General features: G+C 46.5%; 45 protein-coding genes, 2 long non-coding RNA genes and 10 other non-coding genes across 130 annotated transcripts; 28 read left to right on the plus strand and 29 right to left on the minus strand.

Moving 5' to 3' along the window:
* Window positions 1-4,500: 4,500 nt before the first annotated feature.
* On the plus strand, window positions 4,501-162,768 carry RNF220 (ring finger protein 220). 6 transcript variants are annotated; one of them, XM_085231162.1, is made up of 15 exons: window positions 4,501-5,208; window positions 62,357-62,431; window positions 91,644-91,773; window positions 101,535-101,580; window positions 108,603-108,698; window positions 111,541-111,583; window positions 117,940-118,061; window positions 119,085-119,217; window positions 134,285-134,381; window positions 135,422-135,508; window positions 137,181-137,236; window positions 138,926-139,004; window positions 152,614-152,722; window positions 153,917-153,991; window positions 155,241-155,644. In XM_085231162.1, the coding sequence occupies exons 1-15, from the start codon at window positions 4,584-4,586 to the stop codon at window positions 155,301-155,303; spliced, it is 1,836 nt and encodes a 611-aa protein (XP_085087288.1). In that variant the 5' UTR covers window positions 4,501-4,583; the 3' UTR covers window positions 155,304-155,644. The 6 variants fall into 6 exon arrangements, with proteins under 6 accessions (XP_085087288.1, XP_085087290.1, XP_085087291.1 ...); XM_085231164.1 differs by lacking the exon at window positions 155,241-155,644 and adding an exon at window positions 160,316-162,768 and having other exon boundaries at window positions 4,506-5,208; window positions 117,940-117,983; XM_085231160.1 differs by lacking the exon at window positions 155,241-155,644 and adding an exon at window positions 160,316-162,768 and having other exon boundaries at window positions 4,516-5,208.
* Window positions 162,769-164,421: 1,653 nt separating this feature from the next.
* On the minus strand, window positions 164,422-167,641 carry TMEM53 (transmembrane protein 53). The gene is made up of 3 exons (XM_085231167.1): window positions 167,502-167,641; window positions 167,074-167,186; window positions 164,422-165,656 (listed from the first exon to the last, which is right to left on the minus strand). The coding sequence occupies exons 1-3, from the start codon at window positions 167,578-167,580 to the stop codon at window positions 164,994-164,996; spliced, it is 855 nt and encodes a 284-aa protein (XP_085087293.1). The 5' UTR covers window positions 167,581-167,641; the 3' UTR covers window positions 164,422-164,993.
* Window positions 167,642-167,761: 120 nt separating this feature from the next.
* ARMH1 (armadillo like helical domain containing 1) lies at window positions 167,762-193,955 on the plus strand. 10 transcript variants are annotated; one of them, XR_014885359.1, is made up of 14 exons: window positions 167,822-167,855; window positions 167,979-168,194; window positions 169,519-169,736; window positions 170,103-170,171; window positions 170,562-170,728; window positions 171,309-171,505; window positions 171,677-171,761; window positions 172,900-173,004; window positions 173,133-173,202; window positions 174,494-174,623; window positions 175,331-175,408; window positions 176,006-176,114; window positions 189,519-193,060; window positions 193,328-193,955. XR_014885359.1 is itself a non-coding variant. In XM_085232318.1 (13 exons), exons 2-13 carry the CDS (start codon window positions 168,117-168,119, stop codon window positions 189,698-189,700), a joined length of 1,488 nt encoding a protein of 495 aa, XP_085088444.1. In that variant the 5' UTR covers window positions 167,822-167,855; window positions 167,979-168,116; the 3' UTR covers window positions 189,701-193,955. The 10 variants fall into 10 exon arrangements, 9 of the variants coding, with proteins under 9 accessions (XP_085088449.1, XP_085088444.1, XP_085088447.1 ...); XM_085232318.1 differs by having other exon boundaries at window positions 189,519-193,955; XM_085232321.1 differs by lacking the exons at window positions 189,519-193,060; window positions 193,328-193,955 and adding an exon at window positions 189,284-189,488.
* LOC116217008 (U5 spliceosomal RNA) lies at window positions 172,064-172,178 on the plus strand. Its single transcript, XR_004160845.1, has one exon. It is a non-coding gene; the product is annotated as a U5 spliceosomal RNA (small nuclear RNA).
* LOC116217019 (U5 spliceosomal RNA) lies at window positions 172,690-172,804 on the plus strand. Its single transcript, XR_004160856.2, has one exon. It is a non-coding gene; the product is annotated as a U5 spliceosomal RNA (small nuclear RNA).
* KIF2C (kinesin family member 2C) lies at window positions 176,773-191,803 on the minus strand. 6 transcript variants are annotated; one of them, XM_019618811.3, is made up of 22 exons: window positions 191,665-191,803; window positions 191,477-191,571; window positions 190,548-190,652; window positions 190,278-190,326; window positions 188,600-188,647; window positions 187,505-187,624; window positions 186,667-186,783; window positions 186,285-186,385; window positions 186,059-186,154; window positions 184,827-184,881; window positions 184,578-184,740; window positions 184,224-184,314; window positions 183,687-183,750; window positions 182,831-182,922; window positions 182,487-182,629; window positions 180,975-181,179; window positions 180,409-180,519; window positions 179,909-179,976; window positions 178,417-178,510; window positions 178,222-178,338; window positions 177,728-177,854; window positions 176,773-177,465 (listed from the first exon to the last, which is right to left on the minus strand). In XM_019618811.3, exons 1-22 carry the CDS (start codon window positions 191,726-191,728, stop codon window positions 177,386-177,388), a joined length of 2,205 nt encoding a protein of 734 aa, XP_019474356.1. In that variant the 5' UTR covers window positions 191,729-191,803; the 3' UTR covers window positions 176,773-177,385. The 6 variants fall into 6 exon arrangements, with proteins under 6 accessions (XP_019474356.1, XP_019474353.1, XP_085088443.1 ...); XM_019618808.3 differs by having other exon boundaries at window positions 186,607-186,783; XM_085232317.1 differs by lacking the exon at window positions 188,600-188,647.
* LOC116217025 (U5 spliceosomal RNA) lies at window positions 192,752-192,866 on the minus strand. Its single transcript, XR_004160862.1, has one exon. It is a non-coding gene; the product is annotated as a U5 spliceosomal RNA (small nuclear RNA).
* A 940-nt stretch (window positions 193,956-194,895) lies between the features above and the next one.
* On the minus strand, window positions 194,896-195,010 carry LOC146543727 (U5 spliceosomal RNA). The gene has a single exon (XR_014885364.1). It is a non-coding gene; the product is annotated as a U5 spliceosomal RNA (small nuclear RNA).
* Window positions 195,011-195,903: 893 nt separating this feature from the next.
* Window positions 195,904-196,018, minus strand: LOC146543728 (U5 spliceosomal RNA). The gene has a single exon (XR_014885367.1). It is a non-coding gene; the product is annotated as a U5 spliceosomal RNA (small nuclear RNA).
* Window positions 196,019-196,281: 263 nt separating this feature from the next.
* Window positions 196,282-200,807, plus strand: RPS8 (ribosomal protein S8). Its single transcript, XM_010716198.2, has 6 exons — window positions 196,282-196,421; window positions 197,197-197,303; window positions 197,561-197,660; window positions 198,705-198,880; window positions 199,804-199,933; window positions 200,644-200,807. Exons 1-6 carry the CDS (start codon window positions 196,418-196,420, stop codon window positions 200,751-200,753), a joined length of 627 nt encoding a protein of 208 aa, XP_010714500.2. The 5' UTR covers window positions 196,282-196,417; the 3' UTR covers window positions 200,754-200,807.
* On the plus strand, window positions 197,045-197,129 carry LOC116217010 (small nucleolar RNA SNORD55/SNORD39). Its single transcript, XR_004160847.1, has one exon. It is a non-coding gene; the product is annotated as a small nucleolar RNA SNORD55/SNORD39 (small nucleolar RNA).
* Window positions 197,372-197,475, plus strand: LOC116217013 (small nucleolar RNA SNORD46). Its single transcript, XR_004160850.1, has one exon. It is a non-coding gene; the product is annotated as a small nucleolar RNA SNORD46 (small nucleolar RNA).
* On the plus strand, window positions 199,105-199,176 carry LOC116217011 (small nucleolar RNA SNORD38). The gene has a single exon (XR_004160848.1). It is a non-coding gene; the product is annotated as a small nucleolar RNA SNORD38 (small nucleolar RNA).
* LOC116217012 (small nucleolar RNA SNORD38) lies at window positions 200,371-200,442 on the plus strand. The gene has a single exon (XR_004160849.1). It is a non-coding gene; the product is annotated as a small nucleolar RNA SNORD38 (small nucleolar RNA).
* A 691-nt stretch (window positions 200,808-201,498) lies between the features above and the next one.
* On the plus strand, window positions 201,499-201,627 carry LOC116217022 (small nucleolar RNA SNORA35). The gene has a single exon (XR_004160859.1). It is a non-coding gene; the product is annotated as a small nucleolar RNA SNORA35 (small nucleolar RNA).
* A 1,564-nt stretch (window positions 201,628-203,191) lies between these two features.
* On the minus strand, window positions 203,192-207,440 carry BEST4 (bestrophin 4). Its single transcript, XM_003208793.4, has 9 exons — window positions 206,465-207,440; window positions 206,141-206,235; window positions 205,478-205,711; window positions 205,012-205,166; window positions 204,858-204,935; window positions 204,606-204,758; window positions 204,191-204,271; window positions 203,947-204,101; window positions 203,192-203,827 (listed from the first exon to the last, which is right to left on the minus strand). The coding sequence occupies exons 1-9, from the start codon at window positions 206,614-206,616 to the stop codon at window positions 203,464-203,466; spliced, it is 1,467 nt and encodes a 488-aa protein (XP_003208841.1). The 5' UTR covers window positions 206,617-207,440; the 3' UTR covers window positions 203,192-203,463.
* A 134-nt stretch (window positions 207,441-207,574) lies between these two features.
* On the minus strand, window positions 207,575-209,640 carry LOC146543729 (uncharacterized). Its single transcript, XM_085232328.1, has 2 exons — window positions 209,449-209,640; window positions 207,575-209,289 (listed from the first exon to the last, which is right to left on the minus strand). The coding sequence occupies exons 1-2, from the start codon at window positions 209,465-209,467 to the stop codon at window positions 208,145-208,147; spliced, it is 1,164 nt and encodes a 387-aa protein (XP_085088454.1). The 5' UTR covers window positions 209,468-209,640; the 3' UTR covers window positions 207,575-208,144.
* Window positions 209,641-212,056: 2,416 nt separating this feature from the next.
* PLK3 (polo like kinase 3) lies at window positions 212,057-218,221 on the plus strand. Of its 3 annotated transcripts, none has more exons than XM_019618807.3 (15): window positions 212,057-212,319; window positions 212,910-213,017; window positions 213,096-213,212; window positions 213,526-213,655; window positions 213,736-213,823; window positions 214,210-214,305; window positions 214,832-215,027; window positions 215,359-215,485; window positions 215,841-215,950; window positions 216,026-216,143; window positions 216,241-216,324; window positions 216,443-216,602; window positions 216,703-216,832; window positions 217,017-217,127; window positions 217,430-218,221. In XM_019618807.3, exons 1-15 carry the CDS (start codon window positions 212,158-212,160, stop codon window positions 217,622-217,624), a joined length of 1,932 nt encoding a protein of 643 aa, XP_019474352.1. In that variant the 5' UTR covers window positions 212,057-212,157; the 3' UTR covers window positions 217,625-218,221. The 3 variants fall into 3 exon arrangements, with proteins under 3 accessions (XP_019474352.1, XP_085088463.1, XP_003208842.2); XM_003208794.5 differs by having other exon boundaries at window positions 212,058-212,319; window positions 216,440-216,602; XM_085232337.1 differs by lacking the exon at window positions 214,210-214,305 and having other exon boundaries at window positions 216,440-216,602.
* Window positions 218,222-218,223: 2 nt separating this feature from the next.
* Window positions 218,224-226,523, plus strand: BTBD19 (BTB domain containing 19). 7 transcript variants are annotated; one of them, XM_085232346.1, is made up of 12 exons: window positions 218,224-218,333; window positions 219,879-220,034; window positions 220,286-220,337; window positions 220,558-220,719; window positions 221,718-221,943; window positions 222,505-222,558; window positions 223,794-223,853; window positions 225,098-225,166; window positions 225,387-225,518; window positions 225,603-225,724; window positions 225,809-225,939; window positions 226,044-226,523. In XM_085232346.1, exons 4-12 carry the CDS (start codon window positions 220,631-220,633, stop codon window positions 226,046-226,048), a joined length of 888 nt encoding a protein of 295 aa, XP_085088472.1. In that variant the 5' UTR covers window positions 218,224-218,333; window positions 219,879-220,034; window positions 220,286-220,337; window positions 220,558-220,630; the 3' UTR covers window positions 226,049-226,523. The 7 variants fall into 7 exon arrangements, with proteins under 7 accessions (XP_085088472.1, XP_085088469.1, XP_085088470.1 ...); XM_085232345.1 differs by having other exon boundaries at window positions 218,244-218,333; window positions 225,599-225,724; XM_085232343.1 differs by having other exon boundaries at window positions 225,809-226,523.
* On the minus strand, window positions 218,881-219,888 carry DYNLT4 (dynein light chain Tctex-type 4). Its single transcript, XM_085232349.1, has 2 exons — window positions 219,746-219,888; window positions 218,881-219,638 (listed from the first exon to the last, which is right to left on the minus strand). Exon 2 carries the CDS (start codon window positions 219,627-219,629, stop codon window positions 218,952-218,954), a length of 678 nt encoding a protein of 225 aa, XP_085088475.1. The 5' UTR covers window positions 219,630-219,638; window positions 219,746-219,888; the 3' UTR covers window positions 218,881-218,951.
* PTCH2 (patched 2) lies at window positions 226,416-252,051 on the minus strand. 6 transcript variants are annotated; one of them, XM_085232332.1, is made up of 24 exons: window positions 251,913-252,051; window positions 250,283-250,406; window positions 235,741-235,930; window positions 235,563-235,632; window positions 235,232-235,323; window positions 233,689-233,884; window positions 233,478-233,599; window positions 233,118-233,265; window positions 232,834-232,965; window positions 232,597-232,752; window positions 232,420-232,512; window positions 232,216-232,341; window positions 232,011-232,132; window positions 231,497-231,902; window positions 231,105-231,417; window positions 230,810-230,952; window positions 230,517-230,697; window positions 229,758-230,041; window positions 229,245-229,382; window positions 228,988-229,130; window positions 228,794-228,893; window positions 228,295-228,540; window positions 227,777-228,178; window positions 226,416-227,617 (listed from the first exon to the last, which is right to left on the minus strand). In XM_085232332.1, the coding sequence occupies exons 3-23, from the start codon at window positions 235,854-235,856 to the stop codon at window positions 227,777-227,779; spliced, it is 3,729 nt and encodes a 1,242-aa protein (XP_085088458.1). In that variant the 5' UTR covers window positions 235,857-235,930; window positions 250,283-250,406; window positions 251,913-252,051; the 3' UTR covers window positions 226,416-227,617. The 6 variants fall into 6 exon arrangements, with proteins under 6 accessions (XP_085088458.1, XP_085088457.1, XP_085088456.1 ...); XM_085232331.1 differs by lacking the exons at window positions 250,283-250,406; window positions 251,913-252,051 and adding exons at window positions 242,504-242,684; window positions 242,763-243,083 and having other exon boundaries at window positions 232,014-232,132; XM_085232330.1 differs by lacking the exons at window positions 250,283-250,406; window positions 251,913-252,051 and adding exons at window positions 242,504-242,684; window positions 242,763-243,083.
* A 97-nt stretch (window positions 252,052-252,148) lies between these two features.
* On the minus strand, window positions 252,149-345,228 carry EIF2B3 (eukaryotic translation initiation factor 2B subunit gamma). 2 transcript variants are annotated; one of them, XM_010716194.4, is made up of 12 exons: window positions 345,069-345,228; window positions 344,752-344,899; window positions 342,853-342,992; window positions 326,660-326,819; window positions 321,399-321,510; window positions 298,695-298,784; window positions 280,426-280,556; window positions 279,644-279,837; window positions 275,263-275,340; window positions 274,669-274,817; window positions 263,239-263,342; window positions 252,149-252,364 (listed from the first exon to the last, which is right to left on the minus strand). In XM_010716194.4, the coding sequence occupies exons 1-12, from the start codon at window positions 345,135-345,137 to the stop codon at window positions 252,312-252,314; spliced, it is 1,428 nt and encodes a 475-aa protein (XP_010714496.2). In that variant the 5' UTR covers window positions 345,138-345,228; the 3' UTR covers window positions 252,149-252,311. The 2 variants fall into 2 exon arrangements, with proteins under 2 accessions (XP_010714496.2, XP_085088464.1); XM_085232338.1 differs by lacking the exon at window positions 252,149-252,364 and having other exon boundaries at window positions 263,231-263,342.
* Window positions 345,229-345,574: 346 nt separating this feature from the next.
* Window positions 345,575-352,105, minus strand: LOC100546305 (E3 ubiquitin-protein ligase HECTD3-like). Its single transcript, XM_010716323.3, has 21 exons — window positions 351,634-352,105; window positions 351,381-351,541; window positions 351,042-351,134; window positions 350,571-350,706; window positions 350,226-350,341; window positions 349,915-350,028; window positions 348,943-349,025; window positions 348,658-348,823; window positions 348,358-348,439; window positions 347,906-348,088; window positions 347,766-347,818; window positions 347,598-347,662; window positions 347,340-347,443; window positions 347,138-347,257; window positions 346,906-346,995; window positions 346,617-346,823; window positions 346,363-346,492; window positions 346,131-346,199; window positions 345,921-346,002; window positions 345,778-345,849; window positions 345,575-345,684 (listed from the first exon to the last, which is right to left on the minus strand). The coding sequence occupies exons 1-21, from the start codon at window positions 351,943-351,945 to the stop codon at window positions 345,603-345,605; spliced, it is 2,520 nt and encodes an 839-aa protein (XP_010714625.2). The 5' UTR covers window positions 351,946-352,105; the 3' UTR covers window positions 345,575-345,602.
* Window positions 352,106-352,713: 608 nt separating this feature from the next.
* On the minus strand, window positions 352,714-365,914 carry LOC100546458 (E3 ubiquitin-protein ligase HECTD3). The gene is made up of 21 exons (XM_085232336.1): window positions 365,594-365,914; window positions 364,808-364,968; window positions 364,061-364,153; window positions 363,624-363,759; window positions 363,040-363,155; window positions 362,640-362,753; window positions 362,086-362,168; window positions 361,568-361,733; window positions 360,999-361,080; window positions 359,898-360,080; window positions 359,181-359,233; window positions 358,792-358,856; window positions 358,275-358,378; window positions 357,840-357,959; window positions 357,398-357,487; window positions 356,833-357,039; window positions 356,373-356,502; window positions 356,052-356,126; window positions 355,752-355,833; window positions 355,564-355,635; window positions 352,714-355,313 (listed from the first exon to the last, which is right to left on the minus strand). Exons 1-21 carry the CDS (start codon window positions 365,912-365,914, stop codon window positions 355,229-355,231), a joined length of 2,538 nt encoding a protein of 845 aa, XP_085088462.1. The 3' UTR covers window positions 352,714-355,228.
* A 105-nt stretch (window positions 365,915-366,019) lies between these two features.
* On the plus strand, window positions 366,020-369,477 carry UROD (uroporphyrinogen decarboxylase). 3 transcript variants are annotated; one of them, XM_019618806.3, is made up of 10 exons: window positions 366,078-366,244; window positions 366,924-367,036; window positions 367,123-367,202; window positions 367,473-367,535; window positions 367,631-367,828; window positions 368,050-368,211; window positions 368,351-368,488; window positions 368,687-368,787; window positions 369,002-369,068; window positions 369,205-369,477. In XM_019618806.3, exons 1-10 carry the CDS (start codon window positions 366,093-366,095, stop codon window positions 369,367-369,369), a joined length of 1,239 nt encoding a protein of 412 aa, XP_019474351.2. In that variant the 5' UTR covers window positions 366,078-366,092; the 3' UTR covers window positions 369,370-369,477. The 3 variants fall into 3 exon arrangements, with proteins under 3 accessions (XP_085088466.1, XP_019474351.2, XP_085088465.1); XM_085232339.1 differs by having other exon boundaries at window positions 366,112-366,155; window positions 368,875-369,068; XM_085232340.1 differs by lacking the exon at window positions 368,050-368,211 and having other exon boundaries at window positions 366,020-366,155; window positions 368,875-369,068.
* Window positions 369,478-370,382: 905 nt separating this feature from the next.
* ZSWIM5 (zinc finger SWIM-type containing 5) lies at window positions 370,383-453,039 on the minus strand. Its single transcript, XM_085232335.1, has 14 exons — window positions 452,043-453,039; window positions 392,269-392,625; window positions 385,770-385,918; window positions 385,163-385,313; window positions 381,326-381,505; window positions 379,015-379,191; window positions 377,359-377,505; window positions 376,429-376,566; window positions 375,778-376,038; window positions 375,539-375,674; window positions 374,718-374,875; window positions 373,403-373,566; window positions 373,004-373,085; window positions 370,383-372,890 (listed from the first exon to the last, which is right to left on the minus strand). The coding sequence occupies exons 1-14, from the start codon at window positions 453,037-453,039 to the stop codon at window positions 372,028-372,030; spliced, it is 3,960 nt and encodes a 1,319-aa protein (XP_085088461.1). The 3' UTR covers window positions 370,383-372,027.
* Window positions 453,040-455,420: 2,381 nt separating this feature from the next.
* On the minus strand, window positions 455,421-457,691 carry LOC100546913 (selenoprotein Pb). 2 transcript variants are annotated; one of them, XM_010716185.3, is made up of 5 exons: window positions 457,540-457,691; window positions 456,930-457,150; window positions 456,638-456,850; window positions 456,377-456,512; window positions 455,421-456,250 (listed from the first exon to the last, which is right to left on the minus strand). In XM_010716185.3, exons 2-5 carry the CDS (start codon window positions 457,130-457,132, stop codon window positions 456,011-456,013), a joined length of 792 nt encoding a protein of 263 aa, XP_010714487.2. In that variant the 5' UTR covers window positions 457,133-457,150; window positions 457,540-457,691; the 3' UTR covers window positions 455,421-456,010. The 2 variants fall into 2 exon arrangements, with proteins under 2 accessions (XP_010714487.2, XP_019474349.1); XM_019618804.3 differs by having other exon boundaries at window positions 457,545-457,677.
* Window positions 457,692-458,185: 494 nt separating this feature from the next.
* On the plus strand, window positions 458,186-460,487 carry HPDL (4-hydroxyphenylpyruvate dioxygenase like). 2 transcript variants are annotated; one of them, XM_085232313.1, is made up of 2 exons: window positions 458,186-458,335; window positions 458,879-460,487. In XM_085232313.1, the coding sequence occupies exon 2, from the start codon at window positions 458,890-458,892 to the stop codon at window positions 460,051-460,053; it is 1,164 nt and encodes a 387-aa protein (XP_085088439.1). In that variant the 5' UTR covers window positions 458,186-458,335; window positions 458,879-458,889; the 3' UTR covers window positions 460,054-460,487. The 2 variants fall into 2 exon arrangements, with proteins under 2 accessions (XP_085088439.1, XP_010714486.1); XM_010716184.3 differs by having other exon boundaries at window positions 458,316-458,454.
* Window positions 460,488-460,816: 329 nt separating this feature from the next.
* Window positions 460,817-464,938, minus strand: MUTYH (mutY DNA glycosylase). 4 transcript variants are annotated; one of them, XM_085232307.1, is made up of 16 exons: window positions 464,745-464,938; window positions 464,534-464,655; window positions 464,404-464,458; window positions 464,033-464,106; window positions 463,866-463,907; window positions 463,720-463,791; window positions 463,443-463,556; window positions 463,249-463,346; window positions 462,894-463,038; window positions 462,606-462,681; window positions 462,346-462,531; window positions 462,057-462,202; window positions 461,768-461,920; window positions 461,585-461,635; window positions 461,223-461,368; window positions 460,817-461,146 (listed from the first exon to the last, which is right to left on the minus strand). In XM_085232307.1, exons 1-15 carry the CDS (start codon window positions 464,854-464,856, stop codon window positions 461,264-461,266), a joined length of 1,551 nt encoding a protein of 516 aa, XP_085088433.1. In that variant the 5' UTR covers window positions 464,857-464,938; the 3' UTR covers window positions 460,817-461,146; window positions 461,223-461,263. The 4 variants fall into 4 exon arrangements, 3 of the variants coding, with proteins under 3 accessions (XP_085088433.1, XP_010714623.2, XP_085088434.1); XM_010716321.3 differs by having other exon boundaries at window positions 460,817-461,368; window positions 464,404-464,443; XM_085232308.1 differs by having other exon boundaries at window positions 460,817-461,368; window positions 464,745-464,871.
* Window positions 464,939-465,228: 290 nt separating this feature from the next.
* Window positions 465,229-470,231, plus strand: TOE1 (target of EGR1, exonuclease). Its single transcript, XM_085232311.1, has 7 exons — window positions 465,229-465,455; window positions 465,524-465,564; window positions 465,690-465,786; window positions 465,865-466,023; window positions 466,347-466,606; window positions 467,926-468,097; window positions 469,208-470,231. The coding sequence occupies exons 1-7, from the start codon at window positions 465,345-465,347 to the stop codon at window positions 469,970-469,972; spliced, it is 1,605 nt and encodes a 534-aa protein (XP_085088437.1). The 5' UTR covers window positions 465,229-465,344; the 3' UTR covers window positions 469,973-470,231.
* Window positions 470,232-471,284: 1,053 nt separating this feature from the next.
* TESK2 (testis associated actin remodelling kinase 2) lies at window positions 471,285-540,434 on the minus strand. Its single transcript, XM_085232306.1, has 11 exons — window positions 540,183-540,434; window positions 532,593-532,896; window positions 518,374-518,495; window positions 512,545-512,593; window positions 494,946-495,092; window positions 485,436-485,518; window positions 483,973-484,048; window positions 482,678-482,761; window positions 481,448-481,534; window positions 478,262-478,397; window positions 471,285-476,211 (listed from the first exon to the last, which is right to left on the minus strand). Exons 2-11 carry the CDS (start codon window positions 532,812-532,814, stop codon window positions 475,205-475,207), a joined length of 2,013 nt encoding a protein of 670 aa, XP_085088432.1. The 5' UTR covers window positions 532,815-532,896; window positions 540,183-540,434; the 3' UTR covers window positions 471,285-475,204.
* On the plus strand, window positions 519,405-525,070 carry LOC146543730 (uncharacterized). Its single transcript, XR_014885232.1, has 3 exons — window positions 519,405-519,522; window positions 523,650-523,751; window positions 524,615-525,070. It is a non-coding gene; the product is annotated as an uncharacterized LOC146543730 (long non-coding RNA).
* A 4,453-nt stretch (window positions 540,435-544,887) lies between the features above and the next one.
* LOC146543731 (uncharacterized) lies at window positions 544,888-556,449 on the plus strand. Of its 2 annotated transcripts, none has more exons than XM_085232309.1 (5): window positions 544,888-545,033; window positions 552,060-552,524; window positions 552,979-553,290; window positions 553,419-553,576; window positions 554,275-556,449. In XM_085232309.1, exons 1-5 carry the CDS (start codon window positions 544,967-544,969, stop codon window positions 554,317-554,319), a joined length of 1,047 nt encoding a protein of 348 aa, XP_085088435.1. In that variant the 5' UTR covers window positions 544,888-544,966; the 3' UTR covers window positions 554,320-556,449. The 2 variants fall into 2 exon arrangements, with proteins under 2 accessions (XP_085088435.1, XP_085088436.1); XM_085232310.1 differs by having other exon boundaries at window positions 552,060-552,344.
* An 8,478-nt stretch (window positions 556,450-564,927) lies between these two features.
* Window positions 564,928-570,489, plus strand: MMACHC (metabolism of cobalamin associated C). Of its 2 annotated transcripts, none has more exons than XM_003208800.5 (4): window positions 564,928-565,062; window positions 566,941-567,135; window positions 567,470-567,622; window positions 568,130-570,489. In XM_003208800.5, the coding sequence occupies exons 1-4, from the start codon at window positions 564,991-564,993 to the stop codon at window positions 568,424-568,426; spliced, it is 717 nt and encodes a 238-aa protein (XP_003208848.2). In that variant the 5' UTR covers window positions 564,928-564,990; the 3' UTR covers window positions 568,427-570,489. The 2 variants fall into 2 exon arrangements, with proteins under 2 accessions (XP_003208848.2, XP_010714483.2); XM_010716181.4 differs by having other exon boundaries at window positions 564,976-565,176.
* Window positions 570,490-575,770: 5,281 nt separating this feature from the next.
* PRDX1 (peroxiredoxin 1) lies at window positions 575,771-582,099 on the minus strand. The gene is made up of 6 exons (XM_010716180.4): window positions 581,942-582,099; window positions 579,220-579,336; window positions 578,578-578,731; window positions 578,194-578,316; window positions 577,283-577,413; window positions 575,771-576,154 (listed from the first exon to the last, which is right to left on the minus strand). The coding sequence occupies exons 2-6, from the start codon at window positions 579,323-579,325 to the stop codon at window positions 576,069-576,071; spliced, it is 600 nt and encodes a 199-aa protein (XP_010714482.1). The 5' UTR covers window positions 579,326-579,336; window positions 581,942-582,099; the 3' UTR covers window positions 575,771-576,068.
* A 1,979-nt stretch (window positions 582,100-584,078) lies between these two features.
* Window positions 584,079-602,890, plus strand: AKR1A1 (aldo-keto reductase family 1 member A1). Of its 2 annotated transcripts, none has more exons than XM_085232050.1 (9): window positions 584,079-584,230; window positions 587,098-587,192; window positions 592,378-592,497; window positions 594,019-594,170; window positions 596,327-596,522; window positions 597,131-597,330; window positions 598,158-598,230; window positions 599,337-599,423; window positions 601,968-602,890. In XM_085232050.1, the coding sequence occupies exons 2-9, from the start codon at window positions 587,103-587,105 to the stop codon at window positions 602,031-602,033; spliced, it is 984 nt and encodes a 327-aa protein (XP_085088176.1). In that variant the 5' UTR covers window positions 584,079-584,230; window positions 587,098-587,102; the 3' UTR covers window positions 602,034-602,890. The 2 variants fall into 2 exon arrangements, with proteins under 2 accessions (XP_085088176.1, XP_003208849.2); XM_003208801.3 differs by lacking the exon at window positions 584,079-584,230 and adding an exon at window positions 586,069-586,174.
* A 628-nt stretch (window positions 602,891-603,518) lies between these two features.
* Window positions 603,519-613,666, plus strand: NASP (nuclear autoantigenic sperm protein). 2 transcript variants are annotated; one of them, XM_085232038.1, is made up of 15 exons: window positions 603,522-603,691; window positions 604,278-604,328; window positions 604,463-604,573; window positions 605,062-605,142; window positions 605,664-605,761; window positions 606,457-607,317; window positions 609,079-609,161; window positions 609,914-609,990; window positions 610,110-610,183; window positions 610,741-610,929; window positions 611,160-611,326; window positions 611,711-611,764; window positions 611,858-611,929; window positions 612,851-612,982; window positions 613,500-613,666. In XM_085232038.1, the coding sequence occupies exons 1-15, from the start codon at window positions 603,636-603,638 to the stop codon at window positions 613,551-613,553; spliced, it is 2,160 nt and encodes a 719-aa protein (XP_085088164.1). In that variant the 5' UTR covers window positions 603,522-603,635; the 3' UTR covers window positions 613,554-613,666. The 2 variants fall into 2 exon arrangements, with proteins under 2 accessions (XP_085088165.1, XP_085088164.1); XM_085232039.1 differs by lacking the exon at window positions 612,851-612,982 and having other exon boundaries at window positions 603,519-603,691.
* Window positions 613,667-613,849: 183 nt separating this feature from the next.
* Window positions 613,850-616,544, minus strand: CCDC17 (coiled-coil domain containing 17). 9 transcript variants are annotated; one of them, XM_085232042.1, is made up of 9 exons: window positions 616,277-616,544; window positions 615,596-615,814; window positions 615,379-615,493; window positions 615,208-615,310; window positions 615,074-615,133; window positions 614,725-615,002; window positions 614,465-614,646; window positions 614,147-614,286; window positions 613,850-613,993 (listed from the first exon to the last, which is right to left on the minus strand). In XM_085232042.1, exons 1-9 carry the CDS (start codon window positions 616,409-616,411, stop codon window positions 613,972-613,974), a joined length of 1,254 nt encoding a protein of 417 aa, XP_085088168.1. In that variant the 5' UTR covers window positions 616,412-616,544; the 3' UTR covers window positions 613,850-613,971. The 9 variants fall into 9 exon arrangements, with proteins under 9 accessions (XP_085088168.1, XP_085088171.1, XP_085088170.1 ...); XM_085232045.1 differs by having other exon boundaries at window positions 615,596-615,781; window positions 616,277-616,542; XM_085232044.1 differs by having other exon boundaries at window positions 615,596-615,781; window positions 615,933-616,418.
* A 433-nt stretch (window positions 616,545-616,977) lies between these two features.
* GPBP1L1 (GC-rich promoter binding protein 1 like 1) lies at window positions 616,978-648,998 on the minus strand. Its single transcript, XM_085232040.1, has 12 exons — window positions 648,860-648,998; window positions 633,754-634,667; window positions 632,325-632,439; window positions 631,428-631,557; window positions 630,795-631,078; window positions 628,214-628,286; window positions 627,546-627,739; window positions 624,137-624,277; window positions 620,434-620,592; window positions 619,598-619,722; window positions 618,608-618,710; window positions 616,978-618,378 (listed from the first exon to the last, which is right to left on the minus strand). Exons 3-12 carry the CDS (start codon window positions 632,382-632,384, stop codon window positions 618,232-618,234), a joined length of 1,416 nt encoding a protein of 471 aa, XP_085088166.1. The 5' UTR covers window positions 632,385-632,439; window positions 633,754-634,667; window positions 648,860-648,998; the 3' UTR covers window positions 616,978-618,231.
* A 454-nt stretch (window positions 648,999-649,452) lies between these two features.
* TMEM69 (transmembrane protein 69) lies at window positions 649,453-651,193 on the plus strand. Its single transcript, XM_010716174.4, has 2 exons — window positions 649,453-649,749; window positions 650,375-651,193. Exons 1-2 carry the CDS (start codon window positions 649,705-649,707, stop codon window positions 651,101-651,103), a joined length of 774 nt encoding a protein of 257 aa, XP_010714476.1. The 5' UTR covers window positions 649,453-649,704; the 3' UTR covers window positions 651,104-651,193.
* Window positions 651,194-653,201: 2,008 nt separating this feature from the next.
* IPP (intracisternal A particle-promoted polypeptide) lies at window positions 653,202-660,874 on the minus strand. Its single transcript, XM_003208815.5, has 8 exons — window positions 660,491-660,874; window positions 659,854-660,285; window positions 659,608-659,763; window positions 658,664-658,831; window positions 657,209-657,346; window positions 656,794-656,916; window positions 655,902-656,122; window positions 653,202-654,960 (listed from the first exon to the last, which is right to left on the minus strand). The coding sequence occupies exons 1-8, from the start codon at window positions 660,843-660,845 to the stop codon at window positions 654,736-654,738; spliced, it is 1,818 nt and encodes a 605-aa protein (XP_003208863.4). The 5' UTR covers window positions 660,846-660,874; the 3' UTR covers window positions 653,202-654,735.
* An 8,973-nt stretch (window positions 660,875-669,847) lies between these two features.
* On the minus strand, window positions 669,848-679,997 carry LOC100547944 (riboflavin-binding protein). The gene is made up of 5 exons (XM_003208804.4): window positions 679,859-679,997; window positions 678,944-679,043; window positions 677,691-677,819; window positions 674,084-674,195; window positions 669,848-670,206 (listed from the first exon to the last, which is right to left on the minus strand). Exons 1-5 carry the CDS (start codon window positions 679,995-679,997, stop codon window positions 669,970-669,972), a joined length of 717 nt encoding a protein of 238 aa, XP_003208852.2. The 3' UTR covers window positions 669,848-669,969.
* An 8,725-nt stretch (window positions 679,998-688,722) lies between these two features.
* MAST2 (microtubule associated serine/threonine kinase 2) lies at window positions 688,723-852,886 on the plus strand. Of its 15 annotated transcripts, none has more exons than XM_085232021.1 (31): window positions 688,723-689,152; window positions 703,079-703,226; window positions 706,839-706,981; window positions 759,243-759,274; window positions 768,131-768,337; window positions 793,436-793,527; window positions 799,843-799,918; window positions 802,383-802,403; window positions 804,690-804,768; window positions 810,163-810,317; window positions 816,971-817,046; window positions 818,483-818,692; window positions 822,828-822,929; window positions 823,828-823,960; window positions 826,049-826,110; window positions 826,745-826,830; window positions 828,541-828,749; window positions 829,443-829,581; window positions 830,005-830,137; window positions 831,175-831,340; window positions 832,061-832,162; window positions 833,864-833,986; window positions 835,306-835,415; window positions 837,845-837,999; window positions 839,065-839,357; window positions 841,705-841,920; window positions 843,694-843,920; window positions 845,321-845,443; window positions 846,448-846,584; window positions 846,689-846,876; window positions 847,529-852,886. In XM_085232021.1, the coding sequence occupies exons 1-31, from the start codon at window positions 688,967-688,969 to the stop codon at window positions 849,589-849,591; spliced, it is 6,192 nt and encodes a 2,063-aa protein (XP_085088147.1). In that variant the 5' UTR covers window positions 688,723-688,966; the 3' UTR covers window positions 849,592-852,886. The 15 variants fall into 15 exon arrangements, with proteins under 15 accessions (XP_085088147.1, XP_085088148.1, XP_085088149.1 ...); XM_085232022.1 differs by having other exon boundaries at window positions 810,181-810,317; XM_085232023.1 differs by lacking the exon at window positions 802,383-802,403.
* A 4,102-nt stretch (window positions 852,887-856,988) lies between these two features.
* Window positions 856,989-914,486, minus strand: PIK3R3 (phosphoinositide-3-kinase regulatory subunit 3). Of its 2 annotated transcripts, XM_085232037.1 has the most exons (15): window positions 913,955-914,486; window positions 911,190-911,285; window positions 910,892-910,969; window positions 905,330-905,461; window positions 904,391-904,592; window positions 903,908-903,993; window positions 872,796-872,907; window positions 870,489-870,587; window positions 868,889-869,069; window positions 868,054-868,179; window positions 867,144-867,286; window positions 866,298-866,474; window positions 865,884-865,958; window positions 865,341-865,511; window positions 856,989-863,900 (listed from the first exon to the last, which is right to left on the minus strand). In XM_085232037.1, the coding sequence occupies exons 1-15, from the start codon at window positions 914,274-914,276 to the stop codon at window positions 863,699-863,701; spliced, it is 2,202 nt and encodes a 733-aa protein (XP_085088163.1). In that variant the 5' UTR covers window positions 914,277-914,486; the 3' UTR covers window positions 856,989-863,698. The 2 variants fall into 2 exon arrangements, with proteins under 2 accessions (XP_085088163.1, XP_010714473.1); XM_010716171.4 differs by lacking the exons at window positions 903,908-903,993; window positions 904,391-904,592; window positions 905,330-905,461; ... (1 more) ...; window positions 911,190-911,285; window positions 913,955-914,486 and adding an exon at window positions 888,352-889,238.
* A 2,794-nt stretch (window positions 914,487-917,280) lies between these two features.
* TSPAN1 (tetraspanin 1) lies at window positions 917,281-921,287 on the plus strand. The gene is made up of 8 exons (XM_085231736.1): window positions 917,281-917,418; window positions 917,580-917,644; window positions 918,258-918,464; window positions 918,743-918,817; window positions 919,437-919,535; window positions 919,859-919,999; window positions 920,376-920,459; window positions 920,674-921,287. The coding sequence occupies exons 2-8, from the start codon at window positions 917,588-917,590 to the stop codon at window positions 920,725-920,727; spliced, it is 717 nt and encodes a 238-aa protein (XP_085087862.1). The 5' UTR covers window positions 917,281-917,418; window positions 917,580-917,587; the 3' UTR covers window positions 920,728-921,287.
* Window positions 921,288-925,840: 4,553 nt separating this feature from the next.
* On the minus strand, window positions 925,841-940,139 carry POMGNT1 (protein O-linked mannose N-acetylglucosaminyltransferase 1 (beta 1,2-)). Of its 2 annotated transcripts, none has more exons than XM_019618800.3 (22): window positions 939,983-940,139; window positions 939,320-939,499; window positions 936,932-937,040; window positions 936,429-936,544; window positions 936,052-936,117; window positions 935,456-935,569; window positions 934,672-934,789; window positions 934,255-934,353; window positions 933,611-933,738; window positions 933,403-933,473; window positions 933,027-933,102; window positions 931,942-932,025; window positions 931,752-931,793; window positions 931,496-931,554; window positions 931,173-931,245; window positions 930,762-930,890; window positions 930,315-930,440; window positions 930,086-930,150; window positions 929,435-929,479; window positions 929,180-929,315; window positions 928,571-928,680; window positions 925,841-928,410 (listed from the first exon to the last, which is right to left on the minus strand). In XM_019618800.3, the coding sequence occupies exons 2-22, from the start codon at window positions 939,428-939,430 to the stop codon at window positions 928,308-928,310; spliced, it is 1,980 nt and encodes a 659-aa protein (XP_019474345.2). In that variant the 5' UTR covers window positions 939,431-939,499; window positions 939,983-940,139; the 3' UTR covers window positions 925,841-928,307. The 2 variants fall into 2 exon arrangements, with proteins under 2 accessions (XP_019474345.2, XP_010714471.2); XM_010716169.3 differs by having other exon boundaries at window positions 939,934-940,115.
* Window positions 940,140-940,209: 70 nt separating this feature from the next.
* On the plus strand, window positions 940,210-944,704 carry LURAP1 (leucine rich adaptor protein 1). Its single transcript, XM_085231339.1, has 2 exons — window positions 940,210-940,484; window positions 943,015-944,704. Exons 1-2 carry the CDS (start codon window positions 940,290-940,292, stop codon window positions 943,654-943,656), a joined length of 837 nt encoding a protein of 278 aa, XP_085087465.1. The 5' UTR covers window positions 940,210-940,289; the 3' UTR covers window positions 943,657-944,704.
* Window positions 944,705-948,627: 3,923 nt separating this feature from the next.
* On the minus strand, window positions 948,628-956,412 carry LOC104912462 (uncharacterized). The gene is made up of 3 exons (XM_085231340.1): window positions 955,989-956,412; window positions 954,855-955,861; window positions 948,628-949,096 (listed from the first exon to the last, which is right to left on the minus strand). Exons 2-3 carry the CDS (start codon window positions 955,330-955,332, stop codon window positions 948,921-948,923), a joined length of 654 nt encoding a protein of 217 aa, XP_085087466.1. The 5' UTR covers window positions 955,333-955,861; window positions 955,989-956,412; the 3' UTR covers window positions 948,628-948,920.
* A 44,658-nt stretch (window positions 956,413-1,001,070) lies between these two features.
* Window positions 1,001,071-1,019,254, plus strand: RAD54L (RAD54 like). The gene is made up of 18 exons (XM_085232299.1): window positions 1,001,071-1,001,210; window positions 1,001,297-1,001,377; window positions 1,001,575-1,001,694; window positions 1,002,372-1,002,432; window positions 1,004,205-1,004,340; window positions 1,005,151-1,005,220; window positions 1,007,519-1,007,807; window positions 1,008,289-1,008,413; window positions 1,010,059-1,010,209; window positions 1,012,095-1,012,221; window positions 1,014,302-1,014,376; window positions 1,014,806-1,014,936; window positions 1,015,039-1,015,149; window positions 1,015,293-1,015,416; window positions 1,015,730-1,015,808; window positions 1,015,916-1,016,095; window positions 1,017,084-1,017,247; window positions 1,018,390-1,019,254. Exons 1-18 carry the CDS (start codon window positions 1,001,208-1,001,210, stop codon window positions 1,018,589-1,018,591), a joined length of 2,229 nt encoding a protein of 742 aa, XP_085088425.1. The 5' UTR covers window positions 1,001,071-1,001,207; the 3' UTR covers window positions 1,018,592-1,019,254.
* Window positions 1,019,255-1,019,257: 3 nt separating this feature from the next.
* Window positions 1,019,258-1,028,737, minus strand: LRRC41 (leucine rich repeat containing 41). The gene is made up of 10 exons (XM_085232298.1): window positions 1,028,572-1,028,737; window positions 1,028,400-1,028,486; window positions 1,027,932-1,028,002; window positions 1,025,937-1,027,098; window positions 1,024,302-1,024,547; window positions 1,023,707-1,023,871; window positions 1,023,008-1,023,106; window positions 1,022,396-1,022,518; window positions 1,021,441-1,021,516; window positions 1,019,258-1,020,192 (listed from the first exon to the last, which is right to left on the minus strand). The coding sequence occupies exons 1-10, from the start codon at window positions 1,028,678-1,028,680 to the stop codon at window positions 1,019,958-1,019,960; spliced, it is 2,373 nt and encodes a 790-aa protein (XP_085088424.1). The 5' UTR covers window positions 1,028,681-1,028,737; the 3' UTR covers window positions 1,019,258-1,019,957.
* A 239-nt stretch (window positions 1,028,738-1,028,976) lies between these two features.
* On the plus strand, window positions 1,028,977-1,030,446 carry UQCRH (ubiquinol-cytochrome c reductase hinge protein). 2 transcript variants are annotated; one of them, XM_085232304.1, is made up of 5 exons: window positions 1,028,977-1,029,115; window positions 1,029,220-1,029,243; window positions 1,029,388-1,029,549; window positions 1,029,714-1,029,794; window positions 1,030,184-1,030,446. In XM_085232304.1, the coding sequence occupies exons 1-4, from the start codon at window positions 1,029,074-1,029,076 to the stop codon at window positions 1,029,756-1,029,758; spliced, it is 273 nt and encodes a 90-aa protein (XP_085088430.1). In that variant the 5' UTR covers window positions 1,028,977-1,029,073; the 3' UTR covers window positions 1,029,759-1,029,794; window positions 1,030,184-1,030,446. The 2 variants fall into 2 exon arrangements, with proteins under 2 accessions (XP_085088430.1, XP_003208853.1); XM_003208805.5 differs by lacking the exon at window positions 1,029,714-1,029,794 and having other exon boundaries at window positions 1,028,982-1,029,115.
* Window positions 1,030,447-1,031,369: 923 nt separating this feature from the next.
* Window positions 1,031,370-1,034,814, plus strand: NSUN4 (NOP2/Sun RNA methyltransferase 4). 3 transcript variants are annotated; one of them, XM_010716160.4, is made up of 6 exons: window positions 1,031,370-1,031,521; window positions 1,031,827-1,032,233; window positions 1,032,990-1,033,144; window positions 1,033,321-1,033,475; window positions 1,033,966-1,034,090; window positions 1,034,287-1,034,814. In XM_010716160.4, the coding sequence occupies exons 1-6, from the start codon at window positions 1,031,423-1,031,425 to the stop codon at window positions 1,034,558-1,034,560; spliced, it is 1,215 nt and encodes a 404-aa protein (XP_010714462.1). In that variant the 5' UTR covers window positions 1,031,370-1,031,422; the 3' UTR covers window positions 1,034,561-1,034,814. The 3 variants fall into 3 exon arrangements, with proteins under 3 accessions (XP_010714462.1, XP_019474344.1, XP_085088429.1); XM_019618799.3 differs by having other exon boundaries at window positions 1,031,380-1,031,517; window positions 1,031,892-1,032,233; XM_085232303.1 differs by having other exon boundaries at window positions 1,031,395-1,031,521; window positions 1,031,892-1,032,233.
* Window positions 1,034,815-1,034,881: 67 nt separating this feature from the next.
* Window positions 1,034,882-1,047,074, minus strand: LOC100550655 (vitamin D3 hydroxylase-associated protein-like). Its single transcript, XM_010716158.4, has 15 exons — window positions 1,042,753-1,047,074; window positions 1,041,805-1,041,918; window positions 1,041,326-1,041,469; window positions 1,040,434-1,040,567; window positions 1,039,851-1,040,057; window positions 1,039,412-1,039,452; window positions 1,038,950-1,039,074; window positions 1,038,684-1,038,809; window positions 1,038,418-1,038,515; window positions 1,038,175-1,038,274; window positions 1,037,643-1,037,686; window positions 1,037,182-1,037,221; window positions 1,036,555-1,036,663; window positions 1,036,219-1,036,364; window positions 1,034,882-1,036,122 (listed from the first exon to the last, which is right to left on the minus strand). The coding sequence occupies exons 1-15, from the start codon at window positions 1,042,945-1,042,947 to the stop codon at window positions 1,035,997-1,035,999; spliced, it is 1,749 nt and encodes a 582-aa protein (XP_010714460.2). The 5' UTR covers window positions 1,042,948-1,047,074; the 3' UTR covers window positions 1,034,882-1,035,996.
* Window positions 1,047,075-1,047,754: 680 nt separating this feature from the next.
* Window positions 1,047,755-1,059,879, minus strand: LOC100550809 (vitamin D3 hydroxylase-associated protein). Of its 3 annotated transcripts, none has more exons than XM_085232302.1 (16): window positions 1,059,390-1,059,879; window positions 1,057,495-1,057,585; window positions 1,056,477-1,056,590; window positions 1,056,003-1,056,146; window positions 1,055,636-1,055,769; window positions 1,055,090-1,055,296; window positions 1,054,715-1,054,755; window positions 1,054,275-1,054,399; window positions 1,053,595-1,053,720; window positions 1,052,962-1,053,059; window positions 1,052,185-1,052,284; window positions 1,051,404-1,051,447; window positions 1,050,791-1,050,830; window positions 1,049,139-1,049,247; window positions 1,048,221-1,048,366; window positions 1,047,755-1,048,042 (listed from the first exon to the last, which is right to left on the minus strand). In XM_085232302.1, the coding sequence occupies exons 2-16, from the start codon at window positions 1,057,567-1,057,569 to the stop codon at window positions 1,047,914-1,047,916; spliced, it is 1,632 nt and encodes a 543-aa protein (XP_085088428.1). In that variant the 5' UTR covers window positions 1,057,570-1,057,585; window positions 1,059,390-1,059,879; the 3' UTR covers window positions 1,047,755-1,047,913. The 3 variants fall into 3 exon arrangements, with proteins under 3 accessions (XP_085088428.1, XP_085088426.1, XP_010714458.2); XM_085232300.1 differs by having other exon boundaries at window positions 1,057,495-1,057,622; XM_010716156.4 differs by having other exon boundaries at window positions 1,057,495-1,059,879.
* A 138-nt stretch (window positions 1,059,880-1,060,017) lies between these two features.
* Window positions 1,060,018-1,069,286, minus strand: LOC100550962 (fatty-acid amide hydrolase 1). Its single transcript, XM_031554926.2, has 15 exons — window positions 1,068,928-1,069,286; window positions 1,067,769-1,067,882; window positions 1,067,356-1,067,499; window positions 1,066,929-1,067,062; window positions 1,066,066-1,066,272; window positions 1,065,566-1,065,606; window positions 1,064,918-1,065,042; window positions 1,064,596-1,064,721; window positions 1,063,774-1,063,871; window positions 1,063,312-1,063,411; window positions 1,062,983-1,063,023; window positions 1,062,474-1,062,513; window positions 1,060,862-1,060,970; window positions 1,060,405-1,060,550; window positions 1,060,018-1,060,315 (listed from the first exon to the last, which is right to left on the minus strand). The coding sequence occupies exons 1-15, from the start codon at window positions 1,069,102-1,069,104 to the stop codon at window positions 1,060,187-1,060,189; spliced, it is 1,731 nt and encodes a 576-aa protein (XP_031410786.2). The 5' UTR covers window positions 1,069,105-1,069,286; the 3' UTR covers window positions 1,060,018-1,060,186.
* A 151-nt stretch (window positions 1,069,287-1,069,437) lies between these two features.
* LOC146543732 (uncharacterized) lies at window positions 1,069,438-1,074,200 on the plus strand. The gene is made up of 2 exons (XR_014885190.1): window positions 1,069,438-1,070,853; window positions 1,073,886-1,074,200. It is a non-coding gene; the product is annotated as an uncharacterized LOC146543732 (long non-coding RNA).
* A 17,008-nt stretch (window positions 1,074,201-1,091,208) lies between these two features.
* Window positions 1,091,209-1,113,914, minus strand: DMBX1 (diencephalon/mesencephalon homeobox 1). The gene is made up of 5 exons (XM_085231771.1): window positions 1,113,724-1,113,914; window positions 1,102,498-1,102,663; window positions 1,098,962-1,099,140; window positions 1,097,170-1,097,524; window positions 1,091,209-1,096,710 (listed from the first exon to the last, which is right to left on the minus strand). The coding sequence occupies exons 1-5, from the start codon at window positions 1,113,880-1,113,882 to the stop codon at window positions 1,096,310-1,096,312; spliced, it is 1,260 nt and encodes a 419-aa protein (XP_085087897.1). The 5' UTR covers window positions 1,113,883-1,113,914; the 3' UTR covers window positions 1,091,209-1,096,309.
* Window positions 1,113,915-1,130,715: the final 16,801 nt, after the last annotated feature.

Raw genomic sequence — 1,130,715 nt, forward strand, 5'->3', positions numbered from 1 at the left:
CGTGCGGGGCTGTGCCGAGCTGAGCCGTGCCGTACCGAGCTGAGCCGTGCCGTACCGGGTCGGGTCGGGCAGTGCCGTCCGTGCGGGGCTGTGCCGTACCGAGCCGTGCCGAACCGTGCCGGGCCGGACCGTGCCACCAAACACCTGTTTAATTTACCGCCGCCCACATCGGACCCGCGGGGCAATCTCTAGTCTGCAACGTGGGCATCGCCCCTTTTGATTTTATTTTATTTCCTTGTATTGAAAACCTCTCCGAGGGGCAGCGAATACTGAAGCGGGAGGAGTGGGGCCGGCGGCAGAGTGGGGCCGCTCCGGGCCGCCCGCTCCGCGCTCCCCCCGCGGGCGCCGGTGTCGTTCCGGCTGCGGGACGGGGGGGCCGCGCCGCGCAGGGCCGTAGGTAGGTGGTTGGTTGCTTTTTTTCCCCCCCTTTTCCCTCCTTTTATTCTTTTACAAAACCCCAGGCGCTTCCTCCCCGCAGCCCGCCGCAGGGTATCCCCTCTCCGCCCGGGGGCTTCTTTTTTTGTTGTTTTTTTTTCCTTTTTCTTTCTTTTTGGTTTTCTTTCTTTCATTTCTTTCTTTCCTCCTTTCTTTTCTTTCCTCTTTTTTTTTTCTTCCTTTTTTTTTTTTTTTTTTTTTTTTTTTTTTTTTTGTCCTCGAAGAACTTTGCAACCAAACAAACCCCACGGAGTGGCAGAGGCCGCGCCGCCCTCCCAGCCGGTGCCGCTCGGGGCCGGGACCAGCGCTGCCCGCTCCGCTCCGCCCGGCCCCTTTGCTCCGCTCTTTCTATTTTTTTTAAATTTAATTTAATTTAATTTTATTTTATTTTATTTTTCTTCCCCTCCTCCTCCCCCCAAACCGATATTCACAGCAGTTGCCATATCTTATGCGTTGGAAAAAATTAACTGTTTTTCTTTTGTATCTTAATCCAGTGATGAGAGCTCTCCTTTGTTGCCTTTCGAGCTTGCATTTGTTTTATTTATTATAAGGAAATCCAGTTCGGTTCAAATATATAATCCATTTGAGCACTTAAATCCCCAAACAGCTGGCATTATTTTGTTTTATAATCTTTGGCTTTTCTGCACAGAGCATATTTCTAAATTCCTACTTGACATTTATGGGGAAAAAACTTTTTAATGTAAATGGATATTGTGATTTTTTTCTGGGTCTCTCCTCATTTAAATGCACCATCAATTTTCCCGTGTTTCCTTTTGTTTTTATGTTTCTTCCCACCCACCCACCCCCCTTCCCCCTGTAACTTGTTAATTAATTTTTTCCCCCCTATGAAAACTTTGTTTCTGGAGGTAGAAAAATGTTAATTCGCCCCATTATTTGTATCTCTGACATTTGGAAATGGTTGAGAGACCACAAAAATGCAACCTGTTGTAGGAACCCAGGGCGGTGCGTTGTGTGTATTTTAATCGATAGCAGAGCAGTGATTTAGGAAGAGGAACTCTGAGTGGCATTTTAGAGTAAGCTTTGCAAAGGTGGTGGCTGTGTATGCGACGTGCATGTGCCTGCATTTGTGCTCACCGAGGGGGTTATGCTTGCAAGCAGCTCTCCCTCCTCATTTCCTCACTCGCTGGGGTGATGCCTGCGAATTCCGGCTCTGTGCCTTCTCCTACTTTTATCAGACTTAACTAATTCAGAGCGGTGTTACAATCTCCACGCACAGAGGAACCAAAACCGAGGCGGAGAGAACTGATTACAACTCGTTCCTTGCTGGGAGATTTTATTTTTATGGTTCAGAGCCATTCAATTTGTCTTGGTGGTGGAGTGTTATTAGCAACACACACAATTACACAGGTAATTTGTGTACACCTTAACCAGGGCGGCTTTAAAAACCCATAACTATGCAGATAGGTATCCATTAAAATTTTATATATTTATATATATGTGTGTGTTTTCATAACCTTGGTACTTGGTGGGCAGTTCATGCAGCTCCATAGATTGATCTCCACCCCCCTCCCTCCGCTCCTTGTTTAGTTAATTCAACAAAGACTTTTCGCAATCTGTTTGGAGTTTGTCTGATGCCGTGGAAAAGTAGCTGCTGATTTATTTGGTTGCTTTTCGATTTCTGTCTGCAGCCCGTCTTTTCTCCTCCTTTCAGCGGGGATGTCAGCTGTTATTACTTCCTATTGATCCCTTTGCAAAGTGAGAAGTGAACTAAAATTAATGTCAATTCCACTGCTTGGATCAATAGCCGGAGTTATTTTAATCTGGATTTGCGCGAGGTGCTAAATTAAAAAAAATCAGCATAGAGGCAGAAAAGCAGCAGTCCCTCCCTGTGCCCACTGCCTGCCCGCCACCCCGCGCTGCAGCCGACCCATCATCCCGCCATCCAGATTTTCTTAATTAAGGAGGTCGGTTAGTTTTCTTCTTTTGGGTTCTGTATTTAAACCGATGACATTTTGACATCGGGAGTGTATTAACGAGAGATTTTCATAATGACCGCTCCGCCGTGCTCTGATCTGCACACGTTGCTGGGAGGGGGGGGGTTGGAGAGAGGCACTGGGAAAAGAGAACGAAAAAGGAAGTGGGGGCTGGAAAAAAAAAAAAAAGAAAGAAAAAGAAATTTGGCCGGGTGAGATACGGTAACATGTTGATTTATTCCTGGCATAATGAAGTTTGCAAACGAATAAGCGGCCGCGGTGATTCACAGTATCCTACAGGAGTGTCAAGTGTTGCAGCCAGATTACTAATTTATGAAATACGTTTAACGTAGCGGGGTGGTGGCACAAGTAAAAATAGAAAAGGAGGCAGAGGTGGCTGCTTTGCTTTGTTGTTGTTTCTCTCTTTCTGACTGACTTTTTTTTTTTTTTTTCCTGGAAATCCATATTTTCCGTGATCGCTCAGTTTCACTTCCACTGTTTATTTCTGAGGGTGGCGGTTCCTTTGCAAGCGTCCCTTTAGATACAGCTCTGTGCTTACACGTGTGCACCTACAGGGCCCTGTGAGCCTCCAGCTATGCCAAATTTCCCAGCGGAGGTGGTTTCCTGGCCACGAGCTTCCAGGAGTGCTGCATGAGGCGGCAGAGCAGAGGGCTCAGCGCTGAGCTGGGTGCCCTGGCACCGCTCTCCCCGTGCTCTCGGTGGCAATGCCTGGATGAGAAACTTATTTAAAATCTGGAAGAGAGCAGCTTCACTTGTGCAAGATCCGTAATCCGGTCATTCAACACTGATGTCTGCAACGAAGGAGTGCCAAGGAGATACGATGCCCACTTGTTTTCGCCATCGATACCCATCGCTGGGTGCAGGATGGGGGAGAAGGAGCAGCATTGCTGTGCTGTGCTGAAGGCACGGCCGGCCTCCATGTGCTGTGTTAACCCAGGCTCTCTCATTCACACAGCACAAAAGGCACTCCATTAGGGAGACACTCTTTCAGTAAGTTTTATTTGAGATGTTTGACCCGCTGGATTTAAGAGGTACAATTTGTAACAGCTTTTTATTATTATATGATTTTTCTGGCCCTTTGAGCTCCAGCAGCCGGGATATTGTTTCGGAGTTATGGTCCTTGTGTTTTGAGCCGGGCTGTGGGGCCTGAATGGCAGGCAGCGGAAACTTGAAAGAAAGACACTAGATTGATTGGGGGAGAAAATAACAAAGCAAAAAGCCCGAGTGAACTCAGGGGGACGCGGAGAGGAGCAGCTCTTCCTGGGAGGCTCGACGAGATGCAAGTCAGAAATTTGGTTAACATTTTCCTCTAAATGTTAATGGCACATCCAGGGCAGTTTACAAATCTACTTAAGAGTGAGTGCATTAGGAACTAAAATTACTGATCCATTCTCTCTCGTCCCTGACCCGAAAGGCAGACGTTTGCGGAGATCAGATGGCAGAAGCGCCCATTATGATTTTAAATATTGTCAGAGACGCCAGGCATTTTATTGGCGAAGTCTCTTCTTTTACTAACAGGGAGAGTGCCTGCGCGTGTTTGTGATGATGGATCACACACATGCACCCATACAGCCTCATTCATACATCCCAGGGCCATGCATCGTAGGATCCTACGGGTGCGAGTATGACCTGCAGTGTATGCTGTCAGAGTGGGGGAAAACACACAGCTGCTGGGTATGGCAGTGGGTATGGCATAAACACGGCTTGTGGTGATACGGGTAACGGTGCACGATAAGTACTTCTATGTAGTTACACACACACACAAGCAAATGAGGGCTGTGTGTACGTGTGGGCATTCTTGAGTGGATGCAGTTAGATGTACACGCCACTTTTCCCGTATCAAATTCCATTTATCATTTGGAGTTACCATCCTAATTTGAGACCGAAGCTTGTTTATTAGCGGGTGATTAAATCTGCATGCTGCTCTCCCTGCTTTGCCTTTCATCTGCCTGCACTGGATGGCACCCTTAACCTGGAAGGCCAGAGCTGCTCCCGGCAGCGTGAGAAGTTCTCTACTGATTTCCTTGAGCGAGCGCAGTGGTGGGACCCACACCTAACCCATCATCTTCTCTCTTCTGTTTCCTTGCAGCGTCCGGAGGGTGATGACGCTCCAGTAGGTTTTCCAGCCCTCGCTTTGCTTTCCCTCCAGGGAAGGTCGTTCCGCACACGATCCCGCTGAGGAAAGACACTCCGATGGACTTACACCGGGCCGCCTTCAAGATGGAGAACTCGCCCTACCTCCCCAACCCGCTGGCCTCCCCGGCTCTGATGGTCCTCGCCTCCACTGCCGAAGCCAGCCGCGACGCCTCCATCCCGTGCCAACAGCCGAGGCCTTTCGGGGTCCCAGTCTCAGCAGACAAGGACGTGCACATCCCCTTTACCAATGGCTCCTACACCTTCGCCTCCATGTACCACCGGCAAGGCGGTGTGCCGGGCGCCTTCGCCAACCGTGACTTTCCTCCCTCTTTACTTCACCTCCACCCCCAGTTTGCACCCCCCAACCTGGACTGTACCCCGATCAGCATGCTGAACCACAGCGGGGTCGGGGCCTTCCGCCCCTTCGCCTCCAGTGAGGACCGGGAGAGCTACCAGTCGGCCTTCACGCCGGCCAAGCGCCTGAAGAACTGCCATGACACCGACTCGCCCCACCTGCGCTTCTCGGATGCCGACGGGAAGGAGTACGAGTTTGGCACCCAGCTCCCCTCCAGCTCCCCTGGTTCGCTCAAAGTTGACGAGACGGGGAAGAAGATCTTTGCAGTGTCGGGCCTCATTTCAGACCGGGAGACCTCGTCCAGTCCTGAAGACCGAAGTGACAGATGTAAGTACCCCCGTTGGCTTGTTGGCGTTCCTCTCGTTGTGCGCGGTTGAGATACCCAGCAGGCGGCTGTCCTTGTGCTGAAGGAGGGGACGAGCAGCCTTTGCTCCCTGCCGCCCCGCAGCATTGCCACGTTTCTTATAAATGGACCGTGACAGGTTGCAAGGGGAGGTGCTCTGGAAAGAAACCTGCCTTTCAGGCAATGCTGACCTGTTGTTATGTGTGAAAAAGAGTCTGAGCCCCAGAGGAGGGATATGGGTGCTATACATCAATGTGTGTGAGCAAGGCTTCAGCTGGAGACTTCCCTAGAGCTTGCAGGATATGCACCTCGAGCTTTGGGGCTTTTATCCTGATCTTTTCTTTATGCACACTGTTCTCGTAGCAAATGCATCACCCCAGGATTTGTGCCTCAGGTGGGGACACTGAGCATATTCCTGGTCAGCAAGATCCCTCTTCAAAGCATAACCCAAGTCTGTTCTTTCAGGTCAAAAAACTGCATCCCAAATAGGTTGTGTGTGTTTCCCACATTGGTGGCTTGGAAGGTGAAGCTCTATGGCTGTAGCTCCTCAGTTACCCCTCATCATTCCCTGCTAGCACAGGGACAGTGTTCCAGGGATGGCTCCAGCGCTTTGAACAGGGCAGGTACCCCAAAAAAAGCACTGAGTTATGGTCAGTTTGCCTCTAAGAAGCAGTGAGTTTGCTGCTACGCATATGCTCCTTTGTTCTACTGAATTTTGTTCCTAGAAAATAGTTCTTTTTCTGTTGTTGTTGCTATGATTACTATATTTTTTTGTGATGAAACTCTGCTGCCCTGCTTCCCCCTCTCCCTTTCAGGCACGATTTTTCCTCTCCCCTTTATGATGCCGAGGAGGTAATAGAGACGTTGTGGCTCTGCCTCTCCTGTCGGCGCTGCTTCCCCAGCCTGTCTCCTTGCATTAGGCACCGCGCTAACTTACCGCCGCTAAAAGGCATCTGCCTAAACCCCGCGTACCTTTTCAATAAAAGTCATCATAAAATCAACCTGCCTTGTAAATCCATCGCTCTTTGCTTTTGAAATATGCCGCCAGTGTGTCTTTTATGTCCGCGTTCGCAGGGTGATTCCTGCTGAAGGCAGAAGCTCTGTGTTCCGTGCATTATTCTGCATTGGGAAGGCAGGTGGGATCTCAACGGGGACTTTTTATGTCTGCTGCATGGCAGAGCAGAGCAGAGGCGACATCCCCAGTGTTCCACCGACATTAAAATTCTCGCGTAACTACTGGGACAGTTTACACTAAACATGTCTGTTGGCTCTGTATCGTATTTCCGTCATATATAGATGCTGCACCATGGAAACTCAGCTCCATTAGCACCGCAGGTTTATCTGGCGCCCGATATGCGGGATGGGAGTGTTTGCTGTAGTGCCATTTACACATGCATGTGGTTGGCCTTGCTCTCTAGGTATATACCTGGGGATTGTAGACTCCGCTTGTTGGGCCATGAGGACCTGGGTGTGCCTGTTTGATGCGGCCGTGTGTCAGAGCAGGTAGGCGACTGTAGCAAGATGCAATAGGGCTCCTACCAGAGATTGCAACTGTTGAACATTGTCTTCAACCAGCATCACCTTGTTCAGGTTTGCAGGCTCAAATTTTCAGTTGTATTTTTCAGATTCATGAAAGCATTTGTGTTACGTGGGTGGTGAGCTACTATAGTTGCACTGCAGAGTCTTCTGTAGCACTGCGTAGGAACCTTTTTTGGATAGCTCATTAAAATGTTTATTTTACTTCATAGCCTAAAGGGTGATTTTTTTAAAAAGGAATTTATTGCACTGTTTTAATATTTCTGAAAAATAACTTCATGCTTGAGATACTTTGAAACACAACAAGAATCCAAAGCCAGGCATTTCCATCTTAGAATGATGAAGTGGCTCTCTTTAGTCCCGTGCATTGTCTGATATACTTGTATTGAAGTGAGAACTCATGCAGCAGCACTGGACCAGAGCTCATGTCCATGGGATGCTCTGAGTGCATTGAGGTGAGGTGGTGTTCCTCATCATTCAGCAAACCAGCAGAAGTCGGTCTTCTCAGACGCAGTGCTGTGAAATGCGGACACTGAGGGCACCTAAATGATGCACAAAAGCAGAGACTTCCCAGGGAGCAGCGGCTGCACCGTGTTCTGAATGGGGCCCTTCTGCTGGGTGCTGCTGAGAAACGTGATGCTGTTTGTTGGAGTTTGGGGGCTTCTTGTAAAAAATGTGTTAAAGACACCGGGAGACGTATTTTATGGGTTTCCTTTAATAAACCCACGACAGCCGAGATTCCTAGAAGGAGTGGAAATTAATGGTGTGTTTCTTTCTGCAAAAGAGATCTATAGCCCCATTTTAGAATCAGAAGAAAAAAAAAAAAAAACAAAACACAATAAAAAGACCCTTGGCTTTACTCTTTGCTCCTAATAAAACCCGTCCCAATGGCCTTCTGCATGAAGCCACCACCACGTCACCTTCCCACGAGGTGATGGGCAGAAGCCCATAGCCTTCCCATTGCTTTTTCCCACTTGCTCTTCATCTTGCATTGGCCACGACCTGCTGGTATGTCAAAGACTTGTAACCTCTCGGCCACAGCTTCCATCCCATCAAAACCTGCTCCTCCGGTCTCGGCTGCTGATGTTGGCTCTCACGCAGCTCCAGAAGGGGAGCTCTGTGGTGGCATGCCTTGCTGGGACCTCAAATCCTCACCCCAAATCCCAACTCCAAATCCTGACCCACTGCAGCACAGGGATGGCATCAGCTGCTCCATAGGTTTTGACAGAAGGCGCTGCGCAAGGGCAAAGTATGAGCATTATTAATACAGTACAGTTAGTAGAATATTATGAACTGTTATAAATCATTACCGCTAAACTACAGTTATTAAAGGAAATGACCAAAGTGCACTTTCTGAGCCAGGATCTCCGACAGTTAAAGCGTTATTTTATTATTTCACTTGCTAACTTGCAAAATTCAGGAGGCAGCGTTTCCTGGTTGGGCTGTGATGGTTGCACGAGGGATTGGGAGACGGAGGAGTGGGCATGCACAGCAGGAAGCAATCACGGGATTTTGTCATTGCTTTTCTCTTTCTTTGATAGCCTATGGGTTTTGAAGGAAGGATCCTCATGCAGGTGCCTTAGGCCCACCAAGGCCACCGAGGTCTTTCTGGAGTTCCTATAGAAAACTCAAGCGTGAAGGTGCTTTGGAATTGTCAGCAGTTGTTATCTGTGTGGTATCATTTAGACAAGTCCCATTAAATGCTAGCAGCAGTTCCATTCTCTCCTCTTTGTTTGCCTTCCAAGGAGCAGAAAACAGACATAATTATATTTTACGTGAGACTCTAAGATTTCCTCTCATCTCCTCCTCTGCTTAATATCTGCAGCTATAAAATAAATTCCATTTGTGCATACATGGTGTTAGACAGAGGTAAATAACTGTCATTCGAAATCTGCCTAACCTTAATCTGTACTGGGAGCACTATAGAGCACCGTATCCATTTGTATAATATTAGGCTTTATTTTTATTATGGATTTCTAATGCAAATTCATAGCGGGGACAAAGTTGTTTTCTGCTAATGCTGCATTCCAAGGAAAGTGGCTGCTACGAGTGAATGGTGACAATCTCTATCCAACAGTTTGTGGTCCTCAATCACATCAGTATACGTGGGGGGCATTTTTCATCCTTGCTCTTCAGGATTAAAAAGCAGATTTGAGGACTTTTGAGGACATTTTTTGTTTTGGCTATGCAAAGCGACGGGGACCAACAGTTGGTGGGACTGGTGTGGCACTGGGTTACACACGTGAAGCTTCCCTGGAAGCCTGCCTGGAGTCAGAGTGCTCTGATTGAACACTGACAGTGACATTTGGTACAATCTGTGGCTGTGATCTTGTTTTTTGTCTTTCCTTTGGAAAACATAGATGGTGGCAGTGATAAACCAAGCGTCCTTTGGCCACCAGCATTGCTTTCTCCTTCAGCCCCTTGCTGGCATCTTGAATTGTAGCAGAAGAGAAGAGAAAGCAAAGCTGGTAAGTTTGAGCCGAGGTCTACTTTCTCACCACTATTTCAGGGAAGAATGTGTTTTGTACTTTTCCTTGTCAGTGCTGGGCTCGTGGTGCACAGCTGTTTGCAGTGGGAAAAGGAAGGCGCTGCGTGCCTCTGCATCGCCGTAAGAGGAAGAGCTGGAATCCGTGTCCTTGTTTCCCGCAGCAGCATGGATTCTGGGTAACTGGCTCCAGGCAGAGTGACACAGCCCAGCTTTTAATTCAGAAAACACAAGAGCTTTGATGCATTTTGCTGGTGCAGTCCTGCACACCTGCTTGTGCCCTGTGCCCTTTTGCAGGGCCAAAAGTGCATCTCAGGTCTGCCACAGTGAGCCCACGTCGCTCTGTTGGGATTTTCAGGAAAAATCACTTTGCTTCTAATTAAGATAGTTTAAATTTTATAAGTCTCAACCTTTTCATCTGATTTTGGTGTTGTTTCCCTATAGGAAGCAACTTGCAAAGCCATTTAGTATGTGCGACTGTCTGTCCTGTAGCATCCCTCACTATAAGGGAACATAGGATAGCAATCCCTCATCCCAGGCAGCCTGCTCTGACACTGGGAAAGCATACAGAAGGCTTTGCACCAAAACACAGCTCTGCCTTCTCCTCTGGCCTTGCTTCCAGTATGAGAAATGTTATGGGGAGCTTCCCCCTAGGGCTTTAGGGGAGGCTCTGCAGAGTGCTGGAGTCCCAGTTCCTCCTCTATGCCCAGGGCAGGGGTTCACTGGGGCTGAATGCCATCCTGGTGTCTGGAAGTCTCTCGTGGGCTGGAGGGCATCTTGTCCCAGTGTCACTGTTGGCAATGTGGATGGCTTGGGACAAGGTGGACAGCAGGTGAGCAGGATGCGGTATCACTGCCAAGGGGCCTCAGTGCCCTGCACAGAATCCACTTCCTTGTTGGGTTCTTGCAAACCAGTTTCACTTCCCACTACCGACCATCGGTTGGAGGTGAGCCTCCAGTACAGCCCTCACCCAGGATGGCAGCTTTCCCCCCGAGTACTTCTCTTAAGGAAGGAAGGAGTTTGACCACTGCTCTTTTTTTTTTTTTTTGGCTGGAGGATGAAGAAGAAGTTGGGTCTGTTAGTGGCTGAGCACTGGTGCCAGCATGAAGTGGGAAGCATGCTGGAAGTCTGGGATGAGGCACAGCAGGATGCAAGCAGTCCGCACACCAGGAGTTAAACATCCTCAAGCTCTGCAGAGGGAATGTGAAATATAAAGGGGTTACAAGTTATTTCTGTCCTAATTTGGCCCAACACTGAAATAAGTGTGATGGCAGTTGGATCAGGACTGGAATATACTGGAAAAATGGAGCAGTGAGAGTGTGCAGATCTCTGTCTCCATCAGCCAGAAGCAGTGTTCCCACTGTCTCATTATGTTCCCTCTTAAAAACGAAAACGCCTTGACTGTGGAAAGAGAGGGAGATGGTGTCAGAGCGAGGCAGGGTGGGGAGAAGGGCTGTGAGTTGGTCTCACTTGGATGTGCCTGAGATGTTGCCACTGCCTGGGGAGCTGTACAGGGTGCAGCCTGGATCAAGCCTCGGTTTATGGCGTATTTCAAGGAAGAAGGGGCCTTAAACTGGGGAAATGCTTCCCTTTGGGTCCTCTCTTCAGGAGCACCACAGGGACAGACCATCTTCCCAGGAGTGGGGGTGCTTTGGTGGGGCTGGAGAAGGTCACGGTGTCAGTGAACACCATCTGGGGCTGTTGTGTCCGGATGGAACTGCACCTGGGCAAAGAGACGAGGGAAGTCCCAGTGTGGTGTGATGGGCTCTGCAGGCAGGGAGGGCGGGAGGGGGCTGTTAGAAGGCACTTGCAGGCAGTCGCTGTGTACTCAGGTGGCTCAGTGATGTTCGGGTGGTCCCAGAGCCACACTGTTTGCAGCTGAGGAAATGTGCTGCAAGCTGTTCATATGCAGATTGTTTTACTTCTGTTGCTTGATGTTGGGATATGGAACGCAAAGGGCACAGCCGTGCCTCCTTCTCCGTGCCCCACGGAGAAGGAAAAGGGAAGGGCCGTCTGGGCACTTCAGCTTGGGCTCCATTGACCTTGGACAACAGAGCCATTCCTCATGGACACTGTGAACGCAGGGGTTGCCACGTTCCCGTACACTGAAGTTGGTGGCATTCCCATCTCAGAGGTGCTCAGAGCTGCCTGTGTTGCTGCACCAGCACTGGAGGGATGGAGCCTTGTTCAATAAACACATCCCTGGCATTTCTTCTGAAGAAATTTTTGCCGGACATATAGATGTCTTTTTCATGAAATTTGGATGAACAGCTGAAAACAGTGGCTAGGAGCAGCAGAGAAAGAAACGGGAAAAATTTGGAGTAAGGTAGATAAAAGTGAGAGATAAAAGAAATAATGCAGGGAAGGATGAGTAATCGACATTCTTGGAGTCGAAGCACAGGCTCTGGCTTCCTTCCTGAGCAGTAAAATAAAATTAAAAAAAAAAAAAAAAAAGTCTTTAGAACAACAAAACTCTGGACGCGCTGGTTTCCTTCCTGACGGGCCCAGCCTCGTGGTGTTTCGATGAGTCCTCATTGGCAACCAGGGCTGATCTAAAGGCCAAAGGCAGAGAGATTGGGGGGGAAGGGAGAAGGGTTTAACTCTTTGAGCTCTGCTGCCAGAGATTTGTGGTGTGTGGGTACTGGTGCATGAGCAATGCTGCTGCCATTGGGCAGCTGATATCAGCTGGCACATCAGCCCAGTGGGCAGTGGGGATGTGTGAGGAGCAGGTCGGGTGCTTTGGGCAACTCGTGTTTTGCTGTGAGCTCTCTGAGGCTCGCTGCTCTCCGCAGGGTTCCCCTCTCTGAAAGGTCGAAGCTACTTCTTAATTCCCAGCAGCTGACAAAATATTTATTTTCAGGTACTTAAAATATTATAATTTGAAGTGGAGTCCAGGGCCCTGGCTGGAGCTGAGCTTTTGTACTAACAGCCCCAGCGAAATGACTTTTTCCTCCTACGACTTGCCAACAAACGCTTGGAAAATAATTGTGGGACAGTCATCCCTTTAGTGAGCAGATCAAGAAGATTTGAGACTTGCCAGAGCCTTTCAAAGGGCAGGCCAAAGGTTCAAGTTGCTGCCAGTTCTATTTGTCTTAGCCTTTATACTTACTTTTGTGTCATTAATTTCATCAAATGCCTGAGGGTAAAAGGCACCCAGCGGGCTGCTGCTTGTGCCGAGTTCTTTGGGTGTGCTTGGACACCTCTTGGGAAATAAGGCTGGCTTTTTGTGCAGAGTGAGATTAAAGCCAGTGCAGACTTAGGAGAACCTCACTTACCCCAAACCAAAGTTGTTTCCTTTCTAAGTCCCTTTCAGAGCAGATTGTGCGGGGAGAAGTATATATGAACGACGCTCTGTGCCTACAGGACCTATAGGGATCTTCAGAAATAAAGCATTGCAATAAGATTTTGTCAAACCACTCAAATGAGGGCTGAGCAAGGAGAGGTGAGTAGAGCATCTCGGGGCTGTTGGCCTGACTTCCCATCGCTGTCTGCATCCCAACAGCTGCTTTCCAACCCTTTCTGCCCCAGCGCAGCCAGCCAAGCACGTTAATTTCTCAGCAGAAGTGTTGTAATCATTAGGCAGCTCGTCGGAGGGATCGGCAGATGTGAAAGACGCAGCCCAGGGTCCCCGTTCCCTCACTGGGTTGCAGCCAGCTGCCTCACTGTGCCTGCTAGGGTGCCTGGAGGGGCTGCAGGAGGTGCCTAAGGCCAGACTGGATGGGGCCCTGGACAGCTTGATCTGGTGGGGGACAGGGGTTGGAATGGATGGGTGTTAAGGTCCCTTCCAACCCAATCCATTCAGCAATTCTGTGACCTTGGGCTGAGTCATCCTGACAATTCTTATATATAGTAAACTTTTATAAATACACACTTGCAGAGCGTGTTACGCTTAAAAAAAATCCATATACAAGTTATAGGTTACAGAGAGAAAAAACATATTAAATCAGCAAGACAGAGGGAGCAGACGAGATTTAAAAGTGATACCGTGTTACGCTGAAAATCCCAATGCATCTTTTGTGTGTGTGTGTGTGTGTGTAAATGGTAAATTCTTCTCTGAGTTCTGTGTTTGTTTCTTAATGTGCATCACGTAGCAGAATAGCAGTGTGGACACAGTTGCAAATACGGTATGTGTTTTATTGTGAGCATTATACTGCATAGCAGAGTGCGGGCGCTGAATACCGCAGCCGGTTATATACAGCTGTAAATGGAGCTACCCGCTGTTCTGCATACAGCAAGCTGCATATTTATGAGTAAATACCAGCCTAGGTAAAATAACAACAAAACAGGAAGTTGCATTAAAGACTTCAATGTTTTGAACCAGTTTGCTCAAAGCTCCCGGGACTGCGCTGCAGGGAACAGCCCTGCATTTTTTGGCATTAAGTCTTTTTCATCTGATTTTTCTCATTCTGAGAGTTTAAGAGCCTTTGCTTAACTCTGCTGCTCATCAGTGTGTAGGGTAATTCAGATGTGTTTGCAGGCAGGGTGAGAGCAGGGCTTTGGATGAGGGAAATACACACGGACTCCTGCCTCGGTGCAGCTTTGGGGTAACGTGTGGGGACACGAGTGCAATCCCTGCGGTGCCACAACCGGAGCTACAGGCACCGGGGCAGAGCGAGAGCTCCAAAATGAGCGATGCCTTCTGAAATACCGGCGTGTTTAACCTAGAGGGAGCTCTCCTACATGAAGAACGCGGCTTTGCCCGAGCAGTTTCACCGTGCGCACCCTCAGCGAGCTGCTCCGAGCTCACCTGGGTACCACGCTGATGTGGAGTGACCCACGGGCCACTGCTGCTCTACTGGTAGAAACTGATGGAGATTTCTCCTAGTGATCACACTTCACCTCTTTTTCCTGCTCCCCGTGACACAGATGAGGCAGGGCTGTGATGTTTTGAGGGTTAGGTGAGCTGGTGTTTCCTTTCCTGGAGGCTGGGTGATGCTCAAGGTGACCAGGGTGGATGATGTGGCCATACAAGTTCTTCAGCCCTCGTGGGTCCTGTTCCCAGAAGACACAGGAGTGCAGAGTGAGGATTGGCAGTGTTTGAGGTGCTGGAAATGAGGGCTTGAGAGAGGCAAAGCTGGAAGAGATCATGGAATCATAATTGAGTAGGAAGGGACCTTTAAAGGCTGTCTAGTCCAACTCCAATGAACTGGGACATCTAAATCCCCATCAGGTGCTTAAAGCCCCATTCAATCTGACCTTGAATGTCTACAGAGACAGAGCATTCACCACCTCTCTGAGCAACCTGTTCCAGCATCTCACCATTTTATTGTAAAAAACTTCCTTATATCCAATCTAAATCTCTCCTCTTTCAGTTTGGAACCATTTCCCCTTGTCCTATGTCAAGGATGGGTGCTTTTCTGTGTGTTGTTTTTTGATGAATCTGGGGAAGGAAAGGACATGCATGAGCTGAATGAAAAAGTTAGTTGGAAAGAACTAAAGCACATTATTCATCTGATTCTTAAACAAAGTTAAAGAAATGCTTTGCACTAACTTTGTGCATGGCTTCAGTTTGTAGTATGCTCTTCATTTTTCCATAGAGAGCCAGAAGAAGTGACATGGGTTTAGTGGGCATAATGATGATGGGTTGCTGGTTGGACTCAGTGATCTTAGTGGTCTTTTCCAATCTCAATGCTTCTATGATTCTAAGTGGGAGCAGCAGAGGCAGGAGAAGTGACTTAGACCCAAACCCCTTACTTGATTAAAAAAAAAAAAAAAAAAAAAGAAAAGCAAAGGAACTGAGATTGGAATAAACACCTTCCCTGAGGACTTGTGCTTTTCTCCATGTTTTGGATGACACCATGACACCCATTCCACCTCTCCATCTTGCTGCCTTTGCTGTGTGTAACGCTATAACGTGATAGAAAGTACAGCAATAATAGCAGGGTGGCAAAGTCTTTGGCTTCAGCAAATATAGATGAGCTCAAATGCAGCAGCCACAGATGGAGAGGAGAGACAGCTAGCTTACCTTTGGAAGACCTCAGGTAGGCAGGGACCTCCAGTAAGGTACCATTGCCTCCACTCCCAATGCTTAAATGAGGTCTGGGAAGGAAGGGGTGGACCCTGGCTCCAACCCTTCCAGTCACTCAGGTACATTGCATGCACCTGGGCTCTCCTGGTTTGGCCCTGCCTTTCCCCCAGGTGCTCAATCACCATTTCAGGCCATGACTTAGCATTTCCACTGCACTGTTCTACTCGAGACATCACACCTGATCTCCCTGTCCATCCATGTGCTGTCCTCCAGTATTGCTTCTCAATAGTAGAGTGGCACAGAAGACTTTGCAAATCCTGCATCCCGCTAGATGCCCAAATCATGTATTTAGAAATGATGCAGTGCTGGTTTGATGTGTGTCCTGTGACCACGGATGGTCACAGCCATTGACTGAAGGTGACAATGCATGGCATGAGGGTATGGGTGTGAGCACAACTCTGCTGCCCAGGTGTGCTGCCGCTTAGAGCGCTGCTCCTCCACCGTTGTATCCACATCCTGCTTTCCTGAGATGGGTTGTACCTTATGTGAGCATCCTCTTCCTCACTCCCATTCCCTCAGTGTTAGTGCTGTGGGTGTACAAAAAGGCTGATCTGTGTTAAAGGAATTTGTGCAATGGCAGACCTCCGAAGGAGCCTGTAACAGGCAATTAAGGCATAAAAAATATTTCCATCGAGTGAGCCCTAAATAAATGCTTGTCACCGCTGATCAGAGTTGGTTTATTTCCATGTGTGTTTTCCTTCTTTCTTTTTTTGTATAACTTACAGCCCTGTAAATGCTCAGCAGCTGTTAATATGATTCTGTCGATACGTTTACCATGGTGATTTGGCTATATTTGGCGAGCGTGTGAAGAAATCACTCACCGGTGAGAAGGAGGAAAGACAAGCTGTCGATAGCGAGGGAGAAATGCTAATAACCCGGTGACAAATCATTCCTGGGAATCTCGAAGGGTTAAAAAAAAGGGGCCTTGAGGAGTGAAGGTGACTCATCGGGAGCTGCAGACACCAGCTGTCATCTCCAGCTCCTCCTGCGCTTCATCACTTCACTTTTATAAAGAAATATTTTGTTCTAATTCAAACAGACCCGGGCTTGTTTGTTTTTTATGAATTATTTACTGGGGAGGAGAACCTCTCGAGGTATCCATCTTCTCTCAGGAATAAGTGGACGTTCAGTGCTTTAAAGTGCTCCATCCCTTCATGGTGAGTCTTTTTCATTCAACACCTACTTCCATGCAGAATAAATGCCAGAAGGCCAACTCCAGCGTTGGGTGTGCAATGGAGGAGCCCAGCAGACATTGGCCTCATCCAACTGATCTCGTGCCATGGGACTGGGACACCCCAGGGAACTCTTGTGCCATGGAGACGTGATGGTTCCCTGCCCCTGAGCTGCTGCTTGGCGTGTTCCTGCAGCTCAGTGTGCCCAGATGTGCTCAGTGCACACCAATAACTCTTCCAGTGGCTACAGGAGCTCGTCTGATATTTTGCAGTCCCAAAAGGTCTGATCCAGCGGCCGTGGAAGTAAATAAATGGAAGAATGTGTGCTACTTGGACTGGGTATCCGATTAGTCCCTAAATGTTAGTTGATCTGCTTTGGGGTTATGACAGACAAATATTGCCCCAAGGTTACTGCTACAGGAATAATCGATCTACCTGTCTCAGCCACATCCAGGCTGCCTGTCATCGCTGCAATAACCAGTTGCACGTTACATCCTGGGAACATCGTGCCTGACCAGACAAGTTGCTTTTTCTTTCTGTGGTCTGAAGCCAGACAGTACCATTTTCAGCATATTTAAGATCATTTCTACTTGACACTTATCTGCTCCACAGGATATTGCTACTTGACTGCAATGTCTTCGTTACGACTACTTAGGTTTAATTTGTAATTTTTATTTATTTATTTATTTTTATGGAATAAATAATGCGGCCTGCCAATAAATGGCTTGGTCCTCCAAACAATTTAGACAGACAAAGTGCTTTGAGTGTGATTTAGCTTGAGTGGTGTAAGTCGCACGCTTCTACAAGCTTCAAAATGACAGGAGAGATAATCCCATCAGGCAGTCTGTAAAACAGAACAAGTCTGGAGAGTGGTTTTCTTGTATACAATTACACTTAGAGACACAGAATTAGATGGAAGGAGATTCGGGACCTTGGGAGGCTGAGGAAGGCTGGGTCCTATGTGCTGATACTACAGTGGCACAAGGCACAATGACTTAGGCACACTTCTTCCCTTCATTCTTCTGCAAAATTTCCTGACTCGGTGTTGATTTTCTTGAGATGGTGTTTATTTAAATCAAGATAATAATCTTCCAAATATACCCTAAAATTATATGGCCTTATAAATCCTGCCATAATATATTCAGTAAAACTGTCAGGTGATCATTCTTAATGTAAGATGAGACCTTTTCATTTCCATCCAGTCAGTTAGCACTAAATTAACTCCTTGGAACAGGCTCAGAGTCATTCATTTGAGTAAATACCCCCGTTATTTATTGAATATACAGAATTGCTGTCTGTGATGGGGCTTGGAATGAGGGGTCCTCTTCCCGTCCCAGCTTTGGTGCTGGTCAGCAGGCAGCTTGGACCCAGTTGCCTAACTTGTATGTGTGGAGCTAGAACAGGATTCTGCTATGGGATTGCTGGATCATAACTCAACATGCATGAAAACTTCACCCATAAAAACAGAGTTTTTATTTGAGTTGGAAGTGACCCTTAAAGGCCAGCTGGTCCAACTGCCCTGCAGTGAGCAGGGTCATCCACAACTCGGGTGGGTGCTCAGAGCCTGGTCCAGCTTAATCTTGGATGCTTCTGGGGATGGAGCAACCAGCGCCTCTCTGGGCAACCTGTGTCAGTGCTTCACTACATGTGTTTTGCTCTGAAGTTTGGTGCAGCTGTGATTTGGCTCACAATGATCTGTTCCAACCATAGGCAGGGCTGCAAGCACCATTCCTAACCCACTGCCTCAGCAGTGACCCAAGAGTGGGGATTGCTCAAGAGCTCATGGACATTCAGACCTAATATCCTGTATGGAGTGCCATATTCAGCTTACCCAACAGGAGAGCCAAATAAAAATAAATGAATTAATGAATCAAATCCTGATGGTCCGGATCCAGGCCGTAAGGAGACACACTCATCCTGCACTTCTGGGAGATCAAATTCACTGCGCAGATCAAAGAAAGAAGAGGAAAAGCTCTTCAAAAGTCAGGAAACAAAATCACCTTCACCTTCCTTTAAAGGAGGAAAGTTACTGGACTGCAGCCTGAAAGACCCAGAACAGCAAGCATTAAAAGGAAGCGCTCAGTCGGACAGGGCTCTGTCAAAGGTGAGGTGCAAAGTGTTGGCAGTTCCACGTGGGAGTCTGGAGCTCAGAGCACAGCTCCCAGAGAGCCATCTCTTACCCTACCACAGGAGCTCTGTGTCCCCATCCTCTAGAAAAAAATTAAGAATCATAGAATCGTTTGAGTTGGATGGGATCCTTAAAGGTCATCTAGTCCAACTCCCCTGCAATAAACAGGGACACCTGCAACTCCATCAGGTGCTTCATCCAGCTTGATCTTGAATGGTCAACTGGAAGAAGAGAGAAAGCAGCTCCCCACCTAGAAGAAAGAGAAAGAAGTGACATGGGGTCTGTAGGAACATGGGGTCACTTGCACAGGGCACACAAAGCCAACTGTGCATGGGGACCCAGATGGCAGCAGGACACCAGGGCTTAGCACAGAGTGCTCAGCTCTGTCTTTGCAGTCCAGTTGACCTGGGGCTGTTTTGGTGCCTACCAGGGATTTCGTGTAGTTTGTTTTATTTTAGTCTGACATTGTTTAGTGTTTAAAGGTTACCTGGGTTAGGAATTTTACTGTTGTATTGATTGACTGGTTTCTTCTGTCGTGTGACTGGAGATGAGAAGGAATTGAGAAAAATGCTCCCGATTCACTCACCAAACATGAGAACTCCACAGACTTTCTCCTTCTCTGCTCTTTTGTCATTTGTGAGCAGGCACACAGGGCTTCCTCCCTCTGCTGCCAGGTGCTGTATGGGGACCAGTGCTGCAGACAGAGCTGGCTGAGACACCTGGTGACTCCAGAGCTCGCGGCACAGGCTCTGCCACTCACCTCTCGCCCCGTCAGCAGAGCTCTGGAAAGCACAAATTCTGCTGAGATTACTTCATAATTTAAGGCAGTGAACATGTGCTCTGCTGGCAGCTATAAAGATTCATATCATAAAGTTTTACAGTGGAACGGTTTCTGTAAAAGCATCGTTAGAAAGGGGGAATCGTGCCTTTAATTCTTACAATGTATGGGGCTGCCTGGCTTGATTTGGTTTTAGCGGTGCTTGGTGTGACCTGAGGTGGGGTCCCAACCCTATGCTGCCATTAAAAACCTGTCTTTCCTGCCTTCCTTGGGGCTCTGATTCTTCAATGCCTGAGGAAGAACTGGAGATGCTGAAGAGCTTTTGTGTCCTCCCAGTGATGGGTGAGGTTATGGGTCCTACAGGAGTTAACAGAACCCATCATATCATGATGTCCGTGCTATCTATTTGGGGTTGCATGGACCTCAGCTCTGGATGGTGGGACTCTTTCAGCTTTCTTGGCTATCAGGGAGAAAGATGTCTTGGTGTGTGCCCTTTGGGTATCACAGAATATAATCACAGAATCATGGAATCATTAAGGTTGGAAAAGACCACTAAGTTCACCCATTCACCCCAACCCACCCCACTATGCCACAAAGCTGGATTGGCTTCATTCTTTCAGAACACGACACCGTGTTCTGTCCCATAATGACAGTTGTGTCCAAAAGGAAACATCACCACAAGTTGTTTTGGGTTCCAGCACCGTGTGCGTCCATTAATACAATGGCATTGCTCAGGATTTGTGTGGGAACCCTTCACCAACCTGAGTTTGGGCTGATACAGCCGGTGAGAATCTGCAGCTGCTGCACGAAAGGGGAATGAATTAAACATAATATGAATAATACAGTCAATAGAGCAGCCACGAGTTGTTTATTTTTATGTTAAATTCAATGCATTTTTGTCGCCCTCATATTTTGAGTGATCAATAGGAAAAAGATTTTCATATTAACAATACTCAGCTGTATTGTGGAAGCAGGGGGAAGTGGGAGGTTTTGGCAGCTGGGCCGATGTGCAAGGTTTTTATCATCTCTATGGGATGTGCAGCGAGCACTTTGAGATTATGACTAAGCATCACAGGTATATGCATTTGCCGAAAGATCAGCAGTGAAATTGTTTCCAGTATTCCCATTCCGATGGTTATCTCCAGCCCTAGCAGTTAGCACCCCACTGGGGAACGGGGTTGCAGCAGAGCTCTCTGTGCTGGTGTTTGCGGTGTTGCAGGAGGAATGCACCGCAAGAACTCCTGGTTCGTCTTTCAGTTTTATTTATAAACCAAGCACAGTGCAAACTTAGTGCAAACAAAGAGCCACAGTGCAGAAGGCATGGCATTGTGGGCTTTGATCTGAGATGGAGGGCTGTGTTCTGTTGAGTTTTTCAGCTGCGTGGTTGAAACCAAGAGAGGAATTCAGAAATAGGGGAATGTTCCAGCCCCAAGTGAGGCTCTGTGAGATATTGGCAATGAGCTCGAGTAGGGTATGGGGAAATCCTTTCAGTATCTAGAGAGGGGCTGAAAGAAAGAAGTGGTCAGATTCTTTATCAGGGTCTGTTGTGACAGGACAAGGGGAAATGGTTTCAAATTAAGAGAGATTTAGATTCAGTATAAAGAAGAAGTTTTTTACAATGTGGTGAGACAATGGAACAGGTTGCCCAGTTCTTTGAGACATTCAAGGTCAGGCTGGACAGGTGTCTGAGCACCTGGTGGAGCTATAGGTGTTTCTGCTCATTGCAGGGGAGTTGGATCAGACCCTTAGGGGTCCCTTCCAATTCAAATGATTCTATGGTTCTATGCAATAGGACCCTCTTGGCCTTTATCTGCAAATGGAGGGACAGACCAGGGTCCTACTAGTGCTCTGGAAGAGGGCACTCCATGTGCTGTGATGCATGCTGCAAGCAGCTTTTAGCTCTCCCTGGCCAAATTGCTTTGGAGCCCTATGGTTGGGTTTTGACTGGGACATGATGGCCAAGTCTTGTGATGCCAAACCCTGCCCTCGGTGAGTGCGTAGATGAGCAGGATAGGGGCACAGCACTGCTGAACTGTGCATATGCATTGGTCCAGGTCTGCAGGGCTCAGCACCAGGCAGCCCCAGCCCTGCTGGCTCGGAGGAGCAGATCGATAGCAGAGGCGAGTGATAGATGAGGAGAGTTAGGGATGGATAATCTGCTGAATTTACATGACCCAGGGTGGTCCGGGAAGGCTGTGAGACTTTCAATAGGAGACAGAAGTTGCCTTAGTTTCCAGCTGCTGACTGCATTTTAAAAACATTGCGGGGTCTGTTTGGGTGGGTGGAGGAAGCTGCCAATTGTGAGCAGAAAATGAAAAGAGGCATGTTTGCTGCCGCGCTCCCGAGGAGGCTGGGGGCTGCCCCCCCTTGTGCAGGGCTCCGACTTCCCTTTGCTCGTGCGTTGGGAAATGCTGGCAGGACTGGTAGTGCTTTGGGATTTTGCGTAGATGGGTGTCATGCAGAGGTGTGAGCTTGCTCCATAGGAAGCATAGGGTCTCAATCCAAAAATCTCTTCATTTTCAGCACTGAAATTAGCAAGGATGTTGTGAAAGCATGCACTAGCAGGTAATAAGGAAAGATGAAAAGCTGCACTTTTAAATTAAAAATAAATAAATAAATAAAACATTTTCCAGTCCCACTGATACAGGAGAGTGGAATTTTAGGGCTTAATCCCGTAAAACATTGCTAAGTGCCTTCTGCCAACAGAACAGAGCATATGCCAGCAACAGGGCTCTGTGAGGAAACTTCCCCTGAATTGAGGCCACCCTCTGACTGTTTACAGTGGTGTCTTCCCTTTGTCTTTTGTCGTTTGATCTCTCCCAGAAGCATCTGGCCTGGTTTTGCTGGAGACACCACGCTGGGTGTGTTGAGCAGAAAGGTTTTTCTGCCCCATGCAATGCCGCAGGGCTCACTGAGGTGCCCCAGACTGCCCTGCTGGACAGGGCACTGTATTGAAGCAGAGATGCTTTGGAACTGTTTGCAGGTGCCCAGCACTGACCTTTCCACAGTTAAAATAGTCGCCATCCGATGTGTGCAAGCAATGCAGGCAGCATGATCCCATTGCTACTGTCATTACTGCCACAAGCTGATCCTGCCCCACAAGCTTGGTGTTTCCTTGTTACCAACAGTTCTGGGCAGCAGTGGAGATGCCCAGTTGTGCACTGACATATCCATGTGCAAGCACAGCATGCATGACATCCGTAAAGACATCAGCAGACAGATATCTGGGCACACACGTCGCTAGGCTGGGCTCTTTGTACACTGGTGTTTACTGAATGGGCTTAACACAGGGCAAAGTTCCCTTTGCTTTCTATTTCCTGACATTTCCGGGAGCAAAATGCCCTGCTGGAGCCTCACTGGAATAGCCAGGTGGATAGCTTACAGGGAAAAAACCCCAACCTTGCAGCACTGCTCCAGTTAAGGAATTAGCTCCTCTCCCTCTCTCGCTGTCAGTTTGGTGGCACCCTCCATGCTCTGCGTTTTAATTCCAGTCTCTAATCTCAGCCGCTTCTGTGATAAATTAATTGTAATGATAGAGGCCCCAGTTACGAGGTCTGCACCGTTTGCTTGTAATCTGAGCGACAGGTTTAGGGCCTGCTTTATTTAAGATGCAAGGGTAATTACATGGGAGTTAGCATATGCAGGCAGGGAGATATGATTCATTCTCCCAGCGACGGCCATGACACAGCTGTTTGTCGGATAAAATAGAGGAACCGTGTTGTTACAAAATGTTCCCCTTATTATACCTCATTAAAAACAAGGCTGCGATAAGTCAGACCTGGCAATGAATAAAATGTATTGCCCCCTGTAAAAGCTGATAGGAGAGGAAGAGGGGCTTCCAAGCAGCCTCGGGTCATTTATTTATTTTCTGTTCACTTTCACTCTCTGTGTTCTTTCTTTTCCTTCATATTCCTGCCTGGGAAAAAAAAAAAAAAAGAAAAGAGAAGAAAAGAAAAGAAAGAAGAACATTCCTTTTCTTCCTTTCTTTCTCTCTTTCTTTCTTTCTTTTTTTTTCCTTTCTCTTTTTCTTTGAACCTGCCCCAGCCCTCCCCTCCTGGGAGCAATAGCAGATAAGGCAGCGAGCGGCCAACGGCAATTAGCAGAGAACAAAAGCGGAGATTTGTTCCCATCGTCCAAACGCTGCCTCTTCACCTTGCCCCAACGCAACAGGCTGGAGGATGGCAAAGAGGGCGTTAAAAAAGATAAATTCACCCAAAATTTGACATACGTCAGACGTTGTGGGTTGCAGGCGTTGCTCCTGGTTTATTGAATGTTTTGACTTCAGTTTTAATTTTTCTTTTAGAGTAATTTTGAGTTGGTGTCAACAGCGATCGCTGCTGGTGCTCTGCGGGGCTCTCCTTGGGGCAAAGTCACTGACTTCAGCAGAACTGCAGCCCGGCAGCTGTGGCCTTTTGGAGCTGTTTGTATGGGCTGCATTAAACCAAATGACGTGTGTCTTGTTTTCTCTCCCAATTTTTTTCTTTTTTTGTTGAAATCTGATCAATACGTTCAGCTGCCTCTTCTCAGCCCACTTGCCTCTCTTTTGCGTATGCTGCTTTTTTCCTTCCCACAATGGCTGGGGTGAATGAATAAGGCTGATTGATAGATTGGCCAGTTTATTTTTAACTTAAGCTATTAAAGGAGATTTATAAAAGCATCGTAATCCTCTCTGGATGGACATCTAAGTTATAAACACCATAATGCTGGACTAACAAGACATTGAGATGTTTTTGAAAATTTGACTCACAGTCTTAGAAGTAACTTTCTAAAGTCGCAGGCAGCAAATGAGCTACTGGTGCCCAATGAGATCCCAGTGTGTACACAGGATCATGTCCCGTTGCCACACCAACCCAAATTGGTACTGGTGCTGCCAGGTGGTGCCTATTCTGGGGGCAGTTTTTCAGTGTGAAAGTGACTGCTGGGCTAGGGGCAAGCCCAACGTGTGGCAGTAATGGTAGGAGCAGTGGGGTCATGGAGCTAGCGCCGCTTGCATTGCTTGCACACATTGGATGGCCACTGTTTTTGGCCCTCGTGCAAGAGTCTATAGAGTTGTCACGGATGTCAGTGGTGCCGCGAGTATTGGGATGAGACCAGCACATTTTGAAGGCTAAAGGGAGGAGTAGCGTGCAGCGCAGAAGCTCTTGGACAGCTTTTCCCGAGTTTAACACAGTTTTGGAATAATTAAAGGATTTTAAAAATACATATTTTTACCTGAATTTGGGTTAACCACACGTTCTCAGTCTGCCTGAATTGTCTTCTAACCTCTCTTTCCCTGCATTGATCCTCTCTACAGTTCTCCAATCCTGAGTAGATTTTGTTTCCAGAGATGTGATGAAGTGTCCTATTTCCAAATAAAATCCCAAACAAACAGGAGTAACAGTTCACAGAATAAACCTGTTCCTCCTTGTAATTTACTAAAATTAAAACTCAGTCAAGCCGGGCTCACTCTGGACTAGGGCATGTCATTGCTAAGGGATGCGACTATGTTTTGCAGTCATATCTCCATAGAACACACCACGGAGCACTTAGTGTTGCTTTGGGACCATGGAGTCATGGTACTGGTTCATTACTTGCTGCAAGGATGAGGGCTCCTTTGCTTTACCATCTCCCCTTCCTAATATCTCCCTTACCAGAGCCTGCTGACGGGCTGGGAGGAAAGCTTTGTCCCCATGGTGACTTGGAATTTTTTTCTTATTCCATATCAGCTGGACACAGGGGGACCTCTTCAGGGATAGCTCATGTGTATCAACAGCGTGAGGCCTTGAAGCCCAGCAAGAACATCACTGCTTTTGAGAGATGCTGCCTTGGCTGGAAGGGGTGGGTGGAGGTATCTACCTACAGAACATGAGAAAGACTCGTGAATAGTACACAGGATCATAGAATTGTTTGTGTTGGAAGGGACTCTTGAAGGCCATCTAGTCCAACTCCCCTGCAACGAACAGGAATGCCTACAGTGCCATCAGATGCTCAGATCATGATTCAGTCTGTCCGTGAACGTCTCCAGGGATGGGGAATCCATCTTTGGGCAACCTGTTCCAGTGCTTCACCGATCTTCTTCCTGCCAGAGGAATGCAAGGACCAGGGATGGCTTTGAGTGGGAATTGGCAACCATTGAGCCAGAGAGGGTCTGTTTGCACAGAAAGGGGCTCACCACAGCGGGAGGACCCTGACATGTCCCCTCCGAGGAAAGGCAGCTGGGAGTTCTGTAGGGTGGGAGGGGTTAGAGATCACCCACAAGCTGGCTTGCATAGAAATTCAGGGCAGGGGGCTCTCAGAGAGGCAGGTGAGTAAATCACGCGCCCTTGCTCCATCCTCTCCGGGCCCTTCTTTGTGAGAGGCACAAAGGCTGGGAGTGTTTTAGTTTTGGTGCGTGCGGGAGTGTTTTGGCGTGCGGATGCCCCCCGGCCCAGGGGGAGCAGGGCCCCCGTAGGGCTGGTGCCCCTTGTCGCAGCCTCCAGCAGACAATGCGGGGGGTGGGCGGGGGGAGGCCTTTGTCTCCCTGTTTTATACACTCTCTTTTCAAGGTGGGGAGGAGGGAGAGGGGCTGAAAAGTTTTTGAATTTCAATCAGGTTTGGCTTTGAAAGCCTTTGGCTTTTGTTGCGGGGAGAGGAGGGGAGGTTTACATTTCAGCTGAGCCTGGTGGATGGGCGCTGGGGAGGGGACAGTCGTTTTAATGACATCAGTTTGGCTTTGGGGCTAGTCAGCCAAAAAAAAGTGTCATCTCAGCACTGGGAGAGCACACCAACATGGGGGAATGATGGGATGTTGCTTTCTCAGGAGCTCCGAGAGGGGTACATCCATCTGAAGTGCTGGGTGTGAAGCTGAATGTTGCGTCCCCGTGTGTCCCCGGCCACCCGTCCCCCCCTCGGTGGCAGCTTTGACTTGCGTAAGCTGGTGAAGAATGGACCCACCCATGCCTAGAAATCCGCCTCCTCCCTCCCTCCCCACCCCTTCTCCCCTTTTCTGAGAGGTGAAATGAAGCAGATCCCACGGGGAGCAGCTGCCGCCTGCCCCGTGCTGTAACCTGGGATGCCCGATGCCCTCACACTGCATAGCCAGGTTCTGCTGTTCCCAAGGAGGGAGCAGACCTTGGAGCAGGCTTTGGGAAGTCTCAGTTGGCCAAACACCCTGGTTGGTGCCATGAGATTGGAGATATTATGGCACCGTGATGGAATGATTCCCATCAGCCAGCTCACACCATTGACATCCCCTTCCTAGCATGGGGTTACCTCATTATGATCAGCCTTGTCCAGGGGGAGGTCTGGGCAAGAAGAACTCAGTGTGCTGCAGCTTGACATCACCGTGCCATCTCCTTGCCTTCCTGCCCATGGCAAAGCCACATCCCATGTCTGCCCGGCACCAGGGCTGACCCATACCAGAAACTTGGCTGCATGAGATGGTGCAGATGGCCCTTCCCTTTTGTGTGCGACTACCCTTGGCTCCCTATTCAGCTGCAGAAGAGCTCATTCTTCTTTGTTTTGAGTAGACTTGTTTAAGAAAAATGCAGTTGTGCACTTCCAAGAGCAGACCTCTGTTCTCCTAAGGCAGGCTGTTTGGATGCGCACCTCCAATATTAAAAATCAAACGCTGCTCTCTTCTCCTGACTGGATTGACCAGCTCATGGAAAGGAGAAAAAATGGTTTCATGCAATTATTTTCCATATTTGATAGAAATTCTTAATTTTAGATCATCCACCCCAATTCACAGTTCCCATAGAGTGAGACACCCCCTGTTTTAAAGAAAACAGAACTGGCAACCCTAACTTTTGGATGAGAAGTGTGACGTGTTCCAAAGATGCATGGGCAGCCCACGCATGATGTGAGACCAATGTGCCCATGGCAGAAAAATACATTATTTCCCTTCAGCATCCTCAGCAGCCACAGAGCAATAGGAAGAGAGGGTGCCAGGGGCATGCTCACCCTTCCCCTCACAGCCCCAAGTCCTCCTGACCAGTATTCAGAGGGCTCAGGTCTCAGAAAGGGAGGGGGAGAAAAAAAGCAAAAAAGAGAAAGCACAATGGTCAGAAAATTCTCCATTTGACCATGTCTTATACATAGTGCCAATACAGAGGACATGTGAGCCTCTTACAAGCGGAGATGTCTGATACTATAAAAATGTTAAGATCCCATCTCTGTTCCTGAAATGTCAGAAGACCCACAGCTTCAGCCCTGCCCCAGGACCTCTTCTGAGCCTTATTTCTATAATTTGGGAGGAACTTCCACAATACAAGGAATGGTTTGAAATGAATGGCGTTTCATCCAGATTTTTTCTTTCGAAGTTATTTGAGTCTCTTCACAAATTGGGCAGCTGAAGGAGATCCCAGCAGGGAAGTCAGGCAAGCTTCCCAGCAGCCCCAGCATTGCCAACGACCAATTGGGTCAGTACAACCTGTATGGGGACAGGTCTTCTGCTGCCTTTCCATGCCATCTTTGAGCATTTCTAGGAGTACTTCTGCTTTTCCCTCAAACAGTACTTAGTGCACAACATAAATCATATTTTTTTAGAGTAGTCATGTGATATTGCTACTTGGAATGGAGTTTACTTGGAATGGAGTTTACTTGGTTCTTAAAACTATCAAAATTCATACTGAGAAATAAAGTGGCTTCTTGGTGTTGTGATGGTTGTTACAGAGGAGATGATCAAGTTTTTCCTTATTTCAGTCTCTGATGAAAGCTGAACAGCTAAGCTGGTGCTTGGTATGGAAGCATCCACGTCCACCATGCCCATACTGAGCCAAAACAGTGTGGTTTAGGAATCAGTCAGAAGACAGTGCTGGTGGGCAGGGAGGACTGGCTGTCCCTTCCAGGAACCCCTCTGTAGCCCAGGGGCACACCTGCAGAGAAAACAGCTTGCTCCTGCCTTGGGCAGTGGTGGACCATGAGCAACTTTGGTATTGATTGGAGATTCTTGGGAAGATAGCATGAGGCGTCCAGTTTCCAACTCCATCAGGGGGAGAGAGCAACAGATTTGGGATGAAGCAGCCCAACTATGGAAACATGTATCAGCATTTAGAACCAGAGCTTTGGGGCCAATATTGGCTCCCACTGGAGCTGTTTGGGCATAGTGGTGAGAGGCAGAGGAGGATGTGTTCTCCTTGCTCACAAACCTGAGCCATGGCAACTTCTGCCACCATATTCATGTTCCTGTTGGGTTTTCTGTCTATTTACGTCTCAATTTAAGAGAGGTGCCAGAGGATGAGATCCCACTTCTGGCCCCATTATACTCCCAGCTCCCACAGTGTCACACTGTAGGATCACAGGATCTGGCCCCTGCCACCGTACTCCTTCTCATAGGGACTTTGTGCTATAGGGATTGTCCATGATCCCATGCAACTCCGTGCTGCTTTTCTCTTCTTTCTTAAAGCCCATCTAATTTTTCACTCTCCAACCAATCCCAATCCCAGAGGTGCCACCCAAAAATAAAAACACATCCTCCTTTCCTCCAGCAAAGTTGTTTTGCTATGCACAGGTTAAGGCAGTGCCAGCTCCAGGCTCGGGAGATCCCCCTGCAACCCCCTCTTGCCTCGCTCCGTCGCCGGCAGCTTTTTCATTATTTATTTAATGTCTTGTACCGTAAATAATGGTGACTTTATGGTTATTAGGAACGGGTTAAGGTACATGCGGGCAGCACCAGGCTGCCTTCAAAAGGAACAGGCCCGGCATAAAATGTTGCGATAATTGCTTTACTGCTGAGTGCTTGGTCTTTATTTTGTGTCCGATTTGTCTCTTAAGCCAGCGTAACATTCTCCCCGCTGCAGGAGAATGCAGAGAGCAAATTGAAGGTCTGAGCGTGAACAATGCAACATGGTGCACTGCTGGGTTTTTCTTTTCTCTCCTCTTTCTTCGTTCCTCTCCCGACCTCCCTCCCGTCATCCCTGCTCCCCTCCCCCTCACTCTCCTCTCCCTTGCAGCCCTTCCAGCTCTGGGCCTTCCCGTGCCCCACAGGTGAGATCCGGGGGACAAGTTACCACATCTTCTGCTAAAGCACAGCATTATATACAAATAAATGCAGATAGATATAAAATGTTGAAAAGTCCCGTAACAGCAGCTGAGGATACTCCTGGGTGCTAAGAAGGAAGCAGCAAGAAAGAGGCTGTGGAGGCAGGTGTGCTCTTTAAAGAGGTGATGGGGTGTGGTTAGGGCTTGTGTCACCTGCTATATCTGGTAATTACCTCATTAAGAGTAATTAGATGTGGATATGTAACTATATTGAGGTGGAGCTTCCCTTTCCTTCCACTTAGCCAGATCAGGCAGCTGCAGTCATAACACAGGCGATGGGATGATCCTGTGTTGGGTGTATCTCACATCCCACAGATGCACCCACCAGACTTTTCCCACCTACGCATGGAGTCACCTGGATCACTCTCTCATGAGGTTTATTTTTGGTAGTATCCACATTCTACTGCACTTCAGTTCTACAGCCCATAAAATGGCCCCATTGCCCCCATCGGCCCAGCACTGAGTCCCCACTTCACAAATACTCATGCAGCACCAGAGGGACAGATCTGCCTGTCATAGAATCATAGACTTGTGAAGGTTGGAAAAGACCACTAAGATCATCCACTTCAACCATCAACCCATCCCCACCGTGCCCGCTAAGCAATGTCACTCTGGATCACTCTGTCCCCTCCCTAGAAGCTGCAGTTTCTCATCTCATCTCTGCGTGTAGAAAAATTGTTGTTCATTGACGTGATCTCATGGATCCTCCTGGCTCTGCTTCCTGGGGGTGAAACCTCTGCTTGTGGGGACAGCAGTGTCCTGGGACAGGGTGATGGGCACTGGTGATAGATGGCACTCTGCCACTCATTGCTAGCTGTTTGGGGCCAAGGCAATATTTATTTTACGAGAGGAAACAGGGCAAGGGAGGCTGAATGCAAAGGAGCCCACAGCCTCTTCCAGACAGCAGTTCTCTGAGATAGGCTAAATATCTTTTATTTGAGCTCAGACCTTTCTGTTCTGGCTTTGCTACCTGCCTGGTGCATAAAATACAGCCCAAAACACCTCCCAGAGATGTGTCACCTTTGAAGAAGCTTTGGTTTGACTTTTGCTCAGGAGTTAAGGTTTGGCCATTGTGCCCAGTGCTAGCAGGCTGAGAAGTTGGTGTGTGCAAAAATGGAACTTCTTGCTCTGCTGCTCTTCCTGCTTTAGCTAGAGGCAATGTGCTTACTGGGAATTAAACAGTTTTGCCTTCCCTGGGCCTCTGCAAAATAGCTTGATTAGTAGAACAAATTATTACACAAAGGAAGGGTTTGCTGGTTGTTTTTTTTTTTTTTTTTCTTTGCAAGGAGAAAGGAGTTATTTTAATCAGAAAGTGCTAATCATCAATTTGAGCTTGGGAATCAATGGGTTGTAGCCCTGGCAAAAAAGAAATCAATGCTGAAAATCTGACCCGTAGACGGGCTCGGGCCCCTTTCTCACACTCCCACCTGCCTCCACCCCCCCCCAGCAGCACTGGGTAATTAATAAGGCATAAGGGGAAATATGAATGAATTGGGTTGAGCGAGAGAAGGACGAGCAGGAGGAAGGATTTGCTCCGTGTATCTGAACGGCTTTAATTAGCGGTGCCTTAGTCCCTTTAGCAGGGCTAGCCATCGGGGTAATCCAGTTAAAGAGGTGCCTTTCATCTCAACCGGGCTCCGAGGGATGGGCACAGGGCATGGGGAGCCAGGGCAGCACCGAACCCCAAACACGATTGTTCCTACAGCCTGCTGCCTTTAGAAACGACCAACCCAGCCCAGCTCCGGCGCAGACCTCTCGCTAGCCGCGAAGTCAGCGGTAAAATGGCCAATGTGCTTCTCCAGGCTTAATGTGTCCTGTTTTCTGACCCCGAAACGTTTTCTTTATGAAAGGATCAAGTTGGGAGCATTGTCCCAGCGCCTTGAAAAGAGCTGCACAGAATGCTCTTTTGTGTTAAGTTGCCTTTTTTTTTTTTTTTTTTTTTTTTGAGCCACTGCCTGCTGTGTTTTTTTCCTCCCCCTCCCTTCTGCGTGGTGGGGGGAGAGGCTGGGATGGACAGTGATACAGACAGAGACTGTCTTGATGAACCATCTGTGCCACAGTGTAATCCAGTGGAGCTGAAAAATTAAACAGCATTTTCAATTAACTTTCTCACTCTGGCTCTTTTTTTTTTTTTTTTTTTTTTTTTTTCCTTCTTCTTCTTCTTGGGTACAAGTTGTACTTTAACCCCTTGGAAGCCATGGGATGGGGAGGGCAGCAATGAGGGGCAGCTGGGGCAGGGCACATGTGGAAACTCACACCTGGAATGAAAAGAAGGGGGTCTGCAAAACACAGTGTCCTGCCCAGGTGGAAGGGTGGTGCAGAAAGGCTGTGATCCGGGAATAAATGGGCCACAGGGAATTCCTTGCTTGGTTAAAGGAGTGCGTATTCCTTTAAAAAATGACAATGGCTCTTTTGCTCACTCTTGTTGATGTAAGCAAGGATGTTTTCATCATCCTGTTTAAATGTTTTTTTTCCTTCGAGTGTGGTGAGGAGTCTCAGGGGTTAACTCTACACCATCTATAACTATTACCTTTTCTATCAGTTTTAACTTTTTATTCTATTCATCTTCATTTCATTGCCTCCCACCGAGAAGGAGTTATTTTCTTAAAGCTGCTCCAAATCTGCTTCATGTCCCTCACGACCGTTTTTGTTTGTCCTCTACTAAAAACGCATCAAGGTGTGGTTGGGGATGGTGGGGGTCCTCCACGTGAGCACTCCTGTTTGCTGCCTGATTGGCACGGGACACCGTGTCCCTGCTGTAGGGACATGCATGCTTGATTAATATTGACCCCAAATCTGTTTGCTCCCTCCAACACCCATTGCTTTGCTGCTCAAAGCTGCTCACAGAATCATAGAATCACTATGGTTGGAGATGACCTCTAGGATCATCCAGTCCAACTGTCCACCTACCACCAATATTACCCACTGACCACATCCCTTAGTGCTACATCTCCATGGGACTTGGACACCTCCATGGACGGTGACCCCACCATCTCCCTGGGCAGCCTGTGCCAGCACATCACCTCACCATGCCTCATGATGACTTCTCCCAGCTTGCTCGGATGCCTCTCAAATATTTCAGTGGGCTTTTGGAGAGCAGCTCACTTTCAGCCTCCTGCTGTGACTACGGCTGATCCCATGCCTTTGTCAGTGGCAGTCACAAAGTCCTGGTAACTTACTGACCAGCCCTTGAGCCACCATTTCGCTGGGGCACTGGGGCAATTCCAATGAGGAAGAGAGCGCTTGCCTTTGCAGGAGGTGCTCCCTGCTGGTGCAGCAGGGCTTTGCTCACAGGTAGCACCCCACTGCCTGTATTTTACCCTCAGACCTCTGGGTTAGTGATTGCAATGATCCATACACTGCCTGTCTCCTATCTGCCACTTTATGCAGCTGTGTGGCTGAAGCAGCCCTTGATTTGATTGAAACAAAAACAAAAGGGGGCTTGGAGGAACGCGAGGCTGTTGGCAGACGCAGGCCCTCCTCTGTGCTGCGCACACAGGATCACATAAGTGACAGCTCAGTGGGCTGCTGTGGGGTGCTTTCATGGCTCTGGCTGAGCCTTTCGCTAGGGAAAGCCAAAGTGTCCGTCACTGCCCTCCCAGCAAGCCCCCCCACGCCTTTTCTTTTGCTTTCCCCTTTCTTTCTCTCCCTCCCTCCGCAGAGAAATGGGCGAGACCTTTGCATTCAAAGGGAGGATGGCTCTGTGAGGTCTTACTGAGGGTGGAAATCACTTTAGCAGAGATGATGTTTCTTTGTTTAGGGGCAAATCGCGCCCCTTCGCTGCCACTGTGGAGCTGCCAGATGCTGTCATCTGCAGGGGGTCCCTGGAGAGGGGTGCAGGCGGCACAAGGGAAGCAGGAGGTCTGGGGATGGGAGGGAGCTGCTGCGTAAATGGGATACAAAAGGGATGTAAAGGGAAATAGGAAAAGGTTTGGGAGATTTGTGGTTGGTGCCTGGGGAACTGCGGATGAACAAGGGCCTGGGGAAGAAGTGCAGGCAGGAGGATGAAACATGAGCTTCTTCCTTGCGTCTCTGCATCATTGAGGAGAGTTGGCTTTCCCTGGGTGTTTTGGTCCCAGTTTCTGCTTTTAGGTGATGCTCTGTCACACTCTCATGCTGCTTCCACATCCAGTCTTGGCAAAAGTGGAGCCTTAAGATTGAGTTAAGTGGTACCCGGGGAGCTGGGTTGGGTATGGCAATTCAGTGTCTCTGCTCACTTGTTTCACTGGAGCTACTCTGACCATATTCATAGAATCAGAGAATCATGTAACCATTAAGGTTGGAAAAGACCTCTCAGATCACCCCACCCCAGCATGCCCAATAACCACGTCCCTCAGTGCCACATCCCCATGGTTTCTGGATCATCTCCAGGGGTGGTGACTCCCACCACCTCCCTGGGCAGCTGTGCCAGTGCATCACCGCTGTTTCTGAGAAGTTTTTCCTGATATCCAATCTGAATCTCCCCTGGCACAGCTTAAGGCCATCACCTCTTGTTCTGTGTGATAGGGTTAGGTCTGGGTGACACACAGAGTCCTCCCTACACTCTGGCTGGGCTGAGTGCATCTTCTCTGTCCTTTTGGCAACCTCACAGTTAAAAACTTTACCAGTTTCTTTCTCTCTCTTTTTCGCTTCCTTCCTTTTCAGAGTTGACAGGGGCAAAATAAAGGCTTTATTTTTTTTTAAACAATTTTGTTCCTTCTGGGAGTGATGGAGCGAGAGTGAGTGAAGATTATAGCTCTGTGTGCCGAAGACCTTCATAATGGGGGGAGAAGCAGTGACATAATGGGAACCTAATGGCAGTAATTGGCCCTGGTTTTGACAGGGCCTATATCACGGCTCAGGAAAAAAAGAGATGTTTAAAGTAAAAATTTACACAAAATTATACGGTTTGGGGGGTGAAAACGGCTGTTTGGTTTTTATCTCTCATTTTTTTCCCATTCCTCTGGGGACGCTGCCTCGTGCTGTGTTTGTGTCTGTGTGTGTTTTCATGTCCATCACTTAATCAAAGTCAGAATGTGGGTCCCTGGACAAGAGCTGAGTGTGCAAAGCATGGGGTTGGGCAGTGCTGCTGCTGCACTTCCTGCACTACACTGGAACACAGGGAACACACGGAGACTGATCCCAGGCTCAGAAAGCATGTGCTTGTCCTGGTGTAAGTGTGCGTGGAGTCACAGAATTGTAGACTCGTGAAGGTTGGAAAAGACCACCAAGATCATCCAGTCCAACTACCATCCATGCTTATCTCATGCATGGTGCCAACTGCCCATGACAAATGGTGTGTTGCTTCATCTGGGTCACAAAGCTCTTCTAAAAGATATTTAGATGTTTCCAGCATGCTCCAACTTCTGACTTTCTCTGCCTTCAAGCTGCTGGGTTTGGCACAAAGGGCTGGTGAAAGTTTGGATGCATGTCCACATGTTGGCCTGTTGTTTGAAGAGGTCTTGATTATCCCTATTTGGAGCAGTATAGTCAGACAACAAGCTTAGTCCAGGATCAGGGCAAGCACGCCTGGGGTCTGCTGTTACACCTCTCTGGGAAGGGATCAATACTCATTTGGATAGCTCAGAGAAGTGGCTGATGTCAGAAGATGCCATTCCAGCATGGCTGGGTGAGAAGCCACGTGCTTCGTGCTGTGTGTCATCTGGGTGCTCAGCAAGAGCAGGTCGTGGGTGGCCCACTCAGATGTGATGCTTTAGGAACAAATCAGTGCGTCTTTTCTAAGCTATGAGCAGCTGTCAGTTCTTCAAACCAAGCAGCTGGAGAGCAGTGACAGAGGTTCTGTGCCTGCCTGTGGAGCCCATGCAGCTGTTTGCTATTTCAACCCAAAGACAGAGCGATGATGCATCGCCCATTGCTGAGGTCTGCGTTTTGCAGCCCTCTGTGCCCCCACATCTCCCTGAGGAGGAGAACATACTGAGCTCTGGGCTGGAGGTGGGAAGCAAAGTCCCAACACCTGAAGTGCCGAGCCTGAAGGCTGAGAGCTGTCATAACCTTTCCCTGCGCTCACTGTGCCTCCCTGTGCACCCCACCATCAAGCTCATGTGTGTGTGTATGCACAGGCACCTGACCGACCTTAAGCAAGTGTGCAAAACTCGTTTGCCTTCCCGGCTCAAATACAGCAGAGCTGCTGGAGACCTCGGGGGCAGGGGGAACGCAACATCTGTTCAAACCCAAACAGTGCCTCCTGCTAAATGGGCTAGAAAGCTCCTGCGAGCGGGGTCCTGGGTGGAGGCTCCAACGCTGGGAATGTTTTGTCTGGAGGAGCTGGGATCGGAGGTGAGTGTCCATGGGGGCTCCCACATCCTGCGAGCAAACCACATCTGGGGAAGTCATTTGGCTGGTGCTGATGGTTCCCCAAGCGCTCCTGGCTTTAATGACTCGTGATGCCGCAAGAAGTGGCCCTGTAATGGCCATTCCATGCTTGGCCAAGGAGCATGTGTGCTGGCCCCACACTGGAGTGTTTTCTCATTCCCATTGGGGACCAGCACCTTCCGATCCCCCACCGCCCCAGGGCAGGGCCACCTGGAGACCTCAGTTCCTTCAGGAATGTCCTGGGGGGTCTGCAGGTTGTGGTGAGGTGTGTTGCTGGTGGAGCCAGGCACTTGTTCTGCTTCTGCTGTACCCATTATCAGCACAGAGGCAGAGATGCAGTGTGTACTCTGCAGTCGGTGTTTTAGGGCAATTCCCCTCCAGCCCTTCCCCCACTCACTAATAAGCTTGGGTTTAAATCCTGTCTACCATGGCAGATGTATGCCAGAACTGCTGGACTGAACGTTGTCTCCTGCTGCCTGGTGGTGCCCAGTAGCCGTGGTGCTCACGTGGCTTTTCAGTCCAAGTAGCATCAATATGCGTGAGAGGGTTTTGTGGGCCTCAACCCAGTTTCTAATGGCATATGTGCACAGCGATGAGTCTCTGCTCTCCCTGTGTTGTCAGCTTTGGCACAGAGACTGAAGCCCAGAATGGACTAAGGAGAATGAAGTTGGCACCATGCAGAGGGTGCGTCCTTCAGCCCTGGGGACTGCTGCTGTCCCGCAGGTATGCTGGGCTGTCCTACTGTGTTGCTTCAGTCTCTTAACACTAAATAGCAGAGCACAGTGGCTGAGCACCCAAAGTCACGCTCTGTGCAGACACCATGTTCTCCAGGCTCCAGTTGCAAGGAACAGGATAGAGATGGGGTCATTGATATGCTCCTCTGGTGCTTCCATGGAGCTTCTTCTTGGCTGTGCTGGTTTAGGGTCTGCAGCAACATGTTCCCACCCTTGCTGTGGTGACAGTGGCCAGATGCATGTAAGACAGAAGGGATCAGAGTACGTTTGTATTTCTGGTGCGCAGATCCAGCACTACTGTTCTCATCTTCCTCTCCTCCTGCTCCCTGTGCAGACCCTGCCTCTTCACTGGTTTCTCTTGGTGCTCTCCCACTTCTCATCCAGACCCCAAGAAGAAGGGTCTGCATTTCACACTCAACCCAACCCGACCCAACCCAACAAAACACAATCCAACTCAACACAACCCAAAGCCCATCACCGCGACTGCAACAGGCTCACAGCCAGGACAGTTGCTGCTCAGCTCTGGGTCGTGGCATCCGGTACCTGGTGCTGGCACAGTCTGTCCGCAGTGCCGGGGGGAGCAGGGAATGCCTCCCCCAGCCCCTTCTCAGCGAGCGCTCATAAAGCCGCAGGTGTGGGATGTTTGTTATTTAGTCTACAGCCTGGTATGTGACAGTTTCTTTTCTACTCAGAGTGGTTTCAGATAATTAGTACATTACGATTCCCCCACCTTGAGTGGGGGAGAGGGGAGGGGGCAGCCCACCCTCAGACTACTTGTAATTTCACATCCTGTGTTTTATGGACCCGAACTGTTCGGGGCGGGGAGTTGTATGGGGGGGATCAGAGAGCAAGCAGAGAGTCCTTCCCCCGCCATCACCAAACCCTGGGGTTGTTAGGATAGCCAAATGTTATTTGGCACTGTTGCAACCAACTTCATTCAGCGATGTTTGTTTTCTTTTTTTTCTTTTTTTTTTCTTTTTTCTTTTTCTTCTTCTTTTAAGCATCGGATGCCTTAGAAAGGGAAGAATGAAAAACAAGATGCTCTTTCTCCCAGCCTGTCCATGCTCCCCTCTCTCCCTTTTTATTACACGCTTATCGCTTCTTTCCCTCCTGCTTTTGAAATTGATTTCCTTTCCTTTCTCCCCTATTCAGGGCCTAAACGCTGAATGTTCGATATTTCATTTGAGGCCGCTAATCGCATTACCACCCTTGACGTTTTACAGATATCATATTATGGGCGCAAATTTGGCAAATTATTAGCGTTGTAATGTATAGCTTGTCAAAGGTATTTAAGACACTAAGAGCCCTGGGCTTATCGGGGTTAGCAGAGAGCTCTCGTTGAGCTTTTGAAATGCAGAGAGCCGGTTATAAAACACACTGTGACTCTCTTTTCAGCTTGTAAAAAAAAAAAAAAAAAGAGTGCGAGAGAGAGAGAAAGGAGGGGGAAAAATATCATCCGTCTATCAGGGGCTTCCAGGGCTGATAACAAGCAAAATTCTTCTCTGTGGGTTTCACTGGAAATGTGAGAAGCTTTTAAAACATTTCACGAGCTGTCTGGGCAAGAGGAAAAAATCTTTATTGAAAGGATGTAGCAATCTTTTTACTGAGGTCTATTTATCTCCTGGGAACAAGCTGTAAGTTGGATTTCCCCTCTCGGTCACCAGAGGGGTTTGAGAAGAGGGAGGTGGAGTGGGGTCCCCTGGTTGTTGTCCCATTCCCTGCGCTGGGGCACCGGGAACAGTGGGAACAGCGGGGTCTGGGAGTGGGTCCCCATCCCTCCTTCACCCCGCTTGGCCGGGATGTTCGCCCTGTGTTCACCCAAGAACATCAGTGCGTGATGGCTGAGGAGGAGATGGGACGCTGGGTGCTGCACTGGAGAAGTGGCTCTCTTCCCAGATGAGCTGTTTCCTCTCCAATCAGTTTATTAACATGATTCAAAGTCCCTTGAAAGCCCAGTGGGGGATCTGCGCATTCCCTCCCGTATGTGTGTGCGCGCTTCTCCCTCTCCTTTTCAGCCCGGGGAGGAGGGGGCATGGCAGCGCTGGGTCACAGTTTGCTCCCAATATTGTGATGCTAACAAGCTGCGGAGTTCGTCAAGGCGAAGCAAGGCTCTGGCAGTTCGGGGAGGGGGTGCCAGGGCTGATTCACACCCCGCTGGCAGCAGAATGGATCTCATGCGTCTTGTGATGGAGGGAGACAGGCAGAGCCCCACCACCGAGAGCTGTCATTCCTGCCTCCTCTTGACAAAAACAAGCCATAAATAAGCAAACGCTTCACAGCGAGGGGTTGTGTGTGTGTGTGCGTGTGTGTGTGAGAGAGAGGGCGGGAGAAAGGCTGCGTGTGAAACACCCCTGTTGGTAACCCCAGCTCGCAAGAGGGAAAATCTGCGTGATTTATGCCGCTGAGCCTCCATGCAGGGAACGTGTGCCTCCCTCTTGCCTGCTCCGAGTGCTGGGAAGCACGGCCAGTGTGTGCTGGGCAGTGCCTGCACAGGGCTGTGTAAGGGCAGGGTGGGATGCTGAGGTTGGCAAAGCTTTAAAAGTGACTGATACGTATGCCTGACTGCATAAAGATGTGCTGGGAATGTACAGCACATCAGTGGATGATCCCAACCCTGTGCCTCTGCACATGCCCTGGGATGGATGTGTCATGGATTTGTCATCCACCACTGCTGAGCTGAAGCGTGGGTCACTGTGATGTGTGCAGCCCTTTGGCATCCTCCTGGCAGCTTTCAGTCTCCTCTTGTTTTGTGGCACTGTGGTGCAGAGCCAGCACGCAGAGCACTGGCTGATCCTATTTGCTTTTTTCTTCTCGAGTTCCAGCGTAGCTGAGAAGTAAGATGGGTTGCACATCATTGCCTTCCACCTTTCTCAGACCAGGGGTTTTGTAAGTGTGCCTGTTGGAGAGCAGGATGTAGTGTTCTTCCTCTGGACAGGTAGAGCAGTGAACTACTAGGATTTGGTAATTGCACTGCATTGCAGAGCTGCTCAGCCCCCCTATGCCATGCACAAGTTTGGGTGATTGGAGAGGCAAAAACATGAGCCTTGGGGCCAGCAGCACTGGGAGGTGCTGGGCTCCTCAGCGTGGGATGCTCGATTGCCAGCAGTGCTGGGGAGGAGTTGCAGCAGGTTTGGGTAGGGCTCTGGGCTGGGTTTGGGTAGGACTGTGGGCTGGCTTTGTCTCTTCTGACAGCTTTGCTTCATTGCGGGTACACGTGCCAGGCAGCCCTTTCTACATCAAAATGGAGCTGCTCTTCTATCTGATATGACTGGTTCCACCTTAGGAGTGCTAGGATAAAGGTGCTGTCTTGTGCTCGGGTGTAATCTTCTGGATGGAAGTCCATCCTGTCATTGGGTCTAAGGCTATGGGAGATTCCTTTTGGCTCCTAGGATTCACTGAAAAGTAATTGTTCATATGTATCCATCTACTGGGAAATGAGGGCTTCTCCCAAGCATCTGCACCACTAGGAAGGAGAGGGAAGAGGTGATGTTGGCATGCAGATAGAGGTGAGAGCCTCAGACGGGTTTTAGGAAGGGGCTACTGGATTATGTGCTCTACGCTGTGGTCCTGTCCCAGTGGGGTTGCTCTGGATTTCTCCCACTCCAACTGACAGGAGGAACTTGCTGGTGCTGGAGGGCTCTGTGCCTGTCTCCCTGATGGGCAGAAGTTTCTTTGATTTGAGCATGGAGCCCCGGGCTCCCTTTTCCTCTCAGCCTCCCGAGGATGCAGCATTCTCCCTCTCTCTCATATGAAATGGCGCATCGGTAAGTGCTACTTAAGAAAACACATGTTCTCCCCCTTGAAAGCAGCCCCTTCACTCCCCCCTCACACCAACACCTTTCTTTATTCGACCCAAACCTCACCAAGGGGAATTTGCAACAACTGCGGTGATAAATCCGCCCGCAGATAATTGGCAAGAAAACAACACTTGTGCAGTATATAACGTTTTATGGTTGTTTCATGTACTTTATTATAATACTAATGAGCAGTTATATATCAGGAGCTAACTGCACGCCGGATTAGCTTGTTAGCATGATATGAAACGGCAGAGCAAATAGTCCAGTCCCCCTCACCCGCACGCCCTCCCCCTACCTCTCGTTCCCATTTGCACTGAGTAATTAGTATGCAAATTAGACCCCGGGACCACACAAGTTCTAGTATATTACAAGGGCTTTATTATGCTCTTGTGAGTAGATGATGGAAGCGGCCCATGACAGTGTTTATCTCACTACCTCTCTCTCTTTTTCTCTCTCACATACATTGGCAGAGAGTAAACACACACTGAGCTGGGCCCCGTACCATTATGATTCCCTGAAGATGCCACCAGCTTGCCTTTATCCCGACGACAGGAGTTAAGAGCCTTCTCTGGAAGCACCATAACAATGATGTTAATAATAATAATAACCCTGATGATGATGGTGGTGGTGCTAAGGACAGCCTTGGCTCTGGCAGTCATGGTGATGATTGCAGCAGCAAGAAGGATCAGACTGAGCCAGAATGAGCTCTTCATCACCTGGGTTGTGCTGTGGAGTGAGAGGTGGCCTCATCTCCCACCCCCATGGGGATATTCAGCCTTCCTGTAAAACATTTTAGGATATGGTGTGCTCACCGTGTGATACTCAGATTGAAGCATCCTCCAAATCTTTGGTGGCCTCCATGCTGTTGAGAGAATAGATCTCAGCTGAATTTTGCGTTGGGGTTCCTTTCCTTTTCTCTTTTCTATATATCTTGTTTTTTGTTCCACTTTCTCTTCTTCCCAGTACTTTTCATTGATATGGTCTCTGTCTTCATAGAATCATAGAATCATTAAGGTTGAAAAATACCTCTAAGGTCATCCAGCACAACCCCAGCGCAGCCCGCCATGCCCATTGAACACAACACTGCACCTCTGCTTTTTCAGAGAAGAAATTTTTCCTAATAACCAACCTAAGCCTCCTCTCTTCCAACCATATATCTGATGGACAGACAGACCACCTTGGAGACGGGAGCTGCCCATTTAAATAAGGGTGCATTATACCAGCAGCACCCCTGGTCCGCTCTGCCCGCATGACTCAGACATAAACAGACTGAAGTCATTCTATGAGTACTGTGCTGGGGAACACGGTGCTGAACCCACCAGTTGGGTGCCCAGCATTCTGTTGAGCCAGCAACCAGTGGTCATTTCTGGTTTTCGTAATCGTAGCCAATGCCAATCTGGTCACTTGCATGTGAATGCGTAGTAGGATTGTGTTTCTATCCCTGTTCTCTTCTCCCCACATCTGAGATTTCCTGACATTCAGATAGCCCTTTGGGTTGAAGCAGTGAGCTCAATCAGCTGGGGTGAGTAAATGGAGGAGACCTCGGTGTAACCTCAATCTACTGCTCGGGCCAGGCATCTCCATAGGCTTACTGAGATCCAGCTCCAAACTCCTGCCTCCTTCCAGCCTTCCTCTCCAGAGGAAAGAGATCCCCAAATCCCAGAGCAAAAAAATTGGCTGCATTTGTCCTGAGCGTAAGCAAGAAGGGGAAAGTCAGTAGAAGCGGCGGTTTTTGTAAAGCGCTGAAGTGCCCCACACATCACGCCCTGACAGGCCCTGATGTTAGCTCCCGGAATGGATCACAAGAGACTCATTAGAAAAAACAAATATTATCACACGCTGAAATGATTTATGGAGAAAAATGAAAAATTTCGTGTTGTTGCGTCCTCGCTCTCCCGCTCCCCTCTGCTTTCGCTCAGGGAAGTTATTTATGGCAGCGGGCCCTTAACAAGAGAAAGGCGAAGCGCTGAGCCGCTCGCTCCTGCAAACTGCCTGCATTTGATTTTTATTAGCGAGTTAAAACTTCCTTCTTTTCACCTCCCCCCTTCCCCTCGCTCTCCTTTATTATCCCGGACTAACTGAAATGCATTTTAATGCCTACTACTTGTGCTTTTAATAGCGATCCCATCACCACCCCAGCAGCAAATAAAGTGACATTGACAGGGAGAGGAAGGCCTGACAGACAGCCCGGCAGACAGGAAGGAGTTACTGGAGTTACGGGTCTGCACGGCGCCTACCTTCCAGTAACCCGAGAGGAGGTTCATTGTCTGCAGAGCGAACACAGAAGGAACCCGGGCTCCCCGCTATTGGCAGCCGGTGGGCCTGGGGATGGCCGTGTCCCTTCTCCTGGGAGAAGGGTGCAAAGGGGTTCTTGGATGCTCTTAGGGTGCTCAGGGCACCCCACGTGGTTCTTCAAGTTTGTATGATTGGATTTACACAGCGGCGATGGGGATGCGTCCCTGCTCCTGCTCTCGTGGTCTTGAGTCTCCAGTGCTTTTGTCTCTCGTGGCTTTTGCACAGATTCAGGGCACTGTGCTGCATTCCCTTTGAACTCTTGGGCTCAGCATCTGGAGACCCTGTCCCAGCCATGCAGAGCAGGTTTGTGATGGCTTGGTGAGCACGGTGTTCTGCTCTCTTTGCATCTTATTTCCTCACCTCACAGACAGGAGGAGATGCTGCCCTGCCGCTGGTGCTCCCTGAAATCCCATCTCTCTCCAGTGGGCTCATGCCTGGAGGTCAGTGCCTATCTGAGGGAGGGAGAGCCACAGAAGGGGCCAGCAGTGCAGGTACAGCACATGTCTGGGAGCTTTCTCCAGGCTCCAGGAGCATCCCTGGGCAAGAGCTCCTGTACCCACCTGGTACAGCTTCCTAAGGGGACCTGGAGCTTGAGGCTCACCATGCTGCCTTCCAGCCTTCCTTTTTGGGTTCAGACGGTATACAGTCACCTGCTCAGTCCCACCCCTGCCTTTCTCCTCCTGGCCACATCAGTTTCTGAGCCTTTTTTCCCTCAAGCCAACCCACTCACCTCACCGCTGCAGAGATCTGCTGAGCACTCCCAGTGTCCGAGCCGGGAGGCAGCCTCCCATCCCATACCCGCGTTGCTAAGTGTCCCTGGGGCCGCATCGGCTATGCCCCCCCCCAGAGACTCTCTGGGTGGCTGGACAGCCCATTCTTCCCCTGGCTGCTCCCCGACTAAGAGTCCCCAAAGCAGTGCAATAAGCTTTCCGGAGCGATGGTTATCGCTTGGCCTTTTCCTCTGCTTCCTCTTTGTGCACAGCCTTCCACGTGCGTCAAGCCCAAGGGACCCCCCAGCCCCGGCGTCCCTCCCCAGTGGGGCCCTTTCAATGGGGCTGGGAGCGAGGCACGGGTTAATGCCCGCTGACACCTGCAGCTCGGCTGGTGCTGCTGGCTGGAGGGGGAACGCGGGGGGAGAGGGGATCGTTGGTGGCTTTATTATGAAGAGCTCAGCGGGCCTGGGGCCTTCCATTGTCCAAGTGGCAAATAAATAAATAGAAGAAAGCAAGTCTTCCCTATGGCTCGGCAACGGGAGGTTAACAGCTGGACATGACATGACAAATTGGGCGGGTTTTTTTTTCTTTTTTTTTTTCTTCTGCGGGGGCCGATCGCAACAGCTCTGTATGGGGAGGGGGAGGGATGGGACAGGAGGATTGCAGGGTGAGGGTCTGCGCAGCCCCCAGAGGGGCCTCGTTTGGGGCTGGCTGCTGACCAGGGGTCCCTCACCTGTGGGTATGAGAGGGTTATACTCCAGGAGAGCATCACCAGCACACCTGATCCCTGCATTACCCTACATCCAGCCCCCGTCCCCCCGGTGCTGCTCGGCTGCTGACAGCCCCACTCTGAAATCAGCCCTTTAACGGCCGATAAAACTGGGAATTCTCCAGCAGGAAAAGCAGGGAAATTAATCAAATTGTGGATCTGCTGTGAATTACATACTCACCTCCCATCTGCCCATTGAGCTGGCTCACCTTTCCCTCCCTGCCTGCATCCCCTTCGGCTTGCGGCAGGAGGGAGCCTTTATGGCTACGCCTGGAGCCCTCACCATTTGTCGTGGGCTTAATAGAAAATGTGTTAAACATACAGGAAATGGCCCAAATGTTACCAACGGGTCTAGTTTGCTTGATTTGTTTCTCCTTTTTGGGAGTGGTGGGAGGTGATTGGTTTGGTTTCAAGACTGTGGGACGTAATGGCAGCCACCTTGTCCCAGAGGTGGATCTTCACCTGATAGAAAGGGGCTCATGAGTCCTGTGTCTCTGATGAGACAATACCTGTGGCTGAGCATGCTGCTAGTGGCCTCTGTGGATTTCATCCCCACTCGGAGCCCCCAGGAGCTGCCAGAGCATCTCCCACCAGTTGGTGTTCCCAGGAGGGACTATCGCAGTGCTGGAGGAACTCCTTGTGCAAGCAGTGTGCAACCCAGAGCTGCTCTGCAGCCCTTTCTGGGGTATCTCTGTGGGGCCATCATTTGCTGAAGGCTTTAGGTGGGCAGAAGTTTGCTGGGTGTGGTTCAAGGACTCACTCTCACTGGGGCTCAGGTTGCACTGAGCTCCAATGAGTGTGGCCATGGAGAAGCCACTCACTCTCTTCCATCCCATCTCTGCTCTTGGTATCAGAGGAAGGCCCTCTAAAGCAGCAAGCATCGCCCAGCAGATGTAGTCTGGACAGCGATGGAGCCATCACCATGACTGTGATATAGAGAGGCCCTAAGGAGCTGGTGCCATGGTGGGTGGTCAGGAGGGAGACTCTACAAACCCCATCAATCTCCTCCTCCAGCTCCCATGCATCTGCTTGCAAAGGGAGGAGGAGGCAATAACCTGGCCATCCGCTCCCCATTGGTGCCGTGGGAGGCAGGAGGGGGAGGAAAGGGGGAAACGCCAGCCCCGATCCCTTGGCAACTGCAGACTGAAATATTAACTGGAAGAATGCACCCAAGCCTTGGCCCCCAGGCTGGCCTGCTCCTGTGCTGCCTCCTGGGGGGTGCGGCGAGGGGGCAGCCTATTTGCACAGCCCAAGTGTCAACTAATTAATAGGACTTCATAAGAACATTTCCCGGGCTGCTGCCTCAGAGGGGCTGGGGAAGTGCCCCACGTTTCCTGAATCCCCAGCTCTCTTCCCCCTGTGTCAAGGGGACCATAGATTGCTTTAGTTTGCACTGGGAGCAAAGCAGTGCCCCCAGCCTCTCCCAGGGACCTCTCCATCATGGAGATATACTGTTATTCCCAGAGCTTTGAAGGCCCATTGTACTTGATGATGCATGTCCCACACCCATTCCCTGAACATCAGCACTCTGCTGAATTTTTGCAACCTGTTCTTTGTCCTCTGAGGCATAGTTGAGGATAAGTAGCTCCCATCCTGTGGTTACCTCAGATAATGGGGAAGATGTTCCCAGGGAAATGAATGTACTTCCAATGCATATCTGCTGGATAGAACCCTCCCAGCATATGCATGGTTTCCAATAGAGTTGACATCCAATGGTGCAGCCATTAGTGAGAGGTCTTGCTCATGCATCCCTCCTTGTGTTCTTTAGGGTCATCTTCTCTCCTGTCAGTCACAGAATCATAAAATCATTAAGGTTGGAAAGGACCACTAAGATCATCCAGTCCAACCATCAACCCATCACTACCAGCTCACCGCAGTGTTGGCAGAAGGCATCTCTCTGAGGCAGCCCCAGGATCACGAAGGGCTTCACGGAGAAGGGGCTGGAGACCCTTGCTCTGAGTATCTGGGCCTACCTGGCTGTGATCTTTGAACAAGCCAAAAAATGAAGTGTAATAACCAAAGCAGTGATTGTTTTCCTCGCAGTAGCAGTGGAAATCTCTCCCCAGGGAGCACAGAGCTTCCAGCCTCAGGTTTTAGATCACAGTCCCACTAACCTTCCTGTCCCCTGGGCAATAGTTTACCACTGCTGCCCTCGGAGCTAGGCACTATTTATTATATATACTGGCCTCTGTGTGTGGCAGTGTGTTCGTAAAGGCTGATTGAGCTGTAAGGGAAAGTACACTCGAGGGGAAGGAAGAGACAAATGCCTGATGTGGCCTGCCCTAAATACAGCTGATAGCCTCCGTGGGTGCTGCCAGAGGGTGCGAGGCGGTCATCCGGACATGGTCCCAGTGACACAGAGCTCATAGTGACATAGCATCACACACATTATAGCTAACCCTAATACCTCAAGTTGGAAGGAATCCCCAGGGATCATTAGGTGGCTCCACACAGCAGCATTCAAACCCAAACCCTATGACTGAGAGTGTTTTCCAAACACTTTTTGAACTCTGGCAAGTGAGGCCATGGCCACTGCCCTGGGCAAAATGGTTGGCACAGATGTAGTTGTTCTTTGCTGGGGCAAGGGAGTGCTACAAGATCTTTCATTTTCCAGGAATCTGCTCCCTCCCCCTACGTTTTGCTTTCCTATATAATATTCCATGCTGTAGCCTATAAATGCTGCTCTGAGCCCACAGCCTGATTGAATTTGGAAGCCTTTGTTTACAGATGTCTGGCTGTACAGGGGTATTTATTGAATTTTCCATGAAATGTTGCTCCTCTAATGCTGTAAAGCACAAGCTGCCCACATCAGAGGATCTGCGTGTTAACGGATTGGGTTACGCAGAGATGCATTGCCCTGTTTCCCTGTGAGGAGAGGAAGGTGGGCTCTGGAGCCCATGTGGGATGGACGCTGTGGTCAGAGGGGTTCTGGGGGGACCCCTGGACCTTGAGAAGAGGAGGACTAGCTGTCCTGCACCACTGCCTGCAGCTAGGGGCCGGGATGTGCACTCAGTCCTACGAGCAGAGTGATGTCCCAAAAGTCCCAATAGGCAGAGCAGCCCATTGTAGGTGATGATCTGCTGCTGGTCTGATGCCAGGTGTGCTGGTGGGGCTGGAGGTGGTTCAACGTTGGGCTGTTGGAAATGCTGTGAATGGTTCAGAAGACGGATATCTTCAGAAGTTTTTTGTGCCTTTGTTTGAGGATTGCAACATTGGGGCACAGCCAAAAGAGTGGATAATCTTGTAACATGCCCCTCTGGTTGCTATGTAACCATGCTCCACATTTCCTTGCTCATCTGATCTATCCATCCGATTGACCCCACAAGCGGAGGACTGACATCAGCAAAAGAAATGGGATTTTTTTTCTTGCAACATTTTGAAGGAGCCCCTCAGAGCATCCTCTGACCTCAGTGCATCACATATAACCTCTGTCCTGGAAGGGAAGTGAGGGAGAGTGTGGTCTGTGGAGGACGTGTCTGGGACCTTGCAGCAGTAGCTGGAGGAATGTGTCTTCCTTCCTCATGGGGAAGAGTACAAAACCATCTTGCAAGACGCTGGGTCAAGAGCCCCAGGATCTCTGATGTAAAATAAATGGTTCTCGGGAGAGAGCATGTGTTCACCATGTTAGAAAAACAAGCCCCCTGCAAACAGCACATACCAAACTGTGCCCGGAGGAAGAGACTTCAAGGGTGGACAGAGGGAGCAGTCCGAGCATCAGAGCCCAGCCTGCCCCCCTATCCTTGCTGGACTTGCACACAGCCCGGGAAGGAGGCAGGAGGCTCAGGGGCTTGTTTTCTCAGATTTGATTGGTTTATTTATCCTTGGTCCAGACTCCCATCTGGTCCGACTTCAAACAGGAGTTGCCGCAAAGTATGGAAGCCACCAAGAGAGACTCTGCAAACAACGGTTGTGCAAAGTATATAAATATTTCTGGACATAAAAATGACTCTGTCTGAGCAGGGGTGGTTTTGGGCTGGGATGAAGGTTCCACGTCCTGAGGAATGACTAGAGGCAAGAAGTACACGGTTATCGCGGGTTGGTGTATGCAAGGGCAGAACTGAGTGCCACTGCTACCCAGTGCTGCAGGGAGAAAAGAGAACAGTAGGGAACTCTGTATGTCTAATTTGTATTTCATAGTGTGCATAAGTGTGCACTGATTTGGGGTGCTAGACCAGGATTTGGGGTCTGTAACTCACCAGAAAATCCAGCATGGCCCATCTCACAAGGAACCTCCAGAACATAGCTGCTGTGTTTGGAAAGTTTGATGCAGCTGCTGGACGTGAGCTTTAAACTGGAGATACAGGGAAGAGGCAGCAGCCTGTTGCACAGCTTTAGCAGCAGTAGGTGTGAGGGCCAGGAACCCTGAGCATTGTGGAGCTGCACCGCTGGTGGCTTCAGAACCGATTGATGATTTGTTAATCAGATCACAGTTTGATGGCATCCCTTCAGGGAAGAGATGAAAGGGAGAAATGCCACCAGGGTGGTTGCTATCAGGTCGGATAAAGAAGAAGCCCAAAGCAGGTGTTTCTTGGGTTGGGTCCCATTCAGGCTGAATCCTATGGGAACAGACCGATAGATTCAAGTCCAGATGGCTGGCAGCCCCACGGATGATTTAACCTCCAGCATGGAGATGTCGTGCCCCCCATGCCGAAGCTCCCCAAAACAGTTGACCCGGAGGGCAAGGGGAAGTTCACTGGGAAGATCCCCCAGGGTCAATCTCATCTGTTTGGGATGGAGAAAGGCTGAAAAACACCCTGCTTGCACGCAGCCCTCTGCAGCTCCCAGCAGCAGCTCCGCAGCAGCCCTCAGTTAAACCTGATCCCTCGCTTTAAGGGCCTGCCTGGCACTTAGTGGAGACCATAAATAGCGATTTATAAACGATCTTCACGCCGATGCCTCTGCCGCTGCTCAGACATCAAAGTCTATAATTCACGCCCTCCCGCGTCCCGAGCCTCGCAAAAGCAGTGCCTTTGATGTCCCCCCCCTTGGCTACCTGCACGGGGCTGGGCTGCGGGCATCTGCGCGGCTTGCGGCCAGGCGCCAGGCGTGCTCTGCGAGGCATTTTATAAGGTGTCTGCTGTCATTCAGCCTGTTCCTGAGCCTGTTCTCCCCTTCGGCAGGACAGCTGCGGAACAATAGGGGCTGGCTGGGGGGAGCTCGCTGGGGGCAGCGGGCAGAAAGCACCTGGCTTCTCCTTCCCCCTTCCCCCCAGCACCTGCAAATTAATGGAAACTTCTTCCAGTCGTGCTGCCTGTGCTGTTTAACAAGGCTGAGGGAGCAGGGCCAGCCTCACTTCCAGCAATGGAGAGGGACCCTACATCGGGCCTGCTCCTGAGGCAGGGTGCTGGTGTAGCCTATCTCCAGTGCTGCAGTGCATCCTGTGCTGCTCCAGTTCAGCAGCGCTCCTCCTGAAGCCTGAAGCTAGCTGTCCACATGCTTGCTGCGAGAAGGGCACTTCTCTCTTCCCACTACTTGTGAAACTGCAAAATAAAGGATCCGCATTAATCACTGAGGTCTGCACAGTGCAGGTGTCCGTGGGGGCATTGTCCTTGGGGCAAGTGTCCCTGAGCACATCTCACCAACTTCACAAGGTCCTCCTCTTTCTCCTGCCTCTTCTTCTTTGACCCGGTGGTTGTGGGAGGTACTTTCAAGATGTGAAACCAATGCATGTGCAGGTCTGGGACAGTGTCTGGGAACCACTCACCAAGGGTGCATGATGGTGGTATCAAACCACCGTGAGAGGCTGCCACCTTCATAGAATCATAGGATCATGGAATCATTGAGGTGCGAAAAGACTTCTAAGATCACCCATTCCAACCGCATTCCACCCCACCATGCCCACTGCCCACGTCCCTCAGTGCCACATCTCCACATTCCTTGAGCACCTCCAGGGATGGTGACCCCACCACCTCCCTGGGCAGCCTGTGCCACTGCATCGCCGCTGTTTTTGAGAAGATTTTTTTCCTAATATCCCTTCTACTTCAGGCCCTCATTCTCCCAGCAAGGGCAGCAGGTCAGGCACCAGAGCTGGACATACGCTGTGTGTAAAGCACAAAGTAAACTGTCCATAATAAAAGCTGCTTGGTGTGGTGCAAAATATGATGTCTTACAAGCCAGACATTGAAAAATTGTTAGAGGCATTTGGGGCGTTGGGAGGATTTCAGAGAATTTTGCAGGGGGGATAGTTGGTTGTTCTTTTTTTTTTAAGGGAATGTCCGTAGAAATATATTGAGAGAGTCTTGCAGGTGCTATGGGCTGTGAGTGGTGAAGGAGCATGAATCATGTCACCTGGCTCTGTATTTAATCATATCAAACTGGTTTGGTTCTCCAACAAGTCAACATATATTATCAGTGTAAAAAAAGGCATTTTACAGGGCTGGGAGTCTAAATATCATTTATAAATATTTAATTCTACAAGTGATCTTTGCAAAAGAAGGATAGCTCTTCATTATCATACCTGTGTCTATTGAAATATCACCATTATTTATCATCTGCTGTTGGTGCAGCGTCCTGCCTGGGACCTGAGGAGTTACTTGGTACTGGAGGCCACCATGGGACATGGTGCCAGCAGTTGTCCCCTGCCCTGATGCCTGGTGACAGGAGCTCCTGGGAACCTTGTGCCTGAGCTGGGGGCAGCCTCATGCCACCAGGCTCTTTCTCTTTACCTAAGCCACCAAATCACCAAAATCCTCTCTGCTGGAGAGTTTGGTGGAGCACACATCACCCACTGTACTGCAAAGGTGTCCCATAATCCATGTCCTGCTACAGCTGCAAAGTGACCTGTGAAAAGCAGTGGCTGCCTCCCATCCCTGTCCCCATCCCTGTGGCTTTCTGCCTGTTTAATCTCTCTGACATTCAGCCCAGCTTTGCCCTGCTCTGTTTTGACTCCTGACAAGCCTTTCAATTTGCTCTCCCCTCTGAAGAGCTGAGAAGCCATTGATAGCTCTCCCCTTGAATTATTGAATCTCAGAGTCAGGTTTCAGGCCCGGGGGAGCAGCCCCACACTCACAGGGCTTGGAGGTTGGCCATCGATCGGCAGAGCTCAGCAGCAGCCGGCTGATGGCACACGCCCAGTCCTGGGTCCCTGGGTCCCAAAGCTGATGGCTGTGCAGTCGGAAGCATCCTTGGACCTTGCTCTTCTGCAACATCCCCAGAGGTGTTCAAGAAGCATGGAAATGTGGCATTGAGGTTCATGGTCAGTGAGCATGGTGGGGTGGGGTGGGGTTGGATTTGGTGATCTTAGATGTCTTTTCAAGCTTAATGATTCTATGATCCTATGATTCTTGGAGAAACAACTTTGGGCCCCCTGGAAAAGATGCAGTGATGGATAGTGTCCCATATAAATCCTGCTGGCACTTTGTCTCTGATGCCAGGACTTTCCTTTAGTCACCATTACATGGGCTGATTATAGAAGAGATACCCATTTGCACTGCAAGTAGCCTTGGTGTTTTCAGATGTGGATGAACTTTTTTCCTTCCCATTTGTCACTGCCATCCCACATACCGTGAAAGGGAGCAGAGATCCCTCATACACCAACCCCAGCTCTTGACCTCAGGAGAGGCTGGATGATTTCTCCATCCCTTCCTTTCCCACTTAGGGCATTTATCCCTCTGTGGTACTTCCTAAGAGGCCAGCAGGATGCAAGGGCATGACAAGAGCTGGCCTGAGAGCCAGAGTGCAAATGCGTTTTGGAGCCACGTGGGGGGAAGAGGAAGGGCAAGTGTGGATTTTATTAAGTGATAACACATCTTCAAATGAGATTATGGGAAATTTTCGGGGGCACCGCAGCACTGATTGGCTGGGCAGAGCAGGAGAGGCTATATGGGAGCATGGTGGAGCACGTGCAACCGGATCCCTTCCATTAGTGTGATCAATAAGCCACCGTGTGGGGGTGGCGGGGGTGTTGGCAAAACTGCATAAATACATATGCGAGAAATCACATTACAGCCAAGAGATCTGAGCACAACACGGGTAACCCTTTCACCCCAGCACCCAGGGTGCAGGGAGCATTAACCCTTTTGGGGCAGGACATTGAACGGGGTGCTGAAGTGGTGCTTGTGGCTTGGCACAGCAGGAGGAACCACTTCCCCACACTCAGCTTCTTGCAGGCTAGATGTTTCTTTACCTGCAAGGTCTCCACCCCATGGTGATGGGAGTAGTGGCAGAGGCTGCCCAGGGATGTGGTGGGATCACTGTTCTGGAGGTGTTCCAGAACTGTGGGAATGTGGCACTGAGCAGAACATGGTCAGTGGGCGTGGTGGGTGGGTTGGTGTTGGACTGGCTGGTGTAAGTGGTCTTTTTCAACCTTAATGATTCTATATTTCTATGATTCTATCTCTTCTGCTCTTGCAAGTTCTTGAGAGAGATGCTCTCTGGTCCAGAAATATGTCCTCACCTTCACATCCCACATTCAGCACCACTGGGCAAAAAATATGCCAGCTGAAGCTCAAGCAGGACCATAGTCCATTTGCCTGTAGCGTGGTCCCGAGCCCCAGGATCTAGTATCTCTCTCTCTGCCCAGCCCCTCTTATCATATTTCCAGCCCCCACCCCCGTCACCCTCAGCCCTTACAGTCCTGTTTTGACACTTCTAATTAGAGGACATTTAACACCTTGTTTTGCTTGGGCCCTTCTTTCGGCTAGACAACACATTGATGGCCTCTGACTTCTCCCCTGACCCCAGCTAACCTGGCAGCTCAGTGCTCTGACACCACTCTGAAGCCATCCATCCATCCCACCCATCCCATACATCCACTGAGCTCCCCCCCACCCACTGCCCACCCCTGGGGCCTGGGGTGCAGCAGGGCCAGGATGTGGCATTTCCCTTGGTAAGCGCTTTCCTGGATGTGATTTAGAGCAATGAAGCCAGAAGAGAGAGGGAAAAAAAAAATACCCTGTAATAAAGTCAGCACTCTGCTTATTAAGGGGAAAAGGCTGTGCTTTACTTATACTAACATTAATTAGACAGATATATAGGGAGCAAGGAGGCCTCCAGGAGATTTATACTGAGCTTCTGAAGATGGATGTGAGGACTGACAGATGGACAGACGGCAGTTCCTGGAGAGTGCCAGCAGTGGGATTTAGGAGAAGTGGCGACAGGGAGCCAAAGGGACAGGTGGTATAGGAGATGCAGCAAAAGGCAGGAGGGGATGTTGGAGTTGCCCAAACCATCTGGGGGTGGCAGAAAGCTGGAAGGAGGAGCAGATGGGGAGGAGGTTTCTAAGAGCATCCTCACAGAGGTACATCCCTGGGGAGGAGCCTGTCTCCCTGCCCTGCTCCTGGCTGCAGTGGCAGCAGAGGTCTTAGAGCAAGAGGCTGTCCTTCACAGTCCTGACACATATCATCACCTGCATGCCATTATCTAATTGAGGAGACACTTGAAGCTGCTTATTTTTACTAGGAGACTTTTCCCCATTCCCTTCCTCACTGTGTCAGTGCAATATTTTCCCCCCTCCCCCAGCACCAGTCAGAGAGAAGTCACCCTGGGTTTCATTACCCCAGACCAAAAGGTCTCTTTGTTAACATCTGATCAGAGCTCCATCAGAACTCTTAGGCTGGGTCTGTGGCAGGGAGACATCCATGGGCTGCATCCAGCTCCTTGTGCCCTCCCTGTGCCCATGAACTGCATCCAGCAGCCCCTCAGCACCTCATCCTGCTGATGCTTCCTGGTTTGGATTTCTTCATCCTGCGCAGGCAGGGCCCCCTCCGGCCTCCTCCTCCCAACCTTGGTTAAATACAGCAGCTGACTTTGTAGGTGATTAGTAATAAAATTTTAACAAGCATCCATATGAACGTCTTTTTGTCACTTTTATGAGGCCATTTACAGCAGGGAGATATAAGAGCACCTTAACTCTCCCCCTAACGGCAAGGGTCATGTTAGGGGGCGACACAGCAGAAGGCCTGGCGTGTCCCATGCCCACTAGTGCAGGAGATTCTCCTTGTGCCTACAACAGGACAAGTGGCTTCTGGTTGTTCTCTTGGCTGAGTGGGGCTGCCCATCTCCTTCTGGGGCAGGAAGAGCAAATGGGATGCTCAGGCTGCAGCACAGAAGAGGGATGGGCAGGGCAGCAAGAGGGCAGCTCCAGTCCTGCAGTGGATGATGATCAGACAGTGGGAACAAAAGACAGGGAGAAGTGCCCCAGGTCCCACGCTGGCTTGGTGGCACTGCCCAGAATAGAACCCTGCTGTCCCCACGGCCACCAAACCACACTGCTACACAGATGCTCTGTGACAGCCCTTTTGTGTGGGCTCTGCTTCCTGTGCCGGGAGGGCTGTGACGAGCACAACCTCACTGAGGCTTTTGATATTAAGAAAAAACCTGCAGCTTGCAGTCTGAGATCTGGGCAGAAGTTTGGGTTTGTTCCTTTTTTTAGTTTTGGTTCTTCAAAGAGAAAAAGAAACACACCTTTGTGTGGTGAAATTGAAAAACAAGGAAGCAAGATGGGTTTCCTCTGTGTTCAAAATGAGTTCTTGTTTGCTGGGAGCAGTGCCTGGTCCTTGCTGAGCAGCCCCTTCCCAGGCAGCACAAGAGCTGCAGGAAGAGCCACTTTGACATAAACAGTTGACATCATCACCAACATGCACTGCAGCAAGCATCACCAATATGCATGGCCACGAGCAGTACCAATGTGCATGTGTTGTGGCACTGAGCTTGCAGGCATTCAGGAAGGGTTTGGACAATGCCCTCAGTCACATGGTCTGATTTTTGGTGGTCCTGTGTGGAGCCAGGATGATCCTTGGGGGCCTCTTCCAGCTCAGGATGTTGCATGATTCTATGATACTATGAGCTCCGAGGGTGGCCAACGAGAAAGGGAGCAGGATGGTGCCCAGGCCCTGTGCCATACCGGTATTTGTGTGCCTGCATCCCTCTGCACATGGCTGCAAGTTGCAGTGTGCTATGGGACAGCCTTAGTACCCAGGTGCTGGAGCAGGGCAGCAGGGACACAGGGGCAGCCCCGCTCTGGGGTTTGAGCCTGCTCTGGCAGGAGGTCAAAAAGGCAAAGTTTCCTGGGAGGTGAATTATCAGTGGGAGCAATATCGGCAGGTCAAGCACATCGGTGCTGGGGTAATACAGTTAAGGTGCAGAGCCTTGAAGGGAGCCCGGTCGAGGAGTGCAGCATTAAAGCAATGAGCCCAGCTTAATCTGCCCCAAGTGAGGGCAGTGGGGTCTTTAATATTGTGTCAGGCTTGCAGGCCCTTGTTGGCGGGTTATTCTTCACGGCAGCTAATGCCACCGGGCTAACTGAATTAGCCCCTCCTTCCGCGGGGTGAGCATGGGGTTGCCGGGAGGGCGATCGTGCCTCGCAGCTGCAGGGAGAGCGAGTGATGGCCTGGAAATTCAATCAGGTGAGGAGCTGCTGCCATCCCCAAAGGACAGGGAGCAGCCGGACTGGGGAGGAGAGCCCGGGATGGGGACACTGGTGACCAACTCCATGCTGTGCCCAGGCAGGGGGTCCTCCAGGAGCCGGTCCTCACTCCGGGCAGCATCACGCCTTGCTCGGCGATGGCTGAGCACCATTGGGTACTGACACCCACGGGCTGTCTCGGTCAAGGTGGGTGTTCAGGTTCCACTCTCGGCACACTCTCGGTATCTCTGTGTGGTTGGAATGATCACCAAGAGACTGGCTGGCCTGAGGAAATGACAAGTAGAACTTGGTCCTGGCTTTGCTGTTGGGTCAAGCCACCAGGAGCCTGCACTGCCCTCTCTGAAAAGTCCTGTGGGACCATCAAATCATAGAACATCCCAAACTGGAAGGGACCCATAAGGATGAACAGGCAGAAGGACTGCTAAGGGGTTGGGGTGCATCAACAGCTACGCCAACACTCCCAGGAGCTATTTGCTGTCCTTTACACTAAGAAAGCAAAATCAAAACTTTTCAGGCATTTGAATAGCATGGCATAGCATAGCATAGCGTAGCATAGCATAGAATAGAATTATTAAGGTTGGAAAAGAAGACTAAGAACAGTTCAATTGCCAACCCATCATCACTTGATTGTTGTCTCCAAACCTCTCACCTGGGTGCCAGGGCTGGGGACCATCCCGCACTGCAGAGCTGGGGTGCTCAGGAGCCCCCCATGGGCACAACCCATCTGCCCTGGTGCTGGAGGTGCTATCCCTTCATCCTCACTGGTCCCCATTCCTCTCCCAGGTGCTCCTTTGATCTTCAAACCTGCCCCAGCTCCCTCACCCCCCTCCCTCGCGTTGTTATAAATGGAGGCCTTGGCTGTCTTTAAATAGTTACATCTATCAGACAAGCTCATGTCAGACATAAATCCTGCAGTAATGATGATTTTCTAAGTGGGTCGACTGGAGCTATTTCCGCTTCAGCCTCAAGTTACCGCGCATGTCCCCCCTGCCCCCCCAGGGCCTGGCAGCCTCATTTGTTGTCCCCCTAATTGTCATTTCTCCCATGGACACTGGAAAGGAAAAGGGCTGGGGGACCCCTCTGCCCCCCTGTGTCCCTGCCGTGGAGGGGGCTTCAGAGAAAGGCTTTTAGGGGGGAAGATGGGAGATGGAAGATGGGGGAATGGTTGCAGCAGCTCACCATATGGATGTCCTTATGCCATGCCCCCCGCCACCCCTTCCCCAGCTGCACCCAATGTGTGAAAGCTGTAATTGCAGATAATCCCCCCACGTGGTGCATGGTTTGAATTTGGCGACAACAGGAATGTTGAAGGGAGAAGGGGTGCTGTGCAGGGCCAACATCTGTGTGAGCCATCAAGGCACATCTGGATGCAGCTGCCTGTGCTTGGAAGCCCCACTTGGCCCAAGGGGTCTGAATGCTGCCCCCACTAAGGGCAAGGTATGGGCATCCCTTAGGCTGATACTGCTGCAAATCCTTGCTGCTGGTGAGCTGTGAGGGGAGGGGTTGCTCTAAGCAGCGTCACATCTTGTTCTAAACGTGCCTGGTGCCTGCTTGGGACTGACTTAGCAGCATAAACATCCTCTGCCCAGTGACCGACACTATCCCCAGCCCTAGGACAACACCTATGACACCCACAATGCCCCAGCAGAGCATCCCGACCTCTCTCAGATGCAGCCACCCGCCCAAGACTTCAGCTAACCCTGTGGCTTCCCAAGGGCAGTGCAGGTGTCATAGGCATTGTCTCTTTGAAAATTAATTTTCCTGTCGATTTCCTTATTTCTCCTAATTGATGAGGGCCAGGCATTCGGCGCGTTGCCAGCGGCACCAGCCACAGCCTTCCGTAGGCATCGGTGGAGCCAACGGCACGAGCACGGAGGGCTGGGGAGTGTAATGAACTCTCAGAGGACTCATTGCAGCTCAGCCCGCGCTCTAGATTAGCTGAGGAATCATCTGGCCCAGCTATTAACTGTCCCATTTAACATCATAAATTATTAACTTAATTTTGAGGAGGGTCGGTAACGGATTGCGTTGATTTTTTCAGCCTCTCCATGCGGGTGACGCCTCTGGCAGGGCCTGGGGCAGTGTCCGTGGGAGGGTATAGGTGGAGGCAGAGCATCCTCGCTGGGGAATGAGCAGCTCTGCCTCAGCTCCCAGCCCAGCAGAGGGGATGGGAACAGTCAGGGCAGGACAGTGAGAACGCCAGTGTGAGATATGTCCCTTGGGGAAGAACCCAAGGAGGGAGAAATGTGGATTTCTTGGGTAGAAAAGTTTCAAACCACTCATGGCCTTTTTCCAGATAATTGGGCAACGGAAAATTTTAGGATGTCATCTTTTCTTCCCCTTTCTTTAAAAAGAGAGATGTTTGCAGAGCGTGGCAGCAAAGGAGCGCCCTCCAACCAACATCCTTTTTTTTAACAACATGGAAAAAATTCCAAGCCGTTTGGCTTGTCACAAACCGTACAGCCCTCAAGGAGAGCAAGCTCTGAAAACCCTTGTAAAACACCTCTTTCATTCCGGCTTTTTGGAATGAAAAAAGACCAAAAAAAAGGACTTTTTGTTTCCCTGGCGAGCAGCTGTGCCACTCAGCACCTCCTGTCCCTCCGTCCCAACGTGTCCCAAAAGTGCCCCAAACTCACAGCACCACTGCAATTTGAAGTGCCCAGCAGTGCATCCCTGCAGCATCGCTGCTCCCATCACATCCCTGTGCTGAGCCATTCCCCATATGCAGAAGCTGCTCTCGCCAGCGGCCGCGCGTTGCCCGATGCACAGATATAAAATACAGCGCCCTGCCATAAAACATGCACTGCTAGTCTATATATTTTGCAATCCCTTTAAAGGTTTTTTTTCTTTAAACCCCTCACCCCAGCCCCCTCCCTGTCCTCCCCCCAAAAAATTATTATAAAGAATTATTGCCATTAGTACGTCTTTCCCAGTGAAAGGAGAAAATCGCCTCATTCATAATTTATACCCTCAATTACTATTAATAAAGAAATATTTCAGCAGAAAATCGCCTGGGAAAATTACACGTAACATTGCATTAACATTCTATTTGAACATTTTCATCACATTTGTTATAGAGTTAATAAGAGGGATATGCTCCCCTGACTTCTTCATGAAATTATGGGCTGCCTATGATAGTTTAATCTTTTAGACTTTATATAATATATTCACTTTACTAATTGAGCTATCCAAGGAGCAGTTAGGGATGTTCTTAAACGTGGAAGACAAAGTAATCAGGGCCGTGACTTCCTGACTAGTGGATCTTCTTCCGGAGATGAGGAGCGCGCGTGAGGAGCACACTCAGGCCTGTGTGTGATGTGCAGCTCCACGGCCCTTCCCATGTCATAGAATCATAGAATCGTTTGAGACGGAAGGTACCCTTAAAGGTCATCTGGCCCAACTCCGTTGCAATGAACAGGGGTGCTTACATCACCTCGCCTGAGCTTGGAACGAATGCGAGTGAAAGATGGAGGTGGCTTTCAGGCTGGTAAAGTGTTCCCCAAAAGCCCTGTTTGCGTTTTGGAGCAAGAGTGGGCTTGGCAGACATGCCCAAGCTCTTCTTTCACAATGAGAAGTGCCTGACACGTTAGGTTTCTCTGGAGAAATACTTCCTATGGACAAACTTTAGGGTTAAATTCACCCCACCCACAGCCATGCTCAGACTTTATCCAGATACAGAGCAGGGATGGGGTGCACAAACCCTCTGCTCCCTGGAAGCTCCTGCCATGCATCGTGTGAGTTGGACTCGATGGTCCTTCTGGGTCCCTTCCAACTTGGGATACTCTATCATTCTATGATCTCAGTGTGAGCTCACCTCAAATCTGCTCGTGTGACTCCCAGCCCATGTCAACAGCAAGCCAAATAGTTGATGGAAAGCTTTCATGCATTGGGATTCATTAGCTGGGGCTCATTGAGCAGCAAACAGAGGATGTTGCCAAGTGAGCCCTGCTGAAGGCGTTGTGGGGTGAGGCAGACTGGGAGAGCAGAGTGGGTTGATGAGTTGGTCATTGGGTGAGAGGCTGAGCTCCTGAGAGCCTGGGTGAGCCATTGGTGTCAGGAATGGGCGTGGGACATCCTGAGCCCTATACTAGGGAAGGAAATGTGGTGTCCCCTTGCACCATCACTGAGCCGTGGTGGGCAGGCAGCAGCTGGCATGCCACTTCTCCCCATAGCCCCCAGTGGGCTGCTGTTTGGGGCTGCAGGGCTCTGCCCAAGGATGGGAAGCACAGGCTGTTGGGCTCAGAGTGAGCAGGATGGGCCACGCTGTAAACAGGACAAGGCTTGTAAACAGCTCCAGCTGGGATAAATTTAGCCTATTGGGGCTGCAGCCCCGGTGCAGCAGGACACAGTGTCAGGGCATTGTTGAGGAGAGAACGGGAGAAAGAAGCTGAATAAACAAACACAGCTTGCCTTTTCTTTTTTTTTTTTCTTTTTTTTTATTTGTGTGTCTCTGCATTGTTATTTCAGCCAGACAATTGCCCTGCAGATCGAGGGAACAGACTGGAGTTCAAGCAAGCTTGGCTCCCAGTGACTCCCTTCTCACTCTGTGCTTTCATCCTTGTGTCAGTGTATCCCGTACCGGTGTGCACCAGCATAAAGATGCTCCATGTACCTCCTGGTGCTGTCTCATAGGGGCCTATAGGGTGAGATCCCCTAGCCTGACTTTGGCAGTTGTGCAAAGTTTTGCTTCCCCTGCATGCACAGCCCAGCCTAGCACCAATGGGTATCAAGAGGCATGGCATACTCTGTTCACATTTGTGCATGCCTCCATGAGCAGCTTTGGAGGTGTGCTCCTGTGCATAGGGGATGCTGCAGAAGTGGATGTCTCTGCAAAACTTGAGAAATGGGGATCAGGACATTTCCCTGACAATATCACTCATGGCCTCAGGAGCAAGGGGCACGATTGGCTCTGCCAGTGCTGCCCTGCCAAGACTCAAGTCTTCTCTAAAAACCGTATTTAGAGGCAGCCTAATTTTCACATCTTGATTTTATTTTTCTCACATCTCTCCCTGACACACACACACACATACACACAACGCACTCCTATTGGAAAAACGATTTTAATACCCATGGTGCATTGTCCTGGTGTGATATAAAATCCAATGACATGTGGCATTTGGAAAAGGTCACTTCCCCCATCAGGATTCATTATCCTGCCTCAGCCTGGGAAGCCATGGGGTTGCCCCCGCCTCTGCAGACCCCTTGCCCCCTCCCCAGCTGGAGGGTGTGCAGAATGAGGGGATGGCAGGGCAGCCCCTGGGCTCTGCTCACTGCCGTCCCCAGAGCAGGAGCAGCTCTTGCAGTGCCCTCGCTGCACACGGTTGCAGAAGAGAAACGTTCTCCTTCCTTGTTTCACTTGTTCAATTTTGGAGCGGGTGGGTTTGAGGAGTGCCCCGCTGCTCGGGGCTCACCACCAGTGAGGCAGAACTGAGAAGAGAAAGTGAAGCAGCCCGTCAAAGCCCAGCTCCTTGTTCACACCAGCCAGTTCCACGCTGTCTCACCAGTGCTTGCACTCCCAAGAAAGGTGTCACCTCTGCCCAGGCTGTGGGATCTTTGCCCTCTCTCTTAAGTCACTGCTTAAATATCGTTCCTGGTGAAGGCTACAGGGGATGCAGGGCTGGGGATGCTCACAGTGCTGTCCCATGGTATTCTCAGTCTTTCCTCTTTCTTGGGCTCATTTCTACTTCCCCATCCTCATCCAGTATACAGCCACCTCCACGGCCCATTCCCATCCCAGCCCAAAGCAACTCCCTGGGAAGGACATGGGAAGGACAAGCGTGGCGATGCCTGGTGGACACAGCCCTTTGCAAGGGACAAGGCATCCCATGGGGCAGACAGGAGGACTGGGACTTCGCACCTCCCGTGAGCTCCCTGGGGCCAGACTGTCTCCTCCGTCTTCCCATTCCCACCCGCAAGAGAGAGGGGGCTGCAAAAGGGCAGAGGCTGGGGCAGGAGCAGGATTTTGTCCAGGGTTTGTGTGCTTTTTGCAGCAGGGAGCAGAGCTTGATGCCTGCTGAAGATGACTTTTCAGAGTGCTGAGGGTGATGGTAAGTGTAGCCCCTTCCACCATATAAACACCAATGAGTTATGGGTACCCCAGCCTCTAATTATGCAGTCAGCCCCAAATAGGCTGTGTCTAACGAGGCTGACAGACTAATATCTCAAGAGCCCTTAATGCGTTATCATCTCTTGCTGTATGACCTCATATTTATAACTGCTCTGGTGGGAGGTTGAGAAATGTCCTTCTCTCCCCCCAGCTCCCTCCCCAACTTTCCTCCCCCCCGGAGCAGCAGCTCTTCAGCCTCATCTGTTAGGATCAGGAGGAGAGAGGCGACTTCCCTCCATCCATCATGGGCTGAGTTCGTGCTATTAGATGATTAAAGGCATTTTTTATAATATTTGGAAGAGGCTTTGAAACATCTCTCAAACAGGGTGATGAATGCCCGCTTAACCCTTTCCTGGCCAGCGGAGGGGCGGTTGGGCAGCACAGTGACAAGGTGTGATTCATGGGCACCTGCAGGAAGCAGGGAGGACGTGGTGGTTTCTGAGGCTGCAACGGCTCCAGCAAGAGGAAGCAGTGCCTGTCCTCTCCCTGGTGCTTACACAAGAGGCCCCGGGGGGGCTGTGCACACGTGGCAGAGCCCCCTGTCCCATTTTGCACCAGTGCAGCTGTTCCCTTGTCTCCTTCTCTCCACGCCCAATCCCAGTATCTTGCTCCCATCTGCCAAGTCCCACTCCCATAAGAAATCAGAGGCATCGAGATCCATTGCTAGGATGCATCCCTTCCAACCTGGGGTATTCTATGATTCTATGATGTTGTGGCCTTGCTTGGAGTTGGTCAGAAAGACGTATGGGGACGATGGCCATGGGTGACCTAAAGCCTATCCAACACCAGATGGGTGACATTAGCCATGCTGTGTCCCGGTGGGAGTGGAGGTGTCACACACTGGGGAAGGAATCCCCTCCTTTGCTCACAGGCACAATATTTCATAATCCCCATTTCTTGTCGATTGATTGCCAGATAGAAGCGACAGCCAAAGAGGGCCCCAGGCGTCTGCAACTGCCACTCATCGTATGATTTTAACTCTCCCCCTCTGTAAGTTTGCATTCTTTTCTTGTTGTCGTTGTTACCTAAATAAGTCTTTTCCTCCTGTCTCCCCCAGAAATAGTGCTGAGAAATCCCACCGTCCTCCTCAATTTGATGTTGAATGTATGAGTAGCTGAGAAGGGTTAATGCATGATTAAGAGACGTTTTATTAAAATGGTTAATCTGTCATTAGAGAGTCCAAGAGATCAATAGATTTCTTATAGCCACAGCCTACAATCATCTTTAGCACCACTGACTGCGGGCTTAAGACCCCAAGCAGCATGCTTAGGGGACCCAGTCACCTCCTGCCACCTCTGTGTGCCCGTCTGTGGTCCCATTATCCCAAAGAGAAGCAGTTTGGTCACCTCTCAGCCCCTGTCCCAAAGTGCTGATCCAATGGATGTTGCTGGTGATCACAGCCCCGTGTCCCCTTTGGGATGCTCTCCCCCTCCATGCACCCATTCTGCCCCTGAGGGTGCCTGCTCTGAGCCGTGCTCTGCAGATTCCATGACAATTCCCAGAGCCACCAGGATGCTGACCCCAGCCTCGCTGTTTAGACGGGCTGACAGCAGCACAGCTGAGCCAGAGCAGGCAGGAGGGCATGGGACAGCATCCCAGGATCTGGGAAGCAATGGGTCCTGTTGGGGCCACCACTATAACTCAGTGAGTCCCGTGCTGGGGGATTTGGGGGTGTTGGTTGCTCTGCTCCCTGGGGACAAGATGGTACATGTGAAATGATGTAAGTTCATCCTGTTATTTTCTGCTTCTCTTTCCTGTGCTCATCCCGTTGCCTCGAATAACCCAGTCATAAATCCTAGTGCTCCTGCCTGCCCTATGTGTGCATGCCCAGTGCTCATCCCTCCCACGTGCTTGCCATGGGACTAGGGGGAGATATTCCAGACCCTCTGGGTCCAGCCCTCTCCTTCCTTGCCTCAGTGCTTATTTCTGGGCCATTATGTTCGACAGGGAGAATTTGTTTCTGTCCAGAGCAGATGCCCGGACAGTCTCAAACCTCTGAGGATTTATCATCCTGAGCTTTTGTTTGTAGGTCTGTGGGACCCCTCTGCCCCATAGCCAAGCCCAGATAGCTTTGCTGTCTCCTCCAGGAGACTCTTGATGAGTGGTGAGGTATTGGTGCAGGCTGCCCAGGGAGGTGGTGGGGTCACTGTCCGTGGAGGGGTTCAAGGGATGTGGCACAGAAGTTTAATGGGCATTGGTGGTGATGGGATGGTGGTTGGATTTAATGGTAGGACTTGATGGTCTTAAAGATTCTATGATTCTATGAGTCGGCATGGTGGGGATGGGTTGGGGTTGGACTGGATGACCTTAGTGATTTTTTCCAATCTCTGATTCTATGATTCTATGAAAGCAGGGCAGTATAAACTGTATGGGGATGTCCATTGCATGAACTGTCTGTGCGATTACACGGGGGTGGTGATGGTGAGGACTGGGGCTCTCCTCCTGCCCTACTGCCCTACAGCCACCAGGATGAGGTGCAGCATTGCTCTGGGGGCCATCAGAGAAAAGCAAAGGTGTGCAGGGTTGCTCCACCACTGCCCCACTGCCCCTTCCCCTCCCAGCCACCCACATTCCTCCGCAGCGCCGATGAGGGAGCCAACCTTTGGCACCTTTATTGACACTCCCTGAGTTCATACTGCGACTCTACAATCTTTCCCTGAGATTATTAAGAATTAATTGATCGCTTTTATATTCCCCCCAGTACCCAGTGCTGCTCTGCGACAGGCGGTGAGAGGAGGCAGGGAGCAGGGAGGAGGGCGGGGTGTGTGTAAAAAACACACTGATAAATGTTAATTACTCTTTTACAGCCCTTGTCAAATTCCAAAGCAAGTCGTAAATTCATTAAACTCTAACGGATTAAGCACATGCAGCTTATTTAGTTGCCATAAACAAGATCATTTGGATGTTGATTTTCCCCTTTTTATTGCTCCAGCAGAAAAGGGGGAAAATCAGATCAGGGAAGCAGTTGGTGGTTACCAGGGAGTCAGAAAAGTTTGGGTTTATGTAATATCTTGTGTTGTTGTGTTGTTGCTCTGTGGCAGCTCTCAGTATCTCCCAGTCCTCAGGCTGTGCCCCATTTGGCCAAGCCTGCATGGGCAAGGCAGGGAGCACAGAACAGAATCACAGAATCATTAAGGTTGGAAAAGAGCTCTAAGATCATCCAGTCCAGCCTTCCACCTACCAACAATGCTGCGCACTGACCACATCCCTCAGTGCCACATCCCCATGGCTCTGGAACACCTCCACAGATAGTGACCCCACCACCTCCCTGGGCAGCCTGTGTCACTGCATCACCACTCTTTCTGAGAAGAATGTATTCTTAATATCCAACCTGAACCTCCCTGGTGCAACTTGAGGCCATCCTCTCTCATCCTACTGAAGGGCTGCCCCTGAGTGGGATCAGGCAGGGCAGAGATGGGTGCTGTCCCACGGTGGGGTTGTGCTGGGCTGCCTTGTTGGCACAACCTAGTGCCAGATCTCCAGCAGTGGGATGTTCCCAGCTGATCCCAGCAGCAGGCACTTGGGGAGTGACACTTGCTTCCACCAGCAACGCGAGGGGAGCCAGACACCCACTGCTCTGAACATGGGGACGGGACCCAAGGTCTGAGCCCTACATTGCTGCCAACCCACTCTGCACGCTCGCCATCCTGCACTTGCACTTGTTAATAATGCAGGCTGACCTCCTGAGCGGTGAGAGCAGGGAAAGGAGAATGAGAGGAGGGTCACGGAGATTAATTAATACTCAGGGCTCTAATTATGAGTTTCTTCAACACCGGGCATCTAATGAGGAGCAGGCACTGAGACAGCTCCGCATCCCGCTGCCCCGCTGCCGGCCCCGCCAAGACGTCTCCAGCATCCCAGCAGCACTGGGGGGGATGCAGCCAGCCCCGGCCACCCCCAGCACATTGTGGGAACAGGGGCAGGAGGTGGCCCAGAGGGACCCTTGCAGCCCTGCAATGTGCAGGTTAGGATGCTCCAGGACCTGGCAGCCCCCAGTGATGCTGCAGGGCAGATGTGAGCTGCAGGCAGCAGAGGGAACTCTACACCCCTCTCTGAGTGCTCTCTAAGCAGTAGCTAACAACCACTAGCTAATAACTTTATGGCTTCAAAGTAGCTCATTTATCATGCTGAAGTTTGTTTATGCACTAGTTATATGGCGCATTATAGCAGATCTGTGTTTGGCTGATAAATTCCCAATGACAAGCAAGGCTACCAAACAGGACCCACTGAGTCCAAAAGACCAGTAGCTTTTTCCTGAACTCTGCTTTCTGAGATAAGGATGAGTTTTCCCTCTTTTGTTTCACAAGGAGAAGAGGGGAAAAAAAAAAAAAAAAAAAGACAACTTGTAAACTCAAAAAAAAAAAAAAAAAAAAAAAAAAAAAAAAGAATTCTTTGTTCCAAATCGAAATTCTTGTTTCAGTATAAGTTTCCCAGTGCTGTGGTTCGTGTTGCCTGTCAGAGGAGGAAGAAGGATGCCTGGGGAGGATGGGGAAAGTGATACACACAAGCCCATACCTGGAGATTTGGGTATGTGCAGAGGGAGCATTGACAGGCTGCTACAAAATCTGGATCACAGAATCATAGAAGCCCAGAGTCGGAAGGACCTATGGACATCACTGAGCTCCTGGCTGTCCAAATGTCCCATGGATGTCCCTGGGAATGGCATAGCTCAGTCCCTTCTGCCTTCAGGAAGCATGTTTTGGGGGCAGTTTGGCAGCTTGCTGGTCTTATAATGTTTGCCATTATTTTTTCATTGTTTTTCATTGTTTTTTATTGTATTTGTCAATACTTTGAGGTTGTGTGTGTTTTGTTGCTGAGCACAGCACAGCTGCTCACCTGTACTGGGTTAATCACTTGAATCCTGCTAATAATAATGACCTTCACATTCTGGCTGGCTCTATCACAGGAGCCAAACCCACTTTACAAACAGTGCTGAGCTCGGTCTCCCAACTCCATGCAAACAGGATGGGTCGGGATTAGTGCTGCTGCAGCAGTGGGGAAACTGAGGCAAAAAGCAGCGAGCGCGTTAGGCTCTGCTCAACCTTTGCTTTGACCACCAGGTCTCACCCCGCTCCAGTTCCCATGGCAGCTTACCTGGGATGCCTCTGTGAGGGATAAATCCAGGACATCCCAGCCTGCAGCATCCCTCCGCCTCTCGGCCGCTACCTGTCGCACCCCATACCTGCGCCTGTCCCAACCACACAGCTGCATCTGTTGCTGCATGTCCCGGTCCCGCAGGCTGTAAATACTGCCAGTGTGTCGGGGAGGTTGAGCGGTTTATGGCTCAAGGTCAGGCCCATGAATCATAAAAAGGTGTCGGAAGGAGCATTAACTCCTAGCCTTCGCTCAGCCGCTGTGTGGTTTCAGGCGGGGCCCCGGAGGCAGTGATTAAAGGGTGCACCTTCCCCTTTCTGTTTTACGGTAAAAGGAAAGCAGTAAATTAGAAGCCCACAGGCTGCGGCAGGCCAAGTCCCAGCAGTGCAGTGCCTACGCAAGGATCAACCCTGAGAGCCCGTGGCTGCCCCATGGCACAGCCCTGGGCAGGACCCGGCCCCTCCACGTGCCCAGTGGCTCATCCTCAGCTCATCTCTGTCCCACTCATGGAATCACAGAATCGTTAAGGTTGGAAAAGATCTCTAAGATCGCCCAGCCCAACGTCAACCCACCCCACCATGCCCACGACCACATCCCTCAGTGCCACATCTCCACTATTCCTGAACACCTCCAGGGATGGTGACCCCACCACCTCCCTGGCTGGCTGTACCACTGCATCACCGCTCTCTCTGTGATAAAATTGTTCCAAATACCCAACCTGAACCTCCTCTGGTGCAACTTAAATGTCCCTGCCCGTGGCAAGGGTTAGAACTAGATGATTTTTAAGGAGCCTTCCAACCCAAACCATTTAATGATACCATGGTGGGATTCCTGTTCAGGTCCGGACCATGGGGTGTGCGGGGCTGGGGGGACCTGGGTGACACTCAGCACTGCAGATCCACCCTGCATAACCATGGCAGGGAGAGCGAACGTAAGCCTGCCCCCAGATGCTGCCATTTTCTATAGCTCATCCACGGCATCCTCCACAACATCTCTGTGTTGTGTCCCAGTTGGGGTTGCCACCGGTGTGCAGTGGCGTCCTCAGCGCCCGAAGGCTGCGGGGACCCAGCCGGCCTCGGGTAGGGCTGCCACCGCCTGCCTGCTGCCGGTAATAGCAGCGGCCGCAGGGACGCGGCGGGGCCGTGCCTGCCCTCGGAGCTTGGAGCGGAGCTGGAGGTGGACTGAGCTGCAGGAGAAGCTCCGTGTCCAAAGCTGGGGCTAGGCATCGTTTGTCTTTGCGGAGGGATAGAGGGAAACTAGGAACTTGCGAGGAGAGAAAGTGCTTCTCCCTGCCCTAAAGAACTCAGCGTGCTGTTTCCCCCTGGGGAATGGCATGACGGAGGCCTGGAATTGACGGTGCTGCCAGCACTGATGGATGGCGCAACGGAGGGAGCAAAGCGGGTCAGCAGAGCAGAAAGGAGCGCAGACAAAGAGGCAGCGTCCCCGGCTCCCAGCCGAGGCGGTGACACCCAGTGCCGGCGCGGTGCCCACAACAGCCCCGGCTCTGTTGCACGACGTGCTGGCACAGCTGGGGTACCTGGGTGCACCCTGTGCCGCTGCGCTCGCCCCAACAACGGCGGCTTTTCTTCAGCCCCTGCACAAGCTGCCATTGTTCAGACGCTTCCCTGAGGTCCTGCTGCTCCCAGGGGGTTTTCAGCATCTCGGAGCTGCTGGAGCTCCACTCGTGTTGATAAAATGGCCAGCTTTGTTTTCTTCAGGCAGTTCCACAGCAGGACACCTGGTTCCTCCCAGCGGTGCTGCTGTGCCAGCCCACAGCCACCCCTGCCTCAGTTTCCCCACTGGTGGCTGAGGTCCCTCTGTGGATGTGCTGTGCATCCGGAGATGTCAGAGAGCCCTACTCTCCAAAGCCCCACTGCTGAGCGTGTTGCCCTGCTGCTCACTGCTCCCGCAGCCACGAGGAGGAGTGTGGGGAAGGGGCTCAGCTTCAAATCGATGTTGAGTGCTTTGATATGAATCTCTTATCACTGTTGTCATTGTAATGGCTGGGACCAAAATGCTGGGCTGAGCGGGAGCCAGATCTCAGTGTGGCTGGGGGTGAGGAGGAGATGGGCACAGCAGGAGATGGAGTCCCAGCCTTTGGACTGCCCCAGGTCCTTCCCAGCTCCTTATGAGTAAAAAAGCTCCTGATGGCAAGGGTGGCAGCAGAAATACAGGAATAAAGGAATAGGTCCTGCATGCCCAGGCCATGCTCAGGATGGAGGCACATGCAGAAGGGCAACCCAGAGGGCTGACAGAGCTCACAAGGGACAGGGGAAGCTTCCTGCTCCCACCTCCACAGCCTCTGCTGTCTCCCATCTCCCCCAGCTGTTCAGAAACAACTTGGGCATGCAGTTCTCATAGCTGTGCTGGCATCTGGAGATACAGGAGCAAATGGGCTCTGGACCAGAACTAGGGCCTTTGTTCCCATCAGAGCCCAAAAGCAGCTTTTCCAATGGATAAGGCAAAGGGTGCAGGCAGCAGCAGCATCCCAGTGCCCTGATGGATGCGCTGAGCTGCAGTGCCATTCCCACCGAGCCAGCATACATGCTTCGCATTTAACCCCTCATTATTTGTCCCCTATGTTTTATTAACAACTGTTGATTGGGATCCCAAGGTCATCCGTCCATGCAGAGACACAGATAAAATCTAACAGTGCTGCAATCCCCTACATCTCCAGGCCCACCAATCTCTCATCTATCTGCAATCTGTCTTCCACCACACTTCTTTCCAGCTGCTGGGCAGCTCTGAAGCTGTGGTTCTGGATGCAGGTTGCACGGTTGATCAGTGTCGGAGAGCGGATGGTTGGGGTGCTGCCCCACAGAGATGCCTCAGGGTTTTGGCCATTTAATTCCAGGAAGAGCACCCTGTCAGGGCGAGTGAAATTGGCCTGATGCAGGATTTATTAGTGCTTCTCTCCCTCTGCCTCCTGCTGGGTGCTGTGCTAAGATCCCATGCCACACAGTCATCTCGCTAAAGCTAAGGGGAGCTTAGTGCTTAAATGGTTTTCTTGCTGCTGCGGAGTTTAGTGCTTGCCAACAAGCTGAGACTCGACTGAAGTGACAAACAGGGCAGAGGGAGGTGGGAAGGCAGTGCTGGGCAGTGGGGAGCCCACGGGTGTCCCATGCACCATGTGTGATGCATATGGCATGTGGGCAATGCACTGGGGGGTGTCACATACCCCTATCCATGGCATGGAGACTAACTCAGCTCCGGTGAGAGGTGCATCTGTCCCAGCTCTAAGTTTAAATCTCTTGGAAATGCTTTCATTAAACAGAACTAATGTGAAATATCAGAGCTTGCCCGTATTTTTAGCCCTTGCTCTTCTGGCTCTGCCAACGGTAGATCTGCACACATGAACACACTTTGGGCTCACATTAAGCTGACCGCTCCGGCTGTACGTGCTGTTGGGACACTGCTGCAGTAACCAGCCGGCTCTGCAGATGGGGATAGCGGAGCTGGGAAACCAGCCCGGCTCCAGATGGCACCTCGGGAGGAGGCTCTGCGGCAGGAGGGCACCTCGCACCCCAGCACACCGCAGTGATAGCAGCCAGGGCTGCCCCAGGGATCCCATGGGTCGCATGAGTCAAGCGTTCCAGCAGAATCCGGGGGAGAGCAGGGTGGTTTTATGGGTAGTGATGGCATTTACAGCCCCGCAGGCTGAGGCACTGATCTCCAGCTAATTGCCTCGCGATCCTGAGGGCAGCGCTGGCCCCATCCTGTCTTTGCAGCAGTCCTGCCTGACCAGCGTCCCATGAATTTGGGGAGGCTCAGCATTCCCTTGCTGGCAAGGTCTTCAGCGGGTGTCACTGTGGATTGAGACTTCCCTTCGTGGGAAGGGCCAGAGATTGTCCCCTTGCCCCGCTCCTTTCTTTGTCCCCCCACTGCAGTATCACAGGCAGCCCTGCAGCACACCCCGCATTTTTTTCCCATCACCTGCCACAGGCCCCGCATGTTTCCATTTAGCCAACATAGTGGAAAGCTGTAAAACATGTGTCTGCTTCCCAAGGAGGGAGAAAAAATGACTTCAACAGCTTGGTCCAGTTAACAGCTCGGGCTCTCGCCTCCACTGTTGGCTTGGCAGGGACTTTGCTGCATGCCCTGCACTAGTTGGACCAAGGTGTGCGTCTGGAGGGAAAGACGGATGGAGAAGGATATTTTGGGGATGGGCTGCCCCAGGGAGCGGTCAGCAGCAGTACTTTCCACCCCAGTCTCCACGGGCTCCTCCCAGCACAGCTCCCCATCCATCCCATACATTTACCTAACGCTAATGAGACGTATTGATTGGAATGATGGGATTTGTAAAGGTCGCAGGGTTAAAGTACATAAAACCAGCCTTTCTGGAGCTGCAATATCAGGGCCGATGGGTCTGGTGGGAGAGATTAAAGGCCTCGTGCTGCAAGAATGGAGAGAGCTGACAGCAATTACATTTCAGATGTGTGCATAGTTATAACTCCTTCCCACAAGACAGGCGGCTGCGTCCCCACACTGCAGAGGGTCTGCAGCCCCCAGCTCCCTTCCAAAGGGGAGATTTTGATAGAGCAGGTCAGGGAATGAAAGGGGGAAAAGAGAGGCTGGCATTCTCTTTGTAGAGGTGATACCCTGCCCCATCCCTGTGGCTGGGCTTGGGTGCCTGTTTCGGTATTCCTAGCTAAGATAGCATAGGATGCTATAACAAAGTCGCATCAGTGACATCTCAACTCCTAAAACACTGCAGTCCCTTTTGTGAGAGCAGGACTCCCACTACTGGTAACGAGCTGGCAGCTCATTAGAGACACATCTGTCCCTTGGGAAGGGCGCTCCATCCCCAGCAGCTCCTGCATAAAGGCTGGGATGTGCACAGCCCCTCGCCCCAAACACTGCAGGAGAATGGAATTGGTTGGAGGTCTGCCCCACGTTTGGGTCAGGTGCTTGGGGAGCTCAGTCCCTCATGTTCAGCCCCAGGCTGCTCCCACCAAAGGGACCTAGCTGCTGGGGACCCCCACTCAGCCCATTATTCCTCTACAGCAGAAGGAACACCCATCTCCATATAGTTCAGGCATCCCCAAGCTTGCTCTGCCTTTATTTATCCCTCCCACGCACTCTCCTTCGCTCTCTCAGATGGTAATGAGTGGTTTTCACTGGGAACTAAATGAAGTTGATTGCCCACTGGTGTCTGCCATTAGTGGTAATTAGTTAAAACATCAGAGTATAAACAGTAAATTGGCTCTAATAATTAATACTAGCACTCAAGCATATGAGAGACACAGAGACTGGGAGAGAAGCAGCGGCAAGCTTGTAAAATCAGCTGGGGCTGTTTTAATTAAAAAAGAAGGAATGTAAGTAACACAGTATTGGAAAAAGGACAAAAGCCATCAGGATCTCACTTGTTAGGAGCATGGTGGTGTATCTCTGGGAGCTGAGCTTGGATGAGGGCGATGCAGGAGCTGCTTTGCTCTCCAGTGTTGGCTTTGACCTCTGGGTTCCTTTGGGAAGGAGGAGCATGGTGCTGCCAGGGTGCGCAGATCCCACAGAGAAAGGTTGGGTTTTCACTTAGAATAATAAGTTTTCTCCCTGTTTTTCCAATGTTTGAGTGCGTCTGCCCTTCTAGTTGGGGCTTCCAAAAACGGTACTTTGAGAGAAAGCTGACTGCCCACCCCAAAGTGACGAAACATTAGCAGTAATGTTGGGGCTGGTGCTGAGCCCCAGGATGGCAGCAAGGGGCAGAAGTGTGGGGCAGAGCTCAGGGAGGAGGGGGGCTGTGTGCATATGGCTATTAATCATCCCTGCGTGCGTTAACCATGCTAATGTCGTAAGTGACAATAACCCATCTTGGCTCTTGATTTAGGGTCTGTGAACGGAAGCCGGGCTCCTGGGAGTAAATGCGTGAATCCTCCGCTGATACTAAACCTTCTAATAAATCTCACGCGCACCAAAAAGCCCTGGGCACTAAATCCCAGAATCCGGTAATTGAAACCCTTACAGCTCTCAGAAAAAAATTTAACCGGTGAGTGGAAGCGAGTGGATGTTTGTACAGAATATCCATCCTATCTGCACCTGATTATCTCTGGAGGAGACAAAGGAAACCCCGTGCTCCCTCGTCATGCACTTCATTCCCTGGGCTTAAATAATCCTTTGGGAAATGGTAGTGTCGGTGTTTGGGGATGCTGGCTGTGTCCCATCACCACCAAAAGCCACCGGGGTCCGGTTTGCATCCCTGAAGGTGTTCAAGCACTGTGGAGATGTGGCACTGAGGGACGTAGTCTAGAGCAGTCACAGGCATAGGCTGATAACTGGATTAGATGATTTTTAGTGATCTTTCCAACCTTAATGATTATCTGATTTGCGTTGGGGTCTTGAGGAATTCTGCATTGTTGCCATGGCCTGCGTAGTTCTACATATATATGATGGAGTTAGGGTTTGTTGGTTTTTTTTTTTTTTTTTCTTAAAAAAATATTGTGTTGGTGTTTTATTCTGGTTTTAATCTCTGTCACAGACCATGCTTCAATGCTTTGGCAGGGGACTTAATAAATACAGTCATTTGGATAATGAATGGTGATGATCCAGGTGGGACTCAGGGAGGTCATAGGGAAGGGATGCAGGGGGGGCACATGGCTGCCCCTCGGAGGCAGAGGAATGCATCTGCCATAGGATTGTCCCCACTGGGGTGCAGGGGCTGCCCAGCCCTCTCACCAGTGAGCATCCTGCATTGTGGGAAGGAGCCCAACACACCAGGGGTCCTTTTATGAATTATCATCAGAGATCACCTCTGCTGTCCCCTTACCATCCAGTTGCTCTCCTAAGCCTCAGCAGCATCCCTCCCCACCGCTGTGCACTCTGCATGCCACAAACCCATCACAGCCCTTTTTGGGTGACCCTGTGCCAAGCTGTGAAAGACATAGAGCGCGGCCACCCATGTGCCACATCTCCCAACCTATGATGGGGCCAAACACTGGGATCGCAGGATTCCCATCACCTCCCTCCTCTGTAGCCCTTCCAAACCTGGAGGGAACCCAAGCACCCTCGTTTCTCAGGTCACCGCTTGGCTAATGGTCTATTAATTTGTTCAATTGTCCCCTGTGAGACAAACTCAATTTCTGCCCGAGATTCCTCCCTGCCTGTCGACGTGGTGATGGATAGGATGAGCGGCTGTCACTGCTGGCCCCAACACCCGCTCAGCTCTCTGGGATCTGCGTCGCCTTACGCCCACAGATCCATCCTCAGCAATGAAAAATGGCAGAAATATTTAAGGACAAATAAGGTTTACAAACCCAATTTAAAATTATTACGGGAGGCCCCGGCTGCAGATAGGCCCGAGCCGATTCACGGCAGCAATCAAATCGAATTTCCTTATCGTTGTATTATTTTAGGGTGTTATCTGGCCCCATAATGCAGTTATAAATTCAATTTCATCTGCGAGCGTTCATTGTTTACTGTCGCCTGTTTGCTGGGGAAAATGTAAACACTTGGCGGCCCTCGGCTGCAAAATTAATTTCTGGCTGAAAAGAGGAAAAGGGAGAAAAAGTGGAAACTGAGAGGAAAAATAAAAAAAGAAGAAAACAACAGATCTGGATGTGGGATGGACAGACGGACATGGACAGATGGACATGGACAGCCATCCCCTCAGCTGCAAAAGGAGGAAAAATACGCAGTGACCTGCTGGGGCTGCCAAGGGAAAGTTGAAGGTCTCCCATTAATTCCAGACTAAAAATGACAAATTCATCTTCTACGACAATTAAATGAAGTCAGTAATTGATGCTAATTGATCTTCAGCCGAGAGGGCTCTTACTGCCTGGCCGTGCTCTCCCACGCTCCAGCCCCTTCCCATCCCCTCCCTGCTGGGCGCTGTCCCCACTCTGTGGCTGTGGATCGCCATTGGGGACATCCCCAACATGCAGTGGCTGTTCCCACCCAACAGCCCTGCACATCCCTAGCTTCAGGGCTTTGCCTTTCACTTTTTCTTTTTGAAGGCAGGTACCAGGCCTGGCTGCCTTAGCGACAAAGGATTTATAGCCTACAGCTGTGTAGGTTTCCACTTAATTTTTATAAGCCCAGCATAAGAGCCAGCGGGGGGTAAAGCACACTTGGATTTTCTCTACTTAAAATATTACAATGTTAGCACTTTTGCTTGAGCCCTGAAAAAGGGGCAGTGGGGGGGCTGGATGCGTGCGTGTGTTTGGGTTTTTTGGTGTTTTTTTTCTTTTTTTTTCTTCTTTTTTTTTATGAGAGCCCTTTAATCTCAAGCCAATATGTCAAAATCAAATTAAGCCTTGGAAGGGGAACGAGCTCAGCGTGCCAAGCGCGGCTCGCTTGGTTGTAAATGTACAATTGTTTCTGGGAGCTGTTATGAAAGCACCGAGGCTGCTGCCCATTAAGGGAGTGTGATGTCATGTCCTCCTGGGTAGCAGGGGATGGACCTGCTGTATCCCTGCTTAGGGACAGTGGCACCCATGTGGATGGGCTTTGTTGCAAGCCAAGCAATGATAGCACCATGAATGTCACTGATCTTCACTCTAGCCCATATGGGATGATGATATAGAGCACAATGGGGATTCTGCATGCCTGCTGCAGGCTGCTTTTCCAATCTCCTTTGTGGCAGTGGTACCAGGCAGTGCCCCATGGCTCTGGGCACAGGTGAGTGGCATTGGGTGGAACTGGCATGCAGGAGTTGCTGGAGAGCAACGGCGCTATTCATTCTGTTCTGTGGTCTTTATGGGTCCCACAAAATCCTTTGTAACCTACTGTAAATAACATTTATAGCTGGAATGGGTGTTTTACAGGGGCAAAGCAAAGTCCAGCTGCAGAGATGCAAACAAATCTCTGTGTGCTGAGGGGAAGTGGCCACAGAGCCCTGATAAGCCCCCAGTTTTGGGGTAGGAGCATGGCTCTGGTCTCTTCTTTCTCTTCCTGGCACCAATGCCTCTGTGTACAGTAATGGTTACAAACAGATCCCTGCATCTCCTCCCCATTAGTGCATTAGTCCATTTTCAAAAAGCAAATAAATGGCTTTCTACACATCGTGCAGGGGTCAGCATTGAGGGCACAGGTTAGTGATACATGCAGGGAAGCTGAGGCAAAGAGCCTTGCTTCAGAGCAGGGTACCAATGCGCCAGCAGAGCCAGGAGAAAGCGCTGTGTCTGTTGTGGTGCTGGACACAGCAGGCAGGGACCTGTTCATGTGGATGGGAAAGCCCAGAGGTACCAGAGCATCCCCAGTGTCATAGAGTCATGAAGATTGGAAAAGATCTCTAAGCTCACCCAGTCCAGCCCCAACTCATCCCTACCATGCCCACTGACCACGTCCCTCAGTGCCCTCAGTCCACAGTTCATGAATACCTCCAGGGACAGCGACCCCACCATCTCCCTGGGCAGCCTGTTCCATGTACTGCTACTGCATCCCACTAGTGCATCCCAGTATCAAATCCCAAGAACTGCATCCCAGTACCGCATCACAACACCACATCCTTCCCCATATCCCTGCAGCCACCCTTGGCAGGGCTGTGCATGACAATGGTCCAGGCTGCCCAGCAATTCCCAGATGTGCTGTGCTTGCTGTTTTCCGGGAACCAAGAGGCCTGAGCAGAGATAAATAAGTGATACAGACATCTCTGCACTAAACACACATGACGCTCTCCCTCCGGCTCCCCCCCCACCCACACAGTTCTATTAATCCTGACAAATTATGACGTACAGACGTGTAATGCAAACTGATTCATCATACATTCAAATCTGCTGTGCAGGAGCAGCGGGAGGGCAGAGGCAGACAAGTGTATTACACGGATAATGTATTTGACGTATTAATAAAACCAGCCGCATTGCTCAATCTGGAGAGAGGGGGGGATGCCGATACATCATGACAGATCACATATTGATGGAATCCAGATGTTGGGAATCATAGTCTTGGGGCCTTTCTTATATTGACTAAAGGTAAAAAATGCGGGCTGTCAGCACATTAAATCTCTGCTCGGCGCGCGGAGGCGGGGGCAGCGTTATTTATTCCTGGAGCACGAGGACGCTGCTGCCTGCATCCCATATCCCTGCCTGGGGCACAATGAGGCAGCAAGCAGCCTGAGCCCTCCTGGCCCCTAGTTTTTGGATGGTGTTGGCATGATGGAGACCCACCGGTGCAGTTTCAGCGCAGTGTTAGCAGTGATGCTGCTGCTTCCCATGTTTTGCTCCCTTTGGACAGTGATGCTGCTCAGCTTCATCCCTCTTTTAATGCTCAGTCTGAGCCAATCATGAGTGGTTTGGGTGGATGCTACTGGGGAATGCAAGCATTACACATCTACTTACACGTAAGGGTGTATCCCTGTGATATTTTTAGAATTTTTCAGAGAAACATATTGTTACTCTTGCTTTCATGGGTAAAGGTCACCATGCCAGTAATATCTTCAACTTTTGTTTTACCTCACAATATCCTTTTAAGATGAAATCATCTCATTTCTAGCCTGTTTGGATTGGATTCTTTAACGGCCACTTGCATTCTTGAAGGCTGACTGACTTCAACATGTATGCAGCCAAGTCCAACTGAGTGCACATCTACAACACCCACTGTTCATGCTGAGGAAGGCACAGCTATGCGAGCCTTTGGGTGGTGCCCTCTGGCTCTATGGCACCTTGCTGCAGTGGATAGGGAAGGATGTCTGACCATGATGAGAGATGAAATGATCCAAAATTCATAGAATCATGAAATCATTATGGTTGGGAAAAACCATTAAGATTGTCAGGTCTGACCATATACCTGTCACCGCCATGAGTTCAGATGTGTAGAAGGCCATGCAACTACTTGCATGGTATTTCCCCCCTATCAGAATTAATCAAAAAGCAGGAAGTGAGTAATTTAGGGAAATACAAAGCAGATGTTGATACATTGATGTCTGCCTGAGGGAAGAAAGCCTCAGCTTCCCCGTGTGGAGACAGCAAAGATCTAAGGTGAGCAGTGGCTCTACTAAGAGAAAGGCTTGATCCTCCCACAGGAGTCATTCCAACAGCACAGCTCTGGGACAGGACCCAGCAAGGTCGTTTTCGAGATGGAGAAAGGCAGCTTAGAAGAAATATAAATTGCAATGAGTGAGCAGGACGTGAAAGCAGGGAGGGCTCCTCAGATGGGGAGCTGAGGAGAATGATGGAAGGAACGTAAGAATGACAAAGCATGTCGTTCCAGTGGAGTGCAAGGCGATTTGCTTTAGCTCATTAAATACTGCAATAAAATATTAATAGTTATTGTCCCTCTATTTTTTGTAATTATCCTTGCAAAGAAGGATCTGCTGCGAGTCACTAATGTATTCCCAGCAGCGGGTTGCTTTTTAATACGGTGATGGCAGTCAGGGGTGAGGAGGGGGTGGAGTGGAAGCGTTTATGTGTGGCCAGCAAATAGTTGTATGATTGGGGTCATTAGAGAACGGTGCTGTCTGCAGCAGAAAGGGGCAGAGGGGCTGTGGGATGGGACGGGGGCCTGGGGACACATCCACGTGGTCTTGAGGCCATGCTGCGGGTGGTGCTGAGGACAGCTCCAGGTTCCCCCCATCTCATGGCCGCCTCAACCTCCAGTGCCATGCCATGATGGCAGCAATCTGTCCCAGCCATCTGCCTGTCTGTCTGCCCAGGCTGGCGATCTCCAACACCAATGGTGTTGGTGCCCATGCATTCCACACCCGTCAGCCGGCCCTGGGGAGGGAAGTGGTGCTGACAGGTATCTAAGCGAGGCAGAATTAAGGGAAATGATAATAAATGTAGATGGTCAGGCAGGGGAATGAAATGATCCATCTTTTGCATGTTAGCAGAGAGGTGTTGGCGGCCCCCCCGCCCCACTCCTGTTCAATCAGGGCCTGTCAGACCTCCAGCGTGCTGGCATTTTTGTGAAGAATCTCTCAGCTAAAAATTGTTGTCATTCCTATTTCCTTGTTATCAGTCGGCAGCACCTCGGCAGAGCCCTGAGATTAACGCGGAATCACCGGCCGAGCATCCATTCCCGAGGAGCCCTATCCATTACGCCGAGCTCGGCGGGTCCCTCCCGCCTCACCTCCCACATTCATCATCTTTAACGCTGACAGCCCAGCGCAGGCCTTTCAAATTTATCTCGCCGCGTCCCGGGCAGGGTCTATCCGTCAAACTGCACGAGAGGGAGCGAGCCGAGCACAGGCTCTTTTCCCCGGTTTGTCGGGGAGGGAGAGGGGGGGACCAACCTGCCCGTATGAGGGACTCGGTAAAAGATTGGTCCGAGATACACAATTAATCATGGCTCGCATCAATTTGCTTGATTTACTCCCCGGAGGGAGAAGGGGCGTAAACACGGCGTGTGCAGAGGCAGTGTGGAAACATAATGTGTCTGTCTATAGGAAAAACATTAACACATCATCCCCGTTGTGGGTGATTGATGGGGGAATGGGAGAGGGACAGCCTGGAGCTGGCAGGGTGACAGAAAGCTGGGAGCTCACTGGGGGGACGGGGGAACCATGGGACCGTGCCCAGTGCCTGGCTCACCCTGGGCCACAGCTCCAAGTGAGGATGGGCAGAGCATCTCATCCTCATGGTAATGCAGAATCCAAAGCAAAACTGCTGTTGTACACCAAAATCTCCGTACACACTTGATACTCTCAATGGTGTCCCAACCATCGCTTGGCTCCTTGGGATTGGGGCTTCATGAGGAACTTTTCCTCCTCACCTGAAAGCCAGAGAATCATAGACTCATAGAATGGTTTCAGTTGGAAGTGACTGTTCAAGGTCATCTGGACCAACTACAGTGAGCAGGGACACATAGCAGTGTGTCTTGGGAAGATCCATCCATATGCAGCTCATCCACATTACCCTTTGGTAGCCATGGAAGTTCCTTAACGTTCAGCCTCAAGCACCGCGCTGTGCCCTCCTGGATGGCTCAAGCAGAGAGAAGAGGTTGAGTTTTATACTGAAAGTTACAGCTGCATTTACTATCCAAACATCCTTGTGAGCAGCTGCAGGGCAGAGAAGGAAATGCGGAGAGGGGGGGATGATTTGATGTGTCCTTCCCTCCCTCATGCCTTGCAACTAAGGAGCTTTCTCCTTCCCTGCGTGCGGAGAGCTGGGTCCTTGCACCAAAGCCCACCCCATGGGTCTCGAGTTAACCATGGTCAGAACATGGGAGCAGGACCGTGGAGTCTCAGCCCCGTATCCTCCATGGGGAAGGCTCTGTTGGCATAAGAGACGCCCACGTGGATGCCATCTGCAGTGCATGGGGTGGTGTGTCCAATGAGGTTTTGTTGTTTCCTCTCATCTTGTGGAAATTACCCATAATTTTGTGATGGCTGTTTAATATATATATATATATATGTATGTATATGCTGGGTTTTACAGCCCATTTTTATCACCTTTTTATTATCTCGGGTCAAAAGCTTTACTGGGTTGCATTCAGGGAATTATGCAAACTAAGAGAAAATACCATAGCAAAACTATAGATTTTCTCATTAAACTCTGCTTGGACATGTAGTTATTGTAGTAAAACTCTAGTAACTATTACAGGCCCTAATATAAAATTATAGTTTGACACCTCAGTGCAATTGGCCTTGCACTGCAGTTAATTTAACCCCTTCCATCCCACGCTAGAGCCTTTTGCTGTCAGTAGGCAAGACAGTTTGGGGACAGGGAGAGACAAAGGGGTGCCAACCAGCATCACAGCCCTGGGAGGTTTTATTACCAACTCTATGAAATCCATGGCTTTTTCTTCCCCACAGCTCCCTCAACCTCTGCAAATGTCTGGGGATATGGAAGTGCTCAGGTGTGGGCAGGATCCCACAGCCCCAGGTGGACAAAGCCAAGCAGGAACATGCCATGGGGTCTTGGTGCCCAGTGGAGCAGCCTGCCTGCTTTGCCCGTAAATTGCTCTGTTCCTACCGACTGTGTTATTCCCCCAGTCCTGCTCTGTGAGCAGTGGATTTAAGGAGCGGTAAGCATATTCAGCAACTTAATTATCTCCGACCAGATTTTATTCTCAATTACACTCAAGTAAATCTTGAACGATTTCATTCAAGTGGAGGGCGTTCATCCGCCCTTGTAAGAGATAAAATTGGGGGAAGCATCACCCGTGCACGTCAGCAAATCTCTGCTGCTCGCTCTGCAGCAACAGTGGGAGCTTTTTGGCACAACGATGGGAGCGCAGCATCGCGCTTCCTGCCAGCGCTGTGGTGAGCACAGCAAAGCCTCGATGGTAATAACCTGGGGTAGTGTGACACTCCTGCAACTTCATTCGAGGGAAACACTTAATCATATTTATTATGTAAACACAGCTTGCCATGCCCCCATTAAATTATTAATAGTACCATTAACATATTTACATATAAATCTTATAGCAATTGATGGAAACAGCTTCAAGAACCTCGCACTAGTTCTCCTTTTATAATGGATTCTCTCCTGCAAATACCCATTTATTAAAGAGACAAAATATTAATTTTTTGTTCAATGTTCATGTCAGAAATGTCACCTTATCCTTTTTGCAAATTGCCATTTACACAGACCCTACTGACTTCGTATTTTCCCGTCTTAAAGAATGGCCTGTTTAAACAGGAGCAATTAAAGAGGATCAGGGTACAGATATTTCAGTCATCTCAGTTTTTTTTGGTTAGTGATCAAGCTGATGGGTTCTGCTACTCATTCTTCTGCAAACTCTTTGTCTTTCCCAAGCAGCCCGTCCCACACGAGCTCTCCCCATTAAGCTGTACTCTGTAATTCCTTAATGCCTTCCAGGTAGTGGTATTCCAGGGTGGTTCACTCTCAGCACTGCCAATTTTCACAAGTTTATCACAAGGCTCTCAGGGTTTTTTTCTCCTAAAGTTTCAGCCTCTGCAGTCAAGCAGTGATACAAGAATCTCGGCTTTCGTTTAAATAAATAGGAAAGGCATGCTTCACGCCTGCAGGCAGGGCAGAGAGCTGATGTGTGCTGGGAGCAGAACCCTCAAAGTGCAGAAAACAGAAGGCAGTGAGGGAGACGATCGGAGAGTTGAGGAGCCACGAGATAATTGAGGTTGAAAGGGAGACCTCGGGAGGTCATTTTGGCACCGAACCTCCCTTCCTTCCCAAGTATTTCACCATCAGCCCTTCTTATGGTGATATTGAAGCCAAGGAAGGAGGAAAGATGCAAAAAATAGAGCTTTTTTCTTTCCTCGTTAAATGAGTGTTCCCCTAACTCATTGCAACCAGCCCTCGTGTGTGCTGTTACAATTGTCTCTACAAACTCCCTCTGATTTTTCAAGCAATTTCTCACGAAACAGGCACTTTCAGAAAAATCATAAGAAAGCAATCATTTCAAATTGGTCATTTGGGACTCAAATTACTAATCTAATACATTTTTTATTGAGGGTTCCTGAAAGGTTCCATAAAACACCATCGGCAGAGCTGCCCAAACTTGCCAGCCTCTGAGTTTGACAAATCGAACCCAACAATCCACTTTGCAGCTCAGCTTTAGGGCCCACGGAGCCACTGCTGCGTTTATATTTCTACATCAATAGTGCCTATTTGGTCAGAGTTTTAAATTCCCTGGGGTGGCGTATTTTGATATATTTATTTATTTATTTATTTATTTTGCTTGGGCTTGGGCCGGGTTTTTATCTGGGGAGGACGGGAGAGGAGGCTCAGGGGTGTTCTGGAAGAGACACCACCGCTGCTCTCTGCCCCTGGCCCTTCCCTGGGCTGCTCTCACCTCTCGGTGTCCCTGCGTGGTGTTGTCTTTGCCCCCAGGACACGTCTGGCTGGCTGTTTGCTTTAGTCAGGGGCCGGCAGCATGCCAACATGTCTCCGGTCTTGGATGCGGTGAGGCACGATGGTGCCAAAGGCTGGGCTGGCCAGCACACCGTTCACGTACCCAAACAGAATGGGAGCACAGCCTGAGGTGTTGGGGCCATCATAAACATCCACTGCTGAGCACTGAATGAGGGTCGGGGAACAGGGAGAACAGTGGAATGCTTGAGTCATCACGGGGAAATGGGATGGCTACAGTGATTACCATGAAACCAATGGGGGTAGGTCCCCGTCTGTGGCTGAGGGACATTTTCCCCTGACAGCCCCAACTCCTGCACGTGGGAAATGCCATTTCCCAGCCTCACACTGTGCACCACTCCCCAGGGAGGGGACACTCTCAGGGTGAATGTCACCTCATGCAGAAGGGTCGGCACAAGGCTCACAGACTACTTCAATCCCACTTAAGCACTGAGCACTGGGGTGAAATTAACTCCCTCTGCAGGAAAAGCTGAGCTGAAATCCACACTGGGCCACTTCTATTAGCAACTAAAAAAATATTTTCTATCCTCAGAGTTAAATGAGCCAATAGTTCAATCACAGAGCAAAAAGCAGCAATAGAGATGGGAATGTGAGTGCCTTAGTCGGGCATTGACAGTCTATGCAAGGAATTGCAATAAGTGGGCTCGCCTGTTTTCCATGTTCAGCAGCAATGTTATTCAACAACCTATTTGCAAATGCCATCTTCCAAAGTCCCTTTTTCCCCTCGTTAAATTTGCAGCGATAATAGGGCGATTACAGTGCAATAAGCTAAGCGCAATCCATTAGTAGCATCATGGCCATTTTTAGATCTTAAAAAAAAACAACACCAAAGCTGTTTAAGTTTTCTTATTATGCACATTAAAGGCAGTGGTTCAGTCTGATCAAAGACAACACCACCCCTGTGCTCCCCCCGGCCTCCAGTCCCGCATCTTGTTCCCTCTCTATTCATTAGTGGCCACAGCTGTGCAGGCGGCCAATTACTTGGGAATAATAAGTACATTTTGCAGTAAATTAAATATTAATTAGTCCTTGGCAAGTTGTTCTTTGTTGTTGTTTTCTTTTTTTCTCCTTATTTCCTTCCCTCCACCTGAAAATAGTAGAAGGGATGTGACAGTGCCATAGCCTGCATTGGCATGTGGGTGACAGTGGGGAAGAGCTGTGGTGTGATGGAACCTTGATCCCCTGGCCAAGAGCTCAGAGGACAGATTGACTTGTTCATTGGAAGGAGACAGAATTTTGGGCATCACAAGGAGCCCAGAGCCAGATGGGGTGGTTTTGGTGTCCACTTGTCATCATGAGTCAAGGTTTAAAGAGCTGAGAGCTGCAGAGGTTGGGCAGAGTTTGGCACACAAGGGAGGGGAGAAGATGCTCTGGTTGCTCACTGATCCCTGCCACTTTGGTCCACTTGCCCAGCTCTGGTATTCCCGCTTTGCTCACAGCTCCGTGGGCTGTCTCGTGATGCACTGTGCACCATTTCACCCGTTGATGCTCTCAAGTGCCATTAAGTGTTGTTGTTTTTTAAATGCAGTTTGACAATATGCAGGTTAGGTTTGTGTTTTATTTACAGCTTTTACTCAGGGACCAATAAAACCACAGCTGGCTAATGTGAGATCTAAAAACTTGCATCTCACTCTTTGCCTGGGATATCTTTTATATGGTAAACTATTTATTTGTGTTTCATCTTGTACAAACTCCCCTTTCCATGCTGAGAAGCTGAGAGCTCCAGGGGCTCTTTGAAGACTATTTGCTATAGGATAGCAACTGGAATTCTCTTTAAACATATGCGCCGGCTTTGTCCTACACACGGCCTCTCAGTGTCAGCACGCGGCTTGGTGCACGTTTCCTGTGCAAAGACAACATTTGCACGCTCCCCTGGCAATTGCGCTCACAGATCCCTCTTGTTCAAGCGTATCCCATCATTTATTCCTGCAAGCAAGCGTGAGCAGTGGCCGCTCCACGTGCCAAATTAGAGGCAGCATCAAAGCCTCTTTAGAGCTGTGGATTAGGGATGATGTGCTCAGGTACAGGGAGTGCAATGCGTGGCATCAGAACGGTGTTCTCCTGATCTCTGAGCCCTCAGGTTCTCAGCACACAGTTAAAACACAACAAACTCTTCCTGGAAAGGGTTATTCGGCAGCAGGATGAGATGAATGCATGCAAAACCCCAATGCATTTCAATGTCATGCCATTAGACATCTCCATCTATGAGCATCCCCTGGACGCCGACCCCAGTGCCAAGGGTGAGGTGGCATCGGGCGGGTGACACAAATCACACTAAAAAACCAGCAAGCTGCCTCCAAGCATCTGCAACCCTAGGGTCGTGCTCTTGCCATAAAAAGGAAGATGAACCCCGGTGAGATGGAAGCGATGTTCCCAAGGATGCCTCTGGGAGGGAAAGATCAAGAAGCGCTGCTGCTAATGGCCTCAGCTGCTCAAACAGTCAAAATAATGATGGGGTGGGAGGGTGCTGGGGGTATGAATAGGAGTCGTGCAATGGGTGCCATCTCCTTGCAGCCAGGGCATGTGGCTATTCTCCAAATCCCAGTGGCAATGCTTTTTGTATGGGTGGGACAAGCTCTAGGATGACAGAGGGAAAACATTTTCATTCTCTCTGGAGCTTTTTTCCTGCTCTCTCCATTTGCATCCTCCCTCCTCCAGTGCCTCTATCTACTCACCAGGCTCTTGCTCAAGGTGAATGGAGGGCTTAGGGCAGCAGTGCCGGTGGGGAGGGCTGAGCCAGGAGGGGGCTGCACAACAAGGTGGCCTGATCTAGTGATTAAACAAAGGGATTCAGCCAACATGTGTAAAATTAAGTGATCAAGAGTTGATTACAGAGTGCATTGATTGTGTACTGATGGATTAAACAGAGTCGTGCTTGGGATGCGATTTTCCGAGCCGGGCACGGAGAGTGCAGGCAATTGACACGTTGGCTAGAAGGACCCGCTTCTCCCAAGCCCTGGCTTTTATACATTCTCCGGATAAATCTGCAGAGAGGCCCGTGGAATTATAATCGATTATCCATTTCTCAAAGTCACTTAAGGGCCCTGAGCTACAAGCTAAAGTGCCGGTGCTGCGAAGAGGCATTGGGTATGCGCCGGCATGTGCAGGTGCTGGCGCGAGGGGAAAATGTGGCAATGACCCTGCGTGCTGCAAGCTGATGAATCTATTTTCTTGTAGGAAATAGTTTTGACAGTTCAATATCTGTGTTTTCGATGTGTGCCCCACACACCCCCGAGGGAGGAGAGGAGCTGCAAGCTAAGGGGAGGGAGTGGGTGGGAGGCAGGGAAAAGCTCTGCCCCATCGTTGTCTCTTCAAATTGCGGGCATATTGGCGTATCCCCAGCCAACTGGCTGCCCTCCAAGCCAAGGGCATGGGAGCTGCATGTGCTGCGGGTATAATTGAGCTAGGTGCTGCATGTCACCAAGAGGCTGGGGCTGTCCCAGGGCTCCTCTGTCACTGCCAACAGTGAGGGTCCCATTCGCAGACTTCTGCTGTCCCTTGGGGTGCTCCCAGCTTCTTTACTGAGGACACAGAGGTGCTCCTGCTCATGGTTGTGCTCTGATTTTGGTACATCGGAAGCAGTCAGGGCATGGAGCAGACCCCAAACAGTGCCTTGGACAGCAGTTCTCTGAGACAGCAGATCATCTGTGGGCTCCCAGCCATACACTGGGATGTTCCTGCAAAACTCCCACCTTTTCCATTTCCCGGCATCACTTTTTGTCAGCAGAAGATGGCTCTTTGCTCCAGGTTTTTCCGTCCCAAGAACCACTGCAGAAGATTATTGAGGCACATTTGGCAATGCAGTGGAACACCTCCTCCTCTTCATCTCATCCCACCGAACCAGCAGCCACCCCAGTTCAGTGTCTGAGGGACAATAAGTGCCCCTTGTACCAAATGGCCAGCAGGATGTCACCAGCCTGCCACAAGGGATGGCATCACCCATCAGGGTTTCTGGTGTGCAGAAGGGACCAACCCTCTGCTGCTGCTCCCCATTGCCCTCATTCCATCCATCTCCAGAGTAACGGGGCCGTCCCCAGCCCTCCTCTTCCTCTCACCCTCTTGGGTCCCTGTCACAATCTCCCTTCCAGCTCGAGGTGGCCTGCACTCCTCTCATCGAGGATTCATTGTCTTGTCAGCCTCTAGTTAGCCAGCATGCGTGTGAATCATAAATTACCCCGCCCGGGCCTCTGCTATGCTTCAGCACAGACAAAAAAATTGCACTCCATCACCGTGTCTCCCGGCTTTTAGTGGTATTGATCAATGCTGCTCCCTTCCCGCCCCCCCCCGCTTTTCATTTTAACCGAGCCGGTTAAGTGCAGTATCTTATTTTGTGCTGGGACAAATGAAAAGAATATTAGCAAGGGCTGAAATATATCTCTTTTTTATCTCTCTGCTACTTTTTTATTGAATCTTTCTGAGTAGGTGGCTTTCCGCAGGATGACAGCCTCATGACAGGCTCCTCATTAGAGCTGAGACAGTAATTGTGATGCATTTCCCTGCGCGGCCTTTTCACTTCTCCCCCCCCTCCTTCCTTTCCTCCTCTCTCCTTTTCCCCTGATTTGTAAAGTGATTGGATGTACAGACTCACTCAGTTTCTTAAATTATTGCCCGGCTCCATCCATCTTTCTCCATCCCGCGGTGGGCAGCCACGATCCCTGCAGACGGAGCACCCAGGAGGGAGGTGGCTTTTGGGGTGGGATTCTGGGATTTTGGGGATGTCCCCAGGAGCCCCCCAGAAGCACGGTGCCCACGAGGACAGGGCTGTGCTTCCCTTCCAAGGGCCATCCCTGCGGTGTCACATGGAACAGCTCCCACCAGGTGCCTGGCAGCAGCGCCGTGCAGCGTTGCAGTGTCCAGCTCACAGCTGCATGAGCCTCTCTTTTCTTCGGAAGGAAATCAATATTTCAGCAAGTTTTCAGCCTTGGATCCTGCCTTAGATTTTTGTTTAGCCTCAGGAGAGGCAGGTGTATTTGCTAAGCTGCTCGGCTGCCCAGCCCCTTACCAGGGATCAGACCCTTCGGTGGCATGCAGAGGCTCTGTTTGGCTCTATGCTGCACCCCATTTACTCATGGGTTCTCTCTGTCCATCTGTGATCTCCCATCTCCTCTGCACAAACCCCTGTCCCTCTCTCTAGAGCTCATGGTAGGAATGGTCCCATGCCATGTACTGTCCAAAAAACCCAGGTACCTGGTGTGGCACGGAGAAGCGACTCCTGTGTGGCAAGGAGATGGGACAGCAATGCGCAGTTCTCCCCATGCTCCCTCCCTATATGACCAAGTCATTTTTCCTCCCAAAGCCACTCTGTTGCTGTCACCGGATGCTCTTTGCTGACCCAAGCCACCCCCACCTTCATCACCACTGCTGTCATCTTCCCCTTCACCGCCACTTGCTGTCACACCATTGGATGCCATGCAGGCTCGGCGGAGCAGGCTTTTGGCTATTTCCAAGCTAATATAGGGCTTTCTTTGAATTATTGTTTTTTGAGCTGGAAGGAAAGGAAGCTTGTCACACGAGATATCTGCTATCAGTACACAAATAACAGCTGGCCCATCATGGAATGGAAAATAATCGCCATGGAAGCTGAGCAGAGAGGGAGCCAGGAGGGATTATTATAGCAGTGGTGCTGTCAAGGAGCCTGTGTCAGCACTTCCATTACCACCCACCTGGCTCCTACACAGCCCCAGAGCAGTATGCAGGGCCCCGGCGCGGGGTCATTGCTATTCAGGAGGGTTTCAGATCAACCAGCTGTGATGGGTGTTAAATGATGGAGTGGTTAAGAGGGAGAGAGAAAATGGGAGGATGAAATGGAGGGAGGCGTCTCCAAGGAAGGAGAGCTGTGGACTCAGACAAGTGGAAAACAGTCTGAGATATTGGGAAATGAAGAGTTGGGAGGACAGGTCTGGTGCTCCTGGGGGCAAGGCAGGGAAAGGGAGAGTTTTGGATGCCCATGAGGAAGGACACCGCAGTGAGAAGATGCTGAGGGACGTGGGCAGGTGGTCTAGGGAAGGGCCTTAGTGGAAGACAAAGCATATCCTCACCAGTGAGTGCATCCCCATGAGCCTCTCCTGACCTGGGGTCTGTTCGTCCCCTGTCAAGGCTGGGAGCTATTCACACAGAGATGCCCTCTGACAGAACCCATGGAGAAATTCCTCCACGCAGGGGTGCGTCTGCACGTCGGGCGTTCGGCTTTAGGAGCAGGAAATATTTGGTTTCAACACTTGGAGTTCAACATTTCCACGGAGCCCAGGAGACTGTGCAAGCAGCAGGAGCTGCAGATCTGCCTTTTCATCTCTCTGGCACTGGCAAGCAGGGGCTTGGCAGGGGGGAGTGCAGCAGAGCCGGGGAGGGTAAACATGTGGAACCAGGGAGTGGTGGGGAGAGAGAGGGGCAGGAAAACAAAAACACAGCTGCCAAAAAGAGAAGCCTGAAAAGAGCCATTCAGGGTCTCCCAGGAGCAGTCTTGGCACAGGGCAGGGCAGGGAGCACTTGCTGCTGGAGTAGGCAGCTCGGGGCCTGCATCTTTTGTTTCACCCTGGTCAGATGTCCTCTGGTCCAGCTGCACGCACAACACAGTGTCCTTGGCTGTTCCTGAATATCAGGATGCCCAGCACTGGAGAGTGATACAGAGAGTGTTCACATCTCCCTCTATCTCTGCACTGACAACTGAAACCTGAACACTCCAGATTGCCATCTCACCACCCAGCACCACCGGCATGGAGCTGGGTGCCATGGGATGGGCAGCATGAGCGAGTGTGGGGCCATGGGGCAGAGCTGAGATGGGTTGTGTGGGTGTCCCACTGGCATGGAGCCATTCCCTCCCCTCTGCTGTCACAGTTACTCAGCCTAGCGCCTGCTAACGTGCGGCTGTCAGCCCTTCAGCCAGGAGCCAGGGCACCTCTGTCTCCTGTTTTAAGCACGAGTGTGGCAGGCTGTGTGTCAGGGTCTTGGCTGCATGACCAGAGCCCAGATCTCCTGCCCCTCTTGAAGCTCTTCCTGTAGCCTGAGCCCCAGCCTCCCACACTTGCTGGAGTCAGAGAACCTTGCTCTGCTGTCACACCTTCAGAGCAGATGCAGGGTGACAGCTGACATGACACAGAGCCGTTGCAGTATCATTCGTGTAGGGGTAGAGAAGGCCATCGATGCTTATTTCTCCTGTAGTGGAATGCAGCAGGGGTCCTTCGAATGGTCTGAGATACCCCCCAGTTACCCCAGATGTTGAAATCTGAAATAATCTCTGCTTAGGAACACTTGCCCACCAAAGATCCCTAAGCAGTAAGCAGGAGACCAGCAGCAGGTTCCTAAGTGGGACCCTGGCTGCACATCTCTATCCAAGGCTCCTCCTACCACTGCCACTGTGCTCCAGGACTGTCCACCATCTCACAGCAATCACGCGAGAGAATACCACAAACACCTGCAGGTCAAACTCTAAGAGCATCCCCATCCCACCAGTGCAAACTGTGGGTGGCAGGGAAGGATGGGAGGGCCCTGTGGTGGTGGCTGGGACAGGGATTGTGGATTCAGGGTGGGAGGACAGAGGGCAGCCACTTCCCCATCCATCTGCACACCCCACAGCGGGAATCCAGCAGGATTTCCCGTCCACTCAAAGGCTGCCTGTTTATTTTGGGAAGGAGGCTCAGACAGCTCCATTGTTTTGCTGTGAAGTTGGGGTTATAAATAGCAGGTGGTCGGGGACGCTCCTGGGCTATTTCAGCCCCTGCTACACAAAAGTGGAAAAGCTCCAGCAGGAAAGTGGAATTACTGAAATGCCGACCTTTCCCGCAAGGGTCAGCAGGAGCTGCTTGTTTGGGTTCAGTGATTTCTGGGCATTATAGAAGAGAGGGAGATGCAGCAGCTGCACAGCAGCATGTTTCATCCTCCCTTCTCCAGCAGGCAGTAGGGATGCAGAGCCAAGGGATGTGCCTCGGGAGCAACTCAAGTCCAACTTGGGCTTTCCTCTTGGGCCTGCCTATGGGAGAGCTCCCAATGGACGGAGATGCTGGAGAGGCAGGGGAAGGCCCGTATCACTGAGCTCTGCTCCGTGCCTCAGTTTCCCTCATCTTCTGTAGGGAAGCCAAAGGAGAGGGCTCTGCCAGGCACGTGCACTATGTCCTGCTGGAAGGCAAGGATGAGCCAAGGTGACTCCAACTCATCTCACACTCTTCCTCTCGTTAAATGCCTGCACCAGGCACTTACAGAGAGCAGCAGGGCCCCAGTAAAGCTGCTTACACCAATGTTTTATACTTCAAGAAGGTCTATTCCTTTAATGGGGATTCATTTAACTGGGCTCTGCCATCGTTAGGAGCCATAAAATGGCACCTTTTGGCTCCTGATTGGAAGGCCACGCTGCACGTAGCCCCTCACATCTAGCGCTGGCTGCTTTATTGTGCATTACTGCCTCTCACTCGGATTTAACCAATTTGATCCATGTCTAATACATAAATAAATAATCCAGCAGGAGGGTCGGCGTTGGATGACAACAGGCAGCTATAAAGCATGTTCCTCCGCCGCAGCTGAGCCGGGCTCCGCACGCCCTCTCATGAGCAGAGTTGCTAATACAGCTGGGAGAGGGGCGCGGGCACCCCTGGGCTTTCCCCTTTTATTGAAACTTCATTGTTTGCTTTAGAGTTTTATTTTATGTTAAATAGGTGCTGTATATTCCTTACAGAGGGGGTAATAAAGTTTCCAAGCTAGAGGAAATTGGCTATGGAGTGGGGAAACCTGGCAGGACTGGAGACGAGGAGGGTGGTGGTTGGGGATGAGAAAGGGGACAGCTGTGCCTGCATCTGGGGGCGAACAGCTCTGCTCTTCAGGGTCCTGACCCCCAGCTTCAGGGATATCACAGAGAATTTAAATACTTCTTCTAAATTAGTTAAGAACAGAGAGAAATAGTGTGGCATTTGGCTCTGAGCTGCGTTGTCTGCTCTGGAAGCAGGGGAAGCCAAGGTTACAGAGAAGCAGCCCAGAAATGGGGCTGTTCATAGAATCATAGAATCACAAAGTCATTAGGGTTGGAAAAGACTGCTAAGGTCACCTAACCCAACTGCTGACCCATCACCACTATGCCCACAAACCACATCCCTCAATTCTAGTTCCTTCCCCTGCTAAGTCACCGGGATGCCCTCATGCCCATCTGCAGGACAGAGCTAGTAACTACCTCAAGGAGCACGATTACTGGGGAGAAAAGGAGGTACTCCAGAAGAAAACTGGATTCCAGACCACACCAGTCCCCTCTGTGTCTGCTGCTTAGGAGCAGAAGAGATGATAAAATCTGACCTAAAGCTGTGCCCAAACCAAATGGGGCTCAGAGCAGGAAATGCTGCTTTTGGCCACTGCTCCAGGACTGAGGCTGCACAGGAGCTAAAGCTTTATCCCCTTTTCCTTCCCTACAGGCAAAAAGAAAGCGACATTGTTTGACAGCCAGGCTCCCATCTGCCCCATCTGCCAGGTCCTCCTGCGCCCTGGAGAGCTGCAGGAGCACATGGAGCAGGAGCTGGAGAAGCTCACCCAACTCAACATCAGGTAAGCAGCCCGTGATCATAGAATCATAGAATGGCTTAGGTTGGAAGAGACCTTAAATATCATCTTGTTCCAAACTCCCTGCCACGGGTAGGATTGCCAACCACTAGAACAGGCTGCCCAGAGCCCCATCCAGCCATAGCAGAGGAGACGGCGACATGCAAAGCAAAGCAAAACAGCAAGAGCTGGTACTTGCAGCGTGGCCCCATATTGGCTGCATGGGTTGCTTTGACATCTGGGATGCATCCTGCGGTGGAGCAGGGTGGGAGCTGCCTTCTGCTCCTGATGCTTTCCCCAGAATGGCCAAGTTTTCCTTTTATTAAAAATAATAATAATAATAATAATTGCATTTTAACTGCTAGCAGTCATTTAGGAAATGGCCGCAGCCAAGGGTTGTCAGATCCCTGCCCCTGCCTTAATAAAACTCAGCAGCCTTGGAAAAGAGCGTGTTTATTTCAATTATTAATGAATTCCCCGGTCATTAAAAGGTGAGGAAAGGGATCGTACCACCAGTGAAAAGCTGCGTTACGTCACCAGGTGGTAGGAGAGAAGGGAGGGCTCCCAAGCCAGTGTGTGTGTGCACACCAGGGCAGGGGGCTTCCCACGGCTATGGAGAGTGTGGAGGAACCAGATCCATCCCTGTTCCTGCTTGGCTGGGCTGTGCCTTGCAGCAAGCCAGAAATGCTCAGAAGGGGGAGAAGCAGAGAGGTCCGAGGGAGCACCCACGCAGCATCGTGTTGGATCCTGGCACCGCACAGGGAAAGAGGGGGCAGGGAAGAGCCCATTTATCCCCCGCGCCACCCGCTCCCCTCGCGAGCGTAATTTATGGCGTCATTTGGGCCGCATCCAACTTAATAAAGGGCCACTGCAAATTAGTGAACAGGTTTAAATGAACAGAAGCAATTAGCGCTCCGAGGAGCCCATCAAAGAAGTTGGGCCAATATCAGAGCGAAACTGAAAGCGCGAGCCAGGCGCAGAGGACGGCTGGCGCGAGGCAGTGATGGGAAGGTGGCGTTTAATGGGAAAGGAAAGGAAACCCTAAATCATAAAGCGTGACAAGGGCCATTGTGGGCCAGCTGACAAATGAAAAAGAATGGCATTATTCCTTTAAATAACAGCAGCAGTTAGAGAGAAGACAGCTCTCCCCAGCTTGCCCTCGCTTCTCTCGCCCGCTCCGCTCGGCCATGCAGGCGGCGGCGAAGAATCAGAGGTCTTGATTAATTATTAAATAACGACTCTCCGTGCTTCGTGATAGATAAGGCTCAATCCAGGCTGCGGGCCGTGACTCAGCACAGGGATAGGCTGCCCACTGCAGCAGTGGGCAGGATGCAGGTGGTGGGATGCTGGGCTCCGTCCCTCAGGTGGCCCCTTCTCCTGCTGCCCCAGCTCTTGCCAGGAGCGAGAACACATCAACAAGAGGAGAGAGAAACTAATAATGATCTCAAATAACCCAATAAACATAAAAATAAAATGTAGGCCTATAAACGTGACGGGCACCGGCAGCCCTGGCCGCTCCCTGCCAATGCTGACTCGTTACCGAAATGGCTGAGCAGCTGTTACTTATCAGTCTGATGGGGAGAAGCAAACCAAGGGGCTGCTTTCCAAGGGCCCTTTTTTTTTAGATTTAAAGAGGATGTAGCCAATCGTGGTGCACGCTGTTAAGTTTTAATAAACCTTAATGATTTGCAACCAAATCATAAATTTCCAGCTCTAGGGGTTAGGAAGGCAGATTCCCTCCTACCTGCTGAGCCTGTAGCACTGAGGACTCAGCAGCTCCAGGGATGCTGCACAGAGCGGCATCCCCCAAGGCAGAATGGCCATTGGATTGCATTGGGTGCAAGCAAGCTGCAAGGCTGCCTTGGGGCCAGATGGAAAGAGAAAAGGCTGGTAGCAAAGCAGTTTGAGGGCTGCCTTGCGCTGTTGCCTCCATTTTGGAGGCTTCAGGGACATTGCTGGAGCACAGAGTTCCATGCAATGGTGGTGGAAGAGAAGGAAGGGGATTCCTCCAGGCTGGAGCTGCAATAGGAGAGAAGTGAAGAGCCACCCAAGCACTGCCCATCCACCCACCCTAAGTGCCCTACATCAAGCTGCAGGAATGCTTTTGCTGTCCCCAGGACACAGGGACAGCCCTTGGCATGGGCAGCACCAGCACTGCGGGCACCACCCGGCTGAGTCCCACACGGCTCGGCCAGGCTCTCTGAATGCAAATTTCATTTCTGAGCCACTGGCGCTGTTTCAAGAGCCGGCAGCCTCCGAGCCCTTCTCGGTGTTACATATGTAACAGCCTCATTGAACTTGACATGTCAAATTCAGGCCATTTGTGCAAAATCTCCCTTTAATAATACCGTTTCATTTCGCTCAAATGAGACTTGAATGCATGTAAAATGGAAAAGGATATTTAAGCGCTAACATTAGGCAGATGTCTTGCCAGAGGCCGATTGAATATATGAGATTTTGAAGTGCTTAACACGTTTTCGGTGCTCCCTCTTAGAATATGTCACCTGGCTTTCTTTTTTCTCCCCCTTCTCCCTCTTACCCCCCTCCCCATTCTTTAAGTGAAGGGTATAAATTGAAAGAAAACAAAACTACAAGCCTCGGTTTTATGGGGTTTAACTCTTGCGGAGCGAGACTGTTGGTATTCCTCCTCCTAAGAGGAATTACCTCCTGGCTCACCTTGGTGGAGCACAAGCATAGCACAGCAGGGAAGCGGCGGTGGGAGGGATGCAGTGAACAGAGGGACGCTCTGCTCACTGCATCCATGCAATGGGAAGAGCAGAGCTGTTGGTCCCTAACTGAGCAGCTAAGTAACACCAAGCTAAAAAATAAGAAATAATGACAGCAACTCTCTGCACACATCACCCCAAATATGTGAATACTCATGTGCATGAAGCCTGGATGCAGATCTTCTTGATTCATATCCACCTGTTTTATTCCTCATGCAAGCACCTATAGGTGGAGAAGAGAGGCAGCTTTGGGGCTATGATTTGGGTTTGAGGTGGGAGGACCACTGGGGATTCAAAAAGCCTAAGTCACATTACAGATATTACAGTTGCTGAGTCAACCGCTGGAAGATTGGGAAATGTGCCTTTGGGTGCATTCTTTTTTAGTAGCATGATGTGCTGTTCTTGAAAATGCAGTGCTCTTTTAAAAATGTATTTGGCAGGGGGATTTTTATTTCCCTGCATGACAACTAGCAGGTTCCTCCTTGCATGGCCAGCAGCAAAGCTGTTCTTCAGATCTGTGATTTCCCCTACCCATTTCCACCACTTATCAGCCACTGGCAGCTTTCCTTGCACCTTGCCACCATACTGGACCCACAGGTGACACCCCTGTGCACACCTCAGGAGCTGCTGGTTCCTCTGGTGAATTTTCTGCATGCCCAGAAGTAATTTCTCTTCTGATTCTCTTGAAAGAGCCAAATGTGATCCCAGGCTATGGGACCTTGGGAGGCGGACAGGTCAACCCGCTTCCACACAAGCCATGGTCAGTGTCTCTGCGAGATGTCTCCGAGCACTAGGAGACGCAGCCTGGATTTCACAAAAGTTTGGTGGCCTTTTTGATAAAAGTCACCCTATGCCAACACCTGAGGGCGTATGTGACCACATGCCAGCAGCTTTCAGTGTTCCTCCTGGGCAGGTGGGATGCACCCAAGCAGTTCTCACTGGCTCTTGACCCTTCTCCTGCACAAGGAGGCTTAAGTTCTGCTTGTCTAGATGCGCTGAGCACCGTGCCACCCAACAGGGCCTTCCCCAGACGGCAAGGGGAGGGATGAGCAGCCATGCTGCCAGGCCCAGCAGGATGAATAGAGAGCATAAAACCCGAATTAGCTCTGTTGCCATGTGTCACAGCAGGGTCATGGCTCTCGCCCCAGGTCTCCTCGATTTATGCTGGAGACTTTAACCTGACAGCCAGGTATCTTGTTCAGTGAGCACTGCAGATCCACCAGTGTCTGAATGTGGAAGATGGGATGCACTTTGTGCTGAGAGGCACTTCTTTCCCAAAGCCCCGTTGAACTGCATACTGCATCCCTTCCTTACATCCAGCAGTCACCTGGGAGCACCGGGCCAAGAGAGATGGCACCTAGGAAAAAGCATGATGAGCCCACGGGCATTTCCCTCCCACTCCTCAACTTCTGCTGCTGTTCCTGTTTTTCCCCTCTTCTTTTTCCACCTCCTCCTTCTCCTTTCCCTCCTGCTCCCCCTCTGCGTCCCCCTCCCTCTCTCCCCACCCCCCGGTATCAAGGCGACATCTCCAAGCCAAGTACTTTTAATTTCGCCCGTGGCCCTTGCTGACACGGTGGATATGCACAGCAAGTTAAATTCCCGCCTGATCAATAAAGCAGAAGCAGTGTGTCCGACTGGTCGATATTTTTTTATCTGTCTTCAGCCCAGTCCTGCTGATGACAGCCCCCTGCGCTTCAGCAAAGGCACTCAAGGGCATCGGGCTTTGGCAACACAGCTCTTTTTTTTTTTTTTTTTCCTTTTTTTTTTTTTTAATTTAAATGAAGGGGAAAAAAAAAAAGCAAAAACTAGATGCCTACCAAAAAAAAAAAAAAAAAAAAAGTTCACAGAGTTTGGCCTTTCCTTAATAACGTTTTATGATTTATCTTAATTTTTAATTGAAAAAAATTTGCGAATTAATTGATTTCTGGGACTTGCCAATTAACATTGTAATTGGGTGCATGATAAATTTCGAGGGAGCGCCATTTTTCTCCCTCTCCCCCTTGTCACCCAGGAGGGGAATCGCCAGGGCAGCGCTTCCTCCCCGTGCACCCCCCTTTTCCCCGTCACTGCCCTCCTCCCCCTGTGCTCCTGTATCTTAAAGAAGGAACAAGAAAGCTAATAAAGTCATGTTATTAGAGTCTCACCAGAGGTGACCCCTGGAGGCATAAATCCACGCTTGGAGATGCTGGGGACAGGTGCTATTAAGTGCCTGGCCATACCCTGTGCAGCAGGATGGTGCCTCCGGGCTCCTTATCCCCCAGCAAATCACACTGCTGGGATGGGGTCAGTCCATACAGCATGGAAGATTTGCCTCATCCCCATACAGAGTGTGCCATGCTGCCTAGCAGAGATGCTCCGTGTCAGAGCACAGTTCAGGGGTCTGGTAGCCAAATTTGGGATGTAGGCATGTCTGTAGGTGCCCAGGAGCAACAGCTGGTGAGTGACACTTGGACTTGGAGTCAAGAGTCATCTGTCATTTTCTGCTGTGGTGTGAGGCATTTTGTCACCCACCAAATATCCTGTAAGCACCACCTAAATCCCACGTGCTTGGATGGAGTTTGGCATGTTATCTACTCACCCCATGGTTGTCCTTCCTTCCTCACCCTGTGTGTACAGGAGGAAGGATGCCCACCCAGACCCATCTTTTCTGCACCAGAAAAGCTCAGATAATCCTAGGTCCACACCTACCACTGTCACTGGTGGAGAACCATGGGAAAAAGGAGGGAATTTATGAGGAGAGAAGGCTGTTTATTAACTAGTGAATGTGTGCTGTTGATGTAGTGGATTTATCTTCTTTCTCCTCCCTCTGATTTGTGTCTCTGCCCCTTGCTGGGGCAAATTGATCACAGGCAGGAGGGGCAGGTGCCTGTCCTGGTCCTGCTTTGAGTTCCCCATCCCAGCACATCCCTTAAGGATGCAGAGCAGCCCCATGACCTGGTGTGAATGCATTTCCATTCTTGTGGGCCAAACATCTCCTCATCCAAGCAGCACTCGTAAGGCATTCTGAGTGCCCCTGGCCGTGCTGCAGGCTGGCAGCACCCAAAGCCCATGCCCTAACCCCAGGGTCTGTGGGACCCATGGGGAGGAGGAGGAGGCAGAGGGGTGCAGCACTTGACAGGGGGCCCAGCACTGGGGGCTATACACAGAAACCAGAAGTGAGAAATAAATCCTTGGCCGGTGATTTTCCCTTGAGCGATGCATGCCTTCTGCAGAACCTCTTCTGAACTGCTATGTGAGCTGGGAATAATTAAACACTCATTACAGCCATGGTAGCAAAGAGCCCCCCGGATCAATCTCGCGCATGACCTTTCCCTCCAACTTCTCTCTTTCCAGCCACCTCCTTTTCAAATAGTGAAATGTTTCTCCATCCAACCCTCACTCTGCACCACCCAGAACCTGCTGAACCCCACAGCAGGGACAGGGCAGGCAGAGGGGTATCATGTGCTGGGGTCCCCTGCTCAGGGCAGTTTGTGTTCCTGTTGCAGTCCTGCCGCAGTGTCACCTCCCAGCTGGACACTGGGGCTCACAAATATCGACTGGGAGAGCACTCCAGGGGCTTTGGCTGTTTTTTCCATCGCTCAGCCCCTTTCCCCATTGGATGCAGAGGATGTTTAAATCAGTATTTGGAGCAGGTTAAACACCACGGTGCGTTCCCCCTGACAGCACAGATCACATGCGGCGGCTCCGGGGAGCTGTCACCCGCGGCTGGGTGAGGGTTTGGCCTCGTGTAGTTTAAAAAAATGTATAATCAAACCCTCATTTCCTTATTTAGGCTTCAAGTGACACTTCCACTTATTTAAACTGGCGTCCACAAAAATCCAATTCCCTCTCTGCCCGGCTGCTGCTGATTCCCTGCCGGCATCTGTTCTGCACAGCTCTGCTGCTGCTGTTCCGTCCCGAGGCTGGGAGCTCGAGCTGCTGGAAATAAATTGTGTCCACTGGATTGTTTGTACAGAAATACATCAACTGGCCGCAGCGTGCTCCTGGCTTTGTGGGATGCCACATGTGAGCTGGCCACGCTCCAGCTGGGGCTGTCACATCCTGGGGGCTGGTGAGGGTGTTTCGGGGATGAGATGCAGGGATGGGAAATAGCAGGTGCGTGCTGGCCTCTATGCAGCGTTGTGAGGCATGAGCACAAGCATCCCTGCAAAGCCACCAAGCATCTGCATGCATGGCATCACAGAATTATAGAATCACCAAGGTTGGAAAAGGCCTCTAAGATTATCCCATCCAACCCCACCCCAACATGCCCACTGATCATGTCCCTCAGTGCCACGTCCCCACGTTCCTTGAGCACCTCCAGGGACAGTGACCCCACCACCACCCTGGGCAGCTGTGCCAGTGCATCACTGCTCTTTCTGAGAAGCTTTTCCTCATGTGCAGGAACATAGGGCAGGAACATGGGCTCCCAGCTGGAGATGCAAAGCCATCAGGGCAGAGCCGGGCTGGTCGAAGTACTGCCTCTTCCCAGGATGTTGCCTTTCTTATTTGGTAGTTTGGGGGGTGAGGGTCCCTAAAAGGCAAAGAAGTTGTTTTGCTGTAATGAACTAGACAAACAATTCCCCAAATAGATTAAAACTAACTGTAACTTATAAAAGTGGGTAGTAATTATATTTTATTAGCTAGCAAAACACCATTTTTTTATTTCGTAGGATAATTCTGTGTAAATCACCTTAATTAGAAGTGTCAGACGAGCCTGTGAATATCGTACTTAGTAACTAATTTCCTATGTACAGGTTATAATTTAAAACACATGGATCACTCGCTGAGTGGAAATATGCTAGCCATGAAATAATGTGGGGAGTGTTGGGGTTATTACTATGTAAATGTGTAATCATTTCAGACCACTGCAGCCTGGCTGGGTGATTAAAGAGAATCCCGAGGTCTCCAAAGATTGTGCTCTCTGCGAGAGCCTAGAGCGAAAAACTTTAAAAGGCACCGAAAGGTGTTTGAACTTTAAAGGTCTTGATTTCCCTTTTACTATTTTTAATTTGTCCGCCGTGTTTATGGACGGGAAGGTTTCTCTTTGCTGACGGCCCTTCCACTTGCAGCCCCTTCCCAGCACTGCTGTAGAGCAGATCTAAAAGTGGTTGTCGGCATTGGTCCTCCCAGTGAAGAACAATACAAACAGAGCCCTCCCCCGTTGGTCCCAATGGCAGCCCGTTGGCTGGCCAAACAATCTCTTCCTGGGAGTTCTGCTTTTCTGGCACTACAGCCATTGCTGGGAGGAATTAATGAGGTTCTTCCTCTCACCCTTGGAAAGGAATAATTTTAAACACCTTTAACAAGAAAAGGGAGGAAATGAGTTGTTGTTGTGGGTTGTTGGGTTTTTGTTGTTGTTGTTTTTTGTTTTTTTCTTTAACCCAATGATTGGTTTATAAAAGAAAAAAAGCACTGTTTCATACTTTGGGCAATTCATAAAGTGAAAACATCGTGGGAGGTGGAGGATTTTAAGCTCAATTTTGTCCATCATCAAGGCAGAACAAGTTCTATCTGACATGAAGGCAAGAGGGAGCTGAAGGTGGCATTTATGTCCCAATAGAAGTCCCAGTTGCTCGTGTTAGGAACGGAGATGGGAGAGGGCAGCAGGGCTGTGGGACCAGACATGGCCAGGCTGTGGGATGGGATCAGCAGCACGCCGTAGGCAGCAGCCACATCAGATGATGCTTGTGATGTCTTCCAAACACGCAGCACTTGTTCATACTGAGCATCAACTCTGGGTATACTCATGCAAAAGCAGCACCTCACTGACCTCAGGGCCTGGAGCAGTGCTCTGCCATTTGGGGCAATTCAGTGGGGAGAGATCACCGCAGGTGTCACCTCACTGTGGGGCAGTGGCACTGGGAGAGGAGGGGACCGTAGCCCCGGGAGGAAACACCTTCCTCCATCCCTTCTCATTTCATAACACCCAGCCATCTGCCAAATCAAGGCAGATTAAAGCCAGCCAAATTCAATTTCTCCCCGCTGCCACTGCAGCTCGGCATCTGGGGCTAAAGTGTCCCCGACAAAGCGAACATGACAGGCACATTGCTTTTTTGTCACATCTAGTACCATGTTGATCTTCTAAAAGTCTCATAAAAATTTATTGATGTCTCCCATATTGCTGTGATTGAGAAGAAAGGAGCGTGTGTGTGCGGCACGGCGCGTGCACGGGGGGGGGCACGTGCGTGTATTAATGCTCCTGAAGTAGATCTGATTTGATATGTCTTGTTCTATTGTCAGCATCTGTTTAGCGAGGCTTTTTAATACTTTCTGGCTGCCGATCACTCATCCTTAGCCTGGGATGCAGGCTTGCATACAAATTTTGTTATTAAACACAATTCCATCCTCCCCTTCCCAGCCCCCCCCCCACCCACCCATCCATCCATCACCTCCCCAGGCTCAGGGCATCCAGCCTGCGCCGTGAGCACCGGCACTGGGGCTGGCAGCATATTTCAAGCTCCTTTTGCCTGCTGCAGGTGCTTTGCATTGACAAATCGAATCACGGGGAAATCATTTATTTCCTAATGCTGTTTGCAGCATGTTAGTGGGAGAATTTACATGAGAGAGATTACTTTAATAACCAAAAAATTACAGCGCGGGCCTCCCCGCCATGTCGGCTTTGATATGTAATTGTTTCAAGTTTAACCTGTCTGGAGGGGGGAAGGTGTTATTAAATCTGCAGCATCTCCCGCTGGCGAGGGCAGGCAAGGAGGAGCGCTGCTCCGGGGACCTCCTTCCCTGCTAAAAGGGGAGCAGACTGGCTTCACAAATCACTCCAGCCTGCGGCAGCAGCGGCAGCAGTGGGGATCTTCGTTCCCTTGCTCTTTACGCTGATTTATTCCCCCTCGGCTTCCCATCCTCCTGTTTTATTGTGCCCAGCCCCATGCAGTGCTCACCACCTTCTCTGTGGCTGTCATCCCATTGCCCCTACAGGCTCACTCCCCATTTTTCCCCAGGGTGGAAGAGCTCTTTGCTGTTGGAGATCCTTTCCAAGAGCTCCCCACGCTGCCCACTGCAGTGCTTTCATGGCTCTGACCCCATTCTCTTCTCTCTTGGCAGTAAGAACTCCATCCTGAAGGATGCTATGGCAGCAGGCACCCCCAAGGTAAGTGAGTACCTCTTGAAATGTTTTTCCCTGAAGTGATGCTCTTTATTTCCCATCACCTTCCCATCCCACTCCACTCTATGTTCCCTGGGGGTGAGACCATACCAGGAGCCAGACTAGCACAGGAGATGCTATTCCTGTTCCTGATCCCTACCACATCCCGTGCAGCTGAGGGACGCTGGAGTTGAAGGACCCAGAAGGCTCCAGGTTTCCAGATTGTGTCTAATGACAGCTAATGAGAGCTGATCACACGCGTACTGAGCTCAGACTGTGAAATCATGCACGGGAGCTATGGGGCCAGAGCCATATGCCAGCTCTGGCAGAGGGGAGCGGGGCCACCTCTAGGGGAGGTGCACACCCAAATCACTAAAAGACCCTTTCTCAGATGGATTCCCCTCCCAGAACCCTCCTGCCATCCCTCAGCTCAGCAAGCCCTGCTTGCCAGGAGCAAAATGCATCATTGCATCACTGCAAAGGGCATCATCTGTTAATTAGCCGCCCTTAAGATGATGCAGCAGCAGGAAGCATCAGTGCTTGTGCAGGCAAGTGGCTGACAAGGAGCTCCAGGCCCTGCTTGCCTATTTTTTTTAGAATGCTTTGGGTATCTTTTGGAGCAGCTGGAATGCAACGTGGGGGCCAGTGCCTTGCCAAGCACATAAACACCCTGCAACCCCCCGGGCCAGGGGCTGGGGGACAGTGTGCTCCTGGGATACCTCCCAGGCAAACTCAAACCCAAAGAGAAAATAAACACTCACAGGGAGTGTGGCTGCTTTTGGGCATCCTGAAGGAGTGAGAGGCACCGGCAAAATAACGTCTGTGAGGGAGAGGGACGGGAGGGAAGACAGATGAGCTGTTTGGAGGGATACGCACCACATGAGTGGCAGCCAGCAGATAAAGAAGAAGGTCCATCTCTTAGCAGGGCCGGGCTTTTGAAGTTTCCATTGACAAAGAATCCCATTTGCCTTGAGCGAGGGGATTAAACTGGGACTGGAGAGTCGTTCTATGTAAAGGAGATCAATCGTCCCCTGTCACCACATGGATCTTTTCCCTTTGCCCGTCACGTCTGGGCCTAAGAACATTAACTTCAAGAAGCCACGAGAGCAGGGAGGGAGATGGTGAAATCAGGAAATCTTTCATTCTTTTCTCAGAGAGCTTGAAAGCCTCTCAGCCCAGGAGAATTCATTATTTCTAGGTGGCTTTTGCTTGGAGACAAGTCCTGTGTGGCACGGACAGGTGATGTGCTGACCACTGGGCGAGCTCAGTGTTAAAGTCCTCTTTGTCACCACACAGGGCTCAGAGGACGAGGTGCGACCAAGGTTGCTCCTTCCCTTGTGCCCCCGAGCCGCTGAGATGCAAATTCCCTCTGAGAAAGCCCATTCCTTCTCCATAGCTACCCCAGCAAATGTCTCTCCCTGCTGGTAGCAGTAAGCACACATCCCTGGCTCCCTGCTCTCCTGCCCCTCAAGAGCTGTCACTCACTGTGCTGGGTCAATTTTCATGGCAATATGTCAAAGAAAATCCAATCACTCAACATGGGATGCGATGAATGCAGGATTATTGTATCAAGTTCTTCTATTATCAGGGCTGACTGAGGCACTGAAGGCCAAACAAGGGCTGCAAGACGGGGACTGCAGACAATGTGTCTGCCAATGCAGCAGCAAACTGGGTAGTTCCAAAGTGGTGCCTTCGTCCTCCTGTTGTTGAGAGCCCAGATAGCTCCCACAAGCATGTCTGAGCTTTGCAGAAGGCAGAGGTGCAAAAAAAGTGCTAAAAACCCACCTGCTTTGCTGTAGGAGAGGTCTTCCCCATGCATAGGAATTAGAGGAGAGCCCTGGCTTCCCCGTGGCACTCATCTCTAATGACAAGCCTGAGACATCAGGATGGATGGGAAAAGAAATCCTATTTCCCAACACAAGCTGGGTGTTGGTCAGTAGCCTTTCACATAATTTTGGGTCCTCATGTGGAAGTCCAACAGCAGAGCCACTCGGGAGGACATGTCCTGGAGATGTGTCCCACTCAGCCATGCTTTCCAAGCCCAGAGTGTCCATGCAGGACTTCCCCAAAGGCTGACTGTTCTGGCTTGTCCTTGAGAGGCAATGCTGAGAGTGTTGCACCCCTATGTGCTCCCAGGTACCTGAGAATACTTTTTGCCACTGTCTGGCTATGACTCTGCCTTCGTGGGTATAGAATCATAGAATTGTTGAAGAGACCCTTAAAGGCCATCTAGTCCAACTCCTCTGCAATGAACAGGGACACCTATAGTCTATCGGGTGTTCAGAGTCTTGTCCAGCCTGATTTTGGATGTCTCCGGGGATGAGGCATCCATTACCACTCTGGTCAACCTGTTCCATCATCTCGGTGGGACATTCCCTTCCCAGGGAGGTGAGATCTCTCTCTCTAAATTTCAGCGACTTCCTCTTGGTCATACATGACTGCAGACTGCCTTTCCCACCAAAGCCCAGCTCATGTGCCAGCTCCCACCACCAACAAACACTCTGGGTGCTCCCGGACCTCCGCTGCGATCCCCCACCCACCCTGCAGTTTTACAGCTTGGCTGAGCAGTTTGAGAGAGAATTACAGCGCCTAGAGGGAAATTTGACCACTAAAGCCCTCCAAGGAGAAAGAGCTTTGAAACAAGCAAGATTTGGAGCCTGAAACCCTGACAGAACGGCTGTGCTAAGCCCTTGCCAGCTGCCTGGCTGGAGATGAAATTTCTAGCACAATCATTTAACTTCTCCATATCATGTCTGGTGGTAGGGGCAGGGGCCACTGCTGGGGCCCCGGGGCTTTGACTCCTTCTCTTGTGTCATGAGCTCGCTGGAGGGGCTCGGGAACGTCATGCTCCTCCCTGTGCAACACCGATTTACGAGGAAAGATTAAAAAGCCAAATCTGAATGCTGTGGCAAGGCTGCAGCCAAGGTGGGGACATGGGAACAGCCTGCAGATCTGTGAAGGAGGGGAAATTACCTCGGGTGCGTGCCAGCTGCCAGCTCAGGGTGACGAATACCAGAGCTACTCCAACACAAACCTCCAAGAGGTTATGTGCCATAACACAAATCAGCGCTGAACAAAGCCCCTTGCTTTGCTTGGGCTGAACATCTGTGCTGGAGACACAGCATTGGGCAGGAGGAGCACACATGGACTTGGTCCAGGGGTTGTGTCCCAGCTCCAGACCACAGCTCTGTCTCCTCCATCCTGGCTGTACCCACTGGTGGCTCAGTGTGAAGGGGTCCCCTATCCTGTGCAGTCACATCACCGAAATAAATCAGCAGCTCCCTGCTGACACTCTTATTTCTGCTCACTATTCACATCCTTCCCATGTTGAAGCTTTCTATCCCCAGTTCCATCCCACCCAGATAAAAGCCACCACATAATTTCGCCTTTCACTTGCCTGGCAGCAAACGTGGACCCTCCAAAAGCTTCTAGGAAAGTCAGCTTTAATAGTAGCATCTTTTTGTCAGGGATCCTCCAGCAGCAGCATAACAAATGGTGAGCAGAGTGAAGGGGGGAAATCGCAGCCAGGCCTGGTATCACTCATTGCTTTCGGGTTACAGTTCCCAAGTGATAACAGCTATTAGCAACACTTTGACGGCTTCCCTACCGTGGAGGGGAGGGCAGGAGACAGAAAACATGTCAAGCCATCACCTCCATGTTAAGTGATAAGTACCTATTTAGACGGCAGAGTTAAAGCTGAATGCATCAAGCAGGGAACACTTTGTGCCAAAATAAAAAAAAATAAAAATAAAAATAAAAAAAAGGTTATAGATACATAAAAAGCAGGGTTAGGGTATTTGTTCTGCTGACAGCAGCAGTGATGGATTGTTTAAGAAAAATAGACTCCCCGTGTTTTCCTAGGGCTGTCAGAAAGCGAGAGCCCAGCCCTTTAATACCCTCGAATGACCAGACTTGAAAGGGAGCGGGATGTCGGCTGGGTTGGGTCCAGCTTCCATCCCTTCCTGCGTGATGGAGGTAATGCCACGCACCTTTGGTTGGTGCCAAACCTGTCCAACACCAAACGAGGAGAGGCACAGCAGGAGGGGCCGCAGGAAGGAGCGAGCGCATGGCTTGGACAAGATTGATGGCCTCGTTGCCATTAAGAAAAAAATTAGCCGGTGGCGGCTATCATATTAAAGGGTGAAGAAGCCGTGAATTATTTTCTTAAAGATCTTATCACTTACAATGATAATTTTACCTTCCAAAAGGCCACTTTTAATGAGGCGAGCCAGGCAAAAAGTCATGATTTAATGCCAGATTTTTTTTCCCAAACACATTTTACTGCTTTTTTGTCCATGTTTAAAAAGCGCCGGTGACCTTTTTTTATTTAGCTTGCCCCAGGTGTAATGCTCAGGCTGATCCTCTCAGGGTTTATAACCTCCGCAGAGAGTGCCTTTACCCAATAGAGAGATGATTTAAAGGGGAGGGAGAAATATGAGGCTGCACAGCCGCTCACACATGTGTCCTCAACGCAGGGAGCTGTGGTTTGCCAGGGAAGGGGCAGCACGAGATGAGGATGCTCTCTCCCAGTAGCTCCAATCCTACATTGGCACCCAAGGCAGCAAGCAGCCTCAGTTTTGGGGTGAAAAGTTGGAAGAGGGCTGGGAAAAATGCAAAGCTGCCTTCACCTCTACAACTGTCTTCCCAGATGGTGGTAATGAGATGGAGCAGGGCTCTATCACTGCCTCTACGCTGCTCACTGGTACCAGCTTGGCCACAGCCACTGGGAAACAGCCCCAGTGCAATAGCCTCGGGGGAAAGAGGCCAAAATCAGGAGAGCAGAGAACCTGGCCAACTGCATCAGTGGACTAGATGCCCTTTAAGGTCCCTTCCAACTTGAACAATTCTGTGATTCTATGAAGCCACCCTTTCCTCCAGCACCTTTCTCAGTGCCAAAGCCCTTAGGACTGCCTCTCCCCTGCCCCACACTGTCCCACCGGCATGGGCCAAAAGGCAGAGTGTGCCACATCGCCAGGAAACGAGAAAAACAAATGAAGTCAAGCTTCCTAACAGCAAAGGGGAAGTGTGACTTGGCATCACTAACGCCGTGTTTAACATGCCGGCGAGGTATTTAGAATTGAAGTGCTTGCACACAATTTAAAAATAGACAGTTTATTAATCTAAACTGCAAGTGTATGTAGAAGAGGCCCCAAGATTGACATCTTTGGGATTAGTTTAGCCCTGCGTTTTTCCAGAGGTCATCGCCATGGTGCTCAGGAGGTTTGTGGAATAAATGGGGCCGGCGTTCTTCCCGGGACCACACGCTAAAAACTAATACATAACGTTTAATTTACTGTCTCCATAGCTAGCCCAACCATTTTTCACATAATAATATTGGATTAGAGCTACCAGGAGGCTGAGGGGGGAGAGGGAGGTGGGGAGGATCTGTCTGTCTGTCGCCAAAGAATGGGGAGGTGGGTGGTTTTTCCCCTTCTCTTGAATACATTGGAAGACAAAATGTATTTAACCCTCTCAGCTCCGCATGCTTGGTTTACTAGTGGGGAAAGGGCAGCAACACTGCTACAATTGGGACATTGTTCTGGAGCCCTCAATGCCCACATCGCCCTGCTCTCCCCTCCAGGAGGGCTGTCGGAGTCCAGGGATTGCCTCCTGCTGACCAAATGGATTTGTATGCTGAGTCATCCTTCCACTTGCTCGTATCTTTCCAAAAAAATGCACATTTTTTCATGTTTCATTTCAGCCCAGAGGCAAATGTTGCTGGAAAGCTTGCCTTTCTCCAAGGTATTATGCTTTTTAATAATGTTGTCACCACACTTGACCTGTCCAATTCAGATGATATCTACACTTCCCTTCGCAAACATACACATCTCTGAGCAGTCATTTATTGTTGGATCTTGCCAGCTGATTCCTGGAAACAAACATCTGGAGAGCCAAGCTTACAGTGTATATCTTTTACAACGTATTGTGCTACACTTAACCTAGTTTAGTTAATTTAGATTTCAAATTAGAATTTTAAATTGGATTTCCCCCTCCAATTCTTCCAATAATAAACTTGACTCACAACTCAGCATACATTTTTTTAAATGCTGTCAAACTCCTGCAGCAATTTCTGCTCTCAAGTTCACTCCATGTAGAATTTGGACTTAGCTACTGTTGACTCTAAGTTTATCAGTGATTTCTTAGGTCTCAAATATCACTGATCTTTTTAACCTTCTAAAAGGCCTTTTCTTTTTTTTTCATGTGCTACTTATTAAAATAAATAGCATCGTTACAGAATGAAGGGTAGCTGTGCTGCTGAGGTGCTGAGAGCTTTAATGCAAAGCTGCTGAGAGATTTAATGCAACTTGCAGAGGCAGATGAGCACACGCTGGCACTGCTCCATGCCAGCACATGCTGCATTGCCATATGGTTTTTGTGGGTTTCTGGGGTGGTTTTTTTAATCAGGGGGCTCTGCTGGATCACCCATGGTATCTGCAGGGCAGTGCATGGCTGTGCAGTGCTCTGACACTGCATATGCAAGATGCTCTCCAGCACAGGAGGGGCACACGTTGAGCAGCCTTCACTGGTGTGGCTATTTCATTGCCCACATGGGCTGGGCAACCTCTGTCGTCCAGAGATGCATTCTTGTAGCTCATCTGTTAGATGGGGCAGGGAATGGTTGATAGGAGAGAAAGCAAATTTAAGGCAGTTCTCATCCACTGAATCACTTTAAATTGCACATCCTGGCTCAGCTGGCTGTCCCCTTTGGGCTGTGCTTCTAAAACCAGCAGTGCATGTTGCAAATAGCATCAGCTCGACCCTGTTGCTCAGCCAGCAGACCCACTGGCCTCTTCCAATGGGATCACTCATCACTGTCTGAGAACAGTTGTCCTTTTGTTGCCTAATGTCACTGCACTGGGCAGTAGCAGGCCACAGCCCCGCAGCCCACCCCCAGGCAGGGCAGGCGATGCACAGCATGAGAGGCACAAGGCCAGCCTCACACTGCTCCCCATGCCCTTGAGGGCAGCTTAGTCAGGGGCAGAGCATTGGATGATGCTCACAGCATGAATTTCTCCTTTCTCTCGCAGTCAATTTTGTTGTCGGCTTCAATCAAGCGGGAAGGAGATTCTCCAACAGCATCACCCCACTCCTCGGATGACATCCATCACTCAGACAGATACCAGGTAAGTAGGCAGGCATCGTCCTTGCTCTCCGCTGTATGTGGGAGCCAGCAGCTCTCCATCCACTCCGCATGCCTATAGAGCACCTTGTCCCTCACATGGCCATGCAGGCGTGCTTTTGTCTGCAGAGTCCTCCCAGTGCTGGCTTTCAATCACAGCTTTAAATCTTCGTAGAGCTTTCTGTTGCGTTACGTTCATCATCTCTGCCGTTGCCATGGCTGTGTTTGTCATTACTTACCCCGTGCCTCTGTGAAACTTTCAGAGAAGTGATTTTTTTGGAAAGCAGTGAATGATGTCAGCCTGCAGCAGGCCAGAACTCTCTATTTCACTGGTGTACTGCTGCCCAGCAAACGGACTTGTGATTCCCACTTAAATTTTGGAAGAGCCATGCCACCATGTTTTATAACCCTGCAGGTTGTATTTAAAAAACCAAATAAATAAATAAATCATCCTCTACCCAGAGAAGTAGCAGGTTTAGACCTACTCTGACACACTGAGTAAAAGCTTAGGGAGACAGAGCAAGAGCAAGAAAGGAAGAAGAAGGCAGCAGCCAGAGTGCAGCTCAGCTTGTTGGGGATCTGTCTGTGGTTTGGGGGCAGGCTGGCACACTTGACTCCTGCTCAAGACACATCCACGTTGTTTGGCTGCAAGCCTGTGCTCAGCCACTGGCTTCAACAAAGCTCTGAAAGGCAACAGAAAAAATAATGGTAGTCTTTAGCACAGCGCTGAGCATGCCTTCAGCTACCATGGGGAGAGGCTGGGTGGGCTATGGCTATATTTGTGTCAGGCATAAATCCACGACCCTATGTGCCATTCTACCCCTATATCCTGTCCTATTTCCATGGCCCAGTGTCCCTCACAGTGATGTCCTGCGCCCAAGGTCAAGCAGTTCTACATCAGCCACTTGACACCTGCCCAGTCTGCATTAGGATCAGCAGAAAGAGAGCTGATGACCGTTCTGTGGGCCCAGCCCAGCAGCCCCAACTAAAGCTTGTGCTCTAGAAGATAGGTCCTATTAATAGCAGCAAAAAATGTGCGCTTATTGCCCATTATTCTGTCCTCTGAACTATTTATTGGTTATATTACCAAATAAAGACAGATCCTCCATTGTTTGCTACATACTCTAAGGTACCTTTCAGTTCTAATGTTGTGTCATATCACAGTCGCTTCACCCTCATATGAGACCTGGTACAAAGTAAGAGCAGCAAACCCCACAGAAGATACAGAAATGCCTAATTCAGGCATTCCCGTTCTCTTCCTTGCTTGCTTTTTAAGGCTAATAAATAAATAATGTTCTTTCCAAAAGGGTGTGCAATTGCCTTTTGCAATGTCCCCTTTGCTCAGGAGCACCCCTCCCACCCCATTTTTGCAGATTTCAGTCTCTGTGAACTTGGCGGTCCCTTGCAGTCCTCTGTTCCTATAAATTTTTATTATGTCATACTTGAGGACAAATATTCTCAGCAAAAGCCCCTCTATGTGCTGAGTCTAGTGAGTCTCTAATGTGTTTTAAGTTTGTGAGTATATTTTATGGAGGGTTGCAGCCCTTAATGCAAATGTGTAATGGGAGCTGTAAGTCTGCACTGCAGGGAGAAAAGACCTCTGGGGCCTGATTTTCATTTATGCCTATGCTGGCTGCTTTATGCTCCTCAGGCAATGTAAAGGGACCTCAGAGTGGGTGCCAGGATTGTGTAAAACCTCAGCCTATCCTTAATAAAGCCACAACATGAATGAGAATTCATTCTTCCTGGCTTACCAAGCGAAACATTCAGGAAGCAGAGCAGAAGACTCTCATAGTGACTTTAAAGCTGCAAAATTTAGCTTTCCGTATGCAGAGGTGTGCTAGTCTTATGAATGCCTCTTGTGGGGATTTAATAATAGCAAATATTCATTGTATTAGTAGCATGCTAAGACGGGAATAATTGGAGTATACATTTTCAGAATCCCTATGGCTTGGTTTTCTTAGTCCTCATGCTTATTTACCACGGGGACACTTAGGGAAGAAGGAGATCTGTGAGTAGGAGCGCTGCAGGAATGCTGGATTGCTCAGTGCCTTCCTCCACCAAAGCCTCAGTGGTGAGCGTGCCTCCTGAAAGACAGCTTAATTAATTAAAAGGGTAGAACAAACAATCAGCAGCTTTGATTTTGTAAGTAAGCGCCCTATTGGGTAAGGACCCCTTGAGTCCAGTTGCTCCTGGGCTCTTATTGGCCATATAGCACAGGGTGCCAATTGCCCCTGGGTTCTGATTGGCCATCTGCCCTCGGGGTTCTACTTGCACCCGATCTCTGATTGGCCACGCATGCCGGAGTCCCACTTGCCCTGATCTCTAATTGGCCAAACCTCCCTAGCTTCCAACTGCTGCTGAGCTCTGATTGGTCGGGGCTCGCCGAACCTTGCTGCCGCCTGTCGGTTGCCATGGGAACTTCCTCTCCTCTGCCTGCCGCTTTCCCGGTGAACTTTCACCCGCTCGGCGGCGGGTCACATGACCGGGGCCAACATGGCGGCGGCCGCCGGGGGCTGATCGGCGGCGCCTGCCGGGCCGCGCCGTATCCGCCCGCATCCCGGGCCGCGCGGGGGGAGCCGCCCCGGGGCCGCCGCCTCGTCGCCCCGCCGGCCGCCCGCGGCTATGCAGAGCGGCAGGAGGGGGCCCGGCGGCGGAGGCCGGGAAGAGGTGGGTGCTGGAGTTGGGCCGGGGGGGGGGGTGCGGGCCCGGGGCCGGTGCGTCGTCCCGACGATGTGCGGGGCGGGGGGACCGGGCCTTATTTACGAGGCGGGGGCGGGCGTTTACATCCGGCGGCCGCGGGCCGGGGGCGCTGACACGTGTCCGCTCTTGTCTCCCCTCTGCAGACCTTCCTGCGGGTGCGAGCGAACCGGCAGACCCGGCTGAACGGTGAGTGCGGGCCCTCCTCCATCCTCCCGGAGCGGCCCGGCCCCGCTTTCCGCTGCTGGGGTCCCCGCACGAACCCGCGGCATCCCTGTGCGCCCAGGCTCCTGTGGCACTGCCCGGGTCCTGAGGAAACTTTCCAAGTTGCGGTGTGAGCGTTGCTGTATCTGACGTCACCTTGCGTGGTTTTGGGTTCTTGTGCTCTCAGGCACAGCTGGTGCGTTACTTTTATGCTCGAGTTTCTGGGTGTTGATAACAGCAAGTAGACAAGGGTATCTAGTGAAAAGTGCTTTAGTGTTTAGAAGTATTTAAAAAAAACTTTATTTAGGCTGAAGCTGAAACGCTTCTCCCAGATTTGGAGGAATTGGAACTTACCGTGTACCAAGTAGCAATAATCGGTCATCTGATTTTCTATGGCCCGTGTATGACCCGTGTATTCTGTATGGCCTGTAACCAACCCAAATTGCAGCGCTCAGATGCCATTCAGGTGCGTCAGCTGCCAGGAGACACATTAATATTGAGCTTCCTGCTGTGGTTGTGTAGGACAGAGTGGGTGACGTCATGCTGATGCAGCTTAGTTTTAAAAAAAAAACTTAAAAAAAAAAAAACTTCATCTTAACCAAGTAACAAAAAGCTTTAGATTGTACCAGTACTGGAATAGTTTGCTTACATTTGAAGTACTGCTTCTTGTATAATCTTAAACAAGTTGAAGTTTTATTATGTTACTGACCCGATGCCTTTGATAAGAAATACTGAACTGAATTCAGAGGTGGCTTGGAGAGTTTCAAATAAGCACCCTGAGGGCCAGAAGCTCTTGAAGGTCTGTCAAGTCATACAACAAAGAGATGAGTTGTCTTGTATCAATATCACATAATTGTTAGCATGTGTGCTCACATCTGCACTGCTAGATGAGCACAGTGAGCTGCCTGTTTGCAGGCAGTCAGTCCCCTTTCCTGACACAGACTTCAGATAACTGAAACACACTCAGGTGTTACTCTGCAATGACTTGTTTTGTGTGACAAAGGTCTCTGGAGTCAGTGATGTCAAACTGTTTCTTTATCATTTCTGGATAGTTCGGTCTAAGCTCACACCTTCTGCCTTTTTTTCTGGCCAATAATTTTATTTAACAAAAAAAGTGTGAACCAGGCTTGTGAGGTTCTTGGCGTTGTGAGTCCTCCAGGATGAATGAAAGCTCTTGATGACAGCATGCTCTGCTGAACCAGCTCAGCAGTGCTTTCTGCTTTTGACTTTAGCCTGAAGCAGGACTGCAACACAGTCAGTATGCGCTGCAGTTTGGGACCTGCTTTGGGTTGTTTTTGTGAACTGAAGGGGCTTGTCAGCTGAAGGGAGGCTGCTACTTCTGCACAGCATTTGCATACTCTCGCTGAACCTTCTACTCTTTTTAGGGGTACAGTGAACAAAACTAACAGTCATCATCCACATGAGGGCATTTGATTAAATAATACACTTATAATAACTATGATTGTTCTCTTGTGTACCTTAGCAGGACTAGGTCCAGAAGCTAGGGAGCTAGATGCAGAAATATTAGCTGAAGTGCTTTGGTCAAGATGGATCAGAGTTGGCTCCTCCTCACCTTATCTTTCTATGACTCTTGATTATTACTATTCCCAGAATGTGCCCATAGTGATACCTGGCTCAGTCCTGAGCAGTTAGATGAGCATCCAGCTGGGTGGCTGGATAGAGTATCCAGCTGCTTTCAGTGCTTATTATCACTGAACTCTGCCTGCTTTCTCATTTGCTCCTCCACATTTGTACCAAAATAACTTGTATTCATAAGCTTCACCATGTTATTGTTAAATAGTTAGTTAGCCAATATCATTCCAGATGGAGAATGCTTGAGTGCTTTGGGGGGAAAAAAAAAAAAGCTTATTTATCTACATCTTGTGTTTTAACAAGCTTCTTATCAATCACACAATTTTATAGCTTGTTCTGTGAGAATTTTTTCCTTATCCCTGTTGGTTTGCATGGACAAAAAATGTGTAGGATTGTCCAAGACATCTGGCGTTCTGCTTCACGTTCTTATTGACACATAGCATATAGAAAATGCAAACTTATGTTAAAGAAAAGCCTACTACTTCACTTGTTTCTATTATATTTTAAAGGTTCTTCTCAATGTTACCTGCTTTGTCTGGCTGTCTCTGTAAAGTTTCTTATCAGCTGAGCTTCAGGATCACTTTTGGAAACTCCCCTTGTAAAAAGGGACGTGCAGTGTTTGCTGTTCTCCCACATAGTCCTTGACTCAGATCTCAGCTGCCCTGCTCTTTGTGTCTGAGTGGCCTCTCAGATTTTCTGGACATGTTTCATCCCACTGTGGTCACTTTGGTCACTTGAGACAGAACAGGAGCTAAGGAAAGAGAAAGTAGAGAAAGGAATGTCTTCTGTGAGCCTGGATGCAGTGTAAATAAGACTTTATGTGATTCACATACACTTGGTCCAGAATTCTGATTTTGTAAGTCAAATCTTTAACTTACCTTGAACTGTACATAAGGTAAACTTGTAAGCTCTGGAGCAGCAGATTAATGTTGTCTGTAAGACACTCTGTCGAGTGTTTATATCTGAAGTTCCCTGTCAGCCTCAGTAAGTTAATCCAGCACCTTTCACCTGTGCTAAACTCACTTAACGGGGTTGTGTCCTTGTGGACTCAGGCATGTGAGGTGCTGATTCCGGAGGTACCTATATGTTAAAGAAGGCATTTTGTTCATTTGCCTTTTTTCCCATTTTGCTGAAGTCAAAACTTGAAGCCGCTCTGTAAATTGATGCTGAAGGAGTTAAATGCCGCAGGTCTGCTTAGAGGCACAAAGTTATGATTAGTGTACCAGAGCATGGATTCAGCAGGTCAAGTCTGTGCCATCCTCGGAGAACAGCATCAGATGGAAGATTGCTGAAAATTATCTGTGTCGTTGAGACCCTTCTGTGAATTTGGCCTTTAATGTTCTCTCTCAGGCAGATGAGCAGCGAATTATACACAAGGTCTGAAACAGATTTATTCTTGACCATCTGTTTTCCTGTTTTAGCTTTTTCTTGAGGTGGCTTTTTGTACTCTGTCATAGCTGTCTTTTCTCCCTTGGATCAGATGCTCTTGGGTAAGTCGATCAGCCACAGAAGCCTTTTGTGAAGAGTCCAACAAAGTGTAAACGCTCCTCAAGACTCTTCTAGTAGATCTGTGGAGAGCAGGTGCTACCTCTCATGCCTGAATATCTCTGATTCACATTTAGGAGTATTTGCAAAGTTGGCATTCTCAGTAGAGCTGCAGAATGGGTCCTTACAAAGATCCCTTTGCAGCTGCTGGGGAAGGCAGGGAAACCAGTACCTGAGTGGGTGCTGACACTGAGCCTGCATCTCCGTGTGGAGGTGGTCACCCGTGGTTTGTTGCTGTACTCGATTCACCACCAGCACACCAAGTGCTCTGGTAGCTGGTGATGGGTGGGGGAGGGACAAAGCTAGGTGATTTTCACTGGAAAGGAGACCAAAATGTTTCCATTTAATTTGATTGGCCTGCCATTGCAGGAGCTGCTAATGATGTCTGCATGGGACTCGGGGGACCACTCAAACTGGTGGAGGGAATCATAAGAGATATTGCGAGTAACTTAATCATCTCCTTGGATGCTGCAGGAGAGGTTTGTCTCGTGTCCACTGCTGGATGCACTGGAAGAGCACTCTGGGCGTAATTAGACAGCCCCGTCCTGAGGGTGGATTTCTGTTTACTGGGAAGCGTGGCAGTGAAAACTAAAACCCATTAGCTTTCCTTCCAGGAAATTTCTCTGAGCCGGAGCATAACCTAATCCTCAAGCATTAATAATTCTTAAGCCTAGTTGGGAAGAGCTGTGAGAAAGACACTCGGTCCCTTCCACCTGCGGAGGGTGGCCTGGCTCCCTCTCTCCCCTCCTGTGGGAAAGCAGCAGAGATTTGGAAGCCCAGACTGCTTTCTGCCTGTGTTCTTATCTTGCTGAATTACAAGAGGGAATCATGGGTTTTTTTCTCCTTTCTTCTCCCAAGCCCCTGCGACAGGAGTGTGGGGGAGAGGGATTAGTGAGCTAATTAGAAATGATCGCATCTATCAACACTAATTAAGAATCCTGTGGTCTCACTTGCGTGTTCTTTTGAGCGGTTCCCCTTCGGGACAGCACCACAATCACCCCCTGCCTTTGGGGCTGCTCTGTCTCTGCCGTGCTGATTGGAAGTGATGGCAGGGCTGCGTGTCGGGTATGGAAAATGTGGCTTGGGATGGGCTTTCGAGGCTGCAGCAGTCTCTTTGGTTTTCTGCTGTCAGCCAGGGGCTCACCAGGCCTCTGTGGGTGCCACTAATGACCACAGAATGAAAATGGCAGGGGATTTGGTTTCAACACCTCTTCCGTCCAGTGGCTTTTTCACTTGTGACTCTGGAACTACGAGGGCTGCTTCGCCAAGGAGCCACCTGCTGAGCCCTACCAGAATATTTTAATGCTCCTTCCCTCCATTTTCCTGTTTAAAAACAGAGTGAGCTGAGGGGCAGGTGTCTGTCACTAGGATAGAGAAAGCTTGCTTTCTGTCTTCCTGCATTTTATTTTTTTCTGGTCAGGTGGGCGTTTACCAGAGTACGATTGAGTCAGTTTCCAGCCTGCTCTCCTATTTGGTGCCTGTTCTGCAGAGCTAGCAAGGCAGAGGTGCATCTGAAACACAGAGGGAGGAGCCCTGCTAGGGTGTGTAGGTACTCCCTGACTCAGAGCTTCAGAAAGCTCTCATGAATTGAAGTACAAACCAGGCAGAGTATGGTTAAACACTATCCCTGGTAGTAGGACTGTGCCAGCTCGGAAGGGTTGGTTTGGGGGCTTCCACATGGGGAGATAAAACAGAAGACTTTAGGGGTCATTGTTTTAATTAGAAGTGGAGTGGAATTCATTTGGGCACGCTGAGATCTGAAATAACACTTATTGTTTGCTTTTGTGTTGACTGGAAGTCATGCAGTTTACTTCAGGTGTAAAAGCTGACACTGCAGGTAAAATAACTGGCTTAAGCAAACAAAGTAGAAGGGAACCTACCAAAACATCTTACCAGAAATACTGAAGTACAGACTGTGGAACTCCAACACCAGTTGAAAGCAGTGTGCATTTACTCAAGAGAGCTGCTGTTGTTCAAAGAACTGGGTCTCTAAAACGCTTCTGCTCTGGCTGGAGTTGCCTGTTATTGTAGGAGAGTTGTGTTTGCAGAATCCTTTTTATGATGCCAGGAACACAGGTTTGATTTGGAGGAATGGTTTTTTTTTGTTTGTTTGCTTGTTTTGGCAAATCTGCTTGCTTTCAGTGAGGAAAAGCAGTGCTCTGTATAGTGCGAGGCATTCTTAATACTGGAGCTTCAGAGCATAGGGGAAGGTGAATATTCCTAATTCTGAGTGGTGGGAAAGCACATCCAAACCCAGAGATTCCTGTGTCCAGCAAAGCCAACAAGAAAGCCCTGTTTCAAGGCTGTGGTGGTGTGTTCAGCTCCAGCTTCATAAATCACACGATGTTGTGAATGCATGAATCTGATGTGCTATAGGGGACAGTTGACACAAACTTTCCTGTACCCTGGTGTGGTCCTGGCATTCCAGCACCTTTCTCGTTGTCTCTGGCTGCAGAGAGCTGTTATCTCACAGGTTTCATGGACAAAGGCTTTCAGAGCACGCTGCAGCACTCACCATGTCAGGAATGATTTCTGCAGCTTTTTGGTGGTGTCATCTCTCATTATCACACGGGCTTTCCTTGGGCTTTTCCTTGTCTCTCATTCAGAATTTTGACCTTCCATATTAATTAAATAGGAACTTTCCTGCAGCCAGTGATTGAGTTATTCAGTAATACCTGCCTAAAGCCATCATAATAAAGGACAGAAGTTCTATTTAATGCAAATGATTTGGTTCCAGATGTTTTGATCACATTAAACGATGGCTCAAATTAACCAGAGATCATATTAAGCAACAGGCTACCTTGGCTGCTTTTTCTAATCAGCGTGATTCCTAACATGTTTGTTTCCCAGAACGTGCCCTCAAGAAGGCAGTTTCTCTATACATTAGAATAGTGAAATAAAAATAACAGGGAGAGACAGAAGCTATCTAGGGTGGGTGCTGTGTTTTTCACAGCAGGGATCTTTCCATAAATGCTACCTGCTACTAAGATCTGCTTGTGACAGTTTGGGAGGGAATCATTTAGGGCGTGCGGGAGACACTCCTGAAAGTGGCTGTCTTACATAATTTGTCCGAGGCTTTTTGGGCACTGCAGTGGCTTTCTGTGGTCAGAGCAAGTTTCTATGTAAGGAATGGATGAATCTACAAACTTGACGTGTCTTCCTTTTTCTTTTTTTTTTTTTCTTTCCTTGCTTTGTCCATGCAGCTCGGATTGGAAAAATGAAACGGAGGAAGCAAGACGAAGGGCAGGTATGTCCCCTCTGCAACCGACCTCTGTCAGGATCCGAGGAGGAGATGAGTAGGCATGTGGAACAATGCCTTGCAAAGGTAGAGGCGCAGCAGGATCGCCAGCTGCCATTCCCTTCTCTCTACTCTCAGCTTTGTCTGACCTAACATGGGGCAAACACTAACACTGTTGAGCTTGCAGGCAATGCTAACTATGTCTCCCTGAGGTCTGTAGTCACTTCCTTTGTCTTGGAAGATGGGTTCTTCTGGATTTTCTCCTGTTTTGTATTAGTGACTCTTTTTATTTCCTGCACTCTTTCACTATTGCTGAAGTCTAAGCTGTAGACAGTAAGTGCAGAGCTGTTGAGTGTGTGAAGCCTTTTATAGTGCTGTACGCTTCCTATGCAGCACAGCAAAAAGAGTTCTTTCTGCACGGCGACAGCATTGGAATTACTTTTGTTGGATTCTTTTGTAACAGGCTGGCACTTGTAAATGTTTCATGACCACCTTACTCCAAAACTGTGTTTAAGCAGAACTGTTCTCTTGCTGTTTTTTCCAAAGTCAGCAAGGAATAAGGAGGAAAAAGCTCCAGGAATGAGAGAATTGTCATAGGGCTTTCTGTGCTTGTTTTGCAGGGAAAGCCCATAACAAATGGGGGATAACAAATTCATTCATTCTTGTCATCTCAAGAAGTGCGTGGTGTAAAGACAGGTGTCTTTTGATCATTGTGCCTCAATAATGCTCTAGGAGAGTATTCCTTGTCAGTTCCTGTAGCCTGGGAGCTTTTCTGTGCTGGGAATCAAAGGAATCTGTTGTTTACATGATAAATAGGGAAACTATGCTCCAAGTCCGGGAACACATAGAAATACACACCAGTGTCATAGGAACCAGAGCTGAATTTTGCTTGTGAAAAGGTGATGACCCCATGCCACTTCTTTTGACCTTAAGATTGTCATGTTCTTCTAGTTCCCATTTACTTCTGAGCTCAGATCGCTGGGAATGGGGAGGGGAGCAAATCCTGCCCTGGAACAGTCCAGCTTTCCTTCTCTATCTCACCCTGAGTTGTTAACCCTGTATTGCTATTTCATGCATCTCAACACTCTGTCCCTGCTTTCCCCTGTGCAGAGAGAAGGTTCGTGCATGACTGAGGATGACTCTGTAGACATCGAGAACGAGAATGGCAACCGCTTTGAAGAATACGAATGGTGTGGGCAGAAGAGGATACGGGCCACTACTCTCCTGGAGGGAGGATTTCGAGGTGAGCCGATGTTTTGAGTCCCTTGTAAATCATTCTGCTGTGGTAGGTGACTGTTGCTTGTTGTTAAAGGGAGGGACGTGGAAGTTCTCTCACAAAGAATGGGACCTTAACCCTTTGTAAGAATGTAAAGTAATTTCAGCTTTCTGCCCCTCTGGAATGATAAGATTCAAAAATAGTGCAAGTCCTGAGCAAACGCGTGGTATTATTTCTTGCTCGAGAAGTGTGGCTAAAGAGGGAAACGGGTAGAATGGGGAGATCATTTGGGGAAAATAGATTCTTATATGTTACACCCAGTAAGATATACGTGGAAATATGTGAAGAGACGGAAATAGAAATGAAATTGTAAAAATTCCCAGCCTGGAGTGACGAAAGCTGGTGTACCAGCCTCTGGTGATGTATTGAGGGTGACAGCTAAGTCGCTTTAGCACCTGCATAAAATATTAAAGGCCCGGTTGTGCATTTATCACTCCATCCCTTTTAAGGTTGATAAATGAGAATCCAGAAACCTGCTCTGCACCTCCAGCACTGCAAGCCCTTAGGGCTCCCAGACAAACACATTTTATTTTTCCTCCTTCTTCTACTCCTTCCCCAGTGACGGGGAAATCAGCTACTGAGGAGAGAGTGAGTTATGGCAAAATTTGACCTCTCATGAGCTTTATTGGTGAATGTAATTTTAGCTAGAAACCTGGCCCCTCTCTTACACTCAGCCTTTTGGCCTCAAGGAGGAGGATTTACTAAACTGTTCTTTGGCACAAACCTCAGGCACTAAGGAGAGTCTCACAAGCAATCCACGTAGTGCATACCTAATGAGAGGAGGAATGCTGGCTCCCTCCGTTCAATAAAGAGGGGTGGGATGTAATCTCTTCCTATATCAGCTTGGATTTTAATTTAAAATATCTCAAGAGGAAAGGCTGCTAAGTAAGGGACTTGGTCTTAAAAGCCAGTCGTGTGCTCAGTGGCAACCTGGTGCTCCTGATCTGCTCTTACCTTCCTCTGAAATTATATCATATTAGAGCAGGTATCAGGAGCACAGAGGTGAAGGAGCAGCTTCTACAGATTTTAAAGGCTACCCATCGAAGCTCATGTTGTTTGCTTTCTGTGTCTGTGGCCTTCATTTTTGTTAAGACTGGGTAGCAGTCTGATGAGACCATGCAGGGCCTTAGGCTTGTTTTTAGTACCGTTATTACAATCGGTAGCAGAGAAGCACGGGATGCCTGTGTGCTTTTGTCTCTACTAGTCCTGATTAGACAGGATACTCAGTTGATTCCTGACACAGCATGCACATACAGAGTGTACTCATGCACTCTGTGCACCGAACAGCTGAGTTTTGGAAGAGGGCGCAATCTTCCACTTCTTTGGCTGAAGCACTGTGCTGTCTTCACCTGGATACTATCTCCAGTTGTGTCTGAATTAATTCACTGAAGTGTGGACTGAAGTTTTCACACTGTTTCAGTCAGGGTGTTCTTCATAGGAGGCTCCAGGTTGACAAAGTGTGTGTAATTGATAGGGTTAGGCTGTATAAATGCCAGAGGGTTTTCTCCTGGATACTTTTTATTTAAACTGGAATTCTCAAGTGTGTTAGTTTGCATTAAATAAATCAACTACTTTCCTCCACCACCAGAGATTAAACAGATTGTAACAGCAGTCATGGCTGCAACTTTCTCTTCTAGCTGGCTGTATGTGAATCTCTGAATCTGATGTACAGAAGTAACTTTGCTTCCATTGAGAATTATGAGGTCTGTCTCTTCTTTCCTTGCTGAGATCTGCATGGCACTGTCAACAGTGTTTAGTTATGTGGACCGATCCAGTAAGGTATCAGCAAACTGGAAGAGGTGAGCACAGGTAAAACCTCTGTGGGGAGGACTTTTAGATTAGACTCCTGCTCTTTGTGCAGGATACTGTGCTCTAGGCAGAATGCTATTTAACACCAACTTTCTGCCTAATGTTTTGGGATGGCTAGATGATATCTGCAGAGTACCTGCCTACCCTTCCATAAAATGTGGGAAGCCAAAGCAAAGCTGAAAGCTCCCCTAGTTAGCTGATTGAATTTCTTTTTAAGGAATATTTTTCCATGCTCCCTTTAGTGATTCTCCTGTTTTCTCTGGTCTTTATTGGTCAGACCTGCTTCGTGCACTCTCAGGTAAAGCTAAGCTGACTTTCCTTTTCCTTCCTCAGCCAGTGTTGGTTCTTCCCTTGTTCTAGGGACAGAGTCCCTATTGTACAGCCTTGAAGCACAACATAGTGTTCTAGAGATGCTCTCCAGTGCCTTAAACCTGCTTTGTCTAAAGTTGGTAAGGCCCTCATTAACCCTTGTCACCCGAGGCTTCACGTTTGGTTCTGTTCCCTTTGCTGAAAAGTAGCAGCGATGTGGAAATCAAAGGCCTCTTATAATGCCAGACAGCTTTTGCCAGGCTGCAGGGATGTCAGGGACATCTAAAGAGTTGACATGGGAAATACATAAAACCAGAGGGGAGAATAGACATCCATGTGTCTCATCAGTTTTGGTTTTAATAGTGTGTTGCTGGGAGGAGATGTCACAGCTGGGCAATGAGTGGAGCAGGATGCTGTGGCCAGCATGTATTGCACGAGTTGACTCAGACTGTGGGCAGCGTTACAGAAGCAGCTCAAACTTAGCACAGGTTCCTGGCTGCCTGTTCTTATCATCTTTGGTTAATGGGCATGTTTATGTGCCTCTCAAGGTCAGGAAAGCTTTGCTGAAAGATCTTGTCAGTTTTTTCAGGAGAGGGAAGCTGGGACTTTTTTTTTTCTTTTTTCCATGAAAGCAGGTCAGGGACAGTAACAGCCCAGCTCAGATTTTCTGGAAGATGGTCTAATACTTGAGAGCAATCACAGGCTGAAAGCCTCACTTGTGTGGTTCCCAGGATGAAGCTTTCTTGCTCCCAAAGCTGTTGCAGGGAAGATTTGCTCCTCTCACCTGAGGGGGTGTCTTAGGAAGTCCAGCAGAGCTGAAGTACTCCTTGCTTGCCATGGTTCAGCGTACTTGACACAGCAGTTGGAAAGAAAAGGAGATAGTAGCAACTAGGAATACAGCCTAGGTGAGAAGTGCTGAGATTAGTATGTTGTCTCTTAAGCAGTTGGGCTTGGTGAAGGCATGCAGTCAGGAGTTATTTAGTACTTCTAGAGGTTCTTCTGGCTTCGCAAAGCATCGTCTGCTGTTGCTTCATGTGCTTATCTCAGACTGGATCCATGCAGGGTATAAATGAAGATTGTTGGCAGTTGGATAGGATTTGGAATGGTTTTGTTTCAGCAGAGGTTCTGTTTGAAGCAGGAATTCATAGTTGAAGATGAGTGCAGAAGGCTACCAGCATGAAATACCTACTGCTATTTTAATCAAGCTCTTGCTTCAAAATGTGAAGCCATACATTTTTCTATCTCACAACTGTCACAAGACTGAAATTTCTTTTGAAATTCCTGAACCATCTGTCCCCGTGTCCCTGGATCATCCCTTTCTGATGGTCTTTGTTACAGGAGATTATTTCATGCAATCTTTGTCTAATGAGTTTCTCTGTTTAGGAAGCCAACGAGGCTTCACCAGTGAAAGCATCAAGTGGCTCCCTCTCTGATATTTTTTTTTTTTTTTTTTTTTTACCACTCAACATATTTGTAGCAATTCTTCTGTTCCTCTCCAGAATGGATGCACGTTACCCTCAGTGTTTACACTGTAAGGTTATCCCTTTAAAGATTTCCTGAGGGAAGTTCAAAAGGGTTTTTTTTCTTTGAAAGATTCACTGTCTCTTTTTGTGTGTATGTCTCTTACTTGAAAGAAGGAAAAAGGAGGGGGGGAGTGAAAAAAGTGCTTTATCTGAAAAGAATCGCATCAGCTTCGCGCTGATAGAAGCTGCTGTCATCTCTTAAACGGCTTAGCACAGTCAAAAGGCAAGAGGACTTAAAACAGTGTCTTACACAGGGATCGATGGGTGGAACACATAACTCGTAACTGCAAAAAAAAAAAAAAAAAAAAAAACACGGGGAGGGGGGGAGAGATAACGGTAATGATTGCAGTGAGGGAAGCTTGAGGGAGGCTTGTTCTTTGTACCACAGCTTCAAAGGTGTCTGGGCCGGTGCCTGAGCAAAGTGTCCTGTGAAGTCGTGCCTGTGTAGGGCTGGGAGCAGGGGGTGCTTGCACCCTTCTGTTCCCCAGCAAATGGGACAAAGTAGATGAGTAAACACCAGGTTAGCGGCTCCCTTCTGCTGCCTCGTGCCCACAAGGGGTTCTTCCCACTCCGTCTCCGGCCGCTCTCTCTGGGAAGGGCCGTCCGGGAGGGAGCGGCTGGGGCTGGCGGGGGGACAGGATGTCAGTTTATCGATCGCACCTCAGTCAGGAGAGCTGCAGGCGCAGCGCTCTGAGCACGAGCGGCAGCGTGCTTAATGTGATTGAAAGGCAGTTAAAATGGCGGTGACCTTTTCAGGGGGAATTAGATTGCCTGCCAAGAGTGGTTAGAGGGAGTGATAACGCCAGCTTGAGGAAGCTGTCCAGTCTGCTTCAAAGGGAGGGAGACAGCGACAGGGAACGCAAGCTAGTAGCAAGTACCATTTAAAGCACGAACCACGCGGTCTGATAGAACAGAGATTGCTGTCCTCTTTAGATATGAAAAGATTGAAGAATTGTAGCTAAGTTCTCTCCACCTGCACCGTCCTGCTCTCTTCCATCTTCCCTCAGGCAAAGCTTTCCCCTGGACATGGAAGCAAGATAGTCACCATTGCCTTTGGGGGTTTCTTCAGCAGGCTAGTTTCCTTGAAAATAACACAGAAGAGAGAGAGACTTTGAAGGTGTTGATGGTAAACAGGGAATTTTCAGGCACGGATGCCTTCTAAGAAAGATCGCCATGATGACAACTGATGGATTGTGAATGCTTCTGAAGATGAATTGAGGATTGCTCGACTCAAGCTTATCTTTCACAGAATCATTAAGTTTGGAAAAGACCTCGAAGATCATCTAGTCCAACTGTCTCCATACTGCTCTGTTCCTAGGCTAGCAAAGGGCTTGTTATCTGTTTGTTAATGTCTTAAGCAAGAGAAAAGAGCAGCATCAGTTAATGCATAAGAAGAGAGACTTGGTAAGGCTTTATAAGCCATAACCAAATGTAGTTATCCCAGGGTACTCATTTACATTGAATCTCATGTCGTGTACAATTAGGGCAGCTGCGTAGAAAGTGAGACTATATTAAAATGTGTGAAAGTTTACAGCAGATGGCTGCAGTCCCACAGCCAGCTTTATCTCTGCAGAATCAGATGTGCATTGGTCTGAGTAGCAAATGGTGTTAGACTGGCCTTCTTCCTCCATAAGTTAGTTGTCCAAGCACGCTCTATGACAATAGTTACATGTTCCTCCATTTGTTTTCTTTCTAAAGACCTGTAACATTAGAAGCACATTCACAAGGGTAAAGTCCTGTCCTCAGAATATAAGTAGATGCTCTTCAGTTTTCCTGCCACAACAAAAGGTTTTGGTGAGCACAGTGACCTACCTTTGTCTGGTAACTACCAGGGCAGAAAGCTCCAAATAAAAGAGGAAAACTCAGCCGTGCTGCTCAGTGCAATGTAACAATCATCAAACTCTTCCAACAAAATACTGCCTCTTTCTTACGCGTACAGGGAAACTGAAGCATGAGGAAACAACTTCTCTAATGCTGTAAAGATAGTGGCAGAAGAGATTGACACAGCTAAAACCCCTTAGTAGCCAGATATGCCTTCTTTTTCAGATAAGACATAATGGGGCATGCAGGAAAGCTTCTATAGAGGGGGGATTTTCCATTTTTCTATGTGATGAGCTTCACACAGCATTTAAGGTTATACCAATAAGAAGATATAAACTGATATACTCAAATTCAGCAAAGGAATTTGAGCTGAAATGTGCAGCTTCTCCTACAAGACTATGTGGGAAATAAAATGTCATTGATGTACTTAGGCCTTTTTGGAAGACTGATTGAGTAACCAGAATCATCTTCCCCATTTGTATGGGATGAGTCAGAATTCATTCATTTTGCCCTGTCATTCTAAAGCAGACTTCAACTTGGATGCAGAGGGGTCTGTGGTGAGAATAGGGGGAGTCTTTGCCATAATGAAATTCTTAATCTTCCTCCTTCTTAGCAAAATCTCAGTTCATTGCCTTTCTCTGTCACATTTCCAGCAGAGCTTTCTTCATGGCTTCGTCTGTAAGGTGAATACAGTACTGCATCTACACATCTGAATGTCCTTCCCACCTCCTCCTTGTTGGCAATTTTGCTTTCCTATGTTCGGCTTTCTACCTTCTGCTGGCCACTTCTACCTGTTGTAAGCTTTGAAGTGGGTGAGATGTGTAAATCTAATGTTTCTCAAGTGCTTATTTTATACCTTAACCTCTCTTTAGAGGGCTGCTTGGTCCCAGAACGCTTGTATGCCTTACTTTAGCCCTAGTGTAAAATGGTGGTAATCCTGGTAATCCTCTCGTTGCTGAAGGACGGCACTTTGTACTTGTCTGATGGAGTAGCCCAAGCATTTCTTCATGTTGGCATCTCCCTTTTGAGAGGAAATACTTCTCTGTAAGGTAATACTTGAGCTAAAAATGCTACAAATCTGTTTGTGTAGTCCTGTAGCTCATGTGATTCCTATATATACCTGACTATTTCACCATAGCTTGTAATGATGTGTAGAATTTGTGGGATTCTGTGACCAATAAATGTCTCTTAGGCACTGTGTTGTATATTGATGTCGGGCTGACTTTAGTCAGTATAACAAACAGGTGAGAATAATCTGATTTGAAATTTAAAAAAAATATCCTACCTTACCTAGAAAAACCATCACGAGCCACCACATAAGTGTTGCTCAATATTGTGTATGTTTAAAGTTCACATAATGCTTCAAGCAGTTGGTTTCATCATTTTGGAACACCATGTGATTAATAGGACTCAGCAAAGTAAAAATCACATTAACTTAGAAAAAAAAGAAAAAAGAAATTAGTGCTTATAGACACTAAAAGTCGTGATTGTTGATACTGATTTTCATTAACTTTAACGCATGCAAAAACCTGAGAACCTAATTTTTGTGCTCAAACTGCCAGAACACATTAGCTGAGAGGAGCACAATCAACTAAATCTCTTGCTGTTTGATTTATGTAACAGCAACAGTCATCCTGACCAGAAAAAGAGTTGCTGTGGGAAGAAGGGGGATTCTCTCCATTTGACGGCATTATGTGTATTACTTGAGGGGGGGAGGGGATGTCTGTAACCCAGCAAAAGAGAAAGGAGGAAAAAATTAATTAAAAAGAAAACAGGAAAAGCAGTTGTAAACCCCTGAAAATTAGCAGGGGGAGTAAGGGAGCAGGTAGAACACCTGAAACAACTCCATTTTTTGAAATTGACTGGATTTCAAGTTGACAGCATCCCCTTAAACTTCAATTTTCCTAGTTTCAGACATGCGGTGTAAGACCTTCCAGTCCCATCTGCTGCTCTTGCTTAGCTGCTCTCTCCAATCCATTTTTCTAGTGGTCTGTCTGCTTTGGATTTGAAAGTCCTAGGCTTGAAGACAGTCATTTGATAATTTTTATGTTTTCTCCCCAAGCGTCTGCAGTTTTGCCAGAACGGCAACCTTCTTCTGGGAGCCTCGGGTCAAACTTCAGCCCTGAGCACCGCACAGCTGATTGACGTGATTTTAATAGCATTTTAGAATACAGTTGTTAAGTCAGGGGCAGTGAGATTTTTCTAAAGGAAAAAAGGAGCACGGGTCTCAATGGCTTTAAACAGCTCCTGTCTCCACATGTCTCTTCTTACACTCGGTGGTGAAACGCATTATCGAGTAGTGCCCGGAAAGTGGCTAACTGCGTTTGACACACGCCAACTCCCTGCCTCCACACTGGATAATTGCATTGTCAACTGTTCAGCAAAGTGGCAGGTGACACTGCAGCCGGATTGATTGTCCTAGCATGGAGGCTCCGAAGACTGTCAGCTACCCAATCGATAGAGTTTACACAAGGCACCGTGACTGCATCTGTAACTAATTTCAGTTTGGAACTGGCGGGGTGCGGCGGGCCCTGTTTCCTGGCCGGTTGCACTCGTTTGCTCACGTCCTGGAAAGTTGCTTTCCCGCTGAAAGCACAGCTTTATTTCTTGTTTTGGAGCTGGAAGCGAAGAAATCGATGGCGTGTTTTGTGGTTTCAGAGTTGAGGGCATTGCAGCACACGGCTAACTAGCAGCTCCAGTTTTCCGATCAATAGGCTGATCAATTGATTAAATTAACACTGATTTTTCTTTCTTCTTTCCAGCCTGGAAAAGAATTAGTTTGGGGGAAGAGCGCGTGGGCTCGGCCTGTGAAATTTTGTTCCTTTCCCCATCTTTCCCAGGCAGGTGGAATCTCTGTGCTCATCGTTATTTGAAACAAACTGCAGTGAGCTGGCAGGGCCCGCTGTAAGCCGGGGTGCTGCTCCAGCTGCGCGCCAGCCTTGCCGCTTCATGCTCGGCTGCCTTAGAAAAGTCATCCCGCGAGCTCTGCCGTGCTGCTGTGTTATTGGCAAAGTTGCGACATTCCTGTGATCCCTGTCAGTGGTGCTTATTGATCCGGCGATGTGAATCTGCTTAGCGATTCAAGATTACTTTAATTCTCCCTCTTCCTTTTTTGTTTGTTTCCACCCTCTCCCCGGGGGAACAAAAGCTTTCAGATCCACCTTTCTCCGGCTTTGAAAAACGAGTGGCTGCAAAGGCTGTGGCTGCTGCTGCCGCTTTTGTGCTTCAGCTGTGGGTTTTGAAGAGCAGCCTTTGAGATCGACGTGAGATTGTTCTCACCTTTGAGATTCGTGCTGGTGCAGTGCTCAGGGAGGCAGCTTTGCAGGAGGTGCCACACCAGATCAGATCTTTGCATCCCCATCTATAGCCACGATCTGTACCTGGGAGGTATAGAAGAAACCTACCCCTAGACAGCTCCCCAGTGCCTCTTCCCCGAGCTCGCAGCAGCTGGCTCTTACCCTTACCCACAGAGCTTGCCTGCCCTTTGTTCAGCGCATTGCTGCAAAATGATGTTAATGGTCATAAAATTATATGGCCCTTTCTTTAAAGGCAGCTGTTCCTCTGATCTGTGAGCAAAAACTGCTGTAAGCATCCGCGGTGCTGCTGAGCCGCTGGCTCTCTGGCAGCTTGTTTGTGCTGCCGTGGGAGCTAACAGACGGCCTCCGATTGATGCATCTGCTATTTCAGGTGCACGCTGTAATCACACAGGCGAGTGTCAGTTTTTCAGGTAAATCATCGTTTTGCTTGAAATGGATTTCGCTCCTGAGAAATGAAACCCTTGTCTTCAAGCAGCTTTTCATGGCTTCCAAATGTCATTTTTCCTGCAACAGGCTGTGAAAGTCACTAGGAGAAGTGTTCTGTCCCTGTTTGTGTTAGGAAAGATGGGGGAACGATTTGACTGTCCAAAAATATGGCTGAGGAAGTGATACGAATGTGGAGAAGGGCTGAGGTTGGCCTCATTCTCCATCTCGCTCTTGCTTTCGAGAACCCCTGATGGCTTTTTCTTTCTTCCCAAACGCCTTTTAAAACAAAACAGCATCCGTGCCACCTTGTCCTCTTAGTGCTAGTTTGGGATACTTCAGCAGCTGATGAAATAAACCCGGTTTAGAGCCATTCTTGGGAAGTGTGTGTGAGGCCTGGCCGTGTGTCTGCATAAACTACTTTTATTGCCCTCATTGTTTTTACTCTGCAAGAAGCCAACGAGTGACATTTCGTTAAGAAAATAGAGTGAACGTGCTGGAAGGGGAGGTTGTGCAGAAAGGGGTTACTGCAAGGAGTATAATTAGCGAGGGCTGCAGTTCTGAGATTTATGGGAGACTTTTTCTCTTTCCTGAACATGTGCAAATTACCTGTGAGCAGAATGAATGTCTCTTCCCAGCCAGTACAGGCCCCAGTAGAGCTGCATGCTGAGATGGATTTCGATTTAGACCCGCTTACAGAAATTTTTCTTTAAATCTGGAATTTTGTGCGTTACCGATACTGATAGGAAGTTTTCATTCCTGAGCCAAGCCCAGGTTATTCTTATGAGTTTAATCTTCAGCATGAGCAGCATCAAGTAGCTGCTGTCACAACAGCGGTGTGGCTAATACTACTACTAACACTTTAATTTTGTTCCTTGGCTGTGTTTGATGTGATGGCATTGGGGACCAGCTGTTCTCTGTGCATTTATTGACCATTCTGCCCCGGTAGGAGCTAAGGAGCACAGTAGGCCTGTGTTTTCCCTGCTGTGTTGATGAAATTTGGCTGAGAGATCTGGGTCTACACTGGTCTGGTTGTCCCACCTTTCTGTTCCCTTGTCCGCCAGTCTCCATGTGAGCATGAGAGACAGCAGTGCCAACACCTGAAGCAGCATATGTTGTCACTGCAACCATCTGCTGCCGAGCGTGATGGAGAAAAGGAGAGACTTGAATGTGAGGCCCTTTTATCTGCTCTGTTCTGTGAATCTGTTTATATATATCATGTTAATGACTCCCTATCTGAGCCAGAGCTGCCATTCAGTGAAGATATGTTGAGATGACCTGTCATCGGGGGGATTGCACAAAGGAGCTGCAATCTCAGGAGTGGTGCAGAGGTCAGGGAGGATGCTTAGGCATAGGGGGACAGCTTAGGAAAAAACAAAGTGCTCTGAAAACTTAGAGAAGGGGAAAAAAAAAGATTTCTGATGAGATTTATCGCCAGCCATTATTAATTTGTACGTGGAAGGAAGTGGGAAGTGTTTCCCTGTCTTCTTCAAGCTCAGCTGATTCCTATAGCCTGTCAGTGCCTGCAGCCTGGCAGTGGTGAAGAGGCATGTGAGTATGTCCTGCTTTTCAGTGCTCGGCCTCTGTATTTCAGAAACATTTTTGCTTCTGTAGATCACCTAAAATTTTCAGAAACCGACTTGAATTGGAGCTCGGCTGGATTGCTCCAAGGCCAGCCCAAGCAAAGCTGTGTACATAGTGCTGGAGGGCAGCAGGCGCTCTAGGTAAGTGATCTTGATAGGTACACTCTGATTGATGGGGGAGTTTGTCTCCCAAACTGTCACAGGGTTTATAGAGGTGCCACTCAATACCACTGCTGGAATTGCTTGTCAGAGCACCTGGCTGCAAGAGCAATGGGGATTGGAGACAGAGCTGTAACTTTGTTTTTTCTCTGCTTAATGGCCCCAGCGCCTGACCTGCCTGCTCACTCCTGTTTGTCTGGACCTTAAGGAGGCAGCAGGGATTAAGACTGTCAGAGCATTGTGGTGCTTTCGCATCAGGAGGCTAATTGTGTCGGGGATGGCAGCACATGACTAGTGGTTGCCTCCTGCCAAGTGCACAGCAAGAACAAAAAAATTCTTCAACAAGATGTAAGAGAGTTTGTGCTTTGGTTTAATCTGTAAGTAGCATTTTCAAATTCACACGTGGAATTATGTGCTTGAGACTTTAGGTGACCCTCTGTGTAAGATTCGCAGCTGTTCCTATGAATAACAGCCTCAGGATCACATCTCCTGTGAATTCCCAGGTCAGGCGTACAACTTAACATTCAGTTGTCGGATTTCACTTTATTAACACATTGGGATAAAGTTCTGGTCTTGAGCATTGACCTCTGGATAGGGGCATTGGCTTTAGCAGTGCGCTCTAGGCAGCTCTGCGGATGCAGTGAATTACTGCGTGTCCTTCGGTAGCAAAGCCCTGCCGAGGAACCAGGGGCACGCTGCTGGATTGCATATCACCCAGCTGTGGTGGCTGGGGGTCTTCTGGAAGCTCCCCATCTCCTCCTTTGGGTCTGAAAGAGAGCTGTTACAGAGCTGGTTTGTTCTGCTCAGTGCTCTCTGTGCTCCGTTTCGCGTTTTCCTCATTTCTGGATGGTACTGTGGAGCTGTCAGCATGAGCTAAAGTTCTGAGCCCTCTTTACACTTGGGCTGAGTTACTGAGAAGCAGGTGTGATCCTATCAGGCCTTCCTTGCAGTTTAGTGGCCCTCTTAATCCATTTATAACAGCACTTGTCCAGAAATCTGTTTTGAATGAGCCTGAGATGAATGAATAATGTCAAGCAGTTCAGACGTCAAATATTTGAACAGCTGTGTGGGTGTTTTCACTGGCTTTGTGCATGGAAGCAACCTCAGGAAGTTAGGCAAGGAGAGTCGGGTTGAAGATGTGGCACCAAACCCCAACCCATCAGAACTGGCCTCAGGATCCATCCCTGCTGCAGGTGAAGGCATCAGAATGAGCAGCCTGCCACCAGCCCTCCTGCAGGGGATGCTGGACCGAGCTTGGCATCCTCCTCTTTCACATTCTCACGTGCAGTGGTAGTACTGGGATTTATAGACTTCTAGATTTGCACTGGAATCATATTTTGTCATTTCCCTGCCCCCCCCCCCCCTTTTTTTTTTTTTAAGACAACCTTTGAAGTCTTAACTGATAGCATGACTACATTGAAAATCTTTCCTTGGTACAGAGCATATTTTGTTTAGTGTACAGTTTCTGAATTAGTTTGTTGGGTTTATTTTTATCATGTTGCAATGAATTACACTTATTTTAAAAAAAAAAAAAACTTTAAAAAATAGTCCATATTTGGTGTAGAGCTCAGAGTTGGATCACTTTATTGTGACTTCTTTTAGGCATTGGTTTGGGAGTCCTTGTTCTATCAGAAGGCAAAATTTGCCCTATTCCTACAGCTCAGCTTAATCTGTGAACTGCTCTGTTATGTTCTTCTCCCAGTATGCATCTGTTATCTTAACATGTCTCGTCCAAACCCTTCCCCTATATGTTCCCGTATACAGTAGGAAAGAAAGCACCCTGTTGGGAATGCAGTCATGTCTACTGTAGAGCTAGATTTAGCAAAAGATCTGTGGAGTATTACCATTACAGACTTAAAAGGGATTTTCTTAAGTGCAAAGGTTTTGAGAGCAAGGACACTGGGATTCTGAAGTCAAGGTGCCTTCATATTTGTAAATTGTTTCACAGTAAGCAGATCTTCTTTTCTTAAGCTCTAACCATAAACCACTAGTCAGCTTAAGTCACTTGGGAACAAAATTGATAGAAAGATGCACGATTTCTGAGTGCTTGGCATTCTTTGAGAGAGAGACATGCAGGGAGTAGTCCCTCTTAGATTCACTCTTTTGGACCCCTTTCCCTCCCAGCAGGCTCCAAGTATTAGTTATCTGGCTAACATTCAGATCACCTCTGGGACAGGCCAAGTCACAGCTCTAGCTCTACATGATTTGTGTTTCCCACAGCTACAAAAGAAAAATGAAGACCTGTATGTCCGAAGTTTATGGCCTTTGAGAAGTGATGGGCTAAAGCAATGCCAGGTGCAGGGGATGGTGTTACTGCAGGTTAAATGCCATGCCTGTAAATTACTGCCCCATCACCCCCTGCGACTTCTCAGGCAGCTTTGAAAGACTATCCAGCTTCTTTGACAGGTCTCTCTTAGTACTCTAAATCTTCTCCCAAACATTGTGATGAACTGAAGGTTTCAAGATTTACTAGATGAGCCATTGCAGCAATAGGAGGCAGCTCATGACATATGTTGGCTGGCAGTGTGTGGCCACTACACTTATAAAGGTTCTGATGGAAGGAGGCTGACCTGGTGTCACTGCAGAGCTGACCTACGAGCACCCCTTGCACTACCTGACACACAGGGTGGATGTGCATTGTCGATGCTAGTAGCATTGCTTCTGCTGGAAATTAAGGCTGGCAATTACTTTCAAGTAAAAGGTAGTTTATGCTTCTAGGAAAGGTTAGTCTTAAAATCGTTGTCGTGCTACGGTTATCCCTCGTTAAGGACCTTCTTTATATTCAGGGAAGAGAAATATCAAATCCATATAAACAAATTTTATTGGGGGCTTAATGAATCAGTGAAAGCATCCATTCCTAGAGAGCGACAGTAAAGGGCTCTGTCTGCATGGTGTCCTTGGAAATGAGACCTTCGCCTTGCCCTGTTCTCTGCACAGATGCAGACTTAAGAATACAGCTCACTCCTCTCAGCTGGGAAACTACAAGTCTGCTGCTGATCGTGTGAGATTGTGGGAGCCCAACTCAAGCCATCGTATCACTCAAAAAGCTGACTTAGGTTCTGATAACATCATCTTTCTTCAGAGATGCACCTCATGTTCACAATTCCTACATTAATGATAGCCTGTCTTTTGCACTTAGAACTAGATTGGCAATGCAGAAATCTACCACCTTTGGGACATTCATGCAAAGCCAAGGCCACCTCTACCTTTCTTGTTGGCTGTCAGCAGGCAGGATGTGCTTGAAGGCCTGGTCACAGACTTGGGTCAGCACCCATCTGTTTGTGCTCCATCCTTTGCCTTCCGCCTAGTGCCTACCTGTGTCCCAGGAAAGTGGGATGGTAAGTGAAGGAGCGTGCTGGAGGCAGCCAGAGTGAGCAGAATTAGGTCTGTATAATTTATGTCCCGAGACAACTTAACTTAAATCTGCTGTAGAATTGAATGCAGATAAGGGCCTTGCACTCCCCTAGTAGCAGATCTTTGTTTAATTTTTCAATTGCGTAGGAGAGAGCATGTTCAGTGTTAGATCACATAGAGGGTAAATATAAGGGTTTCCCTCCTATTACTAAACTTCAGGTAGTAAATAGGAAGTGAAGATCCATCCTCTGTAGGTGCTTGCATTCAGTTAAAAGAAACCTGATTACAACCAGCTGTAACACAGTCAACAAAATGCTTTGGAACCAAAATGAATCTATATTAACTGCTAGAAAGGGGTACTTCTTGCACAGCTGGAACCGTTTCCTCTTGCTTGGGATGGGCACGTGCCTGATCAACTCTTGTTAGAAGTACAGGACTCCTGTTGACTTGTACTAGAACTTGCTCACGTAGGAAGTGTTCATAAGGGGCTGCTAATGCCTGAAGCCTTATATTTTCTTAGAAGCAGGTTTGCTTTTCTTAAACATTTTAAATAATTAAAAAAAAAACCTGAATGCATTGTTTGCTTGTTTGTTTTAAATGGTGATACCCTTTGTGAGCCTGTTCAGATTAAAGGATGACCTGCAGGCTGGTGCTGTCCCCCTGTCCTTAGAAGATCTCCTTTGCTTGGTCTCCACTTCAAATGCTCACCAGCACATTCTGTTGTTTTATTTTCCAGGTTCTGGGTTCATCATGTGCAGCGGCAAAGAGAATCCAGACAGCGATGCTGACCTGGATGTGGATGGGGACGACACACTTGAATACGGGAAACCACAGTATCGTTTTTGAAAGGCTTATAACTAAGAGGGAACCTAGAAATAATCCATCTTCAGCTAGTGCTTATATAGTACTGCTCTGGGTAGTGTTGGACAGTGTGTCCAGCTGTACTAGAAAGGGCACCACCTTCCCCAGTTACCTCATTATTTGAGCTAGTAGGGATTCTCAGTTTCCTCTCTTTGAGGTCCTTGTATACTTGCTAAACTATTTCAGATTTTGTTAGTGAAGTCTGTATGAGATGTTGAAGGAGATCAAAACTACTGTTTCTCCAATCTGTATTTCATAAGTGATACCAACTGTAATACTTTTGTCTCTGTCCAGGCATCTTCCATAAAGGTAGCTTTTCCTGCTTTGTGGTTAGAAATGTAGTTTATTTTCCACAAGATGTTTGTTTGATTTCAGGGGTTTTGTGCAGTGAATATTTCAAGCAGAATTACCTGCAGCTGTAACTGCGAGAATAAGTTTTTATTCCTTTTGTTAGACACTTCATTAAGGGCAGTTTTCTGGAACACCAGCTGGGAGCCAGACTCTTCAGACACAGCTCCAGAACTTCTGCCCTACAGCAGCTGTGCAGCCATCAAGGAGGACTTCCCACAAGGGTATTAGGCAGACATTGACATAGCTCTGTTGAGAGGGAATACAAATCTATAGAATTAGATTGTGTTCAGATCTGCACTGGTCTTTAACACCAAAGCATCTAGCTTTAGCTGGTTGATCTCTGTACTTCAAACAGAAATAGTAAGAGTTGTGCAAATTTCACTTTTAGAAGTTAAGGAATTGGTTTTCCTCTTCTGAAAAGCTGTGGAGTCTGGAGTCTTGTTGCTGTCTAAGGACTTGTCTGTATCTTTCCACCTAAAACAAAACTGTTATCCAGAATCTAAAAGCAAGCCTCTCCATGGATATCACCTGCTGTTCCTTTGAGGTTTTTGTTTCTGGTTGATGTGAGTTTGTTGTGTATCCCAGATAGCGTCCCAACCACCTCAGAATTCTTTCCATTGTCTGCAGCAAGGCCGTACGTTTCTTAACTCCTTGCGCTCAGGTACACAGAGGCAGACGTTATCCCTTGCACTGGAGAAGAGCCAGGTGAAGCCAAAGAGAGGGAGGCGCTCCGAGGTGCTGTTTTAAAGTAAGTGCTGTGCCTTTCTGATTTGCTTTTGTTTCTTCTGGGGAATCTCAACTTGTGGAAGGCATCTGTTTGTTTGACCAAGGGACCACAATAAGGGAGTCTTACAAAGAACCACTGTGTAACAGATGGGTCTCTCTTTCTATCTGTGCAGCCTCATAAAGCTTCTCTGCACACGCTCTCCCACCTTAACCACTGCACTGCCCAGCCAATGCTATCTTCTCCCTGAGCAGTGCTGGACAAAGGGTGGATTCTGGCCATGGGGAACCTGTGCTGTGTCAGGGCTTTGTGCACATCTTGCCATGTATACAAGATCGGAAACTTGTTCAGTGTATTAGGAGACTGGCACCTAAGGTATGATTTCATTGCATCGTATTTGTGTAGCAGGGTATACCAATTAATCCTGCATGCAGGTCTGGGCAGAATGTGTGCTATGCCCACAAGCATATGTCAAGAATGTAGGCAGACAGCGTTCAGGGCACTTGGGGAAGCATTTCAGGCAAGTAAAATGAGTCTTAACAGAGAGCTAGGATTGCTTTCTAAGCCCTCTGCCCTGCATAAAGCAGGGCTTAAATTACCCCTCTGTCTCTTTTGCAGAGTGATCCTGTGAGGTCAAGGTTGAAGTGATTGATAGAGCAGTGAAATGAAGTTTTCTTACTGCTTAGTCTGTCACAAACACTAGTTCAAAATTAGGTTCCATTCCATAGAAGTGTGTATTTGCCACACTGGATCCAAACCATTGATCCATTCAATACTTTGCAAACTGTGCTAGACCACAGACGTGCCTCAAAGATGCTAAAGCTCCTTCACAGCTAAGAAAAAGAAGCACTGTAACAAGAAGGTATCAGAGTGTCCCTTATTAGTGGCTATGAACATTTAATGCTTAAGTGAGACCACTGAGGATGTGAGATGTGGAAACCTAGTTCCTTCATGTGACTTGCACCTAAGTTGTTTTGCTGTTTGCGTGAAGTCTTTCTACATCTCTCTGTAAAGCAGAAGAGATAACGTTGCTCGTAAAAGCACTTTGAAATTTGGGCAACTTTCTGTAGTAATGCAGTAAATTAGCTGATGCCCTGAAGCATAAGCCTGTGTTACTTTTTGAGCACAGCTGTCACAGCTCATAGAGCTGAAATGTTATACAGCCACAAGTATACAGGCTCCTGGGAAGATTCCTTTCTCTTACTGCCTCTGTTACTGACTTGCAAGTGAATGGATGGGGCCAGGAGTGGTCTGCACTTCAATGCTGTCGTTCTTCAAATGGGAAAATGGGAAGGATGGGGCTTGTGATGGCATACAGTTAGTTCTAAGGCAAGAAGCTATTGCAGCATGGAGGATTTCTGTTCACTGGTAGGGTTTTCATCTTTGAAGCTGGGTATTTGAGAACGAGCTTTAGGTCACAGGTGCTATTTGATACCCAAGCCTTCAGTCAGCATCACAACGCTCGTGCGATTCAGCAGAGGTCTCAGCTAGAAGAGCAGGTTGGGAGTTCACTGGTGGAGATGTGGGCTAACACAAAAACACCTGCTGCAGCAAGCCAGCAGCTCACATTTGATGCTTAGACTGATAGAAGTGTTGGGAGAGATGTATGTGGATTGGTGGGCGGAAGGACTGGCTTTTGCCAAGCAGCAAAATCTTCCACATTCAACCTTTAACATTCTGCCCTTCTCTCTTTTAGTGGTGGCACACCAAGTACTCGAATAACACCGGAGTTTTCTAAATGGGCCAGCGACGGTGAGTGTTAAGCATGCCAATAATTCATCTGTTAGCTACAGGAGGGCAGATAGATATTCCATATCTTCCGATTGCCAGTAATTAGGAAAATGACAGGTACAGGTGCTCTTGCGCAGTACCAGCAGATGTGTGCAATCTATTATGTTATCTTTTTTTTTTTTTTTTTAATTTATATCACAGTGAACTGTAGTCAGTGAATTTGGGGAAGTTCCCAAAAATGGAACTGTAACTGGTATGGTTATAGAGACAGGGTTGGATTGACTTGCTGTCTTGTCGCTAAAAGACAAACTACTATATCATAGAGGGAGCCATCAGAGCTTGACTGTAATGTTGTTCAGCTGTTAGGAGTTTAAACTATATAGGCACCTGTTGCTTTTTTTCCCTCAGCTGCTTATCATCTTTGCATCTTTAAAGGGGTATGCTGGAGGTTCTGGGATCTATGCTACCTTGCGACTTGTTGTGGAGACTCCAGAGCAAACGAGTGAATGTGAAATTTTAATTCACATAATTAGTAATTCAAATTATTTGGAAACTCATATGATTAATTGAGGGGTGGAGGGTTAAACCTATTCAGCTGTTGCTTTGTTTTATTTAATGCCAGCAGCACTGGAAGTGTAAGCAGCAACCCAGTGGAAATATGAGAATAATAAAACCTGGCGCTTTCCAGCTGTAGATGCCAAATCCATTTCCAGAGCTGGGCAGTGCTATTCTAGCTCCCTTAGGAAGGGAGCTGAAGCTCAGCGACCTGAAGAGACTTGTCCCAATGATTCTGTTTCCTGTTGTTACAGCAATGCTTTGGGCTTTTGATTCCCAGCCTTTAAAGTACCTACAAGACATAACAGACTGTCAGTGGAGGAGGGGGTTGGGTAGGAGCAGTTTTGCCAAAGGCATGATGATTAAATGAAGAACATAAGATATCTATCGCAGGCATTTGCTTCTGTGGGTTAGGCAATCACATCTGGTTTTTTTTGATGTAGGCGCACTCGCTCGTAGGTGCGTTCAGCTTCAGTAACTGCAGCCACAGCAGTGATGAGGAAGCAGCTCTGATGGTGCTTGCTATGAGCTCTGTTTTCTTCATACCTTTTACATGAGGCAGTGGTGCTGAACCTGCAGCCCAGGGACTGGCCCCAGGATGGTTCATCTGGCTTGTTTCTGACTGTTAGCTTTCCTGGAGGCTCACACCCCTCCAGTGTTGGGAGGAGCCGTGGGACTGCTGGTAGAGAAGAGAGCCACAATCAGACTGTTCTATCATACTACTTACTGACATATATTTTTTTCCTGTCTGTGTCTGAAGGGTCTTGGAAAAAGGGAGAAGTTGAGAGCAGAGTCTGGGCTAGATAAGTTTGCTCCATAGTCACCTTTCTGGAAGTACTTTTTGGTACAACGGCTGCATCAAACCTTTCTCAATTAAATTCTGGCTTAAACAGCTGGCACATCTACAAGGGTAGTCAGTTTGTAGTGAAAAGAAGGTACGTATTGTACTTTCAGCCTAACTTGTGGAACTGTGCTGTGCAGGGAGAGGGCCTCCCTGCCAGGCAGGGATATATGGTATTGGTCTCCTCTCTTGAAAAATTGATATGAAAATGTCTCACCGGAGTCCTCTGCTTCTGAAACTGTAACTCAGACTATTTCATCTCCGTGATAAAATGTCCTGTTCTGTTACTAATTTGTCTGTTCTTCCCTCAACAGAAATGCCCTCAACGAGTAATGGTGAAAGCAGTAAACAGGAAACCATGCAGAAGACCTGTAAGAACAGTGACATTGAAAAGTGAGTGTAAAGTGGATAGCTTTTATTTTTCTTGGTTTAAGAACTATGGAGTCCGTTGACTGTCATTTATCTCTATTTTTGAGGACATTCCATTGTCTCTGTTCTGTCTTTTCTAATGTACTTGCATGTACCACCCTCCATCTTTCCAACGAGGGGGATCCCAGCAGTCCCATGACTTGGCAGGAGACTTACTGAAAGAATTAAGATCCAGATTATATCTCTGTATGGTTACTAACAAAAATATTTCTCAGTCTCTATGTTTATCCTATGTTTATTCTACCAACCCTTCCAGTCTAATCAGAAATTTGACTCTCAGTGTTTGAATGTTCAATAATGCAGGTGCCCCAATCATCTCCTTTTCTTTCCCTCTCTGCTAGCTGGATATCCTCCAGCATAGGAGAGAAAAAAATGCTTTTTTTTCTGCACTTTGTGATTAACAACCTCCCTCTTCAGCTTACTCCCACAAGCTGCTCAGGAGGTGTCCTGCTTAGGCAGCATTTGGCAGTCCAAGCATACAACTGCAGGCCATCCACTGTTGCTATAGGCTGTTAATTATGGGATTTTTTGAGTTGGTAATTCCCTGAAATAAAACGTCCCAAGATCAAGTGAGAGGCAAAGCAGCTTGAATGAAATGGAAGACATGAGAAAAGGCAGGTTTTAAGAAGGGAATATTTACATTTTGGGGCTAGATATATTGATAATTTAGGATGGGGAAAAAACCTGATGTTGAAATGAAGACTTTAAAGAAAGTTATTCTTTAATGTAGTTAATTAACTTCTTGCCCTGGTCCTGATGCAAAAACTTGTGTCACTTGCACATTGTGGGGTGTCTCATAGTTCAGGCAGCCTGGCAAAGCTTTTGTTCACAATCAGGAGTTATAGTTTAGGAAGTTCCCTGCTGCAGAGGAAGCTTTAACACTGCTTTGCAGTCTCGGCACTTTACTTTTTGCAAGACGATTTTTTGGCATATCCCAAACATGGGCTGTGTGCAGTTTGATGCTTCTTGGTGAGCAGACTTGGGCCAAAGACCACAGAACAGGAGAGCTCACAGGTCAGTACTGAAACAGTGTTGCCCTTAGAGCAAGCCTGGCTATTGTATATGTTCTGGTAGCCAGGACTCAAGAATACACACATCCCATTTGCCCTGATCTGTCAGCCTCTGTCTCAGACACTGCTCCAGGCCTCCTGCCTGTCAGACTAGCAGCCCTCCACCCTCCCAGATCTACTTCTATTGAAAATCTTTAAACTGCAGGAGCTGAAAGGATTTGACATTTTCCAGAACACTTGAGCTCAAGTGATAAAATTGACATAGCTTTAATAATCTGATCAAAGAGGCTTTAGCTAGCACCTTTTGAAGGATCCCAGAATCCTTTCCAAACAACACTTGTGCCAGCTCTGCTGTGAAGTGGAGGGTTGAGTGCGAGTGTGTGTGTGTGTGTGTGTGTTTGCATGCACATGTGTGTGTGTGTGTATATATGCACACAATGCCTTGTTCCACAATAACCTTGTCCTGCTGATGCTTCAATGCTGCAGGTGTGAAAGGTCGGCAAAACCCAATAGAAATTACAGGAAGGACCTCTGTGTCTTGCTCTTTCCTATAATGCTGATTTTTAAAGAAGCAGGGGAGGGCTTTTTATTTAAGGCCCTTTATTTCACTGGGGTTCAGAAAGCAAGATGATGTTTCAAGTGGAGAATTCCTAACTGCTGGGTTTTGTTGTTGTTTTGTTGGGTTTTTGTTGTTTTTTTTTTTTTCTTTCTCCTTTGAGATTTGTGTGTGATAAATAGTTTCTGTCCTGCCATTTAAGAAGTCTGAATGCTCTGTGTGCTTGTCTATGTAGAGGGGTTCTGTTAAATTAATTGATAACGGGGATCAGAGCTAGAAGCCTGCAGAAGGGGGGGCAGGGTTTCATACTGTCTGTCTGTTTCCCACTCCACTGCTGAGCCATGATATATGGCGACCCAACCCAACAGGCTAAATTGATTCATCTCTAGTTCCTGTTTCTTAATCTGGACCTAAATTGGTTTCATTTTTCTTGTATTGGGTGGCACTTGCAGGAAGTTTTCGGCAGCATTGCTTTACACTGTTGCTTGTAACTTTAATTTTTGCTTTTAGACCTGAACATTGCTGATAGGCACATTAAGTACTGTGTAGCATCTGATGAGCATTTTTTAAAGCATTGGGAAGCGCATGGCTTACCACCTGTGTCAGCCATGCCCTCCGTTGAGGCAGTGGTAAATAGAATTATCAGTGATCTGCATATTGATCCTTCCTTCTTACAGGTGATGTTCCTTCCCCCTCCCCTCTTCCAAAAATACATCTAGGCGGGGAGAGCAGTGTTTCTCTGAAAGGTCAGCACTGAGAAATGGACTTCATCTGCGTTAGCTCTGAACTTTGACTGGCAGCCGTGTGCTGGCACTCTCCTTCCCAGCACTGCAGGCCCAGATAATCTCATCTCTATGCCGATGGAAGGTGTCTGGACAGCACCACTGGGTGCTTTGTGCCGAAGGCTCCTGGGCACAAACAGGCCATGTGGGCCCTCAGCAGATGGGCCGAGCTCAGCTGGCATGAGATGCGGCTCCTGTCAGCAAAGCGGTCCCTAATTGCCCAAAAGCCCACCCCACATCTCTGCAAGAGACAAACAAGTGCTTTTCCCCACAGAAGTATTCCTCCTCCTCCGCCCTGGAGCTGCCCGCAGCGGCCTGGCGCCATTTTGGGGCCGAGGTTCCCTGGGGTTAAAAGCCAGCATCTTAATTCAGAGTGCCAATGTTCAATTTTGCTTTCTGCCACCAGACTAGATTGCAGGCCAGCAAGAGAGTCTGGGTTAGTGGCCCACTGGGTCACCTCCCATTTGTTTTCCTCAATTTTGTGTTGTCATAAATTCATTCCAGCCCGTTGTGGTTGATCAGTTTATCTCCGCCGGGGCAGGGAGCGCTGCGAGCATGATGTATGGCACGGAGCATTGTAGCCAGCCTCTCCATGAATCACTCCAGCTGGTTGGTGTCAGCCCCAAAGCAAACAGGCCCTGGCCGCTGAGCGTTGACTACGATGAGCTCAGTATGGGAAGAGACATGACGTATGAATGTTTATTTAATAATTCTCTAATATTTCCAGCGGAGTGTGGCTGTGCCTTCTGGGAGGAGGGAGGGAGGTTGAAGAGGGAAACTCTAATCTGTTGGGGTGGGTCATAAATCAGGAAGACAACATCATTAATCAGGGATGGGACTGAACTGGAAGGAGGTGGGACTGGAGCTGCCATCCTCAGTGGGAAGGGGGCTGTGCTCTTTTTCTTTTTTTTTTTTCTTTTTTTTTTTCTTTTTTTAAATCTTTTTTCTGATTTCACTTGGCCCCAGCAGTGCTGCCCACATAATAGCAAGCCTGGACACACGGCTGTTTAAGTGAGTATGCTACCTCCATCATAAACCTTGCGATGCAAGCCTGCCAAGCATTAAATCCCTTTATAATTATCTTCTTTATATAACACTTCATGCTCATCATGCTTCATTGGATGAGATGCTCGTTGCGTTAAAAAGAGGGTCTGGGAGAAAAAAACAATTGTATTCTATTTTTCTGGTCTCCTCTTTCTTCCCCTTCCCCCTCACTTTCCAGAGCAGCTGTTCAGAAAGCATTGGCTCTAATGCTGGCTGCTGCAGGAGCATGGGGGAGAGAATTAGTTAAAATTGAAGTGTAGGGTGGATTCCATGTGCAAAGAGCAGTATGTGAGACAGCAGCGTCTGGGTCTCAGGGCCTCTGCTCCTGGGGAGACGGGTTGAGACTGGAGCCTCTGCTCCAGCGTGCAGCCAGAGGATTAACTCAGGCCTCAAAGGCAAGGAGCCACGCTTAAGCCACTGTGTCACAGGGAAGCAGAAGCTGTCGTGCATTCGCACTGGAGGATAAGCACTCCCCAGCCCTTCTCTGTAATGTCACACCATTAATAGGCTTTGGTGGTAGACAAGAAAATCCTGTAGCAAGGATAAATTTTTTTAAAATTACCTCAAGCCATTAATGACCTTGCCCTTTGTGCTCAGGGGGGAGCATGGGGCTGAGGATCTGCAGCAGGAGGCTCCAGGCTGAGACCAGCCCACACAGACTGGAGATGAGGTTTGGGAAGCACAGGGTTGAAGCTGGGCTGAGTGCTGCCTGTGTCTCAGGGCTCTTGTCCAGATCTGTTATTTATTTTTTAAGCTTTAGTTCTTCCTGTCAGTAATTTAATAGAATATAATATGTGCTGGTGGTCAGAGTTGGAAAGGTGCATGGGCAGATGTTGGGCTTTTTTTATGAAGTGAGACATTCACATTACTTCATCCTCTAGATTGGGTGTTCAGGCTCTGGTAGTGAACAGAGTGCTGGGTTTTCTGCTCCCTCCTTTAACTGTTTGGTAGAACCTAGATGTGCCAGTGATGATCTCAGATGTGATTACCACTGTGCCAACTGAAATTCTGTCAGTGTCATGGTTCTTCTCAGGGTAGCAATTAACAAATTGGATCAGCCTGCCAGTTAACTAGTGACAGGATGAGAGGGAATGGCCTTAAATTGCACCAGGGGAGATTCAGGTTGGACGTTAGGAAGAGCTTCTCTGAAAATAGTGGTCTGGCACTGGCACAGGCTGTCCAGGGAGGTGTTAGAATCACCATCCCTGAAGGTGCTCACGAAACGTGGGGATGTGGCACTGAGAGATGTGATTTAGTGGGTGATATTGGTTGTAGGTGGACAGTTGGATTGGATGATCTTTGAGGTCTTTTCCAACCTTAATGATTCTGTGATTCTACAAAGCTCAGCAAGGTAGGCTAACAGGAAGAGCTCGGATCTGATGTGACAGTGGTATCCATTCAACAGTTGTATCCAGAGATAGGGTCTAATACTCATACTTTGGAGACAGTTCTTGCAGACGTGTTGGACATCTTCCTGCAGTGAAAGAGGTGCTTTTGTCTGTTACATTTTAGAGCTGAAGTGTCTGCAAAGCCAGAGTGGCTGTCAGCTCTTGTGCCACAAGCATCCTCATCCCACCATGAGCTCAAACCCCAGGAAAGAATTTTCTTCCTATCTTGCAGGTGCTGTTGAGGCATCTTGCCTTTCATGTCTCTTTGCCCTCCTCTTTCTTTTCTTTTTTTTCTTTTCTTTTTTTCTTAGTTTCAGAAATGCTGTTAACTTTAATTTGTGGAGTTGCTTCCTGGGAGTGAAAAATCGATGGGGGGCTATCGCAGTGTGAAATTCGACTGTCACTATTGAGCTATAGAGTTAGCAAGATGTCTCAGAAGGTAAAAAATAAATCGTGGCCCAGCAAGTGCTCAGCTGTGCTATTTCAAAGGGGATATGAGGCTGATGGTCCGTTAGAGGGTACTTCAGTTAGATGGATGATGATTCCCTGTGAAATATTGGAGTTATTCCATAGGTAAGAGAAACTTTAGCTTATAAAACACAACCAGCTGCCTTCTAGCAGACGGATTCTGCCCCGAGATGTGTGAGCAGTTTGTCAGAGAGAGGACTCATCCCTAAAATTAGCCTGTCGTGTTTAACGGTGTCTCTGATGGAGCATTTTAGATCCTACTGTGTCCCTTCTGAAAATACTTTGAGGATGTGACTGTTTATTCACATCCCTTACCTACGCTGTAAGAATTGACAGTCAGGGACTGGGTTTTCTTGTTCTTTTTTTAGGAAATGTTTGCATGGTGCTCAAGAGAAAAGTAAGAATTATTTTTAATGTAGGCTATGTTCTTTGTTTGGACGGGAATGTTCCCTTGAAGAGTAGAAGAGGGACCATGTTGTGCCCCTTCCACTGCCAGTTTGCTGTCTCTCCTGTGCATCTGTTGGAGGGCAGCCCTGGCTGCACAGCTTCTCTGTGTGCTGGCATTAATAGGACTACTGCTTTCTTTGGCGCTTACTGGCTATTACAGCAGGACTCAGTAAGTGTTTGTGCTCTGCCAGCTGCTGTGTGACAACAGGATGATTGGGATTATGGTTCTTGGTAGTTTATGCATTTCTTAGGCTATAGTTAGTAAATATGAAGTAGTACCAAAAAAAAAAAAAAAACCTGTTTGTATTACTTCCCAGCTAAACTGTGTCTGGGACACTGTAGAGTGTGTAATTATTTATCTTACACTTGCATGCACATTTGTGATACAACAGGGGGAAGCTTACTGCTGCAAGAGGCGGTTTTAAACTGTATTTTAGGTTGGTGAAGATCTTCCCAAAAAATGTAACTGGTGTTACACAAGCAATGTAATACCAAGTAATGTAATTAACATTTGAAAACCATGTTGGTTTTTGCCTTCACTTCAGTGTTGATGCTTGTCTTTCCCCACTGCCACCGCTGTGGCCACTTTATCTTATTTACCCATTTGCTTCTCCTTCTTTATTTCTGACGGTTTCTATCCCTCCAAAGCTCTGTGTCCCACTCAGTTGTGTAAGCATTCCTGCCCTTCCCTTGGACAGCCAGCTCATGACCTGTCCTTCATCTCCACTGCTGATTTCCTTTTCCAGCTCTGGGACCACAGTTGGTTATGCGATACTAAAGTGCAATGGCCTGATGTTTCTTTTTGAAGGCGCATTTACCTTAAATGATGCTAATTCTGATCCTTTCCCCATGAAAGGAAACAGTCGCGGTGTAAAAGTTCTAGGCCAGGCAGCACAAGTTGTAGGAAGTTGTCTGGAGGATGTGTTATCACGCTGCCCTTGTGCACCTCCAATCAGTGCTCATGAATGGCTTTCTGGAAAGCATATCACCTCGGCAGTAAAGCCCTTAAAAGGCTGCAGATGAATCCAAGTGGTGCTGTAGTAGCATAGATATTTCCTGTTTATTTTGGCCATTTGGAGGCAGGCCATGGGAGTAGAAGGCATTTCGTTGTGCATAGGCTCGGCCTAGGAGTCTGCTATTCCCCTTCCACTTCAGGGATATTTTACAATTTTAATGCTCTGATTATCCAGCCAAAGCTACCAATAATCCCAGACTAACCCCAGACTGCAGTTGGATGCTGGGTTACAGCAGACCTAAGTCCTTCAGTAGAGAAATAGGCCTGCCTAGCTGTATGTGGAGCTTGGTTGTAATCCAGACTTGTTTGCTTGTGGATCAAGCAGTCTCAGTAGGCTGGAACCTGCAACCTGTGTTCTTCATTGGGGAGCAGAGCTGCACTTCCCATCTTCACCACCTGCCTTCCCTGGCCCCGATTTGTATTGAGACAGCACAGTGAACCTTCACAGATCTATTAGGAATGCATTTCTGATCCACTAGGATGAGGGATGCGTTTGAAAAGTGAATTGGCATATCGCTGCACAGGATGTGCAATAATTTATATTCAGGAATTTTGCTCAGAGAATTGTTTTCAATTCAGCCGGTGCTGCCCCAGTAAAACCTGCAGCAGAATGCTCTTTCGTAGCGTGGCTTTTTCCTTTATCGCCAAAGCTGCTCCAGTAAAGCGATGGGATTGCATTTATTTCCTCTTTGAAACAGGGGACATCGTCTCTAAATCGAGATCAGAATGACCCATGCATTCTTTCTCCCAGCTTTCATGTCGAACCATAATTGCTCAAATGGCACAGTTAAAATTTTGGCGCAAGCTCAGTCTTTCACTCGCTGCCTTTTTAAATCAGTCCCAGTGGCCGGCAGATACCGTGTAGCCCTACAAATGCATCTAAACACACTGACTCCGAGGCTCCTTCCATTCTGAATGATCAGCGGTGCCATCTGTCTCTGTTTTGATTGGGGCTGGGCACATGTGTCCTGGCAAAACCTGGGCCAAAAAGAGAGAGAGAGAGAGAGAAAGAGCCAGCCCTGAATTTACTTCCTGCTTCTGTGGAGGCATTGTTGGGTCTGCGTTGTAGAGGCGGAGGAGGAGATGGGAAAGCATAACGAATTCTTCTGTCGTGAAATTCTTTGGGGAATCTTTACCCAAGTCCCAGCTAAATGCAGCTTAAAATGCAGCGGTAAGCTCCCCTCAGTGGTATTGCGGCGGTGCGTGCAAGTGTAAGAGAAATAATTCTTCTGTGGGGAGAAAAAGAGACAACATTGTTGGTTCGCATCAAGATGAAATTAGTCAGAATCAAACTTGAACTTGGCAAGCAGCTGCCAGCATTAACAAGTTGTGCAAGCAAGTATAAAATAGAGGCACTGCTGGTGGAGGGGGCTCAGCACTGTGTGTGTGTGTGTGTGTGCGCGCCCTTGCATGCACCCCGCTCCAAATTCACTACTTAGAACACGGAAATTAGAACGGGGAACATTGCATTATTCATAGCTTGGCAACCAGAAGCCAGGGCGCTTTGCCAAAATAAACTATTCTCTATAATTACAGGTGAAGCAGCATTCTTTAATATCTTACAATACAAAAACATACATTAATCAAGGAAAGAGGGCTTTTTTTTTTCCTAGAGGACAATAAATTAGCATCCTTGCCAATTTCCTCAATACACGTGACAATGTTTTACAGGATTATAAGTCAGCCTTTTTAAAAGAGGTTAGTCTGAAAACAAATAAACCCGATAAATGAGATTTTTAGCTAAATAAAGGGGAAGCCAGCTCCTAAAGTGTTGATGTCTTGCCAGCTGATTTGCTTTTAGTGCTGGCATTCTCATGGACAGAGGGTCTAAACTTTTCTTGGTATGATTTGACACGGCCCTACTGATAGCAGCCTTGCTGGGCCATTTGCTGCTGCGAGGGGTCTGGCCCTGTGGCTGTGTATCCCCCAGCAGAACTCTCACACATCTGCCCCAGTGAACCCCCCATCATTTTAGCAATAGCATGTGCTGCAGGTAGTGCTTGCTAACTTGAAAGGGAGGATGGATTCTTTCACCAGAGTGAAGACAAAAAGCATCCTTGTCCTGGATGACAGGTAGTGATTGTGCACTGGTGCTTTAGAGATCATTTGGTTTGAGCAATTTCAGACATGAGTGCAGACTGGGAGAACTCACTGAGGATAAGAATTTTAGAATCCTCGTGGAAAAAAGGTGATACCAGGACAGGCACTGGTACAACTGCACAAAGAGCTCTGGGTGTCCCATCCCTGGAGATGCCCAAGGTCAGGTTGGATGGGGCCCTGGGCAGCCTGATCTGGTGCGGGCAACCAGCCCGCAGCAGAGGGTTGGAGCTGGATGTGCTTTGAGGTTCCTTCCAGGTCAACTCAATTCTGTGATTTTATCAGATCTTAAAATTCTGTGCCCCACAAGGTGAGTTGTGCATATTAGGCTTTCTCTTCTGCAGTGAAGTAGTGATTATGATAACCATCATCTGGAAGCGTGGTTGGATATGGCCAGAAGCAATTTCTTTGCTCCTAGGAATCTCACTTTAGCTTTACACTGCCATTAAAGCATCAACCAGTCTGTTTCTAATATTTACGATATGTAAGCTGGTGCGGCCTGACCTCTGCCCCTGGTGCAGGGAAATGGCAGGTATGCTCTGCTGGGATCAGGTTCTCCACCTTGGACAAGGGGAAGTAAGGTCTTTCTTTAAAAATAAAGCCATCACTCCCAGGTTTGTTACTGCCGCTCTGTGTTTACGGACATACCAAAACAAAAATAAAGGTACGAGGACAAGAGAGGAAGGTCAGAATACCAAGTGTCAGAAGAAGCCCATGAAATCTTTTTGGTGGTGTGTTTAATCAGCACTAAGCATTTTTTTTACAAGGTACACACAAATAGTGGAACTGTAAAAAATAAATGGAATGCTGTGTATAGTGTGACCGTTTATGAAGAAATTAACATTTATATCCATTAGAAGGAAACCAAAGGGGAATGTTTAATGCTCCCAGTAGCGGGGAGCTTCAAATGAGACCTGGTTAAGGGGTGGATGGAGTTATTCACATGGGTCAAATAGACAGGATTCCAGATGCAGTGATGTATTTCTTGTTTGTCTGTTTGTTTTTGTATGATGGAAAGGAAACAGAGGTGAATAGCTGTTGCTGCTATCTGGTATGAAGCTTTTGCTCTTGGGCCCATTCCAGTCAAACAGTTTTTTTCAGCAGCCCTTAATATCCATCTGGGAAGTGTTAACTGAAGCCAATCACTTTGACATCGGTATCTTTTTGTTTCCTTTTTGGTCCAGTATTTTGTTGATGATAAAGCACAGACTTAGTCAATTGAGAGATTCCAGAGCTGCAGAATCAGAGATAATTTAATTAACGGAATTGCTTGTGATTGCCCACTGGGACAGCGGGTAGGAATTGCTCGATTTAATTTGGAGAAACAAAGATCACATGCATGCTAATGTTTGACAAATAACCAGAGTTTGGGTTAAAGTTCTTTGCAAGGGGGAGGCAACCTGTTCCCAGGGGAGATTTCCCAACAGGTGCTTGCTGAGTAACAGATCAAAGGTACAGATAGGTCCTTCTTCTCTTACATGGCACTTTTGTGCCCTTCTCCTGGCCTTTTACGTGAACAAAAGCAAGGATTTGCTCAAAGAAAGTAAGTTTGTTCTTTTTTTTTTCTGTACTGACAAGAGGAAGAATATGTTTTGAACAATAGAAAAACGTGCGTTGGGCACGAGGACTGGAAAGTGCTGTCTTCCCAGTCTCCCAGTAGACTTGCTCCGTGATACGCAGCATCCCCAGCTGTGACTGCCAAGTTTTGGGAGTCCACAGGGAAGTGCAGGACCAAGCTTATTCTCTGAAGAGCCCTTCCTTCACGTTTTTGTTCTGGTGTAAAGTTTGTGCTGGGGCTCCCGTATCTGTGGTGGAGGTAAGTGTAGCTTCCCAGTAAGAATGGGACATGCCTTCTTGAGGCGTCCTCTACCACAGAGGAGTCGGTGAGGCTGCTCTGCTCCCTCCGTCCTGGTTGGAGAAGCAGCAGCCCAGGGCTGGATGCATAGCTCCTTGCAGCAGTTGTGCTCAGCAGCTCTGTCCTGAGGCTGATGAATGACGTTATCCAGACACGTCAAATCAGAGCACTGAGGCACAAAATTGCTAAAATGGTTCTCCCTCATCCAGCCGTGAGGTCAAAGCAAGGAGTAGGGCTCTGGAGCCAAATTCCTTCTTTGTTGCCATTCCTTCAGCCTCTCTTGGCATGGTGGCTTGTGGAGTTTGCTTCACTCTGGCCTTGCTCAGCCCTTATAAAACTCAGCACAAGCCGCTCCCGGCTGTCTCCAGGCGAACTCGCATGAGGTGTGCATGCAAGAGGGAAGCCTCAGGGAATTCCTGAGATTGCTGCTGCAGGAAGAGTTGCTCTGAAGTGATACTTATCTTTAGGATACAAGCAGCAGGTTGACGGTAAAATGTCACTAAATGGAATGGTATGTGTCCCAAGTGTGCTGGCCACCACGGGAGCCAGACACATGGGAAGTGACTCTCATCTTTATTCCATCCCTGGAGGTAGTTCCAGTTTCCTTTATTTACTAATGTTCTCCCTATTTCCCTTGACCTCATTTCCTCTGGCTTTTCGGAAGCAACCATGCAATTATCGCTTGCTTTGGGTTGACCCTTGGCCCCCATGTCCTTTGTTGCCGCTGCTCCAGGAGGCTTTTCTGAAAGCTCAAGTGCAAAATACTCACTCGTGGCCAAAAACCTCCCTCTTGAGAGCTAGGAGCTGTACTTTGGGCACAGGATTTGTCCTGAGAGCACACTTAGCAACAAGAACATGGAGTTTAAAGTCTGTCACAGCCAAGCTTTGATCAGCGCTGGGAGATACTGCTGTGGCTAAAGCTCCCTCTCTTACCAACGCACCCCAGTCTTGTTAATAAATGTATATTTAACAATGTCTGGAGCGTATGAAGTGATAATAACTAAATCAATACCTCCCACATTGATTGTCCAGGATCCCTACAGCGTGACGCACGCAGCGGTGCGGTAATTTTCCAGCTAACTAGCACCCTGATCTACAGCCCTCCTATTGATTGGCCATTGTATCAGGCAGCCTCTGAGCATTATTTCTTATACCTCTATTCAGCCTCCTTTTCTGATTCATTCATTTATTAGTGGACAGGTGCGATTATCTCAGAGACTTTCCAAAATTGGCTGATGGGGTCAGCCATTTAGGCCTCTATAAACAAGCCATTTTGTATCTCCTCTAGTTGTTGCAGTGGCAAATTCTTCCTTTTCAAGCTTTGACCATTATTGGGCTAGGTCTGGAGATGAATCGGCTTTAGCTTGGATCTGCTCAAGTATTCCTCTTTTCCCTCTCCTTACTGAGTCACTTGCTCTTCAAAGGAGAAAGGACAGTTCCATGGATGGTAGGGAATTTAGCAAGGGTTGAAGTTCCTGCTTGCTCTGTGCTTTGGGCAGGAACCTTGCTTGCTGCCTTCCTTGCATGCAGGAAGGGAGAAACGGATTCCAGAAAGTCAAATTCAGCTGCAGCCTTCATCTAGCATCAGCTTTTTGACAGGGCAGGCTGGAAGGGAAATGATTTTCTCATCCCACAGTAATCTTTAAGTTATAAATAAATAATCCTATTCCTCCCTCAGACAAAACTAACAGCTTTCTACACTTTCTTTGAAAATACTGACAACTCTCCCTCGAGGGTGAGAGCCCAAACTGGGATATGATAATAATTTATACCAACAAGCAAGAGCAAGTGGATGTTTCACAGCAGGGAGCTCTGTTTCCTACTAAAGCTCTTTCATTTTGCTCCAAAGAATATTTGTTGATACCGAGGCTTGAATGCACGGTGTCCCTGTCTCCACGTGGTTGCCATCCACTGAGCTACTGTGGGACCTGTGTTTCTTTCCCTTTTTCCCAGTTTATGAATTTCTGCTATTTTTTAATAACTCATTTGCGATGAATCTCCTTCTGAAGAGAGCAAGAGCCTTAATGTCAGTGCAATACCCTGCAAACCTTTGCTGGGGAATGCTGGAGGGCCCATCCCTGTATCTGCACTGTGCAGAAATCTGATTTTGCAGCATGCTGGAGTGACACATCCTTGTCTGTAATGCTCCCTGCATCTCATTTGCTAAGCATTACTGCCTGCCCTTGCTTTTAGGTTGGCAAGTTGCTTTTTTTCACCAGCCTTGCAGAGCCATGAAAATACACTTGCCTGCCCTCAGCACAGTGCCTCTGTGACAAAAGAGATAATGCTGCCCATCAAAAATGACCCTAGGAAATGGGAAAGCAGTGGTTGTAAAGCTGCTTTTATAGCCTCCCTGTTGGCACAATGTCTGTTGCTTTTGGTTTCTCCTTTTCAGTATTAGAAACCAACAAGCTAGAGCACGGCTTAATGTAAAAGCACTGTGTGGATCCTCTGTAATGCAGATCTTGTGTTTCAAAAGTTTGATGGTCAACAGAGGCCTCCATTCTTTAAGGGGAAGAGCAGCTCCTGTTGCCCACACAAAGTTAGCTCACCAGCTTGGAGGAGCGCCCAGAACCTCGTCCAGTGTGTTTGGTCCCATGGAATCGCTCACAGGAGACAGGAAAAAAAAACCTAACAAAATCTATTATTTAAGTGTTCACATCTTGCAGACATTTGCTTTCTATGCAGTTGGCAACACTAATCCTGTTGTGCTGTCATGATGTGTTTGGAACTGCTTAGTAGCAGACCTCCAAAAATTCACACTGGGTTTTTTCAGGAACTCTTTCTCAATGCAAGTTTGAATGTTGCTCACTTTTTCCTCTCTTGCTGGCCTGTTGTGAGATCCTTTTCCCCCTGAACTCTTAACAATTTTGTGTGCTCAGTGATGCTCACTCTCCATCATCTTTTGCAGAATTACAGAAGACTCTGCAGTGACAACATTTGAAGCACTAAAGGCTCGTGTCCGTGAGTTAGAAAGGCAGCTTTCCCGTGGGGACCGCTATAAATGTCTCATTTGCATGGTGAGTAGCACTCCACTTGTGGTAATGAATCAGAAATGCCTTGGTGTCTTTGCCTTATCTTTGCTAAGGAGGGAAGAAGGTTTTCTCCTTTTTCCTTTTTTTTTGGAGGGGAGAACTCACCCTCATCCCTGTACACTATGAAGAATCTCTTTCCTTTTGAATGTAAGTGCTAGGTTGTTTTAGAAATTGGAATTTCTGTGTCCATTAGATTGCTCCACTGACTTTTATAGCCAAGAAAACCCCACTTTGGAAGGCTTTCAGGCTCACCAGAGAGAATTCCCAGATACCAGTGTTCTCTTCTCTTTATATACATAAAAGGGTACATTCCATGATCTGAGACCCACCCTGTGATTTGAGAACAAGAATGTTGCCTGTTTAAAAGTTGTCCTGCTTCCTCTGTGGTGATGCTGTGCCTCCCTAAAGAAAGGCAGCAGCTCCCTCTGATGGTCTGAGCTTGCAAAGCTTTTCATCTCCTTGTTAGGTCTTCGTTCTGCTGATAGCAGGAGAAAAATCTGCTTGGTAGAGGGCTCCCTCTGCAACTTGAGCTTGATGCATGGTGCTGTCTCTCCCACCCGTGACTTGTAGGTATGGGGATAGCAGTTCCCCTGCCTTGTCCCATGAAAGGCACAAGAGTTCACTGCTGATTTTCAGGGGCTTATTAGCAATCATGGAAAGCACTTGAGCACATCTGCTGAAGTAGCAGCAGTGTTATTGGGATATAGTTAAGCTGTTGCTGTAGAGTAGAGAGTTGTGATAAGGGTTAATCTTACCCTGTTGCTGTTTTTTATATGATCTGGTGACCCTTCTGATGGGAATAACGGCAGGTGGCCACAGCAACTTCAGATGCTCTTGCGATAACTGTGCTGAGCCAGGTCACCACTTGAGTGGATTATGGGCTTCCAGCAGTTCTGAGAAGCCAGAGACTTTCTACCTCTGCTGTACAAACATTGCTATCTCTGCTCAGTTCTTAAGTGGAAAGCAGAAGTTTGTTAACATGAGACCCTCTTAATTCTGCTTTGTTTTTCCTTTGCCTCACGCCTCATGATAGATCAAGATCAGACCTCTCTTGCTTTGCTAATGGATCATCTGTAGTCTGATGCCATGCCTACAAAGAAGAGTGTTGCAATGGGATTGGGAATGAAGAATCAGTAGACTCCTGCTGTGGAAATAACCTATTTGCTTCTTCTCATTCAGGACTCCTACACAATGCCCCTGACTTCCATTCAGTGCTGGCATGTGCACTGTGAAGAATGCTGGCTGCGGACTCTGGTGAGGCTCTTTGCTACTTTCTTATTGACTAACAGACTTTTCCCTCTCTTTTGGGATACTTCATTTTAAATCACCATGGGGAGAGATGCTTTTTAGCTTTATTTTAAACAACCTAAGTGCTGTGCATGCAGGCTTTGAGATCTTTGCCACTTTACACCTCACTCTAGCTTTGATTTCGGTGAGCTTTGTTTGAGTCATCGTTACCAAAGCACAATCCTGCTCACTGCTTGCTCTTCTGTGGCTATGGGGGCAGCCTTGCCTTCCAGCAGTGCCCTGTGTGGCACCCATACAGAGGGAAAGCTGTGGGAATGGAGGCCAAATCCACTGAGATTGCAAGGAATGGGTAGCTTCTGGGAAACATAATGTTCACCTGAAACAAAGCAAATTGTCTTCAGGATAGACAGTAGAGACAGAGGCTTTTATGAATATGAATCCGTGGGTTTTGGATTATTTGAAATAGCGCTGTGCAGTTTTCAACCTTATACCATTCTGTTTGGAAGATTGGGGATTACCTTGAACACTGAGTAGGTGACCCTACGCAGTGGTAATTTATACATGTGCTGAAGGACATCAGGTTGAAATTTAAGGTGTTATTAAATATAGTGTTTTCCTTTCCTTTGTTAAAACTGGGGGCTTTATAATCAGCTTTTCATTTCCCCTGTGCAGCTGATTTTCAGGCTTTCATTTCACTCAGTCAGTTGTGCTTTCTAGTTCTCTTGTTAGCAAGATGATAAGGCGTTGGGCTGCAACAAATGTAAGGGAATGCCACTCCTAAAAAGTGTTCCTGTAAGGCATTACAAAATCTACTTTATAGAACATGTTGTGTTCTTGGAGTTACGATTAGCCAATCTTGCTCCTTTAAATCCTGCCTTTTAAAAATCTTGTCCAAGAAAAGTTACCAGGATGGTGAAGTGCCTGTGGGCTTCAGTACTAATAGCAACTCAATAACTTGGCTATCCCTTGGGCTGTATTTTATAGCTCTTCAGCTACACCCCGTCACTACTTAGATTATACAAGCTTTTGTAAACATTTTAGCAGCGTGTTATAAAAGACACATATGTGGCCACGTAGCTGTGAGGTGTTTGGATGAATGTGCGCTCTGCCACCTTTGCTGAGTGAGGACCAACCTTGTTCCTCCGCGGTGCTTCAAGCAGAGGATAAAACACTAATTTCTTTTTACTCAAGTCTCTGCTGTCTCTTCTTCCCAGCAGCCGTAAGTGATGTTTTAAATCTGTCACACCAATTTCAGATTGTTCTTAGGCTCGGCAACTTCAGTCGGGTCCCTTTGTTTCATGGTCACCGCTGCTCATAAGAACTGGAAAACCTCACTCCGGGTGCTGAGGGGCTGGCGTGTCTGGGTACCTGTGGGGGAGCACACAGCTCTTCTGCCGAGCAGGCAGGATGGGAACAGTCCAGCAGGACAGCACATTAGGGCTTGGCACTTGCATAGGGGAAGCAATTAATAAGTGGCTACTCATGTGTTCCCCAGCCCTAGCCTCTCCCTGCAGCCCCCGATTTATTACACCAGGCCTTTTCACAAGGCATGCTTGCGCTCTTTCCCGTCTCAAAAAAATCTCCCAGCCTGTGTTCGCATGTTTCTAATGTAACCATTAAAATGTAGCCCGAAGACAGCAATAAAAACCCTGGAACGCCTTGGTGCTTTTGTGTCTTGATCAAAGTCAATGTGTGTAATCTCGTTAAGACTGCCCTCCTTCCCCCCTCCTTTTTTATGAATTTAATGGCATGCAGCAGCTGGGCTCAGTGTTTAATGCTCACCAACCTGCATTGTTCTAATTAAGGTATCTCCTTTTATTTCGGGCACAAAAGAGACTCTTGTTTTTTTTAACAAGCGAGGAGCTGTGGGATAGTGTGTGTAATAATCGCCACTGTTACCTTTCCCTGGGAATAAAGCTGGCTCCCCAGCAGGGCAGGAGGGGGATCGGAGGGAGCCTGCGCGTGTAGCACACATGGAAAGACTTGGTAGGGGGAGAGGGGCAGCGTTTTTCTTCTATTGTGCAATAAACAATTCGTTGGAGTTCATGGGAGCTGGGCCTGCTGGGTTGTGCAGGGCTTCCAACATTCTGGAGAGCAGCCATTCCTGCTGCTCAGACAGACCGTCCTTCGTGTGCCTCTGTTCTGTGCACTGACAAAATTTGGTACTGAGTTAGAGTGTGAGGTTTGAGTGAAAGAGGAGAGTGGTGTGTTGAGTGTGGCCTGGGAAATGGAGGCTCCACGTGCCTTGGAGCACTTGTTAACCTGAGTGAGTTGTTGAGGATGGCGTAAAATCTGGTGCTGACATTTGTCACGGAGCAAGGGAGAGAAAACTGATTTTCAGAGTTTGGGGTTTTGTTATTTTCTAGGATACAGTACTAGAAGAATCTGAGCATCTCTGATATCTTCAGATTGCTGTCGTGTCTAAGGGCACTGGTGAGGATTAGGTCTGTAGAGCACTTTAGGTTCCTGAAAACAATTCTTGGACTTCAAGTTCTTGAAATCCAATTCCAGATTGTTACTGTTCTCTCGCTGGTGGAGAGGGGGAGGCGTTTGTAAACACTGCACATGGCTGCTGGGTTCCTCAGCTCAGGTACTGGAGCTCAGTGCACCAGACTGGCTCCAAGTCCTGGCAACGAAGCATCCACCAGAGCTGGTTCCTTCTCTCCATCCTGCTGCTCTGGAGGTGCTGCATAGCAGAAAGGGGCCCTGAAGATGAGTTAGGGGAACAGAGATGGATGGTGGTGCTGGTCAAGTCAGCCAGTATGTCAGTACCAGTGGATGTTTGCAGACAGCTCTCCTCTCGTGTGGCCTTTGAGGGAGTGAGGATCTGTCTCTCCACCCAGCACCAGGAGTAGAGGAATAAGGAGTTTGCTCTCCTTCCTGAGGGCTGCGGTGTGGAGCAAACAGGCGTGGGGTGTGCCATGCATACCACATGCACTGAGCAGCAAGCCACAACAGTCTGGTTGTGGCTTGGTCCCTGCTGGTCCCTGCTTGCTGGTTGTCTGTGGCACCTGACATCATGGTGTTTTTCACTCATGTACAGCACTGGGAGCAGACGGAGGGGTAGTGATAGCATCAGGTAGCACAGAAGCTGGGACGTGAGTCTTGAGCTCGCTCGCTGCCATCCCTTGTGGGAGGTGGGTGCCTGCTCTCAGCTGGCTGTTGGACTGCTTCCACGTGTGTGGGATGAATCTCCCTTTGGAAGATGTTTGGCTGCCCCTTCTCTATCCTTTCCCATTAACTGAGAGGCCCCCTGCAGCTATTCGGGGGTGAGTCTATTTTCTTTCTCCTGGGATGAATCCTCTGACAGGAGAGATGGGTGATCTGCTGCACTGCTTTTCTGGGGAGGTTTGGAGCCACTGTCCGTGGTGGTTTGGGAGAGCAAGTTTGATGTGCGTCTGTCAAAAGTAATTCAGGTTGAGGTGATCTTCCCAGGGGAATAGATTCTTGAGTTCTTGAAGGCCCTCTGAGCTGCAGTTCTGTCATCTCCCAAACCCTGGTATCCTTCCTTAGGAAATAAATGGAATTAAGAGTGAAGTCAGGCTGCTTTTGTCCAAGCTCGGAGCTGCTGTGGGTGTGACATGAAGGGCTGAAAGGGGAGGTTAATTGGAGCAGGTGCACTTTGCTGAGTTTCCCTCTGGCCTGTGCAGCCAGAGCCAGCATTTCCCGTGTGCACCCACTGGTCCCAGGCTTGTACTTGCCTGTCTCAGGCTTATTTGAAAATGACGACTGCAAGAGCAGGAAAAAATCACTTTTAGAAAGCCTTCTTCATCGCAGAATGTGCTTTCAGGGGATCCATCAATAGATGCGTATTCTCTGCAGCTGACACATTTATATCTTTGGTAGATGACACCGCTGCGTTCTGAGCCTTTCAGCGTTTTGCAGGCTATAACACTGCGCGTCCCACGCGGGCTTGGAGTATTTGTCTAAGTGCAGATAAAGAGCGGTCCTTCAGGGCCTTCACGGGGCCTTCCTGAGCCAGCAGCTGCACGGAGGGTGCTGTGCTCCATCCCCTGTGGTGCCCATACTGCTGCCTGGTTTCTTACCATGTATTTCAGGTTTGGCCTTCAGCGCCCTATGGCAGCGAGCTCCGTGCTTTGGGGAGGCTCTGTGAGAAAGGACGCCGTGCCGATGGCCTTAGCCCTGCACCTGCACGTGTGTGAGAGGCAGAGGGGCCCCGGCTGGATGCGTCACCCCAGGGCTCAGCTGCCCTCCTGGCAGAAGCTGGCTCTTGGCTCCCATCAGCTCTGTTTCTCCTTCCTATAAAGCGTAGAGCTTTGAGCCCAGGCTTAATGATGGCACTGCGTAGGCGAGGTGGCTGTGTGCACTTCTTTCTTCTCTGTGCCTGTTGGCATATTCTGTTTGGAAACAGCCCCACAGGACAGCGGGAGGTGCCTGAGCCCTTCGCTTTCAGTTTTGTTCCCTTAGTCAATTTACAGCAGACATCACGCAATTATTTTTTTTTTATTTTTAAGAGCAACTTTAGGACAAAATACTCCAATCCTTCCTGGCACCGCGTGAGCCCTAACGACTTCTCAACATCTCAGCTCTCGTTAATGTATTTTTCAAACTGCTACCCCAAGTGATTAGCCCGTATTGTGGATCAATCACTTGCCAAATTTTAATTAAGAAAGGAGGAGAAAAAATAAACTCCCTCCCCATTCCAACCCTTTTGCTTTGCTCTGTAACAGCCCCGGAGCAAACTTCTTGCAGCAGAGTTTTATAAACCCCTCCAAAGTGGGGTTTATAATGGAAAAGCTGAGGTGGCCTTTACTCCAGCGCACGCAGCTATAACACATCAAGGCTTTTCCATGAAGCGATGATGAAAGGAGCAGAAGGACCTGGAAAAAAAAAAAAAAAAAAAAAAGACCGAAAGAAATGGCCGACAGGTGGGACTTATTACTGCACAGTGTTTTTATTTCAAGGGAAAAGTTTAGTAACCCCAGCTGGCAGGTGAGCAGTGGGGGAGCACACTCATTTTCATTGTGCCTCTGTGTGTGTGTGTGTGTGTGTGTGTCAGTACAAGTTGGTGTGTCTGTCTGCAAGATGGAAGAGCTGAAATGCTGGTGGCAATAAGTGTTGTGCACTGACATCAAAAGTCAGGTGTAAGGAATGGGGTTCTAAATGATTTCAGTCTCAAAAGGAGTAATCGAGACTCAGTTCTGAATTTAACACACGTGCTGCTATGGGGAGAGGATGATAGCTTTGTCTATATGAAAAAGGGTTCCTCCTGGGTACAAAGTCTGTGTTTTTGCTCAAGCTGTTGAATGCCAGAGACCCAGGGACTGTGCCTCAGGTGTCCAGGAAGAGCCCTCCCTGTGTGCAGGTGAAAAGCATCCATTGCTCTGTGGTCGGGTCAGGTGTTGCAGAATAACCAAACTGGATCAGTCTGTGTGTTGCTGGGTCCTGCCTTCTGGTGTGGTTGAAAACGTGGGTCTGAAAGCCCACCTGCAGCTCTCACGTGGGGAGAGTGGAACCCCAGAGCCATCAGCATGTAGTGCAGAAGGGGCTGAAGTCCTGGGGTCTGGCAGGATAAGTCCACCCATCTTCTCTTTCCCTGGGGTGTGAAGGAATTGCAGATGTGACCTTGCTTTGCTGCTGAAGAGAGACCTGGACAGGGCATCTTTCCTTCCAAAATGTCCTGTGTTGAGCTGCTTCAGCCCGCACAAGGGAGGCTGCCTGGGCACCAGGATCACACACCTCTGCCTGCGGCTCTTCCAGTCCTTCTCCAGATCCCAGAATGGAGCAGCGTGGTCCTGTGCAGCACGAGGGGGCATGGGGCAGTGCTCAGCCCTGGAAGTCAGGGCAGCCCCATTTCCTGCACTGCTGGTGCTGGAGATGGGCACAGCCTCACAGCAGCTCACTCTGTCATTTTTCCTATCAGCTGGCTGTCACATCTGCCAATCTAAGGCTGACCCCGGTTCTTGTTAACACCCCATTGCTGTCAGGCTCGGTGACAGGCAGCACACCCGCTATGGTGCACATCATGTACTGCTTGTGTCAGCCTCCCGCTGCCCGGCCCCACTTGGAGGTCACTGCTTGCAGCTCCACCTGGGCAGAGCAGGCCAAGCCTCGGCCCCCTGTTGTGCACAGCATTGGGGGAGCAGGGCAGGGATTCCTTGGGGCCGGCAGCCCCACCTGAACCACTTTGGTCACCCGACAGCTGTGCTGCTGGTCTGTGTTCTGCCTGCTCAGCCCAGCTGGGGGGTCAGGGGGAGGCTGTGCTGCCTCTGCTGCCTCTGCTCTGCTGTCTGAGGCTGAGGGTGAGGTTGTTGGTGCCGTTCCCACAGTGCATCGTGCTCATGCTGTTGTCCCATCTGCTGCTTGCAGGGTGCCAAGAAGCTGTGTCCCCAGTGCAACACCATCACATCCCCCGGAGACCTTCGGCGCATCTACTTATGAAGGACGCAGCAGGAGGGCGGCTCTCGGCTCAGCTCAGCGCACCCACGGGGAGAGGAAAAAAAAAAAGGAAAAACAAACAAACAAACAAACAAAAAGACGTTTTAAAAACGTAAGGAAACAAAACCAGAGACTCCAGACATGGACTCGAGGACGCGGGAGCAGCGAGAGCCCCGGCTCCCACCTGCAGAGACCCTCTGCAGCGGGCGAGGCCGACCCCGTTGTTGTGCAACCCCTTTTTTACAGCAGTGTTCCCCACCCACCACGGCTCGGAGCCCTCCTCCTTCAGACTGTGTTGTGACCCCTCTGCCCCAGGATGCTGGGGAAGGGACCCTTGGCAGCAATGTTAAATAACCTGTAACTTGTGTCCTTCGTTCGGTTTTCGTTGGGTTGGTTTTTTGGTTTGGTTCTGTTCCGTTTGGGTTTGGCTTTTTTTTTTTTATTGGTTTATTTTTTATTTTTGTGGTGTTCTAGTGATTAAAAAAAAAAAAGGTTTAAAGGAAAAAAAAAAACCCACACCCAGGCAGAAATGAAGCACATGTAATATAGATTATATATGTTTACAATGTTGTGTATAAATGGGATAGACTCAAACATTACATACTAATAAGTTTCCCTTTTTTTTCTTTTTTGGGTTGTATTTTTTTTAAAGAAGAAGAAAGAAAAAAAAATGAGCAGAGAACATTAAACCCATATTTTTCTTGGTTCAGCAAAGTTTTGGCATTAAAGTCATTAGTTTAAAAAAAGTATATATATACATATATATAATATAAATGGTTTAATGTTCTGTGGTGTATATTTCCTCATTCAGATATGAAGTTAACAGCTTTTAGTAATGGCTGTAGCATTGCCCATAACTTACAGAACTTATGGGGAGTAGAGGAGGTGGATTTTTGTCATTAGTTGTAGCTAATGGGGCTATTTATAATAGAATCGTTATCCCCGGAACCACGCGGCTCTCAGCTCCCCAGTGGGGGCCGGGGCAGGGCGAGGGGCCCAGCAGGGCGGCCCCATAGAGCTCCGCCCCAGGCTCTGCTGTACCCCTTCCTCCCCCCGGGGCGCAGGGTTGGCTGGGCTTGGCTTTGCTCTCCTTCCTTCCAGGTCACGTTTTCTGGCTGGAGCTGCAGGGCTGTGCCAGCCTGAGGTCGTGGGTCCCACAGCCCCAGCTTCTTCCATGCCGTCCCTCATGTTCGTCCCCATCACCCGTACCCTCAGCCGTAACCAAAGCTGCCATCTGGCCTCTTCTGTTGTTCCTTTTCATCTTCAGGACCCAAGAAGCAGCTGTTGATCCATTTCCCAAGGTGAATGTGCGCTCCCTGCCTCGGCTTTCCTCTCACCGTGGGGTCTGCTGGGGGCCAAGCTCCCCACTGGGGATGCTCCTCTCCCCATACCTGAGGCATCACTCTGGGCACAGCCTTGTGCTGGCAGCACAGCCATGCACTCTTGGTTCTGGGAAGCATCTTGGCTGTGGCTGGTAAAGGGGAGCTGGGACCCCATGGGGTCACTGGAAGAGCAGGCTCACCTTGGTCACAGCATGTCCTGTGAGGGCACAGCATGTCCTGTGGGGCACAGCGTGTCCTCAGGGACCCACTGCCACCTGCATGCCATGAGCCTGGTGCTTTTTTGCAGAGCTGTTTTCCTCAATGCCTCTTGCAGTGCTTTCAGAAGGATCCCACTGCATCCCCCCCAAACCAGGATCTGTGTTAAGTATCCAGCCCACGGTGTCCAGCTTTCTGTGCTCTCAGTAGCCTTTGCCATGGAGGATTTGCAGCTTTCCCTGCTAGGAAGGGTGATGGGGGGGGACCTGCTTTTTCAGGGGGCATCAAGGACTGGGATTTGGGGGATTCCAACAGAAAACTGAGCTGAGGGCACAGCTGGGATCACGACCAAGTTGGGGTGCAGTGGGCTGGAAGGCAGATTCCTCCCTCCTGCCCTTCCTTGGAGCCGGGGTTCCCGGTGGGTGTTGCGGACCAGCTCTGTGTACCAATGTGTAAAACCATATGTAACCCATCCTTGTTCCTTCATCGGGGTTCTTTTCTGTTTGGTTTGGTTCTTTTTGGTTTTATGTTTTTATTGTAAAGCCATCCCCTATTTTCAAGGAGGGAGGGATGAGAGGAGAGGATGGGGGGGGGAGGCACTGCCTCTCCTGTAATGATTTTAATCCATTTAAAAAGAAGAAGGAAAAAAAAAAAAAAAAAAGAAATGAAAAAGGAAAAAAAAAAATAAAAGCCCGGAGTTACCTATCTCTGCCCAAAGAACCCAGTTGCACAAAGCGATATTGCGGTGTGTCGATGATTGTGTGTCGGTGTATATTATACAAAGAGGTACTTGTCACTCCCGTTTGTAAACTACATTTGACATTAATTAAACACGTATAAATCTTCGGGGCGCGCCGCCCTGCTCTCTCTGTCTCTCCTTTCGGGGGTTGGGGGGGTGTTGGGGTGGCATCTACCTGCAGTGCTGCATCCCTGCCCCAGCACGGTTGGGACCCCCAGCAGAGAACACATCCCGGGGGGCTTCCCCTCGTAGGCATCCACATCCTTGGGCACTCTGCTGGGAGGCCCCCAGCCCCAACAGATCCATAGTGCCGCATTTGGGGTCACGGTGCGGGGTTACAGCAGCAGCTGGGGGTGCGGGGGGGGCTGGCGCCGGTGCTGTCGGTGTACAAACATCGCGCAGACGGATCGATGGCTGCGTCCCGCGGGACGGGGTCCCCAAGGCCGGGGGGGGGGGGGGAGGTGGGGTGTTCTCCTCCCATCTGCTCCGGCCCAGAGGGCGCAGTGAGGGGTGGGAGTGCTCCTACACACCGCGCCGCACACCCAGCCCTCCGCCCTCACCGATATTGTATTTGAAATCTCTTTGGGAAGCGGAGGGCGGTGATGTATCGGAGGTGTTATTGAGAAAATGCAAATGGGTAATAGCGGGCGGCGGGGGCCTCGTCCATCACCCTTCTGGGGGATCCATATCTAATTAACGGTAATGAATGAGGGAGCCCACCTAATGACAGCCCGCCGCTTTGTGATGGAAATGAGGCAATCCCATTAGGCAAAACACTTAATTAAACAAACCGCTCGGAGCGCGGCACGGGGCAGGGCCGGCCCTCGGGGTACCGCACGTGGGGACCCCCCCTGGGGCTCTCCTTTCCCAGCGCGGATCCCGACGGGACGCGCGTCCTCTGCTCCAGCTCCACCGCCACCGAAGCAGGCAGGGCTCGAGGTTAATTCCTTATCAATAGCCCATCGGCAGCTCATCCATCACCGGGAGGGCGGGGCTGGGAGGACCGCGGAGTGCCGCTCCCCGCACACCGCACCGAGAGCCGCTGCTGCCCCCTGGCGGTCCGCGCTCCGCCGCCAGCCGGGGCAGCTCCGAGCAACGAGCGCCGACAGCCCGCTTGGCATCCTGGGAAGGCAGCCCTCAGCGCCCTCGGCCAGCTCACGTACCCCATACACCCTTGAAAACCACAAGTTTCAACTCCAAGACCCCTTCCTGCCCATCTCGGGGCGGGGATCGAGAGCTGGCCGCGATGAGCACACGGTGCTGACACGGGGTAACATCTCACCCAACAGCTGTTCTCTGCCTTTATCCTCCTTCGCTCCCCCCAGGAAACTCCCAAAGCCAAACGTGGCTGAAGCGCAGTGCAAGGAGCTTCCTCCTCGCTACGGGGACGGCATTTGTGCTTTATATCACCAATACACAGACAGCAAAGACTGATCGTCCAAAGAGAACATTATGGGGAAAAGCATTGAATTTCACGGTCAGCTGCGGGCTAGCTCCCACAGGAAGTGATTTAAGGAACACCCAGTACCAACCACAGCTCCAGAAGACAGTTTCGTTTTTCTCTGTAGCTCCACCTTTCAGTTTCTGGGATCTTTTGGATTACGGCTGTGCTGTTTCCCTGCACTTCCAGACCGTAAAATCACCAAGGTTGGATGCACAATCCAGGTTGCTCAAAGACAATCAGTAATAAACGCTCCCCAGGAAAGCAAAAGTACTGAGAACAACACACAACAAGACAGAGAAGAAACAAGACACATCCATAAGGTTAACAAATTTTTTTTTTTTGGTTCAAGAACACAAAAGTTACCACAAACATTTGAGGTCTGCTCCAGGGCGAGGGAATCAGTGCTTTGGCTGCTCTCAGAGCTTTGATGGAACCAGACAATGCCAAGAGATGAGGGAAATCTTGTAGATCTACTTCTGTTTGCTCGATGCAAAATGAAAGAAACAGCAGAGAGGGGAAAAAAACAAAGACACTGCAGAGCTGTATTGTAGAATCAGTACAAGGCCACAGAACATGCACATTGGACAAGGACACACAGACATGGAGAACACCACAAGACAGGAGGAAACAAGCAACACTCCATGTGAAACTGTGGTCCGTAACACCTCAGGGCTCAGACTGCAGCACTTTCAGTTCTTTAAATTACTCCAGATCTACTTTTTGCTATGTTGTGGCTGGCTCAAGGAGGCTTTCAGACTTGTAACTGATGGGGAAAAAAAAAGCACAAAGTCTCTGCTTTCCTCCCTTCAATGACATAAAGGCAAAGGGGATGGCATTCCCCACAGAATCTGAGCAAAGCAGAGGCAAATAAGGGAGGCCGTTACACCACTAACGAGGCAAAGCCCTGACGCAGTCAGACAGGAAAGTCGTACAGAGGGTGCTGTAGTAGGTGGGATACACCCGCAGGTGGCTGACGTGAGCTGAATCTGTGAAGTCTACGGCCTTCACGGAGACACCGAGCTGCTGCCGTGCGTCAGCCATGTGCTTAACATCACTGGCATTGATGATGGCATCTGCCTGGGAGTAGAGGTAAAGCTCAGGCCACCGGGAGGGTGCCTTCAGCAGGGCATCGTAGTGGCTCTCGTGGATGAAGCGAGTCAGTGGGTACAGCAGGATCCGCAGCACGACAACTGTAGTAGCAAAAGTGAGCATAAGGAGATACCTGAGCAGCATGTTCGTGGATGCTAGGACAGTTGCCAAGGCACGAAGGGCTCCTCTCAAATTCCTTCTGCCAGGGGCGCTATCAAAAACAGTGCCTGCGACTTTGAGGTTCTTAAAGGGCTGCTGAGTGTGAAGTGCCTCAATGATGTAACGGTAGAGCATGGCACCACCATTGCTAAAGACGTGGAAAAGCACCGGCCTGTTCTCAATGCTGTAGTCAAAGAGCAGCTCCAGGAGTCTCTTGGCTGGGGTGTGGAGGGATTTGAAGCCAAAGCTCTCAGCGAAGAATATCGTCCTCCATGGAGCTGTGTAGCGGATGACAGTGCACCCCTAAACAGAACAGAAAGAGAACCCACGCATATTTGGTTTGGGCTGTAAATTATACGGAGCAGGCGAGCTGCTGTACCATGAACTAACATTTGGAACAGATTTCCAACAGAAATCATGGGGCCAAGAGACTCTTTAGTGTTATTAGCAATGCATCAGCATGAAAGGAGTTGGACTCGATGATCCTCGTGGTTCCCTTCCAACTCAGAATATTCTAAACTCTATGAATAGGATTATATTAATCACAACAGTACAAAGACTTATCAAAAGCTTTCTACAACAGCAGCAGGCTTGAATGATGTTCCAGATCCTTTCCAATCTTCTGTTGTCACCTAAATTCAGCGGCATTATGCACTGACAAACACAAGACAAAGGCACCAAGGCAGCCCTCCCTCCCAGGGCTCCTTTGTCACTGAATTAAGCAGAAGAGAAGATATCAAGTTCTTCAAATCAAGCTCTCTATACTGCCTTGCCATGGTTGCAGCCACTTCCTCATTAAGGCTCTAAGAAAAGCTTTCCTATCCTTTCTCAATATCAGCAACTTTCCTGACAGAAAAGTATTTCCACAGCAGTTGGCATGCTGCCACATAACGTGAACCTCACCCAGTCAGCAGCATCTCTTAGTCGCAATAATTGCTTAACAATTAATTCTTCATCAGAACCAGCCAATTTGTGACTCTCACACTGGATTACACATTAACAATACACTTGTTTATGTACAAATTTAACCACCTGTAGTTGAAACAAGTTTGGATAAATACAAGATTCTTGTATGCTGACCAAAATAATCAAATAGGTCCCAATACCACAAGCTGGGGACATTCCAGTCAGATAAACTATTAGAAACGAAGATACCATAATTTAAAGAACCACTATCTAGACAGACCTCTAGTTCAAGTTGCTAAGCAGGTATTTCTGTCACAAGGCACCTGTTTCAGACAAGTTACAACAAATTTGAATGAACATTTATATGAACTATCAACAGAGAAAGGAAAAGCTGGAAGAGCAAATGCTGCTGATACATCTGTCATGCCCCAGCCTGGCCTTGCAGTCTATGCTGCTGCCCATCAGCAAGCAGTAGATGCATTGCCTTTCCCAACATATTTGCCTGTTTGGACAGCTAATGCAGTTAACTTTAAAAGCCCCAGAACACTCCAATGATTCACATAACCACAGAAGACTTCTCCAAGGCAGTATTTTTATCTCAGCTGCATGCACAAAGATGACATCAGCAGCTGTTAGGTAACACTGCTGCTGGACACAAGGAGCTTCCAAGGACAAGAGCTCACCACCTAATGACTTCAGACACAGAGGGTTTAGAGCGATTTCACCAACATGCAGCACAAAGACAGCGTAGAACAGGGACAGCGTCCCCAAGAGCTGTACGACAGTGCCATGAAAGCAGAAGCAAGCTGCTCACCTTCTGACTGTACATTGCGCTGTACTTGGCCAGATGCCTGTCCTGGCAGCCTACCCAGCCCAGAAGGATCACCACGGGCTGCCCATCTGCGTGCCCTGTCTCCGTGCTGCTCTCTGAAACGATTTTAAATTAATTAGCCTCAAGTCTGCTAGGATCTGAAGGTGACAGCAATTTGCCTGGTGACAAAGCCGAACGTTAACGGCTAACAGGCGGCTCTCCAGCCCGCTGCGAGCAGCTCACGGCGCCTGTTCGGGCGAGCGCAGCACTCTCAGGAGCACCACAGGCCTCGCTCCCCCTCCGTATCCCCAAATAGCCCTACGGACCTTCTAACCCCGGTCCCACGCCCCCCCACCCCCAATAACCCCACGGGCTCAGCCTTCTCCGCCCCCGAGCCCCCCCCAAATCTCCTCTCCATCCCGGTCCCGCACCGCGGGCCGCCCCCGGCGCCAGCTCCACCGTTGCCTCCAGCCCGCGAGCCCCCATCGCCGCCCGCTGCCCGCCTCGCATCCACCGCTGCTTCCGCTCTCCCCACCGGAAGCTCCGCCCCCTCACGGCTCGCAGCCAATAGGAAGGAAAAGCACCTCCCTCGCGTCATCCTTCTTCCCCTCCCCTCCCCGCCTCCGACTTCCGTAGCAACGCGCCCTTAGCAACAGCGGTGGGTCGGGCGCCCCGCCTACCGGGCGAGAAGTCTCCCTCCTATTGGTCCGATAGGAGGCCGCGGCGTGCGAGGATTGGCCGGACTGGTGTCGGTTATTCGGCGGGTGTCCGCCCATCGCGGGAAGGTGAGGGCCTCGGGGCCGGGCGGGTCGTGAGGGGCTGTAGGGCGGGCGGGCCGTGGGGCGGCGATCGTTAAATTATTTTCAGGACACGTTGTAGCATCGAATGAACGAGTATTATGTCAGCAGGGGCTGTTACGACAGCAGCCAGGGACTGATGGAGCACTGCATCCCCAGCAGACCGGTGCCGTCCTTTCTGAGCTCGTTTTCCTTTGCCGTGGATTGGCGGGCAGCCCTTCGTGCCACCACCGCCCTCACGTCCTCAGCATGGTGCTGCTATTTCTGAATAGCGGCTGTGAGCGCGGCTTTCGAATAGGACAGCGTTATACCGGCGGCTTCTCCAACGTAAATATAGAAGCCTTAATTTAGAATCAATTTGGGGACGTTTCAGGCTGTAAAGTTCTCTTAACAAGATCTCTGCCGAGGACAGAGCAGCTCTTTATGGGACTGTAAATTTTGTGCAGACGGTCCCTGTGAAATGCAGGCTCCCTCTGCTCGCTGGCTGTTCTCTCCGTATCAATCATGTGCCTTGCAAGTAACGTTTCACAAATATTCTGTAAATCACAGGAAAATGCTTGCAATAATGTGAAATATGACTTTCACTTGACTGTTTCACCAGAGGCCCCTAGCAGGCCATTCTCCTGTCAGCACTAACATTTGTTATGGCTAATAACACTTTCAATCACAACTATTTTGGGCAAATGGATTTATTTTCAACCTGCTTCCCCGCAAAGGAGATCCTGAGAACGCCCTGCCAAGGACACGGGCTCTTTGCAGAGCACAGGCCGTTAATTCCCAAATGAAATTTCATCTCATCGTCATTCTCAGTCCTCTTAGCCAACTTTCTGAAGTCTTTGTTTGTTTGTTTGTTCCCCACGGCCGAGATGCATTTCCACCTCTCGGGTTTTCAGGCAGCTTCTGGTAACAGCAGTAGAAAGTTATTTTGGGGTGCGTGTCGTGGGGATGTCAGCCCCCGCTGAGTGCACGCTCACGTTGGTCAGGGTGGGTTGGGGGGATTTCAGACTGAAATAAAAGTGTGGCAAAGTAATTCAGTAAAGTGCGGATTGCTTTATGGGACTGGAGGCAGTGCAGACAAGGGGTGTTTCTGGATCTCCTGCTTTCTTCCACAAAGCTCTTATTATTTCAGATATTCATAGCTTTTTCATGATGCACTATTGAAAACTCAGAATGAGCACACAGAAATTAGACGACAGCAAAACAGAGCTAAAGTCCACCGTGCCAAAGGTCCCCAGGCACTCTCCCTTTGCCAAGGCCAAACATGTCCTGCTGGAGTGGATTTAGGCCCAGTTCAAACGGCTCAGTGCACTCACAGGAGAGCCACGCTGCACTACTAGGCATTGACCATTGACCCTGTCACTCCCCATGAATCCACACCTATCTGTGCCCTCATGTCACCCTACTTACTTTTGGGTAGGTCAGATATGAGAGGTAATGTTCTTGTTGTGAGGCTAGCAAGAAACCAAAGAGAGGAGAATTAGTAACATCAAAATGACTGTATTAACACAGCAGAATAGAGTATAAAGGAAAATGAGATACAATTAATGGCTAGAATTCCAGAGGTCTTCAATATGATGGTAGTTCCTTAATATGGATTTTTTTTTCCCTACTTTTAAGGCCTTTATTAAACTTCTTTCTCACTTTTCTCCAGGCAGAAGAGATCATGACATCTGTCAAAGAGCAGGAGGCCATCAGGAAGCTCATGATTTTCCTGCAAGAATGGGACAATGCTCACAAAGCTGCTCGAAGCCACATCCTAGACAACTTCATTAGAAGCAATAATGGCAAGACAGAACCAGAGCTGGAGCTGGAGTTCTCCCAGGGAGCTAGCTTGTTTCTGGCTCGCCTGGCAGCATGGCTGAGGATGACGTATCTGTTTCCTTGGAAAGCCAAAGGTGGCACATGGTAGTGGGATGGAAAGGAAGGGAAAGGTCTCTACCAAAAAAAAAAAAAAAAAACCTGTGTAAAGAATAAGCTTCTGTATAAAAATCCAGCTGCAGGGGAGAAACAAACAAACAAACAAAAAAACAGCATCTGAAAATGGAACTGAATATAGCCTGTCTCTCAGGGACCTAGAATTAGAAGCCTGGAATCAGGAACCCCTGCATGCCTTTGAAAGGAAGGTCCATGCTCCCTCTAACAAAGAGAGTACCCAGGTTCAGACCCCCACATTGCCAGAGTTGCCTGGGGAACACTGAGACAGTCTGTAATTCGCTCCTTAGCCTTATCAAACAGCTACATGTACAGCACGTGCATCAACAAGCTGCTCAAGTCCATTGGCGTCTTCTTATCTGCTGCAAGCGGGTGAGTACAGAATGTCACTGCCTGAGAGGTACTATGGGGAAGGAGCATGCAGGCAATGGGGTTGTGGCTTGCTATAAGATACTCTCAAATCCAAATCCACAGCTTGCCCATATCCAGAACCACTGGGTTGGCACAGTGTGGAAAGAGCATGCTGGAAGCCTGAGTGCAGAGATGGGGTTTTCTGTGCCTGTGGTTTAAGATCTGAAACGAGCACGGGGTAAAGCTGTAGGTGGTGACACACTGGCAGTAAAACTCTGTCCCAGCTGAGCCTCAGGTGCCTCGTGTTTCAGTGTCCAGGTGCCATTGCACTGCTACAGCAAGGTGTGTTCGCTCAGGAAGATGTGCTCCAAAGCAGGTGACGTTTTTGGCTTTGTTCCTCCATCCATGCAGACGCAGATACATTATTGAATTTCTGGAGATTGGAGGTGTCTTGATGCTCCTGGAAATACTAGGGCTGAACCACCTGAAAGAAGAGGACAAAAGAGAGTCTGTAAAGCTGCTTCAGCTCATTGCAGATGCTGGCAGGAAGTACAAGGAGCTCATTTGTGAAAGCTACGGTAGGCAGCGTGTCTACCTGTGCTTTTTCCTAATTCAGGTGAGGCTGTTCTCCCTGACCTCTGGCCCCAGGGCTTGCAGCACCGAGCCACTCCTTCCTCTGCTGCCAGACAGCAGAGCTGCAGCTGTTGGGCTGGCTGGAGGGAGCTCAGAGCTCAGCTATTGTTGAGCAGTCACATTTCATCTGCTCGCTCCGTTTTTAATGAGCTCACTTTCTTTACAGTCATTTCTTTTGATGCACTATTGCTGTCCCACTGCTCACAACTGCTACAGCAAAAAATCACACAACAGTTTCTATTCTTACCTGCAGCTGCCTACTGCAAACCTTCCCAGCCTTCCCCGTTGGAGGCTGAGGCTTTTGTGGCACATATCTTTTGAAAGAGCAGTAGAATATTTTTTCCTGTTCTTTTTTTTTCTCCTGTATGGTAGAAGCCAAACACCATTTATTGCTCTGTAGTTGGGATTATGCCTCACGTTGCAGGTGATACCTGCTGTCATAGCTTTCTCCAAGAGAGGTGGAGCAGTAGAGGGATCCTTAGCAGTGCTGCTGGCATGCAACTTAGCACCTTTTTCTTCATGCAGGTGTGCGATCCCTTGCTGAGCTGCTGGCCACCTGCAGCTCAGCAGAGGCTCAGGAGGAGGTGCAGATCCTGCTGGCCTCTCTGGGCCGCGGCAACCCCAAGTACCAGAACCAAGTGTACAGCGGGCTGCTGGCAGTGTTGCCACACGGTTCTCCTCATGCCCAGCAGCTGGCTCTGCAGACACTGCACAGCATGCAGGTGAGTGATGGGGGCAAAGGGTGCCTCCCTTGTGCCCCCGGGAGTTGGAAAACCAGTTATGCCAGAGAGAAAGGCCTGGCCCCATTCCCAGCACTAGCTGGGGCTGCCCCCTACCCATAGGGGGACAGCGGGGAGCACTGCACGCACCCGCAATCCTCCCTCGTCCCACAGGAGCTGCTGGGAGAGACTCCCTCGGCTGTAGTGGCGCCGCTACTGGCGGTGCTGGGCTCGGCGCACCCCGAGGTGCAGTACGAAGGTACGAGCCGTCCCGCTGCCTGGGGGCAGGGCAGGTCCGCGCGGGGCTCCGTGGGCGGTCGTTAGCCCGCGACTCGTTAACATGCGTCCGATTTGCATACCCAGCGTGCACCGCGGTGGAGTGTCTGGATCGCACAGTGCTGCGCCGCCGCTCCCCCGGGGCAACGCGGGGCTTTGCGGAGCCGGGGGCAGTGCGGGGCAGTGCGGGGCCGGGAGAAGAGGGGGGAGCGGAACGGGCGGAGATCGCCGTGCGCTGAGAGAGGCGGGCGGGCAGGGGGATGAGGGCCGAGAAAAGAATGGGTTATACTCTGGTTTCTCTTCAGATCGTATAAATCTTTCGCCTTTTACTAAAGATTTCCGTGGAGAGGAACAAGCACGAGTGTCGTGAAATTTTTTGAGGCTCCGTTTCGGCGGAGCTATCCCTGTTGTGGTTAATGACAGAGTGAGGTTCTCTATTATGCCGCTTCAGCGTTTGTCGGTACTGGGACATTCCGATTTCTTTTCGCTTTCTGCTTCTCGGCCTCGTTAGCGCAGTTCTGTGCTGCCTGTCCCGCCCTCCGGCACAGCCCGAGTCCCGCCCGCGCCGCACTGTGGGTCCGCCCCCGCCGTTCCGTTCGGCGGCGCGAGGCACCGTCCTCATCTGAGCGTGGGGGGAGTGGCGCATTGTCATTAGCATGCGGCTCATTAGCATGCGGCTCATTAGCATACCCAGCGTGCAGCGCGCGGTCCCGCGCGTCTCGCCGGGCTCCGGCAGGCCCCACGCGTGAGCGTCCGCCGGGAACTGACGGGGCGGTGCGGTGCCGTGCCATGCCGTGCCGGGTCGGGCTGTGCAGCACCGAACTGCGCCGCGTGGGGAGGAGCAGGGCGGGTCGCCGTGTCCTAAGGGAGGCGGGCGGACAGTGGGTACGGGGCCGTGACGGGCAGGGGTTATACTCTGGTTTCTCTTCAGATCGTATAAATCTTTCGCCTTTTACTAAAGATTTCCGTGGAGAGGAACAAGCACGAGTGTCGTGGAATTTTTTGAGGCTCCGCTTCGGCGGAGCTATCCCTGTGGTGGTTAATAATAGAGCGAAGCCGGGAGCGGTGTTAGGCGCTCACGTCTCTCAACGATGGCGCTTACAGCCGCCCTTGTTCCCCAGCCGCCCAGCTGCTGCACGCCCTTGCGGCCCGCCGCGCCCCGCCCGCCCTGCTGCCCGGCCTGGTGGCCCTGCTGACCCCGCCCGGGAGCAAAGCTCGTGCCGAAGGTAAAAGCCGCGCTCCGGCAGGCTGCAGCGACCCGCGCAGTGTGCGCTGTGCCTGTGGCACCGTACGGCCTCGCGTCTTACAAATGTGTCAAAGCATCGTTCTCGCGTTCCTCGTATTCCTCCTGCAGACCCAACGCTGCACCCGAGGGAGCCGATGCCGGCCCACGTTCAGCAGGCAGCTGCTGCTAAAGCCGTGGGGTAAGGAAACCTGGAGTAAAACCCACGGGAGCATGCGGGGGGTGGGGGAGGCAGAGAAACATCTTCCTTTGAGTTGGAAGCATATAGCGGGATCAAATGCACCCTCAGCAGAATCTGATGACACCAGGCTGAGTGGTGCAGTTGACACAATAGAAGGGAGGGAAGTCACCCAGAGGGAGCTGGACAGACTCGAACAGCGGGCACGTGAGAGCCTGATGAGGTTCAGCAATGCCAGGTGCAGGGTGTTGTACTTGGGTCGGGGCAATCCCATATACACGTGCAGACTCCTTGAGAGCAGCCCTGCAGAGAAGGGCTTGGGGGTCCTGCTGGACAGGAAGCAGGACATGAGCCAGCACTGCGCTCCTGCATCCTGGAAGGCCAGCTGTACCCTGGGCTGCATCAACAGCGGTGGCAGCAGGAAGAAGGAGGGGACCATCCCCCTCTGCTCTGCCCTTGTGAGGCCCCATCTGGAGCACCAGGCCTGGGGCCCCCAGCACAGGAGGGATGTGGAGCTGTTGGAGTGGGTCTAGAGGAGGCCACAAAGATGGAGCACCTCTTTTAAGAAGAAAGGTTGAGGGAGCTGGGCTTGTTTACCCTGGAGGCTCCAGGGACACCTAATCACAGCCTTCCACTGCTTGAAGGGAGCTTACAAGTAGGAGGAGGACCAACTTTTTACACAGTGTGATAGTGATAGAACAAGGAGGAATGGCTTTAAGCTAAAAGAGAGGGGATTTAGGTAAGATTTTAAGAAAAAAAAATTAATTGGAGGCAGTGAGTCTCTGGCACAGAGCACAGAGACCTCAGCCACCCAATGGAAGAATGAGTACCTGTGATTGACCACAGAATCCTTACATTTGGCTGCTTGTGCTAAAGTTTGTGCATTTATTATGAATTTCCTGCAGCGTCCACAAGATAGTGCTATGAGAACATTTCTAAAAAGCAGATGAGTTTAGTGGAACAGGGACATAGTCTCAAAAGCAATGATATTGGTAGTGGTTCCACTTGGAGCCCTGGGTTCCTCACATTCATGCAGGAAGCTTTCTAGAATTTATAATGCACCAGGAAGCTCCTACCAATAATTAAATAACTGTTTCTCAGCCAAAAACAAACAAACAAACCAACCACTAAGTGATTGACAATCCATAGTCAGTCAAATGTTTGAGATTCTGTCTTTTGTCCGTTGATGCCTCCATGGGGATCACACCAGATCTGTACCAAGAGGGCTAGGCTCAATTTATTATGTGCCCCTTCCCCTGCACAGGATAGAAGTTGATGGCCTGTCTTATTGCAGCATATTAGCCAAGGAGTCAGCAGAAGTGGCTGAAGAGCTGATCCAGCTAAAAGTGGTGCATGGCCTGATGGTTGCGGTGGGGAACCTGGATTATCCACTCAGCCAGAGAAATGCCAGCATCTCCCTGGAGGTGAGTGTGATGGTATACAATGGATGACATCATAGCATGCGGTCTCTTTCCAGAACGCTTGAACAGAAATGCTCCATGCACTGTTTTAGTGAGGTTTTTGTTTCTGAGCACAGCAGACAGACTTCACAAAGGCAGGAGTGGCTCTTCATTCTGGAAATAGCTGTACTACTTGTTCTGTTTGCCTTCCTCCTGCCAGCCACCACAAAGAGGGTACTGGGAAGCCAATGTTCACCCTCACACACCTGTTCTACTCCGCAGCTTGCCCTGGGGGCTGGCACAGACAGAGTTGAGTGGTTAACCAAGGTAGTTTCCCTGAATCTAGACACTAGTACAGAATTATAAGCAGGTTACTTTGTCCTGCTGGTGCTGCCTAAAGAGCTCTGGCTGCCTCAGCACAGATCTGTGATGACTAAGAAGAGGAAGGACCATACTGTGAGCAGTGGGAAAGGCACAGAATGAGGGATGGCTGAGAATCAGGCTACTCAGAGTGACCTATCTGGTAAAGCAGAGGATCGGTATACTGTCCACTTGATAAGACAGACAGCACCCTTCCTCCTCTTATCAGTGAGCTGGCAATGGGGGACAGCAGAGTGGAATAAGGTAGAGCTTAGAGCAAGGACCAACAAGTTCTGTAGATAAAGTTCTACCTCCATACACATGCATGCACACCCCTTATCCCCATACACTCACTCTCTGTTCTGTTGCAGTATTTTGTCCGCACATACCCCTTTGTGGAGGAGCATGTAAGGAAGGCAGTAGGACACATGCTGTTCCAGCTCTTTAAGGTAAGCATGCCTCCCTAACAGAGTTTATCAGTTGCACTAGAAGAACTTGATCTGTTTTGCAGAGGTGTAGGGACTGTACTCCTCTTAGAGAAAAAATCCTGTCTTGAGTAAGAGCCCAGAAATGAACCAAGCCCCCTTTGGAGTTTTCGCCTTCAGGCCGTGCTCAAAAAGATCATTTCTCTGGTTCAAACCCTGAAGAGTGCAAGGATGGATCTCAGACACCTGCTACTTCTGCAACAGCAGGATCTCTGTCAGAATGTGACAAGAGGTGACTCAAGTTCCTGCAAAGCCAGGACCCTCCTGCCTCTAGCTCCTAGAGTGGTGATACAGAGCACTAAGCCATATTGGGTCCAAAGAAGGGCAGAGACAGCACTTTTTTCATTACATCCAGATCCCTCTTGTTTTACCACAAGCTACCTCTGTTCAAAACTAGACATAGCCAGGAGTAGTAACACCAGAAACAGCAGGACTAAGGGACTTGTGCTTTAATTTAAGCTCAGTAGGGCCCAACAGCCCTTTCGCACTCACTGTGCTGCTGTCTTAGTATCCTGCACCAGGTACTGCAAGATAACCTAATTCTATTGCTGCCTCTTCCAGGACTGTCCTGAGACCTGGTACACAAAAATAGATCCAGTCCAGGCTGAAGAACTGGTCTCCAATCTAGTGGACAGCTCCAAAGACATGACAAAGATGCAATCTGCAGAAGGTAGGCATAGAACTGGACTCAGTCACTTAAGAGTCCCAGTTGTTTTGGACTAGTATCTCCCACAAAATTAAAGGGAATAGTCTGTGGTAGAAGGCAGCCCAGGAGACCAGGGCTGGGGTCTAGGGCAAGAGTGAGTAATGATAGATTGGTCTTTGTGTGCTCTGGTATTTGTATGTCTACACACTGGAACTGGAGTTCATGGGATAATTTTGTCCTTCTGGAGATAATCCCTACAGGGAATTGAACAAATAAGAGGCACCCACCAGCATCACCTATCTCCTATTTGTTTGTCCTCCTCCAGAGAATAAGCTGTGTGGGGCTATCTGGACCAGGCCACACACAAAGGTCATGGATCCCAACTTGCTACAGCTGAGCCAGTAGCAGCTTTACTCTTCTGCTCTCAACTACAGGTTCTGATAGACTGCTGAACATGGCTTTTTATGCAGCATGTTGACTAGTACATGAATTAACATTCTGGGCCACTGCTGAAGCCCTACTAAACTACTTAGGTGGGAGGGAGTGACAGAGTCTTACCTGCCTTCTGCTAAAAAGAGCTGATTCACTCACTGAAACGTATTAATCTTTACAGAAGTAGGAGGCGGCGTGTTTAGAGTGTCCCTTTTTCCCCCTTGCTTGGGAAGTTCTACACCACAAGATCTCAATTAAAAGAGAACATTTATTTTAAATTATTTTTATGCAAACATTACAAGTGTAAAGACTTCAAAAATAAATCTACTCCAAGAAGTCAGGGTATCTCTACAGCACTAGACAGTCTTCAGGGACTGTTAAGACTTTAGCAAAAACCAGCAAGAAATATGTTTTAAAGTTGAAGTTAATTAAATACAGGAACATTTATTTAATTGAAAAAACTTTGTAAAATACTGTGTTTTTTTTTTTTTTTAAAAACAATTACATATAGTCCATTTTCTTCCTAGAAAAGTTTTGCAGTGTTTTCAAGCACATCTGGAATCAAAAATTACATGTACATTAGAAAGTTATGTGTATCTACTTCTCTAATAGAAGTCCATTGTCATTAATAAAGGACCAGATATGAAACATCTAGCAGACTCTTAGCCCTCCTCCCCCCAGGCCTTGAAGGGGAGGTTTCTAGCAGAGTCTCTACAGAGTACCCTGGTACAAGACATGAAGAGAGATAGGCTGCAATGTGTTCTTCTCTCAGGCACCCTACTGCATTTAATAGTAGTTACACAAACCACTGACAAATGTTCAAGACATACAGAAGATTGCTTGCAAACCAGGTTTTGCTGTATTTACTGATGCCTCTGCTTTCTTATCTTCTTGCTGGCTTGCTCCTCTAGTTGCATGGCTACTTCCAGAGCATCCAGTGTTTCTGTGAAGGAAGAGAGGGTTATTGATCTGAAAACTGAATTCCATGGCCCAACTGTTCCACTTAGCAGTTCAGCTGATGCCCTTTCTACTCTGAAAAATGCAGACAATAGGACTAGTGCAGCCTGGTGATTGTGTAGGAGAGTGAGCAGAGGTATAAGATATGCTGGTGTTACTTCTTAAAAAAAAAAATAAATAAATCAGTGAAAGTGCAGGTTGAAGACACACCTCCTGAGTAGACACTATCTCAAAAAGTATTAACATACCTCTGGCACTAAGAAAGTTTCTTGAGCTCTCTTCTATGAAGTACTTAGCTCTGCTCACAAATATCTCAAGGTCATAGTCTGGTTGTTCTGTGATTCCCAGGAGGTAGTCAAGTTCAGTTGTCATTTTCTGTATTTACAAGAATGAACATAGTAAGAAACTGATTTTCTAGAAATTCGAGTTTCAATGTATCTGGCACACCAAAGCAACCGAGCTGAGCTTCCACAGACAACTTTATCAGTCTATGCTCATTAGCAGCAGATGGAAGTTGCTAGGTGGAAGAGACAGGGACTGGCTGGCCACAAGCACCAGAATTCCCCAGTTTGACCTGTTGGGCAAGAAATCACAGGAGGAAAAAAAAAGAACAAAACACAGCAATAAGGGAAATGTAATACCATTTAATTACAACCCATGGCCTACCCAGTAGCACTAGGTTCAGACAAAGCAAGCTGCTGTCAACATGTCAAGGCATCTTGAGCTGGGCTTCCCTCTTTACCTGTCTCAGTTCTCGAAGCTGTTCTACAACCTTCTCCTCCCGTTCACCAATTTGAGTCATAGCTTCACGGAAAGTAAAAAGGTGGGGAGAAAGATCTTCCTCCTCATCCTTGGACAGCTGCAAGAAAACAACTTAAGTAAGAACAGCAAGTTGTTTCCAGCTTTGAGATCTTTTCAGCCCACTGCACATACATACACTGTGTCGAAGACCTGAGCTCATTCCTGTTTCCTCAATCTCCATTTGATTCTGTGTTTCACCACCTCCATTATGAGGACTGAGCTCTTTCACCCTGCAACAAGAATATTTGCCACTTAATATCTTTCAGCAATTTCAGGGCTATAATATCACAAAGCAGCCGCTGTAATTCATCAGTGTTCAGCAAGAAGCATTTGGCTTTATTAAAAGAAATTCCAAACATTATCACACCTGGAGCAAGCTCACATAGAAACAAAGGGCTGTGAGAAAGAAAGATGAAAGATGTTTGTTTCCACATCCAGTCTAGCCATATCAAACTAGGACCTCTCCTGGAGAGAAGTGCTGAAGTACACAATACTAACTGCCAGTAAAGCCTTTCACAGAGACACAGCAGCTTGGTCTGTCACAATCAACTAAGAGGACTTTGTATAGAAAGAAAAGGAGTAAGGTGGTTTCCTTCTCTGCCTCAAAAAAAAAAAAAACTCTCCATGCTAGAATAGGCCTGTAATAAGGACAAAAGTCATGGCTGATGACATGGAGCTAGGAGTAGATGTCAAGCATCAGCTAGGCGCTTCATCCCACTTACTGTCGTCAGCTTCATACTTTCAGTGAGTTTTAGCCTACATATTCCCTTTCCAGTGGCCTGAACTTGCCTTGTGCACCAGCAGTGAAGCCAATGGGAGCAAGCGAAGCACAGTGCAAGTCAGATGCTTCATTTTGTCTTGTGCTTTCAGGTGATCAGGAATGACTGTCCATCAAAAAAAAGCCAAGAGGCCTTTTATGACATAAATGAAAGAAAGCTACCAAGGCTGAAATATGCAAGTTTTGTCTTGTTAACATAGGACAAAAGTCGCAGACTCTGCAGCCACCATACAGAGCCACGCAACACAGCATCAGCAAGGAAATACCACTGATCCTAGTGAAAGAGGGAAGGCTTTAGCTGTTTCTTTAGCTGTTGTGATGAGATTCAAAATACAAACTGCTTTCCCTGCAACCAGAGTCTGCCTATCTTTTTTCACTCATCATTTCACCAGAGAGATGTAAATGCTGCTCTTCACAGGTATTCCAGAGTTCAGCAAGACCCCCAGGGAACTCTAGAGATCTGTTCCTGCAAATGTGTCTTACAGATGCCCAAGACCAACCATGGAGCATTCAAATCCACACTCCCATCATTTGCTACCAAGCACCTGAGTTCTCTAGACTTCATTCAAGTGGTATCATACCCTACTAGCTCATATTAAAGTCCACAGTAAACACCTAGTGTTGTTCTGCATGATCTGTAGGGTTATGTCAGGGAATGTAATACAGCAGCCATATTCTTAGTGCGCACTATGGATGGAGGTCACCATTCAGGGCACTGCCGACAGGGTACACTTTCTACAAAAAACAGGGCAGTTTGAAGTCTAACATGAGATACTCTTCCTTTGAAGACAGACAGACAGTCAAAACATATTCTGCAATAACAGTAGAACCCCAAGTCAGAAAGTCATACCTGTCAGCATATCTCAATGTGTTTAAGGTGTACTCGCATGAACTCATGCCTGGAGAAATCATTGCTATCTGCAAACAGAAAGCCACAGTGAGTTCCACATCTGCCTTTCGCTCAAGCTATTGGCCCTGCAGATCTCATTAGGCAGCTGGGACATGTTAAGGAAAAGGGCCAGAGTTAAGATATGGCCACATCTGTTTTTCTATATGGCTCCTATGGAGCATGCCAGTGGCTGTATCCAGTTTTCCACTGACTTTTTGTGCACCTGTGGTGCTGCACCTTCCCAGGAAGTAAGTGTGCTTTGAGAGCACACTATACACTACTGTAGATCCACTGTATGAAAATGACTTGTGCTGCCTTATTCCTACTGAGACTGGAACACAGTTCACTCAAGATTTAATACTAAAATCCCATCCTTCTAGAAGAGGAGCATGCAGCTATCTGGTCAAATTGCAACACTCGCCAACAGTGAGTGGGTTTAACTGTTTCACAAACATACTTACCATACAGGTCCTTGAGTTTGTTCCTATGAAAGAGTCCCTTAGCACCTGGGTCAACTTGCTTTCACGGAAAGGAGTATGAGATTTGTTCTGGCCTAAAGCTCTGATACATTCCTAAGAAAAGACAAGTCGTGTGAGTGTAGTATCTGCATCTCTTCTTTAAGCAGCTCTGCAAGCTACAGCCACCAGCAGGCTGGAGAAGAATCATCTCTATCGATCTGTACACGCTTCCTAGCCTTTTGAGTACACTCCACATATCTGATTGTCACAAGATACCCAATATCCATCATGTGTAGAAAACAACAGAAACACAAACAAGACAACTTGAATGAAGCTTAAAATGGCTGTGACAGGGTTAGACTTGACGAGACTGTGAACTATACTGATTTCCTAGAAACATACTAAGAGAAAATAAAATACGTATCATTTTCAGGGTTATTAAAATACAAAACTAAGATCCTTTTGCCTGTTCTTTTCCCTTGCACTGGAAAGAAACAGAGTAGATTACCTCAAAGTTAAACAAAATCCTGTGTTGACTAGCACCATTTGCTCTCTGAGCTATAGCTCACCTTTAAAGCCAGCAAGCTTTTATTGATTTCTGCACCTTCCATTCGTGTCTGTCGATCAGCACTAGATGTGTCTGCACCTCTCTCATTTCCTGCCAAATCCACCAAGGAAAATTTGCCAACCAGTTTCCCTCTCTGCCGTAGTATGATTTGGAAGCAGGCATGTGACCGCGAAGAGCTAGCATTTGCAAAAGTCTGCCCAGATGTCCTACAGCAAAGATGCAAACAAGTGTCAGAACTGCATCACTGGAGATTCAAAGGTCCCAACAGCATTAAAGAAGACCTGCAGCCATTTAATTAAGTTCTTTAACCCGCACAGCAGTACCTCAGGTTTGCATGAATTATGGCATCACTTCTGTTATCATGCTGCCCAGCTCAACTCAGCCTACATAAGAATAACTTTCTGACTGCTAATACCTCATACACATTTAGAGCTGGAAGAAATACCTTCAGCCCAGCATTTTCTTGCCACTAAACATTAGCTGTGCTAGCACACTGCAGTCATTGTAAATCCCTTTCTTCAGCCAAGCAGACTTGCTGCTTAGCCTCTGCTGTGCAACTGTTCCTGCCTTTCACTGCTAGGGATTGAGTCTGCCATACCATAAACCTCACTGTGACTTTCACACTACCATTTGTTCCCTAAGAGGGCTGGCAGGCTTGTAGTCCCACCCACATCCCTCTCCCAGGTGAAGAGAGAAGGGGGTTGCCTGAAATACTGTTGAGAGAGGCAGGAGCTTGAAACATTCAACAGTTCCTGGCTGAAACATCATCCAAAAGAGGATGCACAGCAGAGCATTAGTGGAACTTTCAGGATGCACATATCTGTATATGCAATGTAATACAGTAGCCAAGTTCTTCTTGGCCAAGTAATATTTCCATAGTAGGTATATCTTATTAGACAGCTAAGACTTGTTAATACAGAACCTAGCCCCTGATTAAAAGACATACCAGTGCAATGGTAGAGACGCTCCAATCACAGTTTACAGCCAGGCCTGCCAAACTGAGCAGCCAAGACCACAGCAACTCCTCTCAAGGATTCCTTAGAGATCTTCAAATGACATGTAGCCTTTTTGCTGCTATCAGAACAGCTTATCTGGCCTGCAGTTAATCCTAAGTACTTTCGCAACTACAGCTTGATGCCAGCTGCTCTTCCTTGATCTCACACACTTTCAGGGAGCAACTTATGCTCCAGTATACTAGCTGATACTTCTAAAGCGCAGTCTGCCTGCTTCCTAGATGTGACCATAAGGGAAAGGCTGCTCTGATGCAAATATTTCCTCTCTTCTGGAGATGCGTGAAGATGTGGCCACTATGGAAGAAAGACTAAATCCATGCCTGCTAGTCTTTCATTCTGTAATCCCCTTGTTTTCATGCAGAGGTGCAGATCAGTGCCTGTCTGCTACTGGGAACTATAGGCTCCCTGTTTGAAATCCAAACACCAGCTACAAGAATCACTTTTTGCAGACACAGAGGTACAAGACACAAATGCTTTCTTTTTGTTTTAAGGCATCAAACCTGCAAGCACTGCCCATCTCAATCATTCTGATGACATCTTCAGCACAGTTTACTTGTTTTTCTTGCAGACCAACAACCTGAACCTGCTGCTTGCCATCCTCCAGGACTCGAAGCTTTGCCTTCTTATTCAAGAGATCAAACACCTATATTCAGGCAATAAGATTGAGGCAAATTTGAACAAAGACTCCTTGCAGGTAGCCTGTACTGGCTTTACAGAAAGCTGTACAGGAACATCACATTTAACAGAGGCTTAACAGACTACAAAAAAAGTATGTTTAATTCAGCTACGTGTAAAATACACAGCCAGAACCAGGCCAGGATTAAAAGAAAACAAGAAGTCTTACCTTTCCATTATATATTTCAAAGAAAGTCACATAGACTTCCAGGTCCTGACTCCTGTACCTGGGCTGGCTTAGAAGGAAGAAGACATCTTGTGCTGGTGAAGGAAGACAGGAACTTAATTAACTAGTTTAAAACATGTCCTAGTTGCTATTGAACTACTGCTGATTATCACTTGCCATTAAGCAGTGACTAGCAGCTTAATGACAGTCATCCTAAGCAAATTCTAATGAAACAGTTAGTGACATGCTACCATCTGGAAACCAGTTTCAGCAGCACTGTCATCCAGGAACTGAAAACAGGAATATGGATGCTTCTACTGCTAATATTACCTGCAGACAGCAACTCTTGCTGACCTAATAAGATCAGCGTAAGTAAAAACTGCACACACATCCCCCTGACGTGGGGAACATCAGGATCTGTTATTGCTTTGGACAGGCCTGCAAAAGCCAAGTATTTGTTTGAAATGCTTCCTGCAGAGAACCTAGACAGCACTTCCATGCTGCTGGAGATGATATACCAAAACAGTTGACCCTTTGATTGAACTTCAACTGACTTGCTGCACCAACAGTTTTACAATATGCCTTTCTATAAGAAAAGTAGAATAGAGAACAGTTTGCGATACTTTCTAGGCATTACATCAAGGAGGGGCTTATAAGCACCTGCTTCCTGTGAACATTTTGTGTGCTTTTTTTTTATTTTTGCATCTCCTGCTGTAAACAGCCCCGCTTATTAATCAGAACTTAAGTACTCTATGCATCTTTTATCAGAAACATTTTAAGTAATCCTATAAAAACAAAGCATATCTATTTGAGAAAAGCATGCACAAATTTGATTTTCATATCTTAAGAATCAACTTACATGCAAAAGCATATATGCCTTTTGAGGCATTCTGTGCTCTCCCAGAGAAGTCTCCACCCATAGTCTATTAAAAGAAAAGGCCATCAGAAGTAAAGTGCAGCTCAAAAGCAAGGCAGGCAATCCGATTTTAATCCCAAGAACAACTAGGAAGTTATCATGTATACGGTCTGATGTGAATGAGATGATTACAGCAATACAGTTAAGTTATTTGCTGTTTCCCTGTCAGTTTAGAGATGAGATTTAGACCATGCAAAGTGTCAGTTAAATGCCTGTAAGGCTCCAGAGTGCTGGCTATTCCATTAGAGTTCAAAGGAGCTGTTCCTCCAAGAGGAAGAAGACATGGTTTTCTTCACAACTTCAGAAGAAATACTTAAAGCTACAGAAAAGGAGGATTAACAACTAAAACTATTAACAGTTTAATGACAAAACCCTCAAGATCCAAGCTCCTTGTATAATCCTATAACAAAGAACTTCAACATACTTTATCTAAACCTATAAAATCTGATTCTTCGGAGGAAAAAAAAAAAAACAACTTACATGCGTCTTGCCACTGCCCGTCTGACCATATGCAAAACATGTTGCTTTTCCACCCTCAAAGATTGTCTGTACAAGAGGCCTAGCAGTGAACCTGGATATTCAGAAGATAAGAGACTGTTAAGGCAAGCATTTCACATCCTACTTTATCAGTTTTCCTACAGAAGCAAATAAAAGCAAATCCTTAGATAATTTAGCAAGGCCATGCAAAAACTGTGTTAGACATTTTAGTTGTTTGGTTTCCTCCAGAAAGGAATTTTATATTTGTTTCAGGTAGCAGTTTAAGCCAGGCTGTCACCGAGCTGTAGCTCAATGCTTTTTATCTTGAAGGTCATTCCAGTGAAAAGAAAGCATTACCTGTACACCATTTCATTAGAAGCACATTCATCAAATGAAAAGTCAAATCTAAATGTTTGGGTTTCAAGGTATTTTGTTAGGTCCACTTTCTGCTTTGGCTCGTGCACCAGAAGGACACACTTGCTTGGAACAGTAATCACATCACATTCCTTTTTGTTTATTTCTGTTGACAGAAAAGAGACTCAGTTTTAACATGAATAAGCCACATCAAACTGCTGACAGAGCAGCCCTGATCTGGAGCACACTCACCTTGTTTATTCAGAGGGCGCTTCCTAACACACACACAAATTCTATGTTCTTCTATCTAAGAAAAATTAGGAAAACAAGTAATTACATTCCTGTTTCACCTACTTAGAATTACAGAGGAAAAATTTCATGCTTCCTCACATCAACTTTTATATGCACCGATTAATTTCTGAGAGGTGCTAAGGAAGAGTACAACTCATGCAGTAAGGTCAGTCTTGAAGTCCATCAAACACAGAAGGAACACTATGAGCAGTTTGCCTTTGAGTAGCGTACTCAGCATATCATGCAGAAGTGCTCCTATGCTAAAGTATCCCAAACATACTGTAGTGGGATCAATAACATATTCAATTGCTGGCCAGCTGTCCAGCAAGACCTGATATTACTGCTGCAGCCAGGCTCAGGTAAAAACTGTTATTTTAATTTACCTCTGGATGTATTTTAAGATCAGAAGTTCTTCACTGATGTAATAAGTTTATCTACATAGGCAGTACAGCTGCACATTAGTTGAGTCTGGAAAAGTGCCTACCACACTGATGGAAGCAGAAAGTAGAAAATGACAAGTTCATCTTCTGTCACGCAGCAATATTTGGTTTTCAGCTTTGTCAGATGCAGGTACAGAAACCACGCAGTGTTCTACAGTCATCAGCACCTACTTGTTTGGACCTAACGCTGTCATTTCTCACTGACTATAGCAAGGCTTTAGCTAGGCAAAGACTGCTGCTTCTCAAGTATTAAACAACACCACCTCCAAGTTTGCTGAAGATCTCTGCTGAGCTTGCTTTTTGTAATTTGACCTTAACTTCTGCTATCTTACTTTATGACCTAGTTTAAAGTCACTCACTGTACAACTTATATATGATAACAGTATGTTACAGGGTAATAGTCTGTTTTATTTATTCATACCTATATATAAAGTAAATCAAACTACTATGTCTGCCATTTACAAGCTCTAAAAAAAAAAAACACACACTGATGTTACACACAAAACATTGCATGATAATCTTCAAAGGGCAATCTCTCTGACATTACCCTATGCAAACTAATGCAAGGCAGCTTATCCTAAATTGGACAGGTTAATGACCTCACATTTACTACCAGGTGCCTCAGGATCACAGTATGCTCAGGATTTCCCAGGAGCTGTGATGCACTAATGTGCTCATATGCTACAACCCTCGATATAAAATAAATAAGCCAAATAATCTGTGCTGCAGTCAGTGGCCTCAATATTTCCTTACTGGGTCAGATAGAGATACTGGCTGGCAGTCTAAAGTTGCTCTGAATTCCCTGATCATCCGTGCAAACTCCCAGTTTGGACAACTGCTGTCAATTTCCTGCATGTAAAAAAAAAAAAACAAAATCAAAGGTAGTTAGCCCATTATAGCAATATATATAAATACATTTTGGTTTTAACTACCACAGTATGCTGTCCTATAGTATCTCCTTACTGGTATAGTACTACACCTGTGCACGTTTTGTCCTGATTTCAGTAAGTTGAGCTCTCTTTTCTTCTCTCTTGTTTTTCATCTTCTCCATCTCTTTTACGATGTTAGATTTTCTTCGAACTAGATAAAAACAAAAGCATCTCCTTTAGTTAAATTTTCACCCTATGTTTTAAACACATTTTACACCACCCTGTCACTCTAAGGGCGGAATTTCTAAGGAGATACCACTATGATAGAATTACACATTTATCATAAAAATACTTAAGACATCCAGTCTTACTGCCAAAGCCACCTTTTCAAAGTGCTAGTTTAAGAGCATACAAAGTAGCACAGTGACGCACCACTGACTGGTGAATCAGTTCTTAGCCACTGCTCCCTGGTACCCCGCTGCTCCCTGGTACCTGGGCTCTGTGAAGAGCTTATTCTAGCAGAAGGCAGATTATCCTCTGTAATGCCATTTCCATTTGGAAGCACAATTTCTGGAACACAGCGCAGCCTACTAGCCCTGGTTCGGCCAGCTGCAGAAAGAAGCCAGACCAAAGACAATAAGTGGAACCCAAAGATTAAGAACTGTTTGTTATTTGTGAAGTCTTACAGATCTCAGGTATTCCTCTGCTCCAATTCTGGATTGGTTCAGAGAATAAGCTAAAGCTTGCATGCAAATAATTGTTTTTAAATCCAGATTTTATTCAAAGCTACAAATCAATGCCACATCAGCTAGATAGGAAGTTAATATCAAACCTCTTGTTTGAATGTCTTCAGAAAACTTAATTCATGAGGCATATGCACAGCTGTTCATGCAGAAGGTCTGGTCAAGATAGATAACTGCAGTTTCACAGTAATTCAAGCAGGCTCAAGTTCTTGCTTCACTCAACCAGCATATGTAGGACTACTGCCAGTGTAGTCAGAGCCTGTTGTGAGCAGTACCAAGGCACTTTGCTTCCTGCTTGCCCTGTGAATGCTACTCGATGCTGTTAAGCAGGTACCACATTAACCCACAAGACCTGCTGCAGCTGCCTGGTTAAGGAAGTACGCTGTTCTTCAACAACACTGTTTCCCATGTCCTTCAATAATTCCTTCAAGCAGAAGCCCCAAATATTTACACAGCATGGGACCTCCCCCTTGCTTTATATGTGAAGGGCTAGGGGCTGCTCCTATTCCTAGATAGGTAGTTTACTTAAATACATGGAAAGCATATTGCTTCGTATCAGCAATTCTCTAGGTGCTTTCTCCACTCACCAGGAACTGCCAAGTTGTTTCTTATTTGTGTAGAAGTACAGGGATCCACCCCCATCTCATTTTCCTGGAGGTTGTGCTGAGATTCTGTGATGACAGACATCCTAGAACGGCCCCGCACAGCTTTGGAAACAGAAATTCAAGGTCAGCATTGCGTATCAGAGACTCAGGCATTTGAAAATAATTATGTATTCAGATGTGCAGGCTGTGATTAAAAGGACCGTTTCCAAATTTGAAACATTAGCAAAGTCTGCGATAAAGCAATGCTGGAAAGGTAGGTGGGTGAGAAGTGACCACCACAGAAAAACAAATATTTCATTCCAGATTTGCAGCTTCAGTGAATTTCTTTTCAGATATCACTAGGGATTCACTGATATGGCTGTTCCAAATCTTAAGACCTAGGAAGGAGGTAGTTACATCACAGACAAATGGAAAAATCCTCTGAAGCTTCACACCTGCAGGCTACAAACTAACTGATGGTGACAGCAGAATTGCAATCTGGCAGCTGCTTAAAATGAATTTATCCAAGGCTATACCACTATTTTGCTTTTCGGACTTCAGATTGAGTTATCTATATCTAGGAAGGGCAAGCCAAAAATCATTTCTTCCACATCCAAAGATAAAACTGGTCAAGGGCTGGATACACCTATCACAAACCCAAGCCCAATACAGAGAGAGCATGGGGTGCCACAGCGGAGTGGCAGCTTAATGACACTAGTTTCAGCTCTCAGCTCTAAGGACTCTACACAATCACAATATGAAATCTTCACAAAGTGCCTTTTTGAAGCATGTGGCAATGGAGACTACCTAAGGTTTTGTTCTCTCACTGAGAACAAACCACTTGCAGAGCTTCCTAGGGAAAGGATAGGAACATACACCTCAACAGAACATAAAGAAAGCAAATCTGGTATGAAAAATAGAAGTGTGCTATGAAAACCAGAACTAACCTCCAGGAGTCACAAGAATTTATCCAGAATTAATCACTATGATTTCAAAGGAAATTATACTTAATGTGAAATAAATCTCAACTTCAATTCTGGATCAAATTCCTTACAATTGTGCCCATGAAATTCAGTGCTCATGTGTTAAAATTTTTACCTGCAATCTTCTGCTCAGGTGCAGAGACATTAGATGTCACTGCTGCAACTTTAAGAACAAAAAGAATCAGTTTCATTATACTCAGATGGTATGTTATTCCATTTCCTTTTGTCAAACATGCCCAGACCTGATGTCATCACAACTCAGCACTTTTCATAGTGCTCCTAGACAGACACACATGCCAGAGGATTTGCTCCACTTCAGTGGTTTGGATTCAAGTCATTTCTGTACAGAGAATATACAGCATCTTCTAAAATTCTTACTGCTTCACAGAACTTAGACATCATCTGTTTTCAAGTTCATCCTAAAAGCACTGCTTCTCTCATTTCCTTTAATGAGGAGACAGACACCTTCTGATCTTTGATTTGTTTAGTCTAAGGACTGACTCCTGAAGTCAACATTAGCTTCCTAATTGGTGCAGTACACAGTTTGCTATGAGAATTGCTTCCTGACACTCACGTTGTGCAACTATAATATAGATAATATTTGATGACTGATAAATGGCTTCCCTCCAGCACTCTGAGCAGGTCATCAGGGACAAGACTGTGCCAGAAGCAAAGGCAACACACACTTCAAATTTGTAATTAGATTTTATACATCAGGAAAGCAGCAACCTCTGTGAGGACATTCCCTCCCCACCCCCCATCAGTCAATGTCTGAATTAAAACATCTTTATTTTTCCAGCTGGCTGTCCATTAACTGATTTGTCTAGAGATCATCACTACTTTACCACATCATTTTTCCTGCCAATTCACAAGATCTATGGAGAATTCTCTGCATTTGAGAAAGATCAGCATGCTCTAGTACAGAACAACTTTTGACATATTGAGTTTCTTGGACTACTCCTCTCTCTCAGGTACAAGGGGATTTGTACTGCTGATTTCCAATATTAATTTCCCTTCTCTTGCATTGTATACAGCAAGAAGGCCAGACAAATGCAGCCATTCACAATTCATAGAAAAGCAAAAGTTTTGGCCAGCTATGACATTAATCTGCAGTCAGCTGACATCAGCATCACTCAACTGTATTATAAATAGACCTGTAACACTGTCACTTGCAACTCAAGAACAACAGCTATCTAAAAAGATGAAAAACACATGAATCTCCTAACTCCCACACCTCAAGAAAAACAATTCCTTAAAAGCCCTGCACTTTTACTTTTTCTCATCTGTCTTTGCTCAGAACACTGTACAGACAAAAATCACCGAGCTAAGGCACACCAGCTAGCACTTCAGCTGCCTAGTCTGAATTGTCTCCAGGAACAGTTGCTGCCCACGGGGACCATTTGAAGAGGAGATGCCATTTGATGCTGCTATTTCTTTCTTGCACTTTCTGTTGTCATTTTGACACTTTTTTGGCATAATAACTGTCGCTTAACTTCTCCCGTTTGCAAAGCTACATCCAAAACTTTAAACCTCACAGCAGCAGGAACTTCCTAGCAACATTTAAAGCCATGTCAAAGAATAACTACAACAGCGCTGCAGAAAAGGGCAACATAACGAAAAATCCCAGCTCACAGGAACAGGAGAGCAATTGGCTGGCAAAGGTTCTGCACTCAGGAGCGTGAAGCGTTGGTACAAACTGGTATGCTGTCTTTAGCACTGCCTAAAATGGAATACCATGGCCACAATGGAAGACCACTGTTTCACAGGGATGTAACTGAACAACATTTTCTCACCTTCCCGTGGAGCAGGGATTTTTGAAAGAGTTGATCTACGCTTCTGTTTCTGGAAAACAATGAGAGCTATTAATAATAAGAATAAGCCATGAACACAAAGGACAGCACTACAGAACAGCATTAACGCAGCAAGGATTTCTGATTAAAGTCTGCGAGACAGAACACAAAGTCAGATGTCTCCAACTTGTAAGACCAACAGCATTATTTATAACAAGACCTGGTTTTAAGTGTGCCGCGGTCACATTACTGCGGGGAGACTAAAGCACTTACCTGCACCGTTACATTCTCTTGCAAAGGAAGGTTCTCTTTCACTTCTGCAGTGGGTAGTTCTTCTGCTAACTCAGGATTTAATGTTATCACATCATCAATCTCAATCTGCAAGAGCAAAGAGAAGATCTGACATTTTCTTTTTTTAATGTTGACTTTCAGGACAGGCAAATAAACCTGAACCAAACACTAAAATTGCCCTTAAGGGCAAGACAACAGTTAAAATTCTATTTGAGTAGCCTACATCCAGGCGTGCTAGAATAAACACGCTAGTTATGCCATTTACCCTCATCTGCCAAACACCACGCAGCTCTGCAGGTGCCATAGAAGAGCTCTGCGAGCACAAAAGATAGGCAAAGCACATCAAGTGCTTTTAATCTCTTACGGCTAATCTTAGTAAATCTCAGTGACTTCTGTGCTAGCAGAGCATTAAGAGGTGACTGTGACTGCGCTTACTGAAATAAACTTCAAAGAGCTACTTAGACCCGGGGAAAGGAAGGGTTCAGCATTTAATCCACAAGCCAACGCACCTGCATTCTCATTGACAGCCACAAGTGAGTCCATGCAGGTCCAGCTGCGCCTCCCGCCCGCCCCACCCAGCAAAGTCACAGTCCGCCAGCCCGCACAGATCCCGCCCGTCCCATCACAATGCGCAGCATTCCACAGCGACCGGGGCAGCGCCGAGGGTCCCGGCCCTCTCGTTTCAGTCGCTCCACGCCCGAAGGGCTCTCGTGCAAAAACAGCAGCGCTTTCACAGCCGCCGGCACGGAACGCAACCAGCTGAGCAGCAGCGCGCGGGGAGCAGCGCACCGCGGCGTGCAGGATGCCCTGCAGGCAGGCCGTGCCCAGCAGCCGCCCGGCGACGCGGGGCCGAGAGCAGCGCCGCGTGCTGCAAACCCGCGGACAACGCCAGCAGGAGCGCCAGCCCTCACCTCCTTGCCCTTGACGACGCCCGCCTCGCACCACTCCACCGACACGGAGCGCTGCTGCGCGTCCACCGCCTTCACCGTCGCTTTGTGGATCAGACCTGAAAGGAGGAAAGTCGGAAGGAGCTGCGAACGCCGCCGCCCGACCCCGCGGCAAAGACCCCGCCGCCCCGAAGCCTCGCCCTGCTGCTCACCGTTGCTGCGCTGGACGTTGACGACGCGCCCGGGACAAACGTGGCGGTAAAGCCGCGGATCCATGGCGCGGCGCTCCGTCCCAGCAGCGGCACGCGCAGACGGGCAACGGCCGCTCGTTTAAACGCCGCGCGCCGCGGGGGCTACCGGGAGAACGCGGGGGGGGACCACGAGTCCCAGAGTGCCTTGCGCGTGGGGGGGCCGGCAGTCACAGCGAGGGAGGAGGGGTCTCGGCAGCGCGGTGCGGGCCGGGAAGTGCGGTTCGGAGCGAAAGGGCGGCAGCGCGCATGCGCAAACGCCGCCACTGGGACCGAGGGGAAAGTCGTCTGCAGTGTGAGTCTGTGCTGCGCCGGGCGGGCGGGGAGCGCTGTAGAGAGCGAGGAGCATAACGGTTTTTTTTGGTTCTCTTACTGACCAGCAGAGGGATCGCGCCGCCAAACCGGCGCCTCAGATTATTCCACGACACTCAGAATTTCCCAAGACATTCGTGCTTGATCTGCTTTTCACCTGCAGTGGTGAAAAGGCTCCACCGAAACAACGATGAAAGGCTCCAGAGAAGCGAAGCCTCCAAAATTTCACGACACTCAAATGATCTCACGACATTCGTGCTTGTTCTGCTTTTTACCTGCAATAGTGAAAAGGCTCCATCGAAGCAATGGTGAAAGGCACCACCAAAATTCCACGACACTCAAAACATCCCACGACACTCGTGCTTATTCTGTTATTAATCACAGTAAAGATAGCTCCGGTGAAGGGAAGCTTCAAAAATTCCACGACACTCAGAGATTCTCACGACATTCGTGCTTGTTCTGCTTTTCACCTGCAATGGTGAAAAGGCTCCACTGAAGCAACGGTGAGAGGCACCACAGAAGGGAAGCCTCTGAAATTCCACGACACTCAAAAGGTTCCATGACTTTCCTGCTTGTTCTACTTTTCCCCAGAAACGGTGAGAGGCTCCACAGAAGGGAAGCCTCCAATGATCCCACGACACTCCGCTCATTCTGCGCTTAACCAGCAGCTCAGTCTAAGCAGACATTGCAGGACTTCCACGACACTCGGGCTTGTTCTATCATTAACCACCACAGGGATAGCTCCGCCGAAGCGGAGCCTCAAAAAATTCCACGACACTCGTGCTTGTTCCTCTCCACGGAAATCTTTAGTAAAAGGCGAAAGATTTATACGATCTGAAGAGAAACCAGAGTATAGCCCCACCCCTTCCCGGCCCCGTGCCCCCTGCCGGCCCGCCGCCCCCAGCACACGGCGTCCTGCCCTCCTCCGCTCCTCCCGGCTCAGCCCGGCTCTGCACCGCCCCGTCCCGCCCCGTCCGATCCCGGCGGCCGCTCACTCGCGGATCGGCGGAGCCCGGCGAGGCGCGCGTGTCCGCGGGCTGCACGCGGGGTATGCTAATAAGTTGCATGCTAATTTGCCCTATGCTAATGAGGAGGCGCCATCGCCCCCGCGCTCAGGTTGGGGCGGTGCCGCGCGGCGCCGAATGGAACGGAACGGAATGGCGGGGGCGGGAGCGGGGCGGGGCGGGGCGCGGCTGCTTGGGGAGCGATGTGCGGGGCTGTGCTATGGGGGCTGGGCTGCTGAAACTGAGTGAACTCGGGACGTTCCGTTATCGGCAAACAGCACAGCCGAAACGCTCGCTCTGTTATTAAGCAGCAGTGAGATCGCTCCGCCGAAGAGAAGCCTCAACAATTCCACGACACTCAGAGATTCCCACGACATTCGTGCTTGTTCTGATTTTCACCTGCAGCAGTGAAAAGGCTCCACCGAAACAACGGTGGGAGGCTCCACAGAAGGGAAGCCTCCAAATACTTCACGACACTCAAAAACCCCACGACATTCTGCTTGTTGTATTTAAGCAGCAGTGGGATAGCTCTCCAGAAGAGAAGCCTGCAAAATCCCACATCACTCGTGCTCGTTCTACAGCTCGATCTAAGTAGAGATTCCCGAAGTTCCGTGACACTCGTGCTTGTTCTGCTATTCACCAGCAATGGTAAAAAGGCTCCACCAAAGCAGTGGTGAGAGGCTCCACAGAAGGGAAGCCTCTGAAATTCCATGACATTCAAAAATTCTCATGATATCTGTGCTTGTTCTGCTTTTCGCCTACAGTGGTGAAAAAGCTCCACCGGAGGGAAGCCTCCAAAAATCCCACGACACTCAGAAATGCCACGACACTCGTGCTTGTTTTATCTAAGCAGCAGTGGGATAGCTCTGCAAAATGGAAGCCTCAATCCTATGGCACTCATGCTCGTTCTATAGCTCGGTCTAAGTGGAGATTTCAAAAGATCCATGACACTCGTGCTCGTTCTGTTATTAATCACAATAAGGATAGCTCTGCCAAAGGGAAGCCTCAAAAATTCCACGACACTCAGAATTTCCCATGACATTCGTGCTTGTTCTGCTTTTCACCTGCACTGGTGATAAGGCCCCACTGAAGCAATGGTGAGAGGCTCCACAGAGGGGAAGCCACCAAAATTCCACGACACTCAAAAGATCCCAAGACATTCGTGCTTGTTCTCCTTTTCACCAGCATTGGTGAGAGGCTCCTCCGAAGGGAAGCCTGAAAGATTCCACGACACTCAAAAATTCCCACGACGTTCATGTTAGTTCTGCTTTTCACCTACACTGGTGAAAAGGCTCCACCGAAGCAATGGTGAGAGGCTCCACAGAAGGGAAGCCTCCAAAAATTCCACGACACTCAGAAATGCCACGACATTCTGCTTGTTGTATCTAAGCAGCAGTGGGATAGCTCTGCAGAAGGGAAGCCGCAATTCCATGGCTCTTGTGCTCGTTCTATAGCTCGATCTAAGTGGAGATTCCAAGAGATCCACGACACTCATGCTCATTCTGTTATTAATCACAGTAAAGATAGCTCCGGTGAAGGGAAGCTTCAAAAATTCCACGACACTCAGATTCTCACGACATTCGTGCTTGTTCTGCTTTTCACCTGCAATGGTGAAAAGGCTCCACTGAAGCAACGGTGAGAGGCACCACAGAAGGGAAGCCTCTGAAATTCCATGACACTCAAAAAATTCCATGACTTTCCTGCTTGTTCTACTTTTCCCCAGAAACGGTGAGAGGCTCCACAGAAGGGAAGCCTCCAATGATCCCACGACGCTCCGCTCGTTCTGCGCTTAACCAGCAGCTCAGTAGCTCAGTCTAAGCAAATATTGCAAGACTTCCACGACACTCGGGCTTGTTCTGTTATTAACCACCACAGGGATAGCTCCGCCGAAGCGGAGCCTCAAAAAATTCCACGACACTCGTGCTTGTTCCTCTCCACGGAAATCTTTAGTAAAAGGCGAAAGATTTATACGATCTGAAGAGAAACCAGAGTATAGCCCCACCCCTTCCCGGCCCCGTGCCCCCTGCCGGCCCGCCGCCCCCAGCACACGGCGTCCTGCCCTCCTCCGCTCCTCCCGGCTCAGCCCGGCTCTGCACCGCCCCGTCCCGCCCCGTCCGATCCCGGCGGCCGCTCACTCGCGGATCGGCGGAGCCCGGCGAGGCGCGCGTGTCCGCGGGCTGCACGCGGGGTATGCTAATAAGTTGCATGCTAATTTGCCCTATGCTAATGAGGAGGCGCCATCGCCCCCGCGCTCAGGTTGGGGCGGTGCCGCGCGGCGCCGAATGGAACGGAACGGAATGGCGGGGGCGGGAGCGGGGCGGGGCGGGGCGCGGCTGCTTGGGGAGCGATGTGCGGGGCTGTGCTATGGGGGCTGGGCTGCTGAAACTGAGTGAACTCGGGACGTTCCGTTATCGGCAAACAGCACAGCCGAAACGCTCGCTCTGTTATTAAGCAGCAGTGAGGTCGCTCCGCCGAAGAGAAGCCTCAACAATTCCACGACACTCAGAGATTCCCACGACATTCGTGCTTGTTCTGATTTTCACCTGCAGCAGTGAAAAGGTTCCACCGAAACAACGGTGGGAGGCTCCACAGAAGAGAAGCCTCTGAAATTCCACGACACTCAAAAGATCCCAAAACACTCGTGCTTGATCTGCTCTCCACCAGCAACGATGAGAGGCTCCATAGAAGGGAAGTCTCCAAGTACTTCACGACACTCAGATTCCCACAGCACATGTAGTGCTTGACGTATCTGAGCAACAGAAGAGAAGCCTCCACTAATCCCACGACACTCCGCTCGTTCTGCGCTTAACCAGCAGCTCAGTCTAAGCAGACATTGCAAGACTTCCACGACACTCGGGCTTGTTCTATCATTAACCACCACAGGGATAGCTCCGCCGAAGCGGAGCCTCAAAAAATTTCACGACACTCGTGCTTGTTCCTCTCCACGGAAATCTTTAGTAAAAGGCGAAAGATTTATACGATCTGAAGAGAAACCAGAGTATAACCCATTCTTTTCTCGGCCCTCATCCCCCTGTTCGCCCGCCTCTCTGAGCGCACGGCGATCTCCGCCCCTCCCGCTCCCTCTTCCTCTCCCGACCCCCGACTTTCTCCCCCCGCTCCTGGCCCCGCACAACCCGCGCCGTCCCGGGGAACGGCGGCACAGCGCAGTCCTGTTGGGGTCGCGCCGCCGCTGTGCACGCTGGGTATGCAAATTAATGAGCCGTATGGTAATGACGGCCGCCGACAGGCAAATCAGCTTCAGGGTTCTTGTCGCTGCAATATCTCTTAGCAACGGCGCCCACTCACGGTGGCAGCGTGATGATGTCACGGCCTCGCGAGAGTTCGCGGCGGCAAACGGCCCCGTGATCCTTTGCGCCGCCTCTTTGCGGCGGTGCTGCGCCATGGGTGAGTGGGGGTTGCTGTCGGGCCTGGTCGCCATCCGCCGCCATCCGTTCGCAGCGCTGCCGCTTCCTGTCGCTGTTCTTTACTAAGCGGCGGCTGGGGGTGCCGCCATCCCCCGCTGCTTTCTTTTGGGACAGGCCGCGGCAGCGCTGAGTAGCTGGTGGGGGAAGATTGCTTAGGCTCAACATGGCGTTGGGGGGTGGGCGGCCTCGTCAGGCCTCAGCGCCGGGCTCCTTTATAGCGATGTGTTTGCGGGGTGCTTCGGGTCTTTCTCCATCCCCCAGGAGATGGGATGGATGTGCAGGGTGGTGGGGTTAAAGCTGAGTGCCTGTAGGACACTCTGCAGCGTGGCTGGGAGGAGGATGGGTTGAGGTGCCTCGTTTCCTATAGGGTGTTGCAGTTTGGTGGCGTGGAGGTTTTTTTCCTAGCATGCTGTGCCAGATTCAGTCGGTGTTTTAAAGCCTCTGTTGTTGCGGACTTAATTGCTTGATACGAGATGCTTCTTGCCGGGGCTTGTAAGGTAAGTTGGGGGGCTGCAATCCAAAGAGAAGTAGGGAACCCTGCAAACGTGCTGGATAGAAGCAGCCTGCTCTGTGCAGCTGTGCTGGAAGTGATCAAAGTTCCTCTGAGTCTCAATGATGAAGCTTCTCTGACTGCTGCATAAAGCTGAGTGTGCTGTGCGGATGCCAACCTTGGAGAGCTGAGGACTCAGAGCTGTACCCCGTTGTAGGCAGGTGGGATCTGTGCATGCTCTGACCACGCTGCTCCCTACATCCAGGTATCTCCAGGGACAACTGGCATAAGCGTCGCAAGACTGGGGGCAAGAGGAAGCCCTACCACAAGAAGAGGAAGTATGAGCTGGGTCGGCCTCCTGCCAACACTAAGGTGGGTGATTGGTGGAGGACAGTCAGTCGTTTTTCAGGCATGGTTTGCTGGTTTTAGCAATAAGAGGCAATAGGAGTGATGAAACTTTCACCTTAGGCAGATGCAACAGACCGTTTTGGTCATTTACTGTATCTGCCGATGCTGGGGTTTGTCATAGTTACACTGACCACTGCCTTCCAGCTGAGGACTTGACTGGGCTCCTCATGTACTGTGCTGCTTACTGACACCAGCAGTGCTGATTATTTTTCTGTCTGTAGATTGGTCCACGCCGAATTCATACGGTGAGGGTTCGTGGTGGTAATAAGAAATACCGTGCCCTTCGATTGGATGTTGGCAACTTCTCTTGGGGCTCTGAATGTAAGTACATCATCAGTGTGATGTGATTTAAATGCATTTTTACAGCTGTGGCAGTCTCCAGTACTGCTAATGGAGTAGAGGGGTGATGAAGCAAGCGTAGATTTTTAGGCTGGATTTGAATGCATTGCATTTTGCAGAGTTGGCTTTGAAGCAGTACGCATGGTGATGATAACTTTGACCTTATGTGGCCTTAGGAGACTTGGATGTCTGCTGGGTTCACAATGATTGGAGTGTCATAGTTACACTGAGGGGCGTGCTTGTGTTGTCTGCTTATTGGGGTGGGGGGATTACCCTGGGGCAAAAAAAGAGAATGCCTACGTATCTTCATCAATGCAGCTTGCATCCTGACCAGACTATTGACAAGGGAGCACACGGTTTCTTAGTGATGGCAGAGCACTAAAATGAAAAGTGCTGTCATTTTTAGACAGTATTGCAGTAATGAGGGGACTGAGCTCACCTTGCAGAACAAGTATGAGGTATGTGAGTGAAGAGAGGGAAACCTGTTTTTTTTTACCTGTCCTTTGTGTGACAGCTGCTAAATGCAGTAACTGAATGCTGAGCACTTCACATGGGCCATGAAGAGTGAAAGCCTCAGCTCCCAGTTTATTCCAAACCTCTTCTCCTGTAAAAATGGCTCCCATTCCATGCGTTCAGCTCAGTTTATTTGGTAATTGTGTAGGAAGCTGTACAGGATTGAGCCCTCTGTGTGGTGTTGATTGGCATCTGCTAAGGTATCTTCCACTCCAGAAATCTGCTGTGCAGCATTATTTAGTCATCTTAGAGATGAGTTCCTTCAGCGCCACAAGTTTCAGTTTCTCATTTAGGATGGATCTTTTTCCACATACAGACTTGTGTTGTAGGACCAGATTTGGATTGATGGAATAAAAAAGATAAATGTCGGCTAAATTAAAGTCAGCGTCAGGGGGCTGGAGAACATTTGAGGGGGTTATGTGTACTGACTTTAGGGTATGCCTTAGATGCTGTGGAGTGTGTTCTCAGCTGTCTGATTCCTATAGGTTTGAATTCATGCTCTTCTTTTGAAAGGCTGCACTCGCAAGACCAGAATCATTGATGTTGTCTACAATGCTTCCAACAACGAGCTGGTGCGGACGAAGACCCTGGTGAAGAACTGCATCGTTCTCGTTGACAGCACACCGTACCGACAGTGGTATGAAGCCCACTATGCCTTGCCCCTTGGACGCAAGAAGGGGGCCAAGCTGGTACGTATGCCTGGGATTGCTCAGTTTCTTGGCAGCTAGCTGTTGTGAATGAACAGCACTAGCCAGCATTGATAGAGTTCCTGACAGTGATAGCACTGGTCTTGTGGGCTACATTCCCATCAATTCCCAGAATAAGTCAGATTCTGTTAATGGAGCATTCGGGACCACAGAGTTCTCAGAGACATCGCGCTTGGTTGTGCGCAAGGGCCTGCCTGTAGATCTGTCTTCTAATGATGATACTTCTGTCCAGTTCTGCTACTGAAGGGAGAGCGATGACACTTGTGATGCTGAGGAAGACTTTGCAGTCAGGTCCTTGTGCTGAGGAATTGCTGTCCTCTGATTTAAAAGCTCGTGGATTACTAACTTGCTTTTAAGCATTTTAAAGTGTCTTTATCCAGATTTATTGCCTCAAATTTCAACACCCAAACCCCAGATAGTTAAAAGTTTTTTGAACACTTGTGTAGTATTTAGCTTGAGGTAGTCTTGTGTTAAAAATAAAGCTCTCGTTTGCTCACCCACTGTGTGGTTCAAAGCACGGAGAAAGCTTGTAACTTGTCTGCCAGGAATTGCACCACACCTGAGTGCTCTCATGTCTGGAGAAGGAGAGTATTCACTTTCTTTGGGGGATAGCTAATTGAAGAAGCCTTTGCAGTTTCATCTGTCAGGGGAGTTTCCTCCTGAGGGCATTGTTCTTTGTTGTCAGCAGTGACTCCAGTCAGTAATGTTTCATTTCGTGACCTCAAAAGTGAAAAACAGCACTTATTCTGTGAAGTATTTGTGCATTGAGAAGATGTGATTTGGGACGTAACTACTTAAAGAAAATCCTTCTATTTTCAGTGAAGATCTCTTGCAAGAAATAATCATGTACTTAAACTTGTCTTCAGTTTATGCTGACCTTGTCTTTACAATGGGCTTAATTTTAGACACCTGAGGAAGAAGAAATCTTGAACAAGAAGCGTTCAAAGAAGATCCAGAAGAAATATGACGAGCGAAAGAAGAATGCCAAGATAGCCAGTATTCTTGAGGAGCAGTTCCAGCAAGGAAAGCTACTGGGTGAGTCCCTGGGAGCATTAGTGTGGGTGAGGATGAGGGAGTCAGTCAGCAGTGCCAGAACAGATGCTGTTCTTGCTCCTGGGATCTTGTCAAGCTGTGTCTGCAAGCTGTGATAAAGTTAACTGCAAGGTGAAGGCAGTGGGAGAGTTCTCCCTATCTGTCTGCAGGTGTTCTTCTGGATGTTAAGAGTAACTGTTCTTGTACTTTCTCTGGAGATAGCCCAGTCCTGGCAGGAATGTAAAATATTTCTGCAGCTTGAAGCACTGGGAGTGACAGCTAGCAAATCTGCCTTTTTAGCCTTGAGGGAAGTGATGGGGCTTGAGACCTGCAAAATGGGTGAAGACATGGGTGTACTGTGTTTCAGGAAAAGCTCAGCATGTACGTTAACAGTTTTAGCAGTTTCAAGTTTTGCTGTGAATAGTTTAGTGTTTTGAAGTCTTCTGGTGATGAGTCCTATGTCCAGTTCTGCTACTGAATTTGAGGGATGACTGTTTGGAGATCTGAAGAGGACTTCATTGTGGGTGTAGTCCTGCAGAGCAGGTTCACAGCACGGTATCTCAGGGGAGGTACTTAAGCCAGCACATAAGCTGGTATGTTACTGGTCCTTGCTCATTTGTGCTTTTGTAGAGAGACTGCAAGTAATGTTTCCTTTGATTTGTGTGTATTCTATAGAGAATTATTTAACTTAACTGAATGAGTTCTCCTTGCAGCCTGCATTGCCTCCAGACCTGGACAGTGTGGCCGAGCCGATGGTTATGTGTTGGAAGGCAAGGAATTAGAGTTCTACCTGAGGAAGATCAAGGCCAGAAAAGGCAAATGAAAATCAACGATTTTCCTGAAAGAGCCAATAAACGCACGAGTCTCCTATAATAAACGGGTCGTGTGCTTATTTGTGTGCAGAGGGGGCCTTGAGTAGCTCCTTATGAAACATGAAACAAGAAGGCTCCCTGGGCATCACCAGGTGCTTTTCTGTCTTGAGGTAAACTCCGACCCTGCTTGCTGTTGATAAACATCTCGCTGGGTTCTACAGCGGTGACTTAGTGAACCAAGTGGATGTGGAAGAGTCGTCAGCAGGAATCAACGTTGACAACTTCGGGAGTTTTTTGGTTTTTAATTATTATTGCTGCACAGATATTTGAAAAAGACATGGAATGAAGCTCAAACGGCATATTACCAATACTAAAAAAAAACGCAGAGGGAGGGTGTAGATGTTCATTCCTGCTGGAGTTTGGCTTACTGGGAATAGAGTGGGTCTGGCAGGGCATGTGTTCCCTTCACCCTCTGGTACCTTGGGTAAGCACTGACTGCACTGGGGCCCTTTGCCAAGATGAATTGAGAGGAAGGTGCCCACTTAGCAGCTTCAGAGCTGCAGCACTGAACATTTGTTAGACTGCATCTGTCTGAAAGCAGGTGTCACAGCCCTGGCCCCTGCAGCTGGTACCTCCTGCCTTTTCTCTGTCCTCTGGTTGGCGCCAGCAGTCCTATTTGCTGTGGCCTGGTGCTTCTGCCCGCCTGCACGCTCACCTTCGAGGTTCAGTATCATGTTTAAACCAGCTGTTGGCTAACTGCACTGGTCAGTGACTAGCTGGTCTTTCCCTGATCTCCTGGTCTCATTCCAGTGCAAGAGAAATACCTTCTAGCAGAAGGGTCAGGCTCTCTTTGTGGCCTGCCCCTTTCGAAAGCTGGGTACAAGCTCCAGCTTTTTACATTGTCGCTTAGAGCAGGATTAGGAAGCTGTGATGAGTTTTTCCCCTTGTTTGGGAGCATCTGGTGACTAGTAACTTTACAAAGTAACTTTACAACTTTACAATTGTAACATCAGGCTTCTAGTTCCCCAGTGCTCTGGGCAGGCTGAATGTTCACACACCTGGTGCCTGCTGAGTGCGTGTTCTGCATACCTCACCTACTTGTACATTCTTACAAAAGCTTCATTTGTTCGTGGGAATGTTCTGATGAGATGGAAACTGGCTGTGGCCCAAACCTTGCACTTAACTCTCGGCTGGAGGAGTTTGTGATCAGCTTGCCCCCAGCAGAGCTGTAGTGAGTAAAATGCAAGCCGGTTGTGGTTCCTCTTTCCGTCGGGCAGCCATTAGTGAAGCTCACTAAGGGTCCTTTGCTGTGTAAGGTGCTGAGCTCCAGCACTTCAGCGAGGACCTCCTGCCCCACAAATAACGCTGTTTTACAGGTTTTCCTGTGGTGTTCTACCATGGCAGCAGACAGCAGGAGGTGCTAATGGGCACAGATGAGCTGAGCTGCAGGGATTCATCCTGCTTTGCTGGCAGGTGCTGGGGGTGGATAGAAACATCAACCCTCAGCCAGTGATGCCATTGCCCTGCAGCCCAGGTCTGTGCTCACTACGGGGGTGAAACGGGCACTTGGGAGTCTCAGTGCAGGGCCTGGCTGGGCGTGATGTTTGCACAAGCACATTCTTTCTCCATAGTGATCCCATGTAAACTTTCCCTGCTTTCTAGCAACGCATTTTGCAGAGAGGTGCGGCGGCTGCGATAAAGGGCATTCGGGATGGATGCGTCACGGCAGCTTCCTCCGCATTTGCCTCGCGCTGCTCACCCTCTGCAGAGAGCAAACAGGATTCAGGGAGTTCCTGGGGGACTTTGGACAGAGGGAGAAGCTGAGATGAATGTTAGGGTATGGGCAGGTGCTGTAAACCTTGCCACGATGGGCAGGATTATGACTGATCCATCAATGGTCAGCATTGCTATCACTGCTGCCAAGGGTGACAGCCCATGGGAACGGAGCCGGCACCCATTGCTGTGCTGCAGGGACATGGGAACAGGGCAGGATGGCAGATAGCCGGGGTGTGTGGCACCGCCAGTTCCTGTGGTGACACGGGCACAAGGCCTTGTGCAGCTGGGAAGTAGGAGGCATTGCTCCTGGCGTGCTGTGTGCAGTGATTTACAGCAAGCATGCAATGTGCTGAGCCAGATAGGCGCTGGGTTATACTGCTTGAACTTGGATAGGGTCATGAATGCCAGTACCTTTGTCAGGCCTGGATTAACTCTGAGTAGAGTCTTTAGAAAGGGGATTTTTAGCAGCTCTGCTGTTATACTCATGGAGAACATGAGTCTGGATGGGGGAATCCATCTGCAGAGGCTGAAAGCACTTTTTGCTTTGTAGCATGCAGCTGTGTAACCTGGTCTGAAGCCCCACAGACATTGCAGTGTGAGCCCATGGGATGGAATTCACCCACTTTTAGGATGCGATTGATGTTCCTGCCCCTCACTGCTGGGGTGACAACAAAGATCCTCAAAGCCAAGGCTGGCAAGAACTTTATTAACATTGAGGGTACATGCCAGCACAGTGCTGAACACATTTGCTCTATCCTGGCTCAGTGCTTGGGCTGTCCCCTTGGCAGCAGGCAGCGTGCCTGGCCAGCTGCGAGTGGTGGCATCACCCCGACCCATCAGCACCTCCCCACCACCCTGGGGACAAACCCTGGTTCACGACTGCTGAGGCCCTGCTTCTGACCAGGGTGTGCCAGGGGTGCATTGGAACAGGGCTCTCCTACCTCCTCATGGCTCCCCAGCCCCTGGCTGCTCGGTTTCAATGCTCTCTCTGGACGGTGCCTCCACCTGGATCAGTGGCAGCTTCTGCTTATCGGAGGCCTTTGGGGAGCAGGGGCTGCCCCTCTGGCTCTCCTCATCCTCCGTCTCCTCCTCCTCGATGCGGCTGACAGCCTCGGGGTCCTCGCAGTGGGCAGTGCTGTCCCCCCGGGCACGCCGCAGGTGAGGGGTGGCTCGGCCACCTCGACCAAAATTTTTGATGCTGATGGCAGGGGATGCGGCGGCGAGGAAGCGGCTGAGCAGCGGGGTCTGCGTGCGGGCCATGTTCGGCGAGGCCTCCACCGTCTGGCTCTGCTCCATGTCCTCGGTCATGCTGAGTGGCACGGAGGGGTGATTAGGATGGTCACGTGTCCCCCAAGGTCCCCACTGAGCCTGCCAGGTTGGTGGTAGGGACTCCCTCCATGTTCCAATTGGGATGTCCTGTGCACTCACCGCATGTCAAAGGTGGAGCCCAGGAAGGAGGGCTTCAGGGTCTCGGCGGCAGTGGCTATGGTGTAGGGGGGCTGAGCCGTAGATTCATTCCAGTACTTGTCCTTGGTGGCTGGTGGCAGGTTCTGGTACATGTCATCCACCGACAGCAGGGACACCTAGGCATGGCAGGGACAGAGGACAGCTCCCATTGGCACCTTGCTGAGTGTCCCCACCCAACCCGATGACAGCCCAGGGCAGGACCCACCTGCAGGTTTCTGTCTATCAATTTATTGGTCTCAAAGTCATCATCGTCTTCCCCAAAAGGGTTAATGATCTGCTCTGCAACCTGGGGAGGGAGGGAACAGGTGACACAAGGACACAGGGACAATGACAGAGACACCTTCCTACAGGGCTCTCCATCCTTCAGTCCACGTAGAATCATAGAACATAATCATAGAATCATTCAGGTTGCAAAAGACCACTAAGATCATCCAGTCCAACCACTGACCCATCACCACCATGTCCACCAAACCATGAAACATGAAACAGACTGGTGTTCCATGTCCCATCTACCCAGTGCCCTGCTGTGACACGTCCCCAAGGGCCGCAGGCAATGCTGGTGCCGTGCCCTGTTCCAGGAACCCCTTAAAGCACATCCCAGCCATGCGGTCGCATCTCACCTTCAGCCAGCCAGCGTAGAAGAAGAACTGCAGGAGGGTAGAGAGGGGGATGTACATATCCAGGTCCCCCTCCTGCCCTGGCTCCAGCGGCTCCAGGAACTGCCGCCCAATGAGGCAGAAGGCAAAGAAGGAGTACACAGCAATGGTAACCACCTGCATCGGAAACATGGGGACAGAAGGTGACAGTGAACGGAGGCGATCCCAGCAGTGCCCCATGCTCCAACACATTGCTGTTGGGCTGGGGTCACTCACCTGTGTGTACACCAGTGGGATGCTGATCCAGTCGTAGTGGAACAGCATGCTGCACTTGGCCCGGAACAGGTTCAGCTCCTAGCAGGGAGGCACGGGTGGGTTTTTCCCTATCCCCCATAGTTCTCAGCCCCTTGCACACCTGATGCTGACTCACATCCATCAGCAGACGCAGGGCAACGTCATCACGGATGCGGCCATCGCGCCGCGCCTGGGCTGCCAGGTTGGTGAACCAGACGCAGGGGATCCAGTACTTGTTGAAGTCGGAGTACAGGCTCTCAAACTGCTTGCGTTCATCCTGCGTCATGAAGCCTGCAGCAATGCAGAGGATCAGCACCATGGATCTCATGATGAAGGGAAAAGGACCTTTTGGGGGACATGATTTTGGGGACGGTCCCAATGGGAATCTGGTTCTGTACGGAACCTACAGCCATGGAGGACGTTGGTGAGCAGAGAAGAGATGAATGCCTATGTTGAAAAATAAGCTCTCCACACCATGGTTGGGTACAACACCCAAGGGGCTGCGTATTAGCGGGGCATCCCTACTGCAAACTCCCCCAGAGTGACACTTCCAAGGTCCCCACCTCTCCCACCCCATCATCCTGGGGTCTGTCACCCCTCACCAGCTTCCACCACATGATCCATGGTGGGGAAGCGTTTGAGCACCCTGGTGCTGACGGAGCGCAGGATGAGGACGGCCGACAGGTTGGCGTAGCGCACCAGGGTGCGCCGCAGGATCCGACCCCGCTCGTCCTTGCCGTGGACGTTGCTGGAGATGACACACATGAGCTGGTCAGGCAGTGGGATGCTGGTGTACTGTGCCCACCACCGATTCACAATCAGGGTGACATAAAAACCTGCAGAGAGACGTTCCATTGGGAGCTCTGAGTGGTTGGGTCCAGGTGAAAATGAACCAGTTCCCGTTGAATTTCTGGGGTTACTGTTCTCAGGGATGGAGATGGGGATACCCCTGACTCTTTCAGGTTGGTTATCAGGAAAAATTTCTTCTCCAAAAGAGTGGTCGGGCACTGGCACAGACTGATTAGGGAGTTGGTAGTGTCACCACCCCTGGAGGTGTTCAGGAACCAAGGAGATGTAGCACTGAGGGACTTGGTAAGTGGCCATGGTGGGGTGGGTTGGGGTTGGTGGATGATCATTCCATTGGTATCCCCAAGGACAAGAGTGGCTCCAGGAGCTGAGTGACACTCCCAGGACTCCTCCAACCCCCAGCCAGGATGGGCAGTGGGGGCAGCCCCACAGCTGGGAAGCAGGAGAGGGACCCATACCTAGGACAAAGGACATGGGGATGAGGTCCGTGGAGCGGTTGCAGTACTGAGCCACTTTGGTGTAGAGACGCTTCTGCTCCTCGGTCAGCAGCCGCCTGCAGCAGGCATAGAGCAGGGTGAAGGGTGAGCACTGGGGCTACCCCAGAACCCCACAAAAAGCCATTGTCTGTGCCCTCTTCTCCTTGTGGGGTCCCACCCCAACCCTCCTGGGGGAGTCTTGAGGACTAGTGGACCATGATTGATGGACCCCTACACATCCCCACCTCCAGACGTGGTCCCTCACAGGTGACACTGAGGGCATAGAGAGCAACACAACCCACTCACCGGTAGACGATGCTGAGCAGCGCGTATAGCACCACGAAGACGATGAACTCCTTGTAGAGCAGCTTGTAGATGCTGCCCTTCCAGCGGAAAAGCAGCTTGGAGAAGCCCCCAAAACGGGAGTTGGCGACTTTCAGTGTGTAGGAGACTGTCATGGCAGCACAGCCCCACTCTTTGGGGCAGGAGCACCTTTATCTCACTGCCTGGGGAGGAGCAGGGTCCCTGCTGCTGGCCAGGACATGCACTCAGCCCCACACCAAGCACTGGTGCCCATCAGCCAGATCACTCTGCAACCTCTGCCCATCCCTACTCATGTCCGTGACTTCCCCTAAATACCCCAGTGTGGACCCATCAGCCCTGCAGTGATGGATTGGGGCTGTCACAGCCAAGGAACAGGGAACTGAGGCTCAGCCACACCTCGCTGTGACCGGAGATGTCAGTGGGAGCTGCTGGTGCCAGTGCTGGGAAGCACGGTGCTGGGAAGCACAGTGCCCAGTGGGGTGCTTTGGGAAGTTCCCCTTAAAGGGAGAAAGGACGGCTGGAGACAGGGAGCTGGAAAGGCAAATCTTACTGGGACAAAAACCACTGGGAACCATATGCAGGGAGTAACAGGACGTGCAGTGAGACCACCCCATCCTCATCCTCATCCCCTATCTATCTGCACTGGTACCGGTGCTCCCAGCCCAGCACCTTCAGGGTCGGCAGCTCCGTCCCATTGTGGGCTGTGCTGGGCAGGAAACGCCGCTTCCTTTACAGCCATAACGCCGTGTCCCGCCCTGCCCGGCTCCCTTCCTGCCCGGCACAGCGCCCAGCTCAGCCTGCGTCGGCTCCAACCATGGAGCTGGGGGCTTCCAGTGCAAGAAATGCCCCTCATACATCCCCCTGTACTTCTTGACTTTCTCATGATGCTGAGGCACAGGTATAGGACACGGGGCTGCAGCAGGGCTGGGACACCCATGGGTGGAGATAATGGAGATAATTTACAGCCCCCCACCAACCCTTCCTGACCCGAACACTGTGCCCACAGCTTCTATCAGTGTGCCATAAATCACAGGTTTAGTCACACAGGTTGGCACCCGCTGCCCCGAATCAAGAGACAGGGTGCAGCCACACTGCCAGGAGTACAATGATTTATTTTGCGTTGGCTGCTCCAGGCAGGGAAGGCTGCACCCCATGAGCATTTTGCTAACATGACCCCAGTTGAGCCCACCTGTGCTCAGTGCTCACACATGCATGTGTGCACATGTACAATGCAGAGGGCACAACAGGGTGTGCTGGTGGAGCAGGCAGGGCCGTTCAGCCCATGTGGGACTCTGTAAGCAGATCTCATTTATTGTCCCTGGGCCCCTTTATCTGTGGGCTGGGAAGCAGCAGAGCAGAGCAGGACAGAGGTCCTGCTCAGAGAGTCTGGTGCACACAGTGCTGTTGTACAGAAGGGACAGCCCCACCTCCTCTCCCTGGGTGCCTTGTGTCCCTGTACACCATCAGCCCACAGAAAACCCCCTGTGCCCTGCCCAGGGCAAGCATGGGGCACACGTAGGGGAATGCAGCAGGAGGGGCGGCAATTTAGAAGTGCAGCTCTGCAAACAGCCAGTGCAAGAAATGACAGATTGGTCTGTGCATCCCCCATCCACAGCCACCAGTATGTTCCAGCCAGATCCCAAATCCCAGCCCAGCTACCCGTCAGTGTAGCTCAATGTTCTCATACTCCAGGTTGTCCGAGTCCTCCAGCTCGATGCCAGGCACCAGGTTGTAATAGTCGGTCGATTGGTTCATGTAGATCTTCTCCCGGTCAGCGGAGTCCTTCAGCACATCGGTGACACTCACTGTGTCCCCCTCCGTCTCAGGGCTGTCCCGCTGCTCATCGTAGGTTGGAACATGGGATCCCACCTGGATCTCCACCTCCTCATAGAGGTCCCTGCTGCTCTCCTCGGGGGGCTGCAGCAGCACCCGGCTGCCCCGCAGCACCTTCCCCTCGCTCTTGGAGGGGGCACTGGTTGGCTCATAGGGGACGTAGCGGTGCGGCTCGGGGCACACGGGCACGTTGCCCCTCTCTGTTGGGGCGGTGTGGCTGCTCCCAAAGCTGTAGTTGGTTTTCCTCTTCCTCCTGCAGAAGCAGCAGGTGATGGCTGCAAGGATGAGGAGGGGAGGCAGGCAGATGAAGAGGGCGGTGAGGCTGTGGTGCTGCTGGCACAGCTCGTCCCGTGGGATGCTCTGCAGCTCTGCACCGCGGTGCCGCTCCGGTGTATGGCAGGTGAGCTGGGCGGGCAGGCTGGGGGTGCCCTGCAGGGCATCCAGCAAAGCACAGCTGCACTCCCAGCTGTTGTTGGAGAGCTGCAGCTGCAGCAGGGATGGATGAAGAAGGGTGGGGGGGAGGGAGGTCAGTGCGTTGAACCCCAGGTGGAGTTCCTGGAGCTGTGTGGAGGCTTTTAGGAAGGATGCAGGCAGCTCCTGGAGCTGGTTCCCATCCAGATAGAGGACCTTCAAATTAGGGGCATCTTCCAGAAAGCCTCTGGGAAGGCTCTCCAACTGGTTGTGACTTAAGTGCAAGACCTCCAAGGCCGGGGGGACTCCCTGGGCGTTGCTGATGGCTGTGATGCTGCAGTGTGAGAGGTAGAGCTGGCGCAGCCCTCGCACCACCACCAGCTCTCCCCAGTCCAGGTGGGTGACATTGGATCCAGTGAAGTTGAGGCAGCAGCTCTCGGCGAGCGGAGCTGTGCGGAACGCCTGGAAGTCCACGGGATGGGTGCAGTTGCAACTCTGCGGTGCCGGCTCTAGGGCGAGGCTGGCAGCGAGCAGGAGGCCGCCCCATAATAGGGGCACGGTGCCTGTGGGAGGGCACAGGAGACGGGCACCCCACTGCGGGATCAGCGGGGAGCGGTCCCCCCGCCCGCAACCGCGTTCTGTCCCCGCACCCCCCGTCCCTGCCCCGTCGCGCTGCTCCCTCCCGGTTCTCGGTCCCCCCGCCCCGCAGCCGCCGCCCTCACCTGCCGCCGCCCGCCCCATGCTCCCGGGGCCGCTCCGCGCTCCCCGACGCCGCACCGCCACCGCCCGGCTCCGCCTCGCCGCGGGGGTGGCCCCGCCGGAACCCGGCCGCCCCCGGGCCCGGCCCAGCAGTGCTCGGCCTTCGGTCCCTCTGCTCCGTCCCTTCTCTCCGGGCTCCTACACGCTGCGAGCCCTCCGGTAGCGCCGTGCTTCCCCCCCGCCCCTTACATCCCATCCACTCTCCCGCCCACCCCAAAAATCCCATACTCAAACACCTCTCCCCATCCACCCCCCCTGCGGAACCCTTTCCAACTTCCCCCCATCCCCACAGGCTGTGTGCTCCACCAGCCCCTTCCGTACCCTCGATTCCTGCGAGACTCTGGGCTCTGCCTAATCGCTTTCTCCCAGGGAGGGGGACAGGACCCGTCTCGTCCTGTGTGTGGGGTGCAGCCCCCAGTCCTGCCGTGGGTGGACATGTTCGTGCGATAGGGACCAAAGGGACACCCTTCCAGGTCCTTACGATTTTCTTCCACCCCTCACAGCTTCCCAGGCGGGAAGGAGGTGCCAGGCTTGGACACAGCAGCATAACCCACAGGAAAAGCAGTGCTGGAGAGGGAATTCCATCCCCTCCACACGTTTTGTGTGTGTGTGCTCAGAACCCCGAGGAGCTGGGGAAACTGAGGCACGTGGCAAACACCGCTGAAGCCTGAGGGGAAGGAGGGTTCTGCTCCTCTGCCCAGTTTGGGCCACACGTTGCACACCCCAAATCCAAGTGCTTCCTTAATTCAGCAGGATCTAGGTCCTTTTACGTCTCTTTGTAGGAAGGATTTGCGGCTTGCCTCTGCACACTCCCAGCAGCTCACCCTGCTTCCTTCCCCCTCTCAATCACCTCCCCTTCCTCCTCAGCAGCTGCAGCCCCATGATCTGTACGGTGAGAGGGACAACGGAGGGGGAAGACCCTACTCCTGAGAAGGTCACAAACCCTAGGCAGCTCCCCTCTTCCAGGGTCCTTCCTACGCCCTGGTGCACTGTGCATCAGCCACATATTTTTGCTTCCCAGCTCCTGCTGCTACTGAGCATCATCAGAGGGGTCCTTGGGGAGGGGGTGGAGGGAGGGGAAACCTTTCTAAAGAGGTTCTGTTCTCCCTATATCTCCAACCAAAAAGCTGCAGGCAGGAGAACGGTGGCCTCAGAGTTCCCATTCTCCAGGCTGCTGCCATTGCACCATGCTCTCTTTCTACCCACATGGCAGAACATCCATCTGTGGTGCTCTCTTGCCCTCAAGCACCACAGAGGGCTGAGCTGCAAGTGGAGGAGGAGCAGATCCTGAGGTTCGTCCATCCCATGGTGGAGGTGTGGGGGGATATGGGGGAATGTGGGCACCCACTCAAGTCCCTGAGCCCACCTGGAGTTGTTGCTCTCAGCAGGAGGCCACACAATCAATCCTTGCAGGGCTTTGGGGCTTCCCTGCACCCTCGGGTGCTCCCGCCCCCACGTTGCCACCAAAGGCTCTGCCTGGGGAGCCCCGTGTTGGGGCCTCCGTCGGAAAACCAGAGGTGCCCCATTACGCCACCGCACACAGGGAGCCCTGTGGCCCTGGTGGAAACCATGGAAACCATCTGTTTCCCCAGAGGGAGAACCCGTGTTTACTGCCAGGCAGAGCGTGGGCACGTGTTTCCTCTGCAAAAGATTGAAACCTGAGAAAAAAAGCAAGCAGATTCAGATCACTTCAACTCTCCCAAAACAGGTTTACTCGACCTACCTGCAGCACCCTGAAGGATGTAGGGCGCTGGTTGTACAGAAGTGATCGTGTCAAATCTTCAGCATGCTTGGGAGCACAACAAGCATCAGTGAGTGGAGCTCTGAGCTGCCTCAAGGTAGCACAGGGGAAACTGAGGCACAGAACAAGGGACATGCACACGGTCCCCTAGAGCAGGGAGAGGGCAGCAGGATCTGCTTTACAGGGGGTTTTGCAACACTGCTGACCCAGGATGGAGGGTACACAGGTTTCTGGCCACTCCTGCTGCCCCACATTCCTCCTTGGCCTATTCTGGATTACACAGGGATGTGTCCTCCTTAGGGTCATTACAGAATAACACCTTGGTGACACACTGCCCTGGCAGTCACCAGTATGCATGGGGTCAGTACTGCCAAACTCGGACCCATGGTGCCCACGACCTGGGGGATCAGGATGGGTGCCCCCAATCCTGAACTGGACATTGTGCGCAGTCACAGGGGACAGAGTGAAGACCACTGGGGCACAGGGCTGTGCACAGGCCAGGCCAAAGCATACCAAAAGGTGTCTGCCCAAAGGACAGCGTGGCTGCACAGCCCACCTCTTCCTTCCACAGTCCCATGTCACCAGTGCCCTACCTTGGGTGGGCTGTGACCCACCGCATCCAGCGTGAGGGGGCTCTGGGGCCTACGTCCAAGAAGTCAAGACCCGTAGCCAACATACGGCTCTGTAATCCCACCCGGATGCACATGAGGAGGGGGCTCCGCGCTCCCCGCGATAGCCACGCACCGCCCACCTCGTTGCGTGCCGCTGCCCCTTTAAGAGCAATTTGGGGGCGTGGCGGAGTGGGCGTGGCCGTGCGGGTGACATCATCGCGCCATTGATAAAGCCGGGCGGGATCCCCGGCGCGGCAACGACAGCGCGCGGTGGCGGCGGGGCCACGTGTACGGGGCGCGGCGGTGGCGGAGGAGCAGCCATGGAGCACGCCGCCCTCTTCCCCCCGCTCCTCGCCACCTGCCTCCCCGCACAGCCCGCTCCCACACCGGCACCGCCGTCGGCCCGGCCGGCCGAGCCCACCCGCATCATCACAGACCCGCTCTCCGGCCGCTCCTACTGCAAGGGCCGCCTGCTGGGAAAGGTACCGATCGGGGAGGAGGGGGTCGTGGGGGGATGTGCCGTGATTCGGAGGGAGAGGGCTGAGCGAGGCCCCTCCGTTTCAGAGCTCTGGGAGCGGTGGATCGGCCGGGCCGGGCCGGCCCCCGCATATCTATCGCAGAGCACATCGGTTTCGGGTCGCCCCGCGGGGCCGTGCGTGGGCCGCCAGTTCCCACCCCGCTTCTCAGGGCCGCTGCGGCACACGCAACTTTTCCTCCCGCTGAGAGCCGTGTGTGGGAGGCGGCTGCTTGTTCCCGGCCCGACCCGGCAGCTGAGTGTGCAGATTCGGGGCTGACATCACGGCAGGAAAAACCTGTCTCCGGCGTGCCGCTCTCGGTAGCCTCTGCTCCCCCCCTGCCCTGCGTAGGGCTTTCCGGGTGAGCCGTCATCGGGAAAGATTCCGGAGTTCGGTGATGGTGGGAGCACAAACACGGTGGAGGCTTAACAGGAACTGAGTTGAGAAAAATCCCTATTTATTTGAGAGCATCACAGTTCAGATCTTAGTGGGTGAGCCGGCAGTGAGGAGGAGGAAGGCTGCCTCTCACCCGTCCTTGCGTGCCTTTCCTCTTGTAGGGCGGCTTTGCACGATGCTATGAGATGACGGACCTCTCCAGCAACAAAACCTATGCCGTGAAGGTCATCCCTCACAGCCGGGTGGCTAAACCCCACCAACGGGAGAAGGTGGGTGTTGGCCCCAGTGGAGAGCTGGGGTTGTGTGAGCAATGCAGGGCAACCTCAACATCTGCTGCTCCTTTCCAGATCACCAATGAGATTGAGCTGCACCGTGACCTGCACCACAAGCACATCGTCAAGTTCTCCCACTATTTTGAGGATGCGGAGAGCATCTACATCTTCTTGGAATACTGCAGTCGGAAGGTGAGGGCTGTGGCAGTCCCTATGTTCTGGGTCCTGAGGTGCCATGTTAGTGCTCTGCTTCTTTAACACTCCATCACCCACCTGAGCCAACCCCACCCGGTTGCACTGCGTGTTACTCTATGGCACTGGGAGCCCCAGTGTGGTCCCCATAAATCCAGGAGTTCCCCTGGTGGTGCTGAGCAGCATCAACCTTGCAAAGAGCTCAGTGATCCTAACACAGTGACTCTGTGCAATTCCTGGAAGAACTGCCCCTACCTCTTCCTTGTGGTCCCCCCACCCCCCATCACCATGCTGACTTCTTTTCTCTCTGCAGTCACTGGCCCACATCTGGAAGGCCCGCCACACTCTGCTGGAGCCTGAAGTGCGCTATTACCTCAAACAAATCATCTCAGGCCTCAAATATCTCCACCTCAAGGGCATCCTGCACCGGGACCTCAAGTTGGGTGAGTGGCACAGCTGGGATGGAATAGTTCAGGGCTGCCCTGAAGGGGACAGCAGCAATACATTGCCCTTTGTCTCGCAGGCAACTTCTTCATCAATGAAAACATGGAGCTGAAAGTGGGGGACTTTGGTCTGGCTGCGTACCAGGATGCCTCTGACCAAAAGAAGAAGTAAGTCTGGGGTTTCTGTTGTCTTCCTATCAGACCCTGGGCTATGGGGTAGGGGCAGCCTCAGGGCCCCAGCTGCAGACAAGGAGAGGGGGCTGGGGGCTTTGTGGCTTCTCCAGAGCGTGCCTGCAGCCTGCAGGGAGAACAATGCGCTCGCTATGGCCATTGTGCTGGCCGGGTGCATAGGCTGGGACACAAAGGCCCTGTTCCGTGCTGTGTCTAGGACAAGTTATTCCCCGCAGCTTGCTAGGAGCAGCTGCTGCTGAGCCCCGGGAGCTGGGGGGAGCTCAAAGTCAGGGGTGGGGGTTGGAAACAGGCTGCCAGCTGGATCTCCTACTCAAGGAAGCGGGAAGATAGGAGCATGCTCTTGACCCAGTGTCTGCCCACAGGACAATATGTGGGACCCCCAACTACCTGGCCCCTGAGGTGCTGTTGCGGCAGGGGCACGGCCCCGAATCGGATGTGTGGTCACTGGGCTGTGTCATGTAAGTGCATGGGGAAGGGGCAGGCAGGGCTCTGGGGTGCCCCAAGGAGGAGGTCCCAGGGCATTTTTGCCTCCTGGCAAAAGGCAAGAGGGAGGAGAGGACCCTGCTTTGTGACAGTGCTTGAGGGGTGAGAGCTGCAGGCAGCAGGCTGTGCTGAGCTCTGCTGCAGGGTGTTCGTCACACTCTGAGTGTTGTAAACAACGGAAAGTATTGGTGGTTGGTGGCAGCTGCTGGCTTGTTTGTATGGGGAACGATCACCTCAGTGATTCGAGCTCTTTGCAGCCCGCAAGCTTCCTGCACAGCTTCCCGCAGCGGGGCAGGGCAGCAGAGCTGTGCCCAGCTCCCATGTTCCCCGCCTGTTGCCCCCAAACAGTCGCTAGGAGGGAGCGTGGCCGGATGTGCTCAGGCTGGAAGTGGTGTTCCCAGCCAGGTGTGGCAACTGAACGCCAGTAATTTCTTTGCTCTGAGTGCTGCTGAGTCACAAACCCAGAGGGAGGATGACAGTGGCACGTGTGTCCCCTCCCAGGTACACTTTGCTGTGTGGGAACCCTCCCTTTGAGACCCTGGACCTGAAGGAGACCTATAGGTACATCAAGCAAGTGGACTACATCCTGCCCACCTTCCTCTCGCTGCCTGCCAGGCACCTCATTGCCGGCATCCTCAAGCGCAACCCTCAGGACCGCCTCACCCTCGATGAGATTTTGGACCATGAGTTCTTCAAGGTGAGTATGAAGGATTCCTGCTGTGACCCTGGGATGAGGCTTTGGGGCTGGGCTGCTGCTGGCATGGAGTTTGGGGTGATGTCCTTGAGTGCCTTTTTAAAAAAGAGAGCAACCGCTGTGCTGCACAAATGCCAGCAGAGGATTCAAGGGATCTGCTGTGCTCCCTGCTGCCCTATCCCACAGGATATCCCATAGAGCTGATACCCAATGCCAGGCCCAGAGCCAAGGCTGGTCAGAAATGCAAGCTGCTGTCAGGAGGGCTGCGGTCAGCCCAGGGCAGTTGCCTCACGTGGGTTATGGAAATCAACCCTCTGCTATGACCTCCCTGCAGGGTTACACACCCGAGAAGCTCCCTCCCAGCAGCTGTGTGATGGCTCCAGAGCTGTGTGCCCCCAACCCAGCCAAGACTCTGTTTGCTAAAGTCACCAAGACGCTCTTTAGGAAGAAGAAACCTAAGGGTGAGTGTATGCAGAAGCCTCCAGATGACCCTTTTACCCTTGGAGATGTATGTCCTGTTCTCTAGAGAGACTCTGGATGGGTCTCTATGTCCCCCTACCTGGGGTCAGCACCTGCTGGCTTGTCCCTGCCCTTCCGGTGCTGGTGGCCTGCTGGGGTGTGCACCCAGTGAGCAGATAATGTGCTGCAACCCATGGGGCAGTTCTTCCTGGGCAGCCTGTGCCCCATGAGAATTGGGAAGTGAAAGTGGGAGATAGCAGCCTGACACTATCCTCGCCCCATGGGCTGTGCTATGGGGAGGGGTGGCCCAGATGTCCCTGTTCCTTGTGAAACACTCATGGTGTGCTCTCTCCTCAGCCAAGAAGGGCTCTCTGGAAGACAAGGATGATATCTCCAAGCTGGTCACTGGGCTGGTGAAGACATCCATCTGCCGGCAGATGAGCTGCAAGGCAGTGGAGGGGAATGAGGTGAGAGCAGCCCTGGGTTCCTTCACACTCCTGGAGGGGGTCAGCAGCATGGTGCTAACATTGGGTTTCCCCCAGGCCACCCCTGTGTCCTGCCGTAGTGCTGGCTCCAGCCCTGTGGAGACACTGGTGGAGGAGACGTCCCACAAGTCCACGTCCCCCTCTGTCCGTGGGACCATGGCCAGCAGCTGTGAGGGTGAGCAGCTCCTCCCTGTCCCAGCACGGGCCTCCTGCCCTGCCCTGACTGATAGCGGGGCCAGCTGACTCACAGCCTGTCATCTTCCATTCTGTAGCCTTTGAAGACTGCATCACCACCTCTGCCATCATTGAGTCTGCCGTGCAGCTCCTGCGCACCTGCCTCTCCTGCATGCCTCCAGGTAAACCTGCTGAGCTGGTGGGATGCAGGCATGGGTGCTGCTTTGGGTGCCTGACCCTAAGGCAAGGAGCTGGGGAAGGGTTGCCTGCTCTGCTCACTCTGTTCTTCTCTACCAGCAGAGAGAAACCCGGCTTCCCTGGCCCGACATGAACAGTTTGTCTGGGTGAGCAAGTGGGTGGACTACTCCAACAAGTATGGCTTTGGCTACCAGCTCTCCAACCACAGCATTGGTGTCCTCTTCAACAATGGCACGCACATGATGCTGTCCCCCAACCACAAGTAAGCGGTGCCCTTGTGGGTAGGAGGGGATGGGGGAAGGCTGTGCCTAGGGTGGTTTGGTGCTAGGTGCCCCTGAAACTCATGTTCTGCTCTCCACCAGGACAGTGCATTACAACCCAACCAACAGCAAGCACTTTGCATTCCCTGTGTCCGCTGTCCCTGAGCAGCTGCGTGGACAGATGAGTGTCTTGCGCTATTTTGCATCCTATATGGAGCAGCATCTCATGAAGGTGAGTGCTGAGATGCTGGGTTGGACACTGGGGCATGACTGTGCCATGTGAGTATGGCCAGGCAGGCTCCCACAGGACTGTGTCCTGCTGGCAGAGACCCCAGTGGGTGTTTGCTGTCATTTGGTTATGCACACCCCTGGTGACACTGTGGGACCAATGGCTTATGCAGATGTTTCTCTCTAAGGGAGGTGACTTGCCTAGCATAGATGACCTTGGACAGCCAGCCCTGCTTCTCCTGCAGTGGGTGAAGACTGACCAGGCCTTGCTCATGCTTTTTAGCAATGGCACCCTACAGGTATGTGCAGCGGGGATGCTCCAGCCAGCTGGGAACTCCTACACTGGGTTAGATCTTGACTCCCACAGCCTGAATACAGAGATCTATCTGGGTGTGAGATGCTCTGGTGTCACAGCCCATCCAGTCCCCTGGGAGGCATGACACTTTGGTCAGGTGCCCCAGCCCCAGTGCATTCCTGATGTGGGACTGCTCCTGGGTAGGTTGGGGAGGAGGAGCAGGTTGAGGCAGGAAGTGTGGTGGGAGCTGGGATGGAGCTGTGCTGCAGGAGGCGTGAGCTAAACCGAGCCCAACCTGTCTCCCAGGTGAACTTCTACAATGACCACACCAAGGTGATCATCAGCAAGCCTGACCATTCATGCCTTGTCACCTACATCAACCGGGAGCGTAACTCCTACACCTACAAGCTGTGCAGCATTCAAGAGCTGGGCTGTTCGCCTGAGCTCCAGCGCTGCCTCCGATACATCCTCAAGCTCCTCCAGGAGTGGGCTGATGCCTAGCATGGGGTTTTGGAGACCTCCTCAGGACGTAGAGGGTCTCTTCTTGCCCTCCCATGGGATGGGAGGTGTTGTGGTGCTCAGCTGGACTCTGATCTAAGACATGTGGATGTGGCCCTGGCAGCGGGTCTGAACATCTATGCTGCTCCCTGGCTGTAGGCAATCACTGTCTTTCTCTCTGCATGGCCATGAGCTCAAGGCTTGGTGCTGCAGGGTAGAGCAGATGCGCTCCAAGGGACCGACGGGTGTAGGGCAATGCCTGCCCTGCCAGGGCTGCATGGATTGACTTGTGCCATTCCACAACCCCTCCCCTAGGGAGGGGGCTGAGCTGGGCTCCAGCTGCCCCCCAGTTCTGAATTGTCTGGTACAACTTGAGGTTTGGTAGAGGGCAGGGGGAAGGGATCTGTGGACTTGCCTCGAGAAGCCCTTGTATGGCTGTAAGCTAAGGGCGGGTTTCCTGTTTCAAGGCAGTCTCTGCCAGGTGGGATTATTTATGCGTCTTATTTATATGGAATTTATTTATTTTTCTTCTTGGTCTGTCCATGTGCAGCTCCCCTGTCCCTGACTTACCTCATTAAAACCTTATTTGTGTAAAGGCAATCTGTTCTCATATTGTTTGGTGTTGGGTTTTAGGTCATAAAATGTTTGTGGCTTCTCAAGGCTGTGGAGCAGAGCATCCAGGGCTGCTTCTGGTGAACCTAGTGCTGTCAAGGTGAGGGAACTGGGGGTGGGAAAAGGAGGGGGAGGGGGGCAAGGTGATGGGATCTGGTAGAGTGTCTGGATGCTGAGGTAGGGACTGGAAGAAAGACTACCTCTTGCTGATACGTGATCCCCCAGTGTATCAGTTCTGGGGAAAGCAGGGGGAGTGACTCCCAGCTGAGGGCTGTGGGATGTTCTGCACTGCCTGATGCAATGGGATGTGAGCTGGGAGTGAAGCCAGGAAAGAGGAGGGACTTAATCCTGCTCTGCAGCCTTGCTTTGAACATGATCTGTCACCTCCTGCCCTGCTGCCATCTCTTCCTGGGAGCAGCCTGCAGTGTGGGAAAAGGTATGGGCTGCTCTGTGTCCTCTCTGTCCAGTCCTGGGCTGCTGCCTGCACTGACCTCTGGGAAAAAGAAACAGAATCCGAATTTGGAGTTGTTTTCTGTGGTTTGGGTCTTGAAAACTATGATGAAGGCTGCAGTGTGCCTACCAAACCCTGGGGCACCAAAGCATCTCTGTCTGTGCCATCATTGGATCTATGCAGTAAAAGTCAGGCCTGATGCAAAGTTATTTATTTGCACTAGCACTGTAGGGCTGCAGGTTGAGCACAGGTCAGGGCAGGTGACCTCTACTCAAAGTAAACCCCATGCACTGTGGCAACAGCAAAGAGTGAGGCATTGCAGAAAGAAGCAGAGGCAAAGCTATCACTTTCAGGGTCCCAAAGTGCCTGGCTGGCCACCAGCATGCTCTGCTGGCTGTGCTGGCCCAGCAGTACATGGCACACCAGCTTGTAGCGGGGTGGCACCACCTCCTTCACCTGGCCCCGCAGCAGCTCAGCCAGGCTCTGCACCAGCACTGTGCTGCCCTGGGGGCTGTAAGCTGTGCCCCCCAGCACCCTGGCTAGGGCTCTCTCCAGCACCCGCTGCACCCGCCCTGCGTTGAACCTGCACCCTTCCTCTGGCCGCATCCTGTAGGTGTTTTCCAGGTGGGTTTCTGGAATGGGTTGGAAAAGTGGGAGCCCTGAGAAACTCACACGGCTGTGGAGGAGCCAGGGCCCCACAGAGGGCCTCTTTCCCCCTGGGGCTGCCCCCAGAGAGCTGCGGCGGCTGCCTGGGGGGCCTGGCAGGATGCTGAGCATGGAGCTGCGGCGGGAGAGCAGCTGTGGGGCTTTGCCTTCCTCTGGGCCCCGGGCTGGGGCTGTGGGGTGGGAGCCACGGGGGATGGTTCGGGGATGAGGGGCTTCAGTGCCATCTGCAGCCGTCACCCGCATGGATGGTGCCAGTTCTGGGGATGGCTGCTCAGCCATATACGCGGTCTGGAGGGGAGAAGAATTTCTGAGACCTTTGCCCTGGGCAAGCAGCCTCTCTTCCAACCCCCCCGAATCCTCTATTCCCACTTGCCCCTCAGCTGCCCAGAACCCACCTTTCCTCTGGGTTGCAGCTTGTTGAGCTCCTGGAGCGAGAAGGGTTGCTATGTGACGCTGAAACTCCCCATGGCACCGTAACTCTTTGTTTCCTGCTGCCTGCATAGCCCCATTGTCCCATTTCCCCCACAGCTCGCTGCCAGCTGCAGCCTGGACTGCAGCCAGACTAAGGACACAGTGCCCTGTGATATAGGCTTCTCCTCCTGGACACCCCAAAAAACACCTTGTGAGCATCCACTGCAATGGATGGAGAAAAGCTGTGTGAACTCTGCTGGGAGCTGCACAAAGGTTTGATGTTTTTCTCCCAGATATCATCCCCAAGCCCCACTTCTTCTGGGACTCCCAGGCCTGGGCACCCACTGAGCACAACAGTGGAGCAGCCAAGCCCCATGTTGTGCTGGGGGTCCTGCTGCACCCGTGCCCCAAGTTGGAACAGCTCTGCCTGGAACCCAAGTGGAGTTTTCTCCCTGCATGGAGTCTAGCCCTGCTGGTACGCCCTGGCTGCCCCATCAATGTGCCTTTGTCTGCCCCGACTGCAGATCTATTTGGGGAAAGTGGAAACGGCCTTTGTGTATCTATCTGCTGCTGAAGGTATTTATAGCTTGCTGCTGGCTCGTGCTGTCAAGCATGCCGGCAGCTGGCCTCTGCTCCTTGGGGTCTGGCTGTCCTTTCCTTCCACCCGCATCCACCGCTTTCCTATGCAGATCCAAGGGTTGCAGAGCAGCTCAAGGGTGGGCTTCCCTGCTTGCCTCCCCTTTACTCGGCCCCAATGCCTCTCCCAGCCCAACTGCCCGCCTGCCTGTTTCCCTAGCAATGGGCCGTGACGCTGCGGCCTCCTCCCCAGGCCTGCCTCTTCCCCGCCTTCCTCCTCTGCCGTCCTCCCCATGGCCCGCTCCTGCTCGGCCCGGCTGCATGGTGAGGCGGCCGCGTTCACCGCTGCCCTCCGCTCCCTGGTCAACAACCCCCAGTTCAGGTGGGTGGGAAGGCCGGTGCCCTCCATCTTTCCCTCCGGCATGCCGAGACCTTCCCCTGGGAAGCTCGTGGCAGCCTACGGCATGTGCGTGACTTCCGCATGGCTTTTGTGCCGTTCCTCCCTCCTGTATCTGCTCCTTCTCTCCATCTTGGCTTCAGCCGTGCTTCCTCTCGCTCTCTCTGCTGACACCTCATGGCCATGGAGCAGGGGACAGCCCCACAGGGGCCCTGGCAGTGATCCTGCCAGGAGTGGAGCTGGGTGGTCAACTTGTGTGGTCCCCTTTGCCCATCTCATGCCAAAGCCTGGCAGAAACATCAGTGTTATCACAGGAAATCCTGTGTTGGCCACCCAGAAGAGAAATCCCAGTGAAAATCCCACAAACTCCAGTGCCAGGGAAGTTGCTGTGGGGGTCTGGCCATCCCTAGATCACATCCTCCAGCTTTCGTACTGTGAAATTTGCACTCTGCATCTACCAGCGTTCCTTCTGCATCTTGCAACCAAAAATCTGCACCCTGTATCTGCCAACCTTCTTCCTGCACACCTCATCCTGCGACCCAAAATCTGCACCCAGATCTTGCACTCTGTGGCTTGTAACCTCTGTCCCACAGCTCATAGTCTACACCCCACGTTCCATTTCCTCTTCCTTGCCCCATAGACTGCAACCATGGAGAAGTTTTATTCAGTCTACTTTGCTCTTGAATTTATGGAGGACTCATAGGGCTCTGCTCACATCTCCAGACCTGGGATGGGCCAGGTGTCCTCACCTGCAGTGGCTCACCACGAGGCACGGGTTTGCTGCTCTACTGGGACTGGAAAAGAGCAAAACAGTGGATGAGGAGATAACAGGACTGTAGCCAGCACAACTGCACAAAGACCGTGGGGCTGGGGGAACCAGGGAGGCAGGACCCTATGCCCTACAATAAACCCACCACCCTGTACCCTGTGGCAGCCCTGGGGTTGTGTCCTCCCTGTCCTTCACGATCCCTTCTCCCCAGCAGTGATGTGACATTCGTGGTGGGCCAGGAGAAGCAGCAGGTATTTGCACATCGCTGTGTGCTGGCATGCCGCTGCCAGGCGTTTCGGGGGATGCTGACGAGCGACGAGGATCCCCTCAGCAGTGTCCCACCCCAGGGACCCTTCATCCTGGGCAATGTGCAGCCAGAAGTCTTTCTAGCCGTCATTGAGTTCCTCTACACTAACAGTGTCACCCTCAACAGCCATACTGTGAGTGGGGATGGGGGAACGCATGAGGAAATTAATGGGTGGAGGGCAGCTTTGTTGCTCCTAAGGATGGGATGGCCATCTGTGCAATGAGTGTGTGGAGCCTCAGCACAGCACTGTGAGGTGTCAAGAGTACCATGCCCCCAGGTGCCTTGGGACAACCATGAGTGTGGGACAGGGATATCAGAGAGGGAGAACTCCATTTTTGTTCTATCTTGCAGCAGCTCCTCTCCCATACATTCCTAGCCCAGAACTTTCATAGAGAAAGGGGATGCATCCCTGTGGTCCCTGAGCTGCTATGCCCAGCATGTATATATATATATAAATTTTACACACATATATGTGTTGGTGTATGTATAAAACATTCTGCAACAGAGGGCAATGGGCATAGAACAGGCTCCCCATGGCAGTGGTCATGGCTCTATGCTGCCAGAGTTCAAGCGACATCTGGACAGTGCTCTCAGACACAGAATTTGAGTGGTCTGCTGTGGAGCCAGGAGATGGCTTCTGATCCTTGTGAGTACCTTCCAGCTTGGGATATTCTGTGATTTTGTGATCCTATAGGTGCTAGAGGTGCTGACATCATCGGTGGAGTATGGCCTGCAGGACTTGTGCAAGGTATGACCCTGCTTAGACCTGGAGTAGTGAGTCCTCTATGCCCCTATGCTGAGGAGCACCCCAGTACAGGCAGAGCTGGGGAAATCCCATGGTAGGACACAAGACCACATGTCTCCCACCCCACGAAGGGCAGTAGGAAAGCCCCAGTGTCCTCGGGTGCCTTCTGGATGTGTCAGGAGGATGCTGTTGGGAAAGTCCCACTCTGGGGAGCACTGGGCACCCTTCGGGGCTGCTGTGGGCTGGGAGGCCTTGGGGAGGCAGCAGAAAGCAAAATGGAGTGGTGGGAGCTGGTGGGCACCATTAGGGATGCAGTCAGGCAAATGGACGGGAAGTGGGACAAGGGGAGGGAGCTCTTTGGGCAGCTGGGACACGTCACCAGAGCCATTCCTGAATTACAGCTGGGCCTATCGTGTGACCTGCACCTCATGCCCGGACTTCCCCTCCGTCAGCAGCGCAGTGGGGAAGGAGCTTGTTGAGGATGTGAGAGCTGCCAGAGCAGCCCCAAGTCTCATAAGGACATGCTCAGCAAGATCCCAGCCATGGCACCAGGTGGACAGAAGTGTGAGGTGTAGAGCTGGGGGGTTTGCAATCATCCAGCAAGGGCGTCCACAGAGCAATTCCTTCATCAGTAGATGTGTGTGAAGGTGGGGATCAAGTGACAGCTGGGGAAGCCCTTGGCTCTGTCCCCAGCTGCAGGGTGACTCAGGGCCCTTCTGCTCCAGCAGATGCTCCTCCCCACAGATCACATCACTTTGGGTTTCCAACGGCCCTGCCCTACCTCTGTCCCCACATGGCTTATGTCCTTATGTGGGAGGCATCTGGGGTGGGCAGGAGGGAGTCCCTCTGGCTGTGTCCCAGCTGCATTCGGACTGCAGCCACAGATGCTCCTCTCCAAGCAGGGAGAGCTGGGGTCACCCAGTATTCACAACTGGGGACATCGACAGTGTCCTCATGGCAGTACTGGATCACAGCCAGAGATGGGTGACCTTCCCCAGGATATGCAGTTGGCCTGGGTTTGATCATCGTAGGCTCTCGCCATAGCTGAAACTCTGCTCACTTGCTCTGCCACAAACCCTCTCCCCTCATCCCATCCGGTACGTTACAGAACCCTGTGGGGCTCCTCCACTCCCTGTCAAATGTTCTGCGTCCAGGGGGGCTGAGGGGATGCTGAACATCATGGGGATGGTGGGGGGATCCCCTGCTCTGGCCACCACTCTCTCCTATTCACCTTGCAGCTCTGTGTGGAGTTCATTAAGGACACACTGAATGTGGAGCAGGTCTGCGAGGCCCTGCAGGTAAGTGGCACCTGGCTCTGATGTGGCCAGCAGGGATGGTACTCAGGTCCCCCGTGTGGGCAATGGGCCACTTGCAGGGTGAGGATCAGCCTGGGGTGCTGGGGAAAAACCAGTGACAACTTCCCAAGGAGCGTCACAGAGAGTAAAAATAACTCTGCTATTTTGGGGTCTGAGTTGGCTAGTGGGGCCGGATTTTCCTCCCTTCCCACTCAGCAGCTGTCCTGTCCCTTGAGGACGTCACACTGGTGTGGGCCACCACAGCCCCAGGACTGTGCTCCTCTCCACAGGGCCAGATAGAATTCCCCAGGATGGATTTTTGGGCCATTTCCCAAAACTCTTGGGCCACTCAGAAGTAGTTGGGAGGCCCCGTGACTGTTTGGTGGGACTGCTGCCTCATGCTCCTACGGCAAGGATGGGAGATGATATATATACCCCATGCATCCAGGACTGACCCTACAGCCATGACCAAAGTGATGCCCCTGGGTGAGATGAGATGGTGGCCCTGGTGAGCAGAAGCTCTCATCCCACGTGGTACCTGACCACCATGGCGTAAACAGAGCTAAATTGGGCTCAGAGGAAAGAATCAGAAAACCCCAAAACCCCAAAACAAAACAAACCTGAAGTAAACATCTCGCTCTGCCCTACTGGCTTGCATTAGCTCCAGTCCCAGTCAAAGCCATGGGGGAGATGATACTGTAAGATCCCTTGTACCCCACATGCACAACCTGTCTCTGCAAGGGGATGAGGGCATGTTGTGATGACCTGAGAAGGGTACAACAATGGGCAGAGCCAGCCTGGGGGTAAGTTTTGCTCTGGGAGAGGATAAAAGACCCCCCAGATTCCTTTTGCAGCAGGGAATGGTGACAACAGGGCAGGCTGCACATGGGGTACACCTCAAAGGGCTGCATGCCAACCTTGTGTCTAGGTGAGAAAAGACGACAGTGGCTGGACATGAGAAAAGACTCATGTCCACCCAGAGCCTGGTGATGTCCCTGAGTGGCTGTGGGAGCTTGGGTGTTTCTCCTTATAACTGGGGCTGGCTGGAGCCACCAAACCCTTTGCCACGGGCTGGCTAAGAGTTGGTGTCCTGCCCCATGTACTGGCACCATGCACGGGACTGCTCTTCTTACCTGGGTCCCTGAGAGCACTTCAGGGCTGGCAGCATGAGGTGAACTCTCAATAGGGCTTTGGGAGGGGTCCCTCCTGCACTGGGGGCCCTCACGGGCGTCTCTGATGTTCCACAGGCTGCAGTGACCTACGGGCAGGCAGATCTCCAGAAGCACTGCCTGGCATTCATTGAGAGCTACACCATGGTATGGCTGCGGGGGGGAAACAGGGAGCAAATAGGGACACGGTGTGGGGCAAGGGAGTGGGGCCACGAGAATGGTGTGTCTGGAACGGGGGAGGAAATGGTTTTTCTGGGAAAAGGTGCTGGAAGCCAGGCTGGGGATGGCCTGAGGGAGGTCCTGAGGCTCCAGGCAGGGTTGGTGTGAGGGCTGTAGGTGGGTGCTGGTTTAAGCAGTGCACTCGCAGGCAGTGGTGCAGACACGGGGCTTCCACGAGCTCTCTGACACGGTGCTGGCACGGGTGCTGCGCAGCGACCACCTGGCTGCAGATGAGCTGGACCTGGTGCAAGCTGTGCGGGAGTGGGCGCACGTCAGTTCGGTGAGTGCGGCATGAGGGGGTGGTGCCCTCCCAAAACCCCCCAGTGTCTGTTCCATCTATCCATCCCTAATATCCCACAGGCAGTCCTGGGGCGCCCGGTGCCTGAGGTGGCTGCTCTGCCCGTGCAGGAGCTGCGCCTGCCCTTGCTGGCACCCAGCGAGCTGGCAATGCTGGAGAGCCAAAATCAGCGCGACCTGCTCATCCCAGTGAGTTGTGGGGTGCCCCGTTGCTTCTTGGGGACATCATGGGGCTGGTTTGTGGTACCCACACTGTTGTCCCCGTCTGGGCAGGTCGATAGCATCGCAGCAGCCTGGCGGTCCCATGCACTGCGGTGTGGAAGCGGGGTGCCCTCCCACCTCTGTCGACCCCGGCACGGCACGCGGCCCCGCAACCATCACCGCCACCTGGACCCACACAGCAAGTAGGGGCTGTGCCTCCCTCCTGCCCCCCTGGAGCAGCAGTGCCCCCTGCTAGGTGCTGAGCACTCCTGGAGCAGCAATAAAGCGCTTTTTCCCCACTTGACAGATTAGGAGCAGGATAGCAGGATCATCCCGGTGCGGAGCTCCGGGGCATTCGAAGGATGGGATGGGGGCACAGGATGAGCCCCCATTCAACCCTATCCCAGCCAGGTCCTATCCTTCTCCGGGGCGGTGCTGCCCTCCGCTGGCAGTAGGGCTGTGCTACAGGAGCGCACCACGGCCCCCGCATGGCAGAGATGAAGAAGGAGCGCAGCTTGGCATGAGGCACCTCCCAGACTCAAGCCCAGCACTGCCGGGGCTGCAAAATCCCCATCACCACCCCCGCCCCTCTTTGCACAGCCCATTGCACGCACAGCTGTGTATATCTCATCCACCCCCGGAGTTGTGCCCCCCAGGAGACAGGGTCAGACACAGCAGATAATTTATATATAATATATATATTTACTCTTTAAAAATAAACCTTCAGTTCCCACTACCGCCTGTACAAACTACAAAAATAAACCTTTGCTCTCTTTGATATAAATAACTTAGATGGCGTGGTTGGGGGGGGGGGGGGCTGCCCACCATGCCCACGCCTGGCACGGGGACGAGGACCCCAGGGCCACCCCAGCACAGCAGCAGTGTCAGGGGGCCAGGGCAGTGGGCACAGCAACACCGCTGGAGTTAAAGTGCTGGGTAACGGCGTGGACGGTGCCCAGGATGAGGAGGGGGGGTGGCAGGGGGAGACGGCCCCAGTGCATGGACATGGGGCAAGAAAGTTGCTTTCCCAGCTGGATGAGCCCAGTGGCAGTGTGGGTGCCCTACACAGGGCAGAGCTGTGACTGTGGGGCATCGCAGGGGCTTGGCTCAGCGAGGAGCACCCCAAGGACTCCTTCTTCCCTCCCCCCCCACCAAAATGCCTGTGTGCTGGCAGCAATAGGGTCCCCAGCACATCCCCCAGCTCCATCCCTCCTGTGCTCACTGGTAGGGAAACTGAGGCACAGAGAGGATGGGGGAACATGGGGTAGCCCCTCGCTACCCCACCCCAGGCAGCCTGACAAGGCCCTTGGCTGAGAAATAAATCTTTTAAAATAAGCTTAAAAATATATATCTCTCTATAGATAGTTTCCCTTTGCAAATAAATAAAGGTGGGGGATGCCTACCCTGGGCCTTGCCCACGGCTCTGGGGTACCTGCCGTATCAGACAGGGGGGCACCAGGGAAAGGCAGCCCAGCAGGTGGCCGGGTGGGGTCCCAGGAGGAGGTGACGGGGAGCAGGCAGTGGCCCCATGAAGGGAGGTGACAGGGCAGAGGGCTGGGCTCTGCGCCTCTGTGCCAGCAGCTCCAGAAACAGAGGGGGAGTTAGTGCTTCCATTTCTGGGGGGCACAGGTGCAGAGTGACCCCAAGGCACATGGGGAGACACGGCCCTGTTGACACAGCGTGGCCTGCACACAGCTTGCATAGGAATGCCAGCCTGCCCTGTCAAGCCTGGGTGTGGGGCTGTGGGGGGGCCGATCCTTCGGCTGAGATCGGAGCATCGCCGCTGGGGCGATTAGCAGCACAACACGGGCGAGCCCGCTCTGCACCTTCTGTTCCACGATGGGAGTTGCCAGCCTGGGTTCCATCCATGGAGCTGGTGACCTGTGGGGAGACAACGGGGGTTCAGCTGGGTCCCCAGAACCCAAACTGTATCCTTATGCTATGCAACAGCACCTGCACCCAGTAGCGCTTCTGCAGCAGGCCACGGGCAGCTGGCACCACGGACAAGGGGGGGACATGGGCATCGTGCCCCCAGCTCACCTAGCGCCGGGTGCCTGCCCCGTGGCGTCCCAGGCTTTGCATCTCAAAGGAGTCAGGCATGGTGCTGGGCTCCTCCACACTGTCCGTTTCAGTGCCAAAGCTGGGGTAGGAGCCAGGCAGCGTGGGGTGCAGGGCCACCGTCACCGAAGCAGTGGCTGTGACTGTGGTGTAGCTGCCGGCGGGGCCCTGCAGGTGGGTGCTGTAGGCTGGCAGGGGGGCCCGAGTGGCCGGCCAGGCGCTGGAGGAGCAGGGCTGACCCGGCCGAGGCAGTGCCGTGGGCTGTGGGTAGTCTCTGGACAGTGCGGGGCACGGCTCCCCAAAAGACAATGAAGCTGCAGGCTGGGGGACAGGCTGCTCCTTCTTCCCCTGGACCTCTGGGCTGTCCTTGTAGGGCTTCAGCACCTAAGGAGGAGCAAGGTGGGGGTGGCTGAGCATCCCTCTGACACCACTCTGCCAACCCCCACGTCCCTGCCCCTCAGCTCCATCTGACCACCACACAGACACATGGAGACACTCACAGTGATGCGGGGGAAGCTGGGGTCCTTGCCAGCCTCCAGCAGAATGTGTGCTGGGGCAGGGGGCACAATGAAGGGTCCCTGGGGGCTGCCTGGCCCCACACCGTCGCCATAGCACTCTGTGTCTGAGGTATCAGTGAAGGCAGCTGGCCAGGCTGGGGCACGGCGGATGTACAGACCCCCAGGGCCTAGGCACGGGGGCACCGGCTCTGTAGGGGGCAGGCGGGGGCCATTATCCACAGGAGATGCCTGGGAAGAAAGGAGATAGTGTAAGGGGTGTCAGAGACACACAGAGATGGGATCAAGCAGGGATGGGACAACTGGATATGGGGCAAAGAAGGAATAGGATAAAGCAAGAGTGATGGCTTAGGTGAGGGGAAGGCTGAGGTGGGTGGGTGTCGGATGACAGCAGGACTGGGCAAGGCAGAGATGGATATAGAGTAAAGGTAGGGCACAGAGCAATGGGGTATAAAGACAGGTGGGCATGGGATGGGAGTCATACCTCGGAGGGTGGCCCGATGACTGACAGCAGGACAGGCAGCAGCACCAGCCCGTTGAGCAGCCCCAGGAGTGTCAGGATGGTGAGTACCGCGAAGAAGTACCTGCAGGTAGGGTAGGCATTGGGCTGGGTGGGCTCACTGCCCCCACCAGCCCCACTGTGACCCAGCACTGCCGGATGGGGTGCCCAGCCCTCACCTCATGATGAAGTCGAACTCAGAGCTGGCCAACATGAGGACGCCCAGAAGGGTAGAAACGGCACCGTCCATCACAGGGGCAAAGGTGTGCTCCAAGGCAGCAGCTGAGCGCACGTTTCTGCTTCCAACTGCCGTAAGGAAGCCCTGCGGAAGGTGGGAGGATTACGGAGGGCTCATCCCCATGGGGTGAGGAGGTCACTGGGTCCAGGGGTGGAATTAGGATGCCCCATAGGCAGGCAGGGGTCTACTATTGCTCACCAGGGCCACGTGGACAGTGAACTCCACGCCGATGCCAACTGAAGCAATGAGGATGACCACAGGGATGGCACTCAGCTTGATGCCCATCAGCCCCATAATGCCGAACAGTTCCACAGCCATCATGGCCAGGATGGAGACCTGGGAGCAGAGGGGTCAGTGAGGGGGGGCTCCAGTGCACGCCATGCCCAATCCAAACCATAATAGGATGATTGTATCCTCAACCTATTGTCCCTTCCTGCTCTGTTTGGGGTGTCTCTTTTTCCATCTATTGGCCGATGCTCTCCATCCCCTTCATAAGGAATACCCTTACAAATCAGGGTAGATGTGGCACTGAGTAGGCATGGTGGGGATGGGTTGATAGTTGGACTAGATGATCTTAGCGGTCTTTTCCTACCTCAGTGATTCTATGATTTTATTCCCGATTCCCACTACAGGTGTCCTCCACCCACCTCCACCTCCACCTCCATATGGGCATCCATCCCCAAGAAGCAGGTACCCAGGGCACACACTCACGATGATACCGGCCGTCCAGGGGTTGAGCAGCAGCAGGGCGCAGACGAGAAAGGTGCAGGCCAGCAGGATGCTGATGGCCAACAGGAACCAGTGGCGCAGGCCGATGTATTGCTCCCAGAAGAGGAAGGGGTAGCCGCTGGGGTAGCTCAGCACACCATGGCGCTGGGCCGCCTCCTGGCAGATGGCCCGCACGCTCTCAATTGCCTCGACGAAGTCGGCTGTGCGACGCAGCCCGCTCAGGTAGAAGGGGAACTGGGCGAACTCCAGCGGCTGGGCTGCTGGGACTGAAGAGGAGAGCATAGGGTAGCATGGAGGAAATCAACTCCACGTGAGTGCAGTCAAGATATGTGCCTGGGCACACCTCGAGTAGCTGGGCATTGCCCAGGGAGGTGGTGGGGTCACTGCCCCTGCATGTGTTCAAGAATCACAGAGATGTGGCACTGAGGGACATGGTCAGTGGGCAATACTGGTGGTAGGTGGACAGTTGGACTGAATGATCTTAGAGGTCTTTTCCAACCGTAATGATTCCACTCTATGATTCTATGAGTATCACAAGGCTAGGGACAGGGAGCTGGGGATACAGAGTGATGCTTGGGGTGTAGGGCACAGAGAGGGCAGAGCAAGAAGGTGCAGGGTACATCTCCATCAAGGGATGCCCATGGGATGAGGGATGCTGGGGGTTTCCCAAGGGGCAGGGAGCAGCGTCCCCATGCCAAGGGATGCTCGGGGCCATGGAGATCCCACTAGGCGCTCACTCACTTCGCAGGTTCTCGCCCGTAGTGTCGTACTTGTCATGGATCCACTCAGGCGGCGGTGGGTAGAAGTTGGCCTGGGAGGCAGCGAAGCCCAGGGGGTCGTTGCTGGCCCACACCGTCAGGCAGATGTAGAAGGTGTCTGGGGGGATGATGCCATTTTCATCCACCAACCGCCGTGTGGTCAGCTATGGGGGCGGCAGGGATGGTGGTTAGAAGAGTGGCGGGCACAGCTCAGGTACAGCCCCATTGCTCCATCCCCAGCCCCGCTGCTCCATCCCCAGCCCTATCCCCAAGCACCTGGTTGAAGTTGAATGGCTCCTTCTTGTTGCCAGTCTGGATGAGGAGCTTGTAGGCCAGTGCCCCGTCCTCAGAGCCATTGCGATAACTATCATGGGTGATGCGGCCGGCTTGCCAGTCCCTGTCGAAGGTGGCCTGGAGCCCTGGGGACAAAGCATGGGGTGAGCATCCCTGGGGGCACCATGGGGACACCATGGGATCCTACCACCCATTGGGGCTCCAGAGGATGCAATGCACTTGGGAAGGTATCTCTTGGCATAAAAGTTGGGGTGGAAGCCCTGGGGATGCCCCTTACCTCGCAGCCAGTCCTGGAAGTAGTGGAGCCACATCTTGGGCAGGTCATGGTTACCCTCACGCACCACGTACTTGACAGTGCTGAAGGCTTGGTGCAGGCTGAGCAGGGCAGCCTGAGCGCCCGGGTAGTGGAAGCCACCCTTGGTGACGATGAACATGTTGTAGAAAGAGAAGTACTTGAACTGGGCTGAGATGAAGGCGTGAGCCTTGGTGTCCCGTGGCACAATGTCTGTCAGGTAGAGCCCGTCATGCACCATGGTGGTGCCGTAGAGGCTCAGTCCCAACAGCGCCAAGAAGAGGACCACCACCACCACCTGCAGGGACAACAGGTCAATCAACGTCTCACGCCACCGTGCTGCATCACACAACCTCACATCCCCCACCCAACTTCACCTTGGTCTGGGTCCGCAGCAGGAGTGGGGCATACTTCTCACGGGCAAAGTCGGAGAGGCTCCAGCGGCACAAGGGCAGTGGCACACACTCACGCCCGCCCTTAGCCTCGTCCAGCTGGGCCAGCAGGTCCCGCGTGGAGCTGGAGGGGGTGAAGACCTGCGAGCCCAACGGGTCAGCAGGCGGCAGAAGCACGGCGGGCGAGGTGCACACCTGGGAGGTGGGTGGCAGGACAGTGACGATGTGGTGGCCCGAGGGGTCGCACTGGGTGAAGGCCTGCACGGTGGTGGTGATCTGAGTGCTGGTGGCCACGCCGGGGTGGCCGTAAGGGGATGGGTGGGAGGCATGGTTGTCGTTGGCATCGGCCAACTCCTGGGGTTGGATCTGGATGACCCGTGAGGAGCAAGGGCTGCGGGAAGAGGAAGGAGGAGGTGGTGAGGAAATGAGCAGGACTGCCCATGGGACTGTTTCGGGTGGGACATGAGGGTCCTGTTTGCCGTCCCTGGCGGATATCTGCTACCTGTAGAAGCAGCAGAGGATGTCGAGGCGGCGCTTCTCCCGCCGATACAGGTCCAGGCTCAGTATGGCAGGGAAGATGAACAGCACCATGGCGAAGTTGAACACCACCACCACTGCTGCCTGCGGGCAGAGGGACGTGTCAGAACCAGGCTCTTCCCACCCCACAACATGGGTAACCACTCCCCAGTGGGTGCTGGGCATACCTGGAGTGAGAAGGCACGCAGAGCGGGGATGGGCACCAGGGCAGCCATGAAGAAGGCAATCATATTGCTGACAGAGGTGAGAGCCACGCTGGTCCCTGTGCGCCGTAGGCACTCTCCGGTCCGCTCCTGCAGGACACAGAGGGACACAGTGACAAGGGACCGTGGGGAACAGTGGGGCATCCCAGGGCTGGGCTGAGTGCTCACCTTGAAGGGGATGTGCTGGCTGGTCTCAGTGAAGGCATGAGCCAGGAGGAACATGTCATCCACACCAATGCCGAGCGCCAGAAAGGGCAACACCTGTCAGAGAGCAGCCAGTATCAGCATGGGGATACAGCCACCACTAGGGACAAGGGGACCCACAGCTCTTCCCCCAGCATCTACCTGTGTGGTGGCTGCATTGAAGGAGATACCAAGCAGTGAGCAGAGCCCTAAGCCAGAGGCCACAGAAAGGGCCACCAGCAGGACCCCGGCCAGGCCCACAGCGCCCTGCGACTTGGAGCAGTCCCAGCGCAGCATGGTGACACAGGCGTAGGCCAGCTGGAGGAGCACAGCAGTTAGCAAGGAGGCAGTGGGCAGGGAGGGATGGAGCAGGAGAGGGACAGAGGGGAGTATACACACCATGAGGAGATATCCCCCAGCCACCCGGATGGCACTGACATCGGAGAAGGACTTCATGATGTCGTTGAGTGTGGTGGTGGAGAAGGCATGGATGTTCTGTGTGGCATTGGGTGGGATGGAGTCCTGCGCCAGCTGCAGGGCATACATCCCATTAGACAGAGCATGACACGTCACCCCATAACAGGACACAGAGGGTGAGCATTGCCTGGGGACCCGTTGGACCACAAGCATGGCGCTGGCACCCATGACCATGTGAGACTCAGGCAGCTGTCCCTGGTGCCCACCTCCACGAATTTCCTCTGCCAGGCCTCCAGGATAGCACCTGCCTTCTCCTCACTCCAGCTGATGTCATGGATCTCGTAGTCATCCTTGAAGTGCTCAAACAGCTGTCGAGGGCTCATGAGAAGGAACATTGTCTGCAGGGCCTCGGCACTGAGGAGACACACACACATACTGCTGAGATCAGGGCTGCAGCACCTGTGTCTTGGGTCCCTCCAGAATTCCACAGAATCTGTCCCTCTTATCCCCAGCCTTACTCCAAAGCACTGTCCCTCTTGCCAAAGTGTTCCCTTGGGTGCTGAAAGAGAACACCACCACTACAGGACCCCACGCTGTGCCCAGTGATCCTGCTCTGCAGCCTTTACCTTAGCAGCTTGCCCTGGGAGTCTTTGGTTGTGCCGCCCAAAATCAGCTCCTCCTGCCAGCGCATGAACTTCCTGGAGAAGCCATGGCAGCCCCCAGAGAGCTCCGCTGGGATATCGGGGCTCTGCCGGAGGAAGGAAGGCAGTGTCAGATGCGGGTAGAGGATGGTGAGCCCTCCTGGTTCCACCCCAATCCCCATGGGCTGTCACCCACCTGCTGGCTCTGCTTGTTGGGGGCGCTGGCGGGGCACTGGGGGTCATGGGGGTCCAGGCAGGGTCGCTCCATGTAAGCCTGCCCCACCTCAGCCTTATCCAGCAGCTCCTTGAAGCCTTCTAGGGATGTGAACTGTCCCAGCTCCTCCATCAGCTGCAGAGGGTCCAAATTGCTCCACTGGATATCAGGACGACCCCTGCGGAGAAAGCGGCACGGGGTGATGCTGAAACCCCCCACCCCATACCTCACTGCATGGGGTCAGCACCCCGACATCCCTGACGGCAGGGCTACGGGGGAAGCATCGGTCCTTGATGCATCCCGCAGCGTCCCTGAGCTCCGGCGCAGCGGGCCGTGCCCTGAGTCAAGCAGCGTGCCTGATCCTGTTAGGCTGGGACAAAGGGGGGCAGGCGGCCCCGCGCGCCCCGCTCCCTGCAAGCAGTCAGCGCGATTACTGCCCGCGGGATAACGTCTTGATAGAGGGAGTGGGGAGGGGATGTTGGGCCCATTCTGCTTTCAGGTTTTGGGGTCTGCTATAGGGTCAGGGTAGGGAGCGAGGATGGGAGCTCAGGAAATGGGGCTTTTCTGCTGCCTATGTAGGATGCTCTGCTTCAGACTCCACCTCTGTCCCAGCCCCAGCAGTTCTTTGAGAGAGGACAGACTAAAAGAAGCCAACTAACCCAGTCCAGAGCTGCAAAAAGGGAAAGAGAAAGCCCAGAGCAAGTGCGGGCTCTGGAGAGAAGTGCAGCCCAATGATTCATGAAGGCTGGCTGGGCCGGAGCCGGGCGCTCCAGATTCCCACATACCAACTGGAGCCGCTGCCACTTCCAAAGAGAGCCCCTTTTATCTGCTCTGCTTGCTTCACTGAGCCAGGGCAAATCCTTTTGTCTTTCCACAGATTGCCACGCTTTGTTCTCCCAGCTCCCGCCCTGCTCACCCCTCAGAGCCTTAAAAGGGGACAGAGTCCCGGGGCTGCCCCATGGGTACCTCTGTGGGGAGGTGCCCTGCTGCCACCCCTTGTCCAAATCCAGATCCTCAAGAATCCCTGATTTGTCCTCAAGCGTGGGGACGATGCCAGTCCCACGGCAGACAGTGCCACTGGTGCAATGCTTGCTGCTGGGCAGGCTGGGATGCACAATCCCAGGGTCTAAGGGGGGGCCAAACAGTCCCCCCCCCCTTTCCCCCCCCCGTGCTGGCTGGGCACGCCAAGGCCCCTTCCCCCTCCTCCCATCCCTGAATAAGGCCACTATTTCATCTGGTTGGCAACGGGCAGCTTTCAGAACAGCATTAGCATGAGAAAGCGCGGGGCTGCGTTTGCTGACAATGCACAAGGCTGCCCGGGCTCTCCCGGACAAACACGGCTGTAAACAGAAGGAATGCAGGGGGCCTCCCCAGGCCCCACCAAAAGGCACCCAGGGCAGGGAGACGAGCATGGAGTGAGCAGCCCTATGCACCTGCACCTCACTGTCCCCACATCCCCATTCCAGGGCTGGGGGTGACGGGGATGTGCCACCAGGGCCCCCACTGGTGTCCCCCAGACACTCACGGGAGGTAGGCTGAGCCTCCCTGCAGCTTGGCCCCTTCCCAGAAGCAGTCCAGCGGTGTCAGGATCACGCAGGGGAACAGCTTCTCGATCATCTGCAGGAGGAAGAGTGGCAGTGGGTTGGAGGGATGCACCGTGCCACCGCCCTGTACGCCTGCCACCACCTCCCATCCCGGCCCCAATCTGAGTGCCCTACGTGGAGCTGGAGGGCTGCACACTCCCAGCAGATTGGTTTTTACCACTGCTCCGTTCTCAGTGGGCAGATGGCCAGGGGTGGGAGTCTCATGGCACCAGTGCCCCCACTGACCCACTCAATGCCACGCTCAGGACTCACCCTCTCAATCATTCCATTTTCAATGATGGGGACGCCTGACTTGTAGCAGATCTTGTTCAAATCCCACGATCTGCAACAGGAGGAGAATCTGAGGATGGGTTCTGTGCCACAGAAGGGTGAGAGGGGGACGCAGGGCACGGCGGGAGTCCCTGACCCCCCCATCTGGAGCAGGACTCACTTTCCGTACAGCGAGACTTGCACTTTGCTAGCAGCCAACGCCGCCTCGAGGTGGAGCTGCAGGGCCTCCTGCGTCAGGATGTTCTCTCCCTCCCGTTTCGGGGTCTGGATCAGCATCTGGGACGTGTAGACGGACTCCTCGCCCAGCTTCTCCTTCGTGTAGCGGAGCTCCTGGCTGACTCGGCTGCCTGCTGTGGGATAGAGGAGACCATGACACTGAGGCCACCGACACTCTGTCTCAGCACTGCACCCACCGAGCGACACCTGGGGATGTGAACAGTCCCCAAGTGCAACCAAACCCGGGGGACGTCTTGCCACGGGCGGTCTCCCAACTGCTCTGACCTCCATGTGCTCGCACCCCAAAAGCACACATTCATCCCGTATGTCCTGCCAGCTCATTGGCTTTGCCTTTCCTGGAAAATCCCCGTGGGCAGCAGAAAGGGGACGTTACACATCCCCTCCACTCCCACCTGGAGCAGACGACTGACCCACAGAGCTGCTCTGAGAGACAGAAGGGCACCAGGAGCCCTTTTGGCACCTCCAAGGCACAGGAAGCCATCCTTAAATGCTATACAAGAGTTTCGGCAACCACCTTTCCCAGCAGAACACGCCGACTTTATTTCCAGCCATATACTGCAGATCCCACAGCACCCAGCTCCCAACTCATGGGGTACCCAAGATGAAGCCCCCACCCTGGTGCCACCCTCTGAGGACACCACACATCCTGGTGCCGGGACGCAGTTCTCATCCATGCGGGGATGAGGACACTCCCTGGGCACAAAGCCGGAGCCCGGCAGGCCTGGCCCCTGGCCAGCACTGAGGAGGCCAGAGCAAGACCACAAATAAGCAGCAGAATCTTCCCCTTTTAATGACTTATTATATGGGTTGACTTTTTTGTTGTTGTTGTTTGTTATATTTTCCTTGTTTTTTGGGCGGGGGGTGCCTTTATTGTTCCTGGCCTGGCTGAGGAGCAGCTGGTGTCCATCAGATGCCATTTGCGATGGAGGTTGTGCCAGGGCTGGGGGAGCGATGGGAGGAGGGGGTGGGGGGGGCACGGCTGTGGCCTTTGTGTGCGTGTGACAGAGGGGACGTCGGCGCCCAGGGCTGGGGACATGGGGAGGGAGGGTGCCGCGGGGGGAAGCATCCCTTCCCAGCAGGGTGGGAGGTCGGGGCGAGGGGGGTGCACTGCTGCTCTGATCTCAGTTGCGCCACCCACATGGATGGGGCGGATGGTGCTGGAGGGGGGGCATGGGGTCCCAGGAGGGGAAAATAGAGGATGCCCCCTCCTCTCTTCCACAAAAATAAATAAATAAATAAATAAAATTGAGAGAAAATAAAAAGCCGTCCCTTGTAATTAGTGTTAATTTGGAACAGGGCACTGCGAGCCGTCAGCAAGCTTCAAAGGCAGTGAGGAAGCCTCAAATTCCAACACCCTAATTAAGCAAAGAGCAACATGAAAAGACACGGCAGCGTGTGCCGGGCTGCCAGGGACACTTCAAACGGGCACACGGCCGTCCCCGGGCTGGGAACAGAGCAGGACACCCCGCACCGAGCACAGGGGGCCAGAACGCCATGACAGCAACAATGAGCGTGGCTACGGGGAACTGGATGTAAATTTTGGAGGGTTTTGTTGTTGTTGTTGTTTTTAAAAAACTCCAATTAACAAAGGGAGCCCTCAGCTTGTTCATGCAAAGGGCCCTCTGGTTCCAGTCAGACACCCGGCACTGCGATGAGCATCCCACCCTACTCCCCAAAGGGATGGATGTCTCCTGGGGCACGCCGCATCCTCTGTGCAACGGATTAAGTTTGGGTACCACGGGATGGAGACGCAGACCGGGGGTGATGGCACACGGGGGGGGAACACGGTAGCCAAGTGGGTGCCCAGAGGGGTCCCAGCACTGCGGGAGGCCGTGCGTATGGGCCATGCTGTGGGAGCCCTCCCATAATTATGGCATCCGCTGCTAGATTATAGGGCAGGGCAGGAACCTCCCTGCCTCCTCCCTGGCCACCCTGCCTGAACCACCCACCCTCCGAGCTCCCCACAGCCCGGCAGTGGTTCACCCACAGCTGGAGGCACCAGTTTGTGCCCCAGGGGGTGACCAGACAGGAAACAGGAACCCAAAGAGCCACCCTGAGTGGTGGCTTCCCCCAAACCATGGTGAGCCACAGGTCCAAGCACTCGTCTTAGACACCAGTTGGAGGGTCTGGGGGCAACAGACCCCATGCCAAGGCCTCACACAGGCACATCAGCATGGGAACACAGTCCCACTCTGAACTGCCACAGCCAAATGGGAGAAAAGTGAGGAAGATGACGGAAAGCACTGCAGAAAGGCAGCGATCCCTCAAGAGATGCACTGCTACAGAGTCCATGCTGTGTCCCCAAGGGGGGGTGGACACCAGCAGTGCCACCGCGTTGCAGATGGGCACTGCCAGAAGCTGTCACTGCTCAGGTGAGCAGGGTAGCAAGCAGCAAGCACGTTCTCGCTCAGTCCCAGAAGAAAGGCCCAGGGCTGTGTGGCACAGCTCTGCCCCAGCTGCAGCCATACCCCCAGCAAAGGGATCCCTTTTGGGGCACATCCTGTAGAGCAGAGCTAGAGAGCAGCATTCGTATGAAGAATATCACACCGAGACCCTCCTCCAGCAACAGCTACCCCTCTCCCCAACAGCATCCCCATATCCACACCCCCCTCTATGCAACCAGAGGCACTCACACTGCCATCACCACAGTACGGGCACAACACATCACCGCTCCGGATCCATACACGAAACCCCTTCCAAAAAAAGAGGGCAAGGGGTACGGGATCCCCCCACCCTGAGCGCTGCCCCACATAACCCCACGGCCGGGGGTCCCGCAGCACGCAGGGAAGGGACGCGCCATCCCCGTGCCGCCAGGCACGCAGCAGCCAGAGGCCACCTTGGGAGTGTTGTGGGGCGGATTAGCTGGATTAGGGAGCTGTGAAAGGACCCATGCTGCTCTGGAGGAAGTCTCGCTCAGGGCGTGCTGAAAGAGCCATTTTTACCTGTCCCGGCCTCCCGAGGAGCCCCGCGGCCCCGTCCTGTCACAACACGGCCCCGTGCCCCCGCGGGGTGGCAGCCCCACTCCGACCCCATAGGGGCGCTCCCGAAGTAAACGCAGCAAAGGAGAGGGTTCTGCTACCAAAACCCAGCACAGGGGATGCAAAAATTGAAAGAAAAAAAAAAAGATTCAGGAGCAAAGGGCCGGTTTGAGGCCACGGATGGGGAGCCGGCTTTGTTTATGGCACAGCCAAATTAATGTCTTTATTACCCCCAAATCCGTTCCCAGCGCGGCCGGGACCGAGGGGACAGCGCGACCCTCGAAAAGGGGGAGCGGGGATTGAGGCGGGGACCATTCAGCGCTCAGACTCCTGTCAGCATTGACATAAATTTCCACTGGTGTTGGCATTTAGGCATTTGCCATTTCCATATGTATGGGGCTGCCTGTACTAATTATGCTAATCACCCCCTCTGTTGGCTGCTGTGAAAAATGGCCACATTAGGCACTCCACTGCTTGCTAATGTCACTTAATGTGTGGTTGAAACATACATTCATCCCGCGCTGAATGGTGAAATTTTTCCACATTGCTGGCTTCATTCAGGCAAGAAATGAATTTTTTGAACTCGGACCACTTTTCCAGGCCCGAGGGAGAGGCAGAGAATAAAACCCTCTTCTGGGTCCCTCGCGCCGCCCCCTCCCCAACAGGGCAGAGTCCCCTCCGAGCGCCGCGGATACGGACGAGTTTAAAGGAAAAGCCCCCAAACCATCCAGGGCAACAGAAACGTATAAGTGGAGAAGCAAAGCGAAATGAACGCACGCAGATAACCGCAGCCATCCGAGGTCTCCGGGACTTTTTGGTTAATTAGCAAAAGTTTCCAGCCCCCCCAAAAAAGCTGAGCGCACCGACAAGGAAGGGGAAGGCAAAGGGAGTTCCCAGCAGGGTCCCAAAGGGAAACACACAGAGGCAGCTCCTGCTCAACCCCGAGAACAGCAAGTCCCCGGGAACCGTGCTTGTAGGGCTGGCTCAGAGCGAGCACACAGAGCCCACTGCTGGATTTTAGGACAGCGGGAGCACCGACCCAGCGCCCCACAGCAGCAGCGTGCAGGTCCGAACCCCCAGGGATGGGGTCCCAAGGATGCATCCTAACCTCATGCCCAGATGGGGTACAGGGTCCCAGACGCAGACAGAATGCAGGAGGGACTGCACAGCTGCAATGGGGACCTCTTCTCACCCCACACACTGACACCAGTGCCACCACCCGGGCACGGAGCAGGGATGTGGGCACCTCTTGCCCCCCAAACCCACCCGGCAGCAGCAGGACCACCCACCTCTCTCCATGCCCACCCAGGCACCACAAAGCCCCCCTCCCTACCCCCCCCCGGGTCCCGCAGCAGCGTGGGAAGCGGGGCTGCAGGCACAGCTCTCTCTGCCGTAGGGCACAGAAGGGTGGGGATGGCCTTTCATCCCCACTCTCAGCTTTTATTGTGGCTTTCCGCTGCCTGGAGCCATCCCCCCTCCTTCCGTGGGTGCCATCTCCCTGGGTGCTGGGGGTGGGGGGGGATAGCACCCTGTGCCAAACCCTATGATAGAGGTCAGGAAAGGACGGAAGCCACCAGGGAAGGCTAGGGGGAAAAAAAAAAAAGTATATATAATAATCATTGTATCTATGTGGAAACAGGGAGGGAAATGCCTCTCACCCCTGTTCCACACATCCACCTCCATCCCTCAGCCCTGCAACACATTTAGGGTATCCCTGACCCCTCTGGGAAAGGAATGGGGTCTGCTCCGGTGCTGTGGGAGCGCGGGGCTGTTCCGGTTAGGAATTAACCCGGCCTTCCTTTGAACCAGCCCTCAGCCCCATAAATCAGGCAGCGCCATTCACCACCCAGTGCTCTGCCTCCCCGGCCCCACAGCGCCCTGGGAGAGCCGGGAACAGCTGCCAGGTGTCTCGAGGTAACCCAACACTCGCCGCGAGACGGGGATTCAAAGCCTGCGAGCGGCTAATTGCTTCGGAGGAACCTAATTGAACATTTCCACAGCAGAGTCCAATTTATGGGGTGACACACGGCCTTTTCCCATCTCCCAAGTTGAGATGTGGAGCATGCAGCAACCCTGCGAGCACCACCAGCATCCCCCAGCCCACAGGGCTGAGACAGCCCTAAGCCAGGATAAGGGACCCCACAACGGCCAGGGTTGCACTCAGGCTGCAAAATTCCCCTATGGGGGGCACAGCCCCCCCAGCCCCAAAGGGCTGCCCCATCCATCTCTCTGTGGGGACAGTGATAGTGTCCCCACTGGTCACAGCTCCATCCACATCCTCCTGCAGCAGGAACAGTCCAACCTGGGCCTCGCCCAGGAGCATCACCGTGCTGCAACCCACCACCTATCCATAATGGGGCAGGTGAGAAGGAACCGAGCAGCTCCCGAAGGGCATTGGTCCTCAGCTACCTTACTTCCGAGTTGGGGCATCAGCAAGGGGATCGGGACTCCCCACACACACCCCCTGCCCCTTCAGTGCTGCGCAGAATGGGAAGACTGTGTCCCTGCAGACATCTCTGCACAGGACCCAGCTCCCAGCATCCCACACCTCCGGCCGCTTTGGGGTCACACCTCTCCGCCAGCCCCACGCTGCCCACACCAATCCGGCAGCACAGCAACAAGCGCACCCGCCCCGCATAACGACCGGGGAAGAGGCAGCAGAGAAATCCCAGAAGCAGTCCAAGAAAAAAAAAAAGAAAAAAAAAGAAAAAGAAAAAAAAAGAAAAGCTCAGGACGCAACGGAGCAGTGTGCCTTCCTGCACCTGTGACACGCAGCCCACCTGTGACACGCAGCCCACGGCCTCGGGACAGGGATGGCTGCGGACACACGGGGCGGTGACGGATGGCGAGCCGACACGCGGGGCTGCGGGGAGCTTCCACGCACCGAACCGCTCCGAGCCCGCACCGACGGCACCGGGACGCGCTCCACCGCAAGGAACGAACGCAGCGCCGTCGCCACCCCGGCTCGTTCCCCATCCCAACACGCTCCGAGCTCCGCTCCCCCACGACAGCGGAGAGCCCTCCCCCGGCTGCAGCCTCAGAGAAGCACGAAGACCCCCGCGACCCCAGTGGGAACAGCGGGAGCGCTCCGGGCACCGCCGCACCGCGCACGCAGCGAAGGGGCGATGGATGGAGCGGTGCGAGAGGAGCGCCACGCGGGTGCGGGGAGCAGGTGGGGGCTGTGCGGGAGAGCTGAGCGCCGAGGAAGGGGAAAAAAAAAAAAAAAAAAAAAAAAAGGAAAAAAAAAAGGGGGTGGGAGAGCAAAGTTGCTTCTATTGTTGAACCGAATCCAAGAGGAGCCGAGGACCACACAGGGAGCGGGGCGTGGGGGAGGAGGCAGCTCCGCGCTAAGATGGCTGACACCCTCCGCTCGGCAACATCTGCCCCGGCGCTGCGCCCGCGGGGCCCCCCCGGTGGGACGGGAGCGGGCCGGGCGCCGCGGGGGGCACAAAGGGATGGGAGCGGGGATGTGCTCCGGGCTGAGCCTCCCGCAGCGCTCCGCGCCTCGTACCCGACGGCGGGACGTGGGATGCTCCGCGAGAAAGAGGGGAAAATAGCGAAAGAAAAAAAAAAAAAAACAAAAACCAAAAACCAACCAACCGAGAAAGCAAACAGACAAACACGCGTGGGAGCGCGCTCCACTCCCGGCACACGTGCGCGGATCCCACGCGGGTTCAGCCCCACGCACCGCCCCGCACGGCCGCTTACCTTCCACCCAGAGGTGCTCGATGTCCGTCTCGACGGAGGCCACCCGCAGCCCCACGGCCAGCGCCCCGAACAGCAGCAGCCCCACGAACAGCACCTTCCCGCAGTGCCGCTGGATCCGGCAGCCCAGCGCGAAGAGCAGCGCCTGGAAGCGGGCCCGCAGCCACAGCGGGGCCCCGCGGCCCTGCGGGGAGCGGCGGCGCTCAGCGGGGGGACCCGCACGGCACGGTGCGGGGCGGAGCGGGCGATGCTCGCCGCTTACCTCGGGCAACGCTTTGCGGAGGGCGGCGGCGGCGGCTCGCGGAGGAGCGGAGCGGGGGGGCTCGGCCGGCATGGCGGGGCGGCTGTGCGGGGCGCGCAGCCCCGTTATGTGGGGCCGAGCGAGGCGGCGTCGGCCCCCATGGGCGCGGAGGGCGCGGGTGTGCGGCGGAGCGGCGGTGCCGGTGCGGAGGGCTCTGGGCCGGCGGCCGCCCGCCGCGCCTCTAAAGGGGAGGGCGGGGGCGGGGGGCGCCGGGGCCGCGCCGCCGCCGCCGCTCCCATTGGCCGCCGCCGCCGCGGCAGCGCCCATCGCCGCTGCTAAGCAACGGCAGCGCCCGCCGCCGGCGGCCACACACGGCGGAACCCCCCCGCCGGGTTCTTCCCCCCCCCTCCCCCTTCCTCCCCCCGCCTCCCCCTCCCATCGCACTCCCCCCCCCATCACCGCAACGCACCGCCCGGCCCCGCCGCGGGGAGAGAGGGGAGCGGAGCGGAGCGGCACGGGGTGGGCATCCCCACAGCCGGCCCCACAGCATCGCCCTACGGCAGCCGCCTCTAAGGAGGCGTACGTAGCCCGCGGCTGCCCCCCGCCAAGGGTAGGCGGCCTCCGCATGGGTGCCCCGCGGGATGGGCGTCCCAATAGCGAACCTGACGGCGTCGCCCTATGGCTGCCGTCTCCAAGGATGGGCACGGCCCCCAGAGGTAGCCCCTGCAAGGATGGGTACGCACACCCCATAGAGGGTATTGGCAGCCCCCCGTGGGTGCCTCAAGGGATGAGCATTCTCCTCAGGGGCTGTTTATCCCCCCAGTAGCTGCCTTCCAGCCTCTCCCCCATAGCCGCCTATGGGCTGTGCACCTTCTCATAACCTCTCCGCAAGAATGGGTGCAGGGGGGACCCCATACCCACTGCCCACCTCTGAGGGGCTGCGTGCCCTTCATGTGCACCTAAAGGGTGGGCATTCCCACTGACACCCCACAAGGGCTGGGTGCTCTGCCATGGGGGGACAGGGGATACTCTGCTTTTTGGGGTTGCCCAAGAGCTGCCCCATCCCCAGCTGTGCACATCTGACCTCAACGGCCCTGGGCTGGAAGCAGGGGGATGCAGATCGCCCCCTATCAGGGGGCACGGGGGAAGGGTAAATGCCAGCAGTGATTTGTGGGGCAATAGGGATTTGCACCAGCTTTATGGGAGCTCTGCTCATTTTGCACCCTCCTGGGGTCTCTGTTGGACAGAGTCAGTGTTGCTCCCACTGGGAACCTGCAGAGCTGTTGGGAGCAAACCCACACAAAACATCATCCCATAAGGGCTGCGGCGTTCCCAACATCTGGGCTCCTCCAGGCATCCCTTTAGTGGCCCAAAATGGGAGGAAATCCCAGCAATAACTCAGGAAAACTGTAACTCCAGGTTCTGGGGCAACCTACTGCAGCCACAGAGCTGTGCTGGGCACCAGGAGCACAGAAGGGGTTTCTCCCACGTCCTGCGATAGGCCTGTAGCATCTGGCGGTCCCCCAAATACAGAAGGGAAACAGCTATTCAGCACTTCTTGTGCCTGATTGCTATTAACAGCTCCACCATTCCTATTCCTCGGTGGACCGGTACTACCGCCGGGCAGCTGCTTCTTTTTAGAAAGTAAAACAGAGTTCCACTGTTTGGTGTGGCACTACGGTGTCCTCTGATCCCCGTTCTCCACCACCTATTTGTCACTGGTTATTTCTACCTGGGACCGTACTGATGTATGGCATAGATGTGGTCGGTAAACCCTTGGGATGGCCACTGAGCCCGTCAGGGATGGCATCCTCAGCCTCATCCAGGCTGGCCCACAGCAGCACTGAGGTGCCAAAGCTGAACGGTACAGTGGCATGGATCTGAGCATTGTGGCCTGGGTCCTCTTAGAGCATCTCAAACCCCATAAAGGGATTGAACCCAACTGGAAAATGCCTGCAGGCAGGACTGTGCCCTGACGCCACAGCAATGGTCTCTGGCAGCTCTGGGTCTGCTCAGTGCCACGAGCTCTGTGTCACCCTTGTGTCCCCCAGAGCCACCCAGAGGGGACGTGGGCTGTGTCCTGAGCCCCATGGGCCACCGGCCTCGGGGGAGAGGCTCATGCACGGGGAGGCTACGCCTGCCGCTTCATGCTGACCGGCTGTTTTATATCAAGGCGGGAGGGGGGATTTGCTGTTCTAGATGGTATTTTAATGGGCAGCCAGGCAGCTGGAGCCTGGGAGAAGCCTGCTTTACATTGTTTGGGGTTGTAACAAATAAATTCAATTAAAGGCAAATGGCTCCGCACAGCCCCCACCCTGCGCTGAGGCTCTGCAGCACGGATGGCTGCGGGAGCCCAGCCCTGGGTGTGAGGCAGGGGCCCAGGACTCTGTCCCCACACTGGGGACACCCTGGAGCCATGCCCCAGTGAGACACTGGGATGCAGTGGGAGGCTGAGCAGGGATGGGAGCGGGGACGTCCGGAGAGGGGGTGTCTCCATATGGCTGCTCCACTCTATGGTGCAAATGGGATGGGGGAATCCCAAGGACACCCCAGCAGGCAGCCTGGGGATGCGGCACAAAGGGGCCTGGGGAGAGGGATGTAGGGAAGGGACAGGGACATGGAGCCGGGGGCAAAGCAGAGGGGACTTAGTGGGGCCATGCCAGAACCTCAGAGCTATAAACAGCCACAGCAGCAACTCCTCTGCTGGGAGCCAGAGCCGGGCGTTTGTTAGTTGGAAACCAGATGGTGCTCTGCAAAGCCAGCCCAGCCCGCCCGGCTGTGGGCCCCTACTCAATGCGGGCTCCCAGGGGCCATGGTGGAATGAAGGAGGTGTTGGGGTGTCCTGTGCAACAGTGAGGGCTGGGAGGAGGTGTCCCCAGGGTGCTGTGTCCCCCAGGGATGCTGTGTGCCCAGAGGAATGGTGTGACCCAAAGGGATACTGTTGGAGGGCAGGATGAGAGGGGTGGAATCCATAGCCTCCAGCCTCCCGGGCACCTCTGTGTGCTGCACTGTGCCTCAGTTTTCCAACAGCTCCCTGGCAGCAGGGAGGTCTCTGGGGTGGAGGGGGTTCCCAGGCCAGAGGATGACAGGTCCATCCAAACGGGGGGGTGGTGCCAGTGGGGAAGGGATGGAGCCCCGTCCCTGAATCCAGGGAAAGCCCTGAGGTGATGCCATAGGATGTGGTGATGGGGCCAGGGCCAGCAGGATCCCAGCCCCTTTCTCCAGTACCTGGCTGTCCCGGGACAGCAGCACCAATGTGACACAGCCATATCCCTCTCAGCCCCCATGTTTGTGGGGAGCACAGCATGCAGGCAGACAGCCCTGACTGGGGAGGGGACAGAGGGAGCACTGTATCCCCGTGGGGGTCCCATGGTGTTTACAGAGCTTAAGAACCCCCTAAGTCCCACCAGGCCACGGGGTACAATAGCGTGTGGATGTGGTGACACCGGCCGTCCCCACACCACCTTGGAAGACAGAGGGCCCTGCCACCCACCGCCAGCACCGGGATTAATTATGATAATGTAGTTCTTTCCCCCTTTGTCACCCTAATGAATGGGCCCCTTTAGGATTTTAAGGCCTTTGTTTGGTGCCTCTTTACTGCGGTATTGTAGGATGGGGACTAGCAGGTGGCAGGTCCCCAAACAGCCCCTTTTGTCTCCTTTGGGGGCTGTTTGGTGGTGGGGATGGGAGGGGGTGCAGGGGGGTTGCAGGGGGGCTCCGGGAGGGACCGGGCCCCGTGCCCCACACTGTGCCGCCATGTCGGGGCCTGCAGGCTCGGCCGGGCCCACACGGCGGGCAGAAGCCGGGAGCCACCGCCTGAGCACCGGCCTTGATCTTTTACTGCCTGGGCAAATCAATTACCCGGCAGAAAAGTCCCTAAATCCCACCATAAAACCCGTTTAGCGGCTGATGTGGCGCGGTGGCCGCTGGTAGTGCTGGCTGGGCCCTGGGCAAAGCCTCAGCTCACGGCCACGGGGCGAGGGCAGGGTGGCCGCCGGGGACACTGGGGACAACCAGGCACAGTGCTCTGGGATGTGAATCCTGGGGGTCCTGGTCATGCTCAGCCCCCCAAAGGCCCACAGCACCTTCCCCTCCGCTCTCGTCCTGGGAAATGCCTTCGGGACACCCAGGAGCACTGTGACAAGGGACGCCTCTTCCTGGGGCACTGGGCACTGTAGATCCCTGTACCTGCTGTACTTTCCCACTCCCCACAGGACCCCAAGTGTCCCCGTCCCATGGTGTACAGGGCAAACTGGGGTGCAGGGAGGCAGATCCTGGCCGGGCACCACAAACAGTGGTGAGCAGCAGGGTGGTAAAACAGTGACAAGTAATTGGTGTCCCGGCCGGTCCTTTCATGCCGACGCCGTTTTATGGGTGAGGAAATTGCTTGTGAGTCAGGAACACAGGAGACAAATTTAGGAAGTGCTCTCTGAATGTGCTGGGGTCAGGCGCCGAGGCCGAGCGCTTGAAACCTGGGTGGCCTCGGCGCTCGCCCCGCGCCCCCCCGGCCTCTCGGCATGGGAACGCGGACCTTTTATCTTATCACTGCTCTTCCGCCCGCCCCAGCCTCCCCTCGGCCCCCTCCCAGCACAGCCGCTTGTGCCGCAGACACAATGCCACCCTCCGGGAGCCAGCATGGGGGCTGCCCCCACTGTCCCAACCCACCATGGGGTTCCCAAGGTAGACCCCAATGAGCTGCCGTGGGGCGAGGGGTCCCCCCATTGCGGTGCTGCCCGATGTGGCAATGGGGAAGCACTGGGGTGAGGTGCTGAGTGGCCCCATGGCTGGGCACTGTCCTCAGGTACGAGCCAGTTGGCCCCCAGCGCTGGCTTCCAGAGCCCCCCAGGAGGAAGGGAGCAGGTTCTCCCATTTGTTTGCTATGGTTTTAACTGGAAGGAAAGGCCACGGCCCCATTAACGCGTGCTCGAACACGGCTGAGGGTACCTTGGGAGCACAGCCCCTTCCCTGACCACCTCGAACGCACCGAACCAGGCGGGTTGGATGTATTTTTCTTGATCACTGGCCAAGCGCTCTCTCCTGCAAAGCAGCATGTTTCTCATTTTCTGTAGGTTTAACTCCAAATTAATTTGTAAGTGATCTAGGTTTCTTGTTCCCCGAAAGATACCTAATAGCGCAGGGGAGTTCCTGCCAACCGAAACGTCGCAGCAGGGCGAAGGAAAAGCAGTAAAAAGAAACCCAGGAACTGTGACCCCTGGTGGGTATTTAACAAGGTGTCAGGTCGAGGGATTTTCAGAGCCCTCTAAGTGGATGTGACACCAGCCCCACTGCTCGGGTTGGGCCGCAGGAGGGTCCCGCTGTGGGGATGCTCTGCTGTGGCTGCTCGGTCCCATCCTGATGCAGCGAAGGAAGGTGCTGGGTGAGCAGAGAAGGATGGGTTGGGGTCCCAAGACCAGCGCCCCACTGCATGGGAAGCAGGCATGGTTTAATGGGGCCAGCTGCTGGCAGGAGGACACAGGAGCTTTTGTCTATGCTCTCGCTCCCAGCACTGGCTGGGGCTGCCAGGGCCTGGAGGGGTTCAGCCACCAAGAGCCGAGCTCGCCATGGGGGCTAGCGGCCAAACCCACCTAACAACCCTGCTGCCTCATTTATGCCGGGGCAGCCTGCAGCAGCAGCAGTGAGACTCCTGCTTTGCTGCTGGCTGTGGAGCAGAGGCAGCAGGATCCCTTCTTGCAGGCACCCAGCACCAAACGTCATCTGCAGAAGGGCCAGAGCAGGGAGGAGACGCTGCTGTTCCTCAATGACCCTGCAAGGGCCCCGGCCCTGGCTCCGTCCCATTGCCACTGGCAATGGCTGAGCGACATGGCCACCAAGCTGTCCCACGCTCTGCGGGCAGCATTGCAGCATCGAGGACATCCCACGGACAACACAACCCAGCCACCATCAGCCCATTCGCTCTCCCTAGCCACTGCCAGGGGGTCCCAGCTTTCTCTGCCTGATAACATGGCAGGGAACCATTTTTGGGGATCCTGGAGTTGAAGTGAAACTGACGCAATGAGCTGCTGGGGTCTTTGCAAGGCAGATGGCTGTGTTGCACCAGCTGGCCATCCCAAACATGCCCATCGCACCACCACCAGCCACCCCATCCCCATCCCAACATCACCACTCGCTCCTTTCTCCTCATCCTCTCCAGCTCCCCAGGAGCTGCACCCCGCTCCCAGGTGCCAGCCCTGGAGATGGTGCTGGTTGTGGTCTCTGCCACCAGCCCCCCTGCCCCACCGCAGGATTAAACCCCCCAACCAAATGACGGAGGAAGATAGGAAAAACAATCACAAGAATTTGTTTCATGCTGCCTGGATCCCTCCTCGCACGCAGCAGTGTTTTTGGACGGCCAATTTATAATCAGCAGTGTGGAATGTTGTAAATTAAATATTTTTAAACAACTTTGCTCTCTCTCTGGTTAAACATTTCAGAGATCGCTCTTTCTTGTCTGTCTCTTGCTGGGTGGTCCCTCCATTCGCCCGTACATCTTCCTCAAACACAATTAACCATTTAGATGTTGCACAAAGGAATAGCTTATGCATACAACACCAGTCGCTTGCTGCTCTGGTGGTGGGGGAGGGAGGCAAATAAGAAGGCAGCTTCTTTTATTTTCCACTAAAAACAAAAACAAGAAAATCCCTTTTTCCTTCCCAAACTATCCCATTTTCCTTGAATTGTAAAGGCACTGATCCAAGCTCATCAGCTGTCTCGGTGTTTGGTCCAGGAACCCCCTTGCTTTTCCCCCTCTCCTGAAATTCAACATTAGCATTTTAAAAGCCTTAAACATACAAGTTTATTTAGACCCCAGCTCTCTCAAGCTCTCGCTTTCCATATTTATATATACATGCATTTTATCGTATATAAAATGTCTGTCTATTGGGCCTGGGAGGAAGTTCTCGTCTGCCGGCCCGTCTGGGCAGCACGGTGTGTCTGTGGACCTTGGCTCCTGGGGCACAGAGTGAAAATGGATGCTGCCCTAAAGCAGCCACCGTGCCGGGACCCAGAGAACCTCAGATGCCGTGCAGCTCTGGGGCAGGCATGCTGGACCTCTTGGACTCCCCTCCAAACTTCCAAGCCCTTGACACCCAAAGCTAGCGAGAAGGAGGGGATAAATCCACAAGGGCTGGGGCTAGGCTGGCAGCAACCCGCAGTAGGACAAACAGGAGATATGAGGCCACCACCTTCCCCTGCAGATCTTCCAGGGAGGTCGATGAACCAGGCAGGACAAACCACCAAGCCGGCCACGCTGACCCAAGCAAGACTCAGCACAGCTGTGCCTAAATCAGCACGTGCCAGCTCCCCCAGACAGAAATGTCCCAGCAGCAGAGGACGGGCAGGGACTGGAGCCAGCCATCAGCCCTCAATGCACAACCTTCTCATATCCACCCAGTTGCACATTTGCCAGGAGGCTTCAGGAGAAGCCTGTCCAGAAAGCACCACCACCTACAAAGCTGGGAAGCTCCATCTTTTCAGAAACAGTGCCCGCCACGCACTGCCCTGCTGCTAATACCACCGTGATGGGCATGGGCTGCAGAGCTCACCTGCTGGGACCTGACTGAGCGAAGCAAGGAGACAAACTGCTCCTCAAAGCTGGAAAGCAGCAGCGCAAGTCCGACCTCCATGAATGCCTGCATGACTTGGGACCAAAGCTGCACCCCAAACAACCTGGGAACAGAAATGCATTTCTGAGGTCGCCTCTCCATTTCCCTTGAAGACTGTTATATTTCTCACACAGTCTGTACACATTCCTATATCACAGAATCCTTGAGGTTGGAAAAGCCCTCTAAGATCACCCAGTCCGATCCCACCCCACCACACCCGCTGACCACGTCCTTCAGTGCCACATCCCCATGGTTCTTGAACACCTCCAGGGACGGTGACCCCACCGCCTCCCTGTGCAGCCTATGCCAGTGCATCACTGCTTTTTCTGAGGAGGAATTGTTCCTAATATTCAACCCATCCTCTCCTCATCTGATGATGGCAGCAGCCCGGAGACCAGGTGAGATGAGGAAGGGTTAACCTGGTGCCCATCTCGGGATTCTTGAAGGCCCTATTATCCCGAATTATTTTTCATAATTACTGCCACACACGTAGACTACATCAAGAGTGAATCTTCACTTTGATAATTTGTGCTGTGAAATCTCACTTTGGGATCTACTTTTATCTCACACCAAACACCTGCAGGTCGTAAAAGGCAAAAAGGAAAAGAAAATGCCTCAAATCCCGGCCAGGTTTTCAAGTGTCAGGGAACACTAAATTAATGCTAAATTCTAACCAACACAGTAATGAGCCCCCCACCCTGTGTTTAAATTACCTAAACAAAAGGATTCGAGTGAGACGTTACCTTATAATTAAGACACAAGGAGTAAAGCTGCAGCTGCTAAAGAAGAGGACACTGACATTTCAGAAGTTAAGATGGATCTTAGAAACCAGAAAATAGAATACTTTCTATTCCCATCCAGCCCTTTAGAGTTCAGTTTTTGTTTATGAAACGCTGGGAATGTCTGGATTATAATCTCTCTTCTGTCAAATTAGCTAAGAAACAGTAATTTTTCTCAGGGGATGCTGGTGCCCATGAAGCACACATTTAAAATTTATCACTTCAGTTAATGAAATCTCATTCCAGCCAGTTGCTGTAAGCACCTCTGGATGCCAAACTGCCAGGCTCAGATAAATGTCCCGTTGAATCCTACCAGATTCCAATAAACAGCTTTTAGGTAGGAACTTGTGTCCAATTTACAAATGTTAAAGAACAGCTTGTGTTTCAATCCCCTCCAGGTGCTTTACAATCCTGGCACAACCCCTGACCACAAGGCTGTGCGTTTCACATTAGCGCTCTCGACCCATCTCGCATACATACAGCCTGGACATGGGGATGGACCTCCTGTCTGGGGTTGGGAACGGCAAAGGAACCGTGAAAATAAAGCAGATGGTACCCACTGCTTATGCCCTACTTTCCCTCCAGCCCCATCGCATTGCTTTTGGGCAGCATTTCCAAGTAACGGACCACACTCAGCCCTGGAACAAACGGGTGCCGAACTCCTCAGCTACATCGCAGAGGAGCAGAGGTGCAGCTTAAATGCTTTTGTGCTATGGGGCAGCATTGCAAGAGAGGGGAGAAGGCTGGTGAAGGGCTACACAGAGCAGCCCACACTGTGTTTTGCTGCCCACCTGCTGCATTGAGGACGTGCAGGCAGCATCCCGAGTGGTTTCTGCTGGTATCCGGGGCTCGGCCTGTGTCGCAGCGGGGTCGGCAAAGTCATTCTTTCGAGTAGGCACAGTCTGTGTGGTCCCAGCTCTCCCTTCTGCTGGAAAAGTACAGTGCGTTCGCCGGGGCAGGGAGCGATATCACCCGGCACAAACCCCGTGCATCCCAATGAGGGGGGAAGGGCTGGCGGACACACGGCTCTGTAAATACTTCTTTATTAAGACATAAATACAAAGCTGAACAGGAAAGGAGCAGTGACAGGGTAAACCATGCCAGTACTGATCTGCGCGGATGATCTTACGATGCTGAACATCTGGTTCTGCTGCCGGCTTCCATAAAATCATCTTTAAAACCTACTTGGGTTATATCTCCATCAGCTGTTCAGTGCCCACAATGACTTCATTAACATGTTTGGCTGAAAAGAGAGAGAGAGGGAGGAAAAGAAGAGGAATTGAGTTTTGTAGCAGTGTTTCAGACCTTGCATTTTTAAAATCTGCATCTTTAAAACAAATGAGAAAAGCAGATTCTAGGGAACTTGAGCGCAGATTTGCTGCCCTTTTTTGGTCTCCAGCATCTCTCAGACAGCATCCCACACACATGGCAAAAGCCTAAACAACTGACTAAACATTAGGTTTCTCTAATGAGAGTTTTCACATGTACGTGTCACTACCAAACAACAGAAGCCGGACGGAAGTCACAGCTGCTGTTGACAGGTGTACCTCTAGGCCCATGCAAAGAACCATCCACATCCAGTGTGGAGCTGCACAGAACTACAAGGTCACTCCTCTGCCTATTCCCAGCCTTGGCGGACACATTAATGTGCCAGTCCCTGCCCCAGCGCTGTTCATGCACTGTACTAAAAGAGCCTTCCATTTAAAATGCAAAAAGCAGCCTGTCAGGGAAAGACTACAAATAAGGGATCTAGAGCCAAAATAATAAAAACACAAAACTGAAAGCCTAAAAATCCAAGCATGTGGCCTCAGAGCGTGACACAATGCCTGTGTGCTCCAAGTGGGTGTCCTCGGGCTATGGCCAGAGTTGGTGAATCTGAACCACTCCCTGGGAGTTGGACACCCATTCAAGCGAAGTTCAGGTGCTTTGAACCGTGCCCCAAGGCTCTCCATCCCCCTTTTCCACTTCTGTACATTCAGAATAACAATTGGCTCTGGTATCCAGGGTGCCTGGGGTGAATCATCCGGGCCTGCAAGGTGCTCAGGCACACCAGTGTTGTCTCCAACACCTTACACAGTAGTGGGGGTAGATGGCCAAGGATGAAGGAAATAACCAGTTGTTTTATTTACCCACCTAAAACGCCTCCCCTGAGGGGAGCAGATTTTGCAAGAGTGCTGCAAAACAACAGCTACCCTGCCCTCAGCTGCATAAAGCAATTACTGGCAGTTCCCAAACTGGCCGAGCTAACATGATGCTTCCCGTGGTTTAGAACTCAAGACATTATCTTTGCACCATGCAAGCCGTCACTCCAGAAGTGGTTTGATTAAAAACTGCTCTGTAAACTTCAAGGAGTTATTTGGACTGCACGAGATAACTTCCTGCTATGGCCCTGACCCCACCACCATGCTGATCCTGCTGTCTGCTCTGCTTGCAGGACAGAGTTGGGTTAGCCACAAGACTGCCTTCCAGAGATCCTTCGTGAAAATAACAACAAAATAAGAACAAAAAGATGCTTCTTACTTTCAGCATCAGATTGTGTAATTTATTCCTGTGCTCGGGGCATTCAGTGACAACTGATAATTAATCCTGGAGCCTCACGGAAACATCCTGGGTCTCAAAACTGGAGCTGGAAGTTGGAGCCTGGGCTCTAGCACTGGGCATGATGAACAGAGGTGGATGCAGCTTGGGAAAATGAGGGACTGACTGTAAGCATGCCAGGTGCAGGCGTGATGTAGGTAGCACCACACAATCTCCCTAGCACAGCTCTGCCAATAGCCCCAAGTCCAGCCCTCAGCTCCTCTCTCCTCCCGTCCTGGACCCCACACAGTTCTGCCAAGGTACCTCAAATCCAACCTGCAGCACTTCTTGCTGTAACATTCCTCACCCCCAACAACTTTCCCAATATATCTCAAACAGGCCCTGTAGCAACTTCTGTGACTCCATTCCTGAACCTCCTCCAAGCAGACTACCTATCATGTTGATTTCTGTGATGTGAATAAGACTCTGGCTAGCATCCAGCGAGAGTAATTACGTTATGCCTCTGCAGATTAAACATGCCTTCACCTAAGCTCGTGAAGAACCATGTCAATTTATGGTTCAATATATGAGTTATCTGTAGCAATACCTTTTAATAGGGAACTTTCTGCTTCGTTTTAGACAGCATCCTGCACTGAACGTGCAGATCTGGGATGGGCCCCGTCACATACTTTTTTGCAGAGGTGGCACCGACTATTTGTATTTTGCACCAACATGCTTATGGCCTTCTTCTGGTATCTTGCATTTTCCATCTGATTAACTCATGATGCTTTTCAAAAGCGGGTGAGTAAGAGCATTCCGATTTTACAGGTGGGGAAACTGAGGCAGCAGCAAGCTTACTGAGCTGATGCAGCACGCGTTCCCTGATCTCCCATCCTGTCCTTCCCTGATCCACATGGCCCAGATTCTGGCACATGCAGCGTATCACTGCTACCACCAAACTCATTTCTCCTTGCACGGGCTAAAAGGAAACACATGAATGTGCCTGCCTCAAATCCACGAGAAAGTTTCTAAGTGATAAAGGGAATGGTTTTGCTAGAAACAAAGCCTGATTCCGCACCCCAGGGGGATGTGATAGGCAGATAAGGATTCACCCTGCTTCCCTCTTCCCTTCCCAAAGCCCTGCTTACAGAGGAAAGGGAATTTAGACTCCACCGTGTGTGCCAAGGAGCAGAGCTGTGGATAGCGTTTCATTATCAGCCCTGGCTGCCAGTTGCCAGTGGCTCTGGCTGGTATCAGCAAGCTCAGTTCGTGCAGAAACTCTGCCTGAAACTCAGGGGGGAGGAGGCAGAAGTACCTCCCATGCTCTGCTGTTCAGCTCCCTTCTCCTTCCCCAGCTCCCCATTAGGGATTTCTTACCAGGCTGCCTTTTATCTGACACTGGCAGGGTTACAGATGTATTCAGCCCGTAGAGAAAGAAGAGGGATTAGAGAAAGGACTTTCAGAAAGCCTTCAAGTTGGACTCTGCAACCTTAAATCATGTTCAACTAGATCTTCTCAGATTGGGAGCATCTGGTGCTAAGCAAATCCAGAGCTGATCAACACATTCAACCTCCTGATTAGCACTTTGATTCAACTTGCTGACGCAGCCCAGCCCCAAGTCAGCCTGGGTGCTTGAACCCAGCGTCCACGGAGATTTTACTGAGCGTAAATCAAAAACCTGTCACTCGTTATAGATGCATTCCTGCTTAGGAAGACTTGTGTTTACACATACTGTATGCTGAGCCCCTTGAAAACATACGCACAACACGAGGAGAGCTGGGGAGCAGCAGAGCCTTTGGTGCTTGGCTAAAAACAAATTGTAATGCAAATAAACAAAGGGGCGGAAATGACTGCAGAGCCCAGCACAAACCCCACCACCGGGACGGGGGCTGCAGCCCAACGCTGCCCTCCCCTGCACGGCACAGCCTTCCTGGCAGGTTCCTGCGAAGCTGCTTACAGAAAGGGGATGCCGGAGCATTCCTTTAAAAGCCATGTGAAAGCATCTCCTTGCTGTTTGCTCAATTAGCCCCAGACAGATTGCTGCTGCTGCTGCTGGTGGCAACGCTGGGTTGTAAAGGAGGAGGGGAAGGAGGGGAAAGGCAGGGGGAAAAAAAAAAAAGAGGAAGAAAAAAAAAGGTTAGGGCCTAGGCCCAGGACCACCACGAAGTTCCAGCCCTCAGGGGCTCCAGAAAACGTTCAGTTTACTCACTCAATTACATACACTGTTTTATAAACCCTTTAAAATAAAATAGAAAACAGTCCCTGGCACAGAATTACTGCTCTATTATACAGCAGTGATGAAAGCCACTGCTGTGTATTTGCTCTCTTTAAAGCAAGAGATAGTTTAACTTAAAAACCGGGCAGGGGGAGGGGTGCCTGCAGAAACGCATGCATGAAAACACACCGTGGGTGGCTCCTACCACATTCACCCAGGACAGAAAGGATCAGAGAGTGGGAGAGAGGAGTAACTTGTCTCTGCAGCGATGGTTGGCCCTGGAAAGGCAGACAGGTTGGTGGGGGGAGAGGAACTAAAGGGGCTTAAGGGGATGGGAAGCAGCTGAAGCTTGACTCTGGGAGGCTGGAGGGTGTTTTAAATTACATGGAGAGATAAAGAAGGGAAGCAGGTGATGGAGGCTGATTTGTTTGTGTTTATGGAGCACCGGGGCTTTCCAGTCAAGGCCTGCTCTCTTCCCAGCTACGCCACATACTTACATGACCGCTGGTGATCGGGGTGACTGTACTGTGGCCCCAAAGGCCAGGAGTGTCCCACAGATTGCAAGTGTTGCATGAGCCTCACGCTGAGGCAGATGGCTGTGCTTGAGGGGCTCCGGAGTGATGCTCCTTGTAAGCATCCCAGGGAGGGATGTGCAACTCTGCCCAGGGCACTGGGAATGGGACTGGTGAGAGCTTCAGGCACATCAGCTCTGGTGAGCAGCTGGGGGCCCAACCCAGGCTCCAGGCAGAGAAACAGATGGAGATCCGCTCTTGGAGATCCCACCCTTGTTGTACACCGCTCCCAGCAAACACCCATGTGCAGTGCCTGTGCTCACCTGGGGCAGCTGAGGCTTCTCTCACCAGTACTGTACACAGAATGGCTTGGGCTGGAAGGGACCTTCAAAGATCATCCAGTCCAATCCCTGGCCACGAGCAGGGCCATCTTGCACTAGATCAGGAATTAACCCCTTTTCCCTCATATCCACCCAGAGAAACGGGTACATCTTGGGATGTAAAGTAAAGGCAACAATGAATTCAGTGTTTGAAGAAAGAAGAGTTTGCTGCGGCTTTGAGCAGATGGACAGGGTAGGGTGAAGGAATTGGGAAAAGTGATTGCTTGAGGTATGGGAATGTGACTGCTCAAGGTGTTAGGAGAAAGAGAAAAGTGAGACTAAGGACTAGAGACGTGCACAACAGTGAGCTCCTTGGGGACAGGAACACACTCACAGCCCCAGCACTGTGTCCTAACAACCATTGAAGAAGGGGACTGGGTTACACTGCTGGATGTGCTCCCACAGGGGCATCACTCCCTCACAGCAAACACTAGCAGGGATCTCAGAATTGTCAATCTGAAGGCCTCTGTCCACACTTCCCACTAGGATGGCAGCAGTGCCACATCTGCTTAGAGACAGCTACCCACTGTGCTGGACACAAGGTCCCCTTCCTCTCTCAGGCATCCATTGGGGTGTCCTTCCTGGCTCTTTCATGTGGCTGAGTTCTAGCAGAGCACAAGAGGTTATTTTCTCTGCATGGAGCACGTACAAATATTTCTACAAGGTTACAAACTGCTGCCTTATGGGTAGACATTACAATCAACACGCTGTGAATACAGCAGTTCCCTTAACCTGTTCACGCAGGAAGCCTGAACTTCCCTGGCTGGGAATGACACAGTGCTTGAGTGACAGTGTGACAGTCCCCAGCAGCAGAGGGAAGGACAAAACATCACTAATGGGTTATTCTAGAGGAGTTTTATGCCGCCACTAAGACCAGAACTCACAAACTGTTTTTATACAGCTTGAAAAGTGGGCTTGTTAGGATCACCTAGAAATTGTCACTGACAAAGGCGACTTTTTAAGAGATGCCTATTTGAACTGCCAACTGATATCTTTGTCAGAAACAATCAGCAGTTAAACCACTCTAGGGAACAAGTCACATGGACCTCAAAATTTCCCTCTGAATTTACACCATTCCTCCTTTCCAGATCATCCTGCACCTCTGTGCACGACATACATGTGTGTGCTGTTTAGTCTGTGTCTGTTCTTTGTGAGCTTTCGTAACTCTCATCTGCACTGCAGCACGCTTTCTGGTTCCAAACTCGTGTCATGCTAAGTATTTTCAGTTCCCCAAGATTTCACCAGGAGGTACCCAGCATCTTGCAACAGCAGACACAGCTCTACTCGAATGCAGCAAGAACATCAGAAAGCCAATCAATCCCTTCCTGTCCCTATCTTGCTCAATCTTGGCTGGAGTGAGGCATCCTAACAAGCAGTCATCCATTCATAGTAGAGGCTCTATAAACTGTACCTGCCTGCACACGATGGCATTAGAGAAAAATGTGCTCTTTGGCCCTCATTAAAATAAAACAATCTTACTCTGTTTCATTGAGAAGTCCTAGGACTGCAAGCTTGGAACAAGACTTGAAAAATGATCTGAAAACAGGAGCCAGTCCCTACTGGATATGTGCCTTTTTCTGTTCTTGTGAGAAACCACACACTTTTGGCTATGTGATAAGCCTCTGGAAAAAATTTCTGTTTGCACATGTTCTCAGGAGGGCAGCTAAAAGCTCCAGAGACTGCTTCTCCTGAATGCTCTCAACCAGGGAAGTGAGGATCGATGCAGGACCTCCCCCAGCTTGTGTCCCAGCTCTGGGACCAGCACTCAACACAGAACTGCTTCCCTCCAGTGCCCAGAATGATCCCACCTGGGCACAACAGCAGCACAGAAAGAGATCAAAGCAGTTGGGGATGGAGTGCCAGATGGGAAATGGAGCATGGGACTGCTAGGCAGGGGAACTGGAAACAGCATCTACAATGAGAGCAGAGGAGACAGGTGTGTGGCTAAGCATAACAAAGTAAGAGAAAAAAACAAAGACTAGAGGAAGAATCAAAGACTGGGGATGAGATGAGACTGGTTCTGGGACAAAGCCATAGCGAGGAGCAGTGAGACAGGAGTCAGGATCAGATAGGAAACAGGTGATGTGGTTGGAGCCCAAAGGATGATGCTGCAGGCAGGAGCAATAAAGCCTACGTTAACTACAGCCTCCTCCCCCTGCACCAGGAGTGAATCTCCAGGCTGCTGACACCCATGGGCATCTGTGAAATTTCCTGGCAAAGTTCCTCTTGCCTCACTCCAAATCCAGCTCCCCTTAAGGAGGATGACCCACTACTGTCAGTTTCCATCAGCTGGAACAGCAGAAGCTCTATAATGGAGTTTTAGTTCCTGGAGCTGCTAACGACCCATGCACAGGCCAACATGATCGCATAAAAAAACTTCTCTTTTTTCTTTTTTTTTTCCTCAGTAGACTGAGCCCTCCATCCCAATATTTACAAAGAAAATGCTATGGCTAAAATGTAATTGTTAGGAAATGCTACATGTAACATGCTGCTTCAGCACTTAAGCTGGGCAGTCAGAATGAATGGGCCCACAAACAGCAACTCTGAGTCTCAGGCCTTTCTAAAATAGGAGGAAAAATCAGCCATGTTCACGCTGAGGAGGTAAAAATGAGCTTGTTAACAGCTGTGAAGCACTAAGATGACAAATGTTGCAGAAAGGCCACAGAAAGGATCTTGTTTCTTGCATAGTGTACAGTAATTAAGATTTCAGACTCAAGCTGAAAGAAGGCAGGAATCAGGGCTATGGAACAACCTTGCATTCAGCACACACTCGGCAGCACTTTCTGGGTGCTGACTACATCGAGGCACCAAGGAAAATAAAAATATATGGTTGCATTGAAAATGCACCAGAATAAGCACAGTGAAGTCTTAGCCTACATCTTGGTCAGGGAGATAATGCTACTAAGTACGCACTGGGATGCCAAGCTAAGATTACATCAGCATCCTGAATGCTGATACTTTTTCCCTTTCTGCAAATACACTTTGTGGCAATAACACTGCTGTAATACACTTTCTGGGTGTACAATGACTCAAGCTGTCCCTAAATGACACTGGCTCCTGCACAGTCAATGAACACAAAACATGCCTGCCCGGGGACACCAGAGATGAAAGTGAGGGCTAAGGTGGTGAGTTTTGTATCCGTTTTGCTAGTTTTATCCTATGAGTGTCTCTCTATTATCTCTGTTCTCTATTTTGCTTTGAAGAAAGCAGGTTCATCAAAAAGGCTGGAGTGCAATTGTAGTAACTGTCTTAGAAACAGTGCCTGAATGCTTTGTGCAATTAAGCCCTTTCAGAACTGCTGCCTACCATTTCCTATCCCTTTAATAATTGCCTCCTTTTTCCTAGGTACCAACATGTTTTTCAAACTGCTATGTGAGTGAGGTCGCCTGTCTGTTAATTCTCCACTAGCAAATTTCTTAAAGTATCAAAGAGGAAGGGAAGTGGATGCTTCCTAAGCATGGTAATAAAAGCAGTAGGAAGAGAATAGCATGACTCTCAAGAGGCATGGCTTGCAAATCCAGAAGTTTAATAAAACTCCACATCATGACTTTAACAGAGGCACTTAAAAAGCACCGTGTCTGGCCAGAGCTGTGATGGGGCCTGTAGTCATTGCTGACAGCTACCTGCCCCCCCCTTGTCTCTAACTCGCTTTTTAGCTTGAAATTAATAGGCTGCATCTGATCTATCCCAAAAACCAGTGGTGGAGCACTCCCTCTATTTAGGTGTCCAGAGCTTTGCCAAGCCTATTATTAAGTGATGAGGTCTCCCACCACGTCCCCAGGGAGATTATCCCACAGCCGACCAGACCACATCATTAGGAAAATGTTTCAGATATCCAACCTAAATTGTGTTTAATTCAATCCCATTACTCCCAGCTGTGCCATTTAGACCACCCTAAATATGCCCCTGCCTCTTCCTTAGAAGGAAAAGGACGAGAGCTGGTTTGAGTTACTTTTGCCTATCATTTGTGGTATCTGTTCTTCTGCCATCCTGCTTCCATGGTTCAGGTTATGAAAGGAGGTCAGTGGCTCAAAGAGCTCTTGTACCCTGAGCTGCCTGGGCAGCGAGACCAGGGCTTGTATAGCAGAACTGGGAGCACACAGCCAGTTCCGCAGCAAAGTCAACTGTGGGATTTGCTTGGGGGTGTGCAGGATGATGCGGGGATCTTTGTACCTTTGATGAATCCTGGCTGATGCTTTGGAATAAGGAACTGCTGTTTTTTCTTCTTTTTCTTTAATGTTTCTGGGAAGGTGTATGCAGCTTTGCTGAGGTTTCTAGCATGTAATTCCCAGACTGGGGTCAACAGCCAGCTGCTACTGCTTACGTCTGCTGAGGTGCGATCAGCTTGCAACAAAAGGTGGCTGTGACCCAACAGAACCAGTTTTTCGTAACCTGGCTGTGAAGGCTAGAGTCTGAAGAAGGAAAAGTTACCAAACAGAACAACATAGCCAAAGTCTTGATGAAAGTGGGAATATGGAAACAGACTTACAGGGCCACACCAAAAGCTTGGCACCAGATACAGGAAGTCTTGGGCAGGGGAAAGGAAGTCATGGCATGCTTTCACAGTGAAAAAGAGAAGGCCCAGTTTACTGTGGGACCAGGCAAGGTCAGAAGAAACATGCTGGGCTGGAAAGACTCTGCAGTTCAGGAAATAAGTCATGAACTTCACAGACAGATCCCAGACCACCAAGGAGAACCTGACCCCCAGCCCAAATAAATTCCAAAACGGTTAGGAAACTGAGGCAGGGAAATGAACTGAGGCTTTGTTATTATTTTTTCTTGCTTGGCATAATGGCATATTTGTCATTCATAATCTACCTGAGTGTCTTTGCTAACATCAGTCATATGTTCCTGAATAGTTTAATTGGAAGGCCACAGACTCACTGAGAAGTGCTCTGGAGAGGTGAGCACGTGGCCCTAGAAAGAATGGGTAAATGAACCGCAGGTTCCAGCTCTGTTCTTCTTCTTCTTCCTAATATGTTATCATAGAATCACAGAATTATGCTGACAGATCCTGAAAAATGTTCAGATAAAGATGACAAGGACAATAATGAAGAAAGAATGGTTTCCATACCAAGATCAACCAGACCTACATTGTGGAAGAGACTACTGAAAAAGACATGAGTGAGGGCAAAGCGTGATATTTCTGTTTGAAATGATCTGCTGAAGAAATTGAGCGTAGTAAATTAGCTAAATCTACATCCTCATAGTTTCCTCATAGTTCAAATTTTAGATTAATAAACAAACATGACCTGACTTAGCTCTCCTAGTGATTCATGCTCAGAAGAAGGCACAAGCAGAGCACCATGAACAGTATGTATCTTCAGGGATAAGAGGGCAGTGAACCCACAAGGGTTGATGATTACAACTGATGTGATGGACAAAGCCATGGGTAAGCAGAAACTGTGGAATACAAGGACCAAGACCACAGTGCACATAATGCTGACTGGGTGTTTCCTGCAGCATCTGAGACTTGCAATTGTAGGATCAACACTTTGTTTTCATGAGTCTCTTGCTTCTAGTTTCAAATTAAAAGAAAAATTTTGCGTATGCATAGCTGGCAATAGGTTATACCATACCACAGTAAGTGCAAACTCTGCTCTTTATCAGGACACTCACAATTGGGAAACCACCCATATACTATAAAGACAAAATAAGCAAACAAATCCTGATCTGACTAAATAACTTCACATGGAGCCTGAAAAGGAACTCACTGTTGTCCTCAGTCCACACCCTAGAGCAGGGATCTGCCAAACCCCAACCATAAATATTCATTAAAAAGCCCTCTGCTTGGGATGCAGTCACTGAGACAGCCATTTCCTGCCCATTATCTCTTAGGGCAGGAAATCAACAGTTCCACTTAGGCGGTTACTGAGCCCTCACCACTCACAGCTTGATTGGATGGCCTAACTTTGCCCAAACTGGGACCGCATAGCTGTAACTTCTCTGAAACCCCAAAAAGCATTTCGTTTCAGTAAGACAGATCTGAATGCCCTTGTATTTACTACTAAGCACAGCAGCTTCCAGTATGACATTCCATCTTGAGCTCCTGCACGGAGCAGGGTGGATGGGAACACGCTGGCACCTGTGGCTGCTAGCATTCACAAAAAGAAGGATGTCTGGGCCATCACTTATTTGACTGCATCACCCCTAACACTGACAAAAACTACTTGTCAAAATGACAGTTCCTTCTGCTGAGGACAACTCCAAGCTGACCTAATTGTGGCCTCTGGGAAAAGACTGTCTCAGCACCCAATCTTGTTCTTTATAGTAACAACGAAGTTTTTCTGCCAACTTCTGAAGAGCAAGTCCCTGAACTATTCTCATGCCAGCAAGCTGCACTTTCCATGAAAAACAAATCTTAATCTTAAGGGACACCACACTGTAAAACAGCCACTGTTTACTGGCTCTTGAAGAAACAGGAGGAAAATCTTGAGGAGGAAATTCTGAAAATTAATTACAAATGCATCATAAAAACAGCTTTTCTACTTACCTTTGGTTTCCAGTCTCTGATCACTTCCAATCAAACAGTCTTTGATGTCTGCACCCTTCTCTATCACAGCGTTATTACAAATAACACTGCCCTGAAGACAACACCTATAACACAAGCACAAGGTAGAACAAGAAAACGATTAAAATGATAGGTACAAAACAAAGGTATCCACTGGGATAGCTAATAAACCTCTGACATGATTTGATCATCCAGTTAGGAAAGAATTTCAGAGTCCAGATGTTGGCTGCATAACTCCTCTACAAAGATATTGAGAGATCTGAGTGAGTTATTGCACCGGTCGTTGCCTCTCCAGGCAGTAAAACTGTAATTGTGCATCTTAACTAAGATCCGTGATGTGTGCTCACTCAGCACCATCAGTAATGTTAAAGAGTACAAATAATTTATTGCAAAGCTATGGAGAAAAAACAGCAATGCTGCAAATTATTTGTTTCCTCACGTTTACATGTACAAAGATGGGTAGAAAACATTGAAGGACAGAGAATCTGAAGGCATTCGGCTAACAAGTGCCTAAAAGTAGTAAACTTGAAATCAGTTGGTGGAGAGAAAGCTGTAAGTGAGATGCATAACAGAGATGGAGGTATCTGTCCCATTTCATATTTCCTCCCCAGCACTTCTGCTAATGTATATTACAACAGTTGTGGATATTTGTGCTACCCTCAGTCAAATAGCTGATCTCTTTCTGAAGTTTTTGGCTTCAGTGACTTTCTGCATTGAGCCCTGCAGTTCAATCCCTCCTGTGACACCCGCAGCCATGGCCACGGGTCTCACCGCTGCTTACTGCATCAGCAAAACGCTGCTGTGCTGCACCACCAGGCTGGCTCATCAACAGAAGAGCTATTTTGGAGTTTGAACTAATAGCACAGAGGGCTTTTGGTTCCGAGAGCCCCCCGAGCCTCAATTCTGTATTGAGCAGAGCCAGCTGTGCTCCTCAGGAGCAAAGAGGAGGTCAGTCCTCACTCCAGACTGCCAATCCTAACATTAATTCCTAGCTCTTTTCCTACTCACACGTTGCCACTATCTGGTACACAGAATTTGCCATTAAATATATAACAATTCTGTTGCTCATGTGAGTCAGAGCAGAAACCACCTGCATCACAAACACGGCATTAATTCCGCAGGAGTAAAAGCAATAAAACCGGACCTCAGCCACGGTGGTTAGCAGTTATGACTTCCCTTGAGCAGACTGTCCCCTCTGAACAATCATTCTTTTAACTCGCTTCAACTCCCCCTCCTCTGACCTATAAGGAGGCAATATGAGCAATTATGCTCCAAGTAACCAGCTCAGGTTGCCTTGGCAAGGTTTTTACTAACATATTAATAAGATAAAAAGCGGCAAAGATACACAGCAGACCCCTGTCTGCCTTTGCTCTCACACTGTCACCAGCTGCTTCTTTCCAACAGCTCCATGTACTCCAGCCATCATCCCGTGTAACAGCATTTACTGGGAGAACACTCAGCGTTGACAATCAGGCTGGAAAATGAACTGGTAGGGGGAGGACTGCCCATCACTGCTGCCATCCTGTGCTGGTGCCATCCAAGCCAAGGTGACAGGAGAGATTACCCACTGCCCACTGAAAGTGTCCCTATCCAAAAAGTATGCTCCAAAGTGCCTTCTCTTTGATCGCTTAGAGCCACCTCCCTGCGATTTGTAGATTCTCACCATCTATCACTGCTTCCAAGCACAACAACCGTGGAGACGTGGCAGTAGTGACATGGTTTGAGTGGGCACGGTAGGGATGGGGTGGCGGATGGACAAAATGATCTTAGTGGTCTTTTCCAATCTGAATGATTCTATGATTCTAAGAAGAGCCTTGGGTGTGCTAAGATCTCCGACTTTAAGCTGTTTTCTGGAGCTCAGGCTGGAGCACGTTGTACATCCCAAGCCTTCTTGGGATCATTTTTCAATTCTTGGGGAAAGAATAGCATTGTAACCAAGAAAGTGCTGATGACATTAACATCAAAGATAAGGGGCTTTCCTGCCAAACCATTTGTTGGAAGGACAGCCCAGGGAACCAAGGCAAACGTGGCTGTGCCAGGTGCTTGCAAACCTACCCTTCCCCAGTGCCAGCGTCAAGCAAAAACAAAAGACTCCGCCACCCCAGGAGTTTCTTCAAACTTATAAACACAACCAAATGCACAAGTTTTAGAGCCATGCTCAGCGCTAGGATTACCCCAGTCGCACACACCAGCAGTGAATCTGGCTTTTATTGCTCAAGTGGAACAAAACTTCATGAGATAAAAACACAATTTGTGGGTGTTCCCTTTACCCGCTGACAGATGTAACACAGCCATTTTGAAACCACTTGTAAATGCTTTTTTTTCCCCCGAAAAAGTATGTTATAAAGTCTGCCAAGATAAGTATTTTGTGTGTTTATTTAATTTTTACTATTTTTTTTTTTTAAATTGAAGAGTAAGGGATAAACTTTTATTCTCTTGGAGGATAAATATCGCATCTCAAGATAATCTTCCGCATCCTCCTTGGATAAATAGCCACCGTGTTTCCTGCCTCGCTTAACAATTAGGTGCTATTAGTCCTCAAAGGTGTTCTGACAGCATTCAACTTCACTGACCACGTTGTGTGTGCGCATACGCACATATTTGATGTACTGCTTTATAATGCAAACCATATTTATTTCTTTTCCTAAAACGTAGTATATTTTTAAACTTTTCAGCACCGTGAAAACGGATATCTTCTGACCTTAAAATCCAAAGAGCATGTTCAAACCCACAAGAGGAACTAATTTGGGGCATTTGATTTATGGCTGAAATTTCAATTTGAATTTGTTTTAAGTGCAATCACAAGCTGAAAGTCTGGCAGCTGAGCGTTTTTCAGAAAATAAATAAAAATATTCGGTGTGTGTGTCTGCATTCTAGAGAGAGCATTTTACAAGCCCAGTCCTGTAGTGGTAACAGATGTAGATGTCGGCTAGCTGAGACATTAATTTGTTATACAGGTACAACGTGCGAATGGAAGCATATGAGAGTGAGTGTGTGTGTATGGCTGTGCATGTGCGTATGTTATGCACAGCCTGCATCTGAGAGACAGAGAGGCTGACTTGGGTTCGGGGTTTTTTTTCTTTTTTTTCTGAAAGTGAGAGAACAAGAGCAAAAGGAGTAGTGGCCAAGGAGGCATGGGGGGATTACAAGGATTTAGGTCTTTAAACTGCAGACCACCTAACAAGATCACTCTGAAATGCCACTAATTTCAGTTAAGGCCACAGACCTCCCTTCCTCTGCCCTCCCTCTCTCTCCCATTGTAAACAACTAATCCCAGCAGAAAACAACAGAGAGCAAAATATACACACATTCTGCAACATTCCAGGTCCTTCTTTATCTTCTATTTATTTTTCTAAAAGGTCAGAGTATGTATGGAGGGAGGGGGGAGGGGAAGAAAGCCAAAAAAACCTCAAGTCCATCTCTTGTGTGGGCTTGAAGGAAGCTGGGAGAAAGCAAAGTCCAAGAGCATACAATATGGAGCTTTTATAGCATAGCAATTCCTGGACCGGGCTTACTTTCCCCTCCCTCTATTTGTGGCAAAGTCACATAGCTTTAAACCAAAGGACAGGGTGGTCGATTACATCTGAAAGAAATGTAAAGAATTGAGAAAGAATTCCATCTCCTGTCGAAATTATAAATAAGGAAGTATTAGTCCCAGAGACAGGCTGATTTATGCAGTCCTGGAGCTGCTGACTTTCAGCCCGAGTATCAGTCTATAAATCTAACTCTTAAATCAAATGTGTCAATCGCTGCAGAACTGAGACACTTAAGAAAAGAAAGGCACCTACCACTGAAAGCAGGAAGGCTGCCAGGGGACGGAGGTACTGTACCCTTCTTAATTTTCTGAAGTGTAAATCTGAGATCAAACATCCTTTGGGGAAACGGGAAATCAAAATCCGCAGTGCTCAGCACACCGGGAGCAGGCTGCAGGAGTCCAGGACACAACCCCTAATTACAGGCTACCCACTGATTATTTAGGACTCTGTGATTAAAGTGATGAACGCTCCTGGGAGAAAGGGGCTTAAGTAACTGAGGTCAGGACCTCAACTGCAGCTCTCGCCCTGGTTGTGCAAGCTTAGGAAGGTACAAATGTCACAGGTTTGCCTTACAGCAAATCTCCTGAAATGCCAATGGAAGCTATCCAGGTCTGCTAGTTTAATCCAATTGTGCCAAAAAAACGACATAATCTCTGTTGGGCAGCAAAGCAAATGAGGTGTCTAAAATGCAACACTTAAAGCCACAGGCTGGAGAGGAAGAAAGAGCTTGGAGCAGAGAGTTTAGGGCAGCCGTGGGTAACGCAGCGCCATGCCAAGCAGTCAGGAGTCCTGCTCCTCCGGATGAGCTAGGAAGCAGAGATGGGATGAGGAGTTAAAAGCCAAGGGTGACATGCCTCAGCAGCTACTCTGCTGACTGAGGGGTAACAGCTGTGGATTCCCCTGGGAGCAACATCCCATTCCGCCTTGACCAAGGAAATAACAGCACAGCAGGCAGCTCAGTAAGTGTGGGAGTTGGCAAGGGGGGAGCTCCAAACCCTACCAGCAGGCCCTCAAAGAAGCCCTCTATAGGTGATGGCTGGGACACATGGTCACAGGATGAGGCACAAAGCCAGGGGAAAACAGAGAAGAGGCAACACCACTATTAGGAAACTTGAGAATCTGCAATGTTGCCTTCACCAACATTTATTTTTACACACTAACAAGCCAACTCCGGGGACTGTGAATTCACAGTATACACTCAAGTAAATACCAAAGACTACAATAGATGCCAGCAGTACGTGCTATAATTTATAGATACATTTCAAAGAAAGCATTCTTAAGTGAATTCGGGCTTTGATCTCCTGTTTTTCCCCTTGGGGGTAACAAAAACATTCTACCAATCCCCTAAATTCTTAACCCATCTCCCAGGGTGTTTTCGCTGAGGAACTTGTTTCAAGTCTCTTTGCTAGCCAAGCTCATCACTGTGGTATGGCTCCTTTACACTTCTTCCCCACACCCTAAACATTTTGCATTACATATTGCATATACTTGCCAGCACTCGTATTTTCCAGTGAAAGTTCAAGTGACCTTAAAGGATTGCCTCAAACCTTCCTTAACTTGTTTTATTAAGTGAAATGTAGGCTGCCAGGGGAGGTCGCCTGGAAGGTTGTGCCTCACCTCTGAAACTTCAGATAAATCCAGCTGATCTTGGAACAAACCAATTGGTGGCCTTTCATTTAGCTGGAAGTCTGGTTTTGCACACTTCAGCAAAAGCACACGATGAAACGAGTCTTACGTCAGGAAACCCTTACGCGTGAGAAAGCTGACCTCCTTCTGGATTCTCACTCTCCATTAGACATTATTAGTTAAAACACTTGCTATATGGGCTAGATGTACAAGGAAAAGAGGATTTTCTAAATGCCATCCTTAAAAACAGAGACTGGTTTTCTGGAGCTAAGTTGAACTTGTTCAACCCCAGAGTCCCCTTAGAAACTCAGAGGAGCAATTCTGAAACAACACGAGAATTTCGTCCTTTTACTTACCCAGGCTGGGGAAGATTTTCAGGAGCGCCAATGGTACTTACACACAGACTCCCATCAAAACCTGACAGAAATCAGTTGCTTTTGAAAATTTGCATACACCTCTTCGATTAGGCCCATGTGGCTAGCAGGAGGTAGAAGCTTATTTATAGCTCTAACTCTGTCCACCTGAAGAAGCAGATCAGCAGAACAAGAGGAGATGTTTTAAAACGCCACATTTCAGAGCTGACCTGTGCTTTAACTTCAACATTTGATGTACAAGATGTTTGGAAAATTGGGAAGAGCTCCCTGCACTACCAGGAAAACATATGTATCTGAGTATAAAGAACAGGTGATTTATTCAAGATGGATTGATGTACCAGGAAGCTAGCCAGAAGAAAGCGTTCTTTGAGGAGCTGCAAGTAATAATGGTTCAAAGATTCACAAGATAACAGTTACTATATGAGAAGTATACTAAATACAACAGATATAGCAGAATTCAAATGCCCAACCACGAACCAGCTCAGCTACTTTCTGCTCATTGTTTTCCAGGTTTGTCCTCTCTTCCTCAGTTTACCTTCCTGAAAGCAAACTCTGTCGAGAAATAAGAGCTCTTGTTACAGGCAAGCACTATACCTAGCTTTATTCATATGTTCATGCTTATCCATATCCACAATATACTTTATGCTTACATATACACACTACATATGCTTCTTCTGAATTAAGCTCTCGCTTTTCATGCGCTTTCTGCAATGCCTATTCTAAACTTGTTATTCTTTCCAAGGTTAGCATAGGGCAGGGGTGCAACTGGCATCACGAGACAGCATCCAGAAGACAAGACCCATCTTAAAAATTGGTTCAAGATACAAAGCATTTGGAAATCCCAGCACAAGCAAAACTTTTACTTCCAGCTTTGTAAGCTATGGTGCTGGAAACAACTTCATCTCTCCTCATTCTTTCTCATGAAGGAATGTGCTGTAAAATATATTTTACAATTTCAACAAATGTTGCTTTGGCAATAGGATCACTCCTATGTACTGCTCTTATCCAACAGGAAAAAGACCACTTATGTGCTGAACCCCTATAAATGCTCAATTCCATCCTGGTTTTAATTAGAATTTTTTCAAACCGCTCCCTGTTTCTACATCAGGTGCTGATTTGGCACTATTGAGGAAACAACCAATAAACTTCACAATCAATCTGCACTTAGTAGCCAATCCAGCTCAGCTTGCTTGTTGTTTTCTTCCTTTGTACATTTTCTCATAGAAAGTAGCAATAAATTGGAGACATGTGGTAAACTAGAGTAGTGTTTAACTGGTCGCACGTGGTCTCACTACAGTCCACTGAGTAACAGTACGGTGTCTGCACCATTGATGTTACACTGGTAGCAAGGACATCATCAACAAAACCCTACACACAACTTACTGTCTTTGTCATTGACTCTGCATGTAATGCCTAAAATTTTCTGGTTGGTGCCATGCAGATTGCCAGAGATTCCATTTATCTTTTCCATCCTAAAAAATGATCATCCTCAATAAGCCCTTTTTTCTGCTAAAACTATAGGTGACACAAGTCAAGCTTCCTTAGTTGTTCTGTGAAGACCTAATGCTTCCTAGCTGTGGAACTGAGATCTTGATGCTAATCACGGCAGCTGTGTCTTGCTGCCATCCTGTCTGATAACCACAGTGTTGTATTAACGGCTTCCATAAGAACAGCCACCACATGGTAGTGACGGGTGCTGATTGGACTAGACAATCTTGGAGGTCTTTTCCAACCTTCATGATTCTACCACCACTGGAAGCATATTGCTTTGCAATATCTCCTTGAATAAAGAAAAGGAGCAAAATACTTTGTTTAAGAGACTAAATCTGCCACAGAGCTCCTAGGGTACTGGCTACCAGCATGCTGAAAGGCTATTTTCAGAGCATGGCTTTCCATGGACCTTTCATCTTGATATTTATCTGAGCTTTTCATGCTTGCCTCCTCAAACACCAGTAAGTCCAAAGTAAGTAATCCAAAGATCAGTTTGTTTTATTTTGCTTTTTTGTTTTTTCTATTATATTCCCATCTCTTCAATCTTTCCCAGAGAAACATTCTGCTCCCACAACCAAGGCACAAGGATACACTGTGCACATGACATGGCAAAGATCCTTTCGTTAAGTATATACACTCACAAAGTTTTATTAACAAACAGGAGATTTCAAAATCTTTATCTGCTAGCATGGAATAAAGGATTTAGCACAGTTTTCCTGTTAATATTATCTACAATGCTCAGAGCACTTCAGCACAGAGTCTTGTATGAATTCCTCCATCAATATCTAGATCTCATTTCAAGGAAGATAAGTGTGCCTAATCCGAACTTAGGGACCCTGTTGTACTGCACGACTCATAATGCAAACAGAACTAACAAGGGTCATCCCCAAGACACAACAGAGACTGTGGGCACGTACAGCTACTGCAGAAGCATTCAGATGCACAAAATTTTCAAGTGATCTACAATTTCAGCTCGATTAGTAGGTTTTCTCCAAGTATGTAAGTCAGTGCAGTCATTTGTCACTGAGCTCAAGGGAGCAGTGCAGAGAGAAATAAGAACTATTTCCCGCTGCAGCCTGTCACCTGGATAGTCAGCATCTCTCAGCACTTGCACTGTTGTATAAATTACATCCCTCCCAGCTTGGTCAAGTATGTCCATCACTCTGCACATATGTAATCTTCGCTATTTTATTATCTCATTGATGGAAGAATTAGCTCACAGTGGGAAACACATTAAAAGAGGACTGCCAATTATTCTGCCTATGTTACTAACTTCTTTAATCCCCTGTAATCTCATCTAAGGGGGATTCATATCTACTCAAATCACTTCACAAGAGACACGTATAGCATAACAGAAGCCCTACATACCAGGGCTGGAAAAACCGAAAACTCTGCTACTGGTCCTCCGGAATATCAAACACAGCCATCACTGGAGAATGGGTCTTAACTTGGAAACAGGATGAAATGGCACTATCCAAGTGAAACCCAGGTCCTTGATCCTTGGTTCAGGAATGAACCAACCACAGCCTAACAATAAGAACCTCGTTTTGTAATAAATCCCTCGTGGTTTTTGGTTTTCCCCTCTGCCCAGAAACAATCTGTTTATCCATTTTAGAAGCTCGCATCAAATGTTGCAAGGTTCTTTGAAACCTTTTCTGGTTTGGAGATGTAATTTGTGGGTCCTCAAGCCAAAACATGGCAGGTCCAACAGCATCCTCAATTCACATTACAGGACATCAAAAGACAAAACAATTTTCACGCTTTCCTTTGTACTGACACATGAGCATTTATCCGGTTAAGATGTAGAAAAAAAACAAAGACAGCGAGATTCAAACCAGAGAAATTAGAGGTGATTACCAGGGCAGTGGCATGCATAATCACAACTCTTGATAAATGAACTTAGAATGCTGAGCATTTTTGCACTTAGTTGTTCCCAGCCTTCCGACTTTCAGAAATGATTTACCTGATCTTTCTTTCTTCCCTGGGTTACCAAAAAGCTTTGTCTTCTCCAAAGTGTGCCCTATAGCAGCCCTTCCAGCCTACTTCTTCAGGCTGGTGTTGCTGCAATGAATAGTGCTGTGCCCAGCCTGCAGTTATCACTCACATGTGACTACTGCACAACACAGTAGTCCATTAGTTGGGTGGAGCTTCACGTCAACATTACAATGTATGTTAATTAGATGACACCTTTTATCTGCTCCTCAGCGCAATCCCACAAGTTTCTCATGTGCAAGACCTCAGATGATGTTAAAACTGGCTCATGTTTGAAAACATTTGCAATGCAAGACAAAAAAAAGATAAATTAGATCTGCTAAGGCATTTTTTATTATGATCATTTTGACTCAGACCAGCCAACATATGCTGACTTTCTAACTAAAGTGGAAGACACTTTCTGAAGTTGGTGATTAGGTAAAGTCTGAGTTACTCAGACATGCTTGGGAGAAGAGCTGTTTGGAAAGCAAAGCTGTCCACTGTGGGCATTTTAAAGAAAAATCACATATAATTTATTCACCTGTTGCAAATGGATCCATCAGCGTGTTTCAGAATCATTAACATTATAACAAAAAACTATCAGATTTAATCAAATGCACGAAAGAAGGTCAAAATACACAGAAACTGCTTTTACTAAGTTATAAGCAAGACTTCTTTCAACAAAACTTAGCAGTTGGATATTCCTGTACCTCATCACCTGTGTATGCATGACTTCACATCTCTCTAATCTTAAGGATTATGGTGATGCAATAAGTAACACTTTATCAATACAGTATCTGTGCAGATCCATGCAACATTAATTACGGTATGTTTTTAAGTAAAGCTTAATGTATGTAAGATTAATTGGGACTGGAGAGGAAAGATTACAAATTTTACTGCAGTGCATCAGTGTGCAATGTCTACGGAGCAGCTAAGGGTGAAACTCTGAGGAGTGCAAGATTTATCACTTATTGGTGACGACACTGTTTTCACTGACTGTGAGCAGTGATGAAACTGGTTTCCAGAAATTCACGAAATAGTACCCAAAAAGTTATTTTTATTATCTTAACATCTTTATAATGGCTGTGGAATTTTGCGGTATGTTTGATTTAGGATTTGGAAAACAGCACTACGTAACAGTGCAGACAAACACAAGCTAATTTGGGGCTCTTCATAAGAACACCACTATTTATACACTTAGCTGCCTCCGTGGTAGAGCTGCTCACCTCGTATGCAAAACCATACTATTATGACTGCGGCATCAATTCATTAATCAAAATGACAGAGCGTCTCATGATCAAACGAGAGAGGTTCTGGTACTTCTTATGACAGTAGCACTTGTGATACAGCCATACTGGATCCATTTGCAACTGAACTGGAAACCAGCTATTTTCTATACTCAAAAGAATTCTGATTTATGATGTGCTTGAAATTACTGCGGATTTCTATTAAAGACCAACACTTGGCAGTAAGGTACCATACTTACCTGTAATTTAGTTATGTAACAGTAGTATTCTCCATAGACCCCACATCCTTTGGGGTTTTTTGTTTTTCAGATATGCAACTTTTAGAGCCAACTTGGCATTTTTTTTTAATTTTTTTATTTGTATTTTTTTAAGATTTTGGCCTTTTTCCTGAGGCCCTAAGCAAACCTCAAGCCATGAAAGAGCAGGGAATTTATACAGGCCTGCACAGACTCAATCAGCAGTTTCCTTTCCACTGACATCCACAGGAAGCTAGATTGTATGGAAAGATGGGGGCATGCAGACATCAACAATTACAGATAGGCCACTTTTCCCACATTTGGAAATGAACAGTTCAAGGCTACCTATTTAGTTAGTGTCTTTAATGCGTGGGAAACCTCTACTAGCTGGCGGATTTTTTCTTTGAAAAGTTTACTATTGATTCTATTACTAAGCATAAGGCAATAATAAAGTAAAGATGCAAGATGACAAAAATGAACAAAAGAAAATCACATTTTAGGGAAAGTTATTTAAAGGTGATAGCATCTGTAGTTAGTAAGAGTACCACTTTCAAATATATGTCCTGACTCAAATATTTTAGGTATACTCACAGACCCAGCCACTAAAACAGAATTTGGAAAGATGACACACAAGCTCATACAGACATATATCTGCTTAACTGAATTCCACATTCTGAAGAGGCTACAATCTCCTCTAAGAAGAAGAAATTATATTTCAATTTTGCAGTACCCTCATTAAACCATTTCACTTGCATTTGTAGCCTGTTTATTTGTTTATAGAGACATTTCTGATTTGGTCCTTAGAAACACCTTCCTAGCAATCAACAGTTCTGACTGAGGATCAGTTACAAGACAAATATTACATGCTAAGAATCTATCTGGAAAAGGAAACAGCAAATTTAGAGGTCCAAAATACAAAGAGATGACATACCCTTCCTCAATTGTGACAGAATTCATGATGATGCAGTTTGTTATCTTAACTTTGTCTTTTATGGTACATGCGCTGCCAATGATGGAGTGTTTAATGGATGTCTTCTCCCCAATTTGTGTGGATGACCCAATGATGCTGTCTGATCCAACCTAAGGAGGAAAAGAATGGAAACTGAAATAGCACCTGGAACTCTGATACGCATTCTCCATACATGTGCTCCAAACAGCATGTCTCAAGCATTCCTCCACAAAGCACACTCTACTCTACCCTTGGGCAATCTTGGCAGAGCAAAGATCTTTGGGAGGAAAACTTCTCAAATATTACAAATTGCCAATAGGGAACAAGAGACTGCAGTGTTTGATTTGAGGATAAGGTAGAATTTTTTACCAAATATGTTTAAAGATAGAGACTGAAAGGCAGGAACATGGGAGAATTTGCAAGCAGACTTTTGGCTGTATCATTCACCTTGTAATTCTATACCTCAGCACTCAGTTTCACATACAGCAGTGGGACGGAATTTTAAGAAGCAGTTCTTGAGGTAAAGGGCATGCAGACTGCATTAGAAGAGCAGAGATGGGGAAAGGAAACACCTACCATGCCTCTGTCAGTAATCTGTGCAGTCCCATGGACCAGTGGTTCTTCCAGACCCAGATTAAGGAATAGTTTGGGAACCTGGATGGAAGAACCGACATCACAAGTTAACAGGACAGTGCTATATCTGTATGTTACATAAACATGGGTGGCTATGATTTCTATTGTGCTTGTATCATAAACTCATTAACTTATAGAAGACTGTAAGTTCTCACATTTTAAATCTGCAACTGGTTCATCACCTTCCCATTTTGTAAAGGAGCTAGGTATACTTCCACGTGTGCTGCATGTCTCCCTCTCAAGTCAGTTTCCCACCAGTGGAGAAGCAATGGATCATCATCAGCAAGCAGATCGGTTCCAGCAGGACACAGTGACATCCCATATACTACCTTACAGGCTTATCCATCATCTGCCATTTTAAATGCAACTCAAAATGTTCTGTATTATTCAGTAATGCAAGAGAGAAGGAAGTAGCATCAAATATAAACTGGCATAAAATGACACCTACGTTCAGCCCACTCTCTAAGGCAGTGTGCTGAGATACAGGCAACGAAAAAGTCTTTCAGATGTTTCAGAAGAAATAATCTGAAGTTGATTGAGTAGCTATTCCAGATGGTAGAAAGCTGCAGAAGAAAAGGCTCTTAACAGGGAGAAGACAGGTGTTAGATAAGCAGACAAAGCAGCAATGGTAATAGAGAGACTCGTGGTCCATGAGATAGCCAAAAACGAGTCCACAGAGAGAAATTCTGAGCCGGCTCTTGAAAGAATGGGGAGCCACTGCTGTCAGAGGATGGGATATCACTTTATAATTCCCCGTTTTCTGGGTGAAGGAACAGCCTGAGGCATTCTGCATCTCCTGGCGTCAGGCCGGGGCCAAGGTCACACACCGCAGAGAAGGTGATGACAGCCCAGATGACGATACAAGGCGAGGCAGAAGGTTCACAGCACAGCACTACAGTGCTGCGTGGACTCACAGAGCAGTGATGCAGCGTACGGTGCAGCTCAGTATGACAGAGGCAGCAGGCAAAGAAACACAGAAGATATGGAAGGTGACAAGTTGACTTGCGAGTGCCAAAAAGTCTGCGTCATGGCAGACTGTGTGCCTGAGTGAGAAGCAGGGCATGCTGGAGCTGCTGTAGAGCTCTGCACATGCTGTTTGGACAGCCAGGATGAGAGTGATGTCCATACAGGAGGGCAGCATGGTGGTGGTACAACTGGGATCACCCAAAGGGAGAGGAAAGACCACTCATTAAGTCTCTCTTTTCTCACCTAGGCACCTATTTTGACAAAACTCTTTGGAAAACTCTATTTTGGAGATCTCTACTGCTGTATAATTTGGCTGAGAGTTGGTAATAATTTCCACACTTGCTTCTAAGGAACTGCCATCTAGTATGGCTGTGTAAAATGGTTTCCTTGGGATAACAAGAGCTGATAGCTATGAAGTGACCCTCCAGAAGCAGATCCCATAAATCTGAAGAAGTTGGGATCAGATCAGAAAAATATATCGGAAGATCTCAAAATGAGATGATACTTCAGGAAACTGCTCATGTTATGATACTCGTAACATGACCAACCCATTTCCCTTCCAGCATGTAAGGATGGGTAAATAGTGCTGTTTTCATATGATAAGAATTTTCACAGTTCATTTGGATGAGTGTGATGAGCTCAGATGAGCTCACACCTCCCAGCTACCTTTTCAAGTTGCCTGCTGTCCCCAGCAGACATTATCATAGTATCAATAAAGTTGGAAAAGACCACTAAGATCATCCAGTCCAACCCTAATCCACCCCACCATGCCCACTGACTGTGTCCCTCGGTGCCACATCTCCAGGGATGGTGACTCCATCATTTCCCTGGGCAGCCTGTTCCAATGCAAAACCACTCTTTCTGAGAAGAAATTAATTCTAAAATCTAACTTGAACATTCTACCCGTGTAACTCTTCACATCTTGGAGATGGTTCTTCCCACTAGATTTGTTTTTGTTTCTTTCTTTCTTTCTTTTTAAACAAAGCAGGTTAAATCCTTTGGTCCAAGATGCAGATGCTACAGAAAACCACCAGCTTACCAAAATACAACACTCTAGGCCAACCCAGTTGGATTACACATTGGCTTGGTGAAGGGACACTGACCTCACCTGACACACAGCAGTGTTACCACAACAGATAGAGCTGAGAGAGGAGTTCACACCAAGTCATATCTATAGTGCAGGCTGGAAAGATTCCTACTGTCTAGTGTTACCTTGTGGGAAGGGAAAGGAACAAGGAAAGGCTCCTGCCCTTCTCAGTAGAAAGGTGGTGTGGTGAAATAAATAAAATATTTTACTGGCCAGAGCAGAACTCTTATTAGAATCAGTCAGTGGTAGTGCAGCCTGAGGGGTGAACCAAGAAAGCTACCAGCTCAAGCATTTAACTCTGAAAAGGAAGGTTAGATAGGGGGCAGGAGTCAGAGGGAGTGCCTGGGTCAAGGGAAGGTTTAAGATGTGTTTGGATTTAATTCATCTTACAAAGAAACTATTTCCTGCTATTGAAGATAACTCCCTCCTGAACCCACCTGCCCACACACAGGCTGCAGGCATCCAGAAACCCAGCTGGAAGTGAAATGATGTGAGTAAAGTGTTTCCTCACCAGAAGGGCAATGGGTTAGGATGCCATTCCTTCCCACGGCTACTGGACTGGACTGCTACTGCTCTGGGAGCCTGTCCTCTTGGACAGCAGAATTACAGGTCCAGGCTTTGCAGCCAGTGAATCAAAATCTGGTCTGTGAGGACCAAGAGCCAGTAAGACACCAAAAGTCTTTGTTAAAGACCAATAAAACAAGAAGATGAAAAAAAAAAAAAAAGAACCTAAAAAGAAATGCTTATATTTTATCAGAATTAACAAGAGAAGCAAAATACAGTGGCACCGAAAAAAAGAACGCCTTTCTCACAACCTCTCATTAAGCTCTGTTTTATGCTTTACTTCCACAGTTTCCTTAGAAATTTTACCATTCTGGATAAGTTATAAATTTAAAGAAAATCTTATCCAATGTTGAAGGCCCCAGTATGATTTCAAAACACTAATTCTATGTACCACCCAGGAGCAAACACATTTCCTGAACTGACCAAAATGTAGAATATTTAGGTTAAGAAAAAAAAAAAAAAAAAAAGAACAACAAAAAAAAACCCACATGGAGTCTGACTGGCTCAACTCAATAACTTTTTACTGAAGTGGCTGCTGCCAAATGTACACGCACACTTCCCCTAGCAAGTGATATTCTCTCTTAACCCTTTGGGCACACTGATGTTCCTGAGGAAATTTTTCCCTTTCTGACAGCAGTGTTGCTGCCCCTTTCACTTTCTCACATCCTTAAGTGCAAACAACAAACAAAAAAAAACCAAATCACTTTATTTCTGTGCTCACCTACAGGAACCAAGGATAAAGAGCTCCAGTGTGTGAATTCATTCTGCCACACTGCAATTTAAGTTTGCATAAATTCATTCACTAATTTTAGTAAAAAAGAAACCAACTCAAGTAAAGGCAAGGAGGTGACCACCTCCATGGCTCCCAGTACAACTACACTGTTCTACCAGCACTGCTTCCAGAAATCCTGAGCCTTACCCTACTACACTCCCTGTCAGTTTTTCAGAACTAGAGGAAACTGTGCACATCTCATAGCACAAAGCTCATCACTTTGAGAGCGAAAATAGAACTTCTAAGTTGCATCAGCAGTGCAGTAAAAAAAATTCTCATACTAGAAATAAAAGCTATCAATCATCAGCTTGTTAGCTATGATTTTTCTATGCTTCTCTTTGATCTTTTATATTATAAATTCTCAGTAATTCGACAGTAACTGAAGGCTGCAACAGATCAACATTTCACCTCTACGTTTACCTGGAGTGCAACTGTAGAGAAGCCTGTTCACAAAATAATTTGTTCATAATAGAAAGCATTAGGCAATCTGAATGTATGGGTAGTTTTCAGACTTCCTGCAAAACACTAAAAACCTTTGCCATTATCACTTAGATAAACATCTGCTAGGAAGAGTCCAGCCAGAACTGATCTTGCCTTCAGGACACGGATGACGCTGACTACATGAACTACCGAAGCTACTTCCAACCTTATTTTCCACACTTCTTGGCTCTTTGGCTGCAAGTTTTGTCACTCCCCAAAATCAGCAGAATATCTATGGTAGTTTTCTTGGCTAAATCAAAGCTGTGGAGGAAATTAGTGACAGAACTGCTTCCTTGTCTCACGTCCCTGTGCAGCAATCAGGAGGGTGATGCACCTAGATAACACGGCACCGATTCAATTCCCACACACTGCTCAGCAGTACCACAGGGAGCCACTCCTGGAGATTAAAACATCCCATAAACTGCTGTATTCCCATGACAGTTCACTGTTCTCACCTGTCGATTAGCTTCAATATACAACCCAAGTGTATTCACTCGGCAGCACAGCCCCTCTTTCATTATATGGACGTAGCAGCGCACTTTTCCTTCATGGAGAGTTTCGTTCATATCTCCTCTATGATCATTCCAACAGGAGTTATCTGGAGCAGGTTTCAGCAAGCTATTATCTTCCTTTATGAAACTATAAATGTCTGGAGAACACACACATGCATGAAGTTAGACAGGATTTAATGAAATGCTTTCTGAAGAGGAGTACTATTAAAATACTGTTGGTGAAGGGAGATCTTTGCCCCACATCACCTGAATGGTTAGATACTGAGCAATCATTAACAGATTTTATCACAGGCAGTGAGTAAGTGTTATTTTTATTCTGCAGGTGGGAATCAAGGGATTGGGACAGATGCAATCTTTCGCCCAAGGTCACACAAGGAGGCTGTGGAAATGCTAAAAATAAATTTCAAGATCTGAGATCTCATCAAGCTCCTGGTTACGGCTTTGTCTGTTACTCTACACAACAGAACTTCCTCCTAAAGTTACATTTTCAAAAGTGCATTTACATATACTGTATTTTGGAAAAATAAATACAGAGCACCTGGTTGACTGATGCTTGATTTACACTGAAAATATTTATTAAACACACAATACCATCTGAAAAGGAAAATTACTAGAACCTTTGCCATCAAGTACAAGAAAGAAAAATGATTAATATTTCTATACAGTAATTCATTTGCAGCATAGGTGATTTAAGCGTTCACCAAATTTTTGATACTCATACTGACCTAGAGATGCTTGTTCTTTTTTCTTTCGGCCCTCTTCTTTGTTGTCTAGTCCCTGCTGCAACGATGTAGGAGCAGAGAACTGCTTCCTAACCAGATGTGGGATCAGCTCACTCCGGAGAGATGTGATTGTCCTGGGGAAGGAGATGCACTTATGAAGTCCACAAACACTACAACTTTTTTTTTTTTTTTTGCATAACAATAACAGATACTTGGCATGTTTTTCACGAGGACAGATAAAAATGCCTGGTAGCTCAGCATATGTGGCAGTAAGGCAATGTTCATTACTCACATGCTTCCTAAATGCATTAAATTGTAAAGGGAGACTGCAAATAAGGAAAAAGTTTCATCTTCAGAAGTAATTCCCCTGTATCTTAACAGAGATGCCTATAATTTAATAAGGCATCACTCTGCAATTCGTGCTTGTGTGCAGCTGGAATGTAGAACAGTGCCAATATCGTAATGGCCACAACTGCAATCCATTTTATGTGGCTTAAAAATGGCATCTGTTTACAGGAAAAGAGAGAATAAAGTGCCTATAGGGAAAAACCCACAGAAGCTCATTTTGTTTATGATCAAAACGTGGAAATGCTCAAAGATATCTGAAATATCTGATTCTTAAACGAAGATCTTTATGGTACAGACATTAATGATGTCCTCCTGCTCACACAAAACGTGAAGAATATTTTAAAGACTCAGTCTTTAAGCAAACAAAATCAACACATTTTATTAAGTCCCAAGAGTTTCACGCTCTTTAGGTGGCCCGATCCAAAATACATCATAATCAATAGAAAAGACTCCCAGTACCTCAGCTGGCTCGTTTTCCTTGTGTACATACTTCGGTTTTTACTATATTCATTCCGACACCCCAATACCAAGGTCGGGGAAATCATCAGAGGTTTGTGATCAAGGAGGAACTTCAACCCAAGCCACCTATGCATCACAATAAATCAAGAAAAACCACCCCCAACAGACAAATATCAGTGTAGAAAGTCTATAGTACAATAGGATTATAACTTTTGTAATTTAATTTTGACTATTAGAAGGTAGTTTTATTCTTCAATAAAGTATTTGGAAAAAAACCCACAACAAATGAATAGTTTTTACAGTTGCAGTGCATGAGCTGCAGTCTTAAAAGAGTTTTATTGTTGTTCCATTATTTTAACAATCTGCATTTGTTAGTGGATTGTGGATTATTGAAAGTAGTGCTTGGGAAAATCATGCGGAAAATAAACTCAAACTTGGCACATATAACAGGAAGTGCTAAACTTCAGAGGAGGGACTGGGAGAACTAAACAGAGAGCTTGGCTACATAACTCATCAAAAGATAATGTGTAAAAAGAGGAGCTATTTACAATGGAAATAGCAAAAATAGGCACAAATAACAGGTTAATTTAAAAGAGGAAAGTGCTAAAATGAGCTTCCTGAAGAGATTTAAGTTGGCAAAAACTCCAGCAAAGTGGAAGTTTAAACAGTTCACTCTTTGAGGAACACAGCTCACCCCCTCTCAGGTCCCTGCTCAGGTGAACGACAGTGAAACAGAACTAAAGACTGAGACAATATTTGCTGTCTGTAACTTTGAGAGGAAGATCCAGATGTGATCGCTGGTTCAGGACTAAGAAGAAACACAATATTTTCCTTCTTCTCTACAAACAGTGGAGTTCAGTCCTTCACTGTAGGCTGTCGCATCCTCCAGCTGGCAACAGGATCATCTGAGCCACCCTGGATCTGTAATTCTTCTCTAGTCTACAATCTCCCTTCCTCCTTTCAAATCTTACAGTCATCGTCAGACAGCAGCATTTCAGGAACTAACGAAGCAGAACCCCATTTGTTAATCACAATATCTCCCAGCACCAACCACTAGCAGCCGTACACCACGGCTGTCCCAACACACGTGTGGCTGTGCAGATGGGCAGTTTACTAGCCTGAAATGTTTGTCTGCAGCTGTGCCATTCAGCAATGATTTCCTGCTCAGGTTTTATACTCCATCCAAAACCGACAATCCCGTGTTTCCCTCAGAGGCAGGCCATGGCATTTATAAGATATATTACCTATAAAATATCCAAGTATTTGGCAGTCTCAAATAGTCTGATGCAGAGGACAACACAACACGGTAGGAAATGAAAGCAGTGGAAAGGGGGAAAGACAAAGTTTTGACTGTTTTTGGATGTTTTACTCTTTCCTGGCTGAATACCTAAAGTGTTCCTGCAATTCTCTGAAGTGTTAACCACATTCCTGCAGCAAAGGTAGAGAAAATCTCTGGGTCACCCATAAGATGTGGCTCAGGAACACACTCTCCTTACTGGAAAACTGGGAACGTTTGCCTTTGCTTGCTTTTTGAACAGAATATATTTGCAACGTTAAAGGAATTTGCCTTTGGAAAGAATTAAAACATTTACAGAAAGGCTCTTAGTGACAAAAATCCAAGATTTTTTTGTGACAGATCTTGCAATCGTGGAAATATGAAGTGATAGCGTGAGAATATTATCTGTCAACAACCGGGCAAAGCAAACATCTGGCTGGGACTAGGAAAGGAATTCAAATCAAAGCAGGAATAGCACTGAAGAAATTTCGTCAAAGAAAAATTATCGAGACTTTGGAAGAACCAGCTTGCCTGTAATCTAGGCTAAGGAGAAAACAAACCAAAAAGGATCCTGAGTGCTAAAATCTCTCCTAATAAAATCATCAACTACACATGCATATATTGAGAAGTGAGAGACTGCACGTTCCGAAGAAAGCAATCTTTTTTATTCTCTTCAAACTGCAAAACTTGGCATCACAGCAGTTTCTGAGGTTGTTTTCTTCCGTCTTCTGACCAAGAAGTAGGAATGAAATACCCTATAAAGAGAAATCTGACCATATCCAGGAGAAAGAAAGTGAACGGACGGGTAGAGCAGAGGAGGGCATACAAAATTTTGGCAGGAGCCCAACAATAAGCCAAACGTGAGTAAGCATGGTCTGACACCTCAGAGGCAAATCCAGACGGTGGAGACGACAAAAATGAACCTGCTTTTGAGAAACATCTGCCAAAACAAACATGCTTTCATAAACTCAGCCAAAGCGACAAGCCTTTTTTGTGGTCCTTCATTCCCTAACATTTTATTTTTGAAGTGACATCTGTCTGCTTTCACCTCAGCAAAAAGTAGCAGGTTTTCAATTTTCAAATGCCAAAGACTGACAGTGCCAATAAACTGTTTCTTGTAAAGGAAGGGTACTAACTTTGCAGCACCTGGGGGACTTCAGAACAATGGGAGATGGGCAGCAGTTTTGGAAGGGGTCAATTCGAAAAACATTTTAAGCATATGAAAGAGATAACTATAGGATGGAATCTTCTGTTCAAGTAATAGGTCACAACAAAATGGGAAATTAGCATCAAGTGACAGTGTGTACACAGGGGAAATGAAGACAGCGTGGCAGATGAACTCATACACAAGAAACAGCTGGAAGTCCAAGAGATTGAAAAAAAAAAAACGACCAAAAAACAAAGAAATCCCGGTAAAAGCCTATATCTAATGTTAGCTCAGAGTACACATCATCCATTTACACTCAGCTGTCCTGCACTGACCTGGTAACTCTCCTCAGAATGAAGAATTACAAACCTAGAATATACAAAGTTAACCTTATTTAAAATGTAAAACATCAAGATACTTGGTCAAACTACTGTAACTTTACTAAGTACTATTGCCATGGGAGAAAGAAGTGCCATGCTTTTAGAACCCCTTCATGTCTGGTCCCTGTGCACTGTATCTTCCTGGTATTCCTGGCATTGCTGTATGACAGAAAAGGCAGAGTTCAGCTTTGTGCTGAAGTCAGAATTTTAACTCGTTAAGAACATTAGGTGAAAATATCCTATCTCCTTTAATTTCATATTTAAACACAGCTACGCAGAATTTTTCGCTGAGTTTCAATCACAAACAGAACAGTCTGTGATACAGCAGAATTAAGGTTCTTCGGATGCTTGAAGCTCATACCTCTCTGCACTGCATACATTACATTACATCCATTATGGCCCACACAGAGTCAGATTAAACTTGCTGCTGAAATGCAGCTGCCTCTGGGATGCAGGCAAGTTTATTGAAACTTCTGTGAGAAATGAAGAATAATGAAGCCAATTGAACCAAGCAAACAAACAAACACAAAAGATGTAAAAAAAAAAAACAAAACACACACACACACACAAAAAAACCAACAACAATAAACCAGAGGTATATCACAATTATGTTTCAATGAGCTGTTATTTCTGCTCTTGGTGTTCATATTGCTGAAGACTGTCTTTCAGATGACACAGAGAATAACAGCCCTCTGGCCAATGCTGGTAAAGAAAAATTCTCAACAAGTGCTTTATAGCAATAAAACAGTCTACCTAAGCCTAAATGTAAGTTATCTCGCAGAAATCTCAGTACTAGGAGATGCTGCTTGGCATGACTCAATGCAGAAATGGGGAACACACAGCTTTTATTTCCTGCAGCTATTTCTTACAGCCCTGAACAGGACTGTCAGTTCCATTTACCAGCTGTCATTCATTTTCATTTTCCATGTTTCACGTTAAACCCATAAAAGAGTATTAATGAGTATTAGCATTTTAATATCCTCCCTTTCTTATTAATCTGTGACGAAGCGTGAAAACTACCATTGCTGTCAGCACCCACCTGTGAAATCCACCGTTCCCCTCCCTAGGCTGCTTCCAGGGGGTCTCACTTGCTGTCATTATTAGCACAACCACTATTACTCCAGGTGCAGATAGTGCTTGTGGTTGTGGATCACAAACAAGCAGAACATGAGCTCTTTTGATACCTAGTTTTGTCTCTTTTATTTTTTAATAGTCCAATGTTAGCCCTGGACTATTCTGCAAGCATACAGTGCATCGGGTTCTAATTGTAGCTCCGTGTCTTTCCATAAAGATTCTTCAGATCACATCAAAAGGAGAACGTGAGTCTGTATTTCAGACTGGTGCTCATAATTAATGTTAAAAACGTATGCATAAATACAACTAAACAAATCCTAAGGCACTCACAGTTATGGCCAAAAAAGTTGCGCGTTTACTCAAAACAATAAAGATGTAAGAAAAAGGGAGAGAGAAAGGGGGAAAAAAAAAAAGAGGGTGTATTGGAAGAAAGAGAAAAGTTAATTCTGAACGCTGTAGGTACATAGTTCATGGTTCTCATCGCTTAAAGGATAAAGCCAAATAACAGTTAAAAATTCCATGTAAGCTGGGAGCTCTCTTGTTGAATCTCCACGTTATTTTCTCCTGATCCTTTGATGGAGATTAAAAATTTCCATGTGAATACAAAGAAAGAAACAACAGTTACTCTGAGATTTTTTCCCCAGCATTTAATGCTCCAAACTAGAGCAGCCAGCCACCATTCCCATCTCCTCCCCCCTCCTTATGAAAAAAAAAAGTCAACTCACTTTGAAGAAAAGACAAAACAGGGTCAGGGCAAGGGGGATTAGGGAAATGATATTTGTATCATGGACCAAATTAAAATGTCAATGCAAGAGGCAGGCAAACATCCCTTGCCACGTATATACACCAGGCATGTTTCCTCAAGGAAACAGGAAAGAGATTTGAAAAGAGTTAATGCAGTCCTGAGTTAATAGCACCTGCCTCAGACTCAACACCACTTAAAAGACAGTGTTTGGGTCCATTTCCCACAATGTGGTTTTAACAAGCACAATGGAAAAAGCAATTACAGGCCTTTTCCCCTTCTTCTCACTGATTCACTACTAAAAACGCTGGAATTTCTGAGACATGCTAAGAATGCGGAGAAAGCCGACAAGGACTGTATACAAAAGGAAGAAATATCAAATGATAAATTTATTGGGTGTGCCACATCCTTGCAGAAGGCAAATTCTCCTCCTGTATCTTCCAATAATCTTTTGGCCTTTTTTTGGTATTCCCCAGGTTAATTATAACAAAGGAAATCTCCAAGGTAACCAGGCAAGCCAATAAACCACCAAGCGGTTCCTCCTGCCCGATTCAAAAACCTCCAGCACCACTCGTAGCATCAAACAGATGTTATTTCTTGCTGTGTTGTCCTGTTCTACTCTCAAAATTTCTACTACAAAAAGACTAAATCACTTTCACACCCTTCCAAAATTTTGTATTCATTAGAACTTTTCTCAGTGTCTTATTATTTTTGAAGCTACAGTGAACACAAGGAAACTTTGAGATATGTTCTACTAGAAAGCAATCCCACACGACTGCATTTGTGCTTCATTTGTCTTTCCATATTATTTTCTGAATCAAACTTTCAATTCTGACCCATTCCTGCACCGTTAGCAGCCATTGCAGAGTGAGCCCATATAACCACACAGATTATGAATGACTTCCTAAAGCAACAGAATCACCAGCGGAATCCTTGCACTCTGGATGATGGAGGGAAAGCAGATGGCAGCACACCAGTGCCAGTCAGAGACACCATAATGCAGAGAGGATCGAGATCAAAGTGAGGAAGGGATGGTATGGATGCAAACCACATACATAAAAGCTGCTCCCAAGTTCCACCAAGTCTGGATGCACTTGAAGGAGAAGGGATCGACTTCCACTTCTGCCAAAAAACCCTTTGGGAAACTAGACAGCGTTTTCAAAAACTGACCACAGAAGGTAAAACCCCTCAACTACATAGTTAAATCCTTTGAAAACATGCACACAATTAGTTCAGATCATCCGTGTAACCTTAACTCTGCCCACTCCCAAAACAGCCTGGAACACCACACAGCTCCAGACTAATGCATCTTTTGCATGGGAATGCCAGCAAGCTTAGACATTTTTAGAAATCTCTGACCAAAGATTGAGGCTGTCGGAGGCCACCCAGGGTGTCTGGAAGGTTGCACGAGCTGCTGAGGAATGGCTCTCATTCATTCCCAGACAGCATCCCATTCTTCTCAAACAAGCGCACCTGCACCCAATGTGTTTCCTTGCCAGAACTCATCTCTCCCCATTCTCTCCCACCTCCGCCTTTACGGCCATCTGTGTCTGAGTTACCAGTTCTTTTCTAAATGCCTTTGAAATCAGGCTCCCTTCCTGAAAAGCGCATCAAACAGAAGCTTTCTGATAACGTGCCTAAATAAACACATGCATATGATGCATTAGTCAAGTTGACATGTATCCATAAAACTGAAACTATGTAAACTTCAGCTGTATACGTTTAGATAGATTTAAGCACTTCATCACTTGCCTATATAAAGCACTTCAGTACCAAAAAATGTAGATGCATCTGCATCTTCACGTGGGTAAGATCTTTCACCTTGCTCCACTGTGGCCGCGCTAAAGGCACTGAAGATTTCCACATCACTTTGCCCTTTTTCTCCATGCAGATGCTATGCTTGCTGTTCTGCACTCACATGGATGCGCTCTTGACCAGTCTTAACAACATGCCCAGCCTTCCAGTGGTCTGGGAGAACACGTGGAAGCTCTGGTGCTTCATTCTTTCAGTCTTGCTATCACCTGCACAATTCCCATTTCCCATTGTTTGCCTGAACAAACATTCTACCTTAATTCCCACCCTCATTATCGATGATTAATCCTTGCTCCACCCCTCCCTGTAGGACAATTCTGTTTTCTTTATTAGGGCATGTGCAATGTGTTCTACTCTCCCATGAAAAGACTAAAATACTTTTTGCTTCTGTGTCAATTTTCACTTTATCCTTTCCTGAAGAACTTCAGTTTGAAGTTTTTGGCCGATGAATTCCATCCCTGTTCAAAATGCTATATATATACATATATATATACACACACACACATACACACACACACTCACACATATATATATACATATATATATTCATACATATACACACATATATATTTAATTTCTTACTCTTTACTGTAAATGAGGCATTTTGTGGTTGCTCTGTTTTAATTAATGATAATATGCTTTGATCAGTCCTTACTGCATACTCTAGCATCACATTCAAACTGGAACTCAAAAAAAAAAAAATCACCTGCAGATAATTCACTGCCTGCTAAAGACACCTCTGTTCAGACATGTGGGCTCTATCAGCATTAGCAGCACATATTCTCCCTCCCATATGCAGGAAGTTAAAGTCTCCAACCATGATGATTCAATGAAATAATGGAATCAGCAACAGTGCTATAGGCATCGTTATTATTGCTCACATTTCATTTGCCTTGGTTGAGGCACAGTAAAATTCGATGTGGAACTAACACCTAGAATGCAATAACTCTGAGAAGTAAAATGGCAGGGAAACAATTACTATCTGCTCTCTTTTCCAAAAATTCAAGTCTTGAGTAGAAGCTTAGCATTTCAGAAAGTGGTATGGAAGAGATTTAGAAACAAACCAGAACAGGAGATGTGAAAACATTACTTTGAAAATTCTTTAAAGCTGCAAAATCATGGGGAGGAGTTCAGGTCATGTGAACAGAAAATATAAGAGAACTATGCCTTCGACCACAAGTGAAATATGCCATGACATCACACGGAAGGACTGTATCCTCACAGGAAAACATCTAACAAAACAAGATAATCTGTTCACCTCAAGTATTAGCTTACATGCAAGTATTGCTTTGTGGAAGAGAATGTACTGCACTGATGAAAGAATGCTTAGGATAACACTGTCCAAGCGGTGATGACTTACAAATAAACAAACAAACAAAAACGACTCAGAAGCAGATGAAAGAATTATCATTCACCAGCAATTCAAATCCCTGCTCTCATACAAAGACAAAAGTCAGACTGAGTGAAGGCTATACCCAAGGAATCCACAACTGCGTGGAACAGTGGAAAAAATAGTTAATTTTTAATGTTTATTATCAGATCAGAGCAAGCCCAGCTGAGGCCACCAAGAGGGCCAGGAGCACATGATGCACGAGGAGAAGCTGGGGGAGTGGGGTTTGTGCATCCTGGAGAAGAAAAGGCTGCGGAGAAATCTGATCAGAGTTTTCCACTACCAGAAGTCAATTAACGTAGAAGACTACCAGACTTTTCTCAGAGCTGCACAATAAAATGGCAAGAGGCAACAGATACAAGCTGCAACACTGGAAATTCCAGTTGGGATGTAAGGAAAACAAAATTTCCAGTGAGTGGTACAGTCCTGGGACAAGGCCCAGACTCCATCCTTCAGATTTTCTAAACAACTGCAAAAAGCCCTGAGCAACAGAGAAATCAGCTCTCTTTTGAGCAGAAGGATGGATTAGAGAACTGCAAGAAGTCCCTCAGAACCTACATCTTTCTGTAACGCTTGCATTGCCATTTGAACAGCCTTTTGCATGTCTTTCACGTATTTACTTTTCACAGGGAACTCAAAGGGTCACTATCTGATGCTGTAAGTCATGCTTGGAGGACAAATTAACAGATTTTAACACTTACTTTACAAAAACTTGCATTAGGAGCTGCCTGCACGACCAGACTGTAACTCAGGAGGCTTCGGCATGTGGCCAGTAAGGCATATTGTGGTCTCAAAGACAAACCTACAGTTATTCATGAAGATAATCAGCTCCAATTCGCGCATCCAAAGATATGCCTGCTCCCAAGTAGTTCACTAACAGGAAGAAAAATTGTATTTATTACAGAAATGGTTTGCTGAAAAATCCTAATTTGTTTAAATCTACTGTGAATCATTAGGCTTTTTTTCCCCCTGAGGTTACAGGAGTGAGCACAAGGGGTATCAAGGGAAGGTGATAAAAGCAATGATACTCTGCAAGGAGATGACAACATCAACAAATTCAATTCCTGGCATTTCGAGTAAGAAACAGAGAAAGCTCCAACAGCTGGATGTGTTTGACAAGGAAAGGAAATGGAAAAGATAAATTGCTATTTCACATTCTAATAGATTAAATGCACTAAGGAGGAGCTTGTTTTCTTCTTTTTGGTTTTTTTTTCCCCTCTTCTTTTCCTTGTTTGGAGAGCTACAATCTATTTGCCCTGTCTGTACACAGCATACTTCCTGTAGGAGCTATTTGTTTATTTACCCATTTTAATCACAAGGAAAGTATTCATTATAAAATCTCCCTTTTCAGCAAAGGAGAAACCTTCCAGCCACACGGCTGACACATGTTAACTCGCAGGTATTCACAGAGCAGGTTCTGTTTTAAGCCATCTTTCAGGCAGCCACACAAAGACCACCAAGCTGGGTGTTCAGCTCTGCCAGACCTCCCCCAGCCAGCAGTCCTTGCCAGGAAACACAGGTGACAGCCTGAATGATAAAAAGGCATTTCGAGAAGGAAAAGAAAAAATGTACTGGTTTAGTCTGGGCAGCACCTTAACGTAAACCTGCAGGGGCCTTTGTGTACAGCATAGCACACAGCCATCGAAGCAGGAGCTTCAGCACAAGTCACTCGCACCTCCAGCATTCAGAGATCCTCTGCTTTCCTCATACCACCCTTATCATTTACTGGGGAGAAGGGATGCCATCCAAAGGGCATACTCACATCGTCCCAGATGTGAGTATGGACTGGGAGCAGAACTCCTTGAGAGAAGCCCTGAGGAGAACTTGGGGGTCCTGCTGGACAGGAAGCAGGACATGAGCCAGCACTGCGCTCCTGCATCCTGGAAGGCCAGCTGTACCCTGGGCTGCATCAACAGCGGTGGCAGCAGGAAGAAGGAGGGGACCATCCCCCTCTGCTCTGCCCTTGTGAGGCCCCATCTGGAGCACCGTGTCCAGGCCAGGGGCCCCCAGCACAGGAGGGATGCAGAGCTGTTGGATTGAGTCCAGAGGAGGACACAAAGGTGCTCAGAGGGCTAGAGCACCCCTCCTATGAAGAAAAGTTGAGGTAGATGGGCTTGTTCAGTTTGAAGAAGAGAACCCACTGAGAGAATCAGTGCAGCCTTTCAGTATTTAAAGGGAGCTTATAAACCAGATAGAGACCGAGCTTTTACACGGTCTGATAGTGATAGGACAAGGGGGAACTGTTTTAAGCTGAAAGAGGGGAGATTCAGGTTAGGTGGCAGGAGGAAATTCTTTACTCAGATGGTGGTAAGGCTTTGGCACAGGCTGCCCTGAGAGCTGTGGGTGCCCCATCCCTGGAGGTGTTCAAGGCCAGGTTGGATAGGATTCTGGGCAGCCTGGTCTGGAGGGCAGCAAATGACTAGTGGATTGGAACTGGATGAGCTTTAAGGTCCCTTCCAACCCAAGCCATTCTGTGACTCCACTTCAGCTCTTCCCACAGCCACAGATGTGAGAACACTGAGCACAGACAGCAAGCCTTCCTCTCCCTTTCCAGCGGAGGCTTTCAGGACAGGGCAGAGGGGAGCAGAGAAGAGCAGCCTGCTCTGGGATCACAGCTGAAGCAGCTTGGAAAGACAGAGCAAAATGACCTCACGCGATTTGTTCTTATGTATTTCAGCAGTTCAGAAAAACAGCGTTTGACTTTGCAAACAAGTCATGCTGACTTTGGCTATAAAGTTTACTGCAAATTTGTCATGTTGAGAAAAGAGCTTCTCTACCAGCACATCCTGGCAGGCAGCACTTCTGTCGTTTCGCAGCACAGAGCTGCCTCGCTCCCTCAGCTCCAGCACCCCACAAGACAGGAGACCCAGGAACAGTGCATTTCCCAGGGGCTCGACATCTGCACTCAGCATGGCCAGGACCAGGCACTGCGAATGCTTACTCGGAGCTTTCAAAGCAACTGCAGGACCACTGTTTATCATTCTTGCCCTTCCAGCAACATACATCATTCCTCCTGGCCGCAAACAGAGCTGCCCAGTTCCCAAGTGACTCTGCACTCGAACCAGGTTCTTCTGCACTCAGAATCTCCTTACGTTAGAAAACTCAATTGCCACCCATGTGCACGATGGAGAAGCTCTAACATCTGAGCAAACAAAAAAACGGCATCTGCTTTTAGAAAAAAAACAACAAAACACAAGACGAATAGCTTTTGGAGTTGTACAACCTGGGTGCCTATAGATGAATTGCCTATCATTTCCTATTAGAAGTTTCTGTTCTCATCTGTTTATAAACTCTGCCAAAATTTAACTGTTTTGGCTGAAATTACCCATGCCAGGTGTTTGCCTCAAGCTGATTTTTGTTGGATAGCTTCATCAAAAATGTCTCCGCTATTTCCAAGAACAAAATTATGGAAAAATACTTTGTTTTGTCCATGCTAAAAATATTTCAGCTACTCTGCTGAAAAGCTCTTGCACTTTCATGCTTGCAATTTGGCACAGTCATCTTTTTGTCAGGGTGTTACATTCATAAACATAAAAAGTGCCCATACTACATCAAACTCAGTCTGAAAAACCACTGTACGCACACACTTGGAAAATACCTCTTTTGCAGCTAAATTTTCTTAGTCCTTCTACGTTGGGCACACTCGTTCTTTGAGTCTCATCCTACAAGGTAACTGGGCTGCTTTATGCACTGCTCCTCAGAGTAACAGAGCACACTCCAGGCCAAGGTCACAAAGGCTGAGCTAGATAAATTCAGAGCATCACATCTCGTTCTGCTGGCTGACCTGACAGGTGATAAATCTGTGCCGCTAACAGCTACTCCACTAGCAGGAGTCACAGTAGCCTCACTGAAGATACATATGAATCACTTTCTTAGAACTGATACATGTATCTTACATATACCTATACACGCAGGCACACACTTAAACAGAATTTTAAATGAACATCAGGGTAACAGTTTGGGCACACAAATTAAGAAAATCCAGATCTATGTTGCTTATACAACCCTAATTAAGACCTTGCGTGAACACACGATACAAGCCTTAAAAACGTATTCACCTACTTCTCTCTCCCCGGTCTCCATTTCTTCTTCACCCAGTGTAAAGATGGACTATGCCCTGGGGATAAATGAAGGTTGTGTAATGAGGCAGAAGAATGCCTGCCTCATTTGTTAGAACATGTGTGTTAAATATACAAGGCAGAGAGCTGCGGGAGAACTGCTAATATTTAAAGCAAATGAATGATGCCTGAAAAACTATTTTTTTTAATTCCCTTCTGTCAGAGGAGTCTACAGAAGCTGCTGAATGCAGATCACAAATCTAACTTCTGCAGGTTGCTACTGGTTAAGTGCTTTTGATTTGCTCAGCATCACCTTGCAACAACTATCATCAATAGAAAAGATTCTTCCAGCATTTCAAGAACTCTGTATAATAGTAAGGTCTGAAAAACAGCATACTGAAGATATAGAGGCTTCAAACTTCAACTGATGTGTGCCTTAGCTTCCCCCCTTCATTATGGAGAAAGAGTGACTTCTCTAACAGAAGTGCTGGAAAGACAGTTAATTAAATGCATACAGAGCATTCGAGTAGCAGCAATGAACATCTGAATCTGTAAGGAAAGCATTTACCCTATCCTCAGAACACATTTAAACAATGAGAAGAAAGAAAGGCTGGCAGCCTTCATCTTAACTACAGAAATTAAACATAATATTAAACAGTATCTCCTTCACTGAACATCTCAGGTGTCCAATGATGCAATGTGACAGAGGAAAAGAAAAAAGAACAGAGCTATGTAATTGGAAACTGGACTGTAATGCATGGCACATACAGAATCACAATGCTGCACGGGAATCCTCAGCTGTGGCACTTCCTAACTGCCAGGAGTTTGACTTGTGAAGTAAGCATTTAATAACAATGACTCGCAGAGGTAACTTAAGAAGTATGACCCCATATTTCCTTGTTTTAAGCAGCCTCAATCTGGCCTCTGATTTTCTGGTATCCCTCAGTAAGAGGTGGAAATGGCAGACTGCACACGGCTACTGCTTTCAGCTGTGAGCAAGATGAGATCTGAACACATGTAACAGATGTGCACATACAGGTAACAACTGACTGGGTACAATATCACTTACGTACACGTGTATCAAAAGCATATTGCGTATCTACTTCTAAACATCTAGGCAAGATAGAAAGAGAGATTCACCTTTAATACTTAAATTTTCAAAACAAAGGGTTGCTTTACTTTTACCCTTCCTTCCCCAAATCAGGTACATTATTTCACCAGGCTACAGCTTTAGAAATAACCTAAAAAACAGAATGCAAACAACAAGACAACTTCACTTTTCCTTTGCTAGTAGCTCTGATGGGATTGTTAGCAAGCAAACTGCCAGCACGTAGTAAAGAAGTCTCGGTGCATGTCTGTGCAACACTCTGGGTTCACAAAGCCAGAATCTGCCCTCCACTACAGATGAAGTTCACAAGGAAAAAAAGAATAAGGACTCTCTTCTTCCATCTGCCCTGAGTGCAGCAACAAGGCAGGATTCCAACCTAGCACTCAGGAGAGTGCCAAAAAGGGGACTGGCTACTGTGCTGGCTGCCACCCCAGGGCCCCAGGGGTGTGAGGCCCGCCAGCTGTGGGGTGGAGCCATGCCCCCAGCCAGCTACAGCCTTGCTGCTGTCTTGCCTGCTGGCTGGGCCTGCCTAAAGATCTTTTTAAGAAAAGCAATATTGTGCAGTTCATCATGCGGTGCAGGTGTTCACCTTCAGCTGTCGCTGCCCTGTGCTGGCAGGGTAGCTCCAGCAGCCAGCACTTGTCCGCCTTCCCCACTGCACGCAGAGCAGCACCTACGGCCAAATGAAAGCATCCAAGGCCAGCTTTCTTCTGAAAAATGAGATGTTTAGGAAAGAAGAGCTCTTGCCCGAGTGCAGGGAGAACAGATTTTTAACTGTGCAAAGCCGTGGTGCAGTTGAGCAGAGCAGAGCTCTTACAGCAAGGAGGATGAGGGAGGATCGGTCCACCCTGGTGGTGCAGTGGAGCAGAGAGAGAGGAAGGAGTCAATTCCAGCTGCAAGGACGGACAAACTGCTTGGGGCACTAATTTCTTCGTCTGTTCCCCAGGTCACTGTGGAACCACTGGTGTTTCACTTTGGCAGATTAAGGCAGGTAGGACTGTCACATGCCTGAAGACTCAATTTCACAACAATGCATATTAAACTGGAGGCTGAGAGATAAATGGAGATGGAGATATTAACAACCAAACTCCATTTTTTCCTCCTCGACAAGGAAAGAAAAAGTAGTTTATTTCCCAGGTTTAAACCCTGTTAGGGCTGTGATGTCTTTTATTTTTGTCAGGATGTACAGATTTGAGGGGTTTCTAATAGACAGCCCATTTCCTCTGACTTTCATTCAAAGGCACTACAGATTTCTGTTATTTCTGTTTTTAGAACTCAGCAACTTGTATGGTTTCCTAAAGCGCAATAAGACTTCAGGCAAGAGAATCTGTTATTTAGGCCTTTTAAAATAGTTCATAAAAATGTATTAAAGGACTACGAACTGAATTACCAACTCCTGAACAGTGTTCCGACCTCTCCAAGCATCCCCCAAGGTACAAGCCGAGTGTTGCCAAACACACACTGATTATTCTCTAAACAATCCCACACAGAAGATGAAACAAGTGCACAGACACATGAAGGGGTTTGTCCAGCAACACAAAGACAGTGGCCGTGCTGATAATAAAACCTCTGTATAATGCTCCATTTGGGATCTGAACAATAAATGGAGCCTTTTTCTATGGGTGTCATATTACAGAGTTGTCCCAAATCCTATCAGACTCACGTACTTGGACAAAACAAGATCTCAGCCAGTTCACCCCCCCCCACCCCCATTTTCCTAATAGTTGCTAGCGATTTCTGACTTTACATACAACGCATATATTAACCTGATCAAAGCAGAGGAATGCAATTTACTCTTACAGGTGCAGCTATATGCAAACTACATTCTCGGTGGGAGAGCTAGTTGCCATTTTAACCACATCTCTGCAGCTAAACTCGGAGTACACTGGGCTTTTATCCCACTTGGAGCAACAGATCCCACACACACAACCACATTAGTTTTCATGCAATTCTTTGACCTGGAAGTAATCATAACTTTCCTCTGCAGAATGGTGAGCAGTGACCAGTTGTAGGACTTGATATTTTTGCTGCTGGGCAGCATTTTTTCTGCTCTTGTATGTCAAAATAAAATTTGACTTAAACAAAAAAAAAAAAAAAAAAAAAAAAGCAAATGCTTTCCTAAGCTACAAACAATGAAAAAAGGTGTTCTGCCTGCCATCAAGCCCCGCTGTTAAAATATTAACACAATGTAAATATTGTAATATTGAGGAAGTACGCTGTGTCAGTACTTCCTGGCACCACACAAGAGCTTCACTGTTCACTTCAATCCCTGCTGTTAGTTTTAAATACGCACAACTTAAACAAGGCATCTGAGCTTCTCCAGTCCTGGGGCAAAATTGCAGAGAGGCGAAGTCTTACTGTACGCTTTCTCTAGACTAAAACCCAAAGTATTAAAAAGATTCCCTAAACCCAAACAATTATGTCGATGTCAGTACTTTTGAGGGAAAAATATTCTGCAGGGTCTTTCAAAAGCCCTGGCACATTGCTGCCAAACAAGGAAAGATCTCTGGGTATGCACTGTCCTCCCCTTCCTTAGCAAAGAAAAACAAGCTGCAAATGCCCCCGATGCCAGAAGCCTGAAAGCCCAACTTATTCATCATGGCAAAAGGCCCATTCTCCAGATCTGCCAGTTAGACACATTACTAGCAATTGATTCTCTCCCTCTCAATTCAGAAGACTAGCAGCATATATGTAATGAAGAGAACGAGGCAGCTACCTGCTGTTTAAGTAAGGCAAATGTGGCAGTCAGACCTGAGGAACAGAGGATCATAGCAGGTAGGCAGTATCTGTACTGAAGGCTTATGTAAAACAAAGACAATTTCATAAAACAACATAGACAAAATGATCTCTGGAAAAGAAATAGCCCTGACAAACCTGCAAAAATCCAGAAGACTTGATCTGGAGGCAACTTGAGGAATGCAAAGCAGAATTTCACTCTGCTGGCTTTGGTTAATACAATGTAGGCAAAATCATGCCACTCATAAAAGCAAAGATTTTGCCAGCTTGAATGGAAACCGCATAAAGCCTTGAAATCTGAAATGACCAATGTTTATGTTTAGGGGCCTCATTGTGTCATGCACTGTGACATGTCAGACAAAGACTGTCCTTGTTCCCCAAACATAACGATCCAAATTCAAAAGAAATGAAGTATACCAAGGAAAAAACTGAACGTGTGAAATGTTTCCACATATTCAAGCAATGCCTAATCCCAACAAAACTACGTGGCTGAGATTTCCAGATATTAACTCTACATGTTGTATTATGACAAAAGAGATGCATACACACTGCCTCATGCTTCCACGGAATCCACAGAGTCCAAGATGTCAGTGACTTTTTAAAATACAGGTAATAAAAGGCTTATTCCAGATTTAAAATCCTTCTCCTGAAGCCTTCTCACCTTTCAGGCATTCTCATACACCAACGGGATCTAAAATGACTTGCACAATGCTCCCACGTGCCAGTCACAGCAGCAGATAAGCTTTATTCTTATGCATGGTAAGAAATTGCCCTGAGGGTTAACACAGATTTTCCACTTAATTTTAGCTCACTCCCAGAACCTTATTCAAAGAGCTCCTTTGAACACATACACAACTGCATCACCGGATTTGTATATGGTCAAGGCTACCACAAATCCCCTTACTTACCCACCCACAATGTTTTCTCACATCAGTTTATCTACTAAGAAAAGCACTAGGAACACAACACTTACTCACCCCCTTTATCTTTCATCTTACTTAAAAGGGAGAAAAAGTCTTGAGAACTCAGTGAGCATTCAATATATGTAATGTACATGATGAGAGAGCTACAAAAATTCTAGGAAGAGGACATCAATTCCAAAACCAAACTACTTACTGTGAGGAGAGTTGTTCATTTGTTTGTTTTTTTAAAGATAAACAAGGGTGTTTTTTTTTTTTTGTCCATTTCATGAAATATTATAGCTAAGATCCTTCTCCACTTCCATAAATGGATGTTTTTCTTGCTCTCAGTGGGTGGTCTCAGAGTTTTGACAGAGGAACATCACAAGCTAAAAACATAGGATGCTGCAGAGATAGCCCACCTGCAGCGGTGGTGGATGTGAGGGGGGAGAGGAAAGGTGATTTCAAAGGCCAAAACAGACTGTGGTGGGGGAAACCAAAGGTCAGAAATGTATTCACAGCCCTAACAATGGGGGAGCCCTGGCAAAGTGAGCAGCCAAGAAACACAGCTACATTAGGATAACAAGAGATGCAGAACGAAGCAAAAATTTTAGCTTTTATTTTTGCCATTACTAGATTAAAAGAAAAGCCTGAGCAAGAAAGTCAGGCATAATGCTTAGCATTGCTTTTCATGACATTAAAGTTGTTTGTTTTTAATTAGCTTATTTTCCATTTCCATTGTCAGCCAATTTAATGAAGCAAATCTTCCTTTAAAAGCTCCAGTCTGAAGTACCTGTCAGTGCAAACACCTGCTGTGACTTTACATTGTGTTTGGTTTCTTACCTGTTTTCTACAAGGAAGTCTACCACATATTTCTTCAGACAGTAGAGATGGGCGTCCATCAGCCCTGTTCTGATGTGCATCCTGGGGTGCCTAGAAGAGGGGGAAAAAAAATAAAATCATGGAACTTCGCATGGCTGTTTGCAAGAGTTTGTCTTTGCAATGAAGTCAGTGGATTGTGAGAGGTTTGCAAAGGAAGATCTGCTTCTTTCTTCCCACTGCTGGTTTATCAGACAGGAAAATAGTGCAGGCTGCCATTACTGGACTCTGTCTGCAAACTTACACCTGCTGGCCCTGGGCTGATTTGCTGTGAAAGAAAACACCTCCTCCAAGGAGTCATTACTCCTGCTACATCTTCTTATGTAAGTGGAAATTGCACATTACTGGGCAGGAAGCCAAAGTAATGGGCCCAGAGTGCTAAAAGTTACAGTGGGTAATGTCAGGGTACAATAATTCAAAGCTTCTGGCTAAGTGCCTGCCTTAATATGCAAGGCTGTGCATGTTCCACTAGCAAACACAACACTACTATGTTTTTTTCCAGCTCTTCCTGGAGGCAAACAGGGGAAGGAGATGGGGTCTGCCCACCTTCTCAGCACTACACATTACAAATGACTGCCACAGCTTGATTACTAAGCATTTGCACCCCCAGTCCAATAAGATGGAAAACGTCAGGAGAACTCCCTCTCATCATCAGCCAAACAATGGCAAACAGGGAATTCTTACTTTTCAAATCAGGGGCACATTAGCATCTCAGTAGCTCAGAAGTCTCTATCAGATCCACTGTTTCAAGAACAAAGCCATCAACAGTCCAACGACAGTGGAATCATTCAAGATGTCTGTAACTGGACTCGGTCCTGGGCCTATAAAGGAAGGAAATTGCAACCTATACCTGAAAGGACCTATATTTTCATTTTTTCTCCTTTGATGCCCAGATTTTGTAATGAAGTCTAAATGAATACATCTTACCAGCATCTTCCAGCCAACTTTGTTCTCTTATTCCAGGTCACGCCAAAGTCAGATGTTTGCGATCAAGATCATTTTTACTCATTAGCTAAGTAAAGGGATCACTTAACTTAGGCTAGTACATGGATAAGTAAACCAATACTAACACACTCAATGCTTACTAATATCAAAGTTGTCTAGTATACCAAAGCGTTCTAGTAAGCCATTTTTGCAGAGCATATCTTGATTAACACTGAACAACTAAAGGCCTTAAGATTTTATGAATTCAGATGGCATTTCTCAAGCACGTCACTCAAATCAAACCAAGGGTATTATTAACTAGTGATACGTTCTGCAAGGCCTGCTTGTAAGGAAAAGTTCCTGTATGAGTTGTATGGCACTTTGGAGTAAGTATATGGTACTAAGAAGTGATAGATATACCTCCAGTTGGTTACTTCATTAACAAAACATGAGCTCACCTAGCAGTGCTCCAGTACTGATGTTATCAGTGTCCCCGATGTTGCTGTGGAAGTCAGCCCAAATAGCAATGTTCTTTATGCAAGGAAAGGGAATCTACTGAGTTTAATGAAGCCTTGCATTTGCAAATTTGCAAACTTGCTACTGCTCTGCATCCAGAGGATGGTTTCCTCATTGTGGATTTATGGGATGGAGAATTTTTCCATCTTCCCTGAGAAAAAAAGATCTCTTGTATTTATAAAATGAATATATTAATAAATATATTTATATTGAGACAGAACAGGAAAAAAACAATTCTCAATTTGAAGACGACACAGCTTCAGCGCCAGTATGCCATTTTTTTTTTCTCTCTATTCAAGCTTCCTTTAAATACACGGCAGGAGAAGGTAACAAGGCTATAAGCAGAACAGTGTAAACCAGGAATTCCTCTGTAAGTGCCAGTTCTGCTGCCAGTGTCTGAGCAGCTTTCACACATCCAGTCTCCCCACCTGCAAACTGGAATGACACTGTTTAGCACCGTGCACTGAGGATATGTAACTACATGCAAATATTAAACCAAATCAGCTAAGCAACTTTACAACAGAGTTTCTTAAAATCTGTGTAAGTAGACAGAGCAGCACAGTGCTGTCCTTTCAGCAGCTTCATCACACCTTGAGCGATGAAAATCCAGCCAGATCACAAGAAATACTGGAGCACCACTCTAAGCTGGCTTTCAATGTAGAACACATGAGCAATAATGGAATGTCATGCTGAACAAGAGGGAGGTCCCACAATGAAAATCCTCTGAAACACAGACCACCTAAGAGATGTGCAACAGAATAGTCCCATAGATTAATATTATAATCACAGTCTCAGAGGTCAAACAGGCAAGTTTGGGCATACGCATAAACAAAACTGTGATTTCTGTAAACCAGACTCGAGGAGAAAATAGCCACGCTGACCCAGGCTGATAAGAGCACTGTCTTATAACAAGCCACTAAAGATGATACCAATTTTCATGGACTAACACTTAAACCAGTTCATCTTCAGGTAAAAGAACAGGAGTCAAATAATCTAATAGATAACAGCAAACTCCATCACCATTTCAAATGAGCATCTGGTTACTAATATGGAAAGCCACACTCCCTCCCCGTGCCTCTGATCTCCCCCTCCATCAGCTAATCTTTACAACATATGAAAAATGAGCCAGTCAGAAGAACAGCTGATACAGAGAGAATCGAATAACAAACAATGCAGGAGCTGAGAGCTGGCGCACCTACACTTATCGCTCGGAAGGAGATAATGCACAGTGCTTTTAATTATATCATCAAAGCAGTGGAGAAGGTAGTGGGAGGGGCTGGCTGCAGATGGGTACGTGTTAATGCATGCAGGGCTGGGTAGTTTATCAAAAGAGAAAGGCTGGATATATATCTGAGAGGGTCACCGTAGAGATGAAAGTTGCAACAGCCATTGTTGGAGCTTTTTAATGAGCGAGGAACGTCAAATGTGAAGCCCCTAGGAATCACACCAATTACTACAGGAACTTCAGTTCAATCTAGCAAATGTAATCAAGCACGAGTCATTAAAATACATGGTAAAACTCCCATTGGCGCTGCCACTATAGCATCTATTATGGGCTGTGCTCCCATGCAAGGGAGGGGGCTGCTCCCCGTTGTAAGCGCTGTGTGTTATGTTAAGTGATGGCAGATTTCAGCCCTAATGATGCGGCACAGAGGGCTCCCTGGCAGAAAGCTGACAATGAGGAAGCTCACAGAGATCTGTTGAGAAGTGAGGAAAAGATCGGCAACTAAAAGAGCAGTTTCAAAGAATGCAATTTAATGTGTAAAATTAGCTTTTATCAGCACCTAATTCCACAAAATCCTGACTCGGGATGAGAGCGCATAAAGGTCTGCAAGAGGCCTTAAAAAGGCCTGTGCCCGTCATTCCTCACGCGCCATTGTGAAATAATAAGCAGTACTAACAGGATTGATGCATGCTTCGTACATGGCATTGCTTTGAAAGCGGAGCCCAGAGCTTTTTTCTCCCTGATAACCTCACTTGGGATTTCCTCCCTCGGGGAAGTCAAGCACTGATAGAGCAACCTTCTCTTGTTAAAGGCAAAAAGACGGACAATTGTTTCAACTGTAAACTAATTAAGAGCGATTACCACCGAGAGCTGGAGGTTCCAAGCAGCCCCGCACTCCCACTGACAGTGTGATAATGCCAGGCTGGGGTCAAAATCATAAATCTGAAGGGAGCGCACACAATGCTTAAAGCCAAAAAGCCTCTCTTACTAAGCATGGGATATTGCCACATTAACCTCAGCACCTCACAAATAAACTAGCTGAGAAAGAGAAATCCCATGGCCTCCTTTCCTTTAACTTCATACAGCTGTTGGTGGAAAATATGAAGGCCTTTAAATAATCTCAAGGACCCGGGGCTATCTGTACTCCAACACTAATCCGAGCAGTGACACAATAAGAAGGCAATCACAGCTACTATTAACCTGGCTTCCGAGCTGATATGTGAATTACATCTACCGTGGGCTTATGGAGCATTAGTTCATCTGCCTGCTATCCCTCAAGGAAAAAGAAATAAATTAAAAGCACTCTAAGTGAAAATGATGGATTCTATGCATTTATTTTGTAAGTAAGTGCGAGTAGCTCACACAGTCTGCGCAGCCAAAGTGGATCCCTTCTTTCCCCTCCCACAAGCACACTGCAAGAAGTGCACCATCCACTTCCATCACACCGGGCTGACCCTGCCTGTCGGCACTGGAGGTGGTGCTCTCCTGTTGACACAAAACCGGTGTACAGACTCACACTAAGAGAAGCCTTACAGCAAAAGCTGCCAGACCACCTTTAATGTCTCAATTCCTACTTTTGAAGGGAAAAAAAAAATCCCTAAAATGCATTGCTCATTTACGGGACAGCTCTTGGCTGTAAACTCGCTAATAATAAAAGACCACTGTTACACTGGCTCTTCAAAAATCCCAGACACCTTATGACCTTAATTTTACACAGTGCTTTTGGCCAAAAGGATCCCAAAGCACTTAGCAAAATGAATGTCCCCACTGTACAGCAGGCCTGCGTTGCCCACCAGTGAAATGCTGCCATCTCTGGGCTGAACAGCAGCAGCTGTGGTGCACGGCTCTGCTCCCTGTCCTGGGTTGTCCTGCAAAACTGGGCCGGGCCACCCGCCTTCCCGCTCTGCAGGAAGGCTGAGCAAGGTTTAATTAGAGGAATCACATCATCTATCATAGAATGGCTTTGGCTGGCAATATGCTGTTTCTCAGGTGGAAGAACTGGTTCAGCTGTGTTCTGAGGAACACCTGGGTGATGTAAGGCAGCTGGCACAGCGAGGAGCAGGGCACAGCCTGGCAGAAATACCGTCACCAAGCCTGGATTTAAAGGTGGCACGGATTGCTGCTGCCTGTCTTATGGCCCCCCCAGTGACCCTGCCTCCCAAGCTCAGTCACCCCAAGTTCTCGGTATTGCTCTTATGTCAATTTTCCAACAACCTTATTTACAAAAACAAGAGGGCATCATACAACACTCTTTGGTCCCTTGAGGGCCTAGCAGGGAAGGATGTGGCATGTTCACAGCACAGCTCTCCCATCAGACACCCCAGCACCTGCCTGCAGACAGCATGCAGACACCCAGGAACGTAACACTTCATCCTCACAAAGCTGCTTCTGCAGAGGCCCTGCACCAGGAGTGGCAAGTAGTTCAAAATCCAAATGTTTTATTGATCTAGTGACCTAGAGTTGCTTGAAAGCCTTCCGAATAATAAATATTTTTCATATATAACCTTCATCATGTGCCATTTTTCTTTGCTATATTATATTATTAATATGCTCGTGAGACTCTAATACAAATTATGAACCTACTTCTGACAAGATGATGTTGAAAACTTTTTGGTAAAGAAACGTGCTTTCATTGAAAGCCAAAGATTAAGTCATTTTCTCTAGAATAAAGAGTATAGGTTAGCAGGCAGAGCTCAGGATTAATATTTGTTCAAGGTCAGTAATGGTTCACAATAAGCCAGCATGACCTTCCATACACAAAGACTCGTTATCTTGGCACCAACGCCACAACTGAACATTTACATCTCTCTGACCTCAGCGCTGAGCAGTGAGGGTGCTGACGGCTGCAGGGCCAACTCATCATACAGCCCTGCACAGAATGTTTTTCCTCACCCTGCTCCAGCTTCCTCTTAGGAAAGTGAGAACAGCAGCAATTCCTCGCCCACCCCAAGAGGAGGAAAGCTTCCTGGGTGCATGAGCATCCCCTAGGAGCACGCCGACACAGCTGCTGGGGTCGGCAGTTTCCCTAAGCTTGGTTCAAGGGGCTGCTCTGCCACACTGAGTGCTAACAGCTGTAAGGAACAACGCGAAGGCTGGGGCTCCCCACAGTCTCCCTACCCCCTTTCTCCTTTCCCTGCCCTCAACTGAAATTGAGGCCGTGCGCATCTTTTACACGAGGTGCTTTTCTATTAGGTGCTGGTCTGCTAGAACACCCACGTGCTTCACTTGGAAAGCAAAAGAGGGACCAACACGATAATAAGGACGGAGTTTGGTATGAAGAGAGGAGAATACCCTGCCCTGAAGGAGGGCAGGGACTGCCAGAGACATTATTAATACGTTCTACCCTTGAGCTCCAGTAGCTACTTGTTCTGCACACAGAGAAAAAGGATTAATCAAGCCTTGCATGTAAAGTTTCTTTCTCTGGTGTGCCAAAATATTTAAAGCAGTACATACAAAGTGAAAGCCTTTTTATTATACACATTCAATGTAATAATCTTATGCTACAGTTAAGGCTGGGATTACAATGAAGTAGATTACTGTGCACTATAACCAATTCAATTCCAACACAACGGGACATGGCTTAGTCATTTCGCTCAGATTTGGTATTTGAGCTTATTTTTCTTATGCTGAGCTAAACTGTGATTTAAGAGATTTAATCAAGCTTTGGGAAATGCTTTCTTTGCTAAAGGAGGAGAAAGAACTAAAAGTCTGCACCTGGCAACCCTAATGATTTCCAATTTTCAGCTCATTTTGCTTCCTGCTTAGTGGAAATTCACCTTAGCAAATAATTGTTCCTTAAGATCACCAGGGCTGAAAGGATGACAACACATAAGAGGAACAAGTTTTAAGCAAACAAGCGAAGCCGGAGGATTGAGTAGAGGCTACTGAAGAACAGCAGTTCCTGCTGATCCCTCCTACATCAGTCCCCAAAGGGCTGAGTAGCAGACATATGATATATTTTCTTAAATCAAATAATTACAGTAAATGCATGGGAAACAGTGAAACTGAATACTGGGTCAAAGCTGTAGGTCACTAGCAATATATAGCTTAAACACAGGAAGGTTGCCACAGTTTCTTTATGTCACTGCCCTAGACTCAAAGGCAAACAGAACCAGACCCAGCAAGGCACCTCGCCCAACAGTGCTCCTGAGGGCTCCAAGGGTGTTCTGTGCCTCTCGGTGCAGAGGGGCATTTTCCTCACAGCTAGAACTTACAGTGTAGGATCTGCAAAATGCAGGTACCTCATGAGAGCCTTCTTCACTATCAGTTGCTTACAATTAAAAATCTCTTTTGGAATCTGTTACTGTGCACAGGCCACACCTGATCACTCACTTTCCTTTGACAGTACAGCTACTGGGACAAATTCTGCCTCCCTGGAGGAAAACAGAGCTCAAGTTATGACTCAGTCCCTGCACTGAGGTACTCCCTCAGACACACGGCAGCCTGGAGGTAGGGCAACATCAGTTTTGGGTCATGAGATCTCAGGGCACTGAAAGCCAACAGGGCTCAGGACAGCATCAGCATTCAAATACTGCCTGGCTTTGCAGAGAATACAGCAAATGGTATAAATTCCACACAAGTAAAAGAGATACTTCCATACTTTGCCATTTTGAAAGACACTACGGTATTTGTCAGCAAATATTTTAGAAGTGTCTAATATGCAGTCGTTAAAACAAAGCCTTAAAGATAGAGAAAGCATCATTCTTTGTGCAGAGTGACAACAGAATTTAAAACCAAAAGAGAGTTAAAGTCCCTCTGAAGCCAACTGCAGCCTCCTCTTCCTTTTCCAACCAAAAGTAACTCTATGAGTAATTCTTCTAATACGTAACTTGCATTTTACAAAACATCATCAGAAACACCAGGGGATGATGAACATAAAGATCAGGGAGAAAAAAAATGACACAGGAACATTTGCTACCACAAGAAGAGTTTAACATCCACCCAAAGTCCAAGTATGCATTTTTTAAACAAGTAATTACAGCACTTAGAACCACACTGCTTTAGTTTCTGATTAGACCAGATTACTCATAACTTAAAACTTCCAGATTTGTTAATGGCCATAACAGAAGTTACTGCAGCACGTTACTGTAAGATCCTGAGCTTACACATAAATGCTTTCAGGAGGACACTGAGGTTGGAGTGCTACAGCATAAAGACCCACTGAACATAAACATACACTGCACTGAGGACAGAGTGCAATTTCCAGCATTTTTCCTCATCTTTCACCCATTGCTAGGACCTGAATAACAGCTTAAGATTCAGCAGGGGACATTTCACGCCTTTTACACGATGATAATATGGCTGTTAGAAAACTGCAGTGGACAAGAGAAAATCTTGGCCAATTCAATGCACTGAAATGATATTTTTGAGCTGTAAGTTAACTTCAGCCCTTGGATAATTACTGCTGAATTAGAAACCTCACACAAACAAGAGCTCTGTACAGCTCAGCATGTGCTAACTCAATACAGCAGGTGGGAACTACCTTTAATTAGAAGATATGGGCAGTATTCACTTTAAAAAAGTCTCGAAGGAAAAATTATCTTGACACTTATTAAGACACTGCTCAGTGTATTTTCACAGTCTAAATACTGATATAATTTGGCATTTTTTTGCAGATGTCATTACAAAGTCCAGTTCCAGGCCAAAATTAGCAAGCATTTTATCACTGTGATGCAGGACAATGGCACACCTGTAGTCTTGAGACACCTTGACTTCAGTAATTAAACAGATAGGAGAAAAGTCATTGACCTAGATTCAGCGGTCCCTAAGGATGAAAGCAGTAATACAGAGCCATTTTCACCACTGATCACAAGCCCAGGCTGAAAAGCAAAAGGAGAAAGACAGCAGCTGAACCCTCTGCTATCTGCGGCAGTTATTCAAACCATGCAGACTTGAGGCAATGAGACGTCTGTGGTGGGTAAGAGCATTTAGATGTCTCCATAATTTGCTCTTCAAATACTTCTCTGTACCAAGTCCAGAGAGGCAACAAATGCAGTCCTTCTCCTTTTCAAGGCTAAACCCACAGCAGGGCAATCTCCTCATCTTGAAACACTTAGCTTCACAAAAAGAAAAAGAAAACACATAGTAGATGACCTGAAGATTATCATTTACAGTTTTATGGCAACCTCAAATACTATTAAAATGAAACAACTTCTATTCCCTTCTTGCTTGGAAGAGACTGGGACCATTCCATCTGTGGTTGTGGACTACTTCAGTATTATCCAACTGCATAAACGAAACTAGTGTCAAAATTAAGTTTTAAATGGCTTGAGGTTTATAGGAATTAAAGAAGGAAAAATTAAATTTGAAACTCTGCTTGTTTACTAGCACTAATTAAATATGCCAGATTTCTGGGCAAGCTTCCGAGCCTGTGGCTACTACGTTACTGGCTTGTAAAACAGTCAACAAGTACACGAGTACAAAGCACAAATACAATAACAGATTTCGTGTGCAGTCCTGCCCATAGTTTGTAAAGAAAAAATGTATTGGAAACAATCTGTAACTATAAAGACCTGTGCTAAGCCCCTAGACTCTATTAGTAACATAAAAAAGGGAGCAAGTCTACAAAGGCTGCTTTTGCAGAGAGGAGTATTTAAAAAAAAAAAAATCAGAGAGAGGTAAGAAAAGCAGTAAGCACAACCAAAATGAACAGGAAGCTTTAAAAGATGTGTTACGTTTCCTTCTTCCAATGTGAGCTGCTGGGCTCCGTTCTGGAAGTATTTTGCTATTAAAAATAAAAGGGAGGCTTTGTACTTAACAGAAGCAGTGGGTCTGATTATTCACACTAACGAATATAAACTCCTCACAAACGGTAGATTTTGTGATTACATTGGAATTTATTAAAAATATGTGTATAATAAAAAGCCCCAAATTCACATCTGACGCATGGCAAGGACAGTATCACACCAGAATGTCTTTTTAGATTATAAACTCTTAAGGCAGGTACTACCTTTGCACTAGTCCATTTAAAATGTAGAAAACCAGGAGCTCACAGCCTATAAGCAAACTGTAAAGCTATTAAGAAGGAACAAACTAAAGCCAACTTCAGCTGAAAGGCAGGCTCTGGCAGCTGCTCAGTCAGGCATGCAGGTGAAACGAAGCAGAACAGAACGTAAGGTACCTGTCCAGCCACAGGTGGGGCAGGAGATGGGGGGACAGAAGATCCGTGGCCAATAAGCTGTTCTTTGCACATCCTTCTTTCAGGAAACGCTTCCAATTTATTTTCAGGATCTCCAGAGAAGTGGCAAACAACTTTTAATGAGGAAACACTGGAGAACGATTTGCTGCCTCAACAGCTTCAAACTGAACAGCCTTGTACAGTGACTCGAGTTAATGTATGTTCCCACTGTACAGTAGCCTTGCTCAACTGCAAGGAAACCAGGAATTATGCTTCAATAAAAACTCAGCCACACAAATATTCTGCTATAAAAGCAAGGCATAAACATACAACTCTCCAACTTCCAGAATCACATACATGAGGCAGAGGGAAATGATATAAAAGTAACCAGGTTTTTGTTTATATCTTGGATTTACAAGAGGAATTCCAGAAACGAAGTTCTTCCACAGAGGCACTGATTTAATTAGCCTACAGGGCTCACTTTATTTGTATTTGGATCTCTGACGTACATTGATTAAAAAACCAAAAACAACAACTACACAACGGATACACAGAAGACCATTTGCTAAGCCTTCTCTACGCCCAGGTGCAGCTTAAAAACTTTCAAATACACTCTCCCGGGCTCCTCTTTACATACAAATGATACTTCATAGTATACACAAAGTATGTGTGTTTTCAATTTAAAACATGACCAGATCGACTGGATCATACAATCTTGCAAACAGCCAAAATCAAATACAAACTGAAGCCTCAAAGCAATTTCTGGAAGTATAAACTGTACAGCGTAGCAGTTCTATTTCTGGTGAGAAGAATCACCTCTCCTTTCATAGCGCCTCTGGAAGTGACGGCAGTGCTTAAAAACACATCGTCAGTTCAGCAGGGAAACAGTTCCATTAATAAAATACACTCCAAAATCATTCAGAAATGTTCTCTGGGGAAGGTCTTGGCTTATCAAGTCAGCATTTAATGATCGTGTCACAGGAGAACACTTGCTTCTTACCGTTTGAAACTTTTAATCTCAATTTTGGGCCCTCCTCAACTAACTGGCTGACATAATTAATTCCTCAGAGGTGTGAATGCAGGATTGATTCCGATCACAACGAACAGTAACCGTGAGGGAGATGTTGCTTAGGGTCATGAACAAGATTACTAAGAACTGTTTCTCATACACCTTTTTCCTGCACCACATTTTGATTCACATCAGTCCAAATTGTCTCTGGTTGTCCTTCGTCTCATTAGATTGAAACCCTGGAGTACTCGAGAATTTTGAGCTTTCTGTACTTTGTCATTTTAAGATTTTTGCTTAGGATTCAACACCTTTCTCAGAGATGCACGAATCCATATCCTTGTATCAAACTACCAACGCTTGCAAGGCGGTAAAATGATCTTTCATGACTTCAAAAATAGAAATGAGGAAATGGATAAAGTGACAAACTTGTTTGCAGCAGGTTACTCACCTGCTATTCAGCCCTGACGTCTGGCATTTCTGCTGTTCACTGCATTCTTGCCTTACATTAGAATTATGAATCATTTAAGTTGGAAAAAACATCCAAGATCACCAAGTCCAACCATCAACCTGACATACAGTGTCCCATTCCTTAGTGCCACATCTGCACGTCTCTGAAATACTGCCAAGGTTGGGGATTCACCACTTCCAGAGCAGCCCATTCCAACACCTGACCACTCCCTCTGAGAAGAAATTCCTCCTGACATCCAATCTAAATCTCTTCTGGAACAACTGGAGACCGCTTCCTCACGTTCTACATACTCATTTATGATCTTTGAGGTCAGTATTTAACTGAGCAGTATCACCTTTTATATCACCACAATCCATGGTTCAGAAACAATCAAGTCTTCATACATAAAGTATTCATTCAGAACTGAATAAGCAGATCCACCCCAAAAGCATTTTTTAAAGCAGATCACCCATACAAAATTTTAAAAACATCCAGACAAAATGAAAAGCAACTAGTTTTTGGAGTGATAGCCTTCTGGAGGGCATTACTTTTCTAATAAAGAAAGTAAGCTATGTCTGAAGAACTGTAAAAGACTAAGTGTTGGATATTTGCATTTTGGTGGAGCCTCAAAGTGATGACCAAGGCTGTAAATGTGGATAGAAAAAGGCAATTGTTATCTTGGAATTATGAAGCTGCTATCAGATGGCCAAACTGGAAGTGGCCATCAGCAAAGCAAACTCAGGAATTGACAAACAAAAGCATCATCTTTCCTCCTTTATCCGGGGTAATACAGAGCTGAGGAAGCCCTGGCAGTACTACTGCTCTGGCTCCAAGGCTGGCTCCCACCGAGTGCCCCCAGCTCCTCCTTGTGTGGGAGCTGCACCAACGCCCACTACACGCTGCCAGCCGGCCCTGGCAGCAGCACAGATGCTTGTATGTTAGCTCAGGTGCAGTGCCAGACTCAAGGCAGTATTTGTAAAACCAGGTCACATGCAGGCGAGGAACCACCTATCTGCAAATTTCACAGCATGCACTCAGGAATAGTGGCTTGTTAAGAGGAAACAAATGGCATTTCATTTTTCACTCTGTGTCCAATGCTTTCCTATGAAGAACTGGAGAACGAGTAGTATTATACACAATAATACATTTGAGTATTACTGGGATCTGAGGGATGAAACAACGTGAGTGCTGAAACTGAAAATCTAAGGATAAACAGGATCTGTAGCTCACGCTGCATGCAGTGTTACACCAGCTGCTTCCTGCAGATTGTTTTAGCAAGTACTAAATGCAGGAAAGGCAACAGTTCATACCTCATACCCAGAGTAGCATTTTACATTTACATTACTGACATAAACATTCATGATTATGCCTGTATGAGGCTGGAGACGTAATATTGTGTTTATTTTAAAAAGTGAAGAAATTATGAGAGACAAATATGAAGCAGACTTCTTGAGGCCACAAAGGCAAGTAGAAGTGAGATCTCTTTGTACATTATTTACAAGATATTCTTAATGCAAACAGGTGATAGCACGTCAATTGACATGGTATCTTTCAACCTTTCCAGCATCGGATCACCAAGAAGAGAACTATACTGTTGTGAACAGAAAGTAGCTCATTTCAGCGGTTTTCTACAACTATCAAACTTCAACGTTTTAATATTTTACTTTTTTTTTCTTTTTTACCCCAAATTCAAGTGTACATCACTGAGAAGTAAGGTCAGACAACATTTCTGCAAACCCTTCAGGTCAACAGATGTCCAGAATGTGAGAAGTCATTTTAAACCCCAGGCACAAGGTTACACCTGACACACATGAAGGCCCATCATCTATATAACAACTCCAGTATCATAACCCCTTCCTCGGACAAATGCTAAGAAAAAAATGCTGAAGTTTAGGGTTCTTTTGTTTTTGCTGTTTGTTTTTCCAGGTTGTTTCCTTCACATAACAACACAAATCAGAACACACACAGAATCCTGCATTCTAGAGCTATACTACTATGGCACAGATCTAAAACAAACACAGTCAGTGGATGTATTCCTTAAATCTTAAACACATACTGTTTTCCCAAATGGTAGGATATAGAAAAACAAAACAGCAAGTATTAATTTGGCTCAGTGATCCACTCCCTCAATAACCAGAGGCTACCTTTAACCACATCGATTTAACAAAGGAATCTAAATTGTATAAATCTACATCTCAATTAACATTTTGTTTAGGAAGAGTTATGGAACAGAAAGAGAATGTAACCATTTGCTAGCACAGTGGCTCCAGAGGTCTGGGAGGGAGCTCATGAAGAATGAAACTGAATGTGGGAATGGTCCATTATTCTTTCAATAGCGTCTGGTGCTGCAAATTGTGTGTGTGCATACTTTCCTACTTGAAAAGCTTAAGTCTTCAGGAGCTTCTTGGTCTGGGAAAATGGCAGGCACCCAAATGCTAACACAGGGATCTAGGAAAGAAATCTACCTGAAGAACAATATTTTTCAAGTGGCTTTAGAAGTGAAAAATGGTCATAAAGAGAAGTCTCACACTCAAGGGATTTTATTCCTACTGTCTGGCTGCTGTTAGTCAGGTGCCATTCCCTGCATACATCCCCAGCACATTCTAATGCAAGAATGGAGAGGGCCTCTCTGAAAATAATCACACTTGCTGAAAGACCTGCCCTGCATAAATATCTCTAACAACAGTACAAACAGAAATCAGCCTTCTTACCCAATACTTCAGTTGAAATTTATGGCACCGCTGGCCATGATTCTGTTATTGCTGTTCTACCTGGCGAAGGCTCAAAGTCACAGAACTGGGAATTTCAGAGGTATTTTCAGCAATGCAGTACTCATTTGGGGAAAAAAAAAAAACAACAAAAATTACATACCTAGTTCTATAAATGCTGTACCAATGTGTGAGTGAACAAAGCTATATAATACACGTATCTGCAGATATGTGTTTACACACACCATAGAGACAGGACAGAGAGAAGTTAGGGACAGGCATGGCCTCTGAAATGATATTTAATGCTACAGCTTGGGAATAATAAAGCAAGAAAAAAAAAATCAAAGGGAATACTGAAAAACAGTCTCTTGTGCTCTTGCAAATACCACCAGCTGCTGGAAGATTTATATGCAGAAAAACTAGAAGTTCAGCTTTAACTTGAATTTCCCTCGGTTTCTTACTGATTTGCTTCCAGGCCTTGGAGTTTAATTAAAGTTCATCAGCCAATTTTTTTTTTTTTTCCCTCCGTTTGAAGGCCACAAATTATTCCTTTTAAAATCCTATTCATATTGATTGACTCAGATTTGAAAAATACAGATTTTGAATATTCCCCAGGATCCCCCTCTTTAAAAAGAAAAAAAACCACCAAAAATGAGATAAAAGATTTCAATATCATCCACTAAAGCAGAACAAATAGTTACTACTGGCCAATGCATAGGTATGCAGCTACATGCAAGTTACACTTAAATTGAGTAACTGTGCCACATATAGCATTCTGCATTGATGGTTTGCATATCAAGGACCAATTGCCCTTTCTCATAATTCCTGACATGACAAGCGTACATTTGAGGACTGAGGAAGCAGAGGGTCTTATAAGAAATCTCCAAGACAACTGGCTAAGAAGTTTTACTGCTTGTAAAAGGGATCTCTATCTAATCTTCTTTAGCTGGAGAAATGGTGCAATAAATTCGCTGAAGAGAAAAGAAGGATTTAAAGCCAGAGAAAATTAGGATTTTTCAAAGCTGAAATGTAGAGGACATGGTGCCCTTAGGAACAGATCTCTGCTATTTACTCGATCTACTGGAAGAACTCCCGTGGAGCATGTCTTAGCAAGAGAAAGGAAAGTTTGCTATGCTCTTCATTTCCTGTGTAATTCCAGAAACTGCCAGCACAATGCTGTTTGGGGAGAACACACAACGGCTATTCAAGAGGGAATTCAGCATTGTATTCTGAATGAATGGAAACATTTTGAAAGATATATACTTGCTGCAAGTAAAGTAAGAAGGCAAACCCAGGAAAGATCCCGGGCACACATACACCTCCAACTAGTTCGTTGCATATCCTCACTCTTTCCGCTGCGACTTCCACAACATTCTTAGAATTGCTAATTGCCATAAATCATCCAAGCTAGAGTTCACAGGAGCTATGAGTATATGTAATAAAACAGCATTAAAAAAAAAAATTATGCAACTACAGTTCGACTGACACCAAGCATAGCCATTTGCACGGAGAGATGATCATTTGTATAACCAGAATGAAGGGAAGGCTCTTCAAAGCCCGGGCTTTTTCACATGATCTAGATGAATAGCTCCTTATGAAATTTCTAAGGGTATTTGCCTCCAGCCCACTGCAGAAATCTTCTGCTAAGCATGACAACGTAAAGGATTAAAATGCAGACAAAAAAGAAAAAACCAGCAATGCAGTATGGTAAGCAAACCACAACCATAAGCACTGGTTGAGCTCAGGAATCAAGGCCTCAGCCCCAAGCAGAATCAGATCTTTTAACTGAAGAGGAACAGTCACATGCCTCATTTCACCCTTACTTTGCTTTAAACTAGGCTGTTTCCTCCCCCCAGTATTCCACATTGGCTGATAAATTCCCCAACGGCGGGTGTTAACTAACTCCGCATTCCAGTCTGCTCTGCGTCATGGAGTTCCACATCCCGCTGATGAGGAACACATGGCTGACATGTGGTGGGGAGAGCCTGACAGCACTCACACAAGTAGGGATAACTCCTCTGACCTTTGGCTTTTCTTCTCTGTACCATCCCAGCCACACAATAAGGAGTCTGTGCCCCTCTGTGGCTTCCTGGTCATTCTGGGGATGTTGGACACAAGGTGAAATCCTAAGATTTCAACAAGCAGCTACACAGTGCCTCTCCAAATATACACTGTGGCTGAAAACATATGTCGAGAGCAAAACATGGATCGTTCTGTGCCTCTCCTCTAACCAGACCATTCATAGGAACTTCTACAACATACAGATAACATCTAGATCAATGGGGGTAAATACGCCACTGAAACAACCAGCAATGGCTACATTTCCTGCCTTTGAGCACTGCACTGCTAAAGTTGCATAGTTGCAACTGTATTGAAATATTAAAGTTTTTGGTTTTTTTTTTTTTCTCCTTTTTAAATGAACAGAATATTTGTCATCTTTTCAAGATCCAAGCCTCCTTCAGAGTAACAGTGAGATGCAACCTCAGTATTATCCAACCTGATGACTCACACAAAGCACTACATTTACAGTCACACGCACTCTACAGCGTCCAAACAACACGGTCATCTCTTCCTCCTTTGAAACCTTCAAAAAGTAAAACTGAGTCATGAGCTAAATGCTGGTCCGAGACCTCAGCATCAGACAGATGACTAATGACAAGCCACACAACATGCATTTACTGACATTTAGAAACCAAATGCTGAGCCTCGTGCTCTCTGCTTTTAGTCCTACACTTAGTGTAAAGCTGGCAAGGATCTTGCAGTAAAATTTAACCCACTGCCAATAACTCTTCCTATAGCTAAATTCAACAAAGTCCTCGCTAATATTTCCAGATTCCAAAGATCCGTGACCTCTTACCTGTACAAGTTGTCAAGACATGTTATGATCTTTCTTTTACAAACAAGATCTGGGTATATTACACATCTCTTCTGTCTCTCACTGAATGAATAAAATAATATGGCAGCAGCAAAACACAATACAGTCCAGTGGAAGCAATTGTATTAAGATCAGTTATAGCAGCATGTTATTTAAAACGTAGGGGTCAATGTCTTGTGAACTGAATTTAATAGAATATTCCTGTTTGTATAACAAGCATTAGCAAATAAAAGGACCAAATCAAATGTTTTCCTTGTACTTGGATAAATCCATTATAGAAACAATGCATAATTTCAAAAATACTTGGTTCCTGAAAGGCTATACTCATCCCCAACATACTTGCAGAAAAAGCAGAGCAAGCTGGCCAAAGTTTAAATGCATAGTAATAAAGGCCAACTTTCTATGAAAATGAATGCCTTTTAGGTTACAACAGTTACTTTTAGTGACCAGATAAACTTTTCAACAGGCAAGCAGGACCTCTAAGGGCATCTTTTGAACATCTACTCCCAACTCATGTCTCAGAAACTCAAGGGCCAATATTTTTTCCGAAGCATTCAGCAAAGTCTTCTTTCATAAAGAAGTATGATTGAAGGTACACCATTTTTTAAAGCACAGTTATAGTCTGAGAAGTTAGTGTGTAAAAATCACACTCTCTTATTCAATAGAGTTAGTTCTGCTGTTTTGAGTCAGAGTCAGATCTGCTTGCTTTACTGGCGAAAATAACTTTTTACAACTTTTAAAATTCCTACTAGTACTGTGAAACCAATTCAGTTCTGAAAAGGAGAGTCAGATTCTAATCTGGCTTGTGCATCTGCAGGAGGACGATCACCCAAATGTACACATGCAATTCCTGTTTCTGTGTTGGAGGAGCCAAAAACAAACCCGACTTATTTTCTGATTATTAGCATTAATCAGAAAAAAAATATTATTTATGAAAAGAGCAGATCTGAAATAAATGCAAAAAATAGACTTAGATTAACAGCAAAGACATTAAGATCCACACATCACTTTCAGAAAGTCACATTTCAGACAAAAGAGAAATATCCAACATTTTTCCACAGCGTTCCTTAAAACATCAGTTGAATGCAGAGAAAACCTTAAAGTTTTCTACTAGTGAAAGCTATCTTTTTTTTTCCCCAGCACAGGAGCAACACCAAAGCTACCATACACATCATAATCTCGTAGACAGCCAAGCCCAGCTAAGAGTTATTGCTCCCTGCTCTGCCCTGACTTGCTCCTCTGGGTTTCCCTACTGAGCTGGTTAATCATCGCCCTCCTTTCAGATCTGCCAGAGGTACTGTTTGTGGGACCGCTCCCAAAAGCGCAACGCAGAACGGACCAGGTTATCAAAGCCTTGCTTTTCCATCGATTAGAAGTAATCCACCTCATTCTGACAGGTGACTAGTGAAGTACTCTATCTAGAAGAACATCTGCCCACGATCTTGTCTAGGATGCTTTACACAATGGAAAATCAGCCTCTATCTGTGTCATTCCCGTCCTTTCTCATGGAGCTATATTTTACAAGAGAAAAACAAATGAGCCACCACAAGGGCAGCACAGCATTTCAGAGATGTCATTTTCCCAAAGAGGGCAGCTGCAGAACAGAAAATCTTAGGAAGCTGCTGAGTTTATGTATGATCTGCTTATTTAAGGCAAATTATCAGCAGAAAAGGAGGCAATATCCCAAGGCAACTGAAAGGAAATCAAGTGTATCAAAGCTATTTCGGAACTCCCATTACCTACACACTCGGCAATGCAGGCATTCAGTGTTATACCACACTGTTCATTTTTAGTCTCCTGACACAAGGGGAAGGGGAAGAAAAGACTCTCTCCCATCTTACCCTCTCTCCCCCCTTTTTACTAAAATATCTTAAAAACAGATCTGCATTGTTACTTCAAGGTTACTAATGTGAGTACTATATATATTTATAGATGAGGTATTCCTTTCTGTCTGAAGCGCATGAGGTAATAAGTAGCTGGAATTGTCACGGTGATTTATTAACATATTCTCTAGGAGAAGCCCTGCACCTGCGTCTGTGCAGATGGAACACCCACGAAGACTGAACTCACCCTTACACAGCCCACAATATCTTAAAAGGAAATGCTCCAAATTTAGACCTGCTCCAACAGGTGTCTTTTACTGTCTTGCTTTGCACCCCCATAAATATCAGAGGTGGAGCAAAAAGTTCCCGTCCATTGTAACCGTGCTTTGAAAACAAATACTTTTGCCCCATCTCTCTCTGAAAACAAAAAAGGCAGCTATGGAATTCTCATCATTTCCTCACTCCTTCATTCTGCCAAGCCCTAAGTCAGAGATGTCACTGGCAACACCGGGCTCCAGGGATGAGCACACAGCTTTCTTTTTTCCTCTTCAAAGAGCCCTCAACTGGCTCTGAAACCTCCCCATACTGTATTTCTTTCACTCTCATCTTGCAGCTATTTGCCCGAGTGAATGACATGCACAGGCTGTTCAGGGCTTTTTATAAGCTCCCATTACCCAAACAGGAACCATTTCCTTCAAAAAGCCTTCCCCAGCAGCGTTAGTCTCTCTCGGCACTATCAATAAATGTGTCTCTCAGCCCATCCTAATGGACACCAAAATGTGCCTGAATGCACGTATCTGATGCTGCTTTGCACTTGGATACCACAGGACGGATGCTACCTGTAGGACCTGTCATCAAGATGATGGTAAGAATGGAGAAAAAAAATAAGTAAATGATAAACAGAAAGCTTCTGCCAAATTTTCTCTGACAATCAAAGGAGGAAAAAAAAAAAAAAAAAAAATCAAACCTCCTTTCTCTGCAATAACAATAAGAATCATTTCCCAAAACCAAAGCTGCTATCCACAACTCACAAAAAAACCCAAACAAATAAACAAAAAAAAAACAACAAACGAAACCAAAGCAACAAATCCTGAAAAGAAATTCTAATCAAATTGAGAAACAGAGTCACAATTACACCCTGAACTCAGAAATCCTATTGTTTCCTTCTGTAACACTTTTTATTATTATAAGAATGCCCAAGTCAAGAGCAAATAAATATTTTATACTCAACAGGTACTCAAGAGAATGTGTATTTTCCCCTGTCCCTCCTCACCAGCTGCTCTTTTATGGCAGGAAAGTGAAGAGCGTGAAATCCAATGATAGGAAGAAGGCAAAGGTCAGGAAAAAGGTTTTTCTTCAAGGATTTAAATTAGTGTTCTACAGCTTTGGATGTTTTGTCAACAGGACTTCCCTCCTGTGAGAAGGGGAAGCCAAAGGTCCTTTGAACCACTTCTGTATGGGATCTAGATCTTCACCAGTAACAAGAGTCTTAGCTTTAAAGAAAATCTCATCCTCTCTCTTCCCAATCCTTCCGCCACTCCTCTCCCTGCTCCTAAAAGCAAAGAGGGGTGGAAGAGAAAAAAAACAAAATGAAAAGGATCTGAACGGCAAACCAAGCACTGAAGGAGTTCTAGAGTTCATGTAACAAGACCACCATAACCCTTCAAAGAGACCATTAAAAGCAAAATAAACAAAAGCAATACCCTCAAGATGTCTATTGTATTTTACAGAGGAATGAATTGAGTGCACTGGAAATTCTCCCATCTTGCCACAACGTCTGTTATTTCATTAAAACAAAGTCCAGAGATCAAGAAACGGCCAACATGGTAGCTGAAAGCCAGTCACATCAAGTGATCCATGAAGACAAACGAGATCGGGCTTGCTCTTTTTTTTTTTTCTCCTTGCTTTACTATGATGTTTAAAAAAAGACTTCAAAGATAGTTTTAAGCATTTTAAAAAAGCATTACAGCTTTTGTTTCTCACACGAGAAAGCCAGAGCTTGAGCAGGTCTAGACAACACGGTGGTTAAAACTTCATTATCTGCCAACACTTTGTCCTCCTAAAGCTCCCACAGTTGCTGCTACCCTGGAATTGCCTCACTAGGCAATAGCTGAGGATATCCATATAGTACTTTTCTTCCCTCAGAACTTCTCCAAGACGGCAGCTGTAGAACAGAGCACACGCTAGCACCCACAGCACAGCATCCACAACAGGCAGTTTCAGAGGGCAGCAACATGAGAGGCTCCGCCAAGTATGTCCTGGCCCAAAGCTTTCAAACTACCAGGTTGTTTGAGATGTTATCCTTTGAATCTTAACACAAAATCAAGGTTCTTGGCTACCTACTTCACCTGAGAATTTTCACAGTATGTGCCTGTATTTTATTTTTATTTAACTTTTTTCTAAACTTACCACATCTCTCCTTGTGCTTCTGGACTATCATCTGTGAATTTCACCTGGAGGATGGTTAACACTTTGCATTATATTTACATATGCACAGCTATCAAAGCTAACTAAGATAGAGATACAGATTTTATCACATCCACTTATCACTAACATTACATTTACCAGATCCCAAACTGCCACACTGAAGAAGGTCTGCTAAAGACAACGTAACTGAACAGGTGTTCCTGAAGGCAAAGTTTGGCTTGCAAGATAAAGCCTGATTAATTTAGCTTTAGGGTAACAGGAATGAAAAACCTCGGCTGAGATGAACCTGTAAAATCAGAGGTCAGCTAAGCTGACATGTGTTACAGCAATTTCTGGGTTGCTGTACTACAGGCACCCGCTTCTGCTAGAAAGCCATAAAGAAAAGCCTAAGTAGATAAAACATTCCTCCCTAGCTCAGAACAGACCCATGAGTGTTTGTTTATTCAAAACCACAGAATGCAACAGTGTTGAATTTCCTGCACTGTGCAGATAACTGCCATGTATGAGCAGAACACACACCTGCAGCTCAATCCTTGTCATGTCCAAGAAAAAAAAATAAAATAGGAGAGAGACAGTGAGGAATCCTGGGACAGACTCTTTCCATCACAGCAGTTAACGTGGCTCACTCTTGGCCACCGTCATGAAGGGTAATCCTTCAATTTTGGCAGAAGAGGAGTCATTTTTCCATGGGCACATAGCATACCCCTCGCATCTGGTAGCAGGATGTTAAAGGAAAGATTACACCTAGCAGTGAATTGTTAAAGCCCAAATATTTCACATGGCCTACAGCGTACACCAGAGGCACTTTCACAGAAGAGATTATCTGGGAGCAGACCCCAGATGTCTGCATCCTTGACTTACAAAGTCCACATGGACGAATTTTCTGCTCTTAGATGGCTGCCCCACAGGTGTCTAATCTCAGAGGTGAAAGCCCAACTGTCAGCCTGGGACAGACTACAAAGGCTGGCCTCTGAAGGAGCCAGCAGAGCTTTCCACAGAAGATGTCAGACAGTATGCATCTTAGAGAACTAAAGTTGTGGTATAGAAGAGCATAGAGAGCAACAAACCATCCTTCATTTTTCTAATAATGGATATGAATTATACTGCACAGGAACATCAATTAAATCTGACACGTTTAATAAATTTATCCCAATCCTCAGTGCATTCAATGCTAGATATAACACAGATTTTCTAATGAATCTTTTTAGGCCTGGAAATGCAGCTGAGATTTTGTGCCTTATATGCAGAAAGAGTTTCATGAAATCCTGATAGCCTTTCTCAGATTCTCTGATGTTACTAAGTTTCATTTATGGACTTAGGTCTATCACTTCTGAATATCAGAATCTAAATTGCACCTGAGCTGTATCACAACACTGGATTCATTTCACGGAAAGTTGCTTCTTCATCCATACTGCTTACCCTGGGATTTTCCAAAACAAAAGTCTTGGACAAGCTTATTAACTGGTTGTAATGTTCTAACAAGTAACAAGGTATTGTTCACTCCCTATTCCAAAAGGTTGTCTTCCTCCTCCCACTTTAACCTTTCCTTAAGAGTGAAGTAGGAACATTCCAACTTCTGTTTCTATTACAGCTTACTTCTGCAGGATGGATCTTTTAATGACAAGTTCTTCATCTAGGTCAGCTTCATTAGCCATGAAGAGCAATCTTTTTCCCGTGTCATCCACTCCAATGAAGTCCCGCTGCTCCACTGAAGTTAAAATAAACAAACAAACAAACAATAATTATTTAACCCTGTCTTAATGTAGGCTGGAAAGACAAATGGATCACCAACCACCCTTGAAATATAAAACGCTAGGTTTCAGATTGACCCAGTAAATCAGTGAATGCACAATAAATGTTAAAAAATTATTATTATTTTACTTCTTTTTAGACAGGGTAGCTGATATACATCTGTTATGACATTGGAAACACTTTCCTTTCTGCATCTTATGGAGGTGCCAAATACAGGTCTGACATGCAACACTCTATATTGAGTGGAAGGAACTGTGCTTTCCTTCTCTTTCTCTCTTTAAATTACTACCTGAATTTACACAACCAGCCCACAGGAATCAGAGAGCTCTTCAAAACCCAACTTCTTCCTACTCATCATAAATCACACCAGATCAGAATTAAGTAATCTGGAGTATGATTTCAGGTAAGATGTAACTACTTTGCAACTGATCTGCAACTTAAGATTTCTATTTCTGTCTGTATTCATCTGAAATCACGCACACAAATGTAAAGGTAGATTTTGAAACTTGTGTTTCCAAGAAGTTTATAAAATGGCCAAGCAAGAGACTACTGAATTGTTACCTGCACTCCCAGGGCAATTCCCATCAGCTGCAATCAGTGACAGCACATCAACAGTGACTTATTTTTGAATGGTTTTCTACAACTTCTGAGTAACAGTGGTGGAGCTTATTCTCACCTGCACCTCACAGTAGCTGCCTCAGCTGGCAGCACCCATATGCTGCTCCATACTAACTAGAATTCCAGTATTCTAAATGAATACTGGAATGCCATGCTATAGTTCTAACAAAAACTTCTCCCCAAATACTATTATTTTGGGCCAAACTGGCAAACACAAAAATCTCTAACGTTCTAAGCCATCAACCACACACAAGTAACAGCTCTTCAATTCTTCATGATCTTTCCTCAGCCAAACTGCATTTTTAACTCCATTTTCCCCAGTTCAACCCTGTCCCTTGTTTTCTTATTTACTCCTTCAGAGTTACCACAGTAATAACCACTATCAAAATAAAGTCAAATTGACACAGATGTTGAAAGCTGTCTTACTGGTAGCCTTTGATCCAAGTGATCAAGCAAGCCCTCTTCTCAGAAGTTAATCATACAGCAAAGAAGTTCAAAAATAGGCCTGAGCACGCAACACCGACAAATCAAGTACCATCGGGATAAAACTCATTTGATGCAGAACATCAGAAATAAGCCTTCAAAGCAGTCCTCATTTTAAGGAGAGCAATGAAGTTAGAGAGTAAGGGTAGCACTGCTACAAGTGTTTAGCAACACTTGTACTTTAGAAAAGACAACTATTTATTTTATTACTTTATTACTAAGATCTGTTAGCTAGAGATAGAAGAGCCCTTCACACTGGCATTGCTCAGTAAGGAAAGACAAAGGGAAGAATGAATACATAACTAGCTTACTGAATCCCTGGGAGGGAAGAATGAGAAAAATGTTAAACCTGCAGTGACATTAACTAAAAACATGGTTTAAAGTATAAAAAAAAAGAATACAGGAGGTGTTTTGCTTCTTCCTGGTAGTTAAATAAGGATTTGACACAGTATTCCAATTTGTTAATTACGCTAAAAATTAGATCCCATCAATTTTGAGGGCTTTAATGACCTAATGAAATCACAATATCACAAGAGAATAGAAGTGGAGTAATTCAGTAAAGAGCAGAAAGTTTTCAGTCTGGTTTTCTAAAGCGCTTTTTAATCACATAATTAATTGAGATTTGGGAAAAATACACCTTTGTTAAAGGTTCAGAATCTCCACCCTTTCAATTAAGGGAAGAGAATTCACACGACGCAGCCTGCAAGACCACCAAGAGGTCTTCTGGCAAACACAGAGAATACCAGTGATGACATGCCTGCTGCTTTCAAGACAAGAAAAACAAGCAGGAGAGTCACCATCCCCATCTCTTCTGCCTTGCTTTATACACAGGAAAGTTCACTCTCTTTTTCCCCCACCCCCCAAACCCTTGCATATCACCTTTAAGGACATGGCTCCATTCCAGGTGCAAGAGCTCCTGACACATTTTGTTTATTTGGGTTAGCACCGTTCCCTAGCATTCTACTTTTTTTTTTTTTTTCCATGCCTCTTATTAATCAATTTTAAAAGCCAATGAGACAATTATAATCAACAGATGATCCTCTTAGTGTGCAGAAGCCAACAAACTTCTTCCTGTAACGTGCACCTGAATTACATCAAGCACTGCAGAAAACTATCAGTATGAACTTGTGACTGATTAATACTGTGATTCCTGATAATTTAAAAACTGCTCCTTATATCACACATCTTCCATGGCTAATAATATCCTAAAAGCAAGGACTTGGCATCAGGTTCTATGATACATGGCTCCTTCTCAAAAGTTTAATGAATTTGTAGGAAAAGAAACAATAAATAAAGTCAGAAATATATTTAGTGGCTTGTCAGGACGAAGGGTCAATTTCCCAATAATAACACTTCACAGTACAGTACAAGTACACATAACTGTGTATGTGCCATGAATCAGAGAAGAAGCTAACAGTGCCACATCCTATGAAAGACTGCCTGCCATGTTCCAGCCTTCAGCTGCCTATGAACTTTCTTAAATGTTAATTGTTTGGTATAAAACTTCTAACATCAGGTGCCTGCCTGCAGAGCAGCAATTGGAAAGCTTCAGTGAAAACACAGCTCATCTGCTTCTAATGTTAAATTAAAAAAAAAAGAAAAAAAAAGTGGTTAACCTAAGCTTAAACAGTTGGGTGGCAATTGTCTTGAGAAGTTCTGGTATTCCAGCTCTTCAGGAAGAAATACAACATTCCTAAGTGCTGCTGATTTGTGTCTCAAGAGTGCACCTTCTACCATCTCACTCCACTATAAATCTTTGAAAAAAATGCAGTTTCACACACTTTTTCAAGTCTTCTAATTTTTTTTTTTTTTTTTTGCAAAAAAAAATTCCATATACTTTATTCTTAAGGAAAAGCTGTTTTGAAGGGTCAGTTCCTAGACCTGATCAAATATCAGGTGCCACCTGAGGTCTTCTGTACCACCAAGAGGCACACAAGCCACAGGAGGCTCCACAGCCATGCTTGATCTGTTGTGATTTTGCAACCTATTTTTTTGATATATAAAAAAATAATAATGTAAAAAGCTCACAGGGGGGAGGGAAAAGAAAAGCATAGAAAAAGGGACTCTACAAGTTAGGCTAGAAGGAGGAGAAAGCAGCTCCTGAGCACTAGTGGAGATAGGAACTGGGAAAGAGCACCAGACCACAGAGGCAGGAATAAAAAAAAAAGAAAAGGGAAAAAAATGACCATGGGCAGATAAACGAAGGACGCTGATGGGAGAAGTCAGAAGAGAAGTAAGGGGATGGGACAATTGGTGAAAGGAGATGAGAGTAAGATATGAGAAAGAGAAGCTGGACTCTTGACAAGGATCCTGAAGGGCAAGACTAAGCAAAGAGACTGACTAGGATAAGCAGGGCAGGTAGGCAGTGGCAAGAAGCCAGCATGGAAAGGCAGGGAAAAGCTGGGACAATACTGACGGCAATAGGATTCACTCAGTCAAATAAGAATGAAAGGCAGGAGGGTTCTGTACTCCCTAAAATATACTGTCCCTATCTAGAGACTAGAGAAGAAACCAAAATTTCCCAGTCTCACCACTCCCCTACTGCTAGAAAAAGACTGGAAAAGGCTTACTAGGGTCTGTGTCTCATCTGAGGCAGTTCACACACAGAGAAAACAACTTACTAGTGTTATCCATGACAGCTCAAGTAGAGTAGCTGTGAGTGGGAGACCTTTACATCTAGCTCCCACAGATAAACACTGTGGTGTTAAAATGCTTCCACATGATGGAATTTCAGTGTTTTCAAGTTCAGCCTTTTACAAGACCTGAGAAATCATACACAACATTTAACAGTCATGCAGGAGGAGTAATGCTATAAAGTCAAACACACAGACATGCAAAAATAAGTAAATTAAGAAAGCATGTGCGACTCAGAGTGTTTATATTTGCTAAGTCTTCAGAGGATCTTGTTTATCCTCATATACCTCATCACCCCTGCCCTGCATGCTCAGCTTAGCTTCCTGGGCTAATGATGTTTAACCGTAGATCCATACATTCATATCTTCTGAACACTCAGCTTCTCAATTGTAGTAATTTTCTTGACAATGTTTTATGTGCCATTATCACTACGACTGCCTTTAAAAGACAAGGGCATTTAGAGCTGTGTAAGAGTCCAAGTCCAAAATGCTCTCAGCTTTGTTATCCTTGTATTTTGCTCCAAAAAATCTTTGTCTAAGCAGCTTTCTTTTAAAAACACATTTTCTCCACTTTCAGACACACACGTAGTCCAACTGCTGGCTTGCGTTTCACTCCTCTCAAACAGTTTGAAGCTGTGCTTTCTTATTTGTATTACTGTAATGCCTCTGAGCTTTAATCACAGACCAGGGCACACTAACCTGGCAATAATCAAGCTTCAGCAATTTAGCAGATATCATTAAAAGCAAATGAGAGGTACAGTATGGGAACAACCATATGGTATTTAGTACTTTTAGCACATAAGTAAAACAGGGATAATAACCCTACCCTTCCTTACAGCACTGTTGTGAGAATAGATACATTAAAGATTACATGAGATATTATGGTAAGAGGGACCAGATAATGATCTAACCAAATCCTTGAAATCACTGGGAGTTTTGCCTACTGAAAGGCTCCTGGATGTGATCTCAGAATAATTCGCTACATACGACGAGAGTGGAGAATTTCTAGAAGTATTTGCAATCCATCTAACACTGGTCCCAGCTCCAACCTGACTGACGTAGAGTGCTCTTGAAGAATTGGTTTTAATGTTCATATGTAGCAAAAATTTACGGTTTGATCCAAAACTCACTGAAGTCACCTGGAGCTTTTCCCTTAGCTCTTGTGAGCTTTGGACCACAGCCTGCAGTATTACACGAGTGTAATACTTAGTTCTGAGCTGGAAAAAAATAAGTCACACCCCCACCTGGGAATCTGAGGAAAACCAGGGTATCTGTACCTTTTTATTTCTTTCACTTTCTGATTGATATGTACATATGTACCAAAAGATAGTGGTCTCACTATTATTACTCTATATACCCTTATCTACATACCGGGTTTTTTTTTCCCTTTCTGTCCTGGGGCCACTTCTGTGGGTTCATAAGCTTTCTTCATCAACATGGAGAGAGTAGCATCATGCGTCCGAAACAGATCCACAACTTTATATAAATCGACATCTGTGATCAGATCGCAGCTCAATACCAAAACGTCAGTCTGTCAAGGAAGAAAAAAAGAAAACCTTCAGAAATACAAATGACCACATACGGATTAGCATTTGATGACTTGGCTCCAGGTTGTAGAGAATGTGATCATGAAAATTGCTATTATGAGCCCCTAGCAGGAGAAACTGGGAAACAGTACCCACGGATTTCAAGACTGCCATGAAAATCTGCTGCATTTACGATCACTACTTCCAGTTGCATAATGATGTAGAAAAGAAAGCTTCCTGAAGAAATCTTTTTAGCTGACTTTGCATCTGGCTACAAATCACTGGAAAAGATATTTAAACTATGTTATTTTATCAGGAAAAAAAAATCAAAGACCATCTAGGATGTGATTTACTCGGTAATTGCAGTGTGATGGGTGGGCTCAGTTTAGAAACACATTTCCTAAAAGCAGCAATATCCCATATAAAAAACAACAAGGAAGCTTGGTTCTATTTAATAACAGGCTCGTATTTAATTTTGATCTCAAAGGATTCCAAAGTGCCTTACAAAGTAATTAAGGGAAGTGCTGCACATATCACAGAAATGCAGTCACACAGTAGTGAGACATACCAGCTTCATTAACCACGCAGGCTGTCAAGGCACTCTGACTAAAATCCCTCACTTCAAAAAAATTTTCTGCATTTCCCATGGGCTGCAGAACATCCTGCCAAAAATCTACTAGTTTGGCAATTATCTTCATTTAAATTAATCCTAATACAACATCTCAGCAGTACGACCTACAAATAACTAGCAAGTTTCTGCTTTGTTTTTTGTTAATGAATAACCTTTTTTGTTAATGACAGTGTTTCTCTCTTGACATTACTGTTTTCGCTTTGAGTGCTACCATTCACTATGGTAAGACTTCTTGCTAGGGAGAACATGGCTTCCTAGTTTCATCTTTTATAAAGGGCATTAGCAAAGACTTGATGCAATTACAGTTGCTCTCTTCATAAAGGATCAAGTTCTGCCTTACAAACTATCTAATATTAGCACATTCCGCACGGGAGGTGAAGATAAGGGAGGTCTGGTATTTCCATTATTAGACAGGTTCTCCTACAAATGCTAGGCAGCTTCACGTGTTTACCAATAAGTCATTGGAATCCGGTGTGTCACAAACTATGGGAGCTGCTGATTTGGCATGCTGCACAGAAGGTCAGGCTCTTTGGTTTTCATTTGCTTTCTTCCATCTTTACTCAATAACACCTGGATGCTTTACAGGAAGCAATAATATTCAGGTTAAGAAACTTTACACATCCAAAACCTAACTTGTATCTCCCCTTTTAATATATTTGCAAAATATGTATTTTATATTATGGTTTTGCCCAAGAGAAGTGTTTTAATTATCACTTCTCTAAAACAAGCAACACACACACATTGGAACAAAATCCAACCAACCACAAATGCAAGCTGCCTAGCACCCTGGAAACAGACCTGCACTGACATCCCTGGGTGTACACAGAAAGGAAAATAGATGTGACTTGTAGAAGGATATCTTCCATTTTATACCTGAACATTGTGAAGAAGCATATATTGAACACTCCGAAAAATCCTACAAAAATGTTCAGATGTTGCATTTTTACACAAGCACGAATGAGTTACAAAACTTTCAGAAGAGGTCAAAATGTATGTGAGACCCATTGAAAGAGACCCACGCTTTTCAAACTCAGTTTGCAGAGGGAATAGCTCTCTGCCTTCAGATCTAAATGCACGCACTCATGGTGTAAAAAAGGAATAATAATACGAGACGGTCAGAGGCACGTCAATGGATTTACTTTAAGGAGTTGGACTTGTATGGCAAATTTTGTAATTATTTCACAATCTACTAAATGCTTGAATCTGTCACTGCAGCAAAATCCCAACAAGCGCTTCATAGCTGCGAACAGGCTCCTGTTTTTTTTCCCTCCTCACTATAGGACAAGCTTTTTGCAAAAACTGAATGCAAGACCCCTGAGGAGCATACGGGAACAGAACCACCAAATGTCTGGTTGCCATCTGTTCTACCCATTTACTCTCCCAATATGTAAATAAACGTCAGTGAGCACAGGGACCAGTGAAACACACAGTTGCTCTGTAAAGCCCACATTTCTGCCTCTCCTCCTGATGAGCAGAGCAGCGGCCTCAGAAGCATGCTGAGAATACACCATGAAAGGCTCTTTTGGGACTTGACAGCCTCCCCCTTGAAACACCACCACCCTCATAAATAAAGCCCTCACTGTCTAATGGATGCACTTTTTTCCAGTGTACAACTCCTGAACGAATAAACTAATGGCTGAATGAAAAAATAAACTATCCTAGAACCCTAGCAGAAGCGTGTGTTTTTCTTTACTTTCTTTCTTCTACGCCCACCCTGAAAAAATAAACGGTGGAGCTTGTGGTTTTTTTTAAGTATCGACTTCTATCCATACCATCTAACTACGGTGCACCTTCCCAATGCACTGCTGATACAAAGAGGTATGTGCTCACCGCATGTTCTCCTGCGCTAACAAAGGGGGATGTGAACATACTTGACTTCATGAATTATGCAAACACCTAAGTACACACATACACACATCTCCTAATGAAATACATCTCACGATGATTACATCAACCCTAAACTATTATACAAACAGACGATAAGAATCAACATGAGCTGATTAAAAAAAGCAGCAAGTCCACACCCCGAGCAGAACCACTGCAAAGGAAGAATAACACGCACAGATCTTCACCAGCAGTGCTCTCACCGCCGTTACAACCTGGGGGAGGACAAAGCGGCGCTCTTAAGTCAGGAAGGACCATCTGACGGACGGGGCGTGAAAGCAATGCTTGAAATTTCTGTCATTTGTCAGATCTGCCAACGTCGATAGGTAACCTCTTGTTTACGACTGATTTATTCGGGTTTGCACTTTATGCAGTCAAGGTCGGGATTCAGACTTGGCATCCAATCAATGGAGAGAAACGAGCTCCTTCAGGGGTCATTCCATCCCACCCACGACGTGAGCTGCGAGGAGCTGCTTTACCACCCACCCCTGGTAGGAACCCTGGGCCCAGCTCAGCCCACACTGCACACTCTGCTCAGTCAGTAAGCAACCTGGAGCTCAGCTCTGCCTTCTTAACGCTGGGTAACAGCACAGCACTGTCAGGAGTGCCCCAGAACGCGAGGTGAGATAACTTACATACTCGGCCTAACATAAAACATCAAGAGAGTCACATAAAACAGAGCAAAGCTGTGCAGAGAAAGAACTCGGAGCCAACGTGTCAACAATTATACAAAGCCCAGCACAATATGGAACATCGACACAAAAACAAAACCAAAAGGCAGAATGTTTCAAGAGCTCAGTTCAAGATGACCGATTTAAAAATAGAAAACATGCTTTCAATGGAGCTAATTCATACCACAGATCAAAAGATGGATGCAATTATATGCTGTAATATACAGCACAAATAAAAAGCTTTGGACTTTCTCACACCCTGCATATAAAGGCAGCATGAAAAACGTTTATATTCAGTTGTGATTGCTGGACCCCTTCTGTTCAAACAGGAGATATCAGGGTTACCACAGCTAGCTGGCAGCAAATGCTGACTTTTTAAATGGTATTTACTATGCCTTTTCTGTCAAGTATAGACAAGGGCAGGACCTTGTAGCCTCAACTGCTGAGGCCTCAAAAACTGCAGACTAGAAAAATGAGGAAACATGTGTTGCAAGGAAATCTCTAATTTGAACAAAATCAGCCTCAAGAAAAAGAGGAAAACAAATGTCAGATTGCATTATAAACAGAAAAGAAGCAAAGTATCCACAAAGCAGTGGAACCACATCCTAACAGAACCAAACACGGACAAAGCACTGAACTCAAATGCTAGCAGCTTCCAATTGCACAGTATTACATGTCAAAGTTTTGACAGGAGAAGAAGAAAATAAAGAGATTAGATAGACTTTGTGCTTGCGCTCAGCCTAAGTTAACACACGCACAGAGAACTCTGCATCATTTCCTGTGGTGTTCACCATACAGCAAGCGGGAGAGGAATGAGTTATAATTACTGCTGGAATCGAGACTGAGAATTCTCAACACAATAGCCTGGAACTTCACCCATATGTTGCATTAACAGTGGGGTTTGTGTGTAATGCTTTTATTATTCTAAAGACTGGAAAGGGAAAGAACAGTTTGGCTGTGGGCAAACATTTTGATTGCTAGTTAGCACGCTCTCAGGCAAAGCCAGGGGTACCTCGGAGCAATTGCATTACTCACCGCTCTTCAGATCAGAAAATGTACATCCAAGGCTTTAGAGAATCCCTTTTTATCTCAGCCTCCATTAAGAGTCCTCCAATTTCCACACCTGTGACCTCTTTGAAGCTCTTTGGCTGCTCCTGTAACTGGAGCAGGGAACCTCTTTTCTTTTTTTTTTTTTTATTTGGATGTCTGTAGGATCTTGTTAACCACCAACAGAAATGACCGCCTTTGGCTGGGAATTCCCACTCTGCTTTTGTAATGTCCTTGATAGCAAGATTCAGAAGAAAAGCATGATTTAGTGCTTTCTTAACAGACACGAAGCGTTTCCCTTCAGCACACTCACCCTACAACAGCAAGCTTGCTGCAGGCTAGCACCTTCCTAACTCTGCTAAAGACATGGAGCAGGGGAGGCACAGCATCCTTCAGTCCAGCAGTAATCTCTCCTCAGAAAAAGAAGGAACAAAGCTTTTTTTTTTTTTCTTTGAAAGATGGTGGTAAGGTGGAAGAGGTTTTAAAGAGGAAAAAACAACAACAAACAAACAAACAAACAAAAAACAAGCCACACCAAAACCAAAAATAAACATAAAATAAAAACCAACTTGGGAGCCAAGGGAGTCTCTTCTTGTTTCTTGGATAGCCCTGAATTCATCAGGTGAGGATATCTTAAGGCAATGTGAATGCCTTCATACACACAATCTGTCAGCATCACTGTTTATCTTCTCAAAGAAAGCTGGAAGAAAGATGCCAGGAGCTGGGGAGGAGACTTAACCCCAGTCCTATCACATGGCTCATCCTGTGCATTATATCAGATGGGATCTTACAACAAAAACACCCATTTTGTGTTATCTCTGCATCTCAAGAGCTACCATCCAAAATCAATATTTTTTAATTTACATATATATAAGGTAGGAACAGGAAAGATATTCAAGCCCTCGAGGCATCCTGTCTCCTCCCAGGAGGAAGTCTCCTTCCCTATTGCTGAAACTGACACGTGGGGTGGAAAAGGGTAATTTACAGTTATCAGCAACCAAAAGCAGAAGTTTAGAGATGAACGCAAGTTCATGAGCTTATTAAGAATGTTTTCAAAGCAGGACTTTGATACTGTGATGCTTACTGAACACCACACCTTCTGGTCTAGGTGCAAGCTTTGCAATCTATCTTTCCTTCGGTTCCATCCAGTGCAGTTTTGAGTAGAGTAGTCAAAAAATCATTTTCCCCACTTCTTCCTCCAACCACGTTACCTTTCTTCACTGGTTCCCCTTTTCTGTCACACCAAGCAAAAATTGTTTGCCTTTTTTTTTTTTTCTTCTAAATAACTTCGTCCTTCCATCACCAGTCATTTACCAAGCGTACTTCTGCCTTAGATCAACAGAGGATGCCAGCTCTACTATCTGCATTCTCCAAAGGAGGAGATTTTATGCTCAGCACAGCTGTCCATTACACCTCAGACACACACTACATTCACCTGCAGGCTAACACAGTATTTGTCATGAAAATCTTTTGTTAGAAGTCTGCTGTCATTGTACCTGCAGAGATCTAGCCATCATCAGATCAGTGTGCACGACTGACACAAAATTTGAGCTCTTCATTTGCTGGAGGCCAGGTATCCTCTCCCGTGTCTATGTCCAAAATCCAAGCATGCACAGAGAAGATTGGTTTTCCCCATCTAAAACAAGGCATCCACAACGTGTGCACGGTAACTCATGAGAACCACGTGCTGAAGCTCGGGGAAACATCCCATAAGCCAGGCCCTGAATTCACCAGTTCACAGAGGGTGAGCCTGGCAAGCCGACTTCTCCCCTGGCTCAGCGTATTGCACTAACAGATCCCTTCTTCCCAGGCAGGAGCACTCCAGAAAGAAATGGCACTCTCCTCATCGCTCGCGTTCCTGGAAGGAAGGTTTCCAGGACTACCTGGCCGGCAGCACGACCAGACCTGCTGTGCGGCTGCTCTTGGACTCTGCCTCCCACAGACAGAAAGGAGAACGCCGCAGCCGGGCTCCGATCTCAGCGGCGCAGCAGGCTTGCTGCCAAAGCCCAGAGCTCAAGCCCAGGCTTAACACTTAATGCAAGCAGAGCCTTAGGCAGTCAGGTGCTGTAGTCATACAAACAATAATAATAAAAAGTAGTCCTAATGGAGCTCAACTGGCTCAAGTTATTGAAGAGAAAGATGGCCTTTGTCCACAGCCCGCAGTTACCCACACAGCAGATTGCTCAGCACCACGACAAAAAGCAGAAATGGCAGGCATCGGTGGCTCAAATGCAGAAATAAAAAGAAAGGTATTTTAAGTATCACCTGGAATAAGTGACCAACTGGTATAACAGACTCATCGTCAGTGAGAATGCATGAATAAAGACTTGCCTTCTTCCGGAAACACAGCAAGTCATCCATAAGCTTTGGGTGACAGCTGAAACTACTGCGTGCAGAGCACCTTACAGACTATGGGATCACAATTTCTAGCAGTCTGCAACAAAGTAACACAAGAAAACCAAGCAAACACAGTACACGTCCTCAGGCATCGCCCTGCCATCCTGTAACTAGTAGCAGTGTGTCCTTAAATAAACAAAAAACGTGAAACAAGATTTCCAAGGTAAAGCCAAGACGTTACACAACACTCAGTTCCAGTTCTGTTCTAACAGAAAACCCGAGCATTACTCACTCTGCAAAATACAGCTCAGCAGAACCAGCCCTTTTGAAACACAGCTCAATGGCACTGCCGCTTCCTTGTAGCCTGCACGGAACCGAGTATCCACATACAGTCCAAATCTTACTCACCTTGTTCAAATGTGTTTTTTTTCCCCTCTGTAAAAACAAGCTACACTATGGTATCTAAAAATGCTGTTCTGAATCCTATATTTCTATAGGATCCCCTCTTCTATACTATTTTCTCCCCTTGCACCTACGCAATTTTTCCACTGATACTTGTTGTGCAGCAAGTGGCATAAAAAACATACAACGAAAACTCTGAGACCTCCTCTGCTTTTCCCAGCACTACCAATCTCCATCCAGAACATTAACCACCTTCCCAAAAGAGATGACAGAAGTTATATTACAGAATAATGTACAAATTTGCTTCAAGAAAATTTGAACATCATTATTTTTCCTTTTTCAGCACAAAACCAAAGAAAAACTACACAACCTATGTGGGTTTCCCAGTTAACATGGTAAGACAAAAATGCAAAATGAAGCTTTAGACATCCTGCAATCCACCAATCTTCACCATGGCTTTCAACAAACTGTAACAACAACAAAAAAAGCTTAGCATAGCAAAAGTGACCATCTCTGGGAAAGGAGGTGCTGTTCATGTTACCAAGATTACAGTACTGCACCAGGCTGCAAAAACAGACAGGGAAAAACCCTCTAAAAGTAATAACTCCATGGGTTGACATTTGGCATCTGTTCCCTCCCACACTTGCCAATAAGTAGAACATGCACTCAGATGAACACATGAATTTGTGTTTTATCTAAGCAATTTTATACTCTCTTCTGGAGGATGAATGCTCACTAATGAACATCACCTTCAGTAGAGAAATTGTGACCACTGTGCAGTCCACCCTTGCCAAGAGAAGACCCAAGCACTCACGAGGGAAGGGCTGTTCAGATCCTAGCCAAGAAGATTCCACACCAGTGGAAACCATCAAGGCTTGAAATAAAGGGGAAAGGTTGTAGAAACCAAGGAGGGAATGTTATTCCAGAAAGGTAAGAGGACATCTCCTTGGAAGTATCACCCTACCTGAAACCGGAGCTGCCTCTCTCACGAGGAAGGGCTGAGGAGATTGGGAACAACAATCAAAAATTACATCAGATCAGATGGCACCTTAACACTTAACACACACACAGCACAGGGCTGTCATCAGATAAAGCCCTAGCAACTCCTCCTTGCTCTGCTCCAGGGTGATACTGACAGCACCAAAGCCTTCGTGCCTCCAGCAAGCACAGGGGACATCTCACCTTCAAGGCTCAGACGTGGAGAGGTTCTGGCTTCTCCACTGACAGCACCAAGGGCAGGCAGCAGCTGAAGGAAGTCTGCAGACTTCCCACTTGCAATACTTCATTCTCTCTTTGGAAATCAAACACAAGATGCACAAGTTCATTTCTCATGGACTCATCGCTTCTTTGAGTATTCATCACAGAACAGCTTTTGAAAACTATAAACCTGAGTTTCACTTATCAGTGTAGAAGGCTTCCTATGCCTGATAAAGCAAGCTGATAATAAAGGACTTTAATAGGCACATCAATGCATATGAAAAGTGTTAAGTATAAAAAGTGCAAAATAGTGTTTTACCAGAATGCTTTTAAATTATTTCATTTATACACACGTGCAAAAAGGTTCCCATGTCTGCAACTAAAATATGTTCACTGTGCATAATTCATCAGAAACCACAGAGGGTCTAAATGAAAACATATACTGTAACACGGGAAAAATGCTGACAATGAATTTCCACAGGGAAATAAGAAATACTGGTCAACGTGATGAGCACGGGCCTAGAAGACAGGAGGAACAGTGAGAGATACCACAATGGAAACTGACAGGTATCTCAGGCTGGTCAGTGACTCCTGCTGCAAAACACGTAAGGTCTTCATGTCTTTTTGTCTGCCTCTGTATGTAACAGAAGGCATCCTCCTAGGCTGACAGTGCACATAAGAGCAAATACCCCAGTGACCACTCTTGAGCCTAAACTTCAGAGCTAATTGCCTCATTCAGACTTCTGGTGTTTTAAACCCTGTTCCACAGTAACCCTGGCAGCAAAATAATTAATTTAATTACCTACGTACTTCTCAACCTGAGTAACTTTAAAAAGAAAAGAAAAAGCCGAAAAAACCCCGACAACTGTTGAATCCTCTGCCTCTCATCCTGCCAGGAAAAACAAAGATCAGAACAAAGTCCCAAACACATCCATCAAGCACACAGTCAGGCAGCACTATATCATCCCCCAGCACCAGCGCCAGCCTGAGCACCTGCCAGTACAGCTGTTTTATTTTGTTTTTACTAAGACAATCAGCTGTGCTTTGGGAATGGGACTCGGGCGTGCAATCCATAATTAATTTTGCCCAGCACTTCGACGCTGGTAGCTTTCAATCACACTCATTGCCTGTGTCAGAGGTAAAGATGGAAACAAGATGCTGCATACTCTGTGAGCTGCCATCCGATTCAGCTGCTTTTCTCACGCAGTGCTAACACCATTGTAAAAGGCAGAATCAGAAAAGCATCGAGAGGACGGCTTTTATTTGCATTTCAGACAGTATTCTGAACAGTGAACAGTATTTTCTGTCAGGTCTGCTGAAAAAAAAAAAAAAAAAAAGAAATTCTTTTTACTACTTCAAAACAGATAAACAGAACATTCAGTTAAGTCTTGGGGAGAGAGAGATTATTATTTTATTTCCACTCACAGCACAAGAAGTACATAGCTATGTATTATGAGGACTGAGGTCTTTCTTTCCGTGCTCACCAAACTCTGCTCAGCTATACCAAAAGGATTCAGATTCCACCTTCCAGCCATTACAGCAAGCTTACTTACATCATGTGTTTGGAAAGGAGATTTTTCAACAGAGGAAGTGAAGCGCTGAGCCATGCCGTCCAAGACTACACGGATCAGTGACCCTCAACAGCAGACAGACCACCACCGTGACATCACACTTTCCACAACATGGCTCCCAAAGATGCACATACCAAGAGAATCTGGAGTTTCGATCTTTATTTGTTCAAAGAAAGTTGGTTTTTGCCTTCTTCACCTTGGTAGCTTTATAGAATTTGCTTTGTTTTTTAAGAGCTGTGTTACTTTCAAATCTTACTTTTTGAAACTAGGAAAACCAGGTGGACCACCTGAGATGAAACATTTCACATGCAAGCACTCACCAGTGATAGTAGTAGAAGACATGCTGATTAGCTCACAGCGTGTTAGTCAGGGCTTCCATTAACACAACCAAGAGCTCATCAAGGAAGGAAAATGTGAAATTGTTCCATTGCTGTCACTCTGCTGGAACGCCACAGTTTAATCACTGGCTGGAGTCTAGCTGAGTGACACGAGGAAGAGAAATGCTTAACAGAGAATGAAAATAATACAGATTCAGAGAAGACAAATGCACACCTCCCGCCTCAGCTGCAAGTGCAGATTCATGATTTAACCAGGTTTCCCAACCTGCTGCCTGGAGAGGCCCCTGCCCAAGAGGTGGTGCCAGGCAGCAGCTGTGGACGTCTGGAAAATCTGGCACAGAAATAAAAAGGCTAAATATTAAAGATGCCTAAAGAACGCATTTGTAAACTACACTGACACCCCCTTTGTCTTATTATTACTTTTTGTCAACAATAATCTGCAAGTCACAAAAGGGTCTGCAGTAGTCTGATGAATAGCACAAAGAGAAGGTCACAGAAACAGAGTTCTCAAAGAAATTTCCTGAGTCAGGGTATTGCCTCCTGCCATCCCAGGTGTCACATTACTTAGTTTAGTCAAGAACAAACAAACAAAGACTTCTCATATTAGTATAAAAGTAGGGGGGGGTGTCTCGATTATCCCTTCAGGCAAACTGTTCATAATTCTGTTCACCTCTGATTGATGAAAACTTTCCTGTAACTCTCAGCCTTCTCTCGTGGAAAATTTAAATACAATCACATTTCAGTTTGAATGTCTTGTCTCCTTTTCAAGTGTTTGCTCTATATTTGACACAGAAGTTCCACACCTGTGCAGTATTCCAGTCAAAAATCTTCCCACTGCCTTAAGCAATTAATTTCTCATTGCAACTGAAAAATACCTGACACATTCTACTCTTGCATTTACCTCCTCCAACACAGTAGCTGCCCACCATTATCTTAATTCAGCTAGCACATTCTGAGATGTCATAAGTGTACTCCTACTCAAATTTCTTGTTAATAATCCCCCAAATCCTGAGTTCTGTGTTACCAAGTTCTTGACACTGTTGCTGTGCTGTAACATGGCAGGCCATGGCACTTGTGCTTTGCATAGCGATGCTGTGAATCATCCAGAGGAGGTCTACTAAACTGTGAGAGAAGCCCTTCAAGAAGAGCAGTCGAAGCCAAATAAACAGAGACATAAAATTGGAATGAAGAAGTCACAGAGCAACGTTCTGGAGAGAATGATCCCAAGGAAAGCCTTGACAGACACAACAGAAGACTTCATATTACAACTTGGAAAAAAGCATGTTTACTGACACCAGCTACAGAGGAAAAGCCTTCCTAAGTGAGCTAGGGGATTGCATTACATACGATGTAATGAGACATCAAAAGAAGTTAACCTTTTTAACAGGCAGCCTACTGCCCCAGTTTCAAAAATAAAAATCATCACTGAGAGATAAAACAGCATCATTACCCACTGCACGCAGCAGACAGCACAAAGACACCTCTTCTAGCTAGGAAGTGTATCAGGTAATGTCACTGAAACAGGATTTCTTACTAATTTCCCTGCTGTTCAGACTGAACTCATCTGAACGTTCCAGCCAGTGCTGCTTACCAATCAAAACCAGAACCAAGGACTGGAGATAGTTACCGAGGGGAAAGCAATTATGCACGATTGAAAAAAGAAACAAAACAAAACCCACATTTCTTTATTTCTTACAGAGACACTCCCCACCTTCCACTCTGTCCCTGGCAGTCCACAAGCTTTGGATGCTTAATAGAAATAACAGGAACATGGAAGCTATCACGTTACACCTTTCCTCCTGCTGTCACATCTGCAACGCCATTCCTAGTTTGCAGCGGCGTGCTGAAAAGTTATACTGATTTACTAAACTTCATTACCATGGATCTCATTTAAAAACCCTTATTCATGAAACATCCTGAGTGAGGAAAGTTAAATTGAAATCTGTAGTAAGTTTGGTGTTTCCTCATCACTTGTAGAAGAGGTATTCTGTTATTCCTTAGCAAAGACTGTCAAGGCTGCACGCTTCCCATGCAGTGATGGATGAAACAGCAATTAACAGCCCGTGTGAGATGGAAGTAAGAAAGGTAACTAGGAGAGCAGAACCAGGAAGTGACAAAAGTAAGGGATGCGGAAAAGCTGATCTCCTGAAGGAGGGAGTTTGCTTTACATTTCACGTAAAAATAACTTATCACAAAGGATATTTTTTAATGCAAATAATCAATGAAGACAAGACTCCAACACAAGCAGAAGACAACACACTCCTTCCAGAGGCAGAGGAAAGTGCAGACACCGCCTAAAGACTTCAGAATCCACTTTTACTAATGAACACTGGATAAGATGGTATTTTACTTCATGCAGAATTCAGAGTGATTTGACTTTGTTACTGTATCCACAAAGATAATGTTCTGAAATTTCAAAATCATTGCTGATGCTGATTCTCAGAAAAAGACACGAACATACAGCAATATTTCCTTCACACAGCTTTTCAAAGCCAGATAGGCAGGCAGCATAAGACATCTATGGTAATGCCACCTTCTGCATCCTATAAGCCTTGCTGGACTTGTCTCACCTCCATGCTGTGGGTAAGGCAATAGTTCCCAAAGTAGTGAAGTTTTCACTAAATAAATTACTTCAGAATTACTCCAGTACACTTGCATGCACAAACAATTGAAAGAAAAACGGAAGTCAGAGGCACAGAAATCAGTGTTCCTGTCACTAATTTACAGGCAAACCCAAATCTTACGTATAATTATTCTATACACTATTCTTTTGCCAAGGCCCAATCCAGGGCAGCAGAGCTCCCTTCGCTCTTTGTGATCAAGCAAGGTCATCAATCTGTCACCCAAGCCCAGAAGCATGGAAAGTTGGTTTGTTTCTTTGTTTAACCTGTTCAGGCTCTCCCACCAGCACAGATTGTGAGCTGGCAGAGACCTGTAAACACCCCTATGGTAGTAAAACTGCAGTTTCAACACTAGCATTGTTATAATACCACCAAGTGAGTCTACACAGTCTGTGTTTTACCCTTCCCAACTCTCTATGTAAACAAGAAAATAATTAAGCCCTTACAGTCTCACCATCATCTCCATATTTTGAACAGCTACCCATTAACATTCTGGCAAAAGATTAGTAGAAAACTAGGAATTTAGAGAGCGCAAATGAATAAAAGTAACAATAATATGAAACATCTTAAAAAAGCCACAAAAGCGCGGACATTAAATGGCAGCCAAGGAAACTGTCACAATGTACAACTCCTGCAGGAGGATCCTGAAACTGAGGGCATCCTAAGGAAAGACTAAGATTGTCTACAGGGAAGCAACGGAAGGAACAGATGGATTGTTATCACAAAGATCTCACACAAACTGCTTCGTATCCTTACATAAAAGGACAATGCTGTGCGTTAATTCTCAAAGAAGCGACTTAAGGAATCAATTTCAGCATGTTATCTTTATTTTGGGAAGGATGCAAGAAAAGGATACATTCAGACTGATAAACAATATCAAATGCCTAATAAAGCCGGTACCTCATCCATCTGATATTGGCTGAGACAATCAAAAATAACAGGAGGAGTTCCAGAACAGCAAAGGGTACACATCTACTGTATCAGCTCTTGAAGTTAAGATCTGCACAGAGTAGGTGAACGGCAAAAAAAGCTTGATCAGTTTTCTTGTGATTTAACGCAATCACTGAACAACAGGAAAGAGTAAGACTGGTGCAGTCGGTTGCTTGCTTCCATGCACAGGGACAGTCTTACCCACCTCCCAGAATGCCAGCACCGAGAAAGCAAGAGAACAACGAAAACCACCTTCTCTGAGCCGTTACAGGCTTTGCACACATGCATTCTTTAGGTTACATCTGAATGCAATTCTAGAAATCTCATTTTGACAACTAAACTTCACAGCATCAAACCTTATTAGCGAAGGTGTAGCACAGCAAAAAGACTGGCTGCAGCAGGCACAGCAAGCAGCAACACTGCGTGGTGGAACTCAGTCCAAGGCCAGACAAGGCAGCACGTCATGAGACCTCATGCTTCAGAGTGGTCCGACGTTTCTGTGCACCTCGGGATTTGTTCAGCTAGCCCTAGGCATATTTCTCATAGTGCACTAATAATTTTGGCTTTACTCCACGTCACTCGCACTGCATACAGGCGAGTTGTCTATGTTGTGCCACGTTACCTCATTTTTATTGAGCATACTTGCTCTTCTGTCTGTGGGCAATTAACTCAATTTGCGACAAATAAAAGTTTCAGCAACCAGTTTAAACTCCTCATCAGGCTTTTGGCACGGGCTGCAAAAAGCCTGCCAGCAAACTATGGCCACAAGCAGCAGTTGTTTCCCTGGTAAAAACTAATTCTGCAGTCAGATCCCTCTCCTGCCACACCACAGACTACAGCTTTTCAGCTACCCCTGCCATGTAGTTCTCTCACCTCTGTTGCACAGGAGAGGGTATATCCTGTAAGAGGTAAACGACTGGTGTGTATTTACTTGAGGAATGACTCCAAAATACACAGTGCACCAATCTGCTCAAGAACTTAGTATAGATTTATTTCAAATAAGAGACCACTATGTCCTCTCTGGCCAATCAAGGGAAAAAAAGGGGAGAAGCAATTGCTGCCATTCACACACAGAAGTTTACTGAAGAAAATGGCTGGTTTTGAATGTTGCCTCTCTTCTTCTCTAATCCCCTAACACAACATTGCCTCCTCTAACAACACAGTCTATGTTCTCACCTCCGCACACTTTACTACTGTCTCTCAGATTTCCCCTAACAAAACTGCCTGCATTGCCAAACAGATGTGCACCCAGCCTGCTGGGCTGACCACTCTGATCAGGCAATAAAACTGTAAGGCCTGGGTCAAAATTTGCCATGTAGGGAGACTTCCTTACTGCATACACAAGTGAAAAAAATAGTACCTGAGTTATTATGGAGTGCAGCTCTCCACATGACAGAAATCCTCAGTTAAACTACAATTCTGTTAATTTTGTTTTACCTCTTTGTATCTCACTTGCACTTTGATTTGTTACAGTCTGTACATTGATACCTTACAAAACCTCTCTCACTGTGCCACCTGGACACCCACATTTGTCTGGAAAGTTTCTTCTTATCTTGATTGGAGTCTACCTTGAAAGTATACAGCCTGTTACACTGCAGTTTATTACCTTCAACAGAGCCTGAAGAAGACAAAAGACACCTCAGGACTTTAAATGGTCCATTGATGTTCTGTTGTAACCTTTGTTTAAATAGCCAATTTGGCTAAGGTGGCCTAAACAGACAGGGAACAAACCAGAAAATTAAGCATATGACAACCACATAAACAAAATTCCATCCCAATCCTGGTATGAGCTCCAAGTACCATTTCTGCCTTATACTGCAGCGTTTTTATTTGTGCAGTTAGAAATTAAAACTCAAGGAACAATCATTTTTATTAGGACAGCATCCAACTGCAGTAAGTAGCTCTTTATCACATTTGGGCACTGTTTATCTAAGAACTCATCACATGACCAAGCTACTACAAGCAGAAAACTGAAGCCTAATGGAAAGGACCAAGCCCAAGCTTCCTCACATATCAGTGTGTTGCCTAGGCTGACTGAACCTCTCCAGAAATGCTTTCCCAGGCACAAACTGGACAACAGCTAACATACATCATATAAAAAATGATATGAGCAAATACTACCTCTTAATTAACCTGCCAGAAAGCTAACAAGGACTAAATGGCATCGAGTGCCCAGCCTGATTTGCTCTGGCCTTCCTAGCTATCATTTCTACTCAAGTCCTTGTCTGGGTTCCCCTGTGAGGTGACCTACACAGCAGTCAGACCTTCCACAGATCGGGAAATTCAGCTACCTGCAATAGCATTACATGGTACAGCTCTCAGGGTATTAAAGTGTAATGGGGAAAAAAAAAAAAAGAGGTGAGTTTAAACAGATGTGTTCTAGTCAAGTTGAATAAAGTACAAAAATACCTTTATTTTCTGGTGAATATGCCTCAGCGAATCTGCTGTACCCATGTCCACGTTGTCGCTGATGTACACAAAATCCAGCTTCATTTTTGTGTCCAAGTTTAGCATTTTCTGGATTTCCTTCCTTGTAATCACAATGACCTCTAGAAGAGGAAAGTGGGATGAGATCAAGCAATAGCAACACTCTGGAGCTTTGCCTTTCACCCTACCCAATCCTGTATAGCTCTCTGGACACCACCACCAAGCACAGCATCGCAATGCATTGGTTAAACTAGTGCCAACACCAGCTTGGCAAAGAAGTGGAGTAGTTTGCGAACAACAAACTCATTCCACCTAGAAAAGAGAAGGTAAAAGTGTATTTGAGGAACATCAACGGTGGCATGACAGCACATTTTCAAAAATGAAGAATATGAGAACAGAAGCTTTGTAGGAAAAAAAATGAATGAGAAAACAAAAAAGCAAGAAATCTTTTCCCTGGGACACAAAGAAAAAGCAGCAGGCACACACTCAAGTTAAAAAGAAAATAAAAAAAATAAAAAAATCACCACCCATCCATTGCATTATCCACAGGATTTTAAACAAAGTACAGCAAACAGTACAGCCCTTTACCTAAGAAGTTCCTACCATACGATAAAAGCATGATAAGAATATATCTGCATGGGTCAAAAATGATGTCCTCCTGAAACTGTTAACAGAAAAGATGGAAATGTAAACAGGAGAGCTGTATGGGAGTTGTGTGGTAGTTTGGCACCAAAGCTACTGGAGGGCTCTCCTCTCACTCCCGTGCAGGATGCCAGCTAGAACTGGGGCAAAAAGTAACAGTGGAAAAGGAACTGGTGTCAGGTGGAGGCTGTAAGCCCACATTTCAGCATAAATTTGGTGAGGAGGACAAAGGCCTAAATATTAGGAAGGATGACGTGCTTGCAGTTGGGACAAAAGGGAAGTAGTGAATCAGACTGGGGAACACCTACTTGTTAACACAGTAATAAGAACCAAATTGTCACCTAGCAAATCATTAAAACTATGATCCAGGGAAGGAATCCATACTACTGCAGAATTTACACAAGAATGTACTGTTTGGTCAGGGAGCAGAAGCAAGAAAAGCAAGGAGGTAGTTAGTTGCTTACCGAAGCTGCACGTGTAACCTCACGTGGCCAAGTTTTCAAAGGACACATAAAGGTTCTCAAGCATTTCTTAACAAGACAAAATAAAGGCAAAAGGCCTACATTTATTTTTCCCTTTATTCCCAGACACCAAAACAGTAACAAGCTAACATGGATACATCATGTATGCTAACTGGTACATCTCCAAAGAAAAAAGCGTTAGTTTGGGAAAAAGTCACGTTCTCAACGCAGAGCACAGAACGTCGAAGAGATGCTCTGAGATGCAGTCACTGAAGAGAAACCAAAGAAGCAGCAAAAAAGCAAAGTACAAAAGCAAGCATTACAAGGCTGCCAGCTCCCCCTGTGCTGCTCTGCCTGAAGCCCTGCACTGAGCTGCCCTCTGCAGCAATGACTAAATGCCTCACACAGGGCAGATAACCCCGAACTTCAGGCCAAACTGGAACAACACACCAGGAGCCATCCAAGAGAGCTGACATGCAACTCACACCACTGTTATTAATGACTCACAGAAATAAATGCAGACAAGACCTCTGATTAACAGCATTGGCAAAAACGCCAAAGTTAGGAAAAGTGTATGGATGAGGAGAGCCTTGATGGGGGGCCTAGAGGAGGACGACAAAGGGTGAGAAGGGAGCACGCACAGGAACGTAGCTTGTAGCTGAAAGGCACGACGCTGGGAACAGTGGCTGCAGTCCCAGGTGGAAGAACGACTGACGGAGGTGGTGCCAGGAAGGCAGCAGGGCCGCCTGCCCTCTTCCCACCCCGGGCACCGCCTCACCTTCGAAGCCGGCGCGCTCCAGAAGGTTCAGCGGGTACCAGAGCAGGGGGCGGTTGCCCACCGGCAGCAGCGGTTTCGGGATGCTGGAGGTCAGGTCCGTCATGCGGGAGCCGCCTCCGGCCGCCATCACCACGGCCTGGAACTCCATCTGCCACACAGAAACGGCATCACTCACCCACGGCAGCACCGAGCCGAGCCGGGGTTACAGCGGTTCGCTTCAGCCCGGCCCGACTATAGCCCTCTCGGCTGCTCGGAAGCATGCGCGGCCTCCCCTTCTCTCCGGCAGCCGCACCGGTCCCGCCCGGCCCCGCCGTTACCTCCTCTCCACCGGCGCCCAGCACCTTTCTGACAGAACCACAATGGCGGCGCCGGCGCGCAGTGCGCATGCGCCCGGAGAGCCGAGCGCATCGATGTCGGAGAGCGGCGGGAAAGCGCCGATCGGATCGATCACCTCCCAGCCCGGCGGCCGGGTCAGCGAAAGAAGCGCCGAGGGGAGGAGCGCGGGATCACCGAGCCGTGGATTGCCGTTTGACTGCGGGGAGGCACAGCGCCTCCATGCGGCTTGGGGTGGAACTGCACCGTAGGGGGGGCTGCGGGATGCAACGTAGGGAGTAGTCTGTAGGGGGACAATTTCCGGAAGGAGAGGGGGGGTTATCTCCAGCCGGACAGCCGGAACCCACAACCTGGTTGCATTGAGATGGCAGGGAACCAGTGACCCCAAAGGTTCACGGGGATAAGAGGATAAGAATGGAGGTGCTCCCATGGCCGGGAAAAGGACAACACACACAGCTCCCACACGACGCTCACCACACTAAGGACACAATTGTGACCAATTAGTGGTTTTATTGCCACTAGTCCCAGGTGTTCTTGTCAGTGTCGATGGACATGCAGTTATACACAGCAAAGCGCAGCAGCTCCTCACACGTCTTGACCCTGGGGGCAAGACACTGGGTTAGGGCTGGGGCTGTCCCCAAACTGCCCCCCATGGTGGGGAGGCTGAGTGTCCTCATCCCCAGGCAGACTCACGAGGAGTATTTGGGCAAGAACAAGGAGCAGGAGCACGTGGAGGCCTCAGGCATCATGTCCAACCGCTCAGGGCTTGGGAGAAAGGAGAGATGGGTCAGGGGTCCGCATGGCAGGACCGCAGCCTGCAGGACAGCCAGACTCACATGGACCGGTCTGGGTAGATGGTGAGCTGAACCGGGAGGCGGCTGCGGCCGGTGATGAACTTGAGGAATCGGCTGAGGTCCTCTGAGAAAGGACAGAGAACAGAGCTGGGGTCACCTTCCGAGCTGGGAAAGCCAAGGGACACTCCCAGGGGAAAAAGTGACCCTGCAGGCCTGGCCCAGTGGGTGAAGACAAGGACAGTGGTTGCTCACCACTGGTGAAGTTCTTGAGGGCATCCCAGAATTGCTGGACGCGGGTGCTGTCAAAGTCCTCAAAGGTGACTGTATGAAGGAACACACAGGGGCTTTGTGAGAAGAGCTCCACAAAGGACATCAAGGTGGGGTGCCAGAGTGCAGGATGACTGCTTGTCTCCACACACAGGGCAGGAGCATGCGGAGGACGAGCAGCATCCATGAGTACAGATTAATGCTGCCCGCTACTTACTGAACTTCTTCAGCTCATCCACTGTCACCTCAGGGTTCCCACAGACCTTCCTCTCCAGCTGCTGCCAGGTGAGCAGGTCCAGCACAGCCTGAGGCACCACGCGGAGCAGCCCAGCACGAATAGCTGCCACCTGAGGAGAGCCATGTCACCGCAGCAGGCCCCTAACCCACTGTGGACAACCAGGCCAAACAGAGGGCACCTGGAGGACCTGACAAGTGATCGATCTGCTTGCATGGCCAGGACCGTGGTGTTACCTGCTCCTTGCTCTCCTCCAGCCGAGCCTTCTGCACCAGATGGATGAACTCTTTGCGGTCCTCAAAGCGCACCACGGTGCTGCTACCCTTTGGGATCAGCTCTACCACACGCTGGTCGCTCCGTACCGTTGTGTAGGTCAGCTCCTTGCCAAACATGAAGTTGAAGGCCTCCCTGTCCACTTCCTCCAGCATTTCCAGCAGCTTCACCTGACACCCAAAAGGACAGCGCTGTCACAGCAGAGCTGGAGGCAGCTATGGGAGCACAGGGCATGGTCCCAGCCCTGCTCACCAGCTCCACATCCACAGCAGCAAAGTCCTTGCTCCAGATGACCTCCTCCCCTGACAGCTGCTTCCACACCAGACTGGGCAGAGCCAGGACCTGCAGGGGGATTGGAGATGTGCCCTCCCCAGCACCAGCTGAGGATGGCCCAGCCAAGGGACTTGGTGGCAGGGGAACCGGTGGCATGGATTTGTCCCACGTCAAAACTGTTTGCCAGCCAGGCAGGAAGTGCAACACTCACCAGAATCTCCTTGCTCCTCAGGGCTGCTCCCATGAGCTGTCCAATCCACTCATACTTAGGGAAGTCCTTGCAGGAGGGGTTGGGGACGTACATGTCCCTGGTATCGCTGCTGCTGTTACCCTGTGAGTGGGAGACACCAAAATCTAATTCAGCCTCTGCCCAGAGTCTGGTTTGAGGATGCTGCTGTGCAGGGATGCCAAACCTGGTTGGATGTGCGCACAAAGAAGGGCAGGGGCATGGGGACATCACCAGAGCTGGGACACAGCTCCTCAGAGATATCTGTCAGGCAGTCCCGAAAACCACCACCTGCAAAGGAAGGCAGAGGTTGCAGTGTGGTACAAAGTGAGCCTGCAGGATTTGACCATCCACACCTCTACCCATGGGGCACTTGTGCAGAGCAGGGCACCATCGCAACAGAGACCCCCAAACTCTGCCTAGGGAGGGACAGGAGAGCTCTCACCATTATCGATGACACCCTCCGTGGTGAAGTCACACTCCCACCACTGGCTGTGGGTCTGAGGCCACCTGTGGGGAAGCAACAGCCCTGTGCAAACCTCCTCCGAGAAGAACAGCAGCACTGATCACCTGCATTCTGCTCCAGGGAGGTGACACGAAGCTGAAAACCCACCTGTAGTTTAGGAGATGATTGTTGGTTTTGGAAGGCTTCAGGTTTTCATACACCTGCAGAAGAACATGATGGAGGGGGATGGAGAGGCAGTGATGCTGAAAGATGCCAAATCATCAAGCGTCGATTTGATGCTGCTGTACCTGGGTGAAGACTGTGTTCCGGCCACTGGGGTCCAGCTCAGGGTGAGCCCGGTGCTCACGGGCCAGCTGCCGGTTGATGAGCAGCTTTGGCAGCATGCAAGGTGGCCTGCTCTCTGAGCTCTGCAGGCAATGGGTGACAAGGGTTTTGCCCAGCTTGCACAGCTGCAGGAACGGCTTCATGCCCTAATGGAGAATACGTAATGGAGTTAGAGGCCTGATCCTGCCCCACATGCCCTCTTTTGCCCTCCTCAGCATCACAGGGGATGCTCAGCTACTCCATGCCTCCAGCAACAGCTGAAGTACAAAACACCATAGTGAGCCCTGGTCTGTCTTCCTTGGCTCAAAGAAGAGTGCAGAGAAAATGTGGACATGTCCCAGGGCACCCAGCCCAGCCCAGCCCAGGATGCTATGGTCCTACCAACATATCTCAAAGGAGCCCAGAGAACGCTCACCCTGAGCACACTAAAGCTGCTGTCACTCTCATCGGAGATGGGGATCAGGTACCCCAGGACACTGTCCAGGAGCTGGATGAACCTGAAGACCAGGGAGGAGAAAGGGTGAGGATGCCGTGTAGGGTATCCAGGTCCCACAACAAGCACAGTGCCCCCCAGGCACTGAAAGCAGCTATGCTTGAATGGGGAACCACAAGGCAAAGTCTATACCACACACAGGAAAGGAGCCAGCAGGTTTTAAGCATGACACATGTTAGAGGCCAGAGCATTGTCCTTGCTGTTGCTGTCTCCATGCTGTACCTCTGGATAACTATGGCCCTGTGGTACAGTATATCCGTGTCCACTCCTTCCAGCAATGGGTAGCGCACCAGCTGGGCCGTCTGAAACATGTCTGCGTTGAGGCTCAGGTCCCTCTCCCAGAAGGACGTGAACTTAATCCCTCGCAGCCGGACATTGTACCCTTGTTCTGCCAGGGAAGGACAGCAATGCAGTAGATGCACGCTAGCTTTTCCTCCCATGGCCCCACAAAGCAGCTGTGGGGCAGGGAAAAAGCCAGAGGTGGCTGCACCCCATGCATGAGCTCACCTCGGCACTCCAAGATGCGGATCTCCAGTACCGGCATGTGGGTCTTCATGTCACGTAGGATGCATACATCCTGATAGCTATTCCTGCAGGCAGCATGGATTAATGGCAAAGCTGCAGGGCACAGCCCTGGTGAAGACAAAGCTGGGTTCCCATCAAGGTCATGCCAGCATCCTAAATCCTCAGTGGCGAAAGACCCCCAGCCTCACCAGGGCTGCAGCAGGAGGGGATGGAGCAGAGAAGAGTGGCTGCCCACAATATAGAGGACGTCCTGAAGGAGGTGAGAACCGCATCCAGAAAAGAGCCAGGAAAGAGCACAGAGTCAGCAAGGACAAAGCAGGGCAGGAAGGCAAAGTGGCCATGAGCGGCTGCTTCAGCACAGACGTTGGAGCAGAGCTGGCCACATAAATAAGAGTGAGGCACAGTGAGGGTGGTCCGTTTTTGGAGGAAGCAGTGATTTGAGAGGACGAGTGAGTCGGTATGTGATTCACTGGTGTTTCCGAAGCTTCTGCCAAGGTCCCTGCAAAGACCGACGGGTATGCAGGGAAAAACAACTGCAGCTGCCGGAATGCAGAGTGGAGACAGCTCCTGCTGCCAGGAAAGGGACCTCGATGGTCTCACAGGTGTTTCTTCAAACAGAAATCATCCAAAAAGTACAAACAGGCAAGTCATGGGGGAGGAGGAGGAGGAAATCTTCGCACTTCTGGGTGCCCATCTCAAGAAAGGCACTACGAGGATGCAGGGCAGACGGAGAGATAAAGCACTGCAGCTACAGCATGGCAGAGGTGCTCAGAAAGCACTCAGGCAGCAGCAGTGTTGCACCCCCCGAAGGCAAGAAAGAGGAGGAATGGCCTCCAAAATCCCTAGCTGGGAGGAAGCCACAGCTCAGCTGGCGCAGTATAGATGAAGCTCAGAAGCAGAAATGAAGGTTGGCAGATGGAGTTGGGCAGAGGCTGCTCCTCTCTCGTTACTCACTCGTTGATTAAGACGGTTCTCAGGTGCTGCAGCCTGTTGGCTGGCCCTCCATACACAGCCACCCGCCTGGGGACGTAGGAGTTGATGCATGCGTTGAGCATCAGCCACAGCTTCCTGGGGACAAGAGCATGATGCAGCATTGTCCTCCCCTCCCGAGATGCTCAGAGATGCCCCCAGAGGCGTCCCAGGGGCTATGTCCTCCTGGAGCCTCCACCTCGAGCTGCAGCCCAGGGAAAGCTGTGCTCAAGAGGAAGACTGTGCTCTGCCCCTGCCACAACCATCACCAGGGAAGGGACATCCTCAGATCTCACTTGATGACGCTGCCTTTCTTCATGTGGAGCCGCACCCAGTGCTGCCCAGGGGACCCGTTGCTCTCCCAGTAGGTGTCTCCCTGGTTGTCTGTCAGGTGGGTTACTTTGAAGTCATCCTGGAAGAGCGCAACGAGCAGAGGGAGGAAGCTGAGCACCTTTGGGCAAACCACAGCCATGCCCAGGATGGTTTCGCTGCAGATACCTATCTCCTGGCAGTTTTACTAAAACAGCAAAGACCACCACTGTCCCTTCCTCTCGTGGAGGTGATTCTCCCTGCAGCTGTGGGATGCCTGGGCACACTATGCCACAGCAGAGTGTAGGGGACAGAGGAGCCCCACAACGCACCAGCTGCGAGGAGACCTCTATGCTGTTGAGGTGGTCCTTAAAGCAGTCCTTGCAGTGTTGATCCCTCTCGGTGATGTCATACAGGAAGCGCCCTAGCTCCATGTCTTGCTCGTAGCTCCAATTTGGAGGCGTCGACCTATGGGGAATCCGTGCTAACAGAATGAGAAGACCACACTGTGCCCCAAACCCACCCATCAGTGCCGTGGCCCAAATCAAGGCAGCCCCAGCATCCTGCTATCAGCACACAGGAGGGCCCTGAGCAGCTACATCTCCACTACCACACCAGGTGTTTATGGCCACCCCAGCCCAGCAGGAATAGTGCTATGCAGTTGCTCCAACAGTCCCTGGAGCAAAGGCCGTCGCTGGGTGGCATTGATGCAGAAGGCATCAGCCAGCACCCACCCTCCCAGCCCTGCAGACATGGCCACCCCCCGGGCACCCTGGTACCACTCCACAAAGCTGTGTTTGTACCGAAGCTTCTGCACCACAGCCTCATCTGGCTCGACTGGCATGGGCCTCTCTCCCAACTGCATGGTGTACGTCAGGTCCACCACTTGTTCCCAGCTAAATGGAGGGGTCACATAATGGAAAATAAAGGGTCAGTGCTTGGTTTACCTAAATGATTCCTGCCTTAGCCTGGTGCCAGCAGTACCCAAGGGCTGTGGGAACAGCACTGAGAGGACTGGTGTCACTCTGTAGGCTAATAGGATAGCAGGGATGGCTGTCTGGGGGAAGCCAAGCGGTTGGAATGGTTGGGTCCCTCTCTAGGTCTCACTGCATGGCAGCGGGATGCAGCAGTGTGGGCCTTACCTAGCCACAGGTTTGTAATCCATTCCAAAGGTCTGGTGTTGCTGCTGGATCTTCTCTACCGGATCCACCGGTACCAACTTATCTCCCCCATCTCCGAACCGCTGCGCCAGGACCCAGCCCTCCTCCAGCTCATCACAGACCCCGTTCTCCTCCAGGTGCTCCTAAAGCACACCCGGCCCGAAGTGACACATCCCGCTCCCGAAGCGGGCACGGAACCGAACAGCGGTGCCCCCGGCCGCCGCCCCGCCGTTACCTTGCGGAGCTTCACCCACAGCCCCGCGCTGTTTCGGTACTCCTCGCCCGTAGCGCGGAGGCAGCCGCCCTTCCGCACCTCGATGGTGGCCCGCTTGGAGCCCCGCGCCGGCCCGGGGCCGTCCCAGACGCTGAGCAGGCTGCGGGACGAGGCGGCGGCCGCGGGGTCCTTGCAGATCTTGTACTGCACCTCGCGGGGCACGTAGCACAGCGCGGCGGGCAGCGGCCGGGCGCGGCGGAAGCACTCGCTGCACTGCAGCAGGAACCGCAGCCGGCCCAGCACCTGGTGCGTGGCCTCCTCGCCCGTCCGCATCGCGCTCCGCACCTTCGCGCTCCGCACCTCCGTGCCCCGCACCGCGCAGCTCCCGCACCGCAACGCCGCCTCCGCCCGGCCCCGGGAACCCCCGCCGCCGCCTCCGCCCGCTGCCGCCCTCGGCTCCGCCTCCGGTCCCCGGGGCCGCCGTCAGCGCCCCACCCGCGGCCGCCGTGCCGGGAAGCGGCTGAGTTCCTCCCATCGCCCCCGCACCGCCCGGCCCCGAGCCCTACAAGCAGGCCGGACGCCGGGAAAAGCTCCATCTCGTCGGGGAAGAGAGGCCGCTGGGGTCACGCTACAGGGAAAAGTAGCTCGGGGCTGGCGGGTGGGCACGGTGCTGCCCCCGGAGGCTCGTACCACAGAACCCTGCCCCGGGGCAGCTTTAACTCTGAACTCGGTCACATCGTGGTACAGGCGGTTGTCACATACCGGGGTGAGGTGGTGGGGAGCTATCAGCCCCACCCTGCGCTGCACGGAGCTCTCTGGGCTGGGCACGCAACATCTGCGCTCAGCAGAGGCTGGCAGAGCTCAAAGGTCTCCCCCTGAGCTGCCTACGCTCACAGCAGGGCATAGTCCAGCTCCATCCCTGCCTGCGATAACATCAGCCCTGCGGCGTTACCCAAAGCAGCTGCCCTAGGGCTGGGCTCTTCTGCCCACAGGACCACTTCCTGCTTCACTTCCAGCTCATGACATCCTTCTCCGGCACCGAAGAACACAACAGACAACTACACAGAACCCTCAGCAGATACATCAATACCACACCAGGGGTTGGTTAGTTCATTTTATTTTAGATCCTAGGTGAGCTAGGGACAGACAGCTCCCATCCGACTATTTATAGCTTGTTATACTTCAGGGTATTAGTGGAAGAACAAGAACAGCTAGTCTACATGTGCGTATTAATCATCTGAAGCTATCCTATGACAATTCAGCAAGCTGAAATCGGGGGAGAGAGTGGTTCCTCAGAGCTGTCACAGCACTGATCCCTCCCCTGCTCTTTCTTCCCTGCATACCCATACAGCCAGCTGCACACACGGCCTCCGCCCACTAACATCTCAGGATGTTCCCGGCCCAAACACTGACCTCAGCCAATTCCAGTCTCAGCAATGGAAGGGGAACGCACAGGCTCTGGCTCCTGCTCACAGCTCTCTGTGCTATTCATTAAAGTGCCCCTGCCCTGGCCATACACAGCAGGAGGCCACACCGCCATCTCGCAGGGTCTGTCCATCCCCACAGATGTCACCTCACTCTCTCTGCCAACTCCTTCAAAATAAAAACCAAGATGTGTCTGTCCATGCCCTGCAATAAAGCACTAGACTTTATCTTTCCTTCAAGTTCTGCGGGTAAATGACCTGCCCTCCTGCTGACCTCACTGTTAAGCAGGCAAAGTCAGAGAAAAGCAGCATCGATTCCACCCCATCAGCATCCAGAATGGACCTGGGATGGCCCACTTCAAACCCCATCTCACCCCACTGCTCTCTCAGTGTGATGCTGAAGATTTCTTCCCCAACACTCCTGCCTGCGGCCAAGGCAGCAGGTCAGAGCCTTTCCCCCAGCACACTCGTGATGACTGAAAAGCAAACAGGCTGGGCTGTGACTCAGCCACCAAAGCAGAAGGGTATCACACACTGCCCTGTTCCTGTGCATACTTTACTGCCGAAATCAGCTGCAAAGTCATAGAGCTCAGTTTTGAGATAACTCTAGGACTTACAAAAAACCCCTCCGGTAGACAGAGCTTAGCACCCAGTACATCATGTGTAGAAGGCTCTGCCGCAGGCCAGGGCTGCCAAAAGGGACTTTCCGACTCACCCTATGCTCTTTCCACCCACCGCAACACAAGAAGACCTCAAGCCTGTGCTCTGCTGATCCTACATTCCTTTCAGTGCAGCCCCTCAGCAGTTCAGGGAATAATGGCAGTTTCCAAGAAAACTGGTAAAGGGAATGACTTCATTTACAACCAGGAGCAATTTCTGAATGACAGATTCCAACAGAAGAGAGTAAGGCATGATGTGCTCAGACATGATAAATCTAACTCACAGCACTGGCCCCACTCCAGCACAAGTGACTCAGTGGCTCTCACTAGTGATGGACCAACAGCTCTCAGAGACTGAAGATGAAGCTGGGCTGTAAAAGCAGACTGTCATGGGTAGCTCACAGCGCTAGGCAAGCACTAACCCTGCCTAGGGCTGGAAAAATCCAAGAATGGTTTTGATGTAGTAAAGCTTTCGTTGCCCATTGCCTGGTCACATACTGACCTGCTCCAAACTCAGAAACACACAGAGCTTCTCTTCTTCTTCCTGGGGTGAAGGCTGTCCCCCTCAACACCTCCACCTTTTCTCCCACGGCAGAGAGGAGCAGAGACCAGTGCTGCTTTGCCTGTTACTGCTCTCACCTCTGCTGTCTGGAAGAGCTTGGCCCTGCCTGCACATCTCCATGAGAACCGTAACAGATTAATTGTAACAGGCTTTTAGGAGAAAACCAAGGCTCAAAGAGCCTGGGAGAACAGCTGCTAGGCTACCAGCATGCCCTGGGCAGAATGCAGAATCAGAAGACTACAGAGAGGGAGGAAAGCAAATTATTCCCACCTCCTGCAGGGGAGCAGCTCCCCCAGCAGTTGCTGCTGTGCAATGGTGCTGAGAACCACAGGTGGCCACAGGAACAGGGATTCTATGTGATGTAATAGCACCCCACAGCACCCACATTCTTACTGTGCAAGCCTGTTGTGACACCTGGTGGCCAAAGGCACCCCTGCAGCACCCATCACCGGTCTGCTTCACTTCTCAAACCTAGATGAACGATCTCATTTCCACGACCTCATGTGAAAGCAGGAACAAGGCAAAGGAATGCAGTCAGGACACTTGGGCTAGGGCACAGTGACCTCTGTACACCAAATGCTCTCAGATGCAGCTCACAGTTCTTTGTCCCGTACCATGACCTGCCATGCAACTCTGTAGCCCTACCCACTTCCGTTTGGAGCAGAGCACAGCCTGCAAAGAGCAAAAGTTATGGAGCTGCAATGGATACACCGGGAGAAGAAACTCATTGCAAAAGCCTACCCAGCCTTTCTGATGAGTGAGGGCTGGGAGCAGGGTTTCATTACTGCAATTACATTTACACTCCAAGTTCCAAATGTCTGTGTCCAAAGCGGTGCTGGTTACCGCTGCAGGAAGCCAGGCTTCAGACCTAGATATTTATTATATATACATAACCTGGGGGAACAAGGGAGCACTTCCCACTGTATGGTTTTGTCAAATGATTGTCCATGTTGCTTGGTCAGGCTGCAACATCACTCCTCCCACGGACTCATGTCTGTGTCAATGGCCACACAGTTATAGGCCGCATAGCGTAACTTCTCTTCACATACCTTGGCTCTAGGGAGGGATGAGAGGGGGAAAAAAAAAAAAAGAGAAGGAGTTGCCATTTCTGCATCTGAGATAACAAGATGAAGGCTATGCTTCAAAAGCTGCTTACAGAAAATAAAAAAACTTAAAAAAAAAAAAAAATCACAGTAGCCACATGATGTAGTTGTGTGGTAAAGTGATGGGGCTCTGTGGGTCAGGATAGAGGCTAAGAGAGCCCAGACATAGAATCCCCCAGTTGCAGAGAAGCTGCAACACTTACGTGGCATAGTTGGGCAAAAAGAGAGTACTGGAGCAGGTGGATGACTCTGGCAATGCATCTGTTGTCTCGGAGCTTGGGGAAAGGTGACAAACTGGTTAGAATGAGCAAACCAACAAGGAAGGAAAGAGCAGACTGCAGATTCGTTTGATCTGTTAGCCTTACAGTCTGTGAAAAAGAAACACACTCACCCTAGTTTGTCAGGATAGATGTAGATCCGTGCTGGGAGGCGGCTTCTGCCAGTAACAAACCTGAGGAAGCGACTGCGATCCTCTGTGAAGGAAGAACAAAGGCATCAACAGACGCCAGGGCAATACGAGATCAAGCACAGCCACTTGCAGGTATCTCCTTTGGCCCAGTAGCTTGCTCTGCTTGGCTCTCATCTGTTCCCCGGGCAGCAACGAGGGTGGTTTCAATCCCTCTATTCCCAGCCAGCACCTAGGGGTTGTCACAGCATGAGGAGATGTGCAGTGGCAGAGCAAATCACTCACCATTGGTGAAGTTGTTGAGTGCTTCCCAGAAGTACTGGACGCGGGTGTCCAGCGGCTCAAAGTCCTCAAACCGAGCTGCCAGAGGAAACAGAAAAGGAGTTTTAGAGATCTCAGCTCCTCCTGGACAAATTAAGAGCGTGACATCCCGTGCATATCCATGGACCCTTCCTGATCCTGTTAGCACTCAACTAAGGGCAAAAAGTGCAGAGGCCCCCTCTGTCATCATAATATAAGCTAATATATGCCTCCCACACCGGCATGGAAGGAAGACAGTCATTCTCCTTTCAGGGAAAGAGCTTTCAGCAGAGGGCCTTCACTTACTGAGTTTCTTCAGGGCATCAACTGTGACTTCAGGGTCTCCACAGACTTTCTTTTCCAGCTCCTGCCAAGTGAGGAGGTCAAGAACAGCTTGGGGTACTACCTTCAACAGCCCAGCTTGCATAGCCATGATCTGAAAAAGAGGCAAAGCAGGTGAGCAGTGTGTCTTGCCTACTTTCCTGGCTCAGGGTTGAGCCCGAGTACTATTGAACTGAAGCCAAGTGACTGCTCAGCAAATGCTCCATGGGACCTGCAGAAAGGAATAGGATCCCAGAGGAATATATTCCAGTTCAATTAGGAAGTGTGTATTGGAGCTGGGAATAAAATTCTGTTTCTCATGTTGCTATATGGCACCCCAAAGGACTGCCTACTATTGCATGAACGAGCACAGGGACATTAACTACTACACATACTGGACTTCTCTGGAAATTCAGTGGTGACTCACGCTATGGAAGAGCATTACCTGCTCCTTGCTCTCCTCCAGTCGAGCTTTCTGTACCAGACGGATGAACTCCTTACGGTCCTCATAGCGGACCACGGTGTTGCTGCCATTGGGAATCAGCTCCACCATGCGCTGGTCACTCAGCACTGTCGTGTAGGTCAGCTCATTCCCAAATTTGAACTCAAAAGTGTCTTTGTCCATCACTTCCATCACTTCCAGGAGTTTCACCTGCCCAGATGAGTGCTTGTTAGAGAGATGCCCAGTGGGCAAAAATATACTTGGTCCCTCATCTACTTTCCCAGACAGGGGCTAGAGCGACTGAGACAACAGTGCAGCATGAGATATGCTGCCCTACAGCTGCACTTGCTGTTTAGCAGACCTTGGGGCATTGCTGAAAGCGAGTCAGCACTGCTTTTGTCTGTATCAGTTGTGAGATGTATTAAATGCTAATAGTGCCCTCCCTGTGCATTTTTCATCGACGCGTCACTGGAAAATGCAAGTACAACACAGGAGCAAGTATACAAATCACAGTCTTGCAGAGCGTCACGAGGAATAGCATAGGCACAGCCTTCCACCAGCCTCTCACCAGCACTGAGTCCACCGCAGCGAAGTCTTTGCTCCAGCTGACCTCCTCCCCTGTTAATTGTTTCCATACAAAGCCAGGAAGAGCCAAGACCTGAAGGAAAACAGCAGTTCTGCTGAGTTTGTGAGAAAGGAGATAGCCCCAAGGATAGAGATGGGGTTCAACCACGGCGGAGGTTCCACCACATTCCCCATCTGCATGCAGGGCTCATCAGGTACCTTGGCCTACACAGAACTGAGCAGAGACCAGACACCCTCCCTCAGGGTCCCTGCAGCATCTCACGAAATTCAGGCTGTGAGCTCTCAGCCCCAAACCCTGACAAACACCTTTTGTCCCAATGCACGATCACAGGACCTTCCCGTGTTCCTGCTGGACAAGTGGCACAAGAGGACTAACAATTCCCTTTGCGGCAAACCTCCACACAGAGATGGGGTTAAAAACTCACCAGAAACTCCTTGCCCCTCAGAGCTGCTCCCATGATTTGCCCAATCCACTCATACTTTGGGAAGTCTTTACAGGAGGGGTTGGGGACATACATGTCCCTGGCTTCTCCAGTGCTGTTACCCTACAGGAGTAAAAGTCAACACTCAGTCCAGCATGAAGCACTACAAGCAGCTCTTGCAGTGACTCTGGGAATTTTCCACAGTGGAAGAGGGCTAAACCCCACAGCCTCCGTGGCAATGTTCCCAGTGAGGCACCTATGAACTTATCCTAAAACCAGATGTCACAAAGCACCATATTCAGTCCTTCATAGTTAATGAGAAAAGGCTTTGGACTAGCAAAGATATACATCTCAGGCATGAAGGGGGATACGAACAGTTCTGCTTTGTCAGGCACAATTTTGTGCACTTTCTGCCTCAAGAACCCCAATCCACAGCACCTGGTTAGATGTGCGCACAAAGAAGGGCAGGGGCACAGGAGTGTCTGCTGAGCTGGGACACAGCTCCTCCGACATGTCTGCCAGGCTGTCCCGAAAACCACCACCTGCAATCCCAGAAGAATGGCATTTTTAGTGATAAAATTGCTTGTGTGCTGACTCTCAGGAGCACAGAAGCAAGATTAGGGGTTTTTATCCAATGAAGTCCAGAGCTAAATAGCAGACTCCTGTCACAGCCCTAAGGCACCAGAGGAAACAAGACAATAGAAGTAACATCACTGCCTGGTCCATGTAGGACAGCCACTGTCAAAGCTGCTGCTAGTGACTAATGGAGGTCTGACACCAATGTCAGCACGCAGTTACTCCTTACTCACAACACTGCAGAGAGTGGCAAGACAAGGTGACCTGCCTTGCCTTTCTCCTCCAGCAGCAATAAGACTGTGAGTAAATGAGAACCCCTGCAGCAACAGGGTCACACCATCAACCTCCAAGTTTGCCCCTTTGCCCACACATCCCCTACCTTGGTCAATGATGCCCTCTGCGATGAATTTGCACTCCCACCACTGGTCGTAACGCAGCGGCCACCTGTAGAACACCAGGCACAACCTGAATTGCTGGGGGTGCTCAGTGCACCCAAATCCAAGGAGAAACTGAGGAGGCAGCAGGCAGAGTAGGGAAGCCAGAGGCCTAGGGCATAGCAGCCTGGGCTTAAGACGACCTCAGCCTCAAGTCAGCTGCAATCTCAGAAGGGAGGAAACACCTTGGGAGAACAGGCCCTCGTCCCATGTCTGAGCTGGCTCCTGACCTATCAAACCCTCTCCAGAGGGCACACAGGTGCTTGCCCTGCTGTGAGAGAGGACATAGCTCCCAGTACTGCATGATCCCCTCCCTACACCCAGTGTTGCTTACCTATAATCTAGAGGCTTTTCAAACTTATCAGAGGGCTTCAGGCCTTCATACACCTGCAACAAGTAGAGATCAAAGCTGGTATCCCCTCTCCAGAAGAAATGGTGCCAAGTGAAGACTGGAAATTGGAAGGAATCTCATTTGTTTCAAACCCTTAAATACTGACTGAAACTGATCCCTAAATGGCCTAGGGCCCTCCACTTTTGAAAACATGACATAATTACAGTATTTTACACCACTTGCAGCTTCCTAGCTTCAGAGGTACACTGGACACATAGGTACACTGAAAACTTGTTTCAGTCTAGGCTGTTTGTGCATACATTGAGCAGTAGATCTTCTGGAGATGGAGGAAGAATTACAATAGGAATATTAGAATTGCTGTAATACCACATGACAGTGTGCAGCTGCGTTATTGTTGTCACAGAAGTCTCTACTGTCCTTTCAGTGTAATAAGATCGTTATGTTCTGCATTAGCAACATGTCAATAACAAAGCCTAATACAGAACAAAAACATCAGCTCTGATATTCAGATATTCCTGGATAAGAGATCATCAGCACATGTAATTGTAGAGCTTAGGAGTCATGTAAAGAAGCCCTGAAGTCACCAGGTACCCCTAGCTCCCAAGCTCTTCCCTCCACCCACCTCCCTCTGGTTCATTTTGGTTTTAGGATGCTCCACTCTCCTCAAAGCAGTGGGGTCCTCCCCAGGAGGAGAAATACCTGAGTGAAGACAGCATTCTTGCAACTGGGATCCAAGGCAGGGTTGTCTCTGTGTTCCATAGCCAGACGCCGGTTAATATAGAGCCGTGGCATGAAGTTGGGCTTGCTTGTCTCTGAATCCTTCAGACACTGCGTAATGAGAGCTGTGCGCCTCTTGGACAGCAATAAGAACTGCTTGATATGCTGCCAACAGGTAAGTTCAAAATGTCAGAAGTGTCCAGCACCCAAAGCACATTACCTACTTCCTAGGTTCTCCCCAGAACCACAACCTCCCACACACAGCCACATTCTCCTCAACAGTATTTTCTCTAGCTGATCTTCTGTCTCCAAAGACTTTCCTTTCTGGCTTAACAAACAGACCGAGCCCAATTCTCCCTCCATCAGCAGTCATCTGATACTCACACTCTAATGTTGCTTGGACTCTCCCTCGCTTTCACCAGAACAAGAGTCTTACTATTCCTCCTACTTGTAATGAAACCAAGCTCTGCTAGACAAACAAGAATCCTTAAACACTCTGGGTTTAGGCTAAGCTGGCACAGGGATTACAGTGTTCTATAGCACTAGGCCTGGAAGCACACAGAGTTGGACTATCCTAGCAATGCCCAGCACATTCTGGGAGAAGATTTGAGGGAAACAGACCACTGGAAGGATGATTTAGACTTACGAGAAAGACCCGAATCAAAAGCCAGAAAGTAGTCACTGGTAAGAAGCCCTGCCATTTGGACACAGCCAAACGTTCAAAACTGCTGGCAGCAAGTGCAGGAACAGAGTGTGCTAGGCTGTGGTCTCCGAGGGGATGTATGCCCAGCTCACACACCCAGTGCAGCTACGGTTTGAGTCCTTTTTTGGGTGATATGCTCTCACCCCCAGAGCCTCGGTTTCATTCTTTTTACTGCATAGCTACAACATTTCCACATCAATGTTCTAGTAGGAAAACAGTCTCAAAACAATATCGCCTTTCACAGCTTTAACGAAAGGAGCTCAGCCAGGTATTTCCCTTGAGCTGCTTTAAAAGCAACAAGCGCTGACTGTCTCCCTTGCCACAGCTCAAGTGCAATCACTCTGCCTCATTGAGGCCCCACAAGACACAGAGGAACTCACCTTGAGTTTGCTGAATGTGCCTACAGTGTGGTCCCAGGCTGGCACCAAGTGATGCAAGACACTATCCAAGAGCTTGATGAACCTAAATCCCAAAGAAGAAGTTACTGCAACACCCTGAAGGGAAAGGAACCTGCATAAGCCTATTCCAGGCCAGGCACTCCAGACACAAACAGAAAAGTAGCAACTGATCCAAATACAAGACACTGTGATTTTTTAAATCACAGAGCCTGTAGCCCTAAATTCCCATTGCAGCAACTACACACCCCTTGCAGCAACTACACACCCCTTGCAAGGGACTCTGTGTGCATCTGCCCCCCTATTTCCTTCACAACACAGATATGCTGCACCTGCAACACACAAAATGTTGAACTTCAGCTGCAAGATTCCTCTTAAAAACGTATGGAAGCTACCCAAGAAAACCTCTGCTATTTTTTCCAAGGCCCAGGATGCCCATTCCAGGTGGAGTCACAGAGCTTTAGAGCTCCCAGCCATTACTTGGACTGCAGAGGGCACCAATCACTGCAGACAGTACCACCCCACTATGCGACCCCTACACTCCCATACAGTACCTCTGAATGAGCACTGCCCTCCGGTACAGCAGGTCAGGATCTGTCCCTTCCAGGCGGGGGTAGCGTACTAAATTGGCCAGCTGGAACATGTCAGCACTGAGCCCCAAGTCCCTCTGTCGGGAGGATTTGATTTTGATGCCACGAAGGCGAACATCAATCCCATCATCTGCCAAAGGAAGACCACAGGTAATACGCTAAGCCTACAAGAAAGTAAGCCTTCCAGCTGCAGCAGGTCAGTACCATCTCCAAGTAAAAGCACTAGGAGCATGACCAGCTTCACCAGCTCTGGCACTGAGAGTTTGAAAGACCTTTGTGCAGAAATGAGGAATTTAAAGAAGAGGAAAAAAAACAACAAAATCAGAGGTGAGGAAAAGAAAAACAGGCTGAAAGCACAAGGCTTGCAAATCCTCAAGTTGCCCTGGAGTACTTGGCCAAGAAGTACAAGCTGCAGAAATAAGCTCACTGTACAGCATCTCACAGGAGTGCATTATAGATGTGACCATAACACCTAGCCCTACCTCTGCACTCCACAATCCGGATCTCGATGACAGGCAGGTGTGTTGTCATGTCCTCAAGGACGCACACATCCCCAATGTAACTCCTGCAAGCACAGCACAGACAGAGGCTGCAGAGCTGTTCCCTTGCCAATCTGTCAAAATTCACTCGGCTGCTTGTAAGGAAAAAGCTGCATCCTTTAAAATGGGAGGCCGCAGGAGAAACCCAGACCCAGCTGCCCGCCTCCAGCAGTGCCACACAGCTCACACGAATATCCAAACCTCCTGTTACCTCAGGTCTAGGCAATGTCTTGTTCAATAAGACAGCACCGCTCCCTGAATTAACCCAGCCATGCTAGTTACTAACCATCAGCAAGACCCCCCATCTGAAAGGCCAGGACTGCAGGAACTGGGAATGGGGTTTCAAAGTGTTAGACTGAAGAGATGGAAAATGCCTCTCCCAAGGCCCTGAGCCACTAAAGTGAGGCTGCAGTTGGTGTGACAACCTATAGCTGGGATGCCCAGTGCCTCAAGCCTTTGGAAGGGCCACACTACACTTCCCACCTCCATCCACTCACTCATCAATGCCAACATCGTTTAGTTTCTTCAGATTGTCCCCCTCACCCCCGTACACGGCGACGCGCTTGGGCATGAAGTTCTCATCAGTAGTATCAACAGTCAGCAGGAGCTTCCTGCAAAAGGAAACAAGAAATGAAGAGACAGCTCTGCTTCTGAACAACTACCAATGCTCCTCTCTCATGGCCTGGCCACACCTGTACCAAGCACATGCAGATGGCACTGAGACTCCCAGGTACCTGTGACAACACTGGCTAAGAGCTGCTCAAACCCAAAGCCAGAGCAGGGGACAAGGAGCAGGGAGGGCACGGTAACCTAGGGCCATGACGGACTCATGCGCAGAGCAGGGGCTGCAGTGCCCATCCCAGCAGTGAGCCAGCACACAAGGGAGAGATGCCTCACTTGACAATGGTGCCTTTCTTCATGTTGAGCCGCACCCAGTGCTGGCCCTGGGACCCATCACTCTCCCAGTACGTGTCAGCATGGCTGTCCGTCAGACACGACACATTGAAGTCCTCCTGGAAAAGGACAGTGAACGAAGGGAAAGTCAGAGAGGGATAGGATTATTTCTCCTTAGTGGCTACTTTTGTCATGAATCATAGAGCCAGAGGGTATCAAACTGGCCCGTTCTTATTTGCTGGTCTCTGGGTAGACACAGTGAGCACAGACAGCACAGGATGCTGGGGCTGGCCTGCTAAGGTGCTATGATGTCACACACACAGAGTACGAAACTCTCCCTAAAATAGCTTAGCAGCTAGCATTAGCATTTACTTCTCAGATCATAGCTTGCACAGTTCATCCAGGGGCTGCATTACACAATGCTCTGCATGACACTCCCCTCCAAGACTGCACCTTACCCCCCACATCCACATAACACAGACCAGACCATCCCAGAGTAGGGCAGCACACCCACCACGCAAACACCCCAGCCCCATGGCACAGCAGGGTTGATGAAGCCCTGTCCCTTTACCCTACATACTACTCACCGTGTAGGATGAGACATCAATACTGTCCACATACTGCTTGACGCTGCCCAAGTTCTCATCCTCCTTCCCAATATGATCATACAAGAAATGCACCAGGTCTTCATCACATTCATAAGTCCACGTTGGAGGCACAAACCTACCAGGACAAAGAGGTTAACGGTCTTAAAGACCCAGGGACAGCAAGGCTGTACTAACCCCTGCCAGGTGAATGGGTCAGGACATGGGTAGGCCCAAACCTGCCTTGATCTTCATCTTGTTTTCTGGTTCATGCTGACTTATCTAGGACAAGACTGCGTTGAGCAGAGCTCAGCTTCCCCACTGCCTGTCTTGCTCCACACCCCAGTTTACAAGAGATGGCTGTCTGAGCAGCAAGGGAGAGACAGCAGCTTGTACCCACCCACAGCTTAAGTGTGCACACACCATGAAACAGCTCCTACCGAAGCTTTTCTACTGCAGCTTCATCCTGGTCCATGGGCTTGGGTTTTGCTCCCAGGCGCAGGGAGTAAGTCAGATCCACCACTTGCTCCCACCTGAAACAAGACGGAATGAGAGAATTCCAGGGGAAAAAAGCAGGTACTTGAGAAGTAGCTGGAAGGGGAAGATTTGGGTTTAAAGCCACACCACATTTCATCCTCCATCATATCCTTATCACATGCCTTTTCTGTTCAGACAATCTTTACTTCTTCCAGTCAATAGTCCTAGCTATTAGTGAAAATGACCAAGCAGAACTGAGTAACTCTATGTCTGGGATCCCTATTGTGTCACTTCAATAAAGAAATGCCCAAGCAGGCTAGGACTTTTCAGTCCAGAACACAAAGGACTGAGGGAAAATACATCAAAATCTCAAGCAGCACAACATAAGCAGATGAGAACTTCTCTGCTCTCATACATGCAAAGAAATGAGACGTCAAATAAAGAGAGCAGGCTCAGATTACAAACAAGCTCAAGGCTCTAAAATAGAGATCTCAGGTTTAAGGCTTCTCCAGCTTCTCTCTGTGGGCAGCAAACCTTGATTTCTTTTCTAACTCAGACTCTGGAGACAGATTTTGAAGTTTCCTGCATATTGCACCTTTCCCAGCTACAAGGAAAGCAAGATGCTAGACACATGCTTATAAAGCAGCCTGGGAACTATATCACTTTCCACAACCTACGTGGAAGGGAAGATGTGAGCCACAACCCCATACCTGATCACAGGTTTGTAATCAACCCCAAACAACTGCTGCTGCCTCTGGATCCTCTCTGTGGACTCAACCGGGACTAGCCTGTCCCCTCCTTCTGCATGCTTACACACCAGGACCCAGCCTTCCTCCAGATCACAGCCGCTCTTGTACTCTTCCAGCTGCTCCTGTGGGGGAAAATACATCCTGTAAGGATCCCCCGGATCTCTACAACTCCTTGAAGGAGGTTGTGGCAAGGCGGAGGTTGGGCTCTTCTGCCGGGTAACAGCAATAGGATGAAAGGCAGTAGCCTTAAGTCGCCCCAGGAAAGGTTCAGGCTGGATGTTAAGAACAATTTCTTCTCTTAAAGAGCGGTGATGCACCGGCACAGCTGCACATGGAGGTGGTGGGGTCAGCGTACCCAGAGGCGTTCCACAACCGTGGGGATGCGGCACCGCGGGATGCGCTCACTGGGCATGCTGGGTGGGGTCGGACTGGGCGATCTCAGAGATCTTTTCCATCCTTGATGACGGCACGATTCCACAGGCACCAACCCCGCACGCAGGGCCCCGGGCCTCACGTCGTCGCCAAGGCCTGCGCCCGGAAGGGTCGGGGGCACGGGGCGGCGATAGGAGTCATGAGGGAGGCGGCCAGAAGACAACCGGAGGCGGCGGGGGGGAGCGAGGCGCCGACAGGGACCGACCCTCCACCCCGGGGCCGGGCACCGGGCCCCTCCGCAGCCACCGCGGGCCCCGAGCCGCCCCCCGCCCCGCGTTCGGCCCGGCACCCCGCCACTCAGCGCGGGGCCGTTACCTTGCTGAGCTTCACCCACAGCCCCGCACTGTTGCAGTACTCCTCGCCCGTAGCGCGGAGGCAGCCGCCCTTCCGCACCTCGATGGTGGCCCGCGCCGCCCGCTTGGAGCCCCGCGCCGGCCCGGGGCCGTCCCAGACGCTGAGCAGGCTGCGGGACGAGGCGGCGGCCGCGGGGTCCTTGCAGATCTTGTACTGCACCTCGCGGGGCACGTAGCACAACGCGGCGGGCAGCGGCCGGGCGCGGCGGAAGCACTCGCTGCACTGCAGCAGGAACCGCAGCCGGCCCAGCACCTGGTGCGGAGCCTCTCCGCCCGCCCGCATCGCGCTCCGCACCTCCGAGCCGCGCACTGGCGTCGGGAGTAGGGAGAATTTGGTGGGGGGTGGTCGGTGCTCGCGGCTTTACGGCAAACCCCGCCCGCCGCCTAGGCAAGATGGCGGCGCCCGCGGGCAAGATGGCGGCACCCATCCATCACCATGGAAAAGCGGGGAGCAAAGCAAGATGGCGGCGCACGGAGGGGTGAGGGCGGGGCAAGATGGCGGCGCCCGGAGAGGCGGGGCTACGGTAAGATGGCGGCGGCCGCGGGGCGGGGCGAGGCGGGGACGAGGGCGGGGCGGGAAGCGACGCGGGATGGAGGGAGGCGAGCGGCTCCTGTGAGTAACCGGGCGCGGGGTTACCCCGTGGTGCCTGCGCGTGGGGCTCGGGCGGCTGTCACTGGGGTGGCCCCGGGGTTCCTCGCGCGGTCAGCGGTCGTTGCACCGCGATCCCGTGCTGTGGGCAGAGGGGTGGCACCGGGATCGTGCGCCGGGGGCAGCGCTGCGACCCTGAGCGCCGTGCTGCGGCACCGAGCTTCTGCTGGGGACACCGGGGCGGCCCTGAGGGCGCTGATCCCAGCACTGCTGCGGCCCCGCTCTGGAGGTTTTGGGGTCTGTCCCGTGGCTGCCTCCCATCGCGGCAGGGCTGAGCCCTGCACGGCCCCCACATGCGTCCCCTCCTTGGGGCCCAGCTCAGGAGCAGGGGGACATGTGGTGTGTGGGCCCAGATAGCGCCGGGCCCTGCAGGCCCCCAGCCTCCCCCTATGGGAGCAGCTGCTGCCAGTGATAACATAATCTCACAGAGCCCCGGGCCAGGCATTGCCTGTCCCCAAGCAGGGCCGTGCTGCCCCGGAACAGGCCCTGGGGGGTGACAGAGGCAGCGTTTGTCACCATGGTCCCAGCTTGGAGCAAATCTTTCCCTGCAGCCGTTGGCCAGGGAGCCACCGGCCCTGCCCCGGGGACCTGCTGGGGTGCCCAGCGCCCTTCATGATGATGAGCCCAGCTGTCCCTCCTGCAGCCCCAAGGGCTTCCCCAAGCTGAAGAATGACACGTTCCTGCGTGCGGCACGTGGCGAGGAGACGGAGCACACGCCGGTGTGGTGCATGCGGCAGGCAGGACGCTACCTGCCTGGTGAGTTGGGGGTGGTGTACAGGGCTGGGGACTGGGGGCAATGGAAGCCAGCACACCCCTTGTTCACTATGGCTGGTTCCTTGCAGAGTTTCGGGAGACCCGGGCTGCTCAGGATTTCTTTGACACTTGCCGGAGTCCCAAATTGTGCTGTGAGCTGACGCTGCAGGTGATTGTCCTCTGTGGGGGCTGTGTCCCATTTCCTCTCTTGGAATAGAGGTGGGAAGAAATTTTAGGCCTGGCCCTTACCCTCAAGTGACTCAGTAAGTTGTGCAGCCCAAAGCCTGGCTCAAGGTCCCCGAGTTCATCCACGAAGTGACCCCCCAGCATCAGACAGAGCCCTGCCCCACCCTGGGGATCCCACTGGACCCCACGTGTGTGTCCCAGCCCTCATAGGAAGAGGGACCCAAACTTACGTTTTTCTCTCCACTATCCACAGCCACTCAGACGATTCCCCCTGGATGCTGCTATCATTTTCTCTGACATCTTGGTGGTGCCCCAGGTGAGTCACGATCAGTGGTGGGGAGCAATGACTGGGTATGGGGCTAGATCCAGAACTGCCACATTCCTGCCTCTTCCATTCTACCCTGTCCCCAGGCACTGGGAATGGAGGTTGTCATGGTCCCTGGCAAAGGACCCACGTTTCCAGAGCCCCTGAAGGAGGTGGAGGATCTACTGAAACTACGGCAAAAAGTGGATGTGTCTGCAGAACTGGGTTACGTCTTCCAGGCTGTCACACTGACACGGCACAGCCTGGAGGGCAAGGTGCCCCTCATCGGCTTCTCCGGGGCACCTGTAAGTGATATGGGTCTGCAAAGTGGGATTTCCTGCTCTTCCCTCTGGGGTAGTGCTGGTCTTGGCACCTCCAGAGCTGCAGGGACCAGCTTGTACCCATCCTCTGTAGGCAGGGAACGTGTAGGGCTGCTCCTCCTCCACACAAGTCTGTTTTCAGCACCAATCCAACAACCACCCCCTCACATGCTTTCCATCTCACCCTGCTCCTCTCCTTCCTGCAGTGGACGCTTATGTCCTACATGGTTGAAGGGGGTGGCTCCGCTACAATGGCAAAGGCCAAAAGCTGGCTGTACCGTCACCCTGAAGCAAGCCACCGACTGCTACGGCTGCTGACTGATGTTGTCACTGACTACCTCGTGGGGCAGGTGGCTGCTGGAGCGCAGGTGTGTCCTGGGGCATGGGGACAGGTCCTAGCAGGAGAGCAGGGACTGGGGACAAGAAGCAGAGGGGTCCAGCCTGTGGGACGAGGGACGGAGGCACTGCATGGTACCTGCAGCTCATCAAGCCCTTTTTATCCAACAGGCACTCCAACTGTTTGAGTCCCATGCAGGGCATTTAGGCCCAGAACAATTTCAGGAGTTCGCCCTGCCATACATCCGAGACATCGCCCGGGATGTTAAGAGCAAGCTGAAAGCAGAGGCACTGCCACTGGTGCCCATGGTAAGTCCAAGCTGCCTGGGGTGTCCCTGTTTCCTGGGAGTGCATAGAGGATTATGGCTGAAGGGAAGGCTGGGAGAGGAAACAAAGGGCTGCTACCAGGGTAGCAGTGTGACAGTGTCTGTACCTGTGTCTCTTATTGTCCCTGGCATCTGGCACTCCATCCCTTGGAGTTACTCTGCCCATTTCCTCCTTCCCCAGATTGTCTTTGCGAAGGATGCACACTACGCGCTGCGTGATTTGGCACAAGCTGGCTATGAGGTTGTCGGTCTTGACTGGACCATCCAGCCTCAGGAAGCTCGGTAAGAGTCTGGCAGAGCACTCTTACCCTGACCCTTCCTTTGTCTGGCTACCCTGTTGCATCGCAGGCCTGGAATTTTCTGGTGCAGAGGAGGGGATGCCAGGCTCCAGTGCTGTGTAAAGCTCACAGCAGTCAGGAGCTGCACTAGGGGTCCTGCAGCTGCCCCTGATCTCTGCATCACACACAGCAACTCACCTGCTTCCTCCCTGCTCCAGTGCACAGGTAGGGAAAGGTATCACCCTGCAAGGAAACCTGGATCCCTGTGCTCTCTATGCACCCAAGGTGAGCCATAGGCCTCCTGCCTCCATTTCCCCTCTTGTGACCTTGGCTCATGTCCCAGGCTGATGGTAGCAGGATTGGTGGGGACAGGTGTATCAACCTGCTGAGGCTGATACGTGGTTTCCTGTGACATCTACAGGAGAAGATTGGCGAGCTGGTGAAGAAAATGCTGGAGAGCTTTGGAACCCAACGCTACATTGCCAACCTGGGTCACGGCCTCTACCCAGACATGAACCCTGAGCATGTGGGTGCCTTTGTGGAGGCTGTGCATGCTCATTCCCGCCACATCAATAAACATGGCTGAGCCTGGGGACAGGACTGCAGGTTGGGCACAACTACCCTGAATATGTTTTTGTCACAGGGTAGCTTGCTCCAGGTTGTGATGCAGCATTAAACTAGCACCTTCTCCACAGCACCTGCGTGGCTCTAGCTGGGGGTGGGGAATCGGCCTTGGAAAATATTAGCATGTGAGGTCAGGAAGACCCTGATCATCATCCTGCGGGTGAGGGGACACTGATGGGGAAGCAAGGACACCAGGGAAGCAGGGTCGCTGTTCCTTTGCAGTCTGTATGTTGTTATGCTATGTACCTGCAAGAGAGGATGCACTCAGAGTGCTCCTGGCAGTAGGGATGCATTCAGCCCTGCCAGAGGAGAAGGGGTACCTAAAGCTGGCACTTTCATGGGGAGCTCAGGGCTTACATCCCACTGCCACCCTGGGCTCAGCATGAGCACTGCAAAGCCCTCAACAACCAGTGCCACAGCCCTGCTCAGATGAAAATGGGCAGCATGACCCTGATCCAGGTTGTTATGGAGTTGGTGGTCCGCCTGGCAGGACTCACCTGGAGACAGCCAGCACCCTCCAGGCACCAGCACCACCAGATGCTGCCATGCTCTCTGCAATAGCAGCAGATAGCATAGTGTTAGCACAGCCATCACTGCCGTACTGCCTTTCTGGGAACATTCCCCAGCCACACATCTCATCTCCTCTGATCCCCACGAGCAGTTGTGCCTGGGGCTCAGCACCCCCTGCAAAAAGCAATGCTGGGTGTTGGCAGTACCTTGAGTCTGGGGATACAACAACACATCCCACACCACACCACACTCACTGCGCTCCAGGGCAGCCGTAGAATGGGCTGAGCACAGTGAGGAATCACATCCTGGATTGGGCACGATTCTCTGTGCCCCTTCTTGAGGTGCTGGGTACCACAAGGGGACTGAGATGCTGCATACGCCGGGGATGTGCCATGTTTGCATTGCATGCAACACTGCTGTCTGGAGATCCCTCTGGCTTCAGAGAAACACGGTACATACACATGGTAATGTTCATCCCTTTTATTATTAAACATCAGATGAAGAGGTCGCACACACACATACACACACGCACACAAACAAAACAAAACAAAAAAAAGAAGAAAAACAGACTGGTTGAAGAATGCTATTTCGGTGGCGACAGATACCGAGTACAATTGGTTTCCTGGCCGGAGCGCAGACAAAAGTCACTTTCCAAAAATTAAAGTCAAACCAGACAGCAGATAACTAGCCCATGTCCCTAACTACAAGTCACTGTCCAGACTGGCCCCGGCCCTCCCAGCCCTCCCAACCCGTCGGAAAAATAATGAAGCAAAACCTCAGAGCTGCCGGCCAGGGGCCGAAGGCTCCGCTGCGGGCTCAGGGCGAGCATCCATCCCTGCCTTCCCAGTGGGACGGGATCGGAGAGTCCAGCCGCCCCCAAGCAGCCCCATTCCCCCCCAAGATGAAGGCATGCACGCACCCACGCACCTCGCACTCACACATGGGCGCCCGTGGGGCACAGGCGAAGAGCTGGGTGATGTCCAGTGGGTGCCGCGTGGTTCCCGCGCCGTCCTCTGCCACTCGGGAGCCGGAGTCTGTGTACATCCCAGCAGAGTCCTTCATCCTTTCCTTCGCTGTCCTCAAGCGCTAGGCTGCTGCTCCTCCCTCTGTCCGTCCGTCTGTCCATCCCGGTGCTCCCAGCTGAGTGCGGACATCCGCCTCCCCCCACACCCTTCTTGCTGCCGACGATGCCGTGGAAACCTGAGAATGTTCGCGTGCCTCCTCCTCTTTTTGTCTGTGGTTGTGGTGGTTTTTGTTTGTTTGTTTTTAAATAATAGTTATAATAATAATAATAATAATAATAATAATAGCAATAATAAAAATAATCCCCCCAGCCCACGACAATTTCAAGTATCCCCCAAATAAAAGACAGAATTATAAATAATTATAACTTTACAATTTAATAATTGACACATATACTATAGTATTTACAGTATCATAAATGCTTTTTTTTTTTTTTTTTTTTTTTTGTGTTACTTTTAGTAAGCAATCCCTGAGAACAGTTACTTTAACTTGTTTTTATTGAAGTATCTTCACAAATAGAGGAGTTTGCATGTCTCGGGCGGGCGGGAGAAGCGCTCTGCAAAGCCATCGCTTTTGGTGACGCATGAGGTTCTAGTGTTGCAGGTTCCTTTGCTCTTTGTCTCTTTCTTCCTTCTCTTTCATTTTCTTTCCCTCTTTCTTTCTTTTCTTTCTTTTTTTTTTCCCCCTTCCTTTTTTTTTTTTTCATTTTTTTCCCCCAACATAATTATAAAGATTTTTGCACTTTGCAACCTTCCGATCCCTCCAGCGACCACTTCCTTCAGGAAAGAGGTATTAGATTTCCAGGTTAGCTTTTGGTATTGGCAAGGGAGGGCAGGGGCTGAGCAAACCATCCTTTTTCCTGTGGTTGCCTTTTGGTTTGTGCCCAAAGAATCTCTGGATCCTCTCAGCATGTGAAATGGTTAAATCCGAGAAAGAAAATAACATTAAAAAAAATAAAAAATAAAAAAGAAACAGAAGAACGGAACGGAGCAGCCTCTGCCGATGGGGGGGAAGGTCTTCTCCGCTCTCCTTCCTTCTTCTCTCCCGAGTCCCCGTGCTGCGGCCGGACCCTGCCCAAGCCACTGGCTCACCCAAACCGCTCCCGCACCAGCAGCATCAGTTTTTTCTTGCCTTTGTAGATTTGTTTGAGATTGTCAATGAACTGGGCGAACTGTATGTGCCCGTCCTGCGCCAGGAGGAAGGTCTCCCTGGCCTTGCTGAGGAACTCGATGAACTCCCCGTAGTGCCGCGGGCTGATGTGGGTGAGCCGCGAGTGGGTGGTGTTGATGTAGGCGCTTATCGTGGCGTCCAGCAGCTGCCGCAGGGGTGCTTTGTCGGTGGACATCAGCTTCCCCGAGTTCCTGCGGCCGGGGATGCCGGCCAGCCCTGGGGCCGTCATGGTGCAGCGGCGGAGGATGTCCGACAGCACCGTGGCACAGTGCACGCTCTTCACCACCAGTGGGATGATGGCCGCCAGCTCGTTTTTGCCCAGGGAGTGGCTCAAGGCGCAGGCCCAGAGCACGTCGTTGATGGCCGGGTGCGTGTCCTGGTTGTAGGCCAGGTTGAGGTGCGTCATGGCCAGCGAGGCCAGCTTGAAGGCCCGCAACGGGTAGCCTCGGTGCTCCATGTAGCGGGCGATGGTGAAGAGCTGGGTGTAGGTCATGCCAGTGGAGGCGGCGTCGATGACGATCTGGTAGGCGGTCTCGAAGGCAATGTGGTCCTTCTCACAGAGGGTGAGGGCAGACAGGGCGCAGTTCTGCGGGTCCTTCATGGCACACTGCAGGGCCAGGGTGCGGGCACAGCTGGCCAGCTCCTCCCGCTGCGGGTAGTCCAGGCTCAGGCGCAGGATGGTGTTGTGGGACATCACTGTGGCTGCCACGATGCTGGTGGCTTCCGTGGGGGTGAACAGCGAGTACCAGCTCTGCAGGATGCTCACCAGAGCTCTCACTCCTGCAGGAGACACAGGGGTCAGGAGAGCTCAGAAACTTAAACCCAGGGCCATAAGTGGCTTTAGGGATCCCTGTGCCCATTCTTCTTCCACCACATGTGGGCCAGACACTCACCCACTTCCGTAGCGCATGTCACCAGCCACCTCACCATCTCCCGCCGCCGCCAGTTGAGGGTGGACAGGGTCATGCGCATCACCTGTGAGACAAACAGGGTGACCCTCTACCCTATGGGGATCCACTGAGGCCACCTAACACCATGGTGCTCCCCCAAATTCTCCATGACCCCACTCACTATTGACTCCCTGTGAGGCTTTCAGGTGCTGCCTCACCCAAAACTTCCCCCAAACCTCAGCAGAGGCTGAGCTCTACCTCTCTAGGCTATGCAATGATGAATGTACCCCTTCCATGAGACCCCTGCATGCCATGGGCGGACCCTGTGCTTGGTAGAAGACCATCACCAGAGTTAGTAGGGTGGGTAGAAGGGCCACCAGCATCCCCCGTGCTATCCTATACCTGGAGCCCCAGCTCCAGCGCAACGTTGAGGAGTGTTGTGTCTGAGTTGCTGTCGGCTGGTGTGGCAATCTTGAATGCGTCCTGGGCCAGCTTGAAGATCAAGGAGGAGGAGTGGATGTTCTTCTGGATGGCTTCCAGCACTGTGCGCAGACGTAGCATGTCTCCTGGATGTAGGCAAGGATGGTCAGATGGCTCAGCCTTCCCCCAGTAACATGCAGCTTTACTATATCGCCCAGGATGTGCTGTCTATCCATGCCTTCGCTGGCCATAGCATCATGATGTTTTCCCTGGAAACTACTTGACCCCTGCACGGGTTCCTGACTTGACCCCAAGCCTGAACACCCAGCTCAGCCTTGTGGGGGACATCAGTCCCTCATGGACACAGGGTGGGGAGAGGGGCCTCTGGTGTGAGCACAGACCAGAGATGCTGACACGCCCCATCACCCTGTCTTGTTCCAGATTTGTGTTTCTACTCCCATAGTCACCAACAGAGCAGATGAACCTCATGCAAAGAAAACTGAAAAAAAACACACAGCAATGTGAAAACCCTAGAACTGCACCTGGGTACACACAGACATCTCAGATGACTAATAGCTAAATATATCGCCTGCCACCCACAGCAGCCGCTTGCACCACCACCAGCATCCAAATCTCCCAAAAATGGCTAGCGGGGGCGTGGGTGAGAAATGCTGTGAGGACACAGGATCGCACTGGGACATGGTGTGGCGGGGGAACACCCAGGGAAAGACACAGCGGGAGATGTAATCCACCAGCTCTACAGCCCCAGCATAAAGCTCTCATCCCCGCAAGGGGCTGAGATAAGTCACTTCCATCCAGGTACCTGCAAGGAGAGGCATGACGCTATCAGCCCCAGACAAGCAGAGAGGTGGAGGAGGACAGGATGGAGACAGTCATACAATGGGTTAGATTGGAAGAGACCTTAAAGCCCATCCATTCCAACCCTTGCCGTGGGCTTTGCCCCCCACCAGCTCAGGCTGCCCAGGTCCCATTCAATCTGGCCTTGGGCACTTCCAGTGATGGGGCAAGGAGGCTCTATGCTGCTGTCTGTCAGTACTTGAGCAAAAGGAAACTTCTCTCCAGTGAAATCCTTTCTGTGCAGCTACATCTCATCACTCACATCCTAGAAGATTAAAAAGGGCTTCCCACTTCTGGAGGGGCTGCTGGGTGCTCCCCACACCAAGCGCTCCAGCACTCTTAGACCCCCTCTCTATCACTCCTGCAATATTGCTCCCCACCAAATCCCTCCCCAGCCTCTGGGCAGCTACCCACCCATCACCCCTGGTCCCACACCAACCTTTGGCCGCCGTGAGCATGGTAGATGCCAGCTCGCACTGCTGTGACTCCAGATGCCCCAGGGTGAACCAGCGCGGGTACCTGCTGGGGACCACCGACACCAGGTGGTGGGGGTGAGTCACATCACCAGACGGTGCTGTGGTTTCCAGCACTGGCAACCTGAAGGACAAACAGAGGAGACAATGTCAGATCAGCCCCAGGACGTGGTGATGGGGAGCGAGGAGGGGGCTGTATCCTGCAGTGCCTCTGAAAGCCTCCTGCTGCCATGCACGTGCAGGGGCTGCCGGGCTGCGTGCACACCACATGGGCATGGGGATCAATCTCAGATCTACTTGAAAAGAGGAGAATGATCCGTGAAGTGATTTATAAACTTGGAAGGAAAAACACAAGCATCGGGGAAAAAAAAAAAAACAACAAAAAGGCAAGAAAAAAAGAAAAAGAGAAAGCCCTCCTCCCTCTGTGCTCCTTTCATGTCAAAGCGCCCAACAGCATTCCTGTCTGCATCATCTGGTTCTCCTTAAGATGCCCAGTTACGATCAGAAGCAGCAGTACATTTCCCCAGGGCCTCTGCAGTGGTTTTTGGTTACCTGCCTGAGTGATGATATTCCAAAGCCTGAAAATCTCAGGAAGTCAAGGGAAAGAGCAGGAGCCCAGCTTCACTTGCTGCAGTGGCAGAACCATGTCAGCCCTTCCACACTCCCATTTCCTGACCTGAGTGTCATCAATCCCAGAGCTTACAGAAAGGAAACGTCCCCATGGATAAAGGGAGCATCAGACATCTGTCTTCCCCACAACAAAAATCAGAACAAGTCATGCACCAACCTCATGGCCCGCAAAGCCAGCTTGTACGCTAGGTCAGCATCATGGGGCAGCAGGGCAGAGAACAGGTATTTGGCAAAGGTGTGCATAGGGACACTCTCACGGTGGATCACTTCTCCCAAGCCGCTGAAGGGGCCACCTACAAGCAAAGCCCATTGGCCATCATTATCCCTTATACATCACTAGCATTAGTACCTGGCTTCCCCAAAGCTGTCTTCGCTACCCCAAAGAGAAGCCCTCACCTTCCAGCAGCAGGATGCACTGCTTCCTCAGGGTCTGCACCAGCACTGGGTCCAGCTCCAGGTCCTGCAGACGGGCTATGATCTGCTCCTCGTTGCGGCACACCTTGTCCTGGGCATAGAGGCCTTCAGGCATCACTCTCTGCTGGCCCATCCCCATCAGAGCCACCTCCAAGGCCAGGGACAGGTAGGACTCGCCGCTGTCTTGGCTGCCGGTTGTGACGGGCACATGTTGGTAGACAGGGGGTTTGGTGTCCCCGGTGTCTGGAAGAAGGGGAGAGGTACAGAAGAATTAGAGGAGCCTCTTAGAGTTAGAGGGGTGAGAAAAAAGCCTTTCCAATTCAGAAGCAAGACCCAACACTTCCTTTGCTGCCTGCCTTTGGTTTCCCAAAGATGATGGAGATGTGAGGTTTCACCCTTCTCCTTGCTCTCGACTGTGAGACACAGGAGCTCTGAGACACATGCAAGAGGACACACAGCTGATAACAGAGCCTTTCCCAGATGGGCATATCTTGTCCCAGCTCTGCCAAGCAGCTGCCCTGCTCTGTTGCAAACCCCAGGGCTGGGGACAGGAAGTGTGGGGCTCAGGAGGCCAAGCACTGCACCCAGGACCAGCTGGAGCTGCCTGGCAGAGAGCGAGAGAGCACTCAGTACCTGAGATTTCAAGGCAATTTTCCTCTTCTAATCTACAAGCTTCGGTCAGTGTGAGAAAGAGGCAGCCGATGGGGTTCAGAGGGTGGCCTACCCAGCCCTCCAGGTTGGTGATGGTTGTTGCACCTCGCTGCAGCAGCTCTGAAGAAGAAGAGAGAAAAAAAAAAAAAACAAAAAGAAATTAACAGTGAGGACTTTATGATGGGTTCTCCACCTAGAGAGGTCTCCAAGACCAGAGGCTTTTTCTTACCCCATGGGCTAGGGACAAAGGTACCTTTAGGGGCCATGGGAAATTTCCAAGGGCCAGAAGCAGTTCAGAGCAGCCACCACAAGGGCACAAGGGCAACAGGAGGAGCAGGAAGCCACTACAAAAAGGTGCCCCAACAGGCTGGAGGAGATGCAGTGGCTCAACCTCAGTCCCCAGGAGCACACAGGAGTGTCCATAAAGCAGTGGTTGCCTGAATGATTTGGAAGGCACGCTCTCAAACTGGCTGAGCTAGCAAGGCCCAGAGGAGCTACCAACCACTATCAGCACTGCAGCAACCGGCCCCAACTCTCTGCCAACTGCAAATGCAAAATAAGCGACACTGGTCTGGTCTCCTGGTCCACGTTACTCAGCAAATGCAAATGCAGTGTGGAGGTAGCACCAGCAGCCAGCTACTGCAGTGCTGCAGGCAAGCAGCATCACCTGCTATCACCCGTGTGATCCATGCACGCAACCAGACAGCAGGAACAGCTTGTGTCCCTGGGCATCTCTGCATCCTTAATGTATGGGTACAGCGGCTCTTTGTCTCAAGCAATTGGACCAGGTGCACTGCATGCACGTAGTCCCATACAGTGCTCCCCCACCTCTGAGTTCTGAGAGTCTTCCCCACCACCTGGAACACCCCGGGCAGCACTTGCGGGCCCCTTCTCAAGCCCCTCTGCTCCTACCTTTCTTCTGATGCTTGTAAATTTCCAGCTGCCTCTGCTGCTGCAGTCGCAGGGTGTTGATGATGGCAACGGTTAAGCGCAGGGCCTCCCGGGGATAGCCATGGGAGCGCAGGGCATCCACCCGAGCGCAGGCTGTCGGGACGTGTTCTACAAGGCAAGGGCAGACACAGGGCAGGCTGAGCCAAGGGAGAGCAGAAATCCAGGGGATGATGGGGAAGAAAACCTGACAGAGCCAGGCTTCAGGGCATCTTCTTCTACTCATCTGCCCCATACCCCAGCTGCAAGCCTGTATGTCCTCACTCTCCCACTGCACCTGGCTGGGATGCCTGCTGGGAATATCATGGGACTTCTCCCCATGTCCAGCCTGCAGCAGCTCCTAAATCCTGACCCCCCACAAACCATATCTAGGGGAAGCAGTGGCAGAGTGTGTTCAGCTCTGTGCTGGGGACACTGACAGATTTGGGATGACATTCTGAACTGCTTCTGTGACTGCTGCATGGAGTGAGCTCCACAGAGACCTCATCTCTTCCACAGCCCTCCTACCTGGTGTTTTATTATTAGGAACAGTTGCGTGAAACCCCCAAGACTCAAAGTTGCTTAGAAATTCATCTGCTCCTGCTGCTCATTGCTCACCTGAAATCACAAGCAACTGTGGAGAGGATTATGACTGAGTGAGAAATTAGCAGGAGCAGATGACATGACATGCTGCATAACAAGCAGCAAAAATCCCATTTTCTTGCAGAATGTCCTACCAAGGGGAAAAAAAAAAAAAAAAGAAAAAAAAAGGCAAGCACAGAAGATCTAAAGTTATGGCAGAAGGATCATTTCTATTCCTGGAAAAGATCAGAGAGCTTTGGAAATGCAGACAGCCACCTCCACAAATGAGGTTTCCACATCCCAGAGGTCACTAGCAAGGAACATGAGGAAGAGGTTTAAGAACAAACACATCTATGAGAGAGCTTCATGTTGTTCACTCCTTTCATTTGCTAAATGGATGAAACATTCAGCTTCTCAATTAATTCATCATGCAAGTTGCTGACAAACCTCACTCCTGTCCCAGCACAAGTTCCCTGAAGGGGCACCAAGGAAGCGAAAGCAGTAAAGCCAAAATCAAGGTGATTACATCAACCAGCTGTGCCTAAGGGCTCACCAGAGTCTGTGCCACGGAAATGGAGATGTGTCCCTCACATCTACCCTCGATCCAGTCCACGGAAGCACCAGCCCCATGCCACCACCTCCAGCTGCTATGGGAAATCCATCCTAGAGTAGAAATGTCCTCTCCTGCTCTACCTATGCTAGCAAAGGACGGAGCAGTAGTGGGCTCTGGCCTTTCAATATCTATACATTCTCCTCTTTGCTGTGCAGATGAGGCATCTATACTCCCAGAAATGCAAGGGCTCACATCTTTTCTGGGGTCAGTCTGAGTAGTGACAGTTACAAGGAACACATAAGCCTCCTGTCTCACCTGCTCTCATCCTGGGACACTTAGTTACTGAAGTTTTAAAGTTTAGGTTGTCAAGATATTTTCTATTTACAATGCTGAAACTTGCAAGGATGCAGGGTAGCAAAATTCCTTTGATGCTTCAGGTGGTTCTTCTCATGAGCAAACCAACCCACCCACCCAGGCCACGTTGGAGCTGCTGTTTGGATGCTTACCGAGCCACAGCGGCTGCCCCTGGGAGTTGAAGAGCAGACTCTCGCCTTCCCGCTGGTAGGCAGGGGACACGTAGAAATCACTGCTGATGATGCGCTGCAGGTGGCTGTCCTGCCAGTGCAGGTCACAGCCCTCAATGGCACGGGTGAACACGGTTCGTCTGGGCCTGGCCAGTGAGTCTGGCAAAGAGAAAAACCGTCAGGGCCTTGGGGCAGCAGTGGGACCCTCCTGCACCTTATGGAATCATTAAGGTTGGAAAAGACCTCCAAGGTCATCAATTCAATCACCAACCCATCACACCATGCCCACCAAACCATGTCCCCTTGCTTGGCCCCAGGGTCACTCTGCACCTTGACGGGCTTGAAAGGAAGCCCTGAGCATGTCACTGGCATCGGGGCAAATTGGAGTGACCATCAGCCCCCCCCAGTAAACACCACAGTATCTGCAAGAAGACTGGGAAGGAAGGAGAGGGCATCCATTGTCTTGAACCCCACTGCTTCCCTGCAGCAATGGTTGTGCTCCTTCACACAGCTGCTCTGCAACCAAAATGTCATTTTCAAAGCTACTGAATGCTTGTATGCAACCCAAAACAATAAAGCTCGTTACGTATTAATGCATTAATGAGGCATGCTGTGTATTAATAGAAGAAAAAAAACAGAACAGCCTGCTTGCTAGACTTATGCCCATGCATGTGACCCCTCTCTACACAGAGGTTTGCCCATATAACGGGGCTGAGGCTTGCAACAAATCCAGCTGCTGCTTATTGCTCTCTGATGTATCTAGCAATTGCATGGTCTGGCTCTTCTAGCTGACATTTCTGCTGGGCTATTGTTCTCCTGTTGGGCTATTGTTTCTCGCAGACAGTGGGAGCAGGTAGCGCTCGCTTCCCGTCTGGGAGCTGCAGGGCAAGAGGAGGTTTTCACCCCATCCAGACAGAGCAGCCGGGCGCTTTGTTGGGCTGTCTGCAGCCCTCCTGCTATCGCCCAGCCACGTTGGAACAGCAGGGCAAAAAGCAGCCGTGCGTTGCAAAACAGGGAGCCTCGATCGCAGCGCAACGCGGAATGCGAGGTCCTGCAGATAGACGCGTCGGGGAGGGGAAAACAAAGGGCTCTGCTCAGTGCTGAGCCAGGAGGTTGGGTAAACATGCACTGGAAGCGATGGTAACAAGCAATTAGCTTGAATGCTGCAGGCACCCCGAGGTGGATAGAAATTAAACAGGTGTTCGTGCGTACAGCACCGACCCTTCGCCAGGTTGAGTTGGGCAGGAAGGATTTCGGCAATCAGCCGTTGCCTGACAGTAATAAAAGAGGCTGGCAGCAATTTACAGCGCTATTTGCATACCCGTAACCACCAGCCCTAGGATACATCCCAGCTCTGGTTTCATCCTAGGCACTTTGGAAACACCATGCGCACATCCCAGGATGTAACCTGCCCCAAAGAGTGGTGGAGCTGGGAGCACTAGGCAGCTCTGGCCATGTAGAGCTGGAGCGAGGCCAGCTGTAAGGCGAGCTGCTCCCGGCCTGCGATGTGCACATGGGATGCCCGGCGTGCGGCCAGGGACAGCAGCACGGTGCAGTTTGCTCCATGGCTATGTGTAACAAACCCACAGCCAATTCTCACGCAGCAGATGGAGGCACTGTGAGAGCAGTGAGTTTCAATTAATGTCTATCTTGGGCCAAAGGAAGGGGCTCTGCTCCACCTCGCTCCTTGCTTTCATAGAATCTCAGAGTCCATTAAGGGTGGAAAACACCACTAAGATCACCTAGTCCAAGCCATTGCCCACTAACCAGGTCCCTCAGTGCCACTTCCACCTTTTAGCATGGGCTTCAGAGTTCAGAACAATTGAAGCAGTGCCAGTGACCAGGAAAACTCAGGGTGCCAGTCTGCTCAGGGCTGACACCATCACAGGAAGCAGAACCAGGAGCCACGTGTATGCCCCCAAACCAGCTTCAGAATGGACGGCCCAGCTGATGGCCCCATAGCTCCCCAGAGCCCTGCACGGTGCTAGGATTTATTCTGGGGGACTGGGGAGGGATTTTTCAAAGCATTCATCACGGTCCAACTGCTCCCAGGGTGAGATTCCCATTGACGTCAGTGAGAGCAGCCCTGAGCCAGCACTCAGTGCCTGCTCAGCCCATGTGCCAGCACCCAGCAGCACGCCGAGTGGGGTCTCTATGAGCACAGCACCCAGCATGAGCTGTCCTCCTCCAAGCAGCACCACTCAGAACCTTGCGAGAAGCAAACTTCTGAAAACACAACCCCAATCCCCTCAAACCAAAGAAATGCACTTTTTTGGCAGATTCTTGAACTCACCTTGGCTGTGGCTGGAGCTCTGCGTGAGCGCATTGGTGATGTTGGGAAGCTCGTTGCCATAATTGCCATCTTCGAGGGGACACACGTCCATCTCGCCCCACTTGCGCAGCTGCCGAAGCCAGGAGGACTTCTCTTCCAGCTTGCAGTGAGGGTTCAGCACGACACACACCCACAGTGCCCCTAAACAAAGCCGAGAGGTGAGGGATGTGCTGTGCTTCCCAGCACTGCCCGGCCGCTGCCTTCCCACCGCCTGCAACGTTTCCTCAGCATCCATAAACACAGCAGCACAATGCACAGACCCAGGAGAGGGATTTAGACAGCTTTCAAATAAAAGTAAAACTCCTCTGTAATGAAGCTAAATTATAATCTCATGAGATGGGGGACAGTGGGGAGGAGGGAAGAGGAGACCGGCTGTGTATGAATTTGTGAGTGCTTCTGTCTGCCAGGACAAATCTACTGTTTGAACTACACATCAAAGCGTGCTTAAAAACATCCTGGCAAGCTGCAAAGTCTGTATCTCCAAAGACTAACCTGATTTTGATCCTACCCACGTTCCCAGCGCTTTCAAGCCCGCTCAGAATGCTATTTCATCTGCCATTGTTCTTCGGGCCATTTGCATTCAACTATTTATAAAGGAGATTTGGTGTATTTTCTTCCTTTCTCTCTCTTTTTTTCTTTTTCTTTTTTCTAAATCCCCAGCAGCCCCCAGACCACAGCAGAGGAACCCAGAGCTCAGTGCGATGCCTGGCAGCCAGAGATCTCCTTGGCACAAGCAAAGGTGCCCACTGATAGATCCACCACGGCACCACCAGGCTTTGGCCTTGGCAATGCCCTGCCTTGCGCCCTGGGCCACGCAGAGCTCTGGGGTACATGAGCAGTGGTACAGCATCTTACACAGCTGTCTCTCAGCTTGTTTCTCAGCCTGGGGAGGCAGTGAGGTTTGGTGACGGGGCTTGGTGACCCTGCTCTGCCGCAGCCAAGAACACGATGCGCCTGCTGAGTTTTGGCTCCTGTTGCTCCACCAGGACAATCCCCTATAGGGATCCTCATGTCTTCACAGGCTATTTTTGGGAACCCTCCAACGTATCCTTTGGCTGCCAAAACAGCGTGCCCCCAGGCTCTCCTGTAGAAAGGAAGATGGGGTGGGGACAAGCTGGGGAGCGGGATTCACATCTGTCTCAGGGGAGGAGCACTGAGGTAGCAGTCTGGGAAATGGAAAAGTTGGGTTTTTGGAGTCCTTTGGCCAAGTGACAGCATGACTGACTCCTGTCCCGAGCCGATATGCTGAGCTGGGTCAGACTTTGTGTCTGCTCACATGCTGCAGAAACCTTCATCTGAACTTTCCGACAGCAGAAGGTTAAGTGGGGAACAAAAAGGCAGATCACGATTAAGCTAAGCCTCTGAACAAAAATGCTTTTTGATTGCAGGGCTGGGTGGAAAGGGGGAGAGTCACAGGAGCCTTCCCACCCTAGCGTCCCTGCTGCCGGCCCCAGGGAGGGCAGGCACTCGGATCCTGCACTGAAGTTTCCAAACCATCAAAGAAATTCTCCCGTTTCCCACAGGGTCGCTCCCTGGCCTAATCTCCTGAAATTCCCCTCTGTAAACAAGTGGCTGAGATAAATAAACCCGTCTCCAGGCAGATTAAGGTCAGGCTGCACTTCAGCTGGTTTTTCGTCTATTTTTTGTAATTAGGCTTTAATCGTAAGTAGCAATGCGCCAGGGCAAATACTCCCACGCCGCACAGCTCCCTATCCAGCGGGTCTTTCCCTTGGCTCCCCAGCAGACGGGGCAATAGATGCTCAGTTGGCAGCACACACACATGCAAACGATGCCTTTTATTTCTTTTTTTAAAACTCTGAAATCCTGCAAAATCCTTTACATTTTACCCAGTATAAATCCACAATCTTCTTTACGGCTGATCTTCCAATCCCACACAAGTTGGTGATGCAGTCTTCGTTAAAATCGATGATTTGTTATTAAATGCTTGCCCAAAATAATGTCTGGGGCTGGATGCAGCATATGGCATAGGTTATCTCCCCTCCTGCCCTCTCCATTTGACAACATTGAGCAGTGCTGGTGCAGCTTTGGCATCCCTGACATGGAGTTGATCACTTGTCCCTGAGCACCGTGCTGACACCATCTCAATCATCTGCAGTTCTGGGCAAACTGCTGCATCCAGGCCTGCTTAGACACCCATACAACCACGTTTCACAGATGTGTTTGCTTTCCTCCATGTGGAAATTCTGGCGTGGTGGATTTGGCCACCTCTCTAGGATTCTTGAGTATCCAACCATTCCAAATCCTGGAAATATCTTTCTGGCAGGCAGGCCAGGATCAGCTCTGCAGAGCTCGTGTGTTTATTTCCATCCAGGGAACCGCAGGCAGGAGCAAGGCATCCCTCCTCGCCCAGCCCTTCGTCTGTGCCATTCCTGCACTGCTGCCGTGAGAAGGCTTCCAACCCCAGCCCACCACGCAGGCAGACTGTGCCAAGGACATTTTGAAAGCCAAAGCAGCCTGGCAGCCGACTGCCGGTTATCAACTATTTTGCAGACAAGACCATATAGGGCAGTGTGAATTTAGGGAGAGAATTCTTGAGCTACATCAGAAAAGCAATGGCTTCACCACGCTACTGCTCTGACAGCATGGCAACTGATGAACTCCAGAAGTTTCTGCTCCAGTGACTGAGACCTCCTACCTGGCTTCTTGTTTCCCACGACAGGGACAGGCATATAAGGAGAACCATAAGAGCAGGGCAAATTCCGAGAGATACTCCATTGTCCACCCTCCCACAATCTGTGACTCAAGAACTTCTTGAAAGAGAAGTGGCATCTATACTCAACAGCCCTTTTCTCTCCTTTTTTTCCAAATAATTTTCATCCTCCTCCAAGCTTTCAGCCTCAGAGATTCCCATCACATTAGCTTCACCATGCCATGAAGTCAATTTTTATCAAACTGATAAGAAACACCTTCTGTCTGATAAAAACACCTCCACTTGCCCTGTGCTTACCTCCTTGGCAATTTCATCAGCCATTCCTGATTTTACATGTGTAGTACACCTTCCCCAAGTCTCCTCTGCACACCGAAACACATTAACCCAGAGGTCTTCCTCATACAGGTGTGGCTCCAGACCACGGACCACCCTCATCCTTCTAGCTCTATAACATCTCTTTGGTCCCAGCCCATGAGCTGGTCCAGCCCTTTACACAGCATCTCCCACCACCAGGCAGCAGAACAGCTCAGACTCACAGTAAATCCATGGCACAAGTCAAACTATTCACCCATACGTCCAGGAGAGCCCATGACTGTTGGGTCGACTCCACCACACAACCATCCTCTCCGGGCTCACGTCATCTAAATGTTTTATTCTAATGATATTACATCATCAGCCAGCTGAGCTGGTGTCTAATGTGCTTAGCTAGAATTATCCAGAGTTGTATTTCTCTTAAAGCCAGGCTCTGCATTGCCCATCCTTCCCACTCACTCTGGAAACGATTTGTTAGCTAGGACAAGACTTCCTCTTTCTGAAGCACAGAAACACAAGGGGCTTCTTCTGGCACCAAGGCGTTGCCGTTTCCATGCCTTACCACAGCACATGCTTCAAGATGCTGCAAACATGGGACAAGCCACCCTGCAAACACATCAACCCTGGCTCCTTTGCAGGAGAGGAGCTGATTTGTTTAAGGTGCTGAAATGTGCAGTTTGGGCATGATCCAGCTGTCCCACAGGATTTGGCTGGGAAACTAGGGTGAGCTCTGGATGAGCTCCAAAATCTAATAGAACAAAGCGTGCAGTCTCAGCAGCCCCGCTCATCCTGCTGCTGCTCCTCGTGGCCCTTACCCAGCTCATCCCAGAGCTGCCGACATTTCTCTGTTATGCCCGTCCCCTGCTGCCTCCAGAGGGAGAGCCGAGGGTCGGCCATGAACTGCTCCGTTATCAGTGTCAGCATCCTGGCCCCGTTGGAGTCCCTCATGCGCAGCATCTCCCGGACCTGGAAAGGACAGAGAGAAAGCTCTTTGTGAGACAAGCCACGATCCCCTGGAGGTGTCTAAGACAGTCACAGAACATCCCAAGTTGGAAGGGACCCATAAGGATCATCAGGTCCAACTTCTGGACGAGGTCACCTGGATGCCAACTCCCTCACTCTAGCTGGATGGCCACGGTGGATTTCCCTCCACCATGCTAACAAAGAGATGGGGGGAAAGCGCTGATTCATGAAGAACCACTGTGTAGGAGGCAGGGACCTGCCTGGAGGAAGAGCAGGACAGCTCAAGCCTGACCCAAAGCCTGGATTACAACCGCCAGCTCAGCAGCCAGGAGAGAAGGCACTGGAGCAGAGATTCCCAGCTGTGATGGGCACCGTGCCAGGGCAGCCAGCGGGTTGCCTGCTACATGATGCGCCGTGCAGAGCGCAGCAGGAAAGGGAGCAGAGCTGGCTCCTCCTCACCTTGGCGAACATGGAGTTGAGCTGTTTCCCCGAGCCGTAGTACCCTCCCTGAGATAGGAACAGCTTCACCTGTTCTCGGACCTGCTCTTCATCCAGGTGCCAGCAGTTCTCATCGTCAATGCTGGCCCCAGCAGTAGGGTCAGGAGCGCCTGGGGGACAGGGAAAGAGGAAAAAGAGACAACGAGGTTTGTAGCAGCAGAGCTAGCAATCATGGAGAGCAAGAAATGGCCCACCTCTTTTATCAGCTCAAGTGAGAGCAAACCAACCCTCCCACCAACAACATCAGGCTCTCCTCCCATGCTGGTGGCAGCAGCAGCAATCATTAAGAGAGATCTTGAGTATAGCGTTAATGCCTACAACCCTCTAATGAGTCTAGGGTAGCACCAAGCAAGGTCTATACTGGCCCAGCTTTCACCACCAGTGAAAGACACACTGGATGATGCTTGGGAGGACAACAATGAAGGCCATTCTTCTCCTACTGCTATACCCCATGCTGAGGCACAGCAGCTGCACAGCCCCAAGTCTTCTGCATCTCCTGGGATTGCCTAGGGTTCTCTTCCTGCTCCACATTGTGGATTTGTTTCAGCATCCAGAAAGCTGATCCTGTAAACCTTTCCTATCTCTTGGAAGCAATTTCACAGAGGTACTCTTGGATGAAGAATGCAGAGACCTCATCTCATGGAGAGCACAAAAAGAAAAAGCCCACAAGATCTTAAATAACTGCATGGATCCTTCCTGAGCCTTCCTTGCCCCTTACAATTCCCATTTTTCCCAAGGGCTTTTCTACCCCCTAGCAACACCTTCAGCTTCATGAGCACAAGGGGCAGGCAGAAATACGGCTCCAGCAGGGGCCAGGAGCCCAGCCCAAAGTGCTAGAAGGACACTTCAGTGGGCCCCAGTTGGGGAGCAGCCATCTCTTCTTCCACCACTCGTTGCTGCTGCTTTGGGTACACACCCCAGCACTGGCTGAGAGATGCGGAGCCAAGAGCTGAAGTGCAGCTCATGGAAAGCCAGCTTCAGACTGCTCAGCGAGGCGACTGTCTCTTCTTGGCTTATAAATGAGAGGACATCAACCGGAGGGGTTTTGCTCCTCCGGCAAAGGCTGAGAGTACTCCTGACACAAAAAGATACAGCTATTTGTATTTAATGTCCTTTACAAAATTCCTTTAATTTCTGCTAATAATCGCTGCCTGAGAACTGTTCCAGCAAGCCCCAGGCGTTGCCCGTACCGTGCTGGAGGGAGAGGATGCTGCCGCTGCTCCCTCTGCAGAATAACTTATAGTTGACAGAACAACGTAATTGGGACAGGATCTGAAGCAGCAGAAAGGAAACCGCTTTCGCCCACAGCCCTGTGCTGGGAAGGAGGGAACCAGCTCCACACGTGACCCAGCCCTGCTCCCCGCTGTCATAAGGCAGCACAACAGCGCATCTCAGCTTTTCTGTGTCTCTTCTTTCCCTCCCCCAAGTCCATCCTTATCTTTGCTCCCCCTTGCAGATAAAGAGCAGACAAGCCAGTGATTATCCTGTATCAGGAACCGATGACTAATCTGTCTGCCACGAATGCTTATCCGGCCCACATCACCGGGGTTGCTGAGATGCTTGTGCTCTTAATATCCTCCTCCGAGCAGCCTGCCTGCTCCTCTCAGCTATCCAGATCAGCCAGGTCGCCTCATCAGCCTCTGTGGGGTCATCTGTCCACAGCTAAAGGGTGCAGACACCCAGAGACCCATGCACAAATGTTCAGCTCGCTCCTCATCAAGGGCACTGGGACAGCTCAAAGCAGAGGCTCAGTGAGACGCACAAAGAAGCTGTGTTTTTGCAGGGTTCCCAGGCTAACCCCAGTGTTAGCATGCAGCGGAAAGCGCAGACGGCACGGAAAGAAGCATGTAGCTAAATAAAATCTCCTCCCACACAACACATTGAGCACTTCTCACGTTTGGGTTCTGACCACAGCTAAATTAGCAACACAGCTCTCGCCACTCCAAATAAAACCCACGTTTACTCATAAATTTATTTTGCTCTCCCATAAAAGATTCATACAGAGGGTTGTAATATCAGATTCCCACACACGCCGCACAAACAGGCAGATAATGGGCTACCCAATTACACCGGGGAGCTGGATCAACATTTAAGAGCAAACAAGAGGATTTGCGTGGCGTTTAAATATTCATGGCAGGATTTGCCCACTTCCCATTGCCAACGTTTGCACCGTGGTGGCGTCCCCATGGCATGCCGTGACGTAGCCGATGAGCAATTCCATGTCTCTGCTCCAAACTAGCAGGGAACGGCATGTAACACAGCCCCCAGCCTGCGTAACACGTTTCTCATATAGCAGCATTCCTGCTCCAAAGAGCCTGTTTCAGATGCGCTTGATCTTTGTCCTGTGGGATTCAGATTTAAGGAAACACCAGCGTACATCCTGAGTGGAAAGAGTGTTTCACAAACCCATTTGCACTGGCTGTAGAAACACAGATAAAAATGTCATCAATCACAGCAGCTAGGACCTCTCCCTCGTCATGGGCTCAGCACTTAACTATTTGGCACCCAGGAGAGACCCAGCCAGAGGGGATGCGAAGAGTGGGAAATAAGGGCTGGAAAAAATCAATGGGGAGAAAGTGGAACAAAGCCAGACATGGAAAATCTAACACCTTGCTCAGAAATTAGCTGTGGAAGTTGAAGGAAAGCAAAGCTCCTGGAGGGGAGCATGTTTCCGGGGCTGAAGAAGCACTGGGATGCCCATGGCTCACACTGAAGTCTCCCAGGTCTGGGCAGAAGAGCCAAACGCACCCATCCTGGTCCTGGTGAGCTTCTGGACCATGGGGTGGTTCACAGAAGCCGTCTCATGACTGCACGTGGCGTTGCCAAAAGCCTGCAGGCTGCATCTCCAGCATTTGGATAGAAACCAGGAGTGAAGGAAGAGCCACCCAGAACGGAGAGGGAGCAGAGGGGGAGGATACGGACAAATAAACAAACAACAGAAACCTCAAAGAGAAAATAACCAGGCACCAGAAAGGAAATGAACTCTAACAAGGGGTAAAAATAGCGGCGAAGTGAGGGAGAAAGGAACCAAGCTCCACTGAGCCTCCCAAGCCTCCCGTTCCATTTTTAAGTGGAGGCAGATTGGATGGAGGCAGCCTGAAGAGGCAGAGACATCTGACAGCAATCGAGGGAGTAAAACCCCTCAGCTCCTGTGACCAAAGTAGCTGCCAGCAGTGGCACTGTGCCCATCACAGCTGTGGTCCCACTGTGGGCCACGGGGACGCAATGGCACGGCTCTGCAGACTTCTAATGCCCATCATTTTCATTGGAGTAAAGTCCTGAAGCTCCCTTGGAGATCCTGGTTAAACCTCCCAGCACCTCTGTATGGCTGCCATGCAACTCCCAGACCAAATCCAATTCATTCTGGAGTTTAACTCCTTGTTCTTCAGCTTTCCCCACACACCTCACCTGCAAGTGCACGACTGCGCCCAGGCAGGCAATGAGCTTTCACAACACTGCTGGTGGGAGCAATGAAAACAGGCTTGAGAGCACACTGCTAACTGTGGGGGTCTGGCTGCCCCTAGGAAAGGCCAGAGCATTTTGCTGGTGTAATGACAGCCTTCAGCCTTATGGCGAGCCAGAAAGCCACGCAGAAACAAGGGAGGAAGCAGCACTGAAAGCTACTGTGGTCTCATTTCGACCTGCCACTTCAGAGGCTGTGAGCGGAGGAGGGCGATACGTGAGACGCGCGCGCTGAGTGCACTGCCCTTTGCAGTGATCTGCCAGAACAGAAACGTGACCTACTTCAGCACGCAGAGGTCAAGTGGGAAGCAGACAGCCAGGCACACCTAGGCTTGCCGCTCCGACTGAGCCCTGAGAGAACGAGTGAGCACTCTGGCTGCGCTCCGAGGCTGCATGGTTACTGGATAGTTTGCATTTCCTTCTAGGAAAGCAGCCCAGGAGAGCAGCACGTGCGTGCACACTCTTGCAAGGAGCAAAGGTCTCACGCCTACTGCGAGCCTTGTGGGCGGCTGCCTGCAGCCTTCTGCGCTGCTTGGGCACTACAGAAGGAGCAAAGAGCACCTCTGAACAGAGAGGGCAGCACTGTTTCTGAAGCAGACACTCACGATACAACAGGGATGTTCATAGAAGCATTGAGGTTGGAAAGCCCTCTAAGATCACCCAGTCCAACCCCACCCCACCATGCCCACTGACCACATCCCTCAGTGCCACATCTCCGTGCTCCTTGAACTCCTACAGGGATGGTGAACCCACCACCTCCCTAGGCAGCCCGTGCCGCTGCGTCAGTGCTCTTTCTGAATAGAAATTTCTCATAATATCCAACCTGAACTTCCATAGATGCCCCTGTGCTGCAGCATCTGCTCCCCCACCCCTCATCCCAACCACCAACACAGCAGGAGCAGCCCTGTGTTCACCAGACTAAAACCCAACCCAAAACTAAAAGACCTTTCCTTAGAAGAAATGAAAGGTTAAAAATAATTATTTCTAGAGAGGTTGCTCTTGCTTCATGGTGCAGTAACCTCAGTCGCTGGGCACATGCTGGGTTAGTTCATGTTGCAGAGCTGCAGCCAAAAGCCACCCTGGCCTCAACCCAGAGGTGAACAAAGCTGTGACCCCAAGAGCCTGACCCAGTCATGACCAAGAAACATGCACGTAAGCACATAAAGCACTATTTAAAGCATCTAAAAGATTTCAAGTCCCAGGATCAGGGACCCTCACTGAATGCATGAACTGCAGCTAGGAAAGGCGAGATGTGGGGTAGGCTTGGATCCCTTCCAGTGGGAGCCCCAGCAGAGCTGCTGGATTGCTCTGACATCCAGAGCCCCATGCACAGCACTGCTCTGCCTCGTGGCTGGGCTTTATTGGCAGGACGGGGAGGGAAAAGCTGGCAAAGTCTGGAGTCAAGAGCCAAAGCCACACTCTGTACCTGAAGGTGGGGCTTTTTTGAGCCTTTTTTTCCAGGGGGTGGGACATCTGATGGACATGGCTTGATGGGCATGGTGCTGTTGCCTTGATGGTTGGACTAGATGACCATAGAGGCCTTTTCCACCCTTAATGGTTCGGTGATTCTATAATCTATTAGTTTTATATCACTCTAATGTGCATCTACCACATCCCTCCCCAGGGTGAGGTCAGGGTGCACTTCTGCTCACAGAGGAGCTGGCTTGCTGGTGGGGCTGCCACACAGCTGTCAGACTTTCCCCATAGGGTGAGGCGCATGCGGCTCTGTCGGTTCAAAACTGCATGCTGGAGGGCACGAAGCCACAGGAGTCTGAAAGGACAGAGAATTTTTGCTTTGTTTTTTAAAACCACTTGTAAAAACAAGAGGCAGATATTGAACCAGAGCCAACATCTGTATCTTTGTAAGGCCTTCAATCACCAGCCTTTTGCTGACTCTAGAGCAATAAATATTCAGGGTCTTAAAAGCTTTTCTTCGTTCTGCTTGGGAGAATGCAGCCTAAAAGTATGGCGGAGGCAGGATCTTGCCCAATCTCAGCTTCAGTGAGGGAATGGACCTCACCAGATTCTTGGTCTTCGTTCTTTTTTAACACCAAAAAATGAGGAAACGTCTCCAAACCATTAATTTCAGAGCGCAACCACACACAAAGCAGATGTGGCCCAGTGGAGGATACAAAAGCCTCTCCCAAGGTAAAAGCAAGAGGGAGGTGAGGGAAAACATTTGAGATCAGAGCTGCCATCACCAGGAGGATGGAAATGGACCCCTGGCCTCACTGCTACATGTGGATGCAACCAGTTCAGATCCTATTTTAGGCTGCATATGGGGCTTTTCATCTTCAGAGCAGCTAACAGGCATGTGTTAATCCCCACAACGCCCTTCCGTGGCAGATAAGTATTCATTATCTCCGCTTTACAGCTGGAGGGACAGGCGCTGTGCAGACCGGCTCATTGTTGGAGGCCCTGGGTAACTTCAGCTCCAGGGCTCCTCAGAAGGACACAGCAGGAGCACTGCCTTGTGCTGGCCAAGGGACCCCAGGGAGACTCACCATATCCTAGGCTGGGATGGACACCAACTCCTAGCTGGTGACTTCTAGAGGAGGAAGTTCAAAAGCACCCTTTAAACACAAAGCCCCAGGAAACATCCTTCATTGCCTTTGTGCAGTAGGTCAGGGCAGCAGCACTCATTTACTATGGGCAAATTAGCACCCATGGAGATTAAAGCTTTATCTCCCGCCAGCTCAGTCACATCTGACTTAGCAAGATGCAGGGCCAGGGTGACACAGAGTCACCATGTGCTGCAGGAGACATGTCCCTACTTTCCTCTTACTCCCCATCGCCCCGACAATTCATCCCCACAGAGGGCAGAAGAGACATGTGGCCAACACCAGAGTGGTACCACTGCCCACTTCTACCATCAGTTTGACACTGCCAGTAACAAACATGGCAAAACAACGGCCACCACCACCGCTGTAAGACCACCAGCCCCAGCTCCAAACAAGTGGATTCGTGCTGAGCCAGCAAGGAAAGAACAAGGAATTACCGTGCACTTGGTTGATTTCCGAGTTGGAGGACAGGATCTCATCAGCCAACTTCTGGGCAGTGGGCAACACCTCAGTGTGGTGTGCTGTGATCAAATACTGAACAAACTTCTGGAGCTGGTCCCTGTTCATCTGGAAAAGGGTCTCTGAGATGGGAAGACGGAGTTTGACCTGGTCCGGCTTGCGGATCCTGTACAGTGAAAGCGCCACGACGTGGGCGCAGTAAAAAATGTCCTTGTTCCCGCAGCCACATGTCACTGATGTGATTTTGCAGCGGTCGAAGCTGATGGCCACCTTGTAGGTCATCTCTGGTTCTGTCGCAGTCGCTGGCTCTGTCACCGTCCCACTGAGGTGGAAACCTGGAAAGGGAAAAGGAAAATAGGGAAAGGTGACTTAGCTTTGCTCTGACCACAACCACTCATGCAAGCTCTAGAAAGTGTGCACAGCCAGCGAAGGTCACTTCTGCATTGCTCTTTGAAGGAAAGCATCACCCAAGGATCCCTGCACCCTCCATCTGTCTTCTGGGAAAGAGAGGTCACCATCCACTCTGGCTCCTCTGTTCCCATGTATTACCTTGCATTTGCTGACTTCAGCCTAAATAAACCAAGCAGACATCCAAGTATGACCACTGACTGTGCAATGGACTTGTGAGCTGCACTGGCTTCACTACCATCCAGAACCCAGCTCACATACAAACACACTCCTGCACCAGCACGCGCATGCAGCCAGCCTCCTCGGTGAGTTTATTTAACAGCCAAACCACAGGGGAAGAGCAAAGCCGCTCGGTTCTCATTTGTTTAAGAGTCTCTCAGCCTCCTTCCCTCCTGGGAGCAATCCTCACCCGCACCTCCCCCTCACTGAATTCACACCACAACTCACGTGAGCAAGAGGGGGCAGAGAAAGGCCAGGTTTTCTTTTCTTTGATGAAGCAAACAACATAAAATTAAATACAATGCAGCTCCAGCTTCATTCCCTCGACCAGGCACAGAGCTCCAGGGCATGACCACATCTTTAAGTTCTTCCGCACAGTGAGAACAAAAAGCAGAGATGGGAGTGACCCCTGCAAACCCTCTCCTGACACGTGAGCTCTCTCCAAAATACAGCTGGCAGGGAGCTGCTTGTCAGCACGATCTATGCACTGGGCCCAGGGACTGCCCAAATTGTTGGCACAAATGTCATCGTCCTTCAGCCGTGCTCCTGACAGCCTCTGCCATGCTGCGAGGGGCTGCAGTGCCTTCAGGCACAAACTGTGAAAAATGTCCCGACAATTCTCCAAAGTGGATGAAGGGCGAGAAATAGGCTCAGATGGAAGGGAAAGTCCTCTGGGCCCAAAGAAGGTGGATGCACTGAACAAAAGAGGGTTAAAGTTGGAGAGAAAAGACTGAACGTCCACTGTTCTCATGCTGGAGCCAAGGCTGGGTGAATCACAGAATCATAAAGGTTGGAAAAGACCTCTCCGATCATCTGGTTCAACCATCCACCTACCACCAATATTGCCCACTAAGCCACATGCCTAAGACCCACAACTGCACGCTCCTTGAACACCTCCAGGAACTGTGACTCCACCACCTCCCCGGGCAGTGAAGACACTCCAGACCTTCCCAAGGAGCCTATCCCACAAGCATGCTACTGAGGAGGTCAAAGATCAACATTTCGCATCCATCTGCCCTCTTCCCTCTCCTGATGAGGATGAGGACAAGTGGGGTCAGTGGAGATACCTCTGTGTGGAGCCTTACGTGGTGCCCATGCAGCCTGGTCCTCCTCCTTGCAGAGGAAGTCCACTTTCCTCCATGCCCCTGGTACCTCATTTAGGCCACGTTTGAACAGAGGTTTCTGTGGAGCCTACCATCACCCTAAAAAAGGCAGCAGACAGCTGAGAGGCCCACAGTGAACGACAGACGAGAAGAAGGGGTGCGGGAGAGATTAAAATACATTAACTGCATCAAACCCTTGCGCGTTTGCCAGCTTGCACTAAAGCTTTCTGAGACAAATTCTACCAGAGGTTTTTAATAAACGGCATCAAAACTAGCTATTCACTGCCAGTCTCTTTAAAGCCACGCCAAAAACCACATTCAAATCTGATTAAGTGTCAAGGAGGTCTGCTTTCACTTTAGCACACGGGATGGGGGAAGCAGACCTGTTCTGCAGCCATTGACCAAAGCTCAGACTGTGCAGCCAACAGAGCATCCAACATGGTGGTGTTTAACCTTGGGAGGGCAGGGGTAGACGGACACACGGCCCCACACTGCCCTCTTGCTCGCACACTGCCAGCAGTAGAAGCGCTGCTGGGGAGGTGCAGCCCTCAGCAGCCACGCCGTGTAAATCTTGAGGATAAACTCCAAAGTGTTTATGTTTTACCACTTCTCTGGTCTGCAATGCTTGGCAGGCTGCACCGACTCGCTGCCAGTTTCTCCCTAGTTTGCTTTCTGAACGAGTTAAAAGGATTGGAAACAACGTTCCTGAGCAATAATGTATGGATACACATGCATGGACACCCATATGTACGTATATATAAAACCCTTCAAGACAAATTACAAGCCATAAACACTGCCTTAAAGAGTTACTCCACCAGGATTCTAAGCCAGACCCTACTTGAGGCTAACCAGGCTGGAGGAGCTCAGCTCTTACAACCAACCAACCTGCTTCGGACAGGTGTCAGCCTGAAAATCACAGAGTCACAGGATAACCTGAATTGCAAGGGACCCATGAAGATCATCGAGTCCAACTCCTGCATCAACTGTAGTCTGAAATCAAGAGGAAACCATAAGTGGACATTTGTCCAGAACCTTGACTCATGCTGCTCTGTGGCATGGACACAGTTCTGTCCAGCACCAGAGGCACACGACATTGTGGGACATCCCAAAAGCTGTACTCTCCCACAACTGGTCCTCACCATGTGTAGTCTGGGTTTTTGCACAGACCAGAGCCATTCAACACGCCTGTGATAGCCAAGTTCATCTGGCATTTGGGCCGTAAGTCCAGCCTCAGTTTAGATTTGAGCTGTCACAGCAGCAGGTCTAGTTAAGATAAACTAGAAACTCTACACAAAACATTTAACAAAAGCTTAGTCAGAACTTAAACATGGCAACGGGGGAGAGAGAGGAACCCGCAGGAACAACGGCATTGTTTGGGAATATTTACATTAACGTCAGGTCAGCTTATAGCTACCACACCCAGCCCTGCTCTGCAGCTCAGAGCTGATTCTGTGGTCCTCAGAAATCTCTGACACTACAGTCCCCAACAGGTGATGGCCACCTGCAGAAGGACAGCTGTCACCGTGCCACCAGCTCAAATCCCACAGAGCATATGGGGCCCTCCAGCAAAGTGGAACACAGCCCCATATACAGACACAGGGTCTGGATAGTGCTGAGAGCAAAAACAAACGCCCTGCCCTGTGTCCCCCCTGCTCAGTTCAATTTAAGAAGTTCCTACAGCCGAGTGCTTATCTAGGACTTCATCTTCTGTTCCTAGCACACAGTTAACATAAGCTAACTTGGTGTTTGATTTGCTGCCAGCAAAGTGACAGTGCCAGGGCTTGAATGCTATGAAAAAGAAATAATTAAGTATCATCTTGGTAACTACAGGCTCATTAAACCCCAGATTAGTCCCAAGAAAAAGGCTCAGGCTCCTCCCTCTACCCCAAAAGAACTCCCACCATGGATGCTTCCCAATAGATGCCCCTTTGATCCAGGGTGCAGGAGGAGCTGAGCATGGACAGCTGCCTCTGTGAGCTGCAGAGAGAGCGCTGCAAATCAGCATAAACACCACACTAAACACAGCCACACACTGCACCATTAGCACACTTCCTTCATAATTCCATTTATCCATCCAACGTGGACAAAACACCTGAGCAAAGACCTTTTCCCTGCCGTGGCACATTTGCCCCCAGAGTCCCCACTCTGATGTTGCATTAGCATTGCAGGATATTGTGCCTCTGCTTTAAATTAAAACAGCCCCTAGGGATGTATGCTGGGAGTTTGTGAGCTCCACACTGGTGTCACTTCTAAACTCATTAGCAGGGCAGCATTTTCCCTTTGGGGTGTATAAGCCCCACAGGCTGGGAGGAGCAGGATGCTCCAACCCTCCTGGGCTCTGAAAGCCCTATGAAGTCGACCAGCAGCTTCAGCACCCAGAGCTTTGCTGTTATGATAGGATCACCAAGGCCTCGACCAGAGTACCTTTAACCAAGATGAAAAACGCTTAGATCTTTAAATCTACTCAATCAAAAGGAGCTTTGCAAATTCTTCCAACTCTATCAGAGCAGTCAGAGCTATGTAGTTATAACTCAGGTGTCCATAAGCCACCTGCAAGGAGAGACTCCCAGACCCTTTGCCTGCACCTTGAGGGAACAGCTCAGCCCTCCTAGAGCAGAGATCATCTCTGAAAAAAAAGATGGGGAAGACAGTTTCTGCTTCAGAGAACAAAACTGCAGCAGACAAAGCCTCCTTGAAATGCACCCCTGGCCTTGGGTCCTGCAACAGACACCAGGAGTCTGCAGAGCCAGCACGCAAGCTGGTTACATCAAAGCACCTGTGGTTCAGAGTCAGGCAGGCCAGAGTCACTGCCATAACAGATTAACCAATTTTGCTCAGCCTTTCCAAAACAACATCACGTACAGATATAGTCATAGACCACAGACCCCAGAAACCAGCAAAACCCCAGCATGATCTGCTCCCTTCTTGTAACTGTGACTTCCAGACTGTTCAAGCACCACAAGGAGGATGAGGAGCATCCTGCAGCTATACCACCAGACAGGAACTCAGCTCTGCTTCCTCCAGCAGTTGCTGCTCGCAGCCATCCCCCAGATTTCACACCTCAGCTCAGGCAGAACTCACAGTTGTCATTCTCAGAGTTGCACCACTTAGAAAAAATGAGTTTGCTCATCCCAGGCATGGCATGTGCCCGCCTTGCACGGAGCTGGCAGAGTCCCCACACAGCCTTCTCATGGGACCAGACATCCCAGGAGTTAACCCTGGACCAGCAGAAACAACCTGAGTCAGCTGCACCAGCATTAACAGTGGTGATGCACTGGAAGAGGCTGCCCAAGAAGGTGGTGAAGTCCTGGAGGTGTTCAAGAATCATGAAGAACCATAAGAAGAACATGGTTCGGGGGCATGGTAGGGATCAGTTCAGTTGGAGGTCTTTCGAACCTTTATTTTACTATGATTGCTGCACAAGAGGACCAGGAGCAATCTTTTAACTCCTTTCACAGGCTCAAAGATCTTTGCCTAGAAGGAAGACCTTTCAAGAAGACCTACCATGAAGGAGGACAAGGAATGGCTCTACAGAGAGAACAAGGCAGCCACTCCGCTGAGGAAGCTGAGTACAACCAAACACTGGGCTCCATTAAGACCAGAAAGAGCTGCCAGGCACAGTGAGCCCTGATAGAACAGACAGGAAAGGCTACACAGATGTTTATGGGGCTCTGCAGATGTAGACAACATAAACCAAAATTTTCAGTGCAAGTCATATACACTAGGTTACCATGACCCAAATATTTTTAAAATTCCCAAACCACAGCGGAAAGGTATTTTAAACTAAAGCGATTCCAAGCCCTTCAGTGATTAAATGGACTGCAGCTCCAGCTTGTAGTGGAAAAACCATTTGTTTTTCCACTGTGTGAAAGCCATAACTAGCAATGAATAATAATTGCTGCGCCTAGTGTTATTTATAAGTCATTCTTGGTCACATTTCCGAGCCTAGAAACAGCAGCTTTCCAAACGTGAACTTAAAATCAGTCAATATTTGTAATGTAGACAACACCCATGGGAGGAAGGTGTCTGTGTGCTTACGCGGTAGGAAGCGGAGGTTAGTAAAATCTCCGCAAGCTTTCCAGCTAATAGATCAATTCCTCCAGCCGGCTGATCCTGACAATTGCTCAGTCTCTGACCTTGCAGTTGGAAAGGAGATGGGCTCATGAACTCATTTGCACATGACAATGCTCCGGCAAAGTGAATCATCTGCCTCTGATAGTAATGGAGAGTACTGCTCACTCCAGCCCTCCCAGGCTCCATTCAAATAGCGCAGGGCTGGCCTTTTGTGCTGTAAGTGCAAGAAAGACTCCGCTGAAGATGTGTGCAATTAAACCCACTTTTCTTGTTGCTCTTTTGATTCAGCGGAGCTCAATGAGAGGCACCCTAGGCAGGTGTTGTCACACACAGATAAAATGTGCCTTTTCAGAGCGCTCACAGACAAAAAGAAAGAGGTAAAGGCTGAATCAATTGCAATTTCTCCCTTGCAAAAGAGGCAATCCATGCTTCAAGCAATTCAATGAGGAGAGAGCTCATTCGGATTTACACGTCTGCCCCCTCTCCCCTCCACAAAGCAATTTCTTTTTGTGACAAATGGATGCCACACGCAAAGGTGCTGCCCTGCAGCCAGACCTCTGCGGGGCAGGGAACCTCTGCGGGGCAGGGAACGGGGAAGGACATAAATCTGAAGGGCTGGGGCCCTCCTCCCCACCCCTCCACACTGCTTTTCCCTTTCCCGGCCATACCACCCAAGAAAAGCAATGTGGTTTGGCAGAGCTAATGAGGACAATTAACAAACTGATGCCGTAACAAAGGGATGTGGCTGAGATGGGACAACCGTATCCTTCGGGAGTCAATGGACAGCCATGGGCAGAGGACGAGCTGCCATGCAAGTGCATGGTCAGACACTGGACATTGGCAACCAGAGGCCTGCCAGCAAAGCCATGTGTGTGGGTAGGCTGGGGAAGAAGCTGCAGCTTTAACAAGAGGGGATGCGAGTGCAGTTGTTTGTGTTGGAGGTAGCCGTAAGCTCCTCTGAGCAGCTGAGTAAGCTGGAGGGACGCTCTCGCTGCCATCTGCTCTGATCCCAGAACACCTCCTGCAAATGAAGAGTCAATCCGCTGGTTTCTATTCCTGTTAACCTCTAATCAGCCGCAAGGATCGGCCTCTGCTCTGCTCTTTATCTGAGCCAGCTAATGCGTGAAGTGCACCGCGCTCCCCATCTGTTCCAGCATTAGTAGAGTTAAAGGACAATGCCGTTTCCCTGTCCCAAGCATTCACTTACACAGATGCCCTTGTATTAACTCAATTTCCCAGTGATTTCCATTATTACCCTTACGAGATTTCTGCTGTTTGTTTATCCAAAAGCCTAACAGAGTTTTTTTTCCTCCCCCTGCCCAACTCCAGGGGTGGGCTCCAGCAGACTGCTTCTGCTCTGTGACATCTCCCCCCAGACACCCTAAATTGCTCCCATTCTCTCCCCAGGCTTCAAGCACTCTTTGTTACCTATTCAGACCCCAAACCCCATTCCCAGCCCCAATGCTGAGGACGCCCCTCCCCACACCACCTTCCACATCCTTCCGCTGCCTACCAGCAAATGGGTTTTTAATCTACCCAGATGCGCAACCCTTGCTCTGAAGTCATATGGTTTGGGGGAAGAAGGGGAAAAAAAAACCAACAACCCTCATTCTGAAGCTCTGACTGATTTCCTCTGCTAATTTGCAGCCCTGCAAGCTGAACGCCTGTGCTGGCAGCTCAGAGCTAATGCAAACGGGGCCGAATGGCGATTGTGCAGCAGCATAAACAATAGAGAGGGTTTGAAGAGAGGGAGAGTTCACCATGGCTCTGCTGACACATACTGCCTGCGTAATAACTGGTGGCAAATCGCTGTCCAGTCTCTTTGCTGCTCTTGTGTATCTCATGGCAAGCTTGAATATAAAGAACTTGCTTAAAACAAAGAGAAGGTTAGAAAGATGAGTGTGTGCACTAAATTAATGGACAGAAATGGTGAATGCAACACCTCCACATCAAGAGAGAAAGGAAACAACTGTGATGATCCCCAAAGTATTCATGTTTCTGCATTCATTAAGGGCTGTATCTAAATATACAGCAATGTTGCTCCTTGTCATAGCTGAGGTACCTTCTCAAAAAACTGTGGAATCACAGAATGGGTTGGGTTGGAAGGGAGCTTAAAGCCCCCCCAGCCCCACTCCCTGCCATGGGCTGGTTGCCCTCACCAGATCAGGCTGCCCAGGGCTCCATCCAGCCTGTCCCTGAATGCTTCCAAGGATGGGGTACCCACAGCTTCTCTGGGCAGCCCGACGCAGAATTATTTTCAAGCATGAAAGCAAATATCCATGAGGACCAAATTCCTTTTTTGTTGGAGTTTCTAAACCCAGGAGTTCCATCAACTCAGGCTGCCCCTGGAGCTAGCCTAGCCTGGAGCTGTGCCTTGAGGAAACCCACCTGAGATGCCAGAGCCTGCATGCAAGGCTGGATCACAAAATCAGCAACTAGGATAATCACTGGTTGTGATTAGAATAATTAGGATCCTCCTAGCTGGGCTCACCCAGATTTCCAACAACTGAGAATCACAGAATAGAATCATGGAATCATTAGAGTAGGAAAATACCACCTAGTCCAACCCCAAACCATCACCTAGGACGTAAAAGGGTTTTAGTGAGGAAATGTCTCTTGTCCAGCCATAGAAGAGCCACTGCGACGGAAGCACCGATTTCACTGCATGTAGAAAAGCTGAGCAGCGTCGTTGCCTCTACAGTCCTCTTTATGTGGTGATCCCTGCAAGCCCTCAGCCCCACAAACAAAACAATCCCTGCCATTTTCACAAAGTGTCGGCCGTGCCAGAACCCTTTTGTACTGCTATTGTTCGCATGGACGCGCCCCGCGAGCGGCGGCTCTGCTCCTTTGTTCCACCCTGCAAACCTGGGCTGTCCGGGATAGCAGGAATTTCCAATCCAGATCCAATTAGCACAGCGCTTTCACTTTATTCTCTATGGTAGAAAACAACTGAACCCAAAGCGGCTGTGCAGCTTGCACCTGCAGCGCGCAGACACAGCGCGTTGTGCTCGAGGTGCCCCAAAGCCAGCCTGCTCAGGTCTGCAGGGGAAAAGCCTTGGGGTCAGCAACTTGGCCTGAATAAAAATTGAGTTATGTCTGCCTAATCCTGTTAAATCGGTCAGAGTCTCCTTGTACCCATTGTTCTGGCTCCTGGTTTAAGCGCTCATCCCTGGGTACCTGCTGGCAGGGGATGAAGTTACTCCAGAGCCACAGGCATCCTTTTCTTTATCTGTTCCCATTGCTGTTCTGCTTTTCTAAGACACAGCCTCACTCCCGGGTTGGCAACTTATCCAAGCTTTGTTTTTTCTGAGATGGGAAGGAGGAGAAAGGCAGAACTCGTGATAGCAATGTGAGAAAGAGAGACCCACTACCTCTGAAACCCTCTAAGAAACAAGGAGATGCTCATCCTGCAGCTCCATTCATGCCATATTTTGCAACTGGAGCCACCTCTGAAGCGTACAACTAAAACCACGACCAAACAAAAAACAAACTCAACTGACCAATATTGAAAATCAGAAGCAAAACTGAGAGCCTCACAACTTGCTCTGCTCACAAGTCTCTGTTCCTTGGGACCAGCCAGGCCAGCAGCACCCCTGGCGAAGCACCAGCATCAAACCAGGGCAGCACGAAGCAATGGAGGGAAATGGCACACAGCCCTGATCCTCCCTGAGACATCAGACCTTAAAATAGCAGCTCGATGATTTCTAGGGAAGTTATTAGTTATAATTTTCCTGGCCCTCAAAAGCCTTCTGAGGGAATGAAGCAGCCTAGATTCAGTACAAGAACCTGCTCCAATTCTTCCAAAAAAGAAAGACACTTTTTCCATTAAAAACAGTTTTATACTGGGAGCATGAAGTCTGACTTTCTAAGTTGCTGGCAACGTTGTTAAATGAGCATCACATTTACGAAGTGTTTGTGGTAATGGCCTCAGTAACCATTTACTGAAAAGGTCAATTAACTTCCCTCACAAAACCTTGCTTTCAAGCAAAGAAAAGGGCTCTGTGTTCAAACTGCTCTTCAGAAGTGGAAAACTCTTTGCAATGTCACCGTTCCCCCATTCCTGCTCTCCACCACCCATCCCCCAGTCAGGCACAGCCCCCACAGCAGTGCTCCCAAAGACGCACAGTTCCATCCCCACCACTCTCACTCTTTCCCCTTCTTTTGTCCTTGCTGGACAACAAGGATCGTTAGGTCCTTTGGGGAGGTCACTCTGATGGCCAGACACACCATCCCCAAGGAAGCAGTCATCCCAACATGGAAACTCGTGCTCCTCGCATGCACCTGCAGCAGTTGGTTGCCAAGTGCCACAGCCCCAACTCATAACAAACCCATCCCTCTCTCTTTTTTCTTGCTATTGAATTTCATTGAGGAGACCACAGCCAAACATTTTTACATTGTAGAAATATTATTGTTCTTGAATGGCTTAGCGCACTTCAGTAGTTTCACTAAAAGTTAGTGGTTTCCACCTTTTTTCTAAACCAATAAAGCTTAAATTTTTGAGCCTATTAGGGCTGCTCCATATTGGGAAATTAACCAGTTATTGAAGAAGAAATTATTCAGCATTTGCTATTCCAGATCAGCTTCACCTTGTGAACTTTTTATTCCAGAATAATTTTGGAATACTTTGCGAGGGTATTAATTAATCCATGTGAACAGGACTTAATTCCAGGACAGGGAGTTGTTCAGATAACCACAAGTGCCCCACAGCAGCTGGACTGGTCGCTGACATCAACATAAAAGTGATGAACTTCTTCTGGTTATCTGTGTCATTAGCTTGGGCTGGGAAGACGGACACATTCCCAAGCAGAGCGATCACAGAAAAGGAGGTGGAGAAATGACAAACATGGCGGTCACAAAGGTCAACAGCATCGTGGCTTGCAACAGAAAGAGAAGCAGGACAAGAGTAACGGCCTCAAGTTGTGCCAGGAGATATTAGGAACAATTCCTTCTCCTAAGGAGCGGTGATGCAGTGGCACAGGCTGCCCAGGGAGCTTGGTGGGGTCACCATCCCTGGAGGTGTTCAAGGAACGTGGAGATGTGGCACTGAGGGACGTGGTCAGTGGACATGGTGAGGTGGGCTGGATGATCTGAGAGGCCTTCTGCAACAGTAATGATTGTATGAAAGAGTTTTTCCGATTTTCTTTTGATCCAAGAGCTGAAAATACAAGGTGAGAGGAGTGGTCTAATGAAAAGGTTGCAGGACATTGCATCATGAGATTAAATATGCACCACATAGCGCTGGGAAAAGCAGAAAATAGCTTCCGCCCTTGGGATCTCTGCAATGAGCCCAACTGGGAAAGGCCAGCACAGCTGCCTGGGGACATCCAGCAGCGTCCATGCATTCTGTGGCAGATCCAAACCCAACCAAACCATCTGCTGGAGAAATTTGCCACCTTGCCCACCAGGACCAGGATCTTGTTGGATGCCCTCCAGTTCCACCAACCTATAGATTGCACCCAAACAACAACTACAGAGTCAACTCCACAGGCTGTACCACAGCAGCTGGATTATGTGGCATCTCCTGGACAAGACAACCCCTCAGTGGCCCCAAGAAAGGTCTGTGTCGAACACTTCCTGCAAACCCCAGTGCATAACCAAAGGGCAGGAGCAGAGTGTCCAGGCAGTATTTCTAATGGGGATACAGAAACGCATAAGAGGGACAAGACCAATCAAAAGGACGTGACATACACATCTTCATATCTCGTTCTTGGCAAGCCCACACAGCCACATTTGGGGTTGTGCCTGACAATCACTCAAATTGTCTCATGCTGCACAATGAAAACCCCGTGCAGAGCAGTCATTGCACTTGAAATAAAGGAACATTTTTAAAAAGAAACGCTTTGATGGCATTGTTTTCACACGACCCTGCTGAAAAGTCAGGAAGGCAGCGGGAGGTCTGCAGAGTTAAGACTTCCCTTGCAGCCTCCCTTGCTTGAAAGGAAGGCGGTTGGGAGGCAGATGCCTGACAAAGATGCTCAGCTCCTCTACATCAGCAGTTTGCAACATCTTTAGGACACAGCTCCTCTCAGAAGCAGATTCCTGTGGGGTGACTTTAAAATCCTCAACAGCACGCTTGCTCATCGTGCATCCCCACAGCAGCTGTCCTGGTTACCCACCACATCTCCAGGGCTCCCCAAATCCACATCAGGAGCTTCGGGGAGCAGCCCAAAATGGAAAAGCTGCCCAAGAGAACCCAAAGCAGAGCATCCCCTATTTTCCAAACTCAAGATATCTCCACAGCTTAACAGCCTTTGGAAGCCCAAATGGCCACAAGCAGTGATAACAAGCGAAAGATGAGTCTACAACTCATGGTTCTGATTTAAAAACTTAACAGATCTCTTTTTGCAAGATCTCTTTGAAATACATTGTTATTCAATACACAGGCTAGACTGCAGGCTCCTTCGTTTGCTTTCGGAGCAGTGCAAACATCTAAAATGACACCGCATAATGACAAGATCTGTCATCAAGACGGCTGGTGCTACAATATACAGAAAGAAGGCGCAGACGCAAAAGGAAGGAAAGACCCATTCACTCTCTTTGGAATTGGTTAAAATTAAAACAAAAGGAAACCTACGCTGTGCAGTTAACACTAAGTACACAGAAGCAAAGGGAAAGAGGAAAATTGCAAAGCGAGGCATTTCACTGTGGTTTTCTGTCATCATGTGGCACGAAGCCCTCTCGGTGTCAGATGGAGAGCCTCCGACTCCCCTAACCACAGATGTATTTTAGTAATTAAGCCCCTCTGTGAAGGAAAAGGGGAAAAAAGAAAGGGGAAATCCTGCAGTATCCCAGCCAGCAACCTGCTGAAACCCAACACCAAAGCCAAGCAGCACCGAGCGCCTGCCCCACCTCCCACTCACAGCCACTGGGGCTGCCACGCGTGCTGCATGGCTATCAGCGAATTTATTTCCATTTGGAGCTGGAAGCAACCATAAGGCAGTGAGCTCAGCGTAACGGGACAAATGAAGGAAAAAGCAAAACCAGATGAGTGGTGCGGGAGCCTGCTTCTCTCTTCCCTTCGAACAGGAAAGGCGGTAATTTGAGACAGTGCCGTTTATAGTTTTACCCGCAATCTCAGCAAAGGTTTTTAGGAATTGTCCTGTATCAGCACATAATGTGAGCATTACATGGTGCCCACAGAGTAGAGAGGGAAATCTCCCACAGACCCTCAGAGAAGCGTTACAGGAATGCAAAAAGGGACGAACTTTAGGGAGAAGTGGGGAGGAATAACTGCAGATTGGGACAATGGGGACATTGGGGTCAGTTTTGCAGGAAGGGCTGCAATGGAAGGGGTACGGGAGCACCACCCTTGCCTGGGTCCCAACTGCACGTAGGTCTCTGCGGTCTCATCCCAATGCTGCTCCTCGGTTTTCCTGCAGTTGCTTAGCGACAAGGACAGCTCACTGCACTGCCGCGCCAAGCATTAAATACCCTTACACTTCGTTTTTGCAGATGAGGAGCAGCCAGGAGATAGAATGAAGAGGCCATTTTCTCCTCTGAGAGGCAGAGATGCCATCTCCTCACCTGGCAGAATGACTGCCACAGCACAAAGATGACCAAAGCACTTGAGGTGAAAAAAGCCCAACTCGCTCTCTATCAAAGCCAGAGCAGTGAAGATGCCACAGGCAAGCCATGGCTCCAGGCAGCTGCAAAGGGAGATGCTTCTGGATCAATGTGACAACCTATTGTCTTAAATCTCCAAGTTCCAGAGTTTTGTGACTGGCTGGCACAGGCACTTCAAGGAGCCAGGAGAATGAGCTTGAAATCACAAAGAAAGGTGGAGAAACGAAACTCAATTTCCTTTCCAAAGCTCCTAACCCTTTAAGCGGATCTGATGGTTCTTGACATGGCTTAAGGCTTCCCAGCACTTGAATTCAGCTGTTCTGTGATTTGCTAGAGAAGCTCACACTGTATTTTGCTACACCTGGAATCCGCCCAGCTCCAGGCAGCCTGCAAACCTGGCATGGCTCCAGCTCCAGCAGTGCTGGAAATGGGTTTCTGGTGTACAGGGAGGACTGAGACATGCCAGCACCATGCACCTGACAGTGATGCACCTCTGGAAGATACTCATCTAGACTTGCCTTGCCTAAGAGCCCTGAACCGCCTAGCTAAATGCCTCATTGTGCCAACAGCTATGAGCATTTTTGCTCAGAGACCTACTTGCAAGATTTCATACCACGTGCTTGCACATACAGGGACAGTCACGTTTTACTAGATGACATCTACAGACTCACCTGAACAAAGTCTCTGGTGCGCATGGGGCAGTGAGGTTAATTTCCTACTTTTGGAGCTTTTTCCATCTCAGTGAAAGCAAAGAAAGCCAGGGGCTGCAGTGAGCTGCTTCTTCTCCTCTCCTGTGCTCGTTCAGCCCTTGGATGTCTCTGGCATTTCCTCAGTATAGAGGACATCAGGACCAACCAGACTCATCTACTTGTATGGGTGCCTGTCCTTTCTGACCTGTACTGTCCCCTCCATCTCCCTCAGGGCCTTCTACTCAGTATAAGCAGCGCAGCTGCTGCAAAGCACTGCAAAACTTCCATCTGAGCAAAGCTTCCATCCCACGGCATGCCCAAGACAACAGGCAGACGTCAAATTAAAACGACTCCAGCCCTCAGCAGCCTCTCTCTCTAAAGAGCAATTGCTATTATTAATTTGCTTCCTCCAGATAAACAAGAAACGTATTAAAATCTGAAACAGATCAGGAGCACAGGGGGCAGCAGAGGGACAGGAGGTTGCCACTTGTCTTTAAAAAATAAATACTTCCATGCTGGATGACACTTCCCACTTGCTGGCTCCCCAGGAGCCAATTTCCGCACCGCGCGTTTCCTCTGCAGGAGATAGAAACGTCACTGCTGCTGTGGCAGCTCGAGGGCTCGTCCGTCTTTGAGGGGAGGATGTACCCAAGCTGGGACCTAATAGGTGAAATGCATCTAAAAATAGATATTTAGAATATAAAATTAAGTTCCTCTTAGCAAGGAACACAAGAAGCTTTTCCATTAAACCTAGAGACAATCTCATCATGGACAAAGAGACCAACACCTCACCCTCTCCATCTTCCCAGCAGGAAGGTGATGTTCGTGGAACCACCTCGCTGGTGGCATGAATCTCTTCAGCACTGCTTCCTCCATCCTCTGCAGCGAGAAGTGGTTTGAAGCACAACAAGCAGCAGAGTTCCCACTGCCCTCACAATGCACATTTGCAAAGGATCTTACAGCCACGCGACAGCTGTGCTTTCATAGATCCCCCCTTGTTTCTCCAGCCATAAAGAAAGGATTTAAATGGCTGTTGCTAGCACAATGCAAGTTATCAACCATATCAGTACATAGAGCCAAGGCAGCAGCAAATTACGTTCGCTGTACACTCAGCATTTGTGCAGGCAGGAGTGTTTGGGAGATAAGAGGAAAAGGAAACACACAGCAGACAATCAGGACACCTAAAATGCAAGCATTGAGTTCACAGTCACGGCTGCCTTTGGTCTGGGGGGTTTCCTATAGCTTGACCTTCTTCTTCAATGAGCAACAACAACTTTGGACATCTGTAACCCTTCTACTCTTCAGAAACCTCTCTAGGATGCAATAAAGCCTTTATCCCATCTTCTCCTCGATGAAGGTATGGGAATTGCAGCATGCTCATCACCTGCAATCACATAACCACTAAGTTCAATGTCGAGAGCTCTGGGCCATGAGGAGATTTTGCTAGATTTGGGCAGCGGTATGAAGCATGCTAGGGGCAACACCGTTAGGCTCATTAAACTGAGTAAACTACACTAAACTCAAAAGAAATTAAAACCAAAGACTGCTGCGAGCTGTGAGCTTTGCATCATCTCGAAGGCAGAGGTTGTTGAACTTCCACTTCAGACATGAATTAAACTCACCTTTAAATTTTCAGCAGCCCACATCTGCGCTGAGTGGATATTGAAGCCAGCCACCGACACTTTTGCACGTTCACTTTGTCTGATGCCAACAGATCCATCTGCCTCAAATACAGGAGATCTCTTTTTAACACTCAAAAGCTAATGAAAAAAATCCCCTCTGGTGAAAGGACAACACTGGATCAGAGAAGTTTTATTAGCCCTTAACCATGCAAAGTTGGATGGTTGTCCCCTGTTTAATTCTAATACTCTGACTCTGTTAAACATTAACTGTATAAATAATCAAATACTTCACATGACAGAGCCATACTTCCAATCTGGGGCTAATAACCCAGAGGGTAATGAAGGGTGTAGTCTTCTGGGCTCAAGTATTTCCAGCACTCTCCAAACACCAGAACAAAGGCTTTCCCTTCCCCCTCCACAGGCTTCAAAGCAAAAGCTTTGATTCACTCAGCGAGACCACATCAAGCCAGAGCACAGGCATGCGAATCTTATATATCTCATCGCACACCCTCTGCTCCAGAGACACATGTGAAACCACCAACCATTGTGTGGTCTGAGCTCTGTCAAATTGCCAGGCCCTCTCCAAATTAAAAAAAAAAAAACAAAACACCAAAAACCTACCTCCCCATCCCCAATTCAGTACAAGATGCTCAAGGACAGGGCCTCCTCCCACTGGTCCCATTCATCCATCCATCCATTCAACCCATATACACAGAGCAACTCCAACCACTGCGGACATGGTCTTCAACTCATGGTTCCACTGTTCCCTACTGCTCCTCCAAGACATTTTCCTGGTGAAATATTATGGGATGGATAAGAGAGGAGCACAGCTCCACGCTGTCAAAAACTGCAGTTTCCATTGCTTGTAATGAGGATTGCGGCTGCGTGGCACCTCTGAAACTAAGCTCTTGCCCTCCTTGGGCTTTGTTTTCCCCAAGTACAAGGTTGGGAGAATGCCCTTTCTGGGCCCCACATGGGTATTTTAAGACACAGGCTGGAATTGTTTGGCTTGTTAGGAAATGATTGGTGCCTTTACAAAGCAGAGGAATGCAAAACGCTACGGAAAGATCTATAAAGGAAAAAAAAAGAAAGGCCTGTTTGAAAGAAGTTAAAAATTAAAAGCTGCATTAAAAATATATGAATCTGATGCTGGCTGTCCCCTTCCTCCAAGGTCAAACTGAGACAATTTTTTGGAAAATGTAATCATCTAATGTCCAGGACTTCACTGTTTCAGATTGATGCTTTCCCTTTAATGCTGACTGAAAGGCTTAAAGTGATTTTTGACAATCAAAGTAGCAGGAGCCAAATGGAGAAACAGTCGACCCATAGCTCTGCCTAAAACTGTGCTTTCAATACTTCTGAGCTGACTTTGGAAAATTAGTATTGGCTTTGCCAGAACCCAGGAGAGCAATTGTGCATTAATTATCACTCTTGCGCTGCAGACAGACATACAAAACATAAAGACAACTGCAAGGCTTGTTCAGAACAGGGGATCCAGCACCGGCGCTCCGCACAAACATTTTCTCCTTCAAGTGTTATTCAACCACAGAGCTCCTGGAGAGAGCCCTGGGCTGTGCCAGGTAAAGCACAGACTCAGCACAGCCTACACCGCTGCTGTCCACATTGATGAATTCAGTTCAGCATGCAGCATCTGGGCCGGACAAAATGCATTCTGAGAACATGTTTCTCTGGTCAGTCCACCCTCTCTAGCTTCTTTGAGGGCAAATAAGAGAAGTAAATACACCCAATCTACGTTGCTGCAGCCATTATTGCCATTACTGGCAAATGTACCAAAACAGAGCAGTCCTCCAGCATGACAATAGGCCCAGGTGAAGGGATGGAGCTGCCACCACCCGTGCCCATAAAACACATACTCCAGCATCACCAGCAACACAAGGTCCAGACGTGGGAGGAAAAGCCAGGAACTGCAGGAGGAAAAGGGCAGAGCAAAGCCAGGAGAGCCAAGGAACCACCTCCAGAGTTCCCCTGTTCTGACTCGCATTTCCACATGCTACAGAAAACCCAAAGCTGATTTTATTCCTGACTTGCAGATTCTGGGGAAGAGGGAAAGAGAGAACACCGGCCATCTGCTCAGGTCCCCATAGCAGAGGAGAAGGCTGCACAAGGCGATTCTCCAAGAAAAGCCATGCTACAACACAGGGGGAGGCTTTCAGGTTGACTTGGCTGTTGGATTTCTTTAATGCAATTTTGGACCCAGATGTTTTATAACACACGCTACCGAGGGCGTACATGCGAGGAAAGTAACTCTGATTTGAATATCCCTTAGAGCACATTGCTCTTATTAAACACACTCTACAGAGCTATTGCTCCATGCAGTATTAGACAGTACAAGACGTTCTGGTAGACTACAAAAATTGGCCCATAAAAAATAAACACTTCTGCCTCACTGAGGGCATGTGGAATTGACCCAGAGAGCTTGTCTATTTTCATTGGTAGCATTTTCATGCAGCAGAATAAAAATTCGGTTCTGGATATATAGCAAACATTCTTCAAAGGCTTACAAGGAATCCTGCTCAAAGCCATCGGCAGGCATGCCAGCCACCTGACTCCCCAAGGGAGCACTGGAAGATTACTGTGCAGTCCCACTTTGCAGAGGCATTTATCTACAAACTCTCCTTCCTGGTCCCTCTGTTAATCGTATCTTCAAGGAACAAGGCACGTCCCACAGGACATAGGACCAACACGTTAAGGAAAAGACCACTATGATCACCCAGTCCAACTCCAACCCACCCCACCATACCCAATAACCACGTCCCTCAGTGCCACATCACCACGGTTCCTGAACACCTCCATGCACAGTGACCCCACCACCTCCCTGGACGTCCTGTGCCCATGAGTATGACTGGAAGCACAAGGCTTGCGCCCTTCAGAACGTCTTGGGTTGAAAGTGATCTTAAAAATCATCTAAACTAAGACATTCACTCTGCTGGAGAAGGGAACAAAAAGCCCTGACATCCATCAGTGACCAGGACCCAGATGAGCAGACAGGAATAAACAACAAAGTGACAGCATCATCTTGAACAACCTCTTGTCTGGAGCCGCACTGCTGGTGACTGGTTTCTTAGGGCTCTCCAAATTCCTGCTCCAAGCCAGGCAGAGCGGAAACAGGAACTGAGGGCTCCCCCATTCCCAGATCCTACCCAGGGACAGCTCTGCTGGCTGTCTGGCTCCTTCCTTCTCAACAAAACACTCCAAAAATGAACAAAAACAAACTATAGTTGTGACACTTTTCACAAGGCAGACTCCTGGCTCTGCAGCCGTGCCCAACTGCAGACGCTACCGAAGTATATTTATGTTAAAGTAACTATTTGAGCTGGAGCTTGAAAGAGGAATGATCCTTTTTCTAAGTGCTTGTGGTTGCTGTAAAAACAAGTTTTAGCAACAGCCACATTTCAGGCGCTCTTCAGAGAAACCCTGTGCCGACCTCTCAAACACGGCGCCAGCATCTCCATAGACCCACATAGCAATGGAGGAACAGCGGCCAGCAAAAGGCCAGTCCTTGAGGCATACACAGGAAATACTGGAGCAAGACAAACTGACTTGGTGCATTGGTGTTACACAGTGCCATTCTTTTTACCTGCCCTAGAAGGTTGTTCCTACTCTTCCTCTTCTGGTCACTGTCCAAACCCCTCCCCTTGTTCAGGTCACCTCCATTTTATCCGTGCTCCTTGCTAGTCCCACTCCCACTGGGACTGGGGACAAGCTCCCTGCTCCCCAGCAGCTATCTCAGAGCTGCACTGGTGGGCAGCCAGCCCCATAGTTGGATATGAGGAACAATTCCTTCTGATAAAGAGCAGTGATACGCTGACACAGCTGCCCAGGGAGGTGGTGGGGTCACCGCCCCTGGAGGTGTTCAAAAAACATGGAGATGTGGCACTGAGGGACGTGGTCAGCAGGCATGGTGGATTGGGGTTGGACTGGGTGATCATAGAGATCTTTTCCAACCTTAATGGATCCTGTGATTCTATAGCACATGGGGACAGCCAGCATCCAGCCTGGCCTCCCGAGAGAGCTGTGTGGGATGGAGCTGTATCCATTATGAAGCCGCTCTGGTAATCACCAGCTGCTGGAATCAAAAAGGCTCTGCTGAGCACATGCAAATTCCAACTTTTCATCGGTTTGGCCACATTTTCAGAGGGATGGCAGAGGCGGCTCACAAAGTGGGCACCCCCTCCCCCTTGCTCTTGCACTAAGCTTCGCTGCAAGCTCCAAGAAAAGCTCCCCAGACTTCTTGAGAAGGGCAAAACCAACATTTTTCTTTGTGCTTGCTCTCCAAAACAGCAGGACCATTTTACACTCGTCTTTCCCTAAAATAAAACAGTTTGAGGCAGACATCCAGCATGGAAATTGAGAGCATAGATGGTTAAAACCCCGACAAAATTACAAGCAAAACTGAAAACAGGGTCTTATCTTGAGAACTGTTGGGCAAACCTTAATAATAGATGGTGCCACCAGCCCTGCCTCCAGTAATCCTTATCCCCAGACAAAGTGCTTCCAGACCCCTGCTCAGCAGCACAACAGCACCCATCACAGCTCGCCCCTCGCCTGTGCAGACGCTGAAATTGGAACAGACTGACAGCAGGATAATTTAGGGGAAAGTTACATTTTCTATACAACTCTCCTACGTGACTATATTTAGCAGATGGAGAAACAAAGTACATGTATTCAGTAAATATATATTTTTATATCCGTAAAATTATAAACACATATGTATGCATGGAGTTTATTTTAAGATGCTCTTCAGATGTGGACCATTAAAGTCTGCATTATAGTTCCTTTACCATATTATAATAAATATGGAAAGTGAATAATCCCTTTCCAACTCTTGTAGGTCACGAGAGACCTAAAGATGATCTCCTTCACTTCTGGTTGCCCTCCTTAGTGCCGTTTCAGAGGTAAATTGGTTTCATATGTGGGCTGACTGTACCTCGCAGCACCATGTTGCCTGCAAATCCAATTTAGCGAGCTGCCGAAGCACTATAACATGGACAAGCTTCTTCAGTTCCAGCCCTCCAAAATCCATAGGGTCAACACTGGAAACAAACTGTCTGCATGATGGACTGCAAGCTTTGCAAGAAGGCAGAACCAGTGTCGTTCCACCTTTGGCATTCAGGAGGCAGTAATCACACTTCAGCTATTGGAATTTCTGATCCGAGCTGATTAATTTCCTCCCTGTGCCCATTTCAGGTCTGGGATGTGCCTCTGGGGAGGGATCCTCTTCCTGCTTCCCAAGTCAGGAAACACACCAACTTTCTCCACTACACTTCCTCTGACTTCTGTCCCTGGGGAGGGCATGAGGTTTTAATCAGCACCTGGCACCATATCTATCAGATATGCTAATGAGGCACCTCACCTTAACAAACACAAGTCAAGAGCAGACTCATCCATCTTAATTGGTAAACGCTTCATTAATAATGCAGCTGAGGAGTCTCAGAGCTAGTAGTATAAATAGCAAGTTCTGCTGCAAGGGCTTTTTTTGTTCTGCTGGGATGGATTGGGAAGGAGACAGAGGAGCCCTTTGCAGAGCGCACACAAAGCCCCTTTCTGCCCATCCCACCAGAAGGGAGCAGAGGCACGTGGGAAGGCTGGAAGGCACGGAGGAGCACAGGAACCCAAGAGGTCAGTATGACAAGGCTACCAGGAGCGTCGCTCCCAGCCCCGCTGATCGATTACAGGAAAAGCATTAAAACGCCTCTTTGGTTAAGTCACAAATTCCAGTCCCATGATTAACGCCGCTCTTAGCCAGGGAGCAAAGCAAAGGCTCCAACAGACGGCCCTTCTGCTTGCGATGAAGAAAAAGGTCTTGTGTGTCTGAGACGATGTATTCTGCGGCGAGATGACCCCAGGCCCACCATGCTAATCTCCAGCTTTCCATTCCAAAGACGTAGCCAAAACAAGACAGGGAAGCTCTGAAACCCAGCCCTCATGAATTCCAGGGGTGTCGAAATAGTAGGTTGGGTTCTCCTTTTTCTTATAAATTCATCCCGCAGACAAAAAGCCAGACAATTAGGGATTTTAGGCATTCTCAGTCCAGCTGGAGACTTGATCTTGCTGATCTCATCAGGTTTCTTGCAGCGATGGCCGTTACTTGTGCACAGGATCGTTTTTATCGCTCTTTTTGCAAGGCTCTGCCTATCAGCCCATATGGGCATGACGAGGGGGTTAAAACCAAACAGAAAAGGAGAAATTACTGGGGGGTTTGGAGAGTCTGGGTACAACCATTGTTGGTAAATACCTTCTGCCTAACAGCAGTATTTAAATAAGACAAGTGTCAGATCAAATCCCAGATAACTAATTTCTGGCAAAAAATTAAATATTGCAAGCAGGGAGGTTTCAGCCACTTTTCTCGGGGAAAAACTGCCAAATCAGTTTTGTTCCAGATTCCACTATCATGTCCACATCATCTTCTTATCTAAGCAATCCTTCGCTGACCCAACTCCAACAATTCACCAGACTCCTGCATTATTTATGGCATCTTCCCACAGCAACTGCTCTTCCCAACAGTCAGAGGTTTCTAAATGCGGTTCCATCACCAGGCTTAGAAAACAAGGCTTCTGGAAAAGTCCTGCTCTTACAAAACTGCAGTGTGACTTCAGGTCCCACAATTAGATCTCATTTGGAAATAGCTCCTGGGCACATGTGAAAGCTCCCAACTGGAGCAAAATGCCAGCCAGAGGTTATGGCCAAGGGATCAGAAAGAGTCCCACCTGGAAATACTGTTTTTTCCACAAGCTCTCTTTCAAACCTGATCAGTGCTTGTGAGAGGACAGCAGTAAACATTCATCAGGGTGCTCGCCAGAGGGAATAAGGTGCTTTTCTGCCCATGTCAGGCCAGCAACAGCAGAATGGGATTTTGCAAAGCAAAGCCAAGGGGTCTGCGTGAACAAGAGCAGAGGGGAGCACTCCACCTCCCACTGATGCCTCTGGCTGGAGTCGTCTCGTACCAGACAAATGCATCATTGTGCAGGAAGCCCTGCAGCGGGCCAGCCCGGCAGGACATCAAGGACATTGGAAACTGATTTCTCCGGCCAGCCCAAGCTCCCCAGACTGCCCCTTACCGCCTCCCGCCCCACTGATTAATGGCTCTCTGCAACAGTGGTTAATAGGATCCTCTTTGAAATCCAAATAACAAGCGTTAGTGACCTCAGCGCCCTGCCTGCTCTCTGGATGTACTGCCTGCTTTTAATTCTCTTTGTTTTCTCTAGCATCTCTTTTACCAAAGATAGCTTCCCCCCCTTCCCTCCCCACCATCCCACAACCCAGCACATCCCATTCATCACAGACCCCATATAGGGAAGGGCTCAGGTCAGCTGCAACAGCTCCATCCATGGCCATGGACTTCCTCACCCGGGCCAAGGACTCACAGCAAACACTCATTGCTATCAAGCCTGCCCCAGGGCTAATTCACAGCAGCCAACAGTTTAAAGCCAAAATTTATCAGGATCCCTTGCTGCTCCCATATCCAGCTCAGGAAAAGCCTGTCTGTAAGAGACTAACATTTAGGCAACCAGCTCTGACTACAGCAAATCTCCTTCTTCCTTTTTTTTTTTTTTTTTTTTTTTTTTTTTTTTTTTAAATCCATAACCACCAGCTTTAAAGCTTTAAATCAATATCCCCTCTTGCGATCTGCATTCAGTGAGGAATTATTCACATTGAGAGCTTTAAAAATTAAGCTAAACCCTGCAGGGTCCAGGCCAAACTTAAATCACAGCAAAGCTTTAAACACTGGATCAGGGGCACAGCGTGAGCCATGTCCTGGTCTTAGATGCAAACTAAATGTAGAAAACAAAGCCAGCGTTACTCTGTTGAAAGGAAAAGCCATAAACAGTCCACAGTGCAGCTTCTCCCGAGGACACAAGAGACGCAGGGCATCCTTCCACCAAGAGAGGTCAGCCAATTCCATCATGACTACTTGCAAAGGAAAGAAATTAATTGTCCCTGCAAGGGGAAGAGACTCACTGTAACCATTTGAAGAAGCAAACAGCATCTGATCCATCTATCCATTGAGAGAAATGATGGTGAGCAAAGCGGGGCCGCACTCTTGGGTGGAGGTGGCTCCCATATCCATGGGAACCTCAGCATCACATCAACACCCATTGCCAACCACTGCCAGCCCCATACCAGGCAGAGTGGGCCAGGCACCAAGCAGAGCCCACAGCATCCCCAGGAGTGCTGGTTATAGAGGTGTAAAAGCAAAGGGAGAAAACAACTCACAACCTGAAACAGCCCTTGAGGAACATCAAGGCAGGAAAGGATGGATGAAGGAGAAAGGTTCACTGGTAAGAGGAATTCCCTTCTTTCATGGGGTATAACTTGCTCAGCTACAAGGTGGAAACCCTCCTGCTCCTTCACCTCTCCTCTCACTGTAGGGTTGAATGAACCAGACTCCATATTAAGACCCTTCTCCCCCTTCTCCATCGCCCACGCAATGCTGGGATGATGGCAGGTCTACAGTACAAGAGGCAGAATAAAAACAGAGTCCAGGAAACATCAACTGGATTTCCACCCCCTCAGTGCTATCTAAATGCACGCTAAAAACTTTCACTCTCCCCTGCCTGAGAGACTGCACAGAGCATTCTCTACTCCACAGCTACTAGCCCAAAGACTCGACAAAGACTGTGCTGAAGGAACTGGAACAAGGCTGGGAAGTGGGTACAAAGTGGAGCAAGCCAAGAGGATTATCCTGCACCCAGATTCACAGAATCATTAAGGTTGGAAAGACCATCAAGATCACCCAGTCCAACCCCAACCCACCCCATCATGCCCACTGACCACATACCCCAGTGCCACATCCCCACGATTCTGGATCACCCCTACGGACAGTGACCCCACCACCTCCCTGGGCAGCTGTGCCAGTGTATCACCACTCTGAGAAGAATTTGCTCCTAATATCCAACCTGAACGTCCCCTAGCACAACTTAAAGCCATTACCTCTTGTTCTACAGATTCTCCCATTCTTCATGTGCCTTGGTAGGGATGAAGGCCTTAGGGAGCCTCAAAGCTTGAAACCACCCTAGCAGAGAGGTTATGTCCCATGTTCAACCTTTCCAGTGCCTGCACACAGCCACTTCTCCAGCTCTCAGTCACAAGGGTGAATGCCCAGGCCTTAATATTTGTAAAGTCCTTAGGAAATCCTTGGAGGGGAAGAACAGAGTATTATTATTTCATAATAGCTTTTTATTCTGCTCCATCTGAAAGCAGCGGTTCTTTGTTTGGCCCTGCGCTGTCTAAGCCAAGGGTTAAAACTTAACTTGCTCAGATGTAAGAAGGCTATCCCCTGCGGTGGGGGAGAGGCAAGCTTCTGAAGATCTGAAGAACAAGATGTCTTTCTAACCTGTTTCGACTCCAATAAGCAGCTTTAGATCTAACAATAGGGGGCTGAAAACCCAAATGCCCCAAGGCCTGGAGGCAATCAGCACTGTTTAAGCATCCACAACTGACATTTCTAACACCACCTGAAATGTGTATTTTCCTTTCTGTTTCAAAGCCTTATTTTCCAATCAGATTATGTGCAGGATAAATACCCTTATACGGTGACAGCAGGCACTGCACAAGAAAATTGGGGATAATGGTAAATGCAAAGATTTACAGATACTTATCTCAGCATCTGCAAGAAGTATTAGCTTTGAATGCGTTGTTCAAACACAATGTCAATCACCAGAACCCTGAGAAACTGCAAACGTGCTTAGTGGAAATCAGCCCTAAAATAAATAATAATAACAAAAATAAATAACAGAACTAGGTCTTCAGAGACCATCCCTTGACTGGGATGTAGCAGCTGCACACACAAAATGCCAGGCTGGTCTGGGCTGACAAAGCATGAGCACAGCTGAGCGACCAAGAGGAATGACCCTGGAGCACTGAGAGCACGCATGGAGGTGAGAGCTCCCATTGGGGACCATGAGGCGCTGAGCTGCCATGAGGAGTCCTACAATTGACCACCACCTAGAGGTGGATCCAGAAGGAACTAGTGTGTGATCAGGTCCCTAAACCCTAATGATCCACCTCTGGAAAAAATGCAACAGTCACCAGCTGAAAAATATACTAGCATTAGCAAGACCGATGGAGAGATGAGGATGCCTCAAGCTGGGCCAGAGGTAGTTCAAGTTGGATATTAGAAAAGATTTCTCTGAAAGAGGGGTCAGGCACTGTAACAGGCTGCCCAGGGAGGTGGTAGAGTCACCATTCCTAGAGGTGTTCAAGAAATGTGGAGACGTGGGACTTAGGGATGTGGTTTAGCAGGCAAGTTTAGCAGGTTGTGTGGTCAGTTGGACTAGATGACCTTAGAAGTGTTTTCCAACCTTAACAGTTCTACGATTCTATGTCCCTTCAACAGTCCAGAGCTTATCACCATTTTGGGTCCAACGCATACTGGTATCTCCAAAGGCATGGCTGGATCCAATTCAGTTGGTCAGCTGTGCCATGAAAGCATGGGAAGCTCTCGAACCCGCTGACCATCAGCTCCTTCCCATGCACTTGCTTTCAGCACTAAACATCCTTCACACCCCACATCTCAGCTGGGCGTACTGAGATCCTTACGATAAACAACCTGACGTCTAACAGCAAGAGTAGAGATACAGCCATAGATCATCAACAGAAAAAGCAAAGCTGTGATCTGAAATCTTATCTGGTCGCTGCAGAAACACAGCAGAGAAGGTCAGCTTTCCATCATTCAGCAAAGAGACTCAGCGCCAGCACAAAAAGAAACACTAAAAAATATCACTGTTAAGACAACTTTGGGGTTTCTGCTTTGCAGCCAAATATCACTCAGCGACCATTAAACAGATTTTTTAGCCATCAGTGGAACATTAGAAATTCCACGAATTTGAAGTTTATTATTTCCACGATACAGTTTATATTTTTTTTAGGATTTATACTCCTTGGCTTCACTCTTTCAGCTATAAATAAAGCCATTTGCTAAGTTGGCTGATACACCGCAGCCCATGACTGGCACATTTATGCAAGTTGGCTGAAAAACAAAACAGTTCAAGGAATCGCCAGAAACACTAAATCCAGTTATTTCAAATCCATTTTGAAACATCTAATAAATCTGCAGGGATCACTTGATATACAGAACTGGCTAAACTCAAGTAGTCGTGCTTCTGCTCAGCATCTCCAACGTTTATGGAGTGGCTGATGTGTGTTTTACAGCTTTCAATCTCAAGTCCTTCACAGTCCATCCCAAAAATATTTGTGCCTTTGAATAATGTTTGGAAAGGAAGCTAAGAGAAAGAAACAGCAAAAGATCCAGCAATGGAAAATGAAAAGGAGACCCACATGCATGGCTTCCCATTTGGGTAGAAACATCAGACAGGAATAGGATGGAGTACACTGGGGTCTTCACACTCTGACACAGCTCCAACATGGCTGGGCCGCCCCCAGCACTACCCAACTCATCCAGAGAGGCTGCTGTCTGCCAGCAATGTGCCACCAACCATCACAAAACACAGGCCAACCTCTTAACCTCTACCAAACTCCAATCAAAGCCAATGTTCCACTTCTCTGATCCAACCATGTCCTGGTTCTTAAGCAATGAATTCAGCAAGGGTTGCTTTATCTGCTCCCACATCAAGCATTCCAAGCAAGAAGATAGTCCCTGTAGCACTCAGGGTCTCCACTCCCTCACTGAAGACACTTTCATTGATAGAGAAGATCCAGGGAGAACACAGAAGTCTCTTTTGTCAGCTTTACCCCTACAATGAATTTATTTCACAGAGCTGTGTTGCACCCTGACTTGGTCACTTTTGTGCACTCAAGACATGTTCTCATTATATGTTACAGCAGCAATGAGTGGGTGCTAGGAGGGAAAAATAATCAAGAGGACTACAACTCTGGTCTCACTTGAGACCAATGGAAATGCAGGCTCATTGCAAGCAAAAAGCAGATCTGGAAGCTGCTCTGGTTCATCAATGAGCCTGCACACCTACTCTCACATCAAAGGGAGCTGGAAAGCATTAAGTCTCACACGGTTGTGCCAATGGCAAACACTGCCTTGGCCTGAAGTTGCACAGATTGTGAGGTAGACGGAAATTCTGAAGTTTGCCCAACTCTCAGAGCTTCAGGGTTAGTACGAGGCAAACGATGTAAGATCTGATCACAGAAAGCAAAAATAGAGGTATCTGACTTAATGTTTTGTTGGTTTTTTTTTTGTTTGTTTTTTTGTTTTGTTTTGTAATAGTACTCATAATTTGTGCCCTGGGAACTACTTGGCAACAGAAAGCATCTCTAGCCTCAGGATACATCAGCAGATCTTACAGCAGCACACCAGGGACTGACAGCAGATTTGCTTCTCCACTAAGATGAGCAAACCAAAGTAGAAGGCACTAAAGTCACCTCACGGGAAACCCTGAGCTGCAAAGATTGAATATTTAGCAGGAACTTCTGAATGCTTACTTTCTGAATAAAAGAACATGCAAAGCTGCTCAGACAGGTGGTGATCAGTATTGCAAAAGCAAGGCCCTCTGGGAACAAACTCAAGTTGTGTGGTGTGGCACCCTCAACTGCAGGAGAGCAAGTCGGATCCTTGGGGAACCTGCAAAAATTTGAGTCTTGATTAATCCAAGAGAGATGAGAGAGAATAAATGAGAGTACTAATACATCAGAGTCACAGTACATCAGAATGCTGCTACACCATTTCCTTCCCTGCTGCCACCAGCTCTTACAGGATAATGCTACAGACCAACATGGCCATGCACTGCACCCAGGGCCCCGCAAGCCAATACTACAAATATCTTTTATTTCTCTGCTCCTGCTGCTGGGAGCCAAAAAGCAATCATTTCCTGCTGCTCCCTGGTGCAATGGCTCAGAAACTGCTGAGTTCGACCTTACTTATCGCTGGATGTAATGCAGTTCTGCTTTCTAATCCCCTACATCTGCATTTCGTGCAGTCCTTTTCCAAGGCTCTTCAGATTTGTGTTACAGTTTATCACACTGCTCAGGCAAGATGACGCATCTTCAAACTTTCCACTCAAGATGCACAAAGGAATAAAACCATTCACAACCCAAGAAGTTGCCACAGAAAATGGTCCCCACCAAATTCGGACAGCAGAACAGTTCTAAGGCTTAAAGATAGATCATTTTTATGTTTTAGTGGGCATAGTGGTGATGGGTTGATAGTTGGGCTTGATCTCAGAAGTCTTTTCCAACCTTAATGATTCTAGGATTTTAAGTGGTGAGTTTCAAAAGTGAAAAAAACCACATTTCTGTTCACCTACCTGGAGAGAATAAAAACGCTTCCCAGCATGGATCCAACCAACAGACTCTTCTCCCCTGCTTTAGCCCAGGAAGTCCCCATCCAACTCCAATTTAGGCAACCCTAGTGCAGCCTAGATCCTACAGGCCCAGGCTGAAGTTCCCTCACCTATTGCATCCCAGCAGTCAGAAAGGATTTTTCACAGTCTCTAGAAGTTCAAATAGACTCCAGACTTCCAAATTGGAAGAAAACCAGTCTATCCTGGCAACTATTTTTGGTGCAGAAGCCCAAGGGGAGCTAGGCAACACGCAGTCCAAACAGAACAAGATCTAAGAGCCTCCAGTCCTCCTATGAGCTCAACCTTTATACTCTTTTCCCCTTTATAAAGCCCTCAGTGTCACATCCACTCATGGGTCCCTGGAGATCCCACCACACATGGGAGAGCATTTAGACTCTTACTGTCATTATGCTTGGAAAAGGCTTCTATGCTCATCCAGTCCAGCCCCAACCTATCCCACCATGCCACTGATTGTGTCCTTCAGTACCACATCTTCACATTCCTTAAACATCTCCAGGGACGGTGACCCCACCACTCCCCTGGGCAGCCTGTGCCAATGTATCACTACACTTTCTGAGGATAAATTGTTCATAACGTCCAACCTGAACCTCCTCTGGCACAGCTTGAGGACACTTCCTTTCTTCTTATCTGTGCCAATTTGTTCCAATTTGCCCAGGCTTTGAGGGGTCTTCAGAGTCCCCCTTAGCACACACATACCAACCCAAACAACAAGGATGAAAGAAACTTCATTCTGTCCTTCCATTGGAGCTGCCCTAATGTGCCAAGTCCTATTTTTGTGCATCGACACTGCCTTTTGAAACTTTGGCTTCTCTGCCAAATCTCACTGAAACTTGACATTGGCTTTAAAGTGGCTAGACAGAGGCAAAGAACCATTTCTACAGGTTCTTAAGCCACAGCCAGCTCTGCTCCTTTGCCCCCCAGGCTGCAGGAAGCCTCTGATCCCAGCCATCCCCTAAGCACCAACCCCATCGCCTCAAAGTTCAATGGGGGTTCTCCACAGGGGCCTGGGCTGAGTTTCAAAGACAAAGCATTGTCAGAACAGGAAAACCTTGGATAAAAAAAACAAAGGAGCAGCCCTACTGTCTCCATCAGGCCTGCAGGAAGCCGAGGATGCCTTCGAACACACAACTGACAGGGCCCCCCAGTAAGGGCACAAAGCCGGGAGCCACATGGCCTGACAATCCCGGAGAGCACAAGCTGTCTCCCACATCAGAGGGGCGCCTTGAAGGTCTACTGGGACATGAAGCTGTACTGAATTAAGGCAGAGATACTGCTGTGGCTCCCATTGGGAATATACACATGGCCACTCCTCATGATGGAAACAGCTTGACCAGCCAGGCTATCAACAGCACCAGGTTGCAGAATAGACACTGCATCATCAGGGCCATACCTTCAGTGGGAAGCTCTGGGACAGGCAGAAGAAGGGAAAGCAAAGTCTTGGTCCGCTAGCAGGCAGAGAGACAAGAGATGATGTCTTGGCCCAACAACCAACCAGTGTTCAGGAGAGAGCCCAATGCCTTGCTCTACCAAAGACCGGTCTTGTACAGACATAGAATCATTAAGATTGGAAAAAGACCTCTAAGGTCACAGAACCATAGAATCATATAAAGGTTTAGGCAGGAAGGGACCTTTAAGATCACCTAGTTCCAACCCTAGTGCTATAGGCAGGGACACCTCCCTCTAGACCAGGTTACTCAAAGCCCCATCCAGCCTGGCCTTGAACGTTTCCAGGAAGAGGGCATCCATGATGTCTCTGGACAACCTGTTCCACGTCTCACCACCCTCACAGGAAAGAATTTCTTCCTGAATATCTAGTCCAAATCTACCCTCTTCAAGTTTTAAGCCATTTCTCCTTGTCCAAATGCTACATCCAGTCCAATCCCAACCCACCCCACCATGCCCACTGACCATGTGTCTCAGGGCTGCATCTTCAAGTTCTGGTACACCTCCAGGGACAGTGACCCCACCACCTCCCTGGGCACCCTACTGCCAGTGTATCATCACTCTGTGAGAAGAAATTGTTCCTAATATCCAACCTGAACCTCTCCAGCGCATCTTAAGGCCATTCTCTCTCGTCCTATCACTGTTACCTGGAAAAAGAGGCCAATCCCCACCACACCAAAATGTCCTTTCAGGTGGTTACGGAGAACAATAACGTCTCCCCTGAGCCTTCTCTTCTCCAGATTGAACAATCGCAGTTTCTTCAGCAACTTTCCATAAGACTTGCGCTCTAGATCCTACACAACTCCACAGCCCATCTTTGGACATGCCTCTAAGGCCTCAAACGTCATTCTTTCGTGCAACTGGGCCTAACCTTTGCTCAGCCAGGATCAGAGAAAACACTGGCTAACCCAGGGGAATATCTGCCAGCCTTTTGTGCTTGGTTTATCATCTGGACAAGACAGGACCCTCCACAGTGCAGACAGATGCTACAATCACTCCGATTCCAGAAGGAAGCTTCTGCCACGACATGTGCAACCACTTTTGCACACTCCGCTCCAGTGATATTCTCACATTCAAGAGGAAAAAAAACGTTTCCTTTGTTTAGATTAAGTTAGTCATTTTTACTGTAAGAGCCAAGCTGAAAAGGCAGAAAAGCTCACGTTGGCATTGGCTTCCTCAGACCTGAATTTGTTGTCTTAAGATCTACATAGAGCACCATCAGCAATAACCAAACATAACACCAAGTTGCCTCAACTTCACACCAGTCCAGCTGCACTAGAGAAGGGACAGCCATTCCACTGCCGGGGTGAAACGCAATCAAACATATAAATGCTTATTTCTCCTCTAGGTCAGCCCTGCCTTCCTCTCGCCGGTGGCTACTAAGCAGCAAAGCGATCTCCTCACATTACCGTGACAACTCAAGGATGTGTTACAGAAGCAGCAAAGCTGCTGAATGGCGGAGTTTCAGTACTTGACATGCTACAATAGGATACGCTTGCCTTTTCTCAGAAACCAGAGGCTGACATTGTGAGGCAGTTAAAGCCAGACATCCAAGCGAGGCCATCGCCACACATGGGCTCAGAAGGCTTTGTCTGCTCTTCTAAGAGAAATTTCATAATATGCAAGTGTGAGCAGTCAGCAAAAGACTCGGATCTCTCTCCTTATAATCATCCACTGTTTCCTCACAACGGGCCTGAATGCATCTTTGATTGGTTATGTATTAGAGGAACTGTCCCCAGCGTGGTGCCAGACATATGCGACGCAGGCCTGGGTCAGACTCTTGAGCAGAAAGAAGAATTATATTCAGCAGCCAGGCTTGAAGAAAAATAATAATAATAACATAAAAATGCAGCAATTATTTCATCCCAAATGGTTTCAAGCTATTACTGCTTCAATAAAGGCTTGCCTGGAAATTAAAGGCTAGAGCACTTGGGTCGTTCCCCCCTGCAGCCGAGGCTAACAGTGAATTCCCAGGTTGTTCCTTCGACCAAGAGGGCATTTCCAGCCTCTGCTCTGCACCAAAGCACAGCCGGCCCCTCAGAGCCGCCCTGAGCATCCCGCCCAGAGCACGGCCATCTCGATGGGTAGGAGGATCCCAGCACGGGAGTGAGGAGGAGAGGGGGCTCAGATCTCCTCCGTGGCACAAGTGGCTCTGCTGTTGTTCTGCGCAAACAAAAGAAGAGCGAGCGGCACAGTGGGCCCCGAGAAGGGTGCCTTCCCTTTAATGAACGTGATTTCAATCCGAGTGAATATTCATAAAATTACCCCCGCTCTAATTTGTATAAAATGACAGCCTGCAAACCAGGGATGATTGAAGAGGACCAAAATCATTTTGTTTGATTACAATCTCCCCTCCCTCCCTCTCCCCCCCCCCCCCCTTCATTATCTTTTATGTCTATTTAAACTCTGGACACTGCATATTCATCTCAATTCTCCCTCCATCTCTCCTTCTGTTTGTGGGTTGCTGCTTTCCCCACCCCCTCCCATCTCTCTCTTTTCATTGTAATTTTCTTCTTGCTTCTGTTGTGCATTCAGGGATTTGAGGAGGTTTTCTGGGGGGTAGGGGTGGATTTAAAAAAAAAAAAAAAAAAAGTGTGTTGTCTGGATAGAAAATTACATTTGCATGCTTGAGGGGCCTGAGGGCTTCTCTGTGGGCTTGGCAGAGATCCTGCCTCAGGGGGGAGGGAGGTGGAAGATGCTGATTTGATTTCCTCCTCTTCCCACCCCTTCCCCCTTTGCTTTCCATATTATAAATGTCTGCCTGATTTTTCTTTTCTTTTTCTGCATGTGCAAACCACTTGAAGAACAATGGCACAGATTAGAGGCCTTCCTTAGGGCTGTTTATGAATGCAGTTGTGGAGTTCAGCAAAGCAGAAACATTACATACAGTAATTGGACATTTAATTACTAATGAAGCTAGCAACTGAGTTGTTGCTTTTTTTTCCAAGGGTCTGAAGCAATGTGACAGACCCTCCAACTGCAGGTTTAATTATGGCTGGAGATGGGCTTAATATTCAATCTTACACTCTATTACCCTCTTGAAAGCCCTTGTCCCTTTTATTTGTAATTTTTATGCCCCTGCCCCCTCCAAGAAGGGAAACATTGCAGCATTCAGGCCATTGGACACAATTACGTTTCCATTGCTTCTCTCAATCACCATAAAGCCACTCCCTTAGCTTCTTAAGGAGCCAGCTCTCCCAGTGGCAAGGAGGGAATTGATGCATTTTGGTGGCCCAAAAGATACAGAACAAAAACCTGAGTTGGACAAGGATCAACACAGAATCAACACAGAAGTTGAAAAAGAGCTCCAAGATCATCCAATCCAACCATCCACATGCCACTGATACTGTCCACTAAACCGTGTCCCTAAGAACCACACCTCTACAGTTCTTGAATACCTCCACAGATGGTGACTCCACCACCACACATCTCAGATGTAGGTTTATATCCTTCCTTTTAAGAGACCAGATACTCAGACGATTGGGCCATCTGATTTAATACCACCATATGACATCAAGATTGGACTGGAACAGGGTTAATAACCAAGTATGGACCTTTTTGATCCATTCATTCACTGTTGCTCCTATTTCTTTTTCAGGTGAAAGGAGAAGTGCCAGGCAATCCCACCTCCTTGTGCAGAGTGTTAAGCTCCAGGGAGCAGAACCTCCAGCTTCTGCTGATCAGAAACCTTCTAATTGATTACAGATGAACGCTGCGCAGCAAAATTGTTGGATTTTAAGAGCACAGAGAGCACTTTTGTAAAATGTCATATGCATATTGGGATTCTTCTTTCCTGGTTTTAATGACAAGTGCAAATTTTGGGGAGAAATGACAAGAAAGCAGAGTAACAGATGTTAGGAGATTAAAAAAACGTTCTCAAAGAGAAAGTCTCCATTTCTTTCTTCAAATTTTCCACCACATTCCTGTGCCCCTGTAAGACTGTATGCACTTGAGGCTCACTCATACTAATGCTCGTGTCTTGTACAGACCATATGATCAATTCATACATAGGAGCCATTGATGTAAATTGCCTACACAGTCCTTCTGCAACAGGGCCATCTCCTCTGGTCTCAGGATGCCAAACCAGTGGGAAGGGCTCCTGTCAACGGGAAGCTTATGCCAATACAGTTAAATCCATTGCAAAACAGAGTAGCTGGTTTCACACAACCCACTCACACAGTTGATGGTGGGATTCATCTCCTAACCACTGAGCATCTTAGCTGGTGAACAAGGCTCCTCTACCATCAAGTACAAGAAAATAACTCAAAGCATGCACCCCAGATTATTGGTTAGCATTGCTCCCAGGCAGCACTGCTTTCCCTACAATGACTAACAGAGATCTTGGAGGACCATATGAAAACAGACACCTAACTTTTAGCCAGCAGACAGCAAGCAAGAGCAATCCCTCTGAAAGAACGCTTGCTTGTGTAATAGATGCAATTTCCCCCCAGGATTTGCCTTCAAAGTGTGGGATTCAGCCAGTAAGGATATCAAAAGTTCACTGGCACCAGTTAGAAGCCCTGCTGTTCTGCCTCCGCCTTGGATCCCAGACAATTCGCCCCTGGATGTTTTCAGAAGCAGACACCATGCTCCCTGGATTAGGAACAAGAGTCTGCACTGAATCTCTTTCTAAACTTTGCCCAGTTCCTCAGGTATGACTAAATTCAAGATGGTTTTGGTGCATGGATGCACCCCAAGAATGCGATGGGTCTTGGGATGCTGTAGCCCTGCCAGTTATCACCAGGGGAGAGGCTGTAGGCAGCCTCCATGAGAATACTGCAGCAACCATAAACCCATCTGCAATTAGAGCAATTTGTCTGCCATGCTAAGAGGATGCATACTCTGTCTAAAGCATCTGGGGCTGAGGAACTGCTCTGCTGTGTTTGTGTCCCCCAATCAATCTCTTCCACCACCTTCTCACGTGAAAGTATCCAAACTAGAACGATTTCAATGACCTTTGAGATGATTTCCAGGCTGCCATCCACTCACTGATGGGCTCAACCACTGTTTCAATGACATAAGTCTTTCCAGATCCCTTTTTAATCAGGCTAAACAAGAGGGGACCACCACAAAGTAAGGCAGCTTGGGACAGGGGAGGACTACTTTCAGAAAGGACAAACAAGAGCCTGTCCATGCCTTCATGGATAATCCTGGTGTCAGGAATGCAGTCAGATCATCTGGTCTGTGCTCTGTCCTCTCTTCCTGCCACCTATTTTAGCACGACAGCCACCTTGCCCTTCAAAGGAACATGAGCCATCACCCAACGCCACTTCTGGGTGCAGCTTGAGCACCACCAGCTTGCTGGCAGCTGGCCCTGCCCTTGGGGAGCCAACCATTGCCTGTTGAGTGCTACAGAAATACACATGGCCAGACTCATCTGCTTCTCTGCATGCCAAAAAAACACAACCCATTGACACATATCAGTACTTTCACCTCAAAAAACTCCTGGAACTGAGAAATCCCCTCACAGTCACCGAGACCCAAACCTCCCATCAACTTCTATCACCATCAGCTCTATTTTAAAGCTACTTTAAAGCAGTAACAGTGAATGCAAATGCAACTTAAATACAGGTCAGATGACAGAGCTTAGTCCTGACAAGAGTTGCCTTTGGCCAGCACAGCTCCACGTAGTCTCAGCATAAGAAATATTTTGCCCAAACTCGCAAAACCACCTGAGAATTTTCAGATGGGACCCACTTTGAGAAAACTGCATGCCTCCCAATTCAGTCTGGGCCCCTTCAAGATGTCACAAGTCAGACATTCAAAGTTCAACTGCCTTGGAAGACCAAGGAGCCCCTCACCATTCTCCCTCCATGTGTTTATTTTCTGCAGAAGTCAGCTGCTGAGCTTGCAGGAGAAAGATCAAATAACAACAAAAAGAAGTTTTAAGTTGCACACCCGCTGCCACTTATCATATTTGAAACATCATTCCTTGTTAAGCCTTAAAAATACTTGTTTCCAGAACTCAGCCAGTCCATCCCCTACAAACACAGGTACAGTGCCCACCGGGGAAAATATAGGGGAAAAAAAAGTCAACAGATATGAAGAATCATTCTTCGGCCCAACACAGCCATCAACTCAGGGCAACTGTGCCAGAAGGAAAGCAGAGGGAAGTGATGATTCAGTCCTGCCCAGATTGGCTCTGAGGCTGGAAGAGAAAGGAAGGCAAGAGCCTACCCTGGCCTTCTGGCCATGTGTAAGGCTTCCGGTTGGGGACTTGGCCCCTCCAGCCATGTGGGTGCTCATTTAGGGTCCTGGTGCTGAAGTTGAGCTCACCCTGAGATCTCAGTGAGGTTTCGGGACCCTTCGCAGCTAGATAGACAAAGCAGCTGCCTTCAGAAGGAATTTTCCTTCTTTGAGGGCAAACATATCCTTCAAGGCACTTCAAAGAGGACACATGTGCCCAGTAATAGTTCCTTTTCCAGCTGTCCCATTGTCCAAACAATCCATCACCTTCCAACACAATGCCACACGCCTTAACAAGGATGCTCCAAACACTCCCCAGATCCCACCTGCAGACAGAGCGATGCTGGGCTGGCTGGCACATGTCACAGCCTCGCCATAAAACCACAGAATCATTAAGATTGGAAAAGACCTCTAAGATCATCCAATCCAACCCCAGCCCTCCCCACCACACCCACTGCCCACATCCCTCAGTGCCACATACCCATGGTTCTTGAACACCTATAAGGATGGTGACCCCACCATCTCCCTAAGCAGCTGTGCCACAGCATCACCATTCTTTTGGAGAAGATTTTCCTAATATCCAAAACTGAGCTGACACCAGCAGGGAGCCCTTATGTGAACAATCCTGCTGGCCTCCATGACCTCACAGCTCATTTCAGCCCTCTAAATCCGGAGGATAGAGGAAAAGCAGAGCTTAAGAACCCACGCCAAGGAGACCTGGTCTCCAGCAAACAGCAAGCACACAACACAGCGTTGCTTGACATGATCAGGCCGGAGGCAGAGGGGCCCTTCCTGTTATTGCTGCAAGCAGTACAGCTGGATACAACGCCAAGACCTGGGCCAGGGCTTGGAGTCATCTCCTCCTGAGGGTAATCATCCTGCACCAAACCACACTTGTAGGGCAGCAAGATGCCCCTTCCAGCCCCATTGAAGACCTACTTGGAGACATCTGCTGTTTGCCAATAGTGGACTGCCATGACAGAAGAGCACAAAGCACTGACATTGGACTCCATTTCAACATCCCTAACTTGCTACAGCTGCTGACTTCAACTCCTAAAAGCCAGTGTAAGCCGATTTGCAAAGAGCCTGTAGATGTAAACTGCACCTTTTCTCCAACATAAATAGTACAATTCTGGTTTATAATTTCATCAGCTTGATGTTTTCTTGGCCAAGAGCATGCCAAAGGAACTGGAGATGGAAACAGCTTTACAAAGCCCGGCCAACCACGCAACACAATCTGAAAAGGTCCCAAAAGGGATGGATCTCAACCACACGACCACATATGCTGGTGGTGCTAGCCTCGCCTGGATGAAGCGCAGACCTGGATTCAGGCAGAACCTATACCACACACTGCACCTCCTGAAGGACACAGGGATCTGCACACACCCCTCCACAGCAAGACTCTGTCATGCAGTCTGTGTGCTGTATGTAAAGTAGCCTTTCAATCCACGTACCCTGCTAAAGCGCTGCTTTTTCTCTGTTCCCTGGTGCAGAAAGCACCCTTTTGAGCTAACTAGATTTCAAAGCTCTCCAACTCCTCACTGCAGCCAGAGATAAATGCATTAGGATGCAAGGAATTAATAACTTAAGACAACAATTCTGAATTTAATAGAAAATGTTCCTCCTACCTCTCGCTCTGAAGAGGAGGATGGCTGTTAAACCTGTGCAAAACTTGCATTAATTCACCAACTGTTTCCATGGCAGAAACTGGTGATGCGGTGAAGTCAGTGACTTCATTTCCTGAGGACATCAGATCTTGCTCTACATCAAAAATATGGTTCTGTATTTTAAGGTCCATAAAAAGATGCTGGATTTTAAGCTTTTGGGGAAATCTTCTGGAAGGCACAGGAATCAGGAGACCAAACCCTTTACAGATGCCCCATCCCTGGAAGCACCCAAAGCCAGATTGGATGGGATTCTCAACAGAGTGATTGGGTGGGGGGCAACCAGCCCATAGCAGGGGTTTGGAATGAGATGATCTTTAAGGTCCCCTCCAACTTAAGCCAATCTATGACCTGCAGGATAGTTTTTCACCCTGCATCAACACCTAGCATGGTTTGCTGCTTGGAGACAGCCGCACAGAAGCAGTTTGTCAAGAAAACCATTCCTTGCTCCCCTCACTGCCTTTCAGAAGAAAATACAATGCCCACACTGACTGCTTTGATACAAAAGCAAGGAGATGCTAATACAGCTCGGAGAGATGAGCAGAAGTCTCAGAAGAGAAATCTGCCATACATGCAAAATGCCCATCTGTAAGAGGCAGAGGAGATGACAAGGGCGTTCAACACAACCGAGAAATTCACAGCTTTATTTACAGGGCAAACAGCAATGAGATGGAGTAGCCATTTCACACACCTGAGCTATTTCAGCAGCTGCTGACACTCACCTCCCTCCTCCCCCAGCCATACAATTTATTTTCATAGTTAATTACAAAGAGAGACTGACATCGACCTGCTGAAATCAGACAGCATCTTGGCTATTTTTGGAACAAAAAGCACAGAACAGAAAGTGATCTCCTTTGATGGGTAGAGACGATACCCAAAATAAATGATCTTGTATACTTCTCCATAATTTCTTTCCCTTTTGTTTTCATTTAGCATCTTTGATCATTTTTAAACAAGACCCACTCTCGTGAATCCTCTCCTAATTAAATGTTCTAATTAAAATGCACCACAGTCCATAAATTCACTCTGGTTTTAAAAGCTGGCTTTTAATCTAGAGGGCAAATAACTCTGATCTCAGCACTGAAAGAATAAATCAATCAGTCGATAAATGCATCCAACTGATCCAACAGTTCTAAAATACTGAAAAGCTCCCACAAGAACCAGCACGTAAATAGGAACGTTCGCCTCCACTGACACCGTGGAGGTGACACTGGAAGGCGACATCCGCTCTTCCTAAGTCTGTACATCACCTGGCATAATGGCAGGGTCTATCCTTAGACAAATATTTACACTGATTTCTACTTATGTAAATACCTGGCGGGCAAGGTGACGTTTACGGATCACTACGATCAATTTAACTGAGTCCTTTCTGCCCTGCTTGCCAGTAAACCTCCGCATACTCTTCAGGAAATACAGCATCACACACAGGCAGAGCCTCTCCCTCCACTGATTTTTCATTCCGGCACCTAAATTGGCTTGAGGATACGTCCTCACAGGAACCAAATCACCAGGAAAGAAGACATTAGCTGAGCGTTAGGACACATGATCTACATCTTTGCCGAACAGCATGCCTTCTCATAGCCTGAAATAGCTCAGAAATTGATTTTGTATGGATGGGCTTTAGAAGAAAATTATTTATACGCAACCAAGCCTGGCATATCTCATCCCAAAAAGTTCTTCTCTCCTCCCACCCCCAGGACATCATGGTCACATAACCCAGACATTACGAAGAGCGCTGATGGTGAGGTAGCTAGCGACTCAGTGGCAAATGAGCACTAGTAGTCTCTGCCTCCCAATAAAAAGTTGCTGCAAATGTTGCACCAATTCAGTGCTTCACCACAGCTTCACTATCAGATGAAAATGGGTTTTGAGGGAGAAAAAAAACCTTACTTTAATCACAGATCTTCAAGATGACAGCCACACTGCAAAAATGAAATGCATTCAAGAGGCCCCACAGGAAAGATCAATGGTTTTATGTTTCAGGGAGATTAGACTTTGTATTTTCAAAGTTCTCCAATATGAATTTGGTTTAGACAAAGAAAAAAGTGGAGGAGAAGTGTAATCTATAACACTTGTTCTTTCGGAGTTTGAAAGCCATTTATTATTTTGGAGACGTTTCTGCAGCACAATTCCCAAGTGACCGAGAACATGATTTTTACAGCAGAATTAACCCTTACAAGCAGAAAGCCAGGCTCCTTGCATCCTGAGAAAGAGAACAACCTGATGCCTGGAAACAAGGAGCCAGTATCTTCCACTTCATTCCCATAAAGGCTTTGCCACCTTCCTGAAGCAAGTGGCCACCACAGGCCCAACCCAACCTGTTGAGGCTACCCACGAGCCACCCCAGAGAACTCAGCTCCTTGTAGCCCCTCATCTCTGCTGGAGACCAGGAGAGGCATGTCTCACTGGCAATAGTCCCTTTTAGTGACATCAGGGCATTAAGCAACACGATGGAACTATGCCCTGCACGACCAAGCTTGATCTGACACCATGGTAAGCTCAAGAGATGAGAACACATCTTCAACCTCTTACTATCTGCAAACTTCTACACATTTTCCCAGTAGGAATGCAACCCTACAACCTGATCATAAGCTTCCTGACAACAGGCTGAATTTTCTTACCATGGCTAGTTTTGAGATGTGTTTGAGTAATCCTCTAAACCCAAGGCCCTTGGACCAGAGCCCAAAACCCACTGGTTCAGGAAGAAGTGTTTTAATCAGGGGCAGTGAGGCCCTGGCACAGCTGCCCAGAGAGCTGTGGGTGCCCCATCCATGGAGGTGCCCAAGGCCAGGATCTATGGAACCTGGGCAGCCCAATTTGATGGAGGCACCCAGGCCATGGCAGCAGGTTGGGACTGGATGATCTTTAAGGTCTCCTCCAGCCAAAGCCATTCTATGATTTTACAGAAGTGCAAATGAACATCCGCAAGATGTGCTTGCATTCCTCTGATATTCCATTCCTCAATGGTTGAGAAGCCAAGCTAATGGGTACTGCAGAGGGTTGATGTTGGAGGCATTTGCAACTCCTTGCCTTGAAATATTCCTGCTTGGTGCAGATTTTGCACAAATTAATGTGTCACAGCAAGGTTGCACAATTATAGGCAAGATCTCAAGAACAGCAAGAGACTAATACTTCATTTAGCAATTGTGTCAGCTCTTTCTTTATCGAACGGCGCAGGGCGTAATTCCAGAGTGAAACCCATTGATTATGGATTGTGGGGAACAGGCTGCCTCCTCATCCCATCTACTCACCAGACAGGGAAGAAAGCAGCTTGGACGCATACAAGGAGGCAATGCTCCGCCTGTGCAAAGAAAATTAATCCCTACAGCATAAACATCCAAATACCAGGGAGTAGAGCCCATTCCTTCCCCCCATTCTTTGGTTGCTGCAATTAATAATACACATTTCAACATCAAATGAGCATTAAATCAGAAAGGAGCCCATTTTCTACTGCACTCCAAGCCCTGATAACCCCCATTAATTTCAGCAAGATGCCCTCCCAGAGCAGCAGGGCACTGAGCTCCGCCATGCCCAGCAATTCATCCTGCACCACACTGCTAGCAGGAGATTCACTTGAGCAAAGAGGCAAGTGCTAAGGAAAGCAAATGGCCAGGTTCTGCCATTCCCTGAGCTCCCAGGATGCCAGGCAAGCAGGGACATCATCAAAACAGATCTCATTGCAACGAAGGGTCATGACAGCTACAGAGGCTCAGCGGGGAACCCAAAGACTGATGCCAAAGGGCAGGGAGTCAGAAGGACAAACATTCACAGAGCATTCCCAAACAGATCAAGTTGTTCAGAGATAGGCAGAAGGTTTAAAAGAAGAAGAAAAAAAAAGAGAGAGAGAGAGAGAGAGAGAGAGAGAGAAAGAGAACCCTTAGAATATGCAATTAGGGAAAACAGAGGACAGTTCTCCAAAGACAGTTCTCTAAAGAAAGCATTCCTCTCCCCTTCTCAAGCTTTAAGTGGGGCAGAGCACCTTGTCCTCCGCCTGAGTGCTGCAACAGCAAGAAAAGGAGCAAGGGTCCAGCTACAAATAGGCAGCATTCAGGCACCTCTCCCAAGGAAGTCAGTTCCAGGTTACCTCCCTGAGCACAGCAAGGGCCTCTCCTGATAGACAAAATGGAGAAGGGCTCATTTATTTTAGCTACTGTGGAATGTCTGGATGCTAAAGTTGTTTGGAGTAAGGAGGCATCTCAGCTAGTTAGTCTGCTACTCAGCAAGGGTAAAACATCAGCACTGCTTGGCCTCCTGGTAGTAAGCTGCCCAGGCACATCTAATAGTCACTCCAGTTTATGAGCTGAAGATTTGTGTTAAGATAACAGTGGATGAATTTTTGGCAGTGTGCTCAGAGCAGATGGAAGGCCCAGACCTAAAGAAAACTCATTCAATTCACCTTCCCTGTCTGAGGGGCCCTCCTGCCCACCAGCAGCAGGAGGTCTAGAGAAAAGGGATAGTACAGCAAGGAGCGTTATGGGTCCAAGCAGATAACCCAGCCCCAAAGATCAAAAGCCTGCTCTCTTTGAAATAAGTGCACTTGTTTAAAGTGCCAGACAGGCCTCACAGACTGATTTCTTCCCAAAGCAATAAAGGCTACCTCAGCATACTGTTAGGCTTAGCCTGGGGCAGATAGAAAAGTGAATGGTAAACCCATTCTACAGGAAGGAGATTCCTTAGCCTATCTAGAAACATCCTTATTGCACCCCAGACCACTGGTTCCAACTGAAGATCACAGGGTGCAGTCACTGAAAGGAGCTGAAATGGGTCCTTGACCTTGCATAGGTCATCCAGATGGAAACAGTCTTCTGTGTCCAACCACCTTGAGCCATCTCTGTTGGGATTCATCTTGTCCTTATTATCTGGATTAAAACACCACATATCTGCGTTCTAGCTGCTCACCCACTCTCCTTCCCCAGTCACAGGACCCCAATGTGCCCAACTGTTTTCCCAGCAAAGGGAAGGAGAACAGGGGCAGGTCTCCAGCCTGCTCATGAAATCCGCCATGAAAACAAGCATCCCCTTGCACAGCCACCCACTCACCCCCATCCTGCTGCCAAGTTCCTCCAGACCAGCACGTTCCAGGGCTCCTCCAGCTCACTGCCACCCCGTAGACCAGCCACAGTGTACGGCCGCTCTCCCCTACAGAAAGGCACTGAAGGGTCGCACAGGGTAAGGTTGCAAGCAAGAGAAACTTCTACTTTCACTACATTTGGAAACAGCAATGCCATCAAAGTTTAAAATTAGAAATCAAGCAAATCAGACTACAGCGTATCTGTGTTTTAGCTCAAATTAGACTTAAAAAGCAAATAAAACCTGTGCCTGTACAGTGCCCCAGCACCCCCACTCCATCCCAAACTTAGCAGGCATTTTTTTCCTACGTCACAAATTCCAAAGGCAGCTAATTAGCCAAGACTCAGCAAACTTAGGTTAAAAAAAGCAGCGGCTTCAGCTCCGTCAGGGAGGCAGATGGCAGCGGCGCGTTGCAGACGCGGCAGCCTGCATCAGCACTTTCCCCAGCCCATGTCTGAACAGCAGAGCACTGTGCTTCAGCTGCCAGCAGGCCACCAACAGGTGACTCCAGGGCAGGAAGAAGCCTTGCCATGGAGATGGAGAGCCAGCCAATGGAAGTTTTCACCCACTGCTGGTTGGACCTCGTACACCCAGGCTCTCTGTATGAGACTGGGAGCATCTCGTGGTTTTCAGCACGCAACACATTTCACCTTGCCTTTCCCCAGATCTGCTTTCCACCTCACTCATGAGGATGCAGGAAAAGACAGGAGCTACTGGCAATAATGGAAGAGTGAAAATGTATAATGGGAAAATCTACGCTAGATAGAAAAAGTAGCGAGATTGGTGCTTAGGTGGCCCAGCTGACTCTTCAGAATAATCCCTTACACCAGCAGGAACCCAGGCCAGGTAGACACAATCTAATTAAAATACGTCAGCCCAACACAGGAGTTGGAGGTACCTCTGGACACGGTACCCAGTGCTCAGATTGAGCAGAGATGAGGAAAGGTCAAACTTCCTTGGACTCCATCCATGCTTCTGCTTTTCTCTCCTCCTGTTTTTAAGTAGGTGTTGACTTTAGACACCCTTGCGTGTGCTCTTCCCAATGCCCTGAGCTCCTGCTAACACCTCAGTCATTAGGCTGCATAGGGAGCTGCAGGTCCTAATCAGCATTTCCTGTCCCATTTCACCAGGACCTCACATACAACTTAGCTGTTGGTGCAACTTAGCAGGTGCAACAGAAGTGTTTCTAACCTGCAGGATTGTCAGTGTGGATGCCATTTGTGAGCTCAGTGCTACTGAAACTCACAAATGTGAGTTGAAGTGCAGCAGCTTTAGAGACACGGAGGACACAACACAACCCACCAAATGGATGGCCAAAGCCCCATGAGAGTTGGACGGTCTCAGCACTGCTTTGTCCATTCTTCCTTACTGCTTTCCTTCCCCCCCTTTTATCAACTCCATCCTAACCTGACCACAGTGAAGGGACCCAAGACCCTCAAACAGAGGAGACAGACTGCCTTCATCTCTCCCTGAAACTGTTCAGCTCACGTTGCACTCTAACTACAAGGAATGGCAATCCAGTGGATTTGGGGCAGCCCCATCCCCTCGGTGTATGTCTGCTGCCCTCGGCTCCTGACTTGGGGGGTGGACTCCTTACCTGCGAGCTGCAAAGGACAGCAGGGGGCTGGCTGCCCTGTAAGCAATATTAAAGCCTCTTCAAAACATTCAGCCCATGCTCGGGGACTGATCGATAGCAATCAATTCTTTCGCATCAGCGGATTTTGCAAATGCCTAGCATGCTGCTGAATGAGGCCATTAGCACCTACAATCTCGAACTAATAGCCTGTAATGATGGGATTTTACCTATGTTAATAGCAGGCCAGATGATAAACAGCAATTTCACTATCAATGTTCATTGGGGTGAGTGGATCTTAATCTTGTCACGGCAGAGATGACAAGGCAAAGACTGCGGTGGCACACTGGGACACAGGTGATTTGAGGGACAGCAAAGGAGTGGGTGTTAGAACAGTCCAAGTGAAAGAAATAAGAAGAGGGGCCAGGAAAGACTTATACAAAGCTAAATGAGAAACATGGGCAGACTGTTACGCTCCAGCAGAAAGCACGGACTCACCAGGAACACACCAACCCCAATCCCATTGCCTGCATAAGCAGGTAGCTGGCAGCCCACAAGTCCCATCCCAAGGCCATGTGTCCTGCAGGAGTTAACCTCGTGCCGGATCCAGCTCCTTTCTCGTGGGCTTAATACACTCAGAGCTGTAGCAAGGGTGTTAAACTCCTACACTTGCAGTTCAAAGGCAGCTTTGCAGAGCTGAGCAGTCTTAAAATGCACAGCTTTTCCAAAGCGTGACCTTTTCACAAGGTTTCCAATTCAGCAGAGATTTGTTTCTTCCTTCTTCAAGCACATAACTAATGACAGTCATGAAACACCTCCTCCACCAGCAGCATGCTGGCCGGCCAGGCTCCCTGCCAAGCTGGGAACATCACAACCAGTTCCCTTTGGTTATGGAGATGATGTCTTTGCAAAATGTGGAATGCACTGACAGCCAGACATCCAGGCAGTGGGCGCTGGACGCAGACCCCCCCTCACCCTTGGTGTGATGTAGGACCAGCACTGACCCCAAGCAATACCTGCTACCTGCAGCAGAAATGCCTGGTGCTTTCAGAAAGCTGCTCAAATCCCTACCGGGCCCCCCACCAGTGCCACGCCTAGCCTAGTGATGTGATTCAAGGTCAGGTTGATGATGAATGTCTTTATCAGCATAAACAATTCTATGATTCTAATCATTGGCTATTTCCTGTCAATATTAGCCTGGGACATCTTTCCAGTTCTCTCAAAGGTCACATCCACTTTGCTCTTGCGTGCTTTGAGGGTTCTCGGGGGAAAAGAGGAGCATTTTAAAGCATTTGCGCCAATAAATTTTATAGCATTCTGATGAAGAAACACCAGTTTGTCTCAAAGCAAGTAGAACTCCCTTCTCATCCCATTCTCTTCCTTCCTTGCTCACACTCTAGGAAGCCTTTTCCCTTCCCTGCACCAACTGGGAGGTCTGCAGGGCACAGATCTGTTGCCACACACCCAGAAGTGCCATTATGTGCCACGCAGAATAAAACCATTCAATGGCAGCATATCAGACAACTCCCTTTCAGCTGTGTTTACGTGCTTGCCTTCGAGCTCAGGAGACTTGTGTTATTTTAAAGTACTCAGGAGCAGTCACGGCACACTCTCACCAGGAGGGTTTCAAGTAAGAACAGGTCTCATGGGAGCTGAGTGGAAGTCCAGCACGATGAGTGTCAGGAGTCCCCAGCACTGACATGCCAGGTATTTCATATTTCTAAGCCAGCTGATGGGATGCTCCATGGTTCCCATAGCTTACCAATTACCATCAACAATATAACTGATGTTAGCAAGGAACATGTGATTTCTACGTTGACAAAGCTTCCCCAAACACAGGGCACAACATCCCACAGAGTTTAGAGCCCAGGTTATGAACTTCCCAGAACAATTCTGGCCCAAATGAGGGGGAACTCCAGGCTTACGCACAGCTCCCAAACGAAACGGTGGCCAACCTTCCTTCAGGCATTTTCTCTTCCCGTTGTGTATTTACTGCATGGATTTGTTTGGATCTGTTCTGCTCATGACTTGTTCTTTGGAGAAACTCCAAATCTGCCTCCCTCTTAAGGTTTGCTACAATGTAGTCATTCAAACTGATTGCAAACATCAGAAGCTTTGTTTGATTTCTTTATGCTCACTAATTCTACACTAGGTCACCAAACTATTTTCATAGTTGTGTCAGCACTGTCTAGACAAACCATTAAAAACAGGATGCAACGATCATCAGAAATGCAACATCAAGTTTATGCCCAGAGATACTCCCCACGGGGAAAAAAAAAAAAAAAAAAAAAAAAAAAAAAAAGAAGGCCAAATCTGTCATTACGTGGCCCATTCACACAGCTTGGCCAGAGCTGGCTCTGCTGTCACTTCTTTTGTTCAAGAGGACTTTGCCAAAGCTCACCAGAAAAACGTGTATTTAACTTCAATTTTAAAAATATATATGCTGACATCAACAAGCCCAGAGCACAGCAGGATCTTTGGAAGGGTTTGTCCAAAAGCAGCAAGCCTACCCAAAGGCAGTTCCTTCGTGCTACTGGATACCCAGCACCAGATCCTCACCAGGGGGCAAGCAGCCATCTCACCATTAATGTCACCATCACTGTCACCAATGGGATGACCTGCAGCACAAGTCCCACCGCCCGCACCACCAAACCCGCAGCCTCGGCACTCACAGCACTGTGCATCAGAAGCACAGCTTCCCATTCCTTGCCACTTCTCAGCATGGAGCTCTTCCAAACTCCAAGAGCACGGACTGCAATCTTGGCAGAAAGGGACGCGCAGACAGAAATCAGCGCTCTGTCAAAACAGGGAAATAATGCAGGAGCTGATCTGTGCACATTAATCCGCTGCAGTCAATGAGGAGACAATTTCCCTGGAGAAAGTCATACATTAAAAGGAAAAAGGAAAAGAAAAAAAAAAAAAGAAAGAAAAAGAAAAGATTAATGTGACTTTGAAATATCACAAGCACCGTTTATCTTCCTCCTGCCACCCCAGGTTTTTGTCCTTTTTTTCTTTTTAAATACAAAGAGCACCTTAAAATTCACAGTGAATACGGCCCTTCTGCCTCAGATGTGCAAACACTGCTGCATCACAGTATACTAAAAATACAAATACAGTACCACCTGCCCTCTCGGTACCCAACCTTCACGTTTTTAATTAATTTAATAAAAAAAACCATAATTGCTTTTCAGTGGCATAACCTCCTCATTAGGCTCGGAGCAGACGTGTGCTCCTCGCAGCTCCTGGTTACGCCGGCAGTGCAGGCACACATTGAGCTCAGCCATCGGTGCTCCCAATATAAAACACAGCTCCCTGATGTACGTACATCGCAACCACCCAGCAGAGTTAACCACCTCACTCTGCAGAATACAAAGAAAGATGCACTTAAAGTTGAGGTGAACTGCGTGAACTCAGTTTTGGCAATTCTGGAACAAATGAGCTCATCACAGCGTTCATATCCCCATTTTCCTTCTGTGCGTATCCCGTAGATCATAAATATACATTAATAACTGTAACACTCAAAGTTTACACTCAGCTGTAACATTTAGGATCAATACTCTTCAAATGACCTTTAATAGTAATGAGCTACCATAACACTGTCTCGAGGACATTAAATTTTTATTAGAAATACTTTATTACAAATGTTCAAACCCATCTCTGTGCACTTGCACACCTGCACAGACACACTCCCAACACAATATTTTTCCCTGACAAAAAGCAAGGTCTTCCATGGCTCTTGACGGGTCAAGTCCAATGTGGAATCATGTCCATGTCTCCCTGCATTCATAGGGTGGATGGTTTGTGACAGTTTCTTTCTTCATCCTGGACTCACTCTACAGAGAAAACTGATTATATCAGAATGACAAAACCAAATGGATGGAGGTGAAGCCAAACAAAGGAATCACGAGAAAAAAGGAAAAACATTTCCCTGCATTGTTGTTAGATGGTGCCTCCGAAAGTCGCAAACCAAAACCATGGAACACAATGATGCAGAAGAACAGGAACACACCCCAAACCTGACCAATCAGTATTTCCACTCCCTAACCATCTCCCCCGCCCCGATTTTTAGGGAGATGCTCTAAAACTACAGCACCAAGCACCTCCCTGAGCCCTTTGGAGAGGATGCTCCTTCCCCCCACGCAGCACCATGACAGCAGGCACCACCTGAAGGCACACTGCACCCCAAACCCTGATCTGGGCCCCCAGACCAGCAACCCCTCACCCAGCCCCATTCTTCCACCAGCTGCTTCGTTAGGGCTCAGGTAGCAAAAGGCACTGCCCCTGTGGGCTCGTCTGGGCCCATCAGCAGCAGGTAATTCCCAGTGCTTAATGACCTGAGACCAGCCAAGTCAGCGGCAAATGGCAGTGGAAATCTTCTCATTTGTTACCCATCCCCACGTCCTGATAAAAAGAATGATTACACTTTTAAGTTCGAACAATTCCCTGCAGTTGTAGCCATGTCATATCTAGATTGTCTAATTTACATGCATATTCATAATCCCTGTGTATTTAATTAAATTCTTCAATCCCTGGAGTGTCTTCCCTAAACAATAGTAATTTATCTTGCACAGATAAGGGTGCCCTCGATTTATTCCATTCTGTAGCTAACAGCATTTCCTTCTGATCAAGGATAGGAAGCAAACTCGAACAGAAGGAATCTTTAAATATATTTAAATTGCAAGATTAGCCTGCCTCTCTCTCTCTCTCACCCCAAGTTACCCTTTTAAACAATAAATTCATTCTCCTGAGCTCCAAGTAGAACCTTTCACCCCACGTTTGATAACAGCAGCATGCCCCTATCCCCCCAAACCCAAAAACCCTATCCAAGCTGGGTTGAGCAGAAGGCATCTCACAGACCAGAGCTACCAGAAGCTTCATCCAGCACGGCCTACGGGACAGCCTCCATAAGCTGCAAACTCCTCCATCACAGCCAAGCTCTGCAGCATAGGAGGAGCTCCAGGAAGACCAAGCCCTTTGGTTTTATAGCAAGAATCCCCTGTAGGGATGCTACAATAGGGATGCTGGCTTTCATGGGGCTGCTACTCAGCTGCCAGCCTCAGGCACCTCAAACAAGGAGGGATGAGACTCCAGCGAGAGCTCTTCAGAGAGATGCCTTCTCCTCCAGAACACTGACCCTGTTCAAATATTAGCAGGCGGAATTTAATTTAGTTTGGTTGGACTGATGATCTTGTAGATCCTTTCCAACCTTGTGATTCTATGGTTCTAATCGAGGCTGCAATTAAAAAAGCATTAAAATATTTAGCAAAGCCAAATTGTTGAGAGCATCACGATGGGGAGGGGAAAAAAGTTTGGGAAAAAAAAAGATCTGATGCCATAATGCTTTTTTATTATTGTTATTATTGTATGGTTGCTACCAGTCTGGAGCTTTGAGCACCAACACAGAGTGCAGAAGTACCATTTTCTCCCCCCAAAAAATTTCCATAGGAACACCCTAAGGAATGGGACTGCTAGGACTCCCATTCCCACAGCACCACAGCTCCACTCCATCACCACATCACAGCTATGGCAAAACCACCACTGGTTGAGTCAACAAACAGTCACTACCTTTTAAATATAGCTGCTTTCCTCCGGGGCAACAACCCCTTCCCAGAAGTACTGGGCAAGGAGGGTAGCGGTGTCCCTCAGCCCGGGCTGCACAACCACACTGCCCCATTAAACCCAGGCCCAACACGCACACAGCAGAGCAAACAGGACAGCGAGCATACAAAGGTGCTGCCCTTCTCCAGCAATGCTGAGCCTACCCGCCGATACAGCCTGCGACTGCCAAATCCTCTTCCCCAGGAATTCAGAGTTGGATGCAGACGTTCCCAGTCTGTTACTGATTCCTGTGCTTTCAGCTCTCTGGAGCACAGGGACATCCTGTCTCAAACCTGCCGAGCCTCATGCCAAGAGGACATCTGCTCAGAGGGCTGACGAGGCCAGGAGGGCTGCCTTCCCATTCTTTGAGGAGCCCAAGCACGCCCTCATGGCCACGAAGCTCTCAGCGGAGCCAGAAGCAAGGAAAGCCACCCAGGCAAACCACAGCTCCCAATCCCACTTCAGAAGCTCTGCTGGATTTTTAGACCTTGGAAATAATTCTTCCCGCTCGGGGCATTTTTAGGTTAACGGTTCATCAAACCTCACAGTCCAGGAAACCTTAAGAGTGGCTGACCAACGTGTGGGTGTGGGGATGGGTGGGGGAAAAACAACAACCCTCAGACATCAGCACTTCCCACAGCGCTCGAACCACAGGCTGAGTGCAAAGCCAGGAGCCACCAGTAAGGAGCCAAGAACCAGGCAGACAGGCAGCACCGAAAGGGAAAGCCTCACTGATGCTTTGCACTGACTCCAAATATGGTGAGGACAGATAGCAAACAATTGCCCTGCGAAAGCATCAGTCTCATTTTCAGGATGCTCTCCAGAAGACAGCATTTCCATGTGAGAAGTAGCCGTGCTCGCTAAGCCCTTCTGCAAAACCTCATGGGTGCCACACTGCACCAGCAGCAATGTCAGCAGAGGGAGCAGACAGCATTGGGCCCCTCTGTCAGCCCAGGAACAGATTCCCCTTTGCAACACAACAGTGACCCCCTGCACTGCCTTCATTTGGCTTGGTATCTTTTCCCCAAGCCTTACTGCGCATGCATTATTTAAATGCAAAAGAATCGTGAAGCACTGGTTGTTTCAGGAAGAGTCTTCCATATGAAGAATCTCACCTTGCTTAAAAAACAGTGCTTTTAAGCAGCTCCCTCAAACTTGGGCAGTTCCCATCAACTCATTTCCCCACATCACCCACCCTTTTTTTCTGTAGAGAAAGTTGAGGATCTGAGCCACAGCTAAGAACATCTGATAATTCATCTTTATCCTGCCCAGTTTCTGTGAGTTTTTAAGATTTTACAGGGTCTAAGTAGCAGCAGATTCTTATCACAATGCAGAGATTTTTATCAGAAAGATAAACAGAGCAAATTTCCTCTGCTCTCTCTCTCCCAGCAAGCACAGCATCTTTTCTAACACACTTCCAACAACTGCACAAGCTCCTATTCTACCCCTAGAGTGCCCCACTGGGCAGCAGCACACTGAGCTACCCCCCAGCTCCAGAAAGGCACAGGGCATGCAAACCATTTCACACTGAGTTGAACCTGAGAGAGAAGGGCAGCTTGCACATAGAACCAATAAGGCTGGAAAAGACCCCTAAGGTCACCCAGTCCCACTATGCCTGATGACCACATCCCTCAGTGCCACATCCCTACAGTTCTGGAACATCTTCAGGGACTGTGATTCCACCACCTCCCTGGGCAGCTATGCCAGCACATCACTGCTCCTCTGGATGTTAGGAGCAATTTCTTCTCCAGCCTGAACCTCTTCTAGGGCTACTTAAGGCCATCACCTCTCATCCTACTGCTATTAACCAGAAGAAGAGACCAACTCCCACCTCAACATAACCTCCTTTCAGGGCACTGAAGAGAGCAATAAGGATTCCCCTGAGCATCCTCTTCTCCAGACTGAACCATCCCAGTTCCCTCAGCTCCTCCCTACAGGAACTGTGCTCCAGACCCTTCACATCTCTACTGCCCTTCAGAATGCCTTGTCCTTGTGTTGCTTTGAGGTTTCAACAGCAAAAAAAAAAAAAAAACTGAAAAGAATGGTATGAAAGAGCAGCTTCATACGCCAGCACCCGAGTGCCTCCTAGACCTCAAAGCACCAGCTGCCAGCAAGGACACCTGTTGAGGGCTGAGCTGACAAACACGACTTATTCAGTGGGACAGAGCACACATAGGTAACGTGCACTAAGTGAAACTCAAAAGATGGAGACAGCCTGAGGACGGCAGGCAGTGCACGTCGCCGTGCCTTCTACTGAGCTCCAGCACCCAGAGCTCCCCTCAGCACCGCAGCCCGGCTCCTCACGCAGCACAGGCAGTGGCACGAACCAGGTCAGCCAGTGGAGCCCTTCCAGCACAGCTTTAACCAAATCAGCTTCTTGCAATCAGCACTTGGCAACCCCACGGTGCCTTAAACTGCTAAAAGCATCTGCTAACGATGCCGGCTGACCTCAGACACAGCCAGCCTGCTGAGACCATCGCCCTCTCTCAGTGCAACTCTTCAGAGAGCTCAGCTCAACTCAGCAACTTCCCAAAAATACAAAATAGCACTTCAGAAGCAGAGCCTACAGCCTGATTTTTCAACTTTCAGGCCAGATGCCCCTTATTTTAGTAACTGTGTCAAGTATGTCTCATCCACAATTTATAGATCAAATATGAAAAGCTTAAAGAGGAGAGACTCGAGAAGGAGAAGAGACTTTGCAGCAGGAAAAAAAGAAATGAAACATAAGATTTGCCTCAAAATGCAACAGAAATGCAGCAGACCGAGGGGACAAATTAAAAAAGGAAACTGTAAAATGCTTGCCCGACTCCTTTTTTAATTCTTACATCTGTTACTTTACAGTAAAGTTTCATCTACTGTGTATAATTAGATAACTGTGTATATGTACATACAGATTTCTCTGAAATGTGCGGACGGTTTTTAACCCCAAAGAAATTCTTAACCAAACTCACTGGGGAAAAAAAAAGAAAAAGAAAAAAAAAGAAAAACAAGAAAACCACTGCAATAAAAGTTGCTGTGGGAGGAAGGAACAGCAATCACACAAAGGTCTGAGGGATGCTGCAGTGTGAGCAGGCAGAAGTTTCATCCCACACTCTGCAAACCAACTCCAGAAATGGGATGAAAAACTATGGTTTGACAATTGGGTGCAATTCCCCGACCCAAAGGCATTCACCAGGACTCAGTGGCAGCAGTACAAATTCTGTATCCCGTCACTGTGCCTACTTTGCAGCCACCTGGATCACATCATGCTCCCAGATGGCAAAGTTGCTGCAGAGGGATTGCTGCAGACAAAGTGGCAGTGCTACCGTGGGGGCTTGGGGACAAGCCCTTCATCCTGGCCTGACTCCTCCCATAAAACACAAAGCAGTCTTTTCCTAGCAAAACAAAAAAGATGAAGGTTGCTGGGGGTTTCTTGATCCGTGAGAGCGTTATTTAGCTGGAGATGGGAAACAAAACAGAAAGAAAGAAGGCCACCAATTCCAGTGAGAAAAATCCAGCACTGTAAACACAGAATCAGTAAGGTTGGAAAACCTCTAAGATCATCCAGTGCAAAAATCAACCCATCCCCACCATGCCCACTAACCACGTCCCTCAGTGCCACATCCACCCTCATCCTGAACACGGTCCATGACTCCACCACTTCCCTTGGCAGCTGTGCCATGTGTCACTACAGACCCTAAGGTCCCCCAAGAGGAGAACATCCGGATCCTAAAACATGGTCCAGGCACCCAGAAGCCAGCAGATGATGGGAGCAGGAGAAGGGAAGACCAGTAAACGTGCAAAGAGATGCCCTCTGCCTGCAGCCACGTGCCAAAACAGTGAGCACAGGGCTATCAGTGATCCCAGACTCACTTAGATCACGGTGCAACCTCCCAAAATCCCATCAAATGCCATCACACCTCACAATTCAGCACCGAAAACAGGAATGAGGAAGGAAGGAGATTGTGGCCACTCCTATGGGAAGGAGCGAGCAACCCATCAGGGCACAGAAAGGAGCAACATGACTGCAAGTACCCCAGCATCAGGACCACCGCCAAGACACACGGCCCTGCTGGGAGGGGCAGCTCTGCCCAAGCCTCCTCTGAGCAGGAGGCAAAGCAAGGCGTGAGGAACAGCAGCAGCTCAAGGATGAAGTATTCCTCTGGAAACAATCAGCCTCAAATAACAGGGCTGCAGCCCGTGTGTGAAAGGGAAGGAGGAGGAGCAGGCGGGGAGCGAGGGACTCGCTGGATATTTATCCCATCCTCATCTTTGTGTTATCAGTACCCCGGTATCAGCATTGTTCAAAATGGCTGCTTAGATGGTTGCCAGCAGCAACAACAGAATCAGTCCATCTGCTGGCATTCTCTCTAATCCATCTCAAACACTCTTCTTCTTTTTAAATGCACACAGGGAAAAAAAAAAAAAAAAGAAAAAAAAAAGAAAAAAAAAAGTCCGCCTTGTACAAAGAAACAGAATCCTCCTATAACAGAGCCTTTTAACTAGATTTTATGCCACCCCTGTTTCCAGGACACACAGACAAAAGTTAATTTTACGATAAAAGAACCAGTGTAAGGTGCTTTTTTGTTATGAGATCAGAAAGCAAATGGAATTTGAATTGTCTGCAGTGGCATGTATCTGACAAAGATTAATTTAAACAGATATTGTCTCTGAAACCAAAGTCCATTGAGCGGCTTCACAGCCCATCAACCATGCGAAAGCGGCTCCTCCAGCAGCACTGCTGACTCCACCACTTTCTTTAAAAATGGCTTAACCTATTTCTTGTAAGATAAAAAGGTCACATATAGTTCTATTTTACAAACCCATAATAGCCAACGCCACACCACGCAAGGACAATTGGGAGAAAATAAGAAAGGGAGGGGGTGGATTTCCTCCCCCTTTGCAGACAGATGCTCAATGCTCACAGTGTACTTTCCCAATGTGCGGTCCCAGCACCAATGGGACATTTCAGCATGGAAACCCCACGGCTCTGCGGGTCATTGATGGAGCCCAGGGCAGCTCCATGCAAAGGGAACGGGACGCTGCCTCCAAAGGATAAAGCAATGCGGGCTGGGGCAGCTGCTCAGGCTTCAATGGGACGCCAGCACAAAAAGCCACAGAAATCCAAATCCTGCCACCGCTGCCCGTTTTTCTTTCCAGTTTAGACGGAGCACCGCAGGGAAAACGCTGCCAGACTGTGCTGGGGTATTTGATACAGCAACGGCCCAGCTTTGGGAAAAGAATGAAGGAGAAGAGAAATAAAAGATGACAGCCAAAAGCACTTTTAATATAGTTTCAGTGCTTTCAAGAGAAAGCTGCTGTACACAGAGCAGTGGGTGAACCGTTACCAAAATAAACACGGCCGGCTTTAAAAAACATTTAAAGCATTCCTTACCATCAGAAAGAAAATCGAAAGCGATGAGAAACAGCCAACGGAAGACAAAAAAAATATATTAATTTTTTATTCTCCAGATCTGCTCCTTTTAACTTGACATCCAAAGCCACTGTCACTCATTCATGCAAATACTGTTTATCTCAGAGACCCATTTGTTGCTCTGCCACTCCCCTCGCAGGGCTCTCATCTTCATCAAGGGAGCTGAGCAGCAGGGATTCAATGGGAAGCACAGCGGTGGTGGCTGTCATTGGTGTCCCAGCAGGAGGAAGGCCTGGGCTCGCAGGGGAAGCAGCCATTCTGTCCTTGCAGAGGTCCCCAAGCAGGGCACAGGGACAGGGCAGCAGTGCTGCCCATCTCCAGGCATCAACAGCCAGGCTGACGCATCACCTTGATGCCCACAAGCTGGCATCCCAACACATCACCTCCTAAGCACATCTGGGGCTTTGTTTTGAACAAAGCCAGCAAATAAATAAATAAATAAATAAAGTGTGGGGGGGGGGGGGGGGAGGAAGGGGAAAAACAACTGGCAGCATGTGCCCAGAACATAACATTTCATTAATTTGTGCATTACTGGAACCGCAGCATTTTATCAGGGCTAACCCCAATCCTGCACAAAATCCTAAGCCTAAGAGCTTGAGACAAAAAGCCAATGCTCTTACAGTGCAGTGCTGGGATGAGGCAGCTCACCAAAGCCTGCCCAAAGGTCAGAAGGAACAGCCACAGAGCGCCCACCCCACAGCGAGCACCCAACGACAGCAAGGTGTGCTCCCTCATGCTAAGCTTCAGGAACACAGCACGCAGACACACGTGTGCAGCACAGCTCAGTATCACCCATGAGACACTTCCTCCGCGTGGCCAAAATCCAGGTTGCCTACCAGAGACAGCCCCTGCCTGGCACAGGTAAGCTCCTGTCCCACATCCCACACCCGTGCCTTCCTCCCAGTGAACACCTCAGGCCTGTTTACTCTTCAAAGCCACAACTAAATATTTCCTTTCTCACCTTTTACATTCTTACCCTTCCCTCAGCCCAGCATCCTTTTGCCTGAAGGGAGGAGGTCATCCCAGCTTCAGAGGGTCTGTTTATACGCTTCGAAGCCAAACAAATAAACCCAACACCGAGTTACAATTCCAGCTGTCAGAGCATCCCCAGCCCTCCCCGCAGGAACCTCTGCTGTTTTCCATTCCTCTCTCTGTAATACAGCCCAGACGGCGCTGAAGAAATACCTCACCTATGAGGAAGCAGCTATAAGCAAACCAGCAAACTGTACGATTTAATGCCCAGCAATCCGCCGCTGTAATTAGGCAAGCTAACAAAAAATAATTAGAAATGTAAAGAGCACAATATATATGCAAAGCGCTCGTCGCGATGGGACGGGTGAAGCCCTGCCAACCTCTTTTATGCGGTCTAAAGTATTTTTAAGCCACGTGGTAGGATAAAATAAACACCTGAAAAGCAATGAATTAATTAGTAAAGTCTCATACATCAGCCAACCCTCCCAAAAACCGAGGCAGGGAGGGAACGGCTCCAAAAGCTGAACTCCTCACCCCCAGCGCATCACGGGGGCATCGCACCCACCTCGCCGAGCACCAATGCTCCCACATAACCATCACAGCCATACAGAGAGGAGAGCTCCCCCCAGCCCCTCCAGCCCCTCGCCCACCCATACGCAGCCACCACGGCTCAAGGGCACGCTGCGTTCTACTATATTAGGAAGCAGCGGCTGGGAGCGTGGATTTGTTATGCTGGATAATGGCCCACTGTCAAAATCCACCAAAGGTCTTTTCTCTCTCCAAGAACCCAGAGATAATGGTGTAAAACTTTTGTTCATAAATATTTATGCGAGGGAACTTGTTAAAAATTAACCGCCACCGTTAAAGGTTTTGTATCCTTTAGGATTCCCGGCATGCAGCGCAGCCGCATGCTTTATATTAAGCCTGGCATTTCTGCATTCCTTTCCTGCATGCTTTTGTCATTTGTCTAAAAATTAAAAGGGGGGGGGGGGAGCCACCCCACACGCCACACACACACAAAGCCAGGATCTGTACACATCATAATAAAGCTGTTTTGAGGAAGACAAAGATGCCTGTGTTCGACATCCAAGATCTTTCTTTGAGCGGGGAAAAAAATATATATATATCGCAGTAATGACTCCAGTGAGATGAGGGCTTAAGTTTTACTCAGCATAAAGGAATTATTGGTGGCTAACGCAGCACACACAGCCCTTCCCAGAGCCGCACAGAGGGGCGGCCGTGGGAGCACAGCCGTCGCCCCCAGGATGGCCGATCCCACCTCCCCCCCCGGCTCGGAGATCCGTCCCAGAGACTTTCCAACCACAGAGCGGAGGAATTTCACGTCCGCGCAATTCTGGGTTTTTCACGGCTCTGAGTCACAGAGCAGAGCCGGCGCAAACATCTGATCCCCATCGCGGGCCGGCAAACCTCAGGTCGTGACGCCACGCTCTCGGGGCCGCCCGTTCCGGGAGCGTCGGGGGGACGGCAGCAGCGATGGAGCGCCGAGAGCACCGGGCCGCTCTCCCGAGGCGTAATGGTTCCCACGTCCGCCGACAACAGTTCCCGTCTCCATCCCAAACGCGCGCAGCCACCAGGCGACCGCAGCTCCCGCACATCCCCTCCGGCCGCATCCCTGGCTGCGCGCAGGGACCTCCCCGGGGGGCGGCCGCACGGCCCCCATAGAAACCCCCATTTAAACCCCCACAGACGCCCCACGAGGACGCGGCCACCCTGCCTGACCCCAACGCGCACCGGGGTCACGCACAGCGCCAGCACTCCCAGAAACGCGCACAAAAAAAATCCCGGTCGCAGCCAAAATGAAGACATTCCTTTGTGCCCCGGTTGGCGGCGACCTCCCCGGCCGTGCCATCCCATCCCATCCCATCATCCCATCCCATCCCGGGCAGCGCTCCGCCGCGGCGCTGCCCATCCTCTGCCCGACCCTTTTTTCTGCCCTTCGCAATTGTTAAGTTCCCGGAGCTGTTCCTCTCCTCCTAAAGAAAACCCTTTTGTTTTTGCCGTTTCCGAGCAGACTTGGGATAATTAATCATCTCAAAGCAGCCCTTAGAAAATATTAATTCGCCAAAAAAAAAAAAAAAAAAAAAAAACAAACAAAAAAACACAACAAAAGGGTATAATTATATCCTCGGAGAAAACCCTTTTGTGCTCCGTGAATTCTCCCCACGTCTTCTCAGAGGTGGGAGCAGAATTCTTCCGCTGCTTTCTATTTTCGTGTCTCAACTGGAAAATGTTTCGATAATGCTCTTTTGAATGTAAACTGCACCCAATGGGATTGTTTTTTCCTTTCTTTTTTTCCCCCCAAAAGGAAGAGAGGGGCTCTTCAAAGCAGCGCGGCCCCACCACAACCCTCCCCCCCCCACCACCATCCGGGATGGATTTACATCCCACATTTGCCAAACAAATCCCAGCGTCATGTCACCGGAATGGGAACGCGCATCGGTAACAGCCAGGAGCGGATTGTTTTGTGCCAAACGCCGCGTTTCGGTCCCCCTGGCGCAGGGACACGGCGGAGACAGCGACCGGAGGAAGGATGGGGGACAACGGAGCGGCACCCCCTCCGCAAGCGGACACAAAAGGCACCTCCCCCACCCCCGCCACTAAATACGAGGACGTAGAGCACAATGCCACCGTCCCCGCATCGCGTTCCCACCCCCGTGGAACCGCGCGTGGGGGGGGGACAGGGGTCGTGGGACACACGCGGGGGGTGGGGCAAAGCGCGTCGTTCCCCCACGGGGAGCGGGGGGAGGACTTCCCCGTCCAACAACAAGCAGACAAAAGGCTGAGCCGCTCGCGGGGCGATGCGGGAGGAGGAGCGGGGGTTGGGGATGGGGGGGCCACTCACCCACTTGCAGCACGTTGTCCACCGCGCCGCTCTCCAGCAGGCGGATGCCGCGGCGGAAGGGCAGCCCCTCGCCGTGCGGGGCGGAGGGGGCGGCGGGGGCGCCGGACGGGGGCTGCGGGGGCCCGGCGGCGGGGCTCTCCTCTCCGGCCGTAGCGCCCGCGGCGGGGGCGGCGGTGCCCGCGGGTCCCCCCCCGGTGACGGCCGCGCCGGAGCCGGAGGCGGCGGAGGGAGAGGCGGTGCCGGCGGCGCGGCCGGGCTGGAAGCTGGAGTACATGCAGATCTGGCGCTCGCTGCGGGGGAAGCTCCAATACACGATGCGGCGTTGGACGGGCTCCGGGATGCGCTGGAAGCGGCCCTCCACCCTCTCGAAGGCCCAACTCCCCGCCACCCTCTTGGCCGCCGCGTCCAGCAGCGACTCCGGCTGCAGCAGGCAGCCCCCCGCCCCGCCGCCGCCGCCGCCGCCCCCCGACGCCGCAGCCGCCGCCGCCGCCCCCGACGCCGCCGCTCCCGCCGGCCCCGCCGCAGCCCCCGCCGCGGGGCAGCAGCCGGCCGACGCCGCCGGGGCTCCGCTGCCCCCCGCGCCCGGCCCCGCGCCGGCCCCCGCCGCTCCGGGCCGGGGGTGCGCGGCCCCGGTGCCCCCCGCCGGGCACGTCCGGGAGCACAGGCGCTTGGGGCCCGGAGCGCCGGCGGGCAGCGGCGGGCGGAGCAGCTCCTCTCCCTCTCCTCCCTCCGCCATGGCTGCGACCGACTGAGCCGGGCGAGGGGAGGAGAGACGGGGAGGAGGCGAGGGGGAACCGGGGGTGGAGACTGGAGGGGGTGGTCCCGCCGGCCCCGAGCCGCCCTCCGACGGGGCGGGCCCCGCCGCAGCCCCCCGCCGGCCACCGTGCCGCCCGGGAACGGTCGTTGCCAGCGGCGGGGCCGGCGCAGCGCTTTGCCCTTCCTGGGCGGCCGGGTCGCCTCGTGGAAAAGATGCGCGTCCCGCACGTCCCTGCAGCATCTTTGCGCGCTGTCGTTCTCCGAGAGCGGCGCGGGTCGTTCCCGTGTCCGGTGGGACACCGTCCCTTGAATCCCCCAGAAATGCTCTCCCCATAAATCCTTTGTCCCATCTAATTCCAAGTGACAGCCCCTTCGGGAACAGTGGATACCGGAAACCTCCGTTTCTTCTCTCTGCCATTCTTCAGTGCCCAAGGTCCCCTTCCCAGGGCTGGAAAGGAAGCAGCCAGCTCTCGGCAGGGACTGCAGCAGCGCCCACAGCTCCGTTTCAGAGCAGCCACACTGCGACCGATGAAGGTCGGGAGGTGTTCCCTAAGGCTGAGGCTCACAGGCCATCTTACTCACCTCGTCCCAGGTTATGTTGGTTAAGAGGATTCCTGACCAAATGCTGCCTTTCCCTGTGTATTTTTCCCTCCCTAGGGTGCTCCCATGCCTCTCTGACGTTTCTTTCGCAGCCAGGCGCCCAGGGGTTGTTGCCAGGGATGTTTGTCCCTCAGCTTCCCTGTGGATCTGATGTCCAGGGAGGAGCTGAGACCTTCCTTTACAAAACAATTGGCTTTATAAGCAAGGGGAGTGATGCCTTGGGGTGGTTGCCCATAGGGCTGAGCCCTATTTTCAGGTTCTCCATTGCCTGGTGAGGCCCCCAGCAAAGTGTCGGATGGAGCTGGAAACTTTTGCCATCAAACCCTTGGAATCCTATGTGGGTTCTCTGCTGACTCATTAGCGCTGAGTTATTGCTGCGCTCCTCTTCCAGCAGGACTCCAACACAGTCAGTTTTCACCATCCAGCTGTTTTGTGAAACCTCCCGACACCCGCAACCTCAGGGACCTCTTTCAGATGTGACTGCAGCTGTCTGTGCACTCTGAAAAGAAATGCCTGCACAGAAGGCCCCTCTCCTCTGCCCACAGGTGTGCTGAGGTCCCAGGCCAGGTGTGGGCTGGTGGCTCTCACACCACCTGCACTCAGAAATGTGCCCTGCATTGCTCTGCACCTGTCCCAACTCCTGGCGCAGCACCACACTGAGATGAGCACAAACCCACCCGCTGGGTCCATCACCACCCCAGCTCTCAGCCCAGGCAGACTCACATGGCTGCCCTGCCCTGTGCAGCCCCCAGAAGCAGTGGAGGCCAGGCTGGGCTGACTTGGGGGGCAGAAGCGCAGCCGCCTGCATTTATTTTGCCTAACAACAGTGATCTCTCTGTGTATTTTCATTCTGTTTTCCTCGGCTCAGCTGCCTCCTCAATGAAATGTTTCCAAAGCAGCCTGGCTTGGCGGCGTGCCAGCCCCCGGCTGCCAGATGAATGGGCGGAGGAGGAGGGACCCATTCCTCTTCTTGACACAGCATCGCTGCACAAGAGGCCTCTGTTGACATTAGGACTGGCTGTTCCCACTCTTCCTGAGAGGATCTGCCTGGATCAGCACAAGGGGCAGAGGCAGTGGGTTGACCTGGTGACCAGCCGTGGACAGCAGGGTACAGCGGTGCGTCCTCCTATGGGGTGGTGGCACAGCTACGGGCACCAGGGGACCACAGCATCAACCCCAAGATGTCACCAATGTAAAGAGCCCGTTGAACCCTTCCAAAACACCCTGTTCCCAGCCCAAAGTTTGGCAGGAAGAGAGCTTTGCTGCTGCCTGGGATGTCTGCAGTGAGGAAAAGTCTCTGCTTGGCTCTAGTGGAAAAGAGGCCGAGCAGCATCGATAAGATGAATTGGTTGTCTCAGCAGCACCGGCAAAATGAGCGAGAGAAGCGGAGCCCGTGAGGCTCGGCCTGCTTTGTTTCAATTACAGCAGCTGCCAGAAGAAGAAAATAACCTTGATACTGATGGCGGAGCAGCAGACAGAGGTGCCCTTGTGGGTGCTGGGAGCAGGTAGAGGAGGAAGGGTGAGGAGGAGGAGGAAGAGAGATGGAGCCAGGGAGCAGGGTCCTGTGGGACCTCACACACCGATCCCAACCAACCTGACCCAACCCATCCCCCTGGGGAGCAACTTCTGACCCCCACATGGAGCCACGTAAGTGGAAAAGCCATCCCTTTGCTCCTGGCTCAGTCAGAGGTGGGGTGGAGGGGTGGGGGTTCTGTGCAGAGCTGTGCAGGATGGGATGGGCTGTGGGGCTGGGACAGGCAGAGGGCAAGGTGCAGGGCTGGGGAATGCAAATCTCCACTGGGTGCTGCTTTACAGGGCCCATGTAGAACCCAAAACTCCTTCCTACGTCCCAAATCAGGTGTTGTAATAAGGGACATGGTTTAGTGTGGAAATTTTGGTGATAGGTGGGCAGGTGGACTCGATTCCAGCATTGTTGAATCTATGATTCTTGTGCTGGTAGGAAGCCCCACAGACCTCCACCCTCTTGGGGAAAGGAGAACCCAAAGGCCAGGCCAGGTAGAGTTCACTTCACAGAGGCTTTATTCATCATCTGGATGTCCACTTCACCCCAGGACCCCCACCCACGTCCTCCTCCCAGGACTGCGGGCTCTGAAGGCAGCCCCTTGTTTTCTGACAGGGGACACGGCCACCATCTTGCGGCCACCCACCACCACTGCACATACCCGTGCACAGGGTGGGAAGGTTGGGACGCAGGGAGCAATGACCCCCGTCAGCACTCCCCTCCTCCAGGCTCACCCTGGCGCTCCGGGTGCACCTATGGGTCCCAGTTCTACCCCTTCAATCCCTGCCCCGCTGCTCCGTGAGGTGTCAGCCTGTGGTGACCGAGGAGGTCCTGGTTTGCACCACGGGCATCATTGAGCACAGAGAGGCAGCAGCAGAGGAAGAAGGGGTAGAACTGAGTCTTAGGGCCAAAAGGTCAGCACCTCTGGGTGCCAGAGGGGGATTTTCAGCCCTGGACACTGGGTGGAAGCATGACCCACGTGGAGGGGGCTGCATACCAACGCTGCTTGTGGCCAGCAGCACAAAGCAAGCCTTTCAATGCCTCTGGGAAGAGAGCCAGCGTGGTGTGCATGCTATGGATTCTGCCCAGATTAGGGATCGTGTCCCTCTGGCGTCTGCCCCTTGGGATGGAGTTGGCCATGGGCTCCATGGTGGTGGTGAGTGTGGGCAGGTCTGTGGTCCCCGCTGGGCTCTGGGGCTGTCCTGCTGCCAACTGCATGGTGGTGAGGATGGAGATGGTTGGGTTGGTGGTGGGCAGGGGTCTCGGACTCTTTCTCCTCCTGTTTGGGAAGTGGGGTCAGGGTCGTAGGGACCTCCATGGTACTGTTGGCCTAGGGAAAACAACACAAGGTCTGGTGTGTTATGGCTGTCCACCAGGACCCTCGGCAGGGACATCACGGTCCCAGCACGAAGCCACATGATGCAGAGCCCAACCCACAGCCCCTGCAGCCCCGTACCTCCTGGGTGCTGTTGGTGTAGAGGGAGCAGTTCCCACAGAAGTCCTTGCGGTGGGTGAAGCGGATGGCGGACTCGACGTAGGGCAGGTGCAGGAAGCTGTAGGGCAGCTGGATGTGGAAGGCCAGGCGGCCGCAGCTAGGGCAGAGCAAGGACGGGCTGTGGGGGCGGCTGGCTGCCTCATCCCCACATCGCCCTCCCAACAGAGAGCCCTCCCAGCACCACGTCACCTCCCAGCATCCACTCCAGGGACAGGAGCTCACCGGTCGTAGACGAGGAAGTCGTCTTTGTCACCTCCCAGAAGCTGCCACACATCAGGCTCGTGTGGCTGCTGCTGGAGGACGGGGACGCCCGGTGGGGCATGGCGCTGCAGCTCCCCGAACATGGCGCGGGACAGCGGGGCCTGCTCGTTGATGATCATATAGCGGACATCGCTCACACCCTGCTGCCCCAACCGCTCCCGCAGGGCCCCGAGGCTGTGGGGAAGGGCACACTGAGCGTGGCCGCCATGCCGTGGCCCAAGATGGTGGCGGGGTGGAGCGGGGCAGGCCTCACCTGCGAGCCTGCTGCAGGCAGAAGTGTCAGCTAGCCTTCAGCAGGGCCACCACCGTCACCTGCCCTGCCGTCCCTTCCATGGGGCTGGAGCCGTTGATCCGCCACGCCGGGGCCTCGCGGCACAGCCAGCTGCCGTTGGTGGCCCCCTCAGAGGCCGTGGCCAGCCCCAGGCAGGAGGCCAGTGCCAGCAGCAGCGGCCCCATCCTGGCACCGGGGGTGAGCTGCAGGGGAGGGAGGTCAGTGCCCCCATGCCCTGCCTCCCCAGGGACCCACATTGCATTGCTGACCCCAGAACCAGGTCTGGTTTCGGGAGCCCTATATCATGGCCACAGGCGCAGCGATGGTTTAACCTTGAGGCCACCTTGAAGGTCCTCTTGTCCTACCAAGAGCTTTGGGGTGCACAGACCCTTAGCCCCGATACCCCCAGGATCCACCCAGTGTCCCTTTCATCCCACTGCCCTACAGCCCTTCCCACCCCACAGAGTGCCCCCTCCCTGCAAATTCGATGGGCAAGGGGGGACACAGGGCAGGGGAACAACCCATCAGTGAGCTGGTAGGAAGGATGACCCCAAAGCCAGCCCTCTCCCCCATCAGAAAGAGCCCTCAATACCGCACTCCTCACTGCTGTCCTCCGGCTGGACCTTGCTCTGCTCCAGGCAGCACCCAGCTGGCCCCTGCCTCCCTTTTATCTGCTGACCACTCTCTCCGCCCAGGAGGAGGAGGAGGAGAAGTGCTCCCCATTCACCACCGCCTGCCTGGGGACAGCAACAAGGCCGTCTCTGTGCCCATTGAGGCTTTGAGCTGTGCTGGGACAAAGCGGTGCCTGGTGTTCGGAGAAGAGCTGGGCACGCAGCCCTGCAGCCATGTCACGCCAGGCAGGGGTGGGTAGCAGTGCCAAGGGTCTGGCTCTCCCATCTGGGACCACGGCATCCCCAAAATCTGTGCCCTGCATCCTGGGGTGCCACCCAGCTGTGCATTGCCACGTTTTGCACCCAGGGCCGCCAGGGTCCCCCTGTCCTCCTGCCCAGCCCCGCACCGATGGGCTGCGATGGCCTAAAAAGCTGGGGGACCTTCCCCCCCAGAACACTACATTGGCCCCACACGGACATCTCCACAAATATTTGAGCAGTTTATCGCCTCGGGGATCTGTACAAAAACATGATAAGCCAGGGAAGGGCAGCAGCCATAAACAGAGCGGGGAGAGCAGTGTGGGAACAGGACATCGAGAACGGGGCCGGAACGGGGCCTCAAACGAGGGCAGGGGGCAACGGGCTGCCGGGGCACCGCGGTGCTGGGAGGAGGTACAGCCGAGCGGTCCCACCCGCCGCGCCGCTCCGCACCGCCCCCAGCGCTGCCCGGGGCGGGCCCGGCCCGGCGTGCCCCGCGCTCGGCGTGCCCGGAGCCCGGTGAGCCGTGCGGGGAGAGGCGGTGGGAGCGGGGCGCAGGGCGGGGCCCCATCCCGGGGCCGGGGGCTGCCATCCCCGCAGCGCTCCGTGCCCGTCACCCCGCGTGGCTTTAGGACAAGGTCAGCACGGTGCCGCTGCGGGAGCTCTGCGCTGGCCTCGGCGGGGGTTACTGCGGTGCACCGCTGGCGGGCAGCAGGGCATGCGGGACCATTTCGGATGCGGAGCCGCCCCGTGCTCCCCAGTCTGCCCATTGCATACAGGATCGCCCCCAACCCAAACGCCCATCCGTGTTGCAAAAATCACCTCGAGGACAGTACGGGAGCATGTTGGGCTGCACCCAAAGCTGAGGGGTTAAGGGAGCAAAGTGAACCCCAAAGGGTTATGGGGATGGCAGTGTCCTCGGGCAGCCCCTTGCAGCTGCAAAGAGACACTGATTTAAAACATTCACGTTTGAGTGCACACGGTGGGGTCTCCGCAAAACGGGGACACAGCTCCTACCCCTAGGCAGCGAGCCGTCCCTTGACGTCACTGTCTCCCCTGCAGGACGCCCGGCCATGGCCGCCTCGCTGAGCCGCCCGTGCTTCCTGTCCCTCCACGTGCCCTACGGGCAGGGCTGCGCACAGGACCTGGCTGCCGCTTTCCGCTTCCAGCCCGTGGCCGTGCGGGAGACACCGCGTGTGAGGCAGCTGGCGCTGCGCCGGGGCGCTGCCGTCTTCCTCCTCAACCAGCGTCTGGCGCCGGCCGGCATCTCCAACCACGATTTCCTCTACGACGTGGACCCCCGTCCCACCCTGGGCACGGCCTCCAACGTCTGCCTGGAGGTGGATGACGTGCCGGGGCTGTGCGCGCAGCTGCAGAGCCGGGGCTGCACCCTGCCCGTGCCCCCCACTGAGGTGAGAGACGAGCGCGGCTCTGTCACCTACGGCGTGGTGAGCTCCGCCGTGGGCAACGTCAGCCACACGCTGCTGGACCGCTCCCGCTACCGGGGGCCCTTCCTGCCCGGCTTCCAGCCTATACGGGGAGCACCTCCTGGGGACGGCGTGGAGATCTCCCACTTCGACCACATCACCTACGTGTGCCCGCGGGGCGGCACGCAGGCTGCTCTGGAGTGGTACCAGCACTGCTTCGGCTTTCGGCACTTCTCGCTGAGCCCGCGGCAGCAGCCGGCGCAGGGCTTTGTGCTGGGTGGGCACGGGGCCGGCATGCTCCTCCGCGCCCTGCAGAGCTCCCAGGGTTCCGGCTGCAAGCTCGTCCTTGCCGAGTCGCTTTCTGAATCCATCCCGAACCAAGTGGACACCTTCCTGGAGCAGCACGGCGGGGCCGGCATCCAGCACGTGGGTCTGCGCACGCCTGACATCGTGTCAGCCACCAGAGCCCTGCAGAGGGCGGGCGTGCGGTTCTTCACCCCCCCTGCTGCCTATTACAGACAGGGGGGCAAGGAGGAGGAGGTGCGGGATGCCGGGCAGGATCCCTGCACACTGGCAGATCTGGGCATCCTGCTGGACACCGTCGTGCATGGGGACAGCGGGCAGCTGGGCGGCAGTGCTGGGGTAAGCCCTGCGCAGAGTTACTTGATGCAGATCTTCACCCATCCCCTTTTCTCTGAGGAGACCTTCTTCCTGGAACTCATAGAGCGACGTGGAGCTCCTGGCTTTGGGGAAGGCAACATACGGGCGCTGTGGAAAGCTGTGCAGGTCTATATGGACCAGAGGCAGTAGAGGCCGGCAGTGTCCCTTCTCTCTGTCCCAACCCTGGGGCAATACACTGCAGAAATAGCAACTGATAGCTGTGGCACAGACCTGAGCAACATGGTCCAAGGCACTCAACCCAGACACACTCCAGTGGTGCAGAACAGCGCTCAGAGATAGGTGCTGGGAGCTCTGAGCAGCCCCCAGGGGAGATGGAAAGGGGTTTCTCCCCCTTAACCTGAGGTGAAGGACCTTCTGCCTCGATTTCACCTGAATCTAATGAAAGTTGTGCCTGCAGCATGCGGCTGAGGACACTGCTGGCACTGCCACAACCTCATTGTGGGGGACAAGGAGGGCACTACAGACACAGCTGTTTACCAGCAGCCATCATCCAATGCACCACAGGGCAAGTGACTGCCCCTTCATCACCTAAATTAAAGAATTAACCTGAAATAACTGCTGTGGGATTTTTTTTTCCTGCTTAAGATTTGCCAGGGTGAGGACAAATGGACCCTTTCCACTGTCCAGGGTGGGTAATCCCTTAGGCTGGGGCCACCTATCCTTCAGAGCACCCCAAGGCTATAGGGCATCCCAGACAGCAGGGCTGGCACCTGCTGTTAGCACTGAGCCATATGCATGGGTGCAGTAACACAGAGACCACTGCGTTGCTTTCCCAGTCCGGGCACAAGCATCCCCCACGGGCAGCCCCAGCTTAGTGCTGTGCTGCAATGGAGGTCAGAAGTCACTTCAAGCAAAAAAAAAAAAAAAAAAAAAGACAAAAAAAAACACCAAAAACAGAGACCCTTAGGAGATTTATTAAAAAACCCATGGCTCATATTCAGCAAAAAGAAACATAAAAAGGGCTATGGGAATATGGATGTGAGGGTACAACAGCACCACAGTCACTGGCTGCTGGCCAATGCTCAGGCATGTGTGAATGATGGAAATGTGGCCATATCCTTCCTGCTTTCTTCTTGCCAGAGAATCTCTATGGCCAGGCCAAGTAACCCCATGCCCAGGGCAGGGGAGTGAGCCCAGCTCTGGGTCGCATCCAGCACCGCACCAGCCCCTTGTACAGCATGTATCTATAGGTGCACTGTGGAAGGTGGTGATGTGCTGATGGCTGTGGGGCTGGAAGAAGGCACAGTGATCGCTACAGGGGCACCGGGGGACCTGCAGCTGCCCCACGCAGGACTCACCACAGCACAGGACCTGCTGGTGTCAGCTGCCAAAGGTTTGATCACGGATCGGTCTGTGCCCGGAGGAAGGCGCGCAGGGAGAGCTGAATCCCTGTGGGGGTGCTGCCTGCTGCCCCCAGCTTTGACTCCCGCTTCCGCTTGGAGCCCTGCAGGACAGATGCTGGGGCTAAGCCAAGCCCCAAGGGTGCCCAGGGACACCTCTGGGGCATCAATGGTGGGGGGAGGTGGGGCTAAAATTAGGGCAACCATGGACAGAGCTGGCCAGGCATATCTCCCTGCTCCAGGCTGGGGAGCTCCCAGTGCAGCCCCAAATCCTTGTGCACGGCACAGGGCAGCCCTGCACACACTGCTGCGCTGCCCACCTTGGCACGGCCGCTCTGCACCCCACGCTGAGTCTCCCGCGCCTTTAGCACCTAAAGAAAGCATGAGAGTGCTCAGAAATGGATGGGACCCCATGTGGGATTGCCCCACAGCAGCTGGGGGGATGCCAGGGGCACATTCAGCACCTCATGAAGAGAAGGGAACATCCCAGGTCCCCCTAGTACCTTCTTCATGGCAGTGGACACAGCCGAGGCACGGAATTCCTCCTCTGTCACCCAGCGGGATGGGGACGAGGCAGCATCCAGGACCACATCCCCATCCAGGCACAGTGAGTAGACCACATACGTCTGGTGAATGTGAGAGAAGATGTGGACAACCTGTGAGGGGACAAGAATACACCGTGATAGGCAGCATGCAGGCAGAGCTTGAGAACGGTGACATCAGGGAACGGGGATCCTCCCTCTGTGTTGCATCCCCCATAGCACAGCACACAGTGCCTGGCCCCACGCTCACCTCTCCGACGAAGCACAAACTCTGTGTCTGCACAGGCTGCCTTGTCCATACCCGCAGGTGGTCAGCCAGCATCTCCTTCTGCTGCTCCTCCTGCAGGCCCGGAGCCAGAGGGAAGCTGGGGAATTCCCAGAGCCCAGCCAGGAGCCCTGTGAGAGGGCAAAGCATGGGTGTGAGCTGGGGGTGCTGAGGCCCAGGAGGCTCTTTTCTGCACCCCAGGAGAAAGTGCCATCCCACAACTCCATCCCAGCACCATTCAGTGCCTGTGCTCTGCTCCCGCCTGGCCCCGTACCTGAGCTGGGTCTCTGCACAATGAGGTACTCAGGGACCCCAAGGTGGCCCCTCCGCTCCAGCACACATGTGGCTGTCCGCTCCACTCGTGGCTGCTTCTTTGCTGCTTTGCGGGGGAAGTTGGTGACCCCCAGGCTGCTGTCCCACAGCTCGGCAGCAGGAAGGCACAACAGACAGTCTCCAATCCCTGCAAACATCAATGCAACAGTCAAAGCACAGCCCAAATGCAGAGCTGCCACAGCAACCAACCCAGGTGCTCACCGCAGTCCTCAACATCAGGCACCAGGGTGGTCTTTCTAAACAGCTTCTGAGAGGCAGAGGCCAGCTCCTTCTCCACCTGTGTGGGACAACAGCACGTCCAACCCCATCTCCGCGTACAGTGACTTCCCAGGGCTGGCACCAGGTAAGAGTGCAGGACTCAGTACTCAGCCAAGTCTTGCTTGATGTTTCAGAGGAGGTTTGGGGAACCTTCTGTAACCCTTATAGGGACAGCTAGAGGCCTCTGCCACCCATAGACTGTCAAGGGATGGTTTGGAGGGCCATTCTTACCCTATGCCAGGCATGGCAGTGCTCCTTCACTGGGCACTCCCCACACAGTGGGGATTTGGGTGTGCATACAGTTGCCCCCAGCTCCATCAGAGCTTGGTTGAAGTCCCCTGGCCGGCTTCTATCCACCAAGATGTTGGCCATGTTCCTAGGAGCGGTGACTGTGAGTGACATGGGGTTCTGCATGCAGGAACTCCATGACCTCTGCTTGCCTCCTGAGCCCATGACCCCCATGAGCTCCCGAAGCTCCTGCTCCTCCAGCCTCTCCCTTTCAGCTCAGCTCCCCATGGCTCCTAAACGATCCTGCCCTCAGCCACCAACACACAACCACAGCCGCCACCAGCACAGCTCTCCTCACCAGAGGCAGTCAATGACAGCCAGGCTGCTGGTGTCAGCACCAATGCACCGCAGGCGGCACAGCACACGGATCACATTCCCATCCACGACACCGGTAGCCTAAAGTAAGAGTAGGGATCAGCAAACTGCAAGGTGCAGGTAAGGGGCAGGGAGACAGCAATAACAGGAGTTATATTTCCTCCGGACAGCTCTCACCTGTCCAAATGAGATGGATGCAATGGCTCCTGCTGTGTATCGACCCACTCCTGGCAACAGCCTCTGCAGGTCCTCAGCTGTCCTGGGCATGCGGCCGGCCAGCTCTGACACCACCTGCAACAGGGCAGCCAACATCAGCTGAGGAGACACAGTCTATACATGTGATAAGGAGGGTGCTCAGCCTCCATGGCCCCGTGCAACCAGCTCAGCTACAGTGAGGCAGAGCAGGCACGAACCAGCAACCACCCACAGGGCACAGATTGCTTAGGACCAGCACCTTCCTTGCTGCCTCCTGCAGGCGTTTTCCTCGTGAGTAGTAGCCGAGTCCTGCCCACAGCTCATTCACCTCCTGCCCCACAAGACACAGCATTAGGGGGATGCGGGGAGGGCAGTGAGGGCTGCACTTGGCACCACAGTGCTCACCTCCAGCGATGCTGCTGCCAGCGCTTCCAGTGTTGGCCACTTCTACAAGAGGGAAGTGACAAGTTCAGGATGAGGACAGCCAAGCGCTGCAGATGGGAGTCTGCCACAGGCAGAGAGTAAAGCCTCCAAAGCAGGAGGTCTGGAGGGACTGCATGAGGAACAGTCACCTGCATCCAGCGGTTGTAGTAGTCGATCACCGTAGCCACTTGTGTCTGCTGAAGCATGATCTCAGACACCCACACTGCCGGGAGCAGAGAAGGATCAGTGCAGAGGTGCCAATGCCACTTCTCACAACGTGTGCCCCAGTCACCATGGTGCTGTGCTGATTCCAAGAACTGCAGCAGCACTCAACTCTGCAGCCCCCTCCCCATCCTCATTCCCACAGGATTTCTCTCAGGCCCAAAGTTGCCTCTCAGATGCAACCAGGGATGCAAGCAGCTGTTTACAGGAACAGCACTAAAGCCACAGCCTACACAAGGCTACGTTGTATCCCGTGTCAGGCAACAATACATGGGATACAGCCACCCTTATTCCTCACCTGCATACGCCCGCCTGTCAGCATCTGGCTCAGCTGCAGCCTGAAAGGGAATGGACTGTGAGAGACAAGGGAACATAGCATTCGCTGTAAGGAGACCCGCATACAACATAAAACTGTTCACTGCCCTTACCAGCGCCCTCCAAGGAAGGTCCCGCCGGCTTTTGTCATACCAGGTGAGCAGGCGGCCACGTAGAGCATCGATCTCGACGGGGTCACCGAAGAGATGCAGCGCATGTGGTCGCGCGGGAGCCTCTGCCGGGAGAGCGGCACGGGGGTCGGGTCCCAGAAGGGGCTACGGAGCTACCCAGGCCCGGCCCTACGTGCTCCCCACCCGCCCGCACCTTCACGGAGCGACGCGCCCTTCCTGCTGCCCTCCCCAGTCGGGGCCACGCTGCCGCTTCCCTGCCGCCGCCGCCTCAGCCCCTGGGCGGCCGCCGCCCGCAGGCGGCTCATGGCTGGGAGCCGCGGGACACACGCGCGCTTTTCCCGGGAAAATGTTTCCCTTCCCTTCCCGCGCCCCGCCCCGTCGCTTCTCGGGGACAAATCAGAGCGGGCGGCGCGGACCCGCCTTCCAAGTCTGAGCCAATCACAGCGCGGCGTGAGGGGAGCGGGTTCGCCCCTCCCTTCAGGAGAGCCCGGGAAGGGGCGGGTCCTGGCCAACCAGTTTTCCCCGCCTGTTCTCCCGCCCGGCACGGCGCGGCATCAGAGGCCCCGGAGGAGCCGCCCACGCTAAACGCCCGTTTGCTTAAAAATGGAAATTCCATCAGAAACCGGGCTTTGAACAGCAAGAAAAAAACGTAATAAGCTACCAGATTTCGAGACCGCCTCCGCAGGCCGTCAGTGCGGGGCTCGGGGCCGAGCGGGGTGCGCGGTGGAAGCGGGCGGGCCTGGGGCAGCCCGACGAGGAAGGCCCCGGGGCGGCGCGTGGGGCAGCGGCGGCCATGGCGCGGGGACAGGTGCCGGTGGTGGACGTGCAGAGCGACAACTTCACGGAGCTGTGGCCCTCCATGGTGCTGGCGCTGCGCACCGCCACCTTCGTCGCCGTGGACACGGTGAGATGGGCGCGGCGGGGGTTGCAATAAGCGGCCGGGCCGTGCCGCTGAGCGTCGTTTTCCCGCAGGAGCTGAGCGGCCTGGGGGCCAGGAAGGCGCTGCTGAGCCCGTGAGTGCCCGCAGGGTTGGGGGGCGGGGGAGTGCCGGGTCCCCGCCCTCCGGTTGTCGTTGCGGAGAGCGCGGAGGGGTCGGTTCCGCGGACTCTGGACGCCTCGGCGGTTGTGTCTCCGGTAGGTGCATCGACGAGCGCTACAAAGCCGTCTGCAACGCCGCCCGGACGCGCTCAGTCCTGTCTCTCGGCATCGCTTGCTTCAAACAACTCCCAGAAAAGGTAACGGCAGCTCCCCGGGGCTCGGCCCGTTCCTGTCATCCCCAGCTCTGAGGGCCCGGTTCTGATCTTGTCCCGCAGTCCGAGAACACGTTCCTCTGCCAGATCTACAACCTGACGCTGCTCTGCACGGAGGATTACGTCGTCGAGCCGCAGTCGGTGCAGTTCCTGGTGCAGCACGGCTTTGACTTCAATAAGCAGTACTCCCAGGGGATCCCCTACCACAAGGGCAACGACAAGGTACAGAATCACTGCCTATCCTTCCTGTGAATCCACGCTCTGGGGCTGATGCCCTCATTCATCACAGCTTGCTCTGCTATGAGCTGCGTTCCCCTGCAGCCTCTGGCTCCCAGCTGCTGTGTGGGAACAGGAGTGCAGCACAGCCCTTTCTCCTCCCTGTTGTTTTTCATCACTTGTTGCAGCTGCTTCTCCAACTACGTGGGCATTTCCTTGGTCAGAGCACAGCATGGTTCTACGTTGTGTTCTGCTGTAACAAGCTCTGACTTGCCATTGCACCAGAAGTCCTCAATGTGTTAAGACTTGATGACTAATTCTTCTTTTAGGGCAATGAGAGCCAGATCCAGAGCGTTCGGACTTTTTTCCTGGAACTCATACGAGCAAAGAAGCCTCTCATCCTCCATAATGGCCTGATTGATCTCGTCTTCTTGTACCAGTGCTTCTATGCTCATCTCCCAGACAGTCTTGGAACCTTCACCTCTGATCTCTCAGAAATGTTCCCAGCAGGAATATATGACACTAAATATGCTTCAGAGTTTGAGACCCGCTTTGTAGCATCCTACTTGGAATATGCTTACAAGAAATGGTGAGTGGCACACTGCTATTTAAAGCTCTGGGACAAAAAGACAAGGGAGTCAGTTTCACTTCTTTTTCCAGACACAGGACGTAGGTCTCTGTATTGTTCCCGTGCTGAAAAAGGTGCTCTTTAGTGCTTCCAATTCTAGGCTGGGTAGGTAAGGGTGCATCTTGTAATTTGCTCTGTACAGAGAGCAGCAGCAGAAAGATTTCAGTCTTCCGCTGGCAGTAGTTTAACGTCATTTAACTGAAAATTGATTCACTGCATGGCTATGGTCCAGCATTGCCACAGGGATATAAGCAGGAATACGTGCTGAACTGAGCAGGTTCACCCTTAAAATCTGGCTAGAGAGCAGGGCTGTTCCTGCAGAATCTGCCAGCTGTGACAGCTTTGTAAGGGATGATGCAGGTGAAGAGTGGGTGCTCTCTGCACATCTAGATGCTGACCAGCTCTGCACATACAACCCTTGCTTGCCCAGCAGTAACTCCCAGCTGAAGGTTCTGCTCTTGTTCCTCGGCCTCCTGTCTTGCTTCCTGTCCTCAGCACCTCTTTCAGCTGTCTTTCAGGAGCTGTGTCAGTCTGGCTGATTCTGCTCTTGCTGCACAATCTAAACAAACTCAGGCAGTGATATGGCCACTTGAATCTATTAAGCCAAAGTCACACTCTGTGCAGAAATGGTGTTGCAGAAACTTAGTGACTGTTTTGCATCAATAAATTCTATTTTGATATGCCTGAAAATGTTCAAGATGGCTGTTCTCAGGCACAAGAATATTTTATTCTGACAGGATGAGGATACTTTTAACTGATCTCCTAAGGTTTGAACTCACATTTCTAGTTATGTTGTCTTCTGAAGCAGTTGGGACAAAACAGTTCTTGCTTTTTCTTGAGATAGAAAGCATTTCTTTGTTGTCTGCATTGCCCAGGTTTGCTTTGTCTGGATGGTGGTTGCTAGGTACACAGTGACACCTCACTTCAGGCATTTCCTCTTTGTACAGTAGCATTATCAGAAGTAACACACACCTTAGCTTGATGTTAAATATGAATGGCACCGTGTGTCTCTTTCTTCAGTAACATCACAAAACACAATAATGTCTCTGCCTGTATTTAGGCATACAAGAAACCAACATTTAAATCAGCATAGAAACAACTACTTAATAAAGTTCTATTCCCTGCACCGTCTTTGCAGGCCGTTAAACTGAAGCTAGAGCTCAAGAACAAGAAATGAGAGGAGCTGAGAGTTGGCTCAAAGCAGCATGTTTGTACCAGCTCTGTGCTGGGGTGCTTTTGGCAAATTAACCACAGTAACTGCATCCTCTTGTGTGTTCCAGCAAGCGAGAGAACAGCAAGCTGAAGGACTCCAGCAGCCAGCACATCTCTGTGGAGTTCTGCAGCTACCCTGCCAACATGTCACGCTACATCGACTATCGCCACTGCTCTCTGGAAGAAGCAAGCCACAGCGAGGGAGAGGCAAATAAGGTGCCTGTATGTGAGAAATTCTCAGTAAGTAACATGAATCCCTGCTTCCAACCTGCCTCCATGGCAAAAGCCACATGTGGGCAGAGCAGGAAGTAGAAGGAAAGCACCTGGGAGGTTCCATTTGTTTGCTTCGCAATACAGGGAAGACTTTCAAGCTTCAGGTGACTTTGAAACTGAAAAGGCAACAACATGCTCTGTTCTGAGGTAGCACATTTCACAGTTTGCATTTGAGCCCAAGGTTCAAAGAATAGATAAAATAGCTCTAAAAGAGAACTAGTATTTATTACAGTACTCATTGCTGCCTTGGCTAGGCTTTTTTATTGCTGTCTTGGAAGGGCTTTAAGTTCTAAGTGTCCTTGGCTTGTCTTCTAAGCAAGAAGTGCTTCCTCTTTCCTCCCCCGTCGCTCAATTAGATATAGAAAATATTACCTGTCTGCAGCTTCTGGAATTGTAGTATGGTGTGATCCACAGCATCTCAAGTTCTGGCACTGCTACAGAGGTTATCAAGGAGTCCACCTGATCCCAGCTGGTTTCACATGCTTCAGGGGAAAAAGGAGTTTTTCTAGATGATGCTGCACATTATTTTCACACAACAACATCAGTTAGGAAAACGTCAGGAACTTTCTCAGCAAACCACCAACTCAGTTACTCAGAGCCTTGGTTGGTGACTTTTGAGTATGACCAAGGACAATGATTACAAAATCCCCTCGGGCCCCCATTCCAGTGGTTGACCACTCACTGTGAAAAATACCTTCTTGGGTGTTTAGTCAGAATTTCCCATTAGCATTTCACTCGCGCTCTTCTCAAGAAGAGTTTGGCTCCATTTTTTTCCATAACCTCTGCTTTAGGTAGGTGAAATCCAGCTATTAGTTCTGCCCCATGCCTTTAGGCTCATCTTTTCCAGGACTTCCTTAGCCTTGCACTGTGTGCACTATATTTTGTCAGCTCCCTTCTGCACTCAGTGCAGTTTGTCAATGCCTGCCCTGTGATCTGGTGCCATAACTGGACACGGTGCTCCAGTTCCAGCTTCACAAGCCCTCAGTTGAGGGGAATAATTAACTCTGCTCCAAGTTGCAGTGATAGGCTACTCTAACTGGGAGGCTCGTGGTTACAGATTTCTCTTTTTCTCTCTAGGCCTATGGCTGGTGTCCAAATGGAGTGAAGTGTCCACAGTCTCATAACATTGACCTCATAATTGATGAGGACGATAAGCTTTGTGAGAAAGCGAAGAAACGGAAACAAAGGCGGAAACGTCGGAAAAATGCAGAAGAACCGGAAAAGGCATTAGAACAGGAAAGCTCAGGGAAAGAAATGGAGCCAGTTCAGAATGGGGAAGAGGAACCACCACGGAAACAGAACTGCTATGAACCTGCCAACACTGATGGCAGGCCACTAGAGGAGGAAAACTCTACTGCTATGGAACCAGAGGGCAGCTCAGACACCAGTACACACGGTAGAAGGCAGGAAGGGGATCTGAGGAGCACTAAAGAAACTGCTGCTGTGAGCCCTTCTGCCAAAGGAAATGCCCATGACAGTGATCAAGTGGAAGGGAAGTCAGAGGTCCTTGCTGGAATGGTCTCAACCAATCACCCAGACATCCCTGAGGCTGAAGCAGCATGTGCTGCCAGAAAGCAAAATGCATCCCAAGGGCCATCTTCACAAGTGGGAACCCACCGAGCTGGCTTTGATGCCTTCATGACTGGCTTTATTATGGCTTATGTCTGGATGCTTAAGAAACGAAAAAGCACAGGCACTGATGCAGAGCCATGGTGTCCGGACTGTCATAATAAGCTGTACCTCAGTGGGAAATCAGTGCCACTTCAAATAGTGAAAAGCTCATTTTCTAAATCTTCCACAGCTCACAACCAGAAGATGAAATTGGTCTGGGCCACTGGATAGAGCTACGAGATCCTCACTGAACTGGGTGTTTTTCCCCCACAGTTGTTAAAGGGGAGCAAGTTTCTTGTCCTCCATTTTAACCTCTGACCAATTAAATTGTTCTCAATTGGAGTTCCTTCTGGTGTTTCTTAGCTGGACTGAAAGCATGGGTAAGGTTGGAGGGGGGGAAAAAATGCACTTCTCCAACTGTATGCAGGGCAGCAAGTTCTGTTGAGTGCTCTAAACTGAAAGTGTTTTGAAATAAAAAACAAAAAACAGACCAGGTTTGTATTTCTAGAAAGACCACATAATAGCTGCTTTAGCATGGGTATCACTTCTTGAAGATGATGAATAGGGTAATTCTTTGATTAACCATAAGAGGAGACAGAGGCCACATCCTCCTCCCAAATTGTGTCTTTATCCTTACCATATATAGAGCCTTACTACCTGCTGCCACTTAACCCAGTGGTTTAAGATGGGACAGATCTTTTTCAAAATGAAAAAGGTCAAACTTGCCTTACAACAACATGCCCATCAGAAGCAAGCAGGCTGTTTCTTCAGCATACGCTCTGATTAACGTTCAATCAAGTGTTAGTCTCTCAATCATTGCTGGTAGGGAAATTCCTTATGACTCTAATAATTATTTCCTGTCTTTCTAAAGAAGTTGAAGGGGGACAAAAGTGTTTTTTTGTTTGTTTAAAAAAAAAAAGGCACTGAGGCATATCCCTCCTTGAGAGAGTTGTCCCACCTTATATTTGTACTTTACCTTAAGTTGTAACCAAAACTAAGTCAGATCTTTGCTCCTATAGTTAAAAAAGGAGAAAGAGATGCTGGGCTAGCAGATTCTAGTGAGGGGTAACTGCATGCATAACCAAGCTATAGCAGGTCTGTAAACTAAATAAGAGAATATCAGTGGGACTTAAAGCCAGGTGTGGTTCTTTTAAATCCTGGTGCACTGCTTCCTGTGCTTACTGAAGCTATTTTGTGGAGCTAGAACACAGCAGTCACAAGGGCAAGCTCCCTGCAGGCTGAGCGCTATCCAAAGCATCTTGCCTTATTGGTCACAAATTACTGCCTGCTCTTCTGAATGCTATAAGGCAGAGCAGGAAAAAAAGGCATTGCGTCATGAATTGAACAGCCTAGCATTTCAATAAGATGCAGGAGAGAAATAAGACCAAGTAAGGACGACGGTTTTCCTTATTTATAACTCAGGACCAAGTGATAAAGGTATGATCTCAAGACAGGCGTTAATATCATCCGTAGCTCCAGAATGCACTTTAATCAGCTTTTTTTTTTTAACCCAAAGTTGTCGTCTTAATCACAAGACTCAACCCTTGATTTTAATTTTATTTTGAAAGCAAGTTGGGAAAGTTTACAAAACCTGACCAAGAAAAAATTATGAAAATATTTAACTGGATTCATCTTTGGTTACTTCTTATTGCAGTTCCAATAAAACATACACCATTTCTACAGCTCAAAAAACGTCAAAAGGTCAATCAACATAAAAACAAGACGTGCTTTCTTTACATATTCATAAATATCCACAATATTAGAAAAATTGTTTTGCAAAGATTTTTCTTTTCTGGCAGTGTTAACTTACTATTATACACAGGCTACAAACTTCCTCCTAAGCCTTTAATTACAAGTTGAGCTATTTACAGTCTGCAAAATATTAAGACGTAAAACTCCTTCATAAATATGAAAATAGATCATCTCGCAAAGATCTTTAAACTTACTTAATCAAATATCTGGCTGCCCCTCCTCCCGAACAAAAAGGTTATTTGTTTTGCATAGAAATGTAGTGACATGCAATATAAACAATAGCATTAAGTGCAAACAGGAATTATTCAAGTGTCTTTAGTTGTACTGGCAAAAAATACCAATGTTCTGTTACACAATACATTGATGCTTTTCCAGCAAGTGTAAGTCTACTCAAGCCCCTTGTCTGCACTGCTTTTGAGGGGCAGCAATTCACATGCATTCTCTTAGTTGCATTTTATCAACCTGCAACCACAACAAAAATAGCTTATAACAGACATTTAAATGAACTCAACACAGAAAGATTTAAAGTGAATTAAAAACATCTTTGATCTCTTTAGGGAACCTAGCAATGTGTAGAAAGTCTTTTAAAAGAGCAATTGCTCCTCCAAGAAAGTCAAAAACCATGATAAAATCCAATCACAAGAAAAAACGTTGTCACATCACTATAAAAACAAGGAGTTTGCTGACTGCATATTCAGATTCACGTTCATCAGTAGCTGTCAGAAAATGGCCCCCAGTAGAAAAGCACCCTCAGATGGGCAGAAAACCTAGGAGTATTTGCTAGGTGCAACCTAGATTCAGCTTTGCACAACCAAAGGGATAAGACAGTGAGTGCCAACTGCATCCAAATCCTTGGAAATGCTGGGTTTTAGCAAACACTTAGCTATTTTAAGACAGCCTTTTACTCCAGTTCACATGCACGTCATCTTTTTTTCCCCACAAGGACCAAGAATGCAGGAAAGGCCTGAGTTGTTATTCCTTGGTATTTTTCTTCCCAACATCTTCACCTCAGAAGAAAGAGCTAGAAGAGTTGATAGATGTGCACTATGCATGTCAGCTGCTGTGCACAGAGTAGACATTTCAGAAAATAGAATTTTAACCATGCTGCTTTGTAAAAGCCACCGAGGGCAGGGAAACATTTAAGAGCCAGTGGTGTAAGAGAACACTCGAGGTCACTGTGATGGGTTCTTAGAGATATCCCATACCTGACTACACAGATTTTGCAGTCTGTCAGAGAGGGCTACAGGCTTCACAATGAGGTGTCAGTGCTGCCAAGCAGGGTAACACAAGCCACACAGAGCAGCCAGAGGCACACATCTATGCTGCTGAGGCTGCAGGACAGCTTCCTTGCAGCCTGGTGATCCAAAGTAAACTATTCGTTATTATTGCTTGTTTGTCTGAAGTCACACACCTGAATACATCTTGTGACAACAGAAGCTGGTGCTGATAATTTCTCTCCTGAAAGATTACAGTTGGATAAAAGAAAAAAAATATGAGGACGGGGGAAAAAAAAAAAAAAAGAAAGAAAAAAGCAGGCACCAGACAGGCAGGCAGTGGAGTTCTGTTGACTGGCTCCCTCTCCTCAAAGGAATTGACACAATGCAGTGCCAGCCCTTCCAGCTGCTCAGCACTCTGCAGACACCAGCACAGAAAACAGGACACACAACACAAGCTACTCTACAGATCAGCACCTTTGATGGGCAGAGAAGTGTGGGCCAAAAAGGGCAATCTTGGTCAGGATGAGCCTTTTCTTTTCCAAACTAATAGCTGTGTAACACAGCATGAACTGTGCTAAGTAACTCAAGGATATTGTGTTTCTCATGTAATTATTTGTAGCCATTGCAAAGAGATAACTGCTGCTTGGGTTGAGACATATTTCACAAGACAAAGTCACAGTTACAGCAGAATAGTTACCTACACCTCTGAAAAGCTGAGCAACTCAGCCAAGAAAACAAAGAAACACATAAGCTTTCTCCTTCATCTTTTCCTTGAGATGGGAGAAGAATAAGAAGAGCCTTGCTTTCATCAGGGAGTACCAACTTACATTTTCCATCCTTGCACAAGAGCAGAAATAACAGACTACCTGGATGAAATCCTGGACTCCAAATCCCCCACAGCTACTGCATCACCCACTCAGTGAGCACGCAATGCGTACCTCAAATAGGAATGATAACATAGGTTAAAAATACAAAACCAAACCAAAAAACCCACATAAGTGTGTACAACAATAGCAGAAAGGGCAGGATGTTGCACAAATATCACCACAGAACAAGAATCCCCTACATTGCATTCCAGATTAGAGATCTCTGATCCTGGTTCCAGCAAGCAGCTTTAAAGCAGATGCTGCTGCTTCTTTTACATCTATCTGTTAGTAGAATGAAGAAAAACATTAAAAAAAAAAAAAATCCTATTCAGTGACAGGAGAAACCAAAGAAGATAACAGCTTCTTTCTGCAGAATTAAAAAAAAAATAAAATAAAATAAAATAAAAGGATGAGTTACTTTTCTTCAGTTTGACTACTCAAAAGCCCATCTGTGAGTCTTCTATCTATCCTTATCCAAAAGCTCTCATGTGGCTGCAACACTGCTGGTGGCTTCTCTGGAGGAGGGGATTCTTGTCCCCCATCAAACAGTCTGCTTTTTCAGAAGTCACGACTAACATCATTAGTGCAGTGGCATCAATGAGATGGATGTTCTACCAGAGAGGGGTCTGAACGTGACCCTCCTACCATAGTGACAGCTGTTCATCTAGAAATTATATTTAACTATTCTGCAGAAATAGATTATGGTGTCTTATGAGAGGAGAGCCCAAAAGCTCAGTACAACTGGTACTTCCACTGGCAGTTCCTCAAAAAGCCCAGAAATGACAGTGCCTGGAAACTGGCTCCATTTTTTCTCCCTGGGCAAATCTTCCTCCACATCTGTGTCGAGGTACATTAAAAGCCGTGCAAGAAAGAAAGTGGTGCTCACTGCATCTTTCTTCCCCACACTAATGCATTAATGCATTACACTTCACTAACAAATCCCATGGCAAAATGAAACACCAGGGAACAGATTCCTCTTGTTAACTGGAAAGTACTTATCATGTGACTCAGCCTGCAGACTGCAACCAACATGAGGGGTTTTGTTTTTGCTACTTTTGAAAGAAGAGCTTGTTTAATGCTGCAACAGCATTCACAGCAGCACTGGGACAAGAAAGCATTGCTATCTGCTAAACACGGCTCTGAAAGATCCGTGCCCATTTCTGGAACAGAGGCTCTGATTCACATATACTGCTTGCAGAATGCTAATGCAAAATCTGCAGCAGTTCAGAGCAGCTGGTCAGTCAGAGGAAGAGGGAAACCCTACGTGTCGCTCTTTGCACTCAACCTGGAACTTAAGGCCTCAAAATGCTCCATGCTGGAATCCAGGTCAAACTGTTTGTGTGCTGCCTACTTCTGGTTACTATCTTTATAAGGTATAGGGCTCACATGGAAATTCTGGCTGCAGTAGTTTCCCCTCCTAAAGCAAATCAAGGGAGGAAATAAGCATAGCTTGAAAATAGTTAAAATCATTAGTCTCTTCAGATGCTGTCCTCAGCTACCTGTTTGACAGCCCATTTTTACCACCTGCTGGGTCTCCTTTGAGCACAAAACGCAGCGCTACTGAAGAACAGTTTAAGTGACTGGGAACAACGGTTCCCTCGAGGACATGCTCCGTTTGAGCCCTCTCTTCATATGTCACAAGTTGGCCGTGTGCTGCCACTTGCTGAGATGTTGGAGGACGTCTGAGACAACGGGGCAGTGCTGTCCCCATCGTGCTCCCTGAATGGCCGTGCATCTGTCCTCAGCTCCGTGGAAGGAGGGACGCTGAACAGAGGCTTTGTAGACTCCAGCAGTGTGTTTTTCAGCAGGTTGTCTTCCACCTCCATCTCTTCAGAAGGGAGACAACCAGCAAACACATGTGAGGAGTGTTCCTCTGAGTTCAATGAATTCTCGACTGGCAGCCCTTTGTAAGATAATGGCTCTGACTGGGCCAGCACTAATGGTTGATTACGTGCTGGATTCTCACATGTGTTCTCAGAGTAAAATCCATTTTCCTCCTGGGACACTGGCCCATCCGAACAGTCCATATCCTCCTCTTGTCCTGGTACAGAAAGAAATTCTGGCCTGTGAGGCTTGGCTTGAAAGGGTGGAATCTCTGACACACCATATTTACTGCTACTCAGGAGCTTTTGCCGAACCTCTGCACTTAGCTGGGTTGGATCACATCTACTGATGGTTGAAGACAGTCCACTAAACAGGCCATATTCTTTGTGTGCCAATTCAGGAGAGACTGGAAGTGATCTGCATCTCCTCCCAGGAAGGAGGGAAAATTCCTGCCAGTCTGTGCTATATGCCTGCCGGAATTGGGACTGGCTGGCTTTCAGGCAACCACCTGCCTCTGGAGAATGCAAGTCAAACACAAGAGAGATCACAGACTTGCTTGGCATGTCAAAGAATTTTATCTTTCCACCCTTGAGGTCCTCCCGGGCACTGAAGGGATTAACTTTCCGGCCTAATCCTTTGTTTGGTGTGTAGTAGGGGTCCTGCACATTTATCTTCCTGGAAGGCTTGCGAGAGAAGATATCCGACTGGCTACGTGACAACCAGATATTCCGACGTGGACGGGGTGACTTGGGTGGAATCTTATCGTCCAGGGAACTCAAACGTTTTACTCCTGGTCCTTTTTCAATTGACCCTGAGTGGAAGAAAAGAAATACCCTTAGCTTAAAGGAGCTGTATGCCTGAACGTTTGCTCACTCGAGTCTTCATGATAACTGCAAAGAAAAAGGTGCATTTCTGATTTTCCAAAGTACCTACAAACACATTTGCTGATTACTTACAAGTTCCTGCACATACACAAGGTCACGGTACTCTTCTCGCTGGTGCAGTATTGATTTCAAACTAGAAGACTGGCAGCCCTGTCCACAGGACCTTTTACATGCAAAGGCAGTCAAAACTGTATTTTAAATATTCTCTCCTGTTTACTCATACCTCAAACTAAAAGTCATCTTGAAGATTGCACAAATGCAAATACAGTTAGTGTCATCTCACTTCCGTAGGCAGTTAAACTGTACTGCTTCTGTATTATTTTATCTTCAAATTTGCTAGTCATATTATGGGGGATGTTGATTTGGTAAGATAATATTGTCTTCAGAGAAATAAAAAAGAAAAGGAAAGGAAATTATAAAAAAATCTGATAGGAAGGAAGAAATTTTTCCACTCTATGTATTTTAGGGCTCCTTCAAACCACCTCATTTCTGTTGCACTGACACAGTAGAGAGAATAGAGTGATCTTGGAGAACGATTAGCATTTTCTACATTTACCATCCTGGCTTCCAGCGGAGGTTGCCCAAGACCTGTTGATGATGCTGACCATAGAAGAGTGCAAGTACAAAAGGAATTGTAAGTCACATTTTCATCCTGATGGGAAAAGTCTTAAGACCAAAATAAATGCCCTCCAGATAGCATGAAGACCTTTAACAATTCCATTCCAGCCTTGGTTACGTTGTCCAGTACAGAATCTAAGGATATAGATGTTTGCCTCTATTGAGTAGGAATTTAATTTTATGGTGTGTTTTTTTTTTTTTTTTTGAAACGTGTGCACATTTATTTAAATGCAGAAACATAAATAAATGAAAACAAAAGCTTTATCATGAGAATAGGATAGGAAAAATTGTAGTTCTTTAAGAAAAAAATGCTAACTTCTTGAGTGTTTGGAACATGTAGCTGCCACCAGCTCTCAAGGTGCCTCTGAAAAGCTGTGGTAGAGCAATAATAAGAGAGAATATCACAAAACAATCTCCTTTTGATGACAGTTTTCAGAACAAGGACATACAGACTTCTTCTCTTCCCTTTAAAGATTACCATTGTTCACACTGCGTGTGCCTTGAAGTCAAGTTAAAGAACTGCACATAACACTTCTCCAGCAAGATGCAAAACTAAGATGTGCTCTAGAGGAAGAATGCCAGGAAAATGAAAGAACATTTTTCCTTTTTAACTTATGTCTCTCAGATGCCTTCCACATAGGAGAGAATTATCACATTTATGTGCTCCATGCGATTTCACATACCAAAGTTATTTTAACATATATACAGTTTATATATATATATATATATATACACACACACACAAAATACACATATACATATTTTTACTATACTTTTAAGTTTCCAACACCAAAATCTACTAATATAGAAGAAATCTAAGTCAGAACATCTACCACAAGAATTGCTTGTAGTTTGCTCCCCACACCAGGTGGCACTAGACAGCTTTAGAGAAAGCCCTTCAAGGCCAGCGTTCCCAAGAATATTTTCTTCCCCAGCTCTATATTCTACTCTTGCATCTTCTCTGCTCTTCTTCCTGCAGAAATCTAAGTAGCTTCCAAGCATTACAAGTATATCAAAGAAACTGTGTATATATGCACTAGAGTAGCAGGAATAAAGCAAAATTTATGAATTTTCAGCTACTTTCAGCAGCTAACATTCCCAAATGAACCTAAATCTCCCTCCAAGAGCTTGTGGGCACAGTCTTTTGAGGAATCTTAAGAAATAGCTGTTCTTTCCCAAAAGACACTCTACAGTGCACAGTGTGCACCACTGTTCCAGAATCATTCTCAGACTTTGGGTAAAACAATTCATAACATGTACACAATGCCACACATCTGAAATCATTGTCCTCAAAATATAGAACACTGCACTCTTTTGCTATCAGTCTGCAGCAATCTTTGTGCAAATGCAGACATTTACCTTTGGGTTTTCTCTCATTGTTGTCAAGATTCAAAAACTTCCTGTCTCTCTCAGAATCCTCGTTTCTCAGGCGGTTTAAAGTCTCCTCCAGTGTTTTGACAATATCAGCAAATGAAGGACGCAGCTTTGGATCCATCTGCGAACGCACAGACATCAGATTGTTTCATGTGGGCTTATCCATGCTATTCTATCTACAGAGTTGACAGTGAGAAGAATAACTCGAAGGAACTGAGGAAATTCAAGACTGTTTTTAGCAGTGTGTTGCCATTTCAAAAAACTCACTAAATAAAGCAAGAAGAAAAGCAGTGCTCTGTTCTAGTCCATGTCTATTACACCTCTCATTTAATTATCAAGATGAAAACATTCTATCATTCTATGATGAAGCCATTTTAAAAAGAAAAGGTGGCAACCTGTTAGATTCAGGGCTTATGAGAGGGGTTTTGTTTGTTACAAAGTTTTCCACATGTACTATATATTTATTTATTTTAGATGGTTAAATACAGTAGGTAGCACTGTCTAATTCAGCAGTTGAGAGTTAACCTCATTACACTATTAAAGAGATTCCACTTGACCCGATTCCTGCCTCCAGCCCTCTAAAGGCTTTTTCAGAATGGACAAGCTCAGACATCACTGCTAGTCAAGGAAACAGTGATGCTCTGTAAGCAAGAAACCCCAGAAACCTCCCTGATACTACCTTGCAGGTCCCCATGAGATGGATCTTTCTGAAAAGTACTGCTATGACTGGCAATGACAGAAGACCTCCTAATAACATAGGGTAAAGGGCTGAAAATTTATAGATACACTGATAAACAAAACAGCAACAACAAAAATCACACTTGCTTTGAGGAACTCAAAAATAGAAATGAAGTTGTCCTAATGCAGCAGATGGAAATGCCTGGCATAAAAATCCATCATTTTCTGCTTTCCCAGTTTCACTGAAAAGGTAAGGCAAGAAAACACTAAAGCATATATAAATATATAAATAAATATAAAAGCAATATATTCTTTACTCTGATAAATGTAGATCTGTCTAATCTTTGGGAAGATTAGACAGTTGCTGCAAGTTGCAGAAAGAAAAAACGGGTCTCTCTTTTATCAGTGCAAGGGAAGATCCGGACAACAGCAGCAATGGAAAAGTGACTCAAAGCAATATTTGCCTTTTCCATTCCAAGCACTCAGTTGCTGATCAAATGGAATAGAAGGTTCTTCCTCACGGCTGCAGTTCTCCACAGCTTAGCTCATGCTGGTAAGCCTTCTGCATGTTCATGCATGATTCATGCAAGTAGGCTTACAGTTGCAGAAGGAGCCATAAGTTTCAGACTTCCTTGCACATTCTTCTTCTAAAAAAACACTCTTTATCAGCAAATTAAAGAACTCCAAAGAACTCTAAAGTTCTAAAGAACTCACTACCATACACATCTTTTCCTAGGTTGCCCTAAAATGTGTTTTCTGGCTCCAAGACTTTCCACATTAGCTCAGCTTATCAGGTTACACTAATTGTTCACCTATTAAATAATGAAAATCTATATAAATGTCTTTACCTAAGAGCAAATTATCACACAGATCACCTGTTACTGGAGCACAACATGCTTCAGAAAATATAAAGATATAAGCCTTATTTATTTGCCACCTTTTCCTTCCTCTAGGCAAGTGGAAAGTGAGTTACAATATGTCCCACACTGAAATTAGCATACTAATGTCTTGATCACAAGACTGTCATTTCCAGTCTCAGTTCAGGCAAAGGACATTTATTAAGGAGGAGGTAGCATTTGATGATAATCAGTAGGAGAAAGTCCCTTTTCTCATGAGAATGTAAGACTCACTCCTCCTTTCTTCATTAGTACAGTTTTACTCTGGATTTCATTTGTGGTGGAAAACTGCTTTGGATTGTATGTTGGATGCTGTAAGATTTCTGGGGAATACAATTGGGAGTTCAGAATTCCACAATTAAACTCTACTTCTACCTAAGCCCTTTAGTGCTTACATAGTCATAACACTTTAGAAACATGAGTCAGGCATACCACTGTCCTGGTGAAATAAGCTCTACTGTACTAAGGTGAAATTAAAGAGGTGAAGCAGTTGGTTCAGTGCAAATTCCACAAACATGTTCAACATTAATTTATGCTCTTCCACAATACGCATTCTCAGCCTTACTCCACTTGCCACTTCAGTATGCACATTTCTACTAATACATGTAAAAAGAGAGCTTGGGACAAAAATAATTATTAAAATCATGGATAGTGGGGACTGCTTCTCTCAGCAGCAGCACTGACGTAAAAACAAAGTCTGAAAAACAGCAACAGAAATTAAAAAAAAACCTGCTCTGAGAGTTTTCTTGCAAACACTCACTAGGACACAGCGCTATTATTAGTTCCAACGCAGTCTGGTTTTGGAGTCCTGAGCAGAGTTTTGTGTAATAAATGTTCTAGAAGGTGTCTCAATTCAGGTGAGACAACTGGACATTCCCAACTTCAGCTGAATTCAGTGGAAGCTCATGTTCTCTTACTTCAAAGGAATACTAACATCTGTTATGAAATAACCCACATAAAGAGAGGTACTTCCCTGTAATTTTCATGCTGAGGAGTCATGAAGGTATCCAGCACTATCACAACTTTACTCCAATAACCAGCAGAAAATTTAGTCTAGACTGGACATTACCTGCAGTCTTACTGGCTCCAAGCTTGGAGATTTTTTTGGAACACAGGCTAGACATTTGGGGGTTATCTCTCTTTTTATAAAGCAGCAGAAAAACTTCCCAGTAATTTAGAGCCTGTCCTTTGTTTGCCTGTCCCCATTTTGTCCTCTCTGTTTATGAGAACAACCCAAAATTCTTTCTTCACAGCTCAGTAGGTCTGTACACAATAACAGCTGGATTTTGTCAGCCGGATGGCCAGCCAGTGTCAATAGCATACAACTGGTTATGATCAGCCTGAGCAGTCTGCAAGAAGCTGTTCAGTGTGCCAGACCTGTTTGTTTGGTATGGCAGAACATAGAACAGCAAAAGCACGAGTCAGACCCTCTTGCAAGGGGAAAGAAAAGGGTATAAAAACTGTCAGGGACATTGTATTATATATGTACACTGCTTTCATAGGTGAATCTGTCTTGTAAACCCTTTAAACGCAATCTTTGAAAGTCAGAGGGATTTAGGGAACTCCAGTTTGGGCCTCTCCCCTTCAAGATACTCACATTACAGCAGTTGAATGCCAGCTGGAGGAAGTCAGGGGGACAGTCTCCCACCATGTGCTGGAAGGCATCATAATCTAATCCAAAATTCTGTACAAACAAGAACACAGCATGGAGAGCAGAGACGTAAATCAGGACTGCCATCTGGCCCAAAGCATCCTCTTTTCAGGGGGTCCCTTTATTGGGTTATGAGGAATCATTATGAACACCATCTCTGAGCAGACTCAGAGAATTTTGAGAAAACTTCATGCACACTCCAAACTGCAACATTCCCAATGGGGATTATTTGGTATAAGATACCTGTAAGAGAATGAGCTGACTTCAAAGCCTAACTTTCTTCCTGGATTCATCTGCAATTCACTGAAATGTTGCCCATGTGGTTCTGGAAGCAATATCCTATACTATGATGATACCATGGTGATTTTCAGTGTAAATTAACAACTTTCTATAAAACAGAAACTTCAACCTTCTATAAAACATGAACTTCACAGTATCGAAAATTCACCAATTAAAACAATTTTTCAGTGGATGGTACTACTATGCTGGTGATCCAAATTAGCCAGTTCTTTAGAAGCACTTCTCTGAGAAGATCCGAAGGGCAGTTGAACAAAAGCATCTCTTATATACCATTGTTCAAGACGTAAGCATTTTCAGAACTGGAGGTGGAGAAACAATTCAGAAAACTTCTATGGAAGGCAAAAAGCTGCCTTGCAGATGGGACTAAGCCAAAAGGCAAGCGAAGAAAACAGAAGTATCTCCTTCAATTAGTTCATTTTAGTTTAGATGGACAATGCTTAGCACAGCATGTAAAAAGAAGAATGAACTTATTTTAGCTCCTGCTAACATCATTCCTGCTCTTTTCACAGGGCAGGGCTACTTCAAGGATGCAATGTTCCAAAAGTGCTCTGTTTGTAAACTGGGAAGAAGTTTATGTGAGCTATCGCTACAAAAAGTCACTCCAACACCCTCAACGTTCAGCCAGTTCGGGCAGGTCTGGAGTTTCAGAAAGGATTTCCAATAATGACTGTAGCTCTATAAAGTCTGTATGTTGAAATGTCTTCAACGGAACTTCTTCCAATAACAGTGCAAAAAAAAAAAAAGCCTTTTACAAGCTCTTTCTAATGTAACATCATATGCATTGTATCTTAGGCAGCAGTGCTATGAATTCTAAAGGCCAGTCATTATCACAGCATACTTATCACCTCCCAGAAATTTATAAAGGTAGCAACTTACCTCTGTGCGAGGGAGATAGTCCGGATCTGCCTGTATTCTTGCTATTATCTCACACAGAATTATACCATAGGAGAACACATCTGCCTAAAAGGAAAAAATGAATAGCCATATGGTTCAGCTATGAATGCTCACCATTCTTATCTGCCACTGAATTTCTTATTACCCCAAATGGTTATCAGAACAACTAAACCAACACCACAGCCTTACAACCACTGCATTATAACTAACATTTTCCACGTAAAGAAACACGTCCTCACGATAAATTTCCATGAGGCTTAGTAATCATTTATCTAAGCATACCTGGAGACACATAGTGCCTTAGATTTCCTGAATTTACCAAGTAATAAAATCTAGGGAAACACAGAATAAAGGTTTACAGAGCAGAAGCTTGCATCTCTTACCCCTAGATATCAGGCAGGCTCATGCATTACTTTTCATACTGACAGAGACTTGATTCCTCCTTAATTCCCAATTACTGTAGGGTTAGCAAAGAATCTGGGTACTTTATTATTAATTTAGGTCAATGGGAACTCTTAGCAAAGCTTTTGAAACAGTAATGATTAGATTTATTACTGAGGTAATTACTGCTTTACTCTAAGTTTTAAATATCACCAATTAAACGGATACTGACTTCTAGCTAAAAAAAAAAAGGTACAGGATGTGGGCTTTATCATGAGAAGTCACAGTTGCAGTGCTGAACTATACTGTTCTAGATGTCTTTGCACACAGCAGAAAAAAAAACTATGTCAAGAGCAACTTGGTTGAAGAATACTGTGATCTGATGTTCCCCTGCAAGAAGCACCAATGTCACAAACAGAAAGAATAGCTGCCTTTGGAGAACAGGTTTTATACAGGTGTATCACCTCTGAAAACTGTTGTTTTTTTTTTTTTGTGGTTGTTGTTTTTAATTAAAGTAATTGTAAAAAGTATACATGCAGATCTTTTACTTCTATATAAATTTCACTAGACCACTGTCAGGGAAATAGTCTCAATTTTGTATAGAAAAAAACAACAAGCAAGCATCACTAGACATTTCTCAGAAGATCTGGTTAAATCAAGCTGTGTCAGGCAGACAAACTGTTATCATACTTCAGCACATGGGGCATTTCAGAGCAGAAACAATGTAACAGTGAATTATGTTAAAGGTACTTTAATTCTGCATGAAAACCATGCCATTAACGAATATTACTAGCTGTTCAACTCACACCATTCTTTCTGAATGACCCACCAAGGATAGAAATGTCACAAAAATTAATATTACAAAAATCTAAAATATTGCATACATATGTACCTACCTTTTCATTGTAAGGTTCATCTCTGAGAACTTCTGGTGCCATCCAGAAAGGTGACCCCACCACTGGTAACTTCTCACTACACATAGACATAGATATCAGAGAGGGTAGCAGGAAGAGAGAGAACAACCACCATGAATGAATTGCTCTCATTCAGACATTGCTATAAACTTTCCATAACTGCGAGTGTCTACAGAAACTTCAGCCATGGTGAAGTCTATACAAGTGCCTTCCATAACACTGTATTTCACTCTAATTTCCTACCAGAGTTACTGGAACATTCGATAACAGAAGGAGAAAGTGAAAGAAACACAAGATTTTGGACTATTAATCACAATATTGTTTTTCTAGTTCCAAAGTGTCTGAATATATATATTTTTTAAATAATTATTGTTAAATAATTATTGTCTTATCTTTAAGTCAAAGATTTCAAGCTTTCATTTCTGAACTCTTGGTGGAATGAGCTCCTTCAACTATATTTAAAAAGGCTTGTGCAGATCAGTTTCTGGCTGGTTGGCAAACACTCTGTTCAGCAGAAAATGCAGTTATCCCTACATGTGTATCTATAAGCAATTCTGAAGCTTGCAAATATACTTCACCAACACAAATGCAAGCCTTTGGACCTCCCAGGCTATAGTTTTAGGATATGTGCAGTTTAATAACAGTGCATATCTTGGATCATTTTTGTTGTTTTCTTTGTAATCTTAAGAGCTGGAAGGCTTTTATTTATTTTTACATGGAAGCACACACTGAAGAAAATCTGACTGCATGTTTACCAGTCAGAATAGTCTGAAATATATGGGTCAATATGCAGATGAGAGAACTATTAAACCCTTGACCTCCCTAACAGAGGGATGACAAAAGGACTATTTCCAATTGTGACAATAGCTTGTGACAGTTACCTGTGCACTCCTCAAATGAGTTAAGATTACAATTTCATCCTACAGAGAGCAAAGTGATGAGCTGCTATTATATTAGCATCTCTCCTTTATAAAATTAAATCTTAAGAGCTAACATTGAAGTTACAGAGAAAAAAAATAGTGGAATCCCACTGACAGTTGTTTACAAGGTTGGAAAGGAGCTAATTATGGCTAATTGTTTGGAATCAATAGAGGATATTTATTATAAAATCAGCCCAATCTAAAATGCTGTACAGTACTTATTTGTTATTAGAATATATACTTCTTTTTTTTTTTAAACAAAAATTCCCAAATATCTACCTGGAAGATCTGCTGAAAAACATGGGCAAATCCTTTATTCATTGAAGCACTTTTAGAGAATAAATTACACCACTAAACCAGAATGGACAATAACTAGACATGCAGCATCAGTGGTCACCCAGTCTGCAGTTCTAGGCTGAAGACTGAGGGCACTTGTTACAAATCTTGCAAAAAAGGCCTCAGGGATCCAGCTTCTGATCTATACCAACACTGCAGCTCTCACTGTATTTTGATTAGTTCATGTACCTGTGATCTGGAATTTTCTCTGCTAAACCAAAGTCTCCCACTATTGCTGAGTATCCATTCTCATCGTGTTTTATTAAACAGTTCTGGAAAAAAGAATAAAAGAAAAGAAGAAGGAAAAACAGAGTTATTATCTGGGCATGAAACTCATATACTATTTGTTTCATTTTATTTAAGTCTGGAATGAGATCATAAGAGATAATTTGGAGGACATTCATCTACAAAAAGCTTTTCTCTGAAAGCAACCACCCTCTTCCCCTACTCTCCCCCTCTATACTACCACATATCTGTCAATCTTAAGATGCTGCAAACAGCCTTACACTTAGATAATAATCCACTTTAAAACTTGCTGAAAAAACCAGCAGCCACCAGCAGCACGTACCAGCTAGGTTCTAGTGAGATTTCAGATGATTTAATTCCCTTACTACTCCAGTATGCAATCCATGCAGCTCACCTTGACATCTTAAATTTCCCTTCAGGTCCAGTTTGCCTGAGCCTGACCAGAATACAAGATCAGAACAATGCCTTTGTATATTTTGCTATATTGACCACAAATAGGATTTGCAACAGAATTCCACCAGAAAACACAAGATGTGGCAAAGCTACACATGCTTTGTAAGTCTCAAAATTCTTTATTCTACATTGCATCACCAAGGAAAAGGACCTGGGGGTCCTGGTAGATGGCAGGTTGGCCATGAGCCAGCAGTGTACCCTGGTGGCCAAGAAGGTCAATGGAATCCTGGGGTACGTAAAAGGAGCATGGCCACAGGTCGAGGGAGGCGATCCTCCCCCTATACTCTGCCCTGATCAGGCCTCACCTGGAATACTGTATCCAGTTCTGGGATCCCTGGTACAAAAAAAGACAGGGATCTCCTGGAGAGAGCCCAGCAGAGGGCCACAAAGATGATAAAGGGCCTGGAGCATCTCCCCTGTGAGGAAAGGCTGAGTGACCTGGGTCTGTTCAGCCTTGAGAAAAGACGACTCAGAGGTGATCTTATTAATGTTTATAAATATCTTAAGTGTGGGAGTCAAAGGAACACGGCCGACCTCTTTTCAGCAGTCTGTGGGGACAAGACAAGAGGAAACAGCCACGAATGGAACACAGGAAGTTCTGCACCAATACACAAAGGAACTTTTCCACAGTGAGGGTGATGGAGCACTGGAACAGGCTGCCCAGGAAGGTTGTGGATTCTCCTTCTCTGGAGATAGTCAAGACCCACCTGGATGCCTACTTGTGCAGCCTGCTGTAGGGAGCCTGCTTTGCAGGGGGGCTGGACTCGAAGATCTCTAGAGGTCCTTTCCAACCTCTACAATTCTGTGATTCTGTGATCAAACATGATTTAAGGGAAAAGGCTATAGTAGGAAAAAGCTGTCCATCTCTTCCTTTCAAACGCCCCTCCCTCAGGTAACTCTGGTCTGGCAGCATCACATCACATACAAGGCATTACCCACTTACACTTGTTACTTATTTACAACTGTACAAAACATGCTTTGACTATTCCACATCTTTTCCCTTCCAACCAAATTAATTAATAGTTGACTTCCTGAAGCCTTCTTTCCTGTCTTACAGTAGGTGGGGCAAGCCAGCATTCATTCCCTCAGCGCACGCATCCTCCTGCAGGCAGCACAAAGCAGCGACAGGCAGCAAAGCCACTGCCGGAGCGGTACCCCGCATTCATTAGCCGAACAGCAGGAACCGCTTTCCAGCTGTATTGTCTGAAACGTACAAAAGCCCCTCGCTGACCCCAGAGTATTAGCTTGTCTGTATAATGAAGCTACCAAAAAAAGTGAGTTCCTTGTCTAAAAGATCAAGTTCGGGTCATTACTGTTTACACATTCAGAGCTGACTGTGGCTCAGGCCATGAAGCGAATTTTCTTCCTGCCTCTTACAGCTTAAGTGAGACGCTCACAACCACGTAAAGCACATCTCAGCCCCGAGGTGCAAAGTTCTGTTTGTTCAGCATGACTCGAGTATAATAAGAACAGTTACTCTGGGGATTCATAAACATGTACAAAGTTAAACCAACCATGGTTGTTCAGAGCAGTAAAGCTTCTCAGTTATGGGCTTTGTTATCTTTTATCAAAGAGCACATTCATTCAGCTTGCTCTGTTCAAACATTTGCTTACTCTAAGTGGACTTAACTGAGAAGGATAAAACTTTCCTGAAAAATCTTACCCAAATGATTCAGTCATGGGAATTTCATTGTGTGCCACAGAAACAAGCCCAGAAGGACAGCAGAGGTCTGACAGTGCACACGAATGCTGATAGTTTACTAGGTGAACCTGTATTGAGTTGTTTTCTGACAGATTTTTCAGTGATTAAAGATATTTCATAATTTTATATTTTAAAAAAATCTATTTATAATTCAAAATATTTATTTTTAAAACCTGTGTTCCCCTCTCGCATTAACTTTGTTTACATGTTGCTTATTTTGAGTAGCAAAACTGCAGTAGCTCATTCTATAATCTGCTTTTGTATTTTAGGGCTACTCACCATTAACCTTCAAACTGCAAACATTTCAGAGAAATATTTCAATTCAGACCACAAACTATTCTCAGCGTATCTGAAAGCCTGCAGAAACAGTTCTATACTGAGCTTTGGATTTGCAATAATCTCCAGGGCTGCTCTGATAACAAAAGGATGCTAAAACACAACATAAACGTGATGGAAAATTTTCCTTCAGCTTCTCACCATTACAGAATCACATCCCATTTGACAGTAACACATTACCTGCTGCAGATGGAACAACCCTATCCCCACACTGAGCCCCAGGCAGTCTCAACTCTCAGGTGCAGCACTGAACCGTTATACAAGTAGATTATTCCCAGATAAATCATAAATTAAACCAACGGAGCATGCAACGTAGCTGCCAGATAATGCTACCTGACAGCCCTGAGCTCCTTCCCAGCTGAGCTGAGGTGGAGTCGGGCTCCCCTTCAGCATGAGCTTTTTGAGATGCCGAACAGAAGTGACATCCTACCCCACCTGCCGACCCATTAGCTCCAGAGAGCACAAGACGGCACCACGAGGAACAGAGGAGAGCTCAGGGTTACATTTCTGATATAAAACGCTCGACAAATGTTCCACTGTGGGGGCTGCACAATGTTAAATGACGTAAATAAGGCTAAGCTGTTCTCTATCATTAATGGGAGTCTGTCTTTTTTCTGCATTTCTGAAGTATTTTAATTCATAACACACGTGCTCTAGTACAGTAAGGATGAAAGCCTATTCCTACAGAAATCAGTAGGTAAGGCCCTTGTGAGGATGCCAACGAGACCAGATGTCACTTTTAAAGCCCACCTTGCTCATTACAAAGTTTTGCAGACAGTGATGCTTTGCTCTGTACTGAGGTTCTCCGCGTGTTCCAGGAAGCAGCACCACCACACTCCTCCTCCAGCCTTCGCACCCTTATAAAACCATTACATAACACTGCACCAAATTCACAGCACGGACGGTTTAGTTACCAGATTTAAGATGCAATTCATGGAAAGGTCACTCAGAGCCTACGGTAAGTAGTAACTGGTTGTTCATGTGCACTCAGCAAAAGGCATTTCTCTTCACTCACATTCTGCTACCAAGATAAATCAGGATCAAAAGTGGGACAAAGCTTCATTAGAGACTGAAAGGCTGTAGAGAAGTTTTAAATTTAAGCTAGTTTGTATTCGAGTAGGGAAAGCACAGCCTAGCATACTGCATCCTTTCTACTATGTGATACTTCTCAGTTTCTACCAAAAAAACACACTTATCAATTGACTAAGAAGTTTAATTACTAGAATTGAGCACAGAGACACAAGAGTTCAATTTCCCCTCTAGTGTAAAAGACAGCTTCAGAAACTGCCCGTGAGATAAAATGTCAAGCAGCTTTACAACATGGGCTTTAAGAAAACTTGTTTGACTTACTATTGTGCTGTTTGTATAAGCTGCAAGGCAATAAAACACAAAGACCTTCTCAAGCTCTCTTTGGAGCTGAGCATAAAGAAGGATATTCTTTCCTTTGGCAGCTCACACAGTCAGAGATGGCAGCATTTGACTTCAGTTGAGTTCTCGAGGCTTTTTCCCCTGAAATGGTGATCACATCAGTCCTTCCTGAGGCAATCTCTGAACACAAGCTGGGAGCTCTGTACATGAGTCCTAAAGAGTTAACAGAGCTGTTTATGTAGAGACAGATGTGAAAGAATATAAAGCTCCTTTTGTGTGTTACAGGAGCTTAACATCTGCTTTGTACAGCATAACCCTGCTAAGATGAATGCAATATTCTACTCTCCCTTTTACACAAACAAAACCAAAAATAGACTGAAAAGTTTTGGAGTTAAAAATAAGTTTAGCTGAAGAAACCCCATTGTTTTATTTTAAGATATGACACACAAGCTTAACTCTGAGATTTTACTGCACGCCAGAAAACACAGAAATACTACCAACATGTCATTTCCAAAGCTCTGATGAATGTTACTGAATTAAAACACTTAAATGTATCATCTGGTTTTTTTAAAGAGCCGTCCCCTAGCAGAAACAGCATTGACAATTAAGTGTGCAAAAGGAAGTTTACAACACCATACACTTTTTTAAATGAAACCAGTATGTTTCAGAGGCAGTCTCCATTTGGGCCCCCAAAGTACCAGTAAAAGTTCAGTATTATTGTAGAAGTAATCCTCTGCAACAGCTAATTTTTCCACTGCAAACCCTCTCCTGCAGTGCAAAATACCCAGGCGACAGCTTACTTGAGCACAAAGGGGACCTCACAACAGCAGCAGCAAGTATAAGACTCATCAGACAATGGTCCTGTTCATTGCCTGGATTTTGTTTTGAGCAAGAAAATGGCATACAACATAGGAAGTCAAGGTATGTCACTTTCAAGGCCACAGGCAATGAATTTATCTTACACCAGATGGTCCACAGAAACTGCATGCACACATTTCTCTCCTATAGGAACTGAGATCACTCATCTCTCAGCAAGAGAAGGGTAAGCTATTACACGTTCACTGGGAAGTGAAAGCATATCTTGGCAAAAATAACCACACATACTCTGGCCTAGAGATTACAATTCCTTCACAGATTTTATCACTAATGGAGTTTACCCAAACTGCTCAAAACCTACGATTGATTATAAGAGCTTGTTTTCAACTAAGACATTTGTTTGGGAAGTTCTCAACAAAATATTAGCTTATGGTATCATACACAGGTTTGACATGCTCTCAACTTCAAATACAAGACCTCTGTATGCCAAAAGTAGACTGGAACGGGTTATGTTCAGTGTGGGGAATATGAAAGAGGGAATTAGGTGACAAGACCAACCAGAAGTCCAAGCTAGAGGCTGGCAGGCACCGACTGAGGGTCTTCAGTTAGGTTCTTGGAGTAGGAGATAATAAACAAAGGCTTTTACTAGGACATAAGAGCTGTGGAAACGGCAAACAAGGAGAAGGAACAGAGCTTACTTGGAGCAGAACAGTGGGAGACTTAGAAATAGCTAAACGTACTGAAGACCAGAATGTAGAGAGATGGCTTAGATAAAGCTTCAAGCAGGAGCACCAAGAGGAGAGCAACTGTAGGCTTGTGAATATGGATGAAGAGCCTGAACATTGGCTGATATTGTATGTTAGCAGAAAAGAACTGATAGTTACAGAGTAGATATGATGTCTTGGAAAGGGCAGACAGCTAGATGTTAGCTTCTCATTGCCAGGGAGACTTCCTGCTCCTCCCTCTACTCCTGCTCTGGAGCAGAACCATGTTGTATGTATTAGTAATACTAATTAACAATAGCACTAAACATTTCTAAAAACAATAACTAATGTGTGAAGATTGTTAACTAAAGTAACTAAAAGTAACTAAAAGACACCTCTGCCGTGCATCTCAGACTTCTAACCTTGTAAAATAACTTAATGTCACTGTTTTTTTTCCTAGTTCAGGTTTTGTGTTGTACGTTTTGTTGTACAGGCAGTTCTACATAAATTAAACTACATTAAAAAAACAACGTTATACGAAAGACAGGATGTGAGAACTTTCATCCTTCCCCTTCTGTACATGAACTAAGGTAAAAGCCTTTAATTACAGGACCATACAGCCCATTTTCCAACTGGCATACTTGTTTTTTAGTGCGTACAATAGATTCAAGTAGATGACTTTGGATTCCTGAAACCAATGGACCCAAGTGTTCTATGTACAATCCAATCATTCTTGCAACAAAAACAGGAGGGTAAGAGAAAGGTTGGGAAGAGGTGAAAAAGAAAGGCTGTGTTAGAAATGAAGGTCTTCAGTCTCGTGGTTAAGAATACTGTGTTGTTGCTCCAGGATTTGGATTCTGTCCCTCCTTGGCAGCGCTGGAGGATTCTGCAACATGAAATCTAGTTTAACAAAAATATTTCAGGGACCAATGCTAATCTATCACTTTCACTGCCTCAAGAAGCAAAATCTGACTATTTCATAAGTACTGCATACATCCAACTGTCCCTGAGGCAAGCGCACTGCCTTGAACTTAAATAAGTCTAAAATATCAAATACCCCAAACAAGCTCAAAACACAAATATTCACCAATATACTTGCTTTTCATCTTAGTAAAACTGAGTTTATTCATCCCCCTTATCTTAGAGATATTGCAGTTATAAATTCTGACAATCAAGCAATCACTGCTGTAAGTTTCCAAAGAAATTAACAATGTTTGCAGAGCAAGATTTGTATATGAAAAAAATACAGTGTAAACAAGGTGCTGAAAGAACTCTGTGTAGTAAAAAGGTATTTATTTTAAGGGGTGAGGATTTTGCTGCATTCCTTTTGCAGACTGAATATTCTTCCCCATGTTTTCTCAAACACAATATTTTAATGGCAGGTAACTGCAGACAGAAAGTTGAGAAACTAAGTTGGATTAAGTAAAGCTTTATCACAATTCACTGACTCTTATCACTATATTTCCAGTGTTTCACATTATGATTTCACTTTACTGACAGCATCTTCTACGACTGAGGTTGTCAGAGTCTTCAGAATCACTAAAAGACGAAGAAAAGCCTCATGACTCCAGGACACAAATCCTCTGCAATCCTCTGCAGAGTAAGAAACAATTCACAGGCTTGCAACAATACAGACAGGGAACGAGCCAAAGAGGCTGGTTGTCATAACCCATCTATGGCTGTATGCTTAATCTTTGCATCAATCTTTTTATGACAAGTGAAAAGTGAGGACACCATATTGGCTTACGAAACGTACAAGTCACCCTGCCCACACACCTACCATCTGCAGGCTGGGAGCAGCCAATCCAACTGCCCAGCTCCTGGCAGATCCAAGCTAGGCTGTTGCTGTCGATCAGGGCAGATCAACCTGATCAGCTACAGGGCCACAGCCCAGCTCCAGCCCAGAGCTGCTCACAACATGGCGCTGCCCAGACAGCTGGTATTTCCCCCTCCCCTAACAAGACTCCCACTCCCACAAAAGGGCAACAGGAAGGGCACAAACAGGATGGCAGGCTTGACATCCCCTGTGGGCTGCCACATTGACTACACTGACCTACATCTGCTCCTCGCTACTGTTCTTTCCCTCTGGCTTTCTGCAATACTATTAACACTGTGCTGCTACTATCCACGTGGAGCAATTAGGAACAGAGATCATCCTGCCATAAACTCATTGTCAAAAACAACTATTTTTTCAATTCTAGATTGACAGGGAACATGGACTGTCTTTTCCAAGCCTTTGTGGATCCAGTTCTTATACACATAGAATGCTACAGTCAGAGCAAGACAATTCTGCTGCTGTAACCAACAGAACAAACTTCATGCATTCACACAACCTCTTACAGGGAGCTGCAGGAATTCTAAGTGTTGCCAGAAACAGGAAGAAAGGCAGAAGTACAGGTCAACTAATACAGAATATTTATTTAAGCAAAATTCATATCTCTCCAATATTTTCCAGTGGATAAAAGTGTACCATATAAATCATAAAGACACTCCCACATAGCAAATCCAGCTCATAGTTCAGTTAAGGTCCTTACATTTTTAGAAAAATACCTTCCTCTTCACTTCAAACTCAGTGTTTGTTCTGAGTTCTTTAAATGTCTGAATCATTAATCACATGAGGGCTATGACAAGGAAGTCATCACACCAACTACTGAAGCTCAGTGAAGAAGGAAGCTCAATACAGGACACCATTCAATCTACCCTTAGCCAATCCAGATCGCAAGCTCTCCCCAAGGAAGAAGCCTCTCAAATCTTCTTCCACTTCACTCACACGCTGTTTAGTAGAAAGAACTGAAGACAATTTATCCCACCAGCTGCACAAACCTGGTAAAACACAAAATCTGTTTCCTCCAACAGCAGCCAAAAGCCAAAATTGAAAATTTCTTGGATTTCTTACTTCCTGTGGCCACTGATGTGTTTGCTGGTGCACTGAGACCCTGCATTCTGCCCAGCAAACAATGTCTTACACCATCTCAGCAACGGATAACACTGAAGCAATTGTTAGGGCAGCTCCAGAGAACTATATACAATCACACAAAGACCTGAACAAAGGCATTCACTGAGGTCTCAGGAAATGGATTTTCATATGACTAGCCACCACAGTATGCATTTATGATAAATATTGCAGGCAATCTCCTTAGTTCTCCTTGGCACTTTGGTTCCTTGCAGCAAATCTTCTTCCCCACTCTGAAGTGCTCTATATAATTCATCATGAACTGGGTACAAAACAAATGGAAACACCAATTCATCTTTTCAATTATTGTTACACATTTCTTACCTGCATACTCCAAGGTGACTTAAATGGAGCTTTCTGGGTCTATCACATCAAATTGACATGACATCAAGTCTGGGCATTTTGCATGAATTCTATGTTCTTGAATTCAGCACCCTTGATTTAAAAGACCATCCAAAGAAACACTCTACAGTTTCAGTTAAACTGGTATGTGAAATAAGTGTTTCACTTTTGTGGGTTTTTTTTTTTTTTTTTTTTTTTTTTTTTAACTCTTTTCTAAATGCAATCCTTCATCTGCTTAACAATACACTAAGATTGATTTAGGAAAACTGGATGAAAGACTAGCAGTCACTTCAAGTTTCAAACACTCTACTTAATTTTTATTTGTAAAATGTGTCTCTAGTCTTAAAAAAAAAAGTTCCCCTTTAGCTAAGATAGCATTTTTCTGGATGCTTTTGATTGAAGTGGCATTATAAAGTTTTTACAAGAACAATTCTAGAATACTTTCACATTGCAAGTCTTAAGTAAGCTTAAATAGGACAGCAAAGCCCTCAATCACAGGCTGCAATGGTCTAGTGTGGATACTGAAGAAACTGGTTCGTAGGGCTTAGTACTTGAACTAGCTAACCACCTCAGCCAACTAAACCCATACAAGTTGTCATGAAAGCAGTGTAAGCAACGCTTCTGAGGAAGATTTTAAACCTATAAACTTCATTTGAATTCGTTTCTTACGATGTTTACAACTACTCATTATATAACAGTGCTTCTCTTCAGGAAGAAGAAAGAACCACACTGAGTTACAGCATCTCCATTTCAAGTCCTCTTCATTTTACATACAGTACCTTGGATGTAAGGTCTCGATGGAAAATGCCTTTGTAGTGAAGATAACTGATTCCCATAGCGATGTCATATGCCAATTTCACCCTCACTGTCCAAGGCAGATGCTGGTTGCTGTCTAATAGCTGCTCCAGGTTTCCATAGTTGATGTACTGAAAAGACAAAACAACATTTGTAATTAAGTAACTTCAGATATTGTCAGAAATGTAAAATTCATCATTACACAACTGCCTTCAGCTCAGCTACACATTAAAAATTTTTGTTTTTTCTTAATTGCCAAGCAGGCAGGAAGTTTGGCCAACAGAGGCAGAAAATGTCTCCCTTCCCCACCTCTACCAATGCATTAATGTTAAAGATGCATGCAACAGCCACCACTACATTAACTCAGTGGTATTTAAATACTTGTATTTAATTAGACCCTTAAGAAACACCTACAGTATAACACTACCCTCCCATTCCTGTGTGTGGAAAATAAATGAAGATGAAGAACTGGCTCTCAGGCAGAATAAAACAATGAGAGGGCTAAGTATCCGAATGTAGGTCACAGAGCCTGATCAAGTTTTCAGATTATCAATTCCCTAAACTGAAGCAACATCAAAGAAAAATATTACAATATATTACTGTAAGTCCAACTTTTTCATTCCTGTATCTACATATCTTAATCAGCAATTTGATTCTCAATGTGTTCAGCACATCAACTCCATCAGATGGAAGCCCCTGTGAAAAAGAACCTGCATAAGTATAAGATAAATGTTACAAGAGACCGCAAAAGAAACCAGCACCCAAACAAACGCTACACAGTATGCACCAGGGCTAAGCCACAGCAACTCCACTGCCTCTCAAATCATCATTGCAGCAATGGGGGACTTGTGCTTTATTCACCTTATACCACACTGACAGCTATGCTGTGTTTGAGCAGCTTCTTACGCCACTTCTTGCTGGGAAGCACATGTGCAACACATACAGATAAGCAGGCAACAACAACCCTCTTGCCCAGCATTTGTTTTGCTTCTTTTAAATACAAACCTTTGGCTTGATCACAGTGCTGTGCCCTTGAGCAACCATTCAGACAAAAGGTGAGCAGAAGAGTTACTTTATTACCATCAGAGACTCTTCAAAGACAGCTGATTGACAGCTCCTACCTGGGCCAGATTTTAGAGCAGGTGTCAACTACCTGCTCATATCAAAGGAGGCAACCTCAAATAAGTGGCCTGGGTATAAGAAATACTCCAATATTCAACAGTTACAAGTTCTTGCCACCATTTCAAGACACACTTTCACATCATTTGCAGGAGAAAAAGGACAGTGGTATACAAGATAGAATTTCAAAATAGTGTACACAGTTAACAGAATTGGGTGAGCCAAAAATTACTTGTATCTTACAGTTAGGCAAGGGAAGCTCTTGAATTTAAAAGAACCTGACTGCTAGTTTAAAATGCACTGCCCTGTTTTTAAATAGTACAATCCTTTAATCAAACTATTGCCTTTTGAGCTAGTATCAAGATGACTGTGCAGATAATTGTGCTTAGTGCACATCATTTTGCAAAACGAAATGCCTAATGGTCCCTCTCCAAAAATCAAAGTCAACAAGAGTTAACACACTCATGATGAAAATCAGACGTTTAGCACAGCTACAGCCCAAGCACTGCAACCTGGGGGAGGGAGGGAAGGGCACTGATCAGATGGGTACCCTGAAAACAAGAAATAGCAGGCTGGTTCCAGTCAGAGATCCGAAACAACCTGGCTCTCATGCTGCAAGGTCACGCATCAGGAGGGCAGCAGCTCTGGAACAGGCTGCTCAGAGGCTGTGCAATCACCTTCCTCAGATTTTTTCAAGACACAATTTGACAGAGTCCCAGCCAACCTGACCTAGCATTGGAAATAATGCTGCTTTCAGCTTCTGCAACTTTGTTCTTTCTTACAGCTTTTGCTTGGATCCCTATGGAAGCCAGATGAGCGACACTACAGCACTCAAAAAACAAACAAACAAACAAACAACAACAAAAAAACATTGTTCAATATAATTTGTTTTTTAATTTTAATTTATTTGTAAATCACAAGATGATAGCAAGCTTAAGGAAAAGAACAGCAATTTAGATATTTTTCCACTAATTTAATGTATATTCCCAGCACAAGCTCTACTTCTCATCCAGTTATGTTCAAATCAGAATATTGACAGGCCTGGAATAGAAAGCACAGAAAACCTAGCTCAGTTACCGCAGTTACAGACTAACAGTTAGCAGCTACTTTGGACTGCTTCCCCTCTCTGACTGGACAATAACAGATCTTACATACAGAACTGCCATACTTGATTTCATTGGCAAGTGAGTGGAAGGGGAAGGAATTGCTGACCTGGCTTTCTGCTCTGTTTAGGAATAAATTGTGCCATACCAGAATGATAATTGCTCCAGAAACACTAACAAATAAAACAAGCAACTGGTAAGAGTATTGAAATACTGAAAAGTGGCAGTGAAAGCTGTCTGCTATTTTGTGCACGATTATGTCCTCCTGAAATGAAAAGTTAAGTTGCCTACTGATTTGAAGATGCATTGCTTCCATGCTAGTGAAATACATCTACTTTACCTATTCTCTCAGCACCTCTCCAGCCAAATTAGCTTGCAAAGTCACTCACCCACCTTACTTCAAGGGCATTCTAGCACAGACTGAGCCAAAACAACAGATACGCAGAGGACACGGCATGCATGAGCTACAGAAGAATCAAACCTGACTCTGGAACATAAAAAAAGCCACAAGACCTTCTATCAGCAATTGTCACCTGAGTAAACATCAGATCTCATTTACTAGACATGAGTTCCCAGTTTTGGCTTTAATTTCTACTGTACTTCTTTGAAGCATAAAAGGCTAATCAAGTGAACAACTCAACTAAGATTTTCCTATATCCATCGGTAAGGCTCCAGCTGATGTCAGATTTTGGCTGGCCAGCAGATAACCTTTATGTGTAGAGTCCTTACTTGTCCCCAAGGCAAGTATCACACAGAGTTCAGTGTTCTCTCAGTGTCACAGAAGTAATCCAATTCTTCGGATCACTCAGGCTGATAATGCAAACAGTCAGCCTGATGGCCTGATTTATTCAGAGCCCTTCAACAATGCCTTTTTGGTGCAGATACAAAATTACTAAGATTGTTTCCTATTTGCCAATGAAACTGAAAGAAAAATACTTGTTCTCAATCTGGTAAGAGCACAAACCAGCTCTGCGTGGTAATAATATCCTAGAGGATGGTAAATTCACCTCTCCCATAGAGAATATTGGATATATGTATTTTTTTTTTTGTCCCTGAAACACTTCAGGGCTGGTATTTTCAAACAAAAACCAATAAGGCTACAGCACACACCATCTCAAAGCATTATTTCACTATAGCAACAACAGGCATTGCATAAGCATACAAGCAATTGGAGAAGAGATCTGATCAGGCTACAAGAGTGAAAGCAAAGGACACCATTTCATAGAGACCTCACAGCTAAAGGGAGCAGTGTTCAGACCTTTTCAAACTCTGTATCATCAAGTTGCAGTGGCACAGCTACCCATTATTCCTACTGCTAGCTTTTTGTCATGTAACAGGAGACAAACAGGCAGTTCATCTGGTTGCCAGAATTTAAAAGTAACCACCGTAGGTTGCTTACCTTTGCATTTACTAGAATTCTACACAGCAAACTAACGTTAGTATAAAAGACCTTGGCATTTTGGCTCACAAAAATACCTCTATAACTACGAATTTATCCATGATAAGAGTTACTTAAGCTTCTGCTGCTAGAATGGAAGGTCAGCAAAACCCAATGTCGCATCTCTCCCAAACCTGAGGAAAGAGGTCAGTAGCTTCTTTGAAGGACATGCCACCCAGAAATTCAGCCAAATATAGGTGCTATCTAGACCAGAGAGCTTTGGAGAAGCTTCTGGTAGAATTGCTGCTTTTGCAGCATTAACCTATACAACTCTTTCCCACACAACAGACAGGGCATAAGGAAACATCATTTTAATCTAAGAACAGGATAACAGAACTGTTTCCTTGCAAGTACTTGCAGTCACATCATCAGACTCGAGCATTTAAAATGAGGAATGGAATGAAATTCAGCATATCATAGTACTTGCGTGTGGTACAAGGTGATTAATTTCAAGAAACTAATACTGAACCTTCAGCTTTTAGGTTTTAGCCTTAAGATTCAAGAAGTCTTTAATGCATTCATAGGAAAACTAGAAGCTTTCAAAGAAAAAGAAGATTGGATTTACAAGTCCAGCAGCTAGAGCTCAAAAACAAAGATTGTAAATATCACTAAGTCTGAAGGAGAAGAAAGAATGGAAATGAAAAGAGCTTTCAACACTATTTTGAAAATCGATATTGTTTCAACATGTAGGTCTAATAGAAATAAGTCACCAGATACTACAACACAGGAAAGCCAGTAAAAAGTTGGCCTACTATTTACTCTGCTTTACATGTCAGCACTTCACAGTGCCACAAAGCAAACAACTATAAGACAACTCTGTATGGTGGCCCAAACGTTGTCAAAGGCAATGCACTAGGTGGTGAAGAAAAGTAGGTGTGGAGAGTGTATTTAAAATGACAGCTCAAATGTGATAAGTAAAAAAACACGAGCTCTGGGACCCTGGAACACTGCAAAACACCGAGATACTAAAGGATGAATATCCTGGAGAAACACAATGAAGAATGCAAAAAGAGAAGCAGGAACATACTGAAAGTACAGCCATGGCTGTAACGCCTTCAGTGTGGAAGACAGAGAGATGTCAGAGCAAAAGCCAGACTTTGCAAACACAACAGCAACCTATTTGAATCACCTCTGGAAGTAAAAGATAACTCTCATGCCTAATAAAGAAAAGAGGAGATCTTGTCGCTCAGCCTTACACAGAAGTTTCAAATCACACATTTCAAGGAGGACACAACTTAAGTTCTCATGTTTGAACAGTCATCTGTCACACCCAGCAGTGACTACTTTGAAGGTTTCTGGCTGTAAGACAACAAGCTGATGTACCCTTCTGCCCCAGCTGGCATAATTAGCTGCAGTGGGAGGACTGGAAATTTCCTAGTTCCCCCCATCTGTTCTCATTAGCTTCAACCTAACTGAACCAAAATGAAAGACAGCATTAATATGTTCAGAACTACTACATGAGATACTACAAGCTGACATGCTGAGGTTGCCTACCAGACTAAATGCAATTGTTTTTGAAATCTGTTCATAGAGCTCTGCTTGTTAAGAAAAATGCACTGTTTAAAAGTCTGCAAACCCACCTCACCCAAGTACCTTTGAACAGTAACCTTCCAATTACACTGAACATCTAACACATCGATGGCACCAAACCAAATAAATTAAGCAGTAAATCAGAACAAGTTGGATGTTTAATTTGGGCTGTACAAATACATTCTTGGTCAGCAGGTAAACTGATGTTGCCAAGGAGAAAACCACAGCAGTGACCATCAGAACATGCAGGTGAAGGAAGCACATTTCAGTACAAAGCTCTGATTTTTTTCATGAGGCCAGAAGGGCCTTACTGGATAGGCAAAACAGCCTGATTAAAGGAATGAAAAAAGCCATAAGTCTTCCTCTAAAGGCCACTTTTCTTCCCTGCTCCTTGGTTGCTGAAAATAGTTTTCCAACCAATACAATTTTGTTGTTCAACTAAAAAAAATGTTTGTTTAAAAAAATGTTAATCATCACTGGACGAAAATAATCTTGCTTTAAAAAGTGTCAGTTATTCATTGGAGAGAAGGCAAGCTTTCCAATGCAATTGCCATAGCATAACTACCATTGGAACACAGGACTGTCTGCCAGGAACCACAACAGACCTACCTGCAACTCTTGTACTGCATCAGGTGTTGCACCAATCAATTCACTGTCTCTTCCTTCTAAGAAGGCATGTACAAGCACAGCTTATTTCATAAGGGCAAACAAGAATTAACATGTACTGCTCAGAAAAGAGCTTTAACAAAAGCCATTTGTTGCATTCCAAACATTTAAGTATTTAAGTGCTGGCAGGGAAAAGAACATGGCAAGATTTGCCTTCCTTTAATTCTCTATACCCAACAGCTCTCATGGTCAGCAAGCACAATTCATCCCTTTCCTGCCACTCCATTCAATTAAAATGGAATGCTCAGTTGCTTGCCTGCTGCCTGAAGCAGATTAGTGTAATTGAGATTTCAACTGCAGGCACACAGCAACAATGCACTACTGCAACCTGTACGTATGAAATAAGGTTTATGGACGTTGTTTACTCATAGCCAGGTTTGACATATTTCAGGAAGTTCATTTTGTTGGAACCGGAAAACACTCCCAGTATATCTATGCAAACTGACCTTGATAACCACTTCTTCCTGTAATTTTATTAGTAGGAAAAACAGAAAGCTAACGAGGCCTAGCACAAAACTACATTTATAATCTGAAGTCACACCACTACACCACTTGGATTCTAAGCAAAGTCTAGTGCCAGTAAGAATCTGTGATATGGCAAGATAGCAACAGCATAAATCATCACACAGGCACAGAAGAAAAAATACCTCGTTTGTGAGACAGGCGAGAGAAACAGCATCTCCACAGTAACACTTCTGTTAGAGAGCAGAAACTCGCTCCATACTGACAGCATTCTGAGCACACTATTCACTCAGTTGTCTAGAAGCAAGCTGCAGCCCCTGACATGGAGCCTCTTACTTAAATAAGCTTTTTCTCACCTTCTCCGCAAAGATACTGGCTGCAGCAGCCCATGGATTATATGCTCACAAGATTCCAGATAAATAACCTGTTAGCTTTATGTAAGACTATAAATACAGCTGTAAGGACCTACTGAGTCAAAAGTTACAGTACACAACTTCACACAGAGCAAACACTGTTTGAATTCTGCACAAGGAATACTGCTTTTGAGCTGCTTCAGAGTGCTCTCCCAAGCCTCAAAACTCTACCTGTGCCACAGTGTCCACTTACATCTGAGGGTGCTTAAATGCTGTATAGACAATTATAAAATGCACCAAGATCCCCTATAATCAGCACTGTGCAAAGTAAATGTTACCAGAATTTTCTCAAATAACAGTTTCTGAGTGGTTTGAATGGCTGATAAGCGACATGAAATGAAGAAAGTGAAACTACAAACCATTTGTTAATTCATGAGTATGCTTCCCGTGGACCAGGGTGAGAGAAGAGGAAAAGGAAGAGAAACCTCTACATCCTTACAGTAAATTCTAAGGAAAAAGGGCCAGCATCACAATGTTTAACTGAACTTCATCTATATATGCACATGTAACAGGAAGATCCAGTCCTCAAGACAACATTCAGTTTTCTTCCCTCCCCTGCCCCCATACCACAGTAGCTGTAGTTTGCATCTTCTCATTGCTATTGATCTAGACCTATTTCCAGGATATCAGAAAGCAACAGAAAGAGAACTGAAGTGGTTATGGTTCAAGAATGTTTTTTTTTGTTGTTGTTTTTTGTTTTTTTTTTTGTTTTTTTTTTTTCCCCTGGAGACAATGGCAAATGGTCCAGTAGAATTAAAATTAGTGTCAAAACACTGATACTAAAATAAACAAAACCAAACAACTCTCCATACCCACTGACACACCTGCATGTGATTTGTGTACATGTTCAGGGAAGGTAGCAAGGGAATAAGATGACAAAGCTTGCTGGATGCCATTTTCAGTTTAGTATTTGCCTTTTATCTTACTTTCTCCTATCATTCTAAGAAGGAGGAAGAGATCACCATCAGCAGGATATTTAGCAAGCCTTCCTCAGAACACAAAATATTTAGATACATCTGTCTCAAAATAGTAAAGAAAAAAGGTTCCTCGTGCACTGGCTCAGAAGAAACAAGTCAGTCATCCTCCTATGAGGGGGGAAAAAAAAAAAAACTATTAAATCCACAATGTAGCCTGCATTGCCAAAAGTAAGAAAGTATTTAATCATGACTGAGTTTTTAAACTCATACACAAGCATTTAAGAAAATGAATAGAATATAAAAGCTTGCATATCCAGAAGTTCTCACTGGAACAACTGGTTGCTCACCACTTTTGAGCTAGCCACCTGCACACATAAATACAGTGCAACTAAATTTAGGCTCATCTTTTCAAAGTCTTGGCCTTTGTCTTTACATGAGGATTTCTTTAGAGTCTGATTATAGTACTTGCACTTCTGAACTTCTGTGAGAATCCACCCTTCCCTCCTTGCTTAGCCAAAGACTGCAAATGAGTCTAGCAGTTTTCCCCCACCTTCAGCACAACGCTGTGCTTACACAGGTCCCACAGCTTGTCTCCTTCTGGTAAAAGGACAGCCATTCTGTGCACAGTTGCCCTCAATATACTTAAGCTTAACTGGACACCAACTCCAGCAAGTTTTTCCTTAACCAACCTAGCAGCACTTCCCTCCAGAAGCAGAGTTCAGAAGGTCAGCTTGCATCTTGCAGAAGCCAGTTTTTGTCAGCTTTTTGTTTCCCACACTGAGCTTTTCATTGAAGCTTTCTGACAATTCCACCCTTTGATAAAGCAAGGACCTACTTGAACCTCTGCTACTTATTCTGCTTCATCTACGTGACGGGAGATGACTCTCTAAAATATGCAGCTCAGGAGAACTGCTCGAACCGCAGCAGGCCTGCAGCCACAGGAAAATGCACAAATTCATTAACTAAAGCTTTCTCCAGTGAAAAATCAATAGCAGTCTTCCTCCTGTTCTCAGAGGGAGTGCTGCGACCAACTATGGCACCAGTGAACTTCCAATCGAACTGAAACTACACAGCAGGAGATTCTTTGGGGTATATAACCAACCCAAAAATGAAGGTAAAAAATTCCTCTGTCGGTTGGTATTTTTCTGGAAATGCAAAGTCTTTGATCACTGCAATCAGACAAGATGGTTAGCTTTCATTCATAAAAAGGTAAACAGCCAACAGATGCAGGAAAACAGGAGAAGATCAACTAACTTAAATAAGGCTCCTTACATGTTTCCCAAGAACCTGACTTAGCTGAAACTCCTGTGGAGGCCTGTATCAATTTTGATGGAGAAAGAATGAAAGGGTCAAGCACACCGCATGTGCCACAATATCAGGATGTGAGAGTATGAACTGGAGATGGAATTTCAGCCAGAACACTAAATTTCCTGCCTCTTGTCACTGAGAGCAAGGCCCCCTTGTGTGATTTTAAACTGACTTTTTTGGTATGTGCAGCACATCAAGCTGTGTTTGGGACTGAAGTCTTTTTTCTTCTTAACTAATTCACAAAAATATTTGGTTCCCAAGGAAAATAACATAAACAAAGTAAAGAATATGTACTTTGTGCAATAACTTCAGACTCTCAGACACTTTTTTTGTTACAAAAGAATTCATGGAGTTCCAGCATGAGGTTTAAGTGGCACAACATTTTCTGAATACCAGCGCTACCCTCTCTAGTCTACAAACTTTTAAACCCTTACTTTGAAAAGTCTACCAATTAATTTATTACATATACTGTGTTCAGATTTAATTTTGCATCCAGTGATGCATAAAAGGAGTCAACTTTGCTTCTGCCTTTAATCAGCCAAACTCCAATCTCCTGTAGAAACTACAATGATGGGTACCAGTGTCTGCAGTTCTTAAGCTGTTGGAATAAGCAGTCATAAGGACTTGGCATGCGTGCCTGCAGCATTATTTCATCAGACAACAAAATGAGACATCTTTAGCTAATCAAGCAGCATGACTGTACTCACATTCTTCTGACCCTCACTCAGGTTTCTTAGGGCTGATCACCTGGAGAGAATCAATAATGGAAAAGGTTGGGTTTTCCCCCCTCTTTTTCATGCATCTTCTCCAGAAAACATAGTTTGGGCAGACACCTCTCCCCCCAACCAAAACAGTTGGTTTTCTAGCACCCTCCATATACATTTTGTACTAAGAAGAATATGGTTTCTTAAAGACATATCCATACTTCTTGCCAAAGATCTTGCAAAGAATTGGTCTCAGCAATTCTACAAGCTGTGAAGTGCCAAATTTATTCAGCCTTTCATATGCAAATCTCTCAAACTGAAGGAGATGAGCTGTTACTCCTCTTAATATTACTAATCCACAGGAAGAAGGACCCAGTTTGAAGGTGAAACAGAATGATACCTTGTATAGCATAGGGAAAGGTAGAGCTGGCCAACAAGCATCAATCCACATTGGCTGAAAGTAATTTCAGCAACATTGTGTAAATTAAACTGAGAGCTTAAGTGAACTGTTACAGCAAAACTGAAATTGACAGTCCATATGCGATGAAGACTGAGAAATTAAGACCAAATATAGCTCATGTGTTGACAAGTATTTTTAAAATTCTGTTGTGAACAATCAAAACAGATGAAGGGAGGCACCTGCACTAAAGCAAGTTTTTAAAATAACTGCATTTCAAAAGTATCAAAGATATACTAGAAATGATTTTGCAAGCTACACAAGGACAAGCAAAAGTACCAGGTCTACCTGTGGCCCTGAACAAAGCTAGTAAAATAGCATATGTGCATATGCTTATGAAATACAAGTACCTAATAGTCAAATTTATAGATTTTTTTTTTAATTGCCCCCTTTAAAAAATTTCTTTGATACAAGAAATGTGAAGCAGACCCCAAGGCTTAGGATCTAAAGATTCTGGGTCTTTAAAGTTTCAGAAAGGCACTGCTAGAGACTTGGTTTGCCATGTTATAAACACATTCATCTCAGAATATAAACAGAAACTTCCTAACTTTTTGGCTCTAAGAAAACTCCCCATTACCTATGTCTGTTTCCTCTCAGCAAGACAGCTGCTGAATGACAAAGGCAATACTGTCATTTCTTCATAACCAAGCTCTGGTGTCCATGCACAGTGAAGTAGAGAGCACAGCCAACAAACTTGCATTTCTATAAGCAGTCTGTTTTTGGGGGACCTTTTTAGCCTCAAAAGATGGAGCCCAGATTCACAGGCACTCACAAACAGGTTTTGCATCTTGTACGTTCACTTTAAAACTATTCCTCGAAGTGAAATGTAAAATACTCCACAGTTCTATATATTTTGAAATGTACTGATAGCAGAAGGAACAAAATATTTCAAGGTAACTGTTACTTTGCAGCATTTTTTTGTATTGAAATGAGTTTTTTTCCCCAAGAACAGAAACGTAAAGCACTATGCAGACAGTGAACAGTCCTAACAGACATTCTCTGTGATGCACTCATTCTATTTTAGTGCTGGAAAAAACAGTTGCAATGAAATGGAATAATTTCTCACCTTATACATTACAGTCTAGCACAGTCTTCTTAACACCTGAGTTGTTTCCTGCTCCATTTTAACCCCTATTTGTGCTGCCATGGCCCTTTTTATTTTCCTTGGGTCCTACAGAACTTCATCCAGTCCCCAGCCATTAAGGGGGAACAAAACTACTACTGCATCAGACAAGGTTACCACTACTTTTCTCTGCAGGTCAAGTCCCTAGAGGCCAGATGAATGGTTTTCTCTTGACCCCAAAGCAAGTATGCGCTTAATGACTCCTGTAAGAGAAAAGCTAATGAACCCAAACAACCAAATTAACTGAGGAAATAACACAGATGTGTGCTGCCTGGATTTCCAGTCCTACACTGAAAGGAGCAAAAGCAGCAAGGAAATATCACCAATTGATACTCCAGTTTAATCCTACATAACCATTCTTGTCTTTAAAACATATCTTCCTGAAATTAAATACACTCAGTCCTGAGAACAAAATCCACTCCAGAGAGGGTGCAAAGTAATCGTAGTTTAACAGAGGACCTGAGGCTTCTGAAGTACTTTTGTTAAGGCTTCACTTATTTTTGGTACTTGGCTGATATGGTTTTTTATAGCTAGAGGCCCAGATGGCTGCTACGTTCTGCACTTCCCAGCGCTGGCCTGAGTGCAGTACCACTGTCGTGGCTGTTCTGTCCATATGGAGAAGTACATCAAATAAGTCTGCAGCTATAAATGAATGCTACAGGAAGTATCTGAACTAAGGACAAAAACAATGAGGCATGCAACTAGAGATTTAGTACAGTATTAATCCACAGACCATGCTATTCATTGGTTTAGAGATCATAAGGATCAATTTAATCTGCAGAATTTTACACATACTTTGAGTTCTTACAAAGTTTAAACAACAGACTTTCTACAGCATCCCAGAGCTGGGAGGCATTTAGAATGTCAGCTGTTGGCTACTGAAAGTCAGCTGAAAGATACCCTTTGCCATCATAGCACGTTCATCTTTTTTCCTTATTTATTTTTTTAAAATCCCATCTTTTTATAGTAATTCCTCTAAAACAAAGGCTCTTTGAATTAACGGGTATATTCTCCATGATGTCAGTAAAAACATCCAAAAGAAAACTTGCACAGTTGCTCTTTTCAGAAAGTTGCAGCAGTTGCCAGTTCTACAAGGCCATAAAGTCAGTAACACGACGTACTGCCTGAACCCCTCTACACTGAAATAAGATGCTTTACAGTACGTCCTATGGTAAATTTCAGTAAGCAAAGGTAGCTAATAGAAAGCACAGGGCACTAACGAATACAAGGTGATCTGGAAGCTTTTCATCAGTATGGCTCAGCTGTATATATCCTCAGCAGTGAAAATACTGCACAACATGTATGAAGTAACAGAATTCTTCTGCCAGCAGCAGATTCCTCTTCCTCTAATAGTTTGGGCAGTTACTAAAAATAACTATAGACTATGTGCAAGAGTATATCTAGGAACCTATTTACTCTATATTGAATTATTTTAATATAGTAATGCCATGACTATATTATTTTCTAACAGTATGAAATTTTGAGTCTTATTACTTCAATTTTCTACTTGGTGCAATCTGTAACACATTTTCATCTTCTCTGCAGTCGTATGAAAGCTCACACTCACCAACTGCTCCCTGCAGCGATTCCCTTGTTTGAGGGACACTGAGACACTCAGTTCCCTGGGGCTGATGAGCTAAGCCCACTGTGAACACAGAGTTCAATATTTACAGCATACAGGTGTAAAACTGAAGTTAATCGAGCAGTTTGAGTCACATTCGTGTAATAGCATGATTTAACATGTGTTGTAGGAGGTGGTGAAAGGATGAAGCAGGGAAGGAATGGTGCGCCTGGGCCTTTTAAAACTCTTAAGTGTGCAACTTCTATTTAGAAGGAACTGTACACCTATCGTTTTTGGTTTAGAGGAAGATACCGAAGGGATGTCTGTCATGGTTTCTCCATTTCAGAGACAAAAGCTCTCCACAAATAGAGAAGGAAAAAATAAGGAAGGGATAGGACAATGTTTCAATAAAACATTCTTAATGCTAGATGCTGCTTAGGAAATTTTTAATTCAGAAGGACCCTTCCTCTTAAAGAATTTATTTTCCCTTCCTTGTAGGAGAATAATTCAGCACAACTGTAACAATTTGGAGAATTTTAAGCTATTAATATCTTTCTTCCCAGTTAGTACCATCACCAAGAGCAAAAGAATACTACAAATAGGAAGGCGTCCAAATGCCTGAAACCCCATTTATTGCATTTACAGTTTGCCTAAACTATCACTTCAGCTTTCGCCTACGCAGAGAGTTTTCAGTTATCACAGAAGTACTTACTAAAAAAAAAAACAAAAAAAAAAACCCTCTCTCCCACAGCCATCATCTGTTTCATTACGGTGTGCTCTAGGAGTACGAAAGGGATGCACTGTGCAAGGAGGGAAAAAAAAGAGAAACAAACGAACTATGAATTGTGGTTGATGGTAACAACAGCACTGTCAGATTCAGCAAGCCATTACAGCACACATCAAAATTGTCCAATAGCAATTATCTTGCCCCAGATGAAAATTAAGATGTCTGGAAGGATTTCTGCAGTAAATATTTCCCAGGGTTTCTGAGACAGCTACAAAAATTAATTGAGCTGAAAATGTGCATCAGTTCAAATAATTTTTTCTCTTTTTCTTTTTTTAATAAAAGAGCAGTCAAGCAGCATGGCAAGACCTTTTTCTTACAGCAGTTCTTGGCATGTATATCTGCATTAAAACTCCATTGCCAGCACACATTGCTGCAGACATCAACATTCTGAGCATACAGGAAGCATTTTAGAGTTCAAGGCACCTTCATGCATGCAGCATCTGAAAGATGCACTACACAAAGCTGTTGGTAAGGACTCACCAAATGGGGTATGGAAGCCACTGAAGGAGCCACGTGCCAGAATGGCTGGCTTGTCCCTTACAATCATTTCATAATTATTCAAATGCCATATACGCAGCTTCTTAAAACAAAGGCTGCTCACGTAGATCACTGGACTCGTGAAACATCTAATAGTGCACCGCACGTTGGGATGGAATCAGGAGGACCGACTCGGTAGGATGTCAAGGAGAAAAACTGAAGCACCGTTGGAGTGGGGTGTTTGGCAGACAGCACATCCAGCTACTGGCTGAAATAACACCAGCCAGCCCTCAGCTGCTGCCCTTGTGTTCCTATCACACCGCCACAGCCCTGCACGAGGTCTGAAAAAGCTGCAATACGCGTCAGATCCTGCATTGAGCAAACGCAGCTAAAGCTTCAAATTGGGGCAGCAGAACATTTGTGCCTTATTTTCCTAGTTTTTCTAGTAACAATTAGCTATTGTTTGTAAAGCACAAGTTATTTCAAGATAACTCAATCAACACATTAGCTCTCCCTTGCTCATCTTCTACACACAGCTGTCAGGACTTGCATTTTCTTGATGAAGGAATTACCTTGCTGTATGACTCGGTGCACATACATGCATCCAGCTATAATGATATTTAAGCGTAACCTCTCTCAGCAATTCAAATAAATGTGCTTAACAGAGTTCAACAAAGAATTTAAGCTCAGCAAAAAGGTATTGAGTGGCTGCTATATGCTTGGACCATAAACTACATTACCTGCTTTCGTAATAGCATGGGCCTATACAACATGCAACGCATAAGTGTGTTTTATAATCTCCTGGTAGTGGCTCCTAACTGGTCCCTGAGAGCTCAGCAATGCCTCATGCCAACTGACGTCACTGTACTTCTCTGCAAAATTCTCAACAGCTGAGGATGCTGTGTGCCAGGAGATGAAGAAACAGTAGCTAATAAAGCTGTTAGATTAGGGAAGTGGACAGAAAACACCAGGAAGCTTGAAAGAGGGACTGGACTTAGGTTGGAGAGGCATGCAAGTGCATGCAGGAAGCACTGCAGGCTCATAGCCTCAGAACCAAACCATTAGCCACAGATTAGAGGTGAATATTAAGAAATATTCAGCTCCGAGTTTTACAGAAAGTGAGCACAGTAGATCTATACCCATTAGCTTGCTGTTTGTGAGACAGTCTAACACCTGCTAACTCAGCTGAGCTCTACTTCCATTAAATGCTTAATGCTATGCTTTCAATGACAGAGGTCCCCACCACCCCAAATTATCCTGTGTCTCCAAGGATACTGAACTACTTCAAAAGCAGCATATGCCACAGTTTCTGGTTTGAGTTGAACTTCAAAATAATACTGCATTTTCAAAACTGATATGATTGTAGATTTAGAACAAGGTCAAAATCCTAGGACAACCTATAATTAAACAAATTTTTGTCGCTGTTGGGAAAAAAAGAATCTGCTTAATTAACAGTCATGTAAGACAAAGGACAATTAAAGCAATGCAAAATGCTGCCAATGGGGAAAAAACCCAAGGCCTACATACTGAGGTCTTCCTCAGGCAAAAAACCTGCTCTGCATGATCCTTGTATTTAGCTCTCCATGTGTTCAAAGACACAAGAAAAGAAATCTGTAACACTGCAGACTGTTTTCCAATAGTGAAGTACTGTATGCTACTAATACAGCCCCTTAACTAGCTTATAAAATGCTCAATGCTCCTCTAACGTTTGGGCCTGCTGCCTTGCCTGCTAACAGCACAGGGGCTACTAAGCACAAGTCAGCTAAATCCATTCACCAGTTACTTGTAACAAGAGCTCAACTTCTTATATCATGAAAACACAAACATGCAAACAAATATGATGTCCTACCGCCCCCTCAGACATAAGCTCTAAGTGATGCTGTATCTCTTCTACTTAGAAATATCATCAACCACACTATCAAAGCACAACTTTTCTTACTAAGCATAATCCATGACAAAAATGATAATTAAGCTCCTTTCAGAACAGATCCAGGGTAGGCTAGTGAGAGAAAGAATTCTCCCTGTAACTGAGCTATCTCCTGAGGAATGGGCTGCTGAATCAATAGCTCATCTCCAAAGGAGTAATACCATGGGAGAAGTTCTACGTGCTAAGCAGTGTCAGGCTAGTATCAATTATGTTAAGCTGTGGAAGGTAGGAGAACCTCGAGCTTAAAGAAGCCACAAGATGGTGGATAATTTGTTTATCCTCCTATTCTCCTGGGCTATATTTGAACAGGTGACTCACCATGTACAACTTGCACTCCTTCAGCTGGTCATTTCAGCCCCCTTCCCTAACCTTCACAAGTCATCAGAACTGAATCATTACTGTACACACACTTCAAGACAAAGAACACCTCAACCAGCAGAAAACACAACTATACATTTCATACATTCTATAAAACTGAAGAACAACTACTGGATGGGAAAAAACAACGTGTGGATTTCCTACACATCAACTTGCCCTTAGGTTGCAGTTTTTCCTATCAAAGGGATTATATACGTCCATTTTGGTCCACACAAGACAAGCTACATGCAAGTAATCGTTACACATATTTTTATACCATGCTATGAGAGCTAATCTGTTTTTCAAAACTTCGCAGGGATCTTCTTTAACATAATTTTTTTTTTTTAAGTAATTCTTCGGCAAATGCACCAGGAATCCATTGCAATTGATAAGTAACAACATACACGTTACCACTTGTGTTACTTTTAGGTAGGAGAGAAAAGGGTTAATTTTTTAATTAAGTAGTTCCCATAAAATAAAGGTGAACAAGAAACACGAACTTTACAAAAAAGGAGCATCTCAACCTGTACTGAAACTAAAACACCAGAATAAACACTGTATTGATTTTTGACACAAAATAGCTAACACTATTCACAGCAAGAGAACCCTCCCTTCTGTTTGGTTTGGGATTTTTTTGTTTGTTTGTTTTTCCTGAGGGGCATTAAACACAATTCAGTGAAACTTAGTGGGAAGGCCCATGTGAACTAAAATTTCTGTTTCTTATTTGATAATTAGACTTTGGCCAGGAAATACAGGCAAGGGAATAGTTCCTCTTAACGGAACTCAGATTAAGGTGTAAGAAGATAGCAGGGACTGAATATACTGATATCACCCAGCTGAAATATCCCTGATTCATCTGTGAAATGCATATGAAATCAGAGAATTATAAATGAGACTTAAATGCAATGCAATGTCTCCAAAACAAGTATTAGTTAGGAGCATCTCAATGGCAACCCAAATCTCTAATTCAGAATATTATCAGTGGAACTTTATGCTCCTACTGTGATTATTTTTTCATCTTAATGAAACCTTCTAATGATAGAAGGCATCCACCAGCTATCAGTGAATGCAGTTCTAAGGCCTGACACTGCAATCTTACCTCTGCATAGCAAGCAGCACGTGGTTATCTATTAAGGCCCCATAAAAGAAACTACGACTGTAGGTGAAGAGCAATTGCAGAATCTGGCCTGTGAGCAATTTCATATTGAGTGCATAAATCATGAAATAGCCTTACCTCAGTAAGTGCGTGCAGCTGTCCTTGATGCACACAGACACCCATAAACCTAGAAGAAACAAAAAAAAAAAAGAGAAGTGGTTTGGGCTTTCTTTCCTCCCCTACCTTTTTTTTTTTTTTTTTTTTGCTTTGTTTTCTAGAAAGAAACAAGGATAATAGAAACTAGTCACAAGAAAGAAGGAAAAAAAAAAAAATCAGCCTCAGACAATACATACCTCAAGGTCAATTATTTAAAAGTCTCAGCACAAAACAAAATTATATGCCTACACTGCAATATGTGTTCCAAGAGAGCACAGGAAACTGCTCAAACAAGACGGAAAGTTACTAACTTAACTACAAGCAAAGGCCAGCAAATAATGTTTTTGCAGAAGGGAACAGTCTCAGAGCTCTCTGCTCCAATGAAGCCAAGTAATCCACTGTTGGTCTGCATAAAGTGCAAATTACTTCCCTTCTCATTGTGCTGCATAAGCACGAAGATGTTCCTTTCTACCCCATTTCTAACCACAGAGGACTGTGAGGGCATGTGCATGCAGCATACTTCTCTTTTCCCCCGTGCCTCCCTTTTGTTTTCAACAGTCGTATTAAAGCAAGTTTTGATGGTATCTGGTACATCCCACTGTGCAAGGTTCAGACTCCTGCTAAAAGAAAAGACCATCAATCCTTTGACTCTTCTGCATAATGACAGAGAAAATGTCATATTTAGACATAAGAGGAATAATTAAAAGTTCATTATTCTACAATACAAGCTGAGCTTTTAAGTAACAAAATGCAAATTAATAGTAACAATAAATATCTCCTGTGAGAAAGCTTGGTACAACTTAATCTGTATGCACCTTGGAGTCCTCCCTGCACAGTCAGGATTTTGGTTATTTTTAGATGAGCCAATTGTCAACTTTATCATTTAGATTTTTGTTTCTATGACAAGAACACATTGCCTGTCATTTCACAGTGTTCAGAAATCTCCACTTCACAAGAGGTAAAAAGGCACAATTCCAGTAAACGTGATGGGAACCCTACAGAGATCAATTTGAAGGAAAAGGCCCTTTTATAACCTCAAAACTTTCTGAATTTAAAACCAAAATGATGCAAGACACACACAGCACTCGTTCAGCTAAGCTGCTTCTGAACAAATGAATGATCCTTACTGTTCTCTTGTCTAACAGCTGACTGGTAAATTACAAACAGCCAAAGAGAAACAACATAGGTAAGGTTCTTTGCGTAAGCTGAGCTGTGGAAATCTGTTTTTATAACAAAAAAAAAAAGTAGCAGGACTCTTACTTTAAAGTCTATTGTCTGCTCTTACTTCAAATATTACTTTCCCCAAACGAAATATGCAATTTTTTTTGTTTGAGAGTGAAAACACAATTCCTCTTGCTTAATGAAGAGCAATAGAGCACAACAGATGTTCAGGGGAAGGGGAAAAAGAGCTGCTTTAGATACATTATTTACACAAACACTGCTCTGAGTTTCACTTCATACAGCAACTGCATATGAACTCTTTTGTAAATGTGTTCACAACTTAAGCTTCCTACAACTAAGAACTGTGGACCTCTCCAAAGCAGGAATCTGTTTCTACTTCCATGCATTCTGCAAGGTTTATAAAGTACAGTGTTCACTTAATCCAAGATAACACTTAAAATTTGGAACTGGTATTTTCTCTTTTCTGAAACACAATAGTGAGGTTAATCCTGTATGCTGCAGTACTTTCATTCAACAAAAACGAAGATTAGACAAATAAAAATAACAGCATTTTCATCTGATTGTCAACTCTTTCTTTATAAAGGCGTATTACTTTACTTCCAATTAGGCTTTCATTGTATTTGACTTAATTCTAAAATATAAACACAATTAAGAATTCTGATAAATGCGTCTCACATCTTTACAGGAAGAAGAGAAATGTCTTTCATCAAAATACTAGCAAACCCTTTTCTGATAACCTGTTTGCTCAAAGGAAGCCTAGTTTCAATGGAAACATATTCACAGCCTAATGAATCTACACTTTGAGCAGGAAAGGCACATGAGCTCAAGTTACTGAGAGGAAGAGCTCAACAATTCTTCAGCATCTTGGATTTCTACGAGGAAACAGACTAATATTTCTAACCTTAAACCAGAAATTAAAGCAAAGTTCCATATCATGTTCCATATCATGATCGCATGAAAAATGCAGGACAAAAATATATTTATAAAACCCACATCTTTGGAAGATATTAGCCAGGAAAAGGGAAACCAGATACACTGATAAAACAGGCTTAATGAGCTTACAGGCAACACAATGAAACCATCAATAGATTGTGTCAAGAATCTCATTTTTCAGGCTCTGGAAAATACATTGATAGAATAGACCTCTAGTGATTCAAATTCCTGGAAAATGTCATCTTAACTGCTGTATCAAGCAATACTAAGTCTCCTGGTTAAGCCAACTACTGCTACAAAATACTACAGAAAAGCTTTCTCACTAAACGGTAATATATGCAGCAGCTATCAGGAAATACAATTACCAAGTTTAACATAAGATTCCAATTTCTGAGATCGACCCACAGGAGATTCCAAACTCCGTGGATAGGAAGCTGACATGCTGGCCCAGTACAGCTGAGATTATTCCTGCTGGCGAGACGCACCGTCTGCAGAGCCAAAATGTGCTCGTAGGTGAACTTCAGCAGAACGCCTCATCAGCCAAGGGTTACACTTCCTATAAACATTTCCAGTTGGAAGAAGCTTCAATGAGTAAGTCATCCACAGCAGAGGTGACTATTTGCAGATATAAGGAAGTTTATTTTTCAAGACAGTACATCCAGCCTTATCAGGAAGGCTGAATCACTTCCAAAATTGAAACCAGCAGCTGGAAAATTTTCCCCAGAGGCTGCAAAAATAAAGGATGCCTTTTGAGTCCACACTGCTAAGTACAGTGCAGAACATTTCCACAATCTGTATCACCTGTCCTCCTAAAGAAGAGGAGAAAGTATTCTGCACATTTTTGAGTCCTTCGGGGCTGTTACCCAAAGTGCTTTCATTCAGTTCAGTCAGACTGCAGGGGAGAAAGTTCTGGACAGGACTGGACAGAACCATAGTGCCCAATCTTTGCATCTTTGTTAGATTAAACAAAACTAATATCCAGATTAAGCAGCCATTGTGGACATCTAGATATTGGATACGTGCTTTCCACTGAAAGAACTTCAACAACCAAACGCACCAATACAAACAACTCTCATACAAGCTCACTAATGCATAGAGAGATGAGTTCAAAAGATAGGTAGATGCTTATTTCATTGCACTGGCTATTGCTGGAGAGGGAAGAGAGTATAAACCTGCATTAGAACCTTCCTGATGTCTTAGGCACCATTCTAAAAACGTACTTAGTTTTCTACACTTGCTTTTTGATTCAAGACAGAGGCAAAACATTTTTTCTATTCCTTCTGTAACATATTACACACAACACATCCTATCTTCTGCTGCTTTGCATGCAGCATTTATAAAATACTCCTTTTAAATAACTGCATTACATAGAGAAAAGTAAAAAAAAAAAAGTTTTCCTTTCTTTTAAGCTATCACTCAATACAAGAGAAATGATGTTAAAAGACAAAAGTCATCCTTCTAGCTAGTGGCTCAAAGTCAATCGCAATTTCACAAAAAGGAAAGTTTGATAAGAGAAAATGCATTTTAAAAATTGTATTGTCTTTCCAGGGTGCTGGATTTGTCCAAAAGTAGCTGGAGGAAAATTCTCCTTAAAGTTCACAGAATAAGAAAGTAGTGTGCACGCTATGTTTTGTGTGTATGCACAGAAAAGCAGATCTAATGAACGAGCCAATCTGCCTATACACTCACTGCCAAACACAGCAATATCTCCAAGGGCTCCCATGAGAGCACTTAAGACATAATTTCAGGTTTTCTGCGTACAGGATGTTTTAAATGAAGTCCCTGAGGTATAGATTAAATAAAGAAGTATTTTTCATGAAAACAGTAGTGATATTAAAAACTGAAATTCTATCTCAAAATTGAAGATATACTAATTTAAGAGACAGCACAAGGAATAGATGTGTGTTAAGGAATAGTGGTGTGTTAGCACACCACTTCATTTCTCAAAATAAGAAAAACACACCTGTAAGACATTTCCAGAATGTAAAGGTATCAGAACCAGAACGAGAAGGTATCAGATCTCCAAGGCTGGGAGCTGTAGGGCTCCAGACTCTGAGACAACAACAGCCTCCTTGAGCTCTTTCCAGCTCCATTTTCTTGTTTTGACTTAGGCAAAAACTCATGACTGCAGTACAACATCAGCATTCAGAGAAGCATCAAAGTGCTGAAAAACACTTTGAAGCGTTCACCAGGCCTGGTAGCAGATCTAACCCAAACCTTGAACAGCACTGTACTTAAGTGTGACTTAAGCTAATAAGGGAGTGAAGAAACCTCTGGCTCTCCAAGCCCCAGCTATTTGTCTTACCATGTATCAGCCACCCCATATTAACATGACTGCAGTAAACACTATATAGTGCAAACCAGAACCCCAGTTCACCCTTCCACTCCTGCTCTTACCATCTGCTTTGAGGTAAAATGTGATAAGCCAAGCTGCCAGAAGGCAGCAGCATCTCATGCTCACAGGAAGCAGAAGCATCAAGCCAAGATAGAAAAGCATTTTAGTCCTCCAGTTTGCACGCAAGAATGAGATGGAGATAGGAGATGATGCAGTTGACAGTAGAAACAGTGCTGAGCACTAATGAACACCACTAGTCTGCTTTCACTCCTGAAACATCCCTAATGCAATCCTTGAGGTAAACAAAGAACAAGAAAAGCAGCTCTTTCTTATGATCACCAAAACAGCAACTGAATGAATTACTACACAACAGTTAACATCTTCTCTGCCTCTGGAGTCACATTCGCTAATAGAAATAGGAAGAAAGAGAGAGGGAGACAAAAGATCACAATCCCCTTTTCACCATTCAATGCAGCTGCAATAACTTCTATTCCAAAACATCCTTAACCAAGAGTTCCATTTTAGCCAAAATAAACCCTTAGCGGAGGATAGTGTCTCACTTTTCCTAATGAATTTTCCATCAAGATTTTTTTAACAGGTATTTTTATATATGTATATATTTGACCACTGGAATCTTTGCAATGCTACCACAGAGATTACAGACTTACTGGAAACTTGGTAAATGAAAACTAAGCTCTTCAGTGCCTTCTGATTAAGATAGATATCTACATGACTGGCCAAATGGAGAATTTGAGCACAGAGACATCGAAATGAGAGTGGGGGTATTTAAAATTAGCCTTACAACTCCATGCAAAAAAAAAAAAAAATTATTTTTAAAGCCTAAAAAACCAAACTGCTACTTCATGACTTATTAGAAACAGAGAAACTGGAACATCTTGACACAACTCTGTGCACAGAAGTGCCTAAGGTCACTAAGATAAAACACAAACCTATCTGTAAGTAATCTCTACAGTGTTAAAGGATGGAAGAAAGTCAGGCTAATCCAGACTCCAGACTGATGGTTGTAGGTTGGAATAACAACCTTAGAAGGCTTTTGTAAGTGTGAAAATGAGTTGATATAGACAGCAGAGAAGCAAAAGTAGTAGTTCACGACAATAGTAGTAGTTCACATAAGTGCAAATAATGGTAAAAAGGCAAGAATCTTTGCACTACCATTTTGAAATTAACTGCAGGCATGTTGGAATGGATAGCTTGTAAAAAGGTGTGATACATTCTAGAGCATTGGCAAAGAAGATTTTTAATTTATTTATTTTTAATTAGCCAAGGGTCACTGTTATCCACTGGATACCAGATACACTAGGAAGTGCATCTCCAAACATTTCAGAGGAGAAACAGTATACCTTAAGATGTTTGGATGTGAGAGTCTATTCATAAGTTGAACCTCTTTCAGCATGTTCGCTCTGTTGCTGTTCAGCGTGTTCATCTTCAAAGCCATTACCTGGTCTGAAGTTCTGTGTCTTACCTACAGGATACAAGCAAAAAGCAGTAAGGACATATCCTAGTAACATGAAACAAGGCTGAAAAACCAGTAAAGTTGTAGAACAAGTTAAATATACTTCATACTGACTTGATGTATACTGATTTCTCTCATCTTTATCACACAACTACTTTCAGTAGGCACACCATCCAAATGAAGAAAGGTATTTTACACTTCCCATACAACTGATGATCAAGTTTGAGAAGCTGAAAAAAAATTATCAGCTTCTCAGTACAAGTGAAAGTAGTCACTTATTTGCTCAGGAAGACAAAGCTCCCCACTGCGAGTCTATGAAACTCAACTGCTTTTCTCTCATCCCTCTTCCTTTCCAGGGTAGTGGTTGGTTCTAAGGATCCACAGAATGTGTTATGAGAGGCCCTGCCTCATAGAGCTATGGGCAAATTTATCAGGCAGCCAAGGTTTACTTTTTGATTAGAGGCACGAGCCTGCTGATACGCTCAGCAGGCAGAAAGCATTTGTTCAAATTCACACTGCAAAGCAGAGAGTTACAACAAGAGCAGCTGAACTCCAATAAGTCAAAGTAAGAAGAAAGCTGGATATATCTTCTGGCAATGACGCTCACTAGTATGTTTAAAGCATCAGGTGATACATATTTTCAGTTTTCATTTGCCCACTGTCTACAAGAACAAGAGGAGCATTTCGCCTAAACAAGAAGCACCACAAATTCAGCACAGGGAAGTACTGGAGGGAACAGGTGTCATGTTTTAGATGTGTGCCTATCTTACTGCTTGAGACACCTGCCTATTCCTCATCCTAGTGAGAAGTACAGGGCAGCATGGGAAGCACAGCAGCTAAGAGTGGCAAACAACATCAGACTGAGCAAGTTGAAAAATAGCTCTCAGGCATTTTCTCCTGCTCCTCCCCTGCCCATGCACCAGCTTCTCAATTGGCTAACCCACAGTCACACAGTAATGCCATTGTGAAAAGGATCAGAGAAAGGAGATGGAGAAGGGTGGAGACCACCACGGGTAGCAGAAACAGCAGTAAGTTGGTGAGCTGAGGCTTCTCTTTTCAGTGGTAACATTGGCTTTAAAAACAAACAAACAAAACTGGTCAAATTACAGCTTTAGTGTTATAACAAGATAATCCAGAGTTGCTCCATGTTTAACCTGTTTTGCCTGTTTGGCATGCTTATTACTTTTAAGTGGGATGATTGCATGTTGAGTTCATGAGGTTTACTGTTACTTGCCAGGTTTCCTGTGTCTATTGTCTGCTTTCATTAACTCTTAATTTTAGGCAGCTTTTGCATACCTAGCCAATTTGAATGAACAAGCTGAGATGGACAAGTCTATTTCCATATGCATGTATTTTTAAATATGCATTTTATTTAGATTTCAGTTTTATTTGTGTCAACTCTTTGGCTGCAAACCAAAATTAAGGAAAACTTTCATAGATTTAAGGGAAATTTGTTCTACCAATCCAAATTAAGAATAAGAACAATTTTAAAACTTTCCATCTATACATAACAGCACAAGAAACACTTCCTCTGGGAGAAGGGTTAGGAATCCTGGGTGTTGTGGTGAAGTAATTTGGGCTTTACAAGGAATGGCAAAGAATTTGAAGCTTAAGTCGTACAGACAAAGATCTACTCTCAACAGAACTTCCTCAGAAATCAGCTTTCCACTGAAGTTTCTAGGTCTGCCAAAAGGGAAGGAACAGAGATAGAAAGTGAGCAGAAACTTGGATGAAATACTGTCTTGAGCAGTATTTGCCCGTCATTAACTCTGCTAGCTACCTCTTGGCCATTTATCTAATTCACTCAGTTCCACACCAAAGTTTCAAGTTCTTTTGCCTCAGCTTTTAGGCAAAATTAGACCCCTACCATAGGATCTTTTTCCTTGTTCTTTGCCTTTTCCTTGCTCTGGACTCTATTCTTGAGCTATGTAAACTTCTGAAGGTGTATTTGAAGCAATTGTCCTGTGTGCTTCCTGGATTTTCAGGTCTGACAGGCAAAAGGAAGAGGTTAACAACTACTTCTCAAAGGTTGGACTGCCCACAGAGAAAAATGAGCATGAACAGAGAAAAATGAGCAGTTTTTGCACAGAATATTTCTCATCCTCCATTTCAGAATATTCCTGGAGTCTCTCTGGTCTTGAGAGGCTGCAGTGGGTTCCGTGGTGAGCTTCGGGGCCTTTTTGTTTTGTAAAATCCATTTGATCACAGTTAGAAATGCATCTGGGCATGTTAACAGGTCTCTAAAAGGCACCTGGCACTGTGTTGCTTTCTGTTTCAATTAAGGGGACGCTGTAAGCTAATACCAGTCATTTTATTTGAACTTTTGTTTACTGCTCTGATGTTGGAGGACTTATTCCCCCTGAATCTGATAGAATAGCAAATTACCAAATCAAACCAAAGCAGAGGTGGGAGAACAGGGACTTGGTCTCACACAAGGTTCTCTTTGAGTTAGGAGGGAAAAGCAGACCTGAAGCCTGAAAGTAATCTTCTCAAGAGGAAAGTTGCCAATATTGAGAATAAAGACCAGATATTAGCTTATATATATTATGAAACACAATACCAGTCACTTAGAGTATACATAAAGCTAATTGTGGTCTGTCCTCTGAAGCATTGTTGACAAATAGCATTTCCACAGCAAGAATGGACTGCCAAGAGGGAACAGATGGGTCCTGCTTTTAAGGTCTCAGTCAAGCTCCAGACCATATGAGCTGTCAGCTCTTCCTTACAGCCACAGCTATCAGTTACACTACCTTGTGCACCTACTTAGCTGTCATTCATAGCCTAAACTGAATTGGGCTCTGTGCTGGTACTCCTTGCCAAAACTCTGCCAAACCATTTCTAAACCTTTATCTCCTTTCAGGCTACTAATGTGCACATAAGACAACAGCTCCAGAAGCTAACAGTAGACTTTAGAAATATTACTGATCAAAAGCAGTATTTGCTTAGAGGACGTTTTGCCTCAGCACATGCCCATATGCTCAACATATAAACAAGGATCCCCAGCAGATGGCTGTAAAACTACCAAAGCTGTTGACGTTATTATTAATTAGAGTTCCTTGCATATGAGATCAAGTAACCTTTCAGTGATGTCTGGATGATCATGTCTGTGCTTGGAAATATTTTGACAATCCTACAGCTGCCTTCCCATGCTGCTTTGCACACTCTTCTGACTCTCAGTCTGCTTACCTATGTGTCTCTAACTCAGAGGTCACAGTAACCAGATATTGCCTCCCTGTTTTATTGCTGGCAGGCAGTTAAAGCGTCCCTTTGCACTCTGATTTTTCTAGGATCAAAGTACTTTGTAAGTATTTTGACCTGGCTATGGCTAGCTTCACGGCCTGCCTGGCCAGGGTCTTCAGACCAGGCTCTGGTCCCAGACCTTCTTATCCACTGACAAAAAGAAAAAAAAAAAAAAAAAGGTACTCCGTGAAGTGATGGAACCAGGCACAGAAACAGTCACATATTTGAAAGAAAACTTGTAACAGCAATTGAGGAGAGCTCACATTCAAAATAACTAGCCAATACCTGAACATTGTACTCAGCTCATACAAGAAATGGCCAGGAAAATTGCTGCTTTTAATTTTTAACTTAGTGCTTGCTACAAAGTTTTTTTTTGTTTGTTTCATCATTGAAAGACTAAATATCATTTTAATAACTGTTCATTAGGTCATAGGTATGCCAATGCTTTCTAGATATCCAAACATTAATTCTACTGTTTGTCTGTACTGAAGACGAGGGGAAAAACTGATGTGATTTCATCTTCCACACGGCCTATCTAACCTTTACTATTACCTGTATCTTTCCAGGTGTCCTTAAAATGAGCATTTGAAGAACACTGATGTTACAAATCTGCCAATAGAGCTTTCAGCTTTGCTTTTAGTTTTCCATTGTATTTTCATTGTTTTCCAGCCATGCAACATTGATTTGAAAGTAATTTGTTGTGGTTATCTTCCAAAGCTGCACAGGGTTAGGGTCAGCTGCAATTTGTTCAAGTCTCACAGTCAAGCCAAAGTCACCATGCTCACATGGACATTTATTCATACCCTGGGGATGAATATCTTAAAAGAATGCCTAAACTCTGATTGAAGAAAGCTCCCTTTAATTAAGGAGACAAACTTGTTTCCTAGGTTGTAAATCCAGTTCTACAAACTGCATCTCAAATGTTTTTCTAAGCACTACAGAATACCCCATAGTCAGATGCACGTACCCTTAGTGGTGATGCTAACATCACATCAAAAGTGCCACGTCACTAGGAAAATCAGTAGTGACAAATGGAAGCTTAAAGAAATACATCGATGCATTAAGCTGCTATTAAGCAAAGTAACACATTGATGCTAAGGAGTGAGACTGAGTTGGGGTTGTTTTGGGAGCAGTAGTGTATATAATGTCACTACACCAACTTGTAGCAAGAGAGAAACCAAGTGCCAAGCGGAACAAAGCCTTGCCAAACAAAACCAGCCAACCTGTGTGTTACACAGGTTCAGAAGATACACAGGAAATTTTTCACCCTCCCCCCCAAAATCAATACATTTTAAAAGCTTGACAGTAATTGTGATACTCTAATTTCTGTTGCATTAAAAAAACAAACAAAAAACAGTGAGAAATACACAAAATGTTGCAGCTTTCACCATTTCCTCTCTAGTGCATAGGTATGGTGTTGGTCACTAAACAAAGATCCAACTTTAGTAACTTCTAACGTCACCAATGTAGCAAAGTAACACATTCAGTTACTGTAGCATATTCCACACCTACCAGCAGTCTCCAAATTTTTGCAAAAAAACCTCTATAATTAGTAAGCTGTACAGTTGTTACTTTAGAAACCCATTTGCGTGTGCCAAAAAAAACCTCATTTTTCTTTTGCATTTTGTTTTTCTTCATTGCCCTCTGTAATGTAGAACCAGGGCCCAGAATACAGCACCCATTTATTTTAAACAAACCACTCTCCGATAGGAATCTGCGCACAGCTCTGCCACCAACTTGATCTCAATTAAATCAAAGGCAAAAAGAGACCACAGTCTTATTTTGAGAGAAAGCACAAATGAATCAGAGGACTATTGTTCCACTGCTTGAGATCAGATATAAACAGGCACAGCCAGGGTGGGGAAGTTGACTTCTTTTGTTGCCAGTTCAGAAGAACGTAACCCTATAAAATTCTCTTTTCAGTACAGAAGGCTCAAAGGTGGACCCACCACTTAGGGGCTGGATAACAAAATGCAGAAGAGCCTCGTATTTTTTGTTATGCCACAACCTGGGGGTACAGCTCAGGTACGTACTTTATACCCAAGTACAAAGTCACAGTTAGAAAAGAAAAACATTGAGCTAGCATTAGAAAACTGAGCATTACTCTTCATTCTTACTGTGAGCTGCCTCATGAGCTCTTTGCGCAGCCCTGAGCACGCTCCTTCAATTCCAAGCATCTGCTCTAAGACTATAAAATGGAGGTGATAACACTACTTATCAGCCATGGAAATTTGACATCTGCAAATGGCTACTGAGACACCCAAAGATACACAATGCACTACTGTACCTGTGTCCTTGCTTCTCTCTCTTTTTTTTTTTTTTTTTAATATTTACAGTTAAATATTTCCAGTGTTACCATGTTGTTATGCTGCGTGAAAGATTATGATAATTACATCACCTGCAGATGCTTTAAACAAAAATACTCCAGGTTGACTTTTCCTATCGTCTTCTCTCTTTTACCAATGTAATGACACAGTTTGGTGCTAAGCATGCAACCCCACACCGCATCAGTGATGCCATTATAACTATTCACCACACACACGATGGTTTTGTTTTTAAAATCTGTATGGCAGCCTTGAGAGATCTGTTTTGGTCAGAAACAATTTCCTTAAGTTTCCTTCATAAATCTGTCAAATAAATGTTACTCATGCATGAGGGAGGAAATCAACCTCCCCTTTGTGCAGAGCCCACTGGCACAAAAGCCACTGCTACCATAATTACGGTTAAGCACTAGCAACATGGAGGAGCTGCATTTTGTCTACATGGAGTTACTGTGCTATGCACATGGTCTGCTATGGGTCAGTTAACAAAGCAACACTTCTCCACATTGATTTCTCAAAGGAAAGTTTCACAGCTCTGTCCTCTCTTCAACCCTTAATCCCTTCCAGTAAAACCAGCACCCAGAAGATGCCAAAGCACTGCGGTGCCACTGCAGCCCCAAACAGAGGAAGCTCACAAGGACAGGAGAAGGCAGTCTCTCCAATTTGGACATGGCCTCAGCACCCTCTGCAAGAAAGGCATTTTGGATGCTCCTCATACAGAACAACTGGAGCAGCAGACTAATGACATCACAGAGGGCTTGGATTTCCTTTCTTTAACTCCAGTGGCTATTAAGGAGTTGTAAAGAAGCATTCCCCAATGATCTGAGTCTGTGAACAATATACCTGTCCTGTTATTGCCATGAATATAATCATTTGCATTTCTCGTCTTTAAATTTCAAATTACTCAGTGGCACACACGTGCACTACAATCACAGCCTCTGACAAAAGCAGTGACAATCATCACTGAAATACATTTAACTCTACCCCACCCAATGCTAGAAAATGTGTTCAGAGAGGTGTGCAACAAAGATCTTAAGGGATGTATTCTGTTCTCTAGGCTCAGTCATGTTCATGCTGGATACATGCCAACACCGTTATTTGAAGAACAGTAAATCAGCACCTGTCGCTCAGTATCAGCAATGAATGAGCTTACACAAATGTGCATGTTTGCCAGCTGGCAAAACAGAAAATCCTGGAGCTGCCAACCCTGCACATCTCTATCCAGAACAGAAAACTAAGCAGACCTTTTAACTGCGCTTGAGAAATTATTATGGAAAATGAGACAGAAAAACCACAGACGTTTCTGTGCCAAGGGAATCTTGCCACCTGCTTTGCCCCTGGGAAACTGCACAGTGATACTCAGATAGGCACAATTTCTCTTCCAGAAGAGAAGAAAGGGCCCAAAGGACTCAGAACAACAGAAGTCACTGTACCGCACACAAAATCCAGCCATAGGTTACCTGGTATTTCAAGGTCCCACTTGTCACAGTATTAGAGTGCTTTTCTTACCGCTGACAGCATTTGCAAGCATCCTCTGCTTACCTCAGCCATTTAACACACCAGCTGCTCAATGGGAGTTAGAGGAGGCCAAGTTTCTAAACAACTGATAAGTACGTTTTGAAATGGAAAATTTTACATTATCTTTTTTTCTGATGGAGTATTCTTTCAATATTTCAGCATCACATTTATTCAACTCAGACTTGCTCTGGCTTCTTATTAAAGAAGTAAATCTTTTACTTTCAGAGTATATGGACAGTTCTGCAATATTTTTCAGTGATTTTTCTCTTCAGTGGAGAAGCTAGCTGACCAAACCAGGTGAAGTGAAATGCACAGCATGCAAAACTCTTTTTAGCTTGTTTTGTTAATTTTAGATCTTACTTAGAGTGATGTCAAGCGAGACTGTAGGCAACAATAAGATCTAGAAATTGTGTTTCTGTACTTTTTTCTTTCAGTTTTTGCATCACCACTACAACAGGCAAGGTTTGCAGAAGAACTACTACCTGGTGACAGCTTTTAAGTCAGTCCCAGAGTTTCCTCAACTGATGCTATATGGTAATTGTTACATACACATCCAGCCACAAAATAAATCAAAGCAGGACTTATGTCAGATAAGTCAAATACGAATTAGTTCTCCATTCTACTCTGTCTTTCAAAGCAATTTCAATTCCAAAAGATGTGGGAGCGTAAGTGCCTTGCGAGCGTGGCAGGTAATTCTGAATTTAATGACACTCACATCTGAGTGGGGATGAAAGCTCACGAGAATTTTATAATCCTGAGGGAATAATTACACTGAAGAGGTTTTTAAGTCATATTAATGATCCATCAGAGTAAGGCCTATGTTCTAAAAGCACTGCCTAATTGAGTGAGGAGGACGAGGATGACAGCATCTTGGCACCTAAATAATCAAAAAGTCACTAGGAAGAAAAGGCAACTGATTGTCTGAGGATTTGCCATACAAGGCATCTTGGCAGTTGCTAAAAGGTTTCCAAAAGGCTGATACACACAGCATGAGACAAGTAATCCTGCTTAGTATTTATGCCTCATCTCTGTTCCAGAATGGTGCTTCTTCCTATCCCTGACAAATATCAGAGTAAAAAGAGACTGATTAGAGCCACTTAGCTGATATAACTCAATGGCTTGGGGTTTTCAAGTTACTCTAGCCATCTTGGCCAGTTCATGTAATACAGAGTGACTATTCCAAGCTAACAATTAATAATGGTTTTTAAACACTATAGCTTCACATAAGGGGCCTGAAGCCACATGTTTTTTGCTTCTGCCATCTTCAATGAGGTGAAAGTGGTCATCAAAAAGGGAAAATTAAGCTTAAAATTAATTTCCCTTGAAAAAAAAAAAAGAAGCAAGACCATAATGCATGTGTGGGGACAAGATCCACTGCCAGTCACAGCATCAAATCACCCTGAGAGGAAAGAACACCGCAATGTCTCTATTCGACAGTAAGAGAAGGAAAGAATAAATTGAGCAGTGGAACAACACATCACACTTAGCTGAAGGAAGACACTCACTGCACAAATGGATGTCACTTAAAAACTTATGAGATATATTCCCCATGCCTACAAAACGAAGGGTAACCAATAGGTTGAGTTTCCTACTCATTACCCTACTTTTATACTCACTCCCTAATTCATCTGGACTTCTGGCACTATGGCACAAACAGAACCTGATGTAATAATGCCAACCTCAAGGAGAAGCAGCAGCCACACTCTCCTTTTCATATAACTTGGCATTCCTTTCTCTACATTCTCACTTATAAAATGATTCAAATAACTCCTTTTCTCCTTCCACACATCCACAGACATTTTAGTCTTGGAAGAATGCTTCTGTTGACATGATAAACCATTAAATGCCACAGGAAAACTGAGCCCTCTGTCAGTAAGGGGTTGCTTTTAGAGCCAATAAGCAAATAGACATGACCAGCTGTAGAAACAACCAAAACTGGAAAGTTCTAGCTATAAAAGCACAGTTTAATAATAAATAATAATAAAAAGAAAATCACAGCTTGGCTACATCAAAGAAGGCTCTAGAATCTCCAATAATGGAAGTTTTAAGGACAGACTGAAAATATCTGCCAAAAACAGATGGCACATTCCTGAGCCTGGCTCAGCTAAGGAGGCTACAGTAGTTCTTATAAATGTAAAGCTGAAATGGGATGTTATTTTAAAATTTGGTGATGAGATTTAAGGTCATTGTATAAAATTACAGTAGTTTTACAGCAGCTATATGCATACATAAACACACAGACTTCTATAAGACATCTGACTTCATGCCACAGTAGACTATAACTAGGTTAAAAACTGACCGGTGATAGCTCAAGATAGAATTATGCATGACAAAGCAGCATGAAAGAGAGAAATTTCCACTGAGGTTCCAGAGGAACAGAGCTAGGCTGCCTGTTACTCAGAGTTCTGCTGTGCTCGCATCCAGCTCACTGATTCCAGTTACCACTCAGGAAAGCTCAAAGTCTGTTGTATCTGCTCTCATTATTTCTCTACATACGGAAGGCCACGCTGTATCTGAGGAACATTAGAGCCAAAATTAACACATCCAAATGAAAAACTTCACTATAAACAGAGATTTTATCTACAGGAGACATACCTCCCATGAGCAGCAATGTGACAATGTATTTAGGAGTCCAATTAAGCAAAAAATGCAACATAAATTACGTGTTACAGTAACAAGTGCTGCTTAATGCAGAAAGAGTATGGCAAAGCAAAAAGAGAGTTCTTACAAATCACTGTTAAGAACAAAACTAGGATGTTGCAAGTTGGGGTGCCTGCTTTAAAAACATAAAGATGATGGAGATGATGATGGAAAGGTTTAAACCTATGCTGAAAAAGTGAGGTAGATACCAGTTACTGCTGAGGTGTAGTGGCCTTTAGATCATCTAATACCCCTTCCAAGCTTTAACTGCTTGAAAAGTTCATAATGCATTTATTCTCAAGCATCTAGTAAGATACAATGGGCAAAGTCTAATATGATCAACATGAGTATCTATTTTCAAGAGACTTTTTTCTGTCAAGTGGCCTGTATAGTCTCATAGCACTTCTGCCTGAAGCCTACGAGTTATTCTGTCCCTCACTCTCTCGCACAGTTCTTACTCTGCTTTGTTTACTTTAGATAGCACTTAGTTCAAAGGCCAAAAGAGGAAAGTGACTACTGCTCAGCATCAAGCATTTCTGCACTAGGCTCCTCAAGGCCTACAAAGTTATAGACAGAGAGAAATGTTAATCAAGAGAAGTAATGACGAAGTCATAAGGTACAAAAAGAGACAACTCAGAATCACAGAACGGCCTGGGTTGAAAAGGACCATAATGATAATCTAGCTTCAATCCCCCTGCTATGTGCAGGGTCGCCAACCACCAGGCCAGGCTGCCCAGAGCCACGTCACAGAAGTCAGATAGCAGTATCTCTCCATTTTACCACAGTCAGATGTTTCAGAGATCAGGCCCACCGGCAGGACAATATGCCTTTACAGATACAGCACCAGAAGTGATACAAAATGCAAGCAGACATTAGAATACTGCATGAGATTTTCCCTCACCCCCCGCCAAGTCTCTAAGAGCAGACCTCTTGGCTTCTACAAAATTGAACACACAGTTCAAAGCAACCAGGATTGCGGCCCAGTCGACCTGAGCTCTGGCTCCAACTTTGCCTCAACACTCATGTCAGAACACGTTCTTCAACAAAACCAGGTTATGTTTCTCCCTGTTCTACGCCCAACTCCCCAGGTGTGGGATAGGGGAGCTTTGAATAGTTGCACTCATCACCACGACAGCAGCGAGGCAGCCCTGCATACATAACAACCAAAACAAGTTATTTTCCTTCAGTTGAATCATCTTGTGATGATTCTCTTCTAACAGTCAAAACCTTCAAACTCCCAGTGACCACATCTGCACAGAAACACAAACTTCCCAATGTATAAATACAATGTTGAACTTGTACAATCCTATACTGGATCTATGTTCCTTGTTTTCATCAAATAATCAACAGCAAAAAAAGTCCTCTTTTAAAGGTCAAAGTGTCCAAGTATTTCCAGGCTCTCTCAGAAATTCAGCTACAGAACACAGTATTAACAAGAAGCCCTTAAGAAATACATTAGGAACTTGAATGTTTTGTACCAGCTCTGAACCCAAACACTTACTTGAATAGAGGAGGATCACAGACTTCAGTTTGACTTCTGTTCCATCACATGTATTTTAAGATGTACCTGCCTCCTAATACAGTCTCACTACGATGTTTATCTCCCCCACAATTACTTCTACTTCCATCAGTTCTTATTGGTCTTCCCAGCTAAGAATTACAAAGTTCAGGACAATGGCCGATTAACGTTCACTTATTAAAAAAAAACCCTTTGTCTAGGTCAGTTGAAGAGCAAATGTCAACTCTATACCTGCCAATGAAAATTACAACAGGAACTCATCACTCAGCTGCTTCAAACTACACTGCTGGTGGTTTCACAAATTTCCATTTTTCAAAACTGATTTCTACAACAGTTAGCATTCAAGTGAGTTTGAATTGTTGTAATGATGGCTGACAAAAATCAAAATGCTAACTTAATATTTAATGCTGAATAAACCACAAAGCTTAATTTGTATGAGTTAAAGTGCCCTAGAAATGCAAGACGCCCATTCCTAGCATACATCACACACACGTTCGTGCCGTACCGTATTCATATTGAAACATCTCTATCCACTGTGAAAAACCATATTAATCAAGGAGGCTCCACAGAACTGATGGAAGGGAACAAATCAGTGAAAATAGTTGTGAGTTACATAGCAAAACAAAGACCTCAAATCCTCAAAACAGGGCAAGTATTCTTTGATAAACTGTCCAAGCGAACCTGATGCATGATATTCACAAAACAACAGGCAAATGAATAACTTAAAAAGCTCTAGAGATACAAGGATTTTGTTTGTTTGTTTTTAAAATACCTTTTACTAATTTAAAGGGAACGCTTCATTGCTTTTCTAAGTTACTTACGCAGTAAATCTAGAACTACCTTGGATTGTTCTCAAGTTCAAATGTTTACCTGGAAGCCTGCAGATCAGACTGAACTTTTACTGTGTCAAACCACGAGGCCCTCCTTCCTGGAAGCACATCAAGGTTCTTGAAAGAAATCTGATCAGCTCAGTGAGATTAATGACAGAGGTGGTCACGCTGATAAACTAGCAGAACAGAAACTTGCCTAAATGAGTATGGAACCACATCTAAGTCAAGGTCATAATGCTCTCTTTCCACTTTGTGCCAAAACTGAAGAGAGATCTCTCTTAAATTGATCTGAAAGAAAAGTATCAACATTGTTTCCCTGCAGAAGGTCTGCAGTTGTTGCTGGAAAAAACAGACGCTAGATATCAGACTACAACCATGTCTGTAGTAATGACACTGACTGCAGACTTACACCAGGGGACGTCCAGCTCAGTTCTACTGAAAGCAGAATGGCAGGAGAAAGGTGTTCTAAAGTTAGCAGACTTCTTTGTGCACAGGAAGGTAAATCAGGTATCAAGGATTTTTCCTCAATCAACAGAAGTTCTCAAACACATTTACATAAACCTCCGTATGTCACTACTTGTGTAAAGCAAGCTCTCAAAATAAGATATTCTTAATGAAATCAGTAACTCATATCCTGGAAATTTACATTTGCTTTTAACCATCTTTTTTTCCCCACCTACTTTGTTTCCTAATTATTCTAATTACCTTACTTTTCTGCTGGGCATGCAGTCACCTCGCCTCCGGGTGCTTCTCCACAATGTTTCCCACCAAGCCATGACAGAATATGATAATTATTTCACCTAGTACATATGTTCACCCAGCATGTAGCTGTCTGACTGCAACACCTCAATCTGAAGTCTCAACATACAAAACTTTGATGTCCCTCTTCTCTTTATTTTGAAAGAAATAAAAATTGGGGTTAGTGTAAATTGAGTTTCATGTATCTAGCAAAAGAAAAAACAATTAACAACTTGCCTTTACACAAGAGGAGAGAGAGGTACATATGAAGATAGGAATGTCTTTTGGGCAATAAAGTAACAAAACATACATTTTCTAATTCACATATCTATTCACAGCAGTAAAGCTGGATAAAAGGTTTCTTGGCTTTAATTCTTAAAGAAAAGATGACATTAAGTATCATGGAATAGACAGCATACACAGCAAGATAGTCTTCTGGCACTTCACTGAAATGGAAATGATCTGGAGAGCGAGTTCATTTGAAGCCAGGAACTAAGACAAGGAAACAAGTGATTTCTGCAATGCCTGAAAGCCTAGAAGAAACTCAGTATCCTACTCCTCTACGATAGGCCTCACCACAAATGGTCAGGATAGCACAAATACTATGAGCACTTTAAAACTGCCTTTCAATGGCCTCAATCATTTTCCAAATACTCTAACAGCAAGTCACTGACAACCTCAGATTTTCTTGCTCAAACTACTCTCCACAAAAATCAATCTCACATTATTTGGGTTAGAGATACAGCATAACAAGAAGCAAAGGGAATAGAGAAGAGCAGCTAACTGTATTGTAACTTCAGTACAATAAGTTTTGTAGTTTCAAATTCAGAAATCATTCACCAATTCAGAGGTGCACCTAGTGCTGGGAAGCAAAAGACTGGCACAAGGAATGGGTACAATCCCACAAAGCTAAGAATCAAAGTAAACTAAAGACATCCAGACTTACACATGAGGGAATCAGTCATTTGAGTTTAATAAGGAGGTTGGAACTAGATGAACCTTTAAGATCTCTGCACCCAAGCCATTCTATGATTCTGTAACATGCTACACTACAGGGAACGAAAGTTAGATCAATAGTTTTGTAGTTTGAATTCTCAAATATTCTCTGCAACTCCCCAGCTAACTTGCAGGTGATGCAAAACAGCTGAGGAAGTATTTGAGAGTTGCAAATTCTTCATCACTCACTTAGCCAGAGTAATGCAAATACAGGAACAGTTGACTTCAGTGAAAGAAGTACTCTCATGCGTTCTCAGCACCAAACAGGAAGCAATCAACATGGGCAGAAGAACTAAACACACACCTTGAACACCTCAGAGAAGAAACCAGAGCCAATTTTCTCACACGTGAAGTCATCGAGACGGGTAAGTCTGGAAAAGGCACTTATCAGGGCTCTGTACGAAGAGGTCCAAACTCTCCCTATCTGGGATGTAGTCCCATCTCCTCCAGTGCCACCATCAAAGTCCTCAGCACGCTCCAAGCGAGGTGGAAATCCAGCTATTGAATTCCTTTTACTTCGGTCCATTTTGAAAACAAGGTTTTCTTTCGCTAAGGGAGAACTTCTCACATCTTCGGGACTTTGCTGTCTTCTCACCTCTTGTTGGGTGCTGAAATGCAAGAAATTGAGATTATTATAAACGTATCTAATGAAGTTTGATAGGACTCCAACACAATCTAACCAGTGCGAGGGAACACGGAAAAAGCAGAAGATACTCAAGTACAGCTTAAAAAAGGAAAAGAAATACACCCCCACCCCCACAACATCATTAGAAAATACAATCTAATGAACTTTTCTTTTGGCTTCCTGAAAATACTTCATGTTTTGGCTGCAAATAAATTGATAGGTGTAGAGCTCAGAACTTTAAATGATAACAAAGGACTTTCACCCAACCACCCCCCACTCCACTTTTTTTTTTTTTGGTGGTTTCCCCCCCCCCACCACCCGCCCTAAGTTCTGGTTGCTAAAGCAAACAACTAAGCAGAAGGAAACCCACAAATTCTTACACTCTATTCTGCTTCAGCAGCAGCTGGTGACCAATGCAGTGCTATTACAAGAACTCATTTCACACGAGGGGCTGGACAAAGGATCTCTAACTATAAAAAACAGGTCAACATTCAGCTGCCTTAAGGAAAACTATTAGCTGTCAATAATAGTAGCTGGAGAACCAAAACCTCTGTTTTCCAGAGCTTCCACCTATGCACTTTCCAAGACCAATTCCTTAACTGGTAAGAACACAGATTTGTATCCACCAAGGATCAAGTCCACAAATGTATAAAACCCATCAGCAATCCTGCAACAAAAACAGTCTTCTTATAAGAAACTGCCAGAACAATTCTCCCCAAGCACACTTTTTAAAGCTTTATTAATTTCAGCTCAACTAAAAACACAGGAAATAAGGTACATTTGCCAAAGTACAAGGGAAGAAAAAAAAATAACAGTGAGGGAATTTTTTTCTCTGTAAGAGGATGATGAAGTAATCAGGATGACTGGAGCCCATCAAATCCAACTTGGATTGGCAAACCTGACAGGTGGCCTACTTTTTTTTCCCCCTTCTAAACCTTACACTCAGGAGGTTATCCATCTTTCCCACACTTAACTGTTCATTTACAGCAACTCAGCACAGCACACACAACACCTGAAGGAAGCAGGGAGCAGACTGGGCAGTGAGCAGACTTGTATTACACAGAGGCACAGAAGCTGAGTAATACACTCAATGTGATGAGCAGCTCACAGAGAGGCACAGGCACCAGCTGTCCCCTGAACACACAGCAGTTCTGCTACACAAATCTTACATACCATACATCTTTCAGAGATGCTCTGTGCCAGCATGTCAGAAAGTCCTTCCCCGCCTTCAGAAGTAAGCTCTGTTGAACTGCATGAAATTAATTTCAGGTTGTCCTCTCCAAAAAGGAAGAAGTATTTCCAAGGTGTGTTTATTTCAAGTATCTTATCATTTATCTATCCAAATGAGTCAGGATGAAGGCTGTGATAAAGAGCCTTACCAGAGCCTGTTTACAAAAATGTAATCTATCCAGTCCCACGCTGTGGTATTCCTACAGCATTTTACGTGCAGAGTCCCACATGCGTGAGCTCACTGAGCTTTGCAGATGATAGTACAACGTATCTCATGTTCTGGCGTGGCCGACTGCCACTGAGAAGATCAGTTTCCAATTTCTGACCTCATATTCTTGCCCCGTGAGCCCTGAAGGTCTGGAAGTGGTACAGAAGCACCATGGGAAGAACAAGTCTCATATCTCCCCAGCTGAGAAGAAATAGCCCCAAGAACCTCCTCAACTACAGAGATGATGCCCAGAAATTTCCAAAGCATACTTAAATAATTCCTTTTGATCTGAATGCAGTGAACTAACACTTGGTTACTTTTCAAGGAGATGAAGAATTATCTGTGGAAGGAGGACAGGCAAGAAACAATGGTGTTAACCATTCCTTGTCTGGAACAAAGCACACAAGTATGTTTGGAGACTGATGGAAATGGAGGAGCAATAGTCAGCCCCAGCAATGCCCAGTGTGACACCCCAGTTTCTGTACGCCTACAAAGCGGGCCCTGAGGCTCGCAGACACCCCCAGAACACCCAGAGAGCCACACACCTGCACTGCAGCCCAGCAAGCAGCAAAGCAAGGCAGTGAGCTTCGAGACAAAGCAACAGATCCAGAAACAAAAGGAAGAAGACGACTGGTGTTTTTTAACAAGAGGAACCAAGTTAGGTTAGTGTTATTAAGCAGGAAGAAAGGCCTAACTCTGTCTTAAGCATCCAGATACCATGAACAAAAGCTCAGCTCTCGATTTACATCCTTTTGATTGAAATCACATGGTGACCTTCACAAAACTCTACACAAATCCCACAATGAAAGAAGAGATTCAAAGCACTTCGCACAACATAAACCCCAAAAGGTTTTGCCATCTGGATTCTTAAGTAACCCATTCCTTCATTTCTACCTGCCCAAGTTGGCCTTATTTCCAGACAGCTACACGAAATCCTTGGGAATGAAGAGGATAGAGTTCCATTTGCCCAGCTTCCTGCCCAGGACTGCATCCACAGAATTAGAGGAAAATTTCAAGTGGGCACAATTCCAAGACGGCCTCCTGTCATTTTGGCCAATTACACTAATGATCACATTCTCAGTCAAATCAACCAGTGTTTAATTGACTGTCAAGTCAGTCTGAGGTACTTTAATTTACTACCTTGTATGATTAATTAAAGTGCGCTGAGCAGAATCCAAGGCTGTCCTGCTGCAGTACGAAGTGCTGTTGGATGGCCGGGTTTTCTGTTTGTTTTTAAGATTGGTTTAGCTTAAAGATTCCTGAGCTGTGCTCAACTCCCAGCTAAGAAATGACATGGAGCACTCTACAAACACTTCCCAATAAACTCTCAGCTTCCAGACCACTTTTTCTGACATCCGTACCCCAACAAAAACACACAACGCTCTGCCAAGCCAAAACGTTTTACAAACACAGATCCCAAAATGCCTGCCTGCCCTACTCGGCCACATTACAGGACTAAAAAAACACAATTTTAGGCAGTTTCCTCCCCTCCAGCATTTCAACGTATTGGTCTAAAGAACAAACAAAAAAAGGGACTGTTATATTAAGATCAGTTTCTGCGCTGCGTGAACGCACTGGTTTTTGAACTGTAGAAATGATTGTAACTACAGACACTGCTGGCAGTAATTTGGTTAGGTAGGGGGTGGCTTTCAAAACCGATGTCTGAGCTGGCAAACAGTTAAAGATGGAAACCCCACAAAAGCACATCAAGTTCTAACCTGCACACTGGCACAGAATGAATGAGATGCATCCACCCGTGCTTCCAATTTTACACTTCTTGTAGGCACAAAAACGGGTCAGGCTTCTCGACTTCCACAGTCGAGACCCCTTTCATGCCCCAGGGCACAACACGAGATCCCTCCAAAACCATTCCAACTCATTACAAACACTTTGTGCCCCCGGTATCTTCATAATATGTGCACGCTTGCACTTAAAAGTAAACTCCAAGTTTCCTAAAAGATGGCCTTAACAACAACACCAGCCATTTTTAGACACAGAAGACTGTCGCTAGGCATTCAGCCTGGAAAGCAATAAATCTGGTGGATGCGTGTTATTAATTTGAAAAGGTTTTCTGAAGAGCAGGATGCCAAAGCTTTGACATAAGACATTTGCCAAGAGTTAACTATTTAAACTCATCTCCGACGCAGTTTAAAATCCAGCACTACAAAAACATGGAGGAATTAGCCTGGCAAGTGCCACTCAGCAAAACAGCCTGGGGGAAATAGAAAAGGAAAAAAAGAATTCACTGCAGTAATGTGCAAATTGCAGAAAAGCTTTGAACGATCAGAAGGAACCAAATCTTCCAGAGATTGAATTGACTTTGAGGTCATTAACCTAGAGGAGAGGGGAAAAACTGCTTTGGAAAGGAACCATGAGCAATCACATTAAATAGGTAAAGAGAAGCAAGCATTACACAACTTTGTTCCTACAGAGTCTTATCCAATCCTAATACAGAGGAGCAGTAACTGTGTTGGCTGTAACTTGGTCTCCAGTCCTTGGAAGAAGCATGCACAGGCAGGGCAGCTATGAGTACCGGAGCTGTGCGATGCTCAGCCCAGCTCACGCAGTCACTACACTTGAAAGAGAAAAATCCAACCTTTTCTATTTCCATTTTGTGAACATTTTGGTTTAATTGTATCTCCCTTGGTAGGAGAAATTCCCAGCTCCAGCAGGTACGTACACAGCACACAGCTGGGCTGATGCTGCTCAGAGGACACCCGTGCTGGCCCAGGAATGGTTACACAGCCACGGGACAAGCGGCCCGCAGAGCTGCGCCACGGCTCTGTAATGCAAACAAATCTCTGCGAGAGCCCAAGCTGAAACAAACAGTTCATTTCTTTTGTGACTGCGGCCAAGTTTGAAACCAGAAAGAGACAAGCCATTAACCTAGTGCAGGGCCTGCGATTCAGGACTGAGGTGGTCGGTTTAAAAACACCCACACAAAGCACAGGTATAAAGGCTGGCGCGTGTTTAAAAGGCAAAAAAACAGGCAAACAAAAAACACTCGATCATAGTAAGGAACTGCCAACACTTTCTCAGGTGCAGATACAAAACTGAACTTGTACAAAAAAACAAAAACGTGTTTGTTTCCAAGCCTGGCTGCAGCCACACCGAGCCCCAGTGCACACAGACCATGAGCCAGATGTGAAACATCGTTACAGTCAAACAATCACTCAAGTAGATCACATACAACACAGCTGCTGCTTCAGATGGATAATTTCAATACATCCCATTTACCCAACAAAGCAGGAAAATGGTAATACATCCAGAAAACATCAGCATTCCCTACGCTTCTGCAGAGCTCTGTATGGATGCTGAGGAGCTGCTCCAGTCATCCAGGTGTCAGCAGGCTGGTACTGCTTAGCAGTGAGAAAAAACAAAGTGCATCAAAGCCTTCCTGTACCAGAGGTGTGGGAAAACCTCCATTGTCGAGGAACTCCCCCTCAGCCTCTCCACCAGCTGTACACCGAGGGCTGACAGCTCTGTTGCACCGAGGGGTTCTCACTGTGGAAGGGAAGCAACCTGCAGTTGTTTCAATGCAGCCACGAGATAACTTGGTACAGCAAAGGCAAGGAAAGAGAACAGCAATGATTGAGAGTGGAGTGGAGTGGAGAAAAATAAAGCAAGCTGGCTACATTTCATGCCTGACTGACCCTTCATAGTCACACAAGACAGTCAGTATTTGAACATTTTCCATCTAAAAGCACCATCTTCACAAATCCTTAAAAAGCATTCTATAATCTGCCATTAAAATACAGCTGGAACACCAGTCCGTGTCTGAGGGCTCAAGTTACTGCGAAACACCCAGTCCTGTACTTACGTCAGATACCGGCTGTACAAATGGAACAGTAACATGGTCTCAACTAACTTATTTATGAATCTTTGCAGTGAGAACAGGCACCCGGCTCTGCTGCTGTTTCAGTGCTGGAGACCCTGCAGCCTGGTGGTCTTTACACAATCACAAGCACAGGTACCAGGATGAGTCTTAGACATGGAGCGCATGACATTGGGCTTCAAAAGCAAAGCTATTTCAACTAACATGCAGGCTGCTTGCAAGAGCTATGACAGTACCCCAGTGCAACTGATGGGACAATCACATTAAAATAAAAGTGGCCGAGGCACTACAAGAAGTGTGTTCAACTTAAGAAAAAGTGACAGGGCCATATGAAAAGAAGCTTACTAACTAAGTCAAAAAGAGGACTTGGCTGCAGACAACAGATGGAGCCACTGGGATATGGCAGCTGATTATCAGAGGTACTTACTGATAAATGCACAACTTCAAATGAACATGGTAGGGTACTAATAAGCAGTAAAATGGCTAGGAATTAATTGTCAATTTTGACTGGTTTTGATCTTGCCCAGAAGAGTGCTTAACTTTGTGCCAGGCTGCAAGGATAAAATAAAAAGCTCTGCCATAGTGCAAATGCATGGTTCTTGGCTAACGTAAGAATACAGAAAGGAAACTTATGATGCAAGGGAACCACAAGCTTCGCTCTTCCGCAGCAGGCACAGGAACAGACCCCTCCTTTAACCCTACATTTCTTCCAGGAATTTGTGAAGTCATTTGTGTAAAGAATCACAATGGCAAAACATATATATAGAATTGGAAGGTGTTACAACATCTCATCTGGACCAACTGTCTCATTCTGCAGTCCCAAAATTAATATTAAGTGCTGTAGCAAGGATTGCTCTGTCCCTACCTTCTGCTCTGCCCCCCCACTCCCCTCCACCAGCTGCTCATCCTAACAGCACAGAAGTTCTAAGCAAAAAAAAAAATCAGGACAGCACACGCTGCCAGCAGGTACAGGCACACACCCAGCTACCTTCAGCTCCAGCTGATCATGAAGCAAAACGAAATGGACAATGGAATAACAGCCGTGCCTACAGCTGTACAGTGCAGTCCTGCTCAAGTCAGAAAATGACGTTTTTATTGGCCTGTCAGGATATGGTATGCAACAGTAATTTCCACAAATGATGACTGAATAGAAAGGTTTACGACTATTCCACTGGGCATATCAGAGTTTCTCATAAAACATCTTATCTGAGGTTGTAAATTCCACTGCCTAATTAAGTCCATGGAACTGTAAGGCTGTTGATTTTGCACACAATAAAAATATCCTAGAACTCTGACCTCTATTTAAAGTTGTTGGTTTTTTTTTTTTTTCCAGCTGAAGCATAAAGACTGCTCACAGGTTGGTGTAAATATCAGCTCTCAGTCTTTTTAAGAGGACAAACCAGAAAGTAAAAGCATAAATAAAGCTGCAGGCAGCACTCCTGACGTTTCAGCTTTCGCCTAACTGCCGGCATACCTGTCAGAATATGCAAGAGGAAAGTCCTCAGCACTTAAAGCAAATGCACCCTCAAAGAAACGCACTATTAGGAGCGACCTCCCACATGTACACACCGCCCTTCATCCGAGGGCCACCACGCAAACCTATATGCGCACACACCTGAACGCTCCAGCCTGTCATTAGCCCATGATTCACGTAGGGCAGCGTTTAAAATAGCAATACCGTAGCCAAACTCGCACCTCCCGGCTCGGCAACCAATTCGCAGGCGATCCCCGCGTGCCTGGGCACCGACCCGCTCGCCAAGCCCCTCACCGTGGCACGAGAACGCAGTTTCCCCGCGGCCCCCCCCCGCCTCCCGCCTGCACCTGCCCGCCCCGAGCGCAGCGAGCGGTGCGACCCAGGCGGCCCGTCCTCCCGGTGCTGCCGGACTCCGCTCCCTCACGGGACCGGGACCCCTCCTGCCGCCCGCCCGCCCTCCGCGGCGCTCAACTCAGCTCAGCTCAGCTCCCCCCGCCCCTCTCGCGCGGCCCCGGCCGTTACCTGAGCAGCGACGGCGGCGGCGGCGCAAGCGGGGCCTGCGGGCGGCGCGGGCACTCATGGCGACCTGTTCGTCTCCCAGCGGCTCGGTGAGGGTCTGCCCCGCCGCTGCGGTAAGCGAGGGGGCCCCATGTGAGGACGGAACCCAGCTGCGGGACCCGCGACGGCCACGGCTCCGCCCTCGCTCTCCTCCGCCTCCTCACGCGCCCAGCCCCGCCGCCAGCCTCACGGCCACTGAGCCGCCCACATAGAGGGGCGGAGCCCAGCCGCTAGCCGCCTTCCAGAGCAACCAATCGATGTCGGGGAGGCTTTGATGGACGGTGACGTTTGGCCAATGGTGAAGAGGAAGGCAGGCGGAGGAACTCTCAGGTAATCCACGTGAGTATCGGCTTCTAATTGGTCAAGATCTGGCAGGAGGCTGGATCGATAGGAGCGGAGACAACGACTGCCAGGACAATCGCGGGAGTAGTGACAGGGAAGAGAGAGGGGCGTTGCTAGGGGCGCCTCGCTCTCATTGGTCAGACTTCGAAGGCGGATTATAAATAAGAGAGTTAGCCAATAGCAGCGCGATTCAAGTGCTGACGGACGGGCAGAGAAGCCAATCCGCGTGTGTTTATTGGCGGCGGTGGGCGGGAAGCTGTCAGCGGGCGGCGCAAGCCCGTTCCCGGGGCGCTGTATCCGGCGCCGTGCGGCCGGTCCCGCGCTCTGTCCAGCTACATGCCTTCAGCATTTGGTCCCGGCGCTTCCCTCGTGCTCCGGGCGGCCTGCTCCCTGCTACCGGGCGGCCGCTCCGAGGCATGCGGGGACGAGAGCAGCGCAGTACACGTGGGGGTTCCTTCGTTCGCTGACCCCATCCTTGCCAAAGCGTGACGATCAGAAGTCCCGGGGCGGTTCCTTCCATTTTCCTTGTGGGTTTCCTTTGCTGGCAGCAATTTTCCCACGCCCCCAAATGCTAAACATCGAGTACGCGTGCAACCGTGTATTCTAATGACAGCCCAAGCACAGGGTGCAGCACAGCTGTTGTAGTGAAGCAACGCCGAGCGCACGCACCGCATTCCGCTCGGTGCCACAACAAGCGGAGCCGCTCAGCTCTGCCAGCACCTCAGCACCCAACGCCCCGCTCGGCGTGGGGATGTCAGGCAGACCGACCTTCCGCAATTTGCGTCTTTGTGTGACATTTCGGCGCTGCACGTTTTGCTGCAGTCTGTCCGAAGGAGTCGAGAAGATTTTCCGAAGCACGCTCCGAAGCATCGCGGTGTCTGCGGTCATTCGCCAGCCTTGAGCGCTGGATCCAGGTGTCCCCCGGCTCCATTTCTGTACCCTGCCGGCCTGGAAGCTATTAGTTAGCTTCGAGGTGACACCTGGTGGCAGCTTTTCATTACTTCTTCTTTTGGAAGCCAATCCCAGAGCTAAAGCGAGTGAACACGCTTTGCCTCGGGTCGCCATCACAACTTTCACCTCGTCTGCTTTCCAGCCAACGTACAAGTTGCCTCTGCTTGTGGCCTGCAAACGCCTTGATGGTAACATCCAGTTCTGAAAGCAGAAAGGCATGGGTGGCCACACGTGTGTACAACAACAGAAACTCCATGTGAGAACATCCCCCCGGCCCCTCCTTACAGGTGGCAGAAATACTCCAGCAAATCCACAGCCTTAAAATCTGCAGAAGATGGATGGATTTGTAGTTTCCATTTCCTGGAGAGAGGAAAACGAACACTGTATGAACAGACCCCTCAAAGGGGTGTACCAAACGCAAAGCCCTGCAGATGGCACGGCATGCTTTGGGCTTGGGGTCTATCACTGGCACTGAGCAGGAGTCCTGCAGCCCAGGAGCTGGGCTGGTATTTCCTCTGCTGCCCCACACGAGGATCAGCTGCACCAAAAGCACTCCTGTGGCTTGTGATTTGCTCCGACACTTCCCCAGACAGATCACTTCAGCTCTGTAAATGTCACCAGTTTGGCAAATGCACAGCCAAGGATTTCATTGCCATTCATGGGGTGACAATAAAAACAGACATCAGAGGAGGTGGGTGGGCATGGGAGGAGGAATTCTTTTTCCCTGGGCTTTGGAAATGCTCCAGAGGCAGAGAAGTTTGGAAATTTCTGCTTCCCAAAGAGAAAGATGCTGTGATGTAGCCACACAAATTTTACTCCGCAGCAGCAGAGCAGGGGTTGCCCTCAGCAGGGATGAAATTAAAACAGTGCCTAGAAAAGGGGATGGTCTTTATTCCCTTCTGGAGGATGAAGGCAGTGGGTCAACTTCACAGCACTGCTGTAACAACAGGCATCCCAAAGATTGAGCCCATGAGGTACTTCGTGTGAGGAAACTCCTCATGGAAAAACACCCTCATTAAAAAGCACTGGTCAAACTCTGCTCCAGTTTACACCAGTGGAGGTCCTGAGTCATTTCGTGGAGCAGAGGAGAGGACCCCAGTGGGACTGCCTGGAATTTGTCTAACATCAACACTGTCCCTTTTCCAGCCCTGTCGTAGGTGGATGTTTCACAAGGAGCCGTGAGATCCTTGCAGGCTTTCAGTCATGCTCCAAACCCTTTAAGATCTCGACAAGCATTCATTCCTGGGATGCTGTTCTCTCCTCAGCAGTCCCCTGGACACATTCAGCTCTCTCAATCCCATAATTTTCCCAGCTTCAGAGTGAGTGAAAGCCTGATGTTTATCATTCCTCTCCCCAAACAATTCGCTATCCCTGGGGCTGTGCTCTCCAATTTACTTTTTTTGGACCCATTTCGCTTCCCTCTTCTTCCTTTGCTGGGTCATGGAGCAGCGCAGGGCCCTCGCAGAGGAAGATGAGTCAGGACAGATGCATGGGGAGACAGCGAGCTCCCAGCTTGAGGCCAGGCTCATCGCCTGCGTCACCGACATTAAAAATAGATGGATGCAACTTTCTCTGCATTGAGGAGCAGCAAAGATGTCCTATCTGGGGCTGCTGAGCCAATCTCCTTCTACCTGCCTGCAAGCCACCCAGCAGCACCCTTTGCTCTGACAAATTCTCTTTCCTCGGCTCTGACTTGTGAGATTTAATTTGCCTTTGATATAATACAGTTTTAATGCTGCAGGCTTGGTCAAGGGGAATGACTCACCTTGGCTTCTCCCTTCTGCTCCACTTAGCTCCCAGCCTGCTGACGATCCCTTCTGCCGATGACCAGCCCAATGCTGATCAACACCATTCGTCCCAAAAATGTGGGTTTGCCCAGTGGCACGGAGCAGGAGCTGCCAAGCCCTGCAGGACCAGCAGTGCTCCATGGGGACTCAACTCCAGCACCAAGACGATGCCTCTCTCCCAGGCCAGCATCTCCTTCCTCCTCCCTTTGCACCCTGTTCCCACAGGCCCTTTGCTGCCACTATATTCCACCCACTTTTCTATTACCCGCTTCTTCCTATTAAATTAGAATAATCAACATAGTCATTCCCTGCTGCTCCCTGTGCTGGCTGCCAGCCAGGAGCCATGGGATAGGAACTAAATAAAGCACTGCGAGAGGCAGAAGTCGATGCTGCATTTCCCAAGTATGAAACTTTATTTCAGGAATTGTTCCCACTCCTCTGCTCCCTTCACTGCTCAAATCTGTCCGGTCCATGTGCTGATCAGGTGTGCCCCATCTGCTCCCCTCTGCTGTGCACCACCCCAGGCACTACCACAGCCAGGCTGCTCTGCAGCTTCTCTCAGTGTAACAAAATGCTGTAAAGACACATAAAATAATTCCCCTTACGAACTGGAAAGTTTTTAAAGGCCTAGTTACTTCTTTAACGGGATGCCAGAAAACAGTACATCTTCTTTTGGTGGCAGTAAGTGGCCAGAAACAAATTTTGGAGGAAGAGGATGAGATCTTATAGGTACAGTCCCACAGCCACTGCTCCCTGATGGGGGCAGAGCTACAGCAACTCCCAAGCTGAAGGAGGATGGTGCAAAAGGAGCAAGCACTCAGCGAACAAAGTCCCCATTTCCACCTTCCTCCTCTGTGCCATGGGATGGAAGGGACCCAGCCCGAGGTGGGCTCAGCCACAACTCCAATAGGCAGAGGGCACTGATTGTACAGGAGGAGCCCCAAACCGAGGGTGTTGGGGCAGGTTGGAGCTCACGGCAGCTGCACGCAGAGCACTGGGGGAAAGAGGAAACAAGGGGATTGAACGGGGATTTTGGGCCTTCCAGAGAACAGCGCAGGCTGTAGGGGACTGGCCATGGTCAGCTTTACTGCAGGGCTGCTTCTTCAAAAATGCCGCCAGAGGAAGGAAGGGACAACCTGGTGGCCATCAGGGTTTGCTATCGGGCTGCGATTTCTTTCACCCAGCAAATATCTGTGGAAAGACCCTCACAGTGCCTGGAAGGGGCTGCCCAGAGCCCAGGAGGAACACGAGGCCAGTGGTGCCTCCGGGAGCCCGAGCACCCCGAATACCCAGAGCAGGGATACGGGGGCACCCCGCTCCCAGCCTTGCCCACAGCTCCGGGCATCCCAAAGCAGCACAGGGCTACAGCGCGATGCCACTTTGCTCCACTCTGTGGAGTGGAAGCGTAGTTCTGGGTGCGCCAGAAGCGATGCGGGACCGGACCGGGAGATGCTGAAGAAGCGCGCCGGGGTACCAGGACCGGGGATGCCCGGGGCAGGGAAGGACCGCACCGCGGGTGCCCAGCGGGGACCGGACGGGCCGGGGGCGCTGGGAGTGGCGGCGGCCTCCGCCCCGCGCGTCCGTGCCCGGGGCCGCCCCCACGTGCCGCCCGCCCCGCCCCAGTCCCGCCCCGGTGCCGCCGGCGGAGGCAGCGCGGATCGGCCCAGCATGGAGGGGACGCGGCGCGCCCTGCTCCGCCTCGCCGCCGCCTGCTGCCTGCTCTGCGCCCTGCCAGGTACCGCGATGAGCCGGGAGGGGTGGGGGATCCCGCCGCTTTCGCGGCACCGGAGCTGGAGCAGCCCTTTAACCGGGGACGGGAACCGCGGGCCGCGAAAGTTGGGCAGAGCACGGCGCGCTGCGGGGATGCTGCGGGACAAAGCGGCGGGACAAAGCGGCGGCTCCGCGTCCCGGCGGCCGCTCCCGGGCCGGAGCTCCGCGGCTCCACGTGGACCCGTGCCGGCGGCCACGCGGTGGGAGCGCGCCGCGAGCTGGGGGTGGGGGGCGCCGCCGGCCGTCCCGGTAAGCGGGGCAGCGACAAAGCGTGGGGCTCGGCGGGAAGCGGGCGTGCTCCTCTTCTCGGCTGCCGGGAAAACAAGAAACGGAATAAAGCGAAAAGCTCCCAGCCAGCCCCCCTGGGGGGCGGGGGACAGGGGTCGCAGCACGGCGAGGGCAGCGCTGGGGGCGAAGGCACGAACCCAACTTTGTCTCTGGTAACCATCCATGGGGCTGTGGCATGAACCCTTCGGTGCTGCCTGCGGGGCTGTGGCTCTGAGCCTCGGGTGCCGTTTAGCGTGGGGTTGGGGCTGAGCGCGGGGAAGTGGCCCCAGACCCACCTGTTATGTGGGGAAGGCACATAAGAGAAGGTTCCTGGCTGCCGGCAGTGCGGCTGCAGTGCGTGGCTGCGGGGTTCCCAGCAGCTGAGAGCCGTTCGGCCCCACGCTCACCCCGTCTCACGGCTCTGAGCACGTCGGGGTACCCAGGGAGTTGCCTTCAGGGGGCTCCTGAGAGCCCCTGGCTGCCGTATCCCAGACGCAGGGATGTGGTCGAATTAACTTTGTGCTCGACTTCTCCTGTGTTGCCTCGTGCTCAGTGCCCCACTCCCGGCATCCCTTTGTGGCCCCAGGAAATGGCACCCATTACAGTTTGGCTCTTGCAGTTCTTGGATCCGCTACCTCACCCCAGACCCAGTTGAAAGAGAAAAGATTTTGCGAAATAGATGGCACAGGAGAGCTGCCACCAATAAAGAAAAGCCACATGGCGAGCTCAGCCCTTAATAAGACACCAGAGAACCACACCAGCACAATGGAGGTGGAAGGGGTCACCCAGCACCTGGCCCCAAAGCCAAACCTGCCTGGAACTGGACTCATCCCAGCAGCACAGATGTGTCTCTGCCCTGCACCTGGTGCTGGTCCTCATTGGCCCCATTCTGTGTTTGCTGCGGGGCCAAACACCACTGCATCCCCCGCACTCTGCCCACCCCAGCTCTCAATGCAGCCTTTCTTCGCTGCCTACGGAAATCCACTTCCTCCAGCACCATCAGTCTTAAAAATAAAATCCCAGGGTAATCTTGGGCTGGGCACCACACTGCCTCCCCTCTCCTGTACTGAGCAACCGGAGAAGACAGCTCAGGATAGGGAGCAACACCAGCATATGAACCCCATCTGCATGCCCACAGATATTACAAGGGGTTTACCACTTTTTACTAGAGGAAGGGAGGTAGGCAGCCCCAGCACGGCTGGCTCCAACTCCCAGCACTGAGCCACAGCTTGATCCTCAACTTGAGGTGGTGCCCCCCCTCCACCAGGACACCGACAGTACAGGGCTGCAGCACTCACCTCCTCTGGCCATATTCCTCCATGCCATGGGGAGAGAGGCAGGCACAAAGCACAGACACAGTTGGTACCCCATGGCCAGGAAGGTCCTGGGGCAGGGCAGGATTCCTGGTGTCCAGGCTCCCCCAGCTCACACCACACTGCTTAGGTTCCCTGCTGAGATGGGGCTGCTGTTAAGGCAACTGGCTAATTAATTTTCTCCTAATGACATGAGTGCTTCCTCCCCTGCAGCTGTGGCTCCTGTGGTAATCATGGCCGGGGCTGGCTGATACCAGATCTACTGCTGTGGTGGTTACTGGGGTTACACACATTCCCGGCCGAGGCTCTGAGAATCATATGTGCCCCCAAACCTCCAGGCAGTCTCTGGGCAGAGGTGTCTTCATCACGGCTCAGTCCTCAACCGAGGCAAAAAGTAAACAGCATGGGAGCGTGGGCACCTCCCTGCCAGGCAGGCTGCTGTGCATCTGCGTGCAGCCTGTGAAAAATAACTCCTGGGGAGGTGGTGGTGGCCGTGCAGACAGCCTGGGCTGCCCTGTCTGGGGAACCTGGGGTAAGCCCCCCTCTCTGAATGGGGGAGCAGAGGAGGAGCTCCATGCAGACCTGTAGCACGGCTTCATGCATTTCTCCCCGTCCTGGCACGGTGCGTGCACCCCTAGGCTGCTGGGTCCTGCAGATGGGTGCTACCCCACATCCCCCACATCTCCCAGCACCGCCCCAGGTGTGTCTGTGCTGTTCTTTGGCTTCCCTTAGCATGAAGAGCCCACGCTTGGCATTCACAGCACTGTTTCCAGGGCTGCTCCATTCTGCTCACAACTCTCTCTGCCACCCATCCCAAACGCAGCACTACCAAACAAGATGGTGGCACTGAAATTTTCCTGCTCCCCCCCCTCCCCATTTTGCTTCCCGGGGGCTCACACCTGAGGCCCGGCATCTGCACCACCCTGGGGAGGTGTCCCGCTGCCTGCCTGGGCAGGTTGGGTGCTGGGCTGTCCTTTGCCAGTGCTGCACTCGCTCAGCACCCCGTATCTAATCGGAGCCACATCCCGTGCTCAGCTTGAGGCCTCATGCCCCATTGTGCTGGAAGGAGCTCCTGGTCAGGAGACCCTGCTATTCCTGTATCTTACCACAGCCCTTTGCAGCGTGCCTGGCCTGGCTGGTTCCCAGAGCCCTGCTGGGCACTTGACACCTATGCTTCAGCTCTCCTGGTTCACTGCTCATACCTGGACCCCTAGCAGCAGATAGAGCCTGTTCAGCCCCTGTCTGCCAGGATGGGCATGGAGGCAATCCTGGCATTAGCCCTTGTAGGGAAAGTGCTGCAGCCTGCTGCAAACACAACCTTGTGACATCCCACCTCCATTGAGGTCCTAGCTGGGACCAGGATCCCAAAGCAGTTGGGAGTTTGCTTTATGGTATCCCTTTTGCCCTACCTGAAATCTCTGCTGCTCAGGCTCTATAATTCTGGGCTCTGAGTTACAGTGTAAAAGTCAGGGCTGGCTGCTGTCTGATCAGCAGCTATTCCAGCTCTGCTTCTCAATGAAATGGTGAGCCTTGGGTTTAAATCCCACTGTCTGGCTTTGTTTGCATTTATCCTTCAGCTCTCTTTCCTTGAAGAGGCTTTTTTAATTACCCTTGGTTGGTAACCATCAAAATATAATAACTGGCAACAAAAGAATTTCTACACCTAATGGGGTACTTTGCTAAGGAGGAGAATGTAATTGCTGAGATGCAAGGTTACTTTTTAATCATTGCATTAATTTTGCATTTTGCTGTATAGTTTGTGAGTTGTTACACTTCAGTGGGAACTGAATTCAGTTAGTGCACAAAAATAGCACTTGGGGAGGTGCAGCTGGATGTGCTCTCTGCAGGCAGCTGGTTGCAGGGAGTGCAGGCGCTGATGTCCCATGTGGGAGCCATTGCAGGCACCAGGGATCCCTGATCCTACAGCACCTTGCAAAACTGTGGGTGGATCTTTTCCCTTCTTTGTGCTCAGTTCTTCTGGGCAGCCCTGTGAGCCTCTTGCAGCAGTGGCTGCAGGCTGCACCCCATGCTCTGCTCTCTTCCAGCCCTTAGCCAGGCTGCCACTGCCTTCCCTACTGCATGTGGCTCTAGTACCTCTCATCCCAGGCTTACTACAGAAGGGATTTTGGAAATGGTGGTGAACTGGGATCAGATTTGTCTCGGCTCCTGGGGAGCCGCTGTTTCTGGCTGAGATATGAAGGAAGATGCAGAGGACAGGACACTGTACATTCACATACAGACCTTCCGTAGCCCCTCGCTTGGCCCCAGCCCTGCAGCCTGGGCAGGGAGAACACAGCAGGAACAGCCCTGTCTCCTGCAGAGCTGGCTTCCTTCACTCTGGCATATTTATACCACATCTGTTCCAGAGCTGGTGGGAGCATAGGCTGATGTGTGGGGGTCCATCAGCAATGCCTGGAGCCTCCCCTTCCCCACAAGTGGGAGCATATCCCGCTCTCATTCAACACAGGGGCTTCTCAGACAGCTGCATCCCTCCTTCCCAAAGGCTGCTCACTTCCTTCCCCCCGTTTCCCAGACAGAGGTCACTGCAGTCAGAGATGTCTGCTGGGAGTTGCACACCCTCCTGCCCTGCCCTGGCGTGCTCTGAGATCGTTGCTTCCCAGCGAGCTGGCAGCTGGCCTGGCTCCTTCACTCGCACCATGGCTGTTGTTGCTTTGTTATGATCCAAGGGTGACCACTGTTGTGCCTTGGAAAGTGAAGCATCCTCTCTGAGTCCTCCCCTTCCTTTCCTATCTGAGGCAGAGGGGCCTGGTTCCCTCCTGTCTGCTGGAGATGGAGAGGGTGATGCCTCAGGCAGTGCAGCCACAGCCTCCCTGGCACCTGGTGCAGGAAGCAGAGCTGCTCCAGGAGGATGCCAGAGTAACGAGCTCTGACCTGCACCTCTGCAAGTAGCTGATAAATAGCTGAAATCATCATTGCTCAGCGATGGAGCAGCAGCATCTAGGCTGGAGGGCGTGATTTTCAGAGCTGCTGGGTACCAAAGAAGCAGGGCCGGCCTCTGCCTTGCTGCTTTGCAGGGCTTGCACCAAGCTGGGTGGGTGCGGGCTGCAGCTGGTGACCACTGTCACTACAAAACGGTGGGAATCAAAGCAGCAGCAGAACACATCTTAATGCGAACCGTGGAGAGGCGTTTTTATTTTAAAGCTGAAGGAAAACACATTGGTGCTCGTGCTCTTTAGCATCCAGAGCTGACACCAGAGCACATAAGGGTGCTTCTTGGTGCTCCACAAGGCCGGGCTGGTGGCTTTGGGTGTGCCCTCACTCCTGGGAGGTGGCACGCAGTGATGGTGATCTTTTGTTTGTCTGTCTGCCGCAGAGCGATCAGTGTTTACTCACTGTCCTTCATCTCTTTGTCCATCCTATGTGTCTTGCCTCTTTCTCCATCTCACCATCACCTCCTAATGGCTGGAGGTTTTGTGTGAGCTCAGTTTGGGCTTCCCCTCATTCCCAGCTCTCCTTTGTTTCCTGAGCTGGGATGCTGGGCTCAGTGACACGCTAATCAGGTGCCATCTACTGCGGTGCTCAAAGGCACCTTACTGAGTTCCCATGCCCAACCTGTCCCATACTTGCCAATTTTAACATCTCTACCAGTGTTACCACTCCAGTGGAGTGAGGGAGCTGCTTCTCCCCACAAACCTCCCTGCCCCACAGCACCTCCTGGCAGGGATGCTAGCTCCTCTGCAGGGCTCACTCTGCTTCCTCTGGTTTTCTGTTCTTAGCCATGGCACAAGCATTTCAGTGCTGCTCAGCCCTCTGTGCCACACACCTTCCCCCAGATCTTTTCCCTGCGTTACCCCAGTTACAGCTTACCAGCCCATGGGAGGCAGCCCCAGCACAGGCCAGCTATTCAGAGCAGCACATCAGCAGGCTTGCTGTTGGCCGGGCACCTGGCCACCGCCTTTCCTGTTTATCCTGCAACAACAGCGTGGCTCTGTGTGCGTTGCTGCATAGGGGCAGGTAGCGGCGTATTTACGGAGCACCCACCTCTGCCCAGCTCAGATCCTGGGCACTGCCCAGCATGGGCTCTGGGTTGGCAGCACACTGTATAGCATGTCCTGGCCACAGGCAGCTAGGTCCTGGATACATTGAAGGGAGAAGTGCTAAGCTTTTGGTCTTTAAGTTGCCCCAGGCTCCTCTTGAGAGCTCGCTCTGAATGTGCCGTGAAGGGCTGAGCTGCTTGTGCTCTCGTGGGACTGGGGCCCTGGGGTAGAGAATCATGCCTCTGTCACTCAGCTCTGGGGTTTGGAATCCTGCAGCTGGTTGGGGTATCGCGAAGGGCTCTGGAGAGAGATGTATTGTGTCTTTTTTTAGGCCTTGGTAAGTGCTGGAGCTGGAGAAGAGCTCTGATAAATGTGTCCATTCCAAAAACTGCTGAGTTTTTCATCAAAGCCTTTGATGAAAATCAAATCAGAGTGGGCTGCTTTGCCGATGGGTGAATGTTTCTTGGCTAAGGCACCCACCTCAGGTGCTTCTCCACTGTGGACAGAATAGGCACAAAGATGGATTCTCTTCAGTACTTTTATTTTCTTCTGTGGTTAGCTGTCATGACTCTGTGGCTTAGGTAGAAACTTGGGATACAAATAGCAAAAATATTGACCATGCAATGTTTCCAAGTGCTCATGAGAGTCCAACCTTGTGTGGCAACATTTCTCTGTTTGTTTGTTTGTTTTTTTCTGTTTACACCCTTCAAAAACCCCAACGGGATCCATGTCTGTCAGTTGGCAGTGTGAGTGCTTTGCAGCTTCCCTCCGGTGTGCTGTCACACTGCTGAGCACATCCGAGAAGGGGGTCCTGCTCACAGCCCTGCCTGCTCCAGTGGGAGGCGGAGTGGCTCTCCATTCCTCCAGTCACACTCGATGGTGATGATGTGTTCATAAATAGCTCGTGAAGGCAGCTGCCAAAGTACACCACCAGCTTCTGTACAGCTCTGCTCACATCAGTTACAATTCCTCTGGCCAGGGCAGATAATGATTTAGCTTAGGTGGTAGGGGAAAATTATTTTCTCAGAGGGCAGTGAGGCCCTGGCACAACTGCCCAGAGAGCTGTGGGTGCCCCATCCCTGGAGATGCCCAAAGACAGGTTGGATGGGGCCTGGGCAGCCTGAGCTGGTGGGGGCACCCAGCCCATGGTAGGGGTTGGGGCTGAGGTGGCTTTAAGGTCCCTTCCAACCCAACCACTCTGTGGTTCTATGATAGAGAAGGAGGAGGCTCCCCATAGCAGGTCCCTGCCAAGAGAGGAGAGAAGTTATTTGAACTTTTCCCCCAAGTGTGAACTTGTGCTGGATTTGGAGTTAACAGGCTGGGTAGATTCAGCTCCTGGCCTGTCTTGCTGTTTAATCTCCCAGTGTGGGATTTCTGAAACATTTCTCAGCACTTCATAACTCTCTTCTGTAGGAGAGGGACAGAAGACAACAGAGGCTGCGGGGCTGTCACCTCTTCTTAACACCGTGCCAACCTCTCATCAGCTCAGGGAAGCCTCTGACCTCAGCCCAGACACTACTGCTATTCCAGAGACAAGTCTGGAGATAAACGTGACTGCTGCAGCACTCAATGCCACTGGAGTTCACCCTACAGAGGTGGAGGATGTCTTCATCTCTGCCACCCCTGTGGTTGGCACCAAGACAGAGAGACTGCAGGCTTCCACTGCTGCCAGCTCCACAGGCATCACAGTCATACAACGTGAGCACCACAACACGAGCTTGTCAGCTAATAGCACTGAAATCCCCTCCCCTGCCTCAACACTGAGTACTCTGGAAAAAAGCCCGTCTGGCCACGAAGTCACAGAGCCCTTCAGCGCAACCGAAGAAGTGGACGATGCCAGCAGTGCCACCCCAACACCTCCTCCAAATAGCGTGCCTGGTGAGGTTCTGCCTTTCCTGACTGCACAACCTGGGATCTTCGGGTGCTGAATGGCTCTGCTCCCATGAAATCTTGTGGGAACTGGAGATGGGGGGAAGTAGAAATATCCTGTTCAGTGGGACTGAGCTGCAGAGGTGCTCTTAGTTCAGCATCCTCCCTGCAAATCCCCTTAGTTGTGGCATTAATTCTGTTGCCTGCTTGCTTAGACATTGATTGTTTGCAGTGAAGGCCATGTATGAAAAATAAGTGGGCTTTTTAGCACCGTGCCTTACAGTGTGGCTCAGCTGTGCCTGTGCCATAGGACTCTCTTGCTAGCCAAAGGGTTGTCAGTAAGCTGCTATTCTTATAGTCCCCCAAAGTCTTCTTTACAACCTTACCTCCATCTTGTCCAGTCCTACAGCACAATGCGCTTGCACTTTATCCTTTGAAATAATTGTTTGTCCCTATTCTGCAGCAACAACCAACAGATCTCAGCTGGAGCCGATTGATGGGCAGACCACCGGGCCCACAGCAGCAAGAGCTGAAACCAGGCCAGGAACGAGCCCTGCAGTGGCCACAGAGGTGGAGCCCTCTGCTCCCATTTCCACTGTAGGGAGCACATCCCCTGCCAGCACCTCCAGTACTGTTATGATGAGATTCCCTATGACCAGCTCTCCTGCTGCCAACACAGCCGCCATCCCCACCAGCACATCTCCAGTGGGGGAGCAATTGGAACCCATGCATGAGAAAGCTTCTGTGTTGGATGTTGGTGATGATGAAAATCCAGGTAAATGCTCTGCACTTGTCCCTGCTCTCGCAAAACACGGCAAAGGGTTGGGGGTACCTCAAATTTCCTCTCAGTTGTACTGAGCAGAACAACTGTGAAGACTCTCACTTGGCCCCATTCCCTTGCAGAGCTCCCAAGTTCTGATGCAGTGAGGGCTGACCCCTTGGTAATCACAGTGATCTCTGTCTTCATTGTCGTGGTGGGCATCCTGGGCTTGGTGGGCTTCCTGAGATACCGCCGGCACAACAGCCGCATGGAGTTCCGACGCCTGCAGGACCTGCCCATGGTGAGCGATGCCTCAGCACTCACTGCCTTGCTCCTGGTTTTCAGCTGCCTGGCAATTCTCCTTCTACTGAATTAGCCATGTTTGGGGTATTTGTAGAAGAAAGGACGCCAATCACAAATCCTGCTCCCTCTTAGGTCTCTCTCCATCCATCCAGGGTTTGCATTGAGACGGCAAGTCTTGTGGATGGCCACTAAAGCTCTCTGCCTTCCCCTCATTCTGCAAGGGACACTAAGAGGTTAAACAGAGAGAGAGAGGAGAGTGCCATCCAAATTTTCCCTGAAACACCACCTTGCTAATCTATTCTCTCGGATTCCAATGTATTTGCTTTGTGACTGTGACAAAGCAAATTTTATGCTCAGTTCCAGGAGAGGTTGTCTGTCTGTCAGTCTGTTTGACCCTTTGGTGATATGAAAAGATATGAAGGGCTCAGTGCTGGGGAGGCAGAAACCTGCAGAGGTGCACTGATGCCCTCCTGCAGCTAACTGCAAGCATGTGGATGTTGTCACAACCTGAGTGGTGTTCTCCACAGCCATGCACACAACTCTTCTCTCCAAAACACACAGCAGGACAGGAGAGCAAGTGTCCAAAGATCCACTGGAAAGGGGTGATGTTGATGGTTGGGCAAATGGCCACATTGTGACAGTAGGGATGGTGAGACTGGGGCTGTCCCATTAAAACATACTCTTTTCTGCTTCTAGGATGACATGATGGAGGATACCCCCCTCTCACTCTACAGCTACTAGGCAGCCAGGCTGCCTCTGCTTGGTGGGCTGAACTTCCCAGAGGAGAAAGCCTTGAGGCCTTGGTCCCAGACAATCTGCTGACAAATGAGGGGGCTCTGACTTGCACACAACTGAAAGATTGTTTTCAGATGGCTTTTGGTTTTTAGATATTTTAAATAGTTCAATTTTGAAATTTTTATGCTGGAAATCAGAGCCCAGGTCTGGCTTATTCCTTCGGGCTCTCCTAGAAAAGATATCCCAAAGAGATGCCTCCTCCTTATAGCATGGTGACCAGTTAGCAAAGACAACCCTTACCATCGTGTTCTGCATGGAGCTCTTCTGTCCATCTTGACAGCTGCTGCTTTCAGAGGGGATGGACGAGTGAGCCATGCAAAAGCTGTTACACTGGTGGAGTCAGCACAGGAGACTGCTGTTTTCTGAGGGAGCCAACGATGTGAAGATTCATTCTCTTACGCTCCCTCTTGTTCTGTTTTTTGGTTTTTTGTTTTTTTTTTTGTTTTGTTTTTTTTAAGTTTTTTTTTTTCCTTGCACTTTTTTGTTGTTATTGTTTCTGTTTCAGCTTTAGTCCTGGGCTTGGCACTGCCTATCCTGAAACACCTACAGGGATGAGACAGACTGCCCTGCTTCCTTCCTACATGCACACCTTTCCTCATTAAGGAAAAACAGTTATGTGGCTACTCAAGAAGTACTGCTTAGAAATTGCTGGAAGGACACCAGCGTGATTTTAGCTCAACAGGGCTTGTCAGAACTCACTCAATTGCCAACCAGACACACTAACTTAGTCTCACCACAATTAGGAAACTGGGTCTGCCATACTTGCTGCTTTCAGCGTAAACTATTGCCCAGGCTTTAAAAATGCTTTAGTCCACATTTATGTCTGGATTGACACATCTTTCTTCAGATACCTCCCATTTTGCTGCTGGGATCTGGTTTCTGAAAGCTGTTACACAAAACTAGTACTGCACTGTCCCTCCTCCCAGCACAAGGTCAAAGCTCCTTTATAACGTTGGCCTTTGAGCCAGTTAGCGTCCTGTTCTGAGGACAGAACCTGGTTTTAGTGCCTTCCTCCCTTCCCTTTCTAGGTGTTAGGCTGATTAGATTCTGCACTTTTGCCTCAAAATATCACTGGTGTAAACTGCAAGGCTTTAAGGTCCTGCAAGGAAACCCACAGACCAGATCCTCTGAGCACAAGTCTGAGGGTTTTCAGGTGCCCTTCCTTCAGACAGACCAGTTAGTGCATGGCATGGAAGTCTTCTTGTCATGAATACTGGCTCCTGTTTTCTAATTCACATTTGATTGCAGGTAAAGAGAAGCATGTGCCTTCTCAAGAGCATTGGATTTCTGACTCAGTTGCTCCCGCAGGACACAGCAAGGGCTAGAAGTTACATACAGTTATCTCCCACACTGCTCTTAGAAGCCTCTGTTTTTCCTCCTTCAGTAGCAATGCTCACAGAGCCCACAGACAATGGATAAGACTCACTACCAAAAGTATCTATTTTTTTTTTCCAGTGCTGTTACTATTCTTTTTAGCAGGGAAAGGGGAAATTCCCCCTCAAATGATTTACGAAGCCCAAAGATGGAGTAGAAGTGGTCAAATGGATGAACCAAGAAAGGCAGCAGTTCCTCCTTCCGAAGGGCTGACAAGTGGCTGCCGTGCAGTTAGGGTTCAGCTGTTGGCTTTGGCCTTGCATCTGTTTATTGTAAGGGTGCCCAGTAGAGAGGGAAGGACGGTTGGTTCTCTCCTCCTATTATTGCATGAAAACTGAAGGGCAATTGTCACAACTCCAAAGCTTTTGTATCAGGCATTGTCTGCACAGAGCAATCTCCTTAGCTACAGGCTTGTTCCCCCGCCGCAGGGCAGGGTGCTACTGGTTTTTTGGCACAAAGAGAGGCAAGTTCGTGGTGGAAAATAAAACTCCATCCTGGCTGGAACTGGTGTAGGCTGGCAGAGCTTGAAAACCATCTCTGCACCAAACAAAAAGGGCAGGGTCTGGCTGTTCTGGGTTCCTGTTTGCTGTCCAGGGGAAAGGGGTGAGGGAGGAAACTCGCCCGACACCAAAGTGCAACTCTCTTTGTAAGATATGTTAATAGTGGATTTTTTTTTTCCGCAATAAAGTTACAAATTCCAAAGGTGTGCTCCACATCCTCATACTTTGCTATGGTTGAATTAGACAAAATCTGTCTTAGAGAGCCACGTTAATCTAATGTACCTTCAGGCTCTCCTTTGTTTCCAATTGAAGCTGTCCTTATTGCCATCTATTGTCAACTGAAACCCTCTATTTACAGAAATGTCCTCAGTACCAGTCTAATCCAAGCCTAGGTAGCATTAGCACTGGTTGGACTAGATGATCTTAGTGGTCTTTCCAACTTTACCAACCTTAATGATTCTGTGATCTGCCTTGCTTCTTTCTATAGTACAAACTGAAAAGCAAATTGAAATGAACACACTTGTTTAGATTTATAGCTGAGGTGAGGCTGCCAAGTTTGGAGATGGATCACAGACCGGTTGCATGGGCTTCTTCTCTCTCCCCTTCCCTCCTCTGGTTTATGGTTTGAAGGGTGGATAACAGCTCTGTTCTTACCACCCCTTAGAGCAGAGTGCAAGAAATGTTGCACTGACTCGGAGCAAGAGTGCAGCAGCAAGGCAGGGAGGTAAAGCAGTACATTGCAGCAATGAAGGCTATGAAATGATGCACAACCTGGGAAGCTTTCAGCCCACAGCCAAGCAACATTCTCCTTGTATTTCAGGGAGAACAGAAAATGCCGACTGTCATTTTCCAAATACCGAGGAAGGAAGCAGGAGGCTGTGTGCCTCCATGTTATTTATACTCAATTATCTATAACTAAGTTCAGTAAAAATGCAGATTTCTCATGGGGGAAGAGAGATGAGTTTTAATAAGCGTGCCTCCTGAACCTCTGCCAGAGATGTTCCCATCCAACTGCTGCTCTGCTTTGCTGCAGAGTGAGTTCTTCAGTCCTCCCTTCCACTCCCCACAAAGCCAAAAGAAATCATATGGTTCCTGATCATGGAACAGCCAAATATGTGGTCCTGCTCATTAGTCACCAAGCAGTAAGCAAAGCTGGAAGACCATGACCACTAATATAAGAGCTCCTGTCAATATTAGGCTTCCTAAACCGTGCTTTATTTTTGCTTTATTGGTAATTCCACAGAACTCTGTAAGATGATCAAAGTCTTCAAACTTCCTCATACAACTGTATTTGAATGGTTATACTTCCATGCACAAATGCTGGTTCCTCACAGATCTGAGAAAACCAACTCTTCCCCAAAGCACAACTTGAGTACAGTGTCAGAATGCAGAGCACCATCATCAGCCAAAATAGGACATTTCCATTGTGGCTGGGGATATACAGCTTGCAAACGACATCCTCTGCCACAGCAGATCTTCTAACATTAATAAGCTTTTGTAAGCAATCATTAACTATTAACACAAAGGAAACATAGGATGCCAGACGGTGTCAAACTTGATAGACACGTGTGTTTTGAAGACAAAGTGATCAATGCACTGATCTGCATGGCAGCCTGCACAGCCTTCTGCGTGCTTATTCCCACTTCCTGCCTAAGAAATACACTTGAAAGACGTCCTTCGCCCAGGTCTGCTCCTCATGCACCAGCAGTTCAACAATGGTTAGCCTCAGTTCCTCTGCAATAATTTTTCTTTTGAAAGACCCATCAGCCAAATAACTCCCTGAACCACAAAACCAGCATGATCTTGATCAGACGAGCGGTGGTCACAGCTGCAAGAAAATAAGCGTGTTTCTGTTCCTACTGTTCAGTTCCCTCTCTGTTTACAGGTAGGCCCAATCCCCCACCCACAGTTCAAATAAAGAAAGAGCACGGTGAGTTACCACAGGTATCCTCCCAACCATAAAACAGGTCTCCCTGTGATGAACTGCCCAGAATTAATACATCCCTGCAGCAGAAGCCTTTTGCTAAGGCTCTTTGAACTATAATGGAACATCTGTTGACAATCTCCCGCAGGGGAACTTCTCTCCTCCCGTTTTAATCCTCTCTCCTTCAGAAGTACTTCTGCTCTGAAATTAGACACACCAGTTGCCACAGATCGACGTGGAAAGGCATAGAAAGGTTTTCTTCACATTGGTCTTTCCTGGGAGCTGCAGGAAGAAGGACGAGCAGTCACAGCCCTCTTTGGGATACTCCTACAAACTGCTGTTAGGTCTGAATTACAGAATTATAGGTTCTGCTTGGAACAAGGCAAGGCTCATGGTTTGTGGAGCATGCCTTTCAGCTGGGCTTGGGGATTCATTTGATTCTGACTCAGAAGAGTTTTACCAGGGACAACTGTGAATGCTGGCTGTGCCTTCTGGTCTTATGTAGGGACACAGGGAACAAGCCACTGGCCTCATTTCTTCCATTTCCTCATTGATAACCTTGGGGAATGGAAAATCATTTTCACTTTTTTTTTTTTTTAAAGGATCTCAAAGCTTTCATGCAGAAGGCGGTTGGGCACAAGGCTGTTTGTGGCTGGCTAGCAGAAAGGAAGCTTGTTTCCTTTTTAACAAGAGGCTGAGAGGCACTGGCACAACGGCTCACTTTGTTCTGCTGTCCTACCTGGTGCCCACAGCGACTGACAGAACTGTCCTGACGTTCCAGCCACCCAAGCTGCCCTTGATATCCTCACCATGACCTGCTAACAGCTGCTCACATACTCAGGTCCACTGCAAGAAGCAGAGTTGAACTCTGGGAAGCAGCTGTTCCCTGGTGAGAGAAAACTAACTGATCTCAGATTGAGCTTCAAAGCAAAAGCCACTGTTGGTGTAACTGAGTGAGATGTAGGCCACAGAAGCAGCTGCTGCCTCTGCACCCAGTCTTGTCTGTGCTCTGTATCCCACCCAATATCTGCTGCTCTCAGATTAGCAGCACCAACCTCTGATTTTCTAACCAGCTTTAACAAAGCTCTGCTGTGCCCACTTCACTTTCCTCAATCTGTGCCACATTCCCATGCCTTTCATACTGACTGAGAAGTTGGCATCAAAGGGAACACCACAGATCTGTCTCCTGCACTATCCCATGTGCAAGAGACAACCTTCCCCACTGAACAGGCAGTTCCCTCCACCCTCTACATTAAAGAAGGCTTTTTCTAATTAATATTAAACGCCACACAGATGTAGTTCAGGCAAGGCAGGTCACTGCTGAGGTCATTTGCTCCAGTATATTTCTGGCCTCTTTTCCTGCACACTCTCCTCCAGCTCAAGACACAGTACGGAGACATCTTTACAATCTACAGCACCAGAACAAGGAATGGGCCTTCCTCAGACTCCTTTCTCCACGTGCCCCAAGAACAAATGACAGCCTGTCCAGCACTGCTGACTCGGTGTGGACTGCAACCCCTGTCAAATTCTAATACAAAAACATCCTCATTCATCTTCTACTGAAACAAAGAAATACCAAATATCATCCCCAAATACTGTGCAAGTTCAAATTAAAATAGATGTCCATGTATCAACACAGCTACAGGGTGCTCCTACTGTAATACTGGTCAGGGTTTCTATGATACAATGACAGATAAGCAGGTTTTTCTTATTAAATGAAGGATAGTGCTTCAACATCTGACTGGCAAAGACCTGTACAGGAGTCCATACCTGGCATGTGCCTCAGAATAAATGCTAAAAGGAAAAAATCTAACTCCTTGATATGACATGGAAGCTCCTTAGGTGTTGTCCTCACAACAACCTGACATCTAGAAATGTCAGATTACAGTTGCAGCTACAAAGCAGTTAATTGTTGCTGGTTTGCTAGTGAAGTCTGAGTCAGCAGGATTAGTAAAACGGGAAAACAGAACACAAGGCAGTTTAATATGCCTTACAGCCTCCATTCACAAGAATCTTAAGCATCTTACTAAAGTAGGGCATGAATTTTTTCTTTTAAAGGAACATTAGCCCTTTGTTCCTGATTTCCTTTAATGCTGAGCGTTAATGAAAACACAAGGAGGTTTTATATCCTAAAAGCAAGGCAGGAATCCAAAAGGATAAAGAGGCTGAGAGATGAACCTTTATGAAGCAAGCTATTTCCACCTTCCTAATCTCGCTGGCTGCATGCCAGCACCAAAACAAAAACGGAGCCACATTAAAGAGTGGTACCTTGGAGCTGCCGGAGGAAGTGATAAGTATCACAATTGGCCCTCACACGCAGCTTTACACTACCCTGACACTAGATGGGGGGAGGATGAAAGAAGACACAGGCACACACACGTTACCTCTGTCCTTGGCATAGCTCAGAGCAAAGGTTTAGCTGTGACCTGAATGCTAGTCTGCAACTCCAAACCCCGCTCCTTCATGCCTTTACGTGCCTAATACTCACCCCCACCAGCAGTACTGGACACAGCAAGTGCCTTTGTCAAATAATCAGTATGAACTCTGGAGTGCCCTGAACAGCAGACATAAAAAGCTTCTGTAGACTCTACCATTTCATTATTGTGAAACGTCTGTAAGTCTTGAGAGTGCGAGCACTTCACTCACCTTCAAGCACTTCAGTCTCTGCAGTGCTGGAAAGCCTCAGGAGCTGAGATCTTTGACATTGAATTCTGAGATAGAATTTTCACCCAAAGATGGAGAAAACCACTTTGCCTCTCAGCAAATTTCTGCTTCTCCCTGAAATAAATATATAAATAAATTAATAAATAAAAAGGAAGGAAGCAGGAGGTTAGGTCAGAAGTTCAAGGATTAAGCTGCTGAATCTAAGTCTCACCTTTTCTGACTGCTCTTATCATATGGAGAAACTGCTGCCATCCTGATTTAATTGCATTTTTTTTTATTGCATGAGCACAAGCAGTGGCATAAAGCAGCAGACAGCAAATCCCATGATACACAAACCTTGGCAGGAAAAATGTACAGGGACCAGATTTCATCTATCTTTGACACCAATGGCCCCAACCAACTAAATCATGCAGGAGTAAAACACAAAGCCTAGGCCAGCTCATTTCTGCTCAAAGCCACAGTCACAGTGGCAAACACTTCCAGTGCAGCAGCCAGACCGTGTTGGGAAGGAACAACAGGACATCTCACCTGACAAGTTCACTAAACCAGAACGTTAAAATATCACATCCCAGATGTTCTGTTTTCAGCAGAAGAAGCATCTGGCAGCAGAACACCTCCCTCCTCACCTAGCCCCGCTATCTCTATTGTGCCAATCCTGTTATCTCAGTTGTGCCAGCCCTGGGAAACACATTACAACAAAACAAAGCAAAACCAACAATGATACATTTGTTAGAAGCTCAGCTCTCCGATCAGATTTACAGCACAACAACAACGGCACTGGCAGAATCTCTTGAGGCAGTGTGCCATGAGGCCAGGGCAGGAAAAAGCAGAGGGGTGGGCACATTTCATGCTGATATTGACAGCAAAGATTCACCCCAGGAAATCACAGCATGACAGTGTGACATAACATGGGAAGGCCTTAGGCTCCTCTAGAAAGAGGGAAGAGATATTTAACCATAGGAGAACTGCAATGAAGTTCCATTATTGCATTAAACATCTCACCAAATTGATCCAATATCCTTTATTGAAGAAAACCTAACAGTAGAGTTGCACTGACCTCCACACTCAGTGTACACTAATGCTTCTCTACTAATAAAGACAGGCAGTAACACGCTTATGGTCATGAACAAGAAAGATCAGAGAGCAAATAAGGAAGTAAGATACCTTTAACTCCATCTCAGTCACCAAACTGCCACGATTTGTGCCCTGTGTTCCTACCTAATGCAGGGCAACAGCCCCTTCGCTGGGTCAGCAAGAGGTTTCAAAAGCTTTGGAAGGAAAGCAGAAGGAAAATCCCTTATGCTACAGGCAATACAGCATTGTGGTTTGGTGATATTTATTTACTGTCCTGGAGAATACAGAGAATAAAAGCTCCTTTTGTGTGAACACTACATGACGACAACCAGTCACGCTATTGCCCATGCAATGGCAGCCCAGCCTGAGGGAGATGAATGGGTGTGTTGTGGTTTTACTAAAAATAAAATGTATATATATACACCTGTGACATAGATCCCTCAAAATGACATCACTGCTTCCTCCCCTCCCTAAGTACTGATACTTGTTCTCTGGATGCTTTTTTACCATAACATGAGGCTGCATAGAAAGCAAACTCTGGGGGCAACGACACGAATCTCCATCTCAACCTGTGACCATTCAGACAGCTGATAGTTCTCCCAGGGCAGCTGGGGTCAAGCAGAGAAGGGGAAAATTAAACAGGGCCAGAAAGATCTAAAGATCTTCAACAAGGAAGCTCAGACATCGCTCTTATCTCCTGGGAGCAGGTCAGGGCCCTGGGGTAGGGCTGGGGGAGCAGGGGCCAAGCTAGGAGAGGTCAGAGGCTCAAGTTTAGTTCCCACCAGCAGAGCATGTGAGGGAGGGCTGAGATGGTTAGGGGAAGCAGTGAGCCAGCTCAGATCCTGTCAGCTCAGCTCTAAGGACAGCCGGGAAGGGAACAGCAAGTACTCACAACACCCACACAGAATTAGCTGAAGGTGCTAACTCTCGGGGTATGTCTATTAGTCTGCCACTCAACCCCCTTGCTGCCAGTCTCAGGGCTGAACGTTTGCCTGCACCCAGCCGGAAGTCCTGCACAAGACAGGACAAACACTCAAGCTGTACCCACTTGGAGCTCTTCCAGTTCAGAATTTAAAAAGAACACCTCGCCTCACGAGGCTGACGAATCTACAACCTTCAGCATCAGCAAAAACAGAACCACGCCAGCCACAGAGATTACCTGTGCCCCACAGGACAAATACTCTCCTCAGGCAGGTACAAAGGGCACCATATGGGAAGCTGGCAAACAAGGGCTGTGAGATGAGAGACCAGACCCCAGCACCTCTGAGCTTACCAGCACAGGGCCCATGAGAGCTGGCTGAGGCAGTGGCTGTGCTGCCAGAGCTGGGAGCAGCAAGCAGCCAGCTGTGACACAGTCCTGCAGCTCCCAGGCAGATGTTCCCCTTGAAGCCCAGGAGCTGCACAGATTTGGGAACCCCTGAAGTCCCCTGGAGATGTATCCACTATGCCTGATGCGGATGTGCAAGTATCCTCCTGCAGCTGGAGGCTTCCAGAGCTGTACCGTGCTGCTCAATGCAAAAGATACAGTCCATTTGTTGGCCTTTCTCTCATTTCAGCCTGTACCCTCAGCTTTCTTCTTTCCCTATTCTTCTATCAAATCTTTTCCAATGCTCCCTTTTGCAAAGATCATCCACTTTCTGCAACAACCCAAAAAATCACCTACTCCATTTTGGCTGCGGTAGGACCTGTTATATCAGGATGTTTACATTATTTCTCACTGATACATGTGTTGAGGACACCTAACTGCCCTCTTCACAAAGACCCCCAAAAAGGCTCTGGCTAAGCTGTACCCTGCATCTGATTTTCCATCTCTGTTGCCAGGCAAAACCTAACAAAACAAAATCCGCCCACAGCTCTCCCAAAGGCAAGGGATGGATGGGATGGATGCAGAGCCTGCAGGCAAGCTGCACGCACACTGTCCTCCCACAGCTCTCCCAGTGCACAGCATGGAGTCACAGCAGACTTCTGCTTGAGAATTAGTGCAGGAAAGAACACAGCTAGTAAGCTGGAAATACAGGAAAACTTGGAGAAGAAAAATTAATTCTAAACAAGATAGATGTAACCCTTCAGTCCTCCTCCTCCTACATAGAGACCGATACAAGAAGCAGCTCCTGGAGTTCTAGACAGCATAAAGGACATCTGTATATCTGAAGACCGTCCCAGAGGTCTGGCAGATCTGAAGCAGAACTCAGGACTAACAGCAGGAAGAGGCTGCCCTAGAACTAATGATGAAAGTTATGGGAAGCTGCTATGGAGATGACAGTAAGAAGCCCAGATCTGAGGCTGAGTCTGGTGTGCTGGTAGAGAGCCAGGCAGCTGCAGAGGATACATAGACTCAGATAGAAAAAGAGAAAGGGGTAACATGGAGCACCTGCCCACACTGCACACAGGCAGGGCTTTGTGTACGGTGAAAGAGAAACACTATAATATAGAGCAATATATGTAGGTTGCTCCGAAAGTGATGCCTCCTATTTATTTCCATAGAAAATACAACAGCTCCAAAGAGCACAAGAATGCTATTTGATAGAGTAAATACTCAGCTACAACACACTCTTTTTCCACCACAGTCACCACCAGGAGCTGTGCATTTCCACCAGAAACGACGCCATTCTGTCAGACCGCCCCTCTACTGCCATCTGTTGTACGGCAACGACACGGAACGGGACACGGGCGGGAAGTTCAACCTGTGCTGTCGTACCACCGGCACCCGCCTCCAGGTGTGCGCCGGCATCGCTTCTGGAGCAGCCCTCACAGCACGGGTGGGCGCACCGGAGACCAAAAGCAACAGCCATTGGTGAGGGCTGCAAAGAGGGAAAGCAGACAGTCTGCAGCGCTGCTGAACCCACCTCAGGCAGCGCCTACAGCTGCAGAAATGACACACTGCACCTTTTGGACGCTAAATGAGACTCCCCGCTCGAGCTACAAAGCGCACACGGGTTGCAAATGGCCGCGCTCCCACAGGCAGCGCACTACAACTCCCATGGTGCCCCGGGGCGGCCGTCTCCTAGGAGACGCGGCTCCGCCCCCGCTCCCCCCGCTGCTGGCGGGCCGAACTACCCTTCCCGCGGGGCTCCGCGCGCCATGGAGGAGCGCGTGGCGGAGCGGCTTCGCGGCGCGCTGGGCCCGCTCGGCTTTGAGGTGCACGCCTTCAAGGTACTGACGTCACACCGGCGTGCGGTCGTCGTGACGTCACCCTCGCTGGCGTCGTGCAGGGAGATGTCGCCGTCCCGGGGCGCGGGGTGCTCGGGGAGGTCGAGAGGGAGTCCGGTGAGCACGGAGACGTGCGGGCGGCCGCCCCAGGTGGTCAGCCGGCAGCTGCCGCGCTCCTCCCGGCCGACAGCAGGCGGCAGTGTCGGCACGGTGCGGGGATGGGGATGGGAGCGGGGATGGGAATCCGTGCCGTGACCCCGCGGAGCGGAGCAGCTCGGGGCCTCCGTGCTGGCCCTGTGCCGCCGGGGGAGGGCACGAGAGTGCTTCCAAACCGACGGGGTTAAAGTCCTCCGAGCAGGTTTAAAATTTAATCTAAGTACAGAACCGTACCGCTATGTAGGTGCCGACTGCTGCGTGGGTTCGTGAATGCAGATCCGTGTGTGCACCGGAGCTGATATCAGTGTCTCTGCCTCTTGCACTGCCCGTGTGCTGAGCTCCGTGCTGGGCTTACAGCACTGTATCTCTTTCTAGGTGTAACTGTCACACGCTTTGCCCTGGTGCATGACTGGTGTACACTGGGAAATGAGCAAACCTTGGATTTGCATCTCTGCTATTCCTTTAGCATCTGAATTCAGATTCTTGAACAAGAGCCACAAAACTGAGTCAGCATTGGGGCTGATGTAAAAATGCATCTTTGTAGTGAACTGAGTTTGCATTTCATGTTTATGTTATTACGTGCAGGACTGGCTGCTTATGTCACCTCTTACGTCCCTTTCAGATCCACTCCACTGATACGCGGAAGTGAGCAGCGTCTTGCAGCTTCAGGCTTAATAGCACAGTCACGTCACTGAATGTCAGACCTGGTCTTTGTGGTATCGCAGGGGAGCAGGCATTGTCACCCACAGACAGATGGTGTTGTGTGGCAGCCGCTGCCCTGAGCCCTGCCCTGCTCACATCCTCCTGGCCTGACCCCTCACTGTGGGCTGTGCTAAATCCAGCCCTGCAAAGAAATTTCCAGATGCTGTGTGTCACAATGTGTGCACAGCTGGTGTGCTGGGGGACGCCGGCACTGCTGGGAGCTTCACTGCCTTTCCTTTCACACATAAATGCTTCCTGGTGAAGAAATACGCAGTGCCCCTCCTATACTGGACACAGCTAATTGCAACTCGTACCATCTCACTGCAGCTCGTTGGCTTTAAGCAGAAAAGGACTTTGGAAGCTTCAGCTCTAGAGCTGATTATAAACTATAGTCCCGTGCTTTATTTCCATCGAGGTCTCCTGCTGTTAAAAGCCCTTTGAGGCCTTTTGGAAATCAGCTATTCAGAGGTCTGCTTTTGTGGGATAGTGGTTCTGTGAGATTTTTCCTACAGGCAGGGACGTTTGCATGCAGGATTTAAATTCAGGATGAATCTGCTTCTGCTGGCACAGTGGGTGTGTGCTGTGAAAGTGAGTCCTGTTCAAACAGATGGCTGAGCTTTCGGGTCACAGACAGGCAAAGAATCAGAACAAGCAGTCGGAAACATGTCTAAGTCAGGATCCAAGTAAGGGAGAAAACAGCTGTAAAAGCTTTTATCTAAACCAAAGCATCTGATTAATCATAGAGAGAATGGTTGCTCAATTTTCCACCTATGGTTTCTGAGCAGAGCTGGATAGAAGGGGCAGTCATGAGGTGAATGCAGTAGATGCTTCACATCAAGGTACAGCTTCCAGAAACCAAATCCCAGTATGCAGAAGCACTTGATGTGAATGGACAGTCCTTGGCTGGCTGCATATCTGGGTTGCAAATTAAGTGGCTTTTTTCTTTTTTTTTAATTCCTGCACATCTGCTAGCAAAAAACTGGTGTCCCTGTTTTAATGGAGATTTGCTTTTCTTTGCTAAAGGTTGGATGGTACAATGCAGTTCTCCAGCCAGCCTTCCATCTCTCCTACCCGGATGACACACTGGCCTTTGTTGTCCTCAGCACGCCTTCAATGTTTGACAAAGCCCTTAAGCCTTTTGTGAATAAAGAACGGTTAAAAATAATCAGAGACCCTGTGGATCAGTGTGTGTCTCATCATTTATCAAGTGTGAAGGAGGTAAGAGCCTGAAAAGCTGACTCCTTTTAATATTGTGGCATATAACCAACCAGGTGGTTTGAACAGTAGACAAAGCCTTCTAGGCTCCTGCCCTCACTCTTGAAAAGGACAAAGCATCATTCACATTCTGTCTCTACCAGTAACCTGTAGTTATGCAGGGTGCTTTACAGTCACAGTTTGAACACCCAAAGGTGTGAGCATGCTGATAGGGTTCAGTATCAGGATGTGGAATGTGCAGGCCTCTCACTGTGCCTGATTTTCTAGTATCCAGCACTTCTGTAACGACAAATCTTTTTCTATGGGTCTGTGCTGATTTTTTTCTCTTTTTCCCCAGATATTCCCTGACCAGAAAGTGGATGTCATTTTTGATTACGAGATACTGCCAAGCCGAAGGCCCAAGTTCTTGGCACAAACAGCTGCTCATGTTGCTGGAGCTGCATATTACTACCAGAGGAAGGATGTGAAGCTTGATCCCTGGGGGGAGAAGGTGAGGCAGAGACACAATTTGAGAAGAAAAGACACCAAACTGCTATCACCAAATCATACAACTATTTTTACTGATGAATTCTTCTTGCAGGAAAATACAAAGTCCAGGTGACACATAGCTGTGTAGCTAAATGAAGAGGCAGGAGTCAGAGGCAGCCAAAACTACGGTGTGTTAGAGGGATGTGTAAATGGAGAAAAATATTTCTTAAGCCTACTTAGAAGAATACACTTCAGTGCTAAAGACCTACTGACTGTAGCATTGCAAATAGCAAAAAACAGCTTTAGTCAGTCTCTGTGTTACCTTTTCAAAGAGACCCCTCCCCACACTACAGTATGGTTTGTGTGTGGGCATAGGAAAATGGAAATCAAGTGCCATGTGCGCAGGGAAGGGTTTTCTTTCCTTGAATAACTTTCCAACTGGAAGCCACAAGTGTAAGAAATTGCTTGACCTCTAACCATTACCAGAGACAGAGTGAGACATCCTAGATCTTTTTTTTTTCACTTCCAGAAGATCTTTGGCGTATGTATCCATCCCAAGTATGGCGGTTGGTTTGCTATCCGGGGTCTCCTGCTGTTCCCAGACGTTCAGGTACCATTCCTGGAACAGTCTGCTCCGGTTGACTGTGTGAGCACAGAGCAGAAAAGAACAGAGTTGCTGGAGTTGTTCAATTTCCACTGGCAGGACGGCCGCTACAGGGATATCATTGAAGTGAAGGAAAGGTACTCTGAGGAGCAGAAAACCTACTTTTCCACTCCTCCAGCAGAAAGATTCAGGCTGCTAGGGCTAACACGTTTCACAGAGTAATGTGGTTCCATGAAGGTGCTGGGCACAGGTGAAGTGTAACTCACCAGCACCTCTTCCATAGTGCTGAGGAGGAAGCTGTGCTGATAGGGACTGAAAATCCAAGTGTTGTGTACAGCATCTCAATCCAGACTTCAGCTTCTCAGATACAGAAGGAACACTGCATCATAGCACTTATGGAGGAAGGTGGAAGCAGTCAGTTCCCTTGCTGATGCTGATTTTTGTGAATCCCATTAAGATACTCATTTGTCTGCCTGGGCAAAGTTGAGACACCCTGACAATGGGAAAACTTGTGCTGCTTGTTGCAAAAGTTATGTTTTTTTCCTCAAGAATGTCTTCTCCCAATATTTTTGTTTTATGTAAGAGTAAAAAAGTTATTTATTGCTATTGCATTCTGAAATAATTTTTTTTTTGTTTGAACTCGGGGCAGATACTTTTCAGATGTATCCAGCGTTTCATTGCCCTGTGCTGTAACTCTCTCTAGGGAATACATGTTCAGTCCTCAGAAGAACATTTATCTGCATTCCCTCACTTCTCATGAAGCTGGCTTATTTTAAACAAGAAATCTTGTAACATCTCCATTCCTTAACCCCCAAAAGAAAATTCTCCAGAGACTGTTTCCTTGGTTTGCATGGTCCTGCGCAGGAAATGGGAGTGGGCAAAAGACAGCAAACAGCAGCAGCCTCCTTGCTCAGGGTAGTTGTGGAAGGCAAAGGGACAGAGTGAAGGTCACAGCTCAAGTCTGACACATTTCCTATTCACCCACGGTCAGCTTCTCAGAATGAGGTGGAAGCTTTAGGTCAATAAGAAGCACTCACCCATTATACAGAGCAGTTTGCTAAAATCTTGGGGAAGATGCTGCATAACCCCTAGCTTTTACACTAAGATAAATAACTGAAAAAGTCAATTCTTGTTACCTTTTTCAAAGGTGGATGAGAATGTAAAGTACTTTCCAGTGCCATGTCAGTCATACCACAGCTGTAATACTGTAGCTTCCTGTTGTACTTTCTAGATGAAGGAGATGCATGCATGTAAAAACCATTACATGAAGTGTTGTTGCAGTTAGACACAAGCAGAGAAAAAAACGGGTAAAAATTCAGCCAAAATTCACCACACATTGCTGGTTAATACATTTCCAGAGAAACTTTTTTTTTTTTTTTTTTAAAGATTACTGTTATGTTAGGTTTGTTCATAGGTCACAGTGGCAGGGGAATGAGGAATTAATTTACCTCAGAGAAGTTATACCTCATTAAAATAACAGAGTACATTACAAGAATGTTTGATGGAGGTTCTGTTACTTTACTGCAGTGCAGTGCTGCAGAGTGCTGAGCACTTTTCTCCTTTTGATGCCAATGTGGTTATGCAGAACTGAGCCCTTTAGTTTGTGTTGTGGCTTTCCATCCCTCTTGGAGACCCAGGCACTAAAGCTGCCCTCACAATAAGACAACACTTGATGGACTTTTTTGTAGTCTGGGTAGTGAATCAGCAAAATCAATAACGCAGCATAACTAGTCTGTTATTCCTGTAAACACAGCAGCAAGCCTGTGATCACTGGCTTTGTTCAGTGTCTGTTGTTTCAGAAACGTGTTTGTTATGTTCATGCGTTGTTCAGCAGACAGCTGACAATAATAATTGTTTTTAAACTAAGCAAAATAATTAAATTCAATTGTTTAAATTCTGCTTGTTACAGATTAACTTCTGGTTGAAATGTTGGTTAACCTCCCAGAGGCTCCCAAGTCAACTGGAATTTAACAGGGACTTGAGCTGATGGTTCATAGTAGTCGTGTATATAAAATATTGACTCTCTTAGAAGGACAGTGATGTTCTTAGAGGGATAAACAGTGATTCTCTGAGAAGGAAATATATAGAGAATGGAAGTTGATTTATAGTTTTACATAATGGTTTAAAGTTAAAAAAAATGGTTTGGGTTGATTTCTTACAAATATTAAATATTTTGTCTTATTTCACTCACTAAAAAGATTACTGTAGCTATTTCTTTGTAATTTTTTGTAATTTATTTCCCATATGTGGTAGTTTAGTTAATAAAGTGTACGAAGGTGCAATAATCATGAGAATGGAGTGTTTTTAAGTTATGCAATGATTGACTTGTGGAGAGCTAAGGATGTTAAAGTAAAAACTGATCACCGTGTATTTAACCACACAAATACTGAACTACGTCAGACATTCAAAAGTCAGCATCTGAAAAGAAAAACAGAGCAATCTTAAGATGCTGTGAACTGTTAAGTCTGGCTCACCTGGGACACTGAAACACAAATGAAGCCTAATAAATGTTGATCTTTATGAGGTTGTTTGAGTGAGATGGTTTAACAAGCAGCACATGACAAGGCACCTTGATTTTCTTCCTGTGTTCTGGCAGTAACAAAAGGTAGATCAGGGTGTCCAGCAATAACTCAGCTGAGGGGTTTTCCTCTCAGTAACTAAAAAGCAATACCTGTAATTACTGGAATTCATTTAAAAATATTAGTGGTATTATATCAAGTAAGGGCAAATCTGTGTTCTTGATGCTTCAGGCAATACAGTTATGTCAGGCAGAACAGAGTACAAATATTTAACTCCATATTCAATCCTAACATAGTAGTTTTGGAGTGAATTCTGTTTGTTCCTACTGCCTTTCAGCCAAGTCTCTGAGCACCACAGCTGCAATTGCTCTCCTTTCTGGTTTGTGCCTTATAAAAGTAGAATCTGAGAACCTGTTTGAGTTCTTATCTCTTTGACAAGACCAGACCTGGTGAGGAAAAGATCATTTTGGACCCCGAGGCAGCACAAAGACATTCTTATCTGAGGCAATTACAAATGTCAAGTCATTGCAAATATTTAGCCAGATTATTTAGCTACCACATTTTATGTAAGTTTTCACTAAATTCCCATTTTTAAACATTTAAGTTCCTTTCTTCCTCACTATAAGCAGCAGGGGGAGTATTTAAGACCTGAGCAGTAAAGAAAAGTAAGAAAATATTGGGATTTGAATTCAGATTTTGCAGGATATTCCATACATTTCAAAAGTAATCAAGTATTTTTTCATTTCTTCATGCGCATCGCATTAATAATTTACCTGCTCCATCGGTGGAGGTTAATGATGAAGTCAGAAATAAAGAAAAAAATGGTGAGATTTTTATTAAGATTAAATCTGTGACAGACAATACTGATTAAATGCAAAGCACTGTCTAATCTGGTGACAAGCAGACACGGTGATTATTCCTCAGAAACAAGAAAACACTTCAGGGCCTGTTTTTTTTCCCCCCCACCAGTTAAACCAATCACTCTTGTCTCAGTAGTGCAAGAATAAACACTCTGGATTAACTGAGTCACTAAGGACTGTGTTGCAGAGCTACTTCCTGATGCTGCTGTCTAAATGATAGGCAGCAACCAGTCAGTGTTGCTATCAGCATGCTGTTCAGTTCCAAGCAAAACATGCTTTTAAAAAGTCTGCTTCCAGGTGCAGTGGTTCTAAAGCTGATCTTGAAGAGGAAGTGGGTATTGCTATTTACAGTTGGCTCTGTGCTGTAGTAACTCTTCAACCTTAATCATCACATTCATCTACCAAAATGGACAAGTATATTTTGGCTTCCCACCATAACACATATCTCACCATAGATCATCAATATGTTTGCTGCAGAATGCAAACAGAGCACTTCCCCTTTATGTTTTCAGGGAAGGAATACAAATGGTTTTCTTCTTTCTGCACCTGAGAACAGGTATAAAGTGATAACGCTTGGAAGAACAGCACTATGAAGGAGAAAACAGGAGTAGTAATTTCTCTCCAATGACTGGCATACAGTCAAGGGAAACATGGTGGGAAGTGTAACAAAAAAAAAAAAAAGAGGTTTTGCTGAAGATTGGAAAATATTTTAGTGGAACATTTGAAATCTCTCCAATAATACACCACAACCCTTGAAAATGTGATTTTCTATCTGTAAGTATTCGACCTTCCACCTTCATGAAGAATACATATAATGTCAATGAAGAGAAATTATATCCAGAATACATTTCTCATGAAAATTTTGTTGATATTCAAGCACAGCTTAGCAGGCAAACAATTTCATTTTTAATAACAGGATACTGAGAGAGAATCAGATGTCTTACACCACCAAAGTTTCTGGAGGCCATTTTTTTCCCATGCAAAATAAAGGATGGGGTGGGCAAGTCCCTGCAGCTCAATTAAAGCAGGAGGAGGCATGGCTATGTAGGCTGAAAAATCTTAATAGAATCTTAAATTCACGCAGAATCATTAGTTTCTCTATTAATGCATTGAAAAAAAAACTATTATATTGCTTTAGATTCTCGTTTCATGCTGTCATCTTTTTTCTAGTACTACTCAGACTAGTCTTCCTGAATTCCTCCATTGCTTCAATCGTCTCAGCAGGCTCTTTCCCTAGCTAGAAACTGTATGTGTGAAAAAGTGAATTTTGATCACTTTCATCTTTCCCTGACTTTCGTTGTAGATAAAAGGCTTTTTTTCCCCTCTCAAAGGACATTTCTCTGTCAGCACAGATATTTCAAGACTTCATGTAGATATATAGTCAATGAATATCTTCTACAGAAACATTATAAACCACAGTACACTCATTCTGTGATATAAGTTTCAGCTAAAAGAGCCAAGTTTCGTTTTGAAGTCCAAAGCCATCATCGCTAGGTGTGGTGGGATGAGCTTACCTCAGCAGGAACTGCCAGCAATGCAGCGCTGCCACTCAGCTGTGCAGCCACCCAGCTGCATGGGCTTGTCCATTCACAGCACACACTGAGCAGAGCTGCCTGCCCACCCCACCCTATGGCTTCACACAGCCCCTTGGCAGTTCTTATTGTTCCCTTGCAAAACTGAATCACTAAGTTTCTGTTGCAAGTCCTCTATAGCTTCATCTGTCCGAGATACTTCAGAACTTACACAGGCTGTCACTACTGAACATCAGAGTAACTAGAGTTTCATACAGTACATTTTTCAAACAATGAATGCAGTAAGATCCACTGCTCTTCTGATGTATGTTAAAGAGTACAATTACCAGAGTTAGTACACATCCTTTCTAACCAAACTGCATCATTTCACAATAGTTGTAGTACGTAACCTATCTGCTTATGTTCTTACAGCTGTATTGGTCTGTTGAAAAAGCCAATAAAAAATTCAAAGGTCCCACAGAAAGGCTGGAGTGCTTGTTAAGGCATTTACTTTTAAGATTTTCTAAAGGAGTATTTTTCAAAAAGAGATGGAAACTCTTTTTATCAAAGTGGCACTTTTCATCTACATAAGGAAAATGCTTAGTGATACCAAAACAAATGTTCCATTGTTAATTTTGAAATAACATACACGAAACCTAGTGTCTCACACAGCCGAGGGATGAATAGAATCTTTAACTGTATCAATTTAATTGCATTCATTCCCATGTTTAGCTGGTTACTTGGCACAAACACATAACAGTATTAGCACAAGGCAAGCTTCTGCCCCACAGGTGTTTGGGGCTTTGAGCTCTTGCATGGACCACAGCTTGCTGCACTGGGTGAACACACTGTAGAGCGCTTCAGCCCGCCTGCCACACGGTGGTGTTCAAAGGAAGCACCGCACGTCAGAAGAGCCGTTAGGCGAGCGAAGGCATCGGGCGTTTATCGGGACTTTCCACACCAGCCCCGCCCACCGAGGCACCCCGCACCCGCAGCTACATAGCGACCCGGCCGCGGGGAAATGGCGGGTGGCGCCTCCCGGCAGGGCGGGAACAACTCCGCCGCCTCAGGGAGGAGGGCGGCCCAGGAGCAGGGACTGCCCACATCCTCTGGGCTCCAATAGAAGTAATTTTAGTTATACCAGAGGAATTAAAAACAAAACACATTCCAATACCCTGAAGCACACAAGAGCCATCCCAAGGATTGCTGTTACCAATTCCCTCGTACTTTAAAGTACACAGAGTACAATACAACTAAAGTTTGACACCAGATTAGCTCTGACCTCCCCTATTTCCCTTTCATTGACAGGGCAGAACTTCACATTCAGTATTGCTTCAGTAGCCGTTCACTTATCTTGAACCTCATCAAGCATCTATACATAACTCCCATATAGCTACAGCTTTAAATTCAAGTGTTTGCTTAGACCCTGCAGCTATTACTTCAGCAACCTATGGATGCTGCTCTGTTGTCTCCATGAGAAGAATCACATGGGCTCTAAATGCTAAGCAAAATGATGCAACTGAGAATCACTTCCACACACCTTCAGGAATTTGTCACAGCTAAGCAAGACCAAAGGGATTCACTTTCAATATTTCTCACTGTAAGTCTGCTCCCACCACTCCAACCTCATCAGTTCAGTACTCATGGCATCTGATAACCATTTCTGACTCCTTTAAAGTAGCCCTGGACCTCAGCTTTGTTACTGTTCACTTCAGCAGGATAGAACTCTTACTAATTGAGTTAGAGACAAGGTCTTGGCATTTGAGAGTTGGATCTTTACAGGTACATAAACATCACAGGGCTCTAACTCACTTGCATGCAAAGCAGTATCTCCTGCTGATCTGAACATCGTTACAAGGCACCTTTAACCATGAAGCCACATGGCCAACACAGCTGTAATTAAGTTTAAGTTAATCAAGGCATATGACTATGGCCTTATGCACATGTTATAAAACTCATTTGTAGTACAAAGATGAAAGGTGAGGCTGTGGCAATCCAAGTATCCTAGTTTATAGTGTCACCCTTTTGATCTTCTCCAGTTACTTTGCAGTCATATGATCAACTAGCACGTTCTCACTTCTCCCAGGATTCTCAATTCCATGTTGTGTATCCAAAGAAGCCACATCATATATATCCAAGGAAATTTGTCTCTAGTGTCTTCAAATTAGATGTTGACATTCCCAGAGTTTTTGCCTATGCAATCAATTCTGACCAAAACAAATGCAGAAATAAATTTACACTATTCATGAAGACTTGCCTGGCCTTTGTCAGCTACAACTCGGCTTCACACTCCAGGCACTGTAGTATTTCTTAAACCTGACAGATCTGGGTCAAACTGTGCTCTACATTCCAGATTTTTCTTCTGTTAAGAACTGAGGTGTTAGTATCTCCATTCCCATGGAGCTGCAGAAGGCCTCCAGGAATTAAGCTGTCTACAGGCAGTTCAACAGACTGAGTTGCGAGACCATAATCTTTTACTGCTATTTAGAAGTTGTCTTACTGAAACCAGAGCATTACACCATAACCCATATGCCATGAAGGAGTATAGTTCCCTCTACAGAGATCACCTTTGTGTTATTTTCTAGTGAATTAATTTTGGCAGTACTTGTCAGTGAAACAAAAGCACAGCCTGCGCCACTCTTCAAGCTCTTGACTACATAAGACCAGTACACGATGTGCTCTTTCCACAAGTTTAATAGTTACAAAAGGAAACCACTGTTCTATATGCAACACATGGCTAACCACATATACTGCATTGTCACTAAAGTCAATAGGCCCTGATGTACAGATATTGATCATTAGGGTTTTCTATGAAGTTACTGTCAACAGGACAAACTTTCCTTCAAGTAAAAAAAAAAGTTACTGTTTATACCTATAGCATGATCCCTTGACTCAAATGCAATTATTTAGTCAAAGTTCGATAACTGGTACTTGCTCTTTATGTAAGGCATACTAGTTTCCACTCAATGAAAGTTTACTTCTGCTTGGAGAAATACTCTTTGCTTTTCTGAACATCAGGCTTGATTGTATCACTGCCAGGCTTCCAGCCAGCTGGGCACACTGAAACAATAAGAACATGTAAGCCTTCCTAGCCACTCCTGCTCAATGTTTTATACAGTCATTAAAACACACCAGCAGCAACTCATAGCTTTTAAGATTTTTTGCAACATATAGAACATACATTAATCAATTCAGCATTATCTTCAGCTCTCAGCTTCTAAGTGTTGCTATATACCTTATCCTAGCCTAGCCTTCAGTCTTAGCTCTGTAAGAAGAGCTTCTGCCAGATTTTGACTACTCCAGGGTACAGTAAACCTCAAAAGGCTCCATTTGCAAGACATGTGACTGCCCCCATCAACATATATTAGGGATACCTCCTCATTTGAAAGAGAAAATAGAACATGGCATCGAAGTTAAGAAACACTGACACCCTTTGGGCTAGAGCACAAGTACAATAGCAGCTGGTTTTATTAAAATGCAACACTGATCTACCAGTTCTGAAGCAAGTTAAGCATGACCAGTAGCAATACCTGCAATTAACTAGTGACAGCTAAATACTATTAACACCTATAAATCAATTTTGGCTTTAAATAAACCACATCAAAGCTTTCATTAGTGGTTTTGGTTTTTTCTTCTTCTTTTAGGGAAAGCAATCAGCCTCAAGCACCTCAGTACCACTACTACAGGCACAAGAACTCTTTGCCATTTTCCCCTTCGCTTGGCCTCAATACTCAGATGCAAATCATCAGAAAATTTAAATGCTCTAACAGACTGTTAATAAACACATCATCAGTATCGTGTCAGTCTATCAAGTCTGAGAGCTGAGTCTAAGTTAATTTTGCTTGTAGAGGCAAGCACAAGACATGTTCTTCAGCATTTGAGTGTCTTCTAATTGAAAGGGTATTAAAGAGCATTATCTAATTGAAGGAAGATAGACTACTACTACGTACTTGCCAAGATACCCAGCACTTGGTTTAAATGATTTCAACATCAGGCAAATACTTAATAGACTATTAGCTGGAATAAGATTGTATGGTGTTAAGGTGCACTTCAAACAGCTTTACAGAAACAGTTTCATTACAAGAAGCACAATTCTATATGCATACTTAGTATCTTTTAGCAAGCCTATTTAACCTTAGTTAATACTGTTCTCTAGAGACCCATTTAAAAATCAGAGTGAACCCTTACCTTCTCCATGTTTATCTGTAAACTGGAAGGCCTGCACAAGCCTGAGGGTCTCATCAACAGAACGGCCAACGGGAAGATCATTGATTGTTATCTGCCTCAAGATCCCCTTCTCATCAATTATGAACAGACCCCTACAAAGACAGACCTGAAGTTAAACACAGGTTCTGACAGATTTGTCTGAAGTGAGTTTCAGAAACAATATTCTATCACAAAACTTAATGGCATGGTATAGTATTATTGACCTCTTCCTTTCCCAAAAAGAGACCTCTGTTTATATGCCAATACAACACCATGATGAATTAATCATTTTCAAGAGGAGCTAAGAGAGATAGCAGATAAATATGAAATAAAATGTTACTTTCCTGTCTTTATTTGGATTTAAGGAATATACCAGTGGAAAGAAAAAAGAAACAAGAAGGAAATTCCTTCTAAAGAAGAAAAAAAAAGCTATGCAATTCTTAGAAGTACAGCTATGGCCGATGACCAATCGGTTAGTTCTCTAGTCACATGAAGAATTAGCAGGAGTTCAGCTCCCTCAGCAATTTCAACTGTTCAGCTGACTAAAAGATAAGGCATGGCTTTTAATTCCTCAATAAATACCTCTAATCGCTTTCATAACTATGTAAATCTTGTATTAGCCATATTTGCATAAGCTCACTTGCATCACGTAGATAGGTAACGCTCTAAGTAATGCTGTTATCAAAGGAAAGCAGCAGACATTTATCTAGCTTACCAAAACTATAAGTCTAAACAAGTAACGTCTCTCCTTGTAGAAGTGTGATAGCTTAAAGCAGCTTACATCTGGAATGGCTAAGAACTTCAGTTCACTGCGGGTGTTCAAGTATATGCAAGTTCTGCATTAAAGTTGTATGTTGCAATAACATTAACAGGTTTACCTTATTGCTCATTACCTGTATGCAATACCTTCATCCTCTTTCAGTACTCCGTAGTCTCTGGCAATGGCACGCTTTGTGTCAGAAACCAGTGGGATTTTCATAGTGCCCAAACCACCTTGTTTCTTAGGAGTGTTGACCCTAAAAGCAAAAAGGTCAGTTCACAAGGTAAAGAGGTTCACCCTAAGCACACTCAGGATGCATGAAGGGTGCCACAAGGTAACAAAGGAACTGACCAGTATTCCTCATCCTGTTTAGAAGCACTTGGAATGACAGTACTTCCTACATGCCTTTATTTGATACACCAGTAAATTAAGCTTAAGTCTGAATACTCAGAACCCAGTTCCTGTAAGAACTGAGGCCAGACACAATCTTGCATAAGGTTCGAAGGCTGATTCTTACCAGGCAAGGTGACAGAAGTGAGAGTCAACAGAAGCTCCAATTATTTCACAGTTAATTTTCTTGAATTCATCAGCTCTGTCACTGTATGCGATAATTTCAGTTGGACAAACAAAAGTGAAGTCCAGGGGGTAGAAGAAGAACACAACATATTTTCCTAGAAGAGCAATGTCACCAGTTAATCTCTTACATTAGGTTCTATAGCAGTACCAAACTTGCAAACAGTGACAGAAGAGAATAGCTTTCCAGTGCTTCAGTAGAAAGAAGCTTCATTAGTTAGAGAATTCTACTTTCCACCAACAGATAAACCTACAAGATTTTGTAGCTCCACCTAATGTTTTGAAGATGTTATATCAGACTCAAACTGACTGAATCTAGGATAAGACTTAATTGTTCTATTTTAGACAAATTTTGTGCTGATATCTTCAACAATCATCATAATTAGGACATTCAGCCATGCTGGCAACAGCTTCCCAAACATACTTCAGTCAGCAAGGAACAAAATCACTGTAGACTGTTTACAGTCAAGTGGTCACTGTTACTTGGAAACCGAATCTAAGGCTTAATTAGACGCTCCCCCACCCCACCCCCAACTCCTGCACGTGAGGAGATTGCATTTGTTTAATTAGATGCACATAAGCCTACCTCTATAGTCAGAGAGCTTGATATCTTTGAATTGCCCATCTGGCATTACAGCTGTGGCAGTAAACTCAGGGGCTGGTTTTCCAATGAAAGCCTTTCCTGAAGACATCTTGATTTAATCTAGAAAAGAATTAATAGTGCAGTTTAGACAGTTGTATGTTTGAATGTATCTTATTTCCAGGTGCATCATATCAGCTTAAACATCAATGGAGCAGTTAATCAGCATTTGATCTTGCAGCAAGACTTAAGAGTAAAATTCATCTGGGTATCAGCTCATCATCTGGGTAGTCAGGTATCCAGATGAAACTACTAAGTAGATTCCTTATGGCACGTTAGTTTCCTAACAACACAACTGTTATCTTTGACCAGTAACAGCTCATTAGACAGTTAACTCTCCCAGCCTGTAGAGTTTTAGCTGTATTCACACTAAGTCTTCCAGCTCCAATAGGTGGATGAATTAGAAAGCCTTTTTTTTTTTTTTTTAAACTACTGATGAGGAGACTCTTGCTCAAGTTCACAAGGGAACGAAAGACCTCAAACCTTGTCTCCAAGCAGTTTTGCTAATCTCTAAGAGAACAAGGCTCTCCATAACTACTCTCCAGCCTCGCAAACAAAGAAACCTTGTTTTATTTACAAACAAAAGACTCGTGATGTATTCTGATTCACATTTTACATTAACAACTTAAGTTCCAAGAAGTCTTGAACCAGTGAAGCCAGGCTGGTTCCCCTGAACATTTCAGTCTATTGGAAAAGAGTAGGAGTGTACATGAGGCGAAGAGAAGTCTGCTTCTGGCCACCAGCCCTAAGCCTAGTCCTTTGTAACATGTCCTGTACAGCACTTCTGCTGAAGCAGCATTTCAGAATTCAGCACTTCAGAATTCCAGTTACTTCCAGAGCACTATCCTTCAAATGGACAACTTCACGAACCTAGTTCCTTCAGCTCAGTCTTCAAGTGATCTCACTGAAGTCATTTTACATGCTGTAAAAGAATTAACTGGCATGGAGACACAAGCCTCTGAAAGGTTAGTATTACTGAGTCTCATATTGCTACAGAAAGCTGAGATTCAAAGACGTTTATAAACCCTGCCTGCATGGCACAAAGTCCATTCCAGAACAAGTCAGATGCACTTAATTTCTTGGCTCCTTCTCCCTTACCAGAGCTCCTGGAGAATTACCTCAGATGTCATAAGGAATTAATTTTTTTTCAAGTTTAAACTGATCAATTTAGAGCTTCTATGAAGAGCTTAACATTTGAAGGCCCCTCATACATGCAGAGAAGACAGACAATAACCAATAACCCCCTCCTTCATTTCGCTTTGCAAAATGCCACCATACTCAGCATGTTTAACAGCCTCATGCAAAAAGTTCCTCATTCCTAGTTCATCTGAGGAATTCATCTTCAAATGCAGCAAATCAGAACATAATCTTATCAACCAAGTAGCCAGAACTGCAAAGCATTTATAAGATGGCACTGAAACAGTCTAGCATGATGACATTAATAATCCCTCTGATCACCTCACGGAGCTATAAATGCAGATGCTATTCTAAAACTACCATCACACAGCAGTTCTGAGACACCTTCTGCCAGAAAGTTCTGTCTTTTAAGCAATACCTATTTTATCTGGAGTACATGACCCCGTGTTTTACCACAGAATTACATTATTTCCCTGTACTCAAGCTCAAGGTCATCCTTTTGCTCAGTACTATGCCAGACCTATATTTGTTCCACAGCACTTCCCTGGAGCATAATACTAGGGATACGGTGTCAAATAAAGGCAGTCTGACCGCTCTCTGATACTTCTGATAGAGGAATTATTGTCCCTTTTTAGATAACCTGCAAGTCTTTTACATCGAGTTAGGAGATTTAGTGGTATCCTACTGCAAGAGCTGTGCTCTGAAGCAAGCAGATGCAATTTGCCACCGCCAGCTCTCCCAGGCAGGGTAGCACGCAGCCACACGTTCTGCTTGGATTTCCAGCCACAGCGTTTCCTAATCCGCCGCGGAACAGAGCACAGACTGCGTGCTTTCATTCTAGAAGCACGGCGCTGCAAACTAAGCGCAGCTCCAGCAGCTCAGAGCGCCTCGGCTTCTCACAGCCTCGCTTACCGCCACGCTGCAATTAAAACAAGCCGAGCCTGCGTTCCAACTCGAAATTCACACCTTTAGGACACTCCAACGGGAGCGAAAGGCCATTCCAAAACACGGCAGCCTTCCCCTCACCACCCCAGTAGTGCGGTGAAGGTTCCGAGCTGCGGTCGGAGAAGGGCGGTACGGACATCCAGCTCCCTGCGGGGCCGCCCCACAGCCGGATGGCACAGCCCGCAGAGCGGCCCGCAGCCGGACCGCTCCGCGCACGCCGCCCGAGGCCCGGCCCGGTCCGGCCCCGCTCCGAGCCGCCCCCGCCGCTCCTCCCCGCGCAGCGCCGGCGGAGGGCCGGGAGGCGGCGCGCAGGGAGCGGTGCCCGGCCCCTCTGCCCCATAGCCCTTTCTTTAAAGAAAGGGGAAAAAAAATACACGCCAGACAGCTGCAGAAAGCTGGCATCTCCAGCAGAACCCTCCGCAGTGAGCAGCGAGCTTCGCTCGATCCCTTCCGCGGACACGAAGAAAGGGGATGGGACCAAAGCCATAAGCGAAAGCAACGTGCAACCCCAAGCCCCCCCAAGCGACCCCCACCCCGAGCACTGCGCGCTGCACGCGCGACCCGATCGCATCCCGCCCCCACTCACACAAAGAGCCGCACACAAGCTGCGCCCCACGCTCCAGCAGGAAGCCGCGAACTGCCGCAGCTCCCGCCGCACCGCCCCTTTATAGCGGTCCCGATCTCGCGAGGAGACGGGCGCGGCGCTCCCGGTCCGTTCCTCCCGTTCCGCCTTCCCGGGCCGCCCGCAGGGGCAGCATGACTCGGCACAACGCGGCCGCACCCGATAGCCGCCCCGCGCCTTATCTCCCCGCGCTGTACGGCGGCTGCAGAGCGGCAGCGCTCATCGCTTAGATGGTGGCTGGGCGGTGTCGGGGAAACAGCCGGCGGAATGGTTGGAAGCGGTTCACGGCGAGATGAGTCAGGTGGCTCGTTACGAGAAATGCCTTTAATACCTCAATAGAGCCAAGCCGCAATAATTAGGAGTCATCAGAGAGAGAGACGAAGAATGAGATCCAGCTGGTATTTGCCATTTAGGTGAATGGGAGTTTGTCACTGACTTCAGTAAAGTCAGACCTATTAACAAAGCAGTGTGCGTTCAGTGCCGTACCCTGGAAGGCCAGGCAGTCCTAATTAACACTGCTACAACAGGGCGTATTACCAGCACACAAAGCAGTAGTGGCTTTCTCGTGATTTAGTGCTTGTAGTGCTTGTCGTCATTTCTCACGCTTAAATGCATAACATACCCATTTTGTATGGCTACCACGATGCACTTTGCTTTGGGTTTGTGGCTTTAGCATGCCCTGAAGCAGACACGCAGCTCTTGTACAGCAGAGCTGATCTCTACATGCCCTGTAAAGCCATGCTCTGCAGAGCTCGTCTCCATCTGCGCACAAAGCCCGATGAATTCTGAGCACCCTGACCTCACTGTACACACAATATTCCTGGAGCCCACTATGAGTAAAATCCTGTATGTGTGGGGACATTTTAACATAATACATGCAAAAATTCACAAAGCAACAGATAGGTGTTCCCAGGCCTCTGGGCATTCATACATAAGCAGCTGCTGCACGCTACTTGTAATGAAAACAATTACCTGTCATTAGACATACAAGGCACGTATTTCGTTTTCCTTGTTTTGCCTAAGCAAAGACTGTGTTTCTAGGTCAAAGTGTCCTGCTTAGCCTCTTCCTTCCTACACAGCTCTCTTCTTAAAATTTGGTATTAACATACTTTATTACCACATGTCTTGATGACAATGTTTGCTTTTTGATGGCAAGCCATTTTACCCTTCATTACCTTTTCTATTTTATTTCCTATTACTGGAAGCTGAGGTTTGGTAAGATTTCATATGTGATATTAATATAATTCAGGAATTTTTGATTTTATTAAGATTTTCTAATGGATTCCTGATTGGCAAGGTCTCAAAAAATAAATGAAATCCATCAGTTTTCCCTTCCCGTTTTATTCTTTCCCTTTCCCAATGTCGCATTTCCTCTCTTACTTTTGTCTTGTCTTTCCTATGCCCTCCTTCCACCTCCTGCGTTTTGTCAGGACAGGCTGCGCCAGAAAAGTCTGGTCATGTGAGTGCCCAAGAGATTAATTAACCTTTGTGCTTTTAAGTCTTCTGAGCAGTCGAAGTCAGAAAGGATCTGCAGCAGGACCATCTTTCTGGAAATAAGCAGCAGGCTCTTCAGAGCCTTGTTAGATGTACGCTTTGCCTTACTCTGATACAATCTCACTATTCTTTTTGAATTATTCACGTATATAGTTTATAAACTGCAAAAATGGAAGCTTGGAGTAAATGCCAAAGCTGGTTCTAGTTTTCCTTAGTGTTTAGGATGAGGCATGCAGTGCTGCAAGCCTAGAGCAGCCATCTCAGCCACAGAGCCAATTCCGTTCCCGTTGAAATCACTGCAAGTTGTGACTGCACCAGCAGGGCTGCACATCCCCAGATGTAGCCGTTGAGGCAAAGTCATTCTGCTTTAATTTTGCTTGCAGCCTTTTTGTGCAAATAAGGAAGTGCATTCTTGTGCACCTGAGCAGGAGCCTGATGTCTCCTCAGGAAGTGACACTTCTTTATGCACCTCTGAGTACAAAAGCTAAAATCAAATGCTTGTAAATGCCCTTGAATGCTTGTAAATGTTCCCTGAATCCTTGGTAATTAGGACTGCCCATAAAACAAACACCAGCACAGACTATCCAGAGCGGGAAGGGATCACCAAGCCCCGCTCCCGGCTGTACACAGGAGCGCACAAACGTTACGACTGAGAGCGGCGCCCCACTCACGGCGCCGGCCCGCGCTGCCCGCTGGCGGCCGGAAGCGGAAGCGCAGAGCGGCGGCGGCGGCCGATCGTGCGGCGGTGCGGTGCTGCGGGTGAGTGCGGCGCGCTACCTGGAGGCGCCTCCCGCCGCTCCACGCGCTGCCCCCACCGGGATGGTTGCGGGGGAGCCGAGCGCGGGGCTTCCCCCGGTCCGGGAGGCGGGGCGGGGCGGGGCCGGGCCAGGCCCGATTTTGCGGTTTTAGCAATGTACGTACGTGTGCGCTGCTGCCGTAGTACACGCTTGTATGTATTTTGCTGGCAGAAGGTTCGTGGCTTTGGTTACCGGCGAGCTGTGAGCGTGGGTGGATGGAGGGGCGTAGTTTGCACTTCCCGTGTTATGAATGCAGCCTCCTGCACGCACTGCTTGAAGTTATTCTGAGCTTTGCTCTTTCGTGTCAGTGTGGGAATAGGAGAGATGAGTGATGTTGAAGCCGTATCTCACTTGTACCAGCTGTACCTTCTTTTTTTGTATTTGCTTGTATTTTCTCCCTTCTTAAAAGAACTGCCTTATAATGAGCAGACTGACAACAGGTCACGGACACTTTGCATCTCCTCATTAGGGAAAGAATCTGAGTGGAAACTATTAATGAGTGTTTTCTTGTAGCATTTCCATTCTTCCCAAGTCCGCAGCTCTGCTCTCACTGCAGTGTTAATGTACAACGATTTTACATGAAGCGAGATGGTTCCACAGAACACGCTGATGTTAGTTAGCAATTAAACTCGCACCTTGTCTTCTGGGCGAAGTGCTGCATTTAAGATGATTGCACAACATGGCAGTGTGGAACACACGCCTGGTGCATGGTGCTGTAGGGCAGCATGAATGTGAAAGCCCCCAGGCCTTGGTTGCATCGCGCGATGTAAGAATCATGCAGGCAGCTTAACCCAGGTAAAGTGGACCAGCTGTGCACAGCTGGCAACAAAATGTCTGTGCAAATCTTCAGCACAGAAGAGAATGTTAGTATCCTATTCTGGCTTTTGTATAGCCCCTTCCCAAAATGGACACACACTAGCAGTCACCTCAGTGCAAATCCAGGCTGATTTGTCCAACTATTCTGTACCAGGAGGTGTTGGGCCATTGCAGTACCAGTAGGAAAGGCATTCAGACTCAGCAGAGTAGTATCTCAAGTGCTGTTTATCACATTTATAGCCCTATAAAGAAGGCAAATCGTGTGGGTAATCAGACATCCCTTCACCTGCTGGGCACCCTGTGCGGCACAGCATCAAGCAGCTGTCCATGACACATGCAGTGTGCTGTGTAGGCCCATTGTTTTGGTTACTGGAGCTGTTATAGGATTCTCTTACAAGAAAACAACTCACTTGTACTGCCAAACAGAGAAGACGCTCACATGAGAACTTCCTGCTCTGTTAGATAAAGGCAAGGATGAGCAGGTGGCCTAATGACATGTACCAAGTGGGAGCTGCCTGCGTTCTGCTCTGTTCTGCTGAGCATATCCTCCAGCTGTGAGGTGTGTGCAGCATGAAGGCCACGCTGTGTGTGAGGTACAATGCTGCTTGAGCCTGGGCCTACTCAGGCTAACAGTGCTGGGGATCTCCATCTCAAAACACGTGGCTTGAAAAGCTGAGTGAGGGCATCCATGAGTAGGTGCTTATTTGTAGGAGAAAGATGGTAACAGCATTATGGAGAAGGCTGTTTTGGAGCAGTATTCTGTGTGAAGGCTTCTCTTTGAAGATATACATTCCTCCTGCATAGTCAGCCACTTAGTCAGCATTGTGTTCTTCCACTCTTGTTCTTGTCTGTGTGTTTTTAAGTAAATAGCATTCAGGAGTTTGGACACAGCTAAACTTGAGAAGTGACTTCCTCATCTTCTGCTGAAGTCAGCTGGCTGCCTTTGGAGCTCATCCTGAATGTGGTTTGTTTTTAACAGTTCGGCCAGAAAGATAGATTGGGAGGATGTTGGGACACAGTATAAAAGCTTCCTCTTTGATAAAGTCTATGAGCAGATTACTGTCTGCAGCAGCTGTAACGCCAGCAACAGGTAATGGAAGATCCTGCTGGGGCTGTATTGCATTTCACGTGGAAAATGCATGCATATCTGGTGTTAAGCATGACAGAAGCCCAAGCCCAAAGTGACGTTTACCTTGTGCAGTACTTTCATGTTCTCCCTTTAGTAATAGAAGAATGCTACTCTTCTGTGAATGTGTGATAAATCAGTATTACTATTACCTTCTGTGATAGCAATACTAGTTGTTATATTGTCTGTACTTGAAATGCATCCTAGGCAAGTTGAGTTCTTGTTCTCGAATTGCCAGCAGAGTCCACAGGCAGATTTCCACAGTATGGGAACAGGAGACTTTTCAGCTCTTTAAAAGATAGCATTCCTTACCACTTGAGCAAGGAGATGGAAAAGAGCAGGACGACAAAGTCATTTTGGGGTTCAGAATGTACAAATACATAAAGACCTACTGCTTTTTTGCACATGGCTATTTACATCGATATGTCAGAATTACTTAAAAATATGTGTTTATCCCCAACTGCAGCAGTAATTAGAGCTTGGTTCCTCAGTCAGTCAGCAGGGAGTTGGTGAAAGAGAAAGACTGTGCAGAAGTCCTAAGGCTTTGCTTCTTTCTGTATCATCAATGCTTACAGCTGATTTGGAAGGGAGAGATTGTATGTACTTCTCAAGTGGGAGAAAACTCACAGCTGTGCACTTAGAGATAAAAGAATAGGAATGAAGAGAAGGAGAAAGAGCATTTCTTTCTAGTCTCTTTTATAGCTATAAGGTATTGCTATCTGGTTTGTACCACTAGAAGACCTTGCTTCAGCTTTGTTCCAGTGTAATAATTAAAGCATTATCAAAACCTGTGTGATTTTATTTATTCACTTTTGCATAGAAAAGGACATTTTATATAATCTACTGAATTGCTGCAAAAACTCAGTTTGGTCTTTTTCTTCTTGAAGCAAAAATGTCTGCAGGATCTGACTTTGTTGCACTCTACAATGGGCAGAAGATCCCTCTCATAGGACTGGGAACCTGGAAAAGTGAACCTGGCCAAGTAAGTAGAGAACAAACCACACATTAGCATCATGTGCTCTCACCTGCTACTTGCATTTTGTACATCTCTTCTGAATATCCTGGGTCTGAGACCTGGATCCTGTACTTGCAAGGGTTTAGTCATAGGTCCACAGAAGCATGACTGAGATGCATGTGAGAGGCTTTAAGACAACAGCAGCAGCAGTAGCAGATCCCTTAAGACTCATTAAACCAGACCTCAGGCAGTGGTGCTCTGGGAGATGAATCCAGAAATTAGTGCTGTAGTTATAATATGGTGCCTCACTTTGCAATCTTCAGGCTACCAGTCTGACCAGGCATCCCTCTGGCTTGTTGTGACTCAGTTGAAAGGATTATTTTGGGAGGCAAGAGCTCTAGTTGTTGTAATAAGTCTTATTCCTGTGGTCTGTCTGTGTTTAGCAGCAGAACTCAGAACTTGTTTGGGTCACCTTGCCTTTAGGCTGTGATGGCTAACGTGTCATTAGAGGGCCACTCTGTTTCTAAATTCAATGAAATGGCAAATGGCAGACTTGGAAACAATTCTGTGTTTTATGGCAGACTTGGAAACAATTCTGTGTTTTATGGCAGACTGTGTGTTTGCATGCTGTGAACTGTGCCTCCTGTTGTAATACTTTTCCTTGTATGTCTTTTCCTTTCTTTTTAATTTAGTTAAAAGATAAATTCCTGAGGGCAGACCTTGCCTTTCACAGCAGGTATACACAGTGTCCAGCAGGAGTGTCGTCTTCTTTGGAGGATTTCTTAATTGGTATTATTATTTTAATGCCTTTTGGACTTCGTGTAGCACTGCATGTCAGTAAACATGTATCTTGCTTATACTTTCATATTAGCTTTATGATAGTTACAAGATTAAGTCAGGTGAAACCATGCCTGTGACAGATGGAAAGTTCAGAAAGCCTTCTTGAGATGACTCCTTGTGCTATTCTTTCTTGCCAGCTGGAGGAAAAGGTAGGAAACAAGCTATAAAAATTACATTTATTCAGAGTCACCTTCTTATCGTGTTTCCTGCCCAAACAATTGTCAGGACAGTGGTTCTGTTTGGAATGGAAGCTGTAATGATGTGGAACCCCAGGCAGTGTGAGCTGTCCGTCAGCTTGCTAAATGAGGATGAGGATGAATGTTCAGCTCTAGCACATCAGCTGCCAGCTGTATTACATTTATTAATAAGCAGGAATGTAGCGGATGAATTTCTGCAGACCCAAGGTAGTTTAATGTGCATCGTACTAAAACAAATGCCTGAAACTAAACAAACAAAATATCAACATGTTACTTTGTGCACTAACTGTCCTGGGGAAAGTGCAGTCTTACAGCCAAGAAAGATCCTGCTTGTGCATAATATAAGCCTATCTCAGGTAGATTTTGCCATCATAAGCAGCACTGCCAGCAGCTGAACCCAGCAAGGTATCTGCTACTTAGATCTACCTGGGGTCCAACGGAAGTCAGTGGGGGTCACAACTGTGGAACAATTACTGCCTTCAAAGATGTGTTCTTTGAGTGTATTGAAGGCATAATCTCGAAAATGTATAAAATAGCCAGAGTTACAGAAGATGCTGCTATTCCTGTGGAATAAATGAGTTCCTGTTTATCACTCTTGGAAATTGTTTGCATCCTTTTCATTTTTAATGGACATTTATCAGATTCAGATGCACAGCAGCAATTTGGCAGGGTGTCCAAATGATTTATTTCTGAAAGGGCATGATGTAGTACAGGGAGAGTAACTGACTGTGAATTAAAGACCAAGGGCCAAAGACACACACAGGCAGGATAATCATTGTATTCAATGCAGCCAACTCCCAAATACACACTACTTATCAAAATCCCTTTTGTACAGGGGCTTAATTAGGAGCAAGAGTGGAAACAGATTGCTTTTAAATTATTTCAAGTAAATATTTTGCAGGTTGCAGTTATTTTCCTTGCCAAGCTGTTTTTCAGTCTTGACCTTACTCTCTTGATTAATTTCTTTATCATTGCCATTATAATTCCTGATCCTAAGCAATCCTTCAACTTGAAGCCAGATCTCAGCAATCCAGGACAAAGATACCATTGCAGCCCCAGTTTCATAGAAGGTGAGGTCAGAGGGAAAAAGAACTAATGAATCTAATAAAGATTATTTAGAATAACAGGAGATAATTTAGAATAACATTGTTTTTTTGCTTTACATGATCAAATGCTAAGAAGAGAAATTTGTTTTAGATGTTACCATAAGAACATGATGGAGAGCTATTGAGTGGAAGTGAATACAGCACAAAAGCTTCTGAGCAGTAGCATGAATGGGTCCAAAGACAAAAGTCCTTTGAGACTGGAGCATCAGGAATATCAGTGGCACGGACTACTAGCACTGGAGCTGTAGTCCTTTAATGTTTTCTTCTCGCAAGTGGGCCACGCTTTCAGCCTGGAGGATGGAACAGCCTCATGTGCTGTGACAGAGGCTGGCTCTGTTGGGACAGGAAATGTGGGGCTGAGGGGGGCTGTATTTCTCTGTGAAAGTTCAGGAAAGCCAGAAGAGGAAATGCGTACCTCAGAAAACCAGTCAGGCTGGGTGTCTTGTGACAGCACTGCAGCTGTGGAGGAGACTGCTTAGGTCCTGAAAACCTTGCCAGAGTATCTAGAGAATCCTATCCTGCACATGGGAGCACAAATTCACTACTATTGGGATATATTAAGGGAAGAACTTGAATTAAATATCCGAAGTGTAGGAGGCATAACTCACTGCTTTAGGGAACGTTAACTGCAAGCTACCACTCATATGGTGGTCTGAGTTCCTTCCTTTACACCAAACTGTTTGGTCACACTGCATCTGAATATCACGTGGCCTGATGATCTGTTTTTACTTAAGCTGTCTGACTCAACCAATGGAATAAAAATTAATTCAGTAATTGCTCCTTCCACAGGCTGCACTAAAGGAAAGCTGAAAGGATCCTCTGGTTGTTACTACCATACAACACAAAATATCCTGAGGCATTTGAATCTCTAACTAATGCTGAGTCTTCCCCACCCCAGGAAACGCATGTACCTGCATGTCAAGAATACAAAAACTTTCTCTTGAAACAAAAGACTCTTCTTACACTCACATCCTTCTATTAGAGTTAACTGCCTCAGAGAAGTTCTTATTTGTACATCTTGCTCTTGATATTTGCCTTTTGCATGGAACGGGACCTCTCAGTTCAGATGGGAATGTCTGAGTAAGCTGAGAATAGTTTACACAAGTGAAAATTGTGCCCAGATCCAAACCATAGTTATGTGAGTGGTTCTAGTTTTTCAATGCTAGAAATAGATGAAAACGCTGATACTGAAATATGGCCTCTGCTTTTATAACTTTCCAGAGGCATTTGGAGTGCCTTGCCTCTGGTTTTCTGCAAGTGGTGCCATAAAGTTTTATGGCAAATTTTGTTCCTGCTCGGATTTATAAAATAAAAAACAATACATGATAGAGGAAATGAGAGATTAGTTCAGAAAAACCCATGCTGGTTTCCCTTTCCTTTCTGCTATGCTTTTAAAAATAAAAAGGGGGGTGGGCACACCCCAAATTAAACAGAGCGTGCTTCTTTCCCTTGACTTCTGCCCTTATGGAGGGGGGAATATTCAGTTTTAAAAGCCTTTAGCCTGTCCCAAGTGATTTCAGAGTTCTTGTGACCTTGACTTCCCAGTAACCTTCTGAGAAATGTCTTGTCAAAGTGAAAGAAGGACTGTAAATACCATCCTGCTAGAGAAAGGAAGAGCTGATTTCACTGTAGTAGAAGTGCTTTGTCATTCTGGCTAAGGGCAACCAGTCCGAGTCCCACTTTTCCTCTCAAAATGCCAAAGAATGTAGTCAGAATATCCTGTGTCTTCTTTTACTGCAGTTCTTAACAGGAAAAGCAAATGAAATTCACCAGCAGAAGAGAGATCTCTTTCACATTTCATTCCCCCCTTTTTACTAGTGTCTGAAAGCAAGAGTCTGTACTCGATTTTGATCACTTTGTTAGCTTTAAAATTGAAAATGCCGGTACTTGAGCTGAAAGAAAGCAATCAGGCTCTAGCCCTTGTTGACATGTTTTTAATATCTCTAACTAGATTAGTGCCCTATTGCATCAAGCCTCAGACAAAGAGCAACTTAATCTCCATCAGTCCCACGAGACAGGTCTGGGAAGAGCAGTATATAGAAATCCTTGTACAGGGGTGTGCTCTGACTGTAGCACTTACGAGGTGAACAGAGGATATGTGCATACCGACCACTGGAAGTTAAATAGAATGGATTTTACTTAATGCTCTGTCTGTTTAAAGTGAGATGGTATCAATAGAGTAATTTCTTCATGTTTAGACAATCAGATATTTAAAATTTTCATTGAAAACCTCTACTCAAAAGCCACTTAAGCATCCTGGAAGAGATGCCGTTCTGTGTTTCCCTCTTTGCTTTCTAGCCTTGCTCTGTATCTAATGCCAGCATGTGATTTTATACTTTGTATTTGTGCCTCATTAAAGCTTTCAACAGCAGAAACACATGCAAAGTGTGGTGCCTGGGTTCCAGCCATTCTGGCTGTTGGCAGCACTTTCTTTGTCAGAAGTGTGTAAACCAAAATGTGAAATCGAGCACCAGCAGGAGATTCCTACAGGCCATGGGTTAATAACCACCAGTATAGTGACTGCTGTTGCACAATCAGTGAGAACGAGACACAGAAGAAAAATGTGCCATAAAGTGGCCTTATCTTAGAAAGTAAATATTTGAACCAAACCTGAGCTCTGGAAATGACGAAATTAGAAATCTGGCTTTCCTTTTACTAGGGGAGAGCTTGTGCCTTTCAAGCTTGGCTAACACTGATTGATTGGCTGTTCAGTTCCACTAAGACTGTCTTGATAAATATTTATTTGAAAATTGTTTCTTTCAGCTCCTCTGATATTTAACAGAAGTGTGGCAGCTATAGCTAAGATTGAATTTCCATTCTGTGCAGTAAGTTCTTCCATGCTTGCCCTGCATGCATGGTCCGTTTTCACCTTACTCTTGGAGTGCCTGCTAGCACCTGGCTCTTTGCTCACAAAGGCTGTGCCATAGGGCACTCTTACCTATTCTGCTTGGATCTCATGAGCTTCTGTAGCTCTGTACTTTGGCACTGTTCCTCAGTAAGTCCTCAGCAATTTGTTTCAGTTGTGTTCCTTTCCACTGGTTGCATTTGGTAATCTGTTTGTGATTACAGGTGAAAGAAGCAGTGAAATATGCCCTAAGCGTGGGTTATCGCCACATTGATTGTGCAGCAGCCTACAGCAATGAAGCAGAGATTGGTGATGCTTTCCAGGAATGCCTTGGGCCCAACAAGGTAAAAACACAAGAACCCTATGACTGTATGTTGTATCAGAATTTACAGATGTGATCTGAAAGAGCAGACTGTGAAGTTAATGTCTGTGGCTTTTTCTTCTGGACCCAGCTGTTTGTTATTAACCAGGGCAGGCATGAAAGAGGGCTTTCTCTACTCTGGAGTCATTCTGGCTGTCAGGAGGAGGAATGATCGCCTGGAATACTTGCAAGGAAGCTTAGAGAAAATTTGAATTCCCAGATAAACACCTCCCCATCCAATAGCCTAATTCACGTGTTCAAAAAAGAAAGGATGCCAGAATCAATAGTTATAATAGAAAATAGGTGAGAATTTACTCTACTTTGCCAGTTCAGAGTGTTGTGCAGTGCTGGGTAGTTGCAGCAAATTCAGTGACTGTTGATTTTTTTAAATAGTGACTGCGTTTGAAGGTTTGGTAACTGTGACTCTAGGGCCTGCACTGAGCTTCATGGCCGTAATGGAATGTAACTGACATTCCTGTGAATTATCTCGAGTGAAATCTTCAAGTCATCCTTTTGCTCTTGTTTGCCCGAGGGACCAGAAGAATTATGCACATGGCCTCAGAGCCCCTGGAATGAAATTCTTGTGTTTCTTTTTCTCTGGTCCTCTGCCCATTGCTGTGGGGCAATCTCTTTGTTAGGTGCTTAGCTGCAGAAAGGCTGCTTTCAGCTTGCCCCAGGGATTCCTTTGCACCCTTTGGATACTGGCAACTAACATGGAGAAGCATAGGACTATTTTTACTTAGTTTGTATTAGCTAACTAAAGAATTTTTAGAACGTTGTGCTTGTTGAGCACAACAGCTGATATGTGATCCACAAGTAACTGAATGGATGGAGGAGAGAAATGAAGGAATTAATCATTCCTATATACTGTTGACTTGAGTGTAATTTGGTCGATAAGAGATGCCTTCTGATGACTTCAGTGTGTCAAACATGATCTCCATTCCACATTTTATACTTCCTAAATACCTAAATTTCTATTTGATTCAATTTCTAAGTCTTATCCTTCTGATAAGTGACATTCAGTTCTTGGTGCATTCCTCCCAGAACTTAGACATTCAAGTGCAGAGGTTTGGGGAAACTGCTTATTTTCCCACGTCCTTTGAGAAACATTCTTAGTTTATAACGTGCTGAACGTAGCCCAAGTGAGCTGGTTGTGCCTTGACTGTGAATTGTTTAACAGAAATTGCAAAACGTACACACGAATAAACCAAGTAGTCTTTCATTTATGCTGAGTAGTGGCTTTAACTCTTGAATTTGTTTGGGAAGTGTGGAGGGGTTGTTTTGTTGTGTCAGAACTTCTAGGGAATTGCTAAGCATTTGATGTATTTGGGGATCAGCTCACTTATGTGTCTATTTCTCTTTTCTCCATCTAGCGCGTTTCTGAAAGGTTTAATTTGTAGGTTCCACGTGTTAACTTATTTAAACTTCTAAAGATATTTGGGGAATTGCTGCTGTTCTTTCTCAGTCCTTTCTGGTAAATTGTGCTCTCCTCCCTTTCTTAAAGGTTATTAAAAGGGAGGACCTGTTTGTAACATCAAAGCTGTGGAATACCAAGCACCACCCAGAAGATGTTGAGCCAGCACTAAGAAAAACACTTGCAGATTTGAAACTGGATTACCTGGATCTGTACCTCATGCACTGGCCCCATGCCTTTGAGTAAGTTCAGCCTGGAAAGGGTGCAGGATGCAGAAGGCCCAGTTTTACATAAGTGGTTGGTGTTCTGTCCTAAGCTTGGAGCTTCTTTTTGAGCTGTGTCTTCCTTCCAGTGTAAGCTGCCTGCAGGATGTTTTGTGGGTGGTTTATATTGCAGCCCAACAGACTGATACTCTCTACCTGAAACCAGTACATTCATTCATATTTGATACATTCATTCACAGAAACTATTGCTCCTATTTAATTATTCTTCTTTGAGTTGGCTGGGAATTTGTTGTTCTTATCTTTGAAATGAAAATGAGGTACTTTGTAAAGAAGGCAGCACTTTTCACTGATAGTTATTAACTGTACTGGAACTGAGCACATGCAGTGTCATGGTGGAGTCTGTATGAGAAGGAAATGAAAATGGCCTCTTATGACACTTGAAGTGCAGTCATTCTAAGATTTGAAGAAATAGGGGAAATTAAATGCTAGTTCTGTGTATCCTGCAATCCTGCCAGAAGCAGTGATCATTGCTTTGTTTTCTTGTAGCCATGGATACTGTTTTTTTTTTCCTTTTTTTCCCCTGTTTCAACATTTAGTAAAAAGAAGAGAAAAAAAAATCCTGCCCAGCTGTTTGCATGGACACTTCACTTACCAGAAGAAACCCTGTCAGACTCAGAAGGCTTCAGCCTATTTTACAATCTTATAACATTTTTCCCCTTCCAGTCATGTGAACTGATTTTTTCCAAGCATACAACATTCATGAAAGACGCTCCAGTTCTAAATGTGTCCCTCATCACAACAGAATGAGGAAGTGTTTTCAAGCAGGGCTGGTCTGGAGGAAGAACTGCTGTTAAAAATTCCCCCTATTTTGAAATAGGTTTGTTTTACAGTTGTTTGGACAAAAACATTTAAACATTGCTTTGATAATAATGTGGAACACAAATAATAATGTCTATGCAGGTATTATTATTTAAACTGCCGCTGTCGTGGCAAATGTTGGCAAAACTAATGTTCAGATCTTCACCCTTTCTCATTGATAAAAGTTCACTCTCGGTTTTCCACTAGCTTTGCTTCTACTGCTTTAGTGCCTGATTACCTACAATGCCTACTGAGCTGGGAATGTTGCAGAAGATATGTTATTTAAGTGGAAATTAATATGGACTTCCAGATGAGAATCACAGTACCCTAGGCCTCTTGTATCTCTCACTTAATACATTTTCTACTCTTGACATATGAGGCTGCTTTTCAAGGTTGAGAGCTCATATGATTATCAGATGGATAGATGTACAAACAAAAATGATGTGCACAAGAACGGGTCCCCAAGTGCTGTTGCACCACATTCACTGCTTAGCTAGAGCAACGTAAGACAGTCTCCAAGATCTGGGCTAGCAGTGTTCTGCAGTGGCCATGAGGCAGCACTGGCACCTCTCCGAGCATGAGCTGCTCAGAGACCTCACAGCCCTTAGGTATTGTGCTGGTGGCACCTGACATAACCAGCTCCTTCCTATGTGTGGCTTTGGGTGCTTAGTTGGTTTGTCTTTTATTTTATTAAGTGAGTTGGTATGACTAACTGGAAACACACCCATCCTACAGGCAACATGTACATGTTTAGACTTCTCTGAAAACCAGAGCTTGCACCAGTGCTGACACTGCTGCAGAATCCAAACAGAGTGGGAATACCAGACTACTTTGCACTCAGTCTCTGTTACATAGCTCTTAAACCAAGATCCCTTTGGTAACAGCTCCAAACAGACTCCAATCGGTCCTTCCTCAAAAACAGACTGAACAACCAAGCTACTTTCTGGGTTGCAGCTCTAATCAACTGCACTGCGATCAAAGGGCTGTTGTTACATATGCAGTGGCTGAATTTTTTTGTGTAGTCACTACAGGCAAGCAGTGTGCTATAGGTAAGAGGTTTCAAGTACTATATCACAAGTTTACATAGGAAAAACTGTGTAAAATAATTTCTCGTAGGCTGAGTCTTCATCATGGAATTTAGAAGAGAAATTTGCTCAGTTTGTACTCCAGCTTCCAAACCATGCATAAGCTTAGGTTTTACATTTTAACCATGCAAAGTACTTAAGAGTACTTTGAATAAAGTTTCTTTAAGTGAAGATCTAATATAATAGAAATCACGTGCTTTGTGTATTTACACCTTGCCTTTCATGCTGCAGACGAGGGGACAATCTCTTCCCAAAGAATCCTGATGGCACGATGCGTTATGACTACACTGACTACAAGGATACCTGGAAGGCTATGGAGAAGCTGGTAGAAAAAGGTCTTGCAAAAGCCATTGGGCTGTCAAACTTCAATAGTCGTCAGATCGATGATGTATTAAGCGTGGCTACTGTCAAACCAGCTGTGCTCCAGGTAAGATGAATAAAGGAGATGAGGAGGAGGTATGCCTTCCTGGTTTTCCATGGGAGTGAAGAAAACCAACGCTGCCTGTTTAGCACAAGGAGTGCAGCTTCTGATGTACAGGGAGAAGTATATCCATGCATGCAGGAGTAGACACACAGAAGGTCCTTCCAGACAGGTGAATTAAATGGGGAAAAAGGCCTGTATCCATGTTCGTGGCCATTACATCTATTTAGTGGACAACTCTTCTACAGAAGATTTTGTTTCTTCCTGTGAGGATCAATTTAGTCTACAGGAAAAAAAAAAAAAAAGAAAAAAGATTGAGGGACTAACTTAAATCCCTCTTATAGAGCTCCCTTGCTTGTTGGATGATCTGTTGGATACACGGAGATAAATCCAGCATTCTAAGGTTAAGCAATCTCTTTTCCTTTTACTATAATCTTAGGCTACCATGCCATTTTTCATCTTCCTTGTTATGAGTTATAGCCTCATAAGGTTTTCCAGAACCTGCAATGACCTCTTGTGATGTGTTTGATTCTGCTGAGCTTTTCATCACTGTTTATTTAGAACTCTGTATTGATAATTTTTCTTTGGCCATTCTTTGTCGGTCATTTTAATAGGTAGAATGTCATCCTTACCTAGCCCAGAATGAGCTGATAGCTCACTGCCAGAAACGAGGGCTGGTTGTTACTGCCTACAGTCCCCTGGGTTCTCCTGATCGCATGTGGAAACACCCAGATGAGCCTGTGCTTCTAGAGGAACCTGGGATCAAAAAACTGGCAGAAAAATACAAGAAGTCACCTGCACAGATCATCCTCAGGTACAGAACATCTGAGAGAGGGTGACATTTGGGAATTGGCCTTAAATAAAGCTCGAAGGCATCTACTTCAGGATATGTGTTTTTTCCCCTGTAAAGTGGGGAGTTAGAATCAGAAAGTGCCAAAAGCCCAAAAGCAAACCCAATTGCTGCTTGTTTTAGATTTGCATATGGCCAGTTGCTTGAACCTTACAGCCTCTGCTCCTGCATTCAAAAGAGCTCTAAGGAAGAGAGATTGTGGAAGGGACTTACCTTTCTTCACAGTGAAGAACTGTTTGCTGCTTCGTGCTTGGGTAACAGAAACTGTACTGAGAAACAACGTGGTTGAGTGATATCCAGAATGTGATTAGCACTTTGCGAAGTAGCACTGGGTTTCTATCCTCATTCTTTTGTTTGGCTTTATATCTAGCACAATCTTGGGCAGCAGTAAGTTACCCTGCCAGCCGAACACGCTGAAGGCTTTGTTCTCAAGTCACCAGAAAATCACTTGGGGGTTTTTTGTGTTTTACTGTTTTTTTGGGGTCATGCTAGAATTGATGTAAAACTGTTACGTGCATTTTTCTATTTCTTGGGTTTGTGGCTCGACACCTGAAAACTGTTTGCTTCGTCAAAGGAATGGACATCTTCCTTTCATCAGTTAGTCTGGTGGTCGCTCTTTTGCTACATCCTAATACAATACAGTGCTATGTTGGTCTTCTTTGGGGTATTTTGTTTGCAGAAACCATAAGTGGCATCTCTGCTGCCACTGATAATTGTTGAACCAAAATAAACATCAGAATTGTTGGGCAGCATGCATAGAAAATGCATAGAAAATCGCTCTTCCCTCACAGATGGCAAGCGCAGCGTAAAGTGGTGACTGTTCCCAAAAGTGTGACTCCTGCTCGCATTCTGCAGAATCTCCAGGTAAGCTCAGATGGAGATGAGGAGTTTCAGCAATGTCCTTTCATGTGAGTAACATATTGTCCTGCTACAAGAGTCTGAGGCACGTGCTTCATACCAGTCAAAGTATGCGTGTGCATAGGGAAGTTAAAGATGTCAGGAAAGCAAAGAGGTTTCAAGCAACACTGTGTATTTGTGTACAGAAACTATTTGAACATTGACTTGCAGTAATTCGGTGGGTCTCTGAATCACCTCCTGTGATTTTTTTTCATCCCTTAATCAGACAGACTGGCAGGTTGCACGCTTGTTTTTAAGGAAGGATTTGTTTCTGCAGCTGTTACTCCCATTAAACCAAAGTCTGGGATGCAGTATGCTGCTAGAGAGTGCAAAAATCTCCAGAGAACACTGCAGTTAGTCAAGGTTTAGATCTGTGTGGGAACAGAACGCTGGTTCAAGAGAGAGCATTCGGAAGACCAGTCCCACTGTTCATTTTTGTGGAAGAGGGCTATGCAGTATTAGTGATGGTTTAGAACTAGCAAGGATATGAACACTTCCATTTTTAAGCTTTTGTTTCAGTGTTTCTGGTAAAATTTATTTACTTGCAACTTTATATTTATAAATTGAACACAAAGTAATGCTGGTAGAAGCCAGGGTTTTTACAGGTGCATAACTTCCATTGTTCAGAGCTGTGTGTAAATTCCTTCTGCTTGAGGCCAGGACTTTTACCAAAGTCAAAGATTCTTAAGATGTTTGAAATGTAACAACTGGCAGTACTTTTCCTTGGCTTTTAACACTAGGATCTTGCAATTCTAATATGGCCCATAGGTTTTATTTTTTGAAAATAAAAAAGAAATATTATGCAACTGCAGCTTAATTAATTGTGTGTCTGTTGCTCCTGGTTTTTAACTGTCACCTGAAATTAAATGCTGAAATAGTTCAATGTTTAGGGGCACTGCTGCTGATACGTTCTGTCCTGGATTGCTGAGGAGTGCAATTTCACTCTGCAGAAATTCCTGACCCAGGGGGATGTTTGTGGCTTCTAAAGGAAACAAAACCAAGAGGCACAATTCAACAGAATTCAATATGAAAAGTTATGGTTACTAAACTAAGCCTCTTGCTTTTGTTCTTAGGTATTTGATTTCAGTCTCACAGAAGAGGAGGTGAGCCACATTGGAAACCTGAATAAAAACTGGCGTTACATTGTGCCAATGATTACGGTAAATCCTCACTTCTCTGATAGTTTTGATTATGTGCATGTGGCCACAAGGTGGGTTTTCTGTATCCTGTCAGAACTACGTATGAGTTAGAGCACTACCTCTTTTTAGGGTATCTAAGCTGAAATAATTTTTCAAAAGAAAAGCTTATGAGAGGCCATGCTTTTAACTGTAGGGCTACTTGTGTGTGTGTGTCTGTGTGTGTGTGTAAATATAAATTCCCACATCCCTGCAATCAAAATTCTCTTTGCGTATGGGTTGGAAGTTTGTATCAAACCGACAGCTTAACTTCTTGTGGGTGAATTTGGTAGTGGCAAACACACCTGCTGCTGACAGGATGTTTTCCTGCTCGTGCTGCAAACAAAGTTGTTTTTTGGTAACAAAGCTGCAAAATGCATTTGGAACGTAGCCTGGCTCGGACTATCCAGGGACAATGCATGTGGTTTTGTTAGCTGGGAGATGTGATCAGATCAATGACACACAGAGAAGAGATGAAATACAGTTCAAAGCGCTAGCCCATCCAGCTAGATAAAGGTGTGAGTATGATGCAGCTGGGCTTCAAAGATATTGCCATACTGACAGATGATAAGACAGGAAGAAGTGAGATGAGGAGAAGTAAAATGTTACGCTAGCTGTAAGATCTCAAGCGGAACCTTTTGTCTCCAGCCCATCCCTTCCAGGCGTATCAGAAAGAATTTTCATCATCTGTGAATTAAAATGCCTGTCTAACCTTTCATGCCTATCTCCTTTACGAATCTAATTTATAGTGTCTGGATTTCAGTGTGATGTGGCAGTGTCATAACTGATGAGATGGTTTTCCCTTGCTTTACCTCGCTGGTACATAACCACAGAGTCTCATAGTTGTGCCATTCCTCTTCGCCTTGTTGTTTTGCTCTATGTCTGATGTGAATCTATTATATTGCATGTAGGCAGTTTAAAACGTTTTACATTTTAACAGATCATTACCAGGATAGAGGTTGGAAGTTGTTTAGCCATACCTGGTATCAGCCTGACATCCAAACTTCTGGAAACACAGGCTAAGAAATATACATAAGCAAAATTGAATGACTAGCAAGCCAGGACAGGAGGAGAGGGGTGCTGTGCACATAATCTGTCCTTTTCTGATAGCTGCTGTTGATCTACAGTGTCTTCGCTGCTGATTTACTTCCCTTTGTCCTTCAGATTTCTGGGGTAGTCTGGAAACAGCTGTATACAACGTTGCTTCTGGCAGCTGCTGTTTTGACATGCTGCTAACAAATATAGATACCTGAAGAGCTGATCAGAGTCGGGAAAATATGCATGGGAAAGTAACTGGGGCAGGAGGAGGTGGGAGAGATAAGGAACGTGAATTCTAGGAACTTGCAGTTGTTGGCTCTCAGAAGCATATGAGAAAACATGAAGATAGTTTTGTCCATAGTTTTAAGCATTGCCTTCAGCTGACAGTTTCATTTCATCTTAATTTTATTTTAAACTGAGCACCAGCCAAATATTAAACCGTAGCATTCTGGTTTTGTGCTCTCGAGTGCCCCCAAGTGACTATTTTTACACTCCCCTGGTTCTTGTCAGCTAGGGATTCCAGTCACTTTGAAATGTGGGATTTAATCTGAAAGCTAATAGGGGGACTTGCTAGAAGATACTTGATTTGAAAGTACCTGTGATTGCCTCTGCCCCCGTAACATTTTGAGTGATATCTAACTTCACAGTAGTATAAAAAATCACATGTATAAAAATCAATCATGTGTCTAACATGACTTTTACTCAGCCATTATGTGCTTAGTATAAGTTTTAGCTGAATGATACTACTCACCTGTGGAGATGCATCTCCTTGCTGATGCTGCACATAAATTTCCTCAAACATCACAGATTAGGTGCAAGGTCTTACCCCAGCTCCTAGTAAACTGGGATTTTGCAGTGGACTTAATACACCTAGGAATGCAATTTGTGTGTGTGAGTGCTCAGCATTGGGACATAGAACCTGAGACTTCTGTGTGACTACATCTGCATTGGGCCACCCAAAGTCTTTGTTTCATTATCAACAAATGTTAGTTTCAGCATTCCCATTTTACAGCTGGAAAAACTGGTTAGTCATGAAAATGTTCTTACAGTAGGTGTGTTATTAAAAAGTGCTAGGAAAGAATTCAGTGACACTGGTGTTTCAGTGTATAATCCATGTGTTAAATTGGCAGTCCATCAACTCTGTCGTGAAAAGATGGGCAAAAGTGCTGACTTCTGCAAAGTGCTGCGAAGCATGAACACTGCAGCATTTATTCAGTAATGGCTACAAGGCAAAATGCTTAACTACTCTTAATTTGCTTCTTCAATCCTAAGAAGCTGGAAGAGAGACTCTTCCTTTAGGCTACAAAAAATATTTCTTTCTAGAAGTGCTTAGAGGACTTAGGAGTAAAGGGAACAACTCTTGATTAAGCTCAAGAAGATCTCCCAGATATTTGACATATGAAGATTTACCAGTTGAAACCATTCGAATTTGAAAGAGAGAAAGAATGGATCTTTATCTTTCTGACATGTGTCTGTCTGCTTACTTCACAGGTGAATGGAAAGCCAGTACCAAGAGATGCCGGACACCCCCATTATCCCTTCAATGATCCCTATTAACTACAAGAAAATAAGGTGTTAGAATAACATGCTCCTCTATATACTTTTCCTACACAGTAATTAGTGCCATAATTTGTCAAAAAAAACCCACCCAGCCCCATCTATACAAAACCTTCCTTCCTGAGTAGGTTTTCTTACGATGTACCGCTTTTGATTAACCTTCTTTCTGGAGATCCTGTAGCTTCCATGTCAGAGTTTGCGGATTTATTACAATGACTGCAAGCTTGCCCTGGGGAGCATCAAATCTTTTGGCATTAGATAAAGAATGGAAGAGTCTAAATTGAGTTCCAAACATCGTTATCAGGCAAGGGCAATACTTTGGGTCTGCTGAACGGTTTTGAAATCTTTATTACCATAAGTGGGGGAAAATAAGAAAGAGCATTTTCAGACTAAACAACTGCTCAGCTGTCAGCTTCAGTATCTTCATTAATACTTTATACAAGGAATACGGTGAAATGTGCTGCAGTTGCACTTTGTCCATAAAACTTTGGTTAAAACCCAAGTTGCCAGCCATGCTGTGTGCTTTTTATCCTCTTTGGAATACTTGTGGAATTTAAAACTCTCTCCTTTTTTCTTTCTAATTTGTCTGTTGAGTTGAGGAGAATAAACGCGTGCCCTTGGAGCAGGCCTTCAGGGCAAGCATCTCCATTGCTTGCAGCATGGATAGCTCCTAGCTCTCAGACCTTCCTCTCCCAATAGCCTCAGCACTGTTAAGCCTTACAGAAATCCATCCTACCTTTCCCATGAAGTTGTCCTGTGTCTCTTTACCAAAGATGTGCAGTCTGAGTTCTGGAGGTGGGGGCTCGTTCCTGCCTGTACGGTTATAAACAATGAAATAAACTCAGAGCACCCCTTCATGTCAGTGTGTCTGACGTCTGCCTGGGCTGCCTTAATAGGGCTCTTACCTGTGCCGCTGCTTTCCTGCCTGCTGTTTTGCTGTGTTGGTGATTTTCTGAGCGCTGCTCAGTGCCGAGCAGGGCTGGAAGGCTTCACCGAGAGTGTTTTGTTCCGTTTCAGCCCTTCACGACCAGCCTTGCCATCGGAGTACGAACAACCTGAGCTCTGAGAACACGCACAGCTGCACGGAGATCCCACCTGCGGCCTTAGCAGAGGAACCAATACTTTATTTTGGTTTTCTCTACTTGTTAGACGATCAGTGCCGGCTTGCTTTGGCACCGGCACGGCCGCGGGGTTTCTCAGGGCTTTTCATAAAGGACCCTCGGAGATGGCCATAGCCGCACACTGCCTCGCCTCACGGCCGTGCTGCCGAACTGCAGTTCCCAGCAGGCAGTGCGGCGGAGCGGCATTTCCCGCCGGAACTTCATTTCCCTGCGCTCCGCCTCACCCGCACTACACTTCCCAGCGCGCCGCGCGGCCTCGCGGCGGCGACTCCCTCCTGGGACTACGGTTCCCAGCAGCCCTCGCGCGGCGGCGCTCTGAGAGCCCCGCAGAGTGCGGGCCGCGGCATGCTGGGAGCGGTAGTCTCCCTACGGCGTGCGCGCGCCGCCAGGCGGGCCGGGGCGTGTCCTGGGGGGTATATAGGCAGCCGGAGGGGTAGGGGGCTGCACTCTGCCGCCGCCGCCCCTCTCTCCCGTAGCTTCCATGGAATCTTCGGCCGCCGCACGCTGCGTTGAGCCCGCGTCGGTCGCTCCGGATAGGTAGGGCCGCGCGGGGAGGCCGAGGCGCGTCGAGGCGGGCGGCGAGGGGAAAGGGGCCGCTTCGACTCCGTAAGGGTGACCGCGGAGGCGGCAGCGGGCGGCGGGAGGGCTCCTCCGCGGCGGGGAGGGCCGTGGAGCCGGGGGTGCCGGGCGGGCCGGCCGCTCTCTTCCCGTCGCCCTCCTCCGCGCGGCGGTTCTGCCGCCCCGCTTCGCCGGGGCCAACCGGGCCCGCTCGGCTCGCGCGGAGCCACCACGTGATCCCTGCGCGGCCGCTGCCATCTTTTTTGGGGGCAGCCGACGCCGCCCGACCTGCCCGGGCGGGGTGGGCCGGAGGGGAGGGCGGTGGGAGGGCGCGGTCACGTGGCGCGGGGCCCTCAGCCCGTCAGGAGCCACCGTGGGGTTTGGCGCCAACGGTGGGGGCGGGGCGACGGGAAGGCGGGAAGCGCCCATTGTCTGCGAGGGGCGGCCGGGCCGGGGCCGTCCGTCAGCACCCGGCCCTCTTCCGGCCCTGCCGCGGCCGTCGGCGCCGCTCCGAGGCCGGCCCTCGCGCGTCCCGTCCCGCTCACGGCTCGCTCCGCCCGCGCAGGATGGAAGAGGACCTGGCCGCCCCCTCCACGTCCGCGGACAGAACGGACAGGTGAGGCCCCGCGCCGGGCTGCGCCGGGCTGCGCCGTGCGGCTCCCGCGGAACCGGCCGAGCGCCGGCAGCCCGCCCGGCGCCTCTCGTGCCCGTAGAAGCTCACGGGGCCCCGCGTCGGGCTCCTTTTTGCAGCGTGGACGTGGACGCGGAATCCAAGAAGCTGCTGGGGCTGGGACAGAAGCACCTGGTGATGGGGAACATCCCGGCTGCTGTGAACGCCTTCCAGGAAGCTGCCAGCTTGCTGTGAGTAGCCTGTGTTTGTACCTGCGCTGCCGTGCGTGGGGAAGGCTGAGCTGGTTACGGTGCTGTAGTTACGGTGCGAGGAGAGCGCAGACCTGTGGAGTTAACTCAGGTGCGGGACAGCGTCATGGTGGGTGTGCCGTCTTGTCGTGCTGCAGTCCTCGAGGGAAGAAAAAGGATTTGATGTTTTCTTTCTCCTGGTGAGGCGCTGATGTGATCTGTTCATGTGGGAGCAATGGAGTCGTGTCACTTGCTTGATCCTTGCTAGGCTCGGTCAGTCTGAGGGTGATGCTTCTTGGATTCTTCATTAACTTGCTCTGCTGGATGCTTCTGAGAGCCAGCTCTGTGTAAGCGAGGCAGGCTTTCATCCTTCCTTCACAGTGCTGAGTGAACCATGAAACTGCTGCTGTCCAGAAGCTTTTGTCTGTAAAGCTCAGGTATCAAATCCTCCAAATGAAGCACAGGCAAATAATGCTTTGTTACTTTTGTAGGGGTAAAAAGTACGGTGAGACAGCGGATGAATGTGCAGAAGCTTTTTTTTATTATGGAAAATCTCTCCTGGAGTTGGCAAGGTATGCTAATGGTTGTTTGTTTACAGTGACTGTCCTTGAATGCATGGTGTGCTTCCTTCAGGGGGTTGGTTTGTAGCTGAGCAGTGACTGTATGCTTCTTCCTGAAGGGACTGGTTTAAAGCTTGGTAACTGAGAATGAAAAAATGGTGTTAGGAATAATGCTTCTGGCAGAAAACAGCTATGCTGCTTTGATATCTGATAACATACTGTGGTTTGTTCTCTGCTATATAAGCAGTGTTTCTTAGTAGCAGTGCTCTTCTATGAAACAAAAGACAATGATGGTTTTTCTCCAGAGAAGTATGGACATCTGCAACATTAGTAAACAGCTTCATCTAATAAGCACCTGTTGTGTCAGGGAAGCACGTAACACTCAAGCACCCAGAGCCTGGCTGGGGCGGTGGGGCTTTGTCCCTTGGTGGGCAGGGTTATGCTGGGTGGAACATGCTGTGGTGGTGCAGCTTCCACAGATCAAGTGATGCAGTTACGAGAACCAAGTGATTATGATCTCTTTCTTCTTTTAGAATGGAAAATGGTGTATTGGGAAATGCCTTAGAAGGGGTGCAGGTTGAAGAGGAAGGAGAAAAAGCTGAAGATGATTCTGCATTGCCGGCTGTTGATGGTATGTAAAGCTGTCAGCTGTGTCACGGAGGTACAAGCTATGTTTTTGTCTAACTGGTCTAAGTACATCGGTGTGCTGGGTAGTCAGAATCATTCTGTTGAAACTTCTGCAGCCAAAATAGACTTTTTTGTTTTTCTTATCCTCCTTAAAGATGAACAAAACTCCTGCAATGAACTTATTGCTTAAGCATGTGTCAGGGGTCACCAGATGTCTGTGTTCTGAAATGCTGCGTTCAAGCTTGCTTTCTTAAGCTTCTGGGTCAACTTGAACTGCTTTGTAACCTTGTAGCAGTACAGTGTGTGTAGCAGGACAGATCAGTATTGAAAATGTCCAAGAATGATACTTGCTTTGTACTGGGCAGCTGGAGATAATGCAGGAATTCCTGTAATCCAGACTATTAAAACACTGGCATCTCTTGCTTAGCTGCGACTAAAATCGCTAGTGCAAACTGCACACTGCTTGAGCAGCTGCTTGCAATAATGCAGTCTGGGGAAGGGGTTTGCTTAGTTTGAGTTACGTTGGTTGCATCCCATCCTAATTCCTTGTGTTCTGAAAAAAGAGCTTTTAGGAATGGAATGCCATCTAACCTGATGACAAACCAACACACTGGAGGGTCGGAGGGTGGTGTTATCAGTGCCCGTTAATGTCTTTATCACTAAACTCGAAGAAATGTTTATGCTTCCTCAATCATGTAGAAGAAGCAAGGGAGGAGTTAAGAGAACAGGTATATAATGCCATGGGGGAGAAAGAAGAGGTGAAGAAGTCTTCAGTGCTAACTGAGAAGGAAATCAAAGGAGAGGATGTTGAAATGGAAGATGTTACAGAAGAAAAGCTAAAAGAAGACACAGTTACAGATACAGAGGTAAAGCTTGAAGGGTCTGAAGAGAAGACAGGGACTTCTGTGGAGAAAGTAAATTCAGAAGAGCGTGACAAGCAGACAGCTGTGGAAAAGAACACAGAAGAAGCAGCTGTGGAAGAGAAGGCAGTGGAAAAAGAGCAGAACACACATGAAGAAGCAGAGGCAACTGAGGGGAAGAACAGCATGAAAGAAGTGTTGGATGAGGAGGTGAAGGCAGCTGTGGAAGAGGATGAAGCTGCAGAAGAATCTGCAGAAAAGAAGGGAGGGGCAGGAGAGCAGACAGCAGAAGCAACAGAAACTGAGACAGCTGTGGAAAAGGGAGAGTCTATAGAAGGGCAGGCAGAAGTGGCAGAAGATAAGGCAATGTCACAAGAAGGGACAGCAGAAGGGCAGGCAGCGGTCATGGCAGAGCAGAAAGAAGCTGCAGAAGAACAAGCAGAAGCAGCTGAAAAGAAGGTGGAGGAGAAGGAGTCAGTGGAGACTGCTCCAGACCAGAAACCAGATGAATCTAAAGAGATGGATTCTTCAAAAGAGCCTGTGTCTGCAGTGGGTGAAGATCCAGCTAATGATACAGGAGAAAAGACTGAAGTGGCTGCTAAGGTAAAGAAAGAGGAAAAGAAAGATGACCTGATGGAAGAGAATGAAGGTGCTAAGGTAGAAAAAGAAGAGAGAGATGACCAGATGGAAGAGGGAGAAGGTAACAGTGAGAAGAAAAGTACTTGTGGGTGGATGACTTGCTGGATTTGGCTAACAGTGGGTAAAATGTTCCATTCAGAATTTTCTGTTTGCCTTAAAATGAGGAAAAAAGGGATTTAGAAGGATTTTATATCTGAGTAACTAGTTTCAGTAAAGTTTCAAGAAATGGAGAATCATCTCAGTTTCTTTAGACTAACGCTTAGCTAACTGCAAAGCAAATCTTTAAAGCAAACTTACAGCGCTGTGAAATGTGTAAGTAAAGGCTAGGCTGGTGGAGAATACTGAATGGATGTTCACTTGCATGCGTCTGGGTTTAATGCACTAACCTTCGAATAACTCAAATCATGAGTCGCCTCTGGTTATAACCATGCTTTAAAACAGTGGAGCAGAAAAATAAGAACTGCTGAATATATAATGAAGTGATAAGTTTGCTTTCCAGAGGGCAGGGAGGAACTTTCTATTTGAGTCTTCCTAGCAGTAATCAAAAGTGAGAATTTGGCTGATGAACCTCAATCTGATTTGCCCTGGAACCTGCAGATTCATTGCTTCCATCTAGTGCAGTTTTGCAGCTATCTGGCTTTTTCTGCCATTCTGCTTCCCCGCTTCATTATGGCTGCTTACAAGCTTAAAGTAGCCTGGTAAAACCTGTATGCTTTGCTGTAGTAGTATCTGCGTGGCCTTAGTAGGCCATGGATTTCTGTTAATCAATAGGCTGCTGATTGAAACTTGACTTATTAGCTCAGCTGCACAGGAAGAGCCTTGTTGAAGAGAGGCAAGTCTGCAGCTCAAATAGCTCTGGATAGTGGACTTGTGCTGCCCAGTGCAGTGAGCACAGTATTGAAGCAGCTGCCTTGGAGGGTGTCTGTCTGACCACAGTGTGACTGAATGTAAACTAAGAACAGTTACCCACTCTTCCTTATCCTATGAAGGACTGTTTATGTACATGCTGCTTCCTTTTGCTCAATCTCTTGTTGGTATGAGGACATCCTTGAACATCCTAGTCTGGTGTATTGCCAGCATCTGTTCTGTTTTACATTTGATCAGGCTGTGCATGTACTTAATTATTTTGGCCCTCTCTGGCTGGTGTGTACTCCTTGGCAGGGACTGAGCAGCTCCCAGGTTCTCTAATCACCGTAACAAGCTCCTGTTATTCTAGAACTAATCACTGGTCACAGTGAATTGGTTGACTTGAAGCTAAAGTCACACAAATTAGGTGTTCTTAAAGTAATTAGATTCCTTAGCTGCATACCTCAAAGACCTACTGGTAGAGCAGATGATGCAAAACTTCCACAATATCACAAGTCAAGTAGCACTGTATGACAGCAGGTTCATTAATAACATTGTAAATATCTGAAGTGAGGAACTTGAATTCAGAAAGACCTATCTGTACACAGCTTGACAGTTACCTTGCTGAAAACGCTTGTTATCTGTAGCGTGGAGTCCCAGCAACTGACCAGCATTCCATGGCTTCAGTGGGAATTCACCACGTGTTAGTGAGAACAATTTTAGGTACGTTTCCATGCTGGCATTATGAAGTTAAATTTTAAAACGTAAACTGAGGTTGCCTGGAACTACCTTAGTTCACAGCACCCAACGTTTTCAGCAAGATGGCTGCTGCTGAAAATAATTCTACCTGTGCTCTTCTTAATCACACTTCTAACCTCTCACTGGAAGGATAAGGGCCGGATAAAATATTCTGCCTGGCTCCATGTGAAGCAGCACAGTAACAAGAAGTGTTCTCATTCATCTGCTTTCCTCCCAGAAACAGAAGAATCTGAAGAGGAAGATAAAGAAAATGATAAAGCTGAAGATGACAAGGAGAACGAATTGGCAGTGGAAGACAAGGTGAGGTTGCTGAGCTCTGATGCTGGTGCTCCTGAATGCAGTGTCTGTCTAAATGTCATGTGAATATCTTTTAAGTTTATGAAAGCTCACTTGTATTTTGTTTAGTCCTGTACAGGAAATGAGTTCTGTGTGGTGAAACCAATGTTACCGAACAGGGGGGCATCAGTGCCTTGTAGGGTCGTTTGATTTTTGTCTGTAAACTGGTGCTTATTCAGCTGCACTGAAACAAATGCTTGTGCTCTGTAGGTCGTTGAGGCAGCCTGGTGGAGGGGAGGCTGGCCTTGGTTTCTCTCTGAAGTTAATTGTAACAGTTGTTTGTCAGTTTTTGCTGTCTGGTTACTTAGTTTGAGTGCACTCAGTCCAGTAAGTGGTGATAAAGACTGGGAATCCAGTGGCAAGTGTAGCACTGCTTAAATCTGAGGAATTACATGGACGTAGCAGTTCACACTGGAAAACTCACTGATGGGAGAATATTGCTGCTTAGTATCCTGTTATTTCTGGGGGCAGGAGGAGAGAGAAGAGGCCATATCAACTGACGGTGTAAACTTAAGTTCCACTTAAACACCTTCATACAAACATGCAAAGTGTGAGTTGATATAATGAACTCTTACAGATGTTTTTCCTTTTATCAGCAAAGCATTCATCTCTTGGTTAAAATGCATTCTTTGGGAACACCTCTTAAAAGCATAAAGTTGTTTAATGTGATATGTATCCAAATGGCTTAATATTTTATGCATTTCTGGTCTTTACAGGAAAGTGAGGAGGAAGAAATTGGAAATCTTGAGCTAGCCTGGGACATGCTGGAGTTGGCCAAAGTCATCTATAAGAGGTAAAATATGAGGCTGTAATTTGAACGTTTGCTAGAAGAAACTCCCTCAGTTGGGAGGTGGTGTAGCATAATGCTACATATTCTGAAGACTTGAAAACAGCTTTTTTCCCTTGATTTAGGCAGGAAACAAAAGAAGCTCAGCTTCATGCAGCTCAAGCTCATCTAAAGCTAGGAGAAGTCAGCATTGAATCTGGTAAGTAGTGCTAATTGTTGTGTTTGAAGTGCTAAGTTAAATCTTGTCATGTTTCATTTCATGCTCAAAAATGAGTAGAGGTGACTTAAGGCTGAGGTCGGGCAGTGGTTAAAAATGAAAACAGCTAAACTTCCTCTAATTATAACAGTAGAGCCATAGGATAAACTTCTTAATGGGGGACTCAAGGAAGTTTCTTAAAGAGGCTGTACCGTGCTTCCCTGGAGCAGCAAAAGAAAGCTTTGTGTTAGAGCTGGTGCACTATCAGGTTAAAGCAGAACACAGCGTTGTTTCATAGAGATTTGGTTAGCTTCAGAAACTGGGAAAGCCTCCTTAGGTTACAGTGTTGTAAATACACAAAGCCCTCTTGAGAAGTGGGAAGCCGGGGAAGTGGGCCCTAAGCAGTGTTGGACTGTGAGCGCTGTCATTTGATGACAGGAAAGCATCCTGTTACTGAGCTCAACCTGTATTCAATAATAGTTCTGTTTTCAAACTACATAAGGTGGAATGAAATATGTAAAATATGTTCTGTGTAAAGACTTTATGACTTGCTTCTATAGAGAACTACGTGCAAGCTATAGAGGAGTTTCAGGCCTGTCTGGCCCTGCAGCAGAAATACCTGGAAGCTCATGACCGCTTGCTGGCTGAAAGCCACTACCAGCTGGCACTGGCATACCACTACAACAGCCAGTTCGATGAGGCAGTTCAGCAGTTTGGTAAATCCGTAGAAGTCATTGACAAGAGAATGGGTAAGCAGTTCTATAAAATTGCCTAGCTAACTACAGAGCTTTTGTGGATCAACACGAACTTTAAATTGCCCTAAAACCAGTTAGTGATGCAAATGTTTGCTAACTGGCTATACTAACATCACAACTGTCAAAACAGCATCTGTTGGTGGGCACTTGCCTCTGTGGTATTTGTAGTGAGACAGCTACTTTGCCTTGAGGCTTTTTTTGCCATGGTAACTTTGTCGTTTTAGCAATGCTTACTGAACGAATAAAGAAGGCAGAAAGTGGTTCCCCCGAAGATGAGAAGGAGATTGAAGAACTGAAGGGACTTCTCCCTGAAATCAAAGAAAAGATAGAGGATTCAAAGGAGTCTCAAAAGAGTGCAAGGGTAGCTGAGCTGGCATTGAAAGCAACTCTGGTTAGTGCATCCTGTACTTTTCTTTGAACCAAACATTCTTCTAGCGAGGCTTGAAGTAAGCCAGTAATGGGAGAAGCTGAGACTTCACATAGAGCAAGAAGTTAACTAATGCAGTTAAAATCTAGAGATAGGATTAATAGCAAATATATTGAAATTAATTGTTCCAACCTAAACTTGAATTTGTTAGGCTTCTAAGCAGTAAGTCTAAGTCAAATGTGAAACTTGAGTGTTACATCGCTATGTGAGCTTTTCTGTCTGCTATATGTAAGCGTAGAAGTAGAATGCAGTAAGACAGTTGGATTTTCTGCCACTTCCTAAACTGTGTACTGGCCTTTTGTGAATAGGTAACAATGTGCTTGTTAACTATTTCTTCTGCTTTTCTAGGTTGGAACTACATCTGGTTTCGCACAAAGTGAAGGCAGCAGCTCTGTTTCTACAGTAAGTTGGGCAGAGAAAGTTGCTGAGAAATCTTGTCTGCTTTAAGGATTATGGCTTGCTGTTATTGACGTGTCAGTGTCTGTTCCTTAATAGATTCCAGTAAGAAAAGCTGCTGATGGAGCATCTCAGTGTGTTACAGACATCTCTCACCTGGTCAGGAAAAAGGTGAGTCCAGCAATGACTAATAGAACAAACAGCTTGTCACAGTATCGTCGTTTTGCCCTCTGCTGTTGGATTTCTTGGCTTAGAGCTTTTACTATGAAGCCTGGAAGAACACTTAAAAGTAGTAACAAAAATAGTGTGTAAAACTCCTTTCCACTGGGAGGTAATCAGTCTGGGAACCATCCAGCTCCAGATGTGTTGTGATGGTTCAGCACCATGCCTGACCACAGTGATGTAATTGCAGGGCTGGTTTGCCTTCTGGAGATGTCCTCTGAGCAAATGCCCTGCTCTGTGGGAACTGCAGGAGGAGCAGGGCAGCCTGTAGATATTCAAAAATTACAACCAGGCTGAGTTGGGTTCCCTTCTTTCCAAGTGGAAATGGAGAATTGAACTTGAAAAACAGCAAAGGTAGTCCTAGTATGTAGCCATGCTAAGCTATCTCTTACTCAGAAAACAGGATATATTGAATACAAGGTTCCTGTAAGAGTATAGATACTTTCCAGAATTGTTCATACTGCTAATTATCCTGTATGGGATTTTAGTTTTTATATTACGTACTGTTATGACACAGCCTGCCTTGTGTTACACCAGCTGCTTTGAGTTCAAGTCTGTCAGCTTTGATCTGCTTTACACAGGTGATTGTAAATGCCTGCTATTCACTTAGCTGTTACCTAGCCCAACAGTAACTCATTCTCCTGTCAAAGTATGAGGATAATTTAGCACTGTAGCTACTGGCACTTGCATAATCCTTCTTGTTATACTTTGAGATGTTTGTGCTTCAGAGCTTTGGTTAAATCCTAATGCTTAAGTTCTTGAACCTGGCAAGTAGAGCTTAAATAAGTAATGTACAATGACATCTAGATGCTGACTTTCTAAAAATACTTCAATTTGTACATAGTGAAGACTAAACAATTTTGTCTTCAGAGGAAACCAGAGGAGGAGACCCACCAGGGAGACAATGAAGCTAAGAAATCTAAAGCAGAACCGGCTGTCAATGGTGGCGGTGGTGACGCTGCCCCCAGTGGAAATGAGGTTGCAGAAAAAATGGAAGAGGAGGTGGGCAGTTGAGTCAGGACTTTGTGCATACGTATTTTTTTCTTCCCCCTCTGTTCAGGCATCGTTTTGTGCATGGTTTCATGTGTTGCTGATATACTGGCTTTATTGCCTGTTGGTCTTCCCACAAGATGGGAATATTCCCAAGCTGACAGGCTGCATGTTGTACTGAGGTGTCTGACACTAAGTGAGCTGGAAAGATGCCAGCTTTGGCTACCTGCAGCCAAAGGGTGGGACAGAACTATGTGCTGGGGCTCTGCATGTCTGAGTTGGGTTGAACAACAGCACAAAGCCCTTCTCCAAAGCATTTCTGTAGTAGAATGCTTAAAGGTTTTAAAATCCTTAACTTAGCCTACAATTGTTACTGTTTCAGAGTAGTTCTGGGCTCTGGAGATGAGCAAAGCATGCATGCATGCATGCATTGTTATGTCTTGAAGTTAAAGAAACTTTGCTGCATGGGTTGGTGCTGTAATGCAGTGTTTGATTTTTTTAAAAATCAAATACTTCTCTTTCCTTTTAGACAGAGAAAAGGCCACAAGCAGAACCAGGGGCTGCAGTTGAAAGCACAGTATGATAATTCTTTAGCTTTGGACACTCCTCTCCTTCAAAGGAAAATGGTTTTGTATATAGTGTATTTTTTCACTTTTTGGCAACTTTTGTATGACTTCAATAAAGATTGTAAGCAAATGTTCCTTGTTCTGACCCTGTTTCTCTCTCAAGCTCCTTCCTCCCTGCTCTCGTGCTGCAGCCTTCGTGCTGGTTCTGTGTCATCTGACTTTGGAGCAGTAGTACATTTCTGTTCTTTGGGATATGACTGCAAACAATGAACTTCATAGTTTGTACACTGAAAAAGGCCAGGAGGTGAAGAGCTGTAGGTAGAAGCCATTTATTTCACACACCCACCACATCAGTGCCAAGATGATAGAGGAAATCTTGCCATGGGTTTTGCTGCTCCCTGGTTTGAGCCTTGAATGCCTCCTGTTAAGCTTTTCCTAAATGTACTTTGAGAAGTGTCTAATGGAATGAGCAGTAGGGGAGGGGGGAAAAAGAATGTGATTGAGCGCAGAAGTCCATCGTCACAAAAAAAAGTCCCTTATCAGAACAAAGGGTGAGCAGCTCTCGTGTTGCCTGAGCACTGCAACAGGGCACAGCTCATCCCGGCCTCACCTCTCAGGGCCTCTGTGCTGAGCTGGTGCCTCCTGAGTAGGAGGGGGATCATGCAGGGCTCCAAAGAAGATGCTGGGGAGGCTAGAGGGCACAAGTGGGTAGCTGGAGGCTGTGGTGGGACTGCCTGTCCTCAGTGGCTCCTGGGGAAGGAAAAAGGCAGCTTTAACGGGGGTTCCCCCTGGGCACCGGGAGCACAGAGCAAATCACGCTTGCAGTTCGGCACTTAGAGAGGGAATGCGTTCTACTGCAGCCAGGGAACAAGTACCAACTCTTGTTCCACCCTTACCACCCTAGGAAGCCCCTCTCAAGGTGAGTTACCCCTGCGGCACTAGGACCAGACACCGCCAGAGCTGAGGCTGGAGGGAGCGGAGGGGCCACGGGCGGTGGGAGGACGGCAGGGGGCAGGCGCGGCCCCATCCCCTCCGCCTGGCGTCGCAGCAGCAGCTCCACCTTTGCCTGCAGCTGAGCCAGCTCTGCATTCTGCCGGGCTGCCTGCGATCCTGGGGAACAGCAGCTCAGACACACTCTGCTGCCACCTCACAGACAAATGGGCAATGCTCCATTTCCCAGTCACCCACCGACATCAGCTCGCATCTCCCTCCGGACCTTCAATGCCAGGAGCTCATCCTCGAGCCGCTGGTTCTCCAGCTCCACAGCCATCAGCGTCGCATTGAGGCCCCGTGCCGCCTCAACAGCATTGGTATCCTGTCCCTGGGCTCTGTGCTGGGGCTGGTACTTACTCATCTTCTGTGCAGCCTTCTTCTCCAGTGCCATGGCCTCCAGCTGGAGGTCTAACAGCTGTTCCAGGGTGGCCTCGTCACGGCCACCAGCACGCAGGTAGGAGAGCAGCAGAGCCCTACCACGACGCTGGCATGAGCCCTGGTGGCTGGGGCTCTGCTGGGCTCCTGCCCCTCCCTCAGCTCTCACCTGGCCTCAGCAGCCAGCGGCCCAGAGGGCGGCAGGAGGGCGTCGAGGTGGAGGGCAGCCCTGGGGAGGATATGGGCAAACTGGGGCCCAGCGGGCAAAGGGCCCCTTTCTGGGCAGCATGCAGCAGGTCTCACCCTCGGTGCTGGCGTCCAGCTTTGTCTGACATCACCTCTGCAGCCCAACTCATTTCTGGTGACAGACGCCTGTTGCACAGCAATGCCAGGTGCTGGCACAGCTCTGTGGGACGCACAGCTGGGTCACTCCAGAGCCACAACCATCACCCCGCATCCCGTGCCAATGCCTACGCTCTCTGTGCTGCTCTAGCTGTTGGGTCCTGGCCCGGATTTCAGCCACGTGGTGCTGATGAGCCTCCAGCAGCTCCGGTGCCCGTGGGTCCCCCCGCGGTGGGCTGGGCTCTCCCTGGGGCACAGGGGCAGCCACGGCAGTAGGGGCTGAGCCCACGGGACGGGGGGCGACCCCGCACTACGCTGCAGGCGAGTGGGGCCGGTGGGGAGGTCTCACCCGCTCCGTTGGTCGGCTGGCAGCAGGGGCACGGAGCAGCGCCCGCTCGCGGGGCGTGAGGATATCACCCAGAGGTGCCCCGCGGGCTCGACCCGGGCCCTCACGACCCAGAGAGAACCGAGGGAGCCCGGAGAGCAGGAGCAGACGGCGGTGCTTGGGGCGATCCTCGTGCCGGGACATCGTGGCCTTGAAGAGGCAAACGGGGTGGGAGGGCGGGAACTGCTCGACAACAGACGGACAGGCGGCACGGCTGCTCTCGGAGGAGCCGCTGCCGCAACCCACGTTCTCGCCCGCGGACGCGTCCCCGCCCCGCGCCCACCCCCCGGCCCCACACTACCGAGGGGTCCCGCAATCCCTCCGTCCTTCCCGGCTCCTCCCGAGGCCCCCCGAGGCAGAGCCGCTCGCAATGCGCCCTTAGCAGCACCCGGGAGCCGAAGGCCATGCGGCAGCGCGGGCAGACGAAGGCTCCGGCGGCCGCCATCGGGCTTCTGCAAAACACCCGTGCCCCTCGGCCCGGCTCGGCGGCCCTCCCTCCTCCGGGCCGTCCGCACCGACCCGCTCGCGGACGCTCCGGCGGTGTTTGATGCCGCTGTTGCTACGGGCGCCGAATCCCGCTCCGCCCCAGCCGCACGGCCCGTCCCGTCCCGGCTCCGTTCTGCGGGCCGCCCTCCCGGCGCTCACCTCCACCGCGCAATTCCTCGGGGTTCCTCTCTCAGCTCCCCCGTAGCGCTCCTCCGGTCCCCGTCTCTCCCCAGTGCCCCCGGGCCGGAGCAGCTGGCGGAGGCCGCGTTCCACCTCGCGCTGCCCGCCCGCCATTTCGGGCCGGGGCTCTCCTTCTCCTCGGCGCAGGGCGGGAACGCCTCATTGGCTTCACCTGCGCTCACAGCGCTCACCGCTCCCCGACGCAGGTGCGGATGGGATGAGCCGCGAGGGCTGCCCGCCTCAGGCACGGCCCGTTTTCACACAGAAACCCACAGCAGCCCTGCGCTGCTCGCGAGCGGCCATCAGCACTGATGTGCGGTCAGGGGCTTCTAAACTTACCCAGTTTCTTGGCTTCTGTAGCGCTTTTCCTCACGACTTTCCCCATCGATGGGTGAACACAGACAGCTGTCACAGACAGAAGCGATCTGACAGAACGAATCGGCCCTGGGGAACACCTCACGGGAGCCCCAGCGACGTGGGCCTGGCTCTCATTACTTACATATACACACACACACGCACACCCCTCAGCATGGAGAAGCAGCTCCATAACCAAGCCGTGCTGCCCTGCAACGCCCAGCTTCCCCGCTGAGGCACGACCCCAGCCCAACCCCCGGCCACAAACACACACGGGTTGTGTTACCAGCTGAACGGACACTGAAATAGCTTAGGCCACACCTGAGTTGTTTGTAAAATCCTTTTTAATCTAATAGAAATGTTTTCATGATTTTTTAAAAAAGATTTCAATGAAAACAGCTTTGGATTCAGACATTCCCTTGCCACGTTGTGAACACAGACAGCAGCATTGCACCAGGAACAGGCAGTGACACCGACCGGTCGAGCTCCACTATTTTGTATGAAGCGGAAAATAAAGCAAACTGCTTGAGTGGAAGATAATTCAAATTATTTTCTTTAATTTCTTAAAAAAAAAAACAAAACCAAAAACAACGAACATGGGCTGTCATCTCTCCATTGTTCTCTCCCTCTCCCTTTGTAAAGGAAGAGTTCAGCTTCTGCAGTCCCAGCACTACAGCAATGTTTGCCAAGTGGAAAAAACACAGTGGGAGAAGCAGCTCTTTATCCCCAGTGCTATTTAAACCCCAAAGTTGCACATCCCTTTAGAGGAAAGTTTTTCTTACATAAGAAAGACAATTAGAATTGGCAAACTGATGCAAAATATTTATTCCAAGTTAGTTATTTTTGATGCAGTAGTTTTTCCCCCTCATACAGACTCAATGTGATAGTCACTTTTTTAAATCTGTAAATAATGTTATCAAAATAATCTTAATCTTTGAAATCTCACAAAAAATTTATATTTTACAATCCACCCTGAATATCAAGGCTGCAAGAAGAAGAACACAAACAATTCCTATATCCAAATATTTTACAGCTGTACCCAAAAAAAGAAAACCACAAACGCCTGGTTAAGTGATGAAGCTCCCCGAGCCGCCAAAAAAAAAATAAAATAAAATAAAAAATTCATGTTATTAGCATTAATTTAACATAATTAGAACTTCAATAGCCATTTTGTCATTGACAATGATTGTTTTAGCACATTTGTTACCGCACAACATTGTGTAATGCGGGCGGCACTGTTAGAAGCTTGTTGTTGCAAAGATCAGTCAGCCACTTGTATCCTGCTTACCAGACTGAACTTGTGCACTGCCCCACAAGGGATTTCTGTCAAAATTTGCTAGCTGCACAAACTTCTATTAAGCATTAGGGCAAAACCAAAAGAAAAAGCTAAAGAAGCCAATTTCTCTCTTCTTTGGGATACAATTATTTCCCTTGTGCATGAAGTATCAACAGAAGAAAAAACTGAACAGACTGGAGACAGAATAAACTCTGTTTAGTTTATACAACCCCAAACACATGTTGAACTATGAACTGAGTTTATTGGGTTGGTTTTATTTATTTTAATTTTCTTGTGCCCACTCTCAGGCATCGTCATCTGAAGTCTCGCTGCTACTAGTTTCTGTTTCCGAGTCCTCAATCTTTGTCTTAAAAGTGCTTCTCCAGTGGAACAACAGGCTGGAGCTGCGGCCCTGAAGAAATCCATTCTTCCCAAATCCGTTTCTTCTTCGCTGTGGGAATGAAAGTAAGTTTTAAAATAAGCACAACAACGGAGAGTAACTGTCACCAACCACCTGTGGATACCGGTCCTATGTTCACTTGTATATACATGTGCTCTCTATGGGTAATGTAGGGTCATCAACTGCAATGCAGTCTCATTTCTGCTCTTAGTCTTCTACAACATCCTAGGCATTGCACTACAGAGGACTTCTGCATAAATGGTAAGAGTTATGAACATACCTGCTCTGATTTAATTTGGAACTCTTTGAGCTCATCCTCTGTGAGGGGAAGGTAATTCTCATCGTTTTCAGGATATTCCTGCCATCCCATTTCTTTCAATAACCTGATTCATGGGGGGGGGAGGGGGGGAAAAAAAAAGCACAGGAATTAAAGCAATGGAACAAAGGCAAAGGTGAGAACAGTCTGTTCATGAAACACAAGGTTTTGTATTAAATTACTTTGAGTTCACCAGGGAATCTTCTGCATTACAGACCACTTAATGTTTAGCATTTACCCAATATTTTTCTTTCTCGATGTCTTCTACAAATATTTAATCATCAGCATTTCTGTACAATGGGTAAATAACTAGTCTGGCAGAAGGACAAAAAACAAACAGATCTGAACTTCTACCCAAGGACACTGAAGAAGGATGTGAGACAAACTAGCAACGCAGCTCAAGATCTTCTAAAAGTTACTACCCACTTACACCAGATGCTCACAGGCCATTTACTCACTAAAATAAGATACAAACAGAGATATAAAGTAAGAATTTTCTTAACTCTCTGCTACCTTTACAGAATTTAAAGCAGTCAAGAGTATTCCAAGGGCAGACAGAGAGAAACCAGTGTATATGAGTATGCAAGTATCTGATTCATAACCCAGATCATTACCTTTAGGATACCTAGTAATGAATTAATTGGAATTGCACTAGGTTTATGTTACCTCACCATGTGGGCAGGTAAATCCTAGGCAGCATTAACGCACAAGGATGTGGCACTAGGGAAGTGCAGGAATTTAATTACAGACCTTGGCAAAGTCTTGTCTCAGCTGTCATCACTGTTTGTTTTACTTGAAGACTCCACCACCCACTCCAGCAAATAGAAATGGAACCCACACCTCCAGTTCAGCTTTATGTACTTCCCAGAAAGTACTCTGAAATAGTTTCCTTCTTGCACAGTCCGAGGACGTGCCCTCTTTTACTCCAGACACCTTACTTGGTTATTTCCTTACCTGTGTTCTGCTTCCAATGAATGAGAGAGGTTTTCCCCCTCTTCTGGCAAGGGGAGAGAAAGGCCATTTTGATGGCAATTCTCTTCCCAGTTTTCCTTTGGTTCTGGTGTGCTGTTGCTCTCCATCTGAAGAAAAATAAAAGCAAAGCGCACAAAGAACAACATGATATCACACTTCCAAGTTCAAGTTTCTGCCCTAGGGAGTAAACCAAAGCCTTCTGAGTCAGGGCTTTCAACAGAGCCTGGACTGACAATGACTTGAAAACAGCTTCTACCTAGCTGTGACAGGACATGATATGGCTGACACTTTGATGCACTGCACTTTGATGTCAGGGGAGTAAGTGCTGGCATTGCTAAACCATCATCAGTGCCTTCACAGTGTAAGAAAACTATGAAAACCCCACTCTTAAGGATGCAGTTAACATACACATTAAGCCACAGACGTATACATTTAGGATTCTGGTCCAAGCCTGAGGCTTAAGCCTCTATTCTACACATTTTACAAGCACCGAATTCAACTTTCCTGTGAATGTAGTTTGACATGAAGTTTGAAATCAAAGACAGTATTGTTCCATCCCTTAGAGAATTCTTATAAAGACTCAGATTACCTTCATCATCTGTCACACCTTCACTTCCACCTCATTTATTACTTATCCTTTTGCATTTCATCATGTTATGCACCTCCTTTTATCACAGTGCTGCTCACTACCTCTGCTGGCATGTATGTCAGACCGAGGGAAGTCATTCATTTCCACGCCCACAGCCTGAATTACATACACTGCTTTTTTCAGTACCCAACTCCTTAAAAACAGTGATCAGTAAGGACAGCGATCTTACATCATCCAGCTTGTCACATTCTCTGCTCTCTGTTATCTCCCCATTCCTATCATCTTTCAGTGCCTTCAGGAATTCGCTCTTTTTATCAGTGGTGCGACGCATCAGCTTTGTCAAGCGTGAAGAGCAGATCTCGATAGGAGGGGTGGTGCTGGAAGGACTCTAGACAAAGAAAGCAGAATATGGAAACTTTCAAGTGTACACTCTTGCAAAGATCAGGCCCTTTTCAGAATCTGTACTATTAAATGCTCATCAGTTCCTGGACTAGTTCTGAACTCCTTAAGTAATCTAATCTGAGATGTCCACCACAATAGTGACTGGTGCTGTGCTGATAAGGGAAGAACTGGCTATACATTACGCTCCCACCTCTCACTACCAACTTTTTTTTTTTTTCCTTCATATTTCCCTATGCATCACTGTGGCCAAGAATACATTTATTTTGTTCCTTGGCAACGTAACTCTCTCACATGTAATGTTGAAGACTACAACAGAAAACGTGGGCAGAGAGCTTCATGTAGGACTCAGTTCACAAAGATTATAAAATCGGGAAGCTCAGACTCTGTTCTAATTTGTGTCTTAAGCCATCCTGGCTGCCTCTACCCTGAAATTAAGCTTTGGGCTGGGAATCTCTTTTCAGGGAGCGGCACATCTTCAACCAACTGGACATTAAACAGCCACAGCCTCTGTCTCCTCCCCTAGAGAGCACACTGCTGATTCTTGCCTATGAACTCATGGAAACCCAGGTTCTTTGCATGGCCAGGCACAGAGAGCCCTTGACCTGTAGGAAATCTGCTCAGCTGAATTCTTGAATCCAAGGTAACCTCACACGCTCTTCCACAATGTTTTGCTTTCTTCATTATCTTCAATCTTTGAGCCAGGCATAAAGGAACAACAGCTTGCACATTGGCAGCGCCCCAGCCATGACAGTGCAATTAAAACAGCGATAACCAAGATGAGCTTTCAATTTAATGTTTCATCATTTTGACTGGCCATGAAAAGGAAATTTAAAACGTCACGAAAAACCTTCCTGTATCCTAACCTTCTGTTCATATATAGACTTCATGGCTGGCTACTGGTGAGGAATTTAGCTACTTATGTGGATACCTGACACTAGAATTTTATATGCAAAGACATTCTTTTCCTTTATTTACTGGCTTCGATTTTTATCTTTCTCTCAATTAAAAAAAAAAAAAAAAAAAGAGTACAATTTCCTAAAGCATGTAGCTTCTCCCCTCCCTTTTTTTCTTTTTTAAACTAGGGTGGGAGGGTTGTAAATTCTCAAAAATAAATCTCCTTTATAAAGAAGTTGTTATCATACCACACAGTGCCCTGAGCAAAGATCAAGGGAACTAAAATATTTAGCAAACATAACCAGGCAGCAACAGCTGCTTACATTTCTCATGGGCCTGTTGCACATAAAACATTGGTGTGCAATAGTGCCATTGAGAGAAGTGTGTGCTGAACATAACACCTCACTCTTCTCAGGTAGCCTTCTCTATTTTGCCCTGTTTAACACTGTATTGAACAAATCAACAAAGGTAAAAGACATAAGTGACCAAATATTAGGATGAGAAGCTACTGCAGTACTTAAAGCTCTCAACATGGTAATTAGTTTGACTGCAAGTGACAGAAGGTAGCAGTGAGCAAAGGAAAATGAAAACTAGGATCTGAGGGTAATTCTGAATACTCTGCTGAAGCGTTTGAGCTTTTTGCTAGAACATTACTGAAAGGGAACGGAATTTCATTTCTGTTCTCATTTTATTCCTATTCCTTAGAACACTTTTAATACTAGAAGAGACTGTTACGTAAATTTGTACAATTAGTTGGTTTTTGGCATCTTTTCTAAAGGTAGGTTTAGCCATTTGAATGAAATATCAAGGCATCTCTCAGATATTCTAAATGAGAACAACGTATAACATCCAGTTTGCTCAGACACCAGTCTATGAACAGAAGCAATTGCTCATACAGAAAAGTCATCCTACGCCATTTTAAAATCTCCGACTGAGTCTTGAATTTGTTGTCTTGGACTGGCTAAGACCAGTGCTACCCAGTACCTTTTAGCTTACAAGATTTTGTGGTCTCTTATGACCAAAGGTATTATTCTTCAACATTTCTGCAGGAGAGACTTTATCCCTATCTCAGAAATAAAGGGACAGAGATTGTAGCAGTCCTGCAGAGCTGGGATTACTGTACTGTTTGCTGGCCACAGCCCTGTGTTTCCACACTGCGAGTTTCCAATAGATTCATAGAAAAACATATTACAAGTGTTCAATTTCAGTTGGGAGGAATTTAAGCCCTTTTTGTTTAGTTGACTGATGCTGGTAACAGAAGTATTAAAGGAAGTATTGCCCTCTCTGAGAAAAAGCCCAGCTGCACTACTGTCAGAACAGTATCCGACAGCTTTGCAACTAAAGTTTCAGCCACAACTTTCTTAGAAGGAATGAAAAACATAGCCAGACTACTTGTGCCACTAGTGTACGATATAAAGTGCATGTTTCATTGGTATCTACCTTGAGGTAAAAGCCTATATGGCTTACATATTTATATTGTATAAGTGTCTGTACTTACTGTACGTTACACAAAAAGGAAGACTGTCAGTAGCACAAAGACTCAGCCTAAGGACAGTCAAAAGGTAAGGAGAAGGGATACAGCACCAGATCTACTTCTCCAAGTGACACATGCACTCTTTTTAACCATTGCTTTTAATAACTGCTTTTATACTCAGCAACAGCTAAAGCAGAAAAGCACAGGTTGTTTCAGAGTTAAGCTCACAAAGCGGAGAACCATAAACATGACAAAGGAGGCTTTCCTAAAGGAGAAAGTCAAATGCACAACTAAAAAAAAACAAAAACAAACACTTCAAACCCCTCCCCCCCCATAAGCTATTACACAGCTATTACACTTGAAATGCAAACCACACAAATTACAAATTTTCTGAATTAGTCAATTATTGATTTTAATACTTTTTAATTATGACCACCAACTTTTGATTCATGATGGGGAAAAATTATTCAGTGTCACTTTTCTATTAAGCTTCATTGAATTTCAAGATTCAGAACAGCATTTTGCATACAAGCTATGAAGTGAACCATAGGAATGCTGGCCAAAACACATCAAGTCGTAGTTACCACTGAAGTATTAAGTAATTTACATTTGGAGATTCTCTCCACAGATCAGACAAAACCGGAGGTAAGCCAGCTTTAGCCTCAGCAGATTACCTCCTACCAATGTTAAAAACAGACACTAAGCAGAAGACACGTATACAGGCTGAACCCCTCAAAGCTCACTGCTTATGCTGTTGCTTTCCCAGAGAAAAGAAGCGAGGCAGATCACTTTCACTTTCTTTTCCTATAACGTATTGAAGAACAGCATGGGAATCAGTTTATCTTTCAGTGCACATCTTTTCTTGGTATCTGCAATTTCATAAGTCCATGTGTGTCCAACAACACAAGGCTATTAAGTGTGAGGTTGTTTGTTTATTTTTAAATTGGAAAGAAATTCTAGTATGTTTGGGTAAGTCCCAAATGGCAATAGCTTTACAACCAGATCACTTAATTTAGCATATCAAAGATGTGCTAAGAACGTACAAATGAGTCATCCAGGGTACAAAGCTAGGCATCGCATGCAGGAAAGATCTTATTTTGTTGAAGCTACAGTAGGTGACAGTGATAAAGTTCCCTTCCTACACCCAAACTCAATTTCTTACCTCTTTGGGAGAGGTGAGGACTGAGCCACTTGCCAGTACCGCTGGTTTGGTTACAGACACTGGACTGGTAAAGGCAGAGTCACGGCTGGAGGAAAGCGAGCCTGGCTTGTGTTCATTTCTGTTGGCTTTCCATGGACTTGGCTACGTTGAAAAGAACACACAAGACAATAAGTGGTAAGACACTAGAATGGGTTGCTTGCAAGCAGTAAAGCAAAAACTACATTGACAGAAATTGTCTGTTGTGTGGATTTTTCTCCTCCCTCTCCAAGAACATTCCCAGCAAGTTCACCTCTAAATACATTTTTCCCCATTATCATCTCCTCTTTCCTCCAAGTCACAGCAAGTTCTGCTTCACAGGCATGACCCTGTAACAAAAAAAATGCAGTTGGAGCCTAAGGAGAAAATCCAGTGCGGCTCTTCATTAACTGGAATCACCACTGAGGGAATCAGAGCATCCTGCAGCTAAGGACAGATAGGAAGCAAAGATCCCAATTAAATCCATGTTTCACATAGGAACACTGTATGCCTCAAAAAAAAAGTTTGCCTCACTTGACAGGAACTTCCTCTGTGCAAGAAAGAAGCACCTCAAGGAATCTTTCTGTCCAAGCCAAGAATGTAAATTTCCTAGGGCTCTGGAAGTGTCCATCACTGCACTGATTCAGCCAAAGTGGATGAGCACCTACTGTTTTGCTCTGGATATTCTCTGCAGTGTCCCTTAGATACAATGGCAATCTGCCTGAAAAGCAAAGACTTCAAGATAACTTTTTGTTACTTGGAAGATTTTTCTTGGGCCTGTCTCGCCAACCAAGGACAAACACTGAAGTGACAGCTCTTATTACAATGATTCTAACAAATGACTTGTATCAAGCAGCGTAAAAAATACATTTGTCAAAGCGTTAAGGCATAACGGTTCCTTTGAACCATTACACTTCTGAAGCCAACTTGATAGCAAAATAATTCATGCACAGTGTGATTAAGTTGTATCTGACATAAAATAGATCTTGTATTCTGGGAGCAATGAAAGCAGAAGCCATAATTTCTACTATGTTCTCTCTCTCCATTGGGCTATTTTATTCCTTTTAAAATGAATGCATCACCAGAGGAGACCATCATTCCGTTCTCATTAACAGCCTTCCACACCAACTTTAAAAGTAGTCCACAGTGCTGAATAAGTGATTCAGCACTCATACTAGACTCTAAACATCTCTTTCAAACCCAGAAAACACCCTGGTCTCCACAATATTGCCTGTAGTAAGTTTCCTAGGAGTGGAGAATTAGTTTAAGAGAAAGCTTCCCTCTGCATATTCACATGGATGCACTTGTTCAGGTACCTGGCTCTTGGCTGCTAATTGTTATTCTCCCACCTTCCACAAAGTGGCAGCTTACGTAAATTCAAACACTGATCACTGTTACTTTCTTAGAGAGTCTGGATTCAAGGGCAACAGCCACAGCTGAGCATCAAAAGGAATCGCTTGCATATTATGCCCTTCACTCACTGCTCAACTGTGAACAATTCAGCCACATCTAAAGGAAGAATGTGCTTCTATCACTGCCACTGTGTTCTCCTCCTTTGCCACAGCTAACAAGCATATTTCATCCAGTTTGCCTCTGACAGCTTTCCAGTAGCGCTGACTTTGCCAAAAGAAGCGTTCTGAATCCTCTAATGCTTTATGCACTACAACTTCCACACAACTTTCTTCAGAATAATCTACTCTACTACAGCTTCTTTCTGTCTCTACCTTCAGAAAAAGGCATCATGCATACAGGTTTTCCACCTAAGGACACGCAGATCTCCACCTCTAGTTCTATCAGTGGTCATCATTCACTAACACACAAGCTGTTGATGAGACAGCACACAACTCCTAGCTGTTGCAATCCCCACCAGTGAGCAGCACCACACTCCCTCTACAATCACAGCACTGTTTCAATGCACACACACTTAATGACCAGAGAACACATTTATACCACAATTAACACGACTGTGATCTCCTGGGAGCTGCCACACATCACGAGTCAATACCTGCTCCAGTAGCCCAACAGCCTGTAATGTGTTATCAGTATTGTCATATCTATAGCATGTATCCAGGTGTAACCCACACCTAGTAATTGCTCTGAACAGAATATCCTTCACCAAAAGGAAAGTGAGGCAGCTACCATAACATATGGCCATGATTCTGAATTAACTATGGACGTATAAGCTAGAACACAAGTGAGAAAGATGCCAAAACTCAAAATCCTCCCAAAAACAAACCCTGCACTTTTAACATTAGTTGAACTTTCATACCACAGTCACAAGACTGTCTCCAAAAGTCTGATAATATTTTTTAAATTATCTATGAAAATTAAAGGGTTTATTCCAACTGTGAGCACAGATTAATGCTTTTTTTTGTTTGTTTCAATAAGAAATTAAAATTTAAAGGGTAATTTCAGAGAACAGTTTGGAAAAGCCTTAAGAGCAGCTCTTCTAGATTGAATTAACAGAAAAACTTCTGCAAAGGGTTTTAGAAGTAATGAAAACAAGTGCAATAGCAACAACACAGCAAGGACTAATAGCTATGAAAATATTTATGTTTGACTTCCACAATTCCAAGGCAATGGGTATACATGTAGCAGCACAGCAGACCTTTATACAGCTTTCAGAAGTGCATTTCAATCTCTTAAGCTCTAGTGCTGGTACAGCACTAATTTTCAAACCTCACAATTATCTTTACACACAAAAACAGCAGCAAAGTTAGAAAAGCTGTATGCACTCCTTTTCACTCTTTGAAGCAATGCAACGGTTTGGACAAACAACATCTTTGGCTTTTTGTTTCAAACACCACTTAAAACATCCAAACTAAAAACTGGTAAGGCTGTATGGATACTTTTATCATCCAAGCTGTACAAGGACAAGTGATAGCTGCATTAGACTCACTGCACTACAACTGTATCTTCTTTAGCTATTCTGAACAAGTATGGATATGGACTGAGATACATAATGGGTTGATTCAGCAAACAGAAAACTCTTCTACTGATAACTTCATGTTAGCCCAATTTATCCCATGTAAAGGAAAAAAGGTTTAGATTAACTTACTTGATAATCATTTTAACTATTAGAATTCCTCCTCAAGTTGGCAGAGTTTGGTCTGAATTAAGAACAACTTAGGAAAGGTAAGAAATTCTGGATTTGCTTCCTCGTAGAAAGAGTTATTACACTTCAATCTTTGAAGAGTGTAAGACCTTCTACACTAATCACAGAGGTTCTGCAGCAATGCAGCAGCCAGCATTAGCAATTAACACATTTTGGAACTCGAGCATGTACTTGTACTATCAATCCTACAAAATTTCTAGAGCATCTGTATTTCCCATGTCCAGGGAGAGACTTTTCCCTTGATCTACAGTACACTAACTTGGCTGGAAACCCTTGTACCTTGGAAGGAGGAGCTGCAGGTTTAGGAACCAGATTTTTGTAGACACTTGGGACAATGGTGGTGGCTTTGTTGCCATTTGCCAGGTGAGAAACAGGTGATGTAAATGCAGCTGAGAAGGCAGCAGCAGGATCCTCTTTTGAAACCTTTTTGATGACCAGCATCTTGGTAGGTTGCTTGGCACTAGGGGGGTTTTCTGTCAAAATAAAACAAAGAATTTGAAATACAAGTGTTCCATTTCATAACAGGTTTAGTATAATGCTCCAGTTTTTCCCTTTCAAACCTTACACATTACATCTGATATTCTTTTGTTTCAGTTTTAAGACATTAGATAAGGACGTTAAAGTCCTATCTTTTTTCACTTAACCACAACAGCTCCCCTGACTCAGAAATGAAAAACCAACAGTGATGCCAGCTAACAACCTTCCACTATAAAACAGAGATCAGAACAGATTAATACTTTGAGTAACCATGGATCAGCTGTTAACTACTAAAAAATATTTTGTGTAACTTGCACCTTCCAAGACGCAGTGCTTACGTAAACAAACAATTAGTACTTCTCAGGTCAAACACATTTTCTAGAGCAGAATTATTTATACAGTTAATAATATTTATTACTTTCTGCTTTGATATCAGCATTCCAGACAGCAATGTAGATAACTTTACCTACCCCATACTCCGGAAGGTGTCCCTAAAGGTTTGTTCTGGTTGTTGTGTCTTCCAGCCTCTGGATTCAAAGATGGCTGTAAACACACAAAACATGCAAATGAGTATATTCATTATATTACACATAACAAATAAAGCTTTTGTATTAATATAACATGCTTCTAGGAAACCACAGTCTATTTCTCTGAGCAGCACCCGAGTTAGAAGAAGAATGCTCTGTCAGAAGACACCTAAAAATCTTGTATTTGCTTTTGCAGTATCTCCAACAGAACCATTAGAAAATTGAGGAGAGGCCCTTCAGTGTTCTACTACACAATAAACTGATATACCCATAAAAGATTCAGGCATTTAATCATCAGCCAGGCAATATTAGGTTACTAATAAAAAAGAAAAATGAAAAAAAAATCTATACATTTATAGACAAAAAAGCTAAACTATTCACATTGAGCTTCAGAATCCACTTTTCAGGGCAACTGCGTTCAGACCCACTATTCTCTGCAGACTTACCTTTGATTCAGTATCAGAACTTAGTGGAACAACTAAGGACATGTTCAAGCTCAAAGAAGAGTACAGAAAATCCAAGCATTCAATGACAAGTGCTCCCAATCAGCTATTCCTCTTCCCCTGTACCAAATAAGTTCAGTAGAAAGAAAAAAGCCATCTTTTTCCTCTTTTTTATGAATTCTTCACGTTAGTTACTACAGCTACAGAATAAGTCTCCAATAACGAGATTCTGAAGTAGCAGCCATTCCTGTTCTATAAGAATTAGGAACAAATGTTACACCATGGTATAAATTCCTTCCTCAGACCCTAGGAATTCCTGTTCCAGCGCTTCACTTTTTAGTTACAGGTCAGTTTTATAGCAGTGCTGCTCACACCCCAGAACGCAGAACAACAGCCTGTCAGGGTCTGTCAGTCACACAGGCCTAAAAGCTGCATACTTAACCACGGTGCACCTTAGTGTCACACTATAGCAAAGGTGACACTACTAGCAAAGTTCGCTACTAGACAGTAGATGCAAGGTATTATCTTCTTCAGAGAAAAAAAGGAGGAAAATATATTTACAGAAGAAACAACCATGTGGTTGGAAAAACACTTATCAAGGTACTGAAGAGAACAAAGACAGATTCAGATTGACTACAACAGTATGGGTTGCAATCATTACAATAACTTTCTATATTTCAAGAGTCTTTTGACTGCCTAAAGAACCAGTTTATAGCATGCTTGAGAAATCAGATTAACAGAAATCTACAGGTAAGCTTCATCGTTGATCTCCAGGTGTTAACTAAGCTCTGATGCAGGCTACCATTCCTACAGCAGAAGCAGCTGAACAAGAGCATGCAATCACTCCCTAGGCACTCCAGTGAAAAACCCAGCAGTTTAAATCTAACTGGCTCTTTAGCAATTTAAGCTGAGACACTAGATTCTGTCCTGAAGCATCTGCATGGCATTCGTATATTTCACTCCAACTTCTAACCTTCCAAATAGAAGCAGTAACATCAAACTGCCATGAGAATATCTGATATAAACAACCTTCCAAAAATAAAAACTGAAGAAGGAAGCAAAAAGCTCAAGATGATCTACGTAAGTGCACACTATCACTAGAAACTCTCTTGACTGGAAGCAGCAATGGCTTGAGCACTAGAGATGAAGTTAGAGGAATCACACTAGGAGGAGAGATTGAGTTACCAGAAAGGTACAGATAGCGTTGGCCTCCTTACACTGATCAATGAGAGCCTGGAGAAAAGTGAAAAACAAGATGCAAACAACAAAAATCATGGTCTGATAAAAATTAGATCTTTTTAAGGGGTGACAACAGGACAAGAAGAAACTAAATTGGAAAGAAAAAGCAGAAATGGTGCTTACATCTTCATACTTGGAGAAGTTTTGAAAACTAAAGGTATTCCAGTAAAAACAAAGCCGGGATAAAAGAGACTATTACAACTAACAATACCACGTGGATCAGAATGCTGGAAAAAGAAGGTTGATGAACTGTAAACACTGATGGAAGAGATGGCTGAAGAAACAATGATTCATAGAGAGATTAAAAAATATCTCAGACAAGAAAATGCTATTCCAGAGGTTTTAAGAAAGATGGTTGCAAAGGTCTGGGCATGCGTCATGACCAAGCTGGGGGAGGTTATCATACACACCAGCATGTACCAGAACAGGAGACAGGAACAGCAAGAAGACTGAAGATAAGCTATACAGATGTACTTAGCAGCAAAAAGGGCTTTGTAAGCAAAGCTACAAGGGCAAGAACATAGCTACTATTCTTGTAGCACATCAAAGCATCGCCTTCTGAGTTCTAATGAAGATTTGATTTGGGTGTTGCAAACTTGTCTTCAAAACCACAAAATTCAATACTGTGCCAAAACCAATGCAACAAGGTCATCAAATCCCCAGGTCTCTGGGTATCAATTAGTGTCCTGCAAGCACTGGAATAATTGTTAAATGTGTAGAGATCTCAAACATGGAATGGAATGCAACTCTAGATCCTAGCCATCTATCAATGATAATAAAAATGAAATCTCAAAAGCCAACTTCTCACAGCTGCCATTTGTAGTGAGAAGCTAAACACTTACAAAATCTTCTTCCTCAAATTGCAAATGCTCTTTGTCTTCCTTCTTCTCTTCCCTGGCTTCAACAGGCAGCTTTTCTTGAAAGGCAGAACTTTTCCGAGAATGGAAGTTGCCATTCCAGTGGCGATGAACTCCAGTTCCTCCTCCACCACGCTGGTTCACGCCATCATGGCCCCGCGAGGGACCATGCCAGCCAGGCTGACTGCCAGAAAGCCCAACATGAGCTCCTTTAGAAACACCAGAATCTACAGAATCATGGCGGAGAAGGGATGGCTGATGCCAGCAGTCTAAACAAAAGGAGATAAGTATTCAAATAATAAAACGTCAACACTGCATGCAGAATGCTGGAAACAACAGGCTGTTTTTCTTGTTAAGTCAGTGTTCACTAAGTAACTCCTAGGCCAAGCTTATTTAACTACTGTGTGATTATCCCCCAGAAAAATCAACCAAGCCATACAATGCATATATAGCTTCCACAGAAACTCCTAAAGGCCTTGGCACGTGTCATGGGAGAACAGAATACAGTGCAAATTTCTCATTTTGAAAAATACAGTTTTGAAAAACATTTCTATTCCACAGAACTGTAAAATACTCCAAAATAGCTGCTCTCAGACTGCACCCCAATCCAATATTTACCTCCTGCAGTTCGGAGGGGCCCATTATTGAAAAATCCATCAGAAGAGTTGTGTCTCCTTCGGCTCACCCCAAAGCGTCCTTCTCCCCGTGGAAGATGCTCTCCATGCTTCTCAAAGGTGGCTGCAGGGGACTGTATAAAGAAAAAGATAATGTTATAAAACACTCCCAAGCCCACATTCCTGTTCTAGTTTTCAATATAGCATGCATATCTGCACAGCTTAGCCAATGACATTAACAATCACCTAAGCCTTGTCCATCATTACCTGATTAACCATTAAAGTATTTTTCACCACTGCCATTGCAAGTGATGTAAAAGTCACTGAAGAAAAGAGACCTGAAAAGAGACCTCCTGGGTCAACCTAAGCTTCTTCTGAAATCAGAAGATACCTCCACATTAAAAATGTAAAAAACAAAAACAAAAAACCAAACTAAAAAAACCCTAAACAAACCAGTGAGTATTTCTGAATTTGGAGTTAGAGTCCAAGGCATATCAGTGCACTACACAGCAGAGGCCACGTCGCTTTCATAAATGAAACCCAAAGAATTATATCATGAGTCATGAGTGCCAGCTCAAGTCTTGACCACTCCACATATTTGGGGACGAGGGATTCTTAATCATTTTTCACTTGGGATTCCACTCAATTCTCAGCACAGTAACACTGAACTACTTCCATGTCTGAATGCAAAGGATATTTCCTCCTCTGAAACAGAAGGGATACATTTGTGGAAACAAACAAAAAAAGACTTTTACCTTAATGTTTCCAAAAGACTTCCTTAAAATCACAAAAGTTGTTAAAAAAAACAACAACAGCAAACATTTTAAGTTCAATCTAACACTGGGGCAAGTGTATAAATATTACCATAGCTCTGAGAGCAAGCAATCTGTAACTGAGTTACCTTGGTTGACTGTGGTGTTGAGAAGTTAAGCCAGGCAGGAACAAAGTCATGCTGCGCCATTTAGGTCCAGTGTCTCCCTTCAATAAAATGAGGCATCAAACCTCATGGCCAGGATCTGTAAATGAAGAGAACATTTATTGACTGACATCTTTTCAACAACCTCAAACCTGGTCTACACTACTAAAAGGGGAAAAAGCACTCTAATTTTTTGTACTGTGCTTGAAAATGACTTTTTTCCTGCTGACTTTGTTCCTCTGAACAAAACAGGTAAGAATTTAAAACATTCCCACCTACTTCCTGTTTATAATTCCATTCTAAAACCACACCCATGAAATCCATGATAGGATAGGTCTGGAGATGGATGAAGACAGAACAAACAGCACACGTCAGCGATCTGTAAAACCGAGACGTGCCGTGCCAAAATTTGGTACATTCTTTCATTGTTTTTTGTCTCACGGCCTACACAAGAGTGATCACTTCATATTTTATTCCAAAGGTTGTACATTAAACATGATCAAGCCCACAATGCTGACAGAGACACTGAGAGAAGTTCAGAGTCCTGAAAGATCCACCGCAGGCCAGCTCCTGCACCCCAGCTTAAGACCGTATCCCAGCCCACCAATTTCCACACTCCAGAGAATGTCTTATGTCAAAACTGCTTTCATAGCAAAGAAACCAGGTGCCTAGGAGCAGAATACAAGCTGGCTGAAAGACTGTAATGGAAGTTCCATCAAAGAGCAGCAGATGTGTCTCCCACTGAGGAACCTGAAACCAAATTTTCTTTCCAGCTTGTCACAGCAATTTTCACTGCTTAAAGCAAACATAACTCCACTACTACTCTACATAACTCCACTACTACTCTACATCGCTACTACTCTACATCGCTACTACTCTACATAACTCCGCTACTACTCTACATAACTCCGCTACTACTCTACATAACTCCGCTACTACTCTACATAACTCCGCTACTACTCTACATAACTCCGCTACTACTCTACATAACTCCGCTACTACTCTACATAACTCCGCTACTACTCTACATAACTCCGCTACTACTCTACATAACTCCACTACTACTCTACATAACTCCACTACTACTCTACATAACTCCACTACTACTCTACATAACTCCACTACTACTCTACATAACTCCACTACTACTCTACATAACTCCACTACTACTCTACATAACTCCACTACTACTCTACATAACTCCACTACTACTCTACATAACTCCACTACTACTCTACATAACTCCACTACTACTCTACATAACTCCACTACTACTCTACATAACTGAATTTTGTCCTTTAGTAGAAGGATCCCCAATTTACAGTTTTACTTGATTTTTACAACCTTCAGTTCAGTCACGAACAAGTCAATACTACATAAGCAAAGGAAAAAAAAAATACATATGATCACTCACCCAGAGTTTGGCCTTTCCAGTCCAATGTCCTCACTTTTCCTTTGCTTCAACGACCTTCTGGTTCCTTTCTTCTCCAGTATACTCTAAGGCCAGCCTTGAGGCAATAGTGCGTCTCAAAGCAGAGCACGAGAGGCCGCACTTCGTGCCAACTGTGCCCTTCACCCCCTCAGCTGCTCATTTTAACCTCTTTTTGCACTCTCACTACAAAAAAAAAAACAACCTAAGAAGGTAATTTATATTTTAAAAAAAGCCACGACCACGTTCACCTCATTAAATATCCTCTAGTTGTGCTACTACAGAAATCAGTTACATTACAAAAAGGTTTGCCAAGCCTGAATGACAGCATTCAGAACACCGCCATGGTTAACACTGAACAGATACACCCAAGTCTGCTGGACAGCTCATGGTCTGCAGCAGATCAACCCAAACACTCTAAAGAAAGGATCACAATGTATGAAAAAGCTTGCCCCAAATGCTGAGATCTAAATAAGAAGCATCCGCCAAAGTGCTCTTAAAAGATAAACTTCATTTTTACCAGATAAATTTGCTAAAAAAAAAAAAAAAAAAAAGTATAGTTTTTTTTTTTTTTTTAAATGAATGTTAGGATATACTCTAGACTTCACGTAGCTTGGTTAATGCTCCACAAAGCTAAGCACTACTTGATGTAAAAGCTCAAAAGCAGGCACAAATGTTTATATTCCTGTTTTTCACCATTTACATGCTGAAATATAGGTCATATGAACAGAAAAATGCTAGGTCAAAAAATAATCTCTTCTACTCTATTATTTCTAGACTGGGTACTGATTTTAAAGGGAGACAAATTATTCCACAAGAGCTTCTTGTTCTACAGTAGAGAGTTCACTTCTGGGTCATAGTCCTCTTCCATCAAAGAGGTGAGACAGGAACTGTAGTCACTGAAAAAAACAACAACAACAAAAAAAACACAACCATCAATACAAGTGGCAGAAACATGATAAATAATGACTAGAGAGAAGAATAAAAAGAGAAACAGAGCAACTACTGCATAAGTGCCAAAAGCTATTTATCTCTGATCACAACCAAGGCAGAAATAATTTAATCATCTAAAACCAAACCATAAAAAAGTTAAACCCCTTTACCCACACTCTCCATCTTCAGTGCCTCAAGAGGACACTGAAGTACTAAGACAGCATAGGAAAGCTTCGTCTACAAACTCAAAGTCAGCCTCACAAACTATCACAAACTATTTATTAAATAGAATCATCACTGATATTTCTAAGTGTCTTAGCAAAAGCTGAAAGAAGCAAAACCAGCATTTGTAAGGACTGTGAAGAATGGATGTATTGGCTAAGACTAGAGATCCATCTAGCCTCCACTCAGAGAGCAGAATGAAAGGATATTCAATGGAAATCCTTGTCATTTTTCTTCACACCTATGAACTCAATCCTCCCAAGATGTTAGGCTTTTATGGAAGGGTCAAGAGGTGGGTATACTGTGGATTTCTAATAGAAAGCACCAGGCTTTGTTCTTTTCTTATTCATTTTTAACATGGTTTAATGAGAATAGAACAAATAATGAGATGCTTGTACAGAAGGGTCCCACAACTACCCCAGTGTCTCTGCCTCCAGTAACACAGCTCCTCTGAAGCCCTTCCCTTTGTTTTCCAGCCTGACAAATGCCACATGGCCCCAGTAATTTTTTGCTATTGATTTTATCAATTATTTTGAATGACTAAACATCAGTTTGATGGAATTCAACTTCATGGTAAGGTGAGCCTCCATGCCGGGGAGCAACAACAACAAAACTATTTTTCTTGTCATGGCTTTTTTCCCTTCAACCATCTTACCTAACCAGCAGAAAACTGATAGGTCTACTACTCCTGAAACTTTTGAAATGATTTATTACTGTTTTTAAGCCATTCTGTTTCTCAGGATCCCTTCTGGCAGGCCTCATTATGCTTTTATAATTGACTTATCAGGGCTTGTTTTCCTTGCCTGGGTATGGTTCCACTCTTTGAACAATTCTGGTTTTCGTTGCATTTGCTATGCTATTCTTTACTCTGCTGAGCATGCAGAGTATGCCTTTTTTGTGCATGTGAGTATAAGGCTGTTTTGATAGAAGCTGAATATAAACAAAGAAAAGGGATACTGTAAGAATCATCACATTTTTATCCTCTAGGTAATTCCTTTCAACAGAACAGAAAACAATGATACGAAAATGAGGGGATCTATCTGAAACAAGATGTTGCTGTTGATGAAGAGGAAAGAACAGAGAAGTTCTGGCACACACAGTGCAGACCTGCAAGCTCCCTGAGCACCACATCCAGTGCCACAATCTCCTAAGTGTCACAACACTGCAAACAACAGCAGTGCTACCCTATCCAGACCTGTTTTTATATTAAGAGGTAATTTTTCAGCGTGCACAGTGCAGCATGGAACATCTGCTGCAGACAAAACAATTTGCCTTCCGTGCTGAACTCAGCACAGGTCCAACTCCTTCAGATGTGACCTTCTGAGGCTGCCACCACACAATTCAGTGGAGGATAAAACAGGGACAGTCAGTGCACAGTTGAATATATTTATGTAAGATTAATTACTTCACCCTCTGAATAAATATGCTTTACAGAACAATCTGCATAGCAATTAAGCCCTGTCAAACTATTGACAGAGGCAAGTAATATCATTTAAAGATGTTGATTTAATGTATCTCAAGAATGATTCACACTGAACTGAAGGATGGACCAAGCAGCAAAAAAAAGCAAAACCATACAAAACTGTTCCTTGTGTTTAAAGGGAGCCAGATAAATAAAGGCTACAGAATTCTGTATCCATTCTGTAGCAGGAAGGAGGTCTGAGTTTAGAAGTAAAACCACAACTGAATTACAGTGACCAGGTTTCACTTCAGAGAAAGGCTTCCAGGACTTTCCAGAAATGGAAGAGAGCCTATCAGCAGTCAGCAAAACAGGTGGCTCTGTATCTCAACGCAGCCAGAAGCATGGTGAAACTCCATGCAAAACTCCAACCATTGACAGAGATTCAGATCTCTTAATCTGCTATTTTGGTACCCCTGGGATTACCAGTGATCAGAGCAGTTCACTAAGGAGCAATCTCTCACGTGCACACAGACAGGCCAGCGCAACTCACAGACTTTGAACTGCTGTTTAAGTCCTACAAATGTCATGCTTTTGCAATTCCCATGAACCACCAAATCAAAATACTTCACTGAACCAAAATACTTCACTCTTGTTAAAGGAAGGACCTTTGCATCCTCTCCAATTTTCCAAGCGAGTATTTTGGTACTTATGTAACTTCTATGGGAAACAATCTCACTTGTGGGTGTCACCGTTACTGGAGGGTTTACAAAAATCTGCATGGAAGGAGCTGCAAATTAAAGCAAGATGCTTAAGCTCATCTCCACCCTTTTCAAGCAGCACACAGATGACAGGTTTCAAATTGGAAACTCAAAGTTGTGCCTGAGTTTATTTCCTGGCCTGAGCAAAGCACAGAAGGCTGTGTGCCAATGCAGCCTGCAGATGGCTCCTAATTCCATCAGACAAACAGACTGCTCTTTGGCCATCACCTTCCTCTGCATGCAGCATCACAAAAAGTAAGGTATGTGACACATGAAAACACAATGCTTGCTTTCTGTTAAAGCAAATGCTTGCCATTAGATGAATTGCTGTAGGTAACACTGCTGAAGCACTTCAATCTCTGGTATTAATCCGTAGGTTTCTCTCACACACACTGAATCCTGACCAACATTACTCCTTCCACACATCCACAGGGCACTCTTATAACCCATCATACCACTGACAGTACCAATACTACTAAATCACAACAAGCAAGGCCAAGAGTCTATCAATAACCTTCTCTGACAGCAACTTACAGTAAATCATTAATAAAAAAGTGCAAGAACAAGCATGAATAGCAGCCGAGATCCCAGCATACCTTCTCAGTTCTGTAGAATTTAAGCCAGATTGTACTACAGTTTATTATCAGTGCCTCTGTGTAAAACTGTTTGCTTTTCAATCACATTCATATATTTGTCTGTCAGATGAGAGGGGGCAGAGCTCACTTGTGCTTTGTGTAAAAGTCCATTTGGGGCAATAAAAACGTCAGCCTCGCTTCAAGTGGATGTTCCTTTGTGCTCCCAGCGCCCAACCATACCCTGCTCTCTTCTATGTGACACTCATAACCCTAGCAAAAAAAGCATGAAGTGCTCACAGTCTGAGCACGACAAATTTATAGTCACATAATGCTGCATTTTTCAAATCTTTCTTCCCAATATACCACGTTCTGTTTGTTTGATTACCACGCAGAACTGAAGTGACCCCTGCCAGCCACGCAGAGAGATCCTCCATGTAGCAGTAGGTCCGTGTGCGGAGCAAACACGCGCAGCCCAAGGTGAAGCTCTGCCGTCCTGCGCTCACAGCTCAGCCAATCGGCTCTTTAATTGCTTCACTATTTGGAAAGCAGCAAGGACAAAGATCAGCCCTGATAGCCACTCCCAATTCCAGGCAAAAAAATAAATAAAAAATCGACCAACAGTGCTTGTCAATGCAAGTTTAACCCATTTCTCTTCCACGTGCTCATGTTTGAATTATTTCTGGAAATGCGAAGCCGAGTATCACCAAATGAAGCATTCTAAAGTCTCACCTCCTCTCAGAACAATTATATTCACTGCAGTGAGCTCTGGTGGAAAAAACAAAAAAGGCTGCCATGCACCTCAAAATACTCTTTTACTGATCAAAAGGCAGACTTTTTTTGACAAGTAAGAGAAGGACATAAAATAGTAATTCTGTATTAGCACTTGGGTTCCACTTGCTAAAGTCCTAATCTCATTAAAAATGATTTAAATGATCATTATTCACATGTTGCATTAGAAATCTTTCAACTAAAAGCTACATCTTTTCCCAAGGTTTTGTTGCTACAGAAATACTTCTAACACTGGAGTCAGAAAGAAGTGAATGAAAAAGAAACCAAATGTTATTTTATATAATTAAATGTCATTGTGTATTTGTCTAAGTAAATATTAAAGGCTTAACGTGAAAATGGAAGGAACTCACAGGCACATTCCATTAAAAGAGACACAGATTAAGGTAAGTACATACACACAGTTCAGGTCAAGAACCTACCCCCTGCTAATACACCATCCATAAAGTTTCTTTGTGCTACAGTTCCTAACAGCCGTCCAGGCTCTGCAATCCTTCCCTCAGCTTTAACACAGGTATGACCACAGGTAATCTCTAAAACTTTGATTCCCAAGCTGAGCCTTCCATACAAACCTGACAGTAGGAATCAGGGAACCAGTAAGCCAAGAACATAAGACGAGAGAAACAAGCTCAAGACAATGAGAAATGGATGAAGATGTTTCTAAGGCTGTAAGGAAACGCAGAGACTGGCACGACCACCATGCATTGTTCCTATCACTTCCTCTCCCACCTCCTACCTCCTCCTCCCAGGCAGAAGAGCTGCCCTGAGCTACCGACCAGATCCGAGGCCGCCAGCTGTGCCGTGCCCTTCTGGCCTTTGTTCACATTACATATTCCAACACATTTCTAAGTTTTACTGGATGCTTTTCCTGCTTCAGTGTTCTCTGCAAGCCTCCTCAGGTCCCTTCAGCTCTATTTAGGTAGAATCCTATCAAACATAGCACCTAATTCAATTTCTCCTCTCTCACAGCGGCAAATGCAAGTCTTGGAGCCTCTACTGAAAACAACTGGATAAACTTTTACCCTTCATTATACATTTATCAATCCAGCACACAGCAGCTGTAATAGGTCAGAGAGACAGTATCTGTCTATCCCTACCACAATTTCAGTCCACCTCACTGCCCTCCTATGTATTTCTCCAACTAGAATGCATCTGCTTAAAAAGATTTGTTTTCCTAACTGGTCATCTTTATAAACTCAACTGGGATTTCAACAGTATTCCTAACGATCAGATGTCAGCAGGGTTGCAAATGCATTCAGAAAAATTAGTGAGCAATTTAATGGATGCATAAGGCAGAACAGAATTTACTTCCCTCATCAGTTTTCTTTCTGTGCAGCTCTTTTAAAGTTATTCAATCAAGCAGACATGCCTAAACATACATAAAAGAACTTCCTACTTAGTTACTCTTTAGAGCAGAGTGTCATTTCCAGGTGTAAGTTAGCTGGCAAACAAAAAAACTCAGAGAGAACACAGCTTGGTATTAATAGAAACTTTCTTTTCCAATAAGATAATCATATTTGTGCGCATAGTTATTTTAAAATAACATAATTATAAATCTTGCTCCAACCTTGCATATATTACTGAGCCTTACTATAAAAGACAACTGCAGCACTACGAGTTCAAGAGTTGTCATAACAACTGCTGAGCTGAATCTTCTCCGGTTGAGATGGGTTATTTGTACCTACACAAAACAAACTTACTTTCATTCTGCCTTCAGCTTCCATTAAGACAACACGCAGACACACCTGCAGCCCGTCCTGCTGCTGAAACGTGGCTGCACTTGGAGAGGACCAGCGTAGGTGTTGCAGAACGACACGAAGAACCGGTAGTGCTCCCCAGCCGGGGTGCGCCGCAGGAACACGGAGCTGCCACCCTTCTTTGTGGCACCGCACAACCAGAGCCCCAAAGGGTTATCTGAGCACAACTGACAATTACACAAATAAAAATACCATTCTGAAGCGTTGTTTGAATTGCACCTATTGGCTGAAAAGAACTACCATCTAAAAACGCACAGCATCACCCAACTTGGATTTACAGAATTAAGGAACTATGAGACCATTAAAACCATGCATAACGTGTTGAAATGCTCATAATGCATCAAAAAATCTTCCCAAATAAATGCAGATATTAAAATTCTTTTTTTGTGTGCATGAAAACCATCTGTTGCTGAAAGATTAACAGCTTACTTTTCAAGTTTAAAGCAAATTAACCTATCTTGCAGAACCACCAGAGCTGTGCTGTGCTCCAGAAGCAGAGCCGCACCTGTGTGTGTTCCAAGACAAAATCACCAGAACCTTATTAATACAGATGGCTTTGCAGAGTAACAGGTAGGGGCTGGGGGAAGATCCCCACCTGTTAGTCATCTGCTTTGCAAGAGAGGTCAGACTGATAATTTCAATGATGCGAAAACAGGTTGAGAAAGGTCCACGAGGACACATCTATACCTTAAAGTCCTCTGCTGTACCCTGTGCAGGTGCCTGGCACAGTACTGCCTCACAAACAGCTCTCCACTCACTGCTTTCTTCCCATTTCTAAGGTCACGCTGACCAAATCCTCCCTCCTTCTGAACTCTGCAAACAAATGCATCCACCCAAGCACACACCTTGCACAGCCAGGGCTCGTGAATAATTACTGACAGCAAGGTCCGAGGAAAAGTCATTTCCTTCTTACCAGCAAAGACACAAGAATGTACAAGAGTAACAGAACCAAGTCATACAAAAGTGACTCCTATGATTACAACCAACAGAAAGATTCTCCATCAAGCAAGGAAACACCACTGACAAACAACTCAGCTTTAGCAATGCTACTGGATGCACCAAGCAGGACACAGCCCCCAGAGGCAGCACCTCTGCCTACAAAAGCAAGCTGTGTTTTGCACAAAAGCCCAAAGCACACTTTGGAAAAGACTGCTTCTGGGCAGCCTTTACAACAGCCTGTGTGAGGTGATGAGGCTCAGAACCTCAGCAAGCCTGAACTTTACAGCTGAATCATACCAGTGGAATCTGAAGAGTTTACACCAAGTCCAAAGACAGCACTATTTTAACACAGAGAAACAAGACGACTCAGCCCCTAACAGGCACAGACTGGGACATGGATACTGCACCTACAATTATTCCCCCTGCTTGCATACCCTACAGTTGCTAGTGAAAATGTCACCCCTTACGCACCTCTCCTGTGCCACTTATGTCTCCACTCCTGTTTGGTGTCCCTTCAGCAGTCCTTAGTGCTGCTGATACTGGAGAATGGCAGCAGTCACCCGACGTACTAAAGCCTGCTCACTGCTGTCCCCTACTGCATGGAGGGGACTCCTGGGTGTTTTATACATATCTGCTGTTAAACAAGCGTGGCCACTGACATTACTGATAACAAAATAACACCCCACACCCATAACTTAAACAGTGTTATGCTTTAAAATTGAACAATGTTCTGAACTTCCAAACAGTTTTAGCATTTTGCACTGTAAGGTATTTTAAAAACCGGAGAAGCCATTCTGCTACTTTTCATCAGATCCAAAGGTCTCTTTAGCTTTTGAAGAGCAAAAAAAAAAAAAAAAAACAAAAAACACCAAAAAACCATTTCACAGTGCACTTTCCTCTACAGACCTTTGGAAAACACCTGAGGTCAGCACAAAGCAGAACACTACAAAGCAGAAAACCTTGTCGTGGCACTGAACGGTGCATCTGCACAGCCTGCCCAAAGCCTTATGGACAGCCCCTTCTGACTCCCAGTAATGTGCACTGGGATAATGCTCCTCATCATAAGGAAAGAATTGCAAATATGTAGCATGCAGCAGGGATAAGGCAATAATTACATAACTCCTGCCTACCTGCCTTCTAGAGACGTTGATGGCAGACAAATAACACAAAAACTCCTCCAATACCTTAAAAGAATGGGATGAGTGCTGCCCACCACGAGTATTTTGTAACTCAGTATTTTATCAGTGTTATTTAAACTACCACAGCACATTTACATTTAAATACATTCAGTTCAGAGCAGAGAAAAAATGTATTTCCTTTGGAAAAGAACATTAAATATGAGCAGAGTATATCAAATATTTGTGTCAAGGCAAGCCAGACCATAGATCTCGTACAGGGGAGTACAGAGCTGCATTCCAGATGAAGGATAAGAAAAGAACAGAAGGCACGTCACTTGCAAAGAGAAAAAACAGCCAATGAAGAGAACAGAGAAGGACATCCAGAAGTGAAAGACTGTTCTCCCAAAGGGTATTACAGTAATTCTTCCCCTCAGTACATTTCCCCAGCCCTACAAGCCAGCACCACAGACTGGCAGGGCAGCGCGTTCCAGTTGTTGCTACTTCCTGCCCCAGAAACCGGCACTCACACAATCTGTACCCCTCTCTTATTATAGGATTATTTCCAAACCATTCTACCTCAAGTCCAGGACAATTCAAAGAAACACAGTATTTATTCATCTGTGGCTATGATATGACAAAAACACGCTCACTCAGCACTTCTCAGCACACGTCCAGCACCCGCGTTATCAAAATTTATGTTCTCTGCTACATTTTTCCTTCCAGCAGCTTAAAATTTTCAGTGCACTCTAACCAAATACTATCAAACACTGCTGCAGAAATATCACTGAAGACAACCCAGTTTAAAACGAGTCCTACACATATAAAATGAACTGCAATAATATTCCACTTGTTTGGTTTTGGCCTCAAAAATTTAGAAGAGGAACGAGCGATGCCCAGCCCTGTGCTGACCTGCTGCATTGGGCAGGGAGCTCCTCTCTGGGTGCTCACAGTGTTTTGTGAGAGCTCTGTGATCTGGGCAGCAAAGCTCTGACAGACTTCCACAAAATAAACCAAGGAGACACTGAGAACATATTGCTCAGCTGGTTGGAGTTGGTCTTTAAGGTTGTTTCTATTGCAGAGAATTACTGCCTTGCTATTCTGCATGTACGCTGTGTGAGTCAAGAGTTAAGCAATGTCATTCTTCTACCCCAGCGCCCTACAGTAAGCTAGGGAATACCAGGAAAGCGCCTGGGAAGGACTCTGAGAGGTTTCAGAGATCATCTTCTTCTCCTGGGGCTTAAAAGACCTTCTACTCTCTCACACTGGATGTCTTTGAAAATAAATTAAACAACGTCTCCTCCCAAAAGAATCTGTAGAGTCACCTTCAGACTGCAGAGGTCCAAAAAATAATCCTAAAATTAATCCTAAAATGTCTCAAAAATCATCAGAAAAACAAGTTTACTATCAGTGGACTAGAATTCATTATGCAGGTTTTCACACCCACACTGGAATATTTTTTTAGGAGCCACACATCACAGAAGATTACCACATCAGCACTCTCCAGATTATCTCTACAATTCATTTTGGCTGTTCCTACAGCTTGGAAGCCTGTCCCTGCAGCCAGTGCCCAACTGAACACCTCCAGCTGCCTCCTCAGCCCCTAGCTACCTGCCCTGCTCACCAGGGACGTGGCAAGCTCACCCCTCTTTACAGCCACCTCTGAAGACCTCTCTCCACATCGGTACTTATCCCAGCAGAAAAAGGATGTAACAGTGCATTATAGGATTGAATACAGTCACGTTTCTTTCTAATAAATAAATACACGTCACAACCACTCCGATTTTACTGCTGAAGCTATTTAGGTTCAAAGTACTGATGGTGATAACGCCGAATGTGACCCACCTAGCACACCTGACAGCTTGCAGACAGCTGGCTCCCACTTCCACCTGCACGTAACTTTAACCTGCTGATGTCTGATGAACCACGAGTGGTACAAAACCATGCCAGAGCTCAACAGTTTTCCAATCCTCACTCAGAGGTTCTCTTTTCAGGCCTTCGTTACAGTTCTCACCCAGCTATAACCTTTCTCAAAGTTTGACAAACTGAACAAAATACTTTTGCTGGAGGCCTACAGCTCCTCAGAGGAATGGAAAAACTGCTTCATGACCTCATTTATGATGCTTCCATGTATTCCAGTATGACAAGTGAGTTTTCATGACAGCAATGCTGCTGATTCATGGTAATTTAGGAACCACTACAAACCCCAAATACTCTCTCACAGAACTGCTGCCCAGCCAGCTGCTACGTGTCGCATGAGGTAATATTCCGAAACTTTACAATTTGAACCTCACCTACACTAAGCAGGATTGGCTTCAGACCATTTCTTGAATTTCTCAAGATCATACCGTCTGCGTTTAGTAACGAAATCATTTCAAAACAGAAAAACAAAACTACCAAGCAGTACATGACCCAGCAGTGATTCCTGATACGAACACTCATCACTTGTCTCCCTGTGACAAGATGAGTTGAACAGACAGGCTCCTGTCCTGTCTTCTTCCAAATGCTGGGAGTGGATTTGCTCCCCACCACTCCTCAGCTGGAACTTCTCCCATCCCCACAGCCTCTCAGCTCCCGAAGTACTGTGGGATACATTCCATAAGGCCCAGCCAATCTGAAGACATTTAAGGCATCCTTAGCCCATTTCTCTACTTAAGTAGAGTTCAATATATAGAAAAAGACAGTTTTTGAGAACAAAAAGTCAAGAGCGTAATATATTTAACATTTGCAGGGTACAAGAACTCCCCCACCAAGCTTTTAAAGATTAGCACTGAAAAACTTTTCACACCACCTCATGTGAATACTGGTTAATCTCTGGGTGATGGATGGTGCACTGGAACACAATGGCAGAATGCTCTTTCTGGAGTGTTTACAGCCAGAAGCCTGCTGATAATTTGACTATAAACTCACCCACAACTTTCTGGGTATCGATAATCTGTGTCCAAAAGAACAGCAGATGCCTCACAGCAGACTCAGCCTTTTGTTTACAAGAGAGCTGCTCATTAGGAACTAAGGATGACAAAGCACCAGAGCACTATGGTCACTGTCACATGCTGTGTGCTATGTGGGTCACACAGATACCCAGGAAAGCAGCCCCTGCCACACTGAGCCTCTGTCCCCAGCATCACCCACCCCTGGCCACACCATTACTCTCCTCTGACACTATCTACCCAAATCTACTGCAGATGCTGAAAATAAAAGTGCTCCATGGGAAATCCATTAAAATATTTGGCCATTTCTTGTATTAGAAAAAGTAGATTCCAAAAAACAAGGACATTAAGCTAGATCCTGTGTGCACACACCTCTGCTTATCGGGAGCACCAACATCGCACCACAAAGCTGTGATATTCCTTTCAAGGTGGAGGATAAGGCAATGAAAGCCCCAAACCGAAATGGAGCACAAGATTCAAGGATGGAATTAAAAATACACAGAAAGCTGCGGGTACTGTTGCTAGCATGACCCTATTCCTAGGACTTCAGCAGCTCCTGGTGAGACCTCTAGTGTACAGCAATCCCAGAGGCACTGGGTCATATCCTGCAAACTATGTGGGCCTGATCATCACTCCTTGCACACAGCCTCAGTTACGTCTGGATGCACTGCTTCAAAGGGTTTGTCCTAAGCCAAACCTTGGGAGCGCAACCATTTCACATTAGTCATTTTAGGGAACTGCACACACCGACATTCTACAAAGTCTTTTTGCTGCTTAATTACAGAAAAGCCTGAGAAGTACAAAGCATTAAAGTTCTTCTCTTTGCCAAACACTTCTGAAGCCCAGCTAGAGAAGGCAGGAACTGAACAATGTTAAGCACGCTTTAATCAAGAAATCCCAATTTGTAGTCATGTAGTCCAATTGCTAATATATATGATTAATGGAGCTGATAGGCTTCCCCCCCCTTACCACCACGCTTGCAGTCTTGACGTGACCTAAACTGCTCAGCCTGCACAGTGTTTGCACATACAGGACAGTGAGTATTTGGCTGCTATAGGCCCATCTAAATCCACTCCCAAAAAATGTAAATTTACCCTCTGACCATACAATAACTCGTTCAAGTTTGGCACACTGTCACAGGAACACGCTACCTTCCAGAACACCAGTGAAACAACACGCTGGCGTTTGGGAGGCGTGCTGAGCAGAACCACATTTCTGCCAACTTCGCTGCCTTTCGTCAAACCTGACAAGTAAGGAGAACCCAAACTGGTGCAACTCTGCAAAAGAAAGACGTGCACCACTTACTCGGAATGCAGGCGCTGCAAAGTGACACTGCAGCAGCTCCTTGCCCCGCCATGTTGGAAGGACAACATCTAAAGCAGAGAGAAAGCACTCAATGCCAAATAAGTTAGCACAGGACTTACAAACCCCAAGGAAACTCCTCTGCACGCAGAGTGCCTCACCAACTGGAGAGCTTGCTAGCAATGACCTTGCTCACTGTAACCTACAGCAACAACCAGCCCACGTTTATGCCTTCACAGACAAAGCCGTACCGGTACAGGAACCACCGCGCTTTGCTGAGAAGAGTGCTTTGTGTTTTAGCCCTGCTTAACATAACCAGCTCCTTTCCAATCTGCTCATACGAACGAATAAAGCACGCCCTGAAGTGCACCCCGCAACCAAACCCATTCAGCAGCTTCAAAAATTCCCTAATGCTGAAACTACGTTAAAAAAATGCAACTTCAGCTCTTGATCCAGTGAAGTGTTTGCTCTCTTAGTGGCACTCTTGTCGTTGCTATCCGACATCCCACACTCCCAAAGAAATTCACAGATCCATCCACAGCACTATTTTCTCAAAAAAAAAAAAAAAAAGAAAGAAAAAGAAGATAATCCACAGCTCTCAAAGTATTTTTAACATTTCCCAAAGCTGTTTGTGAAGATCAGTTCCCTTTTGTGACTTCATCCCCTTACTTAAAACACGGATTTCAAGAGGCACTCAAGCCAAGCACCAAGCAGTGCCATCAGTAAGACAAGGTGACAGCAACCTGAAACACATCTCCAAGGAAGGCATCTCCCCCAACAGTCGGCACAGCGTGCACTTCCACTGAGTTTGTGATACATATCACATCTGCACACTGCTCCTTCCTTATTTCAGAAACGTTCATAGAAAAAAAAACAACAACCAACAAACAGGACTTCTTTTTTTTTTTCTAAATGCCATCTGTTCCCTGCATATTTTCACTCCAAGTCCAAGCAGAATATCTGCAATGGAAACTTCTGTGCCACGCAGGATTAAGACTACAAACCAGATGTATAAAATATGCAAAGGTCGTGCTTCCTTAGAAGCGGCTTTAAGTAAATGAGGAAAATGCCAACGAATGCTTTCTCACTCTAGAAAAAAAACTTTTAGAAGTTCTCATAAGGCAGTTTTCTCTATAAGCCATGTGAAGTAACGCTAAAAAAGCAGGGTTATTTTTGTTGAACGGCGATGTTATTCCCTCTCCCCCCGCCCCACACCTGACGTTTCCAGCCCCTCTCGCATACACAGGAGCCGAGCACAGCACTCCCACCCCCGCGCCCGGCGCTCCCAGCAGCGCTGCGGGCCGCAGCCGGGATGCAGGCAGGCGGCGCCGGGCCCCGCCGCAGCCCCACCCGCTCCGAGCCGCCCAGGTGCGCTCCCAGCCCGTGTTTACGTCCCTGCCTCGGCCGCTTCCAACCTCCCGGAATATTATCGGCATTACTAACGCCTGTGTCACTCGGAGCTCGAGGGCGGGGAAGGCGGCGCCGGCTGACCTGGTCAGCTTATCCGAGGCGATTTGCAGCCGACGTTTTTAAGAAATTCCGCCACGGCCGGAAGGATTTCGGCAGCGGACGCTCGCCTCGAGCCGCTGAAGAGCTCTCGGTCGGTACGGACAGCCGCTCCGAAGTTGCCGCGGGAACCAAAACTCAAAGCCCTCAGAGGCGGCCCGGAGCCCGGCGCGCTCCCGGCAGCTCGGCCGGCACCGCCCGCGGCCGCCACCGCCCCGCACGGCGCAGCACCCGGAGCCGCACGCGGCCGGGCGGCACCCAGGGGCTCCGGCCTCCTTCCGCCGGGCCGGGCACACGTGTCGCCGCCGACCTCCTCCCCCCCCAGCCAACCAACCACCGCGAAACGGCGGCGGATCGGCCCTCGGCCCGACTCTCCCACTTTCGTTTCCAACTCGCGCTCGCAGCGCCGCCGCGCAGAAGCCCGGCCCAGCCCCGGGGACTTTACCCCGGCCTCTGCCCCCGCGCCCCTCGCTGACACGGCGCAACGCCAGCGGAGCGGCGTCGGGCTCGGCAAACTTTCCACCGAGGCAGGAAACAATAAGCGCGGAGCTCGGCCCCGGCCGCCCCCCCCCCCAACCCCCGGCTCGGAGCCCCCCGGGAGCGCGGCTCCCCCCGCCGCGGCGGAAGGGCCGGGGCCGTGTGGGCGGCGGGGCCCGGAGCGCCGAGCTCCCCCCGGCGGCCGCCCCGCTCCCCCCACCGCCGCCGCCAGAGGGGTCCCGGCCTGGCGGGAGGCCCATCCCGGGCCGCTCCGAGGCCGCGGCGCCGGCGATCGGGGAGCGGAGGGCGGGGAGCCGGCGCCGGGCCCGGCGGAGTGGCGGACGGAGACGCCGCGAAACGCGGAGAACGGAGGTGGGCGCCGCACTCACCGGCCAGGCCTCTCCCGCTGCCTCCTGCGGCCCCAGAACCATAACAAAGCTCTGCCCAAAATGGCTGCCCGGCCCTGCCCGGCCGGGGGCCGGAGGGGGCGGGGCCTGCGAGCGAGGGGGGCGGGGCCGGGAGGCGGAAGGGCCACGCCCACTTGGCTCCGCCGGCGGCCACGCGGAGCGCCCCCCCAATCCCGGCGCCCGCCGCCCCGAGCGGGGATAAGGGTGCGCGCGCGCCCCCCGCCCCGCCAATCGGCACCGTCCTCGCGGCCTCTGGGGCACCGCGGAGAACTCCTACGAGTCCCACAAGACCCCGCGCCGCGCCGCGGGGCAGCCTGGGAGTCGTATTCCGCCACGGCGCCTCGCGCCCGTCCGCGTGCGCAAGCTCGAGAAAATCCCGAAGCCGGGTCCGACCAGCTCAGGAGCCCGCGGCGCTCGGGCCGGGCTGTCAGGCGGCACGACGGTCGCGCGCCGCGCGGTGCCTTTCTGGCACGTGTCGGGTCGTGCGTTGGGTGCCGCGCACGGTCGCGCTCTTACCCGTGCGCCGGAACCAGAGGCGCCGTGCACGTTCCCGCCCGGACCGCCGCCCGGTGCGCAGGAAGCGCCGCGTCCCTCACGGCCGGCCTTCCTCATCGCCTGCCCTGCAGCGTCGGTTCCCGGAACGAGCCGCAGCAAAACATCCCGCGGTGGATAAATATTTACAGAGCGTGTCGAGGCTTTTCCTCTCAGTACAGCACAGTGAGAAGCGCACGTCTGAATGCTGAGCGCGGGCTGCGGCACGAGCTGAGCCGCTCGCGGTTCGGCCGTCCGCCCGTTTGGCTGCTGCTGTAGGACCCGGACAAAGCAACATGTTTCGTCTCGTACAGCGGTGCTGCTCCCGCACACCTCTCCAAGTAAGTTCCTGCAGGCTTTGAGCGTTGAGCGCCGGTTTTCTTTAAAATAAAAGAACGTGCCATTGGAGCGGTGGGAAACAGTGCCTCACAAGTGAAAGTAGGCATGCATTCGTTGCAGCTTTTCTGAGCGCATCCCTTATTTTTACAGCCGCTTTTGGCCGAAGCTCAGACTCCTTTCTTTTTAAATCACATTCTGATGTCTACATTCTTTTTCTCTCCTATAATTACCGTCACTGGTGCTGTTGAACAGTGATGGGACAGTAGCTGCTATCGGGGGTGGCGCTGTCCTATGATCGCTGTATTCCTTTCTGGTCAGGCCTGATGCACGCTCCTGCTCCTTTAGCCTTTGGGGGGGTGGGAGAAGAGGTGGCTGCACAAAGTGTTTTCATAGTGAGCAGCGTCTGCTTGCTCACTGGGAAGAGCTGAGCAGCTGTGCCAGCTGGCTTGTGAAAGCTGTACCAGCTTAATCGCTTAGATTAAAACATGAGAAAGCCCCGAGGAAGGGCAGCTGTGGGGTTATCCAGCAGGAAAACTCAGTTCAATATTTTATAGATACTCCAGGTAGCTGTAGGACAATAATGCCTGTGTTGTAAGGTGCTCAAGAGAACAAACTTTTTAATTGCAGCTCCAGAAGCTGACTGGTCCCAGACTACTCCTGAATGGAAAGAATAAGACACGGTGCTCCTCTCCCTGCCTCTCCCTGCAGAGGAATGTTTGTCTTCTCTCAAGACCTCTGAGCCTCAGCAGAGCATCAGTGTGTGCAGTCAAACTCCAGGCTTTTCACACCTCTTTCCCACTCTTAAAGAAAAAGCCTCCCCAAGAACCTCCTCGAGAGCCAGGCCTGTTGCGACGGAGTATGAAATCACTGAAGGATTCTCCAAAGCCAGCCCTTTACTTAAGCCTTGCAGGGCTAATTCCACTTGTTTCTGCGCCACTATTAATGGTTTTCCAAAGGACCTACCACCCAGAGCTGGCGTTTATTCAGGTTACGTATGGTGCTGTCATCGTCTCTTTCCTAGGAGGGATGAGGTGGGGATTTGCTGTCCCAGAAAACAGCCCAGCCAAGCCAGACTGGCTGAACCTGGCCAACAGTTCTGTTCTTCCTCTGCTCGCCTGGCAAGCCTTGCTTTTTAAAGATATCACTAGCAGTGCAGTAATGCTTGTACTGAGCTTAGGGATAGCATTACACTATGACCTTTCCCTTCTTCCTACCTATCCTCTTTGGTTTAAAGGACTGAGGATAGTGGTAACACTGGGGGCAGTGTTATCTCTGTTAGCTACTTTAGCCATGAAGATGGTTTCTGAGAATGAGTTAACTAACAGCAGACCCGAAAGGCAGAACACAAAACAATAAAGCAAGAGGAGAAAGCTGTTTATTTGTTAATAATGTATTTGTATTGAGGTCACTTGGAAATAAAGACTTATTTGTGCTTAGAAGTCATAAGATGGCATTGATCAAGACACTTATTCTTGGAGCAAGTACGTTCATAGCAACTTTAGAAGGGAAGGACTATAAATACTGATCGTGTCCAAGGCAGGCCAGAATCTGCCATTACCTGTAGAACAAAGCATTGTTCTTGAGTGAGATTAGATGAATTTAAGATGGAGATTCACGTGTCGTGGGTCTGAATTGCACTGTTCTGAATTATTGAAGTATCTGGTTTGACTATAGCGTGATAACATTCTGTGGGAGGGAGAACAATGATGTAGTGGTGCGTGTTCTAAATAATGTCAAGGTGAAAGCAGTAAGTTTATCACTGAAAGAAATAGAGAATTGTGCAGAAGTACATGCATACACCTTCAGTTCCTGTTTTGTGGAAGTGTGAAAAAAAACACCAAAAACTCGACCTTATTTCAAATTGAGGAGATGTCCAGGATGAAACATGGAACACATGGAACTTAGAGTGGAAAGAAAGGATAGGCAAGGTTTGTTTGCAGTGGCAAGCTGTGGTCAGAGTTCACCTAAAGTATACCATTAAGCTGCCATAGGGAAGGCTGGAAGGGACAACTTTTTATCTTCAATGAAGTGCTACAAAAAAAGATTAGCTTACTATTTAGACTTAAATAAAAAGGAAGGCAGGCCATCAGCTCCTAGATTTTGCTTGGTCTTAGGGTTACTTAACCAGCGAAGCTGCTTGCAACACAACCATAAAGGACTATCATGTTCTTAAGTTAAAGTACCATCATTTGCTGCTTGGTACGACACAGATCTACTGCTAACACTAAAGGATCAGACAGTAGAATTGAATGAAGTTTGTGTCTTCTCCCTCCTCAAGAGTAGTTTTATTTGTGCACCCTGGGAAGGTACAAATGCAGCTGTGGCCTGCACACTCTCCCTGAGTAGCTGATTATTGACAGAACTTTGCACATAAGTCTACTTCCTAATGTAATCTTGAGGAAGAAACAAGAGCCCATCATATGATTTTCTCTTCTATCCTCAGCTACCTCAGGAAGCTTAATGCATTGCATAGGAGCATACTTACTATAGGCTTTTTATCTTAAGTACAGTGTAAGATGCAAGAAGAAAGCCAGTGTTTGATATCCATGTACCCTCAGGACCAATTTGTATGATCCTCATAGTACACATAAAGCACTTGTCTTCACTGTGAATGCAGCACCCACTATCACTTCAGTTTTATCTGTTCATTCTGCAAAGAACAATTTAGAAAACCTGCCTAAAGATGGTGCCATCTTCTTATATGGTGTTGCTGAAACAGCAGCTATGTCCACGAATCTCTCCTTTTCTTATCCTATTACCTTTTGTGTGTTAACAGCACCATGTCCCCAAATCAGCAGTATACATTGATGCTCTCTGATTATAAAATAAATACAAATTCTTTATTTGTAAACACAACGTTATGTTTTTAAGTATGACAGTTTTTTTAAAGTGGATCCAGACAAAAGTATTGCTTTTGGTCTGAGTCAGGGAGAGACTGCTGAGTAGCTGGGAGCAGTCAGTTACAGCCTCCAAGATTCGCTCAAACATCAAAATCAACCATAGGAACTGGAGAAAAAGCTCCAGACCAACAGCAGACTCCCTCAAGATAATCTGAACCAGAAAGTTTATGGGAAAGGATGACAAGTGGATGTATGTAGTTCCCAAATGAATAAAACAGAGTGAAGGTGGTGTTTCTCAAGTGTCTCAAAAGTTCCTAAAACACAAATAACAAAACTTACCTATAATTTCATTTCAGAAGGCTGCATGGAGCTGATAAGGCAGCCACAGTTGCAAGAAGCCTCAGTGACTTTATACTAAAGAGAAATTAATGAGAATTTTACTACAGAAGTGTGTTATTTGCAGCTTGAAGCAGTCAAAATGTGTAATCACTCTCTCCCAGCATCCTACCAGGAAACAGGACTTCCAGTTAAAGAACAGGACAACTCACTAGATGAAAACAGCAACAATACAACTCATTATGGTAGGAAAACACCCTATTCAAGAGTATTCCATATTCAGTTATGAAAGTGTATTTTATTACAAAAACTGCTTAAAACAAGTTCAAACTTGAAAAAAGACAAATAGACATAATTAAGAAATAATTTTTGAAGTAAAAACATATACAATGATTGAGTGATCAGAGAAAACAAATGCTCCATCATCTAGCACATTTTAACCTGGCAATCTCAGCCCTGTGTTAGAATGCAAAATCTGGATTCTTTATGTATCTGCAACACTGACTCTGGGGGCTTTTACTCATATGTTAATTAGTTAGCTGTATGAAAGAGATGTTGACTTAGCACGAGTGCCCCCTTGTCTCCATAATGTAGGCTTTCTGTTCTCTGACATTCCAGTTGTGATTTGATGTTCTAGGATAGCACTGTTTCTCAAGTTCAAGCAGCTTTATTTCAGTCTCCTATCCGAGTCATCCGTAGCTGTGCAGACAATGCAGTTGCAGTGTGCAAAAAGCAACTTCAAGTACAACGTTAATTTGATGAAGCTAGAAATAACTCCAAACTCCTGGCAAGTATTCTAAAAGTGTATCCAAGTTAAATATGAATTCCTTAAGAAAAGACACACTAATAGCATCACCTCAATGCTGAACACAGTTATTTCCACTACAAAAGGCTCTATCCACACTAATTTGGAAGAGGGAAGGTATAAGAAGCAGCAAGGATGAACGTGTGAACCTTGTATAAGAGGATGTATTCAGATGCCAAATCACGTGTCACACAGCATAAAACAGTTAACAAAAGCAAAGGAAAAAATGGGCAAAAGGTTTTCCTTAGGTTTTTAGTCTAAGAGCCATCCTAACTGCAAAAATAACTCATCTAACTAATGCCATTTCCATTTAAAATAATCAGTTTATACAGAAAAGGAGCTCTATTGCCATCGCTGACTCCACTGAGTAAAAAAAGCCTGTGCTGAAGTGGAATGACATTACTAGAACTGCAAGAATAGCTTTCCATAATAGGAAGTCCTCAGCCACTTACCATCAAAGCTGGGGGTGGCAGGAAAGTAAACATCTAATTAATATTTAGTGCCCACGCCATGCAGCAGCAGAGACGCTCAAACGCATCTCGGTCCTAAGTGGAGGTACCAAGTCTCTCCCATCTCTTCTTTTTCTTGTTTTCTATCAGCAAAGGACAACTAATGCTAGTCAAGTAGCCAGCCTGCTTTTATCAGCAGGGAACTCCTAGCCATCCATAGCAGCCTTCTTCCTAAGGCCAGCTAAAGATACTGACTGACACGTCTGAGATCTAATGTCTCCAGTGTGCTGGAATGATTTCTTCAGATTTGTATGGGGCAAATTTGCCATTTAATAAATCTTAATCCAGTCATAAGAGGCATTCCTATTCTGGGATAAGCCTGTTTACTTTGAAGGGCAAGAGTTTTAATATTTCCTTTTGCTTAGGAAAAGCCCTCTGATCTAACCCCCTGTTTCTACTGAAGGTTGAGCTGACAGAAGAGGTTTCTGGCCAATGAAACCAGAAACCTGAGAAGGCAGATGCTCACTCATTCCTTGGATGAGTTTTCTTCCTTGCATTTTACAGCACAGCTACACCTCCTTCACAGCGGCTGGTGATCATGTTGGCAATTTCAGTCCAACTGTCCATGTGAGGGTTATAAACTTCAACAGAGTCAGAGGTTACCGGAGCAGCAAAGTCATGACTGGGAGCACGGCCTCCCGAGGCATAAAGAAATCCATTCACAGTCACAACACAGACACCAGCTCTTGGCATCTTCATTGGTGCAACTTCAACCCACTTTTCCTAATGAGAACATGAAAAAGTCAACAAGTAATTTTAGGGTATGTCCCAATTCTGATAAAAGCAGCTTTTTAACCTTAAAGACTGAAACACGGCAACTATGCAAACATCACCAGTTCAAATACGCTATGTGTAGAGTATCAGGTGTGTTACTGATACTGTAATGCCAACACCTTCACAAGTGGTCCATATCCTACTAGTCTCTAAAGAACAGATCACACCCTGTCTACACAACGCCCCTTCCTTTCTTCAGTCACTGTGTGATGCAGTCCATCTCCAAAACAGAGAAAGATATGCACTCTGAGATGGGAAACAAGGAGAACACTGCACAACAGAATGCCACGCTGGAATATGTGCTGCTTTTAACACTAGCTTCTGTCACAAAAAGCATCATATAAACATGAGCAATAATAGCCAGGACTGATACTACATTCAAAGTGATTTTTCTAGTTGCAGTGAAACAACCACTACATTTTGATGCAGAAGAAAGATTCTCAAGTAGTGCAGCAAAGGGCAACTCTTACTCGTTCTCTCTGGAGAGAGTGTAATCCATTCTATTGCAGAAGGAGAAGGGGAAATTTATTCCACTATCTTTACTTAAGTAAAGTCAAGTATTTACCAAACTATGATTTACCAAACTATGGAGTATCTGAGCTTGATTAGCCTTCAGTTTCCCAAAAGCATGCATACAGTTTTCAGAAACACATAGCTCTGGGTCAGATCAGCAGAATGCTACAATCTGGTTAGGACAGACAGACTCAGAGGTCACTAGAACTCCCTCCACCTCCACCCCCAACCCCCACTTGGATTACCAGCCAGTAGGGAAAGCAGAACTGGAAATTATTAGTTTTTTCTTTTTAAAGGAAGGAAGCAGGCTACTTCCACAGCATTTTACACAAAGTCCACTCAGTCTACATTTCTGAAAGGAAGGGACTCCACCATACCTCTTCAAAGGAGTATCTTTCTACAGTAGCAAGCGCATCTTGAGATTCATTCCAGCCTCCAACAGCATAGATACAATCGTTGAGAGCAGCTACACCAAGATATGCTCTTCGGGTGCCCATGGGAGGAAGCTCAGACCAACGTTTAGATATCGGGTCGTAGACTTCAACAGAACGCAGCTCTACTCCCTCATGGCTGATACCACCAACAACATAAATTAGACCTGTAGAAATATAATTTTTCCTATATTAGGTTTCATAATATGAAGTCTTGAAAGACAGAAAATGCTTCTCATGGCATCCACTTCAGCTTGCCACTAAGATGATTCAAGAATACCAAATAGAATCCTTTATTTGTCCAGAAGTAGCATACAAAGTTCTCAGGTAAGTAACCCTGAGGCTCAAGCACTAGAAGCTCTGATGAAAGCAATCATTAATCAAGTGAAGGGTGGAGAATTCAGAAGGCTGGAGCTTCTGTTAATACTTGGATCAAATGCGTAATAAGCACACATATAGCTTAAACCTTCAGACACAACTGTCCCAAAATAATCTGAAGAATTGCCCCAGGTTGTCAAAAAGACATGCACATGAACCCAAAAACTGGAGATAAATAAAAGCAATAGCAGGAAGGATAATCGAGTTAATAGATTAGCTGGATAATCATACCCACAGTCATATATAAACTACTTTCATGAGATAAAAGGCAACAGACAGAGAAAGAATTCTATAGTATAATTTCTGTAGAAATACATGCTAGGAGGACAAATAAGCAAGGCACAATCTTCCGCAACTGACAGGACAAGACAAAAGTAAGAACTCATGACCAAAACATAACTGTTTCTGAAGAATTCCAAGAGCCCAAGAGGGTTCTGAAAGCAAGCTTAACAAGCCTCACCTTGTATTTCACAACATCCGAAGTAATAACGGGGCACAGCCATGCTTCCCACCACATCCCAACTATTTTCTTCAGGATCAAATCTTTCGATTGTGTTGCCAATCTCTGCTCCAACCCAACCTCCTGCAAATGACAGCAAACACGGGAAAGAATTTAATGGTATGAATCAGTGCCTAAATTGCAGGTAACACTGTTGTCCTGCAACAGAACAACATCAGTTCTGCTAGGGAAATAAGTTAGAGCTGAACAATAACTAATCCACAAAGACCTGGTGTACTAACGCTCATTTGAACAGTTCTTTTTCAAAACTGCAGATTTGCAACATTAAGCCATAATATTAAAGACCAAAACAATTTACAAGTTCCATGAATTAACACCTCTGAGATTAACCTCACCTAATGGAAAAAAGAATTACCTAAAGCATAGATAGCACCATAGCATGCGCACACTCCCAGTCCACAGCGAGGATGGTTCATGGAAGCCACAATTGTCCACTGCTTACTGACAGGATCGTAACATTCAGTACAGTCAAAAATCATTGAGTCCTTCTCACCTGCATAATAAGAGAAAGCACAGAGACATGGGAACTACACTGTTTTGCACTGCAGATGCAGATTTTTCAACTCTTTCCAGGACAAAAGAGTGTTAGGATACAAGATTTTTCTTTCAGCTAGCCAAACAGCCAGAACAGCAAAAGCTTCATTGATACCCAGAACTGAATCATCAACTTGAAACAGCATTCATCAACAGTTCCCTGAAACATTACTGAAAACACCAGGAGTGAACAACAGTGCTATATACATTTTATTTTGCAGCACAACTGACAATTTTCAAGACTAAACAATGCATTCTGTGGTGACAAAAACAGTATACATATGCATTCCTTAATGATTGGCAGGTAGAGGTACTCATCACATCCTTGTGCAAACATGCATAACAAGCCCTTCCAGGTAGGCAGACATGTAGATGTCTTGCCTCTCATTCTGTGTGCTTCTACTAGATTACAAGTGAGAGAAGAGATGCAAATAGCACACAAAACCTGCACGGTACCTAACACCTCTTAGTATATCTGAACACATCTATATGCTTACCTGAGAGTTGCTATACCACAAGAGGAAAGAAGGTCACTAAGAAATGGCCAACATTGGAACCCTAACCAGTACACTCACAGCAGCAACAGTAGAGAAGCAAGATACCCTAATTCAGTTATTACTGAAGCTAGAATTTATATTGCCTACTGCTGGCTTCCTCAGTACTGCTTCGAGAAAAAAAAAAATTAAAAACTCTACCCATGATTTCTCCAGTATCTTTTTAACAGAACAACACTTTACATCTCTGAAGGACTCAAATTCAGTCAGGAAAACTAGAAGTACTGGACTTTAGACTGTGCAGTGTTAGATCTATGCAATACTGCAGGCTTACTTTTCAAGAAAAAGCCCATCCCCAAGAGTAAACACATCCACAAACAAAACACAAAGCAAGTTAGTAAATCAGAACACAACATCAATAATGTCCTGGCTACTGAACCACTCATTTGTGAGGAAATGAACCCCTGCATCTATCAATTCTAGCCAAAGAATGATAAAAATATAACAAAAATGATGTTCTTACATTGCAGATAAGGAACAGGAATTTACTGTACCACTACAGGGCACATACTCCTAAAATAAACACAATCTATTCAGCTTTCTGAAGTTACAGCAAGAGGACAATGCCTCTCTCTAATGCATATCAGCTCTTCAGTTAATTTTGTTGGGTATTCTCTTTCAAAAAGAACATACATACTTTATATAACAGACACTTCTTTAACATTTACATTACCATTAGCATTACGAGTGTTCCCAAAGTAAGTGCTTGTTTCAGGTTTTACCTCCAATGGCATAGACCATTCCTCCAACAACAGCCACACCCAGCCCACTACGGGCCTGGTGGAGGGAAGACACCGTAGTCCAGTAGTGACTGAAAGTGTCAAATCGCTCCACGCAGCTGAGGGCTCTGCTGTCACTCCAACGTCCTCCTTGCAGTCGGGTGTAGCCTCCTAGAAAGCAAATGGAAAGATCACAGCTGAGTAAGAGCTTCCTGCTCAACCCCATGATCTTAACATGTAAAACACAGAAGAAAACCCAACAGAAAATCCATAGCAGCAGCACTTTACTGTTAGTAGGAATCAGACTTTTCCAAACTGCATTAGTTCTCCATCACACACAGAAGAAAGGTCACCTTGCAGGCCAGGTAACTTGTGCTACTGCACTTCAATGCATCACTACAGATGTTCATATTCCTGGTAAAAGGCAGAGACCAGCTTTTGCTATCTTACAATTATGTTACTTCTCACAGGGTGGAAAAAAAAAAAAAAAAAGTATTTCCTTCCAATACAATGCTGTAGCTTTGGTGAAAACTTGAGATTGCAAGTATCCCATCAAGTAAATATTCTGTACAGAGAAAACATCAACTTTCAAAAAACAAAAACAAACAAACAAACAAAAACAAGAAGTGCAGGGAATCTGTATATGCCAGTATGCATTTCCTGTAGTGAACCATGCTGATTTGCAGCTTTCCACCCAAGGCAAATAACTTTTAAAAGGCAGATCTAGGCTTTGAAAGCTATATCATAACTATGCAAAATATGACTGCTCCCCCGCTGTGTAATTTTAAGTAGAAAGCAGCCAAAACTGCAACTCAGCCAGATGAAACGTACTGCTCTTTCTGCATCTTCCCATTGAATAAAAAGTAGTCCAGCATTTCTGTCAGTATTGTAATACAAGATACGAGTTCATCATTTGTTTTACAAGTTTCAAACAGCCACATTCTAACCTACTGCATAAAGGTATTTCCTGGCTTTCCTCCGTGGACGACCTTTAGAAGCTTGCAGAAAACTGCTGACCTTGTTTTCTTTAGGAGATTTACAGACTTCGCAGTATTCTTTCAGCAGAGTTTGCAGGGCCACCCGAAGGCTGAAATCTGAAATACCTTGAGGAAAGAAGCAGATTAGAAAAGACTTAGTTAAAAACTGCTTATCTGAAAACAAACATCTGACACTTCTCGCTTTTCTGCGCTCACCTTCTATGTACTTTAAGAGCCTTTGTGCCGGCAACAGAGGGAATCGCACAGGCTCCAGCACTTCCACCACGTACTTCCTTCTTTTTCCCAGATCCTTCAAAATCCATTGCATGGCAGCCAGGAACACCTGGTACTCGTCCTCGATGCTCAGGTCCTCGCTCCGCAAGATCTTCACCAGCTGCTCCTTGCTCAGCGCCAGGAACTCCTCCCCAGCCTGCACCTCCAGGAAGTGCGCGTGGATGTAGCTCTCTGTGAACTCCAGCAGGTCGTGGCAGGCGATCTGCTCGGAGAACTGGAAGAAGCCGATGCAGTTCAGTGGGTCGATCTGGCCCTTCAGGAACTCGCAGCACAGCTCCACCACCTCGCTGAGCTGCAACATGTCCGCGGCGACGATCAGCTCCTGCACGTTGTGCTCGCCGATGCTCACCACGCCTGCGGGCGGGCACAGGACGGCGGAGCTCCGCTGTAAGCCGTGCGCGGGCAACCGAGCGCTGCCAGAGCCCGTCCCCCCCACAGCCAGACCCCCTCACAGAGACTGCCTGCCCCTCTCACAGACGGGAACACCGCTCCCATGGAGACTGCCCGCCCTCCCTCACGGAGACCCCACGGCCCCGACCCCCCCCAGCCCCGCCGTTACCCGTGTAGATGAAGTCCAGTAGCGTGTGGAAGATGCCCGCCTCGACGCCCGCGATCCGCACCACGTCCCGCCCCGATTCCTTCATGCCGCCCGCGAAGAGCGCCGCGAAGTACGGGCTGCTGGCCGCCAGCACCAGGCGGTGCACGGAGAACGTCTCGCGGCCCACCTCCAGCTGCACATCGCAAAAGCTCTGCCCGACGCGCAGCCGGTTGATCTGAGCCAGCAGGAGGCGAGCGTGACGGTCCGAAAAGGAGCTCCCGCCAGCGGTGGCCGCCGCGGCGCACGCCATGACGCTTACTGAGGCGCGACCACCCCTCCCGCGCTCTGATCGCCCTGAGGGGCAGAGCTCGCGCATGCGCAGCTCCCCCTACCCGCGCCTGCAGCGGGCGGTGCTCGCGCCTTTCCGCAACGCATGCGCGGTGCGGATGGCGGGAGAGCGCGCCTTCGTCTGTGCGGCGTACGGCGGGGAGAGCGTGTGGCCGCGGCCTCGACTGGCTTCAAAGCGCGGCTCCCTTCGCAGTGCTTGATCTTTTGTCTGTGTGCCTGCCTGGTCGATTGGCCCTGTGGAGCCTGTTTGCTCGCAGTTCTGGCCAACATTCCCATGGACCTGCTCCCTTCTCTGTAAGGTGCTTTTTTTTAATGTGGATTTAAAACATTCTCCTGCTAGGTGACGTTACTGCCTGTGGTACTGGCTGAGGGTGCGGGCAGTCAGCAGATGGAACAGACTTCCCAGGATACAGAGCCTGTTGGAGTTGTAGAAGCATTTAGAAAATGCTCTCAGAAATATGGTTTGGTTTTTGGGTGGGCCTGTGTGGAGCCAGGAGTTGGACTCTGTGATACCTGCAAGTCCCTTTCAATAAGGGATGCAGTGTGATTCTCTGTGTGGTGACAGTGGCCTTCTGCACTGCCTTACAGACTCCCTCAGTTGTACTCCTCTCAGGCTTACCTCTGCAAGCTGTGATCCCAGACACTGTAATGTGTTTGTGAGGGGGAAACTAACAGCCCCTCACTGCAGGATGGCCCCTCGCTGTAGGGTAGACATGGAGGCCCTGAAGTGTGTCCAGAGAAGGGCAATGAAGCTATAAGAAGTCTGGATCACAGGTGTTATGGGGAACAGCTGAGGGAGCTGGGATTGTTCAGTCTGGAGAATAGGAGGTTCAAGGAGGACCTCATCGCTCTCCACATCTCTCTGAGAGGAGGTTATGGTGAGGTGAGGGTCGACCTCTTCTCCTTGCATCTGTGATAATGAGAAGTGATTACCTTAAGTTGCACAAGAGGAGGTTCAGGTTGGATATTAGGAACAATTTCTTCTTCCAAAGAGCAGTGATGCACTGGCACAGGCTGCCTGGGGAGGTGATGGTGTCACCATCCCTGGAGGTGTTCAAGAACTACAGAGATGTGGCACTGAGGGATGTGGTCAGCGCGCACGGTGGTGTGGGATTGGACTAGATGTTTTGGTGATCTTTTCCAGCCTTAATGATTCTATGATTATATTTCATTCTTTTCTGAGGAGAAAACACAGCTAACCTCTGCCTGAGGCAGTCCTAGAGAATGGAATGATGGGGGCTGTGTGTCCTCAGTGTGGCATCATGGTCAGCACTGCCTGAAGGACGGCCAGCCCACACATCTGCTTTCAGTATGGCATCATGCTGCATTTGGGTCTTCCTCTTCATACCAGTACGGATGCTTCACCACAGTGCCTTGTAGTACCTTGGGGGTGTCTGGAGTCAGAGCTGGTCCTGAGGCAGGGCCGTCTTTGTGTAATTCATTGAGTCACTGCATGTCTGGGCACTGACCAAGGGAAGAGCTTCACATACTGAGTTACACCTCTCATTCCTTGGGTCTGAAAAAGCCAGCACTGATACAAAAGCATCCCTGCTGAATTTTCCATGACAATTTCAGCAACATGACATGCAGCCAAATAAAAAAAAAAATAAAAAAAATTAGTCTCTTGGAGCACTTCCATATCTATTTACTGTGAGTATGGGAAAAGAGAAACATATCTGCTTACAGTTACAATGGTCATGGCCCCTCAGGCTTTTCTTGTGATTCAGTATTTCATTGTAATAACTTTTCAATGTGCTTCCAGAAAAGAAATCTGAATTGTGATACTCTCTGGGGACTGTTACTTTCTCCATTCATCAGCATTTTGTTCTTGACATTAGAATGGTAAAACGACCTTCTGAGCTGGTCTTAAAAAAACATCCATAGAAAATACAGACTTAAATAGAAAAGTAAGGTTTCTACGGGTGTGTGTGTAGGGTGCATGCTGATATGGCTCAATATAGATTTTAAGCTAGGCTGATAAATTCTTTGAGAATTTTCTTTCATTGATGAATCAGTAAAAGAATCCAGAGCTGTCTTTGTGCTGACATTTTATTCATTGGAAGTGGCCTGTGAGTAAAAGGCTTAGAATTCTTCTCAGTGCTCAGGCGCAGGCTGATGTCAGCTGTTAGACGCTTGGCCAGCATTAGGATTTCACACCATAGTGCCAAATTTACAGGCACAGAATAGCATTGTTGAGACTGCTAATTTTGCCCTGAAGGCCTGTCCTATACTGTGTTAATGTGGCTGACTAGTTGTATGTACAGAAGAGGGCACTGCTTCAGCATGTTTCTTTTATAACCTCGCAGAGGCCATACAAGATGGAGTTAATACTCCCATATGCTATTGTGCATCTCCTAAAGCAGACTAGGGTTTTTTTTGTAATAAGCCTGTAAGTACATTTGACAGAGTGAAATTGTATTGTGTAATGAGAAGCCTTTTGATTAATACCAAGAATGACAACATATCACAGTGAAGGAATTAAAAATGATTTCGGTTTTAATTTAATAGGTTCCTAACATGGTATTTGTCAGTAAGCCAGCTGAGTACTGACTGACCCATAGGACAGGTGTCAAAAAAGGCATGGTAGGTATCCCTCCGTGTGCCCCACACCTGCACAGAAGTGCTGCTATTGCAATACCAAGACCTCTCAGTGGGAGCAATCTGACAAATAAGATTTTTATGCTTTCTCCTGAAAAAGCTCTGTGCTGTGCCAGGGGGCTGAAGCACTGCAGTCTTCCTTGGGATATTTCGTGGAGACCCCTGCCTGCTCAGATTTCTCTGGTTGAGGGCTTCTCTGGAAAACCTGTTCAGACACCTGGACAGTGCTCTGCTGAGTAAGGTGTCTGCTTCCACTCTCAAATCCTGCAGGTGGTGCTGTCTGTACAGGATGATATTTTCTGAACATGCAGCAAGAATGGGTGGCTAATATGTGTTACTTGTTGGGTATTGTAGTTCTCTATTGTAGGAAGGTCTTAGATTTTTTTTTTCCCTGGACTCCATAAGATGAAGGGCTTTTAGTCTCAAAAAACCTACAAGAACTATAATTGATTTGAAAGTGCAGTTTTGCTTTACTGTTTCCTGTACCTGTAGCTTTGGGGATCATTTTGACATAATAATCAAAGAATAATCCCAAAGTATTTCTTATGATACTTCATTGCTAAAGTTCTCTGTTGCAGAGGAGTTGTGAAACTCAGACCTTGGCTGTTTGTAGGTATGACAAACCTTGTGGAGTGTTTTGTGATAGAAAATCACTTTTCAGTTGCTGTTTTTCAGCTCTTCTCTCATTACCTGCTGTAGCTACCATTTGTTTTTTAATACATGTGACCTACCAGATGAGGAGTGTTGAATGGCCTCACCAAAAAGGAAAGGAGCTTATATTGTGCTTTGGTGTCCAGCTCATAAAACTCTCATAGGATGCAACCATTTTTGCTCAATTTCCCTACATTTTGTAAGAACTTGAAGTAAAACTTCTAGGGAAGCGGAAACTGGAGAAGTGCAGAACCATGAGAGTTTATATGGATTAGAAATATCTGTAGTGCACTGAACTATGCTTTTTTACACTTCCAAGCTACCTTCTTTTTGTTAAGGCCTAAACGTGCCCATGTGTCATGTGAATACCATTGCATGCATAAAGCAATGATGCAGATCATCAGTCTCAGCCATGCGTGTTTTCTTGCTGAAGTGGTGGACTTGTGTGCTGTGTGATGAGTCCCTGTGGAGCTGGTAATCATGTTGTCTACTCCCAGTCAAAAGCCTCTAATGAGCCAGGGGCACTAGATTCTAATCAGATACCCACGCAAAGTTCTTGTTGGCTTAGGTGTACTGAAGCCTTAGTGGCTGAAGAAGCTTTCCTTCAGGGTCTGGATGTTTCCCATCTTGCTAGGAAAATTCATTGTGCTTTACAGTGAGATAACAAGTTTTCCAGACTTAGGCCAGATACGAGAAGGCTCTCTTGGCAGGATTGGGCCAGGCCCATGAGCTATTATTCCTACAAGATGAGCTTTATTCCTGCAAGAAATAATGCATCTTAACAATTATGCATGTGTGTGTAGGGTAAAGATCTGAACTGGAGTTGATCAAAGATGGAGAACAAGAGTGGTCTTCAAAGCTAACTTTTCTGCATAGGCAGCCTCAGAACATACGGTTTGCATGAAAACTTGAGGTTTTCTTCCCCCTGCCCTGTCTTCCTATCCTCAGCTTTTCTCAACTTTTTTGTCTATTTTGGAATTAATTGATTAAGTGATTAAGTACTTTCATTGCTCTCACTGTAATATGGCTTCAGGTAAGGATAACATTGAGGTAACTGCCTGATAAGAGAGTTGTCAGTTTAAACAGGTTTAGCATTCTTAAACTTGTTATTGAGAAACTCTCCCAAGCATCCACTTAGCACTGAGAAGCAGGCTGTGCTGGAGTCCAGCTGAATGGCACCATGTCCTGCAATGGGCACCCAGACCCAGCAGAGCCACCTGGCAGGCAGCACAGCTGGGGAGAGTCTGAGCTGCGAGAGCCTCCAGACAGAATGTGATGTTCACAGATAACGGGGTGTGATTTCAGGAGCACTGGTAGCATTTTAGCACTGTGCTGTAAGCTGCACTTATACAACTAGTCTTGGTTAGAGAGCTGATGGGTATATGGTACAAAACAATCAGAAAAAGAAAAATCTTTGAAGTGTGTTGCAGCAATTCAGGTGTTGTCTTCTGACTTACTTGTGTGGAGAGGTTTATGTTCAGGGTACGCTTACCTAGCAGGAAGTTTGTTGAAATTCCAGTGAAATAGGAACATTGTGCAACATGTGGCTACAGTTCCCCACTGGTTGGAAGATTCTTGTTTAAGCCAAAGGTCTGGAGCAATTCCAAGCAACTTGATTTAAAGTAAACATCCTGGATGCAGTGTGTCAAATACTAACACAATATTGTTTTAGTTTTTCTCATTTCTCTTGTGGGAATAATCGTTCCATGAAGAAGGAAAGTGATCTAATGAGAGAATTAACTCAAGAGCTTGAACATGGAATTAATCACAGCTGTCTGAGAGGGGAACCAAGGCAAACTCCACAGAGAGCTCACTGCATTTCCAAAGAAGGAGGTCAAAAGAATGCTAAGACTCAGATAGCAGTTGGTGATCAAAACAGAAGTAGAAGAGAGATGCTTTTAGTAGCTAAAGAGAAGCAAAAATGTGCAGCAGGATGAGTTTCCTCCTTTCATTTCTGTGAGATGTTACATCTCAATGGGAAGGGATCTCTGCAACCTTTTCTTGGGGGTGTGAGAGAGTGACAGATGGTTTGGGTCTGATCCTCATTGCGTCTTCATGCTTAGCTGAAGCAGGTGATTGATTTCATGGCTGGCTCTTCTATTCACTGTTTGTTGGGAGTGGTCCTGCAGCTTCACACTGACCTGCTCCCTGTATAGTCGTTCTATCAACAGTAGGATCGTGTTCCTTCTCCCAGAAAGTATTGCACTTGCTTTTACAGAACGTGTGAGCTGATTTTATTGAGAAGATGGATGGAGTTTAATCTCAGTATGCAGGGATCTCTGCCTGATACCCCTCACATTCCACAGCCTGTGCGTGCAGTGCCTCTGTGGAATGTGAGATCTGTCATGAAGGCTGTGAGTAATTGCTAGTAGGATGTCTGTGAGCTCTGCATCTGCGTGCTCTGTGAGTCAGGACATCCAGGGTTCTGTATATACTGAAGTCTTAAAGGATTAAAACTTCCACAGTATAATGTTTTGACTGTAAATGGCATTGGCAACTAATACCCATCCCAGCTCTGTGGCTGCTCTGCTGTTCCTTTGCTGTGTATCTCCCTGCTTATTTTTTTCCTTGATTTACCTTTCTGCAGTGCAAACATTTTTCATTTCCCTTTGTAGAGTTTCACCTTTAGGGGCTCAGACTAGTTCTCTGGTCAGAACAAATCATTTCTACACTGCTCTTGTCCTACAAAGTGTCTGTAAAATGTCTGCTTAATTGACTAGAATAGGAGCAAACCCTTTGGGATTCCTAACAAAAGACTTGTCTGAATTTAATGACAACATAAACATAGTGATATGGTAATTCGTTTGTAAGCAGTTCTGAACCTCTGTTGCAGTGTTTTTGTTTGCACTTCAGTTTTCTCTGTTTCCTTATCAGAAAGTCACATCAAATGTTACCAAAATCCTTCAGAAGCCCTCATCTACAGCTTTCTCTTTTTTCCAGCAGGCTGGTTGTATCTCAGTTAGGAAAATCAGCCCGTTATGACGTTGTTTGTTTGAAATAAGCTAACAGTGATAGCATTTATCATTTTGTTATTATTCAAGGTGATGGAAATGCATTGTTTAATAACTTCTTCTACTGTGTTTTATTGTGTGTTGTTTTTTTTTTTTTCTTGATGTTCAGGTTTCTGCAAGTTTTATTTCATAAAATCTCTCTTGTGATTTTTACATGATAACATTTATCCAAGGTTTACCATGCAAAGCACAACTTCATTTCCAGGGTGAAATGAGTCTCTGAAAGAGGACTTGTTTGTGCTAGTCCTCATTCTGCAACACTTGCAGCAATCAGATAAGTTTCTTACTGACTCCATCCCACTGACTCAGTTTGCTCACTACTTGTCTTCCTCTTGGGTGTATTTTGAAGATTAATTAATACTTATAAAATGCTTTTAGTAAAACCTGCCTGTGAAAAATGCAGCACTAGTTGAAAATGTCATCATTATTGGTATTTATCATTTTGCAAAAGGGAAGCTATTTTGCAATCAATATCAGTGTAGATTTAGGAACTATAAAAATAGATTAGGGCTCTAGAGATACTGGAGAAAATTGTGGCTGGCACAACTAAACTGAAGGTAAGAACTGTTGAGTAATTAACCTGCTGAAGAAAGCCTTCCAGTGGCACAAGATACAGGAAGCAACTTTTGGTAATAACACTAAGTAGTGAAATATATGTAGAATTAAGTATTTGTATTGCAGAAGGATGGTGAAGTCCTTTTCAGTCTGTGAGTATTAAAACTGAAGTTCATCATCATAAGTAACATCAATAATTCTCAAGCAGCAGGCTCAGCTCACCTGTCCTACCCAGCTCTAGGGAATTGCCAAGAGAGATCTCGTTGGTAAAGGCTCCTGGCATTGCAGTGGGGTTTCAGAAGACTCATACTGCTGTGCCAATATTGAAAGAAAGAAAACTAAATAAGCAGAACAGGCAGAGTGACCCAGCTAGCTGTGTTATGGTTAACATGACATCAGAGCCAGGTAGCATGGTATGAAAGCTGATGTTTGGTCATATAGTAAATAAGTCAATAATTGGCACAGATTTTTTTTTTTTTAATCAAATTTATCTTGTTGGAAAATCCAAGTTAACTTCTTAATAAAGTTTGTAAGTCTGGTTCCTACAAGTTAGTGTAGAAATACATTTCACAACATGTTTCACACAGTGTTTCATCTACCATTGTGACATTCTGATAAAGATCTTCGTGGCATTAAATACAGACACTTCAGTTGTCGTGGTCCCTTGGTTGCTGTAGGATCCAGTGCTGTTCAGGAGCATGCATAACCAGTCTCATGGCTTGTCCTGAAAGTAAGCATAGAAGAACTTAGTTGAAAATGGTTTTAAGGGTGATTTGGTGAGCTAGAGCAAAGAGAATAAAGGCAGATGGGAAAAATAGAGCAGAGATGCAGGCAGAGACAAATGTGCTAAATTTAGCAAAGAACATAAAGGAAATGTTTGGCAGTGGCTGTGCAGAAGAAGCTGCTGTTATGCTAGTGAAAGAGAATGATTAATTAGTGAATTAATTTTGCATAGCAAAATAAAAAGCAGGAAACTTTCTACTCTGATTCAGGTGTCTCTGCTATCAAGAATGACAAGAAAGAAAACAGTAAATCAGGGTTAAAAAAAAAAAAGTCTGGCAGAGCTTCACAGAAGTGCATTTTCTTTAAGAACTGTAGAAGCAGTTTCAAAATGTAGAAGCAGCAGGTCGAGTAGCCATGAAATACAGACGTGACGACGTATCATTCCAAAAGCACTTTGGTACCGGTAGGAAGTATGCCGCTGTTAGCTATAGTGAGAGGCAGAGCATGACCTAATGGATCTAGCTTTTACAGCTGTGTGAAACCATTAAAGTAAACAAGCAGTCTAGGGAAGAGTGTGATGGATTTTTAACATTCTCCTAGTGTAACGGGATGTGCCAAGTCATTGTTTCAGCTGGAGGCCAGATCCTTACATATTGTAAGGTACCGAGCTCCATAGCAAGCGCTGAGAGGATGTGGATTTTCACTTGATGATAATGCGACTCCCAGAATTAAATCCTTTCATGGTTGCCCTGGTGATACAACTGTGAAAGGCTGTACAGAGTGGTATGGAACTCTCTGCTCTCCACTGATGTCGGAGGAAGGATGCAAGCCTAAGTAAAACCAGCATTTGATTATTCTTTACCTGATGAGTCCCTCTGGGACTGGTGCAGGCTTTGGTTTTACTTTGACAGTAGCAGTGATGCTGGCAAGCAGAAATACTGATGGGGAAACCCCTCATGTGGGTCCTCCCTGATGCAGAGATCATTCTGTTTGTAGTCATTCCAAGGGATTAATTGCATTCAATATTTTTCTTCAAATTCATGGTGTAGGAGACTTTTGTACTACTGTAGTTTAAAACAGAAGCCCAGAGCAGCAGCCTGTGCATACTGTATACTGGTCATGTATGGATCCAGGGATTTATCTAATACACCACAATCCCCTGTTGTAGTCAGACCTACTGACCTATTTCTGCCTGCAACATTTCTTCCTTGTCTGAGCAGAGTCTGGCACACAAGAACTTGTGACATGAGTGATTATACCTATGCTAATGAAGGATTCGTGTTGAAGATTTGGTGCATTACTGGCATGGCCTTCCAGAGGTCTCTAGTTCTCACTGTTCCACCTTAAATCAGCAAGCACTGCCTGTGCTTCTTGTCTTTGAAAATGAAGCCTAGAAGTTACCTTCAGGCTTCTGATTCAAGTCACAAGGTTACACCTGTGCTAACTTGCCTTGTGGCTTTGTGATGCAGATGTAGAAAAACTCAGAGAAGGATTAATATAGCCAACCATTGATTTATTGAGTTCTCAGAAGTGAGGGATAAAACAGGCTGCTGTGATGCCCTGAGCCCAACAACCATAATGTTTTCTCTCCTCCTGACATTCATCCACCAAAATTCATCTTGTCTCTTCCCCTTCTTCTTGCTGTAGTGCCTCAAACTTCAGGAGTTTCTTTTGGCAGGAATGCTCCTCACTGCTGCTGATACTGGAGCTTTCCTCTGAGCTTTCGGACAGGAGATGCTTGATTGCCACCATGTCCTTCTTGTTCATTTGCAAACAGAGGCAGGAGGATTCGCTGACCTTAAATGATTCCCCCCACATACTCTGGCACATGTCGGTCCCATTTGCATACATCTGTGCGTAAAACAGGAAAAACACATCAATCACATTTTAAAAGGAATGGGGTTAAAATCGACTTGTATTAATTTGAGAAACATCACTTTTTTAGAAATGATACAAAATTATGAAAAAGTCTGCAGTCATCCACTGTCTTGTACAGCTCTGTGCTGTACTTCATCCCTTTACAATGTTATTCAGTTCCACCACTGGCAGAAGAGCTTTGCCAGTTGTGAGAGCAAGCGATTACACAAAGTGCAGCGTGATGAACAGCCAGCCCTTTGTTTCCACCCCGGGGCTGACAGAATAAAGATGTGTGCAAGAGGCTGCACGACTTGCAGCATGTCAGGACACTCTGACATGTCTCTGGGTTTGAGTGTTGCTGAAAGTGCCAAACTGAGTGTTTTGAAAACTGGACTCTATTTGCAAGCTAGAGACAGTCACAGCTCCATGGGATCGCACTGTGCCTGCTGCAGTGTACATCGTGACCAGGCAGAACCTTCCAAAAAGAAGGGGCATAACTCAGAAACTGCTTGATGAAAAGAAGACTTACAACTGGGGGCCCTGGCCTGCCTCCAAAGAGCTTTATTTATTGCCTCAAGAAATTGTGAGCTGCAGCAACTCTGCAGGTGAATTTGGCTTGTTCTTGGTGCTATGTCACTTTGTTAGTCCTCTGTCACAGGACTGTGCAGCCAAAGAACAAAAATATTTCTTGTTTGCCAGGCTCACATTGTGGCAATCTTCTGTCCTCCCTGCTTGAGTTTTCCTAAAGAGTGTAAGCTTAGCAATTATCATGTTCAGGCACAGAGTGGGCAAGATATATATACTTTGTCTTGCCTACATTTCTCCTGTGTGTTTGTTGTTGAAGTTCAGTTTTTCCTGTTTCTGGAAGGAACTTGAGATACTTCCCAAGTAATGCTAAAAATGGAGTTGAGGGTGGGAGTGATTACAGGAGCAGAAGCCTTAGGAATTAAGGAGAAGAAACTGCTAATGACTGAATCAGAAGTAGGCAGCTGGACTGCTGGTCTTGTTGCCGACTGTGTCACTGAGTTGCTTTTAACACTGGGGTCTCTCAGAAGGAAGCCGTGTTTCATCTGTGATATCATATGCAGTCCTTGCCTGTGACATTGATTCACTATTCCCTTGGCATTTCATTTTGTGCTGTGATTTCTGGGTTCTGAGCTGGTTTGCCAGTTGCAGCAGCACATGTAAAGATTTGTGAATCTTGGAGAGAGTGATCTGTCTTCATGGTCAGGAGACTTCTGCATGGAAGGTGTTGTGTGTGCCAACAGTTAGTGATTATAGATTTAAATCTATTATATGGAAGTGGGACTGGGCTTCTGTAGTCCTGTGGCTGCTTCTGCTCCACCTGTTTTCCACAAGTTCTCCTTATGAGATGTCTCCTTGTCTCCTCACACGCTAAACAACCGTGGCTTGGGATGTGCAGAAGGCAGGTGAGATGAAATATAATAATCAGATTTGATTAAGAAATCTATCTAGTGCAAATAATGGAGAATTCATTCTAAATAGCTCTAAAGGCTCTAGTCTGTAATACAGCTTTTTACATCTCACCAGCTTGCTCTATGGATGCTACAGTTGCTGGAGGACTGTGAAGGTTGGTCAGTGCACTGGGAGAGATGCGGGGTCAGAAACGGAGAGGTTGCTGCATCTGGTTCTCCCCTTGTTCTCCTTTGGGCAGCCAGATCTTAGCTGTTTCTTTCCAGCTATTCCTGTACTTTCAAGCAGCATGAGACATTTTCTTCCAGTTCCTGTACAGATCCTGCTTTTAGCTGGTTGTGTGAGAAAATATTTAAAAGCTGTTGTGAGTTTTCTTAAGTCCATATGCAGGAGTCATGGCTACATCCTATTCTTACGTTCCGCAGGTTCTGTAGCACACATTCATGCTCTGATACTTGTTAAATTAGCCATTTAATTTTGACCTTCCTCCAAACTTTGCTTGAAGATCACAGCATAGCCAAATGCTGCAGCAAACAAAGTGTGCCCGTTTAACAAAAGTGTACTTAAATTATTGCTTCTGATTGTTCAGCTTCTTGGACGGTGTTCTGGTCTGTGCATTAACATCACTTGGGAAGCACTCTGCTGGGAGAAAAATGATAAAATGTGCTTCACTTTAGCCAGACCAAAACTGGCTACGATCCACGTACATTCTTAATACTCCTCACTTGTTCCAAATAGTCCTTATAAACACTTACATACGTCACATGTAGGACTGCTGATTGCTTCTCTGCATTTGCTGAGGGCATCAGATGAAAGCATCTGCCCACAGTGCCCTGACGTGGGAGAACCTTTTGGGCCTTCAGATGGCAGTAACTTTCCTTTCCATGAGTTGAGTGCAAAGCAAGTGACTCCAGTGTTTGTATGTAATTACATTTTCATACGGGAAATATGTTTTTATAATTGCTCTGAAGAAAATAAATATTTATTCATACTTACCATGCAGGCCTATTTTTGGTAAAAAAAAACATGGGCAGTGTTGGGTGTGGTTCCACTTAGTTTAGGAATAGCTGCATCTGCCTGCAAGTGATAAGACCTCTGGATTTGCTGCATGGTTTTTTTCCCAGCAGATGGTATATTTTCTTTAAGAAATATTTACATGGAGATTTAAGTTTGAACCTTCTACCTCTGGACTAGGGACAGTTTAAACAGGGACTGAAGATTGTTTATGGAAATTATCATTTTGCTTTCACTTCATCTGGAACTACTGATGATTTAGCATATCTGGAAAACTAAGCTGCAAGTTTCCACAGCCCGTTTGGTTTTTGGCCATCTTCCTGGCCCTGCTGATCAGTGTCACTGCAGAGCAGACACAAATCCTGGACTGTGACTTATATCAGTTGCTGAACAAACTTCTGGATATACATGAATTCGTACAGAATTCAGAACAATCCATTTGGGATCTCTGCAAGATGTACTACGAGTCCCTAAGAACTACAGTTAAGTTATGTTCACTTCTTTAGTTTGGACTGGTCTTAGAAACTCAGTGAAGTTTAGCTGTTAATAATATTCCAATAAGTGTTGTGGTTTTGAGCTGTATAATCTAGCCTTGATCCTAAACATACTTGAGTCACTTGAGAGAAATCCCTCGTGACTCTTGAAGGCCTGTGAATCAGATTGCAGGCAACTTTCCTCCCGTAAGTCTTTTAATTTCTCATTTTATGCACTTTTCTTCATAAACCAGTTATCCCAACCATCTCAAGCTTCAGAAAGTCAGAATGAGCTCCCAGAAGGCTTCTCAGTGCTGCTTTTTGACTAACAGGTTTAAAGTGAAAAAAACTAGCTGTGTCTAGCAATTGGCAGACACAGAAGAGAACAGCAGAATTATGGTAGGTCTATGGAGAGTAAAAAGGAGACAATTAGAAAGCTGCAAGGACTTAGGGATTTGAAGTATGGAGGACTCAAATGTGACAGTGTCAAATAGAGAGGAGGGCAAGGATGTCTAGTAATAAGAAAACCTTAGAAGTTCCTTAGTGAACTGGGAACTTGCTTCTCAGTGTAAAAAGGCAGAGGTGTGTAAAGCTCTACACCATGTGAGAAGTCTTATAAAATAAACTGTCTCTTTCTGTTACATGATCCAGGTTCTTTTATCTTTTACTTTCTGACCTGTGCTGTGGTTAATGTATCAGTTCTGCTGGAACATTTTCTTCTGTTTCACAAGCGGTATGAATAGTGATTAATTAGAAGTGTTTAGGGAGAGATCTACATAAAAATGCTTTAAAAACTATATATTTGAGAAATCTGGTGATAGGTATAGGAATAGCTTGAAATTGTTGAAATATAAAATAATTTACATACTGCATTTTAAATCCACATATTCAGGAAAAAGAAAGTACTGAGTGTTATTTATTTTGTGCCCCAACTGTCCGTGTTTTCTTACCTCCCCGTATGGCATGCATTTACTCTTACAGTGGTTTTCTCCACTTTCATCCCGTTCCCAGTCCGTCAGCCAGTTACGAGCACAAATGGAATCATCTTTGCAGGCTTCGTACCTTCATGGAGATCAGTGTGGAAGATACAATTATTTTCCTTGGTGTTTTTCAGTGAACTACAGGGATTCAACTTGAAAAGCCCGTGGGCTGCACTAGTAATGTGGTACGGTCACACAGTGCTCTGTATCAACTGATCTTCAAGAAAGGTGCACAGTATCTTAGCTTCACATGTATATAAACTCTGAACCAGACAGGAAGACCTAAATCCCAATGAAAACTAAGCAGATCAGCCACGACATTTCATGCTCACAGGTTTAAGTAGATGGTCCGTGTTCTGGGAAGCAGTGTTCACTTTTTAAATTTAAAGTGATTTTTAAGTTGTAAGCAATAAGGTAAAGAGAAGCTTATAAGTGGCCTGGAATCGGTAAGGTATGCAACTGGCTGTTCTATGTGATGAGAGATCTCATGACCTACCCATCACCTTACATCATTTCCTTCCTTCTACTTCTTTTTACGTTCTACTTTTGGCTCTTACTTTGGCTCACGTCCTTAATTTGTTAAGGATCTCTTTCTGCAGATCAGTTAACATCTACTCAGAGTTAGTCTCAATGGCTTCGGGCAGTCTATTCACACCAGAAATTGGGAGTGCCAAAACCATGAGGCATAGCTTTCAAAAAGTGAAAGTAGTGTTCGTTATAATTAATGCTTTGGGGTATATTTTCTGTTTGTTTTTTTTAATCTCCAGGGTCATGTTTCCAAAATTACTTTGATATCACAAGGACAGTAGACTTATGTTTTAAAATGAAACACGAGCTGTTATATAGTCACAGAACTACAGGACCTAGACGTTGTAATACATGTGAATGTGCAGCAAGGTAAGAAGGTGCACATCTGCAGAACTGTCACTGCACGGTGCCTGGAAACGAGCTCACAGGCAGCACACGGACTGTAAGTTGCTGCTCAAGTACAAGCACTAATTAGAAGTGAGTAGACTACGTGCATTTGAGCCTAACCTTTTGTACTTTTTGTTGCAGTGGCAGACAAAGTGATTTTAAATATATTTGCAGTGCACACAGAAACATTGTAGTAGGACTGCAAAGTTCCTGCGTCTCATTTTCACATTAAAATCAATGTTTGAAGGTCAAGACCTTTGCTGAAGCTTTGATCAGGTGAGGAGCTGTGATTCAGTGACCCAGCCCAACGTGTTCCCTTACTGGGATGCTTCCTGGCTGCTCCACAGCACTGCTGGCAGGCGGGTGGGACAGGTGCAGGAATGGAGGAGCAACGTTGGAGTTTAGGGGAGGGCAGAACTGCTTTTATTGTTTGGTTTTTAAATTAGTGCCACCTTCAGTTATACTTTTCAAACTTAAGAGTGTGTATTTCAGAGTTTGACTGAACTGGGTTATCCATGCTATATCTCTGGCTTGCTTGGGAATCTGAATTAAATATGATTATTAAAATATTTATATTTTTATTCACTGTTACCTATTGAATTGTTGGGTGTGATGTTTCCTAATTACAATTATTTCCTGACCCTGTGGTTCGTTATACAAGAAGGTAGCAAGGCATAATTCTATTTTATGGGTTTTTCTTTCCCTGTGGAAGTAATTAGGAAGCTAAGTTTATGACAAATCATGACTTCTGATATGTTTGATTTTTCTGCTGTCCAGAAACCCATAAGTAGTTTCTTCAGACATTAATCATAACCTGTGAGAACATAAGTATTTAAAATATCCACTCCAAATATACCTGCTCCCTATGCACACTGGGTAGGGTATTTTTATTTTGAAGCTTTTATCTTTTAATTTTTTTTATAATTAGCTGTTTCTCTGTTAAATGGCACGGGGTCACCTCACAGGTGGGTCAGACAATGGCACCTATAAGGGGCTCTTTCAGAAGCAATGGTTTTAGGGCTAGTGGGAGGAAGCAATTCTAAGACAATAGGAAGAAAAGGAAGGCCCCAAGCCAGTCAGATGAATTTCTTTTAAATGAAGCCACTGCTCATTCAGAGTCGTCTGCACATTTCTGGCCACAAAGCCATGCAGCATGCAGCAGGCACACTCATGGCATGTGGGGAAAGTAGGTCACATCACTAGCAGTGCTGAACGGGCTCCAATGAATAGAACACACACAAAAAACTTTAAATCGCCAGAAAGGATCGGAATTCTGGCCGAGCTCTTCTCTTGCCTCAAGCAGGGTGAGGGAATGGGTTTGACACTGGCATTAGGCAGGCATACAAAGCAGCATGCACAGTAATGGATCATCTTCACGTTTTTGATGCAGGCCAGGCGTCTGTGACGCCAGCAGGGGCAATAGATCATTGTTCAGTATTTGCTTAGAGCTGAGCCTTTTCCCTACCAGGAAAAGGGACTGATGCTTTGTCCCTGTGCAGCAGCTCTCAATCACATACACGTATACTTTCTAGTAATAAGAGTTAAAAATGCTGTTTACATGGAAGTTCTTGTAGTATCCAAGCAATACTGAGGGTTTTGTGATGCAATATTGATCTACCCTGTGCACGGGTATAAATCCCGTAGGTGCTCAGGCTGGCTTAAACCAATTCATCCTTCTGAGAAGGATTTGAAGTGCCTGCAAAGTGAACTTAATTCCCTTTCCTTTCGTTGTAACATTTTCACTGAATGTAGCAATGTGCTTTGTGTGCTGTTACTGATGTAGATTCTATACTTACATTGTTTCAGGATACATTTGTCTTAGATATCGGTGTTCTATTACTTTGCCTGGTAGACCTGTTTTAAGGCCCACTGGCAACTGTGTTGCTTTAGTATCCAAATGTTTTCACGTTTCAGAAATATTTAGTTTGGAGGTTTTAGATTCTGAGTGCTGAGATACAATGTTCCTACTCCAAGACTAAGGACAAATAGGTGCTGCTACATATCTTGCACGCAAAAAGTAATTTGATTCCATAACGCTGTATTTTGGGAAACAAAGTCAAATGCTACTCTGCTTGCTCCTTACTATTCTTGTTTGTTTCTCCAAGGTTCGGGCTTTTAAAAGTGTTGTTAGGGTGACAGAAGGAAGGAGTGAAGGGTAAGGATGAAAAACTTAGAAATGAAGCTAATTTGTTATATATGTTAATTGAGAACCACATTGGAATGAGCTGCTTCCACGATTTCACAGTGCCTTTTTAATACACATAAATGTGCAGTGTCATAGTCAAGTATTTAGACTTAAAATCCTAACTGCACAAAGCTGAGCTGTGGAGGTGAGTGTTTCAGGAGCAGACGCAGTGCCCTCGTGGAGAGCAGCATGGTGCTGCTCTGAGTCCCTGACCTGGGACAGAGAATGACTCCATCCTGCTTTCAGCTTGGGATATTACTATTGTGCAGGGCAGCAGCTTAGCAGAGGAAAAGGTAGAGATGGCAAACTAGAAATGAGCAGGAAGAACAAGCAAAAAGCTTTGCAAGTGATACAGCAATATGGAATTTTGTTGCTCATTGTTTGGGAAGACCGTGCTTCATCCACTTTCTCTCTCTGACTCCTGAGTAACGGGCATATTAAAGCTAAATAGATATTTTGATAACAATTTGAACCTACCAGTCATCACAGAAGCTTTGACACAGTGGAACAGATTGAATAGCAGCAGTATATCTGGGATTGATCCAGTGAGCAGCGTGCGGAGAACACCGGTAAAAGCACTCGACTTTCTTTGTGAAGTCTTCACAGCTGTTGTGGGTGAGAAAAGCCTCAAATAAACATGTTGCTCAGTGTTAAGGCTACGACTTCAATTTTCTAGACCTGCTTTGACGTGGATGCAGTGCTACAGACTAGGAGAAAAGCAGAAAAGCATCATTTTGCCCTGTTTGTGTCATTCTTTTGGTATTGTGTACAGACTCTGACTGTGCAATTACCATAGCCAACTAAAGAGTGCACAAATGTTTCCATGCGTATTTCAGCCCTATTTGTGTAGCTTTTCCATAAACTTTTGGTGCCTTGAGTTTTCCTGGCACAAATGACTCAAGACAGCAATAAAACGTAGTTTAGAACTATAGTATAAAAATGTTCTAAGTTGTAGTCTAACAGTTTCACCGATCTTTATATTTTCCCACAGCCCAGCTGAAATTGCTTAAAAACAGTGTTGCTGCTCTTCTGGGAGTGGCAGGCAATAGCTGTGACTTCCACACATCTGTTTTTGCTTAATTGTTTTGTGCTTTCATTCCTTTATTTCTCTAACTTGCCATGTTTCACAGCTCTAGCATCTAACAGAGTATTAAAAACCTGAATTATGAAGATGTTCTCCAATTCTCCATGGCTACCAAATGAACTACAAGACTACAAGATTTTTTATTCTAAATATTCAGAAGTTTTATTTCTGGCCTCTTGTGCCTTTTGTTTGGAAGATATGATCATCTAGTTGATCTGCTTTCTCAACAGAGAGGAAGAGGCTGATCTTTCTGGCTAGGCTTTGCACTGACTGGGATGTGATGGTTGCTCTGTACAGAGGTGCAGCACGGTCATTACCTACTGGGTTTATGACTGCTTCGCATTGCCAGATCTGGTTCTGTATTGAAAGCAAACTTTAAAAAGCATAACTCTGCCTTGAGAAAAAGGCAGAAATCTCTCTGCACAAAAAGTATATACTTAAGGATTCACGGGCTTTTGTAAGAGGGGAAAAAGAAGAGCCAGATGTTGCTCTGGTGTAGAGGAGAGATGATGGGAACCGGACCAGGCGGCGTTCTCTTTAGGGCAGCGCAGGGCCAGTCCATCTGCGGGCAGTTAGTGTTAGCCGTGTGGCTGCTACAGTGTAGCTTCAGTGAACCAGGACACAGACAACATCAAAGCTGACTTACGATTTACTGAGCTGCCCACATCTGTTCCAGTAGCTGTTGCTTACTTTAATTACTGGGGAATGAGCCAATTGCTCTGTGAAGTTTGCATAGCAACAGGAAGCTGTTAGGAATGAAACAAAGATCTTACAGTAAGGATTTTCTTTAATGCTCTGGAAGGCTTAAAATATAAGGTGAATATCTTTGGTCCGTAACATGATAAAGTCTTTTGGTACTAAGCAGGAGATGCACCCGACCTCTGATGTTTTAGTTTTTGGAAGCAGCAGTGTGAATGCTAAGTGGGATAGACTGGCACGAACACTGCTTTGTAAGGGTGTTCAGGAAGCCCGGCAAAGTTTACTACTGCTCTCCCAGATGTTAGATGCTGCTGGATGGTAATTTTAAAAGTTACCAAGCAAGAAAAGAGAATTGCAGAACTGCAAAAAATATTACTGTAATTTGCTCAGTATGAAAGTTTAACCTCCTGCAATTTGTGTGGAAAGCGACATGCAATTGCAATCTGCTACAATTAATTAAACACTGCTATTTTTAATAATTCAATGGGGACAATAGTTAATTCACTAGTACTATCAAGAGAGAAATACACGTTTTAAATATTTCTATACTTTATGACAATAGGCTGAGTCCATCTTTGCTGTAAACCTTTTAAAAGCAAAGAGAGATTCCAGAAAAGTAAACTGCATCGGCTTTTTAAACAGACGGTAAATAAAGCCAGTGGGAGTTTTGCAGCTGACTTTGTTAAGGACCAGAGTCTTACTCTTGAGTTGCATGCAGCAAAATGACATTGAGGGAGGTTTTTCAAATGCAGCTTATACTGCATCTAATGTATTTTTCAGAAGCAAAAGAATGGCCGGAACAATCAGTGTGCACAGAACTGGACTTCTAGACTAGCTCCAGCAAAAACTAAGCCACTCTTACATTCAGAGTACAGAGTGCATTCATGCATGTTTGGCTCTGGACTTGGCTTCACTTTGTGGGTGTCCCCTTCCAGACATCCATACTGCTGGCAGGTAGATGATGTGATGACAGCAAAGAAGGTGATGGCAAACCTCAGCATTGTTGTTCAGTTCTTTTCCTGTACGGAGAGAAGTCTTTGCTGATATCCTTTAATGATAGGAAAAGTTCTGATAGTAAGAAGAAGAGCTGCTGTAAAAAATCTACACATATATGCAACTAAAATATGCTCAGGAGATATATACATATAAATATTAGGACACTCATTCCCCTTTCCTTTGCTTATGTCTAAACACTTATTCTTCTGCCACATATTTCCAATCTTTGGTGGCCTGTGAAAAAGCATTCCTTCAGGCTCTATGTTGTAGTTTGCAGTATTTAAGAAAAGGTTTTTAAATTTCTCATGCAGATATGAATTTATCATCCCACTGCTACACTAGATTTGAAGAAAAGATTGATCAGCTCCTAAACTTACTGAGTTCTTCTGTGCACTGGGAACATTTAATTGCAATGCTTCTGTTTACAGAATTGACAAGCTAATAGTAGAGTATAATGAAACACTTGAGGTGGATAAATTGAGTAGATAAGATGCCTTCATTGAGGTTATGCTCATTTGTACCTAATAATCTGATCAATTGTTTTCTGTCTCTTTTGTAGAGTTCAGTCAAAAATGCAAGATAAAAACCATTTTGTCTGCGAGAATAGAGTTTCTGTAAGTACAGATTACATATTAGTGAGTTATACAGATAAATCTAGAACCTCCTACATAAATAAGTGCATAATTCTTTATGGGTGTAATTAATTTAACCTTTAATTCTTTAGTTAAATATTCCTGATGCTTTTTTGGAAGAGTTTTGCCTGAACAAGATCTGCAGCTCCTCTCCTTACCTAAACTTTTCAGATGCAAAGAAAGCAACATGGTACAGAAGAAAACCGCCTGTACAATTTCTCAGTAGTTTCTCACCTCTTTTGCTGCCTTCTGGGTGAAACTTCTCCCTAGAACAGAAACACAGTAAATTGCTTTTCTCGCTTTCCACTTTATATACCCGCCATCTGGCATCAGCACTCCAGAATTTGTTTGCCCTGGAGAGTTCCTTGACCCTTTGAAATGCTAACATAGATTTATCTCAAAAGCAGATGGAATGACCAGCACATAATGCCCTTTTATTGCTTGCAAATGTGGACATAATGAACAGGAAAGTACATAGACTAGAATTAGAAAAACAACAGCTCTCCAGTGTACCAAATACAACTACTTTCCATCCCCTGCCTGATTTTGCAATGATTCCTTTTGTTGTAATTATTAGATTCATTTCTACAACAGCTCAATTGGGCTCTTATCACAAATTTCACTGAATTAGAGACATTACAAACAACACTTCATATTTCAGCCTGACTGGCTTAATCTTAACTGTAAATATATTTACGTTTGCTTTGGGTTACTCAGTAATTTTACTGCAGCCCCTGAAAGAGAATTGGTCTCCTGATTCTCAGGCCTTTGCTCTTTGTCCAGAAGACTCCTTTTTTAACCTGCTGATGCTTGCCCTTCTTTGTGCTTTCCAATGGGTGTCACAAGCACAAGGAAAAACTGTTGTGGGTACCACTGACAGCAGCTGCTGACTGGATTGCCTTACAAGGTGTGCTTTCTGCAGAGGGGATTCTGCATCTGAACATGAACCATCACAGGAGGCAGATGTGGTGATTACAAATAGGTGCACTTACTTCGATAGGTTAAATCTCACTGAGCTCCCTAACTAGTGACACACCACTGATTACCTTGCCATTATTTAGGTGCAAATGAAAAATAGTATCTCTTGTTTCTATTTTAAAACACAACAGTGGTTTGTCAAGTAGTAACTGTGGGTCGGTAATTACGAACCTTTTTTGCTTGAATAAAGCAAACATTGGCACAGTGGAGGTGTGGAATGAATCTCACTCAGCAAACTCACAGTGTGATAATGATCTCTGCTGAGCTGTAAGCACCAATTCCTACTCTGGCTGCAGCCTTCCTTGAGACAAAAGTGCTGCTGCCTTTAAAACTGATTTTCAGATCAGTTGAAACCCCGGTGTTTTCTGTTTTCCAGAATGAATTTAAATAAGACAAATGCAAAGAGACCTAAGTATAGGAGAAATTGATGTAAATGTAATACCTTACTGCCTATGCCTTCATTCGTGTGGCTTGATCTTGTGCTGGCTGAAATTAATGGAGCTCCTTGCTGATTTGTAACGTAAAGGACTTGTGCATACTGCTTGGTACTAAAATCAGTGTATTCATACAAAATAAAGACCACTGTGCCATATAAACATTCCATTTCAACCTGAGGATGAGTAGCTGTGCTAGCTGGCCTGGTGAAAAGCACATGTTCTGCTCCTTACTGCTTGGTCTGTATGAAATGTATTCATGCTTGTAAAGGTGTTAGCAGCCAGGAGGTTTCTTGTAATGCCTCTGTTTATGGAATTGACATACAAATTATATTAAGCTATAGGAGACTGGGATCTTTTTCAAGCTTTGAATATGAGCCAAATGGGACCACTTGCTGGGAGATTAGGCAGAATTTCTAGCAGCAGGAAGGAAAATTGTCATATGTTTGTGATTTCTCAGACTTGGCTTTGGTTAACAATAGATGTAAGCAGGCTCAGGCACAGGAGCTTCTAGAGATCTCAGCCATACATCATCCTGAGCCTTTTTTTTCTTATTCTGAGTAAGAAAAAATAAGAAAAAGTCTCAGTATAAGACTCTGAGTCATATTTTGAGAAATTTATTGTAGAATATCTCTTATTGCTTTCCATACTTGACTGGATTATTATTTTCATTTGTTAATGCTGAATTTATTTTCAAGCACTCACTAATATTCTTGTACTTATAAAACTCCTGTTACTATTTAATTTTAACATTAATATCATTGCCTCATGAACTTACATTGATCTTCTCAAAGTTTTTATACAGCATTAAAGCATGCATGATGTTAAAGGTATTGCCACAGACAGTAATTCTGGTACTGTTACATTAAATTATCACTATTACATTATCATCTGATGGTCTGATAATGGCCATGATGTTAGCAGAAGGATGTATCCATTCCGAAATCACAGACACAGCCATATGAGCTCTCAGGAGCTACTGCCTGCCTGCATAAATTCCTTCTGCAAGAGCTACCATTGGTAATGATGGAAAAAAGGGAAAAGAAAGACAGGAACTCTAGCTAGTTGCTAACTTCACAGCTTCTGGCCATTGAGTTAGTATCTATGTCAAACTGACATCTCCTAACTCAACACAGTGATCCCTTTTGAGTGAGTCAGATCTCTTTAATGAGTGAAGTAAGCTTTCATGGTTTTATATTTTTGTTAACTCTACGAAGCTGTAGTGGCGAAGGGAAAAATTGTTTGTACTTCCAACCTGTGACAGCTGCCAGATCTGTTTCCCTCCATGGCTTCCTGAAGGTGTAACAACACTGTGGCTGGAGTGAGATGGAGTTTCACGAGTGTAAATTGGAGCATTTGGCCAATTACAGCTTTATTACATATGGTGATGTGTGCTAATGAAATTAATCTGCTTGTTCCTCATATCTCAGTGGGAGTCTGCAAACTTGGAAGTGTTTTTCTTGTTAACTGTAACAGGAAATGCAATGAAGAACACAGGTTGTTTTCTAAGTTAGTGTCATTCCTGAAGCTCCTTTACAGAACCGCATTTAAAGTTGCATTAAGCGTCGTATTATTTGCCAACTAGTTAAGTATATATATTGACTTTTATTTTGTTAGACTTCAGAACCGTGGGTTCATATTCACCAGTCTGCTGAACACATCATGTCACAAGTCAAGCTGAATGCCAGAGGCTCCAGATGGACTCAGTCTGGCACTCCTGGCTCCAGAAAAAAAAAAAAAAAAAGGCTGAGATCAAATCTTAACGCTACCAAATTTAAGGTCCAACTTGTTTCTGTTCACTTCAGCTGGGCCGGTGTTTTTCCTTTTATTTTGTTTGTGTAACAAATACATCACAGCATGAAGTCAGGCTTACTTGCTTTAATTTTGAGTACGTGAATGTTGCTGTGCAAGTTCCCCAAAAGAGCACAGGAATGACAAAAGCACCAGTAGTTTTATATAACCAAGAGAATGAGTCAGTGGAAAAACAAAAACAAAAAGCAAACCCACAGATTTTAATGAATAGTGTGTTTAAAAAACACTCACAACCCAAACAACAAAATTATCACTGTAAAAATGTTACTTCAAGCCCTTATGTTAGGTTTTTTCCAGAATTAAAGGGGATAAAAACCTACTTATTTTAGCTTATTACTAAGTTGAAAGAACCTCTTGAAAGCATAACTGAATGCTCTTCCTTTGCTTTACTCTTTCATTTGCCTTTCACGTTCTGTTGATCTGTTACTGTGGGGTTCCTGGATCCACAAGCAGTTGTTGCAGCTTTTTACATCTTTTTATTCTTTTGTTCCAAAGAACAATCTCTGGCTCGGATAGCTACTGACTGACTGTGTGCTGTGATGTGGTCTCTCGCAAGTGACAAAGAAAACGCAGTCCAGCTTGGCCAATGCTCCAGAAGTAACCAATTGCAGTGCTGTCTCTGATGTAGCATGTTAATATTTGACTGAATTTTCTACAGCTACTTATGCATGCTGAATTTATTTTTAGGGGAATATTTTTTAATTTAGACTTAATTGTGGGTGCTTTTATTATCTGTGAAGAGGTGATGCTGGATGTCCCTGCGTAAAGCAGCAGCGTGGTGTTGTGAAATGTTTGGTGCCAGTGCTGGGTTATGGGTGGCCATATCCCACAGGCCCATTCTGTGCCTTCATTCTATACTGTTCCTTTCTTGCCACTGTGCTGGCACAGCCAGTGGGGCTGTGCTCCCAACCAGGTGGGGAACTGATCCAGCAATAGAAATGTTGCAATTATCCCGCCTCCAGTGCTGCTAGCCAAATCAATTTCCCAGTCCACTTTATAGCACAGCTGTGGAAACAGTTGTGTTGCTGTGAGGAAAAGGGCGGTATATCACAATGAGAGAGACAAACAGTGATGGGTAGGACTGGCAGTGCTTTTGGTGGAACTGCCAGCCTCTAAGCCCCATTGTGTTACTGTTCTGCTTTTTTTTCTTGATTGGTACATTGCACACCTTGTAATCACAATGTAGAACCAACAGGTCTACAAAGGAAACAGTGCAAACACAAGGTAACAGTGAGATCATACTGGTCAGCATGTTAAAAGGCAGTGACAGGAAACCACAGGATTAATCACTGCTGAGCTTTTCCTGTTAACATCAGAGCAGGGATGAGTTTTAAGTAGAACATGGTTGAGGTCAGTGGAGTGCTTCTGCAGATTTCTGTGAGGAATGACTCCCATGCATGACTTATTAGTTCTAGAAAGCTTTACTCATTCCCCCGTGGTGAATCTGTCCTTAGAAAACTGACCACAGCACTCTTGGAAAAGGTATTTTTTCCCAATGCCTTTCTTTACATTTTCACTTCTCTCTCTGCATCTCTCAAGTGGCACCTCTCTCTGTTGTATCAGTCAAAACCTTCTTTCTTTTCCAATCACTTTGCAGTTTATCGATACCCTTTTTATCTCCTCTCTTTCAGTAGAGACCGTTTAAGTCTTCAGAAGTGTTGCAATGCAAGCTTACACTGCACACCTGCTGGATTTCAATGGCTTGCCTTCCTGTGTGTGTCATCTCATATCTGCAAGGTTATTTCCTTAAGTAGCAGTGAAATTATGTGTAATTCTCCCCTGGCCCCCCTTAAGACTCATCTTTGGGTGCCGAAAGAGGGTGATAGCAGTTAGGATCGGGTGCTGCTCCTGCTGGCCAGCATCCCTGTCCCCCACTTGCTTCCCTTTCTGAACCTTTTAGAAATACACAAAAGTATGCGTGTTTATACACATGTAATTTGTATTCTTTTAGCCCTAGAGATAACAGCTCAACTGTGGCAATTGCTGTAAAATAAAATCCAAGCTGTCTGTGAAGGCAGCATATTCATTGATCTCTTTCTGTCTCTTTAAAGCTATGATGTGTTTGATGAGTTTTTGTTGCTAAGAAGTGCTGTTAACTTAGAGAGGGCTTAGTGCAGTAGCTAAATCTCACAGCCATGCTTTTAACTCATGATATATATTTGTGTATTTACATGTTCTACTCCATATCAGATGTAATATGGTATCTAGAACAAGATTACAACAGAACAAAGCTGTCACTATGACAAATTGCATCACTGCAAACAAGTATAAATGTTCTTCACAGTATATAATGAAGGAAAATAACAATTGGAAAGGAAATCATATCCTGTTATGACTGGTCTTTTGTTATATACAGATCTTGTAATTGCCATCCTGGACCTGGTTGTCAGTTTGCTTACTCAACTTGTCAGTACTGGGGACAGAGTAATACACTTGGTTTCCAGTGAACACACAAAATCTGTACAGTGTACTCTTACTGAGTGATCAGTCTTTAAGAAACTCCTTCCTAATCTTTCTTAATTCAGTGATTTACTTGTGCCCTGAAACATGTTTATATCTTTTCTATAATGTGTCCTCCTGTAACTATAAGTATTTTTATTAATTACACAAATGTCTAATATAGGACTTCTCAAATAGCACACCTCACTAGATTCAGATTAGTAAATTTTGCCTGGGTTGTGTCAAAGTCTCAGATTTAAAAATGCTCCTGCATTGTTTTGGAATTACCATTGCTTGGATAGCCTGGCAGAACTGGGATTGGTCTTGCTTTTTGCTGAAGAAAATGATGCATCATTGTATAAAGATTATTTGATTAGTCTTAGTTAAACCTTTCCTAGCAAATCTTACTCCTCCTGCAGTTTATGTAACTCCTTTCCTACCCTTATTTCTTGGTTTGCTCAAAACTGGAAAAAAAAAAAGAGGTGTCTGAGGAGAGCCAGCATGTCTTCACTAAGGGCAAATCGTGCCTTACAGATTTGGCGCCCTGCTATGATGGGATTGGTGGGTAGGGGGAGAGCAACTGACATCATCTACTTGGACTTCTGCAAAGTATTTGACACCGTCCCACATGATATCCTTGTCTCTAAGCGGAAGAGACACGGATTTGATAGATGAACAACTCAGTGGATAAGGAATGGGCAGGATGGCTGTGCTCAAATAGTTGTGGTCAATGGCTCAGTGTCCAGGAGGAGACCAGTGATGAGTAGTGATGCTCAGGGATTGATGCTGGGACCAGCACTGCTTAACATCTTTGGTGGTCACACAGACAGTGGGATGGAGTGCACCTTAAGCAAGTTAGCTGAGAACATCGAGCTGTCTGGTGTGGTGGACACGTTGCCAAACCTTGACAGGACTGAGGTGGGCCTGTGCTTACTTCATTTTCTTTACTTGTATCATGCTGCTTTTCAAGTGAATCTTGAAAAAAGAATGTTACAGAGGTGGTTAGAAAACCGGACAGCAGTCATCTTAACGACGTGTAGCCTACATAATTATTTGTCATTACTGACATTCTACGCAGGTATAGTACAGCATATCCCAAAGTACCGTGCTGTCTTATTGCCACTGCCAAGCATTGGTATTGCAGTGTAAAGACCCAAACCTCACTGTGAATGCCATAGAACTGCATCACTAACAGGTGTGTGACGGTTTAACATGCAGAGCAGCTACAGCCATTTCCTCCACCTCACACAGAACAGAAATACTGAGAGTGAAGGGAATTCTCCCTGGATAACACAATTCTATCTAACTTCTGGGTTGGAAAGGCATGTTTAGGCATCTAATGCGGAGAAAAAGGAAGGTGGAAGCCAGGGAAATTAAGTATGTGGAACAGCAAAGAGAAATAGAATTAATTACTAGCTGAGTATCTGTAAGCGTGCCACATAGGCTCTCTGTGGTCTCCTGCTTTTGTGCTGTCAGTCAGTCTTGGTGATGTGAAGAATCAGCCCTTCAGAAATGTGTATTAATTACTCTCCTACTTTTTTTGAGTGTTACAGAGCATCTCTGGAGACGAAGGCTTTGAGCACAGGTGTGGCTCTGCTTTACTTACCTTTATTCTAGGCTAAGCCTCTCACAGTTACACTCAGTTGGGAAAAAAGGCTCTCTTCTATGGAGAAGTCAGATAGTCGAGTTGGTTTGTGGATCTGGAATTTAAATAGGAAAAATATAAGAGAAGCAGTAAGATGAACTTTTTTCCTATCCATTCAACACGAGAAAGTCTCATTTCCTTTTGTTTCAAAAGTCTTGGAAAGACATCTTGAGTCAAAGTGCTCCCCAGGGATGAAGCTGAAGAATAAGGAATCTTGGAGCAAAGTGACCACCAACTTCCCAAGCAAAATGAGAGCCCAGATGGCTTCTTGACGTAGGATGGTTGTTTCCCAGCAGATGCCGACTGCTTAATGCGAAAGGGAAAGGAAAGGGGACGACTTTGAAGTTGCTTTTGTGAAACACAGTGCAGAAAGTGCTAACTTACACCCTTGGGAAATAACCTGTAAAGGCAAGAATACAGAACGGGTGTGAGTTATTGAGACAAACGCAACGTGATGACAGGCACTGATGGCTGCTGCAGGTAACCAATCTTTGCAGGCTTGTCTTCGCTGCTGAGATGATGAGTTGTCTGCCCTCTCCCTGCCGCCATCTCACTCTAAATGCTAGAGCGCAGAACGCAGGGTCACAGCCCCGTGCTGCCGGTGGCGGTGGGGCTGCGTCTACAGACCGCGGCCCGACTAAAGCGAGCGATGCCGTCGGACGGCCGCGCCCCCCGCCGCTCTCCCGCCTCGCGCCTTCCCGCCCCTCGTGCCAAGTCTCGCGCTCTCCCCTTTCCCCCTTCTCAACTCTCGCGCCTCTTCCCGTCGCGGGGCCGGCGCTCTCGCGATAGCAGCGGCCGGCGGGAGGGCGGGCGAGTGGGGGGGGGCGGCGCCGCGGCGGCCGCAGCGCCCGCGCTCTCTGACAGGCGGGCGGCGGGAGCGGCGGCGGGCGGGCATGTCCCTCCGCCCCGCGCGCAGGTGGCGGTGGTGGCGGCGGCGCCGGTGGCGCCGCCCCGGCTCTCCTTGAGTCCATGGCCGGCTCCCAGCCGCGGGAGCCCCGGTCGCGCCGCTGAGCCGAGGAGCCGCCGCCGCCGCGATGAGGAAGGGCCGCTCCCGGGGGGACAAAGCGGCGCCGCCGCCGCCTCCGCCGCGGAGAGAAGCCGGGCGGGCGGTGGCCGCCAGCGCGGCGGAGCGGAGAGCCGGCCTGCTGGGGGGCGGCGGCAGGAAGGAGCCCGAGGACGCCAGGGCCGCGGGGGCGCCCGGCCGGGAGGCGCCGGAGAGGGTAAAGCCGGCGGCGGGGCCGGGCGGGGGGTTGCCGGGTGCCGGGCCGTCGCCGTGCCGACGGCCGCCCCGCGTGGCGCTGCCGCCCTCCGGCGCCGCGGCTGCCGCGGTGCGGGGCCGGCCGGGAGCGGGGGGTCGGTGCTGCCCGCGGGGAGCCCTGCCGGCGTCCTCGCCGCGCTCCGGTGAACCTCCGCAGGACGGGAGGATGGAGCCCGGGTCGGGATTGCGGTGGGTGGGAGAGCGGCGCGGGGGGCGGCTGGCGGGGCGAGGCGAGGCTGCGCTGACAGCTCGACTGGGCGCTGTGCTGTGCCGGCTGCTGTATTGGTGGTAGGTCCTTCCTCGGCACCTCCTGTCGGTTGCTCCTGATCATCTCTTCAGTGATGATGCGGTTTTTTTGTGCGTGTCTGTCATTTAACGTCTTAATTTTTAACACGAGAAGTGATTTATTTAATACGGGTACAGAAAACTGAGTACATTTACACAGAATCATAGGGTCAATACGTGCACTCTTATGGGTTTCACCCCCACCAAAAAAGATCAGTTCCCTATTTAAGGTTTTGGGGATGAGAGACCTAGCAGAGCTTGAGCTTTGCTTTGGCCACATTTTGATGTTCCTGGTTTTACAGGGGAGAGAAATAGGGGTGGGATTGAGCAGTTGAAAAATGTAGTTGGCAACTGATGAAGAAATTAACACAAAAGTAAAGATTCCCTCGTTGCTTTATTTTGCCTTTTTTTTTTTTTTTTTTGGAGCAAGATGAAGGCCTATTCTTGGACACCTTTGGTGGAGGAGGAGTCTTAAATTTACATTGTTACGGCAGATGTAGCTCCAGGCTGAAACAGGAATACCTCTACAGTTGTGTTCGGAAGCCCCGTTTGTCAGTTGTTCGGTTGTGAGCCTTCTTCCCCAGATGTAGCTGCTTGGCAGGGCTCTGCTTACTGCGGGGCTGTGCCCATGGCAGGCTGCTCCAGAAGCCCCACTGATGGAACACAGTTTTGCCATGCTCAGAATCAGTCCTGATGTTGCGGAATAAAAATATTGCTAGGATTTTTAAAAACCAAATGTTGCCTTCAATTATAGTAGGCTGATATTTCAGCTTTGACTAGCGGGTGCCTTTTGAATATAGGCTCTTCTCAGACTGGGCTCTGGAAGCAACCAACAAAAAAGAATAAGTAAAAACTGAAGAGGTGACAGCCTTCTGCTCCAGTCTGTTCACTCATATAACGGTTGGTGGAACTACTGTACACAACAGCAAGGTGTTTGCTGTGTTGTGACACTTGGTGTGATATTGACATGGAAGTTGTGACTCAGAGTGTTTACAAACTGTGTATGCAGAGTGCACTGTATCATATTGTGGGGAATGCTCAGGAGGCTTCACCAGCACGGCATTAATGTGAAACAGGAAAGGCTGCAAATTCAGAAGTGCCAGTGTTTGAGACACACAAACTTATTGAAGGGAAGAAACTGGCAGTATGCTCCTAGCTCAGGTGCTCTGACTGAGGGCTGATTTGACTTGTAGGAACAGATTGCTGTTCAGGCACATCACTGGTGCGATGGGAGGTACCATTTGGAAACCTTCTAGTCAGCCTGTACGAGAACCCTCCAAACTCCAGACGATGCCCTCTCATCTTTTCTCCCCTTATTTATTCTATTTGAAGCGGTAGAGGTTCTGTAAATGCAATGAGCAACTTGCAGTAAATGGATGTGTTGAGCAACATCAATAAACATGTCAAAGAAGCCTTCTCACAGAGTCTGTCTTTAATCTCAACAGCTCATTATTGAAAGGTCAGGAGCTGCTGGTGCAGAGGGTGATGGAAGGACCTTCCGAGACGCAAAAGATAGCGATGTTTTATTTCCATCGATGCAACTTGACAAAGCTTTCCTTTGGGGCCCCCTCTGTTTCAAGCAGCCGTTGTGTCCCAGGCCCACAGCAGTGCACGTGGCTGCAGGGAGCTGCTGGTGGCGAAGGCAGGTTTTGCTGCGTGTTTGCCATGCAGTTTCACACGTTTGTGGTTGGGAAAGACTAAGCTACTCTCAGTGCTGGAAAAAGTACTTATCAGACTGTGACCATGGTAGCTAATCGCTGTGCTGACCTTCTGGGCCTTTGAAAAGCCGATCCTTTAATGTGCTGTGCTTATAGATCCGGCATGTACGTTCAATTAATGTTTTCACTTTTTTCTTTTTGAGCTACTTAAGAACATTATGCTGGCCGTACTCGGTCACATTATAGAGCCCGCTAACCTGCCTTTCTGAGCTGCCAAAAGCAGATGCTTAGAGAAGAGCATAGTGTGTATTGAGGAAATACCTTTCCCAACCTCCAGCAATTTGTGGCTCTCAGATTTCCGGGACTAGAGGTGAGATTTGTTTTTAGTGCCCCCAGCGGGTTTTTTCTTCTGTGAATTTCTCCAATCGGTGTTTGAAGCCGTGTATACTTGTAGTGTCCGCAACATCCTGCAGCTGAGTGTTGTATGGCATAAGCACGACCTGACTGAAGAAATCTCCTCTTCTTGTTTGTTTTTCAATTTTCCACTCCTTTGTTTCATCCTTGTGTAGTTTCACCGCTGGAAGAAGCGGCGAAAAAGAGAATCCACATTCTTCTGTTTTGCTTATAGACTGATAACTCTTACTTACCAATCCATCACTCGTTTGACATCCTGAGGAGGTTTTGCAAGAAGTGACTCTGTTCTTTCCATTGTCCTTACTGGTTATTTTGCATCTTTTACAGCTCTCTTCCTTCTTAGAGACAGTGATGCATGGATCGGAGGAACAGAGTCGGGGTCTGTTACGTTTCATTCTTTAATCTTTTAAGTTCAGAATTCATAATTGTGTATATGAATTTAGCTGCTTTTTTATTATTATTATTTTTACGTCTGCATAGCTACACTGATCTACATCTAATCTTATCTGCTGTTCTACATCATGATACTTAAGAAGTGTCCTTAAGGTTGACTTCAGATCTTTGGCTATTACTTCTGCAACCTTGAATAACTAAGCAAACTGTGCTGTAAATGTTACACTTCTTTCCTACGTCTTCCTTTACAGTATTGAAGGTACTGATCCCAGAACAGATCCCTCTGGTGTTCTGCTAACAATCCTCCTTTTCTGTGGAAAGGCCGTTTGCTCCACCCTCTTATTTCCTATCTGGCCAATTAGTAATTGAGTTGTGCTTTTTATCCCGTGGCAGTTAAGTATCACTGCCTGGTGGCTTCATTGTCAAACACAGCCCAGTTGGATTTTGTGAAGGATCAACTTAATCCTCATATATTTGCTGACTGCACTGAAGGAGAAAAATGGAGTTGAGGTAAAAGTTAATGATGCTTGAGATGGATGACAGTTGCCCTCATCTGTGGCATTAAATGGTATATAATAAGTATTTAAACATTATAAACATTGAATTGTTTCTATATCAGGCTTCCATAGTTGGATACTTTGTGATATTTGCCATGAGAGATCCTGCATGCAATATAGTGCGTGGCAGAGTTGCTTTTATTATTGTTTTCTACTTCAGGTAGAAGTCAAGGATCAAAGTTCTCTTAGAGAGGAATATTTAATATTCAGAAGATACGACTCAAGGGGCTTCAGATGAAGGTACATGAGACCACGTTTGGTATGTAGAGGGTGGGTAGCAAACGGCAGCTGAGTGTTTCCATTAATATTGAGTTAAGCAGACTTAAAAAGAAGTGGGCCTTCATGCAAAAGGCGATGAGTGTATCCATTGTTTTGCCTCTGGAAATTATGGATGGAAAAAGCATTCAGAGTTCAGGTACTGTAGGAGGAATATGGTGAAGATTACTGAGGAAAACTGAACTGAAATTAATTGGCTGAGGGACTGCAAGTTGTAGAGGCAGTGTTCTGGGTTAGATGGAACCTTGGTCTTGTATAAAGCTTAACTTGGCTTCTGCTGACCAAGAGTTGGGCTGAAATGTTGCTAAAAGTCGGGACTCTTCTGCTACGTGTATGTCATTGTATGGGAGATGTTCAGTTGAAGCCAGCAGGTAAGCTATTTACAGAATATAGGTAAGGTGGAAAACCTCTTCAGTCCTGTTTAGTTTCATATCACCATGCTCCTTTCTGTGGTGCAGTAGACTGTCTCCACCTGTACATTTTGGGGTGGGTAAAGAGGTTCAGACCTTACATGTTCCCCAAAATGTACATTTTAAATGTTACAGTCATTTGGAACTGTAGTGCTACAAACTTTTAGAGTGTAGCAGAAGTATTCCTTTCTCTTCCTGTCTTTGCAACTATATAGTTGTGTAGGTCCTGCAGCCCCAGTGGGTTATTGTGGCCATCAGTTGTGATTCCTCCATTTGCTTGGGCTGTGCAACTTTCCTCAGAGAGAAATTAAAACAACTTGGAAATTGATCTTATCTTAAGCTTAGATCGTGGTGTATCTGTCACCTCTTCTAGAAAACTCTGCCAATGTTTAATTATTCCTGCAGTTAGGAAATTAAACCACATCTTATTTCAAAGCTTGTTTTGTCTGACATCCAATTTTCAGCTGTGGAAATATGCCTGTGCTAGCATAGGCATTAAAAACTCTATTATCTGACATATTTTCCATGTATTTGAAATGTAAAATCTGGCTTCAGTTGGAACAGAAGATGATGAGTTCCTTTGCTTTAAGCACTTTGCACTTTTCCCCCAGTTGTTCTTGGAGTGGGTGCACCACAAGTGGGCAACATTCTGCTGGCAGCCTCCAACACCGTGCTCACAGACAAGGTTACTTCTCAACTGTTTGATATTTGTCTTCTTACGTTTTCAGGGATTGCATTGCCACAGCTGGGTGTATCATATGGGAGAAAGTTTTGTAATGTCGTGTCCGTGTGGATATTTCTAATGCCTGTTTTCAGGAACTTGCACAAATCATTCCAAGACTACTTTTAAACATTAAGTTAGAAAGCTTATCCACTGCTTTTATGTTGTCTTTTAGGGAACAGCAAAGTATCTTTTCCACTGCCTTCTCACCCTGTTCATTTTTTTGGAAAGCAGTCAGTAACCAGCAGGGAGAAAGAAACTGGCCAAACCCCAGAGTCCTACTCAGATTTGTTTTGCCTCCACAGCTGCAGATGAGCTGTTACCATGCTTTCCTTGTTGTGGGGCAAGCTTGGAAATTGAAGAGATCTTTCTTTTTTGTCCTACTCAGAAATGATGCTTCAAATGTAGTAAGTGTTCTTGCTCTCTTTTTTTCTTTTCCATCTAGGTATCTTCAGGACTATTAAAGGCAATACCTCTGTTGTGATGAGCTCTGTATACACTGCCTATCAGTTTGGGATTCATTGGTTGTATCTGCTGTGAGTCATTCCTTTTGCATGATAGGTGAAGAAGCAACTTTTCGGGTATGGTTGGTGCTTTGCTTCTGAGCTTTCTGTATCCTTCTGTCTCTCGGACTGCTGCTGAGAGCTCTGCTGCAGCTGCTGTTCTGCTGTCAGCGTGGGCCCTGTGGTTAACAGCTCACAGTGCTCTGCTTTCTGCCTTCATGTCAAAGCACAAAAACTGGGATGAAACTTAAGAAGGTGAAAGTTCTGTTTTTTTCCTCAAAATTCAGGTAAACAACCAAATGAACCCATCATGAGAATGCAGGCTTTAGTATTCAAATTACAAATTCCATAAAGGCAAATATAGATTAAAAATATCCTAATATGTTTCATGGACAATGGAGGGGAGGACTTCTGCTGAGTTCTGGGAGATCAGAAACCATCTGTTTTGTCCCAGCCAAATATTTTGGGGTGTTCCTGCTGTTTAGGGCTGATTGTAGGACAGCTCTGTCCTGTGTCTGTTTCATCAAAGGAGCTAAAGAAAATATTTGTGGAAGACATTGCTGAAGACTATCAAATCATGAGCTGTCAGTATGACTTACCATTAAAAATTCAGAACTGCTGCTTCTAGACCTCAGACTTCCTCTTCCTTTCTTCCTTTCTTTGCCATCTTATAGCTCTTTTTCTAATTTCAGTAGGAGGGCAAAACAATTTTGTTTTTCTGAGAAGATACCGAGCTCTGGCCCATTTAGCTTCTGATATGGTGAACCAGAGCGCATCTTCTTTCTGTGTTTGATTGACAGGCATTCCTAATTCATCTCAGAGCTTAATTTCTTGCATTTTTGCCCATTCTTCCTTGGTTAAAAAAAAGCACCAAAAAGGTAGTGAAGAAGGCAGAGCATTGCAGGTGAAGAAGGAACTGCTCCCTGTAATGTATATGATCCTGTTTTCTTTTTCATTTTTCTGAGGAAGCAAGAACAGAAGGTAAAGAGCAAACCCCTTCATGTTCTGCAGGTAGACCTCACTGCTTTCTCCAGATCCGTGTTGATGCCACAGCTACTCCTGTTCAACACCTTTGTTAGCCTTGGTTTTTTGTATGTTGGTCAGGCAGCAGTGGCAGCTGCTGGTAACGTATTGCTTGGTCTGAGTTCACTTGTGTGCTTCTACTGATGTCCAGAAGTAAAGGAAAAAAAATCACTGAAGAAAAGGCTCATCTAAAATCAGGCAAAGGGGAATGGAGTCAAGTGACCAATTCTGCAATGGGTTTGTTAGATAACAGCAACATAGAGCCAAAGGGCGTATGGCTCTTCTCTGGTCTGATGCCATAAAAACATAATGTTTCTCAAAGTTAAATATTAATGGACAAACCTAATATGTTTCTATAATCAATACATAGGTAGGTATTTCATCCCTGCACAGATGATTTGGCTTGCCCATGTGAGATTTAAATTTCCTGTCACTACTGAAGAATAAGAACAAATCTTGTGCTTTATGCACATGAACAGCTAAGTGAGAGTGGAGGGGTGATGAGTATATAGGTGTTCACACTGCTGATGGTTTGCCTCTGGCTTCAGCAGGGCCCTGTGTTTGCTGTCTGAGAGGAGCATACAAATCAGTGAGCCAGGAGAAGCCTTCTGTCAGAAGGGGATGGATTTGCTGTGGGAGTACTTGTTGTTACAATCATACACCACTGCGAACTGGTACAGAGCAGTAGAAGATCCAGGGCTTGGGTTAGGTGTCTACAAAAGCCTAGAAGACTACGGAAATATTCATGGCTGTATGCTTTGAGAAACCAAATAACATCTATGTCACACAGTCTTACACTGCTTGATTTCCACATCAGATTATGTCATGCTGTGGTGTCTTTCTTGTGGTGATGTGGTACTGTTTGAAGCCCGATTAAACTGCTGCTCAGTGGAGGAAGAAGTTGGGTCCCTGGCTTCTCAGTGACCACCTGTCTTTTTGCAAGTCACTACAAAAATGTGTTTCAGCTGAGCAGAGAGAACTGACACATCTTTACTTCTTACTTTTTTTGGGTATGGTGACAGGTGTTGCTCTTTGGCTGTAGGAAATTGATGCTTTCTGCTATCTCTGTATTAAAAACATCCGAAGGCCTTATTTAATTGAATTAGCTGTATTATTGCCTTTAAAACCTGGTTTAAAATCTACTCGCTTTTTACTATTTGCTGTTAGCTACTTTGCTATTTCTCTAAGCTGTGTTTCTCTGTGGCAGCAGGCTATCTAACTAAGCTGAGGTCTCGTGAACCCTGAATCTAATTATCTTTAAGAAATTAGTTTCAAATGTTCTGTTAAAAACACAAATTACAGTGCAGTGGGGGAAGGGATCTCAAGGCTGAAAACCAAACAGCGGAAAAAAATCTAGCTGTCTTGCTTGTAAGGTTTTGGAATTGCTTTAGTGTTAATAGGAGTCCATTATTTATGTGGAAATACAATGCACTGTTTATTGCCAGAAAAAAAATGTTTCTGCTATTAGAATTGCATAATAAATACTGTTTGTTATGCAATGTGTACATAATGTAGGTAATACGCTGTAATAGATACAATAAAAACATTGACAGTGGTAGCAGAAATGCAGAGTCATGGCCTGAAGCAGTGATGGAGCACCTGTGGGAAGGAAGGGCCAGCCCAGGGAGCTCAGGTGTGTGCAATGCAGCTAGAAGGTTGGAGCCAGGATCCAGCCCTTCCCAGCCTCATTTAAGGGCTGGCAGTGGAGGCAAGGGCAGATTGCTGGAGATCCCTGTGTCCTTGAGGCCTTCTGGAGGTAAGCAGCTTTGTTCCTTTCTTTCTGTGCCCATAGCTGCTGCTGCTGCATTTGGGCAAATCCTCGCTTGCTGCAGCCTGGGACCTTGCTGCTTTACTGCTATTGCTCTGCTTTCTGTTGTGTTACAACAACAGTGTTTTCTGAAGACAATTGGTGTGGATTTTCAGAGATGTAAGAGCAAGACAGTGCTTTCAGACCTTCCCTGGATGTACTTACGTTTCTAGGAGCAGATAGCACTCTGATCTCATTGGTGGTGAAATAACTGCTGCACTGTGGGAAGTTTGAGGTTTTGTAACTTGATTTGTGATTTGTTTTCAGAACGTACATCTTCATGAATGATCTCTATAGGAATATTTGCTGTAATGTTTTTTTCAGTGTATGTTGTCACACGTTAAGCACCAGAACCATTTTCAACAATATCAAGTCAAAATAAGTTATTGAAGCACCAAGTGTAATGGTGTTTGAATAAGTTTGAACCCAGTGGTCAGAACTGATACTAAGTGTGCAAAGAAATAAATACAGAGCAGTATTTTAGGGGAGAACCAGCACAGGAGCTGGATAGTTAACACAGCGATAGTAGGTATTTGGGCATTGAAACATTTAGGTGTAGTTGGTTGCAGGGACACACAAAACAAAGGATAAGGCTGCTGATTAGTCAAATGACTGATACTGAACCTGTGTTGAGACAATGGCAAAAAAACAGGACTATGAAATCTCAGCTATGCATTCACTCAGTTATGGGGATGTTCTTTGCTCCTTGCATTGATCCTTGGTTTTAGGATGGGGAGAATCTGTTTACAGCACTGTTCTGCCAAAGCAGCAGGCACTGAAGACTCTGCTGACTGTGAGCTTTCAGTGTGAACTTGACCCGTGTTGATGTGCATAAACCTGACAATCGAGCATTGTTTTTGTTCTCAAGCAGAAGGGAAGAAACACACAGCTTGTCCTTGGAACAAAATTTGGCTCTTGTTTCTTCGGGGTGGAACTTGATGAGGAGGAGCTCTTGTCCAACTGTAGAAACTAAATTTCTGTGTGCAAATATTGATAAGAATTGTGAATCAGTATCTTTGCCTGACATTTTATGTGATTTCTGTTAATAAAAGGTAAGCATTAAGTACTTGCTATGTTTATCATAAAATCTGAAGGTTAACTTAATTTCCACAGTTCCAGTGTCCTGTCTCCTTTGGTTCTAAGGCTATTGGCTGTTTTATGTACTCGTAATCACGGGGGAAAAAATCATCCTTTATATCATACGTGCAGTTTATATGTTGAGTTTCAGGGAGATTTGCATGGTGCTTTTTCTGTTTGCTGTGCACTGATGTGCTTCTCATCTGTGCAAAGAAGTGAGAAGATTCCAGGTTGTTTATGGCAACAACAACAGTGATGCCAGGAGGTTGGAGCGTAGACCCTTACAGACCAGAAAGAGCATCTCATCTTCTTTCTAGATGTAAACAATGGCCCTCCTTAGTGATGAGAACACATTAAGATTAATCGTGGTCTGTTTTCAGCACGTATGAATTTTCCCCTATGCAGTCTGTATTATTTAAATAAGTTCAGTAGATTAAGATTAGGTCTTAAAATTGCGTCACTCATCATCTGTAGTAATTGAATTGCTGGTGCCCAAGTTTGGCTCACGAGTTACTGCCTTCTTTCTCAGTAGGCGGCTTCATTTGAAAGAGGGCTCACAGCAGCAATTGGGTTTGGTCTCTTTCCTCTGTGCCCCTCTGTCTTGGGATGGTTTTCAATGGCTCTGTCTCAGACCAACAGAGACTTTTATTTGAGACTGCACTGAAACTTCAGCCTGCTATCCTTTTTCCTTTGGAAAGTGCTGCTCTTTTTCTGAAGAAGATTGAAAATCTAGTAAGTATTGTACCTTAGGCCTAGAATTCTAGAACTGCACTATCCTTCTTCACACAGAGTTCCTAAGTGTAGGATCACATGCTTTGTGTAAATCGTGGTGCTGTGTATTTCTGTGTTAGCAGTGGACATTCGGGCTGATAGAATTGGATCACAAATCACTCTGTCTTCCAGACTGCGGTGCCATTAGGAATAAAATGATTCTGCCTCTTGATGATTTTCAAAAAGGGTGTGATGGTGTACGTAGTTGTAAATATTTACTTCTGCTTTTTAAGAAGGCTTTTAATGCATTCCTGCAGCTGGGAGCACTTGGCACCAAAGTTAACAACTTGAACTTCCCTGGTGAAAGGACATGAAAGCTTCCAATTCATTAGTTGTAATCAAGCACGCTTGGAGTTGTTTCCTGAGGAGTTAACAAGGGAAGAATCTTGCCATCGGAGCAGCAAGATGAGGTGTTCCTCACAGCATCAGTCTGTGATGCCTTTCCGTTTGCTTTCAGCTGTTTTTCTTGTCACTCCTCTGTAATCTGCTCGTAAGTGGGGATGAGTGCAGGCAGAAGCTGGAGGTGCTCATCAGTTACAGCTGTGTAACTGTATCACTGCACCAGTAATGCCCGCCTCCCTGAAAACATCACATTGGTAGTGAATAAAGCTTATAGATTTACCTTTGGAGATGTTGGGATTTATTGCACAGGTTGCAGTATCCTTGCTAGTTTTGTTAAGGATGTGTGTGTGTATTATGTAAAACAGAGGGGAAAGGCTGAAAAGAAAATGCTTTTCAGATACTGGCACACTGAATCCTGAATCAATTGGCTCTTACGTATTAAAGGACAAACAGTACCTGATTTTAAGGTTTTTCCGTTTTTAATGTTAGCAGTTTTTACTGCTTAAAAAATCATCTTCAGTTGTACTTGATTGGCATTACTAATTTCTTGCCTTCCTTACAAAACAGGGTAGTATTAGTGCATTATTTGCTATTCTTTTTCATTTCTTTCTTTCAGCAGTTTGTGAGAATTCATTTCAATTTGGGTTATTGTGCTTGGTGGGCATAAAAAACCTTTAATTTTTGACTTGGTAAAGCATTTTGGCCTACGGATTTGTGTGTTCAGTAGTCAGAGTTAAATGTTTTTTGCTTCTTTTAGAGATTTATTTTTAAGGAAGGTTAATGCTCATACAACATTATGTGCTTCCAAAATACATTCTGAATTAGAACAAAAAGTAAACGTAACAAATGCTGACCCGTGTGATGTTAGAGCTTCAATGCAGGCCCTACAGTGGTATGTTGCCCTCCCATCTACCTGCTGGTGGTTCAGTCTCACCGGCTGGGTGATTCAGCTCTTGGTCTGTTGGTTGAGGGAAGTTGATCACTGATACCACCATGGCTGTGCTTCCTGCATTCTCCTGCTGTTTGCAGGCTAAGGATCTGTGCAGTGCTGCGTACTCCTACCTGCCAGGAGGAACATCTGGTTTCTTGTCTTCGGTCTTACAGCTACTGCTGCAATGTCTGATTCTCCTTGCTGAGCACAGCGTAGCCCTACTGTGAGATGTCAGGAGCAGAAGCAGATTTGGGTGCCTTTCCAGTGCCACAGCTGTGCTGAGTTTCTGTTCAAGCGTGCTCAGTGTCTGAGGTGAAGAAAGCAGAGCTCCTCACTGTTCAAGAAAATCCTTTCCTATTCTTCATATCTTCCTGCTTCAAGTTATGTGAACAAACGTCTTTGTGTACTGCTGAAAGAACTGATAGGAAGAACCTCAGCCTGGCAAATGAAGATTGTATGTGATGCTCTTACCTGGACCCCGGCCCTTTGAAGGATGGAAAGGGCTGCTCAAGCCTGACTTCTGTCTTCTGGCAAGAGCCACAAGGCCAAAAAAAATTCGTACACATCTTTCCTATTGCCTTTGAGAAGAAATTGAAGAAATCCTTTTTGTGCTTTGTGAGCAAAGTGTTTCTGTTGGGTGTTCTAAAGCTGCAAATCTTTTTTGCAAGTCAGGAGTAGAAGTAGAGCCCTTAAAGTTGTGGCAGCTTGTGCCACGTAAGGAATGCTTCAGCCACTCTGCTCTACTTAGTAACTGGAAAGCACGTAAACAAAACCGTGTGTTATCACTGCAAAGACTTGTCCTTACCCATGGGTTTGGGATGTTGCATAAGATCTTTGCCCTTCGCGTGTATTACGTCTTGCTTTGGGACAAGGACATGGGAAGAGCTCTTCTTGTGTGGGTTTTTTCCTGTTGACTTTATTAGGGCTGTTACTGTAATACTGCTGTTCTTCATTTGTGAACTGCAATACTAGAGCTGCATTTTGATGGATATGTGAAATAAATTACAGTTTCATGAAAGACAGCTATTGTGGAGTTGAAACTTTCCCTCTTCTTTGTTTTTTCTGACAAAGTTATGCACGTCTCTTTGAAAGTGAAGTTTGAAAGTGCTGCCTTTTAGTTTTGCATTTTGAAAACTTAGTAATAGTCTGTCTGAGAACAGTACACTGGATGTTTTTATTTTTATTTTTTAATTATTACTGGGTGAGTTTAACAGGTATATACCTGCAGTGTGTGATTGGGGTCCCTTTCTTTAAAATATTCAGCAATTATGTAGTTTTTCTGACAGCAAGGACTTTCTCCCTTGGCCTCTGCAGCTCTCAGAGGTAGGGCCACACTTTGAAGGGACTTTGCTTACTCCGAAGTGCAGCTGAAACACATGGTAGAGCGAATGCAGAAGTATTGGCTTCTGGAAATGAGGGTGTTCAGTGCCTTTGTGGGGAAGTTCAGAACTAAATGAGAAATTAAGCATCTACTTTGAGGTGTGTGGGGAGCTGTGAGGCGTGATTAAAGCAGCTTTCAAGCAGTTTAGCAGTGCTAGGATAGGAATAGGGCTTGGTGGTGAGGAACTGGCGGTAAGTGAGCTGAACTACTTTGTTAGCCAGGTCTCATTTTTGATTTGGTGTAGGTGGTGTGGCAGCTGAATGTTTAATGGTAAGCAGAGGAAGAAATGGTGTTAGAGCAGTAGCTCTCAATCTACAAAACGTGCACCTCTAAAGCAAATGTGGAGCAATGCGTTCCTGTTCCCCAAACTAACAGTGAGGTTACTGTTATGTTGTGCTGGAAAGAGATGGGGTTTGGGAAGGCTAAGAATGATTCAATTTCAAATCCACACTTTCTTTTTCATGTAAAGCCACTTTGTGTCTTTTTTTTCTCTCTACAAAGAATCTTGAAGCTTTTAGAGTGTGCAGTCCTGGTCTGTGTTTGACAGTTAGAGGCATAACATCGTAGGCTGAATAGATTTGCATTAATGACTTCAGAAATAGATTTTTGACTACGATCTGCAAATCTTATTTAACAGCCACTAGTGAGAGCTGATTTTTTTTCTTATTTAAACGTAATTTAGAAGACATGATTTAAAGTTATGTTAAGCTGCGTAGTAATGTATCACGTAGGGAAATTGTTTGCAGCTTATTCTCTGCCTAAGATGAGATTTTATATGGATAAGCTTGGCTTGAAGCAGCTAATGAGAGGCATTTGTAATAAAGTGGAGGAATCCATGAAGGTATGTGAAACTTACTGCACAGCTGCAGAGAAGGAAGAGTGCCCAAGTGCGTCTCTGCAGGCACATACATGATGCTGTGCTCGTCATTTTTCTTCGGGCACTCGGTGAGAGTTGCTGTGACACCCACAGAACCACTGAATGTAGCAGGAAAAAGCTGTGGTTGTGTTCAGTGCTCTTCTGTTACCTACTTATGTTTTGCTTGAAGGTTTGCTGTGTGCTGTGAAAGAAATTAGTCTCTTTTCCTACACCCTGTAATAGGAAATAATTGCTGTAGCTTAATTGCCTTTTTCTGACTTTATTAATGGTATGACTTACAACAGAAATGTTCAAGAACCATCTTTGACTAGGCTCTGGTGATGTGTGTTCTGCCCAGATTCGTGACACAAAAGAGGGGGGACGAGAAGCATCAGGTCTCTCCTATAGTCAGAGTTAGTGCCTTTCAGAGAAGAGAGACCTTAACTGTCACTAACAATCTTTTTCTTGTTTGTCTGTGTACAGGAAACAATAACAGAGTCCGCTCCGTTACGCTGCAGGAAGCTCAGCAATCCTGACATCTTTTCATCTACTGGGAAAACTAAGCTCCATCGGCAGCTGAGCCAAGATGACTGCAAGCTGCGCAGAGGCAGTTTGGCAAGTTCTTTGTCAGGTATGGCAATTGGTAGGAACCACGTGACAATTCATCAGAATTAAAAGACTCAGCATTAGTTGTTCTCATAACAGTGGTAATAAGATACTCCTACGTTATTTCTTCTAAACTAGAGATGGTTTCTTGTTGGGAAGGCATACAGGATTTTATATACGAGAAAAATGCAGAAAGAAACCTTTGTAGAAAAGAGGGAGAGTGGATTTGGAGTGAAATTCTGCAGATTGTCCAGAGTGAAAAGTTAAAAGCTAAAACTTGATGTGCAAAATTAAAGGATTAGTTGGAGCCTCAGGCAACACAATGATACATTCTTGTCTCCTTTAAAGTCATCACTGACTGTAAACTTTCCTACTTTTCTGTGTTGTTTCTTACAAGGGACCTGAGTTTTATAGCATGTTCAAATTGTTGGCTTTTTTAAAATCCAAGTGTTCTAAAACAAACATTTGTGATTCAGTGCAAGAATGCTTCTTGGAAAACCCAGATACTTTTTTTCAGTTTGTGTAAAGATTTCCCTTCTAAACATAATTGTCAGTTCTATCAGAGAACTTAGTTCGTGCCTACTGTAGAACCACACAGTGAGCATAATCTGGTAATGGGGCAAAAAATGGAGAGCAACATTCAGTAGTTTTCTTTCTGAGAGACTTAATGCACGGGATAGGAGATTTCACAATAGTTTAAAGCTTGTATTAAAGTCTGTGATGCTGGCATGAGACCATAAAGAGCTGCATGGTCAGTCTAGAATGAAATGGCTGATCTGCCTAAATACTGCTGCTGTTCTGTACAGTTAACTTTCAGCACGTTTCCTCTCTAATTAGGCTCACTGTTTGAGTATTTGCATGTTAGAGCAAGAATGAGAAGTGCTGGAAATTCTCAGGTGGGAGGGGAAGAGGAAGAAAGCGAATGTTTCATTTTGGCAGCAGTGTGGGCTTGACTTAAGCAGTTGAAAATACAACCAGTCTTATTCTCTCCTTCCTTTACCTGGAAAAAGATAAATACACTGATGTTTGAGGTTAAACTACATAACTGTTGGCTGAGTATAATGGCTGAAGATAGTAGTGGTCTTTTTGTTTTTTCTTTGAACAGAAGTATGCCAGGGAAAGCAAACAGGAGGAAACAGGAAAATGAGGAGGGGTTTTTTTATTATTATTTTTCTGTTTGGATATATGCTCTGTAAATCTTCAGTCTGAAATTATAATTCTTCCATAAGTTGTTGCTGCATCTTAGTGACTTTTCAGTCTGCTATAACCTGATACAGGAGGGAGAAAAGAGCCCCGTTCAGATTATTTTGACTCCATTGGGTAAATGAAGTGTAGATCATAGAATCACCGAGGCTGGAGGAAAAGACCTACAAGATCATCCAGTCCCACTGTCCACCTATCACCAATAGTTTTCAATGTTGAGATGTTTAGACATTTTAAATGCAGGTTGGGAACACATACAGGATTTGAGGCATGGTAGGAAAAGGCTTTAGCATCAAACTCCATCCTGAAAATAATTCTACTTTAATGAGAGAAACAAATCTCGGAGAAATAATAGTGATTGTAGATGACAGAAGATTGTATGTGCAAACTAGATGGTTCAGACTCTCAGTGGAGGTCTGTTGTCTTGAATTCAGTCTATGCAGTTGGTGGCTCCTTGATTTCCTGGAAAAGGTTCTGTTTTGTTTAAATGCTAGCTGCTTTGTGGAACTAAAAGGAGATATTGACAGCTCTGTCTTACAGAGAATTAAAGGTTAATCTAGTTCTCGTGCACCAGCATTTTGAATGGTTAGGTAATTACATGCTTAGAATTGCTGTTGTAAGGTGTCTTTGCTAGTACTTTACTGAGCTAAATACAGCAATGTGTGTTTCTGTAGTTCTAGAGCTCTGCAGACAACAGGAGGTATTGTATTTACGTATAATCTTGAAAATGAGCGAGCCATGCAGATCATGTCTGCAGCTGTAAGCAGCTTTGAACGGGACTGAGAGTGGGGTACCAATAAGCTGTGTCTGTTTGCTAACTGACATTAGGGCTTCTCATCTCTCGTGCTGTGACTCATTCCATTAATGTGTACTTGGTACATTGGTTGTAGTTCTTACAGAAAAATAACGTAAACAAAATTACAAAAAAAAAATCACACCCCTCACATGGAGTTGTGGATAACCACACTGAGTTCTCCAAATATTGCAGCAGCTTTAATTAGCGAATGTAATATTTCATATTTAATTCTAAGGTCAAGTGAAGTATTTGCAGAAAAATAGCCTGCTACAAAGAGGGCGTTCTCTGCAGTATGTGTGATTAAAGGTGGGGGCTTCTTCCTGCTGCTGAGTGCAACAAATGCCTTACGGTCCCCTGCGATTCCTCCCGTAGAACCTGAGCATGTGGTCGTCTGTCAGATGCAACCTTGTTCACCGTGCTTGGGAGGGGGGGGGTGGGGAATCAGTCTTTCCTTTTCCCCTATATGAGTAAGTGCCTCTAAAATGTCTTGCACTGTTTTAGTGTGGGAGATGATATCTAAGATAGTGTACCATTAACAGCCCACGTTTCATCTTGGAGCCGTGCAGATAGAAATTAATTTAGTCTGCCAATCTTAATTTTAAGGAAAGTTTTGCAGATGGTAAAACTGAAGCAGAGTCTGACTGACCAGAGTTACAGAGGAAATAATTTGGAAGCTAAGAATGAAACCCAATTTAAATACTTTTTTCACTTGTGTTTTAACCACTAGTCTCTGTCTTCCTATTGTAAATAACACTGCATGTAAAAGGACACTGTCAGGCTTGGTGCAGTCAATACTTTGACTTTGGTTCTCTCTTGTTCTGGAAATTTACTCTTTGTTGCTTTTAAAAACAGAGAGTTATATTGACTAGAAAAAATACATTGAGCAGATCCTTTTAATTGATTCCTGGACTTCCTGCAGGAAGGTGCAATGATGTGAGCCTCTTGAGATAGGAGCTGCTCTTCTCGCTGTGCGCACAGCATGGGAGATAAGCATCTACATCAATCAGATGTAAAGGAGGCTTGGGAAAGTGACAGAACGTTTTGTTTTTGGGATGAAATGGTGCTGCTGACCGATGAATTTTGTTAGAAAATATTGATCCCTGATTCAAAATAAAACGGTGATTAAATATACGCTGATTTCTCTTCACAGCTGAATGAAATCTGCTGCTGAATGTTGCAGTGGTGGGGAAAGCAGGGTTGTCTGGTTGGCTAGGTTATCTAGGAGAGGTAATATTTTAAATTATGAATATATTGTCTTAAGATTTTTTTAAAATTACATTTAAAGGATTTTGCAACGTGAGCATTCTATCGGGCAACAAAATGTTCAATTGGCAGCAAATGATGTTTCCTTTTTAAGCTGTGTGAAGTATAGAAAGGCATAAAAGATAGAAGTCTGTTTCTAAAAGGTTTTGAATTTGCCCATTACCTAACAATGAAAGTAAACTATTAAAAAAAATATTAGCAGAGGTAATGAACTCCCAGGTAACGTTCTTTTACAAGTTCTAACTTATTGAAATTTTGAGTCCATTTTCTATTTACTGATGTTTTCCACATGCAGGATTTGCTTTCTGCATTGCATTATGGAATTGGAAATTTTTTTGAAAGCAAGTTGATGGTATTTTGCTTTTGTTTCTAAAGGAAAGCAGCTGCTTCCCTTATCGAATAGTGTCCACAGTGGAGTGGGACAGACGATCTGGCAGCCACCTGGAGACACCTCTAACCTGGTCCGCATGAGAAACCAGTCTCTGGGACAGTCTGCTCCTTCACTTACTGCTGGTTTGGTGAGTAAGTCTGCGTAGACTTGATGACTTTGTGTTATAAATCAGAAGTAGTGTGATCTCGTGCTTTGGTTTATTTACCTCCCTTTCACTGAATGCACTTATTCATGTTATGTACATTTTCTTGGGTTGGAGGTGAATTAGAGGGAGAGTGTACTTACCTTTTTTTTTTTTTTTTTTTTTGATAAAAAGCTGGAAAGGGAAAAAATGTATATGTGAAGAATAACTTTTGAGGAATCTCCTTCTTGATGCTGCTTAAGCTGTCTGATTCGTGAAAGAGAGATGGGAGCATGAGAACCTGACCATTTAAAACAACTTTAATTGAGAAACAGCTTTCTGAGTAGCTGCCTTGGTTTATTTCCTGGAGAGCAGCTAGGGGGCTGAAGCTGCAAGGGATAACTGTCCATGGAATGAGAGATCTGGAGCTGACATCTGCTTTGCTGCATGGTTTCTGTCAAAAGCATTTGGTAGAAAAGAAGAATGTTGAAGAAAGCTGTGTCTGTTCAGTTAGCATTCTCTAAGAACAGAGTATTCTGTACAAGAAGGAAATTCAACTGGTTGTAGTCATGATTTTATTGCAAACCAAAAGCAACATAACTTCTGTTTTCAGCTGTTCTTTATTTCCTCTAATTATTTTACATTCTGAAGTGTGAGAAGAAAAGCATAGGAGTAGGAAAAGACATCCATCAGCTACTTGTGAGCAGTCATATATGCAACATCAGGTGTTGATAAACGGTAAATGTAAAGCAAAGCTAGAAGGTTTTTTTTTTGTTGTTGTTGAATTTCCATGCCTTGTCTGTTTAACAAGTGTTACTGAAATGAAGAAATGGTTTGTCAGTTGCACTGCCTTCTAGGGCTGTGTAAGTAATTTGGTAAATGTCTCTTATTCTGTAAGACTGTTGAGGATCAATGATTCCTTAAATAAAAGGGTGTACCTCATATTTAGCACTGAGATTTGACCCTTCAAACTTTTTGGGGGAATCCTAGGCAGTTTGTGGGTTTGAAAAGAAATTTAAATCTTTACAATTAAAAAAGCCAGGCATTTGTGTTGCTTAAAACTAATTTTGGTTTTACAGTGACATATTAGCACTTAGCATTTTTAGATGAGCTACTGTAGTGATTTAATTGGATTTTGTTTTAGTTTGGTGCCTGTCAATAGGTACCCTTCTATCAGTCTTTGCCTCAAATACCAGTTCTTAGCAGTGGTTGTTATTTCACTGCATGAATAGGAAATACAAATTCTTACATGAACATCTAAGTATTTCTCTGATGGGGACTTAAGGCTGAAAAAAACACCACATTAAAACACAGACTTATTCTCCAGTGGTAGGCAAATGCCTTGAAGCTTTATAGCTCAAGTTAATGAAAATAGCTGTACTTTAAAACAAAGCACTGTTCTCATATGTATAATTTGGAATAGTACGTTGTTGTTTAACAGCTCTGCACAATTCAGTGAGCTGCAGATGTGTTTGTGTGTGAATGCTGCATATTAATAAGTTGTATTCTCAGTTTACCATGGCAGAGTTTGTGCTGTCTATCAAATGCTCTGATATGATATGCAGTGTCCATAATTTATTTTAAAATAATAATCCATCTAATTAAAGCAGACAAATTCAGCTATAAATCCAGTGTTTGTCTCTCTGTGATACTGCTAGGAACTAAAATATGCGTCCATTTTCCTAGTTCTGTATAGTTTATGGTGAGCTATATGTTAATTACAGTTGTAGTTAATTAAGCCTAGAATTTTTTTTGTATGGAATGGGCTTCTGAAGCAGTGAATAAAGAACTGATCATAAGATGAGCTCCTAATTAAATGCAGTGAGTCCTGGGATTTTGGTGCTGCTTATATGTTTGTAGCTCTTTTAATATGCTTGTGGTATTGAAGTATGTTTCACAAATTAGAACAGCAAAAGGTTTCTTGCCAGTATAATTAATCTTCTTAGAAGAATAGCTCTATTAGGAGATGAATAGGTTCAGTAATGCAGAGTGTCATTTTCATGTGCCAGCCTTGATTGTTAGAGCGTTTAATTCTCTTATTATTTGTTACCAATACAATAGATGGATGCTGGAGAGAAATTGGGAGTGTGGTACTGGGATTGCATAGTGCTCAAAGCTGTGTGCATTATGTCCCCACTTCATAGCACTGTAGATATCAGTGTATTTTCCTTTGCTAAATGGCTTTGCTGGCACTCAGTAGCATTTTTTTGTTTTCTTCTTCTAAGCACTAATAATCCTACACATTGTTTGCTGTGTTTAAATTGCATTTTTTTCAAATTTAAAGTATTTGCAAAGTGGAACAAAGAATTAAAGATAGTAGCTATGGAAATAGTTTGCAACTTCAGAAACAAGAATGATAGCTGGATTACTTATTAGCAGCAGCTCAAGAACTGGCAATCACATTCTAACATGCTAGATTTTGTAAGCACAATTTATTGTTAGGATCTTTCAGCTCTTTGCATGTGTGGTGGTCTGGATCAATGTGTCTGCATAGCATAGTTGATTCTTGATTGAAGGAAGCCAGTGGAGACTGAATGCTGAGCACTGGTGCTGTGGAGTGATAAGTGGTGAACGTGTCTCTGTGCCTTGTAAGTATGTGAGTGAGGATTTTGGAGGATGACCTTCAAAGCTCATCATCTACCGTAAGACAGATGGCTCTCGTAGTAGAACGACATTTGGTGGGGAACATCCTATGATTTTTATTCCATCTTTAAGACTTTTAAATCCCTGAGATATCCAAGGAAGTAAATGGGGGGAGGGAGAGAATTCTTAGGCATTTTCTGTTCAAGACCCAGGTACAGTAAAAACCAAAGGGAAGCATGGTGATGGGTCGGAAAATGTGTATAGAGTGTGTATATATGAAATAGATAATGTGGAGAATAGTTTGGGGGTTCATTTGTCTGAAATTTTGGCTTGAAGATATTGTGTCTTGAAAGGAGTTAGAACTTGGCCTATGTTTAGATTGACTGAGAATTGTTGGAAATAAGAATGCACTCCCTTATGAAGAAAGGCATAAAAAGCATCAAGATTATTAATTTCAGAAAGGATAAAGTTTGAGACGACAGAACTATGATGTTTCAGAGGGTACAGATTGGGAGGGTCTTTATTGCAAACGCTTACTTTGACAAAACTCAATGAATGACTTTTGCCAAAAGCAGTTTATTTCAATGCCATAAGGTATTAATATTCCAGAGTTGGGAGGTGTGTGTGTGGATGGTTTTCCTTTCCTTTATATTCTTGAAGATCATAGAATTGTAGAATGGCCTGGGTTGAAAAGGACCACAATGCTCATCTAGTTTCAACCCCCCTGCCATAGGCAGGGTCACCAACCACCAGGCCAGGCTGCCCAGAGCCACATCCAGCCTGACCTTGAATGCCTCCAGGATGGGACATCCCCAACCTCCTTGGGCAACCTGTTCCAGTGTGCCACCACTGGATATGCTGCTCGGCTGATGCACCACACTAATGTCAAATATATATTGACATTTGTGGTGAGAAAGGCTTTTTTCACGTGTGGTTTCCGCACCCCTGTCTACCAACAACTTAGTAGAGAGTAGCTCAAGCACTTGTGAAGGAATCTGATAGTGCACTACCATGAATTACAGTCATAGAAGCACAAAATATCCCAAGTTGGAAGGGACATCTTTCATGCATTGCTCACTGTCTGGTGCTTGGAAAAATTAGAGATGTTCCAAGAATAAGAAACCACACGTGTTACTTTTGCCAACTGTGGTGATGAGAAAACACTTGAGAGAAGGCTGTCATTGGAAAATGTGATACTTCCCTGAAAAATGTTGAGCCTTTTTCTCCTCTTCTTACAAACTGTGGTTTTCTAAACTGCTCCCTGCACACAACTGAAGTCCCCTGTGCCCCTTGAACAGGGAAACTGATCAACAAAATGATGATTGTATTTTCTGTGCTGCTGTAAAGTGTTGGTTTGCCTTCCCCCATTTTGTTCGTTAAGGAGTAGTTTATCAAAATAAAAGCTTCTCGGATTTTGAATCTGGAGGACAGAAAGTCTCACATGCAAGGACTTGATGTTACAACAGAGAACTTCCTGTGTTGAATTACACTGAGCCTGTGATGCTCCCCACTCAGCTGTGTTTGTTCTGAAGGCTCACTTACTCAAAGCCTTGTGGATTTGGCAGTACTCAATGGAAGGGGCCAAATGGTCCTCAGGGCAGTGAGAAGTTCTGCTGGAAATGAGGTAAGTGGGACTTCACCCCATGGCATGTTAACATTGATGTCCCAGTTGAGGTAAGCCCAGTAGATGTAGGAGAGAATATTCAATGTTGATTTTCTAGATTATTTTTTTTGTAATTCTTTAAGATGTTTTAGATATTTCCCATTAAATTCATTTTAGGACTAAAACCTATTGTTATTATCTATAAAGCCTCGTGAGGTTTTTTTGGTCCTGTTCTGCCATCTGCTGGTGGGCATGTGGCAAATAAAAGAAATTAAACCCCAAGATTTAAGAAACTATTGCTAAAATGTTCTTAGAGATGCTGGTAAGTGTTGGTGGTACTGCAGCACTGCAATATTATTCATGGGATTGTATTCAGCAGTAACTACTTGCTAGTAATCTGGCTTTTTTTTTTTTTTTTGGCTGGAGTATGAATTAGTTTTGTATTTTAAAATACCATGGCTTGCAATGTTGTTTTTCTGTTAAAAGAAAGTTGGTGGTTGGGACAGGTAAGAAGAAGAAAATATGTTTTTATTTTGTAATTACATAAGTCCTTGTATTTTGTGTACTTTTGGGGTCAGAATCTGCATTGCCAGACTGTGTTTTGGTGTGTGAACTGCTAGGTGGTGCTGAAGTGCTGGAGGTTTCATCTCATCACAGTGAGTTGCATTTTTCAGCACAAAATGACATCATTGTTATCTAAAGAAGGGCAAAAGCTGTTTTCCAGTGTACTGTAGCTACTGTTAGTGCAATATCACTATAAAAGTTAGCAACTGAAAAATCCTGACAAGAGCAATGTGACTTGAGGTTCCATCTTTTTATACTGTTTCAAAAATCCTGTTTTAAAAGAAAATTCTTGCTTAATACATTTGAGAGACTTTTGAATGAAAAATGCTCATTCAGGTTTATAGCTCATGAAGACTGCATACTTGATCTAAGGAGTAAAGAACTTTCAACGCTTGACTGCAAAAGTGGGATTTAAGTTTCATGTTGTTGGGAAAGTGGAAGATAGCAGAAACCCATCGTTATGTGAATGGATGGATTTTTTTACTTTGCGAAGTCATAGAAATTGCATTTTAAAACAGTAGTTGAGGGGGAAAATGTAAAAATGTGAGATTGGAAGTAAGTGGATTTCCAAATTAAGGTCATGTTAAGTCTAAATTTATGCATACTAATGAAAAATTTGCGTTTGCTTACACTATGAAATCCCTGATGAGACTTTGAGAGTGGGTAAGTTTTGTAAGTGTTCAAAGATATGGCTGTGAGGAGCTGAGATAGAAGGTAAGAGAGGAACTAAAGCGATGTCTAAGCTTGTTTCTTGGCTTGAAGGAACTGGATTTGAGGGAGAGGTGGGGAGGAAGTTCCCGCTAGGGAGGGGGCTGAATGTATTGTGATGAACTGAATGGTAAGACTCAAAGCGAGGACAAGAAATTTGGATCTGATAATGCAGAGCAGTGGAGAATGAGGACTTTGCAGAGGAGCAAACAATGCTACAAGCAAATTGCGGAAGAGCTTTTTGAACATACTTAAGAATTCTGAGCACTGGGCAGTGCTTAGAATGCTTGCAGAGATTTACCTTTGTCACAGCTTTGAGGCATCTCTGGGAAAACTAATGTGCTTATATGCTATCATTCTGCATATTTCCATGACAAATTCAGGAATGTGTTCTTCACAGTGGCATTCAAAACTGATAGTCCTGATAGGTTTTTCACCAGTAAATGTTGTTCTAAATAATTCATGTACACCTGAGTAAAAAACAGCAAATAATTGCAATAAATTCTGAACCAAAGTTATACTTAATGTACAGTGCATACATCTCACTGTGAAGAAACTGCAGTCTTTTCAGGTCAGCTTTTTTATTTTTTTTACTCCTTTCAGTTAAGTGAATTTCATTTTGGAGTGAACTCATTGGCTCAAAAGAGAGATTTTCATACTCAAAAGAAAAATTTGAACGCTCTTGTGTGTAACCTGAGGCTTGTCATCGTAGGAAATACGAATTCATAAAACTTGCCTTGTGATAATTGTTAGGCACTGGACTGTCAGTTTGAATGATTGCAGTTCTCATTATCTTCAGATGCTGTGTGTTACTTTTTGTCTATGCATATGTTGAATTGATTTTTGGCACACGCAGCCAGTTCCGCTCCTGACAGCAGCGCTATTGTAGGTGTGAAGTGAGAAATGCTGGAGTGTGCGTGGAAAATGAGCTTTGCTGCTTGCAGAGCTCTGGGGGACTTGAGACAAAATACAGAGAGTTATTCAGACCATTTTGAATATACCTTGTCACTGGAACGGTGCTTTGTTCCAGAAGCGTTAGGTGATTCTTTCTGACCTTTATGAAAGAATATATCAGCACAAGCAGCAAGAAACTCTTCTTAAATTTAAAATATTCTGAAGTAGCTTTGTATATTTTGGTGATTTTTTTTGTTTTAAGTAGATATTGCTATGGGAAGAGTGTGAGTGAGCTGTCTGCCTTTAGTGTTTTACTATAACCACCTTTTCTATCTGGTAACTGTTTCCAAGGGTGTGGTAGGGGATAGGAGGGTCTGTCTTCAAGCATGGAATAGTTTGGTTGTCTGAGTTTCAAAGTGCTTCGTTCCAGTAATGCAAATGGTTTTGAGCTTTAAGGTGCTGATAAAAACCCCCTTAGTCCTTGACTTAAAAAAAAAAAAAAAAAAAAAAAAAAAAAAAAAAGCTTCGGAAATGCTGTAAGAAGGAGCATAATCTGCTGTGTTTGGCTGCTGCTTTTTTGTTTGGTGTGTTTTACTCCAATGTCTTATTTTTAGTTTCTCCACAGCATGCAGTGCTGTCCCAAGCAAGCAGTTACAGCAGTTACAGCTCCAGAAGCACCGTGATGGCTCATCTTACTGCTTTGAGGAACGTGGGGTGTGGTTGTTTCTCTGCCTCACCTCTGCCCAGCTGTAGCTCAGAGTCTTGCCCAAGAGTTGATCTGCAGCCCTGTCTGCCTTGTGATTACTGGAGGGGAAGAGGTGATATCTCTTGGCAGAGATCGGTTTGGCCTTGCAGCTGAAGCAGAGCACCAAAGTCTGAGACTTATGCAACAGTTCTGATACCTGAACTTTGATAACCTAGGATACAGGGAGGCTAAATCATCTGGTCGTCAGTAACGCTGGGAATAAATTGCAGCTCACGGACTTCCTATGAAGCTCAGGTTAATAATGCTTGGAGAACTCAAACGGACAGGGCTGTAGTCGCTTTCTATGTAGCGTACCTGCATCACTCATTTCTGATTCTGTTACAGTTATTGCTTAGATTCAGAAATCAGTTGTTGAAAGCAGGAAACACGTTGGTCTTTTTCAGGTCTTCGCTGTACTGCTGTTGCCAACCTGGGCATTTCAGTGGCCTCAACTCTTCAAAGGTGGGAACTGCAAAGTCCTTTTGCTGTGAGAAGATGTGCATGCAGACAGAAAGCTGTCATGCTAGCAAGCTTGATTTGAAGTCAGGGCGTGTAGCTCCTCCCTTTGCTGGCTGACACTGTGTCTGAAACAAAGCGGTTTACCTGAGCTGCCTGACCAGCAAATAATACAGAATGACTGATAGAGGTGCTTCTTGCTTTTGTTATTCATTGCAGAGACCAAGTTTCCATCGGGGGTAAAAAATAAAAGAGATTCTGTGTACATCATGAACGTAAAATGGTGTCATGTTGAGACAGTATTGCTGGTATGCAACAGTGTGTGCCAGAGTGAACTTTAAGTTACTGGCAAGGGGAAAATGTTTATAACAGAGGATTGAAAAAGCACTGAGTTCCAGATCTGTCATAAAGGAATGTAAAATGTAATTAACCTAAAATAACCTTTAAAAAATTCTTGAGTCCAGTAAATTAAATGAGCTGTGGAGATAACTTAATGAGAGATTTTAATTTTGTATCTTAAATAATATCCTATTAAAATCCCCCAATTTTGCTTTGTAATGGAATCCACTGAGACTCGCATGTTCTCACGATGACCTCATGATTGAGTAACATTGTTAATATATTTGGTGCCTGTTGGAGGGGTAAGGTCTGGGTTAATGGCAGCATTTGTTCTTCAGCAGCTTGAATCCACAGAGCCTCAATTGAAGATATGGATGTTTGAACTTCATTATTTTAATGTGGTTATGTGGTACAGCAGCAGTAAAAAGTAGTCAGATGATGAACTCCTGTTGCAGAGTTGCATAATTTGTCCATGAAAATAAATCATTGTGTGAAGCTTGAAATTAAAATTCTCTGCCTTGGATTTTAAATAAAACGTGCAACTTCCAGCCTAAGGTGGGTTCAGCTCAAAAGTAGAGGTATTTGGGTACCTTCAGCAAAGAGCAATGCTGGAGGATTTGTTTGCATGGATCTGGTTGTAGCACACACCAAAGGTTCCACATTGCCTTTTAGAAGAGGCGTCATTACCTATTTGTTACAGATAGTGAACTGCGGGGATGCTTCTGGAAAATTTGCATCTTGGATCTTCCAAATATTGATAATTGAACTAATTTACTTGATGAGCATTGCCAAGGAAAGTGTATGGTGTGTTCAGTGTTGTGTCAAGAATCCAAAGGTTGAAGACAAAGGTCAGATGTTCACGACTGCTCTCATCTCATGTCAGCCTTGGTTGCCAGTATGCAAAGCTGCAAACTGTGCTGTCTGTGGTGTGAGCTAGATCCTGTGTAGGACTCCTGCCTGTTCTGAGGTCCTTTGGTTCTCGTGCTCCTACTGTGTTCTCCTAAAAATTCTTGGTTTTGTTTTTCCTGTTCCTTCTCCTATCTCCAGAGAGCAGGACCAAAACTCCCCACAGTGAAAATCCATTCTCTCCATGCAAGAGTAACTAGAAGAGCTGTGAATTCAAAGTGCTCTGTGCACCAGCTTGCTTCTGCTGTGACCTGCTTAATGCTTTTTCACTCTAGCTTCTTTGTGCTGTAACCAACTAATCTGGAAATGTTCAGGTAAAAGCTATAGTGTTGCATCTTGTATCACAGTTTTTGCTTAAAATTTGCATCTAGCTTTTTTTATCCCACTGTAACTGGGTCTCATACAGTGTCTATTTCTGTAGTATATTCCTCACTATAAATGAACAGTGTTCTGAATTGTGAGCTTTTGACCCATAAGCTCTTTGATTCTGCTCAAATGACAGTTTGCAATATAGAATTACATAACTGGTTGTTTTAGGGCAATCTTGTTGTTTTAATTCACTCAAAAAATGTGGCTTTCAAAATCAAGTAAAAATAGTGTTCTGAATTGAAAACACATTTAACATTTCTTTTAAAAGCAACGTATCTAATTAGAACAAAGTAGGCTAATGAAATGAAGAAGTTTAGCAAAATAAACAATGTTCTTAAAAGAAACAGTTTATATGAGTGTGTATCAATTCAGGTGCATCTGAACAGAGAGGAAAAGTACCATGCCAGCATTGTCAGATTATATTGATTAGGCCTCAGCATCAATCCTGTTTGAACAGGCAGCTGTTTAAAATGATGTACTTTACAATGACATCTTATTTTCTATTCGATGATTTCTCTGCTGACATATTTATTTTCTTGATGCAGTTTACATACTGTGCTGAAGTTGTTGCAGACTGAGAAATATTTGACTTACAGCAGACATAGAATAGGAGGAAAATCAGACCTCATGGCTGATGTGGACATGTAGAAATATCAGGTAGCATCTACAAGCAAAGCATTGGTCATTTAAACACCAGCTTCATTCCGGGAAGACAGTCTAGCAAATGTAATAGAATGTTTCTCTTCTTTTGTGCTAAAGATTATCTGGAAACCAGTTACGTTTAGGTTAGTTTTAAAAAGAAAATGGCAGCAGAACTTTGTGTACGTGAGGCATTGAGAAGATTGAAGGATCTTGTTCCATGTGGGTTACTGTCAGACAGATCTGTGTACCAACTTCCCACATAAAGTGTCAAGAATAGATTAAAACCTATTTAATTGGAAGGGTATTTGGGCATTAAAATCAGCTCCACAGTGAGGTTGTGGATTTCTGTAATCGTTCTGACTGCTGAGTTCCTCTGTCTTGCTTACCTAAAAGTGAAACTGCTCTTGTTCCTGGCTTATTATAAGTTTTAAGTAGTAGTTTTAAGAAAGAGGTATTGTGGTGCCTATCTTCTTCACTTAACCATTGCATTAATGATGCACATCCTTCTATCTGCTATCTGATTTCCTTTTTTGTCCTACTATCAACGAGGCTTGTACCATCAGGCTTTGCTTCTGTTGTATGGAATCCTCGTCTGAGAATGGCTGTGGGCAACCTAAAGTAATTCTTTTAGCTTTGTTTTTCTTTGCACATCAGGAAACTTCCCTAGCAGTTCCTGAAGTTTAAAAGTAGGTGATTGCAATTTCACATTCTGGAGCATGTAGTGAAAGGTTGGTTAAACTCCAAACTTAGTTAGCTTTTGTGCTAACTAAAATGGATGAAGTCTATTAAACTCCATTTCATCCAAGCTGCATAATTGAGCTCATCCTTTTTGTTAGAAGCTGCTATTTTCTGCTGAACCCCTCGGTCCAAAGTAGTGAGAAGTATACAATGTTATCCACCAGCCATAGGTATAATTAATTTTTTTGCTATGTTTTTCAAATAATTACTTTAATCATATAAAATACTTGAATTCTGACATAATTCTGGCTGTCTCGTTTACAGCTAGTTCTTGTGTTCCAGCATTTTGTCTTTAGAAAGAAAAAAAATATGAGAAAGCCTAAGCATGTTGGGATTGTGACTGAGTGCTGCTGCATGTTTAGGGAACCCTCTGACCTCAGCTGGATCTAATTAAGTAGCAGTAACCTGGGGTCTGTCTTACACACTAGGGGACCAGGGTAAGTGATGCTGGCTGCAGTGTGCTGAGGGAGCTCAGCCTCTGTAGTATGAAATTAGTGGGAGTTTTCAGTTATTTATATGTAGGTTTTGAGAACTGGCAATATTGCTTTCAGTCTTAGCCATGCTCAGTTCTAGTTCAAAATGTAAGTCAAAAAGCCAGCTTTTAGTAGCAGCTAAATATATGCAGGAAGAGCTTATAAGCAAATTAAAAACAAACGAAAAAAGACCACACTGAGGTTTCATTCAAATTCAAGTAAGCAACCTGGTTTAGGACTAAAAAGCGTTGTTGGGGAGCAAGGAACCTCAGCAGAGACCTGCATCTCTATAGCCCTCAGGGAACCTGGTTAAGGATCTCCTGTTAGAGGCACTGAGAAACGCTGAGTTCCTCCTTCCCACCTGCAAATGAGAGTTAAGAATGGTTAAAGGCAAAGCGGAGTGGTTACAAACACGATAAAGGAGGCTGACACAGCTTTAAAAACAATTCAGGAGTGAAATGTGAACTACTACTTGTGCTGTGTAACCTATTGTTTAAAGTAATTTCAGTAGATGAGAACTGAAAACTGGCCAAGGCAGTATTGGTATTTAAAAAAAAAAAACAAACAAAAAAGGAGATCCAGAAGAGATCTGTGGAATCAGACATGTGGGTGTTCTCTTTGTGCTGTAGTTGCCTGAATCCCAGTTCTTAGCAGTGTAACCACCCGTTTGGTGGTAAACAAAATGTGAATAGAGCAGCCTTAGCAAGTCATTCGAATAACCCTGACAGTGCTGATCTCACAGTTTATATTCTGCTCTTACAGTAAGTTTGTCATCAGTGGTTTTATATTTATTTCTAGGTCATCAATTAAAATGCTGAATAATCTTATATGCATGACTGTTCTCTTGACACAAAATGGTCCTATTCAGTAGTGATTCATCTTCTGACAGCTACTTTTTAAAATCCAATGGAATGACTGGTTCTTAATCAGACAGTTTTGCTGTTTCACAGAGATTTGTTTTAGAAATGGGGTTTGTATCAGTAGAGGCAATATTTTAACACACACAGACACCATCCAAAAGCACCTAAGAACTCTTCTCAGAAATTGCAGTGATTTATTTGGAATCTTATTTTCCATAACAATCTCAACAACTGATGTTATTTCTACTCTCGTACTTTAATTGGAAATGTTGATACAGGATTAAAATAATTATTTTGCCTGGGATTGACATCATGGGTTTTGCTGAAACCTCCTGGATAATCTGCTTTCTCCTTAACTCTTGCTTGGCTGGGCAGGAATGGGCTTTTTTTAGACGTTTCCCTTCTGCTTCTTGTTGCAGAAGGAGCGTTACAGGCAGTGCTAAGAAGGAAAGTGGGCTGCTAGTGTGGGGAGTTCAGGAGTGAGGCTTCTCCAGGTGGCACAAAACAGAGCAGGCTTCTACAATAGACTGATGCTGATGTCAGAGAGCTTTGTGGTTTATTTAGAACCGTGCTGTTGTTGCATTGTTCCATCTTAGTGTCTGTTCAGTTGTGCTGTTCATTGACTTCAGATGGAAACCTTAAGGGAATGAGGCTTCTTCAACTTCATTGCCTCTTTTGGAAAGTGTCTCCCTCAATTCCATGTGACTGTAAAGATTTGCATTCTGATACGAGATCATTCTGCCAATATAATCTTTTTTTACTTGACAATGTTGGCAACTCCAGAAGATTGCTTTCAATATTAAGCCTTTTGCCTTAACAGATGATTTTTCAGCATATCACTGTGGCTTGCCATTGGTGATTGCCTGTTTTCTTCTTCTGTGAAGACCTAATGTTTTGGTAGAATTGAATTCTGTTTTTTAATTTATTTTTTTGCCATCACAGTTTTGTCCTGTATCCTGTCAGACTCAGTATGTTACCAGCTTTCTGAGATGCTGCTTTTGTTGTTGTGTATAAAAAAGACTCCACTTTCACAGAAAGAATTTCCTCTAGGGATGATGCCAAGACTCAGAAGACCAAGCAGTGCTATGGCTTTGTATTTGGTTGTAATCAAACTTTCTCTCACCATCATTTTGTCTCGTTAGAGCTGGAACAGATCTGTGGGTAATATGCACATTTTGGCATTGCTTACAAATTTCCCTGAAGCCAGTGGTGCGCATGGTCATGACTGCAAGAAACATCGAGCAGTGGAAACCAAAACTTAAACAATTGTTCTTTCTTTCCTGCTAACTTCCAAGCCACTGGCCGTTTTTATCCAGGCTCAAGGAGGGGAAGAAATGTCAAAAATAATTGCGATTGCAATTTCATAAGAATTGGAACAGAGTAGGAGCCACCTCCGTGCATTCTCTCTGAGTTTTGAGGTTCTGCTTGTTGTGGTTTGACAGCACTGGCTGATGCAAATGTCACAGAGCGCACGGCCCTCCGGTCAGCTGGGGATGTGCTGGCCCCACTGGGTGCAGGTGAAGTTGGAGAGCTGACCTCGCATCTGAAAGGGCATGGGAGGAAGCAAGATAACAAAAAACAAAATGGAGCCTGCAGGAAACCAGGTGTTCTTAATTCTGCTGCTTGAGAAGCAACTTGTAAAATTCTTTCAGTACTTCAGTATAAACATTCTTCTGTCTCTAAAAACGTTGATGTTGGTGGCCTAACTTTGGGCGATGTTGGAAGAACAGCTTTGTAAACACTTCTTGTAATGCTTGCCCTCAGTTTGGCAGAGGGAATGCCAGAAAGCTGATGCAGCAAAATGGAAGATCTTCCCACGTGCCTTTTTTTGCAGCATTCTGTGGTTGCCCCACCCTGAGGCTGCACTGAAAGGTTAGTGCAGGGAAGTGACGAGGGGTTTCCCTGGGCTGTAAATCCAGAAAGCAGGGAGGAGAGGAACCCTCAGATTTGGTTGTGAGTATTGAAGCAAAGCACATTTTTGGCATCATCTGCACTTGGTTTCTTTGCTTTCCAGTAGTTAAGACATTTAAAAAAAAAAAAAAAGTATTTTACAAGCTTGAAAGAGAGACTGTTATCTAATTGGCTTTTGGTTAGGAGAATACTGATTTCTAGGTCAATGTAAAACAAATGAGCATTTAAATTGAAGAGGAGCAGCTGTTCCAAAGCCCCTTTCCACAGTGCCTGGTTTTGTTAAGGATAATTATGTCTAATTTTAAATTATGATAGCTTTGAGTATTGAGCTTTGCCTTGTTACATCCACTACTCATTCTCCTTCATCTTTAAGAAACCATCATGGAGCTAGGTTTCTAATTTGATTTATTTTTCTGGCCTCTTGAATTGTGAAGAGAAATACAGTTTTAAAGGTTCTTTCAATGCTTTTTTGCAACTGTTGCCATGCTTCCATTTTCTTTTTTGAGATCATAAAACAGATACAATATTGTCTAGTGGGAAGATACTGCTGAGAAAAGACATATTTGTGTAAATGTGCAACATTTTTGTTTGTATTTTTAGCTTGAAAATGGAAACCTTAGGTTCTAGTACTGAAAAATTCAAGAAAGCTTTTCAGTTCTTATAAGGAAACATATGCTAAAGATGTCCTGGGGATTACATACTGCTTGTTTCAATTAACACATTGATATTTCCTGTCAGTTCTTGAGTCAAAAGCCGAGATGACAATTCAAATGATAAATGAATATCGTATTTTAACTTCGTACCGGGGAGCTTTGATTTATTTTCTTTTTTTTTTTTTCCCAAAAAGAAATAGCAAAAGATTTCAACTTTGAAGCTCAGTGTTGTCTGAGTAACTTGGTCACAGGTCTGAACTCTCTAAATGGCACCTATTGTAAATACGTAACCAAGCACATCTGTTCTTATAACTTGGTTGGTGCTGGACATGGTAGTGTTGTAATGACATGGAAACGACTGTGTGCATGAATTGAATTTGTAGTAAAACGTAATTATAGTTTGCAGTAACTGTGATAGACATATTTTTCAGTTTAATATGAAATCCCAACATTTCATACTGCTTTTACCTGCTGCTTTTGTGGAAAGAGGTTGCTTTCATATGCCTTGCATTCGATGGGCAATCCATCCATATTTTGTAGCTTTTGTAGAACCAGTTTCTGTGGCTAAATATATGATGGGCTGTCTGGCTTCACAGTGTCTTTTCTATGAGATTCTTGAAACTCCAACTTTTTTATAAACTTTTCAGTGAATATGAATAGTTTGTACTGGTGAAATGGGACAAGAGTTGGTGTTGGGTCCTTGAGCTTTGGTTCTTTCATATTCTGATTAAAGGTATTCATCGCTGATGTTGAAGTCCATGTCTGTAAAGGGCTGTGATAGAATCTAGTAAAGGAGCCCTGATTTTAGCTGTGTCATCGAGACACTTACTGAACAGGAATTCCATTTCCTGACTCTTAAATTTGCAGTGATAACTTCTCCACCAATCGTGAAATGTTTCATTTTGAAATAGGAGATGTATTTGAAATGTAACATCAGAGCAGCTAGTTTCCATTTTGTTCTAATGCCAGTTTGACTCCAGAACGAGAATGTTTACATAGTGAGTATAACTTCTTATGTAAATATTAAAGTTTAGTTGAAGATTCCTTTCCAAAGATGTTAGATTTGGAACATCTTACTTTGGTCTGGAAGCTTGTGTCTCTTCTGCATATACCGTTTATGGTACAGGATGAGAACAGTTGGTCTGTAGCTGAGTGAACCATTTCCTCCACCCTTGTCGACAGCAAATTTACATTTGTATGGCAGATGAGTGGGTGCTGCCTTCCGTGGTGGATCGAGTGGGGGATGGGGCAGTTTTGCACAGAAAGCTAAACCTGAGAATCTGAAATCAGAAAATTCACTGCAAAAGCATGATTATGGTGTAAACCTTGAGGATTTTAGGCTTTTTTTTTTCCTTCATTTCTTCTACCTAGAACCAAGCCTCATAACGGAGTTTATTGTGGTTCAGAATTATTTCCTATTAAGATTCATTGCTAATGCAGGGCTTTGCTCCAAAGGTCTTAGTTTCTCAAATTGCCTCTTGTAAATAGGCAGGAAATCCAGGAGCAATTCAGACAAGCTGTCAGGCGAGTTTCCTTTGGTTGACTGCCAAGTTTTTTTTCTTGTTTTTTTTTAAGTTACCTCATCAACCTTCCTTGTTTTGGTAGTCTGTCAGTTTGTCTCAAAGAGATACGTTTATAAATCTCCAGATAAACACAGCTTGATCAAAAGAAATAAATAAAAACCCCAAAATACTTAAATTTCAAATTGACAGTCAAACCTTTGGCTCACTTTGGTTGCACAGACAGACATTGCCAAAGATTTAAGAGAAAGATTCCATTGAAATTGTCAGCTGATAACCTTCTGGAAAGTGATCTTTCTTCACAGCAGGCAGTGTGTTACATGAGGAAATGTTATATCTGTAAGGATTGCCACTGCTTGGTGTCCTGTTGTTTTTAGTTTTTACTGAGGGGGAAAAAAAAGAAGAGTTCTGAATCATGAAAAATGTGAATTTTTAATCTGAATGTGCTAGATTTAGGGAATTGTTCTTTCAAAGGTTTCTTGATGATAAAAGTATACAACAAAAAGCATTGTATACATAACCAAAAAGCTGTGCTTATTGTGATCTGATTTTGCTCTGTGTGTGGCAAGTGATCCATGAATGGATGGATCTTCTTCACTGGATCATCTTGTGTGCTGTTGACTTCTTTCCACCATATCTCCACATTACAGGGTCCAAGTTGTATTGAGAGGATTTCTGTAGCAAATATTAAATATCACAAGTGGCTTAATGTGTCACATGGGTAAGCTGTAAATTGTCACTGGTCTTAGAACTTGGGAGTTACGAGTTTAAGGTGTGCAGCTATTGAATTTGTTTAAACTAGGAAGTACATAAAGATTTGGTGCACAGTGTAATGATCTGATTCCCAAGAGAGCACTTACTGTTTTTGCTTTTGTAGTAGTTGCAGGTTTCCTTTCTGATACAACGGTACAGACCTCAGAAGATAGCAGGATGCAGTGACCTGAAAGGACTATAGAGTCTCAACAAAACAAATTGCTCTTCATATTTTAGTTCTTAATAAGCTGGGTGAAACATTTTCTGCAAGTATTGAGTGGGTGCTACTAAAATGTAAGTCTGTAGAAGCTTGGAAGTGCACATGTATATGCACACAATAATATAGTAGATACAGATTCCTCTCTTAATTATCTTCCTCCTTTGTACTCTCTTTGGTGATTAGAAAATGTGAGTAATAGGTTAATAGCTTCACAGTTTCTCAGTTGTTTGCTTGTAAGATTCGTTGTACATAAGAACTACTTCATAGCGTCTACCTGTGGTCATTACTTTCCTGTGAAATTGGTGTGCCTTTAGTTGTCTTTCACTGATGCCATTCAAAAACCTTTGGGCTATAGAATAAACTGAAAGAATAGTTTCTTTGATTATACTGCAGTTATCAGATGGAAAACTTTGGTCATCTTCAGACATAGTTATTGGAACTGTTCTAAACTTTCAGATTCTTCCGTAAGATGAAGATCTGCTCAATGCTTATGTGAGTTGTCATAGCTGTCACCCCCATTTCAGAACTATTTTTCAATTTCCCCCTTTTCTGCTACTCCTAGTTCCTTTGTGGGCTTTGTCATTTAGGATGCAGTTCTCATTAGGTACCACTTATACACCTTCCATCTGAATAAGAACGTAGAATCATGGAATGGCTCAGATTGGAGGGCACCTTAAAAATCATCCAGTTCCAACCCCATTTCCATGGGCAGGGCTGCCACCCACCAGACCAGGCTGCCCAGGGCCCCATCCAACCTGGCCTTGAATGCCTCCAGGGATGGGGCACCCACAGCTTCTCTGGCCTAGAACAGTTATAGTGGGTTAGCCCATTAACTTGTCTCTGACAGACACCTGCAATCAGCTGCTAAGGCAGAATCCTTTCCCAGAATACTTGCAGCTATTTGTAGCTTTCTACCTTCAGCATATTTTTGAGAGTTCTTGGCAGGTTCTTCAACGAATTTGTCGGAAGGCTTTTAGCCATGCTGCTGAACTTTTTTTTTTTTTTTTTTTTTTTTTTTTTTTTTTTTTTGCTTTTTATGGCAAGAAATGCTACAATGTGGCTATTGTGTGAAGCATTACTTCCTTTTGTTTGTTTGGAAAGGGCTGATAGCTTCATTTAATTCACCTGGTATTGGAAAGTTGATAAGCTGTCCTTCCCTACTCATCAAGCTAACCATTAGAGGAACACATTTACTGGAAGGTCAAGGCTTTTTCCATTTTTTGATGTCTTTGAGTCAAGAATGAATAGCTTTTTTCAGAGAATGCTGCAGCCAAACACTATTTATTTGGGGCTCTGTACAGAAGGTCACTGGAAAAAACCTTATTTTCTGCTTATACAGAAAGTCACATGATGTCCATTTCAGACAGTGGTAGAAAATAATTGTATATATATATATTTTTTTGGCTCTTTTTTTTCTTCATTAGTTGAAAAAGTGCTGAGAATTAAGCCTTTGGCACAGCTCTGCCTTTCCTTCCTGATGCACAACAGGGAAATACAAGTACATCTGTTTTATAGTTTCTCAAAGAATGTAAATTGTCCTACATCGACTTTTTGTTGTCTTTTTTTCAGTTGTGCCCTACTTAAGATTTCAGTGGGAAGTGAAGAGGATCAGCTCTGGAATTGGTTAATGATGTCCAGGTGATCCTGGTACTTAACTGCCTTTGCTCCTCATCTTCTCTCCTCCTTGCAAAATCTTCCCCACGTTTCAGTCAGTGCAATAGAGGAAGGAAGCATTGAGTTAAGAGCTTGTCAAAGATTATTCACCAGTAACTTTAGAAAGACTGCCAAAAAGAGGGAGGCTAATATATATATATTTTTTTTTCCTTGAGTGAGGTTGAATGCAAGTAGATACTTTAATTCTTAAAGGATTGGAAGATTACGTGAATCCTCTCTTCTGATAAGCAGATATTATATTGGACCCTTCATAAATTGTGCCAGCATCTGGAAACTGTTGGAGAAATTTGTTGTATGACTTCTTATATAATTGATAAAGTTCTATTTTATGTACATGGGTTTCTTTAATATGCTTTAGTAATGCTTTTCTTAGTGAAATCTTTTCTGCAGGTATATTTTCATCTTTGATTGGAAACTCATATGCAGATCTCTTAATATGTTCAAATGATTGCCAAAGGATGGCACCGAATCTCCTCTCCTACCCTCCTTCATGATTGCCTTTGTGGGTTTTCTTCCTCTTGTGGAAGGAATAAGAGGGGAGAGTGGATGACCGTTAATAGTTAAATAGAACAATAGTTCTATTATAATATAATAATAATAGTTGCAAAAAGTAGTCTCCACATTTGAGATTTTTTTGTGGAGGTTTTTGATCTGCCATTTCAATCAGAATTGTTTGCTCTGAGGAAAGGAAGGGGAGAGGAAGTGGAGGAGAAACCATGCCTGCTTCTTCACAGCAGCTCTGATTGGGATCCCTGCTGCAGGAGCTGGGTAAGTGTGGCAGGCAGCCAACTTGAAAGCATTCTCCTCAAGAAAGCCTGAAACTTGGAAGAGAACAGATGATTCTCATGGTATTTTGAGATCCGTGCCAGCCTCAATCAATTATCAGTCACTGGTGAAGGCATTCTGAGAATTGGCAGTGCCTGAGTATTAAGGTAAATAATCCAGGAAGGATTAGATATTTATGTGCTAATCAGAATGTTTCCAATTTCATTGTACAAATAAGTGGAACCTATTTATATTAGATATAGTTATATCTATATAAAGGAACTATAAATATACACCATTGTGTTATCAGGCTTAGAGTGTTTGATTTAATGGTTGGTTTGGGAAGAAAATACTATGTGAAAGGTATTGTGTAATTGTTCAGATTGCTGGATTTCCCCTCCCACTGTATTTTATTTAGTGCAGGTGGCCTCAGTCAAGAAGGAAAATCAATGATCCAGCTAATCTAATGGCCTACCATAAACACTCATAAAACTTATTACAGACAAACATAAACAGCAAAATGCGTGTAATGTATGTGACTGCGCATGCCAAGATATTTCTGTGGGATTTTATGTGAAAACAGAATCTATTTGATGCTAATTTCTGCAAAGTGCAGTCATAGTCACAGGATTCATTTTCTGAAGAAGCTTATTTGCTGGCAAAATGCAGGAAGTAGCACTGAAATCCCTCACAAATATTATCACAGTCGAGAAATCCGACCACCTTAGGTTTCAGCTTGCTTTTCTTCTGGGCTTTAGCTGCGTTTTTCTGCTGCTGTTCTTCCTGATGCCGCATTCTCAAGTTCGCACACGGAGCTCTGTGTCTGGCACCACGCTTCCCACTTGGATTTGCAAAAGCAGATCCTGTGCCTTTAAAAGCAAGTGGCTCACCGAGTTGTTTGCAGCACAGCTTTTTATCCCGTACAGTATACTCCATGCAAATGAGCTCCCGCTCAGCCCTGCGTGGCTGCCTGCCCTGCTGGGGAGCTCACAAAGGCTCCGCAGACCTCATTCAGCATTCGCCTGTTTAAAACGGCAGATGGAAGGAGGTATCGGCGAGATGAGGATTTATTAGCTGCTCACAATAAAAGACCACACTGGCTCTGCAGAGGATCAGAGAAAGCCTGGTGAATGGGATTGAGTTGTATCTGCTTTCAGCTGACTTTACAATGATGCGTTTAGCTCATGTGACTCGGTCACTTAGCGTGAAGATCAGCTAAAGATTTCCATGTAAATATCTGCTCCGATAAGCACCAGCAACCTGTGTGCTTTTATGGAGACGTTTTTGGTTTGCAGCTGTCACAACTGTGGGAGCAGCAGCGTCTCATCGAGCCGTGTTTCGCAGCCGCCGCTCCGGGCGCATTGTTGGTGCGTTTGCTGAAAGCCCCTCATAAACACAGCTCTTGGTGAAGTTTGATTTCTTGTGTGTGCCTGCTGAAATCTGCAGAGGCTGAAGTTGGGCTGCTTTTAAATACAGTATTTATATTCAGAAGCTATAAATAGGCTCTTCTGAAGCTTTTATCTGGCGATGAAATCTGTTGCTTTAGCTTTCTGCTAAGAAATTGTAGGTCATTGCGGCGGTTGGCGATATTTGCAGCATTTCCTTTTTTCCCTCTCTGCCAGAGGAAGGACAGGGGTAGCACAAAGATTCCACGAGATGCTCAGCGATTGGGATGAACACATCTAGGTTTTTGTTTATTCCAGGGCTATTTGCAATAGCTGCAGCTCTTAGCGCCTTTTCTTTTTCAACACAGCTCCTATTTTAACACGCGAATGTAGATAATGTACAGCAAGGGAGAAAGTCTCTTTTGACCTTGCTGGAGTTGTCTGTGTGAAGGTACAGGCAGAAACTGCAGGACAGGCTGCAAAATTATCAGCCGAGTGCTGCTTTTCCTTTTTTTTTTTCTCCTTTTTTTTTTTTTTTTTTGCCTTTCCGCCATGGATGACGAAGAGGGAAGGGTTTCTTAAGACAGCTCTGTCAGTGATGAATAGATGAATGAATTCTTACGTGTTCAGAACTTGCAACATGTGTCCCCGACCCCTCAGCACCTAAGAGAGGCAAGATCTCAGCAAGGAGCTCAAGAACGCGCCGTGCCTGCTGCGTGTGAGGAGGAGAGCAGCATACCTCAGAGATAGCAGAAACAAAAGAGGGTGCGATGGTATCTCTGACATTGGCTTTGTTGTACAAAGGAGCAGAGGAATTCAGAATTGGGAAAACTAAATTTTATATTGTTTCATTGTGATTTTTTTTTCCTCATTTTAAGTATCTCCGTTCCCTCTCTGTCCATGGAATGAGTTTTTTAGCTGTGTGAGTGTGCAGGGTTTTTTTTGTTGTTGTTGTTTTTTTTTTTAAGGAAGTGTGACCTGGATTTTGTGAGCTTATTATGATCGGTAACTGAAGGCAGCTGTTGTAGTTTGCTGATCCCTTATGTAGCTGAAGTACATGGAAAGAAAACAAAAATAAGCATGTGGGGGATCTGAATTAAATTCCACTCTTTGGCCTTATGTGGAGCTGTGGATTATTATACATTTCTGGACAGTTGTGTATGTGAAGGGAAAGAGACATCCAACCTTGGAAAGACTTAGGGAAGTCAAACAGATTTTTTTCCAACGCGACCTGCTAAATCTGTCACAAAAGGGGCAGGCAAAATGACATACAAATAGTCAGAGACCCTGGCTGCAGTTCTTCATGACAGGCGAGTGAAAGACCACATCCTATTTTTAGAGAGTGGATGGAGGAGGGGCGGAGAGGGAAGAAAAAGTTTGAAAATAATGGACTTCTTTAACAGTTAGGGAGCAAAACTGGCCAGCAGCAAGGGAGGCAGCGCCGTGGGGATATGGATGACTCAAGTATTCTGCGGAGGAGAGGGCTGCAGGTAAGTGCAACTTCTCTCTGTTTTGTCCTGCTGCCTGCAGTGTCAGCGTTCTCAGAAATGATGACAGTCTTTCAGGGTAAATCAAGTCAGTATGTAAGCAGCGCTAGGATTTAAGCTTTCTTCTTTTCCCCTAGTACATGTATACTCATCATTAAAAGTAAGATTTTTTGCATGAAGTTATAAAATACATTTTGTTAACTTGCTTTAAATTTAAGTCTCATAAAGCCTTTTGAAAAACATTCTTATGGAAAAAAGCAGTGTCTAAACTGTAAGGCTTATCTCATATTTGAAACTTTGGTTTTGGAGATATTTTAAACCCTGCAAAGTGACTTTTTTGACTTGCCTCAGAGTAGCCATTTTAGCTGAGCATTACTTAGAAATTAAATGAGAAAGCAGAGTGAATATTTTTAATCTGTGTTAGAGCTATGCTTATTTATTACTTCAAATGCGTAGCAATCCAAATACAGATGAGTGCTACAGAAAAGCAATTCTTCAATACAAGTGATATCTATTTTTATATCTATTTTTTCAACAACTGTCATTATGTTGACACAGATTCTCCTGCATTTTGTTTTAAGCTTTAACATCCCAGTGAAGTTCTGTGAAATTGCAGTGCTGTGACAAACGTGGTGATCTGTGTCAGTGTCAATGGGGTGTGACAGCAGAGCCGATTCTCCCTGAGTAAAACAGCTGGAAGTGAGAGAGCTCCCAAATCTGGTGTGAACTGGAAATGGAATCAATTTTTGCTTGAAAGCACCATATTCCTTTTTTTTGCATTGTAATGTGATATAGCCTATTACATACATGCTGGCATAAATCATTGTTTATAGACCATGAAGCTTGCCTATTAAACAATAAACAAAACAGCTGACAGGCACGGTTAATTTCACTTCCTTTGAGGCAAGCGAATTCACTATTTTGAAATGCTACCATTCATAGTTTAGGGATGCTTTAAAGTCATCAAGGTGTTACTGTTGCATTACCTGAACGTGCTTTGTCTCACCATTTTAGTAACTGTATGTTTTGGTTTTTCTTTGTGCCAACCTATTAATTTTTCTGAGATTTTCTTTCATATAACGTGCTGCATCAATCACAGCACTACTGTGATGTGCTAGTTCATTTGCTCAGCATAAAACATCTTGTATTCCATTTTTCTTTAACTGAAGTGTATAGGATTGGGATTATTGTTTTCAGTGATGATGTGCTAACTACTTGGGACTTTGCTAAGAAAATTGTTTCTGACCAGAGAAAATCTAAATCATTCCCTATATGCTGATTGTTCAGAGCCTAGAATGTGAACTTAGAATGTCTGAGATGTTGCATCTGTGGGGGCGTGGTTTTTTATTTTTAGTAGGAAAAATTATAGTAAAATATTTCATCCCTTCCTTAATAATAAATGCTATCTAAGAAGTTGGTTCAACTCTGGAAATTAAAAAAAAAAAAATTCTAATATGTTTATTCTTCACTTTTGTTCTTTACTGTATGATATCACAGATTTGGGATGGGATAATTCTATAATGAAAGTCTGTTTTGACAATGTAGATAGAGGTCTAACTGGAGAATAACATTAATTGCACTGGTAAAGATTTCACTCAAGAAATCTTACAGTTTTGAAGCATGGTGAGAAACACATTAAAATTGAGTAAATATGTTAAGTGTTTTCAGGAAAGCCAGGGCAGCTCATTACACTAATGGAATGAGCTGCTACGTCGGGGCAGTCCTGCGGTTATTTCTGTGATCAGCAATAAGCCTGGAACTCACCCATGGATATTGCAAGTTTAATGAAGAGTTTGAGTTAATATGCCTCTCCTCTGTTTCTCTGCACCTCTGATGGGACAGAAAAAGCTCCCCAGCTTCCCTAAGATCCCAGTAACCCAAACTGTTTTCTCCGTTGCTCTGGAAGACGTTACTTTGCTGTTGAGCTGGAAACAAACGTGGCAGGTAATGGGAAGGGAATACTGCCATTACACTTGAGATCCCCATGGCTTCTGTGGAATGTCTCATGGTAAAAGTGCTTCTGGCGATGTTTAACTTTTCCTGCTGTCAGCCCTTCAAGCGTGTGGTTGAGGTGAAAGCCTTCGTACTATGAAGGAAGAGAGGAGAAAAGTTAATTCAGTGCCTCTTATGCTACACAGGATTGGCACACTAACACGTCATTGGCAAAAGCAATCCTCTTCATAATAACAATGAGAAATAAGTGCATTGCAACGGTTTTCATCCCATGTCAATGATTGTGCTAATTAGTCCCCAAAATAATCCTAAAAGCTTCACTGAGAAGCTTCTAAAAAAATGATTAAAAAAAAAAATCATTAATGGGGGGACGAGGGGGCGAAAGGAGAATAAGAAATCCTTGTGCTGGTAGATCTTAAAGCGGTTCACGTGATGAATGCCAGGTGAGGCACCCTGCAGCCTGAGCAGTGTATCTCTCCTCCTTGTGCAGTGTGACAACTGGGGAGACGACGTTCTTCCTTAGTGAAATTCATCAGGGTGCTTCAGGTAAGCATTGATCAGCACTGTGAGGCTGGAGGGGCCCAAATGTCTGCTGGTGACAGCAAAAGACATACTGGGATTGGTTTAACATGTGCAGCGTGATGGAATTTGATAATTTTAGTAGCCTTCCATGTTTACTGTCTATATGGGCTGCTGTCTGCACGTGCTTGGGTTGGTACGTGTAAATGATGTGTTTATGTAGGTGTAATTCACAGCTCCACCAAGAATGCTCAGAGGGTTAAGACAATGCACTGATAGGACAGCAGGTAGTAGGGCAGATGTGCAAGTCCACCAGTAAGTTAATGCTGGATTTATTTTCCATGCATCTTGGACTGCTGGGGGTGTTTCTAGAAGAAACTGTGGCTCACAAAAGTGACTATTGAAAACGTTCCTTAGGAAAAATTACAAAACCACTGGTTTGTGTTGGCTCTGCCAAGGCAATGCATTTTAATTAATTTTTTTGGGAGTCTGGGTGCTGGTGGTTTGGTGTTAGAAAGTCACCGATGAAAACAAATTACTTCCCCCTTTCAATCTGGGTGTTGGTGACTTTTGAAATAAACATCCCAGCCTAAATTGGGCTCTCTAATCCAACCCCTGAACTCAAATCCCTGCTAATTCCAAAGTGAGATTGAGTTACTCAAGGTCTTGTTCAGACTGGTTTGGAGTATTTCGAGGGATGGAGAATTTGCAGCTTTTCTTGGCACCTGTTCTGGTACTTACCCACTTGTGCTGTGAAAAATCTCATTTCCTTTATATTTAGTTGATAGAGAAGAATGTGTTGGTCAGCCTGCTGATACTGTTTCACATATAAACTGACTTTTGCAGATTAACGGAAAGGAACAAATGAATTATTTTCAGCAGAACTATGTGACCAGTGTTTCTGCCTTATCTCGATAACCTGAGATTCTTTATTTTTAAACTGAGTGGATTTAGACTTGTACTGATCCGGTTTCCCTGAGGTTTCAATGTTTTGTTTTGTTTTCGTATCTTCCTGTCCATTGGACATCTTAGTTGGTGGACTCCTGCTTATTGCTGGTGATATTTCATCTTTCTCTTGCTTCCTGCAACTGAGTCCTCAGCCTAAATATGATGAAACGCCTCTTTTGTGTGTTATTCCTGCTGCCTAACAAAAGCAAAGGAACTTTTTGTTTTCCTTTTCTCTGTCACTGCTGAGAGCTGTACGGGAGCCTGCAATCTGAAGGAGCAGGTGCCTTTCCTGTCTCCCAACTCTTTGTTCAAATCAACAGAAATTTCAAATTAGGCTGTTACTTCTTTTACTTCTTTTCACAGTGTTTCTGAAGTTCCTCTCACTTTGTTCTTTCCAGTTGTTTTGAAAATACTGTGGATCTGTTCCTTTCTCATTTTCAGTGGCTACCTGTTGAAGGACCTGTGGTGCATGACTTTCAGGTTCCCTTGTGTTCTTCCCTCACAGGCAGCTTGTTCTTTTCAAACCCGGTTCTTTTTGCCCTGTTAAAATAAGCCATTAGCTGTCACCACTTCATCCAGTTCTCTAAGAGATGTACGTGCACTTTTTCCTCATGCTTCTGTTACCTCTATTACCTGAAAAACACTTGAGATCACTGCTGTGTACTTCGTCTTCTCTGAGGGCCCTTTTCTGCTGTGATCCATGCTGTAAATGGCCTCGTGTGGTGTAAGCAAATAACCTAAAGAAGCAGCAATTGTTCCTATAGGCTAAATTAGTACATTTGTATGACCCGTATATATCACCTTCCTTGTTTCTTCAGTCTGTTTTCAGTGCATTCTGTTTGGTCTCAAACAGTGAGTGCTGACTGCTGGTAAGAAATAGCAAAATAGTGGAAATGAAGATCCAGGAGGAACAAACCAGATTTTCTCGGTGTGTATTTGTGTGTGTGTGTGTGTGTGTGTGTGTGTGTGTGTGTGTGTGTGTACACAAACATACTACGCACGCAGTTGACATAGCTGTGTGGTAGTATTGATGGAGGACCAAGAAAGTGCTTCTGATAATGGAATATTCTTTTAATTTGTGGACTTCCTTTTTGGCTAATGAACTTGGACTACTGGCATAAGTTACTCCCTAGAGACAAGTGGTAATGCAGATGTGGAGCTGCTTCTACAGTCCTGGGCAGAGAGCTGTGCATGTGGTTTTATTTATTTATTTATTTTTTATGTATCACGATGTAAATTACATTGTGAAGGTAGCTACAAATGTTTGAGGCTATCTGGGTTTGTTGTTGCTCATATGTGTAGAGAAATAGTGGGGGAAAAAATGTTTGGGGACGTTTGAGTCCCCGTGAAAATGAACTTGTATGTCGTCTCAGAGTGAAAATTGGCAGCAAAAAATTGGTGCATTGCTTTACAATAGCTGCTGTATGTTTGCTTTTACTCTTCTCACATATGTAAGAAATTAGAGTTTCTGTCCTAAAAATCTTACTTCTAAGTACAAATAAGGAAAGTAATGGAGAGTGCGGTGTGTCAGATTTCAGATGCTTGTCAGTCATTATTTGCAGTGTTTGTGGTACTTGAGCTGTTCTCAGATGTGGTCAGGCATTCTCAGCACCAGCGTTCTCTGTATCAGTGTTTCCTACATAGTGCTGAAATTCGAGTTAAGTTCAACTATTTAAATTACTTTGTTGGAGCCTTTTTTACTGGCTTCAGTGCAGATGTGAAACGCAGAGCCCATTACATTACTTGAATGTGTTTATCTTGGCTAGTGTTTTCTACTCCACAGCACGTTCAGCTAAAATAGAACCAAATATAAAACCAGCAGAGGGATGTTTCTCATTCTAAAGATAAATCCTAATGCTTTCTTTGCAGGGAGTAAAAATCGGGCGTGGAGGAGGTCTGGGGAACGCAGACTGCTGATTCAAGGCTGCTGGAATTCATTGGCTAGTTGTATCATAAGCAGCTTCTGTCATGCAGGTCTGCTGTCGTGGTGCTGTACGTTATACCCTACGTAACTACGCTGCATTGTAGGACTGCTGGCTGGTGAGAAGCATTGCTGCTGTCGGTGGTGCCTGCCTGGCACAAGCTGGCACGCTGGCTGCCTTTCCAGACCTGCTGCTTGTGGTTTCCTCACAGTGGAGCAGGAAATGGCACCGTGTTTGGGCAGCACGTGCTTCTGGCCTCTGCTCTGAAGACATAGGAAATGTACTGAGGGGAAAATGTGAAAGCTTGTCAGAATAAAATGTCCTTGAGATATGGGCAGGGATAAAAGGTTAAATGGTTTGCTCAGACTGAAAAAATACTTTTAGCTGCCGTCTTCAGGGTATTGTTAAATTGGTCTGATAATTTGCTATACTTATGCTTAAATAACTGCTTTCAGTTTGTCAGCAAGGACTTCATGAATGCTTGTATAGCTGAACTAAACTTTTTATTTTCTGCTTGTGTGAAAAGATAAAATGCCAGTAATTAATTCTTCTGCTTCCGGAAGAAAGGTTTTGTTAGCAAATGACTGCAAGAAACAATGGCTGTATGTGTGTGCATCTGACTACAAGGAGGTGCTGGACAAAGGAGTTCTTCCCAAAGATAAGCAGTAAAATCTTTTTCCAACATTTGGCTTGAAGGCATCTTCTTGGTGAACTCTCGCATTGCCGTGCTATTTTTGTTGCTGCTGGTAGTCACAGGGCTTGCCATGTGGTTTTTGCTTGTTTTCCTAGCCATTAGCTGCTGGGGTGCTTCACGTGGGTCAATATCGTTTCTTTTTGTTCTTGCTTAGTGACAGAAATCCCAAATCTTTAAAAAAAACAGAACAAAACAAAAAACCTGTTCTCCAGCATAGCAACATAACATGCTGCTGCTGTGCTGTTTCATCTGCTTATCTTTAATAGTCTTCACTGCTTACGCAGACCCGCTTACCTCTTTAATGAGAAGCTATGTCCTGCAGCGAGGCAGCATGGATTTTGCTTCTAGGCTTATGTCATCGGGCTGCAAGTTGAAACTGGTTAAAGCACTTTTTGTTATTTTCCTGTCAGTTCTGCTGATGGTTGCCTCTTCAGTTTCTCTAATGTGCTGAAGGGCTGCTCTTGTTGTAGAAAGAAACCCGAGTAAAACATGCTAAGTGGAAATCTAATTTTGAAAAGCTATCAGGATTGATTGGGGGCAGGTAGTAGCCTTGTATTTTCAGGGGATAAAGATGAAATATCTTTGCGTTTTGAGTACTTGTAAATCCTGGCTACTAGACAAATAAATGCCAAAACTATATGATGAGTTGTGATGTTTTAATAACACCTAGGAAACGCTATCTTAAATGTCAGGAGACATTTACAGCCAGCTGTAAATACGTGGCAGTATTTCCTGTATGACTTAGTTTTTGTTTCTATTGTACTTCAAATTGCTCTATGCAAGCTGTTGGTATTTATGGGACTTCTGTGAGTTGGTGGGATTTTGGCATTTCTGGAAGCAAAACAAGATAGGCTTTTGGAGGTTGTTTTGTTTTTAAATATTTAGAAGCTATTATTAAAAAAAAAAAATACAGAGTAACTGATAGACACCAAAATGGCTGTGCAGAATGTCTCAGTGGTGGTATTTAGTTGTTGTTCTCTCAAGTATGTCATACTGAATCTTCAAATAGGGTTTATTTTGAAGAGTTGCATCTCCTGGATGTTTCTGGTGCGTGCTTGGCACAGCAGGGAGAGGTGGTAGGGATCTGGATTTCTTCATTCAGCAGCTGTGTGAGGAGCAGTCTTTGTGCCCACCAGGGCACCGCAAGTGCAGCTGTGGTGCTTTTAAGTCAGGCAGTTCAGGTATTGCTCTTGGTTGGTGTTCAGCTGTCTGGATATTCTCTGAATTGTCAGTTCTGTGAATATACATCAGAGGCCTTTTCACTTACAGGAGCAAACTGTTGAAGGTTTAGGTACTCATTCAGGAATCAGAGAGATGAGGTTGGTGTTGGTGGACCTACTCAGACCTTGCTGGCTGTGAGTGGTCACATTTCACCTTGTTTTTCTTAACTACCAAGTGGGTAAATAGTGTAACTTCACTGCTGCATGAAACAAAAGCCACCAAAATACACAAAGTTCAGGTGTATGGAAATGATTTATTTGACTAGTTTTACAAATAGGCATTTTCACTTTACTCATTTTTGTGGAAAAATGGTATTTGTATCACAAATAATGCAGCGCAGACTTCCTTAATAGTGGCTTATGGGCTTTGAAATCATCTTCTCTTTATGGAAAACAAAGCACTTCTTGTGAGTCAGAGTTTAAAAAATGCTACATTTCTGCATCTTTTCATGTGAATTCGTTGGAAGACTGATATTAGAATATTAGAAAGCTAATTTCAGTCTGAGTTTAATTGTTGTATGTATCGTAAATAGATTGTAAATGGCAATTTACATAAATGTTTCTGTATGAGTAAACTTTGAAGTTTCTCCTTTTGCTTTAAGGATCAAGAACGTTATCTGGTAAAGAAAAAAATATATATATTGTTTCAGATTTTGATGGTCTGTGTTCTAAGACTCAACCTCACTTCCCTGTCAATAAAACTGCTGCAGTGGACAGTTATGTCTGGAAGGCAACAGTCCATTCTTCCTCACATCCCAACACGCTGCTGTCTGTTGCAGGTGTTTGAATGGAGTGCTCTACTACAGTTTTTTTTATAATATAGTGAATAAATAGTTCAATTCCTCCACCTTCCTTCCACTTCTAGCAATAGTCAATTAAGGATTCTTATTCTTCTTTATGAAGTGATTGCAATTATTTATTTGTTCTTGTTTGTCTCTGGAGATTTGTCATTAAAATGGTGGCTTTGGAATTAGCGGCATTTTTCCTATAAGTGCTGACAAAGAGTTTTCTGGATGGAAAATGGTTCAACTTTGTGTTGTTTTTTGCTTTTTTTTTTTTTTTTTAACCTATTTTTGGTCAAATTTGAAAATGGCTCATTTTGCTAATGGCAATGCTCTTTAAAAATCAGATTGTTTTAGCACAACAGATGCGTTTGTAGCTGGAGATTTCTCTTTCCAAAATGCTCTTGGATATTAGCATGATAAAATCATGTTTGGAATGAGGATGAATATAATTACTGCCTCTTGTATGGTATAGCTTAAACCTCATATAATTACTTTTAAAGTCCTTTCATCGCAATAAGAACATATTAATTGACTTTGACATTTATCACTTGTTTTATATCAGCATAGGCTAATAAATGCCGCTTGTACTGGCAGCCAAACGATGCGATGATATCAGCTGTCATTGAGGTAGGTTAGTGCAGTCCACGCAAAAGGTCCTTTCTGCTCCGTCTGTCCCACGATCTGTGGCTTCCACATCTTGAGTCTGACTCTGGGCTGCATGGTCTGAAATAGAACAAGCCAAACCCCTGCTCTTCTCCTTCCCAGCAAACATGGGGGGATGCAGCCTATTAGGAAGTATTTTCAGCTCCATGCTGTTTTTTTTGTTTTGTTTTGTTTTTTTGTTTTTTTTTTTAACTAGCTTTGGGGGTACATAGCGATCTCCTTCTCTGTGAAAATGTGTGTGAGTTAACTTTGTTTTTGATAACTGTAGCGAACCATTTGATCAAAGTGGAAGAATGTGAACTGACTGGAAGAGAGATTCCCCCTCTGGGGGCAATTTCTGGATACCTGTTAGGAGGGGATTGGGATCTTAAACAGCCAGAAAAAAATTAAAGGCCAGAAGAATGGATTGTGAGTGAGATAAGGGCAAGAAGAAGATTAGGCACAACTTAAACAGGAGTGTAAGTGGTTTTGCATTTTAGACTGGCGTGAGAATTATTCTCCTTAGTGGCTTTGAGTTAAGTATTTTTCTGGCTTTTGTCTTCTCTCCCTTTAAGTGTGAGTGCCCTGCACCTTCATTTTCTCCACTTGTTGACTCTTTTGGTTGTGTAAATCTCTGAGAGCCACATTTAACCCTGGCAGTTCTGTAGCACTCTGTGTCTCAAGACATTTATTTATAACACCCAAAACCTGTTGTTTTTGAAGTGGGCAAATAAGAAAGTTTTCTTTCTTTTAACAACTGCATACGAGGGAACAATTTTGCTGTGCTGGTGACTGCTTGCTTGTAAATGTTAATAGTTTGACAGTGCTGAGCTGATATTTTTCTTCTAAAGTGGCTACCACGAAGAAAGCCCCTCAGGGATACGGGACTCCTATGGAGTTTCAGAAAGCAATGTTGTGCTTGATTAAGTTTAGACAGATGATGGAGTGATGTAGTAAAATCATTTCTGTTAAGGCATAATATAACTTAGAATGCAATGCGGTACCGGTGGGACTGATAAAAATGAAATACTAAAGAAAAACCATGCCCTTACATAGAGCTTTCAGCAGCAGATGCAATAGATGTAATTCAGTTGTGTGGTGCTGGAAACATAACATTGATTTACCATGAATCAAGAGAAATAGCTTGTACCTTGCCTGCTTGAATGGGTCGCAGCAATCTTAGTGAAATGAGTTACCTAAAAATGGGTTGGTACGAGAATTCCTTCTCTTTGATAGGGGTGGGAGATGGCTGTAGGTAGGTGAAAGCAAAATAAAATAAAAAATGAATAAAATCCTGAGAGATACTTCATGTGTAACTGCTGGGAATTGCCGACTTTCCCTGTACCTGAATTGTACGTGAAAAAATAGAATACCTTCCAAGTTAGTCCTCCATAACCTGCATGAAACTGAAGCAGAGGTTTAATAGAATGAGAGCTCCTTGTACTATTTGCACGAATTACTTGATCTCATTGCGTAGCATCTGTGTATGACAAGATAACTGCTTTTTTTCCTGTTAAAAAATAAAAGACAAAATAGCACTTATGGTACAGCAGAACTTGCAATAACTTTCTGGGAAGTTAGCTCTGTTACTGTGTGGCTTGTGACGGCTTTCTAGCTTTGACTTCTCTGAGATGCAGCAATTCTCCTGCTCTGAACCAGGTCAGTTACTGGATGAAGTGATTTCTGTTTCTTTATTGCGTTTTTGGAGCTGATATGAGGCTAACAAACAAGTTTACTACCTTCACCTTACAACTAGAAACAGATACGTTTTCCTAATGTTAAAAAAAATCAGTGTATGGCTGTTTAATCAATGGATATATAGATTGGTGTGTGTGTGTGTGTGTGTAGTGTGAGTATGTGTATATGTGTGTGTGTTTATATATGTATATATATATACATGTATATATATATGTATATATATATACACACACACGCACACACACATATATATATATATATATATATATATATCCAGGAGCTTGGCTAATATAATTTATATTGGAGAAATGAGAGAAAGTCACTCACCCTGTCCTGGGCTTGCGAGATGAACTCCTGATGGAGCAGATCTCCAGAGAGATCCTTCCCCAGTGGCAGTCAGCTCTTAAATGGGTCTAGGAGAGGTGGAGCCAGGCTCCACCCCTTCCTGCAGCACAGGTGATTTGCCTTCACCTGTGCTCCCGTGGCTGACTCATTGCTCGCCTCAGGTGATCAATCAAAGGTTCAGGCCGTGATTCAGCAGCCCCATACAATGGCTTTTATTCCTCTCCTTAATTTTCAGGTGACTCAGGTTTCTGCCTGAAGTACAATTAATTTTAAATACCATTAATGTAGACACTGATACTTTAAACAAAACATCATAGTAGGAGTACCTTTTGTTCTGGTCACCTTTGTTGTCCTGCTTCTCTCTATGTGCTGCTCAGTAGCATTGGGTAAAACTCAGTATGTCAGGAAATGTGTATTTATTTTTTTATTTTCAAATTTACAGAAATTCTGCAATTGTGGACAAAAAGCCTTTTCATGGGGGCTGCATCTCCCTTCAGTACTGTACATTTAAGCCACAGTGTGCAGATGCAAGTGTTGTGCAGGTGAGATTGAACAGCATATCAGAATAGCGCCTGTTGTAGAATAAGGCTTGATGAGAGGCTGTGTACTTGTTTGTCCTATTGCCTGAAGTGCTAAGGCCTGCAAACTGTGGAGTTTAACAGGAATAACTCAAAGTATTGGCAGCAGGGTGCAGTGAGCAAGTGAAATCTGACCACTGGGGGAGAAGTGATGCTTTAAATGGAGCTGTTGCATATTTGGTTATTCTCAGCTAGTCAACTCAATTTCTCCCCGATATTCTTGGTGAAAGATTGCTGCTCCTGGGAGGCAAATTTGAGAAAGCAATCAAATAAGTCCATTAGGTATTTCAAGAACCCCCCCTGCTCTCCTGAAGGGGGAAAAGAAATAGAGCAAGATATTTAGCTCTAAAAGTAAAAATAAGCTCCCCTGGTATGTGAGCTGGGTTTCTGGATGTTTGGAAAGTGTTTTTATGGAATTAATTGATTGGGCTCTTTTTTATTTTATGAAAGGAGAAAGGAGAAAAAACAAAAACAAAAAAAACAGTATTTGTTTTCATGAACCAAAAACTGGCATACATTTATTGTCATCTTGTGTGAAAGAAATGGTTACGTGGGGTCACCCACCCTTGTTCCCCATCCTTTGTATGTGAGAGCAGTAGATGCTCAAACAGTTGGAGGTGCTGAGTCAGCATTCTCTACTAGAACTCTTGGAAACAAATGGAATTCCTATTTGACGGCTGTGTTACAAGCAGGTAAAGGAATTGTATCGGTCCCGTATGAGTACAGGAAAAAAAAATCCAGTAACTAAATATCAGCCCCCATTCTCTGCCACTTTGCCTGGGATTGCAAAAAACAAAACAAAACAAAAAACAAAAACAGAATGAAACCTTTTCATGGGTGTAACAGGGATTGATGTTACAGCTAAAAATTGCTTTTAGATACAGTATTTTGGAAGAACGCAGAGCAGAACCGTACGGTTTTACTGGTCTGTTACAAATCTCATTTATACCCTTTCTCACAGTCTTCTAACTAGGCAAGCAGATGTACATAATCATGGTAACTTTTTAAATCAGTTTGAAATAACATTCACTTTACTGTTGAACATTTATTTTCTTTTCCCTTCTGAATCTTATGTTTGGGATTTATCTTGTTGATACACCCCGTCCCTAGAGGCGTCCAAGGCCCTGGGCAGCCTGGTCTAATATTAAATGGGGAGGTTGGTGGCCCTGCCTGTGGCAGGGGGACTGGAGATCCATGATCCTCGAGGTCCCTTCCAACCCTGGCCATTCTGTGATACCTTCTGTAGCACTTCATAGCGGCCAAGAGAGCGCATCGGAACATAAAATGAGAAATGATGCAAAGAACAAAATTACGTGTAAATATATACTAAGCTGTAGCAGGAGACTCCTCTTAATTCCTTGAATGGAGTCAACGTTTTCCAAACAGGGCATAACTTAAAGGGTTCTGCTTGGAAAGTGCAAACTAGTCAGAGTAACTTTAAAGTATCAGTAAAAGTAGAGATAAACACCCACAGAACTGAACGTGGCACTGATTTTCAAAGGTTAAAATTTTAAATAAAATTCAGAGGAAATCTGTTTTAATTAAAAGTAAAGCAATGAGTTAATAGAATAATGAGAATATTGAAAAGGTAAACCAAGGGTGGGAGCTTTAGGAACAGAAAGACCACCCACCCACCCACTCCCAGCCCTGAATCATTACCTTTCTTTGTGCTGTATGGTTAAAAATTGTTGTCTGGATTTTCTAGCAAAACCGACAGGAAATCACATTTTAATTAAACACAAGGAGCAGAAGGTAAACCAAACTCAAGCAAAACATTAGCAAAATTGAAAATAAACATATTCTGCCAGACCTTGGTTTTGGCATATGTGCCTCTAAATGGAGTATAGTGAAGGAGAATTCCAGTATGTGTAGCATTAAGTAGCAGTGTGTGTTGGGAGCTGGGTTTTGGTATTGGCCAGGTGATAGAAGAACCCTGATAAGCAGCAGAAGGTTTCTGCAGGCTGGAAGATGGGTCCTGAGATCTGGGAGGCTGGTTGTAGATACTGTAAGGGCTTAGAAGGACATTGAAGAGCAGTGTCTGTCACCTCTCTGTTTCGCACTGATATGAGTTCTTTCTTGGGTCAATGATACATAAACTGAACAGTCTGAAACCCAAAATAAGATATTTGTCAAACCTGCTAGGCAGTTTTCATCTTCATAAACTGAGCAAACATCCAAGTAACAGTGCAGTGTTTAGAGGTGGTTCACCACTACCACTGAGAATTAAGATGATGGATTACTGAATTGTTGTTCAATAAAAATGGGAGTAGAAATTACATGCTCAACTGCTAAGATCAGGCAGCCTAAACCATTTGTGTTCAAAGTCGAATCACTGAGTAGCAGGCAAGTTCTTGGGCAGAAGATTCGAGGCAAAAATAAGAAAAATCATAGGAGCTTCTAAACCATTTTATAATTTTTAATGTGAAAAACACTTAAAGGGATTTACTCTAGAAATGTTTTTCTTGTCTTTTATTTGCTTCACCAGAAAATTAAGATGTGGTTAAGTTCTGCTTCCCATTTTAAAATCCATGTTTGAGTCTTCAAAATGCTTCTGTGGGCTATTTGCATTATCTTTTTACCTTCTAAGATGATTTGTAAATTGGCTTCAAATGGAAGAAAGGTTGCAATAAAAGTTGAATCTGATCATATGGATATACTGTCTTTTGAACGTTTCTGGAAGCAAATCTTATTTTGCTGCTTTAATATGTTTGAAGTTCAAATTAATCTTACACCTAGATTAGCATTACTGGGATGTGATAATGGATTAAGTACTGATCTTTCTTGCCCCCTGTTTCATCAGCTGCTTTCTTCTGCAGGAGTGGTAATTGCTTTGGAATGGAAATCTTCAAATACTATTTTAGTTGATAAAGGTTTGTGCAATATCCATGCAGATGCTCTTTTTAATTCGAAAGGATTTTTCTACTATTTATTTTGACATATGTTAAATAGCGTAAGAAAGATCAGAATGTGAATCACAATTCCTTAAAGAACTTGTGTAATAGCTGTTTGAGTAGACATATAAAATCATAACGTGGAGCTCAGCTCATGAAAATTTCCAACTAAGAATATGATTGCCAAGCAAGCACTAAAGCATTTATCATGCTTAAAGCACCCCAGGATTGACTATAAACAAAGTAAAACTATCACAAGGAATCAGTAGCCAGTGTCGGATCGAGATGAAAAATACAAACATTAATACTAATAATATTAGAAGAAAAGTGCTAGCACTACTAACGTGAGTAAGGTCTTCTCTTTCTGATTCAGGTAAAAATTCATCTGTACTATTTTGATCTGGAAGATGAAAGACATAGCTGCAAATCTGATGGAATTGCAACCTGAGAACAAATAGAAACAGAAATCAGCTTTCAACATCAGATGAATTCACCAGAGCAGGAGAGTGTTAACCAAGTTAATGAGTGTAATGTAAGTAAGGCTTGTAAAGGACATGCGGCTGTGCATCTAGCTAGCTTCTGCCTCTGAACTGAGAGGTTGCTTTGTTTCTTGTCCTTACCTGATCCTTGCAGTGGTTTGACTGCAGCCTCAATTACAGAAACAAGAAAGTTTGGGATTTAATTGAGAAAGAAAACTGTTATTCTTCAGTGACAATCTCAAGACAACGCAAAAAAGTTCACTGCAATTTGTAGGGGCAGCCAATATTCCCTTTGTTTTATGATGGTAACTTTGACTTCACATAAAGCATTAGAACTTTACTGGCAGCAAAATATTCAGTAAGAGTACTAGTTAAACACAATTTGAGCTTATAACAGAGAAAACCATAGCAGATGACAACGAGCGACCAACAAGCAATATCAATTTACAAGAAATTGCTTTTTTCTTTTAAGTGTGTGGTTACATTCTGATGCATAATACATAACAAGCTGATACTGAAAGAGTAGCCAAATATTGTTTAGATTCTCTTTGTCCCCTGGTGGTGAACAACATAGAATTTTTAAGTATACAAAGTTTTAATTTTTAGGAGTGCTACAAGATACCGATTCATTGAAAATCCAACAGTCAGCGTTAGATGATCTGAGATGATCCTTCCTCAGTTTATAAAGCTTGCATCTTTAGTACTGAGCTGATCGTGAGAGATCTGCCACTTTCTTTTCATTGCATTATTAATGGTAGAGATTAATCAACCAGTGTATTTCCAAAGTCTGTATCATAAATGTGTAAAATGAAGCTTAATAATAACCAAGTTAAAATTAAATATTTTCATTAATTGACATTAAGGTGCTCATCCTTTTTTTTTCTTTTTTTTTTTTTAATAGTGAAAGCTTTACTGTTTAGAGATGCAAAACCCCTAAATAACCACTGACAGTAATAGCCAGTAGAATTAGAGTCAGATTAACAAAGAAAACCTTTGGATTCTTGGTAGGCTCTTTCTTCTCCTGGGAATAAATCCTGATCCACAGCATTTTCTCCAGCAGTTTGATTCCTAGTCTTGAAGTGCATCCATTTGTAAAAATGTGGTGATCTACCTCCGTCCATCCCAAATTACACATTCATGGCTTAAGTATTTCAGCTGGGATCGCAGTGTGTCAGCAGCAGGCAGATCCTCCGGTAGCCTTCACTTGGTGAAAAGTGGAGCTGGTACTTGTGCAGCATCTCCCTCATAAGATAAGTTGAAGTTATTAAGAGTGCAGCTGAAAAGCCAAGAAGGTTGTACATAACTAGAGAGGGTTCACTGACGATGAGCCACAAAGCAAACAACAAAGCATCCCAACAGAAAATGGCAATGGCAGTCGTAAAATCAGACAATAAAGTGATCCTACCATGAGGGCAAAAAAGAAAAAAATAATTAATCCCCCCCAGAGAATCAGACTAAACAGAAAACAAAAAATAAACAGGCTTAGTGCAGAGAAACACAGGCATATAGCAGCAGCCATGTTGCCACTGAAATATCATGTTCTTAAGCAGATTAGGAAAATTCCTCTTGTACTAAGCTCTAGCAGTTTGCCTGCTAAATATATTGTGGGCTGTTTTTGAATGCCTCCATAGATTGCATATCTAGAAAACACATTCCAGAAACCTGTGGCTTTTAAACCTTTTGTTTTCCAAAGAAAGAATTCTGTTGTAAGAGTTGTGTTTCAAATAATACAAGAATCTGTGCTTTGTCAATGCATTGGAACAAGATTTGCTCTTCTGTTTTCTTTGAAGCTTGGATGTGTCCCCATTAAAACGTGTGAACTTCCTGTATGTTTGTAGGAAATGAAATTTCGTTGTGTGCGTGTGTATTAACGTTGTGCATGGTGTGGGATTAATGTGTATGCTCTGTTCAGCTGGATGTCCTGAGGATCATAGGGAGCGTAGATGCTTCAGTGATTTCATAAATGTGGTCAGCTGAGAATTAGAAACTTTCTATTTCAGTTTCCAGCACTTTTATATGCACCCGTTTTATGAATCATTTCTTGTGCCAGCGTTGTCCTTTGTTCTGAACAGCCTTCTTTCCATGGGAATTTTCCTGTGATTTTACTCAATGAATCCAAGAGGCTGTCATCGCTTGCAGCCAAAGTCTCCTTTTGCTGAGATGATGGCTGCCAGCCTTTGAAAGTTACTTTCTTTCTGTAATATTGGAAATGCTCCTGCTCTGAACGTAGGAAGGCACAGCTTCTGTGCCCATGCTGTCGTGCTGCAAGCCTCTAAAGATACTTCTGTTCTTTTGGCTAGAAGGACTAATTATTTGCTCTCTTTTAAAAACTTGCTCCATAGATTCAGTTCCTGGAGTCCAGATGATAGTTTTGTCCTTTTTTTTTCTCCTCAAGTTTCCAGGCATGTATTACATAGGAAAATTAATTTTAAGCACAGTAGCACTATCTCAGCGAGGGACCTGGGATGTGTCTGTGTGAATGGCATGGCCAGGACCAGGCCTGGCACCATAGCAGCTGATATGTTTCTGACTGAGCTAATGGCATTATAGTAATTTCCATATTAAGTTCCATCCTGTCCTTGATGCTGCCTATCAACTTGTTTGCTTTTTTTCCAGCCTCCGGCTGTACATTGTCATCAGTTGCAGCCTTTCAGTACCTAAAGGGAGCCTATAAACAGGAGGGGGTCAACTATTTGAAAGGGTAGATAACAGCAGGACAAGGGGAAATGGTTTTAAATTGAAGGAGGGAAGATTTAGGTTGGAGTCAGGGGGAAGTTCTTTACTATGAGAGTGGTGAGGTGCTGGAACAGGCTGCCCAGAGAGGCTGTGGATGCTCTGTCCATCCATGGAGGTGTTCAAGGCCAGGTTGGATGGAGCCCTGGGCAGCCTGAACTAGTATTACATATGGAGGTTGTTGGGCCTGCCTGTGGTGGGGGAGTTGGAGATTCATGATCCTTGAGGTCCCTTCCAGCCCGGACCATTCTGTGATTCTTTTATTTTTGAAATTTGTGTTTGGCTTTATGTTGGAGTATGAGCAGTTAGTGGTGTATATATCAGTTCTGGCATTGTGTTGACTCCTCATCTAATGAATTCCTCACATTTTAGAAGTGTTTGCTCCTGTGCAGTATATACTAATGTACTGTATGCTGGAATTAATGGTAAACGCTGAAGTCTCATCTAGCATTTTACTATAATAAAATCAATTATTTACCTCTGATATGCTTTTTTTTTTTTCTTTTGGTCCTTAATGCGACCTATTTTGCACACTGAAAACATTGCCCAGCTTTCTGAATGAGCATGCGGGATGCTGAGAATGCTTAGCCTGCTCAGAAATAGAAGAGTTGGAGTAATTGTATAATTCGTACAGTGAACAGGAGAACTAACAAAAAGCGAGGATTTGAATAGATCTCGCTTATTTCTTATTTGCTCAATGAGAGCAGAATGGGCTGGGAAGAGATTGATCTTACTCATAGAATCATCATTTCATGGTGGAAAAGACCCCTCAAGATCATCAAGTCTAACCATCAGCCTGGCTGACCAACTCCCATCACTAACCCGTGTCCTCAGTGCCATGTTCACACATTTCTGAAACACCTTCAGGGATGGGGACACCCCCATCTCTGTGCAGCCTGTGTCAGTGCCTGACCATATCCTCTGTGAAGAAAGTCTTGAGATCCACTGTGAACCTCCCCTGGTACGAATGTTTGGAAATATTACTTTATTTTTGTCAGTAGTTTGCTTCATTAGTTTTATGTCCTGTTTGTTATCTCTTTAAAAGTGAATAGGCGGCGGGATGCTATTTAATATAATAAAAATTAACAGGACTCAAAGTATTTAGTCTTAAAGTAAGACTTAGTACTGTCCATTAGATATTTTGCAAATGATTCTCCATAGTTTGTTTTACAGTACACGTTCTGCTTTGTGGAATCAGCGTGCATTGAAATGCTGTGTGCATCTGCATTTATTGTTAAACCTGGGTAGAAAGAGGCTTATAAGTACTCTGTTAGAGTTACTGGGAAAATTAAAATAATACTGTATTCATCTGTGATGCCTGTTGATTTTTAAGCAAGCTGTAATTGCAATGCAGGCAGAGTAGGCACAAACACTGGCTGGATTCTGGCAGCCTCAGCAGAGAGAGATGATGATTTTTGGTTGCTTTACCCCCTGCTGAAATATTTCCAGCCCTGTGTTTTCCAAGCAGGGCACTTCCACAGGACTCGTCTCCTAGTGAGGCAGAGTACACGCTACATCAGAGAAGATGTTTTTTTTCCCTCTGAGCACATGTATTTTTTTTTTTGCCTCTGTTAGGTCCCATTTCTGTGAGCCATCTCAGTTTTTCTCCTAAACATCAAGCTGATGTTTTTTAGAACAGTTGAAAACAATGATGAAAATAAATGATGGGCAGAAAAAAGTCTGATTTGTTATTTAAGAAGATGGTGGAGAATTAGTAAAAGTGGAAAAGCATCTTTGTAAATGTGTTACTTGTAACCTGTTTTTTTTTGTTTGTTTGTTTGTTTGTTTTTTGTCACATAAGTGAGAAAAGACTCTTTAAGATGTTAAGTCAAGAATGCTGCTTACCATACATGTAAATCTGCAATAGCCCCAGAAACTGCACTAGGATTATTTTGGGGTTAGTATAGATGATGCTTAAATCTTCCTGTGCCAATCATCCGTAACTTCTGGGTTAGACAGTGGTCCTGCTTTCTGCTGTTAGAATTCTGAATTCAGCAAATACCAGGTCCACATTAGAAATAAACCCTTAAATCCAGAATTTTTTGATGGAGGGTGTACCATTCAGTGAAGTAAACTGTCATGCTCAAAATACTGAGCTGGATTTGGAGTAATGTTTTATCCTGAAGAAGGAGATTAAATGGGAATCATGCTCCTTGCTTTTCTTTGCTGAGCCTGTATTTTATGAGAAATTACACAGTGAAAACGTTCCAAGCGCTTTGAGCCTGTTGCAATCAGAGTATGATGAAACTAGTGAATCTAAACTGTTTATAGAAATGGCACACATTGGTTAACACAGTGCTAAATCTAGAAGTAAATGACTGAACTGAATCCAGGTGTGCTTTTGTAGGCAGTGAATGGTTTTACAGGATCGGCCACAGCGGCTGAGAGAATGCGTTCATGTCTGAGGATGGATTAAGGAGTTAAACACTGAAACAAAATAAACCAAGGTTTTTCTTGATGGAGAAGACAGTGTATTATACCACACCACATGCAGGTAGAAGGTTGTTATTGGAAAGGCTTTCTTTGCAAGTTACTCGGGTTATTTCTTCACAGGTGGTCACTAAACTAAATGAGCATTTCAGCTCTTTCTTCAGAGTTCGGTCCCTCTCAAACAAAAATACTAATACTTCAGAATATTTCAGTGCGTGTTCTTATTTTATTAATAGTTACCATGACCATCAAGAGTTTTAACAGCTACTACAAATGCTTTTTATTTAAAAAATCCCCTAACACTCCAGGTAAGCACATCAAAACTAACTTCAGCTCTGAGAAATGCTACTGGATGGGGCTGACTGTTAGAGTGGGGATGGGCAGATGAAAATTGCAGCGAAACTATTGAAAAAACTGCTGCGAGCAACTTTGCATAGAGATATATAGCATGTGTTTTGTTTTTATTTATTTGTGGTTGCACCATTCTGGTTCTTTGTTTTGCCTATATTGAGGTTTACGTGCTACTTTTTCCAGTGTGTGGCTTTTTGTAGGCTGTGTGAGATGTGTATGGGCTTCAGTTCTGGGTTCCAGTGCCTTCAAAGTACGTTAAAGACGTTCAATTGAAAACAGTGTGTTAACGACTTTTGAAATAAAGCCATCGTGTGCTCATTACCCAGAAGCCAGCGTGGGCTGAGTGCTGTGAGCATGTTTGGAATTGAACCTCCAAGTATGAACAAAGACATCGATGAGCGTGGCTGCTGTGTGATCTGTCAGCTTCAGGAATAGCCCCTTGCTAAATCCTGCCCATAGAAAAGAATTGTTGAATGACAAATTCTGATGAATGTGCACATCTTGTAAATTTCTTCTGTAGGTACAAAGTGGAATATTCCTTAAAATATGCCTTTGAAGCCAACACCTGGATGAGCCCAAACCTCGCAGTTCCTTCCAAAGGGCCGGAAGGTGTGGGGGATGAAGAGACCTGAATGCTTTGTAGTATGAAAGAATAATGGCTCTGCAGACAGTTCTGAATGCTTGAAGGTCTCTTCCCAATGATGAAGTCATTGTTTGTTCTAATTTGAAGTATTATAAAAGACAGAAGGCAGAAGTTTTAGAGATTGATTCCTATCTTTTGTCTCCATATATTTTCAAGAGAGTACATATTTATAATTTAAGTGCAACAGAGAGAAAATTCTGGCCAGAACATGTCCTTGTAATAGAATCAGCTGTTTCTGTCAGTCCATTACAGAGCACACTAATCACCCATCAGAACTAAAGTCATTAGGCACAGTCTGCAGTTTCTCAAATCTGCTTTGAGAGCGCATCTGCATTTTACTTGTTCTGTAATTGGGGATGAATTTTCCTTTGCTCTGAAACAGATCTCTTGGCACCAAGGAAGTCTGAATTATCCAACTGTATTAAATGCGAGGTTGTTCAGAAATAAATCTGTGAAAGATCCTATGCTTCTTCGTATGAGAAATCACAGAGAGCTGAAAAACCTTAATTCGCTTGACATTTGCACAGTTTATGATATACCTGAAGGACAGCATGGCTGTGGCTGATTAAAAATATGCCCAGGGATGAGGTCAGGCAGCGCCTGCGATTCCCAGCTCTGCAGATTTTCATTTCGAAAGCAATAGATGTTGCTTTCCCAAGATAGGCTCTGCCCCCTCTGAGCCCAAAATTGTCCTGCATACAGCAGTATAAACCTTTCACCACGCTCAGTTTGATCTGTACGTTAATCTTGGGTTTGGCCTAGCACTGCTTTGCAATTTTGCATTCTATTTTCCACCTTCTTGTCGCATGTGAACAGGGAGCAGTGTTCCCATGAGATGAAGGTAGCCCAAGACTGTTATTTTATAATGAAGATGAGGTTGGTGCTTGTTACAGTTCCTCTACCCAATCAAAACCGAGGAGAACATTTAATTGTCAGGTATTTCTAATTGTTATGGTAATCTAGGTATTTCAAAGCAAATAAAGTATCTCTTTAAGAATATGTGTGAAAGAGCTGGTGGGAGATCTTGCTTCACTTTAATGTTTGGTTTTCACTGAAAATACTGTTTTCTAGAATGAATTCTAAGCAGGTAGCTGTAGAAATAGAAATACTCAGTGCTTGGGTGAGTCACGCCTTATATTTCCAGGGGATCAGTCTCTCCCTGTGCATGTAACATGACTACAGACTTTCTGTAGCACTTTGCTTTTGCTGTAAATATTATCTCGGAATGAAGCAGTAAAAACCTTTCTTCCTTTATTTGTATGGAGGATTTAGGTTTCAGCTCGGCTACGGTTTGAAGCCCAGTGCACGTGAACAGTATTGCACCATTCACTAATGAGGACAGGAAGAAGTTCTGCTGGCTGCTCACAGAGATGCAAATGCTGGTGGGCACCTGCTTGCTCCAGACTTTCATAAGGTGCCTAGGACCGTGGAGGTCCTCATAAAGCACAGGACTGTCTGTATTCCTTTGCAAAACCAACCACCTTCCTCCTGTCCCCAGTGCCCTGCGGCTGCTGAGAAGCAGAGATTGGAGAGGGGCGAGCTGGAGTGCCTCGTGCAGATTAGCAAAGCAATGAGAAATTACATCTGCTTGTTCTCTAAATAACGTCCGTTCAGAGCAGATGTAATTAACTACTGAACTTAATGGATGCCTCGTGAGGTTACAGATGCTATCAGTCATAAAGGGGATGAAGGCAAGGGAGCTTTATATGCTTGGAATCCCTTTTAGGGCTAATTACTAAATATCTTTAAAATTGATTGCTTATGCTTTCAATTTCTGAGAGTGTTCTCATGTGATCTGTGTGGAACGGACGTGGTGCAGCTTTTGGGCAGGGTGGGGGACGCCTGTAGTGTGGGGGCTGTTTGAGGAGCAGTGCTGTTCTTCTGCCATAGGGCTTTTTCCCAGAGATCTGATATTAACAAACTTCAGGAGCTGCTTAGTGGTCTGATACAGATGTTCTTGGTGCCTAAATTATTTGAGAAATACATGGTTGCAAAGATCCCTGGGGAGTGGCGTGGCCCCAGTCGGCTGGAGCTCAAGGAACTCAGCTGTGGGGTTGGGGTTTGGGTGGTGCTGTGCAGAGCCCAGGTGATCCCCGGGGGTTGCTTCCAACTCGGAATGTTCTGTGATTCTGTGTCAAATGTCTCTGCTTAATATAGAAGGAAAAAGCCACAACTGACTTCATTCTTGCTGTCTGCTTCCCAAATAGCACGTGACTGGGGCCTTGGTGAGAGGCAAAGCTGACAATAAGCAGGACCCTTCTGGCTGTCATGAGATGCCTGATGATGGTGTTAGTGTTGAGCTGACGGTGAACCTTTTTGGGTCCATCTTCACTATCAGAGTTCTCTCGAACTACAAATTTCAATGCAGTTCTCTTTGTAACCACTGATCCTTGCTCACACTTGCGTCACCAATGCGCTGAATGGATGTGAGCTGGTGAGCAGCCCCAGAAGTTTTCACATGAGATACCCACTGTTTTACAGAATTTCTGTGCAAGGTAAGCCGTGTGAGTGCTGGGCTCGAGTACTCAGTTATAAATTGAACAGAAGATACTTCATGATTTTTGTAAATAAAACAAGTGGTCAGGTAGTACTGAAGCTGACTGGCAATTCTTTTAGAAACAGCCTTTTAAGGAGTAGATGTGTGTATTGTAGAAATGACAACCGACTTAATCATAGATTAATATTAGTACGAGCCGATGAGAGAGGGAATAAAATGGGGTTTGTTTATTTGTAATGCTCTTGGCATTCTTAGCAGCTGTGACCGTTTCCTTGGGGTCGCTGCATGCCCAGTCTTGAAGGAATTTTTGTGCAAGTCAAGACAGGATAATTTACAGAGCAGTGTCTAAAATAGTGTGCTCCTGTATGTTTCTGAGGTGACGCTCCTTTCTGCATTTTCCAAACTTTTGCACAGCATGACCTTCTGACTTAAATTTCTCAGGCTGGCGTGACCTGGCAGAATGAGTGAGCATTGTGAATGTTGTTCCTGTTATTTGGGTGGCAGTTAGAGCTGGGCAGCCTGCTCTGCTCACAGCCTGGATCAGTGATCTGCTTCGTGGCCTTGTAAAGCTAGAATTAGGTAATGAGAAAGATTAATGAGCTGTCTAAGCTGTGCACGTTATTCCTCCCAGTATTGCTCTGCCTCAGGCTAATCTGTGCAGAAATTATAATGTATGTAATAAAGATTTGGAGTTGGTTAAGTATGTTAGTTCTCAGATTTTGAGCGATAGCCTGCCTAAATAAAAGGTAGAAGACCACCATGCATCTCAGCTTGTGTGCAGTTGGTCCATACGTTTGGACAGCTACTTCATTTTGGGAGTCAGTTATCTGACAGCCTGCTGAAGCTATTGCTGTTGTTTTATATATTGACTGTTATGAGAGCAAGTCTTTTCTGCTGCTTGTTCTGTGCTTCTGTGCCACATCTACAACTCTTGGGGCTGCAACGTGTAAGCTGTAATCTTCAAACAAAGTTATATCTGTGATCTTTTACGTGCTATGTATTAATAGTAAGTATGGCAAATGTATTTGAAGAGAGCTGCTGCTATACAATTGCTCTTTTTCTGTTGTTGCTAGCCTTGGGGAAGACAATCAAGCTGATGGCAAATTAGTTTGCTGACATCCAGGATTGAACAGCTGAGTTACTGTACCTGCTCTTCTTAATGTGACTGGGGTTCTCAGGGGTTGGCTTTAATTTTCAGAAAGCATTCACTGTTTAACCTCAGTTGAAAAGCCTGGGCTCAAATATGAAGGTAGCTATTTTCTTTACTGTGAAAGAAAGACTGCTGCTTTACTGATAGCACGGAATTAGACTGACCCTGGGCTCTCAGTCCCGAATAAGAGATGGGAATGAACGCTGCGGAGGAAATGAGACTTGGAGAACTGCAAGTCATTCACCATTCTGTTCGTGAGCCTTGGCTGTGAGTGCCCACACAGCACATAACCCACAGCTCGGCTGCAGCTGCTGTGGGCCCAGGCTCGGGCAGCTCTCTGCTCACCCACTTGGAAATGTGGTTTGCATACATTGTTTGTGTTGTCATCTGTCTGTTCAAGCTATGATGTGTGGCTTCGGTTGCATCTGTTGACATGAGTGGGTTTGGTTGGGCCCATGGTGTGCTGCATCATGTTGTACTGTGGGCTTCAAAACGTGATGTGGTGTACAGAACATGGAGTTCTCGCTCCAGCTTATATTAAAAAGAAAACAATTTTTATCTATCTGTACATACACATAGAAATATGCATATATATACTTTTAAAGTCTATCTATCCATCTATATGATATGCACATTTATGGAAGTGGAGCCTACTCGGAATATTATGTGAAAATTCTCATCGGTTTTGAAGATGTATTCTGTAATTACTTTAGGTCAAGTCACCAGTAGCCTTAGTCTTATGACGAGCCCAGAGGTTAAGTGGTACAAAAGGTTAGTGGGCAACTTCCAGAGCCATATATTGTTGAGAGGTTAACGTGCAGATGTGGCCCAGATCCTTCACTTTGCCTACAAAGGGGGAACTTTGTGTTGCTCAGGCAGAAGGGCTCGTGGGGGACAAGGAAGTAATTGGCTGTGATTGAGAATTTTGTTTAAAGTTGAAAGGGCTTTTGGCTTTATTTTCTTCTTTGCCATTATTTGAAATAAACCCAAGGCTTTTTTTTTTTCTTTTTTTTTTCAGAAGAGTACAAAAAGGGCAGAGGATGCTAGAAACATTAAATGCATCATTGGCTGATTCTTGACCCACTGGTTTCAGGACCGATGTAAACTGTTTATTTAGAGAAATGGGGTCATCTGTCAGCCCAACAGCTGTCTTTTTTTTTCTTTTTTCCCCACCATTGCTTTTATACGTTAGTATACTTTGCAAATGATGTTTCTACAGACAGACAACTTCTGCTGAGGCAGGGAACTAATCCAAAGAATGTGTTTAGTTTGCTTTGGGTGTGTAGGGTTATTTAGGATAGCACCAGCTGAACAGGTGTACTGCAAACCATGGTAGTGCCATGCACGTGGTCCTGAAGGATCTGACACCCGCAGCCATGAAGGTGAGAGTTCTTAGGGAGGGTGCTTTGGGGAACAGGAGCACCGCTGGGCTTGGCAGTTCAGGATGTGTGCGATTGATTGCAGGTATAAATTCAGTATGGTGCTCAGTAAGGTCTGGGAATGAAGCTCGGTGTCCTCGCTGTGTTTTGAATGACAGCAGAAAGTGTTTGGATTTTTGTTTTCTGTATTTTAAGCATCACTGTAGTTAAGCAGATGATGTAACCATATGATTCTGAATTTAGTTTCTAAAAGGACAGTATATGATATTAAATAGCATCTGCAATATATTCCATAGGCTAATCTGGCATTCAGTACAGATATGTTTTGTGTTGCTGTTTAAAATTCTTTGCTGATGAGTTTGGCAAACAATTTCAGATGTAATCATTACCTGAGAGAGAAATTGAGAAGTACTGTTTTAATAACCATTTACAATGATATGATGAAAAGAAGGAAATTATTTTTCTTGACAGATTCTGATGGGAAAAAGAGGAGCTTAGTGTGGGGTGGGTGTTTTTTTTTTTTCTTAATCACCATGAAAAATTCTTTTCTGTTAATCTGATGGATGGATTACAGTTTGTCCTTGCCTGGCCAGGTTGTATTTTCCATCAGAACTGGAGATTCTAACCCTCATTATATCATTTCTGTAATGCAAATGGTTATGTATAGAAAGAGATTTAATTAATCCCCTGCTGGTCGGTGGATACCCTAAAGCAAACGTAGTCAGCAAAGGAAAAAAAATTAAAACATGAGTGCACGGTACTGGGTCAATGAGTGTCAGTGGAATTTCATCATCTGTGAAATATTAACTTATTAACTGAAATGTATTTACTGGTGGAGCTGTAAAAATATTTGTCTATTGTCCCAACTGGTATGATAGTGAGCTGCCATGCAGGAAGCCAAGGTCACAGGCAATCTCAGGAATCACACTGGCTGCTCTGGCAAAGGTGTGAAGCATCCTGAAGGCAGCCGTGGTTCTCCCTTCAGTTTGAAAGGGCTGCATTTAAACAGCCATCAGCGCGGCTCCAGCATCCAACTTTGCCTGTGGGTCTGCGCCATATGTGCAGCTCCCTATTCAAGGGCAAATTACGGGATTGAGATCAAGTGACAATTGTGAGCGATGGGCTCCTGTTCTCTTCACACTTTTAGAACATAACGTATCAGTTTAAAAGATGTGGGTTGTCACGTAGGTCAGTGAACAAATAGACTTTATTTCCATTCCATGTAGTGTGTGTATATGCATGCAGAAAGATAGCACTCTTTCTGCTCTGTGAAACAATTACATTTTATGGCAATTGCTGTATGCCAGAGATCACTATAGAACACGTTTTCAGTATGTATGTAGAAAACCATGTACTATGGAAACCAAAAATTAAGCTTATAATGGCCAATATGTTTTCTGTTTTGACTTCATGAATAATGATGGGGCCGGTGAGGATCTGGTTGTGTTGTGAGATCAGAACTGTAGTGTGTTATTAGGGCATGATTTTATATCTGCATTATTTGAGATGATAAGATAGAGGGAAACAAGTATAAAGCACTGCTTTGAAGAAGGGGCTCAGAACCAGCTTTGATAAGTGCTACGATGCCTTATTTCTTTCCCAAAATTCATTTTTCACTTCTTGTCTGCAAACCTGCTGCCGCTTTTGTCGTGTGGAGCACAGGCTGCATGTTTAATAACTGTGCCTTGAAACATGGATCTGATACAAAAGATTAACTTTCAGAGCAGTCTGTTGCTGCCATTTGTGTGGGGTTGGGCAGGGTTTAATTTGCTTCTTATTTTTTTGTGACACAGGATCTGTGAAAGAGGTTCATTGTTTCCACTTCCAGAATTTCCTTGTGAATAATGTGCAGCAGTCATTTAAAATATGCAACGTTTAGTGTAAACCAAATATAAAACGTCAGCCTCTGTGTGGGGGGTTGTGCTGTTACCCTACAGAGCGGATGGCAGGGAGGCTGGCTGTGGGATCGTGGTGGTGTCTGCAGGTATGGGCAGCAGAAGTGCTGGGAAGACAGGTGTGCCTTTGGGAGAGGCCATCCGAAATCCCGAGCATTCACGGGTTGTCCTCCTCGGAAAGGTGGTCAATGTGAAAATAGCACTTCTGCATGAAGGGTTACAGCTGCACCCTGTAAATAGTGCTTCAGACCAAGCAGTTGCAGCTGAGCGCTCTTCTAAGAGTTATCTTAGCTCTTTAAATGTGGTTTGTTTTGAAAGGCTGGGTGGATGTGTAATGGCATGCTCAGCTGTAGAGTGGGTGGGAGCCAGTCAAATCACACCTCCCTCATCTTTTAGTATCTGAAACATTTAATCTGCACAATAAAACTGATTCTGAGCAGTTTTCACTTTCAGGGGTATTTGCGAAATGCTGTTGGACTTCTCAGTTATGTTTCACAGTTTTTTAATCAGCAGTTTTGTAGTGCTGCTGCATATTTGAAATTATCCTATTGTTTGTAGGACCCGCTCTCAATGGTTCCCACTGCACACACAACTCCTAAGCCAGCATGAACTCCAACTGAGCGTCTGCCCTGTGACCACATCCCCACTCGGGTATTTGCTGGCACTGTCCCTTGGAGCTCTGCAGCTTTCAATGGGAGTGTCCTGAGATGGGCATCAATTCTCTCTGCTGCCTGCTCCCTCCTTGCTTCCATCCCCAGCCATTGTGTGTTGCCTTTTCCTCTGAGATGGAACATCTTTAGGTGACTCCAAAGAGGCAGAGCTCCTGGTTCTGCTGCTTGCTGCTATCTCCAGTGGCCATAGCACTGCTGGGTTAACTGGGAACTTATTGATCCCACAGCCACGTGGTGCTTGTCAGGGCTGAAAAGGATCACTGCATGGACAGGACAACAGTTCAGCTGCATTGAGATGTTATCTGCTTGTGTGTTTTTTTTCTTTATTTGGAAACTCAGTTGATGACAGATTTCAAAAGATGATTTCATGAACAATGCTCAAATCCTTCTTTTAACCTTGGGCGTGTTTGATCCTGAAATAGCAACAGTGTAGGAAGGATTAAGGCTTTCATCATGTGAGTAAAACAAGTGTCCCGCAGAGGAAAGGAAAAGGTTTGGCTGCTGCTATTACTGGATCGTGATTCCTGCAGTAGTTTGTGGCAGAATCTCAATGACAAGAAGTGCTAGAGCTCTGCTGCAGCCCTCGTGCCTGGAGCAAAGCAACATGTGAGCCTCCCATCTCAAAAATGAGAAGATAGATGAAGACATCTAAAGACCACTGCTTTCCTTTTCCAGCCAGTGCTTCATATGTCTGTGTGGGCTAATTCTGGGATGGATTGTTCTGGGAGAAGTGGATCATCATTTAGGTGGAGGACGCACTTTGTTCTGTTGGCTCTGCTGTACTTTGGGTTAATTGTTGCATGTAGATCGCTCACATGGTGCAAGAGATGCATTACACATACAACCATAGAATCATTTGGGTTGGAAGGGGGTCTTGAGTCTCATCCAGTCCAACTCCCCTGCAATGAACAGGGACACCCACAGCTCCATCAGGTCTCAGAGCCCAGTCCAATTTGACCCTGGGTGTCTCCAGGGATGGAGCGTCCACCACTTCTCTGGGCAGCCTGTGTCAGTGTATGTGTATGTGTGTATATGCATATACATTGCACAGAAACGTGGAACAGTGCGAGGTATATGATAATTACACCCTATCTGCTTACCTACTTGCACTGGCAAAGAGCACTCATTGATATGCAGACTTCACAGTTGGAAGCTTTTAATTCTTCCAAATAAATGAGAGTAGACGAAATACCTTTTCAGAATATAAAACATACAACCTGTTATAGATGCTCACGATTTATTATCTTACACACTTGAAATGTTTTGATTAGATCTTGACAAGTTTGTCTGATGGCAGGAATTTATTCCTCGATGCTGGGAGCTGTCAGCTTTGTGAGAATTCGCACGTGAAATCTGCTCAGTGCTGTGAAACTGTAATGAAATTCCAAACTTTAGAGAACTCATACTTGAAAATAATAAATGTATTTGTGTTTTTACTTTTTAGCTCCGGCAGCTGCAGCACCCCCAGAGCTCGGCTGGCTGCTGCCACCTGGCGGCCCCAGCCCTTAGGGGCTGCTCTGCTGCTGCTGAGAAATAAGTGAGGAATACAGAAACAAGTGAAATTAACTCTACTTTTTAATTCTGTTTGTTTTCCAGAAGGAGCTCAGTCTCCCCCGAAGAGGAAGCTTGTAAGTAGAACTATTCTTTATTCGTTATGTGGCTTGATTTGAACATGTATAGCAGTTCAGTTGTGGAAGCCATATAAATAGGCAGATCTCCTGTTTTCTCCGTTGGTGTTTTCAAGAATCTGTCGGGCACTTGGCAGCAGCCAGCTTGCATTTCTCTGAGGTTAAACCTCTATTCATTTCCTTACATGTAGTAGGAAAGTTAGCAGTAGCATAGGCTTACTGCTAATGATCAGCTGCAGCTGATCCTCCCATGGAAGGAGTGGCAGTGTTGAGTGTTACTTGCTGTGACATCCCCAGAACAATTCGGCCCCAGCTCTGGTTATTGATGTGCTTTGGACTGCTTTGATGACTGCTCTTCAGTCTGTGCTGGCAGAAATCTCTGTGCACAGATCCTGGGCCATCCAGTCAGGTGCATGCAGACCATTCTGTGTCACAGAGATATTCCAACCAAGCAGCAGATGTTGGGATAAGCAGGCTTCTACAATTAAGTTTAATCAAGTAGCAGACTTCTAGTATTGTGATGTTTAAAAAATCTTAGCAAATTAATAGTTACAGTTAGAGAATTTAGCTTCTACTATGCTTACAGATTTACAGTGCAAGAGATGGCACTTGATTACACTGTATGAAAGGGAAAGCATGTGAACTGGCTGCTGTTGCACTGTGATTTGAAATGGCTTCCCATGCCACAGACATGAAGCTCACAAAAGCACGTAACCTTTCTTCTCAGGTTTTACTGAGAAATAACTTTCAACCTTTTAATGCAAGCTCTCTCCTTTGTATAAGAGGAGAAAATGCTGTGTAATGCCACTGATTCAGTCCTGAACAATGCAGTGAATTAAAAGCCTTTTTTAATGGGATATGATCAAAACTTTTTATTTAGTACACATGACAGCAATCAACTGCTTAATGAGTCACGAAAATAAGAATGTGATACTGTTTGTAGTTGTATTTTTTTGCCAGCTTTCCTTGAAGGCAAGCTTGACTACATTTGTTGGATGTGTAGGAATGGTGGTGCTGATAAGTTGGAGGTAGAGAAGGTTCTTTGAACATTTGGTGGAACAGAGAATTACCAATAGGGTTTGTGTTTGTTTGTTTAACACAACATTATTTTTGTAACAAAAAATGTGAACTTGCAGTTGAGGATGACAGAGATTTTCCCCTACTTCAGGTATGGAGATGGGCATTGCACAGAACTATTCATACATTTACATTTGAAATACTTGAGATACAAATGAAATCCTTCAAGTGTGTAATGTTTTGTTTGATTGTGACTAAACAATGACTGTTTTATTTCTACTAATTTAACACCTTCAGCTTTTATTACTTGATGTTAGTTTTCTGCCATCATAGCAATCTATGTCAAGACAACCCAGGTAATAAATTTAAAGCAAACACTCACAACTACTGGTGAGACTAAAGCCTGGGAGGAATTGAAATGTATTCAATTAGTTGCATTTGTTACGTAGTTGATTATTTTCTGGAATTACAGAATTTGTTGTCAGTTCTACCAAATGATTTTTCTTTCCTTGAGAAGTGTAAGTGTGTAAGAACTCAGTGGTGCATTATGGCTTATGTATATTTGTGTTGATACCATATTGATAAGCATATGGGATCACTGAAGAAGGTACTGTGGAGCTGAGGCATCTGATTTGGATATCCCAATATCAGAGTGCTTACTTGATGTAAAATTAAAAAAAATAATAATCCACTGTTAGTCTTTAAATTAGGAATTAGAGAAGTTTTTATCAAGAATAGCAATAATAATAGTGTGTGTGTATAATATATATGTTATATTTATAAATTTACTTATTCTGTCAAAAGGAGTGCCCTAAGAGTGTGTACTGAGATATATACTGTAGGCATTTCTCAGTTCTTCAGGAGGCTTTTCTTCTACCTGCATCAACTTACCAGCGAACATAATATGCAAAAATAAATGTATTCTGCAAAGGCATTGTACTGTAGCTAAGGACTAGGGGTGGATATAGTGAGGCCCTGAGTCACTGGCTGTCGTTCATTGACTTTTGTTCGCTGGCAGGAGGGAAGCAGGAATTGACAGATGGATGAAGCCTCTGGCTCAGAGCCAGGAATCCTCAAGAGGTGCATCCATTTTCTGCACAAACTCCAGCCTTTGTCACAGTTCAGGGTCAATTGTGTTATATAGAAATATATAGCCACTCAGCATTTTCTCTGCTAGTCAGGAGGCTGGGGTACATTAACTGCTGTAAAACAATTGCATCATGGCAGCTAGTCATTATTTGCCAGCAAGCCAGAGGTAAAAGGAAGACTTGATTATTCACAGAACGGCTGAGGTGAGAAGGCACCTCCGGGATCACATGGCCCAAGCCCTGCTCCAGCAGCAGTACCTACAGCAGCCTGCCCAGGCCCACGTCCAGATGGCTTCTGGAGGTCTCCAAGATGGAGGTTCAACAGCCTCTCTGCAGCCTGTGCAGAGAAGTGCTTCCTCGTGTTCAGACAGAGCCTCCTGTGCTCCAGTTTGCGCTTGCTAGGTCATGTGTTGGTTGACTGTTAAGTTAGAAAGGTTTTAGACTGAAATAGTGAGATTACTTGTCGTCGCTGAATGGAGAAGGGAGAGCTCTTTCTGACAATGCTTCTAACTTAGTCTTTATCTGACTCATTGCTTTGTATTTGCCTGTGTCTACATTATTGACTCTATTTTTATGCAGGAACTGACTGTAAGCATGAACAACTGTTGCTTCCCTTCCTTGTGCTGAGGAAAAGAAGTGGAATTATATGTCTCAGTACTGAGAGCATGAGCAATTTTGCCACCTAAAGAAGGTCTTGTATAGAAGCTGAACTAAAGGAGTGGTAGAATGGGGCCTGGGAAGTCTGCTATCGGCTCCTCTTCCACATCAGTAGAAGGGAACATGAGCTCACTGTAATGGCTTTGCCCTTGAAGGTCTGGCAGTCTAATCTTAAACAGAGAGTGAGTAGGCACCTGAAACAGGTGGGGGAGTTGTGTGCAGAGCATCATTAAGAGAAATGGCTCAATTATTGAGATACCATTTTGTTATCATCCTGCTTGAAGTCTGTGTCCTCCTATGGAGGGTTCAGTTCAATACACTCAAAGAAATCTCACTCAGCTGAGTTGTATGTTGTAAAGAGGTTGAATAATACAAGTATTAGTAGAGGTAAGAGTAGTGGCATTCTGTCTGTAGTGTGGCTCAATAATCAGAGTTCAAAGTTTTCCTTGAATAAATTATGCATATAAATGTATTGGATATGTTTTTCTCGTATTTTGTTCACAAAAATAATTACCATTCATGAATATTTTCTTTAATATCAAACAGCAAATGCCAAGTGATAGACTGAAACTTTGATCTCCTCCTTATTAGTGGAAGTGGGCTGTTATCCTGTTCTCTCCTTTTGGTGCTAGCGATTGTTTTTGTATTGCTGCCTTCAGGTCCCAGGTGCTTTGGATGTGTACCTGCATCTGAAGTGCACCAGGGATGCTCCAGGCCTAGAAGGACAGAGGCTTGTGTCCGTGTGTGTGACACAATGCCAGGGTGGTGGCTGGGGGGGGTCACTGTTTGCTTACATTGCTGCCTTGACTACCCAGCAGTCACTGGATCTGGCTGGAGATGCATTGGGACCAACCAGTTTCCTACTTGCTGTCTCAGTATTAATGAATGCAGTTGTGTTCATGACACAAACTTTATTGACATGTTCAGGTTTTTTATGAACTTTGTGAGTTTGTTTGAACTCCCCGTGTTTTCTTGGGCAGTTGACCAGTTTGGATTGCTGTAATCTTTGCAATGTCTAAAGGTAATGTTTTATTAGAAAGAAAATACAATTTTCCCAAATTGTACCTAAATTTGAAGAGTAATTTCCTCTGCAAACTAAATTTGCAACACCAGCTTTTAATTTCAGATGCAAATTTTGGTACTAATTCTTCCCTACTGTCAGACATCTGTACCAAATGTATCTTTATAGTGCATGTCTGGGGGAGAATGAGCCTGGAGACATAAGAAGCATTAAAAATAATGATTACCCAGAGTATATTCAGTAAAAACAGTGTTTTTTTTTTTTTACCCCAAAATAGCATATTTTGATGGCTGTAAAGATTTCTGTGTCATCAAAGACCAAATACTGGCCTTGTTGCGTAAGATTAATTACAGTTAGATATGGGGAGGGGCGAGGGGTGGGACAACAGTAAAAAATTTGAATAATTCAGATATTACCAACTGCTGTTTTGATGGTAGTAGGTGCTGACAGGAGATGGTATGAACCGTAAAGTTGTATGTCTGTCTGAATGAAATATGGTGAGCAAGATAACAGTGTGTGATAAAGACACGTGCCAGGCTGTTACCGTGGACTTTATTCCTTTTAGTGTATTTTAAAGGAATATTCCCCCCACTCAAAGGTATAAACCTCTGCAGCCCTAGGAGCTTCACAGGGTATTTCATTAAATAACAGTTTACCTTACCCCTGGCTTCTTGACAAAATAACACTTAAACACACCAAGGCATCTCTCTGGGAGGATGTGCCGGATGCCAGTTTATATTGGCCTCTACTTCTGTTCTTTTTAAACTGTAATAACAGTTGGAAATAACAAATTTGATAGCAGGAAGAGAAAATGCGAGCTGCCTGATGTCTTTATCCTGTTCTGCCCAAGTGCTTTATCTGTGGAGGAGCGGAGGACAACATTTGGTTGCTGCCCATCTTGGAGGGTGGGCATTTCTGCTGGGGTCTGTGCTGGGCCTCAATGTGGAGAAGCCAAAGGAGAAAGAAGCAGTTCTGGGAAGGGGTGAGAAGTTCTGCTACGTTCGTGCTCTGGCTTGGGTCTGTAGGCAGCGTAAGGGATGGTGCCTTCCTGAATACTTCCTGCTGTGATATTTTTGTAGCTGGGGAGGTGGCATGCACTGCCTGCTCCATCCTTCTGCATGGGGCACGGGCTGCAAAAATAACCCAGAGCTCTCAGCTGTCCGTGGGGCTGGCCCTGGGGGAGGGATCTGCTGAGTCCTTCCTGCGGGGTTCTGTGGGATGCTGCTGCTTGTACCCGAGGCTTTAAGAGTGATTTGGGAGCATTGTTCTTATCAAAGAAGCAAAGCCCCTCCAAAAAAAGGAATGCGCTCCGGGACCCCGGGCTAGTGGTCTGTGTTCCTGATGGGACTGGACTGCAGGGGCTGCGATCTATGCCTGCCACTGCCTGCAGATAAGGGCTGTAATTGGGAATCTGCTGTGATTGATGAGAGCTTGTGACAGCAGCAGCTTCCTATGCCTAAATATGGGCTTCAAGAAAATTGGCATAACGCTTTAAAATCTACCAAAGATACATATTTGGAAATTTTATTCGGAAAGCTGACTTCTTACAGAGAACGTGTTTTAGGAACAGTTGACATTAGGAGATAGATGCTTTCCGCAATACATGACACTGCTGTGGAGCTGATAGCAGCCACCATCTGCACACGGAGTGCCGGCGTGCGCGGTGCAGGGGAGCACTGTGCCCTGCTGAAGGACGTACATCCCCGTGCCCTGCTGCTCCCGGCCCGGTGCTGGCAGCCACGGAGCTGCGGCTGAGCAGAGCCGCACGGGGACTGTTTGAGTATGGAGTTCTGCACGTGCTGAAGGGGGTTGATTCTGATGGGACAGGTTCACGTGTTTGCTCGCCGGCAGAGAACAGCTGCTCTTTGCACCGCGGGTGACTCTGCAAAGGCTCAGGGTGCACGTGGGGACTCTGTTCCTATCGCGGTGTGAGTCTGCAAGCTGGCATGTGGGATTTGTGCCAACACCCTTTGGAGTGTGCCTTCACGTCGTGCCTGCCATGTGATTTGGAGAGAGCTGCCCCATGCAGTCCGGGAGAAGTTTGGTGATTTGCTGAGCGCCAAATTGGGCTTGCTGCTGTCAGCCCAGCAGCTCAGGTCGGTGAGTGTCTGACTCTTCTGTGCCTTCTGCCGTAAACCGGTGGGCTTTGTTGCCTTTCTCTGCATCGATCAATTCATAGAAGATTTTTTTTTTAATAATTACATGTTGGACGTGAGCCATGTGACTAATCTGGACTACTGCTGAACTCCTGAGGTCTCTGTGGCACTGGGGCACACGCAGCACTCGGGATCGCACTGATCGCTGTGTGCCCTGCGCTCTGGGTCTCCTCTCCTTGAAGCCTCTGGTTGGGGGCAGAACCACAGAGCACCGCAATGAAGCGGAGGAAGCAGAGGCTGGGAGCCCCGTCGCTGCGGATCCAGTAAGGGCTGCTGTGAGAAATGAGTTGCACTTAAACATTTCAAGTGGAGACGGTGAAGAAAACAAGGCAGGGTATTCTGTGCTAAGAAACGTTGCTTTTTGTTGCTCGAATTTATCCATCTTGCTTATTTGGCTATATGCAAAATTTCACTTTAAGAATTTTATTCACTTTGAGCATTTTATTTCTGTAGACCATTTACCATAAAGTATAGCCAGAAAAAAGAGCAATATTTAAATGTTTATATACGTTGTGCATTGTGTTTAAGTTTTGTAGCTGGTGTTGATTAATATAGTGAAGCTAAATGTTTGGAACTCCCTTTCTAATTAGATCACTCTTCCGAACCTAATAAGTACTTCAAAGAAAGCTGTCACAGGGCTCTAATCTAGAGAAATTTTTGCTACCTCTGTTGTCTTCTTAAACTAAGGCAACATATGAAAATCTCCAAATTTGAAGATTTAAAAAAAAAAATTATTGACATTGTAATGTGTTATTTCTACAAATTAAAATGAATCCTTTTCAATACTTTACAAACACTTTGGAATCTACTGGTGAGAATGGCAGTTTATTGATAGCGACGTTATTATTCCCATGGGTTACGGGAAGGAAGTCATCTATTTAGTGCTGTGTGTGTAAGCAGCAGGGTTAATGGAGCCTGCCCAGGGGTGGGAGGGGCGGGCAGGAGGCGGCTTAACCTCCGTCTGCAGCCTGCAGAGCCCACCAGCTGTCTAAGCAGAGATTGCTCCTGGGGAAGTTTGCCTGTACCTAAAGGTTGGTGACTGATAACAACTGTTTGGATTCAGTAGGGAGTTAAAAACACTAAACATTCACAGCAAACGTGCTCAGCTTCAGGACTTCTCATGGAGAATGTCTGAATACCCAACAAAAGTTGGAGCACGTCCCACATTTCCTTCTTGCTAGGCGTTATGTCTAAGGACAGCAAATAGAAACTTTTTTCATCCCTCCGTTGCAATCACAGTGATAGTTGTAACAATATGGCAGCACCAGTTTGTTCTAACGCTCGAGCACACTGAGCGCTGCCCAGCACTGCCCACATTTTAAAAAGGAAAAGGCCAAACGTACAGTGATAGCAGAGAGCAGCTGTGGCTGGTACTCTGTGTGCTGTGCTCCCTGTGTGCAGGAGGGATTGCATGGTTTTGAGGAGTAGGTGGTAGAGAACTTGCATTGAGCATAGGTGAATCGTAACACTGACTTCTACTGTTTAGGTATTAAATGTTTAATAACAGTTCTTTTGTAAGAACTTGATTATATTTACTTGATTATATGTAGTTACATGTAATTATGTGCAAAAAAAATCCCAAATACTCCAACCAGAGATGATTTATTTTTGGGTCAAACTGATGGTTCCATTTGGATTCCCTACACTGAGAAGTTAAAAGTGGTTGCATCGCTGCTTACGAAAGAAAATATGGTTAGAAGTAAGGTAGCAAGTTGTATAAATTTCCCAGATTAAAACACTCAGTTTCATTATTGTCAGTTAACCCAATGAGGGGTTCAGCTGAGCAGCCATTCCACACTGCCCTAACACCAGGTGACAGCCATCCTGTCCTGAACTTCTAGCTGATATGTTCGGCATGTAAGGATTCAACACAGGAACAAATGCAGTATATTGTTGCCTTTTTCAGATAACAGAAAGTTCCAAACATGTTATCTTGTCACTTTATGGGAATCTGGGCAGAAGGCTCTCATCATTTAATTGTATTTCACAATACTTTTTTTGGTTAAACCAGGATTTCTTTATAATATCAATATTAGTAAGTTAACTTTCCTTTATTTCCAGTGAAGGACATCTCATCGTGTATAGTTCAATAAAGTAGGTCTTAAAGCTTTTTCACGTTGATGTAGAAGTCTGTTTGCAGCTTCCAGAAAACAGCTACTTAGTGAAATGTTCTGTGCTCTCTGCTTACAAGAATACTTGTTGGCTGCTAACTCTAGGCACAATGTAATAGTTCAGTTTGCAGAACTGGGCACAGAGCTGGGAATCGGCCTTCTCAGCTGCAATCCTAATGCTGCTGTGGCTGTGCTATGAACGAGTCACATAACCTCTCTGTGCCTCAGTTTCTCCACCGCTCAATTAGAATAAACTCATTTTGCAGTGCTGCTCTCAGGCTTAACTAGCTGTTTTAAAACATTTTCAGTGCTAAACGTTGTCCTCAAGATAATGGTTTGTGTAATTCATGTTTTTGCTGTTGACTTTTTCTTTTGTTGCCATAGCTGTGGTGCAGAACCACGTCTCCCAAATTGCAGCCTGCGAAGGCTGTGCTGCAAATGGCCCGTGTCTGTCACTGGTGCCATTGCCAGCTTCGTTGATTTTTCCCAGCTAAAATTTGACTTTAACAGAATGGACAGTGGTGTGTGATCCAGGAAACCTGGGAATCACTAAAAAACAGGACTTGGGTAATTCCAGATCAGAAGATTTTGTAGTGGAAAAATAATATGGAATAGATGCTATATATTGACTGACAAGTACATTTTAGTTTGGGTGATAATTGACTGACTTAGTTTATTGTACTGATAGATAGAAGATAGAACATGTGTTTTGAAAGTTTTTTTCTCTTCCTTTTTATTGATGTGATAAACAGAAGATGTGATATTGACCCTGATTTATTTTCTTTTCCACCGTGGCACCTTGTCAGAATCTCCTCTTCTTTGTACTCCCACTGCCGAGGAAGTGATGTTCATCAGCACACGTTCTCTCCTACATCTGCTCCAGGTCTGCAGCACCTTAAATTCCCATTTAGTGCTGACTGTGCACTTGTCACTTCTCCTCTTGTATTTTACCTGAACTCACAAGCCCAGAGCAATCCGTCTAGCCCATGCTACAGCCATCCATTTCAGTGGAGGTAAGGAGAGGTATCAACTAGGAATTTCTAACCGTTTGGTGTTGCTGTAACCACTTATGAACTTAACAGCTTTTTTGTTCGAGAAAATAAAACCTAACAGACAGGCAGAGCCTGGTAATGTGTAATTTGCTTTCAGCCTTGTAGCGTATGGGTTTACGTTGTATTTCTACACGTTTTTTAATTAATTTGTAGTTTAAGGCCAGAAGATAAAATGAATGGAGCTCTGTCTGCCTGAGCGTGCACGCAATTTCCTGACTATACCTTTTGCTGCCTTACATGTGCCTGTTCAGCTTGTATGAAACAGCAGAGGAACCCCCACAGGTATCACTGATGTCAAGAAAAGCAACCTCAAAGTGCAGCAGCCTGGAGTGTGGCCCTTAAGAAGCCCTGCCTGGAGATATGGGTCTGTGCTAACCTACTGCACTCTGTTCTGTTCACTGTAAATCCTTGTTAACTTCTATGAGAACTCAACACTGAGGTCTATCTGCAATACAGTGTCCAAAAAGGATAATGAGTAAAATGAATCCTGCTGTCAGTACACTTAAATATGGGTAAGGAGTTTGTAAAGTGGGGGGAAAAAAAGTAAAATAAACAAAGGAAAAAAGGCCAATACAATTCAGTTTATACTGAGATGCTTGGGAGCTTGGCTGACTTTTCACATTCAGGATTAACTCTTGCTCTATGCTGCGCTGTTACAGAACTTTCAAGACCCCAGTGGAAACCTCTGGTTCCCTTACTAATAGTATTTAGTGGGATCGCCCCTGACAAAGGCTAACATGATCTAGAGATCTTTGTGTGTGCAATTATGAAATTGGAGCTAAGTGGTACCTGCTTAAAACTTGAGCCAGCAGAGAGCTGGTTTTGAAGCTCACATACTGTGCTGTGGAGGTAGCTGATCAAATTTCAGCTGCTCATCAGGTGGTAATGCAATAGCCTCTAAGCCTAGCCTGTTATTTCAGAGGGAGATTGCTCCTGCTGGCTGGCTCTGGGGGGAGTAACAAGAAAATGTGAAGTTTAGCTATTTTAGGCATCTGTCCCTCTAATGGAGAGAAATGCATATTGCACCTGTTGGGTGGAAATGGGGCTGTCAGCAAAGGATAGAGACGTTGTTCATGTCTGTTCTTGGCTTGTTGTGCATTGCCATGGGGAGAGGTGGCTGCCCACCTTGCTGCCGTTGCTGCCGTGCAGAATGGGAGCAGCTCTCCGTGCCGTTCTGATGAGCAGTGATGGAACAGCTGCCTCTTATTGTTTTAATGTCATTGTCACCAATATGATTGGGAATGAATTCTTGTTACGTAAAAGCTGCTATTGGCAGTTCCTTCGTAAGGGTGCTTAAAGGTGGCTGAATGCTGTTTAGAATTGTGAGGCTAATTAACAGTCTGGTAAGTGGTAATTAAATTAGATTATTAAAGTAGGTTGAGAACTGCTCCGTCTGTGAGGATATCTAATGATTATTTATTGTCTTCTAAAGCCTTTTTGGTGCTTACTGCTCTTTTTCCTCCGAGTGCTCCACTCTTCAGGCTTTTGGCATGGATCAATGTTATCATTAAGAATAATTCATAGAAAAATCACAGTATCAAGTTATATTTCACTGTTACTATGGTCTCTTCTTCTTGGTAATATTTTTCACATATGGGGACCTTCCAGCCATCTGCTCTTTAAATGATGAGTGGTTGATGATTCACAGAGACATAGCTCTGTGTAAGAGCTTAGGTCTACTATAATAACTTTTTATTTTTGTCTTCGTTGCTTTCACCTGTGCAGCTCTTGATCCAGCTTTATCCTGCCTTTGTTTGTTGTAGTTTTGTTTACTTGGTTACAGGGCCTGTGATAGCCATTGCTGCTTGCTTGGAGCAAAGGTTCATCCTGGCAAGTTATTGCTGTCATTGATCTGCACAGCTTAACACTCCTAGGTTAGCCAGGCAGTGGCTCATTTCCATCGCTGTGCAAATAATACTGGGAACTGGTGGAAAATGTACTGAAAGGTGTATGGCTTCATGCTAAACGTTCTTGTTTTTTACCATCAGTATACTGCATTTGCAAGTAGCTGTACAGTTTTCCCCTCTTTGTGTGGCACCTTTGATGTTCCTACATGGACAAATGAACAATTGTTAGATCATTTAGCATGTCAGTTAGCATGGAAGTGGCTTCCTGGCTTCAGGAAGAATCAATTGAGCTGAGAACAAAAGTACTTGATACACATAGCCTTTGAACAACTGAAAATAATGTAAAGCTTTTAAAGAGTAAAGGATGTGAAAGTGGCATGATTACAACAAAAATAAATAGATAGTAGATGAAATAAGACTGCTATTGTTGAGGCAGTCGTGGGTTGGAATTCAGATCGTGTGTCTTTAGGAAGAAAAGGGAATGGTGTCCAAAATTGAACTGAAGCTGTGGGCCTCATGTTTGCATTCTGGCTTGTGCTCATTTAGGGGTAGCCAGGAAGTCTAGTTAACCATGTTTCTCAGCTTGTCTTCTTTACGAGTTGGCGAGTCTTTGTGCACCCACATTAGTCCTTTAGTTCAATCTAAAGGTGGATTTACTGCAGTTCTTGATAATGAGTTGCTTTCAAGATACAGTGAATTTAATTGTTCTTGGAAGTGAGAAGCCTTGAGACTAAAGCAGCATGCGCTTCCCTCCATTCTGCGGAGCACTGCACTCTGTAACTCCCTCAGCAAGAGATAAATTACTTCCAGAAAGGGCCTCACTGAGATGTGGTGCCCTGGTTCTGCTTCTTGGCTCTGCTGGTGTGGTGGAATCTCAGTGGGAATTTCATTATCCTTTATCAAGGGAAGAGGTGGATTCCGTTGTATTACTCCAGGGACATTTTCTTATTATTTTGGTTATTTTGACTTCATGAGCTCATGCCAACTGTGGTACATGCTCTTATAGAGCTACATAATTGAGATTGTTCTTCTTTTCATTGAGATATTTTAGCCTTACTGTGTTGAGGCATTTTAGCCTTTCTAAAGTTTATTGATGATAACTATTGATTTTTTTTATAACTCTGAGGAATAGTTTTAAAGATTTTTGTTTGTAGCCTATGCAAGATGTGGTCACCATCTGAGATCCTTGCTGTAATAAAGCAAAACAGGAACCTAACCTTGCTCCAGAACGCTTAATTTCTGAGCCTGCCTTGATGTAAAGCCTTTCTTGTGTAGGCTGTCGCAGGGCTGAGGGCACAGCCAGGCCTTGAGGGTCTCATGTACCACAGTGAGCCCTCAGCTCAGCTGCACCCACCTTGCTGGGACATGCTGAGACACCTTGGGACTGGATGTCTCTCTTCTTTAAAATCTATCTGTGTGTCTTGGTGAGTGTTGTGTAACTAAAGACCTTCATCGCTGTAATTTCATTACCACAGTTTCTTAGAAAAATGGACTTTCTACAACAGTCACAGGAAGCTTTTGGTTTGAGGAGTGCATATGCTTTACAGCAACAGGGCAGCACCTGCAAACAGAAGTTCTGTTTTTCTAGGTAAGGTGAAAAACATTTCAGAATTCAAATTTGATGAGATTCTTAATGTTTTTGTTTTGAAATACCTCAAGGTGCGTCAAGAATTGGTGATAAGTTTCCTTTCTCTACTTAAACTTCATCTTAGTTGAAAGTCACTGATACAGCTTCTTGGTAAGTTTGTTTTAGTTAGTATCCTATTTGATGAATGTCAGCATTAATGAAAAGGGCTGTGTTCAGCTGCAATGACATTTGGGAATTGTTCTGGTTTGGCAACAGGTGACACCTTCCTGGATTAGTGCTTGATTTGGTGCAGGTTCTGTTTTCCTGACTTGCTGAATAGTGGGTCAGCATTTACTGCAAAGCAGCATAAGGAAACAGTGTAGATGAGAACTCAATAACAAGCAATGGAACAACTCTGTGACCGTGTCATTATGCCTTATATGAAATGGTGAATTCTGAGTTTATCATCTCTTTGCAACTGGACTGTAATGCACATCTTACTTTTAATGAATGAGTTTCCCAGAGTTCGTTTATTTTTAATGGATTTTTAAAATTTATTTTCTTTTGTACCAATGGTTATTCTTGGAAGTAGCAGATGGAGACTGAGACTACAAGTAGGAGATGGCGACTATGGGGAGTCTTGGGCCTTGTATTGAAGGAGTTTATGTACCTTGCCAGTAGCTCCGTAGCCTTGTTGGCTTACACCAGTGTGCAGCCGAGGGCTGAACTGGGAAACTGGTGATTCCAGCAGGTTGTCACATGCTGCACGGTGATGTTGGTAACAGCATCTGCATCTTGGTAAAGTTGTGGGGCCTGAGATACAGGCTGTGAGTGCCCCAGTGAAACCCGAGGATTTTCTGCCCTGTCATTTAACCACACACAGTTGCTCTCTCCTCTTGCACCCTGGGGGTTGTGTTGTGGGACAGTGGTGTCCATGCAGGAGGTGCTCACCTTCCCTTACCAAACTCAGCTTTATGCACTTTTTTCCATGTTGGACTGTATAATTTTTTCATGCAGAGGCACTGTAAATGCTGAAGTCCCCACGTCCCCCCCTGGGGCTGCAGCAGTGGAAGCGTTAAAGCCCAGGCTCGGAGCAGGAGGTGTGAATTCCTTGCTGCAGGCTGCCCTCTGCAACCACTGACGAAGCACCACCTGCAGGTCTGTGAGGCCAGAGGCTCTGGGAGGGGAGCATGTCCCTTTGCCTTGGTGAGCTAGAATGAACTTCACTGATAAGCTGAGTGATTCGTACCTGTTGTTTCTGGCTGTGCTATGAGGTGACCAGATACTACTTCTGCCTTTGTCTTGGAAACCTTTGAGTGTGCAAACAGGCTCACAGCACTAACAGGGAAGTACTAATCCCCAGCACCCAGTGCCAGTATAACAGACCTGAATCAGGCAGGAGCAGTGATTGCGTGACACAGCTGCTTGCATTTGCACAGGATTTCTTCTCAGAAGGAGCAGTGATGCAGTGGCACAGCTGCCCAGGGAGGTGGTGGGGTCACCTGGAGGTGCTCCAGAACCATGGAGATGTGGCACTGAGGGACGTGGTTGGCAGGCATGGTGGGGTGGGGTTGGACTGGGTGATCTTGGAAGTCTGTTCCAACCTTAATGAGTCTGTGATTCTGTATTCTTTTTTCAATCTCTCTTTTCTCCTGTCGGTGTTTTTTTTTTTTTCATCTAAAATATGTTTATCTTTTGTCTGCCAGATTCTCTTGCAGTCCCATCTCCCCATATCTCCTAAAATTTTGCTTCTTTGGCCAGTGTTTATTCTTCTGTCATTCAATCCCTGGTGTGGTACTTGAGAGCGCAATCTTCTAGCCTAGTTTACATTACACTGTCAGTATGAATTATTAACGTCCTAAAATAAAATCTTCGAACCATAATCTTTGCAGTGGTGAAAGAGCTCCGTGTGCTTTGTGTTCCTTCACCCCCTGCCCTCGCCTTGCTTTGGAGCCCCGTCCTTGGGGCAGGGATGTTACCGACCCGTGGTCAGGAGGGCATCGGAGCAGTGACACCTCTCTGGGTTGGAACAGGGATTTGTTTGCATTTAAAACAAAGAAGAGAAAGAAGTTATGGAAGCAGTACTTGGGTTCTTTTAGAAAACCACCCAATTTCCCACATGAATCAACACAAACGTTTAGTGGAAGCATTCCTTTAAGTCACACGTGTCAGCATTTCACTCGCAGAGAACTCGCGATCAGTTTGGACAAAATGGAGTTGGTTGCAGCTGCACCCTTGGCATGGAGGAGCTGCCCTGGAGACGTGTCCCAGCCTGCAGCCTCGGTCCGCGCGCAGCCTCCTGGCACCGCCATGGAGCGCAGCACCGGGACCTGTCGCTTCTGCAACTTCTCCCTCCTGCTTAGGAGTAAGGGCAGCGGCAGGGTGGGCCGCAGGACGCCGCGGTCCACTTTGTGCATACTGCTGCTGTAAGTGACCGCTGCTGGGAAGGACTTCGCTTTATCATTTCGCAAGTCTTGTTTGCTCCGCGGAGAGTGCGTTCTGTGGACAAGCAGGTGGTGCTCATTTACGGGTGTGATTCAGTGGTTGTGTAACAATATTTGAAGAGCTGAAAATATTATTTGGGTTTATTTCTAGTTTCATTTTTATAGATAACACAGAAGCCTACTTTTGTATCAAAAGTCCAGAAGGTGTTTGTTTTCTTTTGTCTACCAGGTCTGCACAGCGCTTGCTCTGCTGGTCAGAACCCGGGGAGCACGTAAGGAAATGTGAGATGGAGATACTTCTTTAGCTGTGTTTTCTTTTTTCCTTAGATCTGAGATATTTTAAAGGTTGGTTGGTGAGGGAAGGGGCTGTATTTCTTTTACTAATGTCTGAGCAGTGCTCTTATATACTTCTGTTATAATTTTTGCTAATTGTATCATTTGTTTATGCCATTTTCTAATGTGCTACAGTACAGTATAATAAAATCTAGAATTGCAAAATTTTAAATATTGTTTGCAATATTTTGAAATGAGGTTTTCATTGGAGGCTGCAGAAATCGTCGAGTTCCATATCTGTCTATTCTGTACTATTCCAAGCAAGGAATTAACTCTGGACAAATTTGTTGTAAGTTATTAGATCTGTCTCAGTGTTTCAAACTTCTGACATGTATGGCCCTATTTACTTTTATTTTTACATACCTATATAAATAAATATGTATCAGGTGAGGTTCTAAATATCGTGTAAATTTTAAGAAATGTTACTTTACTAATATATCACCTTTATAGGTTCCCCAGAGTTACTGTAAACCAGATTATAGAGGTGTATTGATCTGTAATTATACAGAAATCAGTGTTTCCATGCTTGTTCTTGTGTTCATCTGCCTTGCACATTGTGCATTTCTCAGAGGCTCACGACCTCAAGTAGTTTGTTTGCCTGCTGGTTGATGATATGTTATCACTGCTTTCCCAGACTTTCAGATTAAAGCTAAGCTTTTGCTGTGAAGATTGATATTATTCCAAAGGAATAACTAAAATAGGGACCGATTTCTGTTAAAAATTCATGGCCAAATTAGGATGCAGTTCTGCCTTAGAACTGGGTGAACTTTTTATCCTTTTTTTTTTTTTTTTTTTTTTTTTTTTTCTAATACCGGTACTCATGATGTTCCCTTGCATGGTTTGGATTTCTATGTATCATCTGCACCATGGCTTATTTTGTAAAGTCTATTCTTATCCCATGCTCTAACTTCATTAAGAATTTATGCTTGAAAATGTAAAATTCATCCTCTTAGTCTGTTCGCTGCATTAGCATTCCCCTTGCTCCCAGAATAACTCTTCTTAGCCAACATCCTACAAAATAAGCCTTTTGTTTCAGAAAAGCCATGGTAAATGCGAGGGCTTTACAGTATCCTTACCCTTTGAGCCTCAGTGTGTTAAACAAGCAGCGAGGAAATGAGCTGCGGGGTGGAAGTGCTGGCACTGAGCATGCAGGTCGGGACAGATAGGTGGAACTATACCAGAAACAAATCAGGTGGCAGCACTGTGTTGGGAGTTCAGGCTTGATTTGCCTCTGCATGATGTGCGGCCCAAAGGAGCAGCTCTCCTTCAGGCTGGCTGCCAGCCGTGCTGTGTTGCTCTTTGTCCTTTGTGGGCATGGTTTGTGGGTGTGGGTGATGCTTTGGTGGTTGGACTGGATGATCTTAGTGGTCTTTTCCAACCTTAATGATTCTGATTTGACATGGTGCTGCGGGATGAGTGCTACACTCTTGTGTAAGTGATGGGAGCCCTATTTGATATTGGAAGCCCTATTTGGTATTGGAAGCCGATGGCTGTGGTCTTGAGTAACAAAATCTGCCTGATTCACCCACTTATGTAGCTATGTTGTTTCCTCATCCTTACCATTTGCTTCTTTCACTTACCTTGGTTGTGTTGTCTCTGGTTGTAATCAACCACTTTTAAGTTCTTCACCCCTCCATCCCTACACAGCACAAAGTACCTTTGTTGCTGCTTTTTCTCTTTGTCCTTTCAATTCTGTACTGCAGTTTCCCCATAAAGTAGAGGATAGCAAACACCTGCTTTACAAATCTGCTTTGCTGAGGTCTTGTTGGAATGGTTTATGGCAACATCTGTCGAGGACTGTGTGTTATTGTGTATACAAGACCCCATTGGGCAGGGCAGGGAACGAGTGCTGGAGGAGCTCTGCAGAGAACAGGCAGAGATGTTGGTGCTGAGCTGCTTAGTGGAAGGGGCTGAGTACAGCGTGATGGGTTGATGGTTGGGTTTGATTATCTTAGAGGTCTTTTCCAACCTTAATGATTCTGTGATTCCTGTTTGCAAATACGGTTGCACAGTTAATTCAGTGTAACAGAGTCTTACAGGTTAGAAATAAATGTTTCAAGCACATCTTTTAAGTGCATGATGATAAATTATTCATGCTGAAGATGATAAAATGCCACAGTGGCAACAGGAGGCTCAATTTGTGTTTTCTTCTGACTGAGTTTTCATTGGCAGAGAGGGGGGAAAGTCTTTCCGAGAGGGTTTGGAGGTCAGAGCAGCACTGAGGTGCTCTGTTCTCACACAGTGGTCACCAGGTGTCTTCAAGAACATTTTGGATAAAACAAGAGGAGGTTTCTGTCTAAAAATGAAGTGACGTTTTTAAAACCAATGCTCAGTATTGTTATTTTCCAAGTGGCTCCTCGTTTCTTACAGCATTTGAATTGCATGTTGAGGGTGCATTTGATTAAATAGGATAACTGACATTTGAATCATACATGAAGAAAACAGCCTAGGAAAAGAACGTTAGTTCTAGTAACGCATTTAAAGAGACTAACTGACCTTTCCATGGCATTTGAGCCCAATCATCAATTTGCTGAGCTGGAAATCGCATTAAATGAATGTTGTATTGCAATAGCCAATATCTTACTAGTGCAGTTTGTGAGCGGAGTAAGGAATACTAGCAAACTAGAAAGCGGTATTTTTGTTAATAGGAATCCAAAGAGAGAATTTGAATAAACATTTTAGAATTTGGGGCACAATTAAGTTTGCATTTTAGCAATAAGTCTTTGTTATCAATCTTTAACAGTGCTTTAACAGGGTCACTGCTGTGCTGGAACACTGAAATGCATTAGCTAGCATTTCAGGCTATTCACTATGATGACAACCCCAGTTAGTTCAGTAACAGCGCCAGATTAAAGTTACATGAGAAGCTGGCAGCTTTTATTCTGGTATATGAGCATACAGTGCCTTATAGCTAATTCTGCCGCAGCTCAGCAAACGTTTCTGATCCTTTGAATCATTATCTAAACTAATGGAGGCTGTTATCTGCATGGGAAATGCACACCAGAGAGCAATTTGGTTATTCTTCACCCCAGGAAACCTGGTTGGTTTAATCTTGAGCAGCACAAGTCCTTTGGAGTCCTTCTGTATGGAGCTAGTGCTTGAAATCTGGGCACAGGTCTTTGGTTCTGTATTGGGTTGCAGTTGGGGTGCCTGGAGCTTGGCTGATTTCAGCCAAAAAATGAAGGAAGGGGAGATTGTGTGAGCTAGCAAGTAACAATAGAGACGTGGACCCTAAAGATTTATCCAGCTTTGCGTCCTCTGTCTGACTGCTGCTTACATGGCTCGAGATGGCAGCCTGCTCGGCACTTGGTAGGTCACTGTTCAAATAATAATGATGCCCCAAATAGCTCAGCACACGTCTTCCATGTATTTCTTTTTTTTTTTTTTTTCTTTTTCTTTTTACAGGAGCTGTGTTCTGATTTTTTTTTTTTTTTTTTTTAGATTTTTATATTTTAGAGGTATATAGGAAGAACTTCTTTCCTTTCTTCGCACTGAAGTTCAAAGTTTTCCACTGGAGTTATTACATATTACATGTTGTTCTGGCAACACCATAGCGATAGACAGCGGTTCTCTCTTCAGATCTTCATCAGTTTTATTTGTGTTAATTAATATTAGTTGCAATGCTTTTCTTCTCTTGCTAAGTATGCCATTTAAAGTTTAAACCAAAATTGAATAGACTGTATCTTCTGTTTTTGATGCCTCCAAACAATCCAGCTTTTGCTAGTAAAACAGTTTTAATTTTTAGATATTTCTAGTGCCTAATTTGTGTATTTGAGGTATGCAGCTATTCAAAAATGTCAACTGTGAGAGTACCACTTATTTTTGTGACACTTAATACAATGTAACTGTTCAAGTGATTGAATAATTAGGTAGGTTTTCCCAAGTAGTATTGCAACTGGTTTCTGTCACACCGTTTTCCTTTACTGCATGACTCAAGTTACTTTCATTTGAAATTTTGGGTACTTCAAATTTCATTCTATTTGAAATACTTTAAAAATTCAGTGAAAAAATGCTGTGGGAACCATTTCCTGATGAATAGTCCACCTAAAATCTGTCTGGTTGCAAGAGGTTTGACTTCTGCGATTCTCTTTTTAACATAATATCAGTGATCTCTTTGGGAAGTTCAGCTTACTTTTACAAGGACAGTTGTTATTTAAGATGGTCTTATTCTATGTGAACTTAAGGTCTGTAAGTCAGAAATGTGGCTGCTATGAAAGAAGCCTGGGAAGCAATGGGTTTCACGTGGACTGTTTGCTTAATTTTAATCCCATTTACTATCAGGCTTAATTTGTGTCCTACCCAGGTAATGGGGAAGGTGAGAAACTGGGAAGTCTTTGACGTGTGATATCCAGTGGGTTCCATGTCAGGGGGGCCCTGGATGTGATAGATGTGGTCAGCAGGGAAGCACTCCAGCATAGCAGGAGCTGCTGAACCCCTGGTCTTTCCTGAGGGTAATTTGGGCGTGAATTGGATGAAGGAGATGAATGGAAAATAAACACCCTGAATGGCAAGTGGGAGTGTTTCATAAGGAAGGCTGTTTCTTCAGGCTGGGAATAGCTCATGTTTGGGAATTCACAAAGACATATTATCTCATTTATGAGTTAAATGAAGTAGAAAGCTCATCTGGTAACATGTTTGTGTTTGTGGTATTTTTGTTGGCATGCAGAAGGCTGTGATTTTGAACCAGTGAGAAGTCTCTAGACTTACTTCTGCAAAAAGTTTTGCTTATCATACAGAGACAATAATATAGTCGCTTAGAGGGATTTCATTTGTCATTAGCAAATACTTACGCTTTTAACTTTTTTATTACTAGAATGCATTCTTCAAATGTTGACACTGTAATACTTTAGGATAGGACATATTTTTGAAAGTTTTTGATAGTTTCAGTGTGTTCTGCTATTCTAGTAAGAATGCTGCATCTCATCAGCACTCATCACTGCTTACCTGTATTTTTCAGTCTATTCTGAACCTCTCTGTATTAACCACCAGGGAACTGTCCCAAAATGCACACTTTGCTGATGCCAATGTGCAAGGTGAGGTTTTTTATTGGTGTGTGGAACACACGTTGTGAAAAGCAAGGACAAAGAAGGGTTAAAGAAATTCCTGCTCTTTGCAAACCATGTTATGTAATTTCCAAAGTGTTTATTGCAATTTGTGGGCTCTGCAGAACCATGTGGATAGCATCACTGCTGCCGCTTCCCTGCCCAGCTGGGGGGCCCTGGGTGCCCCCCGAGCACTGAGAGTGAGCAGAGTTTCAGCTGATTGATGCTGCCATTGGTGTCCATGGAGAATATTCTCCTAAAATGGCTTCGCCTTTTTGTGCCTTCTCTGTAGGGAATGTAAAAATGTTGCATGGTATGTCTTTTTCCAGTCACTTTTTGGAGAAAAAGACACAATGAATATGAAGTTAGGGGGATTTAGCTAGTTTTAGTTTATTTGCTGTCTAAGCATTCTGGAATTTCTTTTTGCTGTCAGGTCTACTTTGTTGGTTAATGAAGAGCTTTTTGTCTCCATTACTGCTTGGAAATTTCAGTTCACATTTCAGCTGATGGTGTGAATCCGACTATTTGTAAACCTGTTTGCAAACAAGTTTGTTGGTCATGTGGTACCCTGAGTATAATGCTGTGATGCTGTTCTTTGGTTTATAGACTTGACTGGTATGTGTTATTTCTTGGACTGGTGATGCACTTGCATCTTGCACTTGCACTTGCATGTGCTGCCCGGGGAGTGGTGGGGTCACGGGTGTTTGAGATGTGGCTCTGAGGGACTTGGTCAGTGGGCATGGTGGGGTGGGCTGAGGTTGGGTTAGGTGATCTTAGAGGTCTTTTCCCACCTTGATGATTCTGTGATCCGTAAATTATTGTGCTGCTTCTTTCTGATCAGCAATAGATAGGGGCAGAGCTTTACCTGGTCGCACTCTAAATGAAATCAAAGTAGAAGGTGATGGAGATCCTTTTGATGCAAGTGTCTAAACAGGCTGGAAGGGGTGGCCATGTTGGACATACCTCTGCTATCTGCAGCATGCAAAGTTGCATTTTGTGTTTTGAAGCTCAGATGGGAGGAGATGCTTTGCTGAATCTGGTGTGAGTTTTGATAAATGTGTGTATTAAAAACCGTTTTTATGCATTAGTTAGGAAGGTCATTTAATTCTTTCATGCAATTCTGTGGAAAGTTAATGAGAGCCTAGTGGGATTCCTTCCTCCCGGCCATTTCCATGTGTTTTTAAGGGGTGCATTGTGCACGGAAGGCAGTGCCAGCTGTTGATTGTCATCTTCCTCATGTCTGTGATAAAAAGCCACTCAAGAAGGCTGAAATATGAGAACGTCATTAGCTTTTCTATTGGCAGAAGTGCTTAAAAAAGCCACAACTGAAAGAAAATAGATTGCGTATTGAAATTAAAAAAAAAAAAAAAAGCGCAGCAGCTACAGAGAGGTTTTGTGTAGCCCCTGGAAAAAGCAAAAACATGGCAAGGAGCACAAAAGGGACAATGTGAACCTGTGGCTGCTGTGCAGGAGTGCGTGTGGGAAACCTCTGATGTGCATCACTCATGGTTCCCCACTCCTTGCAGTTGAAATTCAGCTGGCAGAGCTGTTTGGTGGCACCGGGAGTTGTGCTTGCTGTTACCTGACATGTGCATGGGTGGGTGCCTTACTTCTTATTTATTTTTTATTTATTTAAAATCCACTTGGGGCACGTAAACACAAAACATAGGGTTCATTTGAAGATGGAAGATTAATTAAAAAAAAATAAGCGAAAAGCCCCTCTCCTTGCTACAAAGCAGAAGGGCCTCCATTTCAAAATAAAACCCCAAAGTCAGCAGTGAGTGGTGCTGTCTGTGCAGCCACAGCCTGGAAGCAGCGTGTTATTCAGCATTACCAACAGATCCCCGCTCGTGGCTTTGCTTGAAAATGTTTTGATTGCAATTGGAGGAACAGGGAGAGATGTATATAAATAATGTTTGTTGTGTATACAAGCAGCTCCGGTTCTAAAGTGTACATGATGGGAAGGGAATAAATATCTCATTTTGCACTGCCTCCTAAGGTAGAGAGCGGCAGGCAGGGATGGAGGCGGTGGGAGCAGCAGCATGCACGCCTGCCTGCCTGTCTCGCATTAATGGAACAGCTTGCAAGGTCTACAGGGAATTTGCATTGGCTCTGTCACTGGTATTATTTAGTTCCTTATTTATTGCTAGTGGCTTGATTGTGCTGTATTTTCCCAGCAATGAAAGCTTTTAAAGATCATGTCTGACTCCTTTTGGACTGTGCTGTCCAATTTCTCTCTGCCTGCTACCAGCATGTTGAGACGATCCAAAAGGTAATCTAAGGATTTTGCAAGTAATTCTTACGATGTTTTTCCAAGCTACTTGTTTTAATGCTGTTTAGGCTTGCTTTCTTCCTTTATGAACAGATTAAATCATGTACGATAGGCGTAATTCCTTAATGATTTGTAGCTGTATTCATTGTAAAAATCGTACCGTTCAGATCCACGGTTTGTTCTTTTTATAGATATTTATTTAAATGCATCGTTCCTCGCTTCTCGTAGTATGTGAATGTGACATGGGTTTGTTTCTACAAAATGATGGATTGATGCCTTACTGAGAACAAGCTGCCTCAGTATTCAAAGTAGCAAAACAGTATTATGATGATATAGGCAGCACTGGGCAGGGCTTGCAAATGTTTTGACGTATAGTACATGATTTTCTTAGGGATATGCATCACCTTAAATTTTAAATCATCCTTGCTAGTTTTTTTTTTTTTCTTGGAGATGTTAATATGTTACTGTAGTAGTAAATAGGATGAGAGCTCTTAGTCACATGTTACTCTTTGGATTTTGATAAAATCCCATTGAATTCTGTGCACTAATAGCTGGTATCAGCTCTGATGCAGTACAGTGGTATCCCTTCAAGATTGGGAAATAGCGACGTAATTATTACTCATCAGGGGTTCTGTGGAGCTTAATGCACATAGCCCAAAAACTTACTAGAGGAATGGGCTTGGTGAGTGAGGTAGGTGCTAATCCTGACCAACGCAATATATATAGGTTTATGAGTAAACAGCTGCCATGAGCATCATAATTTCTCATTGGTTGATAGGTTGTTAGAGTTAAAATCTATGTAAGATTTGGAATATAAGCTTTGACTTGATTTTGGGATGAATTTTGTTCATGAGCTGTCAAAAATGAAGTTAATCTATTAATTAATTAATCTAAAAGTTAATCTTTTAGGAGATTGTAACTCCAACATAGAAACATACTGAATGAGGGGAGAGGGCTTACTCCATTTCCTGATTCTGTTCTTACAGTTTGAATTTTATCAGTTTGTTTCTGTACTAACAGTGATTTTTAGAAATTTTACTGGGAGCAAAGAAAGATTTTGCTTTAAAAAATAAAATTTAGATTTTGGTCACAAAGAGTTGCATTAGAAGTTTTATTAACAAATACAAGCCTTATTGTCTTTTTATTTTTTCAAGAAGAAAAAGAGCTCTTGCACAACAAGAATGAGGTTTGTTTATCTTGTAAAGCCTTGTCGATGTGCCATTATGAATTTGAAATTGGTCGTCGAGGACTGACACAATTTTGGGGATGTTAACAAGGTTTCTGATACAATTACTTTGTTAGAAAACTTCCGCTTGAAATTTACAATTCCATTTATTTGTTAGTATTTGAAGAAAAGAAAGAAAGACATTGACCTGTAAACCTGCTGCACACCCTAATGGAAAAGAGAGTACTTTTTATTGATTTAACCAGATAAATGAATATTAGACATTTGAAAGTGATCAAACAGCTATATGAGATGCCCTAGCAGAGAGCAGCTGCATCAAGCCGGGCAATAGAAATCCTATTTCGCACAGCACAGAAGCCACAGTCTTCAATCAACCCTGGAAATAAAATATTTGAGCACATGTGACAGTTTACTGGGAATATCACCTTCTGCCATGTCTGCTGGCAGCCTGCCCGGCTTGGTGGCTGCTGTCATGGGGGAGCTGGGCAGGCAGGTTGGGTTGTTGTGATGTGCGTCGTAATAGACGAGTTGGTTCATCTGACATCATGTTGTGCTGGGATTCATGTTGGGGCATTGGTCCCAGGGGCACACGAGCACACTACTACTCCTAGCAGTAGCTGGCTGTGACATAAGCCATTGCCCGTCTTGGTCCTTGCGGCAGCAGCACCCAGGGCATCCCTGGGTGCCAGCATTCCCAGCATCATGGCACGTCTGCTCTTTGAATGAAGTATCATATTGTTAACTGGATAAATATGTTTCTGTTTTCATTGCTTCCCTTTCAAAGTGTAGTACTTTCGGTACTTTTTAGTACGTTTTTACTTTTTAAAAGTTGTTATTGCAATATACATTTATTATATGGAGTTGAAACTGCGCAGAGAATATTTTGCTGTATGAAATATTTGACAAAATTTTCCCATGATCCATACGGAAAACTTTTGCATACAGTCTCATTGCAGTAATGGTGGGTTGTGTGCTCTGAATTCTGGGCCACTGTTGGCATTCTGACCACTGTGCTGTGACACATCTCTATAACGACAGCGTCTGATCCCTACTAAACATCCTACAGGGCTTTGCTCCCATATGGCCTTTCTGCATTAGGATGTTGTGCAGGGCAGCTCTTCCTCCGCGATGCATTATGCTGAAATGAGCTGTCTGGTGCAGCTGGGGGCTTCTCGGCACCACTAATGGCAGTGGGAAACTGAGCCATCTGCTCCTCTGGTCAGGGGATGGGACCATTACTTCTTGAGCGTATTCCCAGAAGGATAGGAGAAGTCAAGAGCAACACTGAGGAGTTTGTCATGGGAGGGGTGACATAAACATAAATCAGATTTACCTGTCTAACTGGTTCTGTATAAATATTTATAATTCTAAGCTGCAGAATAAATAGGGGAATTTCTCGGTACAAAGCGCACGTGGAGTAGTATTGTCATACTGCTGTACTGAGACATTGCCCGTTGGATTTGAGTTGTGGAGAGATTAAGCGTGATTTTGGACATATTTAAATTAAATGTCTTTGTTTTTCAATCCTTTTGTTTCTTGTGCTTTGGGCATGACTTCTTTTGGATATGCTCTAAGTTGTGCTGTGCGGTAACAGCAGTGTGTCATTGTGCAAGTGGCCATGTGTTGGTTTTCAGAGATTGGCTTAGAGTGATGTTTTCTACTGTTATCTCATTTTCATTCTAGCAACGTTTAGCCCTGTCTGGAAGAACAGGCTGTGACTTTTAGGAATTTTGAGTATTTTTAATGGGTTTTAGGAATTTGACTTTGTTTAGTGAGGTTTTTTTTGATGCAGTTTGGGCAGGGAAGATTTGTATGTACATTGAGAAAGATAACTCTGGGGGTACACAAAGGTGGGGTTCTGTTAGGAAGGATATACTGCTTCCATCTCCAGGATAGCCACTGGTGCTCTAAATTTCCTTCCTCTTCTTTTTGATGAAAGGCAATTAGTGATGCATTAGTTCTATAATTATCAAAACCATTGGAATTAACTACCATGCGAGTGTGAAAAGTAGCAAGCCATCTCTATAGTCAGCGATTCTATGTAAATCGTTATAAATATTTCCTGTAATCACTTCCTTGATAACTAACTAAATGTTCTTTCCCATTTAAATATCCACAAAACCAGAATAAACCACCTTTTGCTGGGTATGAAGCAGTGATTGGGGAATAGTTGGGTGCTCGGAGCACATTGTGGGTGCTTTCTTGATGTGCTCCTGGCAGCTGTTACTGCTGCAACAGGGTTGTGTGAGGTGGGGAGCTGCACTCAGTGTCTTCCCATGCTGATTCATTCAGATAGACATTAAAGGCTGTGTGTGTCAGGAGGATGCTGCCTTCTATACGTACATTGCCCCTGAGAAGGAAAGCAAAGCAGAATACTTTTGTGATAACATAAAGCTAAATTTAAAAATGTGTGTTTGTGCTATAATTAACTTTAAAGTGACAGCTGTCACGCCACACATTTCCTTGCTTAAATGGGAAAAGTAAGAAATGTTTTCACTCTGTTGAGAAAGATGAGAAAGATCTGAAAATTTGATGCTTTTGATAATGCTTAGGTCCAGTTTTTACTTAGCACAGCATAATAAACGGTCTCCAACTGACACCCCTAATTGGAGAGGAAATTTCATTTCAATTACTTCTGCAAGCAGTTCAACCTTGGGACAAAAGCACTGACTGTTGGGGGGAGAAAGAAGTTCCTACCTCATCTTCTGAAAAGCTCATTATGAGAATTGTGTTTTGTGTTGAGTGAGCTGCAGTGGGTATTATTGTTGAATCACAGAATCATTAAGGTTGGAAAAGACTGCTAAAATCTTTGTCTTAAGGCATCCCATCCCACCATGCCCGCTGACCACATCCCTCAGTGCCACATCTCCATGGTTCTTGAACTCTTCCATGGATGGTGACCCCACCACCTCCCTGGGCAGCTGCGCTAGCACATCACTGTTAGGTTTAGAAACCCGCCCTGTTGTACAGCTGAGAGATGAGAGTGGTGGTGGAGGTGTACTGGGAGCTGTCAGCGGGTTCTCTACGTGTGATATTTATACTACTTAACTACAATGGAAGAGGCTGGTGTGCCAAGAATGGAAGGATGGTCCTCCTCCTATTCAGAATAAGGGCAAGGATTCACGGAACGTTGCCTGTACTGTTTGTAATTTCTAGTTTATCAGGGATTCTGTGTACGGTAGATTTTAAATTTATTATGAATGCTCTTGTGGTCTTGCTTCTCTTCAGACTAAAATCCAAAGTGCCCTATAGAGTTAATGCTGAGGTTTTGAGCCTGGGAAGCAATTTGTTCTGGTGGAAACCCTCTTGTTCAACCACCTGGCTATTGCCCAGGCCAAACCAGTTTTTCAAGTCAGAACTTCTGCGGAGTGGAAACTAAGCAACATGCAGATCGTCGATGATTTTATGAATTGCTGGGATCTTCATGAAGAGATGACTGAATGTAACATGATTTTACATAAAAAATGGCTGTTTGGGCAAGAGTCTGCTTTCAGAAGGGAAGGGATGCTGTGAGCGGGGCAGTGGGCAAGTTGGGGGTCGAGCCTTCTGAGGTGAGAGAGCGTGGCAGGAACAGTGCATGTGGGCACGCGCCTGGCCTGAGATGTGCACAGCTTGTGGTTAATTCAAATAGACACATTTGGGTTTAGGAATCCTCACCGTGTCTGTGCATCTGCTTATTTCAACTGCTGTTCGTCTCTGACAAGTGCATTTTAAATGCGGAGTGTCTGTCAGCTTGGTGTCTGGTGATTAACCACTGCAGAGTGATGTTTTGGTGGGGCTGGGTCATCATAATGTTGTGGGGAGCCTCACCCTTGGCTCCTCAAGTCTTGTGTCTGTGGTGGTAACAGACTGTGCTAGGGAAGGGCCGATGTGAGATCAGCTCGATATGTTGGCATTTAAACACTGTGGGTGCTTCCAGTTGTGAGGGCCTTTTACCTGCACAGTGATGTTCCTCTCTGCAGGCCCATGTGTTTGCCCTCTGTAGGACTGGACAAAGAAAACCAAGCAATATCCCCTCCTGTACGCTTGGGATTCCTGTGACTTCAGAGGCAATTGAATGCTGACATTAACTAGGAATTGTAAAACACCTTCGGGCAAAATGTTCTTATAAAAAACAGACTTCATTGGAAGAACTGTGAGGAACATTATATGATACGTCATCTTCTATCACCGTACACATTCCTGGAGGCAAAAAACCTCAGCCAGGTGCAGAACACTTTTTGTATTGACCACCATCTCACCATGAAACTACATTGTTGTTTTGTTTTTTTTTTTTTCTAAGCATTTTGATTCTATGGTTAGACCTAATTATTGGATGTTCCCTGAATAGTTTTTCCCACTCCATAGCCTGACCTATTTTTAATTTTTTGCTATTATTTCCAGGACTGCAGAGTAATACCTTTTACAATAGATGTATAGTTAGAATAATAAGCAGTTCAGCAACAAAAACTCCCAGCTTTATTCCAAGAGTCTTAAAAGCTGCTTTTGGTTTTGGATACACAGACTATGCCAGTCTTATCAAGCTATGTGTATTGCTTCTATATTAAATTCTGCAGCTTGACTAGGGCTGCATGAACTCTGCTGTTCCATCTCTACTCTTCCAACTGCTCTGTAGCAGGAGAGGCCTGCAGAGAAGTGCTACATTTTTTCCTTTTTGTCTGAATACTTCTCAGTCATTTTCTCCTCCATCTTCTATGTCTACTTCCTTTTGATTTAATCACTTCTATTTTTCTTCTTTCTGTGGGTAGGCAGAAAATGGTAAAAAAAACAAACATTCCTGGTTCCAGTTTCAGTGCACCCCTCTGCCTGTTTTTACATGTGCAGACCACAACCATACTGCTGTGTGTAAATATATATGTGTTCTGTGTAGAAAAGGCCACTAAGACACTCTGGTATGGAGATTATTTCCAGAATAACGTAATATTGGAATAGTTTTTAAATTAGGGAATAGTTTTTAAATTAGATATGTAATTTATTGTCACTCTGCAGTTTGAAACTACAATTAACTGATACAGAGCTAATTTCAAATATCTTTTGATGCTTAAATGAAGAAAATGCTCTGAAACAAAGAGAACTGTTCATGTTGAGTGCAACGTAGCAACAGGACTGCTCATATCCTGGTACAGAAGACTGCTATTAAATCTCTGACTTTGGAATTGTGGATAATGGTTTCTTTTCATTTTTGCCTCACATACTTTGTTTTCAGGATGCATCTTTGGAGACCGTGTTTAGAATGGGTTTGTTTTATTACATGCCTGTATATCCTTGAAGTTATGGGATTAAAAAAAAAGCTTTCAAACACTATAAATGCACTTTGTCATTTTGTTCTTGAATTTGTTTGCTCAAATTTTTGCACGCAAAAGATGTATGATAATCTGTCTTCTGTGACAACTGAGACACCCATTGAAAAAGCAGTCGTGCTAGGTGAAACATTTAATAATAGAGTTGGTGGAAACGGGAAATGAAAGTATGCAGTTATGTTCAGGTTTGGTTAAATTGTCCTTTCACACTTTGTGATGTAACTTCATGGCAGCATAATGCATAACACAACTGAACTGGGAGATAGTAATGCTTGAGGAAATCCGTGTATGTTTTCTCCCATTAAATACTGTCTGTTTTCATTCTGTCATCTCTCTTCTGTAATCAGAGATTTTTTTTTTTTCTCATCATATAAGGATGAATATAGCTTTGAAACATACTTGTGAGGGAGGAATGTTTCAGAATAGAGTGGTTTGATTTAGTTGGGAATGGCTGTGCCAGTCATGGTAATTTGTTGTGACATTTCATTTTGTTTGGCTTTGCAGTTGCTCCTGTGTTCCTCTGTTAATAATGCAGAAGGTTTGGACTACACAGCACGGTGCAGGCAGGTGTACAGCAACCACAGATATTAGGCAAATTAAACATAAATTAGACACTAACTGGCAATTTCAGCCATTTCTTCATGATTTCTTAGCATGAGGTTTTATTATCTCTTAAATTTGAGCTATAAATGAAGAACTAGAAGAGTTTATCTAACAAATAGCTTGTTTGAGATGAAACAAAATTACTTTCATGCATTAATTCCAAAATACTTAGATGTTAATTTTCTTTAAACAAAAGAACCAGTCTACATCCAACTTCATGCATGCATTGCTCAGCACTTTGTTTCCTTCAGCTTCTGTATTTGCTAGCAGGCTGAAACATACCAGCCTGGCAGATGTTCTACACGTTTACTGTCCATGTTCTCCCTGGATATCTATACTGAAGTGCAGCCCACACCTTATAGCTGATCCTCTCATTTACCTCCATGCTCCTTGCCACACAGGTGAGCAGGAAGGGATCTACCCCACAGGTGGGATGTGCAAATGGCTGCAATAGCTTGTAGACAACACAGGGAGGAGGGAATCATAGAATCATAGAATGGCTTGGGTTGAAAAGGACCACAGTGATCATCTAGTTTCAACCCCCCGCTGAGTCTGTCATGATGGAGGATCTGTGGTATGTAAAGATGGCCCTGTGCTTCCATCCTTCGTATGTTCAATGGTTTTTCCTTAAGAGAAGATAAGTGGTTATTGTAGGAATCTGCAAACCAGACCTCCACCATGAATAATAATGTGTTTTTTTTTCAAGTTATTCTAGGATGAAAAAATTTTAAACAATTCTGAATGTAGAAAAAATAATTCCTTGAACCAGATGCTTACTTATTGTTATCTATTTTAGAGAACTAATTATCCCTGTTGTTGGTAGTGCTAAAGCTTACAAAATTGCTTCCATCCTTGAATTACTATAATTAAGACGATAACTTCCACATCTAGTTAACATTGCTGTGCAGCTGGTGCATTCATTGACACGCAGATTTCAGATTTTGTAAATTTTCTGTCATTGTGAATAAAAATTTTAAATACTTATTTTCATTTCCAAAATCTCTGTTTCTCATAAAGAAGTCTTTGTAAATCAAATCAACTGAAACTAAACTCCTGTAACATCAGAGGAAAATCTAGTTAAATTTGGTTAGGTGCTCATGGAATCATTAAAGTTGGAGAAGACCTCTAAGATCACCCATTCCAACCCCAGCCTACCCACCATGCCCACTGCCCACGTCCCTCAGTGCCACATCTCCACGTTCTTTGAACACCTCCAGGGATGGTGACCCCACCACCTTCCTGGGCAGCTTTGCCAGCACATCACTGCTCTTTCTGAGAAGTTGTTCCTAAATCATTAAAAAGGATCATAAACATTACTGATTAGTAACAAATGTGATTAATGCTATAATTTTTTTCTGTACAGTTTGTTTATTTGCATATGCAACGTCTTCTGCCGTGAGAGTGTTTTCTAGAGAAGCACGTTATCTTTTTGAGAAAATTCCTCATTGTTCGTTCCTCATGACCAGCACTGCAGTGATATTACTGGAGATCAGTCCCAAATTGCCTTATGGTGGGGGTTTGTTGACTGGGGGCAAGGTGTACTGGGGCTGTACACAGCTCCCAGGTACCACACACCCTGCTTAGCGCTGCTGCACGAGGTTGCTGCTGGCTGCCGAGCACATTGCAGCAGGTCCAAAACTAGTGTCCAGTTACCAGACCCACATCTGATGTCCTGCAGTGTTCAGTTTCAAGAACACATCTTGGAACGCTCCACTGCACGTAACAAATGTTATTTTTACTGTGGGGAGAGATCTCAACTCACAAATAGTAGAAGCACATTTCCGTGGTGATGGCAGAGGCATTGTTTCAGCTCTCTCCACGTAAGCTCCCGTCTTGCTGTGCTTGTTCTGAATAAAATCAGGCAGCTCTCGTGCTGCCCCGGGCTCGCAGGTTCCTGCAGTTTGGCAGTGGCCCTGCAGGGCATGCAGCAGGGGTTGGCACTTTCCAAGTTATGGAGAGGGATCTGGGAAAAACCTTAATGAGACCCACACCAAACTGTGAGGAGAGGAGGGTTGGGGACCTTGCATGTAATGAAGGTAGGAAAGCTTTGGCTTACAAGCACATGGTAGTGCTCAGAGTCTCTCTGGGCTGATTCAGAACTGTATTTTTTTCTCGTCATTGTGCTCTGAGTTGTATAGTTAACCTTTTCCCTTTCTACTCTCTTCTTCTATTCCTGGTTTTTATGCAGATTGGATTGTTTTTAGAGAGTTGCTTGCAGAATTCATGAACAGTAATGAGCAAGAGTTCAATAATATGATCTCCTCATTATTGGCCATGTAGCCCAGTGCTGAGCTCCGTCTGTCTGGCTGAAGTGCATCTTCCAGAAAAGCATTTTGCCTTCATGTGAACTGTGCCAGCACTTAAATTGACTCGCTCAAATTTCTTTGGCACAAATTCCTGGTTAAAACTAGCTTGACTTCTCTAATATTCAGCTATTCTTCTTTAGAAGGTGCTTAAATGCTGTTGTGATGAATTCCTGAGGTTAGCTGCCCAACTGGAGGCTGCACGTTAGCTCTTCATAGAATCATAGGGTGGTTTGAGTTGGAAGGGACCCTTGAAGACCATCTGGTCCAACTCCCCTGCAACGAACAGGGGCACCTACAGCTCCACTTCTCCCTTTTTATTTTCTTCATTTTTGTGACTATGAGGGCTTTATTGCTGCTTTTCTGAAATTTATCATTGATTCCAAGTTCTCTTCGAAGTTATATCTATGTATCTATCCAGAGAGCTCTCTTCCACCAGTTAAGAGTGCATTTGTGGCTGTGTGTGCATTTTTCCCATCATATAACATGAATTCAAGAAATTGAAAGTTCTGTTCTTAGCCTTTATGTCTGAGCTTTGCCTTATTGCCAGCACATGTGGATCGCGTAAATGGCTGAATGGGCCCCAGTGATGTTCCTCCTTCCCTGGTGAGAGATCCAGCAAAATGGAAAGTTACCAAATTTTGGGGGTATAAAAAGAATATTTTTTATTCCGAACTTGGGCAGCTCAAAAGCCATTCCTCCCCTGGGTGCATTGGTGCAAACCTGACCTGTTTTAATGGGTCTCAGCTGTGCTTTGCTCTCCAGCTACTTAACCCTCTCTCTTTTGAGTCGTCCTCTTTGCAACGATGGCAGAGAAAATGGATTTGTAAAACCTGGTCCAGTCTGGCAGATGCAGCCAGCAGTTAAATAGCTCTGAGCTTGAGACAGCTCTTATTCCCCATTATGCTGTGATTTAAATATACCAACTTTCCAGAGAACGCTCCAGGCTGTGATCACGAGTGTTTTAGTAACTCCTCTTAGCAAAAGGATGCAGCCACAGAGGACGGATCTCTCTTTTCTCATGACACTGGTGTTTTATATTGAACAAGATCTGCAGTTTTTACGTGGTAATTTACATTAGAATGCTCAAGGTTTTTTTTTATTTCTCACATAGTCATCTACGTTACATTAGAATACTCAGCACTTTGGTGTTGTGAGAGATTTTCATCGTGATGTAAACATAGTGATTATCTGCTACTAATGTTGGAATTGAGTATTCTGTTTTTTTCAACAGTTACTGGAATAGACTGACTGAACACATTAAAAAAAAAATCCATAAACTGAGATTTTAAGCCTCTTAACATCAGGTCGTTCGTTTGTCTGTATGATGTACACAATGGCAATCAGTTTTTGGATGGAGTGTTGTTGAATAATACATGAATGTAAATGAAGATTGTATGGAATCAGTTGGACAATTTTGAGGAATGCTTTAAGTACACTAAAGAGCCTGAATAGCAGTTAATGGCGCTTCAACTTTATTACTGTTTATTATGGTTGGCAGTTCCCTTGTGCTTTTCTCTGCTTCGAGTTCTCCAGTTTCCTATAGAATAACAATAAAAGGTCTTACAAATAATAACAGTCAGATACACTGTGTCCTGTGGCAGCAAAGCAGCTCTGCATTAAATTGCGGTTTTGGCAGACTGAGCACATTTATCGGGGCCGCTCCAGGCGGGATGGGGGCAGATGTCAGCCCAGGAGCCACTGTGGAGCTCTGCTGGGCAACCTGAGTGTGTGTTGTGTATGCACTGCGTATATTCCTATATGCCACAGGAAAATGGATGATCAGCAAGGGGGTTAAATATCCAGTAGGTTTGGTCAAGACCGGGTGAAATGAGAATGTTTCGCTTGCCCATTATGATTACTTCCATCACCTTTAAAGCTAAGTTGGGCAGAGGGCTCACCGCATGGTTTTCAATAGGCACTGAAAATTCAGTGGGCATTCAATAGGCATGTTTGTGCTGCTTCTAGCACATTAAAACACCTATTGCTGATAAATGTATGTTTGCTTCCCAGCAGTCAATACCAAAATCGAGTGAGAGAAGAAATATCGACCTGAATCTGAGCGATTATTTCTCCTTAGCTAAAGGCTGTTCTTTAGGACCAGCCTTCAGGTGCTTTGATTTCTCTGGTTTTGCCTCATCATTTGTATCTCTTTCTTCCAGCTGTCGGACAAGCAACAGAAAGAGTTTGATTGTAACGTCCAGCACATCCCCGACTCTCCCGCGGCCGCATTCCCCCCTCCATGGACATGCAGGTAACTCCGAGGGCTGCCGTGCTGGGAATCGTTGGGAAAAATTGTCGGTGCTCATTGCATTGAGTTTGAACATAGAATCATAGAATGGCTTAGGTTGGAGGGGACCTCAAAGATCATCTTGCTCCAACACCCTGCCATGGGCCGGGTTGCCAGACATGTTGATATTCCATATCAGTGTGCCATCTGCAGTATCTATCTGCTACTTCGAGCAACACGAGATGTTTGAAAATTGCTTTGTGTATTGCTGCCAGTTTTATCACTTCAGCAACGGTGAAATGCTCATTTCCAGGCAAATGGGCAACCACTTCTAGTTATCAGAGTGAAGTGTGGAAAGATGTTCTTTCTAAAGAAAAAGTGTTTATTCAGTCTGCGGTAACCACAGAATTTTAGAAGGGGTCATGCATGTGGGTTCAGCAGCTTGCCTGAACAGTGTGTTCCCTTGTTACCTTCATTGGGAGAGAGATACATGAGGTACACCTGCATTGCTTTCAGTATTTCAGAATGCCAGAGAAAGCAGTTGGGTTTCAGGTGTGGCCCTAATGGGTACAAGTTTAATTTAAAACAGCTCAAACGTTGCCACACATATTCACCCACTGTTGAGCCAATGTGGAAGCACATCACAGTTGTGTGTAAGTAATTGTTTTCATTACAATCAGACTTCTCTCATCCTACATGGTAGTATGTCCTGAAAGTACTTTCTGCAGATTGAAACAAAGGAAATGCTGAGAAAGGACAGCAAAGTGGTAGTAGTTAAGGGAGAAGGAGCCATCTGCTTCTTCTTGCAGGGCATTGTGCCTTGAGAGGGACATTCAACCAGCTGGAAGGACAGAAGTTGTTGTCCAGGGATATCCATGAAAGCCTCGAAAAGTCAGATTTTCATACAGATTTGCTGAGTATGCTGTAAAGCCCTGTCATGAATGGCTGGGAAGTTGCTGTACTCACACTGTTTTTTTAAATGACCCATGATTTTCATTTTCAAGTGTTAACAAAATCTTAAAAGTAGCATGTTAAGGCTATTTTCTTTTTGCTTCAGAATCTCAGATAACTCAGATAAAGTATTTTCAAATGTAACTTGTTGGAATTTGTTACTGCACCAAAAGTTTGCATTTGCTAGAGGAATTCCACTTCACTCCAAACTCCCTTGGCTCTCTTATGGCTGATTATGATAGTGATAGCTTTGTAAAATGTAATATTTCTCCTGGTAGGGATTCTCTGCGTACTTATGTTGTACTCCTTACTTTATTTTAAGAATCTATATGTATGTTGAATTTAACAAATTCTATGTCAGCTGTATAAGCATTTAAGTAAAATGATGGAGAAAAGTGCTCCTCAGAATATGAAAGAAGCATCTTTGCTTTTCAAATAGCAATAAGATGTTGATCTGATCATTGCTCAGAAGACAAAGGCAGAGATGTTCACACCTGTATTTTCTCAATTTTCTTTTCTCCCATCTTTAAAATGAAAATTGGTCTTAGTGTTTTTGATGATGTCTTGGGCTTTACAGGCTTATCTTTTATTAAATATGTAACTGTCTGGAAAACTAGAGTAGCTACTCAGTGGTATGTCATCTTTCTTTAGCAGAAATTGTGAAATACTTCTATTTCTTGTTCTAATGTTGCATATGGGATTTGAAACTATTAATTAAAAAGGACATCCTTTGTGACCTCCAAGAGTTGCAAGCAGAGAACAGGGAGATAAATTACTGGTAGCCTCAGTTCCCTGCCAGTAGTGTGCTTAGGAGTTTTACCTGAGTCAAGTAATTTATTCAAGAGACAAAAGCAGATGAAATTTAGAGTAGATTCACAAATATTTTCTTAAGAAATATCATATATGAGATGTGAATTTGGGAACAGGCTGTGATATTTGTTTAGTATTTGAACAGAATCGATCAATCTGTTTGTTCAGACACATACACTGATAAGTCACTAAGAAAAACTGGAGCCTCTCCCATCCCTCTTGTGTTGTGAATACGCTGCTCTTCGTGTCCATTCTGCACCTCTTCCACAAATGAAAGGGGTGACAAGCATGCAGGGAAATAAGGAAGGCTTTCTAAAAAATTTCTGTTCAGAAAATAGAGTTCTTTATGGCATTAACTGCTGGAGTTTCACTTTTGTATGTTCTGTACATGAAGTTGGGGTGTGATGTAGCACAGTCCTTCCTCCTAATGAACACTGGCCCTGCAAACTACACATTTTAATGTACAGAGCAGCTTCAAGATAGGATGTCAGGCAATTCCATATCCTACAAAATGGAGAGGAGAAGTAATACTTAAGAGGTCTAAAGATGAAAGTAAATTTGAACAATTTTTAACTCTGCCATGAAAACATTTTTGAATCAATAGCTCTTAATGGATTTGAAGTGCACTAATTCAGTTTTCAAATTTTATGAAATAATCTGTTCCAGAATTACATGGAGCCTTGTTATTAAACAGCTACAGCTTGTTAGTGTCATGGGAAAGTCACTCTTCTTATTTACTCCCCCATATCTTGACTGAATCGCAGTTTTGGGAAGACAGGTTTGAAAATCTTCCTTGTATTTCTTTCAAATCAGAGGAAGGAAGGTGTCCACACACTTTCCCTATGTTTGTATTTCTTTGAATTATTATTTTTTAAAGCTAACATACACTTATTACAGCGTACACATTGTAAGGCAGATTAATACATTACCCTTAGACTGTGTCTTACAATGAAAACCTTAAAATCAATCAGAGAAACAGCATCATCTTTATAGTAGGAATGAGAGAGATACTTGAAGGCGGATGAGGGAGTTTCACGCTGCTGTAAACTGCTTTCCATGCTGCCAGGTTACAGTGGATACGCTTGTCCCTGTTCCTGTCTGTAATAATGTATGAAGGGAGCTGCTCACGGGCAGTGTGGTAATACTGAATTCAATCATTCTGCTCTCTCACTGTACTGTACTTGAAGTGAACAACTGAACTGTAAGTTCAGTTCCTCCTTCTGGCTTTAAAAAAAAAAAAAAAAAAGAAAGAAAAGATTATTTTTAAGCCTTCTATTTACTTCTTTTCCATGTATCAGTGCTGTACAAAAATGCACGATGCTCCTTCTTGATCCAAGTATCCTTGGATCCAAGGGCATAAGCTGTGTATCTACGCAGTGGCCAAGCAATAAAACTTGTGCAGGGTATGTTGTGTGCAGCTCTGGACCCTGACCTGGTCATCAGAGCTGCAGTTCATTTTTCACTATATGCATGTGATTCCTGGATGCCAGACAGAAGCCAGGATATTCACTTTGAGATGGGTGGTGCATGGGATGCTGAAGTGATTGGAGTCATCCTAACATTGGGATGTGCTAGAATGCAGGAAGTTCTGTGATGTGCAGTAGGATCTGTTCTGCTTCTGTTAATATTCAGCAAATAGCATTAGTATATTGTATGTAGATGGCCACAACAACTGGACCTTTGTATTTATTGTATTTCTCAGAATCTCAGGTGCAAGCATTACAAAAAGGTTCTAGTTTGAGCTCTTGGACTCAACCTATCCGATGTCGTCGTATTTGTAGGTGACAGCTGAGGCTTTTGCCTATCTCTTCCCTGTAAGTCTGTTTTCCTAGTTTCAGGGCAGCAGATGTACAGGTGCTTTAGTTACCTCCTTCTCCACGTGTCCAGGAAATGTAAAAGTTCATGCCTGAATTATTAACATTGATGTAACTGCGTTGATTTACCTAATGGGTAATCATTCTGCGTAACAGCCTCCCCTGAGACAGTCATTTCAGGTTCAAAAGGAGCCAACTATAACCCCTGAGCAACAGGGGAATTTACCTTTGCTAACAGAATAAATAGAGTTTCGATCAGCTTCGGTGAACGAGGCCATTGCAGTAAGGCTTTTCTTATTAAAATTCCTTCAACTAGAGCAGATGCAGCAGTACTGGGAAATTTTAGGGAAAGTAGTAATTCCCCTTCTCCCTGTTGTTGTTTTAAAAGCTTCACCCAGACTTGAATTGAGTAGAAAAACTAATTGCTTTTCATTTTAAAACTTGAAGCAACTCACAGGGGATCTAATTAAAATTCCAGTGTCTGGGAGGAAATATGCTATATAAGTCTGAAAAAGTTGTTACTTAAAAATTAATAGTATCTCCATACCAGATTGTGCAGGCTCAGAAGACTTCGAACACCCACATAGTTAATTTCAAAAGTTAAAAACTGTCATTACCTAATTTGCTCAGTTACTCTGAAATCCTATTTTGATCATCATGTGGAGAGTTTACAAAAGATTGATGAAGATATTAAACAGATGATGACAGTTCGCTGCCTGTTTATAACAGCAGTGGGCTTTTTGTTCAGAAAGATCATCTTGATGACAGCAAAAGCAGCAAATCTGCGGTGGGTATGTGAACACCCAGCTCCTACCAGGACAGGCAGACTCCTTTGCTTTGCTGGGATGTCTGCACTGCTTCCTGCAGGCCTCATTCTGCCACATCTCCTGATCTTAGCTGCTCTTTTAGCTTTTTGTTCTGCTAGCAAATACGTGGCAACCCCAGCCCTAGCCTTGTGCTGCTGCCGGAACATGTGCTTCTGCACCTTGAGTTGGTCATTTTGTTGCTACTGTAGCTTTTTTCAGTGTTCTTGTAAGCTTGCAGTGCCATCTAGACTGTGAAAACTAGTCTTAGCCCAGCAGTGAAACGGCTCTGGTTTTTCACTGTGCCCATAAGAAGCTGAGTGCAAGCTTAATAAATGAAGTGCCAGTATTTGTCATCTTATTGATTTCTGGTGGTGTTTCTCCCCTTGCTGCCCAGGATGCACTGGGAATGGGTTTGGTTGCAGTCAGTTTTGGGTGAAGGCAGGCATTGTGTCCTCTTACACTGAGCTGTCGTTAGTTCTTAACTGATATTTTACAACAACACATTAAAACGCAAACCAAAACCGACCCACAGGAAAACAAGCTTGTTGCACACACCCTTTGTTTTTCATTCAGTTTGCTCTCGGTGAAGCAGATTGTGCTGGATCACGCTTCTCTCCCCAGCTCTCCCATCACCCCTTGGCACACACCAGATCAGCCCGAGGCTGCTGTAATCCCGACCAGCTGCTCTTGTCCCCGTGCACTTGTAGGCCAGATGGAGCTGCTCGGCACTGGGACACCGCCACGGCCTGGAAGCGTCGGCTCCTTCCTCTCTCCCCCTTCTTACCTGCATGTGTGTGTTAGGTGGGAGTGACTGCAAACCTTCCAGTGAGCACAGTGCTTGTCTTCACCTTCTGCTCAGCATAACACTTAAGGTACACGAGTAACTTTTTTGGGATTAGCCCATTGCTGATGCTCACTTTTAATGTGACTTTTCAATATGAGATCTACACCTGAAGACCTTTCTGATGACCATGTAGCTTGCAGAGCATTGCTTGTCCAGTATCCATTTGTTTTCCTGCTCACGTTTCAATGTTGTTTTTACTCAGAGAAATTGCTGCTGGCATACGCTTACTATGGGTAGTTTCTCTTTTGTGCTTGTATTAAGGATCTGAAAGAGCAAACCACTTAAGAATATGCCTGATAGAAAGAGTACACTCGCTGACATGAAGCTACTAATTCATCTTCTAAATTTCAAAGGTTTCTGCAGTTAGTCTGTAAATGATTCTGGCTTTCAGAAGGGCTTCTGTAAGTGGCTGCTTTTTTCTTTGAAGACATTGCAGAGCACTGCTTACCAACTGTATGCCTATACATCATACGACAAAGCTGGGAAAAAACACTCTTGTGCCAATTGAAAATCTAATGTTATTTTTTCTTCAGTGTATGAAGTCGCTGGCTTTTTCATTTTCGTTATATTTTTTTTATGAGGTGGTGGTTAGGGTGAATGCTAATACTTTCATACTTTCTCACTTGAGCATCTTCTGTGAGTCTGTAGTCCTTTTATTATATGTAGTTCTTGTGGCATTTTTTTTTCCCCTCAGTGAATTTTACATTCAGCAGCGATAAACACAGTAAGTATGAAGATACTTTCTTCCTACTCATTATTCCTGAAAGTGTCATCAATATCATTTCTAGCCCAGGTTTTTCATTGAGAAATGTTAAGTTTCTATGGGATTGTATATTGCATAGGGATTGTTACATAATACTGAGAGACTATATTGTGTATATACGATGCACTACTATTTAAGAACAAGTATGAAAATGTGCATCTTAAATTACTTCAAAAGGAGGTAAGATTCGGATCAAATCGTATTTCTTTGACAAACTAATGCTCAAATGATCAAGAGCACAAAGCATATTGTCAATCATTTGCAAGTACAACTTGGGATTGAGGGTGTTTCTGCACAGTGAGAAGTTCCTCTGTTGCAAATGTGACTGAATTTGTTTGCTCTCTCAAACAGGTGGCAGCCCTTTGGACAGCCCTAGAAACTTCTCTCCAAATGCTCCTGCTCATTTTTCCTTTGTTCCTGCCCGAAGGTAAGTCAGGATACATTCTCCTGTATTGGCAGACAAGTTTAGAAATTGCCTACAGGTTACAAGTATTTTTTTGTCATGGTTTGCTTTCTCTGATATTTGTAGTTCTATTTTATCCTCTTTTTGTTTAGGTCTTGGCAACACTGGGAATGTATGAGGTGCTTTTGAGACATAAAAATGATCAAAAGTTGATAAAGCTGTAAATAGAGCCTGGGGAGGAGGCAATGTTCTCCCAGGAAGATGACATATAGGCTGTGTGAGATAACAAGCCATTTGGTCACAATGCCTAAGTTGTGAATAGAATAACTCTGTCTCAGTGGTAATCCTAGATCCACTTCACTCTGAGTAACGGAGGTGCTTTGTACGTCTGCCCTTCTGTTCTGCCGTGTCTGCACAAAGACAGACATACCAAAATCAGGCATGCACTCTGCATTCATTCACTGCCTTCTGAGTGGTAGCAACTTTTTAGTTCTCTCTACTGTCTTGGGCATTGGTGTCAGGAACATGTTATTGCTCTGACAAGGAAGACAGCTGATAATTGAAATCACAAGTCTACAGGAACTGCTAAAAGAAGAACAGTGTTGAAAGACTTGAATGCAAAGCTATCATCTGTCCTGTAGTGAGTGCTAGACAAATGCTTGTTACACTGTAGATCAAACTGTTGGAAAGAAATCTGATACTATTAGTGATCAATTTAGTATAAGGAGCAGGACAGGAAGAATAAAGACATCTGGGAGAAGCAGACAAATGGAGTATTGAATTTCGTATCTCATCAGGAGGGCAGAAATGGATCACAATGCAGAAAGTTAAATTTGGTTGAGAAAGAGAAAAACAGCAACAAAAAAATAATAAAGGAGATCCCAAGCAAAATTTAGGCAGGGAAGCTGGATTGCTCGATTCATGTGTGAGAAAGATACTTTTAATTTGCTAAATGCTTCAACTTCAGCTTCTTATCTGTGTTAGGATGACCCGAAAACAGGAAAGGTGTGATCATTCTGAGAGGCAGCAAGTTTTCTGATAAAGAGAGATCAGCTTGAGGACTAGATACGGGAAGGTTAGGTATCAAAACATCAAAGAAGAGTGGAGGATTGGGATTTGGAAACAGGCTGGGTTTAGGGAAGCCGGAGGCATACCCTTTATGTGGACATAGGGTAAATCCTGGGGTGGTTTTTTTCCAGTGAAGTGGTTTGCTAGAAGACCAGGTGTCCTTGAATACTGCTTGAAGTAGATTTTGATCTTAATATGGTAGAGAAACAAAATCATGTAAAATGTGATGAGCTGGATATGTATTTTCATATTCTCTTAGAGGGAAAAAATAGTTAAAAGTTTTACCTGGTGGTAAAACAATTAAAATGGACTCATGCATCCACATCTATTTTTATAGAGGGATCTGAGCTTAATGTGAGTGTATTTCATATGTTCTGTTGAAGTCAACTGGAATTTTACCAGTTTTCAGAATATCTGGACGTCAGATCACAGGAGGAAAGTTGCAGCTGAAGCCACTGTGAAAGCTCAACATCAGCTGTTGGCTATTCCAGCCGTCTTAGTAAAATTGCTTTCCAAATTTCCAAACAGAAAATAAGTTTTAGTACTAAAACTCAGAAATGTGTCCTTTCCTACTTTTCCTTTCTTCCTCATTTTTAAAGAAATAGACAAACAAAGGTTAGGTCTGTCCTATTATATGCTGTGGTTCATTTTACAGCATGCATGCTGCTCTGCATACTTTCTCAGTCACTGAAAAGAACACTTAAGCTCAGCTTGTTTTAGAAGTTTGTTTCTATTTTCTACTTGTATTACACCCTGAATAGCTATGCCAGCAGTACCACGTCTGTATTATATTATCAAGCAGAGTATCACAATAACATCTGTGGGAAGTATGGTGTTAAGTAATTCAGAATGTTTTTCACTGTTACCTCAGACAAATGGATATGTCACTGTACCCTTTTGTTCAGCATTGTTTGGGTCTCGAGAGAGTTTGTACCTGATTTTTTCCCATGGTTGTCACAGAAATTATTTCTTGATGTTTTCCTGCATTTTATATTTGATACAATTTCTTCATTTATTATTCTGTTTGGACATGGTTTGTGATTTTCCTTCTTTGCTTATGGCCTTGTGATGAGTGGGTTCTTGGGTTGGAGTAGGGAGCACATTCAAATAAGTCTATTGTAAAACCAAATTCACTACAATAGACTGCAGGATTGTCCTTAATTTGACTAATGCTTAATCAAAAATCTCTCACTAGGTGCCATTTCAGTGGCTACTTCACACCCATAAAGTCAGCGTGTTCAGAAATTCTTTTGCATGAGCAAGAAAACGTGGTTAATTTTGTCTATATTCAGTAAAATGATCTTAGTGGAATGTCAGTAACACAGAGCATGAAGGTTTGTTGTTATTTTTCCCCTGAAATTACATGTGCATCTTTGTCTTCTCTGTCCCTCATTACCACTGTGTGATTTCTTCCATACAGCCATGGACACAGAGCGGACAGGTAATGCGCGTCGTATTGCTGCTGTGTGTGTGTATGAACCATGCTTCTGTGCAGCCAGGCACCAGCCTGTGTCCCTAACAAGTTCACGCTGTGAAAACCCCATTTAGGCATTCAGCTTTTGATTACCAAAGAATAAAACTTTGCATTTGGGCCTCAAATGTTAAAGCGGTAGTGCTTTGTGAGAAGATGCTTTGTTCTTCTAAGGCCTCATTTTGAAATTCATCTGCGTTCATGAAATAGCATTGTAACTGCCATAAAAAGAAAAACCCTCCTAATTAACTTAACAAAATGGCATTTGAAAGGCAAAACTCATTGCTTCCATGTCCTAGCTAAGTTTATTTTGCAATAAAATAAAAGACCTAAAAATTACTTTCCAAGTATCTTTTCCTGAAGGAATATTGCATGAAGTCTCTCTGAAAAGAAATTTTTATTAACAAAGCACTGAAGCAGCTTTGAAATGCTTTGCATAAATGAGAGAGGAAATTTCTGTTAAAGTCTTGTTCCCATTCCTTCAATTTGGAAGTTTTCTTTCCCGACTCACCTCTTTCTGTTAGATGTAGAGCTGAACCTGCTGTCCTGATGGCTTGACACATTTCTTGCCTAGATTGCATCAGTAGAAAATAGCCCAAGCATAAAGAGGTATCCTGTAACTTTCTAATGAAGAAGAATTTGTTTTAACGTTGTCAAAATGAATACTAAAGTTATTTCAAAGCCCAATTTAGGCTAATCACTAAAAGAAGAGTTAGGCTTTCCTTTTGCGAAAAATGATGGAGTTATTCATTCCTGTCTACTCTTTGGGAAGATAGGAAGATATTCTCCCTCATTGTGGCCGAGAGTCCAAACTGAGATCATTGGCCTGCAGGTCCCACCAGCACCCATGTGCTCTAGGAAAAGCTGAATGAAGATCTCTGCAGCTGACTCGTGGTGTCCATTTGCTGCCACACGACACAGTGACTTTGCAGTGCTGACATTGGTGGTTTTTCAGGGTTAAGAGAATAATTTTTTCTGGCATTTTTCATGTTTGTCTTGCCAAGGAGAACACGACTTGTGGCTAAATGGGGTTTAGCTATAATGTATGCATGCATAGAAGTCTGCATTACAGCTTGAGTATTTTTATGCATGAAGCATGAATCCTTTTAAAAACTCTCTTGATATAATACTCTTTCAGTAATATGGAACAGTGGGTTTATTTCCCTCTTGTTCTAAAGTAGATGGCAAAGTACCTGAAAATAAACAGATCTTTATGTTTGGGTGTACACTGAAGTTTTCTCTGTAGATTGAGGCATTGTATATTCGTAGTGGGATGAGAAATATTGCTGCAAAGAAGCAATTGAGATTTTATAAGCAGTATTTCAGATCCGTAAGAGGCATCTTATTTTACAGTGTGCCTGCAGAAATGCACTGTATCGATGTGCATCCAAAACCACAAAGTCTTTCCAAAGTCAGTTAGAATGAGGAACTGCTCTAATTCAGTTTCCCTTTATGAGCAGCTACTGATAGTCTGCCACAGCAAAGCAAACGAGTGAGCTGAAACTGATGTGAGGGAGCCTTCCTTAGCACTCATCCCAAAATGCAACAAGACACACTTTTAATTACAGGAATCAAAATGCCTTCAAGATTGAGATGAAATTAAAGGCAGAAAAAGCACAGTGGGCTGGGATGAATTGAGTTTAGGTTCCAAGCTCACTGAGGTTGGTTTTAATGGGAGAAGAGGGTTTCAAGAAGTGCAGGTCTGATGATTCTTCAAGAAGAACCGTCCTTAGTTCTGACATTGGTAAAAACAAGAACTGTCTGACAGTATTTTCAGGGTATTTTGTCTGTTTTCCCTGGGAATCATATTTATTGGCTATGACAAGGTAAACAAACAAGACCACTTCCACTAAGCTCACGATTTAAAACATTTTTTTTCCCCCTCAACTTTTAGCATTATTTGAAAGACGAGGAACTGTATAACAGCTTTAGGCAAGACTGCCTTTTTCAAAGAAGTCTGTTTTATTTGTTCATTCCTGGAACGTCAATTTTTGCACAACTGGCAATATTTAAAAAGCATCTACTTAATGTAATGCAGGAATCTGATGTCCATTTGCTTTATCTTTTCCAAGATCACTTATTTGTTTCTCTTGAAATGTACCCTTGCTGTTTTTTCACAAAGATACCTGGTCTACTTGAATATCTCAAGACTTTAGAAAACCGTATGGTTAAGAGATTTGGGGATAGATGTTTATTTCCTCCAAGTATTGACCACAGTATGTCTATCACAGTAATTTCCTTTGCTTCTTTCCTCAGAACGGATGGACGCCGCTGGTCCTTGGCCTCCCTTCCCTCATCAGGATATGGAACAAACACTCCCAGTTCAACAGTTTCAGTAAGTGACCCAGACTTCTCCAAGCAATTCAGTTCGTACAAACACACCCTAACAAATCTGCTTCTGAGTCTTTACTAAAATATCTGATCTTCCTTCATTTTTTTTGCTAACATTATTAAATATACTAATTATTTTTTAAAAATTGTTTTAATTATTGGTTCCACTGCTTCTTCCTCCATTTCCCAGCTCCTATCATCTTGCACTTTGCCTTTACTATTGGTGAAATCCCAGTGTAGCACTTGGCTCGACTGCTCGGTTGAGAGGCACGATGTGTCAGAAATGGCAGGGCTCTGAGACAGCACGTAATTGCCAGCAAGATCTCAGCTTTTTTTTAACTGGGAAATGAAATCCTCGTCTGCTTTCATGTTCTTAGTGTTAAAATCTGTTAGCAGAAGGAAAAACTGATAATCCACATCTGTTAACTCAACTTCAATAATTTGAATCTCCTAATGTAGCTTTTAATTTCTTACTTGTCGTTAGAAAGGTTGTCTGCAGTTTGCTTGAATTCTTCTGTACTTTCAAAAGGCTGATATGTTGTTAACATCAGTAAGGCACCAACACCATTTTAACCCTTAAAGCTCTCCGATACTTCATACAATTAATCTTATTCTTTAGTTTGTGCATATAAATTGTGTTTATCTACCTGACAATCTTACAATGCCATGCATAGAAAGACTGGAAATGCTAAGTCTACCTTGAGTTAACATGCTTTTGTGTATGGTTTAATGGTGAGTACCTTAACAGCGTGGTCACATATCATTCCTTCTTTCTATAATACTTACACTGATTGTTTTGTTTTATATGTACTGTTTAGAATGTGTTCCTAGCAATTGTAATACTTGCATTAGCTAGGACTCAGTACTGCATGAATATTAATCTTACTAAGTAATTAATCTTAATGAGTAGTAATCTTACGCTGAGTGCAGTATCATTATTTTCTTTCTGAAATGTTCCAGTAAGTTCATCCTTAAAACCCTCTCAAGTACAAATTGATCTTCATATGTCCTTGGAACACGAGTTTTAAATTCATTCCATATGTTAGGAGAAGAGATTGGGGTCAAAATTTTCCTTTTAGCTATAAGTTGACATGATTAAAATTCGATTTTTTGTCATTAATATCATCTGATTGCTTCAGATGTTCAGACATGTTCCTGCAGACTCTAGTTTGTACTATTTCTACAGTTTGTTATCTTTAGTCCATCAGGACTTTTAAGGTTTTTGTTTGTTTGTTTGTTTTTTGTTTTTTTAACTTTTTCTCTCCTTAAAAGGAGACTAGACTTGATTTCACTCTCCCAACGGACGAGAAGTGTGTGTACAGGTATATAGAGAGGAGCAAAGAGAAATGTGGAAGAGCATTTCATTAGCAATGTGGAAAAAGTGGTCCTGGTTTCATTGACAAGCAAAACAAAATACTATTTTGTATTAAAGTACCAGAGAGCAGCTTTTAAAAAGGAGCTCTGCTTTTGCTTCTGTAGTCTTAAAATAAACCTTTATCACTATAAGCCCTCGCTGTGCCCTCTTTAGGGGACAGGCGACAATAATTTATTGGGTATGGAACATATTTAGTTACTTTATGTAGGGGTGACATAAATAGTCAGATCATTGATAATCACTGAGAATGCTTCCAGGATGCATGTGAAGTTGGACCAAACTGTCTGCAGTGTCTTAAGTCCTTATTTTCTGGTGTGATAACCAGTTTTCCCAAGAAATTATAGTTTGATCAGTCTTGGGGTAGTTGTTCATGGAGAGAGCAAAAGTAGCAAGATAAATTTGTGGATGTATCAGTATTTGTTTTGAAAAAGGAACATGAAAGCTACATTTAGAAAGTTGCCAGTTTTCTGATATAGGAAAGAAAGAATATTCCTGCCTTGCTATGTTCTGTGAAGCAGCTAGGTCATTTTGGTTGAAACTTCTCCATAAAAGAGAGATAGATACGTCACATAGAAAGCATCAGTCTAAATAGTTTAAGTATCATAGCTGTAAGCAATGGAAGACAGGATGGTACAGTGCAAAGCAAGTGGTGATAGTCATGTGTAGATCTGAGTTCACCGTCCTGCAGGAAATAGATTAAAACCCTTTTTTCCAATTTTTTTTTCTTTTTTCTACATAGCTGAGTCTTTCCTCTCTTGTCTTCTTTCTGATCCAGTTTTACAATCTCAGAAAGATATTGAGACATGATGTTTAGTAAGTACTGAAGCAGTCTTGTAGCCATTAAACTTAGTACCACGTTTCTAAGCCAATCCTCCTTACTACTCATCAACGACAACACTATTGTCATAGTATTTTGTAGATTAGAATTAATTTGAATTGATCTGAATAACAATTCTGGAGTGATAAGCAGCATTATGCCTGTGTAGACTTTAAAACTGAAGTAAGAAGATTTTAAGAGGTTTGTCAGAAGAGCACGACAAATTAATCCCATGGATAAAAACATAACAGAATGGTGGGCTTCCATTTGGTGTGATCAGTCCTGTAAATTGTATTTTCAAGCAAGAGAGAAGGATGGCAGCAGACCTTCTTTCTGGTGTACGTATCAGTAGGAAATGAAATATCAAGAAGAAAAATGTCACTGTGTTCTGCTGGGCCTGAGTTTCTGCATGGCACAGAGCTGTCATATATCTCTGTGATCATAGATCTGCTTTCTACCAAGCAACAAACTGAACAAACCAAGGCAATTACATGTTCTAAGGTCAGTGAAAACCTGTCGATTCTGCTTGAATTTTTGATTCCAGTTGATGGACAGCACTTAATAAACCCCACCATATTTATCCTTTTCATAACAGTAGTGAAGACTTCATCAGACCAACACTGAAAGAGCAGTGTGGAGAAGATCTTTCAAGTTACATGGGTAGAATAGTCAGTTGAATGGGCCAATGCACAATTATTTTTAAGCACCTAATTTTCTATTCATTTTCGAGATGCAGTTTGTGTGTAGTACTATGCAATTAGTTTGATTTTTTTTTTTAATTTATTTATTGAAGAGTTGGCCAATTCTGCATCTGTAATTAAGACACCAGGGGAATGCTTGTGTTAAGCTGCTGCAAGTATTGAGTACAGTGCTATGATTACTTAAAAATCAATATTTCAGAAGTGTTTCACTTTGTGCTTTTTTACTGAGAAAGCTGCATGCCCTAAGGCTGCTAGAAAGGCATAGGAAAGTTCATTTCTCATCATGGTCTTTATCTCCAGAGCTGTCCTTAGTTATTCTCTGGAACTACAAATTTTATGATCTGTTTTCTTTTAAAGAGAGGAAGGAATTTGGTGGGCCCTCCATGAGCTCACTAATACAGCTTTGCCAGTGGCTTTGCAGTTAGGAGACATGTTTTCTTCTGGAATTTCAGTTTTGATTTTTCTTTTCTAACTCTAGTAACTTGATATGTGCAAATTTTTTAATGTGGCCGTTTTAGTTTAATTTTGTTCTGAATAATAGAAGCATTTCTAATGCCAGAACTCGAGTACCTGTTAATGCAGCACTTCATAAGCCTGTGCTTTTAGTCTGCCTGCTCTTCTGCAGACTTGGTGTTATTCATCACGAATGACAAACACCTTTAGTTTAAAAAGTGTTGCTGTTTTTGCATAAGCAGATGCTTCTTACTCTTTGTACGGTGTAAGACAGGTGATCAAAGAAAGCTCCTGAAGTCAAAGAGTGCTTGCATCGTTCTGTAATAAAGAGAATCTTTCCTGTGTTGGGCATAAGCAGTGTGCACAGCAGAACAGCTGTGAGGAGAGGGGCTGTCAAAGACTCAGACTCTGCTGTGACTTCAACGTAGAGAAGAGCAGTGTAAGCTTTTACACCATCTGCGTAGTTGTCTCTAGATGGACATGGCTGGATGGGACTTCCTAACGTGATCTGTGCACCTAGGCCTGCCTGAAGGAAGACATGGGAATTGATGGTTCCCTGTTCCAGCCATCCTTGATGATTTCATTCATACCCTAAAACTTTCAGATGGATTCTTTTCTCTGCAATGCGTTGGGCACTGCATAGTTTCTTTGTTACTAAAGGAAAAGAACTTCAGGTTTGTAAGTGCTCACGTTCAGCTCTTCATCTGATTGGTTCTGCAGCAGTCTGCTTAGTTTTTCTTCAGTTCAAGAGTTGTTACTCTCTTGGCAAATTTGGATGCACCTAATTTAGTTTTAGTTTTAAATGTTTTCTTTATCAGTGTTATAGATGTGCTGGAGTCAGTGAGCAGCCTTGGTAGCATTTGGCTTTCACTGCTCAGCCATATTTGTTAGCTTTCTTTTCCCAGAACCACTGTCTAGAACAGCATGCTAGGTGAGTTAAAACTTTGGTCATATGTATCAGATTGTGTGTTATTCCCTAAAACACATTCTTCTGGTGTTAGGATGCTCTGCTTTCCTGTTGGAGTGAGGGCCATTGTAGCAAAAGGAGAAAATCTTCCACCAGAAAAGTGTGCACAATTAAATTTAATCAGATCAGTAAGGAGTCTCAGAACTTAGGTTAGTATGGTGTTTTTCTTAAGTCCCACTTACAGTGCTGCTCTGGCACTTCAGAGGTTTTTATAATTTGTCCTTATGTAATACATTTCCTTATTTCGTAAATGGAAAGGATGTTGAGAAACATCACACAAGAACAAGTGCAGCCCTTAGTTGCCTACAGCTTTTTCCCCTCATCCAACATTTGATGTTACCAACACTTTTTTTTTCTGAGTTTGAGTTTATACAGGTTCAAGAATTAAATCTGTTTCACATCTATCTTATCACAAGACATGTCATATAAATTTATTAACTTATTTAAACACAGATGAACTGCTTCACTGTTTATAACAGGAAACTATTAATCCTACAGCTCTGCAAAGTCAGCTACTTCCATTTTATTATTTCCTACTTGGTTAGAAAGGAAGTGTGATGAGTAAAGAAAGAGAGGAATTAAATGAAGATTATGGAGAAGTAAAATACAGACTACTTAATGCAGCAATTTCCAAGGAGAGCCAGTGATCAGTGAAAACTCTTGCGTCTACACAGCTCCATAGCATTCTGCATGCCAGTGAAACTCCTGAGCTAAGAGAGCATGAGGGAAAAGGAAAGTTGCTCACCACTCCAGGAACCTCCTTGTCCTTTCCAGGGTAGCACTGTTGTTAATGTACACTCTTTCTGTCTCCTAACAGTAATTACCTTCACAATGGTTCCAGAATCATATGTATTCCTTTCCTAGCCTGTTCCCAAAGTTGTCCTGGTCTCACCAGCTCTGTCATTGTACAGAAGGTTTGGCTTAGCCTACTGAGAATGTTAAAAAGAGGCACCTGGTCTGATAAGTAGCTTTCTTTTCCGCTGGAGTGTGCAGTGTCTGGCAGAATCCGTTCCTCTTCCATTCATTAGCTGACCCCTATGCATGCGTTTAGTGCATTTCTTTTCTGTATTTTTTTCTGTACTCAGTCATCATGCTCATCTCAGGAGAAGCTGCACCAGCTGCCCTTTCAGCCCACGGCAGATGAACTTCATTTCCTGACAAAGCATTTCAGTACTGAGAGCATCACTGATGAGGAAGGGCGTCACTCTCCAGCCCTGCGGCCTCGATCACGCAGTCTCAGGTGAGTTCAGGTGGTGTTTATTGGGTTTTTAAAATGTTGGGCACAAGTATTGCATTTACATGTGTGTTTTCCCTTCTAAGAACAGTAAGAGAAAGCTGTTTTTTTTTTTCTTTGTTGCTGTTGCATGGTTTTGAAATTAATGAGCTTATACCCCACCTCGCCTAATCAGAAAATAATAGTTTTTATTATTTGTTTTAACATTTGACACTGAAGATTTGAGTAGTGACATGTTTTGCATAGTCTGCTTTTGTATCTCATCGTAACTAAGAAAATGTGATCCAAAACATCTCAGAGTAACCCTACAGGATGTAGATTTCCTTTAGTGAAGTTTCTTCTCAATTTTTGCTGCAGTTGTATAGGGAAGCCATTACAGTCACCGTTAATAACTTTTCCAGCAGAGCTTCTAAAGTGGAATGAAAACTGGAGTAGATGAAATCAAAACCTTAAATAGAATTGCACCCACGAGCAATTTTATAATAGCACAGAAAACTGCATTAGCAGTTGGGTAATTTTTACTGTTGCTCCAGAGAATCAGTTCTTCAGGAGATAGCTATCCAGGGATTGTTTCCTTCTGCAGTTGATTTTTTTTTCCATACTTAAAAATAGAAGCAACTAAGACTTAATCTTTCACAGAATTATAGAATGATAGAAGTTGGAAAGGACTTCTGGAGGTCCTCTTGTCCAAACCTCTGCTTAGAGCAGATTGCCTTGGGACCATGTCCAGACAGGTCTTGAATTTTCCACAAACTCTCTGGGCAGTCTTTCTTGCGGTTCTCTAACAATCTTTTAAAAAAATACAAAAACAAATTCACCAACATATTATATCATGGCAAAAGCCTTGAGTTTTGCTATGAATTTAGTGCTGGACCAAGTGAATGAAAGTTGAGAGAAATATATCTTCTACAGCATCTGCATAACCTTTCGTTATGAAACAAAAAGGATTCATGCAAGCAGGGGGTGAAGAGGTGAAATCTCCCTCATATTGCTCATCTGAGGGTATCAGAGGTAATACTGCTTTTAAATCAATGTCAGCTGGAAATGCTGAATCAGTGTGCCCCAGCTCAGGACCTCGACTGGAGTTTGTAGTAGAAGGAAGTGAAATAGGTGAAGTTAACCAGAAAATGTGTGAATATCATGTTATGGCAGAAGACACTTAATGATTTGTAATTATTTGTATGTTCTAAACTACAGTGCAGGCTGCATGATAATTGCATATGGAACTGCTAAATGTAGTTACTCAGTTATCTACAAGAGCTGGTAAGTCCTGTAGGTAGCAGCACACTTAGTCTCTACCAAATGCCATGTAGTAAGAGAGTAGTGATGTGATTTGTACTAAACTGTTCAAATCTCTTTGAATGATAGTCCTACTTCAGTCCTGTTGCTGTCACTCTTAACACCAGCTATCGCTGCCCAGTGTAGCTGTAGCAATACTAATTCTTTGTAGATAGGACAGCTACTGTAGGTAGACAACCCATCACTGAAGTAATTATTGTCCTTTCTAACATGGACCTACTGCTGTCAGCATCAAGAAGTACAAAACACTATTCTTAATGCCAGGAAAATGTAAATAAAATAAAGAGCCAAATTCTGTTTTTTCTTGTTAATATGAATTATCAATTTGCTGGGAATTTGATCTCTGTAAGCCCATTTAAAAGCAGAGTTATCGTATCATAGCTTTATCATTTGTGACAAGACTAGATTAATCCAGTGTGTCATGACTGTGTGCTCAATATTCATTTCTGAAATACTTTCTTTAGCTCTCTGGTTTTCAGTGTGATAGTAGCCAGCCTTATTGGTATTCCAAATCTTAGAGTGAAACAACTTTTTTTTTTTTTAACTTACTGTTTCTGATTTGTTTTTCATTTTGCTTATTGCTAGCACTGTTAAGCTGTGTGACTCCAAAGCACCCTTACTGCTAACAAACATCCCTCCTGGCCCTCGCTCCTCAAAAAAATTGCTCCAATTGTTTGTATTGATGTATCAGTGTTTGTAGGAGTTAGCACTCTGTTTGGCAGGGGGTAGCACGTCCTTGTAAACAGCAAGTGTTGACATATGTGAAGACCAGACCCTATGCAGTGCACAGCTTGCTTATTTGTTTGCCCACATAAGAATTAGCTCACTTGCTGAGAGGACATTTTTACTTAATTAAAGAATAAAATCTGACCGGTTACTGTGCTCAAAGTCAGGCAGGAATTCCCTAAAAATATTTTAAAAGGTAATTAATGGTTCTGTTTGATCGGCTTTAATGAAAAGCTGATGAACAAAATACATCAGATGGGCAGTCATATCTTTGTAATTTAAAAGATGGCCTGATGTTTATGACTGATTGTTAACATTTATTCAGGATACTTTTAATGACTTTGATATGCAGGGGAAGGAGGTGGCCTGGCACTGCAGTGGGGTTCAAAAGAGTGATGTTTGTAGAGCTGGTCACTGAAGGCAGGTGTTCTCCCATCTGTCTGCAAGAGATTCAGACTCACCTGTTAAATGAAAGGCTGTACCTTCACGTGATGCACCCATTTCGGTGCTTTAGTAGAAGAGCATATTTCTTTATTGCCCAGAGAGGTACTTCTTAACTACCATCTCTCAACTGTTTTGGTTTTATGTAATGTGACCTTCAAATCCTTCAAGTTACTGATTACAGGGAGCTGCCTGGGCTGCATTCACTTCTCTTGTAACAGTCCTGGGCTTTACCCAAAGGAGATCTTCTCTTCCAGGAATAAAAATGCATGGAGAGCATGTATTCTCATGCTAAACTTGGGCTGCTGCCCTCCATTGTTCCCTGGTTTTCTTCACTTGTCATCCTTCAGCTGACGAGTGGGAGATGCTGGAGATAACAGTAGGGCTAACTAGCAGTGGCTTCTTCAAGAGCTGCCGTTGTGCATGTGCTCTGCCCACCAGTCTTCCCAGTTTTCTTGATCTCTTTCCATATTTCAGGAAAAGATTGTCTAGATAGAAAGTACTGAAGATTGCAGCAGTGAATCTTTATATTGCTGAAGTAGATGAGATCATCCTCAGTCAAATGTGCTGCTTCATCAGTTTGCTGAGCAGTGCTGCTTTAATACAGTCCTCCAGTGTGACTTCCCATGTGCTCGACCCTGCCACTAAGAGTGTACAGAGGTAATTCCTAGAAAATGCCGGTTATCAGAAGAAGCTGATCAGAAAAAGCATCCAGGATGGGACCAAAGATTAGATAGTGCGCACTAGTGGCCCATGCAGTCCAATTTTATCTCAGAAATTGATCCTGCTCAATTGATCCTGCTCTGCCAAGCTCAGTTTTCTTTTAGCCATTGGCTTGTCCAGAAACAGGCCTAGGCTCAAGCTGTGATTGCTGTGGTCCATGTGTAGTGCTGGATCCGGTGTTTCTGCATTACCTTCTCTTTATTAGTGGGAGCTTTCTGACACCCAATAATGATGTGATTTCTATGAGGTCAAGTATTTAGAAAATGAATTTTTGGGGAGGACGAAGGCCAGCACTCTGCTCACCTTCAGAGCATGTATGGTTTGTATTTTATGTAACTTTAGCTCTATAGTTTTAAAATTCGTTCTTTTCTGTGTCTGGAAGTGACACAAAGCATTTAACTTCTCTGCATTTTTCTAATTACAGCTGTCAAAGAGAAAAAAATGCAGATTCATAAACAGCTCAGTTATATGTAGTCACTGTTCAGCTAAATTTTTGTAAGATTGAATTTATGAATATGCTACTCCTTGAAATAGCTGTCTGTGAGCTATTTTCACTTTCTAGCGTCAGATAAAGAGACCTGAGTTGTGACAAGCTAAAACCTTTGTGGGAGAAAGATGTCGCTGAAAGTCTACAACATAATTTCATGAAGTGGAGGGAAGGGGAAGAAGAGAGCAGTTTTTCATTCTGCTGTTAAGCTTAAGGGGACAGGTATTATTCTTCTAATGTCTGCTCTGCTGAGATGAAAAACTCCCTGACAATAATCATTTCTTTGACCTGCCCATCTGCACCAGGAAGAGAGAAGCAGCCTGCTTTTTGTCTTGAGATGTTATGCACATGCACACTATGTGTCCTGTTTTACAGAAAATAATCTGTTCCTTTGTAAGGCTTGAAATGTTAGACTGTTTTTGTACTGCGTATGAAATCTTGTGCGTGCTATATAGACGTGCAGAGCTTTTGCATTTGAAAAGCTGTCATGCCTGTACAATATATCTGAACTTCTTTTTTTTTCCTTAAAAATTCTCTTCCATTCTCCCACGGTAGCATTCATTACCTGCCTGATCCTGGCTTCTTTTTCTCCTGGTTATATCTCCATGATGCTGTAGAATAACCAGCAGTGCCTGGCAGCCAGCCTTGGTTGGTCACTTACCTTTAGAGTCATTTCTGTAGTTTCCTTGGCTCAAGCTCAATATGAGGCAGTGATAGATACACTGCAGTTTTGCTGTAGTCAGCTAGACATTTAATTTGACAGGTTATATTGGGAGAATTTCATTTAGAATGAGTTTGAACCTTCATCCTGGCTTTTATCCTCAGTTGCTTAAGTGTTCACCATTTCACCATTCCAGGTGGTCTAGTGGGGAGAAAGGGTGGTAGATGGATGGATGATCCTGGAGGTCTCTTCCAATCTTGCTGATTCTATGATTTTATGAAAAAGTTGTATTAATCAATCAGCTGCCAAAAATGAGAGAGGAATCTGCCAGTGCCCAAGGAAGCTATGGACTTTTAAGTTTTTACTTTCTGCATATCAGTAGATTCTTGTGCAAAGAAAATAAGAATTATTTTGTTTTAGATTTGTAAGAAACAGCCCAATAGTTCCCCTTACCATTGTGGCTGCTCTTAAGGAAATACTACAACTGCTGCCAAGAAGCATGATGTCCACAGAGCACTTAAATTTCTGTATTTATATGAATAAAATATCTTGAAAGCATAAGCAAAAAAAAAAAAAAAAAAAAAAAAGTCATGTATTTTAGCTGTAGGATAGCAAATAGTTAACACGCACAGATTTTAGTAGTACTACTTCAGCATTGAGATGGCATATGTATGTGCCTATGTATTTCTGTAAGTATCAAAGGGTTTATATGTCCTTGTAATGTATACCTCACTCAAATCACACAGAAACAGTTCATAACATAAAAATAAATTCTTCCTTAAATATGTTCACCAAAATGTTTTGCTCCAGATGAACTTCCAGGAGATAAGGGTGTGTTTTTGCTAGCGTGTTTGAGCTTAGAGAAAGAAGAATAAATGTGGTTGGCTAGATGTGTGGGGAAATTTGCTTCCAAATAAGATACATACATACATACATATACATATACATATATATATGATACATACATAATATGTATATGTATGTATGTATGTATCTTATTTTATATATATAAAATACTTTTTAAAAGCTCTTACTCTTTATTATCTTGCATATTCTCTATGAATGTAAATGTAGGCTTCTTCAGAAAGAAAATGTTTCTTTATAAAAAACAGCTATCTACCAAGCTAAGGCATGCATTCTCCTAAAAATATATATTAATGAGTATATATTAATGAGTAACATTTGAGCACCCAGATCAGGTTTTTTCTTGTAGCATACGTGTTCAGTGAAATATTTAGACCAAACTGCATTTTTTCAAACTGAGAAATGAAATTTAATGAACCCAAAGCACAACGTAATTCATGGAATTCCAGCACCAGGCACGAAACAAGATTGGTATTGCTATATCCTGAGAACTAGTGAGTTAAATTTTCTCTGAATTATAAATATCTATTCCCAAAAGAATGTTTTTCCTCTAAATAGGTTAGCAGCTAGGTAGGAACTGTAATGCATTCAGAATTTAAAATGCATTTATTCCATTTAGGGAGATTCATCGTTCACAAGTTTAAAATGTTTGAACTGATTCAAATAGTATTGTTGTTGGTTTTTTTTACGTAGAGAAAACATATTTAGCAGTATGCATTACTCTTAAAATCGTGAGGACAATAGTCATATAATATGCCAAATAACGGAAGCCTTCTCTCATCCCAATTGCTAAAGCAACGTCACCAGGAAAACGCAGCGCTGCAGGCGATCCCGTGGCTGGGGATTATCTGCATTACCTCACTCGGCTGCCCTCAGCAGTGGGATGAGTCAGAGCATTGCGTACCATCGTGTGTGATGAAACGAGATGCAACTGTTCTTTAAAAAACACCCAAACAGTCGTTTAAAAACAGTTGGCCAAGATTTACCGTCCTTTTTTTTTGGCGCGCCTTGGGAGTTACTTGTTAACCTATGCATACATGCATATACATCTGTTGTGTGATGTGCCTCAAGGGAGTGCAGTTTTCCTATAAGCGTTCTATTCCTATTGCTATGGTACTTATATATGAGATTTAGCAGAATACCACTGTTCATGCATCCCTGCTACAGCAGACAAAGGACAGCAAAGGCATCTCAGGTTCCTTTTGCACTTCCTCTATGCCTTCCTGGCACTGCAGACTGGAGATAACAGGAACTTCTGTGCAGCCCTGGTGCCATCGCCAAGAAGGCAGTGAGAGACCACAAGCGGTGGCAGATGCACCTGTAACATGTGTCCCACTCTGTCTGTACCCGTGTGTTAGGGCTTGTGTTCACTGCAAGGAGCTGGTTGTCTGCCCCCTGCAGACAGGGTGAGCGATGTTTGCGATGCCTGTAAATGATGTACTTTCTTTTCTCCTCTAGCCCGGGTCGCTCGCCAATTTCCTTTGACAGTGAAATAATAATGATGAACCATGTGTACAAAGAAAGGTTTCCGAAGGTAAGGAATCACTTTTTGAGTAATGCAGTCAATGAACTTGTGACAAAGCTGAGTTAATTTGTAATACTGTGACAGACCCCTTGTCTTACCTGTAATTTCTAAGCAGTGCAGTTTGGAAGCCGTTTTCTATAAATTTCTGTATTAATTCTGCAGTAGAAAAAAAATAGACAAAGTATATTCAGATGGAAGAGTATGAAAGGCTTTGAGTATTATGTATGTATTTTGTATTTACTGAATTTCTCATTTTTTAATTGGCATGATAAATGAGCATGAGAATGAGGAGAATGGCCATGCTGTGGCTACTCGATCCATTTCACTTATTTGAGGCCAGCATCTCCGTATATTATCATAGAATCATTCGAGTTGGAAGGAACCTCTAAGGGCCATCCAGTCCAACTCCAGTGAACAGGACACCTACAGATCCATCAGATGCTCAGAGCCCAATCCAGCCTGACCCTGAATGTCTGCAAGGACAGGGCATCCACCAACCCTCTGGGCACACTAACCCTCAGCTTCTGCTTTGAATTCTGACTCTGGATGGAAGAAGGATGCTTTGCTTACTTCTGTGCATACTTTGAACAAGCTATTTTGGACTTTTTAAAAATACTTCCTTCTCTGTATAGTGACATTAAGTTTGCTTTATACCAATCCAAACTTTTTGGTCTTGGAAGGCTTTACATTTACATATTGGAAATGCATGTTTTCTTTTAAAGTCATTCCAAATTACGCTAGAGATTTTGACAAAAGCAAAGTTTGCCACTGGGGCCTTTGGTACCAGAGAAGCAATGAAGTAAAACTTGAGTTTTCAGAAAAGCAAATTATTTCAGTGCTGAAGTGATTGCAGTGAAAATAAAATGGACTGTTTTTTGCTTATTTCTTTTAAAGCTGAATATTGAAATCCATGGAATCAAGTTTTGAGAGTTAACGTCTCACTGAAATGAGTGCAAACATTCATCTATCCCAAAGCTGTCAATATGACCATTCCCTTTCTGCTTTACCAATAGTAAAAATAGATGTTGCTCTGGTGACAGAATATTGAGGCCTAAAGTGAAAGAAATGCTGTCTGTCTGTTGCTTGGGGCAATGATTTTCAGATTTCATGGTCTTGCCTACAATTTCTGAGAGCTGCCTTGTATCTCACATCCTTATTTTGGAGACCTGGGAGGAAAGCAGCCTCAGAAGCAGGATATTTTTATAGTCATTTCCATTTTCAAATAGCATGTCCTGATTAAATGTTGTTGTTTGTTCTTGTTAATGCAGTTTTGCCTATGGAATAATGTTTTTATTCGAAGCAGAACACCGTCATTTTATTTTGGACGATTTTTTAAGCCTGGTGCGTTTTGGGATTGAGGATGTGGCTTTAGAACCCTACTTGTCTATGTTTAGATTTTGGGATTGTCAGATTTTAAGAACAATTTGTTTATTCTGTACTCTTAGGCCACAGCGCAGATGGAAGAGCGGCTGGCGGAGTTTATTGCCTCCAATGCTCCAGAGAACGTGCTGCAATTAGCAGATGGGGTCCTAAGTTTCATCCACCACCAAGTTATCGAACTGGCCAGAGACTGCCTAGATAAGTCACGTGAAGGTCTCATCACTTCTCGCTATTTCTATGAGCTGCAGGAAAACTTGGAGAAACTTCTCCAGGATGTAAGTGCTCTCGAGAAGTAGAATACGTTATGGTGATGGAAGCTGTAGACAATAAGGCAGAGCTTTGATTTCAGGAGAGGGGAAGGGCGGTGGGTAGGGGCGTCAGGAGACCTGGGGCGTTCCAAAGTGCTGTTGACGTACCATGGGCGGTTCTAAGCAGGTCACCTCACCTGTGTACATCTTTGTACAAAGGCTAAATATGCATATGAGTAAGTCAAAGGCAGTCTTCACAATTTATGAAAATTGGGTTCATCCAGATGAAGGAAATTACTGAACTTTTCTTTCATGTACTTCAGGACTCTGAATGACTTATTAATTACAATAGTGCCTTCAAGGAGTGAAAGCACCACAGTTTGTAGTGTTGCTATAAATTTTTCATAAAAGATTTTCTTGAGTTGAACTTAATTCAGTTGTGGGTTATTTTTTTACTACTTCGATGTGTTTTGTGGTGTTCAAAGCATTTGAAAATACACAAGGGGGCACAATTTTAATGTGTGCTCAGTATGCTTCAGCTACTCATTAAAATTGCTCTTTTCCTTTAAAATAAATTCTAAGAGATTTTTTGAAGTTAATATTATGCTGTAGCTGTTGTGAGGAGTCAGTGCTATTACTTATTGCAGGGTTTGGACCTCTGTTTGGGAACATCTTCCTAATTCTCTGCTTTGATTTAAGGAGATAGCAAGCTACAAGTACAGGATTTGCAAAAATCACAGATTCAGATATTTACTGTCACTGGGAGACCTAGAATCAGTTGTATGCTATAGAAATAAGATCAAGTAGAATCTCAAAAAAAAAACAAAAAAACAAAAAACAAAAAAAAAAAAAAACAACCCAAAAAGTCCTTCACTTGGTGGTATTGTCTGTGCAGTAGGATATATAGTTTTATGGTATATTTTTATAAAATGTGAAAGATTGCGAAGGTGACTGCTTGATCAGTAAGGAAATGAGTAGTGGTAGCTCAGGAACTATCAGGGAGGCCCACAGATTTTCATACAATTTTACTGTGAAATTCACACAGTAATTTCAAACCACAGAAAGAATACTCCATTTAATAGATTGCAGGTTGAGGCTATTTTATGTTGTGAAAATGTATCCGTAACATAGAGTAATTGGATATGTAAATAATGAGCTGTTTAAATATACCAAACCAGAAAGCTTTTAAACTTTTTAGATCTTGGCTTTTGTAATAAAATGCCAACAAATCTCATTAGTTATGGCAAATGAGATACTTTCTCGTTTGGAGCGTGAAATATTGCCTTTTAGTCATTGCTATTGCTTATTGCATCACTGAAATGATCCTGAAGTAAAAAATGAAATAAAATAGATTTTCTTTATTTTGGGAAACATGAACTTGGATGCTATCCTTAACATTTAAAACAGTTATTGAAAAAGAACAGGACGTCTAATGATTCATATATTGTGTTGAAGAAATGTTTAGATGATGTACTAAGGGACCTTAAGTTTAGTGGGGAAGTATTGGAGGTAGGTGGACAGCTGGACTGGATGATCTAGGAGGGCTTTTCCAACCTTGTTGATTCTCTGATTCCATTACCATGGGGAGTTGCTTAGGGGATGGAATAGGAGCTCAGGGTCCTTCAAGGTGATTGTGCCTCAGTGCCAAAGAACAAGGAACACTACCCAAAAGTTCTGTGGCTTTATGTAGACTCAGCCACTGGGAGGAGGGAATGAAGGACTGCAGGTATTTCTGTGCATTCAACAAAAGAAAAAGAGGAAAGTAGTGGTATTACACTATGTTCGGTGATACTGCACATTGGGAAATTGATACTCTGATTGGAATTGCTTTCTTAATATGAGCCTAAGTGTAAATTTATTGTTTCTTGGCACTGCAGGTCTATTGTTTTGCTTTCCATCTGTATATTAGCTCAATTACAGCATTGTGACTTGCATATCCCGGTTACTGGTCCCGTGAAACCCCAGGGGAGGACAGTGATTTTAATTTCATGCCCCAGTGGCTACAGTTAGTGACGGATGGGTCTTTCAGATAAGGGAATCGGTTTGTAAATTACCCCTCGCTTCCTCCCGTACACGTGTCACTGGCAATGTGTGCAGGAATGGCATCAGCCTCTCCCACAGCCCCTGAGCTCCTCTCCCCTCCCCTCGAGAGGCGGGGGGGACCCTGAAATGACACTGCCAACCTTCAGACAAGCGTGTCGTCATTGGGAGCTGCTAATGAGGTGTCCCACATCACACCAAGACACATGGAGGCAGCAGCACTATATAACCCTGCCTGCTTTGGGGACACTGCTGGGACAGCTGCTAAACAAGACATCTGTAGGGATGTCTGAGCTGTCCTGGGGGAGAAGGAAGCAAGAAGAGGCAGTGCTGCTGCGGATCTTGGACGAGCAGCGCTGTGCAGAGATGATGGCTGAGTGGCTGTTCCAAGTTGTGTTTCATTTTTGTCATCCTCTACTCTGTTGTGTTGGTGGCTTTTTCCCTTTTGTTTTTCTTTCTCGTTTAGCAGTCATGGTCTGGCTTCTCATTTTCATCACGGACACCTGATTACATTAGTTATATTTTTAAATTATTTTGCCTAAGCTGGGGAAGATGAGAAAGAGAGAAAACAAAAGGACTTGATTAAAAAGAATAAGTTTGCTTCAGCACCATAAATAGATGCCATAAATATATACATATATCTATTTTCATAATATGTAAGGGGGGAAAGGATTTTCCAATTGCATGTCTCATGTTTCATATAATACAAAGTTGTTGATGTTTTATTTATTCATTGCAAAGCAGCTAACCCCTGGTGATCTGGAGTGGCTTTTCAGCTATGAAAGCATTAATTTCTTTATAGAATTCATATTGTAACTTACGAGTTTGGATATTGCATTAAGGGGCACTGAGTGAATACTAAGCACTTTCATTTTGGTTATTCTCTGTTTTATAATTAGAAAATATCGTTTTAAAAAAATCTCAATTTATTTCAGTGCTTTCAAAATATTTTTTTATAAGGCTCTTATTAACAGGAAGCATCTCTGATGCTGTTTTCAGATGATGAACTAGCAATTAAGTGGTTTTTCTAGCTATGAATTTCTACCTCCCTGTGTTTTATTGTTCTTCCAGGTGATTTCATGTGTGTTTTGGCTTCTTAGCCATATATGTTTTTTTCTTAGGTGGTTTTAATGAACAATGCTAAACAAACCTTTTCATTTCTTGCTGCACGTTGATAAAATATCATTCTATAAGCAACTGCTGGCTCATTGCCAGCATAAGAACATTGGTTAAGTTCTGGACTTTGTTTTGTGGGTGTGCTAAAGCCTGTTTTTTGACCTTGGAAAGAAAAAGCTATACTTCATTTCAGAGGGTTTTTTCATGTCACTGGAACCATCTTTTGTCACCCTACAGTGAAATATTCTTTTATTTGTGCTTCAGGACTCCCCGTGTAACCACAGTGGTTTTGAGCAAGCGAACAGTTAATTGGGGGTGCATGGGTATTGCTGGTCAAATTTGGCTTTGCTTTCTACTTTACCCATTTTAATGTATTTATTATTGTAAAAAGGCATCTCCCTCCTTCCCCTTGAAACTAAACATTGAGTTTATACTCAAGTCCTGCAAATCAAAAGGAGAGGACAGGAATAAATTCTCTGAATTAGGTTTCTCTGTGTTCTTTGTTGGTGTGCTTCGTACACCAGAGCATGCAGTGCAGTGCTGGAGTTGTTAGGCAGGGTTTATGAAATGGAACTGAGAGAAAACAAAGTTCAGGCTTTTCATGATGATGAACAGAAGTAGTTGGAATTGCAGCTGAACGCACAGCCTGAAAATAGGTGTAGCTGTTGGTCATTGTCTAGACTTCAGCATTGTGTGGAAGATAAAATTGAAAAAATCAGTAATCCTGTTTTCATTAAAAAAAAAAAAAGACCACATCATATCAAATATAACTTAAGGTGATAGGTGATATAATGCAAGTAGAGCCTTTGAAATAGCTCTTGCATGATAAAAAGAGTCAGTTGGAATGGGAAAGCTATATGTAACTTGGCATCCTTGAGTGAGCTGAGATCATTGCCTGGCCTAACTCCTTCTTGACTTTGCTGCCGGATTACAGCGACTGAGCTTTGACATATGTAAATGAAGAGTTCTCTACAAGGACCATAATGTGATGTGCTGCTCTCCACAGGCCCACGAGCGATCCGAGAGCTCCGAGGTTGCCTTTGTTACCCAACTGGTAAAGAAGCTGATGATCATCATAGCGCGACCAGCTCGGCTGCTGGAGTGCCTGGTGAGTCTGGGCCTTGGGAGAGCAAGACTCGTGCTCCAGATCCTCCATTGGATCCATTTTTTTTTTTTTTTTTGGTAGTTTGTGAACATTTCACTAAAAAATTTTGGAAGAATCTTCCTCATTGCTCCCAAATGATGAATGATGAGGTTTGTAGGGGCAGAATTACAGTAACGTTGTGATCTTGCAGTAGTGCTCTTGCACCCAAATGTTGTTTTAGATTTCCAACTATATCTATTGGTGCAATAAAAGTGATCACACCTGCTTATAATCTTTGCTTTCTTTTTCCAAGTGTGCTAAACCTAAGCTGATAGGATAATCCACCGCCTACCCTGTAACAGTATTTCTTATACAGAGGTTGAAATATTCTGCTGGTAGATTAGATTAATAATTTTATTAACAATTCTATTAGTGATTTCTAATATTGGGACAGTTACAAAATGAAGTGAATGGGTTTATGGTTTGATTAGAAGTGATATTTGAAAGTAGGAGAGCTTCATATTGGCTTATCTCACCTGTCAGAGAGGGCAGAAGATACTTCAGCCCTCTTTAGTCCTCTGATTAGGACATCCCAATGGCAAAAGTAGGCTGGGGGTCCAGGTTAACACTTACATTATAATGACCGTATTATCTGATAGTTTGTGTTTTGTTCATAAAAGTTCCTGCTGTCCTTGTCATGTTTTGAATGGCAGATATACAGCCAGCAGACTATGGATGTGCTCTGTTTTTGCAGAGCAGGATGAGATGCGTTGTCTTGCTTACTGAGCCCAGAATTGGCTTTGAGTGTTTCTGAGGAATCCAGATAATTCAACCCACTCTTCTCTCTCCTGTATAGCAATCTTGTAATTGTAAAGCTGAATCATGTGCCCCTCTTTCTGTCTGTCTCACCACCTTGCTTTAGGAGTTTGATCCTGAAGAGTTCTACCACTTGTTAGAAGCAGCAGAAGGCCATGCCAAGGAAGGACAAGGAATTAAGTGCGACATTCCTCGTTACATTATCAGCCAGCTGGGACTCACCAGGGATCCCCTGGAGGGTGAGAGCTCCGGCTTTGTGCTCACCACACTGCTGACAGGATAACCAGATCTCCAGACTCTTAACTCCTGGTCATCACAAGCTCAAGGAGCCTTTTTTTTTTAATTTTATTTGTTAATTTCTAGGCCATTTTTCTTTATTTTCCTGTTTGCTGTCAAATTCCAGACTGTCCTTTCCATCCCCACATCTCAGAGGAGCATTGCTGGTTCAAGGACCACGCATCAGAAGTGACAGTTCTTTACTTATGGTGTTAATAATGTCTCCCTGTATTATAGCTAAAAAAAATGATAGAAAATGGCTTTATGATTTAACTGTTTTCTCTGGGCTGTTGGGCAGTAAAAGTAAATATATTATTTCTGTTCTGCCACTGCTGGAGTGCTGCTGAGTTGAATTCAGTCATTTGTTCAGTTCATTTGTTGTCCTCTCTGGGAGAAGTTGAGGCTTTCCATAAGAAGCCAGGACTAGTGCAGATTTTTGAGTGGAATGTTTGTATTTCTACATCTTAAATATCAGTGAAACCGAAAAGACTAAATTACATCCAACACGGTGTGTCACCAGAGTAGGAGGAAGAGTGCCTCATTGCATTGTCTGATAACTGAATACTTCATGTGAGAATAGCAGCAATATTGATGCATGATTCAGTGAAGAGTAGATGTATTCTGAATTTTCTAAAGTAGATCTGTTATAACAGATCAGTTAATTGGGAGTTCTCTTGGATATAAAAGTTTTTATTTCTGTTCCCAAAAGATATTTTCCCAGACAGTTTATGATAATTAACATGAATTTATATTCAGAGTAAGTCTAGTTTGTGATGAAGATGATTTATTTTACTCTTTCCAGCTTTAAGAAATGTTGGATATTGCGCTTCAACATTTCATACACTTCTAAGAAGCCATACAAATTTGCTTTTTACCTGTTACATCCAAGTCTGATCAGGTCTGTGAAATTACAGTGCTTTTCAGGTCCTGTATAAGTAGTGTTTTAGAAGAAAGTAACAGCTTTTCTGCTAGATCCCAGAATTGCAAACTGTAACGTGAATACGTTGTAAATGTAGAGAACCCCAGAAGGTCCTACTTTGGAATTTGTGAGTTAGTATTTCTGTCTGGCACTTTGCTAACCGACTTTCTCCTATGACAAGTTTTACGAGCACGCATGGCTTGCTCAGCAACAATAGAAAGTGTGACAGAGACTGGAGATTGCTGCAGAATATTTCAGCGATTGAACCGTACTTTTTGTTTCCTCAAGAGAGCATAATTTTAGCATAAATTAATAGTCTGGATAGGTCTAGTTTTACTTGTACGGTGTTTACCCGAATGACAGTGACAGGTTGACTTCAAGTGAAGAGCTCTTCGGGAAAATTTATACCAAAGATTGCTAAATGCAATTTAATAGCATTTGTTGAAATCTGACATTAAAGAGAAATTTTCTTTGATCCCTGTCATGGGAGAGAACCTTTCCATCACTAATTCCCCTTACTAAAGTCAAATTTTCTTTAGAAATGTGTGGAGATGTCAAGGTGCCTTATTTCCTTCCTGTAAGGAGGGCACCCAGAAATGTCAGTGGTGTCTGTTCAGAGACCGGTAGTTAATGTAGGATTTGGTTCTGTAAAGTTTATAGCATCTCCTAAGACAGCTGAGTTGCCTAAACTAACTGCATTTCTCACAGTTAGCTGGTACTCAGCGTTTTGCAGACTCAGCCACATTTCATGGAGAGAGGTTGTATGAATTGTAATTCTCTTTCTTTTCTGGAGTACAGAGGTGTCACAGGGCAATATGCTTGGAATAGGTTTAACATTACCTAGCCAGCAGTTTCCCCTAACTTGCATTTGTTGCTTATTTTAGAAACCATCTAGAATAAGTGATGCTGAGATTAGGACAATTAATTATATTCACCTCTATATAAAAGATTGCCTACAGTTTACAGGATGTTAAAGGTTAGCAGTGTATAATTGGGGTGACTTTTTATGGAGGGGGAAAGTATGTCCTACATAATCTACAAGCACCCATTGAAATCCTGTTTGTCTTGTACAAACAAAGAGAATAGTGTTTGATTGAGATCATTAGGAGTAATCTCTCCTCTTTCTTTTCAGAAATGGCCCAGCTGAATAGCTATGACAGCCCAGACACTCCTGAGACAGATGATTCAGTCGAGGTAAAGCAGTAATCCACTCAATACTGTCTGGCGCTCTTTTTTTTCTCTGCAAAGAGGTAGTCTGCAATAAAGAATTAATGATAATGCAAAGTAATTTTAATTAAAAGAGGAAAAAAGTGCTGACATTCAAAAGTGCACATTAGAACTAAAGTATACGCTAATAAAAACGTGCAGATCTCAGTAGTGTGGAGGTGAAATCATTAAAGATGCAAACAGGCTTTAGCATCAGATTTTGGTGATGTTTCTTCAAGTTGCATATAAGAATCATTTGGAGAAACTTTATTTGCATTTGTAAAACATGATGGGAATTGAAGAGAGATGACTGGTGGAAAAAAAACCTAGTTATATAACTCATTAATTTTCAAACATCTGGAATTTTTTAGTTTATTTGTATTTAAATAATATTAGGGAAAGGTCCAAGCCTTCTGATTTACCGTGCTAATGCTTGTGGGGGGAATCTGCAGGGCTGCTGGAAGTACTGAGAGTTATCCCAAAGCTGAGAGCTCCTGAGCTTTAGAGATGGATTGAGATTGGATGAATGGTACTCAAAGAAGAAATGGACGGAAAGAAGTGGCATATAGAATGAAGTTGTTCCTGCACTCCTCATTTCCTTTTCTTCGTCTTCTTTCCCCAGAGCCGTGGAGCCTCTGTCCAGTCAAAGAAAACTCCATCCGAAGAGGAGTTTGAAACTATTAAACTGATCAGTAATGGTGCTTATGGGTAAGGCTTTTTAGGCTTTGCTTTGAAGAAAATACTGCTATCATTGTACCCAGCAAGGGATTATAGCAAAGCTAAGGAAGTGAATGGATTTTACTGGGCCCAAATTATAAATGAATTTTGCAGAGGTTTTGAGTTCCACACTTGTGATGTCTTCTGCGTTCTTGGTTGAGATGCCATTTCTTTTATGTGTTCTGGATTTCTTACCCTATGCCCCCATACCTGGAAGTAGTTCCCAACTATGACAGCCTTAACATTGTACTGAACTGATAGTTCACCCACCTCCCTAGTTTATTGTGGGATTTCCTAAACAATAGGTCATGGTGGGTTTTTTTGTTTGTTTGTTTTTTGTTTTTGTTTTAAAGGCAGTTTCAAGAGTGAGAAAATTATTCTGTACCCACTTCTTTACTGCTTACCAAGGGCTCACTGCCTGAATTTCCTTCTGTGCTGGGTATTGAAGTCCTGTGATTTCTGTTTGTATGAAGGCTACCTGAGTGAGTGTGGGTAACATTTTGTAGTTGTAAATGGTTACTAGTGACTCAATCAAACAGCAGGAAGGAACATTGAGGAAGGCTTTGTTTATAGTTTTCCATTCTTCCATGTATGATCATGTATTTGTGGCTGTTTGTGAGCTGGGCGAATCTGCTGTAATATGTCATGCTGTAAGAGTGCTGTTAGATTTTATTATACATTAAAGAATCAAAGATGAAGCTGCTGGTCAGTTAAAATCTGAATTTTATTAAAATTTTAAAGATGATTCCTGACGCTTTATCATTACCAAGGATATTCATTAGGCTATAAATAAGAGCAGTGATTCAGTAGGTAATAATCAACAAAACTTAAGCATGTGCTTGAGTATTTTGTCGAAGTGAATGCATATTTAACAGCAAATTTAAAAAACAAACAAACAAAAAACAGTGGAAAAAGTGCATTTTTGGGTCTTTGAAGACATGATGGAGCATGTTGAAGCTCCATATTGTTAGATAAGAAGCTTTTGTATGTTTTCAGTCATATGTCTGCTTAGCCTCCATGGTTTAAACATAAATTTGCAAAAAGTGGGAGGTGAGGTATAGTTTTGCTGTTACTCATTCCTGTCTCCATGCTGGGTGTGTTTTATAGTGAGCTGCTTGTGAGACAAAATACCATGTTAAATGTAATATACTCTAGAGGAAAGGAAGCAAGTACTGATTCAATCAGGCAGGGAAACTGGATGAAAATTTTATTTGCAAACTGTATTATTAATGTGCAGGAATCTAATGATCTGCAAATGATAGAAATGTAAGAGATATTGAAGGAAATCCCTGGTGACAATGTTGCATCAAGTTAATTTTATGGAGTTTGGAAAGAAATCATGCTGATTTCATACATTTTTTGGACTTTTTTTTTTTTTTAGCGAAATGGTGGCTACAGTGTTGAAAAATATAAGCCCCATTGCACTGATACTTAAATAAATTTGTAGTATTTGTGCCTGAAATATATATATATATTTTTAGTCACATCAACAAAAATGTTCCGTAATTCTCAAAGACAGAATAGGTTTTGAAGGAAGCATTGTGGCCTTCCTCTTTTCTAGGGGAGATAGGCAGTGAGATGAGATTTCATGGAATCACAGATAAGTCAATCAGAATCCATCCAAAAGAGTTATCATCCACTGTTTTTTTAACTAGTTCAAACAGAAAATGGAACTTTTCCTCTTGGTACGTGATTTTCTAGAGCGGTGTATTTGGTGCGCCACAAGACCACCCGTCAACGTTTTGCCATGAAGAAGATCAACAAGCAGAACCTAATTTTGAGAAACCAGATCCAACAGGCTTTTGTTGAGAGAGATATCTTGACGTTTGCTGAGAACCCCTTTGTAGTCAGCATGTTCTGCTCCTTCGAGACCAAGCGCCATCTGTGCATGGTTATGGAGTACGTGGAAGGTATGTTTGTCATAACCTACAAAGAGCAAATGGCTCTTAGAATGTACACGTAGCATGTATGCAGTGTGTTTCATCTTAAAGGATGCTGTTTCCAAGTGATTTATAAGATATGTGCTTTTGGATGTAATACTGATGAGCACACTGCTCTGATTGCAGAAAATGGGAAGAATATCTTAGGTGTGTGCTGTTTCTTTCTTCATGTAGAGTGAGGTCAGTCAACCCTGCAGCTACAAGGGAGGTCATGATGTCCTTTTAGGGAAGAGTATATGGACTGCTTGGGCTGGAGAAGTGACTCATTCTACTCCTAGTATAGCTTGGCATAAGGAGATAACTCCATTTGTGAATCCCAGTGAGTAATCCAGCATGATCACAGTGGAGATGAGGAATTATAAAGCCACATGTAGAAAAGCTATTGGGGTCAGAAGTCAGCATGAACTTTCCAGTCCTCACTGGAAAGAGATCCTCCTGCTCTCTTAGGGGATGATATGGCTGAATCCATAACACTAAGATTTTTGTATTTATTTGAAGCTCAAGAGAGAGTTGAGAAACAGTTTTGAATTCCATATAACAAGGTTGAAGGAGACAGATTTTAGGAAACTCTCTGTAGTTATCTAGTACTATTGTGCTGTAGCCATTCTTTTTTGTTGCTGACACTTGCCATTTCACTGTGCCATATTTGGAACTCATTTCTAGGGGGTGACTGTGCGACACTTCTCAAGAACATCGGTGCCCTACCTGTTGATATGGCGAGGATGTATTTTGCTGAGACTGTTCTAGCGTTGGAGTACCTACACAATTATGGGATTGTTCACCGTGACCTAAAACCTGACAAGTAAGTCTTGAACTCTGCCAAAGCTTTAGGATGAGAGCCAGTTCTTCGGAGACTTTCTCCATGGGCAAGAGGACGTGGTGGCTAGAGACAGTAGAGATTTTTGATGACATCTAACATGCAGGAGGTTTTAGGGAGTCTTTTGCTGCTGATGTGTAGAACCAAGTAGACACAGAGAGGGAATAGGGTGAACATCTTCAAATATTACCTTAGAGCTGTTGCTGCACTGCTGAAATGTGGCAGAAGGCAGCCTGAATTCTGCCTGCCTTAGCTGCTCTATGATGATCTATTTCATAGGAGGTTTATTCCAGGAGCTTAAGAGAACACTGAGAGCATGCTTAGCATTGCCCTGTGTTCTTATATTTTTAGTTCATTTTGGGAAACAATTAATTGAATGTTGGATTATTTTGCTTCTCTTTCTTCTAGTCTCCTGATAACTTCCATGGGTCACATTAAACTTACAGACTTTGGACTGTCTAAAATTGGATTAATGAGTCTTACAACTAACCTTTATGAGGGACACATTGAAAAGGATACCAGGGAGTTTCTGGACAAGCAGGTAAGCTTGAGGTTACTGTTTTTACAATGGGAGGAAAAGATACAAGTCCTTTCTTCTACCTGTGCACAAGTTTGTATTGTTTTTTGTTTCAGTTTCTTGCTTTAAAGTGGTGTGCTTCAGCTCTTTGTTTGGGACATTAAAGGTGTGCCCTGGGCTGCAACAGTTCTTTTAGGGATGTAATATAGCTTTTGCTGGAAGGTTGTTTCGCAGTCTCCCCCTTCTGGTGCTTAGAAAGTTTGTGGCAAGTTTCTATAGGCTTTTGTAATTTTGTCTGATGGCTTAATAATTGATTTTCATTGCCATGGTGTTTACTAGGGGTCTCTTTCCCCCTTAGCCTTCATTTTGCTAGGCTTAACCAGCCAAGTTCTTTTAGATAATGGGATAGATTTTCCTTTGATTAATTAATAGCTCTTCCATGCACCTGTTTCAGCTTGATTTCCTGGGCGTCTTTAACAGGAACTATATAGTATATTCTGGATACAGGTTTCTGGTGCCATGTATAATGGGATTAAAAAATGCTTATCTCTTCTGAAAATACTTATGATCACAGCAGAATCTTCTTGTTTTTGTGTGCCAAGTGTTAATTCGTAATTATCCTGTGGTTAACTAAGAGCACACACGGGACCATGTCTCCTTTTGCTTCTGAATCACAGTATTTTTTGTAGCAGGTGTTCTCTGGTCACTAGTTCATGGTCTTGCATTTTGCAGTATTATGTTTTTTACAGCTGTTTTGCTTCCGTTGTTGTTTTGAAGCCCAAGGCAACCTAGTACTTCCAGCATGAAGTCCTTAGCGGTTGTGCCAGCTGTACATCCCAAGTTTAAATGATGACGTTTATCACCATGCTGAGTTGCTAATTCTGCATCAGTGGAACTAAATTCTGCTAATGCAGAGAAGTGGGAGTTCTGTCAAAATTCAGTCCCTGATATATATAGTCATACCAGTAGCAATCCGTCAAGCAGATAGATGTATGCAGACAGAATATGATTTGAATTTGGCAATCTGTAGGCTGATTGCTTTCTTCTGTGTTTCTCTTGAGGTCTGTGGGACTCCGGAATACATTGCCCCAGAAGTGATCCTACGGCAGGGCTATGGGAAGCCGGTGGACTGGTGGGCCATGGGAGTCATCCTGTACGAGTTTCTGGTTGGCTGCGTTCCTTTCTTTGGTGACACACCTGAGGAGCTGTTTGGACAAGTGATCAGTGGTATGTTTCTGTTCTGCTCCTGTTCTGCTACAAAGTAAATGCTCGAAAATATTGAGGTTCAGTAGTTTGCTCAGGAAAGACTAGATGTAAAGCAAAGGCTTTTTAATTTGCAAGCATTTATCTGTCTGTCAAAGTAACATCTGTCTTGATTCCAGCTATTGAAAATTGTCGAGTACTATCTAGCTTAATAGCTCTGTCATTTCTCAATGAATGTGCCACTGAAAACATTTCCTATTGCGAGTGCTTTCTGAAACAGTACATTTTTAACACACTTGGCAAATATCCTTTGTAAGAAGTGATTTTCAGTGAAGAAATAAACTTAATGTATGAAATGTTTACCTGCAAGTTGTTCGCTTTGTTCCAAGTCTAACTAGTGTGGAATGTGTGGGCATGGGGTACAGCCACAGTATTGTCAGTGTCATTGTTTATGGATTGTCATGGAAGTCCCATTTCATACTTTATTAATAGAGTTCTTAATGCTTTTTTCTCCTCCACAAGCAGTGCTTGGATTGACAGCAGCTCTAGCTGAGGCTGGATTTTATGCATTTTGGAAAATGTCAATGCTTGAATTATGTTAAGTATGCAAGCTGCTGAATTCAAGGTATTTGCAGTTCTGGGGAAGTACTGAGCACTGCATTTTACGGTGTAGGAATGTGAATGGTAATTCAAATTGGTCAAAATGAAGCAGATAGAAAATGTCAAGTCTTTTTTTGTCCCCAGATGAAATTGCCTGGCCAGAAGGTGATGATGCACTGCCGCCAGATGCCCAGGACCTCATTTCTAAGCTCCTCCGCCAAAATCCTCTGGAAAGAATGGGGACAGGTAGGAGCCTAGCATATAGGAAATGCCAGAAGCATGAAAAGAAGCTACTGTGGCTGTGAGGCACACCAATCCATGTTGAAAAATGCTAGTATAGAGCTGGGGAAAGCTTTATGCTGGATTTGATGAAGCTCTGAAAAGTAGTGTGCTCACAGTTCAGGCAGGCTGCCCAGAGAAGTGTGGTGCCCCATCCCTGCAGGTGCCCAAGGCCGGGCTGGATGGTGCCCTGGGCAGCCTCTGGTGGGGGCAGCCAACCCAACCTTTCTATGATTCTAAGAAATATTACTGTATTGTCTGGAAAACAAGGAAAAGGCAGCATCAAGTTTGCAACGTAACTTCTCAAATCTCTGCTGTTCTAGTTAAGGCTTGCGGATTTTGCCTCAATTCGAGCAGTGCGTAATCAGATTTCTTTGCACTTCCTTCAACTGGGGGCTTAATCCCCTACACTGAAGTGTAATAAAATAAATGAAAACTCATGTGTTCTTAGAGGTCTGTACTGGGGAATCCTCCAAACATATAACAAAGTCTGATAATCTGTTTGGCAAAGTCAGATACGTATGTTAATCTTTTTGTATTATAATATCAGACTTGAAGTTTTACAAGCCAATGCTTCTCATTTCCTGGTAGTAAAGAAATATCAACAAACTTCAACAGCCCTCTTGTTTTAAAATCATTTGTCCAGCATGGGTTGGACAGGTTGTCTGTTTTGTTGACTTGATTTGTCGGATTTAATTTTGGATTTTTGATTGGAAAACCACAATTTAAGGATAAAACAAAACAAAAATGTATAGCAATTACAAAAGGCATGTATTCAGTAGACCTAACCCATGTGCATATGAGGGTGATGAATAGGTCATGAATTAATAATCAGATGATTTTCACATGTTTTTTTCTACTTCAAGTCTGTGTACTTGAAAGGTGTTTCTGTCATAGAAAAGATGTAGAGTTTCTTGCCTTACAAAATGAGTTGATGGACTGATTTTTCTGATTTCTTATATACCTGTAATGCTGAGATTGCTGTTCCACTTGGCATCTCTTACTGCCACTGGCACTCAGCAAACCTTTCATCTCCTTTCCTCTGCTATTCTCTTTTTCAAAAAGACAGTGGCATCTTTTATGAATATTAATTTCGTCTGGAAAGAAAATAAGCCCACATGCTAGCATACAGATAATCCTTCTTAGTTTTTCCTTTTGTGTATTCACGAGGTTAATAACTCAGAAGATAGTAGTTAAAAGATACTAATTCAGGAAGATATGTAAGCCCCTGCCTTCATTTAAGCAAATGGATGAGTTTATTTGTGAAAGTGGAGCTACTCGCATGCTAAGTACCTTTTAGTTTGTTCTTTTTATTTAGCTATGAACAAGGTGGTATTTAGAGTTTGGAAAATTTAAATTAAGATGTTAATTAGTTCTTAATCTTGCAATTCGCTTTAGAATGTAATAGCAGATGCTGTCTTCCAGCCTGTTTAGTCATGTGTTGTCATTAAATATGAAGAGGAGGTAAGAAGGGAGAAATTTCATTGAGATTTTACCCTGTATAACCACTTTGGTAAAAGGATGAGTTGTTTCTCAAAATTCCTGGAAAAAGCATGACTTAAATGTACTCAGGTACATTCTTATAGACTCTTGATATTTCTAGGTTTTGTTTTTCTTGTTATGCAAATACTGAAAGAAATACCCTGCAATAAAAGATTTTTCTTTCAGGTAGTGCCTTTGAAGTGAAGCAGCATCGGTTCTTTAAGGATTTGGACTGGAATGGATTACTTCGGCAGAAAGCTGAATTCATCCCCCAGTTGGAGTCCGAGGATGACACAAGCTATTTTGACAGTAAGACTGAAGATTAGGCATAAACTGCATCATACTTTTTGTGCCTACTTCATTTCTGAAATTGTCAAAGATAAGACATTGTTAGGAATTGAATAGAGTGCTGGATGGAAATTACTTCAGAAAGTTTCTGTAGAATGCCAAGTAAGGCTTCTTTGAAAGCAAATGAGTTTTAAATGAAAAAACATTGCTGTTGAAGTCAATTGGCCTTTCAGTGGTGCCTGTGAACTTGCCAGCCGTGGCCGAACAGTGAGATGCTGTGTTTGTTGTGCTCGATTTATCACAGTACTTCCAAAGCATTTGGTGTATCCAACTCCCCTGAGTTCTTGAGGATATATATTTTTTTCAACTGTTTTCAGCTAACCCAACAAAAAAACCACAACCCAGTTTGGGGGACAGGTTTTTAGACTAGGGGTACAGGTATGGGAGGGGACCTGCTCAGCAGGTTATCGGGATGACTTTGATGCAATCACTGTATAAAGGCTGGGAATCTCACATCAAGAAGTATTTCACAGAGACATTGATAAAGGCTGGCATTGCTGTTATAAACCCTAATGCAAAAAATTTTAGAATTTATAAAAGTAGCTTTCTGGCTGATACAGTGCAGTAAATTTGGCTCAGTACAGCTATCAGCTTTCTGTAGCCAAACTTATTAACGTCCCCCTCTGCAAAATCTAATGTGGCTGGCTTAGAATTACAGTGCTGCAAATCTCATAGCACAAAATCTCTTTGGAGGCAGTTTAGATTTTTTGCATTAAAAATAGCTTTGCATATTGGCTGCTTGCCCATTTTCTTTCATAAAATCTAATCCTTTTCTAGTTCTAGAAGGGAGGAGAGGAAATATTTTGAGGGGTAAATATTTTTATTTTTTAAAGACGGCTTGCATCTGTGTATGCAGGGTAGGCTTCTTGCAATCATAAAGCTGTTGATTTGGAAATTGGGGCAATGAATTATTTCCTTGTTTCTTTCCATAGGATTGCATGCCTTAGGGAAGAAATATTCTTACTACAAAGGCTCTGCAGGATTAGACACACAGAGAATTTATGCTGAGTATCAGCATTTTGAGCATAATATAGCTGATGATATAAGATAAATTCAGAAGGAAGGAGGTATTCTTCCTTGCTAGGTGTACAGGATGAGCAAAACTGCCTGAATATGTTTCATTGTTATAGAGAATACACATCATGGCATATGAACGCTTAGAGTTCTTTGTAAGTAGACAAGTAGGAATTGATACAAAGGCTGTTCTGGGGTAAGCACATATTGCTTGAGGTATATCAATACTCCATGCACTGATGAAATCTGCCATGTCTGGTTCACAGCCCGTTCCGAACGGTACCAACACCTGGATTCAGAAGAGGAGGAGGACACTAATGATGATGATCATGTGGAAATTCGGCAGTTTTCCTCGTGCTCACCAAGGTTTAGCAAGGTAGGAGCATGCTGCCTTGTAGAAAACACAAATCTAGAGAGGAACACTGTTTTTGAGGCTTTGGTGCTTCATATGAGGTAGATTTTAATCACGCAGATGATATGTGGGAATCACACAGTGTTTAGTATTTGCTGAGGAAGGAAAGAAATCTGTATGTATTTGTTAGCTCTGTGGTAGTTTGTGGCCTGCTAGAAGGTAGGTGAAAGGCTAATTGGAGAATGACATTTTGTGTTTCTTAGTGTTTTGCTAATATGCAGGGCATTGCAGAGGTCTGTTGTGTATGATTCTGGCGTAGGAAGTGTCCAAAGCTTGTTTGCTTTGAGCAGTGCTGTTCTAAAAAGGGTGTTCTAATAGGTGACAAGGTGGTATTAGGATGAAAACTGATGTTGGCGTTTTGGAATAGTGGTCTAATATTGAAAGGATCCCATGCAGTAAGAGTAAATGCAAAGTTTCACACCTATGCTATTCATTGTTTTGAACAAAAGGTGAGGTGACAGTTTGAAAGAAAAGGATCGTGTGTTAAATATGCCAGGCTGTTGAGGCAAAAAGCAGCTATTATAAGGAGCGGGAAAGAATGTTTTCTGCAAGGCAAATGAAGTAATCCTTTCTATGTGCTTAGTAGTAGGTGCAGCTTAGCTAGAGTGCTTTGTCCTGTTCTGGGAAATGTTCTCAAAAATAAATGTGGACCAGTAAAAAGAGTCCGGAGGAAAGCAAAAAGAATTATCCAGGGTCTACAAAGGATAAAACTTAAAATGTTCTAGAAGAAAGGGAGTACATTATTCTTCCTGTTCTACAATAGGTATGGAAACATGGGTGCAAAGGAGTTGTGCAATAGGTGGTAAGAAGAAGTTTCCAATGCTGAAAATTAATTAGCACTGGATTGCCTGGGGAGCTGCTAGAATTTCCATCACTGGTAGTTTTTGAGAACAGGTTGGAGAAACATCTGCCAGGTGACTGAAAGAGAGTGGTTCTGTTCTGAGGCAGGGGAATGGACAGGATGCCCCGAGGATGCTCCTTCTAGCCATGCTTTCTGGATTCAATATGCCTTAGTCAGGCTTGTGCAGTTCTCTCATTCTGCTTCAGATGATAGGAAATAAAAAACTGCTATCCCAGATATTTCGAAGTAGTACAACTCCACTATTAGCTTGGATAAAACAGATTATGTTTGGGAGAGGCAGAAAGGAGAAGAAATGCTCTTTTAAGGCTAGTCTGCTCTACGAGCAGCATTCCAACTTCTTGGGGAAATGGAAGTAGGCATTTTATTTAGGGACACTGAAAGATTTCAGTTCTTCATGACAGTTCCTCCAGATTTCTGCTGTTGAAGTCAATTTTGAAGCACTATTTCATTCTTCTTTGTCTTCAGATGAGCTGCAGTAGCTTAAGTAGCAGTTACCATTAATTTTATGGAGCTGCTCTTGGTTTGCATGACCAAAAGTGTTTAAAATTGGACCTGAGGATTAGTTGGGATTTTGAAAAAGTTCTCGTGAGCGTGTAAGAGTTTCTTTTTTCTGTCTTTTCTCACCACGAGTATTGTTCTTCTGTTAGAATGAAGCTTTTCTTTAGGGTTCAATGTTTTTGCCACAAAGAGAAAAAGTTCACTTTTAATGAATTTATTTTAAGACCTGGAAAATTATACAGCATTTGTAATGTGGGAGGCATAAAAGGCTCATTATATTTTGAAATTCTTGTCTGACAATTCAGCCATATGATTTATTAATAGTTATCTTGTTGATGCTCTGAATTTTTAATAACATTATTTTCATTAATCTCTTCTTATGTAAATTAGGTCCACAGTCAAGTGTAGTTTTAAAAGGATGGCTTTTTTTTTGCTTAATCATTTAATTATTTAAAGACGGCTGTAAAACCAAGAAAGGCACTTTCATTAAGCTGTCAGCATTATAGTAGATTCCTTGAGGAGGGCAGGACTTTTTTGTTCTGAAAGAAGCTCGGGGCAATGCTGATAGACTGCTGATAATGAAATGGGGTCATGAGTGTGATGCCTATCATTGAATTGAATTTGTGTAGTAAGATTTTAAGATTCAGATGCCAGCCTTCCAGGCTGGTAGAGTCTGCTTGTGGAGTTTTTCTTCGTGGATTTGAGAGCTGTTATAAGCAAACATCAGTTAGTTTCCATAAAAATGTTGGCGTTTCTGTGGTGTGATGGGCTGCTTTTGGAGGACAGGTGTTGGGTGCCGTTGTAGAAAAGCACATTTATTCAACGTTTCTGAAGGTTGCCTTTTTCCTTTTCTCCCTGGCACACTTTGAGCATGTCACATCTGCACTGCATTATTTAGTCAAAGAGCATTGCCACGGTCATACTTCCAGGGAGTGTCTTCCATTTTGAGAAAAGACTGTGCCCCTTGATCAGAAGAGGGCCAGGTAAGGTGAATACGCTTTCTCTGTACAGAAGGCTCTTCTGCTGTGTGCAGGTGTACAGCAGCATGGAACGCCTTTCCATCCACGAAGAGAGGAAGACTCCACCACCGACTAAACGGAGTCTGAGTGAAGAAAAGGATGACCGGCTGGACAGCCTGGGTGGCTTGAAGAGTCGGGACCGCAGCTGGGTGATTGGGTCTCCTGAAATGTAAGTCCAGCACGAGTCAGTACGTGGTTTTCTTGCAGTATCTGAGAAAGACTGACCTGTGCCAAAACTCTGTGACCTCTGTTAGGTCAGGAATGCTTCACGTGATACATTTCCACAGGTGAAACCCAATGAGTGGAATAAATAGCTGAGAACAAATGTCCAGATATGTGTATCCATTTAAGTACTAATCTTTCCTAAATTTATAGCAAATACGTTAAGCGAATTGAAAGGAATTCTAACTTTCAGCAAAGGTTTCATTTGTGAAAATGCTCATTATGTTGGAGATGTACCAACAGCAGATTTTTCTTCAACATCAGAGAATCCAAAGTCTGTTCTTTTTTGTCATTTGTCATACATTAGAGAAACGGTTAGTCAAAGAGCATTAGTTAGGACAGTCCAAAGTTTCCAAAGTTCAGAGTATCCCTGCAAAAATCTTTTGTTCTATTAAAAAAACATCAGGAAAATATACAAATGCCCAGAATTTGGATTGCCACCACGTTTCCAGCATAACTGAAATAATTGTCAAATTTGTCTTCGGAAAGGACTCTCTCATTTTTTTACAACTTCTGTAAAGCTTTTACACTGAAATTTGGCATTGGAAAGCCAAATAAAATGTGGTTGTGATCTAGTCTGTATGACTCCATTCAAAAAACGTTTTATAGATTATGCTTTTAACTGGTGTTCTTGAATCAGGCCTTCTTGGCTTGAAGTTCACAGCCGCTTTGAAAGAGAAGTGAATGTAATACCAAAAGGAACATGGATGGTAATTTGTATTTTGCAATTGTGAATTTTGTAATATTTGTTATCATATTTGTTGCATTATATTTTTCTTCGGTTTTATTCCTTGCTTTCTTAGAAGCTTAACAATGGAATATACTGGAAATCTAAATTTGGGTGATGCCTTCAAAGCTTTGCTGTTTTAAGTCCTAATGGTGCAGCTCAGTCTCGTAACTTCACCTCACATTGACTTCAGAGGTGTGAGCTGGGTCTGTGCACCCTTCTGTCCTTTAAAATTCATTATCCCACTGCTTTAACGGAGGGGCTCTGCCTTGTGTTCTCCCTCAGACTGCGTAAACGCCTGTCGATGTCCGAATCCTCGCACACAGAGAGTGACTCCAGCCCACCCCTGACCGTCCGCCGGCGCTGCTCGGGGCTCCTCGACATGCCCCGCTTCGCCATCTCTGCTGAGGACGAGGGAGCCGTGCTCAAAAGGCCTCAGTCAGAGGGGATGCTGCTATCGGCCGTGCAGTCACCGGTGCCCATTCCAGAGCAGCCCGTGGAGCATGAGCTGCAGCTGGAGAGCGATGCTGGGCCCACCACCCCCTGCGTGGCTGTCAGCAGCACCACGACACTGGCAGGTGCGTGCCCTGTGTGATGGTGTCATGCTCTGCCAGAGCGCTGTGTTAGCTTACAGGTACTAACTGCATGAAACCGGATTTAGGTGTTGGGTGAAATGTATGTCTCATGCTACGGCATGGTTGGCAGCCCTGTCTGCGGCAGGGGCTTGGAACTGCATGATCTTTGAGGTCTCTTCCAACTCAAGCCATTCTATCCTAGTATAGTTTCATTGCTGTGCTTCCCTTTAATATAACATCAGTCTAATCTCTTCAAAATTACATCTTTTATTTTAGTCCTTCACTTAAAGATCTTCCCATGCTGAGACCCATATAATCAGTGCCTGCTTAAAATGATGTGGTGCATGAGTTAGAGCAGATGACTGCTGAGCTGGGGCTGGAGAAATATGGGTGTATGGCCATACTGAAAGATCTCCACTTCCTATGATTACTTATCTGAAAGTTTTGAGTAGAGGCTTGAACTAACAATAGCACAAGAGGTAATGACTTTAAGTTGCCCTAGGGGAGATTCTGGTTGGATTTTAGGAACAATTTCTTCTCATAAAGAGCGGTGATGCACTGGCACAGGCTGCCCAGAGAGGTGATAGGATCACTGTTCCTGAAGGTGTTCGAGACCTGTGGAGATGTGGCACTGAGGGACGCAGCATGGTGGGATGGGTTGGGGTTGGACTGGGTGATCTTAGAGGTCTTTTCCAGCCTCAATGATTCTGTGATTCTATGATTCTGTGAAATTTGCTGGGGACATGGGGTTTGCATGCTACTTGCTGTCTCAGCCAAATACACCTAAATTTAATCAAGTTGCAGTCTTAAAAAATTCATCTTGCATAGGTAAAGTGGTGTTAGAAATCAGTAAGTGACTTCCCAGAAGCTTTGTCTTTCCTAGAGCCATATCCCAGTGCTGGGCTGAACAGAACTTTGTGATGGTGCCCTGGAAGAAATCAGTTGCTGGGAGAGGCTGGGAGCAAGCAGGCAAAGAGGTTGTGGATAGGTTGTAAAGGGAGGGGTGACTGAGCGTGGAGTCAGAATGGCAGCGGGACTAGGCAAGGACAAGCTGAGGGGCACTGGGAGGATGTGATGTTGGGTTGTCAGGAGGTGGAGAGACCTTAAAGCAGATTTGCCTCCAGCCTGGAGTGAGGCTCAAGATTACCATTTCTCATTATCCCTCTTCTGCAATCCAGTCTGTTAAAATTACGCCAGTCGTCCCATTTGTCTCTACAGCTCATCCTCCCAGAAGAGACCATCACTTTCTCCATTAACTCATATGAGAAGGAGTAGGGATGAATGAAGGAACTAACCCACCACATACTTGAATGACATTCTGAAACCCATTGTGACTCCCATAGCGAAACCATGGGATAGGAACCTTAGCTTTCTAACTCTGGCTGTTAAATGTTGAACTGGCATTGGGTAGCCTTTGGGACTGGTGCTTTGAATTTTTATTTTCATGGTACTTTCTGCTTTACTTAGTATGCAGAGCAGCAGTGCCCACTTAAAGAGCAATGATCAATGTTTTGTTCTGTCCTCATTGTTCAAAATGTGCCCCTTAGGCTTTATTTATTGCACGCTGTTCAAAACTTGCTTTTGAAGACAGAATGATTAATTTCCCTTGTGAACTAGCAGTGATGCTCACCCCTTTAATTTCCAAGCACCTTGTAAATTCTAATTAATGTCTTTTCACAGTGCCCCTTGAAGGTATCGGATGGGGAACTGAGGCACAGAGCTCATGTACACCCCCAGCATCTGCTGATGCTGCATGCCCAGGCTGATGTTCAAGATTATTTTGCGTTTTATATATAATTATAGAAGGTTAAGTAACTCAAGACTAAATTGCAGTGGTACGCAGAGGGGGCAAATTAAGGTTGTCTTTCCAACCACATTTTTGCTTTCCCTGGCTTTAGTACCTTCATATTCTCTTAAAGTGGCTTTTTTATGTGCGAGCTCCAATAAAACCTGTTTTTGCTATTACAGGCAGGTTTTAACTTAAGGATTGACAGTTCTTACTGATTGTAAAAATGGAGCACTTTCCATAAACCTGTTTACATCTCTGAACAATTCCATCCAAATGGCTTGCTTGCAGAACTGCAGCACGGATTTAGGATTCGTGTAACTCCACCGCTGAGCAACGTGATTTCATTCGCAAGCTTTTCCAGCAGAATAGAAGCCTCTAATTTTCTGTGTTCAGAATAACACCATTTCTGTAAATAAAAATTCAAGCCCTGGGGTTTCTTCTTAGGAAAATTTACTCTTGGACTACATGTAAACATGACTTTGATTTAATGTATTTTGCCTGTAGGAGAATAGATTGTTAGGAATTCCCTGTGGTTCTAATCTGTTTTAATTTAAACTGTAGCTGGGAGCACTGCAGACTTCTCTGATCCACGCGCTCGCAGCAACAGCAACGAAGGCCCAGACTTCACCACTCCTAAAGCCATCAGCGACTTGGCAGTGCGGCGCGCGCGGCACAGGTTGCTCTCCGGGGAGTCGGGCGAGAAACGCACCTCGAGACCAGTCAATAAAGTGATTAAATCAGCATCCGCCACTGCCTTGTCCCTCATGATTCCCTCAGGTAAGAAGTGCCTCGGGCTGGGCGTTGTGAGAATCTGCCAGGACACTCAACAGATCCGCAGGCGGACCCTTCCTTCCCCTTGCGCTCTCCTGGAGCGGAGCCTTTGCTGGCAGGAGGGGAGCGATCTGACCCGTGCTGTTGCTGGCTGCTCACTGCCCACTGGGATAGCAGTGCTGCTTTGCCACAGACAAACTACTGTGTGCGGTCTGAGCGCAGCTCTGCACGCGGCAGCTTTCCACGAGCCGGTCCGTTAGAAGCAGCTCCTGCAGCAGCAGAAGCTGGTTCCTGTGCAGCATGAAGTGTATCAGTGTGGAACGGCTTTTAACCCTCAGGGTGTTATTCTTTGTTTTGTGGGAGGGGACAGCCTGCTCAGGAACTGTATGTATGTGCCTTGTTCGTGCATCGGGGGAGTTTCAGTGGCTCACATAACTAAGCATTCAAGAATTTGGTGGTGTAAATAAGTCACAGTGTAAGCTGAGGTTGCTGTCCTGGCTCTGTCTCTACATAGAGCCATAATTTGATGATTCCTAAAGCCAGGCACCAACTTCTGGTGTACAGCACGTGGAGGCAGCACTCCCACAGACCACTCTGACAGCCCTCTCCCCCTATAAGGACTTTATCCCTTTATCCCTCTTTCTGGAGGATAAGACCTTGCTGCGTTCCCAGGGCAGTACCTGCCTTAGATTAGGAGGCTGGGCTCCAGTGGGCCCACTGTGCCAAAGCAGCAGAGCCTGCTGGCAGAACAGTGCCTGCCCATCTCACTGGGATCTGGAGACAGCTACAGAAATGCTTCTGGGCACCTCGTGGTGGTGCACGTTTCATTCCTTGTGGACTGAGCACCAGTTGCTTTCTGATCCAGAAACTCACGAAAATCTCTAAGATATGTATGTAATCACTCAGCAAAAGTCTTTCCAAAGCTCTGCTCATCTGCCAGATAAATAATGTGCTGGGTAATTCAGCAGGTGTTTCTTAGTGAGTTTGGGATTACCCTTTACAGCTGCATTTAATAATCCTACCATTTGGGATTTTTTTTTTACTGATATTGACCAGCTTCACTCTGAAGTGAGAACTCTGTATTTGCTTTGTATTTTCGGAAGAGGATGTTGTTGTACAGCCAGGTGCTTTAGCCTGGCTAAGCCACTTGAGCGGCACATTTAGGCAGCTGAGCCACGTAAGTGAGAATTCAACTCCTCAGCTGTGTGGGAAATGTACTCTGACATACACCTGTAATGTTGTTTTTTAGTAGCAAAGTCCTGCAGTTGCTGCTTCGTAGAGCTAAGTATTTTTGCCCCTAAGAATTTAAAACACTACTAGAAATTACCTGCACGTAGTTGTCATGTTCAAAACTGATTTTTCTTTTTGAAGTACTGATTTTGACTGATCGCAGCACCAATGCGTTATTTGCACCAAAATCTAGAAACGCTCTGATCTTTCTGGAAAGGGGGGTTAATAAATCATACCTTTGGGCTAGAGTATTCCAGCACTGAATCTAGAGTCATTAACTATAAGTTGTAAATCCAGGAAACAGGAAAATTAAACGCTGTGACCTAGCTGTAATTGTAGGCAATCAAGGTACACGTTACTAAACATGCTGTCTGGAGACTTCACTGGGTTTTGTATTTTAAAACATGAATTAGTTGAAGCTGCAGGAAAAAATCACCACCCCTAAGAGCATTGGGAGAGGTGATTTCCTAGCTGTTCTCTAACAAGAATTTTCTCTCTTTTGGAGGCCTGCTTTCCTAATTTTTGCACACCTTTGTGTCATCACTGTAGATCACCACACGTGTTCCCCATTGGCTAGTCCAATGTCACCTCATTCTCTATCCTCAAACCCATCTTCGAGGGACTCCTCACCCAGCCGCGACTTTTCTCCTGCTATCGCAAACCTGAAACCACCAATCATCATCCATCGGGCTGGAAAGAAATACGGTTTCACTCTGCGTGCCATTCGCGTCTATATGGGTGACAGTGATATCTACACTGTGCATCACATGGTCTGGGTATGTCTCTGCTTTTCTAAGGAGTGCCCTTGGGTCCGGAAATGTAGTTAGCTGGGAGCCTGGGATTTAGCTTTATAAGTTGCATTTTGCCACCCTGTTTTCTTTCTCCTTCCGTGGACCCAAAGTTAACGTTTTTTGGGTGGGGGAAACCCTTTTGACTGTAGCAGGTTTCAAGCCCATCACAGAACCATAGCAACCTTTCTTCTTTCTTTTTTCCTTGGTTACATGTATTCACTTCCTTTTACTTGTAGCACATACTTTGAAGCATGTTTCTATGTACATACCGTCTTTTTCTTTAGTGAGGTTGTTGCACGAGGGTGAGTTACAGCTAATTTGTTCAGACTTGCGTTAGCAATTGTAGCCTGCTTTGGATCAGCTCACTCTGCTGGGATTTTCCAAGCAGTCACTTGGAATTGATTACAAGCCTTGAAGCATCACTGCTGCTATGCTGACTGCCGAGGGATTTAGCTCTTGGCGTAGTTGCATGCTATGCTAAAAGGTCTGGTTTCCATGTCTGTATCTATTTCTCCCTGTTACTGCTGGTGCTTGATCTCTGCACGTTAACGTGTATGACTTCTAGGAATGTCCTGTTCCCTGACATAGGGTGATTTGACTTTTGCAGTTCGAGAGAATGGAGAAAGGGTAAAGGTGGTTCGTCCTTTTTCCTTGTATGCCTGCTCATTAGGCAATTCAGGCTTCACGTGTTTTGGTCATCGTTTAACACTCATTCTTAGCTAGAAAAATAATCTGAAGCTGCATTTTTCCCTTGCTCCTCTTGGCTGTCCTGGGAAAATGCTGAATTTACCAAGATTCTGATATTGTTTTGCAGTCAGAGGGAGAGTTGCAGAATTCTTGAGCGTGAATGTCACCTCACTGTAAAGGAGGTTTGCCTTTTTGAACTGTGATGGGGAAAGGCAGTGAGCTGGATAGGTCAGTAAAGGGTGGAAAGTGGAAAAAGACACTCTGTTTGGGATTAAATGTAATACAGGCAACCTAAACACATGGCACAGTCCTATTTAAAAGTCTGTCAGCCTTGGATTCCAGCATGTATGTGGTAGAATGACAAGGAAATTGAAAAAGATTGAAGTCTTGCCTGGAAATCAAGAGTATCTAGTTAACATTCTTGAGTGCTGAAAATTTTGGGAAGAGTATTGACTCTTAGTTTGGGAGGAACTGCTTTCTTGACCAGATTAACCATCCTGGCTGTCAGCCTTGGATCAGGAGAGACTGTCGGGAAGCTGGGGAGGAATGGAAGAGTGGGCTGTGCCAGTCAGTGGTTCCCTTTACCCTCCATTGAAGCAGCTAATGCGAAGGATGAGCTGGGCTGGCATTGCATTTGATCTGGCCAGCAGTCTTGTACATTCCTCTCCTCAAATCAGTCATCCCCTTCTCATTGCCAGCACGTGGAGGAAGGTGGTCCAGCGAACGAAGCAGGGCTGCGTGAAGGGGATCTGATAACCCACGTCAACGGGGAGCCGGTCCATGGGCTGGTGCACACTGAGGTGGTGGAGCTGATCCTGAAGGTAGGGACTCTGCACCATTAGGTAGTGGAAAATAAACAAGCTGTCTCATATTTTGCATATTACCTAAAAACACTGTAGATATCTAATTGGCATTGTCTGAAATACAAGCATGTACACCGCACCTGGCCTTTGTTTTGCAAGAACTCTTTGCTAAAGCTTGATCCCTAAATCTCCAAAATTGACTGTGCATCATTTAAGCTGAACTCAGGTATTCTCTTTGACATTAAGAACCTGCCAAATGTTTCTGACAGCGCTGGGGACAAAGGTTAATAAGATTCAAGTGTACCTTTCCTCAACACTTTATGAAACAAGTATCTTAAAAAATTCCAGTTTACTTTTATTTTTTTACCTTTAGGCTGTGCTAATGTTATTAGCTCTTAATACTGCTTTCTCAAGGATTATTCCCAGTGGTATTTAAAAGCAGCTTTGTAATGGTTGGTCTTAAAATTATCCAGTTAAATGACTTGCTTTTTGATACCTCCTCTGGGCTGAATCCATTTATGGAAATAAAACCCAAAGTTTTGGACCGTTCCAAGAGGCAGAATTCTTTGGGAGGAGCAATCAGAATTTTTTTATTTGTAAGAGTGAGACAAACCATGCTCTGTGCTGCAGCTTCGGCATGATGGATGCCTGCTGTGCTCACACCTGCCTTCGGTCAGAGCACGGGGAATAGGATTGGTGACAGAATATCGCTTTGCTCAACTTTCCAAGGATAACAAGTATTAAGCAGTGGGAGAGGTCAGGTGCTGTGTTCCCTCTGCTCTGGGAAGCTTTACCAGCTACCAACTGGGATCTGATCTAATCATTTGTGAAGGCCTGACTAAAGAGGACCCTCTCTCAGCAATTCCTTAATAAATGATAAGTGGAAATGCAAAGGGGGAAATGGAGTTTGACAACAATTACAAAATGGCAGGCAGTAATGAACTAGCAGCCTACCTGCTTGGCCTGCAGATGTGCTTCATAAAGCTGTGTTTTCAGCTGTGTTCATGTCTTGTTTCTGACAGAGTGGAAATAAAGTGTCCATCTCCACTACGCCATTTGAAAACACATCCATCAAAGTTGGGCCAGCTCGAAAGGCCAGCTACAAATCCAAGATGGCACGTAGGAACAAGAAGAGCAAAACTAAGGATGGTCAGGAAAGGTTTGTTTTGTTGGTTCTCCTTTGGACATAAAATCGACCAAAATATGACAACAGAGGTAAATAAATACTTAGGGCTTGTAAACAACATTTAATATTTTCCACAGTAAGAAGAAGAGTTCTTTGCTGAGGAAGATCACCAAACAGGCATCACTGCTTCACACCAGCCGTAGTTTATCTTCACTGAATCGCTCTCTGTCTTCTGGAGAAAGTGTGCCTGGCTCTCCAACTCACAACCTGTCGCCCCGGTCACCCACACAGAGCTATAGATCCACTCCTGAGTCTGTACATTCAGGTAAAAAAAAAAAAAAAAAAAAACCACAAAACAAAACTCAGGGAAGAATTTTGCACTGATAAATTTTTGAAGAAAAATACCCAGCAGCAGGTAGCAAATCTGTTTCTAAAGTAAAATGACAGCTGTGATTACCTCAAGAATGAATGTGTTCTCATTCACTTAGTCATTTAAAAATGAAAATCCATACACCCTTTTAAAAATGCACTTGCTGAACTATGGCATCCTTTCACTTTGATGCAAACATGTATTGTAAATTGCAGTGGTTTTGTAGCCATTTGACACATTTTCTCTATTATTTTGGGAAAAAAAGGAAATAATTTGGTGTTCATATTTTGAGCCTACTGATGGCGAAGAGATTTACATCACATGAATAGCACTGGAACATGTGGCTTATCTATTTAGAGGGTTTTTTTTTTACAGAAAAACATTCTGATAGCATGATGTTTTTTGCTTTGTTCTGGTGTTGTAACAGGGGTGTGAATTTTCATTCAGAAACCGTGGAATATTATCTCGTAATATTACTGCACTGCTTGATAATAACATGACACTTTGTCTTGACTTTGCACATCTTACTTTCAATAACCTCTTTGAATGATCAGATATGTATTAATCTTTTGGTCTTGTTTTGTTGTTTTTTTTTTTCTCTCTTAAGTTGGTGGCAATTCTTCCCAGAGCAGCTCTCCTAGTTCCAGTGTTCCCAATTCTCCAGCCAGCTCTGGGCACATCCGACCAAGTTCACTGCATGGACTGGCACCAAAGCTTCAAAGGCAGTACAGATCTCCAAGACGTAAGTCTGCAGGAAATATCCCTCTGTCACCACTAGCTCACACTCCATCACCAACCCCACAGTCCACATCACCACAGCGCTCCCCATCTCCTTTACCAGGACACTCGATTGGCAGCTCCAGTATTATTCAGTCTTTTCCAGTAAAACTACACTCCTCTCCACCACTGGTGAGACAGATTTCTCGCCCCAAAAGTGCTGAGCCCCCTCGATCTCCTTTGCTAAAGAGAGTGCAGTCAGCTGAGAAACTAGCTGCCTCACTGTCCTCTTCTGAGAAGAAGCTGACGTCCTCACGGAAGCACAGCTTGGATATCTCTCACTCTGAGTTCAAGAAGGAGATGCTACAGAGGGATCCGAGTCTACAGAGCTTACAGGAATCTGTGAATGAAACAACAGGTGGCAAACTCGGGCTAGCGGAAAAAGGGATGTTGCAGAAGCCAGGTTCCCGAAAGTTGGGTGCAATCCGACAGGACAGAGTGGAGAGAAGGGAGTCTCTGCAGAAGCAGGAGGCCATAAGAGAAGTAGATTCTTCTGAAGATGAAACAGACGATGGTTCGGAGGATAGTCAGGATGGAAGAAGATTGGACAAGCCCCCAGATAGCGGAGACCAAGGCTCAGATTCTTACAATGGGGATAATAAATTTTCCTCTAAATTGGAAAGCAAGGATAGTATGGAAGATGATGCCTTTCTACCTGAAGATCCAAAAAGTACGGAAGATTTGCAGAAAGGAAACAGTCAACAAACCAAGGCTGTTTCTGAGCTGCTGCAAGTTGGTGTGCACCCTTCCCCATCAGAGGTTCTCCCACGAACTTCTCCAGAAAACGGAGCTGGTTCAGAAAAGCCATTCCTAAGGCCAGAAACCACTTCAAAGGAGCATAAATTGGTAGAAAACAAAACTTTTGAGCATTTTGGTCCAAAAGACAAATCTTCTGAAGCAGTCAGAGATCTAGAGGGAACTACCAGTACTCAAAAACCAGTGGACTGCACAGAAAGTATAAAATGCCCATCTGTCAAACTCCCTGAGCTTGTACAGGTTGACTCTGCAGGGGCCTCGTGTGGTAAATTTGACCTGAAAGACCCCTTGCTGTCAGAAATCAGTCAGAAAACCCAAGATCCCAAACCTCTGCTAGCACTTTCATCTTGTTGCACAGCAAGTGGGAGCTCTCCTTGTTCAATAAGCCCTGCAGATCGTGGTGAGAAGGACCACAAGGGCACACTTCCATCTGCAGAACAGGACAGCACCTCATTTCTGCATCCTGTAAGTGAAACATCTGAAAAAAGTCCCAGCTCATCCCAGGCAGAGAGTGCTCCATCTGCCAGCAAAGCGAGCCTGGCCATGGCAGCAGGCACCGTGACCTCCACGCTGCTCGTCCCCTGCGCTATCGAGAGGGCACTCTCGGTGTCTCAGCTGGTGCCGTTGGCACAGAGCGTTTTGGGCCCCTTAAAGCTCAGTATGGCTGGTTCTGGAGAGATGGAAAAGAGAAAGGATTTCCCCCATTTGGGTGCCTCGTGTAAAGAAGAGAGAGATGGGAAGCAAAAAAAGCAGGAAGCTTCACAAGCAGGAGCGTGCCAGGAGAAGGCCAAACCATCCAGTGCCGATGGTTTGACCACGAGGAGTGCATCCTGCACAGAGTCACTAAGCTCAGCTAAACCTTGGGAGGCAACGTGTCCCGTGGTGGCCAAACAAGAGGCAATGTCCTGCAGCACTAAAGCATCGGAAGCACTGGCAGGTAGCGGCAAAGTGGCCCCAGCGAAGGAGCTGCCGCATGCTCTGGGACAAGCAGCTCTGAGAGCCTCTCCTGTGCCAGATGGCAGCACCAGGCCCTGCAAAGAAGGGACTCTCACGCCGGCGAGAGGCAGAGAGGCTGGAAGTCAGCTAAAAACACAGGACTTTCCCCTGTCACATGATGGTGCTGTAAAGAAAACATAGCAGCATCCCTGGTACACATGGACTGGAGCGTTCTGCATTCAAAATAGAGACTGCATGTTTGAATTTTGTAATATACACTAATATAAAATAGAACTTGTGTACATCTATTTTTGGGAGGGTTTTTTTCATACTGTTTTTTGTGTTTTTTCATCCTTGCTATTCTATTTTTGTACACAGTAATGCTTGCTGTTTGAGGTCTCTTTAGAACAGGGTATCGTTAAAGCAGGGCTAAAGAAACAGTTTGCTGGTTTTCCCCTCCTGCCCTTTCGTTTTGCCTTGTTGTGCTCTTCCTTCCAATTCTGCCTTGAAGTCCCCAAAATTCTGAACACAAAAGAAGGCAGCTTACTTCAAAAATCTCCTGCTTTTCAGTTTTCTCGTTCAAATTCTATTGACATTCCCAGATACTGAATTTTTTCTTCGGATTTACAATCTGGTTTCCTTTAACAAGGAGAAGAAAATACAGTCTGATCCATGAGTTACTCTGGAGCAAGCAATCTTCTCCAGAGCAAGACCTCTGTCACTGTGTGCATACACTCATCCTTAAAGGATATGGAGGCAAGGGATGGAGGAGCTGGACAGAGAGTTAGCTCTATCTTCTCTTTAAACCAAATGAAAGTGTTTTATTCTTCTTTTTTTTTTTTCCCCGATGGAATTATCAGAGAGAAATCTGTAAGCTGTTTTGGAAGGGAGATTGTTTTTATTTATCCTTTGTAGGACACGTGGCAACTTCTCCTTGTTTTTAAAATTTTAATGATGTTTCATCATTTTTTGTTTTCTGCCTTCAATTTGTACCTTGCCCTGCCTCGGAAGAGGGACCCAGGACAGGACTGCCTCATTGGCTGATTTTAAAGTAGGGAAATTTGTAGACCAGTATGTTTTGGGCAAAGGTATCACAATGGTAAATGACCTTTCAAGACTTTTCCTTCTCTTTATGAGTCTCCATAGGTTAGGATTTAAGGTGTGCCTTGCCATTTCTGAACTGGGGCATAGGAAATTTGCAGAGTTTTTCAAATCTGCCCATTTTAAAAAGAAAGAAACTACAAAGAGTTCCGACTCCTTGAGTTCCGTGGACAAGCTGCAAGCAGACTTCAAGACACATGTTCTGATTTCAGCTTTGATAGCTAGATCATTTCCACTTGGTTCCATTAAACATCACTCTTGGCCCTTAGGTTTAGGCATTGCTTTGCTTTAAGCGTGACTGACTCTGGATAACAGTGCTCTTTGCTGAGGATTAGATCCATAATTATACACCAGTAATGTGGACGTTGACACCTACAGCACTGTAAGCCATTTCCTCATCCAATTCAAGGTTACTGTCACTGAACACTCCCGTCATTTGTCCCAGATTGTGCTCAGCTTTTACCCTAGTCGTGTCTGAGTGTATCTCTGCAGGTCTAGCACCCTGCTCACTGGCTTTCTCTGTTAGAAGCTGAATGACTGTGCAACAGTATTTCAAGCTAAAGCCGGCACCTCGCGGTCTGACTTCATCATGCACTGCCTTCTTCTTTGTCTTGGCCTTTTCTGAGCTTGAAGTTTTGATTCACTTTCCCTAAATGTAAATATGTTTTTATATGGGAATGTATTTTCTCCATCTCTTTCAACTTGATTTCAGCCCAATCCACAAAACTCTGAAATCTCGCCCTGCTTCTTTCTGCATAACTGTATTTTTCCCATCATATATGAAATTTTGGCTGCTTGGATTTCATTTCTGGACCAACTTTTGGTTTGGTTTGAGTTTTTTTTTTTTTTTTTTTAAACATTTTAAATGAGTGTTTACTCTGTGTGTCTGTGTGAACATGTATGGTGTTGTTAATACACTAGCCAAAGCCTCAGAGCTCCCACGTAACACGTGAATAAATCTTGCTGTAACAGTATTGAGAGCAGGGCCTGTTCTGTCTGTTGGCTCTTTTTGCTGGAGGTGGTAGGCTGCTCCTGTGCTCTTGGTCACCGATTACAAGGGAAAGGCAAACTCCTATTGCAACCAGGGAGCTTTGCGACGTGGGTCGTTCCAAGCACCCAGCCCAGGCCATGAGCTGGCGTAGCTCAAGTGGGTGAAAAAGCAGCTGACAAATGCATCTGCTGGGCTGTGTCAGCCTGAGCAGGTCTGAAGTGGCCGTGGAAGGCCCTAGCTGTGCTTGCTGCTGTCTTCTATTCCGCAGCTCCAGTGCCTGATGGCGCAGTTACCCTTAGGCATCTTAAAAGGAGTGGTCCACTTTGGTGTCACAGCTTTTGCTGCTTTAGCCCAAACCAGCCGAAGAGGAGGTGAGGGGTGCGTTTAGCCGCCTTGTTTGTGGCTGTGGTACGGAGTGATGGATGCAATGGAAAAGCCAAAGCCATCCTGGTGACAGCCGGGTCCCTGCTCACACTGCAGCTCCCCTCAGTGCAGCATTGGTCCAGTTTACATTGAGGCACCTTAGCACAAAAGTTTGGGCAAAAAGATACTTCCTCTGAAACTGTGATGGAAAAGTAGGTGGAGACAGCAAGATTTATTCCTTGCTAATTGCTTAAATACCTTCTCAGACTGCAAAATTCCCGTGCTGCGGAGGGAAGGAGAGGCGCAGTGCCCTGAGATGCGCAGCAGCACGGGGTTGGCCACGAGGGAGGTGGCAGAGTGTGAGCGCTGCGTGGTGTCCGAGCCCTGCGGACAGCCAGTGAGACCTGATGTTTCCTGGTTAATTTTCCCATTTGTTTGGTGGGTTTGGGTGTTTCCTGCCTTGCTGACTGTGGGATTGCAGCACAGGAGCTGCTCCCCATCGGCACGTCAGTGTTACTCTTCCCTTTGTCTCTTACTGTTGCAAACTAAGAGGAATGGATGGTATTTATTGTAAATATTAGACATTAGCATTGTCACGGCCACTCCTGGGTCTGAATGTTGGAGGCCTTTGGCTGCTCGTATCGCTGCGGGACAGAGTGGGATGACCGTGGTTTGGCTGCCACACTTTTGCATTAAGGTGTGATTTGGAGTATTTTATCTTTTTGTTCCGTAGAGAGGAAGATAAAGCCTTTCTCTGGTTTTCTCTTGCTGGCCTTGAAGGATAATGCTGTACTTCTGGTGGGAGGTTGTTCAGCAGTGTGCGTTGTGTTGGTACCATATCAGGTGGCTGTGGGAGCACCCCAGGTGGGCCCCGCCGCGCCGCCTCGCTCAGCACTTAGATAAGAGGAAGTGTGGAATCTCTGTGTTCTTAGAAACTTGAACAATTGCCACATAATAGCGGTGCAATAATTTTTATTCATGTTGTACCTGCATGTCGATGTTCAAATCCTCCTCCAAAATAAATTTTTTTTTTTACATAAATTCAAAGTTGTGTTGCCCTCTTATTTCCTCACCCTGCAGAGCTGTGTGTGCTGTGGCACAGGGCTTATGTTGAGTTGGGCCGTGTTGGGCTGAGTTGGCTTGACCCAATGGAACCGAATACTGACGGTGAGGGCTGTGACAGCTGGGCTGCCCCCGGTGCCACCTCTGCAGTAGTGAGGATGGATGGGGACAGGGCTCAGGCACGTCCTCATGTTCCCAGCCCTGGAAACCCCTGGGGCTGCCCACAGCCGCCCCCACCTTCATCCCGTGCCAGCGGGCTTTGGATTTGAAACACTGATTAGGGCTGACCTCATATTCCAGAGCTTACTTCGCAGTCGCTAATGAAGGATTAAGAACGTTAAGCTAATTAGCAATCAGCAAACGAGGGCTCAGTCGGTGTTCTCAGCTTGGTGCGCTGTCAATGAAGCGGTCACCGGGTGGTGGGCACGAACCGCTCCTTGGGGGCTGGTGACACTGCTGGGGTGACAGAGTTCGTTGCTGCCACAGTCGAGCCAGGGCTGTAAAGGAAATAGGAACATGATATTTTCCACCTGAATTTCTCTGGAATCGGCTCCACCCCAGTGCCCATATTGCTCTGAAGCTGCAGTTGATGGGAAGCTCTGAGCTGGGGCTGGGGCTGCCCTTGGGATTTGGTGCTCGCTGCCATCTTGCACTCTGCTTTGTGCTGCTGTGCTGTGCTCGCAGCCTGGGCACGCCATGATGGGCTGTTCTGAGCTGGCAAAGGGATAAAACTGTGTGAAAGGTAGAGATAATGGGCTCAGATCTACCCTGCTGCCATCAGCCCTGGTGACAGCCCCGTTGTCACATCTCTCTGCTCGTTAATCCCTGAGCTGCGCCTGTGTCAGCAGCTGCCCTGAACCTCCTCCTGCTGAGCTCAGCCGTGGGGCATCCCTGCTGCTGGTAGGGATTTGGGGTCTGCTTTGAGGTCTGATTGCTCCTGGGGATGTCAATAGGACCAGGCCCTGAACCACAGCCCTGCCTCTGCTCTCACTGTGAGGTAGGTGTGGATATGATGGGTGCTGGCATCCATCTTTACTCTTGTATCAGCCTCGTGTAGGGATGAGCCACTCACTCCTCCTAGGGGGACATCACCTGGTGAGGAGCACCTCGTGTTTCAGAAGCACCAACTCTTTCCTTTGGGGAAAAGCCCCTGGATGCTCTCTGGGCCCTGCGCATTTTTTCAGCAGCTGCAAGAGGGTCCCATCCAAAGCCAACATCCTCTGGGCCAGGAGGAGGAGGAGGAGGAGGTTGATCCTCAGCTGCCGGCTCACTCCAGACGCTGACTCTCTTTCTCCACGTCCCCTCCCATTCCCACTGGCAGCAGTGCAGCCGTGCTTCCTGCCGGAAAATATTCGGGATGTGGGCAGAGGGCTTCGCCCTGTTGGGGGGAGGGGGGGAGTCCCATATGCACCCCATTGTAAGGGTATGGGTGGGTTTGGGGTTTGGGGTGATGGCAGTTGGAGCCTTTGGGGCAAAGGCGCTGCACAGCCCCGTGGGCTTTGAGTGCCCACAGCCCTCTTGGGGGATCTGGCTCTGATCCCAGCTGTGAGAAATTCCTCCTAGAAATTACAAGCGTGAAGGAAAATTACGCCAACTCGAAGGAGGAAGAAAAAAAATAAGTGTGACACAGCGAGAGAAGAAAACAGCCCCAGCCCCACGATCAAAGCCCCGCGCAGCTGGAAGCGCTCCGGCAGGAATATTCCCGGCTGTGTTTGCCCAGTGGCAGTGAAAGGCCGCTTTGTTCTCGGCCTCGCCTTCGCCCCCATGGGATCGGTCCTCTGGGGCCAACATCGCTGCCGGGTGCCGCAGGTGCGGGGTGCTGCTCTCATTGATGCTTCGGTCCCCACAGCCAACCCCGAAGGATGTGTGTCCCAGTGCCCTGCTGTCCCTGTTCGCCCCCTCTTCCTCACCTCGATTTTCCTGACTCTCCCAAACTTCAGGCCAAAGTTATGTGCTTTTCTAGGTTTTTTTGTTTGTTTGTTTTTGTTTTTTTTTTTAAGAGCTATTTTTGTTGCCTGGGCCTGTTTCACAAGGTACACCGCTCCACGGAAGAGGAATTTCCCTCTGATAGCTTCTTCCAGGCATAGGGTTGCATGGGCTCCGCTTTGTTGGAACAGCTCCATCTGGACAAAGGTCCTCCTGACCAAATCCTAGGGATCTGAGATCCTGCATCCTCCAAGTTCCACGTCCCAAGGTCCCAAATCTCCTGGATCCTGCATCCTCCAGACGCCATATCCCTGAGTCTCACATCCACCAAGTCCCCCATCCCCAGCTCTGGTGCCCAGGGCACAAGGACTCTCAGACCAAGTTCCAGCCCTCTAGCATCTCCCATGGGGTCAACTGAAGTCCCCCCCCCCAGCCATTAAGGCATTCCCTCTGCCGGTTTTGGGCTGGGAAGGTTGGCTCTGGCTGAGTCCCAGCCCGGAAATCTCGGCTGGGCTTTGGCTCAGTGTGGCAGGGAAGGCTGCCGAGAACAGATCGGCCCTGTGCAAAAATGGGAACTGTGTTGTCGATGAAAAGTGCTTTCTTTGGGTAGGATGTTTGTGTTTCCGTTGGCTCGGCTGCGGCAGGAGTGTGCACAGCACCTGCCTAGGGCAGTGGGCTCTGCTTGCTGCGCACCACAGCTCCTCGAGCTGTTAGATTGGGAAGAGGTGGGGGAAGAGCCCCGGAGCTCCCCATCCAACTCCTGATCCCCTTCTGGTTGGTTCTGTTTGCAGCAGCCCGTGGGAGAAAACTGGGAACAAGGGGTGGGCTTGGCCCTGTTGATTGGGAGTGGTGTGAAGCTGGGGGCTCAGTTACTCAATTCCATACATCCATATTTCCATTCCAGCTGTGTGTGAGGGTGTTTGTGATGCCCACTGTGCGCTGCTCCCATGCCATGCGTGGGCTCCAGGCTCAGCACCAGCTCTGCCTCCTGGTCCCCTGCCCTGAGCTGAGAGCTGGGAGCATAGAGGGAACACAGAGCAGCTCGGTTGTGGCAACAAACTGTGGCTTTCAAAGCAAACCCTGATGGTTTGAGCTTAACCCCGATGGGCTGAACCAAATCCTGATGGTTTGAACCAAATCCTGAAGGTCTGAGCCAAATCCCAGTATTTGTATCAGGCTGTTGGCTGGAGAAGGGCCGTCTATTGACAAATTTGTTTTCAGCCTTCTTTTCCCCACAGGGGAGAGCCTTGCCATTAATCTGTCATTGCACTGGTCCCAACCCTGGGGGGACATCCTGTGTCAGCATCCTGTGACCATCTGTCTGTCCATCTGTCTGTCTGTCCGACCCTCCATCCCACGCCCCTGCCCTGCAGGGCCCCGTGCCCCCGGCTCCTGCCTGCTCTCAGGGTGAAGCCAGGGACCTGCAGGAAGCGCCGCGGTGCTGCTGGGGATGGAAAAACCCCAGGATCTGCCCTTTCTCCGGGTGCTGTTTTTCTTTCCATCCACTCAGCACAGCCGCTTGGAAATTTCCTATGCTGGCTCCTGGCTGCAATGTTTTCCTAAATGAAACGACGCGCCTGGCGAAGCCCTGAGAAATGATTCGCCCATCAGTGACTTACATCCTTCCCGCAATGCTGCCTTGTTAGCCCTTATAAAACAAAATAAAACAACAAAATAAAGCAGAGATTCCCCAAGAACGCCTTGTACTTCTCCTCGGTGTTTCCCATGACTTGTGCCCCTCGCTGCCCTCCAGCCCCTTCTGGTGCTTGTTCCCCCGACACAGAGCTGATGAAGCGCAGAAATGCTGACTCAGTGGTCAGAAAGGCTTACTCAGCGCTTCAGAAAAATGCCAGCACGGCATTTTTAGGAAATGGTTGACTCAGCTGTCAGTAAAAATGCTGAGTCATGGGCTCAAAGAAACCCTGAGGAAGCAGTCCGCAAACCGTTCATGCACCCGGATGTACAGGGCCAGCCACTGAGCCCTCAGCTGCTCAGGCTTCTTTTGTTTGTCACCAGGTTTGTCCCCATGTCCCCCACTGGGGCAATGCAGGGTGGAACCCAGCTCATTCCCAGCAGATTGGCTCTGCAGCCCGTCCTGTCCAAGGGAGCCCCAGCAGCACAGCGTGCAGACATGAGCACAGCCAACAGCACCACATCCCAACCACGCTGCATTTCTGCATTTATTAGAAACAGCCGTCAGTACATCCTTCTAAAACATTACATGTCAATGTGCTTTATTGCAATTCTTTATTGCATTTTGATCTAGAGCAAGTAGGCCCAGGATGCTTAGTGTCTGGGATTTAAAAGCCCAACCATCTATTAAAAGAAAGTACAGCAAAATCGTAACACATCTGGTGACAAGTACAGTGTTGCATTACTGATCTAGAAACTACAGTATGACTTGTCCGAAAACACTAACATACAATTGGTTTCCTTATGAAGCAGTTTGTTTCTTTTTTAAAGTTAAACTACATGAATTCCTTTTTTTTTTCTTTTTCTTTTTTTCTTTTTCTTTTTTTTTTAACTACACCATAAACGACAGAAGAACAGGTTTTACACAAAGAACAAACAAGAGTACCAAAGTTACATGCTGGAATTCATACGGAAAGAAAATAAGTCGTCAGCTTCTGGGGAAGCAGGTTCCTAACAGAGGCGGTTTCCCTTAAAGAAAATCGAAGTCAAATAATAATGAGAAAGGATTAAAGCGAAGGCTGCACCAAGGAGTGCTGCTGCTGCAGCCCCACGCCCCGCACACAAAGCGCCGGTGCCCCTCGTGGGAGCACGGAGGGTTTCCTTCCCCAAACCTTTGCTTTTGGAGGATTTCAGTGCTGCGTCCCAGAGTGCACAACTGGAACCCACATTCAGTTCAGCTTACAAACAGAGGAACTCCCCCCAGGAAACCCATCCTGCGGGATTTCAGAAGCACGGATTGGAGGTGGTCAGGACCAGCTCCTTGTCATTTATGGAAATAAGCCCAGCTTTGCCCAAGCAGGATGTGCTAGCGGTGAGTTCTGCTTTAGTTTCCAAGGGGCAGTGCCACTTACAGCTAATGCATATCAATGTGTATGGGAATATATTTTACATATATCTATATACATACAGTACAGATACACACGCACACAAACGCACACACACAGATGATGCAGACCATTACAATCCCGTGGTGCAATTAACAGCCAGATATACAAAATTAACAGGTTTAGTCAAAACTATCTCTGCCTGACACTCAGGAACACAACTCAGCCCCAAACCCATCCACACAGCCGCATTGCAGCCAAGCCCTGGGGGCCCAAAGTCACAGCCTGGCCGCCCCTGGTGTTGCCATCACTGGACATGATCCTCTTTATCCAAACAATCCCAAAGCCCCTTCCCTGACCCGGTGCAGGGACAGCACTGCAGGGTTGGGGTAAGCAATCACCAGCCCTACGGAAGCGATACGGAACCGATGTTGGGGAAGGGTCAAATTAAAGCTGCTGTGTCGAACGCTGATTCTTCAGCAGGATTTTTATTTTTCCTCTGAAGCTCTCTTTATGTATTTGTAAAGGCAAATTTGTGAACAAATGCCGTCATAAAGCACGGTGACTCTATGCCAATAGCAAACAAACCTGCAAATTCTGCATCGGTTGTATGGAGCCAGCCCCAAAGACCGCACCTGCAGCACCGCCATCATCTAAACAGTTAACAGCCACGGTGCTATCTGCCCCTGTGAACAAACAGGAAGGAATTGAAAAGATTTCAAAAGAAATTTTTTCCCTTCCCGTTCGGTGGAAAATATTTCTGCCCACAGAATGCAAGATTCACAAAAATGTTGGCCAAACTTCCCCTAACCCCAGCAGAACGCGCTCCCTGCGCAGCACTCGGCTGGCCCAGCTGTACGGCCAGCCTTCCTTCGGGCCAGCAGCTCCACTCCCCGCTCTGGCAGCACGAGCTGTGCCAAAGGAAACCAGGGATCAGCGGCCGCGTTTCCTTCCAGAACAGAGGAGCAGTCCTTCAGAACTTCTATTAATTTCCTGACTGCTTCTTGCAGTGCACACGGAGGACAACAAAGTACCCCAAGCTTTCGGCCTGCGCTGCTGGAGTGGCTCTGCTCTGCATCTCCTCTTTCTTTCCTGGTTGAAGACAGAGCTCCCACACCAGCACCTGCTGCTGCGTCACAAGCAGAGAAGCTTTGGGATGCTGACCCTTCCCCTTTTTAAAGCTATTTCGGGGCCATTTGCATGCTAAATTGAAGTAAGTGTAACCCGCTCCCCTCCCTGCTTCGTTCTTTGGGAACGTATTTTGACTTTGCTGATTCAAAAGCAGATGTTGCAAATTAACAGAAGGAAACTATGCATACAAAAGTCTGACTTGAAAGATGATCCGAACAAAACAACCCCTGACCCATCCTAATGCTTTGTCAAACTGCATTTTGAACCTGTCTCACACCCCTCCCGCCCTACAAGCAGTACCTGTTTTATGTCTGCACAATGCAGCAAACATACGAGACTCACTAACATTTCAGATTTTTATTCCCTGTTAGTGTAACAAAAATAAAAAATAAACAAGACATTCAAAAACAGAAGAGAGATTGTTCAAGTACCAAATAAGGGGCTTTTCCAACCCGAAGCTGTGACACTCCTGCAGCAACTCTGCACTCAATCTGGGCTCGGGGACACGCAGCCCTCGCTCCCTGTCCTCTCCAAGTGCCACCCTGCATTTCCACAGTCCCCATTACAGTTGCCTGGCTTTGCAAAAGACAAACTTTGGTTTTTGCCTCGCTATGACTTGGATTCGGATATGATGAAGTATAAGCTCTTCTCTTGGACATGGCTTTCTGTTGCGGGACTCTTGCTTACACGAGTGTCAACGAGAAAAGAATCAGGCCCATCACATTAAATGGAAAACTTCTTGATGTTCTGCCACATCAAGAGAGACGAGTGTGGAAAGAGCGGTTTGTTTTTGGCAAGAGACAGAAGGCTGTACTGGATCTACACTCTGGATTGCAACTACCCAGCAGTGCAAAGCAGCTGAGAATTATAACAACACCCAACACAATAGGAGCCCTGAATGTGGAACATCCCAGCGGGGGGTGGGCACAGGCTGCTCCTGCTCCACACACCCTGAGATGAACCTCTGCTCCTGGGTTGGTTACTTCCATTCTAAGATTACTCGCAACCAGTATAGAAATGAGTGGGAAAAGATCATAACTTACTAACTTCAAAAACATGGCACTCTTGGCTGACGCAACGGGGCCAATGGCAACTGTGGAAGTCGGCCTGATTTCCCATCCATCCGAATACAAAATACTGAATCACCCCTGATCCCTGCAAATATACTTCAAAACAGATTAGAAGAAACTGTGCATATCAGAGTTTCAACGTTCCCACCCCACCCCCGCCCCCATTTAACACTGTGCAAAAGTTATTTATTTAACCCTACATATATATTTAATACAACATGGGTCAATGAAATCAATACTCCTCGGACTGCAGCCCAACACGAAGCTGCTGCCACACCAGTGAGACCTTCCCCTCCTTCCTCCTGACATTTTGACTCTTGAAACCAAAGCTTTCTTGCATTTTACTGCTTTAAAAGAACTCGAGTTCCTTTGTTTTGCCTTTATGTTCACATTTCCTGTATTTGTTTTAGGCTTAACAGCTGTTCTATTGTACGAGGGTGTAATTCCGTACCTCACTGGCCCAGTTCTGATTTCTCAGCCACGCAAGTTCACAACTACTGGATGCAATGGTTTGTCTCCCCGGTCCAATGCTGCTGAGCAAACAGAAGCAGGCTGAGGGCACAAAGGCAGCAGGACCAAGCCCTTGCTCAGCTGATGGTGGCAGCTCCCTGTGCCAGCTGGTTCGTACCCATTTTTTCACTTGCCATACGAGTGCAAATTTGATGCGAAAAGAATCTGTGCAATGACACGTGAGGGTCACAGGGCACTTATGCCAGCAGCGTGGCTTCAGGTGCCTAAAGCAAATACAAAAAGACAAAGTGGCAAAACATAGGGAGGAGCTGAATACAAGCAGCACAGCCTTGATCTGCCCACAGACCTCTTCCAAAGGTTTGGGCCAAAGAGAATTTCAAAGAATGCTTCGAGATGGCTTTCGGCTCTGAGCACAGCGTTCACAGCAAAGGCATCACCTGTGATTAGCAAAGAGATCTCTGAGAGGGACGAGCCAGCATCTGAACTCGCTCACACCACTGCAAAGCCAAGATCCTGCCAGAGACGCCAGTGGGATTACACGGTATTTGCGTTGGCATGGCCGGGGGAGCCTGGACCAAGACCTCACAGGATCAGTGAGATTCCACTACAGGGAAACTTCAGACAACCCCACTTTTCTACCCTGCTGCTGTCAGTACTGAGAGGATGTGCCAGGACTTCAGGGCTGAAAGCAGACCCGTGCTTTTTTAAAACAAAACCAAGCCCAAGCGCTGTGTAATAAGGTAGCAGATGTCCTTTGGACAAAAACAGGGATGAGAATTACTTGTCTCACCAGCTCTGAATGGTAACGCTGTAAGAGGAGAGCCCAGAGATCACAGGGGCACAGAAAACACTCACAAACTCCTCTAGCAAAGGTTTTTCCACAGGAATGAGGCACACCTGGCTATCATTTGTGCCTTTGAATTGATTTCCCTCGCAATGCATTTGGACTGAATCCAGCACTGAGTGAATGTCAGATGCACAAGAGGTGTGAGAACGACGGCTCTACAGCTACCAGATTAGAACTAATTACCCAAGAGGTGGGGCAAGGCTCTTTAAAAAGAAAAATTTTTACATCCATACACAACAGAGGATTCCATTCCAGATTTTTACACAGAGCAAAGGCTACATTAGCTTTTTTCCTTCTCTTGGGGAAGTGGGACAGGAGGAACACAAGCGCAGACATGGGACGCGTTGATATAACAGCTTACATGAACTTTCTTCTCTGTTTCCCAGCTTTGGTTAAGTCTCATAACGTTTCATTGAATTAGAAAAGTGGAATCTACAGGATTCTTTGCCAGAAGATTACACTCTCTGGCTGATTAGAAAGTGCCTGGGACGCATCAGGGTCATCAGTGCAAAATAAAACATCTCACGGGCACGCCAGGCAACCAGACTGCCTTCCTTGCAACGGCTGTCAGTGCTTCAGACTCGTCATTTCCCTGCTTGCAAATTCACAACATTCAGTTAAATAATACTTCTCGTGTAAACATTAAATATCAACAGGCCTGGCATTCCTCCCCACGCATTACAGAAAACCCACATTTAAACAGGAAATCAGCCACAGGGTCAGAAACAGGTCTACAGCATTCCCAGATCTGCATGACTGTCTGCTTCCTGCCCTGTACAATGGGTGCATTTCAAGGGAACCATTTCCAGTAATAGGAACAAAAGTAACTTTCAAGGTTGCACACTAAACAATTAATTTGCCGGTTATGCTTTGATGCCAAATGGCTCAGTTTGCCAAACTTAGCTCTTTTTCATTTTAGAAGCTTAAGGAATGGAAATAAGCTGCTTTGTATGGTGTCCAAGGAGGGGATTTATTGGATGATTGCTACACTTGACAAAGCCCAGGACTACCTTCTCCAGTATTTGACAGCAGCCTTTGCCAAACGATGGTACCAGACACGCAATAACTGAAGAGTACATCTCCCTTCCCTTCTTGTGTTTTGCCCAGTGTCCAAAATAACTAAGAGGGAATTTCATTATACCACTGTAAAAATCTTGCTTGGCAGCAGTGGTGCAAAAGTTCAGAATCTAGCTTGCCAATTATAATTAGCATGCTCACTTCTATACAGACCTAAGTGGCTACTCCTGAAGAAATCACTTGGTACAATAAGCCATCCAGAAGCATGAGATTGCACCTGCCTCTTCTATATCAAAACCAAGCATTACAAGAGTCTGTCATTGTTCAGCAAGAGAACTGCAACATGTGAGTGCAAGCTTCATTCTAGTTTACATTCTGAAGCACTTATCTTTAACAATAGAAAACAGAATCCCAAGCTGAGGAGTGGGAGGAAGGGAGGGGTGAAAAAAGAGAGGAGTGAGCAGTTACATCAGATCAGACAAATTTAGTGTTTTGAAGCCACACAACATTTTAGCTTTTCCTTTTATTTGTTTCAAGTTTTGGTGTAGAAATTATGTGCGGATGCTAACGCAACCTTCCCCGTAAGTGCTCAATCTAGCAACAAAGTTTTGGTGTGTTCAATTTGGTTATAAATGTTTCCTTTAAGTGAAGACCTGTAGTGCCATTGAAACCAAAACTTCATCACTGTTGGCAAAAAAATAAAGCAACTTTTCTTTACAAGCATTTTCCATTTAAATAAAAACCTGAAGCTTTCCCGTTATTCCTTTGGTCTTCTCTCACCAAATTCCATGCTACCTCAAGACAAGCCCTCTTCGGAAGTTCGTCTGAATCGCAGTGAAGCTGCTAAAATTAACAGAGAAGAATTGCCGTGGTAGAGTTTCCTCCCTAGTTTCTTGGGAGTTTAAGACTGAAAGACATTACTGATGCCTCAAACAGAGGCTTCAAATTGTCTCTACTAGAACAAGAGAAAACAAACTCCAATTAGAAGTTCCACTGAAGGTGCCTGGCCAAAAATCATCTCCAGAAAACAATGTTTTGCTTCCAGTATTTTTGTATGGGTTTTGTTGAGTCTATTCCCCTCATAAGGAAACAAAAGTATCAGTGTAAAAGCACAGCTGAGCTTTTAAGGTAGCACCAGGACACCTACACCCAAGTTGTCGTCTTGTTGCTGCTAGGCCTCTTTTTGATTCACATTCACAGAATCACTTCTTGTGCAAAACAAGCAGTCTAAGGAGAAAGAATGCCCTCCAAGTTCTAATAAAAATTGTAGAAAAGAATCCAAGATAGCCAACACTTTCCTTCTCCCCAAAATTTATCTGCAAAGAGAAGGGGGCATCTGTGCGTAGACAGGGTAGGCAAGCCTGACATTGAGGGAATCGTTGTGTTGAACAAGGGATGTCTGCTGGTAATGAAGAACCAAATCTTTAAGTGTGCTGTACAGGTTATATGGTTCTGCAAACCCATAACCTCTTGGAGTGCTGTAGATCACACAGTGTTTCACTTCTCCATCAGCTCTGCAAGGAAAGAAAACAGGAGAGCTTGACATCAAAGAACAAACCCGAAGTGACAGTCTATTAACAATTAACTAATGCAGCAACACTGCCAGTCACTAAATTACATAATGGAGGACTCAGTAGATGCAAGCAGAGGAGATTAATAGTCTGCAAAGAAACAGTGCTTCAGGGCGTGTGATTAAATACTCTTGCATAATAATCCACCTAAGAAGCCTCTTCTATCCCAACAGCACGATTCCCTCCTGCATTGTTCCCCAAGCATTTCTTGGAGAAAAAAAAGTCAAGAGTTTAACCAAGAAGACAAGCACCTGAAATCTGCAAACACAAACTCAGCTTTTTTGGAATCCTTTCCATTAAGTAAGTGCACAAGCCAAAACCCACATGTTCTTACTCTATTCCTACAGAATATTTCATGAAATACAGCTCTAATTTTCAGTGTGCATTTTCTAATGTTGAGCATGGCATAGGTTCAAGTTGGTTCATTATCTGAAGTCATAGCTACAGAGTCCCTAACTTGGCAATGCACTTACTGTAACACTTTATTTCCAAGGCTGCTAGAATAACTCATCTGTCAAAAAGATCAAGTATTATGTAATCCCTGTACTGAAGCCTTTTACAATCCAAGTCACATGTAGGAACAGGTTATGTTAAGCCATTCCTTTGCTATTGTGCAGTATGATACCAACCAAGTGAAAGTATCTGATGTCACTTCATTGACTGTGACAAACAGGTATCTTGAACATAGCAGATACTACAGTCTTTGGTTACCTTGAGGTGATATACCTTCACATATTCATTTCCCAGACTTGCTTTCAGATGCAATTAACCTCACGTGAAATAAATCAGTGAAAGCCATTTTGCACTCGAGAACAGGCTTGAAGGATTTTTAGATAATGGAATCAGAGTTTTTCTGACCTCCATTACACCAGCATAAAACAAAGTGAAACACAAGAAATCAATGCAAGGCTGTGTGAATGTCAAAAATTACTGCTCACAAATTATGCCTCCTCTGAAGCATCACTGTTATCTTAAGCACAGAAGAGAAAGCACCTCAAATTTGGCATGTCTAACAATGAGAACAGAAGACGTTGCAGCTTTACAGTCTCATTTTGATTCTTCTCATGTATTCCTTGGCAGGGAAGAATATTGGAGAATTTGGCCTTGATTTGCTTATGACTGTACAGCTTCAAGCCAGGATGCTTCAAAATTTTTTTACTGGTAATTGTGGGGACTGAAGAGACAGCTTGGACTACAGTTACTGCACTTTGAAAACAGATTTCTGCAACAAAGCTTTTACCATGCTAGACTGCCTGCAAACAAACAAAAGGCAACGCATTTCAATGGTAGGTGTAGGATATGCCTAGCTTTTGTTCTCCTGAATAAAGAACTGTTGTAGAGATTCACAAATTGAACAGTAATAACAAAAAGAAAATAACTTACACCACAGAACAAGCATAACATCCTTTCTTGCTACTCTCTCGAATTAAAAATGCTCCATCAGGTTTCCCACAGAGCAAGTCTTCTGCTTGGATGCGGTTGAGATCCCCAACAAACCAAGTTTTCTCATCATGATGTGGCAGGTTTTCCTCTTCTTCATTCACAAAATAAGTGCTGAGGGAGAGTAAGTTTGTTAACTGAGCCAGCACTTAGTGAAGAGTTAAAAAAAGCTCAAGTGATTTTTGCAGAAATATTTAAGAAAACCTCACAAAAATAGGGAGTTCAGATTCTTAACAGTCATTTGATATCTGCTGACAGCCCTTAATATTACAAGTTTCAACTTAGTACTTAATTGTTCCAATTCAGATGTAATCCTAAACGTTTCAGCAGACTTGCTGCCTCAAGTGACATGCAGCTCCCTACCGAATTCCTTCCTTTGTTTGCACTCCTCCACTTAGAAATTGGTGCTTTGTATTACCACCCTCCACAAAAGGCATCGTTTATCAATGGAATGCTTCTCAGTAAATCCTTATGCATGACACTTACTCATCAATATTTTCATTTTTGATCCCCAGCCAGTCATTTATCCGCTTCTGCCTCACCCCTTTGTGATTGAGCCATCTGCCAGAAGAAGAGGACATCAGTATGTTACTTCAGAGTATGCATGGGGGTTTTCACACTGAGCAAGCTTAAGTTCAGACACAAAATCCCACAAATAAACACTTTATAGCTTCGTTTGCTCTCCATTAGCAAAAGACACAGAAGGACCATAGATTTCATAAGCATGCTTCTGCTTCCTTGCATAATCTTCTGCAATGCCCTCTTTTCTGGTAAAGTACCTTAGCACTCATGGAACTTTAGTTAAGAAAAGAAAATATAATTCACATTACCCTGATGAAAACAGTCATTAATCAGGTTCATCAGAGACACTGTTTTGAGGAACAGGTCAGCCTTACTTACACAAGATACTGATCTCTGATTTTGCGGAGCTGAATTAGGTCAGGCTTGATACTATTCATTTTCTTATCAGTCTCCCTGTTGTCCAGAGCTTGTTTCTTCAAATCTTGTTCCAGACGCATTTTACTGTCATGGATCTCACCCAGGCGTGATTTTAATTTTTCATAGTTCATCATTATCCTACAAACAAGTGCAGTATTTGAGAGGAAAGGTCAACCCAGTCAGAATGAAGCACCACCATGGCACAATACAACTGTTATGGGTAAGCATTTTCAGCTCCTCTACCGTGATTCGTTAAGGACTGTGTCAAGTTAGGCACTGTATTTGGCATTCCTTCAAAGGTGCACGCACACTTTTTTCTAGTAACTTTACAGAAAAGCAAATTCAAATGAGGCCCTTCTTTTTGACAATCAATATCTGCTACTAAATTTCTAATTAAATAGAAATTTCCTTTGAACGTGACCAAAACTGATTACGAACTATGAGATTTATTGGAGCTATGTCCATTTCCACTGCACAGTTTACTTGTAAAGATTTTTCTCAATAATATTCTAAGCAAGTTCAAATGGAAGTGGGTAAGCAAATGAAATTATTTCCTGGTCCTCATCCCTGTATCTTCATTTACGTGAAGCCAGAGACAGAATAATCTGCAAATCTCTCATCTCTTCTGTCTGCAATGCAATTTCCAACAGAAGAGGGCTTTACTGAAGGTTCAGATACTTTGGGAAAAGGTCTCAGTGAAAATACTTAGTTTACAAAGTGCTTTACATAATGCAATATAGGACTTCACAGGAGTGCCAGTGTGGACACTAGTTCTTCCTCAGAAAGAAACGTGACTTGAGAGCCTACCGTTCAATTTCTTTCTCATTTCCCTCTCTGCGAAATCGCTCAATGTATTCTTTGCTGTATCGCTCTTGTGAGTGGCACTGTTCCTCAAATATCTTAATAGTTTCATTAAACGCTTCAATTGCAGTCCTCTTCATCTGGATTTCCTATGTGAGGAAAGAGTCCTTGATCATTTTTCATAATGGAGACAACGCATGGCTCTATTATGTTCCCTGAACTGAATGAAAGGACGAACTACTCTCTCCCCCAAGTCAAAATGCGATTACTCAGGTTTAAGTTTAGATATAAGTTTGAGTAGTGTCACGGAGGTACAGGGAAGACTTACTCCCTGCAAGTCTAGCTCTCTGCCTCAGATGGTGCTCTCTATTAGGCTGCAAACCCCTCAGAAATATTTTAGTCAAATTTTCCATCTTAGCATGCAGTAAGACTGCCAGCAAACCTCCTACCCCCGTACAAACTATTTTACACTACAAGAATCAGTCCAAATTCTGTACTCACACTTCCTTAATGCATAATATCTGAAATCTTATTTGAACATGACTTCTTACAGAACTTGGACCTCTACAATTCCCACTGCCGCATACAACATCTGGAAATATTCAACAGCAAAGGAAGAAGTCTGCAGCACGAAGCTTGTAGATGATGGCCATTGCTCCACCTTATACTGGGAAGTTCAGCTCCTATTCCTTCCTTGCCCCACACCATAAACTCTATGACCATCAGCCACAAGTAATATTCATTGTGTTTCCATTAAGCTTGAAACCACTTTCCTCTGTTTCACAATTTATAAAGGTTTTTTCACTGTATTTTCTGACCTTGGGTTGACTTTGCTAGCCACAGCAGGTTAAAACCATTTTCTTTACTCCTTATGTAACTGGAAAGAGTCTCTATAGATAGCTGAAGCGGAACCAACCTGTGATGTTCTGGTATATTCTTCATACAATTTGTCATACTCTTTACTCTTTTCCTGGTACTGAGCATGGTATTCTTGAAGCTTTTTACCTACTGCATCTATATTATCTTCTTTCACCAACTGATCCTGTACATACAAAAATCTATTTAGACTTCAAACAAAGCGGTCTTTTCCTTATAAGTATTCATTTGTCACTTGTACACATTTGCATTTTTTTGCTATTGCAGCATTTTTATAATCACATTTCCACAAAACACACAAAGTCCCCATCTAAATCCCTTCCTCCACACAGCAAATTCCACAGTCTTCAGACAGCGGGAACTGGAATTATGGGCATTTCCAAATGCACTTCTTTCCCCTTAAAACAGGGCAATGTCTCAGGCCACTGAATAAAACATTAAAACATTTTTGAAAAATCTACATAGCTATGCACAGAGCAAGCAGCTGCATGGCCCATATGTGCTTCAAGATCAACACTACCTAGAACAATATTGTTTGGGTCCATCTGGGCTTAAGGGGAAAAATAAAATGCTTCTCAGAGACTCAAATATGCTACATGCTAGGGTTTCACTTCTCTGCTGGACCGCTTAGATGGAGACTGGAAGCTTGATAGAAGCAACAGCTTAAGTGGCTAGACAATTTGAAAGATCCTTTACAATGAGCAAAGTGAGGTCAAATGTGAAAACTCATATTTTTGCAAGCTTTCAAGAAAAGAATCTTGTATGAAACAAGAAAAAAAAGTCAGGTTTCACATACAGAAAATGGAATTATAAACAAGTTCCACTCTTTTTTCTTGTCTGCACTGATGGTTACTGGGCTTCAGTGAAAACCTTACCTGCTGGTATCGGGATACTGGATACATCAACTTCACATCGAGTTTCGGGTTATACTGAGCAAGAGACTCGTTGCGGTAGTGGTTAATCAGTTCCACAACTGAATTAAATGTCAGTGGGTCAGAAAAGCCGTATTTTCCATCCCGATGATAGATCTTTATCAGTTTATTGTTGCCACCCTTCCTGTAAAGCAGTACAGTCATTCAGAAGTTTTACTGCATACCTCTTATCCTCCTCAACACTGGGGCTGCTAACAAAGACACCAGTGAAGTTCCTGGGTAAGTCTTTGAAGTCAAACAGGTTAACATACACCTTTATAATGGCTCTTTATATACCAGCAGATATTCGGTAGCTTAAGAGTCAAGAGACTCAGAATTATCATCGGCTATTATTTGAATAGGAGCAAAGACCAAAGAAATTATCTTATTGTGTGCTCGTTCTGGAGTCACCTTAAGACATAACTCAGCCAAAAGTTTTGTAAAGGAAGAGACGGATGCCAAAAGGCTGAGTAAAAGTGCCATACTGAACCCAAACCAAACTTTCCTGCAACTTGGACTGGCTAATAACATACAACTGCATATACAGTCATACAGCAATTAACAAGTCTCCTGAGTTACGGATGCTAACACAGGATACATGAACCTAAACAAAATCTCCCAAGGATTACAACATGGTTGTAAGTTTAGGACTTTACATTATCCAGATTTATACATTCCAGCAGTTTCCTCCTTTTTTTCTTTCTTTTTTTTTTTTTAAACCAACAGACTGTTTAGACAACATTCTGTGCTTCCTGCACTCTCCATTTTGGTTTCTAAAGACACATGCATTCACAGTAAAATAACCAACTCATGCCAGACCTTAGCACAAAAGTCTTGAATGTCAAAGCAGAAGTCAAAGCAGAATTTAAATGACACTCTTGGGGTCAAACTTGCCAAACTGAATTTCAAAGCAAGAACAAATATCTGCCACATCATAGAAACTCCCAAAGGTGTGCTGCAGCAGCAGTGGTGTATGCATCTCGCCTATTTGCCTCTAACAACCAGTCTTGAGAGCCTGGCAGAGTCAAGTGGCTGGACAGGCTGGGCAAGGACAGGCTGGGCAAGGCCCCAGCAATTGTTACGTGAGGTCTGCCACCTAACTGTAGAAGAAATTTTAATGAAGAAAGGAACATGGCTCTAGTTCAATATTTCCTAAACTTTAGATCAGAAAGCACAAGACACTCCTTCTACAAAGACACTGTGTTCAATTCTCCAGAGCTGCATGCTGATGAGATATTCAACACACTCCCATTAATTAAAGTCCTAGTTTATAAATACCTTTTCCTTTAGGAGTTCTGAAACTATGAAGCCCTACTGAGTGTCACTCTTCCCTGAGTCCTATCTCATTTACAAAGAGATATTTACAGTACTGCTTAGTGAAGGACAAGATCCAGTGCACAGAACAGACTATCTGGTTATTCACGTGCTCATTCTGTGATCTGCAGCATCTCAGGAACATCTCTCAACTTGATCCATGTCAGTGTTACACAGCCACTGCTGCCACTGGAATCACAACTAGCTATTTGGGGTCTTGCTGTGTGGGACACGACTACTCAGCGCGTACCGTAATGTCAGAGTGTAGTCTCCCTGCATCTTGGTCGATGCATCACGCACCAGGAATGTTCCATCTGGCATGTCTCGTAATTTGTCATTTACTTCTTCCCTAGAGAATGGAAAGGAAGGTAAAATTAGAAGCGTTAAGGACATGACTATTGTTGCCACTGGGGGCCAGTAACATCTGTACGCAGGAGGAGTTCAGCCTTCAGAGTATCAGGCAATCTTTCTTCACACTCAAGTCTTCTAGTCTTCTAGGCCTCCTAGAAGAAGTTTGAACTTGTGTAGTTATAAGAAAAAAATAGCAGCAGCAGTGGAGTGCTGCTTAGGAAGGAGTCTGTTTTTAAGCAACAGTAGCAGCTGTGTCTCAGGGTTCACAACCTTTCACTGTAATCTGTTCAGGTCTTAAAATCCACACTGGAAACAGGTGCCCTTTGAGAAGGCAGACCTGACCTCTTAAGAAATGGGCTCTACCATCATCCCTCAAAGGTGCCCAGAGTTTAGTACAGTTCTTGTCTCAAGAGACTCATTATTGGCTTAACTCTGATCTTAGTTACAGTAGTTTTAAACCACTACAACCTTGCTAGCTTTGTTGCAACTTTTACTTTTTTACAACTAAGCAAAAGGAATACTCAGTCCAGAGCTTTAAGCTAAATCAAGAAACCCGCCAGCAAAAGTGAATACCTGCAAGCATTAAGAAAATGCTTTCATTTAAAGAGTTAAGGTTCCAGAGAGGCTTGAGCATTTCACCCAGACTGCATATCACACTGTGTAACAGCTCCCTTACAGGTTCTTTTTAATACACTTTTTAATACAATCATTTGGAAACTCAAGTTTATCAGGTAGTCTCAACATTATCTACGTGGAGTAGAAACTCTATTTGAATTTGAAAAAGAAAAATCAACAGTGGCTTTTTTGTTCAAATAATAAAGAACAAAAGCATTCTTACCAAAATGCCTTAGTTTTGATTTGGCCTCCTGCAGAAAACCATTCTGTTAGTAAGACTGATTCCTACTAACTATCACGTGCATGATCAGCCTACTTCACTCAGATTGGGCCTAGTTAACTCTAAAGGCTTTTTCCTTTCGGAAAAGATAGATACGGTCTGAGAGCTTGGGCTTCTGCCTGCAAGATGCATCCAGGAGCTCATGACAAAATTTTCAATGCAGTTCTTGACTGAAGAACATGGTTCCTGACCTGGCAGCCCAACGCAGTCTGTACCTGATGGCTTGCCAACTTAAGGCCATTAACAATACCAGCTTTGTGTGTGTGCGTATCACGTTTTAATCCAATAGTCACTGCAATGTGATTTGCACTACCTTAGCTCCCACCATCACGTGCATTAGTAAACAGGGAACAAATCCACAGTCAATAAACTACCAGCATTGAGCTGTTTTAAACAAACCCTGCCTGGTGGGTAGTGTGATCAGGTATCGCCACTCTGCTTTGATTTAAGTATTAACAGAAAAATATCACTGCTTAGGCCCTTCAAAAACAAGATCTATGCAGGTTTGCTTTATAGAGATAAGGGAGGTACAATAAAGATATGAAAACTTTATTTCCCCTTTCAGAAGTTCAGTGAATGACTGCGGCAAATCTTGCCTTTATCTGACAAAGCATTTCAAAGTATTATGTGCAGAAGTTGGAACAATTTCTGATCACACTCCCAGCACAATCCTGTTTCCCCTTGCAGCTTCAAGCTCGAGGTTTTTCAGAAGCACCTTAAGGCAGAAAGAGATGACTTAATCCTTTCAATTTTTTATGCAATTAACTACATGAATGCCCAAACCAAAATGGTTTCTTTGGGAGGTAGAAGTTAATTTATTTGGTATGTGCCTGTATCACTGACTCCACATAACTGGTGATGGTTAGCACTTGTAAGAGCTATTTATATACCACCACTTAATAGAAATTAGTATGCATGCAATTTCAACTAAATATTCAAGAAACCAAATATAAAAATGTAACTTCTTTTCTTCTGAACAAGTTTGCTGAACTGCATGCATGCCAGCACGGCATGCTTACAAAACCTTATTTTTAGCTAGCACGCTCAGAAGCACTTTCTTCTTTTTACTTTTTTGTATATCTGGAGGAAGTTAAAAACCCAAAATAACTGTCAGCAGGACTGACACTATCTATATCAAAATAACAGTAACTTAAACACAAGCCTTGAGTCCAGTTGAACACCAGCATTTAGGTCTTTGCCAAGCATAATCCTGAAGCACCTCCACCCTTTAAAATGCTGTCTGAAATAGGTATTCTTTTTCTCCTGAAGTCTAACAGGATCATTTTATTTTTAGTAAAAAGTATTGCTTACCTTGAGATGTCCCCCCAGTACCACTCTGCTTCCTGCAGAGAGAAACTGGAATTGTCCTTTATCCCATTCGTATTCACTGGAGTCATTGGTTTGGAGGGCTTTGGAGGAAGAGCTGAAAATTCAGAACAGATTAAAGAGAGGTAAGTAGTGGAAAGCAATCACTATAATGTTAAGAAACACGATGTGAACGTGATGGTAAAAAAGTGAGAAGAAAATGCATCTTCAATTTGGAATTTTTAAAGAAATTTGAAGTCAACAGCTGTGCTGTGATACTATGTTTCCCAGTACTTTAACCAAACCTGCTAGAGGAAGTAGGGGAAGAAGTAAGAGAAAGCAAGAGTTATTCTAAAGGAAGTCTGGCTCAGGTGAGAGTACAAATGCTATTATCGCCTAAACCTCCAAAAAGAAGTTACAAAGGTGTATTTTGTCTGAAAGCTGCAGTCTGCAAGACATTGCGCACAGCTATGGAAAAGCTGTAGTTGCTAAGGCATCACAAATCCTTATGGCAACCCATGAGAGCAAACAGGTGAGTGTTCCTTCAGAGGGAAATATGATGCTAGCAAGAGCTGTGCAGCAGCACATCCATCACGGGCCCTAGGTTCATGTTCTCCACTAGGAACAAAAGCTATGACTCTCTGAATAGACAGTTATGGGGAAAAGGGACATCAGCTCATTACCAGTGTCAGATCTTCTTCATACAGCTGAGACATTTACCATAAGAAAGGGGCTGCTACAAATCTCCCAAAAAGAGACTCTCATATAGGCCCAGTGCAAGACTGCCTGGAATGCCCCATTCTGAGTTCAGCACAAAGTGGCTTTTACTTCTGTGCTCAAAATACGTTGTGCAGCATAACAGCATACAAGCCACTGATGCTCTGTCTGGTCACTTCTTGCAGTTAAGCAAACAACCTCTTCGTGATCCTGAATGTTAAATTCTCTATCAGGAGTAAGTTAGCAGCCACAGGCATGGTAATAGATTGGTAGAGATGTGTCTGTGTAATGCAGAAACACATTACACTTATTTTCTTTGTGAAAGATGTCTCGAGTGCTCTCCCCTGCTTTGCAGAGACTGAGGTTCTCCTCACAACACCACCACCGAACCAAAGTGTTTTTCAGGCATTTCATGAGACTACGGGAGTGTTTTACAGAAACATCTGAATTTAGAGCAAGAAAGCAGCTACACACATAGGTCTGCCAGCACATTTTCAAGTCAGACCCTGAACATCTGTGCTCCCGGCTCTGTGCTCTCACCATCAGATTACACAAGCATCAGAGAGCAGGGCCGATGTGCGCTGACAATAGCTAGCTTTCAGATGCCCACAAGCCCGGTGTACAAGCAGAAATACAAATAAAACGAGTAGAAAGGAGAGTTTGATCTCTAGCTCCAGCGCAGAGTGGCTTAACGCTGAGAGGCGTGCTACTTGGCACCAGCCATCTGCTCACCTCCGAGCCACACCTCCCACATTAAAGAAGAGAAAACACCGTTTCAACTGCAGTTCCAAACACCATTTCATCTTGAATATCCAACACAGTAAGTTCAGTGTTCTCAGACAAACCAGCAGATACTTTAATCGAGCCAATCTAAACTAAATCTGAACCTTGACCCAGACGTTTGCACCCTGGGGTTGCTGACCAAACACCTGATTCAGATAGCAGCATTCATGCTGCGGTATTGGGCATTACAGCCAAGCATACGGGTTCTTTTTATGGGGTGAGCTGGGAACTTTCAGGTGTGTGCCTATCTAACGAGGCAATAACAGGGTTTGTTATAACAGGAAGGTGAAAACCTTCGGAATCAGTGAAGTAGCTTCCTGGTTAGGAGGCTTCATTTACTCCCAGCTCAACTACCGCAGCTGTTTTGTTTGTACAGCACCTAAGCACTTTATAAAGTACCATCTGAGAGTAGGACACAGTTCTAGCCCTACTTTGCTTGAAGCCCTGAGCCCATGCAAGCAACTTCATTTGTGGAGCCCTGTGTTAGCCCATCTTCCTCATTCAAAGCTCACGAATCAAAAAGAAGCTTCATGTTGCTCTTCCTCCCCTTTGGGCTTTGCTATTCCACATACTCTAAACAAGCAACAAGACAGAAGCAGCGGTTCTGAGTCTCATTAGTATCTGCACATGGCAATAAATCTGAGCTCAAAAACCTGTTTTGTATTTATTCCAGAATCTTTTATAGATTCTGAATCATCAGCAAGTTCATGAAATTTAATGTGAAAAAATGCACGACAGCATGGAGAATTCATAACAAATGGTATCAGCACCAGCAATGATTTCACAGGGTCTTGCAAATTAAAGCTTGGACCCAAAACTTCAAGGCATTCTACAGTGTAAGAGCCTGTTTTATGCTGGTAATAGGGGCTTTCCAGAAGAGGCTTTCAAGTATTCTCCAGAGTACTTGAAAACTTCTCTAGCCCTTCTTGTAAGATTAAACCCTGCTCCCTTATATACTGTGGAATAATTTAGCAGCTTTGTCAGGCCTCACTCCAAAGCTCTGGGCACAGAAAAGCAAACTAACAAAGCCCAGAAAGGTAAGGAACAAGCACTTGCACACGGACACAGAGCTCCAGACATTAAACAAGAGCCCTCACTACAGGTGGGGCCTTTCCTCTTTTTCCTTAATAGGTGGTAGCAGTTGTTGCTATCAGGGCTGAGTGCAGAACTTTATTCTGTGTGAGGAAATTGGAAGGAAATTCTCCTAGGGAGAAGAATAAGGCTTGGACCAGTTCCTGTAAAACCTGACTCATGGAAGCCAGTCTCCTTCTCACAATAGACTTTTAAAAATGCTCTTTAATAGCTTGCACATTTTAAAAATAAAAAGAAGTATTCGCAAGGGCGGATACTTTGTTTCCAAAGAGCTATGGATCCAATTCTTTACTTTGAGCTCTTTGAATAGTAATAGATTTTTCCCTGTCCTGGGTACAGACGCAGGCCCTTGCCAACAAGATAATATGCCCATCTATTTCAGCGGTTTCTGCCTCCATCTCAGTCCGATATGACTGTGGGCTGTATGAACAGATAACTGAGGAGGAAGGCAGTTTAAACTCTGCAGCCCAGAACCTGTGATGACAAGAGGAGAATTTGGCAGTGTGACAAGGCTGCTGTAGCAGGGCAGCACCCAGGCACTGGTGCAATGGGTCATTATGAGAGGCAGCCTAGCATAGTGTTTACTGGTATCTACACAGCCTAATAACCCTGCTAGGAGAGATCATGTCATGTTTCTGTGAGAAATGATGAAGAGCCTTAAAGATCTACACATTTTGATTTAAACTTTAAAAATGCAGTTTGATGTACTTTGCTTGATGAACATTAGCGTGTCAAAATCTTGCTGCAAAGAAGAGTCAGGCTGTCCTGAAGTCAACAGAAATGCCTTTGAGAGCAGCTGTGTTGCTTTCCGTGTCATTGGGTCCAATTCTGATCTAGTCCCAGACACAATCTCGATGCATCTCATAACAATCTCTGATTAGATCCATCCTGATGGTTCTCTTTCCTCCTTTCTCTTGGGAGAGAAAGAACACTGACCAGAAGTGATTAACAGCACAATGGATCTATTTGTTCTAATAAAGAACTTATTGTGAGCACCAGATAGAGAAACATCACGCCAGTACCCATGTCTCTAGGACGGCTTTACCACGTGGATCTTTCCAAAACCCAAAGGGAAGAGCCAATTGGGACACCTGCTCCTGGGAGCTCCCGAGGGCTGGCGTGCAGCCACGGCAGGAGAAGGGGCCCCTCGTGTGGAAGCCAGCACCTTTGCTTTTTCTTTCCTTAGCATCCCTAGCCCCTCTCCCCAGCTTCCCCAACGAACCTCGCTTGAGCTAAATCCCAATCTCAGATCAGCGTTACTCAGAAGGGGGAAATAAAGAGCTGACGGCTGGATGGAGACAGCGGAGTGGCCAATGCCGGCGGGGCCCGGGATCGGATGTTGCTGACGTCAGGCCCAGATGGCTGCCGTGCCCTCTCCTCAGGTAGCTTCAGCCAAGCCGCTCTGCAGCGCCGAGATGCAGCTCCTCGGAGAGACGAGCTATTGATTGGCTTGTGCCAAGGGAATGTTTTTCATGCTTTCTTGACTGCGTGGAATTGCTTTTCTTTTCAAAAGGCTGCTCGAGATTTAACAGACACGATTCCCTGAAATTCAGCTCACCTCCAACACCGAGGCAACAAAGAATACTGGCAAGGGTCTGAGGATTAGTGCCTGTGTATGTTTTTATTTTTAAATAAGGACTCTTGTAGAAAACAATGGGCTATACTAATCCCAAATTTAACCTCAGTAAAGCACGCTGGGACTTCCGTGAGATACATACTTTTCCCAGTTAGGCTTTTAATCAAAAATTTCACAGGTTTACGTGATTTAAGAGCAGCGAGCCCTAGATGTGAGAGTTTTCAATGGCAGTAATTCAGGAGGAATGAAAAAGAAGAACGCCTTGGGTCTCCAAGAGCTACATCCCAAATAGCACCCAGTCAGGCAGTATTTGTGTACGAGATGAACCTGCCAGTTAATAAAGCTCTCATACGCAGTTCTAAGGCAGATGCCACTCAGCCTAAGAATGCCTCCAGAATGCAACTCTTCTAGAATTTTCTGAGGGCTTCAGGTCAGATAAGTAAAATCAAAGCAAATTCAAATGTGGAATTAACTCTATCTTATCATTACAAATAATTACAACTACCAAACACTGTGACAAAGTCAATCTTAAGTCACTCAGCACTTCCATGAGTTTGTTCAGTAAACTTCTTTCTGAAGTGTTCAATCTCCTCTCCCTACACATTCTGACAAGCAGACAGCAGATCAGAAGATTTCTGAAGACAGTTACTCAGATTCAGGAAGGCTGACATACAGTAAGTACCCTACAGACTGTAATATTGAGCTCCAGAAAGTATCAGTACTATGGAAACGTGTGAGTAATCCACAGTTAGACCAGACGGGGGGGGAATGATATACAGTCCTCAAGGACAAAGATTTTCTCTTTGGAGGTATAGATGAGGACTTGAAGTGAAGCAAAAGCTAAAACCTTCCAATCTTGAACTGTTCTCTTTAGCTTTACTCAATTTCTCAACCTCTTTTCTCAATTTCTCAGCCACTTTTAAGGCAAATGCTCAAAATCTTTCATTCCCTCAATAGCCCTGTACCAGTCACAACTGCACAAGGTCCCCTCAAGGCAGTCACAACTTCAGAAAAAAGCCTGTGCTGAATGAAGGTGCACTTGGATTTGGTGGAAGTGTGAACCCAGTGCAAGTGAGAGCAGTGATGTGCTGCACTTCTGCTGAGATTTGCAGCTGACGAAGAGGAGGACTGGGCGCACCTGCTGACAGCGGCTCAGCCTGCACTGCTGACAGGTATGTTACTTTGGCAGCTGCACATCCTCCTGTGTCAGTTCTCCTGCCAAGACCCCTTTCTCTGAGCCCCAAACATCAGTCCCTTCTCAGCTGCCCTTCCCCAAAAGGCAGCTAACATGCACTGGAAATTCCATAGGGACACAGAAGGAAGCTACTTGATCACATTACTGCTGGCCACAGAATCTCACATGCTCACATTTTTGCTCTACTCCCTTAAAAACAGGCAAGACGCCAAAGGCTAAAACATATTCTGAGAATTGAAGTCTTTCAATATCTCATTACAGAAAACAGCAGACAAGTTGGCAGGAAGCCAGGCAGGTTTCCAACAAAAACACTCCTATTATAGCTTTGCTTGTGTTTCTATGAACTTTCATAAAAACCAACACCTTTAAGAAATATTTCAGTTTTGATTAATTGACTTTTTTGATAAAGATCTGTTTTGTTTGAAAACTTCCCAACCATCCAGTCAGCTCCCACACCTCCCAACCACAGTTCTTCCTCCTACAGTCAGCCAATTTTCTGGTGCACTCAGCTCTTCACGAACATCCACAGCTACTGCCCAAGTTAAAGGCTACTCAGTACTGGACACCTGCAGACAACAACACAGTGTGAAGGAAAGGAGCTGGCTCACATTCACAGCTCTCTTTGGGGCATCTGACAAGAACCCATCGCTACTTCACAAGGCTTGTCCCTTCACCGGCAGAGTTGGAAGAATTGGAAGATTAATGCACTGTCAGACACATGACTTCAGGATCTTTTTCTGTATTGTAAAGTAATATGGTATTTCCTTTTCATTTCACTCTTTGCACGAAATGGCAAAGCAAAAAAAGGCCCAACTTCCCAATTTTCATGCTTGATGAAAAATTGTTTACCTTTCAACCCAGCTCATAGTAACAGCTGCAAAGCTCCAGCAGTGCCAGTTTCCATGACCAACAGCATTGAGGTGGCTGCCCCAAAGTCAGCATAAGGAAGATGAAAAGGACAAGCTCTCTTTCATATAGCAAGGATAATTAGCACATTATCAACATCTAGATACCAAATCAATAATAATGCTTTAGAAGTTTTGCCATGTTTCATGTTTCAAGGATTGCTGCTACCTCACCATCACATTTGACTCACCTCAGAAAGGAACAGCTTTATCTGCTGACCAGTAAGAGTCTCTTTGGAGTTACTCTTTGGGGCAGACTCTTTGGTCACTGCATAGAGATAGATGTTGGATAAGAGTAAGGAAAGCACAATGACTTGCATAAGCATAGAGAGGTTCAGTGATAGAGAATGAAGTAGCCTTCATTGTGGAAGATGGACAGTGAAGTCACCATGCAGTGCCACTACACTTAGGAGACATACCAAAGCCAAAAGAAAAGAAAAAAAAAAAGTAATTTTAAATGAAAGAAAAGCTTACGGCTGCTATCCCCAGCTACTTCAAAGACTAAACCATCTATCCAGATGGCAGGTACAAAGACAGAAACTAATTCTCATTGGAGAACAGAAATAATTTGGTGCTAGTGAGAACTTAAAATAATAATAATACAGCTGTAAATACATGTGACTCTTGCTGCTCCAAGCAGCACTTCTTTTCAGTTTACCACTAGTTTAGATCTTTGACAGCAGTATGTGAAAAATTTCTCATACAGTACCTGTCCTTGCCATATGTCAAATATTTTCTATAGTTACTGAAGTAGATATATTTCAACACCACCTAAATTGCTGACAGAGAGCCATTTTAATCTAGATCAGAAGATGCAAATCAAACCAGATCTGAAGTTAGAAAAGTATTCACACATCATTATTTCTAAGAACCTTGTTCCAGAAAGACACTGTATCAAAGCAGAAGTCCCAACCCATGCAGTCATGTGCAAGGTTTTAAGGTTTTTTGTTTTTTTTCATTTTTTCTTTTTTTTTTTTTTTTTTTTTGAGAGGGTAGATGAAAGAAATGAAAGAATTCCTCCAAAAGCAAAGACAATCAGGTGTAACATCAGATCTCAGTGCCTACAGATAGGATAATGCTATGGAAAATAAACATTAAAAAAAAAAAAAAGCTCCTGTAGATTTTTTCTTTCATGAGGAAGATGGGGAAAGTAACCGTGAGGGGTAGCTAGCAGAAGGAAACAGGAGCTTTATGCTTTGAAAGAGAAATCCAACCTGAAGTACAAGAGTCCCACAATGATGCCAATGCAAAACTGAAGTTATTTTGCAGTGAAAGAACAAACAGATGAAGGGAATACAGATTGATGCTTTTGATTTCCCAAACCCACCCATTTTTGTGCTGAGAAACATGATGTTTTTTAAGCCTTTCCAAAACAACCAGGTGTCAGTTTTAAGGATTATCTGACTTTAGAAGCAGTAACATATATATATATATATATATGTAATGATATGAACTATAATTAAAATAACATTTTTCCAGTTCATGAAAACTGGATGAATGTTGGAAGCAGTCACAGGTTGAAGCATCCGAAGTATTTTGTCTCCTCTTACAAAAAGATAGCTGGATGGAAGGTAGCCATCTCGAGTGTGTGGCTGAACTCAAAGCCAGAGAAGAACTGGGATTCTGTTCAGCCACGGGAAAGCTTCAGAGCATATTACGCTTTGGCATCAGGGTTCACCAGGCAGCTGGTGGACATCCAGCAAAGCAGCTGGGGGCCTGTTGGAAAAGGCACTGCTTGCTCTTTGCTTTCTTTGAACTGTATGAATTTTTCCTAAAACTCCCTGGGTGCAGCTACTTCTCTACAGAAGTGCACTAGAAACACTTAAAGTACAGGAATATATTCACTAAAGCACTGCAAAATCTTTGTCTTTTGAGTGGAGGACACAGCAAAGATGAAGGACAATTAAAACAATCTCTTCAGAGGAGGTCACATCCACGCTCATTGAGCTGGGACTCATCGCCAGCTCATATGCTGTAGTTTAGATTATGTGGAGAAAAGAGTTCTTGCTTACTTGCTATTGTGCACACTGTCACAAGAAATGAGATAAAAAGCAGAAGAAAAAAGAAAACCTGACTCATTTCCATAGGGGCATTTAGTACGCAAGCAGAGTCTCTTTAAGCTTTACTCACCAACCTACTTCACAAAAACAAGTTTCCAAAAAGAAAAAAACCAACCAGCTAGAATGCACCAATTGCTTCCATGGAGCCCAAGTTTTAGGGCAACCTGTTACTACAGTCCTTTTACCTAACCATTAAAATACAAGAGGAAATGCTGATCAAAGTTTTCTTTATGCTGCTGTTTCTGGCGTCCTCCTGCTCTCTGCCCAAAAAAGTGACTCACTAAACAATCAGCACGAGATGATGTAAGGCACCCAACTGCTCTCAGTAACGGGCACAGATGTGTACGACCAGCTATGCCTTTCAGTTTTCCCAAGCTGTAGAGCAAAGATAAGCCTGAATAGCTTCATTCTGGAGTAAGATATCACACAGGCAATGGCGAAGACAGAAGTCAACTCTGCTGCTTGGGAAAATGATATTCCCCAAAGGAAACTCCAAGAATCTTCTTCTTTTAAGCAGGTGAGTTAGTAGCAAACACCACAGCAATTAACTCCTGTTAGGTTTCATAATGAGATACAGAAGTGTTCAGAGCAATGCAGAAATAATGTTTGCTGGGATTAGAACAGGCTCTGCTTACAAACAAGCATGGTTTCTTCCATGTTTTACTTTGCATAAGCAGACACCTTTTCAGAACACGCAGTCAAACAACTCCCTTCAGTAACCTTCCCCTCTCCAACTACTTCTACACTATCTGAAAGCCTACAGATAAACGTGAGCCTTTTAAAGCAGGCCCTCCCATCTCAAGCAAAGTTCATTTTACTTTATATTAATGATGCTATTTTTTGCATTTGTGTATTTAATTGAAAGCTGATGAGTGATATTCTTTAACAGCTAGAGCCATCAAAATGAAAACCGTGCACAAGGAATGTAAAAGCAAGCCTGAAAATGCAATTGGAAGTTTAGAAATTAAAAATGCTTACAGCAGCCATTAAGCAAAAAGGCTGGTAGAGAAATCTAGGTATAAAAAATGGAATATGTGCATTTTATGTCACGTTCTGCATAGGAGCTGAGACTCCGTTTCAAGCCGTTTTTCCAGGATCACCAGGACTATAAGTGATGGAACTTTATTTATTTCCTCCTCTACCCTAAGATCTGCACAAACTCCCTTTACACAGTAAGCAAACTCTCATCCCCAGCACCTACATTTTGGAAACTGGGCTTTCAGCAAAACTCCAATTTGTAATGAAGACGCAGCTGCTGCAGTGCTGTGCTATTGATGACATCCACCAGTAGAACTACTCCCATTTTTTAAGATGTATGAGAGCAGAATTTTTCTTCGATAAGCTTCTGGAGTCAGCTCAGATAAGCTGAAGGACAATACTGACAATGCTATTAAAATCTGCATCTGTTCTCCCACTGGAAAAGCAGTCAGGCATAGACATGCAGCATTCACCTACATCTGGCTACTGTATACCACAAACCCAATTTGAGAAGCCACATTCAGTTTCCACAATAACATTGATAATGATACAGTGCGACTTGTATCCAAGTAAACACTGCCCTTCAGATCACAATCCTATGTTTTCCAAGTTACGATTATAGTATCGCTTCCCTAAAACAAGGGTTGTCAAATTGTATATGAGAAGAAAATAGAAACTATAATGAATAAATACATGTTCTCTCTTGGATACTTGTCTCACTCACACAAAGGCAGAGCTGCTTTACAGAGCAGATGAACCTAAGCTGTCTATAGATAATTCTTTCCCCTTCTCCATCTTCACTATTAAGAGACGTTGTAATAAGAAAATTTATACACGCGGTTTTAAGCTGTAATAGGAGACAAGGCAAAGTAATATTCTTGATAAAGTTGTTTGAGTCAAGTTATGAACACAGTCAGCCATACTTGGCCCAACAGCCTTCAAAAAGGTAGCTCTTACACAGCTTCAGGACACTCATTCTGCTACCTGCTCAGAAACACAGCCCATTCTGCATTAGTAAGCCAATTTCAAACTTGTGGTTTTCTTCATAATCCACACAAGTGAAACTAACCTCTAATTTGTAGTTGAGCCAAATATCTTTGCTGACATCTGTATCTGAAATCCCAGTGGAACACTCTCACTGATTCTCATCCAAGTGTGATAAAATGTATTCAGTGATTACACATTTTATCATCAACACAACTGATAATGTATCCCAGACCTACAGAGGAAAAGGCACAATTCAGTCCTACTAATTGGAAGTGAGGTAGTTATGGTTTTGGTACTCTGGTAACTTTGCAGTCAGTTCTCTGTTCAAAAACTGCACTTCTGGCAGTAAATATCATTTGCAGATCTGAAGAGATGTCACAAAAAGAAAAAAAAAACAACCCAAACTCAATCCAGCAACCTATTTTCTTGTCTTTCCAGACACGTCCTGTAGCAAGAACAAACATGAATGAACCACAGACACAGTCAGTTTTCTAATGCCAGTGCATGATGCTGTTATGGCTGTATTACTTTATAGTAATCCTGACAGAAAGTTCAGAAGCTGCATTAGCTATTTGCAATTCATGATTCCAATTTTCTTAGTAGACTCTGAAAATTATTTAGTTGCACCTAGCATTATTTGCTACCTACAGCTACTACCTTATACCAGCGATGCCATTTATTATGCCAAAAGACAAGCAAGAAGAAGAAGAAGAAAGTATCAAGTACTTCAAAGGAAACAGAAGTCACCCTGCTGGCTGTCACTGCTTTTGCTACTGCGTTAGCTGTACTGCTCTAAGGAGTGTTTTGTAAGGCTGGCAGGACTGCATCTGCAGTCCCACTCCTGCGTCTGAGACGGATCGAGAACTAGAAATCTGTAAAGGCCTTGGTTTTTACTTTTTAGAGGCTTTTCACTCTCTACTTTCATTGCTTTTTTTTCATAGTAGCTCATATGGTGCTATGTTTTGGATTTGTGATGAAAAATAGTGCTGATAACACACCGACTTGCTAGTTGTTGCTGAGCAGCACTCGCACAGCATGAAGGTCTTTCCTGTTTCTCACACTGCCCTCGTATCTATGAGGCTTGGATGCACAAGAAGCTGGGACGGGGCACAGGCCAGACAGTTGGCCAAACCGATATTCCCTGCCACGTGACATTGCACTCAGCAACAAAGGCTGGGAGGACATTCAGAGTTGCTGCATTTGCCTTCCTCAGTAAAAGCTATTTGTGATGGAGCCCTACCTTCCTAGAAATGGCTGTCCATCTGCCTGCCAGTGGGAAACAGTGAATGATTCACTACCCGATGACCAACAGGGCAGTTTGGAACTGGAAATTCCCCATGGAAGCAGTCACAGCCCCAAGACTGGCAACGTTCAAGAAGCACTGGGACAATGTTCCCAGATACATGGCTTAACTCTTACTTTTCCCTCTGTGGAGTTTGGCTCAATAATCCTTATGGGTCTTTTCCAACTCACGGTATTCTCTGACTTTGTGAATCCTCTATTTTGCTTTGCTAGCATGCACAGCTTTTGGAGGGAGAGAGAGAACAGCTGTGTGATGTTGAGCTGCCAGCCGTGGTCAACCCATAACATCCCTTTCTGTCACCCAGTGTGGGGCTCAAAGGGTTCCAGATAATGACAAATTTGATTGGAGCGTGCTAGACTGAAATTATAGATGTTATATCTACTTAGCTATCAATTGGCAGGCTCCTGCACTTGCTGCAGGACTTGCCTACCTTACAATATACTGGACTGCAGTCCTTGTTAGTGGCTGCTTATTGCTCTTCCTATAATTTTTACCATTTTACTCTGCTGTGCCTGGGAACATTTTCATATCAGCAATAGCCACGCACCTGGGCTGACAGATGGCCAGGGCACTGCTACTGTTCAGCGCAGGCTGGAATGCCAATGGAAACTCAAGTCAAAAGGACTGGGGCTGCAGACAAGTCCAAGCAGGAAAACATACACCCCAAAGCATCTTTGTGGATAAGACAATGCTGAAACACCTCAAAGCAACTGTAGGTAAGCCCACAAAACACGAGGTATATCTGTGGCACACAGTAAAGCTGCAGAGGAGCAGGGCCACCCCTAAGGGACTGTGGCACATGCAGCAGCTTTCTCCTGTGAGCATGGAATCTTCTGATACGGGTAAGCAATCTTCCTCTGTTCCTTTATAGCACCTTGCTATTGTGCTGATCCTTCTCTCATTACACCTCTGGTGAAACACCTTTTCCCATCATATTGATCTGTCCAATTGTTATACCCTGCTAGCTCATAGGCTAGGGTGCACAATAAGCTGGGAGGGAATGCAGCCAGGACAGCTTATCCCAGCAGACCCAAGGGAGGTTCTCCATGCCCTATGACATTGTGCTCAGCAATAAAAGCTGGGAAGGAGCATTCAGAGCTGCCACTTGTCTTCCCAAAAAAACTGTTATATGTGATGGATGCTTTCCTAGAAATGCACACACATCTGTCTACCAATAGGCAACTGTGAATTAATTCCTGATTTTGCTTTGCTTGCACACACAGCTTTTGTATTAGCTATTAGCCTGTCTTTATCTCTACCCATGAGTTTTCCCAGCTTTATCCTTCTGATTCTCTCCCCCATCTCATGTGAGGAGAGCGAGGGAGCAGCTGCACGGTGCTGAGCTGCCCGCTGGAGTCAACAACACACATTTGCTGCCTGACCCCACATTTGTGGGAGCTGGAGAAAACTCCTGTGCAGGAGAACTATCAACTTGATTATTTTTAAACTTCTGAGCAAGCCTTTGAGCAACCACGCTTCAGGACTTGCTCTGAGCATCCATTTATACCTCCAACATCTGACCAAAAGCAGGAGCCAGCTGATAAGCTGCTGCAGGTGCACTGAGGTCTGACAGGAATGACTCCAGACTGCCTGCTATCACGGGGTTTAATTTCTGCATTATTATTTTGCAACACTAAGGTGGGTATTCAGACAGCCTGCCAAGATAAATTAAAAGCCTACTGGCTCTTAACAAGAAACAGTATCCCCATCCTTGACTTAGAGGTTACAGGTGACACCGTACATTAGGCTCCCCTTGCTTTTGTCTTCTGCCTGCAGCTGAGATACTAAAACGTAATCACGAGCAGTCATGCATGATTTGAGACATTTGGCTTCTGGCATCAGTAAATGCCCAGTATTGCAGCATAAAGACCAGCTGGGGAACTCTTCACGCAAGTTCTGTGAACAAAAGAACGCGCTGCCTTCCTTTGGCAGCAGGTAATTCACTGCATATTGTTAGTTTGTGTGCTGTTGAGAAAACATATTGCCACCATTCAGCTGCTCAGGAGCTCTAGTCACTGCGCAAGGGAATTCTATACTGAAAACCTTCACAAATTTTTCTTGGAGGTGGGCCAAGCAGAGCTGTGGTTGTTACTGGGTGCAAATGCAGCGACTTTATCCTAAGGTATGCAGTGTCTGAGTCCTCCAAATAAATTCCTCCATGCTCCCCTTAGGGATGACCTATCAGCCCAGACCAGAGAATGCTTTTCCACCTTACCTCTGGAGGAGGCCACACTTTCTTTCCCTCCCTCTGCAATTTAAAAGTTATACTTCTACCAAATCAGGACATACACATGGGGACCATCCCACGCATCATTTCCAGCTCTGACTTTTCTCGTTTAAAAAACACGAAGTACAGAGTTACTGAATTCATTGGGGGATCTGCACGTAACACTACGTCCTTTCACAAGCTGCTGTTTGGAACATGTAGAGTCTCAATCCCCAACAACGTTTCAACAATACTAATATTGGCATTATTAATGACAAAAGCACTGTTTCTGCTTTTCACCCTCCCCAGGCTGCATGGCACTTCTGCAGGAATACTGACAAGTGTTTTCTGACCAGTTTAGTTAGGTCAGCCTCTTACAGCAGCCTCCCCATACCAAGCTTTTTTTTTTTTTTTTTTTAAATTAAAAAAGCCCAACACCAACTGTTTGAAGTCACCTACAACTGAACTCATTTTTTCTTTTTTTTCTTTTTTTTTTTTTTTGCTCAATACAAGTAGAAACAAATATTAACTGTGTAAACTATTAAAAGCATTTACAAAAAAAGATAGCCTTTGAAATTCACAGAAGCAAGAAAACGGATTTGACTGAACTTCACGCTTTCAGGAGAAGCATCTAAAAATAGGTAGTGTCAGCTATGCAAGAATTTAATGAGCAGTGGCCAGCACTGAGAGATCTGTCCAATTTTTAAAGCGTCAGAGTTTGCAGAGGAAATGACTGCAGGTCCAGAGATCCAAAAAACTGAAGATGATCCTCCCCCCACCCCTTTTGATTCAAGCACACACATACCTATGGAGAAAAAAAGCTCTCTGAGCTGAAGCAGACTGAATACATTGGAGACAGACGCCAAAATTCATGCACAGGTTGAAAAGTACATTTTGAAGCTCTGACAGTGCATGCTATGCAGATCATTCCACTTACAAGTGCTTATTTGGGATCTTTGATGCCTATTTTACCGAAACATACAGATGAGAGAGCTGAGAACACAGGGACCCTTTGGTTACCTTCCTGCTTGCAGCCACTTCCACTCTTTGAGGTACAGAGATAGTCCCCGCCACCATCCACATACGCATTTTTTAATTCATTACCAAAGACAGAATCAGACTCTTCTCCTTGCACTTGCAAACCTTCCTCTGGCAGAAAGGAAACTTTCTGCCCAACTTAAAACTTCAGGCAAGCAGAAAACGATGCATTTATCTGCTTTCAGTGCTGGCAACCAATGAAAAAAAGTTGCACCGAAGCCTTCTGAATGAGGTTATAAAGTGTAATGAAAATAACGCTGCCTCAAGGAAAGTCTTCCAACCTATTTGCAAGCCTTCCTGGCCACAAGAACAGAACCCAGAAACAACACACACTTAATCTGTCAGTGCTGGAGAGAGAAAAAGGGTCTCAGAAAGCGTAAAAACTATTAAACTGAAAGTGAATGGAGCTAGGTAAATCACCTCCATCAAAGTGTTACGGGCACATAAAGGCACACAGGTGAAGAGGCTAATAAAAGCACCTCTCCAGCAACGAACACAGATATACGGTTTTCAATAAAAGGTGGTTTTCCTGACAAAAAGCAGCCGAGGAGCTGAGAGCAGCTCTCCCACCGCCCCATCCACGGCAGCCCCCACCCCAGTCCCAGCACCAGGGCACCCACAGACAGCAGGGTCTCATCGCTCTGAAGTTCAAACCACCTTCAGCCCAATTTGCACCCACCCCTCCCGCTCCCTGAGTGCACCCAGACGGCTCAGCTCCGTACCTGGAGGGTCCATCTCAATGTAAAAGATGAGCTCAGTGGAATAGGGCATCATCACCTCCCTCCAGTCCGTGTCATCGCGGTCCATATCCCACACTGTGTTGTACATCGCGGCAGCGCGCCTTTCTTGGCAGTTAATTATTTAAAATACAATAATATATACATATATATATATTTTTTTTTTTAAAGGTGGGAAAAGGCTTTCGAGAACAACCCACCTGCTCTAAAACAATGCTTCGACTAAAAAAAAAAAAAAGACAAAAAATCGCTAAATTAAAGTTAATCAAAAAAAATGAAGCCACACAAGACAGCTCAGCGCTGCCCTGCAGGACCTCAGACAGGTAGCTGTACGATAGATATATATAATATATATAAAGCGCTTCTCGCTGTTTGTTTAAAAAGACACCTTTCCACAGAAAAGCCACTTTCCTGAATTCTCTCTAAAAATCGCCATTTTCGGGGTATTTTTAAAAACACCTGGCGGACGGCAAGACAAAAACCCGGCACAAAAGAGGGGCACAGCGGCGGCTCGGGAGGAGGCGACTGCACTGCCGGATGGAGCCCGAGCCGCAGCCCAAGGAGAAAGGAGGAGGCGGCGGGAACAATACCGGCAGCCGAGCCGGGTCGGGTAGCGCTCAGCCCCGAGATCAGCGCCGGGCGTGCAGCCCGCGGCGGTGCCCGCCGTGCCCTGCGTGCAGCCCGGCCTGGCTCAGCCGGCGGCTCCGAGCGGCTGCGGCGGGCGCTGCTGCTGTTGCTGCTGCTGCTCCTGGTGGCGGCAGCCCCTCGCTCTGCGCGCCGCCGCCGGCCCCGCTAGGTTTCATTTTAAGAGGCTCTGAGGGGCCCAACCGTCGCCAACCGCCTCTTGCCGAGCGCGAGGCCACGCCCCCCGGCGCCGCGCGGGTGGGGCGAGGGGGCGGGGCCTCGAGGCGCCTTTATAAGCGCATCGGGGAGCGGGCGCTACCACGGGAGAGTGGAGGGGGGGAGCAAGCCGAGAGAAAGGGCGAGCGGTTGTCTTTACTCCGTCAAAGCACACCCGAAAGCAAGCTTTCCAAAAAAACATTCCAATGCCTCTTCGCTTTATCTTTTTGTACCGGCTCCCCGTTGCCTCTCCGGCCGCTTTTTCAGCCCGCTTCTCAAAGATGTGCCCCCTGTTCTGAGGGGACGGGGGCGAGTGGCGCGTCCCGCGGCTGGCCTGTCGCCAAGGGGCTGCCGCCGCGGAGCACGCGCGAGGGACGGGGGGAGCGGAGCCCAGTTGCCGGAGCTGCTGCCTTTGTCTGAGAGAGCAGCGAGCGTCGGGATTGGTGGAGCGCTCCGAACGGCTCGCCCAATCAGATGGCGGCGAAGCCGGCCGGCTAGATGGTGGTTGGCCGGCAGCCCCGGTTACTAAGCGGGACAAAGGGAGGCGAGCGCCGAGGGGAGACAGGGACAAAGGGGTGCGGGCGCTTCGGGGTTGCGGTGCTGGGGTCGGGGTTGAGCCCCGTGAGCCGGCCGGGGGGTGGCGGTCTGGACGTAGCAGTGCCTGGGGGCGGTGCTCCCAGCACCTAAAAGGCCGGGCGCAGCGCTGCGGGGGGCGTGAAGGCGGCCATCTCGACCCGGGCCCGAGGCGGCCTGAGGAGCGGCAGAGCGAGAGCCCCTCAGGCGTGGGGAATGCGGAAAGCGGAAGCGGCCTCAAAGAGCACCGAGCTTATGTGCTCTCCTTGCACTATAAACGTGGACAGTTCAGTTACTAGCGATGCCCTGAGCGGCACGCAGCCCCCGGCAGGGCTCCCGAGTGGGGCCGAGCCTGGCGAGGCACCCAGCCAGGCCTGTGGTTTGTTTGCCCACGGCCTCAGTGCTGCTCCCACAGTAGCTCCTGGAGGAGCGTTCAACGCTGTGCCTCATGCAGCCCTCTGCAGATAAATTAATTTCATATCCCCGTCCACACGCTGATTAATCTATGATAAGCAGCTACCATTCCTTCTTCTAATTTTTAAATTAAATGTTTGTGCTAATGCAAGACAGCATCTCGAGCTTGATCAGAGTGAAATGCCCTCCTGTCAGCAGCCTCCCTCCTGCCCAGTGATGCTGCAGTGGGTGCAGGTGGAGGTGGGGCTGAGCTGCTGCAGTCCCATCTGAGCTGAGGAGAGGGGCTGCTGGCCCCGCTGCCGCCCCCAAACTTTGATAAGTAGCTCTTGGGGAGGTTGAGGCTGAAATTTGTTCCCCCCCCCACTCCTTCCTGCACCTCGTTATGAGTTCCACCCACATAAGACCTAATTACTTGGCTTTTATGCTGGCAAAGTGGATTTCATTCTTGCCGTTTCCCATGATGGTTGCCTTCATTTTCATGGCGGCACTGATGGTTACAGCTTATTGATGTTTTCACTTTAGTGATTTAAAGCAGAATACATTTTGTTATTAGCACTGGTTTCTCTCATTGCTGCTTTAATCAAAGACACAATTTAAGGCGAAGGATTGCATGTAATGGTAAACAGTAGGATAATGCCTTGAGAGAACAGAATATTAATGTGTTTTTATTTCTCAAAACTGAGCTTATAATATATCCAGGATTGCTTGGCTCCCAACGCAGACGTATGGGGCTCTCCCTTTCCCAGCACTGGGGGCAAGTGGCTGTGTGTGTGCTGGGACAGAGGGACACATGCGTGTCACGTCACAGCAGTGCCTTTGGAGTGAATGAGCAAGATGAGGGGAGTGCTGAGCGCAGAGAGGTGCTCTGGCTGAACAATAGGTCACCCCACATCTGGAAAAGCTATGACCAAACACCAAAATAACACAATACATGTCTTTTCCAAGAGGTCTGCATTGCAAAGCAAGACTGAAAGCAAGATCTGATAGCTATGCACTGTCCCTCCAACATATCTCCCATCCCAGTGTCAGTGGCTCCCTTCCAGTGGACCTCACAGTTTGCATCTGAAGTCAAGATTAAATATTGAAGTTTTGAGCACTTGCTTGTGCTTCAGGCAGTGCTGAGTGGCCCTGCACTGAAAGGCACCAAACACGAAAAAGCCATTTGTGCCAAACTGCTTGATTTCCTCTTTACTGAGCCACGATCGTGTGATCTCTGACAGCTGAATGTGGGCCACAACGGGCTGTTATAGCTGGAGGACTGCAAGAGGAAGAGGGGCTGAGCCCACAGTGCTGCCAGCCCAACTCACTCAAAGATGAGAGATTTTTGGGGTGGGCTGAGTACTCCTGAGAGCTGAATACAATTGCCGCTATTAGAAGAAGCTCAGACCCTGCTAGACACCTTTGCTGGCACAAAGCAGAGCCTTGACCATGCCCCATTCCATTACCGGCCTTGCGCTGTGCAAGCACTGGGATCTGTGAACTACTGAACTGATGGCTGCATCCCGCACGGATGGAGCAGACTGCATCTTCCCCTGCAATTATACAGTCCCAGCCCCTGAAATACCACAGAGACTGCAAAGCATTTGCCACCAGATTAAGGGTATTAACCCCTGTGCTATGCTGAGGTGACGGGGCGAAGTGACAGCAGGTTTCCTCCCCATGTTTCCTTCTGCTTCTAGCAGGGACTGTGCCTCCTCCTCGATGATTTAAAGCTTTGGTTTGTACCCTTGTAGGCTGCAAAAGTGTTGCCTTGCTCCACCCCAGCTGTGGCCACATTTCTGTGGTGAGGAAAAGCTCGGCAAGCATCCCCAAGTAGGGTGCTTTGGTTTGAAAATTATATATTGCATGAAAAACCTGTATTAAAGAATAATACGTGGTCTACAAAAGCATCTAAATGAAACACTTCTATGTTAGGAAGTGTCTTATTTACAACTGGCTGGGCAGCCTGCATCCCCTTCCCTGGTGCTGGGCACACTGCAATGAAAGGGGCCAAAATATGGGCTCATGTACACAGGGGTTGCAGTACAATGATGCATGCACAGAGCTGGACTTGGAAGAAATCATACATTCGGCATTTCCTAACTTAAAAGCACTTGGCTTTGCATTGTAAACAACATTCTTTTAACATTAAAAAAAAAAAAAAAAAAAAAAAGCATAAGGTCTTTTAAATCAATCAGTGCAATGTAGGTTAGGAGAGGGGTACCAGGATGGGGGCACAAGGGGTGGGCAGGGGGTGAGGGAAAGGACACGGTGCTCCGGAGTGCTGCTTTGGCAAGCAGTATGCTGGGCCAGCTCTTCAGAAAGTTCACGTTCAGTTATTGTGTTGACAGGCTGCCAAAGTTTTCCTGAGGAATGCAGGCAGCAGAAGGGAAATGGCGATTTTCAAACTTTTTTTTTTTTTTTTTTTAATAACTCAGCCAAACCAGAGTGGAATTTCATGGGAAAAGCGAAAGGTACATCTCTAGCCTCAGGGCATCATTGCTGCCAGATTTCAGAGCAGTGGAAGTGTCCGAACATCTCCGGAGCAGCACGCGCTCACGCGCTCATATCCACCTCAAGCATCCCTTCTGCAGGACAGTGCTCCCACCCGGCTCCCCCAGAACACTGACGCTAACACACAGCTCTTACATAAACCAAACCTCTGCAGCACCAAAGCAGAATGCAAATCCTGTTCAAAAAGGATTGCAACTTGGACACTTGGATCGTCCCCATCCCAGTGCCAGCCCGCAGCTATGCATGGTGCTCCAGGACCCACGGCCCTACAGTGGGCACTTTTCTCCCCGCACACTGCCAGCGTTTGGGGTCTTTTGCGGAGGGGCAGGGCTGCCCACACCCTGGGCTATGGCACTCCCGAGTCTGTGGGGCCATGAAGCTGCCATTCACCTTGTATCTCTCCCTACACTAATTCCTCTCGTCATTTCACCAGCGACAGAGTTAAACGGAGCAATCCGTTACAGGAGAACCCTGGCAGACTGATTGTGGAGGGTTTCAGCCATCCCCATTTACACTGGCTTGAAAAAAAAGTTTTGCCTTGGGCAGCTCCAGTTACAGAATGATCAGACCACACTTCGGTCCCTTTGTGCACTTCGCATCTCTGTCACCGTGCCAGGGCCTTGTCTGGAAATGGTGAGCAAAATGGAAGGAGACTTGTAACAAATTCAGAGAAATTAGGGAGAAAAGAGCCACCTTCCCCCAGTTCTGCAACCAGGACATTTTTGAAATGTAACACTGTATAGGAATTTTAAATATTTTTCACTTCCTTTATTCATTACTTTAATGCACTGGCACTGCTCGCTCGGATTTTTTTTTTTTTTTTGCAAGGAATGTACAATAACCACTCTGTAAATTCCTCAGGTCTGATTTTAAGAGGAACTGTAGAACTTTATTCATGGAGGAGAGAAATAATCCCAATCCCTTCCTGCCATAACTCTTTCTTTTAATAAACAGAACGGCTCATAGTTTAATCACAGCACGAGCATTGGAGAGAAGAATGCAGCAGCAAAGCTGGGGACACAGAGATGTCCCTGTACTGCTGCCACTCCTGGGACCTGAGGGTCCCCAGGTTTGGAGGTGGCACAGCACAGCACCTCTCGCTGCTGTTGGATAGACCCAGAACAGGGACTCCCGGGGGTGTGAGAAGCCATCCATCTGGCCATCCATCCAGGCCAGGAATTCAGCGCAGGCGGCGCGTTGGCTGCTGCTCTCCTCGCAGTTACACGCATGCAATCCATCGTGTGCTGCTCCTTGCTCCGTGCACTTTCCTTGTCACTTTTCCCAAATGGAAACATGGCTCTGTTTGCTTTGGAGATCGTTCTCCCTGGCTTTCTCTGGTTAGCAGTAAATAAGTGCAAGGAAGAACGGCCTCTGAATGCCGAGTGGGGAAATAAAACGAACAGCCCTATGTAGGGTCAGAGCTTATAAACCACTGCATGGATGCGATGCCTTCATTGGGCACCAAGAGACTGGGACACCGATATCCACCAGTGGTGAGGTCACCATCCCTGGAGGTGATCGAGAAGCATGGGGTTGTGGCACTGAGGAATGCGGTCAGTGGGCATAGTGGGGTGGGGTTGGACTGGGTGATCTCAGAAGACTTTTCTAGCCTCAGTGATTCTGTGATTCTAATTTCTTGGAGGCTAGGTGGGATAAAGTAAAGAAACAAATACTGATGGATGGCCCCGACATGTCTTGTGTTGGAAAGGACCTTAAAGCCCACCCAGTTCCAACCCCAACTACCATGGGCAGGGACATGTCCCACCAGGTCAGCTGCCCAAAGCCCCATCCAGCCTATCCTTGAGCAGCTCCAGGGATGGGGAATATCCCTTCAGCAAGGGCTGTTTCCTCATCAAGTGCTACCTTCAGTCCCCAGCCATTTGAGAGAAAGCTCTTCATAAAAGGAGGGGGAAGATTAATATTATTTTTCAACAGTATAATGGGAGGTTTCCACTCCCAAAGTACTTCAGAGACATTTCTGCACAAAGCCAGAAAAATTCTATCCCCAAAGGAGAGAGGAAAACAAAAACATATTAGACAGAGTTATGAGTGCCTGAATGAAGGGTTGGTGGGAATGGAAACTTCCACATCACTGTCAGCCTGGACTGCTGCGGTGTGATGCTCTGGGGGTGGGAAGGCTGTTGGTGTCTCATCAGTGTCTGCAGCCCCAAGATTCATGTGCACTGATGACATGAGACTCTTGGTGCTTTCCAGTTAACAGTAGGATGGGGAGAAAATCCTTTTGATAAGGGACAAATAAATGCAAAATATGATCCCAAAGGCTCAGAGGAACACTTTTTTGAGTGAGCTCTTGGCATTTCCAAGTGCTTGGGTTACCCATCCAGGAAAAGGGATGGAGCAGGCGTGTTCCTCGCCTACCTCCCACTGCTGCCCTTAAAAGATAGCTTGGGTGACACCTCAGCAAGGCATTGATCTCACATTCATCCAAGAAAGAAATCCCCCCAGTCCTTCTGATGGAGGTTGCAACCTATGGAAGCAACAATGGGAGAAGGGAACTGCCCAGACGACTCCATTCATTGTTGTGATGAACGAGATGGTGAATGGAGATGGGGATGAGGATGTGGGGATAGCACAGAGCAACCTGAGCTTGTGATTGGCCAAGAATTTGGACCGGAGGGACTTAGAGCTGCCTGTGAGCATCCCTGCTCAGCCCCACACACAGGGAGCCCTTCACTTCAACCAAACACGGCAGCAATCCCATAGGATAAGTATTCATAACTCCCTTGGATAGGGCAGCCCACATTTCCCATAGCTACTGCTTCCCAGAAGCCAGACGTCTCAGCCCTGGCTCTGCTGCCTCGGCTCATGCTTCCTTCCTATCCCAGCCTGCAGACCTGGCACAGAATTACTGCCTGCTTTGCATCGTGCTGGGCTCCCACCTCCCTGCCAGCCCCCATGCTTGTCCCTGGCAGCAGCCCCTTGCTGCCCCCGCTGTCCCACGCCGGCTGCGAATGTTTTCTGTTCCTACAGAAATCCAGCTGAACATAAGACCGCCTTCGCTTGCCAAACAGCCAGAGCTCTTCTCTTGCTTTTTAGTTGAGAGCAGCAGTGATTTTTGCTCAGCAAAGTCCAGATGAGAGGACCTCAGTGCCTTGTGGCAGACACACTCTGGGGGTGACCCATGGCTAACCCCTGTCCTGGCCTTTTGCAGGTCACTGTCTAACCCTGCATTTTGAGAAAGGCCTGTCAAAGCATGCAGTGGCAAAGCTGTGTCAAGCCCCTTCCTAGGAGCAGGGTTGGATTTGTGCCTCCAGCCCTGACCCACTTATTTTAGGGCTTTGAGGACCTCACCAATCCAGGGGCCAGGTACTGGTCATCCCATCTGGCACCACCTGAGCCGTACGGAAAATGCACCAGAGTGACAAGCCAGCAGCAACAGCCTATGGCTATGCTGACAACAAATAGCCATTCATCTTCAGCATCACTGAAGTGTTCACCCATGAACCTAGAGCAAAAGCATGGGAAAAATGAGGGAAGTGCCCACTCCTATAGGAGTCCCCCGAGAGGGCATTGGGTGCTCAGGGAGCATAGACAGCACGAAGAGTTCAAGCCTTCCAGTTAAATACGGGAAGGAGTTAGCAAGTCTTTGTGGAGGCGGATTAGAGGCAGAGGTAAATGCTCCTGCTAAGTGTAATCTTCCTGGTTAAAAGCTCAGCTCAGCCCCTATCCCAGCATCTTCTTTGCTTCTTACAAATATAGGAGACACAACTTCGGACAGCATTTTTTGGTTCCTTTGACCTATTTATAGACCCCAGAGATGGGGCAGAGCCTCTCTTCCTCTCCTTCCTCCTCAGTTTGGGTGCTGTTTGTGTTCCCTCCATCCAGTACCCCCTTCTCTATGGGATGGGGTTAGTGCTGGCAGCCTGGGACTGGTGCAGGTGGGAGCTCAGTCACCCTGCTTCCTCAGCAGAGGCTGTTCCCACTCCTCATCCCTTGTCCTGCAGCCATCAGCCACCAGCCCTGCGCTGGCCTCAGCTCACCCAGCCAGGACCAGCTGCTGAGATAACTCATCTGCATCCTGCGGGTGCAGCAGGAGGGGGATTATGGCTCGTGGGTCAGGGCAGGTGAAGGCAACTCCTGGTGATATGGAATTGGGCTGGTGAGAGGAACAGGGCACTCTGCCACCCCACATGCCAGGGAGTAGCCATATCCATAGCCCCCGATCAGTGAGACAATGCGTGAGAGGATCAGGGGCTACGATGGGTGTGAAACACATAGGAATCCCACCTTGAAATAGCAGAATACATGACTATATAGAAACATTTCACCTCTGCTCTCTCTAAAAGCCCTGTTCCCAACAGGGTTAGCAGTAGGTGGACACAAGAGGGAGGAAGCTCTGCTTGGACCATCCTGCCCCATGGCAGTAGCATCCTCGGTATCTTGTTCTCCCTATCTCCACAGGTTGTGTACCCCTGGGTCTTAAGTCTGGAGTAGTGGGCTCTGGTGGGCAGCACCATGAGGATCATGGATTTACTGGGATTAAGATATTTTCCATGCATTCAAACTAGCTGTCATGAGTCCAGACCTATCTAGAGACCAAAGGATGAGAAGAAATGGGGGAGAGCCCAAGGCCCCTCTGTCTCCATCCTCACCCTCACCCCCAATCTCACCCCTAGCCTGAACACTATCCCCATCCCCAACCCCATCCCTATCTCCTGGGCTTGCAGGAATGCTCAGGGCACCGTGCCCTCTCTGGGGCCAGGACACATCAGTCTGCCTGTGCAGGCACGAGGGCTAGGTGGCTCCAGGAGCTTGTTAACCTTAATCCTCCCCTGGATTAATACTGAGGGGAGCTGGGGACAGTGGTTAAACCCAGAGGAGTGCAGCACAGGAGCACAGCGCAGGGGTGATGAGGGGACAGAGGGTGCAAGAGAAGGGCAAAGAGAGGAGCAGGTGGTCCCATAGCCTAATCAGACGTGGCCATGGATTGTGTGGGCATGGTGCTTGGCCCAAAGGGACAGGCAATATGATGGCTGAGGCATCATGAGTGACAGACGGGTGCTGCAGGGTCTGTCTTCATGGCTTGAAGCCCTGAGATCAGTCTAGAGGTGTGGGACTGTGAGCCCAGGATGGAAATCTGCTGTTGAAAAGATACTCTTTTGGGAAATGGTTCTTCTTGGGGCTGAGCTTTCAGCTTGTCTTGGAGGAGAAATGCAGGGATGCTCAGAGCCTACAAATCTGCTGGGGTGCTGCATGCCAACTGAGAACCTACCAGCTCTTAGCATCAGTGGTCCATCCCTAGGTATGCTAATGCAACTTGCATGCCCACACTGGGGAAAAGCATTATCATCTGTTTCCCCATTTCCCCATTAATCAGGGAGAAGTACCAACAATCCCATGTAGCCCCCTGACACCCATCTCTGGGCATCCCCAACCCCAGCAGAGTCACAGGTGCCCATGGATGAGGTTGGCATCCCCCAGCAGCACAGGTACCGTTCTCCTCTGGGCATTCCCACGCTGCTGAATGTGTGGGGCTCAGCATCACCCATGGATGGACCAAATCCTTTGTGCATCCCAGGAAAATGTCATGGGATATCGTCACCCATCCCACCATCACCAGTGTCACCTTGGACACGTCCTGGTGGGCTACCTTGTGGGGCTGCGGGGCCATGTGCCTGCCCCCTGTGGCAGCAAAGCAGGACAGGATGTGCTGTCCTAAGTGGCATCTTCACCAGATCTGATCCAGCCTTGCAAAGCCACAGCGCCTTCAATTCCCTTAGCACTCCAAATCTGCTACTGTGCATCTAAGCGGATTATTTTAAATACCCCATGATGGACTGCTCCTTTGTAATATAATCCAGCCTCGTGTGTCCCATTCCCCTCCTATTTGCTGTGATTTAGCTGCAGCTGTGACAGCCAAAATCTCCCCAGCTCCCCTTGCTCTGTAGGAATCATCCTTCATGCCAACCCTGTCCCCAGATCCTGCTCTGCTCCATGCTGTGGGACCCTGGGAATGCTCCTGTTGCCTCCTGTGTACCCTTATAATGCATCCAGGGCCAGATCCCAAGCCCTTCACCCAAAGAAGACCTGTGCAGGAGCACTCTTTGGATGGATTTTGCCTGCTCAAAGTCATCAAGCCTTAGCACATCCCAAACCCGTATTTTAGAGATGGAGCAGGATGGAATATCAGAGCCCTCCAGCTCCGCTTGTGGAGATGGCAGAGATGCTGCTGCTTTTCCAAGCACTCCCCTTTGGGGCTTGTCTGATTAATAAGGGCTTGTTATTTTCAAACTGTTTGAAATCGTGTTTATTTTATCCGCCGCCGGATCCCTGTGACTCAGGGCTTCATCGTTAACTGCCAAAGATGAGTGACAGATCCCGCTAATTACGGCTAATGATGGCCTTAAAGGATTCTCCACGCACACACGTGCGTTTGTGTGCACATATGCCGAGGGCCATTTATAATTTAAAGTGGGGAGACTCATTAATGTAAAGCATGCCCAGATTAATTGCCGAAAGGCAGCACTGTGGGGCCATGGGTGAGCAGGAGGTACCCAGAAGGAATCCGGATGGCAAAACCCCTTATTCTGCATCCACCCTTCTTGAAATTAAGGGACCCTTCAGCTCTAGGGAGGGATGTGTTGCACACATGGGGGTTTTTCTATTTCTTTCTGAAAGGGAAAAGTCAGAGCTGGATGCTCCACTAGCAGAAGGGATGAAGCCACTTGGATAGGATTCTGGCTGGAAAGAGCAGGCTCAGGTTGAGCCTGATGGCTTGGGAATTTGTCTTGGATCATCCATGCTGTTCCGGACCCCAGAACACTTGGGTTTCTCATGCTGAGACACTCCAGATGTTTCAGTTTAATGCTTCTATGGCAACAGCTGGTGGAGGCGGTGGAATGGAGCTGTGCTGATAAATGCACAGAGGACGGATGGTTATGGCTGATCCCGGAACACAGAGTGATGTTGGCCAGGTGGGGCATTATCAAAACTCCCAGCACTGCAGAGCTCCCAGTGTTTCTTCAAATGAAAGAAATCGGCCAAGAGAGCAGAAGATGAGCAGCCAACACTGAGGACCTTTGGGCTGCTGGACCAAAAAGCCATCAGGGCGGTTTGGATGTTCTGCAATGCCCTAAACTATGACTTCAGCTTTTACCAAGATCTAGAATGCTCCAAACTTTGTTTCTAGTTAACTTCTAGCAGATCAAGGCTGGCACAGCTGCCCAGAGAGCTGTGAATGCCCCATCCCTGGAGATGCCCAAGGCCAGGCTGGATGGGCTGCTTATGGCAGGATTTGGAACTCTGGGGGCTTTAACTTCCCTTTCAACCCAACCCATTCTGTGATTCTAGAGACTACCAAGCTCAATGCACCCGAGCCTCTGGTTATCTCCAGCATCAGCTGTCCTAGGAGCACTGCGAGCACTGCAGGGATGTGGGGCAATGTCCACTCTGCCATGTCTGTTCCCCCCTAGGAAGCTGCTTTTCTTCCCCAGGGAGCACAGGGAAAGTGTTTTCCACCATGCCAGATAAAAATGGATTCGCAATCCAATTTTACCCGAGTACCACTTCAGTGATTTTGATGGAGCCGCTCTCAATGCGCACTGGTTTGAGCCAGAGGACAGCTGTCGTGGTTTCATAGAGCAGAGGTTCCTTATCTGTGTCACCTTTGATTACTGTAATTGAAATCCTGCTCTGATCTGATCTGTGCCCCAGCATTTCAGCTGCCTCTGCAGCTCCCGGCTCGATCGGCCAAGTGACGTTAATAGATTTTAAAGCCGGGCAGGCCTGGAGAATAACCGTGTCACCAGCAGCCACCAGCCACTGCCACCCCCCTGACACCACCAGGATCGCACTGGGCTCAGCCCCAAACCAGAAGGGTGATACTTGCTGGAGCCATCCCAAAACATTGGACAGAAAGTGGGGAATTATTTCCGGAAAACACATGGAGGGGCTCAGTCCTCACCCCGGCCCCCTGCTTCCTCCCTGCCGTGATTCCTCCCCGTGATTATTGTTTGGCAGCACAATACTGTGGGTTTCCCTAGCCCCTTATCAGCCCTGGCCACATGGCTGAGGAGGAAAAGGGCTTCAATCCGAGTGGAGAGATGCTTCCGCTGGTAGCTGGTCCTGCTGTCGCACACCACGTCCCTGCACATTACCCCTATGCCTCTAACAGCAGGCTGGGCTCACCGTCTTGCTGCTACCCTCCACGCTCCATCATTAATTAAACACGGGCTAAAATTAGCTGTGAAGGCAGCACCACTGGGGTCTCCCACTGGCATCTGACTGAAGAATGCAGCAAGTGGGTCAGGCACGCCTCCCAGCCAAGGGTATCCTGCGTGCTTGGGATACCCCATCCTCTGCTGCATCCTTAGGGATGCTGGCAGAGCTTTGGCTCCGTCCGCATTGTGAGGATACTGGGAGCAGCATGATAATCTGATCAGAGATGGAGGAGAGGGAGTGCTAGCAGAGACCTCAACTCAGTTCAGCCACCAAAACGACAGCACTGACGTCTTCCCCCAGCTCAGCTTCTCAGGGTAGTGAGCAGAAATCCCTTGCTTCATCCCCAGCACTAGTGGGAGGCACTGCTCCCAGTGCATGGCTTGGCCATTCCCTGGGCTCAGCCATCCCATAGGTTTGGCCATCTCTTAGGCTCGGCCAACCCGGAGGCTTTCCCCTCTTCTCGCTGCCTCATCTTCACTTGGGCCAGAGCAGCTGGAGAGGCGAGAGGCTCCTTCTGGGATTGCAAGTGTGCATCCTTGTCGTGTTTCTCCCCGCGCCCTGGGGGATCTGTTATTTTTAGCTGCTCTCCCTCTCTCACGTTGCTAGCTAGGCTCTTGCTCTCTTTTTTCCCCCCTCCCCAGCGTTAATTTGTTTGCACTGTATTATCTTCAGATGAGGGGAGCCACAACCAGACATCTGCACAGGGGACCGCTTGCCTCCATTTGCCCACTCCGTGCAGTTTTCAGATGAGTTTCCCCCATTTTTTAACACCCTCCACTGCTCAAGGGCTCTCCACTGCCAACCCCAAGGGATGAAATATGGGAAGGGGCAGTAGAGGGGCAATGCAGCCTACAGATGCTCTGGCCAGGAGAAGGCTCACCCCCTTCCTTTTGGCTGTCTCACAGGCACTCTGGGGCTGATTTCCCAAGCCAAGTGCTGGCTGCTTATGGCTGCATCCCAAAATATCGCCTGAAAGGAAAGCGTCCCCGCTGCCATCCACATGCTGCCCTGCCACCATTCCGTCACACTCTCGGGGGCAGCAGGAGATGCCCCCACATTATTTATAACTCCAATCCTTTTCCTGCTCACTGCACCTCTCCCCTTCCTGGCACACCGAGGAGCACATCGCAGCAGCAGGAATGGCACACAGACAGTGACGCAGGGGTGACCGCCGCACACTGGGACAGCTGGCTCTGTCCCCTGCCAGCAGTACAGCCCCAAGCAGGACCTGGACTTGGAAACTACCCAGGCTGCACTCTGCCAAAACCCTGCTCTGGAATGGGGACACCTCATCCCCGCTTTTTCTCACAAAGGAGCTGAAGAGGTCACATTTTCTCCCCAGCTTGGGGCAAGGAATGGCAGTGCTCCTGTCTCCAGTGCTCTGTCTCCTGCCCCAATGCTTGGCTTTTCTATGTCTGTGGATTTATATATATATATATATTTGTGTGTGTGTATGTGTGTTTAGTTGTTGTTTTTTTTTTCACAAGCCTTTGCTGCATGGTGAGTAAAGGCATCCTGCTGTCTGAGGGCTAACGGCTTGCTGGAGAGATAATAAAGCAAAGGGGAGTAAATTAAAGTGCCTATAAATAGCAGCAGGAGAGGAAAAGGAGATGAAGTCATCTTCCTTCAGCTGAGCTGGTATTTACATCACTGCTTCCCTTTGCCTTCCCTCCCCCTCATCCAGACTGGGAACCAGCCCCAGGGCTAGGGGTCCTGCAGCAGGCTCTGTGTGCCCCCCAGACCCCAAAACATCCCCATGACCCTGCACCGGGTGTGGCTTTGGGGACATGCTGGAGGGCACAGTGGGGAGCTCTGGATGCAGCCCCAGCCCCTGCACTGGTGGAGTCCCCAGGGTCACCCACCCCACTAGTGACCTCACTGCCACTATCCCCATACCCGTGGGGCCCCGTGCCCCGCTGCCACCAGGTATATTTACGCCTGAGTCAGGATGAGGTCACAGCGCGGTTTCCTCCGTGTCAGCTCCCGGCTCCTATTCCCGGGCTGTTTTCACACACTGCCATGTTATTGCTGGGTATTTATAGCTATTTGACAGCAAGAATTAGAAAGCGGCGGCTCCACATGCACCCCAAAATAATATCGGTGCCGGGACGTGGGGGAGAGGCCAGGGCCTGGGCCAAGGCACGTGTCCCCTGCCTAATAATAATTCTTTGCACTTTATATATAGCACCGCAGCTTCCCAAAGTGCTTTGCAGGCATTTAATTAAGCTTCCCAACATCCTAATGTGATGACAGTTGGGTAATGACCTCCTCCTTTTGGATATGGAGAGCAGCAGGACCTGTCCGGTGGCACGCAGTGCGGAGGCACGGCTGTCCTGGCTCATGGTGACATGACCCCAGTGGACCCAAAAAGGGGATGGGGATCCATTGAATCTCAGCCACCCCCTGCTCAGTGCAGGGTAGGGATGACCAGTGCCGCCTCAGGGTACGAGGACAGCAATGGAGACGTCACCACTGCGCAGAGAGCAGGGACAGACACAGCTGTCCAACATCTGGATCAGCAGGGAAGAGATCAGCTGACAAGTCTGAAGGGCTGATTTATGAGCAATATTAGAAGCCGTAATCCTGCCTGGCCTGGCCACCCTGCAGGGACCTGAGGCGATGACAGGGACCAGATATATTACAAAGCAGGAAGGCTGGAAGCAGCTGCAGCTCCTGGGTGGCTTGGTGTGGGGATAGGGATCCCACAGGGATGGACCTCTGTGGTCTTCAGGGTCTGCAGTTTGGGCCACCAGCACTCTTCTTCCCTACTGCATCCATCCATGCTGTGCCAGTACCGGCAGCACCTGCTGCGGTCCGGCAAAGATGGGCACAAAGTGTCACTAGGCAGGACAGTCAGAGCACTGGGACATGGCCAGACGAGGGCTGGGGCTTAAACCACCAAAGGAGAATCTCCAAACCACAACCAGACAAGCAGCACAGTGAGCCCCTTCCTTGCACCATACCCGCAGAGGATGGAACCATGCGAGACTGTCCCCAGGCAGTGCCACCAGTTCTGTCCCCTCATCCAGGTATCACTTACCGGGGGCTCCTGGCACCTCGGCCGCCTCGCTAGCTATGATGAGTGACTCGATGATCCTTGTGCAGAGCTCAGGGTTTGCCTCAGTGCTGCGAGGACAATGGGGTGAGCGTGAGGATGGCAGCAGCTTGGTGTCCCCAAAGATCCCTGAGTTGACCACCCCAAATCATGTAAGGAGTGACACGTGGAGAGATAATGGACTCAAGTTGCACTAGGGGAAGTTCAGATTGGATTTTAGGAAAAATTCATTCTCTGAAAGCACAGTGTTGGCACAGAGTGCTTACGGAGGTGGTGGGATCACTATCCCCAGAGGCGTTCAGGAGCCATGGAGATGTGGCACTGAGTGTGCATGATGGGGTGGGTTGGGCTGGGTGATATTAGTGGTCTTTTCCAACCTTAATGATTCTAAGAAATTGCCTCCCAACCCACACATTTCCATACAGCATCCGCAACAGCTGTGGGACATGGATGGCCGAGGGGTCTCACCTGGAGGACGCAGGGCGGAGGAGCAGCTCCCCAAAGAGCTCCCCAAGCAGCTGTGCTGACAGCCGGTTCTTGCAGGCAGCCTGGCAGAGGTTGCTGAAATGCCGGATGAGCTCCCTCAGCAGCAGCATGTGGAGCTGTGGCAGGGCTGGGGGGGCCAACAGGGCTAGGGCACGCTGCCCACAGTCCTCCACGCTCAGGGTCTCTGCAGCAGAGGGAAGACATCCTGTCATTGCTATGAGGGATACAAGATATTGCACGATGAAGGGACCTTCCCACTCGTCATGTTTTGGGGCTGGATCCTGGAGAGCTCAGGACTCATCTCCCAGAACTTTTGCTTTTTGGTATCTTTTCTGAAAGCCCTGGGGTTTTGCTTCTGCTCCTTGCAGGACTGGACTGCAAGGGGAAGGATTGGGCTCCGAGGCAAGGTGCTTCCCTTTGAAGTTGCTAAACGAGGCAACCCAGCTAATTGCTTCCTAATTGCTTCTTTATCCTTGGAAAGGAGGCAGCCTTTGATTTCTCCTCTCCAAAGGGGAATAGGAAGGCAGTGTCCAGGTGACCCCAGCCCAGCAATATTTCTGCTGGCACCATTCCTGCACGGGGCTGTGCTATCCATTCACTTCCTCACTCAGGCAGAGCCGTCCCCATGATCCCTTCTGCCCTCACAAACACCTCCCCCACTCGGGACACACGAGTCATGGCCTGTATTAGTGTCATAGATATGTGGCCCCACAACTTAGGTTATTCTCTCTTGGGGATCCTGTGCCTACTGCTCTCCCTTTGCTTCCCCAAAATTTGCCATGTGGAGCATGGGATGCTGCCAGCTGACCACCTTTAGGATGTGCCCCTGGTGCAGTATTTCCAGAGAATGAGGAGAGAAAATGCTAGGGGTTTCTCAAAGCTCCACCACACAAAACATGAGGAGAGCCTGGCTCTGCTTACCTTGAGCCATACAGAGCAGGTCGGTGCAGAGCGTGGGAGGGACAAGGGGGACTGGCAGCTCCTGCAGGTACCACTTCAGGGTCTCTGCCAATGTCTGGGCATCATATTCCTCCATGTCCACGTCTGAGGCATCTGCAAGAGATCCAGCAGGAGCCCTGAGTTTCCCACCATGGGACAGCACCCATACTGTGGGCTGAGCCCCTGTCCAGGTCCACTCCAGACATCAGGCACCAGGTTGTGATGGATCAGTGGTTGGACTTGATTATTGTAGAGTTCTCTTCCAACTTTTAATGATTCTATGATTCTATGGGTCTGTGTGTGGGCACGGTGGGGATGGGTTGGTGGTTGGACTGGATGACCTTACAGGTCTTTTCCAAGCATAATGATTCTGTGATTGTATGGAATGATGCAATGCTGCGCAATCCCATGACTGCGGCAAAGCATGTGAGGAAGGCTGAGATCATCCCAAAATGGGGTCAGCCCTTGGGAAACACGTCCCGTGCTCCATTGGAGTCCCATGGCCAGGCTTGCCAAGGGGACATTACTTCAACTGCCCGTCGAGGCATTGCCTCATGCGTTTGTCTTGGAGGTCCCAGCCCAGCCAGCTGCTGGGGGGGGACGCATCCCCTTTGGCAAAGATGTTGAAGTTTCAAAATCTGGCTCTGATCCGAACTGGAGCCAAACATAAAGGTTTTGAAATTTTCCTTGCCGAAGAAATGTTGGAGGGGGGTAGGGAGGAAGTCCCAAGCTATTTGGGACCAATTGAGACAGTGCATTTATAGAAACTGAATTTCTCTCCTCTAAAGGAGAATATCAGAAAATGGACCAGACTTTGCATTGTCTTGATGGTGATGTTTCAGGCCCTGCATGGCTGTGGTCTAGAAGCAAGGGATTAGGTTTGCCATGTCCTGAACACCCTTCCTTTCCCCTCTCTCTGCATTTTTATCCCCAAATGCAGCTTTACTGAAAGCAAGAGTGTTCGGGGAGGTGCTCCATCTCCAAACCCACAGCATTTTTTAGCAAAAAATGCTTTGAGCCTCCAACCACTTCAACTGGCCATAGAGACTGTAAGCCCCAGATGGTGGAAAACCATATTTCTTAAGGGCAGGCCATGGAGCACCCAAACTTTCATCAGGATTTGGACACTCTGAGCTGGGTCTTCTCTTCCCATCCACCCTCTTGCTGTGTGCTTGGAGAGCAGTTCCCCCAGAACATCCCCACCAGGATAGTGCCCATCTCCCTGTCCAGCTCCTCCAAGATCACAATCCATGGCAAGTCCCTTACCAACAGGACTACAGTGCCCAGCTCTTGGCTCAGTGACCAGAAAGCAAACAGATTGAACAATCCCAGGGCAAAGCCTTTAACCCAGAGGCTGGAGACGCTACCTCATCTTCAGGAGTGAGCACCCTGCTAGCCACAAACCAGCCTTGAGCCTGACAGGGTGGCTGCGAGAAAAGCCACTGTACCACTATGACCCATGTCAAAGGAGCATGGGGATGTGCGGGATGCCAGCAGGGAGAGGAGAAATGGAGAGAAGTGGAGAAGTACCCATGGGAAGAGTTCATCTGTCACGTTCCCATCACCAAACTGCACAATTGGAGCCCCCCAACCAGCCACCAGTGTCCCATGAGATGCTCTAACCCCTGCATTTCGCTGAAACTCTCCAGCTTTGGAGGTGATGAGAAAATGGGCAGCAACAGCCAAACCCCAAACCTGTTCCACCCCTCCAGTTGGTTTGAGCTTGCTCTCAGACATCGTTTCCATGCCAGAAACCCTCCTGCATCTGCCCTGGCTGGGCACATCCCACCACGGAGGTCTCACTGGGGATCCATCAAATGATGCTCATGCAGATTGGGGAGAGCAGCCGCCGCCTGTTCTGTGCAGGGAAGGGGATGCCAATGGGTACTGCCCGAGGCAATTAGCCTGCAGCTCTGCTGTGGCCTAATTAGCTCATTTTCATAACTGGGCATAGACTTAGGGGCGTGTTCAAAGGGAAGGCTCAGCCGATATCAAAGCAAGAGTGGAAAACATCCTTGCACCCAGAGAGAGCTGCGATGGGGAGACCGGAGGGGGGTTACCCTGCTGTCAACAATTAATTTCAGGTGGGAGTGCTTCCATGCAGTCTCAGTTGCTTAGATAGAAATGGCCCCACCCTGGTGTCCCCATCATCCTGGGCATGTCTCCTGCCCTAACTCCCCTCCCTGGTGCTGGCTTTGGGGTGCTTGGAGCTGTGCCCCATGGGATGTTTGCTGACAGCTGGGAAGGGTTAAAGGGAAGAGTGGGCAGGGAGCTGCCCCCGCTCTGCTATCACAGGGAGATGATAACCCCGTAAGAAGCTAATGATGCTGCAGAATGAGTCACTGTCCCCCACGCTCTCCAGATGTTCCAGCCCTTTCCTGGAGATCCCTGTCCTCTCCCCAGCCCATGTGCAAGGACAGAGGGACCCCATCCGGTGCCACAAAGCAGGAAAACACCCTCTAAGCCCCCAAAAGCCCTCCTCAGCCCCATACCAATTCCCTAAGCACAGAGCATGGTATGCATATGGGGGTACCCCAGAGAGAGCGAAAGGTTAGGGGCTCCCTTCCCTGTGGGAGCTGAGACCCTGCAAGGCAGAACAAGGGAAGCCCCCCCGGGGCAGGGGCTGAGGCTGAGTCAGGCTGGGTGAGAAATGATAGGATATCTCCCGGCAGCTGCAGCAGGGAGCTGTGAGCTGTAAGACAGCCCCATGGTGTGTGCCTAAATTGCGGCAAAAGGAAAGTAGGAGGATGCTTGGCATGGCCCAGAAAAGGCTGGGGGTTTTGGGAACAAGAGGATTGAATGGAGCCTGGGAAGCAGCCATTCTGCCCCATTTGTGCCATGCACATGGACAGAGGTGATGGCTGCATCCCATATCCCACAGCCAGCTCAGGGATCCCATGTGCCCAGCACCTGCAAGGAATCGCATGGGCTGAGCTGCGGTGTGATGCCTCTGGGTCTGAGGTCCCCATGGCATAGTGGTACCCCAAACTTTGACATCCGGTGCTGAATAAAGATTAAATCAGGACCTTTCTTCCCATCCATGCCTGCTGAAGGACCTGCTCTCCGAGCCTCCCAGATATGCATCCCATTTGGGGGATTTCCCTGTGGAATTTCCCTGCCTTTGACTCAGCCTTATTGTCATGTCCCTGTGCCAGCCCTGCGGTCACCCTGAGCTTGGTGACTGCGGCACAGCCCTGCCCTGAGCTCCTTCAGCCCTGGCTGGGATTTTCCCCACCATACACCCCGGTTTGGAGCGCTGGGACCCCTCCCTGGAGCCAAGATGGGGAAGGTGTGAGGCATGAGTCACAGGCAGCCACTGCCACTAATTCACCCTTCTTTCATCCCCACCAAATATAACAGATGAACTCATGCATCCTCCCAGGCTCTGACCGCTGCGGGATTTATTTACAGGTACAAATGAAGAATAGAGCCGCAGGCATTGGGGTGCATGGAGTAAAGTCATTGTGATGGGGCTGACAGCATGGCGTGGGGACACCTGAGTTCTTGGAGGCTCCATCCTTTTGAGAAGAGGATGGGGGGACACAGCCCCCATCGTGCGCTGATGCTGGGGAGCGATGCGAGCACCCTGCTCCGACCCACTGCATTCTGCCCAGCAGCAGCTCACAGAGCCCACCGCCACCGCTAATCCCCACCGAGCCCTGACCTAATTCCTGGGCACGTGAGCGTGTCTCCAGGCAGACTGTGCTGCGCTGGGGCCGGAGATCAAAGGAGGGAGGATGGCAGTATGGCACCGCACGGCACCGCTCGCCTGGAGACAGCGGCTCCAATCCACTCTGCTGCTGCGGGATTCTCCCTGGCACCCGGCAGCTCCTGCCAAGTGGCTGCTTCAGCGCAGTCACGAGGAGAAGGCAGCTCCAGATTGATACCTGGAGACAGTGCAGGGGGAGAGGACATCACCTATCAAAGCAGGAGGGACTTGCATGTTTCATGCCAATGGGCAGTGGCATCAAACAGTGGCATCACTCCAGTCCCGGTGTTCAGCTCTGATCTAAAAGCTGCACTAAAGTCATCCTCTTAGCAGTGCTCAGATGTCCCCCTCTTGCAGGACGCTGCCCTGCTCCCGTGGCAGCAGGGACAGCACCTCGATGAGTTCCACTATCCCAAATTTCAATGTGTTGGAGTAATGGAGCAGCTCTGGGGCTGGGGGACACTTGTCCCCCCCATCCCACCTGCACTTGCAGCTTTGACCCATCCCATCCCCATTCCATCCCCATCCCCATCACTGTCCACATCCCCAGAACCGCAGCCACCACCAGTCCCCATGGGAGTCATTCTGGGGGAGGCATAAGGGCTGCCATGAGGCCATGGGTACACAACCAGAGGAGCCTCCCACTCCCTATCAAAATGTGAGATGCTCTTGTAATGTAGGGAATGCTTCATTTTCTCAGACATGTTAGGATCTGGGAGTTTGAAAACCAGCTACTTCAGCCCCTTCTCCTTTTTCTTGTGTTTTCTAGAAGTTTTTCCTCTCCATCTGCCAAACAGCAGCATGAATAGGGCATTCACTGGGACCCCGATGCCTCTTCCCCAGACCTGCTTTTCTCCCCAGCTGAGGCAGGATTCAGTTCCCATATCTGATTTCTCCCCATTCCCCAAAATTGACCTTGACTTTTGCCAACAGAGATGGGGTCCTGGCCATGGGAATGGAGACTACAGGGAGAACGGGGCCAAGTGTGACTCTCACATGCAGATTGTGCCCACTCCCAATCCTCTTTTCTATCACTGATGTTTTATAGCCCAAACGCTACAAAACCCTGCAGGAGGATGCAGGGGGAGCGATGTCTGCATTCTGCACAGGGCTGAGCATCACCCCCCAGCCATGAGCTGGGGGACCCCCACACATCCCCCCGTGGGAGCCTATGGGGAGCACTGGGGGCACACAGTGCCTGTTCCCCCGCCCGGCAGGGACTCTGCAGCCAGAGAGCAGAGAGCAGGGAAGCGATGAGGTCATGTTGCTTAATATAGAGATTTCATCACAGCCCTTCTCCCCAGCAACACGGTCCGGCTGCTGCCGGCTCGGGCACTGCGGGGCTGTGCCTGCAGCCTGAGTGCCGCCCTCAGGTGCAGGGCATGGGGTGCCTCAGTGCCCCCCACTTCCAGCAGCAAACCCCGTGTCTCCCACCTCCTCAAATAGGAGCTTTATTTTCCTCCTTCCTTTTTCTCTATTGCACTCACACGCTGTTTCTCCAATAGAAGCCTCAGAAGTTTGCAAAACATATATTTTTTTTTTCTGAAAAAAAAAAACCCACCCAGCTTCTAGTAAAGGGCTCTAGCCAAAACCAACAATCTTTTACTTTCTGCCACTGACACTGTGTGCCAGCGCCCTGCAGTCTGTCCCATCCCCACTGTTGCATCCGTATGGGCAGCACCCCAGCAGGACCAGATGAGTGCAGGGGGGCTCAGTGTGGGCAGTGCCTTACTGATCCATACGTAGGGCCATAAAAAGGTTGGAGACTAACCCAGCCCATGCTGATGGTGGCAAATACTCAAGGGACACAAGGAAGGATGCAAGCATGGACTCACCTGCCAGAAGAGCCTCCTTCAGCTCAGTGTTACCCAGCACAGCAGGGTCTGATCGGTAGAGCAGCTCACTGTCGAGACCTGTAGAACAGCAGGGAGACAGGGATCAGTCCTAGAACCTCAAATCCTGCCTCTGACATGCCTGTGATAGAAGCAAGCAGGGACCCACACTGCAGGATCCCTCAGTCTGCGCATGCTGCATGGATACCAGCATGCTCAGGGCGAGGGACAGCTCTGGCAGTGCTCCAGGAGCACCAGTGACCATTGGCCGAGTGGATGGCTGCCCCTTGGCTGCCCATACCTTGCTTTTCGAGTGCCTCGATGAGCCTGGCCACGGTCAGCAGTGCCTGCTCAGGGAGGGCTGGCTGCTCAGCATGCTCTGCCTGCCCCAAGAGCCCTGTTGGAGAGAGATGGGGAGAAGGGCTTGAAGTGTGCTTCCTCCATTGCCAGTTTGTTGTGTGCATTGCTTCCCTCCCTCCCCCTTTCCTCTCCCCCTTTCTTTCTTCCTTCCTTCCCTTCTTCCTTCTCTTCTTCTTTCATTCCTTTCTTCCTTCCATCCTTTTTTCTTTCCTTCCTTCCATCCAAATTTATTTTCCCTGTTGGTTCCCCCAATAATCCTTTAATGGGAATTTAAATGCCTTTTTGTACTCAGTACAGAAACTTTGGAGATATCTGAGACTGCTTTAAACATTAAGGCTTTGTTCCTCAATCAGTATTCAAGAAATGGAGTCCTTAGGTAATACAAGAACCATAACCCCATCTGCACATGTGTTGACACAGTATCTCACAGTATTACCACCCAGAGAGAAGGTGAGTCCATAACAACTACCTTCATAGTCCATTTTACTTCCTTTTCTGTTTTTAGTAATCTCTCACTTCCAACCAATGATGTAATTAACATTTCCCAAGAGATTACATCAGTCTGTTTGTGTATGCTCCATCCATCCACCCACCACCCATCCATTCATCCATCTCTCTCCCCTCCAGGCTCCTTAGTGTGGGATCAGGCCTTCTGATGAACATCTCTACCTGTGCAGGTTATGCACCTGAGGTTGCCAGAGGGAATGCCTCAATGGGATATCAGTGATGGCACAGAGGGTGCTGCTGTCGCCCCTGGCTTGGCCGTGCCCTCTGAGATCACCATAGTACTACTGGGGAATATACAACATCTGGAGAAGCTGATGTCTCAAGAGCTCCTCTGCCTGTTTTCTGCAGCCAGCTGATCTGTTTTAGTGGAATTGTATTAAAAAATAATAGTTAATTAAATAAAGGTGCTGTGCTTCCCACAAAAGCTGAGTTCAGTGTGGCCCTGTGTTTGTTCCCTCTTCCATTCATGACATGACTGAGAGGTCCTGGAGATGATGCTCATGGGAGGTGATGTTCATGGGACAACCAGGCAGGAGCAAAACAGCCTCCAAGCGCCTAGGAAGACCCCATGCAGCAAACAGCACTTGGCTCCATACCAAAGCCATTTTTAGGAAGTTATTTAATTTTAAAAAGACCACTCCTTCCTGTGGTTCCAGCCCTGGCTCTGGGCATGGCTTGGAAATGCATTTCTTTCCTTGTGAGCTGAACCCTTCCTCTGGCTGGAGAAAAGCCAGGTCACCCTGTTTGGGGTCCCAGGGTCCCCAGCTTGCCCTGCAGCTCAGCAGATGCTGTTCTTTTCCAAAAAAACCTCCAAAGTTTGGAAGTTTTCATTATAGGGAAAATCCCAACAGCTAGAGCATTTTAATTCAAACCAACATTTAGTTCAAAACCACTCATCGTCCAGCAGACAGATGTACCCTGTCGCAGTGTCCCTGTGCCAGGTGACAGTGCTCACATCCCCATGCAGTGGCACTGGCAGAGGGGACAGGGACAGAGCGTGCCCATAGGTGGCAGCACCTCTGCCCCAAACCCTGCTCGTAGTGGGTCAAAATCATCTTGGTTTTACCTATTTTGTTCATTTTATTTGATTTTCCACTTGCCCAAGCCTTGATACATGCAGTGTGGGGAGGGTCTGTGTGGAGGTTGAGGACATGCTGGGGCCTGGGAGGTCAGTGGGAGACCCCCACCTGGGCTTCACATGTGAGGCAGTGATTTTTTGGGACAGAAGCTGCTGTTTTGGATTCCCCGACATGCAGCCAAGCCCCTGCTTGCTGTTTCCATGTGGGCTGGCAGCTCTCATTACCCAGAGGCTGGTGATGGATGGCCACAGCCACACGGTCTCCGTGACCGGGGTTGATCCCAAGATGTCTGCTCTACGGCACTGAGTTTGATAGGGCTCTGCCCTCTGAATAGCTCAGGGAAGAGGGCTGCTGGTGTGCCTCTGGGCTTAGCTGGGCAGGGGACACGGATCCGTTTTGCCCATTCAGGATGGCTGCACACAGCTGCTCGCTCCTCCTTACTGGTGCCGCAGGAGCAGCAGGACTGTGGCTGCCTTGGTGCATTCAGGGCATGAACTGTGGATGGTCACCCACATTTTGACAAGGAAAGACGGAGGTGGCTCCCAGCCTCCCTGCTTGCAAAGAGCTGCAGGAACTGCATGGCAAAGCCCATGGGCAGCAGGGTGGCAGCTGTTGTCAGGGGATGTCGTCACTGGCAGCACTGCTGTGAGGGGGAGGGATGGGAGCAACCAGAGGATGCTCTGTGCCCAGATCCCAGGCTGGATCCCACACAACTGGGAACAGCTGCAAAGCAGAGCCTGGAAACCTGCCGTAGATGCTATCCCTGCTCCCATCTCTCTGCTTCAGACAGCTCCCAGAAGCAGAAAAGCAGCTCCCAGCATTTTATTGGGGTCCATCTGGGCCCTCCTAGTGGGCGCACCCCCAGACCCATGTCCTGATCAACCCAAGGGCTGAGCAGTTCCACTGCTGCTGTCTGGAACCATATTTTGGAGGGGACTCCTCACCAGCAGGTGCCCATTCTGCTCCCCCAGCCCTGCACAGCAGTGATTTCTCTTCTGTCACATCTCACAGGAAAAGAGGATCATAGTGTGCAGGAGTGGGAACTAGACAATCTTTGAGATCCCTTCTAACCCAAGCCATTCTGTGATTCATCCTAGGATTCCCACATCCCCACACTCACCCCAGGGCTGGCCAGTGGGCACAGGGGTCCCGGCGGGTGGCGGGGGCAGTGGTCGTGTCTTGGCCTTGGTGGTGCTGATGCACACGGGGCCCAGGTATTCCACGTAGGTGCCAGGGAAGTGCCCGCGTTCCTTGGTGCGCTCGTTGAGGCCATGCAGCCAGCCCTGGGGGCTGCGCTCGTCTCCGTCCTTGTAGTTGGGGGCAGAGAGTAGTGCAGCCCTGCTGACAGTCAGCAAGTCCCCAGGGCTCAGTGCCAGGTCCTCGTCCCGGTCCTTCTGGTATTCGTAGAGCGCGCGGTACTGCAGCCCCTCTGAGGAGGCCATGGAGGGGATGGAGCAGGGAATGGCGAGGAAGAAGAGACTGTTGCCTTGGAGAGGGTATTCTGACTCCTCCAGTCCCAAAATTCCACGCTGATGCTCAGTGAGGTTGGCTCAGGGACCACTATGGTGGTGAGCAAACGCCGCAGACCCACGCGCTGTCCCTTTCTCAGCCCGGTCTCCTTCTGCCCTCCATCCTCTCGATGCTGGGGTGCTCTGCTGGGGCAAAATGCAGCTCATCGGTGCCCCCAGCCCACGCCGTACCCCCACCCAGCACTGGACAAAACCATAGCCGGGCCAGCACTGCTGCTGTCGCTCACCGAGAAAGTACGGCAAGTCTGGAAAGTAGGGCAAGAGATCAAGCAACGTGCTTTTAAAATAGACACACGGGCTGAGCAGCCGCCCTGCAGCACCGGAACAGCACACGGGGTTGTGCAAAAATACAGGATTTTAGTGATTTCTTTTTTTTTGTTGCTGTTGTTATTGTTAATTTTTCTTTTCTTTTTTTTTCCTTAATGGCTTTTAAATATCTCTGACATATAACGGCAGGGAAAGGACCCCTTCTGCCTCTAGGATTAAAGTTCATTTATTTGTTTATATATTTATGGACTAATATTTATTTATTTATTTATTTATAAATATCCCTCGGGCAGATAACAGCAGGGAAATCCCCCCCCCCCCACATTCCCCCACCCTTCTTTCCCTACGGGGAGATGGATGCAGGCGGCTACTGAGCTCTCTGTCCATCCATCCATCCATCCATCCGTCCACCCATCCGCCCGCTGCCCCCCCCGCCTTACCGGGCGCTGAGGCTGCCCCGGCCCCGGGGGGCGGCAGCGGTGCGCGGGGAGCAGGAGCGGAGCCGGCCCGGCCCCGGCGAGCAGCGCCGGGCGGTGATGTCAGCGTCCCCTCCTCCCGCCCGCCGGCACCGCAGCGCGGGGGGGGGGCCGGCCTGCCGGTGGAGGGGGGGGGAGGTATGCCGCCTGCCTGCCTGGTGAAGGGAGGAGGTGATCGTGGGGATGGGGTGAGCCGGAGGGTCCCCTCGGGATTGGCTGGAGCTGATGGCAGCTCTAATATTGGAACAAGGGGAGCAATGTGGTGTTGGGGGTATAGGGGTGATGGGCTGCAGGTCTGCATGTCTCAGCATCCAAACCATGCTCTGGTACCCATCCCTTGGGGACCCATCCCTTATACACCATCCCTTGGGCAATTATCCTTCAAGCACCCGTAATTGGACCCACTGTTGGGCATCTATGCCTTGGACACTGATGCCATTGGTACCTGCTCCTTGAACACTCATCCCTTGGGTACTCACGCTGTGGTACCCACCCCTTGGGCACTCGTCCTTCAGACATCCTCCTCATGGACATTCATACCTTGGACATCCATCCCTTGGGCATCCATCTTTTGGGCAACTCCTTCGAGCACCCAACATGGTCATCCATGGTTGGATATCCATCCCTTGGACACCTATTCCTTGGACACTTACCCTTTGAGCACTCACCCCTTGGGAACCCAACCCTTTGGACACCCACCCCTTTGGACATGCATTCCCGTGGCACTCATCCTTTGGACTCCACCCTTTGGACCCCATCCATTGGGCACTCACCTCTCAGCCATGCAGGAGCTATGGGGAACTGCCATAGAGAATCACGGCCCAAGGATGCTCCGCTTCCTATCTCTCATTTACCCAAAAATGTTTCCCAGTCCAAGGTAAGGGTCAGGCACCCCATGGAACAACACAAGGCAACACTCATGCATGCAGAGAAGCTCCTTAAAAATGAACGAGGCAATGATTAAGATTTAATAGGGCAGAACTTAATGGAGGGGGCTGGAACAGCAAAGCGCCTGGCTCAGCCATGCAGGGCTGTGCCCACCAGCAGCCTGTACCCAGGGCACTGCTGCTACATGCAATGAAAGCACCAGATCTCAGCTCTGTGTGCCTGGGAAACTCAGCAGAGCTCTTTCATTTGGGTGTGGCTGAGATGTCCAAATATTCAGCTGCCAGGTGGGCACATCCCATCTATTTCTGCACTTCCTTCCCTGGGGCCATACCTACAGGACAGAAATTAGCACAGCCAAAGGACAGCCCTTGGTGTGAGCATCTCCTGAGGATGCCCTCAGGGCGATCACTTCAGCATCCCACTCAGCTCTCCCTGCTCCCCATTTTGCTTTGGGAAACCCTGGTGTGATCCTAGCCATGGCTGTAGCTAAATGGAGCATAAATGCACGGCTGTTAACGTGGTGGAGTGAGTGAGGCTGCAAACATGGGGTTGAGTGTTCCCAGCTGGAGAAATTAAAGAGAAATAGGGTTTGATTCCCACTGTACACCAGCTGGTGCCACTCCTGGTCCCTGTCCTCCCAGCACCCCAGATACTGGGACAGATGGGCAGATGTTCCCAGCCACAAACTGATGCTCACTGAGCTGGGGCTACCCCAAAATCCCACCAAGCCCAAGCTGTGTGCTCTGCTCTCCATAGCCCCACATGGGGTTTGTTACCCTGTACTTCCCAGGGAGGGAAACTGAGGCACAGCTCAGTCAGTGTCCCCATGGACATTAATCCAAGCAAGCCTCGCTGGTTGGGAAGGACACGGGAATGCCACCGGGCTTGTCCTGCTGTGGGCAGGCCAGGAGAGCCAGAATATCCAGCCCTGGCCCCTAATGGGGCAGTGGGGAGCGCTCATCTCCAGGTGCGTGGGCAGGTGAGGGTGGGAAGCAGCCACAGTAGCACGTCCAGGGATTTTCCCTGTGGCTGTGAATGGAACTCCTTCATTGCAAATATTTATGGAATTGCCAGAATTATTTGTGTGCCAGCAAAATTCTGCTCCCCGAGCAGCACTTAGCGATGGCTCCAACTCCCCCCCAACCCAACCCAACCCAACCCAGCTCCCAGACGAGGCGGTGATGGGCGCAGGCAGCAGCCGGGCAGGGTGGCTCGGGCAGCAGAGGGCAGCAAGGCACCGAGCACCTCGTCGAGGGCCCTCGTGGCTTTGCCAGCCCCAGGGGGTGGCCCTATGGTGGTGGGGGGGGCTCTATCGGAGGAGGCGGCCGCTGCTCGGGCGTCCCCCGCTTAAAGGGCGGCGGGGCGGTGTGGGGCGGCAGAGTCGTAGCGTTGCGTCGGGATTGCTGGGGCTGTTCGCTGCTCAGGTAGGAGGGGGAGGGCGTTGTGGGGGGTTGGGGGGGGAGTAGCCGCGGCGGGGATGTGCTCTGGGAGGGGTTCGGTGGGGTTCTCTGTGTCCTAAACCCCAAGGAGGGAAGTTGGTGCTGGGTGTGGGATCCCGCTGGTAACGTCCATCTGCTCTCTCCAGGTGCAAACATGGGGTGCTTCACGTTCATCAAGGTCATGATGATCCTCTTCAACCTGGCCATATTTGTAAGTGCTCTGGTGGTTGTCCCTTACCAGAGTGACCTGGGTTTGCTGGGCCCATGCAGCTGGGATGGGGATACCGTGTGGACCGGATGATTGCAGTGGTCTTTTCCAGCCTTAATGATTCCATGTGTGCCCTAATACTGTGGGGTCTCCTGCTCCCATGGTCTGTCTACAGCTCGGTGAGGGAAAACAGGGGACAGTGCCGGGCTTTAGGGACAGTGTTTGTTGCATCAGCCACCTGAGTTTGAGTCTGTCCCTGTGCTGAGCTCTGGTGGGGTGCCCAGGAGCTGCAGTCTTGTTGGGTCCCACCTGCTGGGCTCTATGTAGGGCAGCAATAATTGTGGCTCAGGTGATGGGGTTCTGTTGGCCTGGTGAGGAGGATGAGCCTGGTGGGGGGGAGGGGGAGGGGATGGGATGGGATGGAAGCAGCCCTGTAAGGACTGTGAGTTACTGAGCTGCTGCTGCTGCCTGCAAAACACATGGAAATGTGCTGATGGAAATCAACCGGTTGAAGTCCTCCAACATAACATCATGGAGCAACAAGGCTGTTCCTCTCATCAAGAACCCCCCTCCAACTCCTCAAGCTCAGAAGCTGACACATCTCTCTTCTCCCCAGCTCGGTGGTGGGACCCTCCTGGGCATTGGTATCTGGGTCACAGTGGATGGCAAGTCCTTCTTGGATATATTTGGGTCACTTTCATCTAGCGTCATGCAGGTTGTGAATGTGAGCTACTTCCTCATCGTCATTGGGTGCATCTTGGTGGTGATCGGCTTCCTTGGGTGCTGCGGTGCCCAGAAGGAGAGCAAATGTCTCCTGATGATGGTAAGGACCTGTCAGTGCTTAATTATGCTTTACCAATCCTTGTTGGAGGTGGGCTGCTGGTGTGGGAGGTCTGGGGGATAGACTTCTCCATGGTAATGCCCTTCTGGTGTGTTCCCATATCATGGAGAGTTGGGTGAGCCTTGCAAAGACAGTGCTGAGCTCCAACTCTGCCCTAGAAAGGGTGGTATTGGTCACTGGGAAATCGGGGGGGTGGGGGATGGGGTGGTTCTGAGAGGGACAGTTGTTGTTCTGACCTCCTTCCCCCTGCTGTATCCTAGTTTTTCTCAGTGGTGCTGATCATCTTCATTGCTGAAATTGCTGCTGCTGTGGTGGTTCTGGTCTACACAAGTATTGTGAGTGGCATACCTAATTCTTGGGCTAGGCTGCTTTGGGAAAACAAGAGAGACGTCAGCCACCTGCCTATGTGGACAGGTGGGGATGGCCTGGCCATGTGGAGGGGCCGTCCAAGGAGCAGGGAATGGGGATTCCCATTGCCCTAAAGAAACAGGGGTTATCGTATAAGTTTTGCCCATTTCTTTCTTTCAAACACCTCAGTCTAATATCAGCCAAGGCTGGACATCTCATGGTAGGAGCCACATAGGAGAAGTCCCTAATGCTTCATGCTAAGCAAACCAACCCCTTATTATGTACTGGAAAATCCACCTGGGGAGAGAAGTGACTACTGCCAGCCTGTGCGCTCTGCCTCATTAGACACAGGAGAAGTCAACCGCAGGGCAAACGTCACACAACCCGGGGAGCCAGGAATGACTCACTCACCGTGCATGGCTTCGCTGCCAAAATATGGGGTTAGGGAGGTTGTCCAGCTGCCCTCGGGCTGATGCAGAGTGACGTGCTCTTGGTCCAGTTGGCCTCGACCCTATGGGCTGAAACCAGTATGGGCATGGGCGGCTCTTGGCTCCATGGAGCTCACCGGCATCTTCTCTGATGGTGTTTCTGTGCCTCTTCCTGCAGGCAGAGACATTCCTGTCAGAACTGGTGACTCCCGTCCTGAAGGAGAAGTATGGGGAGGACGATGCTCTCACACAGATCTGGAACGTCACCATGAATGAGGTGTGCTGAGCCCAGGAGCCTGCACCCCTGGGTCGGGGCCGTGATGCTTCCAGCACAGGCCTGGTGGTGCCCCAGATGGGGCTGTGGGGTAGAGATGGGGTTCTGTTCTGACTCTGCTTGGGGTCCAGAGGTCCCAAGGCTGGGGCAAGAGCTGTATGTTTCGAAATGTAGGGTGTTGCTCCTTGAACTCCCAGTGAGCTGGGCTGAGGGGGGTGGTCTGCTCCATGGGGCAAAGAGGGCCTAGGAGGAGCGTCTGGTGGGAGCATGAGCACAGAGACTTGTTGGATACTCTCACCATCCCTCCTTCTCTTTCTCCCTTTTAGGTCCACTGCTGTGGCCTGAATAACTACACAGACTTTGAGAACTCCCCATGGTATTTACAACACAACTACACCTTCCCAGGTCCCTGCTGCAGGTCTACGTTGCCGTGCACAGCTGCATTTGCAGCACAGACCAACGTCTCGGTATGAACACATGAGCAGCTCTGACTTTCCAGCAGGATCCAATTTGGGGGGCATGGGGAGAGGAATCCATCCCTCACCTTCAGCCTGAGCCCCTTTTTTTTTGTGTGTGTGTGTCTGTGTGTGTTGGGTCCCTGGGGGATGTAGTGACTTTGGCCTGTTTGCAGATGAACATGCTGCTCTCATTGCCTGGTTCTAAATCCCCCCATTTCCTCACCTCAGGGGGATGAGATAAATTGTCCTCTGGAACCTCCAGGCCATCTCTATGGTCATGCAGTTCTGGGCTTGGGAACCTGTTGTATCTCACTGAGACAATGGATCTCTGTGGCTGGAGATCACAGCCACTTGCTCACGCTCACCACTTGGTTGCCTTCCTCAGGGTTGTTTTGATCAGATCCTAGAAGAAATCAGGACAAACGCAGACGTGGTGGGTGGCGTGGCTGCTGGCATTGCTGCCCTGGAGGTGAGTCCCCAGGCCTTGCCATTCTGCTCCTTCCTTATTCCTCAGGGGCTGGTGCAGCCCCATGGGCCATCATCTGCCCTAGGGCGGCTACTGAGCCTTCCTCCCTGGGCACACCTGCCTCTTCCTCCTCATGGGTGCTTAGACTGGGTGCTGTGGGCTTGTGTCCCCATGCTGAAGGAACAGCTGGGGCTCTGACTCTCCTTTTTCCTCCCAGATTGCAGCCATGGTGGTCTCTATGTACCTGTACTGCTACCTGGACAAGAAGTGACCCTGTGAGGCAGCAAGAAGCCATACCTTCCCCTGCCCTGTGTTGGGGTGCTGCTGAGGGCCCCACCGCTCCCTGGGCCTGATGCTGTCCCATGCACTGTGATTTATAGCTGTGGTTTGATCTACTGAGCTGGGATCTGTAGAGTTTATACATTGTATATTTTTGTACTGATATGGCACAATGCATCTGTACATAGAGATTTTTGTTGTTTTGGAGGGAGGAGTGTTGGATCTGATCTGCTGAGGCCAGCAGGAAGTAGGGCACAGGCTGAGCTCAGGGCTGTGAAACAGGTGCTGGCCTGGTCCTGCCCAACCCCTGTGAGCAGGTGGCCGTGGTGCCTCTGTCATCCTGGCACCTCCCTGTCCCCAGCCCTGTGCATGGGGCTGGTCCTTGCCCAGTGGCTGACATCTGCATGCTGCTGGCCAGAGCCCTGCTCTGTGCTGCCCCTGCCCTGACATGAAGCATAGCTCTGCTCCTGCACCCTGCTGTGATTTCAGTGTGGATTTGTGCTGGGAAGGAAAAGAAGAAAGAATAATAAAAATCATCTTGGATATAAATAACTTTCTGCTGTGTTCAATAAACTCCTGTTCCTGCAGCTTCTTTCCACCTGTGCCTGCTCTGCCTTCTCCAGTTCATGCTGGAACTGAGCATGGCTGTGTTTGCACAACAGTTATGGTTGGGAGCTTTGCAGCTCACCTGCCCTCTGCCAGAGCCCTTATGTATTCTAAGCAGGGCTGGAGATGCAGGGGATTTTCCTGGTGACTGTGTAATCCAGTCCCCTCTGCAGACAGCCTTGGTACAGCCCTGCTCCTGGGAGCTGAGTCCAGTGGGATGGGGGGGTCTGGCATTCCCAAAGGAGAAGCAGCCTGTCCTCTTGCAACTGCCCCCCAACTGGGATTTCGATCCATTTTCACTGCTGTCCCATGAGGCTTTAATGCTGCATTGTGCCGGCCCTGTCCCTGCAGCAGGGCCAGTTGTGGGACAGGTGCAGGACCTGCTCCCACCCTGGGTGACTCAGCCTGGGGCCGTGCCGTGGGAAGGGCTGCCACTCTTCCTCCTCTTTCTCAGCAATGGTACCGGTCCCAGTTTCACCACAACCCCGTGACCTCAGGGCTGACGTCAGCGCTTTTTGTTCATATTCTCCCATGCCGAGCAATGGAAGAGCTGGCGCTGCCCCAACCCTTCCTGGAGGTGCCGGCGTTGTCTGTCCCCATGCTGGTGCAGGAGGTTTCTGCGGGCGATGCAGTTTCTGTGGCACTGTGTGATCCCCTCTGCCCGCAGGAACTTGAAAGACCAGTCTCTCCTTCCGGATGCGGATGGAGGCAAGGAGGAGACCAGTTCCTCCCTTCACTCTTTGGGGCTCAGCTCCTCCCGTGATTGTGGGGCAGCCATGGGGCGGAAGGTGTGAACCTGCCACATGGCTGAGTGTCCCTGGTGGAAGGTGGGGACTCCATCCCTGTGGGTTGGAGGCCCTGGCCCTGTGTAAGGTGTTTTCATAGAATCACATAATCATCGAGGTTGTAAAAGACCATGAAGATCACACAGTCCAATTCCAACCCACCCTACCATGCCCACTGCCCTTGTCCCTCGGTGCCAAATCCCCACGGTTCTCAAACACATCCCAGGGATGGGAACTCCCCCACCTCCCTGGGCAGCTGTGCCAGTGCCCAGCAGTGCTGTGACATCAGCAGATAAGGCCAAACTCCTTTGGTGCACGTGATAACAGCAGAATTTTCCTTATTGTCCCATCGTGGTGTCCTTGGCCTTGTGTTCCGGACAGCTGATGGGATGCGTGCGTGCGTCTGGGTGTGTGCACTGCCAGCAGCATTGCCCTGCACAGGGCTGAACAATGAGGTACAGCCACCTCCAGTCACATATCCTCCAGCCACATATCTTCCAGCCCCTCTGGCCACTTGGCTTCACTCTGAGCAGTGAGCTGGTGGTGGGAACATGAGCAGGGTTTGCTTTTTGCAAGGAAATCATAGAATCATTAAGATTGGAAAAGGCCTCTAAGATCACCCAGGCCAGCCTCATCCCACCTACCATGGCCACCGACCACATCCCTCAGTGTCACAGCTCCACCTGTGGCTCCTGAACACCGCCAAGGATGATGACCCCACCACCTCCCTGGGCAGCCTGTGCATCACAATTCTTTCTGAATAGAATTTTTTTCCTAATATCCAACCCAAACCAGCTCTGTTCTCTGCTGTCTTCTCCCATCTGCTGCTGCCCCCCAAGACCTGAAGAAATAGAGACAATCCTTTGATGCTCTCTTTGCCCCTGGTATCTGCTTTCTGGGCTCAAATGGGGAATTTGACCCTGCTTGAAAAGCAAGACAGAAAGTACTGGGACAGGGGCAGAGCTGCTTTCACACCTCGGAGCCCCAGAGTGGGGCTGGTGCACCTGCTGAGATAGGTGCCACACACCAGCCAGAAGTCCTGGATGCGTTTGCTACCAACATCACGTGCACTGGGGCAGGGTGCCAGGCAGGGCTTGGCTCTGGAGGAAATGAGCTTACTTCTCCTTTTTAATTACCTTTGGTGGGGGTCAGTGACAGTTGTCAGGAGGAGGAAGAATTGCAGCTCTTACAGGTTGTGCCCATAAAGGATGCAAATGGCAAACAAAGCAAACTCATTCATAGCGCCTGTCCAAGAAGTGCCAGCTGCGAAGACATCCCCTCCTAATGTTCCCATTGGAGAGCAAAGGACACCCTCGAAGGGCATGGGAGAAGTGAGGCATTGCCACCTTCACCTGCTCTTTCTTCCTCCTTCTCACCCCACGATAACCCCCTGGGGCTGCTGCAGGCGTGGGTGCTTTCAGGCAGCTCCATGCCCAGATTTATAGCAGGGCTATCAGATAAGATGCTGTCAGGGATAGCAGAAATGCAGGGTGCTAGAGCTGATATCAGAGCTGCTGAGTTAATCATTAATGCTGTGCTGGGCAGGACGCAGTGTAATAAAGTTCCAGCAACAATTCTTGGTGCCCAGTTGAAGATTAATTTGCTGCCAGGCTTTGTTGTATATGGATGGGAGGTGGCCCATGGGAGGGGCACAACCATGCTGGGTGCTTGGGGATAGTCCACTGCCACTGGGACCAAGGGAAAAAGTCTTTTCTTGGGGGCAGTTTCGGCACCTTGCCACCCCTTGAGACCTTGGTACCAGAGCTCTCTGTAAAGCAGAGGGTGTAAAAAAGGGAAATCTGCTCTCCAAGTTGGGATGAACTTGGGATGCCTCTCTTGCAAGAACAGGGCCAGGGCCAGCGTGTTCCAGGCATTGGCACCCCTATAGCATGGAGAAGTCTTCACCTAGGAGGATCAGGACATCATCCCATCCTCCCATCCTGAAGTCTTCGCCTTCAGGACACCTCCCTCCAGCCATGGGGCCATATTAATCATCATCGCAGTGAGGGCACTCCATGCTCCCTGGCACCTGTGGGTACTGAGGTGCCTACAGAACAAACATGATGCAAGAAGAAAAGCCACCAGAAATTATGCAAAATTACTCTTTCCCTCCCACCCCCAAGTTCTGGAAAGGTCAGATTTCATGCCAAGGCTATTTTGCTTTTGTTTAATTATCAGCCAGCTCCTGGGACATGGAGCAGCCTGGACAGGTTCTCCTTTGTAAGGCTGCACAAAGGCAGCGGGGGGGCTGTGGGGCTCAGACCTGGGAACCAGGATTTGGATGACACCAGGGCTGTGGGGGGACGGGATACAGGAAGGAGGTGGTACATCTCTGCCTCACTCCTGTAAACGGAGCTCTGAGAAAACTAATAGCCCTTTGGGCTTTGGTGTGTGTGGAAGGGGGGGGGGGGTGGTCTCACCCACACCCACCTACCTTCCCAAGGGCTGGGAGCTGGTACCCTATAACCCCACGGGGCTCTGCTGTTTCCACAGCACTCAGCTGGCAGAGTCCCAGCACTGCAAGGGTTGGTCTCTGGAGGAGGTGGATGCAATGGAGAGATGATGGCTCTTTGTGCCGGCGCTGCCAAGCAGCTGGGGGAAAGCCTCTAGCATCTAGCTGCGCCTAGACCCTGGGAGGCAATGGGAGTAGGCTGGGCCTCACCCTGGGGAGTGGGTCTGGGCTGGTTGGGACTGATGGCTGCTACCATCCCGGTTTCATTTAGGTCCTGCTGACAGCAGCCACCTTTGTGCCCTGCTCTTCTCAGAGCGCAGGTCCCACCCCAGCCTTTGCCAGCTCCCTGCTCCATGGGATGCACTGCTGGGAGAGGGGCTCCAAGCACCTCCTTTTTACTTTGTCCTCATGAAAGCACTTGGATTTAACAGCTCAGGCTGAGGCTGGCCTCATGTCTCCTCCTGCTGCCACTTCCTTGTGCTGTGACCTTGGGCAGAAGTTGGGCATAGAAAAAAAAAAAAAAACCCTCATAGCCTATTTCACCAAGAGGAAAGAAGCCTAAATTCAACGGGAGCAGTCAGAAAGAACTGAGACTTGTTCTGGCTGCTCACTGCCCCCACCCCAAGGGCACAGAGCTGGGAGCCGAGGGGAAAAGCAGGGGTGAGGGTGGTAGTGGGCAGCACAGTGGCTCATTATGCACAAGAGCCCATAGGCAGAATTTCCGTCGGTTACTGAACTGCAGATAATAATAACAAAAAAAAAGCTTGAGGAGGAAGCAGCAAACCTGCAGCAGCCACCCTGGCAGCAGGCAGGGCTTGGAGGACCTCTGCTGGCACCAGAGCTGCAACAGCTGCAGTGATGCTCAGTGAGAGACCTCACACTGGATCGCACCCAGGACATCATCATGTATACTATGGGCAGAGGAAAAAGAGGGGAAAAAAAACCCAACAGGACTGCCTCCTCTATGTCAAACCTACATCCTTTCCTATGGTTTGGGGTTCAGCATGCCATGCAGAAGGTAACCAGGCTCTGTGCCAGCTCTCCCAGGACACAGCAGGAAGCATAGAGCCTTTAAGGGCTGTTCCTTAGAAAATACATACCCAAAGTAGGATATCTGGACAAACATCTTTTAGTGCAGGCTCCTGGCTGTCACAGAGTTCTGTAGGTTGCACAGGATGTGGGTCTGTCCTTTCCAGACAGACTGGCCAGGGTTGGGGATTTGAGCCCAAGGTACACAAAACCAGATATGAAACACACCCAGCTCAACAGCTGTGCAATGTTTATTCTTGAAAAAATAATTCAATTCAGAAAGCGGCGAGCCCTGGGGATGCCCTTGCCCCCAGCACTACCACAGCTGCCAAACGGGAGCCTCACTCAGGGAATGGGGATGGACGGAGAAGAGCACCCAGCAGCTCAAGGTGGCAAGCAGAGAGGGAGGGGATGAGGAGCTCCAAGTCCATGGGGAGAGCCCTGCTGTTTTCCCTGGTCGCTGCGGGATGGGGAGCAGAGGATCCTGCCCATGGGACTGCCATCCCCTTAGCCCAGGGGTGAGAAGCAGGCCCAGCCTGAGCTCCACCAAACGAGAGGGGAAGGGGGCACTGGGTCAGGGAAGGGATATGGGGACTTGGGAACTGAGATGTCAAGGGCATCGCAGCAGAGAGTCACAGAGGTTCCTCCAAAGCTGTGCCTGAGGAGCAACTGGCTTTCCCACTGAGGAGGCAAAGTCCCTTTCCCATAGCAAATAAATGACCTATTTTTTAATACTTACAAAATAAAATAAAAGCCTGGTGATCCACTGCCTGTGGGTTGCCACACCAGAGCCCCTGAGAAGTGCAGCGCTGGGGGTGGCAGAGCAGGGAAGGGTTGAACCTGAGCTCCAGGGCTGGTACCGCAAAGCCTGAAGGGTGCCACCACCACCACCCTGCACCCTCAGGACAGATGTGCCACCTGGCATTCCTCTCCTGCACCTGCCCTGACCCAGGCAGTACATGCCCAGCAGCACTGACCCCACTGCTGGTGGAGCAGATTTGCTGGGCTCAACGTTTATTTTCCCTACGCTGGGCAAGGAAGAGAAGGGAATGGAGGATGGAGCCAGGGTGACAAGACACACCTTCCAGGACTGCCTCCTTGCAGGCTGAGGGCTGCTGGCTCTCCACACTGCTTTCCTGCTATCCTCCCTTTTCCACAAGCAATAAATAAAGAAATGAATGTAGTGTAGACCCCAGCAGGTGCTGGGGTGTGTGCTCCCAGGAGACCCCAATGCTCAGTTCACAGTGAGAAAATGAAGGGGACAAGCTCCTGGCCCAGAGTGCTGCACCCTAGAGGACAGCTCTCACATACATTAATCTTTGTGACCACAGGGAAAGGGCTGAGCAGCAAACCCTGCTCAGAGGGACAAGCCAGAGCACCTGTGCCTGAGGATGCAGGACCTGGGCAGGGAACTGATCTCTCACTGCACAGATGAGACAGGGAGGTGCACTGAGCAAGGGACTAGGACAGGTCCTAGTTGGGAGGAGAGCATTAGTACCAAGCAGATGGGGTGAGAGGGGGCTTGGGGTGCTTCCTAAGGCACAGGAAGGAAGATAAGGACCCCCTCCCTCTCCACAGAGGGCATACCAACTTAGGAGAGCCAGGCTACCCATCCTGACTCAGCTCACAGCTTCCTTGCTAGCTTCGTACCACAGTAAGGGTGGAGATTGAGGAGAACAAACGCTCCTGCTCCACTGTTAGAAAGAGAGCTAGGGTTACCCAGATGGGGAGGAGGGAGAGGTACGGCTACAGTACCACAGGCAAGGAACATGCCAGGATGCAGCACCTCTCTCTACAATACCAGCTGCTGGAGAGCCCAGGTCTAACTGGACTCTGCAGCTGTGGGATCCCCACTCACTGCTCCCACCTCGCTCTACAAGGCACTTTCATCCCCTACTCCTATGACTCAGGGGAGGCAGAGCTGCTCCCCATGGAGAAAGTGGGTGAGGGCAGTCCGAGCAGCACCACACAGCCTGGTCCTCCTCCATCAAGTCATCTCCAGCTCCCAGAACTGCAGGGAAAGGGGAACCTGACTGCCCTTCAGTTGGGGATAGGGTATCCTCGATGCTTCCACAGCAAATCCAACTCGGCCTCAGTATTCCCTTTTGCCTATGAGCTGGGCTGCATCAGCTGTGATGGTCCAGAGTGAGATGTCCAACCCAGTGCAGTCTTCAAGGTGCATCCATTGTACAGGAGAAAAAAAAAAAGCTGGTAGATCCCCTCTTTACCACTGTGCTCACCACTGGGCAAGGATCCAGCTGGGCAAGAGTAATAACACCCAGCTAGAGGGCTGCAGCACTTGCACATGAGTATGCTGCCTTCTTGGAACTTTGGGGGCAAAAAAGGGGAGCAGAGGTGTTTCTAAAAGCCTCCTCCAGCCCCCAGCTGAGCATCTCCTTCCTCCAACCTTGCCCAGCCAGGGAGCAATGGGAGCAGCATTAGTAAAGAGTCTGTGTTAAAAAAAAAAAAAAAAAAAATTCCTTGGATGGGAAGGTGGCATATCTACAGGGAAGGACTCTGCCCCCGTGCGAGGGAGAGGGAGACCACAACAGGGGGCTGAAGGCAGCCCAAGATCTCATTCTGCAGCCTGAAATAAATGTCCATGTTAAGTCACCAGCCTCCAAAAGCTGCTGCCAACTCGGTTCTGCACCATGGGTGTCTCTGTCTTCTCCGGCCCCATTCACTTCCCAGCTACCAGCCTCATGTTTGTTCTGCTGCAGCAACTGCTGGTACTGCCACTGCCCCCTCCTCCTTGGCAGGGGGCTCCATGTAGACTGGCATCACTGATGGAGGTTTCTTGGACCTGCAGGTAAGAAGGTTGGATGGGAGATGGCACTAGTAGTACCACAAAGTCCCAAGAATGAGCTGGGACAGAAGCAGAAGACACAGTGTCCTGGGCAGGGGGCAATGTCATGAGAATGTAGGGCAAATGTGTAGCAAATTGCTATGCCCCTGATACTCACGAGTAGGGGGAGGCAGGGACCCCCACCACGAGGAAGTGGTTTTTCTTTCGGAAGAGCCGCCACAGCCCTTTGTGGTTCCCACGGACATCCAGATCCCAGATGTGGAGGCACTAGGATAGTAGAGAGGGAAGAAGAATCAGGGCCTGGGCATAAACAACAGTTGAGTGTCCTCCAGCAAGTAAAGAACCATCACCCTTGTCCTCACCAAGACACAGCAGAGAGGGAAAATCAGCTTGGTGAGGGCAGCTGAGGGAAACACACCCCCATCCACCATCAACAGCAAGAGTAGATGGGGAGCTTGCTCCACTCCCATCCCTGCTTCAGGGCAGTGTGTTTGACCAGCACCCTCCAGGAAAGTGATTCTAAACAGCTCAGATCATGAGCTCCTACACAGGGAGGCCATAAGCTTTATCACCACAGAGCCAAGAATCAACTTAAAAATGACCCACTGTCCTCTGTAAACACAACTTAAACGTCACCCAAGATAAGCATGAATCCATTTGCTGAGCTGTGTCAATACCATGGACACTACCAAGAAAAGCAGTCAGATGTTTTCCAGCAATGCCAAGATCAGTGAAGGGGTGAGGATGGGCCATGTTAGGGCCTTACCTTGGCGAGCTGAGTCCAGGTGGTGAAATCTGCTTCCTGCTCCATCTTGATGAACATGACATAGACCTTGCCCTCTGTGTCAGGCACAAAGGAGTCCTCACAGGGATTCTTGCTGTGGTCCAAGACTTCAGCCTCACTGCGGAAATAGAATGAGGAGAGGCAAGCAGTGGATAGGGCCACCTCCATTCCTTCTGCTGTCCTACTTGGTCCATCCAGGAAGTTCTGTGGACTCCCATCCTTCTTGCTGGCACTTACCCCAGGAGCCGATGAATTTCAGCCTCATAGGCATCCTTCCTCAAGCTGGAGGAAAAGAGCACAGAGATCAGGGCAGAGTCAGTGCAATAAATTTCAGTCATCTTGGGATGATCCTTGCTTAAGGCTACCCCACTGTAACACTAAAAGACAAGTTGGAGACTGTGGACAGAGAGCAGAGACCGTCATACCTCTTAGCAGGATGCTGCAGCAAAAATGTGACGGTTTACACTTGCCAGACCAATTTTGAACTGCCTCTTACAAAGACTCCATGTCTTTAGAAGAAATAATAATAAATCACAGGGCTAGTTGCGCACAACTTGAAAGCTCTAAGAGCCAAGCTTGGAGGATCAGGCACCTTAACAGTGAAATGGAGTAATTAGGGACAGGTGTCTGTCCTTCAATGTTAATGGAGTCTTACAAACAAGAACGAGGGATGCTTTGTGCTCAGGCTGCTTTCGGACTTTCTGGAAGATGGGTTAGCTACATGCAACCTCCCAAAAAGCACCGCAAGGATTCCCACAGTGGAGCACATATGCTGTGAACGGAGGTGACTGATGGTTCTTGTTTGGGAAGGAACACATCTCCAGCATAAGGAAAAATGATCAGCTCATACAGCTGCTTTATCCAAATCTCCTTCCAACTAGCACTTACCTCTCCACATTTTTAAGCTGAACATTTGGAACAGTGTTGAACTTGTGCTTTTTGAAATAAGCTTCCTAGCAGGAAGAGAGGAAGGAGACAAAGAAAACAGGGTTCAGTCAAGAGCGAACAGTACTCGGAGGTCACCTCAAGTATTTTTACCACCTGGAGAGGTGTGCGGGTCAGAGTTTGACACCATGACAGGGTCTGGGAGAGCTGTTGGCTGAGGGAAGTCACTCACATGAAAGTAGCCATTCATGTTGAGGCCCACAATGCCGAAGTGGTAGGAACGCGAGATGTCAGGGATGATGCACTCCCGGCCCTTCCTCTGCTCAGGCATCCGCATCCACATGTCCCAGTCCCAGAGCTGGGGAGGAAAAACTTGCATTCAAGTTTGAGGATATCATTCAGCACTGTGGCTGTTCAGGGACTTTCTGGATGCCCCCTCAAGCTCTAGCTGACACAGTCCCAGCTTGCCTGGGCTGTTGCAGCCAACTCTGTGGCTGGTTACATGGTCCTCAGGTTAATGCCTATCTAAATCCATTCTGCTTGGACATCTTGCCCAGGTGATGCTCAGGAAGAGCCAGAGCTCCTCCAAGAGCTCTGTTCATGACAATCAAGTGATGATCAGGGACTGCTGATGTGCAGAGATGTGCTGCTGAAGACAGGGCCCCTCTAAGATACTCACCTTCTCTGGGGTTGGCCACTTTGGTTCCAGCTCATCCTTGTATAGGCTCTTCCGAAGAACCCAGCCCAGGCCTGGCATGGTCTCCACGCGGTACAAGAGTGAGGGGTCCTCAGCTGTGTGCTCATAGCCCTGCAACGTTATTGGAAGCATTCAGCACTTCAAGTGCACTCCATGCCCCTCCAAAGTAACTTGCCCTATCCTATGCTGGTTCCCAGCTTGCAAAGCAGAGACAATCACTGAGAAGCACAAGGCAGCAATAGGATGGCAGTTTGCAGGGGTATTTCCAGGGCTGGGGAAACGCACTCACTAAGGTTGATAGAACTGGCTTTACAGAAGGGGGTCAGACCTCACCCTGACTTGGGAACAACACAGGGCAGAGCTGTCTCTCCTCCACCATCCTCTCTGACTCACCTGGTCATTCCATGCTGATATGCAGTACAGGCTCTCATCCTCCTCCAGCAGGTGTATTGACTGGCTCAGAAAGCTGAGGAAAGAGTTGCCCAGTTCCTGGTTAAATATCCTTCCCACAGACAAACCAATGCAAATTCTCCACCAAGGGATGAGCCATCCACAACTACCAGGACTATTTAATCCATCTCTTGGACTGAGGTGGCAGATCTTGGCATAAGCATGTGTGCAAAACAGATCAGTAGCTCCAAAAATGAAAGAAGGACAGGATCCACAAAATCCCAGATGCCCAACCCAAACAGAAGCTCAGTGATCCACAGCTTTACCTGAAGAAGTCAACAGAAATGTCAAGATCTTCCTCCAGAACCACAGCAAATTTGGCATCCTGTAGGGCAGAGAGAAGTGTCAGAAGGACGAGAGAGGGTCAGAAGAGTGCAGAGACACCAAAGAGCATCTAGCTGTGCTGCTCCGTGCCCCATAGGACAGATTCCAGATCCCGTGAGACAGGCTGTCAAACACCACTATCCCACAGACACCCTGTGCTGTCTCACTCCCAAGGGCCCAGGTAGAGGTCTCACTTACTGGGAACAGGTTGAAGGTTGCAGTCAGACTGGCTTTGTAGTGCTACAAGAATAGACACATAATTGCCTGTGTTAGCATCAACTCCTAGACCACAGGGAGGGGCTGCCTGGCACCACTGTGGGGCTAAGCCTGCCTCCCTCAAATACTATCCCAAGAAGTAACTCCCCCAGGGGTAGTAAGGATCTCTCACCTGAGAAACTCTGGCATTTTTAATGCTGATGGGAGTGTGCTGGATTCCCGAGAGGCCAAACAGCTCCACAACATCCATTGGCTCCTGTAATGGGAATGTACAGAGCTCAAATATGTGGTTTAGGACATGTTCTCCCTACCCTCTGCAACAGCGTCAGCTCCATGGAACACCAACAACACGCCTATAGGATTTCCTTTGCATGGCTGTCCTCTTGAGTGCAGGTGAGGCTCCAACCAGTACTCTGCTGAAGGCCTCATGGCAAGGAACTCACTGAACCATCTTGGCCCTTTCAGCTTCTAAATATCTCTAACCTTGGCAATAACCTCGCTTGCCCCGCTGATTTCTGTACCCAGACTTGTATCCAAAGAGGCCTGAAGTTTCTAGTCCCCCATGGACAGTGCAGGCAGAAAACAGGTGTATCTAGGAATATCTTGAGCTGCTAGGTATCAGGATCACAAACAACTACATTTTCTTCCACAACTGCTAAGAACCACCTCTGTCCAAGCACATCCTCATCAAAGACTCATAGAATAGCTTGGGTTGGAAAGGACCTTCTAGATCACCTAGTTCCAATCCCCCCTGCCACAATAATGTTTCGGCTAAAAATCCTCTGCTCCAAGATGGCCCCACCAAGGCCTTCTCCATCTTTATCCTGCCCATCTTACTCCCTAGTTGCAACTGAGGGAAGGAGCTCCCATTACTCCAACAGTTCCCTCTTTCCTTTTTATCCATCATGGCAGCATGAACATCCAAGCTGCCCCCTCACAGATGAAGGATACTGCTCTAGTTGCTATGGCAATGGATGCTACTATCTTTAACAACTGATGCACTGCAGTAAGAGCCTGCATAAACACACCAGCTGCCCCAGTCTGACAGTAGTGGGAAAGGCCTACAGGGGAACGAGCCTGTTCTCTTCCCCAACTTCATCACAGAGTAACTGGACAATACCTTATGGGCTGCTGCACAGATGAGCTAGAAAGCTCCTGAGACTCAGTGGGATCCCAAAGGCCTGTCCTGGAGCTCACTGTGCTGTCAGAGCTGTGGGAACAAGGACCTGGTTACAGGGACCCCCAGAGTGCTCTCACCTCATAGTACCCATCGATGAAGATAGTGATCATCTGAGGATTGACGCCCTGAGCTGACAGCAAGGAACGCAGCATCCTGAGGAGAGACAAGGGGGCCTGAGCATAGCACAGTCCCAGTGAGTCCAGGCCACCCTACACAGGGGTATGGATCCCTTGGGTTGGGGTAGGGGCGCAAGGTAAGGAAACAGAAACTTGTGCCCTGGGCTTTTCCCTTCCCCATGGCCAGGGGCCCCAGGACTTGTGCCAGCTGGTCTGCCCACATTGCTTGCACAACCCTAGAATAAGGCTGATCCTGTCAGCAGGATGTAACAGAAGGCTTAACCATGTATGGTCTCATGGCCCAGAGCAGAGAAACCGTGAGCCCTGAAGTGGTTACCTGTACAGGTAGTTGGGGCGGTTCCCTGCAATAACAGCTACAGGCACATCGAAGACTTTATTGTCTTTGAGCTGGAAGAGAAAATATGTGAGTGAGGCTGGGTGAGACTATGCCACACCAACTGTGCAGGACATGGTCCACTCAGCTCTGCTGGAGACCCTGCCAGCTTCCTCCCAGTGCCTTCCAGGTACTTTGTCCCGGTACTCACAGGATCGGGGTTGAACTCAATGGGCGTGGGGTCTTTGCAGCTGCAGACACTGCCATAACCTTCCACTTTGCTGCAGAATCTTCTCCGGCGGCGGTTCAGCTCTGTATCAGGCCAATGACACTCAGCATCTAGAGGCACCGAGGAGAAAACATTGCAGACTGCTCATTCCATGGCCTCACCTTGTGTACTCATGGCTGCCATGCAGACGGCCCACTGTGGGCTCAGCCATAAGTGAACTAGTTCTTATTGCCATGAACAAGCATCACTGCAGGATATAGAACATAACCACAAGAGCCATTTAGAAACCATCCCCTCTGCACAGCCTCTCTAAGCAGCAATGGTCCTTGCTCAAGATAATAGCCACAATGATCGGATCAGGCTTAATTTAAAGAGATGAAGAATGGCCAGACCATGTCCTCAGTCCCTCATCCTCACCTCTCTCTATTATCATGTCTGGAATTGCCATGGAAGCAAGAAGAAGGAAAGATGGGGTCATTCTAAGTCAGCATCTCATCACAAACAGCCTTAAATCGATCCCGGGCTGCCACTAACAGACCTGTGGCTCCAACTCAAAAGCATCAAGAGCTGTGGGCAGACATCCCCCAGAGACATCCAGCAACACAGAGCAAATCCAACTTCCTTACCTTCCACAGACGTCAGATGAACTTCTGTCTTCAGTAGTACAGGGTCACCCCATGTTGAGAGGGCAGGTGACTTGGCATGTTTCTCTCCATATACTTCCCCTGGAACAGGGACACAAGGTCAGAACTGCCTGGAAGGGCTCATCTGAACTGTGCAAAAACTGTGCAAAGACATGACTAGAGGCTGCAGATCAGGGTAGTGGCTTAGCATCTTCTCTCCACTCTAGGGCCTCTGGGGAGCTGCTGAAGGGGCATGCTCTGCCTTCACTCCCTTCCCTCATCCCCAAGAACAGAGCAGCTTACTGTTTGTGACTTGGTGCTCATACAGTGTGTTGAGGATGGACTGCAACTTTCTACCTTCATTCTCTCCCCAAAAGGAGCTAAGAATCATCTCCCATGTAGTACTAGACTCATACTTACCTCCCTTCTTCCCCACAAATGTCCACATGTCTCTCCAGCTTAAGAACGGTGCAACTTGGCTCCCCAGGCTTTTCAGGACATTCTTGGCTGTGTCCTTGAGGTGAAAAGAGCCTTCATCCTGGAATAAAACAACCCCTCAGTTGAGGTCTGCATACAAGGAGAGCCTATTATTAATACCAAAGAGGTACAGGCCCCATTTCCTGAAATCAGCTCAGCCAGAGACCTTCAACAGCAGGTTCCCAAGATCTCCACACCACTAAATTTGCTGTTTTTTTTCCCCCACCATGACCTATGGGCAGGTCAGAGGAGTCAGAGTTCTGTTTCCATGAGACCAAATTGTTCTCAAGCAGGGACAGAATGTATCTACCAATACTTTACACATGTGAACCCACAGCCTTAAAGTGCACCGTTGCTCACACAGGGGCCCAGAGCCAATAGTCTACAGCTCCTGCCAAAACATCCTGGAACTGGCATAGTTTAGGACTGGCACAGAGCATCTCCTGGCCAGGTCTCAATACATCCTTACATTTCTTTGTGTTCATTCTCCATCTCATTTATAGTTGTGAGCTCTGATACTTGTTTGTTCTTTTTGCCCTGCAGTCTCGCTGGGCACAGCAATAACAAGGAAGAATGAAAAGACAAGGCAGGTGATCCAGCCAGGGAGACACAGCATAGCTGGAAATGTGACAGTTAGCCTTAGAAATGCTCAATAACATTTGGGAGTTGAGCCCGAAGGTGTCCTGACTTGAAGGAACTTTTCTTCTGACACTAAAGTCACATCTACCTTAATGGTGAAGATCAGGATCCGGCCCCTGGCAACCATATTGAGGAAAAGTACCATAGCTTCATCTTCATGAGGAGAATAGGTGTCAAAGACCCTCTTGGCCATCACATGACCCTGTTGGTATTCAAACATCAGATGTATCTTAAATTCCATATGACCAGGACAAGTAGAATTACAGAAATCTGCCTCGGAAGCCTCAATCCCAAAACAACATGAATTCCTTTTTTAGTAGGCCAGGGAGCAAGTACCCAGACAAACTCAGCCTTCACACTGCATACAAAATGCTGAGGAGCACAAGACAGCTTTACCCTACACCCATCAACTCTTCTTCTGCATGTTCCCCAGCATCACCCCTGCTGCAGTTCACAAGTCTTCTGGACCAAGTCCGAACTACTTGAGAGACCCACAAAAGTCTTTCTCTGAGCTAGGTCAGTGCAAGAGAAACACTGCAAGGACCTTTTGGGTGATCATGTCATATTCTGGCAACTGAAAGCAAACACGTTCAGGGATTTTGTCTCATACATCAAACAGATAAACAGGAAGGACAAGAACAGCTCAGGAAGGAAGAGACACACAGATGTGCAGGGATACTTTACCGTAGCCTGATTTAAGACGATGACATGGATCCCTCTTCCCTGCTCCCGAGCCTCATCTTCTAGGACCTGCAAGTGAAGAATTGACAAGAACCTAAGCCAGCATCCCTTATTCCCTGCACATCCAGCAGGGCCCCTAAGAAAAAGGTTAGTATCTCCCCTTTGAGATTTTGGCTTTGCTCACAGTATTCATGAATGCCAGGGTAGAAGACAGTGCAGGACAACATCTCCAGTCTCCTAGGATCCCCCCCTTTTTTTTTTTTTTTTTTTTAAATATACCAACTACAGAATTGCTTCTCACTGCCCACAGTTCAAGGCTTTACCCATTCAACCCCAATCCATCATTTGCTCACAGGAACAGCCAGCAACCATCCACTTACTGTTGTCCCATCCACAGCAACATAGACCTTTGATCGGCTGGAGTACACCTCGACATCCAAGACCTTCTTGTTGCTCACAGGGTGCCTAGGGGCCTCCACATTCAGCATCTCATCATCTACAGGAGAAGAATGTCCAGTCTCAACCAGCCCAGACACCTCTGGTTTGTCTCTGCTTGTCCCTAGCCCAACCAAACCTCTAGGATGTGATGCCTATCAGGCATTCCAGTCCCTTAGACCATGGGTCACAGTCTAAGGGGAAAGCAAGTAAAGGAAATCCAAACCAGCAGCAGGTCTGGTCCCAGCTATCCTCATGCAGACCTCTGAAGCTATACATGCTAAAGCCTTGAGTAGACAGACCAAGAAACATCCTTTTCTAATCATTTTTGTTAAACACATAGGCACAAACCTGTCTTTCATACTGTTGCTCACCACAAGTTTTACTTGACTTAAAGAAATTACTCCTTTCTCTCTGATTTCCATCCCTTCAATGAAATGCCCCTCACCATAGTCCTGTGCAGACTCCTCTTCCTCCTCATAAGCAGCTCTCCTGGTGTCCAAGATCAGCTTGATGTTCACAATCACAGTTACAAGCAAGAAGAGGACAGCACCTGTCTGCAATGCAGGACGCTTTGTGTTAGCAACTTGTAAGTAACAATCCCAAGATCAAGCCTCCTCCCTGCCATAGTCTGCAGGGCATCCCAAAAGGATCTTGGTAGGAATCTTCAGTACTTGGCATTTCCCTCTTTCTTCTAGGGGAAGAGAAAGAGAAGGAAATACAGATGACAGTTTTAGGGTGAGGTCCAGCATCTTCAGCTGGAGAGCACTGAGCATTTGATACATGAGAATTAACCCACTTCCACTGTGCTCTGTTTCCAGATCTGCAAGCAGATTGCTACTAAAATACTAAGGCTGAAGGTCTCCAAATGCAGAGAATTTGGTAATTCAAGTTGCAACTCCCACAGTAACCTCAGCCTCTGCCCCTACTGCAGCATCACTAAACTTGCCTCTTCATCTGAAATCACAGGAGGTATCCCAGGATATTCACAAGGAGGAAGAAATGCTGTATGATCAAAACACAGCAAAAGCAAAAAATTCAGGTCTCACTTCAGGAAACTGCACTGTGCCACAGGCTGCAGCTCACAGCCTTACAGTCTGCAGCAAACTACACAACAGTTCGCAAGGATGCAGATGGTGTTGTGATGGGAAGGACTGGGGCTATGGAGCAGTCCACAGAAATCCCAGTGGCAGCATTGCCACTTTCCATGGCCCTGGTTCATACATTTTCAGTATTTTTCCTTGTATTCAGACCAGAGTAAAGCAGAAACTATTCCATGCCATAAGGATCTCTTTTTGAGACAGGAAGACTTGGACCACAAACATCCAGTGGTGGGAAGCAATCAGCACACATGTGAAAGCTGCAAGAGCAGCACTGGCCACAGCCAAGAGATTGGTCTTAGAGTTGCAGTGCTGGCCTGGGATGTACAATCTTGACTGGTTTTGGAAGTCTCTCATTGCCCGCCAAACACTCAGCAACTTCATTCCTAAAGATCTTTGTAAGAACACCTTCTCCTCAAGCTCTCTGAGGCCTGGTATGGAGGTGAGATCACACACACTGGTCTCCTACTTGTCATCTACTGCCTCAAAACTGCACACTGCTGCTATCTCTGCCATGCAGCCAAATGGGTTCAAAAGTAATTGAGGAAAATGAAAAAACAGCAATAAAACAACAGATGGACATGTAGATAATGTGACAATATAAACACCACTACAGCATTTTAGCTCAGTAGCTTGTTGTTGACTCAGAACTATGATCACCTTTCGGGATCTGAAAACAAATAGTTTTTAATTGGCCAAGAACGGAGCTTGGGCTTGTTGCTAGGAGCAGACTGTGTGTGGTAGCCAGTAGAGAGGTCTTTGTTAATAGCCATGTTAATACCAGGAGAGCAGTCTGTGCTCCCAGAGCTGGCAGGCTGAAGGAGGCAGCAACAAGCAGGACCAGCAGCCAGGTCTAGCGTGGTTGATTCAGCCAGGGATGCTGATAGAGACCCTGCTGCTGTAGACTTATAACTGCAGCTCTGGTTTACACATTTTAAGCTCAATTTTCCTCTGTGTCTTAATTCCTATCAGTACCACAACAGAGCTCAGGGCAGACAGGCTCTAGCTCACTGCTCCCACCACAATGAGCAGTGCTGGCCTGAACAACTGGGTCCATTCCCAAGCACTCCAGGGATGCAGGATTGAACAGTCTGCTTCCCCAGGGAGTCCCTGTGAGCCTACCCTGCACCATCTGCCTATTTTCACCAAGTTCTGCTCATCTCAAGAACAGCTCCTTTTCTGCAGCTCGCTACGCTGTGGCCGAACCTACCCTGTCCTTACACCCTTTAGGATGCCAGCTTGGCTGAGGATTAGCTGTTTTACAGCACAGTCAAGCAGGCCTGGAGCTCCCCCAGACACCAGCTGCCCCTGGGGCACAAGATCCCATTCCTCAGCTTATTTTCTCTGTTCACCTATTGTGAATTACACCAGGCTTGGTTTGCAAATCGTATGTCAGGGATGGTCCCTCATTGCAGGTAGAGTCCTGCTGCAGACAGCACAGGTGTAGAACTAGGCACGCTTTCATCTGAAAGTCTCCCAGGAAAGCCTGAATAATTGTATCTCTAGTCATAACCAGTCCATTTGCAGATAGAAGGAGCTGGTAGATATGGCAGACCCCGCCATACACGAGCACGAAGCTAGCAAGATGGCTTTTCTAGGGACAAGTTATACATCCCCAACACGCTAGGTCACACAGGACTCCTAGCAGACCCACCTCCACCCCCCACATCTGCTCCATAAGCTTGTAAACCCCAGATTATCCTCCCTAATCCACCACAGGCTTGCGAATGAATCACCTGGCACAGCTTCCTGAGCGCCCGCTGGTTCATCAGCTTGTACTTCCAGGCCAGGTACCAGCTCCGCTTCTTGTGGGGCTTGATGATGGGGTTGTGCTTCCACTCGTCCATAGTCACAAGGGTCGCATGGGGTGAGGGTCAGGATGCGCTCAGCTCCGCTCGTGCGTCCATCGGGGCTCCCTGCTCAGATGGGGTGGATACAGGATGAGGTGCAGAACCTCTGCCTAGCACAGCCACAGCCCGTCACTGGGGGTGGCTGTGAACGAGGACGTGACACGAAAGCTGCACGAAACTTCCCTCCCCACCAGCCCCACAGGGACACAGGGCTTTGCTGGAAGACCCCATAACGGAGGGCAATGGGAAGCCCTCGATCTCAAGGCCCAGAGAGGACCTCTGCCACAGCACCGGGGAGGGGTTTTCCTGCTGGAAAGCCCACAGCTACGTAGCGGGACACCGGGCTGGCAGGTGCTGGGGCCAGCAGGGGCTGCGCAGCTGCTCCGCCCGGGTAGCGCTGGATACGAGCCCAGGCCTCCCCAACACACAGAGCGAAGAGGAGGCCGGAGGAACGGGGAGCGCAAGACATAGGGGGCCACGGGGAGGACGTAGGGTCGTACCGCACGGCTCAGGGCGGCACAGAAGCTGCGCTCCGGCCGCGCTACTCACGGTGAGTGCCGGCAGGCGGTGAGCGGGGCTGGGCCGAGCCCGACTGGGCGCCGCCGCAGCCCCTCAGCACCGGCGGGGCCGCGCCGCTTCCGGCGCCGCAGAGACGCGAGGGGACGTGGCCTCTGCTAACTCCTCCCACCGCGCGCCGCTCTGCGCTGCTTGGAGGACTTCGCTGGTACGTGGGCAGGTGGCGGGGCGGGGCCGGGAGGGTGGTCGGTACGGGGGCGTGGCCGAAGCGCAGGGGGCGTGGCCGGGGTGACAGCGCCGCCGCCTCCGCCCCGCGCGGTGCCGCCGCCGCCCCACCCGCATGGAGGGCGGTGGGGATGCGCTGCCCGCGGACCTGCGGGAGCTGGCGGGCAAGGTGGGCCGCCGGCCGCCCGCCGGGCTGCTGCGGGGGCTCCGCGCCGAGCCCGCCCCCGCCCCGCCGTCCCCGCTGCCGGCTCCGGTTCGCGGCGCCCGTCCGCAGATCGCCGATCGCCTCCGTGCGCTCCGCTTGGAGCTGGTGAGTGCCGGGGCCCGGAGCGTGCCGGGGCTGGGGGCACGGGGCTGTCCCGGGGCTCGCCGTGCACTGAGGCAGCGGACCTCCGCTTTGCCGCTCGCCCCCGGGAGCCGCGGGATTCTCCGCTCCCACGCACGGGCACCGAACGCGGCGTTTCCATAGGGAAACGGCCCCACTGCAGCTGCGGGAGCGCTGCCGCGGGGCGGTGAGATGGGTGCCCGTCCTTGGCCGTTGGTTGTCCCCGTGTCGACTCCATCCCCGCTTCCCGGCCGCACTCCTGACCGCGGAAGGAAGGTGTGGAGCTCGGGCTGCTGGGAGGAGGAGGAGGGAGAGGAGGAGGAAGGCCGCCTGCCCCGCACCTTTGGGCCCTGACTTTAAATGACCGCCGAATGTTGGGGCTAAAATGCCATTAGGACCCGAAGTGTGGCACAGCACCGCACCCGGCTCCGCGCAGCCCCGTTCCCGCAGCGGCACTTCGCCCCGCGTGGGCGGCGCGGGGAGGGGACGGCGCGTTCCCACTCGCTTTCCCTGACCGAGGGAGGATATGGTGTCCCCGGGGCAAATTCCTCTCTGCGGGAAGAAGAAAGCATGAATGGGGCGGGGGAGTGGATTCTGCCCCCGTGCAGGGCAAAGAGCCTTTAGTTGCCCTTGGGGACTGAGCGAGGATGGAGGGCATGGGCAGAGGTGTTGTGAAGGTGGAAATCCCGATTACAGCTTTGTCCCTCGACACTTTGGCTCATTTTTTACCCTGTTACCCCAAAACTGCCAGTCTCCTAGGGAAAAAAGTGCCAATGGGTTTCTTGGGTGCTGAGCAGGGAGAGGAGACTGCAGCGCTGGGAGGATGGGATGGAACAGGGAAACTGAGGCATGATGCAGTGCCCTGAGAGCAGGGAGCCCTGGTGGGTCTCCGTGAGAAAGATCCTGGGAAGGATGCTTTGTGGGGAGGAGATGTGCAAATGACACTTTTCAGCAAAGGGAACCAAAAGCGGGGAATGTGTTCCCATTGGCACCCAAGCCCTAACATCTGATCCCAGAGCCTTGCTCCTTCCCTGCCCTCTGGCAGCACCACTCTGTGAGATGGGGAAAAATGGCACTGCTCCGGGCCTGGAGACAATGTCAGGAGGTCCCAGACTTCCTCCATGCCAGGGCCAATGTTTCATTGGAGCGTGTGGAGAAGCCTGCTGGAGCAGTTTGTGAAATAACTTGCCTAGAAAGGAAGTTTCTGCAGCTCAGAGCTGGCTGCTACCCCAATCTGGGCTGTCAGCAGCTCTCCCATCTCTTCTTTTTTTTTCAGTCCAGCCTGGTGGCTTTGAGGAGGGTCAAGGAGGCTTGTTTTCAGATCCCTGCAAGTGTCTGCCCATTTTCTCTGCACCCTCTGACTGGAGAGGCATCCCGTGCTGAGACCTTGACATAACTTTCCCAGGCTCCATCCTCCTCCCAGTGGCCTTGTCCTGGTGCCAGCTGTGAGATGCAGATGGGGCTCCCTGGAGACCTGTTGAGGGGATGCTGCGGTTTCCCATTGGGCTCGGCTAGAGTGATGCTCAGGGCTGCATCCTGTGAGCTCCCAAAGCATGAGTGCTGCATGCAGCTCGGGTTGTGTTTGGAGATATGGTGCACACAGCAGCCCACGAGCTGTCCCTTCATCTCCCCTCACCTGTACCTGTCCCACTGTGTATTTCTTTCTCTCTCTTCCCACTGCCCTTTTGTTCCCTTTCCTGGTGAAATATTTTCCTCCTGTGCAGGGGAAATCCAGTGGCTTTCAGCGGCGAGCATCATACAGACAGGAATGTCTTGGCACGCTGAGCTTTCCATTAGGAAAACAGATGTTTGTGCAGCAGCTGCGGTTCTGCAGAGAGCTTCTCTTGGCCTTGCAGGGCAGGAACTGGCTGAGCAGGGAGGGAGTGCTGATGGGGACCCCAGCCCCTGTCCAGGGTTGCTCCAGGATGGGCTCAAGCAAAGAGCAGGATGGGCAGGCACTTTGTGCCACCACTCTTTTTTCTCACCTTCTAGAAAGTCTGGGAGCTTTGAGAGTGACTGGGATCTTGGGCTCCAAAGACTTCCATGATGTGTCCACCAGGATCAGAGCCCTCATTTGTCTTATGGGGGAAAGTGAATGCATGGGAGGAGATCTGGAATCACTTGGGAAGTGCCCACACTACAGAGGTGGGACTGGTCCTTACCCTGGGGGTTGTCCTACTGCATCCCTGCTCGATGCCACCAGGGTCTAGGGGTATATCTGGGCTCAGATCTGGACCCAGTGCCTGCAACTATCCCCTTGTTCCTGTTCCTGTGGGGGTGGCCGTGGATGGGGATGGCTGTGTGAATGCTGAAAGTCCCTGATGGTGTTGTCTGCAAGTCTCAGATAGCACTCCTGGAAGGGGACACGCGGTTTCCAGTGGGAACCTGGAGTTGGAGGTGGGCAGCATGTCCCCAGGTCTTACCCTTCTTCATACAGCTGGCACTTGGGGTCCTTCAGGGATGGAGGGCACAGCACAGCCATCTCACTGAGCCACGCTCTCTGTCTCCCCACCAGGCATACCTACGCGCGGTGGACGTGAAGATCCTACAGCAGCTGGTGGCAGTCAACGAGGGCATCGAGGCAGTGAAATGGCTGCTGGAGGAGAAGAGCACACTGACCAGCCGCTGCAGCAGCCTGGCCAGCAGCCAGTACAGCCTGGCGGGCAGCCAGACGGCCTCGCGGCGGGGCAGCTGGGACAGCCTGCAGGATCCCCCCGACAAGCTGGACAGCATCTCCATCGGCAGCTATCTGGATACGTTGGCTGACGACATGGATGAGTATTCCCAAAATGCCACCGAGCTCCCCAGAGCGCTGGGAAAGGCTGAGCAGGACTGGGGCAGGCTGGACCCCGAGAGGGGTTTCACGAAGCAGGAGAAGGGCAGAGCAGAGCATGAGTGGCACCACACAGACCTCAGCCCGAATCGGAGTTGCCCAGACCTGCAGCGCTTTGCTAAGGAGCCCCAGGTGGCCAATGGCTACTCGGGCAAAGAGCCCAAATCGGGGCCTGGGGAAAGGCTGGAGAAGGGGAATGTGGGTGGGAAGGTTCGGAAAGCTGAGGCCAACTTGGAGAACTGCAAACTCAACAGCGAACTGCATCTGGAGTACGATGCCCACTGGCTCTGGCTGCAGTCCCAGGACGATGTGACGTTCTTGTAGCCCGTGGCTCTGTGCTCCCCGCACTGCCCGCTCTGCTTCATTGGACTCTGCTCAGGATTGTGGTGTGGTTGGGAATGGGAGCCACTCCTACACATCCCATTTGGTGGCACCAGCATGTGCAGTGTGAGCCATGGGGCAGGGCCATGGGCTGGGCATCCCAACTCAGCACTTCCGTTGTATTTTTCCAAGCAGTGCCCACCAAGGGTAAATGGAACTGGGAGGAGCTGGGGCTCGGTTGGTGGTCAGTGTTGAAAGCCCTTCCTGGAGGTGAAGGTGGTTGAGATGCCTCTGTGAAGCCACTCAGTGGGACATGGAGCTCTAAGTTCCCTGGGTTTGTTTGAGGACTGTCCCACCATGTGACCAAGCCTTGTATGGTGGAGTGGCCCAAGACATGTGGCTCCTCTGCTGGTGTGGATCTGCAGCCTGGAGATGTCCTGTGTGCCCTCTGAGCCTTGGCTTCCCACTGTGCCTTTGACTGCCTGCCCCCTCTGTACCCAGCACCCCCAGCTTGCAGAGCATGGCTTGCACTGAGCTGTACACTCACTTGGGCAGCATCTGTGCCCTTCTTGAGATGTTGCAGGAAGGACAGTGGCATTCCACAGCTTCAAGGAAGGGTTCTTCCACACACATGGAGAGCTGAATCCTGCCTCTGCCCTTGTTGGAGTGGTGGAATTTGGTCCATCATCCCTGGAGCTAGTGGGAAACCAATTCCTTCCTGGAGCAGCTGCAAGGTGAGATGGACGTGGCCAGGAGGGCGATTGGGTGCACCGTGGCTGCACATGCACTTCCCTGCATTAGTGGGCAAGAGCAGGACAGTGTCCAAATCATGGGAGGTAGCATCTGCTGAGGAGTTGGGAGCATCCCAAATCCGCCCCATCCCATCTGCCTGCCAGCAGCTCATGGCTCTATGCATGGCCACCATGACCCCAAGGCTTCGCTTCTAGCTCTGCATGAGAGTCCCCAGGGGGATAGGGTAAGTCCTCCAGTGCTGCTAAAATTGCTGTTGGCAACAATCGCTGTGGCTTAATAAATGGTAACTTTTCTCCAAGGCCACGCTGTCGGTGCTTTGTTGGGTCTGCAGAGGTTTAGGGGCAGAAGAGAGCTGGAGCTGCCACCTCTGAGAACAATAGCCTGTCTCATGTGAGCATGAGCCACTGATCCAGACTCTTTAGCAAGGTATGTTGTGATAGGATAAGAGGAAGTTTTCAACTAAAACAGAGGAGATTAAGACTGGATATAAGGAAAAAGTTTCTTACAATAGGACAGAGAAGCACTGGTACAGGTTGCTCAGAGAGGTGGTGGATGCCCTACCCCTGAAGGCATTCAAGCTCAGGCTGGATCAGGCTCTGAGCACCTGGTCGAGCTGTAAGTGTTCCTGTTCATTGCAGGGGAGTTGGACCAGATGACCTTTAAGAGACCTATCCAACTCAAATGATTCTATGATCCACGGACTTTGGCATCTGCTCAACCCTGAGCTCTCGAGGCAGACGCTGAAGACAGCAGGATGGGGAAGGGTTTCCCCATGTACTGCTAGGTTTAGGTAAAAAATAAAACAAAAAGGAGAAAACCCATAGAAGTAAAATGTCCAGCCCATTCTTCAGCCCAGCTTTTCTGTCCCTGTAGTTTGCCCAAAGAAGCTGTGGGTGTTCCATCCCTGGAGGTGCTCAAGGCCAGGCAGGATGAGGCCCCGGGCAGCCTGATCTGATAGAGGACAACCAGCCCACAGCAAGGGGCTGGGACCAGATGGGTTTTAAGGTCCCTTCCAACCCAACCATTCTATGGTTCTATGTCCCCAGAACAGGACATCCCCTCAAATCCAGACCTTGGAGCTGGATCTGGAGAAATGAGAGCTGTTGTGTCCCAGAGCTTTCCTGGGGAAATGCCCTGGGGGATGTCTGTCTGCTGGTGGATAGTTTAGGGTTAGCAGTGGGTGCAAAGCTGCTGCCCCTGCTGTGTCACAGAGCTGTTGGGTGCTGGGAATGGGCAGGAAAACAAGCAGATAAAGCAGCTGAGCAGTGCCAGAAAACGCCCACTGCTGTTACAACAACACTGCCTGCCAATTCTTCCTCTTAGATATACACAGAGATTAGGTCGTATTAATGAGGCAGTAAAACACTTTAATAACTGGCAAGGGGAGCTATTGGAAAGTCCCATGGGCTCTCCCCTCCCTGCATGCCCTGAAAGGGCCTGTCCCTGGAGGGCTGCAGCCATATAACAGCTCCTATCCAACCACCTTTTCCCAGGGAGGGGGAGAGCCCGCTGCCAGATCCTATGTTCACCTTCACAGTCCCCATGCTTGCTGCTACCGTTTTGCCCCTCTGAGGGTTACACACCAAATATGCCACCTTATTCTCCTCTGTGACGTATTGTCTAGGAAATGTCCCCCTGTGTTCCTGGGGACACCTCACTCTGTGGCATCGTAGGCGTGACACTGCTGCTCACCCCACTGGGGATCACCCTGTCGCTGTCTTCTGCCCACCAGCCCTGCTCAGGTCTCTCTTGAGGTGGGGAGGAGGAGAAATCAGAATCACTCTTCTGAAAAATTAATCTGCTTTTATCGTCTTAGCCCAGCCTGACCTCACAGAACCCCTCTGTTGTTTTTTCCATGGGGTGTTTGGAGGGAAAATTACAGTAAACACTTTGCAAAGAGGCCGTGGGAGATAAGGACTGGATTGTCAGCAGGGAAAAATTGGCACAGCGAGCTCTGCACAGCCACTGGCAGGATTTCCCATGCTGCCCTGGGAGCTGGAGAAAAGGGCATCATCATGAGCAGCACAAAGTCTCAGAAATAGCCAAAGGTTAAAACGCATTGGGTGCTGCTGACAGGCCCCAGCCCGGGGTCTTTTGGCTGGAGAGAAGAACTGAGTTGCTTATGAGAGAGATAGTGTGGTAGCTGGGGCTGGGGAAGGATTGATCTGTGCCATATCCAGGAAAATTGGGGTGTCAAGTCACCCACAGCCCATATCCCTGCCCTGCATGGCCACCTCTCATGGTGAGTCCGGACATGTCCCCAGGCATGGGCCCACTGATACACTTCTCCCAGTCACTCTTTAGCACCACTTGGAGCCTCTTGCTGCGCTGTTTCATGTCCTTCATCCCCAGGACCTGAGCCCAGCTGCCCTTGCAGTGCTGGCATGAGGCACGCAGTGAGGAGCCCACAGATGACCACAGCATAACTGCATTCCCACGTCCCGCAGTGGCAGTTTGGGACTGGTGGCTGATTTTGCCCAAATAAAATACCAAAGCTCAGGTCTTGGTGTTAAATCCAGATGTGAAGTGTGGAGCTCCACCAGCACCTAAAGCTCGTGGGAAAGGACACAGTTCCCCTGCCAAGAGTTTCCCTCTGATTACAGGAGGTATTAGGAAGGAAGAAACCCACCACCCTCAGCCAGCTCCTCATGTGTCCCCCTAGGTATTTTGCTCATCCTCTGCACATCTCTCTATTGGGAACCATGGGGGTTTGAGGCCATTCCGAGTTTGGGAACCTCCCACTTGTAAGGCTGTGCTTCAGGCAAGAAGAGCAGTGTGGATTACAGCTGCTATAAAAAGTGCTGGCACCTCTCACCCTGCACCCTAAGGCGCTTATGGGAGGAAAGCAGGACTTAGGGAGCTATGCTGAGGCCCTTCCCAGCCTCTAGGGAGGCTGGATTGAAAAAAGCACTGCTTTCTTGGGGAACTGTTTTCAGCCAAAAGCCTTGCACAGCTCCAGGCTGCTCTAGGTGCACCCCTTCAGCACCTGGAGGGGATCTGTGCTTCACCAAACCTGCATACATGGGGGCTCAGTGGATCAGCCATGGCATCATCGGGAGCTGCAGAGCTCTGCACATCCCTCCTGCCATCGGTTGTTGACGATGTGGCAGTTCGTGCTCCATGCTCTTGCAGTACCGCTTTGCAGTTGTGCCACTCTGCAGGACGAGCCCTTCCTTTTTCTCTCCTGCCACATTCTGGGGTCTCGGCCACGTCCCACCACCCTGCGACGTTCGCACGCGGAGGGGTCCCGGCTGCAAGAGGCCCGGGAAGAGCGGCCACAGGAGGGAGCCGTGTTCCTTCCAGGACAGCGGGTGACAGAGGGACACTGTCGCTGAGAGCCCTGGAGAACCCGATGCTCAGCCCCAGGTGCTGAGAAGGCAGGGCAATGAGGAGACCTGCAACTCCCAGGAAAGCTTCTGCCCCCCAGGAACTGAGATCTTCCCAAGTTTCCCCAGTTCCATCGCCGCAACCCTGCTCCAAGGCTCCAAAATTGCAGGCATCGCCCCTGGCCCCCCAAACAAAGCATTCCTCCAGCTCAGTGCAGTGGGCCAGAGCTGTGACAGTGCAGCCTCAGTGGTGGGATCAGCAGAAGTGCCCCCACCTCGCCAGGCAGGGACACACACACATATACACATATACACACATATACACAGGGAATTAATGGGGACTCACGTCATCCTCTGGCTCCGTACGCCCATACAGAACTGCTCCCCATCTCCCCTGGCATCCCCCATTACAGCACCACTTCCCTTGACAACCACAGCCCCATACTTTTGGGAGGCAGATGATGCTTCAACCCCTGCTGTGGCTAACTGGGGCTGGGTCAATTGACTCTGCTCAGGATCAGCCCCTCTGGCCTTTTTTGAATTTGGAAAATATGTAGAGAGCTGTGCTGTGCAGAGAAATCGTGGATTCTGGCTTCAAACATCACACGTGTGGCTGTGGTGACCCCAGCACACTCTCAGGGAGTCACCCAGGTTGGAGGTGACAAAGGGAACCCAAAGGGGATGAGCCAGGGATGCAGCTAAATGGGAACCCAAAGAGCTGCATTCACTGCTGGTGGGTCCCTGCCCCTCCTCCAGCATCATCTCTCTAACTGCATGGGTATGCTGGAAGAGGTTTGTAGGCACAAGTATTTGTTGTACATCTTGTCTCCCCATTTTGCCCTTCCCACTGCCCCATTCCCATGATGCAGGACAGCCGCACGCCAAAGGACCACCCTTCTCTCCACCTTGCCTCTGCTCGCTGTATTTCTCCATTTGCTTTTTTTGCTATTCACGGGGTAAACAAGGAAGCTGATGACCCGTAGGACAGACAATCCCGTGGCCCTGGTAATGTCCTTAGAGCCTGGAGGGCTCTGCCCTGCAGGCTCCTCTCATCCTGCAGCCCCTTTCCCTTTGCCCCCACCCCTGCATCGCCAGTTGCTCAGCAGCAGACAGTCCTCTGTCGGCGGTAGAGGCGAACAAGGAGACTTCCCCTGGTCCTTCCCCGCCGTGCCCATCCCATCACACTGCTCACGTCTGCTGTGGCAGGTGGCAGGTCTCGCTGATGGCGATGACCACATCCTGGGGCTGGCGGTCATGATGGCGCAGCACCTCGGGCATCTCGCTCATCTCATTGACACTGCTGGTGATGCAGTTGACGTCGCTTTTGTTGCTGTTGTCATCTGGGTTGGGGCCGAAGATCCAATCTGGGAGTGAAGGAGGAAAAAATACAGTTATCTCTGGATGTTCCCAGATCCAAAACCCAGGAGGAAAATTCTCCATTCCCATCCTCCATTGAATCTTGAGCTCTGAATATGAGGACCCAGGAGCATCCCTTGCCCTCTCTATCCCTGTCCCCATCCCTGTCCCATTCCCACCACTCCATCCCATCACCACAGTGCTGTGTTACAGCCTGTGCTTTTCCCTCTTCTTTTTCCCATTTCTCAGGCTGCTGCCTTTTGGAGGCCCTCCTGGCTCAGGCAAATGAAATCATGCTGCTAATCCTGAAAATTAAAATTAAGTGTCTCCGAAGCGAGGCGTGCATCTGGGCTCTCCAGCACAGGCAAGCAATGTGTTCTGTGCCACGGCTTTTTGCTGTCAGGAACGGAGGGGACGATTAAGTAACTGTGTGAAATCCCAATGCATCTGCTGCTGGAATAAAGAAAAATGGCCTGAGTTGGTGCCTGGGGATACATCCGCTGTGAGAATGCACTGCAGCCATGTGGAGCTTGGAACCCTCCTTGGGCTGTTCTGGGGAGTTGGGAATGAAAAGTGAGAAAAGCAATGAGAAAAAAATGAGATAGGGAAATCCAGGTGAGAGGAGAGTTGTTCCTGGGGCTGGAGGCAGTGGAAACCTCTTCAAGTAGCACAGGAACCCTCTCTAGGGTGGGTTTTGGTCTGCAGTGCCTGACCTGACCAAGTGGAGGTGAAAGAGGACCAACTGTGTCACTGCCATGCAGGGAAAAATGGAAAAGTCTCCTGGAAGATATCAATTTGATGCAGTTATCATAGAATCATAAAGTCATAGAATATCCCAAACTGGAAGGGACACATTAGGATCAAGAGTCCAATTTGCCTGTTGCAATGCAATTATTTAACTTTTCTCTCCAGGCTGAACCAGATGGCCGTGCCACCCCGAAGGGCATGGTGCCCATAGGCACCCAGGCTGGTGGTACTCCTCATGCAACGTCTTGGTGTGATGAGGAATCAGAAGGCAATAACGAGATCACCCCTACAAATACTATTAGAGCCCTCGGCTGGCTTTTTCCTTGACGTCAGCGCTAAAACTCCCATGGGAGATGGTCTGGTTGGGAAAAGGGGGAATAACCTGGAAGATGTGGAAATATGGGCGATGGGTCTTCATATATCAACCTAGGAGTTGGACTCAATGATCCTTATGGGTCCATTCCAACTTGGGATATTCTATGGTTCTTCGATTCCACATCCCAGGAGTGGTTGGATAAGAGTTGCAGAGGGCACAAAGCAATGGGAAGAGGAGATAACATCTCTGAGCAAGGGGAGGTGACTATTGGTGGCCAGGTGGAGAGCCCTTGGGGATATGTGCTTGGAGAAGGAAGAGGACGACATGGCAAGGCAGCAGTAAAGGAAGAAGTGCAGAAATTGATCTTTGGGGAGAGCACTGGAGGGCTCAGCAAAAGCCATTTCCTTGAGAAAATGTCACATCTAGGAGGATATTGCCTGGTTGTGAGGGGCGGCTGCTGGCTGCTTCTCGAGTGTGTGTGGACTGGATTGTGTGCGCTAATCCCAACTACTGTTTCCCTGGGAATTATTGCTGGAGCCTGCTGGATCTAATTACCTGGTAATCTGCAGGAAGATGTAATTAGGTTGTCATTAGAGGGTATTTACTGCGATGCCTTTATGATTTGACTGTGTTAGTAAGGAGTGAAGTAATTACGCAATTACACATTATTTGTGGCCATTTATGGCCTGTAATTGCAGCGTGGTGCTGTATGTGGATGAAGAGAGGCATGGAGGGCAGTGAGGCCCCACATGGAACCAGCAGAGGATTTCCTGCCAGCAGGTCCATAAAGATACAGCCATTAAGATGTTGATGCCCTTATCCCCTGCCATCGTGCATCCTTGGCAGTGGTTGTCTGCTCTGGGATGGGATGTGGGGATTGAATCACAGCAGGGGAGAAAATGGGGTCCCCCAGGATGTCCCTTAAGCAGGGACCAGGGAGGGGACGGAATGAATGTCTTTGGCCCCCCTGCAATGATAACTTTCTCTGATGAGGGAGAAATTTTGCAGGGGATGGAGACGAGGATGAGGAAGGGGATGGGGATGGGGATGCGGTGGGGATGGGGATGGGGATGGGGATGGGGATGGGATGGGATGGGATGGGATGGGATGGGATGGGATGGGATGGGATGGGATGGGATGGGATGGGATGGGATGGGGATGGGGATGAGGATGGGATAGGGATGGAATGGAATTGGGATGGGATGGGGATAGGGATGGATATGGATGAGGATAGGGATGGGTATAGGGTGCTGAACCTCACATCATACTGAAGCACGAGCTAGAAACCTCCAGTGCCAAATGCTGCAGGAATATTTGTAACCAGCTAATGGAGGTGAGAGCAGCCAGGAGAAGAGGAACAGTAGTTACCAGCTGAAAGCAGATAAAGCCCTTAGCATCATGATGGGTATTTCTCTTTCCATCTAGTAAATCTGACAGGCAGGCACATAAGCAACATAAAAAGGACACAACTGCTACCAAGAGGAGAATTAAATCTTGTTTTGGAGCAAAGAAGAGCCCAACTGCCAGGAAAACTGATCTGGTTGCAACCTCGATAGAGCAGGGATTTGTCTTCAGGAGTGAGAATTGCGGTCATGAGAGGGGAAGAGGGAGCAGTGAAGAGCTGGGATTTAAATGCAGCCCAGTGAGCGAGATGTTCACACTCCCTGCAGAGCTGGCAACAAGCAGCGGAAGGGGAAATGTGTTAGATGAACAGCCACCCTCGTGCTCGTGCTTTATTTGCTTCAAATGGAGCCAGGTGTGAAAAGGGCTGCTAAAAAAGCCCTTGTTCCAGCAGCAGGAGCAGAAGCACTTCGTGTGAAGCAGGTCCTGACCCACAGGTCTGCAGATATCTCCCAGATTTTTCCACTTCAAAGGGCTTCTCTGCATCAGCACAGCCAGCCCCAAAGGGAAACTGAGGCGGGGGGGAGGTCAGCAACTGAGATGGGGACACAGAGGGGAGCCTGACATGGTCTATTCTTTTCCAACAACCTTGATAGGCAAATGAATCATCTGCAAAGCAGATCCTGAAAAGGAGGCATGAGTCCTCTCTGATGGGGCTGACACCATTTGCAGTCTCTGCCTCCCGACACAGCCATGGGATGCAGCATCCAAAGGCCCTGCAGTTCTGCGTGGGAGCAATTAAAGCAGATCCCAGCTCCCTGCAGGATCACCCAGCAGCTATTTTCAGCAATACATTCATGCACAGTTTCTTTGTTCAAGGAGACGATGGCTCCTTGAAAGAAACCCAAAATGTGGTGGATGGAGATAAGGCTGAAAAATAATAATACAGCCAACGGGGTGAAAGGGCGAAGAGAAGAAAAACCCCACTGCAAGGACAGATCGGAGCTTTGAGCAGCCCCAGAGCCAGCACCCAGCTCTGTCCCACCAGAGCCTGCCCTGCATGGGACTGTTCCAAGGGAGGATATGGGGAAGGGCACTGTGGATCAGTGATGTGAGGAGACCTGGGCTGACCCGGGGACACTGTGAAGCATCAGCTCCCATGCAGACAACAGCTCCTTCCCACGTGGATCCTTTGCAGACAGCCCGGTGCATTCCCTGGGCATCACCCACACCACACATCCCCATGGCAACTGCTTTGTTTTCAGTCAAACTTTTCTTATATTTCATTCCTAACCCCTTTTTTTCCCCTCTTTCTTTTACTTTGTGCTTAAATAAGGGCAATTTGCAGTGAACTGGGGAGGGAGGAGGAAGGGCAGGCTGATTCCCTAGGATTGCAGTAATTAGGCACTTCCTACGTTGGTGACAGGCTGCTCATCTGCCAAGGCAGCACCTGCTGTCTCCAGCAGCGCTCCGAGTTAAGCTGCTTTCTGAACACTTCATTCCAATTTGTCTTAGCCGGCTCTGATCCTCACCCAGCATGCAGCCTTCCTCCCACCTTGAGGCGCTCACCTCCATCCTTACTTGGTGTGGATTCTTGGAAGAACCCCCAGCTGCTGGGGCTGTTGTTGCCCTTGCAGGGGTCTTGCCCCGTGCTTATCCTCCGTGGGCACTCTGTTGGCCAGGATTATGGGAAGAGCATCACTTCCCCCTTGGGGCTGCCTGCCCACCAGGCCCAAGCTCTCACTGAGTTCTTAAAAAGCAGCTGCAAAGGGCTCAACTGCCCATTCGGATTCAGCATGGGAAAGGAGCAGTGAGCCCCTTGGCCAACCCAAACCTCAGCGCCCGCTGTGCGCAGTCCCTGTGAGCTGTGCCCTACAGGCAGGTATTGGGGAGTCAAAATCCTCTCCGCCGTCGCTGAGGGAATGTTTAAAGCAGTGATTAACTATTCATACTTTAATCTCTCTGAAACAGGCTCCAGCCCTTTGGCATCTTATTTCCATCTGTCTCTGTATCCTTCTAAATATGATTAGCACAGAAACGCTGATAGCGGAGGTTTGAGCCGCTGCTGAGCTTATAAATCCGGTCATTGTGTTTGAGCAGCTAATAGAGCAGCTTCTTATTTACTGCCCCAGTCCTTCTGCCCTGTCCCTGGAGTCATTTGGAGCACACTCATTGGAATGCAGCCCTCTCTGTACAGGTTGGAGTTGAGCTCGGAAGGAGGGGATCATCCAACCTGAGAAGGGCTGATCCTGGAGAGACGCAACGTGTGTCTCTGTGCCCACCCAGCTCTGGGATGGCCCTGGAGCATCCAAAGGAAATCCCTCTGCAAAGGGCTTTGCGGAGGACAGAGTTCAACAGAGTTCAACTTGTGGGGCCAGCACATAGGGTGCTGGGCTGACCCAGACCTGGGGCAGCAGTGTGTGTATTTATAGGTGCTGCCCCTGCTGCCCACTTCTGCTGGGAAGGCAGTGCAATGTAAGATGAGCACCAGAGTGAAAAAACATTACAACCTCAGCAAGCTGATGATTAAGTGTTAGATTTAACACTTGAAGGCTGTTTCTGTTCCCCCAGCTGGGATGAGGGCAGCCCTCAGCAGCAAAACCCAAGAGTATTGGTGAGGGCTCACCACAACCAGCCAAGTGCAGCTGCCTTCCCACAGTGGCAGCAGCCAGCAGTGTCCAACTCATGTGGCTAATGCCAAGGGACCTCATGTATCAGCAACAGGAGGATGTGAAGCAGCTGGGAGGTCACGTCTCACAGCAATATTCACTCTCTGTACTGTCATCTCACAGAGTTGTCGCAGCAGCCTCAGAGGTCGTGATTGCTGTGCTGGGTGCCATGTAGGGCAGCAAGGTGGCTGAGCTGTATTTCCTAGGAGGTTTGCTTGTGTCTAATAACTGGGGAGTTGGACTAGATGACCTTTGAGGGTCCTTTCCAACTCCAATGATTCAATGATTCTATGACAATAAGGAGCTAAGCTGATAATGCAGGTTCTCTTGTTGGGTTGCTACCCTGTGTTCAGGTGTCTGTTGCCATGAAACTTTTTGTTTCAGAGACCTTTAATCAAAGCTCAGATGAAGCTGGCAAATGGGTTTTAAAAGCATTTGGCAGCACAGACGTATGCACACACACACATTTATATACATGCACACGCACTCACAAGCCTCACTTCTTTAGGAAGAGACTAAGCCCAAGGATTTCCTCTGGAAAGCTGATCAATCTACAGCTCAGTACAGAGAACGCAGTGCATGGGTCACATTCACACACAAAAACATGAAGGGGTCAGGGCTTGGTCTAACATCCATCCACACCCAAGAAAATGGTTTGCATGATCTTTTTGAGCACACGATGCCCACACTCACCTATAAAGTCATGAATGAGGTCCTTGATGAGGTGCCCAACAATGGCGTATGCCACTGCCACCACCACCAGGGCTGCCATGAGGAGGTAGAGGACAGCCTTGGGCAGAGGGATGGCGTCGCGAGGAGGGGGTTTGTACTCCTTGTACAGCTGGTCATTGTCGGAGTAAGAGTACTGAAACAAGTGGTCTAGGCCGGCCGTGAAGTTGCTGGAGTTCATGGGCTGGCTGTTGGCCAGGTAGCTGTCCTGCTCGGGGTCCTGCAGGACGCTCACTACTGAGCTGGTAGTGGCCTCCACTTGCTGCACCAAGTTCAGGGTCTTGTTCACGCTGGGGAGGATCTGAGAGAGGAAAGTGCTCCAATCTTTGATGGCACTGATGTTGCAAATGAGCATAGTTGCAATGAGGGCAGAGATCTCCAAGCCCAAGAGATGGAAAAGGGAGAGAAATAGGCAAAAATTGCTGTGCTTACACCAAACCATATACTTCAGGCAGAGAAAGTCTCACTGGGGTGGGTTTCTCAGTATCAAATTCTTACATGATCCAGTTGGGATGCATCTGTGGTACTGCTGTCCTCACTGCTGGACATGCATGCAGCAAACCCCTATGGGCATGGAGTCCCTTGGGAAAAAGTAGATGCTGGGATGAATTGGAGCAACATCATTTCCATTCCTCTGCCTCTCCCTAATGCCACTTGCTGATGGAAAGCAGAGAGCCACGATCCTTTCGGTATTTGCAGTCATCTGGAAAAGAAAGATGAATTGCCCTTCCCCAGCTCCTTACACAGGTGTCCGTCCTTGGTGAGAGAGGAACCCCCCAGTGTCTCTCCAGCACCGGGTGCTGCAGCGCTGGGTGTGCGATGATGCGCTGTGGTCGTCCCCAAAGTGTTTACGGAGGAGAAATGAATCTTTCCCAGCGCCAAAGTTCAGCTGCTCCTGGTTTGCTCCGGAGGTGCTCAGCTCCCGGCCCCAGCAGCAGCAGCAATTTCTGCCCGCATCTCCCAATCGATGCCTTTAAAAACAAAATCCCGGAAAAAAAAAAAAAAAAGGAAAAAAGAAAAAAAAAAAGGAAAAAAAAAATTAAAAACAAGAACCCAGAGCCCTGTGCTGTCCGGAAGGCACCAATCGTCGGCTTTTACCTTGAGGACTTCTGCGAGGGAGCGGCTGTGCGATGCCCCGCCTGGCTTAATGCCGTGCTCCCTGCGGAGCTCCCTGCGAGCTCTGCGTGGGTGCCCCCGTCCCGCGCGGCCCCGTGCTTCGGCGGAGTTAATCCCTAACGCTGCGCTCGGCTCGGGCTCCCGGCTGGAGGAGAAGACGCGGCGACGAGCAGCCCGAGGGCGCGCGTGGGCGCGGATGCACGCGTGGGCGCGGAGCCGGCGGCAGCTGGGGGTGCCCCGGTGTCCCCCGGGCCGGGGCCGAGCCCCGCCGCCGCCCGCCCGCAGCCGGGGCTGAGCGATGCCGGGCTCCGGGCACTGCGCTGCCGGCGGGCGGGATCACATGGCGGGCGCTACCGGGAGGAGGGCAGCCGATCCCATCCCCATCCCCATCCCCATCCCCATCCCCAACCCCAACCCCATCCCCGGCTGCAGTGCTCCCTGCGGAGCCCCAGCTCAGCCAAGTTTTGGATGCCCGGCTTGCAGGAATTGAGCTCTCCCCACACTGTGAAAGCCGGTAAGAGCCACCTTGATGCTGGTTTTAAACTGGTTCAGAGTGCATCACCTTTATCCACTTTGGCAATGGGATTTTGCTGGGGTGCTGGCTCCTTTGGGATTTATTTAAAGGAGGAAGAAGGAACCTTAAAGAGGGGGAAGTTGTCTTGCTATATTTGGAGGGGAAAATAAATCACAGCTCCATTTCTCACATCTACTTTTCTCTGTGTGTGTGCAGTTTCCCCATGTAAGAAATAGATCTTTTGAGGGCAAAGAAATCACCGTGTTAGGCTGAATGCAGACTAACAGATCTTCTGAGGAATTATAGCAAAAGACTCACATTTTTTTCTTGTGCCAGCAGCCAGCAGCAGCCCTGCCAGCTGCCTTTAGGATGGGAGGAAAGTAAATAAATTGAAACATCTCACCCTTACAATGGAATCCCCAGGGCTCAGGTAGGTGATGGACAGACTGTCCAGCACCAGTAGCAAAGGAAATGTGGAGGAAAATGGTTTTCTGCCCCATCCTTGCAGCATACATAGAGCACACCGCAGCGACTTGTATGTCCAAGAGGAAAAATGTGGCAAGATTTATTTATTTTTAACAGAACTCTTCAATGCTAGGCAAGTTTTGAGCTCTTGCAGCGGCACTGTGGTGCAGCCTGGCTTTTCCCCATTTGGACACACAATATTCAGTGGGGTCCCCAGGGGGAGAGAGTGACCCCAGGGTATTCCCATTGGTCCTGAGGGACTGCAGCTGCTCTGAAGCTGTGTGTTCACCAGTTGCCATGGCACCACCAGCGTCAACCCAAGGGAAGGGGAGAGCATCCTGCTGGGCTGAGCCATCCCTGTGCTGCCTGCTGCCTGGGGCTCTGGGTGTCACTGTCCCATGCCCAGGAGGGGATGGAGCAGAGTGATCTGGGGCAAATTATTTGCATGAGGGTGTGTGCATAGAGAGGGCAGAGAGAGCAGAGGGATTCTTAATATCCTACACCTGTAAAGCTGGGTTGGAGGCCCAGATGGTTGAGGCAGAGGCTCTGTCCTGTGCCATATGGGGCAAAACAACCATGATACAGCGAGCCATCAGCTGTTGGATGTCCAACCCTGGAGACAGGTGGTGACAGCTGCAGTGGGACGGGGAGCAGCCCCTGAGGCTTCCCAGATATCATGGAACAGTTCTCCAAGGTCTGCTGCAGGCACTGAAGTCATTATCGGGCTCAAAGTAAAACCCAAGCCCTCTTCCTCTTCTATTTCCTTGCAGTGGAAGTGAAGTTGGCCTCTTTCATTTACACTAAGGCCCATACTGGCTCAAATTGATAGAATAGATGCTTAACTGTTCACTTTACACCCTCTGCCACTCTCGTCTGAAGGAGAGGCTTTATTTCATGATTATCATTTCCATCCCATTACAGAGGGAGAGAGCAGGGAGAAATATAAAAGTGGAGGCTTTAATAACCTGATATTTCAAACTCTCTGTTATTAAAAAAAATGTTTGCATTCACGGTGACGGTGGGAAGATTAAAAGGATTGCTGTGGATTCCACTTAGGGAACATTACTAATGATATCAATAAATCACCCTAAATAAAAATCACAATCTCCACAATTCCACCCAAATGCCATTTGGCAGAGGGGTTGATTATGGGAGCAAAATGAATTTCAGAATTAGCTGCTTGTCCTAATGCAATTGGAGAAATTAAATTTAGGGATACACACATACACAATGACACACACATCTCATGTAGAAGAGCGGTGTTTTGGCCCCTGGGAACAGGAACAAATAACATGTAAAAGGGTCAAGAAAGATGTTATGCCTTGTGATGAATGTTCAGTGTTTATTTCAGCTATTTCCATGGCACTTTTACTTTATGGCTTATTCTCACTGCAACCACAGTCATAGAATGATGTTTTATTTCCATATGGGCAGAATCACACTGACACATCTATGATGCTGTTGTGTCTTTCTTGAGCTGGCTGCCAACAGAGAGAATCATGGAACTATTAAGGTTGGAAAAGACCACTGAGATCATCCTCTTCGACCATCAACTCATCACCACCATGCCCACTACCCATGGCCCAAAAAGTACCCAGCCCTCATCCCCACCAAAGCTGCCACCTGCTTGAAACAAACAAACAAACACGGAGCAGTAGCAGATTTTACAAGATGAATCAGAACAAGCTATCTTTATCTCTATACAAAAATACCTTTTAATTTTTTTTTAATGCTGTGGTATTCATGCTGCCAAAGCTGAAGTCATCCAGATTTGAATAATAAATGCCAAAATGAACATACCATTGCAGTGCCTGGGAAGGAGCTTCCCTATCTGCTGTCTCTGGTAAATAAAGTGAGGTTTTAACTGCATGTGGCAATGTATCACGGCCAGCTCTGCTTATTCTACAGCACTTCCCCAGCTTAGAACATGCCACTGGACTTGGAGACTGAGGATATTCACAGAAATACCTGATGTGAAAAGGATCGCGAAGGAAAGAGAAACATTTCCCAAGTAACAGACCTGGGGTGATGGTGGAGATGAGGTGGGAGGAGTGAGATATGTGTGCTTTTTGCAGCCTCAAAAAGTGCTGCTTGGCCACAGCACAGATAAAAATAGCTGGAAAATATTTGTAGGACCTATTTATGGGCAAATCTGATACCCAGAGGCAGCAGAACAGACAGGCTCCATCACAGAAGGTGAAAGAGCAATGGATTTTCCATGTCCTCTCTCACTCTGCTCACAGCTTCATCATCCCTTGCAAAGTCTTTGCTCCCGTGTTCTCCTCCCAGAGCAGGACCTGCTTCTGTGCTGGGACCTTCAGACCCACGTTCTAAGCGTGGAGAAAGATCTCAGTGGGGTGAACTGCAGCCAGGATGCCAGGCAGGTTACAAACACCCTCCATGACTTCTGATCAATCTGCTGCTGCATCTGAGAGGTGATGCAGTGCTCTCTTCTGCATTGCAGATGGTGCCCTTTCCCCATCGTCTTCCGTAACCCTGACCTGCTGCTTCCCAGTGCAGTACCCTGTAGATGCTGGGTATGCTCACATTACAGGAGCTGATGGTGGAGGGAGGGGGCTGTAGATTTACCTGTGTTCGTCTTCTAGTGGGCACCACAGGACATAAAATCATAGAATGTCTTGAGTTGAAAGGGACACATAAGGATCATTGAGTCCAACTTGTGCTCCAAAGCAATGAGTGCAAATAGTGGGTTATGATGAGATCTTCCACTGGCTATAGGAATGTGGTCCTGGGACCCAGGGAAAATGTGAACACAGCCTTCTGGAAGAAAGGTTGGGATGATGGCAGTGCCCCATTTCCTCATTCAGGCCACGCAAGATGAGATGCAGCAGCCCCAGACTGAGTGACAGCAGCATGACGGAGCTCCAGACTGGACTGAGCTCTGCAGTCTCAGCAGGGACATTGCCTGGAGCACCCCGTGGTGCTCCACCTCTAGCAGCAATGTTTCCTTTGTCAGCAGCAGGCAGCTGTGATTGGCAGTGGCAGCAAAACACCTGATGACTTTGAGATAGAACAAACTCAGGAGCAGACCCAGCAGAAGACAAAAATGTGTATTTAACAAGTACTGAAATAGCTTTCAGTTCGTCTGCAACCGGAGGTGGGATTGCACCCCTTCTGCCTTATTTTGTAACTACATGTTGTATTTTCCAGTCTGCCTGATACCACCAAATGAATGTTCCCTTACAAGAGCTGAAACCCCAGAAGAGAGCTAAATTAAGAGTAAAACTGAAATTCATCATGAACAGGGCACTATTTTGTTTAGTAGGCTGTTAACCATACATAGAAGAGACATAGAATCATAGAATATCCCAAGTTGGAAGGGACCCATAAGGATAATTGAGTCCAAATCCTGGCAATTCCTGACATAGCCCTTGGGCTCCAGCATGTTATTGCTGGGAGGGCATTCATTGTCCTCCAATGTTTTTAATAGCTCACCAAGGGACCTTGGCCATCAGACACCATACATAGATCTATATGGGCCTATAGGTCTGTATCTCCCATCCTACACAACACCTGCTTTTTCTGTTGCTTGTATAGGGTGCAGACAGCAATCACCTCCCCACGCCAGCAAAGACTGCTCTCCTGCCCCAGGCCATGCTGCAGTCTGACTTTGTGGCCTCAGATTTGTTTTGCTGTCGCGTTCTGCCTGCATCAGCCTCTAGGCAGGGAGCAGCACATGGGCCTCCATCCACAGCTGCTTCTGATTTATCACTCTGTCAAAAGCCCCAGGGCTCCCTGTCACCCTATGGGTTAACAGTTGCCACCTAGGGAAGACCTTGCAATTTTAGGCTTGCTTAAACAAGTGTCCAACAAGCGCCCGAAATGTAAGTGGCTTTGATCGTTCTTTTGTATGGCTCATTCCAAGGTCAAAGCGAAGAACAATACGGGTGAGCCATTGTAAAACACAGAAAGCCTTCTGCAAACATCCACACGGGGTTCTGCAGCATAAAAGCACTTTTATTTTCCCATTAATAGATAGAAGCCAGAACACCATCCCCCTGCTACAGATGGGGAAACTGAGGCATGTGGCAATTGAGCTTATACAGCTCCCAAGCTTATACAAAACAGGGACTGGTTCCTCCTTGGCTTCATTGGGCTTTAATTTGGTCTCATAAATCCAGGTGAACTGCTCAAATCATCCGTTTTCTAAGCAAAACCTTCTCTACCAAAAGAGAGAAGCAGTACTAGAGGGAAGGAAGTGTGGATGCCAAGGGAGGGGGAGGGGGGAAATAGAGAGATCTCATATCTGAGACCCCAGCATTAATTCGTATGTTGATGAATGCCATAAATTAGACTGCAATCAGCCTGCATTCTCCAGGGACCTATTCCCTGTAACGAGGCAGAGCCGAGGCTGTTAGAAATCCAGAGGAATTCTGGAGACTCCGAGCATGGTTCCTTCCTTCCCCACCCTCAATAAATAAATAACGTTTGAAAAGAGGAAGGCATTAGTTGTGAATGGATTTTAATTGAAGCAATGGCAAATTCATTTCATAATCTTTAATTATTAGGGGTACTTGCTGGAAATGTAATTTACAAGAAATGTGCTCTTTCAGTTCCAAGACTCTGGAAGGTCCAGGAAATGGGATTTAGAAGCATGCTCTTTCACTGCAGGACACTTCCTCTCTTTGGGAAGAAAACAAGTCATGAGGGATCCTGAGAAATTCTGGGAGCAGATTGAGCCGTTGGACTGGAGACATGCAGAGGTTCCCTCCAGCCAACGTGCCTGTGAGGTTCTGGAACTAATTGGGACTGGAGACCTAAGCTATGAGTGGAGATAAAGGGCAGCTTTGGGTGCAGAGAGCCAGAATCAAGTCATAGCTCTTATTTCTCTGCTCGGCTTCTTTGTTCATGCTCCACTTCTTGCCTGCTTAGCCTGGGATGAAAGCAAGCTCCTTTCATCTCAATTCCTAGCAGGTCTAGGGTTATTCCAGCAAAGGGAATGTGAGTTGGTTCTGCTCCTGAAGGCTATTGACACACTGCTAAAAAAATCCAGTTGGTAGGAGAGGAGAAAGAGAAAGGAGATTTTGTTTTTTCATAATGAAAACTTTGTGGAATGTCACTGAGAGAGCAAATTGTTGCTGTTAGCTGGAAAAAAAAAAAAAAGAATCCCATATTGAGATTTGAAGATGGTGATGAGAAAACAAGACTCTTCCTTGTAATATGAGGGCATTTTGCAAGAAAGCTAAAGGGGAGAGTGTTCATTATGCCCTTAAATCAAATATAATCTTCAAACTTGCTACTGAGCATGTATGACACATCTCCCACGCCTCAGTTTCTCCCTGGTATCAGAATCACAGAATCTCAGAATTACAGAATAATTTAGAATCATAGAATCATAGAATCATAGAATCATAGAATGGCTTGGGTTGGAAGGAACCTCAAGGATCACCTAGTTCCAACTCCTAAGATCACCAAGTCCAACCATCAAATACCAAATCTGTCATTCAACCACATCCCCAAGCACCGCATCCAAGTTGTATGTGGTTGGAAAAGGGGTAGACCTCAGTACTCCGTGCTGGCCTCTGGCCATCTGAGTGCAGGCACAGGGAGGTGCCTAACGCTGGCAAGTGCAGTAATAACTGCACTCATGGGTGGCTTTCTGCAGGGAGATAGGTGTGGCACTGAGGGACATGGTTAGTGGGCATGGTGATGATGGGTTGACAGTTGAACTGGATGATCTGAGCGGTCTTTTCCAACCTTAATAATTCTATGATTCTATGGTTCTGTTTTGATGTGACCTTGGAGCACCTGTCATGAGACTCAGGGATGGGGTGCTATGGGGATGGATAGGCCCAGCCTTCCCCACTTCCATAAATAAGGAGAACAAAGAGAAACTAGAGCTGAAAAGAGAAGCCTTTCTGGACACAGCAGGGAGCTCCTGTTTTATTTCCCCTTCATTAAATACTGTGCTTTCCTCTAATGAAGGGGCCATCCAGAGCAATAATGAGACTCTTCTCCTATCTCAGTGTTTCAAATGCCACTTCCCTTTTCTGTGCAGAGAGAAAGCCGGGCTTCAGCAGCTACGAGGGTGGGTGCCTCACTGCCACCTCACTGTTTCTCTATCAAAACAAAAGGAAAATTAGTTCCCCAACGAGAATCATAAAGCATCCACACAGGAGGCTTCCTTCTTCATCCCTTCACCCCCTGCATCAGTGATGCATTAATTTCCTTCCCACTGAGCTCTGCCATGCGCTGCCTTGCCAAAGAGGGTGTTTCAGGAGGCAAATGTGGCAGGCATCCCATCAGATCCAGATGTCTGCCACTGGGATCTTGTTGATTTTGCTCAGGATGTTGCTGGGAGGATGGTGGCAGTGGCAGCAGCTCCAAAGCGGCTGCACAGACACAGCGGATGGCCTGTAAACGTCTCCTCATCCATCATCAACACGAAGTTCAATTACAGCCTGTTGGGGTTTTCTCAATTTGCCAGTTAATTAATAAAATCTGCATCACAGATGAGTTCTATTTACATAAGAGCTGAAGGAGGCAAGCCTTCATCTTGTTTAATAGCAGTGAATATTCAGATGCTAGATTAACTCATTGCTCTTGGTGCCAACTTATTATTTACTTGGTTGTGTTTTACAGATACTCTGAATTTTCACTTTTTTATTGTGAAGCAGTAATGGGAACGTTGCTTTCCTGAGCTCTGGCTGTTTTATTAAAACGACTTCCAACAAGCTGCAAAATCATTTCTGTATCTTTTCTGACTCCCTGGCTAGAACAAACAGTGCCTAAAGGGGCAATGACAGAGACCTACCATAGTATATCATATCTGAGAAGGAAGTATCACTGTCTTTCCTCATAACTACATGTTTCTGAAAACAAACAAGCAGTAGCCTTGACATAGACACAAGTAAGTTGTTTTTTCCATGAAGTGCAACTGAATTGCCCAATCTATTGCCACAGGGTGGTGAGAGTTCAGGGAGGGATTAGACAGAACTGTGGTGGCTGTAAAACCTCAAGAAATGAATGTATCTTCTGTAGGAAGCCCTGTCCTCGGAGACATTCCAGGTCAAGTTGGGCAGGGCTCTGAGCACCTGATGGAGCTGTGGGTGTCCCTGTTCATTGCAGGGAAGCTGAACCAGATGACCCTTAAGCGACCTTCCAGCTCAAATGATTCTATGATCCTATGATTCTAATGAGGCTCCAAACCATATATTGCCAAAGCTGAGAAGTTTGTGTCAAGACCACTTTATACATGCCCTTTTTCTGTTGCATTTTATGCATCTGTTGTAGCCACAGAATTTGGTGGGCCATTGATCTAATCTCATATAGCCATTCCTATGGCAATTTGACTAACAGTTTGGAGAGGAGGCAACACAGGTCCCTTTGCTTCCAGATCTAGTAGAACCAAATAGATATGTATGTGAAGGCCTGAAAAAGAGAGCTCTGCTGGGGCATAACGAATTCCTGAGTTGGATTTTGTAACACTTTAAGGTCAAGATGCCACAAGGCAATCTGCAATATAGCGTGGGAGAGAGCTTCCCTTAGGATACTGTTCACATCTGACCTTTGTCTGCTGTACCTCAGCACTGTCCTTGTCTGATGAGCTTCTTGGAGAACTGAAGAATTAAGAGGCTGTGGAAGTGCCAAAAGAAATTAGGGAATGTGATTGGGAAGGAAACCTGGGAAATGAACCTTGCTTTTTAATCAACGTACCATGCAAAGCTGGGCTAATCAGCATTAATCAAGTAGAGTACTGCTGTTAGATGGAGACCCTGATTTAGAACTTGGTGCTCTAATAATGGCCCAGCAAATGCAGGGGAGTTTTTCCAGCTAGAATTCCCTTGCCCAAGGCAGTGATTGATCTGCCGAAGATGCACTGATCCGCTTTCCCAACTGCACAGCAGCTCAGCTCCGCAATTGTTTCTCCTGTTTTTGCAGCAGAAATGCTGGGTGACCTCCTCTGAAAGAGAATCCCATGGCAGCAGCAACAAGGCAAGCAATAAAAACAACATCCAGCAGGAGCCAGGCATTTTTGTTTTCATCATGCAGCCAGCCCGTGGGCGTGCACGGCTCTGCCCTAGCAGCAGCTGTCATCCTGCAGGCAGATCTGCACAGGCTGCTTGAGCAGGAATTCCCTTGGAGAGCAGCCATCGCTCCACAGAAATGCCCAGCACATGATGCTGGGAGGATGCTGAAACAAGGCCCTGTGAGGTGTCTCCAGAACTACAGTGGTGGACAAGAGCATCAGGTTAGATCCTCAGAGGCAGTGTTATGTGACCACTTTCCAGCACCAGGACCGCTTTATTTCTGTAGCGCCATGAGCTCGAGGGGTTCCCTCCTTCATAGAGGGAGCCGTTCCCCATTGGAACATGGGTTGGATAAAAGGGATGGACGGAGAAGCTGAGGCACAAACCAAAGGAGCTGTCTGGAGTCGGCGGTAGAGGTAGGAGCTCCTTTTCTCTTGGAGATCCCAGGTCTCTCTCCACTCCCAGCAACACTTTCCAGACAAAGCAGATTTATTTTTTGGAGTCCTTGCTTCATTTGAGTAACCAAATCCTCTCCCTGCCTTACCATCCCCAATGTTTGAAGTGTCCGACATGAAAGCAAAGGCAAATCAATAATATGTGTGATGGGTTATTGGAGATAATTGGCAGGCTGGGGAGGAGAGCGTTATGAAAGTGATGCCACCAGCTTCTTTCTGATCTTTTCTTTCCCCTGAGCAGAAGTGGGCTGAGAAACAGCATTTGAGGACGGCATGGAAAACACAGCAAGTCATGAGGGAGTCAAGCAGTCGGACCTCTCTCGTCCTCTTCTCACCCTCTTCCCTCACCCTCTTCTCCCTCAAAATCAGCACCAGTGCTTTCTAGCAATATTCCCAATGCTTTCTATGAATCTCCACATCACTTACTAGAAATGGCATCTTTCTAGGAATTTCCCACATTTCTTCCTAGGAATTTCCCCATTATTTTTTGAGAGCATCCCAGGTCATCTCTTAGTCATATCCCATGTTGTTTTTTAGGAATTCTGTAGAATGTTTTCTAGGAATTTCTGCTTTTTTTCTCTAGGAATGTCCTACAGGAATCTATCACACATTTTCTCAGAATTTTCCAGAGTTACTTTTAGGAAGCTCCATGCTACTTTCTGGGAATTTTTCAGGTTGTTTTCCAGGTGTCTGCCCTTAGGCTTCCAAGAGCTTCCCCAAGTATTTTCAAGGAATTTCCTATGTTGCTTATGTCCCAGCATGTTTTTTAGGAATCTCCCAAGAAGTTTTCTAGGATTTTTCTTGTTTGTTTCCAGGAATTTCCCCTTTTTGTTTACCTGGAATTTCTCTCCCTCTCCCCCTTCACCTTTTACCTTTTTTTTGGTTTTGTTTTGTTTTTATTTTTTTCCCAGAGTGCTTCCCAGGAATTTAATAGAATCATAGCATCATTAATGTTGGAAAAGACCTCTAAGATCACCCGGTCCAATTTCAACCGACTCCATCATGCCCACTGACCACGTCCCTCAGTGCCACATCCCACTGGTTGTTCTGGAACACCTCCAGGGATGGTGACCCCCACCACCTCCCTGGGCTGCTGTGCCACTGCATCATCGCTCTTTTGGAGAAGATTTTCCCAATATCCAACCTTCCAAGGAATAGTTGTGTATGTTTTTTAGGAATTCTCGTGTTACTTTCCAGAAGTTTTTATGTTTCTTTCCAGGAATTTCTGCATTGCTTCCTAGAAATCTCCCCTTCGCTTTCCAGGGATATCCCACGTTACTTTCAAGGAATGTCCTAGTATGCTTACCAGGAAATTTACAAGTGTTTTCTCAGGATTTTCTGGGATCCTCTGTAGGAATTTCTCATCCTCTTTCTAGGAATCTTCATGCTGCATCCTAGCAATGTTCCCAGCATGCTTCCCAAGAATTCTAGAACGCTTTTTGTATGTGTGTGTGTGGATTACCGGACCTTTTCTGCTTTCATGCAAGTCTTCTTGAGGCTGTTTTCCCAATGATGGAATGGGGAAGTGACTGAGGTGGCTTCCTGAAGGCCTTTTGCCTTTTTTCAGGCCCTTGGTTTAGTGGGCAATATTGGTGGCAAGTGAATGCTTGGACTGGATTTTGAGTTCTTTTTCAACCTTAATGATATTATGATTCTATGATTATTTCTCATCCAGATTTTGTGTGGAATTGTGCTTGTAATGGCAGCCCTGGGAACCCCTTCCTTGCTGTGCTCTTGTCATCACTGAGCAGCCAGCTCTGGTGTTTCATTCTACCATGCTGCTTCTGACCTTCTCTCCAGCTTCTTTCCTAAGTGAACGTCTATCTGCTGCTCACTCAGGGAGCTGACTGTGCTCCTTGCAATAACTCAGGTGTTGAAGCATCATTTGTTGAAATGGTCTTAGGCCATGCCTTGTGCTCTGCTTCAGCAATAAAAACAGTTCTGAGGACGTTTCTCTTTTTCCACACACTTACTTTTCATTTCAGCCACAACCAAACTGCCCAGGTAGGGCAATCACAGAGCATGCTGAAGAAGGCACCTGGATCAGCAGTGCAAATGAAATGGGGATGTCCGCCATCTCTACAATATGGTCCCATTAATTTCCTAAGAAGTTAATGTGGTTTGCATGTAATGCCTGGAGATGAAAGTTGGGCTGCAGTTTTTAAGGTATTAGCAAAATTCTGGTGAAAGCTAATAACAAAATCCAGGGAGAGATCCAGAACTCATCTGATAGTTTCAAACCTTTGATGTGATGCTGATTTAGGGAGTGACCTTGGATGTGACCTTGGATCCCCATCAGCTTTGGACATGATTGAGCCAGCAAGGACAGCCAGGCCTTTCTCTGCTGGTGTCAGAAGTGGAGCAGGTTTATTGAAGCTGAAACATTCAGAGTGCAAAATGAGAACAGCCTTGACAAATGGCTCAGATAAAAAAAATAAAACAGCTCTGAAATTCTTGAAAGGTCCCACTTTAACAATCAAGATTGCAATTTGAAACACCCTTGTTCCACCATTTAGATTGATTATTAACAGCATGTTCAGAGACTGCTGAAACAAAACATTTTAATTGACCCCAACCAGTTGGTTTTGTTTTAATTTTGTTTCATTTTTCAATTCACAGAAGCCTGAGATTTTATCTTTCATCTTCAGCTAGAACAGGAGGAAAAGAAGAAATCTCCAGAAGCTTTGTGAAGTCATACGCAGAAGAAAGGCTTGTCTCTCTGTGCCACTGAGCTCCCTAAGCCTCCCTCTCCTCCAGATACATAAGAATTGCAGCTCTCAGCTGGGTGTCCTCCTGCAAGCGAGCACGCATAGCTGTTACCTGGGGAGGATGAGGCATGGGCACGTGTCCCTGTTGGCTGCTGTTGTCACAAGACTGGGGACACATCCCAGAGCAGGTGGGTTGGTCAGGGCAACACTGAAAGGTCCCTAATCTGGATTCCCATGTTGCTTATTCCTCTCAGAACACACATGTCCAAACTCTGCGGTGCTCATCTGTGGGGACTGCTGAACTCAGAGGCTGCCAGCAGCACTCCCTGTGAAGAAGCATCAGACAACCTTTTGCTGGGCTCACCCCAGTGTGTGCAGTGCAGCTCTCCAAGCAAACACGAGAGCTGTAAATAAGCAGCTCATTTGAATGCTGAGCCTTCCTTGAAGAAGGAAAGCTCTCGAGCGTGTTAAGGGGCAGCTATTTGTTTTCCTCAGCTCCCATTGAGCTTTCCAATTAGCTAGAGAATGCATGCATGATGGAAGGAACTTCTGTTGGAGCAATGATATACACTCCCTGCTGTCGCACACCTACCTGCTATGGGGTGGGATGAGAAGCAGCTCTCTCCAGAGTGGGAAGTTTCCTTCAAACCTTTGAGATTCCTCTGTGTGGGGGCACCTCATGGTCATGCTTTCAGGCCCTTGACATCCCCAGTGGGGCTTCAGTCCTCAGAATAAGTTTCCAAACCTGACAATAGGCTCTAGCAACACCTGTGCTAACAGCACCCTGAATATCTCTACGCTAAGAGAAGAACTGTGGCCCAGCCCAGGGGACAAAGGTGAAGTGCTTAGCAGAAGCTTGACATCATTTAAACTGTGGGATTATTCAGGATGAAGAAGGATGATGGACGACAAAGGTGAGCATCAGAGCAGGAGGGAGGAGGGGCAAGTGGGATGCGTGCTGGACAAGGAGTTCCAAGAGCTCCTGTGTTGCTGGGGGCTCCTTGCAAACCCCTCTCTCTGAAGCAGCAAGCAGGTCAGCATCCCCACTGTGCATGACTCAGGGTATTTTTCATCCCCACTCCTTAATCCCAGCTATTAGGACCTCTGCCTGACACAGATGATTATTGCCAAGGAGCGCAATCATTTGGAAAGGAACAAAATATTTTCATCAAGCAAGGAAATTCTCCAGAGAGAACAACAAGCAGTGAAACAAACTGGGTGGGTTGAAGCGAGGAGCAAGGAACTGGTGTGCACAGAGGGTGTTGCAGGTGCTTTGCTGCTGTGCTTCATGCCTGGATACCTGGCTCATGTAGAAACCCTCCCGCTCACCGCATTGCTTCTGCAGCCTGCGTGATGCTGGTTGCAAAGCTCTGAGGATGGGAAAATCTGTGCCATATTTTAAGATATTTTTAAATGATGGACATGGAACACAGTGTTGTTAGCAGCATGGTCAGGAAAGCCATCTTTTTCACTTGAAAATTGATCGTGTTTGATCTGAGCTCTGGTGCGAGACAGTAATCATGGCCCTCTGCAGTATTGTTATTAAAAGGATCATCAAGTCAGAAGCTCACTTTCATGTCATTTCTAGTACATCTTCACACAGGCAGCAGGCTGGAAATCCATCCTGAACCCATCCAGAGCTGCTGTAGGTAATCTGCTTTGAATGGCTCCTGAGGGTGCGCCAGCTCCAGTGTTCAAAGGGGACCTAGAATCATAGAGACATAGAATCATTTGAGTTGGAAGGAACCATTAAAGATCATCCAGTCCAACTCCCCTGCAATGAACAAGTACACCTACAGCTCCAGCAGGTGCTCGGAGCCTTGCGGGGTACTGGCCATACCCAAATGTTGCTTTGTGTTTATGATGAAGCCAGCCCTCCTTGGAGATTTGGGCTGGTCTTTGTGACTTTGGGCCGAGGAAGGCTTATGGGATGGTATAAAAAAGGAAGAAATTCAAGTGGGGACTTTGATTGTGACTATGCAGAAGCAGATTGCACCAGGTTACGGGAGGCACGTTGAGTGTGGGGATGTGCACCCAGGCTGTGTGATGCTCTGCCAGCTCTGGAGACCATCAGTCATGTGGTAAGTGGGTGTATGGGGTCATTATACAAAGAATGAGGCAAGTGGAGGCTTGGGGAGTGGGAGGCAAAGTGGGGGGATCAGTGAGTGAGAGATACTGGTCAGCTCTCCCAACACCAGTAGTATGAAAAAGGAACATGAAAAGGAGTGTTAATTTGGCTCCAATGAACCTGTTCATAGCCTCAGAAGTAATATTTTCCCTTTCATTCTCCTGCTTACCCAGTATGTCCCTGCAGAGCTACATTAGCAGGCAAACTTCAGGTCTGCAGGATATACCACAGTTCTTTATTTATTTGCTAATTTTCCTTTGAAACAGTTTTGGTTGGTTTGTTGTTGTTGTTGTTGTTGTTTTCCTTTTTTTCCCTGTAGTTCAAAATTTCCCCAAAATGCTGAGGTCTGCAGCATTACCTTAATGCTGGTCAATGGGTGGGCGGGTGGGGGTAGTACCAAGATGATCTTCAGAGGTCCCTTCCAACCCTACGATTCTTTGATGCTGTGACTTCATAGTGCTGCTCTTTCAAGAGCCATCTATATTTTTTCCTGAGTGTCTCAGAGGACAAGAGATTATGCTACACGGGGACAGAAGAGAATTCCCCCATAATACTCATGTTGCTAATTAGTTTTCTAAACACATAACAAGGTGCCACAGCTGTAGTATGGATCCTGCTGACCTTTCAAGTTGTAAAGCATACTTACTAAATGCCAAGCTGCCTGAAAAACACACAGAGCATGGTTTTCTTGGCTCTTCTCTGTTATATGGGTTTTTTGAGGGATGGAGTTGAAGAGGGCATCTCACCAAAGTACAGACAGTCATGAATATATAGGGGTCTTACAGAGCATCTGTCCCACAGTGAAATCAAGCTTGGAAGGATCATTAGGCAAGACCAGAGCCCTAAGCCTGTGTGACTTCAAGAGATTTACAGAAACCATGGCCATGGGCCAGCAGTGCTCCATGGGAGGACAGAGCAGCACTGAATAGGCCAGCAGGCCAGCCACATCCACAAAGCCCTAATGCGGCTTAGCGATGCGATCCCATAATAGTCAGCTTGTCCAGCAAAAGGAACTCTAATTCAGCCTGTGTGTTTATTTAGGGAGATAGTCATTTCCTCCAGCCCAGCTTCCCTGCTCCTGTGCCCAGCTAATCACCTGCCAAGTGGCTGGAGGTGACAGACCGGAGGAGGGAGCAAAGAGCAATGAGAAATCATTTCTGTGGGTGATTTTTAATATCCAGGAGACAGTGGCAGACAGCAGAATGATGGAAGTGTGGACTCTGGCAGCTCATCTGCCAGGAGCTGCCTGTCCTACGGCAAACAGATGGGCCTTTCAGCACACGTTCAGCAGGGGAGAAACCTGCGGCATTACATGAAAGGGGAGAAATGTGCCGAAGAGTGAAGCCTCAGGGAGGGCAGCATCCCTACAGCAAGCTTTTGCTCCCAGGGAATTCACCTGCCTTTTTTTTTTTTACCTCTTCTGCACAATCCACCCCTCCCTCCCCCCCCCCCCCCGCAGCCACCCAGGGAGAGATGGTCAGATTTCAGCTGAGCATATTTTGGAAATGGATTTTCTATTTCATTACCCCACCTAACACCTCTGAGAAGAAACAGTCAGAAAGTTAATTTTTTCCTCCTTTCCACTGCTAGTTGTCAATGGAATGCTAACAGAAAGGGATGTGGAAACTCCTCTTGCTAATTTAGATATACTTTTACTGGTCCCTGTAACGGACCCTGGCTGCTTCTCAAGGACCTGCTTTCTAGTCCTAATTGCTTTCTCTGTGAAACAAATCCCCTCTGTGCACTCAGGAGCTTTAATTGCCCTGAACAGCTTCAGGTGGGACCCCATCCACCCACAGTGCTTCTGCACATTGGCCTGGGGGTTCTATTTAAGCTCGGGGCCTCTTTGGTGCTTGACTTTTATTTTTCTGTTTTACTAGTAATTTTCTTTCTAGCCTTTTTTTTCTGACCTTTTCCCTTGATGTTCCTTGGACTTATGTTGTAAGTAGCTTGCCCCTGTTCCTACTGGGGGTCCTTGGGTGTATGCTGAGCCTGATTCATCACCTTGCCTCTGCTGAAATTGTTAATGGATTTATTCCTCCTCTGCTCACCTCATCCAGCTCAGCTCTTGTTGCTCCATGATATCTATAGCTTGCTTGAATTATTGGCTGGGGATTTGCCTATGACCCCTGGAATAGGAGGAGGAAGCTCCTGCCTGACTCCAGAAGGATTTGTTCACTACCATCAGTTTCTCTGTATGTATCTCTGCTGTCTATAATAGGAACTGGCCAAGGGGAGGATGTCCTGATCCAGCAGCAGAGCACACATTCCTCCCGAAAGTCCTTGCCTTTCTCTTGAATCTATTTCTGTCCTCTAGTGTCCTTTGATCTTGACTTCTAGAGAATGCTGCAGCTCCTTTGCTCTCCCTTCCTTCTTGCTGTTAAGTAGCTCAAGTGAGAAGAGAGGGGTGAACAGAAAGGTTAAACAAGTGACCCTCACCTAGGGAGGGAAACATTCCCTTCCGTACTGGGGCATGCATTGCTTTGACAGCTGGATTCAGGTTATGTCTCTTCCTCCTATTAGATTTGGGTTGAAGATGATTCTGCATAGCTTCCCTCTGGGGCCTGTCTCATAAGATCCTTCTTAGCTCCCAGCTGCAGTGTGGCAGCAGAGTCACCACGTCCTGGCCCTTTCTGCTGATGTCTGCCTCTAATTTGGGAAGCGGGATTCCATCCACTGCTCCCGTGCACAAACTTAGCTCTAGGCAGGCTCAGGAGGCTACAACAGAGCTATAAGGTAGACTCCCTACATCCGCATTTGCAGCCAGTTGAGCCTGCTGCTGGCGGGCTCTCTGCTCTGTGCCTCCTCTCTGATTTTCCTTTTGGTCCCCCCTGCTGGGTGCTTTCCAGTGCCTCCCCAGCTCACTCTATAATCAGATCAACTCCCTGCAGAGATCTGCAGAGGGTCACTCGTTCTCAATGTCTAACTGATTTGGTTTGTTTCAACACAGGCTGAATGTGAAGAGTTTTTTGTCAGGACTGTGTGGTGGCTCTGCCTTTGGAAATGGAGATGCCCTGCTATTTCAGCAGTTAATCATAGCCTTGCGCAGATGAGTGCTGGCTGGGCTTTGCACAGAGGTTTCTCTTTGGAGGTTTTTTCAGGTGGTGGATTCCTCTTCTGTTTGAAGCTGACTGCAAGAGGAAACAAGCAGCTAAATTTCTTGGGTATTTTTTTTATGCTGCTGTGGTCAGGCTCTTCCTTTGGGACAATGTACCCTTGGGGTGACATACTGTTGTGTTGCTTTGCAATACTTAAATGGCTCAGGCTTGGATTGGAATGAACTACTTTCATGATCCCAGCCCAGGCTTCCTTGGGGCAACATCTCCACCAGTCTGTCACTTCATTCATCTTGCTGCATCCTAAATTGGGTCCCTCTTATCTCCAGAGAGATGGAGTTACCATCGTTGGAGGTGTTCAAGAACAGTGGAGATGTAGCACTGAGGGACACAGCTGGTGGGCATGGCTGGGGGTGGGCTGGGGTTGGTCTAATGATCTTGGAGGTTTTTTCCAAACTTAATGATTCCATGAACCTACTAGGTGGCCAAACCTCACTTGGATGCATGGGTCTCTTTATGATCCTTTTTTTAGTGGACTTTCTCACCCTCCAGAAGACAGAAAAGCTTCCAGTACTGCAGAAATCCAGTCTTCTAAAAAGCAGAACATGTTCATCACAACACTGTGCTCTGTACTCAATCTCCAGCCAGATGTATTCCCCTGTTGGGCTTTTCTATTGTTTAAGCCAGTAGAGCCCAGGCCCTCTCCCAGTGAGCTCAATCTCTTATCTGTTGTTTCTATAGCAACCTCTTAGCCTAAAAGAGGCTGAAAATCCCTTTGTAAACACAGCTCGAGGACATGCCCACAAAACCCACGTGGGAAGGAGGACAGCAGGTGCCCAGGAGCTCAGAGAGGCACCCAGTGGACAGCCAAGAGTCCTCCTGCACCACTTGGGCTTTGCAGGATGATTTGAGAGGTTGATTTCTGCCAGCCCAGCTGGTGGTTTTAATGAAGATTCTGCTGTTCTGCAGGGCCAGAACACTTGTGCCTGCAGGTGGCTGTGGCTTCAGGTCACCACAGGACTGCTTCAACCTTCTTACTTCCCTGGCTTTCTATTGGCAGCTTTGCATCCAAAGAAGCCTTGATCCAACATCCCAGGGTAACAATGAAGGCATTAGTTGAGTGTAATGGCATGGATCACGTATGAACAAGTCCAAACCTGCTTCTTCTGCAAGATTGTGAATCATAGGATGGTTTAAGTTGGAAGGGACCTTAAAGCCCATCCCATTCCAAATCCCCGCCGTGGGCTGTGTGCCCCCACCAGGTCAGGCTGCCCAGGTCTCCATCCAAACTGGCCTTAGGATCCTCCAGGGACAGGGCACCCACAGCTCTCTGTGATGCCAAGCCATTAAAGTAGAAACAGTGAACTCTGATATGGCCCCATACTTGTTGTGGTCCATAAATACTCAGCGCTCTCATGGTTAAACCCAGCATGGGCTAGAATTGCTCTGAACAGAGCTTAGTGACAACACAACCATTCCGCAGGGATACTGATATCCTTTCTCTGGATGACACTGAATCACTGAATCACTAGTGCATGCTGGATGCATTTCATATTTATTTTATTTTTTTTTTCTTTTTATGATGGTAGTGTGTGCTGACCATATGGACAGCTGCTCAGAGATAAGTCTGCTTTCAGGAATATAAAAATCTCACCTCTTTGGCCACGTATACCCAGTGCCAACTGATGTCCTTAGGATCCTCGGAGGATTTGTGGGACCTAAGTACATAGATATTTTTCTGTGCTTATCTGTGGATGCTGGCACAAACCCAGAGGAAATCTCTCTGCGAAGAACATACGTAGGTCATGTGGAAAGTAAATTTCTCCTGTTTGGTTTCATGGAAACAACAACAGATATGAAGAGCGCAGTAACACTGTTTGATAGTGGTTTCTAGCTAAGAGCTTGCTCTGTTTTTCAGTATAGTCACCACTGTTAGCTGTGCATTTTTGACAGTGATGAATAAGAGCCTGTGTACCACACTCATTAAAAAACCTGCACCAGTGGAGATGACCCACTGCTTCACATCTAGGGTGACGTTATTGCTGGGGAAAATGTTGCCCGCACAGTGTATTTTTCATTCTCGCAAATGGAAGGAAGTCAGGGTGCCAAATCTGGACTATGCTGTGGGTAGCACAGTCCAGCCAAGGCTAACCACATGCCCCAGGTCTTCAAATTGGGATGGGGCCTGGTGTTACCCTGTTGCAGGACAAAGGTGGTATTCCTCTCTGTTCTGACCCCGCAAGTTTGAGCCTTCAGTCAGTCAGTATTGTGATGTAATGATCAGAGCTGATGGTTTGTCTGGGTTCCACGAAATCCAGAAGGATCATCCCTTTCCTGTGCTAAAAGACAGTGCACATCACTGTACCTGCTGAGAGCTTTTTGTTTGGGGAGTTTGCATGCTGCCACTCCATGGACTGCTGTTTTTTTGACTGCAAATCATAGTGGTGACACTGTTTTTTGTCACTGGTAATGATGTGATCCAGAAAACACTGCCACATTTGACCTCTTTTTGGTTCAGTAGGTCCTGACAAACTTGCAGACAGTGTTCTTTCAGGTGTTTGTGCTTTCTGAGGATATAGAAGTGTTTTAGCAGTTCAGTGGTCCCCTCAGTGGGGCTGGTTGGCTCAGGAGAGCTCAGCCCTTGGTGTAGGAGCATTAAACAATTGGCAGGAAATTATGCTGATTACTCATGTATTAATTGGAAGAAAGAAAAGCTCTGGAGGAGGCTCAGACTGCTAATTTCTCTCCTGACACAGGCATGGAAGGGTCTCCAAGCAAAATCCACTCTCTGGAGAGCTTTTCTTCAGCATAGCTGTGACTACTGCAATAACAAACCCAGGGAACTCATCCTGTCACTGGTTAAGCAGGGTGATGTGACAGTGTTTTGCATGCCCGTCTCACCTTCTGTCCCAAGGTGATGCCTGGATTGTTCAGAACTGCCATCATGGCTCTTGGGGTCAGCCCTGGGAAAGTGCCTCCTCCCCTGCAGCTCTCAGACCCCTTTGTCTGGGCTGGAAGCACACCAAGAGCCATCCCTTCTGCAGGTGGAGAGCTTGTCCTGGTGTTAGGCTGAAGCATTTCATTTCCCAGGCAATGCTCACTGTGGGGAGCCTTGCTTCCTGGTGAGAGCTCTGCCAGCTGTGAGAGGTGGAAGGGAAGCACGGTGGAGGAGATGCAGTGGTTGCTGGGAGATGGGGGAACAGCAACAGCTGAGATCACCCCCCTGCTTTCTTCTCACAAGCTTGTGACTGTCTGTACCTGTGAAAAATGGACTCTGAATCCAATGCACAAGAGGGGGAGGTGTGAAAATCCCGACCTTGGAGATGCTGGAAGTGGGACTGCTATGGTGACTTCATTTATTTTGCTGCTTTGCTTTAAGGATTTGCTGCTGGCCAGTGCAAACACTGGCCAGAAGTTGAGCTCAGTTCTAAGCCTTTTGGTGTAGATTGATCTTGAGATCCCACTTCCTTTTTGGATATACTGCTTGTCTGAGCAGTGTGGTGCTGGGACATGCCCCACCCTGGGGGTGATGTGGGTATTTGGATTCTCACCAAAAGGAAATGTCAATTTGTGCACACCACTGTTTTGCCACAGCAAACAGTAGTTTGATGTGAGCCAGGAATTAAACTGCTGGACAGAGTGAAATCATCGCTTCCTGCTGCCAGCAAGGGGAAAAAGGCTAATGCATGGCAGTAATAACAAATGACAAATTCCCTGCTGTTCCCCTGGGCTGGCAAGTGACATCCCTGGTAAAGGAGATGGATGGCCCTGACCTTCCCAGAGCAGAGCTACCCTGCTTCCCTGAGCAGCCCATGAGAACACCAACACTTCTTGGGGGGGTACTAACTGAATAGTACACAGCGATGGAATGAAAGACTTTCAGTTCCAGTGCCCAGTCAGGTCTCACTGAGAATGGTGATGTTAGCAGTGAGGCTGAGGTGTGCACGAGGTTGGAGGAAATACTATGAAAATACTTGAGGGTCCCTGGGCAGGAGACTTGGGTTAGAGTGACTCCACAGAGTGATCACTGGGGCTCCGTCCCGCTCCTCTGTTCCAGAAGCACACACAAACTGAGTGCTCTGGCACCTTCCACCTTTAGAGATATTTGGGTTTAAATTAGCTGACCAGTTCCCAAGCAGAGTGTGAAATGAATGACACACAGGCAGTTACATGTGGTGTGCTGTTGTTTCTCTAGAAAACCTGGTTGATAACAGTAATAAACCGAGCAGCTTTATGGCTCTGGTGATGTATCAGCATGCTGTCACACTCTGATGGCAAAACACTTCAATCCAAGCAAGCAGAAAGTGATGGACCTGCAGAGAGACATATGTTCCTGCTCTATTATTTTTATTGTTGTTAATAGCAGGGTTTTTGAAAACCCTTCATTTCCTGATCACACCTGTAAGTGACAAGAGCCGGTCCCATAGGATGCAAGGGCAGGGAGGATCTTACAATCACAGAATGGGATGGGTTGCAAAGGACCTTAAAACCAACCCCTGCTGTGGCTGGGTCATTCCATCTCCAGCCAGGACCCAGCTCAGAAATCTGCAGAAACTGCCACCTCTGAGCCTATTGGAGAGATTATGAGCAGCCTGTAGCTTCTGTACCCAGACTTGTGGCATGACAGCTGCTGTTTGTAAGCATTAGAGGAAAGTGTCATCCTGTAATGGCAGCAGAGTGCACCTGGGCTAATGATGAATTGCAAATTACTGGTGTTTTTTTTTTGTAACAGGGCAGCTTCTCCCTCTTCTCTCTGATCCACCTCTCCTGAGAGCAAAATGAACCAGACTGAAGTAAGGGCTCGGGCAGATGAGCCCATCTGCTCAGGGACTTCTGTAAATGGCACCCCTATAACCCTGAGAGAAGGGGGGAGGGAGGGGGGGCGGAGATGCATGTGGATCTGCTCTTCATTTCCCTAACCAAAAAGAGAAGCAAAGTGGGGAGGGCTGGATACAGAGTTCAGGAGAGAGCTTGTGTGTGGGTGGAAGTGCTGACAGGCAGGAAACCTCTTGTCTGATAGAAAATGCAACCTGATGGATGGATGCAGTGGAGGAGAGAGCTGGGGCTTCAACGCCTGACAATCCAATGAGGGGGAGACTATGAGGATGAGAGGACTCTGATCTTTGCAGTACCTGTGTGTGTGTGTGCCTGGGGGCTTAGAGCCAGGCTGGTGCTGGAGTGAGCTGAGCTGGCCACTGTAGGTGGGAGAGATGGCCCAGCATCCCCCAGCAATGCTTTCCTCCCACCACGGTAACCTTAGGATGTTCCCTCTGGGATGTGCTGGTGTAGGGGTTCCTGCCCTGTTGCAGTTCATTCTGATCTGTACTCAGCCCTGGGCCAAACCCGAGTCAAGCACTCAGCATGGTGTGTGTGACCTCTCTGGCCTTCCACCAGCATTTGGCTCCAGGTTCCCTCTGGTCAGCATGAAAATGGGACACCCTTTGTTCTGCAAAATGCTTAGAGCCCCATCGGGAAGTGCTGAAGGAAGAAAGAAACTAGTTTGGTCTGAATGGAGCGAGGGTAAAAGGGAGAAGACTGAAAAGATGCATCCCTGCAAATCCATGGGCTAGGCTGGTTTCAGTGATCAAAGATGACATCAGAGCGGTGCTGGGAGAGGAGCAGTATTAAATAAGTGGTTTTCATCCTAATTGTGTCTCTCTAAAGCCAGTGTGGCTGCTGTGGGAGGAAGCCTTGGAGTGAGAGCCTGACTTATAGGATGATGAAGGAGGAAAAGGGTAGCTGAGCTCCACAGCCATGCCCAGGAAGCAACCAAGGAAGCCAATGTGGAGCTGTCCCATCCGTGGGCATGCAGACTGGAGGTGGCATTCTGAGGGGGGGGGGGGGGAGGGAAGAGGCAAGGTGGGAGCCATGGGGACAAGACACTGAGGTGTCTGCATCCATGTGTGGGGTCTGTAGGGGATGTTTGGTGTCGAAGTGACTGTGAGTGATGGAGATGAGAAGACAGGAGTGATGAAATTTCCTTGTGCTGCCCTCTTCACATCCCTTAGGCTGGAATCCACAACCCAGCATAAGATTTGGGTGCACAAGGCTGGAGGAAAGCACAGGGATGCTGCATCCCCCTGGTACACTGGCCCATAGATGGGATGCTGGTGGAGCTGGCTGCTCGGGCAGGAGGTGGCTGTGCCCTGATGCCAGGGACAGTTGCATAAGCCATACACCCTCCTCCAGCTCCCTCATAGGCATTCATACTGCACAGCCCCTATTATTGGGCTTGCAAATGACACTAATTTCCCTTCCCAAGCTCTCCCTATAATTTAGCAGCAATGTCCTGTACTCGGATATTATTAGCTGTCTTACGTGAATGGTTGCCCTCTTTCTGTTGGTATGGGGAGATAATGAATTTGATAGGAACAGCAGCCCCGGACCAAACGCCTCTGTCTTTATTTTTTAATTGACTGGGCTGGCTGGAGTGGGAATGGCATTGCACAGGCTCTCTTTCCTCCTTAGCTGTCACCATCAGCTCAGAGGGGTTCCCCAGCTCTCTGCACTGCAGGAGCAGGGTGTTGCAGGGAGCCAGCTGTAAAGGCAGTTGGCAAAGGGCTGTTTAAAATTTAGGTAGCTGTGATGTTTACAGACCTGTCATTCCTCAGGGCTCAGAGCCACCCAGGTCTTTTGTTATACCCCATTCCTTTAAGGTTATGTTGTTCTGGGCTGAATATGAGGTGACCTTGGACCCGAAGAATACTGCAAGCCCAGATCAGTATGTGTTTTGTCAAGAGCAGAAAGAAAAATAAATCGTGAGGAAGACAATGTGCAAATACATGGACCTGCCCTAGACTTTTGTGCGGTGAGCAGCTCAGCTCATACCATTCTGTCTTCCTCTACACATCCTATCACCCAACAAAGGCACCATTTCCAGCCCAGCATAGGATGTCATACGGGAGATTCCTGATTGCTCCAAAACCATTCAGCTAAGCTTGGATTCCGGTTCCTTGGGCTCCATGCCATAGTTCAAATATATACTTGTGACCACGTGCAAATGGTGTCCCTGCTTTCTAGCTGACACTTGTGCTTGCCACAGTGGGCACAAAGGTGGAACTGTGAGGGTTCCTCTCTGATGGAGTGGTCACTGGGATGCTTCTCTAATCCATGCTAATGAAGATAACCTCCAGCCAGCAGGTGGGAGAACCATAGAATAATTAAGATTGGAAAAGACATCTAAGATCATACAATCCAACAGTCAACACATCACCACCGCATCCCTCAGTGCCACATCTATGGTTCTACGTGTGGGCAAGTGCAGGACTCTGAGCTGAGGGGCTATGTGAGAGCAAAGCTGCAACGTTCTGCATGAGACCCCTTGGTTAGAGCTGCAGAATGCTGGTGGAAACATGGCCTTGTCTCCCAGGCACTGGAGGGAGAATATTTTCCTTCTCGCACAGACACCAAGGAGTCACTTACTGGCAATTGACAAAGGACCAGAGCCCCCACTTTGTTAATTTTCTGTGCATACTTTTACTCTTCTGGCTTCTGGCTAAGTAAACATTAGAGATTCAGTCTGTACAGAAAGACTGAGGAGATCGTCATCTGTTGACCCTTCTCTCCCTGACTGCCAGCCTTCCCCTGAGCAGGTGCTCAGCTCCCCAGCAGGGATCACAGATGTTGGCTTTTTCTCAGCTTGGTTTCTGCAGAAGTGTAAAGATTTTGCTGGTAATTAAAGCTGAAACCTGGGCTTTGCTACAAGCCACTTTTACTGGCTACCCAGGAACGTAATCTGAAGCTTAACAAAGGCTGCATTGATATAAAAGCTAAAGGGCCATGGGGCTGGGGCTATGATAAAGGGAGGACCCCCAGTTAGACTGAATTGGAGCAGCTCATGCTGCTGTCTCTTCTAGCTTTGATTCATTTCTACTGGGAATTCACCCAGCTGGACCCCACTCCTCTCCTTGTCACCCTGGGCTGCTCTGCCAGCTGGCTTCAAAGTGCCAGAGTTTGGCGGAGAGCTCTTTGAAACACCCTGCATTCACTAAGACTGCAGAAAATAAAAGGAGGGGAAGAAAGTAAGCTAGGAGAAAAGCTGTGTGGGTTTTTGGGAATGCCTAATGGGTATGTTCCATGCCAGCTCTGTGCTAGATTGCAGCACATGTGCTGGAGACTTTGGGATGATGTGCCCACCTGCTCTTGGAAGCGTTCAGGCTGGCTGAGGGCATGGAGAGGGAAGCCCTGGTGACTCCAGGGCTGGAGAGGCCATCCAAGCTGGAGGCTTTGTTTCTCCCATTTATGCTCTGCTAAGGCCAGTCATCTGAGGCCAGCTAGAGTAACTCTTCCAGCATAGAAGCAAACAGTAACATCTGCCTGTGATCTGAAACTATCAGAAACTGGAGACCCTGCTGCTTTCTGCTAGGCAGCTTGCTCACATTTGTGTTTCTCTGACTTTCAACGCAGCCCTGAGAGCTCTTTCTCTGCTGGACTCAGCGAAGGTAGTGATTGACAGTGTGCCTACGGCAGGGTATTAGGTATCTTTGCCCCTTCCAACCAAAGCCATTCTATGATTCAAGGTATCTGCGCAGGACATGCAGGTCCCCTCACTTTGCTTATCAAGGGTGAGTATTTGGATACAAGAGTTGGATGAAGATGAGGGACAGCAAGCAGGTGACTGTGATGCCTGGGGGAACCTCCCTACTATCAAAGCCGTTGATCTCTATATTGTCTGCCTAGAAGGATGTGGTAGTGGTGACAGCTCATCTTTCCTGGCCAAGATCCTGCTGGGGCTTGGATTAGCACCAGTTCCCCCATCTCTTGGTATATTAAGAAACCTTCAAAACAAACAAATGAACAGTTGGAGGAGTTGAGCTCACGTCGGTGATTGTCACCACTCTGATCAGGGATGCTCTGTAATTGCATTGTCTTTGCTGGAGATGATGAGCTGCTCTTTATTGCTGCTGAGATAAACGTCCCGTGAGCAGGACATTGTCAGTGCAGAAGGTGGAAGTGGCCACTGGGGTAACAAAATTGGCAGGTGAGGTGTTGTTACGGATCCTATTTGAGAGAGCAAAGCTCCCAATGTGGGACAGTCTGTGGGCAAAGACAAGCAGAAACATGCTACATTCAACCCATGTTTTTCCTTTTTTTTTTTTTTTGGCAAGAAAATAAATCTCTCTCTGATTTCCTCCTAATCTCACATCAAATGTATCTTGATTGAGCGTGACAAGGAGAAAATTCAAAGTGAATAGCCTGGGGCTGATAGGAAATTTGTCTTGCTCTTTCTCAGCAATGTGGTTCCCCTACCCTGCCCAGCACTGAGCTACTCACTTGGGTAAGAGCTGGTGTCTGCTCTGCTCTGCCCGCAGTGCACATGGACAGCCCCGTGTTCTCTACTATGTTGTGCTCAGAAGGAGATGACTGCTCTCCCAGTTTGCAGCCAGAGCGTTGCAGGCACTGGAGGCCAATTACCTGACACGTCGAGCAATTTGGGAGTGATTTCACGCTTCCTGGGTGTACCGAAGCTGTGCTCAGAGAACCCATCCTTTCAGAGCACAAATGCTAAACATCAAACAGGACCTGAAGTTTTCAGTGTTTAATTTCCCATTTAGCTAAGGCAATTAAAAGCATCACCACGTAACACGGCTGATTTTCTTCTGCATTTTTATTTGCTTGTGTCCTTAAAGAGAGTGGCTGAGAAGCAATCATATCTATCCCGCAGCATGTTCTATTGCAGCATGAACAAACCTGTCTGCTTGCCACACCAAGGACATCTGAATGTCTCCCTGCACAGCCCTGAGAGCCACAGCTCTCAGAATATTCCTACTTGGAGAAGCACACTGCAGGCACATGACAATATGAGAGGACTGTTCTGGTGCTGATGAGGCCAATAGTTCATGGAAATGAACCACTGATGAGAGGAAATGGCCTGAAGTTGCACTAGGGGAGGGTCCAGATTGTGTATTAAAAACCATTTATTCTCTAAAAGAGTGGTGATGTGCTGGCACAGGCTGCCCAGGGAGGTGAAGGGGTCACCATCACTGGAGGTGTTCAAGAATTGTGGGGATGTGGCAGTGAGGGACGTGGTTAATGGGGATGGGTTTGGGGTTGGACTGGGTGATCTTAGAGGCCTTTTCCAACCTTTATGATTCTATGAAAATGAATGCTATATGCAGTCACTAATTGGGTAGTAGTGTAGAGAAGACAGAGCCAGGCTCTTCTCGGAGATGCCAAATGAAAGGAAGAGAGCAATGGGCACAAGCTGTGACAAGTGAAGTTGCAGTTAAAAGTTAGGAAAAAAAATCACACTGAGAATGGTCAGACATGGCACAAAGGCCCAGGGAGGTGGGGGGGGGTCTCAAAATAAGAACTTAGCTGGATGAAGTCCTGGGCAGCCTAACCCAAGTGGTCTTGCTTTGAGGGATCAGAAACTTGCTGAGACTCACAGCTGCATCATTCCATTTGTTCCCCAGCAGCAGATGGGTTTTTAACCAAGTATTTAATGGTTGGTTTCACTCATACCTGAGATCCTACCAGTGAGGCAGAGATAAGATAATAGCAACACAGCAGGTTTTCTGCTATTATTCTGGCTATGAATTAATCGCAGGCGCTACAGCACTACGAATAAGCACATTGATCATTTGCTACGACAATAAGAATTTCAGCCAGTTATGCTCTCCTCTCCATAAAAGCTTTGGAGACTGCAGACTTAATGAATACAAGTCCAGGCTCTTTCCAGAACACTAATAGCATCCTGTAAAAAGGAGCAAAACAACAAAACCAAAGCCCAGCCCTTTTTTTGTTGGGCTTGCTAAAAGCCTCTTGCTGTTAACTGCCCAGTTCTGGGTGCTGCTGATGGAGACCCAGCTCTCCAGTTTGCAGAAGGATGCCAGCTGTTCACTGATATTTGGGCAAGAACAAAAAGCAGCTGGAAGCCAAACAGGCTGGTCCAGTGAAGGATATCTGAAGTGAGGAAATGCAGGATGGACTGTTCATTTACCCAGAATGTGTGTTTTGGTTTAGAAAATTAATATTGTTAAAATAATTAATTACGGTTTTTTTAAGGTCCTGGGCTTTATTATCTGCTTGTTAAAAGAGGACTGACAATCTTTGGTCTGTGCATTTAGAACTCTTCCATCTCAAGACTATCTTCTAGTTTGTTTGGCTGGGAATTGGTGGCCTTGTTTTCAGATGGAAACTCTGTGCATGCTGTTTTGCAAAGAACAGTAAGGAAAATTCCCATACATCCCTAATGATTCAGGCAGGATTGTTCATGCCACCCAGACAAATACAGGAAGCAGCTGTCACAATCAAGAGCTAACAAATCTTTCCTTGGAAATCCAAACATTGACTTTTGTCGCACCCCCAAACTATTTAACTCCCAGAGTGGCTCAAGCAATATGTTTCCTTTAGATACTCAGATATTTTATTTTCTTTTTCACTCGTTAACCTTCACTTGAACTGACATTGTATAAATTAAATTGATTCAATTAAAAAGATTAAATGTTTAAATTAAAGAAACATTGATGTATGAGGCTGGATTATTTTATTTTTAGAATCATATTAAAAAAAGAATGTGGGCTGAATCAGAATGTTTTTCCATGTGTTTTTCTGTTTGAGCCAAGATAGGCTTTGGCAAGCATTTCACAGGGCGACCCAATTTCAGTCCACTTTTCCCACCCATGGAACCTCATTGCACCAGGGGAGGTTCAGGTTTTGTGTTAGGAAAAAATTATTCTCACAAAGAGCAGTGATGCACTGGAACAGTCTGCCAAGGGAGGTGATGGGGTCACTGTCTCTGGAGGTGTATGAGAACTGTGGAGATGTGGCACTGAGTGACATGGTCAGTGAGCATGGTGGTGGTGGGTTAGGGTTGGACTGGCTGATCCTAGAGGTCTTTTCCAACCTTCATGATTCTATGATTATGACAGCCCATGGAGCACAGGAGAATGAAGACAGGTTCAGATGTTGTAGAATTTATCCAATTGCTAGTAAGCACCCATCAGTGCTATGAAACTATTGCCACATCTTAACAATGACTTTAACTTGGTGCTGAATAAACTATCTTATTTGGCAGAAGTGCAATCCAGGATATTCCTTCACATGCAAGTGATAAATATTTAAATACCTGTTTCACCACGAAACAGCCTCAGGGCCAAAAAGGGTCTGCTTGGTTTATCTGTTAGAACTTTTCCTTAATTGAACACAACTGTACAAAGAAAAAGGAGAAAATGTGGCAGTAAGAGGTAGTTATCTGGTTATTGCTGGAGGATCCAGGCATAGAAACCCTTTTTTTATCATCAAACAGGAGGAATTCAGATGAGAAACGTGGAAATTAGGGCTTGTGCTTACTGTCCCTTCTGCCAGAGATGCCCAAAGATGCTGGGATTAGCAGTATGAGGGAAAAAAAAGGAATTTTCCTAGTCAACCCAAGATAAGACATATTTTCTGGCATACTGTTTGTATTTATTTTCCTTGCCCTTTCCAATCCAACCCTGGAAGATGGCTCAACTGTGTTATGAACAACTCATAGGTGGACTGGCCACAGCACACTTATTGATGGAGTGATTGTGCCCCTTTGTCACTGAATGGGACTGACTTCACCAGGACACTGACTGAAAGATGAAGGAGCGAGGGTGAGAAGCTTCAGCAATCTCAAATCATGCAAAAGGTGACAATTAGTAAGTCTATTGTGCTCCTGACAGACACAAAAAATAGAGTTATCAGTGGAAAGATTTGAAAGAAGCCAAATAACACATTGTTTGTTATTAAATTATGAATGTTATTTTTCCAGGCAGGTGTGAATAGATGTAAAAGCAGCCTGAAAATGTAACGGGAGTAGTGTCATTCAGAGCTTGCTGATGGCTATGTGATAACCTCCAAGAGTCCAGCAGTCACAAAGTTCTGGAAACGAGGAAGAAATTTGAATAAAGGATCGCTCCAGACTTGTATTTTTTTTGCCTACACTCCTGCTAATGTCTCATGCCAGGGCAGATGTGAGTATGATGAGCTAGACCTCCTTACATTTGTTTTTGTTTTATGCTGCTAACTGTCCATGCTTTTATTTCTACCCATGGCAGAACTTTTCCTTCCACTCAACTGGAATTTTTCACCAGGACGTGGCTGGCACATTGACAGGAAGGATGTCAAACACTCAGACTACCACCAAACCTTTGGAAATCCCAGACCCAAAGATAAGATTTTGACTCTGAAACCATGAGTACCAAGCATTTTTCTACACCACAATTAGCAAGGAACTTAAAACTTTCTGAAATTGCTATTAAGAGAGAAAGAAGCTCCAGACTACCCTGTACAAATATACCTATATACTGCAGACCCATAAACTCCACTTTGGAACCAGTCCAGCTTCTCCCTGGCTTAGGTCTGCTGCCCAGCTCTGAGCTGAAGGCACCCAGAGGCACTGAGTACCGATCTCCTTGAGTTTGCTCTTCCCATTTATGTCCCTCTCTGCTAAAGATATGTGCCTTATGCCTTATTTGCATTTGTCTGACTTCATCTCTCAGCCATTGGTTCTTGTTCTGGCTTTCTCTGATAGATTAAAAAGCTCTTTAGAAACTGGTGTTTTCTTCCGCTGATGACTCTTATGCACTGTAATCAAATCACCTCTTGACCTCCTTTCTGATAAGCTAAATAGACGCTTTCCTTTGCTCTGAGATTATTTGTAAGTTCTTTCCTGCTGCACTCAGCCTAGGAAGCAGCAGGGATGAAGGGGGAAATGGGTACTTAAAAGAAATTGGAAGAGTTATTTTGTAGCTGAAGCTTTGACTGAGGGTTTGACCTCACTTAAGGGGCTATGCCCTTCAAGAACACCATGCCTTCCTCTCTTCTCCTCCACCATTCACTACTCCACCCCTCCTTGCTGATCTGTACCCTTCTTCTTGGGCCACAACAGAAGCATCCTCGCGTCAGAGATATCCCCCATAGGTGTGTCTTTCCTTCTTCACACTCTTCCTTTGCTGCAGCTCTGCCAGGACGACCAAGCGTCATCTCTGCAGTATGACAGTATTTGTTGTGATGTAGGAGACCCTTCTTTCCCCAGCCGGATGTTATATCAGCCTTTAGTTTCTAGCTTGTTATTAGAGACTCCTCTACTGCTCCCATAGCATCTGTGTTTTTTCAGCAATGAAGAAAGCAGCCCCAGACTTGAAGTGATCCCTCAGTCTGCCACACTTGGAATGGCTCCATCACTTTTCCCCACAGCTCAGAGGCTTTCAAAAGGTATTTAATTAAACCCACATCAGAGAGCTGTTAGCAAGCGTTCTCCAATTAGCAAGGTGGAGAGCACTGCGTGTCACGGGGGGAAATGAGCAGACATGAAACGGTTTTGTTGCCTGAGCCTTCCTCAGTGTCAGATTAATTGGCACTTTTCTTCCAATTTATGGCAGAGCTCTGGACACAGAGGTCACAGCACCACAGTGCAATCCCATTCAATTTTCTCGTTTCCTCAATTTTTCTTCAAAAATACGTTCAAAAATTTCCTTAGAAATCTGAATCGAGTTTAGCTCTGTCTATTGGAGGAAATGAAGGAGAACCAGTGACACTCCGATTGCTCCTAAGTGCAGGCTTCTTCTAGGATCTCCACTGTGCTCTTCCTTAGTTACTCTTGAGGGGTGGATCTGTGGCTTGGGTTGGAGGGAGCCATGTGTCAGACAGAGCTGGCTGTATAACCAAGTCCTGCTCCTTGGCCATGCTACATGGGGAACAACAGCACTGCCATAGATTGTGCTTTGACCCGTTAGGAAGGAGAGGGAACGAGATGCTCACTCCAGAGGATTCAACAACAAATTTAACAAATTTAAATCTCTTTCCTCTGGAACTGAGAATTGAAGTCAAAAGCAGTTTTTATCCTTGGAAATCCTAACAGCAGTGTGCTAGGGGTGCTAATAATCAGCTTCATTTTGTTTTCTCCCACCTTCAAATGCGGTTACAATTCTAACAACACAGCAAATGCTCCCCTAATAAAGCAGGTGATCAGGTTTTGTTTATTATTTGCAAACTGCTGAGCAGCACATAGAAAAGAGCCCTACCTCAGTGTGAGAGCCAGCGACGGGGACACGCTGCTATGACAACAACATGAGGCTGAATCATCCAGACAGATAAGACACACATAATTGTGTGATCACCTGTTCCCTCTTGTTCAAAGGAAATTTTATTAGCACCACTGAAAGTACATTAGAGAACAAATCATAAAGCATCCACACATCAATCAGGGCCATGCTAATCAATGCAAGCACTGCCTGAACCCACTGCCTTGCTGTTTGGACATTCAGCATTTCACAGACTTCAGGACAGCATTTAGAGAAACTTGTGTCTGCACGTGAAAGGCCCAGCAAAACTCTATTTCTATTGAATCAAAGCATTTATGGATCTGAGGTCTTGTTGAGAATACCAGGCTTTTATCTGCAGGTTGTTTGTGGCCAATGGAAGGTCAGGCTAGATGAAGGATGATGGTTAGGGAATGGACACAACTGATGGCAAACATGTCTTTCTTAGCGTAAGTAAAAATAACAAATTAAGAATGGCAAGAGGGAGAGGAGAGCTGGCCTATTGTGTTACAGATAATTGGAGATATGCAGGGCCTCCCTTCACTTGGCCCTTAATATAAATCCATGTGCATTTATGCTGGGCAGATGCATCAGACACAGCATCCGTTTCCAGCTGGTGGGAGAAGCTTCCTCTTGGTTTCCTCGCTCCCTCCTTTTTCCTAACATAAAGGCACCAAAACCATGACTCTCTGGTCTTAAGACTGCTTCAAACTTCCATTTCTTTCACTGATGTAATCTCTGTCCTTTCTGAAAATATTTTTGGTTTTGGTTCTCCAAGTCTTTCAGATGTTAATTTCGTATCTTAAGATTCCAGCAGGTACAAAGTGCTCTTCAAGTGGAAAGACATCCTTTGGAATTATTAATCTGGTCAAAATATTCCACAAGACATTTTTTTCCAAGCATTTTGTCAGGATTTCAGCAGTCAGTGACAAAAAAGAGCAGCTCACTGGGGTATTTACAGTGGTTGCAGACTTTCTACCAGAAGCAGCAATGGCATTTTAACTTAGAGAGTTTTCCACCAATGCTGCTTTCTGCCCCTGCCCAAATAAATATCCCATTACGAGTTCATCCAGGAGCTGACAGGCAACACTGCAGGCAGCAGCAATAAGATCTGAGATGTTTTCCCCCACAGATGTTGCATATGCATGAATGTCTCACTGCGAGCATTTCCATCTGCTCCATGAGCATTCCACGAGAACCATGTTGAGACCTCTCAATCAAATGCTGTTAAAGGCAGCCCCAGAGTAATCTGAAAACAAGAGGTTCAGATGCACAGACATGAGACGCTGACGAATGAGCCTGAGCTACAAGCCAGGGCTATTCCCTCCAGTGACAGAGCAAATAATGAATTCAACATCTCTCCCAGCTTTCCCTCACATGTGGCACCAAGGTCTAGCCAGGTGCAAATACAGAATGACTGGAAGTCAGCTTCAAAAGGCAGTGAGAAAGGAAAAAAAAAAAATGAACAAACCCAAGAGGAAAGACAGTGAAGGATGACAATGGATTTGCAGATAAAAGCAAGATCTCTCAATTGCTGGACATGAGCAGAACAAGTTACTGTGAAGACTGGATGAATGGCCATGCCTGGTGGCTGGTGGTCAGCGGTATGAGGTCTGCTTGTAGGACAGTATCTAGCAGTGTGCCCCATGGTCAATACTGGCCACAGCCATATTCAACATCTTTAGAAATGGCATGAATTTTATACTGTCAGCAAGTGTGATGATGCTAGGTTCAGATCTGGCAGCTGTGTTTGCTGAACAACACAGTATTAACAGGAATCTTCAAGATCAGATGGTGCTATAAGATTTCTGCTGAAGAATGGGTGAAATTTTGATTGCTTTCATAGTATTTAATCCAACAGAGATCTGGAAAAAAACCCTTACCCTCCTGATTTTGAGTTTCCTCAGCATCTATAGGCTGTACATTCCTCTTCTTGGGGACTCAGAGCTCTGTCTCCAGCCAGAAGATCACAGTCTCACTCCGTGGCTGCACACGGAAGTCCTGTGGGCATGGCTGTCACCTCTCTGCACTTTCTTAGCTTTGCAGATCCTAGTTAGAGGGCCAAATTTAAAGCATGAGCCTCAGCGGCTCAAGAATGATATAAAAAAGCAGTCCTATGACCTTGCACTGCTTAAAAACCTATAGGTGCCTTTCAATGGGGTCGCTTTGCCATATGTTAGGAAACCTCATGCATTAGCCTTTAAACTCAGTTTCCTTCCACAGTTCAAAATCTGTCAGCCAGATTTTGTGATTTAGAAAGACCTGACCGAGCTGCAGAGAACAAATCTGCCTCAGATCTCCTCCTTGAACTTTTCCCCTGGGAAACAGAGCCTGTGAGGATGGAGGTGATGGACACTGTGTGAAGTGTGGGGGTGGCTGTCATTCTGCTGTCACATGTTATCAGTCACCTCCTCTCACCAGCAGTGTGACCGAGGAAAGATGGGCTCCTCTCTACCTGTCTCAGTGAATAAAGAAAGGGGACCACAAGCACAGCAGAGAACAAAAATAAACTAACCTGGCTGAAAGCAGACACTGTCACACCTTCAAGGGGAAAATTGATACAGATGCTTTCTTCTGTTTCAGAATCAATTTCAAGCCCATTCCATGAAAGAAATGGCATAAAGGGCATTAGGTCTTGCAACAGAGCCTGCTATCCCTGGGATGATGGATGGAAGATGAGTACAATTACCTGGAAGCTGAGAGCTAGGACACAGACTTTTTTGTTCAGCAGGCTCTGACTGTCCTTCCCCATCATCGTGAAGATCAAAACAAACTCTGCAGAGACTCTGACAGTGCCGGACTTGTCTCTGCTCCAGCTGTCTTGGAGAACAGAACAAGGAGCAGCAATCACAGCTGCTCAGAAAGAACTGTCTGTGCTGTTGTACTGAGGATGCTCTGCCACACAGCATGCAGGGGAACCTTTCAGGCACAGACAGCTCAGTGCCATGCTCTCTCTCCTGTCTGGTGAAGTGCCGTGCCCCAGGCTGTAGTCCCCTACATGGGCAGCACTCACTGCAGCTGCAGCACAGCCTCCCTAAAAATGAGCTGCCACTTCCTAGATGCAGCTGAAGCTGCTGTACCCCAGCCTTTGTCTCAGTGGTGTTGGTGCTAATAGCATCAGCTACAAGCTCTCCACTGGGTTATCTACCAAAAGACCGACAACACGAAGCTGTGCTTACAGTGGTTGCAAGAGGTGATGTTCAGTTGTCCCTACATCAGCCAAGTGTTGACTCCAATTCTTTCAACCCAATGCTGCAGAGATGCCCTGCTCATCCCCAAGGCTCGGATACACCAACACCCCAGAGAGACTTGCAGCACGGTCAAGGGCAGTTAGCAATCTCACAGATCACTATGGCTGCCATCCCATCATTCCCAGACTCAAAGAAAAGGAGAAAACATGAAACAGTTCCTTCACATGCCTTGCTGGTGACATTTTGTTTCTCTTAGAGCTGGCACAGACTGTGGGGCCATCAAGTTCTCACTGGGTGGAGATGCTGAGGTCCTGGCACCACTCACATACCCCTTGCTCAGGAGGCAACCCATAGGATGCCAGAATGAGGATGCATACTCACACTTGTGTGATGCCCACAGAGCCAGGAGAACCCCACAGCCTGTACAGACCTGGATAAAACCTCTGTACACCTCCAGCCCCTGCACTTAGCTTCTGTGGGAGGTGGTGATTGCTGATTTCCCCTCTGGCTGCACAAGGCCTTCTGCTTGCTCTCCAGCTCTGCTTTCCTTTGGAAGCCACAGACAGTTGGAAACATCAAAAAGTGGCGATCCAGAAGCTGTGACCAACTGCTGTCTGTGGCTTTCCTCAGCCCACGAAAGGACAGACATCCACAGCCAGCTGCAGGATTGATGGGGACCACTGCGTCTCATGCTGTGCGGTGAAACTAATGAAATATAGCCTTTTTTTCTTCTCACACAAATTGAAATGCTTTGGGAAAACTTCATCCTCTGTCTCGTGGCTGCAGGCAGCTCTCCTGAATAAGCTATTGTCAGGCCTCTGAGACGTGAGTCAGAGCATCTTTAATCTCTGGGCGGGAGCGTTCGCCGTCGCTTTCATGCTTTGGAATAAATCTTCAGAGACGTTCCCAAATTAAGCACGATTATTTTCTAATCTCCTTGCACTTCTTCCTTTCCCCATTTTATCAGCCAGGCTCAAACACATTCAGCATGGCCTACTTCGAAGCAAACTGATTAATGCAATCGCTTCAGGTTTTAGGAGAGATCAGTGCTTACAGCGGGGAAAAGAGCTCCTACTGTTGCTGGCTGCCCTGGCTCTGCACTGGGGAGCTTATGGGGAGCTGACAGCAGGGCCTGGCACCTCACACTCATGTGGATATCCCAGGGTTGGGGGTTGGAATTGGATCTTTAAGGTCCCTTCCAACCCAAACCATTGTCAGCTCATTTTGGAGTGCAGTATCAAAATAGGACATCAGTTACTGAATGCAGAAGTTCGTGGAGCTTGTGGGGAATAGTGGATGCTGTTGTTGAAGGAGAATGAGGAGCACAGTTAAATGAAAAAAGCTTTGACAGACGTAGCCTCCTAAAGCCTTTGCCAAGTCGTTCCCTTGCTCACCCGCAGTGTCTGTGCCTTTGCCCATTTGAGCAGTGTCACAAGAAGCCCCGCCAGCTCCTGCTTTTGCAGCCTGGTCCCTACGTCCACAGTCTGTCTTCTTCTCTTGACTGACAAAAGTAGAAGGTGCTCTGGCTTTAGTGAGTGTATAATGGCTGACCCGATTTATTTTGAAGCTTTGGAATAGCTATGCTTTCTAATTACTTCTTCCCACCTGCCCGAAAGAGCACTTTTTGCTTTCAGATTAACTTCTTTGAACTTGTGCCTTTGTACTGCGAGCACCCTGGGTTTTGTGAGATCAAGGCAGGCTTGGTTAAAGCAAAAAGCAAATAGTGATTGAGTTTTGTTTTGTTTTTAATCTCTTTTCTACAGGAACGTGCCAGGGTTGCTGATTAGACCTTGTGTGGCAGCATCAGCTGACTTACGGTCCTTGTGCCTTCAAAGCACACTCTCCAAGACAAACAGGGATGACTTTGAAAAGGAAAATCCTTCTCAGTGTTCAGAGGGGCATCAGAATTATCCAGAACATGCATGTATTTAGGCATGTAATTTGCATCATCTTTATAGCTTAGAGCAGTGGGGAAGGGATTGCCATGAGCTTTGCACAGCACCATGCACACAGTGGAATCTGACACGCTTGCTTCTTCTCTCTAAGGCTCAAATCCTCCTCTGTGGGAACTGCTGAATCACGGTCTGAACCACTGATTGAGCACTTGGAGAAAAGGCCTGGTCAGCCCTGGAGGCACAGGTGAAGGCAGTTCACCTGTGCAACCAGGAGCCAGGCTCCACCTCTGTTAGATCTCATTATAAGGGCTGCATGCCACTGAAGAATTATCTCTTGTTACAGATTTTTCCTTTGCGGAGTTTTTCTGTAAGCCTGCATCTTCAGGCATGGGTGAGCATCCTTTTTTTTTTTTTGTTATACCTTCCCATTATGCATATCTGGGACTGGTTCTGCTGCCTTTACACCTGCTCATTTGTTTAAGACAGTGCATAAACCTGCCAGTGGTCTCCTCAGTGACAGCTGCTGCCTTATGGAAATGTGGAAGTTAGGTTGGTAACTTGAAATTACCATGAGAGAGGTCCAGGGATCACCTCCATCCAAAGTTTAGCTCTAGATGAAGGGTTTATTGCCTTAATAACTGCAAAAATTGAATGCCCTCCTCTGCCTGGATGGGATTATTTTTCCTCTTGGCAAGGTTTTCCTTTATTTCTAACTTGTATCTCCTAGTTAAAACTGAAACCTACCACTCCCTTTCCTAGATGTAATGGTCAAAGAGAAGTCCTTCTTCACACGGACTTTTTGCAAACTTGCTGATTGCTCTCATATTTCCCCTTTTCTAAGACTAAACAATCACATAACTTCTCAGTTCCCTTCTATTCTTCTGAAGTGCTGGTCACACTTCTCGCCTTCTAAAACTGGATATTCTAAAGCAGGCATAGTATTGCAGCTGTGTGGAGAAGGGTGATGTCTTAGTGCATCTGAGGCCTCGTGGTGTACCCCAGGACATAGCAGAGCTCTTCAGCAGCTGCATGCAGGGTGTCTCAAGCTGTTCATTGCTGAAAAAGCCCTGAGTGCAAATTCCTTCCATACTACAAATCAACTCTTTACTCCTGCTTGCACATAAGCTTATTTCAGCATTGCTCAGAGCAAGCTACAAAACCCTGCCGTGGAGCAGAACAACTTGCCTGGGACTCAGCCAGGTCGAACTTCTGCATCCCATAGAGTAATTCTAGAGGCCAGGTTATGCTTGGAAGACGCGATGTTTAATGTGACTGTCAGTGGGAGGTACTTCATGCCAGCAGAGTTTCTCTTCCCTCCCTAACTGCCTGTTTAACCCAGTGCCTCTGTGAAAAATCAGTGTGAGCAGCCAAAGGATTTTAAAGTTATTAGGAAGAAAAAGAGAAAAATGGCGTAACTCTGCTTCCTTCAGAAATGAAGCTTAAAAAAGATTTGCCTCAACTCTCTGCAGGCTCCACCTCAGCAGCTGGCTAGAGAGGCTTTGGGAAAAGCCCGGAGCTCTTAGCGACAGTAAGAGCTGCCGCTGGGACAGCAGAGCCATCTCACTGTAATGTGCTCTTCTTCCTTCAATCTCCTTCTAGCAGTTTTTGGAGCTGAAGATCCCCCGGTAGCTTCATCCGCTCCCTGTGCAAGGTAGACCAGATGGCACGTGGCAAATGATTGCCCACAAATGTCAGGCAGATTTCTTGCTTGGCAGGCTATGGCTGTGCAGTCCTGCCTTTTTGTTTTACTGCTTACTATCAATAAGCAATCCCTGTGCCTTCAGAAATGCGACTGCTAACAGACAAGGGAGGAAAACCAAACAAGGATGAGAAACCAGGTGTGACGGTTCTGGAGTACAGCTTAGGGGCTGCCCTGTGTCTGTCCCTAGAGATCCTCAAAGCTCAACCACGCAAAGCCCAGAGCAAACTTAACTTCTGACACTGGCCCTGTTTTGAGCATGGGGTTGGGCCAGACAGCTCCAGAGGTCCCTCCTCACTTATGTCCCAGATGAATCTGTGATTGCAGACATCATTTTCTGGTCCTGAGGTCTCTTCCTCTCGAAGGAAGGAAACTCTCCTTCCCAATTCTGCATTATCCAGGCAGCCAAAATCACAAAGCAAGGAGTCAAAAAATAATAAATTAAAAAAAAAAACAACTCAAAACAAAAAAACACCAACCAATCCCTTTTTTTTCAAGGTTGGGGAGACTGTCGAGCTTGTCAGATGTTCCTTTTTTTATGACATTTTTGCTGACTTTTTTTCAAGAAAATGTTATTGCTTTTTAGCTTGACTGAAAAGCTGCTTTCAGAGGGGAGAAATTATCAATAGCCATCGTGAAAATGCTTTCTATTTGTTGCTGTGGTCTCTTTGTTTTTAATATATATGATTAAAAGCCCTCATTAGCAGAGTTCAGAATCCCTCATGATCTGCCTGTTTTGAACCCTGCAAAATGACAGCAGATATTTAAGCATTTTTCACCAAAATAGTTTCCCCCCTTTATTTTTTAAGTCCTTCCATTCAGACTCTAAGCTTTTCAGGGCAAAATTGCTTCTCTAAAATGTCATTTTACAGCTTCCACTTCACCATGGTTTTCAATTTGGATGGGAGCTAAGTCAGATAATCGTTCAAGACCACAATGTCTCTGGTTTAAAGCAAAGCTGATCTTTTTAAGTCATAACTCCAAACTAAGACTTTCAGTTTATTAAAGAGTTGAGTTTTTGCAGTTTTTTCTTTTTTTTTTCTTTTTTTTTTTCCAGTAGGTTTATTTGTGCCATGGTTGTTTTGTAAACTAGTATAGAAAATAATGCTTTTTTTTTTTTTTTCCTCAGGAAGATGTTGTAAGTTCTCTGCTTTTCATGAATTGCAGTCATCAGATATGGTTATCCCAGTGCCTGACAGATCTGTCATATCAGCCCCGTCCCTTTACGCTTACAAACATGCATCATGTTGATGAATTTAGATGGTCATTTAAAGGCAAATTGCTTGTCCTACTTTTTGGTTCTTATTGATTGTCATGTAATTAACTGATTCATTTTGTTAATGTAATCCAGAGTGTCTGCAACCCACTTAATCAGGAGAGCCTGATCAGAAGACGAGGGTTTAATTAGAGTGCGCTAATTGCCCCAATGAAATGCTGTTTCCTCTGTCCTTACAGCCATTACTTACAGAAGCCAGATTTTTTTATTTCTTCTGAGATTTAATCAAGGGGCAGAGAGAATAACACTTTGTCTCTTGCTAGGGGAAGGACTCTTCCAAGCCAATGCACAGCAGCTGGGGTGACACATCCCTTCTCAGCTAAGCAGTCCCTTGCAGAGCAATGTGATGCTCTGTTTGTCCTGTAAAGCTCACTGAGTTTCAGGTTGCATGATCTATGTAGTGATCATTCAGCTGGCCTCAGAGCTCACTAGGGGACTGTGCAAACTTCAAAAGATATCTTCGAAGAGGCACAACTCCACCAGGCATCAAGATGATTTGCTCCAGGTAACAAATATGGTGCTGGGTTTAGAGAGCATCTCTGCTGCTGACCAGCTTTGCTTCTAGCCCTTGGAGCTGTATGCATCATAGAAATGATACAGAGACCAAACTCTTTTGCCAAGGGGGAAAGGGCTTATTCTCTGCAGGGCTCAAACAGCAGGGAGATAAGAAATTCCTCCTTCTTTGGATGGGGGGGGAAAAAGTATCCACAGGGAAGTCTTTTTTAGTTGTGCCAGCTGATGAGCAAGTGGTTTTTAAAACATGGTGGAAGATGCTTGGTAGATTAACTGCTTAGCAAGTGTGTGTTTATATAGGATACATTCATATATATTCTATCTTTCAGCTTTCATGTTCAGGCTGACTGTGATGAGACATTTTCTGGGTCGTAAAAGTGATGTGAAGGAGGCTGCTGTTATGCGAAGATGCTTGTAACCTTATGTACTTCAGTCCTGATCCTGCAACAGGACAGGCACAGAGGTGCATTTGTACTCATGAGCATGTACCCATGCCCTGAAAACAGCCCCCAAGCACTCTAGTGGCAATGCTGGTTGGTTGGAGAGAATCCAGTGTGATCAGGGACTGTTCCTGGTCCATGAGGCTGAGTTTTGCACTTGAATTTTTTTTTTCTGTGGCTGAGTGCTCTGTAAAAGCCTGAGCTTGGCAAAATAGCATTTGATTGTGAATTTCTTGCAGAAAAGGACATTCAGAAGGGCTAAACCAATTTGCAAAATCAAAAGCTGAATTTGGGAAGTCATTTCAGCATGACCACTTCCTCGTGAAAACTGAGGGATGTGTTTTTAGAAGTGCTAATATAGTTTGAGTCTAACATTTCTTAAATCCAGCCTCTGTAATGTTTGCAGCTTGTGTTGTTGACTTGTGTGTGCTCATAAAGGTGAGACAGATAAGAGTGGCTAATTAGCTTGTAAATAAAATAGAACATAGAAATTCTATAGATTGATTCAAACCCTGAGACAGACTCATGCACATTTAAAAAATATTTTTTGGAAAAAAAATAAAAATCACTCTTCAGCCAGTACCACGAGCCTGGAAAAAATAGGCTGCTGTGTGTCATAGTAGTGACAGGGCTGTGATTAGTGCTTGATGCAGCAACAATACAGAAGGAGAAACCCCAAGGCTTTGACCCAAGTCCTTGTCCCTTGAGGAGGCTGCTGCTTTACCTGGAGGTAAGCTGTCCCCTGCATCCCCTTGGTACACATCCTCCTCCTGTACCCCTGGCCCCTTCTCCATTTCATCGCTCCCCATGCCATGACCTGGGGGTGGTTGGTGTAATATCCAGCACAGAAACGAGGGATTTGGAGAAGGAAGTACCAGACCCATAGTAGTGGAGATTGCAAGCATTCCTGGGGCTCAAATCTTGCTGGAGAAGCATCTCAAAGGTTTATCAGCCTCAGATCCCCCTGCTCCTTCTGCTTTTGCTGCTTTAAGAAATAAGATTTTGTGTGGGGGGGTTTTTTTTTGTTTTTTTTTGTTTGTTTTTTTTTGTTTGTTTTTTGGCAAATAAATGAGATTAGCAGAGATTTATTTATTCTCCAGCAGCAGTAACAGGATTAGGTACCACTTGAGCCAAAAGGACAGCAGTCATAAATGAATCAAAAGACACCATGAAATCTCATGCACAGTTGCAAAGAGCTCTGAGACCAAAGCAAGAAGCAGCCATGTCCCCGGGCTGGGTGACACCAGGGCTATGCCTTGGCTGCACCCACCTGCACAATGGGTGCTGTGCAGCAGCTGTAACCCCAGTCCAGTGCTCACTACTGGGATGTGAACTGTTGTCAGCTGCACAACTTGAACCCTGCTGGGCTCATGATTCAATTTTCCTTTGGGTGGTATTTATGTAAATTTGCCAAAAACAGCTGCAACACTGAGTCCTTGCTGCTGAACCTCTGCCTACATCCAGTGTGCAGCCTGCCTGTATGTGAGTGACACCCAACCTCAGGGAAGGAAAAAGGATTTTTTTCTTTTTTCTCCTTGAATTTATTTATATTTTTTTTTTTAATAAAAAAAAGCACTTAGCATTTCCTCTCTCACAGTAAGTGGCTTTGGTGGAAGGGCATTTGAGCTGCCTCTGACAGTGATGAAAGGAGATTACAACTCCAGCTGACAGCAATTTGGTCTGGCCATACTCAGTTTCCCTCTTGTGGTTTCTGCAGGAATTAACTGGAATGATATTTAAGTAATTATCTTCCCAGCTGAATATGTCCCAGTTAAACTGGTGGGGCTGAGGTCCTGATCCTGCAGCCCTGTTCCCTTCCTAGCTTAGCTAGGGAGATCCACGTGGCACTGCTGAAGCTGCTCAATCAGGCCTGAGGTTTGCATCCATCAGGAGACATTTTGTCACATTACCTCTCCTCATGCTGTTTTTTGCCTGCTGCTGAGGTCACAAGCTGCATGGAGAGGACAGGAGCCTAGGAAGGGTCTGTCCTCATTACCTGGTGCCTGCAAAGTGCTGGGTGCGAAGCCCTGACTCGGAATGAAAGGAAGGAGCCTCAAAAAGAGGAGAAAAAAAAAAAAAAAGAGGGGGAGGAGGGGTGAAGAATAAAAGATGATCCTGCAAGTTGGGAAATCGCTGCATCCACCAGAGAATGGGATAGGACCAGGAGGGAGGAGGAGGATGACAAGCTAATCCTGCAGAGTTCTCAGGGAAGATGTTTGCCATCTCTCCTTGCTTGTACTGAAGGGACTTGGCACCCTGCAGAGACAGCAAGGGAAATGACAGGGTTATTCCCTGTGGTGATTATCTTGTGATCTCTATGGGTTGCATAAATGGGAGTTGATTACAGCCAGAGGAGGAGTAAATTGTGTAATTAGACGGGGAGAAGGGAGGATGATTTAACCTCTGCCTGAAGGTGATAGTTTGAAGAGAAGGGTGGAGGTGAGTGCAGAGTGGTGGGATCTGCTGTGCTGGGAATTGCTGTTCTGACCTTTGTCATGGGCAAGTCCTTCAGCCTTCCCTCAGGAAAACAAAATAAAAAAGCACCAAAAAACAGACAGACAAAACCTTTCTGCTGTATCTCATAGCATCTTTATGTCTGGGAACGTTTCACAGCATGTGCTTGTGCCCAGCACAAGGGGATACCCTTGCAGCTGCCCATGATGCTCCAGGCTCATGGCATGACTGTTCCTTGATGTTGTCCCAAGTTCCCCTCTCCATGAATGATTAGCAGAGAAAAGCTAAACAAGTCATAGGTCTGCATTTCTCAGTTCTATGTTGGGTGTAAGAGAACTGAGATCTTCTTGCTACATCAGTAATGTCTACACAGAGCAAGGAAGAGCATTCTGCCTTCCCTTCTTGTTATCAATTCAGCCTGCCGCGGCCAAAAAATGTGTCAGCTCCTATAGCAGGCAAAAAGCACAGAGCAGGACTACTCTCTAAGCCAGAGTGAGGAAGGCAATTAATGTGAGTATTACTCATGCCGGGAAAAATAGCCAATTACCTTCCTATGGAGCTTCACTCTGCCCAGTGAGCCGATAACTGCAGCATCTGACATTTGTCACTGAGCTCTCAGAGCACTTCAGGAGTAAAATTCTGGCAAATGGATTCGGGCTGTGGAGAAAAAGACAGGAAAATAAAGTTGAGGGACGAGATATTCAGCTCCCAGGTAGTGGCAGGCAGCCTGTGCTCCTTACACCTCCGTGTCCTCGTGTGAGAATGTGGCTTTGCCTTATATCCACTATGCTTTATGGCTGTACTTTAAAGGGGCATCAATATGTTAACGTAAAGGTTAATATGCTGAATGTGGTGTGCAACGTGAGGTGGGGATACAGCCAGAGGGGTTTTTTGTGTTTCTCATTAATGTGAGGCGTGGGGGAGTTTCCTGCACTATCCACCACTGAGTGGAGCCTGAGGAACTGGGCTGAAGAGTGTTTTTTGCTTTTCACAGTTCTGTTAAAAAAATAAATAAGAAATGTCTTATTTCAGGAAGTCTGGGATTTCTTGGGTGTGGCCAACGGGATAATTTAGCTGGATATCTTCGCGTGCTGTGGTTTTGCAGTTTGTAAACGCTTGTCCGATAAACCTCAGCGGGCATCAGCCACGATTCGGGTCGCTCTCAGGAATAACAAACTCTCAGCCTGACCCGCCGCGGCACCCAGAGCGAGTCGATTCGGTTCGATGCGCTCGGCGCTCGCTTACCCATGCCTGTTGCTCTGCCTGAGGGGCGGGGCGAGCGGGGCGGGGCGGAACGTCCCGCGCTTTTCGCGCCTTCGGAGCGGCGCGCGCGTCCCATCGCTCACCTTCCCACCCTCTTGGCCTTGTGCCGGCCGTTACCCCACCCCCCCGATCCCTCCGTGAGGCGATGGTGAGTGCGGGGCGGGCGGCGTTGGGGGCGGCTGAGTCCTCCGCTCTGCGCGCCCCTTCACGCGATGTGCTATGCCTTTCTTACAGCGCAGGAGCCTGGCCCCCAGTCAGCTGGCCAAGAGGAAGGCGGGCGGCGAGGAGGAGGACAGCGAGTGGCGGCCGCCGGCGGTGAGTGAGGGGATGCTGGGCGGTAGCGGAACAGGCTCGCCCATAGCTGCTGGGTGCTGCTGATTCTGCCCTTGGGTAGTTGAGGTGTGTGGTGCTCAGGGATGCTCAGCTGGCTCTGAGCTGCGGTTGGGCGCTCACTGACCGTGACAGCGATCTCGCCAGCTGCTCACAGGCTTTGCCTTGGTGCTGTTTTTCAGACTCAGAAGAGGCAGAAGGCCGGCAGTGAGGCGGAGAGCGGGGACTGCTACAGATCGCCGTTCCGGAAGCCATTGACCCAACTGACCAACAGGCCTCTTTGCCTGGACAGCAGCCAGCATGTGAGTGGGTATCACTGCCGGTTGTGAGTGAGCTACACGTGAAGCTTGTTCACCAGCATAATCCATATGCTTCCGGGGGCCTGTTTATTCCAGGTGTTATGGAGGGGTCACAGGTAGTTCTTTGGAAGGACTTTCACTTGCTCCTGCTGTTATGAAGGGAGTGTGGTGGGAGTCCTTAGGTGTTGACAGATGTGGGAAGCTCTCCACACAGATGGCTCAAGTACTGTCTATTTGTTTGCTGAGCTTTCAAAGAAGCCTGGAGAGGATGGAGATGAAGTTGTCTGAAATGGCATGTAGTGTACTTTAGAGCTAACCTACTCTTTTACAGGAGAGAATTGCCTGACTGAATTACTTAAGGTTAAGGAGAAAGTAACTGCGTTTAAAGAAGTGAATACTGTCAGTGGATTTAAGTAGATGGAGTTGCAAAAATAAATTTCATCCATTAGAAAACTTAAGCAAAAGCAGTTTTGGAAACTGGAGTAGGGACCAGGAGCGGTTCTGTTTTGTTATTTTCTTCCTTTTGCGCATAGAAAATAGTTGGGGTTGGCTGGAGCTTGAACAGTTTAAATAGAGGCACTAGGCAAAAATGAGTTCTTAAAATGCATTTTAGACTTGCTGTCTTGGACGATCTCTGACTTCCAACTTTTGAAGCATGTGCTTTCTCTCTGAATTCTTAGGAGGCTTTTATCCGCAGCATTTTGTCCAAACCCTTCAAAGTCCCCATTCCAAATTATAAAGGTAAGGTGATAAGGTTTAATAATTATCTGTGTTGTCTGACTCTGGGGAAACATGATGGTTTGGCCTGTCAAATGTACCTGTGGGGATTAGTGTTATTTTTTGGAGTGATGACATATGTTCCAGAAATTTGTTTGGATAATCCTACATTTCAGAACTGGTATTCCTGCAACTACGTGTTTGATGTAGCGCGAGAAGGTTGTGTGCCACATCACAAATATAGAAGCAAGATGAATTCTAAGCCACGGAAGAATATGATCTAAAAAATACTCAAACTGTGCTAACAGACTGAAGGCTAGCATGAAAAAGACAGTATGTGCCAGTTCTCTTTCTACTTTACTTGGTTTGTTGAGTCTCAAGGTGATCTTCAAAACAAGGGTAATTTTGAACTTCAAAGCCTCAGCTGGTTTTGAATCAGACAGCACATGATCCCAGAAACAAATGGGACTTTTCTTGTCTCCTTCCCTTCACCCTCCAGCTGAAAAACTGAAGGACAGGTCTGTTTTACTTAAACATTAGTCATAAAATATGTCTGTAGACGCATTCAGCAGTTGCTGAATATGAGACAGCTAGTCACAGAAGAGTTTGTTTGGCGTAGTTCTTATTTGATGGAGAAGTAGACTTGTCAGGAGACTGAAACAGAACTGTAACTGCAGAGGCTTCTTTTCGTGGCTGTTACTTTTCTCTCTTAACTGGGAGATGAGATTGTTTCGTTTACTTTCTTCATGTGGAGGCATTGTCCCAACCTGCAGTACACTGTTGTTTTGCAAGGAATTTCAGCAGGTGGCAGGGGATTAACTCTGCTCGATTTTTTTCCCAAGCAAAATCACTCCTGGGAGCATAGTTGTCTCCTAGGACTCAGATGAGTCTTTGAGCTCGGTTTTGACACTAGCAGTTTTTATACATGTTCTTTCTATGTTCATCTCCATTCCAAAACTGTGACATCAAAATATAACATCAGGAAGAGAGACTTGTCCTTATTTTCTTCTTTTCAGAGAAATTGGCTCCTATGCCAAACATCTGCTATTGCTCAGCAGAGAGCAAATAATTCTCTAGACATAATAATGGCAGTATGAGACTGACTATGATACTGTAGAACTCCATCACTTTTACAGGCCTCTTTCTGAGATTATACAAAAGATAGAATTCTTGCAAAGCCTTGGCTAGATGATCCAAAAAGAGGTTTTGACCCAGTATGTACAGTATACATGGAAATGTATTTATTGAGCTGAGCTGCCAAAGCGTATATCCTTGAACCTCGCTTGTCTTTCAAAAAAGTAAAACAGTCACTGGGAGTAGAACAAGTAGTGGGAGCAGCTGTGGTGCCTGAGGGTAGCTGAGGGGAACATTGTGCCTTGAATCTAGTATGGCATAGAATCCTTAGAGTTGGAAGGGAGCATTATAGGTTATCTAGTCCAACTCCCCTGCAGTGAACGGGGACACTTACAACTAGATCAAGCCCAGAGTGATCCATCACCCTGCAAGTTAGTGTATACTCTTGTATGCCAGCATTTCTGGCATCTGCTACACTGAGTTATTCCGAATTTACTGCATCCAACATGGTGGGCAGTGCCATTGCTCCATCTTTCTGCTCTTTCTTTCCTGCAGTAGAGCTGCAGTGTGTGCTGGCAACGCAGTTGCAATGGTTGCCTTCTCCACTTCAGTTCTGTATGCAGTTCATTCAGCATTTCTAAACTTAATCAGATGCTTCTGCAAATCTCTGCTTTCTTTCAGCAGGATGTTGTTCTTTGAGTTGTGCCTTTGTTTGCTTTCAGGGCCAACAGGCTTGCGGGCTCTGGGTATTAAACGGGCAGGGCTGAGGAGTCCTCTCCACGATCCTTTTGAGGAAGGAGCTCTGGTTCTGTACGAGCCCCCGCTGCTGAGTGCTCATGAGCAGCTGAAAATAGACAAGTGAGTCATTACCTGGCGCAAATGCTTCAGCTCTGACCTCCTTGTATGTGTATGTTTGTGTGCTTTTTTCCCCACATGTGTCTGAGCTGGGCTCTGAACATCAAGGGAAGCTTGATTCCAAGTATTCTGCCACTGAATTGTTTCAGATATGGTAATGATCAAAGGAAAGCATGTACCCATGCCAGATTGTTTGCTTTCTTCCACAGGCTGTTTGATCTTCCACTCATCAAAAATATAAACGTGATGCACAGAATAAGGATGCATACATGGATAAGCTGTTTAGGAAATCTTATGGATCAGTTTTAAGTCAGGATACATCAGCATCTAGAGACAGCCAGAGGGACATGACTGACAGTCAAATGCTAATCTGCCTAATGGTTTTTATTGTTAAATAGTTTCTTCTGTGCTGTCTTTTTTTTTTTTTTAACTGAAAAGGGCTATTAGCTGGATCTTAGGTGAAGGAGGTGTCCCTTGATTTACTCTCTTCATTAATGCAATTACACTAATGTTATTGAGACTAAGAAAATATTAGCTTTTTAAATATCTCTCTATAAGATGCTCTGCCCTTGTTTTAACCACAGCTTGGCTACTGGTTTCATTGACATTTCAGATTGTAAATCAGGCCTGTGTAACTCCACTCCAGAGCTGAATTAATCCTTTTTTCACTTTCACTGATAGTTGATTCTATTACTCCACAGAGAAGCCCTTAGAATAGCAGTGAGATTAAAAAAAACAAACAAAAACCTTTAACTAAGCATATGCTGGGCTGAGTACATTAATCATACTCTTTGTCTTTACTACCTCCTGCAGGGATAAAGTGCCTGTCCATGTTGTGGTGGATCCTGTCCTCAGTCGTGTTTTACGGCCTCATCAGAGAGAAGTAAGTTTTCTGCTGGAACACAACGCTATGGTTGGAAAACTTGGTGCATTTCAAAAAGTTGTGGTCCTCTGCTGGAATTGTAACCCAATAACTGTGAGGTCTGCATAGACTGTCTAACAGACTGGCATGTTGCAAATGTAAGGTGAAACATTTGTTCTAAACACAATCTTAGAGGCACGAATGCTGAAATATTGTGTCCTGTCCTAAGCTAGGGGTATGGTGGGAGTCTTACAACAGTCCCGTTTGTCCTTAAAAATGGAGGAATTTATAGTGGGCAAGAACTTTTTTCCTCTTGCCTCTGATCTAGCAGAGTCAGAGCATTCCCAGCCTACGCACAGTACTGCCCAATGCAGAAGTTTGTTCTCTGCAGGCTTGTAGGTCAGATCAGCTTATAGTGGAAATCTTGGAATTTGTGGGCATATGTGCACTGGTTGCATAGTTTTTTTTTAAAGGACGTTGGCTTGATTCTATGTCACCAGTGATGCCCTAGGAAATTACTAGATTGTGCAAAGAGATGGGATTTTACAAAGGGTTAAAAGTTCAGACTTTACTTGAAATCTGTAGTGGTAGCTCTTCTGACTGGAACACTGTGAAAGGTGATAGGATGTAGTTGCAGTAACTTTTCTTCTTGTGTTGGGCAGGGCAGATTGTCCAGCACTGTTTTGTTGATCACCAGAATCAGTTGAACTTGCAATGTCTGCCTTGATACGCAATAAAGTTCTCTGGTACCGTAGTTCCCAACATGGTATGAGGTGGTATCCTACTTCAATGTATTTTACTCAGAGATTACCTTTTAAAAACTGTAAGTGACCTATGTAGACTTGGAGTTTACCAGTGGAATTTGCTTAAAAGCATTTTCTGTCATAACATGTGGAACATCACAATACAGAAGCATCCACAAATGTCTAGTGTAGGTATCTGCAGAGTTTTAAGTTTATCACCAATGCAGTATGTAAGCCTAGGGGCAGCTCAGGTAAAAGCTGTTGTTGCTGATCTTTGAGCTAAACAGGTCAAGCTGTATGTATTGCTGTATGGGAGATCTTCAGATGGCACTTTAACAGCCTACAGCACTCTCCTGGTTTGTGCTTTTATCTCAGAGTTGATACTTAACCTGTGAGCCATTATAATCCTGGCCTCTGGCTACATAGCTGGAGGGACTCTGTTTTGTGTAAGATATTGCCTGCTGGCACTTTTGCCAAGTAATGATAGTTATGGTGGTGTCCTAGGCACGTTGTTTTTTGATAGCTAGATATCTGCAATAGCAGTCTCTGTTCTAGTCTGACTGATCAGTCTTTGCTTGCTGAGATTCCTGTGCTGTTTCGTTTTTTTTTTTCTGGTTGATGCTCTCAGACTGTTGTACGGCCTTGTTCTTTGTCATGTCACTGGGAGGTTACTGAACTAGATCCCCCAGCCAAATTCTTTTTTTTAGTTAGTAATATATTTGATAATTGTTCAGTTGGCTTAAATGAATGAGCCTAAAAAAGAAAGGAAATGACTTGGAAATTTAAGTGGTTTATCTTCTAGTCTTGTATAGTAGAACATAAAGGGTGTGTTCAGGCTGTATCTGTCACTCCTAGATTGGTTGACAGTATGGGGATCTTGTCCATTGCCAGGACAGTGCCCCAGGTTTTCTTTGGCTCTATCACCACATGATAGAACACCTTGCAGACTTTTTTCTACTTTCGTCTGTCTTGGTGATGTTGTCAGAGCCTAGCAACCAGGCTGAGCGCTTCCATCATGCGATGAGCAATAACCTCAGCCCTGTTTCTTCTCTGAAGTTAAATCTGGTTTGATCTTTGCGTCTCCAGGTGAGTCACAGTGGTTCTTTGCTTCTAGGTGGAAACAATGAAAGCTGCCGAGGGTGTTCTGGGGGTTAATCAAGGAGTAGAAGCAAGTTTGGACATTCCATTGGGTGTTTTTAAGATGCTTAACATGTTTGCACTGATTGACGCAGGTTAGCTAATGGCTTCAGCCTTAACTAGTTTAGTTAGGGTAGAAATTCCTGGGAATTTTAAGTCAGGAAACTAGTTACAACAGTGCAGTTAATACATAGTATGGTTTTGTATGTGTTTTGAAGTCATCACCAGCAGTGTTTTTCCAGAGCAGATGTGGCCATGTTTTAGCTGTGTCTCGGCTGATTTCCCTCTGTCTCATTAGAATGCATGTCTCTTGGGATGTGCTATACAAATTTGCTGTTTGTTGTAATATCAATCCTGTGCATCGCAGTAATAAAGCTCTAATGAAGTTGTCATTCAGTGAATGTCCCCATCCTGCTATAAGAGAACAATTTCTTGGCAGGGAGTGAAATTCCTCTGGGACTGCGTGACGAGCCGGCGTATTCCTGGGAGTCATGGCTGTATCATGGCAGATGAGATGGGGCTGGGCAAAACCCTGCAGTGCATCACTCTGATGTGGACACTTCTCCGGCAGAGTCCAGACTGCAAGCCTGAAATTGAGAAAGCCATGGTGGTGTCTCCCTCCAGCCTGGTGAGAAACTGGTACAACGAAGTAGAGAAATGGCTGGGGGGAAGGATTCAGCCACTGGCCATTGATGGAGGCTCCAAAGAAGAGATTGACCGAAAACTAGGTACAGAAATGTTTGCAAATGGTGTGGTTGGCTGGTTTAGAGCGAGACCTCGCATTGGAAGAAGCTTACAGCAGCTGAAGTGAATGTTTCCGAGTGGTTGTTAGAGCTCTGGAGGCTGACAAGACTGAAATTCTCTTTTCTAACATGTTTAGATCAGATCATTGCATTTTTGGTTAAAAGTTGCTCTTTTGGAATAATCCAAGTCCATTTGTGCCCTTAAGTTAGGGCAGTTCCTGTGTGTCATCTTTCTTCCAGACAGAAGCAGGAGTAGGAGTGGGCAGAGGTGGGAGGGAGATGGAAATGGGAGCAGCTGTGGGGAGTGGAGCATGGATATATTTGGAATCAGCTCTTTGTCAGCAACCAACAGCATTGAAACAAATGGAAAAGTTTTCCTGGATGTTTAAAAGTTGATTTTTACTGCAGAGTTTGGATCCTCTTCTGTTACTGTTTTCATCGTCCTTTTCCTACTTTCCACCCACAGTTGGCTTTATGAACCAACGCGGCCTGCGAGTGCCTTCACCTATCCTGATCATCTCCTATGAGACCTTCCGCCTTCATGCTGAGGCACTACAAAAGGGCACTGTTGGCCTGGTCATATGTGATGAGGTATGGTTAAATCTCTAAGGAGAATATATTCCTGATGTTTTCTTGAATTTCAGGCAGAAGTGGCCCAACTTTCTTAAAAGGCAGGGAGTGAGGATGGGGGTGTCAAGCAAGGTTTGCCTGTGGAGAACACCCATTCCAGTTTGAGAGGCTATGGGTACCCAGCTTATTGTTACTGGGTGAGCCTGAATGAGAAACTGTTCTCAAAAGCTGAAATAGGAAAAGAAATAATAAGAAAATGAAGTGGTGATAAGTATGGTCACATCTTAGGTCCCTGGAAGACTGGGGACACCTACACCTATCTTGCAGTGTAATATGTAGTGAAAAAATCACCTATCTGTGACAGAAAAAGCCCTTGCTCTGTTGGATCCTTGCTGATCTTTCTTGTTTCTCCAGCAGTCCTAGGGCATCTGTTCCCTTAGCATAGAGTGGTGAAAGTGGCCTGCTCTTTGGAGTCCCAAACTCAGGAGACTATCTGTGGTTGTAGGGGAGTTTGAAGGGTTCACCCATAGCAGGACTCTCTTCCCACAGTGTAGCATACTGCTTGGAGTGGAGGTAGGAGATCTGATTAGAAGGCCCTTTCTGCTACCTGTTCAAGGACTGACCTGGTTTGACTCCCTGCTCACTGACTGCTGGGATCTAGCTTTGCCTTGCCTGGTTTTCTAGTTAAGCTTTCACATCTGAACTTGAGATTTTCTTTTATCATTCTATATTTGTGATTATAGATAGTAAGAGACAGAGATATTCTTGAGGAGAAAAGCAAATAACCTATGCCTCCTTGCAATAACGTAGCTGGAGGCCTCAGCCAACTGTGTGTCCCCTGTGGCTCTTTAGATTTGTTAGAAAGTGGTGCCACCCAGCGGTTTGGTTCTTTATGTGCTGGTGTAGCACTGAGAGGGACTTGGACATCAGGAGTGTGATGGCTCCCATTCGCCATTTATGCTCCAAGTCTGTGGCTGTCTATACTTCTCAGTGCCCCTGGAACAGGACCAGCAGCTGGGGATGGTGAGAGCACAGGTCCTTGGCTCTGCATCTTCCCTATGTTTCAGCCTGTAATAAGCATCTCTTCACTTACACTTTGTCCTGCAGCATAAGAATAAGAGCTACTTTTTCCCAGGTTGTGTTTTGCAGCTCTTAATGGAGTTTTGTTTGTCTTCCTTTAGGAATCAGAGGTGTCAGTAGTCCCAAGTATTTATATATGTATCATCAATATAAGTGTCTTTGGAAAATAAAGCAAATTTTAAATATTCTTCTCTTACTTTTATTTGTTTCATTCTTGTGTGTGGGGTTGGTATTTTGTTTGTTGTCTTTGATTGGGAAACAATTCTTATAATTAGAACTTGTGATTGTCAATGTTTTCATGGCAGGTTCTTTTCCTTGGGTGTGACTCATATGTTCCTAGCCTGGGAAGCTTGTAATGGAAATGGTATTTCTCCTTACATAATTGCTCCAGATTTCCCACCAGTTTCTTACCTTTAAAGGAAGTCACAACACCTGAATACAGAAAAAACACTTATTCTACTATGAAGAAATGAAAAGCTCTGAGGTGTTTTGTCACAAATACAACATGTGTTGATGGTGGTCTCCAAGCTGCTTCCTATCAAGGCCACTGGATTTTTCAACTATGTTCTTTTTTTCTTTTTCAAAGGGACATAGACTGAAGAACTCTGAAAACCAAACATACCAAGCTCTCAACAGCTTAAATACACCTCGAAGAGTCCTTATCTCGGGTACTCCCATCCAGAATGACTTGCTTGAATATTTCAGCCTGGTGCATTTCGTTAATTCTGGCATCCTAGGTGAGAAAAATGAATGTGTGAGGCATGAGAAAGGGGGAAATTAATGGCAAAGCTTCCTCTGGTTATCAGTGCTAGTGAAAGGAGCAATCAAAAAATTAAAGAAAGGAAAAGCTGTGTACAGATTGGAGACTTAGTCTCCTTCAGAGAGGCCAGAAAGTCTAGGTCATAGTCTCCTGTTCCAGAGGCTGTACAGAATTGGAACTGTTTCAATTTAAAGTATGCATGTCAAACATGTTTTAAGAGTATTAATTATTAAGATAAGATGAACATGTGGTCTTGAGTACAGTGTGGTTGATCTCCTTACATAGCTGTACTGATCAGCCAAAATGTCTGGGGCCAGGAGTGTCTCTGATAATGTGCACTTTGAGGTACTGCAGGAGCTGCTGAGCAGGAAGATCTAGCTCAAAATAGTACCTCCCACAACAGCTACAGCCTATAGTAAATTTAGAAATCTAAGCCAGGTACAATTCCTTTGTAGGAGAGGCTCTGGGAAAAAGGGTTTTGACATGCTCCTTGCACTCTCTACAGAGGTAGCCTGGAAAATGTGCTTTTTCCTTCTCTCTCTGTTGTGTTCATTTGGATTAGGGATTTGAAGTGACTGGTGCAAGGTAGAACGGTGTATCTTAAGACAGAGCAAACAAAGCCCAAATCTTTGGCAGTCTGCCATCTGGCTCAAATATAATGAGAGAAATTTGAGGATGATGTATATAACTTGGAGTTAAGATTATACCAAGGGTTTTGTGTTTTGTGTTTGTATGATATGGCAGTTTGGTGATTTTATTTTTTGATAAGGGAGGCCTGTGAGTCTGGGGTTGAAAAGAACCTGGGAGAGGGACACTGATTAGTGTGAGTTTTCAGGGGAATTGGAGCTAGATGATCTTCAAGATCCCTTCCAACCCAAGCCATGCTATGATTCAGGATCAAACACCTTCTATAGTTGCTGGTAACTGACTAGAATATTCTGCCTCTTACTCCTAACTCTGTTTGTTTTTGAAAAGCAGAATGGCTTTTGCATTCTCTCCTACATCTTTGGGTTAGGAGCAGGTCTACTGCTTTCTGATGTGAAGCAGCTTGTCTTTGTCGAGAAGTAATTTTTCTGTCACAGACTGAGAATAAACTGATCTGTAAATCATTTATTTGCTGCATCTTGTCACCCACCTTTGTGTCAGACTTCGGAATCCTGTCAAAAAGGCTTCTCATTAATTCTAGTACATGTACAACTCTTGTTAAACACCTAGTCATCAGATTCTCAGCCTTAAACGCAGCATTTGGGCTGCGTTTCTCAAGGAAAGGGTGAGATGTGGTGGTACATGTTCTGCATTTTTCCTTGTCTTCAGGTTTTTTTTTCCTTTCTTATTTGATGTGACTTTTTTTTCTCTCGACCTGTGCTTTGGACACAGATTACCTTCCCTGTACTTGCAGTTCTTTCTCTGTGAGACGAGATTAAGAGCCATATGCATGTAGGGGTCACTTTTCTCTCTCTCAGCCCGTGACCAGTAATAAGCAACTGATTAGAGACTGTTTTGGAACAGGCACATAATTTCTGCACTGTTGCTGACAAGGATACAAATTCTGGGAGTAAAACTGTAACTGGAATGAAAGCAAAAATAGTACATGCCTGATAGAACTCGGGTTTAACTAAATTTTGTATGACCTTTGGCAGTGCAGCATTGTTAGAATTAAAAAATAATCTCCTGTTGTATAGATTTGCCAGCCTTGTTTAAATCTGGCTAGAAAGAAAACCAAATCCCACTGATGGGGCAAGAGTTTGTATTATCTGCTGGGCCTCTTGTTTATGGTTTGATAGCTGAGGCTGTGGGGATATTGATCGAAGGTTATTTGGTAGTAACTGTCACTTTCTCATTTTTCATTTCTGTTTGTGCAGGGACTGCACAGGAATTTAAAAGACATTTTGAATTGCCTATCTTGAAAGGCAGAGATGCAGACGCGAGTGAAGCTGAACGACAGAAAGGAGAAGAGAGGCTCAAAGAGCTGATCAGCATTGTGAACAGGTGAACTTCATCCCTCTTCTCTTTGCAGAGCTTTTGCATAAACCCTTGATGCATGAATGCCTTACAAAATGCAAGTTGTAGCTGTAACAAATATCTTGGTAGTTAACTCTGTTCAGCAAGCGATTATGCAAGTGTTTATTGCCGTAAGAAATCTACGTAGTATGTAGCTTTAGTCTGAAAAATAGCATATCGAAATGGCACAGTTAGTTGCAGTCACTCCCAAACAAACATGCTCAGATATGAATCATAATTTTACTCTTATGTTTGTTTTCTTTTGGTATCTAATAGTCAGGTAGCATTCTTTTATTTGTGTTAATTTAACTGCTGTGTGTAGACTGGGTTGGACTGCAGACTGCAGACCATCCAGTCCAGGTGTGAGTAGCAAAGGATGAGGAGTATTGCTCAGTTCACTGATGATAACCAGGTCACAAAAGAGTTCAGCTCATACTTTCACAGCTGTGTTGGCTTTGTAGGGCTAATGGGATTAGAGTACTAGCATCAGAAATGTGACTTCTGATCCCTAAGGAACACTTCTGTGAAGTAAAATGTCATCTGTTTTCTCTGATTTTTGATATTTCCTTAAATATATTTTGTTTTCCACATCTGCTGACAATCACTGACCCCAAAGAACTCTTACTAGAAACTTCTTTGAATTCTTAGCATTGCAGGTGTTATCATTTCTTTTTCTTTCTTTTTTTCTTTCTTTTTTTTTTTTAATTAAATCTGAGGTGTTGCAACCATCACAAATACAATACAGCAGTTCATAGTCATGGTAAATGGAATTTCACATTGAGTATAGCCTGTCTGTAGAGATAGCCATGACCTTGGCTCAGAGTAGCCTTCGAAACTCTTATGACAAAAATTAGTTTTGGAGAAGAGGTTATTCTTCTTTGAGGCACGTTATTTCCTTAGTTTATCAAAAAAGGATGTAAAAGTGTGTTCAGGAATGCTTGTACCTGTTGAGGTCTGTGTCCTTTTCTTTACTCTCCTACAGTCTTAGCAGACAAATAGAGAAGATGAATCACACTGGCAATATCAAGAGAATTGGCAGAAGCTAAGTAGGGCTTTCAAGTGAGACAGTGATCCGAAGATATGTGGTATCATAGGTGTGGGGCTGAAAGGCTCTGGATAAGGCACATAATCCATCTTGATGTATTGAAGTAGAGGATGTTAGACCTAAAGCATCTGTTTGAGTAATCCCCACAGAGCACTGGAGCCCTCACGAATGCTCGAGACACCTTTTCCAAAGCATCACTGTCTTTGTGCTTAGAAAATGCTCTTAATATGTAACCTAAATCTTCCTTACGGCTGCATAAGCCTGTGTCTTTTCATCCTACTGCTTATGTGTTTGAAGACCAGATTATTCCTTTCTGTAACAACCTTTGACAGATTTTGGGGCTGTCATATATCCCTGGTGTCTTCTGCGGATTTTGTATCCTCATGTTTTTGATGTCTCTTGGCAGAACTGGGTCTTTGCATCTTTTCTTATTTCGGATACTCTTTCCCTCCCCCCCCCAGTTCTTTTCATATTTTCTGATGTATGGTAGAACTATTCTGCAGGGCACCATTAGAACCCTAAAGGATGTGCCCTGAGCTCAAATCTTGGACCAGAATGAACCTATCTTGATAGAAGGTGACTGATAAGTTACTTGGGAATCTGACTGTTTATACTGTGTGCTGAGTGCATTGCGTGTGGTGGCTGAATCCTTTCCCTGTTTGCTGTCCATGCCACTGGTCTGGTGTTGCTCAGCAGTTGAGAATGCTGTTGGTAGTTTGAGGAAGGGCTGAATTTCTCTGCTGAGGAACTGGGCTTTGATAGCTGTGATCATTCTTTACCCCTCCAAATTTCATGAACAGCAGTTGGGAGCCTCACAGAGATGGCAGGCTATTCTGGTTTCTGTATAATGAGCTAATGTAGGTGCTTCGTGTGGATGGTGGGTGTCCAGCCTTTGCCATGTGTTTGATTATCACAGGCTTTTGGAGATTAGATGTCAAAACTTTGTGTTAAGCATGAATAACGTTGATTAAATGGAGTTTTTGATGTCATTTAAGCGTCTGATTTTCATTTCCCTCCTTGCAGGTGTTTAATCCGAAGAACTTCAGACATTCTCTCCAAATACCTGCCAGTGAAGATAGAGCAGGTGGTCTGCTGCAGGTACTGGAAAGCATGTGCCCTTGCCTGAGAGAGGGGAGGAGCAACTAAATAGCTGCAGAAAGCCCTGAATTCTATGCTTGTGGTGACCGTTTCCTTCTAGGAATGAGATTGTAACCATTAGCATTATGTTGCTTTTCCACTTGAAGCAGGGGGGGGCCAACTCAGAGCTGATGGTTTTGCCAAGTGACTGGCATGCTGTGTGCAGCTGTGGGGCAGCAGATTCCTGGGCTGTGCAGAGTGTCTGTGAACTTTTCTTCCAGCTCTGGGCTGAAATAACAACACTGTACCATCAGTCATGGAGGCGGTTTTTAGGTTATTTGGGATGTAGCTAAAAAAAAAATTGTGTGCTCAAGTTAAAAATGAAGCCACGGTATGGAGGAGGAAAGATGGTGTTGGTGGAGTGATTGCAGGGCTCTTACTCTTTTTCAGACTGACACCTTTGCAGGCTGAGCTGTACAAGAACTTCCTGAAGCAAGCCAAGCCAGTGGAGGAGCTGAAGGAGGGCAAGATCAATGTGTCATCTCTCTCTTCCATCACTTCCCTGAAGAAGCTCTGCAATCGTGAGTTGTTCCACTCGTGTAAAGGGTTCGGTTTTTATGCTGTTGGTGGATTTTTGGGTCTTCAGTGTGCACTCCACAGACTTTGAGTTGTTTGTTCTCCAGACCCTGCTCTTATTTATGATAAGTGTGTGGAAGAAGAAGAAGGTTTTATGGGAGCTCTGGATTTGTTCCCTGCTGGCTACAGTACCAAATCTGTGGAGCCCCAGCTTTCAGGTACTGTGGAGCTCAATAGTAGAGATGTTCTGCCTAATAAGTAATCATGAGAGTATGTTTATTGTACTGTTAAGTGATCCTTCCAAGGTCAGGAATTTGGGAACTTCTGTTCTAGCTTGCTTTCTTCTTTCCTTTTTATCTAGGAAAGATGCTGGTTTTGGACTACATCCTTGCTGTTACAAAAAGCACCAGTAACGACAAGGTGGTTTTAGTGTCTAACTACACTCAGACACTGGATCTATTTGAAAAGCTCTGCAGGAACAGAAGGTTTGTCTTTGGGCTTTATTTGTCTAATCTTGCAGGACTGTACTTGCAGCCTACACTGCAAAAGAAACTGGCTATTTTTAAAGTTTTTGTCAGCAGGAACTTCTGACCTGTAATGTACCTCAGATGTTCCTGAATTGGAACTAATATGGCTTGTGTTCTGGCTACTGAGATTACTTGGCAGAAAAGTTTTGGCCCCTATGCAAAAGCTCTTAAAGCTTTGTTGCAAGGCAGTTTGTGGAACATTTTTTCTCTTATGCGTAAGATGCTTTAAAGGTCAGAGCAGTCAAATTGCAGTAAGTGTTTTATATTCTAGGTATTTATATGTCCGGCTGGACGGCACCATGTCCATTAAGAAGAGAGCAAAGGTTGTGGAGCGATTTAACAGCCCCTCAGTAAGTAGAACCTAATAGATATGGGCAGTTTTCCTGCCTCTACTTGGAGTGTGAGTAAAAGTGTTAAATGCCTCTGTTGTTTAATCCAAGCCTGCCTTTCTCCACAGAGCCCCGAGTTTATCTTCATGTTAAGCAGCAAAGCAGGTGGTTGTGGTTTGAATTTGATTGGGGCTAACAGACTGGTTATGTTTGACCCAGACTGGAATCCAGCTAATGATGAACAGGCCATGGCTCGTGTGTGGCGGGATGGCCAGAAGAAGACCTGCTACATCTATCGACTGCTTTCAGTGAGTCTTTGTCCTCTCCTCCTCTGCATGGGGTTCTTGGTGCTAGCCCAGGCTGCAGCAGATGTAATTGGGACCAGAAGGGAGACAACCCTTTTGTGTCAGCAACCAAGACTGAGTGGAACTTGGTTGCTTCCTACCTTTAGATATATTGCCATGGAAAAACAATGAGATTTAAACTGGGAGGTCATTATTTCAGGCCTTGATTTCTAATAATGTTTGGCTTTTGAGAAATAGAAATGATAGAGACTTTCCAGATTACATATTTTTTTGAAATCATTAAGGTATCTGACTTCTTTAATTTTTGGGTTGTCTGATGCTGAAGTTGCTGCTTACCGATCTGGCTGTGGTCTGTTGTGGCTGGGCATATATCTGCTTAATAAAAAGTGACTACATTCCCAGTACTACAGAAGCTTTTGGAATGGGGCTACCAGTTAATGGGGAGATGCTTTGTAAGGAGAACAATGAAGATGACTAGTACTTTCAGAAAAGTACTAGTACTTTTCAGACTTGGGGATTGGAGATTCATGATCCTTGAGGTCCCTTCCAACCCTGGCCATTCTGTGATTTCAGGCTACTGCTGTAACAGTTTGTCAGGGAGTATCAGTAGTGATTACTGCTCAGAAATGTCTTTTATGTGCCTTTGTTTATCTTCCCCTTTCAGTTCCCTTTAACTTCATCTAGTTAAGGATGTCTTTTTTTCTTTAAACTTGTGATCCTTGATAAATTATGATTTCACTTTGACAAAACATCTATATCTCAGTTGGATCCACTGCTGTGGCCATAGTGAAAGACAAGAGAAGCAGTGTTGGGTTAGATCAGTAACAAAAAGGGAAATGGTAGGAGTGCAGCTAGTAGCACTTTCCTCTCATCTGTACTGGTCTGATAAGACACTCTGTGGTCCTGACTGCTGCTTGATCAGTGATGCTTTCCCAGCATAGTGTTCTGCACTGGTATCCCAACTATGCTTCATCTCTGACCTTTTCTGTAGACAGGGACCATAGAGGAGAAAATATTTCAACGCCAGACCCACAAGAAGGCACTCAGCAGCTGTGTGGTGGATGAAGAGCAGGATGTAGAGAGACACTTCTCGCTCGGGGAGCTCAAGGAGCTGTTTGCATTGAATGAGACCACCACCAGTGACACCCATGACAAGTGAGTATATGATACAGTAATGGCTGGAGTCAGCAGAGAACTCCAAGCTTGGTTTACCAATTCAGAGATTCTTTAGTTAGCAGGAGGAAGTTCAAGAGAGAGGGCCCCAAGTGTCTCTGCTTCTGAAGCTGTTAATCATCTGAAGATTAGCACTTCCTTGCTGTCTTCCTTTTTGTTGTGTTAGAAAAACTGCCCTGACTGAACAAGTGAGCAAGGCGTCTTGTTGACTGTTTGTGCTTGAAGGCTGTGAAATACTGCTGTTCATTAACAGCTCTGAGCAAATTTTCCTTTCAAGTTGGTAGAGTTCTTTGCCAGTACTGCTCCTGGTAGTGTGACTGGCTTCCGAACGCCAAGATGCTGAGCTACTTCTATGGCCAGGGCTATTCCATCTGCTAAGAACTGATGAGGCCAACTCAGGTACTTCTCTGGGGGCTGAAGTCCTAAGCTCTGTTGTTTGCCCTTCTGTGTTCCCCAGGCCCCAAAACCAGAAAGAGGACAGGGAGTGCAGGAAAACGTTTCGCTGAGAAGGTTACTAAGACTCTTAATTCAAGCAAGAAGTGACAAAGATTAGTTTTAAGCTGACTCAAATCTTAGGTCTGTACAGGTCTGTATGGCAACAAGCCTTGCTGGCAGGACTGCTTGGTGTTCCTTGTCTCCTTGTACAGCTGCTCAGCAGGGCATCTCCTAGACAGTCTGAGCACAACTCAGTGGCTGTGGCGGGAATTGGGATGGAGCAGTTTGGAGCATGGCGTTCTCCTTTGAGCTCAGCAAGCCTGACACAGTGCTGAGGATGTTTGTGTTAGCAGTGGGGGCGATCACTCAAGATCTTCTCTAAACATTTCTCACTTTCAAGAGAAGTCATCTGAACTTATTTTGGGCCTTGCTGTCCTTTTCCTACTTTGCTAGAAGTTGTGGGGAACACCGTTAGAAACAAAACGGAGGTTTTCAAAATGTTTTTTTTCCCCCCTATCTGTCAGACATGCCAGAGAGTGGTTGTGTGTTTAAATAAAGCATGGTAACAATTCATCCTGCCTGAAAATCCAGTTAGTGGTGTAGGTGACAGGGAGAGTCAATCCAGATGTTATTGGGCTGTATTCTTAACACTTAAGCAGAGAAGAAACCTTGCACTGATTTTGTTCCAGGATCAAATGTCGTCGCTGTGTGAATGGCCACCAAGTACGGCCACCTCCTGAAGGGTCTGACTGCACCTCTGACCTCTCCCAGTGGAACCACTCTGCGGATAAGCGGGGCCTGCAGGACTCTGTGCTGAAGGCTGCATGGGATGCTGCTGTCACCTTCACTTTTCATCACCACTCCCATGAGGAGCAGCGAGGGATTCCCTAACAGGTTACTGTCCCCTGTGGGGGCGAGGGCAGGCTGCTGTGCAGTCTTTAATCCCTTTCGAGGAAAGGGGCAGTGGGTAGCAGAACAGTGCTGGATTTGTTGTGTGGCGATGGGGCAGCAGAACAGCATGGGTCCTGAGAGGCTGGAAGGCCCTTAGCATTGGTCAGTTTCTGCTGCAGCAGCAGTGAGTTCATCACTTTGTGTCTGCTGCTGTGTCTTACACCTGAGAAACAGCATACTGGGAATAACTAGAGCTTGTGTGCTTGATCAGATTCAGTGCTGGTTCTTGTGCTGTGCCTCCTACTCAGCAAAAAATCTGCCTTCAGGTTTATGATAAGCCTACAGTTTTAGAGCACTTGATATGCAGTCACATTTTTTATTGGTAGCTGTGACTTACAGCTTCATTTGAAAATGTGCAGGTTCCATTTCTGTCACAAAACGTGAACCTTAGTTTATTATTCAGGATCAAGAGAATCTGTGCCAAAAACATCCTCAGCTTTTATGTTAAGCATCTCACCTTAACACGTAGACAGTGGAAATCTTGGCTCCATTTTGGTCACTACATTTTTAAAACTACTTGCTGTATTATGGGTGGGATCCCCACATCTGGCAAAGTGTTTTAACTAAATCACATTAAAACCCAGTAATAAAATTCAAACTTCAGTATGAGTCTTAATTCTGTTTTTATTATAAAAATGTTACAAAAAAAACCCCAACTATTCAAAGCCTCTGAAAAAAAAAGATGCAGACAGTAGATAGGGGCAAGATGAGTCATTTTCCCAGATACCTTGATAAATGATTGCTAAGAAACAGCAAGTACTTTGTATGCAACTTTTTTTATAAGGTAAACAAAAGGTTGAAGGAGATCTAAGTTTTTTTTTTTCCCTCCTCATTTTAAGTGGAGGGAGAAGTTCTTATTTGAAGGATCACAGGCTAACAGAATGGCTGATGTTGAAAGGGATGTCTCTATATCCTCCTCTTCAATCCCAGTGCTCAGAAGCTGCATCACCTAGATGTGCTGGTCAGGGTCCGTGTTCAGACAGCTTTTAAGTGTCTCTAGGAGTGGAGATATTTATGGATATGACATTGGGTAAACCAACATGAAACCTGTACAAAAACCCTGGTCCAGAGGTCTGCAGGATATCATAGAAACTTGTTTAGTGTGTCTGTCCCAGTTAAATGGAGAAATACCCAAATGGTCACCTATATCACTTCACTGTGTACCTCTTGAGAGGAACAGAAAAGTGACAAGAACTGTTCCCTGCTTGAACTGGGAAAAGAAAACCCCCATCTGTGCTAAGTTTTAGTGGCTATGGACTGAAGTGTTTTAGTTCAAGCTGATCAGCTTTCTCTTGCCCTGTGTCCTTTACATGACACTGATGTAGTCAGCAAAGGCCTGAGAAGAGTCCCATGAGTCATTGACCACACTGCACACTGCTCTGAGACGCCGAAGTGCTTCTTGAGCTGTTTCAGCATCCTGATCCAGCCAATTTTGAAAGAGCCTTAAGTGGGTGAACTGAATCTTCCCCCCTCTCTGCTGGATGTAGCCTTCCAGCTTCTTTGTGAATTCCAGGAGCCCATCAGGTTTGATGCAATTTGAGCTGCAAAAAGAAAAGAAAAAGAAGGACAAAAAAAGTCACTAAGAGGCTAGGCAATAATTTGAGCAGTTACTGCTCCACCTAATAGCTGTCTTATGAGGATGTTTCAATGCAAACTTCCCTCAGCAATACAAAGTGATGAATGAGTCATTAATTTAAACTGGGGGAAAAAAAACAATCTCCTGAACACAACAATATGAAGGGCTGGAAGTTTTTAAAAACTTTTTAACTACGGGAGGAAACCATGAAACTTACTCTCCTGGCCTCCGAATGAATGGCTGGAGTAGTTCTCACTATGACCTTAAAATCCTGTTGGACTCAAGCTTCTGTCAATACCCTTCAGTCTCATAGCAGCTGACTGGACCCAAGGGACTTCACCCAGTCCACAGCTCCCAGTGCAGCCCTCAGTACTAAGGGATCAGTTCTCTCTTAGAAAGCGTGGAGAGGAGATGTCAGATGCACGTGTTTCTAGATTAAAAGATCATTTCTCTTGCACAGATGCATAAATAGATAGAAAGTTTCACAAGATTTAATCTTGTGAAGAGCATGTAGTAGCCAAGTGGAGATGACAATTTCAGGATGCCAGACTGCTGAAAGGATGGCTATGGTTAGATTCTCATGCCTGCACACTGCCACTAAGCTGAACCGTTAGGATGTAAGTGGGATTAAAATCAAGTAAAACAGTCAGTATTGCAGAAATGCCACCCTCCACTTGCTTTTGTGAAGGTTACTGTCTGTGTTTATGGCCATTCAGGCTCAAAAAAAAAAAAAAAAAGGAATAGTTCAGGTTGAAAACCAAAGAAGATGAAAGGAAGCATTCACAGGATCCATTCACATGATCTGACAGGGAATTACAGTACTTTCCCTGTGCTGGAGCAGTGGGAACAGAGCTGTTCATGCTGATGGCTATGAATAAGTGTAGGTACATACATTAGTTCTAACCTTAAGAGCAAGGAGGGTGTGCACTAGCCTCCCAGGGGAGCAGAAAATGAAAGCTGCTTTTAAGATGGAACTTTGATTCATTTATAAATGTGACAGTGCAACATCTCAGGGAGCATGGCTTGGCCTTAGTCAGTGGAGTTCCCTGAGATTTTTAAGTGCTCACTGCAGCATTCTCTAAGTTCTTCTTGTGCATGAGTTCTCTTATGTAAAGAAAAAAAAATCTGTGCTCGGGCTTTTATTGCTGTTCTGAGCCTAGCTGAGCTCTGGCCATCCTGAAACAAATTCAGTGTGTTTAGAGCAACAGAATACCTGACATCCAGTTGGCAAAGAGAAGAGGAGGAATCTTCAGAGAAAATGTCTGCCAAGGCAACCAGCCTGTGATTCCCTAGGAGGGAAGAAATGCAGCTGTTAGTTCCCAGCTTGCATCTATCTTAAATATTTGAATGGTCAAGGGGCTGAGACATTAATAGAGAAGGGAGGCTGAAAGCATGCATGCCCAGCATAAAGGACTCATCTTCAGTTTGTCCTTAAAGCGATTTAGCTCTCTTTAACGCTGAGGTGATGGGAATATTTGCTGACAGGACAGATTATTTCACTAAAAAAGCCCTGATTTTGTTTGTTTGAAGAGTGGAAATGTAGCTTTGTTTTAAAAATGGACAGAAGCCAAGGTTTAAACACAAATCTCGGTAATAAAAATGCATTTCAGGTGATCCCTTTTGTTTCATTAAAAGATCAGAAAACACTTGAAATGCTTTTCTCAGACACTTCTTCTTGGCCTATAATCCAAAAAGGCAATTACTTCTGTAAATTCAGCTTTGACACAAACTCTTCCTGTACTAGGTCCTGTCCTTTCAGTGGCCACCAAGAATTCTTAAAGCTTCTGAAGCATAAAATACCCCAACTTAAGCAAAAAATTTGTGCCTCTGGATGAGAAGCATCACCAGATGCACTGCACCAGATCACTCACTGTTCAGTTGCATCTGGAGTCATGCTGATACCTGCTTTTGCCACAGAGGTAAGCAACTGTAATGCTCATGTGGCACCTGGGTGCTTCATACATTGTTGAATGCAACTGAAATTCTTCCTATAAAAAAGTTACCTAGCCCACCCTCGCTTGGTGAACTAAGTGACAAAATTGATGCTGTTCATGCAATATGTTAAAGTTCAGCACTAAGATCACAGGCTAGCAATGGTCCTAACTACAACCCTGAAGCTACCCCTGCAAAGCTGGTCTAAAGTCAAGGCTGACATCTATGGTACTCACCAAGGCGATTCCCAGGCAGTTTGAGGCTCTTCAAAGATGAATTTCTCTTTACTGTATTGATTATTTCTGACAAAAACTCAGCAGTGCAGCTTTCAAACAGCCGGCAGAAAGAGAACGTTATTTCTGTGGAAGAAATGGATTGTCAGTACATGTTAGTACTCCCTTTGTGCTTAATTATTCCACAATTACATCCTTCAGACAGCTCCAGACTTTAATCTATTTGCAAGAACAAAGCTTCCCTGGCAGCAGACCACATATGAGAGCACTACCATTCCAACAACATAAAGATGGCAATCCTTACACCAGGGAGGTGACTTTGCCAGCTGACCCAGTTAAAAGCTGATCTGCTCTGCAGGTTAAAAATCTTTGTTTTATAGCCGAGTTGATGGACTCTTCCTGAAGCACATGCCAACTTTGCATCTGATCTTCTCTGCCCTGCTAGTACAGAGAGCCAGACATTCTCACTCTTCCAGCATTTACAGATCTATCCCTGGGACACCCGACTTTTTGCTTAATGTTGCACATCCAAATACCACCTCCTAAGCATCAGCCAGCCAAACACAGCCACCTGCAGCACCTTTCCAGGCACCAGTGCCCAGGAGTGTGCTGTACCTTGTAGCATGGGATCCTGAAGCAAAAGCAGAACTTCCTTCTGGTGGTCAGCCAGGTTCACATCATGAAAGCTCAGCTTCTTCAAGTTTGGATTACACTCTAAAAGCCAAACAAGTTCTCAGGTAAAGTACTGTGTGGTCTTAGGATTAAAAAAAAAAAAAAAAAAAAAAAAAAAAAAAAAAAAAAAAACCACCAAAAAACAACTGATGTAACTAACAGCTAACACCCAGAAACTGTACTGTACCGTGGATAAACTACTGGATTGTGGATAATTAAAAAGAAACCATCCTGTTGTGCAGAATCATCCACATGTTCAACAGAGAAATGGGGATGGCTGGCACCCATTTTCTTTTTTCAGGTAATTCCAAGGATTTCCGCACTGAAAGAACAGACCCACCCAAGCTGGTTCCAAACTAAAAAGACGTGGATGTGGCAAGAGCTCAGAGTTTAGATGCAGGAGGTTCAGGTACCTGAGCAACTAAGGACTGCTGGCAGATGTGCCCCAGCAGCTTGCGCAGCGGAAACACTGCCAAACTAAAGCTGGGCACAGCAGAACTACCAGCGAGGGCTAACTAAATCAGACACTGACAGAGTCCAAGCTAACTGACAAACAAGCAGTGATACACCAGGGATGGGAGATGGCAGCAAGGAAGTTATTCCATGTATCACAGTGATACTACCTACACGTTAGCAGAGTACCTTTGAGTGCCTGCAAAAGGAGCCCAAGCTCTAGAGACGAAGGCAGTGTGGCACTGTCAAGGGACAACTGCTGAAGGGACTTTGATGCCTTAAGCACTGGCAGCAGGAATGCGGTGTGCAGAGGTTCCCTGGGGAATCGGATCTCCAGCTGCTCCAGGCAGCACTCTAAGACAAGAAGAAGAAAAAAAAAAACAATGAAAGAGATTGGTCTAGTGTACCTGTCTTCAGCATAGCTAGGTCCTGCAGCAACCAAAAATCTGTGTGCCCTTTTATCATTTAGGTTGGTAGGAAGAGCAGACGCTCCTAAACAATTTAAAGACCTGGTGGGTACATTTCCTGTGGGCTGCACGGACAGTCGTGGCTAGCAGTTTAGTCCCAGCCTTGTGCTGTATCAGGTTGGCGTGCAGCAGTAAGATGCTTTGTCAAAGACTCCGGCTCCAAAGGAGTACATCATAGACTAGGAATGATGGTGCATCACCATCTCAATCAGAAAGGGGAGGCTGTAATCACTTAATTACATGCCACTGTGACAATGCAGAGTTCAGCTCTCATTTACGTGCCACATCCCACTCATTGCTCAGAATCAGTTTCCTACCTGGGATTTCTGCATCACCGCAGCTTGGATTCCCCTCTGGCCTGTTTCCCTCCAGTTGGCTTTTGAGGTCAAAGCTGACTGAGAGTGTGTGGAGCCGAGGAAAGACACTCAGGATGCAGCGAACAAGCTCCATGCAGGGCATGTGGGAAAAGACATCGCTCACACGCAGCACACGGAGGCAGCAGTCTGAGTGTTGGGAGAGGGCCCGGAGCCCCGAGAGGATGCAGAAGATGTTAGCACCCAGGCCTGGAACAGCATTTGTAGAGAAAGGAGTTAGACGTGTCTGTACAGACACCGGTGCATATGCAGCTGGAGCTATATCAACAGTGGAACTTTCAGCCCAGTGCCAAGCAATGAGTGCAAAGGCTAAATTCACAGTTCCTCCTAGGTACTCTATCCATACATGCTTAAGTTACAGGACTGACTATACAGAGGAGATGGAGATCTAATTCTTTCCTTCTCCCTCTCTGGACAGTCTTTCAGCACAAGGCTGTAGGCTGTTTTCAGATAGATCAGGCCCGTCCTCTCTTGCTAGCATTTGTCTTTGTATAAATACTTGCTGAAACGCAGAGGAGCATGCAAACATCCAGTTCTCCTGGGACCTGGCACTGCCAAAGAAATTCTTTACAACTGTATAATGCTCTATTCCAGGCATACTCAGAAATCAGACTGGTCAGAATAAAAAGAATTATGTTTCACCTCAACTTTGTCATTCTGTATATGTTCCACATGGTTACAGGACAGGATGCAAGGATGCAAGACCAAAATTGAGTATATTCAAGGGGGTTGAAATTAGATTATCATTATAGGCCTTTTCAACCCAGGCCATTCTGTAATTCTATTTCCTTCCGCTAGTAAAAATTAATCCAAGAGCCTTTCATTGAATCAAATAAAGGGAGAAATCCATATTGCAAGAATGGACCATAATATCTTTGAGGATACAGAATTATGCAGTTCGTGTTTGACTTTTAAGTGTTTTGCTTTGGTCTTTTGCAAAGATCAACACTTAAAGATGCAAAACCAGTAAGTGACAGATTTGTGTCCAGACCAACAGACGTACAAAATTATCACAGGCCCATTTTCCCCAGTTCAATACCCACAGAGCTTCCTATGCTTCATTCTCTGCACATTACCACTGTCCATTATCAGTCATTCATCCTGTCACTCACCCAAATGGGTTTGTGCATCCACATGGAAAAATGCTCAGCAGATTCCTTTGAACATTCCTGGAGAAACCTGCAGGCTCAGGCCCTGCCACATCTCCCCACAAAGAAGGAGAGGAGCCAGCACCTGACCAGAGTTTGGTTTGCCACCCATTCTGTCTCTGGGCCACCCCATCTGTCCTTGTGATCCTTCTGGGTTTCCATTACATCTCCTTTCTCCACCCCTGATGTGCTGTGCTTTTGCAGCTGCATGTTTTCATATCAGCACCATTTCAGACATAAAGATTCCTCCTGTATTCCTGACTGTCTTCTAGCACTCGAGCAAGTCCTCACTCTCATTGAACATCTCTACTAATGCCATTCTCAAGATCAGGAATCAATACTCTTACAACGCTTGTTTCAATAAAAAAAAAAAATCAGTAAGTCAGACCAAATCACAGCTGAAAGGAAACATCCTGTTCACACCACTAACCATTGTAAGACAGAACCAGGTTTTCTAAAGACACCCAGGAACTTAGCAGGTTACTCAGAGTCCGACACGTGTCACCAGTCAAAGGAATGGAGAACAGTTCCAGCGTGGACACACTTCGGAAGCGATGAGCAGCTTTTAGAGAGAAGATCCCAGTGGATCCTCTTCTTTTACAGCCAGCGTGGCCACAGCACGGAGATCCTGTGGAGGAACTAGTCCAGTTATCAGTGTTTTCTCCCTCTGTTACGGTGTTTTGGTCAACTGACACAGAGCTGTCCTCTCTAGCAACAGTAAAAACAAAATCATACAGGTCATCCAGGTCAGCACAAAGCCCCCTGCTTCGTCTGAGGCAGCGGCGTTTCTTCCCTACTGCAGATTTCATCCGTCTGCGTGACTTTCGAAGAACAGAGCGATGGGACAGCTGTTCTGAGAAGTAAGAAGACCCTCCTTGTCTGCTCGTGTGGTCACAGGACACCTTGATGTTTGCCTCCTCACAGGCTTGGTTCTCCGAAGAACAACAGTTCAGTCCAGAGAGGGCAGTGTTCTGGCCAGTGCCAGCCACCGATCCGTTCACCTCTGCTTGCATATCGGCCTTCTCCAGAGCTCTAGGGGACTCCTGGTGCTCACCATCACTCCACTCCCTCTCACTGCAGCAGCCCTTCTCAGATTGCTCTTGTGTTGACTTCTGGCTTTGAGCATCGCCCTCCTCACTGCAAAGACCACACGGGCTGCAGTGATATGTAAGAGCATTTCCTGACCGCCAAAACCCAGCACTCATGCTCAAAATGAGAACAAGAAGAAGCGTGTCAGGCACAGGCCAGGCACACATGGACACGTGGCTAACAGAGCCATGGTGAATCAGCCGGTGAAGGAGTAAAACCAGTGAGCGCCTGATGGACTGGTCAGAGGAGAGGAGGTGCTGGAACTTCAGGATCCGCAATGAGCCAGCCAGGTTCTCAAGAACTTTTTGGTTGTGCTCTGCAGCGAGCTCCACCGCACCCTGCAGCATGTTGCACAGAGTAAGCTGGCTAACGTGAGGTGAGCTGTGGAGCAGTGGTGAGAAATGATGGTCGTTGAGACGCCAGTCGGAGGAAACATCCAAGACACCATGAAGAACGTTTGAGAAGAATGTTTCAAAGAACTTCTTCCTCCAGCAGGGTATATTCTGCAATTAAATCACCTTAGAGTCAACCAGGATAAAAACTACACAACAGGGTCGTGTTAACAAAAAGTCAGCCACCACCTTTCTCACTCTCTTTGAATCAAATTATTATGCAGGTAAACGCAGTATCCAACAAAGTTACAGCTAGCACAACTAGCTTCCTAATTCTCAACATCCTTCCTCTAAGTATTTGTTCAAAATACGGTGCTGCTCCCACTGTTATCTTTTCATCCTGCTCTCGTCTATTTTATACATATTCAATAGTTCAAAACCAAAGCTAAATCACATTTCTGCCAAGTAAAGAACACACCATCAGGAATTTTCGTCCCAAGAGGCCATGGGTAATTTGGTGACCCTATCCTCACCCTATACTTGGCTTGCGAAATAGACTGGTGGAGCAGATCTCCAGGAGAGATCCTTCCTCACTGGTAGTCAGCTCTTAAATGGGTCTAGGAGAGGTGGAGCCAGGCTCCACCCCTTCAACAGCACAGGTGATTTGCCTTCACCTATGCTCCCACGGCTGACTCATTGCTCGCCTCAGGTGATTAATCAGAGGTTCAGGCAGTGATTCAGCAGCCCCATACACTTTTTACCTTCTGTTCCCCTAAAACCTGCATCTGCAAAGACAGAGTTTATTCTTTCAGCACACTTACTGCAAGTGATAGCAAGGCTGTGTACAGTTCATTTCTCACAGTAGATGCTTATTTCCCATAATTATTCTTACACAAGAGCCGTGCCTTGATCCCAAGCTCTATAAACACGTGTGTCAGCAGTGCTCAGCAAACATGGCATGCTTGAGTAAAACCAGAACCTGGGTGTCAACGCAGTTTCCTCACCTCTGAGTTGGGGGGCCTGGTTTTCATCACGTCATCCCACAGTTTGCGCCAGATGGGCTGCGTGGACAGTCCTGAAAAATGAAACCAGGTGCTCTCAGCCCTTCTTCCCCAGCTAGAAGTCCTGCTCAGTGCTCCCACAGACACGGGCAGGCAATGGAAGTGGGGGGCATGCAGGGTCAGACTGGGATGAGGAATATCTTCTAAATTCATCCCTCAGAGTGCGATGAGGTAAAGGCTTAAGGTGAATCAAATTAATGCCTAGTGCTCCTGCCTGGAGCGTCCCCCTTGGTTGGGCTTCTCTCCCATTGAGCTGGGATCCCTTCAGTTTGGAGTGCATCCCTTCCCTCCGGGTTTGGGGGGCTGTGATCCTTCTAGGCTTGGAGTTACCTCCCTCCAGGTTTGGGGGTGCATCCCTCCAGGGTTAAGAGAACCCCCTAGACCCGTCTCCTCGTCCCCCACCCCCCTTACCTGCTCTCCGCGCAGCAGCCTCGGCTCGCTCCAGACGGAACACGGAGAGCAGCGGCAGGAGCCCCCGCAGGAGGTGTCCGGGTAGCGCTGCGGAGAGCGAGAAGGAGACGGCGGCAGCGTGCGGACAGGTCCCGCACCCAGCACCCCGCGCCGCCGCCGCCCCGCGCCTTACCCCACACGTCGGGCTCCAGGGCCGCCATGCTGCGGCTCACGGCCGCCGCGCTCAGCGCTTGCAGGCTGCGCGGCCCCTCTGCCAACGTCGCGTCCCTCGGCGCCGCCATCTTGGGAGGGGCGAGCCCCGCCTCCCTGCTTCCACCGCCATTGTGGGGGGTTGGGGAGGAAGAGCTGGCGGCCATCTTGAGAAGGTGGCAAAGAGATTCCCCTTTCTCGCTCTAGAACCGAGCAGGCCGGCGTAGCGAGGGTGGATCAGCAGATAGAGTGCTGCAGCGAGGGCGAAACACGTCCGGTTACAGTGTTGTGATTTCTGGAGATAAATTGGGGGGGGGGAAACAGAAAGCTGGCAGCCATGTTGAGGAGGTCAGGGGTGCGGCCATGTTGGGAGGGGAAGCGCTAAAGGCGGGAAAAGATCTGAAACCTCTTTTGGCTCACTTCCGCTTCCGGAGCGGAGAGTGGCACTTCCAGCGGGTGACCCTGGTTAGTCCTCTCGTACCGCCATGGGTCTGCGAGATACCGTTGTTCACGCCGGGGAGCCCGAGGTGAGCGGAGCCGGGTGGGGCGGAGTGCGGGGAGCGCGCTGCGAGCCAGGACGAGGCCCGGTGTCAGGGCGGACGATAACGGCTGTGCTTTGCTTTGTCCGCAGGAGGAAGAGGAGGAGGAGCTGGTGGTGAGTCGGGGAGCGGGGTGGAGGGCCGGGGAGCATGCGGCGGGCTCGGGCTGCGGGCCCCGGCTGCCATCCGGGCCTTTAAGACGATGAAATCTGAGGTAAACCGCCGCCTTCGGGCTCTCTGCGCTTATGGCGTGCCCGCAGGACCCCCTCACCACCATCAGGGAGCACTGTGAGCAGACGGAGAAGTGCGTGAAGGCGCGGGAGCGTCTGGAGCTGTGCGATGCGAGGGTGTCCTCTCGGTCCCACACAGAGGAGCAGTGCACGGAGGAGCTCTTCGACTTTCTGCACGCTCGGGACCACTGCGTAAGTGCAGCGCTGCTGCGTGGTACATCTCAACGGTGCTGGGAGCTGAAAGGCTTCCGGCTGTGCTCCTGAGCATAAAGGCAGTCCGGGTGTGAGAATGGGTTGCTGCTGAGTCGTGGAAGGAGCTCTTAAGAACTGTGGACTTAATGCTTTTCTCCCTGAAGGAGGTGGAGGTCAACGTCTTCTCCCAGATAACTGCGATAGGATAAGAGATAATGGCCTTAAGCTGTACCAGGGGAGTGCAGGTGGGGTATTTGGAAAAATTTATTCACAGAAAAAGCTGTGATGTGCTGGCACAGCTGCTCAGGGAGGTGGTGGGATCACCGTCCCTGGAGGTGTCCCAGGACTGTGCAGATGTGGCACTGAGGGATGTGGGCAGTGGGCATGATGGGGTGGGTTGGGGTTGGACTGGGTGATCTTAGAGGTCTTTTCCATGACTTACCTTTTCAAGCTTGAAAGCTTTCTAAGAAATCTAGTTAGTTTGCTTGAATTAACTTGCTGCAAAAAAATAAGGAGAGCAGATAGGGCCATGGTGACCTGGAGAGCCAAGAGCCTGGTGGTAAAGCTGTGATGGTTCCCAGCCCTTTTGTACTGGGAGAACTATCAGTCGCTGAGCACTTTGTCTCCTTTTCAGGTTGCACACAAACTCTTCAGTAAGCTGAAGTGAATGCAGGAGTGATTGTCCATCTGATTCTACAGTCCATCAGAAGAGCCTCGTCGGTTCACAGTACTGCTTCTGCCTGTTTATTGCCAGTGTGAAGTACAAAGTGGCTTCTTGGCAGTGACTGAGCACCAGAATGTCACTGTGTCTGTTCTCATTGAAGATGTGCAGCTACACAAAAACTACGTGAATGTTCTGTAATTTTCCATATTAAACATTTAAAGTTCCTGTGCAAATGCTCTCAGTTTATTTCATAGTCCTTGTAGTGCTCATTTATACTGGTATGGAGTTATAATGAAAGTAGTGAGGCTCAAAGCCCACCCCACCTGCTTGTAGCCAGGAGAGACTTTTTCTCCCTTGTAGGAATGTCCTTTCTGTGCACTGCTGATGAGCAGAGGCTGGTGCCATCCCACTGGTAAGAACTCACCTGTTGGAGCAGCAGACACCGCTGAACTTATGACTGATGCTGTTCATTCAGTGAGTTGTGACTAGATTGGTCTTTCCAGAGACATTGCTACCCAGAGGAAGTGAAGGGAGGCAATTATGATTCCTATAACACTTCACCCCTGTGAGCTATGAAGTCATGCCATTCCTGTTTAATATGCCTTCAGAGGAAAGCCTTCAGCTGCCCCTATTGCTAGCAGAGGTTGGAGAAGACTGTTATTGTCACCTGTGTGTTGTGGCCCAGAGCAACTGTCCATGGGGCTGCAGGTGGGCACAGTGGTGGTGCTCTGGGGCACCTCTGCTGTAGTACCGCTGTAAGCACCAGCCCCTTCTGCTGCCCTGGGGCTGTGGTGCAGTGAGATTGAATTCTCAAATCACAGAACATCCAGAGACAGGAGGGGCCCGAGGGATCATAAAGTGTAACCTATCAGTTCAGGCTCTGCCATTCTGCTTCAGGGCAGGAGGTTTAACAAAGGAATACTACAGGGCTGTTTCCTTGGGCAGCAAATACTTCCTCAGCTCTTTGACCAAGCAAAATGGCTTGGTCACCTTTTAAATGCGGCTACTATTAGTGCAGCAGTAGCAGCGATGCGATCCTTTTGCTGGGGGTTCTCAAGCTCAATCCCTAACGGCTCCAAACAGCTCTATTCGTACAGCTGTAAGGTCCGCATCAGGCCGGCTCCGTTACCACGTTCCCCCGGCAGCCTCGAACCCGAGGGAAGGCTGGGAGCTCCGGTCCCGCCCCGGAAGGCGCTGCTGAGCGCGGCCATGGCGGCACGGAGCGGGAGGGCGGCGATGCTGCTGCGGAAAGGTCCTGTGCTGGGGCTGAGCCCGGTGCCTCGGCGGTACCTCTACAAGAAGAAGTGGGTGAGAAGGGGGGGAGCTCCGCGCTTGTTTTCTTCGATCCGTCGCTGTGCCTCTCCCATCGCACCTCCTTTTTCTGTCCCCATTTCGTCCTCTTTACCCCCCCCCAGCTCTGTTACTTCTGCACCCTTTTCCCTCTCCCCAGTACACCCATCGCGGCTCTCATTGCACCCTCCTGCACCCGTCACCACTTTTATCCCAGGTTACACCCCATACCCCTCTCCCTGAGCCCTCCTGCCTTTCCCCTCCTAAATGCTCCGAGTTTTGGGCTCCCAGCCCCTTCACCCCTTGGATGTCTCTCTCCAAAGGCCACCACCTCCCCGCGCATCCCGGCCACACGCCTGGCACTGCACCACTTTGACACCACTTACAGCCTGCAGCTGCAGGAGCGCTGGCCGGCCGTGCGTGCCGCAATGCTGTGCGAGCAGAAGTACGGAGCCCTGCTCAACAACTTCGCCCCTGCCGACCTGATTGCCCAGCAGCTGGAGCTGCTCAGCGCCACCGATTTCGTTTCTGAAGCTGCCAGAAGGGCGCGGTGTTGGCAAGAGAGTGCGGATGTAGAAGCGGAGAGGAGGAAGACTTCCCTGGAAGGGTCTGGTGGAGATGGGACGATGGTGCCAACAGAGACGTCACCGCTGCTTCATGCCTCTGTCAGCTCCAACATCAAGTGCTACACCTTCCCCAGGGGCGACATCTCACGCTTCCGTCCTGCGTGGTGAGATGGTTCTCCTGCTTCCTTCGCTCCACTGTTAACCATAGTTACACAGGCACATTTGGCAAAACAACCAACAAAAAAACATTTTAGTTGACATTAATGGTGTTGGCTGTAGCCACCCAGTCAGGCTTCTGGTAATGCGTTATTGACTGCCCCATATCTGGAGGTGCCCAAGGCTGGGTTGGATGGGGCCCTAGGCAGTCAGAGCTGGTGGGGGGCCACCCAGCTTATGGTAGGGGTTGGAGCTGACTGATCTGTCCATAAGGCCGCTTCCAACCTAGCCATGCTGTGATTCCATGAGTCTTTGCTTCTATAACTGTTCCTGCTACAAACCAACATTGGTAGTTGTAATGCTGTAATCTATAATGTGATAGAAAGCACAGCGATAGTAGTGGGGTGGTACAGTCCTAGGCTGCAGCAAATGAGAACAAACCCAAATACAGCAGCCATGGACACAGAAACAAAGGAAGAAAAAACTTCTTACCCTTAGATGTTCTCCAGAGAGATACCCTCACCTCTACTGCCAACCCTTAAATGAGGTCTGGGAAGGGCTGGATCCTGGCTCCACCCCTTCTGGTCACTCCCCGCGTTGGCCCTGCCTTCCCACCAGGTGCTCCATCACTGCTTCAAGCCGTGACAGCATTTCTGCTGTACCCGTGTCAGGCTGTTAGCACCAGCTCCTTTTGGCCATGCTCTTCTTAGTTTCCAATTGTATTTTTTTCCCTTGCTTTCTATATGCAAAATGGTGGTTTCCAGGCCAGACTCTCTTGGGATCCTCAGCTACTATCTCATGGATGCAGCATCCCTCCTGCCCGTTTTGGCCCTCAATGTGCAGCTGGATGACCTCGTCCTGGACCTCTGTGCAGCTCCAGGTGGCAAGACACTGGCACTGCTGCAGACTGGGGCTTGTGGTAAGTGGAGGAGTTGTTCCTCAGCCCTATTCTGTTAGCAAAGCTGAGATGGAGAGAGTGTGGGGTACATGATGGTGCCTCTCTGTTCATCTTTTCTGCTTATAGGAGTTAGTGTGTTGTTGTTTTTCTTTCCAGAGTGAATTTCTCAGCATGCTGTTTCTCATCTCTCACCTCAGGGCATCTGGCAGCCAATGATGTCTCCTTTTCCCGAACAAAGAGGTTGTACCACATTCTCAATAGCTACATTCCCAAGGAAATCAGGGAGACTGTGAGCATTACATCGCATGATGGAAGAAACTGGGGGGAGCTGCAAGGTGGAACTTTTCATAAGGTGAATGATTGGAAACCAGTGAAAGGAACCATAGAATGGTTGGGTTAAAAGGGACCTTAAAGCCCATCCAGTTCCAGTCCCTGCTGTGGACTGGTTACCCCCACCAGCTCAGGCAGCCCAGGGCCCCATCTGACCTGGGCACCTCCAGGGATGGGGCATCCACACCTCAGCCTGTGCCAGCACCTCACATCCAGTTTAGTTTCTTTCTGTTTCAGAGGAGGACAGCAGCTCACCCAACAGTGTAATTGTATAGTTTTGCATAGCTTGATATGCTGAACAAGAGCTAAAACTAAGCCAGATATAGATTAATATTTCCTCTGGCTGTACCCTGGGCCCTGAGTTGTACTTTTGTCTGGTGGCATAAGCTAGGCAAGGTACAGAGGGCTGCATTTGTCTGCCTGGTGTGGTGGAAGTATTGGGTGAGGTGGTGCGGGGGGATTTCTGAGACAGACCAGGGCCCAGAGCTGATGTAGGATCTGTGCTGCTGCAGGTCCTTGTGGATGTGCCCTGCACAACAGACAGGCACTCTGTCATGGAGGAGGAAAACAACATCTTCCACAAAATGCGAACCAAGGAGCGCCAGATGTTGCCAATGCTGCAGTTGCAGCTACTGATGTGAGTGAGCTTGAAGCTGTTTTGTTGCTGTATGTGCAAGCACTGAAACCTCTTCTTACTTACCCTACTTACTTATCCTAGTCAAGAGCTCTCCCCACCTCATATGGGTTATTTGCTGGCTTCCTTATTACGGTGCTGTTGTCCCATACTTTCCTCTTCCTCCCCTGATGGTGTGTTTGTTCTATCTTGTCCATAGGGCCGGGATCCTTGCTGCCAAACCAGAAGGAGAGGTGGTGTACTCCACGTGCTCCCTCTCTCAGCTGCAGAATGAACACGTGGTCGAGAGAGCGATAGACATTGCAGAAACCCAATTCAACATCACTGTCCACGTTGAGGACCTGAGCCACTTCAGGATGCTCTTCCAGGACACGTTTTGTTTCTTCTCAGGTTGCCGACTGGGGGAGCTCGTTCTTCCTCACCTCACAGCCAACTTTGGGCCACTGTATTTCTGCAAGTTACGCCGAGCATAAGGGATGGCAGATCTGGGCTTGGGGCAGCTTAGCTTTCCTCACTGCACTTCTCTGGGCCATCACGTTTGGAACTTACGTTGTTTCCCCATTGCTGGCTATCATGAAATACCCTGAATGTCCAGGGAGAGCATATTTAAAGGATATTTATTTTTCTTTTTAAATGTCTCAGATGGGCTAAATTGTTTTCATCTTATGTGAACAGGTTCAGGATAATAAATACTAGCTGGAGATGGATCTCTGGCTTTCTCCAGGTCTCTACTCTCCTGTCTGCTTTTAGAAAAAGCAGCTTAAGATCCTGAAAGAAGAGGACCTGAAGAATGTTCCTCTGCTGAGGTTGGAAATATGCTCATGATGCTTGAGATCTGCTGGTAGAAAGAGCTCAGTGCTGTAGAGAGGGATGTGTTGCCATCTCCCACAGACAGGCAGAGAGGCTGAGAGGGGTGCGAGCATTGCCACATGTGCTGGATGCTGCATAATGGCCAGTGGGAAAGCGTATGATTTTGGGTAATAGCTGCACTCGTATGATTGTATCCATCAGTGGAGGGTTACTCAAGTTTATTATAACATTTTTATTTTTGTGGGCAGAATAGTGGTACAGTAATAGATAGACACGGATGTGTTCCATGCAGGGCTGTTAGCCACATAGTTGCATACTCTACCAGCAAGAAAACACTACGAAGTTTTGGAATCCTTTTCCCTTATCCTTGCCCTGCTTCTTGCAAGAGGCTGCGTAGATGGAAATGAAAGTGACCGCCTATCCATATCCATCTTTTCAGGAAGGTGCAGTTCATGGATTGTTGATCATTTGAGCTCAGCATAAGCCAGTCCTGCTGTCTGCGTGACATCTCTGATAAGACAAGTGTTGGTGTGACTGCACAGTGTGCTGGTGGGGAATGCTGCATAGTTCTTACTGCAGCAACAGTGACTGTTTTCAGCCACTGGTGCAAAGAGGGGGAAAAGGTGAACGAGGAGCAGAGGAATGGGGGACAGGTGTGTTGTGAAGCTGCAGTGTCCAGGTGGAATCTTTGGGTATTATCATTTTTCTTCAAAGGAAGACTGTGATGCAGGCAAGATTCCCTTTAACAAAGAAGTCTGGTGCTGTGAAGTCTTCATCAGTGTGATGAAGTGATGAAGTGCTGCAGGTTTTATGGTGATTTCTTGGTCTTTACCTCAGCTGGTTGGCTATTTAGAGGCAAGTCCAGCAATGTCTCCGCCAAGACAGGATAAGAAGGCAGACTTACAGCCCTTGTAATGGCTACTGAGGAAACGGCTGTGTCCTTTAACAGGATCTGTGCTCGTCAGCAAGAAGAGTGGTAGGAAATAGCTTTTCTTTCTTCCTTCCCTCCTTACTGTAATTCTAAGCCCTTCAGATTGCGAAAGGGAGAAGTGACGCAGAGCTGTCCCCTTCCCACCCTGCTGAGGTGGGATTGGAGGGGCTACGCTGCTCTCTTTGCTCGGCTGAGGGTCTCCACCTCTTTCATGAACCGGAGGCACAGTTCCTCCTGCCACGGCAATGCCACACATTGCACGGCCACGGGCAGTCCCACGGCTCCTTCCACAGCCTGCAGTGGGGACACAGGTGGTGAGGGGACGTTTAGGAGCTGCTGTTTTTGGTGACACCATCACTCTGAACATCCAGCACTTCCTGTGTCACATACCTGCTTCAGCATCCTGTCCCAGAGGTCATTACAGCATCCTCTGTAGAGCTTCAGCTCTTCCTCATCAGCCTCTGTCACTGTGCTGACAGGTACGACCCCAGCGGGGAAGTCGAGGACGTTGTACAGCATTGTAGAGGAGATGGCAGCTGAAAGAAGAAAAACAGCCAACATATGTGGCCATGGGCTCATGTTCCTTCAATTATATCCACGTTCTTTGAAGGCTCTGAGAAGCAGCTACTGCTTGGAGATGAGATTAATTAGGGCCGATCATCCACAAGTCCCAGTCCTGTTACAAGGCCAGTTCTTCCCCCCCAAGGGAGGCCAAAGCTCACTTACAGAGTAGTTTCCCAGGGAACCCTATGGTGAAGGCTGGCCCCAGCACAGGGCACAGCATGACATCCAGCTGCAGTTCCTTCCATTGGGTGATGAACTCAGCGCGGTACACCTGTGGGAGGAAATGGGAGACATGCCAGGACCATTTCAGTTTCTTTGGAGTATGCATGGCGGAGGAACCCTTTCTGGGTCACAGTGCTGCCACAGCAGATAGAGGTCACTACTGACCCAGTCCTGAAGTCCCACTGTGTGGAACCAGCTCTGCAGTCTCTTAGTGCTGATGTCCCCAAAGGGAGACAGCACTAAAATCCAGTGTATAAGCATCTGTCCCCACAGCACATGGACAAAATATGGACAGGAATTGGAAAGGTCGCTCCTTAGCTGGCCCTACTGCACTGGGACAACTGAGCATTGGCATTTGGGCATTGACCATTGTGCAGCCAGTGAAGTCTTGACTGGCTTGATCCGAAAGTCCCAGCTATGCCATTCTCAGCTCTCTTTTGTGCCTTTCTTTCTGTCTTCTTCCCAGCACCCCACTTTCTTAAATACTGACACCTCCACAAACCTGGAATTTGCCCTTAAGCCTCAACTCGTAACATGATGCTGGAGAGCACAATCCTCAAAACATACCTCTATTTGATGCTGATGATCCCACATCTCCTTCACTGACCTGTGAGTGGAAATCACAGCAACTTTTTATAGCCATTTTAAAGCATTTTGGTGAGGAAGAGAAAGTGCTCAAACAATTCTTCAGGTTGATAACCCTCAGTGATCTTAGCAATTACATAAAGTAATGTATCTTGCCCGATTTCTCCAAAGTTTCCTTTGGCATTTGGCCATACAGTTAAACAACAAATGTGTGGAAGATTTCTCTTCCTACCCAAGTCCCCTAATCCTTTGGTAACGCTAGGGACAGTGTAACACCAGAGGAGTGGGGAAACAAGCTCCTGAAATCTGAAGCATCCAGGGCAGGACAGGTCCTGAAGAAAGTGATTCAAAACCTGTTGTGAACCCAGCACCCTCCACCTCACTGCAGACAGAGAAGGTAAAGTTCATTTCCACAGACATTCCTGCAGAGGATGCTGTCCTACCTCATGCCACACAAGGCGTTCAGATAGTCGGCCATGCGGGGAAACTGGAAAGGAAAAGAGTTGCTGTTAGGGACGTGAGGTGGGGTGCATAACCTCCCAGCCAACATCCACTGCTGCCCTGCCTCAGCCCTTGAGGAGGGGTGTGACACTGCTTAAAAAGGCTCCACGTGGCTCTTGTTTTGCTTTGCTTCCAACCTAGGGATAGAGCTTCAAATCTGACTCCCCCTGCCACAGTATCCCAACGCATGGATTTGTAGGAAATCTGGCACCACTAGATCTAGCATTTGGAGAACCACTTGCTGTGGGCTCTGCACTGTTCTTTCACAGCTCTTAGCTGGTCTTGTTCTCGTTTTCCTTTGCACTGGATAAACCCCAGGAGAATCCTGGAAAAGACCTTCCCAAATCTCAGCATGTGCCTTGGCCTGAAGTGCCAGTGTTCCTAGTTGGAGGTGAATGCCAGTACCATCCCACTTTCAAGGATCTCAAAGCTTGCTGACACCACTCAGCTTTGAGAATGAAGCCAGGAACTCACCAGAGGTTTAAGAATCAGAGCCAGCATCTTCTTCCCAAGCCTTGGGATCCTGCAGAAATTCACCTGGGGTTTTAAGCTTGGATCTACAATATTTCCTGTACTGAAAGATGACAAAAGGAGGGGATCATGTCAGAGAAGCTGTGGGCCCTTTCTCAGAAAGCTGACTATCTCCTGTTTGGGGTGTGAAAAGAGCTAGTTTTGCTGTGAGTTGTGTTCATGGGCATGGGGAATACTTCTACTTACAACACATCCAACCAAGCACGGCCTCCATCAGCAAAAAATGTCTTCAAAAACAGTTCAGTCATGACATGGTGAATGTGAAGTGGAGAAAAGAGCACCAGCTGCATCAAAACATAAGATCATGTGGCAGCCTGAGGACGTGAATAATTTCCATGGCCTGACTATGGATGTAATTGTAGGCCTCTGGAATAGAAGCCTCCCTGGGCTCCTCACACTGCTGGGCATCCCTTTGCCATCCCAGCCGTCTCTGCTCCCATAGCGGTGCTCACCTTGTGCCCAGCTGCCTGAAGAGCCTCCTTGGTTTCATGCACTGCCCTCTGCATGCAAGGAGGCAATGGGAAGTAACCATCTGTGTCGTAGTATCCGATCCGCAGGGGAGCAGAGCTTGAGTACACCTGGAACAAAGGAGACACCAGTCTGGTGCTGCCTTCCTCCCATGCTGGCGTGTCTCAGTCTGATAAACCAAAAACCACACCAGTACTGTCAAGATAACTGGGTCCTTGAGGCATGCAGAACCCTTGAGGACAAGGCTCACCTCCTCACTGAAGGGGATGCGGGGCACGGTGGGATCCAGCCGGAACATCTCCTCGCAGAGCAGTGCCTTCATGCAGAGGGCCAGGCTGTCCACATCCCTTGCTATCGGCCCCAGTGCACACGGAACTGGCATGGGATGAGAGAAAATGTCTGTGGTAAACAACGTGGTGTGCCATCATGCAAGGAACCATTGGGCAATGAGGGGGGATGTTCTAGATGGGCCCCCAAACAAATCTTGTCTGTCTCAGCCCTCCTCGGGCCTGGAGGATGACAGAAGATCTCAGAGATGACATAACTTCACTGGGGTGACCCCAGAGAGACATGGCAATTTGCATCTGGGCTCCTTGAACCCAGATCAGTGTCCTACAAAGCGGACAGATAGAAGCAAACCTCAGCTTCTACCACATTCCACTCTCCCTGCTCTTCACAGCACCTGGAGAGAAACAGTCTGAAATTCACATACCTGACACAATCCCATTGATTGGGCCACTAATTCCAGACAGACTGCAGGAAAAGAAAAAAAGTATATTGTTATTTCAAGTAAAAGAAAAATATTCGCAACATGTCTGAATGCACTGTTAGTCTTCAGTTCAGGTCCTGAAATAGAATAAATTTGAACTGAGTAAAACAGAAAATCTTGATCAAAATGATAACAAAAAATCCCAAACAGTAACAAATCTTTGTTTAAATAAAAATTGTTCAGTTTTGGAGCTTTCAGAGATTTAAGGACTGAAACTCAGACAGGTCTGAATTCCCACTCCCTCACCAAAGACACCCTACATGAACAGGCAGTAGACCCATCTGCTTACTGACTCCTCCCTGAACATGGCAGGTAGGTGCACAAGGTGGGTGTGAGCTAAGAGTCTCCTAGCAGAGTGGGAAGAACAGACCCCAGCACCTACCTGAGCCTTTTGGCTGTGGGTTTGAGCCCACACAGCCCACAGAAGCTGCATGGAAGACGGATGCTACCACCGACGTCCGAGCCAATGCCCAGGAGGGAGCCTCCCCCTGCAATCAGAGCTCCCTCCCCTCCTGAGGAGCCCCCGGGGGTCTTCTGGTGGTTGAGGGGGTTCAGCGTCTGGCCAAAAATGAGATTGCTGCAGTCATAGCTGTGGAGTAAACCAGCAAGTAGGATGTAAGGAGCAGCCCAGCCCCTTTGAGTCAGTTGCCTGTCCCTTGCAGTGGGCTTACATGGCATAGCCAACCCCTCCTTCCACCCTGTAAATCCTTCAGACATGGCTCATTCCCATTAAGCCACCTCCCATGCACAAGTGCACTTGATGTCTTTTATGCCATGGTGGGATTTTTCCCCTTAATCTTATTGAAAAGCCATTTTCAGTTGAACTGAGATTGTTGGCAACAAACGGAAGTCAGATTTGTCTGGGAACATCTCAGGAGACAGGGAGAAGTCTGTCCCTAAAACCCATGAGCTACAGGCTGGGTTTTAGGTTCAGGAAGAGAGAAGTTTCTAATGATGTATGTTACTTGAAGAGGGATTGTGGCACATTGGTCTTAGCGAATGGGATGGCCCCTTGTCTCTTCAGAACCTTGACTAGGACACTGTCCTCCTGCTCTGGAGTGCCAAGGAACTTCACGAGCCCACAGGTTGATAGATGCCCCTGCAGAAAGGAGAGGTGACAATGGACAGTGTCAGCACAATTTCCCTGCTTTTTGGAAGGAATATCATAATCATAGAACAAGAACATGGTTGGGTTGGAAGGAACCTTAAAGCCTATCCAGTTCCCACCCCCTGCCATGGGCTGATTGCGCCCAGCAAATCAAGCTGCCCAGGGCCCCATCCAGCCTGGCCTTGAGCACCTTCTTTGGGCAGCTGTGCCAGCGCCTCACTGCCCTCTGAGTAAGATCTGGTGTTCTCTTTAGGGTGTACTAATCCACTCCCTTGCATGAAGGGCCAAGGATTCCCACTCCTATCATAAGCACAATGCTGCCAAACACAGGGTTAAGGCTTCTGAACCTATCCTTGCTCTTTTTCATGCTATTTCTCTCCCCTGACACAGATGCAACATTGCAGGCATTCTTTGTTCACTTGCTCAGGATCAAACCCAGAATCCTGCTGTCCAGGTGAAGCATCTGCTGAATGTTCAGGGAGGGAATGACAGCATGGTCCTTTTTCTGTTAGCCTTGGTGTCTGGGTCTTATTTTGGGCTCAGAGTCCTCTTAGCTGTGTTGGTAAATCAGCGTGGAGCTGATCACCTAAGGAATCATCAGAACTCAGCAGCAGCTCCTAACTGCCTGGGTTGCAGAAGCAATGAGATGTGGAGTCACAGCCCCAAGCCTAGCCAGGTTCCCATGTTCATCCACTTCACCACCCAGCCCAGCTCATGATGGGATGTTTCATGGGCACTAAGGGAAGCACCTCGTGGCCAATGTGATCCTTGATGCTGACAGGAATGCCATAGAGGAGTCCTTTCTCCCTCTGCTGTTGTATTTCCTGGAGCTGCTCCTCACACTCTGGGATGAAATACTGCACGCAGTTTGTCTGCTGGGTCACTTCCAGGGCCTTTTCCAGACAGACGGAGGAAGAGGTGTTAGTTAAGAGCAATGAAATGACGTGGCTGCATCCAGTAGCTATCTGGATCTTCAAAGTGAGAAGCTTGGTTTGAATGGTAACCCCCTCCCCAGAACATCTGAAAGGGCTCAAACCATCTGAAAGGGTTATTTGGTGATGGGTATGACCCACTAAACAGAGATATCCCTGTCCTTCTGTATCTTTATTCTGGTATCTGCTATATTAAAGACATGCCATAATCAGCAGTTCTAGCAAGTCACCATCCCATACATCACAGCACGGATAACATAAGCAATTTGCCCTTCAGGATGCAAATAGGCACTCACCTTCTGTATGTAAGTATAAAGGACAGTCCTGGGGGACAGAGACCCTTCCTGCAACCTCCCAGCAAGTTCCAGCAGGGGCAGGGACAGGATGGCATCTGTCTTGTCACTGGGGACCTGCAACAGAAAGATGAAGAAGAAAGTTTTTAAAATACATACTTGTAGCTGGGATGCTTTATCTCCAGATATTATTATTATTATAATATTACTGCTGTAAATGTTGAGTTGATTGACCTGGAACACGTGGAGAAGGAAACAGTTGCAGGAATGAAGGGTGTTAGAAATAAGTACTGCAGAATTCAGGGCTGCATTCATGCTGGCTGGGTGTGTGCCTGTCTCATTCACACACTTGTCATCTCCTGGTTGCTCACAAATGACACTGAGTGTCCTGTGTTTCATTAGTTAAGTTGGGTCAAATTTTCTGGGCAGTCTGAGAGGCCTTATTTGCTGGCAACCCTGGTAAAATTTCTTTTGAAGACTCTCCAGGGGCTACTAAGAACCCAGGTTTTACAACCAAGGATATTGGCGTGTGGACAGATGTGTTACCTTAGATTCAAGAAGAGTTTTTGCTTCTACCATATAGGCAAGAGACATTTTCATACCCCTAAGGATTTAAGGGTTTGGACCAAGTGGTGATCACCTTCATTGGTAATGACCTTCATTGGTTCAAATCCTCTAGATCTTCAAAGGCTTTGTCACCTTTGTCCGAAACCTCTTCCAAGTGTAATTCGCATCTCCCCGGCTGTAAGCTTTCACCACATCTCATCCAGCTCATCCAGCTTCAGAAGAAGTGATCTCCCTTCCTCCCAGGGCAGCCCTTGCTGAAGGCTGCCAGCACATCTCCCCTGGGATCATTATTATAAAAGCTATGGAGAGGTGAGCTAGGAGGAGGAGCTGAAGAACATGAGCAGACACCCCAGTGGGTCTTAGCTCCTTACGAGGATGGGTTACCTGCTCCCTGAACTGTTGGACAGCTTTTGCCATTTTCTTCACACCTTCATCCCGCGTCCTCCGAGCCTCTTCCATCTTCTTCTGGATGTGCCTTTTGCTCAGCCATTTCCAGACCACTACAGCTGCTGCCGAACCACAGAGAAGGGCAAGGGCAGCAGCAGGAGCCAGCTCTGTCTCTGGCAGGAGCTGTCTCATCACTTTGTGCGACTCTCTGGTCTTTGAGGATGGGTTGAGAATGAGAAGCAAGACAGGTGGGAGTGCTTCCCTGTCCCCCCAGATCAGTTCCTCCTCCCAGCACCACTGCTGTGGCTCAGCAAATAGTTTATAAACCCAAAGCTGACCTCTGCAGAGTTGCCTTCATTGGGGCATGAAGTGGAGAATGATTGACCGAAAAGTGCAACAGGTTAAGCATGCAGAGCTAGTGAACCCTGGCTGTATCGGGTGTATGCAGGCTGTCTGCGTTGCAGGAAGTTCTCTGCTGGGGAGGAAGAGCTGTCGGATCTGCTGAACAAAAGAAGCAAGGAAATAGCTTGGCTCCTGTTTCCTGCATAGCCTAGGAAGACAATGAAAGGAGGAAAAAAAAAAACAGTTTGAAAGCACAAGATTTCCCTGCACAGAGATGAGGATGGTATGATGAGAGGATGCATGTTTGTGGGGTACTTACCCATCCACCAAGATCTTTAAACCCATCCTACTCCCATAGCTGTCTAAGGCTGCTTCAGGAGCCCTATCAAAGAATCACAGAATCACTGAGGTTGGAAAAAAAAAAAACAACAGTAAGATCACCCAGTCCAGCCCCACCCCACCATGCCCATGTCCCTTGGTACCACATCCCCACATTTCTTGAACACTTCCAGGGACAGAGACTCCATCACTTCCCTGGGCAGCTGTGCCAAAGCATCACCACACTTTTAGAAAATAAGTTTTTCCTAATATCCAACATGAGCTTCCCCTGGTGCTCTCATCCTGTGAGACAGGGCTCAGCACTGCCACAATGCCTGCGTGCACCAGAACAAGTGGGTCCATGTCATGAATGAGCACACAGATATTGTGGTGAGTCCCACATGATTGCAGCCCAGAAGCAAAATATTCCCAACAGGCATTGAGACAGCCAGTGGCTGAGAGTAGCACGGACACCTCTTGCTACAAGGCCACAAGAGCATCTCCATGATCTGAGATGAAGGCAAGAACTTAGCAAACATCAGCCCCTGTGGAAAACATCAACTTTGGCATCCTCTGAAAAACAGGTTGGAGTGGACAGCAATTAACCAAGCTGTAACAAACTAAGCTGGTTATCTACTGTGCTCCTTTTCAGTGGCACCCTTGCTTAGTGGGCATGCTGGTGATGGGTCGATGGTTGGACTGGATGATCTTAGCGGTCTTTTCCAACCATAATGATTCTATGATTCTGTGAATACCCAAACCCGCTCCCAACCTCTTGGGATTTGTGCAAAGGCTTCCTAAGGAAGAGGTGTGCTCTTTGCACGTGGCAGTGACACAACCCCTGCACTGGGCTGAGCGGATGTGGGAGTTTATTCCTCTTGCTGAGAGGCATCAGAGCATTGGGTTCTCACATCCACTCACGCTCAGGGTCCCGTGCTCTGATCCTGCCCTTTAGACACTGCAAATGTTTAACAGAGACAAAGCCAGCTGTGTCCAAACCAACTCGGTGTTTCAAAGGGCAGTTTTATTAGTGAGAACAGCTGCACTTCCAGATGGCCGGATGCTGCTGAGGAAGCCCTTTTCCTATCAATGGACAAACGCTTTCACCTCCCTTGTAAAGTGGAGGCATAGCTCTTCCACCACAGCCTGCAGTGGGAACATAGGCAGCAAAAAGCAACCGAAGGGGAATGAAGGTTGAATCCATACAGAGGGATGGGATGGTTTCAAAATCCAAACTTGTTCTGCACCTTCTGAGTAGACCTTTGGGCCGCTGAGGCACTCCAAAAACCAGATGAAATGAGAGTCCCTAACAAGGAGAGGAGCAGCTACATAGAGGCAGATAGGCTGAGCTGTATGTGGATTCAAAGGGAAAGGGGATCAAGCGTTGCTTGGAAACCTGATGAGAAAGAGACCTCTGGCCTTGTGGGAAAAATGAGGCAGGGAATGTCCCAGATCAAATCTCAAGTCCCTAGCAGAGGAGTTAGTCTGCCTCTGAACTCACAGTTCAGAGTTTATTCATGAAGATAAACAGTCAAGGCCAAGCGCAGCACTTTTGCAATGATGTTATCACTCCACTCAATCCAGGCCTAAGGTCACAACGTCAAAGTAGTTGTGACTGTGCTTCCATGGGTTGCCAGGTAATACTACAGGTTTGTGCGTCACTTACTGCTAAGCCTCTTCCCTAAGCTTTAACAGGAGCTTCAATGCTGAGACACCATTATAATGTCCAATCATAGATACTGACCCTTCAAGGGCATCTACCTGCCTCCTTTTTGGACATTCTCCTAATTCAAAGTACAGTTCCAGGTTCATCAGCTTATAAGAGGCAAAGCTGATCCAGTCCCAGCACAAAGACTCCAGATAGATCTATAATTATTTTATAAATGATACACTGCCTATCATGCTTGGTGTTGGTGACATAGAAGAGAGAAGTTTTGAAATAATCACCCAATTTATTTTCTTTGCTGTCCATTCAGTGGTTTCCTCTTTTTGCTGTTATCCTGGTGCTGGGGATAGAAATAAAAATGCTTACCTGGTTGCATGTGGGGCTTTCAAATGTTGAGCAATGCAGGGAGAATAAGAGGAAGTACACTTAAGAGGGTCATGGGACAGAGCCAAAAAAGAAATGGAAGAATCCCTATCCTTTGGTGCTCATCTGACCCCTGAGACAGACAGCACTGTTATCGCTTCTCCTATTTCTGCAGACATCCTTCACAGTGCCTCACACAGAAAAAGGCAGCAGACCAACCCAGGCAGTCTGCTCCTGTTCCCAGCAGGGGTGTATCATTTCTGCTTCAAGAAGCAAGACAACACCAGCTTACTGTCATTAACCTCCACCCAACACCTGCAGCTCTCAAGCAGGCTGGTTTTCATTAGAACCTTTACATAAACAATCCTCCCTCCAATTTGGTAATTTTTGTCTTCTTTTTTTTTTTTTTTTTTTTTAAGTCAGATCAGCTTAGAATCCATTTTGATCAAAAAGACAAAGAATTAACCCTGAGGACTGTATCCCATATTCAAGATTTTTGTATCCATACATTCTGCTGTACTTTTCCAAAACAAAATATGTTGACTATGTTGCCCTGAAACAACTTTAAAGATATTTCAGAAGCTGCTGAAGTCATAATGAAATGGGCTGGTCTCCTCTAGAATTGTTCCGTTTGACTCAAGAGGGCTGAATAAATATTTTCTGGGAACTCTCCAGTTAGTGACTCATTTCAGCCTGGAATATTTATTGGAATCATAAGATTTTCATCAAAACACATGCTTTAATTCCAGTCAAAATCTATCAGCAGTTGCAGAACAGCACTAACCAACGTGAAACATCCTGTCAGAAACCTCCCATTACTGTAAATAGGTAGTATGGATCCTACTCACAACTCCTCCAGCTATACAGCTGCTGTCAACCAAGGTAATGCAGACATTTGTCCACAGCATTCCTATGTCCTCCATCATGCCATCATGCACAGGTCTGATCCTACTGAAAAATGATCTCAGACACATCTCAATCAATCAAATGATCTCAACAGCGTGATGGAGAACGATGAGGCTGTTCCCAGCTGCTCCATGGCTGGGCACAACATTTACTGCAAGAAGTTTGCTTTTCAGTGTCTCATCCCTGGGCATGCAGACAAGAGGAGGAAGCCAGATGAGCTGAATGCAGAGAAGAACAGTAATGGAGGTGGGGGAAGAGCAGTTTGGAACCATGCTTGGAGAGTTGAAACAGCTGTTTCAAAGTGAAAGGTGGATTAGTCCTAATTGCTGCTAATTTCACCCATTTCTGGACACTTGCTTTTAGTTACTTCCTCACTTGAGCATTGGCCATCACGTCTCTAATATCTTCTGTCACATTCTGTTAAACCAGGCAGTCCTATCTATGTCAGATACTGTAAGAGAACAGTGACCTGTCCTAACAATGTATGTATGTCCTGCTGGTACCAGTTCTTCTGGGGAGCTTCATGCGCTCCCAGTATTGCAACAAGACAAAGTTTACCCTGCAGAATGAAGAAAAATAAGCAGATATAAGTCTTTATTAAAATTCTCCTGAATAATCAAAGCAAAGCCTACAGCCAGGATGTTGTGCTGGACACAGGAGGAACAGGAAACCTGGAGTGCAATGGCTAGGTCAAGGACAGCATACAATTTTCACTTTACACAGTGAAGCTGGAAATACCAGAACTGAGCCATAGAAACGTTTGAACTCAGGTTTCCCTTAAGTGATTATAGGCAATGAAAAGACAAACAAAATAGCAACCTTCTTTTCCTATTGCTTAACTGGAAAAAACAATGGGAACAGGACTGAAGGCAAATTATTTACTATTTCAGACGGCATGTGCTCCAACAGTGATAACAAAGCTTTCCACTCCTTGCTGCTCAATTAAACGGTTGAGCTCCCTCCCATTGGATGGTGTGGAGACCAGAAGAACATAAGAGATCAAGAAGAGGCTGAACCTAGTTATTAACTTATTGATGGCCAGTTACTGATGGGCTAACTGCAACCTTTTGTCAACTAATGGCACAGCCAAAGAGAGAATCCTGCCAGGTTATATTCTCCCTTAAACATCTGCTACTGCCACTGTTGGAAATAAAATACAGAGGTAATCAGCTCTTCAGTCTTATATTATACACCAAATACTGTTTCACTATGGTTTTCAGACTCCTTTGGTCCAAACGAACTCTCTTGCCTTTCTTCTAGTTTTCTCATAGAACCAAAGAGTGGCTTGCGTTGGAAGGGACCTCAGAGATCATCCAGTTCCAACTCCCTGCTATGGGCAGGGTTGCCAGGCACTAGATCAAGGTTTTATCTCACTTTAATGAAAGAGGAAGTTTGGACAGGGAATCGATTTTACCAACTGCTTTCAAGCAGCATTTATTGCCATTTTACTGAAATGGAATTTGGAGTCTGCAGATTGCTATCTGTGTTGCACATTGGGTAGAAGGTGACGGAGTGATGAGCAGGGTATTAAAGGTCAACATAAGCAAAGCAGATCCTGAGAAATCACTCATTTCTCCTCATGCCATGGGAAACGTTCTCAACCTCCTTCATGAACCGAAGGCACAGCTCCTCCTGCCATGGCAAAGCCACACATTGTACAGCCACAGGCAGTCCCACGGCTCCTTCCACAGCCTGCAAAAATTAAGTGTGGTGTTGAGTCAGAGCACACTGTGGGCAGTGCCATCTTTTGACAGTACAGAAAGTGGAAGAAAGATATACAAGGAGACAGATGTCATCATAAGATGGAGAAAAGACAATATGCCAGGGGTGCATATTGTCATGGCCTTCTGCTAAGACTTTCTCTGCTCACCTCTTTCAGTCTCTTATCCCAAGGGTCCTCGTAGTGCCCTCGGTAATGCTTCAGTTCTTCTTCATCAGCTCTTGTGACTGTGCTGACTGGCACCACTCCAGCAGGGAAGTTTAAGACGTTGTATAAATTGGTGTAGGAGGTTGCAGCTGGAAAAGATCACACAGAACATGCAAATTGGCAAAATTTAAGTGTGCTGGGCCAGTGAAGACTTTCAGATGATAATTCAGTTTGAAGGAATTTTGGACTGGAGTTGCTGGCCCTAAAGAGACCATGGGACTCCTGGTGGGGAAGTTTGAGGCCGCATGGTGGATATTAGCTCTTCTTTGAGAGAGATAGATATGAGTATTTAATCTGAGGCAGACGAAATCTGAACTTGTCTTTCACACTTCAGGGTAAAATCCTAGTATCCAGGCCTGTAACACCATCCAGGGCACTTCTAGGGCAGAGAGCTGCAGTTAGAGGAATGGAGGACTCTGGATGTTTCCTGGAAGCTATCAAATTGCCTCTTTCTGCAAGTGAAAGGCAACTTCTCATGTCTGCTCCTTGCAAAGTCTTGGGGAACATAAGATGGCCACATTCAAAAGAACTTGTCTTGAGATAAGGACTGCCACCACTCTAGCAGCTCTCCTCACGTGCACTTTCAGAAGGTCAGATGACACAGGGGAAGCTCACCCAGTATCTACTGGGACTGATGTGTTACTAAATGCTGCCCATAATAATCCAAACATCTGCAGCTCAGATGAAGTGGGAACATGAGGAGACACACTGAGTGGAGAATTCCCTGCACTAACTTCCTCTGAGAGAAGAGCAGACACTACACACAGTCTGAGGAATGTACAAGAGACCTAACATCTTGCTGCTGCTCTGCCCACAAACAATAACATAGATGCACCCATGAGATGTCTCAATGGAGATTACCAAACAGCTTCCCAGCGTAGCCATGGTTAAAGGCTGGACCAAGTACAGGACAAAGAATCACATCCAGTTTTTGCTTCCTCCATTTAGCAATGAATTCAGTGCGGTAAACCTAGAGGGAAAGACAGAGCAGATGACAACCAATGCCTGGCAGATCAATGTCTATAGTATGGAAAAGGGGGAAAAAAGCATGCTTAGATAACTTAGATAAAAGTGAAAAGTGAAATAAAATCTGAGCTGTACTTTGACAGAGCCAGCAGGTTTTGTTTTTCCTCTCCCAGGTCTATTCTGCCCAGACATAGTCATTGATGTCAGGTGGGCATTTCAGAGTTTACAGCTTTCTTTGCATGATTACCAGTCCTTACGCACAGTTTTGTTTTTGCATTTGATTGAGAGGAGATCAACAGTAATTCAAATGAAAGTCCATTTCCTAAAAGCTTTGTTAGTTTGGAAGAAGAATCTAGAGTCTACTGAACATCAGGCAATGAATGAATCCATTCTCAAAATGCTGCTCCACTTGTCTTAGTAAATCAATATGGATGGACCATACGGCTACTTGAGCAGCCTCAGTGGTACTGAGGGACATGGGAAGGTGGGGATAGGTTGGGATTCTTAGAGGTCTTCTCCAACCTTAGTGATTTTATGATTCTATTTTTTATCTGTTCTCAAATTCCATATGCAGACTGAGATCATTCTGCTGAAAGTTTGACGAAACAGAGTGTTTCCAGGAAATGCAGTGCAAGTAGTCTCATGTTTTCCTGAGAGGAAAGCTGGTAGCTAGCCAAAAATTTTGGATAACTCTTGTTTGTAATAAATGAAGAAAAAAAAAAATCCAAAATACCTTTGAGGTTACCAAATCTTTTTAGAGGATTTTCTTTTTCTTTTTCTTTTTTTTTTTTTTGGCAGGGAATGGGGTGGGAGTAGGGGAAGAATGACCTGTTTTCAGTCTATCGGACCTGCTGCTGTGAGCATGCATTTCCATCTCATGATTGACACTGACAGAGGCTGCATGGTGGAGGCTGGAGGCATGTTTGTTCTTAGGGATGGTTGTAAGGGTGTCCCCTAGGAACACAGATTCCTTGTGAGGAGACGCTAAGGTAGCTCAACTCCTTCAGCCTTGCAAAACACTAGCTAAAAGGGGATACAACTGCTGTCTGTAAATAGACTGGGATCAAATGGAAAATACCAGAGAGGAGAGGTATTATTTAAACTCAGGGATGGAATAAAATGAGTACAAACTGCAAGTGAACAAACAGCAAAAGAAATAAGAAGGCTTCCAATCATCAGATCAGAGAGGAGAAGAGATGGCCAATAAAAATAAGTGCAAATGCAAAACCCAGATTGTTTTGAAAAGGAACCTGATTGGTTTGTGAGCAGCGATGGGCTCAGTTGTCCATGACAATGCTTCCTATCCCACACTGCTGAAACAAAATGAGTTCATACAAAATACATCTGAGCCAGAGCTCACAACCGCAGATTTTTACTCTGTCCTAATTTGGATTGGGGAGAGTAAGTAAGTAGAGACCTCTACATTAACATTGCTTGAAAAGCCCAGCTGCTTTATTTGAGATGACCCAACACCAGATCCATCAGAGAGGTGAAACCAATGAGAGGAATCCCTCACTGTATTTTCTAAGGAAGATAAATCATCCTACCGCCACAGCTACATGCTGATCCCAGAGGTTTTTGGCAGACCTGCAATGGTGAAAAGATTAATCGGAATTGGGACTGTGGCAACAGAAAACAATAATAATAATAAAAGTACAAATAGCCCATTGTTATGGAAACTACATGACCACCCCGAGAACAAGTCATAGCATCGCCTAGATGGCTCCACAGGGTTCACATGTACTTGTTCATACATCAAAAGAGCCTACTGCCATGATTTCATTTATTTTGGCACCTATACAAAAATCATGGCAGCCTTTTAAATTCAGCTGCTCTCAGTTTGCTTGTTTTTGTCTTTCAGAGGGGTCTGTACTTCACATCATACTGCATCCATATGCAGGTATCTCTGTACTGTCCTGGCACATTGTCTTCTGTATCCCAGAATCCACCTGACAATGAGGAAAGCTGCCTTTATCTGTGTGAGCTGAGATATCCTAGCCCTGCCACAGTGAGGAACTTCGGACCCTTAATCTCTGGTGCCTAGCCCTAGATAACACCATGTTGAGCCATGGTGACTTTGCACAGCAAGCTGCCATATACTTGCATGAACCCAGTGGACACATCCATGCGAATCCCTTCCTCTACTTCAGTGCCACTTACCCCACTCCACAGAGAGCACTGAGATCCCGAGCAATTCGTGGGTACTTTGGGAGGGAAGAAGAAAAACTTGGGATTAGTCAACAACAATCCAGATGAAATAGATGGGACTTTATTTTGGGCATGCTTCTTGTCCTAGTAGAAGTGGCTCTGAAGAACAGGTACAGTTTCCGATGAGATGGTTGTAATCCAACAATAACTTACACATTCATAGAATTACAGAATCATTAAAGTTGGAAAAGGCCACTAACATCACCTAGTCCCACTGTCAACCCATCACCACCACACCCTCTAAGCCATGTCACTCAGTGCAACACCCACTGTTTTCTTGAAAGCCATCACCTCTCATCCTATCTCTGTTACCTGGGAGAAGAGGCTGACCACCTCACTACAACCTGCTTACAGGGGATTGTAGAGAGCAATAAGTTCTTCCCCGAGCCTCCTCTTTTTTAGACTGAACAATCCCAGTTCCCTCAGCCACTTTCATCAGACTTTTATTGCAGACTCTTCAGACCCTTTGTTGCCCTTCTTTAATTCAATTACAACAACCCCTAGGAGTAAGGCTCTAGACAACACTGCTAGCCCTGGAGAGCATCACCTGGATGTGGAGATGCTGGTTAGATCCTTGCATAGAGACCAAGTTTACTTAAGGGTATGGCACTTTGAAAACTTCCAGACTCTTGACACAAGGCAGCAAAGCATTGAATGGTGCAGCCCATCACGTGGAAAGTTCCCCACCTTGCCGACTTCCTAGAACACGGATGAGATGTCTCCATATACTTACAATAGGCTTCAAAATGATAGCCAGGATCCTCTTCAACAAAGCAGGAAGCCTGTAAGTATTGAACTGGGACTTCAGATTGGGATCCACAATGTCTCCTTTGCTAGAAGGACAGAGAGCAAAGGGGTATTCAGGACAAGAAACTTGTGCCAGAGGGCACAACCCTATTTGGAGGTGGCCAACCATCCCCCAGAGTCAAGTCCAGAGCTGGTTTCAGCAGGACTGCCTCAAGCTGAGTCTGCTTTACCCAGGATAGCAATCAACAAGCAATCTGTTCTTATCTTGACCCATAAGCCTTCTCCCTATTTTCCTATCCTATTTTCCCTATTATAAAGAAAGGCAGTGAGCAATTGGCTAGGTGGGCATTGGGCTGCTCACCAGGACTGACCCTCTGCACCTCTGTGGGAAGTTACACAGCTCGTGGTGTTCCCCATGTGCCATAGACCAATCACATGCATAAAAACATTTGCCACAGCACTGCTGACACAGGGCATGCTGTTACCCCACGGGGTTACCCATGCATGTGACGTGCTGTAGCGAGCTAGCTGCTGTCCATGATGAATTCACCCTTCCAGAAATCACTCCTCTGCTGCTCTCTTTTTAGAATCATAGAATCATTAAGGTTGGAAAAGACCTCTAAGATCATCCAGTCCAAGAATCCACCTACCACCACGTTCATAAAAGCATGCATCCACAGGAACAAAAGCACTTTGGATGCATCTACTGGTCATACCATGTCAAGTCTCAGGGTTTGCACTGAAAGCAATGAGTTTTACTCACAAAGAGTCCACCAGGTGAGCAGCACCATCTGAGAAAATCCCTCTGGTAAACAGTTCATCTACCATGTAGTCAATCTTAGGTGGTGCAAAAGGAACAATCTGCAGGAAAACCATTCTTGTTCAAGAGGCAAGAAAGATAAATGAATGACAAAGCCCTGTCTAAACCTCCCTCCATATTCAAAGAGACCTGGACTGGTGCCATCTGCCCTCTGTCCTTTCCTGTTTCCAAGGCATTAGCACATGACTTTACATAGGCTTTTCTTCTTTGCTCCTTATAGGAGTATATTTAGTTAGTATATATAAGTTTTCAAAACATCAAATATTCTTAATTTATACTTGTCATTAGAACAGCACTCATATAGAAAATACTACTGGTAGAACCACACTGTAGTTTAGGCTAGAAGTGATCCCTGGAAGCTCAACTGCTCCAAACCTGTACTCCACCCAAAACTGGATTCAGCAGATGCAGGATCATGGAAGCTGCTGCAAGTTTGATGTTTATGGAGACGCAAAACATGATGGAAAAAACATTGCCCCACACCATGCTTTGTAAAAGAGGGATGTGAAATGACTTGTGCAGACTCCGTAAGGAGCAGGATGATAGCTCCTAGTAACCACAGGTGTGAAAACTTACTGTATGCCCTGCTTCCTGGAGGAGCTTTCTGGTCTGCTGGACGGCCCGTTTCATACTGGGTGAGGGTTGGAAGTAGCCATCTTCTTCATAATATCCAATCCGAAGTGGCTTTGAACTGGTGTAAACCTGTGAGAAGAGCCACTGATTAGACATGTGTACCAGAGCAGACCATTCCTAGGATTTAGGAAGACAGTGTCCTAGGCTGGAAGAAAGACAGGGCATTTGGGCTGGTGGAAAGAGCCATATATCAGGAGTAATTGTCTGTATTGCAGGGACAACTGAAAGATCCTAAGACCTGAGCCAGAAGGCAGCACAAGAGTAGAACCAGAGAGATAATTGCAAAGCGCAAAGATTTCTTAGATTCATGGCTTTTAAATAAGGCTCTTTTTAAAGATTAGAGGGGTGAATTTCTCTCATCAGGAAAAATGAATTCCTTTAGGAAGCCAACAAGTCTTTTCTGGGCATTGCTGGGAAGGCAATGATAGGGATCAGTATTCAGCAGGTCTTGTCTGCCAATCCTGCTCTGTGGCTTCTTCTCATGGTTGCTCGTGCTGGGACCCATTTGATCAGCAGCATTGCTTCTCCTTCACTGTCTTCAGATATGAAACCAGATGAGAGTCTCTCAAGATCTCTCTTTAGTGGTAGACAAATGGAGGCATGGGACTGCCTCTGAGCCTCACCTCCTCATCAAAGGGGATGGGGGGCACGGTGGGATCCAGACGGAACATCTCCTCACAGAGCAGCGCCTTCATGCAGAGGGCCAGGCTGTCCACATCCCTTGCTATTGGCCCCAGCATCCCTATCACTGCAAGCACAAAGATCCCATTATTTCAGGCAGGTGGGCCTGGTGCTCCCTTATAGTAGCTGGTAGTGGCCCAGAGGAGAGGAGTTTTATTCAGGCCAGGCAAAAGGAGTGGGGAATGAATGTGCAAGAAGTGAGCAAGGAAGTCTGCCAAGGACAGTCCCTAAGTCTCAGAGGCAGGATGTCATCTGCTGAGTAGACCTTCTGGGCCAGCCTTCTGCAGGCACAAGTCCCATTCAAGAGGAACAAGGACTGCAGCCATGCTGCCAACAGCAGAGAACGTTTGGCAGTAGTAATATATTATCTGGATGAACTTACCTGAGCTCATTCCTGCGATAGGAGAAATCACACCCAATTTGCTAGAAACAGAATGAGAGAAGCAGATTAGATATCTGAGGTATTAGGCTCTAAGATACGTCACCATGCTGGGTTGCAGACTTCCCATTTCCCCAGTGACCATCTAGGAGGACCAAAGGCCCTACAGAGACTTGACTCCCTTCTAGATTAGGAAAACTCCCAGGAGCATTAAGTTGCTAGGTGCTAGAGATGTTTTTTTATCTGGTGCCTATGCAATTCCTCATCTGGGAATAACCCATCTCTGATAAACAGAAATGTATTGTGTAGTTTGGTGCACTGCAGGGAAAACTTTTCAGCCTCTACATTAGCTGGAAGGGGACAGTTGTTGGGGTGTACCTGATCCTGAAGCCTGTGGGTTTAAGCCCACACAGCCCACAGAAGCTGGATGGCAGGCGGATGCTGCCAGCTACATCCGAGCCAATGCCTAGGAGGGAGCCTCCCCCTGCAATCAGAGCTCCTTCCCCTCCTGAGGAGCCCCCGGGGGTCTTCTGGTGGTTGAGGGGGTTCAGCGTCTGGCCAAAAATGAGATTACTGCAGTCATAGCTGGGGAGAAGAACAGCAGGTGAGTGAGTGAGGTACTTTTGTCTCCACAAATCATAAAGACAAGCTGCAGGGATTAATGCGGAATTAATGCTGGGGGTAGAATCACTGTGAAGTAGATATGTTGATTAGTATAGAAAGAAAGAGGCATCAAAAAGAAATACTTTCACTGTAGCATTCTACAGAAAGACCAAGGAATGGCAGTTTGAAATGGGAGGCAATGAATTCAGCATGCATGATTTGTTTGGAAGAGGGTGGGAGCTTGTGCACGTGGCCCCGCTCCCTCTCAGTTCACAAGAATTGCATGACACAGTGTTTTCATGAAGGTGAACATGAGATTACTTTATCATTGTCTGCGGGATGTTGGTTTTCACGAAGGGGATTGCCCCCTGGCTCTTCAGAACCTGGACGATGACGCTGTCTTCTTCCTTCACTTGGCCCAGAAACTTCACCAGCCCACCAGTGGAGACATGACCCTTGGGGATGGGAAGCAAAGCTCTCTAGGTACCAATAAAGATGCTGTTCAAAGCTGTAACAACTACAGAAATAGCATATATGGTCCAAAGCATCCTTGCTTGAGGGCACCCTTGGTTAGCTGTGATAAGGTAAAAAGGATAAAGCTGGATCCCATATACAAGGGTAGAGACATCCTGGACATCCTTGTCTGTTTCCAGCCCCAGGCCAAGGGGACGGGGTATTAGGGATGTACCTTGCAGTCAATGTGGTCCTTGATGCTGACAGGAATGCCATAGAGCAGCCCCTTCTCCTTCTGCTTCTTCAGTTTCTGGAGCTGATCCTCACAGCCATGAACGAAGTCTATTACACAGTTCACTTCCTGATTCACCTCCAGAGCCTTTCCAGAGAGGTTGGATAGAGTAGCAAGATAAATGAATAGACAGAAGGAAAGAAACAGCACTTTGGGTTTTCAAGCTGAGAATTCAGTCTCCTCAAACCTCCAGCATTCAGCAATCATCATCCAGACTTTACCTATGAATTTTACATACTTATTTTAGGGATAATTTTCTGCCCTGGATCTCTGGATTCCTCCACAAGCCACCCTTCATCCATCACAGTACTGACAAATTGTGATCTCATGCATTGCCGTTCTCCCACAAAATAGGCTGATTGCAAGCCGCACCAGAGAAGCCCTGCAGCATCTCTCCATGTTGGAGACATCACTCACTTTGCCTATGTAGGAGTAGAGAACGCTTTCTGGGGACAGGGACCCCTCCTTCAGCTTCTCCGCCAGCTCCACCATGGTCAGTGAGAGGATGTGTGCAGTCTGGGTGCCTGGGTTCTGCAAAGGGAAAGAAATTTGGTGCAGAAAAGAGGAAGACGACAGGAAAGGCTGGTGTTGAGGTTGCAAATCCCCTGTTCTAACATCTGCTTGGCAATGACCCTGAATAGATGTCACAGTTCAGCCTGGTTTCCGTGACAAGGATCTGTTATATGGCACTTGAACCAGCTAAAGTTTTACAAAAATGTATTATTAACTTGGAGAAAAAAGTGCGTAAACTGTTTGCAGCCTTCCACTGCTCCTTTTCAAGAACAGAATAGCAACTGGTGTTCATTTTGGGTTTAAGACCAATCCTGAATCCAAAGACTGAACCTTCTGAAATCTGTGTGCTTCTTGAGGTAGGGGTATGCAGGAAGAAATGGCTTTCAGTCACTGATGTGCAAATGTTAGAGGAACCTGTACATTGAGGACAATGTGGTGGATATTGGAAGTTAGTGCCTCAGGCTGCCCAGGGAGGTGGTGAAGTCACCACCCCTGGAGATTTTCAATATGAGTAACAAGGCCTAGAGTGGTCACAGATGTGGGTTGATGGTTGGACAAGATGTTCATATTGATCTTTCCGATCTTAATGATTCTACAATTATGTGAGAAGTTGGGGTGGCAGAGGTGAGGAGGATAGGAGCAGAAAGTCTTAGCAGGATGAACAGATGAGCAGTGCTATGGTTCAGACTCCAATCCATCATTCACGCTCAGGATTCCTACATATTACAAAATATCTCCTTTAAGCTGCCTTTTCAGCTTGAGATTTTTGGTAAGAATACAGGTGATGACCCTTAAAAAAAGCTGATGATGATCCAAAGTATGCATATTCCTGCCTTTGCCCCAACAATCTATCAGGAATTCTGTTTCTTCAGTTACCCAAAATACAATTCCATCCTTCCACACATGCTTTCCCCCAAATTACCTCTTGTTTAAACCTGCGAGCTGCCTTCTCCATTCTCTCCAGAGCCAGATCCCGTGTTCTTCTTGCTTCTTCCATCTTCTGCTGGATCTGCCTATGACCCAGCCATTTTAGAAGCACAATGGTTGCAGCTGAACCACAAAACAAGGCTGAGAGAACGCGAGGGTCAGCCCACAAGGGGTCTAGGACCTGCCACAGTTGCTCCTGGGTCATGATTTTTCTCCTGGCCTAGTGCAGTTACAAACACTTGGGTCTCCCACCTTCTCCTAAGGAGAGTTGATGTATGAAGAATATTCATTTGCCTTCTGGGCAAGATCAGCTCTGAGGCAAAGTTGCGTTAACAAAGTCCAGGAATGGACTTTTTAAGACTGTGGACTTTGAAAGAGTCTGCCTGCCTGAGGAACACTGTGGATTGGGCTGCAAGCTGCGTGCTCGGATCACACGAGGTCTGAAGGGAATGTCCCCCAAGGTTGTGGCTCTCCAGGCCACTGCTTGCTGCTAGAAATAGTTGATTAACAGAGTCGAGTATCTTAAAAACCCTGGCCTGTGTTATCCCTACATCTAATAATTAATTAGCAGTTAAGCTCGTTAACTAGAAGCACCCAGTCATCTCTCTTTTCCTAGCAACAGCATGCACAGCCTTCAGCACTGGATGGGCCAGCCTTACTTGCTCTGGGGAACTTGCATTTATTGGAAAGGAGGGAGCTTAGGAAAACAAAAGGCTCGCAGTGAAGATGAAGCACAAGCAGGAAATGATTCTGGAAAGGCAGGCTGGAAGGACCTATCTGAAGCTGCCTCCAAGAGTATGACTGTTCTGTCATTCTCAATCCAAGCCTCTTTAAAAAATGTTTTGGCAATCCATATCAGGGAAATCTCCTCTGATGGGTTCAGCATCCCATCTACTCCCAGTAGGGTAGTAGAGCTTGTAAGGAGACTGGGTCCTGGGAAGTCATCACTCTCTGATGGAGAGGTCTTCTTTGGTAGCTGAAAGCCAGTGCTCGTGCTGCTGTCGTGTTACCTTGCTTGTTACACATACATCCCATGGAATTATTATGGTGGCAGCAGGAAGGGAACTATAGGGAAGAAGCAAGACTTCACTGAGAAAATGATTGCTAACTGGAAAGGAGAGGGCGTCCTTCTTGTCCATCCATGATGGAGAGCAAAAGCCAGCCAAGTCAGCGTGGACATCACCAACATCTCCTCACTGACTGTGGGGAGGTGATCCTCATTCAACATCCCAGCTTTAAGTGTCAGGGCCAACATTCACACTGCCTGCTCTCTGGCTGCTCTGGGCTGAGGTCCCCAAAACCACACAGTAACCCCAGCATTGTCCCTTGGCAGTGGGCATGGCTTGTTGGAGGCCTTTGCTCGGGGCTTCCGGAAGAATCCTTACTGGTTCAGGTCCACTGGCATCTCCACCCATAGGACTCTTATGCCCCACCCACCTCCTTGCTAATGAGAGACTGGTTAACGAAACTGGTTAAACTAACGAGGCAACACAGCTGGCTGGGCAGTGAGCTGCACCCTGCCAGCTCAGGCCGACAAGTAGGCATTCCTCCTCCTGGGACCATCTCCTCCTATCTTGAACTTTAAAGTGCAAACAGAAAATCCTAGACCAACATTTTCCATGTAGGCAGTGATTGCCTACAAATGGTGAAAAACTCAGTCCAAGTTTCTCTGGAGCTGTTGTTACATAGCATTCAGTCCTGGGATGCCTGAAGTTTCCCTCCCTTCCTCTTCCACTCCTTTTTTAAAGCCTGCTGATAAAGAACTAGAGCTCTGGGGCTGCTATCTGACAGGCTGGGCTAAACCCTCTGCCCAGCTCCTGACGAAAACCTATCATTTCTATGACTCTGGTTTAAACAATAATAATGCCTTTAAAACCAAAGCACCCATACCTTTCCCGGCAAAGCTTTGTTTTGATTTATCTGTGAGCAGTTGCATCAGGAAAATGCATTGCAGAGTTCCTTTCTCAGACACCCACAGATGCCTTTCGGGAGCAGCCGCCGCTGCCAATCGCGGTGTGGGTGCCTGCCAGCAGCTGTGAGACCTCGCTGAAAACCTGGCCTGGCTCCCTCTGCAAACGGAAGGCACGAATGTGCAGCAGAGCAGGGCTCTGACACTGGCACGCTGCTGGCTTTGTGCAAGACAGTGAGCTGTACTGTTTATACCTCTGCTCTGGGGAAAGCAGGCGTACCTAAGGGATGGGGGGTTGCTAACAAGTTTTTCCCCTTTATGCTCACCCATGCCAGTGGGGTGTAAACAGCTCTAGCATATGGGAAGTGGTCCAGCTCCCTCCTTGCTTATCAGAGGTTTAGTTTTGACCTTTGATTGCCGGTGCATGACAGGGAAAACCTTTCTCCCTCATAAAGCAACTTCTGTGGAGCCGAGAACTGAAGGCACAAACCCTTCCTATGGCACCGAAAGCAGGGATCTGAGTGTCTTAATATGTCCAAAAAAACCAAACCAAACCAAACAAAAAAAAAACCCACCAAACCTCCCCACAAAAACACACTTGAAACAGACTTTCCACTAACAAAAATCACTGTAATGGGACAATTGGTGTAAACATTTGACCTCATCTCACTTTTCCACAATCCACCCAATCACAGATGGGAATGCCAGTCCTGCAGGCAGGTGAGATGCAAGGACAGCTTGCACCGCTCTTAGCTCAAATCCTGCTCTGGGTGAGGACTCAGACAATCATGTTTTTCTTCGTGACAAGCATCTCCACTTCCTTCATGAACCGGAGGCACAGCTCCTCCTGCCACGGCAAGGCCACACACTGCACAGCCACCGGCATCCCCTCGGCACTGCTAAAAGCCTATGGCAAAAAGAAAAGGGAGAGGATAGGGGATATGGCAAAGATGAGATGGGGACACCGTACCCCCCAGGGGACCTGGCACAACTCACCGTTGCCAGGGCCCGGTCCCACCAGTCTTGGAAATAGCCTTGGTAGTTCTTCAGCTCCTTCTCATCCTCATCCGTTGCCAGCGTGACGGGGACGACACCAACAGGGAAGTCCAAGGAGTTGTAGAGCATGGTGTAGCTGACTGCCACTGGGGGAAAAAGGGAGCTCACAGCAACAGGAAGAACCTTTACCCCCTCTATGTTTGATCACAGCACACGTGAATGCCCAACACCACTTCCAACTAACACGCATCTGTGCTGGGAACTCAGTGGCTGCAGGATGGAAGCCTGCCCCTTGGTTCCTGCACACACCAGGGTGGTTGTCCAGAAGCCCAGCTGCCCAAGAGCTGAGCTCTTCCCACTGCTGCCCAGTGCTTCAGAAAGCATGGGGAGGAGGAAGAATGCTTCCCATTTACATTGGCAGGGAGGCTATGGCTTGAGGTCAACCAGGCAGTCCTACCTGAGAGTTTTGCTGGGTAGCCGATAAGGAGAGCTGGGCCCAGCATGGGACAAAGCATCACATCCAGATTCAGCTTTTTCCATTGGGCAATGAACTGGTGGCAAGACTCCTGAGAGGCAAACACACTGGTGGTCAGTGGGGTGGATGCACTGTCCCATGGTTCAGCCCCTGCTGGGCTCCATCAACTGTGGGGTAAACTACATCAGGCCCAATCCTAAAATCCAGTGGGTCTTGGGGAGCCATGGCAGCTCTTCTCTACTGAGAAGCCAGGCCCAGTATACCCATTACACAGCAACAACCAAACAGCAGTGTGCTATTAATGCTGCCTCAGCTGAAACCAGGAGAAGGGAAGGGTGTAGTGCAGTGCTAACCTCACCTTTCACACCATCACACACACTCAGTCGCATTGAAACCTGCGTGTGTTACATGTTACGTGCCCTTGTACCACTTGGAGAGTGTAATAGTGATTACCAATAATAATATTTCAACCTATCTCATGGCATCTCAAAAGAAAACAGAACCCTCCCCCCCCAAAAAAAACCAAAACAAAACAAAACTGTGGATGAAAGAAGAGAACTGAAAAAAAATAGGAAAGTCTCTTGAAAGAAATTTGGGAAATACAGCTGCTAATGTCAAATTTTAAGCTTTGGTGACAGATGAAAGTTCTGATGCTACAGGCTTGATGTGCCATTTTTATAGGAGTTACTAGTAATGAATATAATGTAACTGAGGAAATGGCTTCTTTGGTGCCTGTAGAAGACACAATAGATCTCTTGATTTGGATGAGGCAGAAAAAAAAATACTTTAAAGCAATTTTCTTTAACCTTTGTCAACAGATCTGGCATAGCTACTGATAAGCAATGGTTGGTAAAAAAGAGACTTCTAAAATTAATAAGAGATGATACAATTGCTGCCAGCAACTCATATGTGATGAAATATCATTGCATCATACATCAAGAAAATCTATGTGCAAAAGCTCTGAAGATGGATAATGTCATGCAGATTGTCTTCAAAGCTGTAACTTCATCAAGTCCAAGGGACTGGCTCATTGCTAGTCCAGTTGTTCCTTAAAGGTATGGATGCTTTTTATGGGGACATCATTCACTTTTCTGAAGGAAGGTGGCTAAGCTGGGGTAAAATGCTAAATAGGTTTTATGATTTGTGAAATGAAATCAAATCCTTCACGGAGTCAAAAGAAAACTGTACCAGAATATGAAGATCAAAATGGCTCACAGAGTTAGCATTTTGGGGGGATGTCACCGCTCATTTAAACAAGTTACACATCACATCTGTCTTCCTGGTGAAAAATCAACTTATCTGCGCTATGTTTCAAACCACAACAGTGTTCAACATGAAACTTAAATTATGGCCAGCTCAAGTTACTGCAAATAATCGCATGCATTTTGTAACACTGGCTAAACCCAACCCTGCAAACAGCAAAAAGTGTGAGATATTTTTCCATTTGAGGTTTCAAGACTGCCAAAAAAATCATCATATTTGACTGAATATTTGAATTGTTACCCTTCTTGTACTTCATCAAAAATCTCTGATCAAAACCTTGAGAGCTCACTAAGAACCGCAGCCACTTCCACTGAACCAGCCTATGCTTTACCTCAATTTCATGATGAAGACTCCAGAGTTCTTCCACCGTGCTGAAAAAGGAAGCAAAACCAATGCAAGTTAGTGAGAAGTACTGCACAGAGCAGCTTTGTGGACAGAGAAAAGCATCAAATAGCAGACAGGCACTGGTGAGCTCTGCTCCTGGAGCTGCAGCCAAGGGGGGACTTTGGCAAAGCTCTAGCTTTCCCCTCATTGCATGACAGATGCATTAACCAGTACCAAAGCAGTCAGCACATTTCACTCCTGCAAACTTCATCCAGTTCATAAGCAAGAGGCTGCAAGTGCCCGCCCTTATTTCCATCCTCAGCGCTAAAACAGTTGGCAAAACTCTGCAGTGCTAGTTATGACATTGATATAAACAGCTCTCAGTTTGCTCCCTCCCTGGTATTTTCTGCCTTGTATTTTCTCAGATGCATGCAGCTCGGGAAGTATCCCTAACATAGCAAACATTGCTGCTCTCCAGAAGACAAACTCAAACCCTCATGTTTGGCATTTACTCACTTTGCTCTCAAACTTCTTATGACATTTGACAACCGAGGCACCTGACAAAGAGAAAGCAGTAAAGAAAATAGCTTACATTAATCCCAGCTCTGTCCTCTCAGACATCTCCATCACAAATGCAAGCCACTGACGTAGTGCTCAGGCAGGACTCGTGGCTCTTCCCCAAAATGGGGTGAGGGGAACAGAAATAATGTCACTCCAGTTTGGAGGAGATGTGTCTAAGCACAGCCAGGATGCAAAGCCTGGAGATTTTCCCCCGGTAAAGTCTTTCTGCAACAGGAAGCACCTATTGCTTGACTTCATTTAAGCTAGGAAGTAGTGCACCTTACAAAGGGTTTGGTAATCCAGGACAGCAGAGTTTTTATCCAGTTTGGTGACTTCGCCAACCAGAAGAGTACCCCCAAGTTGCCTTTCTCCAGCTCCCCTTCACTGAAAGAGAAGAAGAGTGTTTAGCTGAACAGTATTAGAAAGCAATTACAGGAGATCAACTTGCACAGGACCAACACCTCTAAATAGCATATCTAAGTGAGAAGAAGGTTTTCTTATTTCCTCTGGGCTCCCCTGTTTCCCATGGGTTGTATAGGCTCTGCACCCAGTTTCCTTTGATCTGCCAAGGCTGGTAACAGTCTTAAACAGAGCCAAAGTTCACTTTAACCTCTCGAATATAAGCTGCCCAGTAAATCCCTCCGCAGATCAGCCACTGTCCATATTCAGTAGATCTGCTGCCCAAGTCCAGGGAGGACTTCCATAGACAGGCACCAATCACAAAAGCCATTCCGGGTTATACTCACAAATTCTTGAGAAAAGTGACACCTCCATCTGCAAACATTCCCCCGAAGCAGAAGTTATAAACCGAATAGTCCACATTTGTAAGTTCAAAGGGCACCAGCTGGAAGGACAACGGATGAGGTGTCAGTGGCACAAGCACAACAAAGCTGCATGGGAGGAGCCATCAAAGGCTAGCAAAGGCCCAAGCTGGAGTCTTTCTGACATCCTTTCAGGAGGGGCTCAGCCATCTGATATCCAACCACCCCAGAGCACAAAGAACCCTCTATAACCAGCAGCGAAGGACAGAGAGCACAAGGACTGCTTGGCTACAGATGAGCTGCCATCTGCATCTGCCCCTTTATTTTCTCCATGGGTCCTGGTTTCCAGATACAAAACCAGTCTGTGGCTTTCCAAGCATGCTATATGCAGTACACCTGTGGAACTGCCTGCCAAAGAACATCACACAGAAGAGGTGAAATGGGTTTATTTATGAATGTTCATAGAGTCCCAGAATCATTAAGGCTGGGATAGACTTCCACCTAGTCCAACCACCCACCTACCACCAATACTGCCCATTAACCATGTCCCTAAGTACAGTATCCACTCTTTCCTTAAACACCTCCAGGGGCAGTGACTCTCCCAGTTCCCCTGACAGCCTTTACCAATGCATCACCACTCTTTCTGAGATATTAAACTCTTCCTAATATCCAACCTGAAATGTTGTGTTAAGTTGAACGAATTGAAGGCCCCTTCCCTGACAAATGTGCTTTATGGTCACTCCTGGGTCCTGAAGCCAAAAGGAAGCACAGCTGAAGCATGACTGTTAGGATCACGCAACACCCTACCGTGTGGCCAGCCTCCTCCAAGAGCTGCTTTGTCTCCCGAACAGCACGTCTCATGGCAGGGCTTGGCATAGTGAAGAAATCTGTTTCATAATAGCCTATGCGGAGGGGCTGTGTACTGGAATACACCTAGAACATACAGAACAAGGAAAAGCTCTAGCTGAAAGACTGTCAGAAGCCAACAGCACACACACGACGCAGGGCATGGCACATATCTCACCATCATACCAAACCACATTGCATCACAGGTCGGCACGCCACTGGCACTTTGCCTAAGAAACAACACCTCTTCTCACAGCCCTGCATCCCCTGCCAGGTCCCTTACCTCTTCATTGAAGGGAAGTGGAGGAACAGTGCTGTCCAGATTGAACATGTCCTCGCACAGCAGTGCTCGCATGCACAGTGCCAGGCTCTCCACATCTTTTGCCATAGGCCCCACAGCTGCAGTCACTAAGGGAAACCAGGAGAAAGCATTTATGGCAGAAGGTCTTTCAAGGGACATCTCCCTCTTGGCATCATTCTGACTTAGTTTTGTGTTAGCAGCAGTTCCTTTTATAAACAGGACTAGGAGAGCCTATAGGTCCCTTCCCACCAACAGCCCCATGGCTACAGACCCAGAGTTGTTATCCAACAATCTCTCTCCATTGCACAGCTTACAAAGCAGAACAAAATCTTCATGGATCACAACTAAAGACATCCTTCCGACCACTAACCCCACCTCCCACAAAACTGTGGCAGACATCACAGCAAGCTGGAGGGTTAGAGGATGTATCTGGGTTTGTGTAACACACAACTCACGCATATTCCAGCATGCTTCTCTGGAGCTGGGCATGCAGGTGGCTCTCTAAAACAGTCCCTGAAAAGGAACCTGCTTTTCTCTTTGAACATGTCGGAGAAGCTAACCCTAGTTAGCTCAAAGTCCTTCCCAACCCTGCCTTTCTCCCCTCCCTGCAGGGCAACTGCCAGTTCCTACCTGACTTCTGCCCAAAGATACCAGAAATGACTCCTTTTTTGCTGCAAAGAGAAACAAAAGACAGCCACTGAATTTTCAGAGAAAGGAACATGCTGCCCTCCCTTTGCAGATGCTGAGGTTGGCTGAAGGGGAAGCCCAAGTAACACCCAACCTAGGCCAGAACGGTCGATATCTGACCCATCAGAAACAATTATGCACTCTTAGCATGCAGGTGTAGAATCTTCCACTGCCTCTGTAGTGGGGGAACTGATGCTTCCCTCCGCCAGAAAGTGTCTGGGCAGGAGGGAGAAGTGAGCCCTTCCTGGTACCTCCCACATTTCCTCTTGCCCACAGAAGCAGGAGCATCCCAGCACAACAAAACAGGTGGTGGTGGGTGTCACCCTGAGAGATTACAGCTTGTAGCTGACAATGTTGCCTGCAGCATGGGGTTTGGAACTCGATAATGTTTAAAGTACCTTCCAACTCATGCCATTCCATGACTCTATGATTACTCGCAGTACCTGAGTCTGTTCCCGGTGGGTTTGAGCGCACAGATCCCACAGAAGGCAGCAGGGAAACGCAGGCTCCCTCCTAAGTCTGTGCCGAAGCCCAGGATGGACCCACCTCCTCCTATGAGTGCTCCTTCTCCACCAGAGGAGCCTCCAGGAGTTCTGGTGTAGAGCAGAGGATTGCACGTCTGACCGAAGATTAAGTTATTGCAATCATAGCTGGAGAGACAGAGAGTGTGTACATGAGGGAAGCACAGACAACTGCTGATACAGAACCTGGTCACTCCTTCCCTCCCCTTATGGGTGGGATGTGACAAGCTGTCCCCAGAAATTCACTACCAGAGGTCACTTGGCAGGACAGAGGGACATGAGCAGGACAGTACACCTGACCTCTCCCCACATCAATAACATTGTCTTGGCAAACACAACAGCAGGTTTGGGGATGGGATAATTTAAAGTTAACTAGCTAATGAGCCTCCTCCTCCATACATACATTTGCACTGGCCCTGACAGGCCTGCTGCTGAGGGGTTAATTAGATTAAAAGGAAAAAAAAAAAAAAGTGATTTAAAAACACCCAGCACAGGAAAGAAGGGCAGCATTTTTTCTCCTCTTCTCCTGCTCTCCTGTGTCTTTGTTTCATGTGAAGCTAGAATGAATTTTCATTCTGAGTGGCTTTAAAGTGTAGACACACTGAGGGTCTAGTGCTTGATCTGGTGGTTGGCAAGCCTGCCCACAGCAGCGGGGTTGAATCTAGATGATCTCTGAAGTCACTTCCAACCCAACCCAATCCATTCCATGATGGAGTCATTATTTAAAAAGAAGTGTGAAATGAGAAAAAGGCTTGATAGAAACCCAGCCCCAACTGCTCGTATACCTGATGAGGGACTGGGGAACGTTGGTTTTCACAAATGGAATTGCCCCTTGTCTCTTGAGCACCTGCACCAACACGCTGTCCTCTGCCACGGGCTTATCGATGTTTTTCACAAACCCCAACATGGAGTCATGGCCCTGGGAGCAGAGTACAACCAGGTTTCCAAATGCAGGATTGCACTTTCCCCCACACCCTGTATTTTTATCTAATTCTAAAAGCGTGTGCACACATCATCCAGAACACATACATTGCGTGGTGTATTGCTAACAAAATCCAACCAGCCTTCTCCATTGGCTTGTGTGGGAGATAGGCAGCAAATCCTACCATCCACCACAGCAAGGATATTCTGCATCAGCTATGACATGAGGCTGAGATTAAGCCTCCTCCCGCCATCCAATTTCAAACCTCGGTCACATCAAGTTGGTGATACCTGGCAGTTGATGGAGTCCTTGATGCTGACAGGCACCCCATAGAGCAAACCCTTCTTCTCCCCAGGCTTTGTGTGCTGGAGCTGGGTCTCGCTTTCCTGCATGTACTCTGTAATGCAGTTTGTTTCTCTAGCGATCTGGAGGGCCTTGGGAAAGGAGACAAAGCCCACACGTGAGACACAGCCTGTGGTGTTGGACAACCACATTCTGAAAAGCACATTTGTCTCTTCCTGCTTCCCCACCTCCCCAGCTGGCATCAAAAAGCCCTTTTTGTTCCTTGCCAAGAAGCTTTCGTGCCAAACCCCAACGCTTGCTCTTGCAAAGGTGTGGGCTACACAGGTGCAAGGTGGTGCTCGCCACTCCTAATTGCTCCAAACCAAGCCCAGGGCCACGACACCAGGCACCTAGCTCTCACCTTTCCCACATAGGCATAGAAGACGTGCTCCGGAGGAAGGGAACCATCCTGGATTTTCTTGGAGAGCTCCGGCAAAGACAGAGAGAGGATGGAGACCAAGTTCACCGAGGGATGCTATGGGAAAGGTTGGACACAGTTAGGGTTAGCTGATGGGTCCTCCTCTTCACCTGGCACCCGCTGTATTCTATTCTAAAAATAAATGCTGCTCAGTGGTCAGACTGAGTAATATTTGCTCCTGGTAATGGATTGAAACCCACAGGGTCAGCAGAAACCCAAACTTTCTGCAGCCCTGTCTTCCCAGCCAGACTGGCTCAGTCTTTGGTCTTCCTTGGCTCTGTTGCGTTCAGACAGGTCTCAGCTGGGCCCTGGGGGAGATGCTCTGTAACACGTGATTGGCTGAACTGTGGGGGGGAACTGGCCACATTCTTAGATATTGCTCAGCAAAGAATGAAAACAGCACGGTGCCAGAGCTGCTGGCATCACCAAGGGAGCTCACAAATCGGCTGAATGCAGGGAGTTCATCTGAGGCCAGCAGAAATCTCCCTAGCAGGGATGAGCACCAGACTCATGCTGGGCTCTGAACCACAAGCCGGGCAGCTGGATGTGACTACAGAGCACGGCGTGCAGCCGGGTTTGTGGCGAGTAGCCCCACAGCCTGCCAGCTGTCCTTGGGTCGTGCCGTGCCGCCGTACTTTGGCCTCTGACAGAAAATACGGCCTCTCCCATTTCCTACGGCTCCTTAACGAGCAGGGGGCTGAGCGTAAAACCATGGCGGATGAGGCCAGGAGGCAGAAATAGCTCTTTAAACGTGGCGCTGGGATTTTCCTTCTCTTGCTGCTGCGAGCTGCTTTTTGCTGACTCCTGCACTCATCCCCCACGATGCGGGCAGCCCTTCCCTCCCATCACACCACGCTCATCAGCGGGGCTCCGGCCACATCTCTGCGGGGTGCGGGCATATAGTATTTAAAAGAAAAGAATTACCGCAGATGAGGACCCACGATCCTCACTCCCAAACACCTGCCCAGAAACAGCAGGCACTGCTGCTCATCAGCCCGAGGGAAGGAAGCCCTGTGCCCTCCCCGTCCTCAGCACACGTGGGGTCAGGGAAACTCATCCGAACCATGCTAGGGGTGGGGAGAACGCAGCTTCCTGCACCCACCTGCTGCCGAAACGCGCGCACAGCCTTGTCCATCTGCTCCAAGCCTCTCTCCTGCCTCTCCCGAGCCTCCTTCACCTTCCTCCACAGCCCTCTCCAACGCCGCCATCGCAGGAGCAGCAGCAACAGCCCGGCCGAGCCGCACAGCACGGCTGGCACCGAAGGCACGGCCGCCCTCATGCCGCTCCCCGCCCCGCCGGCCTCGGGCTGCCCGCGGAGGTGGGGAGGAGGGAGGAAAACCCGGGGAGGACCGCCTGGCAGGGCGGGCTGGGCCCTGCGGAGAGTTAACCGCTTCGCTGCTTGGGCGCAGGGTTGGGTAGCGGGGAGCGCTCTGAATAGAGCCCTGCGGTTCTTCTGTTGATAACGTGTGCTGCTCAGCTTTGTGCTGGGGAGGATGTGTGTAACCGCCCCGCTGCGACTTATCAGCTGTCTGGCTGTAACCTTGACTGAGCACACCGGGGGGGGGGGGGGGGAGGGAAGGGGAGGGGAGGGATAGAGGCAGTGTGAGGAAAAGAGGGGGGAAAGAAAACAGTTAACATGCCAGCCGTCTGCTTCAGGGCAAGCACAGCACGGCGTGGTGCTGTGCTTTGCTCGTTGCTGCATCCTCCAGTGGAAAGCAGCGTCTTACTGAGGCCTATGCTTGGGCTCGAAGGGAGCTCCAACACCTCTACCTTCTCACTGGCCTTCCTTGGGTTTGTCTTTAAACAAACAAACAAACAAACAAACACTCACTGTTTGCAAAAGTTCATGCCCAAATATTTCAGTTTGGAAAACCTGCTGGGAAGGGTTTGGACTATCTTCTCGCTCCCACTGTCTCCCAGCAGGACCCACTGTGCCTAAGCCAGCCCTGACAGATGCAGAGCTGAGCTACAGAACACTGTGGAGTGTTCCACATCCCCAGCCCTTGCTTCCTGCTGTTGTGTTTCAGGCCACCTGCTTTCCCTCAGCCTTCTAGCTGTCAGAGCTGCCCTGTCGCAACTGCCCTGGGCTGAAATGCAGCTCCACGCACAGAGAGTCCTGGCACTGGCTTTGCTGTTGCAATATTCAGCCTTGGGAATATTCAGCTCTTTTAACTCATTGCTTACAGCTTCTTGCTCTCTGTCTGAGGACAAGCAGTTCCTTGTTTATCTGGGTCAAGCATATTACATGCAAGAATAGCCTTTGTTTCCTAGACCTTGTGTTTTTTTTTTCTCTCATTCTTTTCCTTTTCTCCTCTCTGCCCTTTCAGACAGTTGGGCTCAGATGATCACAGAGCAGTGTGAGCTCCTCAGGGCACTGTGCTCCCATGCAGACCGAGGGCAGCAGGGTGGCAAGGTCCTGCTTTTATGCCCATACACATTAGTAAGCTCAAACTTTGAGATGATAGATATTAGGATGGATCCTGCTGCTGCTTCTCCCACATTGCCTTGGGGGTCACCAAGCCCAGCGGTGCCATGAAGCTGTGTTTACTGTGGGAGGGACAGAAATGCAAAGCACACACTGTTGGCAGGACTGGTCCGACAGCAGCTGGGAGCAGACCCCAAGGCATGGTGAGCACACAGGAATGTTTTCCAACGCCATCTCCTGGCGTCTGGAGATGTCTGGCTTCTCAAGTTTTAGTGACAAATAGCTGTGTGCATGTGCACACATAGATGTTTCTTGGGTGAAGCAATCCAGCTCTGGCATTCACAGCGTATCCACACGCTACAGGAAGCAACATCTCCTGTTTGCTGTGCTTGGCTGATTGCACTTACTGCCCTTTTTGTCTGAAGAAGCGACGAGCAATAGTTCTCTGTCACCAGGAACACACATACTACCATTCTCCCATTTCACCCTACTGCTTTCAGGTTACTCCCAGCAGTTAACCACCTGCTACCACTGCCAATCCCCCTTCCCAGGGCCTGGCCTTCTGCAGTCAGATCCAAGATGTCTTCTTCATTTCTCCTCTCTGTAAGTAAGCATGTTTCAACCAAACGATCCATTTGGTGACACCCTTAGCATTCACTTTGTAGATAGCTCTACCTGTAGAAGACACCTCTATCAGTAGAAGATGATTTTCTGCTCCTTGGGCACTTGCTTCTTACACACAGGGGGCAGGATGGGGATCACTAGCTGGCTCACTACTTAGTTAGCTCATCAACTAGTGAGAACAAAAGGACTGTTCATAGTATTCCCATCAACATTACGGATGACATAATATGCAAGATATTTTCTCTTGTCCCCTTATTCCCAGCCCAGGTGAGAAACACATCAAATAAGTACAGATGTATCCATTTGCTCTGCTAAATTATGGAGCCTTTTGGCTAGAAAGGGACATGGGATATTGGGAAGTGGTTCTCATGTCCAGTCAGCTGTGCTGTATCAAGTATGGTGCTGCTATTGCATGGTCCCTTGGTGGGAAGGAAGCAAAAGCTAAACAGGTCCCAGAGGCGAGGTCCCCAGGATCAGGGATGTTCTTTGACAGTTGCACTAGATGATCTTAGTGGTCTTTCCAACCTTAATGATTCTATGATTCTCTGGGAGATCTCTGGGGTTGTTTAAAGTCACTTAAGCAAACAGTGCAACTTGAAAGCACTGAGGTCAGGCTCTGAACACCTCCTCCCTACACAAATGAAGGAGTGAGGACTCATTTCTAGCAGTGCCCATGTTACAACAATCCAAATCCAAATAGCTTTGCATGTGAACATGTGAACATTAAAAACTAAAGAGAAAAGAAAAAAAAGAAAGAGGAGAGAAAAAAATATTTAAGCATCTAAAATTATTCCAGTAGTTGCTTTACACAGCTGAATGAAGATAATTGTGTTGGCAATTGTGAGTGATTACAGTATTATCTGCCATCAAAAAAGTTATTTTTTTGAATGCTAAAGGAATTAATGACACATAAAACTGTGTTTAGATTGAGTGCATTCATCAGCAGAAATTCTTGGTGCTGGCACTGCTACACTGTAATTACTCCAGCAGCTCAGAGGGAGGAGGAGAGCAGGAGACACCGGGCTATTGCGGATATATTGCCACAGATTTACATACATTTATGTGCTGAGCATCTCTCATGATTCAGGAACAGGAGCAGAGCCAGAGTTTGGCCCCTTCTTTAATGCACGTTACAGAGTAAAGCATAAGGGGTCACTACTGTGTTGAAGACTGGACAGGTTGAAGGCAACATGGAGAAAATGGTCAAATGCTCCTCTGAGCAGCAAGGGATGAGACTTGGCTTCATGAGATCTCAGAATCATAGAATCATTAAGTTTGGAAAAGACTTCTAAGATTATCCAGTCCAACCATCCTACCACCAATGCTGCCCACTAAACCATGTCCCTCCGTGCCACGTCTCCAAATTTCTTGAACACCTCCAGGGACGGTGACTCCATCATCTCCCTGGGCAGCTGTGCCACTGCATCACCACTAATTTTCCTAATATCCAACCTGAACCTCCCCTGGTGTAACTTGAGGCCATTCCCTCTCCTCCTATTGAATCCACAAAGATTCTGCCTCATGGTGTGTGGAATTAATGAAACCATTCCTGGGACCACAAGCAGTAGTAACTCAGCTCTGGGATCCCAATGATGGTGATGGGCACAGCAGGGGTGGAACTTGGGATATTCTATGATTCAGCAGAGGCACAATACTGGTGGATGCATAGACGGGGTCAGCCCAGGAAAGGCTGTTGGATGGGTTGTAAGGCAAGTGGCAAATCTCAAAACCCTTAATGGTCTCCATCTCTTTTTGAACTATATCTTAAGGTAAATTAATAAAGAAAAGACACCACAAACTCCCCTCCAGCCCATGGGGAAATGGTGCTCAGGAGGATAGCTCTACTGGATGCAGTTGGCTTTCGGATGTGAGCCACCAGAGAGCAGGATTGAGCTGCTGGCCCGATGGAAATCGGCCTCTCACGAGTCTTTTGCTTTCTTAAAACTTGCTTTGTGCCCTCGGTTTGCAAGGGGCGCTGAATGAAGCAGAAGGCTCTTTTCTGAGTTACGTGTTGAGGGCATAGCCCAAGTTTTGAGGGAGAAACGCTTTGATTTCAGGCGATTTGAAGTGCCCATATAAAATGATGGAAGATTTACTCTTGCTCCATCCAAACCTGGAAATTTTTGCTAGGCAGGGCTTGGTTCTGCATATGGTCAGTGCTCAGAGACCTGAGCACCGTGGCTATGAGGATTTACTATTGTGCATAGGACCATGCCTGCAATCCAGCACAGTGTCTGCTATGGTGTCTCTGCCACCCATCTGACTGCGTATTGCAGAAAGAGAGAAATGGATAAAATTGTTTTCCTGTGAAACCTAGTTTTGAGTCTAGCAGGAGCAGCCTCACATTTAATCCTGACAGCCTTCTTCCAGATAAATGTCATTCCAGAGTTTGGGATCAAAATTTAAATGGGGTCCTAAGTGGTGAACGTGGTCCTGGTGCATCTCTGAGTGTGGCTGCACTGAGCCCTTGGTCACCAGTATCGTGGTTTTCCTTACAGGGAAAACACAGACCCCACATTTTTCTGTTTTTTTTTTCCTTCCTTTTTTTTTTTTTCTTCTGAGCTCTGCTTTCCGAACAGGCCAGGAGAGGGAGACAACCAGCCAGTTACTGCACTGGCTGGATTGCCAGCTCTCCCTGTGTGCCACGGGATGAGAGCAAATACACTTAAAAATTCACACTGATTTCCCTAGAAGTCCTGGAGAGGAGATTTGATTGTGCAGACTTGCAAGTGTTCTGCAGTTCACATTACACAGACAGGATGGTCATAGAGCAGAGGGGAAGCTGAGGTGCAGAGCAGCCCCGTGCCTTGCTGGAACAGGTTGGTGACATCCTCCTTCTTTGGAACCCTCCAAATCCAGTTATGGGCTGTGATTATCCTGCACCAATTGGCTCTGGGTGCTCTAGGCATGGGGTGGGCCCACCAGCTGGGTGCAGAGGGACCATTTTAACACCCCAGATCTCATCCCTATACAGACACACAACTCACACAGCACCGCTCTGCCCCATCCAGGCTGAGCGTTGATGCCAGCACAACCAGAGGCCCGGTTCACAACACTGATGGTGAAGCACTGTGGACCCCCAGCAGGAGGAAGCAGTCACTGGTATGCAGACACAGGGAGTGCTGGAAGGGCCATCTTCCCAGCGACCAGCAAAGTGCAGAGCAGCAAGGCCCACCTTCACAATGAAGAAGTTGATCGATCAATCGGTCCTTCATGTTCCTCCACATTGTCCTTTCCCCTCATCTCCTCTGGACTGGTGAGATCACCCCTGCGTTGAGAAGAAATAAATAAATAACCAAATAAAAATGCTGACGTGGAGAAGTCAATCAGCTTTGTGTGGCCTTGTAATATCTCATTTTATCCGCGCCACGCTTTATTAAATTCTCATAAACCTGTCAATGAGGACAGATACCATTTCAGTTTACCCCATTAGTTCTACACAATGACATTGGGGAGAGGGAGACTGGGAGGAGGGGGAGGCACTCAGTGCAGAGAAAAGAGGAATGAATTAAGAAAAGAGAGAAACTCAGCTTCGTGACAATAATGTAATAGCATCGGCGCCCAGGGAAAGTAATTGAATTAAGTGGCTTTTGTTAATGGTTTTAAGATTTAGAAATGTAAATAATAGTTAGGACTCTTTAATGGGACTCTGGTTTTAGGTAACTGCAGCCCTGAGAATAAGAAATGCTTTGCTGTTTAATATGATGTCAGATAGTTTTGTTACTGCTCCGGTTTCATGCCTGCAAAGCATATTTTGCAGTTTTAAAGCCGGGTGTGTTTATCATCTTCCCTTTCTCACTTCAGACGGAGCTTAATTCGGGAGTATTTGCATGAACCCTTCTTAGCCAGTCCCTATCAGTTATTTGCACGGCCAGGAATAAAGTATTATTTCTCCGAGCTGCTTTGGAGAACTTCCTGATGGGAGGGTCACCCTGCCCAGAAGCCTCCCATCTATTTACATGTTCATTAAAGCAGCGGAGCGGGTGCTGCCCTGGTGGGGCCGGATTCAGCACAGGGGAGTAGGGCTGGGAGCAGTGCTGTTACACCCAGCTTAGCGCAGTGGGGATGGAGGATCCAGCCGACAGGTAGGATGAGCCAAGCGATTTAGAAATGACTTTCATGGGAACTCGTTCTGCTTAAAATATTATTGGATTTTCATTTAGGAACCTATCAAAGTGCAAGAATAAAGTCTGAGCTGCCTAACCCACATAGGTCTAAACAAACAGCCTCCCTTCTGCTGCGGGATCTGACGGCTCGAGGATTGGAGAGAGTCCTTCTTCCAAGCTGAGTCTCAGGAAACCCACAGCGCTGGGTAGAATAGGGGACTTTGCCTCCCCTGTTACCTTCAGATCCTTGGCTGGAAAGGGCAGAAGAGCCCCAGTTCCAACCCTGACCTGAACCAGCTCATGAGGGCAGAAGAGAGCGATGTCAGGCAGTAAATGCAGAAAGAAAGGGTTTGAGTTGCACGTTTGCCCCACGGGATTTCTTAAGTAGGTTGTCTGCAGAAAAAAAAGAAATAGTCCACTTCTTCCTGGAGAATTTGAGAAAAGGTTTCTAGCTGCTGACCGTTTTCCGTATGGCTGTACCCTAAAGCGAACCTGGAGTAGAATAGAGGTGCTTGTTTCCTCCCGTATAAAATGAAATCAGAATGAGAATAACGCTACAATTAAACCAAGAAATCTCTCACTATTTTCCCTGCATTAGAAAAGAAAACCCAACCGCCCTTATTATTGACCGAATTCTTAAAACCAGCCCCTGCTCCAGCAGGATAGCAGCTGGGAAGAGATTAGCACAGCCCTATGGACAGGTGAGGGCTGTTTAATGCTTGAAGAGCCATTAGAGAATTTGCCGTGATAAGACCCAGGCGATGCTATTTGCTGCAGATAAAAAGCAGGTTATTTTTCATGAGCTGCAAAAAGGTTGAAACTTGCCACTGGGTCTGTGGCTCGACACAATGTGAATGAATAGGAACAATATCCTCACCCCAAATAATTGAAATCCACAGAGCACAGCTGGAAGGGAGCTCACATTCTGCCAAAATTGTGCGTGGATGAGAGTCCTGCCCTTGCTGCAGCACTGTGCTATAGAGGATCGAACCAAAGGACCAATCTAGTGGTTGGCAACCCAGCCCATGGCAGGGGTGTTGGAACTAGATGATCTTCAGGGACCCCTCCACCTAAGCCATTCTATGATTGGTAGCGCTGTCCTGGGACATAGACTGTCTCTGCTGACAAGTTCCCTGCTCGGCCAGGAGCCTGTCAGAAGCAGACGATGGAAGAATGGCTCTGCGAACCAAAGAAACCAGACTTCAGATGATTTACATGGAGCATGAGGGGCACCAGAAGGGCAGCCAGCCCAGAAAATGAGATTATAGACTATCATCCCCTGTTACACGCTGGGACGTGTCTACAGGGTGGCCCTCTGGCATCATTCAGGGAGGTGAAAGCAGAGGGCTTTTGTCTCCTCCAATTGGAAAATCCCCCATCTGAGAAGTCCCTGAGAACATGTTAGGGTTTCTGCCACCTTCCAGACCCACGTGCACTGCCTGATACCACTGGAGGGACAGGGATGTCCTGAACGGTCCCTGCTGTCCCATGCCACCGTCTGAGCCAGCCTTCCCACTGAGTTGCCTGATAGCTCTGCAGATCACCTAAGGGCTGAAAAGGGGGTGCAGGAGCCCCAGTGTGAGTGCCCCAAGCTGCTTATACTTGGTATAGTGTTCAAGCAAGGTCAGTGTCGCATTTGAGCCAAGAAAATGCAGAGTAGCCCATCTGCTACGTAAGTGTGAAACATGCTGATGGAAGGTTGGTTTTTTAGTGCTTTTCACCTCTGCAGTGTGAACCAGTAGGAGTGAGAAAGACACACAAACAGGAGTCCTCAGAAGACACAGAGGCTGGTGTTTAATCTGAGCTGGCATGGAGGTGGTTAATAAGATAATCTCCAGGCCCTCTAACACAAAGGAAAAGTGAGTTTTCTGATCCATAAAGGATCAGTCTGCAGGAAGCCCCATCAGACTCCTCAGCGTGAAATTACACCACAGCAGGGGGGTACAGTCCTGCTACTGTACAACATTAAAGAGATGAATTAGGACTTGACATTCATGTGCTTAATATGCCTATTCCTGGCATTATCCCACAAGGACCAGCCACCACCAAGGACTTACGGTCACTAGGTCTAGGGAGGTATTTAGAGTTGTTCATTTGCTTGCTTCCAAAGCCAGGCTATCTGGCTTCCCCATCTAATCTCCCAGCATTCGGAGCAGGGAGGAATGCAGCCAAGCTCGAACCTCTTGCAGCAATCTGGTCGGCTGAAAAAACGCTATGTGTGCTGCTGTTGCTCGAGTAAATCACAGTGATCCTCTGGGCTGGTTCTTGGTGAGAAAGGGGAAAACATGGTGCGCAGAAAATCATAATTTGGACATCTAGAGATTCACCAACGGGGGAAAGGGAGAAACCTCCTGCCCTGGAAGTATGTCCCTCAGATAATTGCTGCTAATAAAAAATAAATATTTGTTGGAAAGGGAAGCTTTAGCAGATCTATATTGGAAATCATTAGAAGTGGGTTAGCCTGCCTGGTGTTAAGCTGGTTGGAGGTGTGCCTCTGAGCTACTTGGGTGAACCAGCTTTGCCAAGAAGCCAGAGTGTTTCCAAGCCCCAGGTCTGGGCTGTGTGAAAATCCCCATGTGTTTGAACTCCGAGCCAGGGCAGAGTGCTTTTGGTTTGCTTTTTCTCCATGAAATATTTCGACAAGAATGAAATTTTTGGGGGAGGAGGAGAATCTGCTCTGAATTCTGGAAGAAATAAAAAGGAAAATGTTGGCTACGCGGACACATAGTTCTGTTTTTTGAGCTGATTTTTTTCCAAAAGAAAATCTAAACTTTTTTCAGAAAGTGGCTGTCCTGCAGGAAATTCCTGATTACATGGATACGCCTCACTTCTAGCAAGAGCATTTTTTGATCAAACTGGTTGAAAAGCCAGTTAATTGGAACTGTTTTAAGAATTGTCTGAAATTTAGCAGGGTTAATGAGGGAAGCATGGACAGGACCAGGGGAAATAAATGAGAAGCAGAGTCCTCCCAGAAGCTGATTTTGCAACGGTGTGGTATAGAGAGAGGCTGGGAGCCTCCCAGTGCAAGGACATCCTTGCAGCTCTGATCACGTTGTGTGGCACATGGGTGCTTTGCAGCCCTCAGCTCCTGCTTCTGACCATCCTGTTTGGAAACCCAGGCTCTGAATTAAGGGGAGAAGGCATGTGGTGGGATCCTGGGACTCATCCAGACGTGGGTGTGGTGTAGCTAGAGCCTGAACATGTAGAATGAGTCCTAAGCCTGGCCATACAGAAGCATCCCTCACGTCGGACCAATTGGATGCCCAAATCTGTAACCCGTTTCTATAGCACACTGAACACTGTGCAGTCTTTTTTGCCTTACTTGATAATGAGAATAACAGAAAGGTCATTCTGTAGATTCATGAAAAAAAGGTATGTTGTGACTCTTAGACAGAAAGCTGTGTGGTTGGTGTGGGGACTGTACTGTCATGCTGCTTCTCAGGGTTCTTCCGGACTTTATTAAGCTCCTCCTCACCCATATTGTGCTTTTTATTCTGTTTGTATTTTCAAGGTTTCCTGATGTTACACCAACCTCAACAGAATAGCTATAAGTGCATACAATAAGGACATAAATCTTTGTACACACCAGGAACATGAGGTTAAGGACTTCTAGAGACCACTGTACTCCATAGGCTTCCATGGAAATATTTTTGTACTGAAGTCAGAGATAACACTGTTATGGACGAAATCAAACAGCAATCTATACCTGGATATTTTACTCTTTCCTGTGTGACATGTTTTGGTGCTGGGCTCACACATCCTGAAACCATGCCAAGCATGGAGGTGCTCCTTGGACATGAGGTCACTGGTGGATGCAGCTTCCAACTGAAAAATGGCAAATTTTTCATGTCTATTGACAGGATGTGCCCTTCCCAGGAGCTCGCTGCTTAGAAGCTCCATCTCAAATGGTTGATGTGTGATGACCACCCAGTTTGGTTGAGTCCCTAGCAGTGAAGTTTGAGGAGTAACATTTCTGGATAAAAAGACGATATTATTTCAGATAGATGCAACCAGGAAGGGCACATTGAGGCTTAGTTTTCCCTGGACAGAAATAGAGGTGTGTGGGGTGAGCCATGATCTGAATGGCTGCTCTGACGTCATCCCTGGAGACAAGTGCACCTTGTACCAGATGGCCTTTCTATCTCCCAGATCTTCCCCAAATTGGGCCTCAAGTCAAAATAAACACTGACAGAATGAGACAAGAAAAGAGCCTTGGATCTTGAAAGCTGACCAACTTTTTGGTTGTCCCATCATCCAGACAGGGCAGACACGAAGTGTTCCCAAACCCATTCTGCTGATTTAAAATAAATCCCAAGAACAACAACAAATTCACAGCCCTAAACGAAGCAGTGGGTGAAGGGTGATGGAGTACTTCGCACCTGAATGATAAATCCCCATTCTCCAAGCCAGTGACAATTTTTTTTAATATGCTTGGCTTTTGTCTCCTATGAAATTAGAAGTCTCCCACTGAGGGCTAGATTTCATGTCTGGGTCACAGTTTCTACAGAAAAGAATTTTCATTATGGTCTTGGAAACACTTAAGCCTCCCTGTGCAACTGATCTAGCTGAGCTTTTTATAATCAGGAAGGACAATGGATGCCATCAGCAATCAAGGATGAAATCTCAAGCAACTCGAGAAGGAGGTACGAGCCTTAGGATGAGACAGGATCTCATAGAGAGATTAACATGGACTAGGAGAGTAATTAACCACAGTAACAGTTTGCTGAAGGTGAGGTGGGGAAAGTTCATTCTTGTTGGCAGGCTTAAAGAGGAGAATAGATTCCTCGTTTCAAGGGGGAATTAATTCACTGAAGTCCTTTGGCTTGTGATGTGCAGGGTGACAGACTAGATTATGAAGCTGGAAACAGAGATTTGGGAACAGTCTAGTAATATCTGAGTCTTCAGGCCACACAAAGTGCGAGAAGTTAATAGCTATTCCCAACCTATCAAATAACATGGCGTATTCCAAACAGATAGGAGACCTAGGAACTTCTCACAGGGCATAAAAACCCTCCACAAACAAACTCTGATTGCAAAATTTGAAGAATATATTCCTTAGCATGGGATGTGTTCTGGTTTCTTCATTCCTGTTCTTTAACAGCATGCTCTTCACATAGATAAAAGAGTTATGTGTCTGAAGCTCCATATGCTTTTCTCTTTACATATAACACAGCATCAGTATTTGTAATTTTTCTTTATGGATAATGTTTCCTTATGATTCACATTATTTTTCTCTGGATTCTCTCCACTTAACACACACATTCCTTGAAACAGTATTCGAAATCAGATATGCTTTCCCATTTCAGATCTAACCAGAGATGAACAGAGGGATGATACATTCCCATGTTCTTTGGGCTCTCAGGGTTGTAAAAGTGACTCATGGTTATTATGATACCATGGCTTAAATGAAGCAGTTATGCTGAAAATGTGTGACAGAAGTTGCATAGGCTGAAAATGGCACACTCTTTTGTGATTTCCCCCCTCTTGTTGTTGGACATGATGAATATGTGGAATTCTCTCCACGTGCCTTTCTCTGGAGAGGTGAAATGCCAAAACCACAAGATGTGTTAAAAGGAAGTAAAACAACTGTTGTAAGGTGGCCCTCTTTGTCAGTGCCCTCGATTCAGAGGTTTTCTGCATTGACCAAAACAAGTTTTGATGTGCAGTTGGATGAAAGAAGAGCTGGAAAGTCTCACCGTGGTTCATAAGCTGATCATGGGTGACAATACGTTGCGATCCAGCTGGACTCCTGAGGCTTGGGGTTGATGAGCTGTGAATCTAAGGCATTAATGAGTGTACAGAGATTTTCAGCCTCCTTTGGCAAATGGGAAAGTCATAATAAAGAAGCCTTTTTTCCAAACCACATGTAATGGGGCACTGGATACAACAGAAGTAAGAAGCTACCCCATTTCTTAGTTGAAAATTCATCTTTTCATGTGGGTGTTGGGAGCTCTGGGTTTAGGTCTCTGTTCTTTTATAAATGATCTGATTTTTACCTCCTGGGAGCCACTAGGCAGTCTCACAATGCTCTTCTTGTTCTGCTCTTCTCTCACCTCCACCTTCCCTATCTCCTTTCTGTTGGGGAAAGAGTCATTTTTACATGTAATCATAGAATCAAAGAATTGTTTGAGTTGGAAGGAACTCTAAATGCCATCCAGTCCAACTCCCCTGCAATGAACAGGGACACCTACCACCCCCAAATCTTGCATAGAGCACTGTCCAGCCTGACCTTGAATGTCTCCAAGGATGGGCATCTACCACCTCTCTGGTTATGCAGAATACTTTGCATTACTGGGCTCTCATCCTCCCAAGAAAAACAAAGCAAACAACAACAACAACAACAGCAACAAAAAAAAAAAACAACAAACAAGAGGAATGAAAATAAGTACTACAGGCAGGTTTGTGGGGCCGCTCTCTGGAGATAGCGAGGCAGCCTTTAGGAATGCAACCAGAAAGGGATGGAGGGCAAGGGGAAAGGCAGCCCTTTCCACTGACCCCCACCTGCCCCTCTTTCCCCTACTGTGTGAACCTACTGTAGATTTCTTGAATTCCCTTTGATGTTTATCTCCCCCAGTAATTCTATTTGGGGGATTTGCTAAAGCGGCGGTTAGAAGAATACAGCCTGGAATAAGGAGGCCGAACGGCAAAAGAATGTTAGAAACAGGATTAAGATCATATTCTACAAGCGGTTGTCAGCCACTGAATAGGGCTAAAGTTTCTTATCGGGCCGGGGTGCCAGAGCTCCTTTGGATTCTTCTCCCCTCTTTCCCTCCCCTCTGCACGGGGCTTTCAGTGCAGTGGTGAGAGCACAATCGTCGCCCTGAATGGGGAGATGGGCGCTTGGGAGCGTCACCCCACAGCACAAGAGCTGGGAGAGGGGTCAGGGGATGGCTGTGAGCAGGCAGCCCATCTGTAAGGGGATGGAAAAATGGAATAAAGCCTTGGCGGGTAGCACTGAAGTGCCCAGCAGATTTTAAGGTAAATATAAGAGTTTTAGCTTATTTATTTATTTACCATGTGATTTCATGGCTTTTGTTGGGCATTCAATTGTTTTTCTCTTTTTCTTTTTTTCTTTTTTTTTTTTTTTTATAAAAGGTGGGATTGTCATCCCGGTGGGAATTTAATCAGAAATATGTAGGGCTAGATACTTGATCTTCCAAATGTGAGGAAGGAGAAGTTCCAGCAAAGCAAAAGACTGTGGAAATAAGGAAGAAAAAAAATATATATACATAGTTTGAGAATCAACAGAACCAAAAATGCTTCTAAAAGAGAAGAAATTTGGGCAAATTTTGAAGGCATTTTCACATGAAACAAAAAAAATGCAAGCAGACTGAGCTTGCCTGCACTGTAGGATCAAGTGGTGTTAAATTCACCTGGGAAACTCTCCTTTGCTCATTACAGAAAGCTGAGGGCTTTTGAAGTTACCACCTGTAAGTTGCTCACACTCTTTTTAAAGGCTAAAGCCCTGATAGCACTTTTGTGGCACTGAGTGATGCATGGGCTGGTGGTTGGACTATGTGATTCTTGTAGTCTTTTCCAACCTTAATAATTCTATGATAATAAAGACAATTTTGAAAGTGGCAAAATTTCTCCAAATTGAGACACAACAGCTGGGCCCATGTTGTTCCCTCTAACATGTGCGTTCTGCAAGAAACATGATGAAAAGAGAAGGTTATAAGATATTTGGACTCCAATCAGAGTCTGTTTGGGTAATATACTTAGACTGCATGGGTGTGGAATGTTTTTCACCTATTCTGCACTAAGCAAAGAGAAACCCTGCCATTGCTTCTGGGTTATGTTGGAAAAGGAAGTCATGCAGGTAATATCATTTCTGGGCCGATCAAAGCAGCTTAGGAAAAAACAGATCAGTTTTTTTATGTCATGACTACAGGTAACTATTCTATAATGAGTTATTATGTTATTGCATTTCTTTTATGTTATTGCATTTCTTTTCCCATCATTCTTCCTTGCTTGAAAGCGTCAGGAAAACTTTTGCGAAAGAGATTTACAAAGTGCTCAGAAGAAGCATTAGTAGTTTCTCTTGCTGGTTTTCTTCCCCTGAGTTCCCAATATTTGGGCAGTGAGAGAGATGAAGAACAAAGGTGCTTAAACCCAACTCCTGAAGTCCTGTGAATGTGGGGCCATCTTGGCTTTTAAATGAGTTTCTCCCTTGTCTTTTACAGATATTTGACAGCTGAATACTGAAGTCAAAATGTCCTTTATCTAAATGACAAAATCTCTCTAGTTATTTTAGGGATTTGAGAATAACTTCTTTGATGTTCCCGGCTGGCAGTGATGTGAAACAGAGAATGAACGACGTTGCGGTGTCCAAAAGCAATGAGGTTCAATGAAGTTAAACAGCCCACATAAAATGATGTAAAATAAATTAGATTTTAAAAATTCTTCAATTTTTCATAGCTGTTAACGAATAATGTTTTCGAGTCAAACTACCAGGCTACATTGTGTAGTTCTTATTGATTTCAGCTGGAACTCTACCTAAATAAAATGTGCCCACTTTTATTTTGACTCTTTAAATCCATCATTCTTTGCTGCTGTTTCTTGACTTTGTCACATTGCTTCCTATGCTGATCAGCCCTCATTGTGTGAGCACGATATGCCATTAGAACTCCTACTCCAAGGAGATGACGAACGGTGGTATTTTCACACCTAAAACTTATGCTTTCGATAATCCTCAGTCATTTAAAGTATTAGAATGTGAAAGATCACTCCTCGTGCAGGGTGAGCACAAGGAGATGGGTCATGGAAGTAGGAGCAGAATCACAGAAGCTATTTGGAGAAAAGAGTCTCTGTCTGCATCCCTGTGTGTCGCTCACATGTTCCTTCTCCCTTTCTGGTGTGTCTGTCTGTGTATCCAGGAGCTTGGCTAATATAATTTATATTGGAGTAACAAGAGAAAGTCACTCACCCCATCCTGGGTTCACAAGATGAACTCCAACAGAGCAGATCTCCAGAGAGATCCTTCCACACTGGCAGTCAGCTCTTAAATGGGTCTAGGAGAGGTGGAGCCAGGCTCCACCCCTTCCTGCAGCACAGGTGATTTGCCTTCACCTGTGCTCCCGTGGCTGATTCATTGCTCGCCTCAGGTGATTAATCAGAGGTTCAGGCTGTGATTCAGCAGCCCCATACACAGGTTATGCAAGTTGAAGGCAAAGTCATTAGGTTGGTCTCGTAGCTGGTTAATTCAGAATACCTTCACAGCCATATCAACAAGTTGCAGTAACTCCATCCAAATGTGTCAGGTTGAGAACCATATCAGCTCTGCAATTATAGAGTAACAGAATAATGTTCATCGTGGGATTTAACCCCTTATGAAAAAAAAAGCAACACAGCTTTTGGAAGCTAACCAAATCCAAAGCAGAAATGGTTTTGTCTCTTTCATGCTCACAGTCCCCCTGTCACAGCAGTGCTTCCATCTTGTGCAAGGGCAGCTCTACAGAACCACAAAATTATAGGAAGGTTTGGGTTGGAAGGGAAATTCGAGACCATCCAGTCCCAACCTCCCACTATGGGTGGTGTTGCCTTCTCCTAGACCAGGTTGCCCAAAGTCCCATCCAACCCAGCCCTGAATGCTTCCAGGGATGGGGCATCCACAGCTTCTCTGGGCAACTCATTCCAGTACATTCCAGCATGTCCAGTCCCATGCTGTGACTCAAGCAGTTAAAGCAATATCAAATGTTTCTAACACCCAATGATGTGTATAATCTCTTTGCTACTCTACACCTCCTTTCTCTTTTTAACACAAGTTGAGACATAACAAAACACAAGATGGTACATTTCAAAGAGGAGAAGCCATTTCAATGATCATTGGGACCCATAAAATGGAATAAGAGCAGTGGCAAATTTGCTTCCACCTCATAAATTAATGACAAAACTGCCTGCTACTACCTCCTAGTTGGTTTGGTGTTGCCAGTGTGCTACAATATACTGGCCACTGCATCACTCTGAGGCAACCCCAAGAGTCATCCGAATAGAAGGAAGCTCAAATATTGAGTTTGTTTCCATGATATTGGCCTGAACTGTTGCTGGCACGGGGTGATAGGGTGACAGCTGTGAGCTTGCAAGGGGTACAGGAGACTAAACACATGCTTAAACACGGTGCTATTTGCCCAATAATCAGTAACATCGAGAGGGCAACATTAAACAAAATAATAAATTGTGTGCTGAGCTTCAAATTGGATCCCTTTTTTATTTGATTTTGCTAGGATTTATTCCATTTGACAAACCATGCTGTTTAGAATACAATAGTGGCATAATCACAGCCCGAGGCCCTCATTCTTCAAGATAATGGGATACTTATTCATCTAAGGCAGGTACAAGTCTGTCCTTGGCTTTCATTTTACAAGATTACTTGTATTTCTGTCTTGTTTGCAATAGGTGATATCTGTCAGAAAGCAATTTTCACCCAATTTGGGGTTCTTCATATTTTGTCTTTAAACTGGCTTTGTTGTTGATTTTTCTTTCCCCGCTGCTTGACATGCATTTGGCAAGCAACCTGCAGACAAGTCACTTTTCTTTTCACACAAATAAATAAATAACCAACATCCTGGCCCTGTTTACATAGCTCAACGATTTATTAGTTAAGCGTGACAGCACAGGAATTTTTCAATGTACAAGGCATCCTGGCTGGTGTGTGTTCCACTTCATCCTTAAGAAAAGAGAGCTGTGCCCACTTTAGTTGTTTCTGACCATCTGAAGGTTCACCAGGTAACCCTTCATCCCCTCCAAGATGTGCCAAAAAAAGCAATGCCAGCCAAAGTAGCCAAACAGAGGTCTTCATTCAGCAACATGCTCTGAGGGCTTAGCTTCAATATTTTGTTAAGTGAAAGCAAATAGAGAGAGGGTTTGTTTGTTTGTTGTGGGTTTGTTGGTTTTTTTTTTGGCAGGAGTGGAGATGTTTTTTTCAGATGCTGTTGGAAAAGGGAAAAAAGTTGGTCCACTGGCAAGGTTCTGCTTAATGCTGAAATGAAACATTTGGATTGAAACACATTTTCAGTTAAAAAAAACTGAGCTGAAATGGGGAAAAATGTACTAATCTGCTTGGACCTAGAAAGTATTTAGATAACATGCTCACTGTTTGGGATATCAGTCTTTCTACATTCTCCACGCAAAACCTTCTGTGTGATGGAGCTGTGCGAATCCACAGCTCAGTGAAGTGCTCACCCTTGTTGACCAGTGGTTGTCCATCCCACCATGCATGCTATGGGCCACCCAGGTGCTGATGAGCTGGATATTTTAAACTGGCTCCTATATTGCTTTGTTTCTCTCTGCTTCTTTTCATGGAGAACTTGGAGAAATGGTCTCCTGTACCTGGCAGCCACCCAGGCTGGAGCCTCCAAGCCATGGAGATGGCCATTGGCTTAGCCATTTTCAAGGGACAGCGAGACATCAGGCATTTTCGAGGTGTCTGAGAGGCACAGGTGGAGGCAAAGCAAACAAATAAAATTGGGGAAAGCGTACCTCTCATCTCTGTTTAAGCCAGTTAGAGCAGCTCTGTGCAAAGAGAAGCTACTCCAACAACTCAGACATCTTTCTTTTCTCTCTGGGTATCTCCAAAGACTAATTTACTCCCTCTTCTCCATCGGCTGTCCCTTCCATTGTTCCCCACAGATGTGATTTTTTTTTTTGTCTTACTTCAGAAACATTCCTGCCTGAACAATAGTCTGCAGCATGAAGAGCGGGGAGAGGAAATTAAGACGTTACTGAGGGTTGAGAGATATCTCATGTTTCAGAGTGGATCGGAAGGAGGTTTTTCTTCCCTTAAAATGCCTGTTACGGGGAGGTTGGGCAAACATGTTAGGTGGCTTATCTGGGGGAGAAGGCTGGAGTGGAGCAGGGCGGGTGTTCAGGGAGCCAGAACGCTTTGCTCTTCAATAAATGTGTCCTTAATTCCTCAGGTGGGTCTGTCAGCAGCAGGTAATCTCCTGGAGAGAAGAGTTTCATCTTTGGTGGTCTCACACCAAAGCAATCACAAGGAGTTTTACTAGATGGATAAAAGTTCCCAGTTTTACTTGGAGAATGGAGGAGGTTGGATGAATGTCAGTTGAGACCTTTTATTTTATTCTTTTCTTGCAAAATTGAGCATAACTTTTGAGTGACATTTTTTACCTTGAACAATCACAAGCTGAAGGGAGCTGAGCCACTTCCACCAGGAGAGTGATTTATCTTCTTATAGGAAAGTTCATTTTTTAACTAAAGAACAAGAAGTCTGTACACATGGAAATCCATCAGCTATGTTTTATGCAGTGGATTTCACTTTTTCCCGTATGTTTCCCTGGATAGATGTGGACACCTGCATGGAGATTTTAAACTGGCTCCTATATTGCTTTGTTTCTCTCTGCTTCTTTTCATGGAGACCTTGGAGAAATGGTCTCCTGTACCTGGCAGCCACCCAGGCTAGAGCCTCCAAGCCATGGAGGTGGCCAGTGGCTCAATTCATTCAGTCTTTGTGGCTCTTGTCACCTATGAATTGACTCCATAAGGAGGGAAGATCAGATAAATTAGCATTACTGCTGTAGTTCTGATTAAATTGTGGCATAAAGTTAGGTTTACTGTGCAAAAACAATGGCTCCAATATCAGTCGGGGAATAGCAGGTGCCTTATCTGGGCTTCCTTGTGTTCAACTGAACACGTGTGTGCTGGATGAAGCATCTTTTCATAGGAAATAGCTCCGGCCCTGTCTCTTCCCCATGCACTTCCCCATGCCCATTATTGTGTGGACTTGCAGCCTCCCAGTATTTGGTCGAAATGAGTTCTTCAGGCAAAAATGCACTTTGTGCAATAGCTCATTCTTTGTTCAGCAGGTGTTGCAGAGACCTTAGCTTTGACCCCCAGTTGTTTCCAGTGCAAGGGGCACAACCCAATGGTTCTGAGGTCTGCAGGCTGTGGGCAAGCTGGGCAGTCATGGTGGGTAGTGGGCTGGAAATCAGCCCTGCACAGAATGGTGTCACCACTGCAGAATACTTTGTGTTCATTTATATTGTTTTATCCTGGCTGTTTTAAACATACCCAGATTCCTCACTCATGTCCTAGAGCAAAACAGTCATTCCATGATGTGTTTTTCCATTATGATCCCTCTGAAAAACATAAGGAGGAAGTTTGATCTCCAAGGAGATGAAAAATCTTACCAACGTCATCTTTTATTGGACCTTCTGTTATGTTTATTGAAAAAACCTCACACCGCTGTTTATCAGTTCTCCCATGTGTTTTCTTGTGGATATGGTGCAATCCAACACTGCTATTTTGCTTTTCTAATGCAGAGAGAATGTGTTTGAAAGAAGCCCAAACTGCAGGAAATCCCTACCTTCCTGGTGGATGGGGCATGCGCTCTGCCTCTGGCTGTTGGTGGATTAATGCTGTCCTGTGTCCCTGCGTTCCTTGTTTGGGGTTTCTTGGGAAGATTTGCAGGAGGAACATTACAGAGGGAACCCTGTAGAGATGCTGCTGCTGTGGGAAGGGGCTCAAAGGTCAGCAGGAATGGCCACCAGTTTGGTGGCTCCCAGGAGAAGTGGAGTTGGGAAATGGACTTGGCTTGTCTCAAGTCTGTGGAAGCTAGAAAACTAAATGCCTTCCATGCTCTGCGTCCAACCTGGCATGCCTAGGATAGCCAAGATACAGTCCTACTGCATCTTCACTTGAATGCTATTCTGGCAGTAGAGAAATTAAAGCATTTTCCTCCTTTGACTTCAAAAGACGAAGAATGAGCTGTTCAATGTGCAGGAGGCTGGGCTTCAGCCTCAAAGGGTCATGTTCACCTGGGGTCACCAGGCTATCTGTAGTGCTGGTGGGACAGAACTGGGCAATGGAGCTGAAGAATTTCCCAAGACTGCACAGAAAGCCAGCCTTCATCAGAAAAGAGCCTACAAATCCTAAAGACACCAAGTAAAATATATGCAAAAGCCTCAAGTGATAGATGGACAAAAGTTGCAGGTATTTAAGTCACTTAGGCATTTTTAATATTTGCGTTGTCAAAGGCAAAATAGGTTTCTCTGACATGTGCCTTGCAGCAGGTTGGAATAAAAGACCAGCATGGTCCCTTCTGGACTTGCAGCTTCTGAAAACAGGGACAGCCCCAGTGTGTAATAGGATCTTCACTGCTATGCCATGGCTTGAATAACATTATGGTGACTTTGCATAGATTTTTGCCCTTAATGCAAATAGGGAAATGATTTTTTAATCAGGTAAGATAAGGCTGAAACATGATAGATAGAGTTGAGGTTATTAATGAAATACAAAGAAGTAGCCTGTAGGTCCATAAACTGTTCTTAAAAATAATGTGGTAGTAAAAAAAATGAGTTACTTTGGGTAATAACAACTTGAGAGGCCCTTGATGCAAATCTTTGTAATGAGTGCATTTCGATGAGTGTTTGAAAAATATATATGTATTTATTTGCATTGATATGTTTATATGGCTTTACATATCAACTTAGTCAGGAAAAATTGAATAAAATGTCTCAGGTCTGGGAAATGAGAAGAGATTATGAAAAGCAGATTTAATACAGCACCGTTTTTTGATGTTTGTGGCACATTTCATCATATTGCCAGAGACACCCAATTACACAGCTTGCAGAGTAATCAGCAAATGGGGGATCCGAAGGAGAATATTAACTGTGGTCTTTTTTCCCCTTCCTCCTCCTTCTTCTTTAGCAAATATTATGTTATGCTTTATGGAAATGGATCAAAATGCCACATGTGCAGTTAATACTGAGCTCTGGAGCTCATTCAAATCTTATTTTTCCCCTCACATTGTATTTTTCTGGAACAAACTTTTGGACATGGCTCTTAGGGCCAAAATATCACCTTGAACTTCCTGGAAGTTTGGCTTCCAGTTTTAGCAGGTGGCAGAATATACCTTGTCAACCTTGTGCCACAGGCAAAATCAAGTCATACTCGTAATTGCATAGAACCATGGTGGATGCCTGTAGATAGTGAGTGTGATATTTGACAGCCTTGAAGCTTCCGGACTCTCTTTCCCAAAGGGTTTTGAATACTCAAAGCAAACCTGCAACAGCACTGAAAAAGGAAATCTAGTGATTAATAAAGCAATGTGACCCATCCTCTCATTGTGGGCACAAATAGTTGCAGTCTAAGGTCTAAGGCGATGGCGGATGACTGACATTTTGGGTGCATGTGGTCAAATGGTCCTCAAAGGCACTGATAGAAATGGGTCAAAGAAATAAACTAAAAATATTGCAGGCAGGTTGTTCTCAGACTGTGTTCATATTCCCACTGTTCCTGGCTCTCTGCCTGGTCTAAGAGAAAATCACTTTTCTTGAGAATATCAGAAAAGTCATTAATCATTATTACAAATGAACTTGCTTTACTTTCCCAATTATTTTTTCCCTACTGCATTTTTCCCACTAACGTGTTTCTACAGTTGGGAAGAGAATCTAGGAAGTCATATTGGTCAAGTTTATGCAGAAGACATTCTGATTAGTTTTTTTCAAGAGCTTCATTAACAGATCAGTAAAATCTCAGTAATTTCAGGAGAACACTTTTTTTCCCCATCAGCTCCATCAAGCATCAAATTAGATCTGTAGCCAAGATGAAAAACATCATCACCAGGTTCTTGCCCAAACAGAAGCTTCTCCGTCTCCGTGATGTTCTGACTACATCAGAGAGCAGCAATGTAGAGGAATGAGTTATGCTATCTTGTCAAGCGCAGCCCATCCTGGCTTTCTTGACCTAGAAAAGGCAACAGACTTTCCATTAAAATAATAGAAAATTGCCCAAGTTATGGGAAAGCCCCAACCACTTGAGAACAGCCAGATTTAACCTTTAAACCAAACTGTGTCTCAGGTCAGGTCTCTCCAACCACCACCCCATCAGACATGATTTTGTCTCCTGGTTTGTGCTGGAAGATGCCTGGCAAGCAGACTCCTTGTGCCTGCCCTTTCAGTAGTATCTGCGTCTTGCAGCCAAAGGGGACTTTCCTTTGCCACCCCTGCTGGAGGCAGTGGACTCTAGCAGCAAGATGCTGATTCCTTGATCCTCATGAGGTTGGCCATTTGGTGCCTTTCCCGAATGATGGCTGATGGCACATGTCACCACCAGCAAGGACATGTGGCAGGGAAGCGCAGGTCTTGACACGGGCACCGACGCCTGGCCCATGCTAAAAAACCCCATGCAGCCACCACTGACAGGTCGACCTGCTTGCATCCACCAAGCCAATCTTCTTGGGTAGCTGTCAATGAAGGATGCACAAAATAAATTTTCCTTGATTTTTTTCCCCTTTTTATTAGTGGTGTATGAAAACAGGCAATAATTTTACAGAAAGCAGGACTGGCACAATTGGTACATAGCATCATGCTGCAGCTTTTCTGAAATGAATATAAACTCTTTTTCTTCTTCTTTTACCTATCAGAATAAATAAATATGATACAAGTTTGAGTTCCTCGATAGTGAATTCTAAAGCACAAGTTCTTACACTATAGCTCAATTTTACAGCAATCTGTACAGTATATCACTTTGTTTTCCTTTTTGTTTTCCTTTAGAAGCCTTTGTTCCTTTACAAGACAGGTTTGACACACAAACACGTTTACACATTGGAGCTAACTGTGTACCTTGGGTCAGAAGCTGGAAAAAGATTGATTACCTCCTGGCATGAGAAAAGAAACCAAGAAGTAGTTTTCCTTTGCGCAGACACACCTAAATTTCTCCAGCATGAGACAGACCTGCTCAATAACTAGAACAGTTTTAAAAGGCTTTGGCCATTCGTAGGGCAGCAGATGCCCTACGGGTTTTGTTTGTGTCTTTCTCAGCTTTTGCAGAAGGCTTTTAGCCTGGAGCTCACACTGCTCCAAAAATAAAAATAAATTATATGATTCTGTTAATATAGGACAGATTTTTTATTCTTTACAAATTAATGTTAGGCTATATTTTGTTTGAAATTAGTGCAATTGTCCCACTGTGGCATCAGAGCAGTTCAGAGCAGTGTTGGTGTCTTACCTTACAGTCATAAAATCATAGAATGGGTTGGGTTGAAAGGAACCTCAAAGATCATCTAAATCCACCCCTCTGCCCTGAACAGGGTTGCCAACCACTAAAGCAGGCACCAGATGAGACTGCCCAGAGTCCCATCCAACCTGGACTTCAGCACCTCCAGTGACAAGGCATCTGCAGCTTCTTGGTAGCTTCTTCTGAAACAAGAAAGATTTCATGACCTGGGACATATCTGAACTTACAGGTCCCAGTGGCACAATCAGTGTTGGCATTAATCAGAACCTTCATCAAAGAGAGGCATCCGTTTATGAAAGAGGTGACATTGGCAGCTTGGCTTCTGTATCCCTTCCTCAAGCAGCTTTAGAAACCAGGGACAACGTGACCATCACTGTCCACATAGCTGGGGATGAAACAGTGCATCTGAGAGGTCTGGAAAGCAAAGGATGTTTCATCATCACTGGGCTGATTTGAGACATGGTGAGAATCCACACACAACTTTTTTGTTTGTCTGTTCATGCTTTGCTGTATTTATTTATTTTTTTATTTTCTATTGGAACAATCTTTTCCTATCCTTCTATCATAAGTTTGGATTGAAAGCAGATCTTTTTCACTCAATAGTAAACACAGGAGGTGTATTGCATTGCTCTGGGACAGACTGTAAAAAAACAGCAAGGGGTACATGGAAGAGTAAGGAAGGAGGGATAGAAAAATCAACACTGCTTGTAAAAACCAGCAGGAAATTTCTGTAATTGAATTTTTTTAAGCCTAATTGAGTTATGTTTCATAGCTACTGTAATTAAACTAATAGAATATGGTAGATTTGAATTTACATTTCCTCTCTACAGAGGTTTGTTAAATCCTTTTCATGTGAACTCTTCAGAAGTATCCTGAAGTTGCTCTAAGTTGTCATGCCAATGGAAATACCATGCATGGCACACGGGACAGAAACAGATCCCTCTGTGTCCATCTGCCCTTGGCTGGCTGCAGCGGTAACAGAGACCTGGAGCTGCTAGAATTTCTTGTTACGAAATGCCTCAGTGAGAAAAGAGATGCAGGGAGCAATCCATTTGTTGAGAGTTATTTTTACATTTGGGAGTATTTTTGTATTACCTGCACATTAAATGATGATTTTTGATGGGAGAAGTGGAAGAAAAACTTGCGTTGCTCTTTGTTCCCATATAGGAACAAAGGATAAAGGGTAAAACATAAAGGATATTTCCATTTGTTTGACGTAAAAAGAGAAATAATGTAAAAAAGGAAAAAAAGCAGTTTTTTTCTTCCTCCCAGCATCATTACTGGCATTTCTCCTGCACCATTTAAATACCTCTTCCATTTTATTAATACATATCAGACTTCTCTTGCAGGAGAAATTTTGCTGCAAACTCTTACCCTTAATATCATGATTTGTTTTCTCATGGGCCCTTACACTGAATGGACCGTAGCTAAAACCCTTACAAATTCAAGAAGCAAGGGCTGAAGCCATGGCTGGTTCACCAAGGAAAGGAAGTGGATCAGATCTCTGCAGGGACAGCAAGGGGAGGGAATCCTCTTTCTGTTCTCTGAGGCTCCATCAACAGATTCCCAAATAGCTCAGAAAGGACAGGGAACAAGCAGACCTCACCTTCACCATCAGCAGTCTGGGGAGGTTTGCATCTGTCCTTTTCACTCAATAACGTTTTCAGGCTTTTAAAATGTGAAGAGGAATGACACAGTACCATTCCCCTCAGTCTTTCCACTGTATATACTATATACTATATTTAGCCCTGAATTGGTTGGGGAGTTCCTCTTTATATACATATATATATATTTTCTATTTTTTTTCCAAATTCCCAGAGGCATTAAAACAATTTGCAGGAAAGGGTCTGTTTTGACAGATAATTCTTTACAGAAGTTGTACAAGCTGGGAGCCTGAATTCTTGCTTTTTATGCTTCCAAATCAGTTTTTGCATTATGAGTAAGCTTACTCTTGCTACGGAAGTCTTAGTTAATTTTGGCCATAAGGAAATAAAAATGAAAAAAAAAATGGGATTAAATATTTTGGTGGGCTTATATAGATTTGAGGCAATGGTATGTGTTTTTTTTTTTTTTTTTTTTTTCCCCCCCTGTTATTTTTAAATATTAGGCAATTTAATCCCAATTCAGAATAATCTCAACATAAGAAATGATGTGGCTACAACAGATGGAGGCAGATGAGCAGGGAGATCCCATGGAAAGGCTGCATCTGCCCCGGTGACAAAAAGGGGGGCTTATGGCTTTTTGGAGAAGGGGAGGACAAAAATGAAAGCTTTGTTCTGATGTCCCTGGTTTGGTTGACAGGCGCCCAGTGCTACCGAAGTGAAAGCTGGGATGTTCAAGGGATCTGTCTGGAGACAGTAAATGTGCTTTGGTGGTTTTAATTTAATTGGAGTCCTTTGAAAGTGGCAGCCAAAAATTGATGACTTACAAGTACATTTGGTTTTGGCAAAGCATAGAATTCTGCAGGGATTGGACAAAGTCAGGAAAGCTGAAGAAGGAAACAAAGCCCCAAAATGAAGCAGAACTATTTAGGGAAGATGTTCCATTTACCTTGGAAGTTTGTGCGGTCGATGAGCTGCCCTTCCCTTTCTTGCGACAATTTTAAGAGCATCATTTCCCACCAAATTTGGCTATTCTTATGTCTCAGTTTAAGGGATTTAGATGCTTTTTTAAGATGTATTATTGGAGTTGAAAACACTCCTTCTCTTTCCCCCTCGTGTTTAAAGAGGTAACTCAACCCACGGTTTCTGCATTAGTATGAAGTAAGGCAGTAGCAAGAGGGTGTGTAGGCTATGCACACGTTGCCTCTACATTTCTTCTTTAAATCAAGTAGGGACCAGATGATGGCCTGCAGTGAATTAGCCCAGCTCTGCTTCATGTTAGTGGCAGATCTGGCTGACACCCTTTGGATTCCAACCTAGCACCTGTCACAGAGCCAGTCTGCATTTCTGGTCCTAGGCAATATTAGATTAGATCTGGGTTTCCTCCCTCCTTTCTGCTTGGTGCGGTGAGTTCAAAGGATTTATTTGGTTTGGGGGGAAAAAAAAAAAAAAAAAGAAGTCCTTTGGGTTGGCAGAGATGTTGCTTCTCAAGAAGGAAAAACACTCTGGGTAGATTACTAAAATGAAGGGTCATTCCAGAGAAATAAGGCCAAAACTGTGGACTGAAATCACTTTGTAGTTGGTGAGTTTTGGTTACTTGAGGACATTGAGCCTCCGATTATCACCTCGCTTGGCCTCCAGCATTTTTCACTTGTTACATTCTCACTTGCTAACCGGGGTCTGAAGCTGCACAGCTTGAGTAGAATTTGGTGATCGGAGCATTTTTCTAAGAACAGCTTGCATTAATCGTGGTTTTGTCGAGGAACCATATAATTCATGGTGTATGAACACAGTGGGAGTTCATACAAAATTTTTATTGTTCTCTATTGTCAAAGCTAGACCAAAATGCTCTCCAAAAAGAAAACCCCATAATTTGTAAATAGGGGAGTTTACACTTCACTGAAGACCAAAAAGGAAACAATCAAGTCAAAAGTAATCACGTGGATTTGGCTTTCATTTTTTCTCCCCAGCCAGCAGCATTTGGCCAGTATTTTGTCCTCTGTCTGTGAACAAGTGCTATTAGACAGTAAAGGAAAAAACGCTTGCCTTTTTGGAAGTGCTTAAACAGGAAATTCGCCGTTGCATCATTTCCTGGCCACTATAATATCAGCTTTAGCAGAGAAGAGCGAAATGGAGCAGTGAATTGCATAATGGTTTTTCTTTGCTCTAAGCACCATTAAGACTCTGAACCCAAGAAGAGCAACTAGCTGCGAGCTGAGGTTGGGAGCGTGGCTGATTTGTGACTTTGGAACTAGCTACCAAAACTGAGAGAGAAAGGGGAATAAAAGCAAAAGAGGCCACAGTTCTGTAACACTGACAGTAACACACGGGTGGTGGATGCTTTCAACATTATAAACTATGTACAAGACAAAGCAGGACTCTTTGTTTTCCCAAAGAATGCATCGACAACAAAAGAGGGTGTATATAACACAGTTGGCACATTATCGCAGGGTTGAGGTGAGGGGGCTCTTTCTGAATGTTACAGGCTTAACTCACAGCAGTCCAAAGGGACAGTTCATCTGTCTAAACACACATCTTCTCCCCCTTCCTCCTTTAATATTTAAAGAAGACCAAGCCAGTAGCAATGTCTGATGCAATTGTGTTGCAAGTAAGACCTTAATAAATGCAAAGTTTTCCCTGGTAGGGAGCACCTTACTCCAGGAAGAGATGAGGGTGGAAGGGATTCCAGGAGTGACATGTCTGGTGCCAACCTCTGGTGCATCTTCTTATGGGCAATGGTTGCCCATCTGGCAGTCAGTTGGGTAGGGTATCAAGCCCAAGGGATGCTGCATGCTGCTTTGCCCGGAGCCTTAGGTTCTCAATACTTGTTGTTTTACTGTTCAGGCTTGGAAGAGAGCTGGAGGCCTGCAGGATGGGTGAGGACCAGACCTGCTGAGCATGGGAGAGCGATTGGTAGTACGACTGACAGTGCAGGGAGCTCAGAGGCGCCATGTTGACATTCATGCCCAAGTAGGGCATGGCAGACGGTGTCCCCATTTCGAAGGAGGAGTAATGGACCAAGTTGTTGGTAGCTGCCATGTGCTGGCGGAACTGCTCCTGCAGGCGGAAGAGGCTCAGGGGTGAGGAGGAGTAGGAGTGAGTTTGAGCCAGGCCACTGCTGGACGAAGGAGTCACAGTCGCGCTGATGGGAGACTCTGCATCAGGAAACAGAGGGAACAGAGATTATTTTGGCAGGCTGGATGTAGGTGCTGGTCTGCACCTAGTAGGGTTCAGACTGCAGCAAGGTCTTCTCTTGTACAGCAAGGTTGCAAAAGAGAAGAGTTGTGTTAACACAGAAAGGCTAAAACACACGTCCAGTCCAAGCATCTTATTTCCTAAAAAATGGAGTCGACATCTTTGCTGTGGCTTTCTCACTCTTAATGGACACTGTTCTCCCCAAGTTGTAATCTGAGCATTCTTTCTGCCATTCTGCTTCAATAGATATCATGCCCTCCATGGGACACATTTAGCACTGGGGACAAGAAGACAAGTCTGGACAGCCTATATGCAAGCACCCAAATCATAGGGAATAGGGGTGTATACCCAACCACCAGCATCCCCTTTGGAAACACCAAGGTCCTGATCCCAATTACCACCAAGATTCTGCCCCTCACCTGCTTTTGGGCTTGCTCTCTTGCAGTTCAAAGCCTTGCCATCCACACCAGGGCTCTTGTCCACTTTAGCCTCATCCAAGGTGCTCTTAAACTCCTCCTCTCTGTCAGTCTGGTCCTCGGGTGCTGACTCACTGGCTGACTGCTCCGACAGGGTTAGGTTGAGGTCCGTGCTCACCTCACTTGGGAGGCTCTGGGTCTTCTCAGAGTCAGGTATTGTGGACTGGGTCTCCAGCACCGGTGGTTCTGTCTTCCCCTCACTGTGGCTGCCTTCACAGTCCTTCTGCTTCTGCAGCTGCTCCTTCTGCAGGCTACGCTGCTTCTTCCGGAATTTGGCCCTTCGGTTCTTGAACCAAACCTTCAATGTCACAAATGGTAAATGGGAAAAATGTTGAAAATCACACATAATGCCAAATTTCAGCATCATTCAGTAGGGCAGCTTCAGGAGACCCCCACGTATGAGATACTGCAATACCACTGTGCCCAAACCTCATTCCACTTTGTTGTATCTTAATCTTTTGTTAGTGCTTCTGTGAGTAGCACAATAAATATATCTAAAAACATCAGTCGTTATGGCTTTTTTAAATCACCTCATTGTTTTGTTTCGTTTTGTCTAAATTGATCAGGTTGTTGCGTCCGATCAGAATGTCTTGTAGTTTTGTTTGATTACACTACATTGAAAAGTGCTCTAAATGGTGATTGCTAAAGTCATTCTGAGAGCATCAAAACTACAGAGGAAACAGTCAAATAAGTCATTATAATCATAAGTCATTACAGGTATAGGCTGGTATGTTGGAAATGAATCTAGGGAAGGGGAGGGAGAATCCACGTTTCTTTAACTAGAATCAGCAGACCTGGAAGAAGTATATTTGTAAATATTGTTACTGGGTTTTTTTTTGGTTGCTTAGATGAAGAAACAGAAATCATGAAGGTCAAAATAGCTTGGCATTTGTATAAAATAATTATTTTTTTCACTGTTTATCTCCGCTGAGAAGCTTGCTATTTTGTCTTGTCAATGAAAGAACCATCCTACCAGCAGGTTATGAAGCAAGTTGCACAAGTTAGTACTTAAAATAAATAAATAAATAAAACCTTGGCCTGAGATGTTACAATTATTGACACTGGTGGAAAAGAGCAGATGGAATTACTTGGGTTTCTGCTCCTCTGAGAAAGCCAGAAAAGCCTTACAAATAAATAAATAAGTAGACTTCTGTTGATGTTTCTAAAATTTTCCCCAAAGAAATGTTAAAGAACAGATGAAAACCAGTGTGCTCTTCAGTCAATCCTAAATTAAAAAAATACGGCTTGGATTTAGAATTTCTTTAGCATATGTTGTGACCTCAGTTGAATGGTTTAGGAGTTGGGGCTCTTTTTTTCATTTGGTTGTTTTTTCTCTCTCTTATTGATAATTGTATTTGCTATGAAATATTTTGTTACACTGGGAGTATCTTGAAAGATCTGGATCCATTGTGACAGGACAAGGGGAAATTGTTTTAAACTAAAAGAGGAGAGAATTGGATTGGATATAAGGAAAAAGTGTTTTACAGTTAGGGTGGTGAGGCACTGGCACAAGTAGCTCAGAGAGGTGATGGATGCCCCATCCATGGAGATACTCAAGGTCAGGCTGGACCGGGCTCTGAGCACCTGATGGAGCTGTAGCTGTCCCTGTTCACTGCAGGGGAGTTGGACCAGATGGCCTTAAAAGGTTCCTTCAAGCTCAAACAATTCTATAATTCTGTAACCCCTGTACATTCATTTAATCATCCCCACTCACAAACCCACATAACAGCAGTACCTGGACTCTGGCTTCAGGCAGATTTGTGCACATAGCCAGCCGCTCTCTCATCACTACATCTGGATAGTGTGTCTTCTGGAAGGTCTTCTCCAGTGCCTCCAGCTGTTGGGCAGTGAAGGCCGTGCGACTTCGCCTTTGTTTGCGGTGCTGGGACCCATAACGTGCCTCCAAAATGATGTCTTGAAATGTACAGCCGTTGGAAGACAAGAAAAGTGGCCAATTTAATTATTGGAATTTGTATGCTGACAGTTGAATGAAGCACTTGCTAACAGCAGATGAGCCAACACAGTGGTGTTTTTGTGGGCTCTAGATCTAATTAAACCCACACGTGCTTTTTGTGGGTTAGTTGAGGTGTCTGAGGAGGTAAAACCTGGGACTAGAAAGCTTCTTCTGGAGCAGAAACCTACTTCTATCACAGCTGTGAGAACTATTGAGACTCCTGATCTAAATTTGATTGAAATAAGTCAGTGTCACTGGGGTGGAACATGAAGGTACACAGCCCTCAACGTGGCCTAGACTTCTTAAGGCTCTTTCATTAGGAAATACATTTGAAAATAAGGTGTGTGGATTCCCTGTGGCAACTGGGAGAGGAATCCAACATTGTGTGTCATGTTCTCCTTGAAGCCGTGGGCAGAGCTTTGATAGGCTTCAATGCTGCCATGCTGTGGTGTGCTGATCAGTGGGAAGAGTCCATACAGTTCAAACACAGCTTTCCCAAGCCTATTTTGTTGGCTGTAGCTGCACTAGAAGATATGCACCTTCCCAGAAACCAGGCTGAGCTCGCTATTCTGTAGTGTCTTGTGTGTTGCTCACTGTAGTCTTCAAACATGACACTAGAAAGCCGTCCTGGGCTCCAGTTCAGGAAAGCACTTAAGCTCATGTGCTTTTGTGTTTAGCTTGAAAGCACATGCTTTACTGAGCATGGACACACGCCAGCATCTGGGGTAGAAAAGGCAGCCAGGAACCCAACCCAGCCTTGCTGACTGCAAGCCTACAGTTCATGTGCTGAGCCCATCTTGGTGGAGGAGCTGCTAAGAGGGTTTGACATTGCAAACTGTGCTCACAGAATTGAGGGCAGAGAAGAAATTCAGGCTGGGGAAAATCTGAGGCCCACATTTAAGGGCTTATTATTTTACCACAGGAGTTACTATTGCACAACAGTTGGTGGGAGTAGAAAGATCTTAAATCAATGAAAATAAGTTATTTTAGAATGAAAAAAAAAAAAAATCCCTGTATTTCTCAAGTTGGGACATGTGCTGCAGTGCTGGAATGAAATAGTCTGGCGAGAGGTTTGCTCTCAAAGAGGAAAATGCAGAAAGAGCTTTAGCGGTGTCTGGTATCATTTTTAATTCAGTTAAGAATGTGACTTCCAGTAGAAGAGAGGGATAAACACACTAGAAAACAACCTACCAGGGAGAAAAATCAGCATTATCAATGTGAGGAGCCAGATGAAGGCTCTCGCTGGTGTTTGTTTATGCTTTTGCCATGAGTATCTAGGCATGAATGTAAACAGTAAAAGAAGTAAAAAAAGGCCAGCCCTAGAACCACACAGCTGGGTTCCAAATATGTCAGCTAATGAGCATAGCGAATCAGCCCTGCACTGCTCGAGCATTCCTCTTCCCAGCTTCCAGCTGTTTCATTCTAGGTCAGCATTTGCAGCGCCTTTCTGGGCTATTGCCAAAGCAGTGTGGTTTTGGCAACCTGGAAAAGACTTGACTGGGGCAAAGGACTTTGGCCAAATGCAATACGGCCCTGGGTGTGTGTACAAGAGACCTTTGTGTTGAAGGTATCCAAGCTCTTGGGTAATTAAGACTGGTAAAAGCTGCCACTTTGGAGGCAATGACGTGAAGTTGAAGCTGCTCCTAAATGTTTTACAAAGCTAAGAATTGTGTTTTAAGAAGAAGAAAGCAGGACAAAGGACGCTGGTTTAACACCCTAACCTGGAGGCTGCAATACTCCCGAATTTCTAGAGCAGAGTTAGACCAACCAGCTCCCCAGAGGCAGCAGCTCATGCATTAAGTTTGGCCACTCCAATGAGAGCTAACCAGCAATTATTTTAATGTTTCAACTATGTTTTCAGGCTTTGTGCAAGAAGAATATAAATTGCAGGTGAGGCCTTGCAGTTACAATCAGAAACCTCTGTTTTTTGACTTAAGGTCGTTTGCTTTTGTGCTGCTTTATTCTGACTGTCCCTAGAAGGCAAATGAGATCTATAACCCTGCACTGAAAGATATTCAGAAGTAAAAGAATGTGAAGCAACTGCAAAGGAACCAGCTCATAGGTATGTAATGCGTTTCTTCTACCAAAGATAAGCAGACAAGGAAGCTGCGGGATTTAATTCAGAAAGGCTTCCAGGTGGGATATTAATTTTGAAGATAAGAGGTTGGAAGACCAATTGAATCTCCCAGTCAACAATACCAGAAGAGCTTTTTATTTCATCTTTTAATCTCCCACTTTTACCCTAGTTAAGGTAAAAACATTAAGTCCTCCATGCTGTAGTGTAAAAGATAACAGGTGATGACAAAAATCTTTGATGAGATACTTGCATCTAGGAAAGGAGCACCTTGAGACCAAGGTCTGGGAGGCACATTGTAGGTTTGGGATCATCCACTCCCTTCTTATCATCTACATGCTGAAATGGTTAGGGCAGGAGAGAAAGGTGACCAGGACAAGCAAAGTGCTCATTTGTCCTCCACTTTGCAGCTGGTGATCAATAGAGACAGGATCAGTTTCCTTCTCTCCACTTTGAATCCCTTTTTTTGACTCCCAGTTCTGCCCTATGGCCTCCCAGAGATCCCATAGGCTGCAGTGAGTGGCTCAAGGAATCATTTTAAGGCGGCCACTACTAGCATTTCCTTCAGCAGATGGATAAGGGAAATTTACTGCTGAGAAGACTTGAGTGGTTCACTGATAGAGATCAAGACCTTCATCACCTTACCTACATGGCATACTCACTTGAGCAGACTGTCCTGAAAATTCACCTTTTTTTTTCTGTCAATATATCAGACAGCTACAAAGCTTACTTAAAGCAGATGATCAATTTTTACATGGTCAGGGAAGATGGTCTATTCTGGAAAGGACTCTAGAGTTGCACAGCAAAGTGACAACTTTAGCTTCAGCATACTACTGCAATGCTTCTGCATCTCTCCTGTTGTCAGATCTGGTCTGCCATACCACATCCAAGTCGTGAGCAAAGTGCTAATTTGGCTGCTGTTGGCCATTTGAACTGCAGAAGACTTTGATGATCTCAGCCTGATTTGGGTGCCTATGGTAGGCTGAAAACCAGAGTGGATGGGTTTGCCTTATCATAGTACAAGAAAATATTCAGGTCTCTATCAAATATTTTTGAACAGTTTCCCTCTACCAAAACATAAAATATTATGTGGACGTTGCCCTCCCTTTTAAATGGGACTCACTGTCAAATATGAAAACAGATCAAGCCAAGGGTTTGTATTCCCTCCTGAGAAAGAGCTCTGCAAAGTGCAAGAATCAAGGGCTTTTCCCAAGGAAAGGCAAAAGCCGTGGGTTGTTCTTACCAGCCAGTCTCTCTGCCAGGGTGAGGGCGTGCACCGAGGGCCGATAGTCGGGCGCGTGCTGTGCTTGCTGGGCTGCCTGCTGGTGCAGGTTGTACATGGCGCTCAGTGAGTTCATGGCATGCAGGGAGTATCCGTTCACCCCATAGTGCTGCATGGCGACATCAACCTGTAAAACAGCAGCCAGATCTTTGGAAGCGCTGATCCCAAACTCATTCCCAACCTTGCAATGCCTGCAGGTTTGGGGACAGGTGCTCCTAGAACACAATTGACACCAATCTGGCTGCCGAACTTAGAGATCAATATCTGTCTGTATCCTTCACACGATATGCAGAAGGGATTTTTAAGCGTTGTTACACACATACCATAATAAAAGAAATCATATTATCATTGCTTTTAATGAACCGACACAGCTCCATCACAGAATCAGCTGAGTGTTTCTTCCTATCACTGTGTACAGCGGGCTGTTCCACAAGCCCTTTGCTAAAATGTCAAACTATGTTTTTTTACCTGAACCTACTCACGTGTAATTTATTTCCACCCATTTCCCTTAAGGTTCTTCATAACAAAATCCAAATGATAGGAGGAAAAAGAAAAAAAGCATATGGTGTAAAGGAAAATAAACCTGTAGCTTAATAGGGCCAAAAATGTTACTGCTAAAGAGGGAGTTAAGGTTTGCAATAAATACTGAAGACTTATAGCTCAACAACAAAGAAATTATTTGAAAATAAACAAATGGCTTTTTTTTCCATGGTGGGCTCTGCATAAACTTCGAGCTGTTTTTCCTAACATGCCATCTATAAAACTGAGCTAACATTGATCCCAAAAGCCGAGTGATGCTACATTCACCCACATTATGAATGACAGAGGGCCTCTGGGATGTCATTCCTGTAGCTCATGAGCTGTCAGAAAGGAAGTTGCGAAACATTTGCCACAAAAGAGAATTTCAAAAAATTCCATTTATACCAGCTGGTCATCATCTGAAAAGTCAGTGTCATGAATGGGCATTGAGAGAAAAAACCTCGTCTCCCTGAGATGAAGGAAAGCAGGCAGGATGTGTAGGCAACCTCTTAGAAAACAGTTCTGATCATTGATCATTGGATCACTGGTGACAGCTAGCTTGACTCCTGCCATTTTAGGAGGAGCATGATGCAGTAAATAGCAATCCTGTTAGGATGGAAAATCATGTGCTGCTCTTTTTCAGCACTGAGGACTTTAACCTATTGAATGTACTGGCAGATGATTTTATTATCAATAGATGATTTTTTGAATAATGCATCTAAGGGATCCTGATACATATTTTGAGGAAAGTGGGGGAAAAAATCAAATCTGTCCTCTATTAACAAATCCAGGCAATTCTGAATTCGTTTTCAAAATATTTCGCTCAAAAGCTTAACCCAAGCTCATTTAAAAAAAAAAAAATAAATAAAAACATCCCCAAAACAAAACAATTGGTTCACCTTATCAAGGTTTTATTCATTCCAATGGGAGAGAAAACCAAAGCTGCTCCGAGCTGAGTCATTGCGACAATGGATGTTTTTTTGATGGTAGGACTGGATGATCTTGGAGGTCTTTTCCAATCTTAATGTCTCTATGATTCTATATTTGGTACAAACGCTGACCTAAACACAAGGATGCAACAGCCCTATGCTAACTGAGCTCAGGGAAGACTTAAGCCATGCCAGAACTGTTTGGTTGTTCTCTAAGTTGAGAGCCTTCCTGTGGCCACCAGAAGACAGGTCCTATCATCTGAGAGGAGAAAGGTCAGACTGGAGCTTGTGGCACATCCTCTACAGAATCCACATTGGGGCTCAATCTGGCCAGGAGATACATGAGAAGCTGAGAGGCTTTGGCTCTCCAGCTCGCAGAAAAGCCTTTTTAATTCTTAATCCCACTGTACATTCAGGGAAGAAAGAACAGAAGGGGAATTTTCCCATATCATGGCACTGCAGTGGTGTGCCTTCCAGCTTCCACTGGAACTGTTGCTCCAGGGAGGTTGCAGGTTATGTGAGCCATAAAGACTGCTGGAAAGGAGATTGTGGTGAGATGGGGGTTAGCCTCTTCTCCCAGGTAGGAACGATAGGACAAGAAAGGCCTCAGGTCGCGCCAGGGGATGTTCAGGTTGGATATTAGGAAACGCTTTAGGAAAGAGTGGTGATGCACTACCACAGGCTGCCCAGGGAGGTGGTTGAGTCACCGTGCCTGGAGGTGTTCAAGGAACATGTAGATGCGGTTCTAAGGAACATGATTTAGTGGGCAGCACTGGCGGTATGTGGACAATTGAACTAGATAATCTTAGATGTTTTTTCCGGCCTTAACGATTCTATGGATCTATATCATACACTTACTGTGTGATATACAATTTGAACTCATAGGCAATGTTAACTGAGATAGAAAACAGCTCCCATTTAACCATCAGCTCCGAGCGCGCTCCAACCTCAATAAATTAAATATTTAAAAGACATCATGCAGCATTTTTTTTAATGGAGAAAGCCATTCATCAAGCCACCGCTGTGTTTCACAAGCTGTCGAATAGTGCTTACACTGGTTAAAATAATCTTTATATTTCATTAAGCAACCAAATAAGCTGATCCCTCCCCACTGGCTGTATAGATGGTTTTAATTTCCAGAATCTGCAAATGCATCTTTTATGTGTCTGGGTGGTTGGAAGGCCCGGGAGGAGGCTGAGAGCAGTCACCTGCATGTTGCATTTTGCCTGATGTTGTAGGAGAAGCTCCCTGCTTCTCTCCTTTTAAGCCCAACATCATCAGCCCAGTCCCAAAAAACTCCTCTGTTATTGCTGCTTAATTTGATGCAAAGCAGTGTGCAAATTTATGACTGGGGATGGGAACTCTGCTATCCTTGAGCACTCCCACTATTTCCTTCCCAACGTTAGCCCCATAAGCCTCAAATTCCCGTGAAGTCATAACACGAGTGGTGTGATTTTTGGAATTAATGTAGCATATAGGGGAAATTTGGCTCTGAACATCAGTATTGTCAAACACAGTGGTGTCATCTGACTTTGGCTTCTCAATTTGTATAAAATTCTTGCAAATCCCCTATTTAACCATTCATAAGGTTGAACAGAGAGGCAAATCATTCTGTCCCGAAACAAGATACAAAGAGGAGAAAACCACCCGCTTCCTTTCCGGGTAAAAACTCCTATTCCTGTTGGCTTGTGTTTCTGTATGCATTGAGTTGAAACAGTCTGAAAAGAAATTTTTAAAATTTGGTATTGAAGTATTCTGTGAAGTGCCTTGTGACAAAACATCTGTATCTTTCCCCTCTAAAGGGAATAATAATAATAATAATAATAATAATAATAATAAATAAGACCTAGAGCTGTACTAATTTCACTCAAGAATTTGGGTTGAGGGACATTTTCTGCTTGCTGCTCTCCTCACTCACTCTCTTGTTCCCCCATCAATATGTCACCAGTCAGTCTCTGGCTTTGCACGCCAGCTGCACATGAGGCATTCAACAAAAATACACAACTGACAAAACTTGTTAGGTCAGAAATGTATCGATTGCTGCAGCCCAAGTGTCACGGTGCTGGCCTCAGAGCTCACGTCAATGCCGCAGAGCCGTCCCCATGCTGAGCTGTGCTGAGTGAGGACATCCACGGCAGCTTGGCTGTAAGAGGAGAGTAATGCCGAACCAGTACAGCTTTTGCTTCTGTGTGTTATCCTGGAATAAATACCTCTTTCTCCTTTCTTCCTCTACATGAACATAACTGGGTCTACAGGGAAGGATTTTCTTCTGTAGTTCATTCTGGCCAGTTTTCCTGGTCAAGAGTGGAAAATGCCAGGGGTGAGATATTTGCCCTTCTCAAGGAAATGACATTGAGTGGGAGAGATTTGAGGTTGGGAGTAAGATGCTTTGCCAGGGCTTTGGGCCAATTTCACTTTTCTCTGCAATTGGCTCCTCCCAATACTGAGCCATCCCAAGCTCAAGAAAGTACTGAGACAAAACTTCAAACCTCCCCACAGCAGGTGAGTTGGAACTGGATGATCTCTGGGGTTCCTTCTAATCTAAGCCATTCTAGGTTTCTAAACTGACAGACATACATGGGATCCTCAGATGCCTTAATGAAGAATGGGGCAATAAAACCTATGAGGCACAGATTGGGGTGGATGCCCCATCCCTGGAGACACCCAAGGTCAGGCTGGATGGGGCTCTGAGCACCTGATGGAGCTGTAGGTGTCCCTGTTCATTGCAGGGGAGTTGGAAGGGTGGCCTTAAAGGGTTCCTTCCAACTCTATAATTCTATGACTCTATGATAAGGAAGACAAAACTTTTCTTGGAGGGGTCAGGAATAGGATTCTGGAGCTATCATTTAGCTGGTGGACACTGTGGGGTGTTCTCATTTCATTACATCTTTCCAAAAATTGGGGAACACTGGAGTGTGTGACGGCTTCTTTATATAGAAAGTAATAAACTGTGCTATACGAGTGACATCTGGATTTTGACAGCTCATTGGTGGAAGTGGGTTTCAACACCATTGCTCATTTATGATGAAAAGAGAAGAGCCAGAGATGTGTGTGAGGTTTGGAAGAGTTCTGCACTGCATCAGATCTGTGCCAGGAAGCAAGATGCTGCTTGGGAATGGGAAAAACACTGGGGAAAATAAAACAAGAAAAAAAAAGTAAAGATATGGAAAAACAACCTGGTGCTTATAGGGGGCCTATGCCTTGTTGTTGGCATTTGGGGTCCTGCAGGTGACAGCAGTACAGGAGCAACCTTGCCATGTAAAAGCAAAGTTGCAGACTCGCAGCCCGGCAAATCTGCTCAGTCGATGCGAATTCCTGCTTGCATTCGCTTTGCCAAGCACGGGAATCTGGTCACTATTAACAGGGGAGAACAGAAAACAGTTTGTGCTGACAGTGTCCCCATTATTCCTGCTGGCAATAAGCCTCATCAAAACCGAAGTCATGACAAAATATTCCCTCCCCCTCCGAGGGCTGCTCTGCTTTATGATTTCACGCTCTGAGTCCTTACTCAGAAACACTTCAAATCAGCAAGATGGATAACAAATCTCTGCCCCTGCGTATCTGACAGCAGAGGGAAAGAGGCTCCATCCATAGGCGGACAGATGTTTTATATGTACTTGGTGCTAAATGAGTTACATGCCTACGAGGTTCTGAACAAATGGTCCTTGCAAGAGGTTTTCTTCAATCTTGTTTTTTTTTATATCCCTAAATCTTTGTATAAAGGTCCAAAATCATGTAAGATAATAACCAGTGCGCCATAAATCAGTTTTGTGCCTCACATGAGGTTGTTCCCTCAGACATTCAGTAATCTCACCTTTGTAGGGGATGAAATATAAATAATTTCCAGTACTGCAACACATCATTTTTTCCCATTCAAACATCAAGTCCGAGACCAACATGCACCATAAAACCACCCTTCCAAGGGGCTGAAATCAAGGAAGTGAGAACAGCTCTCAAAAAATAGAAAAAAAATCAACATTCCCCATTTCTAAAGCACTGGTGATATTTTTACATCTGTTCAAATTCTTGGATTGAAACACCGTTAATTCTAAGCGCAGAGTGAGATCTTAGTTACATCTGGTCTGTCTGGACAAGTCACAGACTAACAAAAGCAAAACTGGACTTACTAGGTTTGTAGGTTTTCAAAGCCAAGCCTGAGAGCATCCTGCTGGGATGGGGAAGTTTTAGGGCTCACAGGACATGGGGATGTGAGCGGCCGAGAGCTGAGCCCGGCTGCAGCAGGAACGCTCATTGGTCACTGTGATTTTTATTTAAGGCTTTTGGGAAATCACTTTCCCCCCTCTCCGGATATCAGCACCAAGTGATTGATTAGACAGATCCTGGCTAAGGAATTTGCAGGGTCCGTGCTTTGCGAAAGCATGCTTTGAAAGGCAGCCTCTCCCGATCAAAAATAAAATATAACAAAATGAGATAAAAAAGAAACAACTTCACTATCCCTATTTTTGAGCCAGGCACGGCTTTTAAGGCTTGTACCCCAGTGATGTGCAGCACAGAGACAAGATTGGGATTGCTAAGCATCACCGTGGTGCTCACAGTGCTTGCAGATCACCTCCCTTGGAGAGATTCAATAAGAGATTCTGTAATTCGTGTTGAAGCAAAAACATTTTCCTGAGTAAATAAGCTCACAATACGAACACCTCTACTTTCAGGATTTCATTCCGCTTCCAGCTCAATCAACAGAAAAAATAAACAAATTAATTAATTAATTAATTAATTAAAATAACATTTTTAGGCAGATTTCTTCTGACGAGCGCTGCGGTGAGAAATGAACTCTGCAGCCCACCTGGCGCTGAGGATGGGAGCACACACAGCCCTGTGCTGTGCCCGTGGATGACAGCATTGCACAGAGCTGGGCTCCAACAGACCGCACCACTCGCACCTCTCAGCCCATCTTTGCCTCCAACCTACCCTGAGCCCAGCTGTGGGGTAACCCTGAGGATGCTGAATTCACCAACAGCTTGAGGTGTTTGACTTGGCTGTTTGTATGAGGGAAAAAAAAGTCCTTTCCCCCTTGCCCCTTCCAAAACAAGCATGTTTCTGGCTCCGTTGTATTTGTATGTGGGTTGTCTGGCTCAGCTCTTCCTCTCACTGTCGTGAAAATGGTTTTGCTCAAGAGGCACCATTTTGTCTGCCTTAAAGTTGGCAATGTTGATTTTCCAAACCTGACAACAAGGGAGACCCAGAGATCCCAAAGTGCCTTCAAGACTCCTGGCAGCACCAGGGGATAAGATGTCCTGGAGGTTCCTACCTATCATGGGGTGAGGGACACACACTGTGTCCCCTCTGCTCTCCCTCCAGGCAGAGAACAGGGACAAGCACCTACCGTCGCTGCTCATCCACTGACCCCTAGGTTCTGGGTGTTAAACTGAGAGCAGATGGCCACTGCACCTTTGTGACATGCAGCAAGTTCGTGCTTCATTGTAGTTTGCCCCATTTGGCACAAAAATGACTTTTCTAGATGCTTTTCCAGCTGCAAGGTTGGCTATAAGGCAAAATGACAGACAAGTCAAATGATGAGGGATGTAGTTTGGTGATAGTGGTGGTGATGGTTTGGCGGTTGGACTAGATGATCTTAGTGGTCTTTTCCAACCTCAATGATTCTGTGATAATAATAATAATAATCCTGAAAGACACCGCCAGCGAGTCACACAATTCTGGGGCATTTTTAATACCTTAGAAGAGTAAGGCAAATGTTTTGAGTTTTCATCCTCTACAAGGATAACAACACTAATATTCCTCCTTCCACTAAAAAAAACCTCTACTTCTACGGCAGGACTTTGCATGGGCTGGAGGGACATGTGTCCCCCTAAAAGCACCGATGTGACTCATCCCTTCCCGTAAGCTCTTGGCTGCACACATGGAGCTGAGCACAGCTGCCAAGGTAAGCGATGCGCTTTGACCACCAGCAGGTGATCTGAGCCCATAGGACAGGCAGAGCAGCTGAACGCCCAAGCACCCTCTTCCCATAAAACACTTTGCAAGTTGTCATCGGGGCGGATTAAAGCAGCGTTCCCCCAAGCAGTGTTTGCTCTGGCTGCGATCTCTCCCTAAGGAGCCGTGCAGCAGCTACCAGGAGGAAACCACGTCTGTGCCGTGGCCCACCCACAGCCCTGGCTGCAAGTGCTGCTCAGCCCCATTCCCACTCCCTCCCTTCTTTGGGGACCTTTCCCTTCCCACGGGCCGTAGCTGTGCTTTGGAACTCATAAAAGAAGGGCCCGATCCCAAACCCAGCGGAGTCAACAGAAATAAGAAATAATCAATCCCAGCAGCTTTTGGGCTGGCAGAGGTTGGAGGCAAAAGGCTATGGATTTTGAGCAATCCTGTTGCACTCTGAATTAATAGTGATACATATATTGCTGCATTTCAGAATTTTCCACGTGCTGCAACAAGCGTGTTTCAATGTGTTATCCCAAAGTAAGGTAATTATCAGTAGCTTTGTAGAATTAGAAAATTCGAGCTTTCCGTGTTCTTAATGTTTTGCACTTAATTCTTTTGTCAGATGAAGCTGTAAGTGTTTCTGTTCTGACACGGGCGTTGGAACTCAGCGCTGAATCTCAGCTGACATCCATCAATGAGCTGGGTTTGAGATGCCTCTGAGAATCCTCTGTCCAAATGTACCTGCAGGCTTAGAACACACTGCTTCAAGCTGAAGCATTTCCCTATCACAGCAATAACCACATCCCGGAGAGCTGCGTCCCACACCCTTCCTGCAGCATCTCTGCTTTGGCAGAGCAGGCAATGGAGATGACACGGAGGAGTGATGCCCTGCTCCTTCTCACTTCCTTTCTTTACGAAGCTCTCTTTCTCAGCAGAACTCCCTCTTTTTAAAGGAGAAATTCACGGCACAAGGATCAAAACCCTCTGTATTCACTCAACTCATGACTACATTGCTTCTCCCTGACCTGCAGGAGCTGCTCTGCTCCTGTGGTGCAGGTGGAAGCAGCAGCAACACAGGGAACATCCCAATTGCCTATTGAGTTATCTTTAAGTTATCAGGAAAAGCTGGAAAGCCTCTCTACCTGCTTCCATTCAACAACTTTGGATACGTGTTTGCATTGAATACATCGGTGAAATTTAATGCAACCTCTCGTCAGTTGTGGGGTAGCGGTGTTGAAGCCGCTCGCAGTCCTTCAGGAATTTTCTGCTCTCTGTTAAGTACCCAAATGGAAAAACTGAGCTTAGAAACACCATGCAAAAGCCAAAGGGCTGTCCCACACGGGGACATGGGACAACCCAGTCTGAGTGAGTTGCCCAGGGCTCAGAAAGGGGATGAAAAGAGGAGGAATGGCTCGGAAAGGTGGGGAAAGGGATGCTAGTGGTCATCCTACAGACACTGCTCAACGACACCCGGAGGATGGCCTCTGCCGGGAGCAGATTTCCCCCGTCATTTGCTTTGTGCTGCCGGGCAGAGGTCTGAGGAGAGAAAAGCCCCTCCAGCTCTGCATTTGGGGGAAGCGGGAGGCGACTGCAAACAAAACTGTTATCCATTAACATCCAATTATCACTTGGTCCAAGCCATTAATTATAAATCAGCCTCCTAATTGGGATAATTAGCTCTCTGCTACTTAATGTAGTATGACTGATGCGTTTGGAAAGAAGGTAATCACTCCATTTGTTTAGGAGAACAAATCCAACTCACACGGTTTAATTTCAGCCTTAACCCCTCCTCATACCCCTTCCCCCCCCCCAGCAACACGAAGCTCTCACCACAGCCCCATTCATTGTCCGGGGTCGCTGGGAGGGGTGCACGCAGCCTCGAGGGGTTGAGGCTGGGGCTGGGTGGGTTAATTGCAAAGAGTTAATTGGAGGGGACGGGGTTGAGTCCCGGTGGGACCCACAGGTGCGACGGTTCCGGAGGAAGAGGGGAGCACAGCAGCCCCCCCTCCCGCGGAGCAGCTTCGCGTTTGATACCCGTTTAAAAGAGAGCGGAAAAAACTTTGCTCCTCGCTAATTTTCTTCTCTTTCTTCTTCCCCCACCCCCATGCCCCACGTCCCCGAGATGTCTCATTAATGCCGGCTGCTCGGCGAGCCGCCGATGGCTGCGGGACATGATTAGATATTTATTACTGTCATTTACATGGAAAACTTGAGCTAACCAAGTGGAACTGGAGGGGGCCGCCGGAGGGGATGGGATGGGGCCGTGAGGGGAAGATTTTTATTTTTTTTTTTTTTTTTCTTCCCCCCGGCGTTGAACACAGCCGGATCCCGACCCGCCGGAGTCCCCTCACAGTGGGATGAGAGCTGCGGGGCTGAGCCCACCGCGCTCCCACGCTTTGGCTGAGCTTTTCGTTTTGGAAGGGGATCGAGCAAGGCCCGCATCCCATAGGGATAAAGCGGATTTTCCCCCTTTGGGCTGTCGGGCGGGTTGAGACCGAGACGATCCCGGAGGATAACGGGGATTTGGGCCGCGATGCGCTGAGCCGGGTCGCTCTAAAGCTGGAAGAGATGCCTCCGAACTGCGCGTCTGCCTGGAAACCAACGGGAACGGCAGCGGAGGAACGCTCAAGGGGTGGGGGGCACAGGGCTCCAGGCGGGGCGCTTCCATGGAAAGGAAAAAAAGGAAAATACAAATAATAATAATAATAATAATAATAATAATAAAAAGGACTGTCGCGGCAAACTTCGGTGTTAAAGCGCATCTCCCTCGAAAAACGGATTTCTCAGAACGTTTTTCCTGGAGCGCTTCGTTTTGCCCGCAGGAAGGAGCCCGTGTCACCCCATCCTCAGGTGGGACCCCCACCCCGGTGAGGTCCCCTCGCCCTCTACGTGTCCCTGTCACGGTGGCCGCGGTCCTGGTGTCCCCGCAGCATATCCGAACGCGGACTTCCCCCCTATCCCCTTCCCCCCCCCTCCCCGAGCCGTTATCCCGTGGCCCGAGGGGCGGCTCTGGCGGAGATGTATTAGATCTCAGGCGGTAAAAATATGCATGCTGCTCCCCGTTTGGTCAGCCCCGTAATGGAGGTGTAAATAGGTTTCGACTGCGGAGCCCTTCATTCATCAACCCAGCCTGACAGCGCGGGGCCGGGATTTATGTACCTCTAAGAGTGAGAGTGGGGAACGGACCCCTCCCCCCCCTCATCCCCAGATCTTTGGGGGCCAGTGCCCAACCTTTTGCCTAACCTTGCGAGGTTTATGGGGGAGGGAGGGTGATTTCCCATAGAAACATATCGTAGCGCTGCGGAGTTTCGACGCTGCCCCTTCTTTGCTTAACTTCAGCGACACCAGGAAGAAACCTCGCGGCCCCCGCACCCCACGCCGGGACGCACCGCTCCGTCCCGGCCCGTTCTCATTCACCGGTGCTTTCCCCGCCCGGCGGCTGCGCCGTTTGTCAAAACATCGTTATGTAAACGGGAGAAAGTTTTTCTCCCCGGATCGTGGCAAACGAAGGATGCGCACTCCCTGCCCGTTCCTCCCAGACTGCCAAAACGCGCACGGCCGTCCCCGACCGCAGCGCGGCCCAGCGCCCAGAGTTGTTGTTTTTTTTTCACTTTTTTCTTTTTTCTTTTCTTTAAGAAAGCACGATACGCTCCGAATAGAGGAAAACAAAAAGAAAATGCGCACCGCGGGCGATGGGACTTGCGCTGCGCTTCCTCTTCTCGCAGTGCGCGCGTACCCGCGAACTCTCCCACGGAGGAACTTCCCTCCATCCCACCCAGCCACCCTCAAACTCTCCTTACTTCCCCCACGGAACCCAGTCGGGTGGCTGTTGGGATCTTACCTGGGGCGGCGGCGAAGCCTCTCCGCCCGCAGTGGGAGCGGGGACACGCGTGGGGAGCGGGCGCGGCGCGGCGCCCCGGCCCGCCCTACTCCATCCGCCCGCGTTTCCTCCGCGCTGCCTCCGCGCCCGGCGGAGCTGCCATCTACCGGGAGGCAGCATTGAAGAAGGATTTTTAAAAGGAGCTTCAGAACGACCCGGGAGCTACCCAGCAGGATTTTCAATGGTCCTCCACCCTGTCAATCAAAACGGGGCTGCTGATAGATCCCCCCCCCTTCTCCCCCCCATACACACACCCCTTGCCTTTCCCCCTCTAACCCCCCCTCTCCAAGACTTCTTACCAGTCGTTTACTCCAAGCCGAGGTGTAAACGCCTAATTAAATCTCTTGGAGCGGAGGGGATGCTGCTAGAGGGAGGAGGGCTGAATCCGGGGCTGGGGGGGCTGATGGGGTCCGTAAGGCATAGGGGAGGGAACCTGTGTCCCCCTCCCTGCTCCCTGCCTAACAGCACGCCCTGAAGTTTTCCTCTCCCCGATAATCTCCCGGCGTTAATCACCGACCTGCTCCCGGCCCCCTCCCGTACCCCTTTTTTGAGACGGGACGGGTGAAAATGGGGACAATGCGAGGAACCCTAGGGCTGGGGGCGGCTCTGCGAGGGCGAGGAGAGGGAAAGCGAAGAAAGAGGACGCGAGAGGGGGCACCTTAATAGGGAAGAGACAACCACTATACCACCCTGATTTATTTTTGTTTTATATGTATATCTATACGGACACCCTAAATATTTTTTCGGGACATAAAAATAGGAAATCCCTCTTTTTCTGTCCTCGGTTTTATTTATTTATTTTTTTATTTTTATTATTTCTTCTCCCATTCTCCCCCCCTCCTTTCCCTTTTCCCTTCCTTCCTTTTTTTTTTTTTTTTTTTTTTTCTTTCCCTTTTCTTTCCTTCTCTGCGGGATCTCCGCAGGTACCCCCGTCCAAGCGGCCGGGCTGGGATCTGGCAGAGCCCACTAGCTGCAGCCGTGACTCTATTTGCTTTTCAGCTTTGCCATGCCTTCGCAGCAGAAAGAGCAGTTTAAAGCCTTTAGAGAGATTGCTAATAGATGCCAGCTCCTTGCCTTTAGATTCTCTCCCAGCCCAGAAGGATTTAGGATGGGATTGGGAGACAAGACGCCATTTCAGGCTCCAAAACACCCTGTTTTAAAATGACTGCGGGTAAGAGGATTAAAACAATAATACCCTTCTCTTCTTGAAGGTTTTTTTTCCTCTCTCCCTCCTATAGAAAAGATTTCTTCTCCCAGAGCAAAACCGTTTAGACAGGAATTAAGGGAACAAGAAAGAATAAGAGGGGGGGAGAGGACCTTTTAATTTGAGCTTGATATTTTGTACAAATTCTGACCATAAAAAGAAAAAAAAGAAAAAAAAGAAAAAAAAAAAAGAGAGAGAACCGGTCTGTCTCAAGGCACCCGAGGCTCCGAGTGCCACTTTCTTGTATTTATTTTTATCGTATATATACTTTTTGCAGAGGTTATGCGGAACCAAGCGATTGTCCCGGCAAAGAGAGGGGTGAGGGGTTTGCGTGGGCAAAATCCATTTAAATCTCTTCCATCTCTCCCAGCCCTTTCTCCCCACGAAGGAGGGGAGCCCTCGCGTTGCCTTTCCCCCAGCCCCGATAATTGATAACCACTCGCTTTTGTCCTACAAACCGATCGGGAGAAACTCGGCTCTTTTATTGCGGTCATCGCTTTTCGAGGGCGTTTTTTTTTTTCGGGGGTCTCGGTCGCTGGTGTTGCGTGGGCATCACCCCGCGAAGCTCACGGGGTGCCTGTTTTGGGGTGACTCTACGCAGAGATCCCCCCCGCCCCCAGCTCATACACCGAATCTTCAAGCAGCGCCATCGTTACCCCGCAAACCACAACGAGTTGAGGCGAGGTGAGCGAGGGGCGAACGGGCGATGCTGCCCCAAATTCGGCCGCTCGCCTGGAAGCTCCCCCCGGCTCCCAAAAGCCCGACCGGCAGCAGATTCTCCCCCCGACCTGTGGCTCGCACGAGCTGCGGCCCCTGGGTGCAAAAACCCGCACGAGCGGCCGTCAAACTTTGAAGCATCCTCCGTTGAATTTAATGGGGAAGGGTCGTCCCGTGTGCCGGGAGGGGTTGGGAGGGATCGAGATCTCCTCGGTCGTTCCCGAATTGCTGCTGGCAGCCCGGGCACGAGAAATCCCGACCCTTCCGACCGCGATGTCACCATTGTCTCGCCTTAAACACGGGAGATTTTGAAATTGCTTCGATGAAAACTCCTCAGTTTTAATTCTCCCACCTTTCCCCCCTCCCTAAGAATTAATAAGAGTTCCTCTCTGTTTTCACAAAATCTTTCTGAGCTTTCTACCGTCGGGCTTTAAACAGACCCGACAAAGAAATAACCTCATTTAATTCAGCGCATCTTCGCAGAAAAGAGAAGCGGTGCGCTCCGCACAGCTCGCCAACGTGTCCTCAGTTCGTCCGCACAACCGACTGAACAAATGCCCCCCCCCAAACACACCCCCAGCCCCAATGTATCGATACGAGTAAGACATCGGGAAATCGGCGCGGCTGTGTGCAAAGGAGACTTTATTCTCCGAAGGCGGGGAGAAACTGGGGGGGGGGAGAGCAGCCCGGCACGGCCCCGACCCCCTCTTTTATCCCCCACCAAACCGGGCTCCCCCTGGGGTCTGAGGACTCGCGGCCGGCAGCGGTCCGATGGCAAAGCTCGGCTTCTAGGGGTGAGAAAGGGCTGCTCTCACCCCTGCCGGTGAAATCATCATCATTAAAAATAATTAAAAAAAAAAAAAAAAGCGAGGGGAGGAAGGGGGGGGGGGGGGGGGGGGAAATCGGGTGATTTTTTTATTCCGCCGAAGTTTTGCTGGGCGGAAGAAGGGGCAATGTAGAAATGCACACATCTGCCACCCCGATTCGGTGGGTGGGGTGGAGGGGCTGTTTGCTCGGCAGCAGAAAGGACGCTTTCCATTGCCGTGACATCAACGATATAATTCTGGCCGGCGGTGGAGATCCGGACACGTCCCTCCACATCCTCTCGAAATGCCATTTTTTATGTCTTCCCGAAGTGAGAGCTGAACTTCAGGTTTGGGTGTAGGCACTGAGAGCCTTCACCTGCATCACAGGACAGACAGCAGAAAACTGCTTTTTTAGGAAGGAAAAAACCCTAAGATTCATGGAACGATCAGAGCGTATTTGTGTTTTCCTCATACATACTGAAGAAAATGTGAAATTTCCGTATGTTGGGTATTTTTCCCCCCTCTCCTCGCACCCCCTAAATATGTAGGGATACGCAATTAAAGAATATCGCCGTGTGTCTGCCCCCAAATCGTGGCTGTTTGCTTCAGAACAACTAAAATCACACCCCAGCTGGTTATGTTTTAAACAGCCAATGCATTAACTCCCTCCTCCTCTCCCTCTTTGTTTTTGAGAATTGTCTCCCACCTATTCGGACAGCGAAGTGCGCAGGGATGAAGGGCGTCAGGGACGAAGTGTGCTGGGAATGGGATGTTTAATTTCAGATCGAATGAAGAGAAATAAAACTCCGTCCTCTGAGGATGGACAAGGGAGAAAAACTGTATTTACGGCAATACAGTGCAGGATGATTTATACTCGCCTCGAATTATAGTGGCAACGAGGTCTTAAGATAGTTACTTAACTAAATCAAGACCACTTCACCGGGTTTTGTGTTGTTTTGTTTTATTTTTTAGGTATGGGGCATCTTTTGGGAGGTTTCAAATGTCCCAGACATTGTCCAGGATTTTGTCCCCGACGCCAACCGCATTCGTGTGAGACCGAAAGGGGATTAACTTGTGAACTTTTAAAAATCAGAACTTAAATGAGAGGCAAATCTAGGCCACAGCTCATTGTGGGAACCGTTTCTTAAGCAATTAAAGCGAGAAGAAATTCCTCGCAGCCTTTTTCCTTAAAGCAGCTTTCTGAAGGATTTAAGGAGGACTAGTGTCCGGTCCATCAAGAAAGATTTAAACTGCACAGTGATATAGAAAATCTCCACTTGCTCTTATTTAAAGGGGCACTATCACCATTTCCATAAGACCCTTGACATTGTTTCTTTAATCTTGTTTATAAACTTAAACAGATTTAAAAAGTTTTTTTCTCTCCCCTGCCTCCTTTTTTTTTTTTTTTCTTCCCCCCGTGAATTCATTGAAAACATACTTGATGCAGCATTTGAAAAGAGACCAAAACAGGCTCACATTTAAGGATTTTCTGTTACTAAAATGTCTCAAGCCACAGCTTGCGACATTTCTCCCTTTGCACTCGGAGGTTTGGAGGAAAGCAAGATTAGGAGGAAGAGGAATTTATATTATTTTTTCCTCCAGGGTCAACTATGCAATAAAAGTTCCCTTTCCCCCACATGAGGAGGACGTGGAGCACCTTTTCCCCCAAACCGACTCCGACCTTTGCTGTTTGCACATTTTCTGTTGGCTGAGAGCAGAACTGCATTCCCCCAAACCTGCAATGCCATTTCTTGTATCCCCTCCCTTCTCTCCCCTTGCCCCACTCCATTTGTGCTCTCTCCTTCACGAGTCCTTTTGCCTCAGCACACACTGGTGCTGTTCCTACCCATATTTAAAGGTCAGAATCTCATACAGTTTCCCCATATCACAGCACTCAATGCGCAGCTTTACAAAATACGTGCTAATCGTATCTAGCAAAACCAGTTGTTCCCCCTTAAGTCTTTAAAAGAAGGAGGGGGGAAAAAAAGAAAACAACACAAAACAAAACAAAAAACAATCGAACACCTTGGAGTCACCAAAGCTTTTGGTGCTTATAGCTAATTAATAGCCCTAATGATATTTTTCCAAGACCATGAATACATTATGTTTGCAATCCAAAAAGGCGTTAGCCCCATTCAAGGGTACTTCAACATCTGCTCATTTAAGGGCAATTAATCATTTTGATATATGGTTTAAAATTGACTGCTTCCAAGGGACTTTTTTTTTTTTTTTTTTTTTTTTTTTTTTGACAAGAATAACAAAGCAATTTGCCAGGAGCCATCTTCTGGACATGTTATTAGCAGAGCCTTCATCTTAAAGAGGGTTTAAAAAAAAAATCCTCAGATTTAGGTACCTGTTTTAAAGGGAACCTAACACCTCCTCTCCCGCTTCCCTGCTCCCACCTCCTCCAGTGCTCCGTCTGCACTTTCATCTCCTGGATGAGAGCTGGAGATCTCTTCCCTCTTAGACCTTGTGTGAGATGCTTGTATCTGGATGGCGGAAGATGTGATTTTATAATATTTTATAATTTTGGGATGGCGAGCTGCATGTCACAGATATGGGGAGTCCTTCTTGGTCTTCTGCTCTTCCTTAATTATGACAGCAACTATCCCCATATAGCCACACGGTTCTATAGGTTGGAGTGTGGATGCTTTGTTTTCCCTCATTGGCTTCATCCAAGGGAATTTCTTTTTGCTACGAACTGCAGTTTGTAACCACCATAAACCATTTCTTAGTTTAGCCCATTTTTAAAAAAATACCTGTAAGGAATCAAATCTACCAAGAGTATTAGGTAAAAACAGCCAAAGAGATCAATTTTTTCAGCCTCTGGTTCCTGGTAAAAGTGTTAGCTGGGAGAATGTAAAGGGGAAGTCTCTCCCGTGCAGGGAATTTAAAGTATAGTTGTGATGGGCAGATCTGCTTACTTATTTATTCTGTGAATCCCAGCTGTGCTCAGAGGTTGCTGCTGGACCAGGCTCTGCTTGAGCCTAGGATGAAGCAGGATGGAGAGCTCCCAGGGCAGGGGGTGTGAGCAGAGAGGTGATGGGAAAAGCAAGGAGCTGGACCAGGCCTGGTGGCAGCACTGGTGTGGAGGTGATGCTCAGGCACACCTTGATGCTGGGGTTGTCCTTCACACGGGGACACCTCACACCCAGGCTGCTCTTTGATTTAAAATGATATTTATAAAGCCTAGAAGAGAAGAAGTGTAGGCAGTTCTGATTTGTTTCCACTGCCACAATGTTGTTGGGTATGAAACACCTCCTTTCTCCTCTGATGATGGGGCCCTATGGACAGTGGACCTCCCCCGGCTGATATAGGGGAAGATGTGGGAATGAGGGACTGGAACCTTCAACCACCACATTGCCAAAAAGACCTTTCCTAGCTGTTTGATTTTGAGATCTTCTGAGGAAGGTGTTTTTCACATATTGGACTTGAGTAACACCAAACCATTCCGGACCCTTCACCTCCATATGCTGCTGAGAATCTGAAAATGCACCATTGTTCAGCCACAGTTGAGGAGCTTGAGCAGAAGCTTGAAGTCACCCTTCCTCTTCTGCTGGAGGAAGAACCAGGGAATCTGCTTTGTCCCTAGTCAAGGGGTGGGCAATGGGGCGGTGTTCTCTGGTGGGCCTGTCTCCCATTGATTAACTTAGGGGGAAAATATCTCCTAGGGCTTTACAAGCATCACACTGTGTGTCCAGTGTGGACAATGTCAGCTCTTGCTGTCTTAGCCTGATCCCAACAGAGAAAGCCCAAGCCCTCCTCTGCAATACCCAGCCATGTAGGCAATTGCCATTTGTTGTCAGAAGATTTGCTCCCTTTGTGAATTATGCCATGCACCCACCTGTATGGCTGTAAGTAATGAAAGCAAAGAAGTTTCTGACCCAACCTCACATCTCTGAAGCCAAAGGAGGGATTTACCATTGTCACTACAGACCCATCCCTTATCTAGCACATCTCAGAACTGGATCTCCCCACCCATCTTATCAGGAAAAAGTCCACTTCTTGGTCTCTTGGCCATCAATGAGATCTCTGCCTATTCTGGCAGCATAGCTGGATGCAGTTTCCTTGGTGTGCATCCAAAGTAATTTATTCAAAAGCGATGGTATTTATCTAGATTTACATCATTTAGCACTAAGTTCGGTCCTTCAGTAACGGATGCTCAAATGCATGACTGCATTTATTTCCTACCTACCTCTGAGCAAAATGATAGATATGTTTCCTGGGGGATAAAATCCATCTCCCAGGCACAAAGCTGGGCTGGCCATGTTTTCTGCAGGAGAAATTTCAAGGACATGAGAGAGCTGGGGAAAGTGATCTCTCCCTTCTAGAGCACAGCATTCATCCCAGTGGCTGCCTCCATGAGTGCCGCTGGGATTGTGGTTCTGATCTGTGTGTCGCATTCTGAATATCTAGAAGAAGCATTCCTATCCAATTTCTCCTATCAGAGACCACTGTAGCCTAGTCCCCATCATGGGGTTGCCTCCATGAGTGCCAGCCCATCATGATGCCAACCCCTTTGCCACCCCATTTCCCAGTGGAGGGCAGAAGAGGGGAAAGGAAAACGAGCCCTATGCAGGTTTGGGAGGTATCTGACATGAAATATGTTAGGTAAACACCTTATTAGAAATGATTTGCCATCCCTCTGCCTCTCTCAGCTGCATATAACTCTATCTCCAGACTATTATAGTATCAAATATATTTTACAAAAGTTTTACCTACAGGTGACTTGCTCTTTATTATTGGATGTAGGCAAAATCAATACTTTAGTAACTAGAAGATAATTTATTTTGCTTTTTGAAACATTTTTCAACAGTGGGAGAGCAGCTAAACCCTGCGAAGCTATGATTAAGAACCGCAAACTCTACCTTCCTTCCCTTCTCTCCCTCCTAACCCATTTATTGACTTAAATAGGTAATTTCCAAACCCAGAACAACATCCCAAATAGCCATTGCTGGAGTGGCTTTCTCTTTTTTATTTATTTATTTTTATTTTTATTTTTCCCTTGCAGACAGATAATTCTTTAAACTTGGGTAATTTCAAGGGGGAATCAACTTAATATAAATGTACCTGTCACTGGTTGAAATAGAAGCAGATTCTGGCCTTTCAATAAGGCCACTTCTGCAGTCCCACACTGGGGAAAAATCAAAAATTGCTGGGAACTGATAATGCATTCCTACAGCGACGCAGCCCTGATGGAGTTCAGTCAGGCCAAATACCCTGCCTGGTTTTATGCGTTTATTTTACCTTCTGATTTGTTTTGAAGGTCATCTGATGCAAAGAGGTTTTGCGAAGAAATGCTTGTTTTTTAAGGAGGTTTGTCCCTAAGTCACACTGCCCTGCTGCCTGCTGAGCACGGTGGCTGCAGCCCATAGGGCTCAACCACTGAATTAATCTCAGAGAGATGGAATATCTGTGTGGTCACTGTAAGGTCAGCCAGCTCAGTAGGGTCCTGTCCCCATCCCGTGTTCCAGCAGTGGGAATGAGATACCAGCTTCACGGAGCTTCCTATGTCTACAATGATCTGTGCTTCCCAGTTCATGAGTTGCTGTCACAGGGGAAAACACAGACTATTTCTCCTAAGAAGAACTGGAGAGGTGGGTCTCATTCAGGAGTTCTCTCTGAATTCGGAGATTGGCAATTTTTTTTTAAGTGTTGCAAAATCTATATTCACGAGTCAAGAAAAATAAAATCGGACCAGAACATATTGAGAGATAAGATTGCAAAGCAGCCATCTGAAGAGTGAGGCAGATTGAAGTGTTGTGAATGTGTATAAAACCTCAGGTTTTTGGAGGACTGCCTGCAAATGTGCCTTTGCTTGGGTAGCCCAATTCAGGAGCATTGAAGATGCACAGCGCAGAGCTTGATGTGGACATGAAAGGATGTTGTTACATGGGGTTTTTCTGCTCCTTCTCTATCACTTAAGACTAAAGGCAGAGCTGATTCAGGACCTGGTGCTGGATGGTGCAGTCAGATACTGTATGGGCATGTGCCCAGGTGGAAGCATCTCCCAGAGGTGGGAAGGCTGAAGGTCACCATTCAGCACCAAGTCCAATTTCCTCCTCGTTGCCCAAGCCTCACCTTTCCCCCACTCTTCTAGATGTAAGAACCTTTCCAACCTAAGCCATTCCATGATTCTCTTGTCAACTGGTGCCGAATTTTCCTTGTTTTGGGAGGAAAGCTCGTGGGGAGGCTGGGAGGTGGCATTTAGGCTGTCTCACAGCACGCACTCTGCAGTTCACTGTTCCCACCAGGTCTGGCCATCTTGCATGCATGACATGTCCAGCAACGTTTGTGTCAGGGGGTTTAAACTTTAGATCTGTGTGACCAAGGAATTCCCAATTCTGCTGCATGTGTTCCCCTGTCTCTCCCGCTCCCCCCGTCTTTCTCTTGGCTGTGAAACAGCACAAGGAGACTCTTTGTATGCTCCTAATCCTGAAGCAACACAGCTTTAGCAACATCCAGGGATAAAAGCACCATCAAACCACAACTTTATGGGGGCAAATCTCCTCTAATCCCTCGCTTTAGCTAAACAAAGCTTCTTGCCCTAATCCGCTATCGCTTTAAAAAAAAAAAAAAGCTCAGATTTTGTTTTTAGTAAGAAGATGATCCAAAGGACTAATTTTAAGAGAGACTAACCAACTCTGACAGCTTTTAAAATAGACGACAAGAAAATAGATGCAAACTTCCCTCTCAATTCAAGGGTTTTCAGGCTATGCAATACGAAAAATATCCAGGGTTTAACTGCTTTCCTTTAAGCTCACTCTTATTGTATTAAATGCTCTGACCAACTCAGATTCAAATCACCAGGCCTAAATGCCATTTGATCTTTAAAAAGAGAGTTAAAAAGTGTGCATATTATTCCCAGGAAGGCAGTCCAAGGAAAATCAATTATCATAAACAAGGATTATATTACACACACAGTCAATATCGAAAAACAAATATGATGCTGATAGTAGGCTGTGGAAGTGGCTCACATCTGGAGCCCCTTTGACTGCAATAAAGACAGTTCCTTATTAATTTAAGGGTGTGTGTGAGTAATGTAGTAGCTAGTAGTAACTGAGCTCTTGAGCGGTCAGACCAAGCCTTGACTCTAAAGCTGAAGCAAATCTTGACTTTTTCTACTTTTTTTTGCTTCTGCAGGAGATAGGAAAAGAGTTAAAACTTGGCTTGGGGTTTTGGGGTCTGTATGTAGCTTAGAATTTCTTGGTTTCACATGTGGGAAAATGCTGGGCTGAGGAAGCAACAGGGAACAGCTGCAAGGGTGCTGCGGGAAACCCATTGATTTCTTCCTCTGGTTTATGTCTCTATAATTCTCAGGTTAGGGGTTTTGGGTTTCCTTCAGTGTCTGGTCTGGCACTCAGCAACCTGGAGGAAGAAGAAAGAACAACTCTAGGAACACTGAGGGTGTTATGGTATCATTGTTTTGTCTTTACACCTGCTTTACACCAGAGGAACAGGTCAAATAACACCCAGCTTTTCATCATATCCAATACAGCCTGAACACCTTGCTGATGTCAGAAGAAAGGAGACATTGCCATGGCTTTCCCCTTCTGCACACCTTGGCCGGTAGGGAAGGATGTGTGGATGCTCACCCACCTGCTCCATGCTCTAGTTCCACCTCAGAGCACCAATGGGACCTTTTCTGATCATAGAGCCTATATTCATGTCCCCATGGGAATTCCATTGCTTTGTAGTGTGGTTTGGTGAAAGTCTCTCTGGGAAGTCAGAATTATCCACAATAATTTTGGTGTTGTGACATCAAAGGACACGAGTAAATGATGCATATAGCGTGAATGGGGAATGGGATGGAACTGTGGCTGTGGGAATATGCTGACATAACATAAAAGCAAAAGATGAATAAAGCGGGGGAACTCCCCCTCATGTGGCAAACTTGCTGAAATGTGTCGCTTTTGATACCCAGCGCCCCAAGAAAATCCATGCAGATTCTTTGGATATTTTCCTGTTCTGAAAGGTTGCTGAGAACAGCATGTTCTCGCCACGTGTTGGCTGATCACTGTCAGATGGGGAGTGATCCTGCCTTCATGAGCTCAGAGCATCCCTACGGACTCAGCTCCCAGGATCGTCATCACCTTTGAGCAAACCAGCTGATGATCTCCAAGATGCTCTACCTCCTACATGGTGCCATGTTGGTGCCCATCAGATGCCCCTGGCCCACTCCATATCTGCAAGGAGGAGCAAGAACCCAAAGTGCCTGAGCATAGGAGCTTTGTCCTTGACCAAAGAGACGTGTATAATCTTTGCTAAGCTCCCCCAGGACAACCAGCTTTTCTCTGCTGAGCCGCACAGAAAGGGCCCTTTTGATGTCTGCCCGGCGTGTTTGCGTGCTGATGGCGAATGAAATTGGTAAACACCATTTCTCAACGAAAATCTCCAAAGTTCATATCCTTTCAGCCTGAAAGTTTCCCTTTCTCATTGACCTGTGCCCAGAAATGACTCCTGATTTGAATAGTAAATAGTAGCCGTCTTTCCCTCCGCTGCTAAGCTGTTTTCTTTTCTTTCTCCCAAAGAGAGGTGATATCTTTTCATGATGATCTTCAGAGCAGCCATGCTGCTGTGGAGGGGAAGGGGAAGATGATGGAGATGGCCCATGGTGGATGCCCCCAACCTGGCTTTTGCAAAGAGACTTTGACTGCCCTGCTTTTTCCCTGTGCAGAGCTGGACAGCAATGATTTTCCACTGGTAACAACGTGTCATGGCACAGGGCTGAGTTTTTTTGGAGGCAGACATTGGTTTGACTGACACAGAGGGTGAACATCCAGTGATGGCTGATTTTGCGGCATCTCGTGTCACCTGCTGATAATTTGGAATAGAGAAACCCCAGTGGAGGAAAAGGATGCTCTGTTCAACACTTCCAACATCAGATTATCTACCTTGGAGCAAACAAATACAGTGCATCCCAATGCACCCCTTTGCATCCCATTGCATCCCATCCCATCGCATCTCATTGCATCCTGTTGCCCATGTGCAGAGCAGGGATGAGCTGCTGGGTCACAGCAAACACCCAAAAATCATTTCCAGAAGATAGAATCAGTTGGAATTAAGCTTATGGAATGCAATAATTGGATTATTTTTGCAAAATATTTTCTCTCCCTGTTGGCCTTTGGGCAAGATATGATTGTCATATGGCTATGGGCTTCGGCTTTCTCAAAATGACTGTAGGAAGTTGGTGGTCATAAGGGGCTCAGAAGAGCTCAGCTCAGAGTTGTGGAGGTAATGGGATGTTTTCTGTCCCTCTAACAGAGCAGCCTGGGAATGTTTCCACAGGTCACTGGTGCTTTGCCTTTTCAGTGCTCTTCCACTGGAGTTGGACAATAGGGAAAGTGCCTTCATTTGCTTTTGTGCTAATGAAGTCAAACAAGCATCAGGGAACTTGCAGTGGGGCTTGCTCTTACGGGTTTGATCTTTACTAAAAAAAAAAAAAAAAAAAGGGATATTTCTTTGGGTAAAGCATCTGTTGGCTGAGGGCATCTCGTTCACTTTCAAAAGCAGAGCAGTGACTGGGAGTAAAGGAATTTGTCCCTAGATTTAGATTCGACCCTACATTATTTCCCCATTTTTGGGATGCAGCAATACACAGCGTGAGCTCCTTGCTTGCACTATTTTCTGAAACAGAAGTTGTCAAATCCTAAAGCCTGGACAGTAGTCCCATGTGCCCTCCTCTCTCAGATCTCCAGGTCTAGAAGCCTAGTGATGGTACAGGACTTTCAGTTTTGACATTTAATCAAACCTCAGGATGGGACCTACGTAGCATTTTAATAGCCTGAAAACCAGGCTTTGTGAGATTATAAGCTCCACTCCTTTGTTGTCTGTATACGTAGCTGAAATCTACAGGGTTCGCTGTATTACCACTGCTGTGATACAGCTTCTATTTTTTACCCAAACAAAATGACAGGACACAGAGTTTCAGCCCCAGGTTTCAGATCCCAGAGCATCCAGCTCTCTTCTGCAGGGCTTTCTACTTCCTATTGCCTTTCTTAATATTTGATGTGAATATCTCATAAAAACCCTGCAAAAAGCAAGCCAGCAGCAAACCCAAACACATCTCCATTGCAGCAAATGCTGGAAGAAATAAATTGAGCTGAAAAATCCCTGTCTTGTTTTTTTGTTATATTTCTTTCTCTTGGATAAGGCAGTGGAAGGAGGAAAAATTAAAATCCCTTGGTTGCAAAAATGCCTTCAGTCAAGTTCTCTCTCTTACTGACAGCTCAGTTCCAGCTACAGGAGTCTTAATGATATTTTGGCCATAATGCCAAGAGAAGCAAGAAAGCCCCTTCAGACACTTGGAGCTTTCACCTGACTGGAGCAGTAAGTAGACAGCTGAAATGTATCTTTGAACTCAAGCAGGGGAAAAAATAGTTTGCAGTGGCATCCCTCCTTCCCGTGTCTAGATGTGTAGATGCAGCAGGCACCATTTGAGGCTGTCCCCTGCAAAGTGGTTGGGATGAGAGGATGTAATCACCCTGCAAGCTTGGTGCTAGATCAGGAGGGCTTGTTCTTCTTTGCCTGGTCTGGAGGTGTGTTGTCAGGATGTGGTCATCAGCAAGATGTGTTTCTACGGACCCCCATGGATTGGAAGTAGTTGGATGTCTCATCAACAGCAATCAGTGCTGGTGCCACCAGATGCCTGTCTTGTGGGCTGTGACACCTTATGGGCTGAAATGTCAGAGGTCTGTATCGAATGGAGGTTGAACTAGGGGAAAAGGATCTGCTTTCCTCTTAACTATGGGTGTCCTAGAGAATTCAGCACTCCACTGGTCCAGGTGGGCTGGTATGCTTTCACCAGCCTTGCTAAGCCCTCAGTAGTTATGTACAGCAAACATCTGGGGAATGACCTGAAGAATGACCCAGGATCTGTCCCAGTGTTAGAGATGTATACTCCTTTTTTCTGCTGCTGACACCAAACCTCCAGTCTGCTTCTAATGGTAATCCTATTTTTGCAGCAACCCTACGGTGATACAGCATTGTCCTCATGGGTCTCCAGCTTTCAATGGACAGAGGTAAAGTGATATCACTGTAGAGACCACATATCCCTCTGTTTCTCTGCCCTAACAGCATATCAGAGAAATCCCTTCCTTTGCCCATCTCTTCCTTGTGTCCTCCGTGGGGACACCCACAGGCTATTAGCCCATCTGTAGAGGCAAAGCCCCAGTCCAAGGAGAGTTGTGTTCTGCTCCCAAGGCTTTGCTTGCTCAGTGAAAGGCATTTGGGAAAAACAAAATAAAACAAAACAAACAAACAAACAAAAAAAACAACAGAATCTTTTACCCCTTAATCAAAGTCTTAATCCATATGTTTTATTTGTCTTTAAACCCCAGCTGGAACCGTTTGCATCCCTTTCCCAACTATTGCCTGATCCCAAGTAATAAGCACTAATGTTTGAGCTTCAAAAATCACTTGCAATGTTGCAGCCTGGTAAAGCCATCTGGCTGAAATCTGTCAGGATTTATTTTCCATTGAAAGTTTCTCTCTGGGCAGCTCTGATGCTGTCTTTCGTTATCACGGAGAGATGATCATATTAAACTAATTACAGGGAATAGCTGGTGACAAATTCCTCTTTCAACTGCAATCTTTTTTTAAAATCAGAACTAAGGTCATTCTCCAAGACTCTGACTTTGGAAACTCCCTGGCAGCAGTTGTTAGCTAGGTTAAAATATTTACAAATGTGTATATTGTCTTTTGCTCCCACTTCGAATGAAAAAGCAGGGATTTGTTATCTAGGGTCAAATTCCCCATCATTTTATAGGTACCAAGTATTGTTCCTGTGTACTTCCTCCACCATGAGGGGTAGGTGAAAAGGGCTTTCAAACAAGTCAGGTTTTTGGCTTTTTTTTTAGTGTAATTAACAGAATTGTCCCTACACTGCTCAGAGAATCTCCTCACCATGCAGTTTGTTTCCCTGCAGTGAATGGCAGATGGGCTGGAAGGAGTCACTGAGATGTGGGAGGGATGGCTTCATACTTGAAAAATCATTTTTCTGTGATATGATGCAATGTAATGTTTGAGCTTACTGCTACGTCCCTAGGATGTCACTTGGTACAACTGCCTCCATGCATGAGAACAGGAGCAACTGGAGTCCTTCCCTTAGGGCTTACACAAATACACTATATTTAATAAGAGTTAATCCTTTTAACACAGTTGCTGGCCTTGCCTTTTGAAATTGGATTAAGATTGATGCACTATAAAGAGTTTTTAATGCCAATGAATTCAACCTGTTCTAGAAAATGGAAGTTGTAAACATGGTACGGATGCTAAGATCATCCTGGCCCTAGGAGATGGCCTTGAGAAGAGCCTTTGTCACACCTCTTGCTCAGCAGGACCCAAAGGCAAATCTGCAGATGTGAGTGGGGCTATCAGGAGTTTAGCTGGTTCTCTGCCATCCTCAGAGGCATAATTCAGTGGGCGTGAAAACTCAGCTTGTGAAAGTGTCCTGAAGAGGAAAAATACCAGCACCAAGTGATTGGAGAAGTCAAGCTCAGATGCAGCCTTGAGACTGAGTAAAACTGTTGTATATCCAAATTGTTATAGGAAAGAAATTGTAAGCATCACTAATGAGTTGGGCACCCAGTGCTGAGGTGCTGATGGGCAGCTGGAAATTGGCTACCTTCATGCCATTTCTAATGTCCTTTACTTTTCAAAGTACTAAGGGAAGGGACATGTTTGTTTAGCCTTCTCTGTTTTGCCACATTGTTTGTAGTATGAAGCCATATAGTTAAAATTGGGATATCCCACCCTATTGATAGGCATGGACAATCCCAGATCCTTTCCCCCTCCATGGCAGAGGCACATCACTGACACAAACGGCTGCATTTCTGCAGTGGCATTTGGATGCGTGCGGGGGGGGGAAAGGAGCAAACAGACCCAGGGAACTCCAGCTTGACATAAAAAACAACGTGATGGATTGTCCACAGTGGCCATTGGCTCATGTGGCTGCAGGACAAGAGGAAAAAAAAAAGCAAGCAGGAAGGAAAAAAAAAAAAACAGGACAAGCAATCTGCAACCAGCCTAGGAAGATTACTGCCATAAAAGCAATGCTGGAAGGGGCTAGTTATCAAGTGGAAAACAAGAAAGTACAACTAGCTCCCCAGTCACCAGATTTAGGGGACTCTGGTTGGAAGGTTCATACTCCTGTGGGCCATTAGGGCAGAAACAGAAATGGATGCAGTAATCCAAAACATATTGAGTCTCTGGGTTACCATGAAATATAATGCAGGGAGAAATGAATTATTTTCCAAGGGAAGCTGTAGAAAGCACATATATAGATTTTTTTTTTATTGGAACTGTGTTATCAACAGTCTCTCTTAATAGTCAAAAACAGCTTCTTACGTTTTTTATAGAGTTTTAAAGATCCCTCTGGACATGTCTGGAGGGGCGGGATGGGGGGAGCTGCAGGTGGAGGAGGCAGTGGGGGAAGAGAACAAGGGAGGTGGATGCTGCCAGAGTGAATGTGGGCTGGTTTCCTTGGACTGTCACAGCATTTGGGCACGGTGTTGCGTTACATTTTGTCTTGCTCCTTGTGCAGACAAACACCATGTTTTGTTTCAGTTATATGTGGAGCCTGCTTGAGCTGGATGATCTCCTTCACAAAAGGGTTAAACAGAATTTCTACAAAAATATATATAAGAGTCAAAAGTATGCCTCCACTGATTTGATGCTATTTCTATGCAACCTAGAGTAAAGGTGGTAAAAGGAAACGAGAGAGCAAGCTCCTCCTTGTATTGAAGGTTCAGAGTCATCTCCTTGCCTCTTCCCTTAAAAGACAAACAACCAGCTGAAACTATTGAAAGAGACAATGGCCTTGTAAGTTATGCCAGGGGAGATTCAGATTTGACATCAGGAAAGATTTATTCTCTAAAAGAGCAGTGATGCAGGGCACAGCTGCCCAGAAAGGTGGTGGGGTCACTGTCCCCAGAGGTGTTCCAGAACCTTGGGGATGTGGCACTGAGGGATGTGGTCAGGCGTGGTGGGGTGGGACTGTACTGGATGATGTTACACATCTTTTCCAACCTTAATGGTTCTATGATTCTATAAAATCAGCTGTGGTCCTCTCAGGCAATGGGTCTGCATGGTGCCTCTTTGGGGGTGAGCTGGATCAGTACAAGGACTCAGATGAGGAATCATGGCATGGAATGGCACAGAGATCTTGCTGTTGTGATTTTTATTCCTGCATCCTGGAAACATGCAAACATCTATGATTTCCTTTCA

The sequence above is a fragment of the Meleagris gallopavo genome, chromosome 10, assembly GCF_905368555.1.
Source record: "Meleagris gallopavo chromosome 10, MGAL_WU_HG_1.1, whole genome shotgun sequence".
In the NCBI taxonomy this organism is placed as follows: domain Eukaryota; kingdom Metazoa; phylum Chordata; class Aves; order Galliformes; family Phasianidae; genus Meleagris; species Meleagris gallopavo.

Coding starts and splice junctions, on each gene's coding strand:
- RNF220 (XM_085231160.1), top strand. CDS start 4,584: ATGGACTTACACCGGGCCGCCTTCAAGATGGAGAACTCGCCCTACCTC. Junction 152,723..153,916: donor ATAAATGTCTCATTTGCATG/GTGAGTAGCACT, acceptor CTTCTCATTCAG/GACTCCTACACAATGCCCCT. Junction 153,992..160,315: donor AATGCTGGCTGCGGACTCTG/GTGAGGCTCTTT, acceptor TGCTGCTTGCAG/GGTGCCAAGAAGCTGTGTCC.
- TMEM53 (XM_085231167.1), bottom strand. CDS start 167,580: ATGCGAGGCGGGCAGCGGGCGGCGATGGGGGCTCGCGGGCTGGAGGCA. Junction 167,187..167,501: donor GGCGCCGGGGGCGGCCCGCG/GTGCGGGACCGG, acceptor AAATCGTTTCAG/AGAGCAGCACGGAGACAGGG. Junction 165,657..167,073: donor GCGCAATGTACAGTCAGAAG/GTGAGCAGCTTG, acceptor TGTTCTGTTTAG/GGGTGCACTGTCATCCGCTA.
- ARMH1 (XM_085232318.1), top strand. CDS start 168,117: ATGGTGCTGCTATTTCTGAATAGCGGCTGTGAGCGCGGCTTTCGAATA. Junction 170,172..170,561: donor TTCTTATCTGCTGCAAGCGG/GTGAGTACAGAA, acceptor CCATCCATGCAG/ACGCAGATACATTATTGAAT. Junction 173,203..174,493: donor GCTGCTGCTAAAGCCGTGGG/GTAAGGAAACCT, acceptor GTCTTATTGCAG/CATATTAGCCAAGGAGTCAG.
- KIF2C (XM_019618808.3), bottom strand. CDS start 191,728: ATGGATCCGCGGCTTTACCGCCACGTTTGTCCCGGGCGCGTCGTCAAC. Junction 190,327..190,547: donor AAGAGAATGTAACGGTGCAG/GTAAGTGCTTTA, acceptor ATTGTTTTCCAG/AAACAGAAGCGTAGATCAAC. Junction 177,466..177,727: donor AAACTTTCTTAGTGCCAGAG/GTATGTTAATAC, acceptor CTTCCTTCACAG/AAACACTGGATGCTCTGGAA.
- RPS8 (XM_010716198.2), top strand. Junction 197,304..197,560: donor GGCCTCCTGCCAACACTAAG/GTGGGTGATTGG, acceptor TTCTGTCTGTAG/ATTGGTCCACGCCGAATTCA. Junction 198,881..199,803: donor GCAAGAAGGGGGCCAAGCTG/GTACGTATGCCT, acceptor GCTTAATTTTAG/ACACCTGAGGAAGAAGAAAT.
- BEST4 (XM_003208793.4), bottom strand. CDS start 206,616: ATGACAGTCTCCTACACACTGAAAGTCGCCAACTCCCGTTTTGGGGGC. Junction 205,712..206,140: donor CCCCATGTCCTTTGTCCTAG/GTATGGGTCCCT, acceptor GTCTCTCTGCAG/GTTTTTATGTCACCCTGATT. Junction 204,102..204,190: donor TGATAGACAGAAACCTGCAG/GTGGGTCCTGCC, acceptor TGCCATGCCTAG/GTGTCCCTGCTGTCGGTGGA.
- PLK3 (XM_003208794.5), top strand. CDS start 212,158: ATGGAGCACGCCGCCCTCTTCCCCCCGCTCCTCGCCACCTGCCTCCCC. Junction 212,320..212,909: donor AGGGCCGCCTGCTGGGAAAG/GTACCGATCGGG, acceptor TTCCTCTTGTAG/GGCGGCTTTGCACGATGCTA. Junction 213,213..213,525: donor TGGAATACTGCAGTCGGAAG/GTGAGGGCTGTG, acceptor TTCTCTCTGCAG/TCACTGGCCCACATCTGGAA.
- DYNLT4 (XM_085232349.1), bottom strand. CDS start 219,629: ATGGCTGAGCAGCCATCCCCAGAACTGGCACCATCCATGCGGGTGACG.
- BTBD19 (XM_085232343.1), top strand. CDS start 220,631: ATGGCCCGCTCCTGCTCGGCCCGGCTGCATGGTGAGGCGGCCGCGTTC. Junction 223,854..225,097: donor AGGTCTGCGAGGCCCTGCAG/GTAAGTGGCACC, acceptor GATGTTCCACAG/GCTGCAGTGACCTACGGGCA. Junction 225,519..225,602: donor AGTGGGCGCACGTCAGTTCG/GTGAGTGCGGCA, acceptor TCCCACAGGCAG/TCCTGGGGCGCCCGGTGCCT.
- PTCH2 (XM_085232329.1), bottom strand. CDS start 243,068: ATGGGCGCTGCCGCGGCGGCGGCGGCCAATGGGAGCGGCGGCGGCGGC. Junction 230,953..231,104: donor CTTCCAGGACTGGCTGCGAG/GTAAGGGGCATC, acceptor CTTTGTCCCCAG/GGCTCCAGGCCACCTTCGAC. Junction 228,541..228,793: donor TCATCGGGCCACCCTCCGAG/GTATGACTCCCA, acceptor CTTTCTTCCCAG/GCATCTCCTGTGGATAATGG.
- EIF2B3 (XM_010716194.4), bottom strand. CDS start 345,137: ATGCGCACTGCGCGCCGGCGCCGCCATTGTGGTTCTGTCAGAAAGGTG. Junction 280,557..298,694: donor GACTTCCTTGTAGAAAACAG/GTAAGAAACCAA, acceptor CTCCTTCCCCAG/GACAATCACATCTCTCCGGA. Junction 274,818..275,262: donor AGATTACTGACAGAGGCATG/GTAGGTGTTTCC, acceptor TTTCCTCCTTAG/GTTGGATCAGACAGCATCAT.
- LOC100546305 (XM_010716323.3), bottom strand. CDS start 351,945: ATGCGGACGGGCGAGGAGGCCACGCACCAGGTGCTGGGCCGGCTGCGG. Junction 350,029..350,225: donor AAGAAAGGCAGCGTCATCAA/GTGAGATCTGAG, acceptor TCTTGTCCCCAG/GAAGCTGTGGCTGATGCTCA. Junction 345,685..345,777: donor TTCTTGCCCAAATACTCCTC/GTGAGTCTGCCT, acceptor TCTTGCCCCCAG/GGTCAAGACGTGTGAGGAGC.
- LOC100546458 (XM_085232336.1), bottom strand. CDS start 365,914: ATGCGGGCGGGCGGAGAGGCTCCGCACCAGGTGCTGGGCCGGCTGCGG. Junction 358,857..359,180: donor GAAAAGCCTCTAGATTATAG/GTAAGCAACACT, acceptor GGTGTTCTACAG/GTGGCCGCTGCGTTACGACC. Junction 357,960..358,274: donor TTGTGCGCACATCTAACCAG/GTGCTGTGGATT, acceptor TTACTCCTGTAG/GGTAACAGCACTGGAGAAGC.
- UROD (XM_019618806.3), top strand. CDS start 366,093: ATGGCGGCGCACGGAGGGGTGAGGGCGGGGCAAGATGGCGGCGCCCGG. Junction 367,037..367,122: donor GGCAGGACGCTACCTGCCTG/GTGAGTTGGGGG, acceptor GGTTCCTTGCAG/AGTTTCGGGAGACCCGGGCT. Junction 369,069..369,204: donor GTGCTCTCTATGCACCCAAG/GTGAGCCATAGG, acceptor TGACATCTACAG/GAGAAGATTGGCGAGCTGGT.
- ZSWIM5 (XM_085232335.1), bottom strand. CDS start 453,039: ATGCTGCAGGGACGTGCGGGACGCGCATCTTTTCCACGAGGCGACCCG. Junction 392,626..452,042: donor GGACAACGTGCTGCAAGTGG/GTGAGTGGCCCC, acceptor TTCCCTTTCCAG/GTTTCCACCTCAGTGGGACG. Junction 373,567..374,717: donor CATGCTCACGGCGGCCAAAG/GTTGGTGTGGGA, acceptor GCCTACATCCAG/GAGACATGCTACGTCTGCGC.
- HPDL (XM_085232313.1), top strand. CDS start 458,890: ATGGCCGCCTCGCTGAGCCGCCCGTGCTTCCTGTCCCTCCACGTGCCC.
- MUTYH (XM_085232307.1), bottom strand. CDS start 464,856: ATGAGCCGCCTGCGGGCGGCGGCCGCCCAGGGGCTGAGGCGGCGGCGG. Junction 464,656..464,744: donor GGGCGCGTCGCTCCGTGAAG/GTGCGGGCGGGT, acceptor CTCTCCCGGCAG/AGGCTCCCGCGCGACCACAT. Junction 461,921..462,056: donor GTTTGTGCTTCGTCGGAGAG/GTGAGCGTGGGG, acceptor GTCCCCTCACAG/GTTGTCCACATCTTCTCTCA.
- TOE1 (XM_085232311.1), top strand. CDS start 465,345: ATGGCGCGGGGACAGGTGCCGGTGGTGGACGTGCAGAGCGACAACTTC. Junction 466,024..466,346: donor ACCACAAGGGCAACGACAAG/GTACAGAATCAC, acceptor TTCTTCTTTTAG/GGCAATGAGAGCCAGATCCA. Junction 466,607..467,925: donor GAATATGCTTACAAGAAATG/GTGAGTGGCACA, acceptor TGTGTGTTCCAG/CAAGCGAGAGAACAGCAAGC.
- TESK2 (XM_085232306.1), bottom strand. CDS start 532,814: ATGGACCGAAGTAAAAGGAATTCAATAGCTGGATTTCCACCTCGCTTG. Junction 512,594..518,373: donor TCACATCCAAACATCTTAAG/GTATACTGTTTC, acceptor TGTTTCTTCTAG/GTTTATGGGTGTCTGTGTGC. Junction 485,519..494,945: donor ATCGAGACCTTACATCCAAG/GTACTGTATGTA, acceptor TCTTTTTTCCAG/AACTGTTTAATAAAACACGA.
- LOC146543731 (XM_085232309.1), top strand. CDS start 544,967: ATGGAGGGGACGCGGCGCGCCCTGCTCCGCCTCGCCGCCGCCTGCTGC. Junction 552,525..552,978: donor TCCTCCAAATAGCGTGCCTG/GTGAGGTTCTGC, acceptor CCTATTCTGCAG/CAACAACCAACAGATCTCAG. Junction 553,291..553,418: donor TGGTGATGATGAAAATCCAG/GTAAATGCTCTG, acceptor ATTCCCTTGCAG/AGCTCCCAAGTTCTGATGCA.
- MMACHC (XM_010716181.4), top strand. CDS start 564,991: ATGGAGGAGCGCGTGGCGGAGCGGCTTCGCGGCGCGCTGGGCCCGCTC. Junction 565,177..566,940: donor GGAGGTCGAGAGGGAGTCCG/GTGAGCACGGAG, acceptor TCTTTGCTAAAG/GTTGGATGGTACAATGCAGT. Junction 567,136..567,469: donor ATTTATCAAGTGTGAAGGAG/GTAAGAGCCTGA, acceptor CTTTTTCCCCAG/ATATTCCCTGACCAGAAAGT.
- PRDX1 (XM_010716180.4), bottom strand. CDS start 579,325: ATGTCTTCAGGAAAGGCTTTCATTGGAAAACCAGCCCCTGAGTTTACT. Junction 578,732..579,219: donor CAAGCTCTCTGACTATAGAG/GTAGGCTTATGT, acceptor TTGCTCTTCTAG/GAAAATATGTTGTGTTCTTC. Junction 577,414..578,193: donor GATGAAGGTATTGCATACAG/GTAATGAGCAAT, acceptor CTGTCTTTGTAG/GGGTCTGTTCATAATTGATG.
- AKR1A1 (XM_003208801.3), top strand. CDS start 586,090: ATGTTGGGACACAGTATAAAAGCTTCCTCTTTGATAAAGTCTATGAGC. Junction 587,193..592,377: donor GGAAAAGTGAACCTGGCCAA/GTAAGTAGAGAA, acceptor TTGTGATTACAG/GTGAAAGAAGCAGTGAAATA. Junction 597,331..598,157: donor CCTGCACAGATCATCCTCAG/GTACAGAACATC, acceptor CTTCCCTCACAG/ATGGCAAGCGCAGCGTAAAG.
- NASP (XM_085232038.1), top strand. CDS start 603,636: ATGGAATCTTCGGCCGCCGCACGCTGCGTTGAGCCCGCGTCGGTCGCT. Junction 610,184..610,740: donor AGAAGTCAGCATTGAATCTG/GTAAGTAGTGCT, acceptor TTGCTTCTATAG/AGAACTACGTGCAAGCTATA. Junction 610,930..611,159: donor AGTCATTGACAAGAGAATGG/GTAAGCAGTTCT, acceptor TTGTCGTTTTAG/CAATGCTTACTGAACGAATA.
- CCDC17 (XM_085232041.1), bottom strand. CDS start 616,076: ATGGCGGCCGCCGGAGCCTTCGTCTGCCCGCGCTGCCGCATGGCCTTC. Junction 615,494..615,595: donor CCAGCCGACCAACGGAGCGG/GTGAGACCTCCC, acceptor CCTGTGCCCCAG/GGAGAGCCCAGCCCACCGCG. Junction 614,647..614,724: donor GGAGATGCGAGCTGATGTCG/GTGGGTGACTGG, acceptor GCTGTTCCCCAG/GATCGCAGGCAGCCCGGCAG.
- GPBP1L1 (XM_085232040.1), bottom strand. CDS start 632,384: ATGGCGCAGCATGACTTTGTTCCTGCCTGGCTTAACTTCTCAACACCA. Junction 624,278..627,545: donor CTGCAGCTCCTCCTTCCAAG/GTACAAGGGTTT, acceptor TTTTCAACGTAG/CCAAGTCCATGGAAAGCCAA. Junction 620,593..624,136: donor TCCTCACCTCTCCCAAAGAG/GTAAGAAATTGA, acceptor TTCTTTGTCTAG/AGTCCTTCCAGCACCACCCC.
- TMEM69 (XM_010716174.4), top strand. CDS start 649,705: ATGTTTCGTCTCGTACAGCGGTGCTGCTCCCGCACACCTCTCCAA. Junction 649,750..650,374: donor GCTCCCGCACACCTCTCCAA/GTAAGTTCCTGC, acceptor TTTTAATTGCAG/CTCCAGAAGCTGACTGGTCC.
- IPP (XM_003208815.5), bottom strand. CDS start 660,845: ATGCGCGAGCTCTGCCCCTCAGGGCGATCAGAGCGCGGGAGGGGTGGT. Junction 660,286..660,490: donor ACTGGACTTCATCTACACGG/GTAACGGCGGGG, acceptor GCCCGCCCGCAG/GCGTGGTGAGCATCGGCGAG. Junction 657,347..658,663: donor AATGGTCTATGCCATTGGAG/GTAAAACCTGAA, acceptor CTTATTATGCAG/GTGAGAAGGACTCAATGATT.
- LOC100547944 (XM_003208804.4), bottom strand. CDS start 679,997: ATGCTGAGGTTTGCCATCACCTTCTTTGCTGTCATCACATCATCTACC. Junction 679,044..679,858: donor ATGCACTCTGTACTCTGAAT/GTAAGAGTGGCT, acceptor CATTCCTAACAG/CTTCCTGTTGCTATGCAAAC. Junction 677,820..678,943: donor TGTGGGCAGCTCAGTAAATC/GTAAGTCAGCTT, acceptor CACCCACAACAG/CTGTGAAGACTTCACAAAGA.
- MAST2 (XM_085232021.1), top strand. CDS start 688,967: ATGAGGAAGGGCCGCTCCCGGGGGGACAAAGCGGCGCCGCCGCCGCCT. Junction 830,138..831,174: donor GGGAGTTTCTGGACAAGCAG/GTAAGCTTGAGG, acceptor GTTTCTCTTGAG/GTCTGTGGGACTCCGGAATA. Junction 846,585..846,688: donor ACTAAGGATGGTCAGGAAAG/GTTTGTTTTGTT, acceptor TATTTTCCACAG/TAAGAAGAAGAGTTCTTTGC.
- PIK3R3 (XM_085232037.1), bottom strand. CDS start 914,276: ATGGCCTCCTCAGAGGGGCTGCAGTACCGCGCGCTCTACGAATACCAG. Junction 910,970..911,189: donor CGAGGCACTCGAAAAGCAAG/GTATGGGCAGCC, acceptor GCTGTTCTACAG/GTCTCGACAGTGAGCTGCTC. Junction 903,994..904,390: donor CTCCGCCCTGCGTCCTCCAG/GTGAGACCCCTC, acceptor TTGTCCTCGCAG/CACTGAGGCAAACCCTGAGC.
- TSPAN1 (XM_085231736.1), top strand. CDS start 917,588: ATGGGGTGCTTCACGTTCATCAAGGTCATGATGATCCTCTTCAACCTG. Junction 917,645..918,257: donor TCTTCAACCTGGCCATATTT/GTAAGTGCTCTG, acceptor TCTTCTCCCCAG/CTCGGTGGTGGGACCCTCCT. Junction 920,000..920,375: donor CAGCACAGACCAACGTCTCG/GTATGAACACAT, acceptor TGCCTTCCTCAG/GGTTGTTTTGATCAGATCCT.
- POMGNT1 (XM_019618800.3), bottom strand. CDS start 939,430: ATGGACGAGTGGAAGCACAACCCCATCATCAAGCCCCACAAGAAGCGG. Junction 935,570..936,051: donor TCGTCTTAAATCAGGCTACG/GTAAAGTATCCC, acceptor GAATACCAACAG/GGTCATGTGATGGCCAAGAG. Junction 931,246..931,495: donor ATTTCTGTTGACTTCTTCAG/GTAAAGCTGTGG, acceptor CTCTTTCCTCAG/CTTTCTGAGCCAGTCAATAC.
- LURAP1 (XM_085231339.1), top strand. CDS start 940,290: ATGGAGGGCGGTGGGGATGCGCTGCCCGCGGACCTGCGGGAGCTGGCG. Junction 940,485..943,014: donor GTGCGCTCCGCTTGGAGCTG/GTGAGTGCCGGG, acceptor TCTCCCCACCAG/GCATACCTACGCGCGGTGGA.
- LOC104912462 (XM_085231340.1), bottom strand. CDS start 955,332: ATGGTTTGGTGTAAGCACAGCAATTTTTGCCTATTTCTCTCCCTTTTC. Junction 949,097..954,854: donor CCTCATTCATGACTTTATAG/GTGAGTGTGGGC, acceptor CTTCACTCCCAG/ATTGGATCTTCGGCCCCAAC.
- RAD54L (XM_085232299.1), top strand. Junction 1,001,695..1,002,371: donor GCCTGGACAGCAGCCAGCAT/GTGAGTGGGTAT, acceptor CTGAATTCTTAG/GAGGCTTTTATCCGCAGCAT. Junction 1,007,808..1,008,288: donor AGAGATTGACCGAAAACTAG/GTACAGAAATGT, acceptor TTCCACCCACAG/TTGGCTTTATGAACCAACGC.
- LRRC41 (XM_085232298.1), bottom strand. CDS start 1,028,680: ATGGCGGCGCCGAGGGACGCGACGTTGGCAGAGGGGCCGCGCAGCCTG. Junction 1,028,003..1,028,399: donor GGCTGCTGCGCGGAGAGCAG/GTAAGGGGGGTG, acceptor TTCATTTTTCAG/GACTGTCCACGCAGCCCATC. Junction 1,020,193..1,021,440: donor CTTTGCCAACTGGATGTCAG/GTATTCTGTTGC, acceptor TTCTTTTTGCAG/CTCAAATTGCATCAAACCTG.
- UQCRH (XM_085232304.1), top strand. CDS start 1,029,074: ATGGGTCTGCGAGATACCGTTGTTCACGCCGGGGAGCCCGAG. Junction 1,029,116..1,029,219: donor TTCACGCCGGGGAGCCCGAG/GTGAGCGGAGCC, acceptor CTTTGTCCGCAG/GAGGAAGAGGAGGAGGAGCT. Junction 1,029,550..1,029,713: donor TGCACGCTCGGGACCACTGC/GTAAGTGCAGCG, acceptor TTCTCCCTGAAG/GAGGTGGAGGTCAACGTCTT.
- NSUN4 (XM_010716160.4), top strand. CDS start 1,031,423: ATGGCGGCACGGAGCGGGAGGGCGGCGATGCTGCTGCGGAAAGGTCCT. Junction 1,032,234..1,032,989: donor TCACGCTTCCGTCCTGCGTG/GTGAGATGGTTC, acceptor GGTGGTTTCCAG/GCCAGACTCTCTTGGGATCC. Junction 1,033,476..1,033,965: donor AAGGTGGAACTTTTCATAAG/GTGAATGATTGG, acceptor GTGCTGCTGCAG/GTCCTTGTGGATGTGCCCTG.
- LOC100550655 (XM_010716158.4), bottom strand. CDS start 1,042,947: ATGAGACAGCTCCTGCCAGAGACAGAGCTGGCTCCTGCTGCTGCCCTT. Junction 1,040,058..1,040,433: donor GTGCCACAATCCCTCTTCAA/GTAACATACATC, acceptor TTTACTCCACAG/CTATGACTGCAGCAATCTCA. Junction 1,039,075..1,039,411: donor AATCAATGGGATTGTGTCAG/GTATGTGAATTT, acceptor ATCCCATGCCAG/TTCCGTGTGCACTGGGGCCG.
- LOC100550809 (XM_085232300.1), bottom strand. CDS start 1,059,738: ATGGGTGAGCATAAAGGGGAAAAACTTGTTAGCAACCCCCCATCCCTT. Junction 1,055,297..1,055,635: donor ATCCCGCAGACAATGATAAA/GTAATCTCATGT, acceptor TCTTCTCCCCAG/CTATGACTGCAGTAATCTCA. Junction 1,051,448..1,052,184: donor CTATCATTTTGAAGCCTATT/GTAAGTATATGG, acceptor TCCCTCCCAAAG/TACCCACGAATTGCTCGGGA.
- LOC100550962 (XM_031554926.2), bottom strand. CDS start 1,069,104: ATGAGGGCGGCCGTGCCTTCGGTGCCAGCCGTGCTGTGCGGCTCGGCC. Junction 1,060,971..1,062,473: donor GTCTTCATCATGAAATTGAG/GTAAAGCATAGG, acceptor TTTGCCTCTCAG/GAGTCTTGCCACCAGTTCAT. Junction 1,060,316..1,060,404: donor GGGACCGGGCCCTGGCAACG/GTGAGTTGTGCC, acceptor TTTTTGCCATAG/GCTTTTAGCAGTGCCGAGGG.
- DMBX1 (XM_085231771.1), bottom strand. CDS start 1,113,882: ATGCTGCCTCCCGGTAGATGGCAGCTCCGCCGGGCGCGGAGGCAGCGC. Junction 1,102,664..1,113,723: donor AGGCTTCGCCGCCGCCCCAG/GTAAGATCCCAA, acceptor GCTGTTTTACAG/GTTGATGTCGCCATGCAGCA. Junction 1,099,141..1,102,497: donor CCTGGCAGAGAGACTGGCTG/GTAAGAACAACC, acceptor GTACATTTCAAG/ACATCATTTTGGAGGCACGT.